This window comes from Erithacus rubecula (genome assembly GCF_903797595.1).
Source record: "Erithacus rubecula genome assembly, chromosome: 4".
Classification (NCBI taxonomy): Eukaryota; Metazoa; Chordata; class Aves; order Passeriformes; family Muscicapidae; genus Erithacus; species Erithacus rubecula.
Genome location: NC_136686.1, coordinates 28,455,831 through 29,439,732, shown reverse-complemented (window position 1 = coordinate 29,439,732; position 983,902 = coordinate 28,455,831). Strand labels below are relative to the sequence as shown.

General features: G+C 37.9%; 13 protein-coding genes and 3 long non-coding RNA genes across 35 annotated transcripts; 6 read left to right on the top strand and 10 right to left on the bottom strand.

The window, feature by feature from the left end:
• Nucleotides 1–8,043: 8,043 nt before the first annotated feature.
• Nucleotides 8,044–25,184, bottom strand: GAS2L3 (growth arrest specific 2 like 3). Of its 6 annotated transcripts, none has more exons than XM_079304871.1 (12): nucleotides 25,059–25,184; nucleotides 22,242–22,407; nucleotides 21,349–21,476; nucleotides 19,958–20,004; nucleotides 18,868–19,036; nucleotides 18,371–18,489; nucleotides 17,520–17,661; nucleotides 14,958–15,021; nucleotides 14,144–14,282; nucleotides 13,197–13,304; nucleotides 11,606–12,476; nucleotides 8,044–11,494 (listed from the first exon to the last, which is right to left on the bottom strand). In XM_079304871.1, exons 4-12 carry the CDS (start codon nucleotides 19,973–19,975, stop codon nucleotides 11,100–11,102), a joined length of 2,025 nt encoding a protein of 674 aa, XP_079160997.1. In that variant the 5' UTR covers nucleotides 19,976–20,004; nucleotides 21,349–21,476; nucleotides 22,242–22,407; nucleotides 25,059–25,184; the 3' UTR covers nucleotides 8,044–11,099. The 6 variants fall into 6 exon arrangements, with proteins under 6 accessions (XP_079160997.1, XP_079160996.1, XP_079160998.1 ...); XM_079304870.1 differs by having other exon boundaries at nucleotides 25,077–25,150; XM_079304872.1 differs by having other exon boundaries at nucleotides 22,242–22,321; nucleotides 25,093–25,123.
• A 411-nt stretch (nucleotides 25,185–25,595) lies between these two features.
• NR1H4 (nuclear receptor subfamily 1 group H member 4) lies at nucleotides 25,596–60,755 on the bottom strand. Of its 3 annotated transcripts, none has more exons than XM_079304878.1 (10): nucleotides 60,596–60,755; nucleotides 55,317–55,456; nucleotides 47,294–47,656; nucleotides 42,034–42,186; nucleotides 38,630–38,763; nucleotides 38,033–38,131; nucleotides 37,353–37,452; nucleotides 36,249–36,395; nucleotides 27,518–27,631; nucleotides 25,596–26,457 (listed from the first exon to the last, which is right to left on the bottom strand). In XM_079304878.1, the coding sequence occupies exons 2-10, from the start codon at nucleotides 55,399–55,401 to the stop codon at nucleotides 26,219–26,221; spliced, it is 1,434 nt and encodes a 477-aa protein (XP_079161004.1). In that variant the 5' UTR covers nucleotides 55,402–55,456; nucleotides 60,596–60,755; the 3' UTR covers nucleotides 25,596–26,218. The 3 variants fall into 3 exon arrangements, with proteins under 3 accessions (XP_079161004.1, XP_079161006.1, XP_079161005.1); XM_079304880.1 differs by having other exon boundaries at nucleotides 42,046–42,186; XM_079304879.1 differs by lacking the exon at nucleotides 60,596–60,755 and adding an exon at nucleotides 59,331–59,398.
• Nucleotides 60,756–77,041: 16,286 nt separating this feature from the next.
• Nucleotides 77,042–95,933, bottom strand: SLC17A8 (solute carrier family 17 member 8). The gene is made up of 11 exons (XM_079304874.1): nucleotides 95,663–95,933; nucleotides 93,125–93,243; nucleotides 89,724–89,838; nucleotides 89,170–89,257; nucleotides 87,213–87,299; nucleotides 86,237–86,376; nucleotides 84,573–84,722; nucleotides 81,927–82,059; nucleotides 80,579–80,689; nucleotides 79,246–79,373; nucleotides 77,042–78,632 (listed from the first exon to the last, which is right to left on the bottom strand). Exons 1-11 carry the CDS (start codon nucleotides 95,909–95,911, stop codon nucleotides 78,294–78,296), a joined length of 1,659 nt encoding a protein of 552 aa, XP_079161000.1. The 5' UTR covers nucleotides 95,912–95,933; the 3' UTR covers nucleotides 77,042–78,293.
• Nucleotides 95,934–102,866: 6,933 nt separating this feature from the next.
• On the top strand, nucleotides 102,867–118,893 carry LOC306801654. The gene is made up of 3 exons (XR_013774152.1): nucleotides 102,867–102,958; nucleotides 112,066–112,155; nucleotides 118,762–118,893. It is a non-coding gene; the product is annotated as an uncharacterized lncRNA (long non-coding RNA).
• Nucleotides 118,173–148,135, bottom strand: SCYL2 (SCY1 like pseudokinase 2). 2 transcript variants are annotated; one of them, XM_079304865.1, is made up of 18 exons: nucleotides 147,934–148,135; nucleotides 143,736–143,939; nucleotides 139,713–139,870; nucleotides 135,739–135,883; nucleotides 134,961–135,110; nucleotides 134,122–134,343; nucleotides 133,169–133,285; nucleotides 131,713–131,838; nucleotides 130,116–130,292; nucleotides 126,651–126,773; nucleotides 125,274–125,387; nucleotides 124,689–124,821; nucleotides 122,999–123,117; nucleotides 122,298–122,398; nucleotides 121,706–121,772; nucleotides 121,496–121,582; nucleotides 120,275–120,394; nucleotides 118,173–119,675 (listed from the first exon to the last, which is right to left on the bottom strand). In XM_079304865.1, exons 2-18 carry the CDS (start codon nucleotides 143,910–143,912, stop codon nucleotides 119,025–119,027), a joined length of 2,787 nt encoding a protein of 928 aa, XP_079160991.1. In that variant the 5' UTR covers nucleotides 143,913–143,939; nucleotides 147,934–148,135; the 3' UTR covers nucleotides 118,173–119,024. The 2 variants fall into 2 exon arrangements, with proteins under 2 accessions (XP_079160991.1, XP_079160992.1); XM_079304866.1 differs by lacking the exon at nucleotides 121,496–121,582 and having other exon boundaries at nucleotides 118,803–119,675.
• Nucleotides 148,136–148,148: 13 nt separating this feature from the next.
• DEPDC4 (DEP domain containing 4) lies at nucleotides 148,149–158,435 on the top strand. Of its 3 annotated transcripts, none has more exons than XM_079304876.1 (9): nucleotides 148,149–148,286; nucleotides 148,620–149,046; nucleotides 149,549–149,700; nucleotides 150,212–150,398; nucleotides 151,898–152,124; nucleotides 152,961–153,103; nucleotides 153,299–153,424; nucleotides 154,649–154,727; nucleotides 157,112–158,435. In XM_079304876.1, exons 1-9 carry the CDS (start codon nucleotides 148,202–148,204, stop codon nucleotides 157,327–157,329), a joined length of 1,644 nt encoding a protein of 547 aa, XP_079161002.1. In that variant the 5' UTR covers nucleotides 148,149–148,201; the 3' UTR covers nucleotides 157,330–158,435. The 3 variants fall into 3 exon arrangements, with proteins under 3 accessions (XP_079161002.1, XP_079161001.1, XP_079161003.1); XM_079304875.1 differs by having other exon boundaries at nucleotides 149,546–149,700; XM_079304877.1 differs by lacking the exon at nucleotides 154,649–154,727 and having other exon boundaries at nucleotides 149,546–149,700; nucleotides 157,112–157,316.
• A 3,220-nt stretch (nucleotides 158,436–161,655) lies between these two features.
• ACTR6 (actin related protein 6) lies at nucleotides 161,656–170,521 on the bottom strand. The gene is made up of 11 exons (XM_079304882.1): nucleotides 170,230–170,521; nucleotides 169,491–169,608; nucleotides 167,764–167,832; nucleotides 166,312–166,435; nucleotides 165,582–165,717; nucleotides 165,435–165,491; nucleotides 164,672–164,770; nucleotides 164,415–164,493; nucleotides 163,560–163,731; nucleotides 162,846–162,984; nucleotides 161,656–162,069 (listed from the first exon to the last, which is right to left on the bottom strand). The coding sequence occupies exons 1-11, from the start codon at nucleotides 170,295–170,297 to the stop codon at nucleotides 161,940–161,942; spliced, it is 1,191 nt and encodes a 396-aa protein (XP_079161008.1). The 5' UTR covers nucleotides 170,298–170,521; the 3' UTR covers nucleotides 161,656–161,939.
• Nucleotides 170,522–175,643: 5,122 nt separating this feature from the next.
• On the top strand, nucleotides 175,644–222,653 carry BLTP3B (bridge-like lipid transfer protein family member 3B). 3 transcript variants are annotated; one of them, XM_079304859.1, is made up of 22 exons: nucleotides 175,644–175,857; nucleotides 182,928–183,074; nucleotides 188,708–188,870; nucleotides 189,976–190,014; nucleotides 192,498–192,589; nucleotides 194,080–194,269; nucleotides 197,175–197,315; nucleotides 197,840–198,010; nucleotides 199,249–199,429; nucleotides 200,744–200,827; nucleotides 202,898–203,080; nucleotides 203,176–203,294; nucleotides 205,013–205,154; nucleotides 205,886–206,079; nucleotides 207,954–209,452; nucleotides 209,936–210,111; nucleotides 211,441–211,577; nucleotides 212,284–212,434; nucleotides 216,323–216,579; nucleotides 218,752–218,860; nucleotides 219,756–219,925; nucleotides 220,601–222,653. In XM_079304859.1, the coding sequence occupies exons 2-22, from the start codon at nucleotides 183,052–183,054 to the stop codon at nucleotides 220,724–220,726; spliced, it is 4,347 nt and encodes a 1,448-aa protein (XP_079160985.1). In that variant the 5' UTR covers nucleotides 175,644–175,857; nucleotides 182,928–183,051; the 3' UTR covers nucleotides 220,727–222,653. The 3 variants fall into 3 exon arrangements, 2 of the variants coding, with proteins under 2 accessions (XP_079160985.1, XP_079160984.1); XM_079304858.1 differs by lacking the exon at nucleotides 182,928–183,074; XR_013774151.1 differs by lacking the exons at nucleotides 182,928–183,074; nucleotides 212,284–212,434; nucleotides 216,323–216,579; ... (1 more) ...; nucleotides 219,756–219,925; nucleotides 220,601–222,653 and having other exon boundaries at nucleotides 207,954–208,848; nucleotides 211,441–211,572.
• A 13,706-nt stretch (nucleotides 222,654–236,359) lies between these two features.
• Nucleotides 236,360–635,622, top strand: ANKS1B (ankyrin repeat and sterile alpha motif domain containing 1B). Of its 3 annotated transcripts, XM_079304860.1 has the most exons (28): nucleotides 236,360–237,019; nucleotides 281,025–281,105; nucleotides 282,823–282,858; nucleotides 284,789–284,945; nucleotides 293,457–293,753; nucleotides 301,399–301,474; nucleotides 303,623–303,724; nucleotides 311,949–312,059; nucleotides 314,924–315,099; nucleotides 334,758–334,898; nucleotides 351,822–351,987; nucleotides 372,392–372,528; nucleotides 385,800–385,980; nucleotides 427,461–428,041; nucleotides 429,904–429,976; nucleotides 450,005–450,111; nucleotides 476,658–476,756; nucleotides 486,953–487,105; nucleotides 587,822–587,929; nucleotides 593,133–593,312; nucleotides 604,251–604,325; nucleotides 609,380–609,508; nucleotides 613,637–613,708; nucleotides 623,889–623,975; nucleotides 628,513–628,650; nucleotides 633,740–633,907; nucleotides 635,054–635,142; nucleotides 635,337–635,622. In XM_079304860.1, exons 1-28 carry the CDS (start codon nucleotides 236,886–236,888, stop codon nucleotides 635,371–635,373), a joined length of 3,891 nt encoding a protein of 1,296 aa, XP_079160986.1. In that variant the 5' UTR covers nucleotides 236,360–236,885; the 3' UTR covers nucleotides 635,374–635,622. The 3 variants fall into 3 exon arrangements, with proteins under 3 accessions (XP_079160986.1, XP_079160987.1, XP_079160988.1); XM_079304861.1 differs by lacking the exon at nucleotides 282,823–282,858 and having other exon boundaries at nucleotides 236,361–237,019; nucleotides 604,254–604,325; nucleotides 635,054–635,622; XM_079304862.1 differs by lacking the exons at nucleotides 282,823–282,858; nucleotides 604,251–604,325 and having other exon boundaries at nucleotides 236,362–237,019; nucleotides 635,054–635,622.
• A 14,425-nt stretch (nucleotides 635,623–650,047) lies between these two features.
• Nucleotides 650,048–680,047, bottom strand: APAF1 (apoptotic peptidase activating factor 1). Of its 2 annotated transcripts, none has more exons than XM_079304864.1 (27): nucleotides 679,933–679,949; nucleotides 678,746–678,887; nucleotides 678,278–678,467; nucleotides 676,886–677,083; nucleotides 675,691–675,871; nucleotides 672,865–672,977; nucleotides 672,231–672,362; nucleotides 671,580–671,818; nucleotides 670,874–671,041; nucleotides 669,937–670,068; nucleotides 667,992–668,105; nucleotides 667,269–667,447; nucleotides 665,723–665,849; nucleotides 663,714–663,839; nucleotides 662,983–663,114; nucleotides 662,215–662,340; nucleotides 660,989–661,150; nucleotides 660,578–660,706; nucleotides 659,752–659,877; nucleotides 658,779–658,898; nucleotides 658,003–658,128; nucleotides 657,519–657,644; nucleotides 655,999–656,118; nucleotides 655,532–655,657; nucleotides 654,651–654,776; nucleotides 654,065–654,211; nucleotides 650,048–651,681 (listed from the first exon to the last, which is right to left on the bottom strand). In XM_079304864.1, the coding sequence occupies exons 2-27, from the start codon at nucleotides 678,881–678,883 to the stop codon at nucleotides 651,538–651,540; spliced, it is 3,747 nt and encodes a 1,248-aa protein (XP_079160990.1). In that variant the 5' UTR covers nucleotides 678,884–678,887; nucleotides 679,933–679,949; the 3' UTR covers nucleotides 650,048–651,537. The 2 variants fall into 2 exon arrangements, with proteins under 2 accessions (XP_079160990.1, XP_079160989.1); XM_079304863.1 differs by lacking the exon at nucleotides 679,933–679,949 and adding an exon at nucleotides 679,995–680,047 and having other exon boundaries at nucleotides 650,052–651,681.
• A 183-nt stretch (nucleotides 680,048–680,230) lies between these two features.
• On the top strand, nucleotides 680,231–685,592 carry LOC306801650 (inhibitor of nuclear factor kappa-B kinase-interacting protein-like). Its single transcript, XM_079304883.1, has 4 exons — nucleotides 680,231–680,375; nucleotides 681,847–682,075; nucleotides 682,780–682,897; nucleotides 683,773–685,592. The coding sequence occupies exons 2-4, from the start codon at nucleotides 681,882–681,884 to the stop codon at nucleotides 684,598–684,600; spliced, it is 1,140 nt and encodes a 379-aa protein (XP_079161009.1). The 5' UTR covers nucleotides 680,231–680,375; nucleotides 681,847–681,881; the 3' UTR covers nucleotides 684,601–685,592.
• A 345-nt stretch (nucleotides 685,593–685,937) lies between these two features.
• Nucleotides 685,938–691,154, top strand: LOC306801652 (inhibitor of nuclear factor kappa-B kinase-interacting protein-like). Its single transcript, XM_079304886.1, has one exon. The coding sequence runs from the start codon at nucleotides 686,499–686,501 to the stop codon at nucleotides 687,231–687,233; it is 735 nt and encodes a 244-aa protein (XP_079161012.1). The 5' UTR covers nucleotides 685,938–686,498; the 3' UTR covers nucleotides 687,234–691,154.
• A 1,636-nt stretch (nucleotides 691,155–692,790) lies between these two features.
• SLC25A3 (solute carrier family 25 member 3) lies at nucleotides 692,791–702,478 on the bottom strand. Of its 2 annotated transcripts, none has more exons than XM_079304885.1 (8): nucleotides 702,322–702,478; nucleotides 702,012–702,168; nucleotides 697,322–697,443; nucleotides 694,964–695,143; nucleotides 694,665–694,846; nucleotides 693,785–693,957; nucleotides 693,233–693,343; nucleotides 692,791–693,125 (listed from the first exon to the last, which is right to left on the bottom strand). In XM_079304885.1, exons 2-8 carry the CDS (start codon nucleotides 702,160–702,162, stop codon nucleotides 692,965–692,967), a joined length of 1,080 nt encoding a protein of 359 aa, XP_079161011.1. In that variant the 5' UTR covers nucleotides 702,163–702,168; nucleotides 702,322–702,478; the 3' UTR covers nucleotides 692,791–692,964. The 2 variants fall into 2 exon arrangements, with proteins under 2 accessions (XP_079161011.1, XP_079161010.1); XM_079304884.1 differs by lacking the exon at nucleotides 697,322–697,443 and adding an exon at nucleotides 697,601–697,722 and having other exon boundaries at nucleotides 702,322–702,477.
• Nucleotides 702,479–707,384: 4,906 nt separating this feature from the next.
• TMPO (thymopoietin) lies at nucleotides 707,385–728,865 on the bottom strand. 4 transcript variants are annotated; one of them, XM_079303638.1, is made up of 9 exons: nucleotides 728,447–728,865; nucleotides 720,741–720,867; nucleotides 718,951–719,106; nucleotides 717,344–717,444; nucleotides 712,711–712,830; nucleotides 712,505–712,600; nucleotides 711,842–711,952; nucleotides 710,569–710,660; nucleotides 707,385–709,281 (listed from the first exon to the last, which is right to left on the bottom strand). In XM_079303638.1, the coding sequence occupies exons 1-9, from the start codon at nucleotides 728,687–728,689 to the stop codon at nucleotides 708,990–708,992; spliced, it is 1,338 nt and encodes a 445-aa protein (XP_079159764.1). In that variant the 5' UTR covers nucleotides 728,690–728,865; the 3' UTR covers nucleotides 707,385–708,989. The 4 variants fall into 4 exon arrangements, with proteins under 4 accessions (XP_079159764.1, XP_079159765.1, XP_079159766.1 ...); XM_079303639.1 differs by lacking the exon at nucleotides 712,711–712,830; XM_079303640.1 differs by lacking the exons at nucleotides 712,505–712,600; nucleotides 712,711–712,830.
• A 40,486-nt stretch (nucleotides 728,866–769,351) lies between these two features.
• On the bottom strand, nucleotides 769,352–787,600 carry LOC306801570. The gene is made up of 3 exons (XR_013774133.1): nucleotides 787,452–787,600; nucleotides 770,852–770,974; nucleotides 769,352–769,722 (listed from the first exon to the last, which is right to left on the bottom strand). It is a non-coding gene; the product is annotated as an uncharacterized lncRNA (long non-coding RNA).
• A 91,038-nt stretch (nucleotides 787,601–878,638) lies between these two features.
• On the bottom strand, nucleotides 878,639–879,435 carry LOC306801213. Its single transcript, XR_013774023.1, has 2 exons — nucleotides 879,328–879,435; nucleotides 878,639–878,823 (listed from the first exon to the last, which is right to left on the bottom strand). It is a non-coding gene; the product is annotated as an uncharacterized lncRNA (long non-coding RNA).
• Nucleotides 879,436–983,902: the final 104,467 nt, after the last annotated feature.

Below are 983,902 nucleotides of genomic sequence, written 5' to 3'. Positions count from 1 at the left end.
AAAAGCTTAAGCTCTGGGTGGCCAACATGCAACTTGCTGGAAACTCCTATAGCTCCCAGACCATCCCACTTAACCCCTGTAAGAGTAACCTGAAATGCCTCCACATCCTAGGGAGCCAAAGCAGGACACCCCATTTCTCCCAGGGTAAAACTCCCCCAGTTATACTAACTGCTCTTTTTTTATTTTAGGAGTCTGATTAAAAGCTCTGCAGGGCAGGGAAGGAGGGCAGAAGAGAGACAGGACCAATCCTGGCATCAGAGCTTGCCTTGCCATCTTCTTCTGCTTGCTTATCCGGCCTGAAATACTGCACAGGCTACCTGCTCTGGAAAAGGTTCTCCAGATTCTCTGATCCTTCAAAGCAGTCAGAGGATTGAGACATCTCATTCCCAAATTTTGCTTCCTTTTTTTGAAATAATCAGTTTTGAATAAACCACTTTATTAATTCCTTTCCACTTACAATATACATATTGGTAACAGATGACATATAGCTAACAAGGCAAAAAAGTTCACAATAACTGACTAAGAGTACCAGCTCTTAAATTACCCTGCCAGCCCAAACTATTAAGTCTATATCAGCATTTTCTAGTCTTACATACTTCTGGTATGTCTATAGGTATATTTAGCCAAATGGGACAACAATAATTACTTTCAAGAAATTCTGTTCCAGCTAAGCATATTTGACATTCACACACAGCATAAAACTGAAAGTGCATACGTGGGATTTTTTCAAAGTTTAGGTTAAGCAGAAAAACAGCTTTCAGCTTTTTATTATCTATGTGTGCCCCAATTCAAACTTTTCAGCTTAACCTCTCTTTGTCCAGCTTTCAAATACTGCTGTTATCTGGCAGACTGGCTAACACATAAACAAATACAAGAGAATACAAGAATATTTACAGGGATTTGACAGGACTAAATTATTTTACATCTTAGCAATCACTCCTTACCCCTTAAAAAGGAATTATCCTTCAGCTGCCTCTCCTTGGAGGAGATATGCTTCCAAAGGTGAAGCTGTTATGTTATGGCTGTTATTAATTCATATTTGGATTTGACAAGAACTGATATTTATATGAGCATTTAGTAGAAAATAAAAACACATGAAAATGAAAATTTTATGTGCAATGTGTACTTGTGCTGCATCTGCTGACATGTGAGTAATTTCCTTTGGTTCATGTCAAGACTACAGATACACATTCAAGGTCAGAGTTTTGCACTCAGCCACAGAAAAGATGCACAGCAGCCCGTGTCATACAGCAGAAGAGCTCAGCTTCACTTAGCTGCTTCAGGAGGTGAGCCTCCATGAGTTTGTCCCATAAATGAAGAGAGAAGGATCAACTGGAGTAATCTGTAGTAAGATCAAAACTCTAGTGTGTGAATAATTCTTGATAAGAGCTTTACTCTTATTTATCATTAAGTAACAATACAGCACAAGGAGCCTAGCTACCTAACTGAGCTGGCTAAATTATTTTCCTGAAATAGGAAGTGTAAACCATGACCCACTGTATCCATTTGGTCCTACAGTCTCCTTCCAATTTTTTCTGGATTCAACCAGCACTTAAGAGTTTATTCTGGAGAGACAATTCCACAAGAGTGTTTCCTAGTTCTGTGGGAAAGGGCAGTACCAGCCTCCACTATCACAGCTTGTCTTCATCTACACAGGCAATGCTTCAAAATTAGGACAGATTGCAAATCATAAGCAGATGATGGAGATCACACTGGCTCTGCACAGGTCAAGGCAAAAATAAGAAATTATTAAGGACAAGGTGTTGCTTCCACCTGTCTCACTGCAGAGCAGTGGGTAGAACACACAAAGCACTAAAAACCACAAAGGGTTTCCTTGTCTTCTTACCTAAGGATTTGGAGACTGCTTCCTGTGGAAGGAGTGAATGTAAGTAGCAGTTTTGAAAATACCTAAAAGAAAACATCAAGAAAGACTTTCATTCTGCTTACACACATAAGAATCTATGCCACTAACACAAGCCTTGATCTTCAGCTAATCAGCTCAGACTGCTTAGCTGTCAGATAACTTCAACTTGATTGAGAGCCCTTGCTGTGACATTTTGTGTTAGTGCAATAAAAAAACTCTGCTATGGATGTCCACTTCATCAGTGGTGTGGTTAACAGGATGGATTTTTTTTTTTTGATTGTCTGTTTAGCTACACAAGATGAGGTAAGGTACTGCAAATCTCTGCTTTAGACATACCATAGCAGAGGGGCTGGGGAGAGTTGGTTCATACTGCATGGGAAACAGATTTAATTTCCAACAATAATTTATATTTACACTAGGGACAGCAACACCATTAAAATTCCTGTAGAAAAAGCTTGAGAGAACAATGATTATAAAGATCTTTCCTGAAAAAGCTTGATGCAAGGCACTGAAAGCCAATCTCAGTATTCAGAGTGTGAAATCTAGACACCTCAAGATGAGGAGTTATTAGCTCTCCTCTTTCCCAGTAGCGCAGTATAAAATTTTAAGTAATTAGTAATTTAATTTTTAAAAAATACATAGTGGTGACATATATTGGCATTTTAAAGAAAAGACAGGCAGTTAAAGAAGAGACTGGCTTGCTGCATTCTACAGCCCACACAGGAAGAAATCTAAGCTTAGCAGCTTCTCTTCCTGTCAATAAGAGTGATATTCCAACTGAATAAAAGTTAAATAAACCCTAAAGGCTTTAACTTTTATATGGAAGTGGAAAATGAAAGATCAGACTTCACAGCAGCATGAAATTCATTCAGTCCTCTCTAACTAAGTTTTCATATCTAATGAGAAGAGCTCTGCTCAGAAAACAGCTTTGTCACAAGTGCTGACAAATGGATAACACAGAGTTTGCTGTAGACCTTGAAAAAAATAATTGAGAGCATCAATCACAATCTATTTGGAAAACCTCACTGTGTATTAGATGCAAGTTATAAATGTCTCTTCCTAACTCAAACATTCCATCAACAGAGGTGAAGACACAGATGCAGAGTGCCAGCTGAAATACATAACCTAACATCATCATTCTCCAAATGGGTCCTGACCCAAGAGCCTTGGCACCTTAGGTCTCACCTGTGCATGCTCAGAGACACAGATGGGCTTTGCATTCCACAGCAGGGCTTCCTTGTACAAGAGACAGAAGTACAAGTCAAGCCTTTAAAGAGACACCTCTGCTCTGCAAGCAGAGCAGACTGAATAAATCCTTCCCATTGAGCAGAGCAGAAGAAATCCTCTCCTCAGCTCTGCAACTTTTACCCATTTCCAGTCTTGCACAGACTCGACACAGACCTCCACAAGCTTCAGAGGCTCTGTTGCCCCAAAGGCTCAGAAGGCTCAGGTATTTCTGCCCCACCTTTGCAGATGCTGACATTGCAATGTGGGGTAATCTTGCTCCTTAATAACTGAGCCATCAGCAATTTTCATTGTTAAAAAAAAAATCAAAAGATTGTTTTCTAGTTCTTGGTATAGGATTATGAGAAAAAGAGCAGGTACAAAAATTGCTGCTTTCAATTTAACAAACTCATTTGTTATTACTGAATTTCATTTGTTAAATTGAATGGCAAACGTTTTTACTGCATTTTATGAGGTTGATCATTAAGGTACATTTTCGTAATTTCTTGAGTTTGAGCTTAGCTTTAGGATCCTATTGTCTTGAATACAGCTTGAGAGTTCCTGCTGTATAGGAATAAAGTGTGGAGAGAGCCTGAACTTTTCCAAAGAGCCTCTCAAAACACCACTACATATCCAGCTCCCTTTAAAACACTGAACTTGCCTTGTTTATCTTATACTTCAGGAACTGCAGAAATCTGTGCGAAGACTCAGGCAATATAACAGCACATGCCCTTGAATTTTTATTAGTCTATGCAGAATCAGATTTTATAGAGAGCAGTACTTGTTCAGCTAAAACCAAACCCTTTGTTGTCACAATATCACTTTATTGTTTTTACAGACACTGCAGTATTTTCCAAAACCAACATTTCTAATTTGGTTTGAAAAAACTCCTTTGTGCTTATCCATGTGTCAAGTGAAAGGCAAACTAAGCCAAACACCTCCATAATTCATTATCTACTAGAACGTTTGGTGATGAGAATTTCACAAGAAGAGCATTCTTAGAGAAGCAAAAAGCTTAGCTGAGAACAAGCAGCAAACTTGGCTTTAGACAGATCTTTCTGAATCATCCAGCACACCAAAGGCAACATCCCTCTCATCCAACCTACTGGCAGTCAACTAGTCACCAGGTTGTTCTTTATTTTTGGGAGATAGATACACTTTTTAATTTTCCAAGTGTGACAATGCTGCCTGTCCCAGTATGTGGCTGAGGTAGCTGTAGGCTGTGACTGGAGATCTGAGGGTGAAGTGGGAGAAGGCAAGGCCTGAACAATGCTGCTGTAGAAACTTCAGCAAAGCTTTTTGAGACCACAGGTATAACTTCATGGCTGCTTAATATGATTTCCTTATTAAGGGAGGGGGAAGCAGTAAAAGACCTAAGTTCAGCTTACGTGCATTTTTAAAACCCTCTTCCAATTCTTGGAAAATCAATCACACAATGACTTTTTGTGTCTCTCACAAATTACAGTCCTCCAGGCACCTGTTTCAATTAGAATGTCCACAGGAAGCTTGTTGACCAAGTTGGTAGTGACTGGCTAAGAAGATAAATAATAAAAAGTGGCAAATAGTGAAGCATCAGCTGTATGTTTTATACAGCTACTCTTTCTTAATTGTTTTTCCTTTACCTTTGGCATTGTGCTGTTAGTTTATAGCCCAAACCCAGCTGTATAACTCAAACCCTGTTTGAATCTAGCTGTATCTTTCACTAGTACAAGCTCCTATTTTTGCTTGATTTGAACAGGAGCACTTGTGATGGTGACATGGAGTAGAATAGCTAAATTGGAATGGACCTATGCCAATCATTTAGTCCAATTATATTTACAATGTGGTCCAGAAATATGGAACAGAGAGGCTTTAGGTTTCATTCTACAGTGACATACAAAATGGTCAAATAATTTTGGAGGCAGACATTTTAAGTCTAGGAAATAACAGAAATAAATTGGTCAGAATTGCTTGTAGCTCCTGAACTCAGATTCCTTACATGAGATGAGCTGTAAATTCCTGAAGCTTGGTTCTGCATCCTTGGGAGAGATAGATGGGGAACATGTTGAAGGAATAAAGGAAATCTGTATGAATATCTCTTTATATTCTCAGGCAAATATTTTCTGTCTCTAGGAACAAGATCTATGTGTTCTCTTTTTTTCTTTTTACTCGTAGAGTTGGGGCTGTACAGCCTGGAGAAGAGAAGGCTCTGGGGAGACCTCACTGCAGCCTTTCAGTACCTAAAGAGGGCCTTCAGGAAAGCTGAAGAGGGGCTTTTTATGGGGGCATGTAGTGAGTGATAGCACAAGGGACAATGACATTAAACTAAGGCAGGTGTAGATTGGATGTTAGCAAAGAATTCTTCACTCTGAGATTGGTGAGGCATGGGTTGCTGAACACAGTTCTCCAAGCACTTCATGTGTGCCAGTTGAACAACTGCACTTAACCATCTGAAACACAGCTTTCTCTAAACTGTGAATGTTTTGACTACAAACCCAATATGTTCCCTTTACACACCAATGAAAATGGACTGAGTTAAGGACCCAAGCCTTGGGGAAACTCATGGGGTTTAAGAAGAAAATCACAAAGAAGTTTCCAAATATTTTTCAGTAAACAATTAAGCCCATCCATAGTCTAGCAGACATTGTCATGTAGACCACCAAAAATGCTTCTTCATGGATATATCTGTAAATAATTTCACTAGAAAAATATCCTACTACAGCCAGGAGTGTTTTAAAATCCAGACTATACAACTATATAGTCAGAAAAACCTCCCAAATCTGATGTAGTATAGAGGAGCTTAATTCCAGGACTATAGAGCCAGACACAGATAATTAGTTTGATTTTTAAATAAACTCATTTTGCTGCTCTTCTCTTTGGATGCAGCAATAAATAATATCATGGTACCTCGAGGGTCAACACTGCAATGTGTACACAATAAAAGCAATTTATTATAGTTTAGTTTCACAGGTGTCTATAGAGCAGTGTATTCAGCAAAAAGCAAAAAAAAAAAAAAAAGCTATGAAGCAGCATATTGTTCATCAGGATGACACATCACAGTAATTATTTCTGTTCTGGGAATATAGGTTCTGCTACAAGGCACTTTTTGTTACAGCAGTAGTGCTTCAGAAAAGTAAATAATAATAATGCTTATATAAAAGATCAGCAAATTGGAAGATTCTCAACTTGAATTTCAACAATTATCTTATTTTAAAATGCAAGAGGTAAAGTATATGCTTTCACTGTACAGATGCATGTAACAGACTTTAATATGATTCTCATGAGGTGCCCTGGTTGAGTATTTTGACAAACTCTAATGTATTCCACTTTTCCTGAGTGAACATCCTAACAGGGTGTTTGAAGAAACAGGAAAGTTTGGCTTTGTTTAGTAGGACCTCAGCTTTGCTTACTTTCTGACTCAGCACTAAAGGTCAATTTTACATCAAAGTTCTATACTGCAATCTTACCTTCTAAAAACTCTTAGCACAACAAATCTGTCAATACTTTCTGCCTAGCTATATTCTTTGGAGAAATGGCCAGCTGCTCCCATTCTGTAAGGTTTTTCTTCCATCTGGAACAAAATACTTCACACAAAATGCCATAAAAGCATTGCTTTAGACATCCCCAAGTAGAAAGATATCCACTGCTGTCATTCCCACCAGGTGACACACCTGAAAGTTCATTTCTCAATTAATGAGGATTGCTGGCTAGCCAGATCTGAATTGTATGCAGATCTCACCCCTCAAAAATTTTAATGTTTTATTTTTTATTAAAATGTCTGAAATGTATAAGTGTTGAACTTATTTACATCTCAATTTATTTTTCAAAACTTTCAGTAAGGAAGTGATCTTCAATCTTGGCTCTTGAAAAAGAAAATAATGAAAAGGAGGTTTTCAAAAATGTATTTGCATGAAATGGTCTCATAGCATTAAACATCTCTTGCATTATTTATTTCATGCCAAGTCTGGATTTTGCAAGCTAAAAGTTTTACTTGAATCAAAGAGAGATGTTTTGCCAGTGCATTTCTAGAGAAGAGGCTTATATTGTCAGAGTAGTCTTTATAAAATTAATAGACACCAGATGGCCCCATAGCACTTATTCGTCTAACAAGCAGATTTCACCTTCCCTATAGGGAAAAAGAAACAGTTTGATATTCAAAGTTATGGATGCTTTGAGTTTTACAAGGAAAACTACCCTGAAATTTACTATATATATATATGATTAGGATATATAAAATAGGGTTATTATACTTACCTAAGAAAATCTTGGACTGCCTTTGCTTTTTATCAGCCAGCTGTAACAGCACCTCTTAAAGAAAAACAACAACAAAAAAAAAAAAAAGCTGCAACTAACACCTATGCAGAGCTCAGTCCTTTAGGAACAAGGATGGCAGATGCCACTTGGATGTGCTCACTAGACTGAAGTGGAAGGGTAAGTCTGTGTGATGAGGCACCAGCACCAGACTGGCAGGAACTGAAGGCATTTTGGAACAGGCAGACATAAAGAGTTAAAAAAAAAAAAAAAAACAACTAGGGAAGGCAGGAAAAAGCTAGGTGGGTCCAGTGAGAGCACACAATTCTCCACTCAACAAAACTAATTAAATTTCTGCCATTAATGGCAACAGAACAAGAGATGGGTCTTAAGTTTGTTAACAAGATACAAGCAGGGAAAATATTGGCACACAGGTGCCTTATATTTCAAGTAGAGCTGCAAATACAACTTTCAGAGGCATATCTGAAACTATTCAGGCTCAGCTAGGAATGAGTAGGAAGCCCCTTCACACAATTAACCACATTGGTACCAGGGTCAGAGTAAAAATATCTTGAACTCCAAACAAAGCTATGGATTAGATGCAGGTTGTTTATGCCAGGGATGGAATGTACTATTTATGTGGTAGTAGAGAGGATGTGAGCCTTCTGAATTGCATTCTCTCCCCCTCTCCACAAAAAGATGTCAGAAGAAGAAACGTGCACATAAAAGGTGCAGAGTATGTTTATTTTAAATAAGTTCTCATACAGAGGATACCAATATCACATGGAGAATTCAGACTCTTGCTCCAAATTATCTTTCCCTCACAAAAGGTAATACAAACTGAAGATTAGACTTGCTATTTGGCAACAAACACTGCAAAAATAGTATGTATTTCCATTAGGAGGTACTTTGTTACTCACCTCATGTTACATGAGCATGCAGTTGGAGACTACAGTATTCATAGAAGTTGGATCACACTCAAATACACTATTTTTACAATAAAACCAAACCAAGTCTACCCACGTGTAACTTTAGGTTAGCTGATTAAGGCTTCAACTGTAACAGCTTATGCATTTTTATTTAATTTTGAACTTTATAATTCTATTACATGACATCATATATCACAAAGATGAAGCCATTTGCTTCATCTTCTCTGTAGTTCAGAAAGGCAGGTGTTAAAGTTGCCTTACACAGAGATTCAAGAGCCTCAGTGTCTAAATTCATGCTAAAATCTTGTAAATGGTTTAAAAGGTGCTGTGGGTTGACCCCCTCAGAGCCAAGTGCCAAGAGCAGCTGCTCACTCCCCTGATCTCTCCTCCACCTCCAGCAAGATAAAGAGAGAGGAGCAGCAAAAGCAAAGCTTACTGGCTGAGATAAAGAGTTTAATGAATGAAGAAGAGATATGAAAAGTAAACCACCAAGTGATGCAAAGGCAATCCTTCACTACTCCCACAGACAGACTGATGCCCAGCCAGCTGGCAAACAGCCACCTTAGAAGCCACACCACCTGCACACCCTTCTCTCTCTACCTCTTCCTTCATTTCATTGTTGAGGTGATGCTTTATGATATGGAATAGCCCTTGGGCCCGTTCAGGTTGGCCAGTTCCCAGTCATGTCACTCCCAGTCTCTTGCCTACACACTGTGGAGGCAGAGCAGGAAAAAGAAAAACTTGACCGTGGAAAGGGCTGTTCAGCAACAGCCCAAACATCAGTGTGTTATTAACACTGGTTTAGATTTTAAATCTAAGACACAGCCCCATACAGGATGCTATGAAGAAACTTAATTTCATCTCTTCCAGACCCACTAGAGAAAGAAAACCCCAAGAATTCAGCTGTTAATCTGTATGAAATACATCACATGTAACTCACAATTTGGAAGCTCAAAAATCAAAAGCAAATCTTCTATGGTAAAATGCTTTCAGCATATGAAACCATGTGCCAGATTTATCAAACCTGACAGCAATCCAATGTAGTCAATACTCTGTCTAACATTGTAGCAGTGGCTTTGACCAGTGTATATATAAAACAAGCAAGCCCAAAGCCTCCCCCCAAACATCCAGCTTTGTCTGGGATCTTGTAGAACTTGTGTCCACATTATCAGAACAGATCTGTTTTCCTCCTACAGTTTGGGTACTGGCATCTACTGCTTACTCCCAGCAGGTTGTGAGCAGTATTGTACAGTAGATATGCATAAATAGAACCATAAATTAAATAAAATAAGCTAACAAGGTGCTCAGAAAAGCAGCTCTATGACTCTACCACATCACATGAAAACTCAGTTTGTGATGTTTGCTTACTCTAGCTCCAGGGGAAAAAAACAACCCCAAAATAAAACCCCTTAACAACAGAAACTGCATATTCCATGGAACTCCTCTCCTTTCAAAAAGATATCTCTGATCCACCATCCAGAAGCCTCCATGGCAGTGACACCCACTCCTGCCCTTAAACAGACTGAGAATGGAAGGCAGAAGTGATGGTCTGTGGAAACCATGATTGTGTCTTCAAAGACCTCCAGAGCTCCTCAGTGTCTCTAGGGACAACTGTTCTTTAACTCCAAAGCAACCCAAAGAGCACTACTCCCAAAGACAGCAGCTTTTCATCTACCATGAAGCTCTTTTCTTAAGGGTAAAGGTGTTGAGCACCACAGATGTTTAACCCACTGAAAGACTTCAGGAGCTGGGTGTAAACAGTGTACAGATGTTTAAAGGCAAATGCAGACTATGTTCCTCTGGGAAACTACTTCTCACCTCCAGAGAGTGGTAGAGGAAAGTCAGGAAAGAAATCTCATCACACAAAACAAGAAGGGCCGCTGCAGACTAGAATGCTAAGAAAAATTAACCTGCAGCAGTGAGAAAAGTATTAAGCAATTCAGTCTTGCATGTAAAGGGCACTCCTGCAGAGCAGTAAAGCTCTGTTTGAGCAGGTCAGTGCTTGCAGCTCAGTGTTGCTGCAGCACAGCTGTTTTGGGACTTCAGTCCAGGAGTAGGAACTGGTATGAGGTTCAGGCCCAGAGGAAAGTGTACTCCCTGGAACATCTCTCCATGCAGCAAGAGCTTTCTAGGCAAGCTAGGGAGATTTGAGCATGGACCAAGCAAGGTCAACTGCCCTGGGTTTTAAAGGTAGCATTGCTCACTGAAGAGTTCTGTTCTGAATTTGAGAGGCTAAGGCACAGTGAAAGTGAGCAATCAAGGCCATGATTATTGGTGTCCAATTTAAAACAAACCAAGCTCCACTTCCAAGTGAGCTGAATCCATTTTAAGGCATATGGGGGGCACAGTGAACACTGATAACAGCATCTGTCAAATCTAAACAGGACTAGAAATCTCTTTCCAAAACATGTGACCCAGATTTGGGCTCTGGGACACCAGTGAACAAAACCCAGTTTTGTTTGAGGTATTAGAAATTTTACAGCTTCTGCACAGGACTGTTGTTTGTCACACACCTCAATGCAGATGTGCCAAGAACCACCAGATTTCTGCTGCAAAAGCATCAGCCTTAATTGCCTTTTCCTCTCCCACACTTTTCTGCAGCAGATCAAGGATATTTGCCATTCTACAGTGCTACACAGCAAGTAAGCTCACTTCTAAACATGTCCAAATACAATTTTCTAAACCACAAAATAAAACGTTCTTACAATAAATTAGGCAGCAAAAGGCAGGTTATACCTAACATTTCATATTAAATGTAGTGTTATTTAACTTTTTTCCTTGTCCTCAGTGTAGCAGTTACAAGAGGCCCTTTTGAACAAAATAGAGCCTTCCACAGAAAGAAATAAATTAATTTACTTTCTGGCCTTTTTAGTCCCAGTCATAACAAAATAGTGATCATCTTGCCTGCTCTTCTGAGGAGGAACTTTTGACACACCAGGTGTTCCTTTGTTATATGCCTGCTCCTTTGGGAGTGTCTTCTTGGCTGCTGGGGCCAAGCTTTTGTTTGTTTGCAAGTTTTTGGTTGAGTGCTGACCTTTTGTGGAAGGCTGTGCTGGCTTTTTGGTCACTGCCACTTTGGCTGAAGTTTGAGAAAGCCGTACAACAGACAAAGGTGTGCGTTCAGCAGGTTTGGATAAAGAGGGTCCAACCTGGGGGGGACTACTGGCATTTGGCTGCTTGCTGCCAGCTGATGACACATTTTTGCTTGTGGGTAACAATGGAGGTGGTGACTTTGATGCTTTGCTACCTGCAAGGGAAGGTGCAGAAGCAGAAAGTTTCAGCTCGGAAGCAGCTTTCAAGTTCCTTGCTAGGTGAGAAGTTGTTTGTGGGGCTTTCTGAGGATGCAGAGACCCTGCACCTGAGATCTGAATATCATTTTCAGAAGGCTTTGCAAGAATTTGCTGAGAATGTGCAAACTTGGCAACAGTGTGCAGATTTGTAGGCGGCAGCCGAGCAGCCCTAGGAGCGACTGAATTCGCTTTGGTTTTAGTGGCAGATACAGGTTTGCATTTAGCAGGGACACTCTTCTGTTTTGAATTCACTGCTCCAGCTGTCCCAGGCAAGAGAGATGGTTGTTTTTTAGAGGGTGAGAGGGCAGGATGGAGTGCTGGTGCTGGGGAGCCCCGAGGCAGGGCAAACTTCACCTTGGTAGCATCAGGGGACCGAACACGCTTGCGCAGTGTTTCAGAGGGAGCAAGAGCTGCTCTTGCTCCTGCTCGTGAAGAACTTTTGCTTCCAGGCTGTGAAGGAGCAGAAGCTGGTGAGTTGCAGGCAGGAGACTCCAGTTTCTTTGAGGTGCCAGCTAATGGTTTGAAAGGAGACTGCACACCTGCTGCTGAGGACCCTGGTAATTTGGACCTGGCTGTTGATGACTTGGCAGTGGAAGATGGGGTCACTGGCACTCTCGGGGATGCCAGGGCAGGGGACTGAGGACGTTTTGATAAAGCCTTCTTGGCACTGGCCCCAACACCTAACACAGGAGCAGGAGATTTTGATGGCTGCTTTGGAAACATATCGACAGCTGACATTGGATTCATAAGAGGAGGCTCCTGATTTCTAGCTGACAAGCTGGGGATGCTCTCACTGGTGACCCCTTTCTGAAATGCCAGGATTTTCTGTTCCAGAGTTGCAAACTGAAGCACTCGGCAGGGATCATATTTGAGCAGAAATCCTTGGAGAGTGTCCCAGCCTCCACCAACACGCACCATCACGTGCTTGCCATGTAGCATCTGAGAGTGGGGAAGAGGGGTGGGAGCAGAAGAACAGGAGAAATATTTATCTTGTTTTATTTTCCTTTGTCCTACATTACCACCTATTGAAATTAACTAAAAATAGCACTTCATTTCTTACAAAGAAATATTTTAAAACAGAGAAATTATGTGATAAGGTTTATGCTTCCCAAATATTTTATTAGATAGCTTCTCCTGCTTATCCTGAGATAATAATTATGTGCCTGGAAATAATGCAAACATTCTTACAGAAGACATTTTGACTATTCTGTAAGAATCTTTGTTTAGTACACAGATCTGGGAATGGGTTTAATTCAAATTATGGATGTCCTTGTAACACAAACTCTTATGATTGCTGACAAGAGTACTCAACTACCCTGCAAATTATAAATCCCAAAAATTCAGGTTTTGAAAAAGCAATGTTCTCAGAATATTCTATGGCATTATCCTTAATTTTGTTGCAAGTCATTACTGAAATTTTAGAGACACCACAGAGAAACATTACCTTAGTTTAGTGTGGTTGTAAAATCAATGTTTGTGGATCAAAGATCTAAAGAATGGAGTAATTACACCTATTTAAAATAAGGAATTGAATAAAAAGTTGTCCCAACCTAAATAATTCTGTAATTCTAAAACAACTCCATAAAAATTAGGTATTTCACTTAAAAATATTTCTCTCCCCAAAATAAATATAAATTGGAGGTCTAAAAAAGTACTTACACGTATGAAGAGTATTTTATCTCCCAGCCTATAACGTCCCTCTGATAAGTATTCAATTGAAAATCTATGGGAACAACTGCAGGGAGGATCTTCTGCTATATGTTTTACCTAGTTATTAAATTGAAAGCATTTGTTAGTATTTTGACAGAAGCACAAGTTTAACCATCTGTTGAGTTAATCTTCTATTAAGAAGGAAGACCCAAGAAGAAACCACTGTAAAAAGGGGAAAGGGAGTCCCCAGATAAGTGCTGGGTTAGAGATGTCTCTTAGAGCCACTTAGAGATGCCACAAATTGGAAGGGTGAGACTGTTGCCAAGAAGGAGAAATAGTGAGTTTTCAGAAAAAGTAAGGATCTGGTGGCTGACATTCCCAAAGAAACAGAATTTTTACAAGACAGAGGACCTCTAAAACAAATTAATTTTTAAGCAGAATAGGAAAATTGTTCATAATTTCCTCTGGACCAGTTCACAAGCTGTATAAATCATTTCTTTTTCTGCATACATATTCATTTCCAACTGGTACAGCTACAGAGGTTTGATTTAAAACCTTCTTTCAAAAGACTTTCATCAAAGCCTACTTTAACATCTGATGAAATTTTATGAAAAAAATCAAATTGAAGAGAAACATTCATTGCAGTCATAGAATATTGACACACCAGAAAAATTGAATGAGAGCATTTCTTATACTCAAAGAAGCAATGAAAAGAAAGAGAGGAAAGGACATCAAAGTAGGTTATATGCACTCCAAAACATATAGAACAGCATTTTATTTACATTTTTCAAAACAAAACAAAAGAAATTGATAAAAAGAGGTGCATATCCTTCTGTTTGAGAAGGCTCACACATATTAGATGAAGACTAGCCTGTCCTTTCTGAGACAGATCATACAAGTACAAAACTGAGAGTGTAATTTTAAAGCCCACATCACACTAAGCAAGTAGCACTTACTGCCTCGTGTAGCTCGCCATGGTGACAACATGACTTGGGTGTGCTAAGAGGTGATGGTGGCCCAGAGGTCATCAGCAGGGTTTCTTCTAGCTCAATTTCCTTCTCTAGTTTTACAAGTAGAGGAGGCTCAACTCCATACCTCAAATACCAAAGCAGAGCGTTTAATTACTAATTTACTAAAGAAAAAAATAAAATGATGATAACAAACTTGCAAAATTGGAGTGGCTTGACAGACAGGGACATCTGAATCAGTCAGAGGAGTAATTGCCTTGATAATCCAAAGAGAAGGAGAATCTCTGAGTTTCTAGCAGAAGCCCTTCCCCAAGGTAGCCTTGGTGTTACCAGAGGATGCAGTAAAAATGCTTCCAAAACTACACAGTCTATCTAAATTGGATGTGACCTCAGCTATCTTAAAGCTTCCAGCTCTGCACTAGAAATAAAACAAGTCTACATTTAGATAATAAAGAGATATCTTCCAAAAAGCTGAAAAATTTAAACCCTTAAAATCATATTTAATGCTCAGTGAATTCTTCCAAGAGCTACACATTATCTATAAGATGAATGCATAACTTAAACACTGATATAGAAACCAGCATGGAACAACACCTCTCCATGGAACGAGTATGATAAATATTTCAAAAAATACTCATATGGTACAATGGTCCTTGAAAAGCTACTCATTACTTTTTGCACAGAATTAACATCCACTACACTGCACTTAAGAGCTGCAAATAGTGTCCTAACTTTGTCTTAGTTTTTATTTAGTAGGATGCATCCTTCAATTTCTTGTTAGGAGCATGTGTGGATCACATACCCAGACACAATGCGCCCAATTTCCAGCAGACAAAGATACACTTGTCTTGGGTCCTTGTGCAACACTAAAAGGGAAGAGAATAAAGAGGAGTTATAGTTCATATTTATTGCAGGAGGCCTATGCAATTAGGTACAGCCAAGAGAAGGGAAGATGAGGTATCCATGACTATAAATTTCCCATCATCCTACCCAGAGGCAAGGTACATTATGATTGATAAAGCACTACATGCTTTACAACTCTATGCTATAAAGTCTTTAAACCCATCCTGGCACTCCTGAAACCACTCTTCTCTTCCTCCTAAGAGAGCTAAGTTTTATGATCTTCCTCCTTGATGAGGATAGGAAAGAAAGAGACATGAATGCCTCCCGATCCCCCCCCCAAATGCAATACAACAGTCTTAAAGATGAAAGGCACTCAGCAACTACAAGTAGGAAAAGACACCCATCTGTTCATGCTCATGCCTACAGACTAGGTACATGCAGTCTGGAGGTTACCATCCACAGGAGGACACACTGCAAGGGTCCTAGCTGACAAATGGATGGCTACACAACCAGCCTGAGTGGGTTTAAACCGTGGCTGGGAAAGAACAATCTGTGACTGTAGCCACTTCACCAAGCAACAGATCTTTTTTCTTATCACTACTTCAAAAGTTTCAGCTCTATATTTACAGATTAAATCCAACATCTTCCTGATGTTCAATTTGATATTTAAAATGCCTTTGCTTTAAATGTTTCCTAAAGTACAATCCAAGAATGAAGTCAGATTTTCTTGTTTACATCACCCACTCCAGTTTTCAAGTCTGCTTATTAAATGATCCTATTATGAAGGGTGAATCTAGAATAGAAAGCTGACACAGACAATCTAAAACCTACTTTTAGAGGCCAATTAATCTCTTTTTAAGTGTATGAATATGCATTTAATGTGTGCGTGCATTTTCCAGTTGTAACAATTTTTTTAATTTGCTTGATCCAAAACGGAAAAAAAAATATACCCCTAGCAAAGACCAAGACATTTGTTCTGACTTGATGTCAAAGGAAAACCCACGATGCCTAGTCTTCCTTTCTGCTGTTTCAGGAGCCTCTTGATTTATTTCCTTCCCAGTCCCCTACACTTTTCAGGAGGTGCTGCTACATGTACCTGATGGGAAAGAGACAACTGTCAACTTATCCTTCCCCTATTCCATTTATGAAGAATGGCTTGAAAGTCTGATGGAAAACATTAGTGGAAAGAATGTTTCATCTAGCAGGCTGCAAGTCTGCTCATTTCAACTGCCAAAAAGGCTCACAGAAGATATTTATGACACAAAGCAAGCTTGTGTCAAGAGATACAGACTTCAAAACACTTCTTTGCCATGAGTGAAAGCCACAGCACTAGGAAATCATGTCTGCTTATCTCAGGGAAGCTAAACAGGTTCTAATTATCTGTCCACTTACAGGAACTAATATGCTTAAGCAATGCAATTCATACAAGGAGCTAAAAAAAAAAAATATTCTTGCAACTCAGTTCTACTCATCTGTATTTCCTGGTACTGAAAAAAGATACACTCACTAGCTAATCAAAATGAGACAGATGCAAATGATGGAGTTTTCTCAACTGTTTTAAAAGATGACTTATCCAGTAGAGATGCATAGGCAGTCCAGCCAGCATGTAAATAGCATTTAATGGCACAAAGACTTCAAAATCCAGCACATATTATGTTTTGGGGTTTGATTTTTTTTTTTTTTTGCTAGTCTGCTGACAGGCAGATATTTTGCTTATTAAAAAAACAAAAAAGCGCCAAACAACAGTAGCCATAATTTGGCTTGCCATAGAAAGTTTTGTATTAATTATTTTTTACTGACATAATATCTGGTAGAAGAGCATTTCCTTATTTACTAGTGATGGAAGTACAATCCTCTTAACTAGCAGTCAAAAAGTATCAGTCTAGAAGATGCTATACAGCACCAGTAGTGCACTGGGGCAGGCATACTCACAGTTGGCAATATTAATTTTTATAACTATCTTATTAAATGGGAAAAAACAAATTATTTAGAGCCATATTAAGTGTGTCTTGAAGTAAATGTTCATTACCAACAGGCTTTTGCCATTTCAAACAAAACACCCTGCTGTCTTTGCCAAATTGAACGATCACAAATGTATTATTCTGAGGGATTTTTGCAACAAGAATGAGTCCTAATACCAAACAAAGGATCTTACTGTGATTTGACTCTGTGGCCCTGTGGTCTTCCCACACACACAAAGTGAAACCATACTTTTCTCCTCTGTTTTTCAGTGGTTCTTTTTACTGAAGAAAAACATGACATTTTGTTGCACAGCTCTCAATGCCTACTTCATCCCACGCAAGTAACTTTCAGAAGTTTGGAAAAGTATCATGCAATTTATATTAGTTACTGAATTAAACTTTCAAGGCTTTTACTTGGACACTGCCTTAAAATAAATGAAAGCTTGCATGAGACATGCAGAGTCAAGAAAAAAGTTCAAAAGTCTATAACAAGGCATCTCCCTGACGAAGCAGTTATTCATACAGAGATCAAAGCAAATCTTACAAAAAGAGAGAGTTACCTAAGCCTTCAGATTCAAAGAGGTATGTCTCATCAACTCCAATGGCTCTACACCAGTTAAGAAAGTTGGCTGTATTATCTCTGGCAAAAAAAGATCCTGATGGAGCATCCTTCTTACATGGAACTTTTCTCATCGGAAAGTTCTGGCAAGGGAAGAAAAGAAAAAGTACATCATGCACATCAATATTGCCAACAGATTGCAAAGCATATCTGCAAAGGATAATACACCCCAAGTTCAGAGTACAGAAACAGTTGTAACTATTTTGTGTTCATTCACTATGTACTCTATGAAAAAAGCTACACTAATATAGAAGGCACTATAGTGAATAATCACTGAGTGAACAATCCTTAGTTCTGCAGCCGTTGTAATCCAAAGTAACAGAGACTTGCTTGAGATTGACATTTCAATTTAGCATTGCTTCTCAATAAAAACACTGAAGCCTGTCTCTAGCTTTGGATACATTAATGGCTGACCTGTAGACATGAATTCAGCCATCACTTTCTGGCATAAAACGTACTACCAAGTGCCAATGGATATCTTATTAACAACCCACACTGCTGTCAGGAGAACAAACTCCAGACTTGGACTACATTTTCCTCTGGCAAGGCTTCTAGTGAAATCAAACTAAAAACCTAGTAAGGACCTTAGGATGTGATTAACAAAGCAAGTAATTTGTTGGATGAGTTTACCCATCTGTAAAGCCACTTTGCTGTTAATCAGTCTCTAGATACACAGCATACAAAACACTTCCTGAGGATTGAGGAAGCCTCAATCACCTGTTTTCCCTGTAACTACTATGTAAAATGTAGGACTTGATATATGTGTATTTTAAAAATCATTGTAGAACTCACCCTTAAGTTATTTGTGCTGGAACATTTTTTAACTGTGTTCTGAAGAACACCAATCAATTGGCAAAGCAGTACCCCATTATCAAGTTCTTCTAGCAGTTGTTCTGCTTTGACTTCCATTCCTTTAAGAAATAGAAGGTCAATATTAGAGTTATTCCACAGAAGGTAAAGTCATATGAACTTAGAGGCAATCCAAACAGCCTTCTAGTGTTAAAAAGACTGAAAAATATAAGAATTATGTAAGTAAAGCAAAACCAAATATTTGTTTAATTAGATTATTAGACTAACAAGATTCAGAAATATAAATTACAATAATTAATCATGCAACCCTTAAGAGGTGGCACCTAATAAAACTGAAATCAAAGCATGCACTTCAATGCAATTCTCCCAGCCATTCAAACTCAAATACACCAGATCTTAATAGCAATATTGATATTACACACCAGCACTGACTAGAATATAATTCAAATTCATTAGAGAGTGGTTATTTTCAAGCTCACCCAGCAAGCCAGACAGCCAGATTGAGAGATCTTCTTGCATGGGCACCAAAGTGGCCTCGTGCCTGACAGATATCCACTGGTCATACAGGCACACATCTGCCAAACCCGGGCCGTGCCTCGGGGTCAGAGGGCTCCGGGGACTCAAGGGCAGCTCATCTCCAAACCACACCTGCAGAACACTCCAGTCAGCTCTCATATTTGCAGACAGATGACAAAAAACTTGTGGTTCTGAATTAGACTGAAGTACTATTATTCAAAGAGTAAGTGTTCACTTCCCTATCGACAGATGCAGCAAACCAACACCAGCAATCAAATGGCTCTGCCCTTGTCAGTAACTCCTGCACCAACTGCACTCACTCTCTTGACTCCTTTGGATTTAAAATTACATACTTCCCTGAATACAGAGTGATGCATTAAATGCTTCGAGTTTCTTTAACTCAGCACATTTTAAGTAATTAAATCTGCAAATTATCATATAATTTACTACAGACTACCGATTTCTTGATCAAACATTTCAGAGGCATTTTGTGCTTAAATCATTAAAAATTATAACATTCAAAGAGGAAATGTTTCCAGGCCAAGACATAACACATTCTTGAACACAAAACTTAGCATTTCTCTTCAGGACTGCATATTGTCTAGATGAGAGGCAATTTACAAATGACAGGTCCTTTCAAGAAAAGGACCACACGGAAATTTTGTGAAGAAAAATTTCCAAAGACAGAGTCCCTCTGATATTCTTAAATATTTTCCTTCAGTTGAGTGTGTATGTCAAATACATTCATTTATTTATACTTAAGTGACTAGCTAGAATATAAGGTTATTTAAAAAAAACCACTTCTTAATCATGATGGAAATTTTTCAGTAATCTCAGGCTTTGACTTCAAAACTTTCTTAGCTGACAGCACTAAAGTGAATGGGTCACCTATTTGATAATAACAGTGGGTTATCCTTGTCACATTGCTCCTTCTAAAAGGGGAAAATTACTTTTTTTTTTTTTGATCAGAGGTAACTGGGGAATCTGGAATTTCATGTGTTTCAGGGTAGACATACAGGCACACAGGATTTAAACACTTGAAAAGGCATTTACCTGAACTGCATTCTGCATGGTCACCTGCTTTACATTAGTTTCTCCTCCTGGTGTGGGGAAAAAATAAAGAGATTTTTAATACAGTCTCCTGCTTTCATGAAAATCCTGAGAAAAACTCATCAGTGCTGTTTTGGAAAAATAATAAGTTAAATAGGAAGGAAAAGAGGGAAATATCTTAGTAGCTAAGGTTTTGATCCAGTATTCAGTCAATTTCAGTTCTCTGCCCTTAGATAAAAGTGAAGTTATTACAGCAAAAGTAGCAACTAACTTTGTATGCACAAACAATGCTCCAAAATTAGCAGGACTTTAAGGAGCTGTATGACATTTACTTTGCCAAAGACTAATACACATACTTCAAACCATTCTTGGATTTAACAGTTGGCACTAATTTTTTTCTTCAAGTTATCACAAGTGTAGCATGTATATGTGCACAGACAGATATATGGATCCTGAGTTTACATTAAACTCTTGGAAGATCATGAAAACCTTAAAGCAAAGCAAAAATCTTTTTTTTTTTGACAAAAAAGATTTTCTCTTATAGAATCATAGAATGGTGTGGGTTGGAAGGGACCTTAAAGATCATCAAATTCTGGCATAGACACATGAGAGAAATCAATTTTTTTATAAATCTCTGTTGGGATTGTGACTTTGCAGGCAGCATGCATACACTGTTTTCAACAGTATGCTACAAACTATTGCAGTAATATAGTTATCACTACAAATCCCTGGCAAAATGAACATTAAGGAAACCTTGGAGACAATCCAGTCAATGCTTTCTCTCCTGAAGCCAACACTATTTTCCAGCAAAGCCTTCAACCATGGGAAAATCCAGCACAAGCTCTACACTGGGCTAGAGATTAGTAAGTCTTTCCCTGGAGGCTCCAGGTCTAAAGATGTGCAGCATTGCCAGCTTAGCTACATGCATGTGTACAGAAGGTATTTCTCCACAATAATTTTCCAGTGGTATTTTACAATGTCAAAAAGTTCCTATCTGCGTCTTGAAGTCTGTTAAAAGCAACTTACTTGCTCTCTATTACTTAATAGCTGCAATTAAATTTCATCATACTGATTAAACAAACTGAAAACCTCATAATGTCTGCAATTAGACATTTTTAACTCATCGGGCTTCATTTAAAAATAAGTAATTTTTCTCTCCTCTCCCAGATATTTAGGCTTTGTATGTAGATGGCATCTTCTCTCCTGCACAACCCAGCCTTCCTGTGACAAAAGGCTGAATAGCCCATCACAGAAAACACAATTCTTGTAAGAATTCTCACCCTTTCACCCTACATAGAAAGCAGAATGGTGTAATTTTCTCCCCCTTTCTCCATCTGCCTTAAACTTCACAAACTACATAGGACCACATGTATCAGACATTTCAAACAACTTACCTCCACAACTGGCAAATGAGCAACCTGTTTGGTTTCAGGTGAAGACACTTCCTTGTACCAGAACTGCTAGCACTTCTCAGACCTTATCAGAGACACTCCAAGTGATATCTTGCCCTTTCCTTTTATTTCTAAGGAAGGAAAAAAACAAAAAAAAACAAAAAAAACCCCAACAAAACAAAAGAGAGACATCCTCTCCTTGATGTCATTTTTCCTTCTATGAATGAAGGGAAGGGAAGAGTATATACCAAGCATTACTAATGAGCATGTTATGCTTCCCACAGCTTTGTCCAGGGGAACACATTTTCCTTTGACATAAGAAAGCTATTGTCCTAAGAGAAGCTCAATAAGAGGCTTCATTGATTAAAAAAATTAAATAAAACAACAGCAGAACAGCCAGTAGAGAATTTGGTCTCATTAAAAGAAGGAGTTCCATATAGGCTAACAAGAGCTCTAGCATATTAACTGCCAAGGGAAAACAAAAGGCAGCCTAATTCACAGGAAGCACTCAAAACATGAACAAAGCAAAATATTCACACTGCAGCTATCACAGGAATGCTCAGCATCTGCAGTTTTGTGGCATGCCTAACAAAAACTAGTGTTGCCAAGAAAAAAAAAAGAGCAGATTGAGGAAAATTGTGGCACTTGAACTTCAAGGGCCTGCTCTTCTAAAACAAGTTATTTTGTGAGCCCATATGTCAGAGCTCCCTAGAAAGTCGAAAGACTTCACTTATTATCAGAGCATCTGAAAAACAATTAACAAAAACCCCCTCTGATGATGAGAGCCACAGCATTAATTTTGAGTTGAAGAAGTAATACAGCAACAATTCCTCATTTTCAGATGCCAAATGGTTCAGCTGAGAGATTGCAGAGAATACAGATAAATGTAGCCTTACCACTTATTGGGAGAGGCACAGGATAAGAAGACCCAGATCTGCCACCTTCAAGCAGTCAGCCTGCAAATGTGCAGAAGGTACTGTGGTGAGGTGAATATTGCAGTATCAGGCAGAGTCATAACCAAATCTGACTTCTAAAACCAGTTGGGCTCCCTGCATCAAAAAGCTGTACATAATGAATGAAGTAAGGATCTGATACTGTATTTTTGGCAACTCCAGATAGGACTGCATCAGTTTCTACACATGCCAGTTTTATCAACTCTCATTCAACAGGCATCTGATGATCAGACACTGAAAGAAAGGACCTCAGAATAAAAGTACACTGTAACACATCCCCCACATAGCTTCAGGCCATGCCATTCTCATTTCCAGGCAGACCTTGATACCCTCAAGGTCCCCTGGGACAAAAGACTGAATAACCCATCACAGTAGAAACAATTCTTTTAATAATTCTTCCACTTCCTGATGTGTTTTTTTTTCCCCCATTTCCCCCTCCCTGCTTTACCCCTTAAGGAAAACACCAGAAATTTGTGAGCACTTCTGAACTAGGGGGCAACCAGTCCAGTTCCAAGCTCAGTAAGCACGGGGATCCCTCACCACCAGCCCCAGTTTCAGTAAACACTTCATTTCTGCTGCTAATGGCTCTGCGGGATGGAAGGAGAAGAGCTCTCACCTAGCCACACCCTACAGCTGGATCAATACAGAGACAATGATTTACTGGGAGCAGGGTGGTCAGCCCCAAATGATCTATCAGGAGAGGCAAGAATTGCCTTCAGCTGGTTGAGTGCCAAACCTCCTGTGAAGGACTAGAGCTATGGATCAACACCTGGTGAGGGAGATGAGGAAAACATCCCTATCTATTGACATGTGGCATAGGGACAGGCATTCCTGAGGAAAAGGGGTGCAGACACACCCTGGACATGACCCACATAGACTTGTGAGACCACAGTTTGCCTCTGCTCTCCACAGAGATGCTCAGCACTTTGCCCCCACACACTGAGAAACAGCAGGAGTCAGCAAATCAAAGCTAAAGCACTTTACACAAATATTTCAGGGTGTTAACACTTGCTCTTAGATGCCACATAAGATAGCCTGCTTAGGATCAGTTGTATCAGGATTCATAGATCACCCACTGGGGCCCAACCAGCAAGACATGCTACACTAATTACAACCCATTCTGTAGCACAAGATGAACTGAGTCCAAATCTCCTTTAACTTGACTGAACAGTTTACATATAAACAAACAAGCAAGCAAAATCCACAACTCTACAGACAGTTAAAACATTGATGAAGCAGCCATTGGCCTAACTTAGTGAGACCTAAAGGGATTCACAGGCTCATTAAAATGCCTTCTGTTAACAAGCTCATTAAGAAAAAGCTGGGTAGAAACACTTCTATATCTTCACCCTGTATTTAAGATATGTAACACCATCTTCTATTCCATCAACACCCAAAGGTAGTCACAGCAGTCTAACCCACAGCAACTCGATTAGTCTTGACAGTACCTACCGAAACTCATGTTTATAAACATACTGGAATGAAAGAAGTTGTCAAGTCAGTATCTGTTGAAACCTATTACAGGATAGTCAAGATTTTCTTCACAGACACATGCAGAAGAAAAGGGGTAGGCACAAGAGACATCACTGAATGGAACGCTATTCCCTCCATCACTACAGCAATTACAGAGCCTTTTTGTTGCATTACTGAGTCAGCAGGAGCTCTGCTTCCCTGGGGAGGCCTCAGAGGCACGAAAGAGAAAGAACCAGACTAGTCAGTCCGAGGTGATGGGCTTTAAGGTGGCAACCAACTCGTCACACTAGGGCACGCTGACTGCTCTCCTTCACCTCTCCATGAGGTGCGCACAAGCAGAGCAGGGAGCCCGCTCTCCTACCAAATGGCAGCAAAGGCCCTGGGTTCACCTGTCAGGGCACAGAAAGACACTTGAAATCAGGGAGGAGCACTTGTCTCAGCAGCTGGCATCTCCACAGGAGACAGGCAGACGGCTGCTTTCCCACAGGAGCATCCAGTTTGGGCAGGGGCTGGTTAACACCAGACACGCTGCCCCAGCTGCTCACTCACATACACAGGCAAGTCCTTCTCTCCCTCTCATTTCTACTCCACACTTCTTCCAGCAAAGCAACATGGAGGAGAGCATTTTTCCATGCCCATTTAGCAGGCAGCAGCCTGGCCACAGTCAAGAGGAGTTTATTATGACCCAAATTTAAAATCGTGTCTTATTCTGAAAGATCCACCCGGTACAATTCCAAATGCATAGGCCAGTCAGGCCTTATAGTTCCTAAAGGAATACACGTACTTTTCCCCATGTCTTGATCTGATACTATGCCAAAGGTGACACACAGCATCCCTGGAACACGGCCAGGTTTTGGGCAAAGAAAGAAGCCAGACGCTTTCCGGCTTATTACGCATTATGAATGAGTGTCTTAGCCAAGAGCACTGGGGCAAATTTTCCTGCAGAAACAGCACTGCATCCTCAAACGCCTGCGTAGGGCACAGGAGAGACTGGTTTGAAGGCTGCTATGCAAAACTTTCTCCTCTCCCGGGTAAGTTTCAAGGCACTTCCCTTCCGACATCCGTGACAGAGACGCAGGGCGGGAACTGCAGCCGCTGGACGGGTGACCGGGCCGCTGCCAGCGACCAGCTCCGCCACCGCCGGGCTCTGCCGGGGCTCCCCGACACGCGGGACTCCCGGCGCTGCCCCGCAGACAGGCGGGACCCCCGAGCGCCGCCGCCAACGGGGCTGCGCCGCAGCGCCCCGCTCCCCGCCCGGCGCCCACACCGGCCCCGCTGCCCCTCGGCCGCCCCGCGGGCCGGGGCCGAGCTGCCGCCATACCCACCGCTCTGCCGTGCCGTGCCGTCCTGTCCCGTGCTGTGTCCTTATGGCACAGCGGCGCCGCCGCCCCGGCCCGCGCCGGCCGCTCCTTTCGAAAGCGCCAATCGGCGCCGGGGGCGGGGCCGCGCCCGCAGCACCTGGCCCGGAGCCGCGGCACCGCCCCGCTCCCGGCACCGGCACCAGCACCAACACCAACACCAACACCGGCACCGCGGGCTGGGACACCGCCCCCGGGCTGGAACACCGCCCGCCTGCCCCGCGGCTGGGAGGCGCACAGCCCGCCCCGCAGCCGGCGTTGTGCCGCAGCGCTCGGCACAGCCCTCGCTGCCCGGGCCGGCGGGGCTCGGAGCGCACCCGGCACGGAGTCCCCTCTGCCTGCCGGCAGCATCCGCACCTCCGCGCGCTGCATCCAGACACGCTTACCTGATGGTATTTTCGAGAGCCATTAAGCACCAGCCATCAAAGTCATAAAGCAAAATAACCTGTGACACACTTTCACAACGTAAAGATACTCTATAATTTTTACTTCGAAACAATAATGCAATTGAAGCTACACTTACATCATGAAAAGAGTTTTTGTGTGTATGTGGTTTTTGTCCATTACATAATTTTTCATCTCGTGAAGAACTAACATCTTGCACACCTTACATCAACACATTTGAGAGTTGAAACGCAAATGACATGACATTAAACATTTCAGCTGGTTCATTACTGTAACTATCTGGAATGTATTCTTTGACAGAGGTAAAGAAAAAAAACCCAAAACACTGCAATGAAAAATTATGAATGGAAACTTGCATTTCCTTGTTTCTTTACAGAGGAACAGAAACTGCATTAGCTTAATTGCAGCAGGAATTAATTGGTTTCCCCTGAAGAGCTGGTGGGCTCTTTCTGGATCGGAGGGTATAAATACAGAAAAAGTTATACTCACATGTGAGGATCTGATAGCTATACAAAATTCTGTGCATAGTGAACAAAATTACTTTTATGAATCCATAGTATCTTTCTATAAAAATGCAGTAAAGAAAATGTAATGCACCGTGGGATACTTTTCTATGAAAATAAGTAAGTGCTATGTGGTCCTTTAAAAAGATATTTCTCCTAAAATAAAATAAGGAAGTATCCATCACTGCACATCCCAGATCTCACAGAGAAGAGGTGTGAATTTGTGGTCGTTCACTCTCCATGACATCAGCATCTCTGCGTGATGATGGTTAAATGTCCGTAATTCTGTGAGACGACCCAGAAGACATGCAAAGTGTTGAGGGTTATCTGGGTGGTGAAGTTTGCAGACTTTTTGTAGAATATCCAACAGTGGTTCTTGAAGTCTTTCCACAGAATCTCTGTCCTTTATGTATTGTCGATCTGATTATGGTTTCAAAGAAAATAAGTGATTAGCAAATATATGCTCTGGTACATTACAATTATTTACACTGATAAGTTAATATAAAAATATTCAAGTATTTATACTGGCCACTGATGTTCATACCTACTAAGAATAGTTATTTTCAAACTAATATGAAACAAAAAGGCTTCATGCTGTATTTTTGCTTTAGGGTTTTCATGTAAGCTTCTCACTTCTAGCTAGAGAAAACTTCTAAACTTCTCAAAGACTGAAGTGTTTTAACTCAGCAATGCTTTACTGGATTTATATCATCATTTCTCCATGTGGTTCTGCACCAGAGTACATCTTGCAATGCATTGCAAAAACTGAGCAACACCCTGAGTTCTTTGAGACGTGGTACATCTGGGGAATTTGGCCAGTAGAGAAGAGTGTACAAGCAGGTCACCAGGGTGAAATCAAACATCTTCATTCTCAGATTAAATTTCTTTCTTAGAAAATACTTGTCTTTTTATTTTGTTCATATGGAAACATGTCTGGATGCTTGGATTGGGAGGAAAAGACAAGGATGGGATTTTTGGTGTAAAATAATTACCTGAGAGCCACTGACTTAAAAGAGTGGTGGAAATGCTTCACCTTCCCATCTTTCATGAAACCTGATTTGGAAACCTCCCAATAAAGTCTGAAGATCTTAATTGCCATATTCTATTCTAAGTTATAGGGCTTCCCAATTTCCCTCCAAAATTTGTGGCATTCCACAATGGTCAGAGGTGATGTGCATGTAGCCACATCTGGGGTTTTCTGAAGGAAGATGCCTGTTTTGCTAAGCAGCAAAGAGATACCTGTAATTTTTAAAAGCACATTGTTTAAGCAGTTTTTTCTTGTATTCAAAACCAAATGGTGTAGCAGGATATTTGGAATTTCTATTTATGTGCTTGTTTTCTGGTTTAACAACTGAATATACAGAATGAGCACGCACATTTACTTACTCCATGTAGAATGTAATTTTTTACAAATCTCACTTCATGCTCCTCATGCTTTCTTTCCAGAACCACTAATATTTAATACTGGATGAGAAGTTACCTGGAGACAGGATAACTATGGCTGTGAGCAGTGCATATTCTTCCTGTGTCATCTTCAGCTCTCCAATGCTTTTATAAAAATTAAACATGGGAGTTATAAATTCATCTGAGATACCTGTAAAAAAAGTCATAATATGTCTTAATTATTGAAGCACTCTGGTTTATTGCTACACAGCAATTATTTCATATTTCATATTGACTGTCTTGGTGGGAGAAATCTACTACAGAAATCATGATGCAAGACAATTAGTTACAAAAGCATAAGCACACCCTTGCTTTCCAGAGCAAACTAGACACAAGCAAGCTCTGCCAATTTATTTTTGCACAGTTTCAAAGTATTTCTTTCAAACCATTTTACTCTGTGGGTTTGTCCATCTGGCTCTTCAGGACAAGTCTCATGCGTGGTTTCCTCGTTGTCTGCTGATAATCCTCTTTGCAAAGCAGACCCTGTGTTCCCTGTCTGTGCATTAGGTATGTGGAAACCTCTCAGGGTGTATGGTTTAATTCCAGCCCAACCCCACAACTAACTAACTGCCTTGGGCAGTTTCTTCAGTTGTCTCCATAAAGACACTTAATTACTCCTTTTATGTAGCCTGAAACTTTCATTAGGTCTAGGATTACCTGTAGTCCAAGATCAACTTGCTTGCAACGACTACTACCTTAAAGCATAAAATAATGTATTATGAAATACAGAGCCAAAAATAGCTAAAATTCAAGCCTATTTAAGAAAGGGATCATGTGATTCTCTCACCATCAGCAGCAGCCTTTGGGGTTTCCAAACTAAGGCATACTAAAGGGACTTCTTCTTGCTGACTTTGTCATCAGATCACAATGTTCTTAGCCTTAAATTACAGATGTATTCCATCCTGGTCTTTGGTGTAAAAGAGAAGTCCTGTGACATCAAAATGATTCCTTTTTTAAATGATATGTGAGTCACTCAGAGCAGACCAAACTATTGATGGTGGCTGCTTGCAGCTCTGAAGCAATGTAGACATCCAAACCAGTGGTTCTGCAGCAAGAGCCTTTTGGCTCTCCTGGGCTGAAAGGATGGAAACCTCCTCTGTTCCCACAGATGAGTGCCATAGGATCTCTTGTAGGTTTAATCTTAATTTTGAGCTGTTCCAGGAGAAGTCTTTATAACTTGCTTTGGAAATCACATGAAATAATGTGTGTTTGAGCATTGCGTACAATACAAAGCTGAAGTCCAGGGCTAGTGAGATTTGGAGTGCCTCCAGCAGGCAAAATTCAAACTGAAACTCAGCAGGTGGAACTCAAAGAAGGGAAACATGAAGTCATTTGACTCAACTGTGAAACAGTCACATTTTGCTGTGACAGTGAATTTACTTCAAGCAGTGGAATAGTTATGTGTCTCAACAGTGAAAGAATGGTCTTGCAGGGCGTGGTTTATTTTATGGCTGATTCATATGTTTAAGCACATGACATGTGCAATTTATGTTCACTTCAGATTACAGGCCACAAATCTTGTTTCTGTGATGAGTTCAATACTACTGATCTAAGTAAATTAAGGGGATATATATGATGCAGGTCAGCTCATCCTGTAGAGGTTAGTAACACAGCTGGACCTTCTTACAGAGCAAACAATAGTCATAGCATCTAATGTGCTGTGAGGCTTATGTCATTAGTCATCAGCATTAACTGCTCAAATTTTTGAATACTTGTTATTGCTAACTTTTGGGGAACCACCTGTCTCTCTATTGGGTGGTTTTAAATGCCTTGGTTCCCTATAATATGTAAATAGCACATATATAAGGCACACCAAAATCTTAAAGTTTGCATGAAAGAAGAAAAAAATAGAAGTAGAAAGCTGGACCTTAAAGCAGAGCAAATTAATTCCTTTAATGAAAATACATAGCTCAGCAACAACACAAGAAAAGTCCAAGACAAATTTGATATGTTTAGAAGTCTCTGTGCAAGGTATGCCACTGGGCACAATCATCTTAAGAGGAAACAAGAAATAGTAGGAAGTGGGCTGTGACTAAGACTCACATAATTTGTTTCTCATATTCATAATTTGAAGGTTTTTTCTCTTTTTTCTTTTGAAGGTCAGGTTGGCTTTCAGCTGTATTAATTAATTGTTTTGGTGACCCCAAACTCCTCAAATCCTGTTGTCTATATAGCAGAAGTACGATGAAAATGGTAGTGCCAAACAGGATGTGACAAAACTAATTTAGGTCCTCACTGGTCCAAACAATGCCTAAGCATGTAAAGAAAAAATCTCTGCCCAGAAAGCTTAGAAGCTAACATTAAGAATGGAAAGGTAAACCAAAAAATGAGTATAGATGTGAAAGTAAATTAAATCACTGCAGAGAATTCTGCATCAGTGTACTGCAAATAGAGAAATTAAACCATAGAGATGAAAGGGAGTTAAAAAGGGATGTTTGAGGAATGCAAGTGATTTACTACTTTTCCTAAGGAGAACAGAACTTCAAAATCTTTAAACTGATATGTGTCATAAGACAATTATGAAAAGAATCCGTGAGAAATTAGCAATTTTTAAACTAGGATAATGGAATCGTCTGTCATAGCAGTTTTGCTGTCGAGTTTCCCTGCTGTTACTTCATCTTGTGCATTACACAAATTGCTTTCTGTCACAAGAGGGGGCTGTTTTCTAATGTGATTGTAAACCCTTCAGTTTGGATTTAATAAGCTCCAACAGAAAGAAAAAAAAAAAAACAAAACAGGAAACATAGGAAACAGATGTTTATAATTCTTACTTTTTTTCCCCCTAGCTACTGTATGAGATGTTTCCATTTCAATGCAGATTATCAGAACAAGAATTAAAGGTGGTTTGATGCTTGTATCTGGAAAGGCTAGAAAATAAATGAGTTGCATGATTTTCCCAATGTTATTGCTACAAGTTATAGCTCAAAAGTGAAACAAATCAAATAGATGAAATTATATTTCGTGCCTCATTGAGAACAGAAAAGTTAGTTCCGCCTAGCCCTCTATATTTAGATCAGACGAGAGCCCTGCACAGTGCTGTCAGGCAGGCAGAGCTTCCTGGTCAATGCTAATTGTGCCTCCTTCCTAACTTTCTTCAAAATGGTCTCAAAACCCTTGTTTCATGCAGTATTATGGCAGTAAGAGCACGTTTATCCTTCATATGCCATTGGGCATCTTTCTGCTTTATACGGGTTCCTACCTTACCCAGCTCAGGCACCTGCAGAAGATACTGCAGACAATTTGATTATTTTGTTATCTTCATGCATGTCTGGCTGCAAACCCAAGCATGGTCAGTGGGAAATACAAGCTTTACTGAGTGCAGCTTTGCAGCATCAAACTAGAGCAGATATAAACCCATGAACATTTTCATTCAATATCCCTTGCTTGCACAAGTTCATCCTCATCTGTAGTTCAAGACACAGCATTACTTTATATCTTGTCTTTTTTAGAGTTTTATTGTTATGATTTCTCTTTAATGGTACGATGACTGGTACCTTCATAAGGTTTGCAGTTCCAGGCCATGAATAACTATCTGTTTAACATAATCCTGGAATATGTGTATTTACTGTGATATCAAGTCAGTATTGCCAGCTTTTTGAGACAGCATTCTCTCTTCTATTTTGGCCGTTTTGCAAAACTGAATAATTATTCTATTGCAAGAAGAAAGCTTGAGACTAAATGCTAATTAACAGTAACTAGCACTGTGTTATTAATACAGATAGAGATCGTTTTTGCTTGATAAACATTGAGGTGTTAGTGAATATGAAACCAAGGGTATATTAGTAGGTGCATTATGCAAATTAAATATTCTAATTACTCACAAACTAACATTTTATCTTTCACATTATTCCATCTACCAGAATTGCTTTTCATGCTGCTTATTAGCTCTCCCTTCTGAGCTATTCAAATGCATCAAGCTGACCAAATTCACCCCCTTGATACTGAGTGCCAAATCAGGGAAAAATCTAGCCAGGAGAGAAGACACACCAGAGCATGGGCACATACTTTTCTGTCTGCCATTATCTTGTAGGTGTTAAATGGCCAACTTGAATGAGACTTTAGCATATGTTGAGCAGAACTCACAACTAAGTACTAAACCCCCATCTTTTTTAAAGTAATCCATAGGACAGGACCTCTGTTAAGTCATAACTGCAAGTGAAGAAACCTTAGTTTAAAAATCCCAAACAAACAAACAACAAACCAAGCCTATAAGGAGGTGCAAATGACCTTTCCATATATTCTCCTTTAGCAGTGGCCTGAGTGCCTGCAGTAAAGACAGAAATGTGTTCTGGCACACAGCAGCAGCATCTGCACTGCCTTGAGCTAGTCTTCATAGGCAGAGTCTAAAAAAGTTTTTGCCCTGAAGAAGATGCAGAAGAAAAGAGATTGGGCCCCTGACATCTGTTCTTGCTTTCATGGGTATAGCTCTATCCTGTAGATATAAATTAAATGATTTTAGCAACTTCATATATACTTCAGGTACCTAGCACTGGATGACTCTGTGTGGTAGATCATGCAGGAAAGCAGCGTGAACAGAAAAGTTATTTCCTACATTTTGCAATTTAGAGTGGTCTAAATTTCTAAATGTTTTGGGCAGTGTGCCAGTTTTGCCTTGAGTCACAGGATGATGTGACTCCTTCCACGAGGATGCACATGACCATTTGGAGGGTTAGACACTTAGGACACGTCAGTGAAGATCATTTTGTTCCTCTGCACAAAGCCCAGCACGAGAGGGATTTGAAGGACCACTTTTGCTCAGTACTAGTAACCAAATTAGAAAAGAGGGCAATGGAAATTATTAGGTATCCATGTTCCAACACCAAGCTTTGCTTTAGGTTGCAGGAGCCTCTTATCCAAATCAATGGGAACTTTGTATCCCATATTCAATGGAAAAAGGTGGCCTCCTGCCAATGCTTTGAAAGTGCGGCTATTTCTTTTTTCCTTGGATCTGAGTGTACTTCAGCACCTGTAACCCATCCAGGAAGACAACAGTGTATTTCACAATGCCAGAGGTCCTGCTGCCAACTTAAAATTTGGGTCCAGATTCTTCCCTTTCTGTCAATATCAGTATTTTATTTCACAATACTCCAATTCCTAGAACTGCTCTGTAGAGTAAAATGACAAAATAAAAATCCCTGTCTTTTCATGACTACTGAAACCTAGGATCTTCAGCAAAACAAACTACAAATGCTCACAGGGAAAAATTTCTGTCTTTCAGCTCTGTTTCTTAAAAATACTGTACTGCTCAGTAATGAGGAGAATTTGCTTTCAAAATAACAAAAAAACCACTAAGCATTAAATTACTAGAATGTCAGCCTTTCACAGTCAATCACAATATGGTATATGCATAATGAAGCATCAAATAAGATGAGTAAATGGCACCAAATCTCAGTAACATTAAACAAAAGTCTGTATTTCTCATTAAGTCTCAATATTAGGGTGCATAGGAGAGGATTTCAGCCACAGGAGCACCTAATGTGAGAGTTTTCATATCAGCTGATGGAAAAAGACCATCAGGGCTCAAACAAAGGCAGTCTCTGAGGTGCAGCAGGACTTGAGCAATATGCACAAGCTGAGAAATAAAAATACACCTCATCAGCATGAGAATGAAAATGAATGCTGATAATGCTCAAAGGTCATCACCACAAGATCTCTGACTTCTTTATCAGAAATAAGCCCCTAACATTCCATACAATCAAACTGGAGAAGGCATAAATATTCATAGATGAGGGCAGCTTCAAAGTGGACGTGGTGGCAGGTGACAGAACTGTGGATAGCTTGTGACTTTTAGGCAGGACCACCACCACCCTCCTTGATTTTATGGATAAGGCATCAAAGCTTGACAATAGAACTTATGATATTCAGGCAATAGTCTGTACCTAAAAATATACAGACAGAAAGAAATTCTGACTGACAGCAATAATTTATGGCTGCTGGCATGAGAATGATTAGGACCTCACTAGGAGCCACAAATAATCCTGATGCTGTTTCTTCATTTGTTACCTATAAACTTGATTGTTAAACTCCACTCAGCCATCACTGAATTTCTTCCATTGTCTCTATTGTCTTAGTATGCCTCGGTTTGCTGCATTAAGGCTCTTTTATTTCTGTGTTTATTTGTTTGTTTTCCAGTGAGGCATATGGAAAAGAGGGGTTTAATCTCTTCTGGCCATTCTTATCTCTTGGCCCACATGATAATGGGCAGCTGCAGCTTTTAGTAGCATTTGTCCTTACTGTTTAAGGCTGGAAAAGATTGCTTACATTTCTACTTTAATGTCACATTTGGTACAAGAAACCTAGAGCCCTGGTCTTGATTCCTATGACATGCAGGGGTGTGAACTGCATAATACTTAACAGTTTTAATATTGAATATTTGTAATATTTTATTTGACTATTATTTATATTACATATAATTGAAATAACATTGAAAGCTGTATGTGTAAACAATGATAACAGAAGAATTTGGATGCCTTTCTTTCATTTTGTCTAAACTTTTACACATGAAAATGAGGATTTAAGCCACAAAAATAAGCTGTTTCTGTAGTAGATATTTTAAAACTATTTCAAAGTTTCATTTATTTAGAAGTGAAATAGGTCCAGTAGCAGTAATTAAACTACAAATGCAAAGATGTACAAGCTGTGTTTTTTTGTTGTCACAGCCCCATTAAATGCAGCAAAGGAAAATCTTTTGAAGTAGGTTTGAATTTGCACTAAGTAAAGAAATAAAATATAAGGGAAAAGTTATTTTATTCTGTATTCTGGCTATTAATAGAAGGAAAAAATGCAGTCAGCAGCAGTAAGCTGGATAATACATTATCCTCCTGTAATACACAGAGGGGGAAGTTCTAACATCAGTATTTCCTCTTATGCCTTCAATTTGATCCTGGCTTGAGGGCAGATGTTTTAGAAAACCTCTAAAGATAGAAGATACACATTTGTATTTATATTCATACATGTTTAAAAAGTTATTGTGGTTCATTTCTTGGGAACTGTTTAGCCCCGGTTTTTAGTCAAAGAATTTGCTTTAAATTTACTCTGGAGTTTTTTCCCCACAGAAAAACAAAATAATTGTGGGAAATCTACCACATTTGTTAATTGTCTTGAAATTTCTACACAAATTCCTTCTAAATTGTTCTACACAAAATTCTTTTTTTAAAATCTGCAATATGACAGGCAAATAATACTAAGGCAGGATACAATGTAATATTCCAGCCAGTTGTGTTATCATAAAGTCAAAGCAAGAACTTGCAAAATATAATATTGAATCTCATCTGGATTCAGTAGTCGCAGAGAATTAAAAGAATATTTTACAATTATGACTAAGGAAAAATTATAATGGCATAATGGCTTATGCAATGTTCTGGATTAAATATTTACTGCTTTTGGGTTTTTTTTTTTTTAATGAATAGTTGATACTCTGAACAAAGAAGCTTCCTACTCATTTTGCAGATTAGAGAAGGGAAGCTTTCATTAATTGTGTTGCCATAAGGATTCATTTCTCTGACCATTCTCTGATCATTTGTCAAAAACGTGAGTTATAATCCAGTAAAAAAAGTCTCTTAATGAAGACATTTGGATCTGTGACAACTCATTACAGTTTCCAGGAAACATATCTGGCCTTCTTGGCATAGTTCTCTGCCTGCAGAATCTGGACCGGAAGCTATTTGTATCACTCTGGAAGTCACTGTTTCCAGTCCATCAAGTAGTACCCTCTTAAAATCAATCAAAACAAAAGAAATATAAAAAAACTAATAATTATAAATGAGTGTGTTAAACCAAAATAAATACATATTTTCAGCTAGCAAATTATTCTCAAGTTTTCTGACTCCTTTTCAGTGAACCAAATATGTAAGTATTGGATTAATTTTGCTTACACTGGTAGTACTTTCTGAACTGAACTGAGTTCAAGCCCATTTCCATGATTAGTACTGACTAGTTCTTCTGTCTCTTCTCCTTCTGATCCTTAAAAAGGAAACTCAGAAGCCAGAATCTATAGACTGACTCTCTTATTCAGAATTGTTGATCCATTTGAATATTCATTGATAGATATCTGAGGGTTGGATAAAGCTTGCTGGTCAATACAGAAAAAGGCAAAACATTTAGTAGTGCATTGATGGAGCACAATGCATAATCACGTATAATACCACTTTCTCTAAGTAACTAACATCTAGCCCCATTTGGCTTTTTATAATTATTACAATTTATGTCCAGAACCGGTGGAATTTATCAGAGTCACTGAGATTTCAATGGACTTTAAGGAGTAAAAAACACACTGAGAACATGCTGCATTCATAATTCTTTGCATCTTGTTACGTGTGATTCAATTTTACCAGAACAACCCTAAGAACAGGTGCTTGCCTTCAGTCATCTTCAGTAATATACTAAAATATTTCTTTTTCTTTTCTTCTTATAGGGATTGTCTTTGAAAGCATGATTACCAATACTTTACATGACCAATTTGAAATGGTAATAGTTCTTCTTTGTTCTTCTTTCATACTTATCATTGGAGACATGCACTAGGTTTATTTGATGCAGCATTACTCATAACAGTTGTAATGTAAAGAATCCTTTACCTTATGAACTTTAGACTCAAGGCTCAGTTACATTTGTTCTAGTTAATGTAAAGAACAACATTCAGATAAATCTATCTCAATGCTACTAAACAATCTTACTAGCTTCCCAAGGCCCAAATACTGGCACAGAAGTGCAGTGGTGTGGTTTGGTTTTGGGGTTTAATGGGGTTTTGCCCCATTAAACAAGACACCTACCACTATTGCGAATTCTTTCTTCTAGAAGGACGGTGTGCCCCGTGGGAAGCTTCTTGCTGAAAATCTCAGCTGAACGGAGGAACATGGCTTCTACTGCTGAGCCCTTCAGCAGAGCAATCTGGTCTTCATGATCTAGGGTTTGGAAGCCTGAAGACACATGAGAGACAAGTCAGGAAGCAAAAAAAACAGCTCCCACTTCTTTCTGTCCTGAAATTCCTGCATGTGAGGTGCCACACATCTGCATAACCTCAATGTTGGTGTCAGCAGCATTGCTAAGTGCTGCAGACATTCAAACCTGGACTTCAGAAAACAACTCTGATTTGAACCTCCCCAAAGTTTATGAGGATTGCACACATATTTCAGTGTTCATGGTGCTTTTAGAGGATAAGTGAAGTGTGGTGTAGCATAACCAATAGTGAGAATTTTGTCTAACCTGATGCTGCTCCATAATATCTTCCGTCATGTTTCCACCAGAGCTCTCTATATCCCTTTCCCACTGCCATGCTACTTTCAGTGTTAGAATGCACCTTCCTTAGTTAAAGAGGACCTCTACCACATGTCCAGTGTTTGGTCTTGAGGCAATACTAACTTGAGAGTTAAAAAATGCTGATAAACCCAGATGTTCAGCACTTGTCCATAACACACTATGCACAGACCATAAATATTTGCCACCGACTAGAGAAAGTTCTTGTGTGGGACTCACAATTCAGTGGATATTATAACCTAGAGGCATTGCTAGAAAGGCAGCAAAGGCAATGAAGTAGAGTCTAACAAGTACTAGTAGTAATTTAGAGGCAGATTATTTGGGACTGCAGCAATATATAAAAATAAAATCCCTCTACAGACACAATCCCTTCTCTGAGTATTTTCTTTGTCAATAGTTAAGGGGTGTTACATATTGGAGCAGCAGAGTTTGGATTGTTCAGTCTACTATTCTTCTGAGCACAAAGCATCTTTTCTTTATACAGTATCTAAACAATGTGTAGAATGATCAAGCATTTTAAAATAGTCTTTAAAATACACACAAAGATTGCCAAAAGGCAACAGAAAGGTATGTAAGCATTGCAGTAACAAAATTTTCCCCAACATGCAGGATATATATACCTGGTAGTTTTTTGGTGAATTCCACAAGAACCTGCACATGACTGGTAGCCATTTCTGTTAAAATTAGAAAATTGCCTTCAGCGCTGAATTCCTCGTTCAACTGTTAAAAAACAAACCAAACAAAACCTGTTAATTTTCACTGACATTTCATATTTAAGAGCATGAAATCAAGACTAGATTTTTTATTAGACTGGACCTGGCAAGAGTTCCACCAAACACTGCAATTTGTCTCCAATATTGCCAAAACCAAGTATTTTGGAATGCAACATAAGAAGTAGCCAGTATCTCTAGAAAATATTTTCAAGATTCCAGGCTGGTGTCATTGCAGAAAAGAAGTTTTTGACAACAAGTCAAACTCAAATCACTGCCTACACTCACAATGAAAAAAAAGTTGTTCCAGTCAGCAAAGGTTAGATTTGATCATAAAAGTCTTATTCTTAAAGAGTTTAAAGATTTTTCTTAATACTTAATGTTATTTAATGTAATTTAATTTGATGAAGATGTGGTCTAATTGTTGACTGAATGGGAGAGATTCTGCCCCACTTTCAGCATACTTTAAGTGTAAGCCCATAGTTTGCTTAACTTACTACACCCACTTATCCTGACTACAAATATTTTTTGCCTTTTAATCCTCAGCTTCTTTATCAGTGTTTCAAAAATGAAATTTTCAATATACTTACTAGTTTTTTTGACACCTCCTGGGGTATTTGTTGTTTGCTGTATGAATCCATAATATAATCAAGAAGTTTCTGCTGTTCTGGGGTAAGTTCTATCTTCTCCTATACTAGCAAAAAGAAAAAAAAAAAAAAAAAGCTCATCATGAAATGCAGTCATAGTAGCATCTCCTGCTTGAGGCAAAAGCTATACATCTGGTTTTCACCATTTGGAAACTAAGGAGATAACAAGTTTGCTTTCTTGTCACTGATGCTTTAACATAAGTGTACAGAACAGAGGTGTATAATGTTTTTAACTGTATAGATTTGTGTGGTTAATTATTAGAAATAAGGGAATGCTTAGCAAATTACTAGGTATGTTCAAGTTTTAATATCATACCTCACTGCATGTGATATATGTAACACAGAAAAATACTGCATGGATGTTACAGATGCTTTACAGGGTTTTGACTAAAAATATCAGAACTACTCACTCAAGGTATTTCCTTGACTTAGTGGAAGGTAGAGTACAGGTAGATCCAGAGGGTTTTGAAGAATTTTACTATATGCATTTAACAAAAATCACATCCCCAGTACAGTATGAATAATTATAAGAATTCTTACCCTGTATATTTTAGTAGTAGAAGTGACTTGTTTCACATCATGGCCTTCATTGTCTTCATTGGCTGTCTGATCTGGGGGCTGCTTCACATTTTTCCGTAGCCTTTTTGACTTGCACTGTATCTCTGTTAAGAGACCTAGGACACACAAAGCAATTGGATTTTTATATAGGCACTGAAGAGCAAAACAGTTGGTTCTGCTCATCCAGAATCCACACACTGAGCATGTCAGGGGTCTTGCTTTGGACCAGGTCTGATCTATTCTTACAGGCAAAAAGCCCATTAGTGATGGGAATATACTGGAGAGCAATAAACAGGAACAACTGGAGGACATAAAATAATGCTTTTGTGCTCTGATCCAAAACAGTGATTGAGGTGCAGCTATTCTTACACAAAGGGCATTGGATATTTTCAATAATCTTTAAGCAATATTAGGTCAGTTGTGCAGAATCTTTGGAAAGAAAACCCGTGCAGAAGAGGGGACTCTGAGGACTTTAGCCATTGCTGCATTACTACAGACCAACAGCTGAAAATGTGGACTCAGAATTAACTCAGACTGGCAAAAGTACCTTTAAAATGAATTTATTTAAGAAGTTACCCTGATGGTCTTGGTTTTCATTGTATTAGAGGAGTGTGTAAAGCCCTGGTTTTATTATAGAGTCTCAGTTGCAAAAAGGGATTTTTGTATTTGTGGTTTGGGGTTTTTCCTTTTGTTCTGGACTACACTTAAGTACCTTGAACAAGAAGCTATTCTTGTTTGGCTGTCATAAAAAACTATCAATTTTCTTGTGCTAACAAAAGGAAGGAGCAGTAGGTACCCTACACAAGCTGTGGAAGAGAGTCAGAAATCACAAATGAAAAGGTAAACACCTAAGTATTCATCTAAAATAAAACCTTTCTTTCTCTCTCTTTCTTTCTTTCTCTCTTTCTCTCCTTTATTCAAGTATTCTTTCCATTCTTCACCTTTAAAACTGCAGAGCAGGAAAAGAGGCTCATTCAGTGAGTATATGATGTGGAGGAAGATACCATGAAACCAGTGAATCTTGTTGTGAATGTTTTTAATTTCCTGTTTGAGCCCTATATAAAATGACCTACCTGAACTGCTGAGAGAAGAGGAAATTTACATGATTAAAATAAGACCTGCAAAGAATACCTTGAAAGGATGGAATAGGAATGATGGAGATAATAATTGGTATCGAGCCATGTGATTTGTGGTGCCACACAGCACCATAGATTTCTTTTTCTAAATTATTCAGTGCATCCTTTGGTGCTGTTAATGGGCTTGTGCTGTTTTCCACCAGCTTAGGATCTGGTCTATTGCCTTCGTAGGGAAAATTTGTTTTACATTTGCCTTAAGCATTAAGTCAGATTTTTCTCACACTTCTTGCTACTAAGTATTACCTTGATATCTTATTCTGGCTCCATTTAAATCTTCTGAAAAACTTGTGAGTGTGACAGGACATCACTTTTTAGCTCAGAAATAGCTAGGTTTCAATGGGTGTAAAATTCCAGGCAGAGTGGTAGAACCTGGGTCTTCCCTAGGTAGACATTTCACCCAAGAGACATGCAGTTTAAATACAAATGACAGCAAATGACTGAAATTGATGGGTAGTAATTTTGGTCTGTCTATAGTTTGCACATAAAGGGCAGGAGAAAGATTATTGAGCAGCTGTGCCATAAATATTTATAATACTTTAGCTTCTTGTTCTGAGGAAAAAAAAGAAACCACAGAGCTTGCAATTACAATCCTACAAAATGAGTAAGTGAAACAAAGTTCAAGGTAACCTTTTATTTCCTAGTCATATTTTTTCAAATAAATGCCCTATACTACTAGAAGTTTCGTGTTTTACTGTCCTAGATTACCTTGAACTAAAAGCAATTATATGACACACTCCTACTTTAGAGCCATTAAATGGTGCCTTGCCAAACATCCTCATTGCAGTGCATTAGAGCACACTTATGGTTAAGTCATGAGCAACACAAGATACCCTGTGTTTCCATTGCAGAGGGAGAGTCAAATGGCAGCAGCACCCACTGGCTTTTATTTCCTGTGTGCCAGCCTGTGAAAATGATAGGCCAGTATAAAAGTTTCATGTGGTCCCAGTCAGTATTATTTACGCTGACCTGGTTTTTTTTTTCAGCAGTGGGTTGTTGGGCTTTTTACTGCACTGAGTGACTCAAGCTATTTTGAATCCTCAAAATTTTGAAGCAATGGATCAGAGGTCAGCTCCATAGGGGAGTTACTTTCCTCTGACAATGCAGGGCTCATAGAGTTCTTCCATCAAAGTGGGGTGTGCTCATATATTTATGTATTGCACAAGATTATGTCCTATCTCGGGATCTTTGCAGCCTGTTCAATTTGCAGAATGAAAGATTAATTACATTATGCTGGCAACACTTTTGAAATAGTGATGGAGCTTATTGTTTCTCATACAACCCACAGTTACTATAGCATCTTCTGATCAGATTGAAGGATAGAAATATATTAAAAATTCCAAGTAGATTAATTTCCTGTATGAACCTAAATTGATTTCACACATACGTGTATGCTAAAGGGACCAGAGCCATCAAACAAATAAATTGTAGTTCTATTCATGGAAGGCAAAAGAGCAGATGCTTACAGAGTGTTTTCAGGAGAAAGCTCACAAAAATAGTGTAATAACTCAAAGTGCAGCTTTAAGCATGTTACAAGTTGCACTCTAATATCCTCATTGTTCTAAGTTATCCAGTTAGAAGCTCAATAAAATTTATATACTGTGAATCTGAATAGGATATTTGTTTTAATACGAAACATTATTAAAATCCATTGGGTTAATTTCTGGAGACCTATATGTCTATGAGTACTACCTATGTGCCTATATGCAAGGCAGGAAAATCTACAGCACCACAAGAAAAGCTAATGGGACTATAAAAAAGGGCTAGCCCTTACCCAGCTTTGCCTGATTGCTGGGTGAGGTCTGGGAACATCCATTTGGCAAATCCACAGAAACTTCCTGCTAGCAACACTCCTGCTCTTTTCTTGAAAACGACATTGTGTGTGTGCCAAAACTTTGACTTCGCCAGCATGAACTTGACTGGGGAAGCACCAGAAAGAGTAGGAGAGAAAAGTGCCAGGACTTTCCTGCTCCGGCTTCCATAACACTGCAACATCCTCACTCCTGGGGAGTCTCCCCTAGACTCACTTCCCCTGATCCTTCCCACTCCACCATTTGCTCAGCTCCTACTTCCTCACATGCCTGACCAACCAATAAATCCCCTGGTTACAAGTGCATTTGTCTTTCAACAGGGTTTGATGCACAGGCACAGCATCTTCTTTCATATGACATCTTTTATAACTTTATTGTCAAAACCAGACCACTCAAGCAATTGTAGCATTTAATGCACGCTCTGACTAGATGATGCAAATACCTGTATACATACATTCAGCCAACATGCCCATCTGCTTGCATTTCCTTAGACGGCACTCCTGGCATTTTCTCCTCATGTACATGTCCATCTCGCAGTTGCCTCCATTTTTACACTTGTATACTGCATTTTTTGTGATGCTTCTTCTGAAGAATCCTGCACAAGACAGCAGTGATGTAAATGAAAACATTCAGAAGCAAAGTCATCAAGGTGAAGTTCACCTCCATCTGCACTGAATTTTCTGAATGATACAAGTTCTGCCAGGCCATCAGTTTCTTTCAGTGCCTGGATGACTGCATTCTTGATACTTGTACTGATAACAATATCCAAGTCATATAATTTAATAAATGAGCCCAAATTCAGACCCAAATCTGAAACCTGCCTGTAGCAGGCTGAGCACCAACATTAGAACTGTAGGGTGATACCCTACAAATAGCCAGTGGAAAAAAATGAGTCTGTTAAACCTCTTGAGGTAGAGAATGAGAAGAAAGACAGCTGAGTAACTCTTCATCCTTCCCTCAGCTCTCCATACTGGTCTGCTCACCCATCCCCAAGTTTAATAAGGAAGCTGCACTGCATCTGCTTTTTGTAAATGTGGCTCCATCCCTCTTTACAAGGTACTCCAGCCTTATTCACCGAGTATTGTCCACTTGACGAGTTAAGTCATCACCAATTTCACCTGCACAGACAGTTCTACTGGTATTGTTACTGGATTCACTAAAAATTGCACAATAATTACTGCAAACAAACTGATCCAAGAAACTGAGAGGACCTTCCTGAATCTGTCCAAATCTCTTATATGGCTGCTTCCCATCTGTGAGAGCAGCACTGTGGGCAAAACATGGGGTACATGAGATACTAAATCTGATTAAATAAGGGTCATCACAAAGCAACAGAATTTTTAGTGTTACTCACTGTGCCATTATAATCTTCTTACATTGCCCTTCACATGGCAAAGACTATTTAGCATCAGTACAGTGGCAATCAGTTTTCCTCCCCATGTGAGGGCAGGTTTCTGAAATAAACTCCTGGGAGCTTTGCTGCCACATCACTGATTTATACTGTGCTTCAAACCAGGGCTCTGTTTATATTAATATTTATATTAATCAGAGCTATTCAAAAAGCTTTTGCTTTCTTATCACCCCTGCCTGGCACAATAAAGCTATTGTTTTCCAACCTGGCACTCTGATGCATTAAAAGAGGGACCAGATAAGAGCCAGTCTCCCACACTAAAATCATAGAGCAAATTCAGTTGTGAATCTAAAGGACTATCTGTGTGTTTGCAGAATTGTGCATTGTCAGATGACAATTTCCCAAATTTGACCCATGGTTTTAGAGTTGCCTAATCTCTTCCAAGCACCAGTGTGTAGCAACCAGTAAAACAATTCCACTACCTGGTCACAAAAAATCTGGCATTTCTCTGAATCTCCAGTAATTCCTGCTTGAAATCTCTTCCATGCTGTCTGTTTTATTGGCTGCTCTTCAAACAAATACAGTTGACTGGCATCACTCTCTTTTGAAATGCAGATTACTTAGAACCTCCAGGAGCCTCAGGCATTATTTTTATTCATCACTCACATGGTTTTAATAAATTACCATTTACTGGTCAGGGAAGGGAAAAAAAGCCTGGATTTAAGATGTAAATTCTCACTGTCAGTTAAAGGCAACTGCATCTGCTTTATACAATTTATAGTTTCATTTGTAAATGTTAAATTCTATAGTTTATAATACATTAATGACTAGTAAATGCTGAAAAGTTCTGCACAAATATTTATAACATTCTAAGACTGATTGATGACTTTCTCAATCAACCTAGTCACAAGGTATTCATGATGGAAGAAAGAAAAAAAAATTAATAAATTTTTTTTAAGATGTGCAATAAAGAAAAAAGGTAAAATCATGGATGCAAATCTAGGAACCAACAAGTGGTCAAATACTTTCTCTTGAAAACAAAAGTTTTGAAAAAGTGAAATAATCTGAAATGAAAAGTGAAATAATTTTTTCTTTTTTGCAAACACTAGTTTTAATCCTGTTCTTGCTTCAGTTTTCTGAGAAGTGACTCTTGAATCACTGTCTTTTTAAACAGAATTCATAACTAATTTTGAAATTATCTTTTGGTATTAATGAAATTTCTGTATATATTATTCACTACTAATTTGAAATGAACTTACATTGACACCTGCAAATACTTATATGTGATTTTCTATAATAGGAGGAGTTTTACTAAAATTTAAAGGTAAGTCAGAAATGGCATATGTTAAACTAACAAAGGGTTAGTAAACTCAAAAGCTGAAGGTTTTTCTGGCACAGTCTTACTTTCATCTGATCTTGCCAAATTACAAAAAGCTTATATTGGCTGGAAATGTTGAATTTCCTTAGTTCTCAGATAGTCATGAATATGATTAATTATGGTAGAGCTGCTTCAATGTTACTGATGCTAATTTTTTCTTTTGGATAGTATGAAAGTTGAAGGAGTGCAGTTGTAAAAAGAGTAGATGAAAGCTTTGGAAATATGTCTGTTTGGCATCCTGATGGCTTATAAATTCAAAAGTTTTTGAAATTCACAATTGCTACCAAAGCACCTGCTCTGCTCTGTCAGACTATCAAGACATCTTCCACCATTCCTTTGCCCTATGCCCTCATGGTGGGTGTTAGTGTGAGGGAAGATTAAAGAGGGACCCTTCCTAGTCTGGTGTGAGACACATCAAGCAGTACAGGGGTGGTTTGAATACTGCAAAAACTCCTACTGCAAGCCTGCATGGAGGGGCTGTGTAACTAGCTTTTCATGGAGTCATAGAATGGCTTGGGTTGAAAGGGATCTCGAACATGGGCACTTTCTGTTTCAAAAGAACTTATTCTGTGGCTCAATTAAACAAGCACAGCATTATGTCACATTTGTTCTGTAACACCTAGCCCTTAAAACCCAGAATAACTATCCAGGCTGAGGCTGTACCAGAATGTCCCTGATGTCATTCTGCAAAGGTTGTTTCAGAAATGGTCTCTACAGTAAACAGGTTTAAACACAGTGTATTGCTCCTTGTGCTGTAACTATTTTGTAAAATATTAGTGAAATAGTTCATACATACTTGTTAATGCATTAAAAAAATCATATATATATATATATACACACACTCCTGCAAATATCCAAAGATTAATATTCTCATGAGGAGAGTAGATAAGATACTAACATTGTTCCATCTGCCCAAGGGGGGGGGGGAAAAGAAACAAATACAATGGAAAGCGCTGCTGAATGCATTACCCAAGAAAAAATAATAAAAAATAAAAAATAAATTAAAACATCCACTGCATGAATGGAGCAGAGGTGCTGCAAGGTGACCACTAGTCCTACAGAAAGGGACCTGCATATTATTTTGGACACACACTGAGCATGAATTAGCAGTCCTGTTGCCAAAAAGAAGGGATAATCTCATACTGAGGTGCAAAACAGAGACACGTGAGGTAATTGTTCTACTGCACTGATAAGAGCACAACTGAAGGACCAAGCAGAATTTTGGTCTCCATGTTTTGAAGGTAATGTTTACCCATGTGAAAAATTCCACAGATAGCAAGAGTGATCAAGAGATCTAGAAAACACAGTATCTGGTTTGCCTTGTGAGACAGAATTACTGTCCTCAGCACATTTCTCTTTTGAATCAGCTGATACTTTAGTCATCTTTATTGTAGAGAGAGAATCCATTATACTTAAGTAATTCAACTTTTACTATGTTTGATCAAGGGTACTATTCTCTGTAATTGATGTTGCAGTCATGAAACAGAAAAAAACATAAAATAGATTATCCCAATATAGCAGTAAAATTATGGTTAGATAGAGTGATCCAAACTGAATCAGTGGGGAAGTGGATGCACTTTTCCTTTCACCATGGGTTTCAGTCTGAATATTTACCTGATAGCTTTAGCCTCTCTTCTAGAAACATTCTATACAAATTTCAGAGTTTGTAATTACAAGTATTTGAAAAGTTTCTCATACATTTAATGCTGAAGTTAATAAAGAGAAGGAACAGCTTACTGTAAGAATAAATGTATCATTATTTGGAGTTATTACACCAAAATTGAGTTTAACCTGGTTTATTGTGACAGCATTAATATGAGTTAATTCACAGCTTTTGCCTTGGAGACTATTCACTTAGTCAGCAGAAAGAAATTAATCTCTTATTTATTGGAATTATTGAGATAAACTGTGTGAGCCTTGACTGTATTCATGTTTAGAGTGTTTGACTACTGTGGTCTGTTTTTTCCTCACAAACGACTTTGTGATAGATAAAGCAAAAGCCACAAATTAGGTCCAGGTCCACTCTCTATAACAGTGAATTCCACATTTAGATATTTCAGTAATTTAGTATTAACCATGCTTTAGTCTTTCCATAAAACAAAAATATTAATGAAACATTTATTCACAGAACAGGATGAAAAAAGTATTTTTCTGGTTGTAATGTACCTCAGCCCTGTCACAGATATATTATACCTCTTCAGGTATAATAGCTGACATAACCTCTTGTCCCTCTCTGCTAAAATATCTGACAATCATGTTCACAATAACAGAAATTATTTTCTACATCACATTTATCCTGATAATAATATGTGAATAATATTCTTCTAAGAAACAAGATATTTGTCCACAGATACAACCTTCTTCCTGAAGAAGCTCCCTCCCTAGAGACAGGGGCTACCCTTAGAAGAAAATATAGAACTAGAAATCCCTCCATTTCACAAACCTGAAGAAGCCCATCATATCCTTTGGGAGCTGGGGCAAAGAGAGTCCCAGGGAGCAGCCTGCAGGTGGGGGCTGACAGCTTTTACTTCCCTTCAATACACACTACCAAAGTCTTGGGCTGGTTTTGGCTGTTTTCTAGGGCAGCCTAGACTCAGCTCCCAGGGGCCTCCATGAGCAGTATTTGCTGTTCCTTCCACAGGCAGAGCAAGGCATGAACAGCCAACACAGAGAGCAGGGCCAGGTTGCCAGTCTCCACAGAGAAGCTGTCCTCCAGTTCTCCAAAAGCTAAAGCACTCAAGAGCTGTGGGTTGGCCTGTTATGCTGTATAACCATAGGACTAATGGTAGAAGGCACTGCCAGTCTGTCTTGGGGAAAATACAGAATAGGGTACACAGGATCCAAATACAAATCTCTAACATGTTAATGATTTGGATACAATTAACAAGAAAAGTAAAAATTAAGAAACCCAAAACCAAATCCTAAAGACCTGAGAAGGTGCTGTGCCTATTAGCTGAATTGATTTCATCCTACCTTTGCATCCTTCACAAGTAAGGGCATTATAGTGGTACCCAGAGGCTTTGTCACCGCAGACCACACAGAGCTCTTCTCCTTTCACTCTTCCTGTGGAGTGACCCAGTCTAGGCTTTTTGGCTGCAGGAATATCCATTATCTCTGTCTCCCTTGTGAAAAAGGTCTCTGAGGGTAATCTCCTGAGTTCATACATCCCAGGGGAATACCATTCCTCGTGCTGTGGAGGGTAGAAGCCTAGGTTGGAGTAATAAGGTGGCGATGAGATCTGAGGCTGAACTTGGGGAAATGGCACATTGTTGTACTGTGCATAAGGTGACACATCTGCCTCTTGCACTGGAGAACTCATTGGTTCTGAAAGGACACCTGGAAAATAATGCAAAACCAATTTCTATTACTACCATTAAATTGTAGTTATCAGAGAAATTTCCACTTCCAGACACCTATCACAAAAACCAGGCACAAACACAGAGAGTGCATTATCTAAATTCAGATTTGCTACACAAATACAGTGCAAGAAATAAACCTTCAAGAAGAGCCTGAAAGAGGAGGATGAGGTTACCAGGAAAGAGCAAGAAAGATATTCCTAGTATAAGTGGTGAAATGCAACCATGTCAGCATCCAGCCTCCAGTGGCCAGCCAGCCTCTGCAGCCTGGTCCCCAGCCCCTACAATCCTGTGCCATTCAGTGCAGCTGTGCAGCTCCCATTGGAAGCACCTCTGTAAGCCAGCATTTGTCACCTCTGAGCCAGCATCAGACCTGGCAGTGGCGCAAGGACCAGCAACCCTTCCTGTTGGGATCAATGTGGTGTCTGGAGGTTACCTTAAGCTTGCTCATTAAATAGCATATTCAAAATTGCAGCCAACTGAACTCTCATTTCTTTCCTGTACTCCAAGCACAACAACATCTAGCAGTCCCTGGATGGTGTAGGTAAAATCAAGTCCATGTCAAACAACTGAAAAGCTGAATTTAAAAGTTATTTGCAAACTATTTCTTATTTTATGTTGGAGAGAGCCACATCTTGCTGCTTAATGAAAACACTGACTCAATTCCTTCAACAGTTCCAAGAGGAGAGTTTGAGAAAAATAGTGCATATTTCCAGGAAGATGACCAGTCCAGTTTTGTTTGAATCAACAGCAGTATTTACAAGGAAATCATAGATTAATGTTCATTGGAGAACATCACTTAACAGTGCTTCAGAAGAACTCCAAAAACATTTTTGCTGATATAAAATTGGTCCCAGACAAGTGTCCTTTTGTGAGGAATCAAAAACAATGAACAAATGCTGACAACTAAGAGGGAACATCTATAATGACAAAAATAATTAAAATCTATAGCAGGGGATCCTTGCCTCTCCTTTGTCTCACTTCAGTTGGTGCCAGGAACTAACCTTTTAATTACACCTGCTTTTTCAATTTCAAGGTCTCACACTCTTGCTCTGCAGCTTTCTGCCCTTCCTATTTTACTGCAGGAGCCATGCAAATGCTTTGGGTTTGTATGGTCACTCTATTATTGCCCACAGCACATCTTTGTCAATAACAAGTGTTGAGGTCCCAGTTCCAGAACAAGCAGCAAGATGTATGTCTGGAAAAACGTGACACAAAACTGAATGGGGAAAGTAGTGCCCTTTATTACCAGCAATTAGTTTAATTATGGTTGTATTTTGTTGCTCTGCAAGAGGCCAGGACACCAAGTGCTGCAGTGGCAGGAGCAGAGTAGCAGAAAGCACTCCCCAAATCCAAGGTTATGCCATTTAAACAAGAGTGCAGATACACAGACAGCACCTGGGGACTGCACAACAGAGCCTGGAAGTGACATTACAGCCTCATACATCAGATGCAAACTCACTGGTACCTGCCAGCCACAGCAGTGACAAAACAAATAAAGGGTGAGGACAACAAAGATTTGACATCCAGTATAGGTTGAAGTAGTGGTAGCTGCATTTACCACTCGTTGAGACTGCTGCTCATGAAGACTGGTCAAGGTGCTTCAGGTACAATAGCTGGGGTTAATTGTGGGATACACAATCATTCAGTCCCTCTTTACAAAGGGATCTGTTCACTGTGGAAACCTAAGTTTTCATGTGTTAGTTAGTAATTAGTTAATTGAGTTTGCTAAAAGAAAGCAGGATGGTTCCAACATGAAAAGGAAGAAACTGTTGATTTTCATCTTTCTGCCATACACAGGAAACCACAAAAGCTGTATACCAGCCTCTTGAACTGCTTGGGCCTCTGAAAGAGCAAGAATGGAACATTCCTTCCACAGGAAAAAAAAATCTCAGTTAAAAAACTCGGCTACTAAAGAACTGCAGCACATCCTGAGACAATACTGGGGGTTTATTTAAACAACTGTAGAGCCATTTGGGTTACAAGAATGTTTAGAAAAGTCTTCCCAATCATTAATTCTACTCTGCTTCCAAAGGAAACAAACAAACCAAAAAAAGAGTCTTAATTAATTAAATACAGAGAGAAAAAAAAGGCCAAACAACCCAAATCCTTTTTCCTTCCCTCAAACACAGCACTAAATTATTCAGCTGAACTGAGTCCATGCTCATATCAATGGAAGAGAAAAAGAAAAGCACAGGATTGAGAGAGACTGAGAGAACATGGTCTTGTTTCATGTAAGACAGACTTACAGCTTAAACTCTGAGAAGTGCTCAAAAACCAGTATGATTTTTGAAGATAATAAGTTTGGGACTATTTAAGCTCTCCCACTTTAACTTGAAGTTTTGAGGGGTTTTTTTTGGTTTTGGTTTGGTTGGTTTTAACTAGACCTGAGCATGATTTACCTGTAGAACTGTACGTGAGAGTCTAGACCAAATAATTTCTTATCACAGAAGAAAAGTAATCTTATCTTACCAAGCAGGATGTACATGAGCTTTTCTCCAGCTATATATATAGCAGAGGTCTGGGGTGGACTGGTCTCATGCAGCTAAAACATGAGCAGCCCAGTAAAATCATTGCAGCTGCAGTAGTAAAAAGTGAAATCAGAAATGAGCTCACTTTCACATGACTACACCGACATTTTGTTTGTGTGATCTTAAATATTCTGAAATATTTATCTATTTTTCCTTCTGAAGGATACTTTTCAGATTTTTTTTCAGAAATATTTATCTCTTTATCCTTCTGAAGGATATCTTTCAGAATTTTAAGGAAGAGCTATTTAAGCACACATGAATGTTAAGCTACTTACAGCTGCAGGTTTTTTCTATTTGCAAATCTTATATTTTGTAAATAAGTATTTTTCAATTAAAACCTTTTACAAAAATACTGAAAGCTCATTAAAAACAAAGTGAAACCTTCACATGCATGTGATCATTGTTTTACAAATATTTTTTTCTACTTGCAACTGAAACTTATTAGGGAGTTTTACTTTTGTTACTCTAGATTTACACAGCATATTTTACATGAAACTTAAAAAAATATCTGACTTGTGGAAACATTCCTTGAAGGAATAAAGAAGCTATTTTCAGTTCACAGAATTATACTGAGATTTTGTGTAAGCTAAAGGTGATTTTATGCAGAATATTACAGAAATTACAATAAGATCACATTTTAATGTAAAAACTATTGTTCCACTCAGATAAAGTTCAACAAAGAGCATTAAATTCTAAGCGTGTTTAAAATATGAACTCCTGACTCTCCTTCATTATTCATGAAAGAATATAAAGAAAACCTATTCAGAATTAGGTAATTAAGAAACCATGGCATAGCCATTAATAAAATCCTGGTTTAATTCCAAACAAATGATTTGCATATCTTGTCAAGATCACTTGGTTTAACAAACCTAGCATCCTACAGTATCAAGGAAGAGTGCAAGAATAGATAACAAAAATACCCAGGTGAGAATATGGCAGTATCCTACCTCAGGCTGTGCTCAGTCTGACCATTTCTTGATGAAAAATCCTCTCCTTAAGGTGCTTCAGTCCTCATTTCCTTCCCTTTTTTCTTTTTTACCTCCTAAAGTCTATATATATCTGAAACTTCTTAATTCTGCTTTGCCTGTGTTCTGTTCACTTCTTTACTGTGAGAACTTTCTTTAAGGTTAGAAGGAGTGACACAGACCAGAGGTTGTATAGTTTACTAATTAACTTCATTATGAGCAACTTGTTTGTGGATGCCGGAAACAATGTCTGTTCCCACTGTGGCTTTACCTGGCTAAAATTTGGTTACCAATTTCAGGAGATGCCTCCAAGAAGCATAGCCATTGTATTTTTGTACCTATTGTGGTTTAGTTACAACAAAATTTTGTATCAATAAATATTTGGTAAGGTCAGATGGCTCTGTGCCATAGATTAACCACTCCAGTGTCACAGGAAGGAGGGTTTTTAAGTGCAGAAGGCTGCATTCTCAAAAAAAAAGGCCAAAGTGCTCAGGCCATACTGTACATACCTGTATGACAAGATAGAATGGTTTGGCCTGGAAGGGACCTTAAAGATCATCTAGTTCCAAACCCTGAAATAGGAAGGGACACCTTCCTCTTGAACAGGTTGCTGAAAGCCACATCCAATCTGTCCTTCTCATTAAATTTTTTACTCACAATGCCACTCTGTTTGGTTTAGCTCTCTCAATAATTATCATGCATCCAATGTTTTCGGTTTTAATTTGTGCTGGTTTGTTTCTTTTTCATTTGGGGGTCAGTTATGAGCCTAATTATCTTCTCTGCAGGGATGAAGCCAGATGTTGCATCAACTGCCGGGTGGTGCTAAAGACAAGAAGTTATTTAACATATCTCATGATCTTGAAGCTGTTTAATCAGTTTGGACACTTGACTCTACTAACTTTTTAGCATTATAATACTATGATAATACTAACTTTAGTATTATTCATTTTAGAAAATCACAAAAAAACCAAAAAGAAAAAAACCCCACACATACAAAAAAAAAAACCTCCCCGCAAAAAATGACAACAAATTTTTAAAAACAAAAACAAAACAAAGCAAAAAAACCACCACAAACCAAACTGAACCAAACCAAGGAAAAAAAAAAAAAAAACCCAGAAAAAAAAAATCAGATTTACCTAAAAGGAGTCAGCCTTTTAAGCTCCTCTTAGGCACTGTTCTCTGTCTACAACAATTTTCAGTGGTATGTGTTATTCTTTCATTTAGAAGTTTAGATTTATTGCTTTCTTTTCCCCTTTACTATGTGTCATTTCTTATTCTTCCTTATCCTATTCAATACAGCTTTTAAGAGTGTTCATTTCCCCCAAAAATTTCTTTCCCAGCTAGGAACACTTACAGCAAGGGTGGCATTTCTTGTCTTGTTATATTTTAATGTCACATTACAAGAAAACATTTTCAGGCCATCAAAAAACACTTTAAATACTTGAAAATACTTGAAATATGTCTTCAAACTAAGCATATAATTTTCTTTTAAGGTTCTTAGAAATAATTTAATTTCTGATGTTCTGATATCTGAAATTTCACACTTAGTATCTTGCATACTAGCAAATTCTATATAATGTGCTTTCACAGAAAATAAAATGGAGCTAGTACTTCAGAGGCCTGCTACTAACTTATCATAGAGATGACAGTTTGAGTCACATACTGTATGTATTTCAGGTGCCACACAAATATATAACCTTTCTAAATCACCTGAGTAGAGAGTTAGAAAAAGAGAAGCAGTTTTGCAGGAAGACAGGGTAGAAGGGAAGGACCCTCATTTTAACCAGGTTAAAGATTCTTCCTCACTTGCATTTTAAGGCCCTTTTCCCAAGGACTCATAGCTGCAGAAGTGAAAAACTAAGGTTAAAACACACTAAGACATGCAGAGATCCTCTACCTTAGACATATACTGTTAAAATGGCAGCATACAGTTTTCATCTACTGAAAGGTAGAAAACCTTTTTTCTGAAACCTGCTGCATCTAGAAGTCTTGAGGCTAAGGATGTAGAAGTGCCCTGGAATTACCATGGTGATGAGGCTCAAAGCACAAGCAACTCAGAATTGACAACATTTCTTTTGAAAGACCTGAACCTGGAGCTAATGTTTGGAGATGCACTTAGATTTGCTTCTGAAGGTCAAAGAACACTCTCCCTGTAGACTGAATAAAGCATAATGAAAACCAAATGTGTTTCCAAGGTTTTTTTACAGAATGTGAGTGTGTATCTTTGAATAAAGGAGACTGTTTGTATAAAGGGTAATGGTTATAAGCCAGCAATTTTTAACTTGTGAGCTGCAATGTATGAGAAGACCTAAAATAAACATGCATTATAAGGACCATCTCAAAGAAAAGCTTCCTTCCTGTTTTCTGGGGTTCACAAGTCACTTCCTGCCAAAGCCGAATGTCAGAAATTGCAAATAGTTTACAAAGATAAAGAATTGAGAGGCAAAACCACTTTCTATAAGTGTTTTGCAAAGATGGATTCATATTTTCACAATGAGTAACTTTCTCTGCACTAGCATGTTAGTTCTGATAGGCTTGTTTTCCAGCTATAAAAGCAAAAGAGAAACCATATTAGAGTGACACTCCACAAAACAAAAGTCATCTTAAGTGAAACACAGCAGGAGTGCTAAGTTTCCTTCCTAATGGGACCCCTGATTCAACTCCTTAATACATTATTTCTTTCTGTTACAGAAATGTCAGTTTGAATTAAATCTCCTTTGTGCTAAACCCTGAACACCTATAATGAGAGTCCCTCTTCTGAAAGCTTCACTATTTGTAAGATTACCCTGTGGAGGAAAAGTATTTTTCGTTAGCATTCTTCCTTGTGTTTTCAAGCAACCTTATCGTTACTCCTTAAAAATAATGAAATAATGAAAAAGTAGATATTGAGGGGAAATTTCTTGACAATAATCTCAAGTAGCTTGGGTATGCAGGAGTTTTGAAAGATGATTAGATATAAAATTTGACACCCTAGATTTGAACAGCATTTTCTCTGTATGTCATGGTTTGACATTGGAATTCAGAGGCAGCAAAGGAATTGCTTGGCTGCTGGAATATATTTTTTTAACAACCCCGAAACATTTCTCCACCCAAACCCCAAAACAAGGAGGGATAAAAGCCAGCAATACACAATAGTGGAGTGGGTTCTGCCTGTCATCAGTGACCATGCTCACTATTTTAGCTGTATGGAGCCAGGACACTGCAGGTGGTCTGACCTGTAGAGATGCTCCTGACTTGCAGGAGCTCTGCCGCTGGAGTGGCTCTGGGTGCCAGAGTCCTTCCTTCCAGGCCCCAGGCACTGCTTGTTTCAAGCAGATGAAACTCGAATGTGTTCAGTTTTTCCAGCACTGAAAAAGGCAGAATTCTGATCTTGTTTGGACTGTAAACTTCTGAAGTGTTGCAGCACTTTGTGGGGGTCTGTACTGTGTGTGAGGCCCTCAATGCATCATAACTTATCAATGAAGGACCTACTCTCTTGTCAAATTAAAGGCTAAAAATGTATTATTCCCTGGTTTGTGGGGTTTTTTTTAAGTAGTACATATACCAGAAAGGAGTTTACCCATGCTTATAAAATATTGACCAAGAATTTTTCACTCATTAACAAACTTATGGTTAGCCTTGAAAAATTCAGTGGAACTGGAGCAAGAGGAATCTTCCAACCTGCTTTATAAATTTTCTTGAAGTTATTAGGATAAGGTTTTAATGGTCTTAATGAGACAAAGATTTTAATGTAGGTGAAATTACTTTCATAAATTTGCATAACATGGCAATGCAAATACATTGCACTATAATTTTGTTACAGATTAACTGGAAATATATCTGCTCAGCTTAATCTAAGTGACTCACATGAAGGTAACATCCAGCCCCCATACAAAGGTCTGTTTTTGCCAAATGATCTCCAGTATTAGAAGAGTGTCTCAAAAACAACCTACAGGTTCTGCTGTGAGCAGCGATGAGAGCAATAATGTGCAGGATTACATAAACAACACAGATCTATTGTTTGTTGCTCCTCTCATAAGTATTGAAGATTCAAGAAGGTTGGCACATTTCAGCCACATATCCTTGATTTGAAATTTCAGTCCATTTTCTTCTAGATTTCTGAGTACAGGACAGCTTGCTATTTCAATCTAATTTGGTGACTTACCAAACAAATGAGGACCTTCAGCAAGAGGAAATCCATCAGCAGTGGCCAGCTGATGATGTCCTATTAAATTCATTTCAGATCCCATTTATTCTTCAGTTCAGGAGGAATGTGCTGATTTAACAGGAGGTTGCAAAGAAACCCTGAAACATAGGAAGAAAAAAGAATATTTAAAACAAGATAACTAACTTTTGTGCACCTAGTGTAAAGCAGGATGCAGGAGGTTGTTTCAATATTTGCTGTAACAAACATTGTCTTGAAATTGCAATACCTAATTCAGCCTTTAAATAAAATGCTACTTCCAGCCTATTTGTTTTTTCCTTGCTGCAGCTTATTTTATTTGCTCTCTTTCTGTTCATTTTAAATGAATAGTGGTTCTTGCCCAAATTTATTCAAATATTCAGACTGAAGCACTGGCCTGACCTGCTGGAGCTTGCTGCCCAGCCCCCCTACCAATTGTTTGCATTGTTTTTCACCACCCTTTCATCATTTCATTGCTTTCACTTGCTGAAAAAGTGTAAGCTTATGGTTAGATCAGAAGAATAGAGACAGGAAACTTGAGTTTAATTTCTTTATCTTGTCTTCAGTAATGACTGAGCAAGATGGATGGCAGCAAAGGCAGAAAGCCAAGCCTTGCTGTGATAACCAGGCTTGCCCTTGTGCTGTCTGTGATCCCAAGCAGCCCCTCAGCTCCCACCTGGGGAGGCTGGGAGAGCTGGCAAAGGGCTCCCTTGCCAGCTCACCTGGGTGCACTGGGCCAGCTCCAGACTGCACCTGAGGCAGGACCAACAGCAGAACAGTAGAGCTCCAATAAGTAGATGTCTCAAGGGTTTACACAGACACCAAGAGGATTCTGCATAAAGCTGCCAGCAATCTGCTTTACTCTGTTTTATAGCCTTAATTCTTGACTTGGATTTATTAGCGTGGGACTATCCCTGGGAGTGCATTTCCACTCACTGAAGGCATTTGAGAGTTACAGCCCAGCCTGCTTCCCAGTGAGGGCTCAGCATGTTTCTGGAGGAGAAATGAAGTCATCTGACAAAAACGTGAGTGCTGCAGGAGGCCCCAGTGCTGAGCAGGCTGGGAAGAAGCTTGTGAGAGTGGCAAGCACACTCTGTAATTATATTCACATTTGTCCATAAGGATTCATTAAGTTCTTTCTTAACATAAACACAGGCCCTCTAATTAGATAGATGCATGTTAAATATCTGCCCACAGATAATTTAAACAGTTTACTTAGAAATGTCAAAAGCTACTTGTATCACAGACCAGATAGAGTTCTTGTGGCAAATCAGATGTAAACAGAGAGTCTCAAATCTAGCACAGAAACATAGTTTTGCAGCAGCAGGAAAACTCCATGGATCTTGGATGGGGTTTGGCAACCAGCCCAGCCACCCCACTAGGTCCACATCTACTTCCAGCCATTTTATTGCCTTGCTGCTCATTTTCCAGGGAAGTTATCTGCTGAAATCAAGAGATGGGGCTACCCACATGGATCTAAGGTCTTAAAACTCCCGACAGACAGATTTCTCATTAAATACCCAAGACAAACCCTTGGGATGGGATTCCTCTTACAGCCCATTGCAAGTGTTCTGTGATGGGAGAAGACAGCAGCACAGTCAGGACCATTATAATTGCCAGCAAGACAAACACCAAAATGATGTATTTTCAGAGGGCTAATTAATATTTTTCTGGATTTTCTTGTTGAAGATCAGAGAAGAGAGGCCAGCAGCACTTTCTCCTCAGGTCTCAGTCCTTTAATTCTTTCCTTACAGCCTATGGGAGTTCAGCCCTTAGAGTTCCTTGCAGGATCACCTCTCCTTACAGCCAGACATGAAGATTGTTCCACCACTACTGCTGCTTCTCATGTCTCCTCATCATTCCCTGTCTGAGGGCCTAACACTGCAACACCTAACACCAGCACTGGGATTGTGAATTTCTGTATCCATACAGAGCTTAGAATTTATCTTCTTAGAAAATGCTGGAAATTGTATCAAAATACTTTAAATGCAGTCCCAAGAAGACGTATTTAAAAGTATTTCTTGCTTCTGAACTTGTAAGTTTTATATTCAGCATCCTGTTAGTCTGTGTTGCAAATAAAGAAGAAAGTGGGCAATTTATGTCTCTAAATGCTTATAAAGTGTCTGTGTTTTTAAAGCCTCTTTGATATGTCTATAAACTTCTTTCTTGTTTCTGTGAGGACATTCCCTTTTTTAACATATCATTGTAGAATGCCTCTCTTTAGCCTCAAGACAGACTCCTTAAAATTTATTATTCTTTGCATACACACACAAGAAGTCCAAACTTTCATGTTAATAATACTGCCTTGTTGCTAATAGGAATCTTGAGTACATATTTGTACTAATCTGCATTATTGTAGGACATTACTGGTTTTGTAACTCTACACCTCCTTTCTTGTATGGATGGATTCAGTTCAAGCCAAATAAATGTTCATGATGATTTTACATTTCCTACCACTTTAATACTTCATTTTCTTTAATATATCCAGCTAATGTAGGTGATTAAGTAGATTTCGTTGAAGAGATTATTTCTGTTTTCTCAGGGTTTCTGCAAGGCACAAGATCACCATAAAAAAGGCCAGAAATATATTTTCCAATGCACCTAGCTCTGGTACTGCAAATTTCACTGAATACCAAACTTCATTAAATGCTGATTGATATTTGGCTTTGATTTTTCTCCTGAGTCCAGCCTGCTGTGAGCTATCTAACCTAAACTGGACTTATCCACAGAATTAGTTTTATATGTATTTAAAAGCAGCAGGTGCTGATTTTCAGCTCTAAGACCTACACTAGGTACACAGAACAGAGCATTTAAACTACACTTACTCCATACATTGTTCAGTTCTGGGAAATAATGTAGGTCACTGTATTGGACTGATACTCCATCCTGAGGTGTAACAACAAAAACAAAAAGTATCTGACATGTAAAAGCTGCAATGAAGGCAATAGAAGCAAAGGAAATCAATATTGCTCTCCAAAATAAGAGCCCTTCAAGAGGAAAGAAGAGGCATGTGATAAATTAGAAAGATTCTTTCCCAAATAATTTTTCATTAAATAAATAAAATAAACCACCACCTTTGGAGATTATTTTCACAGGCCAAAATAAACAGCAAAGAAAAACAGAGATCTGTATGTAAAAAGTAAAAATATGTGCCAAACTACTTGAGATTATTGTTTTCAATTGCATGTTAAGAGCTCCAAATTGCATAAAAATTTTATTACATGCAGCCTTTAATATACTTCAGATCAATCAATGTGTGTTTATATGTTCTATGTTTAACTAAGAAAATTTACAAGTATAATATTACATACGGGGCTTGTTTTTCCACTTCATGGGTGTATATCCATATTTATTCAGATTTCTTATGGGATATATGTTCATCAAGGTATATAAACATGTACATATACACAATTGGGCTTATCATTGAACTCTAGGTTTCAGATTTATTGTGAGCTCTTATCTGTGCACTACCCCTGGCCTTGTTATGGTCAATAGTAAAGCTTTCCCTGGCTTCTGTGTAAGCAAAGCCAAGTCTCTTACTGAAATAATTAAATTTAAATCAACTGAGCTCACTGAAAACTAAAGCATCGTTGAAAACACACTTTAAAGCAATGTAAAAACACATTTGATCATCAGAAAAGCTCCATGACAGTCTAATTGTGATTTACCTTCAGAAGAATGATTGAATCTATTTCAGTAACTCAGCAAAGGAAGATGTATCAAAGCACATGCAAAATCTTCCACAAATATTAGTGAAGTACATTTACTTCCATCTGTCCTGTAATATTTTCATATTCTTCACACATCTGACTGCCTATTGCTCAAAGAGAAATTTCAGTAACATCATTAATCTATGGCCCAATCCACACATTGTTAACATCAATAGGAAGATAGATTCCTATCTCATTCACAGGCTTTTGATGTGGCCTCATAGCCTTTCTGTAGAATATTTAATGCAGTGCCACAGTTATTTGAGAAGCTGTTTTATTTGCTTACCTGTTTGTTTTAAAGTGTATCAAAGGGACCTGAAAGCTTTAGGAAGATTCATGCTCTCTATTTTCAGCCTGCTGTTCTCAGGTCATTTTGGCAAGCACAGCACTACAGGCAACTACACAGCAACTGAAGCAAAATGCAAGCAACTGTACAAGCAAGTTTGAGGAGCAGAGGCAGGACAGGTATTATTGTGTTTATTTGGAATTTTCTGTTAATTTCTTAATATGGAGTTGAAAATCGAAGCAGGAAAGAGACAGAGCACACTGGAAAAAAAAATAGAATATTCCCACTTCTTAATTCTGAAGAAAACCGGGTATCTGAGTCCCAAGTGGAACGAAAAACTCCATGAGAAGTATCAATGACATTTCTGTAAGTGGGTAAATAACTTAAAGGAGTGGGGCCAGCTTCTGGCTCTGCCTGGGATTACCTCCTAAACACCATTTATGTGTTTCTTGCTTTCTCCAGCACCTTTTCATGTCTCATGTGAAAAATATTCAAGCCCTCCACTACTAACTTGTTTTTGAACCACCATTTAGACTAGTGCAATTCCAATATAACTCCCAATCTCTAGGTTTTCTGTAACACAAGCAACAGCAATAAAAATAAAAGTCAAATGTCTTCCTCCACAGTTATCGTTTTTTGAAGATAAATGAGTAGCAGGAACACTCAGAGTAGAATAGCATTTTCTTAAAAACTAGCAATGGATTCAAATAGAAATCACTTGAAATCTGAAACCCCCTTTAACTTTTCCTATGTGAAATATGTGTTAAAGTCTTCCACTTTGGAAGATGCACTCAGAATCTGTCAGAGAACTGTCAAAGAAAAAACTGTATGAAACAAATACAATTTTCGCTTTCCGTATTTTTCTCTGTTCTCCTATTAACCACATTGAAAACATTTCTTGATTCTAAAAAGATAAAAAAATAAATATATAAATAATTTCAAAGCTAAGGCACACAGTTAACTAGATTGAGGTGTTGCAAGAAAGTCTCAATATCAAACCTATGCCTTCTGTTCCACTGGCACACAGAAGCCAACCTGCTAAAGACAAATTTCAACATGACCTTATTTTCACCTTACCATTTTTCCCAAGGGTAATTCCTACTGTTGAGACAGCTTTGTGGATGAAATGACTTCTTACATTATTCTTCACTTTAATTTCTTTTCTGATCAAAAATCCATTAACATCCACTAAATAATTTGGGTGATAAAATTACTTTTATACTACAAAACGGCAAGAGCTATCAGTTTAAGGAATTATTACTTACTGTTCTTTTCTGGAAGACTGCAGATGGCAGGACGTAAGACAGTTCTGCACTCAGTTCAGTATCCTAATGATTCTCACATAGGAACATTTTTGTTTTGTTTTTCTTTCATGTTTAGCAGAAGCCTGTAGTGATAACACAATGAATCAAAGCTTGGGTTTATTGGCTCAGTGCCCTAATGGACAAGGATTACTCATTAACAATTCTTTCTTTGCGAAACTCTCCAAACATGGGCTGTATTAAAATGTTGTGAATTCCAGCTTGACCATCAGCACAGAGATTTGAGATGCTTGTTAATACTCTGGTCGGGTGCAGAGGGGAAGTTAGCTCAAACAGTGGGGTGATAATACCTTCCTGCTAATTAAAACACTCCCCTTGCACATGAGCATTTTTATGACATCCTCAATCTCCTTGTCTTTCCCATCCAAACAGTCCAGATTTTATTCCAAGACATAAACTTGATTTTTAAGACTTTCTCTTATTTTTCACACTTTTTAGGGAGACTTAACATTACACTGAGTACTGAAGCAGAATAGGCTATAAATTACAGCATCACAGGGATGTGAGGACATTAAAGTTTAATTCCTGTATCTGCAACAATCTCTAAAAAACTGCAACATTTTGATTTGGGCTCATCACATAAAGCTTTAGACAAGAAACTGAGGCCCCTAATTTTAAATCTATCAGACTCACGCACTAGTTGTGCACAGGGGGAAGAAATTGGTACATGGAGATGGAAAACCACATCATTGAGTGGGTTGCATTGCATCTGAAAATGCTGATATGTTGTCACTGACAGAAAGGGGACCCTGAACTACCACATCCCCATTTACCCTGAGGAGGAAATTAAAGTGAAGAGGAATGGATTGAGGCTGTTTTATTTCAACATCCCACCTACACAAGAAGCATAATAATTCCATGGTTTGCATTGCTAAACATACCCAGAGGGCATGAGTTGATGTGGCAGTGGCTCTGAGACAAATTTCAGTCAGAGGAGACTACTGACAGCATCACTCATGGTGAGTGAGTTCATGATTGCCCCACAGTGTATGATGTCCGTCCTTCCCTACACATTTGCACTGTCTGAGCAAGACTGAACACACAGGACACAGGCTGGGCCTCCTACTTGAGCAAAGAGAGGCACTGGGCAGCAAACACAGTCCTTTCTTTGAGAAAGTGAGAGCTGCTGGCCCTAAAATTACCAAGAATAAAATTCCTTTATTTTTAAAATTCCTCATTTTAAGAGAAAAAATAATACTTTAAAAAGGCATATTAATCCTCAAGCTTTTATCAGGGAAACTCAAATTCTCTATAAATTTTCTACGCTTGTCATGAAAATATTATTAATAATGAGTGTGTTCTGTCCCTTGCAAATTCAGCTGATAGCCACCCAAACACTCATGCTAGGACAGATTTCTGAAGAGAGCAATGGGAGAATGATGCTGTAAGGCTGTCACTGGAGATTAACTCCCAATGGACTACTGTTTCCAGGGATTTATGCCTTCTGCTCATTCCAGCAGGCTCTGGATATTTCTGACTCTCTAAACAGCATCTCACTTCTGTAAACGACATTTCTGGTTGACAAATTCATGTTTAGCAAAATCAACAAAGTACTTTCAAGTAAGATAATTCTTCCAAAACAGCCCTACTCACAGGAGACAGGCAGTCTCTTCAACCCAGCATGCCAACAGATCATTTGACAATTTCCACTATATGTCCACTCCACTTGTGCCTAGAAAACACATGCCAAAAATACAATTTAATTGGTCATCCTGAGGCCTGTGATGGGTTTTGTCCCATACCAGGAGAAAAAGCAGGAGTGGAGCCAAGAAGTCCAACAAATGTCATATTACGTCTCATGGAGCTTTCAGTCTCTTAGTAAATTCCAAAGATCTGAAATTTCCTTTTCATCATTTAGCTTCCCCCAGCATTGGTCTGATATAGTTGGTGGAACAGAGCAATTGCTAGATGAGAGACTAACTTTCAATAAATGTTCTTTCCCAAAAAGCATTTTCCTCTGTGTGGATGTTGTTTGTCAGACAGCGAAGAGTTTAACACAAAGGAAATGGAATTTAATGCCCCTATTCACCAACACATTTGTTGCATTAAAACATTTTTCCTTCCCTTACAATAATAAAGAGGCAAGTGCCAAAGTGGTGCTTTGTCCACTAATCAATACATTCAATATATTATTGGAAAAAGCAAAGAAATCATCCACATGATCAAAAGACGAGGTATTGCCTGTAGCAATGACATGTGGCATTACTGGTTAAAGCCAGGTGTTTATATTTATTATGGTTCATGTACAAATTAGAATTGAAGAGAAAGGAATTGGAGCAAATCAAATATATCTTCTGTGCTGTGTCAAGAGATTATATACACAACATCAGGGGAGAGAATAGGATGAGGAAATATTCAAGCACAGATACTTTCATACGGAATATCTTCTCTAAGATAGCATTGAATTTGATAATTTTTAACATTTCAGAGTGTTATCTGACATCCTGAAACTTTCCAGACAATAGTAACATTAAATCTGTAATTGACAAAGAGCATGTGTTCTATGCTACATCTATGCTATTACCAACCCAAATTCATGTTCAGCAACAAAACCAGGGGTATAGATAACATTCAGAGCTAGAAATCTTTCTGCCTAGAAAATACCACTTCAGAAACTTCACACTCCATGGAAGAATGGGTGTGTTTGCCATAGCTCATTTGCTACTCCTCCTGCTACTCTGTCTTTTCTCCACTGAAATAAATGCCATTCCACACTTTCACTGACAAGGTACCTCATGGAAAGGAAAGAAAAATCCTAGCAGCAAAGCAGTTTGTCATCAAAAGTTTGGATGCGAAAAATATAGTACAGAAAGAGATAGGGGGAAAGAAGAAAAAAGTAGGCTGGGTGTTTGCCTTCAACATTTCAGGTTGAAGAAAACCTCTAAGGTCAATGAGTCCCACCATTAACCCAGCACCACCAAGTCCACCAGTAAAACATGCCCATAAGTGCCACATTTACAGTTCTGAATACCTCCAGGGCTGGTGACTCAACCACTTCCCTGGCCAGACTGCCCCAGTGCCTGACAACCCTGGTGGTGAAGACAGCTTTCCTAATATTCAATCTCAACCACCCCTGGCACAACTGGAGGCAGTTTCTTCCCTGCATTAGACAGTCATTACCACAGGGAAAGTAAGGACAAGGAGCTAAAGCCTGATAGATCTCTGCCGATGGAATAATTTCTCTGTTCTCTAAGATGCAAAGAGAGAAACCTCCTGTCTTACCAGTGGGAAAACGTATCTTCTTGGCTTAGAGATTCCTGGGAACATCTTGGGGCAGGTGGGAATTGCAAGAAGGGGTAGATCTGGTTTGGCTGAAAGATAAATCAGCTTTCCCAACTAGCACCTGGAGCTGTCAGTACCCTGAAAACACCTGGGCATTTCTGAAAATAGATCAAATTTTCAGCAGTCACAATGGGTGAGATACCTTGGATCTGTGTTTATTTCATAGACCAAGGGACAGGTGTCTTGACCAAGACCTGCTTGTCCTCAATGACTTCTTTTTCTCTATTCTTACAGCTCCTGGAATGCCTGGTACTGCAGAGATCATGTGAACTAAACTGTGCTTCAGCACAAACCATCAGATTCAGCTCAGAAAGTGTTCACAGCATGACCATAAACAGTTGCCACTAAACAGCAGTCACCCTCAGCTCTTCCTTCATCCCTGAGACATGCCTTAATTATCATTGCTATCCAGAGGATACACATCCTCTACACCACTTTGGGCCAAGGTCTGTCTCCTCAAACCGGCCATTTCTTATTCTCAGGCACCCTCACCTTTTCATTTCTGGAAAGATGTCCAAGATTATCACAAGCTTACAATAAATTTTATCATCTGGAGATAACTGAGCAATCCTAAGAGATATGGTTATTTATGTACAAGTTAAAGTAAGGAATGGGTGCAAAGTTTCAATAAATTAACTCTAATGTTTGTTAATCTTTTTTTACCACCTGCATTTCAAAAGTGGAGAAATAACCACTTTTAAGATTAGTTTAGTTTGTTGAATAAGTCTTTCATTAATCAGAGAATTTTCATTATAAGTTGCTCTCTGATTATCCCATTTCTGAGCAGGGCAAAAATTATTCAATAATCTTATATTTTGCCCTGATGAAATAATCTCTTTGTCACTCACATATTTTAAGTGGAATGTCATAAAGGGTAAAATGACCACAGAACAATATGTCCTAAGAGGGGGAATTCCTCCCTGGTGACAGGCAGTTAATTGTTAGCCAACATGCTCTGGTGAGACCATATATGTAAGATGCCATTTTACAGCTGCCTGGGTGCAAGAGCAGAGCAGACTAATGTGGAATCAGCTACAGTATCAAACATTTAGTTTCAGTAGGAGAAACTTGGTCTACTTCCCTCTAGCTGACTTAATTGAAATTTCAGATGTGTTTTTCTATTAATAATTGCTGGTATTCCACATTGGATTGTCTCTCATTATTTTAAATTTTAATTGCAACACTGATATTACATGTTCTTCCTCACCCTTACCCCCTCCTAGGGGTTACAAGTTTACATGTTCCTAAAGAAATCACAGCTTTAAATTAAACATGTTGGTACAGTATTAGCTGATAAGAAGTTGTCCTCAGACTAAAAATATACTTTATTCTTACAATTGTTTTTTCTCTTGACATTTTGATGTTTTACAGTGTGATAGCGATTGAGTTCAATAAGGGTTAGCCTTCATTTATGTAAATATTTGGAGAGATAAAATTGTTAAGAAATGTTGATCTATTCCAGTAAATGAAAGCACTGTCCTTTCATTAATAAGTAGTTCTCTTAAACTAAATGTCAATGGTGACAAATGAAGTATTATTAATAACATTAGAATATTTTTAGATGGATTTTTGAATTGTTAAAATAATCACACTAAGCAAATTCATTCTGCAAACATTTAAATCTCCACTTTTTTTCTCATACTTCGTCTAGTGTCAAGGAAAAGACAGATGTTTAAAAGGACTAGTTCAGCATCTAGCAAGAAACCATTTTTTCAGGAGGGGAGAGGAAGTGTAGACTAGACATCATATGAATGAAGTGTAAAGTATTGGAGGTGCTAATGCTCTCTGGCATCTGTGAACTTCTTAAACCCTCAGTTCTCTGATTTCTTGTTCTAGAAGAGGCTCTACCATGCACTGAAGCACTGCAGGCAGATGATTGCTCTCATTATTCATTGAGAGGGAGAGCTGCAGAGCCAGCATCAGATGTCCAAGAGGTACCCAGAGCAAAGCCTGGGGCAATTTCCCTATCCTGTCTCAAGAAGTCCATGACCAACCAGGGAAAAATGTGAATATTGCACACTCAACAACTGCCAGAGCAGAGGCAGGACTGCAGATATTGCAGGCTACAGTTTAACACCTGCACTCCACCTGGGGAAAAATCCACTCGTTAGTCAGGACATGAGAAGACAATACCAAACACACTTGTTGCATTTTGGCTACAGGAGAAGTGGAAAGGAAAATGCAACATAGTTTCTTGTGTAAAGGAGAAGAAAAAGAGAGCTTTATTCAAAGAAAACTACAGTTTATATAGGGTAGTTAGTGCAGAACAGAAAAAAGACTTATTGATCCAAGAAGGCAACACCTCTCTGAAAACATGCTTTCTGCAAAACATCACGTAGGACACGTAGGTCTCTGATCAACAACAGGTTTTAATCATTGTTATAATTTCTTGTCCTTGGGCAGGCTGAAAACCACTGAAAACCTCAAGGTTTCAAGGCTGCTTTTCCCCTGGTTCCCAGCAGTATCCAACGACACACACTCCCAGAAACTTAACACAAATCAGGACTGGAAGGCCAGGCTTGAGCTTAAACAGCATCCTCAACCCACAGGCAAGGCATGTGGGAGGCTCCAGATGAGGCTGATTAGGTGTTTTAAAGACTATTAGTACCCCAGGACCCTGATGTAGAGCAGCTTTCAAAACTTTTGTTGACTCTTCCTTGTTCCCTAAGAGAATTTAGACTAGCAGTGAACTTGTGGCAGGCAAGAGGAGTACCAGCAGGACTAGACCTTCAACATCCAACTTGCACAGAAAATACTGAGATATGCCACAGGTTTAGCTGAAGAGTACTCATGACTCCACACAGCTAAGAAGAGATGGAAGGCACTGGAAATTAGATAATGTCGGGTCCTGAATATAGCTATTTCCAAACTCAGAAAAGAAGTTTCATGTACCAGGGTCCAGATCAATCTGATCACGCTCTTAGCTTCCACCTAAAAAAGAGTTGGCACTAAGGAAAGAAAGGGATTTGAAGATCAAGGAAAAGTGTCATCATTGAAGGGAAAGTTAATGGCATATTGAACAATAGATCTTGGAATAACTAGTTTATTTTCCTTTCTTTCCTAATCTTCCGTTGATATCATTGCATTCTGCAAACAAATTACTTCCCTTTTTTAGAAGAAAGAAACTAAATGTGGCATAAAGCTTATTAAATTTAAATAACGCACATCAGGAAATGGAGAGGTTACTTATCTCATAGCAGTTTTAGCTTGGGCTCAATCTGAACAAAAGATTCATTTATCAGAATCTAATCTGAATACCATTTTTGTCCAAAACTGGGTCTTATCCCAAAATATGGGATCATTTACATTGGCAGATCCCTCATTTATGTCAAATCTCCTTTGGCTGATGTATTTCATCTCCCTAGCTCATCCCAAAACACAAAACATATAACAAAACAGGTTATCTAGAGTAGATTGCATGCATCTGTTTCTGTTTCTTGTCGTTTGTGACACCCTCCTGCAAGACCTTCACAAGAGAGGGAATCTTACAAATCTGTGAATTTTAGGCATTAACTCTCTAAGTAAGATAAGAAAATTCATGAGGAGAAGGGTTAAAAAATTCAGTTCAAAGAATGGCAGCTCACCTACTCAGCAACTTCATCAGCAATTTAAGTTGTTGCTCCTCCCTCTGCACTGGATCCTCACAAATATGGACACAAATTAGAGGTTTTATCCTTTCCCTTGAGGTTTCCTCAAAATTGCCTCAAGTTAGTGGCGGACTGTGAATTTACAAGCCTTCCACTGAAACTTGTATTTGCCTTGGTCAGTGGGGTCGCCTACCCAGACAGAGAATGTGCTGTGCTCATAAAGAGATGGTCCTTTCTCAGCTGATAGTGGAATAAATCCTCGTGAGCCTGCAGGATTCATTGCTACATATCACAGCCAATTGCAGCCATATTTGTATTTCTTGGGCATAGAAACTGGTTACAACAATGGAAATGGGGAAAGGAAGGTGTTACCATTACAGAAATACCAGCTAGGAAGTTCTTCAGAAAAGTGACTGGATTGAGCAGCCAGTCCTGGTGTTAAATCTTTTGTCCAGCAGGAATGAGCAAAGAACTGAGCTCCAATAGGATTCAGGAGCTTTTCTACCAAACTATTTGATGTACAGAACTTCTTAACAAAAGTGTCCTCAATCCACATGGGCGTGTAGCATGGAGAGTACAGTTCCAGTTTCTGATCTTTTAAATTTGAGTGAAAAAGTAAAACAAGACAACACCAATAATCAGAGCTACTGTTCTGGTTATCATGAGGACTACAGCTGTATCTCAGCTGCAGCAAAATTGCACATGAATTTTGGGGGGAGAGAAGCATGTATGTGTCCATGTGTAATTGTTGTTATTCCTACTCAAAGAAAAGAGAATCTCTACATGTGATTAAATTGACATCAGCAACAACAGAGGCAAAAGTCATACCATATTCTTTTTCCAGTTGTCTTTCCTCATAATAGCTGCTGCTGATAAAATCAGGAGCAGAAGTTGATGGAAACATCAACAGTACCAAATATTGGAATAACAGTGATTATTAGATGTAACTAATTTTTATTCTAATATTAATAAACTGATTACTTCCAGTATGTAATATATACCTTTAAAAAGTTATCCTCATGTAAGCACAACAACCAAACAGATTCCTTCCTGTATGCATGAAAACTACCCAGATAGAGGCAGATGGTTCTGTTTCAGATTGTGTCTCACTAATGTGAAACTGCTAAACACGCATACTGCCAAATAAAAGATTAATAGAAGAGGAAAAAAATACACTTAGCAACACCAGTTTTTCAAAGCAGAAAACATTGGTATCAATCTGGAAATGTACATAAACCCTGAAACTGCATTATTTTTTTCTTCACATCCAGCTCATTCCAGAGAGAGCAAAGAAGAATATACCTAGCTCTTACCATTTTCAATTTAGTTCAAGGGTGGTGAGTCAAAGTTAGAAAACGTGAGGAAACTGCTATTTTCCCAATGACAGAACTGCTGTTCAAATAGGTGATGAACTGTAACCTTAAACTGTGCAAGACCTTTATGTCACTGCTATTGCATGACACTGTTTATATTCCAAGATATTTGCTCTGAAGAAACATCAAATCTTAAATCTTTTTGGAAAACTGACAAAGCATAACCTTGCTGTACTGTAAAGCTGATCTATAAATGGAATTTGCCAAAAATATGCCTCTCCTAAAACATTAAAAAATATACAAAAATAAATTGCCTGAGAAAGGGGATAATTAATAAATATCAGGGACTTTAAACAAGCAGAACAGAAAAAAAGTAGTACTTCACATTTCTTACAACTCAGAGAACTGGGGTTTTTTTTCGTATCTTCTAAATCTTTTTAAACTAGCAGAGTTGATACACATTTTATCCGTTTAATCATTGACTTGTTGCTTAACTTGTCTTGTTACCTAGGCCTTTTAAAGTCAACAGATAATAATATGAAATAAACAAAACCTTTGTCACTTATTCCTACATCAAGTTTTATGTAACTCTCCTGAATATGAGTTGCAATAGAAACCTTTGAACAGCATGCCAGTGAAATGCACTGTATTGCAAAGAGGCTGATAAAATCTTGTTTGGAATACCATCAATTTATTCCAGGAATTAACTACAATCAACCAGATGTTTTAGGCTTCTTGAATGCAATAAATCTCTGTTCTGTTAATACACTGTTCCTTGCTTCTTCAGGTGGAAAATCTTGATCCATAATTGTCTGGATACAGTTTTTTTAGATTACCAGTAGAAGTGGGCAGAGACACATGATTTCTCTAATCAGAATGTCAGCCAGCAGGTGCTAAAATGAAATGAGACCTTGACTGCCTTTACATCTGACCTTGGATTATTTCAAGGCAATAACTCAGGTACAGAAAAGCACTCTTTTCCTGTACTTATGCTTGATCTGTCCAGGTAATTTCAGAATTCAACAGTATTTTAGCAATCTATTTCCCAGCTGAGAGTTTTGGAAATTAATTAAAAATTTGGTATTATTTGCCTTTAGATGGTGGACCATAACTCTGCACACTTCAATATGTTGAGGATTTGTTTGGGAGAATATCATGGGATATGGCCCTGGAGAGAAAAGTGATCCAGAAGAGCTGGTTATCATTATCATCTCTAAGTTAAAGAGTAGTTCATCCTTAAAGCATGAATCAAGAAAAGTCATCAGGTGGCCCACATGGATGAACAAGGAGTTTCTAACTAAAATCAAACATAGAGAAGCAGCATAGAAGTGGCAAAAGCAGTGTTACACGATCCAGGAGGAATACAGAGCATGCAGTGCATGCAGAGATAGTGTTAGCAAAGTTAAAGCTTAGCCCATTGCACATGGCAAGAGATGTACAGGGCAACAAGGAAGACTTTTATGGGTGTATAAGCAGCAGAAGAAAACTGAGGGAAAATCTGAGTTTGTTGCTAAATGGGACAGCTGGAAAACATAGAATAAACCAAGGTATCCAAAGCTGCCTTTGCCACAGTCTTCACTGATAAGAGCAGCCTCCAGGAATTCCAGGTACCTGAAACCTGCATAAAAGTCCAGAAGAAGAAGGACTTGCCCTCCATGGAGTAGAATCAGTTTAAGGAGCATCTACACAGACTGGATATGGTCTATGGGTTCTGATGAAATTTACTAAAAGTGTTGAGGGAACTGCTGATGCCACTGTAAGGCCACTTCCAATTGCCTTTGAAGGGTTCTAACTACTGAGAGAAATTCCTGATGACTGGAAAAAAGTCAAACATCACTCTGGTCCTTAGGAAGGAGGGAAGGAACCTGACATTCTTCTATGACAAGAAGACAGGCTCAGAGAACAAGAGCAGAGCTTGAACTTAACAAAGCTTTCAGCAATTTCTTCATTGACAAAATCATAAAGCACATGATAGATAAGTTCACAGTGAGTTTGATTTGAAACTGGCTAAGCTGTTTGTCTCAAAGGTTTGGAAGCCCAGCCAGGGGCAGTGATTTGTGTATCCCAGGACTGAATGCCAAGACCAGCACACAGTCATTAATGACTTATATGATGGGACAGAGCACACCCTCAACAGCTTTGCAGATGATTTAAAACTGGCAGGAGTGGTTGGTACGATGGCTCACCATGCTGCCTCTCAGAGGGGCCTCAGCAGGTTGTAGAAATGACCTGACAGGTATCCTACAAACTCCAACAAAGGGAATTTCCAGTACTGCAGTTGGGGAGGAATAGCCCAAATTGACCTGGGCATCTTTCACTAAGACACTAGCTACAGAAACCTGTATCTCCCAAAAAATAGAGCATCACTAAAGTTAAGTCAAAATTTGGGGAGAACACCAGATATGGGAATGCAATTCTACACAAGTTTGGTGGACTCTAGTTGCTCATTCTCAGATATTTAATAGTTTCTGGGGGGAAGCACTAATGAAAATATTAATGAAGGAAATGGTTTACCTCACAGAAGGGTTTGTACCAGGCAGTTCTGATGAGAATCAATTCCTGATTCTGCATGTGTGATGAGTTGGGCTGGAAGCCTTGCTGATCTTCAACTCTTGCAGTAATTTGATGGCTCAAGAAAACATTTTGTGCTATTTTTTTTTCAAACTTAGAGGTGTCTGTGTCCTCTGAAACCAATTCCAGACATTGACACAAACAGAGAACAATTTGTTAGCAAACTTCCCCTATGTGCTTTTTTGAAGAGGCACATCTTTTTGAGGTAAGTCTTTCCCAATAACTGGCATGAGTCAGCACCATATCTTTTCTGAAAGACATACAATTGCCCAAGAATCATAGAATAGTTTGGGTTGGAATGGACTTTTAAAAGGCAATCTAGCCCACCCCCACTGCTGTGGGGATATTTTCAACTAGACCAGGTTTCTCAGAGCCCCATCCACCCACCCTGACCTTGAATGTTTCCTGGGCTGGGACACCTACCACTACTCTAGGAAAAAGGAGGGGGGCCAGAGGAGTGCATAGACCAACTTTTCAAATGGACCAGAGTTGGACTGGGAGCACTGAGGCATAATGAGCTCCAGGCTTGGGATATGTCTTGGGAGAAAGAAGGAATTAGCTGAGGGGATACTCCTTGTCTCAGGTAAATAAAACAGCAGAAGATGTCAGTTGACAAGGGGCACTTCAAGCTGCTCACAATTTTCCATTAAACTGGAATAGAGGTGGTTCCTTGGGAATAGTAAGACTGTGGATGAGGAAGCAGAAAAATTCTTGGAAACACCAGATGTTTCTCATGGTCTGACAGCTCCTGTACCCAGGCAGCCAAAAAGGGTGGGGGGACAGAGATCCTGACTGCAGTTCCCCTCGCAGCTTTGTCAGCAACTTTTCCCTTCAGCCCCCTACAAGCATGACAGTTTGCTGTGTGCTCTGGCAGAGCAGAGGGAGCAGCACAAGCCAGCCTGGCCTTGACCTTTGGCCAGCCAGGGAAACATTTCAGCTGCCCACCAAGAACCCACAGCTCCAGCCTCTACTGCCAGGAACCTTGGCACAAAACTTGCCTCTTCCTAGCAAAAATGAAATGTAATTAAATTAAATAACGAAATTAAATTAGGAATATGCTAAAAAGTAAACCTCTGCTAATTTTGACTTTGGGTCACCCTGGTGTCCAGTGCACCATTCCATTAGTTAGTAAGGGTCAAGGGAAGCCACCCATGAAAAGAAGAAAATATAAGGTAAAGATAGGGATCTGGTGTGACTGCAGCACTTTTCTACACTCCATCCAGGCATTGTAACAGGAAAACCTGCAGTCAATATGAGGCACTGGGAAATGGGAGGTGAGCAGTGCAGGACAGAGGTAATTCCATTGCACTCCCTTGCTGAGGGAAAACTTACCTGCTGGAGTTAATTCCAGTTGCCCATGCCTGCCCCACACAGCAGCATTATTTCACAGAAGTAACATCACATCCATTCACACAGATTGTCCTTCACATCTTCATCCTTAATATTAATCTCTTTCATATCTAAATTCAAGTTTCATGTTGGTGCCATGATTTCCCCTTGCCCAACATAAATCAGCAAGGACCCATAAACCACTTGCAGCCCCCTACAGATTTGTAACAGTACAAATTACACATCTACAACTGATTATTGCCAAGAAATAAATGGGGTCACTCAGGACCTGCAGACATTTTTCTTTTGATTACACACCAGAGAAGGAGCAGGGAACAAGCAGACAGGATCAAAGTCCCTTCCCTAGAAGAAGAGAAAATCCCATTTTCCTTATCTTAAGCACAGTATCAGCAGGTTTTTCCCATTAATTCCCCTGCTGTTCATTACAGTTATTCCCAGCCAAGAGAAAGCACCTGGCATGTTGCTTCTGGTGATGACTGCTGGCTTCAGAAAGCACAGGTATCTTTATTGGGGGTACTCAAATACTTCCTGGTTTACAAACGTTGTTTTCTTCCTGGTTGGTGCTACAAATATTTGTCAGAAGCTTCTGGGCAACCAAAACTCTGAGCCAAAGGAGATGTATTTTTCAAGAGTTCCACTGTCTTCCTGACACGTTTAACACACAGTCATTACCTGCTCAGGCAAGTTCTGAATTTGTTGTGCAGACAGAACTAAGTCTAAAACAAGGAGTGAAATTGCTGTCAAAAATTCGCACAGCAAGTGTCTGACCACTGATTTTATTGAGCAGATAGATATGGTTATACATAAACAAATTTAGTCTGTTAGCTGCTGCAGGTATCCAATACAGTAATTAAACTGAGGGGCAGTACACAACAGCATGAGATGGAGAGAACAAAATAAATGGGTCAAGTTTTTATTGTTATCAAGACTTATAATACCCAAATATTCCGTGGAAAAAATATGTTGGCTTTTATCATGCTATAGATATGAAGAAGTACAATCTTACTACATTTCTTACATAAATTTCCTTCTTTACTTATGTAATTTTGCATGTAGAAGAGCTGTAAAAATGATAAGCAGTATGAATATAAAAACAAAGAAGTTGAGATAAAAAAGGGATAATTTTTTCTGTCACAGCTGAACACTTATCAAATGGAAGTTAAGAAATAACTGATACAGGTATGTAAGTAGTTGAAAGCATTTTTACTAGGAAGCCTGTCTTCTGCATGGATATATAGAGCTGCAATAGTATTAGCAGTGTTACCATTCCTGAACTATTATCTAATCCAACCCAAGCATTTGGAAGACATAAGAATGAGGAGTTTTTAATCTCTCCATTTATACCTGATTTCATGAGATTTAAGCTTTGACATGAGACCTGAGTGAATTCCCTGGACCCTAGGATGATACAGAATATTAGATCTTGGCACATCCTGTAGGTTTTTAACTTAAAATCTAGAGAATACCCAATTCTGTTTCCAGGATTTGAAAATTAATTTCTTCTCCGTCCTCAGCCCTCTGTCTGCATGGCCTTGTGGTTGCAATTTGCTTTCTCTTTTTCTCTATTCCCTTCTCTACTCTTTAAATCACAAGAAATCCTCCTCTCTTTTAAAATATGAATAATTAAATAGCAGTCTATAATTTAGATTTTCAATGGAAAAATAAAAAGAAAAAACAAGATAGCAAATCTGGTGTTTTACAAATTTTTCCTTAAAATAATGACTAAAATTACAGTTCTCTGTACCTGTCAAAAGAAGTCAGTTGGAAACGTATATGCAAAGCCTTAACACAATTTGCATGACCTTGAGTTTATTTTGACCTTCCTGCTTTCAGTTAATTATGTTATACATGAGACTCCTCCTGGCAGTTTGCTAACATCTGGATGCCCTTGTTTTATATTTTGCCCCAAAGCCTGTACATTCTTTTGGACTAAGTGATTATTTCCCTGGAGAAGTTCCTACTCAGGTGAATTTTTCATAATTTCTGTCATTAATTTGTCTTTTCTCACTACAAGGAGTACTTTTGTTTAACTCTTATAAAAATATAAAATTATTATTAATTATCATTAAATGTCTACTAGTAGTGCCTAAAAATATAAGCTGTCAAAGAAATAAAAGCTACAGCTTTCTTTGTTAAGAAAGAGCAGTAGATAACAACACTGAACAACACATTCTGGGACTTATTGTACTGCTTTTTGTCTCCTTAGATTTGAATTCATTCCTGTGGACTATCCTACCATTTCAACTTATGGAGAGCTGAATCTTTTTCTGGCTTACTTAAGATCTTTATTTCGGTGTGAAGTAAATTTTACTTCTTTCTGCAATCAGAAAGCCATTTCCAACTGAAATTCTGACTTGCATGAGCACCATCATATTTGAAAATATGCAAAAGTTATTTTGGACACAGGGACAGAAAACTATTCAAACAATCAAGTGTAATCAAGCTATTTCTCCATAGAAAATACAATTTGAATTACTCACATCCACTACCATTCAAGACATGACTTTTTTTTGTTTTTTCCCCCATATTTTTGGAAATATGCCAATTTCTCTGATTGTTTGAATGTTCCAAGTTCTGACATATTTTGAAGTAATTTTGTAGGAAAAACACCCTCAGTGACTGCATTTCCTTAGACTCCACAAGAAATTTCTATTGGAGCATGTTGCAGATAGAAACATGCAGCAAAACTGGAGCTACATAGTCAGTTTGTTCTCAATAGGTTGTCTTTATTCTTTGTCATACAGGATTGTGGAAGCCACTGTGTAAATCAAAGAGTTGATTAAGTACAGAGATTTCCAGGAAAAAAACCTTGTTTCCAACCAGTACTGATGTTTGCACTTCATGCAATGCACCTGAAATATTTAAACAAATGAAAAGGAAAGGGAGAAAGCCCAAACATCTCACTGTGAGTGCCTGGAAAAGCACTGTGGAATGCATGTAACTTCAACTGGCAAGAGTTGATACATTGGGTTAGTGGAAACAGTTAAATTCAGAAAAGAAAGAAAGAAGAGTTTAAAATGCAAAAGGTTGTCCAGATGTTTTTAAGCCATTTCTTTAGATGTGTTAAATAATGCTCAGATGTCACCCCAGGACACCACTGAAGTCAAACTTCCACTGGACTAAATTAGTGCAGTCTGTGGATACAAAATGATCCTGCTAAACTGAGCTGTGGCTTGTCACTTGTGACAGCTGTGGTGCATCTGCAAAAGGAAAAAAATATCAGCTACACTCACCAGAGAGGCAACTGAGCTCTCATGGGCCAGCTGGCTATTTCCCAAAGTTCTGGGATGTTTGTAGTTCTTTGTCATAACAACAATGTTCACTCTCTTTGTACTCCTCTTAATGACAGGGAAGTTCCCCTTCATCATTACTGGAAAAATGGTGCTGCTTCTAAGCAAATGTCACTGTTTCTAGAATAATACATTGTCTGGTCTTCTCTTTTCTCCATCAGATCATACTTACACAGATTCTTATACTAAATCCTTTCATAGTATGGTTTTCCCTATTAGACTTCCTGGAGCAACTTTATGAATGCTCATTATATTGGAGAGGAGGAAGAAGCTGTTTGCTTTGCACATATGCAAAGCGGTGACCCTCTTTCTTTTGTAAATTGTGGTGGATGTTGCAAAATAGTTTGATAGCAGCTGGTTGTGATAGACTGATGAGAATATTTGACCCAATTTCCTGCTAACTAAATCCCCAAAAGCTGACTATCACCTGAAAGAAATAGGATCTTTTCTTACACCTGTTCTAAATATGCAACTCTAATCTAAAATGGAGTTTTGAATTTAAAAAAAAACCATTTTCTGACTAAACAGAATAAAGTGACAAGGTTTTTTTTAATGGCTTATTAGTAAACTGCTTTTTTTTTTTTTTAGCAGGATTCAGCTGTAGCATAAAACTACCCCTTTCACTAAATTATCTGCTCATATCAATTAAAAAGTTTTCACTGTAGCCAAATTAGGCATGCATCCATTCAACTCACTTTCCTTCTTAGTTTTATACAGATTTATGCAGATTGGATTTTGCTGAGTAGAAGAGAAACGAGACATGAACAGAGAATTAGCTAACTTCCCAATATACCTGTTTGTAGGGAAGATAAATCATCCATGGATTCAAATGAATGTACAAGTGTAATTGCACTCATACTATTCAATTGCACTTCAATAAAATAGCAAAATGTGTCTGAGAAATGTTCAAATCTCGAGTGCATCACAGGGACTGCATATGGTACATGAGAACAATAATACTGAAACACCACAAAGCACAGCGTAGGCTAGACACAATAGCTTTCACTTGAATTTAATGAGGCAGTAGTTATAATGAGAGACAAATTAAATCACAGATTACTGAAATTATCCATTCTGAAAAGAGTATTAATGCCACAATGAGTCTCTGAGTTGCAGCTAACTGTTTGAGATGATACAGCATGCTCCACTGTTGATTCTAAAAATGGTAGAAAAAGGCTAAAGCCACTTTATACTGTCAAATATACCAATGGCAGAGGATAATTACTTTTTTTATACATAGGTACCCCATTAATTCTCAAATGGTACAGTGTTTCATTCATAGCAAGAACAAGACTGAGGCATTGAAAAGTTACAGATCCAGAACTAAAGACTTTAGTCCTGTAAAAAGGTTTGTTCACCTAAATGAGGACTGTTGTTGAAACCAGGAACTCTATCAGTATAATACTAGAAAAATATATTCAAATTACTTCACAATAATGAATTGAGTGAGAATCCTAATCAAAACAGGGCTATGATTTCCTCCCATAAGGATTATTAATATTGCATCACTAACAATGATTTTGTATTCAAAATTATTTCATGCCAGCACAAAATCTTTGGAGGGGAAGAAATTTTACAAGTATCCATTTTATTGTCTTGTCACTCTGTGGGGTGTGCATATAAAGATATCTGCCAATCAATTTGTAGGAACTGTTGAAACAATCCTGTGCCATGTCTGCCATGTGCTCCTCTTCCCCTTGTTGAGTGACTATTAGTAATTAATTACAGCCTTCTGTCATAAATCTGCTTTTCCTTCTGCTCTGATCTATTAGCATGAGCTTGAGGTTTGACATGGATTAAGCAGCTCAAATGCCACCCTACAGGAATGCTAAAGAGGCAAAGCATGGCTGCTCCCTAGAGACTGTGACACCACTGGAGAGCCAGGGATTACACAGATCACTGTGGATCCACCATCTGATATCTCTTGTCCTTTCTCTGTTCAGATGAGATGATGGGGGAACTCTTTGCTCCTGCAGTCAGTTCTACAGCTTGCATCAGACCTGCCAGGCCTGATCTCCCAAGGTCATGTTGCCTGACCAACCCATGCAGGCTGGGAGAGCATTTAGGATCACTTATCCCAGTCCCATTGTTCTCACACACCATTGGGAGGGAACTATCACCCCTCAAATCTAGCCATGTGGACTGATATTATATAACTGAATAAGACAACAAATATGGATACCTGTCAATTTGGGGCAGCTAGGTAGGAGTCATGGGAGTAGCTATACAAATCTTACAGTTTCAAGTATTAAGATAAATCTTGAAAATTTCCATTTTCATAGTGGTAAGAAGTCTGTTCCTCCATGTCTTGAGTTACTTGCTTTTGCTTACTCCATTCCCTTCTCTGTACTTCACTATTTTGACTGGTAGCACCATACGTTTTCTTGGGACTTACAAAAGTCTCATTGTTCATCTCTGTTTCTTCAGCCAGTTCATCCTGATCAATTATGCCACATTTCTCTTCGCTGAGGTTTTCGGGGTCAGCCCATTCCTGCTTCTCCCCAGAAGCAAAGATAGCATAGAATATCACCCCACTGTAATGCACCAGAGCTGCAATCAGAAAGACGTTCTGCCACTCTTCACGGGTCTGAAAAAATGGTGCAGGTCTCATTAAGTTTCCAGTAATAAGAAATATTGCTCTTTTTCTGGCAAATTACACCATGAATTAGCACATATTGAGGAATGACTGTGATTACTGTTTGATTCCTGATGCTGAAGATAGAACAATTTGCGAGAACCATTGCAAAGATTTACTCTTTTTATATAACTACAGCAAATATAATAAAACTTAGGTTTCTTTGTTGGTTTTTTTCTCACAGTGAAGTTTCTACAGTTGGAAATGCAGAGATTTCTCTAACAACTACATAAATACCATTACAGATCAATATTTGCTTAGAAACTCTGCCATGGGAGTATGGATGCATTGCAGAGGAGTTTCTCAAGCCCTATAAGCATTGCACAGTTGTATGGAGATATTGAAAGACAGGTTCAGGTGGTATTAAATAATACCTGCCTACAGAAATAATGAGTTATAATAGAGGAGAATTAGTCAAAGGTGGTACCAAAAAAGTGCATGTTTAAGACAAACAAAAAGCAGCTGCAGAGACCAATGATGGAATGGCATCCCCAGGAATCTTTGAAATGCCTTGAATTTGTTGCATTACCTAACTGTTCTCCTAGGAAACATGGAGAAATGTTACCTTATGTTTTGTCATTGCACCAACAATGAGTGGGCACACCATTCCTGACAGTGTCCCCACACCATTGGAGATCCCCATCAGAATGCTGGCATAACGAGGGGCTATATCCAAGTGATTCACATTGAAACCTACAAATGAGAGAAACAGTTTAGAATGTAGAAACAGTAGAATATAAACTGTAGTCTGGCCCTGTTTGAAGTGTCTGTACTTTCCATTTTCTCATACTGTAACAGTGAACTTAGCAAATATTTTAAATTAAGGAATCTGCCTCAAATTAGTGAAATGTCTTCTGTCTTTTTATTTATGTATTAGTGTTTGTAATTGATTTCTTTTAGTGTTTTAAATAGCAGTTTAAGTGGAAAAATAATTATCCTTACTGTAGTGTGTCTTCTAAGCACATATTTTATTAATAAATAAAAACAAATACTAAATATCAGCTCAGATAGTTATCATTCCACACATAATGAAAATCAGTCATATTAACTATGGTTGATCACAAGAAGTGATGATGAATTCCAAGTGCATGGTAATAAGTATGGTAAGAAGTAGACTACTGGGAAAATCCTGCAATAAAAGTTGCTTGATACAAATGGCAGTGATGCAAGGACCTCATAACTAAGCAGCAAAATCACTTCCCATCTGCAGAACCCTGGAATAACTGGAGACCAGCAGTGACCTTGCTGGTCAATTTTGTTCAATAAATCCATCTTCGTGGCAGTCTTCTTGGAAGATGTTCAATCTTAACAAAATCTTTAATCTTTATAGCAAAAGGGGGTTTTTTTCAGTGATGCTGGTACTGATGGTGCCACAAAACAGCTTGAGACGGCAAAACATGGGTGAGACTCATGGAAGTGTTAGAAACAGCTTCTGGAGAAGGGCTGATTGCAGGCTGCACCAGAGGGAGGGCTGATGTAGAAAGCAGAAACCAGGTGCTAGGGTTGAGGTCAGGATTGCAGCTGATAGCCTTGTGCAACTATTCACTGCAGAGTAATTCTCTCTCTCCCCCTCTGTCTCCCTCTCTTTCCTTTCATGCATACAGTTAAATAGGATGAAAAGGTGACTGACAATGTAAAAGCATATTAGTAAATAACAACAGAAAGCTGATGTAAACTGGAATCAGCAAAGAGCAGGTTCTTTTCAAAGTTTTATGCCCTGTGTGCAACGTTTCATAGATACTGGAGTAGTTCTGATATGAGAAAAAATAATAAATACCCCTTAAGTTACTACATTAGGAGCAAACAAAGTAATAGAAATTATGACAGTAAGACAGACCAGTGAGGATAAAAACATCACTTTTATCATGAATAGTAAAAGCAAGAAGATGAATTCTTACCTGAAATTGCAAAGCCACTGAAGCCTACTGCTAACACCAGAAAGGAAATAGCCACACTTTTTGTGTGAGAATAACCAACCACCAAAAGCAAGGTTGCTTCCATCCCAAAGCCTTCAAATGAAACACATAAGAATGAATTACATTTATATTTCTAGTTGCCATGAAAATACTAATAAACACTATCCAGAATAGCAGTTTAAAATTAGAGAAAATTCTTCTGCATCTTTCAGCTCTTCTTGAACACACTTGGGAGCTTTGCGCATTTGCAGAAATATTTGTATATTTATTGTTTGTGAATATATAATTTTTTTCTCCTCATTCACTGCTGTGAACAGTTGGTGAAGTTAATTCACTGTATTCACTGAGCAATACAGGAAAACAATTGAGAAAGTAACTATGTGCAAAGGGCAGAAAAATTCACAAACCTACAAACATTATAGTGAAAGAAGAAAAACACTTGCCTTTAATTTCTCATGGTTGTAGTGATACAGGATGTTCTTGGTAAATGGAACAAAAGAGTGTTTTACATACAACTGTGCTACCAACACAACAGGACATCCCTGAGCATCACAGGGAACTTCTAGTCTCTGTCATTACTGGAAATTAATATCTTCTAATATGTAACACTACAATCCTTCTGTTTCATTTTGTTTAAATGACACTATTAATATGCCCTGAAAATACAATTGATTTGATCCTCCTTTCTGAAGATGCATAGCCAAGTTATGGCTGCAGGCATCTCTATTTCTAAGAGCCTGTGCCACCTATAAATAATGCAAGCCAGCAGTTGGCAACTAACTACTCCACAGTCTGTCTGGCTTGAAATCTGTTCTCTAATTCAATATCAACCCTACATGATTTTTCATTTCAGTGACCAAACTGGGAACAAATTATTTTATGCTGAGTTAAAACTGTCCTGTCCATCCTTCACTTTTTACCCCTTGCCCTAAACCTTTCAGAACTTGTCAGTGGATTCTGCTGCACATAGCAAATGGGAGCATGGCCAGTTACTTCAAGAATGTATCCACTGGGAAATGGTCTCTCCAGCACAGTGGTACAGGGTTAACTTTGTATGAGTTTGCAGAATTAGGCCTATTTGATCATACCATGCTATTGCACACTTATTAACCAGGCTTCTTGTCTCCTCCCTTTTTTTAAAGCATGCTCATATGAGTAAGGATTTATGTCATGAGGCATCAGCTCTCCACTTAATGCTTCAGATGAACCAGCTATAAATGCAATCTTGGGTAAATTATCTCTTGCTACAATTAAACATGGGCAAAACCATGATACTTGCATTAACTGCAGCACACAACTGAAAAGCCATATTTTCAGAATCCAATAGTACCTCCACAGTTCATGACCTTCCTTACAGTGGTAGTGGTTAAGATCTTCCTGCTCCGTAGGAAGTCAGCTAGCTGCCCTCCAATGGGCACAATGATTGTCATGACCATGTGAGGAACTGCTGACAAAAGGCCAACCTGCAATCAGACAAATCAGTGCTTAACTGCCATTTCTCCTTCAAGATTCAGGGGTGAGAGAACAGGAACCATAATGTTTCTTCACCTCTTTTCCCCTGCATCGCTTCTCTGATTACAGCAGATGCTCAAAATTGGGTGAGGAAAGAAACATCTCCTTGTGGTCCAGGAGGAGAAACCAGAGCACAAGTGCAAATCTCTACCTTATAAATACCATGCAGTATCCTTAGTACTCATGGTTACTCTAAAGAGTTGCATGGAATACTGTTTTTTATTAAATTATGCAAGACTGTTTATATTAAATTCTATTGCAGACATCAAAAAGCCCTATCATATATGTGGTGATAATGGAGTGCTCTATCTTGGTTTTCAATTGTGTTTATATATTTTTGTTATTTATCTTCTCAAGGACCTCCTTCCTGATTAACAAATCAATTCCTGTTACCTGCCTCTGTGTAAGAGAAGGAAGCACCTGCACATAGGGACTGAAGACCATACAGCATAAAACCTGACATTATGATATAATTTTACAAATTATTGAATAATCATATATGTAAAAACATGGATTTATTTTTATTCTTGTGAGATTACAGCCTAAAAACTGATGTTCATCTTCTTTTAATTTTCACAGAATCCCAGAATTCCAGAATGGTTAGGTTGGAAGGAGCCTCCTTCTGCTCAAGCTGGATTGCTTAGAGAATGTTGACCAGAAATGTGTCTGGACAGCTTCTGAGTGTCTCCAAGGATGGAGATTCCACAACCATTCTGGGTTACATACAGCCATGTTCATATTAAAAGAGTGTTTCCTCATATTCAGTAGGAACCTCCCATGTTTCAGTTTGTGCCTAGGGCACTACTGAAAAAGGTTATTTTTGTCTTCTTGACACTCTCCCTTCAGATATTTGTACATATGGATGAGAACACTGCTTAACCTTCTATTCTCCAGGCTAAACACTCCCTAAAAACACAATCTCAGCTTTTTCTCATAGGAGAAATATTTCCATTCATTCATGGCCCTTCAATTTGACTCTCTTCAGTATGTCCATGTCTCTCTTGGACTGTGGAGCCCAGGAACTGGAAGCAGTACTTCAGGTGTGCCCTAACCAGTGCTGTGTAGAGGGGAAAGATAACCTCCTTTTACCTGGTGGCCTTTGCATGATGCAGCCCAGGATACCATTAGTCTTTACTACAAGGACACAGTGCTGGCTCATGTCCAGCCTGTGTTCAGCAGGACCCCCAGGTCCTTGTCTGCTAAGCTGCTTCCATCTGGGCACATCCCAACAGGTGCTGGTGCATGGGCTTGTTCCTGCCCAGGTGCAGGACTTTACACTTTCCCTTATTGGGCTCCATGAGGCTCCTGTCAGCTCTCTTTGCCAGCCTGCCAGGGTTCCTCTGTACAGCAGCACAACCTGCAGTGTATCAGCCACTAATTTTGTGCCATCTGCAAACCCACTGAGGGTACACTCTGCTGCATCATCCAGGTCATTAATGAGGATGTCAAATAGGATCTGACTCAGTATGACCCCTGAGGCAGAGTTTTAGTGATCAGCATGTCATCCTCTAGAAGCTTTTCTTTGAAGCAGTAATTTAGTGAGAAGTTTTACTTTCTGGGGTGTGCAATCTCGTTGCATTGACAGTCAGTTTTACACTGGTTTTAAATTAGTGAGGTTCACAGGGATGCAACGTTAACATTAATGAAAAGCAGCTCAGAATAAACAGATGTAATTTTTCTTAATGCCCCCTTTCTTCACCTCCATGTTGTACTTGACCATTTAGGGTGTCATTGCTACCATACCATAACCATTGCTTCTCTTGCAGAGCCTGGGCACATAGTGCTTCCAGAATAGATAAATAATGATGTTCTTATCAGCCTTAGACTTGCTTGAAAATAATTACCACATAGCAAGTATACATGCTAAATGAAAGAGTTTTTTAAAACTTTTCTAAAACAATTATTCTGTACTCCTCATTCATGCTCTCAACAAGGAGTGTAAAAATTCTGATTTTAGTGAATGGGTGGTGGCATGGAATATAAATCTATAAAGAATGTGAACTTCATTGTTAATGAAAACTCACAAGAATCAAGAAGAGGATAAAAATGACCTGGTTAAGTGCTAAACAGTAAACATTCAACAAAATGTGTGTTTCTATTTACTTACTTAGTGTCTTTTCTGATATGTGGGGGCATTTAATAGACTATTTCCCAAAATAACTTCTCCATTCTTTCCTTTTTCTAATAATTTGATGCTTGCATACTTTTATTTCTATCAGGTCAGCAGAAGTATGTCATCCCAAATATTGGGAATAATCTACTGTAATGATTCCAGGTCTAAACCAGAGCACTTAGTGCCATGTCCAGTAATTTTTTTAACATCTCCAGGTAGGATGTTTGCCTCCTCTCTGGGCAGACCATTCCAATATTTAACCACCATTTCAGTGAAGAAATTCTTCTTGATCTTCAACCTGAACCTCCCCTGCTCCATTTCCTAGGTCACTGCTTATTCTCAGATATTTACCTTGCTAATTGCAAATCCAAAGACTTCTTCAAAGTAAGCAGGCTGACTTATAAGGAGCAAATAGAAGGTCCAGCTTCTGCAGAAGTTTGCCACAATGATTGCGTAAACTGGCATTGAAGTGAAAAATCTCTTCCAGGGAGTACTAAATTTCTAGGGGAAAAAACCACAAAGTTAAGTAGACAGAGGCAAAATAAAGAACCAGTATCTTATCACCAAGCCTATTAGGCACATTGCATACAACTTACATTACTTAAAATGCAAGTGAAATATATTCTCTTGAATTACTGGCAAAAAAGAGAGAGAGACATTTTCTTAGAACAGTTGAGATTTTTAAGGTGGATACTGCACTGCTGTTCCCCTGCTTACCAAAATTACATGACAGCTTCTGGAATCCTGCTATTGAGATAACAGGATCAGTAAAAGAATCAAAGAAAACTAGAAAAAACCTTGTGCCATTCCCCACTTTTTGGCATGATGCAGTTTGAGACATTCTATTGAAAGGAGTGGGGAAAAAAGTGTGTCCAAGCTAAGACACATGCAGCAAAAAGCAAATACCTGCTTCAACCTAATTAATTTAATTCAGAAAAACAGGCCTTAAATTACAAAATTTGTTATAACTTGGTTTTGACATTATCAATTAGTATTATGCTCCAATACTCCATACAGCAGGAAACATACTTCAGAGACCTATGGATTTTTAATAGAATTTCAATCAGAAACTGAAATCTGTAGCTATGGCAGCATACAGCGATATTTTCCTTTTTTTTTTTTTTTTTTTGAAAAAAAAATGTTAATTGTATTCTACCATATGCCTGCAGTTGTGCATACAGCCATGAGGTTGGTACCAATTTCCTCTGCATTAAAACCATCATACTGCAAGGAAAATCTGTAATCTGGAACAACTGTGTATGTGTCTCCAGCCAAGAACTGATCAGACAAATTCAGATGCGTGCCCAAAAAGACAGTCTGGTATTTTACACTCCTAGCAAGGCTCTTATCCAGAACATGTAGAGGAAAGAACTGGAGTTACTTTGTTTCAGAATGTTCAAAACTGAAAGCTAAAAAGGAACGATTTATCAAGAAACTCCTTTGTCTTTCACTATTGGCAAAAAAAAGATGCCTAAGGGAAAGGAGGGAAGTTTGATGGGAAAATAGGTTTTAACTCCCAAGTTTCCAGGAATCTTCTCAGAGAGAGGATGAGAAGTCTTAAAGGACCAGAGCTGCTGTGAGAGCAGGGCAGAAATCCAGTCCTTAAGCTATTAGATTTGCAATCATCCTTAATAGGAGTTCAAAAGGCAGCTGGATAATTTAACATCTGCAGTCAGATTTCTATTTAGCTAAATCCATTAATATTTTCCAATATTTTTCATGCACAAGCATGACAGTTACTCAAGAGCAGGAGACCAGAATGTGTGATTCCCCCTCCCAACCCATCCCTTTCCTCCCTAGATCAGAGAAGCTCCATAAGCCAAGAGCTTAAACAGCATTACATGCTTTCCTGTACTCATCCTGTACAGCTGCAAGAGCCTGATTCTGGAATTTTCTTGAAAGGAAAAGCCCCTAGTTCTGCCTCTCTTACACAGATAACAGTATCCATTCAATCATATGCTCATCTTCCACAAAGTTCTCACAAATGACAGCAAGGAAAGCCTTTATTTACTTACACTTGCATTAGCTAAGCTGGCTCCTTCTCCTATACTTGTTTCTATATATATCCTTTCTTCACTGGTTATTGTTGGATGTGCAGCAGGGCTCTCATAGGCATGAAGCAGCCAAAACACGTACCAAACAATCCCAAACATTCCTGAAGAGGCAGGAAAAGCAACTTGGTTTTCAAAGCAAATAAAGCTACACTTCAGTATCTGCAAGCCTTGAAATTTGTTACGAGTGCCAGTTAAACAAAACTGCTTACAAAGCATTTGAGCATTTTGTCATTTTTATTATGTTTATTATGAAAAGGCAGGAGAAAAGCCCTCTATAGAACCTAGGGAAAGAAAAAAGCAGACAGGCCATAATGTGGTTGCAATCTCTATGATGGGACTTCACTATAAGATGCCAATGGCAAATCTTGTGGTGTGTCCTGTATCTCTGGAAAGACAGAGAGCAACCACTTTAACTGAGCTGCTGATGTGTAAGGTTGGTTGGAGACACTCTGCCATACACAGTGAGGGGAAAAATCCACAGATCAGCCACAAGGCCATACCCATGGGACCCCTTTGTAAAGATGGCACTGCTTTATTAAAGCTGAGCAGCATGGGGAATATTTCTCAGGCAGAGGTTTTCAGGTCCATTTGGCTCCCCATCAGCAGCACCTGCTGTAATTTTGCTGTTAGTGTGCACTCCAGGGCAGGTCCCACACAAGAGTTTGTGCCACAGAGGAACCTTTGCAACCACATCCAACCCTGTCAGTGGGTAACCATGGGCTGTAGCCTGGTCATTACAATTTTACAACCTTTTGTAACAGATGATTATGAAATGAGAGCTCTCAGAATCTGCAATAAGTAGGGAATAAATTGAAGCACCTATTTGCAACCTTTCCATTCATCAAAACAACTTTGATCCATCCTTGTTAGACAGGTTTTCATAAACAACTGGCAGTACTGATGAAGTGGCAGATGTCCTTCATGTTAGGCAACTCACCATAAATATAAAAGACTGATGACCATCCTATATACTGTACCAGCACACCTGCCAGGGGCATGGCCACCACTGCACCTGCATAGGACCCTGGAGAGACAAGAGATCAGTAACACATGTCAGCTGCAGGAGGTGTACCCAGCTTTCAGAGCAATCATCCAGACAGGTGCTCATGAGAGCAGAACTCTCATGTGTGTGATTTTTTATGAACATGGAGAATAGGATGGAAGCTGAAAATTTTTGACTGGGGTTACAGAAAGCACTGACCCCTCATGGATCATCAGTGTCGTTTTGCAGAATTGTGCCCTGTAGGGAAATAGGATTTGCAAATCCAAGACTGATGACAAACCACTACAGAGGCATAAGCTATATGTGTGCACTTGAGTGGGAAATCCCACCTGGCACTGTGGTGTATGAGGTGAGTTTTGGAGAAGAAAATGGACCAGGACGGAGGAATCCTGATGCAGTCCTGATGACTGCAGATAGGTTTGGATCCTCTTACCATGGCCCTAGACCCATGACCAAACAAGCAATGGTAGCAAAGAGGGTGTTAAAACCAACCCTGGGTCCATGTAACCATGATTTTGTCATGTTAAATCATATCAACAGCATAAACAAACACCTGGAATAAATAGACAAATGTTTACAGGGGGATAAAAGAGGATAAAAATGTGGTCTGTGCCAAGATTTCTGATTGGGAAATACATAATACTGGTGAAATGTATTTCTAAGTGTCTTGTGGAAAGAGATGAGTATTTAAGTGTAATGCAGACAATAGGTTCCAGTGCAAGACAGTGCAAATGGCTGTACATATGAAGAGTGCTGCTCTGAATTATTCTAGGAAATGAGATACTTGTGGTTTTGAGATTAGTACATGTTTTGTTAATAAACGTTTGTTAATGCTCTACTTATTAGCAAATAGTTCTCTGCAATGGTTCACAGTGACCCTTCTTGCTCATCTTCATGTAATTCATTTTTCCTACAACTTTCCTACAGAAAAGTCCTAGGTCAGAATGTAGATAGAAGAATCAGGAACCTATTTAACCTGGATTTTCCTAATTTTTGTATTGTTCCTGTGCACCTTTCAAGTGCAAGGATTGGTGATCTGTAGCCACTAAAATGGGTGTCAAGCTGAAGGATGGATCTTTCTCTAGAGATTCCACACTAGGAATTTCAAGGAAGGAACATTGAGGGTAGACAGGCTTTTCTTTTGATCTTTTCTTCTGCAGGAAGTGAAAACACCTGAATAATTAAAACCTGAAGCCATCTGTAGTAAAAATAAAATTTCCATAATATATAAAAATGGGACTTTTCCCACTTGCTTCACTCCTCCTTTTATCCTTTATCTTGTTGTTTAGTGATGTATTTTCCCCAGCCATACAACTCTACTGCTGATGGGCAGAATTGTTTTTTCTGTGACTTTTACATTTTTACTGAACATTTACTCCTAGAGACATTTATCTTCAGCTGTCAGCATTGGAAAGGGACACAGAGAAAAGAGCATAGTACATGTCTGATCATAACTCAAAACAGAATGAAGCATAACAGTTACTGGCAAGAAGTTACATCACCTCTGCTGCAGTATACTGAGCAACCAGCCTAAAGTACCAAAGTCCTTTTCAGATAAAGTGTGTGCTTGTTTAGGAGCATCCATTGAGTATGTACAATAAATGGAATCCCTAGGGATGAAGGAAATAAAAAAAAATACAATATAAATTCTCTCATGTGAACTTCTAGACCAATTTTGGTTTATTATGAGAGCCATTTTGAGTGTTGGTTTTAAATGATAAAATGATGACTTATTAAACAAAAAAAGGACTCACAAGTTCCTAAGCTTAGAGTACAAGCTGATTGCAGCAAAGGGCAGAGGATTTGTGCACCTCCTTCAAAAAATGAAATTAACAGAATAAATCTAATAGGCATACATGCTTACATAAACCATGTAAGCCCAGCAACTCACCACAGAATGAAGTGGTAGCCAGCCTGCTCCTCTCCAGCGGCGGGGCCCACTTGCTCCACATCCCGTGGCAGGCCGGGTACGTGACGCCCTGGCAGACAAATCACACAGCACATCATTTGCTGTCACTGCATTCCACTTGAAGTAGCTGCTGACACTATCCCTACTGCTAGATGTTTGCCACCATGGAATTATATAGGAAGGGTTAGGTAACTCTGGAAGAACTCGATTGTTTGAGTGAGAAGATGTCAAATTAATCTGAATTACCTATTACTTGAATAGTAATGTTCTGAGGTAAAAACACTGTTTAGTATATGCAATTGATGGCACAAGAAAACTAAAATAACTCATATTGCTGCACCAGAAACACACATTTTTCCTAACTTTAAGTGAACTTAGAAATAGAAATCAATATAATTTAAAAATGATCATCTCAAAAGTAGCAAGTAAAACCATATATTTATCAAAAACCCTGATCGAAGAGATCCTAGAACTTCTACTACCAAATCTCAAAATCAAACTCTTTTTGAAAGGACCAAAATGGTGTGTGCTCCCACCTCCACCAAACCTTGAAGAATCCTTACAAACATCACACAGCCATAATGCACTCTTGCTGCAGAAGGGATGATCATGTTCAGTGTAGATGTTAGAAAGATAGCTGCCCCAAATACCCTATGGAGAAAAGTAGCATTAAAAGGAATACAATTATTATTTATTCTTCAGAAGTTTTTATGTTCCACTTCAAAATATTTATAAACTTATTTAAAAACATTTACAATTATTTTTAAAATAAGTATTTAAATTGTTTGCATTTCAGTCTGTGAAAACTTTTTCACAGGAAATATATGTGACTGTATTTTTGTGTCTGGTCTTATTCGCAGTCAGATTAATGGCTGTGTTGTAGCATGAAAAATTTACAGTCAGAAAACAACACTGTTTTATCTAAATTCTCTTCACCTATTGACAAAAGCCATAGCCCATGCCACGACACCTCATTATCTGAGTGACAAGAAAGCACAAAAGCAAAGAAGCTGAGTAGGCTGGCAGACAGAAGTGACAAAGGAACTGATTTATATAGAAAATGGTCTTTAAATATGAGTTGGAATACAAAGCCCACAGTTATATCTTGACATTTAGGAGACTGCTTCAAAAGCCAAGTAAACATTTAACTGAGAAATAAGTATTACTTATCTCTCTGTTGTGATCCCTGAAGAAAAGAATTTTGCCTTTTGCTTTCTTACCGCTAATAGAAATATCAGGTCTCTCATCATAACACTATTGACTCAGGGAACTACAGCAAACCAGATGAATTAATAACCATGTGAAAGAAGAAACTGTAATAAAGAGAACACGTTTAATTATCCAAACAGCTGTCTCTAAAGACTGAGTTTCCAATCTCTGCTACTTATTTTAATGGCAACTCTTAATATGCCGAGGTTATAAATGCATCACTTATACTGAGTTAGAACCAGTTACTCTCCTGCTGCTATTTAAAGGGCTGAGTATTGTTTCCAGAGAGGCAGCATCTTTTCATCAATTCACTGCCATTTATCCCAAAGAAGTTGGTCTCCACTTTGACAAGGAATATTCCAAGTTTTTTTTCATTTAATTCACATATTCTTCTGTCCTCTCTACCACAATCCCTGGGCAGCTGCTACTTTTGGATCAAAACAGACTTCTTCAGCTACAGGCTCCTCTACCCAGCAGGGTGAGCTTACTGAAAACTGATATCAAGAGGTGTCTCATGTTTCATGCATCCACCAAACTGCTGAAATCACATTTAGATGTGTGGTTGAGGATAAGCAACTAGTTGAGGGGATGGTGTCAGCAAATGGTTGATGAACTTTTTGGTGGAATACAGATCACATCCATTTGGATGAATGTATTGAGTAAATTACGTGGTGTTAGAGGGTTTTGGTGCCAACCCATAAAGCACTCAATACTTTCATACATAATGAGATCCATTTGAATCCCACACTATTACAGATGTGCATCAGAGAGGTGACTAGGGTGGGTCATCCATATGCATGCTCAAGATTGCACCATTTAAACAAGTGTCAAAGGAATCTTTGCCTAAATCTGTAAGGTCAGTAATAGCATAGAATCTCATTTCCAGAGTGCAGCTGAAACAAAAGGTAGTTTTTTCTCTTTCTAGGGCTGGTAGGTTCACTGACCACAGAACCCCTGTTTTCCTGCCCTGTGTCTTAGCAAATAACCCCTCTGAAACTGAAACTTGGCACCACTGGTGAACCTACCTAAGCTGAAATTGGTTGGGTAAACAAAGAATAAAGGACTTAGTAAATCCTAGTACTGCAAATAAAAATTCTCTTTGATCTTAGCTCTTGAGCTATTTTTGTTCCTCAGCAAATTCTACTCCTAAACCCAGCTATGATGGGCAAATCCATAATGTGATGCTGAGTATAGTGTTAGATTAAGTTGGAAACTCTCTCAGGGATAAATGCAGAGCTTTCTGTGCTTGTCCATAGCCTGTACTTAAGAAAACACTCTGCTGACAGAACACATCAAGTTACAGTGTAAACGTGGTTGGTTTTACTGTTTGCAAGTAAATTAAGGAAACAAAAGTTAAACTAATAATATGCTGGATTATTCAGCCAACAGTGTGAACATCTGTGTTTCGGAGCCCTTCTGCTGCAAAAGCTGGTGGCAAGAATAGAAAGGCTGGAGAAGTGATTAAGCTTAGCTAATTTGTTTGGCTTACTTGGCAGATGGAAAAACATTCTGCCTAGGCATTGTTAGGCAATAGAGAAATGAAAAATTGAGGATGTGAACTGAGCTGAAGAAAAGTGCAAACCAAACTCTGAGTGCCTTTTTTTATGGACAGAAGAGAGTGAGACTGAACAGTCTGGGCAATTCTGTGAGATTACTCAGTTCTAGAGAAATTTCCACAAGGGCATATGAGTGGCAAGAACTCATATGCCAAGGCAGTCTTGTAACCCCAATAGCTCTTTGCAGAATGCAGAAAGCAAAGTACTTTGATTTGAGGCAAAGTATAACATATAAGTAAGGTCTTAAAGACCTTTTCCATTTCTGATACTGTTTGTAGATAAGTCACACCTTGTGTGCAGAGAATGAAATTAGCACCAGCCATGTTTTTTTAGTTTTATTCTATAGGTACGAAATACCCCTGATACGCACATCTCATGAGCTCATTCACAACCAGCTGTCTTCAGAAAACCTTCCTCTCTCTTGTGATTATGTTCAAAGTTCTGAAGATCTTTTGAAGTAAAGCCCAAAATCAAAGTTAACACTAACAAAATTAGCTACTTTTCTTATTCATATTTTCAAAAGAGTTTGAATAAAAAAAAAAAAAAAAAAATTGGCTGACAAAGACATTGATCATAAAAAAAACCCATACAGATTCTCACACTTCACCAAGCAGAAATCAGGAGGCACTATTAGAAGTTCTATGCAATCTTAATTGCAGTCAGTACTGTATCCAGCCACGGCAAGGATATTTGTGTGCATGGGGATAGATTTGTGACCTCAGATCATAAATAGTTCTGTAATTCTCTTATGTCCAGCTTCAGACCACAGCGAATTTTTAAAGGAGAAAACCAAATGCTGTTGGAAAACTATTGTTTGGTGTTAAGCTGAGCTAAAAAGCCTTAAGGCAACTTCTTAAAGATAAATGCTTCAACCATTGATGGAAACATTAGGTGTGATTTTCCTTGAACTCTCCAGAAAGCATTATTGTTTAGAGAAGAAATGTGTAAATATTTGAGATGAATAAATTAAATTGAAAGAATCAGCAATAGACCCATAATGGAAGTCTTGTCCTCTGAAATAATTTTTGATTACGGACATAAATATTGAATGCTCAGCTTCAGATGTGCATTTCTGAAACACATTAATTTGCTGTTTTATTAATTCTCATTTACACAATGTAAAACCGTTGTCAGGCTTTAAAGCTTAATTAGTTTGCTTATTGTTTTCTTACCTGTTAGCAGCCAACTTGTTTGAGATGAACCCTCCTGGAATTTGTGTCACAATGTAACCCCAGAAAAAAGAGCCATGAATGAGTCCTACAGTCTCTGGATCCCAGTTGAATTGGGCTGACTGCAAAGGAAATGGGACACATGCTGCAAGATAAAGTTTACTCATTGTAAGGTAACTATGGCCACACACAGCAATCGTGCTCCCAGTGCTCCAAATCAAGCCTCTTTACACTGCCTGCTCAGGACTGCTGAGCTTGAAAGCCCCCAGTAAAGGCAAAAGGTTGTTCAATTCCCCTGTGAGATTACTGCCTTTGCTCTTAGGACAGGAAAGGTTTCAGCCATAAAGTAGCTAATGCTGGACCTTCAACTTTGCCACTTGCCACTTCTTCCCTGGGCTCCTTAAACCTGAAGCTTTTGCTTTCAAGACTGCTCAGAGTTATAAGAAGAACCTGATACTTTTCAATGGACATATCCATTTTTGTTAGATTATCAAGGCTGCCTAAATCCTTTGAGTTGATTTTCTTCTCAGCCAGATTTGTTCACGCTTCTGCCTGTCAGGACTGAACTCTGATCATCTACTGTCAGCATTAAATGGCATGGGAGCAGAAAAGAGTTGGGGGTGAGGAGAACATCTGAAGACAAAGCAATCTGAAAATAAAATTAGGTAACACTAGCCAGTGATTAGTTTATCATTTTTCAGAAGTGATGCCAGTTGTAGGGCTGGATTTGGATACAGAAAGACAGGCATAGGCTGGTCATGGGGGGCTCCTAGTCTCCTAGGCTCCTAGTCCTAGCCTGCAGCCAAGAGAAATGCTTTTACCATCCACCTCATCTTTGAATACCAAGCAGTTTCAGTCTTCTCAAGGTCTTCCTGAACAAGAATTTTTCTATTTTTTGATGACATTTTTTGACATACCTTGCTCAGAAGAGGGATTAGTCAATGTCCAGGGCAAAATATAGAGAAAATAAAGAAAAGAGAGAGTGCCCTTTCTGCCCTCCATTCTGGCCCTGAATCAGTATAAACACTATTATAAAGTCAATGTTAACTTTTTCTCCATGAGCCCTCAACTCTGAAGGACTCTTCTGGAGCAATAAGAAACCGTGATGTTCTGCTTTGTGATCATTTTCATGCTAATCACATGTCTGGGAAAGGTGGCTATGCATTCTGTGAGGAAGCAGCATAGATACCTTTTAAATCAAAATTAAAACTGCCATTAAAATAACACAGAGAGCTGGCAATTGTAGTTAGAGCCTTAGATAAGCCTTAACATCTCTTTTTTTATATTGCATTCTGCATGTTAAAAGGAAAACAGTTTTTTCCCACTGCATTGATTTTTTGCTCACAGAGAAGCAAACTGAAAAACAGCTCATTTTTTGACCTACAGCAAGATGGCATTAATTAGCCAGACGTTTACAGAAGGCTAAAGGGTTTCCCTCCCCATCAGTAGGCATTCTGATGTGTCCCACTTTCCAGTGCAAAAGTACTTCTGTAAACATCTAATTTTCTACTTGCAATTTCCAGCTGAGTTTCTAGGTACTGTTAATTTCTGAAGGCAGAAACACCATGAGATATGGAAGAAGGTTCCTCCAAATTCAGGAAGTACTTGTCCCCCAACACTATGTGTTTAGGTTTGTGGAAGGAATTTATTCCCATTTTCTGAAATTCTCAATCTATGGAGGCACACAGTTTCTCTTGCTTAAGTACAGAACCTGGAAGTCCCAGCAGGACCATGGGAGATTTATTGGAAATTTATGACAGACATTTTCTGCACTCTTCCTTACCAAAGTTAAAATATCTAGGAGAAAAGCTGATGAGTATTTGCACAGAATTTCATTCAAGAGCCAAGATTCCTGTGGATTTTCTTAGAACAAAAAAAAAAAATTGAAAAGTTGTCAAAGAGTAAGTCAACAAGTAGAGCAAATGTAGAGATTCAAGCATAAAATCCATAAAGGGACACTTGAAATCACAGCCAAATACCAAGAGAGGATGGGCAATGCTAAGGTGTGGATTGACCCTGCTGGGAACATTGATGACATTGCTGTTAGTGTGGAACACTGCAAATTTGAAAATAGATTGGCACCTAGCTCTTAATAGCTCCAGACAACAACTCACATTGTCAAAAACCTGATGCCTTATTGCCGGTGACTGCTTTAAGATCTTGAAAACTACCCACTGGTACGACTGTAGTGGCTACAGACCTACATGAAATAATGGATAATTCCTTCTGCAACAGCATCAGAACGCATTTCCCTGAGAGAGAGTAAAAAGCAAAAGCTTCTTGCTACCACAGCAAAATTTGTCTACAACTGACAGATCGGGGACCTGGGAGATACACAAACGAATTCAGTTCTCATTTCTGGTACTTATATCCTCTCTATAACACTGCAAATCCTCAGATCTTGAAGATTTTAATGTGACTTCATCACATAAATGGGAATCCCTCTGTATTTCCTCTCGGTACACACGCGCCTTCGCCGCGCGGCTCGGGCGGTCTGGCGATGGGTCCGCCCGGAGGAGCGGAAGGCAGCAGCGCTCTCACCCGCAGCTCTGGCTTGCCATGGACGTAGACGGTGTTGTTGTTGACCATCTGGACGATGGCCACGCCCAGGTTGCAGCGGATGCCGAAGGAGATGCAGAAGCCCAGGCCGCTCATGATGGCGATGATGTAGCGCTTGGGCAGGCCGCAGCAGCGGCACTCGCAGGGCGCCGCCCGCCGCCCGCCGCCCGCCGCCGGCCGCCCCTCCGCCGTCAGCTCCAGCGGCTCCTCCGCCGCCAGCGTGCCGTCCATCCTCCTGCGCGGGTGAGGAAAGGGACACCTGTGACATGGGCTGAAACTGGGCGGCAGTTCCACCATAACTGCACCGGTGAGGTGCTTGTCTCCTGGCAGCGAGGTGAGCTCATGCTCGCTCACCCAGGCCGGGAAAGGTTAGCGGAGACTACACCTCTCCCTGAATGATTTCTTGAAGTTTGCACACCTGAGCCGTCTAGCCTGACAGCCTGCTGCAAAAGTGTTCACGGGCTATTCATGAGCATAACTGTGAGATCTAACTGGAGGTCTGTTGTGATAAATTCCATTGATTCTTAGGAAAAATTACATGTTATTAAGTTAACCATGATTTCTAACTAGGTCTACTAAGCAGAGCTGCCAGCAGGTTTCAAGAAAAATGACAAATACAACACAAAGCACAGCTTCACTCAGCTCCAAACTCCCTGGAATTTCTTTTCTCTTGTGAGCCAAAATCAGGGCAGTACAGCAGAGGAGAAACATCTGTGTCATCAGATCCCCTATTGAAGATGCAAAAGAGACAAGCCCAGACTTCCTCTGCCTGGAGGCATTTGAAGTTACACGTTCCCTCTTCTCTGAAATATCCTGCCACTACAAGGACTTCATTTACTCCAAACTGAGCCCTTGCAACACCTATTGTGGAGGGTGTTGCCCTAAAATACATACTATGAAATGAGATCTGAAGGCAAACAGGGGCTTTCTGGCAGTAGATTCACCATTCCTCAGCAGCAGAGGCTGCAAGGGCTTTGCCTGGGATCAGATTTGGTGTGGCAACTGCAGTGCAGGAGGGGAGAGCTGGGAGGGAAGGGCCAGAGATGGGGCTGAATGGGAGCAAATGGCACCCGGTCACATCAGCCTGTGAGAGGTTACAGCTGCCAGCTAACACAGGAGTGCAGCTCCTCAGGCTTTGCACATCCAGCCTTTTTCCTACAGGCAATCCAGCTGAGATATTCATGTTAAACAAAATGGCACTTCCATGCAATCTGGAATTGCATGATAGTGCAATTAAAGTTTAATTTGGTCTCTCAGTCTGATTAGGGCTATTAACATCGTGCTGCAGGACCAGGCAAAGTCTTTAGTAGGAAAGGTGAGGCAAGAAAGAACTAGACACACCCACCAGAACAGAGCTAGATAATTGCTTTTCTAACATTACCTGTCCAGGCCCATTTTAAAATGCAGGTCATTATGAAACACTTAAGGGCATGGCTAGCTGTGAATATGTGACTAACCCACTGGACACTAACCATGAGCTTAAGGTCAAGCCTTTGCTAAGAGAGGCCTTGATCAGCAGCCTTTCAGTTTTGGCATCACTCTGAAGCACTGAGCTCAGGATCCAGCTCTTTTTGTACCTGCCATGGAGTACTGAGAAAATATGAATAGTTAATTATTCTAAAGGAAGCACAGCTTGCCATGTAAAATGATGAAATTATTTCATTCACTCTTTTCTGATAAGAAATAACTTATTTAATTCTTTCACACATCTGGCTGAGTGTATTTGAAATATATTTGAAACCTCAGTTTTCAGTAGAAAAATCAACTGTAAACAAATGCTCACAGAGCTTACATAGATGGGCTACATCTGACTGGGTTGGATTTTTTGGGACAGTGTTGGTTTAGTCACAGCTTTCCCCAGCTGCTATAAGTTTAATGTACTATCTGTAATCTAACAGATAGTACTCTACAGTAGACAGTTTGCAGATATAGGTGGTAATATGGCTTCTTGTGCACTTAAATATATCTTTCCAATATACAGTTCCACTTCAAAATCTCATTTTTGGGCGCTAGAGCTAATGGGAGCATCACTTACTATATTATTCCTTTTTACATAATTATATAAACCCATTATTTCAGCCATAGTCTTAGCAAAAAGAAAATAAGCACACTACAGTCCATCAGCTCATGTTTTCAAGAAACATTAGAATCCCAGTGTTTAGGCCAGAAGGGAACTCCTGGGATTATTTTATTTAATTCCTTTCTCAAACCAGTGCTCATTGCAAAGTCAGATCCTTAGCTCTTTGTTAGACTGAAGCAAAGACTTTGCATTTAAGCAAGGTAATACAGAAAATGTGGTCCTACTGTGGTGTTATTGGGGGTGATTGAGATCTTATGATTCACCTGCAGGGAAACAGCATTTGTTAGTGAAATGGGAGTACAGAGACTAATTCAGTCAGGCACTTTTAAAAGAAGACACCACATGCATTCCATGCTCTATGTGTTAACAATGGTAGGTGTAAACAGAATGAGACACCAAAAATAAAGACCTCAAGTGAAAAAACAATTGAATAATTATTTTTTGGAACTGCTGTCATCTCAAAAGTGTTATTAATGAGCCAAAAGAAGTATTTAGTCTTCCTCTAACAGAATATAAGACATTGATGGAATTCAATCAATTAACAATTCTCCAAATATTTGTACCTTTACCAGGCTCTGTTTATAAGAGAGGCATTAGTGGGTGCATTATTTTGGGCAGCTGGCAAATGTTAGACACTTCATGCAAAGCCAAAACATCTGGACAGTTTTCAACTGGCTGTCAATTCAGATAGGCATGAAAACATCCTTCTGCTCCAAATTCAGTCTAAAAGTGGTGACCTAGGACTAGAGCTATGGACCAATATTGCCTCTGCAGAGAAAGTAATTGTTCTGCTGTTGTATTTGACTAAGTAAAGGAAGCAAATTGAGGATTGATCCATCACCCCAAATCCACACAGCTTATTTCCTACCCCCAGAGATTAATTTCAATGCCTCTATATCAGGTTTGTCTTGGAGAAAACTATTTTTCAGTAGCAGTCCAGACACATAGGTATTAGAGCATTGCAGACATTCACACAGCCAGGGTCTGCACTGGTTTTTTGGTTTTAGTTTAATGAACAGGTACATAATGAAGATATGGCAACTCCATGAAATGATGAGAAATTTATTTTCCAATTGATCCATGTATGTTTGTAGTGTCAGTGAAAAATTTTACTAGTTGTAGACCAAAGACATAGAAGAAAACTGCTTCAGGGCCAGTGCTCTCCTCTAATTATCAGCCTCATGCAGGATATACAGGTGTGCATTTTCCTGCATAGGAAATGTTCACTCCTTAGAACTGATTTTCCTTTTTCAGCAAATGTACAACACTTGGCAAGTAAGAGGAGCTAAGTTATTTGAATCTGCATCCATATTCTGTGCCCGTAATAACTTAATGCAAAATTTCTCTATTTTATTGAATGCCTACTCTGGTATATATGGAATTCTGAAATAATGAAAGAAATTTTAAAAATCCCTGTCAGTAATAAATGAAATACCTAGAGCACATATACATTCAGCACTGTCTTTAAGGGGGTTTTAGCAGAGAAATTAGTTCTCTCTTTAAATGATAAATTAGGTGTACTAGAATTTAATTTCATTTTATTAAAAACGCATTGATTCCACAGTAACAGGCAAATGTCACCAGATGTGTCAATCTTTCAGAGGCATCTGGAGCACAATCACACACAATGTTCAAAGCTCACACCTACAAATACAGTAGCTACAATGATCCCTGTGTAACTTCAGAAAACTTTACAGTAATTATCAAAAAATATCATTAATCCAAAAGCAGATACAATCTCCCAAGATCTTACTAATTCTTCAGGGATTTCTCCAGTTGATAATTTTTCATAATAAATCCTGTATTTGATGCATTGGCACCAAATCCTAGCACAAATATCTGAATTCCCTTGGGTTGCTCAGGACATGGGACCTCTCTTGCTGTTTTCTACATGGCATTTACATGAAACCCACAACAAGTCCCAGGCCCCAAGGGGCTGCTTGTCCCAGGTGTGCAGTCCCAGGCTGCAGGGCAGTCTCTGCTCAGCACAGCTGGGAGCACTGAAGTGCAAAGGCACAGCTCACACATCAGCTGGATCTGGACACCCCACACTCTGTTCACAGCATTGCACAGTCTGGGAGGTACTAAACTCTCCCTGTTTGGGCACAAAGGGAAAATCTGAGAGGAATAACACCATGATCCAGCACAGTCAGAGGAGCCCTGTCCAGTGCAAGCATCTCACCCAGCTTCAAGATGCAGTTTCCAGCAATTCAGGCAAATAAATTCACCAAGGGGTATCTACAGCAGTCAGAACTACACCTATCAGAGCTACACTTCATACAGCAGCCATGTGGCATGGCCCATATGTCTTTGTACATTAAAAGTGACAATATTGGGCTGTAAACTCACTCGGACACTTCCCACTTCATCAAGAAGCCCATTAGTTGGTCCAGGACTCCTGAAATCCTTAGAGTAGGCAGAGCCTAAGATCTTACTTCAGCCTTTGACTTTTTCCTTGACTGCAGTAAGTTCAGAGAAGGACAATATGTATCTATCAAGAAGATCTGCATGAAACCTTTCTTGTCTGAGAAACATAAGGATGACAGAGCCACAACTCTGATATTCATTCACCCAAGCCTTGAATTCTCTATTTTTTTACTGCCCCACTACATAAAATTAATAAAGAATGAAACACTTTTACATTAAAAAAATATATAAAGCATTTACAACATATTCTAAAGCATCTTCTGAGATCTCACAAATTAAACAGCTGCCAACATCCTAAAGAAAAGTTGGCTCTTGGGTCTTTCATTTCAGTCCCCACCGCCTCCCTTTCAGGATCCAGACACTCTAAAGTCACTTCCTTATGAGCAGACTCTTATTTTGCAGGACCCACCAATAAGCACCCTATGAGGAGGCAGTAAGTTTCTTTATGCTGCCTGTGCTTTAGCACTTGAGCTGGACTGAGGACAATTGCTATGGGGCAGCTGCTCTTGCCAGGCATCAGCATCTGGGTCTGCTCTCTTTGTTTGCAAGACAGAGGAAATGGGGCAGGAAGACATAGACCAGTCATATTTTCCAAAGCTAAGACACATTTTTCTACCCACTTTGCCAGTTTTGAAATCAACACACCACAATCAGTGAAATCACACTTGGAGGTCTAATCAAGGAAGTGCATTATAATAATTCATCAAATTGTGATGAATGCTAGAAGAGAAACCAAATTCTTTGCTGATATTCACCACATTAAAGATGATTGGATTGGATAAAGAGCAAAGTCAAAGTAACAGCTGGTATATAGGTATATGTACCACCATATAAAAGCGCAAGTGTATGCTCTCATTTGTACACTAAGCTGTAGAGAATTAAGTTCATACTAAAAACATGCATATTTCATTCATTTATGGAACCTTTCAGATCTGACTGAATATTTCCTACAAGACTACTCAAGTTGGAGCAATTCTTATTTAAATCTGGCTGCAGACATAGTAAAAAGATTTTATAGTTTGGATTATTTCCTCTGCTCATTGGTGCCTCTAAGGAAGGCCATGAGATACCTATGTTTAAAACAGAAAATAATTAAGTTCAGCAAACTTTCTTGTATCTCAAGTGATAATTAGGTTGATTTGACTCAGGAGCAGTGTTACTGAAGCTGGCTGCCTGTACCATCAATTGTATAGGAACCAACATGACATCTTTAATACATGGCTACAAGAGGAGAGAAATCTGGATAGTCTAAAGTGAGCCCAATGTACTGGCACATCAAATATTCACTAGATACAAACCTTACAGGTATTTGGCTAAATTGGCCAGCAGAGCCCACAGCAAATAGAATTTATCACTGAATAAGCTATTTGAATCAATGTTCCAAAAGATAAACAGATTTCCTGGAATTACTGTGGAATATTGTAAAAGTAAAAAAAGCAAAATATCAGGCTTCATCTGTAACACTGTAAATTAATAAAAGTTCAGTAGCAACTGCGTAGAGCACAGATACTCTGTTCACATGATAAAGAAATAGAATAACTGCAGTATGATATATGTAAATTCTTACACATTTTCTTGTGATCAAAGACTTGTTTAGATATACCAAGAACTACTTCTTGACTCAAAATAGCATTCCCACTAGAAGGGGCAAAAGAGTGGATACAAAAGCAAATTCAATTCAGTCACTAGAAACACCTTCAGTTAAAATATTGGCCTGATCCACACAAAGACTTAAACCACAACATCAAGCAAGGAAGAAATGCCACTAACCCCTCTGGCTCTCATATATTGATTACACAAATAAGTGTTGTCAGTAGCCATTACTAACAGAAATAATCTTCTGTTTAAATGAAAAATGTCTTTCCCTTTATGAAACTGATCATTTTTTACATCAGATTTTCATTTCTCTAAAAATAAAAATTCTCCATGTCTTGGTTTATAAACCCATCAGGTTAAGATGAAAAATCTTTAACCTTTTCTCTGCTTTTGCTAGCAAGCAGCTGCTTCCCCTTATTCTCTCTCTAATTTGCTGGTGTCAGTAAACTCACACATACACATCTCTATTCAGTATATTTTCTCTTACTGATTTGAAACAAGTTTTTAAAAACCTCAAACCTGTAATTTAGGAACATTAAGTCTAATTTCAAGAGTGGCATCATTGGAGTGTTAATTCCCATTAAGTTATTGCTTTTTCTCATGCAAGCTAAACCACACAATTAGTCATATTTAATTATTTAATAGTTTTTTTAATTAAACAGTCTTTAAAGCACATTTTAATATTAGAACATTATTTCATCATTTATTTTCACCTTGTTTTGTTTAGTATAAATGGTCTATGATCTATGTCATATGCTGTTATAACTGCTTCTTTTACATCTTCTGTCTTACAGCACACTGTCTCGCTCTCTGTACTCAAGATATTAATTTTGCAACTCTATATTCCATTTTATGTTTATACATTTTTTCTATATTGCATTCCTCTTAATAAATTGAATCAATGGTCCTGTCTGGGAATTTTCTATTGGGTTTTACCTTCTCAGATTCCCCAGTGAGTCACTAATGGTGTTCTTCACTTCTTCCTTTCCTGGGTTAAAAAATCTTTCTTTCAGTGAACCAAGCCCTTTGAAAGGCATTTTGTCTTCTTCAGTAAATCCCTTATGTTAATGAGCATTCACTTCTGCTGTCATATTTCCCAATGCCAGAGTCGGGAGCCTCCACCAGTCCCCTCGGTGACCTCTGCAACAACAACCAGTTGCTCAAGAAAGGAGTGAGTAAAAAAAAAAAAAAAAAAAAAAAAATATATATATATAGAGAGAAAAAAAAAAGAGTCAGATCTTGCAAAGCCAGAAGGGAAAAGCTGTGGAGCAAAGCCCCCTCAGAAGCTCTCAGGGACTGGTGGCTCTCAGAGCATCTCAGCCGTGCTGGGGCCGTGCCTGTGCGGGGCAGCCGCTGCGGGGCTGTGCTGGAGCTGCAGGTGCTGCTGCTCCCCAGGCAGACCTCAGCCTGCCTCGCTGGGGCTCATCCTCAGTGCATCCCTCCCTCCCTCCCTGCTTCCCTCCCTCCCCTGCCTCTTCCACACCGAGATCCTGTGCAAGGTGGTGCTATAGTAACAGACACAATACCTGTCCTCAAGCCACTCCAGTTCGCTAATAAGACCTCGTCCATGGCAAGGGCCAGAAGTTTATTAAATATTTACGAGCCTATTCTGCAGGGAGGGAATTATTGCAAGCTACAGTTCCCATTCACTGTGTATCCCCCTACCCCAGCACACTTGCTGGTTTGAACCCAAAGCTCCCTTCCCATGTAATGTATTATTGATGTTGCTGGCTCCTTGGGAAGACAGACATGGAGGGGCATTGGTGTGATGCTGTTTGAAAAAGCAATGAAAGACCAGGCAGAAATTGAATCCATTGCATTTTTGAAACACAGAGTGGCTCGAAGAAGTGAACCAGTCCAACTCGGTGTGACTTCTTTTCCTGGCACGGCAGAAAGTACTCAATGAAAACTCTTAAAGAAATGCAGCCTTTCTCTCCACTTATCATGACTGCACACTGGCTGAAGTCAAAGAATTTCTGCTTTTGGCAAGGCCTTAGATATTGTATTTGGGTTATGAACAAGTTAAAAAAAAAAAAGGCAAAAAAACCCAAACTAAAGCCACAAACCATTTCCTATATTCCCTCTGTTTAGGCAGTGGGGAAGGCTAAAACTCTGTAGATAGAGAAATGGAGAGCTTTGTGTTTGGTACATTACCTCACTCCTACAAGGAAAGTTAAATTAAGAACCTGACAGTGCCTTATCAGGCCATCAGCACAAAATGAATTGATTTCCCCTGGAAGTCCCCAGCTGAGAGTTGCCATGTGGAGGGCAGCTGCTCACCCACCAAGCCCAGCTCCTGTCCTGTCACAGGCCACCTGGTGCCCCGAGCCTGTGGCTGTGGCTCTGAACCCTCCCTCCTGCCCTACACTGCCCTTACCCTTCCAGGCTCACCCTTTCTCCCTAACTTCTGTGCAGAGCCTGGTCTATCCAGACTCTACAGAGAGAGGGAAAAAGAAATAGAAACCCAGAAAGCAATTCCTCCAGAGAAACAAACTGGATCTGAGTTAATTTCACTTAAAAACTCCTCATTTGGCATTTGAACTGAGTGAGTAGATGTGAGTGGGATGTAAATCTGGGCCAAAGCTCTGCAAGGACTGTCCATCCACCACTCCATTCCTCTCCTGGCTCCTTGTATGGGCGACCAATCTCTGGGTTTTAGAAATTTTCAAAATACGAACACCAATCATCTGGATTATCCCAGCTCCACTTTGAGGAAGGTGGTGCTGGAAAATACATTTTCTCAAGGTTATGTGAGGCAGGCAAGCAGCTTTCACTGAAATCCTTTATTCCTAGTATGAACCAGGAGTGAAGAGAGGGTGAGAGAGCATATTTAGGGGCTGAGGGTCTGGCTTTGCTGCAGTCTCTTTTGTTGCAGCACTGGCTAGAGTTTCTTTCTCCTCTTTGAATAATTCATGTGATGTAGAGAAGTATTGGCTCGGCACATCCAACACGTTTGTCCTTGCAGAACAGTCCTCCCACAGCAAGCATTTATAACGTGAGTGCCTCCAGATCTCAGCACTGCCTGCCCACATGCCTCCAGCAGGGCATCTCTGGGTGTGTTTCTCTCTAGCTGGGTGGCACAGCAATTGCTCTGGCTGCCAACTCAAGGACTGACCAGAAACCCTCCCTGCAGCATGTCCTGCTGCCCTGGGAGCAGCTGCACCTCCTCTTCCTCCTCCTCACACTGCTCAGCCTTGCATCTGGCCATATCCAAACTGAGCAAAAGGAAGAAATTCCTCCTGGCTTCTCACTCCAGCCCCCTACTCCTGGTTTACCATTGGGGTGTGATGACAGGAAAACAGCAGGTCACCATGATGGAAAGGCCCAACACACAAAAGTGTGTGCATTAAAGCACCTCTCCAATTTTCACCAGGCACACAGAAAATGACCCCCAGCAGGCCAGCTGCCAGACCCCAGAAGTACCTATGGGTTTGGGAATATATAGATGTGAAACTACATAACAAAATTGTCTTCCGTGTAAACAAACATGTATTGCTGACATCCTGAATGCTCTTGTGGCAGCTGAGCACCTGAAACCACAGAAGAACCCAGCTCCAAACTGGAAATGGTGCAAACTCCAGTGCAAGGAATTCACTTTGGAAGACTGGAACTCAGGTTGGAAAGTGGTGTTTAAAACCCATATCTGCCAGCAGCTGTGGAAAAAAGGGATTTATCTTGCCCATCTTTCTGGACTTCTGCTCCTGGTTTGCATAAAGAGAGTACAGAGCAGGCACAAGAAAGGAGTTATGCTTAAAATGTAGCGTTTTGTTTACTTATCCCACATTCCTGGTTGCATTTAGCACAGATGTCTGAAGTCTGTCCTTCATGCATTTGGGGCTGTCTCAAGTGGCTCTCTCAGAGATCTATCCTGGCAAGATATATTTCCCTCAGGGGTGTAGGGGTCTCTCATGAGCAATACCACTTGCCTCACCTTTAACAGAATTATACATTTCCTACAGCAGATTTCCCCTCTTCTTCACTACCTCCACTTTTGCAGTGCTACAGCAGCAGCTCATTTTGAAGTTCACTGATCGTTTCTCTAAGGTCTAAAGCAAGTGTGTTACTCTTTCTTCTCTGTAAGGAGGCAGCTTGACAGGAGCAGTGCTGCTTCTCTGTTTTCTCCTCCTCAGGCTCACAGAGTAGCAAACTGCCTGGATTCCAGAACACTGCTGCAGAGAGTGTCACAGCATCTTTGCAGAGCCCTGCTCCTGCTGGGGCACCATCCAGAGGGGCACTACCCACTTCTCAATAGGAATGTGCTGGATGAGACCATGGCAATACCTGCAGGACTAATCCTGATGCCCCAGGCATCAATCCCAGCACACATTTCAGAGCATCAGCTGAGGAACTCTGCCTTGATAACACCTAACACGATAGCCCTTATTGACCCGCCCATCATTGTTACTGCTTTTTTCTTTCCTGTTCTAACCTATGCCCTAATTTTCTTATTCAAAAATTATACCACATTGTGATTCTCCTTTTGCTATCTCAGACCTCCTTAAAACACAATGTATTACATAATTTCATTTTAAGTCTGCTGTTTGCAAGCTGGAGGCTAAGTCCAAGACACACAGCATTTGCCTGCACTTGTAAGGAAATATTTTTCAAAATTAAAACTATATGGCTCACATAGCTTGTAGATACTACTGAAACTATAGACTCCTGTCCCCAGAGATCACTAGTAAGTGTATTAAAACCATGTTTTAGATCCAATACAGACCTAAACCAGCATGCAGACAGCCACTGCTCTATGCTCATGTATCCATGATTGATAGACAGGGACTACTGACTGGCAGTCAGAATCCAATTTTTACTGAGAAATACAGGTGCTTATACACCATTTAGGTAGGAAGGCTAGTAAATTTTACTACAATCATTTAGTTGAACACCACACAGACAAACTTTACATTTTTACTTAGTAAAATTTTATTTCCTGTCAGCCAGACTTTATCCAATCTTCTGAGCTCTGTTTGCTCTTGCCAAAGCACCCTGGTTATCAAGCTGTGTATGCTGATTAAATCTACAGTACTATCAATCTCATTTACATTTACCACATCCACGCTCGTGTACCATCACTACCTCAGGTGTGAAGAGTAAAGTGAGCTGCAAGAAAACTTGAAACTGGTCAAGTGCACATACAAGAGATGTGCCTTCCTGACAAGCACTGTGCCTTGCAGACACAGGGCTTGTTGATTCAGAGTTGTAGCAACCCCTGAAGAAAACCAAGTTTGCAAATATGACAACTAGCAATAAACATAATTTATGTGGAACAATAGTTTCTACAGGTGCAAGTAAATGTGCACCTAGAAGCTAAATAATTTATTACAGTTATTTCTTTTGTTGAAAAACCTTGAAATGCCATCTTTATGCTGCTCCTACCAATGATTCCTCAACATAATGGATGGGGTAAAATCTTTGCCACACTTAAGACATTTTTGGTACTGGTTTCAGTGCAGATTGGATAGCTGATTGTCTTCCAAGTAGTCACTTCTCCCAATGCTTGTAAAATATAAAATTTTGATCTCTTTACAAATATTTAATTATCATAGCAATTGACATCCTGACATTAACATCATGAGAAAGTGAATTTAACCTTTTGGTGTCTCTGCTGAATTAACAAAGATGCTTCACTTCATGCTGAATGATCAACCTTAATGTTAATCAAAGCCTGTTGGGCTTCTCCAGAGGAAATACACAAGAATAACTTTGTCAATTTTTAATCAGTTTCTTTTTGATTCAAGGCCATGTGATCACATCTCTGGTGCCTGAGATAATTTTTGAATCACAGTTTGCTCTTGTTATTTGGAGGAACCTTCTTTTTTTAAACTGAGATGACTTTGCCTTTTTAACTCTTACCAAGAGCTCAAAGGCTAGAAAATACAGAGTGACCTCTCTTCCTAGCTGAAGATTTCTTAAAATTAAATTGAATTAAAACATTTTGATGTTTCAAAACTAAGTGTCTTTTAAGGTTTGTTGTTTTTTTTTTTCTTTTAAAGGCCTTGGTAGAAGTTGTCTGGTAGATTTCATTGAATTATTCTTTCAGGAAAAGACCTTTAAGATCACTGAGTCCATCTGTTAACCCAGCACTGGCAAGTCCTCTACTAAACCATGTCCTTAGGTGGTGCCTAAGAGGTTCAATCAGATGACAAGCATATTTTATTGTTAGGCACAAAACTTTGGGCTGAAGCCAATTCTTCCTTTGTATTTGTACAGTGTCTGGTGTACTAGAGACCCTATTTCTGTTGGCACCTGTAAAAGTCATTGCAACATTGCATAAAAAGAGGGTACTGTATTCAGCCTTCAAAATCTACAGCATCTGATGTCAAAGATAAAAGAGGTGACCTGGGATCCCATGTTACATAAAGGTTTAGAGTAAATGATCAATCTGGCCCTTCTGATTTTGAAACCTATGGCTTCACACTTACAATTTTATGCCATAAATGAAGATGGACTTAAAGACTTCAGAATCCTGATTTCTAGCTTATCATATATGAGAACTGAGTGTTTTCCTGATAGGTTAAAACACTTCATATGAGTCAGTCCAAACCACATTTTCAGATGTTATGTTTATTTCCCTAACTGCAGCAAAACCTGCCCAAATTCTAAATGCTTAATACAATTCCTCTTTAGTTTCTAGTTTCTGCTTCCTGATCAGATGCTGGTAGGAAAGACATCTGATCACAGCTGGACACAAAATAAAAACAGTGGCTCCTGGTATGCTATTAACATATAAAACAACAATGGAAATAAGAATTCCTACATAATAGATTTCCTTATTAAAAGCTGCTAATTCAGTACTCAATTCTTACCTTACACTGTAAGAGAGCTTTTAAAGCATTTCTATGTGGAAAGTTCCTATGTGATGTCTGTTTCTTCACAAAAAAAAATGGGCAGAGTTTCTACACCATTGCACTAATACTGATACATTGGATGATGATTTCTGTGGATACAGAAATGCAGTTTTTAATAAAAAATATGTCCTTTATTAATTTCACAATTTTTCATATCAGGAAAGTATTGTAGCTGGGCAAGAGCATTTCTACTATGTTTGAAATTTATTTGAAAGTTTCTTGGGTTATAGTGACACCTTATGGCAGTTTTATTGTATCTTACAGATAATTTTGAAATTAACCTCTCATAACATTTTACTGACTGCCACTATCAGTAAGGAACTGCTTTGATGTTTTTAGAACTATTCTGGTTAGAAGTTCCTCAAAAGATCCTTCCACCTCTTTAAACTTGTGTTTTCCCTTTTCCTCTTACTAGAGAAATACATTTTAAAGGGGAGTAGTCTTTGGCATTATTTTCTCTCCACATTTAACAGATAATCTATGCCAGGCAATACACTTATAACATACTATTCATAACTACCTATGTTGACATCCAATTTGTGAATAATCAATTGATTGATTATTTCACTAAATTATAGCATGTAGCTCATTGTGTTTCTCTAACCCTAGATCTGAACTCTTTAAAAGAAAATATTGTGATAGAATTAATTTTTTTTTTCCTTTTAAATTCTGTTGGAAACCAAAACTGTGGAACACAAAAATAAAATTCACTATTACATGAAGATCAGAATTTATAAAACCTGCCTTCCTGGAGCTCTCCCTTACATGGATTTTCTAGTGTCTAACCAGAGCTACCTCTACCTACAGCCCTTCCCTCACCTGAAGTGCAAAGCTGGTCCCTCTAATGAGGCAACAGTTACCATAAAACTGACATTCATTATTTATCTTTGGTATTTTAATAATGATTTCATCAAACAAGGGTTGACAGTGGGTAACAGGTTTGAAGTTGCAAAGGCATGAGAAGCAGTGAGGGAGAAGGATGACTGAGCAGTCCATTAATCTAAAAAACAGAGATGAAAACCTACAAATGTTCAAGTTGACTTGAAGGGGGAGTTGTGTTTATGCTGAACTGCAGTTAGGGCTTAGTTATGCTAGAACAAAAATAAACTCCAGAATAATTTCATGTACCATCTTCTTGTTTAAAAATTTACATAGGGACAACTTAAAATGATAAAAAACATTTTTTTTCTTTGAGCAAAATATTTGTTCAAAATTAATATTTTAAGTTCTAACAGATGTCAGTGACTAAATATGTCAAATTTATATCTATAAATTAAAAAGTTAAACCCACATGCTTTTTTCATAGTTTTAAAGGTATTTCCATTGCTAAAATAGCTGAAATCACTGACTAAACACCTTAGTATCACTTGCAGCTCTTTTTAAAGAATGGAAAGGAAACCAGTTCTATTTCAATTTAAAACCACTAGTTTTTTCAAAATTAAGAAACTGAGCAACATAGAAAGCAAAATGTCTTCCCTCATAATACCTACATTAAAAAGAACCTAAGAAAAATGAACTTCAACAACTGTAGCTTCTTGAAAGACCAGTAACTCACAGTTCAGGACAGTACTTTTACTTACTTTTTTCCAAATAAATTTTATTTTATAACACACACATTTATTAAAATTCCATTCTAATGTCTCTAATCTTTATATATATTTGCATACTGAATATTTGACCTACCTTTCACCTGACAATGTCTGCTACAGCAGAACAGGGAATGGGGAAAAAGTGAATTATTCAACTTCGTAATCGCAGTCATCCAATTTAACAATGTAGTCATTTCCAACAAAAAACAAACACAGAGAAATGAAACATTCTGTAAGAGTGTTTTTAACATTTCTACTTCAGGCTCAGGAAAACAGATGCCTACTCATCAGCCCATCCCACTGGCTTGCCAGAGCTGGACCATCAGGCTGAGATGCAGAGCCTCATGTTAGGTTCCCTTCTGCAGCCCCTCATGGCACAGCAACAATCTCCAGCTGAAAAACAACAAGCACAAAATTCAGGCTGTCAGTGTCATAAATTCAGCATTCATTACCAAGCATCACCAGAAAAAAGAAATTGTCAGAAGTCTCTGAGGTGTTTTTGCCCTTTTACAGCCACACACTTCTTGGGAGAACTGATGCAGAAAAAAATCAAAGTAGATGCAAGAAATGGCTTCACCAGAACAGGCCTGGAAAAGCAGTAGGTATATGGTCCAAAGGAAAATTCTGACAAAGAAAGTGCTGTGTATGGGATTGAGCTCGGTTAAATTGGAAATTATGTGTGAAGAGACACACATAATTTAAGACGCACATATTTAATCTCTGAAATGTGCAAGAAATCACAGCTCTGTCCTGTCTACATCATTAATAGAATAAGGAAACACTTCCTACCCAGCTAATGATGTGGTTAGCTTTAGAAATATTTTGTGTTTGCTAACTCAAAGAATTTCAGCTGTATGGCTCTCGTTTGCAAAATGTGGCAATGATGACATTGCAAGAGGTATTTCCTATTTCACTGCAAATCTTTTACTGAAATGGTTGTAAATCAGTAAGACTCAAGCAATGAATTCTTTAGGAAACATAAAATCAGTAAGGACAATCAAACTGAAAAAAACCAAAAAACAGCTAATATAACAATTGCCTTCTTGCCAGATAATAGAAAAGAACAGACAAACAATAATTTAATCCTGTGCAGAATAATGATAAAAATACATTAGTACTTTATACTGAAACCACCCCAGTTGCAGAAATGGCATTTAGTATCTATCAAATCAGAAAATCACACAGAAAATACTTCTGTTGCTAGTTTTATAGAACAGAACAATAATTTAATTAGAGCTTGCATCAAAATTGTATATAGTTCTATAAATACCTTTTTTTTTGTAGTCAAGTAAAGCCAGGATTTGTAACATAAGGCTATTTGAGGAAGGTCTACAATTAAAGTTGCCATTTAACAATGAAAGTAGAAAAAATATGTTCTAGTCTAATTTTATTTTTTTCCTGATCCTCCTGCTTTGATTTTCTAAGATACAATCATTGTAAGTCACAATAATTGTAAGACACATTTATTTTTAGAAATTCTTAAAAAATAAAAAGAATATTTATCTGGTGCCAAGTTAGGATAGATTCTTGAAAGGAAATTTACTGCTGTAATTACAGAGGCATCTGATTGCTTCAGTAGCATTATTTTATTTGCAATATTTGAAGCCATTGCTGTGATACTGGCTTAAATGCTTATTCACAGCTTTGGTGCCATAAGTAAGTGTTTATTTCATCAGCATGGCAACAGCAGGAATTGCAATTCTACTTTTTTTAGTCCTCTGCTCTAATATTTGATTTTTATGTTCAGAAAATAAACGGTTCTTCTTCTGTGTGGTGCTTGGTTCTAAAATCACCTACAGGACAGCAAGCTCTTCAAGGTTTTGGTTTTATTTATTCTTACAGGTACTATGTTGCATCAAGGAGACACAGAGACTGACACGAAGAAAGGCTGCCTGTGTCATAACTTCAGCTCCCAAACCCCTTGGTTCTCAGGTAAAAAACAACAATGTTTTTATTGATGTAGTTACAAATGAGATTCTTCTTTGATTATTTGGCTAATTACTGCAGGAGAGTGTAAAACCTAGTCTTTTGATGTTGTGCAAAAGGTGAAGCATTTTAAGAAATTCCATCATAAAAAGCAAAATAATAATTAAGACACAAGCAAAATGATGAAAAAAAGAAAACCTTTAAAAATTGTTATGTAAACATAGGTAGGTCATTAAACTTCTACCATTTATGAGTTTCCAATCATTCCACATCCACAACTGCCTTAATTTGCAGGAAGAAACTGCACTAGATGCATAAGAGATCCAATTGTAGTTCATAGGCAGATGTCCTACAGAGGAAAAAAAAGATTTTTTTTTAAAGTTCAGAGTTTAAATTTTACCTCTAGAATACTTAGTAAATTATTTCAGAGCTTGAATAAGTAGCATTTATTGAGCTGCTCTTGGGCTTGTGCATGGGTAGGAGGATAAACTGCATTCCTGCTTTGTCAGTTTGGCACACGAAATCAGAATCACCCTTGTCACCTTAAGAACCATTTTCCAAGCTACTGAGCAACTGCAGTGGTCTCCAGCTGGTAACACAGCTCTAAAAATGCTAATATAAAGAAGATTAATCTAAAGTTCTGGTATGACAAATCCAAAGGTTGGACTAGAGATATTTAAGTGATTAAATACAATTAGCTGCCGATATCAAATGATTCCAGGCAAAGAAAAACCAACTGCAAACATCTCCAGATTCCCTGTTTGAAGATTTAGGCTATCTGGATTCATGAAAGAGATTATAAAAATGACAACTTTACTCCACAACAAACCAACCCAGAATACCTGGATTTCAGCACTTGAAACCTCCTTGCTTAAGAAACAATAGGCGCTATGGATCCAAGATGCAGAAATGGAGAGACAAAGAGAACATTACCAAGGTGAAGGACATAGCAGTCAGATCAGGACTGTGATCAGCTGAGCCATTTCCTCAGCAGGGGCTGGCATATGACAGGACTCTGCTCCCTTGATGGATACCTCTGGGGAAGGAGAGGGGCTGCTGTCATCCTCAGCAAGTGAAGAGAGAAATGAAGCCACCTGATGCAACCTTTCAATTTTCACCTAATCTAGCCTTTTGTTTTTTCACTCTCTTCTCCCACACTATATCTGGCCAACAATGACGCTTCTAATCAGATCAGGCGGCAGATGTCTTGTGCTTGAACAATTTACACCATACAAAAAGCTGAGAACTACATTCCTTCAGAGTGCTGGCAAAATCTAACCTGACAAAGCAGTGTATCTTGAAACTCAGGTTTGGAGAAAGGGCTGTTCTCTGGGTCAATGAGCTGTGAAAATGCAAATCGAGATCACTATGTGTCATCAGAAAGAGCAAATGCTAATTTTAGAGGCATCTAGTGTGGCAGTTTTCCCCCAGAACTTTTATCCCCTGCATAAAGGCAATATGTGATGATATTTTACAAATTTCTGGGCAGCAATCTCTAAGAAATGAACTCAAAAGTACATGGGACAAAATGTATTTCAAACAAAATGTACAGGGAAAAAAAGTTTTCTACAGAAGTTACTATTAGTTAATGTAATGAAAATTATCAATAAAAATATCTTCCAACATGAAAATATGAAAAGTTCATTTATTTCCATAGGCAACCTAATTCAGAGTACAAAGTGATGTGTATTTCTCAAAACTGTCACTGTACCTTTTACAGAGCTTTAAAGTAACTGATCTAAAAGTTGATACAAGAATAATTTTGGTTTCAAAGAGCTGTCCAATAAACCAGATATACACCAATGCCATGCTATGACACTTCTATTTATGAATCACGGCTGACACAACATTATCACTTTATAAATCTCATGAGAATTTTAATGTTTTACAATCAGAACATGAAAATGCCACTAGTACACTGTACAATTAGACAAATAAACAAGTATTAAATATTTTGCACAAGGCCTGAGTTCACTATAACACATTTTGATTTACAGCTTCATCTCAGAAATCTCTACAGCAGTTAGACCTGTTTCAGAGAACTTAAAGACAATACAACTTCAGGGCTTATTTGTTTTGTTGATACAAGGGTGAGGCCTGAAAAACAAGAGCATTTGGTTTATTACGTAGGATTTGGTTTTACTGCCTTGAGTAATTTTCTTGCAAAGCAGTCAAAACCTTGTGGAAGGTAAGGTACAAGGCAGAACCTCACCTAAAAATCAGCCAACTCATCTGAAATTCTCCAGACAGGTTTCCTCACAGCTTTACAAAGGAAAAGTTTACAATGAATATATAAAATGCAGCATATCTCTTAACAAAGAAAAAGAAGGGTTACATATACAACAGGGTATTTATTTCTGTACTCCCCCTCCCTATGCTTCTTTCATTGGAAATGGCACAAAGCAGCAATATCCCACCCATCCAATTAGAAAAACCCTAATCAATAAGCAAAGGTCACTCCAAAGTCCAAAAACTTCATTGTAATGCAAGATCCAGTAAGGTAAGATCCAGTGTTCATAAACTTATGTATTAAAAACTTTCCTTTTCTGCTGAAATCACACAGATGTAGGCAGACTAAGCATGTATTATTTATAACAGAGAATATAAGTATCATATAATTCTTAGCCTTTGTAGAAGCATTATGGAATTTGATTCAAATCTAGCTTCTCAATTTTATTTTTTTGGTGCAGTTGAACTGAAAAATCCAAAAATCCTATGATCTAGAATACAATCACACTCATCTATCTACAGACACAGATAACATTACAACAGCAGTTATAATACAAAAGTCAACATACATTTTTCTTACTTTAAAAGGCAATCAGGGTATTTGTTAAGATTCCATAAAAATGTGAACCAGTTGTTGCTAAATAGACAAAACAGAAAAGGAAAGTTTTAAAGAATAAGGCTTGAAATGTTGTGCACCTACACATCCAAAAATTCAGCCTTGGGGTACTCAACATTGTGTAAGGCCACAACTTCCCCACGTTTCTTACTCACAGTGAGGAGAACATAGTATCTCCATTAAAACAAACTTGGGCATTCTACCCATGCTTCCAGTAAAATTTCTCTTACCGTCTCCCAAATAATTGATGGACTCCTTTACCTTTCAAAAGATTCCTCTAGTACTGCTGCCCTCCTGCATAAGCAAGCTCCAAGGGCTGTTCTGGGCCTCATTCACACCATTTGTGTGATGAAAAGGAACAGAAGATAGTTCCCTCCTCCAGTGACACCTGTACTATTTCATATTCAATTTCTGTCAAGAGTCAGAACTAGGGGTTTCTAAGCTGATCTGAAACTAAGTAGTTTTTAAGGGTCTCCATCAGCCCAAATAGAGGTTTTCCAAGCCTCTTTAATACAATCCTTCCCTCCAGCAGATTTAGTTTGCTCTCTGTGACTGAGTTTTGACAGGATGCTTCAGACACTTTCATACTTAAACACAAATGGAACCAAGAGCACTAATATGGAAAACACTGCTGTCCTGGTGCTCTCAGAGCAGCCAAAGCACAACTGCTGTAAGATGGGCAGCTATTTTCACTTAGCTTCTCCTTTTGTAGTAAATAAAAGATAGATTAATCACTTGAAGAATAGGAACTTACTCCCTTCCCTTTACCTCCCCTTTACAAATGAATGCAAACTAGATGAGCTGGGCACTTCAGCCCAGACTCTGTTCTCATTTCCACAGCAGAATGAAGACATGCTTTCAGTGGGTGACCACCGTGGGTGCACAGCAGGTGCTATCATCATCTGAGAGGCTTTCACATTTTTTCCTCCAAACTAGGTTGAATATGAAGGGCAGAAATTTTTGTGTAATTTACAGTCTTCCTCAAAGCATTGTAAGAAATAACTTACTACCAGGTTACTATTTAATTAACAGCATTTATAGTTTCTTAATCAGGTACTAATTTCAAACCTGTGTTCTCTGCTTTACTTGACATGAGGACTAGGTAGACCCTCTGCTTCAAGCCAAGCTAGATGTAGCAGTGTTTTCCATCCAAGTTCAGCCATAGAAGGTTCCTGAAATACCCACATTTTTTAACATTGTCCCTTCCCCTTTGTCTTTTCCAAAAACTGACTCGGATGCGAAGCACAATTGCTGCTGTCAAACAATTCACTCTGGCCACATAACAAGCCTTTCAGCCTCTTGCAAGGCCTAGGAATGATGACTTTTAAGTGGAGAGATCAGCTGGCCAAGGCTTCCTAAAGAAAAACTATTGTAGCAGGAGCCAAGTGGCAGGTGGCCATGGTGACTTACCTCTTGCAAGTCCTCTTTCCTTTAAGTTAAGAAGAAATAATTTGAGAACTTCAAACACACTGAGTTTCCTGACACACTAAGCAGGAAGCATCTGTGTGGAAAAGGGATTGGACTCACTACTTTTAAATAGCTTAATATATTTAAATTTAATATATTTAAATTTAAATTTTTAAGTCACTGGAAGATTTTGTTAGAGCTTTTATAAGCTCCCTTTTCAGTTTTCTTTATTGTTCTACTCTGAGCATTCTGAAAATTGCAGCAAACAAGAGAAATCAAAGTTATGTTCTCAGATATAAATGGAGAAAAGTCCTATTGTTTGAGTCAGATAAAGACCTTATTCTATTGCATTACCACTTCCTAAAAGAGCCTCTTTTAATTTGAACCTGTAGGAGTGGTTTTTTTTACTTCACTCTTATAAAATAGGTTATGTTCTGGTACAGCCCATGCCAAAAGCACATACCCCAACCACACAGTTTAGGAGGTCTAGTATATGAAATCAGATAAATTTTTTTCACTTAACTTTCCCTGCAGCAGGTAAAACTAAATCCAGTTCTGAAAAGCTCCCAGTCCAGAGGGATCAGTGACTGAAACCCCAGATCAGGACACTGACTTTTAAGACTGCCTTTGCCATAAATGTATTAATTTAATACATTGTAGAGTCCTATGAGATGTTGTTTTTAATATAACTTATTTTCCAAATAATTTACAGGAATACAGATTCAAGTAATTCTTCAAAGGCTTGCCTTAGGTTACCCTAAAAAACACAGCTTCCAAGAATTGACATAAAAGAAGACATTTGTGTGATTGAGAACATAGAGTGCCACAACTGTAAAAGAACTTAAATAGTTCAATAGTTCTAGCATAGTACTTAAATTTACATGGATATTTTAACATAACCTACAGTGCTTACCATGAATATTAACATCACATAAGCATCACAATGTATTAGGCATTGTTTTCTAGACCATGACTTTATTGGTCCCAGGTATTTTAAAATAATAGGACTAATGCAGCAGCTATAATACATAAAGGATTCTTTAAGAAATATGCTTAATGCTATCACGGCTTAGAACTGTGGAAGTATAACAAAATACAAGTCATATTTACAGCATAAGGCCCTTTGGTTTCTTAAGCAGCAAACAAAAGAAGAGTTTCTTCAGTGAAAGGCTTTGAAAAATAAAGCAGGTAGGCTTTCCATAAAAAAGGTAACCAGTTCTTTCCTTCTCAAAATAACCATTTATAGTCTTCAAAATACTAGGTAAGAAAGCTCCTGAAATTCTTAGGAAAAGAAAGTTAAAACCCAACAGTAGTATCTGACAGAGCAGAGATTCCATATGGGCAAGCTGAACATATACCTTCTGGAAGTAGAAGAAACTACTATTTGGATTTCTGGAGACCTTTATTGAATTTAGAGTAATACAATAAAAAGGATCTGAAACGCCTAGAGCTTACAAATCCATACTTGAGAAATCACTTCATGTCAATCTATGCTTCATAAGGACTTGATTTAAACCAAAATTAAAATGAAATAGGTCACTCTAGTCAAGGCAATTTATGGCAGTCTGCTTTTTCACACGACCCTGTGCAAATTGTATAAGGTGATCCTTTTTCATCACCTGAATTGAGCCAAAACTATTCATTAATTCAATACATTTCTGTGTAACTATATCATGTGTTTAGTTACACAGTTGGGGCAGTCAACACATGAATTTTGCATTTACATTCATTTTGTGAGGTTTCATAACTACACTTTTTTTTTTTTCACATCAGTTAGAAGCAGTATTATATTAGCCAAAACAATGGAATATATAGTAAATGTGATGAAATCACCACATGTATTTTAAAATCCTGCTTAAGTGGTATGTTGCTTTTGCTATGGGACTTGTAACAAGGATCTGGCATTATAAAAGAGATTATAAACCAGCATGACCTTTGAAGCAGTATTCTTACTCTGTCCCAAACTTGAACCAAATTTTAGAACAACTTTGTATGCCTGATGAAGCTTGTTATAGTTTACTACCACATTCATTACATTAGCTTACATGAGGGAAGAAAATCAAAATATGCTCCTTTCTTAGTATCACCCATAGTATTGGTTAGAGTTCTCTCTGTACAATTTGGCCATCAAAATTTTTGGGCCAGCGTAAGAATTTTCTTTTTGCAAACTGTCATAGGACAAAATGACAGCTTGTGACAAATTCAGGCAACATGAGTAATTCTCCAGGTTTGCATCCAGTAGTGTCATTATCCCCTAAGCATTTTTGCTGAACTTAAGATTAACAAAATTTTGTAGGAAATTTCATAGGGGTTGACCGAGTTCACCTCTGAATAATTTCAATATACTTCTTCTTTTTCAGCTGAATATGAGCATCCCACCTTCAGCACTCTCATGTTGGTAAAGAAACAGGAAATCTTTAGCATGTAAGATGACTGTGCATTTACACAATTCCAGTGCAGTACCAGGTGAATGAAACATCAGCCTTTTTTCCTGTCCAAAAGTCTTTACTTGGCTGGGTTGAAAGTTTCCCCAAGTCATGCTTTTATTAACCATAACAAGATGTTAATCAGCTTACCCATGATCCAAATTCCATCAATCTTTGAAAGAAGAAAACAAAACATTTTACCCAAAAAGATCTTTTAAGTCATTGCTAGCTGAGCTGCTGTTTGCCATTGTGTTTGCTGGTTGTGTGAAGTTCTGAGGAGAAAAGAAAGGATTACCCTGTATGCCAAAGCCTGGCTGTGCTACCATGTTCACCTGAGGTCCCAAGGCCGTACTGCTCGCATTCGGGGACCCTGGCGCTGGCACAAACTGATTAACCCACTGGCTTGATTTCTGCTGAGCCAACTGCTTCATGCTAACTTTAGGTTTTTGAGGACCAAAAAGATTATCTAAAGCAGACATATCTGGGGGTCTGTTCTGTTGTGTCAGTGGAGAGATTGCAGATGCAGCATTCATAGGACTGTAATTTGGCATACTGGCAGGTGGTACAATGTTCATCTTGGTTGCCCCTGTTGCACTTGGACCACTGAAGAAATTCTGAGTAGCGAGACCTGCTCCCATAGTGAATCCAGCAGTCTGAAACCCCATATTGGTATTTAGTCCGTTTGCCATATTTCTCTTTGTGTTGTCAATGGGTGATGAAAATCCCATTCCCACACCCATGGAAGGAACAGAAGAGAAGCTGTTTGAAGATGCAACTTGAGCTTGGTTGATAGGACGGCTGGTCAAAGATGACATATTATCTATCAAGGTATCTGTCAAGTCTTTTGTCTGCAAAACACATAAAATGCAGTTAAATGTTCTTCTGTATAGACACTCTGGCAACGGTATTTTATCATTACCTCTGCAGATCTGGCATTAATTTTTCAGAAATTAGAATTCACTGCACAGAACTGGGCATGAAATGTAATGATACACAAAAGAAATGACATTATTTGTGTTCTTTGCTACTTAGAACTAATTGTTATGCATCTTTAATTTGACATCTAACACTACACACAAAGTACTACTGTGACTATTTGCTTAAATGTCCCATTCCTATCTCCAAATCCTTTATATAGTTCCCTAATAAACTCTTCAGAGAAAAACCTTTCCTAGAATGTTCCTTTTCCTTATCTAGGAACCCTTCTATTACCCTTCTGATAATAATGATGCCCTTGAAAACTCTAGCAATTTTAAAACTGGGAATATTGCTAATGATGCAAATGGAAGGCACATGAAAATTCAATTTAGCTTTTCTCGGCTGTGCCACTGTACCACCAGAGAAAATAAAAGTGACTCACAGGAGGAAAAAAATTCTAAATGCATAAAGCCCTTGAAAAAGCATCAGAGCTCCAAAGGAAACAGTGCAGCTGTTTGGTATCTCTCACCTGCTTCACTGGAGGTGTGACTGTAGCAGCTTGGGGCTTAAGAGGTTGCTGGCTTTTCAGTTTCTGTGCCTGTTCTTGTTCTTTAGCTAACTTTTGCTTCTCTTCCAGTGTAAGGGAGGCCTTTAAAAGGGAAAGTACTGATAGTAAGTTACACAAAATGGTTATTCTGATGTTCAAATTTTTATTTCATACTAGCACTTTTGTTTCAATAATATGTAGTAAACAATACAATTATTTATACAAAAGAGAAAGCCAATAAACAAAATCAATTACAATATTTACCATATTGCTAGAAAGTACTTAAAGCAAATAAATATAATATTAAGGCCAGTGTAATGAGAAATCTGGGCAGATCTCAAATAAGAGAGATAAATCAACAAAACCACTTTAGCTTTGTTTCCTTAATATTGGGCATAAGAAAAAGTGTTCTTCACAGTTTTTGATTTTATATGGTTACTAAATTGATCTAGAAATACAATTGACCATGGAGATGAAATGGGAATTTCATTTAAAAATTGCTCAAGAGTCTTTTGAGGATTTTAAATCCACTTCTGTTAATAGAGAAGGATGGAATAATTAAATCATTCCCCCTTGGTCTAAAGTTAGTGTGAGGATTCAGATAACTAGAAAAAGAAATTACAAAATATATAGATTCTGGGGAACCATTTCCATAATTATTAGTATGAAAAGAATTTTACAATATTAAAGCTTATGTTTACTGTATTACTGCTTATATTTTATGTTATGCTGTGTCTTTGCTTCTTGTATTGAACCACATATCGACTGTTTTCACTTAAGTTTGAAAGGTACAGCAAAATTTTATTTTAAACATTTTATCTTCATTTCTCTGTCATTTTATCATAAGGATCCTTATTTTGCTTTTTCTACCCAAATCCAGTGGTGAAGTTTTAGTTTCATTTAAATCTATTATTAAGGAGAAAGAAAATTATCACAAATGTATAATCCTAGTTGCTGCTTACTTTGTACAAAGTTATTTTCAAGGAAAGGCTTACAGAGAAATTGAAGGATATGATTTGGACATTTTTCATGGACCTTCTCATGACTATGTGGCTATGTATGGTGGTGTGCTATAAATAAAAGCAGTTTGTTTTTCTACTAAAGCTTTAAATATGGTACATATTTACACATACTCTTTTTCTGCAACACTATTAGCCTTGTATTAGACAGATGGACAAAGAGGAATTAAAAAATAAAGCACACCTTTCTCTGTATTGATGACATCTCATTCTCTTTACTATCAGATCCACTAGTTAGAAGGTCAGCTCCATTATTAAATACCTTGTCAATCTGTTTAAGTTCAAAGAAAAAAACCTTCATTATTTGAAATACTGTAATTTAAGGCTATGTAAATATCAACCAAGTGATTTTAAATTTCAGTGTTCTGTGTGTAAGTTACATATAGCTGCTTACCTGATTGCCTGTACCACTAGATCTTGTCTCTTCAGACCCACTCATTTGGCTGGCTATGTCCAAGGATCTACACAGTGCAGAGTGTATTACAAGACAATTTTGCAATCACATCCACAACACCAATCTAACAATGCAGATCATTCTTCTGCATTTAAATAATACCAAACAATTACATTATGAGAGCAACCACTTTCATATAATGCCTTCAGGAGACTGGCAAATGATCCTTTGAGAAATAGTAAACATCTAATTTCCCATGGTCTTCAGTTCTTCCTTTAAGCAGCATGACCCAGATTTCAGATATCCCAAATTATTTGTCTCAAATTTCACCTCATTATCAAGCTCCATAAAATAGCTCCAAATACTTTAAAATATCACAGCCTTCTAAAAGGCTGCAGTGTTTATATTTCTATGATATGGTTTATTTCTCAGCAACTTAGCACACAGAAGCAGATCTGACAACTGTGCTCATTTGAGGTAATTCCCAACTACTGAACTTAGAATTACCTAATATTTTCATTGCTATGGCTAGACTTCTCTAACATTTGCCAAAAAAAATGACTACTTCTCCAACACAAACATTAACACTTACTTCTGTTGCTCTTGCATGACATGAAGTTGCTCAAGTTTTGTTTTATGCTCTGCTTCCAATCTATTGAGCATATCTCTTATAACACAAATAAAAGAATTGAACTGGAAAAGAAATACATAAGAAATTTGGATTTTGCAGTGATGGAATTCAGATAGGTATAACTTAGCAGATAATACCTCATAAACCTACAATACATAATGTCAGATAAAGTGCAGACTTTTAAATAATTTATACTCCACCTTCATTAGCATGCATTAAATAGCAAATAACAATCAGAGTGCATACTGAAACAGGGAAAAAGGACATAAAAAAATTGAAATGGGGCAATGCAGACAAAACTTCCACATATGAGTTATTACCAGATTCATTTTCAAACAAACTCATCTATTATTCCCTTTCCAATATTTCATAGCAATATAGCATTTTATTTGAATACTTGTTATGTTAGGAGCTAACTGCTTTTGCAGGGTGTTTGGAAGGTGACAGTATTCATTTTTAAAGTTTACACCAAATCAGTTAAATACACTGAAAAATAACAAGCTTCAAACACAGAAATACAGTAAAATTGGGAAGGGTTTTGGTATTGCTTATTTTTTCAATAGACAGAAACATGCAGTAACGTATGAATTTTTTATGACAACAGCTTAATTTATTCTCTGATAATTGTCAAGGAAAAGCTTGCAAAACAGTCATCTTCCTACCTGATTGAGGTTAAGATTGTTTTCAATACTAAGAGGAATCAGATGGGGCAGTACTTTTCCTGCAAGCTGTTCTTTGGTAATTCCCAACTTCTTGTGAGTAAATGTACATTTGTAAATACCTAACACAGAACATCAAAATAGCAGAAATTTTTAAGTTTAGTAAACAATATAAACAAACTGCAAGTAGCACACTCATACATGTACTGATCATCTGAACAACCACTGTGTTTGTGTGCAAGCAAGGAAAACATGACCAAGAGAATATTAAAGGCTAAGTAATGATCCACAACAAATAGCAAGAGGCTTTGCTACAGTTCAGGACAAGAGGATGTCCTCAGATTATCACCCTGCTCTCTGATGTTTTTTTTACAAACACTGTTAAGTAGAATGTTTGGGCTGTTACACATAGTATCAGAACTCATGCATAACCTATGTCTGTTTTAAAATCACTGAAAAAAGAATCCTGACAGACATGAGAGATCCAATTTTAAGCCCAAATGTTCTGTAGTGTTTCTAACAGGAAGAGTCCTCTGCTTAAATAGCCCAGCTCTGGTGGCAAACACTGAACATATGAGCATAAAAGACACAGCAGCTTTCCTCACTTTCCATGGTAGTAGAACAGAACTGTCACCAAGACAAAGAAGATGAAAGATGGTATTATGATTCTGGAAGAAAGGAGACCCTGAGTATATAAAACTGATTTCAGCCCATCATTTCCAAACAGGGATTCACTTTCTCACTGTATCTGAGTAGAATTAACACAACTAAAGCAAAAAATAATGTCCCTTATTCTTAGATAGCAAATACAAGACAAAGCTGCAAGGATTAAGGGAAACAGACAGCTTTAAATCAGTATAGATAAGATGCCTCCTTGCTGCTTTTGAACAAGTAAAAGTAATGCTGCTATCACATATTAGTACAGTGTTTAATGAGGGTTACTGGCAATGCAGCTCAGCTGTTACAATTATTACATCACTTTGGTGTCAGGAGGAGAAATAGTCACTGTCTTCTAGACTTGGCCAAGTAGTCACATCTCTTTCTTGGCAGTGGCTCTGGTCATCTGGACTCCTTAAGCCCATTCAATCTACTAAAATCACATATCCTGAGATAGGCAAGCACTAAGTGGCAGGAAGAAAGCTCAAGAGGAAGTGAGGTCTCCCCTTCCAGAAGTACCAAGCCATTAGGTTTAGTAGTCATTTTGTGAGAGCTCACCCAGACTGTGTTCCATTTCTGTGCACAGGCACAACTGTGTGCCTAAATATTCAACAAAATGAGTCTAACAAAGAAGAGCAGATTTGTACACTATTATTTATAGCATCTGCTATGCAAGAGTGGTAGAAGAAGGCTACAGTAACATCTCAAAAGCTCCAGCATCTGAAAGATGATGGTTCATATATTCTTCTGAATAAAATAGCCTCTCTGTCTCTGCCAAGCACCCAGTCCATGTAAGTGCCATAGCCCAAGAACTGCAGTGAGTACTCAGAAATGCACTGGGCCCCAAAACTAAAAATATATGTACTAGTGCTCAAATGTCATACATAAGGCAACTGAACAGGGACATATTCAAGAACCAAAAGTTTTTAATAGTCATTTTAGGGCCACACTATGTAAACATGTTCAATGATAATACAGAAAGCTCTTGGATTTATAGTATCAAAGCACAAACAAGAAATTTGGAAGCATTAGTTACCTAAAATTCCCATGAGCACCGCAGGTTCCTTTGATGGAATTTGTTGGAGAAAAGGTAAAATATCATCAAGCACAAACCATTTATCCAAGTACTCCAAAATCTTGCCCAAGCACACTAGTGAGTTTACCCGGACCTGTGAAGTATGGCAAGAATTAAACAAACTCCTTATTAACAGAGAAAAAAAAGCAAAACAACTTTACAAAACTAATAAGAAAATCTTTGTACTGAAAAATTTAAGACAAGTTAAAAAATGCTTTTGTACCATGAAAGAAAAGCACTTGTTTTTATTCCCACAAAAACTTGGCTTTTCTGCATGACAAACCCTATGTGTATTACTGTGGAACCTGCTTCAGTAACTTTTACAGTATTATTAACATGGTAAGTTGTTAAGTTGTTAACAACTTTAAAAATTATTAGAGCAAAGAAATGGTGTTTTTATACTTTTAAGAAGTTTTAAAATAAAATTTCAGTACGAAATCAGAACACATTGATGGGCTTTTCTTTAAAGAAATGACATGGTAAACACAAAGTAATTAAAGTTTACAATATTTTCTGAATGCTAGAGAACATTACTATGATACTCACAGCAAGAGAAGAAGTTTGCAAACATGCATTTTTAATTCTTGGAATTAATGAATTTTTCATTGATGGATAATCTATTAAATTGGCAAAGGTGGGAATTATGTTTAGGCAAAGCTCCTAAAAAAAAAAAAAATCCACACAAGTTCAAAAAGAAACATGCATATTTATCATAAAATTAGTACTAATATAACTCAATATCAGTTAGTTTGAAATATCTTCTTAAGCTTTCCTCTTAAGGAAATATTTAAGGAAATATGTTCCATTAAGTTGCCCTTATTCCATCAGACTCACTGAAAAATAGCTAGAAAATAAAGCCTTATGGTATGTATACAGAACCTTCAAAAATGGATTTTAGAGAAAAGAACATTCATAAATTCATTATATTTAAGCAGCAAGAATATCTTGCATTGTCACAAGACACCTTTATCTAAAAACCAGCTTTTATTACATCAAACAATCAATCTCCTACATAAATCAAGAAAATTTCAATGAGTACTATCAATAACACTGCAGTACAATGATTGAATGATAAAATATCATGTCAAGGTTAACCATACTTTAGCAACAGAGAAAAACAAACATGATTTTAGCCCAATCTCAAAAATTAGAGACAGTAATACTAAGCATATGTTGCAAGTAAACACCTCAGTAACCAAAGTAGTGATGCAGAAAGAAATTCATGACAGGTAATCAGAAACAAAAAACTTTGTCCCTAATATTAAAAAGACTTTGCAAAGACAGAAGTTACATTTGATTATCCAAAACTGCCTTTGGGAAATATTTTATCTCTCTCCCACTTGGGAATGTTTTTGGGTAACTGGAAGTTAATTGCAGTTGAGTGATTAAAAAAAAATCTCCAGAAGAACCTTAGAAAGGTAGAGAAAGCCTGAGAAGAAGAAAAAAAAAAAAAGAATACATAAAAGTGTCACTAGAATGTATATTAATAGGATTTTACAGCACATCAGGTCTCCTGAGGTAACAGGAGTGCTGTCAGCACAACTGCTCTCACCAGTAGGAGCTCAGAATAAGCACCTCTCAGTGACTGGTAGGAGCATGCATGCCTGTATGGATTCTGCTGCACAGACAGTGCAAGATAAATGCATATCCTACTTTCTACTATGGTGACTAGTAAGAATTTAAGAGCATTAGAATACTAGTGAAGTGATTACCCTCCTGGAAAACAAGAGAACTAAATTTTATTTTACCAGAAACAAATGTTCTTTAATAAAGCATTCATATTTTCAACGTTCAGGCATATTGTACAGTTTTGGGTTTTTGTTTTTTTTTAATGTAAACAAACACATGAGTATACAAAAAGTTTCAGCATGTCAGCTGAAAGAGAAAAAGGAAAGTTTTAAATAAAGGCTGCAACTACTATACCTGGATCTGAATTGAAGGTGCTTCCAAGGCTCTGTAAACCATCGGTAGCACACTGTTCTTTATTTCATCTGGTGGAGTTTTGGTTAGAAGCAAGTCCATTTTTTGCAGGAAGATTAACAATATCTATTCAAAGAAAGACAATTCAGAAGCCAAAAGTTTTAACTGCAAAGGATATATTTACAATTTAAAGTGTGTTGTATCACATCAAAAAAACTTCAGAAGTTTTCTTATAACTCAGTAAATGTAGTCACTTACCATGTTGCTTGCCTGAAGGCATGGAAGACAAAAAACACTTTGACATGTTATTGCATTTAAAAACAGCAAATACAAATCAAACAAAATATGCATGTTCTAGACTGACTTCTGAAATAACAAATCATAATGATGCAGTAAGGAGCTCCTGAATCTAGTTACAAGAACTTGTAAATAGTTCTAGTTTCTCTTTATGGTCTTTTGTTAAAATATACCCACAGAAAATCTTTATAACACACATCACTGTTGCAAAAGCTGAACTTCCAAAAAGCTACAACTCAAATTCAGTCCTCAAAGCATTGACCACAATACTGCACATACAAGCTGTATTCCATGTGTCTAAAATCAAAATAGGGACATAATAAAAATAATATTATGGCTACTAGATGGTGAAAATAATGCCTTTATTCTATTTCGTATGAAAATTGTGTATAATAAAATAAACAAACAATCTCAAACAAAACATTCACATCACATTAACTTAAAAAGTAATACCAGAATAGCACATAAGCATAGTGGGATCCATCTTGCTTAAGATTAGCCATCCAAAAGTTAAACACTATTGTAAATCACTCAGCCAGTTCAGTCTCAAATACAGAGCATTATGTAACTCAAGATTCTTATCACAGGTGCTAGAGGGGACAGTGACTCTCCATTGATGCCAGAAGACTTTTCAGAAAATGCATTAAACTAGATTGATAAATTGTGTTTAAAAATATCACATTTATAACAAAAAGCAGAGTATTTTATAGGAAGACTTAAATTTTTGTCACAAAACACATGGCAATCAGTGCCTCTATGTCAAATAAACAGAAGCACTGAAGTGCAGAAACAGAAATGTACCAAGATCCCGTTACAAATTTCCCCCTTGTATTTATTTCCCCTTTTCTTTATAGAAAAGGAAAGTAAATTTTTATAGTGCAACTAATATGTGTCTTCTTACTGGTTATTTGTAATTTCCCAAACTGCCCACACACAAAAAAATCCTTCATTCCATGAACATTGATTCTGATGCAATATGCCCATATTTCGGGCAATCAGGCTAAAATGGACAAGATCAATTTTAGACATATTTTATACTTTTCTTCAATATACAACCTTTGTCCTAAACTTGAGTTTTTAACACCTGTGCTTGCTCTTAACACCTGTTGTTCTCTAACAACCCTAATCATGCAATATTTTGGAATTATGTTTCTAGGATCCTATTTGATACTTTTTATCTATTCAGGTAAAAATTAAGAAGTCACAGATTCACACACTATTTAATAAGCACTTAACAGCAGTTGCACTCTAAGTAACAATGCTTCATTCATTAATGCAGAGCCCATTACTTGTCAGGGAACACTTCTGTGTAGTGAATTAGAAAATGAATTTACAGCACATCCTATGCTCACTCTCTATGGAGTCCTGAATATAAGATAAAAATTAAGGGTTTGTCTGGGAAGCTATGTCAGAGTATGCTAGGATGTCAATGTAGAGCACATGTTACTCCACACTAACCCAAAGAATAAGTTTATCTAAATATTCCATGAATTCCCTCACAAAAAAGACATTGCGAACACTTATCTAACAATTCCTTCATATTGACTTAGAGCAATTTTCCTGTGATACATTCATTCCCTAATTCAAATATCCTACTAAAGTCAAGCAACAGGCCTCTCATACAAATGTGTAACATCTTGAAAGAGTGTTTGGAAGAAACACTGGCAAGTTCCCTGAATGCCCCTCTCCAGGAGTTACAAGCACATAGAAATTAGACATTTTTGTCTTGTACAAAGACAGTCAGACCTGGAATTCTCTCCTCTGGCACTCTGTACCTTTGTATTTTTCCAGAATTCCTGATATATTAACTTCGAAAACATGACTTATATTATTTAAACTTTTCCATACTAAAAAGATCACAAAAATAATATTTGAATAAGCCATGTAATACTTCTCATTAAAAATAGCAGTGTAAAAATGTAATAACGTCTAGATAGTCACAGAAAAACTTTGCAAAGTTCCATCTTTATGAGCTGAGTCCGAGTTTGTATTTTTTTGCTTCCTTCATCTCTCAGGATATAAATCAGTTTTTGTGTCCATTATGCTCCAGATGTATCCTTGCTACAAACTTTTTGCAGCAAGGATCATGTCACAAATCTAAATGTTAAAGGCAGCAGAACACAGAGTTACCTTTTAAGATGACACAGCACAAATGAGATGTTCACTGGCTTTTGGATGATTAAACATTGACTTTTTTCAAGGCAAAAAAGCTAAAATAAAGCTTCAGTGTACCAAGTACAAACAGCACCAAGCAGTTTCCATTTCCTGAGTATTCTCAGTTAGACAGCTGCCCCCTCCCCACCTCCACAGTATAATAATAATTCTCTAGTCCAGTTTTCTGAAACCCAGAAATAAAAGGTCTGCTATGTTTACCTTGCCCTTTAAGTGCTCTGCAGAAATATAATGGCACTCAGGAGCAAGACAGAGGGAATGCACACCTGTCACTGTGGAAGCACAGTGCCCCACTTTGTGACAGATTTCTCAGGAATCATCATGATGATGACAAAAAGAGGCAAATTTTTGCTCCTTTACAGTAACGATTATGTCTCAATACTCTTATACATTTAAACAGTAGGGAAAGCAGAATATTTTACTTATACATTACACTTGTCAAAAAGAAATTAAATTAATTACACACATTTTTCACAGTTCTCAAATAAATACTGCTCTTAATTTGAATAAATAGCACTTCTTAGAGAGTGTCAAAGCTACAATTTTTCCACCCCATGATCCCCATGTCAGCAAACTGGATACAAGAAAAAAAAATAATCAACCCAAAAAATCCCAGGTTAATCTACTGGTAGAATATATGCAAACACTGTACTGTACAACTCTGCTCAGGTTGCCCATGTAAATGTTAAAATTACAAATTTTACAAATTTGTATCCTACAATCAATCAAGACCAAGTGGTAAATTAAACCTTTTTTGCAAATCTCATCTATAAATGCAATATACCCTCAGAACCCATCTAAACAAGCAGAGGCATAAGCTTTGAGAATTTCCTGGAAAAATCTGTTTTGAATGAAACAAGACTGACTGCCTGGCCAACTACAGAGCAGATTGGGCAATGTGAGTGAAGCTGGAAAAGGGAAATAGAACAATTAGTCATTTTTTCAGGGAAAACAAAAAAAAAAAAAAGAAAAACTGCAATATGAGTAATATTAACATACCTGGATTGGTTCTTGCTGCTTAAAAACAGGGCCAAGATCAGGTAGAATGAGCTTGATATATTCTTCTTTGGTGCACTCCTCAGCAATTAATAGAACATTAGGCAGGACAAAAGGTACCATATCAGGATTCACAAATTCAGAAGTCAAGCAAGGCAAAATTCGCTGAATTATAACACGCTAAAAGAAGAAACAAACAAACAAATATGAATCATGTACTGCACTGCAGTAAGTTACCATTGTGCCAGTTCAGCAGCTTTTGTATCAGCCTGATATTTACAATAAAGTAGACAGATAATTTTCAGTTTTGATCTCTTATCTGCACAGTACACTGTAGTTAATTGACATTGTGCTATTCTGCTTAATTTTCTGTTTGCACTCAAAACATAAATGAAGACTTTAACAATGGTGAAGATCAACAAAAAGCAATTAACTGTACTGAGAATAGGACTTTGAGCCACACACAAGTTATGAAAACCATTCTCTATATGCTTTCTTTAAAAAGACCCTAACAAGACCCCCCAAAAATACCCAATAAACCCTTCAAATTGCTATTTTTTTGGGGGGTATTCCATCATTCACTGAAAAAACACATAATTCTATTATACCTCCCAGGGTCATTCCCCAAATAGGATTCTGCTGATAAAACATTATTTAAACTGTGGATGTCTACTGTAGCATTAGACATCCTTAAATGCTTTTGAAGTCAATAAACAGAAATATATGGTTCAAGGGCACAGCCACTTCCCTCATAAAATATACTTTCAAGACAGAAAAAAAAAACTAAAAAGAATGCCCTAAAGATGATTTGGTCAATCAGTGGCTGTCTAAAGTTAGATGGAATGCATGCCACTTATTTCCAAATTAAAAGCAGCAACCATTTCTGATCAAAGGAAAAAAATGCTGAATTAAAAAGAATAGAGTATTAAATATGGAGTCTAAATGTTGCACTGTGTAGTACAAAACAGAATTAAAAATAAAGAAATTTAATGCACTAGTTGAGAAGCTCAGTTATTCTATTATGTATTAAACTAATCCTACTTTTCTATTACATATGCATTATAGCTTATATAAATTAAGGTATACCACAAAAGGAAAGGGAGCCAGTCTAGACAGTGCTTAACACTACACAGGAGAAGTATGTGGTGACAGGCCTTTGAGATTTCTGAGCACTGCCAGCACAAGAAAGCACTCAGTCTACTGAGGGAAGGAGGCTTTGCATCATTAAACCCAAAAGCAATCTTGTAAGAATCAAAGGTGGCAAAATGGCTTCAAAGAGCTATGATGGCATCTGGAAACACAAGGAAAGCCTCGTAGGTGAAGACAACTCCCTTTCAAAATGGGATGAACTACAACAGGACATGCAAATGATGGTTCCTTATTTGGCTTATCTGCCATTTTGCATGTGAATTATTCCTGATTACTGAGAAATACTTCCAGAACAACTATGTTCTACTCTCCCTTTATTTCCTTCCACTCTGTTCTATGGCAGTTTATTAGGGTACAATGCTATAGAAAGTTCAGCATTCCAAGAGTCAAAATGCTAACAGACGTTCATATCTCTTCAAATTTGCTATTTCAAGACATCATTCAGACATACCTTAGGTAGTTTTGGCAGAACTTTTGGTAGTCCTTTAAAAAACTGTGACTTCTGCAGGTTATCCCTTTGAAATAATGAATCAAAATATTGAAGTGTCATTGCTCCTACATCATCGAAGAATGGTATCTAAAAATAAGATTAAAAGGTTTGTGATCTGCAGGGGGACAACACTGATACTGCTACAATAATTCCAAAATATAATCATCTATTTCAATGCATGACAGTAGGCCTTTACAATGACATGTTTGCAACTAACTATTAGAAAATTAAATTTTTACATATCAAGTAGTATAATATTCATATACAGGTTGATTATCAAGACAAAATTTTCCTAGCATTTTTCAAAAACTCATGCATGTTATGTGTATCTAAGTTAAAACATTACTTCATATACTTTGAAGGTGGCTTACAAAAAAATGCAATGAAAAATAAAAACTTCAAATATTCTTCTAGGAATATATATGCTGTATTATATTACAACAAAAAGATTACCTACTAGGTTATTCACATCTTGCTCCCATTCCGGGAATCTCCAGAAGACCTGGAAGCTCTGATATCTCTACCCTATGATTCACTGTGCAGTGTGCAAATATGGTAAAAGAATCTCAACCTCTTTATAAAACCATACTGCTTAACACAACCACTTACAGATTTGTTTGTTGTAGTCCTTCAGACAATTGAGTTGACACCTGAGAAATATCTGCCAATTCCCTTGCTCACATCTTTCTGCACATAGCTGGACAAAACCAACAACTGCTTCCACTCCCTTCTTCACCCACTATTTCTTTCAACAGTTAAAACACTGATTTCTACCTCTGCATACCATCTTTTTACACCACAGCAAAAGAATAAAATCATTTAGCAAAACAAATCTATAAGCAGCAATCTGAAAGACTATCTAGATTGGAGAAAATGGGACATAAGACAAGGGAAGAATGATGCTTTAAGTTCTACCTTCAGATAGGAAAATGGAGCAACACTTTTGCCAAATTAAAATTTGCATTATATCCTACTTGCAATTAAATTTTGCTTTGTTTTCCAAACATACTTTATTCTTCTGCATACTTAAGAATACATCAAAAATCATAAGCCAAAGTTAATCCTTATGTTTATTGCCCTTTATAATTTACTCACTTTCAAATCCTTTCAATATAATTTTAAAGACTGGATTGTATAAAAATCACAACACAGAAAAGCTTCCAGCTATATGGAAGGAATAAAACAGTTTTGCACTGAATAATTTAATACTTTTTCCAAATTCTGTCTCAGCACCCACTTTTTCCATATAAATAAATGTCAGCATAGGGATAACTTTTGGCATCAACCAACATTACATCTAATAGATTAAAAAATATTTAACATTCAGATAAAATGATTAAAACTCTTTACAATAGCTCTACCAATCAAACACTAATTTCTCCCTTTCCCATGGCTACTGTATTTTCCATGGACTGACCTTAGTAATTTGATCTGCATCTGGTCTGACTGCTGGAGCTACGTTGAGGAGTAGCTTTACATGCTCACGCACCTCCTCGGGTATGTTCTGAAGAGTACTGGAGCTTAAACGGCTCAGCTGTGGAAGCAATTCAAGCATGGACACCATGAAGTCAGAAAACCCTGCATGTGTATTCCCAATATACAATAGTCCTATACTTTGCTCTCTTGATGGTTTCTATATCCACAATTTGATATTGCTCCCTTCCTGCTCACAGTCTTCTCTGTTTCCCAAGAGCCTACCTGTTTTAGGTCCCACCCCTGTTTTTTTAACTTCCCATCATAGTTCAGGTTATCAGAGAACACAAACATGATATTTAAAGCAGGCAAATGTCATTATCTGAGATGTTGTCTGCACACATTTAAACACAGTACATACTGTGTGGCAATGGGCACCCAAAGAAGTTACAACAAAGGAAACCTGCATATGAAGAGACATGATGTCAGCTGATGCAATTAACTGTGACACAGTCTTCTGTTAATATTCACAGTCCACAAAGAATGTGAAATAGTGATAGCTAAGTGGATATCAACTGCCATGTCAAGTGATCAAATCACTCTAAACCCAGCCCTCTTCAATGGTCCTACACAGGTCATTCACTGCCAGGTGTTTCATACTGACAGGTAAGCATTATTTCACAAGACCAACACTTAACAGTTTACAGAGAAATCAGGTGAAAAATGCAATTTTTAGTTTATAAAGTTGGTACATGTAACCTTCTCTAAACGTATTTTGATTTCTCATATTTTGCTACAATTTTTTTCTTGTTATAACACAGTATGCAGGGTAAGGTAGCATTGTCAGATGGTTTATGTTGGAGCAGAGATTGTGTTCTCAATATTTAAATCTATTTTACAGTAATAGCTTTTCAAATATGAAAATCAACAAACAATAGTCATAAAAAGAACAAATACCTGGTCCAGCTGTCTACTAAAGCTTTTATAAATATCTTGCTTGTTGACTTCAAAAATTGGTTTCCCTTTATTAAACACTGCATACATAACAGCTCCCAGAGAGTACATGTCACTGGCTGTCTCACAGCTCACAGAGAGAATATATTCTGGTGCCAGATACTCAGGATTTGGAAGACACAAGGATGGCAAGTTTGGATCCCATTCCTTACAAGGGAACTTTGGCTACAAGAGAAGTATGAGAAGTAAAACAAAGTACATTTATCAAGGATTTTTAAAGACCATTTTCAAAAAGAAACTCAAGTAGCAAAAAATAATTAAGCCATCCAAATTCAATTATGAATCAAACAGAAACACAGTAAGGCAAAACTGTTAAGAATCTCTGTCTATAGCTTAGAGTGATTAGCTGATGCAGTTTTTTCTGAATATTAGAGCTGGAAAGTGTAATGTAAAATCAAAGCACTGCTGCAATGGGGAAACATGAGCTATGATGGAATTCATTTTAAGAGGCAGCACTAGGCACTGAGTAGGTGCACACACTAAGTTAGGTAGGCTTGCATGTCATCCAGCATGAAGGGGAGGAGTGTCACAGGCTCCAAGCTCTGTCTGAAACCATCACTAGTCTACTGTGACCCCCCTGAGCCCACTCAGGCTCTTTTTCTGAGACAATCAAATGCAGCACTTCAATCCAGACCAGTGCCATATGTTGTAATGTTTGGCAAACCAAATACTGAGGTGAATATTAAATAAGTGGTTCTGTACTGGAATGCAAGACCATTAAACTGGCTTCAGGCAAAGACATGAATTTGAAACTGAATGATGATAAATATAAGGATTATTACCTCCTGTTCAGATGGATTTGTTGATTGGATACAAAAATCAAAGCCCATAATTTTCCATGATCCACTCTTATTCAAAATTATATTTTCAGGAGTAATATTTCCATGGACCATTTTGACACTGCTATGCAAAAATGACAAACCTTCAGAAACCTGTCCATAAAAGATCATTATTTCAGGTTAAATATTTCCCCAAACATCCTATAAGAAATTTACAAAAATTCTGTTCCTATGGACACAATTAAATTCCTAAGTTAACTAAGAAAATATTTTTCATTACTATTTTAGCCTATGCCTTAAAAACTATGCATGAAGGAAACACAGATGGGTAACCAGCAGGTGAGAATACTAATGTTAATTAACAATCCCAGTGTAAATATGGTGGTGCACTCCCCTCTCCCCTCAGGCCACAACATCTCAGAAGAACAAAAATTTTTGTGAAGCTGATCAACATATTCACCAAACAAAACGTGGGAGCTTATGGCTCTCCACAGAACATAAAGAAAAGATTCACACATGGAAGAGGCAGCTGTAGCATAGACATTTACATGGAAAATAAAAATTAATTGTATGTTCTATTTTACATTTCAGAACAATCAAAAATAGAGTAGCAGTTTAGAGCTTCTAGCGTTTATCTTCTCTCACACTCAGAGTAATCAGGGCATTACTATTTCTCACCTCACTATTATTTGATTTACTTTGGCAGTGTAACGACATCATTAAAAAAAAAATCAGTAATGCTAAAAGCAGAAAAAAATTATAAAGACAACCTGTACCATACCTGAAGCAAGCCATATTTGGTCTCCACATCATAAAGTTTGTATTCTTTTATGTCTGATGGTAAAGGTGAAGGTAGATTGTCCCAGCTGCCAAGAACATTAGCTAAACTGGCAAAGACTGGTTCTGTACAAAACGCCAAGCAATCCCTGTGTAGGAAATGCATTAAAGATTCTTGTACATAAATGCAATATATCTCTTGATTGCAAATAAAGAACCATACAAACACCATATTATACACTGCCAAAGCACCTGGTGCTACCAAAAGCCATCCAAAAGCCATGTTATATTTCAGGTTTTGAATTCTTTTAATATTATACTGAAGAGAAACACATAAATGCCTGAAGTTTATAAAAATACTAGAATTAGGTTATTTTATTCTCTAACATTCCCATAAATCACTAACAATTCACACAATACTTCTTTTTTTTTTTAAATAATGCTTTTCTTGTCCTCATCCAGGAAAAATTGATCAAATAATTCTTTCTACTATTAAAACTTGTAAAATCAGACTTCTACCTATGCCTCAAACCAATGTGTCCCTGACTGAAGCAGTACTTAATGAGGTCAGACAATGATCAGAAACTAAATTAATATAATAAAAGGCAGCACCTGAACATTCTTTTACTTCGACAAGTGATAGAGATGAAAATCTGCAAACACAAATATGTTTGTTATATAAACTGCAGTTTGCATGTGAAGTGACTGTTCTCTAAATTATTTTATTGATTTTTTTCTTCATGAAAAATTAATGGTCTTGCTTATGCATTTTTGTGTCAGTTGTGTCTGAAAAGCACAGAAGCAAACTTCTACACATAAGGACTGGCTGTAACACTGTCAAAATTTCAAATTTCAAAATTGGCCCTGAAAACAATACATGCCTCAATCTCATGAACTTCATGCAACAGTCATTCTTTACATCCACACTCTTCACACTGCTCTGCACAGTGGTGAGGCCCTGGACAGCCATTGCAATTCATTCCTTAATTGTTTTAAAGGTTTTTTTTTGTTTTTTTTTTTAAGAAAGCACTATATGGATGGTAGCACCCATATCTGCTTTAAGGATCATTAATTCATGAGAACACTAAATACTGCATCAGTATCAATACAGAAAACAGAAATTGAATAACAGTAACAAAGATACATTTTTGAATATAAAGTACAGGTGAGGAGACAGAGACTAACATTTTGATCACTCCATAAAAACATTAGACGATAGGTCTCAGCATGAAACTACCACATGTTTTTAACTATTTCAATAATTAACAAGCTTGACCTTTGAAGTAAAATAAGGCCACTGACACATGCAAACCTCTTACTATTCATCCTGATTTTAGTTTTATCTACTGCCTCTCTGAAAGAAAAACAACTGAAAAGTAAAATACATTGAATGCTAAGTGTCAGCCAACCTGAAACAATTTTTTTTGCTTGGTTTCCTCACTACCATTCTGTTAATGACACACCTTTCATGTTTCTATTAATATGACTAGGGCTATAAAACTTGTTCCTGTTATAAACACAAGTCAAAATGAGAACACAGAAAGACAAAGTCCTTTACATGCAGTCTGACTTCAGCTTTGCCACAGAGCTTATCCATTTACAGTTAAGGCACATGATAGAAAATACCTAAGGAACAATTTTCATAATAAACTCTCTGATTACTGCTGTTTTGATGGAATAAAAAGATGGCTGCCTATCTTTTACTTTAGGAGGTAAATAAAATAAAGGGCCCAAGCCCTTTATTGGAGGGATGCAGTAAATCTAATTAACACAGCAGAATATTGCAGAAGCTGATGTCTGTTACATAGTGCAAGTGCCTTAACAATTTTCTGAATAATATCAACATGAAACTCAGAATAATAAGATAAAAACATTCTAAAAATAAGAAGTGACAGCCAAAAATACATATGCTTTCTATAGGGAAACAATGCAACAAATGCAATATCTAATAAATTATCAGGGAGAATTCACACTACTACCATTTTCAAAGGGTAGTAATGATATTATGAGTTAACCCAAATTTTTTTTTATCCTTTTCTAAAATAAAAAGCTAAATATAAATTAATGCTTTCCAGTGCTGTTCATGGAATTCAAGACCATCTGTAAATAAACCCATATTAAATACTTAGTATAAATAAGGAGAAATTCATAAAAATACATTTAAGAGGTATACATCATTATATGTATTATGTACATTTATAATAAGCATAACTATGTTGGATATCAATAATTTTCAGTAGAAATATTCTATTCATAGTGGAAAAACTATTTGCACACTAGGGTCAGAAAGGTATGTCCTTTATTTCCATATCTACTTCAGCCCTACAGGTACATCAAATATCTATTTGCCTCATAAAGGAGGAATAATGGATGACCTGCAAGCAGTTCATAATAACTGTATGTTACTTTGGGGAAACAAGAAAAAAAACCAAAACAGTTACAGTCTAGCCTGAGGCCCACTAGAGATCTCTTAAAGAATAAGTGCTCTGGAAAGACCTGAAATCCTAAAGCAATCTTACAACATGCTTGCACAAGGTCACACACATAAAACTTTCTACATAAACCTCTCTTTCACTAATCTCCTCCAAAAACTGTTACATCAGTTTCTGGCACAGCAAACAACTGTAAAGGTTTTGTGCTTCTGGTGTTTTTACCAGCAGCTGAGTGTGCTGAGTATGGGGAAAAAAAGCCAGCAGAAGCAAAGTGTAAGGCATTACTAAAAACTCAGAGTTTGGTCCTGATGTAACTACACTGTTAATTTTACTGGAAAGGCTTAAATGCTTCCCAAGAAGACCACCAAAGCTTTCTTAAAGGTATGAGTCAGCTGGAAAACTGTGACAATTTTAGGAGGAAGCCTGAGGTATACTCTGGGATTCACTTGCATACACTATAACTTTAGATGATCTTAGGCCATTTAGCATGCAATAGTTTATTTACTGCCACAGACTACTGAGAGCTGTCTTCAACTACCTAATTGATTTTCTTTAGGCCATTGTAAGAGACATACTAAATCAGAGGTGCAATGACAGCTTTGGACACTGTTAATGTGAAATGTATTTAGCACTGGAGGGAAGATAGATATGAATATGCAAGTGCAATTTAATCCAATAAACCTGTCTCAAAGCAGACATTGCAAAGATGAAGAAGCATTCCTACAGTATTCTCAGCTCCTAAAAGCCATTTGGAAAAAAAAACCAAGATAACACAGAAAGAAAGGACATTATATAATGTATCTTTATCAGGCTACCATTTAGGATCACAGAATGGCTGGGGTTAGAAAGCACTTCTGGAAATCATCTAGTCCAACCCCCTTCCTACTTGGGGGAAAAACACTAAAATCTCCATGATCTTATTTGGTAGTATCAGGATTAGCTTCCTATTTTAATATTAATTTAATATGAATTGATTATCTTTGTTAGATTTTAGTGTGCAGTTATCACTATAGCTGAACAATAAATCTGCAAGACTAACCAGTTATTGTGCCTAGTGACCAACCTTTCATAAATCAAATAAGCAGTAGAAGAACATGCTGAATTTTGCCTCCATCAATTGGCACTTGAGAGCCTTCTCAACATATCAGCTACAACACAAACAATTTACCAAAAATCCCTAATCTCATATGTACTATACACAACTCATACATGGAACAAAATGTATGAATAAGGTTTGGAGAGAGAACTATTTTAAGAGAGTTCTTTAAAAGTAAAATGAATTAAAAAAACCAAATTTTCACCCTGTCATGTGCAGCCTTACAGCTGCAACTGGACTAAAATCAAACAACAGATTATTAATTAGACTTACACCAGAGTGCATTCCATGGAGGGGCAGGGGGGAAATACAGGGGTAGGGTGAATACCTTATACATGAATAAATACACTAAACTTGAATCTCATCAGATGTATGCATTCAATGTTCCAGACAGTTTACATCCAACACCAAAACAATGATTAAAAATAACTGTTCTTTACTACAGCTTACCTGGATTCTTCTAATGGATGCTGAACAGTAAGTAATCTAGGGTGTCGAAGTCTAGTTAGCTGTTGAACACCTCGTTTTAAGGAATCAATAATCTGATCTTTTTCAAATTTTTGGTACTTGTCTATCAGCTTCTTATCAAAGACAAAAACAGCCACTTCCTGAAAACAAGCAACAGAATTTACTCAGCATATAACACAGCCAAAACCTAAGCCTTTGCACAATTATATACAAATGTGTCTTTTGAATCCACAGTACAATCCCACCAATACAATAACCAAACAAAGAAACTGACTTGTTCTTACTTAGTCCCAGTCATGGGAGAGATTACTGTATATAAACTCTGAAATATACATGTTGAGTCAGGGTACTAATGCTCCTTTATTGTATAAACAGTACTGTGTAAAATATAACCTCTGCCTACGCAGTGTCAAAGCAGCAGATCCACAGTCAGAAATCAGCTTGATTTTAAGTAGATGAAAGCATTTATATTAACTATGAACAGTTAAAATATTCTGAATATAAAACAAGTGTTGCTGTATTAAACCAGGTCCTGTCTCAGTGTTCTGCTCCAAGCCAAACCTCACAAAACAGTCACAGTAGTCTATTAATCTGATCAGATCACTCACATGATAAAACATTAAGAATTTTTAGAGCCCAAAGGTATGTAAAACATAGTCATAAAAATGTTAAAACCAGACAAATCCTCTCCAACTTCTGCAACTGGAGCAGGAGAAAATTAAGAAATTTGTATGAAACTTTGAAATTACAGAGGTCAATGTAAAATAAAAAACTAGACTGCATCACCACCTGAGAAGTCCTTAATGTGAAATGTATCAGCTGATGGAAAAAAAGAATTAAAAACTTTTATAATGAAACAGACTTTTATATGCTGCTACAATAGCATTATGTATAATAATAAAGATTAGAAACAGTAGAAAATAGTATGAAAATACAGTTTTCAGTCCCAAGAGGAACTCTATGCTCTTTCACTGTACATTTTATAACTACTACTCTAATTAAAATCTCATAGAAGCAGCTACGGTATTAATTAAAAAAATAAAAAAACCCAAAACCTATAAACTTTTAGAAATAGGCTATCCAAAATATGAAATTCATTCCAATACACAAATCAATTGTTTTTCAGCTATTTTCATTAAGCCGTTAGCAGGTGAATTCCTGCCACTATCCATACTGGCTCCCTGCTCCAGCTTTTAAGTGTGATGGATCAAACATTAACACAAGGCAGAGAAGAGCAATGACAAGTAGAAGACATATACTGAGCAGTACATAGCCAACAGAATTTCAAACTAATACAGCACTTCTGAAAAAACTTGTTTGATGACAAATGAAAAAAAATCAGAATGTATTTCAATTAGCTTTGGTTTGAGTATTTTGTCATGGGTCTAAGTAAGTTCTTTTGGTGCTTTCTGCAAGCCTGTATGGTTTGTTTAAACTCCTAATTCCCTGAATCTGGCACAAGAGAACACAATTTGTGCTCCAGATCCTTAACCAGCTGACTCAAGGCCATTAGGTCACCCTTGACTGTCTGCAGCCTTTTGCTGGGACTTACCTTCTGAATTCTGATAGCTTTACAACTGAGCTGGCAAGTACTTTGTGACCTTATCCTATCTATTTATGATTGCACTTTCTAAGCAGAAGGACAAGTGCCATATTATGCTAGAAAAAATATAAGTGCATAAAGTCTAAGTTAATAAATCTAAGATGAGCTGAAATACATACTGTGAAATCTATATATAACCAGAGAGATTCATAAATCTTTCAAACAAACAGCAGCAAATCAGCTATGAAATAGCACCAGACAAGCATATGCACACAGGTAAGTAATTTCCTCATACTATGTTAGGTTGTTACTCAGTCACCTACACAGAAAGCAAGGAAAGATAAGATGCATTAAAAAATAGTAACAAATAAACATTCAGAAATCCTGAAAAAGCAGCAAGGCTGGAACCAGCCAGAACTCAGAAAAGAAGAATAAAGTTATAGATATCTACTGTCACCAGAGATGGAATATTTGTAATTGCCCACTAACTTAAAATAGGAACAAAAATAATCCTGAAAACAAAGATGAGATCTTCTGATCAAACTTCCAAATTTAGCTGTTTTATCTGGCTACAATGACTTAACTATTACTTGTGTTGTGATAAGTGGTAACAACAGGGATAATTCTGCCCATACTTCCTGCTTGTCTGATTACAATACACACTGCAAAAAAAAAAGCTTATAGCTTCAATTTAGATCCATACTTGTCATACAGCAAATATGTACAACTTCCCAATAGTGACTGCTATCACCTGGAAAATAACAGCTAGTCCAAAGAATATTCAGAAGGTACACAGGAGAGAAATAAAAAATAATGTTAAAGAACTTATATTGCAATACAACACACCATAAGCTGTATTGCTGCACAGTTTTGTTTTGCAATGGCAAAGTGAATGTTGACATGATGTTACCTAACTGGTAATATTAATAATGAATGGTAACTGCATGTCAAAACACCAGCCATTTAAAATTCCATGCAGTACAACTGCTACCTTGTTTTTAATTACTAATGATGGCATACAACTGCACTGATGTTGGTCAGGGTTTACAGAGATATTGCAGGACAACATGGAGCACCTGAACTAAAACTTTGTAAAATTATTGGTCAGAACACCCATTCAAGGCTTGAAAAGAGTGATTGACAGGAACCTAATTACATATACTCTGTCAACTACAGAGTGAAAGAAACTTGCTACAACTCCATACCTTAAGGATATACCTGCTACAGGTAAAATTCTTACTGGGCACATAGATTGCATAGAACCTATCAAAATTAACATGCTTCCAATGTTACCACTTCTTTGTATACCCAGGTAAGGCCAAAAAAAAAAGCCCCAGTCAATTGGTATGTTGGGAAAATTTAGTAAATAAAAGATGCATAGAACTCTGCAGCAGCTAAAAAAATGCATGAAGACAAGGCAAAAGTACCTGATTAAACATTATTCAGGCTGTCACACAGAATCAGATCACACATTCTTTGCAGATTTGTTCTGTGTATTGTATTTATCTATTACTGTTTATTTGCCTATGATCTAACAGACTGTATAAACATTTTCCTAAGTTATTTCTCTGTGTCCACTTCTTTTTGGTTCATGTGCAAGCTGATGTGTTGCCCTAGTGACTTCACATCACTTAGTATTACGTTTAACTAAAGACTAATTTATTTGCACTTCTGTTTACACTTTGAAAACTGTATTTCCTCCTCAAATTTGAAAAAAGACTGTTCACATTTCTCCAGTGTAATAAAAAAATTTTCAGTAATAACAATTCTTAAACTCTGGTCTTGGCAAACCTTCTTCTGAAGTCATAATGCCATATTCATTTATACATATGACTTCAAGTGAGTCAAAAGTTTGAGTATTAGTGCTCTAAACCCTAATACTTTAAGGAAACTAAAAGGGAACAATACTAATCTGAAAGCAGCACAGGGAAAGCACAACTAACTTTCTCCACAACCTCCTTCTCCATCCCATGCCTTCCTGTCACCGTATCTCATAACTTAATATTTCTAACTGCTCAATTTCTGTATGGTAGCTGAGCAAAAAACTACAGTGTCTTCTGCTGACAACAAATCATGACATACTTCATAGTTATTTTAAACTGTAAAAATCCAGAACAGTTACCAAAATAAATCTGCAAGACACAACAAACTGGCGAACCAATCCATGTTAAAGCAAACTTCTTCCTTGTCTGATAATTTTTAACTCAGATGAATTCTTGATCTTGGTTCCAAATTCTATTCTATGAATGCAGAACCACTTCTTTCTCCAACAATGAAGGCTTAAATCAAGTATCACTTACAGAGCTGAGAACAATATACCTAAATATTGCTGAGTTCTTTGTGCCATTTCAGTACCCTTAACAGAAGTCTGTGCAGTTGGATTTTAACTGCCACTTACCAATTGCTACCAACCAATCTGTAATCTCATGTTTATAAATGTAGATCTTTACTTGACAACTCACCTGCTTTGTTGATTTTTTAGTTCCATTAAATATCTTCCAAGCAAGACCATTGCCTCCACTGGCAATATGTCGCCCGACATCGAATTCCCTGGTAACAGGATTTCCCATGACAGCACTGGTGACATCAGCTGTCACCTTTGTGACAGTGCTCTTCAGCTTATTCAGCATGGACTCCATGGTTGCAATCTGCACCAATGGCTTATCCTACAAAGACAAGAAAAGAAAGGTTTCATGGTCCTCTCAATTCAACCATTTCTTGAAAATAGTAATCAAATAATGCAAAGGATTTATAAACTGCCCCCGAACAGGAAAGGTTCACACCTTGTGTATTAGTATCCATTAACAAGAGAAATCTGAACGAAAACACACTCTTTTAATTCCAGTGCTCACAGAACAACTCATTTGTCTGAAGCAAAGGACTGCTTAAGATCCCAGGCCAGCAAAATAATGGATGTGTATTATACCAACAGCAAGTAAAAAACATTCTTTCCTACACAGTGCTTTTCAAACTGCAAGCTCAAAATTCAGTATTTTGCCCATCCAATTGCTGATATTACCATCTGTATGATTCACCTATTAATGAACTTAAGTGCAAGGGAAGGAAGCAAGACAACATCTTTTTATGCTTAACCAAAATTGTACAAGGAAGCTTTTTTCAGCTCACCTTTCAAATTTTAGAGCTAAAAGATTGTGGCAGCTTCCAATTTACTTAATCTTCCCCTGTAGTGTGCACTTTCAGAGTTTTCTATATTTTCATACTAAATCTGACTTGCCTATTCTGACACATACAAGTTCTGAAGCCTGTGTCCCCTTTATACAATTTTTACTCTGATAATGTATACACAAGAAAGAATGAAGGCAGCAAACAGACAGAAAAAAAAATATAGACATTTATCTTCCTTAACTGTGTAAGCAAAGAAAAAGAGAGAGAATGCAAGAAGAAATTATTTCCTGGAACCAGTATTATGCAGTACATTCAAAAGTAACATTTAAGGGTATTTCTTCAGTCTCTCTTTTAAGTAAGATGTAAAGACATCTGTATCTTTCAGTCAAACTTCATCAAAAATCAAACACACTGAAGTTACCTGGACACGCATTCCTCCTCTCCCTGGTACTATAGATTTGATTCCACCACAAATCAGGACAAATAATCTGATTAGGTTTCAATTGCAAAGACAGACCTGCAGTAGAGGTCTGTAAATGTCAAAGAGGTAATAAACATACTGAACAAATCTTCTTAAAAAGTTCCCTGTGTTATGGAACAAATCACTGCAGTGCAGTTGTGTGTAGCAGTACTAGCCAAGCCCCAAGCAAACCTTAGTGCAGTGCTGCATGCAGGAACACACTAATGCCAGGGCTCCATAGCTGTTTCTCCAATTTCCATGTCAGCTGAAGTGACACAACGTCATCCTACTAAATGACAAACCCCCAGCAGGAATTTTAAGAAAATGTATTTTTAAAAAGACAGGAATCCAGCTGCACAGATCTCAATCTCTCAAATGCTCATATTCAAATCAGATATAGTAGTTATGATTTCAACAGGGCAACTCAGGAGCAGAATCACATGTGATTACAAGCATGTCAAGGGTGGAGTTTATCTCAATTATGGGGACTGTGAGTTTTAGATATGAGAAACTTTCTGAAATCAACAAGACAATCTTAAGAATAACTACAAACTTGTCTGGTGTCCAGTTAAGTGTTTTGTTGACATCATACCTTGAAATAAATTGTGGAAACACAGAATTAATTTATTAAATAATTTTATTTCAGTATTTGAAATATTATTAATTTTAATTAATAATTTTTAATTAATTTTACTTGATGATTCATGCAAGTCCTAACTGTGCAGCCCTAGACCAAACTGCTATGAAGACACTGACATATGCATAAAGGAATTTTCATTAAATAGATAGGGACAAACAAGGATCATGGATTATTCTACAACGGAGCTATAGGCATTTCAGCAATTAGCTCAGGCTCTCAGCAATTAGCTATTCTGTTGGCAAACTCTATATGCTAAAGGACTATAAAATCAATCCTAATGAGTTTAAGATAATCCAAAATCTAATTTACTTGGGTTTAGATCTTGTGTTTTTCCCATTGTTTTGTTCACTCCCAGCCATCAAATATTCTCTTGTACCAATGCAACACCATCTTTTGTTAGGACTCTCAAAACCAATAAAACACTTTACAAAATTATCTGCAGAAATATTATGAAGAAAATGCATGGGCATGCATGTTCAAATTCCTTTGTGTAAATCTGAAAAGAACCATCTCTACACAGATGGAAAAATGGTGTAGTATTCATTAAGTCAGAAGTGCCCTCTGCTGTGGGTGACAGACTAACTGCAGTGAGTAGCCTGGAAAAGCTACTAGGTTCGAATGCCAACAGCATTCCAGTATCAGAAGTGTCAGAATTTAAAATTCAAGCCTGGTAGACCCTGTTCAACCTGTTCTCCTCCAGCTTGACAGCAGGCAAACTATTGTTTAATTTAGCTTCTGAGCAAATAGTACCAAGAAACTTATTTCTCAATAAGCAGATGGGGTTTAAATTTACACCCACCTAATTGTAAATTTGTAGAAATCCTCTCATCAAGATTTGAATGTAAGCTAAAATAGTACATTTTGCTTTATAAAAATGATTGCGACCACAAACTTCAGTAAAAAATCTACATATATCAACAGGAGCAGTGTACCTAGAAAATTCATGCCCCACCAAAAATATCTGTTTTGGATAGCAACTGTAATACCAAAAATTGTAACAAGTTAACCACATCTGAAATATGCAAGTCTAGTTCTCAACTGTAGGCAAAGTTATTCATTCAGTTAAGACTGGTCTAGTATGTCTAAAAAAACTAATAACCAAGTGGCAATAAAGTCAGTCACCCACAATGAAATTTGAATTTCAATGCATTTTAAGTTAAAAGGTAATAAATGCGACAAATGCAAAACCTGAAGTGTAACAGTGTTTGGACAAGCAACACAGCACATGCAATAAATGTTTAAGAACTCTTCCTGTTTGAATTTCATAAGTAATACTAATGCTACTGATTCTGAGTTCATGAAATTTGGAATTAATCCTAAAAAATTCTGAATGTTCAATATGTTTTTCTCATGAATGCCCCTCACAATCAGAAATGGTTTTTATGCTGATGTACATCAGCAATCATACGGCAGCATGAAGAAAAGAATCACTTAGCAAGGTAGTGAGCAACAACCAACACTGCACCCAGAAAGGAGGCAAAACATTCAAAACGTTGAAATACAAACCGTTGAAATACAAAACAAAGACTGTCCACCATTTTTCAATTCTCACTCATGTAAAAACACCCGCATAATAGAAACTCATCCATTTATCCTCAAACTAATTCATAGCTTCATCTCATGCATGGCTGTGGGTGCCCGCCGTACAGCAGCACAACATACGCTACCACTGTTCTGAACTACAACAAGCTGGGATTCATTCCCCTTTGGGAACCAAGGCTGGTGCGCAGCGGCTGCACGGCGCCCACCGCATCCCATCCACCTGTCTCGAGCCCGGACCAACCCTCGGAAGCGCTGGAACGGTTGAGTCACTGCAAACAAAGGGACAAAACCCCAGCATTTTTCAGGAACAACACGTCTTTTGCATTTGTTACAAAAACAGCGAGAGGGTCGTACGCAACGAAACACTGTGCAAAGCTGCTCTCGCCGCACGTCAGCTTCTTAACTTTCATGCACCATTTCGGTACTGAGCTTTAGCTGAATCCCTCCCAAACCCCACGGAACGAGATCCACGAACAGGGTTCTGACTGTCGCCTGGTGACAGGTGAAAGCCAGCCGTGCGCTGCACAAGTCTCCTTTGGGCCAGTCCCCCCGGACGAAGTAGTCACTGTTGCTTACAGCGAGAGCGGGCTGCTGTTATTTACACTCCGCGCCGCAGGGCCGGTGCTGCGCTCCCGCTCCGCGGGGCAGCGGGAGCGGCGCGCCGGGGCCGGGCGGCCACAGGCGGCAGGTGACCGCCATACGCCGGCTCGGGCAGCTCGGCTTGTCCCCGCCCGGCCCTGCCCGGCATCCAGCCTCCGGGGCGGCCTTTCCCCTCAGCGCCGGCACCCGCGACCCGAGACCACAGCCCCCGCGGAGCCGGCCGGCCCTGCCCGCCCAGCGCAGCGCCACCAGGCCACGGGCAGCCGCTCTCGACCCGGCCGCGGCCTCTCACCTGAGCCCGCGGGAAGCTGAGGCGCAGCGCCCGGCTGCCCGTCGCCCTGCGGGCCCGGCGGGCCGCCTGTCACGCCGGCTCCGTCTCTCGCTCGGGCCCCGTCCTGCCGCGGCTACTCCATAGCGACGGCGGCGGGCACGGCGGCGGGGCGGGGGCAGCCGGAGCTCGGCTCACTTCCGACCCGCAGGGGCGGCGCTGGGCGCGGCCGGGGGCGGCGGGCGGGAAGTGATGCGCTCCGGCGGCTTCCGCCAGCGGCCCGGCCGCGGCCATGGCGGGGTATTTGACTCCGCGCTTCAGGAGGATCCGCAGCCAGAGCGACCTGCAGCCGCGGCGGGGGAGCGGGCGGCGCCGAGGTGGGCGAAGAGCGTCATCCCCGTCTCTCCGCTGCAGGAGGATTTCCCCCGCAGTGTCGGAAGGGCTGGGGAGCGGAGCGGGCTGCGAGGGGCGGGCGCCTGCCCATTGTTTGTGTTGGCAACCCCGATGGCCGGCAGGCGAGCAGAACGGGGCTAGGGAGGTTCGGCAGCTGAACAGGGGCCAGAGGAGCTTCCTCCGGCTGTACCCCTGGAGCTGAGGCTGCGGGGAGCGCCGCTGGTAGGGCTGGGCGCGGAGCTGCGCTGGGCCATTTTTTTCAAGTATTAAAGTAAAGGCTTACAAATTTGTAAGACATTCACTTTAATATTTTGCAGACTGTGATGGCCCTTTTCAAGCAACTCAGCTGTGGAATAGCATTATACATGCCCTTCACAATCAAGTGGAAATTAAAAGACGTAGACAACACCTGAAAACATACAGAAACTGTTTCACTGGCTCCAATGCTGTTGATGTGGTACTGAGCCATCTTATGCAAAGCATGTACCTGAGCTGCAATGATATTTCTCGGCTGAAGGGGGTCCGTGTATGCCAGGCGTTGATGGATCACAAAGTGTTCGAGCCAGTCGGAGCCAGGCTTTACTTATTCAAGAATGGGAAAGAAACAGAGTTTGAAGACACGGACACTAGTCTCTACAGATTTGTAAATAGCAGTCTTGATCGTCTTCTTCCAAGAAAGAATAAGGACAATGAAAGCTTATCTCCTGAGCAAATCTGCAAACAGAAAACAAAAAGATGTTCCAAGTGAGTTACACTGAACTATTCTTGTTTTTCTTCTTTTTTAATGAGTTAAGTAGGATTACCTTTAAATGAAGCTATGTCTGTCTAAACCAGTGCCAGTTTTGAGAAATGTCATGTCTAAATTGTAGATGCTACCAGATATATTTGGGTAAAGTGTTTTGGTCTGCCCTGTGTAATTTGGAGTAGAGTCTGGCACCGTAGCATAAGCCTAGAAATAATTTATTTTTGCTATCAGTTGTGCTGAAATCTGAGAATCAGCATAAATGAGCTAATTACTGAAAGCTGGTAAATGAAGTGGAACTAGCAAGCAGAATTTGGAATTAGCATCCTCCCCTTTCCACAAAGCAGATGTGGATGATAGGAATTCTAGTAGCAGGATTGACTCCAGATATAATGAAGCCCTGAAGTTCTGACTTAAGAGCAATTTAGTAAGTAACAGAAAGACAAATGTGTCTTTCTAATAGTATTTGTTATACACCTAATGTTTTTTTCCCTCCTGAAGCAGAACAAAGTGTGACACAACACTTTCAAACCCCTTGGCATTGGAAGCAGCTGATAAAAAGAGGGTTGAGGAGCTTCTTCGGTCAATACATGTTCATACATCTTTACCTCCAAAGATCACAGTTAATGAACCAACTCACCTGCTCTCAAAAGGAGGTGAGGAGTGAATTCTTTCTTTTTTAAACTTGATTGTTCTTCATGTATCTGGCAGTGAGTACCCCATTTCTGTTAAACAATTTTCCACGGAAACCTAAATTTAACCTGTCACTAATGACAAAATATCTATATGAGTGTTAAAGGGGTTAATGCTTGTAGTAAATAAACAGAAGGAAGCACAACAGGGCTATGTTTTTCCATAATGGTATTGTTTATGAAAATACTACTTCAGAAGGAAGTAGGCTTTAAGATTATCTTTTTAATGGATTCCTTTGCTTTTCACTTGTCTTTTTGTTTGTTCTAGTAATTAGTTTATCCTGATTCCTAATATGATGGGGGAGACTTTTATCATTCCTATTTGATCCCTTCTTACCCAACACAGCAACTTCACTCTATGCTGTTACCATGTTTTCTTTGAACACTTAAAAGATTCTTGAGTGAGTAAAAACAAAGGTTAGTTGTTTACATAAGATCTTGTTTCTGAGGGTTTTTTGTTTGTTTATGGTATCAGTAATAGAAGATGTCTGGAAAGAGCAAACTCTGCTACGACTGCTGCAGTTAATTGATGTTCCCCTTCTAGAAGATATCTTGGTGTCTTCAGTGAAGACAAAATCAGACAGTTTTGGCAAAGAAGAAGACATGATTATCTCAAATACTTTCCTGGACAGAGAGGTTATGTGTAGCTTAAACTTGCCCGAGTAAGTTATATATCTATGAAATTAATTTGGTAGTAAATGCTTTATTTTACTCTTGATCAAAGATTTGTGCTAAGTGAACAAATAGACATCATTATGCTTGTATACTTGTAGACAGGGGTGGCATTAGTGTGATTGACTTATTTTCAGAAGTGGTGATTTCACAAAAAGTGTATGTTTAGAGTTGGACACTTGAGCATTTTAAGTAAACACTGGAACTTTAAACCTTGAGTGTTATAAACACTCCTAGTTTCTAGACCAGATTCTTTACTCTTAGGTCTCTGTAACAGACATTAGAACTTGAAAAGTTTTATTCTGAAGCTTTTTTTTTTGTTTGTCACAGTTCCTGATGGCTGTGGTGTGAAGATAAAAAGTCAATAAGGCATCTATTATTAGCAAAAGGAGAAACTAAGCTGTAACACTGAAGAATGCTTATATAATGAGAATGTAAAAGTGGCTGCATGTTGTCAGTGTTCTTTTCTTTAAGTATTCTCTTGCTTTGATAGTGTTCCTGTTTAGTGTACTTAGGCTGATCTCTGTCTTGCATATACTTCTAATGAATATGACAGGGCTTATGTGAATGTCTGAAGAATGTGAAATTGCAGGTAATTTAATTTGACAAAAATAGTCAATCTTTGTTCTCCATTATAGAAATAAGATTCTGTGGATCTTAAATAATATTTGCAACTTGTCATTGGTTCAGATCAAATTATTTTAGATCCAGAATCAGATAAAAGTAGTTGTCCCTCTGCCCCACATGTTTCTATGATTTTATATTCCTTCTGTAAAAAATGGTTGAGACTTTTTCCTCTTGTCTTCTGGCTTCTTTCAAAAATAAATTACACACCCGAAGTTTAGGTGCATAATTAGGTGACATATTCTTTCCTTAGTAAAGATATAGAGACAACAGATGCTTGTAATAACTCATGTTTTTATAGTAAGTTGTATAATAAACTGGTTCTGTAGTCTTCTGTAGCTTTTGTTTTTACCTGGTTAGCCCTGGTGGGTTCTCAGTGTGTCTGTTGGAGTAATGGTGGGGTGGTGTTTGATTTTTAAATACTATCTGAATTCCTGGGGTTAGTGACAGTCTGGCATGATTGAAGCTTGTTTTGATCTGGGTTTATCTCGGGTGTATGGCCTTAGCATAGGAAAAACATAGAAGTTGCCAATTTTGAGCAGGTTCTTGAACTGCTATAGTGAAATAAGCTACACAAACTGCTTAATAAACTAGATCAGCAATGTGGTTCATATATGTGACTGTACCTGCATGGTTATTTCTATCTAGTTTTCTTTATAGGCTTAAGTGGACTCTGCAATAGCTCAGTTGTTTAGAGTATGGTGCTAATTACACCAAGGTCACAGATTCCATCCCTTTTACTTAGGAGTTGGATGCAGTGGTCCTTGTCTGTCCCTTCTGACTCAGAATATTCTATGAATCTGTGAGAATAAAAACAGGTAGAGCATTTGAAAGCAAGCAGTAAAACTTCCTTTTCCTTCTACAGGCTTGACAGATGGCTCTATGCTGCAATTGAATGCTTGGAGTATTTTCCTGACCAATTCCTAGTGATGGTTAGTCAGCAGCTACCTCAAAGCACTAACAACCCCAGCAATCTGAATACATACAAGAAGATTCTTTTTGATGCTATAATGAAGTATTACAGTCAAAAGAAGGACTCTCTTCTTGCCATTCAGGATTTTGATATTCATTTGGGAATTATAGAACTTATAGGTAAGAGCAACCTGGAACAAAGAATACAGATGAAAGCTGTGTGGAGGATGTCACTATGCATCAATTGACTGAATCATGACACTGTTTGCAGTGCTGTTGCAGATAAACTTTTTAGGTTGGAAGGAAATGCTCAAGATCACTATTAAGAACCTGTACTCAAGACAAGGGCAAATTTCAAAGTTAGATCAATTGACTTAGGGCCTGGTCCAACTGAATTTTGAAAATCTGAAAGGATAGAGATTCACCAACCTCTGTGGGTAATTCTTTCAATATGTAACTACTCTTACTGTGAAAGTTACTTACCCCAAGTCAGAATTTGCCTTATTGCTACTGCTAAGTAATAACATAAAACTAAAACCATTGCTATAAAGTTTTTCATGTTAACCAGAATAAGATTTTAAAGTTCTGGACATAGGGTCCCTTTTAGTAATAGAAGTTATTTAAAATTATAAAAGGGACTATTGAGAACTTTGCCATCATATGCATATAAGTAAACCAGAATAGTTTCATTTAAATACAATTTTAAGATTAATCCTACCTAAATAGGCTTTGCTGCTGCTGCTGCTTCAGTCCTATTGGGTTGTTGTGCCTTAACTCCAGCTGCCAGCTAAGTACTACAAAGCTGCTCACTCACTTCCCTGGACGGGGAGGAAAAATTAAAACCTGTGGGTTGAGAAAAGAATCCTTTAATGACAGGAACAACATGAAATTCTGTTTGGAAGGAGCAACCCCCCCACCCTCCCCCCAAAAGTGGGATTATTATTGGGATTTAAATAAGTGTTCATGACTCTGAAAATTAATAGTAACATTGAATATGCTGTTTTACTCCATGGCAGAAAAAGGAAAAACAGATCAAGCTCTAGAGGCATTACAACTTTATTTAAAGTTATTAGCACCAAATATTAGTGAAGAACTTCACAGGCTCCTTACATTCCTAGTCATTGCATCAGAATCTGAGAGCTACAGATTGCAAAAACAAGTAAGTATCTTTTCTGCTTACTGTGAAAAATAGCATTTTCTCATAGTAAACCTAACATTCTTGTCCAGTTAGAAGTATTCTGCTTACTGCCTTTCTGTGTGATCTGTTTCTCACTGATAGCATCCTGTTATACTTAGTCTTTGCTAGCACACTGCAAGTCAATCTAATGCCAAATCTGGGTACTGCTTTTTCTAGTTTGAGAACAGATTTGTGATCATCAAGACTTGTACAAAGTTCATCTTGCAAAATAGGACACTGTCAAAACCACAGGCAGAGCTGCTGACTCAGTTTCTGATGGACAATCACTCTGAGCTCTTCAAGGTATCATTCTCCTTACATCATTGGCTTTGTCATTTTAAGTGTTAAATGCTATGAATTGCCTTTTTTGGAGTATGAAAAGTCTGAGTTTAAACATTAAACTATGTGTAATGTTCCATTTGCTACAGCATAATAGTACAGCCAAATAGGGTGAGAAGCTATTCCAGACTATAGAGGACAGATTTTTGAGTTCTTTGCAGTCCTTTATAAGTTATATCCTCTATTTAGTTACAGAATTTTTATTAGGAAAATATTTAAAATATTAATAATTTTTAATAGGGTCATTTTGGCACCTTGTTGGTAATGAATCCCTACTAAATATTTGGGTATCTTGATGTCTTTCTCCTTTAGAAGTTTACTGGCATACTCTGAGTGGTAGAAAAATGGCATGCTCTTGCACCCCAGTGTATGTTTATAGCTATGACAACTCTAAAAGATCCTTCAGTATTTTGGAATGTTAACTTCTAAAGTGAAGAAAACAAATAGAACCACAGAATAGCCTTTCTATGAAACTTGATGAGTTGTGTAAATATGCAGGCTTTTTATAATGTCTTTAGTTTGTTACATATATTGTCACACATGAAAAGTTGAAACTTTACCTTCTACACTATAAAAACAAGTTTCACAGAAATTTGGTTCCATTAAAATACTGGATTTTATTTTTATACAGCACATCAATTTCCAATTCCAACTTCAGCTCGAGACATGGGAGATTTTTTATTATTATTATTATTTTTAATTAGCTCCAGTTTAGTTTGAAAGCATTAAGTGGCTAGTGAGGGTTTTGTATTTGTTAGTACACAGCCAACCCCCCTTTTTAAATTTGTTTTATGGGTTCTGGCATGAGGTTTGGGGCTTTGATTCCCCACTGGAATTAGGGCCAGAACTGTGTAACAGTGACAGTGAGTGGATGGTCGTTCACTCTGACAGCTGCAACTGAGAGCCTTGTGCAAAAGCTGAAATCAGCTTGTTTTACAATGCAGTTTTTGCCACAGAAAACAACATCTAGAACTTTTTGCTTCCTGTTTCTTTGGCCAGAAACACCAGAAATTAACACAAGTCTTAATAAAACTGTGTTTTAGTGCAGGTCTGTGAGAGACTTTGAATGTGTACCTAAATAATTGTGGGCATTGATTCTTCTGCATTTAACTATTTTTTAAATTTGTATCAAAGTACAGAAGCAATGCTTTAGTAATGTTTTGGGGTTTTTTGGGGTTGTATTTTCAGGCTCCTTTAACTCTTCTGGAACTAACGAGTAGGAGACTTCAGAGTTTGCTAGAAGGGCAAGATCCAGATATCAATTCAGGTAGATGATGGGATAATTTTTCATGTAAATTATTGCATCCAAACTGATTTATGATCAGTTGACTATAATTGTGCATAGACTGTTCTTTTCCTTTGCTAGAAGTGAAGCATTAGGGGGATTAATGGCTTATACACCAAATATTAAATTATATGTGATCTGCAAAACTGGTCTCTATATTGGAGAACAAGGATTCTATTAATAATCTAGTTTGGATACATTACAATTTTTTAATTTTTTTCACCAAATAATTACTTCTGGAAATAGTAGTGCAAAGTGTGCTTCCTTGATGGGACTTTGTATTTAGGAACAGTATTTTTTTATTTTTGCCATAAGACACCTACAAATTTTCACAAAACTCAGTAGTTCAAGGTTCTGATGACTTGAGCACAGACTCTGATTGTTTAGTGTTTTGACTGTTAAGTGTTTTGAAGAACTCTCTCTCTTTTCTGGGTAAGCATAAAGTTTAAGATCTTAGGATTTGTGCACCAGTGTCAAATGCCTTCCTTTCAGGCTACACTACCCTTTTGTATGTGGGGATAATGCTTTTCAGCTTATTTCTTTTGAGCTAACATTCCATTTGGCCTTGCTGCCAAAAATATCTTGCAACACTGATTAAAAGGGTTGGCTTAAATAATTGAATTTCTCTCTTACTCTTCTTTGATTCCTGTATTGCCAGTGCATTGTATGCTTGAACACTGAAGAGAAACCACTTGGGAACCAAACTGCACTAAGTTATTTTGCTGTGTAATATTATATTTAATACAGCAGCTGCCAGAGTAGTTTGGTACAGAATCTTTTACCATCCGTGTTGAGTTCTGGAATGAGTCCAAATTCCTTCCAGTTCAGTGTTCTGAGAATCACATATTGTTTAGCCAAAGAAGACAGAGATGAGCAACAGTGGAAAGAGCTGCCTGTCTGTATTATTCTTGGAGCCTGTGTGATCTCCATTGGCCCACTGAACAGACAATGAAGTACAAACCATATACTCCATTTTTCCTACTAACTTTTGGGCTCCAATCTATAAATGAATATAGGTTCCATCTACTTGTTGAAATAGTCAGTTTGATCTAATGTAAGCTCTCTGGCATGGCATATTCCTGTTTTCTTTGTATTCTGGTGTTATTTTCCCTTTTCTTTCCAAAATCTTTTCTAGGAGCTATTGAGCATTCTTAGCTGATGAACTTCTTAAGTCTAGGTGGGAGCATGAAGGGAGGCTGGGAGACCCAGATAAGAAAAGGGGTATGTCAATTGCAGTAAGGCCTCATCCTTAGGTCTGCTGGAAATAAAAAAGACTAAAACCAGCAAGAGAGCTCTGGGATTGGTTTTAATCTAATAAAATACTTGAAACCACAGGACTAAAGATCCATGCTGAAGTTTTAAGAGTTAATCTCTTTGCCAGTTGCTAAGCTTCTCCTTTTGAAAGAGCTGTCTTTTTTCCTTCATCTCATTCTACTAAACCATAAAAAGTATTGATGTTTGAAAAACTCAGTGTAGAAGAAGGGAAAGGCAGGTCCATGTGACAAGTCTGGCAGCTCAGGTTAATACTACTCTTTATGTGAAGCCTAAAGATGATGGTATTTGTAAATAGGGATTAGTTAGAAATTTTCCCCTTTAGGCAACTGACACTTGTTCAACCAAATTGCTCTCTAACATATATATATATATATATATATATATATATATATATATATATGTTTTATATATTATATATATATATATATATATATATGTATGTAGGAAGGAAAAGTGTCTGTGGAGTAGCTGAATGCCAGTCTTTCCTCAGGCAGAACTCACCTCCCAGAGAGGAGCTTGAGTCCCTGCAGGGCAGTACTTTACTGCAGAGATGTACAATATTTTTATAGCCAAGTTGTGCTGAGTTGAGTATCTCCCTTGCATCACCTTTGCTTCTGGTGCCCAAACCATCCTCAGCTGTCTACTCATGTAGAAGCTCCTAAATTCTGTTCCTCATTTTGTAGTGTGTTTTAGAGTTAACTATTTCTCCAAAGTATTTATTCACTTGTATGAGGTACTGAACTTTGCAACAGATCTGATTTACTCACAGGCAATCTTTGGATGAAATGCAAGGTGCCATTCTTATTGTGTAATGTTCTTCATTGTGGTTCCTTTGTAAGAACTCTATTTGCTCTTTGTCTTGCAGGCCTGTTTGCATGACAGAATCTTCTATGATACTGCACTTGTAGCACTGCTTTTCAACTTTATTTTTGCAATTAATGTTTCAATTTCCATCCATTCTTAATGGAGAACTGTATATTTCACATTGCTTGTAGATGTAATCACATCTGAACTGGAATATCAGTATACTTATATACAAGGCTTTTACATGATGCATGAAACTTAATCTGAACTTCTGATTTCTTGCAAAGGCTTCACCTTCTGTCAGCACATTACAACTAAAGAATATGAAGATCAAAAGCAACAAACCAATCAGTATCTTCTAGCACTGATTCGAGAGATGGACAATGACCCTGCTGTTCCTTTGAAGCAAAAGAAGAAATTAATCAAAGAATTCCAAAAATACCATTCTTTTCTCTACTGTAGTGGTTGTCAAGCTACATGTGAACTTTGTACTCCAAAAGGTTAGACTTCAATAGCCTTTTATTAATCTTTTTTTTTTCTTCCTTTTTAAAGAATGGAGGAGACACATGAAAATTAGTCATAAAAAATGGGGATTTTTCTTATGTCTTTATATCTTCAGTTTCAGGAAGTTACAACTATCAAAATTACTACACTGCTAAAAGGCATTAAATCTAATTAGTCTTTTAAGCAAAATATACTTAATTACTTATCAGTAATAACAACACACATCTTGGGCTGCCTTGAGTTCAGGGTTTGTTGCTTTTTTCCATCCATCCCACAATCCCATGGTCTTCTATCTGAGCCACATCTATATTCTGAGCCATGCTTGGGTTGGTAATCAGTAGGGGTTTTTAATCTTTTCTATCTTTAATTAACAGTAACTTATTCTCATTTTAAAATGTAAGTTATGACTCCTGTGGGCATTGAAAAAGTGTGCAAAGTGTGTAAAAATTTTGGAAGCAGGTCAGTGGATTTTGAATCTGCAGCAGGAATGATTTATTAGGCAAGGGAGCTGTGTGTGCTTGCAGTTGGTAATTGCAACCTGTTACTGTCTCCACACTCTGGCAGACTGAGCTGCTGCTAATTCAAGTAAAAAGTTACATTTTGAAGAAACCTGAGGAATAATTATCTTGTTTTAGATCTTAGTATACTTTAGTAATTTATTTTAACCTGAGGATATTTTGATAGTGTCCAGTCATTTATCATAAATACTTTGGTAATGTTTATGAATTCATAGGGCAAAGCTAGAGAATATATTGGCCTGTCCTGACACATTGATGGTTAGCACTACATCAACAAGGAAGTGTTGATTCAAATCATTAAATCATGGAATTATAGAATGGTTTGGATGATCTTAAGGATCATCTATTACCAAACCCCCTGCCATGGCAGGGACACCTTTCACTAGACCAGGTTGCTCACAGCCTCATCCAACCTGGGCTTAAACACTTGCAGGGATGGGGCATTTACACTTTCTCTGGGCAACCTGTGCCAGTGCCTTACCATCCTCACAGGGAAGAATTTTTTTCCTAATATTGAATCTAAACCTGATCTCTTTCAGTGTGAAGCCATTCTCCCTTGTTTTGACACTACAGTATGCCCTTGTGAAAAGTCCCTAGGCTCCCTTAAAGTACAGGAAGGCAACCATTAGGTCTCCCCAAAGCCTTCTCTTTTTCAGGTTGAACAATCCCAATTTTCTCAGCTTTTTCTTTTTTTTTTTTTTTTTTTTTTTAATAATAACTAAATATGTGATATAGTGTGATAGGGGTTACATTACTTCTTTCATCCTTGCAAGAGACATTTAGTCATGTATTGGACAAAGACTTGGTATTGGAAAGGATCTCTGGTGTAGTCAGATCACTCAGGTCAAAGTGGAGTTGATTAGTACAGGCTGCTCAAGGACTTTCCCAGTTAGTTGAGTTTAGAATATCTGCAAAAACAGACATGCCACAGCCTCTTAGAGTTAAGTCTAGACTTTCACTAGTCTCACAGTATTTAGAAACAAGCAAACAAACCTTACCTCCACACAAAAAAGCAAAAAAACCCCAACCAAAATATGCCTTAGGTTTAGGTAGAATTTCTTGCACTGTCTCCTGTCCTTTCACTGGCACTGCTGAAGTGTCTGTCTCAGTCTTCTTCGTTCCCTCCCATGAGCATTCTCAGGGCTAAACAGTCACAGCACTCTCAGCCTCTTCCCTGTGTGACAGACCCTCTACTTCCATATCATTTTCTTGACCCCAGTGCTGGACTAGTTCCACTATAAGCATGATTTTTTTTGTTGTTACTGTGAATGTGCTGCTTTAGGGATCTCCATCCTCATGTAGGCTTCAAATGTAATTAAGTCAGCAGGATACCAAAGATTTCTTAAAAGAAGTGATGGTTTGATTTTCAATTGAAATAGTTAGACTGTAAGATATAAACAACACAACCTATTACCTCTACACTTAGTTAACTTGCATATTTGAAGTAGCCCTATTTAAATTACCTGGCCCTATTGGAAATCGGAGAATATAGCTGAAATCTCTGTCCATGAATTCCTGTATATGCACTTGCTGTGACTCACCAGTGTGAAATAAATAATTTCTAGAGGAGGAAAAATGTCTGAGTTTGCCTAGAATGCCCTAATGCCTATAGGACAGGGCTATGTATTCTTTTTCTAGCCCTGTATGGGGCTTTGGTTATTCTCCCAGAAGAGGGAGCATATACAGAAGCAGGTTATTGAGACTTGTAAACAGGAAAGTATTTCCTGGCTGTTTCTGGTATTGAGTAGTAGAAGGAAGAGATTTTAGTTGGTTTTTTGTTTTTTTTTTTCCCTAATTTCTCTCTGTCTCTCTGTTTTCAGTTCCTTCACCATGTCCTACTCAAAATACTAAACCTGGTAACAGGGAGGGGTGATAACATGGTAATTTTTAGGCTGGGTGGGCTGGGAATTGCTTTGAGAAAAACTGTGTTGTTAACAAACAAACTTGCACTTTGTGACTTGATACAGAATTTTCTTGTGCTAATTTAAATACAATAAAGAATTGTATAAAAAGTGATGAGTCTTTCAGTTCATAGTGTGTTCACATGGAAGAGGCAGCTCAGGGGGTGTAGAATCAGATATTAAACAGTAAGGAAATGTTCCAAGCCACAGTTTATAGCTGCCCTGTGGTTCCCTTCAGTTCATGGACAAGAAGCTAAGATTGATCTAGTTCTGCAAAGGAAAGAAAGAGCTCTTGAGAGCCCTCTTTTATTCATATACCCTGACATGAGGATCTGTCACAAGATCTTTAATCTGTTGACAAAAGCCTGTTATTTTACATCCAACAGCCCACTGAACAGAACAGGTTTGATGAACTATAAAGATTTTCAGTTAAATTCCAAAATTAGAAAAATTTTATTGGGCTTTAGAAAGTTCATGTATTTTTAACAGTATTTGACACAGAATCACGAGGTAGGGAAACTTGGGACCTGTCAGTCATTTCTGTTTATGATTTCTAGCACAGAGATAGCAAATTAATTGCCAGTATGTATTTGTTTGAAGTAGAGAATATTTAGAGTGAAGAGTTTACTTGAGGTACTCTTCAGTACAGTCCTGTCAAAGCACAAGTGATGCCACCTTCAAAGGAGGCTTGCTTCTATTCACAGAGCATTCATGTTTGCTCTTACCAAGGGAAAAGTTCATTAGTGCTTTCATGAGAATGTGTAGGTTTCTTCTTTTAAGTCCCATCTTAAAGTATGCTGGTAATTTCATGAAGCAGTTAGTTTAAAAACTAGAGCTTGGACACAAGGGCTTCTCCATGTGCCTATCAAAGTGACAGTGTTCCAGACTTACTGATGTTGTGCACAAAGTCAAAAAATCAGTGTCCAACAGCTCGTAGGTGCTGGTCTCATGCCTTTATACCTAGCTGCCTGTGTGGCTCACAGAGCTGCTAACAGCAGGAAGAAGCTACTCCTTTCATTCCTCAGCAAGTTAGACTAGAGGAAAGCAATCATGAGCTGACAGTCCAAAGTAAAACATATCATATTCAAGAAGAAAGATTGTCTCCCACTCTCTGAAGCACTGACTGCTCTTCCATGTTGCCCTTATGGAAGGTACCAGGTAAGTGCACTGCTTACAAATACTTATTGGTTTTATGCTAGGGCAGCTGAGAGAGGGAATTTAGAACACAACAGGATACTCTAGTGTCCATTATCCACCTGTCTGAGGACCTGTCTCTGTCTTGAAAGCCAGCAAGCCAGGTGGGGCACCCCCATCCAGCCTGGCCCTCCCAGCTGGCTCCTAGCCCAGGCTCTTCCCCCTCCTGCATGCCACGCTGCACAGACTGATGGCAAAGTAGCACAGCTTCTGATGCCAGAAATAACAAGGACTGGGGTATTTGTGTTTATCTATGATGTGTGGAGAGGACCCAGATGGCTCATCACCCAGGACACAGCTGCAAGCTTTGTTCACCTTTGTGGCACCTTCTTTTCAGAAAGATGAGGGGAGTGGTAGGAAACTTATTTGCTCAGGCATTGCTTAAAACAAAAACCAAACATAAAACCCCTCAACCTACTAAATTAAAAACTCTTTAGAAAAAGAATTGTTCAAATTGCTCTTTTTTCAAAGCCTAAGCATATTGTTAATAGCAGTGGCCACATTTCAAGTACATTTCTCTCATAGCTACTCATTAAAATAACCAAAAATGAAACTCATGTATTTCTTTTCAGGAGAGGCAAAATCAAAGGCTCCTTTTGAAATGTGTTTAATACCCTTTTAGTGGAATGCTAGTGAGTGGGAATACCACTCATTTTGGGAAAAAAAAAAAAAAAACAGCCCATTTCTTCTCACAATGTATTACCATCACACCAGTACAAGCATTTGATATTTTTATTGCCTCATGCACTGAGTTGTTCTGCAATAAAAATACAATGAAGCTATCAGAAAAGATATAAACATAATGAAATTGCAATGAACATATTACTTTATAGTATTACTTGTAACACTTTATTTCTAAACTCTTAGAATTATTTTTTCTCAACCCAATTCAATACAGGAAAGCTAAAACACAATCCTAGGTGATGGAAAAGAGGTTGTAGTTCAAAGAATTCCATTCCAAGTAAATCAATGGAATAACAGCATATCCAACTAGCTACCTATATATCAAATTTCTCTTCACAGATATTGTGTCCATGTTCTTCATAGTCTTCTCTAGTTACTATCATGTCTTCAAAATCATCATTTTCAGAAATGAGCTTCCCACCTTCCCAAGAATAAGTAATAGGGCTGGAAAATGAACAAAGTTATTGTTATTCCTCTATAGATTCATTTAAAATAAAAATATGCAATGATGACTTCTAAGATTTTTGTTTAGCTGTACCTATTTAAACTGCATTTTTGATTGCTAAATCAAACCATCCAGCTCCAGAGAAGTTATGAGACAAGATTTGAAACTTTAGCAGGGCTAGCTGGCTTGGTTTTTAAAAAAAGGCCTCTTTGAAGGCAAGTTTGAAGAGGGAACAACATGGATATGTCTTTGTATTTATTTTCCATATATAATAATTCTTTCATAGTATTTTTAAAAACTCTTTAACAATACTTTTTAGAAAGTAGATTTTTTCTGTATATTCAAAATATACTTGTTTTGTCTCCACTCCTTCTGCAAAGATGTTACCCCCTCCTAATCCCTGAAGTTCTACATTACATGGCAGCATTCAGATGCTAAAAATTCTAAGTAAAAGACAAAGTTCTAATCTCACATACTTATATACCCACCTAATGAAAATACATTATTATTTATCTCTTTACAGTAAGAAGGCTGACCCTAAAAACACTTTCTTAACTTTATCAGCTAAAATACAGAGCAAACAGGTGTCTAGTTTATTTGGTTTGTCTGAAAATATACTGATTTAAAACATCCTTCTTGAATAATTTTTGTTCACTTAATATTTAAATTAATGCCTTTACTCAATCTACCTTCTTAATCAGCAAAAGAAACTCTACTTGATTGTTTGTTCTGCTAGAAATATGAAACCTGTTGTATTTACTAATTTAGGACTTACTTTTCAGGAAGAACAACAGAAACATCGTAGTCAGTTGGAGTAAGACATCGAACTTCAGAATAAACCCGATCTCTGAAGCCTGGAAAAAGGGTGTTTCCCCCAGTCAGAACTATGTTCTTGAAGAAATGAGGCTGCATTTCTGTAAAATAATTAATTAAATCCGTAATTAACAGATGGAACATATTTCTAAAGATTAAAGGTGGTGATTTTTACAATTTTGTTAAGAATTTGAACAGAAGTCAAAAATATGCATAAAAAAGTTATGATCATCTAATCACCATATCGTTACACAGAAATATGAGAAGGTGATCAACCACCCTGTGTTCTCTCTGATTTCAGAATTTGGCTTTGATAGCTACTGTTTTCTTGTATTTTATTAAATTTCATGTTTGCCAACGCAATTCCCCTTTCAAAAGGGATTTTAAGTGGCACGGGCTTTTTAAGAGTACATTAATAGCCTAAATGCTGCCACACTTACATGGCATCATAAAACCTATGAAAGTCTTCTTTGTAATGATAACAATAATTACCTGTACATAATCTATGAAATGAAAGCCTTAGTATTACTTCTGACAAACAGCAGTCAGAAAGGTTTTACTCTTTGATCCTTAAATTACTGACTTTTGGTCAGTTTCAGACCAAAGGAAACCAAGCTATTACAACATCCCACCCTTTCCCACCCCCCGTCCTTTTCAAAATACTTTCAGGATATACCTTCAGGTAAATTCTGAATAGAATAAACAATGGCTTCAGGAATTCCCATCTCTTGAATACCAATATCCGAAGGGTGGAAGAGTATTTCTGGAACTGCAAATCTCTCATTTGTAAGACGAAGTATTTGTTCACCAGTCTTGTATTTTCCACTTAACACCATTTCTTCCCTTGGCTAAATTAAAGACATGAATAGTACCCACTGCTTAAGAAAAGAAACCACATATAGAATATTCAGCTAATCTATTTCATGTCCTGCAGAGGTAGGCAGTGTATGCTGCCATTGTCATTTTATCTATCAGCAAATCTTTTAAGAATAATGCATACTCTGGTATTAAATCTGAAGTGACTTTGCTCTTACCAACCACAGTTTTGTCCAAAGCAAAGTAAAACTGGTGTGCATGAGAGTGGCCTTAAAATATAGGACTGCTTTCAAAACTATGGCTGGCTCAGTAAATGAGATAAAAACTGTTCAATTGTCTTCAGTGGTATTTCAGACTCTTCTGTAATATGACTTTGAACTTTCAACCTATTTGGGTGTTTAAATGTAATTCAGAGAAACTTACAAAAAAATCAAAGCAGAGAAACATTTCCTAACAATGTTTAAAAAACTTAATAAAGACATGAATAAGTTATATGACAAAGCACAGAAAAAGCTACAACTGTTAAATAATAGAACATAAAATGCTATGCTGGAAAAAAACAGTATTTTGTTTTAATCCAAATTTACTGAAGAAAAATTAATGCATAGCACAGAAAGATGTTACAATACAGCATTAGAAAAAAGGGAGTATTTTTAACCTCTCCACTAGATTTGTGCAGGGGAACAGTAAAAAAAAACTTCCAAACTATCATTACCTTACAAAATCCTTTTTTGATTGTGCTGAAGTCTGGCAAAACATAATCTACCATTACAGTATTTTCCTCTCCTTTCAATCTGAAAAAGAATGTAAAATTCAACAGAATAAAGAACAATTCTAAATTCCAACTATTTTACACTGACAAGACTTCTTTAATTTAACTGGAAAATTTTCTGATTAAGAGTATAGTTTTGTTTGTACAAACAGATTATTCAGAAGTACCAACTTTTACCTTTAGTCCCATTGCATACATACTTGGCAATGTCCATGTCTTTGTAAAAGTCTTGTGAAACATAACACACATCTTCTTTCACTTGATTAATTACATGTGTTTCATCCATAACATGTAGCTGCCTGTGAACAACAAAAACCAAAACCACAGAAGTGTGAGAACAATTAAGTGTTCCATTTCCTGTCCAGTTTTCCACTAGAACTGAGCAACCACTGTTTTTCAGTCACAGGAAGCTACTGTCTCAATATCTGAACTTGTATTCAATTTACAAAAGCATTGGTGGCCTACTGGAGCTCAGTATCTTCCTGTTTCATAGTTCAGTAAATATCTTAACCTGCATTTGCCCATTGTCTTGCTAACAAGCACAGATGTAATCCTGCCAGTAGCTCTTTGGTGAAGACCTTCACTTAGATAAAGTTCCATTTATCTAAGGATTCCAATGAAAAGTTGATCCTACTGCATTTTATTTGTGGTATTGATACAATTAGTCAGCAAACTGACTGATGATCTACTGAGACACCTTAGAAAATATTTTAAGACTTGTGTAATTGTGAACACACAGGTAACCTCAACAACTTCAAGAGCACTGGCACTTTGAAAAATAGCAGCCTAATTCTTCAATGTCTTTAAGCTCTTCTTAATTCATCTTGATCTTAAGGTTATAACAGACAAAAAATTCCCCTTTAAACAGCAATTAACCTATAATTCACAGAACCAGTAAGAATACCCTGTAAACTTCTAGTTCATTTCATAGCAAGTTTCAGTGTGAAAATTAGCATGCTTTACCTGTAAGAGATGATCTCCTTTAGATGGTTTGTTAAGAGTTTCCCTCCAACATTAATCCTACAGAAAAACAGGAACATGAGGAACTCTGTCATTATTAACTTCAGGCACAGCAAACAGTTTTTCTAGAAAATATATACTGCAGTATACCTGATGATTGCCTCTTTTTTCTTTTTACTTCTGCAGTAAGGTACAATGTGGGTAAAAGAGTATCCACTATCCACAATGATACAACACAGCTCAGATGGATTATCCCGGAAATACCTGTGTGCACTAAGAGCTCCAGCTGAAATACAAAAAATGTAATTCCATTTTTATAGGAATATTTAGAATTTACAGTGATATGAAGGTGTACTTGCTTCACATTTTAAATGCCTTTGACAGACTTTCCAGGCCTCAATACATAAACCACTGCATTAATTCATTTTGGCAGTGGATAAAATTAAGTGTTATATATGGCCCTATTTAACCTTTTTAGGAATTCAAGTCCATGTTCCATTTTCTCTAATCATACTGATCAGCCCATAACACAAACTTATCTAAAGGAGCATCCTATGTCCAGTTATGTTTCAAAAGGGTGGTATGGTTGTTTACACAGTCCCTATGAGACACCATACATTTCATAATTATAATGCTGCATTTCATTTGCTAACACATAACAAAACCAAACAAAAAAACAATCCTACCCCCCTAAAAAAAGAAAACTATCAAAGACTTAATGCAAATTTTTGGTAGATTTCTTTAAATGCTATCTTGTTTCAAAATCCATCTCTTATTTCTGTCATCCTTACTCTCCTCAAATTTCCTGTAATTATATACCATGACACTCTTTAGGAAGCAAGAAAATACATAAATGCAAACTAGAAGGAGACATACTCACCATTTACTCTAAGAACTGCTTGAAATTGATATTCTTCAAATAGAATTTCATTCATAGATTCTTGTATTGAAGTGAAGTTAAAATAAGGCTCGGTAATAATAATGTTGGTATCTACAAAATCCACCTATGGAAAACACATTAAGATTGTCATTGCATAAAATGTAGAAATTAATAATTCCTTACCATCTTTTGCAGCAGTGGAAGATCATGTAAATCTGAAGACATGATTACCACTTGCCATATCTGTTTGTAGAAGCTAGACTTAAAATGTTTTAGCTTTTTTAAAGGCTTCCTGAGCAGTGATACAAGTTTATCTAATTAATGGGTAAAAAACATAATGTAAGGGAACAATTTCATACATACCCTGACTCTGTTCCCATCCTTAAAAATTGTAATCTAACATTTTAAAGACACTTTAAAGAGACACCACAAAGGAACACTACAATTTTAATTTAAAATAATTTACATGGATCCTGTCAACTAGAGAAAAATAAGTCTCCTTGACAGCTCAGCACTTGCACCACAGAATTACTAGTCTAATAACCAAAGACCTGTACAGTGAAGAATCAATAATAAAACTCTCAGTGACCTCTACTGAGGCCAGCAAAAGACTTTTCACATTTACCAGTATTTCAAATACTCTTTTAAAAAGAGAGGACTTCACAGGGTTACTTCAATCATAACTGGAGATAGCCCTAAAAACATTACCAGCTGTATTTTTCTGTAGTCTTCACTTGTGAAGAAGAATTAAAAACAAATTCTCAAAATCATGGTTATGTTGAATACAGTTCCAAAACTAAAATGAAATTTATATATCAAAAGCCAGCACTTTATATTTGTAATATAAAAATGTACAGAGACTAAGCTAATTTAAGGCATTACTTTCATTCTCAGTATGCAGGTGTTAGAAAAAACTCAAGAATTTACAGAGAACATTGTATTTTTAAAACAAACAAACAAAAAAACTACAGGAAAGTCTTAATACACTTCCTGGACTAAATCCAGCTTGTGTGAAATAAAAATAAAGTATCAGATATTTATATATTATACATTTAAGTTATTCATAGGCAGAAAATGGCTAGCCAAAGATGATTACTTAATGTGTATGTATTTGGTCTACTGACCCAGCTCATTCCTCCCTTTTACATTAGTTTAACTACATTGTATTTGTTATTATTTTTTATTAACTTGAACTCTTAGTTGTATTGGTATGAATTTCTTATGTGAGCTGCACTCAGTATAGTATATACCTACAAAACTAAAAAATTTAAATATTTTTCAAAATTCAACTCCAGAACTCATAAATGTTTGCAAAAACTTAAATCACTGTGATTTCTAATTGAAGGCACTTTCAAAGAGAACAGTAAAATCACCCGTTCTACTTAATGTTTGTTAATTCCATTAGTCAGTATTTTATCTACACAAAAGATCTAATTAAGAAAAGGCTCTTACTTTATACATTTCTTTTCCAAAGAGATAATCCCACACCTGTCTTTGAACATCCCAGTTCACCAAGTAACCCTGTAGGAATTTAGAAACATATTTACACTATTTAGAAAAAATCATACTTTAGAAAAAAAAGTCAAACAACAGACAATTGGGACAGGTAATATAAAAAAATTGAGAGTTAAAATATCTAAATTTACATTTTTAGGAGAAGGAGTAAATGTCACATAGGATTAAGGTATGTTACAAATATTCCCCATTGATATGTTGATTACTGCACTACAAAAACAATGTACATTGTGTTTTCTGTATTCTTTTGGCAGAAGCTTGTCAATCTTCCTCAGTGCCAAAGAAGGTTATGATCAGATTACCTGGAGTGTCACCACCCAGCATGTACAGGACATACAAGTGATCAGGTCAGGTTTATTAAAGCTTGACTAACTTGTTCTTCTATGACAAGGTGACCCACTGAGTGGAGAAGGGAACAGATGTGACTGTTGTCTGCCTGGACTTTACCCAAATCAGTAAAGTCTTTGATACAATTTCTCACAGCCTTCTCCTGGAGAAGCTGGCTGCTCATGCCTTGGATGGGTGAACTCTTTTGCTGGGTAAAAGACTGGTTTGATGTCCATCCAGTTGGCCTCCTGTCACCAGTGGTGTACCCCAGGGCTCAGGATTGGGGACCCTGTTATCAACAACCTGGACAAGGGAATCAGGTGTTGAGGTGTACCCTCCAAAAGTTCACAGAAAGCACTAAGCTGGGTAGGACTGTTCATCTGCTGGAGGGTAGAAAAGCTCTGTAAAGATTTCTGGACAGGCTGGATTGATGGACAGAGGACAATCTTGTGATGTTCAGCAAGGCCAAGTGCTGGGTCCTGCACTTGGGTCACAACAACCCCTTGCAGCACTACAGGCTTGGGGCACAGTGTCTGGGACACTGCCCAGTGGAAAAGGACTGGGGGTGCTGGCTGGCAGCCACTGAGCATAATGCAGCATGTACCTAGGAGACCAAGAAGGCCAAGAGTATCCTGGCCTGTGCCAGCATTAGTACAGCCAGCAGGACCAGGGCAGGGATTGCCCTTCTGCACCTGGCACTGGTGAGGCCACCCCTAGAAACCTACTCTCAGTTTTGGCTCCCTCCCAACAAGAAAGAACATTGAGGGACTGAAGTACATCCAGAGAAAGGCAACAAAGCTGGTGAAAGGTTCAGAGAACAAATCCTATGAGGACCAGCTGAGGGAGGCCTGGAGTAATGGAGGGTCAAGGGGGACCTTACTGCTCTTTGCTGTGACCTGAATGGAGGTGCTAGTGAGGTGGTGGTTGGTCTCTTCTCCCAGGTAACAAGTGACAGGACCAGATGGAATGGCCTTAACTTGCACCAGAGAATTTTAGATTGGAAACATTTTCTCACCAACAGGCTGTCAACCACTGGCACAGGCTGCCCAGGGAGCTGGCTGTGTCACCCTCCCTGGAAGTATTTACAACATGTGCAGGTGTGGCACTTAGGGACATGGCTAAGTGATGGGCTGGATAGTGCAGGGTTAAGTTCTGGACTTCATGATCTTAAAGGCTTTTTTCAACCTAAACAATTCCATGACTGTTAAACTTCGCACTGCTGACTGATTCTTGTATGACACTACATAAAACCCTGCAGCAGGGACATACAGTATGAAACCTGTTCCTTAGAATGATTTATATTTGGCTTTAATGTTAAACTGAAGGTTTATACTTACTTTCTGAAAGGGAAGAATATAAAAAAGGCCAGAGGGATCCTTAATTTCATCCAGTTGATTTGCCGTAAAGGTTTTCAAGCGTGCAGTCTTTGACCTGAACTGACAGTTGGGAATAACGCTGGAAAATATTGGGAAGTTTCCTATTAAACATGGTATGAGACACATTCACTTTGTTTATGTCACTTTCATAAACGACGTACTTTCAATAATATTTTTGCTGCTGCATTTCGACTTTAGTCCATTAACTAGTCCAGTTATGAGGGAAATCTTTAATTTGTGACAAGTCCAGTGCAGACGAGACACCTTTTTGGAAAACCAAATACCACCCTCCACCACTGCTGAACGCTGCGCTGAGCCGCAACCACCACCCCCGGCCGCCGGCACAGGAAGAAGAGCGCCAGGGGCTCTCCTCCCACCCCGGCCGGTGGGGCACGGTGTGACACAGGAGGAGGACACGGTGTGACACGGTGTGACACGGTGTGACACGGTGTGACACAGACGGACACGGTGTGACACGGACAGGGCGCGCGCCGCAGGGGCGGGGCCCGCAGCCGCCGCAGTAGCGGGGCGGGGCCAGGCCGCGCCTCTCGCCGTACAGCGCATGCGCGCCGCGGGCCCGCGCGCCGGTGAGCGGCCGAGGGGCGCGGGCCGGCGGGGAGCGGCGGCGGCGGCGAAGCCGTGAGGGGACGCCCAACGCCCGTCCCGTCCCGCCCCGTCCCGCCCCGTCCCGTCCGTTCACCTGACGTTCGCGTGGCTGTAGCCGATCTTGGCGTTGTAGGCGCCGTTATCCAGCACCAGCGTCGCCATGCTCCCCACGGCGCCACGGCCGCCGCCGTCCCAGTATTGATCCGCCACCGCCGTGGATCTCTACGGTGACCATAGAGCGGAGGAGCAGCGCGCGGGGGGCCCGGCGGGACGCGGGAGTTCCGGCAGCGCTCCGCCTCTGCCGCGGGGCGCGCGCCCTGCCGGTGACGCGGGCGGAGCTGCGGGCGCCATTGGCCGGGCGTGACCCGGCAGCGCTCGTCACGCGGGGGGCGGGGAGGCGGCGCGGCGTCCCCGCGGACAGCGCCCGGCCCGGCCGCTGCAGCGCCGGCGGCTGCGGGCACGGCGGCGCGTTGGGCGGGATGCTGCGGTGCGGGAGAAAGGTGATGAGTGACAACCTCGTGCAGAGTGCGCAGCAGCACGGGCCTGGGCTGGGACACAATGGAAAGGGAGACAGCTGTAAATTCCAGCATTATTTTACCGTTACAGAATCACAGAATCACAGAATCAATTAGATTGGAAAAGACTTGAGATCACTGAATTCAGCCTATGACTGAACAGGATGTAAACTAGACCGTGGCTCTAGGTGCCATGCTTGGCCTTTCCTTAAAACACCTTAAGGGATGGTGACTCCACCACCTCCCTGGGCAATCCTTTCCAATGTCTAATCACCCTTTCTGTGAAACAACAACAGCAACAACAGAAAGTTCTTCCCAATACACAACCTAAGCCTCTGCTGGTGCAGTTTAAGTCCTCTCATCCTGTCCCTGGTTGTCTGGGAGAAGAGGCCAACCCCCTACTGGCTACAACCTTCCTTCATGTAGAAAGTTTCTCAAAACATGCATAATTAACACTTTTATTAGCAATAGTGTGGAAAACTGCGATTGAAATTCTTGGTTCATGGCCAGCTTTTGTTTTACTGGAAGTCTGTGTAATACAGCACACACCTCTATAGAATCACAGAACCGCAGAACAGCACCAGGTGGAAGGACACTGAAACATCATCTGGTCCAACCTTTCATAGTAAAGATAACCATGATGAGATAATCTAACACCCTGCCCAACACCATCTTGAAAACCTGTAAAGGGAACTCCTTGAGGAGAGGTTTTTGCAGTGATTGGTTCATCTCACTGTGCAGAAGTTACCTACATTGAGATGCCAGCTCTTCTGGTGCAACTCTTGCCCTTTGTCTCCTTGTGAAGAGAGCCTCCATCATTGTAGCTACTTTCTAAGTACCACAATACTGTGATAAGGTCCCCCTGAGCTTCTCCAGGCAGAAAAAAACAAAGTCCTTCAGTCTTTCTTCAGGATGTGTTCTTGAATCTTTGATCATGTTTATGGCCTTAATTTGGATGCTCTCCAGTTGTCCAGTTGTTTGGTTTTTTTTAATTGTTGGGAGCAGAACTGGACACACTAATCCAGGTGTAGCCTGAACTGCACAAAGCAGAGTGGGATGGTCAAGTTTCTGTCTCTGCTAGCAATGCCTGTGTGGGTGCCCAGGCTCTGCTTTGCACTCCTTGCTGCAGTGGTGCACTGCTAAGTCCAGTTCAGCCTTATGTCCATCCAGACCCCAGGCCCTTTTCCACAAGGCTGTTTCCCTGCCACACAGGTCTGAGCCTGCACTGGGCTCTGTGGGTATGTCACCCCAAATGCAGCACCTTGCACTTGTCTTGATGGTGAATTTTTCTCTATTTGTATGTTTTACTTGCTGTCACTAGTTCCTTTTTTGTATTCCAGTAAAACAGAAAGAACATTACAGTTTTGTATTTGTGTGTAATTGACTTTCCTTAACTTAAAAATAACTGCTACTCTGTATGATGACTCTTCACCCTAACAAATATAAAATGTCATTCCATGAACCAGGATGTTAGTTGGAACACAGGGCAATCTGCTTTTAGACAAATCCTCTTTATGTACTTGTAAAGCAAGTGTGTCTTAAGGACAGCTTCCTTAATCCTGACTCTAGCAGATATATTATATCATTATTCAAAAGAGGTCACAGGAATTATCAAAAGCCTGTTTTTCAAGTTCAGGAGCTCCTGAGTGCTTTTTAAAGAACCCTGCAGGTTGTTCTCCTTCTCTGCCTACTGACAGGTATACACATAGTAAATTTTGGGTTTGCAATTAAATCCAAATTACACAAAATCTAGAATAGTAACAAATTATTTAGGTATTCAGTGTTAAAGATAAACATAAAATACTACTCTTATGATTGCATAACTTTTACCTTATCCTTTTACTAAGATAAAGTTCCTAGAATAATTGTTTAGATTCAAAACATCCTAATATCTATTGCTAACTTTTGCCTTGTGAAAATAAAAGTGAAAGCCAGAATTTAGTAAATTACTTTTTCTCTTCTAAATACTAGCTCCAGCTCTATGAGGCTTCATCTGTTAACATCCAACGACTTGTGTTGAATTTGGAGTTACTTTTGCTTTTTTCTTTTTTATTTTTTTTCAAGATGCAGGACAAGAGCCAGGATTTTAAGAGTCGACTTAGATTTATGTGAAATGGTTGATATACATAAATATTTCAAATCTCTTCAAACTAAAGTTGGTATATTTACTATCACTGCTACTTGAGGGCAATTCATACATATTTATTGAGATTGTTTACACATTCACCCATGTATTCCAATGGCACTTGTGATAATACTTTCTGTTGTTAGAGTACTTAACACAAAGTCACCCACACAGCAAGGACACTTAAATAGGACTTTCAAAAGTCCATATTGTAGCAAACCTTGTACATTGCACCTTACAATAGTGAGAATTGATATTTTGTGTGGTCTGTCAGACTACAAAAGCCTTGCACATCTGCATTTGAAGACAGACCATTATCTTTTGCATTATCCATGAGAAGGCATGCCAGATTTTTCACTCTGCAAGTATGATACTCATTGAAGCTTAGCTCAAATTTAGATTGTTCTCTTACTACATCTCCTACTACTTTATTTAATGGGAAAAACATTTTTTTTTTTTTTTTTTTTTTTAAATCTGTGTCCTTCATGTTTCTGAAGTTTCTTGAGCTCCAGTTGGTTTTGGTTTTTTTCTCTCAACTCCATTCCAGTTTCTGCAGTTCAGAAATCCCCATGAACACATGAAACTGTATGAGAGTCAAAGTCACTGCACACCCTCTACAAGGCACAGATGCTTTTTGGCTCTAGTCTGTGGGAATGAGCAGTTTCAGTAACACTGAATGGTACCAAGTACAGAATTTCCAGGTTATTTAGAGTATCCAAAGAAAGATATCCTCAATGAAGAAGTTACTACACCCTTTGACACTGGGGGTTGTTATCCTGAACTTCACATGAATGGACTGTACTCACTAACCTGTATTTGGGTGATGGTGAAAGGCAGGCTGGTGGTTGAGATGACTGATGGAAAACTACATACATGGCTTCTTGGGTGTCCTGTTGAATTCACAAATCCTATTGTGTTCACAAATAAGCCTTAAAAATACATACATCAAATAGAGATTTTTTTTTTTTTTTTTTTTGAGATCATTTCAGGATCCTGGATAGGCTTACAAGTGGGGTTCTTTCTTAGTGATATGTGGGCCAGCTGCTCTGAGAGGGAGAGAATGCAGGTGCTAGGAGGCTTGTGGAGGGTACTGTGGCCACCAGGGCAGGGCCTTGCTAGCCAGGGCCTGTCCCACCACCCCAGCCAGGGAGAAAGGCAGACAGGTGAAGCCCAGAGCCCAGGTTATCAAGCAAACGTGACAATGATCAGGTGAACATCAAGCACATAAGACAATCCTCAAGTCACAATCAGGATCAGTGGGATTATCAAGGGCCAGACACAGTCCAGATAACACCATGCAGTTCCATGGTGACTGGGAAGATCTAAAATCAACAAGGGAAGTCAGTGCCCTTCTAATTCCCTTCTAGGTGAGGAGGGTGTGGTGTGGTATGATCTGTGCATTTTCCTCCATTCCTCCACACAGTATGCTCCAGGACATGGGGATACAACATGAGGTCACAGTTCAGATCAATCCTGCTGGACAGAAATATTTCTGGTTTTCAGTTCTGATGTCAGTGAAGAGCCTCAGGACTTCCCCTGTTCTTCCAGAGCTGTACTTGAAAGAGGACACTTGACATGGGTCTTGCTTTCCTTGCACCTTGTATTTTCTCTCTTGATGAGAAGCTGACCCATCATGATGATGAGTATTGTTTCTCCATGATACTGGTAGACTTTTTCCTAGTTGAGAAAAGTGAACGTAAAACAGGCATAAAAGTGATGGCTTCATACACAGCTAATTCCTACTTTATAAATCCCCTTAAGACTGTAACCAGGTCAGTATTACACAATGGACTGATTTTTAAATGCCTGGAAAAATCAATTAGAAATGTTCATCTCCTGACCTATTTTTCTATTACTGCTTCATATTTCTGACTTAAAGGTCCTTAGGGTTTTGGTTCATTGCTGGTAAATTATTAATATTATGTATATGAGAAGCAGAGAAAATAGTATCTGATGTCTTTCCTCTGCAGCTCAAGACTCTTATTATGGAGGTGTGTTCTGCATATGAAAGTCACATCTGAAAAACTTTTTAGTTTTCTGTTTGATTTTTTTTCCCCCAGTTAATATTTTTAGCCTACTTGGTTACCCACCACTGAAATTCTTCAAGATGCTTTTTATGAATGAGGGAGCGCCAGAGGAAAAGGGTTACTGGATGAACAAAACTAATACAAGATACAAATTTCTTAACTGACTTGGAGATTCTGCTAACAGCAGGAGAGGCTGTTCTTTTGAAAGTAAAATAACTCATAGGCTGTATACTTTCCAGCAAAATGTGATCATCTGAGGAACAGCCTGATTTTACAAGTCTCTGGTTTTCAGCAACTTGGGATATATGTGTGTGTGTACACATGTGAATTTCTTGCCATAGCATAGTAAGTTTCTGTTTCATCTTATGTAGCCTTGTTCCTTTCGTGTGGTGCTGTAGAAGCTGCAGCTGTCCTGTCTTTTGGCTTGGTCGAGGTGAGGCCCAGGCAAAGGTGTGATGGTGCTGGGACATGCTCCACAGACAGGAGGGAGGATGGAGCCACAGGCGGGGATGCTTCCAGAGTTTTGGAGATGGCAGGGCTGAAGAGGGATCAAAGGAACAGCTGGCGGAAGAGAGCGGAGAAAAGGCAAGCGGCGGGGCTGAGGTGGGCAGAAGCTTTGAGCGCTGAATGGGGACGGAGATGCTGGGCAGGCGGGCAGGGCTCCGCAAGCAAGCGAAGGGCGGAGGGGCCACTGCCCTTCCCATGGCGCTACGTGTGTCGGTGTGCCCTTGCCTCTGCCTGTCCCTGTCCCCGTCCCCGTCCCCAGCCCCGCTCTGCCCGCCGGAGCCGCCGCTCTCCGCGCGGGGCGGGTGCCTGGGCCCGTCCCGCCCCATCTCGCCCCGTCACCAGGCGATGCTGCGGCCAAAATGGCGCCGGGCGCCGAGTGAGCGCGAGTGGGGATAGCGGCTCCGCTGCCGGCGCTCTCCCCACCTCGGGCAGGGGCGGGCGCAGGGATGAGGCGCGTTCCTGGTCCCGGCTGGTCGTCGTGAGGGGCGCGGGCAGGCAGACACCATGGCGGGGATTATCAAGAAGCAGATCCTGAAGCATCTCTCCAGGTTAGTGGGGCGCGGTGCCCCGGGCAAGCTGAGACGGTGCGGGGGCGACTGCGGGTCCTCGTCCTGGAGAGCGACCCCCGGGCTGGGCCCTGGGCGCTGGGCGGGGGGACCGGGTCCGTTCTGCCCGCAGAAGAGGGGACTGAAGCCGCCTCCTCGTAGTGATTTGGAGGCGGAGGGGGTGGCTGGGCGCTCGTGTGGGGCTGTCCGGCGGCCACAGCGCTTAGCTGGCTGGCCCCTGGCCCCCGGCTCCTCCGCCCGGTGCCCGGCGGCGCGGGCGGGGAGGGGGCTCGCTGTGGCTGGCGCAGGAGGGAGTCACCGAGTGAGTCACCGGCGGGTCCGGCCGCCTCCCCGGCGGGCAGGCGGTGCCCGCCCCCGCTGGCCGAGGTGTGCGGGGGGCAGAGCAGCGGGCACAGCCCGAGCCGGGCCGTGCCCCGCGGGGCGAGCTGCAGCCGCCCCGGTGCGCTGCGGGGCTCGGGCAGCCCGGCCTGTGTCCTTGCAGCTCAGCTCGCCGCTGCCGAGCGCTTGAGACACAGGTGAGGCCGGGCAACTAAAGGTGCACGCCGAGAGATGGAAATAAGTTCGTGCTTTTCTGGGTGACTGAAATAATGGCTGAGGTGCCTCGCGGCCTATAACAAAACAAACAGATCTCCTGTAAATTTCTTAGCTGTCAGTTTCGTGTGCTTGAAAGATGGAGAAATCGCAGAAAGTACACGATGTGATTCATACAGTTTAAAAAAGCAGCATCAGGTTTCTCCTATTTTCTAAAGAGAGGCGGAAACCTGTTAGGTACTTGATCCGTCATAACACCACAGCGTTGCTAATTCTTCTGAGCTTATTTTTGTGTCTTAGAAAATATAACCGGGAATACTTCAATTTTTTACTTTTTTCTTTTTTTTCCCCAAAATGTTGTGTTCCGCTTTTGTGTGGTATTTCTGAGAAGTGTTTATAGAGAAAATCAAACAAAATGAAGTGACAGATTGTAATTTCACTAATCTGTTGTCAATGCATACAGAAAACATAATTCTCATTTTAAATCCTTTGATTTCTATCTGCTGAATGTGATGTATGGAACAGTAGTAGAATAATTTTTCTCCACCCTGCTCATTAGTTATGTAGCAGGGAATGCTGACAAAGAAATCCTTTCTTCACATGAAAATGACAGAGCACTATGTGAATGGAAATGCAACGAGAAGATGTCATCAGCCTTGAGTCAGTTTTCTAATCAGCAGTGTGCTTGGAATAGCTGGATTCAGCAGCTCGTTTCCTGCAGTGCATAGCGAGCTGTGTGGAAAGAGAAGTGAGCTCTAGTCTCTGTGCTACAGGTTAGCTCTGAAATGTGTCTGGGAACTAGGCATGAGTGAATTGGGTTGCTTTTTGTCTAATTTTTCAGATGAACAGCTGAGTAGATTAGAATTTCATCATGTTGGTACATTTGTGATTCCTTTCTTGTGTGTTGTGATCATGCTTATTCAACAAGGCTCTGTCAAGTGATTATGATAAATTTTATCACTTCTGGAAAGTTTATGGGATATATGCAGTAATCTGAGGCTTGCAAGTTGAACTTGATGCTCAAAATCCATACTCAGAGTGTGTTTGCTACCTAAAAAATAGATGGTACTGTTAAGCCCCTTGTTATGGGTGTTTTTCATTACATGTTCAGATAATATCTTTACTTCCTGCAGAACAGGTGTTTCAGTGGTTTCAAAAGTTGGTTACTCAGAAAAACAGAATTCAAATGACATGAGCTTAAATTTCAGGACCTTGATTTTTCACCATAAATTATAGAAGTATTGATTCAGGATTTTCTTTAATAAAAGTTTTGTGAGAATGTGACTAAGGAGCCAAATACATAAGGAATTTCCTGTAATAGAGAGAGTGCCAAAGGACACTTTCACTCTTTACTCTTACTGTAGTAGTTGCTGTTCTGCTGTTTTTGTAGTTTCTTGGAACTGCTGCCTGCTTGTCATCTTCAACTAAGCAGGTATTAAAATTTATTGGAAGAGGTCCATATATTCAAAGTAATAGTGGAAAGAATTATCCTCTTACCTTGATTTATTTTCATTTCTGATTCTTTTAGTTCCCTTTATGTTTGAGCAAAGATATGAATTTGTACCTTAAGTTACAGAGAAGTTACTTTGATTTTTTGCCACAAACCACAGAACAGTTGAGGTTGGAAGGGATCTTTAGTGGTCATCTTGTCCAGCTCCCCAGTCATCATTGATTTGGCAATGGTTGCCATGAAGGTTACTGCAATATCTGTTAATCGTGTGTTTACTCTTTTTCCTATTTGGTGCTGTATTTCAAATTTGAAAGCACTGTGTCATTCAGCAGTGCAGTTTCCATTTAGCAGTTCACAGTGCTTTTATTAGATGAACTGATCATGGACAGTGGTGTAGAAGGCGCCTCATCATTCTAAATTTGTTAGACAGTGAAAATTTTACATAGGTGCGATTCTTTAAGGTCTGAGAACAAGATGATGACCCAAACTGCATTTTGAAACTGTTTTGATATCTAAATTACTTTTTATCTTTGTAAGGGGCTTTTCTTATTGCTGTGTTATGCTTTCAGAGCAGTGAAGGTTGTAAAGCTTATTTTATTCAGCTAGTAACAAGTCTGTATCTCATGTCAGGATGTGGTGATGAGTTTTTTACTTTTTCAGTCTTTTAAAATTTTAAAAAGTGTTCTTTATCTTCAACATGCATTGTTCTTTCACAAGGCTGTGGTAGAAAACAAGAAGGTGGGGAGGGGTAGGAACAAACTACGTGTGTTTTTGTTGTACTTCATGTTATTTGGTGCTTGGTGTAGGATGTGAAACTAAATGTATCAACTAAACTAAAGAAATGAGTTTACCATTTGGAGGCTTGAATTTTTCTCATGTTCAGGTTGTGTTAGGTGTGGTTTTACTGAATGCTGTTGACCTAGTGTCTACTTCATATGTCCCTAAAATGAAACAAGTGTCTGGATAGCAGCATCATCCTTTACAAAAGGCAGGAAAGATACACCATCTCTAGAAGTCTTCTCTGTAGTGTTGGGATCACTTACTTGCTGTGTAAAGGTCTTCCCCAGTGAACTGAAATTTATGTTGAGTCTTCATTTGTGCTGTTACCTATTTTCAGTGGGTGAGAGATTTCTTGTTGAACAGCACCTTTTTATTGCAAGAGTTTCTGTTGAGTGCTCTGCTGTGATAATATCAGATACCCTTCAGCATTCTTCCTTTTTTCTTAGACTTGGTGGACAAGTGTATGGAAACAATGATGTTAAAGATTTCTAAGAGAAATCTAGATTGCCCTGTGCAAGTTCACTGTAGTGTTAGTGTAACACTGTCTCTGGTTGTGAGGGGATTATCTCCATGGCAAGGGTTTCAGTCTTGGGCTATTTGGATGGAAGGTACATACAGAGAGATCTGGTATTACTAACTCAGACTTGGATAAGGGTGTTTTCAGGTGTTTTTTAGTTTTGACTCTTAGAATCATTGAAATTCCCTTTCTAGTTAAGGAGCAGTCTGAGTCTTCTCTGTATCTGCATGATTCATGCCTTTCTGTGAAAAACAGTTTTGTTTATCAAGATATGTGTAAGAAACATGAAGGAGAGCTTATAAACTTTGCCTATCTAATAAGCAGCCACAGTTTTCACCTCAATTGATATTAACTCTTAAGTTTATCAATGAAAACACATAGTTAAATTAAAAAAGTTACAGTTTGCATCCTACTCAGTATTTTCCACGAAGGAAACAGTAAGAGGTTTTAAAGTGTTTGGTATGGGAGAAATTGTTTTCAGTTGTGTCATTAGTTAATGTTCTGCATGAACTTAGACCTTTGCTTTTGCTTATCTGAATCAATAGATGTGAACATACTAAGATTTAAATAGAAGAAAATTGCAGTGAGTTTTGTGACAATTATTTTCATCTCATAGTTGGGAAGTCATTCTAAAGCTCCTATGAAGAATGGTTGTACAAAGAATAGCATCCTAATTGTATGGATGTCAGGAATCGGCTGGTCCTGATATAAACGATGATATCCTACGTCATCTGGTACAACTTCACTGATACACATCCTACCAAAGTACTTGCCCTGCATATTGACCTGCTTTTATGCCAGTCACACATGCCTGCCTGGTGAGGAATTTTGTCCTCTCAAGAGATCTGAGGTGGCTCCTTTTAGAGTAAAGCAGTGTAACACTTCTATTGGGCTAGAGTGAGCTATTTCCTTCCTATTGGTAAATGAACAAAATTGTTTGGATGAACTTTGAAAATTCTGCTAGTAGCAAAATAAGTAGGTTTTTGCTTGTTTTCAGTTTTATGTATTCCACTTCAGTGTCACTTCAGCTTTGTGAAAGTTAGCCAATTCCTTTAGCCAGCCAAAGTACACACAAAGTGTGTACTTTTCCCTTCTCTCTTTCCTTTTACTAATTTTGCAGTGTATTCTAGGTGACTGATTTTATTGCCTTGTGTAGTATGTGAGAAAATTGCAAAACACAATGTAGACATAATAATCTCTGTTGTTCTGAATGATTCTTTACTGAATCTGAATGCTTGAAGAAAGTGTTAGCATTATGTCTGTCTTAAATGCTGCACCTAGGGAAAGAATAAGCCTAAAAAACTCCAGGTAGTAAAGCAGAAGTGCTTGAGACAGCAGATGAGAAGGAGGAGAAAGAGCAATTTAAAGTTTTACTGTAATCCTGTACTTCTTAAATACCCTTATGTTTGAAGATCAATACTTACAGTATTTAAGTGGGGACTTCATGCCAACAATTTCTTCTGTGTGAATGTGTTGGTAATGTTGCGATGAGCGTGAAGGAATCAATAAATATTTTTTTTCAATAGAAATAAAAAAATCTTTCACTTTCTTTTGTTTTTGTTACTATCTTCCTGCATCATATTGCATTTTAAGATTCTGTAACAGAACATCTTTCAAAATTCAAACTGAAATTGCCGTGCTGCTTTATGAAATTATACATGTATTTTGGAGATAAATGAGCAATAATGCATTTTCTCATAAAAGTCTTAATTGTTAACTTTATTGAGATTTGATATTAAATCTTGTGTTACATCTCAGAAGGATCACTTAAGCTTTCAGTGGTGTTTGGGTTAATAAAATGAACTCAATGAATTTAACTTCTTTTCAGTTTGTTTTACGTTACTTTTGCAAATCTATTATAAATTTACCTGCTAATTCTGCAGACACACAGTTAAAGTTCTGCTGAAGCTTTGTTGAAATCAGACAACTCTTGTGCATACATAATAAAAGCTAATACATTTGCACAATCAAGAAGATTTATTAGCAGCATTTTCGTTGTATGTGATTATTTAAAGAGTTCTCAGAATACTAGTAAGTTTCACAATGAAAATGATCCTGAAGATTGCTCTGTTCAAGTATCTGACACACTAGTATTCCCTGGGAAAAAGAGGATATTTAAATAAAGCCTGTAAGGAATAAAATTGTCTCTTAAAGTCAAGTGATTATGGAGTATGTACAAATCAAAACTAGCCCACAGTTATATTTTTTAGAAATTTGTTATTTCTCCTGCCAATGCCTTAGTGTTTTGAGGGGTTTTTGTTTTTAATTTTTAAGCAGATTAAAATCTGTACTGAACAACTCCAAGAATGAGAGGTGCTTTTAAGGTGTTTTGTTTTATTTTTTTCTTTTTTTTTCTACAGGAAGATTGGACAAAGGAGATCAGGTAATTTCTGATTAGACAATAATGAAATTATAAAAGCTTACAGGATGTGATTTATTTCACAGTTTTTTTTGCAAATAATGAGAGTAATTGCTGACAATTACTCAATTATATGAAGAGTATCTTGGGTTTGGCCACTTGCACAACGACCCAGGTTTCTCAATCCAGTAACTCCTGTAGGGAGTACACCTTTGTGGAGCAGGTGCTAACCACAGTTCAGATCCCTTCATTATCTTCTTTTTTGATAAGGAAACACAGGAGGGGAAAGAGCTCCAGCTGGGCTGTGCTTTTTAGTTCTTCCAGCCTCTGGCAGATGGATCCATGAGCCTTGCTGGAAGAAGAATGTCCCCAGCACAGATGCTCTGCCATGCATCTTTACCATTTAGCTTGAGAACACCAGAATTTTGGGTTTTTTTTTTTTTTCCCTCAGAGATGCTTGCTGCTTCTGACTCCCAAAGAAGCAACACTTGGATCCAGCAATCCAGGAAGCTGAAAGTTATGTGGTTGCCTACTTCTGAAACAGTTCTCATGTTGCAGTTTCTTCCATTGCTGGGAGTTTGGAGACTTGAGAAGAATAATTTGTAATTAGGTATCTGTAATTCACCTTAGTGATAAATCTCATAAATTCTGTTCTGATATCCCAACAAACTACCTACCAGCTCACTGTGCAAATGTTTGGGTTTTATTGCACCCAAAAGGGTGAAAGTGTAGGAATTAATTACATTTAAGCTGAGGCATCTCTTTGATGTAAAGACAGTTAGCAGAGAACTTTTTTTTTTGAGACCTTATTGTACTAAAATTTCATAGCCTGCAAAATCAGACTGTCAAAACATGTGCAGGTCTTTGCAGCACCACCCCAAAAAAAAAAACAAATCCAGAAGTCCCATTCCCCTGGATCTCTAGAGTCAGGTTTCTTTAGTGTGAATTTTGGATAGCTGAGGTTGAAACACTGTAAATAGGAACAAATAGCGTGAGAAATCTCAGGCTAGGCAAAACAAAATTGAAAAGTTGTCTTCCATTTAAAAATAAGATAAAACCCTCTTGTGCTGCATCTTTGGGCTATCTTCCTGTCATCTTCCAATTGTACTTACTGGATATCTCTGAAATGACTTGGCTACATTATATAAATCTTTTCTGCATGATTAAAATTTTCTTCATAAGCTGTTTATTAAACAGGGCTCCAGCACTGTAGTATCAGACAGCAAGGGATCCTCTCACAGCAATCTAGTGTTTTACAGAAATCTGTTTCCTTTTGAATTCTGTAGTGTCATGATGTGTAACAAACTGTTGTAACTACAGTTATCTTCAGCTAAACCTCTCTTACATTATTGTATCACTCCTTTTTCCCTTTGAACTTGATCCCTTGTGTGTCCCCTGTGTCCCGTTCCCTGCAGCGATCCCAGCTGGCTCTGGTGGAGATTGGTTTGCTGTGAATATCCTTACTACCAAAATGAGTCCCAGAAGCTTCTCAGAAGCCGTGGCAACTGACCACTTGCTTTCACCAGGAATAGGGGCCTTATGTCTGAATACCTTGCCCTCAGGTAACTTCCCCTCTCCCACCTTCGTAGAGTAAATGTAAGAGGTGGTATGTATTTTTATCAATTTTGGAGTGAAATGAGCTCTATAAAATGTTGCTTGGGTTTCTACTTCTGTTTCTTTTTTTAATTTAAAATTCTGCAAAAAATAATCGTTTGCTATGCAGTTGTGTGTTTTGGCTTCTTTGGGGTTTTTGTAAGTCCTAAACTAAACTTGCAAAATGGGTTTGTGAACTGAATCAGCAATCCCATTATAAACATACCTCTGTGTGTAATTTCTAAATGTAATCTGGGTATTTTCCCATATCTTTAGGCAGTATGACATTTACTGTTTATTATTTGCATCTACTTAATTCCTCTGCATTACTTATTATGTATTTCCTCTGTATTGATATATTTAATGGATTGGTCAGCTCTTTAACTAGTTTACAGAAGAAAGTGACTGATTTTATTTTTCTTTTTTAAATTAAAAAGGTTCTTATAGTTAATATATTATCAAAAGATCTTATTTTTTTGTGAGATCTAATCAGTTAACACTAAAAAAGATACCTGCTAATGGCATAAAAATAAATGATGCAGTTTCCAAAAAACAGGTATTGTTATGCTTTTACACTTTATCATTATTTAATGATTTTAAATTTCTGCAGTTATATTTCATCAAATGGGTTTTTTTTTTTGCATTAGGCATTAGAACGTTGTATTTTAAATGGAATTTAATAGTTATCAAGTATAAGCAAATTGGGGAAGTTGTATATGCATTGCCACACAATGTTTGATATATTCAGGATTTTATGTTATCTTGTACTTCATATATCATAAGGCCTGATGTATAGGATTGTCATGTTTGAGTAAAGTTCTTTGAGTTTGATCACATTGGCCATTTCTCTGCTTGATGTGAAAAGACTCATGGAATGGAAAAGCTTAATATTGGTCTGTGTGAGGGTTTATTGTAAATGAAAGGTAAATTGCTTGAGCAATGTTTTGCTTGCAACATGATTATCATTTGTGCAGTGCAAGCCCCTCATTTATTCACAGTGCTTGGCTGTGTCTGCGCAGATCTGCTTCATGACACATAATTAGATAATAACCATTGATAACAGCAGCTGTCTCAGTTCTGCCTGTACCCAAAAAGCAAGCAATACAGCTTTTCTAAATGGAAAGAAAATAATTTCCTATATGTGTTATTACAGAATTAACTAGAGGAAGCATTATATGCTGTCAAGAGACTTGGTGGGGATGTCAGAATTTGAGAAAATGTGGAACGGGTCTTGAAGTGCATAAGAGTGTACTAAGATGTCTTTAGGAAGTCACCTGGAGTGGGAGTCTGTGCTGAAGCCCTTCTGTGTTGTGATGAAATTGAAGGAATTGTTTGAAAGTGTCAGCAAAGCAGATGTGTTGTTCTGGGCTCCTACAATGGGATGGATAAGGGGTTGGTGTGATACTGCACCAGATATGTTACACAAATACAGGTTGCTCATTGAGCCAAGGTCCTGATTAGTGATTTCCCTGGAAAGGAAGATCTGTCTTTAGACTATGATAGGTCAAAAAGCATGGTACTGTTAGGTGCTTGAGCTCCTATATAGCAGCCTGAAAAGTAGCCCTGAAGCTGTAGAGTTGTAGGTGGTATTTTGGACTTACCCAGTGTGCTGTAACTCATGGCCAGCCCAAGAGCAGTGGGTCCAGGCTGGGTGTGTAGACAAGGAAATGCTCTGTCCTGCTCCAGAGGGTTGGGCAATGAGCACCTTCACAAAGTGCTTTGCAGCAGGTAATGCAGGCCATGGAGGGTTCTCCATCTTGCACTCAAACACCAAATACACACCTGACAATGCTGCAGATGTTCAAGGTGAGATTAGATAAAACATGTAGGCATTTGTGTGGAGTGGCCACAATACTGATAGGTAAAGGGGTGATGCCTTGTGTACAAATTGATGTTGGAGGGTGTAAGAAGGTAGTGAGGGGTGTACTTGATCAAGCCAGTTACTTAAAATCAGCTATGGTTTGTGGTGCTAGGCTGGATGAGAGGAACTCAATTGTAACAGTATACACTGTTCCTAATACTTTGTTTCTGTGGCAAATTTGACTGAGAGTTCCTTCTATTCTTCTACTTGAAGTCTTAAAATTTGAAGTGGTATAGTGAGCTGAATGGTAGTAGACCTCCTTCACTCTGCAACTTAGAGTGATAGGAAGCAAACAACTTCCTGAGAAACTCAATTGAAAAAGACCATTTTTCTTGTTTCAGGAATGGTGTAATATTCCTTAGTGATCAAATAACATGATTACACCAAGTGAAACAGTAAAAACAATCCAGTTATCTTCATGTTTCATTTCTGCTGTTCTGTTATTGATCCAGTTGCCAGTGCTTAGTAGGTCATGCTTCCCTTTTTCAGAGCTTGTTGTTTAAGTAGTTTGAGTTCATAACAAGGACATAATCAAAACTTGCAGCACGCACTGTGATTTAATTATTGGTCATGATTAGAGCATATATTTAGAGTCATATCGCTGAGTAAATTTTATTAAAAAAGCAGGGAGGCACATGGTAGAGCTGGGGAAAATGATTATATGTTCAGGAGGTGTGCAAAGCAGCTGAGAATCTGTGTCCAAATGTGATCCAGACTTCTCTTATTTCTCTACTAAATCCAAAGGTTGGAGTTTCTGTTCTCAAACTTGACAAGGTACCTGGTATTAACTCCTAACCTTTGGGGAGCACAGCTCTAAGCTTCCTGTGGTTTCTGGCCTTCCATATAAAAACCCTAAGTTTGTGACTTCAGAAAAGTATTTTCCCATCTTCTCTACCTGTTTTGGGCTTTTTTTTGTTTCTGTTTTCAGCTCCTTGGCCAATTTCCCTGCCAGCATGGTGGAGTCCAGCTCCATTCAGAGCTCCAAGCCTGTGGTGTTACAAACAAACCTTTAGAAAATAAATATTTTAGGCAAGGAAATAAATGCATCTTTTATGTAGGTTTTGAGTTATTTTAGAGGGAGAGATCTGAAAGAACTGTTGTGGTCCTGACAAAATATGTTGAATGTAATTTACTCCTCTTTGATTCTTAATCCTGCAATGTTAGTGTGCAGTCTTTTATGCTTTTCACTAAACTCTTAGTCTGTACTTTGTAAATTAAGGCTGAACTGTATCTGTAACTGTATAGGAATATTTAGTGCATGTGTGTAGATGTACCCAAGGGAGCTATGTCAGGCAGCTTGTGATATTGATAAATTCCTATTTCTGGATTCTTGCATTTAAACTGTAAGTATTTTACAGCATTATTATTGTACTTGTACAATTCAATATTAAAACTGTATTGAAATCCATACTATCACATAATTCAAACATCAGATATGCTTTGAGAAAGGAAATGTAGTTTGTGAAATTGAAACTCAATCTGTAATATAAACAGTTTAGCTAAGAATATCTTCTCACTGCTCACATGTTGAGAGTTTCCTTCCATGACTTCTGACATGAAGGATAGTCTTAACAGGTAGAGATCCTCTTATGTATGTCTCTTCTGAATGAAGCAGCACTTAGAACATTTTTCTTTTCACTGACTGCAGGAGAGCAAATAAATTCAAAGCAACACTCTTGGAAGAAATAAAAAAAATGTATATTGAAAAAGTGATGGTCCTTCTTGAATTTTTTTCCCCTCTCCTTCTGCTCCCTGTTGAGAGAGACGATTTTCTATTTTGTTTGTTTGAAGGATATCGAAAGTAACTAAAAAATTACTTTGCTGTTGCCATTCTTCTCCTTAATGGTATTTTGGTATCTTTCTTGTTCTGAAAACCTTTTTCTGAACACTTTCTGTAGGTCCTGTATGTTTTGCTGCGATGTGTCTGCAGCTGTGACCAGGATAATGCTTAGATCTGTCTCCTAGCTGAGAGGCATTTCTGGTGTGGCTGAGCAGCAGGGTACTCTGAGGGGGTCTTCTTTCATAGAGCATGAGTCTCAGCAGACTTTGTGTGTAACGGCAGAATGGTTTTGTGTTTGATGTGTAAATCTGACTTCAAAATGACATCAGTTTGTAATTCTAATGTTGACCCTTACCTAGAAAGCCAAGACTGAGAGGTACTACTGGGTGACTGAAAACACTCAATGGCTGCTTTTTTTCTTCTAGGAATTTTGTACAACCTGAGTCAGATGACACTTTGCAATGATTTCTGAGATAAGAAGTTTTATATTTTGCAGTTACTGAGAGGTTGTTTTAATGAGGAGGGTTATTTAGCTCTTGCCATTATTCTTTCTTATTGATAGCAAGAAAAAAGGGTGAACAGAAAACAAAATAATTCAAGTCCTTTATTCTGCTCATGTGTCTAAACAGAGCATTTAGAAGTACATTAGTTGCCAAGGAAAATAATTTACCAATAGCCTTGTCTCAATATATTTTTAGTAGTGAAAATATGGAACTATATTATTCACAGATTAAATCTCATCATTTGTGGATAATTTATGGCTGTCATAAGACACATGTCTAGTATTATTTGTAAATATGTACTGCTTGCATTTTGTCAGGCTAGGTAAATGCATTTTCAAAGCTAACCATCCTGGGAATGGAGTAAGGCAGTTGGACTCAAAAAATGCCTGCACTGTTTCAAGCTATACTTGGAAACTGTTAAGAGGAAAAGCTTGCCTACCAAACCTTCTTCATCTTCTCCCACTATTCCCTTCAGTATCAGACTTAATGAGGACCTTGTAGTTCAGTTAGAAGTTGGTCTCTTGAATGGAAAGGAAATGCTGGATTTGCACCTCCTGGGGCATTGCTGCAGGGTGATGTTCCATCATTGAGGACAGACAAACCCCTTGGCTCTCTGCCTGGACAATAGCAGCACCAGGAGATTTTGGTGGGAAAAGTCACAAAGCATAAAGCCAGCAGCAGTATTTTCTATTATCTAATCTTGTAAAGCTAGACTTAGTTAATTTTCAGAAAGTTTTTCATGGCAGATTGAAAGTGTGGTAACGTACAGCCTGTTCTTAGCTTGTGCTGGATGCAGCTACAGCTGTTGGCTTGAAGGCAGAGAACCCATGGGCTCTGTCACATTGTCTCACAAGGATGTGAACCATTTGACACAGTCACACAGATTGTTTCATTGTCTCAGCAAATCTTAGTGCCTTTGAAATAAAAAGCAATTTACACTTTCAAATACTTTCACTTTGTACTGCATGGATATCATACTGAGCTTTCAAGTTTTCATCTAGTATTTTGTATATCTCGTGCTGCTATGTGTGTGTATGTGTATTTCTAATTTTGATTTTAACTAAATATATAGGAAGGTACTGCTTATGACAGTAATTTTAGGGGTTTGAGATTTTTTTTCTCCCTTCAAAAAGTTAGAGTGAGATAAATTCAGCTCTAATTTATATAGTTTAAAATAAGGAGTTCAGCTGTTTGAGTCAAGTATCATTTGTTATTCTGAGTGACACAAAAATTAGAAGGTATCTCACAATATATTTTTGTTTATGTATTTATAAATTGAGGTAATGAGTTGAAAAAAATTAGAGGGACAAATCAATTCCATCGTACCGTTTCTTTCCAGGGTGAAATTTATCTAAAATTTCTTTACCCCAGACTATTGGTTTAAGTTAAATTGTCACTGATATTCAGGATAGCTTAGATTGCTTTATATATATTTACTTAAGGTGTATTTGTTTTTAGGTTCACCAAAAATCTGTCACCTGACAAGATCAACCTGAGCACGCTAAAGGGGGAAGGTCAGCTGACCAATTTAGAGCTGGATCAAGAGGTTCTCCAGAACATGCTGGATCTGCCAACATGGCTGGCAATAAACAAGGTGTTTTGTAATAAAGCATCCATTAGGGTGAGTGTTTTATTGTGCTGGAATGGTAATTAACCAAATCTTTCTTCTTTTCACTCTTCTTTGTAAACTTTCAAGCAACTTTGTATTAGTAGGAAATTGTGATAAGTGCTTGATAAAATTTTAAAGAAGAATAAAGATTTTATCAGCAATTATTATCTTTGTTATTTTTGTTTCTCATGTGATGTCAGAAAATACATCTGGAAATAATGAAAATAAGAGCGATTATTTTTAATTTTCTTCCTGAATAGAATTCATTCCTAAATGTTTTGAAAATGAGGTAGAAATAAAAGTTTGTGTTTGTTCATGGTAATTAGTCCATCATAATTATTTATTATTCTCTTTCATGTGTGTTCTCTCTTCACTCTTCTTCGTTTATTGCTTTCTCTCTTGTTCTGTTCCCATTTCCAAAAATACCTTTCCGAGGGATTGCCATCTCTGTGGGAAATGTGGGAAACACAGTAAATCTAGTAGATACTGTGTTTTTGGTCATTGTGGCTGCTAATATTTGAAACTATGTTCATAATCTCTACCACATTTTATGAATGTGGGATTAAGAAGTGAAGTGTGGCTTTTTCTTGACTGAAGTTACAATATGGTCAAATATTAGCATGTCCTAAGTCTTTTGGTAGGGGTTGTTTATGGGTTTTTTTTGCTGTACTTTGGTGTTTTGTTTTTTTTTCCCCCACTATGGGAGATTGTCCTGATTTTTCTGGATGTGAACTTGATGTTTTGTTGCAGGTATCCAATCAGTTGTAGGTCAACAAAGGAAATGTCGATTTTCTTTCCTCTTGAACAAAAGAATATATAAGGCAGTGGTGCTTTTTCTGATACCTGTCAACTCACTGTTAAAGAGACAGATTCTACTTTATTCCTCTGTTTTTCTGTTTGGTAATAAGTATATTTTGAAGTTCAAAGTTTTTAACACCTAGTGTGTGTATAAAGTTACCATATAGTATGTTCAGATGAACTTAGTATTTTGAAAGTAATATTATGCTAAGTTCAGAAGTTGGAAATATAATTTGTATGCCTAAAACACATTCTGTGTAATTTATTTTACTGTGTTTTTAATATTTAATTTGCTTTAGAATAGTGTTTTCTCTTGCAGATACCATGGACAAAATTGAAAACACATCCCATCTCTTTGGTGAGCTCTGAAATAAAGTCTGAAATGTACTGTGTATAGTAGAACCTATATCAAATATTTATATAGTTCTCTTGATGTGATCTAGAAATAACTGAAACATTAACAGGCCTTTACTAAGTGTCCTCTGGGTAGCAGCACATCAAGGCAGATCAAGGTTAATGATTTCCTTGGTAGGTTTGCTTTCCTAACCTGTGGCTTCAGTATAATCACTGTAATGTTTGGCCATTAGCTCATTTTAGTCATTCAAGTTTTTAGTCATTATATGTTAATTGGGGTTTACCTGAAGGGTAGTTATTTGTCCAACTAACCCCTTTTACAAGTTCCTGCCTTTCTTTTGGAGCTGTCTTTTCTGGGACTTCTCAATTCTACATTTGTAAGTTACACAGTGATCTCGGCTATAGCAAGTTTGACACACTAGCATTTATAGGGTTTTTGTAACTACCTAGGGTTCAGCTTGGATATAAATAGGAGGTAAAAATGTGTAAATAGGACTCCACAACAATTAGAAGCCTTGTTAATCCTTGCATTTGTTTCTGTTTGTTCTTTATTTTAAAATATACTAGCAGTTGGGGTAGCACCAGAAGTAATTTATTTGATGACTTTCTCAATTGCATTTGCTTAAGGGTGGATATTCCTTTAGCTGTCATGTTTCCCAGTCTTCCAGTGAATATGCTTATAATTCCTTCACTCTGAATCAGACTTGGGAAAGACATGTTGTTTTAAATAATTGATGCATTTGCTAGTGACCCAGTTGGAATGTACTGATGCCTGTACTGCTTCTTCCTGACACCCAGAACTTAAAGTCTGGTAATGCTGAAGATGATTCAACCTCTTGGCTACAAGATGCAAATGCCAAATTAGGAAATTGGTTTAAGCTGTGCTATTCTTAAGCATGACATACTTTGACCTATGGTAGGAAGGCGCTGTTTGCTTTGCTCCTGTTGAACTTACATTAGCACTCTTTGAGGCTAAGATAATTTTCAAGGTAACCTTTTTTACATAAAGGTTTCCTTGAACAAGTGCATTAAGTAGGTGACAAAAGTTTACTATTTAGTTATAGATTGTACAACAGCCTTTTTGATTTCTAAAGGAAAGTGAATTCAGTGGCCCAAATTCCAAACGTCAGCCCTTCATTACATCACTGAACTTCTGCTGTTTTGACAGAGGCAGGGAAGGGGGATATTTTTGCTACTGAGAGTTGAATTAAGTTGGAATAGCATCCTCTGTTTGCACAGCTTACTGGGTAACTAGAATGCACTGACTAGCCAAAGGGCCTTTCACTGAGCTGAGTTGCCCTTTGTAAGAATAAATCTGTTAAAGTAGTGGCACATACTGTTATCTTTGTTCACAACCCAGTTCTGGTTTTGCATGATAAACAAAATTGTTTTGAGGAGTCATTTTGAGCCCCAAGGACAATCTGCAGCAGTTTTCCTTTATCCAAGTACAGTAGTTGATAGTGAGAAAAGACATAGATCTGCTTCCCAGGCATTCTTTGTTACCTCTTTTTTTATATTGCACAATCTCCTTGAATCACTGTTCTGTTGTTCTGTGCACTAGTCATGTAATAAAGGGAATTCTTAAAAGAGTAGTCAAACATCCAAAACTGTTAGGATAACTAGGAGAAATCTTGGCTTCCCACCATCCTCAGACTAAGGAATTGGGTTTTTCTTGGGTTTTTTTTTTCTCTGTTGTTTTCAAGGCAAGATAATAATTGAGATTTCAAAATTATTTTTTTTAGCAATGTCCACATTTACTGCTAACAACTATTGCTTCCCTTTAAGCATTAAAATACAGTGAAGTATCAATAAATCCAGACTAGACAGTTCATGAAGTTTTTGGTTGTAGCCAGGTTTTCGTGGATAAGAGTAGCACAGAAAAATGTGAAGTAAGCAGATTATGACAACAGGCATGATTAACACAATATGAAGATAATCTAGTAGCCGAAGCAGGTTGAATAATGAAAAATTTAAATTGAGAACAAAGGAATTTTTGGTGTTTGTCTGACCTAAGAGCATAAGTGGGGGAATTCAGAAAGTTATAATTAGACAGGGAAAAAGTTTTAACTGCTGTGCTTTGAATCAGCTTACATTAAGTATTTCATTGAAAGAACAGATATATGGATAGAAAATTCAGATGACTATATATTAAATCGTGCATTTTAAAATGAGATTTTTGAAAATGTATGTGCTGGATAAATAATATTCAGGGATCAAGAATTTCATGATAGAGTATTTCATGGGAACACTGGGAATGTATGTTAGAACTCAGAAAATTTTAAAAAATAGAAAAAAGTTAAAAAAAGATAATTATAATGCATTGCAAAAGTTTATGGAAAAATTGGCATGGTGGGAAATATTTTATGTATATTTCAGAAAAAATTCTTAAGTGACCTTTTTTCATTTGGATTTTTGTTCTTCATATGTCATCTATTTACTTTATTACCTCTAAGGTCTCCAATTTTTTGTTTTGTTTTGTTTGTCAAGTCCTTAGATAAAGTTGTAATGGAAATGAGCACATGTGAAGAGCCACGTGCCCCTAATGGACCCTCTCCTATAGCAACTGCATCTGGGCAGAGGTCAGTGATGGTACTTACATGTAATTGGTCAAAAAAGGTTTGTAATTGTATAAAACAGATCAATTGCAAATTTTCAGAAGTATATATGGTTGCAGCTTGCCATTTCCATCTCCTAAAATTTTATTTTATTGCCTGTGTGCAAAGTGATAATGGAGCTATCCAGACCCAGGCCTGGAGAGAACATGTGAACTAGGCATGGAGCTTGCAAGGTGCATTTCATAGGGGTGCACCTGCTATGTCAGATATTTACTGAGTTTAATTGATATTAACTTTTTTAAAAATGAATGATATCTTACCTTCATCTTTTTTGTAAAATTCATATCATGTTCTTGTGGGTTTTAAAAATTTCTCTTTTCATTTGTTTGGTCTTAAGAGTTTTAAGGGTTTGTTAGTGCAGTGTTTTAAAGTTCAGTTTCCTTAATTGTATCAGCTGATTCTTACTGAGAGATTTCATGCATACTGTGTAGCCCAAAACTTATGCAATTTGGTGAGAGAAGACAACATTACATCAATGATTTTTGTCTCTCCACACCCCAGTCATTTCCTTTACATGGACTCAAAACAGTTTTCTGTCGTCACAGGGACCTATATACAGAGAAATGAATGTGATGATACAGTTTGTTATCTTGTTGTAACTTCTGTGCAATGTGTAGAAATAGTTCATGGGCCTCTGTGTTGCCTAAGGTACGACTTAGAAACCACTGCCATAGAGATTTTGTGTAGAATGAAAGTTGAAAAAGGAATGGCAAACCACACAAGTGTTTTTTTAAAACAAGCAGATAAAAACCCTGGAAAACAAAAGGGTGAAAATTTTTAGGTATTAAAATAATATTTAATATTCAGTTTTCCATACACTAACCTAACATATTCAAAACATATAAGATTTTTATTTAAAAATTATTTGCAACAGCTTAATCTTTTTTAATACTGGAATGCATATTGATTTGCTGTAGGTGTGTAACCACCATTTAGGATGCCTTTCTTTATAGAACAAAATAAAGCAAATACTTTATACTACTTTGAGTATCTAAAAGTTATTATTTTTAATGGGCAAAATAATTTGGCTCGTAGACATAAATACTAACCAGACTGGAATTGTCAAGTAATTAATTTGAGATCAATTACTCCTTATATATGCATAAAGAAGAGTAAGCTTTCTGATAATGATGTAGACTGCTATTTTTAAGTATGTATAATAGCATATAATACATACATCCTTATATTGTAACATGGAAGGATTGGATTAACTGTTATACTTTGTGTAGATTGATCCTGGTCAAATACATGTTCTTTACCTATGTAGAGATGAGTCTCACAGAGTGAAAATTGTTGTAAACTGCATCAAGAGTAGTGAGCAAAAGTTTCTAATTTTAGAATATGTTAGTAACTTTATTTTTTTTTTAACATCTGTTCCATAATTTATGTAATCTGTTTAATTTTGTGCCCTTTCACTTGGTTTATATTTAATATGTTGGCATTTCACTTTTTAGTGAGTATGGCTTTGCTGAAAAAGTGGTAGAAGGCATTTCAGTTTCTGTGAACTCCATTATAATAAGGATTGGTGCAAAAGCATTTAATGCTTCATTTGAACTTTCCCAGCTGAGAATATATAGTGTAAATGCAAACTGGGAACATGCTGACCTTAGATTTACCAGAATACAAGAAGCTCAACGTGGAGAGGTAAATAATACCTTTTACTAACTTTTTTCTCTTGTTTTTGTGGTAAAGGAGAAAGTTAAATTGCAGCCTTTTACAGGGTAGAGAACATGCCATGACTGGGAATGGAGACATTCTGTGCTCAGTAATTTCAGTTGTCCTCTAGGAGCACAAATATGTAAAAATGGTGGTGAGAGTCACATCAAATGGCCAACGTGGATGCTTAGGCAAGAACAAAGACTGGGGCAAGCAGGTTTCCCTCTTACATTCTCCAAGTATGTGACTATTCTAAATGCAAACTGAGCCAGACTTGGAGACTGAAAGAAGAAAGAATGGTATATTAAGTATGGAAGGATAAGAAGTTGTGCTGGTTTTGTTATTGTTGTTGTCATTAGTAGTTACAGTAATAATAATGACAGGAATCATATTTTAGAAGTTTAAATTAGTTATTTATTTCCTTGTGAGGGCTTCCTGGTAAGGATTTTCTTTTTCTACAGCAGATTAAAATGAAATTTAGTTAAGTTCTTGTGCAATTTTTTTCTTGGAATACCTAAATCATATGTGTGTATATATATACATACATACATACATACATATATATATATACATACATACATACATACATATATATATACACATACATACATACATATATATATATATATATATATATATATATATATATATATATGTATGTATAAAAGTAATGGCAGTAAAATGTATATGTTTCTACTGTATGAACAGTACTTTCCCACTTCATTTGCCTTTTCCCAGCTAAGCAAACTTAAATGTATACTGAGTGCAAGGTTGATTCTAAATATTGTATTCAGGGCAACTTATTTTAGCATCATACATCTGGCCAACTTACTCCAGAGTTAAGGAATCTGGTAGGTAATTTTTATGTAGGAAAAGAAACCCCAAGAGAATATCAGTTAAAAATACCACAGAGGTAAGAAGCTGAAAACTATTTTTCTGACAGTTTTCCTTTTCTGCACATGACGTGTATGCTTATGCTCCCATGTTAATGAAGAATGGGAAGAATTAAAGTTTGACTAGATGGAGTTTTGTATTGGTAGTTTTTTGGTTTTGTGGTTTTTAGGAAGAATTTGATTCTGAACAGTTGACTTGTACACAACAGAGCTTTCCTTGGGGAGTGTTCCTCTTAGTGCAATTAATACCAGAAACAAATTTCTAGAAATTACAGTGAATGATTTGTTAGTAGCAAATTGTAGCTACATTCTTAATATAATAAGTAATCTCCTTAGAATACTTTTAGCAGCTTTTGATCACACATCTCCTGTATGAGGAGGGTAGGTACTCTGCATTTCTGCAAACAGTGTTTCAGGGTGCTTTGCACTGCACTTTCCATCTTGCTCACTTGACAGAGTGTACCTCCTTTCCAGACACACAGGATATGTTTTATTAAGTCTCTGTGTATGTTCTCAGGACATGTGCTGTAAGGTTTTCAAATTGATAAGAGGAGAAAAACGTGAAGAATTAGACACATACCAAACAAATTCTTCCATCTTGCCCTTTACTCATGGCTGATCCTTTCTTCAGAGAGTAATCATAGAATCATTAAGGTTGGAAAAAACCTGCAAGATCATTGAATCCAACATTTGACCAAATGTCACCATGCCCACTAAACCATAGCACTAAGTGCTGTGTCCAGTCATTTCTTGAAACTCTCTGGGGATGGTGACTCTATCACTTCCCTAGGCAGCCCATTCCAATGCTTAACCACCCTTCTAGTGAATAAATTCTTCCTCTTGTCCTTACTTTAACTCTCCTGGTGCAGCTTGAGGCCATTTCCTCCTGTCCTGTTGCTTGTTTTGTATCCTGCCTGGGAGAAGAGACCAACCCCTATCTTTCTGCAGTCTCCCCTCAGGCAGTTGTAGAGAGTAATAAGGTCACTTCTGAGCCTCCATCTCTCCAGCTATCTTCATCAGATGCTCCTCATAAGACTTGTGCTCCAGACCCTTCACCTTCTCTGGACATGCTCCAGACACCTCTGTGTCTGTGCTGAAGTGAGGGGCCCAAAACTGAACAGTCACTCTGCCCTCTGTGCTGCTGCCTGTGGTTGTAGTGACTCAAGTGCAGGACCTGGCACCTGGCCTTGTTGAACATCATAAAATTGCACTTGACCCATCAATCCAAACTGTCCAGATCCCTCTTCAGTGCCTTCCTACCCTTCAGCACATCAACACACTCCCACCTTACTCATGTCTGTGAATTTACTGAGGGAACTTGATCCCATCATCTAAACCATGTAGGAAGGAGTTTTGGTAAACTAGAATTACTATTTTTCCCTATTGATGACCTGTTCATTTGATGTTCTCCATGATGTTCCTGCTGGACAGTCACTCATTTTTCCATATTTGATTATCAGTGTCCAGCTGTACTTGATGCTCTTATATGATTCATTATGTTAACATTTGCTTGCTGTGTCTTCTAGAAATCCATGTAGTGGATTCAGAACTTGTGGGGTCTGCATGGCATATAGTGTGCTCAGTGTTTAACTTTCTCTGTTAATTGAAATAAAACACTCCAAAAAAACCTCTCTATCCTGTAGCTTTTCTTCCCTTCTCTTCCTGCTCTTTTCTTTTTAACATTTTGAAACTAAACTACGCAATCTTTTTTTTTTTCCTCTCCCAAAAGCAGTCTAGTATGCAATAGTTGTGACCTTTATTTTCTGCTGAATATTTTAAATGCTGCTTGTTTACCTCAGCCTGCTTGGAAGTAGCTTAATGTTTCTGTGACAAGTAGGGTGAGGGCTTCCACCTTTAAGTGGAGTAACAAGTGAGTTGTATTTGTTCTGTTTGTATGTCTCATGTGAGTTTGTGTATGTACATATATAAATGCACAGGGCCAGGTGCAAGTAACTGTCATATTACATCAAGATGTTTTTCTCTTTTTTATGTCTTTAAAGGTTTTGACTTTTAAAGAAATCAACTGGCAGATGATCAGAATAGAAGCTGATGCAATCCAGAGTTCTAAGCATGAAATCATGAGTGCTCCAGTTCGACTGATTACTAACCAATCAAAAATTAGGGTCACGCTTAAAAGAAGGGTAAACTTGAAAAGTTTGAAGTATTATTTTATGTTTAATTTGTAACTCATGCTCTTAATCCAAACATGCACATAGTAAAGATTTTAAATTTAGGCCATATTGAATGTAGAATTCCCTGAACTAAATTTATAATCACATGTAACTGGTAAGACTGTAGAGTTTACAAGAAATACTGCAGGCAGATTTTGAAAATGAAGACCTTTTAAAGGTCCTGTTAATAAAGTGTTTTGATCTGCAGAGCTTTGTTTATGATGAAACTTGTTCTTTTATCTCTCTAGATTCAGGTAATATTTACACTACTTACATTTAGATAAATGCAGCAGTTTAATATCTGGTGCATGCCAAATACATAGAGTGAGGCATAAATATGTTGTGTCTTAGGTACTTCTTAGTTAATGAGAGGAATAAAATTTAAAATAAAAAATGTTTTTACTGCCTTTTGCATGTAACTTTTCTTAACCCAATATTTTTAATGTAAGAAATGTAAGTACTTAGTTCAACTTCTTAAAATTTTTATTTTACAGTTAAAAGACTGTAATGTTGTGGCATCCAAACTGGTTCTGATTCTGGATGATTTGCTTTGGGTTTTGACTGATTCTCAATTGAAAGCCATGGTGCAGTATGCCAAATCTCTTAGTGAAGCCATAGAGAAATCAGCAGAACAGAGGAAAAGCTTGGCTTCTGAAACAGCCCAGGTAGGACAATTGGTTGTCTCACTGTCAGGTGTTCCACAATACATCACAGTGTGGTTAGTTGTGTTAATTTATTTTAAAGAATGTTCAGTTACTCATTTTCATTCAGCTGTATGTCTTGAATTACACTGGGAATGAATCGTGGTTTAAGTAGTCTTTATTTTGCAAGACTTTGTTTATTGATGTTAAATGCAGAAAATAAAAAATAAGTTTTATTTCTTTATCCTTGTATAGAGTGTTTAGACTTCTGTATTTACTTAACTCTTTATTGACTGTTAAGTAAATTTGTTCTCCAAATATTTTCTGGTTATGTATTTAAATAATTAAGATGCATTAAGGTAATGTGTGGGTAGATATGCTTACTGTAATAATTTAAAGTGCTTGTTCAGTTTCTCTTGGTACTGAAAAATTAGCTTTTATTAAGAGCTTACCTTCATGCAGCTCTCATTGGAGTATCTAGTGAAAACCAGTTCTACTTTAAATATATTTCTACTGGCATATCTGTGCTGTTGATGCTGCAATCTTGGGGCTCTTCAACACATAGAGCAGGCTAAACCAACTGGGCTTTGTGAGTGTTGAGAGGAGGCACCTCTTCTTGTCTGTGAAGAAGCAGGACAAGTACAGTGATAGAAGATAAGTGCTATAAAATAAAACATGATTAATTACTGGGTACAGTCAGTTGTAAAGTTGTAAAGCCAGTGTACTGTAACAGAGTTCAGTTCCTGTGCTGGCCCTGATGCTTTATGCTGGGGTGTGAAGGTTTAGCCACAGCAATCTAATGGTTACCTGCTCTTGAGCAGGGAGGTTCTGATCCTTCAGTGCCCTGTACTTGCATCTCACCTGTCACCTGACACTGACTCATGTTTGACCCTATCATGATGTAGCTTGAGGAGCAAAGTTAGCGGAAAGGAGCCCCCTGTTGGTTTAATTCCCTGAATAGCTTGCAACAAAAGTTAGAAAAATGCCAGTGCTGCAAGTGACAGGAGTGTAAGGAAGTGTGAGGAATAGGGAGAATGGGGGATGCACTGGCACTGCAATAGAGTGCACACATCCATTAGCTCAACTTAGCTTTGGTCTAAGCCAATACACTTTAATCTCAGCAATGATCCAAGGAGGAATGCATGTTGTGCAGATTTTCCTTGTTTCAAGTGTCTGTTTTGTGTAAGTAGACAGATATGTATGCTTGAAAGAAACATTTATAATGTTTATAAATTGATGTGATTGCCTAAATATTTTTTCAGAGCTCTGCCCCCACGCCCAGCTCCCAGCAGGTGAAAGCACACCAGACAACAGCAGCACCTGATCAAAATGATGCAATAGTAAAATTATTTAATGATTTTGATGTTAAGGAAACTTCCTATCACTTAGTAATTTCCCATTTGGACCTACATATATGTGATGACATCCATTCTAAAGAAAAAGGTAATTTTTTTTTTTTTTTAAAGTAGCATGTCCATGAATCATAATCATCTTTAGGGGAGACATTTTGAGGAACACAATAATGAGAAAATAATAATACAATAAAGTCAAGAGACTTTAGTTTAGAGGAATAGTTGGAATTGTTTCCAGTGTCTGTGGACTCATGTAAAATTATTTAGGTGGCTCTGTTAGGACATCATTTCATTATTAAATGTAATTATTTTAGAGTAAGTGCAAAACCTAAGAGTGTTAGTAGCTTCTGTACTTTTTCTTTCTTCTAGGAACTGATTCTGTCAGTCTGGTTGTTACTGCTGGTTTTTTTTCCTTTATAAGTTAACTGGGTTATAAAGAATGCAGTAGCAACATTTTTGTGGCTTGAAGGGGTCACTATACGATCTGCTTCTGTAATACTCTTATAAATGTAGACTAATAAAAGAGCAGCTCTCTTTGTGTTACTAATTTAGACAATTTGGTATGGTCTGCAGCACATGGAAAGAATGGAACAAGTGTTCTGTGACCTTAAAATTTTGTGTGTAAATCTTGTACTGCTTCTTTTTAACAAAAGCCTATTGCATGTAGTCATATTTAGAATCAGGAAATAAAGAAGACAAATAAAGGCACTTTTTTCATGCCTTTCAAAAGTGATCATAGAGAGTGAGATATTAGTGCATATCCAAGAAGATGGTTAGTCACTGAAAAATTTATGGAAACATATAAGGTCTGCTGAAGAAGAGTATGAAAAATGTAGTTTTAACAAATGGATTTCCTTGATCAGGGAAGACACTTTCAGAATACCAGAGCATAAGGTTCACTGGCTGGAGATGTATTTCCTTACATGTTGTATATCTACTGAAGTTGGAATTTGTCACTCCTAGTGAGATCATTTTATTAGTCCTTTATTTTTGGCCATGGAGTTTAAATTCAAGAGTGGAAAAAGTCAGAGGAGAAGATTCTCAGAAGAATCCTTCACTGCAATATTTGTCAAATAAAATTATATTATATAGTATTTTGAAAGTAAATGTTGACTTCAAAGACTGATCATAATCATGTATTCAGTGTAAAAAGTTTTGTTTAAAAAAATTTGCAGTAATATGTTTTCAAAGTGTTGTCTTTTTAGTAGCATTGAAAACAGCATGCAATTTGTAAGTAGGGACTAAGTACAGAATTCTGCAAGCTTATCTTTAGAAACCAGTGAAGACTATCTAAATCAGATTTTTTAGGGAAGGAAGCTTTTAGGTGTTTAAAGGATTACAGCAACATGAGAACTAATATGCTAAATGCAATGTCTGCAGGACCAAGCATTGTTTTGTTTTACAGACCCAAACAGACGTGTTACAGGAGGGGCTATGCAGCTTTCCTTCAGCTATTTAACAGTGGACTATTATCCATTTCACAAAGCAGGTATGAAAGCTAGAATTTTATGAACTACCTGTAACTGTCTTGCTTGAAAACTAAAAAAAATCTGTGTGTACGTGTATACATATTGGAAAATCGTGCTCAAACCATTTGAAATGCACCTTTTTACTTCCTGCTATATGCAAAAACAACAACCTGGGAAACAATTTAATTTCTGTGAATGAGCTGTTTTTAGGCCAAATGCTTTTCACTGTTTTGTTTGGTCAACAAAACAGTTTACACATTTCTGACATGAAGGGAATTTTGTGTTGACAGAGGAAGGCAGTATTGCATACTGTGAATTCAGTAATTGGATAGTAGCAAGAATCAATCTCTTAGGTTTTTTTTCATATATAGAAATCTGTCATTTTATGTCCATTTCCAATCAGTGTTTTCCTTTTTACATTATTTTGCTGAACAAGAATCTCAGTGTGTAGAGGTTCAATTGTATAGCCTTTTGTTAAGAAATGTTATTAAAAAAAGTTAGCCATTTCCAAAGAAGTGTTTCTTACAAATAAAATATTTCTAATAAATAATTTATAGTAGAAATCTAAAAAATTTAAGAGTGGAGACATTACAAAGCATGTGACAAGAAACAGGGTCTGATCATCTTCCTAATCAGATGGTCTGGAGCAGAAATCCACAACATCGTCATCCGTGTTGGTCTGTGCTCTGCTCCCTGCCTGTAAACACTCAGTTGGCTGATGATCCATCCCAAGGCTGAGCTCCATCTGTTGCCACTGGGTCTTGCCCTGCTTGCCCTCCTGTGCTCCCCAAAAGCCATGTCCATCCCTTGCAGCGTTTCAGTGGTGTGCTGTCTCACCACGTGTCCGTGAGCTGCATGCAGGGGTGTGGCTGCCCTGCTCCCACATGATGCTGCATGCATTAGTGTTCATGCACTTCAGAGGCACTTCCCAGAAGGAGTGTTGGAGCTTTCCCTGTAATATTGCTAACAAAGTCCTGTAGGTCCTTGAGAGTCTGTGTGCATGTGCTTAGAGTAACCCCATGCTAGCCCTGTTTTGGAGAATCCCAGTGTCATGGGCTTAGTCAAATGCATCTTTGTCATTTTGCTCCCTTTCTGGTTTCTTCCCTGTTCCTTCCTCTTCTTCCTTAGCTCTAAATATGATAGTAACCCACAAAGGTAACTGTAAAGAAGGGTAGGAAAAAAACGTCATCTCTTGTGATAAGCTCCATCCTAAAAGTTTCTTTAATGCTGCAATATTTGCATTTAGACTTGAAATCACATTTTTTTTCCAAAATCATTTTCCTATTTTAATAGCAAACATATTTGCTCATCCCTAGTATCCAAAAACTCATTAAGTCCCAAATAAAGTAAATTTTCACATGGTAATATTTAAAGAGTGATGTACCAAATGATAGAAGTTATTTGTTATTGCATCCTTATTATTGAACAGGTTAGTAGAATGTCTTTACAGGGACTACTTGAAGATATCACAACTTCTTTCAGGTGTTTGAGTGCTTGACCAACATAAACATGTAGGAATTGTAAACAGGAACAAAAGAATTTCCAGTGGGATTGTTTTTTAAGGCTGTGTGTACTGCAGCACTTCTTGAACTTACCTTGTTGTTTGTGTGCCATAAAGGTGCTAGAGAACCAAGACAAAAAGAATACATTTCTGGAAAGGGACCAGGAACTTCTTAGGACACAGTTCTGGCAGGAAAGATAAGCTTGGAAAAAGTGAGCATGAGAACATCGTTCTGTTACTTGCTCTCACTTTTTTTTTTCAATTGAACTTTTTTTGCATGTTCTCACATATGACATTAATGTGGCGTAAGGTTTCTCTGAACTGAAAATACTCAATGATGTTTTCAGTGTTGGTGTTATGAGGCAGCTGGCAATGCTATATTCTGAGTGATTTCGTGAAGTGCTGAGACTTGGTTGATGGAAAATATAACTTCTGTTTTAACGTCTGGTATGACTGCTGTTGTTCTATAATTACAGCATGCAATGAGCTTATAGTTTGAAGAATACTTGTGAAATAGTGGAAACTTGTTACCCTGTTAAAAGCAAAATTTCAAGCAGGCTAATATTTTCCCCATTTCTCTTATTTGCAGGAGACAGCTGTGATCACTGGATGCATTATAGTGACGCCACTAAAACCAGAAGTGGATGGGCCAAAGAATTATTAAATGAATTCAAAAGCAATGTTGAATTGCTTAAGCAGGCTGTGAAGGATCAGGTCATAGAGTCACCTCCCAAATCACCACCTGCTGTATCTCCTCAGAACCTACAAACAGGTATTTTGTTTACACCACCAATTCTGTACTTCCACTAAAACTAGGAAAAAAATGACTGTTCTTTTCAATGCTTCCATCACTGTTCTTTCTTACAGGCAAGGAACAGATACTGAAAGGAACATCTAGGGCTTCCTCTGTATCTTCCCAACAACCAAAGGGCAAACTGATGTCTAGTCCTATTGTGGTTAGACTTGCCGATTTCAATATATATCAGGTACATTTTTTAAGTTTGTAAAACTAGGCCTACTCCACTCTTGACTGTTATGTAACTGTGGTTTTTAAGGGACAGTATGAAGCCCATTGAAATTAATTATTGGATTAGACCCTTATGGACCTGCTTCTGCTTTGTTAAATCTTGTCACAATTATGTGTTGGATCTAAGTTCTATTGTTTTCCAAATTATGAATTTGGAATTCGATCTTTTCATTGTACCATCTTATGTGCCCAATATTTTAATATGTGGTTTTGTGTATCATGCTTTTCTTATTGTTATATTTTTCAAAGTACATAAAAACTGTTGAGAGGTTTTGTTAATCCTTTTCCAGCTGTTTCTTCTCCACTGATATTTTGAGCAGATACTTTTACCATTTCCATCCCCCTTCCCTTTGTTAGAATGAGTTGTTTTAATTGCTGGTTGTGGTCCAGATTGACTGTTCTGAGGCAAGTGAAATAGAGGAGTGTGTCTCCATTAGGCAGAATGTTGGTGATATGGAAGAATCTACTCTAAGTTTCAGGTCTTAACAAAAATGTTTAGTGTGTGTCCTTTGTCACTGTGATTTCTGCTTACTCTTTTTCCAATTTCCAACACTTTTCTGCCATATCACTTCTGATGTTGTGGGAGATTGCAGATTGCTGCTAGGAGCCTTCATCTGAATCTGAAGTGGTTTTATACTATTGTTTTTGTACTGTTTATGTTTCCACTTGCCTTATGCTCGTCTCCTCCTCTCTACACAAACACATTTTCAGTTTTTAAATAGTCATTATTTCAATACAATTTCCTAAAAGCTGTTTTTCTAAATAGATAATTTTACTTGAATTTTTGTGTCTGTTAATACAGATATGTTTGCCTCTTGAAAACAGCTGCAGAGAGTGAAGCAGGCTTATAAAGGTCATGTATTCATTATTTCCAGTGAAACTCATTCTAGTAGATATCATCATATATTCAATATTAATACACTGGGTAATTTCAAACTAGCAGTTTGACCTACAAACTCTTGAGTGGAAAAGCTTTGTTTTGGCAACATACTTTTTAAACTAGGACACATTCAATGAAATTTAAGGTCAAATATATATCAGATGTTGATTTCTTATTTTTTTCATAATTTACATTGTAAGGAAACAGATGACTGTTCCATTGTGTGTGTCTTGATTCTCCTGTGAAGCAGACCTTCAGCCATATCCAGCATAAACACCTCTGCCAGGTGCATGCTGAACACCTTGCTTCACATACAGTTTGAGAGTTGGCCTGTGTTCTGGAATTTGTTCTTATGACAATACAAGAACTACCAAACTTACCCAGCTTATTTATCCCTTATCTAGACCAAACTGTTTGGAAATACACTGCTTCCAAGCATAAATGTTTAAACAGGAGCTGTAGTATTTGCAATAAAAAATCAGATTATTCTAGGCTTCTGCTGAACACCTTTGAAAGTGACCTGCTGCCTCTTGCCTCATATGAAGGAAGGAGATCTGGTACCTTTAAAACAGTTTTCTTGTGAACTGTTCTCTGTGAGTCATTTCTGCTACAAGGCAGTTAAGTGTTTGTCACTGTTTTTCAGCACCTTGTGTTGTACTTGGTGTTGTTTTGTTTGGGAGCCTACACCCAAGAGCAGTGGAATGTTACTTTATTAGGGACAGTACTGTGCAACTACAAATGCTTAATCATTCATAAAAATGTAATGTGTTAATGAAATAATCTTTTATCATTTGCAGGTTTCAACAGCAGACCAGTGTCGTTCTTCCCCTAAAGCTCTGATCTCTTGCAATAAAAAGTCACTTTATCTTCCACCAGAAATGCCAGCTATTCATATTGAATTCACTGAATATTACTACCCAGATGGAAAGGACTTTCCTAGTAAGGCTTCTTTTTTTATTTGTACTGAAGCATAAGTTTTGTGTGTTACTTTGACCTTTGTGAAGTTCAAAGCTCGGAACTAGGTAGTAGCTTTCTGAAATGGATAGAGCACAAGACTGCTCCATTTCCACAGTGCTTGCTCCTGGCAAACTCCTATTAATACTGTTTTTTATAAACATGGTTTTTCAGTCTAAAAACACTTGCAGCATTTTTACTGGCACATGAATTATTCATTCTCCAACATCCACATATTGTTTCTGCAATTTCACTGTCTGACTACATAAAAGAACTCAAACTATTGCAGTAATACCTAAAATGCTATGAAGAGCTGCTGGAGTTATTTGTAGGAATATGCTCTGTGGCTGGGTTTGTTTTATATACAGAAATGTTAGTGGATTTCTTGGGGATGGAATTTGAGGACAGCAAATTTCCATGGTCTTACCCTTCCTCTGTAATGAGAATATTCTCCCCATTTCTTCATACTTAATTCTATTCTTAGTTTTTTTACACTCAAAAATTCAGTTACTTTCTTGGAGTGAGAGAAAGAAGCATCACTTCAGGTATCCCCTAATAATTAATTCTTCCTTGAGACTAAAGGACCGGGTTTCTGTTCTTTCTCTGATTAAAAATACTGATGAAAATGTAATTTTGCAATCATTTAAAAACCAAAGAAAACCCAACCCATAAACATTTTACTTATTCTTATGGTTTAATTTTCTTTTCTCTTTTAGTTCCATGTCCAAACTTGTATGGCCAGCTGAATGCTTTACAGTTCACCCTGGATCAGAGAAGTATTCTTTGGCTAAACCAGTTTGTGTTGGATTTGAAACAGAGTCTTATTCAGTTCATGGCCATGTACAAGTTAAATGACAATTCAAAATCAGATGAACATGTTGATGTGAGAGTGGATGGATTAATGCTAAAGGTACAGTGTCATTGAATTAGGTTTTGTGGTTCTTTGGAAGACTATTTGTTTTCTTATTCTCTTACAAGTACCTAAATGAATGAAAAAACACTTCCCTAAAAAACTCTGCAGAATATGATTGTTTGAAGACAGACATCTTGTTTCCTGTACTCCTTCATCTGTGACCTGGTATTTTGGTTTGAGTATTTTGGTGTTTTGGTTTTGTATTGAAGACCTGAGTGGGAGTACTAACAAATTATTTCCCCTGCGGTCAGTAAACTTGATGTAGCAGAACTAAAAAGAAATTGAGCATTAAAGTAAAAGTAAATAGTGAAAAATTAATACTTGTACTCTAAATCAAAACTCTTGTCTTGTTGGTGAATGTCCTAGAGTAGAGAAAGCAGTTCATCTGAAAGTTTATTTCCTTCTCCAAAATTCATTCTCACCATTTTGTTTCATGCTGGCTGTTGGTGTAGTTCAGGTACATGAGTTCTCTGTATGCTTATTCCAGAGGAGTGGTGCTTCTTAATGCAGCTCAACATCAAGTTTTTGCTTCCCTTGTCTTCTCCTTCTTTCTAAAAAAAGGATTATTGAGCAGATAAATTTCCCACCCAGTGTTTGTATTGGGCATTTCACTGTATGGCTCCCAAGACTCAGAGGTGAGCAAAATGAGTCTTTTCACTGGTGCCCACAGGAAAATTTTCAAGGCTTCTAAAAAGTCAGCATAAGGAGAAATTATTATTTTTGTAAGTTCTTGCTACATTCTTAATGGAACTTTACAAGGTATGGTTTGTACTGAATTAAAATAGTTATTGAGAGCAAACAACTGGAAATCTGCAAAAGCAGATTGATCTGATACTGAATTACTATATGTGAGTAGCCTACTAAACTACGAGAGGATAAAAGTATTCTTGCATACCTTAAACCTTGATTCATATTAACCCCTGTATTAACAGCATTATTTTCATTCTAGCAAATGATAAATTGATGTTTATATATCATATAGTTAATTATTTTATTTATGGTTTTTTTTTCTGAGTCCTTGTATTTAAGTGAAGAAGCTTCATTACCCCCATCTTTAAGTGTCTTTAGGGATGATTTTCTTGCTCCTACTTTCTAGATTCAGAATGGAGATATTGTGATAGAAGGCAGTGTCACTGATATTAGCAAAACTAGAGTGGCCAAGGTTCATGTTAACAATTTAAGATTCAGGATTTGGCATAAAATATGTTTACTTTAAAATGTGCACTAAAAATATGCAAGTTAAATACAGTGTGCTGAACTATTTTGTTGTTCTTCAGGAGTTGAAGTATATTATTATTCTCCGGATGAAACAAATGTATTATGAATATTAGATAACTGTCAAAAATACCTGATCTGTATTCTGCAATGTTAAGAGTATTAGCTGCATTAGCACATCTAACTGTTTGCTTGTATCTTAATATAGAAATAAAATACTGTACTACTTGGTGTGGTGAAAAACCTATCAGACATGCCAGATTGAACTCCAAATTATAATTCTCTGTTTTTCAAAGCTGCAAGTTTGGAAACACTTTAAGAAGCATTCTACCAAGCTGCTTGAGTGGAAGAAATGAGCCACTTCAGCCTAATATAGCTGAACTAAATTTAAGATCTTCAGATAAGAGAAGCCTGAGACCCTTATGTTTTTGTACAAATATTGATGCCACAGCATCCTTCTTAAAAGGGAAAGAGAACATAAATTACAGTCTGTGAGCCCAACTTACCCCTGTTCTGTGTCACTGTACTTGATTTCTCATAAAACTATAATTATATTCCTTTGTATCAGCTGTCATGGCTATTATTTTGTTTCTTTAATTGTATACCTTCTTAACCTATGTATTTTTAACTAGTAAAAATGTATTTCTCCCTTGCAGATCATCATCCCATTTGAAAACAAACCTGAAATTCATAAAGATCAACCTCGCGCACTTTCCGTTCAAAGTTCAGAGATGATCGCTACGAATACCAGATGCTCACCAAACTGCAGACACTCTGATCTAGAAGCTGTGTTTCAGAACTTCAAGGACTCCGAATTTTTCAGTAGAACTTTCACCACTTTTCCTAAGTCCCCCAAAAATTTTAATCTTTTACATCCAATCTTCCAGAGACATGCTCATGAACAAGATACCAAAATGCATGATGTTTATAAAGGTTATATCATTCCAGAATTGAATAAGTATGCATTAAAGACATCTGCAGCTACTGATGTTTGGGCCATGCATTTTTCCCAGTTTTGGATAGATTACGAAGGAACAAAAAGTGGGAAAGGTCGGCCAATAAACTTTGTGGACTCTTTCCCGCTTTCACTTTGGATTTGCCAGCCAATAAGATTTGCAAAGTCACAAAAAGAGCTTGTATCCCATAATCAGACAGCCTTGAACATTCCAAAAAGTGAATCTAGCGATCTCTCGAATAGATTGCAACGTAAGAAACTTTTAAAGGAGTATTATAGTAGTGAGATGGAGCCCTCAGCCAATGGCATTCAAATGTCTGAGACTTCAGGAGTGCTTTCTAAAAGCTCTTCCTCTGATGCAGATGTACATGTTCTAGTCCATGTTCAAAAACATGTAAGCGTGCAGATCAATCACTACCAGTATCTGTTTTTGCTGTTCCTCCATGAATCTCTTGTATTGCTCCTGGAAAACTTAAGGAAGGATGTAGAAGCAGTGACAGGAAAACCTGCAAAGCAAACAGATGTCTGCATTGGGATTCTGCTGAAAAGTGCAGAAGTAGCCTTACTGCTCCATCCAGTGACTCAGGGAAACCCTTGTAAATCCCCAGTTGAGAAAGAAGGAAGTCCTGTGGCATCTGAACTCTCCCCTGTGGGAAATGGGGAAACTCTTACTTCAGAGAGTAAATTAGTTGGTAGTAAGATAGTGGAAGCTGGTATTACTAATTTTGGTTATGCAAATGACTGCAAGCCTGTGAATGCTGAAGTTAATAAAGGAATTTTAATAGATCCTCTTTTGTTTAAATCAGACAGTAATATGGATTTTCAGAAAGCAATGTCATTTTCTGATGATGCATCAGATAAGGGTTTGGGAGACACAAGTGAAGGAGGAAGCAGTGGACTTTTTAGTAGAAGTGATTCAGAAGAGGTCTGCGGACCTCTAAGTGAGAAAAATAGCTTGAATCCTAGGGATTTGGTGTCCATTCTAAATAAGAGAGAAGATTCTACTGAATTTTTCATTGATAAAGAGGATGACAGAAACATATTCTCAAATAAGTTAAATGAACAGGAAGGCACAACTGAAGGCTGTCCTAACCAAGTCGCTGACTTGGAAACAGAAACTGCCTTAGAATCTGAAGAGCTTGAAATCAACAAAGACAAAGTGACTTCAGTTAAAATGTTTGCATCCCACTCTTCTTCAAGGTATAGAAGATTTAATACTAAATCGGTTTTCATACTCTTTGAAATTATTTAGCAATCTTGCTGGCCACAGATTTCTACAACTTTTAGCAGTCAGGAAGGGAACATCTTAAGAGTTGGACTCGATGGTCCTTCCAACTCAGGCTGTTCTGTGATTCTGTGTTCTAGGAGATGAAAAATTTTAAAGCATATAAGAAGTTATGCAGTATCCAGCATTCAGTGAAAGTTAAAATGAAGTGTTAGTTAATTGATTTAAGCTATTTACTTTTAGTTTAAATGTTAGGAAATATGTATTGAGAGAAGTATTGGCATAAATACCTAGATGAATATATGTTGTTTCTATATTTTCCTCTTCCTGTCAAAGGATTATCGTATAATCAGATTTTTTTCTTTTATATCTTGCTTGATTTAGAGGAATTTTTAAAGTGTCTTCGATGTATTATTTAATTTAAATGATCATTTCCTCATATCTTTATATTTTAAAAGTGCTAAGCCTAAGGAACGCTGCTCGTCCAACCTCCCTGCATTCTCTGTTTCTTACAAAAATATGAAGAGAAGTCCTTCACAAGTCTCTCTGGATACCATCTCTATTGATAGTATGATGCTAGAGGATCATTTGATAGAGAGTGATGGAAGTGATAGTCAAAGCTTTCTGGAAAAAGGTAAGTAGGTTTAATAAAATATTTTCAAGCAATACATGAAAATGTTGTTTGCTATTAAAGTCATGCTTAAAAGGATTCTAGTCTAGCAAATCCTGTATATTTACAAGACTATTTCTCTTAACTCTACCATCAATACCAAGTGTATTCATCATATATAATGATATATATATATTATATTATATATATATATATATATATATCTCAATAAGGGAAAGCAATAATGTGTGCTATTTAAGCAGCACTATTTAATTTTAAAAGCACTTAATTTTCCTCTGTTAAGGAAAGTAAGAGCATTGAAGTGCAAATCTGAGTTAAGCAGAACCTGTTCCTTGCCATGCTTAAAAACAACTGCTTTAGCTGCAAGTATCAGTGTTACATTTGAAGTGGTAAAGAAGCTTTCATTTTAGAATTGGATGAAAAAGAAATGATTTTTCACTAATGCTCACTATGCCAATTACCAGGAAGATAGGTTTGGTAGTCTCCTTGCAGCTCATCCCTTAAGGAGTAGTTTCCAGCTATTGACTGTCTAATAGCAGGTATTTGTCCAGTTTTCGCTCATCTGTGCATATACTGATGAAATCATTTTCCCATGTCAGGAAATAGAATAAGAAGACATTATTGCTACCTCTCTTCTGATAATTCTAATTTGCATAAAGGTTATTTTTTTTCTGTAGTATTTCTCTTCAGTCTAGAGGAATAATGAGAAGTCTGCTTCACTTGCAAGCCTCTTATATATTTGAATTTTAGGACTATTCCTGCATGTGCTTATGTGGGAGTATGCTATAAAATACATTTTCCATTTTAAATAACCTTTATATGTCTCTTTAGCTTGTTAAACAATATCTAACTGCAGGTTAAGTATCTATGCTTTCCAGTTGTCAAGGAAACACTATTGTCATTGCTGTAATGAAAATATATGTAGCTTGCTTCTCTAAACATACAAGCATCTGCTCTAAAGGCACTGTGCCATATTTTAGGTACACAACTTGGAATTTTTTCTTTTCTGGCTGGATCACATTTATATTATTTGATTTGGAAGGCTAAAAGATGCCTTCACAGATTTTTTTAACAATGCATTTAGAGTGCTGTTTTGGTTTCATCACTATATCCTGCTTTATTTTTGATTAGCATCTAGAACTTAGAGAGTTCTCTCTGTAAGAGGAATGGATTTGGCAGTGCAATTGTATTTATTTAATAAGCCATTCAGCTCATGTTAAAAAATGACTTAATGTGTGCATACACTAACAGACACTGACTTTATTCTTAATGTAGGAGTGATTCAGGTTATGCTGTGCTAACTTTGCATTTTTTCTGATATATATGTGGAAGGTATTACAGCCACAAACTATCAAAGCCCATCAGAAAATGTCCACGAAGGAGGCACAGTGACTGAAAATTGTGATGGGTCATCTCCAGATGCCATGAGTGCTGCTTCAGAAAATGCCCATGAAACTAGTGAAGAAATGGTAATATAATTGTATTCCATTAGAATACATGATTCTGTAAATTAAACCTTAAACCAGGACTAAAATGGCTCCTTTTAGAGGTGATTTTTCGATTCATTAGAAAAATGAACCCAAAATAGTAGTAAGGATGATGGGCACACATCTTCTGATACCAAAGCTGACTTAAAACTGGCTTCTACTTTAAAAAAAAAAATACTGCCACCCAGTAACCAGAGAAAAAGGGCTGACTACTATGCAGATAGCCCAAGTTTAGTAGCCTATCCTAGCTTTTTAACCTGGTCTGATTCAGCACTGCAAGTGCTTGGTTGTGCTTATGATTATGCATAAAGTTGAAGGCAGTTGTAGGTAATGTCAGATACCTGACATTTCAGGTATCACGTTGGTCATATGTCTTTCTGCCTAGAGTAAGGAAACTCTATCTCAGTTCCTTGGCTTTCCTAGCCAGCTCTGGATTGGTGTCAGTGGGGTATAAATTCAAGTGTCTGTCTTTGGACAGGCTGTTGAGCACTCCATTATAAAACCAATGTGTACAAAAAGAAAAGAAGAAGAAATGAGAAAACTTTGTGCTTCTCTGTGAGTAAGGGGTTTGGATACAAAGGGTTGTTTTCCTTTTGTGATGGAAAAGATTTAGACATACTTTACAAACAATTATCACTGTAAATTCATTTTATAATCTTATATTGTTTTATCTGGGTTTTGTTGACAGATGTCTGTTGTGGTTTTTCAAGTGTTTGGTGTTAATGGTGAAATTGACATCAGAGGAGAAGACACAGAAATATGCTTACAGGTCAACCAAGTGATACCAAACCAACTAGGAAATATTGGTGTTCGACAATATCTGTGCAACAAAACTGTTGGTAAGAACTAACAATTCAGTGGGGTGAAATTGGAGCTGGAAACATTTGTTCTTAGTAAATAAAAATGCAAACACAGTTTTGTGTTAGACTAGCATCCCTTTTATGCTGGTTAAGAACTCTGATTTTTTTCTTCATTGCCATATATTAAAAAGGAAGAATAAATAAATGGAACTGTGTATGAACATGTGTTAAAAAGGTGCATAGCATTGAATTCTGGTCATTAGTTGGCTTTTTTGAAAATTAAGTGAGCTGCATTATGTGCTGGTTTTGGCTGGAGTAGAATTAATTGTCTTCATAGTGACTGGTATAAGGCTATGCTTTTGGATTTTGTTATTTCTATTAAACTGTCTTTGTCTTAAGCCATGACTTTTCTGGCTTTTAACCTTTCAATTCTCTCCCCATCCCACTGGTGGGGACTGAGTGAGAGGCTGCGTGGGGCCTGGTTGCTGGCAGGGTGGAATCATGACACATTGCATTGTTACTGTTTCGTGAAGATGGAACTCCCTTAGGACTCTAATAGTACTTTGCTTAATGTACTTTCCTTTGAAGGAATGTTGCTTTTTTCAAGATCAGTTTCTCTAGATTAAATGACACACACAGTTTAAACAGGCTTATAATATATGGTTTAAGAAAATTTCTGTAATTTCATCTGTCAGGAAATAGGAGCTTTAAAGAAAGACAACTGTTTTTGGTTTGAGTTGGGGTTTTTGTTTGTTTTGGTTTTTGGGGAGTTTTGTTGGTTGGTTTTTTGGTTTTTTTAAGCTTAATACTAAGAGTATAGTTTCATGCCAAATATTTGCACAGCTAGATCAACCAGTGTCTTGTCAGAGCTGTTCTTGAGAAGAGAGAGCATGGGCATGAGTACAATATATACATTCTTTGCCAGAAAACTGAGTTCTCATGGATGAGGTGTTTTTCCTTGGCATGGTGTATTGGCGTGGCAGCTCATGTCACAGTCTGCTTTGTTCCCCTCTGCCAGCCTTCTACATGGATTGCTGGATGTAAGCTCTGTTGCACTGTAGGGTTTTTGGGGCAGATCCCTGACACACCTGCTTCTGGTTCAGCTCCTTTCCCAGGAAATAGCTATAGCAGCTGTTGGCTGCCATTTTTTTATGCCAACCTCCTATCAGCATGGCTTTTGTTCAGGAGGTGCTTCAGCCTCAGAGGTGGTGTAGCCTCTGCTCCCTGACTAAAAAGCCCGTTTACTGGTAAGCTGAGCTGTTGCCAGCAGCTGCTGACTGAGCAGCTGTTGCATGATGTTGTATTCAAGCATCTGAAGGCTAGGAGAAGGTCCAGCAGGGAGGACTCATGGCTGACCTTCAGTTCATACAGCAGGCAAATTGATGTCTGGTTATCTGCCATATCCTCTGTAAAAGCCAGAGGGAGTAAATAATATGAACGTGCCACCTTCCTGCTCTTGTGTGTATCTACAACTCAAACCTCTCATAATGATAATGCTGGTAATGACAGGCTTGTGCACCATCTAATTACATTGTGCATAGAAAGGGTATAACATGATTGGAATCTCCAAATACTTCCACTTCATATCTCTTCCTTTCTCTTTCTGGTGGGTACCTGAATGGGTGAGCCAACAACACTTTTTTTGGTTTTTTATGCATTGCTGGTCACTTCTATTCTGTAATGTACATCTCTCCACTTATCTTTTCTCTCCACTGTGATTTCTGTACTGTCAGGAATCCTCTGCAGCTGCTGCTCCCCATGTCTCATATTCATTTCTATTGGAAAAAGCTTGAGAATCAGACTGAAAGAGACTGTTTAAAAGAGTTAACAGTAACAAAACACAACTAAAAGAATGGGTGAGCAAACGTCTATGATAATATCCCAATAAAAGCAACCTCTCTCTTCAACACCTTTAATAAAACCTTCTCAAGGGCTGCATTAACAATTGAAACCAGTCACCTGAGGAACCATGCAATGCAGTGAATACTCAAGTTATAATTACAGTCCACAAGATGTTCTGGATGAAAATAACCATTAAAATCTACTATACTGCTAATGCAGTAGATGTAAAAAGGGAAGAATGTGGCTAAAAGCAGGACTAAGTTGAGATCTACATGGCAGCTCTGCAATTCCCTGCAGGGCTCAATGTAGGACTGTAACTTTATCTGGTCTTGCCTGGCAGCAAAACCAAAAGAAGGATGGAGTATGGCAGAGGTATTGTGGGAGGGCTGTGCTTTTACTGAGGTCTTACCATGCTGAACATGCTTGTGAGAAAGCAACAGCAGTTCACAGCGGCTTCCAAATTTTTGAAGGCATTTTTTACTCCATCTTCCCTTGAGGTTGCCCCTTTCAGGTATCTGCAAGATAACTAAAATTGACTCAAGGCTGACACTGAATGTGTGGTCTTTCCCTCTGCTCTTCTGTATTTTGGGTCCTTCTAGCAATGATACAGGCACTCTTTTCAGGTGCAGAAATACTTAGGGCACCTACTGCTTATTTATTTATCTGTATGTGTGGGAAGTATATGGATCCTTGAGCGAAACAGTTTCCCCAATGAGTTGCAGAGTTTCATGGAACAGAGTGGTCATTGTTTTTCTGTCTGGAGAGTATCCCTTCTCCTGGACTGCTGGTAGTTTATTCACTTCTGTCTGGACTGAGCCTAAAGAGATACTTGCAGTATGGTTTTGTTTGTCTTCTTGGTTTTTGGGGTGAGTTTTTATGGGGAAGGGGAATATGAGATTTAGCACTTCTTAAACACTGGAAAGATTGAAGAATGGAGTCATGGCTGTTGGTGTTGTGGAGACCTCTATTCACAGGGGTAACAAAGGGAGAGGTTCAGAGCAGAGGGTGAAGATTCTCATGTTCATCTTGCCATTGGTCTTTGTCAGCCCAGATTGACAGTGTGTCCACCTAGCCTGATTCTAGTGCCGGTAGATAAGTGCACAGGTCCTGACTCTACTGCTGTGCTAGGTCATCCATGAACTGGCACACTATACAGGAAGGAAGAGGAACCCAATTAATGTACAAATAGGAAAGCAAATCAATTACATTGTCAGGCTGCTGTAGCTCTAGGCAATGTCTGTTGCATGATGAATTGACATAAGTCAGTTAATTTTTCTTGAGTTGCTTTCTTGAGGTATATTTCAAGTTTTTTCTGTAGTTACTGTGATTGTGCTTCTTGTAGAGATAATTTCAGTAAGTCAGCCATCATAAGTGATGAGATGACTTGAGAATCCCACAGGGTAACTATTATCTACAAGAAGTGGATACTGCTAATGGATAACCCCTTGACATCTGGTTAAATTTTTATTTTAGTTTACTTTAGTTTATTACAGTTTTTAGAACTTTTAAAGTTGAATGTTGCAATTGTCCTTACTGATTAAAGATACTGAAATTAGCAAGAAAGTGCCAGAGTTTTTTTAACGTTCAAGGCTATTGCCACTCAAGTAATGCATAGGTCATACTCCCTATCTGACTGCATTGCTGCTTATGGCTCCTAAGTCAGAAAGTTCAGCCTTTCAAAGAAAATACCTGCTCTCCTTAGAGAGAGAAGTTACTTTAATATTCTTCTGAATTGAAATTAAAGGATTTAGTGGAGAAGTATGCAAAATAATTGGTTTTCCATCATCAAGGCTTCAAGGAAACACAAATTCTTTTCTTTTAGATGTTGGTACTTCTGCATTGTCCTTTCTCTTGTCACAGTGAAGTACTAGCCCTTATATGTACTCTTTATTTTTGTACTTTGAAGTGATATCCTTAGAAATTTGCTCTGAAGTTCTGTATTTGCAACACTGCCTTTTATGAATAATTACTCTATGGTACTTTTTGGAAAATCAATTGTACAATAGAGGTGGAAATAATTACATCATAATTGATATTTTGTACACTGCAAAATTTTAATGCAAATTTGTTTTCTTTTTGCAACAGGTTCTGACTATAAATCTGTGGCTGGACCTGTTAATTCATCACCTGAGATTAGTCTGAGATGGGAAAGCGGGCCTAGTGCTGTTGTACATTCCCTGCTAGCTGTAAAAAATGGGTTTCTTCAGTGTCATGTGGAGAACTTCAGTGCTGAATTTCTAACATCTTCTCTCACAAACATTCAGCATTTTCTAGAAGATGAAACTGTCGCAGAAGTGATGCCCATGAAGATAAAAGTTTCTAATGCAAGGATTAATTTAAAAGTATGTTAACAATGAGATACTTGGCTCCTCTAAAAAAATTGTTTCTTGTTTCTTTGATGATAAACTACTAATCTGGATACAGTTAACTTCAAAGAAACTGCTGTCATACTCTGAAATGACAGATAATGTTTAGATAACACTAAAACAATTTAAAAATCCATAGATTTGGTTAGCTCTGTGGTATGCCTGGAGGGGAATTATCTGCATGACCAAGCTATTTGTATGAATTAGTATTTTATACTTTTTCCTCCTCTCCCAAATCTTTCTTGTAGAGTGACAGTGTCTGGGAATTTTACATGTAAGGTAGATCAAGCTTCTAGAGGCACAATATGGGTTTTTCTGGTTGGGCTTTTTTCCTTAGCAAAGGATGCAGTTTTCTAACTACAAACCATGAATTTTAAAGGTTATTTTTCTCTCCTAGTTGGAAGATAGTTCTTGCAATGAAAATTCTGTACAGAATAAGGAAAAAGGTTATGGAATTCCAGTATAAACCACTTGAACACTGTTACTTACAACCCAAATTTCATGTTCTGCTCTACCAGAAACACATACTAAACAACACAAGCATTTTTCAGCACCATATCTTAAAATAGTAACATTAAGAGGACACTTCTGCTCAAGTCTCCTGGGGGACTTTCAAACATTTAAAGAAGATAGTGAGTTCTGTGCTGCACAGCCGCTGAATATAAAAATAAGGACACTTTTTTGGGGGGTGTAGAGCAACAGAAAAACAAACAAACATAAATACAATTATTATATTGCTTTGGACAGTAATAATCACCCATATAAACTTTGAACAAGGTGAGGATTGGAAGAGCAGCTCCAGTTCTACATGTGGGGCTAAGGTGTCTTGATTCTGCCAAGATCATTATTGACTGGAAAGGCAATTGTCTTGTGTTCTACTCAAAATGCATCAGTATTCCTTTCCTCAGTGCTGCAGCCCTTCCACCCCCTGAGGATCTTTGGGTACTCTTTTAGAGCTATTCCTCCTCTACAGGATTAGCATAAGCATTTTCTGTAAGAGCTGTGGATCTGTTCCTCAGATTTCAGTGGATCACGAACACAAATGCCCAAATGCAAAAAGCAAAGTCTTTGCATATAGTCATTTGCATTTAAAACTAGGATTGTGCTGGCTTGTTGGCAAGAAGGCAGACTTAAGCAAAATGTTCTTGAGAAAGCAGATGCTTGAGATGGGGAATGTACAATAATAAACTGGCAACAAGATTCTGCTTGGCAGCAAAAGCACCAAAGTGCTCACTCAGCAGTGCACACAAGTCATGGTGAAGTCACCCATGATGGTTGACAAACTGTGAATTTGACATAGAGGTGATTCATTTCTGTAGAGTTGTTGGGTATTACAGAGTGAGAAGATATGGTTCAAATGTGTGCTGCATTGCCTATTCAATGCAGTATGTTCTTTTATTTCTTCTACTTGAGACTTGATGCAATGTGTTTCATGGCAAGGAAGGAATTTAAGAAAGATTATTTTATTGTTTGCATTTTCTGCTGCAATCTCAGTGCTGTTTCAGGAAAACTTTGGAAGCTGTATCTCAGCAGCTTTCTTGGTACACGTTTAATGCTGATATGTATAGTTTCTGATTATACTGGCTGTGTTATTCTGTTAGACAGGAATAATGAAGTATAAAGACTTCTAGGAGAGATCCCAGAGAAGTAATTTGGGAAGTTTTCTCTTCTGTTAAATACAGTAGTATAACTAAGCTGCAGCTGGTGCCATCCCAAACTAAATTCTGAAAAGACAAAATCTGCTCAAGAATGATAGCTGCACCCATTCAGTCTTCAAATAGTTCAAGGGAAAATCAGATACTATATAGCACAGGCTTCTTATCTGTGACTCAGAGAGCTCCTGAGCTAGCAAATGTCTTGAGTTGGGGTATAATCTTATTGAGATGTCTGTAAAAAGACTTTGAAGTATTTTAGTCGAACTCTATATTGAGTTCAGCAGACTTACTCCAGAGATAATATTGAGCCTTTAATACGATCCCTGGGGGGGAAAAAAAATGGAGCCAAAGTTTAGTGGAGATCCCATTTGAAAATTCTGCTCTGAAACATTCTCTTTCAAGTTTCATTAAATCCACTTATGTTTAAATAAACATCCTGATTATATGTTTTGACTTCCTTGTAAACTGTTTCTTTTTTATGTGTACTTTTTAGGATGACAGTCCACGCGAAAATCTTAAGGCGTCTGAGCTGGTACCCATAAAACTGCATATTGACATACTCTGGATAGAAAGAAATGATGATGGCACTTTTCTCATTAGAGGTTTGTATGTTCCTGCACCTTGATATCTCAATTCTATAATCCTATTGTTTTTTACTTTGTGCATATATATGACTAATTATGAAAATATAATGGATGCTAATTAGTGTAAATGTATTGCCATATGACATAATTCTAAGTGTAGTCACCTTCTTGAATAGTGTATTGGCTGTGATAACCCACAGCTGAATCAACCTGGGAGAAATAAAAATATGCTTATAATGTCATCAGGATATGCTTCATTCACTTCACCATGATAAGTTTAGGGTTCCTTTGTTGCTACAAAGCAAACAAAAAAATTACCTTTCTTTACAGATTTCCAAGGTGGCTACCATCTTTGTTGTTTTGTGTTGCAGGTAGTAGTAGAAAGTACTGTAAAACCATGACCCTGACTTCTTTCCTTGATGTGCAACAGATGTTATAGTGCACTTCAGTTACAAATGCTAGAAAATTTCTTTGATGCCAAGCAATTAAAGTTATTTTCTAATTTAAAAACTTGATTCTGCAGGTTTATCTCACTATATTTTTGAATGTAAATGCTGTCTTCGAGAGACTTGGAGACAATATGTTAATATTAATATGTTAATAACAATATGTTAATATTAATAGTTCTCAAATTTCTGATTATTCAGAGTGCATATTCTGGGGTGATGATACAGGTCAATATAAAAATGTGTTTATTTTCTTCAGGCTAGAAGTTACATATTGTTTCTTTCTTCCTCTAAAAGGTTATGAGTTAAATTAAATTTTATTCTTGAATTTGATTTTGAGAGGAAAATACCAATGTACTTAATATTTTAAGTATATTTGTCTTAGGTGGGTTTAATTTTGTACTGATAAGAATAAAGCTTAAAAAACAAAATTGACAAAATCCCTGCACACCATTTCTGTAATACAGACAATCAAAAAGTAAATGATGTGTCAAAGATGAAGAATTTGAGCGGTACATTGCAGCAAGCAGTGGGATCTGTTGAACATAAAACACAGGACCAAGCCACGCAAACTACTTGGGAAACACACAGACCTTCTAAATCAAGCAGGGATTCATTTGACTTCCTTAAAAATGAGGTATTAAAAATTCATTTTGACTTCACCTTGCCCCCTGAAAATTATGTTACAATCATTATTAATCATAATTGTAAGGCTATCTAGGGGTGGGCCTGTGATACACTTCTGTTTAGAAATCTATGTGAGATGGAAATATGGACTGTGGATATTATAGTGTGGTTCAGCAACTTAATACTGCTTCCTAAGTAGTGTAATAACACACTGCATGCTGACTCTTCCTTTACATCAGAGGGAGTTTTAGAAGGGAGTTTTCTTCTCCCCATCTCCCTCATTCCTGTACAACACCACTGCCAAAGAAAAGGGACTTGGCTGTTACTGATCTATCAGTCATACCCATATTTTGAATGGATGATGGCAGAATCCACACATGAATTTGGCTGTTTTTCTTGCTGGTAAGAGTGTGTTCCTAGAGCTCAGAATCTTGGGCCATTTCCATTCCACTCCAGAATGGGAATGGCATAGCTAAAACACTGGGTATCCCACCTTTTGAGCTAATTGTATCAACTCTCTCCATGTTGTACATTCACTGAGAATCAGTTGCAATTGACTCGGCTTCAACAAACCTCTGCCCAGCAATGAATGGGAGCACTCAGTATTTTAAAAGTTACTGTAATGGAAAAAGTTGTCAATATGGAGTTAAACTAATAGCTTTCTTTTCTATCCCAATAATTTCAGCTTATTGAAGAAAATGAATGTCTCAAACAGGAACTAGCCAAAGCCAAAATGGCTCTTGCTGAGGTCCAAATGGAAAAAGATGCCCTGCTTCATCGCATGAAGAGGATGAATGTTGATCATCAATAGGACAGTGTTCTGTTGGTGCTAAGCATCATCATCATAACTGCAGGTGGTGGTGGCACCTAAAATACTGTCAGCAAATCACTTGAAAATGTGGGGTTTTTTTTTGCTTACAGACAAAGTTTTCTCATTACAAAAAAAAAAGTTTGTGAACCAGGGACTATTCTGAAATTATCATTAAACATTGCAACTTTTCTCAGCCCATTTTAAACTGAAATGACTTTGAAAAAAACAGTTTTTACTGTACTTTATTAATTTACTGAGGAAAAAATCATATCATCTACTTTTAATATTATCAAAACAAAATGTTATTTTTAAAATATTTTCTGAAAAGTGGATGGTTTAGCAATGAAAGAAGGTGCCTGGGTACATAATGATGTCTGTGTATCTTGCCTCACTAACAAAAGGTGTACCTCTCTTTCCAAGGTTGTGTTTTTGATTATTGCCAGAAGATATCAATACAAGAGGTTACATTTGCACTATGATGATACAGGCTAGATCCTCTAGAATAGTATAGCTACTGAAAATTGAAACACCAGCCCTAAACTGGCCCTACATTCAGTGTAATTTGCCCCGAGAGGATTTTAAGTGTAATCCTCTGGTGCTATAGAGTTCCATATATCCTTCCCATATGCACTCCTAAAATAAAACAGTAAGTGCTGGAGAATTTAAATAAGAGGGCATACTACTGGACCTTCCTGCTGTGAGAAGATCCACTGTATCTGTACAGCTGATGTAATTTAGATGTTTACACTTTATTTTTCTTTTCTCTGTGAAGAGGATATAGCCCTGATATAGGATCTGGCCCTTTGTGACAGGTGAGCTTTGAGCCATTTTGCATGCATGTCTGATACCTGCACAACTCACCAGACATGCCCAAGGACTTGGTTCAGTGTATTTAAATTAGTAATGTCAGTGCTTGTGAGGGAGAAAAATCCTGTTGGGATTCATTAGTTGTATATTGCTTTTTTTTTTGATAAAAAAGCTGTAGAGAATCACTTAATTACCCAATGAAATTGTGAGATTACATGAAATGTAATTATACAGTTTAAATTATGGGTGATTTGTACAAATTTAACAATAATTTTCAGCTAAAAACCGGTACAGATGAAAAAGTAAAAAAGCACAACACTGTAAAATAGAGACTATAAGAGTGTGCTTCTAAACAATTTAGGAAACAACGTACAAAACCATAAATGCCTGTAAGAGATTGTCTTTGCTGGAAGTAAAACTGACTGAATAATTTAACTAGTAACCTTGAATCTGACAAATGCAAATCTTTTAATTGCTACCACAATTGTTTCTGCTCCATGGGATATTGGAAGGAAGTTCTGTTTGTAGATAAGCAAACAAATCTCAAAAAGTATTTAATATCCTGTGGTTTGACTTTGCATATTCAGGTTGTCAAACCAGTTTTAATTAAAATGGTTTTCATTAAAACTTTTTGGAGGACACATAATTTGCACTGCTGGAAGTAGTTATTGAAAGTGTGTAGATTTTAATCAAGAACTCTGTGGAAGAACTGGTTCAGGCACTATTATAAAGCCTCCTGTATGAAACCCTAGTTGAAAGTCTTCTTAATGCCCATGGAAATTTTTATTTTGTTATTCTGAATTAGAGGAAAAAAATATACAGACAGTGTTTCTATTAGAGAAATTAAATACTTGTTTTTGAATAGTTATATAAGACAACACAGTATTAAATATGAGTGGTGCAATTTCACATAAATATAATGTCAGATTCAGGGGAGGAGTTCTCCTTTGGTTTAACTCTGGTTGGTACTGTTAAAGTAATTCTTCTTTGGTTTATCCTTGCCAAGATCTAATTGGAATTATTCTGAAGAAGGAATGTATAGAGTGCTTAGTAGCATGTTGCTAGAATATTACATTGAGAATTATCTAATTTTTAAAAAGAAATAAATAGCAATATCAAATGCCTGGGTATTTTTACTGCATAAACTAAAACTTGCTTGTTTTGAGAAAAACCAGTTGCAAACCAAATCCAATATAACAGCTCAAACCAGCCCTTCTTAATACAGTTGTTGAAATTCAGAGTATCACTTCCTATCACTTCATTATAACTGAATACATTTCTACTTCATGGCTGTTGTACAGTGATGAACATCACGTGTGCACAGTTCAGAGGAGATGGGTGTGCTTGGTTGTGAGCTTGACAATACTGTGTCATTCTGAAATGTGTTTTGCTATTGAAAAAAACTGCAGAGGGAGAGTTAATTTATTAATGTTTGAAAGTACAAAGTTAAACTAAGCTCTAAAAAGTTATACTAAACATAGTTATGAAAAGCTTCAGAATTAAAAAAAAAGGCTTAATTCATCCTCAAGGCTCTGCTGGTGTTCATAACCTCCTAGACAGGAAGTTTGTACTATCAGTAGAGCCTCTTGCTTTTATTCTGCAAAGACCTAAATGGAAGATAGTTTTCTATATACAATGAAGTTCTCCAAACTGCCTCCACAAGTCTTTTACCATGTTTTATTTTACATTTTGTATGGAAATTTAAACTGGTCTAGAGTTTAGCTTAATACTGTTCATCTTGTTTAGAAATGCTTGTTTAATGTCCAATGAAGCTTTCACATCAGCTCACCTGTGCCCAGAGGGCGTGCCCTTTCCCCAGGCTTGGTCACTCACTCTTTCTGGCATGTGTTGTTCCAGTTCTCACTGCAACTCTAACTTTGTTGGTAAGCACCAGTTTAAAATCAAAATTCTGTGGCCTTACAGTATTACTTATAAAAGACCTGGTGAACAGGGAGTTTTGTAGAGATCATACCTGCTCTGGCCCCTTCTGCCTAAGTTCTTTATTTCCCAATTCCATTAGCCATGTCTGTTTGGACACTGTCTCATGTAGAAAATTATTTAGGAGTCTTAATCTGGGATCACAAGTGATCTCTAAAGGATAACTGCTAGCTGCAGAACACTTCCCATGTCTGCCATGATAATGGTTACTCTTATTCAAAATAATTTTATAATAAATATAAGAAGAATGTGATATTAAGGATAAAGACTTGTATCAAGCATCTACAATTCCAAGAGTACCAATGTAAGTATTGCAGAAACAAACTCCCTGCAGTGACCAGATTTCAGGTAAGTAATGGTGGACACAATGGTTTCTATATGAAATAATGTGCTCCATTGGTCTGTTTCTTAAAACATTCACCACAAAATGCTTGAAGTGGATTTTCAGCTCACTGTTGTCATCTGCACATTTTAGAGAGCACATCAAATTCCAATTCAGCTGTTGGTATAAATGAATGTCTTTTTCTCTACTGCTGATATGTTAAGTAGCAATGAAATTGTGGGCACTTGCTGTGAAATCCACTAATTCACCCCTCCCAGTAGGGAGCTGAGGTTTTAGACAGCCCAGCAATACAACCTTATCTTTTTTTAATGCCAAGCCATGCCACTTCACTTCTGCTGACTGGCTTGTGAAGAGCAGCCCCATTTCCTGTGCCTCATTGTGAACCCAGGGGCAGGCTTTGAAGTGCTGAAGCACAGCTCTCGTGCTGAGTGAGGCTCACCCGTGGTGCTGCAGCACCGAGCAGCGTGCTCAGCTCGCTCCACTGATTTCTCTGGCAGTGCCCTCCTCGTCTTAGGAACAACAGGAAACCTGAGAGCACAAGCAGCACAAAGATCATGCTAATCGGGGTTAAGGGATGCAAAACTTGCATAGGAATAGTGCTCTTTGCTGGAGGAACAAAGCTTTGCTTCTCAGTAAAATTAGGAAAAAGCATTAAGATTGGTGGTAAGTAAAAGCTATGTACTTAACAGCTGTTTACAGTTTTAGGTATTTTTAGCATGATTATATAAAAACTTAATTAAAATTGTCCCCATTTTAGAGTTTAATGAAGATATTTTTGACCACTTTAATATTTCAAGAACATTTTTGCAACTCTCAGCTTGTCAAATACTATAGAAAGTCGTGCAAGTATGTGTTGTGCTACTTGCTAGGTGAAACAAGTTCCAGGAATTAAATTCTCAAAAATCAACTAAACTTTTGATAGCCTGTGTTCTTTCCCAAAATAAGGGGTAACTTCTACATCCCAAAGAGATTAATCTTTCATATTGCCACCTAATTAAATGGGTAGATAGTAACTTTGTTTAAAGGTCATTTTTTTGCTTTGTCTGCTATTGCCCAAGCCACTCCTAAGCAGTTGCATTTAAGTATCTGTATTTTATTATTCCTTCACTATCTCCTACCTTTCTTTTTGTTGCCATTACTCATTTTAGTATGAGTGGAAGCGGAATATATTTATTTCCTAAAGCTTTCTGACATGTCATCTCAGTATTAAATTTTAACGTTGTCTTAATCTCTGAGAGCATTGTTTTGGGAGTAAAAATAAGATGTACTTATGCCGTATCTTCTTTGAGAGTAAGATGGCAGTGTGTGGAGCATAATGCATGAACTGGTTAATGCAGTTTTCCTAGGCCAGAGTCCATTTGAAACCACCATGATTTAATTTGAGTTAGATAATTGGTAAGTATTTTAAACATTCGACAGAGACGTGGACAAATGAGCGCTTCGGAAGAGGTAATCTAAGTGCAGAATAAAGAGGCAGCCTCTATAAACTTATCTGTGGAACAAATCTGCAACCCACATTCCACCGCAGCCACGGAAGGTGCAGCTGCCAGATCCAGCTTCTGTCGGTGTGATGATTGTCCTGGTGAGGTGGTGTTTGAGCGCTGGCAGTGCCCGTGCGGTGCCTTGCAGCCTGTGCCGGTGGCTGGGGCTGGAGCTCCGCCGGCCTCGCCTGCTCCGCTTCATCTCGGGACTAAAACAGGGTCTGGTTTACAAACCCAGACAGCTTGGCTGTGTTCCTACCGCCTTCCTTATGGCATATGTTTCCCTCTAGAAGTAAATCACATGAACTGCCTTCTGAACAGTGCCAATTTTTCTCCCCTTTTCCTTCCCCTTTTAGCTTTAAATTATAAAAACTTATTTTTCTTCATATTGTCCCTTTTCTGATAAGATTTTTACCAGATTTGTTGTGCTTCAACATTATCTCTTAAAAGTGTAGAATAAATTTTTCTGGATTTCCTATCATTGTATAGATGAAAACCTCCACCTTGATATCAATAATTTATTTGTTGATATTCCTCACTAACTAGAAAAAACCCTCGTTTTTAATAAAAGGCACATACAGAGAGGTTTCCTATATTTCTTTGGGAATAACCAAAAGTAATCCTTTACAAATGGTTACCTTACCCACCTTTGCCAGATGGTAATCTAACATGACAGTTTATATTAACACTATAGTGTGTGGTAAGGGATCTGGAGTTATTTCTTTTTATATCCTGTTTGGCTATTCAAAAACTTACAGGCAGAATGACTAAGCAGAGAGAAAGGCAATTTATAAAAAATTTACTGTAGGAATGGGGACGCTTTATTTCTGTCAAATAGAGAAAATAGCATAGAAAGCAGCTGTCTCTTCATTCCTCTGGAATCTTAATGTCATTTTCCCCTTCCACTTATTTTTAATTCTATTTCTAATAGGCTGCAACTCTGGACAGGTACAATGGGGAGTTTCTTAAGATGTCATCCTGCAGTGCCACATACTAGAATATGTTGCAGAACATGACAGTGTACTGAAAACCAGCAAAACCACAGCTGCTTACCTGAATTGCATTTGATGTAGAAATGAGGATACTGTGCTCAAACTTAGCAGGAAAATAGCAGGAAGTCTCCTGAAAAATTACTTATTTCTAAATATGAGATTTGCTATTGCTGCAGTATTCACCAAAAAATATATATCTATTTACAGACTTTTTGAGTTTGTATGTGTGTGTGTAAATATATATATATATGTTTATATTTATATATATATATATACATACATACATTTGAAAGTATTTATACCACAGCTTTCTTAAAGAATTAGGAAAACTATGTCACCCCCAGTATTTAATTTCCTATCCAGAAGTAATGTAAGGAATATGGTAAGTTGCAAGCAGTCATTGAGAAATTCTTTAAAGCAGTATCAGAATATTTGCTTTAACCTGGGTCCTAAATCCTTCCAAGTCATTAACAGCTGGCAGTGTAACTCACGAAAACAAGTCAAGTTTCAAACTCAAGCTTATCTGAAGATACATCTGAGAGGGGTCATGACCTGAATGCTGTTCTTAACCTTCCTCTGCTATTATCAGAAGCATTTTCAGCTTATGCAACAGGAAAGAATTCCTTCAAAGTCATAATGTTAAGAAGATTTAAAAGACTCCTTGATATGGAACTTGAGAAAATACTTCAGCAGGCAAAGGCAACCTAGAGTTAATCTCTTTTGCCTTTTCATTATGCAAAACATGTCTCTTATTTAGCTACTGTAAGTCAAGTAGGAAAAAGAGTGTTTGAAATAAGCATAGGGAAAACAATATACTAGAACAAATTCTGAGCACCTTATTCATGAAAATATGTTCTTATGTGGCTGAATAGCTGTCATCCTTAATGTCAGTGTGGCTGCATTTAAATCCACAGCTGCTGGAATCAAAAAGAATATTTTTACTTAGCAGCAAATAGTAATGTATAGGCAGTAACAGATTTATTTTTTTCTTCTCCATATGGTGATAAAACTCATATATGGAGCAACATCATACTGCATATGTTAGCTGGATATTAATTGACAAACACTGTCATAATCTCCCATTTTGCCAATGTCCTTCCACTTTAAAGACCCTTGGAACCTTCTTATGTTAATCAGGAGATCCAACATCAAGTGGGACTTAGGAAGAACAGGAAACTTAGGTATCAGATACTCAGTATCCAGTCTCACCCACTCTGCCATTCCTGATACCCACTGGAAATGGGCCTGCCAGAAGAATGTGAGCCTGAAAGACTGGAGGTGATTACCATGAGAACTTAATTGAAGCTGTATGTAACTAAAAAAAGGATAAGGCAGAGCTGTAGCACAAACACATCCTCAGCATGATGTACATTTTCACTACAACCATCCTAACAGGGATGTGAGAAAGACAGGGTTGTATTATAAAAGGAAGTATAAAAGAGAGACTAAAAATTTCTATGAAAGGAAATTTTAAAATTGCAGCAAGAGAGAAATGCACAATAAACAGACAAGCTGAATATTTATTAAATCAGGTCCTATGACTGTTTAGTTACTGTATACACAATGTACGTTAGATCAGGTATATTACAAAATATATCAAAACATTCAAAATAATTGGAAAATATGATTTGATGTAAAAACAATCCTACCAGAAAAAAAAATTGACTTGGCTTCCACAGAAAATTGCTCAAATGATGGTGGTGTTGGTGAAGTTTTTCAGTTTCTCCTCACAGGAAACAAGTGATAAAACAAGACGAAACCACAAGTCGCACTAGGGGAGGTTTAGGTTGGACATTAGGAAGAATTTCTGGACCAAAAGGGTTGTCAAGCACTGAACAGTCTAGCCAGGAAAGTGGTGGAGTCACCCTCCCTGATGGTATTTTAAAGACGTGTAGATGTAACACTTAATGGACACAGTGCAGGGGTGGACTTGGCAGTGAGGGGGGTTCGGGTCCATGAAAGGTCTTCAGACTGAAGGTTTCTATGAAAAGGGATTGGCATCATGCAGGGTAGTGCCTTCACTGGATATTGCTGAGAAAAGCAATAGTTTACTGTTAATAGTTTAGTAACTATTAATAGAAACACTAACATCAAAATAAAACTAGGCAGTTCCATATTTTGATGTCCAAATTTAAAAATGTTTTACTGTATCTTCAATATAAAAAGGAATTATATGATAAAATAGTAATGTCATAGAAGCTCATTAATTTTCCATTGCAAAGTCTATTTTCAGAAAGCTACAGTGTGTGGTAGGTCCAGAGGTGTGAAAAGAGGAAACAAATATAAGAAAACTGCAGTTATCATATTTATGTGACTTCAGTATTTTCCTACTTGGATTATTCATCCTTCTTTAGTTATTCACCCAGCCTTATTGGAGTTGGATCTTTTTAGCTCCAATTTGTTACACTTAATTATTTGATTAAAGATTACTTTGCATTAATTATTGCATATTTTTCAAGGATTATGCCAGCCTATTTGCATATCCATAGCAGAGTGTGTCTCTGTACTTTCTATTCTCTTAATAGAATATGGAAATAGAGCTTCTATCACAAATAGCTGCACCAGTTTTCTTCTGATATGAAAGAAGGCAAAGATTAATTCCTAGATCTGTTTTTCTGAGTCAGCTCCAGTTAGAAGAGTGCTATGGATATGCTGGTGCTCCTGTAATCCTCTGCTACCTTTGCTACTGATGCTCTGGGGTAGGTCAGTATGCTATCATGTTTTTGAAACCTTAATCTTACATGGAATAATTTTTTGTGCATGGTTCTTCCTTTGAGATCTTAGCTTTTACTTAGCTGCTGATCAGGGCTTTTTGCCTGAGGTTGATAGTCACCTTCAGTTCAGATGAACAAGTGTGAATCAAATTAATTGGCTGGTTTAGCCACAGACTTCACCAATTATTTTTTTAGACAAAGACCTACTGTATTGTTAGAAGGCTCAAAATGATGGAGTTGCACATCAGTGAACAAATTACTCATGTTAATATTTTCCTCTGTAATCCAGTTACACAAGAGGTAATTGAGATTAAGAAATGCACTGCATAACCATGTCCTCATGCAAAAAGCAATAACTTTCTTCCCTAGGCAGTGCAGGACTAGCTGTCTGATTTTAATAAACACTCTAGAATGTTGTTTTGTGGGGCTTGAAGAAGTAATTAAGAAAGAAGAACCTTTTTACTGCTGGGTTAACTGAATAAAATATGTTTGGGCCCTAATTTTGTGCTAGGAGCAAAGTACCAGCTTCACAAAATCACCATTTCTGACAAATTTGATATTAATTCGTTTTTTTTTGACAGACAGCAGGAGTACCCTTAACATCAGAATAACTGTCTGGTTGTATATGTACTGTTCAAAACCACAGTTAAACACCATGCTGTGTATTTACATATGAAGACTCCATTAAATACACTCATACACGTGGCAATAACCCGAGATAAAACAGATTAGCAAGATGATAAGCAAAGCTTACATACCTGTTATTTGTGCTGTCTTGCTATGGGTGTGCATGCATACAGGTCCATGCTAAAATGTCATTTCTCAGAATAAAAGCATGTCTTTCCAAGTGGAATACAAAGCAAACCCAAGCCTATTTTAAATTAAAATATTTGAATGAAAACAATATATTAACCTGACCAATGTGATTCCTAAGTTCTTCTTTAGGAAAAATAATTGGTTTATATTTACTTTATCCATGTCCCTTGTTTAATATACTTCTATTTATATCTCCCTATGGTTATAATTTTTTAAATCTGAAGTGGCCTAATCTATTTAGGCTTTACAAAGACAGTACATACCATGTATCTGATTACAGCTCTTCACCTTTACTGTATCTTGCTTAGTTCTGGTGCAATGTTTTTGAGACAGGACAAACTCAGTGGTTTTATACACTGACATCTTGATATTCATTTCCTTTCTTAATAATTCCCAATAATTGTGTCTGCCATTTTGATTATCATATAGCATTAAATAGACATTTTTATAGACATATATGGAGATGTAACAGCAGTTTTGGAATAGTAAAAGAGGAATCCAAAATATTCTTCCACTAAAGAATTACTCCTTTCTTTTGTCAATGTTGAGTTTTATTATCTACTACAACAATGTACTCCATCGTACTCAGTTTTAGTCCAAGCTATCCTGAAGCCTGCTGTTTTGCTATTTTATTTCACTTTTTATTCTCTTCAGAGGTGCTTTATGAGCCTGCTGGACAGTGCAGGTCATAGGAGAGACCTCTACATAGCTGTGCTGACAGCCTCTCACCAATGGGGAAACTGGCCACTTTCCCCTTTCACTTTCCTTTAACCACTCACAAGAGAATCATCTCTCTTAATAACAATTTGATTTCCTCAAAAGTATTCCCCAAGGACCTTGTCAAAAGCTTTTTGGAAAGCCAAATACAACTTATTGATTGACTTGCAATTTTCTATATGCGCTTTGACTCCTCCAAAGATCTCCTATAGAAACATGAGACATGACTTGCTTCTCCAAAAGCTGTACTGAATCTTCACTGTTACATGCAGCCATCTGCCTACCAATCTTCCAAGCATGAAAATTAACTCAGTAGTTCTCCAGGTCCCTTTCAAGCCCCTCAGGAGTTACTAGAATCACATTTGCCACCTTCCACTCATTTAGTACCAAGGCAAATTGAAACAACAGCTCACCTATCATCATTTTAATTTTGTGAGTGTTAGATCTGAGGTCCTTCAAACTCTTTGGGGAATTGAATATCCTCCAGGTACGTTACTTTTATTTATTGATTTGTTTCAACAAAGCCTTTGCTTATGGAACTGTAACTTCAGTTAACACCTTAGACTTTGCCTGCAAAGAAAGGCCCTGGTAGTTGAAATGTCAACTACTTTTTCGCCACAAATAATTATATCCAGTGGAAAAAAAAACCTGGCCAGATCAAGAATCCAGTGCCAAGTTAGCTATATGCATCATTTGTGTTAAGAATAAGCATCAAAGCTAAAACTTGCAAGGATTTGGTAAATTAAAGCTAGTAAAATAATCAGTGGAAGACTGTACATTTGACAATGCTATACTGAGAAAAGAGAGTGCTATGTCCATTTGGTTCCAGGTTAATTCCCACCACGACATTAATCATAAATCTGTCTTTGTCATGTATTTCTCCTTTGAAATTTCAAATTCATTTTGCCTTGTTGGTCATGTATGCACAAATACAAGTACCTAAAGACTGCACGATATATGAATGTTCATTTAACCATTTATGTCAATTCTGAGGAGTGATTTACCACTATGTATTCATTAGAATTAGAGTACATTCTCTAACAGAAAAAACAAAACCAAAACAAACCCCCTGACAGAACACTTGTGTCTATGCTATTGCCTTACAGTGCTTTCCTGGACGTTATTGATGGAGAGCAAGGATAACACTTGCACACAATTCTACCAGCTGTCTGTACTTGCAGTTGCAGTCCCTTGTCACTTGCATGTTTCAGCTGAGACTTCTCTATGATCCTTCTTTCAGGCAGTCAAAATCTGTGGTGTAGGCAATGTTGTACATATCCTCAAGGGAAGATAAGAAGAGGAAAATATTTCATAGTCCGAAAGAGGCTGCAATATATCAAAGGTAGAAACAAGTTGTTTTTTATGCAATAAGCTGTGCATTAAGCAGTACAGGCAAAGCTTTAATACTGTACTGTATCTGTCAGCACACACTGGATTGGGGCATCTAATCAGCATGCTGCTCTTACCAGCTTGTATCCACATTTGATTGTGCATTTCTCTCTAATGCATGAAAAATAGTCTCAGGCATAGCACACTGATGTAAACCGAACACAGAGCAGAAGGATTGGATGAATAATCATACTGCTAATCCCACCTGCTGTCACACAGGAAATACATGTAAAGATATGTATAGATATCCCAGTTAACCTTACACCTGCCATCAGAGCAAAACCACAATTGCACTGGAAATGGCACAGCAGACAGATTTGACTTTCTGTCAGTACTACCCCATGCCCATATTCTGGAGGTTCGGCTCTCCGGTGCTGACACAACCTGCAGTCTGTGTGTCCTTTACACTTTCCAGCAGTGGGACATTCCAGCCCTGTGGGGAATGCAGCACACTTCCCATGGTATATTCAGATGACTCTGTAGGTTAATGGCTGCGAGGCAGAACCACAGTTTAATTTCTTGCTCTTCTTTAATGTGTTCAGAGCCCCGTAAGAATGATGCTGTGGGGTCACTGCAAATGCTGAGACAGTGTCCTGCTGTTGTGCAACATCACTAAGGGACTGCTTTTCCATTCATTTCCCCTGAAAATTTCCAACATGCTTGAAAGGAAGTGAGAGAGAAAATGGGATCTAGTCAGACTTGTTTGGTCAGAGACAGAATTGTTATGGGTAAGTTATTAAAAATTGCTTTTTCCTCACGTTACTTCACCTTCTACTTAATTGGGTGAGTCCAAGAATCTGTGCAGTCTTTTAAGACCACAGAACTCTTGGTGTTTTTATATCCCTCATGAGTTAGTTTTAGTACCTTCAGTTTCTATAATTTTCTTTTGCAGTGGGGGAGGATGCATATTTCAGTGGTGAGAGCTAAACTAAGTGTCATGTGAGTATTATGGTGTGTCCCAGTTTTCCAAATGGAGGCCGTGTCCACTGTGCCATCTACCTGCTGAGCCTATCCCTGAGGAGGGCTGACCTGCATCCGGGTTCCACCTTGGCAGGGAACCAGGACATGATGGCATTCACACCTGGCCTCAAGAGCTCATGGCTTGAAACTCAGTTTCTTTTTTATCCATAGATTTTTTAAATTTTTTTTATATACACTCTTTAGATATACACTCGAAAGAGCAAAAGACAGTATCAAGACTGAAAACACTTGCCACCCAGATGCATGAAAAATACTGATTTCTCTTGGGCAACAAAAATTAGAATACTAATCAGGCCTATTTAATGCTAATTTATTTTCTGCTGTCAAAGAGAGCTGATGGTTTATTCCAGCATTTTGTGCTTTGTCTCAGGATACCCCTCAGAATTTGTAATCGGGATCTTAGGCCTTCCCAATATCTTTACGTGAGAGAACTGATAATAATTGTCCTGAAATATGATGTGAATATCTTTGCTATTCTACACAACTATTTTTTAATATCATGGATTTAGTCTTTTCTTCAATACTTGCAGCTGTTTTTCATATTCCCTTCTACGTTTCTGCTTGAAAATAGAGAGGGAAAAGTGATAGAATGTTTGAAAGCACTCATTTAATTTACCTTTAATTCAGAGAGGCTGCAGAAGGAAAAAATGAAGAAGTTGTCACCCTGATATGAGAACAAAGCTGAGTGATAGTTGTGTTGTAAAAACAGTAAGGAAACTCCCTGCTTTTTACAGTCACTTCTAGGCCTTTCACATGACAAATCAGTTAAAGAATTTCTAGGTAGGCTAAGTGCTCTCTCTGGTATTTTAGAAAATGGAAGAAAACAGAAGGTAAAGCATATGTTGTGTTGAGAGAAATTTTGAGATTGAAGGTGTGATGCCACTTAGACACTGACAGCTGCAGTGGTCATAACTTAAAATGTCTTCACAAATACTAAAATCATAGAATCAAAATTCTGCTGTGATATGGAACATCACTGCTCAAAAAGCATACAGTATTTTGAAAGAAATCTCTGTTTCACAAATTATTTTTCTCATCTGTAACTACTGCAAATTATACAATTATGTTTCTACATTCTATGTCTAATTCACTTATTTATCGTACATACACAACCTTTAACACTCCACACTGTTGTCCTGATATTACAGGAGAAAAAAACATATGACATTTAAAAACACAAAAGAGTCAACTTAATCTAATGAATGGGTTTGACCATTTATATTCAACTCAGTCAGGATACTTTGTTTTTCTTACTACTGTCCACTGTCAATTTCATTTCTGGAAACAGACCGGCCCATGTTCTCAATTCTTCTCCTTAGAATTCATCCACATTTAACCCTTCCATTAAATTGCTTACATTCCTTTTTACCTTTCAAATTGACAGAATTATTCTGGTCCACCCCATTTGTTAATGAAACTAATTCTTCTATTTGGCCTTCACAGGATTTTTTTTTGGGCACTAGGCTATGGTTTTACTGGGGTTTTGAGCCTTGCTACATTCATAAAATCTTTCTGGATTTGCTGGCTACTGCATGCATCTGCTCCATTGATATTTCTGTGCTGATTCTCCATACTGTTCTTCAGCAGCTTTCTGGACGATCATTTCAATTAGAGCACAGTCTTGAGATTTTATTTTCCCTGGAAGAATTATGTAACATTTATACTGAGTCATATTTGCCATCTGCTGATCCATCCACATAAACAATACCAATTCTTGAAAACCTGAGATTTTTCCTTAGTATCTGCTTCCAATCTGATTTTTCCACAAATGTGCAGGTTTATGCACACACTCTGCCTCTTCAGAGGCTCTCAGCAAACTTGAAGGAATCTCTTCATGCAGAGCACGCAGAGGATACATGTGACAAGGTGTTTATCAGGCAATTCATGTGATTGCTTACAGAATCAAAACCAAGGCAGGAATATATGGAAATTATGGCAACCTTAACCAGAATTCAGAATGAAGGGGTGCTCTGAGTTTATGGCTAACTTCTTTGGAACTAGTTAATGCCCAAATGGCTGGCAACAAGATACAACTTTTTAGTCTGGCTTTAAATTACAGTTTTCCACTGCGACTCTGCTGTGACTAAGGACTTAAACTATACATCCCAATTCATGTGATTATACATTTACATATTCAAACCACAATGAAACCCTCGTGATCACAGAATCAGGCCTTAAAATTGCTATTTATATCAGACTCTTTCAATAAAAAAAGCTGTAGTTACAGAGTCCTTAATAATTTTATGCATGTGTTCAATTCTGTGTCTGGCTGAAAATATTGGAGAAGATATCATTTTACATTCTGAAAATGAGAAACTATGTAAATCACGTTTTCAACTAAAATATACTGTTTTGTTTCTGTGGATGACTTTATTGAAATGACAGGTCTCCATAAGGATTGGTTTTTTTCTTTCGTAGCAGATATTCAGGCCCCAGAATGAAATTTCTATCCATTTTTAAGATACTAAAATTGCCTAATTAGCTAATAGAAACACAAAAAATCCATAGAAACTGTTACTGACATGGAATGAAACAAATCATTTTGAAATCAACGAGGATCTTTCCACTGCGTTAAATGTACCATAGTTTTTGTGTGATAAAAGCTCTCTGAAAACATAACATTAGAATCCTGCCTAACACAATATTCTTTTGCAATGTTATTTTGCCATTGCTCCCATTGCTTCTTGTGAACACAAGAGGAGGGTGCCACTGATCTCAATGGGTGAGGGATCACTAATTATTGGCCTATGGTGCTACTAAAATCGATTACTAAACTAAAACAGGAACACGGGGCTATAATTTAATTCTCACATATGCACAGTATCAAACGGTGCATTTGTCAAGGATGTGCCTAAGAGCTGCCCAGCACTGAGTATTCTCAGCATGGCTTGAAAGGACCCAAAATCCATGAGGAATTATTTATTTCAGTGTCTGGAAAAGTCACGCAATTTAAAAGGTCTTTGTACCAGAACGAGGAGCTCCAGAAGGGCTTGGATTTGGCACCGAATATACTGTTATACCTGCTATCCTTGGAAGCGCGGAGAAGCCGCGACCGTGGCGTGCGGCAGGTGCGGGCAGTGCCGGCTCGCTCCTGCGCTGGCCGGGCCGGGTTTGGCTCCCTGCCCGCGGCGCCCCCGGCGCTGTCCCCGCTCGGGCACGACTCCCGCCGCGCACCGTGACACGGACACGGGCCCGAGCCCGCCCGCACCTGCCGGCCGCGGGCAGGTGCGTGTCCCTCAGCGCCCGCCGCAGCCGCAGCAGGAGCAGGAGCCCGCCCCCCGCGCCCTCAGCCCCCCGGCTCCCCGCGGGCAGCCGCCCCGGCCGGCGCTGCCCTCAGGCCCGCAGCCGCCGCGGGGGGCGCGGCCGGCGCACCTGGCGGGCGGGCGGCACTGCCGGCACCGCAGAGAGCGCGGGGCGGGCCGGGGCTGGGGCCGGGGCCGGCGGAGGCCGGGGCGGGCCGAGGGGGCGCCGCGCCCGGGCAGCCACTGGGAGCGCGCCAGCCGCGTCTCCTCAGCAACGGGCCTGGCACGGCAGGGCTGCGCCTCCTCCTCCCTCCCTGCGCCCGCTCCTCCCCGCTTCCGTCCGTCCGTCCGTCCGTCCGTCTGTGAGGGTCGTTATCCCCGCCGGCCCGTCCGGCCGCAGGGGCCGGGGCTGCCCGCTCCCCGAACCATCCTCCCGGCCGGGGCTGTGCGTGCATGGGAGTGAGGGGGGGGGAGGTTCTTTATTGGCCTCGTCCTCCCTCTCTCCCTCCCTCCCCCCTTCTTCCACACTCCACCCAGAAATGATCCAGTGAAACTAGGAGGAGGTGATTCTCCTCCTCCCTCCTGCTGCTGCTCCTGCTGGTCTGGAAGGGACTGCAGGAATCTGTGCTGTGCTCTGCTCTGAGGCAGGGTCTGGGCAGGGGAGACCGCTCTGTGCGGGGAGGGGGCCGCTGTGACCCGGGGTGCAGCTCTCCCGTGGGGGGCCGCTTGGTTCCCGACCATGGGGAAGGACCAGGAACTGCTGGAAGCCGCTCGCACTGGGAATGTGGCTCTGGTGGAGAAACTCCTCTCTGGGAGGAAAGGAGGGATCCTGGGCAGTGGATCTGGAGCTATTCCCTTATCCAGCTTATTGAGGTAGGGACATCATTCCCCATCAAACGTTGGGGATATTAACCTGTTCTTCCCTGTAATCATTATCATCACCCCTCTCATCTTCATTTCCATTCCCGCATCCTTCATAGTAACAATAAATCGTTCACTCTCTCGCCAAGTACAAGCATGCCAGGGTTTAAAGTCACAGGCAGTCATTTTATTAATATAGTGGTACTGAATTTCCTGCCTTCAATGCGTCTGCAGGATCCTTGTTCATTCTGTTACTAGCTGTGGTGCAGAACTTATGTTTTGACTGCTGGGCTAATACATACAATGTATTAATTACCCTTCATTTGATATTTCCATCTTCAAATTGCTACTTTAATCACAGATGGAAGTGTTTATCACAGACAAGGCATTGCATTGTGGAATTCTGTGTAAAAAGACATAGCTTCACCCCATACCCTCACCCATAGCTGCTACCCTCGCTTGCAGAGGAAATTAGGCATGCCCATTATAATAAGACTACAAAACAAAGAAAGAGAATCTTTCTTGTGGGAGATCATCGAGGCAGAGGAGGTGTAAAACTTAGGGAACGTTAGGTAAGAGCAGCATTACTTTCAAGGTACCTGGATTTAGTGGAGTGAAACTGGGTTACTGGCCATGTTGGGTGATTGGGCTGAACTTCAGTCATTAGTTGTGTCTCCTGCAATCTACAGCACAGCTTTGATCGTAAGTTTCATCATGCTCTTGAGTCAGAGCATTGTCACAATCATTTATGGCATTTGACTGTATTCAGAGCAGAGAAGGTCTGCAGCACACAGTCCACTGCTAGTGTTCAACACTAAGCTAGGCATAGCAAAAGAAGATAAAATGAAATGAAACACTGTTGACCTAGAAGTTGAGTAAATTGGGGGTTTGGTTTAGTTTTTTGTTCATTAAAGAAAGAAAAGGCCTAGCACAATGGAAATTGATTAAATGAAAATATATTTGTGATTCTGTTGCCAGTGCCTTCTTGTCAAGGTATTTATATTATTTCCCAGTTCCCTATCAGGGAACATTTAATGTTAAGTCTCTATATTATACGGTTTAAACTCTGTTATAAAATCTTACTATTTTAAAGCAAGGTTTAGTGCTGTAAACAATAACAGTTCAGGTATTCATAGTTTACCAAAGTTCTGTGGTGCCACAGTTCAATTAGCTATTGCACCGCTGTTGAATTACTAGCCCATTGACCAAAATCAAAACACACCATGTGATTGCTTTTTGTACTGTGCTTGAATAGGCTGCTTAGGAAGAAATGTGCCAGATAGTCAGTTGAATTTGAAATATGATACCCACTTTTCTAAGTACAGAGGTAAGTTCACTTAGGTACAATGACTAGCCATTTATAATCTAGTTCTAATGCATGGTTTGTGTAGTGTCTTTCTCCAGGGCGTGTTGCCAAGTGCTGTATTCTTGCTGTTAATTTCATGTTGTATTCACTGTTAATTTCATGTTGTATATTGTGAATTCTGTATATCCAGAGGGGGTGTATTTCCTTGTGCTTCCCTTTATTAAACAGCATTGTTGTATGTTGTGTACACAGGACACGTGAACCATGTGTTTTGTTTATATACAGATAGGTCATCACAGTCCTTGTTTGTTACTCAGGATTGTGGAATTTTAGGTTGTAAAGTCAACTGGTTTCTTTTATTTCCTGAAAGTGCACTTAGCTTGAAGAGAAGTAAAGCATAGTAAAACATATACTGTTTAATTGATCGCATTTCTTACTAATGTTAACAAGAATGTCTACAGCTTCTGTAAACACAACTTCAAAAATCAAGAGTGAACTTTCAGCTGTTTCGTGTGTCCAGCTGCATGATGAAACATTTCTGATTTAGAAAGACCTCAGTACTGGTTTGATGCTTAAATGTTCACAATCTAACACTCTATGGAACATAAGACTTTTTAGAGGGTTCAGCAGGAATGCTCAAAGCAGAAACTATGCATATAGTAAATGTTTTTCAAGAAAGAATTTATGCGATAGGTATTTTGACATAGCTTTGGTTTTTGGGGTTTTTTTTTGTTTTTGTTTTTTTTTGAGATGTTCCATGATCTGATGTCATTAATTATGGAATAAGTACAGAATGACATGCAAGATTAAGGTTGGATCTATCTTGGTACAGAAAACATGGAAACAATATGAGAGTCATATGATCATCCTGATCCTGTTTGGGAAATCAACACTTACTGAAAATAGCAAAGTTGTAGAAGAACATACTTGTACAGTGTAAAAGTTTGAATTTGAGGGGGATTCAAAGATTTATTTTTAAACAGAAAATCTGAAGAAATTTACTAGTAGATCAATATTGGTATTTTTGCATACAGTTTATTAGAATAAAATTTTTTAAAAGTTGTTTTAAAAAAAAGCAACAGAGAAAATATAGGGACATAAATTTTCTTAATTTGATTTAATTTTTAGGGGTTGTTTTGACGGTAACTCCTGCTGTTTTGTTGATCATAATTATTGCTCCATTTCTAAAATGGTGTCCCAGGACTATAAGTGTCCCACTGTAGTGAGAAAGGTCCATGTTGCTCTTTCTTTCTCCTTTTGGCAGTGCTGTTTCTAGTGTCAGGTTGAAAAAAGTCCAACTCTTTCAGCATGTATATGGACTAATACTGTGCCTGGTCTAGGTAGTAGGACTACACTGTCCCTTTGGATTTCTTCAAAGTGCTGGAGACAGCTCAGTTGATGTGGCTGTACTCTGGCTAGATACCTTTTTTTGGTGGAAATTTGCTTTACAATGATTATGGGCCCTGTAAATGAAACTTAATATTCATAAATTGACAAATACACATTGATTGTTATCTGAACCAATGAGCAAATGATCTGAGCTCTTATGTCCTATTTACATTTTTATAACAGCTTTTTTTTTTCCTTAACTGTTAGTGTGTTTTATGGTTCTTGGGGGGAAAAGAGGGCAAACTTTTGTATGGGTATTCTATATTTGGACCTATTTGTTGATGCTAATTGCATACTAAATTATATAATTTTTAAAGGCCTGACTTCTAACTCCTAAGTCATTAAATTATGATAACAGTTCAGGAAAACGGCTCTGTTCTGGGAGGCTATTTAAGCACACATAGAAATGTATGAATGAATTCCTGCAAGAATTTAAACTCGTGCTTAGAGTACCTGCAAAGTGCATAAAAATGATGTATGCTTAATTAAGACCTCATATACACCCAGATATCAGTAATACTTGCTGCCTAATACCTCATGCCCAAATTGGTTTATCTAAAACAATGACAACAAATCAGTGATGTTTTACTGTGTGGACTCTAACTCATTTCAGCTCAGGAGAAGCCTTGGAAGCTGCTCTGGGCAGTGCCTCCTGCCTCACTCTCCACAGTTTGCTCCTTTTTATAAAGATTGTGGCTCAATATAGTGAAGGTGAGTTCTGAATTCGTCAGGTGCAAAGATCAGCATGAGGCATTGCAACATATTAGAGCAAGTAACCTCAGTAAACACCTGATGTGGTTTAGTTGCTTAAACTTGGGTACTTACTGGCTAAGTAAGTAAACTTGGGTATTTTTGGTGCTCAGGTGATTTCTCAATGGACTGGTGGATTTTGACAAAGAACCAGGAATTCTGGAGACACATCTAAATTCCAGATGTCATACAGTAGGACATCTAAAGCTGTGTTACATGCTTTGCCTGTGGTCTCCAACCCCAAACATTAGTGCAGGGCAGGGTCTCTTACTATGAAGCAAGGCTATTTTGAGACACTTCAGGAAACAGTCAAAGTTTAGAAGATTTAAGTCTAAATTTATTTTTTCTGTTTCTTTGTGGATTCCACTGCCTGGAATTGTCATACATTAATATATTAAACATGTTTCATCTTAAAAAAAAAAAAAAAGTGTTTTAGGTTTAGAATTAGGGATTTTTTTTCCCTAGATTGCATATAATTTTCACATATTTTTGTGTGATTTCACTGGCTCTTATATTATTCCTGTACTTATATTCAGTGTAAACATAAAAACTTGACAGTAAAATCCCACAGTTGAGAGAACAGAATAACAGAATGTATCATTCTGTTATCATAACATTCTGTTATCAGAGATCTGGATCCCAAGTTCTTAAATGCATATTAAAGGATTTAACATATAGAAAGAGCAAAGTGTTTCTAACAAACGTGGCATTTTAAATTTGTTTAATTTTATTATCTCTGTATACATGGCATGTTTTAATTGACCTATCCATTTTTCATTGTTGGATAGAGACAGCCTTTGTTTCTTTCAAAGAATTTAGGAAAAATGATTCTGAAGGTTTTAATGTATCTCGGAGGCCTTACTTAATTTTGCCACATGTAGCCATGCACATGCCTGTTTGTTCTATGTTACTAGCAGGAATGATATTTTTTGTTTATGTGCTAATTTTTAGCATTTTTAAAGTGTTAAAAGAGCTTTGGATTTTTAACGGGACTGTGGGATTGAATATTAATTAATATGAACTGGCACAGAGTAGTAGGGAAGGGTGAAGTGGCCCTTTTTGCTCTTTGTTGGCTGCTGCCATCACACAGCATGAGAGGGTGGAGCAGCCTGCCTGGAGCTGGTATTTTCCCCTTCCACTCTTGGCACTGTGGCCGGGAATGGCTCCATTCTTCGTGCCGTTCTTTGCTAAGCCGTGCTTAGCGCAGCTACGCCATGTAGGCCTGGCCCAAGTCATTTCTCCTCTAAAGTGTAAGAAACACGGCAAGCAGATTGTCAGTCTGGGAGTTGCAATCTGTTTCCTCATCTGTTTCTCAGAGCAGTGTCTTGCTTGCAGCAAAGCCACATTTAGCCTGATGGCCTCAGTGCGTGCTGAAAACCACACAGATCCTCTTCTGTCCTTGTGCAGAGCCCTCTGATTCATTCAGCTTCCTTTGCTAAACCAGATCACACTTGGAAAGCCTTGTAGAGCAGGAAGTATTTAAAATGTTGAAATACTTTGTGAAGCTTTAGTTAACAGTTTTAATTTGAATAACAAATGGATCAACTTAACAAGAATAAGGAGACTTCTTCTTTATCGTTGCATCTAGCATTGTTTAAAGTAAAGGGAGCTTTCTCATATTCTTTTGAAAGGACATTGTATTATGTGAGGCTTGCAGTACTGGAGTTCTGAGCTCACAAAGTTCCAAGGTATTTATTTCAGACAGCAAGCACAGATAATAAAATGGAAGTATTTATTATATCATTCAATGGGGCATCCAGTTAGTCCATATTTAGTTCTAATTTTAGTTATACTGTTTTTAATTAATGAAGGGGTTTGTACTGTCTCCTAAGCAGAGACCAACATTCCCAGATTTCCCAATTACCTTCTTTATCCTGTTAGAGTAGTTAACCTAATTATTTGAGGACATATTTAATCTTTCTTCTTTCTGCCTTTCAGTGTGGAATACAAACTGATAATCAGGACAACATTGGTGTTAGTGATAGCTGATTGCTGCCCTGACACTGTTTGCCCTTTCAAATGTGTGAGCTTCTCTTTGCCTTCCTTCATTTTGTTATCTTCTATCCTTCTTAGACTTATTTTTATTCTTGTTTTTGATAAATGGTTTCAATCAAAGTTCAGACAACATTTTATCTATTGAGGTCTCTCTATATCTATTGAACTCTAGATTTCCTCTCTAGTTGGAAATATTTATAATATGTAAGGGTAGCAATATAACAAAATCCAGGACATCTGATAGATGATTAAGGGCAAGGTAATTCACAAAGTCTGTGTAATAAATCTTACCCAGGAGTTCAGTATCATCCCAGATTGAAGTTTTGTAGCTAAACTCTATGGATAAACCTCTCACTTCTCCTTACTCCAGAAATAGTTTTCTGAATATTGGTCAAGTTTATGTTCTATTAATTTTCTAAAATGTTAGACTAAATGCAAAAAATGACCAGCAAGATCTAGTGTGAAATCTACCAAGGTAATGTTATCTGCCCATAGATAGCATCAAGGTATGGTAACTGTACTGAGAGGATTGATGAAATTTATGAGGGAACCAGGCAGACTAGTAAGGGAAATTTGACAAACACATTAAAAGGAGAAGGTAAGGAAAAACCTTAAGAAGGCTGAAGTGCCTGTAACTTAAAGCAATACTTTTAGAGTTCTAGTAGAATTCTTAGCCACTAGATGGCTAGTGTCTAATTCCACAGATCACCCTATAAATTTGTTGTGATTACCACCATGTTTCCCCTCTTACCTAACATTCATAATTTTAGAGGTTTGGTAATTCAGTAGAATTAATGCTTCTTTGTATATTTTTGACATTGACATGGCTTTACTCTTTGTAAGTAGTAATGTTATAGTAGAACTGAGAGGGGAAGTAAGTGAAAGGGAATGAAGAATGATGTTATCTGAAAGGTCTGCTGTCTTGTGAAGGTTGGAAATGTTTTAAAGAGCAAATACATTTTTGTATTTGCAATACAAATACAAATGATTTTAGGTGTTTTCACAGTCACTGCAGTAGGGATCCAGGACATAGCCATGTTTCCAAAACTTTACAGGTAGATTATTTTATTTTCTTCAATTTCAGTTTGTATGAGTATTCATGGATGAGCTACTAAGAGTGCTTGCAGCTCTAGGCTATTTTTAAAAATTTTCCTGACAAAGGCACTAGTTGAAGCATCCTATAAACTGTTTTAATTTATGCTATTGGTATATAATCTGTAAGGGACAATGTAATGTAGAGTGCAGTTACAGTACCTTTTCTTCAGCAAGCTTAGTTTGCTCATCTGGGGAGGTGACAGATGCAAGATTTCCACAGCTGGAATTCCCTTCTGCCGTGGAATTTTTCTGCTGGCCACTTGCAGTTAGAGTACACTTCAAAGTAAAATATATTGACAGCTTTTAATGTTAAGTGTAAGGCATAGTAAGTAGTGTTAATTTCTGCCTATTGATATGACATTTTCATGGACTTGAACCCTTTTGGGAAGTAGGAAATAAATTTATTTGGATTTTTAACATTCTAGCTTTATTGAAAGACTTTTTAATATTTTTAATTACTTTTTCCTAATATTTTTGTATGACAATATTTTCATATGATCACTTTGCATTTGGAAGTGATACAACTGTTCTGCACCTCACTTTACATCTATGCATTTCTAATAATGTACAGTTATCTAAAGTAAGAAAGGTTTTGTGAGATTGAATTCCACAAGGTTATGCTTTTATTATAATAATTTACACTGTTTCCTATGTATTGCACATACATTTTCTAAAGCAGGGAAAAAATGTTCAAAATTACATCTTGAGAGCAATTTAGTTCCTCTTTAAAACAGCCTGTGGCAGCTATGTTTCTGTAGGTGTTAATGTCACTGCTAGGTGTCCAAGTTCCTATTACAGTTAATGGAGATCTAGTCAGTTAGGGGGCAATAGAGAGTGACTGAGCTCACCCCAAAGTGGATATTGAATGATTTCTTTTCAAGATGAAACACATCCCTAATTTAAATATTTTTCTAAGTAAATTTTGAAGAATAGGAAAACAATTGTAATTGAAAGTATATGTAGACTATATTAAAAATGACCACTTATATAGGTAGATTGAAGCTAAATTTGGGTAGAATTTCTTGCCTTCTGTGTTGTGTAGCTGGTTTGGATTAATTCAGACAGTAGGTACTGATCAATAATCAGTAGATTAACTGGCCAAGAGGCAGAATTCTGGATGGTTGAAGTTAGAGACACATGAAAATTGCTTAAAATGCACGATGTATCACATGAGTTTTATTGGAAATGTCCCAAGTGTACAAGAAATAAATAGGAAAAGATTAGCTGGTGTTGAAACTTGTGAAGCTACAAAAGGCAAAAGTAAATACATTGACATCAGAAGAAAATATGGACTCAGTGCTTGGTGGGGCAGACCTAGTGGCAAAGCTCATGGAAAAGGCAGCAATTCGTTGCCTTTTCTGCTTTGATTATTTGGCTGTAAAGTTTGACTTGCCAGCTTTCAAAACAGTCCTCACAGTAGATGAAGATCAGGGGAACATTTGCATTCAAGGAACCAATATTACTGTTAATTTTGGGGGGATTTTGTCAAACATGGGAAGTTTCTGATGACTGAAAAAGGGAAGTGTCATGCCTGTGTTCCAGAAGAGCAAAAAGAATGTCCAAAAAGGGGTCACCTGGATCATCAGTCTATCCTAAGTCCTAAAGAAAGTTCCAGAGCATATCCTCATAAATGTTACTTCTGCTCTCACAAAGATAAGAACACAACTGAGGACAACCAGCATGAATTTACTAAGCTATTTACTAATCTTAATTGCTTTCTACAATGTGAAAACTGAATCTGTGTACAGGGGGAAGACCATGATGTGTTACCTCAGAGCAGTCTCAGTCAAAATGTTGAGCTATGGTCTGAATAGGAAGGTAATAAGATGGGTTGTAACTTGGTTGGACTGTACAAAATCCAAGCTGCTGGTATCTGCTGGAGGGTTTCCTCAGGATCCAAAGACCAGTATTGGTTGCACTATATCATGTGTAGCAGGTTTGTAGATGGCACCAAACTGCAGAAAAAACATTCATATCAAGAATTGCTGTAAGGAGAGACCTGGACAGACTGGAGAAATGGGCTCATTGGAGCCCCATGAAACTCAGGCAAAAACATTATATAGTCCTTCAGCTGGGAGTGAATAGCCTCTTACACCACCACAGGCTCTTGTGCTGGAGTTGGACAGTTTTTTGTGTTGTACTTCTTTTTCTGACATGTTTGTCATTATAAAACCACAAATATCCCATTTAGTCTTTGAGTTTACACATTAGTAATTTCTTTCTCCTATAAGAATGGTGTGATTGGTGTGTGGATTTTCTCCTAATCCTTCATAGCTGGACAAGTGCTGAAAGAGGATAAGTTGTTAAATATTCACACTGTCACAGTATGAGAAGTGTCCAGGAGATAGATGCCTTTTAGAGAAAGCAAGAAAGAGTTTTATAAATCAGAATTGGCCCATCTTTTCAGCTAGATATTTTCCCATTGCATATTTCTTGAACTTTCCAGAATTGTTTTCACTAGTATTCTGAGAATGATTTCTTGAGTTTAATGTATTTCGTGTTTACTTACTGACTTGTCAGGGTCATTGTTTTCTATTTTTAGCTGTCACACAATATGAATAGTGAATATGTAGGTTCTTTTTCTTTTGCAAATCAGCATTCCTAGCATATTCATATTAGAAGTTTGACCTCAGAGTCTCAATTAAGTCATTGGTAAGGTTTCTTAAAAACATAATTTGCACTTATTTTCAGCTTTCTCAAGTAATTATTTATCCACTTCTGTGTCCTTCTTGTCATCTGGATAGTTAATTTGTCAAAATATGCTCATTAGTGATTTGCAATCACCCTGCTTCCTGTTTTATGCACATTTATTGCAGAGCAGTATCTTGCATAACCAAGTGGTAGATTTGCCAGGGATCTTCTCACATAATGTGCACAAAGTAATGCTTCAGAGAACCAAATAAATCATTTGTGGAAATAAAGCATACGGCATGTAGTGTGCGTACACGTTACAAATCTGTTGTTTGCTTGTCACAACAGTTAAATCTATCCCCTCTATTTCTACTTTCGTGTAGACTGTGTAAGTCTTGATTTCAGAGGGAGTTGTCACAAGCAGAAAATGAAACCTTTGAAGATATGGAGTAGGCATATGTTCGGGTGAGGAGATGAGGGTAGAAGACAGGTGGAGACCTGAATCAAGGTATTTGGAGTGGTTTGGCAAGCAGGCTGTATGTAAAACTCTGAAAGGCTAGAATGCTGGAAATGGTTGGGAAAGGAAATGAGTAAAAGAATTGGGATTAGGAGTACAAACTGAGACTGACCATGGCAGTTAGCAGTGCTAGGACAGTGAGAGAAGTTTAGGAGATGAGTTATGAGGAACATGGCAGAATAAAGTAAAATTTATTCAGCAGAATTGAAAGAAAATGTACATGCACTGAAATATAGTTTTCATTCAAAGCCTGACATTTTCATATTTCCTTGCTATATTTGTGAAATGAATTTGCAAACTGTCTCCTTTTCTTATAGTGGTAAAATAAATTGTTCTAATAGTGGTTAATAAAGGGCCACCAGTCATGCCATTAGTTTAAATGGAAGAAGTGGTTGTAATAAATCATCTAGTAAAGTTGTGCCAAGATGACACTATAGGGTGAAATTTCAGGAGTTTTAGTTTGCTTTTTTTATGAATGATAAAATTATGGTTGCCAATGAAGTTTTTATGTATCCCACTGAATGCAGGCATTGCATGTTTGTTTTTAATGACACAATCTGTAGTCATTTCCTCACATGTGGCCCAGGATAGACAGTGCTCATTAAATAAGCAGTTATTCAGCATTTTTAACTTACTACTCAGTGTTTAGCTCTGAGCCTCATTTTCTGCACACAATTCAAACTCTTCTCTGGAAAAAGAATGATTAAATTTTCCCCTGGGCTTTTTTTCTGGTGATGTTTGTCACTGTGGTACGGGACTGCTTCACAGCATTAATGAGTTTACTGTCCCTGTACTTCAGTGGCTGAGTAGGGTTTTTAATATCTGCACTTAAAAACGCTGACTGAAGCACTCTTAGATGATGGCGAGAAGTGTGTGTTGAATTGGTGTTTCCATCTGGTGACTTCAATGAGCTCTGTTTCCAATGAAAAGCTCAGTTTTCACAGGATTAATATAGTTAGTGTAGAATTACAGGAGTGGCTCTTCATGGTCAGAATGAATGCCTGTCGAGCAAAGTACTCTGCTCCAGTTTTGACTAGGAGTAAAGAGCCTGTCCTTAGAAGAATATAGTGGCAAAGCAAACACGTAGTGTGTAACAGCTTCTCCAGTGTACTCTCACAGCTTTTAGCAATTTACAGCAGCTTTCTAAAACAGATGTATTGTCTTTGTATTAAATAGCTCCAGTGGACTTTTTTCATCCATGCATTTGTTCAATTGGTCTTTGAAGCAATGCAAGTTTTTAGCATTCATGGCATCTCACAGCAAGGGTTTCACATCTTAATGAAGTATTATGTGCAGAACATTCTCTGTAAATTTAGTAGCATTTTATACATTCAAATGTGTAAAGATACTCAGAGGTTTGTTTCTGGAGAACAGACATGGATAGAATTCAGTTCTGTGGTGCAGCATTAAACTGATGTTCCTGTTCTTACCTTGTTTAATTGATTTAATAAGTACCAATGCACCTTTTAATACCTTTGATTTCCAAAAAGAAATGTTTTTATTCAGTCATCCCCATTCTAGGGAATAGGCCTTCAACTGATCACCATTCATTGCACAATAAAAGGAAATCTTGTGATTAAGGCTAATGTAGGATGACTTACCACCGGAACTTTAATCCTTACCTTTGCAATCTCAACAATTTTTAATACACTCTTTTTGTTTATAGTTATGTATGTATTTCCAAAGAAATAGAATATTTTTCCAGAGAAAAATATCTTTATTTTGAGATTGTAGATATGAACTACCCATATGGTGGTGAACAGAACTAATGACTTGCAAAAGATTACATCTCCTGATGTGTATCTAATACCTTTATGAAACATTATGTAGAATTTAAGATGCTGGAGAACGTTTTTTTTCCTTTTATTTTCTTTTTTCAGTGACTAATGACACTCATTTGAATGGGATTCCCATTATATATATATATTATATTTATATATATATAAAATATATATAATATAATATGTAATATATTATTTTATATATATATATATTCCCATTATATATTATATAAAGAGCAAAAGTGAGCCAAGAGAAATCGAACTTTAGTCATTGAAAGTAAAGTATGAAACTCTTCTCTTGTGGGAAATGAGAAAGGTCATTCCCCAGTGATGAAATGTTTTGTCTTATGCCATAGAAAGATAATTTGAGGTATAAAGGGGGTGTGTATCATTTTCCCACTTAAACTGTGAACCAGAACTAATGAGTTACTTCAGAAGAGAAGCTGTTCCTAGTCCATGGTACTTACTGTGTTGGTACTGCTTAACCAAGAAAGAGAGAAGTTTCAGCACTGAGAATCCATGTCTCTGTAATTCAAGCAAGAAAGAGTTACACAGGCATAAATGGCATCGTAGGAGTAAAAGCAGCAGAAATATCGTCATGCATTTCTAGTGCATGAGTAGTTTTTGCTATGACATGAACTGCTGCAATGTTTGCTCTCCTTCTTTTGCTTTAAAGCTCTACTGGTTTTAACAGGGCACAGACTGAGGAAATAAGTTTTGAAAAAGCAAGTGAGTTTGTTTAGAAGTTTATGCTTTTTAAAATGCCGAGGGAGCATCCTCCTTGTTAGGCTGCCTGGAGTAGACAACCTTCAGGGAATAAATCAGCTAATTATGATGGTGGTAAGAGACAAAGAGATTTCTTTCCCTTCCCTCAGTAACTAAATACTTTTTTTGTAGGATTTTTTCTCACCATCATCATCCCTTCTTTTCCTGCTATAATTGTGATGCCCAGCTTGAAAAGTGGCAAAAATTTACAATGTGAAGAATCCTTAGATTTCTTTTGCCAGCTTTAAAAAAAACCAAAACCAAACCTTGCTGCAGATATTCACCTCAAGGCCAAGGAGTCCATATTAAAAAGAAAAGATCTAGGTTAATGATTTTGGAGAATGCAGAAGGCACTAGGCTGGAAATGGCATGGAAAAATTGAACATATAGCAGAATTAATTGGGTAGTTTGAAAGAACAGACACAGTGCTGATCAAAAATGTAAGATCAGGGGTACAGGACTTATTTGCAACTTAGGGCATGATAATTTCTTGGACGAAGTGGTAGAGGTCCACTTTCAGTACCTTCCTCCAAGACTGATGAAAGCTTAAGGAGTGACAAATAAATTTATTTAGAGAGTGACAAGAAAATGCAGGTGGTTGGATGCTGTCTAGTCTTTGCCCAAGAGACTCATAGCTTATGTGAATGAATTTGCCTAGCTACTTGGGAAAATGCCAAAACCAAACCCACTGTCTCTGAAAAATGACAGAACGAAGGAACTCAGTTCTTTTGTGGTATTTCTGTTAAAATGTGTTCTTGGGTTAAAAAAAAAAACTCAGTTGAGAATGAGAAAGCAGGCCTCAGGATTATTTTTTAAAGGATGGAGCCAGAATGTCTAGACTTCTTTCTTTTAAAGTTTACTACTTTGGCTAGTTTTCATAGTAGCTAATTACCCAAATCTCCTTTGAAAGTGTGACTTTGTTAAATTGCACAAGATGTCACCATTTCTGAGTGTTGTAATTCCTAAAGAGGAAATAAGAGCAATGATTGCAGAAGGTCAGCTCATAATGTGCATCTCTCTTGATAACTTTCATTTGACTTGAGAGTTTCTGTAGCACTGTCAGTAGCTCCAGCAACTCTCACGCAGCGTGCATTAGTGAAGTCTTCTGGGATTCTTGGAAAAGTCCAGAATACAGCTGAGGCTTTCCCCAGGAAAATGAACCTTTTGGTAAAACTGACAATTCATTATATTCCTGGAAATTTTGGTCTTTGGGGATTTTCTTTATCAGCTCCACAGAAAGCAATCTGTCTACCAGATTCATTTCACAGTATTGCACTACCAAACTCACTGGGCATCAGATGAACCTTGGGTAAAGCGTACAAACCTCAGCAAAGGATGGCTTTATTATCACTGTACTGTAAGGCAGATGCTGCCTTTCAAAACAGTTGAATTGACACTCACATAGGGAGTTGTCAGGAACTATTTCAAATTTACCAGAGCAGCAGAGGAGGCTGTCCTGACTGTGTTGGCACTGCTCAGGGCATTCTTCTAATCATCTGCAATTTTAGTCACACAGCCTAACATTCAGATCATTGTGAGCAAATACAGTATAATTTTGATGGCAAATCTTTTTCCCTTTGCAACTCCATTAGGATACATTATTACATATCTAATCATACAGAACTTGACAATAATATGAATGATTAAAATAGTAGTTTTTAATTTAAAGTTGGTATTTAAACCACTTTTGATCCATGTCTGAAGAATTACTTTCTTTCTACGTATGTTTTAATTTTAGTTTTCATGGGCATCATGCAAAGAGTTTTTAGCTAAATTTGAAACAAGCACCTGTGACTAAGATTAGAGATTTGTGACCCACCTTAAAAATTGTCAGAAAAGGAAAAAGTAGCCTTTTACTTCTCATTTGAAGTGTAATATGTCTCTTAATTTGGTATTGTGCTGCTGTGCTGAATTGGCTGTATGTAATACAGTATCTCATTTTTTCCATCATTTTCAAGTGGTTGTTTTTTGAGCAAGTTTTTGGGTCACTAAGCATATGCTCTGAGAAGCAATTACAGTATGGAAAGAGAAGTTTGCCTTGTATCCCTTCAAATGGATTCTCAGGCTTAAACTGGGATCATTTATCTTTAACGTAACACCGAAGACTTGTACACCTAAACATTAGTTCACATTCCAAATGAAGATAATTAATTTTGGCTAACAGCAATGTATTTTGTAACTAGACACTGACCACATCATGATATTGTGTAACTTGATGTTACTGTGCTAAATATTACACGTCTCCATTTCTGTTAGTGCTTTGATCATTAGATTATTTTTTCCAATAAAAACTCTATCAAGTTGTTTTTATGTGTTTCACTGTTAATCAATAGCAAGCTAGCCTATCAATTTCTCAATAGGTCAGTATTTTCCACTACAGCTTAAAAACTTAAATGTAAATAATTGCTCACTTTATCTTCACACATCTTTTATTTTTTTTCTGTTGTGGGATGTTACTTCAATGCTAATGAGACAGGACTGGGTATCACCATCCTCCAGAAAATAATGCAAGTGGGAGAAAACATACTGAAGACATTTTGCAAATAAATTTGAATTATGTCTTTCCTATATAGTAAACCTTGAAAAATCTTGAAATGAGCTCAGTCACAGTTAGGTAGTTATGTGTCCATTTTATAGATCTATGCTTCAGTGAAAAGACACAAGTTCCTTTCCTTAGAGGCATATATCAATGATGTGATGATGTTGGAGGTACATGTCCTCTTCCCTACAAATCGATATCTTTTTTTTCAAGGAAGTAGAGATGTCTGTTTATATGTCTGTAATTGTGCATGTGTGTTTCACATAGTTCTGAAGAGCATCTGGTAGTAAAATTAAAGTGGATGATTTTTAAAACAATTTTTTCAAAAAACAGCTTCAATGAAAAAATACCAGCTTTTCTTGTTAAGCTGTTGTAGCTTTTATGACACTTGTGGTCTAAGTTTCACAGAAATGTCATGGAGTGTAACAGAGCCCAAAACAGTAGTTAGGTTGATAATCATGTAATTCACCTCTGATGTGGAGACTCAGGTTCAAGTCTTTGGTCTTATCCCAAGAGAGTTCTGTAATAACTGGTTTACCCAGCATGTACTTTTCCCCGGACCAAAGATTATACAGAGTTACATAAAAATATTGTAAGAGATTAAAGATTTTAAATCCAAAACATACAAGCAGTATTTGCCATAACCCTTGCTTGGGAAAGAGAATGATGATACAGGGTTACTTTAAGTTTAATCTTCCCATCATAATCCAGAAGCCTTGAGTTTCACATTCTGTTCTTTTCTGTTTAAAATACTTAAAAGTCAACACAAAAAAACCCCACTTCATAATGATTCTTAGTTTAAGTTTCACACAGAAAAATGGAATTACAAGAATCTCATAATTTGGAAGTCAAATAGTTTAGTGAATTCTAAAGGCAATTTGTTGCAAGATGAGGGAGTGTTCTGTTTGTACTATATTGAAACCTTTCTGAACCACACCTTTCAATTCAATTGTTTTTCTGTGACATTTTGAATGAGTAAGAAATGTTTTTGAGTGCTGTGATGGTTGGTTCAGAAGTGTTAGCACTGTTTGAACTGGACCTGCAGTTTTCCCTGTGGCATGGACTTCGAACTACAGGACTTTGAACTTCACAGAGTATTTTGACTATAGTTTTACAGACTTAGCAGAACTGTGTAGTTATGCATGTATTGGTCGTAGTTTTGATTTGTTTAGGCACTGAACAAGATTTAAAACTGATCCTTTTACAGATGAGTATCATCAATCCATTCATGTCTGTGGTGAAGTTTTATATTTGTGCAATAATTTTTATCTGCTGAAGTAATTACTATTCATATATTACTTTTAGCTAAACTGGTTGGAGAAAAATACATTTATTAAAACATAACATTATTGAAATACATCAATTTGGAGTATAGAAGTCTTTTTTAAATATATCCATTTATTTCTTCTCCTTTCTTCTGATGCCTCTCTCTTGGCTTTTGTGCCCACCTGTCCCCCTGCCTGTTCCTTTGTCTCTCTCTCACTGGTCACTCTGTCTCCATTAATCTACCTTTCTATTCATCCCTTTCTCACTGCGTCTCTGCACTCCCTTCTGACCTGCTACATCTCTCTCTTCTCTCTCTCCACCAGTTTAAGCCATGAAGATAATCACCTGAGGCAAAATAATAAAAGAACACAGATCAGGAAGCATTGTCTATTAAGCTGAAAATAGTAAGATGGAAGGATGGAGTGACAAAGTATTCTGAAATGAGAGAAATGGATGTCTTTGTTTAAGAAAAAAGTTGGTGTTTCTGAGGATGAGCCAATGGCAAGTATGGTTAGACTAAAACAAGACAAGTCATCAATAATGTCATCCAACATTAAAAAGGAAAATTGTGAAATAGAGAAGACATGTTTTATTTAGAATATGAAAATCTCCTTGAGCTGTTTTTTTTTTTCTATGGACTGAGATTTACCATAATAATAAGAATAGCAAATATCCTAAGATATTGTTGGATGGTTTGACTGGTTATACGTAAGTTCATGAAGAAATAAAAAGCCTATGCAGAAATACCTGATAAACTACATAAACTACTTCAGAAAAGAGACCTGAAGATGAGGATGTCTGATATGTTTTCAGAGATAATTTAGATGACAGTGAAAAAAGAAAAAGGTGTGACTAGGGATTTCTGGCAGTAAAGAGAGGAGTTTTAGATCACATGCGTTTAATTGGCTTTGGTGATATTGCTAGACTGTGCTGGATGGGCCTTTTTTTATAATGTATTGTAAACAAAAGCACTTCACACTCAAGTGCTTCAGATTTACAATGGGACTGCTTTGGAATAAGATAATTAAAGTAATAAAAAAGCAGAAAGAGTGAGGAAAAGTACAGTAACTGGCTGACTTGCTCGTTTATAAAAAAAACAGGAGACATGATTTTATTAGTTAAATCATAATCACAAATAAACATTTATTTAGAAGAGATATAAAGAGAAGGTACAGAAGTGAAGTCTTTTACACTCAGTATGCAATTGTCTTGAGAAAGAGATAGATCAGCTAATGAGTAAAAAAGCTGTCTTGCAGAGATCAAAGTCATATACTGCACTGCACTTCAAAATCCTCTTCTTCTTAAAAATCTTATGTCTAGACAAAGAGTCATAGAAAGTGGGGAGAGCAAATTTAGGATGTCTTACATCCAGAAGTACTGGAAAGCATGGTGAGGTAACACATACCAATCTGTAAATGACATTATCTGTGCCAGGATCACAAAGCCATCTAATGATCTGTGTGTGGTTCTCTTTAGATTTACATGTGTGGAGCAATGATACCCAGCCTAGATCTAAAGAGAGCAAGTTTGGATTTCGAGGGATTTCTTAGCTCAGATTCAGTGTTATGCAAATGTAGCTGCAATTCTTCAGACTTCAACTACTTTTAGGAACATTATAAATGCATACAGTTAGCTAAGACGTGCTATTAAATCTAAACTGGCTTTTGCAGGCAGTCCTATGTCTGTGTACCCACATATGCCTCCAGATAATCTGTCCATGAACTGTGGCATGTTGGTGGCATATTGTGTGTATCACTGAATGTTGTACATTACCACATGGTGCTCTTCAGATAAAATTCAGTCCACTTTAATCATACAAGAGGGAAGTTGCTCTCTTAGTTATTCAGTATTTTATTTTCTCATTGTAATTGTTAGCTTATGCCTTTGATGCACAGCTTGCAGGTGCTTCTGTAAAGAGAATTCTTTTCCTCACATATTTCACAGTGGAGTTTTGCAAGTGTAATGCATTTATTTTCAGAAACAACCTTGTTTGATGACAGGGTATTATTACTCCACTTTACAAATGGATATGTGAAGCCCTGAGACACTAGGGTCAACATCATTGAGCAATTTTAGATGCCTGGTTCAAAACACCTAGAACCTGCTTTCCAATTTTGTAGAATATTTGTCATCACAAACCATTTAAAAGTGCAAAGCACAATTTCCTCTGACTAGTAGGGCAACTGCATACAGTGCTTGTGCAGTTAAAACTCGGAATATGAAGTGGGTACTCTGAAAGTACTCTGATGATAATTCTTGCAAAGTTGATTTAAGAGACTTTCCTACTGTCAGAAAACCTCTGTGGTGCAAAAAGTCTGTATCTCTAGGTCAATATTGCAGTCCCCTGCATACAAATTTATTCATTTTCCCCATGCAGTCCTCTAGTCCATTCAGAATACATCTCCCTTTCTGTTTGACTTCACATTTAGCAGGCTCTGTCAGTACAGATTCATTAACTACCTTTAGAGTAATTACATAGAAAGCTGAGACAGGTTTAATGAAAAAAAAAAAATCATGCTATTTTTTGACTTTTAAATGCAATTTCTTAAAGTATTTTTACATAAATATATATATATGTAATTTCCTTTTTCCATTTTGTTAAAAAACAAAACAACCCCAACCATGATAAACTAGCAATTCCATCACATTTGTGGTATCAAACTCAGATATATTAGGCCTGTTCAATTTTTGCATCACAATTGACCAGCTGCATGATAGCAACTCATGGTGTTAGGACCCTGAGTATTCATGGCCAAAATGTTGTCTTTTGGCCATATGAAGCTTGTAAGTCACTAACTAGATGAACCTGATGCAGGTCATTGAGAAATAGCACTTCAGGATGTGCTGCACAGAACTCTGTGTGCTTTACTAGAGTGCTTGGTACAGGCAGCCTGTGGCTGTGTGCATTATTATTTTGCTGAAAGTCTTGCTGACATTTCCCAGTTATCATGGAATTCACTTTTACAAAATGTATTCTGGAAGAGTGTCTAACAAGTGTTTTGATCACTTGATGAAAATTCATCTCTTCTAGTCTGTCCAACTGTCTTCATTGCTTTAGCCTTTATTCCAAATATCCTGTGTTTGTGTCCTTTCCCAGCTCTTCATTTTAGCCTTAGGAGGCTAATGCTGCCAGTCTTTCCCTCAGCTATTTAAATTATTTCAACCCCCCCCTCTCCAAATTTAATGTCTTGCCTGTATGAGTTCGGTTCTCTTTTCTGTCTTCTCATTAAATTTTATTTTAATTTGCTGTGAATGTCCCTCATATGCTGATGCAGATTTCCTTCCTTCATCCCCTATTTTCTTCTTCTACTCTACAGCTCCTTTCTTAGAAGTCTGATGTGAAATTTCAACTTAAACAAAGCAGTTTAATCATAAGCAAAGCAAAGTGTGATTTTATACTGGGGAGTGAAGGTAATGCATAAGATAAGATGTTTTGCTACAGCACATGTAAAATTCACCATCCATAAAGAAGAAAAGTTAGTCAGAGAAAGAACAGATCTGAATCTGCATTTTACTGATGGGCAGTAGCTTTTTAGCATGATTTGTACAGAAGACCATGATTTATTTAATTCTGTATGGTAGGATGAACAGGATCTTAGAGTTCACTAGTGTGTAAATAGTACACTCAGGAAACTTCTTGTTTACAAAAAGAAAATCTGATTATTATAATAGAATGAAGGGAATGCTGCAATCAAGTAATATGGAAATAGTTTTAGAAATCTTAAGATTTAAGTGACTTAAAAAAAAATATTGCTAAAAAGTTGGAGTCAAAACGTTTTTGGTTGAAAAGGGGAGAAAGGGCATTTATATGTATATATATCTAAAATGAAAAATTAAATCCTTCAGTAAGTGAAGCTAATTTTAGTGGTCTGATTAGTTACTTTGCAGAGTGAATGGGAGAATTCCTCTGTGCCATGAAAGCACTGTTTTGCTGACATCCAGCATATATGCATGATGCAGGTACTTTGTATGGCACTGGAACTTCTGCACTGGTAACATATTCCAAGTAGAGAAATAGTTTCAGAATGTCAGTACATTCAACACTTTTATAAATCCATCTTGACCGTGAAAGATACCTTTTCAAAGTTTTTGACTGATGAGCAATGGGAGAAGACCTTGTAGAATTTCTCCACCCAAAAAATGTAAATTTCAGAATACATGCTACATAAGTAATTTTTTTCATATATATGCTGGATGTTGTATTTTATGAAGAATATTAGCTTGAAAAGTTTTGCCATATCTGAGAATTCTTCTTTAAAGAAAACTATGAAGAGCTGAATTCTTCCCTTGGTGTGGTGTATAGTTTTCAGAAAGGAAAAATATGGCAATAAATAGTGTTTTCTCTAAGTTTAATATAATATTTTACTATCATTAAACTTGGAATATGAAGAAAAAATAATTATCTAGAATCTGAGCAGAAAGCATTAATAATTAATGAATGATAATTTATGTAAAACTAAGTTCCGTCTTAAAAGGGAATTATAAAATTGGTTAATGAAAGGAATGCAGAATATGCAACATCTTTATTTTAAATACATAATCAGATGTAAGTAAAGCAAATGATACTGTGATTCTTAAAATCTTAATGTTGAGAAAAACCAAGCATTGCATTAGCTTGAACATGTTTGTCATGGATTAAAGTCTTAATAGATAAGAGACTTTAAATGTAAGCACTGTAATTGATAGCTTATTCTACCAAATTTTAATGTTAGTAGCCAGAAGGTCACTCTAACAGTAAAAAAAGAGGAAGATGCATTTAAATGTGGCTGACTCCCAAACTAATCTCAACAAAGTCTGATCTGAGAGCTCCCATATTCCTCTAACCTGTTTGTTTCCTTTGTTCAGTGTCTTGAAATAAATTGTCGCTTAGAGATATGCCAAAGTTGGATTCTGCTGAGTATTTTCATTTTTCAGGAAGAAACTAAAATTGCATTGGTCAAATTTACAGTACTGAAAAGCTGGAAACTATTGCAAAATACTTTATAAAATAGGATTAGACTATAGTAAAGCCTTGATAATCTCCAGGAATGGGTTAAGCACAAACACTTTGATAAATCAAAAATATTTTAAAGAAGAAAAATAAAATTTTAAGGACAAAATATATTAAAAATAGTGAGTATGAAGAAGTTGGTATCAGATTCTGTAGATAACCACTCTGTACATATATTTCTTTTTAAACTATCAAAAGAATTGGGAGATCTCAAGGGAACCTAAATTCTCTAGCAACATACAGTAAAAATATTCCTAATCCAAACAGTTTATCTCAAAATTTTTTCAATATGACAAAAGAAGTGTCTGCCAAAATTGTAATTCCTTCTCACATCTCTTACTACGGGCTAGTATTGTGTTTATTTAGTTTGTCTAGAGTGTCTCAGATGTCTACATTTTGGTATTCAGTTCCATTCAACTTTCAGTACGTGCATCTTGGTATTGGTGTTCCTCTTCTCTGATACCTGTAATAAAGATAGTGTCTTTTATACAGTTGGTGCCTGGGATATGCCCTGGTGCCTGGTTCATTTTGTTTTTTAACACTCATTTGTTTTTAATCTGTCAGTACCTGCAGGTGGTTGGAGCAAAATCTGTTATTTGAACATGTAGCTGATCTAGCACCATACACTGGGATCTATTCTTGGCATCTTAAATAACAATAATATTTTTTACTTGAATTATGTATTAAGACAGTAAATTGTGATGTGTTTTCAATAATTAAAAAATAATTTGATATTAAAGGAAATCCTCAGATTGGTGAAAATTTTCTCATGATAGAAGTTTGCTGCTTTCTCTTGGTAAAATTATGCCTTGTATACCGATTTGCCATTTCATTTTTAGAAGTTTTATCAAATCTAGTAATACTCTGGCTTTCACTGTAGTGAAAATTAGTGACTATTTGCATCTCCATGTGCCCATGTTTTGAAATAGATCTTTATGTTTTAAATTGTTTTTTTTGGGAACCAACTTATTTATCCTTCCATACTGAAGATGCAATTTGCAGTGAGTCTAAAAAAACCACCTTCAGACGGTGATCCTTGAGGTGATCTCGGGATCAGCTGAGAAATAAAATTCTTCTACAGTCTTCAAGAGATGTTTCAGTATATTACCAAGGATATTGAAGTCAACAGGAACTTGAGCACATCTTCAGAGTATTGCATTGCTATTCTGAGAAGAGTATGATATTTAAAGAGTTGGAATGAGTGCATCATGCATTAGTTTTGTGTTACATTATCCCACGGCAGGTGTATTAAATTATTTCCTGTTGAGGCGTTTATGAATACGTTTAGTGAAGTACATGATTGAAAATTCCCAGAAGACATGATAGACAGTGTATTAGAAATGATAAGAAGTAAAATCAGTGAAACATCATATAGTTGACTGATAACAGATTAATCAAATACATTAACTCTTAATGTAAATGAATCTAGCATTACCCATCATCCAAAAAGCTTTTATACGTGGGGTTTTCCTTCTAAAGTGGGACAGTTGTGGTCAAAGTAAATCCAAGCTGTTCTTCTTTTGGACTTTAAACTCTGCAAAATCCAGAAGATGGTTTGAAATTATAATTAACTTTTTTTATGAGTAGATAAACTATTCAAAAATTTTTGTTTAAAATCTGAGGAGGTCCTATATGAATAATTAATGTTTATCATCTCATTCATATTATTAATATAATATCAGACTAAGTTTTAGTGTGAAATTATTCTCCGTTTATCTTGATCTTTTGCCCTAAAATCAAATTTTTAATGGTGATGCTTTCAACTGAACTTCAATTTTAGTCTGTGTTAAAGATGATGGTGTAAGACTATCCATTAATTTATGAGAAAAGACTTTAAAATTAGTTGATTGGAAATTGCAGAATTCAAGATAAAGCAAGAATTTAATAAATCTGAAAAAATTCATATTTCTGTAAGCATCCAAAATCATATGCATCTGGATAATGGAAGCTTCTACCAGAAGCTTCTTAGTTATCATGGTGAGAAATAACGTAGGAGAAAGGGATTAAAGCTGGAATGAATAAAAGTACTGAAATGCCTTCTTTAAAGCTGTAGCTGCTCTTCAGGAGCAAGTGTATAATGTGAGATAATCGTGTTTAGTGAGAGTGGGAGATGTATGTGTGTGCCTAAGTGGATATCTTACCTGATAGTGGTTTACCCTGTCTTTTGCAAATCATTTTAATTTGGAAAGATAACATTTTCTCAAGACTATTAAATTTAGAATGGAATAGTACGGGCAGCTGGCTTCAGGATAATTGGTAAATTTGAACTCTGACAGACCAGGCTGTTGGCAATGAGAATATCTGTTGCTTTAACCCTTTAATGCCATAAGGTGAATGTCTCAGCTTTATAGCTTTTCCCAGCTTTCTCATGTGCTCTCACAACACAATCATACTCTTTTGTGAGTATGCCTACTGCTCTTTACAGCTAAAATCTACACAACTAAATGAAGTTCACTACCATTCACTTTTTCTATTAATTTTTCATATGTGGGAATCTCAGTCTTGCATCTAAGAAATAAGCCAATCATGAAAATGTGGCACATTTCTGGGATAACTTTTGAAAGCTACTGCAGGCAAAATTTAGATGTCCTAATTTTCCTTTGATGTAACTCCATAGTCTTTTTGGGCTTTTTTTTTTTTTTTTTTTTTTTTTTTTTTTTTTTTTTTTGTGGATATCTTGATACAAACTCTGTATTTCTTACTTTTGTTTGAATGATTTTAATAAACTACCCTCAAAAACACAAACCATTTGCAGAATCTCCTGCATAATTCAATGTAGGCTCTATCACACAGATTTCTTATAGGTTGCTGAGAGCAAATCCTTGCTGTTTTTCATGCTGGAAACATTCTGCCGCAAAGTCTGTGTCAGAATTTATTATTCTTATGATTGTTTCTGTATTTTATCTAGAATTAGCCAAATGTAAAATATACAGTCATTCACTAGTTATGTCTATTTCCTCTTGACTTGATTTAAGGAGCTGCATAGTGTTCTTTTCTTTGATTACTCTTCTGAGTGTTAGCTGAGGTTCCTAATTCTGGCAATGCAATGTATGTTTATTTATTCATAGGTATTTAACTTACTTAACCTTAGGAGAAAGATCTCTATAATCTATCCTATATGTAATGTCCTTTTCATAATTCTAGGCCTTAGAAAAAAGCAACTACACTTTAAAATGAATGAAAAAAAATTCACATCATGGGAACCTGAAGAGAGAGCACAGAACATAGTAGCCTTTCAGCTTTATCCACGTAGTATTTATTTACAGTTTGATATGCCCTCCTTTTTAGAAGAGAGCTGGGGAATTCAGAGTTTCACAGTAGTGAATTGTTGGACAGTATCTAGGGTTTGGTCTATGAATAAGGAAGTAAGATCAAGATTTGGAAGACAGCCATTATAATTACTGACTTCTATTACACTATGAATGTAAAGTGATTATTTATTTCTTGGATAATCTTCAGTTTTTAAAATATCTTCAGCCCCATCAGGGTATGTGTATTTTCTTCATGACGGCATATATGAGTACATAAAGGACAAGAGGGTGAATGAAGGAATCAGCCAATTTGATTTACCAATTTGTAGCTGGCTAACCTGTCTGCCATCTGTGATGAGAGTGTAAGTCAGCAATGTGCCCTCACAGCAGAGAAGGTCAACAGAAAACATGGCCAGCAAGTTGAGGGAAGTAGTTATTCACCTTTGTTCCAAAACTTTTACAGTTTTGGACTTCATTATAGGAGATACAAACCGGGAAAATCCGGAAGAGAGAAGCACACCAAGATCATTAAGAGGCTGGAGCACTGGCATATGAGAAGTTGGAAGAGCTGTTTGTTTAGAAAGAACACTAAACAGGATCTCATTAAAGTGTCCTCAACGAAACTACTACTTTTGGTTTTAAAAAGGACCCCGCTCTTATCTGGTGTGCACAGCAAGGGAAAAATGGGTACAGATACAAAATGCAACAAGGAAATTTATGACTGGATATTCCAGATAAAAATCACAGTGAGGGTAATCAAGCTCTGCAAAAGATTGGCAAGAGAGATGGTGAAATATCCATGACCAAAGAGACTTTAAAGCTTGACTGCACAATTTCTCAAGCAAACTGAACTAACCCAAAATTAGCTCTAGCTTTTAAATTTTCCCATCTCAGAGAAAGTGATTGAATGAGATGATTCCAAAGGTCCATTTCATATATTCTGAAAGTCTTCACAGTTACATTCTCACCATAAGCATTCTGTCTTTCGTGGCAACAATACCCACAGCTGCAAGTTCTTCTGGTGCTGAAGCTTGGCCAAAGAATTGATTGTGATCAATAATATTCACTATTTCCTGCTGTTACTTAGATTCTTTAGCAGTGAGGTTGTTGGACAAGAGTAATTCTCTCCTCTTTGATAGTGTTATTTTCTCATTGGGTAATTTAAGGTGTAATAATTTAGTAACTTTCCTTATCTGTTGCTTTCTTCACTATAGTTGATAGAGATGATTGCATGTTCCCTTTGTTTTCCACTGTCATTGTTTGGGTAATTGTGTATTGTGGTTTTACTTTTGTACAAGTAATTTTGGTCAACTTTTCACCAGTCTCATTATTCTTATCCTAGTGAGTAATGGGAGGATTTTATGGCAGTACCAAATGTAGTTCAATGTATCTCATACAAGCCTCTCTAGCACTGCCAAAAGCAGAGATGTTATTAATGCATCCTAGCTCCAAGTTTCTTAGGAAGTGTGTGTTGGACGGAATGTGAGGTGCACTTGCCTTACATGTGTTACAAAGGAAAAAAACCCAGTTGGTTTGGAATGACTGGATGTTTTTACTCCATCACTATAATATGTGAGTTACTCTTGATTCAGTCTGCTTACTGGTGTCTAGATTAATTTTTTAGATGAAGCTCTATATAGTTGAAGATGAGAATTTGAATTTTCTGGATTTGAAGAACATCTATTACAGAGGTATTTTATATTATATGTACTTTCATGCATGACATCAAGAAGTGGACCTCTTAGTAAAAAAAAAATTATAATCTTCATGTAAAATTAATATACCTCACAGAAGAGTTGATGTTGGAAGGGACCTCAGGAGCTCATCAACTAGAAGAGGTTGCCCAGTTGGATTTTGAGTACCTCCAGGAAAGGGCACTCTGCATCTTGGGCCATCCTCCTCAAGTGTTCCATAACCTTTACAGTAAAAAAGTGTTTTCTTATTTCCAGGTGGAATTTCATGTGTTGAACTTTTCCTGTTGCCTCTTGTCCTGACAGGGCATACTGAGAAGAGTTTGGCTTTGCCTTCTCTACACCCTCCCATTGTATACTTACTGTGAGATCCTCCCCAAGCCTTCTCTGGCCTAAACAGTGCTGTAAGACTCAGCTTCTACTCTTAAAAGATACTCTTGTCCCTTAGTTTTGGAAGTTAAATAATTTTTTTCTTCCAGTAGCAATTGAGTCCAAACCATATGCTGATGGTTTGGACTTAAGTTTGTCAAATGTTATTATTTTGATTCCTTTTGTCCTGAAAAGATAGCTTTATTTAAAGAAACTTTATCCCCCTACATAAAAAGAATTCAGAAAAATATCAGGAAAGAAAAATCACTGTTTTATTCATGTATTATACAGCTATAACTTCCCCTCATTTTATGTTTTCATTTTAGCTACAATAATAAAGAAATAGCAATAGAACCAATAAAAATAGAATCAAATGCTGTTGAAAACACTTAAAACATGGGGAATTGCTGTTCTTTTATTGCCAGAATTATTGACAAAGTAACTTCTCTCATTCGACTTCAAAATATTGTATGCATAATTTATGTTTTATGATATAGTACCAAATGTCATAGTAAAACCTAATTTTATTCTACTGTCTTTACAATGCTGAAATATTGATGATGACTTGATAGTAACTATGTTGACTTTGTTGAATATCCTATTCACTCAATGCTTAGGTAGTGTTTGGGATTGTAAGACTAATTGGTCACCTTTGTAAAGAGTAAAATCCACATATTGTCTCTTGAAGAATATGAAACTTTCTTCCTCAGATCGGTTACAAATAAGAGTTTTGCTTGATGTAGTTCAGTGTCTAAGTGTGAAAATAATTTCCAAAGAATGGAAATGGCCTTGTGGAGAAGTGAATAATCATAGTATATGCATATACTTCTTTTTGAAACCCTCCCCAGTATGTGAAGGAGCATTTAGAAATTGAGTTAATCCTGTGTTTGCAAATGTCTGTCTTCTCTTATTGCAATAACTATATTTAAAATTATTTCCCTTTAAAATTAATGGAATAGCACTCTTACAGTGTGCTATGAGATAGTTTCTAACTGTGGATTATATACATATGCATTATTGTTGTTCTTTTATATTTCATTTGAGATCCATGGGTTTGGTCTAAGTTTAGAACTATATACTCTTTTATTTTACAGTGAACCACATAACTAGAAATAGTAAATGACAAATAAAAAATAATACTACTTTTGTAGTATAACTAACTTGAGTTCTTATTTTTAATCTTGTGGTTGACCACAAGTTTGTGGTTGATTGATTTCTGCACACATAAGACAATGCAGCTGAAATTAGAACTCCTTGACCTGCAGTGCTGTAATTCACTTCAGCCACCATGTCACTTGTACTTGTAAAGAAGATAGTACAGCCTGCTAGGAAATCTTTATGATCTTTTAATGGTTATAATTACAAGATGAAACTGGTAGGAGTTCAATTCAAACTGAAACTTGATTTCTTTCTTTCTTTCTTTTTCTTTTGTTGTATTTAGTTTATCTCTAATACACAATATTAATTGCACTTAATTTTTATAGGTGTTTTAATTTGTACTGGCATTGGTTAAAGCATCTGCTTGAGTCTCCCTTCCCAGCCCCATAGTTGTACAGAACCATTCCAATTTTCCTTCAACTTGGTGTGACAGTGGCCAAGAAATCAGTTCCTTTTTAATTGCATAAGAAACCAATGATAAACCAAAGCTACTTTCAATTTTGAAAGAAAGGGAGTCCATCTTGAACTTGAAGAATAGTTCAAATGATAAAATTCAATGCTTTAAATCTTTAAATTGACAGTGGTCATTTGTATCTCTTTCTTTGTAATACATTGTTTTTTCCATAATGTGATTTATCTGTGGGAGATTTAACTTAAAATTGATTATAAATAATTCCAGTTTGTAGTCCTGTAGTTTGGACTTTTTGTAACTCCACGTATCTTCTGTGACATTTTCCTATGCTCAGATGGACTGGGGGACCTTTTTAACCTCACTGGGATGAACAGGTGTGGAAATGTAGCCCTGCCCACCATGTGATCCATAAACAAAGTGAAATGAAATTCTCTCTGCCATACTGGAAGCTGACTAATCTTTCAGATCAGTATATCCAGTTAAAGATTTCAATTCCTAAGAACTCTGAATACACTCTCAAACAATCTGAACTACTATGGGCTTGTGAACTGTGAGTAGGAGATTTAAGACAGTATTCTGTATTTTGATTTTATGACCTCAGTGTTCCAGAAGCTGAAACTTTGTCTGAGAGATCAGTAGAATGTGTCTCTTGCCCTGCTTCAACTGTGATGAAGCATTGGAGTTTCTTTCTTCTCTGTTTAAATTTCCTGATTTATACATTCCTTTCTTTCCCATTTTTAAGGGATTTTCAGAGACATTATAACACACTGGCATTATGGAAGTGTCTAGCTCCAGCATGTTCTTCATCATGGGTATGGATATACAACTCTCAATTTCATCCTTGACCTGTTCTCATAAGACAGAAACTTGTACTTCCTTCCAGAGAGACCATCTAATTAATTATGGAAAATAATATCTCTGATAAGTGGGACAAATTTCCAATGTTTATCTAGGTCCCTCTCACTTAAGAAGGCTTCTTTCTCCTTGATTTGTGATGACTGGGATATCAGAAGTGAGAAATCTGTCAGTTTAGTAAAGCTTTGGCTGTCTTTAATTTCAGCTTTTGTATTGATGGGATTAATTATTTTTTCCTACCCAGTCATTTCTGGTTTCCTTCTATACTATTTGAAGTTTTTTCCAGAGTTCCTGTTTATACAACTTAAATGTAGGTATTTTTGGTTTGAAGGATTTTCACATTTATGCCTACCTTTTGTTTTTTAAACCAAAAAAGACTGCTTTTTTGGTAACTCTTCTCTCTGCTAAAAAGTTGAAGAGATTCATGCTGCTATAGCCATTAGCAATATTTTCTTGGATTAAGGGCATTCTGAGTCCATTGTGGATTCCTTTCCTAAGTTTTTACAAGAATGAGATTCCTAGACTGCCTTGCAGGTATACTGTGTAGTTAGTTATGGATGTGCTGCTAGGAATTTCCATCAGTATAAATGTGCATGTGAAGAGAGAGAAAGGAAGTTAACAGTGGTGTATTGTTTGGGATATTCACATCTACAGCTTCCCTCCCCCTTGTCCTCTATCCTGGCATCAAGCAGTCAGGCAAGGAGCTAAAAAAGGAATTGGGGTCAGTGTATCACTGCTTATTCCTTCTATGCCCTTTGCTGGGAGAATCAAAGGCATAAAGCAGAAACATGAACCGTGGGGCAGAGGCTCATCATGGTCTGTCTGGACTCAAACTCAGAGCACTGGTGCTCTTCTGCCAAATTTGTGACAGGAATTTGTGAGGCTGCATCTAACTTTAACATGCCTGGGAACATTTCTGGGTACTGGAAGGTGCCATGTGGCATTCTCCCAAGGAAAGAGCTACCAAGCACAGCTGAAGAATTAGTATGTGCCTGGGGCCTGATAGACAATCTGGATGCAGCTATACTGTTTAGAAGGTTTGAGCAGTCTAGGTGTGGATCATTCTATGCCAGTATGCCAGAAAATAGTTCCAAACATGTTTCATTTACTATTTCTGTGCAGCCTGAGTTCCTAAATGGTTCAGAGTTGTAGTGACAAGAGAACTGACATGGCATTCAGGTCTGGCAGAATGGAGAGTCCTAACCTGCATACAACCCATGACATATTTGCTGGGAGCTAAGCAGAGCCAGATAGTTTTAATATTGATTGTGCTTTGATCTCAAGGCTAAACATTCTAGTCCCAGACTGTCCGCTGCTATTCTGTAAATCAGGACTGAAACAAGTATGCCTCTGTTATGTGGAAGTGAACTACATAAAACTCTACTGAACATGATTGTCTGGAGAATCTATTAGGGTTTTAAGTTGTTCAGAATGACCTGATGATATAGGAAAGCCAAAACCAGTTTCTGTTTATAAAATTAAAAATACACTCCTGTACCAATTTACCTCTATGTGATGATGTTTACAACTATGATGGCTACAAAACTGAAGCTGTAAAATTTGTCTTGCCATTTTAAAAAAACCCCAAGCTGCTCTGAAATTATTTCATGCTGTGGACTGCTCCTGAAGTTCTGTCTTCTCTGTGGCAGAGCTATATGATCAACTGTGTTAAAATTTGTATTGCACTGTAATAAGAATCTGTTCCTTCATTGGTTGAACTGTTAGATTTTGGTTCCCAAGAAAAAAAAGGTCAGAAGTTTTGGTTCTGCTTTGTTTGCTGTAGATTTGGTATAGTTTTAGAATTTCTACAACTATGATCTGCATCCTGGGATTCTGTTTCCCTGCCCAAGGAGCAATTAACCTTCCAGCTTTGTTTGATTATGCTTTTATAAAAAATATTTACAGATTCTCTGTGCATTCAGCCTAGTCTGAACTGGCATGATCAAAGTCTGTATGGAATCATGGTTGTGTGGAATCTTTATGCTAATAATGTACCCCCAATTAATTCAGTGTCTCAGTTATCAGTGTTACAGGAGTAATGCTGTGCTGTGTGTGGTTTTTCAAATCGTTTGCTATCCATGCAGGTCTTTAATATAAATTTGAATTGAACTCTCCTGCTTTTTAAGATGCCAAATTCCTTCTGCACTCTTTTCAGGTAGCTTCTTTAAAATCCAGATGAGATGGATATTCCAGTAACTACATGTTTTTTAAACATTTACCTTCTACTATATCCTCTTCACTCTAGGAAGGAGATGTTCCTTGAATTGTGCTAACTTAAGCTGTGTCAGACACATCTATATGATCTTCCTTGCCTGGGTGGTGAGACCATGAGGGGCCAGCCATGAGCTACCTACTAGCTGGGCCCTGGCCACTTTTAAAATTTAATTCCACTAGAAGGATATATATATGTGGATTTTCTAGTGTGACTCCAAATATGAAAAGTGTAGCTTTGGTCCGGTTTCAGAGCTTGGGGGAAAATGTCCCTCTTCTTATTATCTGAAATCTGATTGTGCCCCCTTTGGTGAAATGATGGCTTCATCTGAATAATTTTACTGCCAACATTGAACTAACTGTCAAATCTACTTGTTAAAAGTGACCTTAGAACGAGATGTAGTAAAAGATCTTTCTTTCTAAGATTAAAGATAATGAAATTTAAAGTTAATTCAGAATAAGGTAAATTCAGCTGGGGTCTGTTTTTCAAGGGATTTTGTGTCAGGATTCTTGTAACAGTTTGTTCTAAGTAGTTTATAGAGAACCTAGTCCATGTGTATGTCAGAGGGCTTCCCATCACTATAATTTTCTAAAAACCTACAGCTTTCTGGAGATTTCACAAAGGATCCCTTCTTCTCTGCAAATGCATGACCTTTATTGGGGGAAAAAAAAAACATGTATAGTAAAGGAATGTAGGATGGAATCTTCTATCCACACGTGCATTTCATAACCTTTTTTGGCATATTATTTCCCTTTTTTTTTTTGCTGTAGACCAGTCTAGTCTTGCCTGATACATTTGGTTTAGTACCTACGGTATTTAGTAGGGGATTGTTCTTTCCTGCTGAATTATATAAAGATTTAAGAACATTATTTTGATTAAACATAGCTGAAAAATTCACAGTAATTGTTCCATGAGTCCTCCAGGTACTGTAGTGCTGATAGTAGATTAGAGAGAGTTGTGATGAGTCATTTTGCATGGTGTCTTATAGTGGAAGAGCTCTTCTCCTAGGTTTTTTGTTTTTTTTTTTTTTTTAAATCTATGATATTAAGAGGAATATTTGCACACAAATTTGTGTTCTCTAGATATCTCTTACCAAACTGGCATAAATTATTACCATTATGGCTGAGTCTTGTAATATATTTTACAAAAAGGTATTTGCCAAAACAGATTTTGTGAGCTATCCTATCAGTTCAATTTAAAGGAGCATAAGGATGCTGAAAGTTGCTGAACAATAATTCTTTAAATATATTCCGTCAAATTTAGCATATTTGTTTTAATATTGCTGAAAAGTTCATGATCCACAGAGCTGCAATTCTAAGGAGCACTTGCAATACTTATGGAGTAGGTCTTAGGTTCATTTTCTAGAATAATACTGTTTGAGGTAAGAAGAATATTTCTTTGTTGATGTGTAATTGGTTTTTGTAAAATTATAAAACACAGTGTTCACTTTAGAAACATCTGGAAATAAGTGATGGGTTGTTGTTCTTTCTAAGCTGTTTCAAACTCTACATCAGCCAAGTCTTTCTTTAGAGTAGAAGCTTCTGTGTCATTTAAACCCCTTAGTTTTGGATTTCATTTCTACATTTAATAAGGCTTTTAAATAGAGTAGAAACAATAAGTCCTAATGGATTTAAATAGGGAATTCTAACATAAATAGACTGAAAATTTACTGAATATTTTTACTGTAATTACATTTTGCCTTCTAAGCTGTGTGTTGTAAATAATTTTGTTCAATGAAAAGCATCATGTTGGATGAATTAATTTTTTCTGAGTGATTCAAATGATTACTAGCATATCTTACCAAATACTTTGTTAGTCATGTAATGGATATGACCTTTGTAGTTATTTCAGTAACAGTGTTCACGAAATTTTATGTGGTGACATTGTTGTTACATATCCAAAATCTTTGGAAGACCTTTGTAGTATGTCACTGTGAATCTTCAGCCTCTAGTTAAAGTATGTTACTTGTCTTTGTGAAAGTAATTTTGTGGTAATAAAAATACTTTTAGTCATGATCTTAGTAATGCTTTGGATGCTGCTGAGGTAATTCTGACCTCTGTTGGCAAAGCACAGCAAATGAAACGTGTGCTGAGTAGCATCCTTCTGCTTTGATATTATTTATTTCAAATAAGACATTTTGCTGAGACAAGAAATTAAAGCATTAATTCTATGTTTTTATTGTTAGAAAGTTTTTTTCTGTCCCACTGTTCCAGTTAGTTAGAGCATAGGATAGAGAATTTATGGTCAAACTGTCCTTAGTTAATAAATAACATTATCTGATTTAGTAATTTTGTACCATGCAATACTTTCATCCAGTCTCATTCTTATTCAGATTTTCTATGCTATGGCAAAAACATTTGAACATTTCACATTATAATAGCTCTATGTATTAAAGATTAGATATTACAAAGATTCCATGTGAGGTTTGCAGTATATCTGATAAAGGCCAATCTTCAAGGCTCTGAAAAAACTTCATCAGTGGGTTGGTTTTGCCCAGTTGTACTTATTGCAGTAGCTAATTTCACCCTGATTTATTTCCTTATTTAACTTGATAAGGAATTATCTATTTCAGAGAAGAAAGAAATGTTAATGTAATCTGAATAGGTGCTAATTTTTTTTTCTATTCAGTGACTATCATTTCTATAATGTATTTGTCATATCTTTGTATTTCATATGTCTTTCCTAAGCTGTGTCCTTGTTAATGAAGTTAATACAAAGCTGATGGAGAGAAAGGGTGTTAGCACTTGGATGGAGGCAGTCAATGTGCAGATACTCCATGGTAGCATTTTAGCAAATTCAATAAGAGTACCTCTGCTTTGAAACTATGTTTCTTCAAAGAACAGACTCAAATTGTTTAATATTTATGATGTTCAACATAAACATAATGTTTACATTATACAATTCATCATTATAAAGTCACTCCAGGACAAGAGAAAAGTCTTTTAGTACTCTTTTGAATTCATTTTGATCAAGATTACTTTCAATTGCCTTATATCTTGCAGTAATGTACTATTGCAGGCTTCTGATGTTGCCTGCCTTACTCATTGTCTTCTTAGGCCCATGGAGTCTGAATAACAGGAAATATTCTACTGGAAAGCACAAATGTTATGTATGCATTCAATATATGTTATAGGTTACTCATACACTTCAAAAGCCTTCATATTTCAGGATTCATACTTTGGAAGTTAGTTCCTGGGGCTGTAGCCTTTCATGGTTCTGAGTTCAGGTTAAAGTTATGGCAGATTGTCCAAAAGGGTTGAACATTATTGCTGCTGTTATGAGATGAAGATATAGAAGCTTTGAATTGAGAATATGGGAAATCATGTGGATAACTGATTTAATATCATATGAATACGAACACAAGAAGTGAGACTCTCACCTCTGTTATATTTTCCTATGTCAAGATAGAGAGGGTTGGATTACATTGCTGCAGGGATTAATGTTACTATAGTTGATTTCTGAACCTCATTTTCAAATCTCAACATAAATTGAGAATGAGGAAAGAGATGGCCCTCAAGAATCAAGAGGAAATGGAATCTTGCATTCCTTCTTGTGCCTATTTTGCTAGTGTCTGAAAGAATTATTCTACTTTTGAGGAAACCCAGATGAGGAAGGACAAGGTATTAAAGCCAGCTGAATTGCAGGCTCTATATATAGCAAGCTCTGTTCTGTGTGTCCTACAGTTATAACAAAGAGTCTCATCTCAGGTTGGTTTCTAAGATGAACAATCTTTAATACTGGATTGAGGTCATAGATCTAACAGCATCCATATTCAAAAATCTTTGATGTAAATTGTTACTCTTCCCAGTGCTGCTTCCAGTGCCAGAGCTTCAGGAATTTTGATTCCACTTAAACAAATGTCAGTAAGTGTTCCAGGATGCATAATTAATCATTTAGAGGTTTTAAAATCTCCTTTTCTAGTAAATATTGACTTTGCCTCTCTGTGATAAGAATGTGTTTAAAATTGCAAACACCATGAATTTATGATGGATGGGAATACTGTGTTGGATCTCCAAAAATGAATTATGGAAAAAGGTGCTATTTTCTTACTAAAGATTCAAGGTCAGTTGAATTAGGAAAAACGGAATATCTTTTCTAACAAAATATGTCATCATATCTGTATTCTTGAGAGAAATAGGACTTTGCTTCAATTTGTTTCTGATAAAAGTAGTATTAGAGTGGCTTTGAAAAAAATTATTTTAATATCAGCTGATTTTTACAAAAGAAGGAGTCAGAATGGTCTTTCTGAGAATGTGCTCTGTTCTTCAAAAGAAAATACTGATGTATGTACTATACCTCAGCATTTATGGGTATATTCACATAAGAGTATGGAATCAAAAAATCATGGAATATGCTGAGTTGGAAGGGACCCACAAGGGTCATCATAGTCCAGCTCCTGGCCCTGCACAGCACCATCCCCTAGAGTGGGATCCTCTGTGCCTGAGACTGTTGTCCAGGCACTCCCTGAGCTCAGGCTGGTGCTGTGATTCTTCTGGTGAAGAATCTTTTTCTATTACCCAATCTAAACCTTCTGACACAACCTGACACAACTTTAGGCCATTCCCTCGTGTCCTTTTTCTGGTCACCACAGGGATGAGATCAGTGCCTTCCCCTTCCCATCAAGAGGAAGTTGTAACTGCAGTGAGGTCTTTCCTCAGTCTCCTCCAGGCTGAGCAGACCAAGTGACCTCAGCTGCTCCTTGTACAGCTTCCCCTCAAGGCCATTCACTATCAATATAGCTCTCCTCAGGTTGCTCTCTAATAGCTTTTTATCATTCTTATGTAGTGGCAGCCAAACCTGCACACAGCACTTGAAGTGAGGCCACAGTAATGCAGAGTAGAATGGGACAGTCCCCTCCCTCAACCAATTGGTGAGTGTTTGATGTACTTAGAATCATGAGCTATACAAGGGCTTTCACAACTCTTCAAAAGATTGGTTTCTGTTTTGCTTATAGAAAAATGATGATTGTTTATGTAATTTCACTAAATACTAGTTGCCTGAAAAGAATTGAAAGAACCTGATATTTATTTAAGAAGGGTGTTTAATATATTAATGTACCTATAAGTGTTATATTTACACTGAAAAAAGATGTAGTCAAGGCAATTAGCCTTTCTCTCAAAAATGGTCTAATGCTAAGTAACACTGTGAGCTGTTCTCCTGGTTAATCTTGATCCATCTGTAGATTTTATACAAAGTGTATAGGTCTGATTCAGAACAAATACGTAGAACCCAACTACCTCATGTACGTTAGGGAGCCTAAACTCATGATACAATGGATGTGGAGGAACAATTAATCTGATGCACTGATCTCTCAGCCATGTGGTATTCTTTCAGATTGCTTAGATCACCTTAGATCATACATGGAGATACCACTGGCAACAGTGTTTAGAACATGCGTCACATTGTTTAAATATGAATGATTGTACTTATTAATGGTACTGCCTGCTGATGTGGTTTTGGTCTGTGTATGTTCATAATTTAGTAGTTGTTCTTACACCATTCTTCTGCAGGTTGATGCGAAATGAGAGGCAACGTTTTTTCCTGTCAGACTGACTGGATTTTCAAGGACAGAACTCTGGATTGAATCCAAAGATCTGTCTGACTCATCATTGACAAGCTGGAGTTACTGTGGTTCTCTATGGACTAAGCAAAACCCCAGCTTATCCCTATAGACAAGCAGAATGTAGAGAAACCTTTCTGTCATAGCTGATGAAGGCTTTCTCTCTTTGAACCACTCCAGGCAAATTGGTCTTGACTGTGAAAGCTAACCAGTACTAGTCAGGAACATTTTGCTTTCTGAATATAGCCACAGTATTACGCAGTATATTCATCCAGTGTACTTCTAGATGAGTAGTCCATAAGGAATGATGAAGCCAGACTGGTGAGAAAAAGGTCAAATGCCTTATATATGGCAGATTTTTTAAAATAAAGCATAACGAATTGATTTCCTATTCCTTTGTGTTACATCATCCTGAAGTCAATGTGTTTCTCCTTTTGGTTTTTGCATATTAACTGATTTTTTACAGCATTTAAAGTGATGTAACTATTAAAACTATCAGGATAAAACTACATGCCCTCAAGGGAAATTGATTGCAGCTTCAAGTAAACACAGTTCTAAGTCAGTTAAAATAGTTCAAGTGCCTTCTGTTCAGGTTTAGTTTCTTTAAATTTTAACATACCGAGTACTTAAGTGGAAAAACTGAGTGCTTATCAACATGTTTATCTAGGTAGATTATTTCCCAATACCGAAATTTGCATGTAATTGCACAGGCACAGACTTGTCCAATCTGAGGAGTTGTAGGACATGCCTCCCAGTGATCTATGTCAACCATACAAGACCACTGGTTTCTCTAGTGTTTTTAATATAGATGTTCAAAGTTGTCTAACACCCAAAATACTTAGTAAAATTTCTTCTATAGCCTCCTGGTCATCTTTTGTTCTGCAAAATTTCACCTTCTCCCTGGTCTCACATGACATCACCTACTTGCACAGTCTTAACCTCAGAAGCATACTGTCACACAACTGGTGCCCAAGCTGCTTCAGCTCCTTTGCTGATTGATCCAGCTCGGTCTTCATTAGTGATCACACACCCACTCTACAGCTGCAGCCTCCATGGACAAACATGGGTCCTCTGATCCAGGGTCTCCCAGCAGTTTCTGGTATGCAGACCCTCATTTGCTCCATTTCCTGGCCAGACTGACATATATTCTCACCAACCCATCATCTGACTCAGGTGCAAGAAGTTTGGCCCTCGTACATTCACACAGGATAGAGGCCATTGCCCAGGAAAATAGAATCAGAATTTAATAAGATTGAGTGTAGGACATGACCAGCCTATTGTGCTGCAAAACCAACTACGCACATGTGATCAACCCTATTTTTGGAAGTGTTCTCCATCATTGTTTCATGTTGATGTGTGTCACCCCTAGGCAGTGGGGTGGAGACTCTCAACAGTTTTGAGAGGGACCCCAACAAGGTGTGTCTTTGCCTGCCGTGGTGCTGTTGTCCTCTGCTGGACTCACATAGGTGGGCTTTTAATGCACTGGTGATGTTTCAGTGATGAGCTCCAGAGTAGCAGGGCTACAGTATTACTTGATTCTCCCACTCTGTTGTCCCTTCATGCTCCTTTGTGGATAAACAGGATACCCTAACACATGAATAAGAATTTATATAGTTTCCAATTAACTCAGTACTATTCCAGCCTATTCTTTGGATATTTCATAATTGTAATGTCCTTATATACAGGTTCTAAAATTTCTCCCCTTGGGAGCTCCTTTAAAGTTGTTTCTTAAGTCCTAGCTCTATCAAAATAGGCTTTTGTAAAACATTTTTCTTTCAATTGTATTTATTTTATCCTGAGGGTATTTGAAGGATAAGGCCATATTGACTCTCTGTAAGACTCTGCCTCTCCTCAGCCACACCCTGAAATTCAGTCACTTGTAATCAACTTCGTGATAGTTTTTTCCACTGGAGAAGCTATGGATGGCAGGTTGGACTAATGGCAGTACTCATCATAATGATAGGTCTCATCATTCTCCAGCCAAAAATACAGTAACAGCCAGAATGGTATTGAGCAAGTATATGAGGTTGTCTATTGAACATGGAGGTTATTTGCTTAAATTTAAATGCTGCCACCCTACTCAAAATTTTAGTCTGATTAGACGTAGTCTGTTAAATCTATCAGTGTTTGTTTAGTGGTGATATTTCACAAAATTTGAAAAACAGTAATTACTTGTAAGATACTGTTTTTTGAGTCTTATATTGTTGGACATGATCTCGTTCTTCTACGTTTTCTTAAATTACACATTTTACCTCAATGCTTGAGTTATCACTGTAAGTGTTGATCCTGCTGTTTTCACATTTGGAAAAAAATTTTTTATTACCCACTGTTGTAGCTAGCTCTGAGTAGCGAGCAAATGTTGTATGCTAAATTATCAAACTCATATTTATTGCACCTGACATATCAAATAGAAATCACGAGTTGAACAGAATCAGTATGGAAATAAGAGAACAGTGTGGTGCAGTTCTCCTGTTTTGCAGACTTACACTAAGGCCAAGAATGTATACAGATCATGGTTAAAGAAAGCAAGTGGAAGAAGCTGCTTTAGAACATGAACTTGAGTAACAATTTTAATCCCATGAATAGTAGATCATTAATTTTGTTGTATTATTTAAAATTGAGGCAACTAAACAGCGCAAATCAAAAAGAACTAAGCACATTCAAAATTGAAATGCTTTTGAGTCACATTGCACACTGATAGAACAAAAGCACTTAATTGGAATTATATATACAATAACCTTTAAGCATAAAATAAATATTAATTAATTGATAATCCAATTGCCATTTCCTTTTTAAAAATTCAAATAATAAGAATTATTATTATTTTGAGATTTTTAACTCTCAGTTGCCTCATGCAACAGGAAAAAAGATCAAAGATAGTCTTACTCAGAATATCATCTGCTTTTTTCAATTTAATGCCTGTAACTGCATGTGCTTGAAATTCTTCCTGAAATACATTTTTCAATTTTTTTTCCACATGCTCAGTTATCTATTAAGCTTCAAAATATGACTTTCTAAAAGAGTTTTATCTCCACTCCTACTAAGGCCAAATATTTAAATTTACTTTCTTTGAAGTAATTTGAAGATGTACCTCAAATTCAGCAAAGGAGTGTTCATAATAGTAAAACCATACATGAAAAAGAAATATATATTTTTATGGGATAATATGTTTGGCATAACACTGAATTCTAAGAAAGAGGAAACCTTAGAAAGAAAAAAAATCCTGTTTACTAAAATGATACATTTCTATATTTGACCAGTAACATTATTAATTTATTTAGGTTAGAGCAAGAGTGTATATTGAGTAGAGCAAGTGTCAGTGTGGTGGGTTTGTGCATAAAATGGAGAATGGGAGCTATTTTTCTGCTGTTCACAATAATTAACATTATTATTGTGTGTCTGAATGATGATACATATTATTGTGTAAAAGTCTGCATTTTCAAAATTCTCTGTGAAATTGACCATATACATTGTATAAACTGAATTTGCACAGCCGAACTGTATGAATGTAGGCAGAGCTGTAATAAAGAGCCTGTCTGTGTGCTCAAAAAACTTCAATGTGTTTCTGTCAGATTAACAATAAACATGGAAAATTTGGAAGACTTTGGCTCAGAACAAGACAAATTCCTGTAATACGTATTTATCCTGTGGAACACAGGAACAGTAAGAGGCTGTGTAAATCTGAGCTGTTTAGTGTTTGCCACTGACAGCAGTGGAAGGAGGATGAAGTTTATAATGTCGTGTCATCAGTCAGCATTCTGAGGCTTTAAAAAATTCTTATCCTTGTTTACCAAGAATATTTTCCTTTCACCTTAGCAAAAGTACCATATAAGTACCATATTATTGTGTAGTCATGAAATAATATAATGAAAATGGAATGATATAATGCAGATACATATGTACAGAGAAGAAATGTGATGGAAAAATTATAGGTACCTTGCATGCATAGTTCTTGTGCTGTTGATGGAGTGTGTGTTTGTGTGATGAATAGCTGGAAAAAGCTTTTATTTCCTTGCTTTTAAGTTCATATGTGTGTAACAACAGCTACTTCACAATTATTTCTTTCCAAAAAGCATAGCAAAATAAGAAATCATTCAACTAACCATGTTTATCTTTTATCTGTCATTTCCATATTTCTTTTAAAATGCTACTCTTTATATGTAACTACTTAAGCCCATTTAAAAAAAAGAAAAAATAGTAAATTTTTACCAAGTAGAGAGTATTTTCAATTAATATTTGACATCAGTTCATAAGGTCAATATTCTTTGTCCACAGTGAGAGCAGATTGTAAGAAGGAGATCTTTCTGCTTTTAGCAATAATGTAAATTGTATCACAGAAGTCTGTTTCTTTGTGCCTTACTTTGACAAGATGTAATGGAAGAAACTAATGGATAATAATGTTTTAATTTACCATGGAATGAAAACTAAGTTTTTGCACAAAAAGTAGATTCAATTCCTTTTTAAAAATTCATTAAGTAATGGGAAGGTTTTAGTTTACTGATGTACATAGGAAAACAGATTCCTAGCTTACTAATGCATACTACATTAAGAAGTTTGATTATTGACTGCATCAAAGCACTAGAAAAAATATGCTTTTTGAGAATATTTAATTTTAACAATATTCTGAAGAGCTAATTTTCTGTCAACAAATATTTTCTTCTGGAGATTGAATGGTATTTATTTCCTGCCAGATCCTTCTTAGTGTTGGTTTCACAGATGCTTTAATACACAGATAAATCAATATATTTAATGATTCTTCACATATCATATATGTTTATGATAGTAAAGAGGGGGTATTTAGGTTTTTCCTCAATCTCTACTCCACTTTTGTTTGAAGTCAGATGCTTTTTATGGAGCTTATATATGACTGGACTTTTGTCCCACTGTATTCTAATTGCAAGAGAAGAGCTTTCGCTGAAGCTGGGAGTTTTAGGGTGTAAGAATTTGTATCCAGCCTTCCAGTTTGAAGTGTATTCTCAGTTATCAAAGCATAAATATCCCGTGTATAAACTGGACCTGCATTCCTTTTGTAGGAGATAATGTTGCCCTACTGTCACAATGCAACACCTCCTCCAAGACGATTTCAGGGCTGGCCCCAGGGAAGAGAGCTGCCTGCAGCCCATCCTGCTCGTGTTTGCTGTGTTCTGTAGCTGGATATCAAAACCACGTTGTGATTTTGAGCATGCCTTTGTGCACCCTCTGGGAGCTGGCAGTGATTAGTCTGTCCATCCTGTCTTGTGTTTCTGAGTTGTCAGCATTTACTCCTTGTCTTTTGTCCTTCGCCCCTCAGCTGTCCAACCTGCAGGTCCTGAGGAGTTTCACACAGGTGCATTTATATACTCTTTAATCAAGTTTCAAAAGCTTTTCTTCTTAAATAAGTAGTTTCATAAAAAGAATATTTCCTAAGACCAGAGTCAGGTAGTACAACAGTGTTTTAATTAGTGAATGGATTAAAGAACAAAAATAGGGAAGAACAAATGAGAATTATTTTAGGGAGTTTTGGTGGCCGTTTTTTAGTTTTTAATTTTTCTTTGATTTTTTTTTTTAATTCATTGTGCCTAGCACATCATGAGCATTATACCAACTTATGAATCCTTGCATTTTGAAAAAACAATCAACAGACAAATCCTAACAACTCGAAGTCCAAGCAAGCAAGCTATCAAAACCAAGTAAATTATGTTCTTAATTGCAGTGTTGTTTTTGTTTGGGTTTTTTTTGTAATATGTAAAATGTTACCTTCTATACCGCTTCTTGTGTTCTTCATTCTCCTATAAGCTGATATATATCAAAGGATGAAAATATAATTCGATAAATAAGGCAATAATTGATAAAAACCGTGCAAAATTATAAGAGAGGTTGTACCTTATCAACACGTAAGGATTTCTTTCCTTCTAATAGATAGCTTGTGTTTGCCATATAAATAACATCTTTCTATTACAGAGTAGTTATCAGTTCAGGGACTCAATTTTTACTATTCCATGAAGTTAAACTAATTATTTTAATAAAAAAGATTAGAGTGACTTTTCTTATCTGAAAGTTGCCTGCCATGGAAAAAAACATCCGATGTCTGAGCATAGATGTCTGAGAAGATATTTAAGAAGTTACTTTGTTTTTTGCTGCTTTGCACCCAAGAAAATAATTCAATCCTATTTTTCCCAGAAATTAAATTGCAGGCAGAGGTGAGGTACCCAGCATTATGTAGAATTATGCTGACTGCAGAACACAGTGTTTCTCACAAATAATTCTGTATGCACACAGTATTACTTGTGGGAAAACAACTGCTTAAGTTTATGAGCTAATGAATCATTCAAATACACACAATGAAAAAGAGACCAGTCTACATCAGTATTCCCTAGTGTGCATATATATGTATATATGTATTGCATTTTATAGGTAATAAAATACAGATTCAATAGTAAATAATTCTTAAAAATCATATATTAAGCATAACATGTCATTTTACTGTTGTAGATAATGAAGAATGTCAGTATGAAAAATTCTTTTTACTTATTAGCCTCAAATTATTTTCTTTAAACTATAGCACTTGATTGTAATGTATGAAGTGAAGGGAAATATGGCTTGCCAATGACTGTTAAGCACCGTATTAGAAACTGAAGAAAACAGGCTGTAATTCAGGACTCTTAATTTTGTGCTCTGAGAGTTTTAATACTGATGATTGAAAACTGTTACAGAAGAGTAAATTGCTTCTGTAAAGGATACAATCAGTTTCAAATGTGGTCAATTAGATAAGAAAGCCTTGTGGTTCTCAATACACCTCTGTTATCCATTTTCCAGGGTCTGGTTTTGATGTTGGTTTTGGTAGATTAGCAGCCATGTTTTCCACTTTGAAACAAAATATGTCCTTTACTGTTTTTTAAAGAGTCTGTAATAGATCATGAAACTGGTTAAACAGGACACATAATGAAGTTGACTGTAAAATACAAAAAGATAACAAAACATAATTAACGTATTTTTAAAGGTATATCTAGTTTATTTTAAAAATATAATCAGCTAAAGTGGGAGCTAAAACATCAAGTTAAGTAAAAGGAATAAATTTCCTGTCTCTTGAAACAATACGATTAGTTCTCACTAATCTGATATTTGTTTGATTCTAGACTAATTGACCTAAAGACAATGAATACATACTTGTGGAAAAGTAGTACAAAATCAGATGATAACCTCAGTATAATTACCAGAGTAATAGAGGGAGAACAGATCTAATTGAAATGGCTATTCTGTTATTAGTCTTTGAGTTTGCCCTACATAAAGTTCATGACTCTTACATAAATGGATGTGTAAAATTATTTTTATAAATAAATTATATTGCTATCAAGATGAAGTTTGCTATTTTAGGTTTCTTTCAAGGTAATTCATCTCTTGATGAATTGTTGCAGAGATTTTTAGATTATTTGTAGATCAAATTTCTGACACTTCTGTACTTGCCAAGCCAAAAAAATTAACATCACAATTTTGCTTTATTTGCAGCATCTGGCGAGGACCAAACATAAACTGCACTGACAGTTCAGGTTATACTGCTTTACATCATGCAGCTTTAAATGGACACAAGTAAGTGCCTCACATTTAGTTTTTATGTACAACGCTAATTAACTGTGTTATGCAAGAAAATATAGCATAGTTCTGAGATTTGTACCAAAAATTGGCAAACCTTGACTTATTAAAAGAGCCTCCTTTCCAATGGAATATAGTAATATAAGATGTTTTGACACTGTCATCAATATCAATAAGTAGCAATGAAAAATGGGAAATGTAGTTTAAAACTATTGATTCTATGCTGCTTCTTCCAAATTCTTCCTCAGTTTTAGGGAAATTTAGCATCATTTCTGCTAGTCTTGGCTCAAGTGCTTTTCATTGCTGGGAAATCACAGCAGAAAATATTGTGTTATATTTCTGTGTGTATGTACGTATGTGTAGCGTGTGAACATTTCCGGAAGCAATTCTGTGAAACAAAAAACAGTAGAGATTAATTGTTATCAAAGCAAAAGTAACTTGAAAAGAATATTTAGTGATTATACACATGAAAGCAAAAAAAAAAAAAAAAGGCTATTTTCACTAAAGAAAGTCTTGACATAAAGCTTTGGTTAACTCCTTTGTGGGAGATAAGGAATTGATCCAAACCCAGTTGAGATTGAGAGTAATTTGCATGAATTTTAATGTGATTTTGGACTTCCCATAAAATAACGCATGGATATATAACTATTATGTGTTTAGTTTACTCATTACACAATTTTTCATCCTTCTATGGAGAAATTAAAACTTTTAAGATGTGTCTTCAGTTGTATTCTGTGAAGATGCCTATTTTGTTTAGGATGGATTAATCTTTTGTTGAATATGGGATATTCTTTCTAAATAAATATATAAAGTAAACACTTGAACTAGATATTGTGCAATTTCCAAGGTTTCAGTGGTGTAGGAAGTTTCAGAATAATCCATTAATACATTTTTACTTCCATGAAATTAGGTCTAAGTTCTTAATATGGTCTCTTAAACTCAGCATTTTTGTTCATGATTTATGGATTGTTTCTTGTGCTATTGCTAATTTTTGACTGACCAAACCCCAAGCATTGGCGTGCAAAGGTTGCTGGTTTTAAATAGAATAAAACTGGATTTGGTATATTTAATACTGGCAATAAAATAATAGTTACAGAGTAAGTTAAAAATATTGCTGTATAAACACTACTGAAACTATTAGAGGTTTCAAGTGAATCCTAGCAGTATAAACTATAAAATCCCAAAACATACAAAAACCAAAGGATGATTTCAGCTACAGTATTGACCAAACTTTTCCGAGGTCAGGGACGACTTAAAAGTGTGGATTTATGTACAGCAGCAGAAAAAACTGCAGCCTTTAAAAAGTCCAGTGTTGGCTGCTATTACCCCTTACACTCACAGCAGGATAAGCAGCAATAACTGAAATCACAAATATACCTTGTTATATTAAAGTAAACTGAAATACATCATGAGGTATTTTGTGATAAATCATGAGGGTTTCAGGACCTGTTATCCAAACCATTTTACTGATCCTGCTGCTTGGCCAGCATGGCCAGCAAGAGAATTGGACAGACACCTGGTGGTTCTAATTTTGTTAGTCATCACAAATAACAAATAAATTACTTCACACTCTATTTGAGTTTTTAAACTTGGTATTAAAAATCAAAATGGTATTCAGTTGTTTGATACAAGAATCTTCCCACTTAGGAGAAGTTCCTGTCCTTTAAAAACTTCTGATTTTAATCAGATTTTAATTTTTCCCACTTTACATGAGGTTGAACCTGACAGATTTCAAAGTTTTTCAAGAAAAGTAAGAACATAAGAATTTGTGGCTGGGGTATTTACTGGATACCATTGTTTGAATCCCTGCTTGATCACTGTATGTGATGAATTCCATCCTCCTTGGTTATTCTGGGATCGTTTTCATTCCTTGGGAAACTATTCTGTTTTATATAAGTAATTAAATTATATTTGGGGCAGGCACTGGAATCTCAGTCTCCCTAAGTAATTTCACTTAGCCCAGTAATGTTACTGGGCTAAGGACTTTCAGTCTTTTCTCTGAAATGTGTTTGTACATAATGATTAAGTTCTGCAAAAGCACTAAAAAAGTCTCACCCTAGATAACTGTGTTGGGTCAGGGCATTCTTGAAGGATGAAGGAGATGCATGTTCTATTTTGTAGCTTGAATTTTGCAATAGATTCTTCCCAAAAATTCCTGTGTGTCTTTATCTATAGATTTCATCTGTGCAGGGCTTTTCTACTGATTTTTTTCACTTAGTTCAATTTAAGCTTCCTTTGTTTGGTGTTCCTTTCAATGGAACTATTGTGTATGTCTAGCTCTCCTTGGACCATTTACTGCAAAACTATTATTTAATGGGAAGTCTCTCAAAACTTATGTGTACTAAAAAGTTCCCATCAGGAGTCACTTTTCTGGAACCTTTTGCATAGCAGAAGTATTTCTGTAGTGGAGCTGCCCTTTCTTGGCTGTTCTTATGGTATTTGACCTTATCAGGAGTAACCAAAATCCAGCTTAAATTTTCCTCAAAGCTTAGATGTGATGACTCCAGTATCTTTTGAAGTCAACTGAGAGTTTCTTTTGACCTGGATATATTCCCTCATAACTCACCACATTTTTCTTTCAATATGCAATTAAATAAGGTTTCATCAAGGTTGGAAGAATAATTGCCTTAGATGTATCTTCTTTCTTAATTTGTAGTCAATTTGTAGTAAGTTTTGGTAATAACATCGGCTACATTGAGCTCCCTCCCCTTACTAATGTTTTGAGCCAAATCAGTAAGTCAGTGTTTCCATATATGTAAAAATTGTGCATAGAACTGCCCACACTGGATCATAGATTCTCTCAGCTTAGTAACTAATGAGGCCTCACTGTGTCAAACTATGAGACTACAAATGCAGCACTAAGACAGAATTTATTTACTTTCTGACATACTTGGTAATGTTATCATACCACACAGCTGGTTTTTATGTTTAGCTTTTGAAGTTAAGTACAGGAGACTGCTTAAAAATCAGGGATGCAATATGCCAATTTATGCTAATCTTTTACTTAATGTATGATAAGCCATACCAAAAGTACTGAAAGGAATATAAAGAGAATTAAAATGATAATAAGTCACTTTCCCTTCACTGCTACAAGACAGCTGAATGTGGGAAGTGGAAACAGAAGCAGTTATTTCATGTAAGTTATACATAGAAGAAGGTATTTCATATATCTAGCTAGATCATCATTAAATTGTTTCCTATCTTTAAGATAATGCCTTAAAGAAGAGGAAAAACTATTACATAAGCCTTATGGTAAGAAATGTGTCCATGAAGCTATCCACTTGTCATCCTGCCTTCAGAATTCAGCAGTGACAGGGATGAGAGTACTTCCCTGCCTTTGGTGCCTTGAGGGACATGCACATGTTCTGGACAGGCAAATTCTGAAAATGATTCTGTGGCCAGGTGATCCTATTGAATGAAACAGATTCAGAGAGCTGATGATAATGTTATTGATGGTATTCCTAAGAAGTAAGAATCATTACAATTTTGTCTATGTTTTACTATCTACTTTATTTTCCGAAATTACTGGTCTTCACTTTTTGTAGCTGTTTCACTTGAAATACAAGTCTGTGGTTTTTTTCTATTTTCCAGGATAAAAATATTTGTAATATATATGTTCATGTAAAAACTTAATAAAACTAGCTTCCTGTCGATTTTTAGATTTACCTCCTGTTTTCCAGGGATATAGTTCTCAAATTACTTCAGTATGAAGCATCAACTAATGTAGCAGATAATAAAGGTTACTTTCCTATTCACTTGGCTGCTTGGAGAGGAGATGTAGATATTGTGAAGATTCTCATCCATCATGGACCATCACACTCCAGAGTGAATGAACAGGTGAAGTGATAAAAAATATTTATGTGTATCATCAGAAAAAAAGCAGCACATATTCTTTAGGTCTGACCAATATATCGACAATTTTTCAAAATAGTAAATTTTCCATTGTTTTAGTAATGTATTCTCCAAGACTGATGAAATCTTCCATTATAAGCATACCAGATACATTTCTTCCAGATAAGCACTGACCTAAAGAATATTAGATTTAAAAAATATGCAAAAACCTTCTGTTTATTTTGGGAAAATCACATGAAGACATACCCTAACTACGCATCTTTTCTGTATGGTTGTAAATTCGCACAAACTTTGTGTATTTTTTACTATATTAGGTATTAATTCCTGAAAATCTTTGACATAAAATTAATATCCTTGGTATATTTTAAGAGTAAATTATCAGATATGCAGAGGTAAATAACAAACCAGATGGACTGCATGGATGCACATGCAGCACATCAAAGGACACATAAAAAGACCAAGAAAAATTTACAAGAGTATTAGTGTGTAAGAGCAATATAAGCATCTTATATTCATCTGTCAAACATATGGTACACCTTCTGTTTTTATTCTGTATGTTATTACATCGTCCATTCATAGGATTAGTATTTAGAGACGGAAAGATGCTGATTAAAATCTGACACCATCTAGGCTGAGCTGCTTAAGAACTGGAAGTAGGCTGTGAAATACAGGTAGTAACCATTAAGGAATTGCATTTGCCATGGTGGTCAGTATTGGAATGTGAAGGAGGGAGTCAGTTCCCAATTCCTAAGCTATAATGTCTACATTGCCTGTATGTGCACCTTTTGGTTCCACAGAGGTCTGGTCTGTGAAATCACAGGAGCCAACAGGGCTCTTCAGATGACTTAAAGGAGGATTCAAGTGTCCAAACACAGAAACGCAGTACCTTCTGAGGCCCTGCAGTAACAGAGACATCTGCATGGGCCTGAGAGTGTGACAGAGGTGCTCAGAATTTCCATGTCCTCGTGGAGTGGGTGGTGAAATCTGGGTATGGTACAACCTGGCACCTTACAGCATCTCAAATGGCAAAGTGCAGTCTAACAAATTATTTGTTCTCTCAGTGCCTACATTAGCCAGAAGGCAAACTGTGAGAAGGTAAGATATGTGAGACCTAGATTACAAACACTTAACCAGTGTAAGATGGCATGCTTTGAGTAAACTGATATCTGAGGTTATACACCTAGCCATTGGAATCCATACAATAATTAGGATATGAATATCAAGTATTAGTGCAGGAAATATAGGAAAATAAAGTAATAAACTATGTCCACATGACAGTCTTCTGGGAAATCCTGTAATACTCTGATGCATTCAAGAAAATAAAACCTCAGAATTTTTTATTCTGTGATTTCAATTTCAGATTAACACAATTCTCCATCTTGCTCATTCTCATCAGCTGTTTTATGTAGGATGAAACCTGTTTAACTGTAGGATTACCTTTTGTCAAGGAGAGGTTTTTTTTCAGTTTTTTTTATACAACAAAACAAAAAGCAACTGTTGGGTTGTGTGTCACGCATTTGCTTGAATTGCGTATATTCTACTTTCAGAATACTGGAAGCTGCATAGGAACTTCAGAGAGGGCAAAAGTGAAAAAGATATTTCAGAAAGAGAAATGTAAATTCAAACCTGCTTCTCCCCAGTCCCACAAATGCCTCCAGACTTCAAGAATATCATCAAACTTCATTAGGTGTGCTGTATCTGGTTTGATCACTGGAGCAAATAAGCAGGAATACAGCTGATGCTTCTATACCCCACTGACTCAAAAAAGGTCCTCAGATGTCTTCCTGTTTATGCATTTAACCCAAAAACCTTATAATAGAAAATGTGTGAGCAATCCTCACAAGAAATGTTGCACCTTGAAGTCTTTTAAGGGAGTCCTGATCATATTAAACTTTGAAGTTAAACTCTTGCATACAGAGTTTTCCTGACCTTGTAAATTCCTTGGTGTTCCACTCTAGAGAGTGGCCCGGTTCAGTGCTTGGACTACTTTGCTGGCACCTACTTTCCCCTGCTGATTAGCAGTCTATGCAGGAGAATATTCTCTCTATCCCAGCAAGAGGAAATGTCGTGTTCTTACAGAGCCACCTCCACCCACGTATCCTCAAATAACACCTGAGAGACATCCTCACCCTAACACCTGTTGTACATTCATATCAGCCTGTAGGATTCTGAGGCTTTTGCTTATTTGCAGATAGGCTCTCTAAGGCAGGTGGCTCCTCAAAGCTCTCATAACTTCTCTCTGGAGCTGAAGATACGGCTTTGAAGAATCCTGGACTACTTTTCTTCTTTCCTTTTTTTCCTGAGAGTTGGAGATAAGGGCAGTCATTTTCCCCTCTGTTTTTGTTGTGGTTTTCTGTTTGTTTTTTAAAGGATCACATTAAGATGCAATTGTTTGCATTAAAAAAAAATTCTATTCAAAAATTATTGCAATAGTTCATAATACATTTTTGTTTTCATCTATCTGACTGAAATTCTATGTGAAAGAAATACTCCTAAATACTTATGTGAAAGCAATGGATGACTGAACAAAGAAATAAATGACGAGTTTGTGACACATAAATGTATATTACATGAAATAATGGATTTTATATGGTATATTGTAAATTGATCAAACTGCATTCTACACTCTCAGAATGCAGTTAAGTAGCATCATAGCATCATATCCAACCATATCCAGCATCTAAAGCTCTGAATGCCCCCTGCTGTTCCTATTACATAAAATTGGAACAAACAGTAAAGAGACAAACAGTTAAATGACTATTATATTATGGGGGTGGTGGAATGCAGACTGGCAACTCTACACACAGAGAACAGTTACAGCACAACAATTATGTAAGAAGAATTCTATCACTGTTTAATGTAAGAGTCTTAGTTGACAGGTATTTTGTATATTTGAAATCACAAAATATGGTGACATTGCAAAAATGTAAGGTTTTAACTTCATTGATGATTTAAAATTACATAAATTATAAAGTGAATTAAGATAGTATGAGATCAAGATTTGTTAATTGATAATACCATGTAAAATAAAAAGTTGTGCTGTTAATCAAACGACTTATATGTTTATTTATGTAAGGATAATTGGTTAGCTAAAACATTTATTGTGGCATCATTCATTATAAAATTGCATAATCAATAACAAATCCTAATCTATGAAAAAATGGTTAATAAATAATGGTTAAATAATAATGGTTAACAGCCACATACAGGTAATATGTAGTGTTTGAGTTTTTTCCAGGAAAAAATGTGAATAACATCAGGGATAAATATAAATATGTATTATTAAATGTGAATAAAATATATTCAAATTATATGCATATATGGATACACAGAATATGAATTGTGAAAAATATACAGGAAAAATGTGAACACTTCTGAAATTTTTATAGATTCAGTGTGTTGTAGAATTTGCCTGTGCATCAAATTGTAATTGGCACAAACCCCACCCACATTTATTTAAAACCATTCAACAATTTTTCTGAATTATGAAGAAAAATAATTCAGGAGGCATTCATAGGATATACACACCTACATTTTAGCATATTTGCTAACTTCTCCAAATCATCCAAATGAAGCAGAGACATTATATGCTTCTCTCAGTGACACCTCAGGGACTTCCAGAAGTTCAATTCACATCTGAAAGAGCCTGCAAACACAATATTTGTCAAATTCTGCATTTGATTTTACCCCTCAATTAATCTGAGACTAGTGGATAAATTTCAGAGTTTCCCTTGCAACTCTTACTATGCTTTCTTTAGAAGAAAAGTGCACATGCGACCTTTCTGTTTAAGCCAATTGCAACAATAAACTGAAAAAAAATATTCCAAAGTAGTCAATGCTATTACATTACTTTTTTGTAATGCTTACATAGTAAAAGTGAATTTCAAGTCAGTAGATTTTATTTTGATTCTGATGCTGAGTAATTTGCAAACTTCCTTTATTTTTTCCGAATTATTAATGTCTTGGTGGAACTTCTCAGGAAGCTGTCTTCCTGATTTAATACATAAAGCAAGACCATCCTGAGGTCATTCCTTTCTCTGTCTTGCATATATTCTTTTGTCCCTTTTTTCTCTATTTAATTATTTAGTTATTAAAGCCTTATTTTTATATTGTTTTTTCTCTAGTTGACTACTTTTGGGTATATTCAGCATATACATAGATGTTTCCAAAATCTGCTGTGGTTCCCTCCTTCTTTAATTTGAACTTGAATTCTCATTTCTTAACTGAGAAAATAGCAAAAGCTTTTCATAACACATGTCTTGTTCACTTACTTTACATTGGGATTATGTGACAAAGAAGTGGCTCAGTGATTTAGGAAGTCTCCTTTTTCAAGTTCAGCATGAAAACTTCGATAAAAAAAGGAGTTGAGCATCCTTTGGAAAGGTCTGTTAAATCACTGCTTGAATCATTATTGCTTGTACAGTACTTGCATGGACTTCGGAAGATTTAAAGCTTGCTTAGCAAAAAAAAAAAAAAAAAAAAGGACTATGCAATAAATGTCCTGAATTTACCCACATTTTAATAGTGGCTTCACCAGGGCCTATATAATATTCATGATAGCCATTCATTCTCTTGATACTTCCTGTACTTCTTCACTATCAGACTGCCAAGCTACAATAACTGTCTCTATGATGTATTTGCTAATCTGCCCTCTAATGAATAGACCTCAAGATACGTTGTACATTTTGCAGTGGCACACATCCTTAGCAGCTAAATGATGTAGCACAGTCTGAAAATACTGATGAGATGTAGGGCTTTGAAGGCACAATTCAGTTTGCAGCCACACCAGCCTGAGTTCTGGCTGTATGTGGAAGAGAAGAGATTCAGAGACAGGCTACAAAAGGTTAGGATTATGCCCATGAACACACCATGAACACTTGTAACAAATAATGAAGAAAATTTTAGAAAGGTTAAAAGCTGAATCATAGAATGCTTTCCTATTTCTGAACGAGGTCCTTTGGACCGTAAGAATAACTACTTGGCAAAATTGTTATTAATTATGGATATTAGAGACTTTTTAAAATACTGTGTATTGCATAATATTGGTCTCCTCTTTTTACTTCACATTTTGTATGTCTTTACTTGGTTCATATTTATTGACCTTTTTTTTTCTAGAACCATTCAGTCATAGAATCTGTTTTGTAGTTAACTAACGTATCATGAAGTATCTGAAATTTTACAAGGATTCTAGTCTTTTTCTTCAGCACTAGATGTATTATTTAGCCCTTGGATATCAAATTTGAAGGTCTAATTACAGAATGGTAATTTGCATGCAGATATTTTATAGCAGATTACCTACTCATTGCAATGACTGTTAACACATAAACTTTATGCATTCCAGAAAGAATTGTTTATGCTTGGGACTGAAAATACAGGCAACAGCACTAAATTGTAACCAATTTCTTGGAGAGTTTTTGTCACATCTTTAAAATACTGTCTCAAAACAGAATGTGGCTTTAGAGATGTGAAGACAAACTACCAAAAAATTCCCCTCCCCTCCCCTCCCCTCCCCTCCCCTCCCCTCCCCTCCCCTCCCCTCCCCTCCCCTCCCCTCCCCTCCCCTCCCCTCCCCTCCCCTCCCCTCCCCTCCCCTCCCCTCCCCTCCCCTCCCCTCCCTTCCCCTCCCCTCCCCTCCCTTCCCCTCCCTTCTAAGCTGATTAATTTTATATAAGTAGTACTAAATTGTCAAAATAGGTAAACTTAGAGGGCAGTTAAGTTCTAATTTACTCTTTGAAAGTTAAAAATAATTTAGTCCTCTCTACCTGAATTGAATTGATCAATTTACATTATGAAGAAGGAAGAGTGTTTTATTATCAAGTTTTAATTAGGTAGTTCCTCTTAGCTCTGATAACATAATATGTACAATGCCTGTTCTAAGTGCATATATATAGGTAATTTTATTATCATGTTTTCCAGGTTGGATTCTTCTGCTTTATTTCAGTGATACATAGCTCTTTATATATCAATTTGATTGGTCATGAACAGAAATATAGCTGTTATTTGGCAAATAAAAAAACATGGAAAAAAATTCAACAATATGCATTTGAAAATAACATTTTGTTACTTTGCTTTTGTGCACCAGGCTGTTTTAAAATGTACTTTTCCTTTCAGTATGCCTTTGGGTGAAAAGTCATCTGGATATTGTTTATCCAGAGGGAGCAAATTCCAGTTTGCTGCTCAGAAGCAGCAACTTGGACAGTCTCATCTCCATATAACTATATCTGTCTATCAAATTTTGAGAAAAGAGCCATAGCAAATTTAATTTGTATGTTTGTTTGAAAATTTAATCAGAATACTTTTAAGCTACAATATTGTATCATTGGCACATGATTCAAAATAATTCAGTTAGTACTTCCGTAAGTTCTTGAAAAAACCCTCAGACATAAGCAGATATTGGACAGATAGTTACAATTATAAACATGTATTTTGTTATTTACCTCACAGAATGTCAGTATAATTACACATATAACTTCTCTGTGTAACTATTTCCATTGGATATATAGATACAGTAACTGTAGGCAAAAAATTACCATAATTGTCCATTTTGTGTGCAATTATCTGATTTTTATACCTAATTGTCCACAAATTCATGCTGCAGTTGCCTGTTCATCTAGCTGTCTATGAAATACTGAAAATTTAAGAATAAATTTTAATAAATTGTGCTTGGGATTTGCGGACATACAGCTGCACATAAGAAAATTGCTTTGCCCAGTCCTATAGGAGATATTAGAAGACACTAGAGCACAAAAAGCTTTTTTCAGGTAGTTGTTAGAACATTGCAACAATGTATATTATGATAGTATATATATTTTAATCTGAATTTCTTATCTGTGTAGTAAAGAAAGCCCACATGGTGATCTGAATAATGTGCAATGATTTAAATACTTACTAATCATCAAGCCATGTCAGCCAGTGGAAGCTTCTCACTTTCCACCTGGATCTTCCCCAGCCTCTGTGTTGCAGTTCAGCGGGAAACACATTCCAGTCTGAAATGATGCGTGGTGTTGCAGACATCTCATGAGTTTGACTTCAGCATTGATTTACCTGAATGTATTGATCTGTCTCTTCACTTTCCCAAGTTCATCTGAGTCAGATTGCAAGAAGAGATGAAAATGAGAGCAGTGTTGTTAAAACCACAAACCTAAGAGTTGAGTTCTTGGTTACAGAATTAGAAACATGATTACAAAAAAAATAGATCTTATCTTTTCCTCCTTTCTAGTTTTTACTGTGTGACATCTTATCCTAGCTAGTTTTGAGTAAGAGTCCAAAGCCTATTTCTCTGAATCTCTCTTTCTGTCTTTTAAAAGACTTTTTTTTTTTTTTCTATTTTCAGTTCTCTGTCTCCTGAACTTTCTTCAGCTGGTTCCTTGAGAAGTAGAACTATGGATTCAGATTTTCGCTTTTCTTCCTTTAGAATTGTATTTCTACCCTTCTTTAGTATCTTTCTTGAATTTACATTAATTTTAAGTTTTATATATAGCACATTATGTTTTTGGTTCTGTACTTTTACAACATTCATAAACTGTTGCAGCATTTTATAAATAATTTATCAGAAGAGGCATTCATTGTACACACTTCTACAATTTATAGAGTGTAGAGTATTTTAAAGCTTTTCAAAGTCTATATGTGATATATTAATAATATAGATGACATATAGAATTCAGAGAGCTCGATGAACTATTTCCTTCCTCTTTGCCTGAAGATATTTGTCTCTCTGGCATTGCAAGTATACAGGCAGAACTGGAAGAAAGCAATTCAAAAATATAATGCTTATTCTCAATATTTATGATTAAGTTTATTGAGTAATGCTTTGGGAAATACTTGGGGGCATTGCTTTATAAAGTAAAAACGTGTTCAGTCCAAGCATACACATACTCACATGCCTTAAAACACATACATACCTCTCTCTGGAGTCCTGAGAACACCAACTACTTACATGATTTGCTAAGTCTTTCTATAGATGCTATTTCATCTTCTTCCAAGTTTTAATTGTTTGCATAGTAGCTTTATATAGTGATACATGAAACTAACCTTGTGCCTGATATATTTGCTTTGCACAGTTTTCCTCCACAATTCCATTTCTCTAATAACAAACTGCTATGGTACAAAACCAGCAAAATCAAGAAGAGATACTTCACTGTTAGAGTATTTTTAAGAGAAGGACTCAATCATAATTTCAGGAGCAGTTGAATCAAAAAAGGTTACAGATTTTGGCATACCATGAGATACAAGGTTTTGAGGGGCATGTTGTTAAAATGGATTGGGAGCAATGTAGACATGTAGAGAGCTCATCTGCTTGAGAGCCACAAGCTGAAGTATTAATGTGTTATTATTAAAATTTTAGTGGAGTAATTTTGAAGCATTTAACATAAATTATCATACATTATATTACAAAATCTGCCTCTGTAGTGATCTCACAGAGGCCATTTATAGAAGCTGAGCATTTCTGTTGTGGATTAAACATGAATTTCTGAAGCTTTTGGGTTTTTTTAACAGAACAATGAAAATGAAACAGCACTGCATTGTGCAGCTCAGTATGGTCATTCAGAAGTTGTTGCTGTTCTGCTAGAGGAGCTGACAGACCCCACAATAAGAAACAACAAACTGGAAACGCCTCTGGATCTGGCAGCGCTTTATGGACGTCTGCGTGTTGTAAAAATGATCATCAAAGCGTATCCAAATCTGATGAACTGTAACACAAGAAAACACACTCCTTTGCATCTTGCTGCTCGTAATGGCCACAAAGCTGTCGTACAGGTGCTTCTGGAGGCTGGAATGGATGTCAGCTGCCAAGTTAGTGTGCAATCCCCTTCCCCTTCCCTTCCCTTCCCTTCCCTTCCCTTCCCTTCCCTTCCCTTCCCTTCCCTTCCCTTCCCTTCCCTTCCCTTCCCTTCCCTTCCCTTCCCTTCCCTTCCCTTCCCTTCCCTTCCCTTCCCTTCCCTTCCCTTCCCTTCCCTTCCCTTCCCTTCCCTTCCCTTCCCTTCCCTTCCCTTCCCTTCCCTTCCCTTCCTCCCTTCCCTTCCCTTCCCTTCCCTTCCCTTCCCTTCCTTCCCTTCCCTTCCCTTCCCTTCCCTTCCCTTCCCTCCTTCCCTTCCCTTCCCTTCCCTTCCCTTCCCTTCCCTTCCCTTCCCTTCCCTTCCCTTCCCTCCTTAGACTATTATTTTTTTCATATTTTTTACACTTGCATTTTCTTTGTTAGAAATGCTGCAAGGTGATATTTAATACGGCTTTATTTGTTACAACTCAAACAATGTGTTAAAAAGGATAACTCAAGAAATATACATATCTTCAAAGCTGAGTGCTTTAAAGTTGTCTTGGGACATGTAGATACACAAATCATATCAACCATTCCCACAGTTGTATATAAATATATTTTCTACAGCAGTGGCTGTGAAGGTCATAAGCTGATTTTCTAAAGCTATGACCCTTCGTGGTCACAGCAATCTAAAACAGTGTTTCACTGAAAGCTCATTTTCCTTTAATTAATCCATTCTAAAGTCAAGTTACTAAGTAACAATTTTTTCTGCATTTCTGAACTCTTGTATAAATCTAAGAAAAAATTCTATTGCAATACACTCTTACAGCTACTGACTCCAAACTGTCAGCTGTTTGGTGTGTGTAGTTTTATGTACAAGTAAGTTATATTGGTGTTAAAGGGGTAACTTTAGATAAAATAGACATAGGTGTGAAGAGACACAAGGTACAGTAGCAGTGAATTTTATGTTCAGTTCTTTATACTGGAAGGTGTCCAGGCCTTTTAACTACAGAGGACTGGATTCTGTTACGTGTTCTGAAATGTTGCCTCAATCTTATGATTTCTCTTTATTTGATTGATGGCACTGTGTTTGTCATAGTGAGGATTTAATCTTCATATATGAAGTTACTTCCTTGCTGTCTCTCTCTTTGATTGTATAAAATATGGTTTGATTTATGCTTTGTTTCAGGTTTATATCTATTTTCAGATAAAGCAAGCAATCAACCAAACATAATTGCATCTACTTTAGAGTTGCATTCAGACATTCTCTACCACGTAGCAGTTGGTTAGAGCCTGCTGATACAAACACCAAAGTTGTGGGCTCAATCTTTGTATAGGCCATTCACTTAAGAGTTGGACTTGATACTTCTGGGTCACTTCCAACTCAGAAAATTCTGTGAATTCATGAACAATCTTACAAACTTTGAATAAACTTTGATTAAAATTTATATCCATTTTAAGCTTTAGGTGCATTTATACACAAAATACCCCTTTATATAGAAAGATTGGACCTGGATTCCATACACTTTTATTTCTGATATTTCCATGAAGTTCTTGTTTTTCAGCTTTTGAGGAAACTAATGTGAAGTGAGGGGAAGAAAATATAAATTAAAAAAAGAACCAAAACAACAAAGCAAATCAGAAAATATTAGTGTATTTTAAGATTAAAAGTGGATATTCTCTAGTGCCTTCCAAGGGAAAATGTGGTAAAATCGTTTTACTCCTTTTATTATCTCTTGCATGTTTTGAGCTAGTGTTGGTACTTGCTTCAAACTATTTTAAAGTGAAGTACTTTTGTGTGATTTGTCTGCTTGTGAATTTGCCACCCATCAAGCCTTCAATTTAATTTGATTTTAATTTTCTTTACTAGAAAGAGAGACATTTGCAAATGTTAATATAAGCAGCTCATTTTTTAATCTTTCCTTTACTATTACTATATCTTCAGTAATTTAGAAAAGTGTAATGCTACAGCAACATAGAACTTTCAAGTGCATATTTCTGTAAGATTTCTCTTTCATCTGTAAAAAATGAATGAGGAAAAATTAAAAAAAAAGAAACTGATGCCTTAATTGATATTTAAGAAATAGAATAATTGAAGGAAAATAGTCTCTGTCATGGCAACTTACAAACTGATGGTTACATGAGGGGAAAATATTACACAATCCTTTTATGAAATGTGTTCTTCCTCTTATGTAATCTAGATAATTTTAGCACTACTGTGAATTCTCCTAAGCCATTTTTATCTCTAGTTATTCTAAAAATTTTTCATTGATTTTTTAAAAATTTAGTGGCTGCAAGTTATTTCAATGTTTTAAGAAATGGAAGATTCTTTTAGTAACCTCTTTGGAATCTAAATTAAAATTATAGAACTTATTAGTTTTAATTTTTTTTTAATTATAATTGCTTTCAAATTATTTATATTCATGGATTTTTTTGGATAGTTAATCAGCAGCAGGGGGATTTTTAAAAAATCTTTTTGCACTAGGTTATCTTGTTCCTTCTGGTTTTGTCTTATTTGCCATAAGGAAATATAATTTATTTATTTTCTTGCTGGTATACATATTCTCTATCAATATGTTCTTTTTCATTCAGCATCTTAGCATATTGGTAATTTGGCTGTGTACCTACTGTTAACTTATTACTTCTACAGCCTCTGAAAAATTCTGTTGATGATTACTGGCAGCTTATTAAACTGAGGAGAACACAGAATATCAGCCTGTCACTTAAAACTAAACTCAACTGTTTTGTTATTAATTAAATTGATCTGCATCACTGATTGGGAAAGAAAAATTTACAAACTAAAGTCTTACGTGGTAAACAATTTTATACACATTTAAACATGTTAAATAAATTCAGTTTATCACCAGTAAAAACATGCCAGAATGTTTAGATATGATAATAGGAGTAGCCTGTCTTGTATCACTCTGTAATTGTAAAAATGTATTTGTTTAAATGGGAAATTTACTTTAGCCATCTTATCTTTCTCTTGTGTACTCCCTGAGCACTTTTAATTGCAGCAAAATTTTGAATTAATAAAAAACCAGCATTTCATTTTTTAAATTTAATTAATCACATATTTTATTTATTTCCCAGGTCTACCCAATATCCTTCAATCTGGAATTATTTAGGAGTGGGCAATACAAACTTGCTTTACTTCTTTATGCTGTGAAGTTTTCATTTAAATTGAAACATATGAAAAATATACAGGTTTTGATTGGGTCATAGCTTTTGGGCCTTCAGTAAATTAAGATACTGCACAGTTCAATATGGTTCATGTAAGCAGTAGTTTAATAATTATAAATACCCTAAAATCTTGGCCCCTTCTGTTCATCCAGCTTTCATTTACTCCTGTTTGCCTTCCCTGTCTGTTCCAATAATGACAGCAATTTCCACTGCTTATCACTGGTAGTTCTGCAAAATCTGTGCCCTTTCCTTTTTGCTCTCACTCTATATGGAGGATATTCCATGAATCAATTTGCAAAGCTACCACTCTGTCCTTCTGATTCTGTCTGAAATCCATGTCAGAACTATAGCAAATTGCCTATGAATAAGGACTAGACAAGTGACCTAATTACAAGCTCTTGCATATTTACATGATTAAAAGAGAATCTGTAGTTATTAAAACCCTTGATGCTTCTCTGTGAGCCTGCAAATTATATGCCAAGTTGACTTGGGTATTCTGGTGTGCCTGTTGACAATGTCCTCCTGGCCTAGCTTGGTTTATGTGACCAGCTGTGACATTGTACCTGTATTTAGTAGTAGGCAGGAGCAGGGTTTGTTTTATTATATGTTTAGCAAAATTTGTGCTCTAGTTCTCTGTGTTTCATTTACCAGAAACTTGCCAAAGAATCAATATATTATCCATAGGTGCAAACTCAAGCAGACTTAAATTGCCAGTAGTTTTTATATTAAGTATCACTGGGGAAGACTTTCCAAATATAATGGTAGTGTTTACTTTACCAGGAAAATATGATCCAAGGCAATGAAAGCTTCAGGAAGTAATACAGTGAAAATTGTCTATAAATCTTAAGCTCACTTGCTGTAGTACAGACAAGAGGAATACATTAGTGCACAAATACACTGTTATAAGTGAAAAAAGATCTACCTAAAAGTTCTAGCACATTTTAAATAATATATAGAAATTATTTACAACTGTATTTTTTAATCCTTGCCATTTGTGTAAATGCTGTATTGCACAAGAAAAAAAAAAATCTGAACTTCCATTTTCAAGTAGTAAGCCACATGTACATTTGCAAAGATAGATACATCTACTCAGCCAGTCTGAATTTCTCTTTGCCATGTTCACCCTGAGCTTCAGCATTCCCTCTAAGTTAAAGCAGAGTTTGGTAACTGAACTGTCTGGTAACAAGGACATTTCTGCCTTCTGGATAGTTTTTGGGTCGAGGGATCTGATTCACTTGTTAGTTATTCACTATTACCGTGAAATCCTGCCTAGGGCTTTTAAGATTTGTGTCAGCATTCATCTCCATGACATCTTATGCAGGATTACATGTCTGCATCTTACAAGTGTGTTTTCATTCTCCATATTCTCAGACTGATTTTAGTTCATTTCATGGTGAAGTTTCCCTTTTTGTTCAAAAAGTCATCTTTATAGTGTACAGATCCTTGCACTGTTTATATGGTGTGCCTTTTGAATTCCTGTTTTGAACAAATTGTTCATAATATATATCCCATTTCTGGGATGTGACATTCATTACTATTGCCTGATAGCTCAGTGTTATAAAGCATAGACTGCCCTAGAATGCAGGGCAGTTAAAGAATTTTAGGATCATGTTCTAATATGACAGGAAATATCAGGGTAGAATAGACCAAGAAGCAAGAAAATATATAAGGAAAAAAATAGCATTTAAGTTTGGATTCCTCTCCCAACTCTGTGAATTACATGTGTAAAGGTGACTTAAATTACTGTACTCCCTTTATGCGTAACAGATCTATCTTCTGGTTCTTAAGTTGCCCCCAGATAGATTTCTTTGCATGACACATCTACAGCAAGTTTCTCTTCTCATGTTTGTTTTAATTCAATTTCTTACAAGATATGTGCTTTCATCAAGGAAAATATTGCTTGCCTTTCCTCCAGTGGGGAATTCTGATTAACAGAAAGACTGCAGCCCATGCCAATTATCATATCAGGATCTTTTTCACCCTTTAACGGGATAATTGAGGGTAGATCCTATTTCTTGTCCTGAAAGCTGTTGATTCAGTATGCTGGAACATTGATCTTTCTCAGTCTCAGATCATGCTACAGCAATAGAAAGTTGTTACTAGTGCAGTTCCATTTTTTTCTCACTAAACAACATTCTTTATTAATACAGAATGCTATCTACAATTTTAGTCGAGGTGCAAATGGTTTTCATCTCTGCAGTTCAATTTCATAGAAATAAAATCTAGTGCTCTGGCTTCCTCTAACAATTGAACCTCTTTGGATTTAATTGTTGGTGTATACATCACTAATTCTTAACCCATGACAGAATCAGAGCATGGTTGAGGTTGGAAGGGAAGTCCAGAAGTCATCAGGTCCAACTCCCCTTTTTCATGCAGAATACCATAGAATAAGTTGCCCAGGATTATCTCCAAACAACTTTTGGATATCTTGAGACTCTACAACTTTCCTGGACAACCTGTACCAGTACCAGGCTCAGTTGCCTGCAAAGCAAAAAAACAACAACAAAAACTTATGGACAAACAGAACCTATGGTTTCCTACTTTAAGTTTTTTCCCATTATCTTTTCTGTCACTGGACATGACCAAGCCTGGCTTAGACTTCTTTATACCCTCCCTTCAGATATTTGTACACATTGATGAGATCTTCTGTAAGCCTTCATTTGTCTAGGATAAACTCTCTTAGCTCTCTCTGCCTTTCCTCATAGAAGAGATGGTCCAATCTCCTAATTTTAGTGTCTCTGTATAGTACTCCATCTCCATCTGGTGCTGGGGAGCCCAGAACTGAACAGAGCATTTTAGGTATGGACCCACCAGTAGTGAACAGAAGGGCAGCCACCCCACTTGACCTGCTGTCAACACTCCTCAATGACAGAGAACTCTATCTTAATAGTACCAAGTCCACCCAATAGTCATGCCAGTAAGTGATCAATCCAAAGGAATGACATCATGAGCATAATAGGCTTTTTCCAGATTGCTGATGTCAAGCCTCTTTCAGGAATCAGAACTGTAACTGTCAGTGACTTTTCTGAGAACTTATCTCATTCCCAGAATTTCTGAGCTGCACATTAATCTGTGTGTACCCTTGTGGTTGCACTGTCATTGCAGAGTCATCCCATTTGAAGTCAATTGCACTAACTGGAAATATTCTGAAGATATTGTTTGAGTAAAGGATTCTGAAACCGTCTCTAAATAAATCTGAATATTTAGTCTTCTTGTTCCAAATAAATCTGGGAATGTTCAACTGGATTGTTTCTGAAAATGGAAATATTAGAAGTTGTTTTGAGATATGTGTTTCATATGTATATTCTCTTACTGTCTTTCTTTTCCTCTCTGTTATACTGTTAGTATAAGTGATATGCAGGATGTAGATGTCATTGCCATGCTCTACTTCATACTTCCATGTACTAAGCATCAGTAGGACATCCTATCTCAGGATCTCTGATTACTTCTAAATATCCTGTCATTGCATTGATGTAACTCTGATGCATTCTGACACAACTAATTAATAATTAATTGGTATTCTATTTCAGAATTGGGTTTTGTATGTGTGTGTCTTTAAGGTCTTTCTACCATAGTAAATATGACTTGGATAAAGTATAGAAAATACAAATTCAAGTAGTAAAATCTTTAACATTTTCCACAAATAAATTTCAAAATCTAATTTACTATCAAAGAAAAAGGAGGTAAGTCAGATGCTCAGTGAGATCTAGTAGTGCTCTAGCTAATTCTAATGCTATTGGGTGGAAAGTTATTCTGTTCAGATTTTTCAGTAGCAGCAGTATAAAATACTAAGAAAATTAGCGTGTTAAGAGAGATAGTGTGTTTTTCAGTGCTGTAAATTTTACTTGAGCAAAAGTCTGCTCACAAAGAATGTTCTGACAAAAAAATCTGTGAAATCGAGTTCACAGACATCTAAGGTAAAATTTAAATGACACATCATAGGCATCTAAAGCTGTTGGGGGTGCCTTAGGGTATCCACGGCATCTGTATGGGGCAGATGTGAGGCAGATCAAATGTGAACATCAACAGCCCAACAGCTGGACACCAGGATATCCTAGGGCATCTCTTACCATATAACTGAATTGACCTTCTAGGGTGTGATCCAGTTTCACATTAAAACATCTAATTGTAAATGTCCATGTGTAAACTGTCTGACTGCTGAAAAGCTGTGTTCCACTGATGGTGTTGACTAGATTTTTGCTGCCTGTAATAGGAGTCTAGAAATTTTACACAAATGCAGGCTTGTTAACAGGGAGCTGTATTGCATTCCTACTATATTTTCTTATAGAGTTGTTAATTTTATAGTAGAATTGAAAGCATTTTGGTTTTTTGTCTTGACTAATAATTTAAAAATCTTGTATTCTACTATTTATTCTTGCTCATTCAGTGTTTTTATGTGTAGGTAAAATAGAGGGGGAAAAAAAGAAATACCTACTTCCAAATGTATTCTTTACAGAAAGATTAATTGGTATTTTAAATGTAATGATATTTCTTTTCTAGACAGAAAAAGGGAGTGCCCTGCATGAAGCAGCCCTATTTGGAAAGGTGGAGGTAGTACGCATTTTGCTTGAAACAGGTAAATCTGATTTACAGGAAACACTGAACAAATACTCTTAATTTTCTTAATCTGGTATATGTCTCTAAGTTTTGGTTATACTTCTATCTTTATCAGCCTTTGCAAATCTAATCACATGTACTTCTTGTTAAAACAGTGTTCTTTTAGAATAAGAAATTGCTATACACAGAGAACAGAGGTGATGTTCAGACTCAGAAATTCCATATGTGACTCAATGTATGCCACTGTATTCTGAGAATAAATGTATTGTGAGAATAAAATAGCTACATAAAATTTTGTTATTTGCTCTGAAAGGCAGCCAAGAATATTCTTTGATGTAGAGACCAGAAGATTCATGTTCACATTTATTTCTTTCAGTTAGCTATTCATAGCAGACACACTATTCTGCTTGCTTCTTCATTTCCTGGATAAATTGAGTGCCTGCAAAGAAAAGGGAAAGCACTGTGTCTCTAAGAATTGCATTTGTCCTGAAAGAAAAGAGGAAAAGGGATATAAAGTCCAAACAACCCATCTACTGCATAATAAGTTTCAGAATTGTTGTAGGTAATTTACTCATCTAGACAACTCTCTTTTCAGATAAATGGTAAGACCAATGAGAATGAAAACCCTTAGAAATAATTTCTTGCAGATCTGTGAACTTTCATTACACTGAGAGATCTCATTGGTCTTTTTTATCAGTTCTTGTGGTGTAACTTATATATTGCAAAAGAAGATATATCCTAATCACAGCTCTTCATCTGAATCTCAACTAGTGTATCTCTGATCTCAGACCTGTTTTCAGAAAAAAAGTGCTCCTTCCAAGTCTCTTTTCTGTTGGGATGAAAAAGAAGGAGGCTGAAAGGGTTCTTCACCTGCCCTCAAAAAGGCAGAACCTTTTTATTTTCTAAAAGAGAAAGGACTGGAGACAGTGACACAAATATAGGAAGCCCTTTGAGACCACATAAAAAGCTCACCTTTTTCAGAATAATACAGGTTCCAGTCTCTACCAGTGTACAATTGTCAAGACAGTGGAGTAGAATCTTCACTGTGAACTCCTCCAACCCCAAATGCTTTTCACTTCTGCCACATCACCACCTTCTGCCTTTTGTACCTAATAATCCTCTTTTTTCTAGTTCTTCTTCAAAAAGAGTCAGAAGATGTTATAAGTAGTTATTATAAAGGAAAGGTGTGAGTTGGTATGTCTGGTCTCTGAAAGTCAACTGCCATTGCTAATTAGCCCAGTAATATTTTGGGTTTGTTGTCAGTGAGAAAATTTTGTGTGTATCACAAAACAAATTAGGAAACTGTTCATTGGGTTAGGAAATTACTGTAATTGCAGCCTTTTCTGGTAAATGCTTTCAGAATGTCCTTCTAAATCCTGCTTCCTCTGTTTTTCTTTGTTCGGTGTCCTGAGAAGAATTTCATTTGCTTGCTAGGATATTTCATATCTTTACTTTTTATGAAAGCACATCTAAACTGAAAAACAACTTCAGCATTCTACCATAAGGCAGGCTTTCCAAGGAAGCTCCTTCAAGGCAGAGAGTCATGCAGTACCATGTACAACAGGTTGTGATTCAGAGCGAGCCTCAAACTTAATCAACACTTTAAGCCAAACCATTATTTTCTCAGCAAATGGACAGTCTTTGAGGAAATCCTGTGGCTATTCATAGTGCCTGTATACTGCACATGGATATTTCAGTCTATTCATGGCATGAATTTTGAAAATGTTGCCACGAAGTACAACTTTATTAACATAAAGATAAGAACTTTTTTGGTCTTGCTGCGAAAACACATACTGGTACTATGGATTAGAAAGTTCCCAATGAATTAAAGCAGTTTGGAGAGAAATGTAGGAAAAACATTCAGAGAATATCTCAATTTTACAAAATATCCTTTTCAGGATTCCTTTTCCTTAGGAACAATCTGCTAAAATCTGAAATTTGGTTACTTTATATCCCTATGATATACAGAACCTAAAACCCATCCATGTCAGCATGTGAATTTTAGGCTACTCAAACTTTAAAGAGAAATGTATCCTGTACTTCAGCTGTAATGCAGTTGCAAAACCACTTGCTTTCAATTTGTCAGATAGTTCAGTCTGATATAACATATTTGTAATCCAAAGCATTTAGGGTTAAATATTCCACCACAGATCCATTTGTTTTTCAGGAATTGATACCAACATAAAGGACAGTTTGGGTAGAACGGTTTTGGATATTCTTAAAGAGCATCCATCTCAGCAGTCTCTCCAAATTGCAGCTCTTCTTCAAGGTAAGCCATATTCAATTATACATTTGTTAGATACAATAGAGAAATATTATTGTATATAGTAATTTCTACTCTTCCAATTTTCATTACACAAAGGAGCAGTCTTTTGATTTAAAAAACTAGTTGAACAAAAAGAAGTTGTCCAATATATGAATTTCAGAGTAAATTCTTTCTTTGTGGGTCACTGACATTAGCGCAGTGTGTCACTTATGCTTAGTCTTTTTAATTCTTCATTACACCATAAGGTATTGTAATATTTCAGTAACAGTCCATTAAATTGTAATGATAACTTACAATTTAGGTGCTTGATTTGTTCATAAATAGCAACTAAATGACTGAAAGATTATGACAATTTTTCAAACATTTCATTATATCATTTTCATTTTCCTTAAACTAAAAAAAAAATAATAAACCAGGCAGGATTTCTTGTTATTATAGGAGAAATAATATAATTTTTCATGCGTGCATTTGTTCTCCTTCCCCATGTTACTTTCATGTAAGATGAAAGTTCATTGTTTTTTCAGTCTTTTACTCTAAACGATAGTCGCAAAGTGATGAAACGTGAACTAGAAAATAACTCAGTGTTTTACGTAATTTCTTGTTTTTTATAGAATTTGCCCCGTGAATTTTCAGGTTAGCCTTTCATTAAATGCATTTGACAGAGGAGGTCCCTGTAGGTATCAGTGCTGCATCTTCATCTGTATTGATTATTCCCATGACTAAACAAACCTTTTTAGTCACTTCAGTGTTGGTTCTACACATGAACTAGCTCATGCTACAGACTCCCACATAACTGTATTTTATAAGAACATTTCCTAGAGAAAATTAGGTCATGTGGCCATACTGTGTCATTTCTGTTCTAAATAACCTCCAAACTCTTTGACCAGCTTTCAGTAAGATGATGGACTGAAGATACAAAGCTCCTCTAAGTATAATGATAATTTTGCAGGCTATAGGAGAGGTATTCCTGTAAGGAGCAGATTCCTGCTAGAGCTGAATCAGTTAACAGCTTGTCTTGAGGTCTCCCTCTCTCCCTTCTTCCTATTTTCCTTTGCCTTTTCCCTCACTTCCCCCCTTCCTCCTCCCCTACTTCCACCTACACAGTTCCTTTACATATTCCCCATTTACATGAGACTTCAAAGTGACTCAATTCAGTTCATGAACTGGTAGAATACAAAATATATAGTTATTATATATATAAATTAATGAGAAATAATATTAAAAATCTATAAATATACTTTGTGTAGTTTTAATTAGCTTGCCCCCTGTGTGATTCAGGTCTCAGAGTTACCCCTGTCTCAGGTAACTGACAGAAATGTGCATTGAAAAGTGGGGAGGAAGGGATGTGTGGGGGACACAGGGCTTCCCCTGGCAGCAAGAGGGAGTTTCTAACTTGAGTCAAACTCAAACTGCAATCTTTAATTCCTCACAGACCTGCAGCATGAACATACTATCATGTAGAGGAAAAGAGGGTTAATGTCATACTGGAACTTTTTCAGTGGCAGGAAAAGGGTCAGTCAGAGCTCCCACTTTCTTAGACATTCAAATCAGTCATCCTTCAGGTATTAATCTACAATTCATCATAAAATCCCATCACCAACTAAACTAATTTTAATTTTACTGTGTCTTTGTTGTCCCATTTTCTCCTGTGATAACCTTGCAGTCTCAGCCCCACTCAACCCCCACTGTTTTCAAAGTAACGTTGCTTTATCAATAATAAAGTATCCAGCCCCCTCTCATGCATTTCTCATGTTGATGGATCAGTACCTGCCCTCAGTCTTTACCACACATACACAGAGAAAAAGAAATATATTAAATTCAATCCTTTTTGTTGCTTTGGCATGCAGTCTTTTTCAGAAGTGTGCTTTGAAGTATTAAAAATGACTGCTTAGTAGTTTCAGCTCTTATTAGTGTGATGAAACTGTCTTGTAATGAGCAGCTGTTTATTTTTTCTCTCTGCCTATAATCAGAAGTGATATACAAGAATGAAAAATGGTTTCAAAGATGCCATTTTGACTTAAGAAAATCTGAGGAGCTCCTTCAGAACTCTCTTGGGGAACTTTCATGGATTCTTTTTCATTAGCAAGACATTAATTGAATAAAGATTCATTGAATCTTTTTCCATCAATGTTTGAGCTGTGAACTGAAGTTGGAAACATTAGGAGTGGCAGGATTCAGTACTAGCACTACTGACAATACAGTTGACCTACCCTTCTCTAAAAAGACAGCTGAGTATACTCTTCACTAAAGTGGGGGGTGTTTATCCTATTGCAGCTAAAAAATCAGTCAAACACTGGAATTTCTGGAATCCTGAACGTAATATAATTGAGTTTGACTTCATAATAAATTCCATGCAAAGAAAGGGCAGTTACTAAGAGAGGTGTAGTGGCTTCCAAATACATTCTCATTAAAGCTGCTGTATTCAGATGGTTGTCTAGAGCTTACATGGCTCTTTCATGTAGACTTACAGGAAATAGAAATGAAATTAATTATCTTCGACAATTACTGGCCAGATATTTTAAGTTCCTTGCTAATTTTGTGCTGTATGCAGACATAGTGGCATTAATTTGTTCTTTCACCTTGTTGCCAGGATATGCTAAGATTTTATTACCAAGCATTCTCATTAATTTTTACTGGTCCCCCCATGCACTGTTCTGAGTGTCACTTTACAGTTTAGAGTATTAACATAGCTTAGCATTTGTCCCTGCCACAAAACATTAGCTTTCAAAAGATAAAACAAAAGCTGAAAGATGCATATGAACAGGCTGGCAGAAATGGACAAGGAAATAATGGGACTGGTATTACTGGTTGGCCTGTTACGCAGAGGTATAAGAGAGTTGAAAGATATGTTTAGAAAAAAAAAATGAGTTGGCTTTGGGGATATTTGAAGGAGATAAAAATAATTTCTGTGTTTAGAAGCAGTTAATGGAGGTAGTAGCAGTACTAAATTCCATGAGTTGGTACTAAATCCAACAGGGCTGGTAGCCACCTGTGAATAAGTGCCCTCCCAGAATGTAAGAATTGTGGATAGAAATTGTTCTCTCTCTTTTAAAGAATATTCAGAAAACTACTTTTTACAGTAGATTGTACCCACAGATTGTTGGTTTAAAGAAATAAGACCTTTTGCCCATGAGCAGCTATTGGCATTCTTGTGATCCTTGTTTACATCTTTTCTTAGTATCCTGAGAAAAGAACAGTGGAAGTTTCTGCAAAAATATTTTTTTGTGTTTGCAAAGTCTGCCATCTTTTTTGAGATGTTGGCACATTATCTGATAGAAGGAAAATAAATTAGAAGATCATTTTGAAGAGCAGCATAAAAAAGGCTGAGTAAGCTATACAACACCTAAATGTTTTTTCAGTGCTTGTTAATTACAGTTGGAATTAATAACAATGACAGTTCAGGTTTTAATTCTGTGTCTTTTGTATATGTCACATCATTTTCTCTGTCTTCATTAGATAGTAGCACTGAACTCACTTAAAAATACTTACTAGGGTTTAGATTTTTAACTTACTAAGGAAGAAATAGCTTTATATGCACTATATACTGGAGGAGGGGAGAATTAGGATACTATGCCCAGCAAGGCCAGGCTACTGGATGCATTTCGTGGATGCAGTGAAACAACAGCACCCAGTGCTGAAGCAGTTAACAGTACTGGCACTTTGGGCTGTTATAATTAGGCATTGGAGATAAAAGGGATGTTGCCAAGGCTAGTAAGCCTAAAATTAAACCAACCAGCTGTGTTTTAGTTTTTGCACATGTGAACGTGACACAGGTGCGAGCTCTACCATCTTTCAGCTCTTTCTCCACAGCCCTCTACGCTCTCTATTACAATCTTGCTCTTCTACTATTTCTGGAAGCATAATGCTTGTTATTATGAAACAAAGGAGATAGTAGATAAACAGATGAAAAAATGGCATGAGCCCCAGTAAATGCTGCTGCATAGACAGGATGGGGGAGATGCAGTGGAAAACTGTCTCCTCTCTTCTGGTGAAGCTGCTTAGGAACCTAACATTGTTTGTACCTGGTACCAAATTATTCATAAATGGAAAATGCATAAACAGCTGCAGAACCTTTCTATTCATTCAATTGTTCTCTGCTTAAATAGCTTTGGTGTAATTAGCATTAGATTTTTTTTTTGTTTTAATGTATTCTCACTCTCCTGCTCTTTCTGTGGACAAGTAGATCTTCCATTCCCTTGAGTGCAGGAGGCCAGCCTCACGGGAAGGATGGAATAGGTTTTCAGTCAAGGATTTAATTACAGCTGCGTGGGATGAAAATAATTGAGATCTCAATTCCCCTTCATTGCTTTGGGTTTGGGATTTTTTTTGTTGCTGTTGTTTTTGTTGATTTTGGGTGGGGGGGGGGTTCTGTTGCTTTGGGGTTTTTTTGGTTTACTTTGTTTTGTTTTTATGGGGACTTCCCAGCTTCTTCTGTAGGCTCTTGTGCAAAGGCTGTAGAGCATTAACTGCATTCGTGAATTAATCTAACTAGTGGTGAAACTGAAAGTTTAGCTGCACCCTTACCTATCTCACAATCATCGGAGTACTATAGTGCTTGTTTCTGTTACCTACCCTGAACACATGCACAAAAACATCTATTGACTTCAGCTTAGTCTGGGATCCAGTTAAACTTGAATAATTTAGAAATTGTCCTCTGAAATTTAGGAGACTGAAGTGAATCAGCCTCCATCCCAGCTGCTCTGCCCTCTTAGCACACCTGGCAGTGGCAGTTACCAGTCAGTTTCCTGCTACTGCAGCTGCTGTAAAGAGGAGGAGAATTAGGTCATGAAGCCTCAGATGGGCTTCTTCCCATGGGAGCTGTTTTGGGAGGAGCTTTTTGAGAGCTCCTGGGCTAGGGCAGGACTCAGTGGAACTGCAGAATCGTCAGATGGGTTCTGGAAGAATCTTAGGGAAAGGGTTTTCTGAAGATTGCTGCCCTTCAGGAAGACGTGGAGTGAAGGAGGTATAAGCACCCTCCTGCAGGGATATTGGTTATGGAGGGGATTGGTTTCTGTAGAAGTTTTTATTTCTCTGATCTAGTTACTTGGAGAGTCTTCTGATTAAAAAGGTGGGTGTTCATGATTTTATTCTGATCAAATTTGGCCTTTTTGGTTTATTTTAGAGTTTTAGAGAGCCTTTTGGTCTCCTTAGGTAAATATTGTTCTAGGAAGAACTCCAGAAGAATCTACCCCATGGCATGGCTGAAATAGGGTATAAAAACAAAAGAAAGGAGCTTATACTTAATTTAAAGGAAAACAACGATTAAAATAAATTGGATTTTTTTATTTTCCATTAAAGTTTCTGAGGTGAATGTAACCATTACTCTAAAAGCCAAGGTTTGTAAACAACACAAAAGTCTTAACCCTACCACCTCACTGAGAAATTAAGATCTGAGGAGCTGAAGTTAAAGTGAGTTCTGCTTTTATACTCCTTGGAAGTTCAAGAGCAGCTCTAGCTGAGCTGGGCCATGCTCTCTTCATGCTGTGTTTCTCTGCTTCTATGTTTAGTCTTTCCCATCTGTTTGGCTTTGGCCTAATTGGTATTACAGAAACTAAGAAAGCTGGAGTTCCAGCTGTTCAAACTTCCCAGAGCTCTTTCCCTTCTTTGGTTATATTCTCTGCTGTTCTTATTTCCACTGCTGTGTGACCACTTTTATGGTATTACTTTTTGTGCACAGAACCCAATTTAGGTTGAGAGGGCTTTGACAAAATCTGGTAACTACAGAAAAGAATCCTCTAAGACAAAGTTTTTTTGAACTCTTTAGTATTAAGAGCTGTAGTATTCCCCAATTTACACAGAGCTGTAAAGTCCATTCTGGGTAAGGTGAAGTAGTACTTACTTTTACAGAAGTAAAATAGTCCATTCTTCCCATTATGGATATGACAGGTTGTGTCCTAAACAACTTTTACCCTCCCTTATAGTAGGACTGATGGGTTTTCCTCTACAGTTGTGTGAAACCACAGATGGGGACATGGCTCTGGTCATGAAGTGGTGTAAGTCACTGAGCTTAGCTTTGTTCTGAATTATCTTTTTGCTTTGGGAAAAATGATCCACCCTGAACAGTCTCAAGCACCAAGCAGTGAGTAAGTTTGGGCAGGTTTTGAAGATGGATTCCTGGCCAGCTGCAGGTGAATAGAATGCAGCTGGTGCATTTGACTGGCTTTTCTTTGGCTCTTGATATAGATCACCTGTTTTGTGTCTCTATCTCTGACAGTATTGTGGGTAAGTATACATTTATATAGACTATAAGCCTCTTTAAACTGAGGCTCTGTCTTTGTGTTGTATGTATTTGGTGGAATTTTCAATAGTATAAAACCAAATTAGGAGTAGAAGTCCCACAGAAACCCAAGTTTCGAGTTTCAAAGTTTCCTTTTAGTCTCAGTGTTGGCATGCTGCTAGCCTATTGTAAAGCTTTTGTCCTATACCTTATGTGAGCCAGTCTTAAAGGTTTTCTAGAAGGAACTCTGCATTTCTAAAACATTTAAATTTTATGTTGAGCTTGGAATTTCCTTCTCAGAACCTTCCCCCAGCAGCTAAGTGCATTGGTCTGGAAGTGGGGACTGACAAAGAACAAAAATAGAGAATTATTTTAAAACCACAGTCTTCTATGATTATGTGACAACAAGCTTAGAGTTTTTCACAATATCTCCTTCATTTCCGCTCCTAATTATAGCTTTAGTAATTTAATAATTGCAACATTCACCTGATAAAATTACATTTCCTTTTGGACAGTTGCATAATTACCATGAAAACATTTTTCAGACATGGATTCCTTTTTTCTTTTAGTTTTCTTTGGGTCTGGCTTCCTTTTTATCTCTTCTCCATCTTGCACATTAACTTGACAAATACTATTGCAGACAGAGCTGGAAAACATTCCAGAGCATTTTGTCATGATGCTAGTTTTCTCATGGTCTCTAACAGCTCTTCTCTGCTCCCCACACACGCATAAACACAAAATAAAGTATCAGTTTTCTTGTGAAGAAATTTATGACAGATTATGTCAGGGACCATTGCCAGCCATCAAACTTAGTATATGACACTTTCAAATATTACATTATTTTTTTTTAAATACCCCAGCAATCTACAAAGCATTTTGATTCTGCATGCTGTTCTATGCCATTCCCAATTTCAATTTCTCAGATGTCTGTTTCATCATAGATTGTATTTGGGTTTTGGGATTTATTTAATCATGAGTAACAGCAAGCTAAACAAGTGCATTGTAGACTGTAGAAATTAAATCATGGAGATTTCACTTCCCAGAAACTCCTTAGTCCTTCAGTGTGGTATTGATGAAAGATGTTATTGTACTTTGCTGCTGTGTGTGTGGCAACATATGCTATTGTGGCCATTATTGGTATCAGAATGAAATTATTTAAACAATTTTGTAAACTCAAGAAAATGCAGATGCAATAACTGCCAAAATTGAGAACCAGTTACTCTGCTGGGAGAAGAAGTTCCACTATTGCATAAGTTAACTTCCAGTTTATTATTGCACTGCAATTCATTAAGGTTTTGATCTTCTGTTGAGGTAGGTTGCATAGAAAAGCACATGAAAGTACTGTAGATATTTATAAGAAGATAACAGTGATGAAATTGAAGTTTAACACATTCATTATTTCATGTTTTCCTGTTTTATAAGTATTGTTGTGGATATGGGGCAAGGGAAGTTTTAAGCAGGAAAACCAGAAATTTTGGCAAACCGCTTTTTTGACTGCTATTTTAAAGTACATTTTCAGAATCGCTTTTTTTTTTTTTTTTTTTTTTTAATTTTTTCTCATGTACTAGAACTGTGCTGCAAGCAGAGTATTTGGCTTCCTTAGCAATATCAGTGTTTGTATGTATTGTGGACATACTGAATACTTTGACAAAAAATTCTCCACAAACTTAGAATAAAAGTCTCTTTTAACTGTTATAATGTAATAGAACAATTATATTGATATTTCAAGGAGACAAGAAAAACACAGGGATAGTCTCAATTCATTACCCTTACAATGAGATTTCTGTAGCAGTTTCCACAGATTAGAGGACTGGCTATTATAGTGTTTTGCAGTACATTCAACAAATGATTGCCTTGCAACAGTGTTTATGAATAATTATGGAGTTGTAATATTAAAAAATTGAAAAGGTGTTAATGAAAAATGAAGTAGCAAATATAATTTTTGATTGAAATGAACCTCCTTATTTCAGTCTTTTTTTTTAAAAGTGTGTTTGTATCTTTAACTTGCAGAATATATGGAAACAGGAAATGCAAGTATTTCAGAGGAACGCCCGCTGGAGTGTGCAGAACATCAGTCTTGCGTTTTGTCCCCTGAAGTTCCTTCATCTCCAAAGGCTAAAAGTAAATACGTGTACTCTGGAATGCAAAAACTGTACTGAATTTCTCTTAATATTAACATTATACCAACTTACAAAGTGGGAAAGCAATTAAGAAAGTTAGTGATATCAAGTATCTTTTTTCCTACCATGAATAGCCTATCTTGACTATATACACTATAATCTATGTCATATAGAAAAGCAAGGAACTGCATTTTTAGGAAGGACAAGTCACTAATGGATTACAATACACTGCACTGTTTGATCTTAAATAATTTAAATTAATCTGACTGTATCAATTTTATAATCGAGCAAAACAAAAATGCTAAATATATTGAAATACTCTGCAGGTATTGTTTGCATTCAGGTTAAAAATTGAATTTACTTCATCTTTCCCTATGAGTTCATCTACCGATTGTTTTACATTTGGAAGCCTCTCTCAGAGGTCACAAATGTACTGCTCTTCCATTCATCTTCTAACACAGTTTTTATATACTGTGGCAGCCACCTGTGTGCAGATGCTTTCATTTTATGTTCTGATTCACCATTTCCACATCACAGCCACTAAAACAGGACATTTCCCGAGTGTGGTATCTTTAATGAAAAGCATCCTCCTGTAGAAACAAACCTGACTTCTGCCTTCAGTAATCATCCAGATTGAATGTGATTAACTGCTGGCAAATAACTAAGCCTGTCCTTAGTTTTGTGTGAGTTGTGGTGTTTTTTGCTTGGTAGTGGTTTTTTGTGTTGTTTGATTTTTTTTGTTGTTGGTTTTCTTTTTTGTTTTGTTTTTTAACATGTTATTTTTTTCTTTAACACGTTCACTGGGAGAGTTTTCATTCATGAGAGAATGAAGCTTCCTGATGCATGTCAGATTATGATCTTCATGGTGATAGTGAACAAATGCTGTAGTTCCAATAATGTTTCCCATTGGGGTACTTAACACATATGTGGTGTGTGAAGATAAATAGTTCCTTTGAGATTAGCAGGATTGTGAAGCCAACTACTGTATGCAATAGAAATGTCTATCCTGAAATTAAGTAGCAAATATTTTTAAAACATGTTTTACTTCTTAACAATAAGGTTATGATCTCACATTCCTTATTTTCTCTTACAAGTTATAAATGATGTAAAGCATGCTAGCTTGCTTTTGCTTGTCTATTGTGTAATCTCATACTAAAGAAAAGAAATCGTACTTGATCGTGCTTCCCACCCATCTCATCTGTCTGCCATTCACTAACAATATAATTTCAGATAATTTAAACCAACTTTGGAAGAGGAATAGCAGTATCAGTTACCTTTCTGTGACTTTCATGAAAATAGGAAACTGGATAGAGGTGAAAGACCCTAATTAGTACCTGCCCTGAAATAAATAGGCAAAATCTGTCTTTTATGTATTCTGGCAGGAATCAACCAGTCAGCTAGTGCACTCTCACCCAGGTCAGTCCAGTTTTGTCACACAGAACTCATTCTTGCCCACTAAGAAATACTGCAGGCCATGTATGGGAGAATGGGACTGGGGACATGGACATAGTTCTGTAGCAAACAGTAGTTTTGTTTCTTTATAGCACACTGTATCATGATTTTAGAATAGTTTTTAATATTTAGGTATTTTGCTTCCAATTTTTATTTATAGTATTAATCTGGAATAATTTCAATTTTCTAATTAAAAAGCAGAGTATAAATAAACTTGATTATATATTTTCCTTAATTTAGAAGTGTCATGTAAAGCTACCATTGACTAAGAGTACCAAGAGTTTTGAATGTGAAAGTTGTTAGATTTATAAAACAATTAAAAGCTTCTTAATTTAAAAACTTCTGTTCTTGTCTCTGAAAATTTTGGTAATGACTGGCCATGGTTATACTTTAAATATACTTTTGAGATTTGTGTTTACTTAGCATAGCAAACAGTAGCTATGGAAAAAATTAAACAGAACTCTAGACCAAGCAGATACAGTTTTATCAGTGGATTCTTTAGTTATGTGAGTGTACTTAAGTCTGTTTTATGTATGCTGAGCTTAATATGCTCACTATATTTTTCCTTTGCAGCATTATATTTCCAGAGATGGAGTAGCATGGAAGCATCTGCATTTTATCAAGTCTAAGCACGGCAGTTTCCACCAATATGACTTTTGTAAACCTAGTTAAGAAAAGGGGTTTCTTACTTTGTTCTGGAAACTCTTGGCTATTTCATTTTTCATTGCTATTACTAAAGGTAGCTGTGTAACATACATAGCACATAATCAGAACCCCATGTGATTGGTCATAATGAGCAGCTTTTCAGCCTATGGAGGCCTTTCAGAATGCACTAAATGTGGGCTTCTGGTAGACTGCTGTAGGGAGGCATGTTTTATACATGTAGGGTTTGCCCATTATATTCTTCCACCATTCCATTTAGTCCTGAGAGAGTCATCAAGAAGTATTCATAATGCATAGCTGCTCTGATGGGGTAGATATGCATTCTTAGTCACAGTTTAAGGAGCTAATGTGGTGTAATTGCAGCAGCAAACATGAACCCGATGCAGGGTATGGGATATTGATTCTGTATGTTTGTAGAAACTTTCCTGGATTAATTTCACTTTCTTGGATAGTTATTTCTATAAATTTTCAGGGTTAGAAAACAGAGAAAGGGTAAGTATATATTCATCCTGATTAAATACAAGTTGTAGGACAATGCAGAAGTATGTAGATTGCCTCTAGCAAATTCCCAGCCTGGAACAATGTGTCATTATTTTTGAGCAGAGAATGGTGCATGGAGATCATTGTTTAGAAGATAAGGTATGGAAAATAACAGATACTCAATAAAGTTTAAAGAATATGCATTTCCTTTTTAGGCATAAATTACCCCGGTATTCTAATTACTGACTAATGGTGTGTCTGTTTTTAAAGGTGAAGCTGTGACTGGAGAATTATCAAAGCTCTTAGATGAAATCAAATTGTGCCAAGAAAAGGAATACTCTTTTGAAGATCTGTCTCATACTCTATCAGACCATTATCTGGAAAATTTTAGTAAAGTATCAGAGGAAGATCTTATGACCAGTGGAAGCCAAACCAAGCTTAATGTAGTAAGTAAGATGGCATACAAGGACAATATATTCAGTTACATCTGACTGATTTATGGCACATTCAAGAAAGAAATAACAGAAGTGAGAATAGTAAAAGGTTAACATTATAATTAAAAAAAATATAACATGTGCTTCTTACAGATTTAGAATATAATGTTCATTTCTCAAAGGTATTGCTTACCACTTATCAGAATGGCTTTTTATGTCATCACTAATATATTCAGGTTATTTGTTTTGAGCGTGGCAAGAAGAAGTGTTTTTTGTGAAATCAGTGGAGATCAGTATGTTCAATACTATACTAAATACTGAATGTTAACAGAATCTGATCAGATATGCCCCTAAAAGAGCCAGCTGAAATTCCTCAGTTATTTTTCTTATACATGTTTTTACTGAATCTCTAATACAGAAAATCGTGCTTGTGCTGCTTCAGTGATTTCCAACTACAGATGAAGATGACTTCATTGCTACTAATGTTATGAATAAAGTACTCTAGAATACATTTTTTCTTTACTGTAACAAGGCGCTTTTTTTTTAATATATATAATTGAATTCTCTTCCTCAGTAGGTTTCCTGCTTTCAGCTGGTTGAGACTCAAACTTAAGCCATGACACTAAATAAATGTGATTGCCCAGGGAATAAAGCAGAGAACAAAGGAAAACAGCTAAGTTCTAAATTTCAGTTAACATTTTTCATAAGTTAAGAAAAATGATGCTCACTTATGTGAGGAAAACCATGGCAAGTTAAGGACTTCCATGTTTGGGAGGATTTATTACAACATATATAGAAAAAATGAGATTTACAAAGATTCATAGTTGCCCTGAAATGCAGTAGATACTTTTGTAAAGCCTTTCTAGTTGTTTGAATGTTTAGATACATAACTCATATTGAACTCAGTTTGAACAAGATACTGATCCCATTTAAGCATTTTTAGACACTTGTCTAGTGTCTCTCTGAATTTAGGTGCTAACTGCTATTTAAATCTTCTCAGCTGCTATTTTGCAGAAAATGTATTCCATATAAATCTGCTCAGGCCTAAATGAAATACAGTGTGAATAGAAATTATTCAGACACTAAATCTGTAATTTCTGTGACAGAGAAATATAAAGGTAAATAAGGCAATATATTTTTTGATCTTTCGTATATTTTATTTTGAACTAGATGTGGAAACAAATCTTCAAAATTGGATATTGTTTGAAGCATTTTATGGTGCTTTCCTTCTGGGGCATCCAGCTTTTCTTTTAGAAAAAATTGCAGTCAGAATGATGGTTGTGCATTCCCAAGAGGAAGTTAGGATGGAGGGCAGAACATGTTTCCCCTGCAGTAAACCCAGTTATACAGATCTGTATGGAGAGGACTCTTTGCTGTGATGTGAGATTTTCTGTTTGTTATAAAGCATTAATTTCATTTTAAAATTAATTTTAATGTGTTTTAGGGTTATTCAGTCTGTTCACTTGCTACCTGGGTGCCTTGCTTAAGAAAGTAGAAGTTGCTTCCATTTTGACACAATGTCTTTTGATTTTGGGCAAGTGCTGCCTTCCCTTTGTGTTTAGGCTCCGATATGAAAACTCATGTGCTCTGTTGGGGGCCATGAAAGAGTAATTGGGAAGAAGCACTAAAATAAAGAGATGTTTAGCTCTGAAAATGATTGCAAAGGTGAATGCTGCCAAACTGCTCTGGGGGCAGGACTAGCAAGAGTAGTCAAGGAAGATGTGTGACAGTGCAGTGATGAGTGAAGAAACTTAAATGAATATTTATGTTTAAGAACATGAAGATACAGAGAGAAGTGAAGATGTATATTGATGTGGAGAGTCAGAAATAGATTCTTTGTATATGTGTTAAAAAAGAGAGATTCTTGCAGCTTTTTCTGACTTAAATTTTCTCCACCATGGGAAGCTTCTGTAATCTCAGTAGGTTAAGTGAGTTTGTATCTGTTGTCTGCACTTGTTCAACTGGCATTTGTTTCTGCTGTACATGCCAAGACCCTTAGGAAGTATGGGCAGCACAGGAGTCTGTGGAGTCTGTCTGGAGCACAGATTCTTTCTGCCTGCTGGACTGAACGTTGCCTTTCTCTGTTACCAGCTCCAACAGAGGGCTGGAACCACCTATGGTGTGCTTTCATGAAGGAGCAGTTCCTTCAGGTGCAATCAGCAGCTATTTCCTATGTTTCATTGCTGGCTGTGCTGCCATCAGCTCTGAAAAGATTTAGAAGTTAGCTCCCTGTTGATAATGTGTTAGGTGGTGCCATTTCCTGAACAAATGTTGATTACAGAGACAATGACTGTTGAAGGCTCTTCAACTTCTTGTAGTTTAGCAGTTTGAAAAGTTTCCATATCCCAAGTCATGCCACTTTGTGACCCTTTGGGAGATTCTGCAAAGGCACTGACTGCTTGGAGACATCTGCATTTTTTGCATCATTCTACTGTTCAGAGAAATAGGAGGCCAAGACTGGGGAGTTTCTGATTTGGATAGTAACTTGTGGATAATAAATATAGGAAGGTGGAGCAAGGAGCATCAGGAGCCACCTCCTGAGGGATAGCATTGGTTTGGGAAAGAGAAGGCATCAGGAAGTAAGTGTATTTCAAAGCATTTTTTTAACAACTACCTCTTTTCAAGAGGGCCAAAACAGCTGTGGTACTGCTCTGGCTAAATGCAGTTATGGTTGATTTCAGACTGCAGAAAGGAGTGTCTGTCTGTCCCGAATTCACAGCCTGGAATTCTGTCCTCTATTGTTTGAAACAGTGGGGCTCACAGTTTTTGTTTAGTGTAAGGTTATTGTGGATGCCTGCTTTTTAATGCAATACCATGACAGTAAAGGCCTCATCTGGAAAAGTAGTGTTCAGTTCTGTCGATAGCGTAGGGATGAATTTCAACATTGGTTTTATAGTCTCCAATAAAGTACTGATCATCAGACTGTGATCCCTTCTAGTATTGTTTCTGCATTGTACAGTCACTGGAAAAATACTGGTGCAATCTGGAGAGCAGGACAGTGGATACCTTTTTCACATGCACATTCTCTTCCTTTTCTGGTCTTAGGCATCTTGCATTGTTTGTTGCTCAGTGATACAGCACTTGTAGAATTCTGTGCTTTATTTGAAAGAAACAGATTGGAAGTCTTTTAGGTCAAGGACAGGATTGAACCCATTCTTCCATTTGCTGTGTTATTAGACAAGTAGTCATTCAGCAACATAACAAGTTGTTCTGGAATATTTGTAGTAAGGCACTACTTCTTTTCATCAAATTTTGCTTTGAAAACAATACATGTTTTTAATACTTTATATGTTTCTATTTGCCAGGTATGAGATTTGTGACAAGGTATTAAAACCTGAGAGATTATGCACTTACAGTATTTTCAAGTCAAATAGGAAGCAGAGTTTGCACAGCTCTGAGGTTAGGTGAAAAATAACAAAAAGAAAAAAAATAAAGAGAAAAGAAACTGGTTTAGTCTTCTGAGTTCCAAATTACTAGTCAGCTTTGACTCGTAAATTTCATTGGGATGTGGAGAAGCTGACTGGAAGATTGATGGTCAGGATCTTGAGGACTGGAAAGAATAACATCTGGGAGAGGGGAGAGTATAATGGAGCAATAAGTAGAAGTAAGGACAGTAACAGTAAACCCATAGTGTAGATGTGAATAGGAACAGATCTGGAGATGAGTGAAAATGTCCCCACAGGATGCTTCCCTTCCAAAAGTTGAAAGGGGAACTATGACATAAGAGCAGATTGTCTTAGTTTCCTGAATGGGAGGGAATGATTAATGAAGAGGGAGAAAAGACTGAATATTAAATAGCAGAAAATCAAATGAGAGTAAGTTAATGTGATCCTTCAATTTGAAGAGTACATTATAAAGGGTAAACTAAAGGAAGTCAAAGCTGCACTGGAAATGTCATAATTTAAAGGTTTTCTTTTGTTACTTTGGCTGTGTTTGGTGTGCTGTCAAGCAAAATATTAATGCCATGTTTCCTTACCAGTCATTGAAACATGTACATTACAACATACCATGCAACATTGTCTCCACAAAATTAATGGCCAGACCACAGTTTTGCAATTCTGCTTCAGAGAGAGCTCCAAAAGGCATTCATATAGCTATGCATCATTTTAGTTGGAATTCCTATTATTTCTCAATGACTTGTGTGCTGGGTGGGATTGACAGTCCATTCACAGATTTTTGCTTCCAGTTCCTGTCTTTGTTTTTCCTAGTTTGTTCATTGTGACTTGCGTGTACTCTTTAGTTGACCTTTGTATGCAAAGGCATGGAAAGCCCTGACTGGTGCTGCACAGGCAAGCTGAGGAAGCTTTATAATTGTGTATTTCTCTGTGCTGGCATATTACAGTTTTTCTATATTCCCTAAATAAAAATATTTTTAGAAAACCTAGGATTTGATTGTTCAGTGAGTCTGAAAAGCAGCTGTCTTCAGAACATATTCCAGAAAACATGAGGTGGAAAAAGGCACAGCAAAGTCCTTGATTTTATCACAGTTCAGTTAACTAAGGTTTTCAATCTGAGTTAAGCACGATTGCTAGCAAAATCAGCTTTTGACAGTAAATAATAGTTTCAGGGGGACATTGTTTATTTTTTTCCTTTTCTCTTTTTTATTTTTAATTTTTTTTTAAAGTATAATTAAAAAAAAATATTTATTTTCCAATAGATGGCAGTCTGGTTCAGTAATTTTAAGAACAAAAGCAACCATCTTATATAAGGGATTTCCAATTTTTTTCATTGCTGGGTTAAAACTTTGCGTTTTAACACATTTGATAGTCTAAACTGCTTCAAGATGAACACCTTTAGCTCCTTCAGGAAAAAACTTATGGAACATAATGACACATTTAAACTAAGAACTAAAACATCAGGATTAAATTTAGAAATGTATCATGGCAAGGAGGTTACACACCAAGTGTGTATTCAAACAATCCGTGTGAATTGACCAGCAAGCAAGAAAATTTAAATAGGTGTAACATGCAAAGCATAAAAACCAAGTGTGTCAGGAAAATGAACAGAAGACTGTCAAAGTGTGTATTGTGGGAATCTTGAGCTCTGGTAAGAAAATTGCTTTAGATTCCTCTGTCCATGGCATTCTAAGATCATTACCAGTGTCATGTCTGGTGTGAAATTCCTGTGTATGTATTCCTTTGAGGACAAATAATTCTTATGTGTTCTTAAACCCAGAAATGCAACACCTTTGTTGCAATGTATTTGCACATTGCGTTTGTTAAAAAAAATAAATCAGAAAACAGCAATATGAGCTTTTTGTACATGTAAGAAATTCTTATGGATATCTAAGTATATTTTTTTTTTTACTTGCTTTGGACAGCCTGTGACTGCAAAATGAAAAGTAGGCATTAAAAACTTCTCCACTTGTGTGTGTTTGTATATATACATTAGCTAGATGTTGAATGCAATAAATCTCAAACGTTTTCTTTTGTAAACTTCATATTTTATTTGAAAAATAATTGACTCTAAAAAAGGTTTCATCTTAGTCTGTATTCAAAAGTTTATTTCAGTCTTTCTTTTGAAAAGTGTGGTTTTCTTTTCATGTAGAAACCATAACTATTCCATATTTTTTGAAAACTCCTGAGATTTTTTTGAACTAAAACTAATTTTGAAATGTGCCACTTCAATAGAACTGAGGCTCCAAATTGAAATATATTCTTCAGAACAGTCTCTTTAATCTTGTGTAGTAGGTGGTTGCTTGCAATGTTTGCTTTTACATTCATGCTGTTGTGTTCAGAAGCATAATAAAAAAAATGTGTTATTGATTTTCAAGTGCAATATCTTACTGTCTTTGGATTTCTGACATGAATTTAGATTAAAGAAATAGTTCCAGAGAGTTTTCTGTGTTCTTAAAAGCAGTGCATGTTAAAGGATTTTGCTTAATTACCTGGCATAAATACTGAGGAACTTAAGGTGCCCCTAATTTTTTTTTCTTAACTGAAGATAGTAAAGCCATGTAGTAACTGCACTACAGAGGGATTTCACAGAAGTGGCAGCAGCATATCTGTTTAAATTTAATGTGGTTATATAATAGATAATAAAGGCTGGCAGCAGTAATTTGAATTTAAATATGAGGAAAGGTTCTGTGTAGTCTTGGGGAAAAGATTTGGGTTTCATCACAGGTGCATAAATGTCAGTTTCTGCTTAATTCTGTCATCCAGAATGGGAAGTGCATTTTGAGAAAGTGGAAAAAATATACTTTAAAAATATAATAATGTTGCTGAAAACAGTGATGATACATATTCGAAGATACAATTTTTACTCTTATGTCAGGATACCAAGAAGATGAGTCGATACAACAGCAATAAAGCTACAATCATGTCTGGTTTATATCTAAGGAGAGATTCAAAAGCATAGAATTATGTGGCTTTGAAAGAAGTTGACTTAAAGAATATATTAGGGTGGTTAAAACTTATGCATGGTTTTTCAGAAGTCAGTTATTCTGATTTTTTTCTTCTCTAACGAAAAGAACAATTAATTTTTTATAAAAAGCATGTTTTTTTTTTTTTTGATTTCACAAAGTAATAATCACTATAACTTTTTGAAGAGTATTGAGGTAAACTATTTAGTAGCATCAGTCAAGAATACTGTTTGGTTTTTACTTTTAATATAGCATTTAAATATATAATGTCTGGATTGAAATATAATAGGTAAGAGTGACCAAACATTCTTGAGTAAAATGAATGCTGTCTTGAGCATTTAAAAACACTGTACACTTGCATGCATGCGTTATTGAGAGAGGGATACAAAATTTCACAGAACAATGATGATGAGCAAACCAGAAGTTTTGCAATGGCTTACTAATGAGGATACATTAAAAACACATTCCAGAACAATTTTGGTTGCTTATTCATTAGGGAATATTAAGATAATCAGGCCTGATTGTATGGGGCTTCAAGGACATAAACAGATAAATTTTAAATTATTTAATGCAGTAGCATTTACTGAATTTCATAATAAAGCTTCAATGTATTTTGCAGGTATTTATGACATGTTTAAAAAGGAAGAGAATTGTACAGAGAGACAGTGTTTCTTCCTGAGAGACAGGAAGATTGTTGCTTTACTGAATTCCCTTTTTTATAATAGTATTAGATAATTTAGGTATTTCCAAATTGTGGTGAATTTTGTATTAAGTTGCTCTTTCACCCAGTTCTGTTATGAATCCTGTTTTGCAAGCATATACTGAGTCTTACTGCTATGGGAAGTAAAAGCATGAAGTCCATCTATCCCAGGATATGTAAACATAACTCTTTGATATTCCCTTGTTGGGAAGGACTACCCACTCTCTGAAGCTGAAATTATATAACTTTAAAAATTGATTTTAAAAGTTACCACCTAACTAAAAACCATCTGCTGCTCCCAATTTCTAGTGCACACAGTAGTATTTCTCACTGAGAACTGTTGTTGCTGCTACTTTTTTTTTCATTAGATATTTATAATGGGACATCCAGTACCAAACATCCACTTGGTCAACATGGAACAATATACTTTATGTAAACTGCGTTAAAAAATGATTTCTAAATTCTTTTTAAGCATGATCTGCTGATTACAAAGTAGCAGAGGGAAACCAACTCAATACAAATTTTTGCCCCCTCTTTTAGGCTACCTAGTGAAGGGGAGTTCAGTTCTGTATCTGTAGGTTAGGCTATGCTTCAGCACAATGTTGTAAAAATTTATGTTAGAGGGGTCCTAATGGCAGCTATGTGGAACTCTAGGCAGAATAATTTTCCTGGTATCATGCTTCACAGCTGACTAAATTAGCCTGCAGCTCCCTGCTGCTGTGATTTTGGGTAGAAGGATTGCTAGACAATCCTCCAGTGAGCTGCACAGACCTACCCTGTGAGAAAGCCAGTGCTTGTTTAAGAATATAAAATCTGAAAACATGACAACACTTAGTATGATTTAAACTACATGGAGTGAAGTATAAGTAGGGGAAGGTGCTGGCCAAACCACCAGTTCATTTAATCTGCATTAAAAAAATACCTACTCTTTTTTCCACTAGAATGATTTTCTGGAATATTTAAGCAGTCTGCACAATTATGTGTGTGCAGCAAATTCCTTGACTATCAGGTGCTAGCAGGAAAATAGCTTACAGACAAATGCATCACTCTGAATGCTGTTATGTCTTTAGCTTGCAGTGGTGAAGCCTAAAGGTATCTAATCCTTTTTTTCCAGTCTGTCACATTGTTTACCACCATGACCCTGTATTACTGTTTTGCAGAACGTGTGCTCTAGACACAGGCATTTGCTTTTATTGGCTGACTATATGCTTCCATTTATACTTATATACTAAAATCTGACAGAGTAGAAAAGAACAAATGCTTTGTGCACACCCTCCATAATTTGCAATACTTCAGGTTTGCTCTTTCTTAAAGCTTTCTTTTTCCTGACTAAGTAATCCTAACATTTTCAAGTTTATTTTATATATAAGTCTTTCCATGCTGCCAAGCACTTTGACTTGCCCTGCTGTGGACCCTTTCATCTCAGCTAAATCTTTTGCTTAAGGATCTTGGATATGGGTTTCGAATTTTTTCCATATAAAGTAATTATAATACAAGCTTTTCAGATCAAAGAGCTTGTTTGTCTTTATGGTTATAAAGCTGTGTGTAAATTTGGGGTGCTCTGGCAATGATGAGTAAAATTTTGTCTACTTAAAAATTCTGTTTGACAGCTACAGCATATATTTTTTTTTTACAAGGACAATTTTAGTTCAATATTGAGCACATATGTAATTTGATGAATCATCTCTGTTTCATTATACTTAGATGAACACCAAAGATATCCACTAATCTCAATAGGATTAGCCAGGATCTGAGGACTCTATGAGAACTTATCTTGAAATCATCTTCTCAAGATGAAATATCTTTGCTCTCATCAAATATCTTTTTTATATTTCACTCAATGCTTTAGAGAACCTTCCTTCTCATCCGTGTTTCATGAGTTTTTAACATCCCTGAGCTGCCTGTGCCATTGTGCCACTGTTGGCAGTGTTGCATAGCAGAACCCTTGTCTCTTCCATTTTTTTCAATACCCTCAGGGTTTATCATCCTGGGAGTTTTCAGTAGTGTACAACACGATGTTAATTTTTAATCTGCAGTCTCCAGATTCATTTGGGACCTTCCAAGAGAGTTTCAGTCACTTCTGGAGAACAGAATGCAAATAAAATAATACCATGAGATTTCCACCTGGACAGGTGACTTTTTTAGAGTTAGCATCAACTCTCTCTTTGTGATATTATTATAATTTCCTGATGACTTGGTTTTATTGGTCACCAGAGGTGCTTCCCTCAAGTCCTGACATTCCTGACAAGTCTGTCAAAAGAAATCTGTCCTACCCTCTATTTCCCTTGGGTTTCTCCTCTCCTCCAGTGTCCCAGTCAGAATCCTGTTTTCAGATTCTTCTTCACAAGAGAACAAAAAGTTCTTTTCATCTTCCTTGGTTTTCTCAAAATGCATTTTCTGCCTATGTGATTTAGGGCATCACCAGTAGGAGTGCTGATACTCCAAATGTGTCTTGGTTTATTGTGTTCAAGCAGTAGAGTATGGAACAATGTATGAGGTCTAGTAGGAATTTGAAAGACTTTGCCACATTTAAATACAATCTGATTTTAATTTTTGGAAACATATTTTTTGCTCTCTGGAAAAACTGCCTTTGGTAGAATATTAGAAGACTGAACTTAGACATGTGGAAGATTTGTTTTTTACAGTTGTATCTAGATATTCACCCGAGGGAAAAGAGTTCATAAGGAAAGAAAGAGAATCCATCCTGCAATTAAAACAAAAACCACGTTGTACTAAAGCATTTAGCTTTTGATGTTTCTGCATTTTAAGAGATGGGAATTTCTGTATTATTTTAGAACTCCTATCACTGTTGTCAGCAGATACCAGTGCAGGTTTGACTTATAATACATAGTGACCTCAGAATAAATGAGTTTTATACATTCACATCAAGTTACAAACAGCAGAGGAAAAAAAAATAATTAAATGGTTCTATATATACCTCAAGTCAACACAGATTTTGTGTCTATTCCATTAGTGTAAAAATAAAGTAACTAAGGTTGAAACTTGCAGTGAAGCCTGGTGATTACCATCTGACAGGAAATGCATGAGGAAAGTAAGAACCATATGGGTATGTCTCAGCTGTTTTCTGTGTGAGTGGAACAGCATCGTTTTATCCCAGTGGCATAACCAGGAGATGGAGTCTCTTAATCCATCAGAGCTGTGTGAACTACGGGATCCAGTAAGGAGTGGAGATTAAATGTATGGTTTCACTATATCTTATTCAATGATTCTGTTAAAGTTGATTAGGTAGGTACTTTCTTAGAAACAGCAGCCTCACTTTCTTTGCTTCTTAGTAAGATGTATACAAATAATACTAATGGTAAATGGTGTGATAAATAGAATTTCACAAGGCAAAATGACCACCTGTGATAAGCCAATACAAAATAATGCTCTTTTTAAAAACTGTTTAGTAGCTGAAATTGCAGCACTGGACAGTTTATTTGGGCTACTTGTGTAATTTAATTTTTATTCTACCTTAATGGCAACAAGCAGAATTGTTTTATAATAGGCATATAAAATAAATTCAGTATTTTTGTCCTTAAGTCTTGAAATAGTTGACCACTCATAAAATAGAGTTTCATTGTATTCTGTTGGCAGATCTTTCCAGCCTCCACTAATAAGTTTAGCAAGTAGAAAATGAATAGAAAAATATGCTGGATCAGATTCCTATCTATAAAATACAATACCTCAAGGAATTCATTTAAGGACAAGTACCTGATAGTTACTATGCATAAGAAAAGTTTGCCCATGGTGATCAAGAGTGAGCTAAAAATGCACCCTTTAGCTTTTCTATTTAATATATATTGGAATCCTTGCCTGAGTTCAGTGGTATAAGTTATTAAACTGAGATTAGAATCAGAAAACAGAAAACTTAATGTGTCCTGTCACATGATGCACCTGTTGGTCTTTACACCAGTTTCTTTATTTTTCCAGAGAAATGTGAGGGTTGAATGATTTACACAATTTTTTAGTATCTATTTTTATTTCTCTCCTTCTGGCATTTATCCTTCCTAAACTTACCACAAGTTTCCATTTAGTGTCATGAGGGAAAATCCCAGAAGTTCTTCAATTTTATTTGCTTCAGTAATGATTTGAGATTAAACAATTTGCTTTAATACTGCCACTATTATTTTTATTGATTTTGGTGCTTTACCTAATATTTCTGAAATATGGGCGGTTCACAATCTGCAGAGAAGCAGCCTCAATACTGCCTGTCAAACTTAGACAAAAATCATATTAAAATAGAATTACTTTTTTATTGCTATGCTGGTCTTCCTTTCAATTATGAATAGTTGCTTAGGTATTGGAATATTCATTGCCTTGCCTTTGTCTCTGTCAGTGGTGTTTTCTTCAAGAAATCTAAATAATTTTAACAGATCACAGTTGCTTATTTAATCATTGATACTTCCTAAGAAATATAGTGCTTCACAGGAGTTATAGTTAAAAGCAGGTTACTGACTGGTTTATCCGTATCTTATAGGAGATTTAAGACATTTTATTATGACTGACTGTAGATAGAAGTATTAAGTCTTCAGCTACTTAGGAGTGTGTCTGGAAAGGACATAGAGGTGTGTTTGTATTGTGGTGGGTCTGGATGGGCGGTGTTGAATCTACCAGAGGCAAAAGGAACAGTACCAATGAGCTAGGGTGGGAAAAGCACTCCCTGTCCTACATCTTCTAGCAGCAGTGGTTATTGAGATGACTGCAGTGACGCCACTGGCTTAATTATGTAAGACAGGAAAAAGCAGCAACTTGCAACATGTGAACTTGATGCTGGCAGATATTCCTACCAGCCATAGCAAAGACTTTGCCTTCCTAGTGAAGATGATTTTAAATGCTGCTGTCACGTGCCATGTAAATTAGGCTGCATTGAGAGCTGTTCTCCAGTTGATAGGATCCTGCATCTCTGATGGGGGGTGTGTGTGCAATCCTTTTCAACACCTCTAGAGCAGTCTGAGGCATTGCTTGTGGTTCTGAAAACAAAAGGTAGATTACTCTTCGACTGATCTTTTCCAGTTAGTCCTTCAACTTTTATAGCTTGCTAAGACATTTCAGCTGTCTGCTCTTCTACTGAGTGGTGTTTACACTATATTTAGCACTTGGCTGCCAATATGGCAAACCACTAATAATTTGTTACTGCTGGATCTGTAGATCATCTAGCAAAATTGTTCTTCAAAGCTCTTTTGATTATCCACTCTCAACCAGCATTTACCTTCAGATGACTAACTCAGTACTGCACATAGTTCTTCTTTAGATTGGCTTTGTCTATTCAGATATGATTTTCTTTTTTTTATGTCTTTTATTAAGCCAACAGCAACTTAATGGAATAATAACTGCATTTTCATTAACACATTTCTACTGAGAGTATGTGTGCTAAATAAAAGCTGTGCACTGGAGGAGTAATAAAGTGGTGACTTCTGCCTACTCTCTTATCACCTGATTTTTTCCCCTAATTTAATTTCTCTTCCTTCTGCTCCATTTCATGACAAATAATGTATTTTCTATAAGTTTCATCATACTGCCTCCCACTTTCCCACCCTCTCTTTCACAATTTTAAAAAAGGAAAAATGCAAGGTTTACAGCTGATTTTCATGGCAATTACATAGCACTGAGTTTTTAAAATGTTATATGATAACATTCAGATCGTATAGGGCTGTTAAATACAGAGATGCCTCTGTAGCTATTCTCCAAGCAATGTTTTCTCTGAGACATCTAAATCCAAAAACGGTGGTCATTATTTTGAATTATGAGTTTTTACCTTTATGCAAGGGCAAATATCCTGCAGCCTTTAATTCTCTTTTAATATTTTTTAAATTATTAACAGTTGATTTTGCTTTTAGGCAGGCTCCCATGCCCTTCATTATCAGTTTCTTCTTTTTCATGCGGTACATGAGTTTTTCAGTGAGTCACATTTTGGAGTGAGTCATGTGCATATTGATTCACAGAGATGCATAAGTCTGTCATTAACATGAGAAAATCCATTAACTTAATTGATACTGTTCCTGTGGTTAAATTTCAAGATTAAAAAAAGTTACCAAATTCCTTTTCTTTTTGCACAGCCCGTATTTGTGTATATCCTTCCTACATGCTAACATGGGTCAAGCCTACTATGCCTGTGGGATGGAAAGGCATTCCTAAAAACACATTTCTGTAGCAGTGTCCTTGCAGTTGATACAACTTCCTGGGTAAATTCTATTTTAGGGCTTTATGCTTCATGTACTAGGATATTTTCCATGGTAAAGTAAAGCACTTTAAATGCTTTGTTATTAAATTAATTATGCAAATAGTCTGATTTATTACTATTAGGAATGTGCTCAAAGTTGGACAAGTAGTTAAAACACAGGTTCGCTTTATTTTAGCTAATGTTAAGAAAGAGAAATTAATTTTGCAGTTCAATCCTGTCCCAAACACATATATTAGAGTAGAGTAAGTTATGGAAGTGCTTATGCTTTGATATGTTATGGAGAAGTAGCTTAATCCATGGATTAAACAGATAACTTATATTAAATCACAGAATTCGCTGAATTGGAAGGGGCCCACAAGGATCATCAAGTCTAATTCCTGGCCCTGCATAGAGCCATCCCTGAGAGTCACACCCTGTGCCTGAGAACATTGTCCAAATGTTCCCTGAGCTCTGTCAGGCTTGGTGCTGAGATCACTCCCTGGGGAACACGTTCCAGTATCCAAATACCTTCTGGGTGAACAACCTGTTTCTAATATCCAACTTAAACTTCCCCTGGCCATTCCCTTGGGTCCTGTCACTGGTCACTTGAGAGATCAATTACCTATTACATTTTTAAATCCTAGAACTTTTGTTTTATGAATGATTGCATCCTTCTGTGAAAGTAGAGCAAAGATTCAGAATCATCTTAATATTCATTATTTATGCTACATGCAAGGATGAATTAAAAATTTCAAATGTATTGCTCTACTTTCAATACATGTACAGATATACTTATTTTATAATCTCATTTTTACTTAAAATTTTGACCTTATTCAGTATGCATTGTACTTGCCATTTGGTTCCAGGATGTAGTTCCTGTATAGTATCAGATCCTGCTCTGAAGACAGAGTAATTAATTTTGGAGTGCTCATCATGATAGGTGTAAATAGCACTTCCCCACTGAGGGGCAGCAACTACACAATTACATGGGTTTCCTCATGGATGTGAATTAATGACATTTGCCTGAAGTTAGTATATTCTGTGTTTGCTACATGCAGTCATTTCACTTGACTCTACTGACTTCATTACAGGAATTTCTCCTCAGAATCCGACATCATTGTGACCTTGAGTTCAAGGAGTGTGACCATTTCAGACATGGTGTTTGTTTTGGAGCCCCAGTCAGAAAATATTATCACATGCAGTTGGGCTGATGTGCAGTGGTGTAAAGATCAAGATTCCACATCTGGGACTGCTAGAGCTGAGATTTGCAGGGTACTTAGGCTCATGTACCACTGAAAATAGTCACAGAATCTCTCAAGGTATTCCTGATGCAGCCCAGCATTTGTGCAAACTCACCTTCAGTTTCAGCATAGCCAGCAGATCAGGAACAGAAGCATAGTAACCATCTTAGAGATGTTGAAATGACATGTCTAGCATCCCACAGGGAGGTAGGTATACAGTGCTCTTCATCATTCTGCTGCTCTAAGTACAAGACTATCTTTGTCTTCCCAATACTTTGTACAATACAGGAGGTGCAATCAAATAAACAGACTCATAGTGAATGAAAGAGATGCAAACTTGCAAATTCATGAAATTATGGCAGTGTAAGGTGAAAGACAAGGTAATGAGGATGGGAAACAGGAAAACATTGGTAGGGAGGCGGCCTTGGGGGATGTGGGAAAGGTGTGCCCAGGTTCCAAAAACCTTTCACTGTCTGTGAGACATAGGATGTATGTCATGATGGAGGCTTCTCCTTTTCAGGATCCTTACTGAATTTCAGAAGGGCATATTGCTTAATGTGGGGATGCTTCTGTAGAAAAATAGTAAGTGATTGTGTTATTTGTCATGCCCTAATGCTTTCTTCTTCTGCATACCTCAGGCATTTTCCCCTGAGAGCAGCCTGGGCAGCAGCAGGGGGAGCACTGAGAGCACAGAACACTGTCCCAGCTCTTCTGTCCCTGTCTTGACTACTGCAGCTGCTGGGGACAGCTGTGGCAGAGATTGACCTGCTTATCCTAATTTATAGAGGAGATTCAAGAACAGTTTTCTGCTCTATTAGCTCTTAGTATAATGTCAAAATAGAATACTAGGTAACAGAATTGTAATTTTTTTTCACAATGTGAGGTACTTGTCCTTTGGGCCAAGGGTAGTTGGAAGCACATCTCTGTTAGGAGGACAAATTGTTTCTAGAGAAGAAACTTCCTACTGACCTCATTGTTTCAAAACGAGTGGCAGCATTTGGCTTATCAAATATCTGGCTGCTTTCTGCCTTCCATAAGCAGAAGGATATTGCCTCCTGGATTTAATCTTTGCTGCTCCATTTAAAAAATATTATTTTCTTATGAAGATAAATAATAAGTTGATGTTTGTGTCTCTAAAGCTATGATGTAATAGCAAATGGTAAATGTCCTGTTATTTTGTATCTCTAATAGTTTGCTGATGCTGTTTTGCTCTAGCAAATACTCTTTGAAAGGGTATGTGAAATACTGCTGCAAATGGATACTATGAAAAAAACACATACAAAAAGGAAAGGTTTTGATGTTTAGTTTTAGGTTTCACTGTACTAGTACAGGAAAGTCTCCTAAGTATTCTGAAACAAGGGAATTTAGTCATATTTTTCCTACCAGTGACTGCTTATAAATGTCAAGGCAGAAGGCAGACCAGTCTTCACTATAATCTGAGAAAAAGAGGGACTGAAAGGGAAATAAGACATCCTGTATCATTTACTATATTCCTTGAAAAAACTTGTCTAGGTAATAAGGTCATCTGTTAGATAAGAAATAGCATCTGTTAAAAAGAAGGCCATACATAAAGGTATTTATGTATTTTTTATACATGATGTATAGCTGCTGTGAACTTGGTAACTATAATAGTTAAGATTAAAGTGGCTCTCACCTTCTCTTGTTGACTTTTAAGAGTAGGACAGATTTTCTCTGCTTTTTCTGTCTGTGTTCATCATTCTCTCTGTTGATAAATATTGGCTTGCTCTCTTTGATCAGGATAGAGATTCCAAGTTATTGTGATAGACAATCTGATGTACATACCTGTTTTGGAGAATAAATAGCCTCTTTTTATAAAGTGTCCTTCAATCTAAAGTATCCTAGTGCACAAATTTTGCCTTTTATGTAGATGGAGACATGAAGAGGAAGGCTTCCATACCTAAATTTTGGAAGACATGATTTAAATACTCATTAAGTATGAAAATGAGAGGTGATGTGATAGACTCAGTAATGTCTGAAGAAAATTTGTCACTAATTGTAGTGGTCCAATGTTCTTATGCAAGATCTTACTACTCTCTCACTGCTCTATCATTATTATTTTCTCTTTACACAGAGAAATTACTTTGTTAGCCTCTTACTACTGCAAGGTCTAATATTTGATTTAGTGTTACAATTAAAAAAAAAGAACTTTTAATGAATCTTTGATTCTCTGTTAATATCTTGAGATTTGTCTGCCAATTTTTCCTTTTACATATCGTATCTAATAGAAGGTTTTCTGTCTTTTTTGAGTATATATGTTACTTATGCTTGAGTCTCTTCTAACTTAGGCAGAAGTTCCCTTAGAGAAGCTTAGTATTGCAGTTAATACTGAATTTGCCATTTCATAATGCCTAATTCAATTGATTGAGTAACTGTGATTTAGATGGCATTTTTAAACTACATTTGTTTGGGTTGTTTTAACTTAAAATGGCCATAAATAAGAGGTTCTACACTGTGCCTGTTTTTCTTTCATTGATAGAAATATCTTCTGCTGTGTTTATTTATTTATTTATTTATTTTCTGAGAAGTGGGCATAAATAACTGGCTTTACTAAAACTCTCCCTACAGGGCTATATCAAGGCTTCCCAGTAGCACACACAGAATTAGATTTTTATGTTCAAGGGATCTCTAAGGAGGCAAAATTAAATTATACAACAGAACAGAAAAATTAGGGAGTTCTGGGAAAGGAATGAAGGCTGTGGAGAGTAACAGGAAACTGTGTGGTCTGGGTTTGGAGTTTTATGGGTTTATGTCAGTCTGAGCTCTGTGAATTGATTGTAGATTTTTCAGTATCTCGTTTGCCTTCTCCAAACACATCCCTCTTCCCAGGGTGTGAAACCCCAGTCTATCAAATTTGGGGCATTTGTCACCCCTTTCTCTCATGCAGCTTTTAACTCTTTCCTTCCTCTTTGCGAATGCAGCTCTCTTTTCCTGCAGTAATTCTCACACTTTTCTGTTGTCTGGGAAGAACTGGGCTTCTGTCAAGCAGGGATTGGTGAGAAAGGTGATGACAAAAACTGTTTTTTCACCCTCCAAACAGACTTTTCTTAATGGTTCCTTTTTAGTGCCTTATTGGTGGCAGAAATCTGGGCAAGTATAAAAAGAGCTAGCCATGACCTGCAGTAGTCTGTAAAGCAGTCTGTATCATGTTCATACCTGCATTGTCTAGTTGCATGGGAGTACCACTCAGTTTATTCCAGTCATGTGTCTAATGAACTCTGACATTGGCTGATCCTTTTTTTTTGGATGATCAAAAGATTTGACTATATGTTTCCACTTCCTCTCATTCATATTGGCATTAAATTCCTGTGATTCACACTCTTTCTTAGGCTATTTATATAAAATACATCTAACTGAAGTATGCAGCTCTGATTCTGCTTGTGTATTTTATTTTTACCGTTCAATAATTGTTTGACATGGGGTTTTTTCACTGTTCCTGTAATGGCTAAATACTTGTATGCTCCCCTTTCAGTGACTCTATTGTAATTCATCTTCCTTTAGTTGTGTTGAAAATTTCTCACTTATACTGTGTGTGTCTTTTATACATTTACAAGGTATGCTGACATTTTTATATAACTTTTGTCTTCATTTACTTCCATTTGCTTGTAAGGTCACAGCTAATGTGTGTTACCTGCTTTCCTGTGCTGAGCACTGCTGCAGTTCTTTGATTTTTTCTCCAGGGGGCAAGAAGTGCTTTATTCTCTGGTACAGCAGTTCTGAGATTTAGAATACAAGTGCAGGGCAGCTACCATGGAAGATGGTGTCAAAAATAGAGGGGAAAGACCTCTAGTCTGCTTCTTTTGTCTTTGCAAATACCTAGCAATAATAGTCTTTCACGACCTACACTATGCAGAATTAACCCAATCTTTTTAATAATCGGTGTGAGAATATTGGTTGCTATGGCAACATATTCTGTGGTACTACTAGAGTGTCAAAATAACCTAATGAAATACCATGCTAAGAATGTTTTAGAAATTGACTTCTAAAATAAAAAGTAAATAAATCCACCTAACTTTACAAGATATGGCTAGATTCATTAAGTCTGCAACAAGGAAACAACCATTTTCTAACCAAGGGGAGTCAGAATAATGGAGTGGGATATTTGGTGTTTTTCATCTTTGATGCATGAGTTCAGAATTTAGAAATATTTTCCCTGCTTAAATTAATAGTATACCAACAACTTTTGTGTCAAGGATTTAGCACAAGAGTCAAGACTTGAATGGTCCTCCGATGTTACACAATTTGAGTTAGTGTCTGTGTGGTGCCTTTGCTTCTCCTACAGTTTCCATCACCTTGTGTTCATCTTTAGAGCTGCTGCTTTTCTCTACTTCTTTTCCCCCTACTTTTCTTTCATTCCTCTGTTCCCTTTCTTGCAGCAGTCTCCATGCATTTCTTTATTCTATTGGCTAAAATGTACTTCAATGTTGTGTTGGGGTTTTTAAGATGATTTTTACATGGACCCCATAGCAGTGGTTTAGAGTTAATATCACCATCAGATTGATAGATGTAATCTGCCATTGTCTCAAACTGTGCTATTCTGGTCAAGCAAAAATCCAGCCACTTCTGAAAGAAGCCTACCTAAAGTCATCTTTTAGTATCTGAGTATCAGGCAGGCTACTCAAGCAAATTTGACACAGGCTAGAACAGCTATTCCAGATACCAATTTAAATAGGGATGAAGAATTAAGATGTAAAATATTACTTTTTTACTTGTAACAGTTTGTGTTGACATGAGATTCGAAAAATCATTAATTACTGAGTTCACTTTCCTCCTTCTACAATTATTAAAAGTTGCAGTCATTTTTTGTCTGCACAAACCTTGGACCCATCCAGGCAAATGTTAGTTTTTATTCTTTGTGGAATATCCTAAACTTAATGATATTGCAGAAAATTTTAAGTAAACTGAAGTAGAAATTGCCAATTTCTTGACAATAAAGACAATAAATATTTTCAGTATATATTAATATTTTCACTCAGTTTTAAACTATAATTGCAGATAGCTCAATATGCACTTTCCTTAGAAAGGATTATTTTCATACAGCAGTTTAACAGTTGAGTAGGTACTTTGTATTAAAATAGCAGTTTATCTTTTGGGATTTGTGAATGGGACACTCTTAAGTTCATAAGATAAGTTTCTTTACAATATATCACTGGTTTTAATTGGAAAGTATGGTTTCTTTATGCACAGAGGCCTTCTTCAATGCGTTTATCATCAAGGGAGGAAGAAGATGATGATACAGCTGAAAATACCTGTGGACCTTCTGGTTTATGGGAGGCACTGACACCTTGTAATGGATGCAGGAACCTCGGATTCCCCATGCTTGCACAGGTACATGATTCCCTTTTCATCATAAAAACTTAGTAACTATGGAAAAGCTGCTTAACCTCTGCCTCAGCTCTTAGAGTTATTTATAGTCTTGCATGATTCCCTTTAAAATCGCTACTTTCATTCTTCATTTTAGTGTCAAAAGCTGGTTCCAAAATTAAATGTTTGAACATCCTGCTATAATATTATTCCTATGAGTTTAATATGGAGAGTGATGTTCACTCCTCCTATTTTAGATAGATAGTTGCTGTGTTGGATAGCTTTATTTTCCATCTGGAAAGAAATTTTGAAGTCACATAGTTTCCTTTGGGATAAGTACTCTATTTTTGACCAGCTTCTAATTAATATAATGATATCTCAGCTACTTTCTTTATAGAATTAATTGAGGACATCATGCGTAACTCAACTGATGTAAGAATATAGCCTAAGACTTCTCTTTGAAGATTATGCAAGTTGAAGAAAAAATCCCCAAATGTTTTCAAATGCTCATCATAATACAGAAGATAATAAATAGAAATGGGTAATATATTTGGGTCTAAGTCCCAGCAAGTCTTGGAGCAGACCAATCTGCAGTACCTACCAAAGCATTGCAGCAGCTGTGTCCTGAAAAAGTGATATTGTACTGCTACAGAACAGGATGATACTTATTGCTGCTTCTGGGTCTCCCTTGTTCTCTCCCCCCACCATAAATTGGCACTCTCATTTCTGTAACATTTTTCCTGCACTTTTTTGTTGTAGCATTGAATGAAGACCTGCCAAATTTCTGTTTAGAGAAGTCTTGTTTTTTTCCGTTGCATCCTTACTTGGCACTGCATTTAAATAGCTTTGTCAGATTCTTGTGTACCACATTGGAATTACATATCCTGTCTCACCACAGTTCATACACTGTTGCTTTCATACCGTGACTGTACGTTTTATTCCCTTTAAGTCTCATGGGACTTGCACCTGTTTGAATTCAATGCTGAAGCCTTCCCTGCAGTCAATGGAAACAGGATACAGCAGCTCATGTGCTTGAATAACAATGAGCACTGCCCTGTCTCTTGATAAGGAGCCTTTATATTCCTTTCCCCTTTCAGTAGCTGTTTCCTACTTCATGCTATCCATCATTTTAGACATTTGGCAAAGTGCGGGGTTGTTGGAATTATCCTGATTTACAATAGGAGTACTATAGTTACTAATTCCTCACTTTTAAGCATTTGTTTCAAAAAAATACTTCTTAAATGAAACTTTTCTTATTTAAATATTGCCTGTGGTCTAATTATTATTAAACCCTCCTATGATGACCATGCATGCCATTTTTATTTCCTAATTTTAGAAAATATTTTTGTTTTCCTTGTTTCCTTTTTGTAAGGTGTACATGAAGGGTACTATAAAATTGAGAGATGCCTTTGAAAAGTGAAATCAAGTGTGGTTGGTTAGGTGGTATGTCTTTCCTATTTATAGAAAGATTCATTTCAACTATGATGTAAGTTCTAAGATAGTGATTCCTCAATTAGTTATTATACTTAAATTTTAAGCTCACAGTTATGATATCTCATCTTTCTTGCTCTGAGAACAATAAGATTTTTAATTATGAGTACAAAACAGAGTATATTTATTATGCTTTCATTTATGATATTTCAGGTTTCCTTTCTAGATTGTTTCTATCCATAAAAATTGATTACAGATAGTTTTGGTCTTTTGTTGATTTTTTTTTTTAATGGGAGAAAAGAAAGAAATTAGGTAGTGAAAAATCTCCAAACCAAAAACCAGTAACTTTGGTTTTTATAAATTGTTGCCATCAATGTATGCAGTCTTTCAAGCTGTTCACTAATCTGTTGGATCTTTCACATTTACTTTAGAATCCAGCAGAGAACATCTTGTTTTAAGAGATTGAAAACACAAAGTATATCTATGTAAGTTTCTGGATTAAAAACAGTATCTGCAATTGGTCTAACAAATTATATATGTGCAACAGCATGTTTTAGGTAAAAGTACACAAATATGTTTCTTATACTCAGGTCAGTGCACTAACATATCAGAAAGTGCAGACTTCATCATGAAGAAAGAGTGAGATAAGGGTTATTTGACATGGTGTCTGAAAATTTGTACTCTCCTAAAGGTCCAAAAGTAGGCAAAAGGGTCTATCGATTACTGTTGAACACTTCTCCTTTACTTAAAAATGGATTTTACAATCATATAAATATATTGTGTTTGCACATCAAAAGTGAACAAACATAAAGATTGATTCTTGCTTTATATACACAGTCAGAGGCACAATGATGACATGAAATTGAGTTTTAGGTGAGCTTATAAAAATGTCCATCTGTGACCTAGAGAGCTAACAGTTTTCAATATACCAAAAGAGAGGGCAGTAATCTCCTCTACAAACTTAGGGGGTTTTTTTTGCAGTTAGGAAAATAGCTTGTCCTGAGGTACTTCTGGCATTAAGTATGTCATTGCTGTCTCTACTGTGCTGGGAAGTGTCTCTTTAGAAAGAGCTGTTATAGAAAGTTCTGTGTAAAATGTTATATCATGTAAAACCTAGCACAGCAGTAATACAGATATTCTCAGAACAAGCAACTCTTACAGTCAAAATTGGTGAATTGCTGGAAGAACGTTATGGAAAATCTTCATGCCTTGTAAAAATTTCAGGGGTTTAGAATTTGCAGCTGTATTTTTGGAGACTGAAATTTAGACTTGTCTTCTTATTTTAGAAGAGAGTTTAGCATTCCATTTGGTTATGATAGGTTATGATTTAGGGTTAATTTGGGGCTATTGCTTTGTTCTGGAGTTAAACTTTGGTTTAGAGCAGAAATTCAGTTATCACGTACATATTCACATTTTCTTGAGAATAAGGTAGCATACTCTGAGTTTATATATATAGTTCCATTTTCTTTTTCTTGGATAGCATACCTTGAATATTTCTCTGCTAAAGAGCAAATAGGGCCTGATGTACAAGAGAGAAATAGAGGTCAGTCTGCAATGTCAGAGAGATGAGGGCTACAGGATTCTATAAGATCCCTGCAGTATTATCGGTTTAAAGCAAGCAGTTCACACACCTTAATCCTGACAGCCATGCTGGCATATTTTTCTAATTATGATATAAAGTAATTGTGAGATAAGGCAGGTTTAGCTCTGTCCCATTTAGGATGCTGCTGGGTAAGCTTGACTCGACTGTGTCTTGAATTGTGTTGTATGTATAACTTGAACATCCTGACTATTATTCTGTGTGTTTGGCATGATGACAGCCAGGAACACCTCATTTGTCTAAGAGCTACAAAATGAAAATAAATGTCTGTAAGGACAGCAGTGCAGTTCCTATGGAAAAATTAAACTTTGATTCAGAAGCCTAAGTGTAAATCTTCATGTTGCCAGTTCCTGGGAAGCATGGCTTTTCAAAGAATATATGGAAAATTTACTTAAATATTTAAATGCTGTGTTTCTAGCTTAGTGTCAAATTTTCATCTTTTAAGAGGGAATTAACTTCTGGGAGACCTTGACATTTTCCTTAAAGACTGATCAACATTCTGCTTATATAAGTCAAGGATTCCTAGAGGTAGGAACTCAGCAACTTATTCATGGATTCTCCTGTGGAAGAGAGACTTTCCCCCCAAAATGCCTTTTTATTGAGATGGAGGGAAGAAAAAGTGGACTCCTAGCTACATTTTTAGAAGATGAGAACTATGTGTAATAGTTTCTTTATCACTACAGGCTACGGTGGGAATATTTAAAGTTTGGAGTTCGATGCATCTGTTAGTAGGTTTATGTATTTTAACTCTGCCTTCCAGAAGATCATTTTGTTTGTCTAATTCTTCTTGTATATTTTGAAAAGTGATTTTTAATGGGAGGAAATTTTGTATACTGTTTGTGTTGTAGAAACTAGTTAAGGTTTGTTCTGTAGAAAGCCTGACATTGAGAATTATTATGTTGCAATTACTTTCACATTTTCAAAGTCAGTTCAGGATACATGAGGCAATTAAGTAAGGAACTAACTCAATTTTCACATAGAGATCAAATCTGCTCCTAAAAAACCCTCTGTACTGATACTCTCTGGAGAGGGGCAGCATGTCTCTGAAGAATTCTGAAGAATTTTAATACTGGGAATTTTATTTGGCATTATTTGTTTTCATTTCAACATATTTTTTCAGTATGAACTCCTTCTATTATCAGTTGCCTCAAAATATTTCTTAGATTTTAAGCTCAATGTGAATGTTTGATTAATTTTTGAACTGCTAAGGTGTGGGGGAGGTAGTATAAAAAAAAGAAGTATTCATCCTTTGCTTTTCAATAAAAACAGAGAAAAGCAAAGAACATGGTTTCAATTAAACAATAATGGCTGAAGTGTTTCATCTTAGTTTTTCAATTCATTAATAACTTTATCTTTCAGTGCTTTTGGTGGAAGCACATTTCAAACTAGACTGGTAAAGAAGCAGTCTGGCTTCTGGCAGCCAGACTTGGTGTTGAAATTCTCCAAAATTAGAAACAGAAAGTGTTGTGGCATTATCTAATTTCTATGCTACAGGGGAGGAAACCTGTCTTCTTGTTTAGTGATGATGTAGACAAAGTAGAGAAAGCTTTGGCCTAAAATATACCTGAGTACAGATAGCCAGATTGTTATATTATCTATAATATTTCCTTATAGTTTCTTACCTTCAGTGAAAAATATTTTTTTCCTCCTAATTTAGTGGATTAAATTATGAGTTTACTTAACTGAGAGCACCATGGAAAGCTCTACTACCCATAAAAATTATTTCTGTTAAACTCCTGATTTGCAGTGTTGTCTCTTTTGCACTAAACTTAAGTCTTATTAGTAATTTCAGGAACAAAACACCCACACACTGAAGCAGCTACTGAAAAGTGTAATATGTATTCTGCCTAGAAAGAACCAGCAGGTGATGATTATACCCTGCTGAACAGTATAGAAAATAAGTATATTGAAGAAATTGTGGCTTATTTTAGTGCTATGCTGCATTTTCTGATTTTGTTTTAAGGAATGAAGCTGAATGTTTTATTCTTGCATATGGTATGTATTACATATGTAGCTTCTTAATTTCCAGTGTAAATTTGGAGTTGTGTTGTTGCAAATACATTTTTACTGTGCTCGTTGTGTAATCTAGACACCACTACACAGAGGAGACCAGAGAAGATATAAACTGTTTATCCTTGGGTATTTTCAGTATTGACTGGTCAAGCTCCTAATGGTTAAGCTCTGCTTCAACTGCAACTTTGGATGAGATGAATTCCAGAGATCTTTCATATTGTTGATAACACCTATGTTCTATAATCGTCTGTAAGGCTATGGGGCCTCAGATGAGCTTATTTCTTTAAAATTTTAGGACTGCCTCTGCAGTTTGTAAATCACTGTTTATGAAAATTTGGCTATTCCTGTCCAGCACTGTGTGAATCTGGTCACTGCTGGGATGTGCTCTCTCTTGGTGTGATCATGAAACAGCAAAATTAAATGGGATGAGAGAGAAAGAAGTGTCAAACTGTACTGGAACTGTTGATGTATGTCAGAAATAATCTGAACTATTTATGACTGTAGTGATTTACAAGATGAAATTTAATTCCTATTAATGGTATTCAAATTAGTATAGAAATTACTCTTGAATTGAACACTGCCACCTAACTGAATACATGCCAGTAATAGTAATCTGGGAAGATCTTACATAGTATAACTATATTAAATTTCCTTGTTTATGGTTTGCAATTTAGTGGTAACCAGAAGACACACATTGGAATGTTTTTGTTTTCAGTGCTGCCTCTCAAATTATGGGAAAATGGGAAAAAATCGATCTGAATTGCCCAGTGAATAGATAGCAATAGCATGTGACAATTGGTTTTGTACGTGAGAGAAGTTCCTCTATGTGTTAAAAACTTCATGTTTGAACTTCCTAACAGCTGCTTCATAACAGAAATATTAAATTTTCCGATTCTAATATACTGCTTTATGTTGAACTTCATAGTTACTCTGAGGGAATTGGGCTGCTGTTCAGTATTAACATTTCCTGGGGAAAAAAGCCATCACAGATACATTGTACTTCTTGTTCCTACCACAGTAACAGGAGGAAGAGTTTATGAACAAAAGTGCTGATGTTGAGGTGTCTGGATTTAAGGTATCAGTTGAGTGGGGATATCTGGACATGCTGATTACTACATGCATTTGCTACACTAATAACCCGTGCAGTCAAGCTTTGTGTCAAGTTGTATTTCTGTGAAGGGCTGTTTAAAAGCACTTGACGTTTTAGGAGGATTTTTTGAGCATAAAAGCCTATTTTGTATTTTTGTTTTGTTTATTTTTAATGATGTTAAAAATATATCTGTGAACCAAGCTAATACTGGAACCGTGAGGGGTATTTTTTTTTTGCTTTAGTTTTTATAATACAGAAAATCATGGCTTCATAGAGTGAGTCCATGAGAAGTCTGTAAAATTTATAGACCTGTTTTCTCTCTTAAGAAAAGACCTCACTGACAGCTGGACTTCTAAAAAACTAACAACTCTGTTGTATCTAACTGTGAATCCTCTCTTGCTGTGCAAAAGGAATTGCATGCCTTGGGTTTAAAGTCACGTCTGGTGGCTTAAAGGTGAAAACCTTTAATGCTGGTATCCATTATACTGAGTCTGAAAATGAGACAGATCCTGAATCAACAAATTTCTAAAGTATAAGCATTAATGTGCTCAAACCCACTTACATTTCCATACAAATGGAACTTTATAGAGATACCTTGTATTTTCACCAAAATTTAAAACTAGTCTAAAACTTAGTTTCTTAAAATCCCAAACTGATGGTTATTACTTTTTTCACTACTAGCAACCTGTCATTAGGAAGAACTCATGAACTGGATGTAAAATCAAATTAAACTGAAGTTGAGGTAGTCTGTATTTGAGATATCAAAGGGATATATATGACTAAATTGTCTCATGTTTTCTTGAAAAGGTATTTTGGATTTACTTTTGATAGAAAATGTGATCTACCAATTATAGTGAAATACTTCTTTTTAATTTAAGGCCTCTGAGAAAAGCAATTCAGCTAGAAAATGGAATCAAATGCTTCATTTTTTTAATCTAGAATGTTGTTAATCATATATATTGCTGTAGAATGCAGGCGCTCTATTCACTTTCCAGAAGCAATAAGCACTTCTATCTTATAAAATCTACTATAATGAAAAGAAGTCATGTTAATGCTCCTAATAGTGTGAAGAATAGCTGTGTTTCTTTGGTGAAAGGGGGAGATAAAAAAACATGTTATAAATATGTCTCTGTATAACCCAAACACTCCACCAGGCATTTTGCAGTTTTTTGTGGTAAAAGGTGTAAGCGTGAAGACATTGATGTAAATTAATAAATTGACAGTGTCAAGTCAACTATATTGTTTTTGGAGGTACTATTATTTTTTAGGATGCTAGATTTTGTTTCACAATATTTTGTACTGTGAAGAAGAGAGAAAATAAAGTATTTAGGCAATGTTCAGTCCTATTTATATCTACCTAATCTTGAATTTAGGAAAATTCAGTCTATAACTCTCAGACAATGTTTTAGCCCAATGGCCTAAGTACTTATAAACCACTAGGTTTGTCCTTAATTAACTTTTATGATTAGCAGATATTACATACAGATAACAGTTTTATATATACATAAAGCTTTTTTTAGTTAACTGTTGTAATAGGTTTGTATGTAGGCAGACTGGTTTTATAGAGTTAGTGTTTTTGTAATGTGAAAAAGAAATATTGACAGCAGAAGGTTGCTTCAGAAATCCATCTGAATGTTCTTGCTCCTTATATCATTAAGGAAGTGTCCACATCCCTGAAGATGTTTGCCTGTTTGCTCTTTTCTGTTGAACAGGAGCCAGAGTGAGCCAGTCAGTGTGAGATGTGAAGTAGAGGGATGTTTTTGACCACATGCCTAGTTTTTGACCTGAACTTGTGTGCAAATCAAACATCAGGGCACTTAGGTTACATACCTGATAAAGCAGAAGGGTTTCCTTCACTCCTTTCTACCCACTTCCAAAGTGGACAGACTGAGTGTATCTTTTTTTAAAATCTCGTTTGAATGCAGTAATGTTCTATTGTAAGGTTCATCAGCAATTTTTGAGCTGCCTCTGAAAGATAGCACTCGTAATATCTCTTCCCCCCAGACAGTTATTTCTCATCAGAACTGTAAGATCAAAGAAAAACTGCACACACTCCACAGTTTGGATTTTTAGTGGCTAGAATCTTACTTTTTGACCCAGAAGGAAAGACCCACTGCCAAGAGTTTCCTGTAGTCTGGCTTTAGGTGGTTTCATGTGACATCCAGGCATTCTGAGTAGCAATTTCCTTTTACTTACCAACACCGTTTTCTCATAACGAAAATTTGAAAGGATTTTGAGTGTTTTTTAACTTTTAGCATTTGCATTGATATATTGAAGATGAGTTGTTATTTGATGAAATACAAGAAAATAATTTAATCAGGACCTAGAGCAATAGAATCATTGGGGAAAAGTTTTTTTGTGGGTACTTTTTGCCATTTTTTGTTTTGGTTTTGGGAAACTGACATAGTAGTTTGTATGTATATAGAGGAATTAACATTAACACAGAATATCTGTAATAAAAGTATATTCCTTACAGTTAGCATGACTGCAAATCTGAAGCAAGACCCCTTAATTCTTGTTAAATAGACAAATTACTCTGTGGTAGCTGTTCCAAAACTGGAATCTTGCATTGAACCTACAGAAAATTTTTTATGTTCAAATTTTATAAGAAATGTAATTTAGATTCTCTTATAATCTTTATACTTTTCAATTTATGTAAACTTCACATTCTGCTTCCATTTTACAATAGCTAGGGCTGAGAATTTGCAATGAATAAGTAGATTATCATACCACAGGCATCATCATAATAACAATTAAAGCAGTAGAGCTTTGACATGAAACAGTGGGATTTCTTGTTTAAAGAGCCATACAGAAGTAACATGTTTATTAGCAGAATGGTTTTCCTTCAGTGATGAGCAGTGAATTAAATAGTTATATTCATATGTTGTCCTTATATTTCCATCTTAGCTACTGAAGTTCAGCATGGCCACATCAGCCTTCATAAATTTGCCAGGAGTGTAGGCAGTATGAGGATATAGCACTGAGCAATGGAGCTTTTTGTATCCATAAAACTAAAAATCCATGTTATGAATCTTAGTGGGCTTTGGCATACTTTTGGTCAGGAAACAGAAGAGTTCATAGGTTTCCATCCAGAACTACTGGTCTGAAGTAGGGTATGAAATAGAAAATTACTGGGTTATGTATGAATATAGGAGATACAGGCATTAACCTCTTAACTTATATTTACTGCTAATGTGTGTATTTCCCCTGTTGTCATGGAATAAATTGTTTTACTGTTTTTAAGCACCACTTTTAGCTTACAGTATGAATTTACTTTCCCTCTGACTGTCTCTTACTGGTAGGCTTAGTTTTCACATTACTGAAATATCTGCAAAGTTTATTTGGTACTATTTAATTAGGAAGTATTCACTTTTAGAAACTTTGTGTGCTACTGGGATCTTTAAAGAGCAATTTTAAACTATTTTTCTGTTAATTTTTTATTTTACTTCTCAGTTATGTAATAAATAAAAGTATGATTCACAACAAGTTTTTTCATTTTGATAATGGAGCTCTGCATAACTTAATAGTTTGAAAACATTTTCTTGTTCTTTCTGTTTTACTGTGGGAGCATGTGTAGGAGATATTTAAAATAGTCTTGGTTTATGCTATTGCATTAATAACTTTTATACCAAATATACTTAAATTTTTATTTCTTCAGTGTCAAAAATCTTTAAGCATGGAAGATTTTCTTTCCTGAAATAAGAAATATTTATCTGTCTCTTCTATCAAATCTATTGTATGTGGTATCAATAATTGATTAATGTTGTGCAAATTTTTCAGAGTATTTACTTGATTTCAGAAAGAGATACATGGGCATTTTTTTCAAGAAAAGGATAGGTTATTTGTAATAGATAATAGATCCACACATTTTGGTGTTAAATCTCTCTTTTCAAAGAAAATTTCTCCCATAATGTCTCATTTTCTTGAAGTTATCTGCCCTCCAATCAAGTCAGCTTGATTTTCTTTACAGCTCTCTGGTTACTATCCACGGAACTGTTGTGTTTTTCTTCAAGATTTACTTAAGTGTACTCAGTTCTTCCCTGCCCTTCACAGCAACACATACATTTTTCATTAGTGGCACAGTAGTTGATAGATATTAAGCTATAAAATGTAAGAAATGTGAGTCTGCTTAACATAGAATAATGTGTTAATTGTTTTCTGCATTTGCAGTCAAATATTGACTTCAGTATAAGGTTTTTCAGTATCCAACATTTTGCATGGTTTCTGCCTTTATAATGTGAGGAATTAGCCTTCATGTTTGCTGCTTCAATTGGAGCTGTGTCTGTATGTTTAAGATTTAGACTTGAGAGCATAAGCATCTTGCAGAGAAGTATTGTTTCCATGGAGCTTAGGTTTCAGCTCATTTTATCTTTTTTTAATATAATAGCCTTTATTTTACAGAGGCATTTTCCCACGGCTTGAAATTCAAACAAGACATGATTTTTTAAAAATGTCTTTCGTGAAAACAATAGGAAAAAAAAAGGAGGCCCTTTAAACTGGAATTTGTTTTCTAGTTTATAATTGTATTTTTTCAGCTTAACTAAGAATAATTTATTAAAGCAGTTATTATATTATGCTACATTGCCACACACAACCATTAGCATTTGCATAAACCAGATTATGTACACTTTTAGTATATTCTTTGTCACAGTGAGTTATTTATTAGAGGAAGCATCTGGTCTTTTTAATGGCCTGAGTGTTGTATTCATGGGAAAGCATGTAACATGACTACAGTAATCTAGCTTCATTTGGAATGCTGAATATCTGCCAGTTAGAATTATGAAAACACTGCATAAAATATAGTGACATGTTTCTGCTGCTGAGGTTAGCACTGCATACATTATGCTCACAATTTACCCGTGTCTTCACACATTTATAGTTTAGGTTATATTAGTGAGTTTTGTGTTGTAAGGCATTGTAGGAACCTTTAGCTTTCAGGGATTTATGTCTGTGGACTTTTTGTATAAACTTTGAAACATAGATATGTGAAATATGCATAGGGAAAGGAGAAAATAAACCTGTATTTGGGGTGTTATATAAATAATTATCTTTCTTCTCATACATAAAGTTTGGAAAGGAAATCTAAATTTTGAATGGTTTCTGAAAAACGAAACATCATATTTACATTTCTAACTAGATAATCAGGACAACAACTCTAGCATACTTTTTAAAACTGATGTTTTTCTCAGCTCTTTGGAAGGCTTACTGAAACTTACAAAGGCTGTTTCAGGTGCAGAAGGTAAATAATTACTTTATATAACATAGTTAACTCTGTACTTGTATTATTCCTACAACAGTGAACCTGCCATTTCAGATGTTTAGTGAAAGGGTAAAAAATCATACTCTCTTAAAATCCTAGAAGTACCTTGTGCAGACCAGAGTAGATCCTCCAGTGTCATTACCCTTAAATTAATTATTGGTGATTTTCCAGATTGTGTAATATATCATAAACCTTATTATATGTTCTATGACAAATTACACATTCAAGTGTTTCTAGCTGTCATAACAATGAACTTTTTTGATAGTTTGACTCATGAAAAATTATTCTAATTGTACAATTGAAGTTTTCTTTTGTCAAATTATTAGTAATAGATAAATGTGTTTTTATTAGCCATAAATAATAGTAATATTCCTGATATCTTTGACTGGAAAGACAGTGAAAATAAATATTTCTCCATCTACTTGGGGTTTTGGGTTATTGTGACATAGGAAATATTTCAGTTCTTTTTGCTTAGTACATTATTGTAGCAAACTTGTACAATGCTGTTCAGGATCAAGCATTTCCCTTTCCACCTTGCTACATATCACAAAACTGTTCTAATGATCTTTAGTCTCTGGTCAGGACTTCTTTCTTGCTTGAATTCTTGTTTCCTCTCAACAACCTTCACTTACTTATCATCAATATTTTGGTGTGAATGTCCTAGTCCAGCAAGGTTATATACATCAGTCTGTTTACAAATGTCAGGAAGTATGTTTGATGCAAATAAATTCAGACTAGATATAAGGGAATTATTTTTTTTTTTCACTGAGGATGGTGAAACACTGGAATAGTTCACCCAGGGAGGAGGTAGATGCCCCATTCCTGGAACCATTCAAGGTCAGGGGCTCTGAGCAACCTGGTCCAGTTTAAGATACCCCTCTCCATAGCATGGGGTTGGACTAGATGACCTTTAAAGGTGCCATCCAACCCAAACCATTCCATTATTCTATGATGCTATGACATAAATGAGATGAATGCAGTATTCATTGCTCACACTCAGGAGATCAGGAGCATATAAGGTTGATGGAGCATATAAGATCAATAGCTCTCCAAAGTTTCATCAATAAAAGTATCACAGTACTCTTCTAAGGAACAGCTAGGCAGAATTTGTCATACTATGATGTAAGGACAGCCACCTGGATTCTAGATGCTGGTCCTCTGGCCTTCAGCCAGCCAGGAGAGACAGCACAATCCCCTGCTGGATCTCAAGGGGTATGTCAGAATTTAAGAGCTCTTCTTTGCTATCTATATAAATGAAAAAGATATTGCTAAAGGTGGCAGATATATTGCATTCTATCTGTCTATATTTCCCATATTATTTCTACTTTAAGAGGAGAGTTATGTGTGACCATGGTGTGTTGTCCCATGTTCCAGGGAAGTAATAAAGCCTCAGTGACCTGATTTTTTTTACAGGAAAGGATATTGACAGAATGAAAAAAAATTCTGTTAAGTACGAATTCTATCTTCTTGTCAGAGTGTCAGTTCAGATTAAGTGCCTTCTGAGCCTATATCATTCTATTAATAGCTCATACAAACACAAATTTGCATGTACTGCTCACATCTCAGCCCTTAAGCATACATCATTCAGTTTGATTCTTAAGAAGAAGGCAAGACTATATGGAAGGCAGAAGCAAGAGAAGCTAGAACTCTGACAAAAATGTGGAAAAATATATAACTCAACACCATGTAGTTCTTGAAGATTTAGTCATGTTATGGCACATTGTTTCACAGTTGTGTCTAACTCTTTGCAATGGCCTAAAGTAGGTATTTTAAGAGCAATTTCATTCCCACTGATTAACAATCTCTTACCCCTGTGCAGGTTTCAGATATAGTATTTCATAGGTATTATACCTTCCAACATATGCTCAGAGGAGACTCAACTGACTGCAGGCCTATGAATGAGGGTCACAGTGTGTCCTTGGCATGTGCTCTGCAGCTTCAGTGTCACATCACTGTTTCTTGCTACGAGACAAAAAATCCAATTTACATTTATCAGTATGGGTGGCTGTTCTCTAGTGATTTCCCACTAGAGTGACTCACTCACTCTCATTGTTGGGTTTTTTTTTACTTCTATTGTGTATGTATTTTTATCCTTTCCACAAAAAAAAAAAAACAAACAAAAAAACCAAAAAACACTTATTTTAATGTACTAGCAGCCCAACACATTATTTTTATGAAGTTATAATTTCAAATAAGGACAAATTCTGTTTGGTGGTGGTGGTCAGTTTTATGTCTCATGTTCAGCAATTTGGAATGGTTAACAGAAATTTGAGATTATTCAATCTCTATTTTAAAAATACAAATTAGACTCAGATTTTGATTTCAGGACTAAAGAGAAAAGTATTTTTAGGAGGTTTTATTATGCACTTGATAATAACTTGGACATGTAGAATTACTGTAGTTTCTTGTTATTGCAGTTGGGCAAGAGCTTTCAATCTTAGAAAAGAAACAGGATCACATTGCTTCACACCTACAACATTTGCTAACATCTAAGTTGAAGCTGTGAATTAGTTTAGTGAATTAGTTTAGGTCTTAGAAGTTTTCTAGAAACTCTCAAACAATGGAGAACATTTTGCAGCAACCAGAATACTTTACAATGTTTTTCTTCAGCAATGAGGAATTTTTTTTTTTTCATTTTTTTACATATGCATTTTTAAATTAAGGTTTATCATCTTCACTTAGTAAGTTGATAGAATTCCAGGCTTTCTAAAGTATTAACAATTATTTTTTGGTTCTAACTCATTTGACTTTTTCTGGACATACTATTATTATATTTTATTTATTAGAGAGATATTTAGGAGGAATTTAATTGTCAGTAGTTTACATTCTAACCATTTTCTGAGTACCTCCATCATTTTTATTTATTCTTCTCTGACATTTATATTCATGCAATGTTAATTACAGAATGTTGAATAACATTCAGAATATCAAATTGAATGTTAAGAGCAATTAGGAAAGGAATAGAGTACAAAAAAAGGAACATTGTGATGTCAGTATCTTGGTGAGCTCTCATCTTGAATGAGGAAATCTGAGAAAATGTGATCCCTGTCACATCATTGAAGGCTAAGAGAATGAAGGGTGACAGGGATGGTCAGATCCTGGAGGAGCTGGATAAGTGGGTTAGTATTTCTCATTCCCTAAAGGAGAGGACATGGGAAGTGCATATGTCTGTGAAATGACAAGGAGAGGATAAGTAAAGAACAACCCTTCATTGCCATCTAAAACAAACATTGCCATCTAAAACACCTAGTACAAAGCAGTGATGTCAAACTTAGCTGAAAACAAAATGGGGGGCATGCCAACTGTGAAAGGGGACATTTGCTCTAAAGGCAGCTTGAGAAGGTAATTCTAGAAAGTTGGATTGGTAGACATGTGAAACAATGTCAGCACCTTTTGACCATGAAGTGTAAGACCCACAGGGTGTTGCAGAAGGAGAAGCAGTTACTACATGCTTGACCTGATCTCATGTTGGTTTCCACTATTCTCTAGGTCAGCACCTGTTGGCTGCTTTCTGAGACAGAATATTGAGTGAAACAAAATGTGATCCAATGTCTATTCTTATGTTTTGTGTATCAATTTTTAATGGGGTTTTTTTTGTTAGTTTGTTTATTTATTTATTTATTTTTTAGTGTAGCTGAATTCAGGTGCTGCACAGAGTTTCACTTTGGTGTTTTGTGACAATTTTAAGGCTGCAGTATTTCATGGGCTTCTCTAGGTAGATTTACTATAATTAGGGTTTGGCATTCTGACTTAAATGCATGTTTCTAGAGGAGTACAAGGATTAAATTGAAGTCTCCTGTTTTAGTTCATTGCTTTGGTAAATAAATTTTTGCCACTGCTTTTTTACAGCCGACTTAAATGGACAGGGTAAAAATTCATTTTTTTTTCAAGGAAAGATTGATTCTCTTGTCCTGCAGTTGTACTTCAACTGTTTTGATGCCTCTGTACAATTTTCTATTAATTTCATTTAAGGAATGGAATGGCTTAAGTTCATAAAGTTACATTTGGAGCTGCAGGAAGCCTACTTGCAAAATTTTGTAATCCTTATTATGTCTACTACCTGAAACTAGTTTATTTTTAGTTTATATCTGTGATATTACTAATACTGGGAGCTCATAATCTGACTAGGTAAAAACTGGAAAGGGAGAAACAGGTGGAGGTGCAGTCAGATTCCTCTTTTAGATATATTTGTTGAATACTGACCACCAATTTTGTATTGTTTGCTAGTACATACTAATTAAAAAAAACAAAACAAATGCATCTTAGTATTCTATTTATTTTATTTGTGTAATTTTTTTTTCCCATGGTAACTGTTTCCAGTGTTCATTTTAAAGTTCTTTGTTAGTTTAACCTGGGATTTAAATTTGTCTCTACTAAAGTCATCAAGAATTTTGAAGTGAAGCTGCTCTTGTTGCCATGTTAACCCTATCCTTCAAGAGGCCTTGAATTTTTGCCAAACTGTGAACTCTCACAAGGATCAAATAAGGACAATGACCAGGAAAAAATAAAAAAAAAGAGACAAAGAGTTGAGTCATGTAATTACTTGCTAAAAGTAGAAATTGTTTATCTTAAAGACACTGTTACCTACAGCTTACTTTAGGTAATAAAAGTTCTTGGTGAAGAAATTGTTATTCCACATTTTGTTTTACACATTTTGTTTTATCCCATTCTTCAGTTGTTTTCTGAATAGGCCTATGATAATATCCAACTGTCAGGTTGCTTTCTTGCCCTTTGCCTTTTATTATATCATATTTGATTTATGTCTGATGGTTGACTTTCAGAGACATCCATATGTCCGATATAATGGATGTTCCACATCCAAAGATGTGGAAATACGTGTTTGCCCATGCAATTGCTTTCTGATGGGATGAAAAAAAATCAATCTCTGGTGAAACTACTGAAACTGGATGTTATCTTTCTATTCATGTTTGAAACTAGAAACAGTCTGCTTGACTGGATTACTGTACCAGCAAAACTTTTAATTCCTTTTTCCCCCCTCCCTCGACATTTGCTAATCAGTAGAATTTGCTGTATGTATTGCTGTTATGGGACTTTTTGTCATTGTTTAGCTCAAATGTGGAGCAGTAATTCATCTTCATTCACAGCCTGGGATCCTGCCATCCATATGTAGAAGGAATATTTTTAGTTTTCTTATATGAAATATAAACATTTCGTAAAACCATCCCTGAAGAGAACATAATTGTGGTAGTTAATCTAATTGTTGCTCTTGTGAGATACAATTAAAAAAGAAAAATAGACATCCCCTGAATTACAACCTAGCAAAACAGGTATGGCAAAAGCAGTAATCCAGACTTCATTAAACACAAACCTTTATGAATAAAGTTCTTCTGTAAACTGAATTTGAACTGTGTTATACAAAAATTTAAAGAAATAAGAAGTGAATTCTTCTAGTCTGTTACAGTTTGGATTTCAGCAGATTGCAGTATTTAATTTGCTGAATTCTAACCCCTGCTACGCAGAGTTACTGAGCCTGATTTTTCCTGTGTCATCTGAGAAATATCTCGCTTACCTACTTAAATTTTTGCATTTCAGGAATCTTATTCAAAGAAGAGAGGTTATGCATTGGAAGCAATACCCTCTGTACCTCTGGATGCAGTTCCTTCAGAAAATGACAGCAGTCTTTGTGATTCGATAGACATAGCAGTCACCAAAAAGCCTTGTTCCCTAGAGATAGCAAGAGTTCCTTCCTCAAGACCAGGTAAATCACCAAATAATCCTTTGCACAGCCATTGGTGTAAGTGTTAATCTTTAGAATATATAGGTCTATATTTTTAAGCATGCAGTACTCTATTTATCACGGTATGATTATAGTCTTCCATTAGCTACCATAAGAGCTTCACATCAGAATAAAGATTAATAGCAAAATGCTGTAGAAGTGAAAACAAAGCAGATGTTTATATACTTTCTTAGATAAATACAAGGTTGCAAAAAAGCCAAATTAGAAAGATGTTCTTGTAAACAAGTCTTTTGCAGTAATCCTTTAACCAACCTGTTTCTTTTTTTCCTAAGTACTGCTTAGCAACAGCATAATGGAACTACAAAATTTAAAGTACTCGGCATTTTCATGTTACGTGAAAGAATATCTGATCCATTTTTGTAAACTAAATAGTGAATGAGAATTAAGAGAAATATTAAGTGTCAGTTTGACAGACTGCTGTTTGTCTTATATATAGCTTTTCACAGGAATCAGTTGAAATAGTTAGAAACTAATATAATAATGCTAAGTCGAATATTATCTGTAAATATAATATTATCTGTAAGAATTCTGTTTATGTTCTCCAAAATTATATGATCTCTTGCATTACTCTTATTTGAAATCCTCATTTTACCACCTGGTACAGGAATTTCAGAATATAGTCATTTTGCTCTAATTAATTGGACTGAGAGTCTGCTTTGACAAATGACAGTTCTCAGCAGCAGAGACCTATTTGAAGCAAGCAATTGACATTCTGACCTGTGTGATCTTAACCAGAAGTCATGATTTGGGTAATATGCAAGGATAACAGATGATTGTTGACTAACAGCATGTCAGTGATCTGGTCTGTGTAAGGGGAAGCACTTTCTTGATTTCACAGCTGAACTAATATTGAAAGAGTTCTAGAGCTGTGTCAGGCATAGTATATGAGGGCCAGATAGCAAGACAAAGCTTTGCAGTTTGCAAGGTAAGGTGGATTGTAATTTCCACCTCTCTATTAAATTTGTGCTAAAGAAGACTTGGTGGAACCTGCATTATGAGCAGCAGTTTAAAAGGTGGCACAAAGTAGGATAACATCTTTGTAGCATAGTTGCACAGAATGGACTAGAACCAGACTTGAACATCAGCATGACTACTTGTGTTTCTTACTTTGATGGTTTTGGCTCTGATAATATAAAAACATTTAGTCTGTGCAGGACAATATTGTGGGTTATTTTTCAGTAGAGGAAGAAAATAACAAATTATCTTTGTTTTTCACATTTCTACTTGAATAATTACCATAATCATTTATACTGCAGTGGAAAGACTGCCATATATATACCCAGTAAATTGGTAGGGGGAGTTCATTACGTGCCTTCTTAGTAATGGGGCTCAAAAATAAACCTTCCCATTGTAATTAGTATTTTTTTAAAAAGATGGAGTTTTCACTAGTTAAAATGTCAGGTTTTGGAATTATGCTGTTTGCTAAACACAAGCATTTTTCTTAGGCATAGTAAATCCATTAAGATCAGTGTGAAACACAGATCCTATAAAGGACATTTTTATGTCTTAATCTGGAAGTATGTTTTGTGTAAAGTTTAAAATAGTATGTATCAGAGGCCTGGAGTATAACCAAGGAAGCTGTAGGACATTCAAGAGGGCATGCATGATATTTAGAAGATCTAACAAGATCAATGAGTTGACAATACACATTTACTGTAATTCCTTCTATCTTAGTTTTCCATATACCACTATGATATTTTTCCCCTTGGCATTTTATTTTAAAGAACATTTGGCTTTATAGGAAAATGTGGTTTTACTTTAAGCTATAAATGTAGAAGTTACTTAGCTGGTCTGGCTTGCATACCGTATCTAAAATTCTGTTGGCTCTTATCTCATACTACAAATGGACCAAATGAAATAAATCATGTCACTCTGTTATAAGGTATTTAGTACTAGGTGTAATGGTATGTGAAGTCACCCTGCCACTTGAGGTCATATAGACTTATTGCTTCAATAAGTTACATATGATTATAGATAATTTAAAAAAAAAATCTAATTTTGCATGCTTTTTTCCCTGAATTTCCCTCAATTCTTGTGTCACTGAGACATGCTGACTTTGGGAATACTGTTTCAGATTTCTGCATTATGTGATATGTAGTGCTCTGGGGAGAAAAACCAGACTGCTCAGTAGTTGTCCTGAATTTTACTGTTGAACTGGTAAGGAAGAGGATGAGAACTCTGTGCAACAAATGCTAAAGGCTTGTTAGTTTTCAGGGAGAAAAACCAAATGGGATGCAAATAAAAGTAGTCATAAAGTTGGTTACCTCTACTTCTGAAATGCTGTGTTGTCTGAGTTTTATGTCTGTTTGCAAGAAATTAGTTTTATATAGGAACAGTTGCATTTATTGGTTTATGCTCACAGTTAAAGCATAAATGCTGGTTTTTTTAAGTTGTAGTTAAGTGCATGTTCCTACGCAGTAGGGAGACTATATATCTTTGAGTCTACTTTTATAATTTTTATTGCAGAAACTCCCTATGAGTGAGACCAGGTGGCAGTTTACATGTCATATTTTCAATAATAGTGAGTGATGGCCAGTAGTAATTAAGCTATTTTTGGGATATCCTTGAGTATCATCAGGAATTAGAGAGGATTTTCAAGCTCTGTTTCTCCTGAACAATTTGTGGAAGAAAAAAACAACCACATTTCTTGGAAAACTTGATCTGTCTATGCAGATTAACAAAGGCTTTAGTAAAGCATCTCAATGACAGAAGAGACATTTCTCTATGTAAACTGCATGAGAATCACCAATGGATAAAAGAATTCTTGTTCCAGGACTCATTATGTTTCATTATGTTACTGTGCTGTGGGTGCAGGTCAGGGACACTTTAGTGAGCCACCTTCAACTCTAAAAATAGCTGAGCTGTGGCAAAGCAGAACTCAGTGTGGGCTGCAAAATCCAGCTGAGAAATAAGGTAAATGCTATGGGGCTTCACTTGTGCTGAGCTCTCAGCCACTGCACAGTCAGCAATTCCCAAGTCAGTAATTTTAAAGATAGCTCTTGTACAACTCCTCTACCCAGTTATATCAAGCATATGGATTCTATCAGGGATAAAAATTGTCCTTAGATATGTGCTGTGCTGCCAGTATCCTATAGCAGGCAAGCACAAGGAAGGAGCTGAAACATAAAAGAGCTAGCAGCTATTCTCTTTCTTCCAGCTAAGTGTACTTTGAGCTGTCTTGCTGTTGTCAGTCAGGATGTTTTTGTTATCTAAAAAATTACTTGATTTGTGCTTAAATGCCAGGGACCCATAAGGAGGACCAAGTAGTTAATAAATCTGTAATTAGTCATACCTTATAGCCTCATAATCACAACAGGGAAATTAATTAAAAAGTAGTTGACATTGAATTAATAGAATGTATCAAACTGTCCCCAAGCTGGCCAATTCTCTGCATTATTAGGCTTTGGTGTTTTTTTTTTTTTTTTTTCCTTGCTCAGCCTGATGTCCCTCTCCTGTCATTACAGTGAAAATGAACCTGAAATCTTGTAGTCAGTGTGTCAGATCACCTCAGCTGCATAATACTGTGTCAGCAGTCTTACACAGATATCTAGGACACTATTCTCCAGAAACCTAAATTGAAAAAAAGAGCCTAGCTGTGATAACATTTTTTATCAACATTAAAAAATGTCTTTTATTTAGTTTCCAAAATCACTGAGCACTTGATTTGGTAAATAAAGTTCTATTTGTCAGATCATCAGTTTCTGTTTGAATTCAGTAATCCTGAATATTTGAATACTTTAGTTTTTCAGATTGAGACTAAGATCCCAAATACATATTTTCTAACTTGATGAATTTATACCTTCACTGTTGTGCAGTTATTTTCTAGTTATAAGCAAAGCAGTGAAAAGTGGCCACAAGAAGGAACCATCACACTGCCAGATATAAAAAATTGTCTGGATGAATGGAAATTCAAGAGTGTAGCTTTAGTCATCGATGCTTCAGCACTTTGAAACTCAAATTGATCTGAAGGGTCACACACAAGCTTTTCTGAGAGCCACTCACATGAATTGCTTCAGGCAGAAGGACTGCTAATAGAGCTGGATTTCATTTAAGTATGCTTTTCAAACCAGAGATAGCAGGATATTGTGCACTTAAACACATGACCTCCCCAGGTTTCAATACTTTCAAGGAAAGATATTTAATGATCAAGAAAAATCATCTTAGTTGGGTAGAGGGAAGAACATAATAAAGGAGGAAATATAAGTTGGTCTAGAACCAGTTAAAAATACTCTCTGAAATTCAGCCTAATTTAACACAGATGTTTCTGAAACATGAAATAAGGACTGTCCATGAAGGCTTATGATATTGTGGTGTGTATTCAAAATCATTACTACCTACCTGCCATCAGTGTTGGATTTTCTAAGCAGCAGGGATGTGAATGGAGAACCTCAGAATGCTTATCAGGGCCATTAAAACTTACTAGTGCTTCAGGACCTGACAAGGCATCACAGCACCAGGCCTGCCAGAGTTTGAGAAGTGTTTTCACAGAGCTCAGACACATGATGTGATTCTTGGGGCCGTCCTGTGCGTGGCCAGGAATTAGACATTGATCATCTTGTGGATCCCCTCCAAGGAATTATTATCAGAACATTCTGTGATGATATATGAGTGCTAATCAAATGTCATTTATTGCTCTATTATTTCAGGGGATATTATCTCCAAAGAGTATAATTGGCCTGTGTGTTGAGTGAGAAGTGAAGAGCCACTCAGAGCTTGTCATTACAGAACACAGGGCATAGGTATCGTAACGTGAGCCCTGCATCTGTTTGGTGGAGTTGGTTCACTGACAAAAGAGGGTTGTGTTTCCATAACAACCTAATAGCTGAACAATTCTTAGGCAGCAAGCATTTTCTTCTCGAAGTAATTTTTTGCCTTGAAGAAATACTCCCATTGTTAACTAAAGTTTCCCAGTTTTCAGGATATTTTGCACAATATAATTCCCCTTTACATTTAGCACAGAAAGAGTATCATAGGTCTTGGAAAGAATGAGCAAGAGAATCTCACAGTACCCTGACACAATGACAATATGCCCCTTAGAAGGAGAAAAGTTAAGTTCTAGCCTTTGTGTGGTTCATTTTATGATAGAGCTTCAAAATATCTGGGTCTTGTGCCTATTACTCTTCATAGAAGTCTATATTAGAATAACTGATTTCTGTGCTAGTGATTAAGAAGCTTCTCATTTCCAACTTCAATGTATTCATAGCCAACTCCAGCCAGATGACAGAGATAGCCCAACATTCTGTCCTTGGATAAGTTGGAGCTCTCCAGCAATTCTTTAGAAAGCAAATCTGGGTTATAATGTTTATACCAACTGAAGGGGTATAGTAAATGCTATATTTAGTCCAAATAAAAATAGTTTGATTTTGCTATTTGTGTGCTTTTTAGTAAAATTTACTTCAAAGAAAAAATTGAAAATTATTTTAAAAATTCAGCTGAATTTTTAGTTAATAACTTATTAAAATTTAGTGTCAAGACTTAGACATTTTTGTCTCTCCTATTCTTTTACTTCCTTTAACCCATGTTTGAGCTAAATGGAGATAATTTGGCTATGGTACAGAATGTATGAATTTCTTGGTTTAACAGGTTATTTTACAGTGTTGTAAGGTTCATGTTCAGAGTTTCGAGATACCCATCTTTTCCGGAGCATAGTACCAGAAACTGAACTACTCTCCTCCTGAATTTCAGTGATGACACATTTTGTATTTGTCATCCTGACTGCCACAGTGTATAGTGCACACTTATCAGAAGCTATTTTGTCTAATACATTAATATATGTTTAAAGCTAAGATTTTTAATTTCATGTTACTTTTTAATGAAAATCAAGAGAGTGTTGATGAAAGAGTGAAATATATAATAGCTCTTCTATCTTGCATTTTGCTAGGTTTTTTCTTCAGTACAGCTAGTTCTTTTTTAAGCACACTCCAAAACCAGAAAAGATTCCTGAAATTTATGCCTAGAGCATTTTCTCCTGTAGATGTTTCTATAAAATAATTTACAATTTTATAATTTCTTTAAATTTTTTAAAGTATCTTCTGGCATTTTATAGTTGCCTTTATTTTCTCAAATACAAATTCCCAATATGCGAGAAGCTTGGGAGTTTTGTCTCGTAATATTTTCATGCCTATTTTTTGTATTTCTGATAGTATTTAATTAGGATGCTTTCTACTGCCTTTTTAAAATACTGTGTCTGCTAGAGGAGCACAGTTCACCTGTGGTCCTGTGTTGGTTACTATTGTATTGGCAGGTGTTACAGACCTGCTGGTCTTGATGAGCAGGTCTTCAAGTGGTCTGACTCTCAGAGGCTGATGTGTATTCCTAATGTCATTGATGTTGACACGTGTTTGGTGTCAGTGATTTCAGTTTGGTTACATTTTCACCGTATACATTATCTTCCAAAACAAGGGTTTTCATTAGAATTAGGAGTTAGTCAATTAAGTATAGACATGAGACTGGAAAAATGTCTGTTGTGATATGAGATGAAAAATAAGTTACTATCTGTGAGAATATTTCCCTTATGATTTTGTCTGAAATCAGGAGAAGATGCCTCTTAAATTATCTGCTACACAGTTGTATTTGGAAGTGGCTGTAGATGGGTCAGTGAGGTGTGTAACACTGATTTGAACCTTGTTAACTTCCTTCTAATCACGTTGTGACAGCATGTTAAAGCTGTGGCCACTCTAGCTGTATTAGGGTAGTGCTCAGGAGGTGAGTGAGACAGCCTGGAAGTTCTTTCCACATAAGAATTTGCTCCTAGGTTGTGCAGGGATGGCAGATTTCTGGCATTACCCAAGACACAGGCTTTGGTGGTCCATATTCACTTTATGCAGACAGATACTGTCCCATATTCTTTCTTGACATGTCTGTAGCCTGCTGTCAGTAGATATATCCACAGTGCACATATTGCCTCCCTAATGTTTAAAGAAGTATCTGTGCTTTACTGTTTCAATTTCCTGTACAACATGGGAATCTGGTTATTTGTTAGAAGTTACAAAGGGAGAGGAAAAAATTAACTTTCGTTGTGGAAAACAAGCACTATTTTCATTAGAATTTGACTAATTATAAATGTATTAGCAGTAAAAATTAAGAGATGAGGGAAAATAAATTATAAAAATTTTCAATAGCTGTTCATACACTGGCTTCCCCTCTAAGCAGTCCTGGGCAGCATGAAATAAAGCCATAGGTTCCTCTAGCACAGCTGTTCCTTTAGTTATTCTACTTTAAACAGAGAAATTTTGTATTTGGACAAACCTCTGTCATCATAAAATTCTCAAATTAATAACTAGAAAATTGAAATCCTCCAATTTTGTCATTGCATAAGTAGCAGACTCTATCTCCAAAGCACTACAATAATTTTTTTTTTTTTTTTCTTTCACTCAACTTCTTGACTTTTGAAGAAATCAGAAATTTTCCTGCAGGGCTAAAATAAAACTTCAGTGTCACAAACTGAGAAGTAGACAGTGGAACAGACAGAAGTATTCAGTGATTGCTGTTTCTAGAGCCTCTTTTTGGCTGACTCTTGCCCATTTAACTGGCAGCTTTCAGAATCCTGCCAAAGAGCATTAAAGGAATGAGATTTATGGAGGCTTTTTGACACTCCTTATACCCATAATGGATTTGCAGAATAAAGATGGTAAAACTGTTACCTCTCTTCCATTTGGATAGTGCACTCTTCTCATACACATATATCTGGAACAATTCAGGGTACAAATCTTTTAATTTCCTCCACTGCAAACATAGACCACTTGAATACATTTTGTTAATCCAAATGTACTTGTAGTGTTTACCTCTATCCAACAAACTTAACATTTTATTTAGAAAACCCAGGTTAAAAATAAGATGCAGTTTTTCTGAAGTAATGCTAATTTACATGACCTATGTCCTTTCCATTTGTTATTCAGCTATTCATTTATATCAGCTATTCCATTATTCCTGCTCTCAGACTGAAATCCTATAATTACCCAGGTTACTCCATTAGCTTCCTTTTAGTCTTCTTAAATCTTATCAATATGCCAGTTGCTATTAAGAAATAGCACCATTTGTTGAGATGAATTCTTGCCAGATCTTTTTGAATTCTTGGATACAAATTACATATGTTGATTAAAAATTTCCAGCTTTAGTAACTCTCATTTAACATTCATTTTGAATATTTTCTGTGAGTTTCTGTTTGGTATTTAAGGAAAATATTTTGCATCTCTTAGTTTATAATATCTTTTGCTACTGCCATATTTCTAGAGTAATGTGCCATAATTTCATTTGTTCCATTGTCCATTTCCCCCACATTTTTATGACCTTGATGCAGCAGAGGCCATGTGGAGAAGCAGCATTATAATCATACAGGGTTCTTCAGAGTGCATGTGCACAGGGGACTGAATTGAGGTTGCACAAGTCGTGTCAATTCTTACATATTGCAGCTCTAATGTACTTTCCTTTAAAACCTTTTCATCCCTCTAAAAGGTTTTTAGTCTATAATTACAATAATTGCTCCCCATCATATGCTCCCCTGGATAGCATCTCTGATAATATCCTGAAGAATGAAATGTTATTCTTAAAAACACTCTGTCATATTTGAAGTTAAAACTCAGGGGGATGGCTGATACCATGAGATCAGTTCATTATGAAAATACGTGCACTCTCCTCCCATCCACTACATTCCAGTAAATATGTTTACATTAAAGTAATTTCATTTTCCAAAGGACCAGCTTCCATTTTCTCTACAGAGAAAATGGCTTCTGCTCGACATATGTTAAAAATTTGCTGATGTTTCCTTGGGTTTTATTATTGTTTATTAAAATGCAGTTGAAAAAAATCAGTCCTCACAGGAGTTCTTGGCAATTTTTGCAAATGAGTGCTCATCAAAGTGTGTGCATTCCGACCAATGCTCAGTTTCATCCATCCTGGTGTGATTACCATCTAGAATGATCTCATTATACACTTGACTGCATGCTGTCAGACAAAACCCCTTTTCAAATCAAAACAATAATTCAAAGGAACATAATTATTTTTTTACTGTTTTGCATTTTAAAGCCCACATGAAAATATTATTTAGCAAGATTTGAATTTTTCTTTGTTAAATGATTATTAGTTGCCATGTTCTTTGTAGTGCTTTTGAGTTAGGGCTGGTATATATATATAGACCACATAGAACATATTCCATTTCTAGTAAGTAATACTCCACCTCAGAGTGCCTTTCATAAGTGGCAGTAACTTAACAGATAAATGGGAAATAAAACTTCTGTAAAACTCATCAAATTCCTAATATTAGGAGTAATAGTAAAAATTCATCCATTACTTTGTTTACAGTTTGCATGCATCTGGTACATTTTAGAGGAGTATAAGCTTGAAATTGGTATAGCACTGCGCAGAGATCTTAACAAGCATTTAGCTAATATTGTGTGTCTCCTGATGCACCTGTGAATTTCCTGCCAATCTTTAGCTGGATTTTCTACAAAGCTTTTCAGTTAGAATCTTACTCCATTTTAGAACCTGGGAAGAACCAGTTATCCTGAGCTCATGCTTTTTATCCTGTTATATTCAAGACTGCATATTGTGCTATTTTGCATGAAAATGAAATTGAGTCCTACAGATTGAGAGATCCAGTGCTCAAAAGCTAGTGCTTCACTTGAGTTGTGTCTATAATGCAATGCAGTCCAAGTACTGTAAAAGATGCTAAAGTGATTTCCAGAAACACTGGAAATGCAGTAGAGCTATTTGTTGAATCACATAAAGAACTCTGTCTTTTGAGGAAGAATAGTTTCTCCACTGTTAGGTCTCTTGATTTCAGATGATACAGCTGCTCAACTCTGAATGTTTAATCAATAGACACTGCAACATACATATCTTAGGGTACTCTAGACATTCTCAGCATTACCAATATTCTTGATCTCTTGCTCCTTGTGTAGTATTTCCAGCTTTTTTGATATTTTTGTATTGAAGGTTGCAAGTTTAACTCAACTTATTAGGGAATGGTTTGTGACTTGCTGTAGATGGCAAGTAGATGTAGTTTTTGTTATGTGATTGCCTTTGGTTTAGCTATTAGATTTGTTATCTTGGGAAATCTCTTGCATTTCTGTGTCCCATATCAGAGATGTGGATGATCAGGTTGAGAACTCTAAGACTATAATATGAGTGACTTTATCTGTATCACAGAACATGAGAATTCTATTCCATGCTGGGTACATCCTGTGTGCATCCCAGCTCCATGCCAGATACTCCATGCAGTAACTCTTCCCTTTCCTAAACACCAAACAAGCTAAAAAAAGTTTTTCTGGTTCTTTTACCTGGTAGTCTTTAGGAGAATCTATTTTGGTGGCTGACTGTGTTAAGATTGGAATATAATTTTAGCTCATATCATACTATCAACTGGATAGCCATGTTAATAATTTTATTTTAGCATTGGTCTGAATCAGATCTGAAATATTAGATTTTATTATTTAAAGAAAAAAAACAACTACTCTTATTTCTACTGTTTTTACTTCTCCAGTAAAACACAACTTAAACTTTGTAGTTTTGTGGAAATAACTAAGAGATTGTATTTAATACTTCAATATGTTTACCTGTGTTCCACTGGGAATTCTTTTTAATGAGAATTAATATGTTTTATGCATTTTTGATAATCTTCTCTATTAACTTTGGTACATTTGGAAAGCAGAAATCTTGGCATAGCTTGCTAAATTTTGTTAAAGTCAAAATATTTGTGAAAATATTAAGCAATTTCTAAAATAAACCAGTATTGTACACAATGAACAGATTTATTTGCTTTATTCAGTGTAATAAATGATTAAAAATAGAAAAACATTGATTCCTAGTGAAGGTAATCAGTGTTGTGTTAAAAAAAATCTCCTGTTCTATTTGAAGCTAAATAAAAACCACTCGTTTACTTCCCTTTTCTCTGCTTCTGTCTCCCTTTCTCATCTGCTCGTCCTGATGACAACATGAAGCTGCCAGAAAGTTTTCTTCTCTTACTTTACAGAGATTTGATTTTTGTTCTTTTTATTCCATTTTCTTTTTATGCCACCTCAAAATAAAACTTGAAGTGTGCAAGAGATGTAGGATTTTGCTATATAACAAAATAGGGTGGGAAAGGGTTTTTGTTGCCAATCCACAAACATACAGATGCAGCATATATTTAATAGTATCTAGCAGTAGAATAATTTGCTATTGTGACAGGATATCAAATTTGTCTTTTACTTTTTTTCCCCCTGATATAAATTCATATGCCTCAGTTTTGGAAGAACTGAAAGAATATTTTCACACCCAGCTGTTTTATTGCTATCAGAAAACAGAAACCACCAAAAAGACCATTTCATATTCTGTGGCTCTAGAGCCCAATGTGTTCTTTCTGCAGTACAGTACATGTATTTTGTGGTTACAAAATATGGATGGTGACATTTAAACCAGCTGTTATTAAGAATATTCTTTCCAGTCTAGCTCCAGCTGCAGTTCACCCCATGTCCTTTTTCTTATAGAAATTGCTCTCTCCATGGTGGGAGATATATAATAAATAGTGCAGCACTATTAAAACCATTTTATTACCCATAGGACTGGAGTTGACACTGAACTTTTATCCAAGAGCATTTCCATTACTTTTATGTCTATTTATGTCTTATGTGAAAAGATATCAGAACTCTCTGTGAATATTATGTAAGTAAATTTTGAAAAAAATGCCTTTTCCTAATCAATTGCTTAAGTTGTCTTTCAGAGTTTTTCCCATTCAATCTGTTATAACTGCAAGAAGAATTTGCTATTGATCATTTTAACAATGGCATTTGCAGTAGGAAGTTGTTAGTGGTTAGGAGTTCTGCCAGTAAGAGTGACAGGACTTGTGTGGGACTTTTAGTTAGATTTGTAGTGCCAAAAATTAGCTGTTAATGGTTGGAAACTGAATTGTGTTATTCCAAAATTATCCACATTATTTCCTTTATCTTTCTCAAGCCATTTGGACACTATCAGAGCAACATATTGGTCTATATTACTGGTCCACTCTGGTACAAATGCTTTGGTATCTCTTTCAGATTGAACATTAAAGCCCATAAAGATTCCCTGAATTCTGACTGTGCATTTGTATTATATTTGCTGGACAAGTTCTTTATGCCTAATGAATATAACTGTTACATTGGATACAATATGCAATATATATTAACAACATACTTCTTTCAGTGTAAGTATATATTAAAACACAAAACATAAATTTTCAGGGTGAGAGTTGAGCTTTCTAAATGTCTCTGAAGCTGCTTGAAAATTTAGATACTTTAAATAGGAATAACTGGATTGTAAAACATTCTAAAACATCATTTCAGTCTCTTTGGTTTTAGAATTTTTTGGTAACTAATTTCATTTCAGTGTTCTGATAAAGAGCTTTATTAATTAGTTGATACTTAGAAGAACTGAAAATATGTTTTTTCCATTAATTGATTTGCACTGCAGCTGTAGATAGATGCATATTGGGAGCCTTATCTTCAAGGCTGTTTAAATTATTTATTAACTGAGCTTCATCCCTGGGGTGTATGGCTATCTGTGGCATTATTTAAATGATGTGAGAGCACTTACTCTCACCACCTTTTGTGGTTTATTTTCTGAAATAATTTGACAATGTAGCCTAATTCAGTAATCATCTGTAGGCTTTGTAATAGTGGAGTATTTTCATTGCACAGCACATTTTGGTCAATTTCTATGGTTTATAAGAGAAGCCTTATGAAATACTATGGCATGCACATGATCACATTCAGTGACCTCTCACTGATAAATTAAATTTTAAAATAAGTACAGAAATCCCCAAATCCCCAATAACTACCATTCTTTTTTTTGGGTTTTTTTTTTTTTACAAGACTATTAGGCATTCCAGTTTTTAGTTAATGGATAAGATAACAAAAAAAAAAAAAAAATTCATACCTGTAACTATATTCTATGCTTTTCACTGAACTCCCAGAAATATGGTACCTATATATTTAGACAGTGCAAATAGAGAAATATATGAAATATCTGTCTTAGAAAAGTGTAATCATTTCACTAAAAACCTGTTAAATATGGAAAAGCCAACCAAAAAAGCCGTTACACAAAAAAGAAGGTAGATGGCAACTGTGTGGTATTGTTTTTGAATGCTCAATTAGACATCAGCAGCTTGCAGAGGCAGTCTCAAAAGGTTACTCAGGAAATGGTGGAAATCACCCATCATTTCTCATTAGTACTTAATGAGAGATGTTTTTCCAGACAGTTGCCTGGTATTACAAGGGTTATGCAAGCTTGAAGCAGTTCCAAAGTCTATTTGTGCAGGTGGGTGATTAGAGGAAATATAAACTTGATAATAGTCATGCTCAACTCTCTTGGATGATGCAGAAACAACTAAACAGACCCCCTGCTGCCACTGGAATGCACTTCACTGGTAATTAATTCCAAATACAATCCTGAAATAGCTGCCACATCCAAGACCAGGCCAGTTGTAGCTTCAAATGCTTTCACCAAGACAGTTGCAGATATATATTTACAATTCTACTTAGAACAATGGTTATTCAGGTTTAAGTGTGTGGGAACCAAGCAAATTCAAAAGAGCAAAATCTAACAGTTGAGTCCAACCATTCTCCCTGTGCATCCGATGTAGCTACCTACTGATTCTATTATTCACTCTTCCATCTGTTCTTTTGAAATGTCTCTGGTAATGTTTGTTTCTTGAAATCCTGAAATGCATGATTGTCCTTATCTGTAGTTTGGAGATTTATTCCATATTGAATAGTTATGTAACAGAGAAGATTTCCAGTGGGAATTTGGTCAAGTTAAAACAATTTTAAAGTTGAATCCTATGCTATGGGAAATTGCTTAGTCCTGTTTGAGGCTATTCTCCAACATGAATTTTTTTTTATCTGCCTCACAAAATAGGAGGTTTTCAAAATTTTTTCTGGATTTCCATATGAACTGCTTAATTTACTATATGCAATTGCTGGTAATCTTTACAATGGGTCCCCCACTTACAGGAGACAATGCATTTTTATCACACATGCTGTCCAAGAAGTCTTACACATGGCATCTGTGAATAAAATCAGTGTGGTTCCTGCTATTTTGTGACCTACTCTGCCCAGTTTGAGGTCTGTTACTTCTTTCCTATTTGATGGCTTGGACTCCTGCCTTGTAAATCTGCTCTTGCTGGAATCCAGCAGCCAAGAGTGATCCACAGTGAATGGATCAAGCCCAAATGCTGTCCTCATACATTCATACACACATATTTTTACTGACGTGTGTGGTTTTGGTTTAGAATAATGGGTTGATTCTCCTCACTCTGCCTTAGAAAGGGTTGTTAATGAACTCACTACAAGATTTGGGGCTTCACTGGGCCCAAATGCTCTTTACCATGCAAAATTAGATTTAGATGATTCTTATGTGGGCCTGTGTCTCTCTCTTGCTTATAGATCAAGCTCAAAGATTTCCTGAAGCAGAATCAGGGAAGTTTTTTGTCTCCTCAGCATGAGGTTATCAGCATAGCCCTGATAAAACATCCATATCTTTGATTATCACAGGAATCAGAAATTGCTGGTTTATCTGTCAATCCAGTAAGATGTTAAGTGGCAATTCTTTTTTCATTCCAGTTATAAGGATAGAAATAGAGGCATTCCAACTTTTTTTTTCCTAAAGTCAGATTGAAATCCATAGAAATTGCCAGACTAGATAAGAGTTTTCTAATAGTCTAGCAAATTGAGTTTGCTATAATTGATCAAACTTAATTCTGTCTTGTTACCACACTAGAAAGCATTTTGAACCCAGATGTCACTGAGCCATCTGGACCTTTATCTACATTTCTAAATTATCCCTGATGCTGGGGTGCCCAAAACAGATGCAGGATTTTGATCCACCTTCAAGTAGTTTGAAGAATTGCATGAAATATTCCACACTGAGCAGAGCTGTAGGAAGCTATTACTAGTCATATGGCGCCTTTGCAATTGTTGTCCATTTATTTATGCAGGTGTATGTCCATATATTTATTTGTATGTATGTTCATACACATTCATTTTCCACCCTTTTCTTTTTTCTCTCCCAGATTTGCAGTGAACAAACCTATCCAGTCCCTGAGTTTGTAGTATACAAGATCATAATGATTAGGCTTTGTTCTTTAAGTATTTTGTTCATGCCTAGTATTATCTTTTCAGATGTCTTAGAATTTAGTGTATGTATTTAAACACAGTATTAGGTATGTAGTGTATAAACTGGGTTATTACTGGTCCATACCTCTGAAGTGAAATATACAGCTCTTCCATTTCTATAGAAACTTGTAAAACTGAGAATATAGTATTTAAGTGACTCTACAAATAATTAGACTATGGAAATAAAATAGGTGGAGTATACATTTGCATTTTGGCTCAGAGCACTGGATGTGAATATGAAATAAAACATCATTTGCAGCTGCTGTTCATTTCTTCAGTCACAGGCCAGCTTTGGAGCACATAAACCAGATTCTTTCTGGGTCTAAAGCTCCATTTTAGGTGAGCACCAAAACCATAGGGTCCTTCTGGAAACTGGAAGTTGTGAGGAGCATGTATGGTGAGGGTGTTTGGTAGAATAAATGAGTTGCTAGATAGTGCTAAAAGTTCAGACCCACATATATTCTAAATGGAGTGTCATGCAGATGAACTGTTTTTGATCTGCTGATCCATTGCCATTACACTAAGTTGTAGAAATAACTGATGTAATAGCTAATACAGACATAACTGTAAATTTTGATAAGGATGCTAGCATGTTTCTGCAATGAAAGTAGAAAACTAGATTAAGTGTGTGTTCCATTTTAAAGATTTATTTCTGAGGTGAAATCTAATTATAACTATATTTCTGGAATATGGGCTGTGTCTGGCTTTTGATATTTTGCTTGCAGTAAGTGTTCTGGTTGGTGTTCTTAGTATTGCCTGATAGTTAATATTGTGGCACTGTATACATATAGTGCCTTTTCTTTGAGTACATTATAAGAAAAAATATCTCTTTGAAAAACTTCAGTGTGCAGTTTGTCCTCACAGTACGTAGATAGTGGGATGCAAATGTCGATGGAGCATTTGTTGAACTCTGATGTTAGGTCTGTTGTTTTCCATGAGGGCATTTTTCACTGTGCAGTGCTCCCTAAGAAAAAAGACATATGAAACTGACTACTGATGTCACACAGCACAGGAAAAGGCAAAATTTCCTGTGTATGGCTTTTTTTTTTAATCATCTCAGTTAAACAGTGGACATTTTATGTTTTTGTCTGACATTTTGGAAGACAGCCCTAGAATAACCCCTTAGTTTGCTGTTACAATATGCTAAAAGGCCACATTCATATATTTTCCTTTTCTATTGTATTCCTTTTGCCCTGAAATAAAGAAAATGGAGAATTTCAAGTCCTCAGTAAGCATCTTCAAAAATCAGAATAAGCTTTAATTATGTAGACCTTGTGACAACTTTTCACGTATGATAGAGGAGGGAAGGAATATTGTTAGAGCACACTGCAGTTCACTGGGTTTTAGCTGCTAGATGATCCCTGGAGCCTGATGTTATCTGACTTACACAGAAACATCTAGATTATTGCAACATGAGCCAGAAACTAGAAGAGAATGACAGTTGTAAACACTTCCCTGTTGGCCCCATCTGTAGCAACTATCAGAAATTCAGCATGAGACCTAATCCTTCCTGAGTAAATTTGGTAATTTCTGAAGTTTTCAACTTCTATTTGCCATGAAATGCTTTTCTGAAACTTGCAGTGTTACCAGTATAGTTACCTGAAAGGGGAAAAAATTGCTTTAGTTTTGTCACCAAGGAAAATTAAAAAATGTTTATGATATAATTTTAATTCCAAAGAAAATACATTCAAAGATTCTCTTAATGATACTGTAAGTACTGTATACATAAACAGACAGGTCCTACAAATTGGTTGCAGAAACTAATTTGATGGTGTTGTTCTCTCTCTGATGGAGCAGACCCAGGTAGTAAATCATTATTGGTTGCCTAATGGGAACATCCTACTGTGAAAATAAACAGCTGTCCACAATAAAGAAATTGTTTACAAGAAACCATTACATGTCAGACACAGCCCCTTGAGAAAGAAGGGAAGGCGTGAAATACTGAGCAGTTGGATGTTTTTTCTGGGCTGTTTATTTTTTAAAAAGTTGCACAGCTTCTTTTTGAAAATTTTTGGTTTTAGACTATATAAACATGATCCTTTGTTTGTATTGCTGCTTAATTTTGCTTGGAAAGAAAGACTCTCTTTTCTGAGATTGCTGCATATTGTGTATGTTGCTGAATTGGTTATGGTTGTATTTACACAGTGGAGCTGGAGAATTTTTTTTCAGCTCTGTCAAGTGGGGTGTGTAACAGCCCTGTTCCTCCTCCTGTGTGCCTCCCAACAAATTTTCTGTCCAAGACTCTCACTCCCAGTCGGTTCAATGCCACTCGTGTGGGACTGTATGAAGGAGCAAAACCCGGCCTTCAGTGAGCTGCTACTGAACAGGCTCAACAAGAACTGTTTCCTATACAAAGACCAAAACCTGGCTCTTACAACTTGACTCCTATCTTCCCCTCTTCTGCATATTTAAAGTGTGGTTAAACTGAGCTGAGGTGTCTATCAACAAGGCTTTGGAACAGAATGAACTGGTGGGCAGACGACTGCCATTTGTTACCATCTGCAGCAATCTGCATTTCTTATGATGTGTCCTTTGAGTGATCCATCCTTGAGATACTTCTGCATCTGCAACACTGCCTGATTGCACTTGCAAGGCTTTCCTGTGCTAAATAGCTCAAGGGCAGTTGTTCTAAGCAAAGCCACACAGGCTCACAGGGAAATAGTGACAGAAAGCCAGGAACTGCTGAAGAATGGAGGAGTTTGTGCTCTTTATAGCTTTAGCTGTTTGTCAGAGACAATCATTCTGTTTGTTTCTCACACCAGTGAGTAAAAAAGTGCACTAAGTGCACTTAGCTGGATTCATGTGGAGCATTTCTCACTCTAGAATTTATTTTTTACCTTGCTGTATATGGTGTCTTTATTCCCACATTTCTTGACAGTAGTATAGTCCCTTGTTTGGTGTCTCCCCAAACGGAGAGCAGGGATATCTTAGAGCAACTCTCTGATTCCTCTGTAAGGGAGGTTCATTGGTTATTTTCTACCTGTCCATAGAGTGGAAGAAGATGCTGTTACGTAGTCTGGAGCAAAAGAGCCTGAGACTTTCAGCTCGCTTAAGGTGTTACTCATATCCAGCCTTTGTGCTCATTATGAGATTTGCAGAGTATGGCAAGGCTTTAGAGGTTTCTCTTATTGTCAAATCCCTATCCCTCCTTTGGGGCTTTCAAATCACAGAATACTCAAACTTACATGGTGCACATGAACAGTTTTAGAGTTAGACAGCAGGTCAGGCAGGAAAGAATATGAGAGACTTAAAGGCTCTCTAAAATGCTATCAAAATTCTTCCATGTCATTTATGTTATTGTAAGAATTAATTTTCACTTATTTTCTAAGGCTGTGTGAAATTTGTTTTGATACGTTCTATTAACACACATTTACTATTCATGAAATAAATTACTTCTGACCAAGCTTTCTGTGCACACTTCTGATGAATCAGGAAGAACTCATCTGGGTGGTAAGATTGCACACCTTTGGGACTTGCAATTTCAATGAGATTATTTCAAAAAAAGTTGTACTTTTCTGTTTCTGTGAGAGGGAGGGTTCACTCTGTCAGGTAACACCTGGGGTTACCTACAGGATGTCTCCATTCTGGATGTCTGCTAATCTGCCATCTGAATTTTTGTTTATGCTTTCAATAAGTGCTGTATCAATATTGCTGAAACATTCCAACCTGACATTTGTTTTAGAAGAATAAATTGTCAATCTGTATTTGATTAGAAACTTTGATTAAAAACCTCATCCAGTTACACAGTGTTTCTGCAGGAAGAATCCTGCAGATTTCCACAATCACTCATGCTGTGAAAGTATCTGTAAGTTGGAAAGACCATCAGGTTTACATTCCTGAAACTATCCCTCTTTATCCTGTATTATCTCTGTTAATGTGACTGGGTATTTCATTTCTTTCAATATCTCTGTTACCCTTCCAAGAATGATTTCAGGTCAGTAGGACTGAGAGAAGCTTCTGTCATGGCTTTCACAGAGGCATTTGTGACTTGTGCAGAGGGAGGAGCTCATGTGTGCACCTGTATTAATTGGTTAGGCAAAAATTCTCCAGCTTAAGAGAGCTGCTTTTGCTTATTGATGGTTGGGTTTTTCTGGAATGGATTTATCCACAGAGTGGAAGTACATATTGGACAACCACCACAATCACAAATAAACTTGTTTTCTTCTGTGAACCCTTCAGGCTGTCAGTTGAGGCCCACAGGCATGAGATTTATCACCATTGTCTTGATGCAGAGCTTCAGGTGTAACAGCACATTTAGGAGCATGGAACACATCTTTGCAACTCACAGAGGTGCTCAGTAAATTCCCAAACACTGTCATAATCACCATAATCACACACAGGCAATGGCAGTCCACATCTGAAGTGATGTGGAGTTTTTTGCCTTTTGCTAAGTTATTCCAGTGACTGGATACTCTCACAGCTGAGAAGATATTTCATAGTCCACTCTAACCTCTGATCTGATTTTCACTAACTTTACATTGATCAAACAGCATTAAGAACATTTAGAGAAGGTAAGAATGATATTTGAAGTCCTTTCAATGGTTCTTCACAGTGCCATAAAAAGCCAACAGCAAAATATGTCCAAAGAACAGTTTCCCAAGCAGTTTCCCACACACATGCAGGTGTGCAGGTATTTTTAAGCCAGCTGTAGGTTATCTGGCTGAGGTACTGCTGGAAAGGAAGCTACTGCACTGCAGAACTCTATGGAGGATGCAAAATTTACCTGACAAACTGAGCATATATTCATGTAATTAGTTCTTGCTGGTCAGTTATGCTGATCACAATGTTGAGGAAAGTTGTCAGTGATGGCTGTTAGCATATTCAATTTAGTTATGTGTTTGTATAACATGTAGAGCTTAGTAATATGTGTTAGGATTTTCCAGGATGAGCTAGAAGTTGCATTATAAATCTCCCTTTCAATTCACCCATGTCATAGCAATAATATTTGGATTCACAGTCAGTAATTCAAGGTAATGAAAGTAAAATATTCATGCTTGGTTTCCACTTCATTTTGTTTAGGTGCTGAGAGGATGCTGTATGTAGTCTTAACATAGCATGAATTTATGGGCTGAAAAAATAAGTGTAGATATGCAATATATTCCTTAACAAAGATATTTAAATTATATTAGGTTTTGTAAGTTTTAATAGTGTTCTGAGTAGCCTTCTGTTTTCAAAGTTCTCTTTTATTTTAAAATATACGAAGTATTTGTAATTTCATGTAGATGTTATTTTATTCACAGATAATGCACCTCAGGTAGCAATTACTGCACCAGGATCTGGTAACCATAGAAACAGCTCTACAGGCCCAACACCTGACTGTTCTCCTCCATCACCAGACACTGCACTTAAAAACATAGTGAAAGTCATACGTCCTCAGGTAGGTGCTCACCATCAGCATCCTCTTATTTGTTGTATTTCTCCTCTTAATAGCAGGCTGTGATGCACATAATCTAAGAAGATGTTATGGCTTTATGCATTTGAGTAGGTCAAAGACATAAAGAGAACACAAAATACTTTGTCTCCTTAAAAATCAATATTAAGAGCAGAAGAGGATTCAATATTTTATGAATGGGCCCAAATGTACAGAGAAGTATCTATACATATTTCTTACAGTGCTAATAATGAATGAAGTCCTTATGCAGTATTTTGTATTTTTGCAAAAAATTTTTGTTACTTTTCTTTCAAGGTTATGTTCTGATTTTATCAGTATTATTTCCATATTACTTTTTCAGGTTTAATTTCTTCTTCCTGCATCTCCATTTGCTTGAAGTTATAATGCTTCACACCTTTTTTATTTTGCTTTCCCATATAGTATTGCTTATGAACTTCCATCCTTCATAACTATCCATATTTCTAACACTGTTTGGGAAAGAAGATGCATAATGTGTGTAAAACCTGAGTGCTCCATATAATTCTTTAAGGAGGAGTGCATCTCTTAAAACCAAAACTTTAAAGTAAATAGATGTTAGAACTTGAATGAGTTATATAGAGTTAATCAGCATAGAGGAGTTTATTTTAGAATCGTGGGATCCTGGGATAAGTCAAAAGAAACCTTGAGATGATCTATTTTATTTCCTTGTTTAAAAAGCCATAACATCAGGTGTGCCAAAGCTAGCTTGGACAACTAGCTGAATTGACTAATTGTGAAACTTTTTTAGTGTGAACCAAAAGAACTTCATCTCCAACTAATTTTTGGTTCAAGTGCAGCCATCTGTTCTTTATTGCTGAGCTGATCTCTGCAGCTGAGCCACTCTGTGCTATTGGATGCAGGCTTTGTACCATCAGTATATCACTGGCATTTGTTGTACTTGAGGAGTAAGCTGATGGACACGTGATATTTTCCTAGTTGTATAGGTCAGGTTGTTTTTGTATCACACAAGTGGCTGTGTCACAGTGTTGAACGTGAATCTTCCTTTCAGCACTCACTGGAGCACACAGTTCAGAAGGTCTTGCAGAATTAAAGGTAATTAATAGGTGCACTTGCCATTTCTGTCTGGCTTCCTATGGCTGACAGTGTCCCTGTACAATAATTCGATTGGCAGGCTGGTGCAGACCATTCCCTTCTGACACACCATAGTTCAGTTGGTTTAAATCTAGACTGCAAAGGGTCTAAAATTACAGTTTCTTGTATTTTTTCTTTTTATAGTTGTTTCTCATTTTGCTTGTTTCTGTAGTGTCTCTGTCCCTCCCACCCTACATCAGTCTATAGTACTGAAATGCCTCCTTCCCTCCAAGCTGTTTTTTATAGTAGGCGGCAAACAAACAGAAAGGTAATGAAATATTGTTGAAACAAGCTGTTGTGTGATAGTTTATTGAAAATAGCATTTAAAAAGCTCTTTCCATCATGATATTGCCAACAGATGGACCCAGAATACTTCATGGTGATGTTCTCCTGCTAGCTAACTCTGAATGGATTCAGCAGATTCTGGGGAGCTATTTTCAAATTTAAATTATTCCATTTACTGACTCACTGTGTTCCCATCATTCTGCAGAACAAAAGCTAGCTCTATGATATATATGGTTTACCACATTTCCTAAAATGTCTCTCACATGGCCTTACACATGGCATGCTCCCTGCACAGAAAACAACAGCAGACAGGCATAATGTATGTTGTAAGGCTGTGTGCTAATACACAATATGTTAGATATGCTGAAGCATTCAGATCCCATTATGCTTCTCCTTTTTACATCTGTTTTATGATCATCCCTCAGTATCCTTTTTTCCTTTGTTTTTGTTTTTTATCTAATCACCTTCCCCTAAGACCTCAGCTCAAGAACTTAGACAAAGAAGTTATAGGTATTTGCAATGGGCTGTTTGCTAACCATTAGTGTTCATTCTGCTTGCATATTTAATTCCTTTATTCCATTCAATTACACAGCAAGCTCTTTGAAGGGTAGCACAATGGGATTCTATTCCTGACTGACCTCTCAGCATTCATGTAAAACTAATGAATACTGCTGCACAATGTATGCAAAATAATTAATTTTCTGTTGGCTGCCAGGGCCTCTTTGCATTTTTCTAACAAAATTAATTGATTTCTAAGAGTTCTAAACCAGAGATCATATAGATTTCCAAATCAACTGTCTCTTCTTTCCCTTTTTCATGCCTCGTGCATCCAGCATGGGAAAGTGCCAGTAAAGGCAGAAAGGGGAATTCTTCAGCAGTCAGCTTTGCATAAGGCAGGCTTTGGAAGCTTGGATGGAATGGCCAGGGAAGTCTAGCCCTTCAACACATACAGTCATTTTAATTTATAGCCTTACTTATCTTTCTCACAGGGTTGTACATATAATGGTTTACCAGCAGTAGGGAGAAACACTGAATTTCTATGCAACCAGGACAAGAGGACACAGTCTTAAGGTGCATCAGGGGAAGTTTAGGCTAGACATAAGGGGGAATTTCTACACAGAAGGGGTGATTACACAATGGAATGGATCACACCTGGTGGAATGATCATCCCTGGAGGTGTTTGAGTATTAAGTTCAGTGTAACAATACCACCCACCTCTACTGCCTTCAGTCCTCAGGCTGGCATACTTAACAGTACCTCAGGGATCTGTGTGCTCTTTTTATCTGTGCACCTTAGCTATGGCTTGTACCTGTGATCTAGTACTTTGCAAATAAATTTCTTCTTTTCAGATTTTCCCATAGTCAGTCTCTTAAAAAAAAAAGGTTTGTAGAAAAGTTGCATATAGGCAGAAATGAAGTAAACAGAATTTAGCTCTGGTCTGTATTTGCTTGATCTTTTTGTTTTCCTGATTGTACTGATGAGACTTACAAAGTTTTTAATTTTCCTGAATTGCCAGTTAATGGAGACTTTGAGAAAGTAATACACTTTCAAATTAAGGACATACGCCACTGTGCATACTCATAGCACATGGGATACAAAATAAGATGGGGGAGGAGAACATATAAATAAGTCTCCTTCAAGTTTTAACTTAGTTACATTAGTACATAGAGTAAATATAACTCAGCTTACCAGACTGTAATTTTAGAAAGTGATAGTATTGTTCTATCACAGTTCCTGTAGCTCTCAGTCTGGACGAAGCCTGAAGAAAACTAAAATGCTTGTGATGGTTCATATTTTTTTTATTAGCTAGTCAATTTAATAAGCTTGTCCTTATTTATTTGTTCAGCTCCATTTGAAAAAATAAACTATATCCATAGAAGGAGGAAGAGCATCTTTTTTCCTATGAGACTCTTTCTTTTGCCAGTGCTATTTACCTGTGGGCCTTGAGCCAATTCTCATAAAATTGAACTCTGACTTTTCACCTTTAAATTTATTTATTAAATGTAGCCCAATGTTTGCATGTTGTTTTCTTGTCTTTTTAAGATATGTTTCAAATGGCTTACTGTAGGTACAGCTTTTGACATTAAAATGTGGATTATTTAAAAGTGACTGATTTTATCGATCTTTGATTTTAGCTATATTTTCCTTATTTTTTGTGAATAAATTTCCTAAAAGTGTTGTTTCAATGCTATTAAGAGAATTTCTGGTAGGAGGACAAAGGAACAAAGAATTTCAATGTTTCTGACATGATGAAATTTCATAATCTTGTTCTTTCTGGTTTTATTGCTAAGATCTGCAATAATCTATTCATCTTAATATCTTTTTTTTTTTTTCTTTTCCTATCGCTATGGATGTGCTGTCTTTACAGGAATCATAATTTTTTTCCCATTTATCTTTTTTAACCTCTGTAAACAAAGTTGCAGTTCAATCTATGGCTCCTCATTCATCTGGTTAAGACATCTATGAATATAATAGCAGCTAATAATTTAAACGTTAGCAGGCAAAAGAAATTGTCTCCTTTTTCTGCAAGTTCTAACAGAATCCTGCAGGATATTGTAGCCTCTGTAGCCTCTCCCACTTGTTTGGGCTACCAGGTGTATGACTGTTTTTGCATGCACAGTGTGCCTGGCAAACCTGTGTATGTGTGATTCATGGAGACATGGGGAAGGACAGGGACCAGGACAATTCCACTCCCTGTGTCAGCTGAACATGAATGGACAGACCATCTGTAGGGAATGTGTGCTCCAGGGCCTCTCTAGCTGACTTAAAAAGTGACAATCATTTACATTAAATGAAATTACTGATCCTTCTTTTTGAAGGTAGGTGCAGGAATTACTTTGAATACAAACAAACAAAAATTGTCTTAGAGGAAACTGGAAAATCACAGTTACAGAAAATAAATTTTCAGAACTAATGATGAGTGTCACTATTTCCCCATGTTGAAACAATGGAACTATTTCTGCCTGGTTCCTTCCCTGTGCTAGCACCATGCTGTGGTTTTCTTGGTTGCTTACATATGAAATGCACGCCTTGTCACAGTTGGCTTGAGTTGACACATCCCTGTCAATGCCAGCTTAGTGAAATCCCTGCTGGAGGTTGTTGCACCAGTGCACAACACCATGAGAGCTCTGTGTTGCATTTGCTGAACTTGTTTTGCACCACACACACACACAAAATCAGTTTTGTTACATTTTACCACAAGAAGGAGGGCTGGAGAGCACTGTAAAGCAATATATGCTCTCCACTCTGAATGAGATCACAGGACAGCGACGGTGCAAGCACTTTCTTTCTTCTATGAGCTGCTTTCTGTGCTTATCTCCACTTACAACATGCTCAGCCAGGAAGGGAATAACCTGGAAAATCACTGTGAAAGACTGTGCAGGCACATGTTGCTTCCTGTTCAGGTGCACACTTCTGCTGCTACCATGTTTCGGTGCTGGACTTGGTGCTGTGCCTGTGCTGAGCACAAGAGGCAGATAAGACTTAAAAAAAAAACAAAAGCAAAACAATTTACTGAGAGTTAGGATTTTGTGGGGGATCATATACAAGGTAAAAGCCAGTCCTGTGTACATGCTTTTATGAAGTTCTGGAAAATGCTGAGCATTCCCCAAACCCTGTAAAATAAAAATGCACAGTGCACAGATGGGTAGTTTTAGTACTCATCCTTTGAGTCCCTGGTCTGGAGATTTTTCCTGGATGTCACAGTGATTCCAAGGTTGTGTGTATCTGTTAGGGCTGCAAGCCTATTCAGGTGGTTGTCAGCAGTCAGTGACCTTGATTCTAGGTATGTAAATATATTTCAGATTATTCTCTCTGTGACAGTGAATGTCTGTACAAGTCTACTGAACACAATTTGATGTCTTCTCATTCTAATAAGGTTGAATAAAAAATAAGGTTCCTAAATGCCCTTGGAAAAAAAGGGAGCAAAGTAGAGTAAGAGGTATATTGTCAATGCCATTAAGATATGGTTAGCAATTCATCTGTGTATGACTGAAAATAGGACAAACGTTATGAAATAATTTTATTCTGGAATACTGCGTACCAAACACAAAAAAAGGTTGTGGTTGGAATTGTCTCACAGGACTGATTCCTACACACACTTCTCTCCCAGCACACCCCCCCACCCCCACCTGTTTTACACAACATTTATGGGCAGCTGTATGTGTAACAGCTCCAGAGGAGAATATTTGGAGGAAAAAAAAAAAAATCCCTGGAGCATAATGGATACTCTATGACTACTTAGTAACAGCATTAAACAAAACAGTATTGAAGAGATGCATTGTAAGAGATCTCGTTTGACAAGTAACTATAAAACATAATTATATTTATATATTTTAATTAGATCTAATAGGAAAACATAAACACATCTATCTAGTGTATGGTACTAATGAACACAGCAGTGTGTGTGAGTGCATTTAATTACAGTTCAACAGGATACTAAAACACAAGTATAAATAAAACAGAATAACATTATATTGTGAAGAGTGTTAAGTTTTTAGAATATCACTTGTGCGTGCATAGGTCTTTCGTGGTTGAAGTTGGTTACTTACCTAGAGAAACTCTCTAGGTTGTGATTCCTGACTCAATATACACACAAGTCATGCAGAAATAGAGAACGTTTTTCATATATGAACTTGTAACAGTCAGATGAAATACTGTTTTTAAAGGTAGTTCAGATACTGAAAGGCACATCTATGCTAGTAAAATGAGCTTTAGCTCTGCAGAGTTGTCATCTACAGTGTTGAATTATGAACACAGTCCCAGGTATAATTTTGATAGTGTACAATTTTCTTTCTCCAAACATATCCACTGTCAAGCCTGATTTGTGATTTGAGTAGACCAAGCACCAATCTTGGTAGATAACTCTGCCTTGAAGACTTTTCTCTGACACCTAATGAAGTTTAATTGTAGGGCTGTGAACAAATCCTTGCCAGTTGCCCTGCCCTGGTACACAAAATGCTTGGAAACAGTAACACAGTCAGAATTTGGAAGATTAAAGCCTTAGCTATTGTGCCTGGATGGTTTTCTTACATTATATTCTCAGCATTTTCATTTGTTTGTCTAGTATGGGGGGGTTTTGAGCACCTTAGTTACTCAGTAACCCTGATAATGCACATCTTCATATGTGCATATTGTCTGTAGCATGCAGCTTGCAAAAAAGAGCCATCACTTTGACCCTTCAAAATTTGTGATATAAAAATGTCATGATAAAAATGTCATTTTCACATCTGCATGTGAAAAGGAGGATGTTACTAGCAGTGGGAAGCCGAGCTTTGTTGAAGAAAATGGTCTTACATCCATTTTCCAACTGTTTCAGTAAAAGTAACACTATTTTAATCTTTCAAATATAGGAAATTTTTATAGCTGAAGAATGAGACATTCCTGTTATTTATTAAATTTATCTCTTGCTATTTGGATCTCGTTTCAACAATGTTTTCCCAGGATAGGTATAAGTGTGTATCTTCAATCTGGTTGCATCTATCAAGGAGGGAAACCACTCCAAAGGTGTTGCAGTTTTTGGGATTCAGGATTGCTGCTCCTCAGAACCCACAGCTGCAATGTGGTTGCAACTAAAATGAAAAGTAGAAGGCAAGGAAAATAGAAAGTGGAGGGAGATCAGCTTTTTCCCTTATTTATTTCCTGTGTGATTTGTCATCTGAGATAAGACCATGCATAGAAGGGCAGCAACCCTCTGACCTTTAATTACATACTCCAGTGCAGGGCCTCTAAGGCAGAGCTAGGAAAATGTGCACAGAGGAGAGCAGAAAGTGCTGTGTGTGTATGGACAGAGTCACAGCACAGCTTCCTGACCACAGGCTACACAAAACAGCCGAGTCTGTGTCATTCCTGAGCATGTCACTGACAGGGCCATGATCCAAGGATGCTGAGGGACCATGCCATTACTCTAAAGTAGTGTGCACTTGCTGCTCATGCAGGATGCCAGCAGTGTCTTTCTCTAAATTAATAATCAATCAAACTGAAATTGCTAGGACTTTGATGCTATGATGTCATTAAAAATTAACTTAGTTTTAGAATGCATTATGCTTTGAGTATTGTAAAGGATCTACAGTTTAAAGCAGTGAAAGCTTTTCTTTTTCCTTTTCTTTTCTTTTTTTTTTATTATCTCATGACCCTGCAAGCTCCCTTTTGTGGCTGCTTGGGATATATTAGTTGCCAGCCTCTGCGCATTTTCTGCTTTCTGCTCTTAAACTAAATTAAAATGTTGACAAGTAAAATCAAGAATGTCAAGATGGGTGCTGAAGCTGCCTATATTTTATTTTTAATTGCTGTCATAATATAAGATACAGTTTTGTGAAATGAAAAAAGAGAAAATTGTATCACCATATTAAAAAGAAAATGTGTCTTCAGCTTGTTCAACATGGTATTTTGAGGTTTGACAGAATAATTGATTCAATAGTCTAGTAATAATTCAGTGTAGTCCTGCACTTCTAGGTGACATAGATAAATCAAACACAGATGCATTGTAATCTCCAGTTTTTGCAATTTCAAGGCTACTTGATCACTTAGCTCAGATCCTATAAATCAAATAAATCTTGACAGCAGCATTGACTGATGAGAATGCATCAGAACTGATGATTTCTGCAAATCAAACTGGAGACAGGAGAAAACAAGGAAGTCTGTCCTGTCACAGGCTCTTTACTGAGAAAACTTTGAATGTATTGGTATTTTATGTAAGTGTACATGAGAAAAAGGGACAAGGATAGAAACAGAAATGGTATGCTGGAATGTCAAGGCAAAAGACAGAAATGTTAAAAGTAATGAGAAAATTGTGTTTGAAAGTGAGGACAGAGGTTAAAATTGAGTGCATTCAAGGACAATGAGAGGGATGTAGTGACTGTAAAGTCAGTGTGAGATGGGACCATGAAGGAATTTGTTTGAGAGACCACAGAGAAAGCAGAAAAGCAAATTTTGGAACACCTAATAGAACTGGAATCGACTGGATACTGTGCAGGTCTTTTTCAAGTAACATGAGTAGCTTTGGAAGGAATATAACAATAGATAGGACAAAACAAAAGAGAGGTGTTCAGAGAAGTTGTGGACGTCCAATCCCTCTAAGTGTTCAAGGTCAGATTGGATGGGGCTCTGGGCAACCTGTACTAGTTGAAGATGTCCCAGCTTATTGCAGGGGGTTTGGATCTAATAGCCTTTAAAGGTCCCTTTCAACTCAAACCATTCTATGATTCTATGAACAGGAAAATGAGTGTATTGAAATAGAATCAGATTTTAGAAGGAAGGAAGCTGGAGAAAGGAAAATTTCTGAAGGAGGAGTGAGTTGATCAGAGAATTGAAAGAATTTAATCATCTGGGCAAGTGTCAAAATGAAGGATTTAAGTGGTCATCTAAGTACACTCACATGGTGTTACATATATGTGAGATGAGCCTGGGGAAAAAAGGGCTGCAGCCCCTTGCTTTCTTTGGCAAGTCTGTATTTTATGTGCTAACTAGAATTTGAGAATATAGGTGCAGTTCTCTCTTCTATCATACATTTTCTGCATGATGTATTGCAACTGAAACCAGTTTCTACATTATGTAGGGCAGCTGGAATTTGGCAGGTTTTGCCAAATGCAGAATTTCCTTAGGCTCATTGGTTCTCAGTGTTTTAACAAACCACACATCTGTCTCTTGGTAAAGCTCTGTACCCTTGTTCAGCATCTGTAAAATAGGGTAACTAGCTCATCCATAGTACAGAGTCTTGTGAGAATTATTTTTTTTAAGACTATAATAGTGCTATGTACACAAATCCCTAAGGTAAAAGAAGGTGAAGTCAGAAGCTTGTATTAGAGTATACTTCAAAGCTGAAGAAATATTTTGGTGTTAAATTGAGAAAGGAGTTTTGCCCTACTGCCTCTGCTAAATGTTGTAAGAAATATTTGCATGATCCCTTGCCTGCTCATAGTGTTGCATGTCAGTCATGGTAGCATTACAGAATTTGCATTCAAATTCCATTAATGGAGGCATTCAGTCTTCTCTTTTTAATAGAAAACAATTCAAAATGTGTATTGATGCTTTCTGTTTCTGCAGTTTCAAAGGGGTATCTTTTATTGATATATGTTCACTAGAGAGCAAACATGAAAATATTTTTATTAGACCTGATTTTAAAGTTATTTAAATATTATTATTGCAATATCTTTAAAGATTTGTACTGATATATTTTTGCTTATGCATTGAATAGATTTATTTATTAACCTGATTTGATGTGATATTTTAGGAGAGTGTAGGGTTTTCTAGGTTGGTATTATGACAGTTGAAATATTAAGTTGAAATAATATTTGTGAAAAAATGCCTTAAAAGTAAATGTGAGTCATTAAAGAGATTTGCACATAACAAGTAGATGAAGCACATGAATGTAATGAATAAAAATATACTTAAGGACAAGTCTGCATGCTATGTAGCTTGTTTATTGGGTAAAGCCATAAGTATGCCAGAATTTCACAAGGGTTATGTAAACTTGTCCAGACTTTTGGAGTAGTGCAAGGAAGGCACTAAAAGACAAACCTGTCTTTGAAAAATGAAAGAAGCATTGTCTACTTGGGACAGAGTTTTGTGTTTGTTTTTCACAACTATGAAATCTTGAGCCCTGACTGAGTTATGGCTTTCAATATAATAAATAATCTTAGAATTTTTCAGAAACTATCTCAAGTGCTCTTGGTAAATGTAGTCAAACAGTGACTTTGGCAGGTGCAGTCAGCAAACCAAGGTTACTGCCAGTAAGGCTGGAATTTGACTTCAAATTCTAAGAAAAGATTTCTAGAGTGTGTCTAGATGTGAGCAGGATGTGAGATTAAATCTGGGACTGAAACACCTCTGCTTTCCTTTCTGTATAAAGAATCTCTGATTTAGAGACCTGATCTCCCATCATGCTTAGGACAGATGCAAGATTCAATTCAGTTACCTACAAGCAGGAATCTAATGTAATTTGAGGTGCTATAGAGGTGTCCTTGGAATGCACTTGGAGACTGTCAAGTGTTGTACAGGGTATATATAGGGGAGACCTGCACTCTTCTGAGTGGCAGCTGGAGGCCAGGTGGGATGCCCTAAGGAATCTGCAGTGATGGTAGATACCTGCCTTAAGACAAGGGAATCAATACCAAAGGGACTGGGGTGAGTGAATTCTCCTCTGAACTCTTGATAGTATTGACTAGGTCTTGATTTTATTGACTAGACCTCAACTGACTGCTCTGGGAGCTTTAAAGCCCAGGGTAGATATAAATAGCTATGTTGGAAATTTAGTTGGTGAAATTGGGAATGGAATTTAATCCTAACTGTAGAAAAAAGATTGATTCATTTCTACTGGCTTTTTGTTGTTGTTTTTTGTGCAAATGGCTCTTTAGAGAGATAAAGGCAGAGAGATACCCTCAGAACAAACTGGTTTACTGAGTCTATCATAGCATATATTAATGAACAACTACTATATTTTAACAGCATAACATTTTACAGGACAAAAGTGCAAAAAATTCCTCTGGTTCCTCTAGTTTCTTAGTTAGCTACAAAGGCTTAGGTGCTGGATTCCTGACTAATTGTGTAGAAAAAATTATTGGCATAAGTTGGCAGATGGACCTTGTTAACTTCAAAAAGTATAGCAGCAGTGTAATGTTGTGGAGTACTAGAGGCTGAGAGAGGTTCTCTGCAGAAGCCTTGGATTGGAAAGAAATATTAAACTGAGATCTGTTTCTCTGAATCAGTACTAATAATGCCCAAGTCCAAAATAAGATAGTGGAAGGACAAATGATGTATCAGATGCTGCTCTTCTGCCTCCAAGAAAGAGGCACACTGACAAAACATTGGCTGTGGTCAAGGGCAGCTAGCTGCCTTTGGAGCTGCTTTGTGCACAAAGCTGGACCATTCCAGCTGCCCATTTAGGCAGGAACTGTCTCTGCTTAAAAATAAACAGAGATACCACACCTCATGTTAAGAGAAGTGTCCCTTTTCAACTCAAGAGTTCAAATCCTGCAAATGTGCAAATGGTTTCTTGGGAAAGGGCCAGAAATATGCTTCTAATGGCCAGAGATCTTTTTCAGTTTTGGAAATAATTAGGTCATTCATGAATCTGTTGTCTAGCAGAAGTGTGTCATTTAGGTTTAATTAATACAGATGAATGTTTTCTGGTCTGATCTGAGAGTTATTTTGGCTCAGATCCCAAACAATGACTTCCAACCACACTGTCTGATGTTTGAGGCTGTCCCTGTTCATTGAACTTTCCTGTGAAATTGCTAGACCTTGGAGTCAGGCTTTCAAAGCAGAAACTGGTTTTCATTATTAAAGAAAGTATGTCCACTCAATCTACCATAGATGAGTTCCAGATGATTGCTCAAATTTCCATTTTTTCTCAGTTTTAACATGGCAGAGTTAATTTACATGGTGCCTAACACAACTTTAAGAAATGATGAACATTATACAGACCGAATTCTATTGAATTTTTCTGTCAGACATTCCAATAGAAAGGGTAGAGTTTTAGTGAAAACAGCCTGGTTTGGTATTTATAACAGAAGCATTGCAGTGATTTGTAACCTAAAAAATAAAGAGACCAAAAACAAATTTGAAAATTACTCCACTGGGGTAGATTGTATTTTAACAGGTAGTACTAAGTAAGGGATGTTGAATACCTTTGTGGTCCAAGGAAGATCTTATTGCTCCCAAAGATAATAATTAGGCCTTGACATTAATAAGGAGCAAATTCTTGACCCTTACAAATATTCTGAAATGTTAAACCTGACTAGCTAGAATAAGAAAAGATGAAGTATCTTTTACTCTCTGTTTTTTTTCTATTTTTGTCCAGGTTTGGTTTTCCAAGGCAGAATTTCCTGAAATGTTTTTCTCTATTGTTAAATAAGTATATGGACCACTATAAATGTGAATGCAGGGCCTCCTCTGTTTTGGAGACATTCAATGTTTAAGGTCTTTGATCTTGAAGCAGCAAGAAGCATTGTGGGGTTAGGGTATTTTGGGTATAGAAAAAATGGGTGCTGCAACAAACTATTTAGCATGGCACTGCAAACCAGCAGTGGTTTGTGGCTTAAAAGCAATGATATTGAGCACTAAGGCTATGCCTGTACTGGTAAGCAGTGCAGTGCAATGGGAACAAGTCCATGTAGTGAAAATGTTGTTGCTGAGCTGATGAACATATTATATGGATTTAATTTCTGCACTTGATAGTATAGATCCACCCAAAAGAAATTAGTTTCTCATGCTCTAAAACTGCTCTGAAATCCAAAGCATAACCATTAAGTGGGGTCTACTCAGAGGTTTGCTTTGAAAGGAAATATTTGAAATAAAGTAGTACCAAGTTTTTTAACTCTTCTGTGAAAACTCATGTAGAAATTTTGATTTTCTTGTATGTTTTTCAAGCTGACATTTTCCCCTTAAGCTTCCAGACATTTCAGTCTTTGAATATGTGAGGCATATTCATAAATGGAATTAACAGCAGAGGGTGGCTTTCAAGTGATGGGCACTTGGTATTATTTAGTAAACTTCATTATACAAGCATCAGCGCTCTAATTGTTTTGCAAGATGTACCCAGCAATGCAGCTGGTGAAGAGCTCCCTTTCTTATCAAAAGATGATTGAAATTATTATATGCAAGGCTTTAAAGGCCTATTTTATGTTGAATTAAATTGATTAGAATGAAGACATGCATTTTTTCTAATAAAGATTAATCCAGATTTTAGAAGGAAATTATCTCTACACACCACAGCTTGTCATATGAAATGATTTTTAATACTATAACCTTTGAACCAAATAAAAACAGTGAAAACAGAGAAAGATAGGTTTGTTAAATGTCAAGTGATGAAAACTATACAAAAAGTCTGTATTTTTCATGCCAAACTTCTATTTTTCTTGTAGCCAAAGCAACGTACATCCATAGTATCTTCTCTGGAATTTCACCGAATGAATCATAGCCACAATTATTTTGAAATCAACCCATCCATTGGCTGTGCAAGTTTTATTTCTACTCCTGCAATCAGTCCAGCTAATTATTCCTTTGGATCTCTGGAATACAGTCTTGAAGAGAAAGAACTTCCAGGTATAGAGAAAAAAGCTTATTGTGTCTGTCAACAAAGCTTGATAAAACTTTAGCTTTTTGGGTTTAAGTTAGAATTGCTGTTGTCTTTGATAGTAGGATACATTTATCATAAATAAACAGAATTATTCCTGATTTTTTTTTCTTACTACTCTACAAAGAGGTTTGATATTTTATGGTCAGTATTATGAGACATAATTTTTCCCTGAAAATTGTATTTTGAATAAAAAACCTTTTATTTCCAGACTTGCTTAAAATTTAGGTATTATAGCTTTTGAAGTTATGTTGATTTGTACATCTACTTTCATCATTGTGTGGTCAATATACTACAATAAGAACTTTAAGTTGAAAAAATGTAATTAGAAATCATTATGTAACTGCTAGGAAAGATGTGGAAGGGAAGAAACTTGTGATTGTTTCTACAGTAGTAATGGGATTCATTAAAGTAAAACTTCAATGCATTTGCTCTGATGATAAGAGCTGAATAGAGTGATAGTGTGATTATAACAGGGAAGGTTTTATCTGTAAATAGAGATTAAAGTATTTCCTTTTTCACAGATCAAAACTTCAAGAATGGGAAATTCTCAGTAAACCAAGATTTTACCTTTGTCCCTTCAAATTCCATATAGAAGTTGCTTTATTTAGGCTGAATCTGTGGCAGTAGGGTATAGTATTTGGAAAAGCAAATGTATTGAAACAAATATCTTTGATAGTTAGTTTATGGGATCTGCAGATCAAGTTTTAAAGGGAATTGTATTCAAAATGTAAATAGGAGGTGATTATTTTAAAATAGAAATAATGCAAATGTTGAATTTCAGTGCAAACTTATTAATTGATTTTTTGTAGTATTGGTCTTGAAATGGGATCATTCCTAGTTGGTGGAGTTTAAAAATTCTGAAAAGTATAGCTTTTAAATCATAAAACAAATAATTTCATAGCTAGATTAATGGAAAACTATATGGTTAGGGAACTATTGTGAAATAAGAGTGGGAAATGCTACCTTCTGTGATGAAGAGAGAGTTAAAATGATCAGAAATTATTCGTATTGGTTTTTTGGATTATAATATAAACAAAGATAATATGTGTCATTATCTTTGAAACGAAAAGAATGTGCTTGTATCATGAATATTGTAAAAACTTTCAAACTTAAATGGAAACAATTAATGGCTTATTTTATTCCTAGGGCTGGGGTAATTTGATTTTTTAACATTTTGGGTGTTTTCTGTTGTTACTGGTTTTTTTTCTACTGTAAATTCTTCTCAGCAATCACAGTTTTGTTCTGGGTAGTTGAATGATATTAAATATTTTTTGATGTTTAAAAACAAAGAAAAGAGAACTTTTACTGACATTAGATAAATAATTTTTCCAGATTTCTTCTGTTGCACAGTTCTGTTAAAGTTCTTCATGGTATCTAGATTTGCTTGAGTCTTATCTTCTTTGGTTAAATCTACAATGGACAACATTCAGTAACTTCTAATTACTACATTTAATTTTGTCTGAGGTTTGGACTATAAGGTCATGCTTGTTAGCATTTTATGCTTCTAATTTGTGGATGATTTGATTTATGGATTAAGTGAAAGATGAATTTCCTTTTATCTCTGCCCAGAAAGCTAAGAAAAGCTAACAGGCAAAATGACTGAAGTTCAGGGCATCTTCTACTAGATTTTCAATAGTACGTTTTGCCATCAGTAAATCATTAATTTGCCATTAGTAAATGAAATAATTACAGTAGAATTAAAATTCCACCCTCCAATTTCAGCTGGAATCCTAGCATTATCTAAGTAATATACAGGATCCAATATTAGACACAATATTAGCCTGAATGGAAAAACCCAATTTTTATTTTGATCATTTAGTTCATTTTGACTTCTTACTGATAGATGCAAGGTAACTCTGCAAGAGACAAGGAGTACTAATGTGGAGAGAATAACAAAATGTGGAAGGAAGAGATCAAAATTGTCTCTCTTGGAAAAGTCTTTAAGGCTTGTCTCTTTTCTAGAATGTTGAAACCTGAACTTTGAATGATAATGGCCAGCAAGAAACAGCAGAAACTGTTCTGTGTTTTGCTAGAGTTTTCCTCTGCTTTAGTTATCTGTTGTCTCACTGGAAGGTCCCTTGTTCCTTTTCAAGGTCTACATGGCAAGTACAATTCATCATATGACCTAAATATAATCTTCTGAAATTTCATGGAAAATCTGCATCTTAAAATAATGGTTAGTTTAATACTAATTGAAGATTTGTGTGCATTTGAGTGAAGCAATTAAAATGCTTTTTGCAGGATTTCTAAATCAGAAACTTCCTTCTAAATAAGGCATCAGTATATCCCTACTCAATTTCAGTGCTTTTTATGTTTTCCTCCAGAAATTTGCAATGATTCATTATAATTCAGATAAAAGTGACAGAAGAGTACAACGAAATAATTATTCTAATTCCAAAATCTACATCGTGTTACCTTTACCTCAGTAGTCTGCTACCAAAGAAGAATCAATCTGTTGTGGATGACTCCACTTTGTTTGGGGATCACAATTTCACTCTTGGTGTTCGATAATTCCCTACATTGCCTGGTTTGAAACAGGGGTCCTGATATTTTTGAAGTGTGTTTTTATCAAATGGAAAAACACTGAACTCTTCCACAGATATATTTCATATCTGAGACATATTATTTTAATTATAGTACATGACAACATTTCTGAATCATTATCTGGAGAGCAGGCCACATACAATGGTAACTATGTGCTTCAGCTTTGGCATCAGATAGCCTTGTAGAGTAAACATCCCAGGTATGTTACATGCACAGATGGCTGCAGACACCTTAGTATCAGGTTGCCTGATATAAGGATAATTGTTGTGTCCTTTGTTTTGAGCTTTAACTGGTGGAAGAATCTGCAGCAAGTTGATGACAACACTTCTCTCACTCCAGTATGTGTAGGGCAGACTGTGTGAATGCAGCTTTGGCATGACCTGTTTTCAGGGCTTTGTCTTGTGCTAGATCATTGACATCAGGGAAGCATTCTCAAATTCCAAGTGAATGGTCATGCTCTCCTAGAATTGCATTGCACCTCAAGTTGAAGGCCAGTGCATCTCAGTAATGTCAGCTACTACACATAGTTATACACAAGTTACTGTACTAAAAGTGAGACCACTTCATTGCACATAGAAGTCATTTCTGTATGTAACTCTGTCCCAGCAAGATGGGTGTCATTTTCTAGTTCATCTGAATACATGTTTAGTAGGTGTTCTGAAGGATAACACACATGGAAAATTAAATACCTGATCATCAGGTGATTGTTGTTTGTGAGATGTTCCTCATGCTACTTGGACCATGGACTGAGACTGCAGATGTGCAAGATAATTCACTCCAGGAGAGGGCAGCCTGGGCTTTCAGGGAAATGCCTGTCTAACAGATCTCTCTGCCTTGTTTTCTATATCCCTCAAGTTCTCTTGAAACTGTAAATCTTAAAGATTAAAGGCAACAAAATGGTGGCCTTTTGGTAACATCAGCTTAGCACAATCAACACTTTCAGCAGGAACTATCAGTCTGGATGATTTTCTTTTTCATTTTTGTTTGATCAGTCCAAATAACGGATCTTTCTCTAACCCGTATAATTTCATTATGTCTTCTTGTCCCAAGTATAATTGGGCCGTGAAATTAAAAAGACAGTTCTGCAGAGGTTCTTGTTCTGTTTCAGATTACAAAATAGGTCTTTACTCAGATTCATGTATGCAGCAAAAGTATCAGCAGATGTCTGAAGGTAATCTCATTACCATCTTTATTTTCAGCCCATGAAAATCTGTACATTTCCAGTAATTTTCAGTATACCATTCATTGTAAAAGAGGATACAGTTTTTTTTTTTTCTCTCATCTTGTTGTGGTTCTGAGAGGTATTTACAGAGTTTATCTCTTAGTTAGAAAGTCTGTCTCCACTGGAGAGGACCTTAATGTAGCTGTTACTGCTTTTATATGCCATGTTCTCTGACTGTGAGACATTATTTAATACATCTAAGAAGGGTAAATTTTTCCTTAAAACAGCCCAGAATGTACAATTCAAGAATTTAATCTTTAATGTATAGACTATAATTTTTTCTCTTCTACTTTTGAAAAAATATATTTGAGTCATACCTTCAATTCCTTTTATAAGTGTCTGTAGATCTTTCTTTACAGTACATATCTGATGAAATTGTTCTGTTTCACAAGCCCTATTTCAGAAGTAAAAACAACCATAAAATCTTAAAACTTGCAGTTCTGTCTCTTTCTTTTGAGAGAATCAAGAAATACAGCCTCTTATAATTAGAAACTTCTTTCAGAGATCAGGCCTAAAATTCTTGGCTATGTTGCATCCCTGTATAGAGTCAGAATTTATTCTGGTGCAGGAATGTTTCTTTATGTGACAATAGCAAAGCTGCTCTTTGAAGTGGGTCACATATTTGTCAACATTACTTTCTCATTCAAGTATCTCATGTAGTAAGAACTGATTTGAAAAGATCAAGCTCTGATGTCTGTGTAGACTCTTCCAGCCTTATTTCATCAATTATAAAAGGTTTTTGAATGACTAGAAGTGAAACACAAAATGAAAGGAATACAAAGAAGAAGAAGAAAGTTTTATTGCAGGTCATTTTTTTTTAGGTTTGCTGTATGCAAACTGTCATTTTTTAAAAAAACCTCACTAATTAGCAAAAGAATGCAAAGTTTTCAAGTGACAGAAAAAGGGGAAAATATTGGCTTCTATTGAAATAATAATGATCAACAAATTTTGGTACATAAAGCATTCTCATCTCCTTTATCCAGACACCTGTACATCCAATGAGGTAATATCTCAAAAAACTGGTATTACCAGTCTGTACCAACTTGTCATTGATTGAAAACTCTTCTCCAGATGAAATGGCTTTGAAGGTAAAATTCAGGCCCTCTTTTCTCTGGTTTTTAATTTTCTTCATCATCTTCTTGATTACAATGCAACAAATTCTGCCAAGGCATTCTTCAAACAGTTTAATTTGAACCTTTTCATCTGTGAAGATTATCTGTTTTCCCCTATAATTTATAGCTAAATTCAACTGTATGCAATTAGTAAGACATAGTAGAGCTATTCCAGGAACTGGTACAGGGGATCATGCTCAGTACTGTCTCAAACAGTTTATTTTTTGTTCTAATTAACTTGTCCAGTAGATGTAGCATGTTAAGGTCTGCTTATATTGCCCTTCTTTTTGCTGCTTCTAATTTCAGCCTTTGCTCAGTTATCCGTGGCAAGACATGGTCTGTCCCACAGGGACAGAGAAATGGAGGGTTGATTTATACTATAACTTCTCTTTGCACAGTCCAGTTTCAAAGCAACATATTTCATGAAGCTCATTGTAATTCTATGTTACAAATATGTCAACATGTCTGAAAATCTAGTGGCAGAAAGATCTTCTGAGGCAATACCTGAAAATCTGTGTATGAAACCAATTCCTGTTGTTCCAGTCAAAAGCAGTATACTTTTTTCCAAGAAATTGGTTTGTGTTAGTTCTTACAAGAAACATTAGATACAATATGTCCCTAAATCTCATGCCAACTGAACTTAAAAGTAATCTCTTTGGAATTAGCTATATTATTCCAACTTAAAGTTCATGCCAGTATTACCCAGCCCTTCAGTAATGCCTCTGCAGTGTTGTCATTCAGTCTTTTCTCAGGCTTAAGGGAATTATCTGGGATAAACCCACTTAGTTGTTTATGTGAACCTGTTCTCCAAACATACTGTCTCACATGTCACTCACTATGTGGACATTCCAATTGCTAAAAAATGGTAAAGTAATATGAAAATAAAACAATTTGTAGCAAGCATATTGAGGGGATAAAACTGCAGATGGGTCTTGAATCTCTGTTGTCAGATGTAGCCCTAGATGTGTTAATCAAACAAGAAGTGACATGAACAGCTTATCTCTTTTCAAATCAAATTCAGAACCATCTGACCACATGTGGAAAGGCATGTGTTGAGCCATGTGCCTGCCTATCTTTTATTCAAATGGCTATTCTTCACAGGATTTGCTCTTTTCACCCACATTATTTGCTTACTATGAGTAAAGCCTGTTAGCTATTGTTGACAAATACAGAGGGAAAAAATCCCTCGTAATGCTAAAGATATATTTATTAATTTTGAAAGTCTGTATTCTTAGGCTTCAGTCTGACAAAGAGGAAGGTAGGAAATAGAGCAATGCTGTGATGATGCTGGAGATGAAAATTTTAGAGACTATCCTAAAAGTGGGGAATATTTCCCTCAAGATCCTTAGGAACACTGTGTATTACCCTGCTATCTATTTCTCTGAATAATTTCTTTGCCTCTGAACTAAGCGTAATGTAAAGCTTACTGCAATGTATGCATGTTTGTATACATGTATATTTGCAACTATTAAAATCTTTCACACTTCATTTAGTTGCATACATCCCCTTTCTTGAGAGGTGTCAGCAGAGATAAATAAGTGCTTCATCACATCATAAAATGATTCCCTGAAAGAACAACAGATACAAGCATATTAAGTCAATGAGGACTTCCTAAGGACCTTCTTTTGAGGAGCCTTCTTTTCAGGTTATGAATGCTGTTGTTAGAAACAATATAATTAAAAATTTTATTTATCTAAATTTAATTTAGTTTTTCCCAAGTGTAATAATCATCCTGACATGCAAGGTCAAAGGAAAAAAACATTTTCTGTAATGTGTCATTTACAGTTCTTAGCCATTTCTAGAAGCAGAGTAGCTACAGACAACACTCATATTTATCCAATTGTCATCTTAGTCAGCTATTTGCTTTGCTGTTTTAGTTTGTGTTTAGTACTGAGCCAGAAGCAAAATAAGTCCTTAACTTGTAGCAGGACCATTTGCAGAGACAGATTGTTTTCATCTTTAGGCTGTCACTATGCCTCATATTGTTCCCTTATCTTTCCATTGGATATTTTGTAAATAAGATTGACCAAGCTGTGGAAGGATGCTCTTGAAAACTTCATCACTTCATCAGTCAGAAGAATTGCCATTGCCATATGAAGGCAATGGGCAAAGAGCTCTAGGATATCTCAGTCTTCAATTCCTCACAGTATGCTTGTGGTACAGTTTTCTTTTATCCTGTGAATGCACTTAAAGTGATTGTAACATTAGTTAGAATAGTCTATCTTACATTTCAATTTATTTTTCTTTTCTTATGTCATGTTCTCTTATTCATATTTAATTGCTTTTCTGCTTCTTCTCCTTTGTATCTTTTAGAAAGCTTTCGACTCACCAGCTGTATTTCCAAGCTGTATGTGAGATGATTAGAACTGAAGGAAATGGCAAAAATGTGCCTGTTTTTTTAAAAGAAATTTTAGTCCTCTGAGTATAATTAGTGATGTCCAGTTTTAAAAAAACAAAAACCTCTCTGCACATACATAACATACTAGCCAGTAACAAAAAATAATTGTGTTTTCTCCTAAGGCCATTCTGAAATTAAAGACTATTTTTGTTTCTCTTTCTTGCATGCAACCTAATAGATTTTTTTTTTCCTGTTCCTTACTGTTCAATTGTAATATTAGTATAATTTGATGTAACAATTTTCTCTCTTTATGTTGTTACTAGCTGTATAAAAAATGAGGGTGGGAAAACAAGTCTCCTGTACCTTTGGTGAATATCCAAAAACTAGGGTAGAGTCAGTGTCCCTCATTAGCTAATTAACCATGCATTTTATAAACTGCTCTAGCTGAACAATGTAAACATGATAAATGTCAGAGTAAATTGCTCATGGTAGTGTTCTTGTGGAAAATTAAACTTTGGTGCCATTTAGTGAAAGACAAAAACTGAACGCTGATCTCCCTCATTCTGGAATAGCCAATGTAATTTTTCCTGCAATGGATATGAGGCTATGAGTTCCAGAATTTTGATTCCAGCCTTAAAATCCCTTTTTTCAGCAGGATTCAGTCAATAAATCTGAGACAATTTCATTAATGGTTTCAGAATGACTAAGTAGATTATACTGTAAACCAAGGTTTAATATTTGCATCTGATTCTTGCTATGTTGAATAACATCTATAAAGTGGCTAGTTTGATTTGTAATTAAAAATTTAAAAAGTAATGGTAGATTTAAAAAAAATTAAAATATTCCTTCCTTTCGGGAGTATTTCTACCTTTTGGTAGAAATAATTGATTGTACAAATTCAGTATATAATAAAATTGAAACTCTCAAAATTTATTTGAAAATCCAGAGAAAGGCTATATGTTACACCTCATTTAACACTTGTATACAAGTTATGTATATAATTGCAATGTAGCTCAAACAGTAAAGTTGAAGAAATGGAAGGGGATTTTTTTTCCCATTTGTAATTTTATGTAGTGAGAAATTAATTATCTTCTTCAAGCAGAGGGTTCACTGGGAGCTTGTACTTACTCTTTTGAAAAAGAAAAACGCACATGGTCATGTCTAGGGAAGATACAAAGCTGTACTCTGAAAATATGTCAGAACTGTCAGATACCCAAATGAATAAGTACTCATAGGTTTAGCAAAACCAGAAGGACAGAAAATCATATGGTTTATCTGAGTAAGACTAAAGTTTTATCTACTCTGTGCCATATTTGACCAATTATGAATGCCTTTGAGAAATTAGTAAATGCAAAACAGTGTCGTAGTGACACCTCTTCAGAGTGTTACAGCCTTCAAGTATTTGCAGCCCAAGGTTCTCCTAAGCCCAAGTACATCCTGGATGTTTCCTGTGTATTATGGAACCTTACTAGACAGATGATCTATCAATGTGTCCATTCTCCATGCAACCTCTACGCAGATTTTGTTTCCACAAGAAAATTTGCAAGGACTGACACACTTACCTAAGTATCTAATCAGCAGGAGGGAGTTCCATCTTTTGTTTCAATAATAATGTCAAAACTCAGAAGGCTGAACAGTGGGTCCACTGTTTATGTTCTAGAGCTTTCATTTGTGTCACTTGTACCCAGCAAGTTATTGACACCATTTGATGCCATTTTTCTGCATTTCAACAGCACTGTTCATAGAACTAAGATTCTCAATTCCTGAGACAGAGAGTAGTTTTCTAATCACAGAATGTTCTGAGCTGGAAGGGACTCACAAAAATCATCAAGTCCTGCTCTTAAGCAAATGACCCATACAGGGAATTGAAGCTGCGACCTTGGTGCTATTAGCAGTATACTCTGACCAACTCAGCTAATCTCTTGGCTTTTTTTTTCCTAGTTATGCATATTTTTCTTATATCCAAGGAAGACCTTTGTTAAATCTTTTAGAAGGAAAGTCTTATTTTTACTTTTGTTGGTGTTTTGTAGATCTCATTAGCAGCTGTTAATTGTTTATATATTTACAAGGATGAAAGTGTTGAAGACTTACTCTGTAGTGGCATTATACATGCTTTCTTAATATTTAAGTCATGCTGAAGTGCCCTCTTAAGAAGGAACTGTGGATCAGTCTTATACAGCTCACAAGGAATAATATTAATTGTCTCCTACAGATTTTATTTTTAAAGAAAATATTTAAGAATTGGTGCCTCCAGACATATCTTATAGATTGGTAAGGTTCTCAATAATTCTTCCTCCCAGAATCCCTTTTGTCAATAGTAGAGGCAACAGACACCAAGGAGTTTGTGTCACACTTCTGATGATCAATGTAAGATTATCTGCAGTCTCTTTTTAAATATCATGTAGACTGTAGCTTTGATAATGGGATCTGTGTTTCTGGCACAGGTCAGGCTCTAAGTGGCTGTAGAGACACATATGCCCTTGTGCTTATGTTAGCATATTTGTTTGCAAGATGTTAGCTTGTCAAGAAAGAAAAATCTCCATGCTAAACCTCAATCTCTACATGAAAACACAAAGATATGCAAAAAATAATTTCACCATATCCTTTTAGTACAACTTTAATTAAAAATCTAGTTTAGTTTAAAGACATCTCTGGGGCCCACTATGCTTTCTTTTTAAAATTTAAGTTTGTTTTTCTTCAAATACAATGCTCCCCAAGCAGCTTTTAATTTATCAAAGTATCAAGATATCAGACACACATATGCATATACATATATATATATATATGCACACACATATATATATGTATGTATGTATGCATGCATGTATGTATGTAGGGGGAGGTGTATATATGTGTGTCAGAGGAGGTTTAGGTGGGTATTAGAAAAAGGTTCTTTTGGCTGGGCACTGGAGCAGCTCCCCAGGGCAGTGGTCACAGCACCAGCCTGACAGAGCTCAGGGAGCGCCTGAACAATGCACTCAGGCACAGGGTGGGACTCTTGGGGATGGTGCTGTGCAGGCTGGGGTTTGAGTTCAAAGATCCTTATGGGTCCCTTCCAACCCTGCATACCCTGTGACTGTGATGCTGTGCTTAGCTTACATGAATTTTAACCAGGAGAAAGGTAGGTGTAGCTTTATTCAGTTTTAGTGTTTACTGGATTCCACAGAATACTGTAAGCAAATGCTATAGTTGAATAATAATTCAATATTTAATAGAAAGAAATCGGTCACAAATGATTAAAGGTTAATTTACTTTTTTTTTTCTAATTCTGTATTTCCCAGAGTAGGACCATAAGGTTTTCACTGGGGACTTTTGTTTCTGATAAATGGGTTGAATTTTTGAAAAACCAACTTCTGCCTACACAGCAGAACTCTAAGAGGCAGTTTAATGTTGCTGTTACCAAGGCAAAAGTGAAAACCAGATAGCCTTCAAACACATCCTGTGTATCATATAGATCCTTGCTGGATCTTAAAATACCAGCTTTGGAAGTCTAGTGGTACCTTAAAAATGATGGAAGAACAAATCATGTAAAAGTAAACAAAGGCATAGTGCTCACATTTGAGCCCACATCCCCACTTAATTTTAGCCAGAAGGAAGACACTGCAAGATTGCTCCCGGATTTGAACAAAACCACCATAAATAGGAACTGTGGAGAGATTTCCCAGCCAAACAAAAACATTAATGCAGATGCACCTGTAAGCCTTCAGTACAAATAAGCTCCTATTAACCATGGAAAAATGAGATGAATGAAAACAATGAGAAATGAGAGATTCTGAATGTTTCAGCTGTAGAAAAAGCTCTAATTGTCCCTTTTACTATGTCAAATATCAGAAAGCATAACTGTGCAATGCAGGTTTGTATAACCAAGCTTATTGTTTTACTCTTCTTTTCTGGGAACAATTCCAGGAGTTAAATGTTAAAACCATAAATATTCAATTATTTGAATTGCTTGCTGTCTATCCAAGCAATTAGAATAACCCCTACCTGCTTGCTAGCTAGTTCATATCCCTCAGATAAAGTGAGGAGATATCCAAAATTGCCCTCCCCTCCCTCCTCCTCTGGAAAGGTGCTCTATGTCCTCTTCATAGGCAACAGAAAGGAGGCACTGAAAAAAAAAATTAAGTAACAACATAAAAGAAGAAAAACAGTGCTGAAAGTATGGGTTGAAGGAGCAGGGAAGACTATTTTTCACTGTATTACCAGGCATTTTTCACAAAACTAAAAACAGACATTATTCCTCAGAGCAGCATGTACTGCATGACCTATTCTCCCCCAAGATTTTTGTTACTTAGGAGGTAGTTTTATATTGCAACCACAGAATAATAAGTATTCATGGCAATTTTTTTTTCATATTGTAAAATGATATATGGTCTGTCCATTCCCTTCATGAGTGATGTGCTCCCCTTCTGAGCTTACCATGCTCTAGTGTAGGCAAAAAGCCCCCTGAAGATGTAATGCCAAGCCAGTGGAACTGACAGCCTACATGGGATGTCTGCATGTTGTCAGAGGAAGTTCTCCTTGGACAGTCTGTCACTTAAGAGTTTGTGAGAGAATTTAGGCAGCTGCACTTTGGTGGTTTAACAAGCAGCCAGCCCTTATCTGCTGTATCTTCATGCTTTTACTCTATGGCAAATGCAAAAATGATCTCCTTCACAGTGAAATAGAGATGAAGCACTGTTGGTTACCACCCATGCAGGAATGCAAAGAGCAAACTCTTGATAAGGTACTACAAGAGCATTGATGCCTGAGTGATGTGTTGCCTTTTATCATATTGAAAATTATGGGGAAATGGAATCTCAATTAAAGATAAGGTGAGCAGTACCAAGGTACTAAGTGCCTCATTTAATTTTGTAGAAAAATTTTAGAACACAGCTATTTCAAATTCCAATCAAGTGTCATAATGTATCTTAATTATTATTTCAGGAAATAATCACACATGATTATTTTAGGATTTCAGAAAATTGTGCTGATATATTCCTTCTCTCAAGAACATTCTTACACAGTAAAGCAGCAATTGAGACATCACCTATAGCAACAGTAGCCATGGGGAAACATTTTTTTCTCAGTCAGTGTAAGCAAACTGCTCTCACAAAATGAGGTACACACAGCATTGAAGTAAGAATATCTCATGTTAGTGTTTAACCTGGAATCTTGATGAGTAAACACTCTTAATGCAAACCTCAATATTTTAGATTTTTGAATTACACTCTTTGAGTTTAATAATGCCATATATTTTGATCTAAACTACTCTGCCTCTTATTACCCCAAGGATGATATTGAGTTGCCTTAAATACATCAGCTACATAAATAATCAGCGCAATTACTTTAGGAAGTGTCACATAGTTCTTGCCTTTCTTCACCTTTTGGGATTTAAATGATCATAGATAATTATACTTTGAATAAATTTTTAACTTCTCATTATAATTAGATGCCATGTTGTGTTTTCCTTATGAGAGCTTTATTTCTTTTTATGGGAGCTCTATCCAGTCTTCTCAGCACGTGGAAACCAAGCTTGGTTACTGGGTATGTGCTCTCCTCCTGTTTTATTCTTGTGTGTCACACCAATAAGGCCATTCGTGCTTCCAGACCCCACATTCAGATACTGAGTTACAATAGTGGTGAAGGAATGAAAACCCCACCAATCACTCTGCATATCATTAAATTCTGCCTTGACATCACAGACAGCAGATCTTGTACAATTAGTGTCATATCTGTAAGCAAATTACAGATTACTAAATGTTGTCATTAAAGTAGTATTAGGAAAAAAATGCACAAAATAGTAAAAAGATGTTAACTGTATCCCACAGTTTTCAGTTGTCTTAGTCCTAAGTCTGATAACCCAAGGATAATGACAGCAATGATGCAAAATAAAAGTTTCTAGGCAAATAATTTTTCTTGTAAAAGAAATGTAATTCTTAGCATTCCTTCAACCCCTCATCCCCTGCAACCTTGAGAACTAAAATTAAAATAAACTGAAGATATGGCAGTAGGTCCATTTTTTTCTTAAGTAAATGTCTATAATATGATTATGCTAAATCTGATGAGAAATTTAGAAGTATTTTTTATTCTGACTTAGAAATACTGTCAAAACTGTGAGAAAAAGAATAATAAAAATTGACTAAATAGGTCAGAATTGGGAGAGAGAAAAGAAGGAGAAAACAATAGCAGTTTGATTGTTAAATCTCATCTCTACTTTTAAATCCTTCTTTCAATAACCTGTTTTTTAATGTATACAGCAAACTTTTTTGCATGCTATTACCCATTCATTCATAACCTGAAAAATAAATTAGACTGTTTATAAAAGATTTTTAATTACATGCTGTAGTTGTGTATGCTGTGTTAGTCTTTGAAGTCACTGTTTAGACCAAAAATGTGGAAATGCATTTTGCAAAATAAAATGTTCTGCAAGATACCTCTATTTATAGGCATATATAACTATACCTATATAGTTATCTATTGAAGGTGTCATAGAATATTTGATACTGACAATATATGCAATTTGGTAAGAAAATGCTGATTATCAGTTAAAATTCTCTATGGGCCTGATACAAAGCTCATTGGTATTAGTGGAAATATTCTTACTAGATTTAGCAGATTTCAGATACAATCAGACTCCAACACATTAAAAATTACTAGTGTTGAAGAGCTTTTTCTTTCTAAAAAGGCTGGAGGCAAATACATTAGTTCAAAACCAGTGGGATATCATTCTGAAATAAATCTATAATTCTAAAGAAGAATGTGTGCAGGATAGAACTGAACAGTGATTTAAAACAGATTTGAATTGGACTTGTACTCTTAACTGACAAGACTTGGGATTATTCTGTGCTCTAAAAAGGCATTTAAATCTGCATGCTTCCTGTTTTTCTAAGGCTAGCAATCAATTTGGGGCATTTTAGCACAGTACATCACTTATTTCTGCTTCAGATTCTAAAAATTGCTTTGAAGTATATGCCAGAAGTGAAATTATTTCTGCCCATAGATGAAATAACTCATTCTCTGTGGCTTCCTCAGATGTGAAGTCAATCTCTGCTCAGGAAAAAAAAATCATTTTTAATAATTGAATAATATATAACTCCTAATTTTAAGCTGAACATTTAGCATCTAGACAACTTTATGGGCTAAATTGTGGCACAGAGTCAAAAAGTTTTTTCTGATGGAGGTGCACCAAAAAAGTCTGTCTCAGCTGGGCACAATCTGCTCTGGGAAATAAGAGGAGGGACTGTTGTTCACTGCATGTTATATTTAACCTGAATCCCATTGGATAAGTGGTTATTAGAAAAGCACAGAGGTGTTAGAAAAATTGTTTTGTTTTTTATTATTTTTTACTTTTACTTAACAGTGCAAATTCATGCAAAATAATTTGAACCTGTTACCTCTTTGCCTCTTTTCCTCAGATGTGTATGATGTAACATTGCAGAAGAAAAGAGGATTGGTTTATCTCTTCACTCCTTACTGTGCAGCTCAGGGAGAGCTTCTGTCTGGTGTTTTTGGACAGCTGTCTTGCTAGCTGGTATAAGTCTTGTGGCAGATCAGGAGCAGCACAGTCTGGCCCAGTGTGGATTCAGAGCAGTATACAAATGGAAAATCATTGAAAGAGATACCTAGTTCAGACCATCACAGCTATAGTCCCATTACTACTATCTGGTTTTCAGAATATTTTCTTATCAATTTTCTGCATAACTCTGAACCCTTAAATATTGTGAGATCATCACAATGAAGCTCTGTGTCATCATTTCTGAGGCTGCAGCATTCAGTCAATTGTATCTGCTTGTGTTAGTATGGTTTATAAAGAGATCTCATCATATAAAGGGAATGCAGGGCATGTTATCACTAAGGACAGGATCTGTGAATCATGCTAAAAACACTTCTAGAGTTTTCAGTGCCTAAATTGGATCTCTGAAGCTATTAATGGTGGCTATTATTGCCACCATTCTGTTCACAACTTTCCCAGATCTAGTGCAAATCCCACAGTCCTTTCCTGTCTTGGGGTGGAGAGGACACATTTCCTTCTAAGGATCCATCATGGAAGCTTGTGTCAACATTAAATATTAGTGAATTTGGTTGATGATATAAAATTTAAAATTGAGAATAAGCATGTTAAACATGTAGAAATTAATGTGACATTCTCTTCTGTGTATCTGAATTTCTCTGAACAGTAAACAGAATATGCTGCTTTGGAGTACCCTGTATGGGAACATGTAATGGGCTGGAAGATGCTTATACAAAATTTGAAAGGTATTTGCATCACTTAATGGTATATGGTGTAGTGTTTGGGAAATAGAAGATTATAGAGGGTTCTCTTTTGATCCCATCTTTTGGTCACTTTGGACCTCTTTCTGGACCCAGTAAATGGGAAAACTCTTTTGGAAAGTGTGGTTATCAATAGAAATGTACCTTTCCAGTGAAGTATTTACCAAAGCTGTTTGAAGCTCAAAGCCTGAATAAGCAAAATCAATGCAATTTTTCCCAATTACAGTTCAAGTGTGATTCTGCATGTTTTTATATATTTAGATAGCATATTGGAATTATAGAATTGTGAAAAAGAAAGATTTGGTGAAAACTGTGCTGCCCTGGTATTTTGCAGAGTTACTGAAAATAAGTTAAGTGTGAAGCATTTCCCAGATGGTAAAAATTCACTCCAAGGAATTTAAATTGATACTCAAAATGTTGCTGTGTTCATGAAGCTCCTTTTGCATCTTTAAAAAGAAAATTGCAATGTACTCTAATCACTGACATTTGTACTGTAATTTATTACAGGGAAGATTAAATGAACACAAAAATTGCAGGTGGAAATTTAATCTCACCCCATATTAAAAACTTGCAGCATAATATTCTCATCTTTTAAGTTTTGACCTGTTTTTGCTGTATTATCATGAAACTGAGCTTTCTTCAGGAAATATCAGTGAAAAACCATGCCCTTATGAAACAGCTGTCAGTGTTAATTTAGTTACAGAGACATTTCTTTCAGTTTAAGCAAGATTTCATATGATCTTTTGATGCAGTGCTGGTTTCTAAAAAATATTTTTAATCAAAGAATTCGTCATTGTGTTTGAAATATTTGAGTCAGTTCATAATATCTTCTAATATAAACCTTTCTTCAAATTCCATAACATTGAAATGTACCATTTAAAACTGTTTTGCTGTCTACACTATTTGACTTTTTGTCCCAAATTTTGCATATAATTTTTGTTATCCTATGTTTGATATGTGCTTAATGAAAACTGACTCAAGCAAGGCAAGTAATGCTGCTTGGATCAAAGAACAGAAACATACTGATTTAATTTGGCATTATTGGCATAATAATCAGGATTAAGTAATAAAATAAATGGCACATTCTTTGCAGAATATAACTTAGATCGAAAAAATAAAATTAAGTGCTTTGCTAATTAAAATATCTATAAATTTATTGAAGAGAAAGAATCTTCTTAATTAAAGAAATACTTCTATATGCTACTGTATAGTCATGTTTTCCTACCGTTTCCAACACACAATTTCAATGTTTTATGAAAAATATACCAAGAACAAAAGGTCTTCAGTTATGGCTGATAATAACTCTTTCCTTGCTCTTGCATAGTTCAGGAGCTGCTCACAGTTTATCTGATATAGGTCACATCTTTGTCTATCTAAAATGCAAGGTAAGGAAAGTGTATTGTTTAATTTCTGTGGGAGGAAAAGATGTGATGCTGCTCATAAGTCTCCTGAATAGTTGTCATTGTGTTCTTCAGAGCCTGCTGCCTGTTAGGGGTAGTTTCAATGTGTTTCATGTTTGGATCAAAGCAGTTGTGGGACTGATTTTGCTTCTAGTTATTAATTTATTTCTGTGCAAGGCGAATTATTGTTATTTTGCAAAGAGAATTATTGCATACATTTCTGTGTATGCATAGTATAGCATTGTGAAGGCAAACAATATAAGCCTTTCAGTTTGTGATATTGAGAAATGAAGGTGCTGTTTAATGACAATCGTTCTGGTTTTGTTTTCTTTTGAGGCTGGCAGTAAAATACTGGAGGAGAATCTGAAAAACTGAGAGATTGAACCACTTCAGTTTATAAAGCAGCCAAGGATGTGATTCTTAAAACAACTGTATTTTAAAATAAAACATAATACAGAACTATTAATTTAAAATTCTCTTAAAAAGCTGAAGTATGGATCCTGACTACTTGAATATTTATATCAAATAAATAGAACATGCAAGCCATATATCCAACAGCAGAGGATTATGTCTTGACTGTAAGATAATCTGTGACACTGAATTAGACCAATGCTTGTTTTCTCATGAAAGAGACATAAACTCATGTCTACACTAAGTATAAAATATGAAATGCAGCCACTATTGTAGGTGACATATTATTGTTAGGTTTCTTATTAGTGGAAATAGTACATAAAAATTCATGTATGTTTAGCATGTAGCTCAGAAACTGGGTTAAATGCCAACTCCTATAATTTTATGTTTGAGATATGAAAAGAAGAACTGTGAGCAGCTGAAGTAACTGCTTTAATATTTTCTTCATTGCTATGAATTAGCTTTTTCTTCTGCATTTGATGCTTTGAAAATTACTTATTCTAAGACAGTTTCCTGGAAGTAATCACTATTGCCCTTGCATCTTTATCACTGATCCTCTGTCTTTAGAGGGATCCCTTCCCCCTTTCTAAAATACACAAAATGACCAAGCATCTGCTATTTTTCTAATGTAATTCAATATGCTAAATACTGAGCTCTTGGCTGTGTAACTTTGTCAACTCTTCAGTTGCTTGTATTGTTCTTCTGGCTTAATATACCCTGACTATATATTTGTTTTCATGTCAAATCATATTTGTTTTCTCAAATGAAATTCAGAGTATCTGTTAAGACTAAGCTGTATAAAATGCAGCTATAGAATTGCTGCTAAAATTAGAGCTGGCTTTATTGTGAGTATTTATTTTAAAATACTGGTAGGTAATATTAATGGTATAGTTAGGATTCTTTATTCCATTACTAATTAATATTTTAAAAGTTCAAGCGTAGATTACTGAATTTTTTGGTTTTTGGTTTTTGGTTTTTTTTTTTTTGGTGAGAGATCACCCTAACCATATCAGCAAAATGAAAGTTGGTACCAGGACTGTGCTGTGACTACTTTTATTTGTTGCAATAGGGCTGGTGTTTAGATTGCAGTGATTTTATAAAGACCATGCTTTTGTTCAGTACATCATCAACTCAGAAGAGCTTGTCCATTCTTCCTTACTGACATAAAACTTCCTGTGACATTAATAAGAGAATGGCTTCCATAAACCTTGCATAGATATCACATAAATTAGTCACAATTATTTTAATGCTTTATTTGTTATGAAGATGTTGCTGGACAGCAGTGACTATTTTTTTTCTGAAAAACAAGTTTTAAATTCAACTTTCTTAGTAATTCAATGCATTAGATGATACAATGTGGTTTGGAAATAATATAAACTGTTAGTATCAGTTCTTTTACAATTTTGTTGATTTAAAATATGCATCAAATCTGGACTGTTTTTCTGGCCTTGTGTAGCATCACACTACTTTATAAACTGGATACCAATTCTGAATTAAGTGGATTTCCATTTGGTGAGATTACTTTTTCAATGTTTTGTTTCCTCACAGTAGAGCTGGTTGCCTGAGCAACCGGTGAAATCCCAAGACTGGGATGTGGCTGGTGCTTCCTTCCTCACTTCTAACCTGAGTGCAGCTGGGGCTGTGCAGGGCTTCAGCAGCTGTAAGGAAAGCATTGTCCAGCACACTTCACTGAGTGAAAGGTGAATCACCTCCCCTGGACTAGACAAAATCTGTGCTCTTTTCTGTTGAGAGTTCTCCTGAGAAATATGAAGCTGGAGCTGATGCACTGGGTGAAATCAGAGAACTAAGGAAACATATTAGAGGACATAAACCTCCATCAGCCTCTGTGCTTAGAGGGGGATTTATCAAAGAAAAAACTGAAACAATGACAAGTGGTGTGACCTGTTGAGAGACACACATAAAACATGTAGCATAGAGATGTGCAGAAAATCTCAAACTCTTGTTAGAGCTTCATGTTCTCTGCACACAAATCAAGTGTTGCCCAAAAGATAGTATCTCTGTGAATCAGGGTTCCCAGGCAAGTTATTTTCAGAAGTCCTGTTGCTGGTTTCCACTCTTGAGCTCCTGTTAGATAAAAAGACCCTCAACTGCTTCTTCTCTTGAATTAAACAGAAAGACAGTGCTTCAAGAAAATTTATCAGTCTGATTTGTTCTACTGCAAATTGAAAATTTCAATACCTTTGTTTAATATAGAGCAAAATGTAATCAGTCAAATATGTTGAAATATGTTGAAGATCAAAAATAACCATGGCATGCTTCTTGAAAGTATTAGCTGGATTAAGTACTCTTGGATCAGATGCTGTAATATGAAAAACAGTAATTATATTTTAGAAATATTTGGGGGGGTTGAGTTTAGACAATGAGGAAAGGTGAAATTCTTATGCTAACATTTCTTTTCCTGAGGCAGTGGGATGGTATTTTAAGAACATGCTTATATGCAGTGAAAGGAAAAAGGAAACATTTTATTCCTTTTTTACTCCTTTAGTGGTGAAGAAAATAAAAGGAGATTTTAGCATAAATTAATGGAGCATAACTTTCCTGCATATTTGGATAAGGCACTTGGATGCTTTTAGCTCACTATACTAAACAAAGTATAGATTTCTGATACCTGAAGGGAGAGATGATAGATTTGGGGTTATTTTCCTTCCTCATCTTCCATCATCACAATGATCTGCAGTGTAACAGTCCCCAGAATTCACATTTTTATATTTTACAGTCTCCTAAACAATAAAACACTATGGCAGGGGCTCTCCACATTTTTTTTTTTTTTTACAAAGCCAAGCTGGGTGTGAGTATTAAAAACCCATGCCAATGTTCAACGTGTCTCTGGTACTAAATAACTGTGTGGAGAGTTAATTTGCTATTTAAAAGCTGCCCTTTTGCTAACGTATGTGGTGATTTTGCTTTTTACTTGTATAAAATGTCCCTTCTTTGTGGGGGTGGTGGGAGTGGTGTGTCTTCTGTAACACTTACAGCTAAACTGAAAATCCAGCCTTGTAGCTATTTTAGAATCCAGAGAAAACAGTCTGTAGAGAGACAGGAATCTGTGCACCACTTCCATACCCATGTGGCTTTGCTCACACAGATGTAAGCTGGAATTAACTGGTTACTTTGAATGAGTGAAGTTACCCATATGCATAATTTGATATAAACCAGGTCTTTTTCTAGGGAAAAAAAAAAAAAAAAAAAAAAAAAAAAAAAAAAAAAAAAAAAAAAAAAGAGTTAAAATAAGGGGGTTTTATTTAAAAAATTAATATTTTCCACATTTTTTAAAAAAATACTATTAATTAACATAAGAAATGTCCAGCCTATTTAAGGAGTAATTGCCAAGGTTTAGACTTGACAAAAAAATTACTGCTCTTAGGTTTTTATCATATTATTAGCCACTTCTGTATGCAGGCTGGACAAATCTGTTTTGTACTTGTGATTTCAATATGAATTCACTTCCTGCAGGGGAAAACACTGACTAATCACTTGCAGACCATGTGAAAAAAAAGGTCTGTACTCAAATGTAAATAAAAAACAAGATCAGATTTATGACTTTATTTAGTTCTCAGTATTTTTAAACTGAATAAACTGCATTTAAACTATGTGCAAACATGCATTCTAGTTCTGAACAGTTCCATTACGCAGTTTGTTTTCTGAAGACATTTGTGTCTTCACAGTCACAGAATCATTAAGTGTGTGAAAGATCTCCAAGATGATGAAGCCCAACCTTAGGCTGAGCACCACCATGTGCACTAAACCATAGTACTATGTGCCACATCCAGGCATTTCTAGAGCACCTCCAGTGATGGCCACCCCACCAGCTTCCTGGGGAGCCTATTCCAGTGCTTTCCCCCTTTCTGTGAAAAAATTCCTCCTGATGTCTAATCTCCCCTGGCACACCTTGAGGCCATTTCCTCTTGTCCTGTTTCTGGGTTCCTGGGAGAAGAGATCAGCCCCCACTTTTCTACAAGCTCCTTGAGCAAATGTTCCTGATAAGAAATATAGACCTTAAATGTATGCTGAAGCAGTACCATCTATTCATTCACTTCAGAAGGCTTTGCAAATACCAATGATAATGTCAGATTTTCACCATTTCATGTTTTCCCAGAAGCAGAATTATCACAAAATTATTATTTTTTAGTCATTCATGCTATCTGTGGGAAATGCAACACTCTGGAAATGAATATTGTACTGAGAAGTGGCAGATGCTCACACCATATGGATTAGTCAGGAACAGCTTCATGAATGTTAGGTATGGCAGAGGATCCTCTGGGTATTTTCACATAAAGAATTGTGTGGGCTGAAAAGACCCAAGGACATCTAAAGTATTCTTGATCTCTGCTGCCAACTTACTGCAGTGCAAGCTCTGGGGTTTTTGGTGTGCTGTGTGTCTTAAATGGTTTTGAGGAGCTGCTTGGGGTCCTGTAGAGTTCATGGCATGGTCTCTGAACCCTTTGGTGTTCTCAGCACTGCTGCCTGTTCCTAGGAAGGACTAGATGCAGTGACCCCATCCAGGGTGTGGGCAGCCTTTAGTCGTGGTATTGCTCCATGAGAGTCTCAGCCTGCTCTTGGAACTGAGGGGAATGGGTGGTGACTAATACAAATGAAGTTTTGGTGCAACACAAGCATCTTCTCTCTGAAGTTTTAGCAACCATTGGAATAAGAGAAAATGGGTCTAGATAACTCAGAAGAGAGACCTGGGAATAAAAAAAAAAAAAAATTCCCTGCTAATATAAATGGTTTTTTTCTGCCCTCAATCCAATGGCAAATAGGTGGTATTCAGTAAAGAAGCAGCTGGGAAGATAGTTGAATAATTTTTAACACTAATTATAGTAGTAAAAGTGGAAAAATATCTGGGTTTTAACCATGCATTTTTATTAATTATTTCTCATACCATCTTACAGAGGTCAGTATTCTCCATTTCATGATATTTCCATGTTGTACATTGAACATGTGATAACCCAGCAATTCAGGAAAAAGAAACAATTAACCTGTAGACCTATGTGAGGACCTGTTAGTCCTGAGAGAGCACACTAAACAGATAAAATTATATTGACATGAAAGGCTGTATCTTGCACCTGGGCTTCTATTTTTGCATTGCATTATATTCAGAGTTAGAGAAAGCATGTTCCACAGCTGTGCAGCATTGCTTATCAGTGTCCTTTCCTTGGTAGGGAAATTAGATAAGAAGTATAAGAAAGCAAAAGGATGGAGCCCATTTCTGAAAAAAATTAAATGTGTAGGAGAGGAGGAGGCAGATGATTTAGTTTGGGATCATAACTTGGAGCAATGAGGAAAGGTTACATGGCACAGGTTTGATACAGGTTTGGAGGCTGGAGCTGTGTAGTGGAAAGATTAAGATGAGTGTTTTAAATGGAAGTTTCATACTTGGATTGATTGATGGGAGTTTCAACTCTACTATTTTCTAAGGTTAATTCTCACAACAGAGGCAGGTATAAAATCTCAAGGGATGTTACTTTTCATATGGAATTAAATTCTGTAGGTTACTCAGATGACCTTAAATCATATCAGGCTCTAGGCAGTAAGCTCAATGACTGCCTAGTTACCTAGATAGTTTATTGAAAATGTCTCTTCTCAAAAAATATTGTTTTGTTTTTTAGAAAACTCTATGGTCAGTGGTCATCTCTATCATAGTGAGCCAGCCACAGCTCCTGAAATAAGGTTATATTTGCAGATATTGTTTGGAGAGTTTGGGGAGGATTTTCTTGTCAACATTAAAGAATATGAATGCAGTTTTTATTACTTCAAAAAATGTTAATGAATAGTAGTCTAAAAGCTAGATGGGCTGCTGTGGGAAGGATAAAAGGGCATGGTATTTAATTGAATGTGGAATTCATGACAACATTGCAGACTCCTGATGCAGTTTTTCTCCTTACTTTTCTGTGTAAAGTTGCACAGTAAATGAATGTTTCAAGTGAACACTATATTTCTAGCTCCCCTTCCAATATAAAATGACTTTCAAAGACCCTAGAGACCATTTGTCTTAAACAGAACAAAATACTAAATTGTCTGTCATACCAGTCCTCTCAGTGAGAATACTGGGTACCATCTGCCTCTGATTTAAATTCATTGTATCATACTGTGTGAAAAATCATGTTTTGTAAAATAATATTTAATCATTCAAATCTTTTAAATATTTTAAATTCATTCTGTTGGATTTAAACCATAACCATTTTCTTTTGAAGTATGTGTGCCTAGGAGTAACTCATCATTATTACAGCCAGTGGGCTTTATAAAACATTCTCCAATTTTTCAATTTATTATATATATAATTATATTATGTTTGTTTTCACATACATTCGGTTCATTTCATATTAAAAAAGATTCCTATAAACATTAGAGAAGTATAAAAATACAGTATAAACATTTTTAAAGGGCTTCAGAAAATTCAGGGTTTGTGGTGAAGTCTGACAAACATCTTAAAAGATGCTGATAATTCTTAGCTTTCCTATAGTGCTGTTTTCCTTAGCAGTTCTTAAAGCCCTATAGAAAGACTGATGTTATTTCAGCTGAGGAAATTCAGGCACACTAATATTAAACTGGTTTTTGAAATGCACCTGGTAAACAACTGAAAATGGTAGGAGTAGCTCCTGAGTCACGATACAGCAGATTTTACTTTGGACTGCAGTGTTTTCTTCTTCATTCTGTTCTGCTTTAATTAAAAGTCTTCCATTAAGAAAAACAGTTGCTTGCAATGATTTATAACATTGTTCTCGTGGACAATTAAAAATAAAGAGGTTGGTATTTTTGTAGATATCTGTGCATGATAGGCAAATTGAGACAAAGCCTAACTTCTTTAGTCTTTCTTGGCAGCCCTGGTATTTTATTTAAATTTTTGAGAATAATTCTGCAAAACAGACATTGTGCCACGTTTAAACTGCCTTTAGCTTGAGAACTGGTATTAAAATGCTAATTTGCTAATTTGCTCAGGGATGGAGCAAGCTTCACAGCCTGTTCCATGCACCATAATGATATTGCAAGTTTTCTGTAACCAAGTAGGAGTTTTAAAACTCTCTTGTTCTGTACAAAACACTGCAGCTATTGTGAGTGCAGGGTGGCCACATCTCGTGTCTCTTTAGGAAGTTCTGGTCTTATTCCTTCCTGCTGATCTTTCCTGTCACCTCTTTGTCCCTTTGTTGTGAATCAGCTGCAATGTTAAATTCTGATTAGAGAACTTGATGCAACCAAAGGTATTTAAGTTACAATAAAGTGATTTCTGTGGATTTTCTGTAGGCCATTAAGACAGTTCTGAAGTGTTCATGTTGCAGAGTGTGTTTCTAGTCCACACTTGCATTAATACTTAGAGCAGAATTTCAATGCATACTCTTACTTTCTTCAAATTAGCTTTAACTCAAACTTTTTTTCTGGCAGGCAGGGTGTCTTTCAGACCAGAAGCAAATTTGCCATTAAACCATATTATGAATACATTTTGTATGTTTTATAAATAAAGTCTATTTATTCTCTTTTGTATCTAGAAGGAGTTGTATAGAACCTTTTGTCCCCTTAGTAGAAGGGAAACTATCACATTAGGTAGTGTGAATACCACAATTTGTATTTGGAAGGGATGATTTCTTCTCTCTTAATGCTCTCAGTGAACAGCTGGTACACAGTAAATTTGATATCATCACAGCTGTCCTCAGTGATTTTTATGACTCAGCCTGAGTTTGATATGAAGACTAGAAGCTTAAATATGTTCAATTTTTGTTCCTTCACACTTCAAAAAATTTTACTTCAGAAATAAATAAAAAATAACCTAATCTCCTGATTTATGTGATTCTTGACAGTCTGTAAAATCCTAATTAATACTTGAACTCTTTCACAAATATCAGTTCCCCTCCAGTGGTTTATATAAAAATCAAGTTTCTTTCTATATATGTAAAATCTTTATTCTAATTTTGATTTAGTAGGTTTTGAATTTTCTACTGTGCAAAAAGGAATGTCAACACAAAATGGCTTCATATTGGTGAATGTAGTGAATCAGTATTATTATTCTGCTAGTCTGTGTCACGTGTGCAAAGACATCTTCCAAAAAAGCACCATTGCATTCTCACATTCTCAAGAAAAAATAGTTATTGCCTTGAAAACTACTTTTTAATTAGGAGAAATTTGTAACGATAGCAGATTTATGAAAAAAAAAATAAAAAATTACCATGTACTTACTGACAGATCTGCAGAATTCCCACTGAAATTGTGGTGAGGGAATTTATTTTGTAAGAAGATAGAAAGCTTAGGGGTGGAGACAGGATTATGAGCAGCAAATGGTTGGAGGCCGCTGGAGATGTAGCAATGTGACCAGTGAAAGTGTCACTGTGTCACTGGAGTAGGATGTGAGAGTTGATCTACTACAACTAAAAAATTATTCTTGGTGTCTCTAGGATCACAGCTGTCAGTGAAGTGCTCCTGATGCTGTTGAGAGTGCCCCAGTAAAGGTTCTGTGTGCCATCCTTATGTTAGTATGATTTAGTGGTGTTGAGGGTGTGTAAGGGATGGGAGTCACACCTAGCACTCAGTTATGGGTAATGCATCCAAATCAGTTGTATTGTTTACATGAAATTGAGAAAGAAGTCTGTGTCATTCACACATTTAATTTGAGACTATGTGGGAGCCTAATTGTATTAACTTGCCTTGAAGTTGTAGAGGAAGCAGAACAATAACAATCTCATGCATAACATTTCCAAACTTTTCTTGTGTTCTATCACAAACACTGGAGCAGCATATTAGCAGTGTTTCTGTTTTGTAAAGAATGCAGTTGATGGGGTACATAATTTCCTAACTCATCAAATAACCTTTTTGTCAAAAGGCTGAGAGGTATAGTGAAAAGACTAAAATTTATCTTAAGATTTTGTAATACTCTTTAAAATGATAGATCCCAATGACGTTTATACCTGCTTAAGCTATTTTCCTATTTTCCCTCCATCCCAATATGTTTCTTCGGTCTATAATCTCCATAAATATGTTTGTAATCTCATGAGGATTTAGAATGAAACATAATGTTTCTAGGTTGGGGTTCTCTCTGTAAAGTTAGCAGAAGGAAAAGTGCATTCTCTGTGCATGTATTGGCATCTTTCAGTCTACAGTATCTGTGATGGCAAATACAAATGTGTGTAGTGATGGACATGTGTGCTTGGGATTTCTAATTTTTGTTTTGTTTTGTGCAGTATAGGCCAACTCTTCACAAGAAAGGCATGGGTTTACAAAACAGACCCATTAATAACAAAACAGGCTAAAAATGCTCTCAGCATTCTGTTCCTTCTCTTTGACCCTTTTCTGTCTTCCTTTTTACTTGTTCATTCGAACTTTCCCTCCTCTTCCCTTAGCTTTTCAGGTATTATTGGAATTCTCCCAAAGTGGTGACTTCTCCTCGTGTTAGTCCAGGAATCAGGTATGATCTTGGTACCTACTTCCAGCTATACCAGTAGCTTGGCTTCCAGCTTTGAGCTTTGTACTCTTTCATTGGGTTTGGGATGTAGTTTCTTTGTTTTCAAATGGTTCTGGAAAATTACAGTGACTGAAGAAAACACTTGGGACACCAGATTTTTATCTGAGTGGCCCAGGAAGACACTAATCCTCCTTCAGGAGTCAGAACATGTGCCACATTAAATACTGCACACCAAAGAAATAAGTATATAAGGACTGAGAAGGTGTCTAATGACTTTGAAAAATTTCTGCCTTCATGACTGAAGGCTATCTTTGCTTAGCAAAAGTCTTGATTTTACAACCTGGTTTACAACACAGAACAGCATGGCTGAGCTTCCCACATGGCATAGCTGAAAGGGTAGCTGGGTGAATATGGACTGTGCTAAGAAAATTCACTGTTGGCACAGCTAAACATGCAAGGAAGCTTTAATTTAAAAAAAAAATCTGTCAAAATAAAGTTAACAAAAAACCCCCACATCTAAAATGAATTACTAAAAGCTATTTGGGGTTATTCTATTCATTTTAATTGAGTCAAAATATAGTCTTTCAAAGGTACTTTAGGTACTGTAAATTTTTTCTTGATTTTGTCATAAGTTTTCCAATGATTGTCGTGATTGTGATACTGAGAACATTATTATGATTTAGTCCAGAAATTGTCAATGACAAATCTATAGTTTTTAATTAAAGCATGAAAATAAAATGTAATACAGAAAATAATTTTATTGTTATTTGTGTGAGAAATGTTGCATTTAAATATGATTGACTTCAGACAAGATGCACAGTAAAAATAAAAACTCCCTGCAACTCTCTTTGTCTTAGAGAAACAGTAAACTGAGCAGTATCCACTCAAGAAATATTTGAAAACTTCACCATGTACCCGGGCAGCAATTTAGAGCTGCTGTGGCTGTGATAATATAGACAAGGAACATAGCAGAAATGGAAGACAGAGATGGCTTTTTTGCAGAATTTTGATCAAAGGAGCTTCTTGACAGGATGGACAAATGTAGCAAGAAGACTGAAAGCACTTTTTGAGTAGTGCAGTTCTGGTACGAGTTCCCTGGAACTATTAAGATATATATATATATATAAAACCATCTAAAACTATTAATATGTATATCTCTCTATCTATAATTAATATTCTCCCTTGACTTCTCCTTCTGTGTTTTCCCACTCTAATTTTCTTGCTTACTCTTCTAGAATATTTTTAATATTTCTGGTATCGTAGCTCTTCTTTTAAGCTTTCTCTTTTTTTCTTGGTTGGTTTCTTTTTTACATATCTTCATGCAACCTTTTTATATATTCCATATATGAATGTGGTGTGAAATAGAAATAAACTGAGTTTATAGGGGCTTTACCTTTTAAAAGTACTTCAACAAACACTAATTTGTGAAAGAACTATCCCATGATAAAAACTGAAAACATTTCCATGTTTAGTGTCTTAGTGTCAGATGTATTCAGGGAGATGAACCTCATTATTCTATGTGCAGGGCAGATGGAAATGGCACTTTCTGACCCTAAATTCATGATTTTATGTTACCAACTGCTGTGTGTTTTTCCGAAAGACATTGTACCACACTTGTCAGCTTCTGAAGAAGACAGGCCAGCACTGCCTTAAGCTCTGGTCCATTTAGCAGCTGGGAACCTTTGTCTGATGCATAACTTTAAAATTCATAGAATGGTTTGGGTACCTTTAAAGGTCTTCCAGTTGGACCCCTGCTCAATGTGCTGGGACACTTTCTACCAGATCAGGTGAAAACCCCATCCAGGCTGGCCTCAGTTGTTTCTAGCAATGAGGCATCCACCACCTCTCTGGGAAACCTGTTCTAGTGTTTCACCACTCCCATTGTAAAGAACTACTTCTTTATATCTAGTCTGGATACGCCTTCTTTTAGTTGAAAACCATTACCCCCTGACCTATTGCTACAGGTTGTACTAAAAATTCTGTCCCCACCCTTCCTCTAATCCCCATTTAACTATTGAAAGGTGACAATAACATCTTCACTCAATCTTCTCCAGAGTGAGCAAACCCAAATCTCTCAGCCTTCTTCATGGGAGAGGTGGTTCACCTCTCTGATAATTTTTGTGGCCCTTCTCTGCATCCACTCCAACAGGTCCATGTTTTTCCTGTACTGAGGACTCCAGAGCTGGATCCAAGTGGGGTCTCGCCAGAGTGGAGTACAGAGGAAAAATCACCTCCTCACCATAGTCCTCTCACATCTTGGCAAATAGCAGTACTTCCATTCCCACAATGAAAATTAAATATTTTTACTTTGTATGACTCAGTCTCTCTAACTGCCAAGATACATTAAGAACTCATACCACAAACTCAAAATTCTTACTTTGCCACAGGAGTTCTTATAGCATTAGCCATGTAGTGGAAGAATATTTCTCTGCCACCTTTCACCTGAGGATTGTGAATTAAAGTCATACAAGTGTGATGGTCTTTCTTTTTTAATAGTCTTCCTCAACTAATTGACTTCAGAAACTGGGAAAAAGAATCAGACCTTGGAAATTACTGACTTACTTTGTCTTTGGTGTGATAAACATTGCTGTGTTGGATCCAGTAGAAAGTGTGGTTTACTTGATGTGGTAGAAAAAATGCCATCTTTTAAGAAGCAGGCATTTATTTTGATTGAAACTTCAGTACTTCTCTGTGATGATTACTGCATGTCTTGGGGTTCTATCAAATGACAAAAATAATTGAAGTTCAGATTGATTGGAAATAATTTGAAAGCACTTAAAAATGACAGACTTTCAGTCTTCATATTGATAGTCTGATTGAGAGGTGAGCTTAAGTCAAATCTCTCTTAAAACTTACATTTAAACTTCACTGATCAATTTTCATATCTGTGGAGTTAATTTTGCTATGGAAACACATAGTATAACCTCATATAAGTGTAGATGGTTTTTGGGTTTTAAAATTTGTCCAAGTTATACTTGGAAGAAAGGAAGCTGCTCTAAAAAAAACCAAAAAAAGTAAATATGTTTCTTTTCACTATGCAGATTTATTCTATGCTTATCAGTACTGTAGCTGTCCCAGTTACTTTAAATTTTGGCCCACCATATATTCTCTGAGCAGAGGAGATTTTAATGGCTTAGTATCTTCTCTTCCTTCTCTTCCATCAAGACTTGAAGAAAATTCCAATATCTGTTAGCTGGGCTAGAAAGAGGCCAGTGTACATGTCCCAGTTGGTAATTGACTACCTGTTCATTTAAGAACTCCTGTCACTCTCCTTGGAAATACCTGATGCATGCCATTTATTCCTGCCACCTTCATCAGCTTTCTTTCATTTAGGATGGTGCAAATAGGAGGAATTAACTAACTTAATGTGAAATGCTAAAAACACCAAAGTTTTCAAGGCAACCTATTCCTGGAGTGACCATTTTTACTTTTTTTTACTGTAAACATTTACAGATTTAAAATTTTACCTTTATAATAGGTGATTTCAGAACACAAGCATTGTCTAAATACTTGACATTTCCTCTTGGTAGCTACATGAGATTTTTGCAAGCTAAATTAAAAATAAAAAAAAGCAAAAAACCACATTGCCATTCAAAAAAGTTCTTTTTGGGAACAATTGTAATTTGAAAGTCTCATCAAGGGTTTCTGGTTTTACTATCTGTGGTCATCAAAATGGCCTCTTTCTTTCCTCCTGTTCTCTCTCCACCCTCCCTTCTCTCTCCTTCCCGATTTTACAAGAAAAAGGTGTTTGCCCACTTCTAATCAGAAAAGTAATTAAAATGTTTTCATAGTAGTTTCACATTATTTTAACAATAAAATCTAGAACAATAAAGAAATTAACTGCAGGTTTTTTTCTGGTATATCTCTTACAGTATTATCTAATGTGTTGAGCTGCTAGTCATGCTTGTTTGTTTTTAGAAAGAGAGCAAAAGTGATTTGCTTTAAATTTCTCAGGAGACCATGATCATCTGATTTCCAGTTTATTCCAAATGAAGAATATTCAAATAAAACAATCATAATATTGTTTCTGCGATTATTTGTTACTTATGATTGACATAACAAACTACTTCTGCACTCTTATTTCTCTTGGGTGTGTTTGGTAAGTTTGGTACCTTGCTATATCTCTGCACCTTGCTTTTGCAAAGAACTTCCCTGTTGATGGAGATTATTCTTATCTACATATCTACAAAACAAGATCTCAGTGATCTATTGTCTCCTCATGTGAAATATAAGCACACTTGCTTAAATAGCAGAAATACATAAGTGACAGGAACAGCAGATCTGCCTGGTTTGAGGACTTAGTTCACTGATAAACATAAAATTATTGATGATACCAAATGTAACATAAATTAAGAGTAGAATGAAATAATAATAACATTCTGGGCCTGCCTTGCTTCAGATGTATCTGGTTTAAGACCTTAATGAACTTTTTACTCCCTGTCTTGAAGCATCATAGATGAGAAGTAAATAACTCATGATCAAAAAAGGTGTTTTCTAAATCTAAATTATTTAATCATATAGGAAGTTTAATTTACTTATTAAAGATGTGCCAATGACTGGATGAGGTTCTTTGATAAAAAAAGAGTTTTCTACCATCTGTTGTTCCTAGTATTGTGATCAGACTCTTAGCTAGACAGAATCTGGTCTATAAATTATGGGACTAGACCAGTATCATTCCCACAAATATTAGTCTATTTTCTGATCCCTTAGACTGAGTTTCTGTTTTCCTATTTGCAGTTCCTAGACTCTTAAACCAATTTATGTGTGTATTTCTAGTGCTCTGGAGGATGTTTTTGAAAGCTGTACCATCTTAGTACTTTTAGCTTGATAAATTCGTCCTCCTTATTAGACTTTGCTGATATTTATTATCCTCATGCATGTTATTACCCCTAGTTAAGAAAATATCATTCTTAGTAGGTGTACCATATTTGAAAAGCAGTGCCTTTGGGGGATATCTGCCTGCTGTGTTTCAGAGAGAACAGCTGACCCTTTCTTTGAAGAGAATATCATCCTTTCCTGAAAAGCAGAATTCTGTGGAAGTAGCTGAAGGTGTGACCAGCACCTCTGTGTCACTGCACTTCTTTCATAGAGTGTCCCCAGCTATGGCTTCAGCAGAAGTTTTTCTGTGAGAACTGCTAATCCATCCCAAGCAAAATAAACCAGGTGAATTCAACTAATTACCCAAACTGGGGCAGCTGATTAGCCCTATAAGCAGGTTAGAGGCCATTCTCACACTCAGCTCTGGCCCTGGAGCTGCTCCGTGGTGCCTTCTGTTTGAAGAGCAGCAGGGTGAGTGGTAATGTAGTCTGTTGCTGCAGCTGTTCAGTAGATGAAATTCTCTCCTCTAATTCTTATATGATCCTAACAGAAGCTAAATTATTCAGCATTTCCGTGTGTAGTACTTGTGTTGTGTGAGCTTCCAGCTCAATGTGTAAGAGGGGTTTTAATTACATTAAACTGTGCCTCTTGGTTTCTGTGGGAGTTTCTGTCCTGCAACTAGTTGATGATTTATACAGTTTTTATAGTAATATTTTATTTGCTTGTCTTTGTATAGTGAGAGAACTCTGTAAAGTGTCATTTGTGGCAGAGCCTGAAAGTTTGTTGTCTTCCAATGCCATTTACTGCTCTTCCATGTGTGAGTCTAATGTACAGTCTAACTCTAGTCTAATGTTTGTTTTTCCTTTAACTAAATCTAAAATTGAGCAAGTGCTTTTCTGCATTCTAGTAGCTTCATAAAGCTACACATTGGCTGCTAACTATGGCTGCTGCTCTCCTAGCAGTTGTAGTTAATTTAAAGCAGGTTAATTCCATGTTCCAAATGCACATATGTTTCCAAAATATCCTAGCATCAGCCAGGCTTTCATACTCTGTGACACTCAGGTGATCTGGCCTATTAAATTGATGGCTATTTTGGTAGAAGTATCAACAATCGCTACTTAAAATAATAGCAAGTTTTCACTTTCTATTTAAAGTTAAGTATGTGTAAGTCATCTATAGGGGGGTATATGCACACATGAAATTATTTATTCTACAGTAAAGAATTCTTTGAGATGTACTGTCTACATCTACCCTCAGTACTCCTTGTCTGCTACCATTTTAATTCCAAGAAACAATTCAAGTGCCAAACCAGATTCTAGACCAACTTGGATACTACAAATACTGTTTCTGACCTCTTGCTGCTTCACCAGAAAGACAAGGGTTTCCAGCTGTGTGTCACACCTGTCAGCCTTTGCAGCACTTTGCACACCCTGTAGTGTCTAAAATGGCCATATATGTCTGCATTTAGCCACCTGAATCTCTGCCCTTCTTTTCACATCTTCTTTTAAGCATCCTGTGTGAAATATTATTTTTAAAGTAAATACAGTTCCTTGGGAAAAGCAAACAGCTTTTAGAGATATCAAATATGCCTAGAAAGTTATTTTTCTCAGCTAAATTAGGTTGCACATAATTCTGTAGATTTTTTTAAAGATCATTTATTATTTTGCAAATACTTTTCAAAAGAATTTAAATGGTTATCCTCTCACATTTTCAACCCCCAAATAAATCATCAGGAGAAAGTAAATACAGTTAATTTGGTTTTTATTTCCTCATTTTTCCCAATCAGTATTTATAACTAAAAGATGTGGTGAGCTGCAAGCTTGCTAAAAGACTATGATTTTTAGTGATTAGTTTCAATATAGTCACATGTAAGCAATTATATAAAATTTCAGTGAACATTCCACATAGAGTTGAAAATGTGAATGTAATTTTCCATGTCTGTATATGTACCTACATCTAGAACTGAAATTTGGTTCTACAGCCAGAGACATTTTGTGGACATTCTTAATTCTTGTACATCTTTTGCCCCTATAAATTTAGCAAAAACTGAAAGAGGACGTTTGGGGTAGAGGGCCTTTATTTTTCATTATTTCATGATTTGAAAAGGAGCACAGATGATCTTGTATGGGAAATGAGGAAAAAGACAAACTGAAGTATCTTAAAAATACTTCTCTGATCAGAAATATATTTTATACCAAGATTAGAAAAGAGAAATGTGTGGTCAGTGCAAATGACTGAACATAGAGTTTGTTTGCTTTCTGGTCTTGTCTCATGCTGGGGGAAACACAGCTCTTGACAGGACAAATCATTACTTTTAAATGAAATTGTTGTGCAATGTCTCCTTTTGGAAGCGTTATTTTAAAAATCATCCACTATTTTTTATAGTTTCTTTGCCTTGAATATTAGTAAGTTTTGTTCCCACTTGGTGGAGGAATTTGTCATTCCTTCTTTGCATGTGATGTGTGAAATACCAGAAGTGGAACTTGTAACAGGGTTGGTTTTTTTTTTTACAGTCTTCATCAAAAGGATATGGTTTTAAGAGCTCATCTATCACATTGATACTGCTTTGCACTGATTTTGGTTGTTAAGTGTCACCAAGTTTTCTTCTTGTATTACTCTGCCCTGCTGTACTGTATTGTCAAAATAACATGTACTTTCTGAGCACAGCCACGACCCACTCAACTGCTTTCTGCTGAAAAAAAGAGATCCCCACAGAACTTCTTGATGTGATTATATGTGATCTCTCTGCAGAATTACATTTTTTATCCTTTGCCATTCACCTCTCAGAATTTCTTATAAAACATTCACTAAAAGCTACCAAGAGACAATGGAGAGGATTTCTTTTTACTGTTGCTGCACGGCAGAGCTGAAACATTCCAGCAGAATTTTAGCTGAGTGTCAAACTCATCCAGTATTTCACTTGAGGGATGTTGACCACTGTTTTATCTGTCTGATATGTTTAGTCCATAAAAATGTTATTTTTCTGAAGGACCCACATTTTGATGGGCAGGCATAAGGCAGAATTTTGTGCTGTAAAATGTGATGGTTCATGAGAGCCTGTCTGTCTTTAAGATGTCTAGGAACCATGCCTTATATAGTCACATAGAAAGTAATCCTCATGGAAACGGCATTATGGAGGTGGCAGCTGCAGCTCTTTATTTTTGTCTGTGTTGGATCTTGCAGTAAAAGGTTAACCCTTTATGTGGTTGGAAAATTATATTTATATCCTCCTCAAATACAGAATATACATGTATAAAAAAACACAACGATCTGAAGAGACAAAACAGCTCAATAAAAGCTAAAATTAACTCTGTTTGTACCAGATTACACTGCTATTGCTGAAAATTTTGGCAAGGGCTACATTTAGGCACTCTAATGTGGTTGGAATTAGCAGTAATAACTGCCTAATACCTTTCCTCACCCAAAGCTTTTTCTCTTTATTAGATGCTGACAAGCAGTGTTCAGAAAACTCCATATGGAGATATCTTTTCCAGAAAATCTTTCTCGTCTTTTCAGTTCCTGATGGGTCATTGTGAAACAGATGTGGACATTGAAACTCTGAAGGTGGAGACAATGAGGTAGTAAAACCCCTCAGTACAGAGTCAAGTGCAGGCTGTGGCACTAAGGGGTGAATAAGCAGTTTTGAAGCTTGTAAGAGCAAACTCCCAACCCACAGAGATGCTGTGATTTCAAAGGGAATGGGTTTTGAGAAGCTGGCAGTGTTGGAACCTGGGCACAGAGCCTGGAGACCATCAACAGCAACCTCGCCAACCACTTTCTGGTGGTTTCTCCAGATTTAGGAATAAGCAGAAGAAGAAACTGCAATCTGGCTGGACACTATTGCTGCTTTTCTGTGTTGTTGCTGGTGACAGTAGAAGCCCACAGTCTTCGTCGCTTTCTTAGTAATCTTGTTCTAGCTCCCAGGTCCATTGTTCCTTACTGTAACTTTCACTTGAGTGAGAAAATGTTGCTCTGCCTCATCTTAGAGATCTGCAGCCAAAGAGCTGTAGCTTGGTCAGAGCATGATGTTTGCTGTGTGAAATAATGCCTTCCTGAATATTGCTACTTCTGATTTTAAGTACTATGAATTTTCTGTCTTAGACCTTTCCTTGCTGAACATCCTCTTTTATATCACTTTGGCAATACATCTCATATCATCACTACTGAGGGTATTCTAGTGTTTGCAAAGCAATCCTTACTATGCAAATATGCTTACCCATCCCTCTATAAGAGGGCAGTTTCCAAATATTACTCATTTCTAACTGTTGGTTTTAGCAGTCAACTGAATGTGGTGAAAAGGGAGTTGAGAATACATTTTTGGGTGGATATTACACATGTGCAAAGTGTGATGCTAAAAACATCTTTCTGGATCAATTGAAAACAGAACTTGAATAGAATAATCATGTCACAATACAGTTGTTACCATAGCTATAGAACAATTTTCTAGTGGATTTTTATTTTACATTAGAAATTTTGTGCCATGGCAACAGCAATGCCTGTTAGAGATCTAACTCTGTCATTATAATTTATCTATTACAGCTCTTTTCATTAGTGTTATTAACAACTGTTATTCTCCTGAATGTATTTTAGTTTGGAACATGGAATCTCTTGAGATACAAATGTGAATAAGACAATTTCCAATTTTACATGAATGCAAAATTCACAGTATTCAGTATGCTTCTGATTTTCTTAATGTGCTCTGCAGTCTTGGAGTCAGAATCAGGAAAAATATCTGAGTTTGATGAAGCATCTGTAAATTATAACTCTCAAATACTGAAAGTGAGAAATGGTATTCTGTGGAGTTCTATATATGTACCACAAGCACATATATATGCTGGGGTGCATCAGTGTGAAAATAAATAGCTGATTGAATTGCAATCTGCTGCCTAAATACCAGTTTGGTTGTATATAAACTGGTGATAATAGCAATATGTATCTGTGGCTTTGAGATTATGGCACAACTGAATTTATTTGCAGTTCCAAATGTAAATGTTTTCCTTGTAACACAGATATGGCAGTATCACAGTGATTTTCAGAAGTAATCCGCTCAGATGGATAAGCTGTACGTGCACTTATAATAACCCTAAAGTTCTGTGGAAATGACATCTGTTTGTTTTGGTATTTATGATACTATTTACAAGTAAAAAGATAAAGTGGTAAAAAAGCAATATCTGGTAAGGAAGGAAGATCTCTTTCTGGTTTTTTTTTGTTTTTTTTTTTTTTTTTTCCTTATTACAAAAATAAATGTACTTGCAAAAAGGAAAAAAACCCCAAACTTATAAGATGAAGTCTCTCCACTGGGATTCAGTCCAAGAGCTTGAACTTCAGTTCCCTTGTAGCCCCACCCTATTTCTTAAAGTTCCTTCTCATAGAGCTTACTCAAATGCCTGTGAGAATAAAAACCTGGCATTATTAATGGCTCTTCACTGAGTATAGACCTGTGTAATGTAATTATTTATATAAATTCTAAGTCTCAGTTAAGTTGGTTGAAATAAGTAGAAGGAAAAATATTAGTTAATAAAAGGTTTAATAGCATGGATTTTTTTTAATACAGAGCAATATTCAAAACAAGAATTATTTTGATATGTTTAAAACCAGGAAATAATATATCAAATCTATTTTGTGCACTAGTACTAAGCCTCAGGAGAAATATTGATTTGGGTATCACTTTTCTTGAAGTTTGACAGAAATATTCAGCAATTTAAAAAATCCTATCTCAGAGATGGATAATTAATATTAAAAAATCCCCAACAACTAGTTGCCTGTTTTAGCAAGGGTATAGTAGTGGTATTGTCTTGTGTTAAGCTTTTCATTCTTTAAGTTCTTGAGATGGAGATCTTGGATATTCCCATGAACAATAAATCTGCATTTTTAGATAATGGTGCAGTTTGAAGAGGTTATTTAACATCTCACATTTCAGGTTTAGGTCAACAAATATTGACTTGGAATAAGAAAGAAAAGCATGCTCCAGGAAATTATTTTATGACTATCTGTTATATGGTTTGTTTTTTTCCTTCTATGATTTCTTTAGAACGTGACAGGGAGTGCTAGGCTACTATACTATTTAGAGCAGTGCTATAGTCCATCTCTGTACTCTCCTCATTTGCTGAACATAAAAGTATTAAACATTAACTGTATTAGGAAACTAAAATAATAATTCAAGTCAGTATTCAAAGAGCATTAACCCTAACAGTTATCAGTTCAAAAGCCCAGAAGACTCACAATTATAGTTGATTTATTAAGCTGATGGATGTTTGGAGGATTCTAGTCCATCCTCCAGTTTGGAGCAGGACTGCGATTATGAGATCAAACACATCTTTTCCTAACGAGGTCTTGAAACTGTCTGGGTGCAGGTGGTACCACTCTGGATAACCTGTTTTAGGGCTGCACTACAGTGTGCAATGCTTCTTGCTTCTTAACCTTTGTCATGACCACATGGATTTTTCTTTTTCCTGACAGCCCCAGTCTTCTTTGTTGCTTGGTATAGATGTGGTTTGCATTGCTCCAAATCATGGAGGGGTGAAGGCATAACCATGAGATCATTGCTTACTTTGTCACATAATTAACAAAGCTCTTACTAAAAGTGAAAGGTATCAAAGAGAAGAAGTGACAGCTGAAGCAGCTGAAAGCAACAGAGAGAATATTCTGTCTCTCCCAGAGCTTTTGCTACTCTGGACAAGACAGACCAAAGGTTACCCAAGTTGTGCTTAACCAAAGGTTGTCCAAATGTCATTAACTGTGTTTCTTGGTTTATGAGTCACAAATTTGATGCATTGGGAGTCTGATTTTTTTTGATGCACTGAAATGAGTAGTAACCATGCTTCCAAAATATTCTGCGTTAAAAAATGTTTAATACTCTGAACAAGGAAAATCTTGAATCTCAAATCAGATGCCGAAACGTTTGTACGTTTTCAGCATTATCATATTTCAGCCTTATCTCCCATTTTTCAAATTAGTATAATATCACATTACAGTCTTACCTTAGAAGCATACATGAGTTTATATTTGTGAATGCCTTAGATAATGGATGTCATAAAAATGTGAGAAGCTGTTAAAGAACTTGATATTCAAAGAAGTATTTAGATACTGTGCAGTAAATAGGTAATAAAAGCACTCATATTGAACAAAGAGAATATAAATCTTTGGAAATATTTAGAAGATGTGACACCTAAGGGACATGAATTGGTGGTGGTGGTGGACTTGGTAGTGCTGGTTTAACAGTTGGACTTGATGATCTTAGAGGCCTTTTCCAAACTGAATAGTTTTATGATACTATGAAAACATTGAGGAACTTCTTCATTAGCTTCTTTCACTAAGCAAACTTGATTCTGGATACTAAGTGATACAGGGTATTTTTGAAAACTAGTGGTGATCTCATAAAAAATTAAATGGAGAGCTTGCTAACACACTTTGTTTTAATTTTTCCTGACTTCCTTAAAGTATTTGTGTGGGTATTTTAAAGATCAAAGTAATATCTAAAGAAGAATATATATACTTATGTGTACAGAGTACAGTAACTGTTGTGAAAGATCAAGCTGAAAAAGGTTCGTACAATATATTTGGAATCTGGTAAACTGCTGCCATATTGATTATCAAAACAACCAGAAATAATGTTCTGGTACACTGTCACTGCAACATGGCTGGAAAGTAGGAGACACACACACTCTTTCTAATGATCAGTACATATATTTACTGACCACAGGGGAATGGGACTTCTCAGCCTGAACTTGCTTTGTTTACAGTAGTAAATAGAGCAAAATCAGGGCATGAGATGCCACTGGTGCTTGGCAATCTTAAACTCTTTGGGTTTTACTGGTCTTGGGCCAATACTGGATAGACCTCCCCCTAGAAGGTGCCCAGGCACAGTGCAGAGACCAGAGACTATTCCCAGTAATTATTTGGATAAACCAGCTCTGTCTTGAAAAGGAGATTTTAAGTTAAAGGACATGAGCCTAGTAATTCCTTCAGAGCCTAATAGCTGTTGGCTAGTACTATTTAGTAACATAAACGTAACAAAGTTACTAGTGAAATTATTGCAATCCAAGCTCTCTAAAGCTTTTCTTTTTCCTGATTTATTTCTCCTGGTTTACTTTGTACTGACAACAATATTTCTCTCTTCAATGAGTTCAATACAAAGCTGTAGAATGTCTAGAGCATCAAAATAGGATTCAGTTCATGACTGAGATAGATAAATGTAAGTATTTGAACCCAGAGTGAGTGCTGTCTCCTGTAAGTCACTGGCAGTGTAGTTACTCCCAGAGTACAGGGAGTACAGGCTCCACTCATTTTATTAATCTGATCTCTGATATGGTGGAAGCTACCATGCTTCTTACCCATGTACAAAAGCAAGGTGTCTTAATCTGGAGCAGAATCTCAGCTACTGAGTTTTTCATGTAAAGGAAAAGCACCAAAGCCAGTAATTATTTGCATAATTTATTCCTCATTTTGAATTCACCTTCAAAAATTGCAGGCATATGTATAAATCAGCAGCTTTCAGAAATCAGAGATATTGTCCCATGTCCTCCTTTTCTCCTGAATTTTTCCCCTAAACCTCATTTTTCTGGGTTTATTGATCCCTTAAGCTCTGTCATGTCTTACATTTAACCTTTCTCCATAACATCTCACATCTTTCTGGTTGCAAAATGCCTGAAGTGTATATTCCAGTTGGTTGTTTCTCAAAGAAGAAAAGTATATTTTCATAGGTTCTTAGAATTTTATCATTTATAGAAAAGCATTTAATTTTATATTTTTAAACTGCCGACTAGTAAAAGAGGTGATGGAGTTTTGAAGTACACACCAAAATCTTTCTTATGTCATTCATGGTCAAGAACTGCTTTATTTTAGAAAGGATATTTTGAGATTTGATTGGTTTCTTCTTTTTTTTATTTTGCCAGCTGATATTTTAGTTAATTGGAGAAAACTGCTCAGTATCTTTGCACATTATGATATGATGGTACGTTCAATTCCTTGTGGTAGCTACCGCTGTGCACACAGTCCTACAGTTAGAGTTGATCTAGAACATACAAGTTCTAGAAGGAATGAGATTAATTTATTTATCTTTAACAAAGTAGTTATAGAAATGTGACCACTAGTAGGGATGCAGTTGTTCTGACTAGACATAGTCATTAATGCCATGTTGACAGAGTGATGTTAACCAAACCAACAATGTGAGGCAGAGCAGGCTTCCCTTTTTTCCCCTCTCCTAGTTCTCTCACCAACAAGTGTAAAAACAACTATTAAATTTTAATAATCCATTCTAAACCTTTCCCAATAATTATATTTTTATGTGGTTGCTTTTTTTTGTGTGTGTGCATATGTGTGCTAACTTACATATAAAGAGTGTTTGAAAAGACTTGATTTGGTGTTCTTTTTTCCCCAATGGTTGCTATTACTATTCTCAAAAGTTCCCAAAAATAAAAGCAACACGCATTTTTATTCCTTAGAGGCTGTCAGTAAAAAGGCATCATATTGTAAATTCACTATTATTATAATGGCTATAAAAAGAAAAACTACTAAGAATACTCCTGATGATAATGGTTCTTCGTGTATTTTACCACCTACAAACTACCTAATTCATCATACTAAACTGTGTAATTTCTGCACATTTCAACTCAATAGCAAATTAAGAGAGAGATCATCAAGTTGATGGAATAGCAATGGCCTGTTTTATCTTATAAATTTGTTTTTTCATGGAATTTATATAGCACTGAGCAATGTTGGCTGTTCTTCAACCAGCAGATATTTTAGGATAAAATAGTCATATTTAAGATTTTTATTTTTTTTTAAGACAACAATAATTCAGTTCATAGCATAATTTTCTTATTTGCTTCTTTGCATAAGAATGTACCAAGCAGCATTAAAAAGTAATATTGAGGGGAGTAAGAATATTGTTTGCAGTATTTTATCACATTTTTGTGTTTACAAGGTACTCTCTCCTTTCAGAGCAACGTAGCCAAGGTGAAACATCCACTGAAAGTGAGCTTCCTGAAGGACACCCCGCTGAGCAGTTTGCAGGTTTACTTCATGGATCATCACCTGCCTGTGACCCACCTGAAAATCCACTCCAGCTGTACAGCAAAGTAAACCTGTGCAGTGGGCCACTGGAGAAAAGCATTTTGAGCAAGAGCACAGCACAGCAGATACAGCTACGGAAAGAAAGCACCTCTGATCCTCCTGTTAAGAAAAAAAAGCCACCAGTTGTAAACAGAACCATATTTCATACTAAAAACAAACCAGCAGAAAATCATACCCTGGTTGGGGCGCCAAGGATAAGTGAACAATGGGTTGTTACCACTGGGGGATTTGTGGAGCGAGCCTGCACGCTGGGCAGAATACGATCTTTACCAAAGACCTTGCTGGAAATGCATTTGTGCAAAAATGTTTCCAAATCTGATTCTAATCTTATCACCCATCCACCAAATGATAAAAAAGCAAGAAGCAATTGGAGTGAACCCACACCAAAGCCACAGTGCTCCAAAGGGAATTCGGAGAGAACACCTTCCTTCACATCAGAATGGGAAGAAGTAAGTTTTTTAAAATTTTTTATGTACTGTGGTCTTGTGAAGATGCTGCTATTGTTTTCAGTTTTAGGGACGAAATAAAAAGTGGATCTTTCACACTGCAAATCCTCAGAGAGAATGTCAACAGCTGGCACAAAATGCAAAGCATTTCTCTTCAAATGCTGCCCACTCAATAAAGTCTCTCGTTTCCCTAGTGAATGAAGTTAACCAGAAGTAATTCTGCAAGTTTTTGTGGCACTGAAATTGTCTACTAAAGCCCTCACTGCTGACAATAATATTTGTAAAAGCCTTAGTAACTGTGCCTATTATTTACATATTTGCTAATTATTTCCATCATGGCAGTGTCCACCAGCAAGAGCCAGGAGAAAATGGCAGCAATAGAGAGTTGATTGGGTGTTCTACACACCCTCCTCATGTATCCTCTACCTGGTAGCCTGTGTATAAAATGCTTGGCACATACCTGGCTGCTGTGTGAAGTGGGAATATTCTTAGAGATGCAATGAATTCAGGACTACTAACAGAAATTTCCACACAGAATTTGTAGTGCACATGCTTGTTCATGCGAGAGACTTTATTTTAGATTTAGAATTCAATTTAAATAAATTTTTAGATGCCTCGTGTTAAACTTTTTTTTCCTGTGCTGAATTTCAAGAGTGTAAGTGGTTCTTCATAGACACAGAAGTACTCATCTCATTGAGGTAAATTAAGTGTGTGAAATGTTTAGATCTTTACTGCTCCTACAGAGAAGTGAACATTTCTCTTTAAAAGTACTGTGGTGAGGAAATGCATCTATCTCCAGGGTACTATTGTGTTCAGAAAGAACACGGAGTTTAATTATGTGGTTGGTTATTTTTCCAGGAAAATGTTTCAAGCTAGCCTAAATGTCTGATTTGATAGGGCATTTTAAGACACTTTTCATTATAAAGGAGATGCATTTCCACTGAGAGAGTATTAAGGATATCAGGTTTTGATCTTTACAACTTGGATCTGTTATTATAACATCCTGATTAGAGCCAGGTCCAGGTTTGCCTTTCAACGTGGTCATCAAGGTTTTATCTTAGAAGTAAAAAAAGTGCTGTGTGTGCATAAGTATATATGTATATGTAGAATGAATGCCCAATCTGCAGATTCTGTAATAATTTTCAGACTTTCTCCTGTCTTCAGTGACTAATGCATACTTTTCCTACCAGTCCTAATATTAATCCTAGTAAAGTGTGTTTCTCTTTTTTTGCCTTCTTAGTTCACAGCAATCTTTTGATTCACTTTTTAGTTTGTCCTGTTCTTAGAGAAAATAAAATAGATACAGTGCTTTTGACCTAGAAAGTTCAGTGTATCTAAGAAAGATGTGAGTAAGTTTTGGGATCAGTGCAGTGTTGTTTCACAGAGAATGTTGTTCTGTGGTATGTGGGGACACAACTATGTTTCATACCTATTTAGTGCTTCTGGGGCAGATGGAAAGAAAAGGAGCTAGGAATTTCTCAGGAAATGTTAATTGAACAGTTGATTTGTGTGTATTTTAAATACTTTAGAACATATAAGGTATTATTTTCTTATTCATTAATATTACTGCTTAAATAAACTACTAGTGGTCATACCTAGATGACCAGAGTCATCAGTATGTAAGGAACTCCACCATGGAAAAAGAAATATTAGTCCCAAGCTTTAGTTTTTGCTACCATACAAATATTGCAAAATAAAAATCAAAGTGGAGAAATTAATTGTTTACCTTTGATTTAAGTGTTTTTACAATTTTGATTGCTGTTTTCCTAATGAGAGTAATAATGCCATAAATCTATGCATGAAAAACTAAAATAAAATACTGAAGATGGGATCCCTCAATTGTTTCACTGTTCTCTCTTTTGTAGATTGATAAAATCATGAGTTCAATTGATGCTGGAATTAACACTGGACTGGGGGAGATGAAAGATCATGCTACAAGTAAGGAAAAACAACCAACTATTGTTTAATTTTGGCTTAATTGTCAATAGGAAATCTGTGAATAAGACATTGCTAAGTAACACACTGTGTTGAAATCATTTGTAGATATTTGAATAACCATGAACAGAACCTATGTTGTTTACTGTTAGAGATGCATTAGGTCCAGTGTCCTGGAGCTGCTGCTTTAAATAGCATCTTGGAGTCATTAATGTTGTTTTGAAATCTTACCAGAAAAAACACTCCATTAATGTCTTTGTATTGAAGCCTTTCTTCCAGGGGGGGTATTGTACAATCTTTTTCAGATGAGGTTTTGGTTGGAGTGATGGAGCTCTGAATATATATAATCCAATAACTGCTGACACTTTTTAAAGTATTGTATTATATAATGCTGCTTCGAAGAAATATTTGGCACAGGGCTGAAAATGTTGCTGACAGAAGTGACTGGTGTTAGCAAGATGGGAAATTTTGAAAACCTCCCCTACCAGCAAGAGTTCTAAGAACCCTAAGTCATGCCTAGCCTGTTGGTCTGTCAGCATAAACCTGTGCAACTGTGCTGATAAGAATTTTTAAAGCATTTTATTATGTCTCCTCCATAACTCATGGAAGGAAAACTGACTTGCATGTCTGAATAATTTAGTCCTGAGGCAAAGCTGTGTTAACTCAGCTGTACTGGTACATCCCTGCTAAAAATTGCATTGGGTTTATGTATAGGGTAGGATGTTATATACCTTATCACTTAAAATTTGGAAAAGGGTATATTTGAACAACTGTCCATTTATTGGAACATCACATATATACTGAGGATAAAACCATCTTATCAATTAAATATAATTAGCACAGCTATTTTAACAGTAGCTTACAGTGTAAATGGGGACCTAGAAGAAAGAGAAAATAACTGATTTGAATGCAAATATAATTGCAGATAAAAGAGGCAGACTCAGCTTTTTCTCTAAGAGGAGTAAGGGGCAATATCAGGAGAAGTGCTAGGAATGCTCTTTTGGCAGTCTGTTCTTTCTGCAACTTACAGCATTGGGAAACAGAACTGTTTGTAGGCAAAGTCTACGTTAGGAGATAGTGAATAATTTCTGAAGATGCTATAAATAATTCAGAATTTTCTGTTTCTTACATTTTGTTGTGGTAGTTGTACTGTGTCTGCTGGAGATGGAGTTACCTTTCCCACAGCCATCTTCCCAGTTCTTTGCATAGGTAGCTAGAAAGGTGTTGACCTGTCAAACACACTGGTGCTCACTCAGCACCAAGGCTGCCTCTCCCCAGTGGGGAGAGGGTGGGCAAAATCTTGGGAGGGGACTTACCCAGAACAGCTGATTCCAGCTGCAAAGGAATACTCCATATCAGACAGGGCTGTTCAGCTGTAAAAGCTAAGGAAGGAAAAGGAGGGGGAGGCTGAGTATCCAGCTGATAGGAAGTAAAGAATAAATATTTTGTTTTCCTTTGGTTTCACACAGGTCTTTTCTTTTGATGTGTTAAACTGCCTTTATCTTGACCCAGGAGAGGGGGTTTCAGTCTTATTTTCTCCCCTGCCCTGGTGAGGAGGGCAGTGATGGAGTGGTTTGTTGAGCACCCAGCATCCAGCCAGGGTCACCTTGCCACGGTAGCACAGGCACCAAAGGCAAACCAGGTATAGGGTAAGAAGCTGCAGAGCAAGTAAGAGCTATGAAATGGAGACAATGACAACACGTTTGAAATTTTCCATGACTTAGTGATGTGTAAATACTACTGTGTGTTTCTGTGACTGACAACTTCTTGCAATAAAGACATGTCTTTCTACTATAGAGATGAATATATGCAGCTTCACATGTATGTCTTCAGCTTTTCATTTGTTTTAGTCATTTCCAAAGTCAGTCAAACACAATTTAGGCAGCAAAGCAAAGGGAACTGTTATTGACTCAAATGCATTTCATGCATCAAACATGTTATACTTCAAGTATGTTATTTTCTATTGTCTAAGTAGTAACCAAGCAATAGGTTATCTAGGAGGAAATAAGGACTTCTTTCTTCTCACTCATAGCAGGCTTCTCTTTAAACATAACACAGCCGAAAGTAAAGATCTGACCTATGCTTAGGAATAAAAATTAATAGTATGGTATCAGATAATATAATTATGAAATACTTAATAAGTTTATGTATTATTATGAGGGATATTAGTTTTTACTTGAATATATGTGGAAAAAGTTTATCCAGTAAAGCTTAAAAATAATATTTTTAATGTTCAAACTGTGTAAGTCAAAGAAACATCTGTTGTTGAACTGCAGATATCTAGATTCTTGAGTCCTTTATTCAAGAAACCTCATTTGTTTAATAACTTTTTAGCAAGTAACAAAATTCCTGATAATAATGAAGATTAAATGAAGCTTCCTATGGAATCCTTCATTTTTTTGTTTGCTTAGTCCTGTAATTAATATTGCACTTCAGTGTTTTCATGAACTGCTAATAAAAGCGAAAATATGTAAAATTCAAATCTAAATAGTCTATCAATGGTGAACATAGAGCTTTTTTTTTCTACATAGTATCTCATTATCAGTACAAGATATTTGAAAGGAAATATGTCATATGCTCATAATTAAGTAGCTATATTTAAAATTAGACAATGATGACATCTTGTGATGAAATTCTTGAATGGACTCGCCAAGAACTTTGACCTGTATTTTCCTAGTGGTGATATCTGGAAAGATTTCTCTTAGATCTCCAGGGAAATCTCTTAAGAAGCAATTACAAGAACAGTAAAACTAGAGATTCAAAACTGAGTATGCTCATGAGGATTTCATGCACAGTATGCATTCAGGAACAAAAAATTGAAAGCAGAGCTTTCCATTTGGCAGCAGTACAGGTGCTGGAGGAGCAAACTTAAAACTACAGAGAGGAAGATGATTGTTGATGTCCTCTGACAAATTAAAAGCAGGAGTGCTGACCAGGAAGCAAGTAAGAATAACTCTTGATAACTGACAAAACCACCAAATATTAGCCCAAGGAATAAAAAAAACATATTACCAAGAGGAAATAAAAGGTGCTGCTGGCTAGTGATCTTCTACTCAAGGTGATGTGGAAAGATCTGCAACGCCTGGCACTTAAATTATGGCTGATGTGTTTCTTCAGAGTAAAATTTTACCAAATTGCAACAGATTGCACCAATCATTATCACAGGATAAAGAATAAATAATGATGCTGCTAAGAATTATCCTAGCAAATCAAAAGTTCTTATCAGGCTCTGTGGCAGTGAATAAAGTTGAATATTCAAGATAATATTCTCTCATGTCCAAGATAGACCCTAAATGTGACTCTTCTCTCTCCTGAGAGAAGTTAAAAAAGAGAACCATTTGGCAAGAACAAAAATCATAATCTTAGATAAGGCAACTTGAACATCCCTGGGATTATTCCAAACAAGATTAAAGAACTGTCTAGAGAAAGTCATGGGTCAGTTTGCAAGGTATCTTAGCTGTTTGCATGCTAATGGTAGAATAAAGAGGAATGAAGACTTAATGAGGAAAAGAAGAATTAATTGGATATTACAACAAAATTGACATTGTAGGTTCTTTATCATGTATATCACAATAGGAGTACAGACATATAGAAGAAGGGAGAAAGAGAGGAACTTTTGGCTCTTATTTCAAAAACAGTTGCTTTGAGATCTAAAAAATAGGACTAGTTTGAGCTTTTAAATACCTTTTGGGGTCCAGGAAAGCTGTAAAGAATATATTTTTCTCATGTTACTTTTCCAAAGACATTGGACATGATAGTAACAGGGAATTTTAGTTGCCATTTTTATGTAAGAAATTGCATTGACAGACTGTCCAACAAAAAGAAGGTGAAGAAGGTAGATGTCAACAAATTCAGAGATTTTATTTTAAGAAATATATAGGGTAGAGGTTCAAGACAAATTTGTGGTGTTTTCAACAAATCTACAAAAGACCCTAGTACAGCCTTCACCAATGTGAAGAAAAGAAAGTGTAAAAGACCAACCGAGCTAAATTTTCATCAAAATGAGGAAAATTTATCTCTTTACCAGACGTGGTGGGATAGCACACATGTATAGAGACATGTCAGAAATGCCAAAGCACTCAGTGAGATGCAGCTAGCAAGATTTAATATAACATAATTATGTCAGTACATTAATAGGAAGAAGAACAAAAAATCTTATGTACCTAAGGGAGCTACTGGAGGAAAGGAAAGGGTGCATGGAGTAGGTGCAGAGAAGGGAAAAGCACACAGTGATTTTTATTACATGAGTTTACTGTAAAAGTTGTCAGTGAACATATGACATGCAGAGTTAATCCTAGAGCTAAAATCTCAATTGCAGATAAGGAAAGAACAGACTATATAGGTTAGGTTTCTTAACTGTCTGCAAAATTTAGACCTATTAGTGACTTTCTCTGAGATTTCATGAGAAATGTGTCAGGTACCAAAAGACTAAAGAAGAACATAGAACTGATCTTTAAACGAGGAAAGAAAGAAGAATGTGGGGAATTATTTCCAATTAATAAACAAGTCAATGAACAGATATACTACTTCAATTAGGTAGAAGAAATAAGTAATGAACAATATGGATTTGCCAAGAGCAAGCCTAGTAAAGCCATCTAATTCCCTCCTAGGAGTGGATAGGAACTATTAGGTAAGGGAAAAGCAGTAGATGGCCAGTATTTGGACCTCATTTGAGGTTTTGGTATTGTCTCATCTGTTTTTCTTGCAAAATAATTAAGAAAGCATGAGCTTGATGAAAATAATGGTAGGTCAGACAGATTAATCCTATTTCTAATGTCTAAATTCAGACTTCTGGAGTGTGGACTGCATTGAGAACATCTGAGCCATTAATGCTGAGTTAAATAAGCAGACACTTTTTTTTATTGTTCATCATATTTAAATGTCTGAAGCATGCAAAATGGCACCAGTGCCTTAGGGGAGTTCCTCAGATATAACTGTCTAAAACTGCCTAAAATGAATCTCCCTCTGTTCCACAGGACAAAGTTATAAATGAAACACCCAAATAGATTATTAGGAAGATTATAACTTTGGTTACATTTATCAGCATCTGCAGGACTTTTGAATGGTTGCCAGAATGAGAAAGAATAATGATTTGGATAGAACTTGGCTTGAGTTAGATTAGGTCACTGTTTTATGCCCCTTTGAGTCTGTTTTGTAATTATTCTGTGGCTACTGTGGTAACACAATTTAGAAGGAACCTATCTACCAAGTAAAGTAAAAAGAAGAAACACTACAATTTCATATTTTCTTTGCCTAATTATAAGCAATTTTTTTTTTCCAACAATGAAAAGTCTTTTAAGACATACACAGCAGAAAGTCTGTGTTAGTTGGAGCTTGGTAGCTGTTAGCAGGTGTGTGACTCAGGGTTTACTTACATTTGCAAATCACTTGGAAGGGGATAATCAAAAAATTATCTAATTCAAAAACCAAACTGAAATGGATAATGGATATCATATCATCATGATTCAACCTAGAATTGTGTCAAATCAGAGCAGCTAAAATAATGAGTAAGAAAATACTTGTTTAAACAAAATAGTCAACAATCATTTCAGTTTTTTGAGAGAGCCACATCTGTCTAATACGTTCCAGCACACGGAGAGAGATTTACAGTTTTACAATTCCACTAATGATAAATTCAATTTTGGATGCTCTCCATAAATGCATTCAACAGTTGCTGTGTGTATACAAGTCAGGATATTTTTGGTTAGCTGAGCATATACCTACCCTTGAGTGCTCTCGTTGTTTCACCTAGAGGCAGACAGGTTAGAGTTTACTGAATTACCTTTATTTTCTTTATCTAAAATGTTAGTTTGAAAAAGCCTTTTTCTTATAGCTGAAATAAACAAAATTCTTGTTGTGTTTAGGAAGATTGTATTTAAGAGGGTTTTGTGTTGCATTTTTGTGAGAGCAGTGTTTTTTCCTGTGCTTGGAGGTAATCCTAGCATCACATGCAGCATCTATGTCTTCATATCAAGGCTACAAACCTTTCTCTATGATACATCCTGAGTGCTTGCCTTTCAAAGATTAATGTTGCCTTTTACTGGCTGAGGTATATGAAACAGAATCACAAAAAACCCCTGACTTTCGAGGAAGATAGCAAATCTCACTGAATATTTAGCAGTGAGTATCCTCATGTGTACAGCTTCAGAGAGACTCAGGAGTTGGCTCTTTTAGTGCTTGGAACCCAGAAGGACTCTAGAACACTGAAGGCTGAGTGCACTAGCTGTATCTCATTTGAAAGCAGGACTGCACTGCATTGTGCTCTATTCAGAATAACCCTACAACTCCACTTGATGTCAAGTTTTTTGTACAAACAAGACCTTACTGCTTCTCGATGTGCCCACTTCATATTTGTATTTCAGTGTCATGTAGTCCAAATTTAGTGCCGGGGCTGGCAGTAGGACATAGAGCACTGAATTAGAATATATTTCGTAGTGTTTTTTCTCAAATCTTCCAATTCAGGATAAGTTGTAGACAGATATTATACTAAATTATTTTCTTTGTTCATTTACCTTCTCTACTGATATGACCAAGGCTATTATTGTTGATTTCTTCTTTGTAGTATGGGGGGAAAAAAAATTAAGAAATCTTGCTTTTCAGATTTGTAAGGGAAATTACTTAGGCCTCAAAGATAGGGAAAATAAAGTAGATGTGACCAGCTTAGGAAAAGGTGGAATCAGGTGAGGCCACGTCCAGAAAAGCTGATTAAGTGTAAGGGCTCATGCTGTGCCCTGTACAGCTATAATACAATTAAAATTGGGCAAAACCTTTGCCTGAAGCTATATGCTTGGTTTCCTCTCTCTTCCACCTGTTTCTCTGCCACTGCTCAGACATGAAGCCTTCATTGTCCCTAGGATGGTTCTGCCTATAAAAGCTAATATATTAATTCAAAAGTCAAACTTTTAAGAAATTAAGCCTTCTTAGGCTGGCGCTTTTCGGTTTGCTGCCATATGGTTGCAGTTTTGGCAAAGTGGTTTTCCTCCAAAGCTGTTAATATTCTCCCTCCTCCAAGAGCTGAAAACAGATAAAATATAAGTACTTAAGGCAGAATTTTAATTGAGTATGTGTAGGCATGTTGGCATAAGGCAGACTTCACAGTGGTACAATCTAGACTTAAAAGTATATATTATTTTGTAATTTAGTCCCTGTTTCACAGCATTTACCTTGTTGTTTTTAAATCTCCATTTGGTTAAAATAAGAGCTTTTAGAAAGTGGACTTTATTAATAGACTTTAATAAAATGGGCCATGAAACTTCTCACTAAGAGGGACAGCTCTTAAGCTTACAGTTTTGAACACGTAACATTAATTTTGCAATAGCCAACCACAACAACCAGACTGTAAAATAGGGATAACATCACTTCTCTCCCAACTTCTCTTTGAAGCTGATATGCTGTGTACAAAGACCAAAGTACCTGTAGCATCATAGATGGCAAAAAAGTAAAAGACAGAAGGAACCTGACTCTGGCTGGTGGAAGAGGAACCTGATGAGACGAGGCAGCTCCAGCAGCCAGTGTCAGCTCCCAATGCTGTTTGATGCTCCTTCAATAGGAAATGCATATGCAGCATGAAATTACTAAGCTGCAAATCTTTGAACTCTTTAGCAACAATTATAGGACTGCACTTTAGAAAAGAGAGCCACATGTTTGTGTTTGGTCCTGCCCTTCCTTGTATCCTATCAATAACTGGAATGTGAATGTGGAATTTTAATTTGCCATGGCAGAACAGATTGGGGGGGGGGGGGCGGGGATTTGCATTACAGAAGGCAGAAGTGATTCGTCTTTTAGGTAAAAAGGTTTTCAGTCAGTCACCTTCTCATATGGAGCCTGTCACACTTGGTACACAAAAGCAATGGGGTGTGTGTCACCAAGTTGCTTGTCCCTGGTCACTTGTGTGTGTTGTGGTAGGCTGACTGTTGCATTCTTGGTGTGTCTGTTGGGTACCTTTTGATTAGGAAAAGCAAACTATTTTTTCATAGACCTTTAGGAATCAACCTTTACTGTGGTATGGTCTTTTTGATTCAAATTTTTCTTCAGTGGCACTCATTGTTTTTGCTTCCTTTTCTCAGATATTTTAGGTGATGCTTTTGTAATAACAAAAAGATGAGTATCACATGCAATGTGTTAAAATGTTGCTGTAGTGCAGGGTCTTCTGCTGATAAATTGTCTGAGCTGTTGTTTATCAGAGCACACTCCTCCTCTTGACAGGAATGCATTCCCTGGTGTTTTACCACTGCCAGCAGTATCCTTGATTATCAGTACAGACCATGCCTTTAACTCTTTGTGGCACTGTCTCTTCTGGTACTTTCATATGTGCATTTCTGCCACTGCATTATTCATACCAATCTTCCTATTTCTATTAATAATATCTTCGTTTCAAATTACTTGAATGGCAATGTAAGTTTTTGCAATCATCTAAATTATAAAATAGTGGAGAACAGAAGGCATATAGCTATAAAATGAGGAAGAAATATTTTTAGCATTTATTTCCTGAGAACATGATAGTCCTAATGTATTGTATGTTCCTGAACTTACCTAAAGATCATATAAATTTTAAAGAAGTTATCGCTTATAATTGGGTTAATATTTTTTTGACTTCTACATCATAAAAATCTAAACAAGTGATAAAAATGCATCTGTTTTAATGATTCATTGAATCTCAAAACAAACCTTACAGAAACTGGGCAAACTGCAAGATAATTGTAGAGCTTTTAGCTATGTTTTATAATAGATGCAGTGGGAGTTGGATGCAAAAAGCTGCAGGCATTTATTTTATTATCTTATACTCAAGCATTCCTATTATATTAGCAATTTCACCCTGTAGTGCCATAAATGTAATATTCATCTCTATGTTCTTCATACACAATTTTATTTTTTTTTTAAGCAGCCTACTACAATGGAAGGCTCAGGCTAAACAGAAAATAGAGTAAAAATGTAAGTCATTGGACCATATTTACCAAAGTAGTCTTTAACTCTGATACTTCCTTTTACATTTCCACTCTCTCTATAAGTGCCCATCAACATTTACCTTTTATCTCTGTCCATGCTTTTTGTGTTCAGTGTTAGGCTTGTTTTTCCAAAATTATTGCGAAGCAATTCAGTCATTATATTCACAGACTTGGATAAATGATTTCTGGCATATGTCTTCTAGAAGGAATGGAGAATATTAATAGCAAACAAAGGAACTTAAGAAAATGGAACTATATCATAAATATTGACATCCATCAGAGAGTAAATGTATAGTTTAATTCTTGTCAATTTTGGTGTAGTCCTCTTGGTCTGCAACAGAACTGCTTGAACAAAGGAGTGTCCTACAAGCTCTCTTTGAATTAGAGGATTGACATGTAATTTTAGCAGACTTAATATGCTGAGACTTTTCAGGGGTATTTCCCCACATCAGATGTAATATGCTGTGGGAACAGCATAGGAAATTAAGGCCCTATTTCAATACTGATATTTTCTTCTTTTTTAAAAATAAAAATTAAAACCATCAGGAGTCTTTACTTCTATACAGTCTCCTGCACTATTATTTCTGAGCAACCAAACTTTTCCCCCCCCCCTCACAGAATACAAATGATGTATTCTTCTTTAGAAAATTCTGTCACATCTAAAGATGTGACTCCTCAGAAGGGCGAGTAATGCATACTTAATCCCTACCCATCTCTTATTTTGTTCTTAAACTAATAGCTGATACATTTATTCTATTGTTAAATATGGTTTAAAAAGAAGTCTTTCTGACCACAGACACGAACAATTTATGTATGGTTGGACTGCTACTCAAATCTGTGGAAATTCAAATAGTGTACTTACCACTGTTATTAAGCCTTGCGTCAGTATTTTTAAAATATTCTCACATTGTATAATTTACTTTTAGAAGACATGAAAGATATTAAGCTACAAAGAAGATATGTATGCCATGATATAGAGCTATATTATAACACTTTTAATATTTGTTTTGGGACAGAGTGCGGAATGGTATGAATACGTAGAATGCAAAACTCAAAAAAATCATATTTTCAGTGACTTCCAAGGGCATGAAGCTCAGAAACACTGACAAATAATAGTAAAATGGAGAGTTCAGTAATATGATATTTAAGCATGTTATGGGACAGTGCTTTGAAAAACTGTGTATGTTACTCTACAGAAAATCAAAAGTGAATAAAAGTTATTCTCACTTCAAAAATTGCCTATGGCCTAACCTTACAAAATCACAGTGATAAAACCAAATCACACTAGATCTCAAATAGATTGGTTGTGAAATTTGTTTAGAAATAATATCGCTCACATTACCTCCTGGATTCTCTTAGTAATAAATGAATCTAAAAAGGATCTTAATGCTGCAATCTGGTTTTCCTGGTTAATTCTCTCATCTGTCAGACCAATCCCTGAAGTCAGTGAGCTGTATAGAATGTATTTTCTTCCACTGGTTTTCCATGGGGTTTGAATATATGTCTGAGCTTTGTCCACCTAGATAAGCGATAGAGATCAACCATATAAGAATGCAGATTTCAGAACTTGGAAAAAAAAAAAGGAAAGGATTAGAACATTTTCAAAGTTATTTCCAGTAAAACTGAGGTCTTGCCTCTTTCTCTACCAAACCACAATGGTATGGGGGAGTTTCCACTGGAAAACTGAAAAAGTTTTGGCTGGATTTCACAAAGTTAATGCCAGAGTGCTTGCTGGTGTGCCTAAAAAGTCACAAGCCAATGATGCCCTTATTTTATAATGCTCCAATAATCATCCTACTGTAATTCCAGAGGTTAAGAGATATTTTTTTACAAGCCATGATAAATGACATAGGAAGAACTATCAGATTACTTGAAAGTTTTAGAAGTCACATGTTTAGGTTCAGCTTTTTCCTAGCTGTTTGATCTGAACTTTGCAACTATATAGCCACTTAAAGACATGTATGTTAATATTTTATTCAATTTATTTGAGTAAATTGAACAGCGTTTATTTCTAAAGCAGAATCAAATTCAATACCAGGTTGAAAAAATGTATGCAGAATAGGAATGAGCACATCAATGGAATTAAAAATATCTGCTGAAAAATGAGGCTTTCACAGCCTGTGGCCAGAAAATACTTTAAAGGCAATAAAATATTTCTTACTTCTAAAATAGGTTTTACAGATTTGGCTTTAGTAATTAGTTTGTTATTTTCGTACATGATTGCTAATTGCAAATCTCTAAAACTTTGTTCAGTATCTCTGATGGTGTTTTGTAGGAAATGACAGGAATGTTACTCTCAAATATATGTTTGTGCTGGAGATGTTGTGGCAAGTGAGACTGTGATGAAGTTTACCTTTCATAAATAATAATAGAGCTCTAAGTCTACTAAAACTCAATAATGGTTTCTTGAAAGTTCAGCTGATTCACTCATGTTTCCTTCTAGTAGTCCTTGGGTTTAAATAGATATGAATCTTTGGATTCATATTTCTAGTAATCACATTTCGAGTAATCACAAGAACATCACATGCTAGTTGAAAAATCTTTGGCTTATTATAGAATTTATAGCACACCAAATTGTTTCAAGTTTTCATTCCACCTACAGAAAATGAAGTAATTCAGAATATTGAACTTATTAAAGTGAATTCATTTAGTTTCTAACCCAGACTGTTAACCTGAGTTCATTGTAATGCTAGGATCAGTATTTTCTTGTTTCATTTCCCTGTATTCAGCACAATGCTGCATTGCCTTCACACCCTTCAAAAATTATTTGTGATATGCTACTTACCACCCCTACAACGTAACTTACGATACCAGGAATTTTACGAAACTATTTTTCTAGTTTTATCCATTGCTGATCTTTATTTTAGGTTATTACACTATTACAATTCTGAGGTTAAATTGATTCATAATATGAATTTTCATTAAATGCTAAAAATAGCATTTAGTCATAAGTGGTGAATTGCTCTGGAAGCTACTTCTGAAGTGGATTTATTATTCGTTGACAATATTTGCTCTTCATGCATGAGTTTAGATAAATATTTCTTACAAACTCTGCTGTTTGCTTTTCTATTTACAGAGTATGATGGGCTATCTCAGTTACTTTGTGCTACTTTTGTTTTCTGCTAGGCTATTTGAAGTGTTTCATATTCCATAATTCTAAAGAATATATTATCTTGTCAGTACACAAATCCCCCTATTTGCATATCAATATGGCATTTATATAGAGCCCAGCCATTCTTCTCAAATTTATGCAAGAAGAAAATCCGTGTACATGAACATTTTGAAATGAGTAGCAAGAACTGTGGCTAAACAGCTCTAGTCTCAGAATGTGAAACTACATGTCGGTGTGGGGTTTGCTCATTAAACCATCTCAAGTTTTGATCTGCTTTGCAGTATGGGAAATAATCATTAATAAACATTATAAAGTATTGGTGGAACTAGTCTGAGTGCATTTTCAGGTAGCCTGTACCTGCAGCACCACTTGAACTCAAGCTGAGATGCTTTAGCCTTGACAAATGAACTAGGCAAGGAATGATTCCTGGAGTGCATTTTATGAAACTTATCCGACAAGTTGCTTTTGTATCATTCCAATTTCTAAAACAAAAAGCCATGCAGGACGAGGTACAATGCCATGAGAGGTATTTGCAGTGCTGTAAGCATCAGCACAGATTCTTGAAACAGGACCCTAGGCTCCAGAGGTGGGAGAGTGAGAATAGAGCTGTTGGCATGAGGGAGCTCACAGACAGGATGAACTGGGTTTATATAAGCTCATCCATATGCAAACAGTCCAGTGAGTTGCCAGAGCTGTGCCAGCATGCCACCCACTCAAGTAACATCTTTATTATTCATGGAAAGATGCTGCAGTTTTCTTGTGGTGCTGCAGAGCCTGTGTTAGCAGGGGATAGATAAATATTACAGAAGGGGGTTATAGAGTTTGTGTGTAATAAGACAAGTTCCTGTGGAGAGCCTGACTTTTTGTCAGGAAGCAGAGATGGATAGTTGTTCCCTAAAAAGCAAGGAGATGTCTGTACCCAGTGGGCAGAGCCAGGTGCCAAGCTCCACTGACCACTGAAGTTAAGTTAGTATTACCTGAAATTCCAAATCCAACCTAGTCTTAACTCTAAAGAAATATTGGGGTAATCTCACACATGTTATTTCATTTTTAGATGAACTTTATTTTTTTTTTTTCTACCTGTTTTAAAAGATTTGAAAGGGGAAGTGGGAGTAAAAGATTAGAAGAGGAAAATGACTGATGTGAAATAAAACAAATTGTAGTAGCTGGAGGTGAAGGACGATGAAAGTGCAAATAACCATAATTTACAAGAAGAAATGGAAGTGAGATAAACAGGGATCATAGAAAATTGAGTATAAAATTAAGTTTAAAAGAATACAAAGGGGAGAAAAGAATTCACCTGATCAGCTGTTCAAAAGAAAATTTCAGTCTGAAATCTGGTGCACTATGGTAAGGGAGCCTCTAAAGTCAGCTAGGCAAAAAGCTAACAGGTAAAAAAGCACCACACTGTTTCAGTCTAAATCTCACTTATAAAATAACCTCAGGATAAATCTTTAATCTTCCATTATGTGTAATTTCATTATTCAGAATTTCAAAAATATGTGCCAGTACATGCTTCTCATTTTCATAGCTCTTCACAGGACCTTCTAGCAGTTACCAAGTTACCAAATCTATGAAATCAATAATGAAATCTGTGAAATCATTCATTTAACAGCTCTATTTAACTTCTTGAGGTATCTCTGTGCAATTTTTTTTTTGAGCACTTTCTTCAAATAGTTCTCTGTTACCCAGTTCTGTGTTACCTAGTTCTGCCTGTTTTCTAGTCCAGTGTTGCTTAGCACAGACCCGTAAAAGAATTTGCTCAGATGTGAAATTATAGACATTTGGGTTTATGGTGCCAGGAATTATGGGATAAAGTGTTGAGCTTCCTTAGTATTTTTAGCAAAATTGTATAGTGTACATTTTTTATATATATGTACTCAGAGTGTACCAGCTTTTAACAGTAGTCTAAAAGTTTTACTGAATTAAGTAAAATATTTTGATTGGTCATGGTGTCATGTAAATTTCCAAGGGGTTTTTTTTTTTTCCTTAGTAGACGAAAGCAGTGAAAATGATTACTCATAGGTGGTGAGAGTAGTGTTACTATTATCCCGTAAAACTTCCCAAGACAGGACAGAAATTGCTCTGAGACAGTAATTCCTTTTCCTAGAAAATATTACTAACTTCTTTTGAACTCAAAATAAGGATGGTGCTTTTTTAGACCATATTTCATCAACCACCAAACTGTCAGAAGAATACATAAAGGACAATTAAGCATAGAGACACTTTGTCTCTCATGAAGGCATTCAGCTGCAATTTGCTCAAAATTGGGAAAATGCTAGGAAAGAATTGCTGAATGTCCATCTTATGCTCTTCTGTGGTCATCTAATAGTAGCCACTGTGATTGAAGATAATGAATGATGAAGCTAGATGAGGCAGCTGGATCCTGTGGTCTTGCAGCAAAGCTTCCATCTGTTCTTAACTAATTCCTTGTGATTCAGTAGGCTGCATCTTGATATCTGTTCTGTAATCCAAACATCTGACTGAAGCTGTGCATGTTGCAATGCTATGTAATATATATATTTGATTATCCCAATGTATTTTGAAAAAATTGTCCCCCAAATCTATTAATTTAAAATAGAAAACCAAAATCTGGAAAGACTAAATGTATCTCCAGCAGTTGCTGCATTGTAATATATGTTACCAAATTAGATAGATGGATGGATAAATAGATATTTCTCTGCACTGTGGTAATGGCATTCTTGAATAGAAATGAGTCCTAGTCCAGTGACTGTGCTCTAGAAAACAGGTATTTTAATTTTCCAATAAGATCTGCCCCTCATTGACTGAACAGCATGTGTTCTGAAGAAGCTAAATTAAAGTTGTCAAAGCAATCAACTGAACATGAAAAATATTCTAACTTTGAAGTGTCTGTGATAAATGTATGTTTCATGATATAGTGGAGTGCTCTGACTGAGCTCTTGGTGGGTAAATAATACATCAGCAGTCAGAAATGCAAACTCGTAGAAGGGCCAGTGCAGTTCACAAAGTACAGGTCACTGCTGACAAATCATCTGTCAAGTAAAATGAATTTTCCTTGTTGACTTTGAGGTCACAGTTATTAAAGATACAACACTTAGCCAGTGGTAATGTAGAGTTATAATCAATATTGGTATAAAAATCAGAAAAGAACTGTGAGTATGATTTTTTCCTAGTCACTGAGGGTTTTTCCATTAGCTTGACTAGCTGTGATCTGAGAGCTATTTTTGTGAGTTTTGAGCCATACATAAGCAATGGAATGTAACCTTTAGATTATAGATACTAGATAGTGTTACTTAAATTCAAGCTGTCCCTGTTGATTTTGTTTTTAGACACATTTTTCATGGCATATACAAAAACAAAGCACTTTCAGATAAATATTCAGCATCGCCAAATATTATCCAAAGTGCCATCATCATCCAAAGAGCCAGGCTGCTGACAGAAGTTACAGATTTTATGCAAGGCATCAATTTTTTTCAGAGTTTTATAAAAAAGATAATTTAAAATCTCTAAGCCTTTGGAATTGCATTATAATATAACAAATGCATAAGATCAGCCAGAATCCTGCATACCTTTCTTGGAACCTAGTATGCTTCTCCCATAATAAACTTTAATTGTGGTGGTCTGCTGGATGTTTGATGTAGTTTTTCTCATACAACATCCTGTTCCAAGCTGTCCTTATCTCCTCTCAGGAACACATGCTTTAGGTTAGTTTGTTCACCCTGCCATGCCAAGTGCTGTCACACAAGTTCCATCACAACGTGTACACTGATAACTTTTTTATCTGTCTGAAATCATAAATATAAAGAGAAAAATTATATTTCATTTAGCTTTATACAAGGCTGGAAGCTTTAATTTAAAAAGAAAAAAGTTGTCAGTACTTACTCTAGCATCAATTTCTTCTCCAGCCTTGCTAAGCTTAACTGCCAGCTTACCTAAATGATTCATTCTTTCATATTCTCTACTCAGAGATTTTTTGGTCACTTCTAGTCTCTACTAAAATCTTCCACTTTTTGATTCCTTAACACCAGAAGTGTTTATCAATGTTTAACAGATATTTATATATCAAAAAAGAATTGTTTAAAATAGTCTGTTCATAATAGTCTGGAGGAACACCTCCTCTACAAGTAATCATTGCAATTTCTTCTCCTTAGTCAAAAAATAAAGAAAAATTCATACTTCAAACAGTAGAAAAAATAAAATTGAGAGGCCCTTAAGTTACTTAGCATTTAGAGCAGATCTGCCTTACAACATATTTGAAATCATGTGTCCTCTGATATCACAGATTCAGTCAATTCCAAACCCCCCAATAAACATATTCTAAATCCCATTGGGTACAAGATGTCTTCTAGAAATTATCGTATAGCATGCCAGATGGCATCTTTCTTGCAGACATCACTTCAGTGTGCTTCTTCTGTTGCCTTGGAGAAGAAAGAGCCAAGTACTGCTATCTCTGTAAGACTTAAGTGTCAGTTTTCCTATGTAGGAATGGGTACATCTTTTTTGCTTGTGGTATCACAGGAGGATTATCATGGAATTTATGGCCTTTGCAGTCAGAGGAAAACATGGTAGTGTGTAAACATGTTGAGGTGAGACCATCTCATACAGTCTGCTTGGTATTTTCAATGTCACCAGCTTTAGGTATAGGCAAAGGGGTAGCACTGCCTGAATCAGCACACTGGTGAGGCTGGCACTGAATCAGAGACTTTAAAAAGCCAAGGGGACAGCCAGCTTCCCATTGCACTGGCTCAGAAAAACTTCCCAAGCAACCTGCCTGAGGTAAAACACCTGAACTGGTTAGAGATCTGGAGGTCTTAAAGAGCTGTGAGTTCCCTAATGCAAACAGCCCTGGCTCTGTTCTGTGCTTGCATTTACCTTGCTGCAACCTTTGCTTGGAAGCAGGAGGGAGGAAAAGTCTTGTAGATAATGGGGCACTTTAGCAATGAGACAATAGCCAGGGGTGAGGACTGGGCAGCAAGCTGACTGTTGCTCCTCACTTTCCCTCCCCTTGCTGAGCTACCTTATGCTGTGTTGATGGGTTCAGACGTGTAGTTATGCTGGCAAAGGACAGAGTTGGAGGAGAGTGCACAGTGAGACCAGCAGTGCTATAATCATCCAGGGCTGGAGCCATGGAGACAGTTAGACACAGTACCAACAGCTACATGAGGAAATGTGTCTGGGGAGCCACTCAGCAACTGAATTTGCCTACACTGTTGCTAGGCATTGAGCCAAGCACTCATCACTGGCAGCATAGCTTCCATGCTGTTTATAGTAAGGTAAGGAAGAAGCAGTTTGACCATGGAACTAGTATATTGATTATTGTGTGTGCCTTTTTGTGGGCAACAAATTTTTGGTATTGGGGAACACAATGCAGAGGCATTTGTGTCTCTGCATTTATAGGAAATATAATAGCCAGTCATGCATAATCCATTCAAAGGGATTATGCTTCACTAGATTTCTTTCTGATACCAATTTTTCTGCTTACAGGGGGAAAGGGAAAGCAGAATCAGGAATCCTTTTCAAAGAAGTTCATTAATTCTCAGTTAACTAAGCAAAATTCAGAAAGGGTTGAAATCTTATTTAAGATAACTTTCAATTCTCAATTTCCATAACTTTCAGTTCTCAATTTGCCCTCTGAAAATCTTGCCCAGTCATTTGAATTTGCCTACTCAGGGGAAGTTTCCTATATTTCAACTCAGCATAACCTACCCTTCTTCATGTCTGGGTACAATCCGGAAGGGTTTCTGATATATATACAAAGATATCGATTCATAGTAGAGAAAAGTTTTCAAAATTGGAATAATTTACAGACAAGTGTGAACAAATACATTTCTATCTCCATGACACCTCGATTTCCTATCTATTTCCTGCATAGTTTGGCATATCTACTTTCTCTGGGAATAAATTAATCATCCATTCATTTATTTGAAATGCATTTAGCAATTAGAAAACTCCTAAAAGTTTCTTCAGCAACTGCAGATTTACCAGTTCCTGGTGAGTGTTCAGTATTCTTTCTAAAGACATAATGATGTCTTTAATAATATTCATTCCTTGTGTGGTAAATTTATCAAGTTGGTAAGAATACCTGGAATAAGAGAATATCTTATAAGAGACCTTAGGCAACTTTCCAACTTCATTAAATATCTTCGGTGCTCAACTAAAACTATTCTACAAAATTATTATGGACTTTGGTTTGCATGAGATATTTCAAAAATCCAGGAAGTAATATCAAAGTCAAAGGTCATCCAGTTTTAGTCCAAGGACTAGTCAGAGTGAGCTGAAACTCTTAAAAAATGTTAATTCTATATATTTAGAATCTGTTCTGCAACTGCTCAGGGACCTTCTGTGTGGTACTGGAAGAGGCATCATTGTTATTATAACGTGTTGGTCAGACTGTAGATTTAGATTTCTATGAAACAATTATCTGCCATATTAGCATCACTCCCATATTATCCCCTTGACAAATATCTATAATTTCCTCATGTCTGGAATTAAATTCCTCCTTAGAGATGGTCATTGCTGGAGATTCACAATGGATAAGAAAAACAAAAGAAGTAATTAATGTGCTCAATAAATGAAACACCACTGACAGAATTCCTTCAAGAATTGTACCCTGAATATACTTATTTCCTGCCTTTTTTTTGCTAAGTACTTTCATATGGTTATGAAAAACAAAAGTTTAGTAAACATTCCTTTCAGAACAAAGGAATAAAATATTTCTCGAGAGAAACTGTCTCAAAGATGAAATGTAGATAGAAAATACATCATGAGGTATTTGATTTCTTATGCAGAGAATGAATTTTTCACTCATTTAAAATTCATAATCTTTTTTTTCCAGTTGTAGTTGATAAAATTTAAATCCTTTCTAGAAATCATGCAAATCTTATATGTCTACTTGCTATCAGCCATATTTTTTTGTAAGAAAAGATATGAACTTACAATTTTATTGTTTTAATTATTCATTTGAAATGGTGACCTTTTCAATTTTAATTATTATATGTTGGCATGAAGGTTTTCGTGTGTCTTATAATATTTTACAGTTGAAGAAATCGTGCAGATAATCTAATTACTTTCACTAAAATTGTTGTGCCTTTTATGTCTTTTGCTGTACTACACGAGAGAAACTGTGAAATGTATGTGTTATTGATTCATTAAAGGCTTTTGCTATTATACAAGCAGAGATGCAGACCACTGCCTATCTTACATTAAAAGGGGAAAGCATAGTAAAACATGCCATGGGCTATGTATTAAGTATTGTGTTTCTTAATGCCTTGTGAAATGTAAAAATCTACAACAAATAGATATGTAAAGCATAACTGGTATGAAGATTCTATTCCGATTTAAGTGCTCTAGGTTGCTTTTGAATCTTGCTATTTTCTGCATTTGTTTTGACTGCTCTCATCATTCAAGATTGACGCTTGGATGGGTGTGTAGGAGGAAGCAGCAGCAGCAGGCTTACAGCTTGCAGACAAAAAAAAAAATCTGCCTTATCTGATGGCTATTATTGAAAATGCGAGGTGTAGCCTAGGCTGGGTAATGAAGGGGAGCGAGCGAGGGGGAGCAAGAAGCATGGAGCTGCATACTGATGAGTGTAGGAGTACTTGATAAAAAGAATTCTTGCTGCTGGCAGTGCATTGCTCATTGTGGAGTATTCCAACAATCACATATAACGGAGAACAGCTTAGCTGACAGCTTGATATGCCTTTTTTTTTTTTTTCCCCTACTGTATGACGTACTGGTCTGTAGTAAAGATTAATAACCAAGAAATGTAGAGCTGCGATCAGATCTTACGTTATATACTGCCCTGAAAACTATGTTTTACTTCTGACTTTTCTGTTTGCTGAAAACATTAATCTGTCAAGCTGGCGGGCTCGTTTGATACCAACTTTTCCAGGAACACGATGTGGCAATGCCACCTCTCAGCCCAGGACTACCGCTATTATCCAGTGGATGGTTATTCGTTGCTTAAACGCCTCCCTCTTCACCCTCCTACAGGACCCCGATGCCCTGTCCAGACAGTGGGACAATGGTTGGAAAATATTGGGCTACCTCAGTATGAAAACCACTTGCTGGCTAATGGATTTGACAATGTGCAATTCATGGTAAGAAACCTTCCGTGCATAGCTGTGTATATACACTGTAGCTGCCTTTTTTTGTCTGTCTCTTATGTGCTCATAAAAACCTTAGAGCTATTCTGCATTGCACTAAGATCTGTTTAGTGTTTCACTTTCCTGTGTGTAGCTGAATTAATACATAAACTGCCTTTTTATAAGCTTCCAGACTGTACACATTAAAAAAGAGTCTAGCTTGAAATTTGGTAAAATAAAAACTGGGTATCAATGTTCTTTCTCCCCCTCATCGATCCTCCGATTAAAGAAGAAAAATGCACAGCTCTTTTAATCCATTGCAGGATTTTCATAGTATGAAAAAGCTGCAAACACCCCTTTCTGCAGTGCATCACATTCTTACTTTTATTTCAACATTAACTTATAATGAAAATTAAAGAACATGCAATGCCATTCTTGCCTTGAGAGGCATTTTAATAACAGAAAATTATTTAATGAAGTGTGCTCTCTCTGCAAGTAATTTTGGATGTCTCGGTTAAATATTTTTGCATCTTAGATAATCAGGCTATGGGATTCACTTGTTGAAACTTATGCCCTGGGAGAAAAAGTAATGCCTTCCTGTTAATTGTTCCATTTTCATGTTTTAACTCTAGGCGTTTATCAGGAATATTTGAATAAAATGAAATTTTAGTTAGGTCAGGATTTACAATATCACCATGTGATGCAAAGTAACAGACCTGTCATGCACAAACTTTCCATTGAAATGAATATTGACAGTAAAGAGAAAATCTTACTTGTAAGGCTGTTATATAATGACTTTTCTACCTGCATCAGTATTCCTCCTACTTAAGCCACTCTCAAAAATCCCAACTGCATTTCTTAAAAAGTATCAGGGCTTAAAACATATTTTAAAATACCTTTAAAATATATTTTAAGTATCCATGATATCTTGGAACAATTCTAACTTTTCCTAACTTGCATCTGCCATATAAGAAACAGAAGTGAAATGGCATGGATGTTGTAACTATAAAATCTCACATGAGTTGTGTCCTTCCTCTTTAAATTGTTTTGCCAGCATTAGTATATGCCTTTGGACTACTGATCAAAAAATTAAGGGACATATGTCTGCCATTTCCACATTATTATAATGTAGATATTTCTTTCTGGTTTTACATGGCTGCCATGTGATCATTTCCTTAGATCAGTAAAAATCATTGTAATCTGTACCTTTAAATATTCTTTAAAGCAAGTCTGTGCTGTCAGCCCAGCAGTATGGGGTGGGGGGGGGGAAGTGTATCATGCTGCAGTTTCCCAAAATGTAACTACATATTCTTATATATCTTGTAGCATTAGTTACATAAGTAGGTGATCATTTAGTCTTAAAGGGTTTACAAAGAAAGCTGTTCACAAGAGGCTGTAGGTGGCATAACAAATGCAGAGGGGTACACCTACCACAGGTAAATTATGAGCACCAGAGAAGTCAAATAACTGCCCTGGAGGGCTTTTCAGTCATTCCCTGCCTCTGGAAGGGCCAGAATCATGTTCTCAGGGAATTTATGAGACTTTCCTACATCTCTTATTACTGTACTTATGTAAACATACAAATTACATGCAAGATTTTGCAACACGCAAATCAAAATTCTAATGTATCAGACAGATTAAGTTTTGCTTTCATACTTCTCTGTTAGCCAATGTTTTCTGGTAATTTTAAGCCTTTTCTAATATACTACAGATAAAAAACATAATTACTCTTAATATTAGCTGAGGTAGCATGCGTTGAATGGAAAATTAGACTCATAAATCCAATAACGATAAAAGAGCTATGAAATTGTGTAATAATAAAAAAAAATGTATATTTTCAGTAGTTTTATAATTTCCAGTTTATTGATTTCACTGTTAATCACACTTTTACATGTTTCAGTTTTTGTCTGTACCAGAAATCAAATATTTCCTATATTTTGTTGGAAATAAATCACTGGTTTCTTTTTGTATGACTCTTTTGAATACATTAGCATTATGTAAGAAAAGCCTCTCTTGAAAATTTTAAATGAGTGTTTCAAAAGCTATTTTCATCCTAGCCAAAATATTAAAGGGAAAATTAAACTTAGAATGTATATGGGAAAATGAGAGGAGAAACACTTGCTATGCAAAGAGAAAAATTTGGATTATTCCAAACTTAGTATGTTGTGTTCTTCCTTAATATGACAGAACAGCTTTACATTTATTACAGTGGTTTACACATTAGAGTTTAAAATCTTATTAACTTAAAAGTTTCGGATAGGTTAGCTGCTTTGCATGGAAGAAATCCAATAGTTCAATGCAGTAAAAATCAGCTAAGACACATTTCTTGTTAATTCTATACTATATTCTTTCTTTTGTTTTTTTCTGGAAGCACATTCTGACCTGCATTTATTCATTCTGTTGCCTAAGCAACAACCATCACACTCCTATTAAGTATGATTTAGTAGTACAGCTCTTACTAGCTATTCAGAACAGGAGAGGGAATATCACAATGTTATAATTAATGTCCATGGAATAACATACATTTGAGAACAAATATATCCCATATATACTATTCTCAACAGCAAAATTCTATTAATTAAATTAGCATTTTAATAAAAAGGTGATTTTCTGATAAAAGGATTTCATGGTTAATCGTTCATTAGATCGTGGAAATTAACTCCTTGTGTTTAGTTTCCCTTGGGCATTAGGAAAGTTATTCACTAGACTGTAGTTAGAATTAGGAAGGTTTGTTTATCTTACCTGATAAGTGTGTGGACTTTATGTGAAGAAACAGCTGGATTCCAATTAACTTTACAGTATAAATATTTTTCAGTATTTTATCAATATGTGTGTTTTAAAAATGCATTGAAACATAGCCTTTTAAAAATTAGTGGTTTTTCATGAAATACTTTATTTCTACTTACACCATGCTTGCACACATAGCAAGGGCAGCTCCTACCCTCTGCTAGTGTCGTGCAGGAATGACACTTCCATAATATTTAGTAGGCCCCAGGCAGATTCAGTCCCAAGACTTGATTCACATGTGCTTGAATATGTATAAGGATATGTAATCATCATTAACTTTGATAATTTGTTGTGTAATAGGCTGCAGTGTCCTTCAGATAAAAAATTGCAATGACTTTGTGCAGATACTCAATATTTGAAGATGCAGATGATATTGCAGTTTCTTAACATGAAAGCTGTTTCGCTGGTAAACCATTTCCTAAGTGCGAGAAAAAAAACCAGTCATAAATCACAGTATATGAACTAGATATAAATAATAGCAAAACTTATGCATCTTTTTGATGCATAGGTGCAGAGGATATCCCTAGGACAAGCTGTAATTTTATGCAGTCTTGCTGGCCTACATCACTTATTATGCTGAGAAAAAACCCCACAAAAACATTTACTTGCAGAGGAGCAGATGTAAATATATAAATGTGTGAGGTCACTAAAAGTTCTCATCCAGTTTTATACAACTGTGAAACTTCATCAAAGACTCCATTCTGGATTCACAGAGATAAAAGCAGTTCAATCAAATCACTGCCCAGTGGGGACTAGTTATAATTAAGGACTGTATATGACTATCTATTTGTGGGTTGTCCTAATCATTTAAGATACTAAATTTTATCACTTATTATTGCAGTTTGATGAAAAAAAAGTCTCTTAAAAAAATTTGATAAAACACACTATGACAGAAACAGAGACCAGCATTCAAAGTGAATTAACAGAAAAATATGAAGCATTTTATTATATCTTTGACATTCTAGAATATTGTTCACTATCAACAGTTAATATTTGCATTACACTCTAGGCTTGCATTGCTCCTTTTAAAATACATGTATCTCTACCCCTTCAAGTACTTATGTGGCTTGCAATGCCAAATGATCTAAGTATTGCATAAGTGGTTTGGTGGGTTTTTTTTAATGGTCTCTTTTTCACTGCTGGGAAACTGAGACATAGAGTGGCTGCAAAATGGGATTTAAAACTCTTATACGTTTGATACAAGATGCACTAATTCTTAAAATGCCTACTGATATAATTTTTAGCAGATCAAGTCAGTTGCTGAAAGGTGGGTGTCGAGTACCAGTTGAAGTACCATGGGAAATCAGGGAGATCTAGACAAGGCTGACAGATATTGCTGAGGACCAGAGAGAGCCAGGCCCTCAAGTTCAGGTGAGATATCACCGAGCTCCTCAGACAGCTGTGGAGTCCTTATGCTTTGGCAGCTGAAATGAATCTTAAATTACACAGAGTTTGTGACATGTCTAGAAACTGAGCATAGATGTCTTGAGTTTCCACCTATATGCATATGCATTTCTTTACTTTCTAAAAATTTTCTGTATTTGTATTCATCCTGTGAACTTACCTGCAAAAGTTTTTGCCAGGTTTCTCACTGCTAGGCATGGCCAACCTTCTCAGTCCCTCTTAGCTGACTGGTTTGGATGTAGTTTTGAGTTAACTTTTGGCTTTTCTTTCTCCCTCTCTGTCTCTTTGTTTATTTGTTTCTTTTCTTTCATTTTTCCACTGGGTCTGGAGGTTGTTTAGCTGAAATTTATCTGAAGATTCTCTTCTTCTCAGGTGTCATTCCTGGGAATTGCTCCTCTGGAATACACAGTCATTCTTCTTGCCTTTAATCTTTTTTGAGGATCTTAAACTCTATATCAAGTACAGAGGACAGAAGCAATTTTATTTCCTTAGAGTGAAATGCACCTGAAAGAAAGTCTCTGTGAGCATTAGATCCAAGTCCTGCATTTGTGGAGGCCACCAGATCTTTTGACCAAAAATATCTGGGGCAGAGATTGATGATTTAGGCATTAGATGAAAGCTAAAAAAGAGTCTGTCAGTCTGCCAGCACCTTTCTTAAATTAACCATGTGGCTGGTGGTGAAAAAGAGGCCGGTTTTAGACTAGGGCTCTAGTCTGTAGTGACTCTGGTGACGTCCAGAAGCCAACTCCTAACAAGCAGGTCAACCCCTGCAGCATGCAGGCTACCAGCTCCCCAGCCCCATAAGGGCTACTGCTTGGACTCATCGGGTACTCCTGCATCATGTGGACTGGAAGAAGATTTAGAAGACATTGTCTGTGTGTAGTTTAGCAGAAATTAAAAATTGTTTAAGGCAACCTTAAAACTGCTGTTGATAAGTTTGTGACATACAGGAAGCCATACTTTTAGCAGAGTCTCACTGATGCTGCAATAAGCTGTGGTTTAAGATTTACTACACATCTAATCTTACAATATATTCCTGGAACCACAAGTTTCAGTCCCCATATCAGAGCCTCACTCTCACACACACGACTTGCTTTTAGTTTCATGGCATACCTACAGAACTTAACACTAAAAACGTGGAAAACCAGTGTAGCCTTGGCTTTTTGCATGAGTAAAATGATTCTGTCATTCTCACATCTTCTGAGTCTTCCTGTCCTTTACCCCAGCCTTTGTATCTATAGGTCCTCAGGCAGGCCACTTTTTCCCTTATCTCAAAGAGAATGGGGCAGATTTAAAGTTCAAATAAAGACAATTGCATGCCTGTTTACACATCAGTAGATGCTTAGGACTCAGTTCAGTTGCCTCATATCGAAACTGAGATGTCTGGGACGTCTGTGTAGGCTTGGAATTTATAGTACAGGATCTGTAAAATAGCCATACCTGTCTGGAGCTTCAGTCAGATTCCAAGCAATGTGCATTTTGCAGCACCTCAGATGACTAAATTAATTTCTGTGGGTGACTAAGTGAAGCACCTAATCAGACATTAAAGCCAATGGAGCATAGAATGCAATTTAGCTGGGTGGCCGAATAACTATTAGGGTAGTTATTTGAGGGTAAATTAAAGTAGATTCATCTGATCAGCTGAACCACTGTCTAGGCCATAATGATAATTTTGTATTAGATCTCCTTAAACTATAATGTAGACACAAAATTTTTGGTGGTTCAGTTTGGGCTAGAATCCATATGGAGTTTACAGAAAACAAAATACAAATTATTTCTTTTTCTCCTCCCTCTGAGCATCTAGCCTTGAGGCTTCAAGATCATCTTTTCATCCTAGTAGGAATTCTTACTATAGAAACTGCAAATTTAGAGCTCAGGTGGGTGCCAGAGTTGAAGATTGTGCCTGTCATCCTGCAACAGCAGCAGGTCTAACAAATAATCCCGTTCCACGTGCTCTTGTTAATGCTTCTGTCATGATACTCCTCAAGCTAATCAAGAGGAAGAAGGGCTTATTCATGTTCTACCTGGTATTGCATGTGTAAATAATAGCTTGCTGTCTTTTTTTATCTCTTGAGATCTGTGGCAGTCTGCATCATCCTGTGTGAGTGCATGCAGCTATGCAGGGGTAATGCATATGCCCTAGTGGAAAGGGAGTTTAGAGGCATCTGCTTCATGTTTATATATCTATATATGTAATGTGTGTGTGTGAAAAGCACTGAAGGCTGAGGACTGATCCTGTACTTGGTAGAAGACTTCATGAAAATTTTGGCAGTAATGATTGCTTGACAGAGAGGTGAAGATTTTTGTGTATTTCACTTGAATGGTTGATTCATAAGGAGCACACCTTCAAAGAGACTGTTGACTTCATTAAGATATCCTGGGTATGGTGGATCCCTTGAGATTCAGAGAAAGTATGTTTTCATCTAAACCTGTTTCAGCAATTCTGTCTTGAAGGTATAATCAGAGCTGGGCCCATCTGCCTGTGCTCTAAGTTCTGCTAAGTTAACCTTTAGGTGAGGGTTTCTCTGGTTATTCTGGCATATTTGGCCATGTGCTATTAAATGTTGTTCCACAAGGTTGTACATAAAAGGCAGAGAGACAGGACCAGGGCTGCACTCCTGGTCAATGATCCAGGAGCCAGTATCTTGAGTGGAATGTCTTTGCACTCACCTCTGCCATTCAGGCTGGTGGTACCTAGTGTGTATGTGCTACTTTGCTAAGCTCAGTCTTAGATGAAAGAGCTTGTCCGAGTTACACAGCAATGTATTGGGTTCAGTCATAACTTCCCTAGGAACAAAGGGCCAAACTAAACATTGAAAACCACCACTTGTCACCACCCACAGTGACACTATTTCATGGTATATATCTGAATATGATACATGAGGACTGGAATTAGTCCCATCTGTTCTAACAATATGTTAAATGTTAATGTTAAACAGTGTGTTTAAGCTAAAAGCCTGCCTAGTGTAGAGGGCAGCCTCATTTTGATGTACAAACACTGATGAGCTGTATTTTGAGACTACGTATGTGAGGAATTGGTTATTGGCCCTAAATGGAATTTTATGAGAAACTGGTAGGAAGTAATTCATCTGAAAGTAGTTTGGAAAAGTGGATGAAAACCCTAATAAATCAGAATGAAGCATGATGTTTTAATAATTCATAAAATAGCAGGTGTAATGCTAGTAAAATGTTCTTGTTATGTATTTATTTAGGGCCAAAACCTTCCAGCTGGTTATATTAACCAGAAGAAGCAATGGTTCCTTCTGGCTAACATAAAAAAATCTTGAAGAATTAGAAATGCTTGTATGTAGAGTGATGTGTACGATGTTATTCTTGATAGCTGATGAAAGTTATGGAAAACTTGACAAGATATAAGCATTGTTTTAAAGTAGCAGAAAATGTAAAGATTAAGAAAGGCAGAAAATCTAAGTGGTTTTATGCTTCAGGGCAAAAAACTGAAGATTCACAGGACAGTCAATTTTTAATTTTATTTACAGTTTTGAAACTAATGTCCTGTATGTAATAAGAAGTTACAGCTTATTCTTAGTTATTCCACATGGGAATACTTTTTAATGAAATTAAATTAAAAAAAAAATCCAAACAAACAGAATGAAATAAATTCTCACAGCAATATAGTATATCATTGTGTGTATTACTGGTTTAGAACAACATTGTCCAACAAGAAGCAATTAAATGGAATCTGAAACAGTAGATAAATTTCAAACAATGACAGACTTCCCTGACCATGTTAAAGGACAGAGTAGTACAGAGTGGCTTGATTAGAGATAATGGTGTGGTGGTGCTCTGAAGGAGTTTACAGGCAAAGATTAATGACTACGAAGAGATAACTGGAAATAAACATGATTCTTGGACATGTTATCCTTTTTGAAGGAGGACAGTGATGTAAGAAAAGCTCAGGTAGTTATATGAACAAGTAATAATGGTGATCAAAAAATAGAAACAATAAAAAAGATAAAGTACACATTGTGAAATAACAGATAAATAAAATACAAAAAGGGAAAAAATAGGAAAGTGCAATGCCATGAACTGTGTAGGTAGAATACTTTCAGAGAAGTTTTTATTATTATGCTATAGCTAAAAATACTATTTAAAAAGCTACAACCACTGTTGGAATCCGATAAAATTCATTTTAGTTTTGCACTAAGAACAAAATATAATAATTAGTCAAGTATAGTGTTAATGAAGACCACTGAGAAATTGGAGGAAGAGAAAGAATGAGAGTAATTATATTGCAAACAGACAAAAGAGCACTTGGTTAATTGGAATATCTGAATCATCTAGGTTAGGTGATGTTTGATGAAGAGTTTTAAGTGACTAAAGAAAGAATACCAAATCCTTTAGCAATCATTTTTGAGAACTTCTGGAGAATGAATAAATTATTAGAGGGCAAGTAAAATATAAGTGTAGTACTAATATGTATGTCAGATCACAGGATTCTCCTTCAGGTTAGATTTCCCATCTCCTGGGCTGTTTATCTTCAACCATTCACCATACAAACATTGCCTAAATCAGGAGAGAAATGTATGATGGTGTTATTGGCAATAGAAAATTACTGTCATTAGCACTGACTCTGATGGAGAGAAAATGGGGAAGTATACAGAATGCTCCAATGGGATGTAATGGGAAGGGAATAAAGCTAAATGGAGTAACTCAGCAGTTGGGAGATGAACTATTTAAAGGAAACCAGTAAAGAAACAGATGTACTGTGCAACACATTGTGCCCCCCATCATTTAGATGAGAAATTATTTTCCATCAAAAGCAACTAGAATTTTGACAAGGGAGATAAGCTTAATTTTGCTAGTAAAACTACAGCTATCATTTAAAAAGTGTTTTGGAATGATCTGGAATTGGCATGCAAACGAGCCATTCTTGGTACATTTTACCTGACTGCTTTTAAATTTCCTGGGTATATAAATTTACTGTCCTGTTTGGAAATCTTTTGTTTTCCCATATATTGATGAATTTTTTGACTCCTCCTGCACACAATGCTTTGTATTGTTTATGGTACCAACATCCCAGTATCTGTTTTAACCATGGCAATGACAAAAGCAGGGACATCTATGTGGCTTTTATCACCATGCTGTGTATTCTGTCTGCTCACACACTCACATTTCTAAATACACATACTACACAAAAAGGTAATTTATTGCAATGAAATATTCCACCTGCTCAGAAATAAAGAACTGGAGAGTTACAGTACCTGAATGACCTCAGTTCACCCCTCACATTCACGAGCCTTATGATAGTCTTCAGTCACAGGCTTCTTTACTAATTTTTTCCATCAAAATTCCTTTCTCATTAAGTGTTCTGAGATTTCAAAGAACTAGCAGTTAAAACTGCTTGTTATTTTTCTAATGCTGCATTGCTTAAATGTTATGCCCTTAGCCTAATAGTCATTTAAAATGATAATGAGACCCCTAAACTGTCTTCTTATTCAGAAGTGATGAATATTTGCATGGCATTGTTCATCTGGAACATTAGGAAAAAAATAGCTATATATCTGAGCATGCATTTGCATTTTAGAAACTGGGCTATAAAGAGTTAGAAAACATAAAATTATAGTAAACTTCATACAATTATGTATAAACTTCACCTTACAACTTTAGGCAATTGAAAATAAGTATATGCAGTTAGAAACACTTTTGTCACAATTTTTTCAGAAGCTGAGAACTGTGCTTCAGAAGTCACTTCCAAAAACTTTGCCTGTGCTTCTCATGAGTCAAAGAACAAGCTCAGTTATAAGAAAGTTTGATGTTCTTGACTTTACAAGAAACAAAAGATGCATTGTTAAATCTGCTGAATGTAAGGTAAAGGCCCAGTGTAGACAAAACAAGCTGCTGTGTCTAAACTGTGGTTTTATTCCACATATGCATAACTGGTTGAATCAACAGAAAGGTTTTGTTCATTATAAGTACAGGGTCACACAATGAAATTCGCACCTGCTCTCTGATCTTATTCTTAGCCCAGTCCAGATTGAAATATATTTTCATTAAAACAAGAAATATAAATGCTACTTTAATTTCCAAATAATTTGCTTCTGTAGTCTTTAAAACACTACATTCAACATTTCAAACATTGTATTCACTACAGAACATGTTCTATTCTGTATCTTTTCCATTAAACCCCAGTTATTGTGCATGTGGGATAGAATCTCCATACAGCAGTACACTGTATTTGCTTTGGAGTGTCTAGTACTGATGCACTTGTTGCAAATGCAACTCTTGATTTAACTGAAACCTCATATTTCAGAAGTTTATTACTCTTATCTTACACAGTATTTTATTGGATTATTGGAAATTGAATGTTTTGTTAACATTATTGATGGAAACAAGATGTACCATACTTGCTCTAGATTTGTGTTGAAAGTCTTTGATTAGATAATAATTATTTGAAATTTTTTTTGGTCCAAAGTCTAGACCCAGATGGAAGTTTTGACGTATAAAAGCCAAAGTATTTGTCCAGGTGACACAAGGGGAGGTTTAAGGTTACTGTGAATAAATATTAAAAACTAGAATACCATGAATAAAAACACACTGGATAAATACCTATCAAATTACCTTCAAATATAAATCTCAAATGGTATTTCCTGTAAATGCCTACTTAGCATCCAAAAATTAACACAGAGTGGCCCCTCTCTGCACTATCTCTCTTTGCAGTCAGAAAGAAGGGGAAAAATCCTGCATGTTATTCACTGGTATCTTACACCTTACACTAAGAAGAAGTATGTTGTTGCAACTTGTTATAGCTCCTAAAAATGATTGATAGTTTCTGTTCTTCCAATCTATTCAGAACTATTTCTCAGCTTTTTCACTACTTGAGATTTGCTCTCTCCAAACAGCTCCCCTTTAAATCACAAAGGCCACTTCTTGAAGTAAGTTAAGATGGTGCTTAGAAATAGCAGTTCTTAGCTGCTATGCTGCATTAGGATAAAAGATTGCACAACTGAGTTGGTTTTTAGCCTTGATCCATTTTTAAATATAGTATGAATATTATAGCCCTGTTAGCTTCTCTGAACTCCCTAGGCATCCCTCTTGTTGCCAGAAAGGAATTACAAATTGACAATGAAAGCTATTTTATTTTGTTTTCCATTTCCCTTGGAATTTGGAAATGTGTCTATTCTGTCCATGAGCTTTTTATTTTCTGACATTCTGATTTGTAAGTACTTCTTTATTGCCTATAGAAATAGTAGATCTTTGCTTTCTGCTCAGAAAAATAACTTTATGCAGCAAGAGTGGAATATTATACCAAAGAACCAACATACCAACAAATCTATGATTCTCAATAATATCAGGCTTTTTGTCAGAAAATTCAGCTCTCACTGCTTGTATGGTTGATTTCCCTCTATCTCCTAACTCTGCTTCAAATATATGTTTGTTTGAAAAGCATTCTGATTTCCCTCATTCTTCAAAAATAAGAAATGGAGACTCAGTGGAAAAGAGAATAAAGAAAACACTTGCTAGGACATGCAGAAGCAGCCTGGTCCATGGAGAATCCATAGGACAATATATCTAAGGGTCTTCTCTGAGGTCAGCTTTTGATTTGGATTATGAGTTTGGAAAAAATGCCTCTCTATTGCCTTATCTGTCTGGGGGAAATTGCATAACTTTGCTGGCCTACATATAGGGAATCAAAAGAGGATCCTGGGATAGAAATATCTGTGTATTATGAGCTGTCTGGTGGACAATTATCTACTTGTGTGTAACTTTTGACATCCCAATTTCTAAGTACCTTTAGTTAGGAAGAACACTTTCTCAGGTAAGAGTCAGAGGTGGCCTGATTATCTGAGGAATCTCACTGAGCAACTTCAGTTTAGTTCTGAATTAAGTCAGTGGCAAGGATTGAACTTAAAATAGTGCAGAATAGCAAAGCAAGTATTTTAATAGTTAATTTGATACCTTTTTTAATTAATCAGGAACATTTTTTTTTCTATATGAGCTTCCTAAATAGAATTTATTATTATTTTAATCTTTAAGTCATGCATTTTATGCCATAAACCAATCTCATAAAAAAACCAGTTTCTTGATATTCCTCTTGTCTCCCCTGGAGCTGCCCGGGTGCCACTCTTCTTTTCTGTGTATTTCTGAGTTTCTCTGTGTCTGACCCTTCCCCCCAAAATTCGTTTGGTTTCTGAGATCTCTTTCTGCCTCACCATTCTTGCAGGCTGGACTCTTTTTGTGCTGCCCATTTCCTCCTTTTCTCCATTTCCTCTTTCCTAAGTAGAAAGTACCATATGTTTTTTCTTTGGTCTCCAAAATGAGGGAGGGAGGGAGCAAGGGAAGGAGCAAGAGAGGAAAAGAAGATGGGAAGGAGAGGAGAAAAGGAGTTGAAATAACTGAAAACAAAGAGAGGGACAGAGGATGCCTGCTTCACACCCATGTTCTTTTACTGACTGAAACGTTTTTACTTGATTGGAAAAGCAGTGGGACATTTAACCAGATGGTTTTCACTGTGATGTTCTTGTCACTCACACCTCAAACCCTACTGAGTTGGTGCTGTGTGAAAACTGACTTCCTTGTCTGAGCTTAAGATGACTTCTTGCAGAGAGCTGGCCATGCTTTCCAGCATGATTTGAGCTTCCATGTTATTCAGATTTTTCCATTGTCCAGGGTATCTCAGGCTTCTTATTGACCTGGACAAATTGTGACAAACTTGTCTGATAAAACTGTTGCACTCAAAAGCCTTTAATACACATGATGAGGGGAAGGAGCAGATCTTGATTGGCTGAAAGAAAACTTTTTCTTCGCTGAAGAAAACTGAATGTAACTACAGTTGTTCCTTGAATACATATGTAGATAGATATTAAGTATTCACTAAAATGGAAGAAAGCAATCCCTGCATTTATGCATTGATAACTAATATATTGTATTTTTTGAAAAAATTCTAGCCCTAACTTGTTCTGCTTTAATTCCTTATCTGTAAAATGGGTATTAAAATGCCACCTTCTTTTGATGGAGTCTTATAAAATACATTAGTTCGTTGTTTGGAGCTGTCTAATACTAATTCAATGAATGTCTAAAAAAAGTCTGAAGAAAGTGAGTCATTCTTATTGGTGAGGTCTTCAATGGGTAACTATATATAAAGACACACAGAGAATGATAAAGGATAAAAAAAGAAATATCAGCTGCCTTATTTTCCAATCCCTCCTTCTGTACTGAATTCCTAGATTATTCAGAAATATAATTATAGTGTGTGTTTGGTGCCATGTGGGATATGTAACCTGGGGTGAAGGGTAGTTAGCCAGTGTTGAACAATCTGCAGTCTGGTATTTTGTAGCTTTGTGACATTCCTATAATGTGTATTGGGGATTAGTAACTTCTGTTTTGTCTGTTTTATTCACTGCAGTGACTTTAGGAAAGTGTACTGAAATCTAGAAATTATATCAAGTGCAGTCACAGTCTCCCACAGTCTTGTCTCACCAGATCAGGAGCATACTCTTGTATTGTGCAATTTGTTGATAGCACTGGTCTCTTTGGACCAAATATTGGAGGTGTGAGGGACAAGGGAAACTCTCAAGTGTCCACCAAACGATTAGAACTATTTTTTTTTACTGCAAAGAAAAATTAAATTAGAAAAAAACAAGCTCATGGAGCGATGTGTAAAGTATCAGTAAACCACTTGTCTTGAGTAAGGGTAGTAGGAGGCCCCAAAGGATCCCTGGTTCACTGTCAAATGCAGTGTCCTTGTAATGAAAGGGATTGGTGGAAACACTCATCACAGTAGCATCAGGAAGAAGGGTGCCAGAACAGGTGAACTGGCTTGCATGCAGGTTTCCTTGTGACTGAGGGAATGAGGTACTAGAGTGCCAGATTAATGGACTTTGACAGCAGATATCCCAACACCTTGAAAATCAGCTGTGTAGCAATGTTGCAGAATCCTTCCATAGGTGTTTTGCAACTGAATTAGTCTGTGTACAGTCAACATTATCCTAAGGGTATATCAAGCTGTCCCTTCATTAGTTTTGAACACTAATTATTAATTAATTAGTTAATTCAGATTTTTAAGAACATGCAGTATGTCATGAGAAGAATAATCAGCCCCTTGAACAAAAAGCAGTAGTTTACCTTTCTAGAAAAGACTCTTGAAGACAAATACTGTTTGCTGGTCAGGATGGACACTTCAGAGGGCTGTATCAGGATGCTAGAACTATGTGTATGAGAGCAATATGTGACTGTTTCACAGCCAGTACTTGCTTGGGTTAAGCACAAGTTACATAGTTCATTTCTCTGAACATGCTTCTTCAGATGGGTGGATTGGGTTTTTTCCTTATATTCACTGGTAACAAGAGATTGCGCCTACCATTAAATATGCAACTAATTTATGGACTGGTGTAAAAATGAGGTCTTGTGTTGAGTATTTGTAACTTCTAACTACTCAGGTATTCATAGAAAACACAGAACTGTGGTAGTCTAATTACTGCTTTTGTGTTGTATCTGAAGGAAAAAGCCAGACAGAAAATAGGTAATTTGCTATCTGGCTTACACAACCAGAAATCTGATTTTGCATTTATTTATTTTTTGGATGTGATTGTTTGTTTTTAGATTTTGGAATTATAAATGTTATTGTTCAATGGAAAGATACTTAAAATTTGTGGGGAAACTATTTTGAAGCCTGTGGTAGTTTAATATTTTACATGAGATCCCGTGAACAGCTAAAAAGTCATAGCTATTTATTTTTAATAAGGTTTTGGGTGACAGTTGCTGCACTATCCATTATGTAGCTACACCATGCTACATGAAATTATGCCAAGTAATATTAGAAATATGTTGTCAGGAATTGAAAAATAAATACTAAGAAATGTAGTTAATCACTCCAGAATGCACTTCATACATATCAGTGGCTGCCCAGTTGTTTTCCAAAATGGAGCCTTTTCTGTTTAGATAAAGTTAGCATAAATGGAATGTGTTTCTCTCATTCTTTGGGCTCATTCATCAAGTTGAAAGGGATATTAAGCAACATGAAAATTATTCCTGCCCATGACAGGAACTAGATGATGGTTGAAGATTCCTTCTGGCCTAAATCAGTCTGTGTTTGACTCTGTAGAATCATTTAGTTTGGAGAAGACTCTTAAGAGCATCAGGTATGAGCATTAGCCCAGCACTTCCAAGTCCACTGCTAAATGGTGTTCCTAAGTGCCACATCCATGTGTCTTCTAAATACCTCCAGGGTTTGTGACTCAACCACTTCCTTGGGCACTCTGTTCCAATGCTTGATGATCCTTTCAATGAAGGAATTTCTCTTCATATAAAATCTAAACCTCACATGGTACAAGTTGAGGCCATATCCACTTGTCCCTTGCTTGTAACACAGGAGAAGAGACTGAGTTCCACCTGGCTACAGCCTCCTTTCAGGTGGTTGTAGGGAACAATAAGGGTCCCCCTGAGCAACCTTTTCTCCAGGCTGAACACCCCCAGCTCCCTCAGCTGTTCCTCATCAGTCTTGTGCTCCAGACCCTTCCCCAGCTCCATTCCCTTCTCTGGACACACTCAGCACCTCCGTGTCTTTCCTGTAGTGCAGGGCCCTGACCTGGATGTAGGATTTGAGGTGTGGCCTCACCAGTGCCAAGTACAGGGGATGATTCTAAATATCCTTTCTTCAGTGATCCCTAGGAGTTTGAGTCTGCCATCACAACACAGTTTGGGAGGATGTGCTTTTACTTCTATCCTTCTGGAGTGTATCTTCCCAAAATTCATTTGTAAGAAAGATAGTCTGGGTTTCTATTACCTCTGCAACAGATTTAAAAAAAAAAAAAAAAAGAAATAGAGCTTTGCAGTGCAGGCATGTTCTGCTGCAGTCTAGAAATGGCATGGTAAATCAGTCTCCTCCAAATGCTAAAGAGCCGCTGGATTTCATGTATCCGTTCAAATTTATGGTAGATTTTTATTTAGGAAAATCAGGTCGTCTTCCTTCTGGGTATATGTGTGTATATATATCTCTATATCCCTCAGTCTCTGGCATAGCTGAATGCCCATGTGCTTAACTTTAAATTAGCCCAAAGATGAGAGTGAAAAAAAAAAAAAAAAGTATACATAAGTTATTGTTATATTTTCCTTTTTTGAGGAAATAGCAGAAACACTGAACCAATGAGTTAGGGAGACCTTTGATCTCACATAGTGTGGTCATACTCAGTTCAGGCAGGCTCTATTCAGATTCCCTGCAGTCCCTGTTTCTCAGGAGCAGGGTGCCTGGTGCTGCACACAGGCTCCATGGTGCAACCAGTCATTCCTGAGTCACTGCCTGGGCAGTGAAGGGCCCCAGGGTGATGCAGCAGCCCATGCACAGGACCACCACTGATCAGTCCTCCTTGGGAGTATGGCCGTGCCTGTCCCCAAGGGTTCCTGGAGACAGTAGCACAGTGTAGTGGCACAAGGCACATGGGATGGCATCACAGCCATGGCTGGTTGCCGTGGTGACGGGAGTGGGCCCGCACAGCCAGCCTCCCGGCTGCTGAGTTGGAAGGGATGAAAAACACAGCCCACCTCCCCTGCGGAATGAATTACAAGAACAAGCAAAGCAAGAAAAGAAAAATGTCAACCCTTAATCAAATGTTCTCTTATTTTTAGAAATGGTTTGAAGAAAATGGAGACCATCTCTGCTTACCTCTTGGGCCGCGGGGATTTGGCTAGTAATATCTCTGTACATACTGTGGTAATAAATCACAGAGGTTTTTATAAGAAAAATCACATGTAAAAAATATCTGTGTGCAGTGGGAGATGACAAAACCTTATTCAATCCGGCTGTCCTTTGTGCTTTCCTTAGCAAACAAAATCTGTAAGAATATGTTAAAATGATTCTCAATATAACAACTATATTTGGCATGCAAATTAAATACACTGATTTTTATCTAGAGAAAGGTAGTATATTCCAGTTTCATATCATCTCACAATGTCTCCTACCTTTTACCCTTGCTGCACAGCTGCATATCAGAAGCAGCATGGTGGACTGTGGAATACATTTAAAAATAACTAATCGGTGGTGTGTAGGAAACACCATTAATTTCCCAGCATTTCTCATTTTTGAGAGCTGCTTCGTGTTTTATTATTTTTAGTAATATTAAACAAACTAGCAGCATCACTCGACCTAACAACTTCCGGTTATTCCAGTTACTACCTGAAAATGGTTTGGACACCTGACAGTTAGGAAGTGCCTTTGTTTTGCAGCACACAGGGTGGACTTAAAAACCAGCCAAGTGAGGTCTCCAAGACCATGATGGGAACACAGTGAGTTGCAGTGATTTGTGAGCATCATGATGTTGGACTGTAGAGTTCCTGTTTCTGGGTGCAGGATGTCTACTACTGAATTAGACAAACAAGACCCTGCAAAACTTAACAGGAAGAAAAAGGCAAATAGAAAAAGGATGTGCAATGCTATGCAGAGGAAGCCAGTGAGAGGCTTCAAAGCAGGAGTTATATCTGAAAGTTTTGCCTCCACTTTCATCCCTGCATTAGACATTATTTGGAGGCTGGATTGCCTGCCCTACTCCATGGATCTTGGCATGCAAATAAATCCTTTGGGTAAGGACACCTGCTTCACTGTTTTTTCAATTTGAAACACAAACATAAGCCTTTAACTTAGATAAGATACTTGGATGAAAGAAAGCCATGAATTTTTGGCTTTTTTTTCTGCCGTTGTTGTTTTTTGGTTTTTTTTTTTGGCAGTCACTAGTTATAAATCAGAAACATTGCTAGAAACAGTGTAAGGAGGCTGATTTACCACAACCAGCTGTCACTGGTCTAAGGATAATATTCTTTCTGGCTTACTCACTAAACCTCCCAGCAATTTAGTTTCAGCAGGACCAATGAACAATTCCTCCTCAACCCCAGAGTTCCCTTTTCTAATAGGTGTTGCATAGTTTCCTCTGTTTTTAGGAAACTTGAGTATGAGAAAGATGGGTGAACCTATCTCCCACCTTCTGCATGAATCCTCTAATCTAACAGGTGGGCTGTTCTATGAGAAAGAAAGGCAAAGCCATTCTTCCTCGTTTTAAGAAGGAGCAGCAGCCAGTTCATGCTGGGCTCCTGTTTCTGCCTTGGGCATGCTCTGAGACTCCCTACCAGATCAGGCCCTGATGGCATTTCAGAGGAAGGCCTGCTTTCTAGACTCCTCCAAAGGACTGACTGGTTTCCTAGCTGCTCTGTCTGCTCTGAACTGGGAGCTTGAACACCAGGCAGCCCACAGGCAAAGCCACCAGCGTGAGCAGGGTTCAGTTGCAGGCAGGAGGTGAACAAGTGCTTGAAGATGTCAATCATAACTTCAAGCGTGTGTGAAAGCTTATATATTTTGTTGAGCATATTTTCTTTGCTGCTATTTGACAAGCCCCTTCTGGGAATAACCTATTTTTAAGGTGTGGATCCTGTCCAGAATTTTATTATCTTTGGCTCTGCATTTTGTGCTCCCTAGGGTGATTTGGGTGGCTCACATTTTAAACCACATGATTATGGTTGATAAAAATATGGAGAAGGAAACACTTGCGTAGGACACTCTGAGGGGTGAACTGTGTTTTTCCATTTCATAGAGTAATAGAGTTACAAAATTATAGAATTATAAAATAGGTTGGATTAGAAGGGACCTGAAAGATCACATAGTTCTTCTCCAGACTGAATAGCCCTAACTTTCTCAGCCTACTTTAATAGAAGAGATATTCCAGTCCAGTGATCATATTCATGACCCTCCTCTGGACTAGAGGTCCATGTCGTTCTTGTGCTGGGGGCTTCAGAGCTGGATGCAACTCTCCAGGTGGGAGTAGAAGGGCAGAATCAGCTCCCTTGACCTGATGGCCACAATTCTTTTGATTCAGCCCAGGATGTGGTTGGCTTTATGGGCTGTGATTGCACATTGCCCAGTCACGTCAACCAAACCCTTCTCCTCAGGGCTGCTCTCAATCCAGTCTCTGCCCAGCCTGTATTAGTTCTTGGGATTTCCCTGACCCCCGTTCAGGCTCTTGCCCTTGTTGGGCTTCATGAGGTTCACATGAGCACACCTCCCAGGCCTGTCAAGGTCTCTGTGGATGGCATTCCTTTCTTTCCTCGGAGTCAGCCGCGTTGTTGACAAGTTTGCCGAGGGTGCGCTCAGTCCTGCTGTCCATGGTGCTGACAAAGATCTTGAACAGTCCCAGTCCCTGAGGACACCCCTCACCCGTGCTCTCCACTTGGACATCGAGCCACTGAGCACAACTCTTTGAGTGCAACTGTCCAGCCAATTCTTTACCCACCAAGAGGCACATCTGTCAAGTCTATGCCTCCTCAGCTTAGAGACAAAGATGTTGTGTGGGACAGTGTCAAATGCTTTGCAAAATCCAGGTAGAGGACATCAGTTTTCCTTCCCTTATCCACCAGTGCTGTAACCACATTGCAGAAGGCTGCCAGATTTGTCAGACTCAATTTGCTCTTAGTGAAAGCATTTTGGCTGGCAGCAATCACCACCAAATTTTATTACAAAAGTTACTTTTTTATTTTATGATTACCTCCTTATTTATTATAATACCACCAGTGTTAGTTGGTTAAAACTCTATTTTATATGCAGAGTAGGTATTCAACATTTTTGGTAAATCTGAAAATATTACCTTTGCCCCTTCCTGCACTTCACAGCCTTACACACTTACTGGAGAAAAAAAAATATTTTTTCTGAGACTTCTAACGTCTGTTAATTAGCTCACAGTAATATTGATTTTTTAAGTGGGTCCTTTGAGAAATTTAGCATCCAAGCTAAGCAGCATTTATAGCAAGTAATCTGAATAATGGTGCAATAAAGACTCTCTGGAATTTTCATTACTCAAATGAAGTGAAATTATCTTTACAATATACATTCAAGACATTAAGATGTAATTTATGTAAGTATTAATAATTATATTATTGAATTGTTATGACTAAATAGGTAGACATAGTTGGGTCCACAACATTAGTAATAAAGTGGGCCAAGTATGACGTCAGAAGTCATTTTTTCAATTGCCACCTTATCTGTGCAGCTAATTTGTGTGTGACAATTGTGTTGGTTGTAATGAATCAGTGCTACAAGGAGAAAGGATAAAAATAGCAGAAATTCCTCCTACAGGGATCCTTGTCCCAGCTATCCATGTTGCTTAAATACCACTACACTTTAATTAACTCTTCGTGTTGTGTGAAAGGTCTATGACTATATGATCATTTGAATGTCAATATTTTAAAAGATTTTGATGGCACTGGTTGCTTCAGGTTCATTTCTGGAAAAGCTGAATGTGAACCAGAGAGAGATCTTTCAAGCTTAAGTCATATGGGTCTCAGGTCTGTAGGGACTCCTTGTTAAATTGGCCCTGCTTACATCACTCCTTTTTATGCAAGTTGCAAATTTGTACACAGAAGTGCTATCACCTCACCCTTACCTATGAGTGAAATGGCCTTTTTTTAGTTAGCATTTCAGTAGTAGTTTGTTATTACTTCTAAATGACTCTGACATGGAAGACTCTTAGTTTTCTCTGGTTTTGTGGGTTTTTAATTGCTAAGAAATTCATAAATGTAAAGACTGGAAATAGAGCAAGGTTAGGATTGAGAATGAGTATCAGCAGCTTTACAGCAAATTAATTTTGGAAGATTGTTACCAAATTATTATTTTGCAACCCACTTGGTCCTTTCTTCCTAACATATTTTGTAATCAATCTCTTTCTCCCAAGACAAAATTCCATGCTTCTGCAGGGGATTTTCTAACAAAATCTTGTCAGGTTTTTAGATGAAATAATGTCTGCAGTATCTTAAGAAATCTGATAAGTCTTTCTGATCTGAAAGTACAAGTTGGCATTTAACTCAATAATCATTCTTACAGATCTTGTTTTCATGTTAACAGTGCAAATACTAGTGAGAGGCAACCTTTTCACTTATAATGAAGCTTGCTCAATTCTGGTCATTTGCCAGTTCTTGTTTGGAAATTAAATATGTGACACATTGCCTGAAATTTTTGGACTAATAAGAAGTAAGGCTCATTACTGAAAACTACATTTCTCTAGTCCTTTCTTGCAAGTTTCTAAGAAATAAATTCTTTTCTCATGTGGGGGAGTTGTGTTGTGTTGAAAAAGCCTTTTGGCATATGAAAAAGAGAAGTCTTTGTTATTCAGTGTGTACTTAATTACATTGTGAGATGTCCTTAATTTGTTCCCAGCCAGAGGACTGGGAACAGAGTTTAGATGTCCACTATTTCAAGAGGATACAGTTTGGAAGGATATTAGAGTTAGGTGGGTGAGAAACAAAGCAATTCTGACTGAGGAGGCTTGTTTAAGTGAGCTTCTGAGGATGTGCTTTGTAACAGTTCTCATTCCTATTGGTACCAGATATCAGCTCCCTTCCTCACCAGTTACACATTTGGGATGGCAGAAAGTAAGAAAATAGAACTCTTTGATTCTGTTGGTCTCAGTTTTCTCTGACTTTTGTCTCTCTGACTTAGTCTCCAGCCATGTGTAATGGAAGAGCATTCCCATCTGCTCCTGTCCTACTTTCACCTCTCTTACCTGAGTGAGGTACTGGTACTCTGGTACACTGCAGCTAAGTGTACAACCCAGCAGATTTTCTTTTCTCTGCCAGGCCATATGTCCAACAGCTCTGTAAGCTGAAGTATGAGGCCTGCTGCCCAACTCCACTGAAATGCCCCAGCTGTGCTCCTGCAGTGCCAGGTCTCAGTCCATCAGGATGAGGCTCAGTGCAGTTCACTGTGGTAGAGACATTGGTGAGGCACTTCAAACACCCACCAGACCTTGTCTGCCATAGACACACACCATGATCCTACCCGCTGCTGTGTGCTGGGTGCCACCTGTACCAGCTCCTCAGAGTTTCTTCTGATGTCACTATGTTGATGATGCAGCAGATTACTACATGGATGGCTGGGAAGGGGAAAAGGAGAGTGTAAAGTGTTCCCTTCACATTGGCAGTGATGCAAGCACCTCTGCTGTCCCATCATCCCTGTACTTATATCAGAAGTCATCCTTCCTTACCCACACAAATTGTGTCCTTTGTCAAACCAGTTTCCAGTACATCAGAAACATAAAACATTACCAGAAGTTGATGTTATCTCCAGTAGCACTTGTTATCTCCAGCTGACCTTGGTCTCAAAATGTCTGCACTGCAATGTCTGACTTTGACTCAGCCTGTTGATCAGTGGCTCCTACACTGCTTTAGCTACCAGATTTACTACTTTTCATCCTCCGCTGACACAGATAAACACCAAAAGAACTGGTTAAGTTGGCACTGCCAGCCTAAAGCCAGATGTCCTCCAAATCCTCTATTTCTTATGTAAGTCTTTTTCCTTTGCAGAGGAGAAAGAAAGCTTTAAATTCAAAGTCAGTTTGTTCTTTCTCTTTTTTATAAGTCAGTTTTTTTTGTTCCCCACAGTTCATCTCTTCCAACTTCAGTGGCTGAATTTCCAGATAAGTCTAGTGATACATCTGCCATCTATTTTAAAGCTTCTGTTCCATTTTACTTAGGTGACAGAACCAGACATTAGAATTTTTCATGATAGTTCTCCAGCATAGAAAATATCTGAAGGAAGATTAAAAACATAGGTACAAAAGGAGGAATGTGAAACACACAGTCATGCCTGCTGTTCTAATATATTCTTCAATCACTTTATTTTATTATCTTCAGGGACAAATCTTCAGAGTTCTTCTGTTCCTGCAGAAGGTAGAATGCATATGGGTGCTTAGGTCTAATACAGAATTTTTGGGAAAGGCTGTATTTAGGTGGGGAATGCCAGAGGTGATTTTGTATTGAACAACCCAAATAAACGCCAGTGACATCTTTATCTCACAATGTATCATTATGCATTTTGTTCTGAACTCATTTATAGGAACTATCTCATAATTTGGCAAAATTTCTGGGTTTTTTAAATTATGTTGTTTTTCATAGGCCTCCAGTCTCCCACATGCAGTTTCTCCTTCTTTCTTGAGCCCAACTGTTCTGTGAAATTACTGCCTTCTTGCTCAGGAGATTTGCTTCCTGTGTGTGCTTACAGGAAAAAAAAGATGGCAATTGTGCAGAACCACCCATGTGGGGCCTGGAGAGTTTCAGATACATTCTTTCCCAATTGGAACTGCAGAAGAAGGATCTTTCCAGTTCATAGGACTATTATGCATTGATAAGACAGGAATTTCAACACTATAAGCTAAAGTGAATGAGATCTGAATCTGTCCTTGTATAAGCAATTTTCATGTGTTTTTGTGGCTTTAATTCCAAGTTTTCCTTCCAACTAAGTTTTCATATAGATTTAAGAAACTACAGTATCACAGAGCCTGTTATGTCTTCATTACAGAAAGCATAATAAGCTCAGTAGAGATTGCTGTCCCATATTTCCTGTTATAGGAACCTGTTTTGCACATAAGCATATAAAAGTTAAATCTTTGTACTCAAATTCTCTAGGTGTCTACTAGGATAATTTCTTTTTGGTGAAAATTTCAACTAATGTAGCTCAATTGTTTTAAGGGTGAAATAATGTGGCAAGACAGTCTTGCATTCACATTCATTTTAATTACATTTACCATGTCATCTCCATAAAGTTAATTGAGGTTACATTTGGCCCAGTTTATAATAAATGGAAGCCAAGAGCAGAGGGAAAATTTCTCCCCTTGTAGCTAGTCTGCTGCAGAAGGAAGTTAGGTTTTCTTCACTCTCAATGTAAGAGCCTATGGAAAAAGACTGGAGGAGCATGAAAGGAAAAAAAAATAAAAATCAGGGAATGGGATTAAGGGAGCAATGTGAGAAGATACTAGGGATATAGGACTGTGAGGAATAGATTGTTTCTTTCTCTTCACAGGATTTCTGCAAATCAAATACCAGCTTTCTACTACTATGAGTTTATTCCTCTATGCTAAGCAGTAGTGGATTATACTGAGTATCTAAATTTTCCTGGTTTGCTCTTGTGGAAAAATGAGAAGTTGTTTAGCTCCATGACAGAAGACAATAAAATCAGATTTACAGGAGGGATGAATGTCTGCTACTGTTGACACTTAACATTGACACAGCAAAGCTGTAAAACCTGAGCACATTCAAAGACAAGGTTGTTGCCTTATTAAACTGGGAATGAGGAGGCAACATGAATTCCAGGCTTTTGTGAGCTTTAAATATTTGCTTTTGTAACTTTGACATACTTTACAAAAATACATTAAATAATACATAAGGAATAAAACAGTGACAAAGAAATAATAAAATAATGCTTTCTCTGTGCTGCAGCAACTATGTGCAAATATTTTCCCTGTGCCTGTTGGTTTAATTGAGTTTTAAACATTGCAATATTTGAAGCTGTATGCCAAGGTTACTGGCACCAGTAAACAGTGATGAGTACACCCTGGTTGTGTGCAAACATCATGCAGTAATGAAGGTGAAATCTAAAAAAACAGTTAAATGAAGTGAAAGCACTAGCTGCAAACAAAATAGATGCATTTATTAAAATGAATGGAAATGTATAGCCTTTGTTTTGGACTGGATCCTCAGTTGGCTCAGTTTCCTTAAATCCATTTATACTAGCTATTTCCAGCTGCTGGAGAATCCAGTCCAAAATGGATGGCTTTTTTCAAGAGTTTTTCCTGTCAGTTTATGGCTTCCTCTTGGTTGCTTAAAAGAGAAAGGCAAGAAAAGGAAATTGTATTTTTTTATGTGTTTACCAGGGAGATGAAGGGGGTATTACCCCCACCTAATCCCTATCACTGTTTGCACAGCCCGTGCTGTATGCATTCTTATACCCTGATCTACCTAAGCTGGCATCATTGCACAGCTTCTCCTTGTAGAGCAGGTTTCTGCCTGCCCTGCTCTGAATGCTGCACACAGATTGTTTCAGGGTATGATTTGCAGACTTGTAGTCTTAAATCATACCACTTACTGTAAAATATCATTTAATATATAATAGCTGTGCAAGGTTTCCTTGATTCCCTTAAAAAGACATCACCTAGATTTTTGCAGGGTACTCTGTGGAGTAGCACTGGAGAGTCCTCAGGGGTACACCTGTAAACTAATCAGTCCATCTGAAAAGACTGAAGATTTAGCAGATGAACAGAGTGAATTCTTCTGTGTTCCACGGTGATTTTTGAAAGAAATTCATGCTGCTTTAGGACAGGAGATTTTATATTCAGAAAGAAGTCATAGCCTTTGTTAAGCCCTGACTCAGCAAAGCATTTAAGCATGTTCTGTTATGTGCCTATTTGCTTTTCGTTTTACCACTGCTTAAGAACTGTGCTAAGTCAGAAGCAGCAAGCCAAATGTAAAGGTAGAGATGAAGTTTTCTTGGATTTGCTCATATAAATCCTATTTCATGATCAAATTAAATGAGTACAAGTAAGAATTTTTGCTTGTATTAGTGTCATGACACTCCAACAGGGCTAGGAGATCAGGACAGGTCATCTGTTTTTTCAGGTTTTGTTTTCCACTGTAATTGTTAGAAACTTTTTAAAAATAAAATATATTTTTTTAAATGCTGGTTTTATCTGAAATGATGAGATCAAAAAAGAATATAAGATTGCCAGCAATCCTGACTTGATCCCTGTTTGCAGTTCCCCTTTTGAGCCACTATTGTGCCTCCAGTGATTCCTCAAATAGTCACTGCCAGTTCTTCAGATCATTGACCTTCAAATGCTGAACTTACTAGGTGTTGTCAGACTCCTTGAATTTAGGAATTGTATTGTCCTATTTGTGTAGATCCTTCTGCTAGCAGTTCCTAAGAAGAGATGCTTGAATTGTGGAAGTTTATTTCATTAACTTTTCTGGGCAATTATTTTGTGTATTATTTGAACAGATGGTCTTTTTCAGCTATTTGAATTTTTGGAGCTATTTGACCTGCCCACGAGCAGGAAGATAAAAGCAGTGACATGTAGAGTTAGGATTGAACTGGTACAGTTAAATTTAGGAGGATGGGGACTGCATAGTTTGTTGATACCAGTCCCTTTCCTTCATCATTTTACTATCAATGAGCTAAATATTTTTTTTCCTCCTCCACTCTCCTCATCTTATTCTGTGTTGGGTTTTTTTCAGTCTCAAGCAAAATTAACATCATAAATAGCTAGGTGAGGTAGAAAGTGAATTGAAAGGAGAGTTTCTGAATAATTTTGTAGTCATGTCCTTGGTTCCAAATGAGTGTTCACATCTGGTATTTGGCTTGAGTGAGAGCTACAGTTTTTCCACTGGCAGTGCTGCCAGCAGTGTAGCAATAGTCCACGGGGTCAAGCACCTTCCACCGTATTTTGTTACCGTGAAAATAAATGCAATCATCAGTAATCTATTATTCTTGTCAAATGCTATAAGTTAAGCAAAATGTTCTCTTTTAAATGTGACAGAAGGGACTGTTTCAGGCTATCGAGGGCATCTGTAAAGTTTTTCATTTTTATTCCACCTTTTTTCCCCATTTTTAGGGAAGCAACGTGATGGAGGACCAGGATCTCTTGGAAATAGGAATCCTTAACTCTGGGCACAGACAGAGAATACTCCAAGCAATCCAGCTTCTCCCAAAGGTATAGTTTCTGTTATTGTACAAGTGAGGGAACTAACCCCTGCAGTATTTACATTATTTAAAACACTTTTTCAAATGGAGATAAGTGTAACTCTACTGGTTTTGTAGACATATTTTTGGCATATCCAAATATGGCATGAAAAAATGTCAGTGTTGGACTCCCTTTGTAAAAATGTAGTTGACAAAGCAAAGAAAAGGAAAATTTGTAATTTGACATGATGGCTGTTTAGAATGTATTTGAATTACTTTTGGCCTTTCAACCTATTTAGACTTTTTACATATATATATATGTGTGTAAATAAGGCTGTCCATGCATCCCAGAATGCCTGCCTTAACATAGCCATTGCCCTGGAAATACTTTGCTTGTTATGTAAGTTGCAGATTGCAGATTTAATTTTCTGCTACGTATATGAATTTTGCTTCTCAGCAGCAGCAGACAGAAAAACTTGCAGCCATTTTCCCAATCATTTTTAGTGCTAGCCAATTTAAACTCTATATTTTGAAATCAGTGATAGAATATTCTGCATACCAGAATTTATTACTGGAGGCTTCTATTACCATTCCAAACAAGAGATAGTGGACCTAGCATGGAAAATTACTACTTTAATTTGGAAAAGTTTATAAGGAGAATGAATAACAAATAGCAGACCCCAGTAGGGCTCAGAAGGCTGTCACTTGAGATGCTGATACTTTGTGCAAAATACTAAGGCAGGAATAAAATCAAGTGTAAAGTGCACCGAGTGTTCTGGTACCAGTATGTGGGAAATAATCAAGGTAAAGAGAGATTAGTCCACTTGAAGTTTCATAGTACAAGAGAATGACAAGAGTTATTAAAGGATTTTTCATTTTAGATCATGAAGCAGATACTGTTGGAAAGGGCTTTTTGATGCATCATGGTTTCCTGGATGGATGACTTGTAAAAGAGCACAAGGGTTTATTTTGCATGGGAAAATCATAAGTTGTGAAGCAATTTCTGTATCTGGGGGTTTAGTCAAGCTGTATATGTTTCAATGTGAGTCTATGCACAGAAACACCAAATATCATTAAAAATAATAATTTTCCACATACATATTAGACAAGTGAGATAAATGGTACAAGAAGCAGGGTATTAAAAGTAGCATTTGATGGATTAAAAATATATTAAAGATTTATCTGTGAATTTATGATTTTTTCAACAATACTATCATTCAAACAAAAAATTTGTAATCTTTAGCTGAGCTCATAGCTGATGATATATTTATTCTGTTTTTCATGCTTCTTAGAGGGATCCACTTTCATGTAGTCTTGTTCACATTCTTCAAAATTAGTGAATGGATTGTTAATATATCACCATGTTAGTGCTATCTGCTCTCAATGGCTGGTGTTTATGAAAACATTGTTAATATTGTCTGCTTTTTGAGAGTTCTCTAATGCTTAGAGCAGGTTTTGATGTAAAACTACAACTGCAGTCCTTTTAAAATCTGCTTGATGCGAGACAGAATCGAGATCTAGAGGAACTCTTGAAACCAGTTGAGAGCAGGATGGTTATGCAGCTGCTCAGAAGAATTCTGAACCAAAGGTAATTAAATAGCACAGGATGGCTTGAAGCATGTGCTGAGTAATGGTGGGATAGCTTTTAGCTTCTTCCCTGTTGAGCTGAAAAGGCAGTCCCTAAGGACCACATTTTTAACATGTCTTTGATGCAAGGGTGTCACACCAAAAAAAGGTGGTTGCAAGCTGAAGCTGTGCATCTTGTTTCTCCTCATAGATGACTCAGCAATGTAAGAGAGCTTACAAAGTAAAACCACATCATTTCCTATATAAGCTCAGTTCTTTTGAAGGCAGGTTATAAGACCCCAAAAAATTAGGAGCATGGGAAGCTTTATCTGATGTAACACACCCTTATATTCACAACAGTTTGCTAAATACATAAAACATTTTCACATCCTGCAACAAACCATGTAACATTGCTGTATATTTATTTTTGTGATGATAAGCTCAGCTCTGTCATCCTGCATTCATAAAAATGCATACCATCTAAATATATTAAGACCTCAAACCGTAATTGGAGTCTCACTAATTTGAATCTCATTAGATAAAAATTCTGTTTGTTTGTTTGTTTTGAACGTGTACCTCTTTTCTGTTCCTCATTAAATTTAGATCTCGATGACTCCATGCCTTTTTTAGTTAATGACATTGCTGCTGCTGGTTTTTTTTAGTTTTGCTAATAATGTTTCCTTTCTTGTGATACTTTTTAGCTCCTATTTTGAGGTGAAAGTTAAGTACTTTAAAAAACCTACCAAACCACATTTCTTTAAAGCCCCAGGCAGCACCAAATAAGTTTAAAGGGTATAAATCAAGCAACAAATATATCATCAAGGTTTTAAAATACCTTTTCTAAAAGCTCTTTTTATTATTCTGATACATATTCATCTCTACAGTCTGGAAATGCAATAGGTATTTAGTAGTTGAGATTTTTTACTCATAATTGCTGCCTTCCTAAAGATTGATGAATTTCTAGATGTCAAACACCAGTATTCTGCTTAGGAGCCATTCTCAAGAGCTTGAAGTGATTTTAAATAGTGAAAAATACCCACATTTTGGCCAAATATAGATTAATTAATTATTGTAGTCTCTTATGCAGTGTTTAACTGGTATAAAAAGGTATGTTTACATGGATTTCTCTGAATATTTTCCCATTCTGTATTTGAGAAGAACATTTCATAAGAGGGAAAAATGGTGTTGGTAGGTAGGGTTGAAATCTTTGAGATAGAATGCTTCTTTTCAAAATACTTTCTATTTTTGTTGGATTAGAGCTTGTAGCTCTAATTCTTGTCCTGTAGCAATGGAAGTTATTCAAGTTTCACCTTAATATTAACTAGAGCACTTTATGGCTTATTTTAATAATATAAGACAGTCTGGTGGAAATATCATTTGCAAAATTAATTCTTGAAATGGAAGTATTTAATACATGACATCAATCTCAAAGCAAATTTCATAGCTGAGTTTAATATTGCATTTAAGATTTTTGTATGAAAAATGAAACTATAAATGTTTGGAGGAGGATTTTATATGCTTTATTGAAAGGAAATGCAGATATGCTGAGAAGTAGAGATAACATAAAAAGATAGTGAAGCTGCAAATACTTCAGAAAAAAATTAATACTGAGAAAGGAATTGTGTGCAGTGTATGCTTAATTGACTAAGAAAGTAATAACAACCATGGCATAAAACTTTAGTCACACTTAAGTTACATAGAAAACCTAAGGAGCATTGCCATCTATTTTAGCATCCCAAACCTATGTGCAAGTGACTTCTCAGTGGGTTCCTCAAAATGTTGTTTGGTTTTTTTAAAATTACAATTATACTAGCTTATCTCAGAATTTATCTGAGAAAAAGGATTGGTTTTGTGTGGGATGCTCAGTGTATGGCTCCTTCTCCCAGCATATAGTGGGAACACATGGTCTCATTTGACAGATGGAAGAAAGATGTTAGCTGAGAGCAGCTTTCTCCTGGCTTCAGAGCTATTCTTAAAGCAGCTTGTTCCTTCCTGCATAGAGAGGTCTCAGCACAAAGCAGGTTTGGGAATAGCAGGGATGTGCAGGCAGCCAGCCTCTTTTCTTGGGTGCTTTGCAGAACTAGACAAGAAGTAGGATTTGAGCAGGCTATGAGTACATCCTGTCTGCAAGTGGTGTTATAAGAGTGGTAAAGCTCTGCTTCCAAAAAGTGCTGGACTTATTACTCATATGTAACACTCTTGTGCAAGCACAGGGAGTCTGGCATTTAGGAAAACAGAGCAACTGTGCATGTGCTCATTAACTATGCTGGGTATGTAACAGGGAAATATCACATCAGGTGTTTGCTGTTGCTGTATTGCTATTGCCTTAGACACCCCAGAGCTCAGCAAGCTGATTTAAATCCTGATGTTTAATTACCTTTCATTTAGCACTTCCATTCCTAAAACAGTTTCCAAACTAGGAGATGCTGCAAAATGTCGATGGCTCTTTCTGACTGTGACTCCTTGTTTCTGGTCTGCTGGAAGTGAAAATGAAAGATGGGATTCAAAGGATGTGCTTTCTATTCTGCTGTTTTCACTGCTTCTTATGCCTCTGGGAATTACTTTCCTGGTTTGAAGGGAGGCCACTCACATGCTCACTGCACCACTTACAAGACCTTTAACCATAAGGATAGAAAAAGGCATTTGAATCCAATACAACACTTGAATTTTTCAAGTCTGAAATACAAATGAGTAGTCTATGTTATATAAGTAATGCAACACAATATGAATGAATCTGTAGAAACAGTTAGATACATGCAAGCTATAATTCAAGGTGTTTTCTTCAAACCAGCTTCAGACTGGTCCTGCAGACCAAATGTCCTCTCCAGGCATGTGCTTCAAAACTGCCTGATGAAAGCAGTATCACAAATGTTTTCCTTCTTATCTGAGCCTACCAGAGAGCCACTCCAGACATAGCATGCTGATATTTATCTGTATCATGTAGATAACAATAGCATGCTGCTGGTTCTGCCACCGTTGCCATATAGGATGTCTTACCTTCTTGCTTCTTTTAGACTTATTTGTGATTGGCTCCACAGTATCTACTGGCTGCTGTGAGAATAGTCAGCAGGCAAGGAAATATGCTACATGAGAGGAAGTGTTATCCCCTTTTTTTGATAACCAGACTAGGATGACAACCTGAAGGAGCTGACTTAAACTTTCCCATGAGATCAAATGTCATCTTTTTCACTTGGTCCACAAATTTCAGATTTAGATCTTCTTAGGATTACATTTTATGCAATGGATATGTCCAAACTGCATACATTATCTCTCAATGACAACTCTTATTCCCTTGTCCCATGTATTGTATCTGATGAAGAACTAGGAGGTTTCTTCATTCTTCTAGATGTGGAACTGTTTACATTTCTCCAGAAAAAAAAAAAAAAAAAAACAAACACAAAGGCTCCCAGATATGCACCTGTTTTCCTTTAAATTTGGAAGACAGATTCCAGCTGAAAAAATAACAGAAAGGATGCCTGCTTCAGTTCTGACGATCCTAGGTAGGAAACACTGAACTCCCTTAGTGATACTGTGAACCTTCCATTGAGGCAAGATCCTGAATCAGGCACTGCTGTGAAGTGAATGTGCCTGTACTGTCTTTTTCTAGCAGCTCCACAAGAAGACAAGAAGCTTTTGATTAGTGGACAGAAAAGTCAAACATTATTAGAACACAAGCCTGAATAATTAACTTCTAAAATATGTGGCAGGGTAATGGAATAGAAACCCAAAAAGTTTATATACAGTTCTTTCTCAGTTGCTGTGTTTCTGCAGGCAGACTCTGTTTCACTCATTGCTTTTCTCACCAGCAGCACATACAAAGTCTTCTCAGGTCCTTCATCATTCGTGCTCATACCATGTGAAAACTGCCCCTCTGCCCCTGTCTGCAGGCTCAGTTTCTGCCCAGGCACTGCAGGCACCAGCTCGATGTGGTGCTCCTATTCCAGCCAGGCTCTCTGGGCTTCAGAAGTGTCACTTTTCTGAGCCTTTTCTTTAACACTCCAGAGAGGGAATGACCTCCTCATCCAACAACATGACTCTAACTGACCACATTTGTAAAGTACATAATATATAATAGACAACTGAATAAGACAGGAAACAAAAAAGAACTGATAGATCCCCCATTACAACCACATAAAATTTCTTAGCTAGGTAGTTACTAGTTTCATATAAGTTCCCAAAAATGCTGCTTAAAGGTCTTGAATGAGCCAGCAGTGTAAAAGAAACCATTATATGCTTGCTAAAAAGTTCTTTCTTCCAAATGAACACAAACATAAGTTCACAGTAATCATAGCCATAATTTAAAATGCTGTGAAAATCAGGTAATATCATCCTCCTTTCAAAGCACATAAAAAGCTTGATTTTTATACATACACTAAGCTCCACCTGATAGTGATATTACCTTTGGAGAACATGCTATTAATTCCTCATCTGTCTGGGAAGATCAGAGAAAACTTGTAACAGTCCATGCTCCTGAATTTACCTTGATGTTTCTAGTGCATATGTGATTACTTTGAAGCTCCTTTTGTGTTTATTTGGTCCCATTTCAGAGACAAAAACCTCAAGTACCTTTTATCTATTTACACAGCAGTGATATACTTTTTTAAAAATCTGTTATTTAGGTGGTCTCTTGTGAGGGATTTCTCAACCCATCAGGAGACTACTTGACATTGCTATTTTATTGTGAGAAACAGCTTTTTCTGGATTCTGCCTTCTATTTATTTCCAGGGAAGTGATACTGATGGTATATCAATAGGCCCTAGGAGAGAAATCTCATATGGTTTGTATCTTCTTCCATACTTTTTTTGAATCATATTCTCTTAAACATTTCTTTTTCTCTAAATCCTTTGGGCTTCAATTCCTAGACTTTTCCACAGTCAGGAAATGAAAATCTTCTGCAGACAAAAAGCTAACATTGGTATTGCTCTCTAAACAACTGAATGAACTGGTAGGAGTGTCTGTGGAAGAACAATTGTGCCCCTATTTATGAGCAGCTTATATTTGAAACACTGTCATGACTTGCAGCTCAGAGATTTTACATTGATCTGAGTCAAACAGTGTGCACCTCACTTGGATGTTTGACACCACTGGTGCCTGTGTTGTAGCTGGTGCAAAATGATTGAAATATGCATGGAAATGCACTCAGTAGGTAGGAGGGAGTTATTCTTTCAAGAAATATCAATCCACAAGGAAGCCTACAGGGTTTAAATGATCTGTGAGAGGAGTCCAAGATAATAGTGCAGTATAGAAGAAAAGATACGGTCTAAGAGCCATGACCTGTTAATGAAGACCAGGGTAAGATGCAACTAAGCTGAATCTCTGACAAAATTAAAGGGCAGCACTTCCAGACAGATATTTCAAAGTGTTTTAATTTGAAAACTCATAACATTTTATATGAAAAACAGATACTATTAATGATACTGTCACACCTAGATAACCAATATGTCTGTTAGTAAGTATTTGAAAGGAAAACAAAGGTAACTATGAATGACAGTTTATAAAGTTGATATGATTAAACGACAGAAAGAGACTTTCCATACAAGAGGACAGATACCGAAATTTTATTAGTTTTCATTTTAGGCACATTTTAGAGAGCCTGTTTTAGGTAAGAGGGTGGTTCTCAGTTCATAACAAAACAAAATACTGCTTTTGTGCTGAAACCAATAACAAATATTCTAGTTCTGAGACTAATTTTTTGTGATGGTGGCAACTGTCCTGCCAGGCAGGTGGGCTGGGAGCTCAGGGAGGCAGTGGACAGGGAGCACTGGGACAAGATGAGTAGGGCAAGGGGACAGTGTCAGTGACTATGAGCAGCCACATCCCAGAGCAAATCCACAGGACATTCACAGGGATGAGGACAGGACATGGTCACTTCAGAGGGTGAGTCAGTGGTTGAGGATGAGCAAATGTGGGCTGGGCACAGACGTACCTGCAGCATAGTCAGGCAAGTGTCAGCACATGGACCTGAGCTCACATGCAGCTCCTGCAAAAGGTGGGGTCTGGCTAAAGCCCTGGCCAGACTTCTCACTGTTCTTCCTCACACAGATCTGATCTAAGGCTAAGCAGCTGCACTACCTGCAGCATGGCCTTGAATACAAGCAGACAAAACTCTGGGACAGGGAGAGGGGGAAGTGCTTGCAGAATCAGCTCCTGCCCTACAACAGACCTGTGTATTTTCATATATAACCCAATGACCCAATAACAGTTTTGTCTATTGGCACCAAATCCAAAGCCTGAAATTGTCACATCCATTTGAGTTGTTCCAGCCTCTTGTTTATTGCATTGTTCACCTGCATTTAGTTGCCTGCAGCCCTTTGAAACTCTGCTGTAGTAGAGGAATATCAGTTTTAACAATTCTTCTGATAGAGATCTCCAGTGGGAATTTAGAAACTTGCCATGTTGTGTTTACTTTTTATAGGAGCTGATGGGTTACCAAAAGTATGGACCAGACTGTGAGGATTTTCTCAAATCAGGAGGCCAAAAAAAAAATTTAAATCAGAATCTATTAAATGTAAAGATTAAATAGTAATAAACATAGGAAATAATTTGCATAACATGCCCCGTCTGGATATGTTGAATAGTGTTTTTGCAGAAAATTGTTTTCGGTTTTCTTTGTTAGAGAAAGGAAACAAAAATACCTTATATTTTCTGAAACTCATGTATTCCCTGTAAGCCTGTATGTCTTCATGTCTTCTCTACACTAGATTTTTCTTCTTCCATTTATCAGGTTCTTGCTTTTTGAGTGTCTGCTATTGAAGCATACCCTTTTTAAAATCGGATGCTGAAATAAGTTTCCTAGGAGCCAGGCCTCCCAGCATCCTTCAGTATTTTGCAGTCTGCTGGACAGACTACTGTCAATTTAATGTAAGTCTCAATGACAATGAAAGAAAACATTGCCATGCTTTTTGACATAGAATAATTTCTTCCTAATCTAGGATGAAGGTAAATTCCAAAATGTCAAGTTCAACAACAAAACTGAGCTCTTTCTTTCTAGTATGGTTCCTTTGTTACAGCAGTGAGCTGAAAGGCTATGATTTCCACTGCTAATTATGTGATTTCTGTTGTCTTTCTTTTATGATTTAAGATAATGATTTCATTACATCATTTAAATACTGCAATTGATACTTTATACCAAACATCTGCAGCAGAAGACTGTGAGTAAACTCTCATACTCACTTTGCAGTGTGTTGCATCACTCCTCTCTGGCACTGCAGCAAGCCCAGATCAAGACCCTGACATGCTGACTTTCTGCATTTGAATGGGCAGATTGACAAACACTGCTGTGGCTTTTAAATGCAGACTTTAAATTTTTTTCTCTGCTCTGAAGTTAAATTGTATTTCAAATAAACTATGAGAAATAAATTGGTTCAGGCAAGATATTAAGATCAGAATTCTCTCGTTTTTAAATTACTTTGTCACTCACTTCAAACTTAAGCCCAAAGCATTATGTTTCTGTCACACTTCCATTGTTTTTCATAAAGTCCGAGTGTATATTAGCAGGCAAAAATGGGAGACTGGCTTTTACTATTCACAGTCACCCTGCACAGTCAGGAAAACCTATGCAAAACTCTCCTAAGCTTCTTAACAATTTACCAGTTCAGTGCATTATCAAGTTAGCAACAGTTACACTTCCATAGAAGGACGATATGTGCAGAATACTGTTGAAAATTGAAGTTATTTTGTAATTTTTTTTTCTACCTCATTCTACTTCTATTTTTGCCACTCTTGTAGATTACTTTAAAATTCATTTTAACAGTGTGGCGTAACAAACTGCACAGGTAGAAGCTTTATATGCTTTTATCTCTAATGGCTTTAATGACCATCTAGAAAGTCTTCACTTGTGTCACTGAGAGGCAGTTGTGAAAGAGAAATTGCAGCTTTTACTTCCTGGCAGCTTAACAAAATTCAGAAAAATTAGTGGTACTTCTTAGTTTTTTATGAAAACAAGGTTTATGACATTAGGTGGCTGTGTTTCAATATACATGCAAGTGGTGCTCCTCTGTGTATGTTATTGTGTCAATTCCATTCTGATAATACCTGATTCATTCGTTCAATCTCAGGCAACTTAACAGACAGTGAGCAATCTAAAACATGTTAAATTCCCAGGAGTGCCATGAAAAATGTGAGCAGGTAAAAAGACTTTTTTTAAACCTTCCCTGGGGACAGAAAAATATAGGGCAAGTTCAGCCACTATAAAATAATATATAGGCTGGTAGAAGAGATAAATTAGGAATAATACAACCAAGGCCATATATTTCATTTGCAGTATGATACCAAAAGAGCCATTTCTCAGTTTAATTTCTTCCCCTTCTGTGAAATCTCAGGTGAAAATCTGACATTTTTTGGCAATAAAGATATTAATGTCTCTTTTACTCTTTTGTCTTTTCCCACTTATGGATTCTCTGATGTCTAGAAAAAATTGAACTTCAGCTACAGTCTTGGTATACTCTAGTATAAAAGGCAAGCATCCAAAAGAAAAAGATGCATCGAAAACTAAGTTCTATTCTGCTTAAACACAAAATTGTTTCATGTTGTACTAACCATTGAAAGACTGTTGATCAGAGAATAAGATAACTGACCCAAAGAAAATAATACATGCAACTCCTCTTCTGGAAGGTGTTTGATGAGTATCACCAGTAATTTTTGCTCGTCCTTGTTTTTCAGATGAAGCAGATCGGTCACGATGGTTACAACCCCTCCTCTGTAGCTGAATGGCTGGATTCCATTGAACTGGGTGACTATACCAAATCCTTTCTAATTAATGGCTATACATCGATGGACCTTGTGAAAAAAATATGGGAGATTGAATTAATTAATGTAAGTTGAGTAATTTATAGCAGCAGTTCCTCCCAAATACATTATACAGTACTTGTCCTTGTACATCAAGGAGAATGCAGAAAAGCAATTTGCACCTCAGATACACTCAAGTGCTGTTAATGACTACACCTTTCATGCCTGTAGCTGGGTTGACTGTACCCTTTGCTTCCATTTATTTTGCCATTGTCTTTAGCATGGTATTCAATCAGCATGCTTGTGTTTGCCTTCAGGAGGCTGACTGACATTTAAAAATATATTTTGGGAGTTTATAGCTACAAAGCAACATCTTTGCTTTTAAAGTGCCTAGAGACAGTACTTCCTGTAGAGATATTTATAGTGTACTTTTTCCACATGCTCCAGCTGAATTAGATATAAAATAAGGAAACCCTTGTAATTAGTAAGTTATTCTAAAATAACACAATTTTTTATTTGATTATCACTTTTGCTTGAATCTTCATTTACATGATTCAGTTTGATTAGATGTCCGCATATGAGGAACCAGAAACTTTAATGTGGACTGCAGGGTAATTTGGAATGAGAGGAAATTTGTGCTGTTATAGTGAAGTTTGTAATGTTACAGTGAAGACATTGACAGTACAGCTCTGCCAGTGGAATTTTCATGTGAGTTATGTGTCTGAAAGTGAGTTGTTTTCTCTTATAGAAGATTGATGATTGTAGCTTTGCTGTGACTTCTGTAATCAACTATAATGTCACTTTATATGAACTTTTAGGGCAACCTCTACATGGAGAGAAGCCTGATATCAAGGCTCTGCTCTTCCTTCAGGTATAGGAGATACTACATCTCTGCCTCTGGTTAGGTGTCTGAGTCCCAGAGCAGACCAAGGGCTACCAGTAACCATAGTCATCAAGCATAAGATAAAGCAGCTGGTGTAGTTGTATGCTAGGAAACAGTTCCCACTGTGTCCCAGGCTGGAGAAATGAAGAACAGAATTATGGTGCAAAGCCCTGTTGCAATGCAGTGACTGCTGCATGAGGCACAGGCAGGTGTAGCTTGAGACCAGCATCTAAACAAAAGAAAGAAAAACATAAAAGGAAAATATAAGAAAAAGATATTAGTTGGAAGACAAAACCATTAAATATTAGAATTTCCTTTCTTGCTGTCACAGTTGATGCTAACTAGCACAAAAATGTGTAAGGGCCAAACTCTGTCTCGTGTTTTGTCTCATTTAATGTATCTTGTAGGTACATAATTGAAGTCAGGATATGATTGATGCATTACAGATGGCTGCTGCTAAGCTAGTTATAACTGGGATTCTTTTTTCTCTAAATATCTGGAATTTTAATAAGAACTGGGCACCCTTTGCCTCAGAAGCTAATATAGGTCATCAACCAGCACTGAGTTGAAAAAAAATAGAAGATTTTGCTCTTATTGTTTCCTATAATTTTGCTTCCCATTTTGCCACAATCAATTTGGAAACAAATTACCCTTTAGCTCCCCCAAGTGGATCATTAAAATGTCATTAAAGATTTGTTGTTTGATTCCAAACTTGCTTAAACTGATGATAAAGGTGAGTACCTGCACTGAGGTTAACAGGAATACACTTCTGTAAAACTAATATAAAGGAAACTCCTATGTCCCTCTAACTTTAAAGCTTAACATTATGTTCCATTTGAAAGTCTGTACTTCTGGGAAAATACCCCCTTTTGCCCTGAGTTGCAAGAATAAGCTGTTTAATAGTTGTATAAAAATTTCTATAAACATAGGAATCTATAGAGATAAATATTTTTTCCACTTGATATGTTTGTATTATTTTGTTAAAGAGCAGAATTAATAAAACAGTTTTGTCTTATAAGAATTACTGTTTTAGTTCTGCCATATTTGATTCCCTCCAATCAGTAGGAGTTTAATGTCATAATATTATGTTCACTGAGAAAATCTGAAGCTTAGAAAGGTATTTACTATTCCTATTTTCTTTCAATTGAAGGGAATCTTTTAGAAATGGGCAAGAAATTGGTTTGAAGCATTGTGCAGTCTGTCAGAACGAGATACATAGGTCTGACCAGCAGGCCTGCTGACTGAAATTGATTTCAAAGGTCTCACTTCTTCAGTTGATGGCAAAAAAGGCTTATTGCAGAAAGTTTTTCATAAAAGAAGGCATAAAGGTCAAAGCCACTAACTCGGGAGCAGGACTCTTCACTTGAGTAGGTTAAAATCCAGGTACTCAAAATACAAGATAGAAAAACAGACTCAGAATCCTGTAAAGAATTCAGAGTACCCTTGGTTTCATGGCTCTTGATACTTAAGTTGTGGATGGAGCAAGAATTTTAAATTAAAGTCATGGCTAATATGCAATAAAAATATGTCAAAGGCTACAGAACTTATAACTTCTTCATTTCAGTGTTATAAACAGTTTCAGCCACTGAATTTGACATAAGCCATACCTAATTTGGTTCAAGAAATGCCTTTGTTTATATTTGGTGCTTCTTTCTCTTTAGCTATTAGGAAATCAAGCACAGAGGGGTAGAAACAGGTTTGATGCTAGAGATAATATCTTCTCTTTGGATCCCTCACTAGAAGAATGAGATTGAGGTGCTGGAGCATATCCCAGAAGGGCAGCAGGTCTGGAGCACACATCCTGTGAAGGGTGGCCGAGGGAGCTGGGGTTGCTCAGCCTGGAGAAAAGGAGGTTCAGGGGGGACCTTTTCACTCTACACCTGCCTGAAAGGAGGCTGTGGCAAGGTGGAGATCAGTCTCTTCTCCCAAGCAACAAATAGTAGGATCAGAGGATGTGGCTTCAAGGCTCATATTGAATATTGGGAAAAAAAATACACACTGAAAGGAAAGAGCTGTCAAGTGTTGGAACAGGCTGCCCAGGGAAGTCACCAGGGTTGAGTCACTATCCCCAAGGATATTTCAAAGACACTTAGGTGTGGCACTTATAGACAGGGTTTAGCGGGATTTGACAATGTTAGGTTTATGGTGGAACTCAATGAACTTAAAGGTCTTTTCCAAATTAAATGATTCTATGATTAAAGTTATCCTTCGTGATTTATTTTTTATTCCCATTAGGGCACTGAAATGATCAGAAATTTGAATCTTCTTGTCTTCCAAAAGAAAAAAGTTCTTACTTTATTTCCAACACGGTTTTATTATTCTTGTAAATTATCATCTAGGTAAGCATATTTGAAACCACTGTGAGGACAGCACCAAGCATATGAGAGAGGAAGAATATCTGAGGCACTGATGGTAAAAAGGGATCTTCCCTCAGCTTTTCTGGTCCCTCAGCTAGCTCTCTCAGAAATAAATTAATATTGAGCTTCCTAAAATTTATTTCAAATTATTCCAGCAAAGTAATGTCATCTCAGACTTACATGCTAGCTTCTTTCAACCTTTTATGTGTACATGGAGCATGTGTTTCTTCAAAAACAACCACTTCAATTTCTAAAAGCATTTGAATCAGAAGAGTAATTTTAAAAGTTATTCACTTGTGTTTCTTGTAAGCTCCCACCAGCATTCTCAGTCTTTCTCAAAAAATCAGACTTTGAAATTTAGGTTTTGTTTCACTAATTAATTTTTCATTTAGATAATTTAGAATTTTCCCAGATCCATTTCCTCCTGTGATGTGCTTTCTGGGAAACATGGTTCTAATTTTCTTATCCTGGGATTGTAAATACTCAGAATACCTTCTCCCCAACACTTCTGCTTTTGTCTCCCAGGTTTCTTGGCTCTTTAAAGAGATCAGATTCTGTATCCAGATTCAGATATAATTTATTCCATGATGTAGCTATGAGGAACTTTTCTGAAATACATATCATCTGCTGGAAAAAGGTCCAGTATGTTCTATAATCCCTAACCCACAGGTGCACCTGTGTTTTAAAGTAGAAATGCTTTTCTATATGACTAATCATCTTATTCTTGTCTGTTATTCTGGATTACTTATGTAACCCTCCCCCTGTGGGACTCACTCTCCTCAGGGAACTTTTACCATAGAGATTCTTCAGGCAAGATATAAACACCTTAAAAGCACAAAGCAGATTATTTGTCGTGTAACACACAATACATTGTAGGACTAATGAGCTAGGTATTAAATCAACCCCCACTGAATGAGTCACTCAGTATAATGGGCAAGTAGTCATCACTCAGGTAAGGGGAGAGCTGGCCTCTGGGGCTCACTGAGACAGGCTGAGCTGCTATCTTCTGATTTCCCTTCCTTTTTTCTCATTAGGATTTTATGCCTCTTCATGAGTGTTGTTTCTTGAATCCTTGAGGTGCCAGTTTTCCCTGTCTCAACCTTTACCTTTCCTGTCTCAAATGCTTCCAGCCTGTGCATTCCCTCACAGCTCCCTCTCACGCCCTAGCAATTTTCTCAGAAGGAAACTGAGAACAGTTGCACAGCTGTGCTGTACTGAAAGTAGGTCTGGAATCACAGATAGTTGAACTCCTGGGTGGAGGGTTACATGGAACTGGCCTGGTTTACATTTCTTCTCAATTAGTTCATCTTGCACTCTCAGCTTCTTTTCCCATACATACTTCTTTCACATGGCAGATTCAGTCTTTGTCTTTTGTAAAATTAATCTTTATGGTATGGTTCAATTACTGTCCAGATTTTGAACTTTTTGGGAAGTGTTCTTGAAAATCTCTCCCAAATTGCACTCCTGGTTTCTCTTAGGATATGATTGCCGTTCAGCAAAAATACCAGAGAGAGAAATTATTTCCCAATGGACTGCCTTCCATTACTTTAGAGCTGAATACTTTGGACCTTTCACATGATCATTGATGAGTCCCACAATTTAATTGAATTATATACTGTGTGGAAAAGTGACTCTTGAGTTTTATTTAAAGTGAGTACATGATTATTGAAGCCCATGATGTTTTTACTGTAGGAATGAAAGAGCCTAACAGCAGTCATACTGAAGCAGATCAGTGGGTCTACCTAACCCACAGTGGTGTCTATAAAAATCACCATAAACAAAGGACCAGGGAAGGCTATGTAGCAAATCTATTATGAACAAGCATACAATGAATTATTTACATAGTACTATTAAAATAATAATTTTGAGCTCAATGACTTTTGGAGTTGGGCTCTACTGATCCGTAACTTTTTGACCTTGAATAAGTTCCTATCATCATCAAGTTCTGTGATCTTCCTGTTGATCTTCATCCCTATAGAATGAATTAATGTATTGAGCTGCTGAGGTCCATTCACAGATTTCTTGAGGAATTCACTAGAAACTTTCTTCCATCTTGAAAACTGCAATTTCTCCTGCATTATCCTGGTTCAAACAGCTATTTCTCCATGAAAGAACCTCATTGCTTAATGTCATGACTGCTGTTTTGGGACTTTAGGAGTTTTGTTTGTAAAAGCATTTTAAGAGTGACTTCATCAAAAGACTTTAGAAGTTCAGGCAAACAAGCAGATCAAGAAAATCATTAACCTTCTCTATGTGATTTTGACTGCTTCAAGGAACACTAGTAGGTTCCTGAGATATGAGGCATCCTTACATGCAGTCACTTTAACTCTTCTTGGTTGTCTTTATTCATGTGTGTATTACTAGTATGCATTTTTAAATTCCTGCTATTTCACCTGAGACAGGCATAGGGGTCAGTATTACCCCTATGTCATCTTCCATGAAACTATTCTCAAAAACTATCATCCATTTTGTCACTTTCCAGTCCTCAGATAACAAGTTTTTAATGGTAAAGTTGCACATTGTTGCTAGTAGCTCATCAAATTCATCCTTCTCTATTTATCTTTTCTGTGCTATGGTTCATTTTACACACTTTTGTCATTTCTCCTGTCAATGGTGTCATTTGCAAACCTACATAATTTAGTAATTTCAGACATCCAGAAATCCTTGTTCTGTGTCTTTTTGGTCCTTCTCTTTACAGCTCAAATACAGTCACACAGTAGCAGTGATGCATGTCTCATTTCAAGGTCAGAATGTCTTTTTATTAATCTAGCTTGGGCCTATAGGTCTAAGATATGGAAGCCACTGCATTGAACTTAGCTCAGAGCTTTCATGAGGCCTTAGCTGACTAATACACCTACAATATCTATACCACGTATATGTTCTTAAAGAACTTAAACATACTGCACATACTTGATCAGGTTAGTGCCTCACTTAGCAGCCTCTTCATCCCCTCCAGCAAAGCAGAAGTAACTCCACAGTTTGATTGGGCACTGCACTCCAAATGGAGGGATTTTGTACAGTGCTCACTTGACAGCTAAATTTCCCATGCTATCTAGCATGAAAAGATGTCTTTTTCTTAGGAGGGCTGTCCAGATTCTGTTTGAAAAATTACTCTGTGACTCTTCTTTGCTGCTTGTTGCCTAATTTCCCAAGTGTGCCACTCTGCAGAGAGAGTTTTGGGAGAGGAACAAAATGTACTCTGAGACATTGCAACTCCAGAATTACAATTCCTGTTCCTCTCTGCTTCAGACCCCCCTGCTAGATTTCATATCACTGAAAAGAGTTGAGTGTTTAGAGCCACAGTCCTTTCTGATCTCCCAGACAGTGCTGATTGATAAAGATGTCCATAGCACTTCCTTTAGTTGCTTTCTAAATGGCACTAACAATTTTGTTGGTCAGAAAAGCTTTCAAGACTATGAGGCTGCACCAGCAATAGGCTGTGGGATCTCAAATTATTAGTTATTTTGTTATTAAAAATATCTTCTAGTTCTGTGGAGTGTAGAAAGTTGTCAGTATGACTTTGTTCATTCTTTATAAACATTTGGAAGCATATTACAGGGTACTTGATTAAGTTCTTGAAGTTAATTTATGTGAGCCAATGTGATTCTTTTGACACAATTGTATAATGCAAAATCAAAAGTCTTGTATTTCAGTTTCTAGGTAGCATAGAATTCTTGAGAATGTCTCTGACATCCTGCAAAAATAAATGGGCCTCTTTTACTAAAGAACAGGTATTTCTAACCTTTGAAATTTTAATGTAAATCTTTAAAATTCTCTACCAGGCGGACTGAACTTTGGGTCTTCTCCCTCATTAGAAGAGTAGTAACCTATGTATAAGATGCATGAATACATTCAGGAAAAATTGTCTACTACATTTATGATGGGTTTTATATTAGATAACTACAATTATGAAATGGAAATCTTGGTTTGTTTGAGGAAATCTGAAGGAAACTTTCAATACCCATTCAAATTCTTTGGCTTAATTTGCAAAGCTATTCTAATTAATATTTATAGAGGACCAAACATTAAACATTCTTTTGACAACAGAAGAGTTGTTCATGTTTTTCATATCAAAAACTCTGAGGACGAGTATGGAACTGAATAGCTTTCATCATGAGTCATTATTTCTTCATGAGGTAAGATGTATATGGATTTGTTCAGTTCCTCCTGCATTAGTAGGACAATGCTGTAAATTGGATTACATTCATGTATGTTAGCCACTGTGGTTGCAAATACAGATAACAGTCTAAATTACTCTATTTATCTTTGACCCTGGATCAGAAGGTTCATTAAATGTGCAAAAAAGCCATGCAATATTATACAAATAGTATTTTTTTCTGCATACGGGAGCTGTGCAGATTTCCTCTATCCAGGGCACCCACAGAGATCTCAAAGTGGTTTCAATAATGTTTATCTGGTTTTTTTGCAATAATTAAGTACCAATTGCAATCATGTCTTAAATTTGTTCCTTTGGATCTTGCACTTGAAAATTATTCTTTCTGCAGTCAGACTTTCTGTTTTCAATGCTGATAATATCTCCATTAGTCACTCAGTTTCTAAATTACTGTGGATTTTACTTATAATTTGGAAACTGTTGTTATGTTGTAGCATTGCAGTGTCTGTCTCTAGAAATCTGATTGGAAGTTCTGTATCTCAACAGATCCATGTGCCAGTATTTTATCTTGATAACATATTTAACTCTTCCATACAGTTTCTCCATGTAACATTTTGCAGAGGTAGTGATCTTACAGCCTCGGGGTGATTTGATGTGCAAGCTTCCATCTGTTCCTCATGCTAAAGAAAGTACTTTTAAAATACATCATTCTCTTTCTTCTATACTGTTATTTGCAAAAGATCACAAGATGACATAAAGCATGGCAATTCCTTTAAACATCTTGTGTTTACCTCTTCCCACTCCTACTTTGGATCATGGCAGTGCTCAGGCTCCTGAGGAGGGAAGGGAAGGGAAGGGAAGGGAAGGGAAGGGAAGGGAAGGGAAGGGAAGGGAAGGGAAGGGAAGGGAAGGGAAGGGAAGGGAAGGGAAGGGAAGGGAAGGGAAGGGAAGGGAAGGGAAGGGAAGGGAAGGGAAGGGAAGGGAAGGGAAGGGAAGGGAAGGGAAGGGAATTTAAATAGAAGACATGATATAAATACTTCAAAGTGATTTCCCTAATTCTGTTATTTCCTTGCATAATGGCAATGGCAATTTTTCTTTTTTTAATTAAAAGTGATATTAAAACAACCATGTTTGATTCATAAATCTAGCCATTGAAATTTGCAGATAGCAATTGCTTTTCCCTCCTTTCTGAGGCAAACATTGGCTTTAGAATTTTTAAAATCAGAACTCCCCCCCTACCTTTTTCTCTTTTATTTCTTTCCTTCTCTTCCCCCATGCTCTCTTCAAAACAAATTATAATCAGGTAGTGATTGGCAGTCATTTTTAGCACTAATAATCAAAACTGAGCAATTTTAGCACCTATTGTGTTCCATCTACAGGATCATTTTCTTGTCCTGTAACACACAAGGTAGCACAAATGATTGATATATTAAAAAAAATATCTTGCATTATAATGCATCCTGCTCTACCTATTGCCAGAGAGAGCAATGTCTCTGAAGTATCCTAACAAAATCTCTCTCCATTCAGGAACAAATAATTGCCTTATAATTTGATTTTTCTGCCTAAAATCTTGGTGTTCTATCAGAAGGTTTATATTTCAAGTTTCAGGATGTGATCTCCTTTCCAGGGAGTAAAACAAACTTATTATTCCTTTTAAAATCCCTGGAAAATAACCTCTTCTGCCACCCCACAAGTTCTGTACAAAAACAGATAAAATACAGTCACTAAATATTTTGTTGTCCTAGGCAACAACTTGTTCTGCCTTCAGTAGCTTAGAGGAGGCCTGAATAAAGAATTATATTTTACCAGCTTAACCTTTTAAGTGTTGATGGGCCAGCAAGAAAATTTGATTTCCATTTTTAAATAATGTTCTTTTTCAGATCAAGCTGATATTAATTTAGAATTTTTATACATATCCTATTTTGAAATTTGACCTTTGAAATATGCAAGCTTAGAATAGCATCCTTCATTACAACAAGAATTGTCTATAGTAGCAAAAGATAGCTGCTCTATATAATTTCATTATGGATATTTTATGTCATGGACAATATTTGGGATAGTTGGTCTGGAATAAATTGTTTGTTTCAAAAAATGCTTGCATTTTCTGCCCACAAAACCTACCTCTCACATTTTTAGTTTAAGGCATTTTAAAACAGATTGTGTTGATTGAAGGTCAATACAAAATACTTGAAGGTGATGATATATAAAAGCAAACAAGAACATAATTGTGTTAATGTTGTAAACTAATACTTCTGCCTTTACTTTGAAGCAATTTGCAGTGATGAAAATCATAAAGAAATATCCTCTTTTTTCAAAGAAGTAAAGCTGCAGAATTTATTACATAATGTTTTTAAGGACTGCAGTACTATTTTGGTGCTTTTCAAAGAATACTGTGTTCAGTAGAGTGCAAAGGAGTAATAATTCTTTAAAATCTTCTTAAGTCTTTTTTTATCTGCTTCTGCATTTCTCTATAAGATATTGTGAGGAGTTGATATTTCCAGTTAAAATTCCCCAAATGTATCAGATCTTGGCTAGCATGGTTTATCTTCTGTTTGCAACTGCTTTCAGTAAGTGAAGATAAAGAGCATTGAATGGCAGTCATTATAACTATAGGGATGTTGAAGAACAGAAATATTTTAGAAATATTTTCCCTCTAAAACAGATTCTGTTAACATTCTCAGGTGTGAGAGCCAATGCAGTGCTGTGCCATATAGACCTATCAGAGTGATTAATGTACCAGAATTAGGACAGCAGCCTAGCCTGGGTCTTTTGCTTTATTCTCCTGTCTCATATCATTCAGAGCTACTTTGGGTATCTCTGCAGTCCACTGCATTTGTATCTTACAGATACAGCCCTGGATTTCAAAAAAGACTGGAAAGTATTATACCAAGATTATTAATAGAAGTAAAGTCAAAATTTTTCAAAACAGTAAAGTTGAGGGGAAAGGAAGTATTTACTCAACTGTAAAAGGTTCTGTTGCAGCCTGCAGCCAACAGGGGCTTGAGTCCTTAAAGTCATCTTCAAATATTTTTGTCCTTCACTGTTTTTAACTTCCAAAGGAATAAGGTTTCAGTCACTTTTCATAAAGGGCAATGCACAATTCTAATAGCTGTTGGTGCCAAGTAACTTGTCATATTCAGTCTGTATTATTTCAAAATTAAATACATTTTTCTCCAGTTATAAATTTTCTATATATGTAAATAGCACACTGGCAGCCAAATGTTTACATCCTTGAAATAGTTATTGGCAGGTACTTGTGATCCCTCTCATAATGATCAAGACCTTGCAAGGTTATGTACATTTAACTCCTGATTTAAATTCCTGCCTCAAATTGCACTTTCTTACTCATTGCTCATTTTAAAGACTGTTCTTCATACCATGTAGAGATCTTGAAAATGCTGTATTCATCCAAAAGCAGTATGTGTATGGATTTGAATGCACTTCTGTAATAAGTAAAATAATTTGAGAAAATGCATTTAAACTTGTTTCTTTGTGCAATGATATTCAAAATTTTATTCAGATAATGAATTACAACATAGCTGTTGCAAATCTCTGAGTTTTAAATAGGAAATTAGAAATCTTTCTAGTTTTCTGGCGTTCAAGACAGAAAATCAGTTTCAAAATCTTTTAGAATGCTTGATTTGTGCTTTTTTAGTCGATGAACTAAGTCCTGATTCAGATACACTAATGACAGAAGATACTGGAAAAAACAGTTAGACTTTAGTTTTTCTTTTCTTTACTTATTAAAAGCTGGATCAGAACCTGACTGAGCTAATCAAGTTATATGAACACATTCATCAGTAGAGGACATATATGGGTTTTCCAAATAGCATTTTTATCTCTCGAGGCATCAGCCAAGCACCTGGACATCCTGATTTTCTCAGAGCCTGGACTTCATGCTACCATTTGAAGTAATAGATTCAATAATAATTCTGTTGAGTGGTTGCAGATAAGCTGCTAATACCTCTCTTTCAGTCTCTATCATCTAAGCATTTTTTCATCATCTCCTGTTCTACATGCATGATCTACTTGAAAACAGAAAGCACAGTCATAATGACTTTCCATAAAATACTTTCCCTTCAGTAAGCAACAAAGAAATGCACATAATGCTCATGTGCACACATAAAGCACAAGAAGAAGAATTATGCAGAGCTAAGTATTTAAAATATTTGTGTTCCCACACACAATATGGTTCTACTGTGTTTTCAGTGAGCATAAGCAAATGCAAGGTATTTTGTGCTTCCTGCTTTATAAGTTAAATTTATGTAAGATTTATATAAGCAATAGATAAGCATCTAACCCATAGTCAAGGAGGATGGATGGCAAAACACCAGGCTAGTTCATAAATTTACATTATTAAAGAGAAGTGATGGATCTGTGATGCTTCTTTAATTGAAGCTGAGCAACAAATTGCAAGCAGAAATAATTCTCATCTATAGCAAAGCATACAGTATCACTAGTACATGACATTCACCAAAAAAAGTTCATTATTTTAGATTATCTGCTCTGATCTGTGAACTTTTTTTTTCTTTTTTTTTTTTTGTTAATTTGTGGCTCTCTGGGAATCAGAAGCAGAAGATGTGACAATGTGAGAAAAAAAATGACAGAAGTTTAATATGCCTCAGCATATGGAGTGGTTGGCTTTGGAAATTCACTAGAACTGCAGCATGGGAAAGAGGAAGTTGAGAACTGAGGAGAGTTAGTAGCAAATGAAATATATGCTAGGATGAGATGTCAAGAGTCAGAATCAAGTGCCATTAGAAGCTAATGGGCTTAGCAAGGACGACTAGAAATGTATTTTGAAGAAACAAACACAGAGTATCTAAGTATCATATAAAACAGAAAAAAGGTTACAGTTTTTGTGTCTATTTAAAATGGAACAAATGACAGAGTTTCAGATATTCAAAATTGCTCTCACAATTAGGTTTTCTGCTTTTCTTTAGTCAAATCAGCTTGCTGACCCTTTGCATGAGAGATTCATCCTCAAGGTTTGACAGTGAGCTCCTAGAACACTCTCTAAAATATTATCAAAAATTATACTCTCTCAGTATTTTATGGTGTTATTTATAAACAATACTGTGGATATCAAAACTATGATTTGCAGAAAATGTGAAAGATGACCACGTCATATATTCTAGAAGAAATAAAACATTGGATAGTGCTTCAGGTAAGGTGATTTATGTCAATAATGACTTGATGTGAGAAAGAGTTTAAGAGTTTACAAAAGATTCTTTGGGGATGTTTTATTTAAGCTGAGGTTCTTGGCAAAATATTTTCCAGTGGATTTTGATGTGTACTTCAGCTTTTCACCATAAGATTTCTGATGGACACTGAAATTCAGATAAGGCAGAGAGGCAATCTGACTGCTATCTTCTTTGCATTTCCCCAGGGATTTAACATAGATTATTCCAAAGTGTCAAGGATAAAACTCCCTCGCTGTTTTGCAGGAGGTGCTTTTAAGCAAAATGGCTGAGATTTTGTGTTTATTGCTGACAATTTGTTATATTTCTATAAGCATCGGCATATTAGCATCCCATTTGTTTGTGTTAACCTAAGTATTTTTTTCTGTGTAAGTATGGAATTAGAAATTGCATTTTTCGACAAGGAGTCAAGGAACACACTGCTGATAATTTAACACAGACCAAATAATAGGAAAGTGAAGAATTTTATTTGGTCCTGAAACATACTTGTTTTGTTTGACTGTGCATGTAGCAATTATCAAGGTCCTAAACAGACTCAGAGGTTCTGAAATATGGATCTTCTAATGGGAAAATGTCAAGGTAAGTTTAAATGAATAGGAGGAAACTGTCATCAGAATCATAACACACATAATTCTGAATATATGAAAGCTTGTATTTGGATTTAGTCTTCACCATGTCCTCCTGATGTCTTGCAAGTAAAAAAAAAAAAAAAACAATCAAACAAAAATAGCTAAAAAAACCCCAAACCTTTCCCAAATATCTATCAAAAGAGCTGTCTCTTTATAGCAGATCTTTTCTTGAATTGTAAGAGAGATGAGTGTTAGTGACAATGCCCACCATCAGTTTTTACCTGCAACTAGTAAAATAATAAGTAGTAGCTTTGAAAAACAGTGTGGGAAATAAATTATTTTCATTGTTCATTTTCTCTTCCGCCTCATCTTTTTTATCTCAAGGGTAGTTTCCCATTAAAGCATTTTGTTTGCTCTCACTGTGAGTTTCCCACCTGAGTTCCTAATGCAGTTGAGCTGGCATGCCAAAAGTAGTCTTGGTACAGAAAGAACAAACACTGGTCGGTGCAATGGACACTCTGGGACATACCTGGTGGTGTTACACCTTCAGTGCTTTCACCAAAGCTACCTTGCCAGCAGCTGAAAGCCTGGGACTCTCTGTATCTCCTCATGACATGTACTGATACTTTAGTAACCCAGCGTGCTTGTTCAGTGCATTGCTTTGCCATGAGGCCTCGGGAATGTTTGAAATGTACTCACTCAGGTGTCTCTGGTTGTAGGATACCATGAGTTGTTCAGTTGATGTGTGAGGCTATATACAAAGCAATATTTTTAAAAAATGACACAATCATTTAACAGGGTAATATAGTTCAATGTAGACTTATCCTGATGTGCTTCTTCAGTTGTCTTTAATTTGCTTATGGCCTCCCTCCCCTGGCTTTTATTTTTAAGACTTTTCTTTTGCCAGTCTTCATGTGGTATTGCAGCATGAGCAATTAAAAACAAGGCTAACAGTATTCTCAGAGAGCTTTCTCTCAACCAGTTTCTCTCCTCGTGGCTAAACAGAAGAATCCTCAGATCCATTATTGATATTTAAAAGTGCATTTTCTAACTAGCCGTTACCAGAATGATTAAAGTCCAAAAGAGTTCACAGCACAACTTTATTAAATTATTACAAATAAAGGGCAATTCTGGGCAAAATTCCTAACTGCATCTTTCATCTGCCCATTATATTAATTATCTTATATATTCCACTCATTAAGCAGATGGAAGTGGAGCAGGACATTGCATGATTAGAAAAACCTATACATGTGTTAATGTTTAAGCTACTTGTGATGACTGGTCCTACAATATGCTATTATGGATATACTGGTAACTGTCCAGATTAATTTATTTTTACTAAATTGACACTCTTTTTCACAACTGTGTCACAGTTATTAAAAGAATATTTTGAAATTTATTTTAAATTTTGCATAATAATTTGCATTTGAAAATCTAAATAATTTAAAATTATCTAAATATTTTTTAAAAAACATCTTGAAAGTTTATTTCATGTACCTAGGTGATCACTTGAAATTGTAATGAAATAATTCTTGTTTTCTTTCCTTGACCTGTATGGAACATGCTAAATTGTGTTCTGCTTTAGCAAAAGGGGGAACAATGGAAGGATAGAATTTCAGTTTCTGGCTGTATCAGTTGAATTCATGTTTACAACTCAGTCACAGGAGATACAAGTCTAGCTTCTTGCTATTATCATTGAAGATATGCAGCCATCTCTCTAATGTGATTCATCTAGTCCTAAAGCAAATGCCTAAATTATATCAAATGAGTCATGCCTTAAAGGTGTCTATTTTTCCATGTTAATTAAAGGGACCTTTATGTGAGTACTGAGATCTCTATTGTGGACATTTTATATGTCATACAATGAATATTGCTCTGAATCTCTACTTGGTTTTGTACTTGAGAAAATACAATAGAAATTATTGACTTAAAATTGTGCTGTACAGGAAAAATAGTAATTAAAAAATAGTCCCAGTATCAAAACTCCTGAAATGAAACCTGTTTCCCCTAGAAACCTGTTTCTTACTTGGAGAAATGTACTTGAAAATCTTGGTATGTTCTGAGAAAGGAATTGTAGCACACCATCGTATACCAACACATTTTATCATTAACAGCCACTGGATGTACCAGACTGCTAAATGCTGCCTACTCCTTAGGAACATCTTGTATCATATGTCTGGGTTTTTTTCAGTCCTGCAACTATGTCTCTCATACTTCTATGGCATTTGTGCTGCAAAAGAGAACACTTTTACCATGTCTTTTTAAATCCCCACTCCTAGTTATGAATAGAAAGAACAAAGTAAATAATTTCATTTTTCTGACATGTCAGTATTCTGACAAAGTCCAGAATAATCCCATATAAAACAGATTTTCCAATTTCCTTTTTAAATTTCTGCATTTTTTTAGGACCTGTGGTTTTTTTATTCAGGCAAGATAAATCCTGTTCAAATAGAACAGACCTAATTTTATAAGGGCTGTGCTCTCTACAGCTATGCCTACAGATTTGAACCCATTTGCCCTTCCAAAGCATAAATTTTGTGTATGATGATAATCTGTAAATTTCACAGCAAGATAATAAATTTTAATTCTGTGGTCAGGGGTCAAACCAAGCAGTTGCTGAAAGTATAGCTCAGCATGTCTTGTGGGTTCAGTTAATATATCTGCTTTATATTTGAGTCCTGGAAAACTTCTTAAACATTTTTCTGGTGTTCTCTTAGAAAATAAGTATGTATATGGCAAAGAAGGAATGAAATCTGATTATGTTGTCTTATGTGCTGAAAACAGTCATACATGTATAATCACCAACTCCTGCCCATATTCCTGAGATTAATTTAAAATACAAAGTAGTTTGAATATGGTCTTGCAGTTGTAAAAAGATATGTTATCAAAACATAATTTTAAGTATCCTTGATATTTCTGTGCATCATCTTATTTTTGCACATATCCCCAGAAAGATAGTAATACGTGCTTTAGGGAATTGATAGAAAAAAAGAAAAAGTTCACCAGAGAATTTAAATTATATCAATAACAGAATTTAATACTCATACCAATACTGCTGTGGAGTACAGAAGGAACATGACAGTTTTAAGTTTGAAACCAGATAGTTGTCAGAGTAATGTATTCAATTGCTTAAAAAATAAGATTACACAAAGAAATACACATTTAATTTAGTTAGAGGAAAAAAATATTCATGACATATGAAAAATTAGAAAATACTGTCTCTCCAAATGAGCAGCTTAAACATCATCCTTTTATAAATTTAAGGTAGGTGAAAGCCAGCATAATAGTTCCTGCATGACAGGAAGAAACCCAGCAGGAATCTCCCCAGCCCTAAAGTGTGTGATTCAGTGACAATATCACATATCAGCTTTCCCACCAAGCAGCGTATATTGTGATATTGCTAACAAGATGGCATTTTATAGTCACTGTAATAAAGGAAAATTCCACTAGGTGGATCTGGTGCTCTTCTGACAGGGATCCAGGATGTTAGTGCACAGCAATTCCGTGCTCTTACTTTTTTTTTCTGTTGATTGTTTTCTTAACTCTTCTGAGTATGTCAGAATCCAAACATTTAGTTATATTTTGGATGCTAGCACTGATATATTTATTGATTAAGGATAAAATACCTGTGGCCAAATAGGACCAAGGTCTGAGACTTTAATAATGTGTAATTCCATGGCTGAGTAGTTAATATTTATCTTACTCCTAGTATTTATCTAAACTGCTAGAGCTGTGTTTTATTTCAGCCCTCAAAATCACCTTGAATTTTAAACTTGTACTGTAATCACAATGAACTTCAAACTACATTTTTTCTCGGAAGTATCATCATTCAAAGTAGAATTTTAAATTAGTAAATTTATTACATTTAAAACATTTTTATCACCTAAAGTGGGATGTGACAATGGAACATGAGCAATCATGGGAACTTTCTTGTATGGGCCATTGGTTAAGTGAGGATGATGGTTTAAACACCTCTAGAGCTTTGCTATGGGCCAGTGCAGCCACTCATATTTTTATTAAAATCAGTATAATTACCACCTTTCTCTCTCAGATGACTTGAGATGTGCAACTTCAGGCGTGCAGCTTGTATATTCTCAACTTGTATTCTACTTTAAAGGCTGCAGTTGCTATTTGAGACCTGAAGGCCTTATTGCCCAAACACCTGTATCTCCCAGATATGTCAGTCAGGTCTAGTAAAGGGTGGCTTTCATTATTACAAATCCTGCCCTTTTGAGAAGGTTTAGACCAGATTGCTGGTTCTACAAAAGTTTTTCTGTCCTTTTCTTTTCTTGCCATTTCTGGTGTTACACAGTTGGTTATTTTTTAAAACAAAGTTCATGTTATTAATGCTAGGTAACTAATCCAAATATTTCCACAAACGGCAGTCCTCAGTTTTTTTCAGCTGTGTTTGCTTTTTTCTAATATGCTAATGAATTCGTTTTGAAGTGTTACAGAGAATAATATGGAAAATAAAGAATAAAAGATATGATAAATTCCCATTCTGCACACCAGAAAACCAATTCTGATAATGTTTTTTAAACTTCATTCACTATATGTAGTCTTATTTTTGGTCGATGTGTGGGTTCATATGCAGCAAATATAAGCCTATTGACAATAGTCCTGCTGAGACTCAGAAACTATTGTCAGACCCACAGAGGTCCACAGTGCAACACAGAGTCCCATCAGGCCAGAAATTAGGGCTTATACCATGTACTGCTGTTAATTACGATTTATCTGCTATCTGTTTTCTTTTTCTTTAGCTCACTGTTAAGAAAGCTTTTAAAATCAGGTTGTGTACTTTCTGTTAAATATAAAGGTGCAGAGCATCTATTCAGCAGCTATTTTCATCTAATGCCATACCACACAACCTATGCAGGGAGCTGGATTGGTGCCCCACTTTTCCAGAATAATCTTCTTACTTCTTTTCATGGTAGGTATAGAATGAAGATCTACTTCAGTCATTGAACAAAACTAGAAGTAGAGGTGTTTCCCTGCATACAAGGATCTCAAAAGATTGCAACATCCAAAAACATTCACCAAAAAGAGTAAACCAGTCTGAAAAGTGCTATGGCACATTTTAAAACACAGTTATTTGTCTGGCAGACATAGAAAACTCCATCTTTCTATAATTTAAAAAAACAAATGGTACACTCTTTCTAAGGCTCATAGCCATTCTTTCATCTTGCTATAGCCAGCCCTCAATATCAGAGATATTGCAAAGGTGTCTTGCCTAAAAGTACCAGGTAAATGGGAGATCAAATGTGCAATGGATTGTGATTCATGTCTTGAAATACCCTTGTGACCTTTGTTATTCTAGAAAAATGTAAGACCAACTAGAACTAGAAATGTATCTATGGAAAGAAATTAATTCTCTTTGTAATCAAATGAAATTAAGCATGCAATAGCCAGTACTGGGTGCAGAAATTTGCAGGAATTTGCAAAATTTATTTTGGCCAGAATTTCTTAGTGAAGTTGAAGCTGACATGGCTTTGAACTACAAAAAAATAAACAACTCGGTCTTTATGATTAAACCCCAGAATCTCAAGAGTTAACAATTAGTAGAAATTTGCTTTTCAATTCTTTTGACTACTGTTGCTTGACATAACCAGGAACTATCATTGTAACCAATCCAAAGGCATTTGTGAGTGTGAAGAACTAGCAAGCAGCATTATTTTTAACTTCTGTTTCTAAGCAGTGCAATAGTAACAATACTAGTGCTGCAAAAACACTCCTCTGCTTCAGTTCTGCCCATAAGCCCTTCCTTAAGCAAAGGAAGAGTACATTCTTAGAGAATTCCATTATTAATGATCTACAGAATTTACATTGTTATATGAAAACAAAATAATCTTCTGTCAACATTTGGGCATTTCAAACTTGTTTTACTGTTGAAAATTAAAAAAAACAAACACCAGGGGCAGTCATTTTGGCATGGGAAGCTTTTTCATATGGTTCATAATGTGAGTTGCCAGAATTGACCTTGAACTGAGAAGCCTGAAAGTATATTTCTTTTCTCTCAGTATTTCAAAAGAATATTTCTAGTGTGTTATAAATATTGTTTGTCACTGTGAGCATTATTTCTACAGTAACCTCTTATGATATGTTGTTTCCCAGGAGAACACATAAAATATCACAGACTAGCCTGGAAGATTACAGATTGCCCTGGTGTGTTCTTGACACACCAAGACAACTCTGTAAACTACTCGAGGCAGAAAACTTTGAAGAACACTTTTGATTAGAATTTGGATTTCACACATATATTTCCAAGCTGTTATTGAATCCATTTCCATGTGTACAGCCCAAGATACTACCTCTTTAATTCTGTGTGTGTGTTATTGCTGATGGATTTGTACTTGCTGAAATAGTAAGCAAGCAGCAGACATAACCTCTCTGGCTTATGGTACATTAGCAAATTAGCTGTGACTTCAGAACAATGGATTCCATAGCTCTGTCTATATTAGTAAATTAAACAGTGTCCAGGGAATGTGTCCAGGCACTAGAGCACGCATTCAGAAGGACCCAGGTATCCTTTTGACTTATACCTACTAGTACTGAAGAGATGCTTGAAAAAATGATTCTTTTTTGCTTCTTCCTCTGTTTTTCTGCTCATTGAGTATCCTAGTATTCTGGAAAGGCAGGAGAATTTGTGCCCTCTGAATAATTTTTACCCTGGTATCATAAAGTATATACATGCATTAAACCAGTTTAAAAATATCCTGTTACCTGCAATGATAGACATCTATCTTTAACTGCCTGTCCTCTTTGTCTTAGTTATACCAAAACCTATCTTCATTACTGTCTAGATATAACAAAACTTTATATGAAATTGTTACGCCTTGCATCTCAACAGGGAGTTTTAATTAGGGACAAAAGTTTTCTGTTTCTGTCTTTCTCACAATACTGTCATACAAGTAGCAGATGAAGGCTTTAAATTTTAATGTGCGCTCCAGCATAGTCCGTTGATTTGTGTATTAAGTACTATTTGGCAGGCTGCCCTTATTACTTGTGTTTTATTTTACTATACATAATTTTGAAAACTTGGTTTAGGAGTTGATACAAAGTATGGGTGAGAATAATCTAGGCATTTGCTGTTTAATATCTTCCATTATTATCTTGTTTCCAACAATTTTGCTCTACTTGTCAGCTCCCTCATTCTGATACTCAGGTTTTTGGATTGCTTTCTAATTTGGCACCAGCTGTAAATTAAAGCCTGCTATTCTTCCATTGCTCACTCTGTAGACCTTACTACTTTAACTTCGTAAATCCCCCTGGATCACCATGTTATCTGCACAGTGATTTTCTGACTCGTAATCAGTTGTCTGTCTGCTCTAGAAGAAAAATTAGCTTATCCATATTTTATTATGAGTGATTTAAATTTTAGTTTTGTTTGATCAGGTAAAAACCAAGCAAAACACAGCCCTTCCAGCTGTCCTGCATCAACAGTGAGGCTCTGTTTGCCTGCACTGCAGTGTGATTTCAGAGGTCTCATACATCCTGCCTTGGATGGAAGGAGGAAGCTGGCTTATCCTTTAGAAATGAGTTGTTCCATCTGGAATTTTATCTGAGGGAATAGCTGTTGAAACCTGAGGTACCAGAGGTGTGGTGGTGTCAGTAGCTGCACTACCCAGGTCCATCAGCACAGGCTGAGACTGCACATCTGGGCAGCTGTTCGCTTGGTGCTTGCGTGTGTCTCAGCCTGTGAGATGCTTCCCCTGGAGCCTTTGTGTGCCCCTGGTGGGCAGGGATGGCACAGGGACACCTGGGGCTGCCCTGACTGTGCCACGGGGCACAGCAGTCAGCTGTGCCTGGCAGGTGGGGCAGTGTGGGCGCGGTGCACCCACAGCCTCTTCCCTCTGGCTGGCAGTGCCTGAGCCGGGAATGACTCACCTTTTCTGTGCCGTGCCGGCAGAGCCCGAGCGCTGTTATTTCAATCCGCAGTATTTGCAAGCGGAGCTCAGTGGATGTGTAACACATCCCACAGCTCCATCGTCTGCTTGATGGAGGCGCTTTGCAGAACACTCAAAGTCATCTTTTACCGTCGGTGCTGGGAAGGAATGGATCCTGAGAAGAGACAAGAGCAACAAGAGCAATAGACAACAACAGAATAGCGAGATTTAGGAAGGGTTCAGAAGCAACAGGGTCCTGCAAGACTGGGGGCTCCCCAGGGCACAGGGCAGCCCCATCCCACCACCCCAGCCAGGAGCAGGAACAGGGCATCTGCAGGGGACCAGGGCAGCCCCAGGGGCCAGGCACCTCCCCAGGGAAAGGAACAGGCTGTGCTGGGCTATCAGCCCACAAGGGGTGCCAGGATCAGGCAGGGTGTGTGGGGGCTGGGGTCAGTTTGGCCCCAGGGCTGTTGTGCAGGGCTTCCCCATGGCACTGTCTGGGGGTCTCCATGCTGCCATGGACAGCAGGGGGGTGTAGCTGAATGCAACCTGACTATGGCATGAGCCTAGTGACTCCTTTTCTTCCTTCAGTTGTTAAAATTATATAGAATATAACAACCTTGCTGTTTATGTATTTTGCATAATTTTTTTCATCATGTTCAGAGATTTGCATGTAGTAGTTTACTTGCTTGTATCATAGAATCACAGAATGTTAAGGGGTTGGAATGGACCTTAAAGATCATCTACCTGCTGCCATGGGCAGGTAGACAAAGCTGCTCAAGGGCTTATCTAACCTGCCTTGAACATGGCCAGGGTTGGGGCATCCACAGCCTCCATGGGTAACCTGCTCCAGTGTCTCACCACTCTCACAGTAATTTCTTCCTAATATCTAACCTAAATTTCCTCTCTTTCAATTTGTACATGTTATTCCTTATTTCTGGTGAAGAGTCACTCTCCAGCTTCCTTCTAGGCCCTGTTCAGGTACTGGAAGGTTGCTACAAGGTCTCCATGCAAGCTTCTATTCTTCTTTATCCTTTATGTCAAAATCTCAGTATAACAAGATCCTTTACTGGGGATCACCACTGCATAAGTATAGGAGCTTGTCTTTGGAGAAACTCTCCAGGATACAGGAACATTGTAAATGTTTCTACTCAAGAATCACCTCTAGGATATCTGACTTTGGCTTGCCATTTCTTTGTGTATGACAATCCAGCTCTTTTAACTATGTTGAATATGAAGCTTGGGGGTTTTGTTATTGTTTGGGTTGTTTTACCTCTACTTCTGTAAATTAATTTCAAACTTCCACAGGTTTCCAAAAATTGAGCTGATCAGACTATGAAGGCTGGTAGAAAGCTGGCACTTTACACAAAATAACCCATTCTTGCTATTTAGTTCTTTTTCAGTTGCAAATACAAGAAAATAAGTTATGTTGGATGAAATGTGCTTATTTTTAACAAAGAAATATAGTAATTGTTATATTTAAGTTTATGAAGAATAAGTAGATTATTTGGTAATTTTATTCTTTAAAATAAGCATTTTAGTTAATTATCCTTGCTACCTTGTAGACATTCTCCAAAAAGAATGGAAGGAAATAGGTACCCCTCTGACTAATTTTCACATAAACTGTTGTTTTATTCTGAAACTGTGCTTTTGAACTCTGCTGATCAATGGTGACTGTGTGATGGGGAATGAAATTGTGCGAATACCCAGATTCCATGTTACTGAGCTCTGTTCTGTAAGGAGCAGGAAATTTCCTCTTTATGTCTGGAGAGGAATTTCTTCTGCAGTGCTTGGGGATGAGAGCAGTGTTCACATCATAGCAGTGACTGCATGTTGAGTAATATGCCAGAAAACTTCTGACTTTTATGAGTCACCAAATCTGAGTGGTGTGGTGATCCTCTGGGCTGATTTGGAGGGTGGAGCAGGAAAAATTTCAGAATGTTTCTGATCATACTTGAAGTAATCCAGTAGCTTCTTGTTTCTACTACATCAAATATGTAGTATGCTTTTTGAGGTTAAGTTTGGGTTTTGGGGGAAATTGAGAAGGCAGGAAGTTTCCCTGAAGGAAGATTTGAAAGCAACTTATCTTATTTCTGAAGAAAAAATATTTCCACTCAGGTAAAGGTCATATATCTCATAGTTGTGGAGAAACTCCTAAATGTTAAAATTGATACAGACTCCAAGAACTGTAGTACTATTTGATCTTTCTGTAACTCTCATGCTGCTAACTGGTTTCTGGAAGTCCTCTGATTGACACTTTTAGTTACCATTTAATATTTACAACTTCAAAACTTGAATTTTCTTCTTTTCTATTTTTAACTGCAGTAAGAACACTGACAAACTAGCAGAGCATATGAGCTTTTTAAGAATTAAAGAAAAGCAGTTAAGTCCTGTCGATGAAGAAACAGTGTATATAGGTTTTAGAAAGCCATCGAGGCCATTGTCTGCTGGTGGTCTTAGATAGGATAAGATAGGTTCTGGTAAAGTAAGAAACTATTTAAAGATGGAGAATAGTGGCAGAGGCTGAGTTAGATTACAAACTGAACCTTGCTAGGGACTGTTGGTGGGTTCTGAAATTAAGTGTCATGAGCTGACTGATATCTATTCAGCAAAAATCTCATCCTTACCTCTAAAAGAACAGGTGATGATGTCTGAACTAGCTAGTGAGAATGGTCCCTGGAGCAGGCTGTCCTGAGAACTGTGCCACAGAGAGTGCTAATTTGCCATCCCAGGGTGAAGGCTATCAGTCAATTAACATGTCTGATCAGCAGTGTGGTGCCTGGTTTCACTCCCTGGCTCCATTCCACTGAGCAGTTTAGCCATAAACAGCTATCCTTGCTGGAATGAGCAGCTTTTCTCTGCAGGCTTCAGGCTTGCTAATGGGCAGTGCTCATTGATTCAAAGGCAAGTTGTGATTTAGTCTTGTTCAGTGGGATGCTGCTTTTCTTCTCTTGCCTTGCTTTATAAATTGATGAAAGCTCTTCTGTTGGGGCACTGGCAGAACCTGGTGCCTGAAATGGAAGGAAAAGATCAGCTTATACCTCATTCTCTTTCATGCAGTCTTATTGCAATTTTATTATTAGATAAAGGCCACTTGTGAGCAACCTAGCCAAGAAATCCGGTTTTGTGTGTACCATAAAAAGTGCCCTGGCCCACAGTCACAAGTCCCATTTTACAGGAATTTAAGAAAAGAATCATTTGAATATATATATATATATATATATATATACAGTAGCTAATCAAATCCAGATCACTGATCTTTTACTCTTGGGTGCAATGGGTGAATTAGATTTGCAGCAGCCTGTATTTGTTTTTATGAGAACTATAATTCTTTCTTTCCCTACTTCACAAAAAGGACTGTTTTCCCAGAAGAGCTTAGAGAAAAACACCAGGAAAATACAAAGCTGCAGTCCCAGACTTCAGCTTTTGTTCAGACTCCAACCCAGTTCCCTCTCCTGTGCTCTAGCAGTAGTTCCAGGAGGATAAGACTTCTTGCATCTGGATGGTTTTCAGCAAAGGTTGTTCCTGAGCCAGGAGGAGGCAAATGCTTACCTCTTGAGATTTGATGAATCAATTCTGATTACTAAGATGGTTTCTGCAACCTGTATTATCAGTACTTCCAAGTGGTTCCTTTTGACAAATAGATCTATTTACATGTCAGTAATTACTATATAAGCGTTTTTTTTCTGAAACCCACAACTAAGCAGGAGATGCACTGGCTCTTACATCTTGGAGGATCATCTCATCTTTATTATTCCACACATTCCAGACATCATTCAGATGTTGGTCACAGCAACAAGGAGTGATGGGACCAAATGCTAAGCCATGTCTTTCTAAGTTTGGAAAGCAAAAAAATCTCTGTGGTAGGCTGATACATCTGCTTCTTCCTAAATGATTTGGAATAGATTGTGAAGTTTTTTGCATTTGCAGAGCCTACCATGTTATTGAACAGCACCAAAGAACAATCTCCTGTATCATGAGGGGAGGGCAGGTATTACAGAAAGCATTCAAAATGGTGATCAAGAGACAGAGCAGCCCTGGAAGGGAAAGCATCTCTCTGGACCTGCAGGAAAGCTTACTATAAGTGAAACAGAGAGCTATCAAAAAGTGAAGCCACCAGACAAGGTATTTTGCTTTTTAATGTCACAGTTTTTATGGGTGTGTGTTTTTTGTGGGAATTGATGTCATAATTTATCATTTCAGCAGACATCATCCAGGACTTGATGTGTTGTTTCATTAATGTCTCTGCCAACCACCTGTATATGTCAATCACAATATCCTTTATAGACCATTTCACTTTAAGAAGCTGATAGAAGCTTTTTAATATTCACTACTGATATAAGAACTATGCTAGCCCCAAAGTAAAGATGGTATCTCAATGCCACTATAAAAGAGAAATGCCTTGCAGAATTTGAGTATTCCAAAGAAGAAACAGCAAACATTAAATCAATTTACTAGAAATCAAGTAGCTTATTTTGTTATTTGTTGTCTGTCTACTAGGAATGAATTGATCAACATCAACATGTTTAGATAATGGCACTGGAATAGCTGCCTCTTTATTTTTCCATCTGTAAATACTTAGTGGCCACTTCACATATCAAGATTTTCTCCCTGTGCTGGTTTATAAGTTTGCCTTTTGTTTACTGAATTTACTCATACTGATAGCATAGGCTTGTGAGGCCAAGGGTTCTTCCAAATCTTCTGTATCTGATGTTAACCAGTGCAAATAGGATCTTCTGGATTAGGGTCAAACATGCAGGTTTGCATTATCTACTGCTGTACCCTGATTTGGTCCTCTAAGTAGGAGCATTTACATAAAGGTGATTTATCAATACTAAGGTTGAGGTCCCCAGAGGATCTGAATTAGTGTTGTTTCAATACCAACCTTTTACATGTTGCATGTCTAAAACTTGATGAGAAATGAAATACACAGTAACACTGCTAACCTGCTCATACCTTTATTCTTTTATTTTTTTCCAAGTGAGAAGACATTACATATGGTCATAAAATAGAGACCAGGAGAGAGCTCAGCTGCATAGCAACTGAGGTTTCAGAAGAACAGAAGACTGAGGCAACATCTTCTTCCTTTTATGCAAGGAATCATGAAGAGAGCCTGAATTGCAAAAGCCCAAGAGAAAGAAAGGGAAGAGTGAAAACCCCTTTCACTTTCTTTAGAGTTTGTATCCTCAGCATATCAAAACAGTACTGAAAAAAAAGGGGGATCAGTAGCAACAAGAAAAAAAAGTACTGCAGAAGAAAGTAAGAGAGAAAATAATCTCCTAAGATTGCTTTTTTTTTTAATAAATGAAAACACTTAGCCAAATTGTCAGTGTCCCTGGTGATGCACATTGTATATCAAATCTGAAGCAGCAGAGAAGCAGAACACTTTTGTCCCCTGTAAAATTGGTTGGAAAAAGAAAATAAAAGCAGATGTGGAAAAATATTTTCTTTAAACATTAATAACAGTCATTTTTTCCTGCACCATGTGATATTCCATGAGTATCCTGCTTCTGCTTTTTGAGACTAAAAATCTCTGAGAACCTTCCAGAGGAATCTATACTCTCCAGAAGGCAAATTCCTCCAAGTTCCTGTAAAAGTTATAAATAAAAATACAAGCAAGAAACTACTCCATTCCTTCCTGCTGTCATACAGACACAGGTGTCTGTATTTTAAGACCTTAAAGAAACTGTATTATATTTATTTTTAGCTACTTAGAGCATGATACCCAGGTTTGTGTCCACACTGTGCTTTTCTGACATCATGCCAGTCTGAAGTGGCCTGTTGCACATCAGCATAGTGTGGCTGGCCTTTATTCAGGGGATAAAAGTAGGTCTTCCAAGATATCCTGAACCTTCAGTTCTTGGTAACCTCATTCTGCTTTGACTGTAGGAAAGATAAGCACAGGTTCACTCTTTTTGTCTGATTTATGTCAGGACTGTTACAAAGCATCAAGGGGGAATCACAGTTTTGCTGCTAGTGAGCAAAGACTAGTTTTTCTCTAAAATAATTTCTTTATTTCTACAGTCTCATTGCCCTTCATATTCTACTTTTGTCTTCTCTTGGAGAAGGAAGAGGGATTGAGAAGTAACCTGTGGGCAGCTTTTCATGTTATTGTTTATGTCCATTTTTGAATCATGAGAATGAATTACAGAACAACCCTGAATTTATAGACGTAATTGGTTTTTTGCATTTCACAACTGGTATCCATTTTAATAATTTAGTGCATTAATAAATCATCATCTTTGCAGTGCATTGCGCTGCCCTCTCTGCCTCTCTTACCTTTTCATTCAAAAAGTTCCACCTGTATGAGATACCTGATATGTCTCCTATTCTTCCTGCATTACTGCATCTCCCAGGCCATCCTCAAAGTCATCTACTTGAAATACGAATGTGAATTTTAACATTGCAGACAGTGTAGTAAAAATTACTCAAATAAATCTGTTTTATTTTATTCAGCTACTGATTCAGCTGTTCCACTTTGCAGCTGTTTGTGATTTGTGGACTTGAGGGAGAGCAGTCTCTTCCTCATAGTTTCTTGGCTAGAGAAAGAAACCATTCCAAAGCCCTACTGTGGGCCATTATCCCCAAAGTTCAAATTGAAATCCTGACTTTCCAGACAGCTTTCCTCCTTCCTGTGGAGCACATCTTGAATAGATTTCTTCTGGGGGAATTGACAGCTCCTTCTCAAAGCATCACACTAGTAATTTGTTATTGATTAGGGAAATATAAGCATATCTCCAATTTGAAAGTTGCTTTTCTCACTCAGGTTATTTTCTTTGTTTCTACACAGCAGTAGGAAATCATGTTAGTGGGGGGTTAAGTGCTCTGTGCAGATCATTGACTGTTGGTCTAAAGCCATACTGTTGGGTTGAGGGAGATATCCACTCAGTCTGATGATTTAAGGTTTCATGCTAAATTAACAGTTTTAGAGGTTATAAGTAGTTTTTATGCACAGTATCAAATTGAGCAAATAAAGTTTTTTTTGCTGTTTCATTATCTGTTTGCATAGAAGTCTGTGACCACATTTTTATCCAAGTATATAGTACATATTGATTTTATGCAAATAATCAATCTCTTTGGAGTATTTTGAGAAGAAATTGCCAGAAAGCTAAAGTAAAAATATTCTTAGAATAAACTCAGTGGCATAAAGTTAATTTGTTTGTACTGTAAGTTATCTAGCATGCTTTCAGCAGTTGTAACAATACTGACCTCTTTCAGAAACAATTTTAATAAAAAGGAGAATCTAAGTAAAAATGACTGATTGTATTCTGTCATAGCTAAAAACAAATGTAAATAATATCATCATGAGCAAGGGCGTGAATGTTGGCTACTGTCACAGAATCACAGAATATGGTGAGTTGGAAGAGACTGATACTGTTCTTGCTTTAAAGCATTATTACTCTTATTTCATGAGCTTGGTGTCTGATATTGATGAAACTAGAAGTTTCAAATAATTCCTGGGAAGTAATTGATTTAATTAGTTTTAGCTCTGTTTCTGCCTGTGATTTTGTCATGAACACGTTATGATTTTCTCATATATACTCATTAGAAAATTTCTCTAAGTTTTAGTGTATGTATTGTTCACTAATATTTGAAATTCAATATCTAAGCTGTTTTAAAGAGCTTTGATTGGATATATGAATCATATAGTATTTTTGTGTTCTGTGACTGGTTAAAAGAAACATAAATTTTTATGGCTAGTCACATTTCTAAGTCCAAAATTTACTGTTTTCTTATTCTCTCCTTTGTGAACTGTTCTCCTGTTTGACTCATTTGCCTGAATAGGCACACAAAAACCAGCCTTAAAATGAGTCTAAACACAGCCACAACAGAGTCAGCATTTTCCCAAGTAAGTATTTCTGGAAATTCCACTCAGGTAGATACATACCTAATGAACTGACTATTTCAAATGTGCTTTGACATACTTTTTTTATGAAATAACTGTCATGGGAGTATTTAGATCTGCAAACTGGGAGAAGATGGAGGAGACGAAAGGTCATTTGCAATTCTGAGGTATTTTCTGCTGTACTTAAGGAAAGGTATTTGGTATCCCTTAGTGTCCAAGTTCATATAATCAGTGCTGAATACCAGCTCAAAATATCTGGATGCAACTGTATACTGATTTTTGCATTCACAGGTTTTCTACTCTGATACCACTTAAAGGAAATTGCCCTTAAAGTAATATGTGACTCTAGGACAGATTTAAGAGGTAAATATAGGTCTGTTATTCTAAATCCTATAACTAAATCAGAAGTGTATTTATGATGCAATTTATTTATATGTAGTGATTAAAAATTAAAGCTGTGAGGCATTAATACCCCAAGGCAGCTGTTCAGTTTTGCTGATACATGATGGTGAATTAAGCTGGTCACTTTTGGCCTGATCACCTAATTCACACACTCCATAATGGAATCAAATACTTTGTTAAAATTTGATTGACCTGCCCATTACCTCTGACAATTTGTGAAAGAGATAGAAATGAACAAAATCTATTGATTACATACTCTACAGTTTTGTAGTGGTTAGTATAATTTTTAAAGGAAGTTATGCATAAGAATATGTTCATTATTATAGAATCATACTATAGGTACCATTAAGGTCATAATGACATTTAATATCATGCACTTCAACTATAACTAACGAAATTTATTAAAAATTACAGTGGGGCTAATTCAAAATTCAGAATATGCTTAAATCCTCTGTAGACTTGAAGGATGTAAGAACTGCAAATTGTCTGTCATTGCCACTGTAGCTTTTCCTGCTCTATGGTAACTAAAATCAAGCATATGCTAGTCTAAACAGAGAAAGTTACATATATTTTACAGTGAGCTCTGAGTGTGCCACAGGGTTCATAATCCATGATTCTGTAAGTTTGCTCTATCAGAAACATTCATTTATAGATCTTAATTGCCAGTGATCTCTTGTCACTCAAGTAGCATTTCTAGGGCTACTGCTACCAGAAGATAATTAGTAATGTAGTGTCTTAAATATCAGTCAGACTTATTGAAGCTGGTATTTAACTTCCATTTTTGTTCATCTCTATAGTCTCAGGTAGAAATTAACACTGTGCTTCCAAACATATAGCAAGTACTGTTTTCAGTCTTCTTGTTTCAGAGTAACTACTATTGGAAGACTTATTCTGGAGCTACAGAAAGAGATCTGAGGGCAGAGCATGGCCAGAGTTTCCACAGACTATTATTTCTCTCCTACTTGTATATTTAATTGCCTGGTTATTATTTCAAGTAGTTAGCAGATGTTCTGTCTAACAACATTACACAAAACTGAGAAGCTGTTCCCAGTAAATAAGTTATTATCTTGAATATCTAATAGATGCAATTAAATGCACGTTATTTTTCCAGAGCTATCTCACCACTTAAAACAGGTAATGCTCTGACAACAAATGCTATCTTTAGAACAAGATGAACTTTTATATTTTGCCCTTTATAGAGATGTGCTTAAAAATCAGCAACACACTATCTAGCAGTCCAAAATGGTAATTGTAGCTTTCTCTTTCTTAAATCATGCAAATTAATTTAGCAAAATAAACACAAGGATATCCCTTATGTTTTATGATGGCTTGTTCTTCTGCCTTTTTTTCACGCAGAGGGACAACCATACCTTACATAGGATCCCAGCAGGAAAAACCCTAGAAATTCCTGGAAGCCCTGCCATCTGTTGGAGCATAGCAGAATGGGAGCTCTCAGATATATAGGAAGTTTTGGGCCATCACTTCTTCTACACTTTCTGTAAAGAACAGAAGATAACACACAGCCCTCCATTTGAATTTTGGGTAAGCCCCTTTAACATAATTCTCATAAAAGAATGTTGCTGGCTTACCTGAGGCCCTCTGAGATCACCAGTTTGGGATCAGCATTATTTTATTATATGGATAGTAAAGATGTAGCAAAAACTTACATCAAATGAATGCAGGTTTTGCAATTGTTTTTTTTTTTTCCTGTATGAGCTTCATATCCTGAGAGAATAGCTAAGGATTACTGTTATTTATCAGTATATAAATTTGGCAGCACAAAAAAAATATAAAGGTTATTTCCACAGTGAGTTGCTTTGCAGTGATAGTATCCCACCAACAATCCTTTAGTGAATAGAGAAGTTTTATCCAGTATTCCTGTTCTTCCACAAAAACATCCTGTGTCTGCTTCTTTTTTCCCTTTCTAAAAACAAAGGTAGAGCAAGTAGAAGAAGCAGAATTAAATAAAAGCATTTCCTGTGCAGTCTCTTTCACTGTATTTCTTTAAACAGATTATCATAGATATTGAGATAACCACTATTTTTCAGTCTATGTAAAGACAGCAATAAGGCATATTTGTTACAAAGTAGACGATCAAAAAATGATCTGGCAAACAGCACAGTGAAATAGGAGCAGAAAGGTCACAATAGACAGCATCTGGGTGGATTGTGACAAGAAAGAAATGGAGTTGAATGACTAGTCTTGGATTAAAGATTCTCAGAGAAGTCTCTTACAGTAATCATCATTGCAAAGGTGATTAAAATAGCAAGCTTAGTCATGTTGTCTCTGTAATCTGGAGCTGGAACATTATTATACAGCACTTATTCACGTATGTGGCACATGAAGACAGAATTTTAAAATGGTACATCCCATTTGGCTGGTGAGTCAAACTAAGATTATGGAACACCCATTTAATTGCCTCTGTAATGCCACAGCTGCAGTATATGTATTTCTGCATTCAAATACTAGAAGCTACTTTCTGAGCTGGTTTAGCTCATTTTACCTTCATTCTCTCTCCTTCCCTGCTAAATCAGCTGCCCAAGACCTACAGTAAAACATGGCTTTCTGCAGTGTTCTAGGGGAAGGTGCCTCCTGCACCCAGCTGGTCTGCAGTAAATCAGAAATTTCTTCATTTCTTCTCAAAAGGGAAAATGTTTCTGCATTCTGCCTGAAGAAGACATTGCTGACATTTTAGCAGACTATCAGACACCAATCTTCCTAAATTATTTTCAACAGATTTTATGTAACAGTTATGCTCTCTAATCTATCCAGCCTTCTCTTATAATTCATGGAACTAATTCCCCTGATTCACAATCAGAGACATGATCTTAAAATTCCTGTGTGCAGCCTGCATGCTGAGCCTTCAGACTGCCATGCTGTTGCATTACTTGTGGTTTATCTTTTTTCACATCAGTTTTAGAAAAAGATTCTTCTTTTTTGATAGCTCCTGACCTGAGGGGATTCTGGTCTGCTTGTTCTTCTTGTAAAGGCAAGTGACCCTGAATATCCTACAACCTCTGAGAAATCTAAGAAAATAATTAAGTATTAAAAGACATATTGTCCAAATGTCTCTATGGTGAATAACTTATCCCATATGCACATTTTTTTTATCCACTTTATACTCATATTCTATTGTGTACATGGAGACTGGTTAAGAAAGACATTAATTTAACTGAAAATACTACCATTGTGAGTAACTTATTTAGAATCTGAGGGTGAGAATGTAGAACATAGCAAGACTATCTTATCTTGGATACTTCTAATTTGTGAATTGAGAATTTAGAAGACTAGAAGAAAATAATTGGCATTATTATTGCAAAAATACATATAAAAATAGAAAAATTAGTAGAGTATGTCAGTCTTCCACAATTCAGTAAAATGCACTGGTTTTTGAATAATCAAGGTAATGCTAAACACAGAATATAACCTTAGAGGGAGCTGAAGTTCTTGAGGAAGACAGCTCTGGGCAGCCCTGACCTCTAAGGTATTTACAGTGGTAACTTACCTAGCAAGAAGCAATATGACTGCATTATTGCACTCTGCTTGCTTTAATTTGTTCTGCCCAGAAGTTGTGTATATTGGACAAGGCAAATCCCCTCTCTGGTGAGACTGCAATGCTGCAAGTCACTGATGTACTCTGTGCTGAATTGTGCTATATCATCATAATTGAAAAGGTTTCTTCTCTGGTAAAAGTGTAAAAATAAGCAATTATAAAAGATTTTAATTTTTCATACATTATTCTGAGTGGTATTACCTGCTCTTCATTTTAGTCTCCTTTTTTTCTTGCATAGAAGAAATTCTGGTGTAGTGCCTGGCAAAATAATTTGTTGGTGTCATCACTTCCAAATCCCTTCTGATACCCATATTTTTCAAGATTGTCCTGCATAATTTCATTAATAAGCTGCCTACAGAACGCAGCTAAAAAAATAGTTCTAAATTTAGATATATTTTTAATACATTTCAAGCCATCTTTTAATTGCTCTACTTTGAACTATGGATATTGATAGATTAAAAATTCATATAGTTACTGGGACTGATTAAAAAAGTTTTGTCCTTTCAACCAAAGAAATAAAATTACTGATATTTGCTAGCCCACTGTATGGATCTCTGCCAAACTACTTTCCCCATCTGATAGCATCCTTGGTAAATAGGAAAGGTCTTCTTCTTCTTCCTCCCCTTCATCTGTGAAATGTATTCAACTCAAACAAGAGATTGGCCTCTTCCCAGGGGATCCAGAACCTCATATCCCTAGGAACTAATGTTCCCTGCTCTGAAGCAGTATCATGAATATTATTCAAGAGTCAAGATACTGTCTGTTCTGCCAGAGAAAAGAAGGCTTTTGCCAGATTTTAATCATGAACCATATAACCTAATAGCCTAAGTTTAGACACTTCTCTTCCAGATGGTGCACATTTCCTTTCCTTATCTTGGGAATTCTTCTACTCAGTTGCACTGTTAATGTTATTCCTTCCTGTTTTTTCTTCAATTTATCTTCAAATAAGATTCAGAACTAGTCCATTCAGTTATGGTAAAAATTTAAAATAATTTTAAAAGTCTTTCATTTCAGTGAAGTCCACCTCAGGGTAAAAATTGGTATTTTTAGATAGTGTAGTGACATTTTTCCCAGATGACTCCAAAAATGTATCAGAAATTATTTTACAAGTACTCTGAATGATCTATTATTTTCTTTTATTTGAGGTGGCAATAATTTTGATGGATCCATGTTGCAAGGTTACATTTTAATCTTCCTTGCACTAATAGAAAACAATAAAGTTTTGAAAATGAGTTTGAAAGGCATTGTTCCATAGAGACTGGACCAGCAGGAAAAGAAATCATAAATCACTATTGTCTAATTGTAGGGGCAAGAAAAGAAACAAAGTTCAATAAAACTCTAAGCCAACTAAAAAATGTTCATTAGAAAGGAAGACATGACCATGAAAGCATTTTTTGTTTTGTTTTGATGGGAGAAATCTTTCTTTCAAGGGGGTAGAATTTCAACAAAAGACAAAAACTAACTAACTAACTAACTAACAAAAAAAAAGGTGTACTTGATTGCATGGTAACAATTTGTGACTCTGATGAGGGCCTTCCTTTATTGCTGTCCAAAGAGAAAGTGCTGTTAACAGGAGCATAGCCCAGATAGCTTTACTTTTGCTGTTGCTCTCCAACCTGTAGGAATGGTGGCACACTGAACATCTAAGAAATAAGAGTGGAAACAAAAAAGAGATATAAAGATAAGCAATAGGGATTTTAAAAGAGAGAGGAAAAATGGCAGTAGGAATCAACATGAAATCAAACAAAACATCTATAGTAAAACCTCCATCTATTCCATTGGTCAGTCATTGACTCTGTTTCTTCTTATAAAAGAGTTTTGCTTAATATTGGAGTATTATTCCTTTTTCCATGCTCCTTTTTTTAGTACTTGTAGCAAGATCTTCTGGTGTGATATTTAATTGTGGAAAATGTCCCATGGAGCACAGCTCAGTAGATAAGAATTAGTAGAAGAACATCATCGGAGCATCCTTGGATTAGTAATGAACTGTATAATTTGATGCTGTCTTGATAAAGGTGGTAACAGAAATAGATCCTGGTTGCCTTAAGTTATCACAGTTCTTATGAATCATTAGACAGAGGGTCACCAAGGATTCAAGGGCCATAGGCAGGATTTTTTTCTCTCTCTCACTCCTACAACCAGTCTGACCTCAGTGGACTAAGATCATGGGGAAGCTGTGATCTGTTCAGCAGTTGTGAGGGAGAAGGAGGGACACTGCAGGCTGTGCAGAGCAATATCTTTCAGACATTGTACATCCACCCCATAAGACAATTATCAGCTACTATGTCCCCAGGCTTTGAGGAGAAATTACATTAAGTGGTCAAGGGGGCAAAAGCAGATGTATGATATTAGACCAGGGAGTACTGTACAGAACCAAGAACAAGCTTCATGTTATGCTGTCTGTCATAACTAATACATGTCTAATAATTCTAGCACAGTTTAGTATTGTGTCTGTTTAAACCTCAGCATTGTTAGTTGTGTAGTGTGGGAATAGATGACAATAGTATTTCTGCCCTGATGAGGATCTTGGTGTTTGGATAGCAAGAAAGAGTGAATGTCTTTGAGTCATGCACACACATTCATATTTCTGCACCTGGATGGGATGAGGAATTAAGAGCATCATACAGAGCCTGTTCTTTCTTTTAGGATCTGGAATCCTTCAAAGCTAACATGAGCTGTTAATACCAAGTTGTTAATGCTTCAGTTTGATGACTCTGGAGCAGACTATGTGAAATGTATTTCATGGCTGCCATTCTAGCTTCTATATTTATTACAAATTGTCAGTGGTGTTGGTTAAAGACCACATGTACTCAAAGGCAAAATTATTTGCATGTCTGTGGAGCTGATGCTTGCAAAATGGTTTGAAGAGTGCTGGCAGGTCTCTGGGGAAGTTTGCAATGGGAAGTGCTACCCTTGAATGAACAAAATGACCAAAAATGTTTTCATTAAATACATAGACATTTAGAATCAGTTAAGAGAAACATGAGTTAAACCTGAGTTAAATGTGAACACGAGCAACAAAAAAGAAAATGTTATAATAAACTGAATGATAATTACTATTGGGAAAATTAGAGTGAACAATTCACATGACAGTAGATAATGAATAGGATCAAAAGGGAGAAATCTCAAGATTACTGTATAATTAATTGCTATGTGCACCCCAGAGAGATTATTATTTTAAAATCTTTTTTTTTTCTCTAAGCTATACTTGCAGGTACTGTATACCCAGATAACTGGATCTTTTTTTTTTTTTTTTTTTTTTTCCCATTTTTGTACGGGATCAGGCAAAATACATTTCAAGTTATTTTAATTATTAAAGGTAGTTTTTTCACTTTCCACTTACTATGTGACACCCAAAAATTATTAAGAAAGGAGTATCTTTTCTGGTCACAGAAGTCTGATTACATATTTTTTAAGCTATTAATAAGGTGATAGTCATAAATGGATACCTGGCGATAAGATCCCAGTATGGGACAGTACCTTTTCTATTATTAAAGATAGATCAAGTTTCCTGTTATAAAAAACTATTTTATATGCACATAAACTCACAGTTAAGATCAGCAAAAGTTTATTTAGGGAATATCCAGCAAGATTATTTTGTTTTAAAATTTTGCCAAGTTTCAACTTTTGCAGGCATTTCTCCACCTTTCATTAGAAATTGGGATGTTAGGAAGAGGGTGTCTCTTGAGGAATGGATTTAAGAACAATTGCATATTATTCTGAACACATATTGACACATTAAGGAATCTTTTCATGGTGATTGTTGAGATATCTACCGAACAAAATTCCTGAAGTTAAAATTGAACTTCATTCTTTTGCCCCTAACTAGCAATATTTTCAAATTATTTCCAAACAGATTTTAAAACATGATTTCTAAAGTATGTTAAAGAGCAGGTGGGAACATTGTTGATTAAGAGTGCAATTCATTTGGATAGGTTGCCCTGCATAGATGAGCAGTCATGGTGACTGATGACTTTGGAAAGCATGGAAGATCATTATTACCTTCATGCATCAAGAATAGAAGGAGGAGGGACCAGGCATTGCTTCTACAGGACATTTTTCTGAAATGGCTTCATCTGGTGGGACAAGACTAATTTTCTGTCAGTCCAGCACACAGTAGGCTGAACACAGAACACAGGTCTGATGATCTAGATGAAGCTATAGTTTGAACTGTAATAAGAATGCACTTTGTATCTTGCAAAAAGTGTTTAGCCCCTGCCATCTGCAAAGTGCTTCTTTCCCAGTTGTGTAAGCCTCTAATCAGCTGTTTTAAAGTTGGTAAATCAGCCACTGAAGATGTTTCAATAAGACATATACTCTGATAAGTCAAAATATGCCTGCACTGGCCATAAAACTTGGCATAAAAAAGATAAACTACAGGTTTTAGTTCCTAAATTCTAAATTGAAGCAAGCACAAGCAGCCAAAGACATAACCACAAGACAGGACTGTGTCACATCGTTTCTCACCACCACCCCCAGTGAGAAACTGAGACCATCCAATACTTGTATAAAGTGTCTGTACACCAGTGCATGCAGAATGGGGAGCAAAAGAGATGAACCACACATCCATGTCTGTAAGTATTGATGGGAGGGTGTCAAATGCATGGACCAGGCTCTTCTCAGTGGTGCCAAGCAACAGGACAAGAGGCAATGGGCAGAAACTGATGCACAGCAGTTCCACTGAGGAAGAACTTCTTTGCCATGCAGGTGACTGGGCACTGGAACAAATCACCCAGAAAGGTTGTGGAGTTTTCCTCACTGGAGATACTCAAGAACCATCTGGACACAATCCTGTGTAATGTGATCCAGAATGACCCTGTTTGAGCAGGAAGGCTGGGTCAAATGACCAATCCCTTCCAACCTTGTCCATTCTGTGATTCTGTGAGTCATATATAGCTAATATTTGCCATCTCACTGCTGTGAGACACTGCAAGTACCAGTTGATTAGGTAGGATTGATTCATTAGCATAAATATCTGAAAGTTCCTTTGTAGCATTACATTTTACAATTTCACCCTTCTCCAAACACTGAATAATGAAACTCTTGCCTGAAACAGATATCAGTGGTGCTGTAATTCCAGACTTTATTCTGAAAGAGCCACCTTGGCTCATGCGTCCCTGTTTCACAAAAATTATTACTGTTTGTGTGGTGAAAGATGTTACTTGTATCCAAATTACAGAATTATGCTCATTTCATATGGCAGACATTTGTAATGCCTACATATCAGAAAGGTGTTTACATAGAGTTGATGGATGGGAGAGATCTAGAGAGTCTGACAGAATGCTCTCAGTAGGCTGCAACTCTTCTTCAGATATCCTCTTGGGCTTTGGGGTCATGACCAAAAAACACTGTGCTTTATTAGTAAAGTGCATTTTAGGTTTGAATGGTTAATATTGGGTAGGAAATTATTGCAAACTGTAGTAGCTGTTTTGATTTTGTTACTAAAATTCATTGTTAAAGGGGATATGCAGTTGAATGGCATTTTTCAGTGAAATGCACTTCCAGAGTAATAAATCTTTAGCTTGGAGATTTAACAGCATAGTAGACTGGAGAACTAAAGTAGCATACAAAAAGGCAACGTGCAGGATGAATGCATATTTGTACAACCATGGATAATAGCTGTTCTTGTGTTTCTTAACAAGTGGAGAGTCTGCCCCATGTAAGTAGAAGACTTGCAGTGGTCTTGTGTCTCAATTTAGGACAGAGTTAGAAAGGCCAATACACTTATGCATAGTCAATCACTGTCCTTCAGTGACCTCAGCTCTACTGTTTCATATCCACTGCCTTTTTCTGGATGAAACTTTTTCTGTCCAGTCTTCCTTTTCTTGACTTTTTCTGGCATTTTTCTGTACTTCTGCCTTGTTCTCCCCTTCTAATGTAACTCTTCCTTTCTGCTATTGTGCAGCTGCTAACTTGGAGGCGTAGCTCGGTTTTGTTAAAGCAACACAATTTTTCATTCTCTTTCTCATCTCTTACAGATAAAGCAAGATATTAACTACTGATCCTAGGTTTTTTGACCTCATATTATGCTGTACTTAGGGCTAAAAAACTGGAACATTTTTGATTCCCTTACTGAAGAGTATTTTCCAGAAAGAAGAGTAAAATTTTAAAATGTTTCTTTTTTCTTTTTTTCATTCTAATGTTTTCTCTGCAATACAGTCTAGCAATAGCCTTTCAAAGACTACCACACATCTTCTTAAGCAGAGGCAAAGGATTTAAAAATAGGAAGACTAGTAACTTTATTTTAACCCTACCAAGACAGGCCTTCCTTTCTTTGAAGATAGCACCAGCCAGAATTAAAGTATGCTATTAGTAAGGAAAAAAAAAAACCCAAAATTGGAAAGGTGCACTTAAAAAAGTTCCTCAGCATCCTGAAAACAAGGGTTTAGCAAATGCATAAAAATTGAGAGTGACCAATAAGTGTTAAATAACATTTCCTGCTTTTTGTAGGCAAGGATAATGGCATAGAGGATCAAGTCAGCAGGGAACAACACGAATGTGTGAATTGGCTCAAAGAGATCCTGTTCAATGAGATATATTTAACCTTTTCATCGGCTGAGAACTGCCAAAGATAAGCTGCCATTATCAGATTCTTTTGAACTGGGGGCAAAATACATTACACTGGAGAAATGCTCTTTCCTTTTAAACAACACGTGATTGAGATATAACTTCCAGCTTTACTAATTGATTCTCTGTGAACAAGATAAAAAGCACATAAAGTTTCTTCATTCCTCCAGCAGTGTTTTGCCAGTGATACCAGATGCAGTTCATAAACAGGACAAAAGTCAGCTACTCTTATTATACAGGGTGTACAAGATCTAAGTGTTCCTTGAAAAGCCTTTCTTTGAGATGTTGAATGATCAATTCCAGGAAGTTATCGTGAGAACAAAATATTTAAACCAGACTCTGACCAGCATCTTGATCCCATGTGAGTGCCAGTACAATGTGGATTTTTCATATTTATTCTATTTAAATGGTCTAGACAAATTTCTCTCAGAGTATCACCGAGTGGCTGCAGCACATTAAATCCCTGCAGACAATCAATTTACTTTTGCATATGATATAGCTTAAAAATGTATGAAAGGTGTTGTTAATTTGTACTGACCAGTAAAAGACTAAGTAAGTTCTGTCATGGGAACTTAATTTGGCAAGGATATAGCCTGAATCCCTTTGAAAATGTGGTGGATTCTTTTTTATCTTATGTATCCAATTTTTAACAGCTGTTGTAAGTCTTATGGCATCTGCAAAGTTAGAGGAATTTGCTAGCTATAGTGGCAGCTGCTCCTTTTCAAAAAGTTAACCACCTCTAGAATCCTTTTGGTAAGGCAGGCTCTGATTATTAGTTTTATGAATTTATTTATGATTTCTATTTCTAAGACTGCCAATCCATAAATGTGAATATAAATACACATTTCAGGTTAATCAACAGTTAATTTGGAATATGAATAAGAAATCTTTAAACCTAGGTTTCTATTTCTTTTAATTATGTTTTATCTCCTGTTTTAGGGCAATTATGGAAAGATAATACTCATCAGTCATTATTTAGATGAATTAGTAAATAGAAAAGAGGTATAGGGTAGTATCAATTCTTCCTTCTCCAAGAATTCGGACTGAATTGATGACAGCAGGAGTGGACATCATTAGGAAGTCTCTGACACATTCCTGTTCTTGAAGGATCTCTATTCATACTATACTAAATAGTATTAATGAGATATGGCTTCTGGGTCAGCTGCTTAGTTTGGTAGGACAGTATTTCCATACCTATTAAACAGTGATTCAAATCTACTCTGACTAGCAGTGTCTGGACAAGACACCTGAAGAAGGAATGGGTCTTACATATTCATGTACTTTCAGGTTCCATTCACTTTATCTTTTTTGTGTGAGAAGGAAAGGGATTCTGACCAGAATGTTAATAAGGTCAAAATAGGTGCACAAGTTGGCAGAGAAAAAAGAGCTGAATCATTGGAAATACCACAGTGCTCCTTTAGTGGCCTGGCTTTCAAAATGTACTGGAATGATTCAGAGGGGAGGACTAAGAGGGGTGAACAAGGCTGTTAAAAGAAAGTTCTGATGTATAAAATGTTGTCCTGCCTCTTAACTCTGATTTAGCACTGCAGAAACAACCTCCATTCTCACAAGATGGTGATGAAGTAGGGGAAGGACTGCCTACATAGCATGCAGCTAAGCTTCTAGATTGCTTTGCTTGAACTCTTATGGCCCCAACTCCAAAGCAAAGTGAAACAGAAATATCTGTGCCAATTAGTGATCATGATGTATATACACTTAAGGCACAAATTTAAGTGTTACTTACAAGTGAAAGTTTACTGGAGAATAATTTCTAACCTTATGTAACAATAGCTTATAACATTTATATGGTTTTTAAAAGAAAGCTTAAAATAATTTAGCCTCAAATGTGTGCAGTTTTAATTCCATTTTAGTTATAAGAAAATCTTATCTCTAAAAGTTTGGTATGCACCAGATTTGTGACCTTATGTTAGCTTTCTACTAGTGTATTTCTTGGACTTTTTTTTCTTTCTTTCTAATATATAACCATGGTAAGTTCAAGGGCATTAATATTTATTTCAGAATGTGTTACATTGCCAAGTGGAAAAATGAAGATCAGAAGCAGTTACAAGAGATTAAATGGTCAAACCAATCAGAAAAGATGGGAGAAATCTTGCTTGATTTACAGATAAGGGATTAAAATGTGTAGTGGGGGGAAAATGTCACTGGTTTTACTGCTCTGTTTTCTTGCTTCAGTGATACTCTAAAGGTGCTACAGCATTAGAAAAACACCTAAGCAGCTGCAGGACTGAAGGACATTGAAATCTTGTCCTGTCATTACTTACTAAATATAGAGATAGCACAGAACTTTTCAAATCCTGTACAGCAAGCAGCAATGGGAGACTTGGTTATTTTAAAGCACTTTGTACCTCCTGTATTAGAGACTTTCTACTGTTACTTATCTTTTTCATAGGCTGTCTGGTGGTGAGACTCTCACTGGATAGAAAACAGGCTGAAAGCAGGTGAATGCAGGTATTTCTCTTGGCTGCACTCTGATGGCTTTCATGGTCTCAGGGAAATGTTTGATGTATTACAAATCAGACACAAAATACTGAGCACACATTCTGGTTCTGTGGTGACCGCCAGGTAAAAATCTGTTCCAGCTTCTCACAGAGTGCATGTGCAAATGTGCACTGAGAAAGGTTATTTTGACTTTAGGTTTTGGTAATTCACCCTGAGAACCTTGGCAAAGAACTTGCCCCCTGGAAACACAATTAATTACAGTCAGTGTAATGTGCTGGGTCATAAATGAAACAGAGTTAAAATGTGCCTTATCTTAAAGGTATGCATCATTGGGATCTTGTATTGTGCTTGTTCAGAAGCACAGGACTTCTACATACTGACTCACCATCAAAGGCCCTGCCACGTGCTGGAATTACCAGCTGCCAAGTTTTGGATATGTCTACAATTAGATAAAAATTAGAGAAATGAATGGGGTGGGTCATAGTTGAAGGGATCAAAGAATAGAAGAGAACAGAGTTCTCTGAGCAAAGCAGATGTGGAGCAATGCTGTTTGTGATAGTTGTGGAGAGAACTGCTTGAAGAGGTGATTGAAATAGTAATAGCAACCTCTCTCACAATGAAATAGATAAATATAGGACATAATTTTACATGGAGTGAAAATGATTACTTTTTAAATTAGTCTTCAATATATAGAGAAGATCTGCATTTTGATAGAAAGTACTCCATTTGCTGAAAGAGTTTAAATTTTTCAGAAAAAAAGCAAACTCAGACCCCTATAAATTTCCCATAGTCCTGTCTATACACTTAATTTCAGTGCATGTGCTGGTTTTGGCTGGATTAGAATTAATCCCAACTGGGGTTAAACCATGATGCTGCATAACGGACTCAGTTTTTGTTAAAACTTCACAATTCAATATAATCTTCCAGGAGAAGCCATCAAAAGCACTTTCACAACAACTTCAAAAGCCTCTCTTAAATCTGGAGGAGCTGGCTATCAAAGACTGTCAGCCAAAGCACTAACATAATACCATCAATTCAAGCCATGATCTAAGTAGAAAATAATGTTTCACTCTGGAGCACTTTAAAATAGTTCCTCCTTCCTCACACTGTGCCACCTGATTGGCAGAAAGCTGTGTACAGTACAGTTTTCTATTCTAGTAGTTAATCAAATAATACAAAAATATTCTGCAATAAGAGTCACTGTTGAGATTTTTTGTAATTCAATATGAGCATGATCCAAAGCACATGGCAACAGGAAGGAAATGCAATGACACCTTCCTGAAACCCAGCTCATTATGGAATTAGTCTCCATGGAGATGACATCTGAACTCCTTTCTACAGAATTTTCTATTGCAAGCATGAAATGAGTCTGATAATAAGTATAGCTCTTAAAGAAATTGGTCTGCTTTATGAAATGGAAGTTTGTTTACTTTTAATTAGAAAAGGTGTCCAGAGGAAAAAAGGTCTGTTTATTCTTTGCACTTCATCCAATTTTTTGTAAATTAGTGCTGTTAGGATGTTCTGTATAGTTTCCTAGCTAATTCTTGTCATGCCAGCAGCTGAATGTTTATTTCCAAAGTCATTGATTAGTGCTGAAATTTCTGCAGAAGGCATGGTAGTGTATCTTTCATTTGAAAGGCTGCCATGCCCAGGCCTTGAGTAAGAGCTGAAACTACTGAAGTTCTTTTTGGTGACATTCTGCCCATACATCCCCTGGAACTCTTTCTGGAATTGGTAAATAACCCACTGAAATAATACTGTTATAAAAGCCACATTTCCTGTAAATCAGAATTAGATAGAAAAAAATCTGATTATGAATTGAACTAAAAGATAAAAAAAGAATTCTTCTTAGTGCTTTAATAATTTTTCTTTTATTTTTTAGGCTATTGTTTTCCTGCTTCAGGACAGTCCTTCCCTCCCCTTAATGTGCCAGAACTGCAGGGTTTAGTCATCTCTTTCCCTTCCTCTCCTCCCCTCAGTGACAGAACTTTTCATTTATACTTTCATTCTTTGAGAAAGCTAAAGCAACATTTGTGTTCTCCTCATGATTTATCCGTAATCCTCTGAAGTTCAAGGAAAACTTGAGCAGAGAATTTTTCAGAATATAGGGTAATGAAATATGCCTCAGAGGAGCTTCTTAAGTTCCCAATTTAGAACTCTTCATTTTTTCCTTTCTGCTGTTGTGGACAAAACCATAAGTAATATTTTAATTTGGTCACTGACTCCTGATCTAGGAAAAAAGGATTCTCTTGAGAACCTGTTCACACAGAGTAGTTACCCAGGAGAATTGCTGTATGACAATATGGACACATCCTCACCTGTAGGGGTTAAGGATTTGGCATCTTCAGGTCCATTCATCTTCAAATTGAGAAACTTGGGCATCATGGTGGTGTTAAATCTTCATGAAAAGGCAAGGAAAGTAATTATCAGTGAGTCACAGAGCAACTACCAACTTACTTCTTTTTGTTGTTTTTTCTAATGGCACGTGCTTTAGTTTCAAGTAAAACAAATAGTAGCTTGGAGATTTTAATTTGTTCAAAAATGTTACCAATCTTTTATTTTCTGATGCTGCTGCTCAGTTTAAGCTATTTTAGAGAGGCTTTGATTTGGAATGTCCAACCCAAGTGTGAAAAAGTGTCATTAAAACATGATTTAAAACTCACTGCCCACTGTTTGAAAAGCTGTAAATTCATTAAACTAAGTTGATGAGAATTTAGTCTAAAAGGGACCATTTGGAGTCAGTGGCTTGTCAATGGATATCAATGGAAGGTTAATCCCTTAGGCATTTAAATCACTGTTTTCCCACAAAATATTTCTCTTTTCCTTTGACTGTTATATAAGAATCCACAATTCCTATGGCAGAGAGAGAATGTGGCATAAATTCATAATCCAGCTACCACAAAACCCAAGGAAACAAACCCAGACTGATTTCAATGCCCTGTATCACTTGTGGCAGTGCAGAGTGCTCTGTAGGGATGGTGACCCACACTTCACTCTGTCACATTCTTGCCTGGGAGCTCTTTAGTGATTCCAGTTGTGCAAAGTGCTGAGCAAGTTCCCAAGTACCTGTGGCTCCCCCTGGCTTGCTTTGGGATGCCATTCAGAGGCATAAATCCAGAGAGAGGCACTGAGCTCCTGCTGAAACTGGAGCTCTAAGAGACAGATCACAAGAACAGATGACTGCTCAATGGAGTGTGGAGAGGAACTGATAATGCTTTCCACTGTAGGAAATTATCTGGTTTTCTCACTATGTTTTGTATTTAGTATGCATCCTGGGGCTTTGACTGCTCCCCTTTTGTGGGATGTAGTTGGTTCTGAAAGGGCATTGGTGTTTCCAATTATACTGTGGTTATTATTGATTAAGTATCAAATAGTAATAATTTACATATAGCAGTTCACAAAATAAAATTGTTGTAGCAGGCTAGTGGATGCATCAGAAATGACTTCTAGCATTCTTTAAATTTGCATTTCACATAACTGGTCTGTTTGTGCTACTGGACACATTAATTACCTTCAGATTGATTTTTTAGGTTATTTATAGTCAATTGCTGCATTTGCTCTTCTGAATGGCTCTTTATTTCCACAACTCGAATTTTATTTCACAAAAAAGCAAAAGATGTGTGAAAAATAAATAGAACAATGCTGCAAGTCTGTGTTTGCACAGAGTACTTCTAATCAGATCTCAGTTTTCAGGTTTGAAACTTCTGAATGACAGTTTACCTCAGTGTTTAACTCAGTCAGCTGAAGAACAAGGGAAGTGAAAGAGTACAATCTGAAGGGTACAGATCTTGTCCTGAATAGTACTCACTTGTGGTATATATATTTGAACTTGGGAGTTACTTCTGCTTTTTATTGTCACTCAAAAGGAATGAAACCCAGCAAACCATCTGAGCCTTTTGGGGACAAGGTAGAACAGTGCTAATTGGTAATTGACAGAAGGAATACGTGAGCACAACCTAGGAGTTTGTTCTGCTGGAAACATCAAATTATGTTGTTTCCCAACAGATAGAAACTGGAAAAGTCAAGGTATTTTTCTCTACTTTCTTTACTGCCATGAAAGTATTTCCAATTACATACACTGGTAGAATTATCACAGTAAATTTTATGCAAAATCTATACATTACTGAAAGGAGAAAAAAAAAGAGGAAGATATCTATTAAGATAGGGGCATTTGCCTTTAATAATTTATTCTGACATATCCAGGACTTGGCTAAAGGTCACTGGCAAAGAGAGATTCCTTGAATTTGTGGGGTTTTTTTTGTTGAATGCAGGGAGTTTCCATTCTGCAACAGACCTGAACACAGCCCCTGGCTACATCCAAATACTTCCCTCTCTTTGGACACAAGTCCTTGAGGCTTAACTACCTTACTGCCTCAGGCCCAATAATATGTTCAGAAGAATTTTCACCAGACAGACACTGATTGGAAATGTTCTGTAGCCATTCTCAGAGTGATTTGTAGGGAAAGAATAACATCTTAATTGAGTTACATTAATTTCTGGTAATTATCATGCAATAACAATTTAATGGGGCAAATATTTTTTCATTTAACTAGTGTAGTTGTTATTGTATATTACAGTTTTCTTAAGATTTTGTATAATTTACAGATAGGCAAAACTTCACATGTTCATATAAAAATGTTAATACACATAAATATATTGTATAATGTTCATATCTAATTGTAGATATTACAAAGAGTAGCAATTTGAGAATATTATTTCTAATTATCAAATCAGATGTTTTCATGGAATTAAAGATTCATTTTTTAAACTGTATTTTTTTTCTATTTTGAAAAGCTTTTCAAAGTTACCTTCTGCCTCTCTTGGTTATTGAGCACTCAGATTCTCTCTAAGTGGTAATGTCACTGAAATCTAAAGAAATTATCAGTGTCTGAACCCAAATAATTTACTTATTGAAAGACATTAGATAAATACTCCAGAATGAATTGGCCTGGTGGCACTCCATGAACTAATTTATATCCTGCTTAAACAAGTTTCAGAGTCTGAGGGAGTCAGTGGGAAGGAACCTGAGTAACTGGGGGAAGAATTTGATCTGTATCAATTTGTCATTCACATGCAGGCATTCTTCTAATTATCACCTAAGAACACTGAAGCTAGAGTTTATTTTTTAAAGTATAATTGACACCAAAATATCTGCAGGTCTTAGTTACTTTTGCTTCCACACTACCCTGTTTCTTTTGTAGGATCCCAAGTAATGTAAGGTGGAAGGGAGCTCTAGAAGCCATCTGTGCCAGATGAGAGAACTCAAAGGACTAGAAAAAGATGTTTGCAAATACTAGAGTCTTCAGATACTACAGAGAATATACATTAGAACTTAAGATTTTATGTGTCACTGCAGCATTTATATTCAATGGTATACTCCTTTTACCATAAAAGACCCATTTCATATTAAAAGATATTATTTCTCTCAAAAAGACAAAAAAAGGCCCTTTTTCCATCTGGTATAGTGTTTCATAAATATATCACATTTTTTCCCAGGCATTTAAAAGCACTGCATTACTATGCTGTCCACACACTAGCGTAGAGAGATGTAATCTGATTTTAAAGTTAAAATTGAGCAGTTTGCATGCTTGGGTAGTAAAACTCTTCTCAGCAATGTCTTCTGCATCTGAGCAGCTCTTCTCTGTGGTCAGAAATGTACAAGGGTTTACTGCAGGATGTTGTTCCTGCTCACCTTTCTTTGGCTAGTTTTGAGGGCACCTTAAAAGTATGTGCTGAATGATGGTGAATTTTGTAGGTTTCTGACCTCCCTACAGTGGCCACACATACAGTACAGCGAATGTGGTATTGCAAAGAGATCTGCTCCAATAGCACCTTTTTTTTCTTTAGTCTTTTGAATTACTTGAACAAAGGCTCAAGGAATGTGTCCTTGTGCTTTTATTTTGCCCAGTATCATATTAAGTTTCTCAAGAAACAAGTTTTCAGTCAAGATTTGTCCTAAAAAAAAAACCTAGGATGTTTTGTCTTACAATTCCCTCACAATCCAGATTATTACTTTTTTGGTAACTCCTTCCAGCACTTTGTCTTTCTGTGTGATCTTCAGTTTGGGGGAAATCCCGAGTGTTTTCCTCAATATGACAGACAGGTGAATATATTTCCTTCCCTTCTGTAACAAGCATCAGTACTGAAGTGACTTGCTTTGATTATGCAAAGATTTGGCAGAAGTAGAAAAAATTCTCAAAAAAACCCTCTAAGAATGGTCAGGATTCGACCCTTCATTTGGTTTTGTCAAACAGCTTCTGCCTCTGCCAGAAGTTGCAGACTCCTCCCTGTTCTGTCAGGATATCAGCTGTGGGTAGTAATTAGGCTCCACAAAGTAACAAATTGCTGGGTCTGCACTTTGTTCCTCATTTGCCTTTCCTCAACTGTCCACTACATGTCAAAAATAACTGTCACATTTGGACTGTCTATTAAACTTCATTATTATTATCTAGCTAGCTAATTTGTGCCAATCCTCTTCCCTCACATTATTTTTTCCAGAGCACTGAAAACAGTCAATTTGTCAAGGACAAATAAATTTTCTGTTTTTCCCTTGGTGCAGCCAGAGTTCACCATGGGCAAACAGAATCTCTGAGCTGGGGAAATGCAAGGGAAGGAAAACAGGGAAGAGAAACAGCAATAGGGTAGTGAAGGGGACATAAATGAATATGGGGCTTTGAGTAGAAAAGCCATGAAAGGTTCCACAGCCTTCTTTGTTCAGGACACCCTCAACAAGTGGGGAAAGCAGAGATTTCAATAAAATCACATTGCACACTATCAGCAGTAGATATGATCCTTGTGCATGCTTATTAAGGATTATTGTCTATTCCTTCCTGCCTTCCTGTTTCCTCCAGATATAACATACCTATTTGCATTGGAAGTCTGGTTGTAATCTCTTTCTAGCATATCTTCTTCTGTCACTTTGTCACTCTTAATTCTCAGTGGCTCTGCTTTTGGTAGGTGTTGTGTTTTTTGTTTCTTATGCTACTCTATTTATTGAGCAACCTGACAAAATGGGTTTCACTAAGCTTTAGAAATGCTTTATTTAAAGCAAATTGAAAATTTTATTAGAAATTACATAAATCTAGGAAGGCTGGTTTCTTATTTTGAGCCATATCTGTAGAAATGGGATGCAAAAAAATTCAAGCTTTTTTATGAGAATAACATTGTCAGGGAAATAACAGGATGTACAATGGAGCAAATAAAGCTTGGTCTTGAGAGACTAAAAACAAATATTATAAAACATTCAATTGATCTGGTTTGATTAAGGGCATAGACTTTTTGGAATATTTGTGCAACTTTTCCTACACAAGCAGTAATATAATAGTGTGCAAATGAATGACTGAATAAAAAAAGAATAAATATATTCACAAAAAAATAAATACCAGCGAAGGCCATTAGTAAAAAAAAGAAAAAAAACCCAAACTCAAGAGTTCAGTATTAGTATCATAAAATGTAATTGAGGTATACAGTGTAAAAGACTGTTGTGAAAATAGCCAAAACTTTTTAATTTAGGACATTTAAATCTAGTCTGGGAAAAAAAAAATGGGAAATATGGGGAATTTCTTTGCATTTGCAGAAATTTAATGGGACATTAATAAAGATCTTCTCCAGCTCTAACTTCTTTGAATCAATATTGGGCAAGACAGTCTGAAATGTTCATGTTAAATAGAAACTTAAACTCATTGATGCAGTATCTTGTCATGGTTAGGGAAATAAACATATTACAGTGCTATGTCAGCAAAGCACAAGAACAAACACCAGGAGAAACTAGTAAACAGAGATCCAGTAAGGCAACCCTAAAATACTTTGGTCAGTGGCCATGTACTACAGATGGAAATTAGCTGTGTAAAAATGAGCAACCCCTTACCTATGACAACACATTGTTATGCTGATGTTCCTTAGGGAAAAAAACATCATAAGATTCCCTTTTACAAGATTTTTATACTGTAAAAGTAAGTATGTTCAATTCTACTTTGCAGTATTTTTCTCTTCTATGTCTTAATTTAAAAGTCTAGCTTCCATCTGGGCCATTCATTTATGGACCTCAAATGTCTGCTGTTTGGGCTTTCATGACTACTGCCTTTTTAGGGTTTCTACCATGAAATTTAGGACAGAAAATAATGTATCTTGGATGTAGAAACATCTTGGCTGCCAGACTTTCTCACTGTTACCAAGCATCTTTTCACATTTCCAATTTATATCAAATCTTGAGAGACTGTTCCTAAGGTGATCTTACTGTAATTCTTGCTCATATTTACCATGATTGCTCTTTTTTCCCAGATGCCCCTTTTAATCCTTTATTTTTTAATGCATTTTATCTTGCTTAATTCAGATGCTAAAAGGGTTTGGTTTAGTGTAGATTTTGCTATATTCTATCACGTTGGTTTTTTTTAAATATCCAGAAACTCTGCATTTATCAGGGGAGTTCTCATTTGGCAGTTAAATTATTTTTGTCATAAAGTGGATATTATAAAACTCTTTGACAGGAAGCATGAAACTGAAATAATGGGACAAAGATCAAAGCCAGCAGCTACACAAAGTTTCCTGAGTAGAATCCTTGACTGGCAAAAGGAAAATGACTGATGGCATTTTTTTGTACAATTAATGAAAATTTCTCAAGAGGTTAAGCCTTCCAATAGTTTGGAAGTTGTAATAAAAACTCATTTCAGACTAATGCAGAGTTTGCAGCAATATGTTATATGTACAAAATTTGCCTTTTACAGCTGGTAATTTGTCACCACCTTAATCTTCTGTGCTGCAGCCACACACAGGATCAGTCCTGTTTATTTCAGTGCTTATTCCCAGAAAAACTAAATTCCCATTGCTGCTGATTTTTCCCTAACTTTTGCATATGTTTTAAGATGTTCTGTTTAGCAGTACTTTTGTATTTTATCAGTGCTGAAATTGAATCTCAAATCCTTTGATTGACATAGTAGAATATATGCCTGTAAGTGTCTGTATTCCTCTACCAAAATTCTTCTAGATAAATAAAATAAATAAAATCCTAGTATATTAGTAGAACTGGTAAAACATTAGTACATTTTCGCCATACTCCTTTGATGTCTCACTAGAACTTTTATAAATCCTGATTTGTAATTAAGATTATATTTCATTCAATTATCTGGAATTTACTTGCTTTGTATGTACTTTCACATCACTACAAACTTATTTTATTAAAATAGGGTTTTTTAAAGAGTTTTAAGTGAAGATCAGAAAATGCAAGATGCAGAAAACAAAGGTGAAGAATAGGCAGGAATAGGAGAAATAACAGGAAAAAAATCAATAATGATAAAAGAGGAGTGATGTATCAAATGAAAAAGGTATGATACTTAGAGAATTTAGGTAATTTACTGAATAAAGTGAAGTAAATTATCTGAAATGAGAGGCAGTCAGAAGGATTTATGTTTTCTGGAAAACTTTAGAAGTGTTTTTCCCCTTCCAGCTGCAAGTAGTTAGGTATCATGTTTATATGATATGGCCTGTGGTTTGTGCACTACTTTGCTATTTACTCACAAGGACAACCACCATTCATTAAACAACCAGAAGCATTTTGTTCAGTGTTATGGGCTTTCCTCACACTAGATCCATCACAGTAAAGAGGACTGCAATTACTAAGATCTGACAGCTACACAGTCCAAATGATGAATATAAAAGCTGTTTAACTACCATTCCAGTAGACTGTAACCTGCAATAATCTCTAAAATTATAAAGCATTTCAACATTTTCATCCTTTATCACCAGTTCTGAACACCTGTGAATTTTCAGAAATTTATAGAGTCCTACCAGGAAGGTAAATATTACCCAGAAAATGTCTGATACAAATCTTAATTTCTTATTTTTGTCAGTGTACTGCAAGGGATATCTGGTCTATAAGGGAAAGGATGCAAGGGGGTCAAATATATATATTAAAAATAAGGAAATTTTCATTCAGAACTGTGAAATCTCCCTAATCATGCTGCAGTAGAGTGGAGCTGTCAGTTTGGACAGTCTCACCTCCCTTTCTCCTGATATTTGGAAGAAAAGATCCTGTAAAAATCAGACACAAAATATGCTGTTTATGAAGCTGGCATTAGCTGTTTTCTAACTATCTCAGTGCTCATGGGTTTGGTGGGATTTCTGTGTCATTAAATCAGTGTTTTATAGCCCTAAGAAGGATGTGACAGGGGCCTGGGATTGAGTCACCATTTCCAGGACCAGCTATGTTCAGAGACTTCCCAGCCAAGGGACATTTTCAGCACAGACAGGCAGAAGTGAAGAGCTGACTGGGCTGTGAGAAAATGATGTTTACACTCATTTAGCCGAGGTGGGGAGTTCCTCATTTTTTAACACACATGAAATGTCTTACACTGCTACTACATAAAATGTCTTACTTCATTAAATAAAATCACTACTACTACACAAAATGCCTTACTGATCCAGTCTTTCCATTAGGATCAGGAGTTTCTTTTCCAGGGAAACATCTTACTGGTAGCTCATTCTCAGTGGAGGATTTTCTCCCTTTCTTATCTCAAACCTGGTCTTCACTGGAGAACCATAACTGCAATTACTTAAGTGATCTGAAGTTTGGGTTTTTTTCCTCAGCAGTCCTGCTTGGAGAAAAAGAATATGACATGTTTGCTGTGATAGCCTTTGCTTATCCAAACCTGATAAAACAAACTATTTCCATGAAAATGAATCATCCAGTTTCTGTTTCAGGATTATTTCCTTCCTGGAAAGTCAGTCCTCTGGTTCCTGAAGACCAGCCCAAACTCCAGCCTGAACTTTTTGCTTTTGGCAAGTCTTTGCCCAGAGCTTAGAGTCAGGCAATGTTACCAGCCCCTGTTACCAACCCTTGCTGCTGCTCTTACTGCTTAAATCTAATTTAAAGTATTCCTTGCTGACCACACATTTTTCATTAAGACAGAATCTTATCCTCATGCTATCATCCTTTATTTCATTTTTTACTCAATATAATGGATAGGTAGCTGTAAATATATTTGTATGTCACTGAAATACAAAAGGCTATTTTACGTGATTACAGATTTGGAGGTTTTTTGCATCTTTGGAAATTGGCCTAACTACAGAAATGTGTGAAGTCTGTCACTAGACAGTCCTGTAATATAATTACCAAAAAATACACGGAAAGGCAGAATAGAAACTTAATTTTTCTCCTGGAATATGAAAAATACAGAGTAGCAAATCAGTTCTTTCAGGTTTGAAAGATTATTGTGTTTCCATTCATCTAAAAGAGGTAAGGGATGGTATTTTATTTTATATTTTTAAAGCTTCAGCAAAAGTTTTCCAGATGAGAACTCTTATTCTGGATTTGAGCTATTATAGTTAGGTTTGAGCATATTGGTGGCAGAAGTTAACCTGAGGTTTCATCCAGTAATATAAATTATATTTAATTCAAATGACCACTGTATCACCAGCTGCTAACACAAGGAAGAGAAAATTTAGAGATGTTGATTTATGCAACTGCTGATGATTTAATATTGGATAACAAAAAATAATTACAGATAATGCAACAGTTTGTGTTTTTATAGAATGGAAAACAAAAACAGTAAAACTGAATTAATTTCTACAATATCCCAAAAGAGCAGTAGCTTCTAAAGAAAAGTGAGGAGGAAAGTAAGTAGTTTTGTGGGAACGAGTTATTTTCACCTTAATTGTCTACCAAAACCAGATTGAGCATCTTTAGAGAACCATTAGCATATTTTCCACTCTATTTTGATGCAGAAGATTCTGTTCCTCTCTAGGCTCAGACTTAAGTGTTCTGCTTTTGAATAATTTCATAGTTGTGGTAGGTTGCTCCAGTGGCATGGCCCACTTGCTTTAATCACTATATTAGATTCCAGATTGGTAAGAAATAATTTTATTCTGTAATTCCAGTATTCTTTATTCGCTGAGATCTGTAGTATTGTGCATGTGGAAAAAATGCAAGATGTCTTGAGCAAGGATGATTAAAAAATAGTTCCATATTTGAAAGTATTATAAACGTCAATAAAATTTTCTGTTTGAGCTCCTCAGTATGTTTATTTAGGATTGCCTTTTGTTAGGTTATTTTAGGTAAAGAAAATACATTATTAAAATTGATGTTGGCCTCTAAAATATATAATTTGTTTGATAGAATATGGTACTTTAATTGAGTAAATACCTGTTGATATATTTATTATTTAAATGGTACAAAATATAGGTTTATTTATCAACAACAAAACTGCCTGTATCAAGACTAAACTGCTTGATTTTTTGCACCAGACTGGAAAACAAGTTAAAAATGCTGCTTATCCTAGAACTACCTTTTTTGACACCCTGAAAGCTCTATTTCATTATCACAACCTGCCATTGCTTTGTAGATTTTAGGTGAAGATGAAAATTGTTACGAGTGAATCTTCCCATATCCTAATTTAAAAATAACTATCAAATATATGCACTACCAAAAGAAAAACAATAAATTAATCAGGGTCTCTTTCTGGCCTGCCCAGGTTCTGCTGACTACAAAAAAAAGCAGTATCCATCCAGGAACAGGCTCAATCTTGCTGGTATTTTGCTGCATTTTGATAGAATGGATGAGAGAAACTTGTACAAAAAGCAGCTCAAACTCCTTTGACTGCTCTAGGTGAGGCTGCATTGAACCCCAAATCTGTGGGTAGAGTTCAGGCTGTTGAACCAAAAATATTTCAGGCTAAACTTTCCAAAAGTATGGATTACTAAAGAGTTACATTTTTCTGTGCTTGTGCTTGGAGTTTGGAGTTTGCTATGTATTGGTGTCATTAATACAGATACTTTATTAAAACATTAATTTTATATATATAAAATACTGACATTAAATCTGTCATAAACCAGGTGAATCAAGCTAAATCATACAGCCAGCTAAACTCTGATACTACAGTGACCTGGCTGAGCTGCCTTGCTTATGTCTCCCTCAAGGCAGTCAATTGAATTTTCTAAACAATCCACCCTCCACTATACCCGTTTGCCCCATCACAAATGAATGGATAGAGAATTATGTCACATCTTCTTTTACTGACAGACTTTTGTCATTGAGACCCTTTCTACTTTCTTACTGATGTATGTACTGTGCATACATTCAATGTAATGCTGGAAACGTGCATAAAAGCTATCACATTTAGGTTAATTAACAGCTTATTAACACCCCTTCTGGCCTTTGCAGAATAACATTCTAAATTCAAGAAATAATTTGAATAGGTAATTATGAATGCTATTTTAAAATAATGAGTGAAAGCATCTACAAGATTTTACCTTGACAAAAATGTGACTGCTAAAATTGCCACTGACTAATACAGAGTTGGGAGGACCAAACAGCATTTAGAAAGAAAAAAAGTCCCATTGTCCACAAAAGCTCATTAGAAAGAAGAAAGAAATTTGGAGGATCTCCAAATACAGGATTATGAAATGAAAGAGAGAGAAAAAAGTAATTTATTGGAAATATTTTTTAGTGGATGAAAATATGCAACATCCACTGTCATTTTCCAGGCACTGGACTTTGCACCATGCTGGCAGTGATTGTCTCACCACAATGCAAATTCTAAGACTGGGGACTAAAGAGTCACTGTCATGCACAATTCAATGTTATAACACTTCAGATTTGATTTCTACAGAGGCCTTGAAAACGTTGCTACTGACAAAGCTAAATGTATTCTTTCATAGTCTGGCTTTTTAGTGTGCTTTTTTATTCACCCATGCCCATATATCACCACTTTCTGTTTATATTAGAAGGTTACACTAACATCCTTAATCTAACAGTATTTGAAGCAAACCATTTGTGAAAATGAATGGTTTGCATACATAGGATGCAGATGTCTGAAGTACCCAGAGGGTGGTCAAAATACAGTGTTATTATATACACCACAAAGGAATTAATCAGTTCCATGCTTTTGTTGCTTTTTAACAAAAGCCAGAGGCGACGATTGCAGCTGCAGAGTTGCTCAGACTTGAGATGACCTCTAGGGGTCACCTGATACTTTCTCTTATAATGCACAGAGTTTATTTAATTATTTCTAAACAACCCCAAAGAAATTAAGACTTCTTGAACTTTTTTTTTCCCTTTAAGCTTGTAATGACACACTCTGGTTTGTATATGTACTCTTATTTGTTCAAATCTTATACAGTCTTTCCTAATATGCAACCTAAATTTTCCCCTCTGCATGTTAAATGAGTTCCTCAGTCTTCTTTGATTAATCAAAAAATATGGCCTACTTTATGACATGCCTTTAATTATTCGTAGACAGTTCTTGTTATGTCATTTTCCTCTGGATAGCAACTGCTTAGCTGTACAATTCCACACAGATCTTGTTTTCCAAACACCTCTGTTCAGCTCCAGTCTACTCAGCTTGCTTGGCCAGAGCACATCCTTTTAAATAGTGTGTCCCTCGACAATCCTCTGATCTTTAATCACTGTCGAGTACTGCATTGCCATCCTGCTCAGTGTTTGCATTGTGCTTTTCCAGAGTGAATGAAAAATAACATCTGAGCCTAAAGGGAACCCTACAAGCAAGGAGAAGGAAGAGGCCAATTTAAGGGGGAAATTAAGAGTGATGTTAAGAGGGACAGCAGCCATCAGAGTCCTGAAGTTCCCTCCCGTGGCTTACCCAGGTCAGTCAGGTGTGACCAAGGAACAGCAGCAGCTGCTGTTCTGATGAGCCCAGGAGGAGTGAGTGGGATCACCCTTCTTACAAAAGTGTTCCTGGGATGGGAGACAGCTTCCTTAGATCCTCCCCCTGGCCATACATTGTCTTGCAGTCTGACATTCCAGTGTCTTCATAGAGAAAAATAACACATTTCTCTCTTTTGTAGTCATGTGAAATATTAATATAAGATGAATTTTTATTTGATCCTGGGGAGAGAACTAAAGGTCATTGTACCTTTGCTTTGCATTTTTTATGTAGCAATACCTTCTGGCCATAGAAGATAGGAATTTTCTGAATCATTAATGTGGTTTTGTCTTTGATTAATGCCTAAAGTTTTAATTTTTTTCTTAAAATAATAAATGTAAAGATTTTTCATTCAGTGAATATTCTATAATGTTTAAATGCCTTTTAATTGATTCACGTAAAGAAACTGACATCTGGAAATATTTAATGGAGAAAGTATTCTGAAAATGTTTTCAGAACATAGTCTGGATGTATAATATGTCCATATTTATGGTCATAGACATTTGTTTTCAATTCTTAGGCAAAAACAAAATAGTAGCATTGTCATTTAAACAATTCCATTCATTTTCATGTGGGATCAGTACTCATAGACACATTTTATAATAGTTTGTTGTCTACTGATTCCTCTGATTCACCATGGTATTTGTTCAGAAGGAATCTTGTTCTGTAGTAAAAGACTTTAAGGGATTTTTTTTTCTTCTGGGAAAACACACAAATCTTACTTATAGATCCTGTGAGAAAGTCATTGCTTTAGGAAGACAGTCAAGAATTATTTATTTATTTTTTCAAAAAAGTTATTAATATGGAATATTTCATTTTGTTTTACTTATTCAAAACACAACATTTGAGGAAGAATTAATTAAATAGACTTCCAAATGAAAATTCTGTGGTTTTAATGGACCATGTTAATTATGAAGAAACTACAGCTATCAATAAAGTAAGCCACCTAGTAAAGATACTGTGTACCTTTCAATTCTCTTCCAACTTTTATCTGATCACTCTACTTTATAATCCATCTCTCAATCTGCTAGTAATATCTTGAGAAATTTTATGCTGATGAGTCTTAGAAATAGACTGTGTCTTAATATTTGAATACTTCAAATATATTGTGACCACCATTACAACACAGTGATTATTTGCAGCATGGCCTTTGACACCAATAGCAATATTCAGTATTTAGATTTTTTAAAAACATCTATGTGCATCTTACAGTGGCATTAAATATACATCTGATGCCGTATATTAAATGTTGGTATACAATCTGCATGCATATGCATGAGTTTCTAAAGTCAAGTAAAGTTTTCTTTCTGTTAGAAGCTGATCATCTCATGGTATTTTTAGACTAACTCTACCATCCGGCTCAAAATTAATTTCCTCAAGTAGCCTTCTCTCTCTAACTCTCTGGGAAGCATTTATTCCTCCCTCTCTGACTTCCAAGCTTTAAAAATAGTACATTTTCAGGAAAAATAATAGAACAAAACTACTTCTATGATTTTGTGCTTTCCTTTTTTACATGAAAACCACCAAGTGGCTGAGCCAGGTATGTCCCTTTTCACTTCAATATCCCATTACTGTTTCCCTTCTCCCAGTAAGCACATGCACATTAACATTCACACACATCCCCTTCATGGTTAATTATCTGATTACTAGGAAACAAATATTCTGTCCTATAATGCTGAAGTATTATTCCACTTTATACATTTCTTAATCAGGATTAAGAGCAGATTTCCACTCTTTTTAATTGCTTTGCTTTCTGATCACACATCAGATGATATCTGTTCACACAACTCTTTATTTTCTTTCCTAATTAGTCAAAGGTAGAATAACAATTGTGATCACAAGAATATAATGGATCAATGTACTTTTCCTAGATTTCTCTGCTTCTTTTCATCAACCTACCTGAAACCATACTATACTTTATATTCATATCAATATTCCATATGGAAAATTAAAGACATTTCAAACTAGATGGACAGTTTTCTAGAAATTAGTTTTATATCTTTTTTTGTTGTTGTTGTTTCAATTCAGGTTTCAGTGTGGTTCTTTTAGGGAAACTGAAAAAAGAACTTGAAAGCATGAAGCCTGTACTGTCTCAGGGACTCCATGTTTATAAACAACTCCAGCATTGGTAATTGACCAGATCATTTCTTGAAATTTCATTCAAAGGCAGGTTAAGGGCATTTGTAGTTACTCCATGCATTTGACACCCAGATATTTGTTAGAAAGCAGGTCCTGCAGAAATTCCAATGCTTCCAGAAGATAGCTCCAGTTATCTCTTTGGGTCCTACAAAAACTCCATGCCCACACAACTTTATTTGGAACTTGCTCTTTCCAAAGGGACTGTATAGTCCAAATTTATCAGCTTCTTTGAAATCCTCTCCAACACTTTTAAGAATAAAAACAACAATTTTAAGAATAAAAATCAAAATAAATTATTAATTATTTTGAAACATGGACATTTTAGTTTCTTATTCTAAGATTGGAATTAAAATAAATGTAAAAAGACAACCCTGGTTGTAGTATGATAGCTAAATTTCTATTGGGTCCTTAACTTTTTTTCTAGAATATTTCAGCTTCAAAAGTGTTTGTCCTATACAGCAAGATCCTATTATCTGAGTGCTGACCCAGAGCTGAAAATAAAGCCAGCTTGCAGGACTGGCTTAAATTCCCCATGCGATTTCCCTGCTTAAAACATCATTCTGTTAAGTTTCTATGTTCAAAAAATCACAACTTCCTTTTTTCTTCCTTACTTTGAACTTCATTCCCTGCCTCTTTCCAGAGCCAACACAGCTGTTCCTTCCTCCTCCAGTTAGTGTATTCCCTTTGTCCTGATTTGCCACAGCCCTGGTACAAGTGTAACAGTCTAGTTATATATCATGGGCATTATGTAAGCAGATTTTACCAAATGCAGAGAATTTCTTTATGTGCTGGACTTCCAGGACTGTGCATAGACCCAGACTTCTGTGATTCTTGTTTGCAGCTCTCCCTCTCCTTGTCTCCTTTCTCACCTGTATGTTCCCAGCTACAGGGACCTATATACACCAGCTATAGGAGGGTTTTGACAAGTATAATTTACTAGTAGAATTCTCAAATATGCTTTGTTTATCTCTTAGATTCACATTATGATTATGCTTTCTCAGTAAACATATATAAACAATTAATGTACTCAGTTTCTTAATATTATTATGTTTATGTGTACTTCTAATTACCCATGGTATAAAGTCAATCTGTTCTGTCCCTATTCAAGAAATTCAAAATCAACATGAGTCTGAAAAAAACCTGGCTAAGTAGTTAGTCTGGCTAAGTATTTTCAATCATTTTATCTTGCTTTTTAATGAAGATCACTTCTCTACTTGAAAACATGATTTAATTTTATCTTGCTTTAACTCTCTAGACCCCTTGATAACTACAAATCAGTAAGAGTATGGATATCAGCAAAAGAGTTCCAATTAGCAAATAATCTCTAAGAAAAAAGAATCAAATTATTACAACACAGATCTTTGCAGCACTGGTGTAAGAAAAAAAATAGCACAAACCTTTGGAGAAATTATTTGAAGAATAAGGATATAGTACTTTTACATTTTACCAAGAAGAGGCAGTTTCACCTTATTTTCAGAAATAAATTTCATTGCTAAAGGACATTAATTTTCTGTAACTTCCAGTATGGAACTAATTAAGTGTTTTTAAGCAGAAAACAGATTTCCTCCCTATATTTCAACAGATTTCACTTTCTGTGAAAATATATCTAGCATTTTTTGTCAGTAGGAAAAATAACTTTTAGGGGCCACTTTGTTAAAAATCTATTTCTGTTTTGACTTTTTCATCAATGTGCAGTGTGGTGATGCTCATGGATTAAGCCTGGGAAATCTTGGATGTAAGTAACAATATGCTTGTGGTAAGGGGATTCTTTATTTAAAATGGTCTTTTATACTATAGGTTAGGGTGATCCTTTCCCAGAAATAATCCAACCCTCCCATTTCTGCAATCTCATTTGTAGAAGAAATTTCTGCAACTTTGACGTGGAGGTGACTCAGGTCTAGGTCTAGAATCTATGGAATTTTGGTGCCCACAGGTGATTTCCATAACAATGAGGAATTCCCCAGTGTACCTATTTTAAGGCATATCTGGATACCAGATGAGTATAAGAAAGCAGATCCTGTTGTAGCCATTCTCTGGTTATGGTGCCCTACTGTCAGATGAACTCCAAGCAGACAATGACAATGGTGGTAGTTCCTTGCCATGAGGCTGGTTAGCCAGTCGAGCTCCTCATCTGGCATTGCTGGAGGCACCTGAGCTGAACCACTGCAGCTCAGCCTGAGCCACTCCCAGGGCAGGAGAATCGTGTTGTCTGCTGTTCTCCAGCTTTAACACCTAGGAGTTTCCCTCTAGCATCACATCAGCTAAGAGAACCAGGTCCACAAATCAGCCACAATGGATGAAGCTTGCAGGAATGTGTAATGGTACCCAAAAATATTATGAAGCCATTCACAAAACAAAACCACCCCCCCAACCACCCCCCCAAAAAAAAAAAAAAAAAAAAAAAAAAAAAGCCCTCAACATACACATCTAAGAATTTGAAGTTAAAAGAATGTGAAGTTACTCTGCCTTGGTGAAAAGAGTCATCACACTTGTTGAAACATAGAGTGGCCCTCATGGCCCTCCAGCCAGGACTGCAGTCTGTCCACAGTCTCTGCTTCTCACACCCCATCTCAGTCCAAGCTGTAACACCCACAAGAACACTAACTCAGGAAATGTTTGTTCCTGTTTACGAGAGAGGCATTTTTTTCTCCCTTTATAGTAACAGATCTCCCTTACAGAACAGACTGAGAGGTATCTCACAGTATATTCCTGCTATGACAGAGGTCCCTCAATTAATTTGTTTTTATCTTTACTTATCTGGCCCTGTCAGGATGCCAAGTAGCCAACCTTCTCTTCAGCCCCATCACAGGAGCAGGGTGGAGAGCACCAGGTACAGTGTCTGGGCTGATGGCAGCATGCAGGTGCAGACCTGGCTCACTCAGCACTGACTCAGCCATGGCACCTGCTCACCTGTAGGTAGACAGACCTTAGAGAATCTGCTGCTGGCTGGAAAGGAATCCAGGCCAAAAAAAAGGTCAGAGTGGGTGAATGGGAGATGTACCTAGTGGTGAAATCATGCAGATCTTCCCTGTCAAATCCATACAGGATCCAGGTTCATGTTTGCCTCTTCACCAGCTCTTAAATGTCTAAAAAAGCCCTTTCTTCCACCATCTTGCTAGAAACCTTCATCCTTTCCTAGTCTTGCTAGGTGTTACACACTTATTTCCTTCATGGAGAGCGCTATAGCCTGGAATATGTTACAATCAATAGAAGTAATGAAGTTTGTGGCAGGTAGAGAAAACGGCTGGCACATCCACTATGCTCTGCCATCATCAGATTGGCCTCATGCTGACAGCCTTAACTGGTTCCTCCTCTGGCTTAGCAATTCCATTTAATTACTGCTCCTAACTCAGACAGTTGTTAATGGATCACATCTCACCTATTCTAAAGATCTGATTTCAGTTTAAAAATGCAGATCACAAAATCCAGGACAAAGCAAGTTGGGACTGTGCTAAAAGTCTTGTTAGTTGCAGGGATAGAGATGTGGAGACACAAGGTATTGGAAAAGTATAGACAAATCCGTAAACATCATTCAACATTTTAAGGAAATGCTGCCAAAGCATCTGCTTTGAAAAGATCTGTTCATGTCAGAACAAAAGTGACACTGACAATTTAGATGTTAAAATTTAAACTGCATTGACATGTTTTGAAAAGATGAAAAAGAAGTGTTTTGAAATGGACATTTTCATATTTACAGCCTCACTTTTTGGAATTCTGTTCAGGAAATGTTGCAAAATGTTTATGTTTTCTCCTGATTCAGGATGAAACTAAACTTTTGTGTTCTGTTCAGTCCTTCTCCAGATGGGCTACATCAAATCTATATAAACACCAGACTGTGTCTATAAGATTTTATTGAAACAATGGAGCTCTGCAAAGAAGCAGAGAGTATTCACTTAAAATCTCATTCTAAAATGTGCTTTCAAGCTAATGCTTTGAGTTCCCCAACATTATTTTGGCAGGAGTAATTAGCTGAAATCAGTTACGATATAGAAAACTGTATCTCTAGGAGCTTTCATTACTACTTTAAGCATTCCTTTCAACTCTTAAATAATCAGCAGTTGATCTTCATGATTCATAGGCAAACACTGCTACCTTTACTCACACATGTACCAGTGCATTCAAAGTCAGCACTATCTTGTGGCTGAGTCAGTCCAGCAAACCTGCTACACATTGCTGAGCTCGTGGCTATGTGCATGTTATTAGCACTCTTTGTAACCAAGAGAACCATTCGCGAGTAAGATCATTTACTCCTTGAAACTTGCTTTTGAAAAAATGCAGCTTAGCACTAGTTTGAGACCTAATTAATGCTCTGAGGGACATACACTCAGAACCTCAAATACTATTTATTTTGGTTCTCAAAGCCATCTCTGCTTGAAGTTCCATGTAAGCACGTGCAGTTGAACATGCCAGATGAAAGGCCTTGTGAATTAGGTTTCTACATTTAATCAGCATGAGGTCTGAGAAGTCTGACTGTGAACTTGTGCGCCTGGAAAGTTTGCCTTGCTGGTGTGCTGCATCTGCAGCTACTACATCATCCATCCCTGCTCTTCCTCTTGCAGAGGCTGAAAATGATACTGAATTTCAGCACTGTGACTTGTCTTTGTAAAGCTGTGCGGCCCAGGGAGAAACCCTTAGTTTTTCTTCCAATTGTTTATTAAGGATTTTATTTCACAGAAGACAGAAAGCCTCCAAAGGCAAGACTGGGGCCTGAGGCACCTGCCTGGCTGATGTCTTGGATAGATCTGCTGGGAGTGGGCTGGAGAAAGAAATGCAGCAGGCGTTACTAACCACATCCTCCCCATCACTTCACCTGCTGTAACTGAGTAAAATTGTTTGACCTGGTAAAATGTTTCTTCCAGACTCCACCGGCTGAGCTTGTCAGATAATGTGCTCAGCCATCAAGTGTGTAACTTCCTCAGGGAAGCAGAGTAAGAGATAAGAGCCGCCATGGGGGACTGAAAGTGCAACTCTGTCCTCTGACATTTTGTAAAGTTAAATTATAGGGGCATTATCTTTTGAATTTTATTTCATTTATTAGGCAGCGCGGATGCTGTTTAATGGGATGCAGTCACCGAACTAAGCAATCCCGTGGGATGCTTATTTGTTCGTATTAACACAAGAATTCGAGCTCGGATGAGATTTATTTAGACACTCGTGTTAAAAAAAAAAAAAAAAAAAAAAAATTAAAAAAAAAAAAAAAAAGAAGTGGTTGCGCCGAGGGAGCAAGGGAAGGCGTTCGCCAGCCGGCGGCGGGGACGGAGTTTGGCCGGCGGCTCCCCCGCGCCGCCCCGGCAGCGCTCGGCCCCCGCCAGCCCCGGGGCAGCGGGAGCGCCCCGCCCGCGGCGCGCGGCGCGCGGGGGCGCGCAGAGGGATATCCATAGTAACGCGGGGCCGGGGGAGGCGCCGCGGCAGCTCCCGCCCGCCGCAGCCGAGACCGCACCGAGCCGCGGTGAGCGCGCCGCGCGCCCCCGGCCCGCTCCGCCCCTCCCCCCCGGAGCGCGCTCGCGCGGCCCCGCGGAAAGCGGGAGGGGGGGTGGGGGGGGCCGGCGGGGGCGCGCGCGGCGGCGGCGGCCGGACGGGGAGGGCGGCGGGGGCTCCTGTGTGCGCGGCTCCGCGGCGCTCTCCCTGCCTGACTCACCCGGGGCGCGGGGAAGATGCTCAGCGCGGAGGGGTAGCGGCTGCGGAGCAGACGTCGGGGCCCCCCTCGCTCCCCTCCCTCCCCGCCCCCGCCGGGCTCGGCAGCTCAGCCGGCCGCCGCCGCCGCTCCTAGGTGAGACCGGGGGCCAGGGGAGGTGCTGGGCGAGCACGGGGGGCCGGGCACGGGGCCACCGGGCACCGCCCCCGCCCCGCCGCGCAGCCCGCAGCGGGTGTCGTCCCCCCCCGGCCCCGGGCGCTGAGCAGCGCCCGGAGCGGACCCCGGGGGACGGGCGGGCGGGAGCCGGCGGCGCCTGCGGTTGCTGCGTTCGCAGGATTATGTCAGCCCGCGCCTCGCCGGTGCCGCGGGGCGAGCGGCGGCGGCAGCTCCCGGCCGGCGGCGCTGCGGGGCGGGCGGGGGCCGGCGGGGAGGCGGCCGCGGGGCAGCGGCGGGGCGGACGGACTTGGAGCCGCCCGACGGAGCCGGTGCGAGCGGCCGGTGAGTTCTCACCGGGCCGGCCTGGCCGGGAACAGCCCGGTGAGAAGAGCGGTGCCGGGCAGCCCCGCCCGGCCCGGTGAGCTCCCTCCGAGCCGTCCGGAGCGGTGCCGGATCCCGGGGGAGCCGGGCACCCGCCGGTGAGCCGCACGGGAGAGCGGCGGCGCGGCGCGCACAGCCCGCGGCAGCGGCTCTCGGAGCGGGGCCGTGTCCGGGTGCGCGCCGCTCAGCGCTGTTTGCTCGGGTCTGGTAACTTGGCCGTGCTGTGCCCTGGTCCGAAACTTGCTAAGCGAGGTCTCGCCTTCACGGTACCGCTGGTGGTTCGCTCGGTATTTCAGGAACGCTGGTTGGGTGAAGTGTTACGGTTGTGGGGGGAAAAAAAAAAAAAAAAAAAAAAAAAAAAGAATGAAAAGCAGAAGTGTGTAAAGCTCAGATTGATGGTTTATGTTTTTATATTTCCGTATCTCAGAAGGCTCACGTTTAAATAATGCGTAGTAACAAATAGATATTGTACCGTTTGGCGAGAAGACATCATTGGTGTTGGGAGACAAACGGTATCTGCGGATTTAATTTGGAATTTAGTTTGCTGCACACGTGCAGTAACAATTTTCCTGAGCATTTTTATCATGTGGAGTGATGCATGTTGCCATGTGCCTCGCAAAATTCCTTTAGCTGTGCGAGCAGTGGCAATGTGTGCCAACATGCACACAACCAAGGTGTACTCCGTAGCGTTGTTAGGAGCAGCGGTGCTAATGAGGAATGCTACAATGTCCATCTCTGACAGAATGTATCTTATGCTTCCTTAAAGAACGTTCTAACTTGTTCCTTTAACGACGCACAAAATACTGTTACACCCTGGCACCATGGATAGTAACTTGCCGTTTGAATGCGCTTTAAGGACCAATTTGTATCCTCTTCTGTAAACACCATCATCTAAAATACAGTCACCTGCTAGAAAAAAACCTCAGTGGAAGGTTGTTGGTATGACTTTTTTCTCCTGTAGGAATGTGAGCACAAATTGTTAGCACTCATGTGAAGTTGATACTTGTTTGCTCAGTACAAAGCCTTGATCCTGTGGTGTATAATTAGGAAAACAAATTAAAGCTCCATTCTGGTAGCATTCTAAAAATTTCAGTGGTGCTCTGAAAAAAATGAAGAGTAAGTGATTTTAGCAGAAAATTTTGGTCTGTTGGCAGTTGCTCACTAAGAGATATGTTCTTTTTGATATGTGATTATAACGCATACAAGCTGCAGTTGTGCTGTTGCTCCCACACCCTCTCAGCTTTACACACCTGAGAAGTTCTATTTCAAGAATTTCTGCAAATGGTTGACAGATGAGAACTAGAGGAGCTCTCTGATGTATTTGAAGTAAGCTCTGCTTTCTGTACTATTGGTGAGTTCCTTTATTTATTTAATTTTTTTTTCCCCAGAGAAAGGAGATGTGAGAGTCAGGAAGAGATAAATTTATCCAGTAAGAAGGCAAATTAGACCGTACTATGCATATTCATTTTACTTAGGAAGCATCGAAATGCAGTACCCCAAAATTAATTCAGAAAGCTGATGGTCTGCTGATTTTCCTCTTAGTGTTTTTCTTGGGTAGGGGGAGGGAAGAATGACACCTCTAACTGGAAGTGGGCACATGGAGTTAAAAAGGGAGGGTAGAGGACGTGGAAACTGGAACAGAACTGGCAATGAAGCTGCCATCAGAGGTGGCTGCACTGAAGTAAGAGCCTAAAGCTAATTTGCTCTAGGTAAAAGTTTTGCTGCTGGGGGACTTAGGAGGGTGCTATGACCTGGGTCAGTCATGATTTCATTTACAGTCCAAGAACAAGACACTTTAGTGTGGAAGGAATCAGAATTCCATGTCAGAAACATTGATTTTGTTTCTGTCACTCAGGAGGATGCAGGTTTTGCTTTGTTTTAATGTTAAACAATTGGCATTTTGGTAAGGATCTTTGTTTGTTATATGTTAGTGATAGGCATAGTGAATAATATTCTTCACAGATAGTAAACTCCCACCTTGCTTTGGGCAGACTGAGAAATTGTCAAGCCTTGGACTTAAGCTCTTTTGGCTCTTGGTCCTGAGACCTGCTCTGCATGCAGACTGCAAGTTAAAGCAGAAATGAGAGTGAATGGCACCATTCTGGGTCCAAGCTTATTCATTTGCCAAATACCAATCATGACCAGATTTTTTTCTGATGATCCTATTATCATAATGCTTTACTTATTACATGTTGAAAATTGATATTGGTCTTCCAAAATCAACACTCATTGTGATGAACTGGCCAGTTTTTGCTTTGAGAGATGTGATTTGGTATTGTTTGTACATAAGGGAACATATTGGCTTATACTAGTTCACATTTTCGATGTTGTCTTCACAGTTCTACGAGCTGCAAGCTTATTTTTGAGAAATCACAGTCAAATTCTGGAGAATAACACCTTCAGAAAATTGTACCATACTGGCAGTCTTTACGATCCAATGCAATTTTTCTCTTTGTGTAGGCAATAACAGAGGGCTGCTTGTACTTTGTCTTTTAGTCCATGTGCCAACTATGCCAGCTTGTCTACAAGACAGTAGTCATGGTTCCAAGTGTCAAAGGGTTATGCTTCAGATAAATATGGCTTTGACAAGGTAATTAAGCTAGGAAAGGTGTCTCATTGTCTTCATTTGCTTGCTGTCTCTATCCATAGTCTTTCTGTATGTTTTTGCCTTTGAGGAGAAAAGATTCAGAAGGTGCTAAGTTTGTTACAGAGTTTCAGCATGTTAAACTGAGTATTTTGGGCACTGCAGTTCAAAGATGCAGGTCTTCACATACCTTATTCTCAACTGCTTAGCTCTATAATAGAGTGTCAGTCTGCACCTGTGTTTGAATGGCTCTTGGAAACCGTCTTGGTTTACGGGTTACACGTAAACACAGTGGGGCATTTTTGGGTCAGTCTCAGTGGTCATATTGCTTTTGATTGGACTTAAATACTGCCAAGCACTCTAGGAGAAGAGGAGATCCATGATGTTGGGCTGGGGTTGCTTTCCTTCTTTTCTATTTACGTACTCTGAAGCAGTAGAATTTTTCTAAAAGTCCTTCAGTCAGGTAGAAAACATTTCTTCCTCTCTCCAAAGATTCTTCATTTAAAAAAAAAAAAAAAACCAAAAAACCCTGAAATTTGGGCTGGATTCACTCTGACAAACTTGAGCATAGTGTTAAAGGATCTTGTTGACATTTTCACCCTGCACTGAATTTCTCTGGAGTATCTTGCAGCATTTCGGATGGCTTCACGTTGGCTGCAGATACCAATTGTTATGTCTTGCCTAAGGAAGTGATAATACTGGTATTGCATAAACCTTTACCAAAGGAAAATCACCAAGTAGATAGCCTCTCTTCCTTGATAAAGGAATGGTGATTCTTGGTTGAGAAGTGATGGTACATCTCCTGGAGATTTTCTGTTCTCTGATCACTGAGTCAAAGAGGTTTTTACTGTCATGAAAATGCTCAAGCACGGAGAAAACCTAGGACCATATCCATCCTTCCTCCTTTCCTTTCTTATTCCGTTCAGCCTCTTGCTGATGGGTTATTTCTAACTGTCGACTGAGGAACATCTTAGGGAGTTTTGCAATGCCTTTCATAAAGGCAAATGATATTTGTCCCCTGCTTGGCCCATCCTTTGGGGTTGGATAGTAGCTTTGTGGTACCTCAAGAGGAATAACAAGAACAGAGAGGCTGCAGGGTTATCAGTGTTAACAATCCCAAAATTCATCCCTTTGGTATTAGGACTCAAATCCCAGTATATCTGTGCCCTGAGAACTGAGTTTGGGTTTAAGTCAAATGCCTGAAACACAGCTTGATCAAGAGAAGAGGTAATGAGCAATGACAGTGTATCTGAGGACCTTCTAATATCTCTGGCTGTGCTATCACTTGAGGGCACTTGTTCAATGTTAGAAAGCAGTTTTCAGCACTGGAATATACTCACTCTCTGGATGGTTAAGATCGTGCATTTTTTTCCCCTTGTGAATCTTGCCTTGTTTTCAAGGCTTGCATGATCCCATGCTAAAAAAAGAGTGCTTTTCCTTTGGGAAAACCAAATGGAAATTCCAGCTGGTCCAGAACTAAGTAATTGTAACCATTCTGTTTTTTCTAAATGTACCACATATGCTGTAGGCTTATTGGCAGTGCCTGAAATAAGTGTCTGGTGTGGTCTTGGGAAGCTTGAGATGGAAGTTCTTTCTCTCAAGCCTTTGTCTTTGGAGTTTGGTCTTTCTAGAAACGTGAAACTGGGACATATTAAGGATATGTCTCCTTTTTTCCAGCTTTTTGATGCAGGAAATCCGATGTGATTTATATGAAGTTTGTTACATGTAATTGGTTTGTTCTTCGTTTTGTTCTTGTTTCCTGCAGTCATCAAACATTGACAGAGTCTTTTCTATTGTTTAGAATGTTTTAAGTTCTGAGGCTGTAAAAAGGCTAAATTTAATAAAAGCTGCAATAATAGCAGGTGAAGTCAACGGGGAGTTCAACAGAAGATTTTAGATCATTGTTTAAATTTTGAAGTTCTTTTTTCCAGAAAGTGCTTCCCTACAGCAGAGAATAAACAATTCGTTTTGCAGTACATTAAAACATGGTGAAACGTGAAGGTGATAAACACTTGTTTTGCTTGTCCCACTGTAGGTGATTGTCTAAACTCTGCAGTTGGTTGACTGGTCCTCCTGGTGGAGATTGGAGTCTGACCTTCAGTGTTTCTGTGTATTTGCATGTATGCTGCCTTAGCTGCTTTACTTTAAAGTAAAACTTTTGCAATTGTGAGAATATATGTCTCTTTTACCAGAATATACTGAAGATAATTTCTTTCTTCTTCATGTATCTGTTCAATGAAAAACACTACTACTCACAAAAAATATCTTTAAGTCTCTCAATACAAGCCACTGGTAAATTGGTGAGCCACAAAAATGTTTGGGTGTAATTATTCCCAATGCAGGAAAATGTAAACTCAGTTAAAGTGTTTATCAAGAATCCTTATGTAATGCTAAAATATGTGTTTGTGAATGTGTGTATGCATGTATAATAGGAATAATTTTAATTCTGGAAGTTTTACTGTTATAATGCATGATCATCTCACTATTCTAAAGCTTCATCTTATCCCACTGAAATTAATAATAAAGCTCTCAATAATTTTGAAAATAATCATAAAAAATGCATGTAAAAATAATCTGGTAAATTCTTACTGTTTATACAATTTTAGATAATGTCACAGCATAAATAAATATGCTGGTAAATGCCAGTGTGCAAATAGTTAAAACACTTAATTTTTAAGTTAACTGAAAACTGGCTAATTATCTCCTTCAGGATCCTGTAATCAAAGAGCTGTTATGCCACTGTTGTGCTTTATTAATGCTTTTGTTTCCCAGGAATGTTTTCAGATATAGTTCTAAAATCTTGGAAAAGTGTTACTTTGATAATAGTGCAGCCACCTGGAAAGTACATTATTAATGAGTACCCAATTGGTCTGTGAAGCACCTGTGTTATTATTGTACGATCAAAATACATAGAACTTCAATTTTCTGTACCAATATTAATAAACCACCACAGAGGTAAGTGGATATTAGAGTGAATAGTCACATAGAAAAATACTTTAGCAAAACCTAAGGGAAGTATTGTATGATTCATTGTATTTTTACTGAAGCTATTATCAACTGGATGTAGGTTATTATTTTTCTTTAAAATCCGAGTGTGGTAGGGATTTGGCTCTTAGCACTAGCAAGAAACAAGAATTCAAGGGTTTGCAGAGGCTTTTGTGAGTGCTTCTCAATTCTAATCCATGTTATGCCCAGCTTGGGTATTTCAGAAGCAAAGATTGGGTCTATAGGAAACATATTATAAAAAAAATTCAAACTTCATCTTCGTCAAAAATTCATATAAAATTGTTATATTTAACAGGTGTTGACAGGTTTAAAAACCTTTTGCACTAACAGTTTCCTTATTAATTTAATTAATTAACTATGTCAATTTTTCATACTTGTGCAAAATGACAATCTTTGATATTGTCTCTATACTGCAAAGTTGCACTTCTTTAAACATTAAAACATGAAAAGAACGTGAAATATTACAACCGTCATTTTCTGCTTGAATTCTGTTGATCCTAATTATTGTTGTTGGCACGAGTATCTTTAACTTGTGTGAAAGATTAACAGACCTTTAGCACAAGGTACAGGTTTTGGATTCACCATGTGGTGCTGTGACTTGAGTGCTTCCAAAGCACTGCCTGCACTGGACCATTTCAGCACCCTGCCAGACAGCTCCTCACTTGTCCTCTAAATACTTTGTGTTTGTATCAATCACAGCACCCTGATAGCAAGTTTAATTGTTTTTATGTTGTCTGCATCATGTTCCTTTCATAAGCATCCCCCAACCAGTGCAGAATAATCTTTGGGCTTACCTGGATGAAATATGCCCTGTACATCTGTAGTTCTTGGCCGTGCCCATTCCTTGCTGTTTCCATTTTTGTTCCTTACAGAGCTGTCTGGGGCTAAGCAGCAGCTCTGCAGTGATGATATGCACAGGGAAGCGTAGGGCAGGGGAAGGAAGCTTCACATACCCTGAGGCTTTGCACTCAGAGGTTTTGAACATGCCTCTCAGCTGGTGAAAGTTGTCATAGCACCATTGATTCTGTTGGCTGCACAGGCTGAGGAGTGTGTCTCAGGTACCTTGTCAGAAGTAATCTTCCTGGATACTGGGAAGGACAAGCAACAGAGTATGTTCAGTTATCACTGCAGTGAAGAAATGTTTGGGCTTCTGACGTACCTTTTGGAAGATAGCAAGAATTTCCCAATTACTATCACAGTCATGCAAGCTCTGACACTGAGAGAAACCCTGTGGAGTCTTGCTAAAGATGCCATCTTTTAACATGATTTTATTTACTTCTTGATTCATTTGCATTGACCAGTTAATTGGCTAAAACTTCAAAGAAAATGAAATGTCGAAGAGGAAACTCGATACGTGCTTTTCAAAGGGAAAGGTGCCTTGAGAGGAAGTGTTAGAATAGTTGATATTCTCTGGAAATGCTCAGCTGTGGAAATAGGAAATTAACATTAGGTGGTCCTGATCTGCAAAGCTTGGCTGAAGAGTTTAAAGTTTGCCTTTGAAGTATATTTCACTAAATATGCTGTGTTCTATTGTATATACAAGCAAGTGATGTTCCTAAGTTGAAAATTTTGTTGAAATCCTTTGACCTTGACATGTAAGGGTAGTACTGCAGGCCTACACCTCTGCAATAAAAGTATTGTTAATGTTCATTAAAAAATATATGCTGTTTAAAACATAAGCTAGAGAGCAAGTCATAGCCCCCAAAATAGAATTTTTTTCCCATTTGAATAGTTGACTGCATTGAGATTTTAGTTTTTGGTTATTAGAGGGACTGGAGACTACTGTAGTTAACAGAAAATTGGGAGGCTTTTTTTTTTTTTTTAACGGTTTCCTAAATACTGCTGCTGGTTGCTTTGCTGACTCTCAGCATGGTGCAGCATCTCATGTGTGTGGTGCCTGAGGACCTGGTGATGCCCCACAGTGGTCAGATCATCTCAGCTGGGGACAGTAGCTTGGTCACACTGGGAAGTGATTCCCCAGCTTCTCACTCTTTGGTGTCTGAGACTGGTAATCTATGCTGGAATCTTTGCAAGAGGAGGATTGTTTTATCTGCAGAGCATCACATAGAATTGGTTTTTTAAAATGTCTTTCTTGACTTACGGTAGAAAAAATTAGACTTAATGTGAAAACAATTTCTTTTGCAAAAGCAGTTTAGAACAGAAGTACTGTAAAATAAACAATCTGAGTTAGAAACAGTGAATAAACACAAAACAGGAGTCATCTTTCCATGTTGTTTTTGCAGACATGCACCCTACTTTGAGTTATGTAACTTAAGTATTAGGATTGTTCTTTGACCTTCATAATCTCTTTCTATACAAATACTCATGTAAAGTAAAATTTCTTATTTTCTAACTAATCTTCACTTTTAGTTATCCATATGTGATGATGATTTTATACTTTAATGCAAAACTGTTGATTCATGGAAGTAATCCTGTGTTCATGCATTATACAAAAGCTATATCTGGTATTGTTGCTATTGCTAGGGGCTGATGTGTCACATTTTTATAAATCTTGTTTTTAGAATATCTTGTTTCAGCCACCACAGCCCAGTTCTAGTTTAAACTCTGTTATGTTGATCCTAATGCAGTGATGACATAACTAAGAGAGTGAGGGGGCTCATTAAAAACTAATAATATCCCTGAAGTATTACATTAATTTATTAGGAATGTAGCAAATCCTTACCAGTCAGGTGTTCCTAAAGAGGTTGATTTGAATCTGTAAGCTAAGTGGAATTTAGCAGTTTTGGTTTATCTTACTTTTTTTCTTCTACTTCCCCCCTGTTTTTTTAGTCAGGGTTTATACTTTTATATTATGGCTCTTATACTTCATTATTCACATCTGCAAATCCTGACCTTTTTCCCTGGTGCCTTTGTGCTGCTCCATGGGTGAAGCAGAGGTGGTGCTGCCCTTCCAGAGCTTGTGTGGAGAATCCTCTTGACTGATGTTCTCCATGATGGATCTCACCATTCAGCTTGCTCCTGTTCCTCTCTTCCTGACTTCCTGCCTCACCCACTGGGGAGACAAAGCTCTGAATCTCCCTGCCCATGGGAGGAAGCAGGTGGTAGAAACTTACCTCAGTCTTGATGCATCCTGATATCCTACAGATTCAGGATGAGGATTTGGGCATCACAGTATAACTTCAAGTCACTCTCTGTCACACATTGCTGTGGTAAGCAGAGGGTCTAGTCCAGTAGTATGAAAACTGTCATAACCAAGTTTGGTTTAAAGGTTTTCATGTTGCTGAATTCACAGATAAAGCAGCTTGAATTTGGCTCAATCTGTAATGGCGTGTGTGAATGTATAATCAAATTGGAAGGTATTTGCATAATTACTGATATATCGAAAGCATTAAGAGACCTGTCATGCATTATTATGCTATCAAATGTGATACCCTTTGTAGACTGTGACACATGGAGTGTTTTTGTTTATACTTTTGACATACTACAAAAGATTGTGTGGTGCATTCAGAAATTACATTGACATTATAGTAGTCTGTCTCCCTTTTTCCACACAGCAGTTTTTCAGAAAGAAGAATGTCAGTCATGGTCTTCTATAATCTGAAAAGGGATAGAAGTTGAGTTAGTTAATAATCATTAAAAGAAAAATTAGATAAACGGTTATTTTCTACTTCTTAAAGCTCTGACAAAGAGGGCTTCTTCCTTACTCTACAGTACTCTGTATTTACAGGCTGTGAAGGTTGAAAGTTAGGGAACTTGTTAAACTGTAAACAGGAGCAGTTGAAAGCAGCAATTTTAGTTTTTCGTGTTTATAGTCTGGGAAACAATGATGGAACAATGGAATAAAAACTTCAGGTCTTCAGGATTGATTCTGGATTAATTGGACAGTAATCAAGGTTTAAATTATTGCAGTTTGTGTTTGTATTCTGGTATCTTCTTCCACACACAAGAATTCAATAGTGATGTTCTTGTTTAGATTTTGATTGGACTGGCTTGAAAGACTGAAATATTGCCTGCTAATGGGGTAGGGTTATTTTATTTATTTACTGAGCTACATCTGTGAGGATTCTGTAAAGATATTGTTCTCTGTTATACTCCAGGTGTGGGCTGGAGAACTTGTGTAATCCAAGGACTCCATATGGAACTTGAGTCCACCCTCCTTAAGGTATCAGGAAGATATTTTGATAGTTATGTGTTTTTCTTAGATATGTACATTACAGTGACTGTGCAAATGAGAGCAAAGGGCGTGTTAGTTTTCACAGAGTGTATCTTGGACATCAACTTGAAAATGCAATATTCCTGTTATTAAACTGAATATCTCAAATGTACAGAATTGGTGTATTCTGACTTGCATATGTCTCCATAGCATTGAAGCTTGGTCAATGAGAATATTCTGGTAGGTGCCACTTGGTAGAAAGCTCTTGTGCCAAATGTCACAAAGTGTGAGTGGGTGAAGGCAGGTAACAGCAACAAAGGGGGCTTATAAGAAGGCTGGAGAGAGACTCTTCATGAAAGTCATGTAATTGTGGGACAAGGGGGAACGGCCTTAAGTTGAAGGAGGGTAAGTGTAGATTAGCTATTAGGGAGAAATTCTTTACTGTAAGGGTGATGAGGCACTGGAATAGGTTGTCCAGAGAGATTGTGGACTCCTTCTCGCTGAAGACATCCAAGACCAGGCTGGATGGGGCTCTGGGCAACCTGATTCATTGGAAGGTTCCCTGCCCATGGCAATAGGCCTGGAAATAGAGGTCCTTGAAGGTTCCTATCAACCCAAAATATTCTATGATTCGGTCATAGCAAATGTGGCTCATCAGTAGCTCTGTGTTGCCACAAAAGTCAAAAGTTGTAAAGTCATCTTTGGTTTTTATGAGCAGTAAGGAGTGAGAGAGCAGGGTCTCTGAGGCATTGGCTCCACTAAAGCCAATGTTCCTATATGAAATCACTCCAGTTGCTCTTCTTTCAAGCCTTCTGTAGAAGATTAGAAAAGGTTGTGCTAGTCTGCTACAAATAGCTTCAGTATCTGTCCATGACTTTTGATTTTGTTATAGTAGATTCGAATACTTCTGCTCACTGTAGTGAATCATCTGTCTGAGGCAAGGATGTTTTCTACCAACCAAACCAAGGCTTTTTTTGGTGATAGGGTTGATTGCTCCTCCAAAGTATAACAAATCCCACTGGAAAGCAGGAATACCAGGAGCACTTGGTCCATGATGAAAGTGGAAATGTTTTTCTGGATGAAGTAGATAAGAAATTGAGTGATGCTCATTTCATACACTTTTATCCTAAACTACTGACCTCCTCTTAAGTAGTCCTGAATTTCTGTCAGCTCAGTAATAGCCCTGGACTTTCATGTGTCTGTTTAGGATAATACTATGTGTGTGGTTATTATGCAGTTACGTTTTTGAGGGATTTATTCCGTGTGTTTGCTATGCTGCCTGAACCATACCTATCCTAGGAGTTGATTGCAGTATTTATCAAAGCTATGGAGCCCCCATTGGAGCCATCTGTAGGCAGTGGTTGTGCCATCTGTCACTAAAGACTGTGTTCCAGAGGGAGAGACAATATGCACAGTCTTCGTCATGCAAAGCCTGTAGGATACCGTCTCTGATGTTTGCTTTATCCTTCTAAAATGTCTAAGTTCCAGCGTTACACTAACTTCTAAAATCTTTATTGCAAGAGGCTTTTGAATACAGCAGTAGCTGATACTTCATCCTTGCCCCTTTGTATGCATTATGCATTTTGCTGAACTCCACACATTCCTCTGAGAGGTGAACTATGATCCCCAGTTGTTAAAGACTGCAAGATTAGTAAAAAATGGGCAACACCAAGCTGCAAAAAATTTCCAACTAGTATATAAAGCTCAGAGATAATGGCAAGAGCCAAAAAACTAAGGTGCCTTTGGGTGCAAGCATAACAATTTTCTGAATATTTTTGCCATGAATTATCAAGGATTACAGCAGCAGCAGATGTTCAAGGCAGCATGATATAGATTGTGTATACCTTTGTGCTGTGATTAACTGAGCCAATATCCTTGCATGCTAAGAGATAGGTGACTTCAAAAAGTTTCAAGAGAACATTAGCAGAATATTTCAGGAATGCTTTCCCTATAGATGTTGCTACCAAGAGCAACATTCAAAATTTTTAGTTTTGTGTTCAGTGATCTTCTTATTTGTGAGTAGCAGTAGTGATTAGACACCAATTTGTAAGTGAAATTTGGATTATCTTATGATGTATCTCATGTTATATCTGGGGGCAATGTGATGTCCTAGACAATACTGGATGTGAGAACCTGCTAATGAAACCGTAGGCCTTCACAACAGCAATTTCCATGACTTCATATTTTCTCTATTGCACAAGCTTAATTGCAGCCCTTGTCATAGGGGAGGATATGCCTTCATGCTTTGTGCTCCTGGGGCCATGGATCCTTGTGCTGCCTCTTTCAACTCTGGGTAAAGCATGAACCAGACACCTGCTGGTAACCACAGAGTTCAGAGGCTGCTGTCAGATTTGCACATTGCCCAGCTCTGTAACTCATCCACTAAGTAGGACTCCTGAGCTACTCTTATTTGTTTTTGTCCACACAGTGTCAGCAATCTGTCAGAAACAGGCATGAAATATAAAGCAACAAAATAGTGGGGCTTTTAGTAGCTTTTTTTTTTTTTAAGTGCAGCACAAGGAACATTTTGTACGAATGACAGCACTTTAAAAAGAGATACTGCATCAGTAAGAGGCAATACTATGCACTGCCATGTTAAATGGGAGAGGAACTGATTTAGCATAAGCAAACGAACTTTAAACAAGTCCTGTGATACCTATTCCTATTCTGCTACAGATCAGATGTAGCATTAAGGGCCTGTCATGACTTAAATGTGTTATGGTTGTGTACTTATGTATGCATTGAAATGTTCCAAAAAAATACATAGCAAGAACATTATATTGTCAGTGAGAGGTTATGCATGTTTAATCTAGACTGAGCTTCTGAAAATACTCATGAAATGTGGATGATCAAACATTTTATTTAAATATTGAATTTGGGGGCATTTGAGTGGATTATTCTTTGTTCTTTATGGATGTTCTCTCAACATGAAACGAAGGGAATATATAAATATATATATTTCCTTTTTTATGTGTTTTTTTTGCGGCATAGCAAGGACTTGCTTTGTTGCTAGGTAACAAGGTATTGCTTTATTTGCAGGAGCAGTAGCTGAGTTGGTAGTGGAGCCAGTGATTTATCTGAAATGTATTAATATATACTGGAGCAGTAATAATGATTATTGAAATTGCTTATTTTTATGTGCTCCATGCCATGGAAAAATATATATAATCAGTTAATTAGAATATTTCCTTCTACTGTGTAGAATAAATGCTTAATTACTAAGAATGTCCAGTTATTTAGTAAAGTACCAGAATCTGGATCATTTATTTAATGTCTTAAAATGTGTTCTTTCAAATACAAAACAAGTAGTAAAGTGGTACCAAAATAAGAGGATTTATAAGGTGTAGCTATAATTGTCCATTCATAGTTTTTTTGGCCTTTCACAGACAGGCTTGCTTTTTCAGCAGCAATACATTTTCCTCCAGGGACCAAGGCCAAACCTGCCAGTCAGCAGGGAGAAGCTGGCTCCTTTCCTGTGGCAGGCTGCCATCTCACTTCTGCCTCCAAGAGACCAGCAGGTGGTCTCCAGGCCACTCCACTGCCTCCTTTCTCACACAAGTCTGGAAATTCAGAATGGTCACAGTTGCCTTCAGGGTAAATGCTAATGCCACCTGCTGCCACTGCTGGCACAGTGTCTGACTGGGTGGTGCTGGATGCTGTGTCCATGACCAAAATGTCACTGCCGTTCATCTTGCTCAGTTTTGCTGCTGTTTGTGAGAGGGAGGCACGTGTAGTCCTGGTGGAATCCCCATGGACTTGGTGCTTGCTCCTCTTGGTCAGGCTGTTCTTGGCCAGGTAAGCACCTTCATCCCTGTCTGTTCTGTGAGATACCAGTCTCACTAGTGTTCCTGGATGCAGGAAGATTGGTTTCAGTGCATGCAGGAGAATTTCTGTGGTCACACTGAAGCAGAAGGGTGAAGTTGTTCTTTTGTGGTGGTGGAAGCCATATTGACTCAGAAGAAATTTGTCTTCTTTGCCAGATTAGTGAATGTGGTATGGCTGAACATTTTTAGTATGATTCATGGAACCCTAGAATACCCTCAGTCTAAAGAGACCCACACAGTTTATTGAAGTCCAGCTCCTGGCTCTGCACAGGACCATCCTCAGGAGTCATACCCTGGCCTGAGAGCATTGTCCAAATGCTTCTTGATCTCTGTCAGGCTGGTCCTGTGACCATTTCCCTGGTGATCCCAGTGCCCAAAAACCCTCTCCTAATATCTAACCTGAACCTCTCCTGACTCAGCTTCAGGCCATTCTCTAGTCACCAGAGACAAAAGATCAATGCCTGGCCCTGTGCTTCAATTTGAGTCACCCTTGCCTAAATTATTGATACCTTTCCTCCTTGCAAGGACTGACGTTTAATAATAAATCACATGTATAATTCTGCTATTTTTAGAGTAAACATTGACTTAGTCAATCTTTTTTCTTTTTCTTTTTTTTTTTTAGTTTTGAGCAGTTGCAACTCTTTCTAACCTGCAAGATTACCTGTTAGACTTTCAACTTTGATTCCAGATATCACATACTGCTGCAGAAAGCTGCAGCTCACCTCCACTCCACTCAAACAGATTTTCTCACCCTGGTGGTTTTACCTTTTAAAAAGCCTATTAATCTGTAGTCCTGACCATTCCATTTCATTGGTTTGTTTGGGTTTCTTTTTGCAAAGCAAGATCCTGCTTAATTTAAATAAAATGGGGCATTTATCAGTCTTTGATGGAGAACAAGACTTGTCTACAAGGGACATTTGATGGGCAGGCAAAACCAGGATAGAAGAGATAGCAGAGTTTATCTCACTGTGCCTTACCTGTGCTAAGTATTTGCAGCTGTGAGGAATGTTGCAGCTTGTAGTTTTTGTGTTGTATCACACTTGACATTTTCCCTTAGACCTCTAATGACTTCTAACACAGTCATCGACATAATCGTTTCATGAGTAAATAGCTGCAGGCTTGGACAGTGTCTTAAGAACTGAAGTATTCCTTGTCTTTTGGATTCCATTTTAGCAAAAACAATGAGTAAATAAAACGAGGCAAAATGGTACTTGCACAGTATCTGGCTTTCCTGAAATGTTGCAGAAAATAAATTTAGAAATCTGTTTCTATATCTATAAATGTAGGAGATCAAAGAAATAAAAGGAATACAAAAAGGACAAGTAAGAGAAAATAGATGCTGCAATAAATAAAAAAGAGCAGCAATTATGCTTCAGCATGAGTCAAAAGGACAAATTCTCTTCTATAGGTCAGCAAAAGGAGAAGGTATTTCGAACCATTGCTGGATAAGGCCTTCAGTATGTACAATTCTGTTATCTTGAAGTTAGAAGAAATATATTTTTTGTTACGTTTTCATGTACTCTCTAGTGAAAGTTATGCATTAAATAAGCATGCATCCAGGGTTGGTCACTGTCTGTCTGACCATCCTCACCTCACTTTCACCTCCTCTGACAGCACCTAGTGTGCAGTGTGTTAGGGCTCAGTGTTGATTTACCTTGGCACTGGGAGCCCTTGGATCATCATCATCAGAGGCATCTGATGTAGGGCTTCCTTAAGTCCCCAGATTTAGTGAGCTTTGTGGTTCATTTCACTGCTGTTTAAAATTCCCCAGTAGTAATAATGAGACTGACAGAGGACATTGGCCTACCTGATGTTTTTGTTATTTGGGCAGCCAGGTTGATGACTTGGTTCTTTGCTGAATAGGAGGCCACATGTGTGGTTATTTTGGTAAAAATGCTTTCCTTTGTGGATAAATCATCAAAGAACTGTAATTTTTCTGGTTTTGAAATACTTTAATATGTTAGTGTAGATGTGTTATAAGCTCAGAAACCAATCTGATCCTTGCTCTTCCTAAGCATCAGATCTCTCTTTCCAGTCTGTGTCAAAAGAATGCTGTGTATAAATTCTGGATGTGCATGCTCAGGTGAATCACTGAAGACAGTTGCTTAATTAATCCCTGTTCTGACAGGAGCATGGAATGACATTCACTCTACGTGCACGTCATGTCATTTAAGTAAACATGAGTGCACAGCCCAGGTTTGTTTTGCTGACTTGTGTTTATCGTTGCAGAAGGACAGAATTGAATCTAAATTTGGAGTGCTTTAACTTCCCTGTTATAAGCAAAAGAATATTTAGAGTAACACGATCCTTTTATTTGATGATGTGAACAGTAATTAAATAACTGCAATTACGTGAAGTTACATAAGAAACAAGATTTGATGTTCTTGCTCTGAACTGTATTATTAAAAGACATGTATTTTAGCAATTTAAAGACTTCCTCCATTAAGGTTTACTTTGGGAGAACACTCTTTAACCTAAAGGAGTATGGTCAGTGATTCTGTTGGTCTTTCAAACTGATTGGGCATTTGACTGGAAGCATGATTTCCTTCAGAGGTGTTAAATTCCCACAACTTTCATGGAAGTAGGTGGAACTCTCTTAATATCCTCTTTGTGGTGGGGATATTGTGGTTTGCACTGTTGAGGGTAGGAAAAAAGTGTGGTTAAGTAGTAGAGTCGTGGTGGGAAGCTGAAATTACAGTGAGAATGGAGGAAGCTGAAAATAATATAGAAAAAGAGAGAGGAGGAAGAGTTCTGCTATGGGCCAAGGGAAGGACTGTGGAGACATACATGAAAATCCATAGGAAAATGTGCTGTTATTTATGCTGCTGGTCAATCACCAGTTGCCTTTCCAAAACAAGCCACTGTGTGATGAATGGCACATTGGCCTAAGTAAAAGCACACATTTACAGGTGACTTCTCATACTGCTCTTGTCACTGCAGTAGTGCACCCTGACTGATGAGAGCCACCAGCACCTGGTACTCTTGTCTTCTGCCCAGGGAAAAAGCCACATGGGAGCTGGATTGGCAGAATGCTTGTGGGAAAATTCCTTATTGTGTGTGCTGGGAAGGCAGAGGCAGATAAATATGCCTTCTATCTGGGATGGAAGGCAGTGGAGTGATGTGATAGGTGCTAATGTTAGAAATTCACTTTAGCTGTCTTACATATTTTTAATCAGATATTTTATTTTATTTTTTACAAAAATTCATGTTTGCCAGTCCTTGATTTGGATTTTCTTTATATTTTTGATCAGAAAATGCAATGTCTGTTATGTAGCCATGTTAATTTTTCACTTAAACTAGTAGTCCATGAGGAAGAGTATTGTTATCTTCATAAATATTATCATTAGTTAATAAGAACAAAGATCACTATGAGAAAATACTGTGGAACATCTGATTTTAGGCTTCCAGAGAGTGAAGACTGTGAATCACTTCTTACAGTACCTGGCCAGACTGTATATATGGTAGATATTTTTTATTGGTCTTATTTCACCCATTCTGATTGTGTGGATACAGCATGTAAATCCAGGATTATTTTATGAATAAGGCATGGTGTTAGGATTTAGAAGATAAGTTTTCATTCCTATTAGTATGCCAAGTTTCACCTGCAGCCTCAAATTTTTCAGTTAATCCACATGTACTTCAGGTTTGCATTTGTTGAAAAGAAAATAGGAAAGAGAAATCAAGTTAATATTTTTTCCCCTCTGCACTGATAGAAACATACACTTGTGTTATTCAAAGACTCGAGAGCCACACTCTCATCAAAAATACAGACTCAAGTGACCACATTGCAACAAGGAAGGTTGACTGTATAAAATTAAAGTCAATGCATTAAAAAATGGGCTTATAGCCTGATGTTTGTACTATGATAAAACTCACTAGAGTACAATAACGCTTGGTCATATGCAATGTAGGATAGTGGATTAAATTTCTTAATTGCTAATAATAAGTAATCCTTATGTCTCCAGGGTATATAGAAGGTTGAAAAGCAGCCAAACTCACTGTGTTTTCATGGTGTCAGTCTCCTTGGCAGCTCTCTGTGGAAGCATGCTGATGGGCAGGAGGGAGGTTAGGAAGAGCCTGTGGGTTTGTATGGCATTGCTGTCAGGTTAATAAATGACATGGGTCCAGTGCAAAGTGGGTGCACAGAAGCACATATTGTATATCCCTCTGTGACACTCCAACACAGCATTCTTCTGGCTCAGGGGATTCAGTTATTGAGTGCTCCCTCTCTCTCTTAATTTAATTTGTGAGCTCATTTCACAGTAGTCTACTCTACTCCTAATGCTTCCATGTAACTTTCCAGAATACTGGAAGTGTATAAAAGCAGTGAGAAGAGAATAGACCCCTGAGCTTGGACTGTGTTTTCCACTGTGCTAAATTTGTGTTTTACCATTTATAAGCTCTTCGCTCTACAAAACCTGTGCTGCTGTTATGAGATAAAATGTGTAGGTTTGGATTTCATTTTTCTAGGAAGCTGGATAATAGTCATAGAAGCGATGCATACAGCCACATATCAGAATAGTCGTGTGTTGTATGGCTGTATTTGAAAGTAAAGCTCAAAGAACAAGTCTTTTATTCTTCTTCACATTTCTTTAATCATTTTTTAGCATGCTGTGAAATAAAACATACTGTGTCATATTTTTCTTCTCAAATCACCTTGCTCTACCCTGTTCTTATTTATCTAGTGAAGCAGGAGGCCATGTCTGAGCACTTGTACTTTGCAGCCTGCACTCCAGTTCTAAACTCATTTGATGTTCAGTTTACTGCCCCTTTTGATTTCATCCTGATGGTTGTGTCTTCTCTTATACTTTACCATGGAGTGATAGAAGTCCTGCATGCCTGAGATGCAAGGACAAATCTTACCAAGTGGGAGGCATCCAGTTCTCTTCATTTCACCACGAGCATCATTCTTCTTGAGACCCGAGATCCTTGTAAGCTTCTGCTGTAATAAAACGTGGGTGTTCACAAAGCAGTCTGGAAACCCTGGGAGTTGACAATATAGGATCAAGAGCAGCTATTAGTAAAAGTTGCTAACATCTGCATCTTATCCTAGTGTATCATTAGAGTTGTGACTGGGATGAGCTATCTGTGACTCTTAGCAATGACAGCCTGGGTGAAGTTCCTGTAGAGGAGGGAGAAACAGCAAAACTGTGGGTTGTCCCCAGCTTGTCTCAGATCTGCCTCAGTTTTACACACAAAGCAGTGGGCTGGCAGGAGAGGATTAGCACTAACAGCAGTGTCCTTTACACCCGAGTCCCAGCAGAGCCCTTAACAGAGCACAGTCAGGGAGAGATGCCGTCATACAACTCCTCTCATCTCTGCACATGGTTTTGTAGTTTGATTGCACTCGTGTCCAAGCTTTTCTTTGCATCCCTCAGAGATTGTAAATTCCTTTTACTTCAGTGAGTCAGAATCGTTGACAACCTGGTGTTGTGAAAAGCTGAAGCTTTAGGGAAGGGTTACAAAATGCCCTGTTCATTTTGTCTCATGAACCACAAGGAAAAAAGTTGTCAAGTTTGGAAATAAGAGGTTTCTCTTAATTACCATGTGCATGTCACCTGAAAATCTAATTTGGTCTCTGTAAGGCTTCTTTCTTTCTCTTATACAGTAAAAAGGTGGCAATTTACAGTGGGGCTGTTCCAGCTTGGTCAGACTGTTCCTGTGTGTAGAATTTGAAAGTTCAGTTGTCCTTTAATGAGTGATTATCTACATGAGGAAAAACTAGTTGACCTCAGGGCTTGAAATATTATAGGAAATTCTTAATTCAAAACTGTCCATGCAGTCATGGGACTTGTGCATTTGTCTTCCCAACAAAAGCTGAGATTCAAAAGTTTATGATTTTGGGAAGAAGATAGACTTTGTTGAGACTTAGGATGAAATCACAAAAGACAATATACAGGATCTATTTACTCCCACCATAACCATGCCATCTCTGAAATTGAAATAAAGAGTAATCCTAGGGTGTTTTTCTAGCTCTGTGTATAAGCAGCTATGAGATTGAATATATTTGTAGGGTAGGTCTGCTGAATAAGAAATTGCTATTTTTTCACAGTCAGCGTTTGTTCTACCGTTTTGTTTTAACTTTGTTTTAACTTTACCCATCCTTTTCAGTTCTGCAATGCAGTGTAATCCCTGTTTTATTGGAGTACAGCATGTCCAAGCAAGACACTGGCTTCATTCCAGTCAATGTTATTTTGACATTGACATCAAGAAAACCAGGTTCTCATCCTTGTTACCAATACATGGTGCTTGAAAGAGAATCTTTCACTGGAATTAGGTCATTGCAGGCAGGTAATTTATAAACTTATGGAAAATATTTTAAGTGCTTTCAAAGTTCTAATGCATGTATGCTTTGTTATTAAACAGTGTCAAGCTGATATTCAGTGTACATTCAGAAATTTTTAAAAAGCAAAGATTCCTTTGGGAGCAGAGTGCCTCAGAACAAGAACATAAATGTAAGTCTAGACAAAAGATCAAGTGTTAGCTTGGATCTAAACAGGAGCAGTTTCTATAGGGATAGTAGGTTGTGCAGCCCCAGATGTCCAGCACCCTGGTACTTCATGCAAGCTGAGAAGGCTTCTCACTGGGTCCTCCTGCCCTGGAAAAAGTACATGAGTCCACAGGCAAGGGCAAAAAAAAAAAAAACAAAACATAAAAACCAGAGGTGTTTTGGTTCTGCTTGGAGGATTTTTATATTTGCTAATATTTAAGCTAATGAAATGCCTGACCTATTGATTTTTTTTCTTAACAATTTATCCAACTTTAAAATGCATGAAAAATGCAATGCCACTAACACAGCAAAAAAACGATTCAAATGTGTGTTCATTGAGTGCATAATAATCTGCAGTGTATAGATAACTTTTCAGTTTACTGCACAGAGATTTAGCTGTGCAACTTTGAGCTGAGTTAAAATAATGATGTACATTTTCCTATTTAATTTTAGAACCTATTTTTCAGTATATGGGTCAGCTCCTTAAGTCAGTCTTGCATTAGTCTTGTTGCACAAAGCAGGTTTAGAACTGCAGTCAGGTCTTCCACATTCTCATTTCTTTAATATACTCAACTGTAAATGAGATAATTATATCTACAAATTGCATCTACAAATGCAGATGTGTCTAGCAACAGTTCTTGTCTTCTTGCAGTCTGCCCAACAAAAGTTATATTTACTCTTGGAGAGAAATTCTTTTACTAGTGACTCTTCTGCTGATAAATCTCTGGAGTTTTTTTAACCTTTCAGGAATTAGAGATTTTAGAGAGAAAAGGTTTTTCCATCTCATCTTAATCTCAGTTGTAAATTTTATCAGGTTTTGCTATCTCACTTGTCCATGTACTTTCCCTGCTGTTGTGAGGAACATTTTAGCACAGTAGATTGTGTCTGCATTTTTGTTGGGGGTGGGGGAAGCTGCCTTGATTTTGAACTTAAAATAGATTGTGTGAGCCTCTGTGAGAACATCTGAATGAATAATTCCTCAGTTGTGTACCCCAGAAAGAGGAGGCTTACCTCCCAGTTTTCTCTGACCTGGAGGATATTGTTGCTGTTCCAATCCAGTGGATTTGATTTGGTGGTCTCTGTTTCTCAGGCTTGTTGTGGATGGCTCTGCTGCAGTAGTATGAGAGGCTCCTTACACATTTTTCTTTCCTTCTCTCTAGCCATTGTGTGTGTACAAAGATGGTAACACACATCATGCATTCTTACTTAAGAGTGGGTGTATTTATTTAAACCCCACATACTTGCACACCAAGTGTTTGGAATCAACTTGATGAATCATGCCAATGCAAAATTCATTATACTTTCCATTTTATGCCTTGAAATTATGCTTTTATGAGGAGGATGGTCTGAGAGCTTTGTCAATTCAGGTCACTGGAGGGTATCTCTGAGGGACACCAGCCCTGATCTTGTCCATAGAGTGCTCTGTATTTAGAGTTTTTGTGCTCTTCATATATGATATATGGAAATTCTTGCTGCCCTGGATTTATTTTTGTTGCAGGCTTTGTTAATGCACATTTTCTTATCACACACACAGAATAAAAATGTGGTTGAACTTTAAAGAATGAGTGACTGCCCTTGCACAAAGAGAAACCTATATATACTTTATATATATATGTGTGTGTGTGTGTGTGTGTGTGTATATGTATTCTGCATATATATCACCTGACCTTTAATCTTAACAAGTCATATGAGGTGGTGAGCTGAGCTGTGAGGGAAATACTGCCCTTTTCCCTTCCCTGATTTTCAGAGATGCACGTGGGGGAAAAAAAGGTGGCTAGGATAAGCTTTAGACTTGTTGGTGCCTATTGAAAAATAATTCCATGCAAATCTTATGGTAGATATTCTTCATTGTGCTTGTCAATTGTTTCACAGCTTTACATGTGTTTTAAATGAGATAGCTGGACTACATTGCTTTAGCATTTAAATGAAGCCAAATTAGTATTCTGTCAGCAAGCAGAAGGGGTTTTTATACTAGAAAGGTGTAGGAGGGAGAGGGATAATGGGGGATGAAATTTGCTGATACAAACACATGCCATATTCTGTTTAAAATATGAAATTCTGAACAAGGAAGCTTGTAAATTATTAAAGATGACCCCAGATGATTTTAACATACATGCCTGTTCCTGGGGACTTATGAAATTTTTTATCGAAATGATACAATGATAACATAAAAAAGTAAATTTTTATGTTTTCTAAGTATTTCCTCCATCATAACACAGTAACAATTTTTTGCTTTAGACAGTAAGAAAATGTACCCTGGTGAGGAGATTTCATGGGATTTTAAATAACTAAAACTTAGATGCCCAATTTTATACATATGATAATCCATAGCAGGGGCCCATGTTCACAAAATCAGTTCTTTCTTCAATATGTTATTGAATAGCTAGCCCTTCTTCAAAATGCTTCCTATTGGTCAAAGAAACATTGTGTTCTCTGTCTTATCTCAATAAAGAATTAAGCAATCATACTATGTGTGGTAGTAAACTCAGTTGTCCTAAGTCACAGCTGATGAGGGGAGGTGGTTGCAGTTCTCCTTGCAGTACCATTTGTACACAAGACTGCACAGACCATGAAAGAATAGAAACGTATGTGGGTGTTTGTTCTCTTCATTTCCACGGTATCCTAGAGTTGCAAAATGAGGACAGAGATTGCTGAAGAATGAGGCAGTCTTCTTCTGCAGCCCTGAGTGGTTATCCTGTAAATAACATATAATAGACATTAAACACACATTAAAAATGTTCATTACGTGGTTATTTCACTGCTTATGGAGGAGAGCAGATGCCATTAAATCAAATTTTATTATTAATTCAACTGCTTCCTTTCCATTTTTTCATGGACTTTTTGCATTATTCATTGGTCAGCAGTTTTTGTTCATTCTTTTGCTGTCATTTCTCCCTGTCACCTCTGCAGTGGTCAACTGAATGAGATGGGAATATGGTTGCAAGTGTAGGTAAATTACTGGGCTGGGTGGTGAGTGATGGGTAGTAAAGAAATAAAGGGGACCTAGAGGAAAGCTTCAAGGGAAAAGGAATTTGGGGTTTCTTGAGCTGAAAATAAGATGCAAAGAGAGAGAGGGAAGGAAGTTGAATTTATGAAGAACACAGGAGAATTACCTGAATAGCCAGAAGAGACAGATAAAATAATCTACTCTGGTTATCACAAATGCCTTCTGATGTCACCTACTGATATCCTTCAGATAGTTGCTTTTTAATTTTATTGTAAAATGTTAATCCTTCCATTAGCTATTTCTCATCTGATTACTATAATGACCCATTTTCTGGTCTTCCTATTCTTCTGTCATGTTATTCATCCTCTTAAAATTCCAGCACTCATTTTATCTCTTGTAGAGATAAAATTTTCCTTTTGCTTTATTATTTCAGGAGCTTGCGTTGGTTGTATCTGCAGCTAAGGAGCAGATGAACAAAACTTAACATTTGCATTTTAAGTTCTCAACAGATACAGTTCTTTGTACAGTTGGTACTTAATTGTAACTCGTGGTGTCTCTCACCATCTTTTTCATTTATGATTTGCACATGATGTTCTGTCATTTGTTTGTTTTCCCTAAGCATGGATGTGGAGGAATCCCTGGCCTGTACAAGGTGTTATTTCCTGCTGGTCTGTAAGACAAATGTGGATTGTAATGTTCCACAGTTCTAGCTGTCTCTGAGGAGGAGAGCATTCATTGGGGCCTGAGATGAAGCCAGAGATGAAGCATGCAGCAATGCATTCAGCATTGTTTGCAGCAGTGCAGCTGCAGGACGGCAGCAAAGCAGCTCCAAGCAGGAAGGGCACGCTGGGCTGGTGGTAGGAAAATCTGTGCACTGTGGCATTCCACTGTGCCTCAAACTCCTCCATCCCTAAGCCAACCAGCACCCTGGTTTTGAACTGGAGCTTCTGTGTCAGTCCCCAGGAGGCTCTACCAGCAGATTGCTGTTGTCTGGGAACAATCATGGAATTTCAGGAGCTAGTTAGTGCACTGTGCTCTGCTCCCTGTTTTCCAATCTGAAATACACATTTTCATATCCTGAGCACTTCTGAAGAGCCAGTACATTCATTTTCACCCAGGGGGTGTTTGGACACTGGAACAGCTCCCCAGGGCAGTTGTCACAGCACCAAGCCTGACAGAGCTCAGGGAGCATTTGCACAATGATTTCAGGCACAGGGTGTGACTCTTGTGCAGGGCCAGGAGCTGGACTTGATGACCCTGATGGGTCCCTTCCAACTCAGTTTATTCTATGGTTCTGTCATTTTAAAATGTTTTCCTAATTTTATGTATAATTCTATATCTTCAAGTGTGAAGAATCTGGATCATTTTTCCCAGTCCACTCATGCCACACTTTGATGGCAAAAGCTTGCCTGCAGCACTCTTGTTTAGGGTGAAACACAGGAAAAGTTCCTGACAATGAAGGAGTTTCCCACAACTAAGTAAACCTGTGGTTTTTTAATGCAGAAATATAATATAACATTTCAAAAGCATATTTTAAATTAAGCACAGTCATTTCCTTACAGTTATGTTCAGAAATTTGGTTTACTTATGCAGTTGAGTACCTGTGAAAAATCTGTTTGAGAAGAAAATATCAACACAAAATATGAATGGAAAATATTTCATGATTCAAAGGTTCTTATTACAGCAGAAACAAGTTTAAATGTCAGGATTCTTAAAATGAGAAAAGGCTTACACTTATCTGGATCACAAATACAGGAAGAATTTTAAAGCCCCCATAAATGAGATGTATGCTTGAATAGTAGACTTTCTAAAACTATACTTAACAGTGACTAAATTTAGGCTTAGTGACTAATTTGAAATCCAAAATGTTATTTAATTCTCTAGTACAACTCAGAAATACATTTTAAGTAAGTGGTGTGAAGATACCCCAGGTGGCTGCAGATTAAAACATAGCGACTATGTAGATTACATTATCATCTAATTGTCCATAATAAGAGGGGTTTTTTTTTTTTCCCTTTGCTTGTTATTCATGTAAATCTACTCTTCTGATTCATTATTAATCACAGTTCATGTGGTGATTTGGTGTAAAATGCTCATTACAGGGTTTCTTATGTTATAGTGAATTAATGTGGTCTGCACTGCCGTGCACATTTGTGACAAGATCATATAAAAACTTAATTGACTTCACAACAATGCCTCTGGTTATTATACTTAACACTGTAAATTAAGAGTTATAAAAGTACCTGTAAACTAATCTCTTGTTTTGCTGTAGCAAAACTTGTCATCCCAAACAAATGTAGATTGTCATGGCAATATTTCTGATCTGAAAGGTGATTATTTAACATTGTAGTAACATTTGTAAAATAGGATTAAAATAGAGTATGATCTTCATAATGCGTAAATGGGCTGAATCAGTTATATAAGACAGTTGAAGAAATGTGAAAGTGATTTATTTTGAAAGTACAGATCACATGAGAATATAATGAGCTCTGAGTATATAACTGAACAGCACTACAGGGGAATAATTTGGGCAGGAGGACTAGAGCTACTGGGTATTTGACTGAACATCAGTCAACAGCAGAACACCAAAAAAAGAATGTTGTGCATAGTAACAGGAGGAGTGTGTATAAAAACTTGACCATTTCTGTCCCCTAGCATGGTTACCATCATATTTCACCTGGGATAATGTGTTTATACATTGTATTCTTTATGTCCACTTTAAATAAACTAAGAAAAGAAAACAAATTTCTATTTTTGGTAGGAGAGTTTTGCAAAATTGTATGCATGTTGTGATAAATGACTTACAGAAGAAAAAAAATGTTCATAATGATGAAATATTTTCAGAAGTCAGTGAGGACAGAACAAGAGATATAGAAGTGACCATTTAGGTTAAATGCTAACAAAAACCATAATTCAAGAATCAGAGGGGTTAGTTGTTGGGTTAAGGATATTTATAATTATAGGGTCATTTAGGAAGGAAAAGACCTCTGAGATGATCAAGCCCAACTGTCAAGATAACAATGCTAAGTTTAAGCTAGCACTGCCAATATATTTGCCTAATTACAGTACTTAGAATTATAAAAAGACGTGACTATAGATATGGGAGATTCTCAACAACATTCACTGTGGTTTGGAAATGATTATACATGTGATTCTGGGTGTCTGATTTCTTGCAGCATAGGACAACTATCCTGCAGTTTGCTGAACCCACAGGTTTGATCAGTCATTTTGGTTTCATGGACGTCCAAATATCCCCTCATGTTGCACTCTGCAAAATAAGGACCTGCTGGCATTTCTGCTGCTGATGGGAGAAGGGAGGAAAGGAATCCTTGGAACTGTCTTTCCTTCTTTGGACTTTATTGTCAAAATGGGTTGGATAGGTTTAAAATAAAGAACAAGAAAATCAAAGCCTAGACCATGGAGATGAGGTTTATCCTCCCTTTGAAGAGAACTTTATTTTTTTGGGAACTTTTGATAAGGCTGAAGAGAAAAGGGAGAAAGAGTAGAGGTGTAGAAGACATGCTGCACTACCCTGTATGAGAAGTCAGTCATGTACAGCCCTTCTCACTGAGAAAAATCAAATAGAATTTGTAGCAAGAAAGCCTTTCCCATGACAACCCATTCATTGGTGGGTTTTGCCAGAATGCTTCATTAGTAATGCATCTGCCCAAACTGAGGATTCAGAAACATGCATCTGTATTCTTTTTCATTTATAAAATAACTTTAAGGACAACAAGTTTGAGATGGCCAAAACTTTGCCAGTTTTCACTGTTAATAAGTAGTTTGCAGTATATATATATATTTTACCATAGTACAAAATCAGCCTCATCTTTGGAGAGCTCTTCAGTACAGCTTGCTTTGTTCTAATTTGGTTATGTACAAAAATGTTTCTTCCTTAAGCCAGACTAATGTTGAATGTTTAATGAAGGAATCTGCATAAGAAGATGTGTAAGATCTGAACTGCCTTTTGGTTTCAATCTCTCTCAAGTCACACAGACAATAATCTTTTCTGCTGGAGTTCTGTGTGTTGCTCAGAGACACATGGGAAGAATTTACTTGAGCTATTGATGAATAAATATTTTTGCCACTTAATTTGTATCCTTTTGTAACCCCACTTTTTAATGGTATTCCTTCCTGCTCTTACCTCAAAGCATGAAAGAAAAGGGTATTTTGAGAACTGCTTTTGCTGTCCCCTTGCTGCCCCTGGCAGAGTTAATCCAGCCATCCTGCTGTGCTTATAGAGCCTGTTCTTTCCCACCTACAGTGCTTCCTCCTCACAGATTAAGAGTCAAAGTACAGGATGATGCTGGCTCTGCCTGTGATGTATGATTCCACTCTGCCATGGTGGCCATTGCCTATTTTAAGATAAGGAACTACCATTGATATCATCATGACAGCATTAAGGATATGAAAAAAGCCAGGATATAAGGGAGAGCTAATAGCTTTTTTAAAGCCATATCCTGTATTTGGCAAGTGTGCAAGATTTGAGGTTAAGAACCTGGCAAACAGCATCACAATCCAAACTAAATGTAAATTAGTAAAAATTTCTCTTAATTTATTTAAACTACACTGATCAATTAGATTACCTGAAAGAAAACAGTAGATTACTCTGGCTGGAGTTGAGATGAATTGGTAGATTTCATGTATGCAGTAGCTTCTTCCATTTGGTGTTAAATGATGATGTTGATGAAGGTGAATGGGAATGTGAAACTTGGGGAGAGGGGCTGACACTTAATTCAGTAATTGTTTAATGAGCAAAGGTTACAAACCAAGACAGTAAAAGATATCTGGGAAAATAATCGGATGGAGACATTTTTTTACTAATTATTTTCATACTGAGGTTGTATGTCACAACCTATCCTGAGTTTATCAGTTAATCAAAGTTTATTCTTCCAGGGAGTGTCCTTTCTGAAAGAAAAGTGATGAAATTGGTCAGCTAGCTGCTGCTACAGTGCAAGTGGAGCAATAATTGAGGATCCTCTTTACATCATGTCATATCTGTTGGTACATATTTCCTGTAAATTGATGAAATTATCATCTTGATAGTGGTGACATTCTTGGATTGGATGACACCTGGTGCCCAAAAACAGAGTTGCCTATTACCAGCATGTCACAAAATGTGTTCTTGCTTCAACCAAACACTGTCAACAGCAGTGGTGTGGCCAAGGGCAAGCAGCCACTCTGCAGCAGGGTGAGGCCACACTCACAACTGTTAACACAAGAGCTGCTGAGTACTAAAATACATGGTCTTGTAGACCATGGTTTCTGTTAGAGCATTTGCTTTATGGTTCTTTACTGACTTTTTTTGTCCTAGCTGCTCTCCTCTTTGAGTGGTCCATTGTGAAAGGAGCTGCAATTTCCCTGTAGTGGGTTCATCTTGCGTTTGGCTCGTGCTGCTTTAAGCACAAACAGCTGCTGAAAATGAGATTTCAACACCTTCTTCTTTCCTCCATCTCTGGCTGTACTTTCCAGCCCATTTACTTGTGCCATTGTTAACATTTCTGTGATCAAGGAATGAAGGAGATGAGGAGCTGGCTATGCAGAGATCTGCTCCCTGCCCACCTCCCAGGTCTGTTTTTTTGGAGTAGATGGGATGCCAGGACTGAGATCCCTGGGAGGTTGCTCTGCTGCAGCTGGCCCCACTCCAGCCCAGAGCCCCTCCTGCTAGACCAATCCCTGGCTTTTCTTTCTGCAGATCTTTCTTTTAAGGAAGCAGTTTTCATGAGATTTATAGGGCAATGCATCTTTATTTTGGCAGTGAATGGGGATGGGCTGTGGCCTCAGCACCATGCTGTCAGTTCATAGTACTGACATATCGACATTACCAGCTCTTGTATCAAAGCCTACAAACATTTTTCAGCTTTTTATCATGACGATACTTTTATAACTTATCCCCTTAAAATGTGGGTAAATATTAATGTTAGCAGTAGAATAATAAGGCATTGCCATGTTTATAACTCTGGGATGTATACTACTGTAGGGAATAAGTATATTTTGGATTGCTGTATGTCCTGTATGAAGCTCTCCATAGCATGCTGGAGTGTGTCCAGAGAAGGACAATGGAGCTGGGGAAGGGTCTGGAGCACAAGTCTGGTGAGGAACAGCTGAGGGAGCTGGGGGTGTTCAGCCTGGAGAAAAGGGGGCTGGTGGGACCTTATTGCTCTCTACAACCACCTGAAAGGAGACTGTAGCCAGGTGGGGGTCAGCCTCTTCTCCCAAGATACAAGTGGCAGGACAAAAGGAAATCACCTCAAGCTGCACCATGGCAGGTTTCGTTTGGATATTAGGAAAAAATTTCTTCACCAAAAGCTCATCAAGCTCTGGTACAGGCTGCCCAGGGAAGTGGTGGAGTCACCATTCCTGGAGATATTTAGGAGATGTGTAGATGTGGCACTTAGGGACATAGTCTAGTGTTTGACCTGGCAGTTCTAGTTCTGTGGTTGGACTCAGTGACCTTAAGGGCCTTTCCCAACTTAAATGGTTTCCATGAGTCTGTGGTTCTATGATAGCACAGCCAGGATGAAGCCATAGCCTCTGGCCATAGATCTGCCTTGAATTAGATATTTAAGAGTGGAATCAATGCTTTTAATGTGAATGTTTTACAGTAACAAAAACAGTTTTACTAAACTGAAGTAATTGTGATGCAGAAGTAATTAGGTCTTCATGCATACATCTGGTAACTGGCAAATATACCAAGAAACTAAGTCTCTTCTGAATAGCATTTCTTAACATCAGTTCTGATCCTCGGTCCAGGTTCTACTCTCCAGAGTTTGGAGATGTTGATGACAGTCTTTCTGCACTCATTATATATTTAAAGAATGTTGATGATGTTAAAAACAAAACAAACACAGAGGGACTTTCCTTAAACTCTAGTAGTAGCAGATATTTAATGCCATCTTAGGTTTTTCACTATTTTGCTGCAACTTTTATTGGTCAATGTAATTGCCTTACATAGAAGTAAACAATTTCCATTTCTAATATATTAATATCTTTATAATTAACTGATACTATTCATGTATTGCAGAGCTTGCCTTTTCATGACAGCCTTGGTTATGACTGTGAGCTAGAGTAATCTGCATTTTTTACTCCAAGCAGTGAAAGGCTGTTTGCTTCTTCTGATATTGTAAAAACTCTCATTACTCTATGTTATTGGAAGGCTTTAAAAATATGCCATTTACTTAGCAGACAAATGTCCCATTCTTTCAATAGGCTTGAATGTTTGGGGCTTCTTTCCTTTTGCTTAGAATTAAGTCTGCAATGAAACTGGATCAAAACCAGAAAAAAAAGGATCCATTTTAGAGCTATTAAATTTTTTTACAGAGATTTTTATTTTATCTCTTATTTCTCATTACATGAGCTGTATTTCATGCTTGTATACAGATTAATGTGCTTTGCTGATAATTGCCTATTAAAAATAGATAAATAAATTATTAGCTCATTATGAAATGTGTTGTAGTACCAGTAGCTTTAATTATAATTTATCTGCTGTGTAAGTAATCCTGAAAAATACTGTGGGATAACATATTAGTGTTGCAATTGCTCTCTTGTAGTGCTTTATGATTAACACTGAAGACCTCAAGGAGTAAGTACTCATGGTCTCTGTGACCACAGATTCTTCAGGTCTGATCTGAACCAGTAACTGGACTTATCATTACCTCAACACACAGGTGAAAATGCAGTTTGGGAATGTGTTCCACCTTTCAAATTATCTAATATTTTTTCTACTAACTTCCTGTGAAAATTGAATGCTTTCCTTTATGTACAGACCTGCTTAGTTCTTGCTATTTTCCTCATAAATAATATTTTCAGCCTTATCTCTTAGAATAGGTAATCATTAGTGTAACAACCTTGGTGTTGTATATATAACAGATCTTTAGGATTTCTGATTTATGGGGGTTTGAGCCTAAAGTGACAAAATGCACATATGGAATGTTTGTCATTACATCTGAGGCTTGCAAAATGATTGAACTGTGACTTATTTCTTAAAAGGCCTTGTATTTAACTTTTTAATTTAAAAAATTGTTTTTAAATAACAGTTCAGCGTGTAGTCTGAGACATCCTCAGGAGGCAAAGTGGCCAGGTGTCAGTGTTTCAGTCAGGTCTTATTTCACTGCATTTTCCTGGGGTTTTTTAAGGAAATATTAAGTTTATTTTTTTTTTTCACTGAAACATTAATGTTTATTGATTACAAGCAGAAAATTATAGTTACTCTTTTTTATCTTTAGTGGAGCCAAAATACCAAAACTTGGTATTTTCCCTTAGCCAATTTGGAAAACACTTTAATGACAGAAATGGCTTGTCTGCCCAAGTCAGGACAGTCTGTCCTGAGAACCCCTACAAAAAATAATGAATTCTCATCTGCCTCCTTCTGACTTGGGTAGGCAATGGCAACTTTACTTGGAGAAGACTCTCTTGCTTTCTCAATACCCTTAAGTGGAAATCTGCATCTCCATTATTTATTTGAGTGATAGGGGCCCAAAACAAACATCAGTTCCTCATGATAACATAGAAATGGGACTTACAAGACAGGTGTTGGTGAAATGCTGTCATCAAGACAACTGGCATCTGTTTCCAGTTGGGTAATTAATTCCAGAGGATTGTGATACATATTTCATATCCTTATTATATGAAATCATTATGATATGAAACAATATTAATATTTAATCTAAACCTGCCCTCTTCAAGTGTCATAGCTGACTTGGGCCTATGTAATTTTCAAAAGATACCAGTTTTTACACTAAGTAATTTTGGTCAGTATGTAGCATATAGATTTTTTTAACCTTTTTTGTTTGCTTGGTGGGTTTTGTTTGTATGCTTGTTTTAACAGTAAAAACTGGCAGCAGTTCTATGGATGGGATCTGTAAAATTGATACTAAATATTTATACAACAAGCATGTTTAATTCTTTTTCAGATTTTCAATTAAACCAATCCCATTGGTCAGGTGAGCTGTATGGTTGATCTAGGGTCACTTTTTGGGTATTCTGGGCCCTGCCATGTTTTAGGATTAGCCCCATGGGGCAGCATTGTGGCTGGAGAGGGTTAATAATCATGTATCCCTTTATCTGTAAATCCAGATAGCTTGGAGTTTATTCCAATATGACCAGTGGTAAAATGGTTAATAATTATTTTAGCAAGTGTTTCGGGCTTTTTTTTTGCAGAAATGGGAATATCCTGCTTTTCTGGCTTGATTTACCATTTTTTCTTGAATTCTGGTGTTTGATGCTGCTACTGGAGAATCACTTGCATGTTCTGATTACTCTTTAATTTTAGACTTTGTACCTGGTGCCTTGTGTCCAATTGCTGCTACACATTTATTCCAGCTATTATGATCCTAATTTTAGCCCACACAAAAATTTTTCAGATTATTCCAAGAGAAGGTGAACTAATGTCTTGAATTTCAGTAATCTTTGTAATATTCTGGAAAAAAAGTAGAATCGCAGAATATTGAATATTATAATTCAATTAGAGAAAAGATCAGGTGGAAGAATGTTGCAGAAATAATGCTCATTTTTAGGTGGAATAACTTCCAGCATTTGCACATACACAGTCATAAGGGAGTTATTGGGCTACATGTGTCTTTTGAAACATCTGTCAACTAAGCCACAGATCTAAATGCAAAGTGTTACATTGGTTATATTTGTGGATTTCTTACTTTTTTTTTTAGTGGAATTTCATTCTGTATGCTAATCATTGCAGAGTACAGAAGTAAAAATAAGAATAAATTTTTGTGCATGTATCAGTGCTCTGGATGAATGACTTGCCCCATTCTCTTTTAATTGTGTTGCAATATCAAATACATGAAATAGAGTAATATCATTTTTGTCTTGGGTATCCTGCTGTCAGTGTGGAAAAAAGCATGTCATGTGCATGCTCTTTTTTTTTTTTTTTTTTTTTTTTTTTTGTCCCAGTAATGAAATAAAATGCTGTAGACAGCCTTGAGCTGGCTGCTCTGAACAGCTTCATGACATGTTGCTGATTCCTGCAGCCACACTGCAAAACTCATTTCATTGTTGTGTAGTAAGTGGCCACAATCCATTTGACAAAATGCCTCACTGCATGACACTTAGGTGCATTGTATTGACTGTCCTTATTCAGTGTTTTCTCTGTGTTATGGTGTTCACTGTAACTTGATTTATAGAAATTATATACCAGCAGAGCTAACCTGTGGGCTGCTTAGGTGCAAGACTTTCAACATTTAGCACATTTCTATGGTACTGCTTTAGGCAACTGTACCATTTCACACTGTTGACCTATATTTGTGATATTTGACATTTTTGATAAATACTGTCAAGGATAATCCATCACAGGACAAGTTTCCAGAGTTTCAGGATGTTTGTTAAACCCTCATAACTCAAATATAGAAGTGTTTCAAAAAACACTGTTTTATGTTTGTAAGTTGAGAAACAGGTTTTCCAAGTAAGGAAATTGCTAGGGAGCCATTTCCAGAAGAATACAGCTGTCTTCAGTCAATGGGTATGTGCTCCAGATGAGGCTGGGATGCAGCTGCCTGTTGCCTGAGGACCATATGTTTCTGTAGGTTGCATCATTAACTCCCTCCCATTCACATTTGGGGCAACCACCATTATAATAGAAAAAGAAAATGTGGACTAAGCTTAGCAGTTTAAAGATCTGTATTACTTTCAAACTGAGAACAGTTTTTGAAATAATTTAGTCATTGAGACCTGTCTGCTGATCTCTTATGCATGCAGACCCTCAAGACTCATGTCCTTTTCTCTCCCATTGTTCAACAGCTCTGTGAAGTCAAAGAGAATTTCTTTGTGTGGTTTGATATAGCTAATAAGGCAGTCAGAGTGCTGAGGACCTTGAAACAGCCCAAAGAACTTTAACTTGGCTTATAAATCTCTGGATAAATGATCTTGTTGATTGGGAAGCATTATGAAAGAAGCAAGTTCACTGAAGTGCATTACTTGAGTAATGCTTAAAGCAGCTGTAGTTCATTCACGTGTTTCATGCAGTTAAATACAGAGATAAACTGTGCACCCTTCTGTTTAGCACTCAGTGTAAACTGAATACATAACTAAGTCTCCTGCATGCCTCGGGCATTTCTCTGTGTGCTGCATTATCTCAGCTTCTCTCGTGCTTCTCTAGATTTAGACTGGAAGGACAGCACTCAGCAGGGTGGCTGTGGGACTGCAGCTTGTGTCTGCTGCTGAGCTGCAGGGTCTGCAGCTCCCCTGTAAGCTGCCTCTCCAGGAGGGCCTCCATCTGCTTCGTATCACAGCCCATCACTTGGGAGATGTGGGCAGAAAAGAAGTTATCAGCACTATCAGACAGCACAGGGACACCTAACAGAGGAAACGTGGATGGATCATGTGCACTTGGATAGACAGGATGGACAGGCATGATGCCAGAATAATGACAGCATGTTACTGGGCCATATTTTGAGATACTGGATGTAAGAGATGTAACAGGAGTTGCTGGGGTTTGGGTTTTGTTTGTTCTCATGAATTGTAGCTCCTAGTGCTACTGCTTCAGCTGAGGTAGTTGTTCATTTAAGATGTAGCATTTTCAGTTTTTTAGAGGACTAGTTACTTTTTCTAGGTTGGGCAAGAACTTCCTCTCAACTGAAGGGTGTTGACACACAGTGGTCCTAAATATAGTGGGAAGTACTGTTTTCTGAGAGGGAATGGAGGCAGCTCTGGAGTATGGAACCACATGTACAGCCTGGAGGAGTTATGTAAGGACACTGCTGTTTGCAGAGCAGAGGCTTTGCTGCTACAATTAGTGCTGCTATACACTCTATGCTACAGCCATTGTAGCTATTAAATAATAGCATTGAAATATGTTATTTTTCCACTAATATTTAAAATTTCCAACTCATTGCTTCTGCTCTCCTTTTTTCCTGAGAGCAGTGGTGGTTTTGTACGAGGCAGGGACACAGAAAAATACAAATGAGGAGTAGTTGCTGTAAATTTGGGGCAATTTTTTGGCAACATTCTCAGAGTTTGGACAAGCATGAGGTGTGTGATTAGATGGACACATTCTTTGCAACAGAGATTTTGTGTCTGATAAAAAAAGTAATACAACTCCAGAGTAAAGTTTGTCTACCCAGTGTTTCTTGGATGATTCTACATGACAGCACAAACTGTATGAGATATTTGGAGATTACCTATGTGTGTGAATCTACACATGCAGGTAACCAAGGGCAGCCCTCAAACCACAGCCAAAATGCCAAGAGTAGATTTATTATTTCATTAGCTTGCTAACCACACCAGGTGACAGAGGGACAGGGACATGGCTCCATTCTGGCTGACAGGAGGGGAGGGGAGGGCTCCTGCCTCTCTCTAACACGAGGCTTCCCCCATGTCTGTGAGTGTGTTCTCTCTCCACAGGACTTCCACTTCTCAAAACAGGCAGGGAATGAACAATGTTAGGCATAATAAATGGAGTTTTCCCACACCAACAATTTTAGCATTCCCAGCTGCAAGGTCACTTTGAGAGAAACTCTTCCCTCCTCCTCCTCTGCCAAATCTTGCAGTTTTAACCCTTTCCTAGCAGCACTGTGAAAGGCATGGTGAATAGATTTAAAAGTGGTAACATTTACTCATCACACAATTCCTTTTTTCCCTTGTTGCCTCCTCTAAGCATTTGCTGGCTGTTTCTCACTCATTTCCTCATCCATCCCATGATGAGGATGGATGAATCACTTTAATCCTCATCACTCACTGTTTGCATGTACCTTTGCATTTCCTTCTCCAGTCTTCTCATCCCCTTCCCTTTTTTTCTTCCTGTCTTCTGCCTTCACTTCATTTTTGTTTCCTCTTTACTCATATTTGAGTCTGGATTTTTTTTCAGTTTTCCACACCAATATATGCTCTAGTTTCTTCCCTCATTTTACAGTGTTTTTCCTCTGATCTCACCTCTTATTTTCTCTGTGATTGTTTTCCTGTCTGCTCAGGCTGTCTAGAGGACTAACTCATTGAAAGGTTTAAAGAGAAAATGGCTTCAATCTGAATGGATCATCATGTAATGGTTGCAATGTGCCCTTTTAATGATGTATTTTTATATTATTTCAGGTCTTAAAAATTAGCTTGATTGGCCACCGGAAGCGTGTTCTGGCATCTTTGGGAGACAGGCTTCACGAAGATCCTCCTCAGAAACCACCTCGGTCAATAACCCTCAGGGTGAGTCCCCACCATTATTTGTTTGCATTTCTTGACAAGTCAGCAAGGGTTTCATAACATTCACAAGAAAACAATGACTGCTTTGAGTGGGGTTCAACTTACTTCAGAGTTGTGCATTATGGACATCGTAGGCTGACCTGCTCTGTCACACTTCCCCGTACAGCCAGCAGAAATATATTGACATTTTTACAGGATGATCCATGTGACTTGTGTCAGATGTCTGCTTTAGGAGAAGCAGAATCTTAGAAGCACCAGTTTATCTTTGCTAAAGAAACCAGCTCAGGGCCAGGGGTGTAAAAGATGCACGTCTTCATTTGCCCACAGGAATCCCAGCCAGTGGATCAGTATTGCAGGAGAGTTACCATTTTCCTTTCATGTTTTCCAATGTTTGCACTTACTTTTCAGACATATGCTTCAGGCTTTCTTTAAGAAGAACCTCTTGAAATTGTTGAGATAAAAATGCCATTAAGGTGTCTCATATATCAAAAGTTTCATCATGTTTTTAATTTTCATTTGTATTCCCTCTTTCAGAAACCTTGTTGCAATGTCCCTGGGGTTTTTCCACACTTGGCCACATTTAACCTCTTCTCATTACACCACCTTCCCTCATTTTCTCTAATCCAATGCCTTTGCTTCCTTATTCTCTGCTAGTCTTAGCAAGTTGTGGTCTGATGGCCACTTCCTACTGTGTTCTCTCCAACAGAGTTCATAGCAACATTTTTATTTTGATATTTTAGGTCACACCTTTTGCATTTGATTGAATCTCGTTTTTTTCATGGGGCTGCATTTCTGACTGGAATCTCGTTTGGGATTAAATTTCAAAATGTCAGAGAGTGTCTGTGCTCCCAAGTTATATTTCCTGGTGTAAAGAGAAATACAGAAGGACAGAATGAGGGCTTTTTTTTAAGTGTACTTAAAATTTCTTTGACCAGCCTGTTTTCACCCTGCTTATTTTCAGATGCCCCGTACAGATATTTTAGATCACACTCCTTAATTCAACCTATTCCCAATGCCACTTTTTAAAAAGTGTGACAAATCTGTAATCTGCTCTAAGGCACATTGCACAAACGTGTGGATGTTTTTCTTGTATTTTATTTTTTATGTATTTTGTGAATGATTCCTGATGCATGGCAGGTGTTAAAACACTCCAAGGGAAGAGAAATAGATAAAAAGGCAGACTTTTCTGCTGAATGCCTTCAATACTCTGGACTGGATAATTAATTCCTCCTCAGCAAGTGGGGAAGTTTCCACAGTCCACGTTCTTGGTCAGGACTGTATATTCTCAGTTAATATGGAAAACTGGATGTCCTCCATCTGTAGTCAAAATGATAAAAAGTATCTGCTGCTGCACAGCTAGAGCTACTGATGCAGGCCAGTGCTAAATGTCATTTATCACCTCTTGGAACTGGAGTCTTCACAGAGAATCCTAAAGAGGGGGACATGCATTTGGAATAAAGCTTTCCTTTCCCATCAACTGCTGCTGTGCCACTTTACACAAAACAAAGACATGGTGTTTAGTTTGTAGTCTGCAATAATTTGTATCTTGAAAATTGGCTTTAATAAACTGTCTGCTTCTGTTGTAAGATTGATTTATATATAGAGTCACTGAACAGTTTGGATTAGAAGGGGCCTTAAAGATCATTGAGTTTCAACCCTCTTTACCAGGAGCACTTTCCACTAGATCAGGCTGCACTACATCAGTAGAAGGGGTAGTTTGTTATAAAGTCTACTTTTAAGTTCCCTAGCTCAAGCTAAGCAGTGCTAATGCTTAATTTTTTTACTGTTTTTGTATTAGTTTTTAAAATATGTCAAAGTAAAAGGTTAAATTACTCTTTAAAATCTTTAAAATATCCACAATATATGTTATTCCTTGTTGTATATTACTGTGTACTAAGGAAACACTATTTTGATTTCAAACATACTATATTCAAATATATATGTGTGTTTTATATATATATATATATATATATTACAACTATATATACACACACACTATACAAATATACTTTTCTATACACAGAAGTACAGAAATTGCTAGTCTCAGGTTACCTATGCAATCTTGCTTTCTTTCCTTGAGTGCATGATAATTTTTACTTACAGGATCAGTTTTCATGTTGTTCATGGGAGCCCTTCCTCACCCAGTCAGCACTAAAGGCTGGAATTTAAGCTGAAGGTCCAGCAATTTTGGCAGAAAATTTGGAGAAGTGCTGCAATAGTAATGATATTTTAACACAATAATTACTTCATTGGAGAGAATTCCTGGTTTTAGGTGAGACAAACATTTGTGGGACATGAAGTGTGTGCAGGCAGCTTGGGGAAGGGTTTTTTAAGCTCCCTTCCAGCCCTGACCTCTGTGGTTGCAGGTGTGCATGAGCAGCAGGTCTGAGAGGGGATGAGACAGACTTTGAGAGGGACATCCCTGCAGGTCATGTGTCCTTGCATTCACAGCTGGGTAAAAACACAGTGTGAGTACCTGGTACTAACAGCATGGTGCTGAGGCCATGGCAGCACCTGCAAGGGTGTCTGTGCCTGACTGCAGGTTTGTTCAGGAAGATGAGAAGGTGGCTATGGAGTGAGGAAGAGAAATGAGGGAAGAATGGGAGAGAGCCTCATGATTAAAGGAATAGTTGTACATATGAAATTATAGACTTATACCTGGTTCTGGCACAAAATGCTGGATAATTTGTGGTAAGTTATTTGATTAATTGCCTCCTAAATAGTCAATAATTGTATGTTACTGATAATCTCCATATTTGACTGGAGTCTTGAGTCTGATTTGTACAAGTTCTGAGTACACAGTGCTGAAAATTAGATCAACAGAAGTGGAGTTTGGGATTCAAGCACTTGGAGACCGAGCAATGGATGTTGTAACTGAGTGACTGTTACTTTCCAACCTTTTTCTCTGTGTCTCAGGTCACCCACACTAAAGCAATGATTATAAAATGCCAGAAGTCACAGGTGTGGTGAAAATTAATTGACTGGCATTTGTAAAGCACTTAGGAGCACCATGACTATGATGATATTAATCATCCTATGTTCAGAGCAGGATTGGTGAGAGCTTAGGAGAGAGGTTGGGGCCACGAAATGAGGTGAGAATAAAATACTGACTACACGAGAACTAATGATAGCATGGTGCTGAGTAGATGACAACATGCTGCACAGTTGAGGATCCATCTGTGCTGTGAAGGACAACTTTGAGAAAATAGCATAAAATCGTACAATGACACACTGTTCCATAATGCAGAGGCACATAATTCTTTTATTTCTTGAGTTGGTATTTCTTGTCTGTATTGCCTTGCCAGCAATCTTCCAATATAGATCTCAGATTGAATTTCCTCCTCATATGCAGTTTGATAAAATATGAAAAGCTCAATGAGGGCTGAAATCTCTGTATTCATCTGTCACTTTGATACACTGGTGGCCCTATCAGCCTGCAACTGTGGGTGAATCCTGATTCACAGCAGAGAGAGGTTATTCACCTGGCTGGAGCATCAGGTAGCACTCACTAAAGAGGATCTTGTTTTGCCCATGTACTTAGGTTATTTTCAGAGCAGAGGTGTGTGCACCATGTTGTTAGACCCAGGGAGGGTGGGTTTTAAAGATTATGCCTTACCAAGCCTGTTGAGCATGTGCAGACTACAGCTTTTAAGAAGCTTTTAAATGGGCCAAATGTAGGTGGATTTTTGTGAAGGAGGGAAAAGATTATTCCTAAGAGGAAAACATTCTTTTCTTTGCCCTGGGAAATGTCAAGTGCTTGTCTCAGATCATAGGAAAGCCAGAGAACTAAAATAAAAATAATAAAATCCCAGTTAACTAAAAATTACTAAAGAGCTGTATTTTCCTAACATTTTTGTTGTTGGTAATGTGAAAAATACTAATCCATTGCTGCAATTGCAAGGAATAATGATGTCACTTGGACTCCTACACTTCAAATATTGACATCAGGCATTACTATGACTTGAACTTTCCTTTCCATTTGGAAGAGATTACAAGTGTCTGATTTCTTACACCAGATCTTATTTCTTAACAGCATGGAGTAAAGTACCTTGATGCTTTTCAGAACTGGGCTTGCTTCAATGTAATAATGTATGAATTATCCACTTCAATTCTCTCTTTAAATAAAAAGGCAGAACTTTTTTACCTCCCACAGTGGAGCAGGTTTTTGCTTGCTCCACCATCCTCAGGTCCCCTCTTGTTGCTCAGTGTTGAAATAGAGCATTGCAGCAGCAGGTGATTAGTGAGTAAACATGCTCCTGGGTACATTCTGACAGGGGACCTACACCATGAGAGAGAAACATCTCCCATCCAGTTGCAATGACAGTGTTTTTCTGCCCACTGGTGCAGAACTGGACAGCACACTGTAGCTCCCTGCTCCTGCTGATGGATCTCCAAGAGACTGGAAGGGTGAACCTGGACACCAATATTTGTAGCTGGTGTCCTGTGCATGAGAGTAGATGTTTGCAAAAGTACACACAATGTCTGGCTCTGGGCAGTGTGGTGCAGACCTGGTAAAATGTATAACAGGATGACCTGTTTGTTTATTTATTAGGTGGCATTTATGTATCAATTCTGTGTGGTATTATCACACTGATACTAGGTTACAGCTCAGTAGCAGTAACAAGAAAAGCCAGGTAAAATATTTGTACTCTGATGCTTTCATGCATTCTAGGAAGTGGTATTTAGCTTGTGTCTGATATCTGGTACTTCAAGTTAAAATGGATGTTCTGCAAAACCTATAAAAATTGCAACAAAATGTCTATACTGTGTAAATGGACATACATTTATTTTTTTCCAGCAAGAGGTGTTGCTTGTGTTCAAATCACTTTCACTGCTCAGAGCAGCTGCTCAGAAGTGATGAGAATGTATTTCATCTTACAAATAGCTAATCCTAAATCATGGCTTTATTTGGGCCGTGACAAGAAGTAGCTCACTGTTTTATCTCTAGGAGAGAGTATATATTACACAAGCAGGTTTCAGGGAGGAAATTTGCCACTAGTTCATGTAATCAGTGTACTATTTTTCCTTCTATATGGGCTCTGCGCTGCAGGTAGCAAATCTCAAAAGTTCATCCACAATAACCTCTACTGCAGGAATTGTTCCATAATTTTTTTAGCGTGAGCAATTCAAATGCACTTCTAAATGTGTGATTTGAAGTCAGCAATAAGCTGTTCTTCTTATGCTGCATTTTTCTTTCTCTGTCCAGGAACCCAGTGGTAACCACACTCCTCCTCAGTTGTCTCCATCACTCAGCCAAAGCACTTTCACTACTGGTGGCTCCCTGGACGTTCCCCACATTATCATGCAGGGCGATGCAAGGAGAAGAAGAAATGAAAATTATTTTGATGATATTCCCCGGTCAAAGCTGGAGAGGCAGATGGCACAGGTAGGACTAAAACCAGTACCAGTAAAAGGCTGGGCTTTGCTGCTTTTGGTTACAGGACTAATCCTGACCAGAACACTGGCTTGTATAAGAAGGATGAGTTATAACAACAAAGGTTATATGACAATTTTTACAAGCTGTTTGTTCCAGCACTCTATATTTAAAACAGTGTCAATTGATGTGTTGGTGTATAATTTCTCCTCAGAAGTAGAGATTTGAGGGTGTTTAGATTCATGGACACTGAGATGAAGGTGGCTTCTGTGCACCAGTGTCCAGTCTTCCTCCAGCACCAACTCTGCCCCTCATGTTTGTAATATGGTACAGATTCCTGACATTCTGAGCAACCTAGATAAAAGTAAGCTTGCATCAGTTCACTGCAGGAAACTCAGAGGACTTGAAGGGTGATGATTGCTGCATTTATTAATTGGAAGTGTCAGCATTCTGCAAAACTGTGATCTGGGGATATATTTTGATTATTAAAAAAAAATTCACTATGCAAAAAAATATTTGAACAGCTCTAGACTCAACTGGATGTTAAATCAAACTGTTCATGAAAAAAAAGTGGCCTCCATGTCTAAATTTTTTTCACCCAACCACTGAAAGAATACTGATAATTTTAAATTAAGCCTACATTGAGTGGTGCCACAGAACCATAGAACCACATAGGATGGAAATGACCCTTCAGGTCTTCAACTCCAACCCTTAACTCAGCACTGCCAAGTTAACCACTAAACCATGTCCCAAAGAACCACACCTACATGTTTTTTGAACAATTCCAGGGATGATGATTGAACCACTTCCCTGGACAGTTCACTCCAATGCCTGACCACCCCTTCAGTGAAGAAACTTTTCCTAATATTCAATCTAAAGTGCAGTAAATTGTGCATGTACAGTCTGTTGGTGAAAATGCTTTAGAATGAGCTCAGCTGGTTTTCAGTGACACCTATGATGATCAGACAGCCAGGTCTTATGCTGCATGCTGGAAACAGGATTTTGATTTGCTGTCAGAAGCAGATGGGCAGCCAGGGCAGTTCCTGGAGCAACTCATTCCACGAAGGAGCAGGTTGCTGCATGCTTCCCTGCATGAGGCTTCCCAGCAGTGTCTCTGCCTGCCACAACCCAAAATAGAGCCTCTGTCCAAAATTCAGCCTCAAAATGGAAACAGCTATGCAAATAACTGTATTGTAATGAACAAAAGGCTGCAGTCTGTCAGCTAATTGCATGAACAAGAAGTAATTAAATAAACAAACAAAACAAGGTGCTGCCATTACCTGGGAACACAGAAACAAATTGAATTCCATTTGTTCAGAGGATATTTCTAGGGAAGTGAAATTGCATTTGGCTGGGTGGGGCTGTTGCCTTGCCCTTTTTTAATCTAATTTTCTGCTATATAATCTTCTCATACAGAATTAAGGAGAAAGTTGCTGAGTGAATGAGCTTGTTTTCAAACCAAAGTCTGCTGGGCTTCTGTGACAAGAATAAAGTTGAGCTGAAGTCCAGCAAAGAAAAGTTTCCAACACCTAACATGAAAATATTTCTTGAAAGTTATGTAATTTAGATATAAAATGCACACTCGCTTGTGGCCAAGTGCACTGGTTTGTTTAATTAGTTCATTTTATTACTTTGTTCACAAATCACTCACTACCTCTTTTAGTCACTAGAATTGAAGACAAAAAATTTAAAAAAGCAAACAAAAAAACACCTATGCTAACAATTCTTTCTGACTCCATCTCACTCCTTTCTTTTGCTGGTATTCCCAAGAGATATGAGATATACTCTCATAGGTGGCACCTGGAAATTTTCTTTGTGCTGTTGAATACTGCATTTCCAGAAGGACTCATGTGTTACATGTCCAAAGAGAAAACTGAGCAGTTGTTACTTACACCACTCCACACTCCTGTAGAACCAATTAAGTGCTTAAGGGATTTTTTTTTTGGTTGTTGGGGGTTTTTTTGGGGTTTTGCTTGGGTGGGTAGGTGGGTGGTTGGTTTTGGAAGGGGTTTTTTTCTTATGTTTTTTTGTGGGTTTTTTGTTATTTTGTTTTGGTTTTTTTCTGTTGTTGTGGGAGTGTGTACCAACTGAATGGATTACTCCAGTGCCTTCTCTCTAATTTTAACCATTGAATGTAGTTATCATCCTTTGGGACCCCTAGGGGAAAATGGATTCAGATGAAATCCATAAAACCATGGTTTGTGTTGTTCCCTGAACTCCAATCTGTTTGAAGTCTTTTTCAGCTCTGCCCCCAAATTCTGCATTCCTGATGTATGTAAAATTCCCTTTGACTTTAATGGGAAAGTCAATGACTCCCTCTGGTGATCATTCTCAACAAATTGGACTCACCCCATTAAGAGGCTAACCAGGGATTTCTTCAACCATTTTAGCCCAAAAATAGATTCTTAAATTTATTTTGTGCAATGTGTGCTCAGCCAAAATGAACTATATTTCCTTCAGTCTTTTCCCCCAAAGCCCATTTGAAATTAAATGCAAAATAATTGTTTCTGTGAAGTAAAGGAGATGCAACTGATTCTTAACATGAACCTTCTGTTCTGAGTGTTGTGGGGTTTTTGGGTTTTTCTTTTATCTAGCAACTTTCTCCTTGCAATTTGCTGGTTCCTTTGGCTTGTGTCATTTCAGCAGCAACTTCTGAACTGATACCAGTCCTGCTTCCCAGCTAAAATACTTCTTGCATACAAAATGATCTAGGATGATTATTTGAATTGCTTTGAGAATGTTCTTTTGTCTTAACCCTTTCTTTGCTAGGCTGTGTGCATGCTGCTGTATGAATCTGCATGTTTACTGGATGCTATAGTACACAAATGTGCATAAAGACATCTTGGATACTATGATGTTTTGGAAGTGGTTTAGATATGTTCTTGATTATGAGATTTATGGCATTTTTATGGCCTTGAAGAGAGAGGCCAACCTGGTATTGTGAACTTACTTATTGTATTGCTTTCATGAACTTGATTTTATTTTAATAATGTTAGAGTAAGACTATCTTATCCTTAATTTATAATCTAAAATCTGAAGATATTTTGGTGAAACTGGATGTTTCCATCTTTACTATGGCCTGTGTTTTCCTAAACTGTTACAGGGATTCATCAAGCATGTTGATCTTTGCATCAATCAACTAGTATTTCTTAAACAATGAGCACAGCAGCTTAAATCTGTTTTCCTTTGATGTGCTATATGTGTTTAAACAGTTCTCTAAACCATAATCAAATCTGCTTGTAAGTAATACAGCTCTTTGTTTCCTGGAGGAAGCACTGATTTAAATTTACTTAATGTGGGTGGTTTTGTCTCAAGGCCAGCATGTACCTTCATTTACAGTTCCCTAGCAGACTGTTTGTGACCTAAGGGGAAAATCATAATACAAACAATGAGTCTAACCAGTTTAGATTCCCCAATGGAATAGGTTTTGTCATCCAGCCCCCCAGTTGATCATCCAGCTTGGAAAGTCTGTGATGTCTGGTTGTATAAATCATAACTGCCAAAATGATAATACAGAAAGTTGTGAAATGGTTTATTTTCCAAAAAGACCCCAAAAAAATCTAGAAAGCAATGAGTAGTCTGAGTCATCATTAGCTGTGGATGTTGAATTTTGAGCCTGCAAACTGTAGGTTAGTATGATCAAATTAACGTAGTTTAAAATAGCTCAGGTTGCTGTTAAGATTGCCTGAACCTTTAAAATAGAATGAAATCACGCAGGCAAAGCTTGGGTACTTTGGAACCAAAATTGGTAGGAGGAGGAGTCCCATTGAAGGAACTGAGCTCTTCATTCACCCCTGAAATAGGTGCAGGGAAGAACTTTTTTGTCACCTTTTCAGGATTTGCAGTTCTCCAGGCAGGAGAGAAGCTTTACGTATCTGCAAGCATATTCCAGACTGCCAGCCCTGAGGCAATGGCTATTTATTGCCCAGCCAGGGGAATAAGGTGCTTTTAGCCACCCTGGTCTATAAGACCTTTTGCTGTGGTGCTCTGAGCTCTGCACCCTGCCCTGAGCATGGAGTGAGGGCTAAAAACATCTTTGCCATGGCACTTCTTGCAGAAGGAGATGGGACAGGCTGTCACACCCTGCCCATGGTGCTGGACCTGCAGCACAGCTCGGGCCAGGAGAGGTCTGTCCCTTTGGGCAGGACAGCTCTGGGGACAGCTCCAGCCTGTGTCTGCCTCTGGTAGTGAGACAGGTAAGTCTTCTAGTAGGATTAACCTAGTCATGGCCCATATGGGGACTGTGATGGAAGGAAATCTTTTTAGATCTGAGAGAGTTGAAAAACTTATTCACTAAGGAGGACAGGAGAAGTTCTTCCCCAGAGTTACTGAACTCAGACTTGATTTTTTAAGTCTTTCTGGGTGTTTCAATCACATGGTCTGAGGGCTCTTGGTTTTTTAAATTTTTTTTTTTTTTTTCATAAAATGCGAGACACCTTAAATGTAAGATCCTTGAAATGACTGCACAGTAAGTGTGAAGAAAATCTGTCCTGATTGTTGGGATTCTACCTTTTAATATTACTTTGTAAGATAGAATAATTCATTGATGGCTTAGGATTGATACTCAGGGAACAATCTTCTAAATTGATTTATTACAACAGATCCTTTACCTACAGAAGAGGAGAACTGTCATGAAAACAAAACAAAACAAAAAACAGAATTAGCAAAGGCAGGTTTATATTAAAATTGTGAAATAATTTTGCTTCTTTCTGAAATAATACCTTCAACTCAGCAGTGTCTTCCAGGAACTTCACAGATACTAATGCATTTGTATTTCCAGTGCACTGTGGAGCTGTGATTTAAAATCATACTTTCCATTTTTCAGTTAGGAAAGCTGGCATACAGGGATATTGCAGGTTGAGTAAGATGACATAGAAAATCTGAAGGAGCCAAAAATAAAGAAGTCATCTTTAGTTTTGTAACTTTAAACCACAGTAAGACATTTTTATTTACTTGTTTCATGTTTGTTTTCCCATCTCCTCTGCTTTTGAAGGATTTAAAAATTACTGTGAATGAGGAAAAATATGCCCAAGAGAATACTGGTGTGTAAAATTAGATTATCTAAGAAGCAATGAAGGTTTTTTATCAATAGTTGAAATTGCTCATGAAATAGCAGAATTCTTTACTAGTTGATTTATGAAGCAATAAATGCAAAAATATGGTTGTATAGATTCATTCTCTTGTTAATTCTTAGGCTACTTATTTCCATTTTTTATAAGCATAAAATAGTTTTTGTTGTGAGGATAAATAGATAGCTATCTAAAAAAAATAATAAGCCAAATCCAAACAAAATGCATATTTTGTTCATATTTTAGGTGCATTATATTTTTAATATGGAGAGATAACTGAACTGTGACATCAATTTAACATCAAAAGAAAAATGCTTAACTAAATCTATTGCTGGCAGTTGTATTTGTAATTCACATAGATGCAAATGCCATAGACAGCTGTATCCTGATCTGTAAATTCCAGCTTGTTTTCATCCCTGGATCCCTTGAGAACTGTGTATTTCATAGGATCATAGAACCATCACTGGGCTGGATCATCCAATTCCAACCTCCCTGCTGTGAGCAGGGCCACCTCCCACTAGAGCAGGTTTCTCAAAGCACCATCCAACATGGCCTTGAACACTTCCATGGATGGGGTATCCAGCACTTCTCTGAACAATGGACAAGTAAACTGATAAAGACATTATAAGAAATCTACTTAATTTCTGCCTGAATAGAAAGAGAGAATAAATGTCACAGAAGCTAACATGTTAGAGCTGATTTCATGTGAGGTGGATCACACCTACAAGATGCTTCAGCAAATGGAATTGAGGAAGCTGCTTCTATATTCAGTATTAATGAGCTAAACTTTAGCTGTAAATACTACACCAAAAAAGGACAAATCATCTTCATTAATTTACTGGTTTTCACACTCAGTCTTGTGGACTAGAAGGTCTACATTGAAAAGATTGTATGAAAACTGATTTTTAATATCTAACATATATACTGTTGATCTGCAAAAAAAAAAAACATTTCTTAAAGTTTGGGGTGCTTTTCTGAAAGAGCATTTTTGTTGTTTGGGTTTTTTTTTGCAGAAAGGTAGTCTCATAATCTTCACTGGTGTTTGTCCAGGAGTTTGTATCCTCTCTGCAGGGTACACTTGGAGCTGGCAGCACCAGCAGAAGGGGTGTTGTCAATGAGAAGGAGCTCACACCTATCACCCACTTCTTGCTGAAAGAGAGCCAGTCCAAGGGGCCCAGTTGTTGTCTGAAAATTTTCATGTAAAGTATTTTCATGAGAAGCAGAAGAAATAAACCAATGCAAAACATGTAATTCTTCTAATAAGAAGTGATATTTCAAGTTTCTGCTTCTCTAAAAGAAATGCAAACTTCAAATTTCACTCTTCATCTCTGAAGATTTATTGTTTTTTAAGGAGAATTTGCAGTTATTTCTGCTACTAAGGCAAGCTCTCCCCAGAGCTTTGAAAACATTCAGGAATGCAGCATCTCCTTTTATTAAACCCTGAGGTTTTTTATATAGGAGAAGGAGATTCAGCTGAAGCAGTTGCCCTCTGAGGAGAGTCTGCACAAGCAGGGCTGGCTGGAGACGTGGCTTTGAAAGAGGAGCTCAGGACACCACGAGGAGCTTCCTCCCCATATGGACAGGCAAGCAGGGGGACAGGGTGTTCACAGTCTGCCCACTCTCTGTCCTTGAGGTTTTCAAGGCCTGACAGGATGAAGTCCTGAGCATTCTGGTCTCATCTCACAGCTGTTCCTGCTTTGAGCTGGAGTTGGAGTGGAGCTTTCCTGAGCTTCCTTGCAGCATGATTTATCCTATGATTTATATCCTTATTCTTTTGAAAGACTGCTCTATCTAATTTGAACTATACTGAGACTTTCAGATCTTTTTTGATGTCCCCCAGCCTAAATCACTTTGCTAATTTATTTGCTATTTTATTTCTCTGTGGAATCCTACTAAATTTCTTCTGACTGATCTCTAGTTCATCAGATCTGTTTTCAGTTCTTACCCCATTTTGAGAAGATCTAAACTTTTGGATCTTCCTTAGAGAGCACTGGCACTCCTCCAGGCCACAGCTTGGAGCAGGTCCTTGCAGATTGCCTCAACATGTTCAGTCCATTTGTGCTTAAATACCAATAATCATTCTCAAAACATGCTGCATCAGGAGTCCACAGTGTCCGTATCTTGCTCTACTTCTCCTTGCTGCTGCTGATTTAATTGGCCAGTCTTCCAACACAGGAAGGGAAATTTGATCTGACATGATTCGTACTGAAGAACCTCATTAGGAACATCTTGAATTTTTCTTGGCACATAGAAGATGTCTTGGTAGCACATGGCCAGCAATATTGCACTTTCTCTTTGTTATTCTCAATAATGTATGCATAGATATAAATATACACATGCATGCATATATTGCTGAGTGTTCATTGCAGATGGCCAGGAGCAATGTCAGAAGGTCATGAGAACCAGGGCATGGTGGCTGGATTTTTAAACATTTCTAATCACTTTCTGGTTCCTGCAGTTAGGCTGGCTGGAACATTCTGAACCTTCCTTTGCTCCCATCTCAAATACTCCTTTAGCCCTTCTTTGGTCCTTTAGTATCTTCTATGACTTTTCAAGGGTAATTACTCCTAATTTAGGTAAATCTTTAACATCTCCTAATGTGCCACTGAGTGAAATTCATTGAGCTGTAATGAATATAATGAATACATCTGGATTGCCTTCCACCCAGCTCCTGCTCCTCCTGTGTGTGCTGGCACTTTCCTCTCCTTAGAAAGCATATGATTTCTATGATCAGTCTTAAAATTACTCTCTTCAGATTATCAGCCATGTTTTCCTAGACTTTAAGGAGGAAGCCTAAAGTTTTCTCTGGATAAATCTTTTCACCCTTCCTTTGCCCCTCCTGTCTGTCAGAGTTGGATTCCACCATGACTAGACAAGGAAACCTTTTAAGCATGGGACACCACAAAAAGGATATGATAGCAGAGTCTTGCTGTGACATTACTTGTGAGCATTTATCTTTTGGGAAGTGTTGAGATAATGGCATGTTTGGTACTAATCAGACAATAGATGACAATCAGACAATTGTTTTGCTCTTCTTTGCCATATTATTAAGGAAAATGTTCTTCATTAAACTCTTTCACAGAACCTCTGTGTCAGTTGTATTGGGTGCCCAGGTGTATTTGTGTTTATTGTAGTGGAAGTGTATGCACAGATTGAATTCTTTAGGGTTTTTTTGAGAGCATATGTTTTGGGAGGTGAAAATTGTGAGTGTTTGAAGTCTAATCCCCATTCTTCCTTCCACTGCCTATTTTTTGGCCTCAGATAATCACTTAACCTTTTTCCTTGCCTTGGTTGCTTCCTCTCCACCACAGGGATATGCAACTTTAGGTACTTCTCCTGGGCATTTCATAATTCATTAACAATTTAAAGTACTTTGAAGATATAAAATATGTATATAGTAAATGCTAAATATTTCTACAATAGTGCAAGGAAAAGGTTGATTTCTGAATTTGAATTCATTACCATCCATAAAATTAATGTTCCATCTGCACTGCCTTTTAGTACCTTAGTCATTCAAACATTAATGAATGCAAAACTGAGTAATGAGTTTTGCACTGCTGCCCTTCTGACTGGGCATTCGTGGAGTTGTGGGAAATTCTCAGTCTCTGCTGCTCTGCTTGATTTATTGTTGATTTTATTTAAAGATGGTTTCAACCTTCAAACCTTTAATTCTGGAGGTAAATCTGTTTGTTGGGAGAAGTTCACTTTAACAGTTCTTGAAGAAGAGACTTGGACCCAAAACTTGTGTGTTTCCATCTGGGAGAAGATGGGCTGGGGAGGGAGAGGCAGGATGGGTACCATTGACAAGTGTAAAAGGATGAATTCCCTGCCCTCTTTTCAAATGGAGCAGCTTGAAGCCTGGGCACAGAGGTGTTGCAGGGTTACCTGTCCCTGAGTTAGCACAGGGCAGCTGAAGGACTGAGCTGGCTGAGGCCCCATACCCATCCCTAAAGGCAGGTCCTCAGGAGGGGCAGGATTTAAGGGCATACTTTTGTCTCAAGAATATCTTGATACTGAGAAGTGGCTGCATCATGGCAACCCCTTGCCAGTGCTGGGGAGAAATAAAATATCTGCCAGCATGCAGTATCCTGCTGCATCCCTTGCTGCTTTCAGTACCTCAGAATAGCAGTGCAGTCAGTTTTCTTGACTACCTTAATTACCAGATGCTTGGGCATGCTGGACCAGCATGGAAGTGCCTTCTCTTTGCTCTTCTCTTGAAAAGCAGAGGCACAATTTTCTGCCATGGATTCCTAGTCAGGAATATTCCCCTCCTCAGGCAAACAGATACAGGCATCAGAGCGATGGGGATGGCCAAAACATCCAGAAGTCAGTTTGCTTGACACACTCAGAAAAATGTAATTGGTAACCAATGTCCTAAGGATGGCACAGCAGAAGAAGCTGCAGCAGTGTTTTGCTGCTGGCCTTGCATTGAGACTATATGTTCATCACATGGAGGAGGACTAGTTTGTAGCAAGTTGCAGGGGATGAGGTAGAAGACTGAACAAAAGTCAAAGTCTTAATTAGCTAATGCTATCAAAATATAGAGCCCTGCACATCATGAATGAGAAGCAAAGAACTCCAAAAACAAGATGCAGGAGGTGGAAGTTTCAAAATTACTGAAGCTGGAGGAAGGGATGTGTGCTCATGCATTTTAGATGATGAAGGAAATAAGGGACAATTAACAACATTAGACAGCCACCAGGCTGTCTGGCAGCTCTCTGTAGTCAGTCCAGAGGATGCCAGGCTTCCCTGACAGTAACCAGAAGTGGTAACTTACTCTGTTGGCAGCCAGGGTGCAGGCTACAAAAGGTAAGAGAAAGAGCCTTATATATTTTAAGAAGACTTGCATTTCTCTGGGTTGATTTGAGCATTAGTGCTGAATTCCTGCTGCTGCTGCTGCCAAAAACCAGCATTGCACGTTCCTGATGTTGTTAAATTACTGATATATTAATTGCTATCTCTTCTGGATGCTGCAGTTGCATTTTTCATGTCTGTTTATTGCCTTTTGTTGCTGCCTGCTGGAGATAGCGTGGGCAGATCCTATGTCTGATGCTTGGTTTTAGTTGCCTGGCTACTGTAAAATGTTATTTTAGCGTTTGCTGAGGTGCCACAGATGCTTTATTGACGATTGTCCAAACGAGGAAATATATAAAAGATGCTGGTGAATGCTGTGCCTGCCTAGTTCTGCTGCTTTTGCTAGAGATGCTACAATATGCTTACTTTGCTTCACTACTACAGATTCTCTGTATGGTAATGTAGGGGGTAGGCTGAAACCTTCCATTTACACACTGGGGTCATGGTCAATGCCAAAGGTAATATTATCTGTATCTTAGTATGCAAAGGAACTGTTGTTGGGAGGAGATGGTGGGCAGCTGCTTCACTAAATTGCAATGCATTCATTTCTGGTAATTGTTATAAAGAAAATGTATTTTTCCTGTTGGTTGTGCTGCCAGATTTTTCCCTTCCTTTCCCCTGTGAATGTCTCCAACAGAGAGAGATTTAAGTCTCAAAACTTACTTGGCATGTTGACTTCAAACTTCTTTCCTGCCAAAACCTGAAAGTAACCAGTATTACTTCTGCTCTAGGAAGTTTCTATTTATGCTTGTATAACTTTATCTCTTTACATCATGAGCACTTCTGACTATATTGTTTTCTTGTACTCACAGTCTGAAACCTCTTCTAAAGTTTCTGAATAAGCTATGTTTCTTTTCAGTCAGTCCAAAAATATTTTGTCAGCAAATAAATGAAAGAATTACTTTTTACAACTGTTTTACTTCGTTCTTTAGTATTATTGCAAGCCTTTTCTTAATTATTCTTGCCTTTTGGCAGTTGCAGTGCATTAATATTTGCAAGATGAGATACAGTTTTCTGTTTATATTAGCAGTCTTCGGTCTGTGAGATCTGGACCAACCAGAATGCAGGATATCCTTTCTCCTCGATCCATCAGGTTCATAATGTAAGATACAGCGGTGAGCGGCTGTGTTGTCCCTCCATGGGTGTTGAGTCTGTCGCCTCGGTGTCCCCGTGCGGCCGCGGCGGCGGCGGCGCCGGGCCGTGTGTGCGCCTCGGTGTGTCGTGCCGTGTGGTTTGGCGTGTGTCGGTTCCCTGGGCACGGGGCACCGCCAGCAGCCTCCCCCCAGCTCGGGGCTCCGAGTCCTGTTCCTCGTGTTTTTGTCCGCTCCCTCCTGCCAAGCGGGAAACCGTGTGGCCGGCTGGGCTGGCACGGTTTCGCCCGCGCTGTGTTGTGCTGCCCTCTCTGTGTTGGTCCGTCGGCTCTGCCCAGCCGAGGTTACGCCGCCTTTGCAGAGGCACTGGGGGGGAGCTGGAGGTAATGCCGGTGGGTTTTGTCACTCCTGTGGCAGCCACAAGCGCTGTGCATGTGAGAGCATCCATACTGCAGCGTGGTGAGGACCACAGCCAGAGTCCAGCAGGGTATTTGAGAGCAGCTGTAGATTTCTCCTAATTCTCTCATGCCTCCTTGGAACCCTTCTGCCAGAGAGGGGTCATTTTGGCTACCGAGCATCAGAAGTATTTGAAATCTGAAGTACACCATGAACCCGTTTCCATTATTTCAAAAGCCAAACAATTAAGGAGCTAAAAAAATTGTCTTCCTCTAGGAACTAAAACACAAGCAAATAATGAGGACTCGACCGGTCTGCAGAACATTTAAAAATTTTACAGGGAAAGAATTATAAACGTTTCAGCCAGAACTGTTGTATCCATGTGTGCTCCAATTTGCTGTTGTCATGGTGACTAATACACGTTACCATAACTAGGCATGAGGCTTAACAGGTGAAAAGTTATAAGATGCCGTCCTTGTTAAAAATAACTGCATTCAAACCACTCAAAACCAGACCTTCTTGGTTTTTTTCTTCCTTTTAGCATGGAGTCTTTTTAACTTGACATTTTTATAAAAAGATGAGGGAGGTGTTAGATTTTTATAGATTTATTGAGGTTACTTCTTATCTGCGACTATCTCTGCATCCAGGTGCCTTTAATACGAGTCAAACACACTTTTGAGAGAATGGGATAAGATAGGAAAATGTGCAGCAATTGTAGAAAAAATCGTAGAGGAAATAATAGCTGTAGTCTGCTTCTGTAGCTCATTTGACATCAAGCATCCAAGCCTTTCTAGAGCACTGAGAAGTGCATATCTGCCCATTTAGGGGGTTAGAAAACACTGCAAGAGCACAAGGTATTGTTCTCTAAGGCTATTAAAAGTTGTCATTGCAAAAGGATTGAATCCTTACCTCTCTGGCACCTGCCTTAAGACCATTTTCTGTTTTTAAATTCTTTATCTGCAAAATATGGAACAAAATGATCTTGTTTTTCAAGTTAGCTGAGGCCAAAGAGAGGAAAGGTGCTGGTTAAAGTCATAGGGAGATTGGAATTAACCACAGGCGGTACAGCAAAAACCATGTGATAAATTGCACAGCTGTCTGATGAGCTGTAAAGTTAGATGAGGAAGAAATTATCTCTTGCCTTTCTACTTCATCAGAGAGATAAATATCTCCATCCGTATATTGTGTCATAAAAAATACATAAGCTTAAATGTTTGATTATTTCTTATAATTGCAAATTAAATATTCAAACCAGAAAATCCTTATCCTATCATATCTATTTTTAAAACTTAAATCAAATATTATAGTTGGTCTTGCACAGCAATTTCTGTACCACTTGAAAAGTGTATTAGGTGCTTTTGAAGGACCTGAATCTCAATACATCACCCATAAATTGTTCCACATCAACTCCTCAGATTTAGGACTAGTAGTAATTAATTTTTCCACCCTGACTTGGACCTGGTGGTTTCGTCTTCTCTAGGTCAAAGATGGTCCTATTTTGTATTTTACCTGATGTTAAATGTCACCATCACATCCTAAATCTCAGAATTTCAGTATGTAGCTAGAGCCAGTCAGCTGAGAAGCTCCCTTTCTTCTTGGTGAGGTTTTTAGACACAGATTTATGGATGTATTTAGATGTCTAAATTGTGTTTAAAAGCTTTAATTCATAAATAAATAAATAAATAAATAAATAAATAAATAAATAAATAAAAGAAAAAGGGGAAAGGAAATTGCATGGGGAGTATGTAATAGGAATTACACTTCTAAACATCTTCATGGATCTGGGCTTTGGAGACTACCCTGTTACAGTTCAGTCTAAATAGGTTATGAATACTAACAGTAGTACTGTTTAAAAGTCTAAGGAGTTTGGTAAGAAACAAAAGGAAAGGAAACAAGGAGCCATGTCTGCTGAATATTAAAAAACACCTATGATACAGCTGTAAAAGAAAATGTTGACTATCTATAATATCTTCTCCATCCATCATAATAATCTATATCTATGTGTTCAATTTTATGCACTTTTCTTAGTAGCTGCTCCCTCTACAAGACACATGGAAATACATGAAAGGCCTCCAGGGGCAGTGGTCTGTCAGGAGCAGCAGAAATCCTGTATGTCTGCATTGCCCTAACCTCAGCTCTCTTGCATGTTTAGGACATCCTGGAGACATGTATAGTAATTTTGTTAATTCTATTTTTTCTAACTTAAAGAGTAGGTAATAGGATGATCATATTTACAGAGCATTCAGAGGATACAAACATGGTGTCCACAAAGTCCCACTAAGTTTCTCATAACTAAGTTTCTGGTTTTATTAGCCTGATTGAAGATTATTTCTAATTTTTTTATAAAATTGAGGAGGTAATCAGAAGTAAACATTGTTCCCCCTTTTCTGCCCTTTATTTACAGACAGAAACTGCAATTCTCTATGCTTTTCACACTTTATATGCAAAAGAGGAACAAACTGTAAAATTATATACTCACTCCCTGCTTAATCTGCCAGTGCTATCTCTTTCCTGCATGTGCCCTGCATTTCCTGAGCAGTGCAACAGAAGGGTTTGGGGCACTACCCCTGGTCACTTGCTCAGTAGTTCTGGTCCCACCTCTGATCCCATCCCTGTGCTTCCTTGGCACAGAGATGTACTTTTGCAGCTTTTCTGTCCTGAATTTACTCCCTGTCCACATTTTGCTAAATGGCCAGGATGTACCTCCTGAGCTCTGCTTTCTTACACAGAACATGCAGGAGTGTATCTTTATTTGGGGGGGGGAAAAAAGACTAAAGCAAGTGGCCTGTTAGCCATGAACATTAATAAGAGACAGCTGAACACAGTGTGAGAATTTGTGATGGGTTCAGTCCCTCTTCTCTTGATATCAGACTCCACTAATAAGGATGCAGATCCTTGCCCCTTGTAAATGATGGAAACCTTATTTTATAAGAACTGCCTCATAAAGAAATCGAATTCCCACTTCAGATAAAATAAGATAGAAAATTTTTATGCATTAGTGGCCAGAAGGATTCACTTTTGTGGATGCAAACTCACAAAAATTGGAGCAATTGCTCCTGCTGCTTTCCTTTCAAAATCTGATGCTGAAGTCATATCCATGGCATATAGGCAACTTAACTAGGCAAAACAGAAATTACAGTACTGTGTAATTGGTAGATTTGCTAATGGTGTCACCAGTGACTAGGTTCATTGTTTTATGATGTTCTCCTGCTTGAAGTTGCCATAATGGCAGGGTAATGTTGATGTTTCCAGATTTATCTCTTGCTTTTCGTTGCAGAGCTGTGCAAATGCGTGTCATTTTGTTATTTTGTGACACATGAAAATGATGTACTTGTTCTGTTTATTCTGTCCTGACTTAATTAGTAAGATGTGATAGTTTGCCAGACTTTGAATGTCTTTGATAAGATCTTTTTCATGTGTTTTTGATGCTTAACTTCCTTTTGCTATAAAAGTCTGAACTTCTAGCCATGTTCTGTGTGAAATGCTGATGACAATTCCTTGTCAGTTTCAACACATATTTTAACAATATGGAATACATAGAAAATACACAGAGATAAGTGCAGGTAAAGAAAGAAGTAGCACAATCCAAACTGAAATTATCATATAGGAAAGGGTAAAATAGTTTGGGAGAGAATGGGCAGGAGAAGAAGGAGGATCAGGAAGGACAAGTGTAATTGCAAAAAGACAGAGCTGTGAGAATAGGAGAATTGAGAGGCAGTCCAGACCAGACAGGAGAGGAGAGAAGTGAGGGTGGTGGCAGAGGGAAGAGAGCACAGGAATAGAAGTCCCTCCATGGGTCATTTTCAGTGAAAGTGAGCTGATGCAATAGACCTGCAAGGTAAAAGGAGCCCCTGAGGATGTGTCAGTTCAGGTTCCATGGAGCCATCATCACAAATACACAATGGCAAGTGAGACCCAGACCAGCAGTGCCAGGCTGGGGACGTTCCTGGCTGCACTGGCTCTTTTGGAGGGCAGAAGAGTGTTCTGCAAAGGGATTTGGCAGCAAACTGCACTCCTGCCTGTGTTCTCTGAAGAAAGAGAGGAGATGACAGCTCAGAAAGACAATCTCCTATATCAATGAGAAGGATGAATGTGGAAGGGCAATGTTAGTACCTCCACAATGAGGCATCAAGAGAAGGTGATCAAAGTAAATATTCGTAAAGAGATTAAAGAATGCCTTATGTGTTTGAAGAATGTATAATAAGTCTTCAGATCAAAGCAATGTCTCTGTTATTTAGCCATTTAGGAAAGTTAGTTATTGGCTATATGTGCTGGAAAATGGAAGGCATATTAACTGTGCAGAAAAGCTTGTAAAACACATAGCAGGATTTGTGATAGGCATTTTTGTGCATCTCATGATTTTTCTCAAGTGCTCTCATCCTCATATATGTATTGTAAACACTTATTTTTAAGGAACATTTCCGGTGCCTAATGATTTTATTCTCAAAGCAGAGATTTAATTAGAGCCTCATTAAACACTACAGTAGATGACTTTGGATTATAAATTAAATCATGAAAAATATTGTAGGGGTTGTGTTTCCTTATTTTAGTAACGTGGCTCTATGTGTAGAAAAATAAATCCTTGTTAATTGAGCACAACAGTGGAGGGCTACTCTATAGTGAATTTGTCTGCACATACTCTTACATCTTGAACAACTGTGATTTTCAGACAGGAGACTGGGGAGAGCCTTCAATTACCTTGAGACCTCCAAATGAAGCCACAGCATCAACGCCTGTACAATATTGGCAACATCATCCAGAGAAACTCATCTTCCAGTCATGTGATTATAAGGCATTTGTAAGTGTTGATAAATTCAGTGGTTTGATTTGGGGTAGATACATTAAACTTGGATTTTGATAGACTGTTCTGTTTTACTATCATTTATAGTGGTTTTTCTGTCACATTTGGAGAAACAGGCCACTACTTCTGAAATACTGTTATTGTAATAAATGAGAAACAAGGATGCACAGTACTTTTTTCCTATGAATTGTGTGATATATTGCATTATATGTATTGTATATTATATGTGACATTAGTGTTAGAGAAAGCCACTTACTCACAGTGCTCTAAGTGTTGTTGAAGTGACAGTGAGAGCAAGCACCTCTACTTTTTGTCTCTTACAAATCCCTGTCTAGTAGTTATGGAAGAATAATAAAACTCAATATGGGATCCTCTTACCTACCTTAATGCTGTGTGCACAGCAATTAAAGTAAGAGTTGCCTCATCTGAACTTAATACATGTGTTTTTGGGAAAGGAAATAGAGAAAAAGGAGATGAGTGTCCTGAGTGTTTTCCATCCATGGGACAAGGGCCTCTCCCAGCCTGATGACTGCTTGAAGTACCAGTCAGTTCCATCAGGGCAGGGCATACTTATTTTTATCTCCATGTGGCTGCAGGTGATTACCACTTCCCATCCCTGGAGAAATGGAGCTTCCCCCTACAACTAAAGACAATTAGTCTTCTCTGGCTGTTATAAATGCTTGTGGAGGAGAGAAAGGTCTCCTGTGATACAGAAACTCATTGGAAGGCTTTTTTAAAATGAAAAACAGTTTTCTAAAATCCTGAGTTCCCTGCCAACAGGGTGGGGAGACTGGAGCTTCTGGGGAGCTGAAGAGATACCTCAACCTACCTTTTTAAATGCTTGCATTTCCCCTTCTGACTTTGTGGAAAGCATTGCTGAAGGTGCCTGCCAGCCCACTGTGTGTTCTCTCTGGAGGAAGGCTGGCTTATGGTGCAAAGGAAAGGGGCTCAGTACTTGCAGTGACTTTAGGAAAACAGCTGGGGGTGAACTACTGGTCCAGAACATGAGGCTGAGATCTTCTTCACTTGAAGGAGCTTGGATCTTTGGTGCCTTTTAGGATAGTGCTCTGTTCACTAAATACTGCTGCATTTTGGGGAACAGGTGGAGGTTCCTGGACTGGATTTAAGGCATGTCTGGGAAGACAGGAATTAGAGACTAAGTTCAGGTATGACAGAGCCTGGCTCCCACTGAGGAGGGGCAGGTGTGTTACTGACCTGTCTTTCTGGAGCACATCTCTATCTTCCATCAGACCCTCACGGGGTTAAAAATTGCCATGCATGCAGTGATTATCCCTGGACAGTATCTAGGACCTCTGCCTTCCTCAGCAAGTTATGGTCAAGGACCATTTTACCTGCTTCTAGCTTGTTTCCCTACTATCCAAAATCTCCTTGCTCACCTTAGATTGAAAAGGAAAATTAGCAACTTCTAGTTTTTAAAATATTTTTCATAGTTTTCAATGAAGTAAACATGTTTATCTCAAGTGCCTTTTCACTTTTTGCATGATCCAGCAGTAAATTCATAATCTAATGTAACTTTTGTAACAGATTGGAAGATGGGTCATTAAAGAAATGAAGTTGGAACGACCAGGAATATTCAAGTTAGTGGTGCTAAGGAAAGACCTTCCTTTCCTAAGGACCGTGTGTCACCCCTTTGTTTCAGCTCCTTGAGCTGTATTGACCTCAGCCCTATAGAATAGAACCCTGGCTTCTAAGTTATAACAGGGGTAGCTTTCATTGTATGCCCCATTCATCACTCAAACTCTTGGATGTTCTCTGTATTACTCCCACATGCCCTGGGTGTTTGAGAAGGAATGTTTCCAAAAGCACAGCAAGTCAAAAGGAAGCAAAATTTCCTCCTAGAGTTTCAGATTTTTCTGACAACTAAATTGGATGGTACTACTGTGATTTGTGTGTCTATTCCACCTTGGGAAGCATTTCTGAATGCCTTCAGCTGAGGCTTTTTGCTTCTGTGCAGGGGGGACAGGAGCTCTCCTTCTCTTCTCTTTCTTCCTCTTGTGCCATAAGCAAAAAGCACTGCTTTTTACCCTGGTGCCTGAACAACTAGTAGCTTTCAAGGAAAAATCAATTTGCTTTACTGTAGTCTATAAAAAAAGTGAGGAGAAAAAAACTAACAAAATAATAACCCCAAAGCAAAACAAAAACCATCCAACCAAACAAAAATTTAAGTCATTAATTGCAACCTGTCCAGAGAAGGCTAAGGATTCTAAATGTGTTGGACAGCAGGATTCAGAAAAAAATAGAGTTCAATTCAATATGGTTTTGTTTACTCTTCTAATTTTTTAGCTTGCTTTAAATTTGTTGGTTTTCTTCAAGGACAGTATCAAACTGTCCCATCAAATTAATGCCCAAAGCCCTACTCACGTCACCATCGAGCCCCCAGCTGGACTCACAGCTGCTCTCTTTATGAATCTTTCACATCTGCAGTCCTCTAGGAATGCCCTTCATTCATTCCTTTATGCTTGTGCTTATCTGGTAGTGTTGATGTTGCTCACTGGCCCATTTATAATGCTCTATAAAGTGTTTCTCACTAATTGCTGTGTTGGCTACTGTCTACATTGAAATATTTATGCATTTTCTTGCAGGTCAGGGACTCCTGCCATACACAATGCAAACTGAAGGCTTGAAAGAGAATATGTCAGTTTAGGTCAAGAGACCAGAGAACTGAACCAGTGTACTTTCTGTTCAGTTCCAGCTTGCATTCATCTGTATGTGAAGCTCTTTTTGATAGGTTCTTGTCTAAGCTGAAGCTGGTTCACCATCTGGTTGGATCAGCTTAGGCTGTTTCCATGAGGAGTCAGTCTGCTAGAGTGAGATGGGTCAGCAGTGGTGGGCTGCAGCATCCTGCAGAAAGAGACTCCTACCCACAGTGCTTTCTCTCCTCCTGCAGCCTACTTTCCATATTCTCACAGTGGCATGACTTATCTTCAGCTCCCATGTTGCTCACTTAGGACTGGAGACTTAGAAGAAGCTGTGGCCTTGTGCTGCAGTGAGAATAGAGGGAGAGACTTCTCTGTGCCTGGGGAAGGGCAGGTGAGGGGTGCCTTGCTGTGCTATATGCTCAGTTAAGCCAGTCTTGCAAATGGCATCATACAGAAATTCAGAAATGTTTGCACAGAGCTCTGAGTACACATGCACACCCACAGATAGGCACACCTGTAGCATCTGGAGGAGAAATGCAGAGTGTGGTGTGGCTTTGGTACAGCCCAGTTGGCCACAACAGGAGCCCTTGCCGCTAGGTGGGAATGCAGGGATGCTGCAGCCAGCTCCATCCCTGGAGGAGCAGCACCATTCAAACGTGGTGTAAGGGGGTACTGAGACCTCAGGGGCTGCTGTCAGGGTGCAGGAGGGCTCAAACTGCGTGTGCCAACAGGGGACACAGCAAGGGAGAGGCCTGTGTCACAGGGGCTGTGCCTGCCTTGTGACCCTTGGACATGAGCAGGCTCCTCTGAGGACGTGGTGGTTTCCAGCTGAGCCAGGGCACAGCACCCTGCTGCTTCCTCTCACACATCTGGAACCCTCCTCCAGATCACAAAGGCTTTAAAATAATACTTGGGGTCAGCCTTTCCTTAGGAAGCAATAATAGTTTAAGCCAGTTTTAGTACAGATTTATCATCTCTCTTTGCTGACATTGGGCTCTGCTATTTGCACGTAAATTAGTTACAGATTGAGTACACCGAGGTTAAGATCACTGCTGGCCTTCTCATCCATGTGACTGCACACATAACAATAGGAGTTTGGCAGATGGCAGCTAAAAAAAGAAAATTCTCCATTTTATAATCAAATGGCTTTTTAAAGATGGAATTTGTAGTATTTGTTCGTTGTTTCAGCAACTAAAATGATAAGCTAGAAGATTTCAGATATTGTTTCAAAGAACTCCAGCTGATTCAATACATGTGCTGCTGTGCATTCTTGTTTCATGGGTTGATTAACACATTGCTTTAAATGATTTTTCAAAGAACTGCAAAGGAAAAAAAAATCTAAAGCCATATGTTAAGAAATTGATTGCTACCACTAGGTTTTTTAAAGTGTTTTTAGTGCATTTCTGCAGATGTTTGTCAGTTCTGGAATTTCAGTTAATTTAAGTTCAATGGGTTTTTGTTTTAGTATTTAGGTTCCATGCTGGTAAAAGAGTTAAGAGGCACAGAGTCAACACAGGATGCATGTGCAAAGATGAGGGTAAGTTGGTGATCCTCCTCATTTCTCTATTGCAAAAGAATTGAATAATGTCAATCTGTGATTGTTTTTACTGTACCCTTTTTGTTTTTGTAATGTACTGTTACCCATTTCCTTTCCTTGCTTTAACAATGACATTCAATAGGAAATCTATTCTGTCTTATATCTTAAATTGATGTAATACCAAAATTTAAAGATAAATTTTTATTTTGCATGTTGTATCTAACAAAAAAAACCCCAAATGTATGTTATGTTTTCTCATGAGTCTTTGAGTATGTTTTAAAGTATTCCACATTTCCACACAATTTTAGCATGCCCATATCCAATTGTTTTATAAACAGAATTTATTGCTTTTATATGGTAATCTAGATTTAATTTTCAATTATAAATGCACTGTAGTAAATATATAACATGTTGCCAGACACATTGGATTTTATATATGGTCTAATCAAACAGTCACATAATCCTATGGATAATTTTACTCACATGATTATTTCCTTTAATTATGAGTTACTTATATGCTTTTTTCATTAAAGGGTGAAATGGGGTCTCAGTGGTGGAAAAGCAGCTAGGTTTCCTTCAGACTCTTAAGAATATGTTTTCCAGTGGCTCTTTGGCCTGACACTGGTTTGTAGAAAATTACAGTAGTCTATCTCCAAGAAACATTGCTGCTCAAAACAAGCCATAGCCTGATTTATTCCCATGTGTAGTTGTGTAAGAACACACCTGTTCACAGCCATGGTGAACATATCATGGTCTGGCATGATTATTTAATTAAGAATATAATGGTTTGCTAATCTACCAAACAGGTACAATTACCTAGATGGATGAGCAAAATCTTTTCTTCTGTGTATCATTTGTCTCTTATGCAAGATGTCTTTGAGCACAAGACCAGATCAGAAAACTGGAAGATGTATAAAATTCATGCAATCAGACAACCATTTCCTGCTGGTTATGTGTGTGCAGCACACAGACTTTAGTACAAGCTGTTTTAGCTAAGGGCTGGCAGTAATTCACAATTTCTAGATTGCCTGAAGATCTGAGGATTTTCAGTTAATTATATGCTAATCATTCCTTACCTGGGCTTAAAATCCTTTGAAAAAAAAAAAAAACAACAATTTGACACAGAGGGATTTACAATCACATACATGTGTTCTGGGGAATTAATTGAGGCTGCAAGCATATCATCTTCCAATACAGTTTTGAAACTCAGGCTTAGCAGTTCAATTCTTTAGGCTCATGCCTGTGCAGAAATTAGGGCAGAATTTTGCACCATAGCAGCATATGGCAGCTTCAGTGAGTTTTCTGACTGAACCAGAGGCTTAACATCAAAAAAGGCACTCTAAATAATTTATAGACATTTTAATATATATTTCTATAAGCAATAACTTTGGCCAATTAAAATTATACTAAGTGTTTGAAAAGAGATTTAATTTAAAATACACATTTTCTATATAAATAGTGCAATTGTACTGGCTTTCTATAGTGCCATACAAGACACATATAATACAGTGATGGGGTTTGTGTACATTTCTTTTTTGCATTATCTTTTGAAACAGTTGTTTTGTGAGAGTGTTTATTTTATGTTTATATATGTTTGAGGTTTTTTCATTGCAAAGATATTTGAATAAAACAGGTTTTAATCAGGATTTCATCTATTCTTTCTATGTAGTCCTTTTAATCAAAAGTCAAAAGCAAAAACCTTTGACTTAATGGGAACAAATTATTATTTTAGCCTGCTTCCCAATGATAAAAATGTATATTTTTCCAAAGCTTTCTCCCTCTGGATGTCTCCTGAAAGGGAATTGGGAGTCCAGATTGTCCAAAGTCATCCTGAAATTTTGCTGTGATGTTCATTATTCTATTTAAGCAACCTTGGGTTGTCATTGAAACACTGGTTTCTGTTATAGTTACATTTTACTTCCAATGTATTGAAAGGTACATTTCACTTACAAGAAAAAGAAGCAAATAGCTAGATATATTGTTTGTCTGGCTCTCAGGTACTGGATTCTTTACACTTGCCCAGTGTCTCTAGGGTCAGCAAGACCTTTACTCAGGGTTGTACAATTGTAATAGAGCAATATTTTTTTATTCTGGTATTTTATTTGTTACTCCATGCACATATTGCAAAACTATAGCCTACTGCAATCTGAAACTTGTTGGATATGGGGGCAGTATGTCATATATAAACTTGCAAGTTGAGGTCACTACCCACAATATTTTAATCTTTCTGGACTCAGCCACATAATGGTTTTATCGAGAATGTATGAAAATTTTCTGTCAATGTGGCTTTTGATTTTCCACCTTAATGCTGCTCTCAAAAGTGTTGACAAGTCACTGGATGTCTTTCAGTCAGCAGGTGCACAGGGATGAAAGAAGTGCATCACAGGGAAAAAAACCTTGATCTTCCTTAATCATTTATAAATACAGAGAAACAACAAAAATGACATGTTTGCTGACTGCAGATCCCTCACTGTTAGTTGTAGATGCTCCCAGGGCTTTCAATTATTGCAATTGATGATTTTAGTTCTCAAGGGAAGTGTTGTGAATATCTCTTGTTTCTCTCCATAGAGATGCTTACAGCAGCCTCCTTCTTTATAGCTTAAAGGAGATCCTAAATCTTCTATAATGTGAAGAAACCACCAATAATATTTTTTTTTAAAGAAAAATCCAACTGGGAACCTTTACCTTAGTAACTCTTCTTGGCAATCCACTGTGCTTCTCAGCATTGTGCAGCAGTGTGCTCTAGCAGGGCAGATGATGGATTTGTTTGGGAAAAATCATGCAGATGCAATAGCTGGAGCTCAGCACTGGGGTCAAGGTTATACATGCTTTTTTTCCCCTTCCAAACTGCAGATTCTTGTAACCACCCGAAATTATGGATATTTGTCAAGAATTTCACTTTTCTATTCATATATTTGCACTCCTTTATATTTTATGGTTTCTTATTTGTTTTCAGCTATTTTCTCTCACAAACTCCCTCTCTAGTGGACAGCACTGTCTCCTTATCTCCATCCCCACCTGCTGTAAACTGACCTCTCCTACTTAGAGATTAAATCCTGCAGTCCTGGCCAGAACAGATTTATTAATCATATATGAGAGATGCCTTCAAGAAGTTAAGAGCTTTCATCTTTTTCAGTGTGAAATGGGAAATACTGCAAGTTGCATTTTCAATCTGATTGTTGCCTTCATCACAATTTATCATAGGAACATGAAGAGAGAATAAGATATGTTTGCATAAAAATAAAGGCAAGAGTTAAATTTGAGCTAGAAAGAGACTTTCTCTCTACAGCAGACTTCATTTGGCATTTGCACATTGGAATTCCTCGACCAGGTGGGAAGGGGATTGTTGCAGGAGCACAGCAGGAGCACAGCAACAAGGCAGATTCTTTCTTTGCAGCAGTGTTAAATCACTGATGTTGCATACACCAGTCTAAACCAGACAAATATTTACTGCAGTAGAAGGGAACTTAAATTTGGTTCTTGGATCCTGCCACCATCCTGGCTATTATATTTCTTTCTTAAATATTTTCTTGTTAGGAATAGGTTCTTAAATTTCAGGTCAAAATTCTGAGGAATTGGCAATATAATTCTGTTCACAAAGCAGATATTTAAATGTCTTGCTGACTTAAGACCAAAATGTCAAAGTTGGAGTTGCTACAAAATCTGATTTTCTTATCTCTGGAGAGGCAGGTGAAGCAGAGTTGACTCGCTGAAAACAGGCAGCATCTGGGGCCTTTCTTCCTCCTATAATTTCTTCTTATGTAAAAAAGGAACTGAATTTAGATGGCAATCTACTAAACCCTTTCTTACTTTTCAATCTCCATTTCATTTTTTCTCCAAAAGTAGAAGTGTAGAAGTCTGCATATGCCTCCTGGTGAAAATCCCCAGGCAAATACCATGTCAGCATCAAACACTATTTTGGGATTTAGATTCTTCAGTCTCTGCTCTCTTGGGACTTGCAGCTCTGCCTCTCTCTTGTGTGGCCACTGCTTTCAGAGGGATTGCAGTGGAACAAGCAAATGAATATTTGGATAAATGGAACAGGGATATTACTCAAAAGGAAAAAAATAAGTAGTGGTAGAAGGTCTTATAGACATTCAGACTCTGTGCACATCCACATCATGATGTACCATGTGTTAAGAGGATTGCACATCCTTGAATTCTGGCTGAAAGGAATCTGAGGGGCAGGAGGAATGCAGAGGAATGTTTAGAGATATTGCAAAAGAAAAAAAACCATCTCACTCTCAACTAGGTACAGTACAGGTGCACCCCAAGTGCAATGCTTGTATTAATGATATAGCTTGGAGGCATTCACTAATTGTAAAGCAGTAAAGACTTTTGTACCACGAGGATTGCAGATGTAGTTTTATTCCAAGAAGTGTTAAATTATGCCAGTAATGCATTTTTAAACCTTTTGGACTGAGAGAAGTTAGTAATTATTTGTTAAAAGGCTGCTAGTATAATTGTATGTAAATATTTGCTAAAAGACAAATTGGCTTCAAAATTAACTGGTCAAGTGTGGACTTAGACTTTTTATTTCAATTTCATTTCATGCATGATCTTGTCAAAGTGATGCACTCAAGCTCCTCTTCCCCAGCTGGGCAAGGGAGGTGATTTTCCCACTTTAGTCTGCACTGGTGCAGCCTCACCTTGAGTCCTGTGTGTGGTTTTAGGTACCACACTATAGGGAGGAAATAAAAAAAAAAATAAATAAATAAAAATATAAAGCTGTTAGAGAGTGTCCAAAGGAGGACCATGAGGATGGTGAAAGCCCTTGAGGGGAAGCCTTATGAGAAGCAGCTGAGGACACTTGGTCTGTTCAGCCTGGAGGAGACCTCATTGCAGGTACAACTTCTTAGTGAGGGCAGGAGCAGGGGCAGGCACTGATCTCTGTGGTGACAGTGACAGGACCCGAGGGAAGAGCCTGAAGTTGTGCCAGGGGAGGTTTAGGTTGGGTATCAGAAAAAGGTTCTTCACAGAGGGTGTTTGGGCACTGGAACAGGCTCCCCAGGGCAGCAGTCACAGCATCAAACCTGACAGAGCTCAGGGAGAGGTTGGACAATGCTCTCAGGCACAGGTGTGACTCCTGGGGATGGCCCTCTGTAGGGCCAGCAGTTGGATTAAATTATTCTTCTAGCTCCCTTCCAGCTGAGATGTCACTATTCTGTGAACTATTTAGTGAAGTTCCATAAGCCTTAAATACATAGCACACCTATGGATATGACAGTAGGTGGTACCAACACATGTTTTGAAATGTGCAGTCAGATAATGTTTAGAATTAATAGTTGCTACCAATTTGGGCTAAAGTTCAGATTCTTATAATGAAGTGGATTCCAGTAAATAATTAAATAGGAGAATTGCCAGCTACAGTGTTCATTTAGATATTAAAAATCAATATGGGACTGAAGATTCATTTGCAAAAGTAGAAAGCCTAGATTTTACAGGCTCATGAACTTTTACTTGGGATTTATTTATGTATGGGGTTGTTAGTGACTTGTTGTAGCTGAATAATGTTTCTTTACTGTTTATTTGCAATACCAAATATAGTTACATACAAACCTAAAAGTCAACCTATTTACATTTTGGCCACTGTATGAAAGCTGGTTTATCTAGTTGTAAATTCATGTATAAATACACTGAAGTGGTCAACATGGCAAAGTAGAAGTACCAGTGTATCCCATTTCCTCCTGGCAGGAAATAAATAAGTGAGAAGAAAGATTTTCAGGGGGGGCTGTGTTATACCATGTGCAGTATATAGACAGCATATCAAGGGAATTTGTTAGTGTCTTACTTGGACACCATTCTCTCTGTGTTTCTGAATTTCTTACTCAGCTGCTTTGTGTGGGTGTGTGCTCAGAGATGCCATGGTTTGTACACTGCAGAAGCATTCAAAGGTATTGAATTAGTGCTCTCAGTTCTGCACAGAATAAAGTATTGAGGTACATTCCTGTCTTTAAAAGGTTAAAGGCCCTTCAGGGTTGCAGGTTTTGTATTTGCTTTTTAAAAATAGACTGCTAGTTCATATTGCTTTATTAAATCCTCTACCTCTTTAGCCATTGTTAATTACCTTGATTTGTTAGGCATGCTGCAGGGTGAACCTCAAATTAGTAGGGTTTTAGTTTATATTCTAAATAAATTCCTAGCAATTCTGCCCAGCCTTTAACTCAAAATCAATATGCAAGTGGAAATGCTTTACCTACTTAAGACAATTTGTAGTACTACTATAATATGAAAATTAGTTTAGATTCTGGATATTGGAGTGATTTTTTTCCAGTGAAACCATAGAAAATCCATGAACAAGATGAGAAGCAAGATTGAGCTTCCTCTCTTGCTGTCTCTGGCACCACTGCTCCTGCATCTCCTTATGACCCATTTCAGAAGGAAAAATTGGGAGCAGCACTGTGCAAGCCTATGCAGGGTTTTGGCACTTTCCTACATAATGGGAGCAGTGGGTTCAGATGCAAACTCAGAATAGTTTTAAGTTCAGACCTTTATTGTAAAAGCAGTCACTATAGTAACCAGGTAGTTATGCAGATGTTACCTTCTGCCTTCTTCCACTGGGCTGATCTGCATTGTGGGTGCTGCAATGTGGATCTGCATTGTGGATCTGCATTGTGAAGCAGCTTCATTGCAGCAGCTGCATCAAAATACAGATGAGACTGTGATGTTCCTTGTTCAGAAGAGAAGGATGCTCTGTGTCTTTTGAGAAGTCTGGGGAAGCTGCATACGTGTCACATTAGATTTAGGATGGTGACACTTTCTTCTATCTTCCTGTGTATGCACACAAGCCTGTTTCATGGTTCTTGAATTATACATGTCTTGCTTTCACATAGTCACCTACCTGTCTGGCAGCAGGGATTTCAGAGGTAGGACCAAAGCTCAGTCTCTCTGGCAGTGCAGATTGTGCAAGACTCCTGCCTGCAGGAGCAGCTGCACCCATGGAGATGGGGCATGCACATCTGTCCTGACGTAGGTGACCAGCTGATCAGCAGCAGGCACTGGCAAGGAGCCTGGAGCAGGCTTGCTGTTCTCCCAGGTGATTCTCCTGAAGAAGTGTGTTGAAATTAAGAGCCAGTTACAGTCACAAACAATGGAGTTCATAGGAACTATGACCAGTTCCAGGCTACTGAGCACTGCCCAAGGAGAGTGTCCTGTCACTATGATTGCTTCTTTGTGAGATGAAATCTAATCCTGCTCCATGCCTTGGAGCATGAGACCATATGTCAGCATGCCCATGGCATCCAATGCCAGCCTTCAGCTGTGGCTCCTGTAACTTTGGCTCAAGTCCATACGCCTCCCATAGAGGCACCAGATGGACAAGAATATTTTGCCATCTCATTGTGTCCTCATGGAGTTGGTACAGTGGCTGGAAACTGAAAAGCCTGAGGAAAAGGAATACTGGCTCCTGTGTCCCACCTTCTTCTCAGATTCTGGGCAAAGACATGGGCAGAGATGCCCACTTGGCCTGCACAGAGGTGTGAAATGTCTGAACAAGAAAGCTGTGGGACTTCATCTCAGCATTCTAGAATTCAGAGCCAAAACACCTACAGTGCCTGAGCAAAAGGTATTCATCCTGTATCTCTGAATTCACACGTTACACATTCTGGCAGACAACTCCTCCATTAAAAAGAAAGGAACAACAAGCAAATAGCGTGAGCTCACCATGACAACTCAAAACTGTTGAAGCCTGGAAACTGCTTGGAAATAATAATTATCTGGTGGACCCCAGTTACTGTATCACTAAGAGTCGAGCCAGGGAGTAGAGATGGATGCTTTTCTTGATGGCACTGTCATAATAACAAAGGACATTATTCCACTGCCCAGCTGTTTGTTTTAATGGGAATAAAAGTGCAGAATTGTTACCCCAGGTCATAATTCTACACTGGACTGCAGTCTTCCAGAACATCTTTGCACAAATCCTGGGGTTTGTATGGTTTGCAAGCTGATGATCCTGTGCTCCTTACCAGCTGAGACAGTTTGGCTTAATAAATTACAAATGTCCATCAGTCTCTGATTCATTTCCTAATTTGCCAGCTGTAATTTAATAGCATCTTCATGAGCTATTTCACTCAGAGACAGTCTTCTGGCAGTTCACAACCCTGATTAAATACTAGAGGTCAGGTCTGGTCAAGACAAACCCAGGTGAATGTGGAGCAGATGAAGATGATTAAATTACACACTGCAGGTCTAGCAGGAAGAGGTAGTTGGTACAATGCAGCCTGGCCAACAGGATGCTGCACCTTTATGGCAAATACCAGACAGTGGGAATTATACCGAAAAACTGAAATATGTGAACTTAGTACCTGTGTTTGTATAACACATTGAAGAAAAGGAATTTTGCTGTTAAGGAGGCAAGGAAGGAGGTAATTACAATAATCAAAATGAAAAAGAAAGCTCTCTTGTGTGTAGCTGTTGGACTGAAATGAAAGGACAAAAGTTGGATGATTGCTGTCTTGCCAGATGGTTAAAGTGATATTGTCATATTTGTGACTATTTTGTCTAGAATGGGCATATGCAGGGTTTATTGCTTTTTATTCTGATAGATGTATGTTCAGAGGCATGCAAATCACATTAGTATCTTTCTTCAGATTTTGTTAAAGTTCTTCAGGATGTTTTACCATTTAAGCTTTCATTTCTTAAAAGTGGCAAGCATTCTGGGTGAAAGGAGTTTTCTCTGGGATAAATTGACAATTGATTGCTGTCTCAAGTCTCTCGTCATTTGATACAGAGATCCAACAATCCTCTCTATTACACGGGTGGGTGGGGCTCTTGAAACTTTAATTACAGGTTTTAGCCTGCATTGCATGGACACTAATTGCAGTATATAGCTGGATTTGTAGCTTTGAATTTTATGCTGACAAAAATGGAGTCGTGTTTGATTCTAGGAGGATCAAGAGCCAATAAGGAGACATGATTACAGGGCTTTTTTTTTTTGGTTGTTTTAAGTTTCTGTTTATTTTGCTCTCTAGTGTTAGCATTGCATATTTTTTCAAACTTTTTTTTTTTTTGTTACAGTCTGTGCTTTCAAATTTCTGTCTCTGCTTCTTTGGGCCTGTTTTGAATAATACAAAGCCACCACTGCTGCATTTGTTCAGCTGCTTTAATGATCTTCCTATGTGCCAGTTCTAGACTTTTCAGTGTGTTTGCACTCTCCTTCTGTGTGCTGATGTTTCTTCATGTTTACCTGTAACTGTCAACAGTTAATTTCCTCTCAGGAAAATATCTGATTGATGTCTGTGACTGTTTGCAGATAATCCCATAAATAAGCATTTTCTGAATGTTAGAAGTTTTGTGTAGAATATTCTATTGTCTTCTACCTTAAAAGAATTCAAATCAATTATAAACTATTATGCCACATGTGGGGGGTTTAGTTTGGTTTGGTTTGGAGTTGTTCTAGTAAATTTAATCTGTAAACTAAAAAACCTTTTTTTTTCCTGCAGAGAACTTAAACCAGATATTTTCCCAGACTGTTCAGCAGGAAATATGTTTGCTGTGTGCATCACACTGGAGGCACACAGAAGTAGAATAGCATAAAAGGAAAAACAATCTTATAGGAGGGCATGGACTGTAGGCAGGAGAACCTGGCACTGAGGGAATGCAGAATAAGCCCCTGTGCTAATTCATGTGTAAAGCAGTTTCCAGTAGCACTGCACTCCAAGTGCAGACAGAGTGACAAGGTTCAGCACTGGGCTGATGGATTGACTGGCAGGCCTGGCAGGCTGCAGGGATACCTCATGTCACAAATACAGCTGCAAAGAAGGGAAAAACAGGAAATATTTCTAAATAACAGCTAATTGCAGCAAAGAAATGGTACTACAAGAAATACTGTTGATTCTTACAGCTGGGAAGGGCAGGAGAAGGGGAGGGAGGCAGCAGTGGATGGGGTATATCAGGTAGATGTCCTAAACACACTTGTTTTGTGCATGACTGGTTTTTTTAAGCATGGAAAAGTTGCTTTGTTATCTTCCTAATGTGGTAGAAAAAAAGCAGAATTTTTACCATCCTCACAACAAACTTAAAGCTGTTTTAGTTTTGTAACTACAAGACAGCATAAACCCAGAACACAGCCAGCTGAAGAAAAAGTTAAATATTTGTTTAACTTAGATATTTAAGCAGAAGAAGAGGAGCACTGTTATTGCAATGCAACACAAGTCTAATAATAACTTTGTTTTGATTTCAGAAGTCTACAGAACAGATGAAGAAAGTACCAACCATTGTCTTGTCTGTCTCTTACAAGGGAGTCAAATTTATTGATGCCACAAATAAGGTATGTGCAATTACTGAATATTACCTTTTGTTTCTCACAACTAGGAGAAATAGTAATACCTATGAAGGCCAGGCCAGAGAGGGGACAGATGCGCACTTTGTGTTTTCTTCTCCTTTTTTTCTCCTCTCTTGCCCAAAATGGATGTAATGTAATTGTCATTCTCCAGAAACTCATTCTGGAGGACAAGTGAAGCAGCTTTAATGGCTTATTTGGGGAACATAGTGTCCAGCATTCTGCTGTTAAATGCAAGCTTATCACAAAAGACATTCAGCAGGGAGCCTCTGTGGAATCCTTTACCATATTCTTCTCTATACAGTTCCATAAATATGTAGAATACCTACATATATATATGTCCATTAATATAATTTGAGGAAATTTAAAATGGAAAAAAAAAAGATGTCTCAATAAAGAATAAAGATGCAGTTTTATCCAGGGCCAGCCATTTTAAGGATAAGAAACACAAGCTTTGAATATCCTTTCCAGACTTTAGAATACCACAGCCTCTTTGTGAGCTGTTTTCTTGATGCTAGCCATTTAACTACTTGAACTGCAGCAGCTTCTTAATAGTTGGTTTTCCTTTTTTTTTCATCTTCCTGTGGCAATGCTCCCATGCTTTTTTTTCTTACATTTCTGAATACATCCAAATCTTTAAAAAACCCCAAATGACCAAAGTCACAAAAGTAGAAATTAAAAGATGCGAGAACTCAGTGATGGAAAGAACAATGGATTATTGCTTAGCCAAAGTAAAATGTACAAGCTCTGTAAAGAGAAGTAAAGTAATGTATTAATTTCTCTTCTTTTTATGTCTTATAATGGCAAGGAAATACAATCCATACTGATGCTTTTGTACGAACAGAAAATAAATTATCTTTTCTGTTCTGTGACTAAAACTTACTATAAAAAATAAATCTGACAACCCAGCTACCTGACCAGGTTAATAATGTATATAGCAGCTTTGTGTTGCTGAACATTCAGACCACACAGTATACCTAGCCCAGTATCCATCAAACTTGCCAAATTAATCAGTTTTTAAGTTTAACCAGAAATGCGTTTTAAGTGATGGGTGGAAGCAGTTTTGTGAACTTCTGCTAGAGTCTGAAAGCCATATTTTGAGTTAGAAAATGGCAAAAAAAAAAACCTGAGGTGAAATTAGTGTTGTTTCAAGTCTGGCATATTTGCCAGAGCAGAGGGACCAGGGATTCCCGTCCACTCATTTTTCCTTCCATTGATTCAAAACTGAGCTTCTACAACTCTCGTTCCTGTTATATTCTCTGATGTGTAGGGCATAAATCAGGACATTGTAATGCTATCAAGTCCAACTTGGATAATGCTCCTAAATCTCCTCTGTAGCATGAAGAATGTAACTGCAGTGTCCTTAGGTTTACAAAACAATCCAGGAGAACAAAAGGAGCTTCTTGTGCCTCTTTGCACAGTGCCTTGAGTCTTGTGTAAGATGGAAACCTGAAAGAAGTTTGGCAGATTGCATTACATGACTCTAGATGAGTCCCACTGAAAGCTAGTAGTGCAATGGGTGTATTTGATGGAGTTAAATATGCCACAGTCCAATGTTTTTTCTCAAGTGGTAGATTGCTTTCTCTCCAGTTCAAAATCTGCACTGCCTTTCCCTTCTGTAAAAACCAGGTAATAGCCTGCAACTCTCCCAGAAGCGTTGTTACCATCCTTGTCCACAGTGTGCTGTTCCCAATTCCTTCAAGACCCAAAACAGATTAGCACTAAGGTGAGAGCCTATCCAGACTTGTACTGCTTCCATGTGAGCTTATAGTTGACAGCGCTGGGCACCACTTAGCAATAAATGCAGTTTTAATGACAAAACTAGCTAGCAGTTCTGTGCTTGGAAACTCAACTCTCATGGCTGTTCATCCTTTTCCTTTATGGCACTCAGCTAAGAGTTTGTATTCCCAGTCATAGCAGGCAAAGTTTCAGGTGACAAAGGGGCCCTGACCTCGTTCCACAGCTGCTGTTTCAGTGGCGCCTTGAAGCTTGGCATGGCACCATTTCTTTGCAAGTGGGGCCAGAAAGAAATTACTGCTTAGGAAGAGGCAGACTCTTAGAATTTCCTCGTGGCTCACAGCTCACCCTAACTTCTGAGTGATTTCTGCCAGAAGGGAGGTTGGCTGGCATGAGTTAGGCAAGCAAAAGGAAGGCTGCTTAGCAAAAACCTGGTCTCTCCAAGGTATTTCCTTGGCAGAACCAGAACTGACTTTCAGCTTCCTCACTTTTTGAGAAGCACTGGAGGTTTCTCTTGCCAAACTGAAAGACAATTTTTAGAACAACTGCACAGTGTCAGTCAGTGCCTGAGGAGTGTACCCAGAACAGGAAGATGTTCCATAGTCTGCTTCCGACAGAATAAGACCATGGTCTTATTAGGACACAGTAAACACATGCACTGAAAAATGTTTCATTTTGAAAGGAGTTCACAGAGGATATCCTAGAGCAGTTAGGAAAAACTCAATTTCACTACCAATTTCTATGCAGAAGATTTAGTTTCGGGATACTTTATGTTATTCAAAACAAACTTAATATGTGTATGTTTCTAAAATTCCCTTGATTTAAAATTAAAACATTAAAATAACCTCCATGAATTTTGACTCAAATGCAAATCCCTGTGTCAACCCCAAGTCACCTAGAAAAAGTTTCAGCATAGCAGAGCTCTTTCCACATATGCTGCATAAATTCAGGTGATTACCTTGTGGCTCATGATTTGGCATAAATACTTCACATATGATTTTAACACCTTCCAAGCTTCAATTCTTTCTGCTTTCTGAACTAAAATATTGCCAACATTACATCAATGATAGTGCATTACAGCTCCATCTGTGGATATCTCAATCCCTGGTTTTCATATAATTCTAATTCTCATCAAAATCTTTATTGAGGGTAAAAGTTATCTATTCAAGAACAAAGAAAATAAAATGCTTCAAGTAACATAAAAAGGAAGCAATTGTTGAGCAGAGATTATACATGTCATTATAAACTGGCATATATTGAAACACAAGTACTAGTTTTGTCATTTTCATGAATAATGCATTAAACAGAAATAATCAAGTATGTTGCAACAATTTAAGAGGATTATTTCTTTTCTTCAGTAAAGTTTTCTTATCTCAGCTTTTCCATAATTTGAAATTTGGTATGCTTTTTATTAAGATTTTTCCTAAGTCATGATTTCTTCCATTAGATATGTTAATACTTCTTTTGATAACTTGGCACCTACATGCAAGGGGGAGAGTTGCCACTTAGCAAATGAGAGAAGATATGGCAAAGCATCTGAAGTAATTTAGTTGCGTGTATTAAAAAAAAAAATCAAAAAACGAGGTGGGAAGGAAAAGAGAGGAGTGAGAGAAAACCAGATATGCTCAGAGATTGTTTTAACTTGGAGGGATGTGTGAGGAGCTGGGACACTACAGGTGTCACCTGTTCCATGGTGCAGTAGTGATGTCATGCTACAGCAGGATATGTCACTGTGGGCTTTTGTGGAAATGCCAGAGCTGCAGCCAGCAGGGCTACAGTTCAAGAAAGCATATAAACTAAACCCTAAATAAATTGCTATGCAATGAATTGTTCTTCTCTTTAAACAAACCATCTGAAACACGTGTGTTGCTGAAGCAAGGCCTAATCATAAGCCACTCTGCCTTATCTTCTCCTCTGGCTTCATGGTTCCTTTGGCCTGAACACAGTAATTACATATCAGCAGTTTATGTAACGAGTATTCATAATTTTCTCCAAAGCTTTAAGGCAGCTTTTTTTTTATTCCATTGGACAGACATGCCCCACCTCTCTCCCAGTAGTGTGCTGTAGCTTACATTGGCTGTTGCAAGTAGTGTGGCTCGGTGCATGAACAGTTTCATCTTCCTACATCTCTCTTGCAGGATGCTGCTGTCAGTAAGTGGACATAAGCTGCCAGATACCCCTGTAGTTACCATTTCAGTAATCAGAATCCTTTAAATATCACACAGTTGCAATTATAAGTGATGTTTGGTGCTTTTTTCTCCTGAAGAAGTATAGCTAAAATTTGTCAAAGAGTGTGTGCAAAAGCCTGGCTATTGAGCTTGCTGAGCTTCACCAGGTCCTGTCTGTCAGTAGATTGAAGCAGTGTCCCATTTTGATCATTATACAAAAGCTCAGGAACTTCATGAGATGCTGGTATAGTGCTTTGAAACTGTATCTATAAATACAATTTCGAAGCACTATACCAGCATCTAATGAAGTTGTGTCCTGCGTGCCAGGAAGGATGTCTCTTTGTCAAAGGAACCTGAATAAACTCCAAAGCAAAGTGGCCTGACAGGGAAGATTCTAGAACATAATGGTTTCCTGCCAGATGATTGGCAATTGGAGAGGGTCAAAATTCCAAATACCCGCATAAGATCTCACATGGGGCATATTAAATCTCTTCCTATTAGTGCATTTCTGAAATACTTTGGTACAGCAGATCAACACAAATGTGACTCTAAACCCACACCTTTTACAACCCTTTTAAGTGTAATTCTTGAATTGATGGGAGATATTTCTTTTCACGCAGAACATCATCGCGGAACACGAAATCCGTAACATTTCCTGCGCCGCACAAGACCCCGAAGACCTTTCCACGTTTGCGTACATCACTAAAGACCTGAAGACTAATCACCACTACTGCCACGTGTTCACGGCGTTCGATGTGGTCAGTTTACTGGAGACTCTTCATTTCATGGTTCTTTCCCTTAGGAATAGTTCCCTAGTTCTGTTAAAGCGTTTTCAGGATGTTTTAATGGTGGTTAATGGAAGGCATCGTTCATTTAGCCCAGGGAAAGATAGCTATGGCATAGCAAAAGGATATTTCTGGAGAAGAGCAAAGATTCTCTTTGATATCTCATTTCCCACTGGAAATAATTCACCTCTATCACCTCAGCTGTTGACTATAAACTTAACAAGTAGCTTTTCATACAAGTCTGGACATGCAATTCTTATAACTTAAGCCTAAGGCTTCCAAAAGTTTGTAACAAGTATGTTTGGCCAGCCATTCTGAAATCTCAGCACAAACAAAAAGACTGCTGTTATTTTGAAAGTAGCAAATTAATTATTTAATTCTAATTTCCTTGTTCTGTAATTCTTGCCTACATATCTCAAAATGTTACTTCAGCAGAAGTCCTAGGAGCTCCTGTTCTCTGGCTGGAAAATCAGTAATTTCTTCCTATACTTATATACTTTTCAGGTGGAGATGCACAAACTATTTCGGTTTCAAGAAATCATGAACATGTATCAATTGATCAGCCATACAGTTTTCAGCTAATTTTGGTGAACTAAGTAGTGGCTAAAGTTTTTATGACTAAGATTTACAGTGCAAAACTTTCAAGAAAACTTACTCTTTGAGTTGTGCACAAGAGAAATTTAAGGTGCTATTAAAACTTCGAAGTCATTCAAGAAAAAATATTTTAATAGAGTATAAGGTGTATGAATTTTTGCAACATATCTACATGAATATAAATAAGTTAAAAGAACAGGGTACTTGAACTGCAGCTTTTTATTTGTAACTGGGGAAATAGTTAACGTGTGTGTGGGAGAATTTAAATAACAAGATGTACAGGTAGGTTAGAGGAATTTTAGCATTTTAGTAGAGTGCTTTTGTTATTTAAATTCTCTGCTGACATTTTAGTATCCACAGGGAGTAGAAAAACTTTGAAATTGGGTTAAAAATAGGTAGACAACGATCAACAAGATGTTACATTATATAGGTTTTAGTGATGTGTGAACAAGTGAAATTAGACTGATTGAGTGAGGTTATGATTTCTCCTGGTCCATTTAAATTCTATTTAATGGTTTTGAAGTACTGCAGTTCCATTTATAGGTTTAGTAATCAAGCAGAAACATAGACTCAGGTATTGCAGATGAAATTCATCTCTTTTCTTGGCAAGGGAAGAAAAGTGATCCAGGAATAATTACATTTTGCCCATTTCCTGTACCTTAGGAGGAGCATTTAATATCCCAAGCACTTTAAATGGCTATTTTAAGCAAGATGGAAACTTTAACTGTCTTAACTCAGTTTTCTCCTGCAGCCCAATCCTCAGTTGGGTGATGCCTACTCCAATATGCTCTTTTTGTGTTGTTTTTTTCCTCAGGAACTAGCATTTTTGATGCAAGTACAAGCTCTGTATAAACTAGCTAGATGTTCAGAATGCAAGCAGATCATAAATTAAATTTTCTATTTAAAACCTAATGTTCATGTTAAACTGATCATCCCGTTTCCTAACAGAAACAATTCTACCCATTTGCCAAAGGATAGAAGTACAATCATTTTAAGAAAATAGAGGTTTAAAATGGTAGGAATCCTCAATAAGGTGTAAGGCATTTAAAACCATATATATTTTGGTAATATCATATATGCAATGTTATGAAAAAAAAAGTCACTCGTGCCTTCAGTTCCTCAGGAAATGCGGGCAAGAATAATTTATTTATAGATAGTGAAGTATTTTAGTATAGTGACATGCAACCATAAACATTACTGATACTATTTAGGAGTAACTGTATATTTATCTTTAACTCAGATTAAAAATTCTATGATCAAAAATTGCAAAAATATCATACTTGATTACAGAATATTGAAGGGGAAAAGGTTTGGGGGAAGAATAGAATTTATTGTTCAATGTTTGAAATCCACTTTGCTTTCATTCTTTTACTGAGCAGACTTAAATCTATGAGTGAAGGATTCCATCTGGAGAAACACAACATCAGCACAGCTCTTACATCAGTTTCTGGTTCATATATTGGAGATACCCATAGTAATTTCCATCAGATTGCCCAGTGCACCTATGAATAGAAGACACCAAAAAAGTCAGTTAAAATGTCAGGGAACAGTTAGCCATTGTAATAGGTTGCTGAGTCAAAGCAGAAGAGTCCTGGCTCAGATTTGGGCTGGGGCTCTGAATTGCAGCATTGCCTGGCAAACCAGTTGGCCTCACTCCTCACCCCCAGAAACTGTTGCTTAAAGGCATTGGCTTACTCCCTTTCCCTCTGTGCAAGGAGCAGGATTGCAGCAGCCTGGGGAGCACCACAGGCCCTTGTCTCTCCTTTCCAAGGTGCTTGGTGGGTGGGGTGAGAGTCAGTGTCTCCTGCAGCAGCCAGGGACTCTACAGCTCCACACTAAGCCTCTGTCAGGGAGGGAGACTTGTATCCTTCCATTGGTGCCTCCTGCCTTTCCACTTTTGAACTCAATTGTACTTTTTAGTTCAAAATAATCTCCTCATTCCATCAGAAGAATTTCTACAATGGATTTTGATTTGTTTTTCCACCCCTGTCCTGATGGGAATCCTGTTCCTACCTGTCCAATATAGCCCCTGCAAGAATCTGTACCAACTCTGGTCCTTATAATCCTCTCCCAGTACTACAGGTGGGAGATTCCTCAAACCAAGCTTATTTACAGATGGAGGTTTTTTTCAGATAACTTTTAAAAATTTTACAAGGCAGTTTAAAGCCCTCCTTGCCTCCATTTGCAGACTTCTCTTTGTCAAGGCTCTACCACAGCATACTATGTATGAAATTTATGTACAAGCTATGATTCAGCTTGCATTTCAAGTATTGAACAGAACAGTGAATGTTCTGTTTTATTTGCTATATTTCAAATATTTATTAGCCAGAGAAGCAGTTACGTGTTTCTTATGGTTTTCAGGTCCTAGGCAGGCCTGTTTTTTTCAGTTTACAAACAAAGGAAAACAGATTATAGAGGCTTTATACAAGATGCAGGACTTAAACTAAATTTAGGGCTCAGTATGGCAAACTTTCAGTCTGCCTCCACTTCTGTCTCCCAAATTTCAGGCCTGTCTCAGTGATCTTTTTGCATGCCATGCTGCATGGTGTATTTTCTCAGTCCTGCTAGTATTGCAGCCTACATATTCTCCAAAATCCAGTTCCTACACCTTCTCCTGTTTATGTATTCCTTAGAATTATTAATAATATCCACTGAAGACAATCCCATCATGATATAGTACACTCCTTACTGTCGTGACAGCTGATTCTAAAGATTATTCTCTCTTTAGAATAATATTCTTATCCCACTTAAAAGTACACTCCATTTCAAATTACATTGTTCTCTACATTATTAATAACAAACTATTGCTCTTAATTCCTTGGCCAGCATTCTGCTAAATGGCAGAGCACTTTATAATAGACTCTTTAGTTTTTCTTTTATTATTCCACTGGCAAACTGCATCCTCAGTGTTTTTCAGTTCTGGACAGTTTCCCTTGAAGTTAAAGGGGAGATAATTTGGAGACTACAGCTATCAAATCAGGCAGACATTTTTATTTGAGAAGCTATAAAATTTTGGCTGGCTTGCTGTTGTGACTGTAGTTGTAACAGCAGAGAGCATGTCCCAGGGCAGGAGTATAATTGTTTTCTGTCTGACCTAACACTGGCACCTTTCTAAGAAGCTCTTGTAATGAGCAAAATATGCTGAATTTAGCCTGCATTGTATCAGAATACATGAGTGATAAAAAAGGAATGGAAATTCTTCAGGGAAATTAAAGTGTAGTGCATGAAATAACATGCTTGTTCATTTAACTTTGTTTTAATGATTGAAGGGGCTGCAAATAGAGTATTTCCAAATGCTTTGCATTGCTTTCTCACTTACTGCAAACTTAACAAATTTGACTAGTAAAGTCATTTGAAATAGTATCAGAAACATGGGAATTTTTAGGGATCACCTGGGTTCAAAGCAATGCAGAATTGCTTCCAACTATAGATTATGGAGGAAGGAGAGGGTAACATCTGAATCATATTAAAGATTTATGAATTATTCTAAGGGGACTGTAGGACATCATATGGAGGCAAGCCAACAGGCTTGCCTTTGCTTTGCAGGGGTTCTAAATATTATTGCAGTGTTAGTAGCCTAGAAATAGGCTCTAGTAGGAGCTTAAAAATAGGCTCCAGTTGGAGCCCAAAAATAAATATACATAAACAAACCCACAAACCTGAAGAAAAATTACCATAGGAATTCACTTGCCATTTAGAGTAAGGTCAAATTTGAAACTCACAGCTGCTTTTTCATTGATGTATAACTGCACCGAAAATGTATTTATATCAACCCCTCTGATGCCTCATTCATGTTTTATAAGTATTTCAACAGGTTTCTTTCCCCATATTTGAAGAGGATTTAAGATGCTCCACCGATAACACTGAACTGGCTTTAGGCATAATAACTAACCTCCCTTCCCCTTGCTTACAAGAGTGTTGCTGCACAAATGTTTGAGCTTTTACAGGCTCTTTGTCCTTCTGAAAGCATCACACCCGTGCTGCAGCCTCTTCCTGTGCTGCTTGGTGAGCACAGAGCATCCCAAGGATGTGCCTGGGAAGCAGCACTGGAGCAGCTCTGGAGGAGGATGGGTCAGCACAGGAGTTCTGAAATAGAGAGAGGCAAAATGTCACATTGCAGCAATACAAGAGGGGCTGGATCCTGAGAGCAGCAGATATGGGATGAGCTGGGAAGGTGGGAAGGTTAATGTACTTGTTCTAAGAAGAGATGACAACACACTCACCCACTCACGTTTTCATGTTTAGTGAGACGTTTTCAAGGGGTATGGATGTAATTACTTTCAATACAATAAATTGTATTTAGATCATTTTTAATCAATGAGAAATCAAATGACAGATGTAAACAGAGACAGAGGAGCCTGTTACCAGCGTGATTTTCATTATTTACATTGCAAATCACTTCCCCACTTCACATAACTGACAATAATTCAACCTCACCTCAATTTTAACTGTTTCTGTTTTGTTCCAGAATTTAGCTTATGAAATCATTCTTACACTAGGACAAGCATTTGAGGTGGCCTATCAGCTTGCACTACAAGCACGAAAAGGGGGTCATTCTTCAACCCTCCCTGAAAGCTTTGAAAACAAACCCTCTAAACCTATTCCCAAACCACGTGTTAGTATTCGGAAGTCAGTGGTAAGTAGAAGGTAGTAATGCATGCAAAAAAATTCCAAAATTCAGCTATGCAGTTAAGAGTTTATATACTAGAAGCTGTACAAATAAAAATACCTCCTGAGTCAGGAATGCTCCATCGTGCCATCTCTGCTCATCAGCTGGCAGGGTTGTGTCACCACAGCACTGGCAGCCATTTCAAACAACTGCTTATTTCAGATTTCTCCAGGTTAAGATGTTGCTTGGTTACTCTTGTATATATGTGTCTTATAGTAATTACAGAGCTTTAATTAATTCAGCTTAATCAATGCATACCTCTCAAACTCAGCAGTTTCATGCACTTTCCTAATCTATCACCTAACTTGTTTGGTGTATGATCACGGCACGTGTATCCTAATCAAATTACAAATCCAAATCAATTTACAATTAACCTGTCAGACCAAGCAACTTCTTTTCTTTTCTTACCCTTTTCTTTTTTGCTTTTGGTGTTTGTTTTTGTGGGTTTTTTTTTTAATCTGGGATTCAATGTACCTTTTCAGTACTAATCACAGACTGCTAAGAAATAAAACTCATTGAAGCAGACATATTGATTGCCTCTAAAGTGCCCTCCTGAAGTGCAGAGATGACAGAAATATTCTTTTACAGTAGACCTTTTAAAAAAATTATGAAAACTATTGCAAATTAAGTGAGAACACAGGCACAGGGTAATTTGGGAGGGAAAGGAGAAAAATGACCACACACTGTATCATATTGACTGACTATAACGCGAGAACTGTACTCTATGACACTTAATTACTGGGTGAGGGGAAGGGGGGGGAAATGTATGACTGTACACTTTGTCATCCATTGCCACAGAATCTTCCTCCATAAAACTTTTAAGTAGAAACATTTCCTGATGCCATCGTCTGTCTCATTAGCGAACAGACCTCTCAGGATGAAGCGTGGCTTTAATGAACTATGGTGCCCTATAGCTTGGGGGTAAACACAGCTCTGATCTCAACAGGAAGAAGAAGGCAGCCATGAGTACATGGGAGTGTAGACACCACCATACTTGCTGCTGTACGACTTTGTCAATTCGGGATTTGCCCTGTTAGTTTAACGAAAAACCCTCTGCTCAAGCTGCCTGCACGGAGATGGTAACCCGTCTGTATGTTTGCATTTGTCTTAAAGCAGATAGATCCATCCGAACAAAAGACTCTTGCGAATCTACCCTGGATTGTTGAACCTGGACAAGAGGCCAAAAGAGGCATTAATACCAAGTATGAAACTACAATTTTCTGATACAAAACTGTCCCCCTGTTCCTTGTTGTGCCTTGCACGCCAAGCAGTCACAGCACAGCCTTTCCTTTATGGCAACGTTTCAATCCAGCAGAGAGGAAGACTGCACTGTATGAGTGGCCTTGTAACTAACAAAAAAGGCTGACAGTCATTTCTGGTGATCTTCTTCCTGCAGCACTGACAGAAGAATGACATTATATGAAGACTTTTAAAATTACAGTCCACAAGAGGAGTGAGAAACCTTATTTTTCATGCAGTTCTCCCTTGTGACTCTGCCACAGTGCTTTCTTTGATTTCTTATTTCAGAATTCTACTTTTTAAAGAAAAAAACAAAAGGTCTCTAAACTAATACTAATGCTGCCTATGAGTAGAATATTTGATTGGGTTTTTTTATTTAAATCTTGGCAGTTTTTAATTGAAAGAGAACCAGAATTAATAAATAGATTTGTGAAACCACTGAATTCATTGATAATTATTGTGTTGAATAAAGATCTCATTAATAAGTGACGAGAAATTAGGCACCCTGATTTCTGTGTGCGCTGATTTTATATGTAATCATTGATGTCCTTTGATCCTCTACAAAAATAAGAACCTCTTGCATTGTAGCAAAGGATCAGAGTTTTATGAATGGTTAGAAAAAGGTATTAATAATGCACAGAAAACATTTATTAGATATTTTTATGGAAGAGAAGTACTATAGGAAAACATATGAATATTTATGGAAGGAAGCCAGATAAATTATGAGAAATATTGTTTATTTTAAAGTTAAGTAAATGACTGCTATTGCAGCATTATGAAAATTGTAGGAGTTGTAGCATCAGTGCACTGGATGTTCTGTGTGATCAGTCTGGAATGAAAGTGGAATGGTTATTCTACTACATCTACATATAGTTTATGCAGTTCAACATTGCTATAGCCATGAATTCTACTAGTCTTTTTAAAAAAAATAATCTCAGTGGTTCTAAAAAAAAGTCAAAACCATGGCTTTTTCTATCAAGATTTCTGTCACAGAAAGCTTGTTTGGAAGAGTGTTGATAAAATTCTACTGCAAGACATTTTCTAAATAAAAACAGCGAGAAAAAGAAAAAAATTCCAAAGTAATAAAAATGTTTTCATGAAACAAAATAATTAAGCATTTGCTTAATATTTGGTTAAATAAGATTTACTTACTTTTTCTTTAAAGTGTTTTAATTTTTTTAATGTCTGTGGAGTATTTGTATAATACCATGATGTATATTTATGTAGAACTGAAATTATAACAGTAAAAATATCATTATAGGAGAAAAATGACATTTTAACGTATATTGTTCTATCCAGTCAAATTGTGAATCATTTTGAAGTTCATTATAGAGATATTGATAAATTGTGTGGTTGTCTTAATGTTTTTTTAATTATTATTTCATATCCAGCTGAGGTTTTTCAGTTAGAATCATCAGTTGGTATATTCCAAAAAATGGATAATTGAACTTGGTTTAAAACTGATAATTGTATATGGTTTAGTTCAACCTAATCATAGCGCTGAGTGATGACATCCTTTTAATACAGTATTCAATTTACTTGAACAAAATAGTTCCTTGTACATATTTTTGCTTATTCACTGTTGATATGTACTTAGTCAACTGACAGTAAAAAAAAGAATAACCCTAAAAATATGGTACCAAAAGGAAAATTGTATAGGAGAACAGTAAATAGTAGCCTCACTGCAACAAATACTTATGTAAATATGCTTGGGCTTCCAGTTATAAATTTTGTAATTTTGTCATTTATTTATATCCTATAAAAGCACACAAAATAAAAGGAAGTTGTACAGTCCCAGCTTTGTGTATCATTTTATCATTGTTAAAGGAATTCAGGGGCCTGATGCAAAGGATACTAAAATCAGTGAAAGACCCCCCCTCCCATTTCACTGATTTCACTGGGCTTTGGATTTTGTACTGAGGAAACCTAGGAACTGCTGTGGAGTTTTGATTTGCAATACAGATTTTGTTTACAGATGGTAAAAACGTCACACTTAAAAGTTCTTAATTAACTGGTTCTACCATGCTCTACTCAGCTGCTGACTTCCCATATTTAATCACACCCTGTAAAGATTTGTGCAGGAGTTATGTTAAAACACATTCACTTGAGGCACATAATGTAGAAATGGGCCAGCTTTTCAGGGTATAAAACTGGGGCACCTCTTATGCAGCTGAGTGACCCCTAAAATTAAAGTATGACACAGGAGCTGCAGCAAAACTCAAAGCAGATGTAAAGGAAAGGTGTGAAACAACAGGAAGAGCTGGCACCTTGCAGGAAGAATTTGATCTGGGTTCATCAAAGAGATGTCAAGCAGGTAAGGTGGCACAGTAAGCAGCTGAACTCATTTGGGAGAGATAATTGGGGCAAGAGAGACTGATGATAACTAGCAGGACTGATGAAAGATGAGACAGATGAAAGACTGGTAGGGCAGAGAATTGAGTGTGAAGGTTTTGGGACACAGGCAGTGAACAACTGAAGCTCCCACAGCAGACAAATTTAAACTGGAAGGAAAGGTCAGAATTAACACAAACTAGGGACTTCTGTATTTGCAGAAACCTGGGATTTTAGAAGGAAGCATACCCATCTACTCACCAATACTAGTATAAGCCAGTTGGAGAGAAGGCTGTGGGGTCTGCTCTAGCATGAGACAGTGGTTCAGATCCAGAGGGACTTCTACAAACTTGCAGCTATCCAAAGGAGTTACCACTTGATTTTTTGTCTTTTTTGATTGAGGTGACTTTTCATTTAAGCTCCTGTTATGCTGGAAGTGCATAGGCAGTAAGGAGATAATAGTCAGTCATAGGGAAAAAAGCCTGAGACCTCTTTAAGATCAGAAAGTCAGGAAAATTGCTGTTCTTGAGCTCTAGTGTTAAAGGGAAACAGAGGCAAGTCAAGGAGGGCATGTGAAAAAGCTGGAGCATTTGGATGCTGTAAAACCAAGAGTTCATTCCAATGACTGACTTAGAGTGGGAAGGTGGAGAATAGGCAAAAGAGAGGTGATAGAGAAGTAGATTACATTTGTCATGAGAAGGAAAGCAAATTCAAATCCAAATGAGATGTGGGTGACAATGCATTTTGAGAATTATGTGAGTAGTGAGGTCTTTAATATGCTGCTGTGAATGGGTGTTTTAGGTCCAAGAATCACTGGCAAAGGTATCAGCTAAAGTAGGTCTAATAAAGCACGATAAAGTTTATTGGGGTCACTCTACTGCTAACTACATATTTGAAGCACAGAAAAAAATTGGACTAAAACCTAAAATCAATCAAACTAAAATCAGTCTAACATTATGTATGTGGAGGTTGGGGATGGGCAAAGTTTAAGGATGGAAAAGAGTAAAAAAGGGAATGAGGGGGACTCTCCTGTTGAGTCACAAAGTCCAGAGTAGACACTTCTGCCAAACATAGTTTCAGACCTGACCAATGGCTTAGGCCTCAAGTTTTTAACAGCACTTAAACTTAACAGCACTTCATTGACAGCCTAATTTATACATGTTGAGAAAAGATTCTTCAGAATTTACAATGTGCATGACAATAACACACAGGCCTAACTTACATACAAATCTAATGTACTTACGAATTTCAGAGGTCAACACTCACAGTGCACATGTGTCCTGGTTTTGGCTAGGACAGATCCATTCTCTCACCATGGCAGAGATGAGGACTGGGGAGAAGCTGTTTGGTTTTAAACCACAACTATTTGCAATACTATATTCACACTTGGCTGACACACACCAAAGCAGTGTGGACACATACCTGTGAAAAATTACCCTCAGGATCAGTGAAGTGCTCATGTTGGGTGCCTTTGCATCATTTTGAAGAGTGAATAGCTGAGCCTTGAGGAGTGGGGGTATCAGCCCAGACTCCATCCTTGGCTTTTGGCAGTGATCCTACAAATAGAGTGAACCTGAGAATTTTCTCACTCAGAGGAGTGTCCTGCTCAGAGTGAGTTGCTGGCTGCAGGTCCAGGAGAGCTCAGAGGATCTCACTTAGAACTCCTCTTTATAGGGTTACAAGAGTTTTCTTTTGTCACAGCAGTTTTCCATCCTGGCCACAATTCAGGTCAGTAACTTCCTGTAAAAGTTCAATCACAAAAGAGGTGTTACACTTGCATCTTTGTGCAGGCAAGAAAAATAGATTTCCAAGACTGCTCGCTAAAAAGCAGGAGCTCACTAGCCAAAATAAGTTCCTGGGAGCACACAGTGTTTCTGATAAGCTCAAGGAGCTTAGCAGAGCTGCTATTCATCAAGGTCAAGGCCTAAAAACCATTTCTGAAATCATAGTGTGGGCCAGTGTGAGATGGGATGCACCCTACATATGAACAGTGAAAAACCTGCTGGAACAGGGCTTAAAACTGCAGAAGGGGATAAATGACAGGGAACTTCTGTGTTTGTAGAGTTAAAGGGTTTCCTAAAGCAGATGTTGATGTTGCATTGGAGACTGGATGGTGACCCCTCCAAATTGGCCTAGTGGTTATTAAAAGCCAGGAGAGCCACTGCTCACACTGGGAGGAAGAAACACTCAGCATCTCTGGTTCTGGTATTCTGCCAGGAAGTTTGTGGGACCGGCACAACTGCAAGATGCACATGCCTTGCAGTTTAAAGTCAACACCTCAGCATCAAAAACTGGCATGGCCATAAAATGATAACCACTGGCAAGGAAATTATCAGGGTGTGGAGATTTTGTCTGTGCTTTGGAAAAGAAGCGGCATGCTAGACAACTAATGCACATGCAACTGTGAAATAGTTTATCTCCCATTCTAGATTAAAACAGGCAGTTTGTGCCACATGCAGAACTCTAATTTTGCCCTAGATTTCTTTCAAGGTGTGCTTTTCAGCTGGCCTCCTTCACACCTCACTGGAAAATGGTGTCTAAGATATCAACAAGACAAGAGTCTAGAAAAAGTAACTTCAACTGTCTCCAGAGTACCAGCCCAAAGAACAATTGACTCTGAAGGAACTGTGTGGCAGTCACAAGCACATAAATGAGACATGGCATAGGGATTAGAGACAATATTTAGATGTGGGCACTTATCTAAGAAGAGGGATATTTGGTATCATGTTAAAAGACCATTCTTCTGAAGAGAATGGGAGTAAAAAGGACTCTTAGCTGGCTGGAAACCCTGGCAGGATTTTCAGCCTGCTGGAAAACATAGGAGGATATTTCTTAGGCTTCTGCTGCAAAGCTCTGCAATTGTTCAGTGCTCTTTGGCTTTTTTAGGTGAACCAACTTCTTTGCTAAATCAGCAAACTGACTCTACTGCTATCAAGGCCACGCTGATTCTGGTTAGCCATATGCTGGTTCCAGTTAACTTTCACACCTGATAACCTGAGCTAGACAGAGGCTGAGCACGAGTTTCACTTGTGGCCAGAGCTCACACTGGATGTAGGTTTTGTGGAACTGGTGGATGATTTTGTTCCTACTGCCTAGACAGTCAAACTTCTCCTCATTACAAGCCTGAGAGCAACCAGCCCAAACACCACTGCCCTGCTGAAGAGGCAGCAGAGGAAAGCAGAGAAATGGCACATGGTCCTTGCCTTTTAGGAAGGCTGTGCTCCAAATGCATGAACAGGAAACAGCATCTCCAGCTGGCTCCTGCTCTTGTAAAGACCACAAGGAATTTTCTCTTCAATCCTACTTCACCTTTATAGAGTACCACATCTTTCCTCCTGTGGAAGTCAGGTACAGATATGTTCAAGAATGTGGGTCTGGGCAAAGTGGTAACAACTAGGCAGACAGGAATGCTATCAATGCTATCAGTATGCAAATGAAACAATTCTCTCTCTCTCTCTCTCCTGTCTACTCTTGCCACTGAGCTTGGATAGAAAACTTTTTTTTCTATCAATCATAAAAACTGAATTCAAAACACTTTACAACAGCCTAAGGAAAGATGGGGCTTACTGGAAATATTCAGCCCTGGATGCAGCCCTGTGTCATACTCCAGGATGACCCTGAGCAGGGAGGTTGGACCCACTGTAGTCCTTACCAACCTTACCCATTCTGTGACTCATACAGTTCCTACTGTAATGAAGGAGTCTATCACAGGTGTAACTTCATAAACTCACTTGATTGTAAGATGTGTGCCTTTTTGTCTTTTAAAACATGGCATTTCCTACTTTCAAGTCATTAGAACTGCTCGAATTCTCCACAGCCTTATATAAAGCTAAATTAATTCTAATATTAAATCTTTAGAGGAAAAACAAGAAAAAAGGAAAAGAAAAAGAAAAATTCATGCTCAGTGTTAAGGATAGGCCAATGCTTGAGAGAACATGTTCGAATTTGAAGATGGTATATTTGTTGTTGTATTTTCTAAACACATAATAGAAAATCAGAAAGCCAGCAAGACAAAGAAAATGGAAATATGCTCCAGTACAGAGAATACCCAATGAGCATTAACTTTATCCTATAGTGACACCATGAGGAAAAAAGGAAACAGATCACACTAATTTAAAAAACACATTAGATGCAGTGCAGTCTTCATTCTTCCACTTGTGATTATTGGATAGTGATAATTGCAAGGCTATGGAATGTCAGGCTTAGGCATGTCCTAAGCAAAAATATCCTAATTTATATAGTTGAGGCTAACAGTACTTCTTTCTTTTCTGCAAAGACTAATATTATTTTCTTTAATTTACCTTCCAGACAGTATGTAAGTTTATAAAAATATCAGTGATGTATTAAGTTAACAATTCTGGAATTGAGTGAATTTGGTGAAACATACAAGTGTCTGGGAATGAGACTATTAAGGTGCCAACATTATCCCCAGCCCCTGATGTGACAGGAAAGCCCTTTAGAGATGTACCTAAGTAGTTCGAGCTGGGGATACATACAGCCTGCTACACAGACAAAGAAAAAGATGAGGGGAATATTCCTGCCAATCTGACTTTGGGGATATTGGTTTCCCAGCCAGAAGTCTAGTCCTGGCATGATGGAATCTGCAAAGAAACAAAAATTTGAGTATCTATTGCACCTGAAGGTACAGATCACCTGTGTTCAATACTGCACATTCTAAAGCCAATCTCATAGGAAGGTGAAAAGATGTAAAGATCAAATTATACAGTACAAGACTGAAATTCTTCCTGGTCTGCAGATGAGAAACAAAATCTCTGAATCCTGGTATTTCATTGCAATCACTTCTCTAGAGCAGACTTTTGCAGACCAGAGGCAAGGAACATTATCAGAGGATCTCTGAAGTTCCTTTCTGTACCTATATTTAGGTGAGACATGTAAAGCAAGGAAATAAAGATTTTAGCTTTATAATAACTCATAATGTTTGAAACAGAACATCTGGAAGCATTTAAGCAGAAACAGAATGTTTTCATGAGATGTTTGTTTAGACTCCATTTTGCATAGAGATGTAGGGATTAAGAGCTAATTCCTTTGGTTTATATGATTTTATAAGTTTATTTTAGAGGAAAATATGGTGTAATAATAAATTAAATTCCTTTAAGAAATTCAAAGTTAATGTATTAACAATGAAGTGTTAAAAAAACCCAAAAAACACCATAAGCAAAACAATTAGTAATCTGTCAGTAACATTTGCCAAAACCAGTCTCTGAAAAAAAAAATAGCAGCCAGACATACCTAGAAAAATCCTGTGTTACTTAGAGTAGACTCTACTTGTCCATATAACCTCAAATCTGCTATCCCACTCTTTTCCTCAGGATTGACTTCAGGGCAGTAGTTGCCTCAATCACCTCTTTAAAAACACCCTATCTGTAACAATTCACAACTTTTTTGAATTTATCATTTTTTTTTAAAGTGTGATGCATTTTACCAGGGGTCATTCAAAGGACTCTTCATCTTATCTGTTGCAGATAAACTATTACAGCTATTTATCATTTGGACTTGGTGGTTCAAAATTCTTTAGTTTGAACAAATGCATCCTTGCTACCTGTTCTGTTAAGATTATCAATTTCCAATGCCATATTTCCAACATTATATTTCAAAACTGTGTCGCTGTGACCAATGGGATAAGCTTCTTTTTTTTTAAATTACATAGGTTTAATATTAATCTCTCATTTTCTTTCCGTATTGTTATTTCATTCCTTGCTTTAAAAACCCTCATCAATTGCTCTTATACTTTGTAATTTGCACTCTAAAATATTATGAGCATCATCTTTTAATTTATTTGTCTGTGTTGCACTGCAGCTTCTATACCTTTTTAAAAGGGATGTCATGTAAGATAACATCTCATTCAGCAGGTTTGGTGGTGTGGTGGCTTTTTTGACATCTGTGCAACTGTGATTTCTTGTACCCTTTTCAAAGCTCTCCAGCTTTTACACATCCTACATTACATCTGTGCTCCCAACCATGTCAAAATTTATTTGCTGGAATGATTCCAAATCTGTAACTCCCTCACCAAGGTGATACCCTGTTACACAAGGAATATGCAAGCAGAGTACAATCAATGACACCTGAAAAACATAATTTTTACACCTTGGAATTGGTTTCATAATAAAGATTTCATGAAGGTTTGCTTTTCAAGAACGTCTCTGCTGATCCAAAGCCAAATGTGTGGGTGTTTTTCATCTTGCTGTAGTTGATTTGACTTGTAAAAGGAGACTTAACTTCCTTTCTATAGTTCCTCTCAATTACATAAACATCCCTGTGAGCCAGTCAGTAAGAGTTTATGACAGATTTAGAGCTGCTTGGTGATAATTTATGAGTACTTTACATTGGCCTGATTACTGAAATGTTTGCTATATGGCTTCATTTGTTTAGTGTAACAAGAATTTGTTGGGAAAAAAAACAACTCTGAAAGGGAAGGATGGATTAAAATACCCAGTTTTTCAAACTTTACTCAGTCCCTAAGGAATGCCAGAATTATTTGAACATCCTGTTCAACATAGCCTCTAAAATCAGCTTAGAGAATAAAAAAGCAAAGTCCAGGAATTTGCAAGAGCAAACCTTGTATTTCAAACCATAAGCAAAAAGTGCTTAACTGTTAAAAAAGTGCTGCTTCTGCCAGTCACCACAAAAACAGCACCACTGCAGTTACACCTTGGGTGTGCCACTGCTGCTGGATTATCTGTGCTACTGATTTCTGATAGTGGTTGCTCAAATCTTGTCTTCACTTCTGTGGGGCAGAATTTTTGCAGTCCTCCCCTTGGACTAAGTCCTTGGGTTGCAATACCTAATTCAGCTGTTCTCACTTTGATATTCTGACTGGGTTTATGAACATTCCTTTTTTTTCCCTTCAAGGAATCTCAGCAGTGTGAACAGTCAATTTAGAAATACCAAACACAAATATCTCATTTTCAATAGAAAAAGAACATTTTATTACAACTCAAATGTTGCTAAAAAACACATTCTAAACAGAAAACACTCAAGTTCAAGACTCTTGCTTCCTGTCATAGGTATTAATTCCAATTTAGATATCCAGACTATGATATATTCTTTCTCACAAAAGCAAAGACCTCTTGTATTTGCAGTTAACTGCTCAAAGTATTCACTGTGATCAAATTTTCATTTTCCAAATGAGAAACAAAACAAACACATCAGCAGACTTGTAACAATCTTAAAGTAACTTCTAACCCATCATAGAATTCAAATAAAGAGTAAAATAAGTAAAGCAAAATGGACAAATTGCATGAGCTGGAAACACTGTGGTTTAATTTTTCAAAAGGAGGAGATGTAATTTGTATGCAAAACAAAAATAAATCCAGAAAGGATTATAATTTTTAGAGAACATGATCTTAATTTCCTAAATCTGTATTTTAGCAAAAATCCAGCTATATGATGTATAAAACATAAATGCAACAGCTTGTTAAAGATCACTTGATTTTTTTCACTCTTACATGCTGAAGAAACCAGAGAGATCCAGAACACAAACTGAAAAAATGTTCCATTCCACAGTCACTTTATGATACAAAAACAGGAACAGTGAAGTCCAACTTTGCTGTGTGTTGTCTTTCCCTAACACTACCAATACTAGAACCAATAGTGAACAGTGGGACCTCTCATTTGAAGGAAGGGTGATATAAGCAATCAAGGACTAAAAATGAGATGTAAGGAGTAGTACAGGAGCTTGAGAAACTGCAATGTGTAAGGAGCTCACAGCTAAGAGAAGCTCAAGAGGAAAAGTAGATCATATCTCAAGGAATAGACTTCTTTTTCTATAGCCACCAAAAGTTTAAACCTTTCAACAACAATATGCCTGGGAAAAGGAGATAAAACAGTCAAATTGGTAGACTTATTGCTTATTGACACCTATTATGTTTAATATATTTTTAGCCAAATTTAAAGGATCAAGATATGCTATGAAGAATATTCCAGGTCACATGAAGTTTAGTGGAATTGTACATGTTGTCTGGCAGATATTCACTGATACAATCTCAAAGTGAAAAACAATTCTTCCACAAGTTCAGCTTGGCCCCTCAACCATTCCTTTGAATCAATGTGTACCTGTAAGATCTTCCTCAAACCCAGTGCTCCAGACTATAAAAAACCAGCTGCTGACACAAACCAACAATTTAATAGCTGAATCCTTGATACTGTAGAAATAACTTTTTAAAAAGTAGTATCTGCTCTGTAATTATTGAAGTAGAAAAACTGCAACTCCTTGGCCTTGATAAATTGAGAGTGCAACCTCTGCAAGACATTATAACATCTCTTACATCTCTTTAAATATCATGAAAACTCAGAGATATTCAGGTGACCTTTTCCTATGCTATTGTTAAACATATACTCAAGTAGAGGTAAAATTTAGGCAATATTTCTTCTGTTCAAACTCTTTGAAACTGTTTCTCTTCCTATTTCCTAGTTCTGAAATTTAAGTCACATATTGGTAAGACCACACATTTTCTCTGATATCTCAGCTGGAAATAATAACCTCTAATTGCTATCCTGTACTGAATATAAATAAACTCCAGAGCACTTTTAAAGAAATCCTGCAAATACACTGAAAAAATTAGGAGCTACCAGCTTCCATAAGTAAATCTTACCTTACTGTGTAGATGCTGAGTGTTCAACCATCATGACATGATTATTGGCTTCAGGTTGGATTCTGTAGATCAAAATCTTTGATCTGCATTTAGAGACAGATTTCCACTGGCCTATGCCTCTGTCTGTTCATTCATCTATTCTCTACTAAAAATGATTCTAAGAATTTCCAAGTCTCAAATTGAAAATATGCTATTGCTCTCTGGTATTGTTTCAGGGCTATTAAACCAAAAGTATATTTTTCAGTCTTTCCTTAATCTTTTTTTCCTTACACTACTTCTGCCAAGGGGCTTATAAACAACATCCAATACTGATCATAGTATTAAATTAAAGGATGAATTTAAGTGGTTATAACTAGGAAACAAAAAAAAGAAATGTTGTCATTGTTACTCTGGGACAGGAAAATTTGCTCTCAAATTGTGTAAAGACTAAGATTTCTTATCATGAAATAAGAGTTTGAACCAGCAGGCTACAAAGCCTTTTCAACCCAAATACTGATTCTAATGAGGAAGAGGAATATGATGTTATTATTGTCTTTGGAGGATATGGCAGGCAAATAATATGATTTTTAGAAATAAAACACTGCTATCATGCTAGAAAGTACGACAGAAAAGTGCTATAGAAATCATATTTTCTGTACAATTACAGAGAAGAATTAGAAGAGTCTAATGCTTTAGAAAAGTAAAACAAAAGGTATTTTTAATATCAAGCATACTTTATGCGCATTTATGCATTAAAAATAACACATGCTTTACCTAAGAAGCATCATGTTTACTTTCGAAGAATTTGAATGGATAAATTTGTCTTTGGCTCATTTTGAGCCATTTTAAACATCACGATTTTCAAAACTCATCTGAGCTTGTACATTATTAGAGAAAGTGAGCAAATAAATAAAAAATAAATCAGAGACACAAGTAAATTGAAGGAAGCTAATACAGTAATAAATTAAAAAATACCACATAAACACATGGAATCTAGTTGCAGAATCCTCAGTAGTACTCAGAGAATGCCTCTTGAGTACAGAATAAGAATCCTCTCTAGCCTGAAGGGCACGAATCTAACCATTCTCAGAGCTCTTCTCCTATGTACAACATATGGTTTGTTAAATGGAAACAAGCACAGGAAGCTAATTTGTTCTGTAAACAGTCAGGCCCCAAGAGAGAAACTGCCTATTTGAAACACTTATAAGATACTTTAGCTTTCTCATCCTCCTGAACAAACACACAAGGCAGCTTAAATAGTTCTAGTCCAATTATCACCCAGTTGTGTTATATCCCTCAAGTGCAACTGTAGGAGATGATTTAGGAAGTGATGAAGCTGTCAATGACACGTGCAGACTGAAAATCTTACTCCTTTATACTTCCAGGATGCACCCTAGCAGTCTCAGCCCAGTCCTCTATTAAAATCAAGTTGCAAGGTTTTGAAAAAAAACCCTCCTAGAAGAAAGCTGTGCAGTGAATTAATCTGGAAAAAAAGCCTCTTAAAACCCAGGGAAAGCCAAGCCCACACCAACACCAACACAGACTTGGGTAGCAGCACGCCCCATGGAAATTTTGGAAGAGCTGAAAAACACAATCAATCTACTGTCAATCTACTGCAGAGTTCCAGCCACAAACAAGTCTGTTCTCAAGCTTAACATCTTTCTGCATATTGGCACAGTGACTGCTGCATTCCTAGCTTGAAAGGATAAAGAACAAACAATGAACTAAGTGAAATTGAGCACAAAAAACAACAACAAAAAAATAGGATACTGGAAGTGTTCAGAATATCTGGCACCCTCCCTGGTCTCCAAACAGTAAAGGTCATTTGGCTTCTACTTTTCTTGGAATCACAACAGAAATAAGGTGTCCCAAGTCATCAGAGCTCTTGGGCATAATCATCACCATCTATGAAGTCAAATATATTTGTGCCTCCATAGTAGACACAGGGAGGAGGAAAGCTCAAGGTGGAGAAATACACCTGGGAGCTGGTGTCCTATCAGAGGGAAATACAGCCCCAAGGATGACTTTCCCACTCCTGGGCATTGCCATGGAGTCTGTACTTGCTGTGAGGGAGAAAGGGCAACCAAGCAGCTCAGAAGAGGGCAATGTTCTACCAGCAATTGCAAAAACATACCTGAACTCTCTGTGATCTTCTGCCATTCTGGATTTAGTGGCTTCTTGAAGATGAGGGCAAGCAGCCTCTCTGCAATGTTGTGTTGCAGGAGGGCAGAGGAAACCACCCCCTGTCATCTTTCAGCCTGGCTTTCCCCTGAAACCTGCAGGGGCATCAGCTTCTGCAAAACACCTCGGGAGAGCTGTGATAAGGACATACTCTGTTGTGGCTGGATACAGCCTGGGGGACTGGGCCCCATACACAGACTTGACTGAATTTAAAAACTGTGAAAAACCCCCTCAAAACAGCAATTTGAACAGGATTCTGTAATAGGAAGTTTAACTGTCATTTTCAAATGCAGGCAAAACAATTTTGGGGTGAGGGATAGTCCTCTACTGGCAACAGGTTTCCAGTTGTTTCAGTTCTAACCCCCCATTCCAGCACTACAAGAGATCTATTTGGAAAAAACTCAGGCACTCAGTGCACAGACCTATTGCAAACAACTGTGTAAGGTAAGAGAGAGGGAAAGAGAACACTGAGTTGGGGGAATGTCACACTTTAAGGCACCACAAAGCATCCTCTTGAGTGTATCACACATGGGTACAATTCCCAAGGAGAGAGGAAAACAGAGATGTGTGAATCAGCCATAGATCTAATTGACAAAGAGACTCAAAACTTCTAGTGAAACTGATAGGCATGGTTAATAGGAAATATACAAATAGTTTTCACAAAAGCATAGTATAATTTCAGTTATAGAACTGGATAAAATTGGCAATGCTCATTAGTTACATTTGAACCTGTCTGATCAATTTTGTATTCAATCTACATAAAAATTGCTTTTAGTCAAATTCTCTTTTGTTTCCTTAACAATACATGTAAAATCTAAGAGAACAGCCAAATCTGATATTGCATCAAGACTTACTTTTTTTATTACAGTAAACTGTCTTCTTAAATATTTTAAATTGAAGAAGGTGCTTTCCTGGCTCCTATTTTAATGATTTTTCACTTGAATTTTTACATACTCTTCCTGCAAATCAGATCTATTTTTGGCTCTTCAGACACTTTCATCACTATTCCTCTTCTCCCACTTCAGTTTCAAATACTTACAGCCAGCTCCAGGCTTCTACATCTGTGAATGCAACCATCCCAACATCACCTTCTGTGAAGAACAGCTTCCTCAGTTCCAGCAAAAAGCACAATGCTTCTGTGTTGCCAGTCTTCCAGAACATCCAGGAATGTAGTATTTATCTCACATTTCTTCAAGTTTCTGTGCTATTTGCTTCCTAGTCACTTCAAAATTGTAATTGTCTCTGAATTCTGCCCAGTCACCATTTGCTTTTTGCATTAAACTGATCAGTTTGGGGTTTTTTTCCCTTATCATCAGAATTTCATTACTGTTCTCAGAGAACTTTCTGCCCTGATTCCTCATGGGAAATATTTTTCCTGTGTGTTTTAACCTGGTTGGGTCTTTAAGTTCAGCCTGACAGATCCTAAGCAGGAAGGACAGCACAGTCTCTGGGATAGAGGGATACTGGCTAAGAGAAGCTTCCTGCTCCTTGCATCTTGAGCTCTTCAGGGGGCACTGGTGGCTCTCTACAAACTGCATACTAGAAGCAACTCTGTCCTGAACATTGCAGACATATTCCAAAACTTTGCTTTCCCTCTGTTTCCCTTTCTCCACACCCATATTTAATACTGCTGCTCACCTATCAAAGCACTTTTGATGCAGTTTGTAAAGCAGCTTTATGTTTAGATTAAAACAAAACCACATTAAAAGATGCAGCACCTCCCCCTCCATCCCAGGTATGAAAAAATGACTCAAATTCAGATAAATTTACAACTTTGGCCAATATTGCCTGGATCATCTTTATTAAGTACTGTACATATTTGGAATACAAAACATCATGGTCTTTTCTACTGAATTTCTTCTCTTTACATTTCTGCCAGCAGTACTTTGATTATACTGACCCGTATTCAACAGCACCTTAGAAAGAGTAGAATTTCAAGTTGGAAAAGAGGAAAAACTAGTGATTGTCAAAAACAGGAAAACACTAAAAATGCTTATTAAATTTTATGAAATGCACACAAAAAATACTAAAAGTAAAAATTTCATTATTCAGTACCAGTTGAGATACTTGCTACAGTATTTTTTACAATCAAGTAGTCAGACAGTGTTTCACTGCCAGCTACAAAAATATTAAAATCATATCAATGCTTGTGCAGTTGCTCACAGCAGTTGAGAGGCAATTGAATAGAAAAAGGCTTACTAGGTATCAAATAAAAGATTGCTACCCAATTATTCAGAAAGCATTTGTCAAGTACAATTAGTACAAAACACTGCTATTTCTACCCTATATTGAATCTATAAATAGACTGTAAAAATTACAAAAAAACATAAAAAAAACATAAAATCACATATTACCAGGCAAGAGATCAACTGGGCATAGAATCCCATGTAAACAAAGCTGACAACAGTAAAGTGTCTCCATAGTATAAACTGAATGTTACTTCCAAAAGAAAAAAAAACAAACTAAAATTCACACCTTCTTATAATTTTCAATACATAACTTTTAAGCCATTTCCATTCTCATTTTAGCTAGCTAGCTATACTCATCATTTGCCTGGAAATGTGGTACATCCACCTCAATCACAATATTGAATTTCAGATTTTGCTGTGAGAAAAGAAGACTCAGGATGTTCCCCTTAATAGGGACAGCTCATACATGTTACAATGCACTTTATCTCCACAGGTTTGAAGCATGAGGGTTCCTACTGCAAGGGGGAGGCACAGCTCCTGTAAACTCAACATCTACTCAATTTGGTTTGAACATCAAGCACCAACATAGCTGGTTTCACCTTTCAAATGAAGAATGCCCCTGCTTCTTCTCATTCTGTACTACATGAAAATCCTTGCATTGCACCAAAAAAAAAGGGCTTTTTGCATCTTCCACAGTTGTGGTCATGGCTAGAGAGTATTTAGCCATCAGTCTTATAATAAAATATAATTTCAAAGTATTACATGCTTATTCTTTCTTCACTGCTATTAATATTAATTTCAACTAATTTGAATAAATCTTAATATAATTTCCTTACAAAACTGGAAGAAACATATTTAAAATGCAAATCAAGATTTAAGGATTATAATAATGCTTATTAGAAACAAGATTAAATGCAAGTTCATTTGAAAAAGCATGCATAAAAGTACATAAATATACATGAATGCAACAATTAAATATAATTCACAGCTTAATGACTGTCAGACAAAGCAGAATTTTATTTCCTGTTTAAAAAATTAATTATCTTTGCAGTGCTCAACCCACTAATCAGAACTTCTGTAATACATAAAGAATACCCAGATTATCAACAGTCACATATACTTTGAAATTAGGGGACACATGTATTGACTTGAGGTTTGTTCCATTTGTGTAGAAGGTTTGTAAGGATTCTCCAGTATTTACATTCCACCACTACAAAAAATAATAAAAAGACATTTTCAGTTAGGTGAAAGAAGTTAAGAATAAAATCTGTTAACAGGCTTAACATGGCTAGCCCAGTTGACTGTTTTTACCAAAGAGGTAGAATTAAAAATAAAACCATCAAATTAACTAACATTAAAAATAAACAATCTTGAAGAATAAGTTTAGGACTAATTACTAAATATAAGGCTTTCAGATGAAAAGAAACTTCCAAAAGACTGAAGCTGTTAAATTTTAAAAAAAGATACAAAATAAATTCAGGTACTATTCCTTACCCCATCACAAAATACAAACAATAGATGTAAACTGCAATATGTCCAAACCAAATGAATACATGAAACACACTGCCAGATAACTTAAACTATAGCTGAATTTAAAAGTTAGCTATACACACTAGAGGACTGATCATGTATATGTAGTTTTTTTAGTAGGGCTGACTTCTTTCTCAGTGAGATTACAATTAATATTTTTTAGAATATGCAGTAAGCACTAACAACAAAGAAATCAAGAAACCTTCAACCATAAGTTTACCACAGTCTGAAATTTCATATTTCTCAGAAAAACTGCAGACCAATGCAAAACTGGACTCAAGACAATCCAGCACAAAGCTGTTATTCCATTGTGCCAGTAAGAAGTCTGCCCTCTATTCCTGCAGCATTTGAGTGAAGCAGCAAAATATCACAACAGATTACCTTCAGCTTTGATCACAATGAAAAGCAGATGGTATTACTACTTTTTAGCTTACTCATCTCATGAAATATGCAACATTATAGTTGTGTGCATAATACAGATTTGCAACCACACAGCTACAATGCTCTGATGAAAAATACTGTTCTTAAAGTGTCTGCTATTTGATGCAGACCCCCTGAAAAAACGAAAAAATAAATTAACCAAACCAAAAATGGATCTTAATGAACTTCTGAACCTTTGTTCTGAATAAAAGAGCAGGTGCTGTACCAGTGGATATAACTCACACAGCAAGTTCAATAGCACACAGGTGGATCTGTGACTAAGATGACTCATTTCTTCAAAGGTGTTGATCACCTAACTCTACAGTCCAGCTCAGTCCAGCTTTTAGGGGTCCAAACTCCTGAAATGTTCTGGACTTTGTGTGTTGAGCCATGCCCAAGTACAAGAAAAACACTGACAAGCAGCACAGCAATCAAGAAGCACATGGTCATTGAGGTGGCTGGACACCCAGGACAGATGCCATGGAAGACAGCACTGCACTTGTTTAGGAGCTGACTGCAGTCTTCAACTACCAACAAGAGGGTTAGAGATAACAGTCAGACCCTCTTTGCAGAGCCCAGAGGCATCCTTGTTGGACTGGGGACAGGGCCTAAAGCATTTTACCTAACTCTGCAAACTACTTCTAGCAAGGGGCTGGACTAGAAGAATTCCAGAAGTCCCTAACATCCTAAACCATTCTACACTCCAAGCAGCAACACACCACCATACTGTGCAACCACAAGATGAAATGAGGAGGAAGACAGAAACAGCAAGTATGTCTTGTTTTTTAATATAAAATGAACATCAGAAGGTGCTTTCAAAACTCACTTAGAAATTTCAGCTGTTACACAGTTACTGGCTTCAAAGGATTAGTCTGATAGCATGTCTAACAGCTAGACACTGACCAACAATCAGCTAAACTCCATCCCTCTGACGTGAGAACTTATGCCACCTGTCATTTCACACACACACAGACAACACCTTTCCAATAACAGGTGTTGGCTCTCACAGGGAAAAAAAAAACCACAAAACCTCACGAGGAATTTAAAATTAGAAAGAACCATCCACAGACTGAAAAATAGGCCATCTCCTTCCCCTTAAAAAAAAAAAAAAAAGACCAGTAGATGCCCGAACCAATGAAAGTTTGGTGAAAACACTGATTTTCTCCAAATATTACTTATAAAATGTCTTTCAAAGCAGAAAATCATCACCTGCAATTTCTTCTGAATTTCTGCTTATGACAAAATTTAAACCCCAGTATCTCAAAATAAAAAACATAGCCTGATAAAGGGCATTTTTCTGCCAATTGTAAAGAAAACAATTGCTGTCAGAAGTGAGTGGATCCTAAGGCAGACAAAAATGACTGGGATCTTTAAAATTAAAGATATTAAGAAAGGATATTGGAAATGAAAGTCTGAAGCTAATAAAAATTGAATATATGGAGTTTGAAAACAAACCTGAATTCTTAAAAGACTTTTTCAGGGGACTTGCAGATATGAGAAGTGAAAAGTGCTAGACCATCACAAAAATGAAGCAGCTTTGTGTAAATTAAGTAAAATATTTCAGGTCTGTTTATTGAATTTATCCTAATTGCCAGAGTACTGCCATTTAATAAGGTATGATATTTTATTATTTCAAGGCTTACCTTAAGATAGCCTCCAGATGATACAAGCATTTTACTGTCAGGACAAAAGGAGAGGTCTGTTACCCAGCCCACATGTGTTGATTCTCCTTCATCTACAGTAACTGGGGAGCAGAAATGAAGTAATGCACCTGTTAAAGCATCCCAAATCTAAAAGAGAGGAAAGAGCATTTATAGAAGGAAACATAACAGAGGAAAAAAAATGCCCTCAAAAAAGGGAACCTGAAATGCATTTTTCTGTATTAGAGGAAAAAACCAAAACTTTGCAAATATGTATTCTGCATGAAGTGACAAAATAATTTTTAAAAAAATCTTGTCCTAGAACTGTATGCTATATAGAGGATTTAATCACACATGCAATTCACAGTAGAATTATTATTAAATCATGTGAATCAGTTCCTTATCATTCATGGAACACAAATCTATCAATATGGTTACAAGCTACTGCCTCATGTGGCAAACTTTTCTATTTTCACCCCAATGTTCACCACGATTCTAAGGAATTAAACATGCAGAACACAAGCCATAAGAATTCTTCTGTCTGTGAACTGACAGTCAACTGAATTATAAAATCACATTAGAGCAGTACCCTTATTTCTCCCTTGTCATCTCCAGTGGCCAATAGTTTGTTATTAGGAGAGAAGGTACAGCACCGCACACAGGCTTCATGGTCTCTCAGCTCATGGAGAACACAGGAACTTTCAAAGCTCCATATCTAAATGGAAAACATTACAAAGGAGTGAAAGACAAGCTCAAAACCAATTATGACTTCCTTCTAAAAGGTGCTAGCATTATACAAAAGACTTTTTATACATATGCATATTTGTATGTGAATTTATGTAAATGTATTATACTGTAGAGTTTGGTTTCCTTTTTTATTACCTGAATCACACAAGAATGCACCTGCCATGAATTACTGAACTGACTGTACATATCTTTTCTTGGAATACACATTTTAATGAAACCAATATATTTACAAAAAAGTTTAAAGCTGTTCACAGAAATAGGATTCATCAATCACTTGAAAATTGTATTTTAGAAATCTAATGGAATGCTTTAGGAACATAATGGGGCAGCCCCACTTCACTACTTTGTGCCCCTGCCTTCTGAACCTATGAACTTATGAACAGAAACTTCACTGGAAGTCTCAGAAATTTTTCTTAACTTTACAAATTAAGAATGTCAGGCTATCTACAAATCAATAGAGAGAAATAAACAAAGTGTTCTGCACAAGCTATTAAACATGCATTTATTTGTACAAAGGCCACTGGGCTTCAGCTATATCCAAGATCAATTGTGAATGACTGCAACAGCTTTAGAAACATGTTGATGGATACAGGAAATTTAAAACTAGAAACACAACAGGAATAATAACTTGAATTATCACTAGTTACCTCAAAATGAAAAATATAGATTCCTTTTCAGGACAAATAAGGCATCATTTTTATCTCTGTACAGAAACCAACCAACCTTTGCAGTTTTGTCAGCAGAAGCAGATGAAAATTTACTACCATCAGGTGAAACAGCACAGGAAAGAACAGCACCTCCATGACAAGCAAAATCTTTTTCTAGGTTTCCAGTAGTGATATTCCAAACCTACCAAAGTTACAGAGAAAAAAAAAAAAAAAGGTTACTTTTTTAACAAAGTAAAAAGGCTAAAACACTTGAATCTTACACAACAGTATATAAGGGATAAAACCCAGCTAGATAGCTCTAATGTGGCCAACATTTTGTTATATTCACTTGTATAGTTAAAATACAACTGTGTAGATCTTACTGAAAATAGAAAGTCTAAAATTTTGTCTTAAAAGTTAGTTTACAGTTCACAAATGATTCATTAAAATGTGCGTCCACACAAAATATAGGAAATACCAAATGTTATAAGAGACAGTCAAATGTGTTTGATGTGATTTCTCACTTCACAGGCTTTTACTCACCTTAACAGTTCCATCAAATGACCAAGAGAGAATTTTTGAATTTTCCAGAAGTCTAAAATCCTTGATTGCTTCCTTGTGACCTCTTAGAAACACACATTTGCTCAATTGCCAATTCCATACCTAATCATAAAAATCAAATATATTTTTTTTTAAAGTGAAACAAGCAAACATAAGAAACATGAACCAACTTTTTATTTTTAAGTAACAGAACTAATAAGAAATTGCTATGGTGGAAGTGATTAATTAAAATGTTAGATATTGTAGTGATCCATAATGGAGATGCTGAAGATTGAGGGTGCCATAGTATTTAATGGCCAACCTATGACAGAGTTCCCCATAATACACAAATTTTATTTGCAAAGAGAATTTGATACTTGAAATTCACCAGTTTTTTTTTTTTAAAAAGCAAACCGATAACTTTCAGGTACCTCAGTAGTTTGGAGTTTTAAACATTTGATCATTACAACATACAGACTTATTTCATCTGGCAGAACTCACAGTTGCTTACTTAAATTAGATTACTGTTATATTTTTAAAGGGCATTTTTAATGAACTGCCATTTTGCTTTGCCTTTTTATAACAAAATTACACTTCTATTTTTAATTCAACTATTCACTGCAAAATGAGTTAAGTGTAATTTTTGCTACAGAAGCTATTAAGCATCAATTTATTTCCAACAGCAATGATTTAATAGTTTTCAAAGGACCAGGTTTCCTGCAGCAGGGTGAGCAGAAAGCAGTGTGTGCAGGTGACAGTCTAGGGGTTTAAGCCCACCAGAGGGAGCTGAGAGCCAGCACAAACCATTCCCATGGCAGACCCAGGGGAAGGATCCCAAGGCTGAGGATCAGCACCCAGGAGTGCTTCAGAGGTGTATTCCATCTCCAGGTTTGGCTGTGTGGGATGAAGGCTCCTGAGCAGCTGGAGCATGTGCTCAGGGATCCTGTCAGCACTCTGAAGTGCTCTGCAGGACAAACCAGGGCTCAGCAAGCTCAAACTGAGACATGGATCTTTACTGCAGAACTGCACCCCTGGGGTGGATAATGCTAACACAGACACACCAGAATGCAGCTCTGGAGCAAACCTACCTTGCTGACAGGCAGAGGTTCCTAATTTGAGCATACATTAAAGCAGCCACTCTGTTTCTAGCTGGTTTTCAGCACTGCACTGGACAGGGTGAGCTCAGGGACTTTTTACATCATTCCCCAAGAGAGTGGAAGCAAGCACACTGACAGACCTACAGCATCCCAAACCTTCATTTCAGGGTGTTTGAAAACTTGTTTGACAACTAATGTTTCTTTTACTCTTCTCAAAGCCTATCATCCACAGCAGTAAAAATAGAAAATCTGTAATATTCATTATCACATAAGGCATAAACAAAGGCTACACTTTCTGCAGTCCCTTGCACCTGGATGGAGCAATACAGAATACAGTAATCATTTACTGAGTTTACATAATATATAGTATAAAAGCCCTTGATTTTAAGTAAGTTACAGCATTATCTTTTTAAATATTGCCCAAACCTGTATCATTGAATCATGAGCACTTAAGATGAGAGTCTGACAGTCGGGTGTAAATCGACAATGCTGCACAGGTGTCCTGTAGGCCTCCCAGGAATTCAGAACCTTCCCATCTGACAACTGTAGCACCTGTACAATGAAGAATGTAATAACTGCATTTATTTGACACACTTGTGGACAACAAGAACATGCAATTTTTTTTAAAACAACGTGAGATTATAAATACATGATTTTAAGTCACTGTATTAGAACAACGAAAAATTCCAACCCAACTGGAACAACTAAAAAGCCTGGCTAAAATGAATTTCAGAGCTAGATTGTTAGCATTACCTTTAAGTTTAGACATCACTCACAAAAGTAAATTGAATTACTATATTGAAGACTATTATTATATAATAAGTAATCCAAACGACATTTATTTAAAAAGAAAATGCATAAAGAAGAGTGTTTTCCTAATATTTTTAAAATCAGATTTAGGATTTAATACCTTAATTGTGCCACTCTCCAGTCCAAAAGCTGCAAATTTAAGATCCTCACTTAAGCAACAGCAGGAAATAGGGGATTCTTGGGCAGCTGTCTGCATAATAACATTGTCTGTATTTCCATTAATAAGCTGTAAAATAGGAATGTAATTAAAGTATTACAATGTTTTAAAATATAAACTTAAATAAATTACAACATAGATCTGAGAATGCCAAAGGGAACAGTTATGAACTTTAAATTACAAATTACTTTCACCATTTTGGATGTTGGTGTAATTAGCCCTCATTGTGGCAGTGCTCAAAGTATTGAGTGTAGCCACTATTTTCTTTAGCACAAATCTGGGTTCACACCTCTCACTGCCCCAGTTTGAGATGATTCCTTCAGCTGTTACACAGAGCTTTGAAGCATTACATAATTTGCTATGCAACACCTGGTCTAAATGTGCTGCACACATTACACATTGCTGTGCACATCTGAGCCACTTGGAGGGCCCACAGACCCCATGGGAGGTCTTATCATGAAGGGATAAGAGTCCTGGTCTTCTGCATCCAGACTCAGTTTCAACATCAGTGTAGAAATTTCCCCTCAAACCCCATTTTTTCACTTACTTAACAAGACACAGTTTCTAGATACAAAAATATTATCATTCATTGAGTCCCCTGCTACAGATTCAACTCTTGAAAGCCAAGAGCAAGATGTTCTTTCAGTGCTTCCTCAGATTTCTACTGAAATTTTCAGGAAACATTCAAATGTAGCAAAATATTGGTAAATACATCTTACTTGTAAATTCTTCTGATTGTAGATGGCTAAAATCATCACTTCACCATTGTGAAACACAACATCTAGTTCACTTTTCAGCACAGCATCAGAAGACTTGCACACCTTCTTTGTTTCCCAGATCTGATGAAGAATACAGTATTTCATTAACTTTATTAAAGAACAAGTAATAAAACTTGCTGAGTAACAGCACTTGTAAACTGAAGGCTTATAAACTTCCAAGTAACACTGACTTTTTAAAACAATGAAAATTATGCTTCTGCTGGTTTTGATACTAGGAAAAGTTGTGTAATTACTATAGTGATTCCAACAGATTAAATAGAACCTTTTTATCCAGCCTGACTACAAGACTCCCCTGTGTTTAGAATCATAGCTGTAACATCCTAAGTTTTCTAATCCAAAGAGCAGAATTAAAATCTGATTACAAAAAATAAGAAATACAGATTCTTATATTTCAATTCCTTTCAAAACAAAATTTCATGAATCTATGCATTATCTTGGGAGAAAGGGAAATATTACCTTGATAAGATATAGTTCTATTTTCACAGTTTTTTTTTTTGTGAGACAGTATAATTACAGAAATCTATCCTAAATATTAATAGGCAAATATATCTAACAAAGAAACATATCAAGTCTGCTAGAATCCTCCAAAAGCTTCAAAATTCCCAATTCAGATAAAATGTAAAACAAAATAGAAGTTTATAATTACTACCAGACCTAAAAAAATCATGTACATATAGAGGAAATTTAGATAAACAGTAAATAAAACAAAAAAGCCAGCACATTTTAATGTATATACAAATTATTTTGTAACAAATATTTAAATTTATAGTGATTATAAACATACATACCTAATACACATAGTATATTTCCATGTATTTTATATGACATATGATTTTATAATAAACAATTCCTGACATGAGTGACTTAATACCTATCTAAATTCAGATATTTCAAAACAGGACAGTTATCTTACACGTATTGTCTGGTCATCAGATGAAGTCAGAAATAAAGATCCATCTGGTGAAAATGTCACACAGTGAACCCAGCTCGTGTGTCCTCTGCAATATGCCACTTTTGATAATGACTTTATATTCCATAACTACAGGAAAAATATGAAAGAAAAACTCACATGGATTTAGACTGCATTTACAGTAAAAATAGTGCAATACACTAAATCACTATGTATTCTAGTATTTTCTTAATTCTTATTCTGAAATCAGATGTAACAAGAACTGTGCCTGCTTATCAGATTTTGATGGTCAGGAAAAGTGAATCAGCAGCCTCTTTGACTGCTATGATTTTAAAAAACAAGGTATAAGAAAATGTAAGTTCAACTGGCCCATACAGATTGAAAAACCAAAAGACCTAAAGCAGTAAAAAATCCCAAGCCAACCTCAACCTCAAACTTGATATTTGTACAGACCTACTCTAGCCATGCCAGCCTCAAAGTTATTCTACATGTTTCCTTCCTTCTTATGTTCCAGCACATAGAAGGAAGGTTTGGTTTGAGTTAAGCAATACTCCTGAGAGTCACAAGTGTAGCTTTAGATACACTTAGTAAACTAGTCTAGTTTTAGATAAATGTGGGTTCCATTGTCCAAAATTAACATGTAACTTTAAAACTTTTATTTTCCAGCTGATATTTTAAATTTAAGAAGTGGAAGTGAATTAAAAAGAATGGAGCACACCAAAAGCTTGCTAAAACAGCTACATTTGTTTTATCTCTGCATACAAGAAACTATTAGGACAAATGCAACATTTTAAATTAAAAGTAGTCTCCCGTGGCATATTGCACTTACCTCAACAGAACAGTGAGACAAGGCAACTGCTACTAACTCATCCCCAGGACAGAAGTCACAGTACTGGATGGTGCTGTGATGACTGACAATGACTTGAGTTAACAAACCACATGTTTCAGTATCAAAAAGCTGTGAACACATAATCACAACAGAAACCCTATTTGAATGACTTCACTGCTGACAAATAGCTTATATGCAAATAATTATATGCTAAATACCGTACATCCTCGAATTCAGAAGGAATTTCTCTTAGTCACAAGTTTATTGACCACATATTTTTATTTACATACACTTGAAATCAGGCATATCTATCTAAAAGATCTTAGTGGCCTGGAATTTTATCTCTAATCATAATTTCTGCCTTTATTGTAATACCCTACCTCCAAAAGATTGTTAAAGTGAGGTACTTACCAAAAGCTTATTTTTGGCTACCACCAAAATCATGTTACCATTTCTGGACCAAGAGCAACATTTTACTAAAACCTCCACATCATCTGGTTGCTCATCAGCATTTTTGAAGAAATCTTTTATCTCAATACTTTTCAGTTCATTTCCTGAGCGTGCTTCCCAAAGCTGGAATAAACCGGAAACAGACACAATCTCTTGGCTGATGTAGGTACAGAATACAACAGCAGAGAGCTCCCAGTTACTTCTTAAGATAAAAGGACAGGGAATAAAATACAAATGCCCCTTGTTACTTTCTGAAGTCAACAAATAACATTAGAATATTCACAAGTCCAAATTATTTCTATATTAAAAAAGGAGAAAAACAAATTAAGAAATAAAAACAAACCACAAAGATGATTATGGTGCATCAGAACCCTCTCCTTGGGTTTTTCCCTCCTATCACTCCAGCTACAATGCTGCCTCAACTTCTACTTAAAAAAACAATAAAACCAAAGATAACACCTACCCTGTAACTCTGCAAACAATCTACTCACCATGAAAAATCTGGCATACATCTAGCTTTGCACCCCAATTTCATTGAAAGACCTGCCAAAAAATCTAGGGAACCTTTCTGCCCCCTTTATATTCTTCCTTACAAACAACAGCTACAGCAATCCTTCTTTCCTGACTTAGCAGCTACATAGAAACATAAGAGTTTTAAGAATTGTAGTTCTGAAATAGCATAATTCTGTTGCAACTAAAGGAAATAAAAATAATACTTACACTTACTAATACTTACAGAAAAACACAATACCTCTCAGTCTTCTCCTAGTGCATACAAGAAAACAGCACAGGGAAATTGCCTTTCATTTTTATGTCTCTTTATGATTCATTTTCAGAGATGACAAAACTTTAAATTAACTTAAAAACTTACTACTTTTTCTGGTTAAACAATTTTTACTCCCCACTCAAGTTTTCTTAACAAAGTGCATTAGGAGACAAAAATATTCAAATTAGGCTAGTTAGAATTTATTTGCAACTACAAGCAGTTGACTTTTTTTTCCTGGTACTAGACAAGCCATTTTAAGATCTTGCATTACAAATGGGACCAATAATCAGCTGGCTCAAATTTTAATTCATTAAAGCTGATCATACAGACACGAAATTTTCTTATACATATTTTGCAACTGATACAAAACCTGCCTATCCATCATCAAAACAAAGGGCTAATTTAAAAATCTACTGTATACCTTTACTGTTCCATCTGTCGAGCAGCTAGCAACATATTCATCATTTGGTGAAAATCTGCAGTGAGTGACAGAATTGTCATGACCTATCATCGTATTTCTACAGTACTTTTTATTCAAATCCCAAATCTGTAAGAGAAATAAACATATCAATATCATAATATTAATGAATTATTCAAAGACAGATTGTTCATGCTCTTCTCACAATCATACACTGGCAACTAAAACACCACTTTTATTTTTTCCTAGTTTTACCCACATGTTCATGGAATGCATGCTATGCCCCGGGCTACCTTAAAATTTACATCTATCTGTTAAAATGCATGAAAACTATTAACATCAGAATTACATAAATCTAGTTAAAACTTTCTGTACAGTGCAGACAAGGCCCCTGACCAGCATAAAATTACTGAAAGTTTCCTCAGACTGAGGAAAAAGCATTGTCTTGCCTCATTTCTTTTCAGTTTCCTAAATTAGAATTATGGAGTCACCCACTTTAACAAAAATGAAATCTCTGAAGTTAAGTCTTGAATAGCCTCTCACCTTCATGCCCTACCAACAGAGGGCTTGCCCAATCTCCTTGGCTGAGTACAAACACTTCTATTCTGCCTTGCTGATTACAGATCTGTAGTCAATACTCTTGATCTGTTGCCGTGTTTCTTCTACCAGGCTCATTAAAAACACCATTACAGTGTTTAGACATATTTATACATCAATAACTACTCTGTTATGACAAGCAGCACAAGAACAGTCTCAACCTTTTCCACTTACTTTGATGTAAGTGTCATTTGAGCAGGTGGCTAGAAGGTACTGACCACTTTTGTTATTGAACTGGCAACAATTGACCTGCTCAGAGTGTTCTTCATATACACACTTACACTGGCCTGTTCTTGAATTCCAGACCTAGGAAGAATTGAAAGATGAAAGAGCTTTAAATGTATTTAAAGTAATTGTTTTTAAAAATCTGGAAATTATGCTGAAATACAGATGAAGTCCTAAAACATTTCTAATAAGACCTCAAAAATATATTGAAGAGAAAGATCATGTATTAAATAAAAGAAGCAAGACATTATGAAGAGAAAGGTCATAATTCAGATTAGAATCTGACAAATTCTGGAATTTCAACAAGATTTTGCTACTGTAATGAGGAATTAAAAATCCCAACTATTTCAAAGGTAACAGAAAAGAAGCATTAAAAAAAGAATTATGGACAGATTTATCTCATATTAAGAATAGGACTGGACTAACACATTATGTTCTAGTTAAAAAGAAACATCAGATAATACAAAATAAGTCAATTCTGCATGCATGATGTTAACATTAAGTATCTTTTATTTTATTTAACAAGTGGGGCTTTTCTGTTTGTCAAGAATTAAATTATCCACATAATAGTTAAGGCAGTTTAAATTTCCTTTAGTTTTAAGAAGTTGTGCTGAGTTAGCTAAACAGAAATTCATATTATGAGTTTGGAAAAAAGAATCATCTTTTCCTCATTCCCTTACCTTGACTTTTTTATCACTTGAACAAGTTGCTACAAATTCACCATCTGCAGAAAAAGTGCAACAGAGTATTTCATCATCGTGGGCATTTATCTCCAGGAGCCTCTCTCCACTTTCTGCTTTAAACACCTAAACCAAGGAACAGTAAAACCTTATAACTTGCAGACAATTTGAAAACACATAATTTTTTTTTATCATCTCAAACAGCTCTCTTCATGTAAGCTCTTAAAAAGTGGGTTGACTTTTGAAAAGATCCATCATTTCAGGGACAATAACATAATTATAATGTTCTGCAAGGATGAAAGAAAATGTAAGAGAGAGAATTAGTGAAAACTGGTTTTTAAAAATACTCATTAAGCCAAAAGCCATGCCCTTTCACAGTAGTTTTTAATAGTAACTGCAAAACACTATCTTTCAACCAAATCTAAGTTATTCTAAAAACCACAAATTCCAGTTTTACATGTATGTGACACACATACATATAAAGCAAGAATTTTAATAGAATTGATGATTGGTGGAACAAAACTCCCAAAATAAGTAGGGAAATATTGACAGAATGACACGCATTTCAGTCTCAAGTTAGACATAGGCAATGAAAGAACAGATAGGGAAAAGACATATTAATAAATTTCCTCAAATTCTGAGGTTAACTTTACAGTCTGGGGTCAGCAGCGGGTGGAAATCAGGTGTCCCTTTCCATCTTAGGTTATATATTCTTAATTATTAAAACAAACCACAAGGTGTTATTTACAGCACTTCTCAGATTATTTTTTAATTGAACAGGAATACTAATGACAATTAAATGGTTGTATTTGCTCAAATAAGAACATAAGTACCGAAGTAACAGGAAATCTACCTTCACAATAAGTTCTGCAGAGTATCTGTTCTTAATCCAGCAATCATTTTTTTAAGTAGCCTTGAAAACTGAAAAGCTTAAGCCACAATTAGAAAAAACATGAATAAGCTCAAAGTTAAAAAATGCAAAAAGGATTATGGCTAATTTTCCTATTATTTCTTCAATGAAAGTTTAGTTCAAATGCAATTGCAATCCACAGATTTTTTTGCGGGGGTGTAAAATGAAGGAAAAAATAAGCAATCTGCAGTGTCAACAATGAGGCCATTATGTACAGAAGCCCAGCACAGCAAGAGCATCACAGCATGAGTACACCCCACCAGACATCTCCTAAGTGGATGCCATGATCATAATTCTGTACAGGCCAGCAAATAAAATAAGCAAATAAAAAACCCACTAACAACACAGTAAGGAGCCAAACAAACAGCAACTTAGTATCAACTTCCCAAGCATCCAAAACAATACCAAAGGTTTGCAGCAAAGTTGTTCTTTTCCCTTACCTTTGGCTGTCTGGAATATGGGTACTTTACCAGGTTACTGGCTGGCTGACTGCTAGTTTTCTTGAGAGCTGGCTGACTCCCCTCCAGGCAGACTGCTGGCAAATTTCTATTAGTCACGTTCCTCTCTGTCTCTGCTTTCTAAGCACTTTGGGCCTGTTTCCAATTCAATATTGTCCTTGGCTTCAGAAGTGCTTTCTCCACAGATATATTTCTTTTGCATTAAGGGGTTTCACTAATTAAACACCAAAATGGCATAATGTCCACTACCATCCCATATAAATAGTAAAGCTAAACCTAAAACATCTTATTGCTCCTCAGCACTGTAGAAAGTCTATTGTGACTGGAAAATTTTGCAAGCAAGTATTAAATAAGGTAAGGTGCATTGCTGGACTGTGACCTTTTCCATATCATCTCATGTTCACACATGAGAGCAGTGAGGGTACAAACCCTAAAATCACACCATTCAGCTCCTGAAGATAATCCTTACTATTCTGAACATTCAACTTGACGTTTATGCAATAATACATCCCTTTCAATCTTCAATTATGATCTAGATCCAAATATTTCCACATAGCAACAGAAGAAAAGTGACAAGACTGTTTAACAAATATTTTCAAAATGGTCCACAGCATCTTTTGACTCATGCATAGGTGCCTTACCTGAAGTGTTTTATCAGCTCCACATGATGCTATTCTTTGTCTATCCTTGGAAAAGCAAGCATGGTAAACTGCATCTCTGTGCGGACGAACAACCAGCCGGTAGAGATTTTTCAAGGATTTTTTATTTCTACAGGGTAAGACAATTATTTAGATGAGTGCCTTTGTATTATTCAAAATCATCTCTAAGAAGATTAGCACTTTTCCACACATCTTGAGCAGCAAGCTTTATAAACAAAACAACCAACCAACAGTACTTTACCTCTCAGCCTTCATGCTGAACTAATAAAGGAAACATAAATTCCAACATTCACATAGAGGTTTATATTGTGCTCCAACAGTTACAGCTTAGAGACCAAAAAAGATAACATTTTTATGATCTGAAATACGCCATTTCCAAATATAGACTTTTCCCTGAGAATTCTTGTTCTCCTGCAATTGATGCAAACTCTTTCTTTTCAAGCATATTAAAAAACATTTGTAAATTTGCTTAGATCTTCACAAATCTCCCTAGTTTTCATGACAATGGCTCAATTCTTATCACTAGATAGCTAAACAAGATCTGTGACTATCACCACTTTTCAATCAGAGTTAGGTACAGGATCTAACACACCATAGATGACTCTTGCCTCACTTCAACAAAAACTTAAGAGTTTGTAGCAAACACAATCATGCTGTTTAGCCAGATCTTTACACAGAAAGCTGGCAGTGTAATGAGATGATGGCACTGTAATGAGATGACTTGGTGATGAATGACCAAAACATCTCTCTCCTGAACCAACTGGATATTGAATCTTCTGAACCATGCAATTCCCAAGCAGTTTTGCTAAATAAAATAACCAAATATTCAAAGAGGAGACTAATCTGCCTGGCTGTTAGTATAATTGCTTGACATGGAGTCACTCTGTTTTATAAGCACCAAGTACTACAAATATCAGAAGAGAAATATCAAACAGAATCTAGGAGAGTTACGTGGTCAACTGACTATTGGACAAGGCTGGGAAAATGTGTAGCTCTCTATACTTTTTCCTTAAACAACTTTCAAAAATACACAACAGCATTGTTTAAATAGGAGAAGTTTCAAGATTGTGTAGAGTTTAGAATTTCCCACCTCACTACTTCATAAAACTTTGAAAGCTAGTACAAATGCTCTCCTTTTTAAAGTCACAGTTTAAAACCTAAAAGCATACTCTAACATACCCTATACTTGCACTACAATTCTAACTTTAAAATAAAGTTTTTCAAAGAAGATTCAAAGCATCATATTTTCATCTTCACATTGTTATTTAAAAGGAACAATAATTGAATACAGAAGCAAATATATTACTCAATTTATTTTTATGTAATAAGACTAAGTTGTTGCCTTACATATCCATAGCTTCCCTTCTCCCACAAGTTCTTGAAAATTATTACATCTTCTTTCCCCACAAAAAACCTCAGCAGCTCTTGCAAACACCCTTTTATTACCATACATGGTATTCAGTTGTACATGAAATTATTTCCTTGGTCAAGGGATCAGCATATCAGCAGACAGACTGCAGCTACTTACATCCACTCCAAATAAAATGTTCCTGTTTCTCTTTGAGCATGTAGCTTGGCCTGTTGATACACCTCTGAAGTCTCTGGCTGGCAAAGACCCAGCTGAATGATGTCAGGAAATGGCTGACGCCCAAGGAGGTGCCCATTTAAAGACAGAAATTCCTGGAAATTCTCACGAACTGTGCTGTCCTAAATACAGAGCAGACATTTGACAACATAGATTTGTCTTAGGATTTATTTCCTTGCTTTTTAAAATTTCTATACAGACAACATTCTTAGAGAAGCCCTTAGCTCTATTTTTCTGTTAAGTTATATTAGCAAATACATACAATAGATGGAAATATTTCATTATCCTATTCAGAAAGCATAATATCCTTATTTTTCAAACAAAGAATAGTAGCAATAGCAATTTATTCAACAGTGTGAAATATCAGAAAGTCTATTCCAAGTGGTCAGCATAATTCTACACCTCTCAAAAGCAGAGTACCCTATGTACCCACCACTAGGTATTGATCACTATTGAGTTCCATGGCCAACCACTTACACATTGAAGTTAAAACAAGCTGAAAACTGAGTTTCCTTTATTTTTATCTTCTCCAAGTAAAAGTTCAGTTTAATATTGGTTTCTGCTTTGATTTTTTAAGCTTTCCATATATCTGCCATATACATCCTACAAAATGATTAACTGATGTGCAAAATGAACCAACTGATCATTTACCTTTTAGTATCATACCTTTTGATCCAGGATTGAACTATATTCTACATATTCATGAATCAGATGAGCAGGCCCTACCAACTCTGTTTTAGCTTTAATCCAATCTAAAGAAAACATAAGATCACGGAGCTCCTAAAAGAAACACAAAATTAAGTTCAGATTGTAAGTTTCACTGCAGAATCTGCTCAGGGGGAAAAAGAAAAACACAGGAAATTCACTTGGTATTTAATATATTTTGGTACAACTGTCTCTTGTTGAAAGCAGGCAATATCCTGTTTTCTGCATCTTAATGTTCAGTTATAAAAATTCAATGTATAGAAGACTAAGTTTGTTATTTTAAACTGCATTTTGATACAGCTAGTCAGACAGGAGATGGAGGTACAGAGCAATTCTTGACTTCTGCAGCACACGAAATCTATCTTTTTAACTCTAAAAAAGCTTCTTCTAGTCCAGTCTAGCAAAGATCACTACTAATAAGGATTGTTGATCTTCCTAAGAGATGCTGAAGCTCCTAAACCCATTGATAAATGATCAAGGGATTCCTGCCATAACATGGTTCTATCATATCAGGCCCTATGGATGTGTGAACATTCAACTGATCCATCCAGACCCCTACAATTTAACATTTGTTGCCACAAACAAAAAGTCCCTGTTCCCACACTTGCAGTCCTCCAAACCAAAGGGCTGGGCAGACAAGGTCTGTCAGTACATAAAGGACTCAGGTAAAATAAAGCATTGAACTTTATCCCTATTAGTTAGATGACCACCTTTAACGAGTATTGGTCCAATGTTTTCTTTAGACCTCTTCTAGAAAAACTGCTTAGCAACAACAATGCACAAGTTTAAAGTGTATTCCAACTTAAAATCAGTAACAACAAGGATTAAAGGACTACCATTGATAAACAAAGAAATTTAGTACCTCCTAGCTTTATTAGACTTCCAACAAGTAGAGGTCTTTTTGAAATAATGAAAAGTGATACATAGAATATAAAATCTAGGAAGCATATAGTCACAACGAACCAAGCTAATGACTTCTGAAAAGTTAATTCTACAAAATGTAGAAAGGCTGCTAACAAAAACATTTTCACTACACACAGAAAGTGAAGATACTAAGATAACAAAATAAACATGATCCAAAACACCTAGACTTGTAGCCAACATTAATTATGAAGGTTTTTATAAGAGATAAATCCATTAAATGGAATCTCATATATGAGAGGAGTCAGATGAGCCATCTTGAAAGAAGCTCAAATGAAAAGGTTTGAATACACGTGAAATAAAGCAATTAACAACCAGGACCAAACGTTATTCAAGACACTTGAAACTGAAATTCATGTGAAGCTACCAATTATTAATCTTTCTGCATGATTTGCATCTTATAGTAGCTATTGCATCAATATCTAAAGAAGAGTAATTGGCAAAAATAATAGCAATTTTTTAAGGTGCTGAGACAATCCTGGAAACAAGAGACTTGCCCATCTAACTCTTGATGGGGATTTTTTGCTATTGAAATCAGGTAATTAATTTTTACACACAAATCTGTATGACAAAAGAGGGAAAAGCTAACAGGACTTCTGAAGATAAAAAAAGGAACTAACTGATAAAATGCTCTGATGAAATCAATTTACTTATATTATTACACAAGCCTTTCAAAAAGGCTTGGAGAAGACTTCTTATCAGATCTTCTTAAAAAAAGGAAAAGAAAACCACAAGCCATTATGGTATAAAATAGGAAATCTTCTCAAGAACTGGTTGAAAAGAAAAGATATGAAGGGCAGAAATAAAGCAGTTTTTGTAAGGGACAATGATTATCAGAGGACCTCCTAAAGACTCTATGTTGAGTGCTTATCCAGCTGGATTAAAGTCAAGGGCAAGAGAGGCTCAACTGGGAAAAGGCCTGGAGGGAAAAGCAAAGGTAATAATGGATGAAAAAGGGAAACAAAGGACACCTGTCAGAACCCACCTGCTCCATTTTGGCACCTGCCATGTGATATGCTAGAAAGTTATACCAGTACATGCAATCCTCTTGAGACAGAACAGGTGTATTAAGCTTGTAGTATTTCTTGTACTGATTAACTATGTTTTTATGTAGCTCCTGCAAATGAAGAAAAACACACTTTTGGCATTGAGGAATTTTAAGTATTATTATAATTACATTGTAAATAGCATTAAAGAATAATATTATTTCTCAATTGCAGTACATTAACAAGTGAAATAAAAAAGCTTAACTTTCAAAATTGTACACCTAACCTAATTTACTGCTAAAGACTTCTCCAGAAACATTCTCTGTATATTAAAAGACAGAAAACCAAGCTGTTAACCCTCCTTCTCAGACTGAGATTAGCTACCAAATCTTTCCTCATCTTAAATTTGGGTAGCTGACAAAAAAAAAAAAAAAGAATCCTTGCATATGTAAATCTAAAGCAGGGCAAAAAAATCTGCCTTTTCTTCATATCTATTCTTTCTGCCTTGTCCTTCAGAACTGAAATTGAGCCCAACTTACAGGTCACCTTCCTGAAAGTACCACCTTAAACTGAAAAAAAGGAGCAAAAAGCATTTCTCTGCTTTAAAGAAGGAGTTCTCTATTCTGGTAGGGCCTTGATGTCTTTGGAATAAACAGTGGAAAATTACCTTTCCTGGTGGAAACATCTGATAGAGAAATAATGGTTACAGAGTCTTCTCTCAGTTTAGTGTCTCTTAGTTGCAGATGGAACCATCAAAAACCCCTCCACAGTTTCAAGTTGAAAATAAATATTTTTAGTGAGAGGGCCTTAAGTTAAATTTAATTTGGACCTATGCTATGAAGCTACTCAGGGTACCATTTAACACAAAAACCATTTTCTGGAAAATGCCCAGCTTTGGAGAGTAAAGGTGAATGTAAGAATCAGCTGCTATGCTACCTGAAGCTGGTTGCGATTCTTCTCTGTGAGAAAGTCCAGCTGGAGATCATGTAAATAATAATGGAATGACTTCCCATTACGATCACAGAACAACAGTGATTTGTTAACAAATTCCTGTAGTATATCTTCAACTTCTTCAGTTTCCATATCCCAAAGAATACAGAGAACCTAAAAAATATTTGCACATTAACATTAATCAGAACCAAGTCATAATATAATCTGTATGAATATTGTAAAAGGCTACCAAATTAACTGTCAACAAAATGCATTCTAACAAATATAGATACAAAGGGTTCATTCAATTCAATAAGTTACCAATACCTTCATACCAAACCACAGGACAGATATTAGAAGTTAACCAATCTTTTGTCTATTTGTAGTGATTTATGGTGACCATAAAAGGAGACAAATTCCACATAACAGTTTTCAAGCTTTCAGTGAGCTCTGTTACAATCTAATTAAAGAGCAAAATACAGACTGCAGATTAAACTTCAACATGAATATGTTTATTCAGTTATGATTATTTCAGTTTCAATGCTAACAATAGAAGTCATGATGCAATAATGGAACAAATATATCCAACCTAGCAATTATTATTGTTACATACCATAGAATTTGTGCATGAAAATAGTAAGTTTTGAGAATTCTCTAAGGTTGTTGTTTGTATCACACAAAAATCACAAGATTTATGCACTGTTTTTATTACCTTAGTAGGTACTTTGACATCTTTTGGGAGGATAGAGAGATCTTTATAGTAGTCTTTGTAATTGTCATCCAGCTGCTCAACACTTATGGACATTGCTTCATCAAGGGCTTCATAATCATAGGAGGAAGATTTTCTTATTCTTTTAAACTGTTTATTCTGCAGCTGCCTGAGATAGTACTCCCAGCGACTAGGGAAGTCTCGCAGTAATGCACCAATCAGGGATATCACCAGAGGAGAACCTGAAGGAAAAGATCAAATCAAATTTACAGATCATCAAGGAACAATCCAACATTGATGGTCATGTGACTGAAACAGGTAATACTCCCAATATGCTGATTAAATTGTTGAGGCGCAGAGCAGAGACAAATAAAATACACACATCATGTAGATATTTGCAAAATCACCAAATTTTAGTTCATCAATGATGCAGAAAGAAAATATACTGAAGAAAACTACCCAAAAATCAACATGAGACTTCTACTAAGCTTAAAAAAAAGAAAAACCATAATATTTTATAAACACCTGTATTTTACTTGACATATACAGTATTCAAAATAGAGGAGGGAACATCCTTTAAGTCAAAACATAGAATTAAAAAAAATAAAAAAGACATTCCGTGGTAAATTGTATGACAAAGAGCAACTAGAATACCTTTGCATTCTCTTACAAGAGAGTTAGCTTGTTCTGGAAGTTCTGATATTTTCATATTCACAAATAGGGATAAAATCTCCAGTCCTTTCTCATGTGCTAGTCCACTTTCCACATGAACCTCATATTTATTGCCTAGAAACAGAAACATGGAAAAAATTTCACCAAATGCATAAAACTGTACAGAAATTATTTTCCAAGTAAAATTGGAGCAAAGGTTCACGATTTTTTGCATAGTATTAAGAAGAGTATAAATTCTACTATCAGAATCAGCTTGCATTACATATATATATATACACACATATATAAAACATACTATAAGCCAGGAATTATAAATGCATTATGGGCAGTCACTGGTGAATAGAGATAATCAGTCTAACAGCACCAGTGTCACAGAGGTTAATTTATTCTGCTGAGAATTACTGCACTCATCAATGTAAACATGTAACTTTCAGGATAACATACAACACTTATTTCACAAAGAGAATAAAGTCTTACAAAGCAGAATTCTAAAACCCTGCCACTTGTGCACAGATTGATAGACAGATTCTATCAGACTCTTTTGAAAGCTCACATGAACAATGTGCAGACACAGACACATAAAATCTGTGGTACAGGAGAGAAAACTGTTCCTTACCAGCCACAGCATCTGTTACACTCCTGTCCCTGCTCGTGATGAGTACCTGACATTGATTATCAAATGCTTTTAACACCCAAGAATCCCAAATGTCATCCAGGACCAAAAGAGATCTAGTGTGAGAAGAAATACTTCAGATTAACTATTAATGCTAAAATAAAGTACTGCATTTTAATAAATAAAAAACATTTTCAGAATTTACAAAGTATCACTGCATAATTTTCTTATATTAATATGTAGAATATCTTAATAGTATGTCCAGAGAAGGGTAACAAAGCTGGTAAAGGGTTTAGAAAATGTCCTAAGAGGGACAGCTGAGTGAGCTGTTTATCCTGGAGAAAAGAAGGCTCAGGGGGGACCTTATCAATCTTTATGACCTGAAAGGAGGCTGTAGCCTCCTGTAGGTGGGACTTGGTCTTTTTGCCATGTCTCAAGTAGAAGGATGAGAGGAAATGACCTTAAATTGCACCAGGGCACTTCAGATTAGATATGAGGAAAAAAAATTCCCTGAAAGAGTGGTTAAGCACCGGAATAAGCTGCCAAGGGAGGTGGTGAAGTCATTGTCTCTGGGAGCATCCAAGAAGTATCTGGATGTGGCACTTAGGGGATATGGTTGAGGAGTTATTATGGTGGTGCTGGGTTGACAGTTGGACCTGATGATCTTGGAAGTCTCTTCCAACTTTGGTGATTCTGTGATTAAGCACTGCGCAAGAAGCTGAATGCAGTTGTCTCAAAAAGGTATTTACCATTTATTATTTCATAGCTACAACTGAAGTGTAAGCAATGTTTTGACAAACATTTCCATTAGTAGACACCAGGAAAAACAGAAATATTTACTGGTTTTAAGTCACTAGGTATCAAAAATGAAAAAAAGAGTTGTATAAAACTAGATAACTCTGACACAAGCTAGTGATAAGCTTGGTAGAAAAGCATTTAAGTTGCCTTTTTATTCAAGTTTTCAATTTTGTTCTTGTATCTTTGGAAAGCTATATGAGACTAATCCTCTTGTAAAGCAATTGTCTTGAATGGCAAGGCTCTTCTTACATAAATGTCATTTCATAATGATTGCATATTCCAATCCTATGGCCACCCACATTTGCAGGTTCCTACATGGAATCTCACCAGAATACTGTACAGCAGACTTCCCCACACCTGCCTTTACATGATAGAGAAGACTGTGCTTAAGGGAGCAAGAAGTCAAAAAGACTAGCTGGCAAGCAGATGTATGAAAAGAAATAATTAGTTATTTGCATTCCGTGAGTTTTTTAGTTATTGACACCTAATCCTGCAAATTGTTTACATTTACTACACTTTTTATTAAGGGATGGAATTTTCCACTCTACTAGTTACTGCTTAAGTTGTCCAGTTCTCACTGAAGCATGACAACACTTCCACATTTTTGTCCAGCTAAGTGGCACTTACACCATCAAACCCTATAAATAAGGATTTGATCCTCCTTAAAGAAGAGTATACACATTCTCATACTTAAGTTTTGGATACCCTTATCTCATTTTTACACAATTCTTCTATCAATAACCTTTTCATAAATCAGAGGGGTTCACAAGAATACTATCGTAGCCATAGAGAACTCATTTTGTGCCACTTTCACGACTGAAAAGATGATGGGTGACACAAATTACAGCCTGATTTTATGTTTTTAATTAATCTCAGCACTTCAAAGTCCTCCCATTCATTAGGTACCAGTGATTTTTCTTGTCCAGTCACAAAAACCCTTAAAACAAAGAAAAACCAAAACAAACAAAAATGTACCTCAAAGCAACAAACAAATCCTTGTGATAACAATCACAGATTAAATCCTGTCTGTAATTTCTTATTTTAAAATATACCATAGCTTCAATTTTTCATTTGACTAATAATTTAATCCCAAGAAACATACTTTATTCCCAAGAGATTTACTGGGTTGGCTATCTGAATCCAAATATAGCTAAAGTGACTTCTTATTGCCAAAGAGAATTCCAGAACAGAGCCAGCTCCTTCCCAAGCTGCAGTGAAGCTTTGTTTCCCATACTTGCACTCTCTATGAACCTTACTCCCAGGCACATTCCCCTCTATTTCCTCCCATGCCCACTTCTGTATTGAAGAGTTTTGATTTCTTTGTTAATAAACAAGAAATAACAATGGAAATGGAGATTTTTTATTTTTTTTTTACAGAAATGCCAGTATTCTACTCTGTTACCTATAAAGATCACAAGGCTGGAGTACTATTCCCAAGATAACTCACTGACAAGCAGGCTTATTTAGATTTTCCCAGAAAACAAATCCTCAGCAAATAACAAAAACTATTGCTCAAAGGTGAACAAACCTGTGCAATGACTGAGAAAGAGACTAATTTCTTGGCAATAATTGATCACATCAACGAAACCTGCTTTTATTTTGGTATCTCTAGACCAAACACTTTTTAAAGGCATCAGCTGTTCTGGAAAGGAAGAACTTTCTGCAGTGATATATACACACCTTTTTTTCTGCTGTATAATCCTCACATATCAGTAAAGCAGTCTACACACTGCTACTACACACAATGAGAACACTGAAAGTTAAAGTAATCCTTATTTCCAACTGCTTGTTCCCATCTTTCACTGTTCAATCCCATCTTTCATTATTTCACTATTTTTCAAGCAAATATGACTTCTGCACAGCTGGTTAATGTATTTTGTTGATAGAAGTCTTATTAGTCTAAGTTAGGAAGTTGGTTAAAAAACCAAAAGACACATGTAACCACAACACAGACACCTCAGATGATTAGACCAAGGTTACTCTGCAAAGTTTTATCAGCTAAAAGAATAGCATTTGATTTACTGGCATCACCTGGGGTATTTGCGTAACATCAGCAAACGAAGACGATCTTTAGCCTCCTCAATGTTAAGTGGTCTTTGTGAAAGAGTGGAGTCATGTTCCAATCTACTACAGAGATTCTGAAGTTTTATGAGGAGCCCTGCTTTGTCCTGTTTCCCAACAGAGATCCAGTGAACTCCTCCTGGAAAGTAATCTAGCAAGAAAAGTAATATTAATCATGCTATACATTTTAAATAATTTTAAGTATTTAATAGCAACTTACAGTAATAAGTCAGCATTAATTAAAATACAAACCTGTAAAGTCCGTTGCAAGCCATCCTTGCAACTCTACTACTGACACCAAAGGATGGTTCTACAAAATCTCCTGTTTATTTTTAAAGGAACGGACAGTATAGGGCAAGTACCCACAGGAATTTCACACCATCACTGGTGCTTTCTACACATTTTTCTTCCTGACCCTCCACAGCCCCTTCTGCATCCATCTTTCTGCTAGTCTCACCTACCATTTACATTTTTAACTGTGTAGTACTGCCGGAGTTCAGAGTCTGGGGTGTAAAAATAATACTGAAACAGTGATGAAGAATATACCTAGAAGAGTCAGCTCCAGCAGAGGATGCTATAGTTTCTATCCCTACATCATTTTTTCTTTAATGCCAAGTTCTACTTTTTCCTCCTAGTGTCCTATGCAAGGAAAAATAAATAAAATAGAAAACAATGCCATTAAACTGTTGCATCTATGATCTACTTTAAGCTAAGGCAATACTAATCACTCATAAATATGCCTGTCACTATGAAAATATACCCAAAAGTTAGAGTGAGATTTTTTTAAACTCACATAGCAAAGAGAGGAGTTTGAGGACCTTACAACCAATGTCCAAAAGGAATATAACTAGATATATTATTTTGCACTAACAGAAATAACAATTTCAAGTTAATTAAGGATGCACCTACTCTCATAAACCAAAGCAGAATCTAAGGTGAAAAGCTATTCAAAACATTTTTCTACAAACTAACAGAATACTTAATGGTCCTAGACCACTAAATGGTTATGAAAGTTGCATGTTACAAGCAAATATTTCTGAATCACCTAAGAAATTTAGAAATCCAAATCACTTTCAAGGTGACATACGATATTGCATCATACATGTTCAATAAGTGTACACTTATAGTGATTTTTATAAAAATACAGATGTTTTTCTGAAAGTACCTTCCAAGAGCTGAGGATCCCTTAAAGCTTCTGCTGTTAAAACAGTCTTTCCACAGCCTGCCATTCCATAAACTGTGACCCAACCTGGATCACTTCCCAAGCAGTACAGTTTCTTCTTAATAGCATCTACCAGTTTTGGTCGAGTGACAAACACAACTGGTCTCTGTGGTACGCCCCCTTCGCAGAGAATGGTCTTCACTAAAGTCAAGAACAAGAAACATCAAAATAAAACATGAGTTCTAAATGTAATACCTCTTCAAACCCAACTAAACAATTCTTCACCCAAAATAACTAGTGGTCTCCCTCCCCACCTCATGTCCCATAAAAATGGCCTAAAAACTGCTGGACTCAAAATACCAACTACTGAAAAAATACTGCTTTTTAGATATAAATTACTTAGCATGTAACTAGCCCCCTATCTAATACAGTCTTAATAGCTGCAGGAGGAAAGCTTGTTATGTTGTTCCCTAGAAGTGAAAAGAGAATTAACATCTCCCATGGAAACTGTGGCAAACATAGGAGCTCAACATTACTATACCCAACAACCAAGTCATTTTCTCAGCCAGAAGTCACCACACAGTGCATGCAGCAGAAAAGAAAGGATGCTGTGTAAGGCCCTTCCTTGGCAGTTCACAGCACAGCACTGGGGTCCAAGCAAGACTTCCACTGATTTTGGCTGAGACAGCACAACTTGAAAGAGGTAAAGCATAACAGGAAAGGAAATGTGCACTTCAGCTGCCCACTTTGTGGCCATATGGGGTGACATAACTTTGATTACCTAAGACAGCCTTGAACTCTACATGCCTTTGACACTTAATAAATGGAGAGTGCCAGTAAACAGGGCAGTTAGTCATATGCAGTTAGAAGGTTCTGCCCATTAGAAACTACAGATTTATTTCATGTCAGTCAAAGATGACAATGTAGGTAAAAGTTATGAAACTTACACAGGGTAACTAAAAGATCTGGAGGAAAGAATTAGGTAACCTAATAATTAGATCAAGTGATCAATGATCAACAAGATCAATGTAGGTTGAGAGATTCCAGATTACTCTTCAAGAAAAATGTCAGAATTTTGGAGGCTTCCTTTAGCTTACAACAAAAATGTTACAGATTAGAGAAAATGGTGAGACCATCAGGTCTCCTGTCTTTAAAAATAAGCATTATTCAATATGAACACTTTCAAGATGACCTATAAAAGTGGTAACTGTTGTAACTCTCCTGTCATATTAAGCAGATGAAACAGAGATATAGTTACTACTCTACCAAAACAAACAAATGCCCCAACTGCTCCTTTTTCATTGGAACAGGTATTACACATAGTCACTTTCCAAGGAATAAAAAAGACAGCTTGTGTTCACACTCAAGCACAGGGATTGCTGCAGTTACACTGACCATAGGAAGTCATTCCATCCATTGAACTCTTTCTGTTACCAGACGAGACAGCAGGGATGCCATCCTGAAGAAGTGCAGCAAGATCTCTGTACCCTTCATGGAGCAGTGCATTATAAAAGGATCTATAAGAATTATTATCTTTTGTAAGAATAATGTTTATCAGCATAGCTGCTCGCTCCTTCCGTGTATTCTAGGGAAAAAAAATTAGAAGAGGTATTACACAAAACTAAAAGACCTCAGAAATAATGTAATCTATGACTCTGTAAAGTATAGACTATAGTTATAGAAACAGCCTTTAACTTATCAAGCCCTTAACATTTTTAAGGGCAACAAAAACTGTGTGCTAGACATACACTTTAGAATTTGACAAATCCAGGAATTAGACAGTCAGAAATTACTATTTTTAAAAAGGATGGTAAAATATGTGAGCAGACTAGGAAGAGAAATAGCAGTGAGAGATAATTTTACCTGTTGCTTCACTCTCTCCTCCTCCTGTAATGTTAGTACTTCATCAGAAATCATACGATCCATAATATAAGAAGTCTTGATGTCATTTTCCAATGCTTGACGATTCATAAGCAAATAATTTCTACTCTTGACATCCATATTTCTTCATTGTGAAAAGAAGGGAGGGGGAAATGAAGTCAGACAGGGAACATAACTTGCAAGCCCAAGGAAAAAAGTTTTTAAACAGCTCATAAATTTGGGTGTTAGCATCAGAAAGAGTAGGAAAGAACCCGCTAATTCTGAAAATACAAATTCTTTTCCCCATTCCTATGAACTGATGTTTATGAACACTTTCAGAACTACAAAACCAAAGACTACAAGCTTCTCATACACTAGCAACTTGCTAAATGTCTCTATTAAAAGGTCTTCTCCCCACTCACTACATCCCTCAATTTTTTTAAGTCCTTGGATCATGTGATTGGGACACCAGGATGAGAAAGAGGACTGGTCTCATTATAGGGGATAAAGGCGTTGTTGTCTCCAAGTTCAAGACTCCCAACAAGGACACCGGGATCTTGCCATCAGATGGCAGAGGGAGCACCCAACACTGCCGCTGCCTGTGCTAGGCCTTCCTTTATCAGCATTCGGACACGCAATTTTAAACTTGCTCTCTTCCTCCATATCACAGAAAACCAAACGTCTGAAGAAAAGAGAAGGTGAAAACTATTGACTACAGGTTTCCCAGAACTGATCAGTGACTTTGAGAGTCCCAATCGATCAAAAGGCTCTCTCGGATCACACTCCTGCCAGGAAAGCTCCATAAACGAGTCCAAACTCCCGCACAGAGCGGCGGTGCCGGTGCCTGCAGAAGCGTTCGCCTTTCCGATACTCTCTCCTGCATAAGCTGAGCAGATGTAGAGCAGCTGCCTTGGCATAAACCCGTGATGGAGTGGCTCTTCCGCCGTGCTGACAGAATTTCCTATTTTCACTGAAAATTACGTAGCTAGGAAAGCCTTCCACCCTACCTTTATCCCACCGCACCGCGGAGGAAAGCGGACGCTGAAGCTCCCCGGTCGAAAAAACAGACAACAATACACGCGGAGCAAATACAAAAGAAATCGCCCCACAAACACCCAAAACAAAGGGTTAACTCACACCGTGCCAATTCCAGCCGCGAACGGAGCAGCGGCCGAGGCACTCAGCCCGACCCGCCCCGGCGGAACCCCCGGCCCGGCCCGGCCCGGCCCGGCCCGGCGCTGCGTGTCCTCACCTGGCGGCAGCGCGGAGCCCCGAGCCCTGCCGAGCCCCGGGCGCAGCACTGCCCCGCGGCTCCCGGGAAGGCGGCGCCGCCGGCGCTTCCTTCTTCCGGGCCGGGGCGGGGAAGGGCCGGCCCGGCCCGCTCGGTGCCGAACAAAGCCCCGCGCTGCCTCCCGCGCCGGCGCGGAGCCGCCGAGCCCCGGCTGTGCGTGTCGGGATCGCGGCCTGCCCGCCCGCCTGCCGCGGCGAGCGGCCCCGGACGTGGCGCGCCGGGCGGCGATGCGCCAGCCGCGGCCAGGGGAGGGGCCCCGGGGCCTGTAAACGTGGTGCCTGCGGGGCTGGGCGGCCCTGCCCGCACCCGCACCCCGCGGCTGAGGCCGGAGCAGCGCGGCGGGTACGGCAGCGGCCGCGGGGACGGGAGATGGGGCCGGGACTGCCGGGGCTAGGGGCTCGGGGGAGGCGTGGGTCACTTCGGGGGAGCGGAGAGGGCAGTCCGTCACTCTGGGGGCGCTCCATCACTCTGGGGCAGCGGAGGGGACAGTCGGTCACTCTGGGGCAGCGGAGGGGACAGTCGGTCACTCTGGGGCAGCGGAGGGGACAGTCGGTCACACTGCGGGCGCTCCATCCCCCTGGGGCAGCGGACCCAGCGCGGCCGGAGGTCCGGGAGGGTCCCTGGGGAGCTGCGGCTCATCCCTCTGCACCGCACCGGGCTGCGCGCTGCCCTTTTAAAGCAGAGCTCTGCTTTTCTCTGTTACATTCTTTTCCTAACTACTATTCAGAATTCTCTTTTTATCGCCACTTTAACTTCATAATATGTGCTCTCGAACCCAAAGATGTTTTAAAAGCTTCAAAATATAGTTTTTCTGTTTTGGTGGAATTTTTGTTGGGGTTTTTCCCTTGTTTTGTTTGTTTTTTAATGAAAAGCTTTTTTTCCTCCATACTTCAAGCTCACAGCATGCTTCCTAGTACTGTGGCTCAAACAGCTCTAGGATACCTGCATGATAGATTAGATTTTAAACAAAGCCTTTTACCCCTGTACGTGGCTATGTAAGTATCGCCAAATATTTATATTTTGGTGACTCAGCTGCAGCACTGCAAAGTGATCCAAAAAACCAGCACAGCTTTAGCCTCAAATTAGGCTAAAGCAACTCTGCCAAGGATCAAGTCTATCTTGAGCAGCATGGTGGAATACTTTAGGCTCTAAAACTACACTCTGGACTTCACTTAGTTGGTTAAAATATAAGCTGGAGTTTCATATTGCCTCAATCGATTCTGACATCAAATTTGCCAAGAGGAAGTTACAGGTTTTTTTTACAGGCATGATTTCATTAACCTTCTGAATTTTTCTATCATGATTTTTTGTTAACTGACATTTGTGGTTTTAGAGATGACATGAAATCATTACAACAAATCATTACAAAGCTTGATTTGCAATTTTATTTTTGAAATTGAAAAATTTTCTTTCCCTTTTTAGTGTGGTGTAGGTAATAATTCTTTTTTAAATCTACAGGTAAAACACAAGTTCATTGGTGAAATTGCTGATGAGCTTGTGACAGTCATCAGCTACAAAAAGAAATATCCATTTAATTATTGTTATTTTAATTACATATTTAAAATAGCTTATTCTAAAGCAGACAAAATATTTCTGGAAAGGTGAAATTAACTTAAGCTTGGAAAGTCAGTTCAGTTGGAGAAAATATGAAAGCAGTACTCTGTAATATGGAAAGTAAATGAAAGTATTATGATACTTCACAAAAGTTCACATAACTAGGAAACATAGTGAACACTAAAAGAAACATTCTTGGGGGTGTTTAGAAGTAGAAAGTAAGAAGTAAAAACTTGTCCTTTCTGGGTTTTTCTTCTAGCTCTCTCCTTTGCTTCTGCTTTTTAAAACCACAAAATGTCTGAAGTTAAGCCAAGGAAAAAAGGTATTTCTTCGTCGAAGCCCAGTGAAGGTTCACAGAAGGCTGAGAAGCACAGTAATTATGGGAGGCTGGCAAGTCCCAGGACCAGCAATAATCACAGTTCCTTTTGCATGGACTCAAGGACAAGTTTGAGTATCATTTCCCTTGCTGTTTGCCTGGTGGTGAGCTGGTAGGTAACTCTCTAAAGAGGATTTTCATACTTTGTTTTGTATTCTGTGAGCTGTATGCTTTACATGTTTACAGAGTGCTTGGGCTAAGTGTCTACAGAAACTTGTTAAAGCCAGCAGGATCAAGGAAAGAGTAGCAGTATTCACAATAATGGGAACAGGGGCATGCAGTGAGCTACTATAGAAGCTCCATCTGTTACATCATGTTGAAGGTGCCTTGCTCATGAATTCTAAATACCTGCTTTGGAGACTACATCTACCTGGAGAGCAACTTAGTCTGACAGTAAATGCTCATTTGGCAGGCAATAAATAATTGGACAGAAGAAATTTAATAGAGTTTTCTGTACATAATTTGCTCAGCAATGTAATAAACTGTTCATCAGGTGGAGTCTCTAAGTAAAGGTCCAATATCTTTGTTAAAGATGTTTTAAAGTATCTTAGCAGCATCAGTGCCTTAGTTAGCTTAGCATGCAGTGTAATAGCAAAGACATCTATGGATGCTTCCTTGTTGTCATACTTCTTTTGGAAGATAACTCCAGTATCAAAACAGATCAATTTCATTGGTGGGTTGTTTTTTTTTTTCTGTCATGTATTGATCTAGCAAATTCTGTGAACACAAATCCCTCCAGTAACAATTTGCTGTGGAATAGTTAATATATGCTAATTAAGGAGCTATGCTTTCTATTTATTTACTTGAAATTTGCAGGTTTCTATTTCAGCAGTCAGGTCAATTTGCTGATCTGGAAAGGAAGTATAATTTTTTACATCAAGAAGCTGGAAAAATCCTGGATGTGGGAAATAAAGTAAACTTAATTTCTGAAAAGGTAATCATTAACATCTTAATTGGCTAATCTTTGGAGAACATTTGTCATTGTTTGCTTCATTGTTACTTTGTTAATTTGACTGTTTTAAAATAGGTTTTCATAATATGTTTTACTTGTCTGTGAATAGGCAAGCCTAAAGACTTTAGAGACTCTCTCATGTGACAAAGCATGTCAATCCATGCCATTGTTCCAGTATGTGAATGGTTTTATCTCAGTATTATTTTTTAGAAACTAAACTATTTTGAAGAACTTACATACATGCACATTTCATTCTGCTGTCCTCTTTTGTGTACAAGTCTAACATACATTTTTTAAAAAATTACCAGCATTTTGATGTAGCAAACCTATTCTATTAATATGAAGACATAATAAAGTGATAGATAAGAAAATATGGTAGTAATGAAAAAAATATTACCACGTGTGAGGTTATCAAGGAGAAAAGCTGTGCTGGCTGCAAAATTATCCCTGATACCTTAGAGATAATGATGGTAGCACAGCATCATCATGCCAGTGATTTTGTTTCAGCACTGATCTCAGAATAATGTCATTTATACATGATGTAATTTGGATATTTATATATTAAAGATTGCAAAATGTTACATGGGATTTACTGTATTTTGGACCCAAAAAAAGCATGGCAAATTGCATATATGCTATAGAAGTTCAACAACAGATATACCTTTTTTCCATTACTTATTCATGCTAGGTTTATCAACAATATTTTAAAGATGAAACATGGAAATGCACCATGGAGGAGCTTTGTAACAAATTCAGTGGCTTTTAAGGGACTTTATTCTCTCTTAATAAATGGAAATGGTTTTGTGTTCTTACTTTTGTTAAGTAGACACAGACATTGTTTTATGTTGTAAATGCAGCTTGAGTCTTCTGAAAGTATCCTGCAAGAAGCTGCCTCATCTATCTCTGTGATGACTGAGTTTGGGCAGGAAATATCTTCTCTTCATAACATCATAAATGATATTCAGAACAATGAACAGACTCTCTCTCTAAAGATGCAGAGCATTAATGAGAAGTTCCAAAATGTTACAAATTCCTGGAGAAGAAGCCTGGATGAAATGAACACAAATGCTAGTGGTTTAAAATCTGAAGCAAAGTTCATACATACAGAAGTTACTTCCAAAATTAATGAAGTTGACCAAAGAATTAAGTCCCTTTCAGAAAGAGTAAGAGATTTGGAAGACAGTACAGCCAGAAATATCAGAACACTGAAAAAGCAAGAAGATGATGAATTCTCTAGAGTTGAACAGAAGTTGAACTTGGATGCAAAGTCAGTTGAAAAGCTAGAAGAAGAACAGAACAGTCTGGTAGCCAAGGACACAGACCTGAATAAGAAACTTGCCAACTATGAATCTAAAATTGAGGAGTGCAAGACCCACTTGCCAAAAATTGAAAATGCTATTCACTCTATTCTTAGGTTGTCCAGTGACTTGCTTGGTATGGAGAAAAAGATAGAGGACTTGAAGACACAGCTGTACACTGTGGAAAATGACATGTTGAGAACTGTTTCTGATACAGTGATGATGCAGAAGGCTCTTGAAGGCCTACAGTCCATTGGCAGCTTGTTCAAAGTGCAGCATGAACTATCTGCTCTAGAAACAGGGGCTGACATAGCAGTATCCTCAAAAGCAAAAGAAGTAACTTTAGAAAGCTCTAACTTAGAAAATGACCAGAATGGGGATAAGTGAATTTGGACTTAGGTTTTTTCATTGAGGAAAAAGCACTTTTTTATAAATAATGTGATTTAAACTCAAGGATAGCTTAGCTATTGTCATTGATCTAAAGAGACATTGGAACAGCCTGAAAGGTTGAGAAAGAGGCGGGAGGGCAAGAGAGTAATACTTTATTAAAGAAGGAAAGGAATATTTTCTTAAATTAAAGATTCTTTTCAGCTTATTTATTAAAATCTTTTTTATTAAAAATAATTTGAAGCAAAGTATTTATCTTTAATGGGGGGAAGTTCATATTTTTAGTTTGTATTTAGTTTTCACTATTTAGTTTTTTTTACTGTTACTTTGTATATTATTTTCTATAGACTTGTAACACAGTGAACAATTAATAATTTATTTCTCAGCAGAGATAGCTGTACCTTGCTTTTACTATATTGTACAGCATAATAGTTTCATGCTGCAGGAAATTTTTAAGTACACTTACTGGTTATATTTTTATAACTGGATACACTTTTAACAGCAGAAGCTTAGATACAACACCCTTAGAGAAAACACTAGTAAAGTACCCCCTGTGGAGAACCTTGTCTTGTTCTGGTATCTATAAGCAGCTGGTATTTACACAGCAGCTGGTTTGATTTTTTGGGGTTTTTTTTGTTGTTTTTTTTGGTTTTTTGGGGGGGGTTGTGGGGTGTTTTGGTGCTTTAGAAATAAATTTTAACCTCTTCTTCTGTAGGATGTTTTTTGTTAGGCATTACATGGTACGTCTTGCATTCCTTTGCATTTGAAAAGAAAAAAAAAAGTTAACAGTGTTTAACAGTTTTAACTGTCATTGTTTCCCAAAGTTTGCTGGAAAAGTAATAAATGAAATCAGTGGAGTTATGTGCTTGGCAGCAGGGAATATCCAGTTTATCCATAGACCTACTTACACATGATGTAGTACTTTCTAATAGGCCTGACAGCTGGTCATTGAAATTTGGATCTCGGGGACAACACAAATTGTCTGCAGAGTTATTGTCTTGATAATTCTGTATTTCTCAGGAAAGGAGATTGCTTAGTAAAAATATTATGAGCACACATTTATGGCCTAATCAGACCTACTTGCAATTATTCTGGCTTTGTACATTCATTTCTCAAGAAGTCCACTGAAATCTTCACTAAACAGATAATATTGCCCATTCAAGAGACTATGAAACCAGTGTTTCTCAATGTTATAAAGCCGTGTTGGTTTCATATAATTATTACTTATGTATAAATTTCTGCTTACAGTGATATTCAAAATAAAATTATATTGTAGTGTAGACGTTCCTGTGCATAATCTAATTTAAAATAGACTGCTCCTCCAGAAAGGAATGAAACTAATTATATCCTCTTAGAATGTGTTTCAGTTTGCCTGTTTGGTGTTTTTTTTCTCTCCAAGTTCTACCCTGATGTATTGGGGACTGAACAGGATAGTGTCACTCAGATAATTTCCTTTTTTTCCTCTCAAATTTGAAAACCAAGAACCAATCATAAGAAAATAAAAATGAGAGTGAACTAGCAAATCAAGACAAAAATCCAGCAGTAGCATGAGTTTTCCTTCACTAAAATAGCTTTTATGGATTCTTTAAAATTCATGTATATGGAAGAAGATTCCATTTGATAACTTGTGTTTTCAGAGGTCACCTTGGAAAGTCATATAGCACCTTCTTGTAATTTTTTTGTTGTAATATAAGAAATACTAACATTTATTATGTATACAGATGAAAAAAATCTGGTTGTGTTGTAACAGAAGTTTATTTCCTAGAGACAGGGTTTTCACTCAAATTGAATGTCAGAATAGTAAGTTATTTCATTAAAGTATAGCTTGAATTTTAACATTGAGTAGTTAAGCTAGAAATATTTTTGTATCCCTCTAGTGTGAAAAGACGTGGAACTTAATGAAACAGCTGGAAGATCTTCAAATGATTTCTCACATTAAAAATCTGCAGGAAGATATTTATACAATGAAAATATGGTCTAGCAGCATAATTAAAAAACAAGAAGAACTGGAGAAGAATTTAACAAGCCTTTTTCATGCAGTTTCAAGTGCTGAACACAATGCAGCTTCTGTAGCAAAAAATGTAACATTGACAATTGTGACAGTGAAAACTGACATAAGGCGCATTTCAGGCCTGGTCTCGGAAATGACTGCACTGACAGATTCTTTGCAAACACTTGAAGATAAAGTAGAAGAAGGTGAAAAAGCAACTGTAAAAAATATAGGTGAGCTCCTTACCAGTAGCATTGACCGAAGTACAAAAATACAAAGTCTGGCATCCAGTAACGCAAAAAAAATTGAGCAAATTAAGATGGCACTGTCTGAGTTAAGGAGCAATTTTAGCAAGCATTCCGACAGACTTTTGAATCTTGAAGGGGACAGAGCAAAAGTTCTGAAGACAGTTACATTTGCAAATGATTTAAAACCTAAGATGTACAAAGTTAAAAAGGAGTTTGCCATCCTGGAGCCCTTAATAAATGACCTAACACTGAGAATAGGAAGATTAGTGGAGGAGGTGTTACGACGGGAGAAGGAAATTGCTTTACTGAATGAGAAATTGGCCAATCTAACAAGAGTTCAAACAGAGATCAAGGATGTGAAAGATGAAATAACCAAGATTTCAGAGATTAACTGAAAGGCCACTGCCTAAGGAATAGTGTTTGAGGAGTGTTAACTCCTATCATCTGTAGTACTGATAAGACAGACAATATTTAAAGGCTTCATTGAGAAGCACACCTAAACCTGAAATTTGCCCTATTCCTTTGAACAGGACAGGAAAAAGTCATTTCAAGGGAGAAATAATAATGTGAACAAAAACCTTATCTCTCTGCATGTATTTGTCTTTCTGAAGAATGACAGATGCTATATTTAATAAATTGCTTGTTTTGTACAATAAAGCAGTGTTAAAGCATTAAATTATGGTTTAGAGTTTGCTTTCATGAAGAAAGCAGGAACCAAGAATGACAGGTCTCCAGTTTTGCTTTTCTGCTGCAAAGGAAGGAACAGAACTGTGGTTTCCAGCTAAGCAACAGGGAGTCAAACAGCAGTAGCACTTTCTCTCTATTCACTCTATGACTTTTGTAAACTACTTTCTTTTTTATATAATATTTAACAAGGTAAATGCAGTGAAGCAAGAAATGCTCAGAAATATTGCTGATGCCTTTCAAAAAGGTTGTTACACATTTAGATGGAATAATGCATATAAGGGAGTTTTTATAATTATAAATCAAAGTTGCAGCACTGTTCCATCTTTAAAACACATAACTCTGTACAGGGACAATGCTCTGAGAGACCTACTAATGCTGCTGATGGCTTAATCCCATGTCACAATATCTGCTCAGGAATCCTAACAGTGTTATTCATTCTTTCTTTCTTTCTTTCTCAGAATGTAAAATACTATAGTGAGCAGCAGAAGCTACTCATGCCCCAAAAGGCTACTGCTATGAACTACTGGGACTATTTAAGTGCTGAAGAACAAGATCTGAGACATTTGAAAATGAAGTAGGCATTAACAAGACAGTGGGTTATGGTTGTGGCAGTTGAAGGTGGAGGAGGGAAGTGAATTAAATATGAATAAAAATTATTATAAAGATCAATTAAAACTTGATACAGCAACTCAGAAAATCCCTGTAAATGAATTTATATAAAGGAGTGGAAATTTACAGTAAGCCCTTTACAAATTCTTAATTGGGCATACCTGAACATCTTGCAACTACCAGGCTCTTGATTGTGTGGAAGACACAAGCATTCCTCCCCCTCACTATTCTCATCCTCATTCAGCATTCCATGTCTTTTCATCTGCTTCATGTTGCTGGTCTTCTGTACCTCCTTCACTTCATTTGCCCACATTCAACATCCAAAATTTGTTTAGTTTTCCTCTTTTTGGTATAGGTCCATTATTATCTCCCCCTTTTTTCTACCCCTTTCCAGTCCACATGACAGTATGGCAAGAATAAATCTGTGGAAAGACATGTTTTCCTAGAAGCATCCACAAATACTCTAGCAACCCCTGTCCTTTTGCTCTTCCACACAGTTAAGTGAACCCCTGAAAATAACCAAATGGCATTTGAAGGAGGCAGCAAAATTCAAGAACAGTCATGGTAAAGTATGCATTGTGTATCATACCTTAAACAACATGCACATACATCTTAGGAGTTTGAGGGTTACACAATAAAAATATTGTGTATTAAAGGCATCACAGGCTGCAGTGATTTTCTTTGTTTTCAGTTTTATGAATGCATCATTTGTGGTCAGCAGCCACTAATCTGGAGAGACAGAACTGGAGAACCAGTAGAGCAACATCTACACAAGGGATGTACATTCCAGCTATGCAGTTAATCTGAGCAGCCTTGACACAGCAGAGGTCTGTCTGCATGAAAAAGAGTGCACTCTCTCCTTGGAACAGTAATCAGAAAACAAGCCAGGATAAACAACTGTGGACTTCACTTTCAACCTCCAAATTCTAGAACACACCTCCCAGTGAAAAGCTTAACTGTACAGTCCTGAGCATGGTTTCCAAGGGAAGTTAAGCATGCAAAAAATGTTACGGGACCATTCATTTCCCTTTCCCATTAGATGTATGCAGACTTTCTACCCTTCTTATCCCAGGATAATCCTCTCAGAAACTTTTCTTGCTGCAAGCAAGACAAAAAAATATAAGTCACAAAGGTAAAATATACTTGGAAAAAATATTTTAGAATAACCTGTATCTAAGTTGTCACACCACTGTGCTGACCTCAGCAGTAAGGCAAGAGATCAGAATTCTCCCATAACACACAAGTGTTACAAATCTGTTTGCCCTACAGGCACACATATCCACTGTACTAAAAAATGGAAGTTTTACAGTAGCTTTGTAATTAGACTGCTCTAAGCAGAGAGGCAGAGAGCTCTTTCTACAGTGGAAAAGGCGAGCAGAGAGTAAAATATTTTTCAAAAGTTTAACCACACTGGTAACCTTGCCTCCTTGTTTTAGTGCTGTCAGTGGTGGGGAGAGTATCGGCTCAGTGAAACTATAACCCCTTAGTTCATTTCTAGGGTCATGCAGTGATACTTTGCAATTTTATCAAATGAGAGATTCAGGTAATAGGAAAATTACAGCTAGCTACTTAAAACAGACTGTTGAGTTCAAGCTGTAGTGACATTCTGGCCATCTTTGCTTTTAATTTCCCTTTCAGGTACAAAACAGGCCTATTAATATACTTGTGAGCAACTTGAAAGGAAAAAAACAACCCAAAACCCAGAAACAGCATTAAGTGATCAATGATGAAAAATCATGAGCAAAGAAATCCCAAAACAATAAAAACTACTTTTAGACACCAGAACATCTGCTTAGCTAAGAATTTCCTGCTTGCAGTATCTTTCTCCCCAGCACTGAGTTACAAAAACTATTCTGTAACAAGGCCATGCAGCTATTAGGCTCATCTACCCAAGATACTCGTATTTGCTATAAAAAAGCAGAATGTTTATTGTTTTCATGGTGGACTACATCATTGCTATGTAGAAATGTAAAGGAGTTACAACTACTTGTATTATTACAGCCCATTTTAAAATGATATGCAACAGACATTTCCGCGAGTATCAGTAAGTGTCAGCACATTTCATTTGTAGTACAACCTGATACAAACACCATGTGCAAATGCAGTTGTTACTCCAGATTTATATATACTGTATGCTTTAAACCAGAAAGCTCATCTCAGCTCCAAAACCAGCAAGAAAGTATGTTTTCTCCTTCACAAAATATACACAAGCAGCATATACATAATCCATGTTTTACAGAGCACTTTGGGGTTTAGTGATGGGTCTGGAGTTACCCAAGTTCAAAATGGGGTACCCCTTTTTGATACAGGACTTTCCCTGCAATGGAAGTGCACATCCATCAAAAGTGCCACTGCTCCATCTCAACCTTCAGGAAATGTACCAGGCGTTATACACAAAGCAGTTACCAATGACCAAGTTGACCTTTTAAATGCATTTTAATACTATATTTTTCCCACTGAAGCTTATTTAAAATACCAGCAGGCAATCCTTTAAGCAGCACCCTTTCCTAAAAGCATCTGAACAATCCTATGGCTGAATGCCAAGGAAGCTGGCAGCTGCAAGGCAATTCTCTCCCCCTCCTGGGTTTTCCACTGAAACACAACACTGCTCTAACAGTGTATTTTCCCTTTCTCAGTTACAGAGGGGGAACTGCTCGCTGCTCCTTGTAGTCTTATCTCAGATCTACCTTGATAAAATTGTCTGAGCATCTTTAAAAGATAATTTCAGGTCTACCAGTGACCAATGGAAAAACAGAATTAAGATTTTACTGTATGTATTTGTAACAACTGTACAACATTGACTCAGTCCTAGAAAAAAATTGTGCGATTTTGTTCCACATATAGAATGAGTCTTGAGAAATTTAGCTCAGCACTAGATTGCTTGACAGACTACCTCACTACATTAGCCAAGCTTGTCTCACTCTTCTGCCAGGCTTAAAAATTTGACAGAATTGCTTCACTTTCCCCAGCATTAGAAGGAACTTTCAGCAAATAAAGAAGAATCTACTGAATTAAAACATGCCTCTAAAGAAACTGATATCCAGTGCACAAAAGTGACAGTTTTGCCTAGCAAGCTGCACCATATACACAGCTTCTTGATAGAAGACCAAGACATAGTAAAGGCTCTTCTCCAAGGAAGCTCTTAAAAGTATTTAATGTCTCATTAAATAATTTCAGAGCTTCCCATTCATGATGGGGAAACAAGATTTACATACTTTTGGCATTAAATAATTTTAATTCAACAAGTTACAAGTATTTTATTTAGACTTGGGGTATTTGACTTTGCTGCATAATGCAGGCAGATACCAGCTGCTCTAAGAGTGCCTTTATTACTGTCACAGTGACAGGGAAATGGTGTAGTTGTAGCTTTTACTCCACATTCTGAAAGGCAACAATGCAATTTAAGGCCCAGCTTTCTTGTTTAACATAATCATTCAAAATCTTGGAAGTTGGAAGATTTTCACAGAGGGTGACAAGCTCAATGCTACAATAGCAGGCACATCCAACTCCAGCAAGATGCAGCAGTCAGTACATTTATGATATTCCAATGGCATCTGCCTGATTTGTCCTTTTGACAAGAGGAAGAAGCAGTACAACATAAGTGAGTGTCAAGCTAAGTTCAGTATCAACAGCTCACATGCTGTAAGGCAGCCTACCCACAGTACTGCAAAAAAAAAACAAAAAAAAAAAAAACACATCAGCTCCAGCTCTACTTTGTGAGCAGTGGAACTGTGTAAAGTGTAGTGATTACCAACTGCAGGTTATTGAACAGGTGAAATGCAGAAGGCAGCACAATCATCCTTCACTAAAAGCCTTGAGAAAAAAAATCCAAAAACAAATACCTTAATATTGTCTAAACTGTCTCTTCTTGTGTGCCAAGGAGCATGTATTTCTTCACATCAAGGTCCAAAAAACCTGGTATGGCTCCTTGTGCTGCAAAAAATACATGGTTCAACCATAACTCAGTATCAAACTAATTCAGAAAAAAAAAACTGTAAGAAAAAAAAAAATATAGCTGCAGCTAATTGTAGGGAAAAGCTGGCAAATTTTTCAAACTCTAGAATCAAAGACAAGCCATTTTTATTTTATTGTAAAGCTGAAGTATGCCATTAGTAGTCAAATATATTTGAGAATCTTTATTAACATCAGCTTTTCTCTAGTTAAGAGGTAGCAACTACTGTTTAATTCCACAGGACAATCACAAGGGCCAAGTTCTTTGGTGTGGTTCAAAGCCAACAGAAGCAGAAATTAGTCAAGTAAGTGTAAGTTAAGTTGGGATGACCATCCCAAGGCAGAAACAGCTCTAGTATGCATAAAGTTCCTTTTATCTCTGTGGGGAACACTGATACCATAACTAGGATGCCCAATCACACTCCAGTCTCAGCCATTCAGGAGTTCAGCTGTTCCACTGTAACAGCTTATTACAGGCAAATGATCAGTGGGTTTAAAGTGCAAGGACAGGTTCTTGGCACTTCTCTGGAAACAGTGAAAGATAATTTTGTTTTTTAAGTGGAAGAGAAACATTTCTCTAAAGTGTGGAACAGGGTGTTTTTTAAAATTTCTTTTTTTTCGGGGGAGGGAGAAGCCAGAAGAGTATTTGAGGTATTTGCTACTATGAAATGAAGCTTACATATGCAGTAGTAAACAGACACTAAGCACTCTGTTTCTCATTTATTTCAGGCAATGACAGTGGTAAAATTTAAGCCCTCATGTGAGATGAGGGCACAACCAATAATGACATTGTATAGAGTTTGTTTTCTACATAGTCAAATATATAAAAGTTTCATGAAACTCATCACTGGGACAGCCAGCAGTCAGTCAATGAGTTGTCTATTCAGTTAGACCAAGCTTCTTCTTCAGAGATTCTGGCATTTCAGGTGGAGGTGGACGAGGAAGTCTGAAATAAACCTTGACAGAATCGTAGATGAACCACTGTAGTGCAGTCAGGGTACCAATCATAATGATACGAGCAAACAGACCTTTCCATACACCTGGAGAGCAAACCATAAAGTGTGAGCAGCATATAATGCCATAAGAAGAAATCCTCCCCAAAACACCAGAAACATTTGATCCAAAATACATCAAAGTAAGAATGTACCTTTGAATCCAAGCCTCATAAGAACCTGTGAAGCTGAGCTGCCCTTTTCTTTGTTCAACACAGACACCACAGAGTCAGCAGGATGGGAAACAATTGCACAGAACACACCAGCTGAAAGAATAATTTGACATTAGTTCTGTGGTGTTTTTGCTGTACACTACTACACTTGGCTGTACACTAAGTCAACCAGCTGAAACTCCTGAACAGAAGAAAACAACCAGAAAAAAACTTCTAAATATTTGGATACTAAAAATCCCCCTTCCATCCAAAGATTCCCATGACTGAAAAAGATGCAAACTTTCATTTAATTCAGCTGCAGCTTTAAAATCTGGCCATCAATACTGATAACACATAGGAGGAGTTTAAGACTAGTGCACTATTACAGACCCATTTTCCCCTAGCAGACTGATTATAGTTATTTCCCCTGCACATTTTCAAGTTGCAAGTAAGTCTTCCCACATTAGTGACATCTACTTAATACTCTGAAAAGCAACAGGTATCTAGTATTTGCAGTAATCTATTAATGAAGTGTAAGACTTAAAAATTCCTTACCAATATAGCCTGCAACAAATGTGACTACCAGCTGTTCTCCTTTTGTACATTCACTTCGTGGCTTGGGAACAACGTACTTGTAAAGAGCTTCAACAGTACGTTCAAAGCAGGCAAATTTCATCATTGTGTATGGAATCTGTCTCATCCATAGTGGAGCAACACCTTTATAGAAGCTTAATCAGAGAAAAGACAATCTCAGGTTCATTTTCTTCAGCATTTAAAGTGTATTTCTAATCTGAAATAAATTAGCTTATTTATTGCTGCTACTCAGCTTCTAGATACTGACCCTGTAATGCTGCCAATACCTGCAGAAATTTGAGTTGTATTAATTCCTGAGTACTACCTTTAAACAGCAACACATATTGAAATTTTGCTGATCCCCAGGCTGCAGAGCAGTTTCTTTAGTCACTTTTCAGATTACAATGCACTGCAGGCAATGTAGTACTGATACCACCAGTGCAGTAAAGCTAATGTCTGCATACCAGCCAAGTCCTGATAGTGAGACATGACCTGTACATACACAGCCACTTCTATCAGAACAGAAAGCTAACATGCAGTTATGTTACTCTCACATGCCAATGACTCAAGCATCTTTGACTGTACAACCAGAAAGTTGCTGAGTATCTCTGACTGGAACTGCTAGAAACTGAAGTTATCCAGCAGAACTCAGCACAAAGATACTCACAAAGATGGATCTAAGGAGCATGTGGAATTAACAGCCAGTTCAGCACAAATTCCCTAAGTATATTAAGTTCTTATCTTGAAATACAAAAATCAAAAAGTATTGCAAGCTAAGGCCAGAATTAGTTATAGCACCAGCTCTTCATTAAGAAAATATACTGAGAATCATCAACTGCAATTAAAATGAAGGGATGCTTACGCCCAGATGCCTTCTTCTGCAAACATTTTGGGTAAAGCCTGCCGTAGAGTGTTTGCATATCCAGGCTGTGTCTGAATACGAACTTTAGCAGCTTCCATTGGAGCCAGAGCAATGTCAGCAAAAAACTCTGCACTGGCAGATGCAGCTAAATACAGCGAAGTACGCCACAAATAGGCATTTTCCTGAAATGAATTTAAACAAGTGTTTTTATTACTGAATCATGCTTTTGTGATTGTTCTTTATCACTAATACTATTATGCTGCAGACATACAGCTTCACATAAAATATTTAAGGCTTACCTCTCCCAGCATGTTGCCATACAGGATTTTGAAAACTTCATAGAAACCAAATTTACAAAGACCTTGCATGGAATAGCCAATAAAGGTTGGAGCCCATCCCTTAGCCAAGCCACGAACACCATCTTCATTGATTGTCACTGAAAATCCATTGAAGATGCTCTTGTATTTTTGTGGATCAACCTAAACAGAATAGACAGTTAAATGTTTGACATAACTTACTATTTTCCTTCTCAAACCCCCACTCAAAATTTTTAATTTTTCTATCCCTCAAACAGCCAGCTATCTATAATTCCCTGGACAGATGATGTACTCATCACAAAGTTACATTAATGTAACCATAATGGTTACTTGCTAGTCACAAACCCTGAGTTAAAGCACCAAATAGAATTTTGCTTCACTTTAATTCTCCAAATTAACAGTGCAACTAATGAAAAGACTTACTAGAATCACTGTTGTAACACTATCAGTGGTGTACTACCAGTGCAACTATGTATAGATCAGATTTTTAAAAAGTTTAATGGGTCTTGACAGCAACCTCATCGACTTTACACACTATGCCTATGTACACTCAAGCATTGCCAGAAACCTAATGACTCAGCTGATTACTAACCAGAGAAGGTTGTTTTTCCTGTGTCATCTTTCCACACAATCAGACTAAGACAGATGGAGAAAAAGCAGACCAAAGAGTACTCAAAAACTTCTATGCTTGTACTTGGCAATAAAGGCTACCTACAAATTGTTTTCTGCCTGCAAAATTTTGAGTGAGATTTTATTGACTTATCAGAAATTTCACACAGACCGATTCAAATAATTTTGTTTCAGGTGAAAGGAAGTAATTTAGTGGAAACTTTTCAACAGGTAATGAAGTCACATCCCACTGTTACTTTTTGTATTTGACATCATCCAAGAGTTCCTCAGAAGATAAGAAGCAAGTTATCAAACTGGATACCCATCAAAGCTTTCAGGAAGAGCTATGGGACATGCATGCCAGCCTGTGATGACAGGTATTTTGTCTTGCAGTCTAGGAACAACATGTTTGAGATCTAGTTCACCTAAATATGTCAATTTTAAAATGAGACAAATTTAGAAAATTGGATATTTAATCAGGCACTGTAAAATGAGACTATGCTCAATCATGCTTAGTTATTAGGTGTGTAACAGGTGTTCTGGTTTCAGTTAAACCATGGCAAAGGTGACTTCTTCTTAAAAAGACATGAGAGGGCAGGAAACAGGTTTCTTCCTGGAGAACTTAGGGAGGATTAGTAACATGGTCTGTATTGGATCTGTGAAGAGATAAATGCTGACACGTTTTACAAGCCCACACCTGGAATCCATATGGAACACCCTTCCTGAACCTACCTCCAAGTGCTGTTGAGGGAAGGGGAAGTATCACCTCCCTTACCACATAATGAACTGGAACTGGTAGCCCACACTGAGCATGTCAGATGTGTTACAGATTTCCCAGTTTGAGACCAGAATTTCAGGTGCTTTCAAGAATATGAAAAAGTCTCTCTGGTAAATGTTGTCAAATAAAGGCCATTCAGAAGAACACAGTAGGAAGAAGAGCACATGCATACTCCTAGTGTGATAAGGAGGCCTGACTAATTCATAGCCCCCTTCCAATTACAGAAGTTCTGTAATTACAAAATGGCCATTTTTATAATCAAGTGTCAGCCTATGCAATAGGAAAATCACTAACTACTGTATTTCCAGAAATTTACAAGCGTGCTTTAATTTGCTTCATTCTTGCAGATTTGCCTGAATAAATCTACTCATATGTTTTCATCCATGGCTGTTCACAAAATTATTTTAATGTGTCATAAGTGCAATGCAACATTGCTCCTTTCAGCTTAATCAAAACTACTTCAAGGAAAGCAGTTTGCAAGCACTGATGGCCTTCCTGATACCAAATCAATTTTAGCCACTCTGCTCAAAGTGGCATCATTAGAAAATAGCCAATCTATAAGCCATGCATTGACATCCACAGTGTTAATGGATCAAATGACAAACACACGCCACTCCAGGCTAAAAAACGCAGATACAAAAGATACTATTTCCTTAGTCCAAAAGCACTGGAATACTGCCGGACAGCCAACCAGCCAGCAGAGTAACATTGTGCTGGATACGCCTTTTAGCAAACAGTCAAACATGCCTAAAATGCTGTCCAGATTATCTGCAATACCTTTACTTCTCTTGAAAGTGGTATTTTGCTAGTCTTACACCAGTAGATTTGATAACGTAGCATTCAAGTGGACTTGCTTCTTGTCATCTACAAAAGATTGCATCCCTACTGCCAACTCTTAATATGCTGGCTAGATAGAAAGCAAAAGCTCAAGAAAAGTTTAAGTTTATACAAACCTGCATACGACATTTCACTAAATCCAGAGGTACAACACCAGTGTGTGTCAGGCCACAACTTAGGACCCCACCAACGCCACAGAGAGCATAAAACTTGAGCGAGCCATATTCACAACTGTATTCTGCAGCAAAAAATAAAGACACACCATGCTTTTATATAAACTCCATGCACTGTTGGACAGTGATGTCCAGGGTATAGTTTATGCCTCCAGTTCATTAGTAATTAAATATACCACACTAAACATGCTCTGTCATCACATACCAACATGCAGAACAAACCTGCATTCTGCATTTAACCAGGTCTAGAGGAACCAGGGCCGTATGTGTTGTTCCACAGCTAATAATCCCACCAAGGCCACAAAGCACAAAGAATCTGTTTGAGCCATAGGCACAGCTGTATTCTAGTTAATTGGAAAAAATTACATATACACAATTATCATAAATGGTAACAATCAGAAAAGAAACAAAACTAAGTGCTACTTTCTCAAAAGTATTAAACTGAAATAATCTCCCATATTGTATCATTTGAATATAGTGTTACAATGGAAAATAATTATTTTTCTTTAAATTAAAACATTTTGAACTGACTGATTTGATTCTAAGCCTTCAAAAGTGAATTTGTTCCTTTAAATAAGCAAATGAAGAAACAGTGAAGTTATAGGTCACAGCACACTACAACCATAGAAATTAATCCTGGAAGTTACTAGCAGAAGCTATGACTTGAAGCTGCAATGTCCAACAATTTCTAAAATCCAAGAATTAAGGAAGAATAGTACTCCTCTAGTAGTCAAAAGACAATGCTTCTTTTGTTAAATATTCTATGACAGTTTAATTTCTGTATTTGAGACTATAAAAACATTCAGTATTGGTGTTGGAGATATGATGATATATTTTCAGGTATTTCTCAGATTATTTCCACAGATTTTCTGAAAAATGTATTTCAAATACAGAATCCCAAATGTATACAGCTTGTTTAATGAAACTGCAGATTGATATTTATTGATTTATTGTCCCATTGAATGCTCATATACAAGGTTCATTAAAGAATCTTTCAGGCCACATTTAATCAAGGGATACTTCATATGCACTGTTCTGTACTGTGTATAAAACCATCCCATCTTAAAACAAGTCATTAATTTTCACATATTCCTATACAGCAATGTTACTGGAGCTGGAAAAAAATAATCCATTTTCTTCTTTCATTTTTGAAGAAGCTCAGAGGCTATGAGTGAGTGCAAACCAAAAAAACATCTAAATTTACAATGAACACTACAAAATAAGCATTAAGTAGCAGCACAGTTCTGAAACTATGCTCAATATTTTTGAGAAAATAAGTAAAAGCAAAACTAATATACTGAATAAGCATATAGAAAATAATACACAATATAAAAATTATTATCCAAAGTAGAGAGAGAAACTTGCTACTACATCTACTGGAGTCAATATAATGGAATAGATATTAAAGTGCTACAACTTAATAAGAACAATCTCCAAGAAACACTAATGGAAATGAAAAGCCTGTCTTATACAGAGTTCTTTGCCATGTTTCTGGTTCTGAATTCCTTTATGATATCAACAGAAACTGACAATGATGTTCAACAGCACAACATAACAGCAGATAACACTAAGAGGCTTATCCAGCTCATAACTTTGCTAACGTAACTTTTACAGGAACTCCTTCCCACAAACGTTACAGACTTTACATTACATTCTATATTTACATTTTTCACCTTACGCTTAAAAATTACCCAAACAATTTTTTTTTTCATTATTTAAAATGATAAATATCAAATCACAAATGCCATAGTGAACCTAAGTTAAAAGCTAGAAATCAGTTATCAGAATAACTTGTTTTTAATTGAAACACTGCCAAAGCCTGTAAATATGCTGGTCTGGGACTTACACTAACTTGGCTATGCTAGCAGACTTGCAGAGAGCAGAAACAGTCTGTTTACAACTTTCCAGAATGGGTGGGTAAACACATATAGATCAGGCAAGTGTAATCAGAGAACACACTCAAGGTCTGTTTGGGGCAGCTCTGTCTAGCTGTGTCTTTGGCCAACAGCAGAATTGCCCTGCAGCAGCTACCATCCTGCCCAGCTCTCAGAACTGTTTGTTCACACTGTCCTTTTCACAGTAATTCAGAAGTCATACTCCTCAAATGACAGGACAGACCTTTATAGTAGCCACAGAAAAGTAGAGTTTTATGTATGTGCTGTATATTACAGTGTTATTCAGACTGACCTGTCAGCCTGGTGTTCAATTACAGTAATTAAGAAAGCCAGTACCAATTAGACTTGAGCTCTTTAGAAGTGACTAGGTTTGTAGTGGTATGGTGGTATTAAGAAAATAAAGCCACAGATGATCTTGGACTTTCTATTTCAGAAATAGAGTCAAATTTTCTGGAAACCATACCTTGAGAAGAGAATCAGGTCAAAATGCAGCACAGAGGACAATAAAGTCATTCTAACATTCCCAGGTACTGATTTAAGACAAACACCCTTAAGGTACACTAATATAACATATGGCATAAAAACGTATCTATTCTGTTGAGACAGCTACATTGTAACTATTTCATATCTCTGGTTCCAATCTGACATGTTAACAAGGACAAATTCCACCAGCCAGTCATAAAACACTTGGTCTCTGAGCTCTGTTGTGGTTGATGCCCTGAGCTGATCTCAGAAGGTCGTGTGGTTTGCACTGACTTTGTGTGACCTTGTGCAAGTTCACATATCTTCTGCAACGTGTTATGTTCTCAACATAAAAGCCAGAGAACCAACTGGTACATGAAATAATGAACTCGGGAGAAAAGATTATAAAGACTAAAACTTTGGCCAGCTTTGACCACAACTGCCAACAAACAGGAAGAAGATTAAGCATAATGCTTTAAAGAAATAAGTGCACCTACTGAATATATTTAGCATAGCAAAGAGTGATTTAGGGCTTTAGCTACCTGGCAGCAGGATTACTACACTGAAAGCCACAAATAGTTTCTTGAAAACTTAAAACCTAACCTGTCTCATGCATTATATGAATGTTCATGCAAGTTTACTAAAATACTTCAATAATCACAGTACTGCAGAAGAGGTAGCTTGCTGAAAGTAACTCTTACTTTTTATTTTTCAGTGAAACCAGAGAGACACCTTTAACTTAATGACAGCTTAAAAGAATTAGAATTTTAATATCCAACTCTACTTCCTTTAGATGGACCTCAACAAGTTGGAGAGGCGCACAGAGACTGAATTCACTTCAACAAAGGCAAATGTAGGGTTCTGTACCTGGGGAGGAATAGCACAGGCTGTGGGCCAACCTGCTGGAAAGCAGCTCTGCAGAGAAAGAGCTGGGGGTCCTGCTGGACAGCCAAGCTGTCCATGAGCCAGCAGTGTCCCCGTGTGGCCAAGAAAGCCACTCCAATTGGGTATGCTGCAATGCATTAGGAAAAGCACTGCCAGCAGCTCCTGTCCCTTTACTCAGCCCTAGTGAGGCTACATTTGGAGTGTTGTGCCCAGTTCTGTGCCCTTCAGTACAAGACATGGAGCACCTGGAGCAACTCCAGGGGAGGGTTACAAAGATGATAAGGAGACTGGAACACCTCATGAAGAAACGCTGAAGGAGCTGGGTTTGTTCAGCCTCAAGAAAACATGACTACAAGGGGACCTCAACAATGTCTGTAAGTATTGGAGGGAGTCAAGAGGATGGATCCAGACTCTTCTCAGGGGTGCCAAGCAACAGGACATGAGGCAATGGGCAGAAACTGATGCACAGCATATTCTATCTGAATATAAGGAAAAGCTTCTTTACTGTTGTGACCACACACTGAAACAGGCTGACCAAAATGGCTGTGGAGTCTGCCTCCCTAGAGATATTCAAGAATCTGGACACAATCCTGTGCAATCTGCTTTAGCATGACCCTGCTTCAGCGGGGAAGTTGGACCTGTACAGATGATGACGATGACTCACTGTGGTTCTTTCCACCCTTACCCATTCTATGGTACTGCAAGTATCATAAAGGTCTGACCTTCAGAAGTCAACAAATTGACTGGGAAACATACAGGAAGCATTTACACATAACATTTAAGTGCACCCCTGTATCTTAAATAACAACTCATCTGGTATACGCCCCACAACTAGTAAAAAAAAACTAAAAAAAGAAACAGCAACAAGCACCCCAATGTACCTAAATGTTCAGGTGCCCAGCCATGATTAACTGGTGAAAATAATAGGAGAAAAAGGGGGAAAGTATTACGAGGGATGGTCTTTCGAATCCACAGATTGACTCACTGCTGTTCTCCACCGAATGAAAAAGTGCGGGCCTACAACCTCAGTGCCCGAGGCTACAGGCCATGCAGAGCCACAAACAGCGCTCTCTGCTCCCCAGGACAGAATCTACAGGAGTCTCTGCGATTACTCTGCACTAGAACCTTGCCGTGTCCTTTCCCGGCAAATCCGGCTCTCTCCTGCAGCTCCGCACACACCGCCGGGAGAGCGGAAGCGCTGCCAGCGCCGCCCCCGCCCGTGCCCTTCCTCGTCCTCCAAGCGGGCGCTGGGCCCAGCGCCGGCCCCTCCCGACCCGCTGAGCGCTGACATTCCCTGCGCCGCCCTGGCGGGCACAGGCCGAGCGCCGGGCAGCGCAGGCACCGCCGGCCCCGGGCCTCGCCTCCGCCGGGCCCCTCCGTCCCGCTCTCACCTTCGGCGGCGGCCGCGGCCGCCAGGCTCCGCCGCGTGGCGGGGGCCTCCGCGGGCTCCGCCGGCCGCTTCCTCACGCCGTCCTGCACCAGCTGAAAGTGCGGCGCGTAGAACGGGTTGTGCCGCGCGAGCGGCGCGATGGACGAGAACATGGCGACCTGCGGCGGGCGAGAAGAGCAGAGATTTAGGACCGGAAAACCCCGCCACGGCGCGGCCGCCGAGCCCCGGCCCCGCACCCGCGAGGCGGCCCTGCCGCCCCGAGGCTGAGCCCGGGTCCCGGCGGGCGGGCGGCCCGCGCCGCCCCGGCTCACCTCGCAAGATGGAGCCGCTGCGGCAGAGACTGAGCGCGGGCCCCGCGCCGTCACCTTGTCCTTCGCCGCGCCGGGGGCGGGGCCGCCGCACGACGAGCCGCGCCGCGATTGGCGGAGGCGCCACGCCAACCGCCGCGCACGCGCGCACACCGCCCTTCCGCCCCGCGCCTGCGCGGGAGGGGCGCGCCCGCCCCGCGCCCGGGCCCCACCGCCCCCTCAGAGCCCCAGCCCGTGGGTGCGGCCCGTGCTCGGGCTGTGTGCGCGCAGCTACCGCCATAAACCCCGCTGCGGCCCGTGCTCGGGCTGTGTGCGCGCAGCTACCGCCATAAACCCCGCTGCGGCCCGTGCTCGGGCTGTGTGCGCGCAGCTACCGCCATAAACCCCGCTGCCGCCCGTGCTCGGGCTGTGTGCGCGCAGCTACCGCCATAAACCCCGCGCCTCAGCTGCTGCTCCTTCCTTATCGCCGCCCGGCCCGGGGCGCTTGCCAAGTGCGCCACGTGCCTCCCGCAGCCTTGCCCCGGGCAATGTCAAAGCAGAAACACGCCCGAACGCGAGTTCCCTGTGCTGGCCTTGACCCGTGCTCTGCAGCGCTCACCGAATCACGAAAGCATCAAGGTTGGAAAAGGTGTTTAAGATCAAGTCCAACCCCTAGCCAGCTCACCCATTTTTTGAGATTAGTTTAAAGAAGTCCTCAGTATCACCCCAGGTTCAACACCCGGTAATCAGGTCTAATAATGCTTTATAATTGCTGTCTGGTAAACACACAGCTCACCCCTCTCCCAGACTCTGGCTGTAGAGCTCTGCCAACCCAAGCGCGGTCAGATCTAGCACCAAGCACAGTCTGCAGAGGGTAAACTTGCAGGGCATCATGGCATAGCCTGTGCTGCAATGGCTGCAGCTGCTCACAGAATTGTTTCCTACTGGTTTGTTAAAAGCTGAATGTTATGTAACACGAAACTCATGCTTGGCCTTACCTACCTTTAACTGTGCCTTTTCCAACACAGGGTGATTTCACTCCTTTTAGTGACTTACACTGTACACGATTAGCACAGACAAGTTCAGCTCACCAGTTACCTAGGAGGCAACAACTCCACTTATACATTGTTTTGATCATATTCTTTCAATTATAGTGGTCTGCAACAGCATACACACAGAAGCCAGGAAAGTAAGAGACATATGCTGAACACCCCAGCTCTTACTTCTGGGCAAATAATAGCACACCAGCAGCACCACACTGAAGAAACACCCCAACTTTGGTCAGCTCAGGGGTTCCTATCAAGCTACCAAAGAAGGCCCTTAGGCCCTGGCTCTACTGTATTTCACAACAAAGCTGTGAATCCAGGGAAACTGGATTCACACAGACAAAAGTGCCCAATAGCACTGTCACAGATACCAAGGTTGGTTAAGTGCCTCTTGAATAAACCACACTCCAGCTGCTCAAATACAAAAAAGTCAAATGAAACTTGTGCTCTTCAAATATTTTTATTTAGCAACCAGCTGAAAGCCCAAAGTGCTTTTGAGTTCATTGCCAGTGGCAGCAGTGAAAACAAGCCAGAATTGGTCATTTTGCCATTACTTGTTCTGCTCAACTCGCCTCTAAACAATTATTGGTAACAGTATTTTACTTAAAAGCCAAACCGTGACAGTTATATTCAATTAGATGGCAACCTCAAAACATGATAGAGATTTGGACTCTTATCTTAAACTGCATATAAATGATTGCAATTCTTGCAGACTTTCCCAATTTTTAACATATAGAAAACCTCTGTTCCTTTCAATTATAAAGGATGAGCAGATGACTATTTATAGTCATCTAATGGCAATTTGTGTTCACACCTATATAGATGCTATGAGTTAGTCTACAGAACTTTCCTGGAACAAACTGTGAGTTTATTTTTTAAGTGACAATTAACATCTAATAACTGTACTATTAACAAGAACTACTAAAAAACAGTCTAACATAACCCCAGGAAAATGCAGGGATAATGTATGTTCTTGCTGAATACATAAAATTAAAAAAAAACCCCAAAACCCTACTTCTCTCAGATGTGAAGGAATAAAATAGCAATAGCCTATAATTCAAACCATCTAGATTAATTTAATTAATTTCTGAGAGACATTGCAGGTAGTAATAGGTGAAGACTTGAAAGGTGCTACCTTATATTGTCAAACTCTGTCCAATTCACAGTAAAAAGAACTATTGTAAATTAAATCCATCTTTTTAATCAGTAGGTCTTCAAGTTTTACAAGGTTAGGAAAATTTAAGTTTGCAACTCCAGAGTGCTAATTTCTCTATCATTCTGTTGTAACATCCATCACATACCCTCTCCATTTCCCACCCCAATTTCACCTGAAACTGCGTACAATCAAGAAAATGCAGGCTAGTTCTTGTCTTACAGTAACTTTTCACAGTTCTAACATTTTGGTGAAGACTGCAAGCAAAATCGAAGCTCTTATGATCTTGTTTGCCAGGTGATTTTGTTTTCAAAAATACATGAGATACTGAAACAGCCATCCGTACCTTTGATAACCAGGTTAGCAGAGCAGCATGTACTGGGGTTGTAAACTTGTATTTTATATACACTTTCCTTGTTTCAGCACAAGAACTACTAGACCATGGTTCTAGAGTCAAGTTTTACAGCCCAAGGGAAACCTTAATTCACAGTATCTCCTTCACATCCAAAGCTTCCAATGTTGAACTGCAGTCACAAATTCTCAACACAGAAAGCAGTAGAACCACTATTCTTATCAACTGCTGCCATGGATACCCCTTGTCTAATAATATTTCTTTAATTTTTTTAAAATTCTCCTCATACATTGCATGGTTTATGTCTATTAAACATCACTTTTTTTTTTTTCCCTATAGAACAAATAAATAAGATAATGCATTTACTAGGTTTTAACCACAGACTACCAACGCCAAAGAAGAACTTCAAGGTGAGGTGGAACAAAAAGCTTGTGGGATTTTGTTCTTATATATCAGCACATACACAGTACTTACAGGTATCTATGTCACCATAGGAATGCTTTACAAGTTCAGTTAGCTTGGAGACCCTGTGCTGACTGAAATATGCATATACATATCCACTGGAGTAACTTGCTGTTGCAAAGCAGCCTGGTAAATTCCCTCAGGAAAAAGAAAAGCTAGTCAAAGGATAGTTTTAGACAGATAGGTACACTTGCCAATGACACAATAAAAGCCATATTAACAGACAACAAAGGGTATGCTGAAACACCTACCTTTGAAAACACAAAATATCAAATTATACATCACAACACAGCCCTGTATCTACTCCACCAAATATGTTACTTAAGCCATATCAAAGTAAGCCAAATCTATCATGCACAAGATAACGCCACACAATTTTACCAGCTTCATTTGCAATTATGTACGTTTTACTGCTGAGTCTTCTTTGGGACCTGTATTACTTAAAAGCATTTTTTTGGTACTCAACTTTTCTGCTTTGAGTCTGCATAAACTAGTTAACATATTTTTTAAAGATATTTTGTCCACGAAACCAGCAGGGAAGGTAATTAGCAGGAAATGTAATACCATGAAAAGTTTTGTAAGTTATGCCACAGGAAACAAAACAAAACAGACCAAGCCTAGAAGGGATCTGAAATAATTCTGTAGGACACTGCTGAGCATGCTGTTAGCAAGTAAACTTGAAGTTCTTTCACACCGTTTCTTATGCAAATACAAATCAAGTTCTTAAAACACAGAGAATTTTAATGTACAATCCTTCTTGAAAATTTATTGTCTTAGACACAACTGAACTTCTCACCATGGATCAGATGCTGTAAGATTAATCTCAACACTGCAAGTGAAATCCTCTAGTGATCCACAGCCTGATACCAGGCTCCAGAGACTGGAGGAATGTTGAAAGATTAGCACAGAATTTAAAGGGAAAAATACAAGCTGTATGTTAGCTCCAATTCAGACAGGAATCAAGACTGGCAGGTTTTCAGCACAGCATTCTGAGCAGTAGGACCAATCATGAGAACAAAACCCACCAAACCTAAAATAATGTTGTCATGCCCATTAACTTCCACAGGCTTTTTCCAGGCTCATTGTAACCCTTGCCCTAAAAGGGACTTCTTAACCAATACTTACTGCATCAGAACTTCACTCATCTTTGCAGCTGGATTTTGGATACTAATCCACAAAATTGCTCTATTTTGTCATTGGTTCTGAAAGTTCAAGCTGGCTCTGTCTAAAATATATGAAATAATGGAATGAAAGTGAGAACGTCTAAAAGGAAGGAAAAAAAGGAACATTAGTGCCTATTGCTTCAGCACTTTGATACTAAGACTACAGTGCAATGTATACTTCAGCTTAACTAATAGAGCAGTAATCAGAAGGCTTGAAGTACATACAGCTCATAGCACTACTATATATGTTACTCTTAGAATACCATGAAAAATTCATCTTTGGGGCCAAGAGAAAGATCCTAGTCTTAGGGTTACCTCACACCATGAAATGGCTGAAATATAAAAAAGGCCATTCCTTTCTTGAAGATGCATTGCCTTCCAACTACAACTAGATGTGGGTTACTTTGAGGACTTTTCTAGAAAACTCTTCACCAGCTGTGAGGTAACATTTAAGTAGAGGGCATTCTCCAAAACAGTGCAAAAATAAAAGAATCATGGCATTTAACTGCAACAAAATTTAGTTTGTAGTGTGTTTAGATTGTGGCTTGTTTTTCTTTCTTTGATGATGCTAATAATATCCTTGGAGGATGTCAAGTGAAAGTATTTAAAGCAACTAGGAAAATAAGATGTATTTTACATTCCAATGCAGTAAAGTGGTATGAGAAATAATTTAAAGTGAAAAGAAAGTTCCATTAGCATTGAAAAACAAATTAAAGCTATCACCTCCCCCCTCCCAAATTAAAGGCCTGACAGGCTAAAGGATTTTGGTGCAAAACTCTGGATATTGCAAATATGATGAATATTCCCTCCCACCAAGTGACATGAACTGACCTGAGTTTATGATCAGATTTTCAATTTTCTTTTTCAATATGGAAGACTAGCAGCACAAAATGACACCACTGATACATCACTTGTCTTGCTTTTGCTGCCTTTCAGCAGTGCATTTATTTTGATAAGGAAAATCCACACACATTAAAATCATTTTATTTTTCTCCATATTTGACACCAAAAGTGAATGTCTTATGTTACAATTCCCTATAGGATGGACACAGGTTTAACTATTTGGATTACTCAAAAAAGCAGTTCAGAAGGAAAAAAAAACATTAAACAGGAAAAAAACCCCAAAACTATTGCTTTGCTACAAATTACCATGTTTGTCCCAAAGTTCACAGAAAGTAAAGCTTCCCCATAGCTATAGTCTACACAATAATTGTACCTAGAGTAAAAAGATATTGACTATTAACTAATATTCTCAGCTTTTTATAAGTAGCACTTTAAGAATAAGTAGTATGATTTATTGCAATTTTGTACCAAGCAATAAGACTGAACATCTGTATGCTGCAGATTTAAGCACACCAAAAATGTATACATTCACTTTAAAAAAATTTTTGCTTATCACTCTTCATTGGTAGTAGTGAAGTCAGCTGCCTGCTCAACCAAGTTACACAATAGAGAGTGTTTCAGCATGCTTCCACTGAGAAAAATAGTCAATGGCATGAAAGTAGTAAATCTCACCTAAAAAGATGAAACTGTAGCAGAAAATGCAGCAATGCCCTCTTCATACAAGAATAAAACTTCATATGGAATTTTCACACTTTGAGAATACTTTTCTACATGAATATTTAAAGATAATCACATAAAGCTGTGTTGGAAAGACCTCGCTTCTTTAAAAAAGAAAAAAGATCACTGCTAATGTTGGAATTTAGACTGCTTCAGATAAAAATCTTGACCCAAAACCGAATTTTAGTAGCAAATTATTATGATGTAGTTTTTATTTCCCACACATATTACTAATAAATAAGTTCCTCTAAGACATCTCTTGCCAATTAGGTTTGTATTCAGCTCCTATAACACTGTAAGCACTAAAATGAAGGGACACATTTAAATGAAGTTACACTTAAACGGAGTTACTAATATGATACCAAGACTTTTACAGAAATGCAAACAGGTTTACAGTTACATTTACTAAAAAGTTACAGTAATCTACAGAAAAGGTTGCTGTTGTACTCTCTCTACATCCTAAGAGATCAAAATCAGTTGTTGTTACTGAAAATAAATGCATAAAGAAATGCATTTCCCTTTATCCCATGTTAAAATCCTTCTCCACTATAATCTAGAGACAGAAGTACAACTTCTTTTCTGTACAAAGGAAAAGCTTTAAAAACACAGCTTCACATTTTACTACATTTTTGCCCTTCTCAGCTTCCAAGTTTTTGCAAAAACAAATATACATTTTTCTCAAAAGTGAATTTAAAGGATGTCCACATTAAAAAAATAAAGCCTACAAAAAGTTCAAAGATTTTAAAAAATGTTACTCCTATGGCAGTGATCTCCTACTTGTCCAAAGTCCAGAAAGTTACCGATGTCCATTTAATATTAATCTTTCTTCAGTTATCCAATTTATCAGGTTCCAATCACATTATTTATAAGAAGTCCTTGAGCCGATGAGAGGGCAGAAGAGTTCTCTACAATTAAAAAACGGGAGATCAAATTGGGTGTGCCTTTCAGAAAGATATTCATTCGGCACTGCCCGGAGTGACCATTTGCATGTATTTAGCAAAAGGATTTCCTTGATTAGTTTCCATTGACTGATAAACCAAAAACATGAAGACTGAAACAACAACAAAGAGAAGAACTTTTATCCACAGGGGAACAGGGCGTTCTTTTTTCACTGGTGGTTTCTCCGACTTGATGTCAGTCGAGGTACCATATTTTTGGGCATACTTAGAGTAACTTTCCTCCAGTATGAAGTCACTGTGCTCTAGAGGCCGGCTTGCAGCTCCTTTGATTGGTCTACGGCAGCTAGCACTGTTAATTAGAAAAAAAAAATAAAGAGAGTTGAAATGCTGCATATTTCAAAGAGCAATCTAAAGTACATAGGGAAGTTTAAGCATAATTAAAGAACTCAATTATTTCTGGTGAATACAGTACCTGTAATACTATTTTTGAAGCTTGACTGACATGTTAAAATTAATAATTCAGTGTTCAAGCAAGCACTCTTAAAAAAATTTTCAAATGCTACATCACTCTATCCACATAAAAAGCATCATAACTGGCAATAAAACTGTAGAAAGTGTCTCCCTCTATTTGCTTTTTAATGATTACTTATGCAGTCCTACTGGGATTTCTAAACATAAGATTACCTCTGGCAAATAAAATTTCTACTGATGGCTAAGCCAATACATAGAGTCAGAAGACAAAGTGGTAAGGATTAAAACCCCCATGTACACTGCCAAGTTCTTATATACAGGGTCTAACTATATGTGATTTAAAAAAAAAAAAAAAAAAAAAAAAAGTGGTATGTATTTAACTAGACCTCAAAACAGGAGAGCAAACTTGAGTGGTCAGTAGATGCACTATGGTAGTAGCAACTGGTACTACATATTCTCCTTATGGTTAAGACTTTATGCAATGGCAGTTTAAATTGAAGCTATAATTAACATGCTGGAAATAGAGGAGATGATTTCACATCTTAACATCAGAAAACTTTCTCATATCCTCTAAACACAGCACTTTTTAAAAATTACCTAATTAACCAGTGTTGCTTCAATTTTTATTTAAAGATGCAAAAAGAAAACCCAAACAAAAAAAACCCCCAGAACGCATAAGTAATAGCCTTTCCTTGATGCCATGCTCATTCATACCAACAGTAACGTGACTGCCACTTAAAGCAAAAAAATAGGGTATCTGAAAGCTTTTCTGGCTTTGCAAAAGAAAACTCAAATATAGGTTGTGAAGTCTTTCCTTAATTTAACAGCATGGCTAAGCAGCTGCATATAGCAAAAACTTAAATACTGCAAGTTACTACTACAGAAAAGCCCTTTCCATTTAACTTCCACCATCCAGAAATCCCAGTGATAGTTCCTACTATAGAATCACCCTATTCTCCCTCCTCCATTCTAAATAAAGAGGGGGCTTTTTTGGTAACAAATCTATGTATATAGAATGGAAGAACAGGTGGCTGTCATAAAAGTCATTGAGCCAGAGTGTGAAAACTGTTCCTCAGAAATCTAGCAATATAATCAAAAGATATTTCTCAGCTTAAATAGGTTTACCAGAACTGAAGAAAAAAGACCCCATAACCCTTAGAAGTACCTAATTCCTGTAGGTGTTGACACTTCATAAGGGAACAATTCTTTAAGAATATCCCTTTCTACTCTTCTTTCTTCTGTAGTTCGCTCCAGCACCTAGGAAACCAAAAAGAGTTAAGAGGCTGAACAGACAGCAAAACAAAAAGCTTCTGCATAGCTATCTCAGTAACCACAACCATGTGCAATTTGTAAGAATGAATGAGTCACCCAGTGGCACTCAAGAAGTTTACTTCTTGGGTTTTAGAAGTTTGTTTAACATTAATTGTTGGCAGCCATCTGGTCACTTTTGGTGCCTTAAAGCATTCAGTGATCTTCTCAGTTTCCTTTAAGATAAAGAGTAAGTTGTATAAATCCTATAACACCTGCCAGCCAATGTTGTAGATGATCAAAAAAACTTAACCATCACCTCTATCATGGCTGTGTTGAGCAGATCCCAGGACTGGTTGTGACTAACATGATTTAAAAAGCACAGATGTGGGCAATCTGTCTCTTCTTGCTGTAATAAACGATACTACATTACAGTAAAATACTGATCGAAAAACCCCATCAGCAATTTGGAATAGAGTATCAGGTTTACCCTTCTATTTGCCAACCAAGTATACATTGCAGTCATATTGTAAATGAAGTGTTAATAGCAGCTTTATCTACAGCTACATAAACAGACAAACAGCATCTTGCAATGTAAAATTCCACAACATTACAGTATTACATTAATACAATTACATATACTTGCAGGTGCTTTAGACAGTTCTCCAAGAGATATAACTTTTGACAGCTTGAATAGGTTAACAGTAAAAACTCTTTTCTTTCTTGATAACTGACAGGAATCTATAGATGATTTTTTAATTCAGGTATTTGGTCTAAAATAATTCTACTACTTGATTCCCTACATTAAAGTACATTGCATTTTTCCAGGATAGGCTGATTTACAAACTCAAAGGGAGATAACCTAAGTCTGCTCTACTTTGAGCTATTCAAAGAATTTAAAAGAAACAAAAAATCTACATTTCATAAAGAAACCAGCAGCATAAGGAGAAATAACACATCAAAAAGTATGTCTTAGGAAAAAAGAAAAAAATCAGATTTTCACACACACACCCCTCCCCAAATTAGTTTATATTCTCTTTTATGTCATGTGACAACACCAATTTATTTAGATTGGTGTCACCTGGGCAGTGATATCCTCTACCCCCTCTGTACTAATAAGTAAGCACATACACACAAGAATTTTGTTCACAGAGAGTTAGCAAGAGCAATCTAAGTTTTAATTTATTTACTTCAGCTGTCACCAGTGGTTTCTTTGGTGTTCTTCTGGGCATTTCTGAGAGTTCACTGACTGACAGTGTAGGAGCTGCATGCTTGAAATTTCCAGGCACCCTATTGCCAACCTGCCGAGATTCAAAATTGTTCAAACTCAGAAACAGCCAAAATACAAAGTGAAAAGGGGCAAGGTGGCAGAACCAAACAATAAAACCTTTATGTGCATTGAATATATGCATGTTAGGAGTTAACTCAAGAAGGTTATGTAATAGACTCCAAGACCAGCAAAGGAAACACACTGCTTATTATTCCAAGTAGTTTCTTTTAAGCCATTTAGAAAAATAAAAGCTATTTAGTTCACAAGAAAAGCCAAACTTAGAAGCAAATATTCTGCATGTACTTAAACAAATAAGAAAGTATCTAAGCTTTTAAAGTGGTTCTTTTCAGCCCTCCCCCCAAAAGACATTAGATGGGACCTAGGTGTTGACCTAGCCCCATCTCAAAGTGAACAGTATTAGGTACTAAAACAGACACTGAGTATGTGTTTTCCAAGACTACTGAATAGTCTTACTTTCCTTAAAACAGTAGTCTATTAGTCCAAAACAGAATGAGTCTGTCAGTGAAGACATGTTACAGAAGAATACCACAATTGATTAAACATATTTACTAAGCATATTTACTAGGGTCTCGTTGCTTGCAGCCAATATAGTTTCATTTATGGTAGTACTCTCTGATATTACAGCATCATCTATAGGCAACTGTGCTGTAGCTTCCACCTGTTTGTTTAAAACAAACAAAAGACAACAATTGAATAAAAGAGCCAGTGGGACCCTAAGAGTGATAGAAAAAAAAAAAAAGCTTGTCTATTATAAAAGCCTCTCATCACCCTTTTTCTTGGTGTTCTTCTTGACCCTCTTGTAGACTCCCTAGAAAATGCCTGCAGAGGTCCACTTTTTGAAGATCCACTTGTCCAGACAGTCTCAGTAACGCCATCTTGAGAAAAGGTCTATTCAAGCATCAAACACATGATCATATACATGAAAACCAGATCCAAACATTGGATACTCAGAACCAAAAGCCAAAATAGCATGCACACTCCAAAAGCAACATTTCTACAATCAAGAAACTGTGGATCCTAATATATTCAATAATGAATAGCTGGCTAGATTAGTAGTGTTGACCATAATACTTACATTTGAGCACATTTTTGTTCAAATACAGAACTGAATAGCTAATGCCCAACAGTAAAAACTGCTAATTTGCTCACTGCCTTAGAATGAGCCAACTGTATGAGGAATAACATCAAGTCATGGATAGGAGACATGAAGATTTCAGGCCCATTACATTTCCTGCCTACACACACACAAATGAATCTATGAGCATAAGCAGAAAGTATCACCTTGATTTCTACACAGACAGGGCTCTATTCTTTCAAGCAAAGTTGGGCACAGTTTATGCACAGCCACCTACATTTCAACAGGAACTAATCTTCAGCCACAGCGGTCAGGGAGAAGCAACGACCTTAAAAGTTTCCACATATAGGGATGAAACTAACAATTTTCACATAAAAGCAGGTTTAAAGAATCTACCCTGACACAGATCTCTCACAAATCAAAGGAACAGCATGAAGCACCAAACTTTTGTAGCCACTGTCAAACAGATCATTCCCTATGCTTTACTGCAAGTTTCATGCATAAAGCAAATATTCCCTTCAAAACTAATTCCAAGATGGAAAGGGAGATGTGGATCTGCTTCTTCTAGATTACATACAAGATCTTCTTTTTTACTTGGATAAGTTTAAAAAAAATTATTACCTTTTTAATACTTCTATCTTTGCATGTTAATATATAATGATGTATTACCAAGCTTTTGGGAGTTACACTCACTGCTAAATAGAGTTAGTTATACACTGCAACTGTCAGTTACAGGTTCAAGAGTAAAAATGACTTCACTAGAACAGTATTAGCCCCAAAACAATGTGTCAAGGGAACAGGCTGAAAAGAATTTATTATTTGAGTGGGGACAATGAAACTAGAAGCTGAGCAGCTTTATGGTTCTATAATAATTTCTGTATAGCAGCTGCCACATACCCAGCAGAGGGAGCACTCTGTGCACAGTGTTTCACTTCATTCCAAAGTCACCAAAGTACTTTATTAAAAAAAAAAAGAATAGACCTCGGGTCCAAACAGATTCTGATTTTTTTTTAAATTGTAGATTTCAGCCTAATTATCAAAAAGTCTTTACAATTTTAACAGATTTTTGATGAAACATCTTCTAACCCCTTCTTAAATATTTACCAGATACTGCATTCTCTTCCTTCCTGCAACCTACCTCAACCATATACACTTTCTATTTGAGAGGTGTTCTTTAGAAGTTTAGAGAAAAAAAAGATATTAACTTCAGAGTGTTTCTACTCCAACATAATGCACTCAGGAAAGCAGGAAGGCAAATTTCACTCATACTTCTAGCAAAGAGCTCCCCATCCCAGACTATTAGACTTTAAATTACTTATCTCCTAATGAAAAGTTAGAAACACTTCACTAATAACTGCCTCTCTTCTTCAGATGTACAAACCTATATTTCAAGTACCAAGTTTCAATTTTTTTCTGGCATGAAAAGTCTAGGGAAAAACAGAATATACTGCATAAAACCCATCCAGACTTCAGTAAAACACAGTCAACAACCAAAAAAAGAAGAAATAAAAATTATTGTCTACAGTTATAATTATCCCCGCTGTCAATAGAGCAAGGCTCTAACCCCATAAAAATGTAATACTCATGTTAGATACACCAATACCCTGTACATAATCAGAGAAACTACAACAGTGTTGTACACAAGAAATGTTCAGCATATGCTTCTAACTGTCAAATAACTCACGAGCAGTGGAGCTATAAATTGACTTTAGTCCAGCTATCACTTACCAAGTTGCTGTACAGGTAGTCAAAAAAAATATACAGGGAGGAATAGGGGAAGACAGTACATGCAGAATGCCACTGTACAAAATTTCAGGAGAGAGACTAGTTCTACACTGCACCTTAACATTTATATGGTTTAGCTTGCCTCCCTCTGTCCAGTGCCATATACTATGATGTGTCAGGCTCAGTTTTGGACTCCTGCTCTAGATTCACCTACAGGATTAGAATGGGATATTTAAATTAGGGTTTCTATCAACTTCTCACTATGAGGAGGTAATTAAACAAACAGCTGACCTCAAGTTCATCCAGCCCTCCACAGCTGACTGATAAGACCCATATGCCCACTCAACCTCCTCACCCAATTTCTTTTGCAGCAGATTGTCTAATAACCATCTATTTGCACTCTCTTCTTAAGAGAACAGCTACATCCAGCCATGCCAAATGACAAAATCTTGTCAGTTAGGTATGTCTGGTCTAAAACCAGTGCTGCACAGGACCTAGAAGTAACTAGCAAGTGTGCTCACACCACAGTGCCCACCAGTTCAGCCTCACCATGCTTCAGACACTCAAAGCCACACAGGGCACAACAGCTGAAATGGTACTGCAGAATGAGCACAGTCCCTTGACACATTAGCTGAAAACGTACAACGCAATTCCACAGGAAGAACAGGGACGAAAGAAAAAAAAACAAAAAAAAAAAACAACCACTTCACATTCTGGCTTTGTTCTCAGTAAAATATATGACTACACACATTTGGCTAGCCAAAAGCATTAAGTTGTTCTTGGCTTCAAGCAGCTGCAAAATTTTACTGGGGGGTGGGTGGGGCTGTTTGTTTTGGGTTTTTTAGATGGTTTTGTCAGTTTGCTGTATTAAAAAATAAACAAACAAGAAACAATCGTAAGTTCAAAGGTAAAACATTTAACAAACTAAAGAGTTTCTGAAGAATTTGGATATTTTGGAATTAGGTAATTTTTTGAGTATTCTTTTGATTAATATTCAGTAATTAAAATAGTCAAATTGCAAACTATTGCACCTGTAATGCACATGTAAGACAAAATAGTGATGTCCTGATACTAATATAGTGAAACTGGCTGACAAAAAATTGAGTAAACAAATTGTCACTTAAAATGCCACAGAAATGCCTCACTAAATCTCTTATATTCTATAAGCAAGTTCCTGAAGACTGTAAGTTTTGTTTATTGAGAGCAGAATTAAATATCTTTATCACACTGAAGCTGTCAGGAATTTCTGGCAGAATAGCCATTTTGAAAAAAGTAATTCTTAAAATGCAAGAACCTAAAGATTAAGATGCTCATTATAAAGATGATTACAAGCAGAAGTTACCTGAACAAATTAAAGAATATTTCGTGTATTAAATTACGTGTTTCATTTTTTTGAAGCAAAATCTGTTCAGCTTGTACCCTAAAACTCCAACTTAAAATAAGCAGACTAGTTATGAATCTCCATAACTGTGTTGTATTACTCAAGGTCATATAGCAGCATTTTACCTGCTTTAAAAGACATCCATAGCTAAAGCACACTTATACAAACACACAAAATATCAAGCATCTGGCATTTAACAAAGTATTGAGAAAAGTCACTGCAATCTGCTAAAAAACACCAAGCAATTAACAAGTCAAATCCTGAGTCACTGCATGTTTCTTTACAAGTCCTTTACTATAGCATAACTCCACTATTTACTAGTCAGATGAACAACACTGTAAAGACTCTTAAGTATCCTAAACTGGGGAACAGGGTATTTAGCGACATTTTCACATCAGGACAGATCAGCCATGAACTATCAAATGCTGCATTCAGTCGTTTGAAAAGTGGTGTTTCTGTAAAATCCCTCTTGCATCACAACAGCAGAACTAATGTTTGTAAGTAAAGGACCGGTGGTACATACAGGGAGATCTAGGCTTGTTATTTATTGTTTTCTTCACAGGAGAAGGTTTTCAACAAATTCAGGTCTACTCTAGTACTGCTGCTACAAACATAGTAGAAGAAAAAATATAGCTAGCTAGTGTATGCGTGTACACACATACACACAATTATACATACTGGCATATACCCAAATACATTACTTCACATATTACATTTAAATGAGTAAATATGCAGATGTATTTAAAATGCATACCTATATCTATAGCTATCTAACCACATATGTATTTAAAAACAGTTCTTAAACCCAAAAACCCCCACACATCCCTTTTTCTAATTGTTTTTTGAGAAACCATTGTGTTTGTTGATTACAAGCATCCAACAGAAAGCCATCTGCCCATGTGACTTAATCTGTAAGGTTTCCAAAACTAAGCACATTAAAGCTGCCTACTATTCTTCTCTAGGAGGTGCTACAGCAGCTGGCAAGTCAGACAAACAGCTTTTAGCAGACTATACCTTTGAAAATTATCAGACATGCTAAAAACAGCCGCTAGAGTTAATTCACAAGATTTTCATGCTATATTAGAAAAGGCTTTCTAAAAGAACTTTTAAAAAACAGCATAGCTTACTTAGTCAAATGTGATGTTAAAAGTAGTAAAGTGTGTAGTGAGCACATCACCTGCAGTTAGTAGCTGCTCCACATGCTGCTGTGATAAACATACCTGGTTGTGTTCAACAACTCTCTTTTGTTTGAGTGGTACTGGCGTCTTCGTCCTGGCTTTTAGAGGTTCTCTCTTCTCAAGCCTCAGCTCAGTCTTCGGATCTGCAACCAGTTTTAATATAACTAGTTTCTATAATACTGCTGGTTAAAACCAAATGGATTTTAATAAAAATTCATTTTAAGAGGGGACATAACTCTTATGAGTTACCATTACCTTAAAAAGCTGTGAAATGGGTGTATTTCTCTATTAAATGTATTAGAACAAAGACTTTTGAAGAATAACCTTAAAGTTATTTTAAAACACTGACCCACATATTTATACTTTGTGCTCAAAATCCTAGATTTCAAATTAGCCTTGATCAATTCAGCAGTTCCATCTAGAAACTGGTATCAAATTGCAACTCCTTCAACCTAAGTATCAGTATTCTATTGATTGCAGTAAAGGTATTGAAGTTTGTGGATTTTGTTTGAAGTTATTAGCTTAGATTTCTCTACTGTCCGTCCTTTTATATAAAGCCCTATTTTTTTTATGCAGTAGAAAGGAAAGTGGTTAGCAGTAACTTCACCAATAAGTGGATGCATTGTTTTGACTGCTTTTCTAAAATTCTAAAAGCATTACACCAACATATTTAAGATTTTTTTATAAAAAACTTTTTTTGATAGGGGAGAAGAGGAATAGTTGAGTTTGAGTTTTTTCCCCAGTGTGTGAACAGTTCAGTAATTATATGAAGCACATGTAAGTATAAGAAGTTAGCTGCCAGTTGTGATTGATTTATTAATGTTTGGGACAACCAAGAGCCCAATCTCTAACATCCTTTCCCCTTTAAAAGTGCCAGAGATAAAAGTTGAAAAGTGAGTCCAAATATGCAGGGGAGATCAATCCAATTACTAGCTGTACTTCAACCCTGTCTATCCTATGTCTATAGAAATGCCTGTAAAAACAAACAAAAAAACCTCCCCAAAACCCTGCTCCCAAAGTCAAACACACTAAATAAGAATATGCTAACATTCCATTAAAGAAATTTTTTTTAAAACCTGTGCTGCTTTTACTTTTTGTAAATTGCAGAATGGTGTGTTTCAGTTCCACTTCCCCCACCACTACACTTTCTTCATACAAACTTGACATTAAAACCACAAAAAACACACCCAGCACCAACCAAACCATCCCCAATGAAGTCCATAAAGAACAGAGCATAAAAGGGGTTGAATCATGTTAGACATTAAACAAAAAGACCCAAAAGTTTAATAAACAAATATTCATTCACTATCCCATAGTAAATAACTATTGTGAGTACCATAAGACAAAATCAGACTGGCACTCAAGTATGAAGTACAAAGAACTTTGAAACATCCAATACACAGTTCTGCCTATTGGATTTATAGGCTTCAGTTGAGGGAAAATGATATAAGGTTCAGTAGCAAAAGTTTCCTTTCCCACAACAGGCACCTGGATCACAGTGCTGGTACTGCATAATCAAGTACCTGAGTGACATGGCCCTTAGCAGTATCTAACAGCCTCATTCAACAGCAAGATCATACTCTCTCTAGGTAATTTCTACTGCAAGTATTATCCATGTATAATTTGAATCATTCCCACACAATTCTTACCTTCTTCATTGTCACTGTACTGGTCAGAATCATTGTTTCCATTCTGTTTGGTGTTCTCAGTAGTTGAAATTGCTGGCAGAGGCACAGGTGCCTTCAGGTCAGGACCTTGTTCCATCAGTTTCAAAAGCTTTTTCTCATAAAGTTTCCTAGTAGTAGCTATAACATGGAAAGATACATTCTAAAGAAACAGTTTTAATATTTCCTGACTTGATTGATAGAACTTGGCTGTTACATATTCTTTGGGAACTTCTGAACATAATGTTTTGTTGATTTTTAATCAGTTTGTATGGCCAGAGTGTCTATATATATATATATATATATATACATACATATATATATACACACACTTCTAAGGTAGACAACTCTGGCTCTAAGGCTTCTAACTTTTCAGTTTAAGAAAATTCGCAGATAAACTTAGACCTCTTTGTACACTGAAAGTTATAGAAAGGAAATCTATGGAAAGGGAATTCACCTGCTTCTTAGGTGTTTTGCTTCATATGCTGCTATATACAAATTGTTATTCCCTCAGAAAAAAAAAAAAAAAAATTACTGAGTTATTGCAAGGGTAACAATTTCCATGCAGATGGCACTATTACTCTCCTAATTCCCTTACCCTGAAATTAATGCCCCTGCCTTTGCCTTGTTGGCAAATTCAGTCCAATAAGCATCAGAGGTGGTGCAAGCAAGTGGCAACAACAGAATGTTCTGCTTTCTGCCATCTAGCCATCAGCTTGGCTTGCCTGATCTAAGAGGACAACTGTTTAAAGCATTTTAAGTCTAGCACATACTTCTACATCTAGACTTCACTGGCAAAAATTTGTAGAGTTGACTGGTGCCTGAGCTGTTAGCTGCAGGAAAAAAAATTCTTTTAAAATTTTCTGATAAGTGGAAACCACCATTTAAAGGAGATGGCAGCCTCTCAAGAAAGAGTCCATACACTCTAATAATTAAAGGCAATAAATTAGACCAAATGTAAATGCCTTTCTAGTGGACTACATAGGTTCTTGAGTACTGTCCAAGAAGCACAAGATGAATGGCAAGGCATGCAGAATCAGCTAGCTGAAAATATTACAGATAAGACTTTGAATACACACAGGACTGCAGGCTCAGTCACGGACACTTCCATCCACCTAGAATTTCAAGAACATTCCACAGAAGGCTCTGCATACTACAGACAACAACCATTTTCTGAAGAGTTGCAAAATCAAATTCCCTTGCCATTAGCCTAGTGCACAATGTGAAAGGCAGCACTTTGATCCCACATCACAGATGAGTGCCCAAGGCAGGAGATTAGGCTGGGGTCAGGACTACTCCTGACATAGGCCAGCACACAGGACAGAATACTAGGCTAGAAAAAAAAAACATTAGTAAAGGAAAACATTACTGCACAATGCAGTGAGTAGGAAATGCTCTAGGGAAAAGGAAGTTCCCTGTTCTCATTCTGCTCTCAATACTATTAGGTTATTATGTAAGATGTATTTGCTATTTAAATGGGCCCAGATTTAAACCTTTGTATTAGAAGACCTAACTACACCAGCACTGAAGAAATAGTTACCTAGCTTCAGAACAGAAGTTGGAACATCTCCAGGTGGCCTAAAACACCAGAAGCACTTGCCCACCTGCAATGCTTCAACATCTCTCAATGTAAACAGTTCAATGAAAATATCCTAGGTAGGAAGTAGGATTGCAACAGTACTGGTACTAAAAAGTAACTGTATCAGAGAAACTTCACAAGTGAGGTTTAGTGAGAAATAATAAAAGGTTAGTATCTACTAGTTTAATCGACCTACCTACAATCGGGCCAGGATTTACTCCATACTTCATAAGTTTCTCTTGAAGGTCTTCATTACTTATCTCTGTTATATCTAGATCATCCTTCTCCTCTGGTCTGGGTTTGTCAGTTTTCTTCGTAGCTTTCTGAGAGCAGGAGGGAGAAATGAGAGATAGGGTGTTTCCAGTTACTACTGAACACGTATTTTTCTTCTAAGGGAACAGGAAGACATAAGAGTACTAAACACATAAACCCAGAAGAAATTAATTCTATTCTCCCCCATGATCACTGCTAAAGCTTATGTGAAACATAACAAACATTTACACCTACTAAAAAAACATGCACAAGTTTTCTACTTAGGAAGGAAATACCCATTACAAGTCTCCTCTAGAGCTGAGAAAAAAAAAGAAATCACACATTATTCTGATCTTGTGTTTTAATTTGAAGTTCAAGTATACAGTGGGAGGGGATTGCCTTCCTGTGACTGGAGAAGTAAGTTTCTAGCAATTTCACCATCACTACACAAAACTACAAATATTTACGTTACACTGGCATTTCTTTGCATAATTTTTCTACCTGGTAGGTCAACATTGGTTCCTCTAATGGTATGGAACAAGTTGTTTAGTATCTATATACTTTCAACCAAGCTTCCAAAACCCCTATTCCTACTTGTCCTGACATTCTCTATGGAATTACATCATGTTACAAGGTGAGTGTAGGAAAAACAAAAATCAGAAACAGGCTCAAATTTTCAAAATCCTTCTGGTCTGCTTAGGCCCCTGCTACTTGTAGCTCTAACAAATTCCAAACCAAATTCTACCAACACTACTTGAACACTTGGCAATGCACCATCACCACTTACAGATATCTATCAAAATAGTCTGCTGAGATGCTACTCCTAAATTAGCAGTTTCCACTCAATCCAAACATTGTGATCATAACATTTCTTCAACTTGGGAAGCTTCTATTACTACAATAGGCATTGTGAAAGTGTCAAGGTAAGACAGAAAAAAGCATGGTTAAGATTTGTATGCTCTTCACTAAGAAAGACCTTGATACTGGTTTGACATAAGTCATATGTGTATCTCAGAGTTGCATTATATAAACAGGAAATTTCTGCACTTAGCATTTTTCTCAATTTAGTTGTCCAGAGGGCCTATCTGGTTTTTTTTGCTACTAACAAAAGACTAAAATTCAAGATACAAATATGCTATAAACACTCAGTAGCAATTAACAGGTCTTTTTCTTGCTGCATTTTATAAGATAGCAATAAAACAATTTAAGATTATTTACATGAGCCAACAGTATCTACCTAGCTATTAATGCCAGTTCAATACTTGTTTGCATGCAAGCTTGATCTTGCCTCAAATTATCTTGGTATTTTAAAGCTAAGCAGGGACTGTATGAGGGATTCCCAAATATATGTGACTGCAAATTTTCCCCTGACTCAGGGATATTCCAGCATGACAAACTTAAAATCAGCTGCTGAAAAGCAACAGAATCTCTAAGAGATCATGGTATATCCTTATTCTAAGAAATAGACTCCAAACAGCCTGTAGAAAGTATAGGGTCTTTGAAGTGGCAGATTTGACTAAAGACAGATTTACAACTCACTTTTATCAATCATTCCACTCCTAATTAGTTTCTGAAGCAATTGAGCTGCTCGTGTACATAGTACACAAGAAGCAATCAAACTGCAGCTACACGAGACTGTAACTCACTTTTGAACATGCTGGCCATAACATTATGCCACATTAAATATTGCATTAAGTTCAATTTCATATTCAGTGTGTTTTTCTGGACTATGAACTATCCTAACAGAAAAAGGTTTGGAAAAAAAAATGCTGGGTTTTCTTGTTGAGATCTGTTTAGACTAATGACAGCTCTGATGTTTGCCCACATCACCAAGCAGATTAACCAAGATGCCATATTTCAGAAGAAAACTACCATGGTGCAGGAAATTGGCATTCCAATGACACTTCAGAGAAACTGGAAACCTAATGTATCATCTCTACCTTTGTTCACTTAGAGACCCAGAAGACATTATGATATTATAAACCAGCATTCTGGATGCTTTACAGAAACCTTAGCCATCAGAAATCTAACTAATAAGTACCAGGGTACTCTAACACAAGTAAACTCACATATTTCACAGTTTCTTTGCAGCTCTTTCTCCTTCAAAATACCATTTCACTTTTTCCTGCACTACTGTCACAAACAGACCATCAAAGTAGCCAATTTCAGCAAAGAAAAAGAGTAGGGAGGGGATGAAGAAGGTTGAAAGCAATCTGTGCTCTTCAATAACTGGGCCAGATGCATTCATTTTGTGCTTTGCAAGATCACAGCTTTTACTTTTGAACACCTATTCTCAAAGCAGGAGCAAATGACTTCCCTGGTACAAGTAGAAAACTGCCATTTAACTATTCACTGAACCACAAGATGAGTCCTTAGAAGCATAAAGCAGGATAGAAGAATTTCTCATGCCTCTGCTGTGGTGTGACAGCATTAACTTCAGCAACAACACTAGCTTTAATTACCACTACTGTTATAGTATAATGCACTACTACATTTCCTGTGCATTGTAACCTATCTAACCAATCTAACCTATCTGCTAGACTACACCATGAGACAGATCAAAAGAGCTAACTTAGAAGTTTAACACTGCAAATTGCAAACAAACAAACCCAAAAAACCCACACCCACATTTACCTGTTCAATGACCACTAGTAATTTTTTTTTACAATAGTGCAAAGATGAAGTGCTTAGAATAAAATTGTGGCAATATCCAGGATTTACCAAAGTACAGCTGACCACTTTGCCCATAACATAAATATTTTTGTAATAATACACCCAAATCTATGTAAACATTTTTGCAACAATATACCCAAATCAATAAACCCTTACCTGAAGATCTTCTAATCCCAACCAGAGCTCACAGCATTAAAAAATATTTCTAGTCATTGCTACTTTCTAGAAAACAGAAGATGGAAGACTTCACTTGAGAGAGATTTGTTCACATCAGAGACAGCAGTCTGGTAGTAGTATCTGTCAGGCTCAGTTTCTGATTGCCTAGGAACTAACTCTTCAAACAAGTACTGAAGTGAATTATGCCACACAGCATTCTCAGTACTAGGACCACAAAAACAACAGCATAAGAAAAGTTATATCTTCTCCAAGTATCATCTCTTGAAAGCATAAAGCCTACACAGACTTTTGCTAGCAAGAGCAGAAGATGCAAGCAACCAGAATTGAGACTTGGAAGCTACCTACCCCTTGTCCTACCTTTGGCATTCCTGCTGAATAGAAACAACCAGCCAGAGACCAGCTTAATCAGGCAACTTCCTAAGTACCTGTATTAGTCTTAGCCCTGTCCCAAAGACAAGCATCAGAAACAAGTTGAAGAAGCTGTTCAATAATAAAACCAACAACTATGGGACATCACCAGAAAACTACTTTCAAATCCCAGGTTAAATAGCATCTACATCAGGATACACAATGATTTTAATCCCAAACAAGTGCAGCTTCATCACTAGATGCAAAAAGGGTCAGAGCTTATTTTCTCTGAATGAAGTTAAGATAGGTTAAAGAAAGCCTAAATCACACCAATGGAATGCTGTTTAATTCTCCAGTTAGCAGAGTTCCCTCTGGTAACAAATAACTGTTTCTCTTAGGAGAGGTGAAGATAAAGAACTGGATATGCTAAGTGTTAATAATAGATTTATACTGTGAAATAGATAGGTCTTTATTCCCCTTACACTTTTTATTCTACTATACACAATAATTACCTGCAGTAGAATTTTCTTTTTTAAAAATCAAGCCCCACTGAACTTTTTAGCCTTAAAGGCCTGGAGACATTATTTACCAAAAGCTACAGGACAGACAAAATAAAGAATGGAAAGGAAATTATGCAGTAGCACTTCAAAGATACTGATGCACACAACTTAAAGAATTCACTACCTTTTAACCATAATTAATAAGTGCCAGTGTTAGAATTTCCAAGCCTATGTACAGTAACAGTCATAAATTATAAGATTATGTACTATTCAACCCTTCCACCCCCTTCTCTTCCCAGACACTAATTTCCATGTTATCTGGTGAAGGAAATGTACCCACTCAAAATCTGAAGGTGCAGAATAGCATGGCAGGACTTCTCACTGTAATGAGAATTACTTTGGTCATCTCACCTCTGCTGCCCACAGCTTTCTCTCAGTCAGCAGATGTGCACCTTTTAAAAGGCCACAAGGGATTTAAACTGTATTCTGGGTGACATTTGTGTAGCACCTCATCATTAAGACATACAGCCACAAAGAGAATACACAATAGATTCTCTACCTTCACTGGGCACACATGGATGCTTCACACTGTCTCACCCATACAGTACACTTTCCACACGCCTAATCCTCACAAACTACCAGCTTTACTATTACCTTCTCTTTTCCAATAGGGAAGGGTTAAAGCTGCTGTTACCTCAGCTACAGATATCACAACCACAGCATTTTGACAATGAAGAGCTGAAGCTGGCTCTCTATTTACTTGGCTACTTGATTTAAACAAAAAACCCAACAACCCAAACAAACGCTCCTCTCCACCCCCAAACATTTTTACCTGGTAGGTCTTTAGTATGACCTTTCAAACAGACCCTTCATGTCCACAAGTTCTCATCATATCTTTATTAACTGGAGATATTTGACTGATCTTTTTCATATCATCACTTTAAAGGTCAAAAATATTAATCAATATGTTTTAGAAGTGATTCTTCCAGCACATGAAATACAGAATAAGCTCAGTCATAATAATCTAGATATTCTAAGCTCTGAACAGTTCCTGTTTGACAACAGCTTCTAGACAAGATTTTTTGTACATGCTTTGAAATTATGGTCCCAGAGAGGCAAAAATGTAATTTCTTAGTTACTTTACCTGTGAGCTATCTGTGCTAATATTCAGCCCAAAACTAACCAGGACAGGGGGCATTCAGATGCAGAAGGTTCACCCTGCAGCAAAACAGTGTCTTGCATATCTAGTCACTGTCCTCACACACCACTATGCTAAACAGGCTTAGGGGAAAAAAAGTTGCTCAAAACATTAGTAGAGCTGGAGAAGCTGGCTCATCCAGACAATATTATCAGACTGAGGCAAAAACAGGCATTATTTTAAAAGTTTTTCCACTTCTAGTACGAATATATAGCCAAAGCGAGCTATGTATTCTTGGGCTGGATAAAGATAAGCCAGAAGAACGATGAATTCAAAACACCTAACTTGCAACAGAATTCAAACTATGGGATTTTGTCTCCGCACAGCTTTTATCAACAAAAAATAAACACCTAAATGCATTATCAAATGCTCAGAATTTAGGAAAAATAAACCTCTACTAAAATGACAGCGTAGACAGTTCAAAACTGCTAATGACTACAGCCATGTCAAAAGTGTAATGCCAATATAGAGAGACGTGGTGCAGCTGTCGGTGCCTGCAGCACGGATATTCAGCCTATTCCTTTGCTCGTGGCTCATTCCCATCCCAAGAAAAGCGATGCCGGCGCCCTTCAGCAGCCCGAGGCAGGCGCGCAGTCCCGCGGGTGTCGGGGCGGAGCCGCTCGGAGGAGCGCCCCCTGGCGCCCGCCGCCGGCAGCACCGCCGCGCGGCCCCGCCCTCCGGCCGCTCCGCACGGGGACTCGGCCCGACCGGCCGCAGCCTCCGAGACTTTTTAACTATTCGCTCGTAATAGAGGGAACGGCGAACTGGCACAGAGCGGCGTGGGGGAAGGCCCGATCCTTTATTTTATTCCTCCTTTCCATAAATCCTCGCAGTTCCGGCTTCCTCCCTCGCGCCTTATTTCTAACTTCGTTCAGACGTCTGAGTGCTTTCCCTCCTGCTCTCTCTTATCAAGGTATTTTGCTTTGGTTTTTCACCAGAATCGCAGTCCCCTGGGACGCCAGACTTCCCTCACTCTTTCTCTTCTTTCCAACCGTTTTGGGGGCAGATCGCTCTGGAGGCGTGGGTGCTGATCTTCTTGAAGGAGAGGTGATCAGAGAAGCACCCTTATGCCAAGAGACGCTAACAGGGACAACAGTTACTCAGGCTACAAGCAGTTTCAGAACTACTCAAGAAGCACAAAGGAGGCTACAAGCACACATGAACCAAGTTTGTTTTGCTTGGCAGTTATTGTTTGGGATTTTTCTGAGTGTTTTGGTTTGAGGTTGTTTGGGGGGCGGGGGACGAGGGGAGGGCAACATAACACAGGGCACAGCAGACCCAAATGAGAGCAACTCTTACTAGAGTATTTGCTGAAGTTCTGGAACTTCTGATGATACAGTGCTCCGATACTAACACACAAGATAAGGATAAATAACACAGAGCCTTCCAGATATTGTTAACAAAAGCGTAGGAGTACCACCCGTTCTGTAAACATCACAAAAGTCACCCGTAATTGTTTAAACTTAAGCACTGGAAAGGAAAGGAAAACTCAGAGCTAGAATAGGAACTAACAGTTCTGATATGTTCCTCCTCTGACAAGCATGAAACAAGTCAGATTCAAGCTCATCCTGTTTTACTCAAAAGCACTTTAGGAATGCTATCAGAAGACCACTCTAAGTCAGAGAAATGTGTTTCACTGTGATTGCATTCAGTGAATGCCAGTTAAGTGTCTAAAACATATTTTAAGGTAAATAACCTGGTTTTAGAGAACTCTTCCTCTTGAAGTTGCAGTTCTCAATTTTTTAATTCAAGAGTTGCTCTCTTGGGCGTTTGAAGGTTAAAGCATGAAAGCCCTTCAAAGGACTCCGGTGCTCAGCACTCGCTTAACTAATGACCTTTGAAACACAGTATCTAAGATACAATTAAATAGTTGTACTATCCCACACAATAAGATTCCGGAAGCTGATAATCATTATGCAAGTCTTTTCTCGAGAGCAGATATCTTACAATTATCAATTACAAGAGTGCTTTCTCAATATATGCAAATTCATAGTCCACTTACGAAAAACTAAGAAGGAAATCACATTTTTCCAAAGATAAAAATTCCAAATGGCATCAGCTTCCCCTCTTTCCTTACATGTGTAAAGTCTAGGAAGAAAAAAGCACAGCAGAAGAACTGAACAGGCACCAGAGGCGCTTTCCTATAAACACATCTTAGAGGTACGAGCAAGACATCTACATTATGCAGACCCTCTTTACACTAAGCAGTCCACTTCATTAAGCGAAACAAACCAGCTGTTCCCTCACAGCTTCATCCTTTCATTTACAGGCATTTACACCAAGCAGCGTTGCTGCCGTACAGCAGCGGACGGGAGTCCTTTCCCGAGCAAGTTACAACCTCGTGCATTTCTCTTGCTTCGTTCCTCCAACACCCAAACAGTCTACTGAGAGGACCGCTCGCCAAGCTACAGTGAAGGTTTCCCAGTTCACAGTCGCACCCTCCACGCGCGGTCGCTGCCCCCGAGCCAGCCGCTCCGAAAGCCGCGTCCTCGAGCAGCGGCCGGCGCTCCCCGGCACCGACCCGCCGTCCCAGCCCGTCCCCGACGCGAGAGCGCCGCTGCCCCTCTCCCCCAGGGGACGGGACCGTCCCGGCCGGGCACGAGCCCGCCTCAGCCGAGCCGGACTCTCCCGTCGCCGCGGCGCTCCCCGAGCCGCGGGCGGCGGGCGGAGGCGGCCGGCCCCGTTCGGGCGGGAAAGCGGGCCCGAGGCTGCCGGGAAGCCGAGGCGGCGCGAGCGGGAGGCAGCGGTACTCACCCGCCCGGCGGCGGCGGCGCCGCGGCTCCGGGCACCGAGAGGTGTGGGCTCCCGCTCCTCGTCGCTGGAAAAGTCGGGCTGCGCGAGGGCGGGCGGGTTGCGGGCGGTGAGGTGCTGCAGGTAGAGCTGCACGTACACGTCCTTGCGCTGCTCGCCGCCCGGGAGGCTCACATTGTTAGCGATCAGCTCACTCTTCAGCTTCTCCTTGGTCAGCACCGACGGATCCGCCAGGAACTCGGGCATCGCCGCCGGCCGCAGCCGCCGCCGCTCTCCCGGGAGAGGCACCAACAAAGCGCGGGGAGAAGGGGCGGGGGAGCGGGAGGAGGAGGACTCGCCTGCTCCGCGCCAGGGACCAGCTCCACAGCGGGCGGGCGCGCGCACCAAGCGCCTCTTCCCAGCCGGCAATAAACCGCGCCCTGATTGGCGGGGAGGGCAACGAAGCGGCCCCGCTATTGGCTGGCGGGCGGGAAAAGGGCGGGGCGCGCGAGAGCGGCGGCGTTGGTGCTTTGCGCGAGGGACAGTAACGCAGTTTAAATTCGGCTCGGGCGGGAGAGGCGCGCGGGGCGGCGCTCGTGGGCGCCGGGCAGGCTGAGGGCGCCGCCCGCGCCCCGCGGGTCCCGGTGCCGCCGGGGCCTCCCCGGGGCCCGTTCGGGTAACAGGTGTGTCCCCGCCGCCGGGAGCGCCCCTCCCTGTCGCGGGCAGCGGGGGAGGCGGTTAGCGCGATCCCGGTTACCTGCTGTGATCCCAGTGTCCTGCCGCGACACCTGCCGCACCTGCGGCCCTGGCGGGGCGCACCGGGCGGGCACGGCAGCTCTGTCTCCCGGGATAACCGCCCTCTCCCAATCCTTTAGCTGTAGGGCTCCGGAAGAAATCCAGCCGGGAAATTGGTAGCTAATCTGTTACCGTGACTGCCACTTGCGATGATTTAAACGCAAAACCCCCCCCCCCCCCCAAACTCGCATCTGTGGTACTGCAGAGTTTGAAAAGCGCATAGTTTTATTTATTTATTTGTAAAGTCGACTTCCAAAATGTTCCAAGTGTGGGACAGCTGGGGAAGTTCGATTTAGTTCAAGACTGTGCTCTTACAGTCTTTAAACAAGCAGGTTAAATCTTGTGTTTACACGCTGCTTGCTGGGAACGTGCGCTGCTTCTGTTTTATGGGAAGGGTTTAATGTTTAGATCTAAATATCCTATGCTTTTGAGAACTGCCTTGCACTACCAGAGATAAGATTTTAAATCTGGCTGTTTTAATTTTTCCCATCAGTCATGGATCTGAAGCAGGATTGTTGATGTTTGCGCCTACTCTCATTTGTGTTCTGGAAAGAGTTGTAAATTGCTGTTCAGAAGGGCATTTCCAGTACTAGTGTGTGCTCCAGTATGGGGCTGTTCTGGCGGCTTTTGTTCCTATTTGCCTTGCCATAGTCTCAGTATCAGCTAGATGAAGGCAGTGAGGGTTACTTTTTGTGGAAGATAATTTCGAGACAGATCAAGGACCCACCAACAAGCAGTCTGATGCTTCTCACTGGAGAATTGGTGTGGTGTAGCAAAATAATTAAGATGAGAGTGAAACTTAGGTTGGGACATTTAATTTACCTTGTTGTGCCAGTAGCTCTGTGCAGTGGCAGTCATCTGAAGTTCATTATAATTTATATCTGAAAGTGTACATAGATACTTAACCTGTTCAGTTTGTTTGGCAAGGAGTCTGGAGAGTGGGTAGAAACATCTTCCTCCATTAATACCACACATGTACACAGAAAAAAAGTAATGTATCAATGTGGATTGACTACTATCACTCACTTTTAAGTTGAATAGAACAAATTAGATGTTTCTATCTATTTTTCAGCCTATTTTACCCCAAATTTTACCTGGTCCATGGGCATGACATGACAGGTGTTTTGGAAATGCTTAAAGGAAAATTAATGCCTCTTCAAACTTGATAATGCTAATTTAAAGAATAGATAGTATTTTTTTCACATTGAAAAGCTTTTAGATGGCTTGGAAAATAGTCTTTCTTCTACCTTTAAAGATTTGCTTCCTTTTCAGATAGGGAATGAGTTGCACAGCATACTTTAGAGAGATTCTTCAGCTATCATGCTAATGTAAAAACATAGCAACTTCAACTTGTATCAAGTCTAAAATGTTTTAAGGCAGTGTAAGGGGGAGCTGCATCTGGAAAATTTTAGCCAAATAGTGAAAATATAATCTAAAAAGTTGCTAACATCCCCCCAGACAATAATGGTACAACAGCCCTGGAGCTTGTTTTTGGCAGTACTCCTTTGAGGAGTGCAGGCACCATTTGTACCACAGTACTGTTCAGATTCTACAAGGCAGTTGGTGCTGGCTTTTCTTGTGAGTGACTATTCAGGAGTGGAAGGAGGTACAACTGCTGAGCTTGAAGTCTAACTACATTGATGGTAGGCCTGGTTTTAATGCATTAAGTGTAGCTTAAAAATCCCCTACAGGGATATGGTATGAAGTAGTAAATCCCTACAGTTACTCTCACAGTTCAGCTTTGGTCTTAACAGTTGGATGTGCTGACTTGCCTTAGCTTGGCTCTGTGTTTTTCTCCTTTTGCTGTCAGATGTAACTGGCATAGAAGCATAAAGATAGCAGAAACTTACCATATGTTTTGGCTATTTGTTCAAACTCCAGTACAGTTGTTGTGGAGCCACTGAGGTTGTGGGTCTGATTAACATTGCTTAAAGTTCATATTTCCAGTTCATTTAAGTTTTGAAAGCTATTTTCCCCAACTCTAAAGAAAAAAAATTATTTATTGTGAAATAATTTCTCTGTTACTGATGTAACTGCCTTTCACTGGTACAGAGTTCTTTAATTGGTTACCTTTAGTTGCTTCCAAAGCAGCCAAACCTATAGAAGTACGTGTCATTCAGTGTTGTTCTTCTTCAGAGCAATAGATTTCTCTGGGAAGCCATGACCCTAAACAGTCCTTGGCACAAAATTGTCCTTTATTGGTTCTACACTTGTTACTGTCAACTTTGGGATCAATAGGCATCTTCCAGGCAAGGTAGACATGGGAAGTAGCATAAGAAAGCACTTAAATGTGCACATACGTGATGACTGACACTGGAACCTACTTGGAGGTGTCACCACAATTAATACAGCAGAGGATCTGCACCTTTGTTCCTTCTGTTTGAAGGAAAAAGGAAGTCACGTTTTGTAGCGTGAGGCAGCAGTCAAAGGGATGAAGGGAATGATTTCCTTATGAATGAGCTCAAAAGATCTTTCCAATGTTGTTACAGTGGGGGGAAAAACACCACAAATATGAGGTCTCTGGTCCATATGCCTATTCAATAATTTGCTTTGTAAAGGTTGGAGCATGGAACTGTTGTTTTACCATGCCTTCTGTGAAGCTTTCCAGTACTTGAATGTTTATCCCTAACTGCAAGTTCTGGTTTTCAAAGACCAGAATACCTGCCTCTACCTGAGAAACAGGTAGTTACAATTTACCTCTTGTCAGTATAAATGCTGACAAAAGCAAAGTTTAGGAAAAAAAGTGAAAATGTTGTGACTATTGCCATTTCCGGTGGTTAAAAAACTGCTCTAAGCTTGCCTAAAAATGTGAAATATGCTGAAAGGAGAAGCCAAAAATCTGTCCTTTGTAGGACCCTCCCAAATATCTGGAATTTCTTAGCTTTCCTGAGCGTGAGAAAGATTTATTTATTTTTTTTTTCAAGCATACATTCATTTTTGACATGGAAACACTGAGTGCCTTTTAAACTGTCTCACATTTCTGGCTCGAGTTTCCCTAAATTTGTGATTTCTAATCTCTAATGCCACCAATAAAAATGAGACAAATAGTGTATGTTGCAGTATGCTGAAAAATTTTTTTTTCTATATATATGCATTCAAAAAAGTATCCTAAATCAAGTGGAGGGTCTGGAAAACAGCCTATAATGAAGTATAGATGTATAATTGCATTCATATGTAGCATTCGCCTCACAATAGTTAATATTGTGGACACTATAAATTCATAGCATTTAAGCAAGTGTTACAGATTGCTCTTGTCTTAGACTGAGCTGATAAGGAAATGTAAAAAAGCTGTATGAAGTATTAATTCAGTATTGGCAGGTTTCACTATGAAAATTATATTCCCTTTGAGAAATGCAATATAAACTGGAAAGCTTTACTAGAAATAAAATAAGCAGTTGCCTAATCATTATAGCACAGCATAACTATAATTTCTAGAATAAATTATTTATTTTCCACAATCTTGATTAATTTGGAAAAATTAGGTGGCTTTTTGATAACTGTAGTCTTCTCATTAGAAATGTCTGGTTTTGAAGTAGAAAGGGAAAAGTGATAAGAAAGCAAGCATGCCCTAGTGTAATGGAGCACATTTCTTCTAGAGCAGTTCCAGAGCTGGCAGCCACTGGGAGCACTGCTCTGCCCGTGTCACCTGACACAGTGAACAGACAGGTGAATAAATAGATGCCCAGCACTGTATGGCTGTCCCCAGGCAAGGAAAGAAATTTGTACATTTTGAAACGTCTTAACTGCTGATCTTGTGATAGTTGAAGGCTTATACCAACAAGGACTGAAAACAGAAGTGTCAGCTCCTGCTTAAGTACACTGGCAGAAATGAAATGAACAGTGTAGTTTCCTACACTGAGTCATTTCCAAAGCAGAATTATTTGGATATTTATTTCTGTCAAACACAGAAGCCATATTTACCATATATAAGCTATTACTTCAGTGCCACTGTTTCCTGAAGCTTAAGTGGATTTAAGTTTTTGTCTATATTTAGCTAGTAACAATTTTGTAAGAAAAACACCTGTGTTAAGAGATCAGTCAGGTTACAAAATGCAGTATCTTAAAGTCAGGACGAGACAAAAAGCATTAGAAGCACATGGGCTGTTGAAATGCTGATGAGAGACAAATACCCACTAGCATACTTGGATGCCTCAGAATGAATGGAGTCAACCTGACAAAACATCTGTAAGGTCAAAGAGAACTATTATTCCTACTTCAGCAATAGGAAATTGAGTGGGAGAGTTTGTATATAGCTAAGGCACATTTAATTCTTTCATTTAGTTTTGAAACATCCCTAGATGATTTTGATTTAGGGACAGTGACCTCTCCCCCTACAGAACTATTGACAAAATCTTAAACTGAACCACTAGTAGTTGTAGTTGTTGCCAAAAGGGATGATCCTGCTCTCTATCCTGTCCCAGGCCATGCCCTCCTGGTGCCTTTCCTGTGTTGGATCTAGTAGTTGTGCCACCACATTCACATGCTGAGCTGGCAGCTGCTGCAATGCCATTGCAAGATGGGATCCAAGTGGAAGGAGGGAAATGCACAGGCAGGGATGGACAGAGCAGAGCGAGATGGACTGTTTTGTGACAACCTGCACATGTCAGGTGTACTAGTGTGAAACCACACCCTGAAAACTTTGACTCCTGTATGCAGATATTACCCTTACTGCAAGCCAGAGATATTGTCTGGCAACAGTCTGGAATGTTTAGAGCAGGACACCTGCTTTGGCAGAGATACAGGAATGCAAACAGATTGCAACTGCTTCTTACATCCAGCTCTCTGGTGGGTGGTGAAGCTGAGAGATAAGACACAGTGTGGGACTGGGGAAACATCTAACATTCTGCATCTCATACAAAATGCATCCATCTAACAGACTGTGCATTGAAAAAAAAAAAAATACTAACCACATTAAGTGTAATTCCTGTCAGCATAGCATGTGAGGCAATCCTCCTTGTTCATTCAGACTTGGTAAAATCTGAGTCAGCTGAAATACTGAGACCAGTTCTGAGCACTTAAAAATGCAGCTTGTTTGGAAAGGCTCCAGAGGCAACTGATAAAATAATTCAGAGGCCTGGAAAACAGTCTGTTATGCTGAAATATCTATAGAGAGACATAACAAATTTCAAATATGTAAGAAGTACTTATAATAAGGAAGGGAATAAGCTGTTCTGCAGTGCAATGACATGAGGGCTGGATTTAAGTTGAGGCCAAAGAGATGTCAGGGTTAAACTACATATACTAATTTTGTAATTGTAAAAATAGTAAAGTGCTGGAATAGATCGCTTAAGGAAGATGCAGAATTTCTGTATTTAAAAGGTTTTAAGGATATATAAACAATAGCCTGTAAAAGACAAAGTATTTGGCTTAATAACCCCTACATAATTTGTTGACTCTGCTTTCTAAGACTTGTGTATTCATTTTCTTCTATGGTTTACAATGCTAATAATCAGTTCTTACAAAGTGAGAATTGTGTCTCTGGCATTCTCTCTCAAGTCAGACCCTTGACAAACTATTGTTTTCCTCACAATTAAATTTTAACAAGTGTCAAATTTCCCAGTCCATATAAATCACTACAGTATTATTTCTACAACTTGCTATCTCATGTCTAAATCAAAGCTAAGTCCTCTCTGTGCCTTTCTGCTATGGGTGCCTGTCAACTTCAGCATGTGGAAATAGCTACTCTGAGAAAACTGTTCTGGTCCACAGCCTAACCCCATCACCCGGGGAGGTTTCCCCCACCAGCACCCTGGTCCCCTCTGTCTCCCTGCCAGGGTTTCATTCTTCTGCAGGTTCTGAAGACAAACATCTCTCTAAACTCTTGGCCTCATCAGACCACTTGCTGTCTCTGCCTTTACTTCTTGTTACGTGAATTTCTTTACTGAAAATATGGTATCTTTACCCCTTTGGGGGCCTCTGTCCCCTTTAAAATTTAAAATTTTTCTTTCTATACAACTTTCTGAAGTTTTTTCATCATTTCGACACATCTAGTCACCTTAATAAACCTTTGATACGTTCTTGCCTTTTGCGTTTAAGACTGTAATCAGACAGTCCTATGCACACAAAGACTACAAACAAAGACATGCCGTCGTTATCCAACGAGATCTTTAGGACTACCCTGCTGCAGCCGCAGTCCTGTGCCTTGAACCCCGTGGATCCCTCTGTGTGGCGCTGCCCTCTCAGTGTCAAGCACAAGAGGAGACCCTAAGCTGTAGGAAAACAAAGAGAGCCCAGCAATAACATTCTTCAGCTTCCTGCACGATGAAGGCGGTAAAAGCCGACGAAAGAGAGAAAAAGGTGAGTGACCCCGACGTGATTCGAACACGCAGCCTTCTGATCTGGAGTCAGACGCGCTACCGTTGCGCCACGAGGTCCTGTTGGACATCGCCAACCAGAGTGTTACAACTCGGCCGCCGCGGGCGGCGGGGCAGGGTGGGTATGGATCGGGCCGGAGGTGCCGAGGACCCTGCCCGTCCGCCTCGGCAGCCGCACCCCCGCGCCGGCCCCTCTGCTCCGGCACAGCTCCGTCACCGCCTTCCCGCGCAAGCACGTTCACTCTCCCACCCACACCCCCGCTAGTGGTCCGCAGCAGCAAGGGCCTTCCTCCCTGCTGCCTGCTGGTGCCGAGCTCGCCTCCCGCGCCGTGGCCGCCCTACGCAGGCTCGTGGGCCCGTACTCCCGCTGCCGGAGGTCGCCCCTGCCGTCTCTCCGCCCGCAGCGCGACATTTGCGATCAGCCAGCGGGAACGCGTTTATGCGGATTTGCGGACAAAAGCGATACCGCAAGTGCAGTCTTCAGGCAATTCCTCGTTAGTATAGTGGTAAGTATCCCCGCCTGTCACGCGGGAGACCGGGGTTCGATTCCCCGACGGGGAGGCCGTGTGCATTATTTTAGATGGCGGCGCGCCTTTTGCCGGCGGCGTCAACGGCTCAAGCAGGGCGGGGCAAAACAAAAAAAACAAAAAAAAATATGCTCGAGCGTAACTCTCCCCGTCGGGGAATCGAACCCCGGTCTCCCGCGTGACAGGCGGGGATACTTACCACTATACTAACGAGGAGTCACATACACCGCGCTCCCCGCGGGGGCCCCTCCCGCTCCGCCCGGCCCGCGCCGCGGGTGTGAGGGGGTGGCGGAGAGTGTGGGTGCGGGTGCGCCCGGCCGAGCACGGCGGCCTCAGGGAGTGGGGCGGCGACGGGGACAGCGGCAGGGACAGCTCGGCACCCACCGGGCACCCGGCTCTGCGCCCCGCCGCACGCGGCCCTGCGGGCACGGGTCCCTGGAATGGCCTCGGGAGGGCACCGCCCGGCTGCAGGCGGGGGGAGCGGAGCAGCTCCGGCAGCTCGGGTGTCTTCGCGTTTGGAGCTGTGCATCTCGTTCACGCAGAGTTTCTTTTTACGGGAACCTGAGAAGTGCTGGAGTCAGCAGTCCCCGAGGTTAAGGAACCGGAGCACCTGCTCCTTACCTACCTAAAAAAGGAACGGGGGAAATGGAAACCAGCTACTTTGAGATTTGAGAGTAAACGGCCGAAGCACATGGGCTGACCACCTGGCTTGATGCTGACCCGGTCAGCAGAAACATGGTTGGAAGTTCGTACCACGGTGACATTAGACAAGAAACTATATTTAATTTGCTGACTTCTGAGATGAAGAATTAACACCATATAATAACCAAGCGATTGGAGCAAATGATGTTCTCTTCTGATGGCCTCCACTACTGCTAGTGTTTGTTTGTATAAACGAAGCCCAGCTTAGCTTTTTCAGATAATCATAGCTAAAGAGCCAGCAGCATCCTTTATGTAGACTTCTAAATATAAGTGACCTGTAAACAATGCATTTCTGAGAATTGGCCTGCTCATTTAAACATCTGAATGTGTTACTCAGTGGATGAAAGAGATTTAAATTTTGTCCTGAAAAGTGAAAGATAACCACAGTCTCGTAACAATATCAAGACTTTAGATGTAGTGTAATGAGTAATATTGTAGGGCTGTGATCTGGTGATAGGCTTTAAATCTCCCAGAGCGGGATCAAAACCAGTGTTTCCAGGCTGGTCTACACTTGCTGTGCATGTTCAAATTTTATTCAAAAGATGTTAATGGTTTGCTTGAAGCTGGAAGTCCTTCTGGTGGATCAAACGCTGCCAGTTTGCATTTTATGGGACCACACACACTTTTCTAGATCTTTTTTGCCTGCGATTTCTCACTTCCTTCTGTTCATTAACCCTTGTGGGAGATGAGTTTCAGGGATCTTTATGCACCCCAAAAAAGAGGATGACTTATCCAAAAATACCTAAGAAGGGGAGCAAGAAGAGACATGGAGGTGTGAGTCAGCTCAGCAAAAGGACTGTTTTGAATTGGATGCACTATTATGAGGCTGCAATGATTTGCAGTTACAGAGCAAAAGCATTCCCTGTTGATTTGTCACAGAGACGTGCAAATGCAGAGCAGAACAGGTACTGGCGACTACTGTCAATGCTCCAAGATCTGTGGAGGTTCTGTTTTCTCCTCAGGATCTTACATGCAGCTGTTTCATGTGTCCAGCTCTGACAACACTGTTGCATGATTTCCTCCTCATTGCATCAGCTCTGTGTTTAGCTTGCCCCCAGTGGCTGCTACAAGGTAACTGGTGAAAGTCGCCTGTGAGAGGCCCATTACAGCTGTAAGCAGGAGCAGGGCTGGGATCTAGCACATCATTGTAGCTGGCTGCTAGGTACCTCCCCTTCAGCTTGCTTAGCTGAAGCTCATCTTGCAAAATGTCCTGATAGGTTTTGAATCTCATCATGGATGGGAAATTCCATTACCTCTTTGTCACAACAGGTTGCCCACCCTCACTGTGGAGAACTTCCACATTCTTCCACTGTGAAGAATTCTCCTTGGAATTTGCCATGTTGCAATTTGATCATTTTGCTGTGCACCTCCAATAAATGTCTGGCTCCATCTTCTTTATTCCCTCCCAACAGGTAGCTGAAGATATAAGTCAGTTCATCCTGTAACCTCCTCTTCTTCAGGCTGAACAAACCAACCTTTCTCAGTGTCTCCTTGTTTGTCACATGCTCTCTATTCATTTGGTGACCCTTCACTAGACTCATTGCAGTTTGTGGGTATCTTTCTTGTTTCACACTGCCCTGGACTGTGCCCAGCTCTCCATAGGCAGACTCACAAGTGCCAGAAGGGATTTGGAGCAGTAATCACTTCTCTTCATCTTCTAGCTGGACTGTTACTGATATTTCCCCATGTATCACTAATTTTCATTGCTATAAGAGCAATCACTCACTCAAGCCTGCCCTTGTTGTTCACTGGAACCTGTGAGACCTTTTCTGTGAAGCTGCTGTTTACCCAGTCAGCTCCTGGCTGCTTGGGTTATTATATCTGAGGTGCAGGACTTCATGTTTGCCTTAATTGAATTGAAAGAAATTCATAGTGGCCCATGTTCCCAGCTAAGGACAGCCTGGCCTTGAGGAAATCAGCTGTTTCCCTCAATTTGATCCACCTGAGTCACCTGCTGATACCCATTTGCCTTGGCAAGTAACATATGTTGTTATTGGCATGTTGAGGTTCATCACTGATCAGTGATGGAGCTTCCCATGGCTGCAGAAATTAATTCTTCTAAATCAATGAAAAAACACAAATCCTAGATGAGGAGGGAAGCCCTTTACTGGGTGTGGTTTTTAGGAAGCCACAATCCTGAACAGCTGCTGAAACTTGAACATATTTGATTCTGATTAATCTTCATAGCTATTTTGTATGCTCTTATTCCTGCCCATTCACACATATCCAACACTCCATCTGCTCTTTGTGTTTTATTTTCCTTTTAATTTTTATCTGTACACTCACTCTGTGGAGTTCACAACACAAGATTTAATGAGCTTTTCAGTGAGAACATATGAGTTATCAAATGGCATCTTAATTTACAGGGCTTCTTTCTGTATAGTTTTGGCCTTACACAATTTTTGTTCAGTGTTTATAGTATGGCTCAGTGATCTCTTTCTGTGCTAATGCATTTTGATTTTACTAAAATGAAGTTTTGGAATTTTTTTTAAGAAGTTATTAGAAAAATCAATTTACATCTCTTACAGGAAGGAATGATCAGTCATCCCATGTGAAATTAATAGCTAAAGAGCTGAAAAAAATTCTGGGTGAAGAGGACTGGGACATTGTAGGTCAGTGCCTGGGGGATTAGTGGGAGGAGGGATTTAAGGGGCTTTCCCCTATTAGCCTGGCACAGGTTATTCAGTACTAAATGCAGCCACACAGCTGGGCAGCTTCCCCTCCATGGTGAGTCATTTGAACTGTAATAAATGGAATCCTTTAAAAACTTGTTGGAGAAATCTCAGGGCTTGAATATTTATGTCCTAAGAATTTTGAAATTAAATAGACAAGAAATACCCATACTGAATTGCATTTTCTGTTCAGGTATAAAGGTGAACAGTTGAACCTGGCCATTTTTATTCCTATCACATAGTTTACATCCAGTGGATGTTTCCAATAAGAATAAACTCCTCCTCGGGGGGGATCTGCATTCTCATCACTTGTCCTCAGGAGGGACTGCCAAACAAATGTACTAAAGAAATACCATAAAAATTGGAAAATGAAAGCTGAGGAAAGTAGAGACTGGCTGGTTTTAATGAATAATTTCAACTTTACAATAGCAGAAACTGTCCTGCTTAGAAATAAAAGGATAAGACTTGGTAATTAAAATGGAGAGGATTTAAGTTTGTATGCAGAATAAACCTCTCTTTGTTTATGACATACATTGTTTCAGAGTAATCTCAAAAGAGGTTTTATGCAGCAAAGTCTTTAGACACATATCAGGACGCTCCAAAATCCAAATAGATTTTGTACTAATCTAAGGATTCCTGTGTAATGTAGATCTGGATACCACAGTATGTCTACCAAATGACTACAAGTATAATAATGACTTTTTAGCTGTGATGAAAGACTGCAGTAAGCTCAAAATTTTCACCATTGGCCTGACTTGGCATTTCTTAGAATCTTGAAATTGTCAGTGATTAGCCTCAAAATAGACCTGTCACATAATGCCTATGAAGGAAAATTCTAGGGACAAACGTGGAAAAACAATCAAATACTGTAATATACAGTTAGAACATAACAATCAGGACTGACTCTCTCATCATACCCATTCTAGAAGTAAAAAACTGTCATTCAAATTTAAAAAGAAGGAATCATGAATGTCATAATGGATAATAAATCACAAATGTCATAGTGAATGATAATAATAAAGCTAAATGAAGTGTAGAGACAGGAATCATATAGCATAGCCAAACCCACAGAAAGTAATACAGGAAAAAAAGCATCATTGATTGCTGTTAGATAATGCAACAAAGATGTCATGAGATAAAAGCACATGCAAAGAAATTAGTGGTACTGTAAAGAGCAAAGGGAGGCTTTTAAACTTATTGGTTTAACAAAATTATAAATGAGTCTATGTGCATGAATTTAACTTGGAATTCATCACACTTTCATGCATTCCAGTAAAGACCTCATAGACAAGTGCAGGCTAAATTATTACAATGGGAAAACAGGGCAATGAAACTGAAGTACAGGGAGGAAGGAGGAGTTAGCCAAAACCTTGGTGCTTGCTTAAGGTACAAAATAATACATATACAGAAGACCCTGCAGAAGACAGGAAAAAACCCCACACATTCTGCCACTTCAGAATATATAAATGTTTCAGATCTTAAACAGTGCTAGCTGTTCTCTAACTTTGGAAGATTGCACTGCTGTAGTACTGAAAAATCAGAGGATAAAGGATAATCAGGGTGCAAAGCCAAGAATGAATAGAAATTAGTTTGGTTTTTATCTAGTAGTTAACACAAGGTAAACTAAGCATGTCTTGAAAACACTGTCAGAATGTGTAGTGAAAGTATGAAGTGAAATTTCTGTATGTTTTGCTGCTTTTGTAAAGTTTTTGAGAAGGTATGCATCACTGAAAAATATATTAATGGACACACAAAACTCAGAATTTAGAAAACACTGGATCTGAGAGAGAAAACAGGATTGTGAGCAGATACTGAAGCATCACAGTGCATCACCAGGTACATGTTGTCTGTGGAAATATTGAGCACAAAGTGGAAAGCATAACAAATGACAGTTTGGAATCTTCTACATGGTATATGAGTTAATGGAGCTTATATAAAGAGTATAATTTTCTTTATCAATCTTGCTTTAAGAGTTAGACTAGAGAAGACCTTTGGAATTTGATGAATGTTTTGGGGGGAAAAAAAAGAAAAATTTAAAAAACCCCAAAAATGCTAAGAACAGTCTCAGCAAAAGGCAAAGTGGAGAACCTATTTATTTTAACAGCCAAACAAGGTCAAAGCTACCAGCACTCTAGCAATTTGTTGTAGTGCAGGCTTCACTGTGCATTCCTGATTCCATCTTTTGCTACTTCTTAGTATTGTGCATGGGGAACAGAAGAGCAGCTTCCTTTATAGACAAAACTGTGGCTTCACAGGTGGTAATAGATTCCTCCCTTTTCCTTTCTTATGGTACAGGAACCACATTGGCATGGATACCATGTTCTTCTTTTCCTTACTTAGGAATGATTGCAGTAATCCATATGCACAGGGAAACCTTGAGAAATCCCAAGTGGTCCTCATAACTAGTAAAAGCCATTAAGGCATCATTCTCATTTCTGAAGTTTATTTTTATCTTTATCATGTATTGTACTATTACTCCTACTTCTGACTTCTCCACTCAGAAGTTTTCTTGTCTTCTTTTTCACTATTCTTCCTCTCCCCTCCCTCTTAGTTTTTGTTTGACTCTATTTCCTTCAGAAAAATCAGGATGCCCTATGTCTTATCTGTCATGGGAGTGCAAAAGAGAGACCTGAAGGCTCGAAGAAACTACTGGGATTCAGTTCTGGGATTGGCTTCTTTGTCTACTGACACTATTTTTGGTGGGTGAATGAGCAATAGAAGGGAAGTGGATAGGTTTTACATTTAGCAGATGCAAAAAGGAAGATGATATAAAATAAAATATTAAAAAGCCTTTAGAGAAATTAATTGCTATTTCCGAAGTTAATTGCAGAGAAAACCAAATATACACATTCACCAAAGGTGGCTTAAGATGTGATTGTTGGTTAACTATCTTGCTCAATTGTAAAAAGCCTGATACTTAAAAAAAGATGCAGAAATCGATCACAGTGCACTTTAAATTTGAAACAAGAGATGAATATTTAAAGTCAGTTGAATAGCCAAAACAGAAAATGAGGAACGGTTGAGAGTTATGTGCTTAGAGCACAGCTACTTGAAATCAGATCTTAACTCTACTGTGCATTTGCAAAATATTGCCTGAAAATCACCAAAATACTCTTAACTGTAAGTAATTGTAGTAAACTCAAAGAAAAAGTGTTTGAAGAAAAGATATCAGGTGCATTGCTAGGTAGAGTCACAGGACATTTTACAGCATTGTCACAGCTGTTGTGGAGGAGATGGTGATCTGCAACCACTGGTTTGGAGGTGCCTGTTTTAAGGGATGAGAAAAAGGCTGAGGAATTAGTGGGGCAAAAATATGAAGGGAGATATTGTCAAGGTGATAATAAACGATCAAAATAAGGAGTTATTAAGGTGAGGTGTAATTCAAAATAATGCACTTCCCACGGAAAAGAAAATATAAACATGTTATTGATCTCCATTAAGTGTTATTTTGAATGTGAAGAATTTTGCTTCCAAATGCACCAAAACGATGCCTCTGAAGATCAGTTTTTATTTCTTTACAGTCTGCTATTTGCTATTTTGCAGGATAATGATCTTTTCCTAAATGTTTTATAGGTTTGATTTTTGTTGTTGTTGTTGTTTTGCTTTTTTTTTTTTTGGAACTTAGATTTTCAAGTTTTCAATCGCACTGGCTCCCTCTGGTGGAATTCTGAAGTGCTCTGCAGTCTAGTAAAATGTCTGACTCACACTTAGAGCCATACGTGAGGTTACAGTTCTATATAATTGTTGCAATAAAAATAGGGGAAAAAGAGAATCATATATCATAAATCCAATTCAGCTTACACAAAATGAGCTCATAGAATGAAATTCTAGCAATTTGGAGCAAAATAGCTGGAGAAAACTTCTTTCATTTCCCCTTCCTCACATTCTCTTAACTGAAATCATGGATAGTATTTTGCTATCATGTGTTTGGAAACGACAGGAGTTAAATAAAATGTCATAAATATGGGACTGGCCTGTTTCACTTGGCAGCAAAAACCAGTCAGTCTCTTACAAAAAGTTTTCATGGAGAATTTCCGTTTTGAATTTAAGTCACTTGGCAGCAGTTGCCACTTGCATCCTGAGAGTCCTCACCAGAGCTGAACCAGATGTACAGTCCACTCGTCCATTTGTTATTAATAGTGAATATAGAAAAGAGAAAAGAAAGGATAAAGAGGAGCAGGAAATGGGGAAACTGTTAGACTATTTCCCCTGTTTATGCAAAAAAATGAAACCAAGCCTTTTGCCTAGAGTTGGGTAACTATGTAGTTGCCCTTTCTCATTGTAGCAAGACTGACTGAGAGGAAAGCAATGTTTAAATTGCATCATCACTCTACCCCAGTCCCCTTTCTCTGCAGTGTCTCATCGGTGGACATGATAGATTTCCTAAATGGATGTAATTCCTCCTTTAATAGTTACCAAGGGTTCAAGAACTCTTGCCTGGAGTCAGAGAAAGGGAGTACTTTTTGTCAATTTGACTCTGCTGTATAAACACTCTCAGATTGACACACTGATATACTTTTAATTATAGCACCTTAGAAACTTTGAAAAAAAGAAAACACGAAAAATTCAAAATTTTCTGTAGATTAATTGTTCATATTGGAAGAATTTATGTAGGCTCCTCTGCTCGCATGGATGAGGGGGCTGCAGTCTTGTCTGACATAGTGTAAAAAAGGTAAAAAGGGAAATGCTAAAGATATTTTTAGAGCCACTGTTCTCTAAGTGGGATGGAGAATGAGCTGTTTGAAAGGACTTCAGTGCTAAATATCAATAATATTTTACACTTTTGACAAAATTCCGCTGAAGATATAAATTTTTTGCTCAGTCATGGAAAAAAATCCTGACACTACATGCTTCTATGTTCAAGTAAAAGAATTTAAACAACCTTATTAGATAACTTTTTAAAATGAACTTATTGTTCTACTGAGTCTGAAACTTCAGTTTTCAGAATTATTTCAAACAGGTTATTTCAGATTTTCATAAGAGCTCCACAACCAACAGTATTATCAGTAAGAGCTATAAGAGCTGTGACTAATGTGTATAATTCTGCACACCTCAAAGTTCTTGGAACATTTCTTTAACCTGTAAGACACACAATATCAGATAAGCAATATATTGCATGTGTCAACATATTACTCAAACACTTGTTATGGACTTTAGTGAAGTTAAATCTTGTTTCTTCTTATGCAGAAGTCCTATGTTGTTCAGCAAATTCTCTACCTGACGTTTCCACAGTGAATGCTTGTTTTACGTTTACAAACCTCACTAGTTTTGGACAATGTCTTTTTATTTCTAAAATCAACAGAACCAGTCATGAGTTACCATTTTTTAAATAAATCTAGCTTCTGCACCAATAAAGTATGTAAGAAATTTCAGCTGTGTTTAAAAGGCAGAAGTTACTACAACTGTGCATTAAGAATTGAAAGTCATTCATAACATTCATAATATGACTGAAAGCTGAGTTTGACTATTTTCAGCTAAGCACTGTCACAAGCAGTATGTGTTAATCAGAGAACCTGATAGATAGTGCACTCCTAGGTTAGGTATCTGTCAAAAAGACCTGTACATTGCAAGAAAAGAGAATAAGAATGAAAGTAATGTTTAGAAACCAGATGGCATGTCTAAATTGCTCAGATACACAAAATTGTAAAATTGCAGGCAAAAAGAGCTAAAATAGGTTAAGTTGTCAGCAACTATTTGTAAAGCAACTCTGCCTCCTATAGAGATTTAAAAATGTAAACTCATAATACTTTAAAATTTACTTATAATAAATAATTATATTAGTATTTTTTAATACTAGTTTATTAGTACTAATAAATAACCCCCCTCCCCATCAAATAAATGAGGATTAATATATTCAGAATGTATATTTTCCTGAAGGCATTTTTTCAAACAGAGGAGGGAAAACAAACTCTTTGTATAGAGGCTCAGTTCCAGTGCAATGCTGAATGCAAGCTTTTCCATTTTTGTTCTGTATTGGTCTGGGTTATATTAAAGATAATTTCAGGATAAGTGGCAAACATGAAGGCAACCACCAAGGTAATTAACTCTTAGGGGTATGTCAGTCCCTAAACCTAAAATCTCTTCTACAGTGTCTGTCAACTGGTACAACCTCATAGAATATTTAGAAGTTTAAAGGATACAGCTTTGTGAGATTGTGTAGATCAGTCTGAGAATCTGACTAAATGATGCATATTCAGGGCAGAAGTTGTATCAGAAGACAGATAGTGGATTCATTGAGCAATCTTCTGGGCATCACTCTTATTCAGAAAAAACCCTTTGCATGCACATGAGAGAGTTCCTGAAGTTTGACTATCTCATTGAATTACATTGTATATTCTTTGGATGAAAGATTAAAATGCAAAATGTACAGATTTGGGGGTTTTTATAGGTAAACTAATTATGAACATTCTATTATAGCTTTCATTCTTATCATATGCCACCTCCTGTAACTGCAGTGTAGCAATCTGTTTTCCTTACATTTGCAAGTGAAAGAACAACTGAAAAATGGGCACTACCAGGCCTGTAATATTCCTGTTCTCTTAACAAGGGACATGCTTGTGTGTAGAGTTTAAATCTCATCCTGAGTTTCCTTACAATTTAGGGAGGGTCAGGAGAGCATTGCAGTTCTGCAGACCGGATGCAGAACTTTGGCTGAGATACTTGGGAGAAGGATGTTGTGGATAGATATATATCTCAGATTTTAATACCTTTGTGTTTCAGGATGCATTCTGAATTTGGGTGTTGCCTTGTGCTAGTTCCATATTTAAACTTCCTCTGTGCTGAAACAATTGCTTAGTTTGAGATTTGGTGAGTGAAATAAAAAGGATTCATGGGTTTTAGAAAGACAAGGCAGTGAAAGCTCTAAAGAGGAAAATATACACAGATGTCATGTGAAGAGGATATGAAACTTGGAAGGCTGAAACTCCAGTTTCTGCAGCCCATGTGTTCAAATAACACAAAAGAAATTATTGTTGTGCATTGTACTCTCCTTTTTTGACAGGTCACTTTCTGAAAGGGAAAGCAGCATGAAGTTGTGCATGAAGAATGGCAGTTTAATGGCTAGTCCTAAATGGATGGATATGGTACAAAACAAGGATGGGCTGTGTGGTGGTATTGGGGCTGTCCAACAGCAGTGGGTGTGCCATGCACACTGTCAGGAAGGCTGAGATCTCAGCAGGTGCACTGCCTGTGTTCATATCCCTCTCTGCATGACAGCGTGATGCCCACATGGTGACTGCTCCTGTCCTGGCTTCTAATGCAATCCTTAATGAGAACACTGAGCACCCCCCCTCTGTATAGACACTTGCACTGGCTTTGCCTGGGGTAGAGTTAATTTTCTTCATAGTAGCTCCTACAGGGCTGTGGTCTGGATTTGTGCTGGAAACAGTGTTGATAACACAGGGATGTGTTTGTCATTGCTGAGCAGAGATTACACAGAGACAGGCCTTTTCTGATTCTCACCCCTCCAAGGAGGAGGCCAGGGGTGCACAAGGAGCTGGGAGGGGACACAGCTGGACAGCTGACCCCACTGACAAAGGGTGTTCCAGACACGTGGCATCATGGTCACAAATACAGCTGGGGGAAGAAGGAGGAAGTGAGGGATGTCTGGAGTGATGGAGCACATGATGGGGCCCTGCTCTCCTGGAGATGGCTGAACACCTCCATGGATGCAGTGAATGAATTCCTTGTTTGGCTTTGCCTGTGTCTGTGACTTTTGCTTTATCTGTTAAAATGTCTCCCTTTATCTCAACCGCTGAATTTTCTCACTTTTTCCATTCTCTCTCCCCTGCCACTGTGAGGAATTGAGTGAACAGCAACAGGGTGCTTAGCTGCTGGCTGTGGTTAAACCACAACACTGCAGAAGGACAGAGGCAGCATTTCAGTGTGAGGCTAGCAGGGTGTTATTCTGGGCTGCCTGCAGCATCCAAAGTCAGGTGGGATAAAGGAAAGCTTGTTGATGAGGAAATCATTGTTTCTTGTTTCATATCTCCTGCCTTGTCCCAAGAAGTTAGTCTTTAGAATATTTTGTTGTTTCAGTGACACAGAAATATTATCTACCTTGACTTTTGTTTTTTTTTAATTGAGCTTGTCTGCAGGAAGAGTGTCATACCCCAAAACTTGAATATATATTCTTGTTATATTATTACAACAGAGACAGTTGCATTGAATGATGATTGCTTTATAAAGAAATGCTTTTCATTAGGTAATTTAATTGATGCATTTGGTGCTACTACAAGGAACTCCCAAGAAAAGGGAATGTTTTATCTTGGTGTACTAGGTATGAACACCTTCCAAGGCTGTATGGCAATTGCTCATTCTTGTGTGTGAGGCAATGGTCTTTTGGCAGAAGCTTAATGGCTTCTATTCCATTGGGCAAGCTAAGGCTCTGTTATTCACTTAGAGAGTTATTGTCTTAATTCTTTGTGTCTGGGTGATCACAGAGCATGTTATTAATAATAGATTGGAGATGAAAAATAAAAGGGACTGTTCATCAAAGACTGTATCTATAGGAACTCTGGCCAGCTGGACTGATTGGTATGTGCAATGAACTCTGACCAGCTGGACTAATTTTTTCATGCAATGATTGTGTCATTTGTACAGCAGATGCCTAATAGTAGCTGCTGAATGGAATGGAATTCACTGGAATGCATTTTTCTCCAGAAGATGTAAGCATCTCACCAACTTTGCAAATTGCAAAGATATATTTTCATAGATGAAGCTGAGTTTCATAGATGAGAATCGTGTCAAGCAACTAAAAATGTCATATGACTTAAATTTATTTTATTACTAATCCAAATGCAGAAAAATAGAGAAAAAATAGAGAAAAGGTTTGTAGGAGAAGGCAGCATGAGAAGAAAGACTCAAAAATGTTTAGATAATATTTTTATGATGAAGTGTTCTATCATGCATCTGGCTATGGTTCCTAGATTCATCTGAAGGGGAGATATTTTTCATCATCTTTTGAAGTGCTTTAAAATAGCTGACCTTTTATATACCCACTATTTGCTCTTCTACAATCTGTGGTGGGAAAGGATTTTTTTGTTGCTCTGCAAACAGCATCATTTTCTTCTCTACACAGCCATGTATGATGGACTCACAGGAGGAGTATGTCTTAGAGAAGGAGGGGTTTGGGAAAGGTGTGGGAGTCAGACAACTGGTGTGCTGGAAGCAGCAGAAACCACAGGAAAAAAAGAGCATGGGGAAAAGTACTTTGGAACAGAGTTTGCAAACAGTTATTGATGAGAGCAGGAACTGATAGATAGCCCAGATTAGTGTATGAATGTAATGGGACATCATGCTCTACAAGATCAAAATAGCAAATGCCCCATTATGGCAATTATCAACTGGTAAAAGCACAATAGATGAAGTTGATAAAATACTTCTGTGTTCATTAGCCTCACTATGTGGCAAATGTGTGATAGGGCACCGTATGTTAATGCTTAACCTGACAAGCAGAAAATGTTAATGGAAAATAGAAATACAAATTACAAGGAAGCCAATCCATGTTCAGCCATTACAAATCCAACTAAATATTCAGCCTACAAATACTTATTGGTGGGTCTGTGGTCAGCATCCAAAATTCTTTCTTCTGATCTAAATGTTGAGAGGACTTAGTTCAGACAGCATCTTTCTTGCAATTGGCTATTTGGAGGCAAGACAGAACTATTTTGATTTTTAGCTCAGGGAAACAGTAGCTAACTCATTTGGCCTTGAAGAATATTGGAAGGCAAATAAATGATCAAGCATTGTTAAGCATTCTTCAGGGAAAAGGCATTTGTAATCAAGATTTGCAAAACAAAAGACACAAATAACTTGGACTGAACTAAACTGTAGCTTTTTAACCAGAAAACATATTAATTTTACTTGTGTATGTGAGGGTCCCTGCCTTCTTTCATAAATATTTTAAGGTTTTGCATGTAACTATTTTACTTATATAAGATTATTTTAATGTAACATTTTATTAATTGTTTTTTGTCCTGCTTAGGAAAAAAGCCTTTAGCTCATCAGGTACCAGTGGATTCCAATATGTATTTAAGAATTTCACCATTTCCCTTTGTGTCTGAGCCAGGATTTTAAAATTCACTCAAAGGTCTGGATAGAACAGAAGGTGTAGACTTTTGCCAACATGGAATGCATTCACTCCATAATGGTACTAGTTAACTAGCTATAAGGAGGAAAGACTCTTTTTCAGATCTTTCTCAAATCCTTCCAGACAAGTCCTTCCAAAGCTCTAAAGAGCCCTTAAACACTTGCATTCAGAAGATCTAAGGGTTCTAATTACAACCAGGTCTTCACCACTGACACAGATGACGATGATGAGACAATGAGATCTCAGTGTGTTCCATTTTTTATTAACCTACAGTGAGTGTTACAGACATAACTGGCTTCTATTGATTGCATATGCCACCACAGGATACTACAATACTCAGGATACCAGCAAAAAAATTAAACAAAAAGCTGATTTGTGTAACTGATCTGATCTAAATTTGGTGCTCATTTCTAGTTTAAGGCCTCAGAACATAGATATACCTGTACAAGCTCTTTGGAGTTATTGCATTTGCCTCAACATTTAAGCCTATGCAATGCTGGTGCTTAGGAAAAATTATATGGTAGCTGGAAAGGAATAAAAACTCAACAGGATAAAACAGCACAATAACAGGAAAAAATATGAAGATGTAAAAAGGAATGGGTTGTTTTTGAGGTTAGTGAAATGGGGCTCTATGGCTAAACCCAGCTGGCCTGGAGGAAAAGAAAAATAGGGTCAATAAAAACATGTAAATAAAAAACATTGCCAATTAAGTTTTAACATGATTTGGGCAAGAAAGTAGCAGTGTTTAATAAAAATGTAAGCATTAACTGGCAGGGGCAAAGATATGTATGCAGGGAGTTCTTAAATAACCACCACATCTATTTGGTATTCTCAGCAATGTATATCTTCCAAGGAGAATTTCAAAACATAACAGCATAATTTCAACGGTTCTCCCATTCTCTGGGCCAGTTTTTCTTCCCTTTTTTGAATCTCTGCATGCTTTAATAGCTTCAAAAATATTGCAAAGGGGTCGTTAAATTGTTCTGCAGCTAACTCTTGCAGATAGAAGTTAGGAGAGATCTGGGAGAAAGAAAAAAATTCTGAATAAAGGAAGAAAAAGAGTAATAGAGATCAAAGTATGCTTTGGGGCAAGCAGTTCTTTATGCTTGCAGCAGGTGCAGCAGGTGATGTAATTTGCTGTGCAGTGAAGGTAAGGTAGGCTGCTATGCACCATCCTGAGGTGCCTTGGCATGTGAGTGTCACTTAAGCAGCACACACTGCCTTGCCACAGCTTGTAGGAATTGAAGAAAATAGTCTTGTGACAAATAAGGTTTGTGGTATGGAAATTTTGGTATACTGCTCAAAGACTCTGAAATATTATGCACATCGAATAATATAGGCAAAAAATATTGCACATGATTAATATGATATTGCCAAATTAAATTTTAATTTCATTTATTATTAAGTTAAAAACCAATTTAAAATGTCAAATGATTTGGATACACTTTGTAGAGTAGACTTTTGCATATTATCCAAGCAGAAAATCCAGCAATTACACATGGAGCCAGAGAGTTGCACAGCCACAGTTGTGAGATCAGAGCAGGTCACAGAAATATTTTAGTTTTTAAGTCTGTGTTCAAATCACTGCCCTAGAGCTCTGTGTTCACATTCATAGTGCCATCTATGTCTAACATATGTGCTTGAGCCTATCTGAAGCCAGTGGATTTTCAAATGCTTCCAGACTTTGGTGTCTGTTGGAACCAAGGGCTGTGGTACCTTTGTGCTCCCTCTACTGTGCAGGGCTGCATAAAACTCAGAGCAATCATTCTTTTGATAAGTTTTGGTGCTTTTGATGCATTTCCCCTACTTTAAATTTATGGTGTTGAGAGCATAATCCACATGGTGACCAGGTGGCATGAACTTCACATCTTCCAGGCGTTACTTTTAACTGTTTCTAAGAAAAATAGCTCATCACTGCTTCCCATAAAGAAGCATAACACCCCTGCCCTCCCCTCCAGTTTAGTTGAAATGGGAGAGAGAAATAGCTATGAATTTTAGAGTTTACTTTTAGGGGCCTGTAAAGTGTGATAAAAGCATTAAAACATAATTGGTGAAGTAAACCCAAATAGGAGGACATTCATTGTGAAACAAAACATAATATTGCCCTATCTTATTACTCAGCTCAGATTGCAAAATATTTTTAGTGTCACTGTAACATATTCTGCCATTAGTAGATGCATATTCAGAGTACATACACCTCAACCTAGGAGATAATTAACAGGAACAGAAAACAGTGTGGCCAAAGGCCCTGGTTCCTCTCTGCTGCATTGTATCACCCCTTCTGGGTGTCATAGAATGCAGTGTTATCAACCAGTATTAAGATAGGGTTTAATCTCAAGCCTCAGGCTCTGCCAGTTTCTGCATTGCTCTATAAATCATCCTTTCTTCTTAGCAGAGCTTGGTTGGGTATTAAAGAAGTGTTTATGCCTAAGCTTCAAAGTCAGCACTTGCTGATACAATTAACTAATCTACAGCTCTCAGAGCAGAAGCTAGTTGTTTATTTTTAGGTAGAACTTCTTTTCATCTCAGATTGCTGATTTATCAGAATTGTAGTGTTTAGAGGGAAGATGTTTTAGCAAAAATGGAATAGAAATGTCTGCTGAGGAGGCATGAGGAGAATCTGCCAGCTCGATGGAGCAAGGGGCAATGGAAAGTTAAGAAGCCACAGCTCTGGAGCCAGGCATGTGGCTATTTTCAAACTCAGCTTTTCTGTTCTCAGCTTTTACAAACCTCACCTCAGGACTGCAAGGAGCCACCAGTGGGGAAATCCTCAGTGTTCAGCTCTGAGCTGCCCAGCCACCCCAAACATTGGTGTAGCAAGGCTTGGGGAACATGAGGGAACTTTGTGGAAAAGTAAAAACACAAAGAGATCTGTACATGATTTTGGACATTTCTTTGCTGTGACAATTTGAGTTTTTAGTCTGAAAGAGGCTTTTTACATTCTCTCAGCAGAAAATTTTCTGTGACTAGACAGTAATAGCTGCAAATGTATGTATACAGCATTAGCCTCCCTTTTCCTGAGCCATGTGCACAGGGCTTGTTAAACCCTATCTACTTCAGACATAAAAAGAGAGGTTATAAGAGACACAGCAGCAGTGACCATGGGAAAATGCTGACAAGCAGGTATGGACTAACCAAATAGAAATCCCACATTGCAGTTCTACCATTTTTGAAAGGAATTTAGGAATGCATGCATTAGTAGATGCTATTTACAGGAGTTCTGTAAATAGTCCTGTCCTGCTCCGTCCATCTCTGGGTTGCTGCATTTAAGACTTGCAGTTTCACCTTGTTGTATTTGCCTTTGGACAAAGCACAAGCAGAGCATCTTCTCTGTTCCTCTGAACAGTGACTAAAGATCTAGGGTCAGAAACTGTGAAATAACTACTCTCAGTTCCCTGAACAAGCTTGCTATTGAACAGCCTCCTTTGTTCTTACCCAAGGAGAGTACTCATCTCTGTAATTTGCTTGGCAGCCGAACCACAAGCTCCAACTATTCAAGGTATTTTGAAACTATAAAGCATTGCTTTAAATATTGTTTTATACTGAAGAATTATATAAAATAAGAGAGACACAAAGGTAACTTAAGTAGTTCTCTACACAATTACACTACTATAATTACACTGCTAAGATAATATTTGTATGAATTATCCAGAATGAATTTTTCTATTTTCCCCCTGAAGTTCTAATTCTCCTTTAAAGTGACACAATGATGTAATTCTTGGCTAGGCTACAGTACTGTGTTTGTTAGGACTTGAAACTTTCAGGATTTAGGTATTCTGATCAGTAAAGAACAAAAATTTGATTGATACAGGATGGATCAGTGCTCCCTTTCAGACTTGACCTCCTGTCTCTTATAAACATTTTCCATAGTGTTCAGTGCAGTTTGCTGTTTTGGTGTCTATATTCAAGATTCTTCAGGACATGCCTCAGCTTATCCAAAACATCCTATAAAGTGAGTAAGCTCAGGAGAGGAACAACAATTATCAGAAGGGAGCTGCTCACTTTCTTGGAGCTGTTGGCCACCAGTTTATTCTAACCTTGTGCTGCTTTCCTAGTAATCACACTGAAAATCCTGTTGTGATTATCAGACATTCCTTGAACTGTGCTGGGCAATAACATAAGAATTTTAATTATTGACTGGCCAAAACACATCTGTTTATGAGAAATTGGAAAGGAATGTGAGAAAAGTGCATATGTAGAATTGCAGCTCCTAACACATGTTCCTATCTTCTGGTAATCTGAAGTTTATGAATGTCTGAAGACAGAGTTGGTGTGATATTAGTTTTTACAATAAGAAGTATTATCTTTTTACAAATGTAGGAGCCTGTTTGGAGAAGTAGAAGAGTATATAAGGGTTCCTCACCTTTGATCTAGATGTTGTTTCTTTCATTGAACATAAAATTTCCATAGTCTTTGTCAGGATGTGAAGTTCTGTCAACCGGGAGTTTGGAAAGTAGTTATTCAGAAAGTTTCTTATGATTATTAATGGTTAATTACATGTGGAATTTAAACTGGCATAGCAGGAACTAGAATGGATGCCTTTAATGTTCAAAATTTTATAACTTTCCCTCTGTCTTTCTAGTATTTAAATAGTTCATTTTCATATTGCCTACAATACTCTTGCATTTGTGTAAGTGTTGCTAATACTGGTCTTTTATGGCTTAAAAATACCGAGTGTTGCATTCAAATTTTAGTTTAAATTTGGGATAGTTAAACCACATTTCTGCATTTTTCTCAATAGTGAAGGATATTTGACTCTCAAATTATAAAACAGTTGGACATATTTTACTATTTTAGTGTCACATATATTCCCTTGTCTACCCTTGAATGCAAATAAGTTGTTTAAAGAAAGCCAATGCCGTGAATACCATGTAATGTCATGTGAACTTTGCACTGGAGATAAATAGAATGTGGTGACCTTTCTATAGCTGTGGGTGAATAATCTGGAAAGGTTAGGCAGGATTACTGGTTTTTTGTTTGAATACATGAAATTGATCAGTTCACTGTCAGTGGAGGTCATCCATTTTGGGCTTGGGCTCACTGGACCGTATCCAAAACCAACTGATGCACTTTCCTCTACACACTTGTATCTGCCTGTGGGGACAGAAAACTCTGGCTGCTGACTGCAGTGTTAGCTTCAAACTAGAATTTAAAACAGATGGTGCCCCATGCTGGCACAGACCTTCAGCACACTCTCATGGCTTTTCTTATCACCCTTGTGCTCTGGCTGTGATGTGACCCCACGTACAGACCAGTGGCATTGCTTTGGTTTGTTCTGTTATGTATCCTCTGCCTGTCACATGTAGCCTCATGTTTTATACAGAAATTATTGCCTCTCTGGCTGAGGGCAGCATAGATGAATTGGAAGGATTCCTACCAGACCCATGGCCAAAATCTGGGCATGAATAGAAATCAGAGTCAATTAATAAATAATACGATTAATATTTTCCTTAATACGCTAGTCGCTCTCTGCCCTTTTACTGTTCCTAGTACAAAGCCTTTCATTTATCTCATGGAATGCCCAAAGCCCAGCAGCAGCACCACTCCAGCGAGAACACCCCCTACGGTGCTCCGGGGACCGCTCAGACCCCGCTCGCCGTGTTCCAGCACACGGGCACCGGGCGAGACCCTCGGCGGCACGGCCGGGACGGGGCGGCTCCGCGCCGGGAGCGCTGCGGGGCTTGTGCGGGCGCGGGGGGACCCCTGCTGGGCAGCGCGGGGAGCTCGCCCGCCGGCCGCTGGTATCCCGCCCGGCCGCTGGTATCCCGCCCCGGCCTCTGGTATCCCGCCCCGGCCTCTGGTATCCCGCCCCGGCCGCTGGTATCCCGCCCCGGCCTCTGGTATCCCGCCCCGGCCGCTGGTATCCCGCCCGGCCTCTGGTATCCCGCCCGGCCGCTGGTATCCCGCCCGGCCGCCGGTATCCCGCCCCGGCCGCCGGTATCCCGCCCCGGCCGCCGGTATCCCGCCCCGGCCGCTGCCAGCCCGCCCCGGCCGCTGGTATCCCGCCCCAGCCGCTGGTATCCCGCCCCGGCCGCTGCCAGCCCGCCCCGGCCGCTGGTATCCCGCCCCGGCCGCTGGTATCCCGCCCCAGCCGCTGGTATCCCGCCCCGGCCGCTGCCAGCCCGCCCCGGCCGCTGGTAACCCGCCCGGCCGCTGGTATCCCGCCCGGCCGCCCGCCGCCAGCACACGCCGGGAACAACCCGGACTGCCCGGCCTCTGCGGTGGGTGTGCTTTGAGGCAGACTTTGTTTCTGATGTACATCTGGTAGCCATAGTCATCAGCCTCAGCAAGTTCAGGCACGAAACTGAGTTAGGGGACATTTAGGCTGGATATTAGGAAAGGGTTTTTCACCCAAAGGGTGGTTGGGCACTGGAACAGCTGCCTGGGGCAGTGGTCACAGCACCAGCCTGAAAGAGTTTGAATGGTTTAGACAATGCTCTCAGTACAGGGTGTGACTCTTGCACAGGGCCAGGAGTGGGACTTGCTGACCCTGATGAGTCCCTTACAGCCCAGCTTATTCTATGACTTTGTGAAAGTTGCACCATGTGGAGGGTGTTTTGTGCAGCAGGGAAGTTACAGTGTGTAACTTGCATCAGGACACAGGGATAAAAACCTGCCTTGGAAATCTGACCCAAGGCAGGGAACACAACAAAGCCTCTCAAGCTGGATGCTGCACCTCAAATACCATGTTCAGTTTCGGACCCCTCTTTACAAGACGAGTTTGAAGTTCTGAATAGGACAATGTGTTCAGAATAGGACAATGGAGCTAGTGAATTGGCTGTGTGTGATGGGGAACAGCTGAGAGAGCTGGGGTGGTTTAGCCTGGAGAAAAGGAGGCACAGTAGGATCTTATTGCCCTCTTCAAGCAGCTGAAAGGAGGTTGTATCAAGGTGAAGATCAGTCTCTTCTCCTAAATTACAGGTGGTAGGACAAATGGAAATGGCCTAAAGTTCCACCACGGCAGGTTTAGATTGAACATAAGGAAAAATTTCGTTATGAGTAGTCAGACATTGAAAAAAGTTGCCCAGGCAAGCAGTGGAATTACCGTCCCTGGAAGTGTTCAATAAACATATAAATGTGGCACTTGGGGACATGGTTTAGTGGTGAACTTTAGTGGTGGCAGTGCTGGGCTAAGGGTTGGACTCGATGACCTTAAGGGTCTTTTCCAATATTAATAATTCTGTGATTCTGTGAATATGACTGTGAAGCAGGAATGGAGCCTGCAGTGTGGTCACACAGGCCTCACTCAGGCTGGTCTTACAGCTGAATGGGGTTAGGATGAAAGGGGATCAGGCTGAAAAGGGACCAGGCTGAATGGGCCCCTTCCCTGAGGGATAACCAGGGGCAGGAGGAGCTGGGACACACTGGAGGCAGTGCTGTGTGGTGGCCTGGCTCAGGAGGGGTGAGCAGCAGGTCCCTGGAGCTGCCCACAGGGGCTGATCAGAGCTGATGGTGGCACCAGCTGTCCATGTTTGTCCTGCTGTCCCCACACAGACACGCACTGGGCTCTTTGCAGCCTGGATTTGGAGCACAAAAGCAATAATTTATCAGGATGGACTCTCATGTGCCTTTCTGGGATGTCCTCGGCAGAGAAAGTCTTGCAAGCACTGTTTCTGATCATGTGTGACACGCTGAACCTGTGCTGCATGGATGTTGCACAGGCTGCAGCTAAGAGTCCTGCTCACAGCTTGTATAGTTCTGTCTACCCAGACACAGCAAATCCTCAAAGGGAAGGGTGTCCAAGGAGAAAAGGAGAATCTGGGAAAACACACTGTCAGACTGTAATTTTAACCAGGGCTACTGAAGGATGGAGGAAAAGAGCAAAATTGAGGAAGAGCAATGAAAAGCCTACTGGGCTTTTCTGGGGGCTGGTAGTAGAAAGCCCTGCTCTGCACTTTAAAAGGTATTTACTAAACCTGCACATTGTGTTTATTCAAAGTCTACCACAATAAGGCTGATTTTTCTCAGTTTTATATCTATTTCTGAAAATAGACCAGTATGGTCAGCTGCCACATTTTGACACTCTGCCATGGAAGGGTGAGATTAGTCACATGAAGGGCATGCTGACAGAACTTGGTAAAGTCTGCTTTTTATGGATCTGACAAACATGGAAAATGTAGACCCTTGTGTTTTATCTCTATTATTGAATTCTGTAGATGGGGTAAACAGATGTGCACCTTACTGTTTTAATCACTGAAATTAAACATATCTGCTCACTATAATACAAATAAATATTTTGCTATGTTATTTCATTTGCTGTCTGAAGGTATTTTGTTTAAACTTCAACACCACAATCCTGTTTTCAGCTGTTCACTGCAAATCCCAAGATTGGGATGACACCCACTGCTCTCTGTACACCTTTTACACCAGTAAGCATCACTACCTAACCCTTCCCTTGCACCCTGTGCCATTGCCTCTATTAACATGATGCAAACACCTGACCATCTAATTTTCATATTCTTATACAATATTGAATGTAATGAGATCCTGAGGCTACAGGCACTACCACAGTAGGGCAGAAGTAATTACAGGAACACCAGCAATGCAATTAGTGGCCATGAATTTTGCTGACATGATATACCCTTAGCAGCATGTCCAGCTCCTGTGGCACTGTGCAGCTGAGAGTTCTGGACAGAAATTTTAAGACAGTTTTCTAATGAAGATTGCTACTGCCTAAGAGACCACCTTGAAACCTTGATCCTTGCAGCTTAAAATAACTTGAACTTTTCTTCTGAATTCTGTGCAGATTTCAGCTAGGCTGCTGAAGAAGCAGGAGCTGTTATTAATCTGTCTGGAAAAATATATACATGGATACTAATGAAAAAATTCTGCTCAGTCTACTTCCATCTAGATTTAGCTTTAGTATACAGCTTAAGAAGACAAAAAACATTTGCCTCTGATACTGGAGAGCACGGACAGTTTTCTTTTATGATGAGCATTTTCTTCTGCTTCCTGTTACAGGCTTTATATATATACATATATATAGTATATGTATATTGTGTATGTATATATATATATTTAAAATATGTTTTTTACCCTTTTGCTACTGTTCAAACTCTTCATATGACATTGAAATTGAAATATAATCTTTCCTAGGTTTCTCTTTGATCTTTTAACATTAATTTTTGCATTTTTAAAATTAGAATTTTTCTGCTTATTTTCCAGGTGGAAAGACTATCCCACTAGCAAGTTCTTGTTTATTGTCCTCTACATTTATTATTGAGTAGGCGCTCCAAAACCATTTGCTTTTCTCCATGTTTAGTTTAAATTCCACGGTTTCTTTTGCTTTCTTTTTCCAGTGGCTGTTTTAAGCCATTTTCTGTCAATCTGCACAATTTGCTTCTACTGCAGGTTGTGTACATTTCTCTCTTCAGAGAGAGATATTGTATTTTTCACAATGAGACAAAATAAAAGTAGTTATAGGTGATTTTTTGCCAAGGCAAAGGGGCCAACTGTAGGAGCTAGAAAAACAAATGAAACCAGGCCAAACTGCACTGAAACAAAAGTTCTTCCAGCTGCAGAGGATGGTAGATCTTCTGCTAGTCTGTTATTGCTCAATTTATTAACATACAGACCATATCTAACAATATTCACATATTTAATGCATGTCTAATCACATTTGCAACAGAAAATAGACTTACTTTGCACAGTCATGGCCTAAGTGTATCTTTAGGTTTATCTCATATCCCAGCAAGTTTGGGAATGGCTTTCTTTGGGTCTCACACATTTACACTGAAAGGAATGCATGAAATTAGATAGTTCTGTCTCAGGTTTTTGTATAACAGATTCTGTGTGTTATGTAACACGTTTAACCTGCGAATCAAAGCTAGACAGAATTCAAATATCTGCAGGGCACAGTTGTACGCAGTCTGAATCTGTGATTTCACAGAAAAAACAATGTCTCACACTGAACTGCTGGTAGGGAACTAACTACAGTGGTTTAGCTCACCTTCATCCTGACCTCCATTCCATCCACCCTGTAGCCTTTGCTATCTCCTACCACCAAAATAGCACAGGAGTCCAAGGCATGAAGTGTTATCAGCCACAGCAGGCAAAGCTGTTGCAGTTGTTCCAGAAGTGCTGCCTGGGACTGTCTGCCTTGCCCATGGGATGTAGGAGGTGCTGTAGCCAGTGCCCTGGAGGGCACAATGTAGCTCAGCATTTGGTATGTTGTGGCTTCCCAGCTGGTTTAAAGCCTGATACATTAGTTTGCACTGTTTGAGTTCAATGATAGTCGCTTAAGCTGCTGTACCAGAATCTGAAGTCAATGGCTGAGAGTCACCACAGAGCTGCTGCTGTTACCTCACTGTGGGCAAGAATCTCCCAGAAATTTGTAACACAGATCTATGAGAAGGAAACTCCCATGTACTGCAAATATACCTTTTGGCATATTTGAACCTGCAGGGTAATTTTTCAGGAGATGCTTGCCATGGCTGCTAGTCCCAGGGTACAGATGGAATTGGCATGGATGGCTGGAAAGGACCACTGACCAAGCTCTTCTTGTCCATTAGTGGTGTTAATAACATGTCATCAGAACTGTGTGAGACTGTTTTGTAACAAGCTGCTGCATTTTAATACATTTGTTTTATTTCTGTGTATGAAAAAAATTGATTTTTGAAACCAAAGCCTGCAGCCTATTCCCCCTTAATACAAATGAATCACTTTGGTATTCCTTTTTAGATTAATCCAGCAGTTGTGATAATGACATTTTTCAAAGTGGCTGCTGCCTAACGCTGTGCGATTTTTTTTAGAAGCTATTGATCCATAAAATAGAATTCATACCATTCTTAATACACATTCTAACTAGAAGCAGTGATGGTGTGTGTGCAAAGCAGGCATATCAAGAAGTGTCTGTTTCATGGGGCATATTAAGGCCCTGGCTGCAGCAAAAGCAGGTATTCTCCTTTGGCTGGACTGGAATTTCAGTTGTTATCAGCTACAGAGAATTCAGTCTATCATCCAAACATGAGCCAGACTCCAAAGCAAGCTATAGGAAATTAAAAATAGAATGGTATTATATGTAAGTACTTTACTGTCTGTTCTAGACAGTGAATGAAAAGAAGTCAAGAGAAACAGAGACACTGTGGGAAATTCCTTGCCTATGCCCGGGGTGTTCTCTGTAATAAAGTAAAATGCAGTTCTGGATAGTTTTTCACTTGTAGGGTCTTAGACCAGTGTAACACAGTTTGAAAAAACTCAGTTGTGGCACATTTCATAAACAAAAAGAAACATATATGTAACTTTCTACTTGTAAATTGTCTTTATAAAATGAAGACCCACTTGGTCAAACACACTTGGCTCAAGTTCTTATACACAGGAAATGTTTGAAGGTAGTTATTATTAAAGACAGTATAAGGAGGTTAGGATAAGTCAGAAGAGGAAAAGGCTCCTCTTTAGTCATGAGTGAGTGTACTTCCAATGTATTAAGTACTTCAGTAAACAGTGTCTTTGTTTTTTGCTGGGGGGTGGAGAAACAGAACATTCCTTTCAGCATGTGAAATATTCATGTAATCTGCTGTGACAAGGGTATCTATGCAGGCATTTTACTAGCAGCACCACTTGGGCACTGGGACAGCAATTCAGACTGATTTCTGCCTATTACAGTAATATATTCCAGCTGTGTCTTTTCAAGAAATTCAAACTATCTTTTCTCTATTACTGATCCTGGATGAAAACTACATTCTCCTAGAATCCAAGGATCTGGTGAATACAGGCATTGGCATTATTTTTAATTTTTGCATCTGCTGGTTTAAACACTTAAAAAAGGTCTTAGCAACAGTTATGTTTTAAAAGCAGCCTGTTCTACTCAGTGCAATAAATGTGCTGTCAAGAGCTGGTAGGTCCATCAAGCTACAATGATTTTCCTGGACTGTGAGATTCTCTTCCATGAGCATGTGAACTGCTTCCAGAAGTTAAAAGGGGTAAGTTCAGCTGTGACCTACTGAGTGTGCATGGGACTCAGTCCTTTGCAGGCAGATGTTAATATCTGAAAGACCAAAGCACTTGAGGAACATTGCCAGCAGAGTAACAACAGTGAGATTTAGGGGGTTTTCCTAATTTTTTTTGCTCTTAGAGTTATGACAAAAGAAAATAAATATAATCATAGAGGGTGTTACATCTCTAACATTACTGCTATTTATCCTCTACATGCTCCTGAGGAGTCTTCCTTAAGGAGGGACCCAGACCTGGAGAGCCCAGATCCAGCTTTGGTTCTGCTTTTCTGGGACACTTGCCAAGCAGCAGAAACTCTACAGCTAAAACCAGTGCCTGCATCTGTAATTGTTTACTTTGTAATAAATGCAGAGCCACCCCGGATGGAGAAACTGATGATCTAAAGTCAACAAAGTGGAGTTTAGTAGAAGTAAGTGTAGAAGATGATAATAAGATGAAATCAAGCACAGAATATCCAATGCCTGGCAAGGTAGCAGAGCTGCAGAACAGGGTCTGGTGCTTATACTGGGTCACAAACTGAAAAAAAAGCCAGTTAGTGAGATACTTGGTACAGAAAATCAATCTCCCTCTGGGATGTATTAGCAAGAGTGTCACTGAACTGAGCAGAATTTGCTCTTTGCAGTGCTGGTGTGACATTATTTGGAGAGGTCAAAGCACCAGACATTAAAAGGAAGACATGCCCAAAAAGAGCAATGAGAATAGTCAGAGGCATTTTAAAAGTGTTATTTGTGAGAAATGAAAGAGGAAAGGATTTGTTAACTTTTAGAAGAGAAATAACTATAACTGGGGAGAGGTAATGCTGATAAATTTCAACTCAGTAAAATTTAAAAGATTATTAAAAGGAAAGAAAACAGTGATCAGTTGTTCTCACTACTCATCACCACAAACCAATTAAAATGGCAGCAGAAGTTTCAGCAAACACTACTTTGGTTATGTATCAGGAAAAAATCAAGCCACCAGGTTTTTCAGTCTACTGGGTCAGTTCCCATGATAAATATAACATACAAAGAACTGCTTGCATGACATCCCATCTGAGACCCTGCAATACTCCCCTGTAACCTCTTCCATTGGATCCAGACATGGACTTGTGGCATCTGGAGCAAACATGTGAAAACTGGAACTGCTGGTGAATGTAACCATTGTTTTCCCAACTGTTTGTATCTTGACTTCTTTTTGAAAGTCTGCATCTCTTTTTCCTACCTCCTGAACTGTGTCTGAAGTAGAGACGAGTTGAAGGACTTAATATTGGCAGCCTGGAACGCAAATAATTCTATGCCTGGGACTGTAACCAGGCAGCTTAGTCAATATCAGCTTCAGTAAATCAGTAACACTCATTGCTCTCAGCAAAAATCACTTCTTTCTTTAAAAGAGCACATTCTTGGAAACCTACACTCAAACCCCACTTCAAAACATTCCAAAGAATTAATTTGCATCTCTCTGGCCTTTAACTCCCTTCCCCCTACTCCAATAGGTTACATAATTTTGGCTACTCAAAAGACCAGTGTAGCAATTGCAGGAGCAAAAGTCATTGCTAGAAATCTGTGCATTACTCTTTTTGAATTAATAAACTAGGTGGTGGGTTTTGTTGAGCTGGGGACAGAAGAACATGCAGTACTGTTTTGATGGGGTCTAATATATATGAGAATAATCTGTATGTAGTGATTAACAGGCTCTCAGATATTATTACTCCTGTTTCTTTGGCAAGCATAAAGGTGGGATGCTGTACAAACTAGGAAGGTGTTCAGGTGTATATTTTAATTGTCAGAAATTGCAGGAAAGTCTTGGTTCTGCCCAGGATCTGTGCAGGTAAAAGATGACTTTTTACAAGTCATTGTCCACACTTCTGCTGTCACCTGGGGATCCAGGACAAGTAAACTCAATAATCTTTGACTGACTCTTTAAAACATATCACTAGAAACTGAAACACACTATTTCATGCAAGAAAGGTTTCCTACATTTTGGATTTAGAGAGTCTTGACTGCTGAAATGTTGCTTCCATACAGCCTTCTCTGCTAAAAATTGGTTTTCCCCAAATGATCCCAAACTTTCTGAAATAACCTGACAAATCCTAATTCCTGCAGAACTTTTTTTTCCCCTCATTTTTAGTGTTATCATTGGTAAACATACCTCTAGGCTGATATTAAGTGGCAAACTTTTGACGTATTTTTAATAACTTTAACACCTGCTTTTTTTTTTTTTTCCAAAGCAGAGTAAATCCTGCTGAAAAATATTTATAGTGATCATCATTTCAGATGCCTTTACAATAAGTCCAGAGGACTTAAGGAAAAGTGTTGATCTTTTTTGTGGGCCTCCATAACTGCAGTGAGTCTGACTGCAGTAAGTCACAGCTCCCAAAGGGACTTTGGTTATATAGAGTCAAATGCAGAGAGAGCAAAGATAAGCCTAGGAGCTAAAACCCACTGAGTCCAGCCTTAAAATTAACAATCACAAAAGCTGTATCTATTTAGAGCTTTGATTTAACTAAGTCTCTCAGAGCACAGATCAATTGTAAGCATGGCATACAAGCCAATCACCATAATGTCTAAGTGAGGATGGTTATCCCATCCTTATTCTTTCCTGCATTAGCCTAGACACACAGAGGGATCAAACTCTCTTGCTAAGCACTCAGCCATTCCTCCCTTTGTATCTGCAAATGACAGGCAAGGGACAAAAACAGATATGTCTTGCAGTCCACAACAGCATATCAATATCCCAATCTGCATAGCACACAACAGGGGTCACCTTGCAGATGGATTAGTGTGCCAGCTCCCTGTTGCAGCTAGGTGATACAATGAGTTACATAAAAGTTAATTAGCAAAGCAAAGAAAGCAGAGAGCCTGAAAGGCTCTGATGTTTTGTTTAAATACTATAATCCTCTGATGTTCTGCAGATTTACAGCAAGACTCATGGGTTCCTTTTCTTTATGGGAGGGGATGGGTCACTGCTTGGTGAATTTGACTCTTTAGATGCCTTGTTATAACACATATTTATAAGACAGGGTAATGCTTCATGAACCAGTCCCAGAGCTATATGTTTTTAGTGTCCTTCTGATTTATCCTGTTAAGATAGCATTTAATAGGATTGTCAGATTGTTCCTGAGCTTGGCTAGCCAAGGCCAGACTTCCAAAAGGAAAAACTTAAAACAATTTGGGAGTTCAGACCTATTTAAAAGATTCTAATTTCTTTGTTTTACTTGCCTGGGTATTGCAATCCTGTAGTTACTTCTATTTTTAACAAAGTCAATTACATTTTTGTACTAACCCTCTTATCTTTAGTAATACGTGTGACCTTTAACTTAGCTGCCATACACAATCCAGCCTGGTATGACAGAGAGAGCAAAATCTTTATTCTCAAAGGTCTTGTGTCCTTTTGTAGCATCCAGTCTGAATGCTGCAACTCTATAGAGCTGAGGAACAAGCTATCTTCTGCAACAAAGACTGCTTTTCAGCTGGACGAGATGATAGCTGTATTTGTGGGCATCAGTTTTCCTTAATGGGGATCAGGTCTTCATTGTCATGGGATTCCAGGAATAGCAACAGGCGTAGGATGAGAAAACAGATCTACACAACCTGGTGGCCATCAGATGAATGTGGTGATAAGAAAGAAGAACCAAGTGGTTTATGGATGTGGAATAGGAGCAGAGCTTCTTACATTTGCACCTCATGTGGGCCATGACTCAAACTGAGTCATAGCAATAACTAATACAGCTACACTCAATCTCATTTCCTTTGGATTAGCACCACCACAGCAAAAATGTGGCTACTGCTGCAGATGCTTTTATTGATAACCAGCAGTGTTCTCCACAGAAATTAAGTCCTTGGCTGAATTTCTTCAGCTGTGCCTCGCTCTGGCCATCTGAAAATCCCAGGGTAGCAGGGGGAGAGCAGACCTAAAAGAGATAAAGTCCAAGTTTGTTCCCATCAGATCAGTGCTGAGTGTGGATGACAAGGTGGCAGAAGAAAAGTCACTATCAGTCATGCTCTAGCTATATTTTGGTAAAGCAGAAGTCAGTTCCCTACAGCAGCATGTACAGCTTTCAAAAGTTTCAAACCCCTGTATAAGGAAAAAAATCAGAAGTGGGTCTGTAAAGAAAGGAGGAAATACCAGGACACCCAAGGGTAGTGGACAATATCATTCAGGTAGAAAAACAACATTTTCTTGTGATTTCAGAATCTGGGCTCCATGGCCTTTCACATCACCCCTTAGCTGCAAACTCCTCTTTTGATGGATGCACTGTAGATGCAATAGTGAACGTTTTTTCTGGGACAAAAATGTTGACACCATGCATTGTTGTAAGAAACAAATGTTTACTTAAAATGAAAACTTCAGGGAACTTCAGTCCCTCACTCTGAACTTTCTGCCTAGGATTGTGATGCTAATGCAGAGACCACTGTAGTTTTGTAAAAGAGAAGAGCAATGACATAATCCGCAATATTTTTCTCTTTTGCAAATGTTTTTGTGGTAGGTTGGAAATTATACAAGCAACCACTGGATGGCAATGTTTCACACACAATTTCAGTCTCCCTGGTTTATTAGGACTTGGAGTGCAGGTGCTCATCTGATTAAAACTTTCATCCAAATCCTAGTCTAACACTTATTTCAATTCCATGTTTGTGTCACTGACAGAAATTGAACTGACAGTTGTATTATGGAGAGGCTACTGGCTCTGCATTGCTAAGGTCGAAACTTGTTTTCCATTATAAACTCAATCTTGGCCTCAACTCTGAAATTCTCAGTAAAGACTATTCCTCTTTCACATATTGGGACCACAATGAGCAGCAAAGAGAGACGTTTTATTCCCATTTCAGTCAAGTTAAGCAGGGTGTTTATTTGGTTCTGGTCTGTCCACACTCTGGTGTTAAAATGTATAAAACTTTTTGCAGTGCCTCTTCTCTGAAACTTCCCATGAAATTCAAGACCCCCAGAACAACACAGGCTGAGTAAAATGAGTAAAATGGAGTAAAATGGGAAAGTGAAGTTCCTTCAGCTGAATTTACTCTTCCTTCCTTATGTTTGCTTGCAGTGAAATTCACCTAACATTTTTGAACATTTTCAGAAAATGAAAATCTAGTGACAAGTAACACAGTGACAGGTGCAGGTGTTCTGAGGAAGCAATTTTTTACACTCATCTGTCAGTATTCATGCTGAGAGCACTCACACCTGGATTCAGCTAGGAAACAAGCACAGCACAAATTGAGTGACTTGCCTGGCAAATTAAAGCTGACCAACACAGCTCAATAAAAAACGTATTGAATGTTTAAAGGATTAAGGTGGCATATCCATACACTTGGGTTTTTTCACTCCTTAAAAAAAAAAGTAACATTGGCAAGACAATATGAGATAAGAAAGCTGAAGAATCCTGATAATTGCAAGTACTCATTTTGGAAAATCAAAACACTAAAATCACTGATGATATTATTTACTTTGCCTCACTCACCATGTTGCAAAAGCCTCCTTTCTTTTGATACACCTGCTCTTGTTATCTATTGCTGACCAACACATATCTGACAGGTATGCCATATGCCAGGCCAGCAAACCAAAAATCACAGTGCAAAAGAAATTATCCACAAATCTTTGTTTCTTGTTTCAGTGCAGGTTTGAGTAGTAATTGTGGGAATCTTGTTTACAGTACATTCCTCTCTGCCTGTGTCAATTTAGTATGGTGTTTACTGCATCTGAGGAAATCGGCTCCTTTGGAAGAAGATTGTCTCTTGAGATATTTCTTGATGCTGCAATCATCCAGGAATGGATACACTTTCTACTCTGCCACTGGTTTTGAGCAACAAGCTTTTTATACCTGCCCTCAGAGAATTCAGAATAGCTCTATATGGGAAAAATCCAATCTCATTCCTATATTGGCACAACCTTTGAATCCTTTGCTTTGCTTCTACAGATCATAAAGAATGCTCCTAGCGCTTTTTGTGTATCAGATAAAAAGGTACACAGAGGGGAGGACTGAAAGCCTGGTATTGCTGTGGAAGAGAGCTAAGATTAGAACTACACCTGAAGATCATTTCCTCTTTCAAGCATTCTCAGTTTAGTCTTACAATGTGTACCCTAACACTGTAATGTCTCTCTCAGAGAGTTAAAGTGCTCTTATATTTTAGTTCTCTGATACTGACAGGCACTCTCACACTGTACACAAGCTTCTGTCTGGGAAGTATACCACTTCTTTTTATTTGCTGCTGTCTACAGCTAAATTCAGAAGGTGAATCTGTATTTAATCAAACTTTTTCAAACTTGATGCTTCCACATTTTTTGGTCATAAATAGCAACATGCCAGAAAAGTATGTTTTAACACAAAACTGAGCTACAGCAAGGCAGAAAATAAATTAGACTTACATTGCCTAGACCATTCTGAGAAAATGATGTAGCCCAGTCTGGGTAGAAGCACAGCGATACCATTTGCGTCACTGAAATTCATTAATAAGGTCACCATTTCTCTAAGGAGCTATTGCTTCAGGTGTTAGTAATCTGAGAGTGAATATTTGTTTTGACAGGGCTTTCATCAGTTTGGATGTATTTAAGTAAATTATTTAAAAAGGGAAATATTTTAAAATTATAAAAAAGCAATGAAAACAGATCATTAAAACCCTTAACATTTTACCAAAATATGTTTTACAGGGTTTATCATAAGGAGTTTTTGTTAACAGCCTCAGAGCTCAGGTTCTTGGCTGATGCAGTAGGGCAGAAAGGGTAAGTCTCAATAGCACTCAACAGCCACTTATATACCCTACTCAAAACAGCCAGAGCCTGACTTTTTAAGTTAATGATTTTATTGAAACAAGTGAGTTCAGGTCTAATATACAGCTGTAGCCATGCATCCAAATCTGGCCCAAGGAATTCACATTACACATTTTGTGTGTATAGTGGTCACCTATAAATGTTTTAGTCTAAATACCCTGCCCAAAATCAGATAGGACTCATTTGTCAGGGACACAGGAATACTCTGTGCTACTGAAATAACAAAAGGTTAAAATGACTTTTTTTTTTTTTTTTCTCTTTCAAAAACATCAATGTTTGCATCTCTGGATGAAAATGGAATATTTTATTTTGAGGTCTTGACTCAGGACAGATTACATATGGATGCAAATCACAATTAGAGTTGTCCCAGTGTACCCCTTCAGGTATTAAAGGGTTCATGTGCATATGTTTGAAGATAAAAATGCAGGTTTAAATCTTCAGTATCAAACTTCTCTGTCAAGTATGTTGTGGTGGGCTCAGATTAAGCAGGATTCTAGAAATGGTACCTTTAATTTAACATTTTAGCAAACCTCTTATGGAAGTCATCAGGGCTTCTCCTGAATTAAAAGTGTAACATTTTCCCCACTGTTTATGGTAAGTCAAACAAACTAGTAATTTTCTCCTTGTCACCAAAGAAGACAGTTCTAAAATGCTCTTTCCACAGAAGCACACAGTCAGCTTTCAGGAAGAAAATGCAATTAAGGAAAATCAAAAAGCACTGAAGAACAATGCTTCCAAAAGTAAAACTTGGGAGTGACTTCAGGACAGAAAGAAGGGTACTTAACACTTATTTTTGAGAGGCTTTTGGATATGAGAATTGTATTTCCTGTGGAATTGCAAAAATTAAAGTGGCTTTGAGGTATTAATGTACCAGTATAAATATTGTAAGAGGCAGTAGGAAGATTTTCTTAGAGAGTAACCCTCTGTAGCATATCATCACAAAACACAGAAGTGATCTAGAGACACTGTGAGACAGTATGTAAAATGAGACTGGAATTTTTCAGCGTGGTAACTTTTATGGTGTCATGAAGTCAGCTTAATGTTAGAGAGATAGACTGACTTGAAAATGCTTCAAAATAATCATACAAATTCTTCTTATTAACATTTTTTTGCCAATACTAATGACATCAAAGTGACTTTAGGAATTTCATTTATTTCTTATTGAATATGACGATATCCACTTTCTCCACATCAGATTTTTGTGTATATTGACATCTGTTTAGGGATAATAGTTGTGAAATCCAAGACTCATTAAATAATAGGAAAAAACAAAGAAGAACAGGCTACATGAGAGGACACATATGACCCAGGACACTGTTACTGGTGTGTGTAGAGTTGAGTGGACAGAATGATTGCCAGGATGGAGATTCAGCTGTTCCAGGAGCTGACAGCTACTTCATGCTTGAGGCTTTGAGGGTAGCTTCAAGAACTGTGAAAATCAGGGAACGACTGAACTTTTAGACAAATGTCTCCATTTGCTTCACCAGCTCTTGGCTCATCAGCTCTGCAGAAAAATTGTGATTAGAAGAGAGTTATCTTTAATGCAAGAATAGTGTTTCCTCTCCAGGCTGCTTTAGGAAAATGGTGCTTCTTTTCCATTTGACAGTTGTGAGAGGAATAAGAACATCTCAAAAGCATACAGGAAAGACAAAATTCCCTGTGAATAGAAGAGCAAGAGAGGTGGAATATGAAACCTTGCAACCACTGAGGCAACTTTCTCAGGAAATCTGTGAGACCAGCCCTTCTGCAACAAGATTGGAAGGCAGAGAGATATGGAAGCTTGAAAATGTTCAAAAAGAATCTGCCTTTTTGTTTTCTTAGTTGCACGGCAAATTAGATGTGGGGAATATCAAATATTTCTTGCCTTGACAGAAGCTTGTTTTTTTCCCTATGGGAAAGGAAATAGAGAATAACTTGTTTGAAAAGTTGTAAAATGGAGAGGATGTTTTGGGGTTTTGTAAGCCAAAGACCAAATGCCTTGAAGGCTGAAAAGGGAATATTTTTTGATTTTGTTATTTTGTCAGCAGCAACTATGTGTTTTACTGGGCAGAAAAAGCCTTCAACAGCTATTTTACACACCTTCATTTCCTAGTAGAATATTTTCATCCATTTTGTTTCCCACTCTTGCCACAGACTTTATTAAACTCTTTATTTTGCCATTTCCTCTTCTCATTAATTTAGTATACACCAGAGTTTGCAAAGTGGACCTACAGATTTTTTTTTTTTTTTTCCAGAGAAGCTCTGTCAGGCTTATAAAGAAAAGTTGGAAACAGTATCTAAAATGTCAGAGAGCCAAATGCTAAATGGTTGTGTCCCCTCTCCCACTGCAGCTCTCCTGCCTGTGATTTTGTATTCACATTCAGTTTTCAGAGTAGACAAGATTTCTGGGTTGCATTTTGCAATGGTAATCTGTAGCTGTGATACCATTTAGCAGTTCACAGTTTTTAAAACAATCCCTTCAATTTTAATCCAATAAATGGCTTCTTGTAAACACCCTGTGCAATTGCACGGTTTCTTAGCTCTGTTTGACAACATCTTGAACAAACCTTTAGCTGTAAATCTATAAAGAAAGCCCAATTTCCATCTTAATTCCAGATGCAAGAGAATAAATAGAAAACTAGAGAACTATATACCTGTTTACTGATATCTGGGACAGACCTGATGACGGTAACCATTGCAGAGATTGATTCTGCAGCCTCAGCAACTTTGATAGGAAATAGAAAGTTTTAAATCACCAGCTGCAGCATTTTCAGAATCTAAAAAATAGTGAAAGTGCAAAACATCTTTCAGTTTGGAGCTACAGAGAACAGCATCTGTTATATCATGACTTATGAATAAGAGAAGAAAGAAAAACCAAACATGTTCACATATTTAGGAAGGATTTATTTTGGATCAGAGGAACATATTTCTCAAATGAAAGAAAGGAAAATTACTATATCATGTCCAAGAAATTTCTCATAACCTGCCTAGCTATTTTCATAATAGTCAGGGATTTTTTCCCTTAAACAAAAGAGGATCAGTTCTTTGGGGAACCTAGTCTTAGACATACTTAGTAGACAGATTAACAGCCTGGTTTTGGATGCTTAAGTGGCAACAGAATTTGAATTAATGCCCTGGGAGAGCCAGAGGTTAGTGCTCCAATGGTTTCCAAAAGCTCCATCAGCAGGAGTTTTGATCTTTTGCTTATATTTTTCTTTTTTGTGAGGAGCCAGATGCCTGTCATGCTGCATAAACAAGCAAAACATCTTCATTGATCAGGACAGCAAGAAGTAAAAATGCATGTTGATAACACTGAAGTGCTAGAATGAGTTTTTTTCTGCAGTGCTAGCATTAGCCTGTCTGAGCAGTGGTTAGAAGCAAAGCAGTCAGAGGCAAAAGCTTCTCTTGAAAAGTCTACTCTGTGTAAGGAATTTGCATCTTGGTTCTTGATAGCAATTCAAACTCTTTGTACAAAATTATGCTAATGATGGATTTGTCAAGAGATCTGTTGAAGACACTGCCAATTGCCTGGATAACTCTAGGGCAGCTCTGGTAATCATAATTGTGTAGTTATAGGATTGTGAGAGAAATACAATTAAGAAATATAACTTACAGATAAGATTATTCTATGCAGGAAAAAGACAATCTTTTTCAGTGAGTCCAGACCTCTACTGCATCTTGCTTTTCCTTTTCCTATGATTCTGACTTTTCTATTCAAATAGTTTACATAGTTTATTGCCACCATTACTTTTCTACTTGCTTAATTTGTTTGCTGGAATCTGAGAAGGGATCAGAGGGTGGTCGATTTCCCCACTGAAATGTTTATATCAGCTTGTTCTCAAGTTCAGTGGGTCTAGGGAAATTTGATCATCACACACTTGCACTCCTTGCCAGCAGTTCTGTGGAAGTCTCACAGGAGACAGAAATGGTTTAAAGGTATTTCTCAAAAGAAAGTGAACAGATCACTGTGGCTATGGTCACAGGTAAGGCACCCAGAGACCGCTCACCCCTCAGATCAGCATGTGACCCATGCTGGTTTGCAGGACAATCCTTTGATGCCTGTAATTAATAACTAACTCCCTTTTCCAGGAAAAGGTTGGAGTGACATTCACCCACCAACTCTGGAGAGAGGATAGGTGAAAAGTACTTCTACACAGCACCTTGTCCTTTCTGTAACTTATTGTTTTCATTCAAAGCTACTGACTGAAGTCCAGCTATATACTCTGGAGCTTGTCAGATTTCTTTGCCAGGGGACGCTCTTGCTTTGCATAATGGGATCATCTGGTCATGGAAGGTTATGGGATGCTGGCAGCTGCCTCTTTTCAAACAGCTTTAGTGTCTCCTAGTCCCTGCCAATTGCAAGGTTGAGACACCAAGTCTTTTGGGAGCTCAATCTTTATTAAGCAACATGGAGAGACCCTGTTGTTTTAAAAATTTGAAGCAAATGAGAAGGGTGATTGACTACTTCATGGCTGCCTCTACCAGCAGTTTTGCTAATCCAAAGAAAGAACAGTGAATAAAAGGGAATAAAGTGGGTCTACTTTTCATGTGTTTCAAAGGGTTAAGAATTTCTTCCCAAATATGTTTTCATCACTGGAATAGCACAGAAAAAGGTTTCACAAACATTTACTACTTCTCAGCCGGGTGTTAATTATGTAAGTCACATGCATTGTTTCGGCTCTCTGGTTGAGTGACTTAAGTAACCATCCATTTCAACAAAAATTATAACAATCAACCTTAAATGTATGTTTAGGCTTTTTTGTTTGCTTTCTGAATAACTCAGAATTCAAAGGTGAAAATCAATGTTTTGAACATCAGTGGAATGAAGCTTGACTGCATGAATTTACTGACAGCTAAGATGTCAGATTGGCAAATCACATGAATCAAATTTGGGATTGCTTGTTACTATTGTTAATAATAAGTGGTTGTGGGACAGTATTACTTAGTATTCTTTCAGTGTTCAAAATATAGTGAAAGCATACTGGGAGATTGTGAACTTCAAAGAAGTTACACAGTAAGCATAAAACACAGGGGGCTTACTGGCTTTGGAAAAAATGTTTGCAAAACTTCAACTCTTTTTTCCATGTTTCTTTTGTGTCTCTCTCTTAAAAAAATCCACTCTTTTTCCAATTATAAGAGCTGCTATGAAAAAATGATTTGAAGTTGCCATTTCACACTCCCTAAGACAGAGCTAAATAAAGCTTTTAATTTCTCTAAATTCTACCAGTGCTTTGTTTTAGAGAGAAGAGAGGAATCAAACCACAGTGATCATGTCTGTGATGTCAAAAGATTCAGTTCTATTTCTGATGCACTTTTATAATTCCTTCTGCAGAGGGATCTGCTCCAAAAAAGTCTCTCTCTTAAAGCCAGAATGGAAATCTATTAGTGTCTTACTTCATATAAGTAGGAGGGTTGGATAAATATCCCTAAAACTTTTCTATGTGCATTGGCAAACTTAGTACTTAACTCTTAAGATGCTGTTTAAAATCTTACAGCCAGATTATTTATTCAAAATTGAAATTCTGGCAAATGAACCATCTGGTAAGATTGCTAATTGAAAACTCATATCTTAAGTAAATTTTCATAAACTGATGAGTGAATTAATTAAAAAAACCCCCCATATCACTGGATATAAATTTAAAAAAATAAGCTTTTAAAGCAGAAATACTAGTCTGAAAGTTATAATATGTAATCAAGGCATAAAATCATGCATGGAAAACTATATACTCAATCCAAAGGGTTAGAACATGATATTTCAAGCACTGAATCTCTTCTATGAATTAAGCATAAAATGCAGGCAGGAATCTATTTTTGAGTAAGCCGTCAACATAGTGTTTGAAATAATGTATATGTTCAAGAAATCCATAGTCAGATAATAGCAGGGTAAAAAAATTAATGTATCTTTTCCACTTGCAAGAACAGTTTGTCACTCAGAGGCAGAATCAGCTGCAGAATTACCAGCAAAGGGAAAGAAAGCTTCAGCAGCCTTCACTAGCAGTGGCTAGAAAAATGCACCCTCCTAATTACCTGATCTGGTTGCAGTACCCTGAGTTTAAGCCAGGGGTTCTTCCATCCATTCAAGGATCAGTTCAAATTTTATTTATTTATTTATTGATGTATTTATTTAACCAGGTAGTTGAAGACCCTCCTAACAGAGGCACGCACTAACTGCAGTGTTAGAAAAGAGAGAAGTTCATAACCCCTAGTAAGATTACAGTAATGCACCATATGAAATCAGAGTGAGAAGTGACAGATGATACAGAGCTTGGTCAAACGTCAAAGGAAATCAATGGCAGATCATTTGCAGGCTTCAGTGGGGTGGGATTGAAACCCAAACATCTAATCTCAAATCTGATCCTCATTTTGCCTGTAAATATGGACAAGGTATTTCTATTTTTATAGCCTTCATTTCTGAAATAGTTGCGAGGCTTCAGTTAGTGTTTCCAAAGAGTGCCAAAACCTTAAATGAAAATACGAACAATTATGGAAATATAAACCATTATCAACAAAACAAAAATATGTGCTTTTTACCTTAATTGAAAACAAGTAGCAGCAAGATGAGGATACACATAAAGTGCACTTAAACTTCTGACTTACAAATTCAATTACAAGGATATTGCAGGAGTAATGATGAAATATATAAGAGTACTGAGGAAAAGCAATAAAGCATCCAAAACCACTCAAATGTCTGTCATACAGAAACTCTCCCCCCTCCCCCCTGAAAACCCACAGGTACTGAATATATTGGAAAAACAAAGAGAGAAGTGTCTTTCAAAGCAAGCCAGCGCTTGCAAAAATAAAACCATTCAGGGAATCTTGATGAATAATAATATGACTACTTATTACTTACATAATGAAGGAAACATTTTTGCCAAGGGCTCAATGCTAGTGCAATTTAGCAAAACTGTGGGTGAAGAAAAAGGAATATTGTCAACATGCGTATCAAAAAGTTATTTCATTTCATATTGGGATAATAAAAACTTCCCTTTCTGAGCCTGGATCTCCCATATTTCGAGCTCCATGAGAGTGTTTTACTATGAGCTAATTAAACCTTCTGGTTGTTCCAATATGTATATATACATAACTGCACCTTTTTGCATAATTTTAGCCTTACCATTTTTGCAAATTAGAAATAATTTAGTCAGACAGTTTAAGCCAAAAGGACATTTTAATTGAATTGATGTGATTCTTAGAATTGTATTTTACAATTGTATTTTACAGTATTACTGATCTCAGGAAAAGCATTCTCTGCACTTAAGAGAAAATTCTGTTATTCAGAACTGACCTAACAGTTTTCTATAAATTTTGCTGTGTTCCTGAACCATCTCTTTTCAGGCATGTTTTAGGTGCCCTCACAAAGGTTTTAAGTATCAAACACAAAATATTTTTGGGCCAATAAGTTTTTTCACAAGCATATTTTTGCCAAGTATTTTCATTCAGGCAAAAGCACAAGCCCTTTTGTCCATTAACTGAAATATTGTAAAAATTCAAAGCTATTTTTATACAGATCAATCCTCCCTATATATTAATAATAGATATTTAAAAAATTCCATAAGTTAACTTAAAAATATAGTTCTAATACATGTAATTAGATACAGTGTAACATAAGTCCATAAAGCTAAAGTCACTGTGGTACTTCCCTAACATTCTCTGACAGGTATATAATAAAAAAGCATGTATTACAATAAAATGTAATTTTTAAACAGGGTTAAATTCTCTCTGTGTTAATGAAATCCTGAAAAATGTGACTGATGTATTTCAATTTCACATGAAGAGAGGCTGGTTTATCCATGATAACATTGTATAACCCAAAAGAATTCCATCCACAGCTGTTGAATAGCATATGTAAAAGATGGGATGTGGGAGCAGTCAAGTCCATAATAACCTATATTGATGCCCCCCTTTGGCAATTTTACTATAGAAATCAAGAATTAGTGTGCCTGAAAATAATTACCCTCTCCTCACTAGAGATAGTCCTTCTGTACTGGGATAATACTGTGGACAATGGCTATGGGACTGCTTTTGTCATGCTCCTCATGCAATCTGTATTTGACTGACAAACAAAGACTTTCAAGGGCAGAAGTTCAGGTTTTTACAAGTGCTAGTTGTAAACCCACAAGGTAAAATCCTCTTCTCATAAGTGTCAAGATCCTCTGTTCTCCCTCAGGTATGAGCCATCTCAGAATGTGGGTAGCAGAGAATAATGACTACGAAAGCACTGATGTAGCTTTGAGATGTGACTTTTGCTGTGAGAACACTCAGTTCATTTAAGCAGAAAAGGACTCATTATCCTGCCTTCTGTGACAAAACTTTAAAGGCTAATTTTGTTTCAGTCCTTTTGTCTGCCTGTGGAAAACTAACCATTCTACATCCCGTTTGCTCTCATTTGCCTGAGCAGGGTAATTTCAGGATCTGTGTTTCCTGATTTTAACAACAATTAGACCTTTGGGCATTGCTGAAGCAGTTTGGATTTTTACAGCTAAACTTTCATACTTCAAGGAGTGAGGAAGCCTACAAAAATAAAAACTATCCAATATCTTCCCCCATGTGGGGGAGTGCTTAAGGGCACTGCTATTATAACATTCCCTGCCCTGATGCACATGTTCTAAATCTGGTTTTTCTCCTTCTGAAAGGGCAGGGTGTGAGAAGGAGTTCTTAAGGAGAATGTAGGATTCAAACTCCAGTACAAGTCTGGAAGTTGTCTGCAGGCACATGCAACCCAGGTGCTTTTCCTCACCTGTGCTCTCCACAAACCCTCTCCAACACTCTATAATAAAGCTCAGGGAAAGAGCAGAAGGCTCAGAAGCTACTCTTTGCCCTAGGATGGGAGCAGGCACATCAGCACTGCCTCACACTTTTTTAATGGAGTCCATGGAGTTTGTCAGTTGAGAAAGTCTCCATGGTTCTGAAAGAGGTCTGTCCCGTAGAGGTACCAAGGCAGATAAAAATTAAAATATGTCATATTTTATCTCTGTGCCAATTTGTCTCTTCCTGACTTCAGAGTGACATGCTCCCCTGATCTTTTCAAATGCTGAAATATTTTGGCAATCTCTTCTAACTCCCAACAGACACAACAACAGCACGTCTTGGCAGGCACACTCTGGACTGAGTGACCAAAGATGTAGGACAGAGCTCTCACTGGAAAGAGGCATTGCAGCCAATATCATGCTCTTGCTGGGATGTGGGAAAGAGATCAGGTACAACTAATTCTAGCTTAGGCTTTTTCAGGCCTCAAGTCCTATTCATTTGGATAATTTTGGAGCATTTTCAGCACCTGTCCCTGAGCTCTATTTTTCAAACATACTTTCAAATGAGCACTGAAATAAGCAGATGAAGTTCAAAAATCTCAAACTCTTGGACTGAATTCTTCTGAAATTGTGGCAGCATTTGTGGGTGATGAGTATTTGTCGATCTTTCTATAAGAGCCTTTGAAAAATGACTGACTCAGTAGAATAAGAATTACAACTGAGATTCATTTTTTGCACAAATAAGGAACAGTACAAATAGATACTGTCTGAAACCTTTCCTTTCTCATCCTGTCGATGCCTTGACTCAAAAGTAATATGAAAGTTGGTCTATCTGTGGCTTATTTCATCCAATATAGCAAGCAACATCTAAGATGGTCTGCTCAGATAGGACCTGAAGTGTTAGCTCAAGGCCTCTTGGGAATTTAAGCACCATTTTTATTCTGTTCTGTAAACACACACATGAGAAAACTCCTGGAGGAGTAACTTCTTAGATACCCATGAGTCATCATTTTGGTCTTGTCTGGGTCAATAAAAAACTTCTGAGAGATCTGCTAATATGCTGCAAAGCCTGTTAGTTGAAGATAGTAATTTTAGTGTCCCCTCTGGGTACTCTTCTCGTTCTTTGAAAGAAGGGAATCATTCACACAGGAAGATATTAACAAAAATGAGAGACCAATAAATGCACCTGTCAGTGTTCAGCAACAGCTAAAATTAATTCACAAATCCAAACAATCTGTAGAAAACTGAACACAATTACATAAGAAATTAAGTTATACAGTTGCCATGACCTTTAATCAATCATTCCAGCTGTTAATGTTAATTTTGTGATCTGAAAATCATAGTTCTATTTGCATTTTAATGGCTGTTAAATGAGAGTCATCAGGAAGAAATAGTGACAGCTTGGCCTTTTGATACCAACTTCTTCCTTCCTAATGTGATTTGGAAGATTTGGAATTCCTGTTCAGAAGGGGTTTTGTTTCAAACCACAGCAGGCACACGGAGCCAATTTTGCAGAGGCAAAACTGGCAATTCAAAGCTAAATATCTTTTAAAATCCATCTGTATCTATGAAAAGATCATACAAAACAGGTGAAAAAGCTGTAATGGCGACTTCATTACACTCAGACTAGCAAAACCTCTATTGTCTTTTAAAGCCCTTTTCACTGATATATGCCAGTTTAATAATTTTTTCCATGAGTGGGGATGTTTGTACTTAATGAACAGATTTTTTGTCAAGTAGTCACTGAAATAAAATGCAGAAAATGCAAGAAAACCACCTCAAAACCATGAATTTTAGAATTACTTAAATTAGTTTATTCTGCATTTACCTGACCAAAGTGTTGCATACAGGACTGCTGTACAACATAAATACCTTTCATTGGCTAATTTTGCAGGTAATGATGTTAGTGGTATTGCATTAGATCAAAACTCTATTTAAATCCTATTCCCCTTCTGGAGTAACTATCAACTTGTTGATCACTTTAATTATTGATAAGATCTAAATGTCTGCCAACCCCTTGTGCTAGTATCTTCCATTTTATCATTAATACATTGTCTTATTAACAGGAAGACCTTCATTGTTACATGACAATTTATTTGTATGCGAAGTGCACAGTTCTGATTAAAATGTGATGTTCTTCTTAAAATTTCATCTAAATATCCTAGGAGACAGTCCCCAAGTGAATCTTCTTTGCTTAAAAAAGGAGGTCTTGGAACTACACGTTCAGAAAAGGAAGCAGTGAGCTGCAGACAGATTTCAGAAATTGGAAAGTAAAGTCAGTATTAACAATGGAAGAAGAAAATGGTTTAGCACTATCCAAGGTCCTTTTTTTATTTAAAGCAGGTAAATTGTAAGAGGAAGAGAGTTTCAGCAGATGTTTCCATGCTGAGTTTCATAAAGGACTGAATAGCAATAGGGAAGGGGAACATTGATAAATGCCCTGCCTTTTATCACACAAGTAGGACTTCTGCCCATAAAGGCAGTCTAATTTGAATGCAATGAACAGCACACCCTCTTTCCCCAAGCACACAACCTATGCTTTTTCTGCTTCCACATTACTTGTACAAATAAAACGTGTAAAAGTGCTATGCATGCTAGTGGGTATGAACCCTGAAGTCAGAGCACCGACCAATGCAGGAAGTTGTTGCAAAGCAGGACTCCCACCCTCATTGTGACACGCCCTGCCCTTATGCACACATACTGTTCTTATGCAGACATACTCTTGCTATCCCAGCTTCCCATTTAAAAGCTAACTCAGAAAGAAGGCCTGGCTGAAATGTAAACCAAAAGCAACAGTGCCAGGATGCCAATATTCTGGTTCTGCTGGATTTCAGGAAGTTTGCTTCCTTAGAAATGTAAGGATTTTTCCCCATGGCCAGTGATGCTCCAGCATGTAGTACAGCTTTGTACAATGTCAGTGCAGTCATGTGTGTGTGTGTGCATGTGTACACGTGTGTAAACGTAAGTAAGCAGCAGCATGCAGTGCAGGAATGGGAACAGATACCCCCAGTTTGAATTTCTGGCTCCACAGATCTCGGTGAGAGCTTTGGCCCCACTTTTGCTGTCATCCTGCAGGAACCAGGCTGTCATCCTGCAGTCTGAAGTCCTTTAGTTCTTTAGACTAAGAATAGGTGAAGTGCAGGGCTCTGGGGGCTTCTCCATGCTGGACAGAGTTAGGAACATTTGGTGTGAAATGTTTTTTCTTGTCATGTTTAGGAAGAGAGAAATCTCCAAAGCTTTGGAAGTTGATTTGGCCAGGTGTTCAGGTCTATGGCTAAATCTATTTCTCTTCTCTGGACCTCTTCATTTAAGTCATCAGGTCACATCAGATCCCCTAAGCACAAGCTATTTTATAGCTTTTTCCTGGTAATTTCAATTCTGATCAGGTTCAAAATAAGTACCATTTTTTTTCCCAGGTACCTTAAGAGTTTTTGTGCACATCAAGTAAACGGATAATAAATATTCTTCAAGAAGAATGTGAAAAGATTCACCTAGATTCTTTGCTGAAGAATCAGGCTTCTTTTTCCCCAGCCACACACATCTATCCTGAATTTCATCGTTGGAGTAAAGGCATTAAAGAAATCCCAACAGAGTGATTACTTATTATTTTCCAACTGTTGATAATCCTTGGCATTTGAAATGTCACCATTTTATTTTTGAGACAGAGTTTTCTCAGGAAACCCTCTATGTGGTGTTTATCATGCAATACATATCATGTTCCTCAACAAACCTCAGGAATCAAGCCAGCAGTTTAGCTCCAGGAGAACAGACAAATCTCAAAGGTATGTTTACAGCTATATTGCAGGTCAGAAGCTCAGTGCAAATGGGACCCATTTTGTTGCTCAGAATTGCTGAATTGCAGGAAATGCCTGCATTAATATCCTAAACAAATATATTCTACCTATTATTCTTGATCATATCTTACTTGTATTTCCCTTCTAAAATACAGACAGTTTAGCATTAAAGTGAAATTGTTACAACAAATCAGACTCTAGGGTACTGTAGGGTTGGGTTTGGTTTGTAATTTTTTTTTAGGTAATCAGGGCTTTAAGTCACTTTTTTTCTCTGATTAAATTTTTTTTCCCTGAACCCATCAGAATTGCTACCTGCCCCTTCCAGACAGATTAGAGATTAGGAAAAAAAAAATTTAAAAATTTTATCCTGTTTTAAGATATTTATAACACTTGATAGTCCAATTTTTTTTGGTGATGATGCAGCCTGGGAACCAGCACATGATGATGGCTGAAAAACCTTTGGGCAAAAGTAAGCCAAATTTTTAATTTCTATTTTGAAAGCTTACCAGAAGCAATGATAGATGGTACATAGTTTTGGTGTCATGTACCTTCCTCCTCTTCATGAACATGGTCTTTTTTTCTTCAGGAAACTCTAACCAACTTTGTTCCATCTGATCATATATGTCATATGTGTCCTTCAGAAGTCTTACATCATTAAGATGCACTGGTAGGAGATGTGAAAAGGTCTGTTCCCTGACCCAGATTGTTGGCAGTTATACTAAAATACACTTAAAGGCCATCTGGCCCATGGAAGACAGTTTTCATACAGATAGGCTTATGCCAAAAGGTTTATGAATACAAAGATAAGTAAGAAGACTGTTGAGACTGAAGGAGAAGCCTCTTGATAAAGTACTGATTATTGGGGGCTTTGATGTGACAGAACTGTGTTTCCTCATATGCCCTTTGGGAAGACAACCTGCTTGATTACACGGTTGGAGAGATTTGGGGATGGGCAGCTTCCTGCTCAGGCAGGACCTGGAGTGGGGTGATGGGAAAGAGTGAACTGAGTGTCACAGGTGACTCAAAGAGTGGAAGAGTGGATTGACAATCAAACCCTGAGGGCAGCACTGCTGAGACTGCTGACCCTACATCAAGGAGTGAGAGATAAGAACTGGCCTTTTGGCTCTTGGTCAGCTGCCTCCAAAACTGCTTTGGCAAATCTCTGTTGCAGATCTGCTGGTTTCGTAACTCCTCAGCCTCCCACTCTCCCATCTTTTCCCAAGAGGTCCTCTTGGGCTCCCAGCAGGGATTATTTACAAAGTTAGTAACAACATCTTTTGTGGTAACTATGAAAAATGTAAATGTTAGATATTTAACCTGGATCATGCTACCACATCCCCCAAAGAGGAGGTAACCATTTCCTTAGACACTTGGTGGAAGAAATTATCAAGTCTTGTTCAAGTGGTAAGTTTGGAACAATTTTTGGTGTCCTGGCTGAATGACTTTCCAGATAGCAGGATCTCTCGTATGCCTTAGGAATTAATCTTTAAAGATGATTTGCAGACTTAATGGTAGTAGAAAAAAACTCCAAAGAATGTAATAAAGTGAATGAACAACAAAGCAAACAGCAGTTAAATAAGTGACATAAATCTTCAAAGAGAAAAGATGTCTCAGCAGAGAACCAAATTTAATGGAGGAAAGAAATTTATCAGGAGTTTAAATAGAATCTACAGGAAAGAAGGTTAAAGTCAACTAATCAATAAACGTTTAGAAAGTTGCCATTTCCCCAAGTCTCCTAACACTCACAAAATCCTAATCCCAGCTTCTCAAACTGTATAGCAAAACTGAGGTTGCAGGATAAAGTAGTCTATCTGGCCTGGTGCTGGCAGACTGAAACAAAGTTCCTTATATTTTCTTCATCCCTAGAATCTAGAAGTAGGTTAAGCTGATTTATCAGGGCTGAACTTCTGGCAGGACAACCCTAGAGGCTATAAAACAAACAAAATTTGCATTGTTATTCAGAAAACTGCATTCAATAATTAAGAATGCAGATGATTTCAGCTAGAGATATATTTTAAGTAACTTTCCTGCTTTTGGTTTTAGACTAATGGATAGGAGTGTAGCACAAAACTGTAATAAATATAACTCTGCCTTACATAAAGCACTATTAATAAGTTGCTTCTAGTGACAATGTTATTGCTTCTTATATATGAGAACATACTGCAGGTGTCATAGGTAATTTCTTAAAGCAATGTTCAGAATATTTACTGATAAGCCTGACAGGATTATTGTTTTGGATGGGAAAAATCAGAAATAGTCTCTTCTGAATTTTATATAACTGATAATAAAGGGGTGAACAGAAATTCTCTGTCACTGCGGAAGTATTTACAGCGAGGTGCAGTTTACCAGCACAAGAATAAGCAAAATCCATTTTAGACTATACTAACATACAGCACACTGTATGTGAGCATTCCTGCTTTGGAAACTTTTGCAGTATGATTATGCTCCTGTTATACAACCTGAAACACAAATTGACAACTTTAGGAGGAGCTTTTCATTCATTGGCATAATGGTTCAATGTGTTATGGAAATAACTTAGATTCATTCATATTCAAGGGCTTTGGAAGGACTTTTTTGTAGAAAGGTGCTCAGATGCAAATTTTCAGCACATCTAAATTCACTTGGCATATTTTTCTCTTAAAACGAATTATCAAACACTAGGATAATATTATGGGGATAAAATGCATGCTTTAACCAGAAAGAGACATCTTATCTTGGAATGGTACTCACATATGTCCTATTCTGTATTTATTTTGCATATAACCAAGAATATGTTTACGTTTTGTTGTATATTCGTTATTTAAAACTTCAGTCCTGCAGCAGAACAGTAATAAATAGCTCCAGACCTAAGTCTGAGAGTAGCCTGTTACCAGTCAGCTTCTGAAAGTGATCTGAAATCCAGGTGCAGACACAGACCATCCTGAGAGCTGCTGCATCTTATGAGGATGTGGGGCAGAATTTGGCATGCAAAGCAGAAGTCATAAAAGATTGCTTTGCTGGAAGATGAGGGGATGCTAATTAACATGCTCTCTGGAGTGTCTTTATTATTGCCATTGTGTGATGCCCAGAAGAGGACAGTGGCCAGCTACAAAGTCACTACAAAGATCCAGACTGTTTTCAGCTGTACAAAGTTAGTGGAATGTCGATTCCCTGTTTGAGCCTTATGCTTCACTGCCATCAGGATGCAGCAGAGCCCAGAGGTCTCCTCTCTCAGTCTCCATCAATACAAAGCCAAGCTTTCATTCACTCAGAAATCTTAGGAGATGGTAACTGCTGTCCTGTTGGATCTTCCAAGTCAGAGACCACAGAAAACATCTAAATAAACAAATCTACTTCTAGAGAAGTCTAGGGCCTTCATTTTTTTCACTAGGAAGTCTTCAAGAATTATTGGCACATGTGTCTAGTGAAGATATTTCCTTTTCATAAGAATAAGCTTCTGGTCAGCCAACCCACTAAAACCATCATAGGATACAAAACAATTTGATGATAGGTCATAGGACTTATCCCACCACCATCATCCACTCATTCATCATGGCCTTGAATCCACAGTCTGGATTATCCAAAAGTCTCTTGGAGATTTCTGAGGGTTTACTGATTGTTGATATTTGTGCACTTTTACAGAAGACTCCAGTGAATCTGTTAAGCTAATTAAAGGCAACTGGGTCTCTATTTAAAGAAGTGAAAAATGTAAATGTGAAATTGGGGATCTGCTTCAGTCAAGTGAGCACAGAGAAGAAGAGAGTGAAACATAATAAGGCTCTTGAAATCCCACTGCAGAAGAGCTGACTTACAGCCAGGACAGGAGAAATGAATGAATTCTGAATTTCTCTCTCCTGAATGCTTAAATATTTTCAGTGTGAGTCTAAAATAAACCTTTAAATGAAACTTTAAAATACCACTGAGTAGCTCAAGGAAGTTCCTGTGACTATAATAGACCACAATTAGGATCCAAAGTGTCAAATTCAATCCAAGGGTCTGTGCTGCCACCACTGCAGCTCAAACAGAAGTAATGTCCCTCAGGCACTAGCTGTGTCTTGATCATACCCTACTTATATAGTACCAGCTACCAAAAGCCAAGATGTAGGCGGCCAAGGAAGCAGATCTGGGTATCACTTTGAAGGACTGCCTTTTTGACAGCATAGGAGCCTACCCAGGAACCTCCAAAACACCATTGTCTGAGGATCTCATAATGACTCATAAGGCTCCTAGGAAGTCATATAGACCCTGTTTACCACAGCAGCACAGAAGATGTGTGTAGGGCCAACGAGTTCTCACTCACCTGCCATGTTTATTCTTGCTCTGCTTGTGCTGCTCAGGCTAAATCACAGGCACACGTCACAAATCCTCTGGGATTCACAAACTGCAAAATTTAGACACTGTAGGTTCAATGTGCCTCTGCTGAGGAGGCAGCCTTTCTGATCTCTTCTGTGCAGACAGCAGCAGAAATGGAAGGATGTGAGGAAATGAAAGCCTTTTTCTCCCAAAACTGGGTTGGTTGACTGCATTCCATGGTCTTTCACACAGGTCTCTCGTACCATCTTTTCCCTCTAATGATTAGTCCCTGATGCCTCTCTACTCAGCTGCCTTGAGGCTCCCTGCAAGCTCCCCCATCACTTGCTTATGCAGGATGTAAGCTTTACACACTTTCCACAGTTTCTCAGGGGATGATTCTAACCCCAAGTGGTTTATAGTTGAATGTGTATTTGCAAATTGATAATTTTGCATCATGCTGCTTAGCCCTGGGCAGTGCTGTATTAGGGATTAATTCCTCCATGGGCTCCTGAGCAGAAACAACAAAGACTGAAAGTGGAGCAGGGAGCTGGTGCTGGCAGCCTCAGAGGTAGCTGCCAGCAGAGAGCAGCAGGAAGGACTCGGGCTCCTGGCACACGATGGACAAGCTGCTGCAGCTGGCTGAGAAATTCCCTTTTTTGCCATGCACTGCCTAATGAAAGGAAGAGTGTGACCTGTGGGACTGGAGCCTCTCCCGAGGATACAGAGAGCCACACTGCACTCTCAGAGCTTTACTCTCAGTGGAGTAAGCCAGCACAGCCAAGTGTGCCATGCTCAACATTCAGCTTCAGCAGGAAAGTACATCTATAGGCATTGCCCTGCACTGACAAACAGTATTCATCAGCTTTGCTGTCAGGAAACCTCCCAGAACTTTCAAGTGGGTCACAGACTACTCTTCCCTGCCAGCTGTGGAGCTGCTCTGCCGCAGCAGCTATCATGCCTCAGGGCTGCAGTGCTTTCCCCTCCAGACATGAAAACATAAGAGATGGGAAAGGGATCATCTAAACAGGAGAGCAACTAGGAGGCAGGGAAAGATGAAGGATACCAGGGAGCCAAATGTAGTTCAGCCTTAGCAAGTCACATTTGTATTGAGCAGTGCTGAAGCTGGCTGGGAAGAAGAGCAAGTGAATAGTTCATGTGTAAATAATAGCTGGGTAGTTACTGTGCTAAAGGACTCGGAAATTCTCACTGATGAGAGGAAGTCTGATGTAGCTGTCATTGCAGAGCATTAACAGGGTGATTCATGTGAATGGTATCTTTGAAATCAGTGTGTAGTCCTTGTTGGAAGGACTGAGGGGGAGGGATGGCACCCTGCACTACCCCCTTTACAATGATGAGTAGCTGGAGGAGTGTGAAAACATGCAAATGATAAACTCCAGAAAGGATGTTGAGGGAGTGAGGAGTAATGAAGTGATGAGATCTGCTACAAAGCACTAAATCAAACCAGAAAGTAGGATGAATTACTCCTAAAGCATCTGTCTGCACTGAAGGATAAAAATTGCATTATTATACAGAACACAAGTTTGGAAGATCTCATGCAACTGGTAGTAAAACATTACAAGTTTTAGCAATTGACTTATTTTTCTTTCCACGAAAGGAGATTGTATGTGACAGCAATCTCCTTTTGGAGACTCATTCTAACATTAATACTGGGACTACAACTTGTTGATCACCTAAGGCTAATGTGATCTGGTTACATTCATTGTTAATGAAGGACAATTCTAACTAGTAATATTTATATCTGGAGTTTCTCAGAACTGAGCTTCTTATCCTTAATGGATATTAAGGAGAATTTGATCAGAGAGTGGATAAAAGGCAGAAAAAATGCCTGAAAATCAGGAGCTGTTGAAGAAGTTTGCTAGATGGGCAAGAAGCCATGGCCTAGAGTCAAGAACAGGGACAACTTTGGCAGAAAGCTCAGGGTAATTGAGAGAAGCCCATGACAACAGATTTCTTAAAGCACAAAGGGCTATAAAGGGACAGTGAACTGTTGCACAGAGACAACCACAGCATATGGCTTCTAGCACAGCACACGGATGTCCTTGGACACTGGCAATTTTTCGACAGCTCATCAGCCTTTCAGAGGGAGCTGCTGCAGAAATCCATCCTCTAGGAGGCTGCCCTGCCTGAATGACAAGGATAACCCAGTGTTGGGCTGGCCTCAAAAAGTTAGCAGCTGATTATAGCCTGACACAAAAATTCTGACACTGGGAAAAACAAATATCTCTGGTGTCCCTTGAGAAACTGCACTTTCCTCTTTGTGAACGACGAGTCTGTGTCTGAAACAAAGGAAATTTTAACTGGAGGAAAGGAACTTAAATTTAGGAAAAAACCCCCCCAACAATCCAACAGCAGCGGCAAATCAGGGAGTCCTCACAGTTCAGCTGTACAAACAACCGTGAAACATTTGATTACAGAATAACCTCCAGTAGTCTTTCGCCTCACTCTTCTCATGTGCCTGACTGATCGACAAATGCTTTCCTCCCACTCTTCGGTTTGTTAAGGCCCCACTCCGGGTCTAGCACCATTAGCGGACAAAGCCCAGCGTGTGACCTCAGGCAGGCCCTGGTTCAGAGGAATGATGGACGAGAGGAGAAACGACGCTGCGTTTCCGCGACCAGGCTCCTATGCCGTTTGTCCTTAGTGATGGTTTTGCGGGTGACTGTGACACTAGAAGGTCCTTCCTGCCCGCTTGGCCCGTCCTGCAGGTCACCCGGGGCACGGCCCGGCAGGGGCGGTGCGGGCGCTGCCACGGGGCCCGAACCCTGCCGAACCCCCCAGGACCTGAACCCTGCCGAACCCCCCAGCACCCGAACCCTGCCGAACCCCCCAGGACCCGAACCCTGCCGAACCCCCCAGGACCTGAACCCTGCCGAACCCCCCAGCACCCGAACCCTCCCGAACCCCCCAGGACCCGAACCCTGCCGAACCCCTCAGAACCCGAACCGTGCCGAACTCCTCAGAACCCGAACCGTGCCGAACCGCGCGGGGCTCTGAGGGCGGCGCCGCCGCGGGCCGCTCGGCCTCCAGGGGGCGCTGCCGCCCGGGGCCCCGCCGGGCCGCGCCGCGGCCGCACGTGCGCGGGGGCGGAGCGGCGGCGGCCGCGCGCGCCCGCACGGGCCGGTGGCGCAGTGCGGCACCCGCGCGCCGGACCGCACCGCACCGCACCGCACCGCACCGCACCGCACCGCACCGCACCGCACCGCACCGCACCGCACCGCATCTCATCACACCGCACCGCATCTCATCACACCGCACCGCACCGCACCGCACCGCACCGCACCGCATCTCATCACACCGCACCGCATCTCATCACACCGCACCGCACCGCACCGCACCGCACCGCACCGCACCGCACCGCACCGCACCGCATCTCATCACACCGCACCGCACCGCACCGCACCGCACCGCACCGCACCGCACCGCACCGCATCTCATCACACCGCACCGCACCGCACCGCACCGCACCGCACCGCATCTCATCACACCGCACCGCATCTCATCACACCGCACCGCACCGCACCGCACCGCACCGCATCTCATCACACCGCACCGCATCTCATCACACCGCACCGCATCTCATCACACCGCACCGCACCGCACCTCACCTCACCTCATCACATCGTACCGCACCACACCGCACCGCATCTCACCGCACCTCACCACTCCGCACCTCACCGCTTCACACCTCACCGCCCCGCCCCGGCCCGCACCGCTCCCGCACGGCCTGCCCCGCACGGCCGGCCCCGGCTCCGCTCCGGCTCGGACACCTCAGCTGTGCTAAAGCGCCACAAACACGCGTGTTCGCGGGGCATCCCGGGCAGAGGCAGGATTCCCGCACCCTCCCAACGCAGCGTTGCATTGGGGTTTAAGATACAGGGAATCCTCACACCCTGCTCTGCCTCTGGGGTGAAAAGTAGGGAGCACTGATTTGTTTAAGCCTCTGTACACTCAGGAATAGTTCTCTTAAAATACTCTTTTCTTGGACAGGAAATTGATCCCCCTATGGGGATTTTTTGGAGACTTATTAAATCCCAAGTTCAGAAACGTTATAACTTATGAGTTTGTGCAGTGATGTGACTAAGTTCGACCTTCGTTTTGAAGGTGAAAAATTCATAGCATTCCATTAGAATTTGTTTCAGATGGACTTGCTCACTTTTACAAAGTTTTTCTTGTTTGAATACTCTGATACATTAGCAAGAGTGATAGGTGAAAAACAGGCGATGCTTTGAATGTTTGCAAGAGAATTCTCATAGAAAGTAATTTTCGGATTAAAAAGCGTTAGAACTGGCACTGGAATACTTTTTCTATAAGAATGTCATCTGATCAGGCAACAAAACTATCATCTGATACACACTATCAATCAATATTAACCAATACAGCTCAACAATGTTGAATGATGCCATAAATTTCTCTGAACAAACTATAAATCAAGAATGTATGCTTGAATTATATGATATATATGAATTATATGAATATATATATATTCATATATATATATGATTATATGAATTATATGATATATAATCTATATATATATATAGATTCTAGTAGTGAATTGCATTGAGGTGTAAAAAATTTTGTACAGTTTGCCGACAATTCACTAAAGAAGAGCTAAATTCGTGTGGTCATTGTGAGAAACCCAGCTCTAATTATTTTGTAACTAGTTTTGCAAGTGCAATGATGTTTTCTGAAACGTAGGATCTGTTTTGTAGACAAGTAATTTTGATTCCATGAGATTCAAGCTAAAAGCCCCTTATTCTTTTAGAAATTATTGCCGTGTTCATGGTGATGTTGCAGAGCTCAGGTAACTGCCTTGTTGAATGCAATTTGCCTGAATATTAATCTGACAATATATGCTGATGGTCATGTAGAAATAGAAATAGCCGCCTCATACAGACAGGAAAAATGGAACATAAAAATATCATCCAGCATCCATAAAATGGACATAACATTGACAGGCTTTCAAAACCCTATAAGAAATTCTTCTGGTGCAAAAAGGGTCCTTGGGGACCACAGCTTTGTTTGTACTCACCTTGCTGCATTCCCAACATGTGTCCTAGACTCCCTCTCCAGCAGATGGAAAGATGTGCTTGTCTCGGGGTGGAGTCCAAGTGAACTCTGTGTCTCTCTTCCCTATGTGAGAAGATGAAGATAAGCAACAGCTAACACTACCAAATAGTAGTGACTAAAGGATGGTTGTCCCTTGGAAGCCTGCAGGAAGGCTCTTCCTTTCTGGAGACAGGCTAATGTGAAAAGCACGTTCAAGCTTCTGAATGGCAGGATGCTCAGGGTACCTTGCTCCCAAGCTCCTCTTGGGTACTGACTACTAAATCCTTCATAGATAACTGGAATCTCAGACTACATATCTTCTGCTTTAAAAGAAGAGCTGAATCATATGAAGAGAGCATCAAGTTCCACCTTTCCCTTCTCCCATTTCCAACAAGTGTTTGATTATTCTGTACAGAACACAACTTGGCCAGAGCAGAGTTAGTCCGAGCTCAGCTTGGGAGACAGTCCAAACTGCCAGGGTTAGGGCATCCTTGAGCCTGTCAGGCAGTGCAAGGGGTTAATCCATTCTGGTGCAGGTGAGTAAAAGCAGCAACTCAGTTGAATCCCTGGTAGAAAGTCCCTGGGGTACCTCCACTGCAGCAAGCCCTGCAGAAGAGCACAGCCCCTAGTCTGGGAGTCCCGACTGTGCTCCTGTCTGAGCCAGGGTTGAGCCACTCATTGAGGCTGGGAGAGAGGCTTCTCCAGAGTCAGATACTGGACCAGAAAAAGGTGATGTTTGTACTGTAAAATACACACACCTGCAGGTGCTTTGGAACAGGGTTTACAAATACCTGCGTTTTGGAAGCAGAATTTCAGCACTAATATGGACTTAGCCAACTCTGCTTTCTAGAAAATAAAAGGGTTTTTTTTTTGTTCAAATGTAGGGGTAACTTCCATTGAAAGGTGACCTTTCCCTTGAAAGGGAAGAAGAAAGGGTTTGATGGTTAGGAATTCCATTTATACCTAGGTCAATGCCCCTCAGATTTTCCACAGATATTTCCAGACCTCAGGCAAGTTGAGAAAAGCACATAGAGAACAGCACAAACTCTTCTTATAGCCACGGAGTAGGTGAAAATGTTTATCAGAGGGAGCAAATCTGAGTATGTAAAGTTCCTTGTGCAGTCAAGGTGTCCTAGTTTTATTCCCTCAGAAAAAGTCTACATATCAATCAGAGATGACGTGTCCTCCCCCACCTTTTGCTGCACTAAATTGCTTCAGAGTTTATCAGTTCTGTTGTTGTAGCTCTGCTGCAGGTACAGGTGCTTGCCTTTAATAAATACACTAATAGATACATGGGGCTCTAAGGTCTTCTTAGCTAAATGAAACAAACTTTTCACAGAGAAAGAAAAAACTTATTGGAAGGTTTGGTTTTTTTTTTTTTATCTTCATGGCACTAGAATGGAACCAATCTAAAGGTTTTTTGAAAACAGAACTGATATTTTAAAAGTGGATTTGAGATGCCATGTTAAATGTTTTTCTTCTGCACAAGTACTCTAACAGACACACAGTGATCGGTCAGACCCAGAATATTTTATACAACAAAAATTCATATTGCAATTCATAGAAATTTTAGCCTGAGCAGTCTGAGGGAAAAAAAAAGTTGAAGAATACATTTAGTGCAGGTGTGCAGCTGTCCTTTGAGCTGCAGATTGAGCTCTGGTGGCTGGAGCCCCAGGCAAGGGGCTGCAAACTGGTGCCAACCCTTTGCACAACAAAGGGCACAAGGGACTTGTGGCCCAGCTGGGGGACCAAACACTCAGAGACACGACAGGAGCTGAGGACTCAGCTGGAAGACCCCAGACTCACTCACACTGACTGTAAGGATATAAAAGCCTCTCATGTTTAGGGTCCCTCCTCAGAGGTACCAGCTTGAGTTTATGCTGTTGTTGAACCATGACTAAATTATTTTAGGGACTGGGATGCCCTGCTGGCATCGGGAAATTTCTGTAACAAAAAAAAAAAAAAAAAAAAAACCCAAAAAAACCCCACAAAAGTTTATAATGAGAGAGAAAGAGGCTCTGTCTTCCTCTGGTTGTGTGCCCCTCATATCAGGGTATCAGTTCCTCTGTGTGTTCTTCATATCCTGGCTGGAGGCAGGAGGCAGGGCAGCTTGTTCATCCAAGCTCTGCACAGGGCCTGGAAGAGGGGAATTCACTGCAGATTGTTGCAATGTGGGGGCTATCCCTCCTCATCTGGCATGGGAAATCCTCTTCACTGTTCCCAGAACTGGCCCAAGGTCTCTCTGCTTGAAGGAAAAGACAAAGAAAAAGAAAAGACAAAATCTGAGATTATTTGAATTACAACATAACCCATGGCTATTCCATGTATCTGAGTTAGGACTTCAGTACTCCCACAGGTAGAGACTGAGGTGAATTCTCACCCTAGAGGCTTCAGATAATTGGAATATATCAAAAACCAGATAAATTATTTAGAATATAAATATAGCAGATAAAGTACAGTAGATAAAACTGAAACCATAGCTATCTGGCTGAGTCAGTCTTTTTCTGTACACGCATATGGCAAATGCAGAGAAGACATTTACTGTTAAGACAACACGGGAAAGCTCAGTCACAAGACACTACAAAGGTATTACAAGAGTTTCAATTCTCAGGCAATTCTACCAATTTTAGGAGCTTTTAGAAAAAGAAAGGAGTGAAAGCCCTAACAGTGAGCACCTATTAGGTCCTGCGATGAGGGCTTCAACACTGGTGACATTTTATATTTGCAACTGTAAACAACATTGACAAGTGCCAAATATGTGCTGGTGTGCACATCTATTTCTCCTCGGCCTTCTCCACATCTATGAAGAGAAATGAAGTTTTCAGGAGCCCACAGTCTTCCACAATGTTTGAATGAATCTAGACAGTGCTGATTGTTTTAGGCATGTCAGCTTTCAATGTGGGAGTCATCACTGCAGTCCTTTATGGCTCTTCTGTCATTAGATGCCATGATGGGGATGGGAAAGTCTCCTGCATGACTGTTGTTGGATTTGCATTAGATTTGTTAAACATACAGGTCCCCTGTGTGATTATTCAGATAAGCTATCAGGTGATCCTGTTTTAAGCATCTCGATACAGAGCAGAGCATCCAGACTATTGCTGATATTTGGTTTTGTGGCTGCTTGTGATGGGCTTGCTCATTACTGCCTGAGCAGTGCCATTAGTGGGTAGAGTGTACTACTGACACAAAGGCACACTTGCCCTGAGGAATCTGCAGTCAAAAGCAGGCACAAGGATAGTGAAGACTACAAATATTCAAAAAGTGCAGGAATGAGAGAATGAGGGCTATAACAACTGAAAGATTATGAGATGTGCTTGTTATGTTCACCTTTTGCTAGTGCCTTATTTTTCAGTCTGTGCTGACACCTAACCTGAATGATCTTGCAAAAGAATCATGTTCTGAATTCATATAGCTTCTTGTGATAAGCTGTTGATGTGCTTCTGGTATTTTTAAGACACAGAGGAGACATGTCAGGGAAACAGAAGCCCGATTGCACTGCAGATAGAATATTCTAATCAGCGAGCAGCTTATCAGCACACTTACCAGCAGCAAATGCTTCACAAATCCCGGAGAATGCCAGCTGAAAATCCCCATCATTACTGACATAACTTTCTCGATAAGCCTTCTCAACAATATGAGCTATTGTTTATACTGAGAAACACTGCTGAGGTTCAGTGGAGAGGTGTGCAGAGGTTTTTCTCCCAAACAAATGAAGCACTGGATTCATGGGTGAGAAACAGACCTGCTGGCATTCACTGCTCTTATTCTATTCAGTGGTCACAGCAAATGACACTCTTTCATTTTCCCTTTCTGCACTTCATAGTACAAAAGAAAAACTTAAGCCTAAACCGGCTATATTTATTTTTGATTAAATCTGTTTCTCCTCTCCAGATGGTATGTGCAGGAGCACAACATTAACCCAAAACAAAAATGAGCAACCAGAAGCAAGTGTGCCATTAGCTCAGCTCAATGTCTGATGTGTTTATTTGCAGTGGATCTGTGAAGCAGGCTGACAAGCAGAATCTTTTGCTTCACATACCACTTACAGAGCTCCAGTAGAGCAGGCACCATATGAAACAGTGAAAAAAGCTTCAGCAAGGCATGGCTATGGTTTTTTTTTTCTTTTTAGGCACAGATACAGGCAATCAAAACCTCAATCTATGAAAGAGACTCATCAGAGACAATATTAAGATAATTACATTGTAACTACAAATTGTCATAAGAGAGGTTTTATGACACAGTTTAGCTGAATTGATACTATTGACCTCAGAGTGGTTTATCAAGGCAGGAGAAATAAATTAAGAGATACAAGTAGTCAGAATGCAAATGGTGAGCTATGTTTTTCGACTTCTTTGAAGTAAGGTGGTGTACTTGTATTTACAGCCATCAAAATGAAAAGTTCAGATTTTTAAGCTACTGATATTATATGGCTTTGTCTATGGCAGTCAATCAAGCCAGGGTATGGGTCTGCATATTAGCAGGGGATTATCCATTCTGGAATTTACATTACAAGGTCCTTGACGTGGTTTTGACCTGTTTCAGTTATCATCCCTCCCAGGTTTCAGACACAGCCCGAGGGCTAGCACAGGCTGAGGACCTGCCTGACTGCAGGTCAGATATGACCCCCCATTTAGCAAAGAAATGTAGCTATACAAATGAGAGCAGTGCTGTGCCAGTGGATCTCAGGGCTGGAGAAGGTTCCCTGTTTACTGATATGGATGCACCTTGTAATATCAGATAGAGAAGGAGCAACATCTGTCTTGTGTGCCAAAATCAATGTTCCAATAAACATCCTTGATAACTGAACTTTCTGGCTATGTTAGAGCACTCCCACTCTGGTAAAGCCTCTCAGCAGGTGTGGCTAATTATGAAATACGGTCTTCCTTTGGGCTGGTTCCTGAACTGGATGTGCAGAAGGATGTGACAAGGATGTACACTCATCAGATATGAGCCAGCTTGTACTCAGAGGTAATGTAGGTGTGCCATGGTGTTGCAGCTCATGGGAAGAGCCTTAGCCTGTAAACACTGACATCATCCCTGTGTGGAAATCTTGGTGTGGGTTTCTGCTGGCAGAAATGACTGCATGGTGCAGCACCCACCATCACACCCTCTCCCAGGATTTATGTGTCAGCTTAACACAGAAAGGGAGGTGACTTTTCTTAAGTATTTGCACACTGAAGAGCACAAGGGTGAGAGGGGGCTGTTCAAAGACTTCAGCTGCTACTGAAGTATAAGTATTAGATAACAGGAATCACTAACAGTGAAAATTAAATGAGCATCATCAACATGAAAGTCCAACTCACCTTGAGAAACAGTGCCTCAAACACAGGCGAAACTGTAATGTCCTTTGCCGCCTACAACTTCATTAAGGTGACATTTTCCACAGTATGTACTTGGCAAACACAACTCAAACCCTTACTGAGTTCTTACTGCTTTCAAAATGTGGCACCTCTTGGGACCTGGAATCTGCTGACACAGATGTTATAAAAGACTTTTTGTAGGATTGACAGCAAATAAAATATTCTGCTGCTTATTGCAAGCTTTTTGACGGCATAATTATGGGTATCCTTGCTCCAGGCTTCTTGACTGATTCCCACCTGACAGACAGCCTCATAGATTTTATGCATTCAACAAATGCATTGGCACTCTCCCTCATATTTCAGCATAAATCCAGGAATGGAACAGTCATCATGTGACTGCCTATTTTGAATCTGTTGTACAGCTTTTCATGTTCCTTCTTTACTGTGTTGTTACAACAAATCTTGCTCTTGCCTCTCAGCTTTCTGAAACAAAAGTAAAGGGCTGTGTCACAAACATCAGAAACAAAAGACTAAAAGTGCTGTTCAGCCAGGGTCCTGTGTGTGTACATTACTTTGAGCAATTCAGCATTATTTTAATAAAGGTAGCTTAAAAGGGAGTGAAGAGAAACTAGAAAACCAGACCCTTCTCTTTACAAGTGTTGAGCTCCTTAAACTTCCATTAGCTTTCTAAAGGTCTTCATTTCTTTCAGGTTCAAGGTGCTCTGTGAACAAAAAGCACTTAAGAGAAACATGCTGCTTTTTAAATGGTAGTGGCCAATGACAGACAATAACAATTTGTGGAAGGACAAGGAAAGCTTTTCTGTAAAAAGACAAGAGCACCTCTGAAAAAAAAAACCAGGACAGCCTGATTTTTCTGTGCTTATTTTAGCAGAATGTTCCAGAGCAGGCTTATTAAAAAGTCTCCACTAAATCTTGTTTCCAAGAAGGAACAGTATTATTTCTGGTCATGCACACCATCTTTAGCTTTGACTTGAAGAACACTAAGCTACTTTTCCCTTATCCTTTGTAACTTTAATTGTGCAGTAAAGTATTATTAGCTTCCTCATGTGGCACAATACTAGAAGTCATCTTCCTACTGTACAAGTCTCTTATCAAATTTTCAGCTTTTCTTATCTTTCTATAGCTATTGCATCTTGATATCACTCTCATTTGTCATAACCTCTAGCCTAGATTTCAAAAATCCCTCTCCTTTCATCATCACTTCTCACAGGTTCTTTTCAGAGCAGCAGATTTCAGTGCTAACATGCAAAGTGCACTTCCCATGATTTCATGCCAGTGGTTAAGATCCAAGGAGGTTGTACCACTGTCACACATGTGGTTTCAGCTCATTATATTTGTGGTCCCAAAGGCCTCCTTGCTATTCCTCTGAAGTGTGTATCCTCGGACATTCCTTGCTCCCACACACCACAGAACCCCAGGGAATGACCCCTTATCATGGGTGCTGTTTAAAGTCAGCTGAGAAAACAATGAAGAGTTCTTCTGTTCTTGTCCCCAGTACAGCTCATACCTTCACATTTGTAGTTACTCCCTCCTGGGTAATGTAAAAGCCTGATAACAGAGTCTGTGACCCCAAGCCCTTCTAGTAGAGAGTTTCAAAAATAGTGCCACTACTACACGTGCCAATATTACTTTTAATGTGATTGGTGTACAAAAGACAAAATACTGTAATTTCACACCCTAGACCTGCAGAGAGCAGGGCCAGTTGTCCTTAAATCACATAAAAATTTCTAATGTTGATGTTAAGGGAGTGGAAACATCCAACTTTAATTTTGACCCTTCAGAAACCAATGGATAAGCCAAAGAACTGTCTGAATATATGGCCCAGAGGTGACAAGTAACATAGAATTCACAGCTGCAAGTTTATTTCTTTGCACTGTACTGTGAGGTGTTTGATAATGTAGCTGTCAGCTCTCTTCCCATATAGAACATTATTTAGAAGAGGTGTTCTGCATGGGCAGAAAGCCCTGAACTCACGTCTCTCTAGGGCTGTGGAAGAGGGCTCTACCCATGCTCTTCCATCTGTGTTCGTGCAAACAAGAGCTGTAATAATGCCTCACCTTCATCCTGAAAGAACACATCACTCCATGAGGATGAAAATGAAGGAACTATTATTTGAGATTTCTTCTGTTAGCCTTCATTTTCCATGTTCTAGTTTTACTTCACTTTTCTAATTGTTAGAAAAGATTTTTTGGTAAAGAAAATAAATTCACAGGTACAGTAGGAGGATATCTAAGAGAATTAAAGACTTCCACTTGACAGACTGCTGCTGTAATTTTAATTTCCAATTTGGACTTGGGCATTACAGTCCAGAGCTCTCAATACCCAGGAATGAAACTTGCCTAATCACAGTGATCCCTGTGCACTGCATTCTCTGGGAGACCTTTGCTTTCCTGGGGTATGTACCTGACTGAAAGATCTGAAATGAAACCCACATGTATGCATTTTAAAGAACACTCAATACCCCCCTGGAAATAGCATTGTCATGTAATGAGTAAAATGTGGGGTGAAAGGATAATATCTCTGCTCCAAGGGTCCAATATTTCTTTTGAGAGATGGAGTTCATCAAGCATTTTATCCTGTGCAAGAATGTTAGTCTGAGGAAGAACAACTGAGTATTGACTAAGGAACATCCTGGACTTTACAATGAATGAGGGAAGGACCAAAAGAGCAGAACAAAAATTAGTCACAGTTAACTAGGTGCTTTACCAGGCTGCAGTTACCACCAGAGTGACACTGAGTGGTAGGTCCAATAGGTAGAAAGCACAATAACAATTTTGCCAGTTTTAACTGCCTGATACAGCACAATGAAGGATGGCCACAAATTGTCATCTAAGATGTGATACTGCTTCTTAAGACCTGAGTGATGTTTCTTTAGGGCATCACAGTAAATTTGTGCAGAGGGGCTACAATGCAACACTTGGCCAAAAGTGCCACCATAGGAGCTGTCAGAAGCAAACTCCCTTGCAGAGGGAGCACCCAGGTGCTGTGTGAGGTACCCAAAAGACTAGTGACATCATTGTCTCCCTGATAGTCCTAAGCCTGGAAATGCTTCTCTGCACAGGACCTCCAATTTGATGTCTCAGTGCTGTTGGCCAGCAGACCCAGCAGGTATTTGTCATGAACCATGTGTGTGTGTGGATCTCCTGGGTGGAGAGTGAGCAATAAAAACTATTTGCATGTACAGCTTACCAGAAACATTGGCTTTTTCAAAACTGATGAGACAAGGAGGCAGCAAGGAAAAACAGGGTAAATGCAGTTCATTTTAGAGGGAAGCAGCAATGACCAGGACACACCTGAACTCTTTCATCAAAAGCAGAAAGACCCACTGAAGAGAAAAATCATGGATGCCCAACCCCGTTAAGTGAGCTCACAGTAGGAGTAATTTTTACAATGAAAAGCATGCCCACTGCTCAGAGATACAAGCAGGAGAATGGCAGGGAATCTACAAAAGGAGAAAGGTGATGAAGAGAGACAGCAGGAAATCAAGCTCCACTGAGAATAGCAACCCACAAAGTTCCAGTGCAGTCCAGCCTGCAAAATAAATAAACTCTCCCTAAGATGAATAAACTTCTAAATGCACTGATCACAAAAGAATGACTTGTTACCTTTTAAATGGTAACAGTTAGAAGTCCAGATGTGAATATAAGCCTCCTTTTCTTTCTCTAATTCCCATTACACAGGCTTTTGTAACAGCAACATATGGAATAAGGAGTTGGGCAACTCTGAAAAATGATTATATTTGAAACAACCTCAATCACCATTAGAGTATTTTCATTTTCTTCTGATGCATTAGTCCTTTACTGAAGGAGGTGTCAATTAAAGGCCCAAATAACTGTAAAGACATACCCTCATATTACATTTATACTTAGGTATAATAAGTGAAGCCAGAAACTAGTGTAATCTCTACCTTTATCAGAAGCTATCTGCTTGAGAAAATATTCTTGATTTGTAGGTGTTGTCACTGCCCACTTTCATTATTCAAGTGTAAAAATGTTTTCATTATTTTAACGTGGGATATGAGCTTTCTGTTAAGGAATCTTGCAATGAATTGTCTATATTTCACCTTTAAAATATCTGTGACATTTATGTCAGGCATACCAAATTTTTTTTTCAGGCAGATAAAGTAAGGAGATTTATTTTTAGATTTTTTTTTTTCAACTTTATTGCCCTCACCAATTTTTGAGGTAGCTGCTGAACTCTTTTTCAAAGTTTGAGAAAACCTGAACTCGTTAGAGATGTGAGCTTTGACTGGTCAGGCATAGTACAGGGCTGTAAGGACCCAATTAGGAATTTAAAGGCACGGCTCAAAACAAGAAAGGTGGGTTGGTTTCATTAGTATTGGCTGGCAGGTCATTGAGAAGTTCACCACAGGAAGAACTCATTTAGATCCTCACTGTTGTTTATGAGGTAAAGTTTACTTCCTGTTCAAAAGAAAAGCTACTTCCTTTTTTTTTTTTTTTTTTCTTCCCAATAATGAAGGTGGCTTTAGGATTTTACAGAAACACACTGGATTATAGGTTTCACTGGAAAACTTTGGACAAACTACCTAGGCAGTAATTTGCACTGGTAGAAGCACACTACTCCAGCACCTGTGTGTCTCTTGAGTTTCAGATGCTGGATGTTTCAGTGCTGGAGAGAACACCAGGAATGCTGGGTGGGAATGTGTTTGCTACAGGTATTTGTGAATTCTTCCTGATCCAAAGGCTTGGCTTGATTCAGTAGTAGAAAACTGTATTTAACTTACTACCTCCAATTAATTTGTACAAATTGCTTAGTAATCCTAAATCATTACAGTGTTTAGAGTAATGACTTTGAATTTTTATTATGGAACACTTTCATTAATGACATTTCATTACTGGCAAGAGAATCCTTGCAAGAAAAAAATTATGCTGAGATGGTATTCCTTCCTTCCTTCCTTCCTTCCTTCCTTCCTTCCTTCCTTCCTTCCTTCCTTCCTTCCTTCCTTCCTTCCTTCCTTCCTTCCTTCCTTCCTTCCTTCCTTCCTTCCTTCCTTCCTTCCTTCCTTCCTTCCTTCCTTCCTTCCTTCGTCTCCTTCCTTCCTTCCTTCCTTCCTTCCTTCCTTCCTTCCTTCCTTCCTTCCTTCCTTCCTTCCTTCCTTCCTCCTTCCTTCCTTCCTTCCTTCCTTCCTTCCTTCCTTCCTTCCTTCCTTCCTGCCTTCCTTCCTTCCTCCTTCCTTCCTTCCTTCCTTCCCTTCCTTCCTTCCTTCCTTCCTTCTTCCTTCCTTCCTTACCTTCCTTCCTTCCTTCCTTCCTTCCTTCCTTCCTTCCTTCCTTCCTTCCTTCCCTCCTTCCTTCCTCCTTCCTTCCTTCCTTCCTTCCTTCCTTCCTTCCTCCTTCCTCCTTCCTTCCTTCCTTCCTTCCTTCCTTCCTTCCTTCCTTCCTTCCTTCTCCTTCCTTCCTTCCTTCCTTCCTTCCTTCCTTCTTCCTTCTTCCTTCCTTCCTTCCTTCCTTCCTTCCTTCCTTCCTTCCTTCCGTCCTTCCTTCCTCCTTCCTTCCTCCTTCCTTCCTCCTTCCTTCCTTCCTTCCTTCCTTCCTTCCTTCCTTCCTTCCTTCCTTCCTTCCTTCCTTCCTTCCTTCCTTCCTTCCTTCCTTCCTTCCCTCCTTCCTTCCTTCCCTCCTTCCCTCCTTCCCTCCTTCCCTCCTTCCCTCCTTCCCTCCTTCCCTCCTTCCCTCCTTCCTTCCTTCCTTCCTTCCTTCCTTCCTTCCCTCCTTCCCTCCTTCCCTCCTTCCCTCCTTCCCTCCTTCCCTCCTTCCCTCCTTCCCTCCTTCCTCCCTCCCTCCCTCCCTCCCTCAAGGTGTAGGGGTAAAGCCAATGAGGGAATGGTGTACATTCATACCTGTATTTTACACATGACATATACATATATCATGTTCAAAAGTACACATTGAGAGGATATAAATGTTTACAAAGGCAAGCCCTTAGGATTTAAGAAATATCAGAATCAAGTTTGCCTGTGCATGTTTAATTAGTTCTGTTTGCATTATGGTGAGTGCTCCATCATACAGCTACATGTTTTTTACCCACAGGTGGCTGGGGTGGATTAGGATCGCTTGCTGGGCAGCTTTTCAATATTCTCTTTTATCTTCATAGTTCAGCACGTGGCCCCATGTCTCGGGTATTGCACTCTATTCAGGCTGTGATCTGGATACATAATTATTAATTCCATCAGCAGCTTTTTGGTGGCAGGTACTGCTATTGTTTCCAGGTGACTCACAAATAGCATTGAATTCTGTTTTCCCTCTCTAAGATCAAAGGACATTGTTATCTTAATTTTTCAGGTGGAAAAAAAAAGAAGGAAGATTGTGGTCCAGAGGTGCCACTAATTTCAGCCACCAAAGACCTCTGCTGATTACCCTTGTGGGAAGCTGATTGAGTTAGCCACAGCCTGTATGCGTTTCAGTGCTAGCAAAGCCTTGGCAGCAGCCAGCACAGCCACTTGGTGGCAGGGAAGGTGCTGGAGCCCCAAGTGCCTCCCAAGCTCTTTGAGACAAACACACCATAGACAGACGTAGGCTCATGTGTCACCCCCTCCACAGCCAAGATCCGTGGGCAGCCCACCTGGCTCTGGCTGGAGGGCAGCTTCATCACTGAGAGCCAGCCAAGAGGGGGCTCTGCAGCCAGGCTGTCTCCAGCTGAGCAGCAGCTGCTGGGTGATGCTGAGGCACCCCAGTGGGGCCCATGCTCTGGAAACACAGGCTCTTTCAGCAATTTATCTGCTTTCCTTGCTTGGACTGTGATCTCAGGAGGGCATGTAACATGGTCAGATTTGGGATGATTTAGAGTAGCAAATGCATGGTTAACCTTTCAAGATGAGGCTAGGATATATATTTTTCCTTAAACTTGTTCTTAGAAAAAGAAAAAAAAAAAAGACAGTTTGAAATTGGATATTTCCCTAAGTATACAGCCTACAGGAAAACATGCCTAGAATAATTCAGTCCAACAGGTTAAAGTCTAGCAAAAACGTTAGCAGATGAAGCAGGGAAATCCTGGATGACTTTAATGCTAAGTAGTTCCTGTAGTGGCCTTGCTGATAATAAGAAGGCAGATACACACACATATGCACCCACACACAGACTGTGTGTGCATGCACAAGCACAATAATTAGCAGGATGCTGGATGCCCTTTCATTTATTTTACTTGTTCTTTTCTGTAGAGCTTAATCTTGCAGACAGTTGGCTTTAATCGTGAGCTGTTGGAAACGGCAGGAGTTTGTATAAAATTGGTGTAACTTTTCAGCTGCTGAGAGCAGAACCCATCAGAAGGCAATGCTGAATAAATCCAGAAGAACACCATGGCATTAATTGTGCACCGTGCTGAGCATACCTACTGTGGCAGAAGGTGACTCCCACCCCAGTGATGGATGGAATCCTGAACAAACTAGGGCCTCCTCATGTTTCACCAATGCAGAATTGCTTAAAGCTGCATGCTCTAACCTAATCGAAATGACTTGAATTTAAATGGTAAACACAGAATCATACAAAAAAAAAAAAAAAAAAAAAAAAAAAAGAAAGGTACAAACCAAAGGAACTTACTGCTGTCATTCCTCTTTTGAAATGCATTAACACCTTTGGAGGCAAAGTCTTGAGACATGGAGGAAAAAAATCATTTGCTTATGAATAAAAAAGGTGTTAGGTCTCTTAAAAAGTGACCTGCCTTTCTTTTTAAATAATAATTATATATGAATGCATAATATAAATGGGGGCAATGTATGTATTATTAAGGGCTCAGTTTTAGAAGGAGTGTGAAACCGTAATTTAATTTGCCTGAATTATGTTGTCAGTGTCAGCCCCATGCTTTTTATACATGTGCAAAATTAAGTGGAAACCACCTTAACTGTTTTCCTTCTTATTAAACAGTAAAAATCTATAATTCAGTGAGACATTAAGCAGTTGGCATTTGTTGCTATACAATCCTGTTCCACAAGCCCCACTGTGAATTCAGCGGGGCATTCAGCACTAGCCAGCTTCTGTTATCAGTAACTCTACATGAAAGAACTTGCATTTTTCTGCTAATGAAACAAACAGAAGAATAATAAAGTTCTTCAGTGTTTTACAACCTTAGTTTGAATTCCAGCTCTGAGATTTCAGTACTGGGGACTGTTGAGATGTTCTCAAGTCCAAGAGTCTCTCACTGCTAAGTGCCTGTATGCTTTTATCTGCTACAGATGAACATATACAAGTTATCACAACTATTGGATATCAGTGAGACAACATCAATAAATTCTGTTAGGGGATCTCAAATATTCCATGAGCTATATCTGTATTAGGGAATTACAAATTGAAAAGCCAAACTAGACCCTTGGGTCTGAGGAGAGTGAGCAATACAGTCTGCAAACACAAAATAGAAAGATTGGGTCCTGACGCATTCCTCCCCTTATCTTCCTAGCATGACCATTGTTTATTTGGACTCATATTTTTGGAGAATGGTAAGAGTTTTTTGCCCCTTACAGAGTTTATTGACTAAAAAATGTGTCAGCAGCACTCCAGTTGCAGGCACTGACCATAAATCCTCTTTGTACTTAAGCTCCTTTTGGAGCCTGTATGAACCCAGCTTGACTTGAGGAAACACACCTTTTTCAGTGAAGTGGCTGGTACTGGCTCCTGAGATGACCAAGTGTGGTGGATTGAAGTTGCTCAGGATGAAGTGTCTGGGCTGAACATGGTGTCATGGGGCTGCAGCATGTGGGAGGGGATCATGCTGGGGTGTCACTGGGGCATCCCTGGTAAGCCCCTCTGGCTTCTGGAAAGCTCAAAATTAAGATGATGTGTCAAAACTATGTGATCTCTGACCTGTGCTTAACTGTTCTGTGCTTCTCAGGCTATCCCTGCACTGTCACTGTGCCCAAGGCAGATGTCTCCATTCCCTTTTTTGATTTCTGGTAACTTTCCTGAAGAGCAGCTTATTTGCCCTCTGTTATTGCTGGGAAACCACAGCCCTACTCCACTTCCTTGGATTCTCTGTCTCCATCCTACTCTACAGAAGAAGGTATTAATCAGCATTGTGAGAGCAATGTGATGTCATATTAAGCTGAAGAAATTCTTTCAAAAGGGAGAAATTTCAATTTAGAAGGTAAAATACCATTTTGGGGAAGCAAGTGCTCTAAGTTTGGACTTTGTCAGTGGTTGTATCCCACAATCAGTAATTGGGTGAGTTTGCACTGCTGAAATCAAGACAAGTTTTGCTGCTTATCTGTCCAGAAAGTTGTATTTTTCTGTGCTTGTATTTTTCAGCTTTTGTTTGACCAGATGAATTATTTGAAATAATTGTCAAGAAAAAAATGCAAATATTTTCATTTTACAGGAAAATGCTCCATCTCCTTCCCTTCTTTCCCTCCACCCATAAATTCTACTTTACCTGCTCTGCTTGTTTGGAGACATCACATCAGAGCTAAGTGCATAACTTTGCAGGAGGAGAGAAAGACAAGTCAGCAAAGTAGCAGAAGATGTTGCATGGGATTTCTATTGCCCAACACAACATTGTGATTGCAGAAAAAGTTTCCAGGCCATGCAAAAGTTTGCAAAATGTTAATGATCCCAGTTTCTAATGAATTTTAAAAATAATTTGTGCTAGTAAAATCAATTTTGCTAACTACTGAAACAGTGCTTTTGTTCACAGTTAGTTGTGGTAGTACAACAGGCATGCAAATAGAAGCTGTATTTATGCTGAGTACATGGTTGATAACTACACAAGTGGAGCCTTGTAACAATGGTATTGTCAGGAAAGACCAGACAGGTGTATGAGGACACGATGTGAAGGCAACTTTGAGGCTTGAAATTCTGCACTCTCTGATGTCAGTGAGAAGAGACTGATCTTTTCACAGCAAAAATCCAGACTGAGGGGGTGAATGGGAAGCAAGGAAAAAGGTCATGGGCTTCTGACAGTGGAGGATTGTAAGGACTCTATGCCAGAACAGCAAGGTCTCAGGGCCTTGATTTTGTTCCTTGGTCTACAAAAAGGGCTTGTCCCAATTACAGAGTACTGTGAAGACTGAGCATCAGCCCCTTTGTATAATAATTGCAACTTTGACCTATCCTGTTTGGGAAAGACTTCTTAGGAAGAAAGTTGGTGAAGTGAATGGATTGCTGAGGATGGAGAAGAGCATTTTATTTTAGGAGGTGTCAGTTCCCAAGTCACTTCCCAAATTTCTGCTGCTGTGAAAGGGGACTCAGAAAACCCTTTGTGAGTCCCTGATGTTGAAAGCCAGCCTTGAGTCCTCTGGGTAGCAGAGTTTGAAGACCTTGTGGTAAGTTATTCACATGAGAATGATCATATTTCCTAGACAATGAGATAGAAAGAATTTCCAAAAAGTTTGTTAGAAATCTTGGGGCAAAAATGGAAAAGATATGTAGAGGAGATAGAGTGAGGAGTCCTTATCCTGTACAACCAGCCCGTGACTCCTAGAAGTCAGCATGAGCATCAGAGGACACTTGGAAGTACCCAAGACAGAGAAAACACTGGTCAAATCTCTCCTCATTTGTCTGTGTGGCCAACTGAACACACAGAGAGCAACTAGTTTATTAGTTCCTCAAAGAAACATCTATTTCTTGGCAGGGAAAATACAGGCTGAGGCACAGTGTGACACTCCACACCTGCCAGGAGCAGCAGGAAGATGGGCTTGGAGCAACATCCACATCCAGCAGTCAACATCTGTCCTAGCTGCTGGTGCTACAGGGATGGGGGGATGACTGAGGGGCTGCCTGTGAGCTTGGCACTGGGCAGGACTCCTGCTGCCTGCTGCCTGTCCCCTCGGGCAGCACAGTCCTGCTCTGGGTGCGCACAGACCTCCCAGTGCTGGGATGAGAGACTGCAAAGGGCTCTTGTGCTCTGAAATCCTTTGAAACAGGGATTATCAGTGCCAAAGATGCATAGCAGTGCTTCTGGACAGCTTGGCCATTCCCATTTTACTGCCTGTCTGGAGGAGGCTGTGCATCCCCGCCACGCTGCTGGGCTGCATTGTCTGACTTGCTCGTTTTGCCAAGGGCTGAAGGGAGATGGATTGGGAAGAGCTAAGTCATTGAGCTGGTGATGCAGACTAGGTGGAATGGAAATGGCATGGTGTGAACAGAACAGAACAAAACAATATACTTTTAGAGCTGATAGCTGCTTCACCACCCCATTCCCTGGCCTCCTGATCTTGAGGGCTGCTCATCTGCTGTGGCAGAAAGATCGACAGAGGTTAACTGTGGAATTAACCACTCCTCATACAACCAGCAGCTTCTGCACCAGAGAGACATAAACAGCAAAATGTGCAATTTTCAAGGAAAAGTGCTACTGTAGATTCCTGTAGGAGTGGGGGAAATAAAAGGATTTTAGTGCCCTTAGACTGTGGGCTGCAGTCAAGTGCCTTTGGAGCACTTAGTCTTTGCAAAAAGGAAGAGTTGATACAGAGAGAAATGTGGAAGAAAAGAACTATTATTGATTATTATTAATCAGGAAGTATTATTTAAATATCAGGATTACATGACAACTAAGCAGTTAATTTGTTATTCAGAAAAAAGAAAAAAATGACAACCACCCTGATTTTAAGAGCATTCCCTGTCTCAGGTGGTTAGCCAAAAGGCCCTTTTCTAATGCAGCTTGAGAAAGCATCATGGAGACTTTTATCAAATAATTGCATAAACAACAATGGTATCACAATAGCCAGACTTCTGCAGTGCCTTGAGGTCCTCCCTGAGGAGCCTGCTACAGGGCAGAGGTGCAGCAGCTGGGGAGACGTCGCCCATTCTCACAAAATTCCCTGTGGTTAAAAATTCTGCTGCTAGAGAAAAATAGACCAAGACAGAACTACACTTATTCAATATGCACAAGGCTATATAAATCAGCTCTGTACTTGCTTTGCATTGCCTGTCCTTCCCCCTACACCTCTTTGTCATTCAAAGTATGCTCATAGGAAACTTCAAGAGAAGCTGCTAACAAAATTATCAACATCAGGAGAGACAGACAAACCAATGACACGGGATGTAAGTGAAAGGATACCACTGAGAAAAGCTACACAGATGGTTTTAGAGATTAAAAAAGCTGGCATTTCTACAGCTTAGGATGGTTAAAAACAGAGACACATCGAGGGGGAGAGGGTGAGAGGGAGGAGTAACTTACTTATTCAGTCCTTCTGGTTTGCTATTTCTGTAGGCCCATCTGTACTTTGCAAGAAAGGGTTTGTGCTTTTGGTTGCACTCCCAGCTTATTGTTCTTGGTTTACAGACTATCCCAAATGTCAAGTTCTTTCTCACAAAGCAAGTTGATAGCTCCTCACAGCAAGAATTGTTCAGGTCTGGGACTGTGCCGAGGCATTTTGCATTTTTAAAGTGATTTCCAGCCCAGATAAGTCCTGTGAGTAATGACTTTGCTGTTCCTAGGGCAGAAAAGCATTGGGTCTCTCTCTTGGCCTGACTGCCTTTTAGCTAGAAAAAATTCTTAGTTATAGTCTTTGTTCATTCATTCTCACCTTGCCTAAAGTCACTTATTCTAGTAGTTCCCAAACAACAATCTCTTGTACCACATCAAACAAAGCTTTTTTAAGGTGCTTTCCACTGCAAGCTTCAGGAAATGAACATCCAAGAAATTTTGCTAGTGCAATATTTGCAAAAACAAAAGGACCTTTTCTTTTTCAGAAGATTTAGGGTATTACCAGCTGTGAGATTTCAACGAGAAGATAAAAATGGTAGGAGGGTTTCCACAATTTTAAAATATTTGCTCTAAGTTGTGGGGTTTCAAGAATTCTCACTTCTGAATAAATGACCCCCAAAAAAGCCACCTCTTCTTGCCAAGCAATTGACATTAAATGGGTGTTAATTCTGGGCACCATCTGTCCCCTGGCTCTCCTGCCAGGTTCTGCACCCAAACATACCCCAACTTTCCTGTGCATGCCTCATGTCTTACCTACAGTCCCAGCCAACAAGAAGACAACAGAGATTCTGACATATTTTCCTCTCTCCCCCTCTGGCTAGTTTGGCTTGTGCTGAAGTTTCACTTTTCCACCTATGTGACATTCATGAAAGGCACAACCTGTCCTTGGGTCACCTGCAGCATCTTGCACAAAAGAGAGGCTGTACCAGGCAGCCATCCATGGCATTCCATTTAATAACCCAAGCCAAAGTAACACTGCATCTCTGCCAGAGCCTCTGTTTAAGTGTTTGAGGCCTTGACAAGTATTTGGTGCAAAAAACACTTTTAAGGGAAAAAATGTTATTTTCTCTCTGAGGACTGGAGTGAAAGAGCTTCTGAGAGGTAAATAGAGAGACAGAAATGTATAGACAGACAAATGGGCAGGTGATAAAATTGGCCCTGTGTTCTCTTTCTAACATATTTCAAAATAGCAACTCTGGAAGATGGCATTTCCTTTTACAGTTCTTTTCAGAAATAATAAGTACAGTTTGCTGGAATTTTGGTCTAACTATTTAAACAACATGTTGCCTTTTGTTAAGTAATTCATCCAAGGTAAAAAGTGGAATAAAACCAGAGGGATGATGTGGTAGTCTCAGATGCAAGCCTTATATTACAATAAAAACCAGTGTGGTTAGGCTTTTTCCAGAGGATTTTTTTGTGTTTTCTTGCTCTATTACAGCTTGCAGAAATCAGAGACTGCAGTATGTATCTGCTGATCATTATTAAACTAGTAGAGTAAAATGTCAAGAAGAAAAAAAATTGAAATCGTAGATTTCAACACCAACAGAGAAAATCCCAGCATTTGTGAAATGGCAGCAATAAAACTAGCAATTGTTATTTAGTTTTAAGTAATGAACCACATAAAAAATATGAAACTTGCTACATTGCCTCCCAAATGGAGCTTATTACACTGCTGCTTGAATGTTTGTACAATCCTTAATTTAAACCTTTTCTCTTCAGGTCTTAATAACAGGCATGGGTTGTTGCAATTTTCTCTCTCTTCAAAGGCAAAAAATGAAAAAGAAAAACGAAATAATTTAACTCACAAGTGAACAGAATTGACTCATTCAGCAAGAGGAAGGGTTGAAAGTCAGAAAATTTCACCCCCCAGTTTATCTTTCAGCCAGGTAAGGGCAGGATTAGCATGTGGACACTCCTGAGATCCTCCCCCAGTGAGGGGGAAGAGCCATTCATCACTGTTTACTGGGCTTTTGTTGTGCTGAAAACCCTCACAAAGAAGAAATACAAAGAATAATTTGTGTTTCTCAAAAGGAGACCAACATGCAATTGCATAGATGCTTCAAGGAGTTATTATTATTATTATTATTATTATTATTATTATTATTATTATTATTATTATTATTATTGCTATATTTTAATATATAAGCAACCCAGAAGAGCATTTAGAGGTGAATGTTAATATATTCCATTCCTCGTGGCTCACAGGATTCTCAATTCTCAGTTCAGTTTTTTCATTTTATTTCTGGAATTACTGTGATAGTTTACTGGTTTGAAGGATTTTAGAGTCATAAATAGCAGCAAATCTTAACCTTGAAACTCAAATGACAAAATAATCCTATTTGAAACAATACTTGAGTGGCACAGGGAAGAGAAAGAAATAAATTAATCCTGCTTTTTCCTTTACATGAGTACTTCAAGCTCAAGCTGCTGTTTAAATTTGATCATCTGCTAAAAAAACCAAATTTTAAAATGCTGGGGTCTGACATTTTTATGAAGGAACAGAGGTGAGCTGCAGTGTTTATTCCTGGCCTTGGGATCTGTGGGTGCATGACCCTCTGTTTCCTTCCTTCCTTTAGGGCACCAGTGCTTACAGCTTCACATGCAGGGAAGAAATAATTTTGAAAAAATTGGGTTCAGATGCTCTCCTGAAAGGTAAATAAGGGAATTTTTCTCTTGGGCTGCATTTGATTTCTTTAAATATTTTTGTTCTTTGTGTTCTGGTGTGCCTTTGCAGTGAAGCATGGCTCTTTACTCAACCTGCTACACCAGAAGCAGGACCTGAGTGGAACCTGATGCTTTTCAGGGCTCACAGCCACCTCCGGGCAAGCCATGATACACTGCCCATAAGAAATTAGGATAGGAAATTATTTCCAAATTATGCCACAATTTTTCCTCATTTATACAGTTAAATTGAAGGGAAAAAGCAATTAGGAAATTAATCCTGAATATATACAAGACAAAGAGACAGTTCTTGCTGCTAGCAACGAAGATCTATCACATACTGAATGTTGCAGATAGACTCTTTAAAATTGAGGACCAATTTTACATCCAGCAAGAATACAATTTAAAAGACACTAGAAATTTCAATTATGTATGGAGATTTAAGAAATGTTACCTATTGTTTTGAGGACATTATTCATCACTATACTTATGCTGAGGGATGAAAATGTTGGACAAATAATATCAGCTCTATATGGCAAATGGAGGAAAGTGCATCCTAAATCTGACTGGTTACCTAATGAAGTTCAGAGGTATTAGTGTAGACAAGCAGAAAAGTGCATTGTGAGAAAATCAAACCTCAAGTGCTTACTGTTCTGAGAGAGAATCTAGCTGAGGGAAAAAAATAGCACATGCACACACTCATACATATCTACACATCTCCTGTGTTTACAGGAAGCTTTAGTGATAATCCATCATCAGCATTAATGGGGAAGCCTTCCAGACACATCAAATAACTGGGAGTGTGTGGGCCACAGCTGCAGGTACTAAACCAGCCTGCAGTTCATCATAATTTTCCTGGTAATTCCTTGCTTCTTTTTAATCAAGGGCTATTTTGTGCCTCCTTAGACCTGAGGACTGGATAGTGTTGTTCTGGTCTCCCAGGCCAACACCAGTACACAAGCCAGGGAATTTCAGGCAGTGCTTCCTGCATCTTGGGATACTTTGTGCTCACCTTAGAGCAGGGGATAGCCTTGGGACCTCCAGGAAACCAAGTAGGCACCCAGCTATGCAGTGAGCTCACAGTGATTTCTGCAGGTGTTAATACTTTCCTCAAAGGCAAAGAAAGTTAATCTATGTTGTTAGCAACTACATAAACAAAAGGAAACAAAATTAAGAGATATTCAGTATAACTGGTAAAATGGAAGCATTTCTATCTTTTGGGTTTTTGAGTCTGGCTTAGATAAACTGTGATCAAAATACATATTTATCCTTGGAAGGCAAAGAGAATGCTTTTGTCTCGGGCCTTTGCTCAATGACAAAGGTTAGGTTTTTGCATCTGCAAATCTGACCTGAGGCTGCAGAAGTGCTCAAACAGGAGAATGAGAAAAGCAAGGAGGAATTATCTGCAGCTAAAAGGCAAGCCTCCCACCACAGTTTAAAGCTTTATTGCTTTCAGCTGCTGTCTCTTGTCTCATGTTGTCTGATCCAGCATCTAGCTGATAGAAACTCCCTGCAAAATGAGGCATAACAAAGGCAGGAGAGAAAGGGGAATTGCTTCATTCTACATCCGTGGCTCAAGTTTGGTGCCAGTGAGGAGGGGAAGGCATGGGAGTGCAGTCCAAAGGCTTTGCCCCTTGCTGGGTCAAAAAGGAAAAGCTTGTAGGTGGGGGCCTTGAGAAAAAACACCAGTATTTACAGAGGCCATGAAACAGGGAGGAGAATTATATATCATAAAAGGGGGAACCTCTGTTTGAGAGAGAAAGGCAGAAACTTAATAGTGAATGAAGGATTTTCTCAGGAGGAAAAAGCAGATGAGGGTGGTGTCCCTGCTTAGAAGAGAAGACCAAAAGGAAAGACAGGGCAAAGAATGGTTTCTCAGGGAGAGAAAAATAATTGTAATAGGATAAATGGTGTAGTTTGCATCATAATAGCAAGCACTAAATGCAGAAGGTGAATGAAACTCCTTGAGAGGGGCAGTGGGACTTGGTGCTTGTTACAGCTAATGCCAAGCAATATTATTCTACCCCACCAGGTATTAGTGAATATTAATATTATGTCATTAGCAAGCTTTCAGTACCACTAGTAGTATGTTATGCCTTTTCTGGGGTGAAATAAAAGAACTCAGTTTTTAGCCCTACTAGTTTTATATCTTTTACGAGCAACACATTTTCTTCTAAAAATAAAATACATCCTGTAAAAGTGGTAATTTACAGCTAAAGCATATTTTCTGATGTTCTCATTAAGCCTATTTTATGCACCTGTCTTCAATTCACTCTTTTGAAATTGCAAACTACAAATAAGTGCATTGGGAGTGAGTAATTAGCCATAATTATTGTTTCTTTGTAATATTTTGGGATATCGAGAAGATTTCTTGCATGAGGGTGTCCTTTGTGAGAAAGGAAATATTCATAATGATGCTGAAGCTTATGACTTGAACCTACACATCAACAGCAGCCTGCAGTGAGGAGAGAAAAAAAGAATTATAGCAGGGTGTCTGCAGCAGCAGGTTTCACCAAGGACAAATCCCAATATGGTTTAATCACTGCTTGGTTTTAAATATTTTAATGAAATATTTGCATTTTTATGTCTGCTATAGGCTTTGACAGTTCTAAGCTCTTCCATTTCCTAAATTTGCTATAATGGTGTGTATGTTTAAATACATCTGTATGTATAATGATCTGTAACATTGCTGATCCTCTGTGTAATGAATTAGACTTTTCACTCTTGTAAATAGGACTGATGTGAGATAAATAAACCAGGCCAAAGAGTATTGATACATGGAATTGATGTAAACTAGGTTAGAGGGGAAGCTAATTAACATACTTGACTGATTTGCAGTCTAATCCCTATACAAAACATTAGAAACCTAACTTGTGAGCATTGAAACAATGAATCCCAGCTTAAGTATTAAAAGTAATATTTCAAATTTTGTTGTGGTTTGTCCCCTCAACATTCCTTGATATTACACGAGATATGCTTTTGCAGACTAAATATAAGCATTGGTATTTATTTAAAAATTTGATTTAATGTGAAATATGTTTTTTTTACAAGGATTTTTAAAGAAACAAGTGGATTTCTTCATCTATTTGCAAATCTAAACTATTCAATTCAAACAGAAACTGTGAAAGTGTGAAAAGCTGTTGCAGGTCTGCAGCCATCTCTAGTTTCATCAATTTGTTTTTCAGTCTTTGTTATTTCTTGTTTCTTATGTATCTCCTGGGACAGCCTCTTGCTTGAGGAGAGAATGTTAATAGCTCATTCGTCCTCCAGGATGTTTCCTCGCAACAATGAGAATACTCCCCAAATTTAATCTAATTCCTTTGCCTCTTCTCTGTAAAATCAAGGAAAAAAGTAGTAAAGAAACATTAACATAATCTGAATAAGGCTGCTCTGTAATAACAGCCTGGTTTTGCTTGGCTTGTGTAAAAGGATATTAAAATAGATTATAAGTTTCCAAAAACCATTAGTGAAATTTTAGTCCATTTTAGGTCATAATTTCAGAACAGTGTAGGTGCTAAATGAAGTTCATCTGAGAAGGAATTCATGTTTTGTTTTTTTTTAATTTCCCCAGCATATTCATCAAACTTGCAATTAAAGCTTATGTACCTGTAGGTCAGTCTGCTGCAATATTTAAGAATTAGTTTTCTTTTTCCTGGAAACACAAGATATTTCTTGGTCCATGCAATTTGATGGTGCACTGCAGTGTTCATAATACTGTTTAAAATAAGAAAAAGGAAATAAAACGATTAATGCAAACAGGTATTTTTACTCTAGATGGATTCTAGAAATAAACTTGAATTAGGTGGAGAGCTTAAGTTTTCTTAGATATAATATATGGGGAAAATATCTATTATCTATTTCTTTGTGTACAATTTATAAGAAAAGATAGTTTCCTTTGTTTGGAGCATATCTACCAGGGGAAATAATCTGTGATAGCTACTCTGGATTAATTGTCCACACAGATCCTGGATTAATATTAAACAGAAGAAGGGCATTCTTATTCCAGAATTAAAGTGCACATATAAGGAAAAATAGCTTTGGAACTTGCAAACATTGTGTTCATGCCTAAATTATTAATTTCCTTACAATCATCCTGGAAAAAACCACACTCTTTTAGTTTTAGTCATGGAGCTTCCTTTAATCCTGACCCATATGCTCTCGTTGGCCCCTTATCCATCCCCAGAGTTCCATGCATGTCAGCAGGTCATTGACACAGAGGATGATTCCTATCTCTCATCTCCCTTGCCTATCCTTCCTAAAGAGCCTGTATCCTTCCATTCCTACTTGCCAGTCAAAGATCCATCCCACCACACCTCTGTGATGCCAGCAAGATCACAGCCTGGCAAGCCTGTGCACATCTTCAATTCTTCGTTTCTCATGCTACATTCACATGCACAGAGGCATTTGAGGGGCCCCCATAAGGTACCCTACTGGCTGGAAAGACTGGAATTCCCCTGTGCTGCTCTTCAGGTGCTCTCCTGCTGACCTGCAGTCACTCTCCATGCTCTGGGTCACTGGCATCAAACTGATATGAGTGGGATGGATTGATTGAGATCCCCCTCCCCCAACAATTTCATTTTAGCCACTCTTCACCATCCTCATAGAAATTCCCTAAGACTGGCTCTGAGCTGTGAGAAAAGGAGAATTACCTGTGTAGTGATTTAAACTATTTCTGTGCATTTACTATTTTGGTTCCTATCTGATCATTCTTCTGGAGCTATTGAGCATTTGGATCCTTGGAGCTGTGTACATCAGATATTGGCTCTGCTCTGAACCCATAAAAAAAAAAAAAAAAAAAAAAAAAAAAAAAAAGAAAAGAGGAAAATGACAAAATAATGTTCCCTAGAATAGATCTGTAACAAAAAATGATATTGAATTAATAGTTAAGTTTGGTGTGGTAATAAAGCTGAGACTGCAACTTTTCTGTCAACATCTGTACATCTCTGTAAAAACTGCGAAATTACTGCACCTTTTATCTTTCTGGACTCTGGGTTATTTTTTCTTTGTTAACATAAGTGACTACCTGGTAGGGGGATCAGCTTCTCATTATAGTTACTTGATTATTGTCTGACATATTGTAGCTTAACCTAACTTTTCCTCCCCTTCAAACAAAAAGCCTCTAAAAACCTATGGGAAATCAGGTGAGAGACTGTATTAGAGAAAATCAGTTCATATATATACAGACCAGCAACCTTCTGACCTTTCTTGCCAGAATACACATGATAAGGGTAATTGCCAGCACTGTTATTTGTTCTCATTTTATTAAGTCTGTTTTTACAATAGGTGTTTGAGATAAGTACTCTGATGGCTATTTCTCCAGGTGACTGGTTTAAATGTACCATAAAACATGCTGGATGGTGTAGCCACTAACACCACATAATGATGAGAATAGCAGATTAGCATTAAACAATGTGTTAAAGAAGAAAAGTTTCTAAATTGCATTTTCTAGAGTTAGTTGCAGTCACCAGAAATAACTAAATCTGCAATAATTAAAAAAAAATAATTATTCTTGCTTACTTTTTGCCTTCCTTAAGTTTTTAAATTCCAGGATGCTTTCAGAGTAAGGGTATTCAGGTATGGTGCCTCTGATGCTGTGCAATGGAGTGAATATATTTGGGCTTCCAGAGCTGGGAAGGAATCATAAATGTTGTGTCTCTGCTCCTTGTCCACTCCCTCATTATGCACAGACACTCTCTGCCCTTGCTTGTTGGGTTATTTCATACACAAGTGAGATGCTCTGCACTGTGATGGGTGTACACAGTTGTTAAAAATAAGACCATTTATGTTTTCAATATTCCTACTCCAAATTTTCACCTTTGAAAATCTCTTATGTATCCTAAACCTAAGTTTTGGACCTACCCTGCTAGGAAACAACTCAGACTTTTAGGCTTTGGAAAGAGTCAATAGTCTTCAAATCTAAGAGCCCATAATGCTTTTTATGAAGCACACTTTCACATATTCTTCTAAGCAGTATCTCTCCCTTTTGTTCCCCCCAAAATATATTGAACACTTCATACTTTATGTGTGCATTGCTTTGTTGCCATCACCACTACCCTGGTTAAATGTTTCTGCTTTGGTGTTCTGCTTTAACTTTTTCTATAACTCCTAAACAATATTCTTCAGATACTTATAATTTTCTCTTTTAATTTTTTTACGCCATTATTGGATATTTTTTCCTTTCCATCTTTTCCACCAAGTATTTTTCAACAACAGTATTTGATTTTTATGATTTCCATTCCTAGTAACTTGTGTAGAGAACACATACTTTGGGCAGATAATGAGTATTTTGGAGATGGGTGATCATGTGGTACTAGAAATCCCTGCTGTAATGAGTAACAGCCTTTCCCCAGCTGGATGTGTTCCATTTCACTCTGTTTCAATGTCTGTCTCAGTTTTGCAGAGAATAGAGCAGGACTAAGTTCTTCTGAAGGGCTTTCAATTAGCCCAGTATTTCCAATCTATCAAAGCAGAAGTTTATCAGAAAGAGGGGGGAAAAAAGCAGCAAACAAGTAACAATTTTATTTCAAAATCCTTAAACAACTTTTGTTACTTAGCATAGCAAGAAACATAGTTTGAATGAAGCCTAATGAACTAATTTTGATAGTCCTGTGCTTGTCAAGCATTGTTTTTTCCCTTTTAAGTCAATGCAGTGCATTGCTTTGATTTCTAGGCAGTGAGCAGAAAAGGGTGAAACATTTTAATTGAAAACTGAGCTTGTATGTTCAATATGAGGAAAAACAACCCCAACAAATCAGGGAGAAGAAAATGTTTCCTTTGCATTGCCAGATGATGAAAAGTTCTCTTCTGTGAGGAAACGATGATTTTCATTTCTCAGTACCATTATATTATGGCTCCTCACAATGCTCCAAAAATTATTTTTCCTTGACTTTGGAAGTTCACATTCTTTTTAAACCTGAAAGCATGGGATGGTAGCACAACACCTGCCACACAGGAGACTGGCCCCTGAATTTAAACTATTTGATGAAGTAGGAGCTCCTGGCATGAGGAAGGTAATTGTGTTGGTTGAAGCACAGCCCTTTGAGACTGGATAACTGATGACTGCCTTCTGCAGTCTCCTGTCAGGTGGAAGCAGAACAGGCATTACTTTACTGAGAGGAAGCATTCCAAGGGATTAATGTCCTGGTACCTGTATGAAGGGATTTGGTAAAAAGCTCTTGTCTTTTAAATTGGTAGATTTTTCTAGCTGTGTTTTATTGCTTTCACTAGAGTTTAAAACCCACAAGGCTGATGCCCAAGTTAGCCAGGACCATTTTGCACCCACACCCTTCAGCAGAAATGCTGGGATTAAGTGCATAAAGGAGGGCTTTTGAACTTTACAAAGGTGATCTTTTTTCTATGATCCTTTTTCTGTCTTCTCTTACTTGATCCTGAACCTGGGTGTGGGATAGTGACTGAGATTAGTTTTCCATGCAGAGTGGACATTTGTCATCATCTGGAAAAGCTTCCCAGCAGACAGGAATTTGGAGAGATGATGTGAGTTTGCCAATGTTTCTTTCTTCCTTGACAGCTCATCAGCCTACCCCATAACCTTTACAAGAGATTTTCAGGACAGTGAAAAGCTATGGCATAAGATTTTCTTTAATGGATTTCACTGCTGGGGCTTATTTTCACTTGTAATAGTTCAGACATCTCTCAAGCTCCAATGTTTTCTTGTCAGCTTGGATGTGAAGGCTGCTAACTTTGGTGTCCTTTTCTTCTGAGCAAGTGTGCTGGACTCAGCTAAACTTTTCATCAAAGTTGACTGATAAAAGAACAAAGTTATGAGAGCTGACACTTGGGTCTGGGATTTGGGGAAGGAAAGCAGGGGCTTTTATCCACTGGTTCTTAAAATCAATTTACTGCAATAGTTAATTCCTGTGCTTAGTTCTTTGGAGTGCTTCAGCTTCCTTCAGTGTGTGGTGACTATTTGTGCCCTCAGTGTTGCACAGGCACATAATAAGAGACCAGTGAAACCACAGAGGGCATGAGAGGAGCTGGAATACCTCAGGACTCATGGTTTTATAATGTGAAAGAAGGTGTGTGAATGCAGGTGCAGTCAGGTGAAGAGGAACAGGAGGAAGGAAAGAGATAATGAAGGAGTAGTTACAGTAACACAAAGGGGAGTGGATGAAATGATCATGCACAAAAGTGGAAATGTGTCTACAATGGCAGAGGAAGCTTCAGCTCTCTTATGGGCACTGGAAGAGGAAGACTCTTTCTTGCCATGATTACCCATTTAATACAGAAGGAAAAGTCATCCAGGATGAATTTTAGAGAATGATAATGTTTTGCTGAACAAATCTTAAAAAAGGTGTTCGTTTGAAATGGTGTAAATTTGAGCTGATCACACAAATACAAAAATATAGTCTACAAAGTTACAGATTTGATGCACTGAAAAACTAGACTAGCAAATTGCTTTTAAAAGCTGTTATATATATAATGGATATGTCTTCAGAATAATAGAATAGGTTTATTAGATCAAGTTATGTGCTGTCCATTTTTTTGCTGGTGATAAAAACTTCTAAGGATTTCCTGTTTATTTAGTATTTCTCTGTGACTTCTCACAATATTCTCACTACTGTGCAAATAGAATTAATATAGGCATTTTGTTCCATCTTCTGTATAGCAAACAATAGCAGGATCCAGTACTGGTGAACAAATACAGAAAACAGGCCATTCTCAGATTTCTTAACACATAACTAAATAAATCTTTTCCATGTAAAGCAATTCAGTAGAAGAAAGATTTAATGGTGCCACTGCACATACCAGTAATAGTGTCTTGGAGACTCAGCATCTGACAGGTGTGCTGGTTTTGGCTGGGACAGTTATTTATCTTTGTGGTAGCTGGCACGGGGCTGTGTTTTGGATTTGTGGTGGGAACAGTATTGGTAACACAGGGATGATTTAGCTGTTCCTGAGAAGAGCTTGCACAGAGCCAAGGCCTTTTCTGGTTCACACATCTTCTCCCCCCACCCCACCAGTGAGGAGTCTGGGAATGCACAAGGAGCTGGGAGGGGAAACAGCAGGGACAGCTGACAGATGACCAAAGAGACGTCCCCTACCCCATGGCATTGTGCTCAGGATATAAAACTGGGGGAAGAAGAAGGAAGGGGTAGGGGATGCTCACAGTGATGATATTTGTCTTCACAAGTCCCCATTACATGTGATGGAGCCCTGCTCTCCTGGAGATGGCCGAACACCTGCTGCCCATGGGAGTGGGGAATGAATCCCTTGCCTTGCTTTGCTTGTGAGCATGACTTCTGCCTTACTCATTAAATTGCCTTTATCTCAACCCATGAATTTTCTCACTTTTATGCTTCCCATTCTGTTCCCCAGTTCTGGGAGAATGATTGGCTGTGTGGGGGCTAGTTCCTTACAGGGTTTAAACCACAGCACAGGTTGACCTTGACTTTCAGCAATAAGCTTCTTTCAAATAAATATCACTTTCCCCAGAAAACACAGACAAAAAGTCAAAACCCAAATGCATGAACAAACAGAAGTCTTGAGTAATTGTATTTCAGAAATGCCATGAGTGTGTTCAACAAGTATATGACAACATGCAGGTTTTGTCATGATTTGATAGTATTGAAAGCTCATAACATGAACCAGGAAAGTTTTGAAGTACTGCCTCTAGACACAGCTTGTTATTGAAGCAACATATTACTGCAGCTCAGCAAGAAACTCCTCTATTGAACTCCTCTGCTCTAAGTTCCCCAGACAAATAAGCAGCAGCTGGACCTGGGATGGGCCTTTCACATGCTGGAGAACATGCCTGCTTTCACCCAGCTAAGGCAGGAGCATTAGTGCTCTGCAGCAGCTGGGAAAACACGTGTGTGCTGCCAATTAGGAAACCTTTCAAAGTGAGGCTTTGCAGCTCATCTGTGATCTGCAGACCTCGGCCTGGGAACCATTATTCCCTACTAATGGCACCTGTGGGCCAGGAGGGATGGGAAACTGGGGTTTGAGGGAGCAGAGTCTATTAAATGCTATGGCAACAGGTAGCAAAAGAGTGTTTTCTCTCTCTCCCTAATTAGTAGCTGTTAGCATCTGGAGTTGGCTGTTGATGGATATAATTTGCTGTCCATCATGTGATGGTGCAGGGATCAGTGAAGGATGATGCAAGGACTAGTCAAGAGGTAAAAGAAATATTAGGGGTTAGCTTCTCTATACATGCTTTGCAATACCATGTTTAAAATAAAATCATGCTCCTGGAGTAAATCATGCCTTGGAATAATGTACTTAACGTTGCACTGTTTTCTACCCTGTCTTAATTGTTTTGGTGATGTGCTTTGCATTCCTTTGGAAGAAAATACACACTGGTCTTTTCACTTGTTTGACATTTCCAGAAAATGAAATTTCCTGTTGAAAAGAAAATTCCTATGGTAGATCTGAGTAAAATCTTTCCACTTATATGAGTGATCTGCATTCCCTGGAAAGGAGCATGCTTGTGGTATGCTGATAGAGGGTTGGGGAAATACCCTCAGGTGTGGGATTGCCCCTGTCCACAGGGAGAAGGGTCCACGCAATCAATAGAGTGGAGTCATGGTGAAGTCTTTCTTCTGCCAAAGCTGAACGTTTTCAAACCACCATCTTTCTATTCTATATGGTTATTATTAAATAAATTTGACCTTTAGGGTTCAAATTTGTTTGGAGAGAGAGAGAAGAAAATGTATCTGAAGACGTAGTGTGTTTGCAAATATGTTTCCTCATTTCCTGAGGAAACCAAGATAAAAAGAAGAATTTCAGTTTAAAATATTGCATATATTTGGTGTGTTTGAAGGCAGGAGTGACATTAGACCATTATGCTCAATTGCATTGATATTTTATGCTTGGTTGTATTAATCTCTCTCATTCAGTGCTTGGTTACTACCACAATCCACAATTTCCTCACTGACTGGCTGGAGAAGAAAAAGGAGCTGACACCAAGACATGTCAAAGGAAAGATCTGTCAGCTGAAACCCTGCCCAAAACCATTTTCTGTACAAAATAAAATGGGGTGGTTGCTATTCATTAGTGAAGTACCAGAGTTTGCCAGGTATGATCCTGACAGGCTACAAAAAGAGCAATTATAGCTGAGCATGTCTGGTGGTCCCAAGAATGTTCAGCCTTCTGCCTGCTGCAGTAGCCAAGAGACAGCAGTGCAAGTTAGTCGTGTTCCTTTGCAAGACTTTACAGAAACCTGTGCATTTTATACGATCCTAATCTGCAAAAAATTACTCATGGCTTTGTTTCTATTGTTGTAAGAAATTCCACTAATACATATACATATTTGCAGAGTGTAGATGTCTCATGATATATGCCAAGTACAGCCCCCCAAGTTACATCAGCTCTTTGTCATCAGCAGATGGAGAATGTCTAGTGATTGTATAAAAACTGTTCTGATTATTCATGTATATAACATTTTCTTTCTTTGCATAATGTGAGTTTGGATGAATGATGCAGCAGCTCTGCAGGAACTTACATATTATGAGGAGCTGTAAGAAATAGAAATTTCTTCTAAAACCAGAAGTCATAGTTTATTTATTAGGTAAACAATATGGTTTAATAGAAGGAGGGCTTTTCCATTTTTAATAGTGCCTAAATAGACGTTCCAAATTTCAAATGCCATCGACTTTGCAAAAATAGATTTTAATTCCTCTCTTTGTTTTCAGTTTGTGTACCAGCTTGACCCTGAAGGCCTGAAAAAGACTTTAAACTATTTTTTGAAAATGCAGACAAAATTATAAAAGCTATGAGATCTAGGTGATGATGGGCATTTGAAAATCCCACTAGATACCCATCTGTGTTTTTAGGCACCTGGAACAGAAATTCATCTCAAACTCTGCAAAACTATCAGTTGCTCATTGGGAATTTGTGACAGCAGATTTAGGGATCTGCAGGTGCACTAATAAGAAATCAGCATGATCTGCAGCAGACAAAGAGCTGTGTTATACAGAAGCTTTAAACTAGGGTAGGCTGCAGGAATGACTCAAAGCAAATGACTTGTGAAGCCTGAGGAACAGGAGCTCCAAAAGGACCATAGGGGAATATCTGACTGGGGGAGTTTTGGTTATCATTACTGTTTGGTGCGTATGTTTTACAAAAGATAATTTATTTTTTTTCCCAAGCCCAGATTCAGCTGTTCCACAAATGGCAGTGGATTAAACCCCATTGACACACGTGATAAAGCAATGCTGAAGTAATTGCTTGGGATTCAAGCATTGTCTGTGAGACATACAGATTATAGAAAGGAGAAAAAAATTTATACAAACCACACAAAAATAGTCTTAATCACTATACTGGCTTTTAGTGCCCAAATCCTTGAGAAGGAGAAGAATGGCAGACAAAGGGCAAATTAAATGAAGGTGAAATAACACAAAATTAATCCTTATGTTTTCCCTTATCTCCAAGTCCTGCCTGTCATTTTTCTACATTAAAAATGTATTTTTGAAGTACCAATTCATTCAACAGATACATGAAATGTATATCAAAGGTAGCCCAATGCTTTGCAGGACTAAGATATTCCCAGCTGCAGGATTTTTCTGGTTGAGATTATGGAAATTCATTTGTGCTGCATTTTTACCTCAGTGGCCCACTATACATCCACCACTCTTTTAGTCTGTAAGAACAATGACACTCATTTTATGAGAATGAGGTTGTAAATCACTTGCTTTTTTCAGTCTTTTACCCCAGAATTCTCTGACAGATTGGACAGAGTTGGGCCTTGAGGATTCTACTTCACCTCAATCCCTAAGAGCACTGCTGGTATGTTGTTGGTTTTTCTTTGCCTGTGTGTTTAAGATAGTTCTTCTCAATGTCCAGTCATTCTCACTGAGCTGTGGTCTTTAAAATTCATGCAGAAACCAATTATCTCTTGCCTGGAATGACATACAAGTTTGAAAAGCAGTTTTGGATTTCCTTCATTAATATATTCTCATGTGGGTTTTAAAAATCGTATTTAAAGCAGAAGCCAGATTAGTGAAAGACAAATAAAAGATCTCAAAATCTGGCCTGCATTTACATTACCTTTAAAGGGTTTTCTAAAAGATGATGGTTTATCAATATCCAAGTTGTCAGTCATGCCAAACAATGAAAGGCAGAGAACAGTCCAAGGTAGAGAAAATTTGGTAATTGTACAACCATGAATAATAACATTTATTGTTATTTTGAGAGATACTTAGATTATTTTTTTGCTTTTTTTTTGTGAAAGTAAACATACAGAATCTGAGCCAGGTTGTGCAGAGTGTTATTTCTTCTTAAGTCAACAATTTTTTTATAGAGACCATTATCCTACCTTCTTTGTTATTTTGTAGATGGAAATGATCAAACTTTGTTTTAATTCAATCAGAATGGCACAGCTGTCTATATAGGGACTGAATATATGATAGATGTTTTAGAGGAGCACACATGTAGTCAGTGTGAGAGTGGTACTGGCCATTTATTACCATTTTTTATTTACTGTATAATTTTGATATGTTCTGCTCTGCAGTTGTTGGTAGATAAGCAATGGCACAGTGCATTGTGATGCACAAAGGCATGAACATTTTAATAAAGGAGTATTGTGGTTGTTACAGTCTTCGTATATTTATTGAGTATTAGAAAAACAGGAATGGGAGACCTGTAGCAGGCCTCAGTCAATCTGGAAAGTCAAATTCTGTCCTTTTGAAGAATTTTAATGGCACAGAGAAGTGATGGAATCACCCAAAAATACCTAGATGTGGCCCATTGGGATGCGGTTTAGTGGTGAACAAAGTGATGGGGGTTAACAACTGGGTTCTATGCCCTTAGAGGCCTTTTCATACCTTAATGACTCTTTCTTGAACTGCAGAGACATTTTTTGCATTCCATTCACTTGATCTTGTTAATTATTTTTGTTTCTAAACAGAAATGAGAAGTGGAACAGTTGTTTCTTAGCATTATATGACTGTAAACATTAGTCTTCCCTGAGGAGTATCTAAGCTGTCTTGACCAGGATCTGAGGATACTGTCATCTCTGCTGCATCAGCCAAAATGAAAGCATGTGCCTTGTGTCTGCATGGGGAGAGGAATTTGCTGCTGCAAGTCTCCTCATGAGAAGAGGAGGAGTTAGAGAGAAGCAGGGATGGCTGGAGAAGGATGGAGGAGAGAGGAGAAGCAGCAAGTGGAGTGAGAAAGTTTTGAGTGTACAGCCCCAGAGGAGCTCTCAGAGAGCTTTGTGGCTAAATGGGAGCAGAAGTGGCTCCTAACATTTCCTGGAGAGAATTCCTCCAGGGAAGCAGTGTACAGGCTGGGCTTCTGCACCAGCTGCTGTGCCAAAGGTGGACACAGCTGCAGATGTATCACAGCCAGGGCATCTGGAGTGCTTAGACCACAGCTGATCTCCTGGGGCCTTCTTGAGGAGTTATTAGCTGGGTTATTTCACAAGTGCAATGCACCTGGAGGCTGATTTCTCGTCACGTGGTATTTTTTAGTATATTTGGAAATTTTTGCTTAAGCTCTCAGGTAACTCTGATTTAAAATGGAGGAACTGGCAGATTTTCAGCCCACCTGGGTATGTGGTGATGCTTTCAGGCAGGCACTTGTGTGATTTCAGTTGATGGCCAGCACAGCAGAGATGACCATCCATGTTCTTCCTGCAGGCACTGCAGTGCCTCCAAGGGCCCTCATGTATACTCACAAAGTTACAGAATCATTTTGTTTGGAAATGACCCTCAAGGTCATTGAGTGCAGCTGTTACCAGCATTACCAAGCCCACCACGGCTCTAACCATGACATCTTCATATCTTCTAAATACCTCCAGGGATGACAATCCCACCACTTTCCTGGGTAGCCTGTTCCAATGTTTGACAGCACTTTCAGTGAAGAAATTTTTCCAAATATCCAATCTAGACCTCCCCTGGTGTTACTTGAGGCCATATCCTTTTGTTCTGTCACTTGATACTTGGGAAGAGGTACCCATGTGTTTCACTTACCTCATTGCTAAGAATCTCAGTGCTTTTCCTACTTCCATCCTGCTGCAAGCCATCTGGGCTGCCAAAAAGTCTGATATCCATCCCAGAAGCAAGCTAGCAAGGACTTTCTTGCATTTGTCCTGTTGGTAAGTGGTCTGCAACATCTCATCTGTAAGAGTATCATGCAGACTTTAATGAATGATCTTGGGGCTGGATGAGGTTTTCTATGTCCGCTCTGACTCCCTGCAGCAGTGCAGGTGAGCAGGCTGAGGTTTGCAAGACCAAAAGTAGATGAATGATGTGAGAAGCAGAACAAGCCATGGAGCTCACAGCAAGGGAGTGAATATGTCATTGCCAGAGTCAAGCAATTAGCTGATTTCAGGCACTTTTTAACTGGTGCCAGCTACATTTTGTAGTTAAAAACTGCTTGAAAACATTTTAGTGGGGCCAAGTCATTCCCCAAACTTGTAATGATAGATGCTGAGGTGCTAATTTGCAGAATGCAAAGTGGAGCCAGATGACTTCTGGTTGAGAAGATACTTTGCCTCATTTTTGGTTCCCATCAGGGTCTGTATCTCAGCATCATATCTTGCTCTCTGCAAGGTAGCTGCATTAGACAATTAAGGCACAACAGTTTGGCATCAACTAGGACCAGCATCATAGCAGAGGTCTGCAATCCCATATGCCATCTGTTCTGCTCTCTTCAAAGTTTTTGGCTTTGTTATAACTTTGGCAGTCAACTCAAAAAGGAAATGGTTATTGAAATCTGAAATTAAATTTCTTGCCAGCAGACCACTGCTTGTTTGACCTTGAAATACTCAAAAAATCTCTACTCTGATCCCAAGAAGTGTAGGTGTAATGGGAGTAAAATAACTGTGGTATAACACAAATGGAGTGGACATATATTTGTACCTGCAGCACTTTTGTGACAAGACTGGAGGAGGAGGAGGAGCAGGTTAGTAGTAAGGAAAGGATATCACCAAGTCAGGAGAACAGAAAAGCAATGGAGATAGACTTATTGTTAATGCAGACTGAAATGAAATCCAGACAAATCTGTGAAACATTTTCCTTTTCCACGTGTCTCAATACTCTCCATGTTTCTGTTTCAAGAAAACACTTTACACATCTCTATATTATACTCCTATCAAAAGTGCAGGATAGTAATCACTCATCTGCAAAAAACATGGAAATTGAATAATTAATGACAGGTTAAAAGATTGGGTTTTTTTATCCTCAGTTAGTCCTGGACATCTCTGGGTTTTTCCTTTTTTTTCCCTGTTTTGTACATATATGTTTCGTTTTGTACATAGTTTCCCTCCAACCACGAGGGCAGAAAATAGTAGAAGTAGAAACATTAATAGTGCAGGCTGAAATTAAATCCAGTCTCTTGCTGTATGAGGGTCTCTGTATTGCTAACATGGTCTACAAGATCCTCACCCAAGTCACAGGGTTTTTTTGGCTGTTATTTTATTTATCCTGAGCTGACATTCCCTTATGGTGTTTTCTTTAAAGCAGAAGAGACACTGAATTATAAACTTTAACAAAACACAACACACCTTCTCCCTCTCCCCTGAAAAGTTTACAAATTGCTAAAGAATGTGAAAAAAAAGTTGTAGGTTGGTTTAGACCAGAGAACCAGTTTCACTTTTATAAGACAAATCACAGTGTTGTGTGTACATGTGATGAGATGTGAATTGCCTCAGGGACTGTTTTCACCATTCTTCAACCTGATCCTGCACAAAGGGCATGGGATGGCATCACAGAAGACTTGACTCTATTCTGATTGTATTTAGCTGAAGATACAAGCATGCTCATGCTCACTGATTTTTCCTGCATTTTAAAGTTTTTTACTCCTATTACTTAATTTCTAGGACCTTCACTGTGCAAAATCAAGTCTTACATGCAATGTCATGAGTATTATTTCAGGTGTGAAACCAGAATATATTTTAAATATCTTAACATGCCGCTGAAACTCAAAACATAAAACTTATGTTTAAATATAAGGGAAGGAAAACTGCAAGGGCAAATAAAACACAGCTCAGCAGATTTTTCAGAACCAACCTGCCTAAGTAAGAGACCTAGAATAGCTGTTTCTCCCACATCAATTTTTTTAAGGTTTATAGAATGTGTTTTTCAACTTTGGATGTCTTAACTCAAAAACATTCAGAAGAGACTCACTTTTGCCTCTGGTTGATTTTTAGTTCCATACTGCATTTTTTTGTAGAAAGGGAGTTTCTTTTAGTAGAGATAATTAGTATTATCTTGATCTAATAAATTTAAAACAAAAAAGAAAGTTCTTAGAATGATTTTTTTTCTTGCTTGATGCCTGAATTTATCAGATTTAGAAGCCAAGAGAAAAATTTCTTTTGAACACAAGTCTCCATTCACATTTTGTCTCTAGACAAGCAGCAAATCAGGAAAATAAGGAGGTGACCAGCATGAAAGAGCAGGAAACTCCTGAATAAGTGCAACAGATAAGGGTGTGGAAGGAAGAAATAGGAACATCTGCCTAGGGGTAATAGGGAGATATTGCCTGAGCCTGCAGGGATGGAATTAAGAAAATTAAACTGCAGCTGAAACTAACAAGGGATATAGATGTAAGTTGGTAGCAAAAAACCCCCAAATGAATTAAAATGGGAACCCCACTGTCTCAGTGGAACAGGAAACACAGTGTCAAGGATGCATGGTAAAGACTGAGATGCTAAATTCCCTTTTTTTTGGCCTCATTTTTTACTGGAAAGATTTGCTGGAGGGACTTACAGGCTTTGGTGGAGAACTTGAACTTGATTCAGCAGTGAGTCCTCAAAGAGCAGCCCCATACAGGCTGTGCTAGCAAGAGTGGAGCCAGCAAGACTGGAAAAAAAAGCTGTTTTCTGCCCACACTTAGTACCAGTGAGACCACAGCTGCAGTCCTGGATCCAGTTTTACAGCCTCAAGTATGAGAAAGATACTGACAGGAAGAAGAGAATTCTGGAGAGAAGTAATACCAGGCACCAAGATCAGCTCATTCACTTTACCCTTAGGCCCTCAAACATTGCTTCAAGAACAAACATCCCTTCAGGCATTTTCACAGCTGGAAGAACAGCATGCTCCCCAATATGCTGTAGGAGTCACCATGAAGAAGAGATTCTAAATAGTTACCAACAAATCTAAGAAAACTTCATCACCTGGATTGAAAACCTAGAATACCTATTGATTTCCACCACAGCTTCATTAATCACTTTCTGTAAAACACTTATTTCCTGGTCTCAGGCAGCAGCTTAAAGAACAGATGGAATGCACACAAAACCAAGATCAGTGCACCCACCTCTGCAATAATTTATCCACCAATCAATAATTTAAAACAAAGCAAAAATGTTGGGGTGTACACTCAGAACCTGAAATGCCCATGTATTAACTTTGAGAAAATATACATTTACCCAAACCCACCCCCTCTCCAATGAGCTCCCAAAAAAAGGATTATCACCTGTAAGGCAATTCTATGAAATGTACCCCACATGTAACCAAACCACAACATTATCATATACAAACTGTCTTCATTTAAAAAATTACATTGATCGTATGCAGCTACCTGTGTAACATCCCAGCCTTGAAAATAACTGAATTATAATCCACACTTGAAGAAAGTTGGCATTTATTTCCTCTATTGGAAAATAAATTGGCAGCACATTCCCTCCCACCCTCTCCACCCCCTCCAGTCTCACTCAGCTCATTGCCCAAAGAAAACTTCCTGGCGATCAACATGCACCACTGGTTCAAGGCATTGTTCAGGAAGACTGGGAAATTTGGCAGGAGGTGCACTTGGCTAAGCAAGGAGCTTCTTAATGAACTAAAATGCAAAGCACGTAAGAAGTGGAAACAAGGGCAGACAACAAATGAAAAGTACAAAAGTACTGCTCAGACATGTTGGGACAAAACCAGAAAGACTAAAGCCCAGTTGGATTTAAAACTGGACAGGAACATAAAAGCTAACAAGATGTGATTTTACAAGCACGTCAGGAGTAAAAAGAAACTCAGACAAAATGTGAGTCCATTTCTGAATGGAAGAAAACCTAGTGATGGACAGTATGGAAAAAGCTGCTCAATGACTTTTTGTCTCAGGGAAAACCTGCTCCCAGATGTCTGCACGCACCAGTGCTGTATGAGAAGCCAACAGTGTATTAAAATTCATAGGGCTGTATGGGACTCCTCAACAGGTGCTGAAAGATATGGCTGATATGCTTGTGAGGCTTCCCATAATCTTTGAAAAATCATAGTCTTTGAGGGAGATCCCTGATGACTGGGCTGATATGACCCCCAGCTTTAAGAAAGACAAGAAGCAGGATCCAGATAACTGCAGGCTGATCAGCCTCACTTCAGTCCTCAGAAAAATAAAGAGCACAACCATTTCTGAACACAGGAATGACAGGTAGCAATGAGGAGCAGTCAACAGATTTATCTGAGCAAATCACAGTTATGGAGATCAGCTTGGACTGAGCACTGGCCTGCATTAAAAGATCACAGCTAGCAGAGTGTGGGTGGGCAGGTGATGATTTCCCCCCTTTTTACTCTTGTGAGGGCACATCTAAAACACCAGTTTGATGATGTCTACACCCACAGTATGAAAAGCCCCTGACATATTAAAGTGCATTTTGGGAAGGGTCTCCAGAATGACTGGGAGGATCATGGCCCAGAGAATAGAAGGCTACAGGGAAGTCTGATTGTTGTTTTCTACCATCTAATAGGTAAGTATAAAGAAGGCAAAGACTTCTTGAAAGTTCCTGGCAAAAGTACATGCTATAGAGATAGCAATTTTGGTCACTGGAATTATCAGAAATATACAAAGCTCAGTTGGGCACATCCTTGAGCAATCTGATCTCACTTTTGAAGTCAGCCCTGCCTTGAGCAGGACCCTAGACACTACAGTCTTGAGTTCACGTTCAACCAAAACCCTCCAATATTTTTATGATGCTGTGTTTAGACAAGCTGATTCCTTCTGTAGTGGTAGAACTGGTGATGTGGATACTGAGTGGTGCATGTGGGCTTGTACCCTTCCTGTCTGGAAGCTGAAGAATAGGCTGGACAAATGGACTCCTAAATGAACTGAAGATTGCCTGGGCCACCAGGCTGAAAAGATAGTAATCAATGTCTCAAGGTAAAGACAGCAGCCAGCAGAGTGCTCAAATGTTTGATAATGAGGCTTAAACTGTCCAGTATCTTCACCAGCAGAATGGATGATGATGCAGAATGCACCTCCTAAAATCTGTGGAAGTTTTGGTGGAGTGCTCCATGACAGTCCTGAACCTGCAGTATATGGCCAACAAAAAAAATTGGAGGAACTGAGTTTGTTTAGTCTGCTATAGAGGACCCATAAAGGGAGAATCTGAGAGTAGTCTACAACAGCTTGAAGGGGAATTGCCAAGCCAACCGAGCCACAGTCTTCTAGCAGACAGTAGGTGGCATAAAAACATGCAATGGCCACAGATCTAAAGATTCAGAGTAGACATCAAGAATGACATTCATTAGGAGCATAAGACAGCAGTGGAACACGCTTCTCAGAGAGATTTGAATATCTGTCTTTGCAAGTATTTCAATACTTGCTTGGATAGACAGAGCCACAAAGCGTGATTTGGTGCTTGCCATAACATCTGCTTAAGGAGGATTTTGGACTAATTGAGCACTCTTCCAATCAAAATTCCCATGGCTCTGTGAGCCATGCTGCTTCTGAGCAACACCTGTGAGACCTGCCAACATATCTCCACGTCCATGATGTTAAATGCACCCCTATAGAGGCTTCAAAACCTCTGATTCCTGCACAAACACATCCCAGGACACACTGTGCACTGTCCAGTGAGGCAGCTACCAGGCTGTTTCCATGGCAGTAAAAGTGCAATAACCACACACTGGAAAAACTCACTGAGATGAACAGTAAAAGACAGAAGCTTCCATGTAGCAGAAGCTTGGTTTTGGTTTGGTTTGTTTTTTTATTTTCTTTCATGAAATAGCAGTTTTACATGTGCCTGCTCAGGCCTAAACATCCAGGGAGATGTGCAAAGCACCTTCAGAAGAGGAGTGTAGGAAGTAAAATACACACCCCAGCTGGACACTAAAAATTACAGAATAAATAGAGAGATTGGCTTTATAGCACATTGTAATTCCCTCCCGAGCCCCCTCTATCTTCCACAGGCAATTAATTACCTGTCTTTTTCCCTTTTTGCCAGTAGGAGCCAATGACCTTCCCAACTTTTTCATTGCTCACACCACCCGTATGCTCCTCAGGTACCCTCCACTTTCTTGCCCACACAGTCTAACTATTTAACATAATCATGTTAACCTCAAACCACTGTTACCTTTGACACTGAAGATGCTGCAATAATTTCAGCTTTGAAAAATGGCTCTCATAGCTGAAAGGCTGTCTGCTTTGTCCAACTATCTACTGGGTCTAAGAAAAGATATTATATTCCCCCTCAAACCTTTCATCAGTTATATCAATAGATTGTCATGACTGAACAATAACGCCACTTTCCTGAATGAAATAATTTGAAAGAACCATGTTTCCAAAAAAAAAAAAATTATAATACTCTCTTCCAATGCCCCCTGTTTCTATATGTGGAGGTGCATGCCCAGACTCTGCCTGTAAACTTAATTTTTCAATTGAGCCAGGTAATATAAAACCAAGTTTAATTTACTCCAATTTGGAATGCTGCAGGTCTTAATCCTGATTTAGGTCAAAACTTACTTCTTACAATCTGCTGAAGGCTGATGTAAGTCAGCCTTTGAAAGTTACCTGTTTGTCTTTATGAACTGCATCAATCTCACACTCCTCAGTCCAAACACAAGACTATGTTGTAGCAGATTTCTGTGCTCTTGGAAATTGCAGAGCTGAGCAATTTATACTAGTCAGATGATCTGTCAAATCTGTATTCTTTAGGGCTAGTGATCTTGATTGACAAGGAATCTTAAAACATTTAATTTTTAATTTTTTTCTTATTTTAAATCAGCTCATTAGCTAGTTGCTGGAAATGCAAGGGAGCTTCTGAGGCCAAAAAGGAATCACTGTTGTCTCTTGATGGACTGCATCCCATGTCATAGACATGTCATTTCAATGCAAGACTAATTTAAAATGAAAATCTGAATATTGTTCTAAAAGGATTGAAGCAAAGAGTAGTTAAAATACACTAAATTCTGCAATTTTTGTGCTTGTTTATGAACCAATTATAGTCTTGCCAGAAGCCAGCATCGTCTTTGGAGTTGTTCTGTATTTTCACTTTCAGCAGTTTCACTGTAGGTCAGAGTTCACTGTAAGCTGCTCCACTGTATAATGAACCAAGCCAGAGGGGTTGGCTTAGTAGTCTCAGTATCAACTTTGAAATATCCAGACACCCTGGAAACAAAGGTTTAAATTCCAACAGGGCTGACTCAACCCTTCTACTTTTTGAGGCAGATAAATGGTGTGCAGTGCACTAGACTATCTATGGACCTCTCAGGTAAGGTGAGACCTGAAAAAGAGACATGCAATCTACTCTGCACACATGAAAGGGCTTACTGCCTTTTTCTCAAGGACAAGCTTGTTTCAAATCCATGTCCAAAAGTTTTAAGTTCCAAGAGTGGTGCAGTTCAACCTGTATTGCTTTTTCTGAGTGGCTGTTACCCCCTGAGTTAGAGTGAGACTGCACTTCAGCTTGATCCAAAACCCATCAAAATTAAGGTTGTTCTTTTAACCTTTATATTGATTTTTTTTGGCATTACACCTTCCATTACACTCCAGGTTTCCCCCCCCCACTGCCCCCAAATATTATGAAAGACAATCCCTATGGTACAGTATATCAGAAGTAAAAATGCATGTGTAATACCATATATTCATGACCTCTTAGATATGCAACTGTGCACACACCTAATATGAAAATGAAATCAAACAAATGTGATTCAGCCCTTCCAGATACCTCAGCCCACTTGTCCCAGTTGTGTTGCATATTAGCATTCATCTCACAGCGATTTGCCTACAGAAATTTTTCAAGATGAAAGTTTGATGCATAAGAAGAATCTCAGGACAGAGCGGTTCCCTTAGCAACCTTGCAGCCAGCTCCAGCAGCCCTGACCCAGCTACAAAGCCCTTCACAAGCAGAGGAGACACACTTAATGACAGCTGGATGAAATTTGGGAGTGCTGATAAACTGCCTTCTTATCTGGAAAACACCTTTGAGGAATATTATCTTTATTGACTTGCTTTAAAAAAAAAGTCCACAAACTGCTGCTACAAATTAGTACACAATAATAAGCAGCAATACCAATTTATTAGTGTGCCCTCCCTCTCCACCAGCAAAGCACCTGGGGCACTGAGTAACAGAGTAAAAATAAACACAGCATAATTAATTAACACTGATTACACTTCCTCCCCTCTAGACTTCTCAAACATAGCTGTTTAGTCCTGCCTGTCTCACCCATGGCTCTCCCCATGCCACCTGCACCAGGTAGCCTCTTGCCTCATCCCCAGATCTCCATTTCCTCTGCAAGCTCTGGCCTTGCTCCATCTTGTGTCTCAGAGTCAGTGCACAACTTTATCCTTTTCCTATTTTTGTACCTGCCTTCCCTCTTCTTCTCCTATTTTATGAAAAAATAGGCCAGTTTTATCTTTTGTTGGACAGGGAAATCAATTATGGGTAGGACTGAACTGGAATAGCAAGGAAATATTTAGGCAACAACATGGGCAAATGCTGCTATGATATCCCAGGTCCTTCTTTCTGCAATGCTGAAAAAGTATCATTATCAACTTTTGGCTTTTAATGACATATTTATATGATGTATCTGGGCCAGATCTGAGCCTCCTGGTTGACTTCTGCATTGTCTAAATTAAGAAAAATAAAACATCTCTACAGAGAGGTTGATGACATTGGCCTCTCTGGTCAGTTACAAGGTGCCACCTTCCAGCCAATTCACAAATTCACATTTCATTGTGAGTTTTGTAAATCTTCCCAGCTTCACCCTAGGGCTGACTCATGGACAAAGGCAAGCTTTAGCAGGTAGGGATTGCTGCAGAAATTTTTTGATGTGGTGGTGAATGTGTATGGGGAATACAAGGGAGGTTGAGGAGAGCTTTGCCTGACACAACACAAGGAAAGCCATTTTCTTTAGGTCAAGGTAATCCCTTTCCATCGTCAAGATAATACTAAAAATTTAAGATTATTAAATTGCTATGTGTCAGGAAAAAAAGGCCTTTAGCATCCTAACTTTCTCCAGTGTGCTCCTTTTCATGCTTAACTCCTGTCACCACATACCAATCTCCTCAAGGATTAACCAGCAAAATCCCCACTGAAGACAACTGTGCCAGTGCACAAACCCATGGGCAACTGGCAATGCCTTCCAGACTCTTAGAAATAAAAATAGGAGAGAAAAATTGTGGAAATTTTGTTATACATTATAATAGCTATTGCATGATGTAAACAGCTACATGTTGCAAGAAATTGGAATGAAGCTTGTAGTTACCTCCATTGCATTATTCATATTACTATTAAGAGAGAATTATAATGAAAAAATCTTAGCAAGGTTTATAAAATTCTGGTGGGGATGGACCTCCTGTCCTCCAAGATAAAAGTTACATATGTAAACAGAAAATCTGCATGTCAAAGAGAGATATTCCCTTTCACAGCTTGTGTTAGGCAGGAGACTGTAGAAGTTGTGGCTGAAAAATGAGCACTGTGTACTCGTGCAAGACTGTGGCTGGAGATGTGACAGTGCGTGTGACAGCAGCCTCAGCATTCCTTCACGCTGGGGTGAGCATCAGCCTTCTTCCCACAAATTTGAGGGCATTGTTTGTGGAAAAGATGAGATTTTTTAGGACAAATATGCTCAGCCTAAACCACTCATTCTAAACCTCAGTTCTGTATCTGTACATGTTAAAAAACGGATATTAATAAGTTTAGATTAAATGCTCATAAATAGATCAAATTTGCTTCCAGATCCATTAATGTTATTTAAAGTGATTTCTCAGCTCACTTGACAGTCTCCAAAGCTAAAAGATATCCCTTATTGTATGCAGATACACATCATAGTTTATAATTTCAAATAATCTGTTCACCTTCAGATCAGCTGTGCAAAATTCAGGCGCAGCAGAGGAGGTGGCTGTACAATCCTGATGGACCCTGGCTGCTGCAGCTTTGGCACAAGTGCTGGTTTCTATCCTGTCCTTTCTCCTGGGAGGGATGGGAATAGGCTGAGCTACCCTCAGAGCAGACATCTCTCTCCCTGCACAGCTGGCTGGGTCAGGGTGTGGTGCTGGCAGGGATTTCTCCAGGATGGAGAGAGAGAGAGGCGTGTCACTCTCCATGTCTTTACCTTCTCCCTCTTCTCCATGCCAGAGCACAGATTCATGGGGAGAAGGGAGGAAGAGACAGCAAACCTATATCAACTCCCAGCACCATCAAAAATCTTCTGGAGCCTCTGGAAACCACTGAAACTTTGCAGGCTTTTGCATCATTCAGTCCAATTCCTTCCCTCTCACCTCCCCAGATACTGCCAATTCCTGCCCTGATATCTCTGCCCCAGCCAACATGTGCCTTTCCACACAACCACTGCACCTGGGTGCTGGTTTCACAGAGGGTTTGCCTGTGCATGGGACATAAATATTTCTGACCTCTCAGCAGAGCTCTCTATCCCATCCTCATCACATCCCTATGATGTCTCAGCTCTGACTGTGCTCTGCCAGCCCAAGCTCTTGCTGAGAAACCACAGGGACAAGTGGGAGCTGTCAGCTGTGCCCCAGCCCCACAGCACCATCCTGCCAGCTCTGAAAAGCTGACAAGAGCTCTGGCCATGAAAACCACTGCAAAAAAAGAATTTACAGTCTTGGCAGACAGGTTGAGCAGAGGTGTGTGAGGAGGGAAACAGGAAAGCAGAGAGAAGAAAAATGACAGCCCAACACAAAGGACATCAGTAATGTCTTCAGAGTTAGATGTGCTGAGATGGACCTGCATCTCAAAAAGGACAGGGTATGGCTGGGGGACCCTGATTCACAGAATGCAGGGCTGCAAGATTTTGTGATAAACCACACTATCCTCAAAAATGTTTAATTTAACTCTGTAAGCACGTAGCTCAAAAAAAAAAAACCAAAAAAGAAACCAGTCTGAGTAAAACATTAAGACACATTGAATATGAATCCCTCTGAATTTATAAGCCCTGACTGTTGGAAATTTTAGACAGGGATGTGTCACCTCTGAAGCAGGCCAAAATAATTATAGCATAAATGGTGAAGTATATATGGGATATTAGAAAAGGCATCCTTGCTAATACAGTGCAGCTCTAAATTCAAATTGATTGAAGAATTTAAGAATTTAAAATTTAAGAATTTAAAAATTGCAATTTTTCATTGAATGGAAATTGAAAGGAAAAAAATGTATCTTTCTCAGATTCCCAGTTTTGTGTTGTTTTGCTGATTAGAAACAGCCCAATTTGTTTTATGATACCATTTCTTACAGTACCATGAGGTCCCAATAAACATTTTAATAAACATCATAACCCAAGGACTCATCATCTCTGGTTATGCCTCCATAAAAATTTATGACAGCATCATTCTGTCAGGGTTTCTGACTGAAGAACTTAACTTAGATGGTTATTTATGAATTTTGGCTGGGGGGCACATATTTGTAGAACAGTTGGATGCAGCTGGCTAATCACATCCTTCCCACACATCCATAGTGGAAGCCATCTAGACTTTTCTTTGACATTTGTGCCTTCTGCCTCCCACACTGGCCTGGTGCAAAAGGGGATGAGCAGTGGAATGGTTACAAATCTGAGCCTGAGCTACAGCTCATACCTGTGGATGAGACTGTCTGTACCTGGACATTGCCCTGCTGGCTACAAGTGCTGCTGGGTGACTCCCTCTAGACACCAGAAATTCCTGTGAATTCCTGTCTAGGCCTGCTGCCTCTTGCTTTAGATGTATCTAGAACCTGCCTGACCTTTATGATTCAAACACTGATGAGAAAATTCTTGAACTGACTTTACCCCACAACCCAGTTCTGTTCTTTCCTCTCAGTTCATAGCTTCAGCTGATAGTTTTGCACCAAGTCATGTTGAAGCAGTGGGATTACTTTCATGTATGTCTTAATACTTAATACCATCAGAAACTTTGAAATAAGCTCTGGTATAAAGGCTTTCCTAGACTACAGAAGTCAAGGAGTAGTTCTTCCAACAGTGAAGTGGAGACTGGACCTGCCTGTGGCTCTGGGCATGGTGAGAACCAACAGCATTAATGGAGCAATTCATGACGAGGGGACAGAAAAATAATAAGCTAGCAAGAAAGGGTCTTTCTGTGGTGAGGAGATTAGGCACAGTGAGAGCCCAGTCCCAGTGCCCTGGGCAGCTGCTGGGTGTCCTCAGCTTCCATTTGCAATGGCATGGTGGGTGAGACTGGGAGCCTGCATGAGCACTCAGCCCCGTGCAACAACATCCCTGGGAGCTGCTGCTCAGTCTCCTCCTTTCAACTCCCATTTTTCATCAATTTCATTTCAGCATGAAAAAGTAAAATAGGAGGAAAGGATTTGATGCACACGGAGATAGTTCAGTTTAATAGTGGCAACAACCTGCCAAATTCCCAATATTAATTGGCAATGTTTGTCTCATCAGTTGAAAAGAGACTTTATCAGGATTGTGATTTATATGAAAGATTGCTGGTTTTATACCTCTTTATACAAAGCAGGCAGTCTTGGCATAAATCAGCATTAAAGCATTTAAACAATAAGTTGTTAACACATAAAACAGTAAGTCAGCTTCCACACAAGCCCAAATCAGTCACTGTCAGGTTCTGATCACTTGGTAGGAGTCTCCAGGCAATTTCTCTCACATCTGTGCCTTAAAAATAGATTTATCTCAATGCATGTGGGATTTAGCTCTTATTCTCATTGGGAAGAGGTCCATTTCCAGGCCATTTTTATAGCAAAGTCATAGTCACACACAGGTGTAGGATTTTTATTGGGTTATTGGCTTGGCTTTTTTGGTTTTGTTATTTTTTTTTTTAAAGGAAATGTCACTGTTTTATTTTTCATGAGTATTGCACCACAGAGACCATAGTATATGGGCTTCACCACTGTGCCTTCATTTGTAAGTTGTTCTGTGGTTCACTATATGACTGTTCTTTACTACACTGGCTTATGCAGCTTTTTTCCTTTTCAATTTTCTTAGCATTACTTCCTACTGTACAGCTTAAGACTAAAAATAAAGAATAAAATGACAATAAAGGCTCCCAGGGAAAAACAAAAGGGAGGAAACATGAAAAGGACTTGAGAAGAAAAGGGTATAAAAGCACAAAGTACAAAGGGACCTAGAGTTGAAAAGATTATAGAATTAAGGGGGGAAACGTGCCAATGTAATCTTAAAGAAAAAAAAAAAAAAAGGGAAATAATTCAAATGAAAAACCATCAAAAGGAAGATATAAAAGAGGAACATTAAAAAAGAGGAGATATTTTTAGACAGCCTGTTTAACATGAGGGGACCACCCTCAGGAAAGCCAGATGTAGTTTACTGAAATTATTATCCTAATAAAATGTGTTACAGAGCAGAGAGCATCATAAAAACAGTTTTAATGGAGAATACAAAATGATCTTTTCCTTCCTGGTTGGTAACACCTTTGCTTTAAGCACTGCTTTTGTAAAGGGTACTGGCATCCCCAGCTTGTTAGTTCTCTGCCAAAACAATGCCTGTACGGCTCTTTCTACACCAAAAATTCACTTTTCCTATCTATAAAACATGGATATTACTTTTGCACCTGTTTCTCCCTAGGGAGAACAGGTATATTAAGGGCCAGCTGGGACCACTCCTCAAGTCCTCTGCATGTGGAGAGAGTGATGGGGGTGCAGCCCTGCAGAGTGAGCAGTGATCCCATCCTTTCCTGCCCACTGCCCTTTCCCCAGCCTCATCCCAACAGGTGATGTTAAAAGCATCACCTTTATTTATGTGATGCTCTTTGCAGGGTTAAAATCAAATGGCCGCTCTGAAGACAGAAAGGGAGAGTCAGTTCTGCTTAGTAAAACACAGTCATTAATTTTCTACATTGTAATATTTCATTGCAGTGCTATATTTAATGCTTTTCCCCCTTCCTTTGTTCATAGCCCCTATTTACAGAAATATCTACATTTCCTGAAATGCTACATTTTTGCTGCAAATCATTATTTTTCTCCTTATTTCAGAAAATAGCTGTAAAAAAATGTGTCGCACCTCTGTTCAAATGATATCAATATAAAAAATTAAAAGAGTGAGTAGTCTTATTAGTTAAATCTGGATTTCCCATTTCTTTTTACTGGGGCCATAGTATGAAGCAGTTGAAAGGGACAGCTAAATTAACAAAAGAAACATTCATTAAGGGCTATTAACCACAAAGGTGCAAACTCAGTTTTTGGCTTTGGGAGCCAGTAAGGTGGGTCACCAAGGCTATTGAAAATGAAAATCTCACATGATTCTTGCCTTGATTTAATCCTGCTTTAGACTAGAGGGAGCTGGCTTAGATGCACCATTGCATGCAGCCTGGAATTTTAATATTGTACAACCAGAAGACAAAGAACCAGAAGTACCTTTCTAAAAGTATTTATCATGGGGATGTAATTGGCATGCATTGCATCAGTTAGACACAGGTTGTTGATGCCAAACACAGCATCAAGGGCTGGGAGTATGAAGTCCATGTTTTGCACTGCCACACAGAGCCCTGTCTGGGTTAGAGAAGGTCATCAGTGGAGCAACTTCTCGTTAGCTCTGCACATGTGCAGGGAAAGGCACTGACAAGGAAGGTGGAAGGGCACAGAAATATTCAGAATTGGTGAGTGCACCTCCCAGACAGGCTGGGCAGCTGTTTCTGATGTTCATGAAAACTTTCACACCATGGGTTGCCCACAGCCAAATCCAATCAGTGGCTGACCTAATCATTGCTGGCGTGAGAATAGGGGAGGGAACAAAGGCTGAAATCAGGGGAGCCTAGACAGCAAGGGAATTAAAGATTAAAAATAGATCACTGTCAAGCTGTATTTGACATTTCCCACATGCAATCCCCTGGTGGTTTAGAGCACTCAGGAGCAGGTATAAAACCCCATTTCTACCCATGGTCTGATGCTGAAGTTGGGTTGTATCTCTGACAAATCCAAGTCAGAAAGCCCTGGGAATGGGATCGCTGTCATCTAAGGAAGAACCAGAACAGCTCTGCCATGTGTGGTACCATGAAACCAAGATGTGCAGCCAAAGTGGAGAAGTCATGATGACAAATCCCACAACCACGCCCTGCCTGCCGTGTGGGCTGATGTGTGTTTGAGTAAGATCACTTATCAAATCCACTAGAGAAAAATGAGAGGAATAGAAAAATAGTCTGCTGGAGAAACTCATCACTGATCACAAGTGGATCTTTGGTGAACTATTTGGCAATATGCAGGTGGGACTGAATGGCATGCAATTTCTCCCAGTAGCAGGTGTTTTGGGAGAAGGCAGTAAAGGATGACAGAGAAAAGCAATCAGAAGGTATTGGCTGGTTTACCAGTTCAGGACCCTAAGCCTGGGATTCCTCCTCAGCTGTGAGCCTATTAAGCCTATTAAGTTAGGACTGTGGTTTAAAAAAATAGTTTTGTCTATTGGAATCAGTATAATAATTCTGTGGAAATGAAAATACATGTAGTATTTCCCAAATGGTCATGCATATGGTTATGCTTGACTTCAAAGCTGAGTGCATTTCTATGACCTCTCTCCCTTTTCCCAAGGGAAGAAATTCTCCAATTCTTTTCCACCTTTATGTTCCTAGTGTTAACTGCATTCTTCTTCAGCAACATATTCTCCTTTCTCTAAGTCTGAAAGCAAACTCCCATGTGAAGAATGGTGTCAATATTCTTCTCCACAACCTCCTTGTCTTTAAACAGTAAAATTGTTGACACATGGCTCAGAATATGAATATTTGATCAAAATGAAGCTTCAGTGATTCCAGAAATTTCACGTCCCCAAGCATCTTTTTGGCAGATGGCCAGTAATCATCTACATTTTTTTTCCATTTGGATCCACCTTGTTTCAGGTTTAATGCCCTTAGAATAGAACAACCATTATGGAAATTAGTTAGCAGCTGCTGTACATCAATGTTTAGAAAATTAATATTATCCACATTACACAGCACAGAAGCTGAATTTTAATGAAGCATGGAAACTATAAGCAAATTGGCCTTTCACCTCATCAGAGAAATAGTCATACACTACTTTTTCTGAGAAAACTTATAATTTTCCCCAGAATTCTCTGGACACAATAACAGAAATACAGTATTCTCATTATAACAAAAGGAATTAAATAATTCAGCAGATTAAAGATGACAATTGAATCTAAACTATTACATCTTCTTACTGCTCAGCTTTAAAAAAAAATTCTCTTAGTTGTATGACAGTGGAAATTACAATGCTTTATAATAACAGCTCTAACCCATGAAGAGAAATGATCATATATATGCTGGGAAGAAAACTGATCTAAGTAGTCAGGTGAGGTTTGAGGTTTCCTCTGCCTTAGGAGCCTTTACCAGCCCATACCAAGAAGGAAGCAGGATCTGTCCCTCACTGACTTTTTGGTTGCTGGCTTCTTTGCTTTGCAGCCTTTCATCACCATTTTCTTCTCCTTTTTATTGAACTCTCAAAAATGTTTAGTTCTGACCTCTGTAATTTAAATCATGTATCTTCTTTTATATTCTAAGACAGTTATAACTAGATCACAGAAAAAAAACCAGAAGGGGTGAATTTATTAAACTCAAGCAATGAATCATGGACATTTTAATTTCAGCTAGAAGCATTTGGCTAATTTTTCTCTCCTTTTAAAAGAAAATTACAAAATCGACTTAGAAAAACTTGCAGGGCTTCTTTCTGCAAAGACTTTCTAAAAATAATAATTTTATAGCCTTTTTGGAACACCATCCTAGCCTGTGTTTCTGTGTATGTGCTTGTGTAGTGTTGTGTAGTGCTGTGCTAGTGCATTTTGTAAACATGCATCAAGACTGGCAGTATAAATTTACCTTGAGGGTACATTCATTCTATAAATGGCAGAAAGTACAAGAACATCTTTTGATGGAAAATTATGCAATTTCTAGCAGAACTATTTACTGGAGTACAAAGTTAGAGGAACAGATCTGAATGTTGTAGTAGCCAAATTCAGGTTTTATTCACATTTAGCTGGCAATAAAAAAGGCCTGAAACTCTCAAAAGTTAATAAATGTGAAATAAAAAAAGGCATCAGGAAGACATTACAAGGCTCAAATAACTGACTCACCTGGCTGCAGCAGGAATGCTTGGTGTGTAGGGATTCAAATTAACAGAACTTGGGAGGAATAAGAAAGTCTGCTTATCATATCCCTCAGACACAATGCTGATTAGAAGACTGCAGCAGAACCATAAAGTGCTATAAAATTACTTAAAGGTCATCCCATGTTGTAATAAACTGTAACCTAATTTATTTTTTCTTTAATGCTGACATGAATCTGCTGAAACTAAAAAAGCAGGTAACTTTGTCAATTAATGTCAAAATTCCATTTTATTTTATAGGTTGTTTTACCCATTCTAAGTTGAAATGATGCTTTATTATGGCATCATTTTATGAGCCCAAAGAGACATTTTGACATTTAGTATAATCGTGCAGAAAATCAGTAGAGAAATGGTTACAAAAGGTGTACTGAAAGAAAATGTAGGAAAAATTACATTATAAACAGGAGTGGTGAATAAAACATTGGTTTTTCCCCACTTCAGATGTGGGGACTGCATTTCCCCCTGCTTTCTCTATACTCTTCAGCACTGCCTTTGAAATAAAAGGCAACTTGCAAGAGACCTTTGAAAAGCAATAAAAATCCTTCTTCAGCCTTCTTTTTTTGTCTCGTTATTTTACCTGTAACCATTTGATGACAGCCTAGTGCAGAGGTATTATGGGTTTCAACTGCAATTTGTGGGCAGTCTTTGCTCCTTGCTGGGGAGCTGTGGGTGAAGGGCTGAGACATAAAGGTTGAATAGTCTCATTTAAAGAGACTCTGCAAGAGGGCATTAAAACATCCCAGTTCAGGCCACCACAATGCAAAGGCAGGAGGATGCTGGCAGCCCCTCTCCCCCCACTGCTTTGTCCCCTGCCTCTCTGCTGCTTCCCTGCTCAGCTGTAATTCACTGACAGGCTCATGGGCAGAGGTGCAGAGCAGGGGTGACTGACACACTCTGCTTTGGCTCTTCCAGGACAGTGCTCCCCTGCCAGCCCCTTCCTGGGGCGTGCTGGCCACATGCACTGCATATCTCTGAAGCCAAGGGGTCTTTGAAAATATCCCATAAGGTTCAGTGAAGGCTGGTGCTTTAGGGATTGGCAGAGAATCAGTCCTTCCTAATTAAAAGTTTTAATTAACTTTTGAGCCACCCCTTAGGTCCCTGGAACAATCCTGGTTTACTCTATGTGTCTTCAGAAGGATATTTCTTGTTTTCCTGTGCCCACTAGAGACCCAAGAGCTGGAAGTGACATTGGGAAGATGATTTCTCCTGGAGGAAGGGGTTGAAGGAGTAGAAGGAAGGCAGCAGCAGTGGTCTGGAGAGATCCCCAGGAATCAGGGCTAAACCCAGATGGGTCTCACTGTCCTTGGATCTTCATCTCTCCTCACTGGCAAGGAAATGGGAGGTTGCACCTCACTAAACATTAATCACTAAATGCTAATGTAATGCCAGGGATTTCTCTCTTTTAATAGCAGCTGTTTCCAGGGACCCAGTAGCAACTCACAGTTGCCTAAGACCAAACAGTGGCTCCTGTCTGCCAATGGACATCAAATGTTTTAAAGCACAGAATGTGTGCGTGGAGCCAGCAGCCCAGAAGGCTGAGGGGAGGGGTGTAAGGAAAGGCCATTGCCAGTTCTGCCCAGGGGACCATGAGCATCTGCTCAGTGCCAGAGGTGCCCTGTGCCATGTCTGGAGCTGGGAAGAGATGGTGAGAGCAAGCTATGGAGGGCTGGACATTCAGGGGGATGCTGTGAATGCAAAATTCAATCCTTACACTGCTGATGTGTTGTCTGGAATCCCCAAATAAACTGTGTTGGGCAGTGTTAGAAAGAGGACCAAGACCTACAGTGTGTGTGATGGGTGGCCAAGGACAATCACTGAGAAAGTCCACCATGGGGGAGAAGGTGTGGAGCTCACTAGCAGAGCAACTCCACTCTTTTCTTGCACTAGGAAGGGGTAGTGGAGACAGCACCATCCCACTGCTGCACTCACTTTGGAGATCTGGAGCTCAGGTGGGGAAAAAGTCTCCACCAATCTCAGCACCACAGAAAGGTGTTTGGCTGCTGGGGGGTTGGAGAGGGATGTGGTGGATCTCCCCCTGCCGGGTAGATGTGATTTGGGTTTGGCATGATGAGAGCAACTGGTCCCTGCATGCTTGTCAAACTGCCAGCAGCAATTTTCTTTGGGAATTTAAACACTGCCAAGTGATACACAGGACAGTGAAATGATCATTTTAGACAAATGAACTTTCTGCTGAGTGAATTACTTTTGGTTTCCCTGTAAACCTCAGGTATTTTCTGCTCTGGCAGTGCTTACTGGAAAGGCATGAAAATGCACAAAAGGAGGGGAGGAAAAAAAAGAGAGAAAGGTGGAAAAAAGAGGAAGGCATGAGTGTTGCATGGTAAAAGGCAAATGTTAGAAGAGAGGGCACATAATTGTGGTATAAGCTGGAATCCCCATTGATCCAATGAGCCTCACAAGCTGCTTTCTCTCCATGTGTTAAATCACCACATCCCTTCCCCAGCACACCTTGTAATGCACAGCCAGCCAGTTTTCATCCTGAATGATATGCTTGCAAAGTCTCCAGTAGGCCTCATTAGCAGGGAGCTGCTAGCATGTGCAGATGTGTTGCTTTGAACTTATATTTCACAGGCACATTTTTAATGCCCTTGCTATGACTGCAGCTCCAATTTCTAAAGATTGTACCAACTCCAAGTGACTGCAACTTTCTGTCTGCCCCAGGGAGAGGACAGCAGTCACAGGTCAGACAGGGCAGGGGGGATTTCTGCTTTTCTGTGTTAATAAGAAGGCAGTATCTGAAGTACCACTTTTGTAAAGAACCCTGTGTTCAGTTTTCCTCCAACCCTGATGCCAAACTGATCAATACTAAATCTAAATTATAACGATGGCCCCTGTGAAGCTTGCAAATGTTATGTCAACATGTCTTAATAGCTTTGGCTTCCTGAGCAGCCTTATTAGCTGCAACCTTCTCTGCTTCTGCTATTCTCTTAACTACTTCCACCCATGGAGCCCCATCTCTAAGAATGCTGACCACTTCTTCCATCCTTCTTGCTCTCTTCTGCCAGGGGTGGCTCCTGTCACGTGAGAGCTCTTGGACAAGGACACACAAGAAAAAGAGAAGAAGAGGGAAGAAAACAAAATTAATTCCCCTGCCTATTCTCCCCCTCCCTGCAACTGATGAACCAAAGAAGAAAATAATTGCTACTCTCTTTTAATAACACCACGTTTACAGAAATTTCCATAAAGATGATTCAGAAAGGAATGCATGGATTTCTTCTCTGTGGGGTGTCAAAAACGGTTTGCATTGTTCTGTAATGTAATGTTATTAGTGCTCCATCTAATTTATATTTGCATTTCCCTGTCTCCAGGGCAAATTTTTACAACTCACTTGCAAAGTACTAAATGAAGAAGTGCTGCAGTGCTGAAGAACATTTCCTAGGAAGCTTTCAAGCCATTCATTAATTGCCAAGGGGCCAAACCTGAAAGGTGTTGAAGGACTCCAAAGACACCCTGAGTTTTCTCCATCCTCATGTGGAGTGCAGAGCACACAGCACTGCAGAAGTGTTTGATCATTACGGTGTAACATGAAAAGTGGAAATGAGCAGACTCTGTGTCTGTAGCCTGAATTTGCTGTAAATGGGAAGGGTTACCACTGGAAAAGAAATTGAAAGTGGAACAGAGGCAGTGAAAGATGGAAAATCACCATTTTTCTGAGGTGTCACTGTCAGGGCATGTGTGACATCCATATGCATGGCCGGACAGTTTAAGGAAACAAGTTTCCATTAATTGAATACTTATAAACCCTAAACTGTACAAATACTAATTGTAGCAGAGTTTCTCCTGCAAGTAACTGTGTAGGCACAGGGTCTCTATCTCAATGGAAAAATACAGGGAAGATAGGAAATAATATTAATGTTATTAATTAATTATTCTGAAGTAGCTGTAAACTCTCCTTTATGTGCACTGGGAAACAGATGCCAAAAGATGTAAATAATTTGTTCAAAAGTCAGATGGGAGTGGCAGTGGGGAGGACACGAATCCCGTGAATCTCTGTCACATTCCTTGTGCTCAAACTATTTTCCACTTCTTAGATATCATTTATATAAAAAGTATAAATATCCATACAAAAAAAACCTTACATAAATTAAACACCACCAAGCAGATTCTTAATTCTGAGACTAAACGTATTGTATTTCAAGAATTTGCCCAGCAGCTCAGGTCAAGCTAATTTGGGTATAACAACAAAAGCTGCAGACACGCCTGGATAGTCACCAAGAGACAATGGTTACTTTCTTCTTCCAGAAAAGAGCTCAGGCTTCACAGTCTTTGGAAGAAAAAAATGTACTAAAAATCATCAGGGCTGGGAGAGAAAGAAACATGATGTGAGGTTTCTGCTGTAAATATCTGATCAAAAGGCAAGAAAAGAAGAAAGCAGCAGCTTCCTAACCTTTCTGGGCAGCAGAAAATCATGATGATTTCTGTGCCTGTGATGCCAAGCTGGCTGCTTTGCTTTCTAAAAAGAGAGTATTATAGTCCAATTAAAACAGGATAAGCTTGTTCCACCTGTTCTTTAATGTCAGTATCTCAAGACTGCAGTTTATAGCAAACTCCATCCACATAATGGGGAAGCTGCATCTGCTTAAACATCAGGTCTTAATTTAGATACAAATCTTTATGGATACACCTCAGATTTTTTTTCATTAAGATGACTCTGCATGCTTCACTGGGTGCTAACCTTTCAGATATATTTGCAAAGCAGAAAAATGTAATATATCAAGACTTAACGGTGTGTCTTACTTAGCAACTCAAGCTTAGTATTTTAAGAAAACCCTTAATTAATTCAAGGTAAAGAATCAGAAAAATGTATTTTTTTTTCTTAATAGGGATTTAAAGAATCCACCCACATGTTCAAAATATAGGAAAACCAAAATTTCATGTTGGAGTAACAATTATGTCTGTCAAAGAAACAACTTTTCCTCCACTCCCCCTTTCATCTAGCCCATCCTTCCTGTCCTGAAGATAAAATCTGTAGAACCAGTCTTCAGCAAATCCAGCAAATATAATTTTCAAAAATCACACCCAGTTAAAAACAGAAAGTAATTTCCACTTCAGCAGCTTGAAGTTTAGGTCAGAGGTGAAGCTATGCAGACACTTGTGTTTATAAATATTATTGAGCTCTAATACATAGTGAAAGTTGTATTTTAAAATTGGGATAAACACTGGTCAAGGGAATTTCCTGTTATGCAACTGTTTGGACTGAAAAAATAATGACAATGGCTTTCACAATGGAAAGGAACATCCATCTCAGAGCTGGCCTCTCCCTGTTTTCACTCCTCCATAGATCCACCTCTTTCTGTTCCTCCTGTTTGATAGTCAGCAAGCAATTTTCTCTTCGGCAGGAGGGTTTGTGCATGCTGGTGACAAACATCTTGCCACTCTCAACAGTGAGGTTCTTCATAAGGGAGAAAAACCTTATACAGCATCCTCATAACTGATGTCTATATGTACTAGGATCCTAAGGGCAATGGGATTGGTTAGAGACTATATACAACCTATAACATTTAGGACCATATCCCTGAAATAAGAATTTTACAGCTGGGCCATGTTTACAAGAGGAGGAGTAGAAACTCACAGTAAAGCATGGAGACTCAACATTTGCAGCTTCTATGGGCTGGGTACCTGCAGGCTTTGGTTATGACTTTGAGTAGATCCAAAGTCTGACTCTGCATGAAGGGTGCCTCAATGAATCCCTGAAGATCATGCCCATGGCAGGACAAAGGACCATGTGCATTTTCTGGTTCACTGCCCTGGCTGTATATATATGTCCCCATGTTCTTTGAGGTCTTTATTTTCTTGAATATTTGCTTCAGGTATAGTCCTGCAGTCCTGCCCCAGAGAAGACCCTCCCCACTGTCTGTGGATTTTGATAAGCTGATCAAACAGACCACACAAAGAATTTGTTCTGGTTGAGTCATGTGCAGAGGTTTCCATGCCTTTCCTCTGCCTCAACGCAGTACCTGCTGGCTCAGATTGGACCAGAGTAGTGGAACCTGGAGCTAATGCTGCACTCAGAGAAAAATCCACTGGTGATGCTTCCAGCTCAATAGGAACAAGGTATGATGTCTGGCAGTAATACCCAATGCCTTCACAGCCACTGCTGCAGTAGCCATGGACATCTGGGACACAGTAGATAGGTCAGAGCACTATTTTTAAAAGGCATTCTGCCTTAAAAGTGCCCAATTTTTCACACAGGTTAGAAAGGGTGAGCAAACATTTGCAAATGAATCCCCTACAGACCCTAGTCTAGACAAAGCCAGTGAATGGGTGTTTAAGTTGGATTTGGAGGATTTGGCAACCAGCCATGCCACTTCTTCCCTATTTGTAGCAAACTGTTAAAAATAGGATAAGGTTCAGAAGACTCAGATCTGCCCTTCAAAAAAATCCATATAATTGAGGAGTTTCTCTCACTGACACGTTTCTATTTCTGTTGTCAAAAGGAAAGAAAAACTAATAATGTTGGGGTTTAATAACAGAATATCCCTGACATACAGAAGGTCTTTAGATTTTGATTGGGAGATTACAAGGTAGGCTGCTGTTACCTGTGCGTGGTAAATGGTGCACAGTGAAATCATAACTGAAGGGCTGAGGTGCAGGTCAGACATGCCACAAATAAAAAAAAAAAAAAAAAAAAAAAAAAAAAGAATGAGAGAGCTATAATATCTTTCATTTCTCTTTCACCCTGCAGGGATTTAGGAACAGTAATAAGTAAATAGGTTTACAGCTGTCCACAGCTGAGGGGTTTTTGATCACCAGTATGGCTACATTTTACAGACATGATCAGTTTAGGACCAGTTTTTTTTAATGATCAGAACTGGTCCAAATTTCAGCCCCAGTGTCTCGACAGAAGTTCATTATTACTGTCTAAAACACTAACAAGAAAGAAATACCCATTATAGGACCTGATTTGGTGCTTCACATCCTTATTTTTGGTGGCAATCAAAAACAAACAAACAAAAGAGTACTCATCTTAAAATAGTAGCTCAGTGCTGTAAGTAACAATTTCCTGTGAGATTTTTCAAAGACATGCATTCAGTTTACTGAAAAAACTCCATATTTTTCTTCCTGTCACCAGGGTAGAGACAATATAACTACACATCAACATACTGCATTCTGACTCAAACACTTCCCTGTAGAATTTTCAGTTAAGTTTTTATTTTACAGTTTTTATAGTCAGTGATGATACTTTAAGCACAGAAATAACACAGTTTAACTTGGAGTTAACAGGCTAAATCTCCACTCTAGATCAAAAAGCCTTGAATTGACTTCAGAAATGAGTGAATTCATGTGGCATTTATGGTTCAGGAATAGGTAGGGTGTGTTTGGATGTCATTTTTATAAGGACACTTCTTATAGTAACTGAAACTGCTATAAATTGAATTATGGAATATGAAAATCCTTAAGGTTTATGGCAGAGTTTGTAACTGCTGAAATGAAGACAAAGAACTTGAGATAACAGGTGTGTCAGCAGCACAGAGACTAAGTATGATTCATTTTGTTGTAAAATTAAAATATTTTCTGCAAATATTTGTATTACATTGTAGGGGAATAAATACTGGTTTTCTATTGATTCATACTGAAAAAGATACTTTGCCTCTTTGATGTTGAATAGACTACATTGCACTATAAAGTTTTAGTGCTGTTATTTCTTTTACCACTAATATTTTTACAGTTTCACAGCTATTACACGGCCATGCTCCTTGGACTTGAAAATATTGTCTGTGCACTGATCTCACAGAACCTGTTTATGCATTTCACTCTCCTCAGTTTGTTCATTAGAGCAGTAATTACTTGCAGGAGCAGAGCTTGCTTTTTCAGGTCCTAACACATGCTACTCTACTCTAATTAGGTTCTTTGAAGCCACCACATCCTGTAAATAATTCAAACATATCTGATTCATGCAAACACATCCAAGTGACCTGTAAATGTAATTGATACAGAACAGATATTTGGATACCAACTCCTAGATTCCTGCATCTTCTGAAGATCTGGGGATGCCACAGGGACTGCTGTTGAACTGGGATCTTTTGTGGTCAAGTTGTGCCCTGGTGTCCCAGGCTCCTCCATGCCAGCATCAGGTGGGTCCAGCTTCAGCTTCAGCAGCAAGACAACAACTTGATATCACAGAATCATAGAATCACACAATAAGCTGAGTTGGAAGCAATCCACGAGGATAATGGAGTCCAGCTCCTGGCCCTACACAGGACCATCCCCAAGAGTCACACCCTGTGCCTGAGAGCATGGTTCAAATGCTTCTTGAGCTCTGTCAGGCTTGGTGCTGAGATCTCTTCCCTCGGGAGCCTGCTCCAGTGTCCTTCTGGAAGAAACTTTTTCTAGCATCCAAACTAGACCTCCTCTGACACAACTTCAGGCCATTCCCTTGTGTCCTGTCACTGATCACCATAGAAAACAGATGTGCCTGCACCTCTTCTTCCCCTCACAAGAAGCTGTAACTGCAGTGAGGTGTCCCCTCAGTTTCCTCCAGGCTGAACAGAACAAGTGACCTCAGCCACTCCTCACACAGTTTCCCTCAAGGCCTATCACCATCCTCATGGCCCTACTTTGGATGCTCTCTAATAGTTTAGTGTCTGTTTTATACTGTGGCACCCAAAACTGCCCCCAGCACTGGAGGTGAGGCTGCCCCAGCTCAGAGCAGAGCAGGACAATTCCTTGCCTGGCTGTGATGCTGTTCCTGATGCCCCCAGGACAGGGATGGCCCTCCTGGCTGCCAGGGCACTGCTGGCTCATGTTCAATTATCCACCAACCAGGACCCCCAGGTCCCTTTCCACGGCACTGCTTTCCAGCATCTCATCCCTCAGTCTGTCTGTACCATACTAACTGGGTTGCCTCATCCCAGGTGCAGAACCAGGCATTTTTCCTTGTTGAACTTCCTATGGTTGGTGATTGCCCATTTCTTTAATTTCCTGAGGTCTATCAGACAAGAAGAAGAACAAACTTTGGATGCTTGAAGAGGTGAGGCCAAGGCAAGTGTCAGCTGAATGATAAATATGATGATTGATATTGCATTTAGGTACCATAGGAAGTGGCATTTTCTTTTGAAATAAAATTGGAGACATATTTAATGCTGGTGAGCACAGTGCCTCTGAAAGACACCACAATGGAAGCTCTGACTTCTCCCCCACTCCCAAACAAATGCACCAAAGGTACCAGTAAAATACAGCAAAATTAGTAGCCAGACCCACCCAGCAGTGTGCTGCCCACTGACCCTGAAGCAACTTCAAAGCCATAGAAGTTGTTGACTTCTATGGCCTGCCTAATCTCCAACCTGTCTATTTAAAAGAGGCAATTGAACATTACTGAAGTGTTTTGTTGTTACTATTGAGGGTTCTCTCTGTTCTCCTGCCCTCCCACACCTCCTTTATTTTTTTTCCTTTTCTTCAAGCCAATTCCTGCACCAGTATGAAGCAAGCAATCCCATTTCTCACACAGCACTAAAATACTCATGAAAAGCAATTTGTTATTAACATCAACTTTGAACTTTGGCTACAGTTGAATACCCAAACATGAGCACCACCACCTGCTTGTCTTTCATGTTAAGGGGACCCTTGAAGTGCTTCCAGCTACACTTTTTTAAGTCTCAGTGAATAGTTCCACTGAAATCGAAGACCTTAAAGATCTGCCTTAAAGATCTTGATTCAAATATGTCTTTTCTACTTGCTTTAATGCCAAATAACAACTCCTTGGGAAGACAAGAAAGTCCAAGCAGGAGTGGTATGTTCTAGATATCAAAAGTAACTATAGAAAAGTTTCCAAAAACATATAATGAAGCAGGAGTTACAGAAATTATGATACATTGTTCATAGTGACTAGAGAAATGTGATAGCTTAAGACACCTTATGAAAATGCTTTAAAAATTGGATGGAATGCTTGCATTAAAATTGCAACTTGATTTTTAATTCCATTGACACAGCTTCATTATTTAGACATTTCTAAGTCTTTACCTCAGAAATATTTTGTGATCATGTCTTCTGAACCAAACTGAAACCATTCTAGGGGTCATGCTGATATCTTTTAACACAACAGTAGGGATCTCACAGTAGTAGATGTGTGAGCATGTTTGGGTATGCTTTACATAATCAAAGTTTAAGGTAGTACAATTACACAAAACAAAAGTAGAGCTTTTCATTAGAAAGATAAATTTAACAAGAAAAAAAATAATTTAGTGCTTAGATTTTGGAAAACAGGAAAAATGTTCCTGTACATCCTGTAAGAAGCCTTCTTTTTCCCATGACCTCTTTTCAAGCTCTAGCCAAGTCTTCATGTGACAATCTCTATGAGCTTGAGGATAGAAGCACACAACTGTATGAGAAATTCTTACTACTTGCCTCATCAACAAAATCACAGGACAGATGGGATTTTGTGACATTTCAATTATATCCTAAAACTCTCCTTTCACTCAGTCCAACCTGCATGCATGTGCCCACCTCTGTGACCTTGGGAATAGCTGGGGAATTTGCCACTGTGTTTGTGCTTTCACTTCTGCTGTGCTGTGGGGCTGGATGCTGCTGTGTACACCAGCCATGCTCACCACAAGGAGGGGATCAGAAGGATTTCACAAAGGGTTGTGAAGTTATTGTGGGGTTGGATCCCATAACCTTGAAGGTAAGAGCTCTCCCTGCTCCACTACCAGAAAGACACTGGTTGGCACAATTGGTAATCTACAGAAAGGTTGCAGCAGAATTTAACAGTTTAAATATAGTATCTTAGAAACCCTGAAGTTGTCTGTTTAAAATCAGCCATGTTTAAGGAATTGGTGAAATACAAATTATTTTAAGTTGAAGCTGACCTACAGCTGCAGGATACCACTTTGCCATTTTCTCTTAAACAAATAAAACCCCAAGTACATAACTTTGTAAAATAGTGGGAATTTAGAGCATGATAAATTATTAAAAATGGCTAAACAGATAATGAAAAGCAATACATGAGTAATATACATTTCAAAAGCCAAAACACAGCCATGCTGTATTTCCTACAATTAGTTTTGCTGTCATGCTTATCCTGTGCAGAACTTGGGAGATTCACCGTAGCAGTGAACTTTCCAAGCACATATTCTACAAAAGGCCAGCTCATTACACTGCCAATTAAAACAATTTGTTTGTTCAGGATGGAATCTAATGTAGAGATTTGTTTTCTTCCAATAGATACCTTCTGCTAAGAAGCCAATTTGGCACAACTTTATAATTGTGCTAGTTCCACTGGGAGCTACAAAGAAGTTTGTGAAGCTGATAATTCTTTAGTGCAAATGAACGAACAATAAAGACAAGACACTTATGAAATTTTCCATAGTGAAAATTCAGAAACATTGCAGCATCCTAAGAAAATGTTGGAGATAAAAACCCTAGTACTGTGTTATATTACCATCTTTATTGTATTACTCATGCTATAATATTTATGATATTATTATATTAGCATATATATTATATTATCTTATCAGCTTTATTGTTGATGCATCATTGAAGACTTTTTCTTGAGAATTTTAAGACCCATAAATTGATATTGCAAAAATTGTTCTTTCCCAAACAAGATACCAAAGATGCTGTAATGGTTGTCACAGTGACAAAGTTTTGGGTTCTGTTTCTCAAATAAGCACATTAACCATCAGAGCCAGTCTGGGCATAAAATTCAGTAACTTATATAAACACATTTTAAAATTGGAAAGAGAAACCTGTAGAGCCTTATAGCTTTTGCTAGTAATGGATGTAAATAAAAATTTGCTAGGAGGCACTCAGAGCAATATGCACCCTGCACAGTGTAACCTGTTCATCACAACTACAGTATGTACAAACCTGCAGATTAAAACATCAGACACGGAGGGAACAGGAGGAAAGTTTTCTAAAAATTAAGCTGAAACTGAACCAGGCACATTTTCTGGGGAAAAAGATAATGGTTTCTGCAGGTCACAGTGGAGCTGACTTTGGCATAGAAGCTTAGCTGCTGTCATTGCTGCAATAGAGGCAGCAGGTATTTTTTTGACTCCAAAGTTTTTCATTTCCTAATTTGGGTGGGGGAAAAAAGCAGTATAATGAGGACCATCAATATGATCAGGGACAGACCTGATCTCCCAAATCTGGTGGAGAGATTGATAGTCCTTGTTGCAGACCACATAATCCCAGAGGGAATGCTGAGAGAGCCTGTCATGAAGAACTTATTATCCTTCTGGGCATGAGTTACTCTGCAGCAGTGGCAGCAAACTACATTATGGATGATTCTCATGCTGCTATCAAAGTGATGAGAAAAGATGGGTGCTGTTGGCAGTGGTGGGGAGAGTGTGTGATTCTGATGGTCCTTACAAATTGTATTTATGGGCATCCAGAACCTCACACTCTTCTCTCCAGGACAATTAGGATGTTAGGAGAGACAGAAAAAAAAAAAAATACTATTATAGAAATTCTACTGCTGAAATGTTAAATACTAGTACTGTAAGTATGCCCTTTCATCTCTTCTCCTTAGCCCTGGGAATCCAGCCTAAAAATTAGGAGGGTGAAGCAGGTCTCTGAAAGCTCTGGGGAAGAGAACTCCTAGGGTGAGGCACAGGTTTCATCACAAGTGATTCAGTGGCCCAGGCCTGAGGGTTTTTTCCAGACTGCACTATTAATCAGAGAGTCTTGTTTCCTTTTCTTGGAGGCAAATGTTTGGTTTATATCATTAGAAGATTAAAATTAGAAACTAAAAATGTGGTGTATGCTCATATACATCCAAAGGTAGGAATTTTCCTCAGGGTATTTAAATTGCCTCAAGCAGATATCCTTTTATGGCCACAAGTGTGTGGAACTAGCATTTCCCTTACCTTGTGACTTTATCATCTTTCAAATTAGTGCAAAGTAGCAGTCAAGTACCACACACCCAGAAGTTTGAAACACTGCATTTTGGCTCAGTAACTCACTGAGTTGCAGAAGAAAAGATGTTTTTATACAGTATTTGAGCTATTTTCCTCTGGACAATAAATGCCAGTTTGAAGCATCATTATTAATCTTACTGTGGATAAAATCAGAATTTAAACTTGTAAAATATATGGCAGAAGCTGATGATATAATAAAATGAAGTTTTGGAGCTGATGAATAGTTTATCCTGTGAATGCTCAAAGAAGATAAAGAATGGAGTTAATGCTGAAAAAAATGAGCTGGATACATCTCATTAAGGGCTTACTGCTGTATTTGCATTTTTGTTTAATACTCAAATCCTGAAGCACTGCAAATGAGCTGTAACTTTGCAGTCTTTAAAAAATAAATAAAGATTAGATAAATGCAGATGCTATGCAAATAGTCAAGCAGCAGTAGGGTACTGGGCAGCCATTAATGAGTGCTGGGAAGTTACACAGGTGATCAAGAAAGACCTTTCCAGGAAGAATAAATGCCACAGTGATGTCTAAGTTCCTTCTGCTTCTTTCCTTGAATTTGTCATACAGTCTATTCAGAGGTAATTTGGAGTTATGCCTCGTTAGGTGGGGAAAGTTGATGTATCTGTAGGTGGGGAAATACATGTAGCATTGCAGCCATGGACAGAAGAGACAAATAGTATAATTGCATGATGGCTGAAATTATTGCAAAGGAGAAGAAACAAACTTTTCTGTTATTTCTAGTCCTTCTTCATTACCAAATAACATATGAGTGTCTCCTGCATTTGCAGTCATACGCAGACCTTCTAAAAATTATTTATCCTCAATCAGATGAGACAGTTGCTCATTTACACCCCAGATTACAAAAGCATTTTAAAAATCTTTCTTTCACTATCCATTTATTTGTCTTCCCCACACGTTCTTATTGGTTGTTTGTTATGAAAGAGATCTATAGTTTTAAACTCCATCTTATTTATCCCCTTTCTTTTAATGAGTAACTATAAAATAAGCATCATTTTCCTAATGTGCATTTTGAGTGTCAGAAACAGGCAATTTAAATGTGAAGCTTCAAAGCCCTATTAATGCTGCAATTTAGTGACAAAATATCTCTGTTTTCAGTGCCTGTTGCCACTCTTTCTTCATTTCAGTGATTTATTGTATTATTTCTCTGCCTGTAATAGTTAGTGCCCTAAGTAGCTGGTTTATTTTTGTATTTCTGTGCACATTAGCACCCTTTGGTAATGGCTGGCTCTACCTTTGTTTGACAGTCAGCCAAGGGGAATGCGACACAAGCCCCACGTTGTGCCAGGCCCTTCGTGACACCTTTTTGAGACTGTCTCTCCATTCACTGCCTGTGTATGACTCCTGAATACTAACTTGGAAAAGCTCAGCCTGCCATCAATGGCTCCAGCCTTGCCAGAGAGCGCCAACCACTGCTCCCTCCCCCTGATGACAAGGGGGGAAAGCTGTCACAATGACTAACATGAAAACCTAAGTAATGATAGAGATTAGAGCGTTTCTTGATGATTAGCTCAGCTTCATCTACTCCAAAGCCTTTAGAGAGGATGAACTCTGTCTCAAGAAAGGCACTGTTGCTCAGTGAGTTTAGCAGCCTCTTTTCTCAAACATGCTACAAACACAAGTTCTTAGCAGTCAGTGTGTGGCAGACACAGTTTCAGGGTGCTGGATTTTATGCCTGCCTGCATGAGGCATGTAAATTATCCAGCATCCTGCTGCTATTTGAAGATATTGAAAGGTTTTTTTCCATTTTAAATGTGCACTCAAAATCCAGAGACTGCACCACCGTGCCTACACTTGTGCTGAAAATATTTTCAGACAGCTTTATACAAACAGGTCTTTTGTGAAAATATATTGTGGTGCTCTGAAAGCTGCGAAAAGACAAATTGTGCTTGTCAAAGTCCTTCCACAGTCTCCTCTCTTCTCCTCCCCGACTTCAAAGCCTATAAAACAGCATAGGTACCCTCATCATATACAAACTCTGTATAATGCAGGGATGCTTAGTGTCAGTGCTGCCATTTTGGGCTGAGGAAATAAACCTCAGAGCTGTGAGGTACCCATCCTCCTTTCTGAGACATTTTATTTGGGGCTTTCAGACTACCTTTTCTTACTTTAAAAAAGTGTTGTACAGCAAAATCTATTACAAAATATCCTTGCTCTGCTGTAATCCAATATTGCTAATTGGCTGACCTAAATGCATTCCAGTGGTTGGTGTCTCCCAACAGCAAAATGAAGTAAACAGAAACATTTGCCACTGGAAAAAATATCTGTTGCCCCAAATTTGGTGCTGAATTTGACTCTTGTGTCCCAGCAGATCATGAGCCCTCTTTTGTTGAGATTTTGTCCTGTAGTTGAAATGTTGGCAGAAATGTAGGACTCCAGTTCATGGGGGACAAGTACAGGGAAACCTCTGCCTGAGTGTTTAAAAAAGCCTGGAGGGTTATTCCTAGAAGAAGACAAAGGTATTCACTAGTGATGTAAGATAAAAAAACCCATGACCTTATTGGGAAATCACAATATATTGTGATCAACAGCTCAATTTGATGCCACAAGAGCGAATTTCCTTACAGCTTATTGGAAGGATAAATTCCCACTGGGGTAGCAGAGATGTGATGGGCTCATGTCTCATGGGTGGTGAGGGAGGTTGCTGCTGAACTAAGTTCCCTAAAGGGAAAATCCATGCTGTTGCACCCAGAAAAAACACGTGCCACAATATTTGTAAAATCTACTCAGGTTTTTTATTTCTACTTAGATGTATGCTTGTATTCAGCATTGGAAAACACTTCCTAAAAATTCTCAAGCTACATTTCTTCTAGGAGTAGGAAGCCCCCCATCACTTTAGCTGGACCATCTCCAAAACCAAAGAGCACTCTAAAGTTCAGGGGAGACTGGCTGGATAGGAAAATTGTAGTGTAGCTCAAAAATTGTTGGTGTGGACTATGGATTGGGCAATGCCATGGAATGAGCCTTATGTAAATCTCCCAAAACTTCAAAATTTGGATCACCTGGCAGTTGAAATACACTTGCCCTTTGTCCACTTTTTGAATTTTAAAGGACCATATGTGCCTGAAATTCTGCCATTATGACTCCATTTCATATCCACCTGCTCTTCAGTTTTACACCAGGTTTTACTGTGAGAAGGCTTAAGTTTGCATAGATCCTGAAACAGTAGCTTGAAAAATATAAATTCTCCACCTGCAATAAAATAAAAAAAATACTGAAATTTTCTAAGAGAAGTACGAAATGTCACTTCACTGAATGAGTTCACCTGAAAGAACAGATCAACCAGAAAATTGTTCTCTACATGCACCTGAATGCTCTTTGATTGCCACAGCCAGTCACCGACCATCACATTAGTCTTTGAAAGAGGAAACTGCAGACTGACTGTGGAGACTTGAGGACATTAGGCCAGCAGGGCTTGTAGACACTCTGAGAGTTTCTCTCCTCGCTCACACGGTGATTCACTGCTGAGCATTTTGCAGTTTAACCGGCCACGGAGAAGGCTGTCAACTATTTCCAAGTGCTAATCATTACACTTTTGTGGAGAATAAAAGAGGGACATAACAGTAACGAGCAGTGCCCTAGAACAAGAAGATGAAGCTGGGCCATCTGAGAGCACCATTTCATGCATGCAAGATCCACGACCCCACACCTCCCAGTTCCTCAGGCTGGTCCTTCCACCTGGCAGGATTATCATTTCATTTCTCATGTGAAAAAGTAATTTATATTTTACTCATTTTATTTATGGGGTGTATCGGTAACTTTCTTATTCTGGTGCTTTAATTTTCTCTAAGGAGGAAAATTTGTTAAAGAAAAAGCTACAAAAATCATCCTCTTGTAGCAGTGCCCCTCAAGAAGGGAGCAGTCTTTTTCCCTTTGAGTGAAGTTTCACAATATTCTGAGAAGAGGAAGGTCTTAATAACTCTGCCCGTTTTATTAAAAAGCCACATGGACTGTACAAAAATATTTCATATTTTTATCACGTTTTCACCATATTTTCAATAGAAAAGGAAAATCCACAAATAAATGTGGAATGATGTAGTTCAAGTTTATTAAGTCTACTTGACCCGTATGTCATATAACGACATTTTAATTTTACTGCCTGACATTTAACAAATCCTTAGCAGGCCTGAAAAAGTTAATGATTAGAAAAAGAAAAAAGAAATCTCTCTGTGGAGTTAACTAAAATATGTACAAATAAAATAAAATAATTAGCAGCATCTTTTGTTTTATCATATAAAATCTTTCACTGTCATGATTTTTAATTGCATATTCAGCATGTATTTATCCACAGTCTTCTGACTAACAGCTTGCCCTATTTATTTAAATAGTGATTGTTTCTTTAAATAGGCAATAAGGAGAGACAAATACAATAATAATAATAATAATAATAATAATAATAATAATAATAATAATAATAATAATAATAATAATAATAATTTGTAATGTTTCTATCACATATCCGACTTTTCCCTCCTTCACATTACTGACCTGGAGAGCCTCTACTGCAGGAATGAAAATGCTGCATTGCCTTTGCATATTTCCTACAATAGGATCATGTCCCTCCCAGCTATTTGCAAGAAGTCCTATAGGAACAATTATGAAATACTCTCATTCATTTGGCACAATGGCATATGGAAATTTCCTGCAACACTAATTACTATGGTTGCAATCTTTAGCCAAAAATGTCAGTGTCTAGGATTTAATTAGGCTGCAGCAGGATTTCAAAACTGACCTTCTAGTTTAGTTAATTAATTTTCCAGTTCTTCTCTTTTTTCTTTTATTTTTTTTTCAGAGAATCCTGTCACATCAGTTTTTAAGAGATTTTAATTAAAAAGAAATCACTACTTCTAATGCCAGCCGAATGTCTAAAAGCAATTGTTAAAACATTTTTAGCAAATAAAGCAAGGAGGTCAAGTCCCTATTGCTTCAGTGTGCTTTGCTAGCCATTGCCCACGAGTGCTAAGATTGCCACCCAGGTATTGGTGAAAGGCAGTTTGCAAAGTGTAAAAGTGCAATGAAGTTCTTCCCCAATTAACTATTCTTCACTATGCTTGCATCAGCACTCTCTGCTGATAATGGTTTCTTTACAGGACTCTTTTACAGTATTAATTAGAGATCTGTTTGAATCAAAATACAGAAACCCACACACTGAAAGTCTTGGAAAGATTGAATTGCTCCAAAATCTCCAATGAGTGTTTGAGGCTGGCTTCTCATTTGAACTAGAAATCTTGATATAAATTCAGTTTCAGAGTTATAAAGAGAGAACTGCAAGAAAGATTTTTTTTTTGTTCAATTTTATCTTGACATGAGCCAAAATATGCCTTTTATTCTATCCTCTTTCTTTGTGACAGTTACTCTGCTGAGAAGTTACACATTACTCTTTCCTGTGGAGAAAATTAAAAACAAGCTATCTAGCAGTCCCAGCTCTGCAGCCCATTCCAGCTACTGAGCTGTGTCATACTGTTTTAAAAGAAGAACTATAGTACATCTCCTGAAATGGAAGCAGCTGTGGCTTTTTAGGTGTCAAGGAATCAATAAAAGGATGAAAAAGTACATGGACGTGCCTGAGACTGCTCTTGACACCCTCACCCAGACACAGTCACAAGCTGTAGGGTACCATAATGTAGGGGCTTTACAGCTAGGATTTAATCACCAGGAGCATGCTTGTTGACAGCTAAACCATGGAAATGAACCTCGTGCTTATGCAAAATGGTAAACTTTGTCTGGAGACATTTATTTGCTTCTGAAAATCAGAGTGTGTTATATTGGGTGAAACAGTTTAATAAAATAATGCTATTTCCAGTGATTCTACTTGCCCTTTTGTAGTGTTAACATACCTAGGAAAGTACTAGTGCACTAGTGTACCTAGTGTCTGTAACAAGCCTTGAGTAGTAAATTGCATTTCTTCTCCATCAGTGATGTCACCCTGGAAGGACCACATGCTCCACTTTCAGCCCTTTCTGTCCTGCTGGCATAAAGACACGTGCCCTTCTGTCTCCCCCTTGACTGGTTTTGCATTCAGCTTCAGTTTTGATGTGTTCTTTATTTTTCCATAGCAATGCACCACCTTTCTGAGACATTTTATTTGGCACTTTCAGACTACTTTTTCTTATTTACAATTTTTTCCCCAGGAAAGACAAGAAAGCAAGTAAATTAATCTGAGTCACTTAGTCTGAGATAGTCTGTGGAGATAGTTACAACAACCTGGACATTTTCAAAGACCATTTCTGGCCTACCTGTTAAAGTCCAAAGAAAAAGATGAGAAGTGAGACAAAGCCTTTCTACCTGGGGACAGATAAGATTGACTCAGCTTTTAGTAGGTCTTCAAAAGCTGAAGGTTCCCTGCTAAGCCTTACTGAATGTCTTAGCACATATTTCTATGTGACTCTGCTGGATGAGCTGAGATGTTCTCATTTAGTGGGTGTGTGAGTGTGATGGATTGACTGAGTATCTTCCAGAAGGTCTCAAGAATCAGTGATAGATTCCCAGGGAGTTTTGCAGTCACTCTTACTCAGCCATCAAGTCCAGAACACAGCTAAAACCAGTTAACATCTAGGAATTGCCTATTTGCAAAACCATGGCAAACTTTACTCTCTATAGCAATACTTGTGGTGGATTTCTAGTCACAGGCCCACTCTGTTTTCCCCAAATCCCAGATGAGACAAAGGAATTAAAACACAAGTAGAAGAATGTCATCTTGTTATAGAGTCATCACTTAGCCAAAAAGTCACAGCAATAGATAATCCCAGAGCTATCACCTGGGATAACTCATCAAGCCACTAGGAAGGGCAAGAGCTATATCCATATATATCTGCAGCTCAGTCTGCCTGTATCTGTCATCTTTCCATTGCAGACAAACGCTTCCCTTGCAACCACAAAATGCTGCTACACTTCAGAAGCCGAGGAAATGAGCCTCCATCCTTTAAAGGTGACCAGGTTTTTGATAAATAGGGAGAAAAGAGAGTTAGAAAAGACACAAAATTTGAAAGACATCAGAAAAGAAAATATCAGAGAAAATAATTCCAGGGAATATTCCTGTTTAAATTGAAGGGGCAAAAAAGCAAGAGAACCTCTTTCCTGTAAAAAGGGTGAGAGTTGGGGTTATTCAGTCTGGAGAAAAGTAGGTGCTGGGGACCTTGTTGCAGCCATTCAACACAAAAAGTCTTTTACCAAGGCCTGTAGGGACAGGACAAGAGATAATAGTTTTAAACTGCAAGACATTTAGATTTAGATTGGATATAAGAAAGAAATTGTTTTCCACAAGGATGATGAGACACTAGAACAAGTTGCCAGAGAAGCTGTGGGGCTGTTAGCTACCTTCTCTGGTGAAAGTTCTCCTTTCCATAGCAGGAGGGTTGGACCAGTTGACCTTTAAAGGTCACTTCCAACCCAAACCATTCTGTAATTCTCTGGCCTGCCAGTGAGAAGTCTGATGGTGAGCTGAGGGCCTGCTGTCCCCAGTTTGTTTGCCAGATCATGGCTCATCAGTGATGAATTATGAATACCATGATAACTCACTTTCTGTACAGTATCTCCCTCCAATATCATGAAACTTCCAAAATGCCGGAGCCTCTGTCAGATGTTCCATAATTTTGAGGAAAGTGCTTTTGATGTTGCCCCATTATTCATTCATCAGAGGCAGCTCTCTAGACCTTTACAAACTGCACATTGCCTGTTCTCCTTTCTCAGCAGTGAGCTTGCCTGAAGACATGAATTATCATCAGATATATTTTTTCCTCATGTTAGTGGTCTCTTCCTGCATTATTGCTTGATGCTAAGCTCCACTGCAAGAGCTACAAAAATGAGATGGACTCTCTCTTCTATTTTTATCAGTTTAAATGTTGAATGCATCCTCTTGAGAGAGCCAGAGAGGCTTTGTTTGACAGAGTGCCTGTTTGACAGAATGGCTGCAGTCTTTGTTGAACTTTTCATCCTCAGCAGGATAGGGTATTCCATAGCTCACAGATTTAACTGAATATTTTGCAGACAGCATCACTAATTCAAAACCAAGTAATTGCTTTCCCTTTAAAAGAAGGACCACAGGGAAGTTATGGCCTTTCAGTTGTTTGGCAACTGTTGATCATTTAACTGTTCAAAGCAAGTTCTGAATAACATCAAATATAAACTTTGCTTTTTGTTATACAATAAATGAATGGGTGACTGCTTCTGTCTCAGAAATCATAGAGAAGACTAGCAGTAATGACTTGTGAAATGAAGTTAAGCTTACAGGGAGCTGGACTGAACACCTAATTTCTCCACTACTGTTAGGAATTTTGATTTTTCCATTGTACAATATATGTTGCAAGCTCCAAATTTCATTTATCTGAACATATTTTTGACTCATCAAATTAATAATCAAACAAGCAAAATAAAGAAGCATCAGTGCATCTTTCAGAACATTTTTACTGTTAGGAGGTCCAAGGCTTTGAGGATTTGTCTGAAATCATTAGCTGGTCTTCTCATTACCATCACAGTGGGGAAGAAAAGTTCCCTCTGTACCAGCTTTGACCATCTACAACTTTATCACAAAGGACCCAGTAGACTTCTTGTACCTGGTTGCATTGACTTTCAGGACCCAGTAGACTTCTTGTACCCATAGTTGCATTGACTTTCATGTCCTTTCAATAGCTTGAGGTACTTTCCTGCCTTCAATAAAATCACTCCTTACCAATCAATATAAAAACCCAGAGAATATGAATCTTTCAAAATCAATTATTATGTACAATAATCACACAAGTATGCTAGAAACAGCTGAAGTGTCAAAGCAAATCCCAGGACCAATGATCTCAAAGACTCCAGAAACTAGTAGAAAATGTAGTTTTATTCACTTGTGCTTTTGTGTTTGCCAGTGTCAAGGTTAGATGATGAGTGGGTGTATTAACTCCTCAGCCTGTTCCCTCAACTTTCACAAAACAAACTACACTTAAATGTGAGGATTTTCAGTTTGATCAAAAACTTTCTACTCCTGGCAGCCTATTGAAATGACAGAGTTCAGACAAGGTGGAAAAGAACAAAATAGTTTATATCAGAGCTAAACTCTCACTCTAGCTATTTATATGATGCAAAGAGGATTAATGAGGCCACTTTACAGAAGTAAAAATTACAAAGTTAGTTAGAAATTATTGTAACAATGACGCTGAAAGCAGCTTGGAAAGTCCACATTTGACAGGAAGACCCTCCCTTGGATGAAGTGCTGTGGGTTTCATTTTCTTTTTAACATTTTTGGTCATGTTGGAAGGTTAGTGGTGGATGCTCTAGGGATGGCACTGACTTCTAAATAATATATTGACGTAATGTGATTTAAGAAAGCTGCAGTCTTCAAATTCCAACATATCAAATAATTGCCATGTAACTGCTCAATCTTTTCAAATACAGACACTTTTCTGAATCTGAGATAGTTGCAAGCTACAGCTGTATTTTTAAAAGTCATTCTTAGAGCTCATTCTGAGCTCGACACTCCTATAAGTTTGCTTTTCTGCAAAGAAAGTACTAAGAAATTGACAGTAGGAAATGATGAGAGGTAAGGGTGACTGACACAAAAATATGTGTTTTCACATTTGCTCTCAGTGCTTTTTCAAGCCTAGTCTCAGTTTCTGGTGTTCTTGCTTTCCATTGGATTGGTGCATAATACTGAAAGATCCTGCACACAACCTTGACCTTCCTTGCTTTTGACCATTTCCTAAGTACAGCATAATTCAGGGGACAACCTCAGCAGCCCTGTGCTCCATGTGCCAGGGCAGCATAATTTCAAATGAATATCTAAACTGCATTGCCATTTCATCTCTCTAAGTATGCTCAGATCCAGGGGTGTAACAAGCATCTTACAAACAACTTCTTCCACTCACCAATCCTCTTCCCTCCAACCCTCCAGTCCCATTTCCCCCCTTGTAATACATATTTCTACTTATATTTTTAGAGAGTCACAAAAATACATGGATTACATTTAGCTATTTCAAACAGAATATACTCCCCAGAAAGTATGCTGAAAAATCCTTTCTGGGGAAGATGTAAGAAGATTTACATAAACAGCAGCCACTTCTCTGTTATTCATGTATGTTGTTGCCCAAAAATGTAATGGAATAAAAGCAAGGTCAGAAATGGAATAAGAGAAGATTTTAAAATTAAAAAAAAAAAAAAGAAAAAAATTAAAAGTACATCCATATTGATATTTCAAAGCACCACAGTAGAGCTCAGATTTATCAGCAGGAAACTGGATATACTGATATCAAACAGCAGCTCTAGCCTGTCAGTCAAGAGTTCAGCCAGATCTTGTTTAGAAGCGTGTGCAGTTCTTAGGAATCCTTTGGTGATAAAGTGAGCTTGGATGTAGCCCCCATTCCTTGTGTCCTTGGTCTCCAGGGAGAGTGATAAATGTGTGTGAAAGAAAACTTTCCAGAGTTAAAAATATCTGCCCTCTGATCATTTTTCTAGACAATCAAGACACAGAAGCTATAAGTCAGATCAGTTAACAGAATAAATATGGATGTAATCAAAACATAAAAGAACGAGAAATTATTTGAAGAAGTAAGTGATGAAAGGAAATAAAACTTTAGCATGAAGACTACTTACTTTTTAATCCATATATGGCTGTCTCTGCTATTTTCATTGTCCTTAGGTGTTACATCCTACATTATCAACCTCCTGTTTACATCTTCCCCATTTTTCCTTCTTTTCTGTTTTCCAGGTATTTTTAAGGGCTCTTCCAGTCTTTACAGGCAGGAAAGACTGGAAAACTACACTAGAGAAGCCATAGATATAGGCCTTAAATCAGCAGGAGGGACAGTTTTTCTGAAATACTACAAATCCAAACAAAGCAAAGCTTTTGCTCAGTGTTGACCATATGCAGTTGTCTTATTACCTCAGGGCTTTATTCCCCTACTTGTGCTGTTTTGTGCAGAGCCCTGCATGCAAACAAACAAACAAACAAACAAAGTGTTTCCAAAATGAGTGTGTCCACAGGGCTCTTATGGTAAAACCACATTTGTCTCCCTATAATGTTGGGACTTCTCTGTGAAAAATGTCCCTATTCATTTTTTCAGTAGATTTCAGGACCAGAGAATTTCCTAATTAAAAGTTCCCAATTTCATACAAGTACAATTCTTAGGAGATATAGATATATATGTATTCATTTGAAGCATTTAATTTCTCCTTCAAAACTATGGAAAGAATAAACCTGAGTTAAAGATGCATGCAAGTAAACCTTGAACATGAAAAAAAATTGAGTGGGGATTCAAATCTCTAAGTAAAAGTGCCTGTCAAAACCATACTAAAGACAATTTTTAGAAAGAAGAAAACAAAGACACATGCAGAACTTCATTTGGCTCAGTTTGGTTTTTAGCTCACAATTGCAGCTTACAGCCATATTACCATGCAGAGAGTGACAGACCTATAGACTGGATAAATAAGATTTGCAATTAAGTCCTCCCTGAAAAAAAAGCCAAAATTCACCAGAAGGACTCTGCAAAGAATTTCATCCCCTTTTTAACCAGTTCTAATAAATGAGGTGACAGATGGCCCCAGATCCAGTACGAGGTTGCACTGGCTCAGGGGGCTCTGCTTGTTCTTGGGTAGCAGCTGAACTCCAGGACTGGGCTGCTCCCTGGGAGGCACCATTTGCTTTAATGGGCAATGCCTCATATTTGTGTCTGTGTGTGTTTGTGTGTCATTTTTTTTTTTTTTTGGTGCCACATGCACACAATGGCTTGCAAATGATTTCTCACTAGGTTTCCTTTTTGTACCACTGGCAAAGATTTTGTCCTCTGCCAGTTCTTATGGGAAAAGGCTTGCATAACTTTTCCATAATGACCTTCTTATCTGTGCAGCCAGCAGCAGCACTGGCAATGGGGGAGATTGGGTTTTACAATTAAACTAGTGCTCCCTCTGTTGGCTGGATGTCAGAGCCCAGAAACAAGGACTTGCTTTGCCAAGGATTGCATTGATTGTGGAGGAAAAAACCAAACAACAAACGAAAACAAACAACAACAAAAAAGTGAATATTCTGACTCTTTGCAAAATATGATTTCTCCTTTTTGAGTGTGCATGACAAACATCCTTCCCCTCCCTTTACTTTCACATCAGTCACAAATAATGTAGAGTCTGAAGTTTAGTTGGCAAAGAGAAATAATTCAGAGATAAAACTCAGCAGCTATCTGCAGTACTGTCTTCCAAGTAACTCCACAACTGCCAAAGGATGTGGATGGATAATACATACAAATAAGGCTAAACAGGAAAAGAAATGCATCGCATTCAAGTTGTTTAAGATGCACATCAAAGCTGCATACCACTTTGTGAAAAATTATCGACAGTCCACTTTGGACATGTTTGAGGGTTCTCCTGCCTCTGTGGTTTCCCTCCACCATCACAGAAAAAGAATGAACTTTTCAGCAAACAACTAAGCAGCACACCTGGAAGGTGATGGAGTGTTTTGGGTCCCTGTGTTTATCTCGCTCATATTGATGGAAGGGAAGCCAAAAGAGTGTAATGAAGTTTTGCCCTCTGTGTTCTATTATGACACAGTGACAGAGAGCCTCATTATTACCTTGTTCTGTTTACAAGGATGGGACTAGTCTTTTGAAAAAGTGCAATCAACCAGGCTTTCCACAGAATGCTGAATATCTTTACTAAATTACAAATCTTACGTTTCAGAACTAATGCTGTTCTCCATTTCAAGAAAGCTGTGTGTATCAGCTTTTAAATTAATTACTTACCTGGTGCTCTGTTGCAAGATAAATACATTTGGGGTTGTATTATTAGGAAACAGTGTTATCTTGTATGCAGCTCATTGGGTTGTCAAGCACTGCTTGCATTAGAAGAGTGTGTCTCTGCTTTTTTGGCACAGTGGAATTTAGGATATTTTGAACTTCATGAAAGGAATGGGAGGCAAGAAAAACGAAATAAAAATGCCAAGATACGCTTCAACTAAGCTCAGGAATTCTTTTAATCTTAGGTCTTTGTAGAACATTGCCACCTGCAGAGGTGTTTCTTGGCAGGGTTCTGGCACTGGCTGTTTTCCAGAGCCTCTGACCTTCCAACAGGGTGTTGTAGCACCTCACTGGATCTTGCTGGACATGAGCTAAGTTCCCAACCAAGTCCATTCTTAAAGCTTGTTCACCTAGCTAGCTCACTAAAAGGATGTCTTTCCTTTTTAGAGACTCTAAATTTTTTTCTTGACTCCATTTTTTTTCCTATTTCTCTCCTGCTAAAGCTATTTGTTATCCCCATTTCATTCTCAGGTTGTTTTAGACTTGCTCCCCTTGTTAAAACCATTTTCTTTATTTGATGATGAAGCCATATATGGTGCCAGTCCCTACCCTTCCCCACCACCTTGTTTGGTGTCAGTCTTTCTCTCCATTTCCCATTTCTGTTAGCTCAAATCCTGCTGAAATAATTTCTCACATTTCAGGTACCACAGGGAAGATCAATACCAATTAGGAGAGCGTATTTTAAGAGAGATGTATTAAAATTTTTCATTCTTATAGGCCAGTTTTATTCCCACTGAAGGATAAAATAAGGCAACAATTTAGAGACAATTCCCTTTTTCTGAAAAGGGCTATATATCAAGTTTGCTGAGAGCTCAGCAGAGTATGCTGCATTTGCCTACAGTGGAAGTATTATTTCTTCCCATCAAAACTCTCCCTCTTAGTTACTTTTGGATATAGAATAGCACATTAAACAGACTCTGGTTATAACCTAAATGTGGGAAATTGCTAATACATTGCTAAAAACCCTGAAAACCATTGAGAAATTATTTTAATGAATGCTTGTGAGGGCTTTTTGTTACCTTTATTGGAAAAATCATATAATCATAGTACTGTTTTCCTACTTCTGCACAGATGCAGAAGGCATATTAACTTCTCTGGAGTGCAAATCCTTGACACAGAATTTGGTCATATTTTTGTCAGTATGGTCAGAGAAAGAAAAATACATGGTTGCTAAACTTTTAAGCTTGTATGTGGTTTCAGAAAAGAGTCCACTCTGCATCAAAATGTTAAGTCTGCTCCTGAGGAAAGGAGCTTGACAGGAAGGACACTGGTCCTGTTTTTGTTGGGGAAGGCACCTATGGAGATCCCATGAGAAAAGGACAGGGAGACCTATTTGTCATCCACCACCAGGAGGGGCCATAGCTGCAGCCAAGAACTTGTCCTTGACTTGTACCACACCCCTGCCTTCCTACATCAAAACCAAAAATGACTTAATTTTTCTTTCATGTCCTTGCCAAAACCTCAAACCCAATGAATTTGCCTGCTGCCCCACCAGAAACTCTCTTTAATGGAGAACATAAAGCACACCATGCTGTCCCTCTGCTATTAGGTGTGCCTCAGAAAGCAGAATAGAGTCATGGCACAGAATAAGGATGGGCAATGCTGTTTACTGCAAATGAAAGTGGGGGGCTGGGCTGGGGGGTTGAGCTTTTCACAGCCTGGTATTAAAAGGTAACTGTTTGCATCTCTGCTGCTGTCAGGAAGAGCTATTCTCTAAAGCAAATGGATTCCTGACAGTGTTTATTCTGGCAGCTTCAGTTTAAAATAATGATCTCAGACGTTAGTTAAGCATTTAACAAACAGTGAATTAAGATTTGCATTCTCAGAGAAATTACTGGAACAGGCCTAATTTCTGGTCTGCCAATCAGACAGAGGAAAAACATTAAAGGAATAAATTGCTTTCTCCCATCCTCCTGCCTGCCTTCAGACAGGCAGACCCACCGTTCAGGAAAACGTGCTTCACACACGTGTCCTCCAAGGCACTGGAGTTTACTGGGCACTGTTTCCTCAGCAAAGGCCATTCTTTTGTGACATGCAGCCCCAGTTGTAGGGGAAGGTCTGTACATGCAGCCATGTTTGCACTAGCCCAGCTGCCCTCTTTCCCTCTGCTCCTAAACTGGAGCTGATTCCTTCCTATGGAATTTTCTTTGGTGCCTTTGCCATCATCACTGCTCACAGCTACACCAGACTAAGAGAGCAAAGACTTATTACCTTTTTACCAAAAAATTGCAGTCTTCCTCTTAAAAATCAGTACTTGTCCCTTGCTTTTGCTTTCCTTCTTTTATTTAGTTAAAACTGCCCTGGCAGCAATTTAGTCAACTCATTCTCTTTCATCTCTTCTCAGAGCAACTCTTCCTTTTGTCTTTCCTTCATCCACTCCCTACACCCTACTGCAGTAGCCACATGTGGCTCAATCATCAAAACGTGTCCATGTGACAGATCTGAAACTCTGTTCTCCAAAATACTCCTGTTAAATTTCAACTGAAAATGTGCAGTGGGCAAGGAAAGAGCCTGGACTGCAGGGTCAGAAGGCTTGAAAGACTCATCACCTTTTTTTTTCCAGTTATAAAACTAATACCCTGGGAAGGGAGGCTGGGGAGGTGCTGGGATGAGGGCAGAAGCTGATGCAGTCTGAGCTGCAGGAAAGTGCAGATGACTGGTGCTAGCCCAGTCCATCTGGTGGTTCAGCCTCTTCATGGCTTGCTGTGAGAGGATTGCACGGCTCTATTCACGCATGAAGAAAGGAAAACAGAGAGTCACTGCTGTGATCTGAAACGTGGTGCTGGCTGACAGTCTGATTGCCACCCCAACCTAGCAGGGCTGAAGGCAGAGAGCAGTGAGAGAGGGGCAGCAAAATCTGAGTGGGGGTGAGAGATCAATGTACTTTTCTTTGCTGACACACAAGATTCCCAACTGTCAGTGCTAGTCAGACAACTGTTTTCCCCTGCAAATGACTATTAACAGTTGGTGAGAATTCTCAAATAAAATAAAATGAATATAAATGTTTATTCATGCTTCAGCTGTGCTTGGCAGCTCCATGTCTTCTGATTCCTTGTCAGGCTCCCTTTGCACAGGCTTCCTTTAGCCCCTTGCAGAGACAGGGGCACAGGGTGTGATTGCCATGCCCTCAGGACCACTGATCACCTTTCACTCTTAACCCAAGACCTCACCATTGTACAAGACTTGCAGACTCTTTGATTTGCCATGTAATTCTCCACAAATGTAATCAAGATATCCAACAGGACTTGCATAGGTTTCTAACCACATTGCTCTGACACATAAAGATTGCACAAGGAATATATATCTGTAAAGTAACCCAACTCCTACCTGCTGTTCTCTGATTCAGTTTCTTTATCAATTTAAAGCATCAGACTCTTAAAGTATTCAGGAGGCATCTTCTCCTGTCCTTGGACCTCCTTCTGTGTCCTTCTCACAGGGCTGTCAAACAAACCTGTCATTTATAGAATCATAGAATCACAGAATGGTTTGTGTTGGAAGGGATTTTAAAGATCTTCTGCTCCCAACCCTCCTGCAGTGGGCAGGAACATCTTTCTCCAGAACAGGTTGCACATAGACACATCCAGCCTGGCCTTGAACATTTCAGGGATGGGGCATCCACAAATTTTGTGGGAAACTGTTCCAGCATCACACCACATTCATGGCTTCACATTGTGCTCTTTTTTCCTAGGAAGGCTCATTCAAATCCCCCACCATGTTAGGAGGCACCATGTAAGCAGACTGGCTTTCTTAAGCTTGTTGCCATTTTATCAAAAGTAAATTACCAAAGTATAACCATTCTCTACAGTCAGTCCCCTTCTTTACCTCTGAAATTTTCCCAGACTGGACATGCAAACACACTGGAGAAGGTAAACAAGATTCTGACTCAAAGTGTATGTTTCATGATGGCTATATATAAGGTTATATATAATTATACTATTGAGTTTGCAAGAACTTCTGACTAGGAAATAAAACAGCAGGTATTACTAGAGCAATAACAGAGTAAATCATTATAGAGCATTTTGTTAAAAAATTAAATAGGAAAAAAAAACAACCCCAGAAATAATATTATGTTTCATCACTTTTCAATAGAAGATATTTATTAAAAATTTTCCAACTACTCATTTTAGTGATTTCTGTTGTTTATCAGGATTTGTTTCAATTTCTTTTATATCACAGTATAGTCCTTAATTCTTGGAAGAAACACCTTAATTTCTTGGCAAGAATTTTGTTCTTGCTGTTAAAAGTGTCCAACACTAATGGTCCTGTTCAGTGAGTAATAGGACTAAAATAGTTGTGGTTGGGCTGAAGAGATGGTTCTGTTTGCATATCTCAGTTTTGTTTTAAACTGCTACACTGTTCTCCAAGAGCACTGATGTAATGAGTAGAAATACCACACTCCCAAAATGTTAGACTAATACTTCTGAAACCATCACTTCAGAAGCAATAATTCTGGGCTTTATATATAACTTTTAAGTGCTGTTCATTCATCACTGACCTCCAGGAATCTGTGTTTTCAAACTATAAAGGGATGGTAAGATATCAAGGGAAGTTAAAAAAAAAAAAAAAAAAGTGGTGGGTACAATACATTACAGAAACTGAAAGAAATTGAAAGCAAAAGAAAGAGAGAGAAATGCAGCTAGAATCCTTGCCCAGGTTTGCACTGATTGTGTGAGAGACCAAGGAGCTGCCTTTGAGGGGATGAAACAACCAGGAACTGCTTGGTAGCTACCTGAGAATCGACCAGAACAGCACAAAGGGTGTCATCTTGCATCGTGTAGGGAAGGATTTGTGTGTGACAAGGCCACTGAGAAGAGGGATGGAGAAAAAAACCACATCTAAATCTCTTACAGACTATACAAGCTCTATCGTGACAGGCAGGGATGGACAAGTGCATTCAAACCTGTAAATCAGAAATTAAGGAATCCTCAGAGATGAGCCTGTTTTCATTATAGTTCTGTGTACACAGAGGTTTTACAAGCTCAGTGGCAAGGTGCAAATCAAGAGAAAGAAAGGGGTTTCTGATACGAATCTTGTCTCCCCATTCCTATCTTTTACACAGCTTGAACCAGCTTTCTCAGGGGCAATTGCAATCAACAGAAGAATGGTGCACTCTCTTCCATTCCATCCTTCTAAAATAGCACAGTAGATGATGGGGGATTAAAACTCTGAAACTTTCCTACGTGCAAATATTCTCTAAAAACTAAAATCCAAGATAAGAACTGAAACATATTTTTCTATTCCTGTTTAGGTGGCAGATTTCAAAATATGGTATTAATAAATTTAACTTCATAATCTCATGATGAGTATAACTGCATGAAGAAATAATAAATCTAACATTTTCAGAAGCTGCTGAAATGTTTTATTTTTGTAGCAAAATTCATCTATAACATGGGGACTAAGGGGAAAATTTTTTCTTCTTCTGTGTTCTACAGAAAACCTGAACCATTTCCAACAGTCCTTTTTTCAGGTAGCTCAGCTTATTTTGTCTGTCCACATTGGGGATTGAAGACTGAATTCAGCCTGGAGAAGGCAGGTACAATTGCCAGGAACCAAATGTTGTTGGTTTCACATCTATGACTTCTCAGAACCACATGAGAGAGAGAGAAGTATGTATCTAAAACTGAGAAAGTGTGACTCGGGGGTTTCAATTAAAAAAAAAAAAAAAATCAGACCTTGAAAAGAAAGCCAGGGGTAAAATTGGAAGAGTAGGAACAGAGTAGCAATGGGTATAGGGACAGGATGTAGAAGATGAAAAGTTGTAGTGAAGTCAGTCAATCTTCACCCAAGTTTTCCACATTTCATGACATTTTTTTGTTCATTAGCTGAACTAAAACCCCAAACCCCAGATGTGTACATCCTTGGGATTTCTTTGCTCCAAAGATATTGCTGTAACTCCTGTCTCCAGAGACATGCTTGAATCCATATTAAATGAGTTAGCTTGGGTAACACTGTTTAACTGGGACAGCACAAGCAGCAGAGACAACACAATGGCACAGACAACTAAGCATTTGCAGATCCTTAGGCAGGATTTGCAGCTCATGCAAAGCCCATGCAAAGCCCTGTGCTGCTGTGAATGCCCTTCCAGCAGCTTCAAGCTGCTTCTCATGAGCAGGAGGCCCATCCTTAGGCTCAGCCCTGGCACCAGGGCAGGGCAGCATTGCCTGTCTCTTCTGAGGAGAGCTGCACAGGGCTGCAATGCAAACTGTAATGCTCCAGAGCTCTAGTGCACACCAGCCATGGCTTGTGAGTTAAGATATTTTATCCCTTACCAATATGAACAGACTGCAACTATCTCTGGGTTAGACTCTGCTGCAGTCTTCAAACAAAGCCACAGGATTTTTAAGGGATGGGCATGGAGGAGGAGAAGACTTGCCCTAATGAAATAAATGAAAGAAAACCCACTGTTTTGATGAAAACTGCTATGATGGAAAGTCCCACATGATGGACTGCTTCCCTACTCTGTTCATATCTACATAAAATGGCACAAACAGCCACAGATCTATTTACTATTGTATGATGTTATATTTACTACAATTATATATAGATATGTGTATGTGTGTATGTATATGCATATATATCTAGAGAGAGAAAGAAACACAAGAATATATATATATATATATATATATATATATATATATATATATATATGTGCCTGTTTTTTTTTCCTAAAGTGATTAGAAGCAAGCAGTGGACAGATGCACAGCTGGTTCTTGATTAAACCAGGATACCTGTGTGATATTTACAGGAAAGGAAAAAACTGCACAGAATTCTGACCTTTATGTTGTGTAATATCTCCTGGGTCTTATGGGATACCTGGGAAAGAAGTGTCTCAGGAAAGCCTTCTGTCATCTTTGTCTGGCTGCCATACCTTCATTTGCCCATCCCCAAGAGTCAAACAGCCCAGTAATTCAACCACCCATATGATCTACCAAGGACCCAGTGAGCACATCTCCCTTTATAAAATTCTTCCCTTACACATTCCTTCCCACTAAGTTCAAAGGCCAATTCCTGCTTAAAGGAAAAAGCTTCCAGAATCAGGAGTGATCCATATAAGAAACATATTTGTTAAGTTTCTGATTCACCACTAAAACTGCATCCTGGAAAAGCCATAGTTTTAAAGTGATATAAATTGAGGACATAAGACAGTCTGCTCAACCATTGGCTGTAGGACCTGCTTCTGAAAGAAATCAGACTCAGCTGTGCTGCATTTAAATTTAACCTTTCTAATACTATCTTTGTCAGGGACAGTGGTGGTAAAAGGTCAATCAAGGCTCATATACAGGGAGGAAGACAAATAAGAGAGAAAGCAAAACAAGGAGAGATTCACACAAGTGGTTGTTTTTTTTTCCCTTGAATCAGGGCAAACAGGGTTCTGTCATGGGAAAAGTTACCACCTCACAGTATGAATCTTTAGGCAGAATTTGTTCCTTTTCATTTCCACATGTCCCATGCATTTCTTCACTCCTATTACAGTCCAGCTTTCTGTTTCATGTTCCTTATTTTGTCACTTCAGAGGCAGTTTGCAGCATATGGTCCATTAGGTGTAGACCTGCAAGTGCTTACATAACTCAAGGCTTGCTGGAGTACAAAGACCTTGGTATATGGCAGATGTATGAAGGAACACACGGTCGAGCGTGCTGTGGGTACAAAGGGATAATGATGCTGCTCAGAATCAGATTTATTCTGCTTCTCCTGTGGAGTACACCTGTCTTCTGCTGGCAATACATGTGGCTCCAGCCAGCAAGGCTTCATCATCCAAAACTAAGCTTAGATCTTCTTTGCCTCATTACTGCACTGTGATTTCCCCTCCTACACCTCATTTGCACAGGGCAGCTACAGGTTCATCTAAGCATTTCATTAGTGTGTTCAAGACAAACCCCCAGCAGGCTTGAAAGCGAAACACACAGATGCAAACAAATAAACCTAGATGAGCAAACATAAGTGTACCTGTGGGTTCACAACAGATTTTAAACAAATTCCCAGAAAGGAGATTAAAATTCTTGACACCCTTAGCTGTAAAAAAATGAGTCATGTTTGTTTCTGGCCATTCACTACCCCCTTTAAAGAGAGATATGTTAGTTATGCCATGAAAGGAGCTTCCTCAAAGGAGGCTCAACTGTGATCTTCTGCCATATAGTTTCCAGAGGTCAGATATTAAGTCTTGGCTCCTGCTCCTTCACCCTGTGTGGATAGTGCAAAGGTGATTGAGCTACTAACATCTAGCTGGCAATTAATTGAGAAGTCTTCTGAATAATTCTGGTATAAACAAGTTTACACCATCTGCTTTTCCCTCTGACACAGGTGTTTGGGAATGTTCAAGGTAGTCTGAGCTTGGTATGTTGGGCTCCAACAGTTTGGAGGGGGAATCTTTAGGGGGCTGAAACTTACAGAAAGACAGACCAGTAGAGAAATGAAAATATGCTGTGAAACAGAATGGCCAGGCAAGTAGTTGCAAAGCTCTCTTGAATATTTATTAGAATAAAAATTACTTGTTTCACAGACTGGGGAACCAAGGGACCTTTCATCTCTTCATCCAGCTCTACAGCTTCAAGTTCCCCATAGCCCTCCCACCCCAAACATCCCACCACACAATGTGGGCCTGCTTCTGCAGCACTCCCATCCATCCTTCCTTGGGGTCACTCCTTCTGTGTTTGGGGTACTTTGACAACTCTGAGACTGCAATCACTGTGTCAGAACTGGTTCACAAGTTCTCAGGGAGCAGGAGCTGCAGGGTAATGGAAACACAGGAGCATGATTTCCTTGGGACTTCTTACCTGCATGAAATCAAGAACTTTTCTCCTTGCCTGCAGTTACCTTGCAGATAGTGTGACAGAAAGCAGCCTCTGAGGCAGTAGTGGGTCTTTTACTAGCAAATCTTTCCTATTAGCATCCTCAATGGCTTTGCCACCAACAGTTTAATCACCTTAGAAAGCCATGGTTCCCTCTGACAGTAAAGGATACTACCTAGAATTACCCCATCTGCTTCTTCCTGTGGCTATATTGTCAGACATTATCAGCAAATATTTGCTTGTTATAAACTTGTCATTGGGGGGAAAAACATGTTAGTCTTCCTGCCTCCCAGGTAACTAATGCTCTGCTGTTTTTATCTAGTGAAGACCATCTTGCTCGAATTGTTCTTTCTGTGTATATTGCTCATCCAGACAGGCTGACAAGTGACAAGGTGCACCCACAAGCACAAGTAATTCTGAGTATATAAAGGAGCAAACCCTTTGTGTTTCAAATGGCATGAGTTTGTTTTCTCATTGTCCCCATCTGCTTCTTCCTAACCACCATCTCATGGCTTATGCAGAGGGTAGGGGAGGATGAGCATTTCTGACAATGAAAAGCCCCATTGTTCCTAAAAGGAAAGAAATTCTGCTGTATTTGTTAGAAAACAAGAGATTTTGGACCAGCAAAATTCTATGCATTTCAATTGCACTATCCCAAGTTCAGTATAAAATGGTAAAAGGGTTCTACCTAATGCTTTAAGCTTCGAGTGCAAATTTACTTTGAAACTATTAAGAAACCTTCTACAGTTTTGAGAAAACATCAGATTTGAAAACACCCACATTTCTCATTTTCTATTTCCTTACTCTTTTGTATTGCACTATACAAAAGCTGAAGCCTTTATTTTATTTGATTTAGGGTAAAGAGAAAGGTAGGAGTTCCAATTGAAATGCAGACAGTACCTGTCAACTTCCATGCCTCTCTCCTGAAAAGCACAGAGGGATCACAGTCTGAGACTGCCATGTAAAGTTGTAATACAATGTTAAACATGCACTACTAGAAAACAAGATTTTCAGTTTAGTAATGTGTCTAATGAGAGGTTTAAGCATAATTGCAAACTAGAGTAATAATAAATCATGCAAGAAGCACCAGTTCTTAATTAACAGCCCTTTATTTTGGGTAAAGTGTAGCTGCTTTATACTTTAGGTGTATATAATTAAGTGTATCATAAACTATGGTTACATATTCTCATAGTTGAGCTCTGTAAAGGCTAAGTGCTAGACTAGGTACTATTTTACTTTTCCTGTACCAATTTAGTTTTTTGAGTTTTTTTTTTTTAAGCTGCAGATTAAGTAGGCTCACTCTAAACAATACTTATTTAATGTTCATAAATATGAGACATAAACAAGGGAGAATTTGAAGTCTTTCTAATGAACAGTATTAACACAAATAATGTAGAAAAGTGCCTGAGTCTATTACACACTCTTCTTCTAAATGCTGGCTGTGCTTTAGAAAAGCATCTTCAGCTGCATTCCAACCTCAAAGTCATTTGCTGAAAGACAAATTATTTTGTTTCAATCCTTAACAACCAGGAACTAAAAATTTATTTGAAAGTGTTTTGTGCTGGCTTAAATACTGATGGTGTTTTCTCAAAAACATGAAAATGCATGTTGTGCCTTTCTCCCTTATAGGCTTGGCTTTCTCATGCTGTAATTCACTGCAACATATAAGCCTTTATTCCTTTTCCTGTACAGGGAGTCGTGTAACTCAGAGTGTTTTCCTGTTGTGACTGAGAAGATGAGGAATTATAAAAGACTAACACTACAATTTAACGCTTCAGAGAAACAGTGTATATCATTACTCCTCTGTAGCCAAGCACACTAATTAATATTTATTGCACCTGTCAAACCAGTAGCCATGGTCAATCCATTGCTGCAGCAGTTCAATGGGAGGCTGGGCACCATATTTCTCCTTGGCAGGCATGTTTAGGTCATCAACAAAGACAAAAGCCCTTTTCCCTGGTGGAGCACTGTAAACCCTCTTCTTTTCTCCTGCAAAATTAAACCACTAATTCTATTCATGTTAATTTTCATCTTACTTTGAAAAAGCAGAAAAAGAGAGAGAGAGATTGGAAAAAGAAAAGAAAAGAGAAGCAGAAAAGAAAGAAAGAAAATCACACACTTTCTGGGGAACCTGCCTGACATTATTATTAGAACCAGTTCTTTTGGAATCCATGACCTTTTATTTTTATCAGATGTGCCGTAAAGGTCACAGAAACATGGGGAGGACATAGTTATAAATCCACATGGAGTTTAATCAAAGGTGGCATGTTGTTCTGAAGTAAACAAGCTAATAAAACTATTCCAGTTTAAACAAAGAGAAATAAAGGAAAAGAAAAACCCTTTGTTAAAGACTGTCAACAGAACTCTGATGAACTTGAATGTATCAATGGAATTAATTAGGCAAGAAGGATTATAATAAGTGAATTTCGGTATTGCATCTGCAGTAGCCTCTTTGGCACCCTGAGTAAAATGCTTTTATTTTGAGTCCTGCACCTCACTCCAAAGCATGTTGTGGTGCACAGTGTGCTGCTGGGGGTATGTATTCACTCCAGCTAATTACAAGACAGAGAGAACTTAAACTACAGGCAACCATGGAGCAGACTGCTTCAGTTCTACCAGCCTGTATCCTGATTGCATCACAAATGCTTGGGACACTGGGAAGCAACAACATAATGGAAGAGAGATATCTGCATTTCTGCATGTAGTATAACATGACAGATTTTAATTACAGGCCTTGAAAAAACTGCCCCCTTTTTCTTTCTTTCCACAATAATATCAGGTTGGATGTGCCAGAAAGAGGATAATGCTCCAGTGTGGGTACTACATAAGCTAAGGAGTCAAAAGTAAGGTATTGGTCCCACTTCTTCTAAAGCTTAACTTGTTGTGCTGGGTCCCTGGGAAATGTCCAACATACAGGAGGGTCTAGGAATTGGACAAGAGGAAGGATTGAAATATCAGCTACCAAGGGTAAAAGTGGTGAAACAACTTGAATTTACTGGCTAGAAGATGAGTAGAGTATTTGCTTCTCTTGAAGAAAATGCAAAGCCCAGTCCTGCATGAGTCCTTGTGAACACTGAATCAGATGCCAAGACTTACAGAATACATTATAAAATGGTCAGTGAATGGGTGTTTTAATGTTATAGATGCATATTAACAGTGTCATGCTTCTCCCTGCAAAAGAGTCTGGGCTAGATTTTTCAGTACAATACTCAGAGAAATAGATAAATGCTTTGAATATCTCACTGGCTGTCTAAATAACTCTTTGAAATAAGAACTGGCTGTCAAACCTACTAAGGTACATTTGAAAATCACTTTAGCAGTTACATGACTCAACAGATGTCTAAATACCTTAGGAAATACAATCCTTTATGGTTAGATATACAAGGACAGATGTATACATATTTTGTCTCTTATACTAAGGCTTGTTACTCAGATGGGTCTGGATCCACTGTGAAGATGTAGGTCATGCCACACAGAGATTTTAGGCACTTTGCCTTCTTAAGGAAACCACAGCTCAAAGCTGGTGCTCAAGGCTTCTCCATACAGTGACAAAAACAGGTTCCAAGCCACTGCTTGTCAATGCTCCTATAAAAGACCTTATGCACCAGGAGACTTCAAGTGTCAGAGCAAGGCAAAATCAGCTTAAGGAAAGTTAGGCACCCTTCCACTCTTGTAATAGCTGGTTGCTTAACCCAAGAAACAGGAACTATGTCAACCCCAGGAAAATGCCCTGGTTTGGGGAAGCTCTCCTGAGAAATGGCATAAATCCCTGCCCAAGTGGACCTGGGACCCTGAACCTGGGTCCACAGCTCCAGCAGGGAAGCACAGGCAGCCAGGGAGCCAGAGTCAGAGCAGGGGAGGCAGGATGCGAACACTGGGGGGGATTGAAATGAGGGCTAAGTGCTGGCATGTGTTTTGTGAGACTAACCTATATTTCTTGGCTCTTTAATTCCTCCACAGGGTTTATTACACGAGGCTGGTGAAATGTATCAAGAGCTACACTGTGGTCTGACTGTGGAAAGAAGCCATTTTCCCTGTGCAAATAATTATAGAACTAATTCTAGGGTCTTTTGTCAGCTGTCTCACCTCTCTCTTAAATGCTCTTGGATGGTTGTAGAGCCATAAAATGGGTTCAAAATAATACTTGAAATTAATACAGTTTGATTTAGATGACCATTTATTTTATAGCCCTAGTTAAAATGTCAGGGAGATTTAACAGAAGATAAACTTTGTATTTGCTAGAATAATTCTAGCAGCTCAAAGCCATGTTTTGAGGGCCTAGTGTTAACAGCATTTTCCATTTCCCTTGACAAATGGACTGTAAGTTAGTCATCAGTTAATTATTGACAGATAGAGGTGATAGAAAACATCTGGTATCAGAGAATCACAGGAATTAGATGCAAGGAAAGACTTCTTATGCCATTCATATCCCTACCAATAAGGAGCCATTTAGTATTCTATATTTCTCTACAGTTCATTTTACATGACCTAAGAAATGCTGCTTTCATTGTTTCTCCTGGAGCCTATTCATTAACAGGAGCTTTTTTTCTAATATGCAGCTTAAACTCTCATTACTTTATTATGCTTCACAATGAACTGAACTCAGTGCTTTCAGCACATAGTCATAATTTTTACCTATCAGCTGGAAGTGTACTCTACTCTATGAAAACGTCAGAATTATCATACAGCTACTGCCTGATAAAACATTACTCAAATCCTGTAATGTTTTCAAATCTTGAGCTATTAATAATTTAACATAATTAATTCAAAACACTTCACTCAATGTGAACCAGAGAGAGACGATGGGGAAATGATGCATATTCCATCCTTCAAGGGTGGAATTAAATATGGAAAACAAGGAAAAGATAAAGAGCTGCCAACACTTACTTGGAGTGTAATTCGCCTGTTTTGAACTTACTATAAATTTCACATTTCTAAGACTTTCAACTAACTTCACAGGCATAAATGAAAAAAAACCTTTCCCCTATCACAAGCAAACAATTTAACATGGTTAGAGCTGTTTGACAGACATAAGAAGAAAAGAAACAAATTAACAAATGGGTGAGATTTCTCTACAAAGGGGAGTAACAATTAAGCAAACAAACAGTCTTGTAGAAAATCCTTTAAAATGCAATACACGGAGATTCCTTCCTCTTTTTGTTAAATTTTATCAACAGAGAGTATTGTATTGCTCATTTTTGCTTGATTAAACCTTCTTTAAAAGCACTTTGTTGTTGCTCTTTTCATGATAGTGTTGTGTTTTTAAAATCTTATTTATTTAAATCAAGGCTGGACCCAACCTTTATTTTCCTGGATGGAAATTTTTGCTGTTAGAAAGAACTGCAGGTGCTAAATTATGGCACAATACATAGCAGCTGCACAAGTGCACCTGGAAAAAATTAGACTAGTAATGAAAATTTCACCTGAGAAGTGCCAAATTGGAAGTCTCAGAGATTGAATGCTTCCATTAAGCCACCACTCAGGAACAAACCAAGTAATAAATATTGAAACTTTCTTCTTTACTTTGACCATGAAGACTTATTTCAGAAGTGTTTTCTTCCCTATTTGGGGAAAGAAGGGAAGAACTCGGAGAGAGCATGTTCATCTCTCATCTCCATTAAATCCCTAGCCAGCCTCTACTGCCAATAGAGGTACCAATTAGTACTAATTGTAGTAGACACTAATAGTGTAGACACCTGTCACTATCTGTTGAACTGGGACTGTCAGTAAATTCACAAAGGCCACCAAAAAAACATCTGGAATAATAAGGATCATCATTTTGGTACCGACCCAGTCTGAAATTAAACTGTTGATTCTAAGGTAAAAAGCTGAGCAATGCTTTTTGACGGTACCATAACCTAATAAAAGTAATCCACATATATATATATAGTTTTTTATTACAGAAACACACAAAAAACTGATACAGAACTTGTTGCCATAGCAACAGTTCTTTCTGCACTGCACGGACCAACGATCCTCACTATTTTGGAGCATTACAATGGATTCATGCTTTGTAAAAAGCTGCCCCCCCCTCCAGACAGTGGCAGGACCTGTGTGGGTAGAATGATGAACCCCAGCCTGCCCTGATCCCCTCCACAGCTGACACGTACATCACTCATACCCACCCAGGGCAGCGTCCAGGTTCTCCTATTTCATGTGTAATAATGTGGTAATTTTGTATGTAATATGTCACGAGGAGATGAAAGGCAGCCACCTTTCATTTTGACAAAAAGCATGTGGAGTCTGTCAGCCTCAGCACAACAAGGGCAGCTCAAGGGCCGAGCCTGAGCATCGTTTCCAGGCCACCTACAGATTATGTGATGTAAGTCATTGCAGTAAATGCTCCCGTCCCTCAAAGTGGTTGTGGGAAGGACAAAATCTTCCATGATGTGAATCACACTAAACCAGCCAGACACAGGACGTGTGCTGCTTGGCCTGGGGATGGGAACCAGCACCTGTTGGTCTTGGGGGAATTTGTAATTCCCATTGTTATTCTGGAAGCACTCCAGGCACACACTGCAAACACTACAAGTGATAACAAGCCCATAAAACACTGAATGTTAGAGATTACATGTAAGCATGATAGAGAAAAATTAAATCCATTAAAAATCCCTGCCAAGCTGTGATTAGCTATTATTATTTTTAATTCATTGTAATGTACACTGTGCATAAGAGAAAAGCTAACAAACATAAATAAAAGGGAAGTTAACAAACACATTAATTTTCATTTTAACTTCAGCCTCTTGCCTGAAATAAATGGAAGTGATAACTCATGTAGATGAGAAAGATATGTTCTAAAATCTTCTGGGTGAGGGTGCTCTGCAGAAATACCAATAGGATGTCTCTTGTGAGCATTCCTCTGGCAGTGAAGAGAACCACCTGCAGTACTCAGAACAGGTCATTTTTCCTCCATGTGGAACAGCTGGACAGCCATGGATTCTCAAGCAGTCTCTTTGCATCAAAGGAAAAAGGAGAACTGGGAGCTCAGAGGATTCCTGCAAGCTGTGCTGTGCTCTGCTTGAAGTTGAGCACCAAAAAAACCCACAGAAATATATATGAAGAAGTCTTTGGGAAAGACTTTTCCAAAAGACAGATATGTTTCATTTTAATGTTCACAGAGAATCTTTTTGAATTTCTGCAGGTTTGGAAATCCACCATGAAGCTTCTGTCCATATTCTAGTCTCTCATAAGGCTGTATCTCAGGGCCAGCAGCACCTGTCAGCTCCAGCAGTGCCTGATGGGCACAGTGATGCTCATAAGGATGGTCACTTTCTTTCATCTCTCCCTTGGAGGAAACACAGGAAAATTTTGCATTAATCACTGATTCTTCAGACAGGATCTGTGTCTGGAGGTCCTCTGCTCACCAGAGGGCTCTGCACACAAGCCTGAAAGGTTCTGGTTTGCCCCTTGCCTTTCAGTACAGCATTTCACATTCCCCAAACAGGCATCAAGTGATAGCTTTAGCAGTGCAACCTGCCTGTAAGCTCTGAGAGAAAACAGTGCTGCATGCAGCTAAGTTTCCACTCAGGGATCTGAAAGTACACCCTGAAAAAACCTGTCAGTGAGAGAAGCTTCTTGGCAAAGACATCCCTCTTCTTTTAAATAATTTAAATAATTAAATATGGACACCAAGGGATGGTAAAAGAGCTCAGCAAAGAACTTCAAAACAGAAACTGTAATCAAACGTTGGAAATGGCTCCACCCATGTTTGCTCCAGCAGGTGGGTAAATGCAATCTGCTCTTGGAAAGAGGCAGCACAAACAAAGCTCCACAGAAAGATGAAGTTGTTTCTCCAGCCCCTGAAGAGTATTCTTCCTCATCTGGTGTTCCAGGCTGGAGTATTTTGACTGACACAGAAGAAGGTACATTGCAATCCTTGCCCTTCCCTCCCTGCCCTTCAGAAGTGAGGATTTGAAGAAGCTAAGAACCAAGCAGACTCAGGCAAAGAAGTACAGGGTGTCTTTCCTCACTTGTTGAAAGAGGGGAAAGCAAATTTTTGTCATGAGGGTGAAAGAAATCTCATTTTTGAGAGCACATTGTGCCCTGCCTGTTAGACTCATTTATTTGACTGTTTAATTCAGTGCATGACTTCAGTCATGTAGTGAGATGTCTGGTGTTCATTTTCAGTCAGTTGACAAACTGCCTGAAAGTTTGAGTCATTTGATCACATACTTAATGAAATAATCACTGGCTGAATCATGCTGACAGATCCAGGTTGGGTTCTCCTTCAGCTCATTTTTTTTGTAGACTAGAAAGTTGCCTTGAGCTGAATGTACCTTAAATGTCTCTTTGATCAGGCAGTTTGGCACTGTTTGCTATGCTGAAGGTACCTGGTGCACCTCTGCCTGAACAGCCTCCTGCTGCCTCCACTCTGCCTGAAAACCATGACTAACTCACTCCTCCTCCTTTCTGGGGCCCTGTTCCCAGCTGGTGACTGTCCAGATGGACTTGTACTCATTGGATTTCTTCACCTTGCTCCAGTACTGTGCCCCCAAGAGAGCCCTGCACCCTGCCCAGCCTCACCCTTGCTCCTCACCATGAGTATCTGCACTGGAGAGGTTTTGTGGGGGTTCCCTGGTGCCTTGACCACCCACGGCCTTCTATTAGTCAGGCTGCATTTTTGAAAGTGTTTCCACACATCTAACTTTCATGGCACTCACCTTAAGATGAGAGCCACCTACACCATGTGGGCCAAGCTGGATGCTGTGTTACTCCATTATTGACATTTACAACACTAGGTTGTGCTGATTACCACATAAAACACAGCATCCTTGGTGCTGGGGCTTCTAGCTTAGTAGCAGATGTGTAGCAATTAAAATGTTAATAAAATACAGTGACCTTTATTACAAAAATAGTTATTTGCTTTTACAAGTCTCTGTGATTAACTGAAAACCTTAAAATTAAGCTTGCAGTGCCCATAATGCAGTTTGATTTTTGTTCCCAGGAATGCTTGTAGATGCATTTCCGCAGTATTCACTATCTGCTTCAGTTGAGGATGTTAAAGTAACTCTGGGAAATTATTCTGGTCTCTAAGAATAATCCTGAGTCATCTTGGCATAATCAGAGAAGAAAGATTATCTAGGCCATAAAACTATCTAAACTGGATTGTTGGTGTTTCTTATTTAGAAAGAGACTGTTTCTTTAATATAATTTTGGAAGACTACCTTTTAGGCTCTTCAGCAGCTTTTGGCTCAGAAACAGATATGAAAATATCAAGAAAGGCACTTTAAAAATATTTAACATATTTTTCTAGATGTATATTACATTTTTCAGAATCTGCATAATCTCACTCACTTTGTAGCTAATCCACTGAAGCCCATCAACTAAACACATGGACTTTTAAAATAAGTTTTATGAACTGGAAAATCAAAATGCTAGTAATCAAAAACTGACCATCCCTATGTTTCACTTTGCACTTTACACTATATCATCTTGCTAGAATCTGCTCTTCTCTTGCATATGCACTATGATAAATTTAGGAGAATCCCCTTCTGAGAATTTTACTCTTTTGAGAGAAAATTCCTATTTTAGTGCAGGCTAAAACAGTGCAGCTTCCTCAGAGAGTTTGTGATGACCTTGTCAGATTATTTTTAGATGTCTAGTTATTCCAAATCTTCTGCCTAGGCTCCTTTAACATTTTTGTTTTTTATGACAGACTTCAAAAACACAGCTTACAGAAAAATGCAAATATAAAACAAAAATACATGGAGCAAGTGGTTTTATCTTGACTACTCAGAGATTAAAATGGTCATGACTTGTGAGCCCCACAGCAAATACCCTTATGGCATGTCTAGTCTTTTGTATGATTGGTAGGATATATTTCTCCATTCACTGGAGCCTGCCAGTTGTCATAAGAGCATTTACCAAACTCCAGTGTGCATAAAAATGCATTCTTTATGAACTTGAACTATTTATGTCACAGTTGAGTCAAGTTCTTAGTTTTGTTTGCTCAGGGAAGATACAATTACAGTAAGTTTTAGCACCAAAAATCTAATCTCCAATATTCCTAAAGATTCATTCTTGCACTGAGCGTTTTCAGTACTTTCTTTCACTTAAAAAAAAAAAAAAAAAAAAAAAATTTGCATTGATTGAAGTGTGATACTGTCCACAGATCTCATTTCTGGTGCTTGCAAATACAAAGTTTGAGGTTTTGTCTAGGCTGTCTGGCAAGCAGGGCTCTCCATATTGAAAGGTGCAGAATATGCTATGAGCTCCTTTTTTCATGCCAATTAACATTTGACTTGTTTGTCTGCCATGTGATGAATTAAAAATGCATGATTTAGATGCTGGTGAGCTAGCCATTTTCTAGATATAATCCCCTGGATGCTGCCATTCTTCCAGTTGATCTTTTTGCCCTCCATGGGTTGGCAAGTACCATGTATTGCCTACTGCTCAGATCTTTCCCTAACAGATGGCTCCCTTTACTAGTTGGGACTCAATCTGGTGATTCCCTTTAATATGCTTTAGACTGAAGAATACCCAGGGACAGGGAGCTGATTCACTCTCCTAAAGCAAAAACATCTAAGAAGATAAAGTTAAGCAGGCATGCTTTCTGGACTATGTGCTATTCTATATATGCCATAAATCAGAATTTTTGTCAACATCAATTAAAATGTGGTTTCCCCAGTAATAAACATTACGTAGAGAAACAAATCAGCTTTCATTTATTCTGTCATAAATGGAAGATGAGCATTTCATGTTATTTTGCGGATGATCTCTGTGGAGCAAACTGAGCACAATTACATATTTGGTTTTAATTAAAACTCAGGATACCCTTCGAGTTTTGTTAGGAAGATGTCCTGGGTATGATTAGCTGAGATCTATTCTGAGAAGTTAATTTGACATACAACATATTTTTCATGAGGTAACTGTCGCAGGAAGTTGTTTGTAATAGCTATCTTTCCCAGGCCTGTGGGGGCAACAAAAAGTAATGGCTTATCCTGAAGCAGCAACTTCTCTAGTATGTAGCACATCTGCATAACAGTCCCAGTGGTGCTTACAGTAATGTCATTAAGCTGAGAGAAAAAAAAAAAAGGAAAGAACCAAAAGATGCAGATACTGATAAAGGTGTTTCATTACCCACTGTACACAGAACAATAGTAGAACTCAGCCATAAAATAGTTTCAGGTCACAATAAAATCAAAACCCACAGAAAATACCTGGGAATGACAAAGGAGTTACAGTTTATGAGCATCGGGCTGGGTGGAATTGCCAAGTTGGAGAGTTAAGCACAAAAGAGCACTAAGAAATCCTGTTTGGTATGAGGGAGGGAAGCTATTATACACAAAGCTGGTAATGAGAATGCAGTGTCGTTAACTGTTTTCCTTTACAATATTTGACACCAGGATGGCTTAATGCTATGTTGTTTTCTCTTCAAGCTACAGTTTTCCTTTGCAAGAGTGTGAGAGCAGAATTCTAATGTAGGTATACACTGGGAAAAAAGGGCCTCGCTGCTCTGCTTTGTCTTTTTCAATCTCTTACACTTTAACTGGAAGGTCATTTCATTTATTACACACAGAAAAGGGCAGGAGCCAGGCTTAAAACTTGCCACGTACTCGTATATCAAACTGGCACTTATTTTCTTCTCCCCTATCTGGCTTAGCTTCCTGTCCTCATCACTGCTATAGGAGCATGGTCTGGCTAGAGAGAGGTGAAAATAACCTCACTGAACACACTCCTTCTTCACACCCTTCCAAAGGAGTTACCTGAACTTGGGCTACGGGTGGCAGAATTGTTTGGTTGCTCCATAGGGCATCTTCTAACCTCAGCAGCTATTCCCCTGCACAAGAAACCTGCAAAGAATTTGTGCTCCATGCAGCAGGTTCACAAAACAATTTTGTCTATTCACAGTTGGCTTATTAGGGGAATCTAGCAAATGACACTATCATTGAAGCATTTCATTTTCTGCCCTTTTCCTTTTGAACATAGCTTTGAATATGTAACCAATATAAGCTGATAGAAACCAATTGCTAGGGTTGGTAGGTTGCCACTTATATTTCTTGAAAACTAGAAGTTATTCAGTCCCCTCTACCAGGGTTCAAATTGTGCTTTGAGCAACTACTGCTGCAAGAATATTTTACATGCCTGTCCAGGGCTACATGTAGTGCCATGTCTGCATTGTCTTCCCCAGTTTGTGAGCTCTCCTCCCAGCTCAACCTGACCACAGCACAGCTACCACACTGCTGAGCAGGCAGTGGAAATGTACTGTACCAGGCTTCAGTACAGTAGGGTCAAGGTGTGGAAGTGCAGAAAAAAGAAGTGAAGTGAAGAAAAAAACCACTCTTATATAATGCTCTGTCTTTTTCATATAAACTCTCTCTTTGGCTGAGGTTAGATCATACAAGTCTCCTGGATTATTACTGACAATACATTTGCTCCAGAATGGGTATATTGTGTGCAGCAACATTTTGCTGGGCAGCACACAGACATAGATAGAGCTATCTCACCTCCTGTGAGAGCCTGAGTTATGAACAGAAAAAGCAGCTAAAAGGTTGGAGGGAAAGCCAGAGATGTAGTATGGTGTCCCAGGGTCAAAACAGCAATTTTGGAGCAAAATAGTTAACAGCATCCCTAGCTAGCTGTGACAGGGTCCCTAGGAGCAGGATATTGTGGTGAGCAGCTAAGGTAGGTAAGACCCATTATCCTCTACTGAGGATGTCTGTAACATTTGTAGAGAACCATGCCCAAATATACAAAATACATCAGTGCACAGGGAGTTTGCAGCATCCTTTTCATTTTAACAAGAAGCCTTGAAGCCTTTTAAAAATACAGACTGAAAAGAAAGCTGTTGCCAGTACTCCTGCAGTAAAATATGGCCTCTCCTCTGGGATGCCTGCTCATTTTTGTAAAAAAAGAAAAAAAAAATAGTTGTGTTTGGAGCATGTCCTGGCTCTCTAATTCACCCTTTTCCTGACTAGAAGCTGTCTCTGGGCCTGGCTGTACATTACTGATGGGCTAGAATTAGATGCTCTTGCAGATGGACATCCATTTTTAGTTGTGCCTCACCCCTGCATAAGTCACATACTAGGGGACTTTGTTGTGCTGGCATAAAGAGGGGGAAAGAGAAGAATAAAAAACTATTTAATTATCACAGAAAGTTTGTGACTCCAGAGATATGTACTGCAAACATGTGAGGATACACAAGTAAGCTGTGAATTACTCACAGTTTGGCCTGTGCAATATTGCTAGCTGTTTTACAGATTGGTTTCACTCTAGTACAAATTCTCAGCCTAAAAGGTTAAATATATAATACTCCATATTGTCAGTAATCCATTTTTCCTGCTTTCAGCAGTAGGAGGAAGGTGAACATACAGCTAATTAAAATACATTTGTTGAAAAGGTCATGCAGAGCTACAGTTCAGCTGAATAGAAGGATTATGATCCTATTCACCCTGTCTGGTGACAAACATACTGAAGATAGAGCCTAAGATACAATTAATCTGTTTTGCTGTCACACAATGGAAAATAGCTCAAACCTAAGCGTGTTCTTGTCCTGAAAAAATCCCAATCCTTAGTGTTCCAAACATGCTCTGGTACAGTCATAAAAGGCTATGACCATGCTTTTCACAAGAGATTTAAGGAGTTAGTTGCTCCAAGTCTATTCAAATGCAGTTAGAGCATCTCATTCATGTTGCTGTAAAAATACCAGTTTAGTTTACAGAAGTAATTCACACAGTGCAGCCACTTATTAGTGGCTACTACCTCCTGGCAAATAATGAAGTAATTAAAATCCATTCTCAGTTTGAAACCAATGATCATCCCCTTCATCCTGGGAGAAAACTTAAAACAAACAAAGTTATGCGTGCCTATATCTTGTGTGTAGTCTGATCTCAGCTCAGGAGTCTGATAGTTGACTTCATCAAAGACAGGAACTGTTTTATGTTTAGATTTCAACAGCCACCAGAGGAATCTAAAGTTATCTCCTCTGCATGAATACATAAAAAAAGAAGTTGTGAACATAGCATTTTTCATGCTACTCACTGTTCTGAGTCAGACACCTCCATGAAGCCGTAGACCGGAGAAGATTTTTATGCCAAGGATAGTTGAACATTAAAGAGAAAAAGATTACATTCATCAGCCTCTCACATTACCCAGAAGAGGTTTGAAAAGCCACATACTTGTGCTGCTTGTGATCATTATTCACCCTGGGGCTTTTTGTTGCCAGCTTCTGATCCAAGTCAAACTTTATCACGGGGACTCCTGTACAAGCTGAAGGAGCTCAGTGGCTCACCCAGCCTCTACACGTGTGACCTATGAGGTGATGCTGTAGGACTGTGACCCATGAATTCCTGAGTACTCATCATGGAACAGGGAAAAAGATGCAGTTGTCTGGAGTGAATCCAGTACACCAGCAGAAACAGTAATGAAAACATGTTACCTACTTGATTATGCTCAGAGGTAAAAATGCAAACAGGTACACAGCAAACTGGTAGTGTGACTGCTGAAAATGAAAAGCAGCCCAAGACAAAATCTATTTATAGGTTGAAAGAGGCTTAAATTTCTTATAAGACTACAAAGACTGACAGAATTATGAAGTTTAACTCATGAAAATGCAGATGGTCAGTGACCAGGATTAAAAGTTAGGTTCAAAATACAATGGACCGAAAGCTAGATGCCACAGTGCTGAACTCTTAACTACCTTCTCCTTCTGAGATTCAAGATTTCTTATGCAACCTAAAAGGTTGCTGGTACAGGTGATCTTGTACAACATCATTGTGCAGAACAGCAAATCATGTAAAATTTTGCCCAGCTATCTCAAAAATTTGAAGCAGCCTTGGGAAAGAGGATAAATCAGTATCAGCTACAGTGCTTCTGCTCTGCAGTGTTAAACAGCAGATCCATTTCCAGCAGGGCACAGCAGAGACTCAGATGGCCATGAAGTGCCCTGTGCAGCTACACTCTAGTGGCATGACACACAGTGCCATTCCTCAGCTGACAGTGCATCCAGCCTGCTCTCCAGCAGCACCACAAAACCATGTGCCACACACTCATCCTCATATGCAAAATGGGCTCACAAATGGCCAGCATGCTGGGCAGGAAGCTGCCTGCAGCTCATCGACACATGCAGCTAATGACAACGATAAGTCTTAAGTCCTGTCCCTCAGGCAGAAGTTGCCACCCCAACTCTCCCATGAAGATTGACATCTGTACTTTCTTTCTTCCCAGCTCCTAAGCAGGATCTCAGTTCCTTTACTGAGGAAATCCTTATTATTTATTGTCCTCCTTACTCCTCACACAAAGACAAATCAGGAAGCATTAGGCTAGCGTGGAAAAGGATGCTAACAGCTTCTATGTTGAAAGTGTTGAACTATTTAAAAAAATGCAAGATATGTATGAGAATCAGGAAGAAGGGGCTGATGAACATATTTGATTATATTATAAATCTCATAGCTTAAGGAAAAATGTTCTGCTGTAAGAAGAGAGGCCTGGGTTTCAGCGTGGTTTAATCCACCAACCCAGAACAAGAATTAAAGTGAGGTGTTATCCCGTGTGAGCCTCTGAACCCGTACAGACTACAGCTTTATACCCAGACTATTACACCATCTCTGAAATTGTTTAGTGCACATTAGCACAGGCCCAGAGGTACTTTGTATTTGCCCCAGAGCAATCCTGGCCTGGAAGTCAGAGAATTTTGGAGATCTTTCAGGCAAAGCAGAATTAAGCATTGATCCTTCAACCACTTGTTAGATGAGCACAGAAGCCACAAGAAAACACAGTAGCTAAGAGGAGGAGGCAGTGGGTGCTCTCAGAGCTGTTCTGAAGGAGGACACAGCTGGACTGGCCTCCCCACAGAGCCCAGTCTGGCTGCCCATGGCCTCCCAAGGCTGGTCAGGCTGGCCTGTAGATGATTTCTCAGAGGGAAAGCTTCCTCTGGGATTGATCTCAGCTGGAGATGGGTTGCTCTTCTCTTTCAAAACAGAGGGAAGCTGATGGGGAACAAACTGAGTCCTTAGGCATTTTCAGAGTCATAAGAATGAAATTATTAACTGAACTAAAAATGGAGTAAAAGGAGAATTTCTGTGAGCAACAATACAAAAAGCTCTTTTCTTTTTTGGATTATCTACTGTCTGACAGAAGATGAGTTCTGACTTGAGATTTTTGAGACCACAGCTGGGATTTGTGATTCTCTTCTCTCTCATAGAGACTTTGGTGTCTAATAAGGATTAAGCTCATGCTGCAGGCTTTATCACAGTCAGCACTCTAATTATAGTCTTACTCCTCTACACAGCTGTTTATTTTCATCAAACTTGTGGAATTTAATGTATTTAAGACTATCTTTCCACTTTGAAATATGGTTGAAACTATATAATAAGTTCAAAATGTATACTCAAAGAGAATCTGTAGGTAAAACAAATGTATTCTGGATGATATCAGTCATATTTCCCTAAGAAATTAGGTAAAAATCTGCAGTACCAGTGAAACTAAGGTACTTTCAAAGGTAAGGTGTATGGAGGGGAAGTCTTCAAAGATAACTTTTGGAATCAGATGCTCAAGTTTGATTAAGTCCCACCAGAAGATCTATATCTGGGAGATTTTTCTTCATTACAAAACAAAGCTAACGAGCACTCAAGAGGACAGGACTCATTTGTTTTCTTAGCCTGTTGAATAGATATCTCTTCTTTCGACCCACATGACCCTGCATAATGTTAGCTGTACTAATTGTAAACAAAAGTCACACTGTCAGAATAAAAGGGAGATGAATTAGCAACAATAGAGTTCATTAAAGCTTGTTAATCTTTAAGAGGATAGGTGCAATATAATTGGAAAAAGGCTAAGAGCTATGTGGGTAAAATTTTTCAGGAGAATACATTTCACTTCAAATGACAAAATAAAATTAAAAGGGAGCTGTTAAATCAACTGTCAAAAGCCCAGCTACAGCTGTCTTTCTTTTTTCTTTGCATTTTAAACACGATGATGTTCTGCAGCCAGCTTTCCCAGTCTGTCTGACCTACTGTGGTCTGCTCCAGTTTCAGCTGCAGGCTCCATCAGGCTAGTTCTTACTGCTCCAAGGGAGACTCTACCCCTTGTGTATTTTCCACTCTTTTCCTCCTTAATTTCCTGCTCCATGTATTTAGCTACCAGGTCATCCTTGTAACATCTGCTGCAGCTTTTCTTTTCCTCACTGACCTCTATAGCAAACCTGATACTCCTTCTGACAGCCAGCCACAAAATACATCTTTGCAAGTGACTCTCTGCTGTTTGTAAACCAAATAAATATCCAGGGATCTGCAGTATTCTGCTTCAGTCCCTGAGACATCCCTCTATGTCAGATGTCAGATGTCACAGCCTACCTTCCTGGACTCTTTCTATTTTAACTCTTTTCCCCACAGTCCTTATCTCCTTCTCTGTCACTTTGTGGTTATAATATTTTATCAAGTATCAGTTCTTTTGCATCTTCTCATTAGAAATGAGCCTCAACTTCTGCTAACAGTGCTTTTGTGGTTTGAATATCTTCTGTCTTCCATTGGGCACAGTAGTCTTGTGGTTCAGGTTGTGTCAGCCAGAGCAGTGCTCTGTTCCCTGGACAGTCTTTACTATCTACAATCTACTAAGCCAGTGTGGCCAGGCTTGTCCATCAGCCCATAAGGAAGGAAACCTGGGAAGTATAAGCTTAATGCTGCAACATCTGCACCCACAGCATGCACTCACCAAGAGGATTTTGCTTGTCTCCCTTTGCATTATTGCATGCTATCTCATCTCTCAGTTTAATGCTGCTTCTGCTGGCACTGCCTATCTCAGCTAGACAGTGAGCTCCTTGAATCACAAGCTTTTATGTGCAAGCTATCTAAGCAGCACATGTACACTCAAGGTGTCTCTTCCTTCAAACATAAGCACATTATATTACTCTCACAGTCAAAATAGGTGCTTCCCAGGGAGGGAGCAGAGATGGGACTAAATAGCAGCATAAGGTAATTTCCTCACCATATCATTACTTCTAAGTGCTCTGTCATACTTCTGAGGTGTGGTTTGTAACTGCAGGCTGGGTGCTTAGACACACATGTGCCTTTGAATGTGCACACAGAGAGCTGCCAGTGACTATTGCCAGGCCCTGAGGGCACCCCTGATCCCTGGGGTTCCCCCTCCCTGCTTGCACCCCAGCACCCCATTTCAGCTGTCAGCCCCTGTCCCAGCGAGGCTGAACCCGTCTGCCCTGCTCCTGGCTGGGGAGATTGGATGGGCCCTGGCTTTCCATGGAGAGCTCTCAGGGCCCTGGCAGCTGTACACAAGGTCCAGCACTTCCCACAGAGAAACCACTGGGAGTGCTTGAACCTCTGCTGCAAGGGCTGCACCTGGGTCACCTCCATGTCTGTGACCGCACTGAAATTAATGTAATCTGTCAGAATTTCATGCAGTATGCAGAATTGTGCTGTTTATGTTTGTGAAAGGTTTTTCGTAGGGGGTTGGTACAAAGAAACCACCCACCCTGTGTCCTTCAGCACCCTGTACTTGCTACACTTCCTGCTGGACATGGCTGCACCAGTCCGTGCTCCTCAAGGGTCAGGTTGTCCCCTCCTTACAATGCTGCTCCAGACAATTCCCAGGTTTGGCTAGAATGCTGTTTACTGATGCATTTGCTGCAAATAGTGATCATGGAGGAATCACTTGGTAAGCAATGTATTGTGAAACTGCTGTTGCATTAAACCCCTTTGTTCCCACAGCTGTCAGTAAGCTGGTTTTTTTTACAGGAATCACCTATTACAAAGCACCTCCAGGTCTGTGGGCAGCATTTGAAGTATGCCCCATTGATCAGCAGCAAAAATATTGTCTCTGCAAATAAAGCAAATGTCAGCTACTCCACTAGCATGCAGTTTCTAGGAAAGGCACAAGCACAATTTTTCCTCATACCAAAGCACCAAGATTTCTATTCTCCATTTGTCTTGGAGTAACCAGCTCCCACCTAAGCACTGGGAGCTACCTGAGCACCTCAGGTCCTCAGGGCTCTGGAGCTGAGCATCAACTTACCTCTTTTGGGTGCCAAGGATGATGCTTTATCTCCTCAGCTTGAAGGTGCTGCATTTTAGGCTATAGGTGAGCGGTGAAAAGGGCAATGCAACATAGCTCCTCATGCAATGGAGAAACAAAAGAGAGAGAGAGAGCTTTATTTAAAGAAACACTACACATATATATGGAGTAGTATGCAAAAAACAAAATAGAAAAGACTCATTGGTCCAAGAAGGCAACACCTCTCTGAAAACATACTTTCTGCAAAACATCACGAGACACTCACACGGCTCTCACCCACCCTGCAGGTGCAAAATCATTGTTATAACTTCTTATCCTTGTGAGGGCTGAGAAAGGCAAGGCTTCATGTCTGTTTTTCCCCTGGTTCCCAGCAGTATCCCAGGTGCAAAATCATTGTTATAACTTCTTATCCTTGTGAGGGCTGAGAAAGGCAAGGCTTCATGTCTGTTTTTCCCCTGGTTCCCAGCAGTATCCCAGGTGCAAAATCATTGTTATAACTTCTTATCCTTGTGAGGGCTGAGAAAGGCAAGGCTTCATGTCTGTTTTTCCCCTGGTTCCCAGCAGTATCCCATGACATGAGGGAGCTGTTTGTGGAGGGCTTAGGGCTCAGTCACACTGGCAGGGCTCACACGAGTGTCTGTGCTAGAACTCATGGTCAGACCCTGTGGTCACCCCTCCACAAAGATGGACCTCTAGACACTGCTGTGACACCCAGTGCTGGCAATGAGTGCTGGAGGTCACAGACCCCCGAGGCATGGCCTCAGCTTCTGCCTCTGGCATGAGGATCTCAACCAGCTCAGCATCTCCTGATGACATCTGCTAAAAACTTACCATCCCACAGAGCAGCCCCAGTGCCTCAGAAACACCCTAAAGAGCTGGGACCAGCAGGACACTGCTGTCACCAAGTACAGAACATGAGCACACAGGCTGTAAGATTAGACAGGATGGGGAAATGAGAGAGAATCCTGAAAAAGGCAAAAGAATCGACAACAAATATTTCAGCTATGAGTTTGTATGCTTGCATCCTGTCCCAGTTATCTCTTACTTATTAGTAGCAACTCCTCAGTAACAACTCTGACTTTAGAAATAGGAAGTAGTCTGATTATGTGCATATTAAATGTCTAGCACCCTGTGCATGCTGCATATAAATAATTCATAATATTCCTAATAATATGACAATACTATTCACAATTTTCACAATTGTCATTTTCATCCTAGCCAAATAGGCAGAAAGAAACCTCATCCATACTAAACAAAAAACATCTTAAAATATGTATATATATAAACAGAAGCCAAAAGCAGCAAAAGTGTCCTTCTTTCTAACATATCTGAATCCTTGACCCATAAGCTGTAAACATATCAGTTTCAAGTTCAGGATGAAATGGGTGGAACCAAAATTCTGCCTAAATATGAAGATTTAAGTGTCCTCAAAAGTTACCCATTCAATTTACAGAAGAAAAGCAGTGTGTCAGCTGAGGTAAATGTTTTAGTTCAGTGATATTTATACTGTCAACTTAGGCCACCTTCCAGATGAGGCATGTAGAATAGTAATAACAAAGATTATTGCTGCAGGTTAATTGCATAACTACAAGGGTGTACAAGTTGTTTAAATAACACTGCTGTGAACACAGATCTGCTTGCCCACTATCACCATGTTTTAATATGGTTTCTTGTGGTGTGAATTATGATTAATGAATTTCTAGGTGAATGAAATACAATATTGTGATTAAATGTAATACATTGAAATGTCTCTGCTAGCATCTCTGTTCTACAAGGAAATCAGGGTGATTCTTTAGTCTTTGATTGTGCAAGGGATTCTAAAGTATATTTTGGGGACAGTATATGTGATAAGTTTTGAAAATAAGAAGAGATTTCTGCCAAATAAAACTTAACCTTAAAAATAATGAGTAGGGAAGAAAATATGTCATCCTTTTAGAGGTTCTGAACTGTGTCCTTTGGCATGGGTGCATTCAGTCTTTGGGGACTTAATACAGAGTTTTTCCTTTGCTTTTTTTAAGTGAGACCTTGGTGCATTAAAACAAACCCACCCTATAACACCAGTCCAAGGAAACTCTTGAATACCATATATCTCCTCTACTGTCATATACTTGGTGTAGAATAGGGTTAATTTTCTCACAAGAGCAGGGAGTTTATGATGGTTTCTAGCTTATTGAAAAAATACCTCATGTTAAGAGGCTTATCATTAAGTCTAGCAACAAATCTGACTTAACTCAGTCCCAATTAAATATGGAACTATTGACTATAAATAATACATAAGGTATTCAATTATTTTAAATACTTAATATTTTTATAAAAAAGAAGCCCTGTAATTTTCTTTGTACTGATTAAATGAAAATATTATTGTTTATCCTATTTTCTGATTAGAAATATGTAAAAGAAACATAGACATTCTGATTTTTTGAAGTATTGTGTTTATTTTTTCTGTCTAATGATAAGAACATGAATGGCATTTTCCCTCTGGTTTTTTTTTTGTTTTCTTTCTGTTTTACTTTGGTAGACATATGCCACTAAAAAACAAAAACCTAAACAACTGTTGCAGCCCAAGAATACAGACCAAAGACAAAAAAAAAAAAATATTTTGAAAGATTTATATTTCAAAGGATTGTGTGCTATATTGCAAGTATGGTTGATGTAGTGTATTCTCCTTAAAGATTACATTCTAGTCCTATGAGTCAAAGAGGTGCAAGTCCTCTGCAAGATATTGATGAAAAACTCCACTAAATTGTTTGTGCCACCTTCAATTCCCTGAACAGTGGCCCTTTAATATTTTTTTCTAATAGGAATCATAGACCCAGCCTGCAGCATACTAATGAGTCTAAGCCTACCAATTACATTTTGCTCTTCGTTTCAGATTAAATGACTGTCTGTCTACACAGTCATGCATCCCACCCCCTCCCCACACCATGGTGTCCTGGTTTTCAAAAATAGAAATAATAACAATAATAATGCACTGTATCTTTCCAGTTAGCTACAACTCTATATGCTTTGTTAGGCTAATGATAAAGAAAATGCCTGAATCTCAATGTTATGGTAGCTGCTTCATGAGGATAATCAACTTGCCATGCATCCCTGATGCTTTGCAAAGCAGAACAGAGAGATAGGCTTTAAGGAGCTAGAAACAGCAAAGTGCATAGAGAAAACAAAAATAACCCACAGATGAAGGAGTAGGAAAATGTCGATGGGTAAAACAGTAGAACTGCTCGGAATTTTCCACTTCACTCTTTTCCTCTAGAGATTTCTTTCCCATGCTATGCCCTTTCCATTTTCTTCCTTCAGAGGAAGGAGCATTCCAGCTTTCTGGCAACACTCTTCTCCATATTCCTGGATCAGAAGGCCTCTGGGATATCAGCTGTCTGTACTCTGTTCAGTCTAGATGCCAGAAACCCGGGGATTTGGGGTACTCACTTCCAGAAACCCAGGGAAGGAGGTTCTCAATCTCTCTGTTTGCCTGTCAGATGCAGGTGGACACCCAGGCATGCAGAAACATTATGCCTCCTTTGAGCTCACACCCTGCACATCAGCAAAACCAAGGAGTTAGAACCAGCCCGTGCCTCTCATGATCTGCCCTCTACTTCTGTATGTCTGGTCCCATCTTGGACACCAACAATGTATGTGGTCCTTTATCAGTTTTGCTGAAAACATAACCACACCAGCCTGGGACCTCTGAAATAACACAGGCTTGCTGCCAGTGAGAGGAAGGCTCAGCCTCTTGGGTCTTATAGGAGATTGGGAAATAAGTAAAGGACAATGAGGCTGCAATGACACACTGCTTTTATTAGACAGAGATTGGGCTTATATAGAGTAGATGTAGGGAAGGTTTGACAAAGTCTTGTAAGACATATTGATAATATTTCAGAATTTGAAATTCACATGAATCCAGTAATATCATGGGCAAGGTTGGGCAGGATTGCAAATATACAGGTTTCATAAGATTAGAGGCAAACTAAAGCCTCTCAGTATGTTTACCTTCACACATGCATTATCTTCACAGACATTCAGTCCCTGATCTGCAGGATGTGGAAAGCAGGCTTTCAAGGGCTATTTCCCACAGCTTTTCCCCACAGGCAGTATCTTGGCTCATTCCCTCCACACTGGGAGGATGTTCTGTGCTAGGGGGAACAAGTACTTAGTGCAATGGAATTGTGGCAGCCTTCCTGCTCTAGAGTGTTAGATGAATCAGAACAGTTTGGGGAGATCTGGTATACCCATCTTCATAGTGGAGAGGCTCACTACTGTCCTCTGAAGCCTCCCAACACCCACTTAATATGGGGTAGCAGGAAAAAGTAGTTTTAGATTGATATCCTCACTTGACATTGCGTCAGGATTTTGACAAAAACCCTATGCAGCTTGGGACAGGAGAAACATACTGAGCAAAGAAATATCCCTGTTGCTTGGTGAGATGCTTATCTATTGCTGTTCACAGAAGGGGGACAGAGCTGGGGCTATCATGAAAACTTTTCCTTGCCTCTATGTGCCATGGCCTTGCATTGCCCTTAGCTGCAAACCCCTGTTCTTTGTTAATTAATTAATTTCTCCTGAGCATAACATGCATTTCCCTTCCTTACTTTTTCCTCTGCCTTGCCACAAGTGGACTCCTGTGCTGTGCCAAAGTCTTTTGTTCTGCTTCCAAAGCTAGAACGAAACCACCTCTCTGCTACCTGATAGCTCATGCATGAAGAGAAAAATGAGACACTGACAACAGGTTGGCATGATGCCTGAAGAAGGGAGGCAGCAGCCCTCAAATTGGCTAAAATTAATGAAGGAGAATGGCTGACCTATACTTAAAGCCATTCCTTGATTGCTTTGTGATGATGAAGAAAGGTAATAAACTTGCTGCCTAAACCATGTTTTTCTCACCTTGTCCTGAGTCTCTGAAACACTGAAAGATTGGAAGGGAAGGATGATTCTCTTTGCCATGTCTTTTCCAAGGCTGATAATATCTTCCCAAACTTCTTGCTGACTGTTGTACAAATGTGCTGGCTGGTCAGAAAGAGCCAGGTACCCAATTTCATCCCCATTTAATTCTCATGTGACCAGTCCTTTTTGAGGATTCTTGGATCATCTTCTGGAATAGATTTGCACAAAGTCTTTGATTGCCTTCTCTGCACAGACTCCATAATGAGAGCAGAATTCACCCAACCAACACACAGGAGGGTGCATGATTACCCTGCTGGAAGGAGTGGCAAAACTCCACATGTGGGAGCCATAGGTAAGTTTTAGAGAAATCACTCTTAGGTTACAAGTCACTAAATGACTCCCACTGGTTTTGAATCTGCAAGAGAGCTAAGGGAGTTAACCTACTCTGCAGTTGTTAATTTTGCCTGGTAGGTAAAACTGAAAAAAAATCCCACTGCAAAAGATAAAATTTACAGGTGTTTTGTATGTCCCTTTGGAGTTCAGCCATATAAACTACTGAACTGGTACAACTACAGGTGCAGAAAGGCCTCAGAGGGGAAGGAAAGATATGGAGGCTTGGTGGTTTGAATTGGGAGTTTTCTAGGGCAGACACAAGGCTGCTGGAGAAATACTGTTCCATTGGAGAAGACTGCCTTTGTCAGTTCCCCATTTATCATGTTCATCTTCCCCTTCCTCCAGGGTGCCAAATGTCATATCATGCAGTTTCACACTTTTAGAGAGGCAGGATCACGGGACCTTCAAAAGAATATGCAAAAGAAAAAAAGGATTGTTGTTTTTGAAAGTGATAATTGGAAGTGCCCACCTAACAGCCCTTATTTGGACATGATTGAGCACTTTTGTTAAAAAGAGAATTCTTAGTGGCAACTTCACCTGGATTACAGGTGCAAAAGATATCATGGCCAGTTGCAGTTTGTCTTTGACTTCCTAGGACTAGGAATTCACCCAGAAAGCCTGTTTAATTAATATTTATCATACTCAAATACTTTTTATCTTTTGTTCCATTCAAATCTACTACTGTCAACTTCTAGTCAGTAGTATAGAACAAGCTGAAGTCTTCAACATGATTAACTCTGCAGAAACAATTTTATTCTCAGGTAAAGTCTTACTCAACTGCATCAATAACCCATCTGGAAGAAGAGTCATTTGCTAAGAAAGGTTAATTTACAATCAGGAAGTCTGACTGATGTGGGAAGGTACAAAACCTAAATATGACAAGGTTTACCAAGTACCAAGTATTAATATATGGATACATGAGCCACCCACAAGTACCAGAAACCCCAGGGATGGAAGGGAGATGATTAAAGAGGCGTCATAGCTAAGAGCAGGAGCAGTAGTAGGATCATATTTTCAGAAATGACACATTCATAGCTAAATATAAAGCCAAGCTTTGATAGTGTATAGAACAGCTTTTCACAGTAAGCCATTAAGCCCTGTCTACTGAGACCTTAAACCTAGACTCAGAAAGTACATTAAAAGCCAGGGACAAAACTGCCAGAGCTTCCAATATGGAAAAGATGACCCAATAAATCTCTTTTTTTTGCCCATAATTTCTATAATTCCATGAGCGTTCATATTCAGAAAATAAAATTAATTTCTGCTTATTGAATGCTGCCACTGTCTTTTGCCTTGTGCAAGTAGAAACATCTCCCCAAAAAGTTTCAGTTGCCCTTTATTGCAGTCTTTCATCACTGTCATATCTTCATCTTCAGGCTATCTACACCACAAAAAAATTGTTTTGGAACTAAGATTAATAAAACTTTGATAGAAAGAGGTGAGAATGCAGTAGGATGCATGATTTTTAGCCCCTAGCTGTTAATGCAGCATCTTACACACGTTGGCATTTTTTGCTTTTGGAAAACTGGAATGCCCTTTCAGTTGATACTGGAAATGTTGGATGTTCACAGTACTGCTCTGAGACAAGTAGTTGTTGACCAGTTGCTATTAATAAACAAAGAAACCCCGACTTGGAATACAGCAGTGCTTGCTGAAAAGGCCTTTTTTTTTGTTTATCTAACTTACCATTTTTTTTTTCCTGGTGTATCAACTTACTTCCCTCAGCACTCCTGAAATGGACTGTGTCATTTTAAAAATTAATTAAGGTTGAAATTTGGTAGAATACTAAAAGAAACAGTGGGAATGGAAAGGAATTTTTAATTAAAACAAAAATGACTGAAGTTAGGTATATTACTGTGGAAGACAACTGCACAGTCTGTAGGAAGTCACTAGCTCTTATTACGAACACAGAGAAGAATCAGAATTTCAACATACTCATCAGGTCCAGAAAGGAATGCAAAGGAAAGCTGAGCAACCAACTGTGAAGAAATTCCCTGAAGATTTTCTTCTGCCCTCTCTTACCCCCCTTAGTGACAACAAATCTTTGTCCTACCTATTTACTCATTCTTGAACATTGCGTGCTAAGTAGTTAGTCCAAATTCCATGGGATGAAATTTGTTCCACTGGGAAATAATTGCTGGGCTGGGGGTGAGGAAGGGGAATGTTTCATTACACATCTTGGAAAACAAGATGTGTTTAGGTCATCAAGTCATTCTTTTCTGTCTGAATAAAATCAGATCAGAGGGCACTAGAAACATGACAGCAACAGTAGCAAAGATAGATGGACATATACAGAGATAAGATGGATAGACAAATATGACAGATGCTGATAACAGGGTGTTAATATATGGGATAGAAGACATTGCAAAAACCACAATCCTTCTCTGGCCAGATATGGAAACTGTTTTATGGAATTTTACCTTTGCTGTTAAGAATTCTGTAAAAACATTAAAGTGATCTGTTGTATATGATTTATAATAACTATAAAGAAGCTACCAGCCTGTAATGGAATGGAAAGGCTCGGAGGAGCAGAAAATCATAGAGCAACAGAAATAATTTGAAAAATAGTGTCCTCAAGTAATATAGACACTTTCTCACAGGTATCTCCAGAGAAGAAACTTCTTGCTGAAATACACAGCAATCTTGTATCTAGTCCCTGTAACCGATTACATCATCTGCTATATTTAGAATACCTCCAGAGTAACCATGGAAACTGCTTTTGCTTAAACTCACATTATTCCATTCAACATTAGTTGACAGTAGAGTAATACTTTTGGAAGCTCACAAAACCATTAATATATCGCTGTTCTCATATGCCTATATATATAATGTATCACTGTTACTATATGCCTGTATATATAGCAAGGTGGTTTTTCTCACGCATGCATTATGCACACCCAGAGATGTCAGATTTCTGACAAAGACTCCAAAGACCCAGATTCATGGCAATGGAGTGCACGCGCTAGACTCCAGAAGAATTCATAGTATGTCTCTGTGCTTTGCTTTAGGCCGGGTGCCTGTGGAAAGGGTCCATGGTCTCACACTGCATGCACGTGTCTGTGTGTCTGTCTTGGGCATGAAATCCAGTTTCAACCAAATAAACAAGGGAAAAAAATTAAAAGAGAGGTTTTTAATCTCCCGCAAAAATAAGCAGCTATGCAGAAGAAAGCCTTACCAGTGATGACCCTGAAAGGCTAATCAGAGCAATCCTTTTTACACCTAGAATAATTTAGAAAAAAGAGGCACTGTGGTTTTTGCAGGTCAGAGACCTATGTATAATATTGATGATCTAAGTAGAAAACAAATAAAACTATACCTATGCACTGCATTGCAGAAATCAAAGAAAGACTTTCTATTGTTTCTCTATGAGAATGACGCTTTGCAGAAATCATTAAGAAATCCCAAACAGGTACCAGAACTTCAAACAAATATCAGAAATCCCAAAGAGTAAGTTTAAAAAAACCCTCAAAACTTAGAAACAGAAGCCCCAGATTCAGACTTTCAAACTGGACTCAAGGAGATATAATCAAATGGTTTAAGTTTATACAAGTGATTATCCAAGGTGGAAATGTAAAGTTAGTAGTAGGAAACAAAGTACTTCAAGACAAGTGCAAATGCTCAGTTTTCACAGTGCAGGAATGTTACTATGAGGTTCCAGATGCATCTGTGCTCTTCCCTGTATTTAAAACTGAGCCATAAATGGGAATGAGGCAATCACATTTGCATACTACAGCTGACTGCAAACAATTTCAGAAGGATCTGCTACTATTATGAGTCTGAGTGATAAAATGAAAAATTACATACTATGGTAATAAATATGAAGCAGAGTTATGTGTGTGTAAAATAATCCATACTATACATGTACAGGAGCTCTAACTTAGCAGTTGTTACTCAGAAAGAAATACTGGATTTGTAGGTACCTCAACACAATGATGATCAAGAAAGGCAAATCAGATATTCAGAGTTATCAGCAAAGTTACTGGAGCAACAGGGAAAAGACCTTATGTCACTTACACATACTTTTATGACTGCATGTGATTTCAGTCACCTCCAAAGGGATGTGAGAGAACTGGCTAGCACAAGGAGGAAGAAGAAAACAGAGAGCCAGACTATGGCATCCTTTCAAGTAGAGAAGAATATATGAGAATTCCTCTGCCTGGAAGAGTGTCAGCTGGAGGGTGGTAAGATTAAAGCCTGCAGATACATGAATTGTATGGAGAAGATAAAGGGGGAGTGACCTCTTTTGTGCTGGGGAGAGGATGAAATAGGAAGAAGGGAAATGAACTTGACCTCAGCTTCCACTTCAGTTGAGAGTCCTGCCAGCTGCACATCTTTTACCTCTGTCCCAAATCCTGTATCCTGTCTGTGAGTGGTGCTAGCCAAGAATGCATCATCCCATAAAGAGACTGCAGGGAAGCAGAGGAATTACATTGCAGAAACATGGAAGAAAATTTTCCAGCGACTACATATTAAATAGAGAATAACATTTACCAAAGGCATTGCTTTTAATCAATTAGGGCTTCTTGGGTAGTTTTCTTTCTCTAGCAATATCCTACTTCTTCAGTAGCATTGTGGTAAGGCCAGCTGAACACTGATTGATCAGCATAGCGCATGCTTTGAGAAGACTACATTTTTTCAGCATTTTCCTCCATTTTCTCAATAACTGCTGGCAAAACTTGCTGTTGGCTATAGCTGTAACTACTGAATTCAGTCATGGGACCAGACCTGTAGAACAAAAGGATCTGGAGTTCAGTTTGGGGGAAGTGAAGTTACTGCAGCTTAGCTCTAGTCGAGTACCACGGTCTGAAGGCTGAAAGCCTGCTGTTGCTCTCCCTGTGCTCCCAGGAGGGCAGACAGCCTTCCCAGCCCTGCTCCAAGTCTCTCTTGGCACCTTTCTTTGTGCAGTGAGGCTGTAAAACAGATTGCTGAAATGATCTGAATTAAAAATAACCCAGCAGAAAAATCGCGGCAAAATAATACTCTGCTGGAAATGATGGCCAGCAGCTTTCCAGCTGCATGATTTCTGTGGGAAAGCAGTCCAATGGATTTTCAGTGCAGTGGCTGGGCTAAGGAGGATAAATAAAATAAAATAATGATGACAGTCAGCTCCTCCAGCAGCAGAATGTCCCTAAAATGGCCAGAAAGAGATGTCTGAAAGTCAGTCCTGCTGTGTTGTGTCCACAGCATGGATCAGGGAAGGAACCCTTTTGCAGTGAGGAATTCTTCATCCCTTGGTGGTGGCAGAGCAGCAGTTACAACCTGCAAAAGCTTCTGTATTGAACATGTGAAAGCCATAAGTACTTCCCATTGAACGAAAACTATCACTCACTTGCAGCACATTGATTTTTAAGGAAAACTACTCTTTCAACTTTTATGCTTTTAAAAAACTTTTCTCAAAGTACCAATTCCTTTTCAATCTTAAGGGTTTCAAAGATGTTAGCTTGAAAAGCATAGCCTTCCAAAATATTTTGCCAATGTTTCATGGTATGTCTTCTTGTACCAGTGGAATTCTTTAACAGAAAAATCAGATTGCTACCAACATCCAGAAACTAATTAGGAGGGGAAAGTACATTTCAAACTGCAAATATTCCTTTTTGTATTCCCAGCGCATTACAAATGGAAAGAAAACTTGATTTTCAACCCACACCCCCTCCTGCAATGTTAAAAATGTGACTGGAAAATAATATATCATCAACCTGAAACCTTGTTTTACAAATACATGTTGTAACCTAAGGCAATAGTTTCAAACAAGTGGAGAATCCTGAAACTAGGGCTAGAATGCCCTCTTGGAGTGGGGAGACACCTTGAACTAATGTATTGTCTGCTTGTTGATGTTTTGTAGCTTCTTATTCCATCTAATGGGGCAGAGATTATTTCAGATCTGCATTAATTTGCTAAGCAAAGTCATTAGGCTCCTCCAAGTCATTTGCATCTCACTTCAATCCTTCAGTGTAACATAGAAAGTTCCATAGTCCCACATAATATGAACCAGCTGAATGGATTCCAATTTATCAAGAAACTATAAATTGCAAAATATCAAGCTGAAATGGAAGTAACAAATCCAGTGATCAATGTCCCATACATTTTAGATTGTTATTTAAGACCTCCTGGGAGATCAATTCTGTATAATCTATTTCTTAGCATTCCTGTTTGCTATATGAATTCTATGTGACAGTTTTCACTAATATATTATGACTTGTTTACAATACTGAGGAATAAGTGGTGACATCAGCATGGTCACAGTAGAATAGGAAATTATGTGGAAATTATCAGGAAAAGGTACAATTTTTTCTGTCTCTGTATGAATATACTGAAGTTTTATAATTCTACAGGCTTCCCATTAATATCCCTCACACATTGTATCTGCACCTAGATGTACCCTCTTTGTGAGAAAGAGTGTCTGTAATACTCACTGACTCCTTAACAATGATCACAGAACTCAGACCCGAGATGCAACTTTAAATTTAGAAATTCAGAGAACATCTGTCAGGAGAACTTTAAATCTGTGGATTTCTTCACAGATTATGTGGCTGCCAGGCAAGCAACACCTGGCTTGGTGGCAGCCAATGTAACAGCTGATTTTGACCTCTGCTGCCTCCCTGCATGTTCCAGCTGATGCATGCAACTTTCAGGAATCAGGAAACTCATCAAGCATTTCCAGACAGTAAGCCAAACCTCACCAGGAAGGCACAGGAAAGAGTAAGCAAAAGAGAAAGTAGCAGCAGTTTAGCAGTTTCTGTAGCAGCAGCTTCTGATAATTAGGCTTGGAAAGCAGTTGTAGCTAAAAATGCCAGGGAGAGCAGCCATGGGACACCACTGGCAAAATGTCATACCCTTTCTTTCTGATACATCTTGAGGCCAGGCTCCCTCCCCCTGTGTCTCACTCCTGTATCTTATGTGTTCATATCCCTGTGCCATCCACAGTGCTGCTGGTACCTCGGGAGCACATCTTCCTCTCTGGCAGCAAAAGGAGTCATGTCCCTGGGGAGGCTGCTGCATGCAAGCTGTTTTCAAAGTTATATCATGGATTTCCTGAAGGGCTTATGCTATCACTACAATTACTCCCATTTTAGGGAGGACATAACTGCAGCCCAGAGCTTACCAGTTTTCCTAGAGATTGCTCATGTGAATTATATTTTTACCTCAGGAATACATTTAAGTATATACTTAAGTCTCTTTACACTGCTCTCTAGGACTGCACTATTAAAGACTTATTTTAAAGCCCACTTTAAATCCAGTTGATTAAACTCCATGCCTATATGGGTTTTTGAGTAAGAAAACTTCACCAAATTGGAGTCTCGTGTATAAAATCGATGACTAAAAATAAAATGCTGTTTACTGTAGGTACCCAACAGAGCAAAGAAATATATCAAGGGCTTTTATGCTTGGTGTCAGGCATGATCAGATTCATTTTGGGCTGTCCTCTGAGGAGAGAAAGTACCAGCAGCCTGAAACTGTAAAACATAAAATAAGAGAAATAAACACAACTGTTTTGTGTGATAATGAGAATGCAATGTATTTTCCTCTGCCTTCCTTTTCTACCCCTATTTGTTTCCCACAAAGCACTAAAGAATAATAAAACCATTTGTCTAATAATGGAAAGTTTCTTTTCCTGTTCTTTGCAATGCCTTAGATATCCTGTATGAGTCCTACAAGAAAGTGAGTTTTGCAATTAATATAATATAATATAATATAATATAATATAATATAATATAATATAATATAATATAATATAATATAATATAATATAATATAATATAATATAATATAATATAATATAATATAATATAATATAATATAATATATTCTTCAGTGACAAGGTGCTTTAAAAGATTATGCTGTACCACTATTTCCCAAGCAACTCAGCTGCTCCCTTTTACTTCCCTCCCTGCAGAATAATTTTCAGGACACAGCCAAAATGAGATATTTGTAAAGCCATCACTCCATTTCATCCACACTGATATATAGGTCTCTCACAGCAAAATATTTTACAGTGGATTGAAATAAAAGCCATAATGAGAGGCGTTAAATTGTGGAGGTGTTGCAGTTATTGAAAGAAACTATTAAATCCTTTCTGCATTCTATCACAACACAATATGTAATTTTGCAGTATTATAATTCAAATAAATACTGAATCATAAGAGTCAGTTTCAAGTTCTGATTCTGAATGCACTTATCTGTGTCACAGTTTCATAATGCTGTGTAATTAAAGGACAGTATTGCTTTGACCTAGAGGAGAGAGACTGGTGTTTTTGAACCTTTGCCCAACATTAAGTTTGTCTTGCTCACAGCACTTCATCATAGGCATATGCACCCCCAGATGTGCATACACACATTGCCTAACTCAAACTGCAACAGAAATGCCCTGTCTGCTGATAAAACATGACCTGTGGAGGGTGCAACTGTTCAATGGCATGCAGTCGTGCACATTAATTTGAAGTTGTGGGCTGGCTACAGGGGGAGCTGCAAGGAGCAAACCAGTCACAAACTGAGATTTGGTGAAGCCATCAGGGTTAATAGTCAGAGGCTTAAAGGCAAGGCTGCCTGCAGTGCCCAAAGGTGAGGAGACCTTGGCTTCATGGCTCAACTAAACCAGAGCATTTCCAGCAGCACAGTCTCTGCTGCCATCTGGACTTGGTACTGGTGCAGCCTGGAGCTAACAAAGACCCAGCACCATTTCCTGCAGCTTGGGGGGATTTTTGCTTTATGCTTATGCAGAAAAGACTATCAGCATTTACTGCACCTGAGCCAGCTCTGGCTGGGCTCTATTAAAAACAAGAAGCAGCCTATGTGAACTCTATGTTTTTCCTCTTCTGCCTTGCTGAGAGGAAAGTATGTTGTATTGATAGAGGCTTCCCATCTAAGCAATGATTTACTTTCTCCTTGCTTAGCATATCGATTTAGACAGGATCAAAGTACAAGCTGACATGGCTGAAAACTAATCAACTTATAATTTGCACAGGATACCATGCCAGTATTGTGCATCATTAATAAATATGACAAGAATCAGACAATTCTGCTTGCTGATCATTCATACTACATAGGAAATTGACTGAGAATGTCATTAAAAAAAATTTGTATTTGCCCAGAATCTAGAGTACTTTTTCCTGTTTTTCTTTTCAGAAGTTGTCCAAATCTTTAAAAACATAGCAGAAAAATTGCTTTGATTTTTTAAAATGTCAGCTGTCCCTAAGTGGCTTTTTTCTAGATTCTGAAAAGTATTGACAGGCTTTCTCATTTGCAACTCTCAGAAAGTTTTGAAAATAATCTTTTTTGTCTGATTTTAAGTCAATAAATATCAGACTATATGCAGAGGAAAAGGGAATTGACTGAAAAGTCATCAAGTAAATAGCTTCTTTAAAAACATCTACTAAATTAGAAAAAAAAAAACAATGGAGACACTGGAAATCATCTCTGCATCCTTTCAACAATAAAAAATATTTTGCAGAGGGCAGTCTGAAGAGCTTATCTTTCACCTCCTACTGTAGGTATGAGTAGCTTTGAAATTCATTAGCCATGGGGAAAAGACCATTCTAACAAACCTCTGAGTGTTCTGGTGAAAACAGCCAATAAATCAAAACCTATGGAAAGTACAGGATGTTGTCAAAGCACAACCCAAGGGTTTGACCAGGATGCTGGGTTTCTAACAGTGCTGGTTGGTGGCACCTGCCTTCTATCTTTGTGCTGCCATCCCACCGTGGTGGTCACTCATGAGCTGATGCCAGGAGGAATTTCCTGCTTTTCATTAATCCTCTTGCCCCTGTGCCAGGCTGCCAGGTCCTGTGCCAGACTGGGCAATTCCTGTGCACAACTCTGCTTCCTTTGACTGCCAGCCAGGCCCATGCTGCTTTCTGCAGCACCTGGGGCTTTGTAGTGCATCTCTCCTGGCTGACTTGGTGTGATCAAAGGCAGCTGCTGACATGTTTGGCAGTTTCACTGCAGACATGGGGGTGTATTTCACTGCCAAAGTGAAATTTGGGGATTTCGATGATCGTATCTTTGTCGTTGAATTAACAGATATCATCAAGGGGAAAACAACTCAGAGAAATGATAGGGGTTTTAAAAGCTAATATCACACATTATATTTTTTTTTTAAAAGGCTTTGGCTTAGGCAGATCAATTAGCAAGAGGAATAGGCTGAATTATTCGCTAAGTGGAAACATCATGGAAAGGACTGCATAGTTGATAATTTCAGGCCATGACCAATGGTAATTAAGAATAATGCTTGTCTCATAATAATAAGCATAATAATACTACAGGATAACAATGGCATTTTAGCTGGAAAAAGTAGAAGGAAAAAAGTTTGGCCTGCTTTGATATTAAGAATGCAGTCTTTGACTTTGTTAAGATAAAGTTGAAGATGGAATGAATTATTCACATAAATGTTGCCGTAGTAACAAGCCGGCAAATAAAATAATGAAAGCAGTTCCTTGGTTTTAAGGGGGAAACAACGAATTTCAGCCTCTGAAAATTCAACCATTTGTACATTCTGAGGCTATTCTGACTTATGCCAACACCTGCAAAATCAGTTCTCATGATCCTGAGTCCCCACCATATGATCATTTTTAGCATTCAGAAGAGTGCAGGAGCATTGCCTCAGTGAGCCCCATGCTGCATGAGATGGGTATTTCAGCATCACCCAGAACTTAGTTCTGCAATGACTGGAGAAGTTTTTCCTTTCCCCCTTCCCCTTTCCCCTCCCCTCATTCAAAATGCTTTATTAAAAGGAACCTTAGGCCAAAAACAGTCCACCAGATTAGGAAATGTCAGCATAAGAATGATAACTAGAAGATTTTCAAATAACACATTTTGGTGAAAATGGGTGCAAGTACAGAACTTTGTATGTCAAAGGCATTTAAATCAGTTGGAGAAAACCAACAAAAGGAATAGAGTGGGGTTTCAGTATTGCCTGCTGAAAATGAGAGCCCTGTGCTTAAGACAAGAACTCCTGTTTGGGGCCTGAGGAAAATTCAGCAGCTAAATCTGGCACAGTGAGACAGACCTGGCTCACTAAAGGCAGCAGACAAGAAGGGAGCAGCCTAAGCTAGCAGCATGGGGAACAACAAGATGTTAAAAGGGTGATCTCTGGGACAAGGGTCCCTGTCCCAGGCACCCAGCCAGGGAACACTCTGGGGAGGTGAGAGGCAGTGCCTGACCTTGTCTGCTGGGGAGGGACACCCATCACTGGGGGATGAGCCTTTGGCTCACCTGATCAGCTGTGGTGCTCAGGACACTCACCTGGGAGCAGGGAATCCAGGGAGCACAGGCATAAATCAGAGCACTGGTGAGCTGCCTGGGGGTGTCAGACATTCCTGATGGCTTCCAGAACCCTGTCTGACCCCCTCTGTGGGGGAATGGATGTGCACACAACTGCTCCTCACAGCTGTTGGTGCCTACATGCACAAATAAACATTTCTGCCCTATTTCAGTGTTGAAAATGAAGTACACCTGGGGAGGATCAATACAGGTGGCAAGTAGTTTGCCACAAAGAATGCTCTCCAGTCAGAAGGGACAACCCATGGGGTGAGACTTGCTCTCCTCCAAACTGTTGTAAAACAACAGGTGTTTTGGCTTGTTTTGCAAGTCCATTTCTATTCAGCTTTTTCTCATGTCATTAAAAATCAACTCAGCATCAGTATTTGGCTGTGTAAATAAACCTGAGGCTAGGCTAGGAGCAATACTAGCTTATACCATTGGAGAATCTGGCATAGACTCTTTCATATCCTCTCCCTTTTTTTTTACCCCCTTCTGACTTTTTTTTCTGGAAGCATTTCTTTATTTTAAGCAAGTGTATGTAATATCAAAGAAGACAGAGTGCAATGTGGTATCTTTGTAGCACATTGCTTAATGTCCCAGGTGTAATCAATTGAGACAATCTCTAGCAGTGGAGGGTTTAAGGAAGGGTCAGATTCATGTCAGGAAAAATTTAAATACTTCTGCTTTCTAAAAAGTTTTTAAAAATACTTGTAGTTTGGCCAAAAAACTTATTATGGATAGATGCTTTCAAACAGTCTCAGAATATGCTCTGTTCCTGGTGATTTTCTCTTCATTATCATGTAAGCTGGGCTTTATAGACTACCTTATATCAGATCATTTCAAAGCAACATCTGTTGGTTTCAAGGTTAAGCTTGCTGTTACAATAAAGTACTGCTGAAATGTTAGCTCTCTGTAGAAATATCTTGGCTGAGGTCCACTTTATGCACAAATTATTATCTCATAATACTGCATGGAAACTAGAACATACAAGCTAAATTGCAAGGATATTTATTTGCAGCAATCACTTTTGTTTACAACGGCTTCAGCTTGAGAGCACTGGAAGACCCTGGCTTTACACTATTTTTGAGGATATGTTCACAAAACACATGAAATGTGTTCACCCTCACATTCACAATTCCCCAGTCAAAATGCCAGGAGATCCCTCCACTGGAGTGACTGCCAATGCAAAGGATAGGCAGGGCTGGATGCAGTCAGACCAAACCATTGTTTATAAGGGATCCCCATCACTGAAAATGGTGTTGATGGATTATCATGGACCCATTTCAGGGAAAAAATCTCAGTTGGAGCACAACTGACTCAGTGAGTAAGAAAACAAAAGTAGTTTTGTTGTATTTATGCTGGTTATTTTCTTTCTGCTAAATTTAATAAACTAGAGATTGGGCAATCTCCTGGCAATTTTCTTGTTACCAATGTACCTGGCCTTTTACACATGAAACTGCCATTTACTGCACCTAAGCTGTTTATTAGATCAGATTGTGTGGGTAGTGATGCTTGTGAATTAGGTGGCTACATAGACATTTTCACTTCTACATTGGGGTTTGGGTCAACAGACTGAACCCCAACCTCTAAGTGAGGCAGCTTAATGTTTGTACCAAACAGCTCCAGCAGGATTACAGGTCCTAAAATTCTCTTTAGCAAACAGAAGTTTCATTAGAGGTTAGAAATATAAATTGGTGAAGTGACAGATTCTATGATGTGATGGAAGCTCAATTATAAGTGGATAACATAATATAACAAGTGCAGATGAAATCCTATTAAGGTCTGAAAATCCAATATCTCATCTTCCTGACTTTTAATTGATCTTTACACATATTGTCATTACAGTCAAATATTTGAAATGATTCCTGTACACATAAACAAATGTAAGCACATTAACTCTGTTAATAATTTTAACAAGTAATTTGTATTTCCCATTAGAGTATCTTACAATTTGCTTTACTATAATTAAAGATATCATCAGTGATAAGCTTTAATGTGTTATTTAAACTCTGCTTGTTTATAAGATTTGCTTTTATCATTAACTGCAGGTTGATAAGATCCACATCTTAATGAAGACACTCTCATTAAGAAATTAGATTTTATGTCTAAAGCAAATAGGATGTTCAGGTAGACAAGGACTGCTGATTTTTTTATAAATCCTAAATATAGACCTTTCTTACTAAGGTAGATCTGTGGTAAGTGAAGCAAGTTCATTACACCATGGCTTTTAGTCTGTTTCAGCAGTGGAGCAACACCTCTGGCAAAGAACATATCCTTCACTTGACATAAAATTACCTGTCTGTGGTGTAGGAGTACTGATGGGCAAAAGAAGTTCTGCACATGAAGACAGTTATGGGCACTTGCTCTGGAGCAAGGTCAGGCCACTCTGCTTTTGACTGGGATGAAATCCCCAAAGAATGGAAGTGTTTTTGCCTGTTTCCCAAAGCCCAGACAGCAGAGGCTTTCAGGGATCAAGCTAGAGAAAAAAAACGGGATACATGCAATATGGGACACTGCTTAAATCCTTTGTAAATATTTTGCTTCTTATGCATGTCCACATCAGTACAAAACACTCCTCCCTTATTCTTGACTAACACAATGAGAATAAACAGACTATTTGCCTCTGCCCCTGGTCTGTCCTGAATAATCATTATGTCTCAACAGTGGTGCTCTTAAACTACTGTTCAGAGACGATTTCTTTTGTGTCATTTGCCGAGAAGAGAAAGAGAAGTAATATGTATGTTTCCAGCTTGAGGTTTGAATTATTTGCTTGTGATAAAAATGTGACTTTTGGGGAGACTTCCTTTAGATATACCCAACACTGCCACTTTGTAAACAAAAACAAATTTTGTCCCCAGATATGACTAATCCATTGCTTTACTTCAGTAAGTAGAATATATGCTCAAATCATAATCAAAGAACTGCAATTATCCTGCAAGGCTGAAAAACAGACAGGTGGTTTAGCTTTGTTTTTTTTGTTCCTAAGGTTATAAGACTTTTAGATAGAGGTAAATAGATGTCCTCATTAATAAATTGGCAGAGTAGGTGGAAGTGAAAGTAATTTTTCTTAGTTTATTTTTCACTTGTGGTTTGTTTAGAGGGCTTTCATTGTCCTTGGTTTTATTTTAGAGAATGAAGCACTTATTCCCTCAGAACCTTCAGCTTAGCTGTTCTTATTTTTTGTGTAGAGAGGGGATTATTTGGACCTTAATTAAAATTAGAATCAATTCTTCCCATGGAATGATACCAAATATTTTGCTAGTGAGAACTAGCATTTAGTAAAAAACTTTCTCTTGCTATTATTTTCATGGAACTTTCAAGATTCCTCAAGGAGATGAAAAGAGTCTACAAAGATATAACTGGCAAATAATAGACTGATGCTCTTCCATTCCACACAGCAGTCAGAACAGAAAAATCATCTGTATCCTCCTTCTCCTCTGTATAATTATCCTTGCTCTGTAACTTGCATTTTCTAAATTATTGAGAGCAGAATGGATTCAACTACAATGTTAACTGAGAACTGTTTAACTATTTATGTTACTATAATTTTGTATTGATTTTATGTAAACTTTTAACCAAACACAGATTGAATTGCTTAAAGAAGACTTTTGGGAGTTCCTAATAAATTGCCTTTCCAATCTTTAATGGAGCATTAGTAATTATTGGATACAATGTGATTTAAAGTCATTTAGAAACCACATAACAGTAGCTTGATACAGTACATTTATGTTTCACTAACAAGTTATGTTAGATGCAATTTATATCTGACAAGAAATACTAGGAAAAACACTAGCAAAAATTTATCTTGATTGTAAAATTCTGTGTGATCTTCATGATGTCTCATACGCTAGATCGTATTTTCATCACTAAAAATTACTATTGTGATTTAAACATTTCTACAGTAAAAACAAATAGCAGATGTAGCACAATAGAAGGTTGCAGGATTAATTTGCAACTAAATTAAAAACAAAAAATCTTAGCCATAGAAAAATAAGCAGGTCCAGAACAGGTAAGAAGAAGAATAACAGCATGCTCCTGCTTGAAGCAGTCAAATTATAACAATTCATCCACAGAAGAATGAAAACAGAGAGATAATTGATTATTCTTACAACAGAATTTCTGGTGATGCCTGGATCTTTAGACTTTCAATTGTTGGTTAGCAGCTGAGAAACCCAAAGAACATACACCACTGGCTATCAAGGATCTTAGGGTGACCAAAAGTTGCTGTTTTGCAGCAACTGGACAAAATTCATTATAGTGGGACATATGAATGGCCTGACAAGTCTTCTGTGTCTTATCTGCTTTCCAGACCTGATAACACCTCTGATACTTGCTTTAGACACGAAACACTTCAGAAATTTTTCCGTAGCCCTCCTGTTGGTTGTCTGGCACAGCTGGTTTAAGTGGGCTGACTGTGCAGTGAATTGAGGATGTGCTGAGAAGAGAATTCACTTCTCTGTATTGCCACTGCTTTCTCTTTTGCTGCTGATAACCCCCATAGTCCCAGCAGCTGGAACTTAAGCTAAGGACTTTTTATTAGGCACCCTGTGGCCATGGCCAAAGGCCCCATCACATCACAACTGCACACAGGCCTAAGAGAAAACTACCCCTTGTCCTCAGCACACTAAGGATGCTGTAGCTGTCATTTTGTGCCTCTGTCATGTCACAACTCACCATACCCACAGCCTGCTCACAATCTGCACTGTTCCTGTCCTTTCTTGCTCCTTCCTTTGCTGCTCATCCCCACATGGCCCTGAAGCCCCCATCTACATCCCAGCCAGATGCTGATCCCCTGTGTCTACCTCCTACTCTTGCCTTTTGGGCATCCAGTTCCCACCAGTACACATATTTCTCTATTCAGTTTCTGAATCATCTTTTCAGTCTCCTCTCCCCATTAGCTGCTTCCACTTTGGCTGTTACTGCCACTCAATTCACTTTCATATTTTCACTCTATCCACAGCAAACACTGCCCAGCTCTGCAATAAATTTCAGCTAACCCATTTCTTGTTCTTCCCATCAATCTACCCTGATGCCTTTTATCAGTTTTGTCCCCAGGGAATTATTTGCCCTTTACTTGGCCCCTATAAAACTGTTGAAGTAACTGTATTCCTATCGTGTCTACCCATCTATCTTCAGCATTTATGGTCCTCAGGTCATTACAGAGCATAGGTACTGCTACCTTTCCTGAGATCACCAATTATGCTGGAGACACCTCTTTAAAACTCAACCCATTAATTAGATATTCTTGTTAGCATCTCACCTCTAGCCCATACATACATTTCAATATCTTTGCCAATCTATGAACAAAAAAAAAAGCCTGCAGGACTTATATTTGTAGGTACTTTCTGCCAGGCAGAGCTGAAAAGCTTCCAAGAATAACAATGCTCCCCTCCACCCTTGCAGATTGCCAGATGCCATGGGCTGGGGCACAACCCAGAAAAGTTCATCTGTTGACTTGAGTGGTCAATGAATAGGGTCTGCTGCCTCACTTCTTTATTTGTAAGAGCAGACAAGAGCAGCACAACTAAGCAAATATTTTTAAAATTTAGGAGAGGGTTTTTTTTCATCTGCTCATTTCATTCATGGTGTACCATGACCTGTGGAGATCATGGGTGTGATTCTAGAAAGTAGAAAGCCCACAAATATTCTGTACAGCACTAACTGGTGAAAAGAAAGGCAAATATTCACAGCCAGCAAGCAGCTATCTTACCTCATCCATTACCTCAGTCTGCATATTCTCATGTGTACAGGAGCCTTCTTAGGTAGACCTAAAATGAGACAGTGATTGATTGTGGAAGCAACTGTTATGTAACTTAAACATTATCTCCATTTCCACAACCCTAATCACGAAGTTCCAAATGCATTCAAGTGGCAAACCAATTTAAAAACAATTTGACTCCCAAGACAATCACAACAGGGAAACACTTTAAACCGAGCAGGTATTTCAATGCAATTAGCACAATTAACCCTTTGTCACAGCAGCAAATCAAGAATTTTCACCTCTCACTGTTTCTTTAAAATGTCTGCAATTGGAAAAGTGACTTCCGGCAGGGAGGAGTTAACACTTTGGCAATCTCCCCCTTACAGATTCTTAACAGTCACCAGGTGGCAAAATCTATTTATACACCATATGTTTGTAATAGGATCTCAATTTGTAAGATACAACATGAAATTTCTCGAATGAATATACTGAACAGAATAGCATGGCAACTGAAGCTGCAATAACATGATAAAGCGTATTAAAATCAGTGTTAATGTAATAATCAGCTGTGTTTTGTTCCATATGGCAATTTATGTTAACAGTTAAGCTAAACCCCATCTGCTTCTTCAAAAGCTGAATATAATAAAGGAAGAAAGGTCATGATCATGAACTTCTGCCTCCAAGTCACACCGTGTGTATTTAATAATGAATGTATAGCTCAGTGGTTCTCTATATGATGCATTTCAAAGAAAAAGGCAAGGGTTTTTCCTCCATATTGAAAGTAGCTGTTTCCCAGAGGAACTAGCTCCCTATTTCCTAACTTATTAAAAGAGCCTTATGGAAGTGCACAGATGGCAGCAGAATGGTCAACGGCAGTGCAAAGAGTAGACCCAAATTTTTCCTGCACGAAGACCCTGTCATCTCAAGGCATACCTGATTCTGCTGCTCTGACAAGACAAATGGAACATTCCACACATCTAACAGGTGTGCAGTGCTGCTGTTCTGCTCGTACTGAAATGCGCTGACAGTACAGCAATGGGGAACATTTGTCTTTATAACAACTGACAAGATGCATGATTACAACTGTAAGGGTACCAGGGATAAACACAAGGCAGGCCCTCTCTATGAGCTCAGTTATTAGTCACATGCTGAAATGCTGACCAAATGTAGGAGAACAGGAATTACTTGTAAAATTGCCCTCCAAGAATATTATCTTCCACCCAGCTTCCAATAAACAAATCAAACAGATCTAACCTGATCTAGACTTTTATTCTTTTTTTTTTGTGAGAACTTCTGTAAGTTTGAACTTAGCCAAGTTCAAACTATTAATGTTTGTCATATCTGTGGCTTTTTTTTTTTTTTCAATCCTTAAAAAAAATCTATTACTGTGATGGATTTCTTCAGCACAAATAGCTCAGAAGAGTTGCTGCCTGTGAATTTGCCCAATGTAGGAAAAATATATATACTGTATTTACTTTTGAAGACAAACCTCTCCTGGGATACCTTTGAAGGAAATATAATTATCAAGCTCCACGTTCAAACAGAGGATCTTCATCTGGTCATCTTACATCTTTTCTATCTTACATTTTTTACTGCACTATGTAAACAAAGTGTCTAGATTGTCAGTTTTGTCACACACGTGAGAAACAGCCTATCAAATAGTTCTTATATCAGCCTGTTAAATAGTACAGAATTCCTGAATTTTTCTTACTAAAATGTGTGCATTCCCAACTTGCCTGTAAGTTAACCTGGAGTGTAATTTCTATGAACACATAGATCTGTAAATATAATTCTGCCATTGATGAACAAGTATGTTGTCCTCTGCAACACCCAACAAATTCACCATGTAAACAGCTCTAGGTTTCCCATTTGGAGCCAGGAGCTGACGTATGGAAGGGTAAGAGATTGTGTAACTTGCGATACCCCTTCAGAGAAACAAAAATAAAGAGGAATAAAAACATAGTTTGCTCCTACCAAGAATAATTTAAGCTTCATGAATTGTCTCCCAGGGCACAGTAAAGGCAAATACGGGTTTTTCTCTACCTGTACCACACTATGAAAGTGTGGTTTTAGTTAAGCATTTTTCACCTGTGAAGAAATTACACATACAGCACCACTGACTAGTGCACAAACAGGAGATCTTCCTGCTTATCCAAGGATGTGGAGGACAAAAACATCAGAGGTCTCCTGAAGGAACTCCCCCAGGACTTCCACCAAGTGGATCCTCTCTGTCCTCTCTGGACAGTGCAGACAGTCACTGTGAACCAGATCAGCTGCTCTCATTTATATAGCAGAAAACTAGACATAGGGGTACCAGCAGCCACAGTTCAAGGTAGAGAATGATGTGACATAATATGGATATTATTTTCAAGATGTTTTTCTCCAGAAGGTGCTAGAAAAGGGGATAACTGAAAAACAATATTGAGTCTTTGAAAAAGCTCTAAGTCCAAGCACCACTCAGAGCTACATCCACACAAATTTGCTGGGTCTTCCTACAAGCCTTGCTTTTCTGTTATTTGTCCTATCAACAAGCTTCTTGACCAGCTATTTTTGCCTTGTATCTGGCCATGAAAGCTATCAGTAAATTGCTTAAACAGGCAAACATGCAACTAATAAATAATAATCAATTAGACAAGTGGTAGAGTTCTTTCTGTCACAGACAGTTATTACCTCAGGAGAGCTGCTGTGACCCCTTTCCATATTCAGTCCTGCACTGCTCTGCTTTATTTATGATAAAGTAAAACAAAAATGAATTTAGAAAGAAATTATATCACTTCTATGCCATTAAAATTGAGATATAAACCATGGAAGCCAAGATATGCAAAGACACGACTGTCATTTTTCCTGACACCATGCAGGCTGACATAGTGTCAGACTTAACTTTGAATTTCCTGGCTTTGGTGGGTTCTTGTTCTAACCCCAAGATATCATTTAAATGCAGTTTGTCGTTTCTGAATATAACTGTAACTCTTATATTATCAATAATAATAGGGTACCTTCTGCTCCTCAGGGGCAAACTCTCAAACAAATGGCTTGTGAATCAATAAATATGTTGTGCGCTGCAGCTGAATTTATTTATTCATGAGATGCTTATCTCTCTGTAAATTCCTTAGGAAATATCCTTAATCCCACCATACTGAATTGACTATTTATCAGTTTTAAATTGGACCTTATTAATTTTGTTCCATGCTGGAAAACGTCTCTCGCAATCCATCTTTGGACAGAATTGAATTTCTTTCTGTCTCCCTTTTCTCTCTCAGGGACAAAACCCAGTGGTTAAGAATGGGAAATAACAGATGGCAGCAATCTCCCATATACAAATCTGCTCTATCTGAGCGTCCTGCAAACTCTCTTTGCAATGCACTTGCAGAAGCCTGTATGCCATGGCATAAGCACAGTCACATTTGGCTTCTTGCTTATCGATGACAGGCTGAGCTGTTTCTTCTTTTGTTTTATTGCTGCTCATTGGCAGCTGCTGTAAGCAGAGATCAGCTCCATCACAACCAAGCACAATTATATTTATAGGCTACAGAGGTACTTACAAACCCATAAGCATAACACTGAATTCAATGCTAAGGTTTTACCTGCTGACTGTGGCAGGAGATGTCTTCTCAAGATTTAGGAGCTAAGAAAACAGTGTTCTGCTGTGGGCTCATTTGAATAATCTCACCACTCATTAAACACAGCTGCAAGGCAAGGAATGACAGGGTTCAAAGGCAGACCAGGGGAATATATTAGTAACAAAATTATTGTCAGAGCCTTTAGGTATGTTTCCCGATATTCCTCAATGTAATGCCATAAATTACAGTAGGAACAATTTTGTCATTTGCAAACACTTGAAAAGGTTAGCTGAAGATTCTGTGCTGATAGCTTTAGTAGTCTATTTTCAGAAACACTGTCTCTAGAGAATTTCAAAATATTGTACATTTTGATTAAAGACCAAAAGAGGGATTTGGTTTGGGTGTTCATGGACTATTCCACATTATGTGATCAGTGATTGGGAGACTGTGTTCTCTTCTAAAAAATGGTTGTTGATATGATTTAACATACATTGCCTAATTCTAGTATCTTTTACAGCCTGCAGACTGCAGGAAAAAGACAGCATTCAGAAATTCACACAAGGTTATGTTTTGCTTGTGTTTTTACATATTATTATCATGCAGCTATTTTCTGGCCAAATGGCATCCACTGGCTCATCAGAAATGCCTCATTCTCCTCCTTTTTGGCAAACATTCCCCAATACACCTGTTAGGAGAGGCAGCAAGCACAGCAATGGGGCAGTCTCTCTTGATTCAGCTCCTGTGATCACAGGGTGCCAAAATGCTTCAGGGCTATCAAAGCATTGACGTCTCCAGTGCAATTTTCATCTTTGCTAAATAAAATAAACTTTCCAATATGGCTCAGGAGATTGGAGTAGTGTCTTTTTTCTTCTCTGCAAATAAGAACTGCTGCCATCCTTTAATATTTATCAGCCTGAATCCAGTGGGAAATATTCAGCTGCTCATTTTCCAGAATACGTGTTTTTTTCTCACCCCAAAAAGAGCTCCTGGATTCTATGAGGCAAAGAAATTCAAATGCATTTGATTTGGGAGAAGGGGGATATTACAAGTGCTTGAGGCCTATGTGGCAAGTGGCCATATTTTAGATTTGCCAGTGTAATCAGAAGCAGAGTGACTGGAAGGTGTTTTCCATGAAGTACCTCTCTGATGCTAAATCCAGGGACTGGGGCATTGTTTGTAGAAACACTGTCATTTTTAAAGGAAATGTACTTGTTTACACATCATAAAAAATTTAATAGGCACTTCTCCTTTAGGAACAAGTGCAGATGACTAGAGCTAAAGAAAGTTATTTTCTGGATCTGTCAAGTGAGGGGGACCACCAAAAAGAAAAGTCTTTAAGTGCTGCTTATGGAGTGTTTCACTCTTTTTGTGAAACAGGTAGAGGAAATACTTCATATGGAAGAGAGCTCCCAATTAGATCTTGCTTTACACAGCCCTCCCACTTATCTTTCAGCCTGTGAGTAGTAATCCTGACTCCCAAAGGACATGCTTGCAGCTGAGCATAGTCTTCAGCCTGGATGGAGAAGAGGAGCTGGCACAGTGGCAGCAGGCCATGCTGTGCCTTGCTGCATCTTCTGGGTTCCTGACTCCCCTCCTTTCCCAGGCCAGAGAGCAAAGGACCTTTCCAGGCAGCAGGGATTATTCTGCAGCAGAGATCACTGGGCACACAAAGGAAGTTTGATTATACTCACTGTTGCTTTAAGTGTAGTTTTGGTCCTGCAGATGCTTTGCTTAACCTGCAAAAGTCATTTTCAGGCAAATTCACAGGTAGAAGTCCTTTGTTAACAGCAAGCCAACACCAGCTGCTTTTAGCCTTTCCGTGTGGAAACAAATGTCACTAAAAAGAAGGAAAGAGAATATGCTTTTATTTTTATTTCATAGGGAATTAAAAACACTAAAAGCCATGGGCCTATCTCACCGCACAATTTAATTAGACTATTTTTCAGTGGTTTGTTTATTTCTCTTATCCATATTTAATGTGGCTGCAAACAGCAAGCAAGGAGTTTGGTTCACCAGCGTAATGATGCATTATGCTAGCCACTAAACTCCTGAGACTCTGTGATCCTGGCATTTATGGTCAGGTCAGCTCCTATTACTCAGTTTCTGGAGTCACATGTGAAGCACATTAGCATTTGTTCTTGCAGCAAGGGGAGGGAGAGCACAGACCAGCACGCTGCTGATGCTGTTGCTAGGCAGGAGCCGGAGTCCTGCGGCGGGGTCGCGCTCGCTCCCCGCGCTGTGGTACCCAGTGTCATCCCAAATTACCAGACACAGGCTGGAGGAAGCAGAGCCATCTCTGGAAGGACAGAGGAAAGCGTGGGTGGAAGAAATAGAGTGTTAAGAGTAAATCTTTGCCATTACTCAGCATAAGGGGCTGTGCTCATCCTTGGCTTTTAGCACGGCTCGCTGTGCTGAGAGCACAAAACGCACAGAAGGACAGACAGAGCTGGTTGTGCCAGTGGCCCTGAGCTGCTCCTTACCCCCTTCAGCCCCTTGGAGAAAATATTGAAACTGAAAGTGCACCCAAATGTTCAGGTTTCCAATGAAAGAGAACTACAGGTGGTGAGATTTGGCAATCCTTGTCCTAGTCATCCCAATCCCTATTAACATACCTGCTGCCCTTGAGTTTTTCCTAGCCCTGAGAGCTCTTCAGACACTGTGCTCTAGGGTAATAATTTCACTATCTGAGAGAGAGAAAGCTGAGTTGCCTGGGGCATCTGCCAATAACAGGAACGTGACAAGAGGAATTTATGTTTTGGTTTTTTTGGGCCTTTCTTTCTAGTGCCTTTTTTTTAAGTCAAGCTTTGACAATCTAGTGGTTGTACAGATCAACTTGATTTTCTCAAGTTGGTTACACATTGCAATTTCTAGAGTACATTTCTGGGAGTATATGTAACAAATGTTGGATTTCATTTGACAGAAATGGATATTTTTAGGAAATTTTTGAGGACAAAAAGGCAGACTATCAATGCTGTGTCACCTTTGTCTGAGTTTTAGAAACTTAAAAGACCTGTTGAGAATTCTCAAATATAAATTCCCATTTCTAGCTAACGTAAGAAATGCATTTGGAATAGGATAATAATAAGAAAAATAGCTACCCACTTCTTAATGCAGAAAAGTTTCAAAATCTTTGTCACAGTAAAGAAATAACTCTGAGAAAAAAACTAATATTCTAATCAAATCTGAGATGTTATTGCAGTCATATCATACAACAATGGTATAATGGATTATGAATGATGAAGGCAATAAAATTATGAATCTAAACCAGCTCACCATACACAGGACTTTCCAGCCATAGCTGGTGTTGACACACTACTGATGGTCTTGTGCTTTGAGAATTTTTTTCATATCTGAAAAAGAACTATCCTGGCTTTGAATCAGTACATAAAAATATAATGGGAAAAAAAAATCCATGAAGGTAAATCAAGTTGAACCTGAATACTATTTTAAGCAGAGGAAGGCAAAAGTCTCTGCATGGAATGTGGGCAAAGCTTCTGAAGAGGTCTGATGAATATCTTCCTGGTGCTTAAGAGCAGAATACAGAAAACAGTCAGGTGAAGCCAGTAATTCCATGAAATGACTATGATGTACTTCAAAAGCAGAGCTACAAAAAAAAACCAGCAAAGTGTGTAACAAGTTCTGGGGTTGGAACACATGTTGCAATCAATTGGTGGATTCTGGCCCGAGGTGTTCCTGGTGTGGGCTGTAGGCAAGGAAGTTGTAACCTATGTTGGTTTTGTCTCCTGCACTGTCTCCCTAAGAAAGAGCAGTGTTGGGTAAACAGCCTTGTACCAGTAGAAAAGAATAGAAAAGTGAAGGCCACTGACCATATGGAACTTTGTCTTGTGATTAGACTGGCCAGTCAGACCTAGGAAAATGCACAATAGAACTAATGGATATGAATGCACCAGGATTACATCTACAGTGTTTCATTAACACTGGCATGGCTTGTCTGGAGAGGACCATTGAGCAGAAAAGAGAGCTTAATTCAGACCTTATGGCTGCTTTGATATGAAAGTGAAGAGAATATTCTCAAGAGGTGCTCAGAAACTTGTAAGAACTCTGTCTGAGAGTCAGATAAACAATCACAATTATTCATCCCTTTCTGTCTGCATGTAGACTGTCCAAAATACATGTTATTGAACCGTGATCTTGACATTTGTGTATATAATCAGTTTCAAGTCCAGGGCAAAACACTGGCATTTCAGAAAGTTTCTTACTTTCTGAAAAATTTCTTACTTTCTTAATGTGTGCCATTCTGAGCATGCATTATAACAATAATGATAGTGAAAACAATGAAAATAAATGCAGGAATTGCAGACAGACTATAACTTGCATACAGCATTTATATAAAAGGATTATTTAACTTCATGGCTTTACAGTGGTTGTTGAACAAGCCTTTGTAACTCTTTAGCAGAGCTGAGTGAGATGATTTACGTCACACAGCTGAAATGATGAAAGTCTAGAGCTGTGGTCTACAGTAAACCAGGCTGGACTGCAGTCAGGATACTCCCTTAAGTAACACTACTGGAAGCTCATCAAATGCAATCTTGGGATCTCTAATGACTGCACAGGAGCAAGCTAACTGCTCTGCAACTCATCTGAAAAGGAGTTCATCACCACAGTGGAGACATTCAGTCTTGCAGCCAAGGCACTCTCGAGCATTTGGGAGATCTGGGTTTTTCTCCCCACTCTGCAGAAGAGAGAAGAGATAAATCCATCTTTCCAGGACTCCACTTCTGCCATGACGCACATTGCCACAACCAGACTACTTAGTCAAAAAAGCAGAAATTGGATGTGATGAGGTGTGTTTGTACACATCTATCCCTATGTGAAGCTTCCATTAGTAGTAGTTATTCCTGCTCTGGTGAACCACCTTCTTAGGCTGGGGCAATGTGGTGGCACTTGTCATCGTGTCCCATGTGTGGGAAACACAGAAAGGGACAGGTACCTCAACTGGTAACCACAGGGATGACCCTGACAAAGAAAGGGCTCTCCTGATGGATGCTGGTGGCCTGCACTGATGCTATTCCAACAGAGGCCCCCATGCCAGGCACACCTCTGTAGAGTTCCTGGGCTCCACAGCCATTACTGAGGCTCAAAAGCAGAAGACAGACTCAACACTTCATTCAAACATGAAAGGAACAAGCATCACTATGAAAGAGAACAGGGCTGAGGCCAAAAACCAGTGACATTTGATGGGTCTGGTCTGGAAGCATGGGCAAAAGCAACAGTAGCCAGATAGTAGAACAAGGGCTTATGAAGAATAAGTCAGAAATATTGAGGGACTTGCTGCTAGACATATTAATCTGGAATTAAATAATGTTATGTATTTCAAAGGAGGCATAATAAAATCCCCAGATACATTACTATAAATCATCTCATTTTAACCCCCTAAAATATTCATATTTCTAAAGTGGTCTGATAGTTAAGTCTAGAGATAGGGCATTCAAAGATTTAATTTAATTAGCTGTAGAATTATAGGCGTTTAGTCTAAATCAAGAAAGACAGCTGTAGTGGCTGCCTAAGAATAATGTGTAAGACTTTAAGCTCATTCAGACTGAAATTTTCTAATCACAAACTGCCAGTAAGCTTTTGAAAGAGGTGCTACTATATGATCTGGGAAACAGAAGAAAATACTTCAGAATTAATCATATTAAATAATAAACTCAGCAGATTAAGGAAAAGAAAATATAAAAAAAATACACACTCTTAGGAAAACAAAAACACTAAAGACAGTGGACCAGAAGGATGAAGAAGCTGTTCCACACTAATTCTTTATCAGTAGAAATGCAGCTAACCAAACTGTTACAATAAATCTGGATTACTCTACTGAGATGAAACAGACAGAGAAAATACATCTATCTGAGTTCTAATAATTATTATCTTTAACATAAAGGAAAACTGATTGGGTTAATTCTAATGCCTGTTTGAAAGCTTTGAATAAAGAAACTCTCAATCATCTACAGAAAACATATTCATAAGGTCAAATTGTCTGTAATAGGTTGTTAGAGTAATATGATGAATGGTTATTTCTCTGTTGCAATAGGAATATCTGACAAATATATCAATATTTCTCTAAATTTTAGGAGCAGATGAAATATTTAAGTTAGACATTGAACATGGGAATCTGTAGCTTTTCATTTGTGTGAAATGGTCAATCTGAAATAAAATTAGTCTATGCAAAAAACACAAGCTAAAGAAAACAAAAATACAGCATAAAACCAAACACCACAGTTTTGAAAATAAACATTAAGTAATGGAAAGTGCATGTGCTCAGACAGCATTGTGTGACAAGCTGCCAGATGGAAACCCTTGAGGGCATGAAGAAAGTGTCTTGGGATCTCTCTTCTTCCTTTGTGCCCAGGTGTATGGATGTGAGCTGATAAGAGTGAATTCAGCCCTATTAACATCCCTCTGGTAGTTTTCCCTGTTCTCCTGGTGGTGGCTTTGGCTAGGGTAGAGTTAATTTTCTTCATAATAGCTGGTGTGGGGATGTTTTAGATTTGTGCTGGAACCAGTGTTGATAATAGAGAGATGTTCTAATTACTGCTGAGCAGTTCTTTCACAGAGCCAAGGGCTTTTCTGCTTCTTACAACACCCCAGAGGGGAGGCTGGGGGTGCTCAAGAATTTGGGAGGGGGCTTAGCTAGAACAGCTGACCACACTGACTAAAGGGACATTCAGGACCATATGCTGCCATGCTCAGTATATAAATTTGGGAGAAGAAGGAGGAAGGATGATGGTGTTGGTTAGAGCCTGGTGCTAATCACACCCAGGCTGTGGGTTTGATCCCTGCATGGGCCATCCACTTAAGAGCTGGGTTCAGTGATCTTTGAGAGTCCCTTCCAACTCAGAATATTCTATAATTCTATCTTCCCAAGTGATGGAACCCTGTTTTCCTGAAGATGGCTGAACACCTGTCTGCCCATGGGAAGAGGCAAAAGAATTTCTTATTTTTTCCTTGCACATCCAGTTTTACTTTACCAATTAACCTGTCTTTATCTCAACCCTTGATTTTTTTGCTACACCAGTGCTATATTTTCCCCCATCCCACTGGAGTGGGGTGGGGAGTGAGTGGCTGTGTGGGGCATGGTTGAGGATGGGGTTAAACCATGACTCTTCTTGGAGTTCCCCCTTTTAGTTGCCATTCAAAGGAAATTAATGCATAGCATCAGAAAAACCAGAATCAGAAAAATAAAAAAATTGGAACAAATGGATGGAATCTGGAGCAAGAACTATTTCAGAAAACTGGTCTAGGAGAGAAAAGGTTAATTCTATGGGGCAGCAACTATGGGACTCTATGAGATAAATGATCAGTGGGCCTGGATGTTGTGGACATATTTCCTTATACATTTTGTACATAAAGGCAGGATACCTGTGGTCTCTAGTGGAAAGCTCACTGAAGCCAGTGGTTGTGTATTTAGAGTTCCTCTTAAGTCAATGGAGTGAATAAGCACTCCAAGGAAGCTTCTTTTTATCCTAATGTAGGTGACTGCAAAATAGGTCAGATTATTCACACTTTGAAAACTGCATATTTCATTCATGTGGATGAAAGAGATCTGTCTCATATAGTCTATATGGATTTTAAAAGTCATTCAGCAAAATTCTTCCACAAAATTTCCTAAAGTATCTAAATGTGTGTGGGATTAAAAAGTTGTTGCATGAATAAACAACTGATTAAACGACTGGAAGAAAGGGTAAGAGTAAATGGCCAATTTTCACAGCAGAGGGAGGTCACCAGTGGAGTCCTACAGGGACCATGCTGGAACTCATGCTGTTTAACATATTCTTAAAATGCTGTGAAGTGGTGGTTGTGGAAGTGTAGGCAGTGAAGTGGCAAAGTTTACTGATAATACTGGGTTGTTCAGGGTCAGAAAGTTGAAGACCAGCAGTGGAAAAAGGTATAAGGATGTCTTAAAGCTGAACAACCGGGCATCATAACTCAGTATAGAGAGAGATACAATTCTGATATAAAATCAGGCAATTTTGTCTGATATTACCCCTTAGGACCAAGATCCTAGGCTTCTAATGGAGAAGTAGAAAATTCCTTGAAAATATTAGCAAGGAGTGGTTATGATAAAAAAAAAAAAAAACAAAAAAATTGCCTGCATAAAAAACTATAAGGAAAAGAAACCAAAAAACAACATGATGCTTTGAAAGGCAATGACTGAGAGAGGCAGAAATTATGAAATTGTGAAGGGCAGGGTTAGACCTTTCCACAAAGGTTTTACACTCTGTTCCTGTACAAGAACAAGAAAACATCAATAGTCATTCAGAGATGGTATGTTCATAAAAACAAAATTAAAGCAAATTGTTCTTCACACAGCTTATATTTCAGCTCTGAAATTTCTTGCTGGAAATTCTGGCATTCTCTTCTTACAGAGGTTCAAAAAGCAAAATTTCCAAGGAAGACAATTTTTTTTTGAGGGTAATTAATTGCAAAATAAATAAATAATAAAACTGTTCCAAAATCCTGAATGTGTTGGTTTATGAAACACTGACCTGAGACTTTTAGAATGTTTGGAGAATAATTTTGTAGTATCATAGATAGTCAACAGCTTTTCAAACTCATCCTTTGGCATCTGCTGTCAGCCATTGCCAGGGGCAAGACACTGGACTGGATAGATCTTTTTCTCAACTCAGTCTGGTTGCTCTTATATTATATGATGTGAATAAAAGGACATTCTTGACAAAACTTTGTCCTTTGTGCCACAGTGACTTCCATGCTCAGCGTTAGAATTATAAAAGTATACCTCAATTGTAAAATAGAAAACTGAGTGATTTCAAATAAGGACAAAATGCAGAATGTAACAAAATGAAGCAAAAAGCCAAAAAATTTATTTGAAAGAATAGGCACACACACACATACACACACATACACACACACATACACACACACATACACACACACTGCTGTAATGGTTACCAGATCTGCAAAACACAGGAGATGAAAAATGGAGAACCTAAGAGTGACAATGCAGTGAGTCCTTTAAAAGAAATAATAAGCTCACACTGGGCTGCACAGAAACTAGTTCCCTTGACTACCAGAGACTTTTAGAATGAAAATAAACCCAGAGGTGACTGAGAAAAAGAGCAAGTGCATAAAGAGGGGAAAACAGAGGCTCCAATTAAAATGTGCCAAGAGGCTGAAAAGATTCATGGGGACACCTCAGATGACGTCATGCAAAAGACTGGGCAACAAGCAGACTTCATTGGGCAACATGAATGCACAGAGAGTGAAAATGGTCAGAAACCATTGCCACTCTGCAAAGTACCAGAGACAGAAATGCTGGGAGGCTGTGACCATTTGTGATGCACCCAGCAGAGCCTGACAGCAGCTGGCAATTGATGCATTTGAACGTGGAGGAAACCACTGCCTGCTGATAATTGATTATTACAGTTGTTCTTTTGAAACTAACAAAAGTAAGCAACACATTATCCAGCACTCTGGTGAATCACACTGAGGTGGTAGTCATGAAACATTGCATTTGCAATGAGTTCATTTGAGATAATGGGTCACCATACACACTGGAGGAATGTTTAAGATTTTTAAAGTACTAGGGTTTCAGATGCAGCTGGTAGTTCTTATTACTGACAGTTTTATGGGTTGGTCAACATTATTAATAGCCAAAAAGATGTTAATATAGAGAAGATCTTCCTTGAGGTTTACTGACATGCCCTTGAGGAATCAAATGCTTTACTGGCTGAGATGCTAATAAGCTGAAAGCTTCATTCATAAGTCCCATGGCATGTTCCTTCTACAGCCCAGAGCTGCAGAAAATAGCCAAGTTGCACAGATGGGAACAGAGTGGGGGTGGAGAAACAAGCCCAGTATGATCATTCAGGAAACTACAACAAAGTTCTAGGTAACTCAGAGATAATGGCATGACTGGTGGTATACTTGTGTGGAAACAGCATTTGTGGCAAAATTCACTTTGTCTGTAATATGGTAAAAAATGGAGAGAAACAAGATTAACATCAGATGTAAGAAGATAGGCCTGGCCATGCAACTACTCTTCTGATCTGATAAAAATCATATTCTTGATCCTCAACAGCATTTGAAAAAGTCAACATCTGCAATCTTGCCATGGCTTTAAAGCCACCCACTATGCATAAGGGAAATGACTCATACTTGAGCATCAAGTGACACAAGTGAACTATACTATGCTACTCAAAAAGTCCAAGCCCAAAGATCTGACATTTTTATGTTGTGATTACTCAGAAACATTGGTGAGAGCATTTCCAGTTTTATGCAGTTTTCATGCATCGTTAGATAACTGGTGCAACATCATTTAGAGAAAAGCTCTTAAAATTACTCCAGGAGATTGTTTTCTGCTCACTTGATCAGCACGGGTGCTGAGTGCAGATGCTGAGAGCAAAGGGTGTTTTTGAAAACCTGAATTTAAAAAAAAATTGTTTAAGTTTACATGTGTGGAGTGTCATTCAAGTGAGCAGTCTGAGTAAGACAAAATATAGGTCAAATAATAAATATGAAAATAAATAAGAGAAGTTATACTCAAATCAGAAATTCACAGCTGTGCTGTGAGTGGGTTGGGGAAGATTTGTGTTGCTGAGCTGTATCACTTTCATCTTGCAGAGGGAGAGGAAAGCCTGTGATCCCAAAGCCCTGGGTTTTACACATACATTGCTTCAGCTAAGAATTCATTTAAATTAAGAGCATTGAACATTACAAAACAGTGCATTCAGGTAGGAGGTGATTATGGTACCCTGTAAAATGGTTTACCTGAAGAATAGGCCCCTTATATTGTAGCATCAGGTCCCTTTCCATACCTTTAACACTGTCTCTGGGAGCAATCTGGCTGATAAACCACTTGGTATAGGAGCTAAATGGCTCTTTTGGTTCTCCTGTCTCAGATAAATATCCCCTGAACACTGTAGAATCTTAGAGCAGAGCAGAGCAGAGGAAGACACTCATGTAGTCACCTAAACTTTGACACCTTGAACTGTCATGCATTGACTTTTCCTCTTCTCCTTTGTGTCTACTCTCACCCCCATGCCCTTATTCAGCATAGTTTAAATGAGTAAAATTGTAATTCATTTAAATTAGGGGAAATCAACTACTTGTTTCTTTGCTTGCACCATCTGTTTCTGGTCCCCTTTCCTTGGTCTGACTAGGAAAGCTAGGGATAGTTTCTTTTTTATGTTTGCCAGATTCTACTGTAATGGGAGCCAGGAAACAACTGTCTTTTTGGACTGTATCACAGTAAAATTTTATATTATTGGTCTTAAAGTACTGGTTATGTGTTGGATCCTATGTAATGTCAAAACAGCAGAACGTGCCTCCGACAAATATCAGACTGTAGAATATGAAGCTGATCATGTATATATATATATATATATATATATACACACACACACAAACACACACATATGCATGTAAATGAAGTGGCTGCATTTATAAAATTTCTGTTCTTCTTAATTACAAATTCATCATCCATATTTTGCATAAACAGCTGCACTTACATTAATTTTTTTGAGAACAGTATGGTCATTTAATTTCAATTAGCAGCAATAAGTTTTCCTGCTGTTATTGTCTTTCCCTAATAACCTGTTGTTCTCAAAGCTTTCTTTAGCCTTCAGGAATTTCTTTAGTTTTCTATTCAAATATTGATGAAACTTAACCCTGGTTAGTTTTCACATCTGACAAGATCATAACTCGATGTGTACTGTTATCCATTAAAAATCACTTAAGGCAATTGCTGTTACTATTGTAACATGATAAACCTGACAATAGACTGTTAGTTCAAAAGAAAGAACCCAGTAATTTCATTTATTTTCTATTCCTCAAAACATCTGCAGTGACGTGAAAGAAATGTCAAGTTAAAAATAACAATTCATGGGTCATGGTATCAACTGTGATTTTATTACATTTTGTCTCTGAGCAGACTAAAGCTGCTCTGGCATTCAGACTTTAGGTGAGCTTGTAAATGAAGAAAAGCTTAGTCTATTTCAGTTTAAGATTATCAATTATTCAAATACCTACAAAGAGTCTTCATCTTCCCCAGACTGCTGAAATGAGAGCACAATGCAGTCTGCCCAGTGGGAGGCGGGTAAGTGCTGGGGAGCTCTGTTTGCAGCCTGAGCCTGCAGCCTCTGCCTTAAGCCAGGCTGGGAAGCTGGGAGCCCGTGGCTGAGGATGGCTCAGCAGCCAGCTGGGGCAGCTGGACATCAGCTCAGGATCAGCACCATACCTGCATTTTGTCTAGGAGCTGTGCTGCACCTGCAGACAAGCCTTACCTGTGCCTGCCAGTGCTCTCCTGGGATGTGTGCCTCGGCTCTGGGAGAAATGCTGCTTGAAAGAAACATCTCCCAGGCCCCTTCTAAACTCCTGTCCTCCTATGAAAGTCAGTTGTTACAAAGCATATTGTCACTTTTATAATAAGTAATATCCATGAATACAAATTGAAGAGCTGGCAATCTGAAAAAAACCCAGCAGAGGAAAGTACATAAAACACCTTACCCCTTCAATGCATTTCTGGCAGATACATTGCAGAATCTATGACTGGTAGGACCTGGTGAGCTCACGCTCTGTTCTATCTCCATCAAGAAAGAAAGAGAAGTTTTATTTCAGATCTACGTTGTTTTGAATTAGCAAACCTTCAGGGCAGACCTCACTTTTAGGGAACAAAAATTGCCAACTCCTAAGTGAGAGAGACAAAGATGAAATCTAGAAGAGCTAATATTTCAAGACATCCCTTGCTTTAAGCTATCTCCAGGAAAAATGAAGCTTAAATGCAAGAGTGATGTAGGCATATTAGAAATCCCCATTCAAAAAGGGACAGATGCTCAGAGATATGGACAATTATAGGCACCCATTTCAGAATGCATCCACCAAGTGTCACTGCCCAGAATTTGGAAAAAATGTATCTCATGTGTAACAACGACATAGATAATAAAAATTTAAAACATTCTCAAGCAGAAAAAAAAAATCCATAGACCAAGAAGCATTTCACCAGGGTTATTTTTGTTCCTGAAAGCATCATGTCTGCAGCTAGTGCTTCAGTGCATGCACAAATTAAGTTTACAGATTTCATAAAGCAATTTATTCTGCTTGAATGTAATAGCAGTAATTTTTCATGTAAGTCAGCAAAACACAATCCATAAAGGAAAAAGTACTGCCATTATTTTAAACTCTATTGTTCTTATTCAATCCAAATGTGAACTGAAGCTAAATAATTTACTGTGTAAATTTCATTTTTAATTTTTATGCCATTGAAAAAGAAAAGAAAGAGAATGAGAGAAAGAGGGGGAATCTTCAAAGCTCTAAATCCTTGTATACTAATGTCTCAACAGTAAAATAATCTAAGGAGCGTGCTTCAGCAAAAATGATTGCTAGGATCTATAATAGGATTGTTTTAACTCAATAGTGTTCTATAAATTTTTGATTCACTCTGAGTTTTTGACAGCTTGCCAAGTTCCAGTTTTTATCTGATCATCTTTGCATTAATAAGACATTACAATAAGTTTTGCTGAAAAGTGGCCACTTTTTTATCACTGAATACTTTATTTTTGCCAGCAAAATATTGACTTGAGTTTATAATCAATTCCTGTTTTGCTTGATCATGCTTAGCACGAAACTAAAATATTTGCTGCTAGACAGATGCCAATACAAATGTCATCATTGTCGTACTCTAACGAATTCCATGAGTTGCTAAATGATCTGCCTTGCAGGTTGCAATATATATCAGGCTGAAGCCCAGAGCTTCAGACACACCAGGATGTGAGTGGTTGTACTTACATGAAGTTTCCATTCCTGTCCTTCAGAAACAGCATCTATTTCCATACAGACACCTTCAGAGTCACCTGTGGCATGCTCACAGACAATCAAGGCAAAAATACTGAATAAAGGAAAAAAATGCTAAAAGTTACTTTAGTCACCTTCCCCCATCTTCTGAGGCATGAATGAAAATTGACTTTCAAGAATAACAAAACAAATCAACCACTAGAAAAGGAACTTATTTCTCAAGAGATTTTTCAGAAAAAAAATAAGCTTGTTGCAATTCGCATATCTTTATCTTCCATCATAATTATAATATTTATATAGAGATTAATTATACTGATTAGGATCAGGAAACAAAATAGTCTGAGAAATGCTACTGTTTAACCTAACTCAGTCAACTTATTTCATGAAGACATAGCACAAATTCATTTGGAATTTGGAAAACCCCATCCTGTTCTGGCACATCAGCTCCAGACCCCGATTTTGCCCCTCCAGAGGAACTGAGCCAGAAGTCATGCAGTTTTCTCTTTCAGCCCTTGATGTTGAAAGCACAGTTCTTGGAAAGGTCCAGGACTGGCACTCAGCCAAAGTTCTGCACTGTTGGCAAGAGATTGCTTTTCCACATGGCCTCCAGGGAAGGGAAGCAGGCACACCTGTAGGAACTCCACAATGGGGTGATGATGGATAGATAGCAGGTGCTCTCAGGACAGGAGAAACCTTGCCACACTCTCAGCTACTCAGTCAGCAGTGCTAGTGGCTCTTCTCAAGCCCCAAGATGACAAGTGCAGAGAGTGAGGACATACCTGGAGAATATAAATGTTGGAGCCTGTCCTAAACAAAGCCAGAGGTCCATCTGTCTGCAAGGCAAAACAAGAAGTGGCACAGGCACAGAGCCAATGCCAAACACCCTACCTGACCCTCACAACACTGTCTTTTCTGACATACATCTCTCTTTGACATGGCTGAATGCTCTGATAATTTGTCACCTTGTGGGGTTCAGCAATCACTCATTTCATGCCCAACTTAGATATATGAAAAGAGTGATGAAATTAAAAACTGGCATGTGCAGACACTGAAAACAAACAGATTTTGTATGTCAAGGAATACCTTAGAGTTTCATAAAGTCACTCCTGATGTCCAGCCATTATTTGTAATTAACTACTACCTTCAGGCTGACCAGGTAAAAAAAAAAAAATACATGAAAATATGAGTTTACATTTAAACACAATTACACATTATATTTATTGCTTAATATAGTAAATTTCTCCTCTCCCCCAGGCAATAGGCAATTGCTTGGAGAAATAAAATATATGTGAACCACTAAATTATGCAGGCCTTTTTAAGCACTGCATACATCTATAGTGTCCCAGTGGCAGTGACACTGCAAATTGTAACATAGCAATATGGCCTTTATGAAAATGATTTTGCTACAGCTGGTCATTACACAAGAACTTTCAGAAATATGTTTCATTTCTCTACAGCCTAAATTCCTTTCAGAAAAGCATGTGAAATTTTGTCTGTGAAAAAGCCAGGAGTTGGCAGTCCTGTGGCACATAAGAAAACCAAGTGGCTCAAGTCTCAGTTCAGGTGATCTTGGAGAATAAATTTCCTTTATATAGTTTCATATATAGTTTTTATATATATCTCAGTTGAGGCAAACAGGGAAGACAAAAATGTGAGTTTGCTGCAGCTGCTGTCTTCTGCCTGGAAGTGACTGTCAGTCAGCTTGAAAGGAGAGGAAGATGCATCCCTCTTGTAGCAAGGCACAAAGAACATAGTGAGAGCTCCTTAAATCAAGATATTGAAAAGCATCATTTGGAATTAAAATTGGAATTGGTTGGGCAATGACCTTCTTCCATGCCTGTGATTAATCAATACTTCTATAATGAATCAATTAATGGTTGATAGTTGCTGTATCTATTATGAAGGTCAAATGGCAGAAGCAAAATTCAATTGAAATAAATAAGCCTGCACATATACATCAGTGAAAAAATTTCTCTGGAATGGTGAAAAACAAGTGTTCATTATTTTTAATGTATGCTTTCCATTTGCCAGAGTTGGACTTCCCAGTCCTGAGAGCTGGGTGAAGGTGGCAAATGGATGGTGCTGCAGAGAATGCAGAACACAAGTGAGAGACACATGGGACTGACTTAAAAATTACCTTTTGTCTCATGAAACAATAAAAATATGACAGTTTCAGGTTCACTCACATCTCTGTATTTTTTGCAAATCCTCAACAGCAATGCTGTCACTGATACAGCACACAGTACTCTCCATTCCAATGCAGGCAAGCATAACCCACATGGCAGCAAAGGAAGTCTGAAAGTAAGAAATGCCATCCTGATTTCCCTTCCAACAGTATAATTTGCATTTTTCAGATTTGAGGGAATCAGTAACTTCACTGAGAAAATGGATGGGAAAGAAAAAATTAGACCTCTCTTTCACTGTCATGTGGATACAAAATGAGAATTATCAACCCAATGTAATCAAGCACATGGAAAACAATTTTATTGTTTATACCATAGAAGCAAAAAAGATCATTTAGCCCTGGCTTTCCAAACTCTAATTTGCTATATTCTTTTTTCAGTAGGAAAGATTAGTTGGTTTTGGTTTTACTTTTACTGAAACATCAAAAGAGTTCACTGGTTTCCCTTTATCTACGAAGCTTCATCAGACTTGAGCTGAGCTAGAAGGTTGGTACTTTGCATGTTGGTGCAAAAAGGAAACCTTCTGGTTTTGACACAGTGAAGCAAAATAACCAGAAATAGCAAAAATGTGTCAGATATTGGCTGGAAATACGTGATTGGGAATCGTTAATAAGAACAACACTGATAATCATTTCATCACTTTGTCAAAGGAGAAAGACACTTTCTGTTTTGAGGATTGCTTTCATTTTACTCTGTTGAAACAATCATTCTTCCATTAATGTACACTGGTCATGACATTGTTTGTTTGTTTATGTGATTTCCTAACACTGCAGATGTCTGTGATGCTTTGTCCAAGCATCCTGACACCTCATTTTCTCTGACAGCAATCATTCCTGCCACAAATGCCAGTGGAGAATGCTACAATGGAACAAAGTGAAATTTGGTGCTTTTCTAACCACGCTTCATTGTTACAGTGATTGAAGGTCAAGCAACAGGACTACACAGGGTTTTGTATAGCTGCAGCAACACTAACAGTGAGTGGTTGATGCCCAGGAAATCACCTTTTATTGTTTCCTTTTGTGTTACACAGATCCATGCATTTTGCTGTGCTCTGACTTGACCTGTGGTGAAGTATATGTCATCTGAAAATCGATATCATGGTCTTTTTGCCTTTCTCTGTCTCGCAGGTCAAACAAAAGGAAGGTGTATTTGCTTGCCTCTTTTTTGAAAAAAATTTTGAGAGGCTTGATCTGAAATGATCCAGTGAGTAACAAAGAAACTCAAAAGGAAGCTGGTTTCATTAAAAGGAAAAGTATGCAGAAACATAATGAGTTTCTCCTGTATTAAATGAGGAGCTGACTCACACAATAGAGGAGGGGATCAAAACCCAGGTACTTATAAGAATATCACAAGTTCTCCTCTTTGGCCTGAACCAACATGGGCATTTCATTACATTACTGCATCCCATGGTGCTTTGTTTGAAATGATGCTCTCAAATGCCAAGATAATCCCAGCTTGTCTGTAAATCACACCTCCTCCAGCTTCTGAGTCAGACAGCAGCCCCTGAGCACACAGGAGCAGCAGACAGAAACCAAAGTGGTTTCCAGGGTTCTAACACTTTTGAGCCACACAAATTTGTATCTTTAGTTGCAGATGTTGGGCAAAGTCTCTGTTTTCTAATTGAGTGAAAACAGTTTGTCTTCTGCTTGTGCCAAGCTACTCAAACATAGATCATTTCCCACATTCACTGCATCTTGAGGAAAGAGAAGGATGTGAAATGTGTGGATCCCCACTTTTGGTCAGAGGTGCAGGGAAAAAAATGATTCTTTAGAAAAGCTGCAGAGGCTCTGTCCTTTTCTGCTCTGTATTTCTTGCCTAATTTCCTTGTCTCACAGTTTCCTGCTGCTGGCACCAGCAGTTCCACTTTAAATGGAGCTCTAACATAGATATTCCACCCTGTCTGCCACTCTTCCTTGGACTAACATTTGCATGGCAGATGGTACAAATGGCCCAGCAAATATTTACTGGATCAGTGTTAGAAAGGCAAAGCAAAGCAAAACAAAACAAAAACACCCCAGCTGCCAGACTGATGACTTTCTGGCACCATATTATGTGCCACCAGTCAACAGGATGGAAAAAACACCACAGGAAGATAATTGATGTTGAACTTACTCGGTTTTTCACTGTACTTTCTGAATCTTTTTGTTTGGAGCAACCCCAGAGGGCAAGAACAAGGACAAGAACTTTTCCCTTTCCTTCTCATAGTCTGCCTTTTTCTTATTGCTTAGGTGAAAAAAAGAAAAAAAATGTATTGTGACAGATTAATATATTTCCCTTTCAAATGGAGCCCAGTCATATCCGGTATCAGAACTGTATTAATTACAGAGAATAGATGAGCTCCTTGCAAATGGAATCTCTGAAATTCTCAAGGCAAAGTCTGAGACAAATATCTTACAGATTCAAATAAAGATAGAAGTAGAGGAAGGTGATCAATGTTAAGAATAATCCATTGCTTTTGGAGACACTCACTTGTTAAGGCTTATAACAGGAAGAGAAGAACAGTGAAGTACCTGTGCAATGAAGTTGCTTTTTAATTTCCATGTTCCTGTCAATCACTATCCCTTTATTTTGCCATTTCTTTGCTAGCTGAACTAACTGGGTGTGAACATCTTTGATGGTGAAGGATAATGAAATGCCAGGAAGTCCTATGGAGCAAAATCCTTTTTCTTCACCACAGTGATTCTCTATAATATAATTAACAGTGCAGAAGCAGTTCAAATTATATTACTATTCAAATGGATGTTATTTTCTAAGCAGGTTACATAACCCATCATTTAAAAACATTCTGTTAATATTCCAAGCAGAAAAGAAAAGAAAAGAAAACTGAAAAAACAGAAGCCAAAAATGTATGGGTCACCATTCTGAAAAGCCCATCAGCAGATGGTCAAAAAGAAAATTTGTTTAGAATGGGGCACGACAGAAGGAGATGGAACTTATCTAAAATTGTTGTTCCAACTGGAAGCTTGAACCACCTGAAAATCAAATGACATTTATCCTATAGTTAATGTTTAACTGAAATTATTAAGTCTAAGAAAATTTTAATAATGTTTTAGAATATATATTTGTTTAAAGGAAAACAAATTTTCCTGCCATCAGTCTCTCAGGAAAGATTCAATTTCTCTTTAAGTCTAGGATCAGGATAGATAGAAGGAGAATATACACACAATATAAGTAAAGAGAAGAAAGAAAATTCTGTCTCCTGCAATTGTGTTTTGCCCATTTATCTTGGACTGTAAACTGTGAACTAAATGAGAATATGCCATGAACTGGAAAAGAGAAAAACAATACAGTCCTGATTAATGTAGTTCACCCAAAGTTCTCTTCTTGATCTTATGACATTTCAGAAGACAGTGTTCATTAGTTACCAAAGCTAAAAAAATGTCACTGTATCCTTAGTGCCAAAAGAGAAGTGAAGAATTCTTCCACTGGAAACCAAAGCAACTACAAAATCTTTGCACAAAGAGTACAGAGAATAGGGCTGCTTTGGGGTCCTCTCTCCAGGATTTCTTTCATGACTTTCAAACAAATCTTGCTTTCCAAACTTGTGTATCTGAATACCAAACCTGACAGTATCAGAGTTCCCATATGAACTCATGACAGCAGCATCAGATATAGGCAGGTTCATATAGTCTAGAAAAACAATATATCATTATACAGGCTTTGAACCTCGTGCCATGAGCTCCTACTTACTAAAAAAGATGGTTACCTGGTTCAGGATGTTCAGTCGTCCCCATCTTGCATGCCAGAAATCCTCAAGTTAATCTCAATTTGGCTGCTGAATTTATTTGGTTAAAGAAATTAACCAAACACAAACCTACCCAGTTGGGGTTTTTTTTAATATCTGTATGTTAAAAAAAAAAAAAAAAAAAAAAAAAGAAAAGAATCAAAACTTAAGCAATTTGTCAATATTTTCATCATCTTCCAGCAGCACAACAAAGAGATTCTTTCTGCTGTCATTCCTACCATTATGTCTCAGTGATTCCTAGAGGGTCTAATCTCTCTGAAGCACCTGCAAACTGCCACCTTGTTAAACCAAGAAATCCACCAAAGGATACTGGATATTGGATTTCACTGGCCTAGGATAGACTATCACCAGGTTTTTATTTTAACTCTGCTTTTATGTGGTAAGCAGATGAGGTTAAGCAAGGAGAGGGAACATTCAATTTTTATTCCTTTTCTTTTTAACAAAAGGTGACTTAAAACTGCACATTACCAGAAACGGATATGTGTAGTCCAGGGTTTAAAATAAAGTTACTTCACATGGTATAGATTTTGTAATCAAATCTGTTCATCATATAATTAGGGAAGAAGCCATGAAGACACTGACCAGCTCCTCAGCTGGAGGAGCTGGACAAAGCTGTGGTGAAGCCCAGTGAAGGGCTGCTCAGGGAAGGTTTGAGCCTTTTTTAAAAGTTATAGCTTCTGTAAAGCAAGTGGCACCTGTCACTCTTCCCATCTAGAGAGAGTGTTGTTGCTCTGTAGAGAGAGCTTATTGCTCTGTCAAAAGCATTAAATTTTCCATGTGGTATTTCTGCCTCAGATTGCACTGCTTTTTTAAAATTTTCAGGCACAGCATTCAGTAAATAAGATGTGGAAAACATCCTGTAAAAGACGGTTTCTCTTGAAAGGTTGAAGAGAAAGCAATTCAAATAAGTGTTGAAACCAAGGATAAGCAGAAATGTTGCAGGTCTCTACCTATAAATGGGGGTCAGTGGACCTTACTCTTCCTAGGGTATTGTAAAGATTCATTAAAGTTTGTAATGTGTTCAGATAGAGTGAGAACTGCAGAACAGTCAAGTAGGAAATGAATAATTCTGTCTTTAGAATCAAGCCTGAGCAGTGTGCAGTAAATAAGGCCTGAGGCCAAACGCCAAGCAATGAGGATAAAAGAACATATTGAATAGCTGCTCATTAAGTGAGCACCATCCATCCTGTGCCCTGCTGAAGCAGGTGTCCTGGGGAAAAGTAATAGTATGCAACCTTGTAATTAAAGCTGTATCATAATGCATATTCACCAGGAGGCGAATTTAAGGATGTCTTGAGAAATTAAGTCTGACATTGCCTAACTTTTGAATGCTTAACTTTTGAATGCTGGACTTTGAAACTTTAAGATTCTTTTTGCCATGTATATATAGATATCTAAACATACCTGTGTGTGTGTGTGTGTATAAAATATATATAATTATTATTTTCTCCTGTTTTCTGTTTTTCAAGAGGTGTAGATATATATAAGAGATTGCAGAATACAGGTTTTCTGGTCACACATCCAAACAAGAATAAGATTGACTTTGAGTAAATGGACTGAAACTGCATGTGTCTGAAGAGCCCAGAGCAGTGCTGAAAAGAGGGGAAGAGTAGGTATGAAAATCTGTAAAAGAGGCAAAAAATGTCTGAGATCCAGGGATCATTAGCCTGTGGCCTGTATGTAATAGGACCTGATGCACTTCAGGAATAGATCTTGATAATTTCCTTAAAATCTGCTTGTGTTTCATCATGGATTTTAAGTAAGAAATATTTATTAAATAAATTCTATGTTCTTTGATAACTTGTTCTTGAACCTGCTATTCCTTCCTTCCTTCCTTCCTTCCTTCCTTCCTTCCTTCCTTCCTTCCTTCCTTCCTTCCTTCCTTCCTTCCATCCTTCTTCCTTCCTTCTTCCTTCTCTCTTCCGATCTCCATTTATCTTCCTTCCATCCTTCTTCCTTCCTTCTTCCTTCCTTCCTTCCTTCCTTCCTTCCTTCCTTCCTTCCTTCCTTCCTTCCTTCCTTCCTTCCTCTTCCTTCCTTCCTTCCTTCCTTCCTTCCTTCCTTCCTTCCTTCCTTCCTTCCTTCCCTTCCTTCCTTCTCCTTCCTCCTTCCTTCCTTCCTTCCTTCCTTCCTTCCTTCCTTCCTTCCTTCCTTCCTTCCTTCTGCCTCTTCCTTCCTTCTCCTTCCTTCCTTCCTTCTTCCTTCCTTCCTTCCTTCCTCCTTCCTTCCTTCCTTCTCCTTCTTCCTTCCTTCCTTCCTTCCTTCCTTCCTTCTTCTTCCTTCCTTCCTTCCTTCTTCCCTTCCTTCTCCTTCCTTCCTTCCTTCCTTCCTGTCCTTCTCTTCTCCTTCTTCTTCCTCTTCCTCTCCTTCCTTCCTTCCTTCCTTCCTTCCTTCCTTCCTTCCTTCCTTCCTTCCTTCCTTCCTTCCTTCCTTCCTTCCTTCCTTCCTTCCTTCCTTCCTTCCTTCCTTCCTTCCTTCCTTCCTTCCTTCCTTCCTTCCTTCCTTCCTTCCTTCCTTCCTTCCTTCCTTCCTTCCTTCCTTCCTTCCTTCCTTCCTTCCTTCCTTCCTTCCTTCCTTCCTTCCTTCCTTCCTTCCTTCCTTCCTTCCTTCCTTCCTTCCTTCCTTCCTTCCTTCCTTCCTTCCTTCCTTCCTTCCTTCCTTCCTTCCTTCCTTCCTTCCTTCCTTCCTTCCTTCCTTCCTTCCTTCCTTCCTTCCTTCCTTCCTTCCTTCCTTCCTTCCTTCCTTCCTTCCTTCCTTCCTTCCTTCCTTCCTTCCTTCCTTCCTTCCTTCCTTCCTTCCTTCCTTCCTTCCTTCCTTCCTTCCTTCCTCTTATCACATTCATAGTTAACTTACCCAAAGAAATTTAAACAATTTTCCATGTTTATTCTCTCAGTTTTTGAACACCTTTTCTCATTTTCTACCCCAAGGCTATCTTTTCTACCCCAAGGCTTATCTTATCAAGCACTTTTTTTGCTTGATATATGGATGGTATCTCTATACCTGTCCATATCTAAAATGTGAAAATAATTGTAAATATCCATTTACATTAACATATGCATGCAGGTCTTTAAAAGCATACTTTTTTTTTAAAGGCTGTAAATTAAATAAAATTTAAATAAAATAAAATAAACTGTAAATTAAAAGAATAGTAATGTCACAAAGTCAAGGTCACAACAGTAAACGAATCCATAAAGTTATTAGAACTTAAATAAACATAATTACTTCTTCTGTGTTTGTATTTCCCTGTCAATGTAACTAGCTATGCTGTTAATGAAATAGAAATTGTTGACCTCCAGATGCACCAACACAGAGTGTTCCGGCACCTCTGTCCCCATGCACAGATGGGGATGAAGAACCCAAACAGGTTGTTTTCCTGGCCCTGCTGGAAGAGAGGTGACCTGCCCACAAGACCTGTTTCTACCAGGAACACAATCCTTGTGCAACAACCACCCTGCAAGTATGAGGAGCATCAAGGAAATAGACTTTTAACCAAAGACTAAATTCAGCATTCTCAGCCTTCAGCCTATGAGTCTATGCTCTCTTTTCTGCACATCTGTCTTCACAGACAAAACTAATTACTTTCTCACTGCTCACAAGATTTGTCTGGGTGCTCAACTTAAAATGCAAATACCTGTAACTTGCTCAGCAGAGAGAGCTGCCTAGCAACTTCCTGGCAAGGCACAAAGTCAGATTTATCCTGAACTACTCTCAACCCACCCTGAGCTTGTTTCTTATGACTTTTTTAATCTAAAGCCCTAGATAAGGAGCCCTTATGTAGAAATATATTTCATATATACCCCGTATTTTATGGATTACAGGTTTCAGAGATATTTTGAATCATTGCTTTTAAAATGCATTTTTACCACCTACTTATTCAAAAAGCAAGAGATGTTTTTAATACTCCAATTGCTATTTCATAGGTCATGAGTGAAAACTTTTTTATACATAATAATACAGAAAATTCAACTTCTAATAACTAATTCTGGTGTTCATTCAACCCCTTTGAGGGTCTTCCTTTTCCTTACAAAACATTGCTTGAGGTTAAATCTCAAGAGCTTTTGACTTTCAGCCTCTAAAACAGTTATAGTTGCTAACAAAATATTGCACAGGCTGAGGCTCAGGGCTAGCACAGTGTGAAGGTAAAAACTTATGAGTTGGAAGAATAGAGGAAGGAAACATTTTTGTGCTTTTATTGCTTCAGACAAATATCTATGAACAGCAGAATTAATGAACTTGAGTTTCCAACATATTTGTGTCTTCTGCTTGGTCTGCCTTGTGGGTAAAACAGCTTTGCATGCAGCTGAGGAGGTCACAGATGCCCCTCCAGAAATCTTGGTCCTCTCCTACTCCATCTTTTTGCATAAAACTTGAAGGATTTTAAGATCTTTTTATCCTGTCTGCAGTGTGGAACACTGAAGCTCTTCATGATCTCTGATGTTCCTGTGTCCAACATCTGGACTTGGAAATTAAATCTGTACAGAGGGAGAAAAGGAGGAATACTGTTCCCATCCGAAGATCACAGGCCAAGCTGTAGCACACGGAGGCAGGAAAGTGTGAATCTGTCTGTGAATGTGCTGTCTGACCTCTCGGCTCTATGGCAGATCTGATTGACATTGACCGAGTGGCTCCCGAGCCTTAGACACAGAAGCAAAAAGACAGCATCACAGAAACCTTGTTTCTGATGAAGCCCAGGGTCAAGATACCATTAGCCTGGAGAACCACTGGGATGCATTTAAAGTATTGGGAAATAGATGGGTTTATGATCTAGACACAAATCACCCAGTCAATGCCTCTCCCACAGCCTCCTTAAACCGCCGGTCACAGCAGCATCAAGAGATTTTAAGACTGAGAGCAAGAAGCTGAAAGAAATCAATATGAAATTGCAGCACTGCCTTTCCTGAGCACTGTGGAAAGCACACAGATTTAACATGGGACAGAGGAGAACACGAGGGCAGCTTGAGCAGAGCAAACCCAAGACACAAAGGCAGAGAGGAAGGAGCAGCTGAGCAGCTCCCTGTGCCTCTCTGCAGTGGAGGAGTGAGCACATGCTTTACTGGTGTCACTGAGGACCCAATTCACTGGGCAGTTGCTGCTGAAAGGCCAAAAGGGAAAGAATCAGAGTCTGCAACTGAGGGACTTCCTTGCCTCTTCTCTGGTTTTATGAATCTTGCAGACAGAAAAGGAAGGAGCATCCTGATAGAATTGAAGATGTCCCTGTTCATTGTGGGACAGTTAAACTGCCTGACCTTTAAAGGTCCCTGTCAACCCAAACTATTCTATAATTCTATGAAAGGAGTGTTCAAATATGAGGGAGAAAAATAGTGCTCAAGTGTGTAGGTCCTTTGTTGGGCATCCCAACCTCTCCTGCATCTGTTTAGGACAGGAAGAGGAATTCCTCAGCAAAGCTGTAAAGAAGAACATTTCATTGAAGTTTGATTCACCTGGTGCCAGAAGTACAGTGGTCCTCTCCTCACAGACCAGACAAAATTGCTGCTGACAGCTATGGAAAGCCACAGAGAAAAGAACAACAAAAAAAGCAATGGCAGGGGTGGGGGTGAAGAAGTACAAGCCACAAAACATTGCTGCATTTACCCAGAGAATGGAGCTCTAACTCAAAGGGGTGCCAAGAGGCCAAAGGTCACCTGGCTGTGCAGGTCCTCAGACATCCCTGTGTTCTGAAGGTGCCTACATTGCTGGTCTGCCACATCCAGAGAGCACAAGGTGTGCTCAGCCATTTTATTTTACAGTTCAGTATCATGGCAATCATGTCACTTCTTTTCAATATATAAAGAATTAAAGGACAGAGAGAGGATTGTGAAATACCAGTTCAAAGTTCAGTTGTCTGCACTTATTTGTTTCCTCTTCTTCATGTGAAACCTTTCCAAGAATGGCCCTTTTGTGCAAAAAGTCTTTGTGCTTTTATAGCACCAAATTCCACTTGGGGCTTATTGAGGTTCCCATGTAACACAGCTTTTAGGTACCTGCTTAATGATGAGCATTTATTTAAATCACATCCTTAGTCAGCAAAGGATCAAACCTCTCATGAGCCTCAAGGACTTGAAACTGCTTTCCACTAAAGAATAATACATCTGTATAGGAAAAAGAGATCTTGAAAAACAGCAATGTGACAAATGGAATCAGAATCAACCTTGAAAGTTGCATTCTTAAATACCAACAAAAAAAAAGTATGGATAGTATACAAAAATTTTCTCAGGGCTGAGTACTTGTTATTATTCTTCCAATATTTTAATACCACCCTTGCCACCTGGAGAAAACATACTACAGCTCTATATAGAACTTTCAGCTTCAGGTAACTGGGGATGTGGAACAGAAGCCAAAAGTGTGTTGTGGGTGCTGCAGGCCAGATTGTCCCCACCAGAATGTTCATCTGCACAGTCAGAAAAGTCTTTCCCAAATGCTGACTTGGCATTTGCCCCATAGCAACTGAAGGTCACAGTTTGGTGCCAGCAAATGCAGCAAGTACAGAACACATCTCACTTTATTAGTGTTCTGAAGGTGAATCATTCACTCTGTTGAAGGGACAAAGACAGAAGTATCATAGGTGACTTGCACTGTTAGAGGGAGTATGCAGCCCATACTGTGACAGCATATGAAGTGAAGCTATTTATTTAGCATTGTGGCATTTTAGTTTAGGTATTGGGCACCTCATGGAAGCCTGTTATATATTTCTTTATACAAATGCGAAGTTGTGGATTTTATAACGTGAGAAGATTAAAAACAGAGCAACATTTGAATCAGATCTCAGGTTTTCTGAGTGTTTTAAAGAATAATTTCTTTATTGAATCTAAAGATAGTCACTAGCTGATGAACAGTTACTTTACCTCTCAGTTAATTTCTCTCTCTTACATGAGAAATATATCAATTAAAAAAGAAAGTTTATACATCAATTTCTGCCTTGAAAAACAACAAAATTAAATAACAAGTTCTATAAAATGTTAAGAGAAACTCAATGAAAATGCAAACTGCATAGAATTTGAACTCAATATCCTTGAAATATGTGGCATCTATTCCCCAGAATAAACAGCTTTTTGTACCATCTAGAAATAAGATGCATGATTTTAACAGGCTCTCCTGAAGAGCAGAGTTATTATCATACATTAGATTTTGCTTCTTGATTAAAAAATCATATTAATTAAATGCAATTAAGTTAAATTAAATTAAGAGTTGAAGAAGCAGCAATCCATTTATTATTATTTTCTCACAGTGTGGGCTATATTCTAATAGAGTGATCACCCTCTTTCCCAGCCTCCCAGTCACAATTACCCAACATCCCTGGAGCACCATGTAGAAGTATTAACATATTTTAATTCTCTTATGCGAGATTTTTCTTTGCACAAAGAAAACTGGTTATGAGGCCTCCTCCTTTTTGGGTTAATCTCTTCCTTTTAATTGATTTTTTTTTCTTTGTCTTGCTGTCTCTGAATTGTCTTATTGTTATGTCTCCTTGCATTGTACTAGTCTACTTCACTGTATCCTCTCAAGAATTCCTGGAAACTTTCTTGGGAAGGACAGCCATCTCTGCTGACAGCTACTCTTAAAGTGTCTGGGTTGTATGTTCATTGAGATCAAACATCTCAAAGAGCCTTGAGAGAAGTGGAGAAGAGTGGAAGGGAATAAAAGAAAAAATTAAATTTTCTTTTGTCTTGATGGCAGGATGCATCATCCAAAAGCCACTTTTGGTTTCATGTACTGATTCCCAAGCAAACTTTAGCCAAGCCACTGAAATACTGAGGTCTAGTTTATATCCTTGTGGGTGGGGGAGGTCCCTTGCTGGCAGGGTAGCTGGTGCTGAGGAGCTGCAGCAGGCAGACAGCTCCTGCACAGGTTTCTGTGCCAGGTCTTTCTGCCCTGCTCTGCACAGGCTGGCAGTAAGAAATGTGGGCTGAAAACAGTCCTGTTAAAGCAGAGCTGAACTGGCACACTGGGTGCTGTGTGAATCACACCCAGGTGAGTGAATGCCATGCAAAGAGTGAATGAATTTCATTAGCTCTCTGGCTGGAAGGTCCCAAAAGACTCCTGGCTGCAGAGACACAGGCAATGGGGACACAGGCTCCATCCCAGCAGCTGGCAGGGCTGCTCTTGGCACCCATTGGTGTGCCAAAGGCCCACACAGGCACAGTTTACCTCCATGCTGTGATCACCTCTGCCTTTTGTAACCTCTGCTTTGATCTCTGTCCCAAGACAGGGAGCTCAAGCATGTCTGGGAGAGGACCTCTATGCTATCTCTAGAAATTCTAATTCTCAAAACACAGAGTGCATGAGCACCAGCAAGCATAACATATGGTTTTCCACATTGTTATTCTCCAGACCTTGGCATTGCCAGTTTTGGGGTCACTGGAGCGAATCTACCATCTTCCTCACCATTCTTCTGCTTTTAACCCTTTTCCCCCAACAGATGCCCTGAACTATGACTCAAGAAAAGGTAAGCCACTTTGCCCAGCAATACAGGAGTGGGTAATGAAGTCCCAGCTGGCTGAAGAAGTGAGAGCAGGTGAGGAGTCTGGGGCAGAAAAAAAGACCTTTGCTTAACAATCCATTTCTTGCCAGATAAGTCTCAGAGCAGTCCTGCTGGCAAACCTGTGACCTCGTTAAAATGAATACATTCTCCATGGAATTTTGTCTTCCTGAAAATATTAGAAAAAAATTTGCTTATTTGCAGTTCTTTTTGAGCAGGCAATCCTCATGTGAGAGAACTATTGAGATCCTGAGCAGCTGCCCCCACAAAACTAAAACCCAGATCTTCATAGATGACTGGCACAGACATGCCATAAATTACACCAGAGCCAGTTTTTTAACAGGCATATAACAGCATGTGGAATTATTTTCTGCTGTTGTGCTCTCCTTCCTTCCCTGCCATTCACCCTTTTCAGAAGCTCCTGCTCCTCTCTGGAGCATTCGCCCACCATTCTCCATGCTCCCACCATCTGTGAGAAACTTTGTCCTGTATCATTCTCACCTATTTTCTGTCTCACTTCAATTCACTGCTGGCAGCATGTTCTCTCTCTTTCCCCCCTTAATTCCTTTTCTTTTCTCTCAGCAATATCATTTTATATCTTAATACTGTTATTTGATATTGTCTCAGCCTCTTGGATCCATCTTACACTGAAGTAGCTTTTGCCACAATATCTTTATATGTAATGTTTTTTATCTCATACGGCAGATTTGTTTCAAAGATGTTATGAAAACGTGCCTGTTCATGATTATGTACTGATGACTCAAGAAAGAGTTTTGTTTCCCTTTAGGAAAATCATGTTGGCTAAATATCTTTCCTTTTTGGTATCTCTGGACAGCTTCTGCATTGTGCTCCCTTAAGACAGTTTGTTTCAGAATCAGATTAAACCATACTGCAAAATAATCTCCTTAAAGCATCCAATTCACAGAAAACACTGACACAGACCCTACTGAAAGGAAGATGCCTCCTGAGAACAACATGGACCCATGACAGTTTTAACTTCAATATTTATATAGTCAGAAACATGGACTTAGAATTTATTCTCTTCTCCATAATCAATTCCTGTTCAGATCCCCCACTCACTTGACTGAGGGGCACACCAGCTGTAACTCAGAGCAGAAAGCACCCAGAAAGGCCAGGCCACTGCTGGACAGACAGAGAGGTCTGCACATGCATGCCTGCAGTCATCCTGCCCACTTCTGCTCTCACCACAAAGACATTTTCTGGACTAAGGTGAGCTGCAGCCAGACACTTCATCATACAAGATCCTCAGTCTTTTCTGGTTCATTTATTCACATTGAGCACTGGTGGCTAAGATGGGCCTTTAATTAATTATCACATTTAAAAATAGTTTTTAGGGTTTATTTGTAAGGTTGCTTTGTAGCATATGGTCACACATAAAGCAGAAAATAAAATAAAAAAAAAATAAAAAAAAAAAAGAAAGCTTGCCAGGTGTCCATCAGTTTTCAAAGAAAAACCCTAAGCAAACTAACCTCCTGACTCTGAGAAATCAAATTGTAAGCCTTTCAGGAAAATTGCACTATGAAATAGGCCACGCATGAAAATATAATTAAAGTGGTTAGTAGTTTTCACTACAGGAGCCCTGTTCTGCTCTCTGCAACACCAGCCATCACTCCATTCATGTGAAATTGGATCAAATCTGCTATACAACTGCTCCAAGTGATAGTTCTGGGGCATATGAAAACATGCTCTACCCTATGGTCACCTATTAGAACTTTTCCTTCCTGCTGTTCAAGAATCTAACAGGTAGTTTCCAAGTAGAGGTTTTTACACCCTAGAGGGCTTTCCATAACCTTAAAACCAATCCAAACTAGCACTCATTCATAGACTTTCAAAGACAAAAAATGCTCCCATTTATTTACAGAGACAAAATGCTTAACCAGGCAATCATTGACTTTTCAATGACAGAAGTAGTTACACATAGCTTAAATCCCCTCCTAAAAAGATGAGACATGTATTATGTCCTTAAATAAGTCTGTTTGTTTGTTTGTTATCTAATGGAGGATGACAGGACAGGTAGTAAACCCCTGAAGTGTGATATTTAAAACTGATTCAATACATTATAAAATATACAAAGGTTGCAATATCAAAACTTTCCTAAATAAATAACCTAAATAACCTTTCCAAAGTAAAGAAGGTCGAGTACTGGGGAAGGAAGGCAAGAAGGGTGGATTTAAACGACTTTTTTTTCCCATAATACCCCTTCTCCTTTGTTAAGTTTTGCCCTGGAGTTCCAATTATCAGCTTGCTTAAACAGTGAACATACATAGTTCCAAACAATAACTGTCTAAACCTACAAAAGATCATCTATGATTTCACTGGAATGTTTTTACATTATTTTATTAAACCAAAGAACACTGCATTCACATTTTAAAGCATTCAATAGAAACATGTCTGGGTTTGTATTATCTAACAAATGAACCAATGAACCAAGGCACCAGCTGCAGATTCATTTTCTATATGATTTCCCCTGATGGATACATTCAGGATGCTATGGTCAGGAGACAGTGAAACAACCCCTGTGAAGAGGTCAGATATGATGCTGTCAGAGAACAGAATACTGTGGGACAGGCATAGAAAATTAAAAACCAGCAAACCCAAAACCAATAAGGAACGTGCAGCCAGGGCCATAACGAACGTAATAATTCCAGCTTCTTCTATTTAAATCTCCTTTAATCCTTCATCTACAATTAATAAGATTTGCTATTAAAAACGTAGTTCAGAGGGTTTCACACTTATTGCTAAAACTTAAAAGTAAAATTTTGGCCTTTCATCATCTAAAATATATATATCTAAAACTTTGTGAATCAAAAGTCTCTTTTAAACGTCTCTGAGGGTGACAACTGAAAAAACTGCCAAAAATGAACATTTTATTGTCAAAATCCCAGCACAGAATAGCAAAGATATAAAGCAAGATGATACTCAGTGGCATACCAAGCTGTCATCAAAGAGAGTGAGCATTGCATCTATGAAAACAATTTTTCATTTAAAATAAAAGGTAGCCCATTAAAGATGCAGAGATTATCTTGCTCATTTTTAATAAAGGTCAGACAGACCAGTACATGGAAGAACAGAAGCAATAAGCACAAGGAAATGACCTCAAATTAATGTTAAAATTGGACTTTCATAACAGCAATGACAGCATCAGCAAGATAAAAAAGGAACCATACATACACATATTTTGTGTATTTTGGACCCAGATGACACAAAAAGGCTATTTTCATAGCCCTGGTTTGCTAAACAAAGTCCTGCTTGCTGTACAGAGATAAGCCTGATGTGGTGTGTAAGGCAGGAGAGCACCTGTGTGCCTTCCCTTCATTAATCACCCAGTGCCACGCTGGGCTCAGCCTGCCCTGGGGGAGCACAGCCAGTCCCAGCTGCATGGAACCCTCTCCTCCTTCCACCCAGGTGAGGCAGAGCACCGTGGGACAGCCCTGCTCTGATCCCCAGATACCCAAGAACTCTGGCCAGGAGCTGGGGCAGCTCTGCCTGGAGCTGGGAACAGGGCAGGGGCATGAGGAGGGAGCATGTGGCACCTCCAGACCTGGGGGGCACAGAGCCCATCCTGCTCTCCAGCCTGCCACAGACACTGTGATGCTGAAGGGAAGCAGAGCAGGGAAGAGATTAAAAAGCTAAAAAATGGAATCCCCCTTCTGACCAAAAGCAGAGACTAAAAAGAGGCCACCAGTGTCCTGCAGACAGCACAGACCAGCTCCAGAGCTACGCTGCCATTGAAAAAGAGATCTTTTCCAATCTTCCCTATGTGTTTGCTTTGGATCTTATTGCTTTTTCATCTGTTCTATAGTCAGGACTATCTCTTCCACCTTAGAATGTCTTGTTGTGTAGTAAGTGTTCCTAGAGGAAATAAGTAAAAAAAACCCATCAAGACCAGGAAGCTTAAAAATAGGTATAAAAGGGATCCTTTCCTGATTCCTCTTTCCAAGAAAGAGCTTGTGCATCCTAAAGTGTGTCCTGTTTTTTGTTCTCATAAAGGATATTTCTTCTAAATTTGCTGCCATGTGAATGATTTATGGCATGAAAAGTGTGCTGCCTTGAGAGATTTAGGACACGGAATTGCTTTAACATGAGAGGAGACAACATTACCCTTCACCATTTATAGTGTTTTTCTTGTATATAGAGAGATATGTGTATGCACCCAGGAAAATAAATCAATCTACTCTAGATCAGTCCCCTTCATCAAGCAGCTCCCTATCTTTCTTCAACAGTGTGTTTGGAATCAGAGCAGGAAGTTTCTGCATTTTGAAGATGTTTTCTCCTGTAGTTTTGAAGGCAGGTGACACCCTGTTTGGATCCAAGCAGCCAACCTCTTCAGTGCTCCTTTCTTTCCAGCCTCACTCTCCCAGTGTGCAGCACCAGAATGGGGCAGAGGCAGCAGTAGCTGAGCTCATTTCTGCTGACAACTGCTTGCACAGAGGGGAACCCTGAGACCACTAAAAAAGTAAGAACAGTGATAATATTGCAGCCATGGGAGAGGGCTGACACCAGCAACCTGATGTTTTTCAGCAGGATATCTGAATAGGCATATGTCTTGTTTGTACCACTGCAATACAGGAGCACATGCTGTGCACATTTCTAAAATCACACACTGTCTAATCTACGATATACAATCAGAGAATCATAGAATGACTCAGGTTGGAAGAAACCTTAAAGGTCACCTGATTCCAGCCCCTCTGCCATGGTTAGGGACACATTTCACTAGATCAGATTGCTCAGGGCTCCATCCAGCTGGACCCCCAAGAACAAAAGAGCAAAATACAGGGATGTGCATAGTATGTTTTATACACTTAAAAGTGAAATATTTCTGGCTGTCCAGCTTAACTGCATTTGAATAGCCTGATTGGCACAGTTAGCTTTCTGAGGTGTCCTAATTTGATCTCTCTTGAGCTAGCAGAGCTAGGTTGGTTTTCACAAACAAGTGGTTTGAAAGAATGCTACTGTTTCCAATAAAATATATAAAAACGATGCTATTCACATGTCTAAGATCACAAATGTAATATTATTTTAACTCACAAAAATCACTAAAATCCAAATTTCAAATGGTAAAAAACGTTGTTTGTCAGAGTGTTTTAGTACCATCAGAAATTAGGCTTCAGTCATGCCCAAAAGAAACAGTTGAAAAGTACTCTGTGATGAAATTTCAGATACATTGAACTCAATTGCTCACTGCAACATTTAAAACACTCTGGTTGCTGCAAGGCAGTGTAAGTACATAGAAGAGAGGTTTCATACCAATAAAAAAGAGAAATTTATCACTCAATAAGCATAATTCATATCAGCTGAAAGAATGACAACTTCTAGAATAAAAGCCTGTCAATCCCCTACCTCCTCCATACACATATAGATGTACATCCAAGGGAACATAACATCTCATGACTTCCATTATAATATATATTTAATAACTCTACAGGGCTGTAATGATGCTTTAAGGTTTTTCAAACAATAAAAACATATCCAAATGCATTTCAAGGAATAAAAGCTACTAGCAAATTCGCTGCCAAAACAATTTAAATTACCATGCCACTTTTCCATGCATGTTCAAAAGCAAAATGGAGATGAATATGAAACACCAAGTCTAAGATCTATTTTTCAAAGTGTTGTAGCCAACACATGAAAGAGAAATGCTTCCTAGTCTCCCTAACTATAGATCCAGTGCATTAATGCAAGACAACGGCTCAAAGCTATACCAAAGCATTTAAAGGCTGAAAAACAAGCAATCTGGTTTTCTCAAGGAGGGCATAATAAATTATCTGTAGAAGAAACAAGTGTTCAGAACTCTGAAGCAACTAAAAAACTGCCTTTAGAACTCCAAGAGATACCTAAGTGCAAAATTTCAAAACCTGAAATACCTAATTTATTTCTATTTTTAAAATGCCAGTTCCTTTTAGGAATATGAAACAAGGTACTTGCACAATAACCTGAAAAACCTCAAGAAGATGCAGAGACAGATGGAAATGTAAACAAGTTTGAAGGATCTCTGCCAAAAGTCTGCTCTAATCCACAGTCCAATCATTAAAGAATAAACACCACACAAACCCCTTTGTTTTGAATGAATTACAACCTGGAATTACTTGGCAAATACACAATGCAGAACATTGTGGAAATAAAGAATTAGACTTTAGCATAGAGGGACATATTTGCAAGTCATCTCCTTCTGTGCAAGATCACAAAAAGGTAAAAAAAAACAGTCTTCAGGACTCTGTTGGCTAAAGCTATAGAAAACAAACTTTCCACTTTTTGCTCCATCGACATGGCAGCTGTAGGTTGGAGGAACTGCAAGCTGCAAGATCCATGGGAAGTTTGATTGTCTTACAAAAAGTGCCCTGGAGCTGCTCTTGAGACCTTGTTTTTCTCTGTCCAAGCAGGCACTGAGCCTCTGGGGAGGCCAGCACATCCTGTGGCAGCTAGCCTGATAGGCAGGCAGCCCTCCAAAAAGGGTACAAGGACAAGGCTGCTGTGCCTGTGGGTGCAGGAGACATAAGGCTGCCCTTCTTGTGGCTGCATCTCAGATGCTGCATCTTCATAAGGTACATAATAAAGAGACTAACTCCAATTTCTCCCCAGATCTAGCCCCATGGTAGCTTAGTTGGCCAATTTCCCTGTTGTAATTTACATCTTTCTCACAGGAAATAACTTCTTGTTTTAGATTGAGAAAATATCCTTAGCAGTTTCCTGTTCATGCTGCTGTCTTGTGACAGCATGCCTCTTAAATTAGGGTTATCACTGGAGAAGGTGCCCAGCACGATCACACTTTATAAAAAGTAGCTGTAGATGTCCACAGTGCAGAGAATCATGTTTGCAGTGGGACCATCAGTATTCTGCTCCTCTCCAGTTTTGTGCTCTCAGCAGCCCCCTTCATTTGAGGTTGTCAGCAGCACATACCATGAGCTGTCTGGTGAGACAGGAAAATGGACACATTGCTTTTAATTACATGACTCATTAGCTGATGAAATTAAGTTTGATCAGCAAGATAGTTTATGTTCTATTTGTCTCATAAATTAGTTTGACTAGATTCACATAAATAAAACCATTTCACTTTCGAATTCCCAATATCTGCAACAGTAGCCTAGTCATTCTCCATCCACATTTTGCAGCAACTATGAAACAATGATTTTTTGCTAACAGTAGGCACAGAAAAGGACAAGATGTCCCTCTCATCGATGCCAGCATAGATTGAAAGTAATTCTATTAAGGACAATGTGGGCCTGTCAGACATTGCAAATCCATATTTCACAGGGAGAGAAGAAAGCAGGAGCTAGAAGCAGGAGCTTAGTAGTCAATTGTTTTAGAAAAACTTGGCATGGTAAGATATAAAGCTTTAATTATATTTGTATGTACATACACATTGAAAATATATATATATATGAGCAAGAAAACAAATTTTCTAACTCATCTGTTGGGGAAGTCTATTAAGGACTTACTAGTATAGACCTGTTTGCTTTGTCTATATTTTTTCCAGTTGTTTCCCCTTTTTTCAAGGAACTTCACTTCCAAATATGGTAAATATTAGGGTCCTCTTTCTGCAATAAGCTGTATTCACATATGCTTTCTTTGCTTACAGATGTGGCTAAGCCCAGACAAAATGTTTCCTTCCCTCTAATTCCCTGCTAGACTTTTTTACCAAGAAGGCATCTTTCTGTTTTGAATGTCCAGGATGTATTCATTTTCCATGCAGGAAATAAGTGAAGACAGTTGCCACACACATGTTCCAGAAGCAGCCACTGGAGTGGCTGATAAAAAGAGGTGACATATGGATGCTTTGCACAGCCCAGCCACAGAATAAGGCAGGTCAGATCAGTCCTGATCCACCACCTCACACCTCTCTTGCCAGCCTCCCTCTCATGTCCCCTTTCCTGCTGCTTGGAATGTCTTGCCCCTGCCATTGCTATTTCTGTAAATTAAAATTTCCACAGAGTTTTGGGTTTGTTCAGCATGTCTTTGCACATCATAATTGGGAAAGGTGTTAATTCAATCCTGCCGAGACTAACAGCAGCCTCAGAAGTGGGAAGAGAAGCTGGGAAGAACCAGGAGACCAGGCAAGGAAGGTGCCTGGAAGTGAAGAGAACAGCTCATTGGGGGATTTGGAGAACCTGGCATGGGGAGCCCATCCTGCCTGATGAGGTACAAAAAGTGCAGAGCTAAGTGCCTCCTCCCCAGCTGCAAAGACACAATTTGTACCCTTCTGTTTCACTGCAGAGCACTGATGGGTGGATTTCTAACAGCTTGGGGGGTGTTTCACTGCATGGTCCAGGTGATTAGCTGAGCCCCTTGGGCCTGCAAGACCAACATTAAATCTCATGGAAACAAGATTAACTATGAGATGGTGAACATTTTTACTCTTCCTCCCCAGACAAGGTATGGTCAAACCTATGATGAAAAAAATCATAGAACTGAACTCTTAAAGCCTGGGAAAGACTTTGCTTCATTTTCACGTGCAGATGAGAGCTTGAAACAGCTCTGATCTCATCCCCACACAGAGAAAAGTGCAGCATTCACTAAGTCTTACAGGAGTCATTTGGGATGGCAGTACTATAGAACTCGGTATGTGTGTCCATGCATTAAGGAGAATTGATTTGCAGCATTTCCTTCTATGTTCAGCTAATTCAATCTAGTGTTTATCAACCCTCTCTCAACCCTAGACACCCAATTTCATTGGCATTATTAAAAATACTAAGATGGGAGGATCATCTTATTTGTTATGCAAGAAACAATCCTGATTTCTTAATTCTCAAGGGATTTAATAATCCATTTAATCTACTTGAATTAGTTGTTTGCAGTGACCTTGCATTTATTTTTCTGAGTAAAATATTTTGTGAACAAGGAAATCTGTAGCACACTTATATTTTCACCCGAATTTCTACCACACTTTTTTTGTCTAATCAGCAGCACATACTTCACCCAAATATTCAATACCTTCTTACTCCATGGTCTTCTGTACTCCTCCAGATGTTCTTTACTGATTTTCACTGCTAAATACAGCCTGTGAACATAAGCATCTTACCTTTTGGACTGATTTTCAACCCCAGATGCAGATGCTTCCAGTGTTCTTTAGACCTTTCCAAACACTAGGGTTCTGCCTTTGGAATCTGCTGGAGTCTGCCTTAGGGCCTGGTTTATGTATGCAGGGAATTACTTCCACACCTAGTAGGGAAGAATTACACAAAATTATCACAGTCCTTAAGAGGTCACAGGTTTCACAGGCAGCAGTGCTCCAATGGCTCTTTACAAGCCTCACCAATGAGATCTCATAAGGCAGTTGTTTCCCAGCATTTAATTTCTGGATCCTGTGCCTGATGAGGAAGGGAAGCAGTGCCCCCACTCCCTGCAGCAGCACACAGCTGGCAGCACAGTCCTTCCCTGCACTGTGGGCAGTGCTGCAATCACCCTGGAACATGGATCTCACATCTTTGGCTGTGACATGTCCATCTCTTACAGCATGGATCATCAGCATGGGGAATTTTCGCACTTCTTCACAAATCCCATTCCCAGGTCTAGGGTGGGAATGAGCCCTAGCAAGAGCAGACAACACAGGACAACAAAGGGCTCTTGCTTGTCCTTTCACTGACAGGGAGAAGGCTTGGCCAAAGCACAGGGTCCCCCACTTTGTGCAGAAACCATGCAGTTAAGCCCAGGAATCCTAACTGTATAGAGAAACTCTTAACCTTGAAAAGTCAAAGAGCTTCTCTGACAGGTGAATTTGATTTTAAGTTAAGACCAGAAGCTTTTTCCCAGCCAGGGAGGTGACTTGTTGAATCCCATTAACTGTTCATATCTGCTGGCTATCTGCAGGTACTATCAATACACCTTCCACCCCCTCTCCTGGGATAGCAGAGACACTTGGCAATTAATCTGCAGGATCTCAAGCAGAAAATTGTCTCTCTGTAGAACGAGCAAACCCTGACTGGTCTCCATTTTAAAAGAGAGTACAGAAACAGCTGATATTCCCACAAAATCCTGAGCATGCCTGCCCCTCTCCCACTGATTCCCTCATACTCCTTGGAATTATATAGGTGATAAAGGACAGTGCTGTTGTGCTAAAAATCACAGCCTGAGTGTGGCCAGAACGGCACCCAAAACTGAGCAGCAGCTCCTGTGGAGCCATCTGACTGTCACTGTCTGCATCTGTGGGAAATGCTGGATCCAGCCAGCTCTCTGGAACGTTCCCAAATAGCAGGGGATACAAAAAACATTTTCTTGTTAATTTTCAGCAAGGAAATCAGCATCTTTAACACATAAGGATTGAGAGCTGCATGTTGCAAATGAGACAGAATTTCTATTTTCTACAACTTGAGAAAGCATTGGAGCAAATATGCTTTATTGATTATTTTTATTGTGGATCTGGAGAGCAGGATCTATTCCAAGTGACATCTGCCACTTAAAACTTTAGCAATATGCTAACTAAATGAAATTCAGTTAACTTTTAATCTATTTCAATTTATTTTTTGGAGCCACCAAATTTTGTTCCATAGTAGATTGTGCTGTCCTCAGAATTTAAAGTATAATATATTAAGGTTCTTTGTAGATACTTGGAATTTTCTTGCAAAATTGAAAACTATTGTTATGAATGTTCACGTTCAACACAAGTAACTGTGCCTCTTACCATGCAAATCAAGAGGGAAAATGAATTCTAACTGAAAGAAAGGTTTCCCTTGGAGCAGTTTCAGTGGGAGATAAAAATTGGAAACAAAATTGCAATATAAAAATTAAATAAATATATAAAACCTGAAATGTTTAAATGCTACACTTTCTATCTAATAGTTAGCTAAATTAAACTTCCTAGCTTTCAGTGTATAGCACAATCTGCTTTTAGTTATTATAAATCAGACAGCACCTATTCTAAGAGAAATTTGCTTTGGATGTGGGGTGGGAACTTAGTGAATTGATCAGGTATGAGAAGAAAAAAGAAGAGCAAGATCATTGCAAATCTGGTGCTGATTCATTTTTCCCACTTCCAGATGAGCTTGCTCACAGCAGCTCAGCAGCTTCAAACCTACACTCTAAATGAAAGTGTGAACATTTCTTTAAAGTTCCCTCAAAAGTGGTTAATTCATAGTCAGGGCATGAGCAGTAAATTTATTTTCTCTCCTGTAACATTAAAGAAAAATTAATTACTCAAAATTAATTAAAGTAATGTTAATTATTTGACTAAAGGACTTCTATTCTCCCTAGCTGCCACTCAATTAAACCCTCACTCCCACTTTGAACAAACAGACCCTAAAAATAAACAAAAAATAAATCCCAGAACCCCTGAAAGTACTCTGCTATCTGGGAAAGTCCTGGCAAATTCTGGCTGTGTATTCATTTGCAATATTGACATTGCCTCCAAGAGCAGGCATCCTGAGTACCTCTCTGTATTAAATATATTTATTGTCCAGCCTCTCTGGGGCATCATCTTATGAGTCAGAGACAAAAAGCCCAATGTTTTCCTGCCCTAATTTAAGTTTTTAAAGTTAGACATCACCCCAGGCTCATCCACTGAACGACCCTCTAGGAACATCCCAATCTCTACCTCTCCTGCCAGGGCAGTGAAAAGTCATTGGCTCAAACTCACACATCTTAATCAGAGTCAGGTGAAATGCAGCCTGGCTCAGGTGGTTTAGCTAGAGTGCAGCACTAGGAAAAAAAGCTGTGGAGTCTCCTTCCCTGTAGATGTACAAAACCCACCTGGTATGGTCCCATGCAATGTCCTCCAGGTGAACTTGCTTCAGCAGGGGAGTTGGACTGGATCGGATCCTGAGGTCTCAGTCATTCCCAGCCATTCAGTGATCCTGTGATCTTTCAAACCCAAATAGCTGCTATACTTTCTCTTCCCTAGCTCAAAATGGAGCAACAGTCATTGTTTTTTTTACTTACAAAATTTACATTTTTTAATGCTCTAGGATTGCTGTCTGGTTTACTAAGCAAAGATTTTTTTATATGGAAAAGTTAGCATTTAGCAGAATAAACCACCTGATTTAGATAGTTTATGAGGACATTGGGCTTTTTTTGTACACTGTCATCACTTAAAGTTTTCCTAACACAAAATTTGCTGTATCTTGCAAAATCAGTTAAAATTGTATCATTAGTAATATAAGGGTGGTGTCATAATTCTACTACCATCATAGAATGATTTAGAGTGAATTTCAGTGAATTTCAGTTTGTATAGAAATCAAAAGGGATTAACAAAGAGTTTAATAGCTTATTGTGCTTGATGCATGATAGCCAAGTGTCCTGCATGTTCAGTAGGCTAAAGGAAAAGGCAGCTACAAAGTACAAATGGCCACAAGGACGTAAACCAGAATCAACATAACCTTTCAGCTGCTGTGCCGTAAGATTTTGTTACCCACTAAGTAAAAAATTATCCTTTAATCTCTTATAATCTGCTTATTAATAGATTATAAATCCTTGCAAAGTCTCACTTTAAAAATCTAAGGATTTGAAGAGGCATCACAAATAAAAATGTCCTCTAGCTAATTAAGAATTTTGTACCTGGGTCTCTGCCTCAAAAGATGCAATTTTCAAAGTCTGGCCCTGCTAAAACAAAGTAGTAGCCATGAGTTGTAAACAAAATTGACAATAGATAGCAAAAAGGCTGCATTTTACTCAGAATTCATCTATTTCTCATGTTACAAACAAGAAATAAACACTCAGCAAAGAGATCCCTTAACAAGACACAGTTTAATATGCATGTAAATCAAGGTTAGAGGGACCTGCAAGTAACAAAAATTCTTTTATAATGCATTGATTCTTCCACAAACCACCTATTAGCCTGATTTTCAGTCTGGATAGAGTAATCAGTATCTATTTTCTAGTCTGCAGCTCAATGTGGTGGCTGTAGGCCTCTCACCAGCAACTTTTTAATAGCTGTTGAGATGAACCTGTACATACTGATTTTGTCAGTCTTCATAAATATGGTACAGCTACCACTGCAAGGGACAACCTATTTTCATTATGAGTTTCACTTTCAGACTGCAAAACAAACTAAGCATATGAGCACTATTAAAAAAATAACTCATATTTAGCAAATTGCTACTCATGTAGGATATAGGTGCTAAAGCCTTATTTCATAGCATTCACTTTTTTTATTTTTAAACCTGCAAGAAAAAAGTAAAATTTCTCCTACTTTAGTATTTACAATATAAGGTAGATCTGAACTGGGGGTTTCATGTGAGGAAAATGCTTGAGTGATTTTTTAAGAGAATCTTCAATGTCTTATTTTAGCAATGTCTTTTTCAGTATTTTCACTAATTGAAATTAAAAGTCAATTATGATTGTATAATTGCCTGGTAAGATGAAAAAGAACACGGGAGGTTTTTTGCAGACATTTATTTCTAGTCCTTATGAGGCTCCTGGTGTGTCATTATAAACTGGAGAAAACAGGAACCAGAGATACTAATGGCTTTGTTCTCATTCTCTTGTCTTAAAAAAAGATAAGACAAAATGAACAGTATCCAAATGTGGTGTGATGCTCATGAATTTACATCCAAACTGGTGGTAAAAATAAATAAAACTTTGATGAGTTAAACTTCTCATCTTGGATAGAAATGTCTTCTATATCCTGAACATTATTTTTTGTAAATTCCTGCATTCAGCTGTTTGTTAAACCTTTTTATCAGTAGCTGTGAGGGTAAGAAAACATAACGTTTTATCAGATATGTGAGTGAGAACACACAGTAAACAAGATATAAACTTTAAAAATCTTCCTTGGAGAATTTCCAAGCACTGCAATGAAGCCCTGAGTCCTTTATTTCCTTAGTTTAAAAGCCCATTTAGAATATAACACTTTTCATTTCCAGCAACAAATAACCTCCTAAAATAATTTTGATTTAAAAGGTCATATTGCTAACCATAATGGGTCACACTAAGTATGTCTGATAAAGTCTCCACTGAGATGTGATTTCTGTTATGCAGAGATCATAGCTGGTTTAAATACAGTGGAAATCCCAGTACAGGTTTGAGTCATGCAAGAAGCAGCTGTTAGAGGTGACTTGCCAGGATGGTTCTCCTACTGCAAAGCCTCATCTAGCTTTTCCTAGAGTAAAACATCAAGAAACATATTCTTGGTTGGCCAAGAATGAGAGGGTGATCACCACTAGTAAAATAAGGTAAAGAAGCCTCATACAAATTGGTGGGCTGTAAGAAACCACAGTATTGCACAACATGCCCTGCTCAGCATCCACAGAACAAGTGAGTGGCTTCCTACCCACCCAGAGCAGCAGGGGCAGGAAAAAGCTCTCACAGGAACAAAACCAAATTATTAACCCTTAATAACTTAGTGGAGCACCCAGATCCCAGTTTCATTTGAGACAGCCTTCCTGTTGTGGTTTAATGCCAGTCAGGAACTCATCCCCACACAACAGCTCTCTTATTGCCCCAATGGGATGGGGACAGACCTGGAAAGGAAAAGTGACAAAACTCATGGGTTGGGATAAAGAGAGTTTAACACATAAAGCAAAAGCTGTGCACGCAAACAAAGAAAAACAAGGAATTCATTCACCCCTTCCATGGGCAGATATGTGGTCAGGCATGACCAGACAAGCACCATCATTCTGAATGTGCCCTCTTCCTTCTTACCCCCAGGTCTCTGTGCTGGGCATGATGCCTATGGCAGGAGATAGGATCAGCCATTCTGGCTGTGTCCCCTCCCAGCTCCTTGTGCTCCCCCAGCCTCCTCTCAGGCTGTGAGAAGCAGAAAAGGCCTTGGCTCTGTGTAAGAACTCCATGGCTATAACTAAAACATTCCTGAATTATCAACACACTTTCAATCACAAATCAAAACCACGACTCCCTGCTAGCTTCTATGAAGAAAATTAACTCCATCTCAGCCAAGTCCTACACACTGCCTCAATGATGAGCCAAAATGCAGCATCTGAAACTTCCTTCTAACTGCATTAGCCTCAGTCCATTTCACTGAGTTTTGGACTAACACTCTTTACCTGCCAGCTTAGCCATGCTCAGCCTGCACACTGGGGCAGCTTGGGCAGCCCTCTGACAGCTGGCTACACATTCCATTGCCAGTGCCTCTGATAACCCCTCTGACAATCACATGCTAATCCCATTTCCAGCCATTTCTCTTTGATAGATTATTTTTACAGTATGTGGTCTTAAATCATCCCGACAAAACATGTAGCTTTTTGTTTAAAAACAACATATTGCACTTTTTTTTTTTTTTTTTACAATGCTACTGCAGAAGTGGTAAATCAAACATATTGTTAATATGTGTTTATAGGAGTAATTTTGTATACACTACATATTTATATTCATTATTGGTATATAATATAACTTTTTTAAGCATACCCTCTATCCATGTGTTCTACACCACATCTAATACCTGCCATTTATATTTTATTCCCTCTGTGCTCTTCCCTCCAGCAGGAGTGCAGTGGAGCACTCAGTTTTGTCAGGTGTTTGCTTTGGTTCTGGTGTTAAACGTGCTGCTTTGTGCTTGTGTCAGGGTCTGAGGGGGCTCAGCAGCACTTCTCACCCTGGAGCAGCAGCTGAGGAGGGGTCAGGATTCCTGCAGCAGGGCATTGGCTCCCTGCCTCCCACCAAGTGCCCAAACCCTCTGCACAGAGAAATTCAGGAAGCTAAAACCATGAATTCACGTGTGTGAATGCACAGATCTGCATTATGCAATGCAAAAGCAGAACATAAATATTCAATTAAGCTTTCTATTAGAGAGAAGTACTTAATACCTCATGGTTTGAAACAGTAGTAGTTTCACAGGGGTATTTTTCCTGTAATGGTCAAGAAAGGTATTTTAGCAACAGGGAGGGAAAAAGTTGGTTCTGTTACTCTACCAGCTCATCCTGAGAACAAGCAGACAAAGGGAAGGTGAGTATAAAATAGATTCCTCCAAGGGAAATGCTCTCTGCTACCATCAAGAAGAGTTAATTTTGGCAAGCTGATATCTCTGATTGTTTTACTGAATACCAACGCTTCCAATGTCTGTAAATTAACTTTCAGATTTCCAGTGAAGACAAGGGCAAATTTTACCCTTGTCACCCATGGATTGAAAGGACAGATCTTGTGACAAGAACTAAAATCTGGAACTCATTTTAAAAGCAGATTTGACACAACGCTAGCCATTGGAATACATCCAATTTGTAATTATAAGAATGGGAAACTTCAAATTAGGTCAAACTTCAGCTCCAAATTAAAATGAAAGCATTCAAGGACTTAATGCATATGAGCAAGACATGCAGTGTTGCATTTCACACTGGCTACTCCTAGGCTAAAATGATATTAAGAGTGTTAAATAAGTGAATTTCTTTTTAATCAAGAGTTGCAGTTCTCTTTGCTCATCACTTTGTGCTAGAGGGCCATGAAACTATCTCAGCAAAACTGTCAGTGTTTGCAGTCTCTGTAGCCTGCTCCCCAGTGAAGCTGAGCTACTTATTTAGCTGTAAAAATGTTTCCCTAGTTGGAGTTTCTAAAATTACCCACAAAAAAAGATTTGATAAATCTCTCTTGGATGTAATGGCAAATCTCAGGAAATTTACCTTTTAAAAATTTATTTACCAGAGACAGTTCAGCTTTAGATGAAATATTTGCTTTTCCACAAGGCTTTGTTTTTCCATAATTTACCAACAAGTTTGATTGGTAGAAAGAAAAAAGCTGATGAGTTGCCACAAGATATGTAATGAAAGGGTGGTTCTATTTTACAGTGGATACTAAAGCTCTGCTGTCTGCCACACTTTCAATCCTCAATGTAAACTATCTTGAAATCCTACTGGAGATTGGTAGGATCCCAGTAGGAGCTATACTGGGTCCTTTTTTACTTTTTTCCAACCTAGAGTGTGAACAGTGTGTGTAGAGAAGTAGTGATATGTCTTTCACACTGTGCTGGACACAGCTCTGAAATGAGACAGTAAGAACTAAACTAAACTAGTCAAAATAAATAGTTTAGTTAATGGAAAAATTACTTCTATTTGGATTATGCAAGAAATCGTCATGGAGTGAAACAAAACCTTTCCTAAGTGTAAAGAGCAAGCAGCTTCCATTCTTTTTTTTTCTTTTAAAACTCCATGACAGTAAGAGTGGTGAACTCTCTTCTGTGAACCCACCTCCCAAAGACATTTCATCAAAGTAACAAGGTTACCTACTGGAAATCCAGCATCAAAGATGTAGTGCTGTCATACAGGGCAGGGGCAAAAAGAAAGTACAGGGAATGATGCATTGTTTCCAACTTAACTGCAGATAGTCAGGAGGAAGTTCAGTTATTATTTTTACAGTTTGTGGGGCTTTTTCATGTGTGTTTGAAGGCAATTATACCAGGGGAAAAAAAAATTTAAAAAGACACCAAAAAACGCCACAAAACCAACCAAAAAAACCACCAAACCAAAACCGGAAACTAAAAACTAAACCACATCCTCTTTCATTCCTAAAAAATCCCCCCGTTATCATTTCATATCTTTAAATATATCTCTCACATTTCCCTTCACCCTTTTTTGACAGCTGAAATAGACTGCAAATATTACACACTGGTTTTGGGTTGTACAATAGAGAATTGCTTGAATTAATTAATGCAAACTTATTTTTCACAGTGTCCAGGGATGCAAAACCTAACTGTAAGTAACAGATGGGCAAAATAATAAATATTCCATCTTATTTTGACTTTTAATCATTTCCCCCATGTTGTATTAAAAGGAACATAGATAAACAGCCCCTTTTTAATATGAGCATGCTAATTATAACCTATTCCTTAAAATTGTAATAGGCAAAAATAAATTACTTTTTCAAGAACTACTAGTTTATCCAATCTGGGGCAGCAGACAGAAAATTTACTCCGTAGTGGCCTATTGCTTAAAACCATAATAGGCAAAAATAAATTACTTAGCAGAAAAGAAGCTACTAGTTTATTGAAGCTGGGGTAGCAGATAGAAAATTTACTTAGTAGTTTGGGATTTTGTGGTGTTTATTTTTACATCAAGGGCTATCTTGGTTAGGAATGTGGTTTTAAAAAAAGAATTGAAATAAGGAACAAACAGGAGACAACCCTTAAAAAGGGGGAAAGAGGTAATTACTTAGTTTGGGCTGGGGTACCTGTGTGGGGGATGTCTGCAGCCTCCAGGGCAGTGTTACTCCTCCTTGATGCAATTCCTCTCCACACTGCCATTGGCACAAACACTCCACCCCACCACATCTCTGCCCCTCCACTTTGCTCTTCCAGATCTGCATCCCACTCTGTAAGAGACAGCACCACACCTACCCATGGTGTCTTACCCTGGGGCTGGTGTTTTACCCCATTTTATTGCTCAAGTGGCACTTTAGTCAAAATGGTGCTCGTAAGTCTTTGATGGCATAAGGTAGGAAATCATCATGCTGAGAGTGTAACTCCAGCCTGAATTCTGCTTTTAACACAAAACATCACTAGCTTCATCAAAAGAAATACTGTTTCTATGTGCACATTAGAAAACTTTCATTTCCCTTATGCCAAGAGATCCTTATGTTTGTTTCATCGACTGTCCTTCATGAGAGGAAAGAATAAGTCTTTTTCTTTCAGAAGCAGACTACCCAGACAAATCCTCCTTACTCTCAATTCCCTATTTTGGGCCAAATTTATTTATTGGTTACTTGATGAGGGACTTGCAGAAAAATCCATGGGACCTGCTTTCAAGCTTTTAAATTCTGGTGCTGTCAAAGGTAAGGAAATATAAAATTCCAACAGAAGAATAAACATTTTCAGAGGAAATCCTTTAAAATATTTGAGTTAACTAGAACCTTATTTATCCAGGAAAAAGGCCAGTTCACTTAAGTATAGCAAGCTAAGTCTTCTGTTTAACCAAGTCACAAAATAAACATTGGCTTTAGCCCCCTGTTTAAAAAGAAAAGCCCCACAACAGCTGTCTCAACTTTAGCTGCTTGAAGAAATTAAATATGACATGCATTTTCTTTAAGGAAAATTTTGCAGATTTTCATCAGGATAAAATATATACACAGACATGTGGTCATCAGTTGGGAAAATTTATATGCTTTAAATAAATACTAGCATAGTCAAACACATTGTTGAGATGCAAGTGAATCTTTAACATGCTATAAACATATTGCTCCCATTACATGAGTGCAAGTTCCTCATAAATTAAATGACAAATAATCAAAAACTGAAAAAATAGTGTGGAGTTAAATTCAAAATGACCAGGGTAATGAAGTCATCCCCTAAAATATCTTTGGGACATTCAGAATATTTAGTCCTTGCACTATGCAAAATCACAGCAAGGGAAAAATAAATTTTAAAGTGAATTTCTATATAAACTTGGGAATATGTCCATGAAGAAAACACACCATTGACATGTGAATTGTTCACATAAATATAGGATCACTATCCTAAACAAAACATCAGCCCAATAAGATTCAATTTTTTATAGGACTTCAGGGAAAAGAAAAAAAAATTAATACAAAAGTACAGACATCCTATGTGTTTTGGAATCTGAAGAGATTCAAGGCACAGTCAATTAAACCAGTTGGAGTAGTTATTGTCAGTATTCACATGCCAACATGTATCACTAAATTAACAAGAGAACATATGATGCCTCCAAAATTAATGGCCATGCTTTCTTTGCTGTAAGGTTACAATTTCAAGTTCCTTTACTACATATACATTAAAAAAATTACTGAGACTGGTATTGCAGTGCTAGTGTAGAGCTTTGGAGGAATGATCTAAATCCTCTTCTGCTTTCTGAATTGTTAGCAAAGGGGTTGGCAAGCATTCCCAGTGCACACTATTTGCAGTGCATTAAATTTTAAGCAGCCGAAAGAGGTCCAGATCCATCTTGAGATGTTAGATCTTTAGATGCTCTGTGCTTAGCCTTCCAAACTGAACACATAAGATATAAAAGACAGTGAAAGATACATTGCAGGAGAATTTTAGGAGGATATAGAGAAGGGTTATTTTTACTTACAGCATTTTTAAGGATAAACTATGTGTTTTCATATTTATAAAAACCCACAAACTTACAAATAGCTGACATTGCATCCTTATAGTCATGAATATCAAAATATAGCATAGGAAAAAATGTGGTTTCAGCCTTTAAACTAATTATCCATAGTTTTCTTGAAGCCTTCAAAGAAAGAGCATTGAAAATGTTAAAAACAGGACAAATGAGCTTAAAAGTTTGTTTATGGAAATAAGTAAATAGCAGAACCTACCCAGAATAGTTCCAGTGGGTAGAAACCAGCTGAATTTATGGTGACATTTGGAAAATGAACTGGAGAAGTCAGCTATTTGTTTCATTTGTAAGGAAAAATGATGATGGCATGCTGTTTGCAAGGCTGCTAGTGTAAACACATGGTCATTAAAAACACTAAACAGAGAAATAGTAGAGTGGTGCCTTGCACAGGAGAATGTCACATAATAGTAGAGAAAATGGAACAGCTTGTGAGCTCCCATAAAATAAAAATATGGCAAAATTAACAGAAATATGCAACCATCACTGGTATACAGAGATACACACTAGCAAATGTTTGTCTGCTGGGAAAGCACATTTTTGAAAGAATTAATGCACAAAATTCACTGAATCAGCACTAGGCAGTATAAAGCTGTGATGCAAGATTTTCTTAGCACTCTACCTGCTCAACTCCATGCCTTTAGTTAACCATATCCTATATTGGAGGGTGTCACATATTTTCAGAGGGAAAAATAGCTTATTTTACCAGAATTTTGAATGCACAAAGAACAATAAGCCAGAGTGGGTTATAGATGGGGGTGCTGGTTAGATGAGGACATCACACTTTAAATCACACTTGGTGGATCTTCCCTTGCCTCTGTCATTGAGAAGGAAAAGATACAAGCTGTCTTGGTGGTTTTGGTCTGGAAGACACTGTCTGGAAATGATCACCTTCCTGTAAGGAGAATTTCTACTTCTAAAATTTAATGGTTTTCAAAAGTGAGACATGATCTTGCAATACAGAAGGCTTTGCATACAACACTCTCTCCTTTGCATGCAACACTCCCACAGCCCTGGGAGTAGACAGTTACCCTGGCATCACTGAGAAGATGTGTTCCATCAGGCAATATCTGGCCTTTCCTTGGACGTGGGAGGGAGCACTAATAATCCATCTTTTGAGGACTTTCAAATTTAAAATGAACATTTATGTCATTGTCGCAGAGCAGAGCATGTGAAGAGAGTGTTAAATTGGGAGCTGTGTGCATGCTTCAGCTTCTATAATAATGTGGAGATATGGAGCCCAATCTGGACATTAATCAGTGGCAGAGGTGGTGCAGGTGAGTTAAGAAGCTGGGAAGAGAAGGGTTCTACTGCTCAGGGAACACAAATACTGGCAATGAGAGAAATTACATGTTGGGGTTCAAATCAAACAGGTGTAGGCAGGCAAAAAAACAGTCTTCCTGTTTTACCTGATGTTAATTGGAAGTAAAGCTCAGCTTTAAGATAATTCCATTGATTTCTCTTATTTATAAATGGCAATAACAAAGCAGATATTAGCTCAAAACCAACCACTAGCTCAATGGCAGAAAGAAGTTTCAGCATTTTTTCAGGCACTGAAAAAGTGCACAATAGAACACAAAGCACCATACAAAACAAAAAAACAACAACAAACCCCACCCCCCCAAAAAGACGAAACAGAAAATAGCTGAGGTTAATAGTCCAAATATTTTATTATGAATAAAAATAGATTTGGTGTCAGAAAGCAAAAGGTTGAATTTCTCTGCCTTAGACTTTTTATTTCAGAAATTAAATCAGTTTTCCTCTCTAGTTTAGGGAATATACTTGCCAAAAAGGTGAGTTCATTTCTTTTGCCATCGACCAACACAACATACTGTCCTATTTAATTTTCCTGCTAGAATATTTCTTTTCTTGTTATTATAGTGGTGTCAAAGAGTACTTTCTTTAAGCAGATGCAGCATAATATCTTTCTGTGAAATAAGAGAAATTCTGAAGCTGTTTGAATAGTGTGATCTATTATAATGTAATATCTGGCCTGATGCAGTGGCATACTCACTAACTCTCTCCACAGTCTGAAATTCTTGTAAATACTTGCCCCTTGCACAGTTTCAGACATTGTAAAACACCAGTGAACTTATTGTCATTTAGATCTTAGTACTTGGAATTCTAAGGGAATTTTTTATTTCCTGTTTTTCCCGTTTATTCTTTCCTATAGTATTAAGAAAATGCTCCAGTGCATGGGTTTAAAAATATTTAGAAATTTCAAATCCTCCACCATGCATTCCAAGTGCTCCTGTGTGTATACTTATACAAAGTTAAGATTGACAGTATCAGAGCTTTTGAAGAGCAATTAAAGATAATGAGACAAAATTTTGGATATACACACTTTAATGGCAAAATTCCTAGTGGAATTCCCAATTGTTCTCTCTACAGGACATTTACAGTCTCTGTGTTTTAATCTAGTCCATTTCAACACTTAAAAAAAAATGAATAACTGTGAATTTCTAGATTCAGGAGTGGATGATAGAAGATGAGTCAATCTTGTGCAGATGGGACACATGTCACGGGACTGGATGGGGGAAGAAACCAGACATATTGTAAAGATAATTTCTTAAAAATTAAAATTTTCAGCACTGTATTAGACCTGCACTCTTTTGCAGACATGAAAAAGCCTTAGCAAACCCAAAATCTTTCCTGACTCACAGCTCTGATATTAGTGCTCCAACACAAACCCAACTGTCTTACTGCCAGGCAATTGCAGCAGTAGTGACCAGTGTCTAGGAGTGGTTGCAAGGATTGACCAACAACATCAACCTGAATAACATATCCACTGACCTCTGTTGGATTTCCAGGCACTGATCTACATATTCTATAAACAGCCTTCAAATTATATCAGATCATTCAAATATATGTGTGTCCTCTACCAAAGTTATCCCTTAACATCTCACTCTGCCTATGGCAGCCTGTGGATGCCAGAGGCTGAAATACTCTTTAATCAGATATATTGACCTTTGTTTAGATAAAATTCTTTGCCATTAGTATGGTACTTTTATCCTTTGGAAATAAATTTCTTCAACAATTTGAGGACTAGAAATACCACATAGGTTATATTTAGATCTAATGGTTTATCTTCTAGCTGGAATACATGCAGCCTAGGTCTTAGAATTGAAACAAACATACAAAATTATTAAAAGACAAGTAAAACCTACACTGGATACTTTAATCCCTCAGTTGACTCTCATCAAGTAGATAACATTATATCCAGTTTATGATAATATATTAGCATTAAATAATATTTCAATATGAATCAAATAAGGGTTAAAAACCACATACCTTTGGGACTGAACATGTATGCAGTTCAACTGCTCCTTTGCTCTATGTTAATGTAAGAATCCAGGTTTTAGTTGACCTTACATTAGAAGAATGAAAAGGAATATCACTTTGCAAGCATGAAACCCATTCAAAAATGCAACTATATGAGGTGAGCTAAAATAATTTTAACTAGAAGCAACAAACATTTTACAGAAAAGGAGCTTAATTTTTAGAAATAAATACATTTGAAAAGAAGTATTTTTCTGGTTGTTGATTAGTAGCATGCAGAAATTACAGCGAATGGAGAGTATCCTAGTCATCCATTCTAATTAAAATTTAAATTGAAAACTGGGTTCTAATGAAGAGGAGCTTAGCGCTGGTCTTGAGGGATCTCCTGTCAGTGGGCAAATGAAAAAAGTGCACAAATGCAAAAGAGATTTCACTCAGGCATTTACTTGGTGTATGCTGCACTCTAATAGGAAAAGGGGTGCCTGCTGCCTCTTTATTGAAAAAGAACCAATGCAGGCACAGTTGTTCTCTGTGGTACTGCAGTCTGGGGAGAAAATCTCTCTAAGTCTAGCCGAGAAGCAAAACAGCAATAAGGAAGAAATGATCCTATAATTTTGTCCACCCTAGCAGAGTGGATGTACTATTGTTCCTTTTGGATTGTTTGACAGCTCCACTCCTCCAGCTCACCAAAACTGTTGCTAATAGACATAGCTGAATGTGAGTACAGACATATCTTCCTACACCTACATCTGCTCAGACCTGGTGTTTGAAGGGTAAACATGTTCTGAACAGGTATAAAGATCATCAAAGTGAAGCACAAAGCAAGATCTTTGACATGGTTTTAGTTTGAAAAAACAGTGCTTTAAAAAAAAAAAAAACAACAAAACTTCAAAATAATGCTTTAATGTGCTACTAAATGTAATAAAAACAAAAATCCATCACATGCTTAGGTTAATAAATTGCCTAGTGCATTGAAAAATTCCCTATGCATCAAAAAGGGATAACCTGCTAAATGAATGAAAATGCTAAAGTTATAGCATCTTCCAGAAGCAGCTATGCATCTATAATGGTCTAATACAAGATAATGGAAAATACAGCATGTATATTGTATTTTCAAAGCTGGTTTCTGTGCCACCTCAGAAGCAGAAATTTAAATGAATGGTTAGAAATTAACTCAATGTCTATAACTTCTACTTAGGATTGCTTGTAGCTGTGACTCCAAAAAAAAAAAAAAATAAAAACCAAAACAAAACAGAATGTTGGAGCTATAAAAGACCAATCAGACTAGCCCATTCAAGAAAATAAGTTATGCAGCATCTCCCAATATGGACACTTAATTATGCTTTTTGTAAGTGCAATAAATTACTGTCTTAAAACCCAGAGCTCTCATTTGTTGCAGATCCCTGGCTGCAGGGCTGTTTTTTGGGTTGTTTGCTCCCCTCTCCCCAGCAGAGTAATAAATGGCATTAGAGCAGTCTCTGTCTCTGGCTGTGAGCTTTCTGAAGATGGGAGTTTGCTCCTGTCTTTCAAGGTGCTGTGAGTGGCAGCTGCATACCCTGCGAATGAGAAATCTCCCCGCTAATCTATCACGAACAAAATACAATGTCTCTCCACAAACCTCCCTCTGCCACTGTGCTCAGAAGGTTGCAACAGCAATATTTCTCTGCTGTATTTTCAGTAAGGATTGCAGAAACCGTAAGAAAATCACAAGGAGAGATTTGCCGTAGACAACCGGTTGTATTTGATTAAATTGTACTAAAATAGTATTTTTTTTTTAACAGTAAAATTCAGTCAATGTTGTTTAATGTCAGTGCTGTTAATGAAGTTGTCAAGCTTGTCACTTTCATTGAATACCAACTTTGCTAAGAAAGTGGTACTGCAATTACCTCCAGCTCTATACGATTAAATTCATCAAAGCAAACCAAGGTTCCAGATTGTGCCAGACCTTTGAAGAATTTCCCCATGGCTTTGTAGTCTTGTCCATCAGAGCAGTTCAACACAATGCATTGACAAAAGAAAAGACCTTAAAAAGATCTCTTTTTTATTGGTTATTTAAAATGTATAGGATTCAGCAACATTTACTGCCTGTAATTCAACCTCCCCTGCTGTCACTCCCCAGCCCCAGAATTTCCCCTTATTTATCCAATCTGAATCTGTAATATAAAGACAGCTCATGCAGTTCTTAACTAACTCAATCTTTCACAGTAGCATGGGAAATGCATTTACACACAATTTAAAAAATAAATCTCCAACAGCAGGAAAATAAAGTTAAAATGGAAACAACAGCAGTTTCATGTCCATCCAAATTCTCCACTTAAATATGTTTCTCAGAATCCCTCACAAAAAATCAATTTTAAAGAAAAGAGATAACAGAAGAAAATATGTTCCTGGATTCCTCTCCTCCTTCTGCTAACACAAGGAACCCCACCAGGGTGAGGTGACTGACAGAGGCACTTGGGTAAAACCCAGGTTCCTTTCCATCCCCATGTTTCCCTCTCTCACTAAAACATCTGTTATCTGGAGGAGGATCAATTCCAGCACAGCCTAGGGGCAGGTACTTCAGTGGGCACACCCTGCATTGGACAGTACTCCTTGGTAGCCCTGTGGCATACGAGCAGTGCAGCAACCTGGGTGCCCCCCAAAGCAAGCCATTGTTTTCACTCCCTGTTCTTTATACCATTCTGGAAATGTGTGTGCATCATCTCCTGAAGAGCAAGCACAAGAAATCACTGCTCACAGAGGTCGTTTGTGGGAACTAAAGAACCTATGCAAAAACAGACAGTCTTAAGACTTGGAAAATCTAAATATAAGCATGCCGATTTACATTGTCCTGGACATATGCTTGTTCTGCTGCTGTAACTGGGTTAAAGGATGCAGAGGGTGAAGAGGAAAATGCTGCATCACTGATGGCTAAGCTAATTTGGCAACACACAGTGTAGACTAAAAATAATTCAATTCTCAAATTATTAAAAAAAATAATTACAAGGAAAGTGAAGTTCTAAACCTACATAACAATCTAAATTCAGTGTGTTTTCAGTTACTTACAAACTCTTCCAAAGTAACCACTTGTTTTGGTTTGGTCCATAGATAACACAGATGGACTCCTGATGCAGCTGCAGGTAAATTGCTCCTCCTGGCTTTATGCTTGCTGAGCTTTCCTCTTTGTACTGTGCTTATAAATAAAAGACATGTAAAACTCTCATGTTTATTCTTCGAGATAAATGCAGTAGCAGGACTTGGACAGATGGCTCACCTGGGGAGCCATCAGGCTCCAGCTCATACAGAAGTGGAAAACACCAAGTGGAGTCTCACCTGGGACTATCAGGAGCCTCAGCTACAAAGTGTACAGTGATACAGGAGATGCAGATATGTATGAGATGCAGGAACAACCCAAACAGGTCACACCAGTAGCCCCTCTAATCCACCAGAGGTCAATCTTTGCACATGAGCTACTAAAGCCTATGTGAGCTGTCCTGAAAGGGAGAGGTGACAAAGCAAACAAGTCACCATGCACAACCATTAGCAGGAGTTATCTGGTCAAGCCACAAACACTGGGAAGAGAATAATGTATCAAATTCAGTGATTATCTTTGACATCTTCATACCAAGTATGTGGAATAAACAAGTGGACTGAAGTCTTCAAACATGATCAAAATTACTGCTTACATGGCATAGAGTTCAATCCAACCACTTTCTCAGAACCATCAGAGGAGATGGTTTCTCTAGACTTTCTCTAGAAACTTTCTCTAGAAGAGCAGGTAGAGGGGAAAGGAAGAATCTGGTATTTCAAATATTAAAGACATATATTTGCCCTGAGATCTCAGGAGAGGACTTTTGAGCAGCTATTGACCTCTTAAGTAATGAGAAGAGGAAATATGTGTAGTAGGGAATCTATAAAGCTTCAGCAAAGCAGGATGATCTGGTAGAAGATAATTTCATGACCAGAACCATTTAAATGAAAGGACTTAGTAGCATCTAAGCATTTCAGCTGCATATGCAGCTAATGGAAAGTTAATATACTGGGACAGAATCCCATTCTCCTTTAGATGCTCTGGCAACAACCACTAAATGCAGATGGCAGAGAAGCCTCCAGAAAAAAAACAAACAAACAAAAAAAATCTGTATGTGATTCTAATGACATGAGTAATTGGAAAACCTGCATGTAGAAAACATATCATGTGAACATCATAATGGAGAAAAAACACCAAAGAGAGACCAATGTTATGGATAACGTCAAAAAATTGACTGGTCAGCTCTTCAGGAATGAAGAAGAAAGGGAAAAACATTGGTGGAGAAATAGCAGTTCCCTGATTTGGCTGTACTTAGGACATAAATGCAATAAGGAGAAAATAAGAGAGAAAGAGTTCACTAAACAATAATCTTTTCATGTAGCAAAAATACTGGAAGACATACAGGAGGCAAAAATTATATTTGCTTACAGACAGGCTTGCAGAAATAGCCAAAGATGACAGACTCACAAAAGCATGAAACGAGATACAACAATGAAGTGACATGGTACATGACTAGAAGTCATTCAAGAGTATTAGTTATACTAGAAGATGAAAAAAAATGTTGGAACAAAAATTAAAAAGGAAAAATAAGCAACAGGTAGTGATGAGAAGATCCAAGTTTACTGCTTTTTTGCATCTCTTTACTAGAGGCCAGCCACAATGTGGCAGCCAACAGCACCAATGGCAGTAGGATAATATCCTAGGTTAGTGCAGATAAGAGGTTAAAAACCAATTTGTTTAGTTATTGTATTTAAATACGTGTCTGAAAAAAGAGTCAGAGTCATTACCCACTGTCTTTGATGATTTTTGAGTGACTAGTGAGATACTGAAAACTGTCAAGGGCTAACTGAAGGCTGGTATTTATACAGGAGAAAATGAAGAATTACTAGCCCAGTGTCAAATCCCCTAAAAAGCATTGAAACAAGCAATTAAACCAAGGACTGTCCATAACCCTGGAAAGAAAGCAAGATAAACAACAATCTGGTTTGACTTGTTGGGAAAAATCACACCAAAACAGTTTGATTTCTTCCTGTGACAAGAGACTGATGAGTTGATATGTAAGTTATAGTAGATGTCAAATACCACCTCTGCAATAAGGCCTTTGACACCATCTAGGAGAAAGCTAAAGAGAAGTTTTCTGGGGAATTTTTTCAGGGTGGTGAAACTGATGGAAAGAAGTAGTTTAAATGTAGATACTGTTGGTTGATTATAAAGCAGAGGACTATATCAAACATGGCTCTGCAGTGCATTACACCTGAGTCTGCTGTTCTTTGATGTTTTCATTAGCCACTTACTTGACAGAACAGTGTAAAAATTAAAAAACATACACCTCACTAATGTGGATTAAGAAATCACTTTTCTTTCAAAAATGCAGCAATGAGAGGTCAAAAAGCATAGAGGCATGCTCAAAAAAATAATCATCCATCACTGGAAAATCTCCAGCTAAAATTGTATCCTGAATTTTGAAGAAACTGAACAAAACTGTATGCCATTGGAGAACGTATTGAAAGAGAAATAAGAATATTCTACAATAAATCATTTCATAAGACTGAAATAGACAATTAGAATAATGAAAAAAAAAAAAAAAAAAAGAATGCTGTATTTAAAGCCAAAGAGAACAGTGACAGAGGTGAATAGGTAGGCTGTGGAATTTCCATTTGGTCTTAAGACAGACATGTACAAAGTACATGGATCTTTTGGTCCAGCTCTGTTGAGGAAGAACAGACTAGGATGATCTTGAACTCAGTTTATCTTTTCATGTGATTCAAGATCAGAGGAAGGTGCAAGACATATGAGCTAATCTCTGACAAGATTAGTTCCTAGCTTGCATTGCCAATTTTAAAGTAGCAGTGCCATGGAGACTTTCCCAAACTTCATAATTAACACAAATTTCAAGTGCCAGGAGTCACAGAGAGTGTATCACCTCTTTCTCAGTTAATTCAAACATATCTGCACAGCACTCTTTTCTGCAATGGAGACATACACCTAGCAATTAGTTCATGTCTATCAACTTCAGTTTTTATAATCACAAAAAATAAGTATGAAAAAAAGTATTCTATCTGAAGACAGCATGGAGGCTTTCATCGCCCCTGCAAATTTTCAATTCTTGTTTCCACTCCCAGGAACTGGAATTATCTTTATCAACTGGATAAACTGACTACACTTTTTTATTTTATTCATTTAAAAGTTAATTGTTTTTCATCTTTGTCCTCTCACATATGTTGTTAAGCTAAAAAAAGGGACCTCTGCTGGGAAATCCCCTGTGCACATAACAGTCCCAACAGTTTTCAGGTTCTTTTCATTTCAAAATTATAGGCTCATAGAACAGCTCATGCTAGAAGGGACCTTGTAAGATCATATGGTTGACCTGAAATCTTACTCTGCTTTAAACTGTGCCATAAATCTGTCATCTGAAGACCTTGTAACTTCTTTTCAAGTTGGCTGAAAAAGAGCATGGAGCTGAAGGGAGATGGGAGTCTTTCTGAATCATGGCAGAGTTGACGTTTTCAGTATTATTTTTTAGTCAGTTCATTAAAAAAACCTGGGCTACTTCTTAATCGACTGTTTCAGTTTTGCACATTAAACAGAGGTTTAGAGTGACCTGTTAACAATGATATCCTAGTCTTATTCCTTGGTGGTAAACAATGTCAAAGCAGCAATATGCATGAAAACTCAGATTATTCTCTCTGAAGTCCATTAGCCTGTATCCATCAGCAATGTTTTCATTTGCCACTGTGCCGCCTGGTGTTTTCATTTTGGTCTGCCTGAATTCCATGCTTTGCTCCACCCAAGCATAAGGCTGGGGGCCAGTGGGGAAAGGTTGGGGGCCAGAAGGGAATGGCAGAGGCACAGAGATTTCCCAAAAGTGGGCTTCAAATAGTTGAAGGAAAATTCAGGACCTACTGTAGAAGTATACCTGGCTCTGTTCCCCTCTGTGGGTCTGACACACATGCCCACTCCAAATCAGTAGTTACACCAAGGGAAGGAGCTGGCCCAGCATGTGTTCACATCTGTTCTGAGCTTTTCATATCCCTAAACTATCATTTCTTTGCACTGCATTTTCCCTTTTGTCCATTTCCCTGCTCCTTCTTTTACTGTATGAGACAGAGGTCTGGGTAATGCATTTGTCATTTTTTCATTCTAGGTCTCAATTATTCTTTCTAACCTGCTTTTACTCTCTGTCAGCATTTCCTCTTGCTCCTAACCTTTTGTTTTCTTCCATCTCCTATCTACCCAAGACTGATTTAAATAAATCTACAGGAAAGAAATGTGAATGGGACTTTTGACTGCAAAATGAAAAGTAAGTGTTCTGCTGGCACTGCATTTCTATACCTTATGTGCTGCAGAAAAATACATTCACATGATCAGAAAGTGCATATATCTGGAGACAAGGAGAAAAGTTGACTGGAGCTTTGTGTTCCTCCCAGAAGCAGCAGCCAGAACCAAAGATGCTTATATGACTCCTTGAAAATATCTCCATCAACTGGAGTATTTAATACTGAGTACCACATGACAAGTGAAATGGGAAATCTCACCTTTCAGTCTCCTAAACTTTCTAATTAAGTATCTTTTTCTGCAATGTTCTTATAACTGCTTTTCCTGAACTACAAATGTCTCTCAAACCTCTTTCATTGTATGTTTTGTCTCTCTGTCTAAGGCTTTGCTTCCCCTATTGTGAACGCATCTCTGGCTTCTTTACCTAAAGTTTCTTTCACCTTGGGAAGACTCAAGAGTTGTGCCATTGTTCATTGCTCAACAATTGACATTCTCCAGTGTGTTAACACTGCTATTGTTGAGCCAGGATTGCTGGACAGAGGAAGGTCAACTAGGCACTGACCCAGAGGCCTTCAGGCTCTCTGTTTTAACTCTTAATTTCCAGCCATCAGTCTGTGACTCTCCTTGCTCTTCTCCATGAAGTACAGTCTGAGGGCAAAAGGAGAGCAACACAGACAGGTGAGGAAGCTCCTTTCCCTGTGAAGCTAAAACTGCCCAGAATGGATAAACAGGGAATTCAGCAGGCAGCCTGGGACACTGCAGTGGTACTTACCCCAAAAGCATTCTGTTGAACTAATAGATATAAACATGCTCCAAAGTTAAGCACACACTGATGAGTCAAAATGAGCTAGAAATTGGAAACCAGACATGGGATGTTTTGCTATTACATATATATCTATGCTGGGACCTGTTTCTTTTCATTTGCATATGTTTATGTTTTTAGGAGATATTCCTAAGCAAATCCTCTCCCTTCTACATGTTTACCTTCTTAATGAAAATGTGCTGCGATTTTTTTGCTTTAGAAGCACTGGACTTTTATCTGACACATACAGAAATTTTCAATCATTTTCTTATTTCCTTGTTTCTGCACTTCCTTCTGCTTTTATTGTATTATTTAAGACGATAAAAGAACTATGAACAAAAGATATCTAAGTGCTATCTGAATGGATTGTTATAACAGGAGGCAAACCTATAAGTCACCTTACTACATGTTCCCAGCAAGTACTAATAACTGTTTGTATGCATAATAAAAATAGAAATGTATAAAACATTGTATATAGAGCAATACAGCAATGAAAAATATCCCTCTGGGACTTACACTGTTACTGTCTCAAAGAAATTCAGATCCTCTTTTCCCCACTAATTCAGCAGCACAAAACCCCAGAACCCTTGCAGTCCCACACTGTGCATCAGAAACGCCTGTGTACACAGACTGTGCATCTTTAATCAGTGTAAATTCACCCTGCAATTTTCTCTCCCCACTGCCACCCCCTTGAGCAACAGCTTAACAAATAAATAAATAAATGAATGAAGAAATAAACAAATAAATAAATAAAATCTGCTTAGCTACTCCCCGAGTCAAGTGCAGTCAGACACTTTTGTCCTCTCCAGGTCTTTAGGTAGATGAGCAGCCGTGCTGACTCCAGTGACTCACATACTTGTAATTATGTGCACACAGGGAATCTGCATCCTTAATTTGTTTTTTTGCCTCCTGTGGTGTTTAAATCATGAGTTGTGGGTGTGGGTTGTTTTTTTTTTTTTTGGTTTTTTTTTTTATTTTTAACTTGCTTGTTGTTCTAGTCAGGTCTTGGCAAGTTTTCCTTTTCTCTGTTCTATCTGGCTTTCAGGTGCTCCAACAAAGTATAAGGTTCCCACCAGAGTTTTTAAAGAAGAAGGATTTACAGGGTGAGTATACTATATCAATAAATGAAACCCAACCTTTTAAAAATTACACTGTCAGAAAAACCCATTAGGCTTTAAAAGAGTTGAAGTAAACATTGGATTTTAATATCTACTGCTGCTTAGATTTTTCTGAACTGAAAATCCCCAGTGAGCACTTAAAACTTCATTACTACACTGAAAGGTTGTGAAAGGCTATTTAAAGGTTTTCAATTTTGCTGAAGTCTAGAGGTTATTACAGCTTGAAAGAATACAAACCCTAATATTACATGGAATGAAAGGAATCAAATTTATGTTCTCATCTCCCCTGTAGTTTAATCCAGTTCTATTAGATTCAATGGAGAAAATCAGGGCAGGTTGAAACTTTTTAGGGGGCTGATAAAAAATAATATTTGGTCATTGTAGAAAACATTTCTGTATATTACTCACACTCTAAAGGATATTCCTATCTCAGTCTCACAATCATAACTTACAGTGTTATCAGCCTCCTGCTCAGAAACCCATGGGCTATGACCTGTGTCAGAGTCACACCAAAATTTCCACAAATACAAAAGAAAATTGAGGACATCTGACTTAATCTCAAACTGAAGTTATATATAACTTGATGTGCAATCTTGTATTATAAATCTTTTAAGCTCTTTTCCTCCTTTACTTAATTTGGGAGAAACTATTGGGTGACTCAAACATTATGGGTTATCATATTAGGCTGGTATAATAGAAGCTGACCAAACTGTGCAGCAAAAATTAGAATAAAGAACTTTTATACTCATCTATTGAGTAGTCCATCAGATTCCAGGTTTGGTGAGTGCCATAGTGTTAAATAAAGAAGCATATGTCCTGATGTGCAGCTGTGGCTGTGTGAAGACCTGCCCATCTCCAGCCTACTGGGACTGGAGAGACTGGATGTCCATCTCTTCACATTTTGTGATTTTGATATTCCAGGGTCTAACAACTGAAAGACAGAGATGCACAGCTACAGAGGTTTATGCCAATTTGTGATATTTTAGCATAAAACATTAAAAATAACTTAGAGATCTACTGGGTACAATCTACACCCGAATGCCTTTATGCTGGCATTTCTACCTTGAGTCCAAATATTTTCATTTATTTTAAAAGTTACTGAGTGCTAATTGCTTAAATGCTTGAACATGACTATAGTTATATTGGCCTATATGCTAGAAGGTATAAAAACCCCAGTTGAATCCCACTCTGCATTTAAAGAATGCTCTTAGTAGATATTTAGTCCTTATAATAGGAAATAAAATTACTAGACTGACCCTCTCTGAAAGGCAGAAAGATTTTATCAACTGTGCCCAATGAGCAGTATTGGTTTTAAGATGCAAATTTCTCTTCAAATTCAAATCTTAATATCATTCACTTGGGAGAATCACAGTTTATACTTAATATGTGGACAGAAACTTATGTTGCCACTGGCAGCTACAAAAATCACTTATTCAACACACCATTTCAAAATATTCATCAACATTTCAGAATTAATGCATCTTCTACATCATTATAAGATGTCTTCAAATTTTTATGAAGTAAGATTTCTATCCTTTGTTGGTAGGAGAGTTAATCTTCATATTTTTGCCATATAATCAGTGCCAGAGCGCAGAACCTGCGTTTTCCATTATGTTTGTTTAGAGACAAGATATAAAAAGGCATTAATTTCTTAAATATTGGCATGTGTGCAGTTTTCACCATTCCTTTAAAGGTCAGTGA

What these genes read in the sequence shown, in the direction of transcription:
- APAF1 (XM_079304863.1), bottom strand. Translation starts at nt 678,883, where the DNA reads ATGGATGTCAAGAGTAGAAATTATTTGCTTATGAATCGTCAAGCATTG. An exon ending in GGATCCTCAGCTCTTGGAAG is followed by an intron (nt 675,872 to 676,885) that starts GTACTTTCAGAA and finishes TTTTCTTGCTAG; the next exon opens with ATTACTTTCCAGGAGGAGTT. An exon ending in TGTAACAGATGCTGTGGCTG is followed by an intron (nt 672,363 to 672,864) that starts GTAAGGAACAGT and finishes TTCTGTTTCTAG; the next exon opens with GCAATAAATATGAGGTTCAT.
- DEPDC4 (XM_079304875.1), top strand. Translation starts at nt 148,202, where the DNA reads ATGGCGGGGTATTTGACTCCGCGCTTCAGGAGGATCCGCAGCCAGAGC. An exon ending in GCTACAGATTGCAAAAACAA is followed by an intron (nt 153,104 to 153,298) that starts GTAAGTATCTTT and finishes TGCTTTTTCTAG; the next exon opens with TTTGAGAACAGATTTGTGAT. An exon ending in ATCACTCTGAGCTCTTCAAG is followed by an intron (nt 153,425 to 154,648) that starts GTATCATTCTCC and finishes TTGTATTTTCAG; the next exon opens with GCTCCTTTAACTCTTCTGGA.
- NR1H4 (XM_079304878.1), bottom strand. Translation starts at nt 55,401, where the DNA reads ATGGGATCTGAAATGAATTTAATAGGACATCATCAGCTGGCCACTGCT. An exon ending in CTACTACTAAAATATACAGG is followed by an intron (nt 38,132 to 38,629) that starts GTAAGAATTCTT and finishes TTGCTAGTATAG; the next exon opens with GAGAAGATAGAACTTACCCC. An exon ending in AGAAAGAATTCGCAATAGTG is followed by an intron (nt 27,632 to 36,248) that starts GTAGGTGTCTTG and finishes CTTTTTTTACAG; the next exon opens with GTATCTCAGATGAATTTATA.
- SLC25A3 (XM_079304885.1), bottom strand. Translation starts at nt 702,162, where the DNA reads ATGTTCTCGTCCATCGCGCCGCTCGCGCGGCACAACCCGTTCTACGCG. An exon ending in GCAGAAGAAGGCATCTGGGC is followed by an intron (nt 693,958 to 694,664) that starts GTAAGCATCCCT and finishes TCTCTGATTAAG; the next exon opens with CTTCTATAAAGGTGTTGCTC. An exon ending in TATGAGGCTTGGATTCAAAG is followed by an intron (nt 693,126 to 693,232) that starts GTACATTCTTAC and finishes TTTGCTCTCCAG; the next exon opens with GTGTATGGAAAGGTCTGTTT.
- SLC17A8 (XM_079304874.1), bottom strand. Translation starts at nt 95,911, where the DNA reads ATGGACGGCACGCTGGCGGCGGAGGAGCCGCTGGAGCTGACGGCGGAG. An exon ending in GGCTACCACTTCATTCTGTG is followed by an intron (nt 87,300 to 89,169) that starts GTGAGTTGCTGG and finishes TTGTCTCTCCAG; the next exon opens with GGTCCTATGCAGGTGCAGTG. An exon ending in GTGCAATGACAAAACATAAG is followed by an intron (nt 78,633 to 79,245) that starts GTAACATTTCTC and finishes CCATTTTTTCAG; the next exon opens with ACCCGTGAAGAGTGGCAGAA.
- ACTR6 (XM_079304882.1), bottom strand. Translation starts at nt 170,297, where the DNA reads ATGGCGACGCTGGTGCTGGATAACGGCGCCTACAACGCCAAGATCGGC. An exon ending in AGCAGTTCTTAGAGTAAATG is followed by an intron (nt 165,718 to 166,311) that starts GTGAGTATGTCT and finishes TTTGTATTTCAG; the next exon opens with CTGGAGCTCTTAGTGCACAC. An exon ending in TATTCAGAATTTACCTGAAG is followed by an intron (nt 162,985 to 163,559) that starts GTATATCCTGAA and finishes ATTATTTTACAG; the next exon opens with AAATGCAGCCTCATTTCTTC.
- BLTP3B (XM_079304858.1), top strand. Translation starts at nt 175,814, where the DNA reads ATGGCGGGGATTATCAAGAAGCAGATCCTGAAGCATCTCTCCAG. An exon ending in ATGAAACTAGTGAAGAAATG is followed by an intron (nt 211,578 to 212,283) that starts GTAATATAATTG and finishes TTTTGTTGACAG; the next exon opens with ATGTCTGTTGTGGTTTTTCA. An exon ending in TGGCACTTTTCTCATTAGAG is followed by an intron (nt 218,861 to 219,755) that starts GTTTGTATGTTC and finishes TCTGTAATACAG; the next exon opens with ACAATCAAAAAGTAAATGAT.
- GAS2L3 (XM_079304868.1), bottom strand. An exon ending in CCAGCACAAATAACTTAAGG is followed by an intron (nt 17,662 to 18,370) that starts GTGAGTTCTACA and finishes TTCCCTTGCCAG; the next exon opens with AACTTTCCGATGAGAAAAGT. An exon ending in ATGGCGAGCTACACGAGGCA is followed by an intron (nt 13,305 to 14,143) that starts GTAAGTGCTACT and finishes TTTAATAACTAG; the next exon opens with GTAAAACATATAGCAGAAGA.
- LOC306801652 (XM_079304886.1), top strand. Translation starts at nt 686,499, where the DNA reads ATGAAACAGCTGGAAGATCTTCAAATGATTTCTCACATTAAAAATCTG.
- LOC306801650 (XM_079304883.1), top strand. Translation starts at nt 681,882, where the DNA reads ATGTCTGAAGTTAAGCCAAGGAAAAAAGGTATTTCTTCGTCGAAGCCC. An exon ending in GTTTGCCTGGTGGTGAGCTG is followed by an intron (nt 682,076 to 682,779) that starts GTAGGTAACTCT and finishes TGAAATTTGCAG; the next exon opens with GTTTCTATTTCAGCAGTCAG. An exon ending in TAAACTTAATTTCTGAAAAG is followed by an intron (nt 682,898 to 683,772) that starts GTAATCATTAAC and finishes TTGTAAATGCAG; the next exon opens with CTTGAGTCTTCTGAAAGTAT.
- SCYL2 (XM_079304865.1), bottom strand. Translation starts at nt 143,912, where the DNA reads ATGGAGTCCATGCTGAATAAGCTGAAGAGCACTGTCACAAAGGTGACA. An exon ending in TGCAAACTTCTTCTCTTGCT is followed by an intron (nt 124,822 to 125,273) that starts GTGAGTATCATA and finishes CATACTTCACAG; the next exon opens with GTCCGGGTAAACTCACTAGT. An exon ending in GTCATGCAAGAGCAACAGAA is followed by an intron (nt 121,773 to 122,297) that starts GTAAGTGTTAAT and finishes TGCACTGTGTAG; the next exon opens with ATCCTTGGACATAGCCAGCC.
- ANKS1B (XM_079304860.1), top strand. Translation starts at nt 236,886, where the DNA reads ATGGGGAAGGACCAGGAACTGCTGGAAGCCGCTCGCACTGGGAATGTG. An exon ending in CCCTTATCCAGCTTATTGAG is followed by an intron (nt 237,020 to 281,024) that starts GTAGGGACATCA and finishes CTTTATTTGCAG; the next exon opens with CATCTGGCGAGGACCAAACA. An exon ending in TCACATCAGAATGGGAAGAA is followed by an intron (nt 428,042 to 429,903) that starts GTAAGTTTTTTA and finishes TCTCTTTTGTAG; the next exon opens with ATTGATAAAATCATGAGTTC.
- TMPO (XM_079303638.1), bottom strand. Translation starts at nt 728,689, where the DNA reads ATGCCCGAGTTCCTGGCGGATCCGTCGGTGCTGACCAAGGAGAAGCTG. An exon ending in GCGCCGCCGCCGCCGGGCGG is followed by an intron (nt 720,868 to 728,446) that starts GTGAGTACCGCT and finishes TCCTGCTCTCAG; the next exon opens with AAAGCTACGAAGAAAACTGA. An exon ending in AAATCCTGGCCCGATTGTAG is followed by an intron (nt 719,107 to 720,740) that starts GTAGGTCGATTA and finishes TCCATGTTATAG; the next exon opens with CTACTACTAGGAAACTTTAT.